The 1,116,105-nt window shown below is 43.6% G+C and overlaps 7 protein-coding genes, 8 long non-coding RNA genes, 1 other non-coding gene and 5 pseudogenes across 32 annotated transcripts; 11 read left to right on the top strand and 10 right to left on the bottom strand.

The window, feature by feature from the left end:
• Positions 1-20,647: 20,647 nt before the first annotated feature.
• LOC100688605 (non-histone chromosomal protein HMG-17-like) lies at positions 20,648-21,583 on the top strand. Its single transcript, XM_038541762.1, has 2 exons — positions 20,648-21,018; positions 21,408-21,583. The coding sequence occupies exons 1-2, from the start codon at positions 20,769-20,771 to the stop codon at positions 21,425-21,427; spliced, it is 270 nt and encodes an 89-aa protein (XP_038397690.1). The 5' UTR covers positions 20,648-20,768; the 3' UTR covers positions 21,428-21,583.
• Positions 21,584-23,679: 2,096 nt separating this feature from the next.
• LOC119872496 lies at positions 23,680-38,435 on the bottom strand. Its single transcript, XR_005361902.1, has 3 exons — positions 38,032-38,435; positions 25,657-25,764; positions 23,680-23,842 (listed from the first exon to the last, which is right to left on the bottom strand). It is a non-coding gene; the product is annotated as an uncharacterized LOC119872496 (long non-coding RNA).
• A 10,974-nt stretch (positions 38,436-49,409) lies between these two features.
• Positions 49,410-52,805, bottom strand: LOC102153837. Of its 6 annotated transcripts, none has more exons than XR_005361899.1 (4): positions 52,789-52,805; positions 51,112-51,301; positions 50,577-50,749; positions 49,410-49,841 (listed from the first exon to the last, which is right to left on the bottom strand). It is a non-coding gene; the product is annotated as an uncharacterized LOC102153837 (long non-coding RNA). The 6 variants fall into 6 exon arrangements; XR_005361896.1 differs by lacking the exon at positions 52,789-52,805 and adding an exon at positions 52,554-52,672; XR_005361901.1 differs by lacking the exon at positions 52,789-52,805 and adding an exon at positions 52,554-52,616 and having other exon boundaries at positions 51,112-51,266.
• A 1,015-nt stretch (positions 52,806-53,820) lies between these two features.
• Positions 53,821-60,957, top strand: SLC30A1 (solute carrier family 30 member 1). The gene is made up of 2 exons (XM_038542070.1): positions 53,821-54,474; positions 56,098-60,957. Exons 1-2 carry the CDS (start codon positions 53,859-53,861, stop codon positions 56,997-56,999), a joined length of 1,518 nt encoding a protein of 505 aa, XP_038397998.1. The 5' UTR covers positions 53,821-53,858; the 3' UTR covers positions 57,000-60,957.
• A 38,384-nt stretch (positions 60,958-99,341) lies between these two features.
• LOC111096619 lies at positions 99,342-101,803 on the bottom strand. The gene is made up of 4 exons (XR_005361586.1): positions 101,463-101,803; positions 101,155-101,264; positions 100,758-100,770; positions 99,342-100,390 (listed from the first exon to the last, which is right to left on the bottom strand). It is a non-coding gene; the product is annotated as an uncharacterized LOC111096619 (long non-coding RNA).
• Positions 101,804-102,662: 859 nt separating this feature from the next.
• LOC111096620 lies at positions 102,663-112,015 on the top strand. The gene is made up of 4 exons (XR_005361895.1): positions 102,663-102,781; positions 105,887-106,122; positions 110,762-110,850; positions 111,642-112,015. It is a non-coding gene; the product is annotated as an uncharacterized LOC111096620 (long non-coding RNA).
• Positions 112,016-125,735: 13,720 nt separating this feature from the next.
• RD3 (RD3 regulator of GUCY2D) lies at positions 125,736-139,587 on the top strand. The gene is made up of 4 exons (XM_038541741.1): positions 125,736-126,190; positions 136,762-136,808; positions 137,160-137,639; positions 139,281-139,587. Exons 3-4 carry the CDS (start codon positions 137,344-137,346, stop codon positions 139,585-139,587), a joined length of 603 nt encoding a protein of 200 aa, XP_038397669.1. The 5' UTR covers positions 125,736-126,190; positions 136,762-136,808; positions 137,160-137,343.
• Positions 139,588-142,547: 2,960 nt separating this feature from the next.
• Positions 142,548-148,868, bottom strand: LOC111096864. The gene is made up of 3 exons (XR_005361585.1): positions 148,704-148,868; positions 147,671-147,796; positions 142,548-145,476 (listed from the first exon to the last, which is right to left on the bottom strand). It is a non-coding gene; the product is annotated as an uncharacterized LOC111096864 (long non-coding RNA).
• A 25,363-nt stretch (positions 148,869-174,231) lies between these two features.
• LOC119872495 lies at positions 174,232-174,802 on the bottom strand. Its single transcript, XR_005361893.1, has 2 exons — positions 174,690-174,802; positions 174,232-174,568 (listed from the first exon to the last, which is right to left on the bottom strand). It is a non-coding gene; the product is annotated as an uncharacterized LOC119872495 (long non-coding RNA).
• A 69-nt stretch (positions 174,803-174,871) lies between these two features.
• On the bottom strand, positions 174,872-176,758 carry LOC111096617. Its single transcript, XR_005361894.1, has 3 exons — positions 176,190-176,758; positions 175,420-175,459; positions 174,872-175,309 (listed from the first exon to the last, which is right to left on the bottom strand). It is a non-coding gene; the product is annotated as an uncharacterized LOC111096617 (long non-coding RNA).
• Positions 176,155-180,259, top strand: LOC102153714. The gene is made up of 2 exons (XR_005361892.1): positions 176,155-176,417; positions 179,838-180,259. It is a non-coding gene; the product is annotated as an uncharacterized LOC102153714 (long non-coding RNA).
• Positions 180,260-184,875: 4,616 nt separating this feature from the next.
• TRAF5 (TNF receptor associated factor 5) lies at positions 184,876-204,294 on the bottom strand. The gene is given in 10 exon segments (NM_001197118.1): positions 184,876-185,654; positions 186,647-186,815; positions 188,208-188,348; positions 193,207-193,299; positions 195,754-195,828; positions 196,151-196,228; positions 196,859-197,023; positions 199,926-200,027; positions 202,664-202,721; positions 203,963-204,294. Coding segments are annotated over 10 exon segments (1,677 nt in total). The 5' UTR covers positions 204,181-204,294; the 3' UTR covers positions 184,876-185,076.
• Positions 204,295-242,920: 38,626 nt separating this feature from the next.
• Positions 242,921-296,400, bottom strand: RCOR3 (REST corepressor 3). 5 transcript variants are annotated; one of them, XM_038542065.1, is made up of 12 exons: positions 296,083-296,399; positions 295,591-295,647; positions 287,566-287,643; positions 284,755-284,807; positions 282,779-282,940; positions 281,286-281,410; positions 280,444-280,522; positions 270,141-270,359; positions 263,167-263,244; positions 254,927-254,984; positions 246,246-246,487; positions 242,921-245,771 (listed from the first exon to the last, which is right to left on the bottom strand). In XM_038542065.1, the coding sequence occupies exons 1-12, from the start codon at positions 296,243-296,245 to the stop codon at positions 245,427-245,429; spliced, it is 1,659 nt and encodes a 552-aa protein (XP_038397993.1). In that variant the 5' UTR covers positions 296,246-296,399; the 3' UTR covers positions 242,921-245,426. The 5 variants fall into 5 exon arrangements, with proteins under 5 accessions (XP_038397993.1, XP_038397992.1, XP_038397995.1 ...); XM_038542064.1 differs by having other exon boundaries at positions 296,080-296,398; XM_038542067.1 differs by lacking the exon at positions 296,083-296,399 and adding an exon at positions 287,012-287,362 and having other exon boundaries at positions 295,591-295,637.
• LOC102156568 lies at positions 266,687-267,131 on the bottom strand (annotated as a pseudogene).
• Positions 296,401-297,033: 633 nt separating the features above from the next.
• LOC102153639 lies at positions 297,034-381,786 on the top strand (annotated as a pseudogene).
• LOC100685193 lies at positions 303,749-355,681 on the top strand (annotated as a pseudogene).
• Positions 381,787-385,434: 3,648 nt separating the features above from the next.
• KCNH1 (potassium voltage-gated channel subfamily H member 1) lies at positions 385,435-757,671 on the top strand. The gene is given in 12 exon segments (XM_038542056.1): positions 385,435-385,628; positions 412,539-412,662; positions 416,194-416,300; positions 428,906-429,034; positions 436,789-436,907; positions 470,973-471,365; positions 536,173-536,602; positions 645,223-645,422; positions 651,123-651,375; positions 672,277-672,473; positions 751,772-752,143; positions 752,146-757,671. Coding segments are annotated over 12 exon segments (2,901 nt in total). The 5' UTR covers positions 385,435-385,549; the 3' UTR covers positions 752,644-757,671.
• LOC102156497 lies at positions 625,652-627,377 on the top strand (annotated as a pseudogene).
• Positions 729,411-1,069,741, bottom strand: HHAT (hedgehog acyltransferase). Of its 8 annotated transcripts, none has more exons than XM_038542058.1 (13): positions 1,069,592-1,069,741; positions 1,055,650-1,055,783; positions 1,041,666-1,041,733; positions 1,019,343-1,019,456; positions 1,004,847-1,005,041; positions 1,002,389-1,002,604; positions 994,243-994,414; positions 945,819-945,969; positions 898,155-898,190; positions 836,152-836,350; positions 811,480-811,624; positions 739,942-740,133; positions 729,423-730,184 (listed from the first exon to the last, which is right to left on the bottom strand). In XM_038542058.1, exons 2-13 carry the CDS (start codon positions 1,055,738-1,055,740, stop codon positions 729,991-729,993), a joined length of 1,773 nt encoding a protein of 590 aa, XP_038397986.1. In that variant the 5' UTR covers positions 1,055,741-1,055,783; positions 1,069,592-1,069,741; the 3' UTR covers positions 729,423-729,990. The 8 variants fall into 8 exon arrangements, 6 of the variants coding, with proteins under 6 accessions (XP_038397989.1, XP_038397986.1, XP_038397985.1 ...); XM_038542057.1 differs by having other exon boundaries at positions 729,433-730,184; positions 836,149-836,350; XR_005361890.1 differs by lacking the exons at positions 729,423-730,184; positions 739,942-740,133 and adding exons at positions 760,390-761,380; positions 859,177-859,234 and having other exon boundaries at positions 836,149-836,350.
• On the top strand, positions 1,033,827-1,033,941 carry LOC119872766. Its single transcript, XR_005362784.1, has one exon. It is a non-coding gene; the product is annotated as a U5 spliceosomal RNA (small nuclear RNA).
• Positions 1,050,895-1,051,046, top strand: LOC100688350 (annotated as a pseudogene).
• Positions 1,069,742-1,116,105: the final 46,364 nt, after the last annotated feature.

Here is a 1,116,105-nt window from a genome sequence, read left to right as displayed (position 1 = left end):
ATTTTGTTTATCCACTCCTCTGTGGGTGCGCATTGGGGCTGATTCCACCTTTGAGCTATTATGAATGATGCTGCCATGGACATTTGTGTGCAAGTTTTTATTTAGACCTTTGTTTTCACTTCCCTCAGGAAGGAGTTCTGCTCTAAAGGGGGAAAGATTATGGTGGTAGCAGGTTGGAGAAGTGGGACCAAGAAGGGTTTAAACCAAAGAAAAATCTATTTTTAAAGATTTTATTTATTTATTCATGAGAGACATAGGAGGCAGAGACATAGGTGGAGAGAGAAGCAGGCTCCCTGAGGGGAGCCCAATGTGGGACTCGATCCAGGGACCATGACCTGAGCCAAAGGTACATGCTCAACCACTGAGCCACCCAGGTGCCCTCCCCCCCAGATTTTAAGATAGGAGGGAGTGAATCCTGCAGAGAGGGGGAAATACTGCTAGAGAGGAAGGGTGGAGCCTGTCTGGAACCCCATCCTCAGAAGGCGAGAGAGGTGGGCCCTGGTGCGTTGGCTACGACGACAAGTGCCAGCACTTCTCAGAGATGGAAGGGGAGGCAGGGTCTCTGGGAAGCGAGGAGGTGGGAGCTTCGGGAAGGCCTCTTTTACTCCCAGGCCTTTCTTGGTTATCAAGTGTGACAACCAGGGACACTGTTTCTCCTCCTCCTTTCCCTGCCTCTCCTCTCGTTCTCTTTCTGCTCCAGTTGGCCTAACCACGGCCAAAGTTCCTTTCCTGCTCGTAGACCCTTCTATCTCTCGGCCCCAGGATTTTCTCCATTCCCCTGGCTCTCTCCGACACAAAGACTCACTCCTCTTTCTCCCTCCGGGGGTGATCACCCCCCAAAGTGCCAGCCCCCATCATCAACCTCCCCCAGTTCTCCATCAGGCCTCATGAAGTCCCCCGAACCCCAATTAAAACTAACTCCTGCTTCTCTATAGCTACTCTGCCAGGCGTTGCTCACCCCCTTGTTCGTGGATTCACTCATTCAGCAAACATTCATGGAGGCCTCTGCAGGTGGGTGCCAGGCACCGAGCTAAGTGCTCCATACTAGCTTGGAGTCAGTCCCACACCAAACCCTTGGATCAGTGTTTCCCCCTTCTCTCTTGGGCCCTCACCTCTTCCCCCCCGCCGCCCACCCCCACCCCCAACCCTCCCCTCCCCCCCCCCCCCCCCCCCCCCCCCCCCCGCCCCGGGGAGATCACCTGTGCATGTCTTCCTGGTCAGAGGCATAGGCTATGGAGAGAGACAGTCAGGGTTCAATTCCTGGCTCTGCCAACCTATGTATCTTTGAGCAAGTTCTTAACTTCTCTGAGTCCTTGTTTCTTCGTGTCTAAAACGAAGATGATAATCTCGATTTCATAAGATCATTTTGAGGGTTAAATGTGAGAATGCGTTAAAGGGCTTGGCACAGTGCCCAGCATAGAGTGAGCATTCAACACACATCAGCTGCTGTCATGACCATTGTCCCAATTATCATCATGTAACTCCTCTGATCAGCAACATTCAGTGACCCCTCCCTCTTTTACAGTAAGGGAGCTCTGGTTCTCTGGCCTGCACTTGGAGGCTCATGACTTAGCCATGCAGACCCAGAGGCTCCTCAGCCCCCACCTGAGCTCTCTTCTGAGGTCAGCAGTGTTTTCTGTTCTTTCCAAACCTACCATCCTCCTCCTCACTCCCTTGACTTTGCTTGACTTTGCTTGGGGTCTGGGTTGTTGGCTCCTGGTGAAAATTCCAGGCTCTTCTTTCTCTTTCGTCCCTATCCCACCCCCTCCATGACACCCCCTACCCATCCACCCACCCACATGAGTGGGTATTGACTGCTGGCCTGGTGGGGGAGGCTCTCCCAGCCTCATGGTGGGTGAGTGCTTAGATGGGGCTTTTGTGTTCTTTTGCGTTTTTACAAGGCCAGATGACAGCAGAAATGGGGATGAGTGGTTGGATCAGCTCTGCGTGTTGCTCAAATAGGTCTTAGGGCAACTAGGGACTTAGTTAATAATGTAATAAAAGACATGTATATGGGGGCCCCTGGGTGGCTCAGGGGTTGAGCGTCTGCCTTCAGCTCTGGTCATGATCCCGAGGTCCTAGGATCGAGTCCCCTGCAGGGAGCTGCTTCTCCCTCTGCCTGTGTCTCTGCCTCTCTCTCTGGGTCTCTCATGAATAAATAAATAAAATCTTACAAAAAAAAAAAAAAGACATGTATATGTATGCAAGTTTTATGGCTGTGTCTCCTGCCAGCATTGCTGGAGGAAGAAGGAAACAAACATGCTTCCTTGTATGTTTGGATGTTTCCAGGAACATTTTTTCACTTCATTTCTATAATAACCCTGTACAGTTGCTATTGTTCTCACTTTGCAGCGGAGAAACCGAGGCCCAGAAAGGTTAGGTGACTTTCCTAAGGATACACGGCAAACAACTCGTTACATCATTAATTCAAACCCGGGCCTTTGGACACCAAGCGCATTTGTGTTATATCACAGGGGACTCTGGAAGTGGGGGTAGGCATGGGGGTGGGCATGGGCATGTTCCACGTGATCTGAGGTTTTCTGAAGCCTGCTGACTGATCTTGAGCAAGCTTATGAAAGGCAAATGACACCAGAAGCCTGTGCAGAAAACTCTACTCATTTCTTTCCTGATATTCCTGCAGGTGAGTTGGAAATACAGAATTCTTTTTTTTTTTTTCTGGTGCAACTTTTTTTTTTTTGGTGGTGGTGCAAAATGGTGGTTTTATTAAAGCACAAGGATAGGGCTCATGGGGAGGAAGAGCTGCTCAGAACTACAGAATTCTTAAAACTCTGTTACTTGTCGTGGCTGCCCCTAAGTGCCCAGGACAGAGCCCTTCCCAGCCATTCATCCCGTGCTGAGACCTTTGCTTGCTTCATACCTCCCGGTGCCCCAGCTTCGAGGCTTTGGGAGGGCGAGGAAAAGGATGGGCCTCACTCCCTGAGATGAGAATCCTGAAAGGCCATCTATTTTTTTTTTTTTTTAAGATTTTATTTATTCATGAGAGACACAGAGAGGCATAGACACAGGCAGAGGGAGAAGCAGGCCCCATGCAGGGAGCCCGATGGGGGACTTGATCCTGGGTCTCCAGGACCACGACCTGGGCTGAAGGCAGATGCCCAACCGCTGAGCCACCCCAGGGGTCCCTTCCCTGGCTGGGGCCAGGCCATATCCCAAACCACCATGTGGATGTGTAGCCAGGGGAGCTGCGATTAAGGCCAGCACCCTCCAGCCTCGTTCTGGCCAGGGCCACACTCTGCAGGCCTGCTGAGCTCACCCCCAAGCTGGCTTCCGGGCCCTCCTCGCGGCTGGCCGCCTCCTTGGCAGGCCTGTGGCAAGGACCCAGCGCCAGGGGGTACAGTGGGGGCTCGTGGATCGCCCCTTGCTGAGGCAAACTCCTGGGGAGGAGGCTCAGGGAGCTTCCCACCCCCCACGGACCCGCGTGGGCAGAGGGGAGGCGGCCAGAAGGGCTATGGCAGCTGTGACCCTGAGGCGGCCTGGAGCAGCTCCACTGAGCTCACCCCCACCTGCAGCACCCCCCCACCCCCACCCCCACCCCCCGCGCAGGAGGCTGGGCCCTGCCTCACTCTGTGGGCTCTGCAGCCCCGGGCTGGCTGGCGTTGGCACAGCGGCTACCATTAACAGTGCTCCCACGTCTGCCCCCCACCCTCACCCCCAAAGGTCTGAGGGTCAGATGCACTGCTTGGCTGCAGCCCTACTACCAAGACCTGGTTGTGGGGGATGTTGGGGTTTGGGAGAGGGTGTGCTCCTAGAGGCACATGTTGGGGCACCTCGGTTTGTTTCTGTGGTAGGTCCGCACAGAAACCTCCAAATTCTTCTTTTCCCCTGAAGCCAGAAGTGTTCTAGGGTCCATTCCCCAGCTATTAGGTCACCAGTCTCCAGGGACTGGGCAATGCTGCCGCTTCCCATAAAACGAAGCTATAAACTATTGTTCTGCCCTCCTCTGGCTGTAGGCCCACAGCTCCCAGGGCTCGTGCCTCTCAAGGCCAAGGTCAGAGATCACCAGTGAGCTCAGCTGGGAACCTCTGTGGTCTTCACACGGCTACCTACCCCCTCTCCCCAGCCTGGGTGGGGGGCCTGGGGGGAGGCTGGGAGCAAGGGATGAGCCTGAAGAGGTAGAGGCAATGCAGGGTGCTGGAAATCATTCTTCTCATTTTCAAATGGGGAAACTGAGGCTGAGCAGTAGAATGGCCTGCCGAACAGTCACAATGAAGGCGGTACCTGGTGCCGGATGATACCCACCAGCTCCTTAGTCTCACCCGCACCTCTAAGGCGCATAAATCATCACGCTCGTCTGCCAGGTGAGGAAACCCAGGCTCAGGGCTGCAGGTAACCCCCCAGCGTCACACAGCACAAAAGGGGAACGTGGATTCCACTTCTGGCCAGCGGTGTCCCTCCCCTCTCCGGCTACCCTGGGGGCCACCATCCAAGTGTTTGAGAATGAATCTGCACCCTTGAGGGTCCAGGAACCACAGAGCCTCTTGGTTGAGGGTCCCCAGCAAGGGACACCAGATAGACAGTCAGAGGATGGACCCAAAGCCAGTCAGCTCTGGGTCCCTGCAAGTTATTTGCCGCCCTCAGCCTCACTCTGTTCATCCTTAAAGTGGGTCTAGTACTAGGGCTTATGTTACAGGTCGTTGTCAAGGCGAATGAGATCCCGCAGGGAAGGGCTCGGTGCCAGGCATACATTTTTGTGCTCTCAATCCTGGAGCTTTTATTGCTGCCATCCCGAGACCCGGGGCGTGGGCATCACCTCTCACCTGGTCACCCATCCTGTCCCATCCCCAGGGGTGACATTTCAGTTACAAGGAGTCTTGGCCACAGGGCATGGACCAAAGGTGAAGGACTTGACATTGACTTCCACTGCACAAGTGTGTGTCGCTTGACCTCGCGAGTGGCACAGGAGGGACAGGGACCTGGGGGTGCAGGGGGCCTTGTGGTCAGTTCTCTGACTGGGTCCCCCTTCTGGAGACTTCCTCAGGCTCCTCAGTCCTTCTGGAAGCTGGGAGGGCAACCTCAGGGAAGTTGGCCAGGCATCAACTGGCCAGCTGCACAGCGGCCTCCTCCTCCCCGCCCCTGAGTGAGGACGGGCCCCAGGGCATGAGGGCAAGTGTGTCCTGGGGTCTGCTCTCCCTCTCATCTCTCCTTCCTCCTCTGTCTCTCTTCTCAGCAGGTGCAAACTGTCGGAGGGCGTGAGGGGGGGCAGAGGGCTGGCACGGGGCAGGCCGGGGTCTCCAGGCTCATGGTCCAGGGGCCACCCAGGAGGGCGCGGGGGGCTCGAGGCTCACCCATCCCCTTCCCGACACTGGCCTCCCCTTCTCTGGGCAGGCAATCTCCCGTCCTCCCACCTCTGCCAGAGTGAGGGAAGCCTAAGGAAAATCTCTGGGCCTGAATGGGCCTGGGAATGACTCTCTGGGAGTGACAGCTGGTCCAGAAGAAGGCTCACTGTTTTCTCTTTTCACCCTTTGAACAGCCCTGTTCTAGTGGCAACATGCACAGGGGAATTATTACTATTATTATTATTATTATTTCCACTCGGAATATAATTATAGGAGCTCCCAAAGCACAGCCTCACACCCTTGGAGCTGCTGGGGAAGTCAGGTGTGTAATTACAATCCGGAGTCACCCACCTCACCTCTTTCCCTCCTCTCTTCACTCCCCCTCCAGCCCAGCCCAGCCAAGCCTGGCCCCCCAAAGACCTTCCTGGGACTTCTCTGGCTCTGGGCCCATGTGATCATTTTGTCTCCCTCTCGACTCCCCACTGCCTCTGGAAGGCCTCCCTTTTAGCATCTGAAGGAGAACCAGACCACGGGTACCTCCACTGGGTATAAACTCAGCAACCCCTGCAGTTGGAGCCCCCAGAGCTGAGATCACTGGTCTGGAAGGGCTTTACTCTGGATTCTCAGCCTCAGCGGGGTAGCCACGGACCAAAGCCAATGCCATGGACCAAAGCCAATGCTGCACAAGGTGGGGGAGGAACAGGGACCTGGGTGTGCAGGGGGCCTTGTGGTCAGTTCTCTGACTGGGCCCCCCTTCTGGAGACTTCTTCAGGCTCCTCAGTCCTTCTGGAAGCTGAGAGGGCAACCTCAGGGAAGTTGGCCAGGCATCAAAAGGGCCCTGTGGCCTGCCTCTGGCTGGGAAGTGTGGCTGCAGCTCCTCTAAGAGTTACCCGGTGAGGAAGGAAGGTCGCTTGGTTACCAACTGGCTTCTTGGCCATTTGTTGTGGATGCGGTAAGTGGCACAAGGGCTGTCGAGATAAGGTGGCGGCGTCCCCACCCAGGGGCCCCACAGTAGAGATACCAGTTGTCTTGTTCTGCTTCTGGAGGTGATGACTCACGAGGGAAGGGAGGGAGCCTGCAGCCCCGTCTCTCTGTAGGAACACATCCCAGGAGTCCCTGCAGCCTGGCAAGGGCCAGTAAGCCCGGTGCCTGCTGCCCTGCTTTTCAGGTGCTTCACTATTGGCCCAAATTCTTTTATGACAAAATCACTTGAGAGCTATGTCCTCCTAACTGCTCCCATGGAGTGGCCTGTGCTTCGGCTGAGTCAAGTCGCTCAGGGGATTCGGATCACCTGTAGGGGAGAGAATGCCAATAGGGAGAGTCCTGAATGATGACCTGAGTAGCTAGGAAGGAAACTTGCTACTGGTTTTTAGTAAACAATCTCTTTGTCACCATTCAGAGACTCGCCAAACGATGGGTAAGGACATAAGGTCTTTTTTTTTTTTTTTTTAAGATTTTATTTATTTATTCATGAGAGACAGAGACACAGGCAGAGGGAGAAGCAGGCTCCCTGCAAGGAGCCTGATGTGGGACTCGATCCTGGGACCCCGGGATCACGCCCTGAGCTGAAGCCAGACGCTTAACCCGCTGAGCCACCCAGGCATCCCCAGGTGTGGGGGGACAGGCTTCCCCAGGAGCAGGCGACACAGGTGGGGGGCAGAGGAAGGGCATGGCCAAGCAGTAGGTGATGGCCCACAGCACTAGAACACTGCGTTCTCCCTGGAAGCCTCAGAGGAAGCTTCTAAGAAGTGACATGTGGACCAGGCCTTCAAGGATGGGAAGTCCCCCAGGGAACAAGCCAAGGAGGACACTCTGGACCCAGGAAGGGTTGCAAAAATAAAAAATAAAAAACCAGAACATCCAGTTAAACTTCAGATAAACAGTAAACAGTTTTTGGTACATGTCCCAAATACTGCATGAGACACACTTATACTAAAAAACAACTGCTTGTTATTTATCTGAAATTTAAACTTACCTGAGCATCCTGAGTTTTGATTTGCTAAGTGTGGCAACCAAGAGGAGCACAGACAGAAACCGTATTTGAGGGGACAAGGAGTGATTAGGCTGCTCTAGCCACGAGGCCTTGGGCCATTGGCAGCCATGGTGACTTCGTTGGGTAGGTCCCGGCTTAGTTTAGGATTAGACCACCTAGCAGCAGAGAGCAGCACTCAGGCCACCTGGCCGTAGCTGTCGCTTCAGCCCTTTCTCCCAGGACCACCTCATCGCCAGCTAGAGAAATCCAGTTTCAAGGATTCACAATTTCTCTTTTTCTTTCCCAAGCTTCTGTATCCAGCCTCTTCAGCTGGGTCAATACTCATTCACGCTATTCAGCAAGGACTCACTAAGAGCCAGTCCTGGGCTTGGTACTGGAGACACAGTGGCACGTGGAACAGACACAGCCCTTTGCCACGTGGGATTTACAGCACAGACCGTTTAAGACCTTTTCTCATAGTCTATGTGCTGAGTGGAAGTAGATAGTAAAATATGCACATGTCAACACACACCAGCTAAATTTCTCCTAGCCTCTTTTTTTTTTTTTTTTTTAAGATTTTCTTTATTTATTCATAAGAGACATGGGGTAGGGGGGTTGGCACAGAGACACAGGCAGAAGGAGAAGCAGGCTCCCTGCAGGGATCCTGACATGGGACTCGATCCCAGGTCTTCAGGATCAGGCCCTGGGCTGAAGACACTGCTAAACCACTGAGCCCCCGGGCTGTCCCTTTTTTTTTTTTTTTAAATACCTATTTCAAAAAAAGGAAATCTCTGAACCAGAGACCTCCCCTGGAATTCTTTTTTAATTTTTTTTTAAGATTTTATTTATTTATTCATGAGAGACACACACACACAGAGAGAGGCAGAGACACAGGCAGAGGGAGAAGCAGACTCCACGCAGGGAGCCTGACGTGAGACTCGATCCTGGGTCTCCAGGATCACGCCCTGGGCTGAAGTCAGCGCTAAGCCATCTGGGCTGCCCTTTTTTCTTTTCTTTTTTTTTTTTTTTTTTTTTTTGAATTCTTAAGTCCTTCTGCTTTTCCAGCATGGAGCTGAAACAACTGAGTCTCAGAATTCCCCGTAATTCCAACTCATTTGCTGGATTGGGAAACCCCTGTTAAAAGACATAGAAGAAAGGAGGCTGTCCCAGCTTCCAAATGCTAGTCTGATGAGGGACACGGAGTATATACTATAAACAAACACCCTCCACCCCCCCCAGCACAAAACCACCACTAAATACAAGTATTTAGTTTGCAGCACAAATCAGTAACAACAGTAGCGTTATTTCCATCAAGGCTGATAATGGCCTCCCAGTGTCAGGCAAGGACTGTGCACTGAGCACTTCTCGTGCATGATTCCATTTTAGTCTATGCCCCAGAACAGTCTGGTAGGCTCCATACTATTCTTAGCCCCAAGGGACAGTTGAAGAAATGACAGCCCAGACGGAGTGGGTAATTTGCCCAGGTTCCAACTAGCAAGTGGCAGAGCCAGGTCTGAAGATGGGACTTCAAAACCACAGACCTCACAAACTTAACCACAACGTTAAAGACCTGGAGAGGTGGTTTGTGCCTCTGAAATCTGGAATTGCCTATTAGTAAAAGCCAATGTGCGTGCATTTTCATAAGTAGGTTTGCTTCCACACCGAGGAACTGGTCTGAGCCAACACTTTCACTGGCTAAGGACAGTAGGTGAGCCAAGAGACTTTAATTAGGTAAATCGTCTCAAGGGTGGAAATGCAAACCTTCTCTCATTGTTCATTCCTCCCCTGGACAATCACTGGTTGGAACCATCAGCATCCCAGTACCTGAGAACCTATTAGAAATGCAAATTTTCTGGCCCATCAACAACTTCCACTGAATCAGAAACTCTAAGAGTGGGCCCAGCATCTGGGTTTAACAAGTCCTTCAGGTTGTTCTGATGCTCCTTTAAGTCTGAAAATCACTATTCTAAAAGGACTTCCACTCTCCAGCAGCTGCCAAGTTTCTAGAGCCTTTGCTCTATTGATGAAGGAGCAGGGACCAGGGCTCACTGGGCCTAGCACCTGGCACATGATAGATACCTAATGAATACATTTGGATAAATGAATAAGTGGCACCCAGGGTTCCCATCTCTGTTACCATGTCAGGAGGCGCTGGGATAATCCCTTGCCTGGACTGCAATATTGGGCAGACCGAAGGCCCCCTGAAGAGAGAACATTTTACTTCCCCTTATTTCTCAGGAGGAGGAACAGAGACAGTGAGAGGGGCTCAACATGCTTCTGACCTTTGGACTTTTGAGCAGGAGGCATCCAAAGAGTTAAAAGTTACCACAGGGATAGCTGGCTTATCTGGTGTTGTGCTGATAAACCAACTCTTTGAGAAGAAAGCTCTGGCTTACAGCATTTGCTGATTCCCATGATGTAAATACCTCCACCGTGGCCCATGGATACCCAGTTGGCTCTCAGGGCCTGCTCCTGCAGATCAGTGGCTCTAGCTACTTGTTTAAAACCATAAGACTGCTTATTTTGAAAGTATAAAAGTAATACATATATTTAAATATCTGCTCAAAACTCCAAAGGTCAGAAGCTTGCAACAGTTTCTAGTTTTAGTTCCATGGCCCCAAAGAGCGAGCGTAAACCAGCATGCATTGGTTATCATCCCCAGTGTCCACTGATGCCCTGGCTTGACAGACCAGGAATCTAGCTCGTCTCTAGCACCTTCCAAACCCTGCCACCCCCACCCCGACTTGGTTATTTTCATGATATTTCACAAGTCTTCCATTGGTTGCCTTTATGTCTTCAAGTAATGGTAGCAGGCACTTGTCTGGTGTTTGTTCTTAGAACAGGTGCTATTAGAGCCACTTGAGACATATTAATGGTTGAATCTTCACCACAGCCCTCTGAGGTAGGTTCTATTTTCATTCCCATTTTATGGATGAGAAAATTGAGGCACAGGGAGGTTAAGTAACTCGCCCAAGCTAGTAAAAGGCAGAGATGGGATTCAAGCCCAGACAGGGCGGCTCCAGTGTCCATGCTTTTAAACCTTTCACAGAAAGGTCATATAAAGTTACTTAGCATGGTGGGCCGGCTGCAGGTGGGACAACTCTAGACACGCAGATATATCAGCAAGCCATAGACTGTTTGCTTTTGTTGCCCTTAGAAAAAGCAAGCCAGGGGAAGAGTGCTCCTGCCCTCAGGTAGACTGGGCTGGAATGATCCAGGGCCCTGCCCACCATTAGAAATAGGGCAAGTGGGAGTTCCTGAAGGCCTATGGTCAAAATATCATTTATATTTGCATATGAAGTCTCCAGGGAACTTCATGAAGCTGTGTCTACGGATGTGGACTCTCTCCCACCCATTCATCCTGTGGGCCCTTCCAAACTGGAAGGTTTGAATCCTTTTTCAATTCGGGCAAACTTTCTTCTCTTAGTTCTTTGATAATTTTTTCCTCTTTCTTTTCTCCTTCTTGGAGGTTCAGATTCTCAGATTGATTCTCTATCTCGATTTCTTCTTGGCTTATATTCTGGAAGATCGGTTCAGCGTTTTCCTCTTATATTCAGTATGTTATTTTAGCCATCACAATTTTAATTTCCAGGAACCGTTCTTCCTCTTGAATTGTTCCTTTTCCACACGAACCTATTTTTGGTTTATAGATGCAATCTATATCTTCTCAGATCACTCCGAAGTTATAAATGAGAATTATCTTAGAGTTCCCTGAATTAGCTCCGTTTCCTTTGGGGCCTGTTGTTCTGGTTTCTTATCTTGATTTTTCTACTTCCTGGTCTCTCTGTTCTTGGAAGTCAGCTCCCATTCAGCAACCATGGCACAGCCCCTTCTCTGTGCCTCTGTGTGAGACACCAGGCCTGGGGGGCTTGGGAATATGACGGCAAGTGCCTGCCCTCATGGAGCCTCCCATTTCATAATACACAGAGACAGAGTCATGAGAGATCAGATTCCCCAAGCATTGGACCATCCCATGTTTAACGTTTTGGTCTCTTGTCTGCCGGCCCCACTAGACTGTGATCAGGGGCTCATGCTTTATATATTTATCCCAAAGAGGTCCTTGGTAAAAGTTTGATACATCTTGGTTGAATGAAACTAAATTGTTATTGCTGCTATATTTACACACACACACACACACACACACACACACACACAGAGGAATGCTGCCGAGATGTGCCAGGGGCTTCTGGAAGAGTAGGGGAGACCAGAACCAAAAGGCATTTCTCTGGAAGGTTTTGCGAGGCATGAAGATCAGAGTACCTCCAAGCCCGGTGCCACCTCACCAAGCCCGCTCACCCATCCACTCACTTCCTGAATAAACACCAGAGCCACCGTCGCCCCTTGTCTTTCCAGAAGCTACAAACTCTCACTCTCGCCTGCAGTTTCTGAGCATCCAACCGTCTGCCACCTAACGCCTGAAAACCTGCAGTTGTATCAGCATCATCCTTAGGAGGCAGGGGCAGGGATGCAGTGGCCAGGCGTTCTCGGCTGCCTGCCTTCCTCTCCCTGCCCTCCTGGGGACTTGGGCAGCTCCCTGCACGGGACAACGGGCCACAGGTCCAGGGTCTCGGTTCATTTGCTCGTGCGTGCATTCCTTCAGTTGGCCATTAACCCTTTCTTAAGGAAACCTTCTATATCAGACTTAGGGCTGGCCTCCAGAAATGTAAAAACCAAAAATAGATATGATGCCCTCCTTACAGGTTCCAGGAGTTCACTGTCTAGAAGACTGAAGCACTTGACATTTTTCCAGGGGTGAGCAGCATGACTCTGCCTGCCTTGCCTGCCCCGGGCTCCTTCAATTTTCACTGAATTTAACCTCTGCTCCCCCTGCCTCCACACTAGGCTTCGACCTCTTTAAGTAGGTAGGTTCAAGAGATAGGCGTTGGTTGAATGAATGAATGAGGGGCACAGGCCTCGCATGGTGGGCACGGGTCCAGCTTCTTCACCCCCAGGGGACACATTGGCGACCCCCTAAGTATCATGGAATCCCACGGAGACCCGGGGGCAAGCAGAGACCAAACGGCCTGCAGCCTCCTCCCTGCAGCACCCACCCTGGGGGAGGAGCTGACTCTCGGGCCCAGGCGCCAGCGGGGAGGGCTGTGCTCGTTAAAACCCGGATCAAAGAGAACCGAGAAATGCCTGAGTCTCATTAACAAAGGGCCCAGACGGCCTGGCCCAGGGAGCAGGAGAGAGAGGAGGCTGGGGACGGGGAGGCTCAGGGTGCAAGGAGTCGCTTCTAATGAGCTTCAGGGTTAAAGAGAGACACACGTGCTAGGATTAGGGCCAGGGCCTAGACCTCGCACTGATGTCTGTTCTGAGCTGCGGCTGTGGTCTGCCTGGAGGAGGAGGCCCGGAGGAGGCCGGGGCTTCCTGGGGCTTCCTGGGGCATCCTGCCAGGCGTGGTCACAGAGCCAAGCTCAGCTGTGAAGCTGCAGCCCAGGACAGGATGACAGGGAATGCTGGAATTCCCAGTCTGCCCGCCCTCCCCCGTCACAGGTCATGCCCTTTGCTCCCCAGGTAGTGGGGATGGTTTCTCTCTGAGGAGCCAGCGGCCTCCTCTCCTGGCTCCGGTGCAGCGGGGCTGGGCTGGTGCTGCAAGGCTGGGAGCTCAGGCCAGGAATCCAGAAGCAGGGCCTTCTTCCTCCAGGATGTATGAGAGGGCTGCGGGGAGCCCCCCACTGCTGGGAGGAACCTGAGGGCCCAGTGAGCCTGCTGAGCAGAAGCCTCCCCTCTCGAGTCCCAGGGCTGCTGGGGCAAGAGCACAGGCAGGTGGGAACAGTGGGAGGACAGGAGAGGGTGCAGGTCCAGCTCTGGGGGTGCTCAAGGCTAGGACCCCAGCCCTGCGGGTGCTCAGGGACTGGTTAAGATATAGGAGTTCTGTTTGTAGGACCAAGGCTGCTGGCTTGTGCAATGTGGCCTGGGCCAAGGGGCATGGCAGGAAGGAGATCGGGTGTTGGGGTGCATGGGTGGCCCAGGGCAGAGGCTGGGATCCAGAGGCCTGGCTAGAACAAAGGTTACAAAGCCCTTCATGGGAGGCTCTTGGGAGGCCCACAGAGGGCAGATGGGTGGATTCCTGGGGCTCCTTGAAAAGCTTCTTGGGGTCTGTTTGCAAAACACCTGATAATTGGGTCTCTGGCTCATCAGGCTGGAAAGTGATCTACCTGGCTCAGGGTTAGGCATGAGGGCAGCAAGGACCAGAGTGGAGATGAAGAGATTGCTCCCCAGACCCCCAGTCCTTGTGATGGAAAGAGAAAGAGAACTGTCTTCAAGGAAAGAGCAATGAGTTGGGATTTCTTTGCATTTGCATGTTTTTCATACTCCCCCAAGAGGTCAGCTTTTCCCCTTCCCGAGCTCTGTCTCCCTGTCGCCCATCGTCCCAGGTAGCCTTGTCCACACTGGGGACCGCAGGGGTGTCCAACACGACCCGAGCTCCCGGGGCAGGAGGGACAGAGTTGTCCAGTCTTGGAAACAGCAAGGGATGAGGTCCTGCGGAGCCTCCAGACACCTGCCCTGTGCGTCTGAGTGAATGTGTGTGTATAGGTGTGTGAGAGTGAGAGCGTGAACATGTGTCAGTGTCTGCGATGTGTGTGCATGACAGCAAGTGAGCTACTGTGTGATGCTGCAAGCCCGTGTGTACTGCGTGTGTTGTGTGCGTGAATGGGTATGCATGTGGTGGATGTGAGCACGTGGGGCAGCTCCCCAACCTGCCAGGCCCTGCACTCCCTCCCAGGGACCCTTTGAGTTGACCATGGCACCCTCCTTGAGCCATGGTTGATGGATGGAGAGATCAGGTTTCCAGGTCTAGCACGGGGCTCCTGGAGTGCTTTCCCCTATTCTCTGGAGAGAGAATCCTTTCTGGTTAACCAGACCAGCCTTTGTCTCCTTCCCTTGACCCCATCCCATGAGTGTGTGTGTGGCGGCAAGGGTACACAAGCACACCGTGTGGTCACTGCACGTGAGCCTTGGGGGACTCCACAGGGCCGACCCCAGGTGCACACATCTTGCTGTGGGCATGGGTAGCCTCTGTCTCTAGATGAATATGTTCTCATCCACCGTGAGGATACGGGACATGGCTTTTGAGCCTTTGTCTGGAGCCTCGCTCCAACCGGCACACTGGACAATGGGTAGGATGTTGCCTTAAATCCGAGGGTGTTGTGTCACCCTCTTAAGAAATGAGCCCACTGCCCCGGTCACTGATGCCTCTGCTTCTCTTAGCTCCATGTGGGGTATGTTTGGGCTCTGGGGATGAAGATGGTTGGCCTACCTTCATACGTGCCAGCGATCTCCATCCCCAGAGCCCCTGACCAGCTGTTCTTCCTTTTATTTATTTTCCAGCCAGGGGCTCCCACATCCCAGAGTCTGGGTGGGCTGGCAAGATCCGGGAAGGTCTTGAGCCTCGGTGGCCCTGAAGGCTGGGTCTCTGGCAGGAGAATGGAATCCCCGCTGGATTCAGGCAAAACGGAAGGATCTCACTGGGAGTGGGTATGCTTTGGTACTGAAATAAACTCTCAGCCCTGTGAGTCGCTGGAGCCTCTGCTCAACCCCAGTGACCACATGTGGCAGAAATTAAGAGCTCAGCCTCTGGAGTCAGATTTGAGTTCAATCCTCTATCACTTATGTTGTGAGACCTTAAGTTACTTCATCCTCTGAGCCTCAGTCTCTTCATCTGTAAAACGGGAACCTCTTACATCACAGAAGTGTTGTAAGTAGTCCATCTTCAGAAGGCCCTAACAGTTGGGTGATAGAGAAGACCAGTGATTTGTGGGGACTGGTGAGGAGAGGGGCCTCTGCATCTGGAAGGCTCTAGGTAACAGAACATTCCCCATGTCCTCTCCATGGCCCCACCCCAAACACGCAGGCTGGGATGTCAGAGCCAGGAGGATCTTGGAGACCTTTCAAGGTGGTCAGCTTCTCAGCGCTGGGCTGGGACTGGAGTCCTGCCTTCCTGACTTGGTGGCACTCGTTCTGGGAAACACAACAGTGATTAGAGCATGACCGACAGATCTGGAGTCCATCAGGTCTGGCTTCAAATCCCAGCTCTACCATTCAGTCACCTTACCTCTCCAATCCTGTCCTTTCACCCCTAAAATTAAATTAACATTCATCCACACCTTGGGGTTGTGCCGACCAATACACAGTCACGTGGGGTAGCTATAGAAATTTAATAAAAATTGAAATGAATAAAATTCATGTTCTCAGTTGCACAACCACATTTCAGATGCTCAGCAGCCACACGTGGCTAGCGGACACGGTCCTGGACAGTGAAGACACAAATTGTGGTGAGTGGCTAAATGCTGCCTTGGTGGCTTGTTGTAAAACGTAAATGAGACGATGCAGATGAAGTGCATACCTTAGAGCCTGGCTCTGAAGAAAAGATGCCAGCTGTCACTGTTATTTTTTTATTTTTTATTTTTCTGAAGATCCGTTTATTTGAGAGAGAGAGAGAGAGTCGAGTAGAGGGGCAGAGAGAGAAACTCAAGCAGACTGCAAGCCGAGCACAGGGTCTGACATGGGGCTCGATCCTACTACGACCCTGAGATCACAACCCTAGCTGAAACCAAGAGTCAGACACTTAACTAACTGAGTCCCCCAGGTGCCCGCAGCTGTCGCTGTTATTATCGGAGCCTCTGCAGTGGTCTTGCTCTCACCAAGGGTGGCCTACAGGCCAGGGTGTTCCTTGGGACCAAGATGCTGGCCACAGTCTGGAAACACCACAGAATGTGAGCATAGAGGAGTAACCACCTACACATCTTGAGCCACCCTCTGACGGTGGGGACAAATCATTCAAGCTCTGTACTTCACTGACAAGGAAGCTGAGGCCCTGAGAGGTGACGTGACTTCCCCAAAGTCCGCTGACAGAGCTGAGGCCAGAGTACTGTTTCCTGACTGCTCACCCAGTGAGCCTTGCCACCTGCCCTCATTCGAGGGCACTCCGAGCCAGCGGCATCAGAATTGTCTGGTGGCTTCGTAAAAACTCAGATTCGCAGGCCCCACCTCAGGACGTGGCCTGAGGTCTGCTTTCTTACCAAGAGCTCCAGATGCTTTTGATCCTTAGCAAGTTTGGAGGCACTGAGCCCGGAGATCAGAGTCTGACTGGCTCAGGCCCCTGGTGGGGTAAACATGGCAGGGCCCGGGAGCAGTGACCTCCTCCACCCCTCACACTCCCCTGGATTGGTCTCCCCAGCGTGGTCTCCCATACTCCCCTTCCTTCCCCCTCCCTAATGCACATCAGAAATTCTCAGGGTGCCCTGGGAAAGGTGAGCAAGCGGAGACCTTTCGGCCTATTCCCATTGGACGTGCCGGGGCAGCTGCTCTGGCCAAGGTGGCCCACACTGCAGCTTGAGGAGGCCTAGAAAGGGCTCAGGCCGCCATGGCAGGGTGCTCCTTAGGGACCGTTTTGGCCTGAGCACCTTGACTTTGCCTCAGGAGGGTTGGCCCAGGAGGGAGCGAGCCCATCACTCCAGCCCCGGCTGCCAAGAGCAGCCCCGACAAGACGGCTGCTGGCCAGCCCGTCAGTGTTGTTTGGCTCAGGCGGACTGCTCTCTCCAACAGGAAGGCTTTAATCTCCACAGCGGTAATCACGAGTTGAGAGGGACCAGCTTCCCATTCCAGGGAGCTCAGTGGGATTGTGCAACACAGCCCTTTGCAAGGAGAGCCCCCTTTCATCTGAGCACACCAAGTGTCTTGTTATCCATGTGGCCTGGGAACAGAGCGAGCACTTGTCGGCATCTGTTCCCTGTGTACGTGCAGTTTAGCTGTGGCTCTGGGAATTGATGAGCAAAACAGGATTTGGGCGGGGGAGAGGTGCTTAGGCTGCGGGGTGGGGGGTGTGTATCTGGATGGCCCATAATCATCTGGGGCGGGCACTTTCTAGAATGTCTCCCTCCTCTCCACAACTAGCTTCAGACACTCCACATGCCAGTGGGGGAACCTCCCAAGAAAGGAGGCCCCCTTGGGATGGGGAAGAACTGTGTCTCCTTCTTCCTCCGTTCAGGGCTCAGTAGGTTTCCACAGGGGGCTCTTTGCAGGCCTCAGCCCCTCTGTCTCTTCCCCCCAAAGGAGACTCTCATCTGGCTGAAGCTGAGGAGAGGGGAGGTCAGGCTCGGGGGGCTCGGACACCTGCTCCCCGGAGAAACTGACCCGGAGCATATGTGTATACGGTTAAATGACCCCTGGAGCTATAGTCACTCACTCATTCACTCACTCACTCATGTATTCACTCAACGCACCTTTAACCAAGGGCTGCTGACGTGTTCTGGCCTCCGGGAAAGAGCTGCACGCAAGACACAGAGCCCTTGCTCTGTGGAGTTTATATTCTTGAGAGGGAGGCTGAGATTGGAAATAAATAAGCAGGTTAATACCTAATCAAGAGAAGGGCTATGAAAACTGAAGAGAGAGCGAGGACAAGGGGAGGAAGGGTAATTTCTGATTGGGCGGTTGGGGCACTGGGCTCAGGAAGCATCATCTTCTTCTACCTCTAGCCTGGTGTTAAAAACGTCCTGGATGCCCTCCCTGCTCTCAGACGTCAGAGGTTAAAATACCCGTCGAGGGGGTCCCTGGGTGGCTCAGCGGTTTAGCGCCTGCCTTTGGCCCAGGGCATGATCCTGGAGTCCCAGGATCGAGTCCCACGTCGGGCTCCCGACATGGAGTCTGCTTCTCCCTCTGCCTGTGTCTCGGCCTCTCTCTCTATGTCTATCATAAATAAATAAATAAACAGATAAATAAATAAATAAACAAATAAATAAATAAATAAATAAATAAATAAATCTTAAAAAAAATAATACCCGTCGAGACCCCTGCCATGTCCCCTCAGTACCCACGCGGTGGACGACTTCCCTGGGAGTTGAATAGTCCCGTATCTGACTTAATCAACCACAAACCATGGGACTCGTGTGATATGATAAAAATGGGCAGGCTGATGTCATCTCCGGTCCCTGAACGGTTCTACTGCACTCAGACCTGCAGCTGACAGTGGTTCTGCTCACATCACTACGGGCTTGGTCTCCAGAAGTGTCCCCTTTAAGGCCCCTCTTCCTGACTTTCACTTTCCCGAACCGACAGCTTGGATGGGCCCTGCCTGGTGCCCCCCCTTTTGGGAGGGGGGAGGTGCCAGGGTAGCCTTGGTGAGAAGAGGAGGTCTGCCTGCGGCCTGTCCTCCACGACTGACACGGGCACCCCCACACCGAGAGGGGCTCAGCCAGGGCACGCAGGGCCAGTCCTTCCCTAGGCGGGTGGCGGGTGCCGTGGGTTTAAAGGCAGGGAGATGACAGGAATCCCTGCTGCCCTGTGACCCGGAGGGACCCAGTTTGGGAGTGAGGCAGGACCCAGACCCAAGCCATGGCCCTGCTGCTTCCTGGGCTGCCTCAGCCCCTCTGAGCCTCAGTTTCCCCCACTGTAAAAGGAGGATCTTTACCGTGCACGAGCCCCTGACGTGTGATAGACACCTGATGCATGACACTGGCCGTGGCTCCCCGGGCCAACAGCTTAATCTCACTCAGCTTTGATTGTTTTGGTCTTCCTGACTGCTCACCCAGTGAGCCTTGCCACCTGCCCGATGTGGGACTTGATCCTGGGACTCCAGGATCACGCCCTGGGCCGAAGGCAGGCGCTAAACTGCTGAGCCACCCAGGTGTCCCAGCTTTGATTCTTCATCTGTGAAAGCGAGATGTCAATATATTGTCCTCCGGGGGGGTTACGTGAGGGTGAAGTGACGCGTGTAAAGTCGCCTGCCACGGGGCCTGGGGCTCAATAGCGTGTGTCTAATCGACCCTGGGAGCCCGTCCCAGCGTGAGCCAGCAGGTAGGCAGGTGCGCTGAGGGGCAGCCTACTGGAGGCCTCTCCGCTGCAGAGGACGGGCCCTCCTCCCTGGCCACTGGCTTAGTCAGTGAAGGGAAAGTGAGGGAGGGGAAGTGAGGGAAAGGACTTTCTGGGTACTTTTGCTGATTTCAGTTTTGGTTTCAGGATTGGAACCAACTTCAGGAATGCACCAGCTGACAGAGCTCATAACCAAGGGAGGGCCGCGTGGTGCCAGGCCAGAGGTTAGAGGAAAGTGCAGCCTCATGGCCTCTACTTCCCCTGCAGGAGAGATAGTTCTGCTTCTCCAGGTTCACCATTAGCCTTTCCATCTGCTGACTCATTCTCACACAGCTCCAGCCCCGGAAAGCTGAGCATGTGGAAGGAGGCCTATTAATAGCCTTTTCCTGGGACACTCATCCTGACTTTTCCTAAGACGGTTGGAACGCAAGCGCTGATGCCTACCCTGGTTCTTCTCCCCACCCCGCCACCACTCCCCTCATGGAGACTGAGAAGGAAGAGTTCTGGGCACCGGGTAGTGCCCAGAAGGCTCTGGAGTTTCCATTCTGTCACTTTCAGATTTGTTGGGATTTCAAAATGGAGGCCTGCTGATTTTGGTCAGCGAGCAAGGCCGTAGGGGGGCTCTTTCTATAGTGACCCCGGAGGGTTCCACTAGGGGCCCCACATAGCTTGAGAGGGGAAGCTGCAACAAGAGGGAAGGAGGATATAGAACAAATCCCGGAAAATGTCCCGAGGCCCAGTGGAGGGCAGAAAGCCTGCGCGGAGGGAAGCAGCTGGGCCAGCCAGCATGGCTGGGCTTGTGCGGCAAGAGGTTTGGGGGTCCCTGGGCTCCTGCCCACTCTGGGGTACAATTGAACCTGGCCTCCAGTCCACAGAGCAGAGAAGGCACCTGGACTGTATGCAGTGTGCGGCCATGGCGCTGGCCGCTGCCTCCATGACCACAGCCCACACAGAACACCCTGCTCTGGTGCATCATCCACCACAGTAAAGAAGGACGGTCCAGTGGAAGAGAAGCCGTGACAGGACAGATTGAGGCCCCCTGAGCAGAGGTGAAGAGATACTAGGTGGTCCAGGTTCTTGGACATCACACTGGGGAAGTGGCCTGCACCGTCCCTGTGGGGGCCTTGTGTACAGGTGGGTGAAGAAGGGGCAGCTTCATGTAGCACAGAGCACTGGTTTTTTGTTTTTATTTTATTTCAGTTTTACTGCTTATAAGTTATGTGACCTTGGTCAAGAGATGACCCTCTCTGGGCCTCAGTTTCCTCCACTGCATAAAGGTAGGATTAGGGGCCCCTGGGTGGCTCAGCAGTTGAGCACCTGCCTTCAGTTCAGGTCGTGATCCCGGGGTCCTGGGATCCAGTCCCACATCGGGCTCCTTGCAGGAGCCTGCTTCTCCCTCTGCCTGTGTCTCTGCCTCTCTCTCTGTGTCTCTCATGAATAAATAAACAAAATCTTTAAAAAAAAAAAAAAAAAGATAGCATTAGACAAGATGAGTTCGAAGGTCTCTTCCAGTCCTGACCTTCATAGCTAACACCATGTGCCTATTCAGAAGATGTGGCTTGTACGGGACAAAAGAGAAAAACAGCTAAGAGGAAGAAGGGTCGAGAACGACCCCTGGACGGGCCAATGCCCGCGTGCCACTATATGCCCATGTCCAGAGCTTATGTCCCTCTGCCATCGCCACCATGTCCAAGAGAAAGGCTGAAGGGAATGCTAAAGGAGATAAAGCCAAGGTGAAGGATGAGCCACAGAGATCTGCAAGGTTATCTGCTAAACCTGCTCCTCCAAAGCCAGAGCCCAAGCCTAAAAAGGCCCCTGCAAAGAAGGGAGAGAAGGTACCCAAAGGGAAAAAGGGGAAAGCTGATGCTGGCAAGGATGGAAATAACCCTGCAGAAAATGGAGAGGCCCAAACACACCAGGCACAGAAAGCTGAAGGTGCTGAGTGAAGTAAGTCAGTCGGAGAAGGACAAACATTATATGTTCTCATTCATTTGGGGAATATAAATAATAGTGAAAGGGAATATAAGGGAAGGGGGAAGAAATGTGTGGGAAATATCAGAAAGGGAGACAGAACGTAAAGACTGCTAACTCTGGGAAACGAACTAGGGGTGGTAGAGGGGGAGGAGGGCGGGGGGTGGGAGTGATTGGGTGACGGGCACTGGGGGTTATTCTGTATGTTAGTAAATTGAACACCAATAAAAAATTTAAAAAAAAAAAAGAAAAAAAAAGGAAAAAAAAAAGAAGTAAATACTGTGTTACCTTCACACATATTAAGAAATAAACTATAATAAGAGCCACAGAAAAAAAAAAAAAGAAAGCTGAAGGTGCTGGAGATGCCAAGTGAAGTGTGTACATTTTTGGTAACTGTGTACTTCTGGTGACTGTACAGTTTGAAATACTATTTTTTATCAAGTTTTATAAAAATGCAGAATTTTGTTTTACTTTCTTTTTTTTAAAGCTATGTTGTTAGCACACGGAACACTTCTTTGTTGTTTTGGGGGAGGGCCATACATCACTAATAGAGTATCTCTGAAGCTAGATTGATAACAAGGGAAAAAAACACCTTTCCCTTCTAGTTTTGAGAAACTTCCTCTTGGGTCCCAGGAGGAGGGATTCCTTGATGTTAACAACACATGAGCCACCTTGGTGGTGTGGAAAAACTAAAATTCATTTTTTTTTAACGTCCTCTTCTCCATCTCTGCCTTCAACATAGACTTGACTCCCTTAAACCCAGAGACCTGTTGGAACCTGACCCCATGAAATGGTTCCCAATATGTCAGGCAACCTGGACTTTACAGTGTCTCCACTGAGATGGCGTCCCTCAAAAGAGTTCCTTTTTTTAGCTTGTGGGTCTTCAGATTGATAATATTGCCATTTTCATTTCATTTTCTGAAAGTCAGGGTCAGCTTGTGAAAAGTTGTTAAACACCATGCTGAATGTGAACGGTCAGCCCTCACTCTAAACTTCCCTGGTCAGAGCATCGCATGAAGACTTCATTGGGTTTTATAGTGGCTCTCTGATTTTGGTAGTCCATTGAAGAAGGGAGTTTGAAAGCTGTATGCTGTTAATGATCGTCCGCCCATGTCCTGCCTGAAATACCATGATTGCTTATGAAAAGTATCTTTAATAAAGCTGGATACAGTTTGGCTTGGAAAAAAAGAAGAAAGAAAGAAAGAAAGAAAGAAAGAAAGAAAGAAAGAAAGAAAGAAAGAAAGAAAGAAAGAAAGAAAGAAAGAAAGAAAGAAAGAAAGAAAGAAAAGAAAGAAAGAAAGAAAGAAAGAAAGAAAGAAAGAAAGAAAGAAAGAAAGAAAGAAAGAAAGAAAGAAAAAGAGAAAAACAGCTAAGAGAGTCCACAGGGGACCAAGAAGGGAGCGCGTTGGGGTTCTCTCCCTCTTTCCCTCTCCCGTCCCTTTCATTAGAAAAGCCTCCCCTGGGACCCCTGGGTGGTGCAGCGGCTGAGCGTCTGCCTTCAGCCCAGGGTGTGATCCCGGAGTCTTGGGATCGAATCCCACATCGGACTCCTGCATGGGATCTGCTTCTTCCTCTGCCTATGTCTCTGTCTTTCTCATGAATAAATAAATAAAATCTTTAAAAAATAAAAAGGTTTAAAGAAAAGCCTCCCCATGTCCCCTCCCGCCCCCCACCTCGCTGGGGGTCCCTGCTGCAGGGGGAAGCAGAGTCCAGGGTGAAGCTTTTCTGGGCCTGAGAGGAGCCTCTGCCATCAGGCTCCAGCTGAGGCTGCTCCTCCTCCATCCCTGCTCTAAGCCTCCAGGGCTTCCCTTTTCTTCTTGGGGCTCTACCTCCTGGGGGGGTGCTGGGAGGACCCTGAAGGAAGAGTTTGTGGGGAACGAGCAGGAAACTTGGCCTGCTGGGACAGGGGTGCTGGGAAGAGAGGCAGAGAAGGGGGGAGGCCTTGACAGAGAAAGTAGGTGCTCCCCTCACTTCACCCCCAACACCAGCAAGACCTGCGTGGCCCCAAATGTCTTCTGCCTTCTTCTGTCCATCTTTAAAGTGAGCAAACCTGCCCTTTCTGCTCAGGACGGGGTTGGGGACATTCACACAGCCCTTAGCCTGTTGCTTCACTAGCCCTAGCAACAGGGAGGTGCAGTCACCCTGTTGGGGGAGTGTCACTGGGGACAAAAAATTGACTGTTGGGGGTGTGAAGAGCCCTGGCCCAGCTCCAGGATACTTCTACATAATTTTGGGGGGGAATCCGGGTGGGGACAAGCCTCCTCTGCCCCCCTGAGCTCGGCAAGAAGGGAAGATGGAAACAGCTGACATGATTTCCCGGCTGGCGCTCCCGCCCGCACGTCTGTCTAACAGTTGCTCAAGCCCCCAGAAGCCACCTTGCACACGGCCCCTGGATCCAGATTTCCGCAAAGCAGTGCCAGGGAACCATGGGGGAAGGGAGGGGCATCTGGCTAATGAACTCGCTTTGAGCCAAGAGGGAGTTTTGGGTTTGAAAATGGAGTGTCTTTTGCTCTGTGACTATTCCTCTGGCATTCACTTGCCAACTGTGAAAGAGAGGCTTTTGGCCAAAGAGCAGGTCTTCCTGGAACAAATAGACCAGTGAGAACTAACCCAGCACAAAGAAAGAGTATTTTTCCTTTTCGGCAGGGTATCCACAATTACAATAAACATGTAGCGAGCACCAGCTGGAGGGGAGCCATGTGCTAGGAGGACAGATTCTGGAATCAGACTGGCTGGTTCCAATGAGGATCCTCTGACTGCAGGTGTGACGTGGCCTCGACTTCCTCATCTGTAAATGGAGGTAAGAGTGAGGCTTAGACTGAGGGTCTTTTTCTTTTTTTAATAAAGCAGTTGGAACTGTACCTGGTACACGGTGAATGCTCAGTGGCTATTTAACTGTTGTTCTCATGTAGCACAGAGCACCGGTTGATACTAATTCTGATAACTGGATCGGCAGTTACTAGATATAACTGATATATTGATAACTATTGTCATTTTATTATAGACATTTAGGACCTTCACTTCTACTGTTAAAGACATTTATAATCTAGTTAAATGGATAAGCAACAAGCACATGCAAATTTAGGTGATAAATAACACTTTATATAATCTAGTACAGCGGCACACAAATGGGGTATAGGATTGATGGCCAAATGGGTGGTACTGCTTCCTGAAAGGCCAGACCGGTCCTGCCGGGCCCACAGTCCATTTCTAGATGGCCAAGACTTCCTTCCCTCCATCCTGTGGAAGGGACAGACTGATGGAGACTACACAAGCCACCACCAGACCACAGGTGCTTGGATGGGGGATGAAGACTTGGCCTAGTGACAGGCCCTACCATTGGACAACCAGGGATTGGGCCCATGGAGAAAACGAGACACAGGCTGAGGGAGAAAAAGCTGAAAAGGACATCCTGAGGCAGAAGTGAGGACATGGGGGCACGTGTACCCCGACATTACAAGAACACAACAGTGATTGAGAGGCTGCCATTCACAGAGACGGGACCCAAGGAGACACAGATCAGAAAACAGCACGCAGAGGCAACCAGGAGGCTCCTGAGGAGAGATGAGAAGGAGCAAGCCTGGGAGCTGCCTCAGGAACTCCTGAACGACCTTCTAAAGGAACTTAAGTCAGTCTGACTCTTGGGACCGAGAAAGTGGGGCTGTAGTTCGGAGAAGGAAGGGACCACGGGGCTGTATCAGCCCGAGGAGAGGACACAGGTTCTTGTCTGGGAGGCCAGGAGGACGTTAAAGGGGCAGAGGGGCTGGAGGAAGGAGCACCCAGAGGACAGTCATGGTGCTGGAAAGGCATGAGGAGTATCTGAGGAGATGCGAGTAGACTGGTTGGTTGGAGCCAATGATTGGGTCAGAATTTGGAAATATGCAGAAAGATAACTCGTTGTATCAGGATGATATCAATGGCCACTATCAATGGAAATCCAACCAAACTCAAGTTAAATTCTAATGGGAACAGACTGGTTCGAGTTTGGGAAAAGTCAGCAGGTGCAGCAGAGTTCAGTAGAAGCCCAATCCAGGGTTCAAAGGCCACACAGCAAGGACCTTGCATTTATGCCTTTTTTGAAGGAAGCATCATCCTAGACCCACTGGCCTGGCTTTAGGTCAATCTGCCAAATGACCAGTGTGCCAAAAACATCATTTAAGAAATATTCTTTTTTAAAACAGTCAATGAAAATGCATATATTTTTAATTTGATTCAGAAACTGGCTTTTAGCTAATTGACTTTCTGAAAATTGTTTTTAGGCAAATTGCCCTGTTTTCAGCTATTCTTGGAAATGCAGATGGCTGGTAGCAGCCCCTAGGCTATTCGCTTCTCTATTCAGGTTCCAGAGGAGAAAGAGCCTCTGTGCCCCGGTCTGACCAGCACAAGTCCTGCGGTCCACTTTGGTGGGTCAGCTGGGCTCACATGCCATCCCTTGAGCCAATGACACTGGCCTGGAGAATGTGCTGGCTGGTGCGGACCTAGTTCAGAGGCTTTTAATGAAGCAGTCACTAGGGCCAGGGTGATGGCTTATGCCAGTTGAGCCCTGCTCTTGAGGCTAGGGGTAGATAAAATCATACTAGGGTGCATGACTGGGAGACTTACTTGATGGAAAGACCTTGGAGGTCACAGGTGTTGAGAAGGCAATAAGCAACACTGCTTACAGCTGGGGACAGTCTTGAGCAGCCAGCCAAAGGGATCCGACTTCATTCTCTAGACAGCAAAGTGAAATGGGAGACTCTCAGATCTGTGATATAACCTCATGAGGTGGTATTTTAGGAAGATAAGTGTGACTTTAGAATGGATTGGAGGAGCGGCCGGTCGGGCAAGCCGGGGGGGTTATTATAGAATGTGAGAGGCTGGCCAGTAAGGACTGAACTATGAGCCAGGGAACCAGAGTGAAAAGGGAAAGGGGGGGGGGCACTAGAAAGAATCCCAAAAGAGGAAGTAATAGGAATTTATGTCATATTAGACACTAAGGAAGTGGGTGGATGGTGGCCAAGGGAGGAGTAAAAAATGACCCCAAGGCCTCTGACCCGGGTGAAAATTCAGAATATCTACCCCACTCTTTAACTGCCTTCTCTGAAAGCCATCCCTTCACTCATAGGAAAGGGTCCCTGTCCTGGCACCCCATGGTGTGGGCAGCCTGGCACTCTTCTCACTTCTGGGAATGGACCCCTCCCTCCTTCTGGGCACCCCCACTCCCCACCCCTCCATGGTTATCGTGAAGCCACCGTGCCAATGCACAACCCTGTCTAGGGGCACCTGACCCAAGATGGGCCAATGAGAACTCTTCCTCAACTTGGCAGTAGAACTGAAAATTAGATGTCTGTCTCTCTCTGGGAGGTTAAAGATGGGATTGGCACAGCTGGTGACGTGCTACTGGCCTCATTCTTCCACATGGGCCAAGGAGCAGAGGAAGCCAGTGTGCACGATACGGAGAATGTAACAGATGGCAGGTATGGGGTCCGAGGGTGAGCCCCAGAGCAGCTGCCAGGAGCCCTGAAGGCTGTCAGCTCTCTGCATGTACTTCCTGTTTGTGGGTCTTGCCAGACACCCTCTGGCTTCTCCATATACAATTTAAGCAACTATTTCTGAAGTGAGGAAGTCGGGAATAGTTGCTGATTCTAAAGAGAAATTTTATCATGTTGGAATGTATTTGTATTGCCAGTGAATTCATTGTAGGTATTCAAGCTGGACCATCACTTAGAGATGTCATAAGGGAATGCCAACACTTGGTGAGCAGACTCTTAAGAAGGAGGCCATGGGACAGGGTGAGAGCTCCCAGAGAGAAAGAGCAGAGAGAAGTTCAGAGGAAACTTGCAGAGATTTATAGATTAGAAGGTGTAAGGGGACCCGGCAGAGAGAGAGAGTGGTTTACCAGAGAGCTAGGAGAGCGGAGATGGAACGTCCAAAGAATCCAAGGGAGGGGCCAATTCAAGGATCTTAACCAACAAGGAAATATGGGGGACTTCGGGCAGGCTGTGGAGTTGACTGATTCAGCAGCTCGGTGATGTTACTGGGAACCACGTTCTGTCCACTTCTCTGCTCTGCCGCACTGGGCACCCACTGGACACCGGCTCCAACCAAGAGTTGACTCCTCCCTTGGCTGAGTAACCAGAATGGTGGAAGAGAGTGACCTGCTCTTTAGCTGAGGACACTAAGCTTCTCTCTGCAATCCGACTGGGCCACTTTAGATCATGTGCACACCCCCAGCCCAGTAAGACTCACCAGATAAAATGCCTGATTGGCTTAGACCAACGGGGAGCGGCTTCTTAAAACAGGGGGTGGGGGTGGGAAGGGGTGGGATCAGCATCCCCTGAAGCCTCTGACACTGCAGTGTCTGGCTGCTGGACCTGAGGCTCCAGGGAACTTACTGGGGGTGCTGTTGGGGAGGACGAAGGGGGATCAGAAGCATTGGAGGCAGTGAAGAGCCACAAGATCCACAAGGCCTGTTTGCACTGGCCCTGCCTCACTGCTTTTTCTCTGTGTGCTTTGTAAAGTTCCCCGAATGTACTAGGTTCCTTTCTCCCTCATGTTCTTCTCATACGCTGATCCCTCTGTGGGGAATAGTCTCCATATTTGTGGCCTAATTCCTATTCCTGTAGCAAGTCTCACTTAACTGACATTCCTAAAGAGAACTGTCCAATCCTCCTAAACTAAATGAACCCCCCTCCCACTTGTGTCCCTATTGGAATCTAATTTCAAGTTGTAATTATGTTTATATTGTGTTCATTTGTCGCTCTGTGGGGGCGGAGGCCATGTTTGTTCCGCTCACCAATGAGTCCTGAGAGGTTGGCACACAGCAGATGCTCAAGAAATATTTAATGAATGGATGAATTAGATAGTTTACCCACTTCTTTTTCTCACACCTGAGACATCTTTGGAGTTTACTTGAGTGTAAATATTTCTACAAAACAATATCTCTTCTAAAAGAATGATGACTTTAAATGATTATAAATAACTAGGGATGCTTTGAAAGCTTATGGAGTCCAAGCAATGGAACCTTTTATTTTTATTTATTTTTATTATTTTTTGGACTATTTTTTTTAAAATCATATACTTTTGTCATGTTCTAGTAATTATGCTTCATGTCAGTTATATAAATAAAGAAAAGGCAAGAAAAATATTGAACAAGTCCAATGCTGTTTTTTTCCACTCCCTACTTCATTAGTTAATTGCATTATCAAACATTTATTGAAAGCCTCCTCTGCTCCTGCCATTGGGCTGGGCTCTAAGACTTGGTCCTGTGTCATGAAAGTTTACATCAGGATCATTGTATCTGCTAAGGCAGGAACTGAATGAATACATCTTAAGAACCTTTTTTTTTTTTTTACTACAAATTTGAAACAATACATTTTTCTGGTTAACCTTTAGATAATCCAATTAACTTTTATTACCAGGACATTCTAGCCTGCTTTGCTAGTCAGAGTTTCTACACAAGAGGAGTTTAAGGGCCAGCAGTCTGTTAGGAAGGGATGCTGGAAGCTTGTCTTGCAATCATGTTTACACAGCAAGTACGCTGTTTCTGCTCAGATTGTATGGCTATTTGGCATGGCTAGAGGCAGCATTGGAAATTATAGGATAATTAAATCATTGCCTCCTCCCAACCACCCCATGGAGCTGCCATTGATCCCAGTTAACTGAAGCATAATTGTATTTTGTTTATTAGACTTTCAGATATCTCGGGCTTCAAAATGCACTGAGATCTCGAAAAGAAACGTTCTTTTTTTTTTAAGATCTTATTTATTTATTAATGAGAGACACAGAGAGAGAGAGGCAGAGACACAGGCAGAGGGAGGAGCAGGCTCCATGCAGGGAGCCTAACGTGGGACTCAATTCCGGGTCTCCAGGATCACACCCTGAGCCAAAGGCAGGCGCCAAACCACTGAGCCACCAGGGCTGCCCGAAAAGAAACTTTCAAAGGGAGAAAGTAACAGTGGTCTTCTCTGATAAGTTGTTTATCAATTAATTTTCCTTTTGCCCTATCCTTGTCTCCCAGAGGGAGAAATGGGTGAGAAATTGACTCTCAGGGTTGATGTCCATAACGGGCTTTCAGATAGAGAATATTTAGGAGGTGGGGGAGTTTTTGACCTTTAAAAGAAGAAGAAGAAGAAGAAGAAGAAGAAGAAGAAGAAGAAGAAGAAGAAGAAGGAGGAGGAGGAGGAGGAGGAGGAGGAGGAGGGAGGAGGAGGAGGAGGAGGAGGAAGAAGAAGAAGAAGAAGAAGAAGAAGAAGAAGAAGAAGAAGAAAGAGGAGGAGGAGGGAGAAGAGAAGGAAGAGGAGGAGAAGAAGAAGGAAAATATGGTTAGAATGCCAAGTTAAAAATCTGTAAGTTGGTAATACGGAAGTACATATTTACCTACTTTATAGGGACATCACGGCATCAAAATCGAGGAATGTGCTATGAAAATACAAAGGATGTAACTTAATAGCTTCCAAATGGCCTTTCTTGTTTTATTATCACCCATCTACTCCTCATGCATTGAAAAAAAAAAAACTTGTTCATATTTATCCTTCTCACTTATGCTGAACGAACATATTTCAGTCAAGGAAAGCAAAACTAGACAGGTCTGGTTTAATTGCACAATCGGATATTAATATACTGTTTTTGAAGATAAATGCTTTATGACCTCAGAATGAATCAGCTCTTGGGGCAAGAAGACATTCAGTGCAGTAGGCGGGACGCCTGCCGGTTGCTGTACATGGTGTGCTTGCAACACCGTGGGGCTGGGCTTCACGGTCGCACATGTATGTGCCATAGACAAGCGAGGTTAGCACAGATGTGCAAACTTGGACTTCATTCCCTTTCTCCTTCCTAAATTCTGCTCAGGAAGCTCAGTTTTGTGGTGATGCAATCCTACTGGGTGAAAACTCATAATGATAATGACACTCCTAATAATAGCTAACATTTATTGTGCACTTATCACGGGACCAGACGCAGGGCTAAATGTTTCCGTCCTCATCTTTGGAGCTGGCCCAATATCATTAGGAGGTATATTTTATCATCTTGCCATTTTCCAAAATTGTTTGCAGATGAGGACAAGAGCAGAGAGCCATTCAGTCATTTGCCCAAGATCACGCAACTGGATTTTATTTTATTTTATTAAAATATTTTATTTTTATTCATGAGACAGAGAGAGAGAGGCAGAGACACAGGCAGAGGGAGAAACAAGCTCCATGCAGGTCTCCAGGATCACACCCTGAGCCAAAGGCAGGTGCTAAACCACTGAGCCACCCAGGGATCCCACAACTGGATTTTAAATCTAAGTGTACCTGGCTCGGAAGAGGAGCCTCTGAGAAACCAGAGAGCTGAGCTTTCAGAGTCTTGCCCTTGAGGCCCTGTGCCTAGTTCTGTGTCATAATTTTATGTTCTTTTTCTTTTCTTTTCTTTTCTTTTTTTTCGATTCATTTATTCATTTGAGAGAGAGAGAGAGAGAGAGCATGAGTGGAAAGGAAAGGCAGAAGGAAAGGGATTAAAATCGGTAAAATTATCGAAACATTCCATACTCCCCACTGAGCAAGAAAACTGGTATGGGACTCGATCCCAAGACCCTGAGATCATGACCTGAGCTCAAGGCAGGCATCATTTAACCACTGAGCCACACAGGCACCCTCTCTTAAAGAGGCCCCCAAACTGTGTTAGCTGTAGTCTCCATAAAATCTGGATTCCTCCTGGCTTGACAGCAGAGCCTTCATCCTTAATCTCCAAAGCATGGTTCCCGATCTACCATAAATGATGACCTGAATGACAGGAACTGTCTTATTTCCAGTGCAAAGTAGGTGCTCAATTCAACTTAGCTAGAAATGGAAGATGACTGAAGAAATGTCCTACTTGGAAGTCATGCTGTAGATGGATCACCATTGTATGGCGTAGGTCAAAAAGCTGGGAAGCCAGAGCACCTCGTGAGCCCTTAAAAGGAACAGGTTCTTCCCTGACATAGGGCACAGAGTAGGGGCTGAACTTTGCCCCGTGTGAAAGAGTGACGGCATCCTTCTGCATACCATTTTACTCTTGGCAAACCAGGGAGGATGCCATGTGGGTGAATTTGCAGGGACTTCCTCTTTGCAGGCACTTCCATGAGAGACACCTCATTTCACTGGGCTTATCCAATTAACAAAGGGAGACAAACAAATTAAAAGGAAGTCCCCGAGGTGGCTGAGATGCACTGTGCCTAAGTGGATAAACAACGTAATTGGAATCGCCTACCCTGATGAAAGCCCTGCCCAGGGCTGGCTGTGAACGAGTAGTTCTAGTTTTGCAAGAGTGTGCTAGCGTCGTTTCAAGGAAAGGCTAAGAGGAAATGTGTTTAAAATGTGTTTAAAACAAGTTTTTGGTTAGACATGCAGATGGTGAGGATTGATACATATTGGAAGTAACTATTGAAGGAAGTTGGAGAGCCGTATATCTTCATGCCTGCATGTAAGCTTGTCTCCAAGACAAGACTGGAAATTCCAGCATCCTAATGGGATCCATTTACCCCAAAATCACCCTGAACTATGTGCCAGAATGAGAAGATTCTAGAGGGTGGACTGCTCTTGAGAACAACAGTAGAGTTTCCCAGGATCACCTGTGATTTTCTGGTGACCTGAGGCCACGGACCTCTGCCCACTGGTTTCATGTGAGAGTGCTCGCCTGACTCAGAGGAATTTGGCCCCCCTGGGTCTTGATGCCTTGTGTACTAAAGAAACAGGGGTCCCTGGGTGGCTCAGTGGTTTGGCGACTGCCTTCAGCCCAGGGCATGATCCTGGAGTCCTGGGATTGAGTCCCACGTCGGGCTCCCTGCATGGAGCCTGCTTCTACCTCTGCCTGTGTCTCTGCCTCTCTTTCTTTCTCTCTCTCTGTGTCTTTCGTGAATAAATAAATAGAAACTTTAAAAAATAAACAAACAAGCAAACAAATCACTTGGTCCTAAATCAATTGAAGCTACAAACTACTTGCCCTTGCCTGTAAAGGAAGGATTAGCAAAATCACAAAATATCAGATACTTGAGCTGCTCACAATTCAGTTTTAGGAACTTCTTGTCTTGTTAAAAAGTATCATGACTTAAAAATAGGCGACTTTCTACACAGATTAATCAACAAATTTCATGCAACTCCACTTAAATATTCTAAAGAGAAGATGATGAAGGGTGATAACGTCATGAGACAGCCGCTTTCCTTTCCCTATTCATACACATTATGAACGTTCAGATATATCTGTGGTCGTTAAAAGTATGCACCAGATGGGATGCCTGGGTGGCTCAGTGGTTGGGCATCCGCCTTTGGCTCAGGCCATGATCCCAGTGTCCTGGGGTCGAGTCCCATTGGGTTTCCTGCGAGGAGCCTGCTTCTCCCTCTGCCTATTTCTCTACCTCTCTCTGTGTCTCTCATGAATAAATAAATAAAATTTTTTTTAAAAAGTATGCACCAGAAATTCCACCTCTAGGCAATCATCTAAGTGAAATGAAGACCTAGGTTCACTCAAACACCGAATATTTACAGCACTTTGAGTCATCATCACCAGAAGCTGGAAGCCACTCAAATGTCCCACAGCCCGGAAATGAATAAAGAAACCGTGGCACATTCATGCAGTGGAATGCTGGTCAGCAGTAAAAGGGAAGGAACCGTTGGCCCAGGCGACAACACGGATGGATCTTAAGGACGTTACGCTGAGTGAAAGAAGCCAGACTCCAAAGGCTGCATACTCTATGATTCCATTTGTATAATATCTAAGAAAGGTGAAATAATAATTGGTGCCAGGGGTTAGAAGACAGAGGAGATCTGACTGCACAGAGGCAGCATTTGGGAAAAATTAGTCTATGAACTAAAAAATGAAATAAAGTAAGCAAGTGTTACACGAGCACAAGTATAGACAGATCGAAGGGACATCAGAGAAAGCTAGAATGAAGTATGTATTGTTCATTAGTTTTGCTAAAGCTGGCATTTTCAAATCCTTGGGGGGGAAGATGCATTATGTAATAAATGGTGTCGGGAAAACTGGTCTTTATCATTCTAAAAGATACCTGCTTAAATCAAAACAAATTCTAAAAGGATTAAAGACTTAAGTGGGAACAACAACAAAAAAGGAGACTGGCAGAGGAAAATACAGATGTTTAAAATTAATCTTAGAGTGAGGAAGGACTTTTTAAGGATGATTCAAAAGATAGAAACCAGAAAGGAAAAAAAAAAATTGCTTTGACTGGATAGAACATCTTAAAAACTCAGTACAACAAAGAATAATTATAAACAAGTCAATAGGCAAATGACAAAGTGGGAAAAACATCTGCAACATGGATAATGGGTGAAGATATGTGTAGTGGCTGCTGGGATGTGCCAATCAGGTCCTACCTTCAGTGTTGAGGTCAACCCCCCAGTTGTCAGGTCAGGTGTGTGGGTGTCTTCGGAGCTCACAGCTGGGCTCCTCTTCTCCTCAACTATTCATACCCAAGAAGAGTCACTCTACCTGGTCATCCCCAATCCCTGGGGATAACCCTCATCCAGTGACCTGTCACTAAAGGGTTATAAAAGGCCCCCCTCTTGCCTCAATGCAGATCTATGAAGGGTCTGCTCCATTAGCTCCACAGCTCCCCATGGAATCAGCTGACTGAGGTCTTTAGCCCAATCCTGCTTTTTTTCACTCCTTCTTAGGTATTGATCCCAAGACCACTCCCCATGATAATTTGTCTGAGTCTATTTCTGGAGAACTCAACCTAAGATAATATCCTTAATATGTAAAGAATGTTAATGAATCAACAATAAAATTTAAAAATTAGCAAAAGACAAAAACAGCCCATTTCGGTATGCATCATAATTAAAATTACCTGTACCTTTTGTCACAGAAAGTGCACTTCTGGAATTTGTCATAGAGAAATACTCTCACAAGTATTTAAGCTGTATGGTCAAGGATGCCCATGGGAGCATTGTTTATAATAGGGAAAGACTCAAAACAATCTTAATATCCGTCAATTTGTTAATAAGTGTCATACTATGTAGTTATTAAAAATGATGATTTAGATATTTATAAACATGAAACAATATTTAACATTCAAACATATTCCTTAAAATACACTCTATAAAATAGCTTGCACAATGTATAGCATATATATAAAATAGAAAAACAGCTTGATAGGGTATAGAAAAAACTTTAGTAGTGAATATATTAAGGATTATAGGGAATGTTTATTTTCTTCCTCATAGTTTGCTATATTTTCTTTAAAAAAATATAATGAGCATTGCTTACATAACCAGAAGAAAAGTAAAAAGATACAATTGGGTAAGCCTTTTTCTTTTAAAGATTTTATTTATTTATTCATGAGAGACAAACAGAGAGAGAGGCAGACACAGAAGCAGGCTCCCCGCAAGGAGTATGATGTGAGCCCTACGACCCAGCAATTGCACTGTTGGGGATTTACCCCAAAGATCCAGATGCAATGAAACGCTGAGACACCTGCACCCCGATGTTTCTAGCAGCAATGTCCACAATAGCCAAACTGTGGAAGGAGCCTTGGTGTCCATCAAAAGATGAATGGATAAAGAAGATGTGGTCTATGTATACAATGGAATATTACTCAGCCATTAGAAACGACAAATACCCACCATTTGCTTCAACGTGGATGGAACTGGAGGGTGTTATGCTGAGTGAAGTAAGTCAGTCGGAGAAGGACAAACATTATATGTTCTCATTCATTTGAGGAATATAAATAATAGTGAAAGGGAATATAAGGGAAGGGAGAAGAAATGTGTGGGAAATATCAGAAAGGGAGACAGAACGTAAAGACTGCTAACTCTGGGAAACAAACTAGGGGTGGTGGAAGGGGAGGAGGGCAGGGGGTGGGGGTGAATGGGTGATGGGCACTGAGGGGGGCACTTGATGGGATGAGCACTGGGTGTTATTCTGTATGTTGGTAAGTTGAACACCAATAAAAAATAAATTTATTATAAAAATAAATAAATAAATAAATAAATAAATAATAATTTAAAAAAAAAAAAAAAGGAGCATGATGTGCGACTTAATCCCAGGACCTTGGAATCACAACCTGAGAGCTGAAGGCAGACGCTCAACCACTGAGCCACCCAGGTGTCCCTAGATAAGTCTTTAGAATGAAATTCAGCATCCTGATTAAATCTCAAGCATATTTTCATTTTATTTCTAATTGTTTCAATTAAAGCAAAATAATTAACTTCAAAATTAACCTTAATAGCCATCTACAAACAAAATCTTAATTTACAGTTTCGCTGTTCCTATTAATCCATGAGAGTCACATACTGCCTGTGTTGGACACCTACTGTTTCTATATGTGCTTTGCCTGAGCATTTCCTAGTCCCCTTGTTCAGGTAAGGGGGCCTGGTTTGCCCTTAGGGAGCCCTCCTTCCCTCTCCTGAGGCCATGAGGGTCTGTGAGGCTGGCCCCACAACCCCTGTGGAGGAGCACATAATCTGTCGACACTTCCCTTCTCTCTGGCCATGAGGCATTCAGGAGACACTTATGTCCCAAGTGTATTCATGAGATTCAACCGCAGAACTTCTGTTGCCAAGTTCTTGGAAATTGGAAAAGCAATGTTCTCTCTTTTCTTGAAAGATTTTATTTATTTATTTAAGAGAGAGAACATGAGCAGAGTGAGGGGCAGAGGGAGAAACAGACTCCCTGCTGAGCCTGGAGTCCCAACAGACTTCAAGATCATGACCTGAGCCAAAGGCAGATGCTTAACCGACGGAGCCACCCAGGCACCCCAAGCAACGCTATGTTTTAACTGGGGTTGCTAAGTTGATCAAAAATAAGCTTGGAGAAATGCTGCTGAGTATGAGTATGAAACCAACACAACAAAGCAGAGCAGAGAGATGGAGAAAGACACATTTCTGAGGACAGTGTTGGTGCCTTTCAATCCAGGTGTGCCCAAAGATTCATCTCTGGACTTTTCAGTTACTCAAACCAATACATCCTCCATTTTTGCCTAAGACTGTTTGAGTTGGACATCCTTTGTATCTCGATGATGTGGATGTATAGCATACATCCTGCTATAGCTCCATGGAAAGCAAAATTGTCCTCATTTGGCCAACTTTCAATCATTCCATTACAATATATTGAGCACTGTCAGCTCGGGCTGCCATAACCAAATTCCACAGACTGGGTGGCTTAAACAACAAAAATGTATCTCATAGCTCTAGAGGCTGGAAGTCCAAGATCAAGTTGCCAGCAAGATAGGCTTCATTCTCAGGTCTCCTGGCTTGCGGGTGCCGCCATCTTGTGCTCACCTGTCTTCTGTGTGCATGAGACAGAAAGCAAGCTCTCTGGTGTCTCTTCTCATAAGGGCACCAATCCCATCATAAAAGCCCCACGCTTGTGACCTCATCTAACCCTAATGATCTCTCAAAGGCCCTATCTCCAAATACTATCATATTGGGGGTTAGGGCTCCAACATATGAACTTTGAGGGGAACAAGACATGCAGTCCATAACAAACACCTAGGACTCACAATATGCCAGCCACTCTGCTAATTCTAGGAACACAGGGGAGAATGGCACAATCTCTGCCCTAACCAGGAGGGCTACACTCAGTGGGAACTCAACCCCGGAGAGAGATCCTTAGGAGTGCCTGAGTTTCTTCCTGAGAACTTGCCAGCTGCCTCTAAGAAGAATGTGGGCCAGCATTTTTATCTCTCTTTGGACACTCCTTCCTGCTGGAGAAGTAACATCTGCCTTCTCTTTGACTCTCTGGTATTCTTCTTTAGACTCTTCCACTTGTCTCTCAAGTCAAAAAGGCCACAGCTGCCCCCACCTGGGAGGCCTGGGGTGGGCAGGCGGGTAGTGCTTTTGGTGGTGACACAAATGCTCTTTTGCCCTGGTGTCCATCATGCTGCTTGTGCTCTCTTCTTGTTGCTTGGACATGCCTCTCCGCTGGACACAGTGAAATCCGGACTCGGGGGTGACTTATGGGAAAAGGATAAAGAGAAAAAAAGCTGCCTCATGCCTAAGTCAAAGGGGTTCTGCATGAGCTCCATCCAGCCTGGACCATGGATTCCACACTGGGGCTCAGGGCATGTGTCTCAGAGTCAGTCTTTGCTATCAGCTATTGTCCTCTGAGAGTGGATTTCCTTTGAGGACCTCATGGTGAGGAGTTGCTGGCCAGAGCCCAGGATCTGGGCCTTCCTGGGTTCTCTGGCCAAATGCTACCTTTATTTCATTACCATTCTCAACCCACAGATGTGTACAAGACCTTCTAAGGAAAGTACTCAGAATAAGAAGAGCTGAGTGTAGCTCAACTGGACAGTTCTCATGAGTCCTTTTTAGAGAATTTTTGAGGTTGTAGATCACATCTCCAGAAGGGGAAAATAAGCATCCTCAGCAGATTCCATTAGAATAAGGGTAACTCAGTGAAGTCATGTCTGGTAATTATAGAATTATCCTAATTATTTTTTAACGTATTCAAGGCTTGAGAACACTGGCATTCTCATTACACAGTATAAACTTTCCGAACCAAACCCAAGCACTACCTGAAAAAACTGCACACATGAGCAGTGAGCCCCCCGGCACACCTGGAGATTGAGTGCCCTAAATGCAGCTAAATGATAGACTGTCAACTTTATAGGGCTACCTACCAAATTTTTTTCTTTCTTCTCAATCTTGGAAAATCATGGAATTCACCAACCTCTTAATCCAGTAGTTCTTCTGGTGTGAACATCAGATCTTGTGGGCAGCTCTTGCAAACATCACTCGTCCAGCCTCCACTTCTAGAGGCTGCTTTGGGAGGTCGAGGGTGGGGCCCCACTCTCTGAATAATCATGGTTTAGTCCTTCAATTAGCAGATGGGGAACTAAGACTAAGACTTTGAGAGATAAAGCAATTTGTCTAAGGTGACAATAACCATCTGCCAAAGAGCCAGGCCTAGCACTCGAGTTTCCTGACTCTGACCCAGTGTTCTTTTTACTATACAAGTCAAAGTACAAAGAAATAGGTATTCTTACTCAAACTGCTGGTTATCCTCAATTACCCATGTGCCTACCTTGAAGAATGGAGTGTGGCTCCAGTCTGTGCTGGGGAACACTGCTCAGTGATTTATTCCACTGCCAAACAGACAAACCTGCCATTTGGGTAACAGCTGCCAGACATATCTGTCCTTCATTTTCAAAAACAAGGCCACTTGCCCTTTGTATTCCACTGTAGTAGACAAGATAGGGAAATGTGTGACACATGTCTCCCTCTGTTTGCTGCACATTGACTCTTAATGCCCTGTGGTTTGTGGTTGTGGTTGCTTGTTTACAAACCCTGGGGCTTGAAGTCATGGTCAGCCCAAAGCCTCTGCTATAGCTTCCCAGAGGGGCTTCTCTGCCACTGTCCTTTGTCATCTTTTCTCCCAAAGCCACTGAATTTGAATGTGAGCATTTTCAATGAAGGCAGTAGATGGACCCTACAATGTCAATCAAGAACTAAGTATCTGTTGAGAGATAGTGCCTACCCAGCATCACATTTATGTTTAACTCATCCTGTAGTTAGAAGGCATTTCAGGATGTTGGGGAAAGGGAAATACAAGCTGCTTCAGAGCTCCCTTTTGGAAAAAGAAGTCCCTCTTACTCATAGCACACCTGAAAGAATACCAAAATGTATTGCTCCTGGAGGAAAACATTCTTTGGATATTCTGGAAAACATCTACCCAAACTCTCTACGCCCGGCCTGTCTGTAGGAGCTGAGCCACGCGCCATTATCATCCATCTCAAAAATGTTACCTTGTTTAGCAGAAATCTGGCGACAACGAGTCCTGGACACTTGGACTTGTCACCCATTCCAACCACCTGTGTTTTACAGTTGAGGAAATCTAGAGACTGAGTGATTAAAGCTCAGCCAAGGTCACTCACACGGAGTTCAGAGTACAACCAGAGCAGAAGGAAAACTTGCTGGGTTTCTAGAATCAAAGGACACTATAACTGGAAGGGATTTCAAGAGGTCATTCGGTTCACTTGCTTCGCTGCAGGTGAACAATGAAACCGTCCAAGACTAATGACTGTCTGGGGGCAAAGGCTTCAGAATGCCTCCAACTGCTTGGTCCCCACAGTTCCTCCTTAAGTCTCACCAAACTCTCTCTTGCTGTTACTCTTTCTACCTTCCCAACCAGTGTTTAATGGAGAGAGCAGTGCTTCTTGCCTGCGAGGCCTCACTTGGCCGATTGAAGAGTCGGCTCTGGGGAAGTCTTGAAAGACCCACTTGGAGAGGCTCTGTGGGAAACTCCAGCAGGCAGAGGCAGACTGTTCTGTATTTTTGGCTCTTTTGTGCTCTGCCTGAATGGGCAGAGAGCTGTAATCCCCTGATCCATCCTCTCCAGGGATTATTTTCCCTGGAGAAGAGAAGGCTGAGAGACAAATCTTTGGGAATACAAGTGCAGAAGATGTTGAGGGAAAGTATCCATGACCATTGGCAACTGCAGGGGGCAGGCTTTCTGGTTGGGTTGATGGGGAGGGATGTCTCTATTTCCTCCTGGGGCTATTATTGAAGTAAAATCTGATCCAGGAGGATGCTGGGGAGTCTCCTTCCCAGGGGGACTAACAGATGGGAGAAGGCTTCGCTGCAGGGATGATTTCCCTGTGTTTCCCAATGGGAGAAGAAAGATGGAGAAACTTTCCTTGGACTCTTTCCAACTTTGCGGTGGTTCTTCCCCTGGTCTGGAAAAGCACTAGTTCTAAGCATTTGGAAAGACCCGTGTGTAAGAGGAAACTAATAAGCAAACGGCGGCTCAATGAGACTCCCTTTGAATTTGGCTCTCGCCCTGCATTAAACCAGCAGGGACAAGCCGAAAATGAGACGGTTCTTATGTGGCTCCCCAGGCAAAATTTTGAAAGCTAACAATTGACATTTTCTTCTTGATATTTTCCCACCCTACTGCCTCCTTCAATTAGTGCAGTGGGAGGAGAAGCAGAGCTCCCAGATTAATTCCATGTATCGAGTTTTATTTTATTAAGTCTCTTTTGGGGGTAAACTATCCACTAGCATTTGCACTGATTGTTCTCGAATGACTACCTGACATGAAATGCTTCAACTGGGAGAAGAATTTCTCGTAAGACAGTTTTTCCTAAAGGGTAAAATGAGATATTTAAAACTATGCAGAAGAGCTTTAGAGGAAAAAAAAGAAAAAAGAAAAGAAAGAAAGAAATTCAGCAAATACACAGCCTGTTCTTTACATCGTCACCTTTCAGAACTCTTCTCACACATATCTCTTCCAGTCCACCAACGAACATGTCCATCAGATAGGAAGCACTGACTGAACCCAGCTTTAGGCCAGGCAGTGTAGGGTATACCCCCAAAATATAAGGTTTAGTGTCTGTCCTTCACAAGTGTCCAGGTTAGTCGGACCACAAGACTAACTCAGACTCACGCAAAGCAATCCACATTTAAGTGCTAAGGGGTGGTAGTGCTTAAGTGGATAAAAGTAGTCAGGAAGCTTTTATTAAAGTGCATAGCCTGAGCTGGCTTTCAAGAAATGGCAGATTTGGGAGAAGCAGAGTAAGAAATAAGCAAACAAAAAGAAATAAACGAGGTGGCAGGAGGGAATAAAAAGCAAATTATGAGAATTTAAACCAATTTTAAAGCTTTTTTTTTTTTTTTTTTTAAGAGAGAGAAAGAGAGCAGGGGTGGGGCAGAGGGAGAGGGAGGAGGGAAAGGGAGAGAGAGAATCTTAAGCAGGCCCCATGACCCATGCCGAGATCTCACTCCCTGAGAGGAGTGAGCCCATGTGCTGTAATCAAGAGTCATGCTTAACCAACTGAGCCACCCAGGTGCCCCTAATTTTAAAACTTTTAATTATAGATCACTTGAATCATATAAAAAGGTGCAGAAGCCCTATGTACCCATTACTCTGCCTCAAACTTTATCAATTCATGGTCAATGTTGCTTTACCTATCTCCTCATCCACTTTTTCCCCACATCCTGGATTATTTTGAAGCAAATCCCAGACATCATATCATTCCATCTGTAAATATTTCAGTATTTTACTAGCATTTTGATGTAAGTGAGGATCAAATTATACAGGTCAGAACGTGTTTCCAAAAACAGCACAAAACTGAAAATCTTGGCACAATAAAAAGATCCCCCAAGCGTCAGCCAATGACACGTGTATTCCCATTTCTATTTTGTTCCACAACATCACCACACATCAGAAGTACCCCTAAATTCTTTTGGAGGAGGTTGAAATAAAGTATAGATGTCCAGAAATACGTGCTTTTTTGCTGTAATGCTTGGACCTTAATGGAATGTCGGAAGCATATGGACAAGCATTTGTCCCTGTATGTCTGCTGCAACTTAAGTATATTTCTTTATTCTATTTTCAACATAGATCAGGGTGGTATTTCGGGAAGACATGCCTTTCTTAAACCAGAGTCCAACAAAAGTGGCCAGTGGAATCTGAGGATGGTGGGACAGGCTGAGCAGGAAGGTGACCGCACGGCGGGGGAGGGGGGAGAGCAGGGCGCGGTGGGGGGCACCGACTCTCAAGGCTCCCACTGGATGTGAAACTGAGTGGGAGGCAAAGAATGAAAGTGGAGCATGGTAATCTTGGAACAAGGATGAGTCATGCTGAAAATGAGATGCTTTCCCACTGATGCTTTGAATAATAGCCCTTGACTGGGAAAAGAAACCAAATGAACACTGTGCTTGATGGTGGTAGAGATAGCGAATGGCATTCAGAGCACTTAGTTGAAGATCAAGCAGCCCTCCTAGCTCTTCCACTCTTCTGAGTGACCTGCAGCCAGCAAACCCTTCAGGGTCTCAGACTCCTCATCATCAACAAAAGGAAAGCGGGGCTAAATTATCTCTGGATTTCTGGGGACCCACAATACTCAACAATTCAGTTCCTTGACATGCATTTTAAACGGCTAGATAGATAGGAATTTGCAGTAGCTTTTGGATAGTGTCTTTTAGCAGTGGGAAGCAGCAGTAGCAACTGAGACAATCCAGACCCTGCACAAGCTGTCATAGGGGGAAATTTAATAATGGCACTAGCCCACTTGTATAGAGTTGTAAGCCACTTACATACATTATCGTACTTAATTCTCACAACAGCCCTGTGAAGTAGGTTCTAATATTATCACGCTACCGTGAGGATACTGAGGCATAGAGTAAGTAACCTACCCAAGAAGCATTGCCAGTAAATAGGAAATCCAGAATTGGCTCCACATCTATGTCAATTCCAAACCCTTTACTACTGTACTACATACTCTCCTACTATGCTAAGGTGCATAGAATAACTATTAAAATCTTGTGTTTTATCTTCCAATAAAAATCCAGAAACCTTAATTAAATATTTATCTGACACAGGAGCCAGCCTGAAGAGGGTTCCCACTGACTGAGTCTAGGACAAATTCAGCACCAAAATTAAGTACAATGATGAATTATAAACCACTGAAAAGTAGGATTCATGAGTTGCCTTACTGATGATAGATAGATAGATAGATAGATAGATAGATAGATGATAGATAGATAGATGGCACGGAAGTAAAATATTGAGGATTAACTGGTAAAGGTGAAGAGATTGCTGGAGCTGGAAAATGATCCATTTGGCAATCATCAGCATAAAGACGGGATTAGGTAGGAACCATCAATGTATGCTAAATCTAAGGGAGAAATGTTAATAAACAAGACATTTGCATGGTCTTAAAGCATCTCCCCAAAGACTGCTTATTAGTTCAAGGGAGGAAAAAAAATAATTATACAGTAGAGAAAATTGAACAACACCTTGATGCGTGAGAAAAATTTACATTACCAGTAAAGGGTAGATGGACATTATGTGCCTCCAGCTATGATACTCTGAGAAGGACAAAATGTTAATTTTGCAACATTCCAGCCAAGAATGTACAAACAAAACATCAGAGAAATGTAATATGAAAATATCTTTTTAAAAAAAGGTGAGGGAAACTATTCTTAAGAAATGTAAACATCATAAGAAAAAAAAGGCTGTGAAAATGTTCCAAACTAAAGGAAGCTAACGTGGAGAAGACAACCAAATGTAAGCGTGACCCTAGACTTGATACTGCAGATAAGGTGGCAGGGGCGGGGGGGGGGGGCGGGATGTGGACAATACTGTAAAAGACATTGGGGTGCCTGGGTGGTACAGTTGGTTAAGTGACTGACTCTTGGTTTTGGCTCAGGTCGTGATCTCAGAGTGGTGAGATTGGGCCCCAACTTGGGCCCAGCGCTTAGTGCTGAATCCGCTTGGGAGTCTCTCTTCCCTTCCCTCTCTATCCTTCCCCCTTTGTGCATGGTCTTTTTATCTTCTCTTTTTCTCTCTCAAGTAAATAAATAAATCTTTTTAAGAAAGACATTATTAGACCAACTGACAGCATTGGAATATGGATAGTACTAATGTAAATTTATGAAGTCGGTAAACGTACTGTGGTTATGTTGAGAATATTCCTATTTTTAGGCAATGTATATAATATTTAGAGATGAAAGATCCTGATGTATCTAGCTTACCATCACATGGTTTAAGAGAGAAAAGAGAGCGAGGGCAAATGCTAAAGCAAATGTGATAAAATGTTAACAGTAGGTGAATCTAGGTAAAAGGTATATGGGGGTCCCTTGAAACTTTTTCTAAATTTGAAAATATATCCAAATAAGAAGACTTTTTTTTTTTTAAGTCTATCTGATATCACATTAGCAAGTGGTATTCTTAAACTGTGTAGGGGGAAAAAAAGGAATGACCTGCATTGAGTCATGAGAATAATTGTCATTAGATGCGAGAAGATTAAGGCTGAGCCGATTCCCTGCAGTTGAGGGGTTCACCAATCAAAACAAGGAATTCTGACAAAAGGAGCAAACGGCTAGCATTGACAAGGATATGATAAATGCTAGGGCTTGGGGAAACTCTAGAACGAGTAACAGGTTAGTGGACAGCTTTTGACATTGGGATTATTACTATGGCCACAGATTTGAATTACTTACTAGGCCCTAAGGATACAGAGAGAGAAAAGAAATAATCTCTGTTCTCAAGAGACTTTGGGAAGAGAGAGACACACAAAGGTACATCACAGGACAGCAGGTAACAAGTATCAAATGATTGTTCATGTCACTGTATGCTAGCGTTTATGGAATAGGACAATCAGGAAAAGCCACTGTGGGTATATAACACCTAGTAAGTAGTAGGGGTCGGCCCACTTTCCTTCCTTCCTCCCTTCCTTCCTTCCTTCCTTCCTTCCTTCCTTCCTTCCTTCCTTCCTCCTTCCCTTCTTCTTTTGCTCTCTCCCTCTTTTTCTCTTTCTTTTTCTTTATAAAGATTTTATTTATTTATTCATGAGAGACACAGAGAGAGAAGCAGAGACACAGGCAGAGAGAGAAGCAAGCTCCATGCAGGGAGCCCAATGTGGGACTTGATCCCAGGACTCCAGGATCATGCCCTGAGCCAAAGGCAGAGCTCAATTGCTGAGCCACCCAAGCATCCCTCTTTCTCTCTTTTAATATATATTTTGTTCAATACATACCTATTCTGTTTTCTAATTGCAAGGTACTATGCTAGACACTTAAAGAGAACAGTGAGATAAAAAATGATGCTGAGAGGAAAAAGAAAAGGCACATTTAGGGATTAATTGGTGACAGTAATGGCCAGGATATAATGGGCCCCATATATGTTTCCTGTGGCTGCCATAACAAATTACCACAAACATAGTGGCTTAACATGACAGAAATTTATTCTCTCACACTTATGAAGGCAGAAGTCTGAAATCAAGGTGGTGGCAAAACCGTGCTCTAGAGGAGATTTCTTGTCTTGCCTCTTCCAGCATCTGGTGGCTATTGGCATTCCTTAGCAATCTGTCTCCACCCTCACATGATCTTCTGTTTTGTCTAGTCACCCCATGTGTCTCTTATTAGTATATTTGTCATTGGATTCAGGGCCGGATTCAGATAATCCAGGATGATCTTTTCATCTCAAGATCCTTAATTACACCTTCAAAGGATCCCTTTTCCAAATAAGGTAACATTCGCAGTTGCCAGGAATTAGGACACAGGCACATCTTCTGGAGGGCCACCATCCACCCCATTACAGGCCCTTTCCGTGTGCCAGGCATTGTCCTAGGCATCTTATAATTTATTAACTCACCTAATTCACAATAACCCAATAAGATAAGTTATTATTTTGGTCCACATTGAGGAAATGGAAGCATGGAGCCATTAACTAACTTGGAAGCATTAAGATAATTTGGCTTGAGTGATGGGCTTACGTTGAGGAGGAGTGAGAGATAAGTTTGGATAAACAAGTTAAGGTCATGTGCAGAGTGCCTTAAATACCGGATAAAATGTTGTACCCTATTCTGTGGGCAATGGGCAGCCACTGAGTGTTTTCAGCAAGAGCATCATGTGAGCATTGATGTATGGGAATATTGATCAGAAATCATTGTGTTAAGTAGCTTGGAGGAGGGCAGGAGTGGGAAGCCTATTAGGAGAGCTCACATAATTGCTTTGAGAGAGATGTAGGCCTAGAGTTCAGAGCTTGCTACAGAAACAGAGAGGATTACTTAATAGCTCATCTTTCTTTTCATCCCAACATGTGGAGCCAGACTCCCTTTTCCATTAGACATAGCTCTGCCATCCTCCTAGGTGCCATTCCAGGAGGCAACTGAGGGAAAAGACAATCTCCATTTGTCCCAGTTTAGCAGACACAGGTTTTTCCATTAAAGGATTGCTCTCAAACTGGAAGGCACCAGAGCAGCGCCTAGAAATGCAATCCCCATAATTTTGATTGTGGTCACTTTTAAGACAACGGCACTTTGGGGACTGAAGGATATCTCTCTTGAGGTTAAGAGATGGCCAACTCTGACCTTATGATGGAAGAAGCCTTGAAGCCAACTTAAAGCATAAATAAAGTCAATAACAAGGACTCATGGGAATGGTCATCAACGTAGCTACCGTGAAGCTAGATCTTTGTTCTCTTCCTCCGGATTCAGCAGACCGGGTAGTCTTACATCTCCTCCACTCTTGTTGGTGACTATTGCTGCTCCTGTACAATCTGAATATTAAAGACTCCCTTACTCATTTTGAGTCTTTTAGTCTCCTTCTGATATTTGATCTGTGACGCCTGAAGAAACAGCATTCCCTGTTGGATCATAGATGGTTTGAGTGCAAGGGACCCCCAGTTATACTCTGACTCCTCAGCCCCACCTATTATTCAGCCACCAATGTTGGTCAGAATATTGAAATGTTTCCAAAAGCTGTAGAGTCATTATTTTTTTCTGCCACAGTGAAAGCAAATCCTGAAATGCCTATTTACACCCAGAATTTGGTTAACTTTAATTAAGGAGTGCTTTCCTACGAGGATAAAACATTCGATTCATTAAAAAGTTTTCAATATGGAAGCAATAGCATCCATCACAAAATAACATGCAACTACAACTATGGGAGGTGAATAGAAAATTAACGAGTAAAATTAAAACATTTTTCAGTTTGAGGAGACTATCTCAACTCCATGTAATATTCTTCCAGGGTTAAAACATTTTTTTTTCTAATACCTTTGTCTTCAAAAGTGTGGTCTGGGGGCCATCAACATCGGACTTCTGAAGGGGGCTTGTTGGAAATGCCACATCTCACTCTCTGCTATAGCTCTTCTTGAGTCTGTTGAATCAAAAACTGCATTTTTACCAAAGCACCTCAGGAGAGGGTCAGTTTTTCACTGTTAATCCTTTGGAAGACATCTAAGTTGTTACAGAAATTGAAAGAAAGGAGTGGACAGACACAGAGGGATTAACTAAGTCATTCTACAGAATGATGTGTGAACAGGACCCAATTTTGGAACACACCCCTAGGGCATCAGATTTTGCAGTGACCTGTTAAGGAGATGTCACTCACAAGTAGGCCACCTCCCCTTGGTCCTTATAGTAATTACAAATTAATCAGAAAATTATAGAACCGAAACTTTTAGAAGTGAGACAAATGCTAGAACCTGTAATAGTGAGTGCATGTTAGGCTTTGAGCCTCAGACTAGGTGTGTCCCCCCACAATTTGGGTATGAACTTAAAAATAAACATGTTCTTGGTGCGATTAGAGCCTCACAAGCCATGGGACCTTGAGCACATTTCTTCCTATCTTGGAATCTCAGTCCATAATCTGTAGGATCCACTCGGCAAACTTCAGAGTCATCATTGTATCTTAAGGAAGGAATGTAGAAGGTGCTTTGAAAACTGTGAGTACTTAGAATGTTATCATAGGGCAGATTTCAAGCCTGAGTCCCAGTTTCACCCAATTAATTGTATCTTGGGTGAGATAATATCGTAGTAAAAGTCTGCTTGAAGCAAAGAAGGTGAGCTAATTAATAAGACAACGTCATGGTGTTCCCTACACTGTCCAGAAGGAAAGGGTGCTCTGATTCTCATGTTCAAGTGTAGGTAGGGAACCATGGGTGTTCAATGTTTGGGTTCTGTTGACTGAATGCATGAATTACCAAGCTTGAGTAAAGTGACTAACATTCATTCATTCAACAAATACTTACTGAGCCAGGATGTCTAGGGATATAATGGTGAGCAAAAGCACTCACTGCCCTTGCCCACATGGAGCTCACAACTAACCAAATACTGACGCAAATAAATGTTAATTGCACTGTTGTTCTGTGCCGCGAAAGATCAGGCCAAGGAGCCAGGAGAACTTGCACTAGAGATATCTGACCTGGTCAGAGGTGTTAGAGAAGACCTCCCTGAGGAAACAGCCCTTGAGCAAGAGCTAAAGCGGGGAAAGGGGGACAGAAGAGTGTCCCAGGCAGAGGGAACAGTGCGTCCAGAAGACTTTTCACAGGAGGGAGCATGGTGGTTGGAAAGGCCAGTCCTGTTAGGTGATGGCTTAAGGCTGGGGAGGGCAGCCAGGGCCAGACCATACTCAGTCCCACGCACTTGAGTTTGGTTCTTCCCAGAACACTGGGAGGCCTCTGAAGGATTGGAGGCTGGGGTGACGGTGGTGGATGTGTATCTTGCAATGACCAGATCTGGGTCTTGAAAAGGTAACTGGTGGCAAAGGAGATTATAACTCAGGAGCAGGAGGGCAGAGTGTATGCAAAGACAGGCAGGAGACTTTCACAGCCTAGGAGAGAGAATAGAAATGCTCCCTCCACAGAAGATCCTACTGCTGGTCTAGTTCTCTCCTCCCTGGGTGGCCTTGCTTCTGAATGGCCCTGTCCACCAACAGGAAGGCAGGCTGTGTGCAATGGGCTCTCCCTTCTACACAGAGAAAGTGAACAGACCAGGGGTCCAGCCAGCACATTAGTCCGATTTGAATCCATGTGAATCAGTCCCTTGCAGGTGAAATGATAAAAATGCTGTTTCTGAAACTTCAAGTTGAAAATGCAGCCCTGGATCCATAGTGACCCCAAGCACAGGTAACCTGAAAGGGCCCTCCTTACTCATTTCCTAACTCCAGGCCAGAGCCCATCTCTTTGATCCACTCACTGAAAAGGTATAGAAACTAAGGCCTCGGGAGGTTTAATAACTTCTCCAAAGTCCCATAGTACCTCTTTATTTTTTAAGATTTTATTTGAGAGAGAGAGAGAGAGAGAGGAGGGGGAGGGGCAGAGGGAGAGGCAGAGAATCTCCAGCAGACTCCATGATGAGCACAGAGCCTGACTTGAGGCTTAATCTCAGGACTCTGAGATCATGACCTGAGCTAAAACCAAGAGTCAGACACTTAACTGGACTGAGCCACCCAGACGCCCCCCAAATCACATAGTAACTTTTAAGGACCAGTTCACTGGCCTTTCTAAAATTCATTAGGGGTGTGATACCTTCAAGATGCTCTTCTGGTCAGCAGCATCTCTATAGGCAAGTAACGGAGAGAGTCATAGAAACATGTTTTTAAATCAAGCATTTTTTTTTTAAACTTCTGTTCTTTGTACTTGATTCCAGTCTCTAGCCCCTAGAGTAGAAGGGCTAAAGAGAGAATGGGCATTCCATCTAAATCTTAAAACGGACTACCTGAGCCTTCAACAGCTTCTGGTCTAACCTGACACTGCACCCAAAAAATTCACAAATGTCTTTAATGAGCCTTCCTGTATAGGTGTCAATGGCCTTTACTTCTAGATTTAATTTCCAGGCATGACTGGAGAACTATCATCCGGTTTTTAGTCTCCAAGAAAACTGAGCTGTCCTCTGCTATTCACTCTCCCCTGCCATTCCTGACTTAACCACGTACAAAAAGCTCAGCGATTGTCCTGGGCCTCTCAATCTACATTCTACTCTACACTCTTGCTGTCTCCCTTTTGCTTCCTCATAGGGTTTCCTGCTCTGACCCTTTCTTTCATATGGTTTCCCTTATACCCCTGAGCCCTTTTGTGATGTTTCTGGGCTTTATTACTGCATTGTTACTTGTTTATTCTTTTTTCAACTGCCTGGTCCCTCGGGGAGCAGCTAGAAATTCAAACCTTGGCTCTCGTGTTGTTGCTAGAAATTTTACTGTATATTTGTAATAATTATTCAAGTATGTTCCCAAAAACAAACAAAAAAAACCCAAACAGGTCCATCTCCCCCATCATTTTTGCCTGAAGATTGAACATGAAGAGTGCTTTACTGTCAACTAAAGTCCAATGCAATCTGGTTTTCACACGGTTTTCTTCTTCTTTCCACGGTGTAGTCGTGAGTTTTGATAAGAGATTCAGAGGTGTGTCTGTGTGTGGCAGTTCCTTGTGAGGGTCCTTAGAAATCTGCATTTTGGACGGGTCCCTGGGCAGCTCCAGGTCCGAGGAGCTTGGCCTTGAGAGCAGGGTGGGGTCTTTAGAGGCCTTTGAGATTGCAGTTTGTGTTACACATTTGATTTTTCACTCAAATTGGCAGTCTCTCTCCAAAAGGAGCATTATTCTCTCATCTGTAAAGTATGCTGAGTTTAGTCAGTTTGAATACTAAGCAAAATATCTATCAGAACTCTCAAGATCTAGGAAGAAAAAAAGCCAGGCCATTTTACTCAACTAGGGGCCACAACCTCCAGGGTTGTTGGTGAGTAATAACCTGGTTTTCTTCCCCATTAACCCACTCTTGGCTGTGTTAACACCAGGAGGGCTGGCTACCAGCTGACAAAGGACACGTGAGTCAGAGCTACCAAGGTATTTTGACTACCCAGTGCTAGGGGGAAGAAAAGTCTACTCAACTGAAAGTTTTTGCTGTTAGGTAAATGGTTTTACTCTTTGTGGAGTGCAGGATTACAACTTTTCACAACCTGGAAAATGTAGCTCTCTGCCCCTCTCCTCCCTCTTTACATGTGAGAATAAAACACATTGTGAAATGGCTTATAAGAGAAATCAGAGTCTGCACAAAATAGGTTCTCATAAGTGACTATTGGGTTGAATTGAACCTAAGAGCCTGTTTGTTTTTTGGTTTGTTTTTGAGAGAGAGAGAGAGAGAGAGCAGACAAGCACCTGCCAGCCAGTGCAAGAGGTGGGGGGGGGGGGGGGGCAGGGGAGGCAAGGGGAGAGGAGGAGCAGAGGGAGAGGGAGAGAGAATCCTATGTATAGGTTCCACGCCCAGCCCTCAGAACAGGAGCGGGGCTCCATCTCCTGACCCTGAGATTGTGATGTGAGCCGAAATGCAGCATGGGATGGCTTACCTGACGGAGCCACCCAGGTGTCCCCGAGCCTGTTTCTATATAGATCTAGACATCTTCCAATTCAGTCTGCTTCGTTATTGGCGAGATTACTATCCTGTTTCCTGAGCAGCGCTGCCTTCTACATCTCCTTATTGGTTCTTCTTTGGGCATTAAATTCTCACATTTGGAGAAATCTGTTGCTTAAATAAAGGGACACAGCAGCTCCTGATAAGCAGCAAAATAGTCTTCCAACTGCCTCTCAGCCATTTCCCTGGAATATCTTGACCCATAAGTGGCACCCCATTTCTAGATTGGAGGGGCTAGTTGGAAGGAAGTTTGAAGCTGTGTTTACTCAATATGATCAGTTAAATGTCAATTGTCCACACCAAAGGGGGTACGGACAGTTGAACTATTATGAACCCCCAAGTCCCATCTCCCCACTCCTTAGCACTGTCACCATCCAGACTTCATCTCAAATTTAGCACACTAAAAATGGGCTAGTTTCCCCTTAAAGTCAGCTCCTCCCTCCACCACCCCACCTCACCAACTTCCTCACCTGTATAAAGCAGTATTTTCTTTAGCAGGTTAAAACATTTGAACTCTTTTGGTTAAATTCTCCTCCTTCGTTTTCACCCTCCCAATTCACCATCGACTCCTATCAATTCCTCCTTTTATACTGTCTGGAAAACTTTTCTCCCTTCTTTTCTGTTGCTGGAGAACAGAAATAGAAGATGAGGGATCCAGCTCTGTAGTTTGGATGGAGAAATGAGAAACATACCACATACAAATGGGGAAAAAGAAAACAGAAATAGAAATATTTTTTAAAATGCAAAATAACATGGCTCCAAACTAGCCTTATATATAGATCCTGAGGCACAGGCTAGCACTGCTTTTGTTTTGTAGCAATCCAGAACAGTGGGGGTTCTTCCTTCTGCTGGGGGGCGGGGGATGTGGAAGGCCTTTAGGGGTCCAGCTTAGGTGACTCTGATTGCAGCCACCCCTCCACTTGAGGAACAGGAAATCTTCACTTCCCAGGTGAACTCATCACTCAGCGCACAGCGCATACGGATGCACTCTAAACTAGAGCTGGCACAATTTATTGAGTATTTCAGTGTAACTCCAACATTTTATATGTTGATAGTTTACCTCCACCTGGACAGAAGCGCCTGCTTTTGTATTCTTAACTGGCCCTCCCTTCCCCATAGCAACCAACACAGGGTTCAGCTCTCTGTAGTCTATAAATAAAACGTTTGTTCAATCACAGAGCCTTCGAATTTTAGAGTCAGAAAGGATCTTAAAGAGTTCCTCTTGCCCAATCCTTTACTATATGAAGAAACAGGTCTAAGCGAGATTGGGTGACGCTCCTCCAAGTCCCACAGCTGGCACCGGAGCCCGGGTTGCTCCCGCTTGACGTCGGTGCCCTACACTGTCCTTAGATAATATCTGGCTTTACACAAGGTCTCCTAGGGATGCTGGTGATAGGGGTGGTCTGCTCGGTTGAAACATTTTCAGAGACACGGCTCCTGCCGTTTGCAGGACCGCTCGGAAGGTCGAGGTGCTCAGCGCGGCCGCGTCACCCCGGGTCTCGGGGCAGGAAGGGCGCGTGGACCCCCGGGGACACCCCCCCCCGGCTCCCCCCCCCCCCCATCCCGGGCTGCCGTCGGTCACACAGCGCCGCAGAGTCTCTGGTCTCTTCCACGGACGGCGGCGGGTGGAGGCCGCGCGAGGGCGGCTCTCGGGCCCGGGGGGGGGGGGGGGGGTGTCTCGGCGGAGGGGGCATTCGGGAGCCAGCCCTTAGGGACGGGGACCAAAGTCTACCTGGAAGGGGGGGCCCTTCGTAGACAAAGCAGCGGTCTCTCCTCCCAGGTGGGGCAGCAGACCCCCCCCCCATCACCTTTGCCTGTAACGGTTTTGTAAGTTTTTTTGTTTTTTTTTTTTTAATTTTAAAAAATCGGCTGAGGTCTCGGGAGGGGCTTACTGCTGAACTTTATCACCCACCCCGAGCGGGGAGTCCTGTTGTCCTAGGGCTGTGCAATTACCCACAGGGAGCAATTTTAAGAATGTGCAGCCTCTGTGCCTGCTCCTGCCAGAGGGAGTCGGGTCTTGTGGTCTTCCATCAGTGGGATCTTGTGACTCTTTTTATGACCTGCTGACTTTTAGGTTAAGGGTCAGCCGAAATACCAAGATGGCTTGACTTCGGTCAACTCGCCTCCCGAGCCGTCCCTTCACCCACCACGTGGACTCGGCGCGGAGGATCAAAGTCTGCCGGCCGCCCGGCCCCCGTGGGCGCGCGGGGCGCCGCGAGGACCCGCAGGGCGCCGGCAGCCGCCCCGCCGCGCCCCGGGGGACCGCGCCCGCCCCGCCCCGCCCCGCCCCGCCCCCTCCTGCTGCACGCGGCCCGCGCCCCCGACCCTCCCCCACGACGCCCGCCGCTGCACCCGGCCGCGGCCCCCGGCCCACGCCCGGCTCCCGGAGAGGAAGGCCCCGCCCCCATCTGTTGGCGCCTCGGCCCCGCCCCCTCCCGCCCCCCCGAGCCCCCACCCAATGGCGAGCGCGGGAGGGCGGGGAGCGGAGGCTGTCGTGAGGGGGTCCCGGCCAATGGGGAGGCGTGCCGGGCCTGGTGGGCGGGGCGCCGGGGCCTTGTCACGCTCGGGTCCGTGTGAAAACGGGGGTTCCGAGTGCAAAGCAAAGTTTTTTTGTAAACCGTCTGCAAAGGCGGGGGGGCGAAGAAGGCGCCGGAGACCGGGCCGAGTGCAGCTGCCGGGGCCGCCGCCTTTTTAGCTCTTCAGGCGTCAGCTCCGCGGTCCGAGTCCCAGCGGAGGAGACCAGCGGCGGGAAGACCTGCGCCGAGAGCCCTGCAGATGCTCGCAGCCTTGGCAGCGCGGAGCTGCCCGTCGCCCGCCCCCGCCGCCCGCCCGCCGCCGCTGCCGCTCCGGCTCTTCGCCCCCCGGCCCCCGGAGCAGCCCCGGCTCCCCGCCGCCGCCTCGGCCCCCGCCGCCGCCGCCGCCGCCGCCGCCGCCGCCGCCCCGCTGTGGTGTGGGGGCTGCTGGGGCTGAGCCGGGCCTCGGCGCCGGCCCCGAGCACGGCCGCCTGAGCAGCTGCGCGCCGCCCGCCCGCCCGCCCGCCGGGGACGCCCTCGGGCGCGGGGGCGCGGCGGCCTGACCCCGGGGCTCAACCCCGCCCGGCCGCGCAGCCCGCCCCGCGGCGCCCCGCACCCCCCGCCCCCCGGCGCCCCCCGCGCCGCGCCCCCGCCCGAGCCCGCGCCCGCGCCCGCGCCGCCAGGGCAGCCGCCGGCCCGCAGCCATGGGGTGCTGGGGTCGCAACCGGGGCCGGCTGGTGTGCATGCTGCTGCTGACCTTCATGTTCATGGTGCTCGAGGTGGTGGTGAGCCAGGTGACCTCGTCCCTGGCGATGCTCTCCGACTCCTTCCACATGCTGTCGGACGTGCTGGCGCTGGTGGTGGCGCTGGTGGCCGAGCGCTTCGCCCGGCGGACCCACGCCACCCAGAAGAACACGTTCGGCTGGATCCGGGCCGAGGTGATGGGGGCCCTGGTGAACGCCATCTTCCTGACCGGCCTCTGCTTCGCCATCCTGCTGGAGGCCATCGAGCGCTTCATCGAGCCGCACGAGATGCAGCAGCCGCTGGTGGTCCTCGGGGTCGGCGTGGCCGGGCTGCTGGTCAACGTGATGGGGCTGTGCCTCTTCCACCATCACAGCGGCTTCGGCAACGACTCGGGCCACGGCCACTCGCACGGGGGGCACGGCCACGGCCTCCCCAAGGGGGCCCGCGGCAAGGGCGGCCGCGCCGGGGCCGGCGACGACAGCGAGACCCCGGGCGAGCAGAGGCCCGACGCGGAGGAGACCAACACGCTGGTGTCCAACAGCAGCAACTCCAACGGGCTGAAACTGGAGCGGCCAGGTGAGCGGCCGGGGAGGGTGACCGCAGGTGGCCGGGCCGGGGGACGGCGGGACCCTCGGCCGGCCCGGGGCGGGAGGGCCGCACGCCCCCTGCTGCCCGCGCCGCCGCCGTCCGGGGCCGCCGTCCGGGGCCCGCGGGGCTCTCGGGGACCCAGGGCGGCGGGGGGCAGAGGGGGCGGGGGGGGGGGGACCGTCCACAGCCGCCCTCGGGAGCCGTCTTCCCGAGAGACTCTCCTGATCGGGGTTTCCACGGAATCCAAAGTGCTTCCTAATTCAGTTTCCTGCCCCCGACCCCCCACCCCCACCCCCACCCCTTGGGAAACGGAGAGAATCCCCACCTCATCCTGAGTTGTTGGCCGTCACAAACCTTGCCCTGCCCGAGTAGTTCCTGTGCCCTTCAAACAAGTTTCTTCTTTTCAGAGCCCCCCTAGCCATGGACTTCCCTCACCCCAAAAGCCCGGTGAAAGGTGTCTTTTCCGAACGGGCATCGTGTGTGTGTGTGTGTGTGTGTGTGTGTGTGTGTGTGTATTTCACTTACTTGTCTCCAGTCTGAGCCTAATCCTGCAGATCCTAGTTCAGGACCCTGTTTGGTCATGTTTTAACCTTTCACTCCGGACTTTGGAAAATCATACTATAAAATAAGCCTGACGGTGACTTCCCTTATTCCCTTTTTACTGGATGCTTCCCCCCCCCCCCCTCTAAATATGATTACTCTTGAAAGCAATTTGGAAAATGCTGAAAGAAAAGAGATGGGGAAAAGGAATCGACCAAAGCCCAGCTCCCCAAGCTCTGATGATGTTAATAATTTGGTGTATTTCCATCCAGCCTTTTTCCGCTTATATTTATTTGTTTAGTCGGATGATACTACTTGTTCTTTCTTCGAGGTGCAGGATATCACGTTAATGAAATTGAACTTGTACATTGAAAGGTTTACTAAACAGTTGAATTTCCCCTTACTCCCCCTCTGCGAGGTCTTATTCCAAAGAAAACGAGGCTGCTCTGGTGTGTAGACAGTAATTCCTTTAAAAGATGGGTACGTTTGGTTTAAGAACTGGTAGGGTAGATAGTGATCGTTGCAGCTTTTCCTGAAGTTTATGATTGTTGATGGGCTCATATTGCTGATTTGTCGTTTCTAAACACTCCACCAAGAGACTCTTTTCTTGGTTTCTGTTCATGATAAAAGTTAAGATTTAGCTACAACACCTTAATGACAAAGAGGGACCAGAGCTGTGTGTCAAATCAGGCATTTGTAGTAGACTTCTTCCTAGTTGCATTTAATTTGTGGGTGATAGCATTCGATTTTACGTTTTCTCTTGCATATGCCGAAAAGTAGAGCAGAATGTACAGGGGACCCCACCCCCACAGAAAAGATGAACTTTTTTTGGAGGTGGGAGAAGTAGGGGGCTGGTTTGGAGAACGGGGAAGCACTATCTCCTTAAGGACTTGATTTTGCCCTGGCTTGTTCCCAACATGTCAGTTTATATAATAAACTGTCCTGGGCACGTTTTAAAAAAATTTTATTCCATGAAAAATGTTCACCTCTTTCACTAAAATGGACTTGAATGAAGAAGTTTGTATAAACACTGCTAATGTATTTGATACAGCGTTTTTCCTTTCTTTATAGATCCAGAAAAGTCTAGAAATGATGCAGTGGAAGTACAAGTGAATGGGAATCTTATCAGAGAATCTGACCATGTGGAATTGGAAGATGACGATAAGGCTGCACAACTTAACATGCGTGGAGTTTTTCTGCATGTCTTTGGAGATGCTTTGGGTTCAGTGATTGTAGTAGTAAATGCCTTGGTCTTTTACTTTTCTTGGAGGGGTTGTCCTGAAGGGGAGTTTTGTGTGAATCCATGTATCCCTGACCCCTGCAAAGCATTTGTAGAAATAATTAATAGTACTCATGCAACAGTTCATGAGGCTGGTCCTTGCTGGGTGCTATATTTAGATCCAACTCTTTGCATTGTAATGGTTTGTATACTTCTTTACACAACTTATCCATTACTTAAGGAATCTGCTCTAATTCTTCTGCAAACTGTTCCTAAACAAATTGATATCAAAAATTTGATAAAAGAACTTCGAGATGTTGAAGGAGTTGAGGAAGTTCATGAATTACATGTCTGGCAACTTGCTGGAAGCAGAATCATTGCCACTGCTCACATAAAATGTGAAGACCCGACATCCTACATGCAGGTGGCCAAAATCATTAAAGACGTTTTTCATAATCACGGAATTCACGCTACTACCATTCAGCCTGAATTTGCTAGCGTAGGCTCTAAATCAAGTGTAGTCCCGTGTGAACTTGCCTGCAGAACTCAGTGTGCTTTGAAGCAGTGTTGTGGGACACGGCCACAAGCCCCTTCTGGAAAGGATGCAGAAAAGGCCCCAACAGTTAGCATTTCTTGTCTAGAACTTAGCGACAATCTAGAGAAGAAGCCCCGGAGGACTAAAGTTGAAAGCATCCCTGCTGTTGTGATAGAGATTAAAAAAATGCCAAACAAACAACCTGAATCATCTTTGTGAGTCTTGAGAAAGATGTGATATTTGACTTTTGCTTTAAACTGCAAGAGGAAAAAAAGACTCCATTGAAATTCTAAGTTTGCCAAGTAGTGTAATTGAAGTCCTTGTCTGGTCACACAGTTTAATTCTATTTTTGTAAGAACATAATGGGACTGCTTAACAGAGTTCTATATTACAACTTTGTGATTATTAGTGCAGAGTACAGCTATGCTGTAACAATTTTGGAAAGCCAGTTTTAACACTATGTTACATTTTTGTTTAAAGTAAGTATAAACCTTATATAACATAATGACATTTGATTTCCAGTTTTTTCCATGGTAAAAAAAAAAAAGTTAATTAGGGGGATAAATAAATTAAAATTGTTACTGGAATTTCTCTGCTTTTCTTTTCCCCCAGTGTTATACTTTGTTTTTTAGGATTATAATCACTAAACTTGAAAAATCATCAACAGGTTTGTTTCCTTTGACGTTTTAGGTAATATTTACTTGCCCTCTGAGATCATTACATAGCATAATGGCAACATGTTTTTAAGAATGACTCATGGATATTATTAGGAAAAAGTTTCCTTTTTTCTTCACATGGGTTATTTATAATTCTGAAGATCAGTTACCATCCTGGATTCTATATTGCTGAATATTATTCTAATAAACAGTTGAGATAATTAACAACTTGAACTACAGTTTACATATAATAGGGCATATGAAGAGTAAGAGCAGGGAAGAAGGTTTACCAAATTAAATATTTAGATTGTTAGAAGTTAATATTCAGACCACATTTTAAAATTATTGGGGAGAATTTTAACTCATGTTTTCTTTTACCAAAGTTAGTCTGAAATGTGGACATGTTCACCAGCATTACTTTCTCTGAAAGATTGGCATTAGGAACATTGAGCTGAAAGTTTACTTAAGAAATATATACAGTAAATACTTTTAAGGACATTAAAGCTAATCTAATAGGTTATATGTTAAATGCAAGCTTATTCGTGTAATCTTTCAAGTTGTAGGTGTTTAAAAACTTAGTCATTTCATGGTGACCAATCATGAATGGATTCAAACAGCTTTTTTCGAGTACAACCAGCAGTTCTTGTGCTTTGCCCAGAGCCATTGACTTAGGAGAAAAAGGAAATCTAAAGGTTAATGCAATTTGGATATTAAAATCTTAAAAAACAGAGTCAAGGCCAAATTAATCATTAAGATTCTGTAGGTCATCCTGTCTTGACGTTGCTCAGATCTTGCAATAGTGGCTTATTTTGTAAGATGCCACAGTATCTACACAGGAAATTGTTCTCGGCTATTTCATTGTTGCTATGGGTTTCAAATCCATACGCAAATATTATTTAAGGATATTTAAGTTATATTTTTCTTGACAGAGAGGGGGTTATGCTTTGTGAAGAAACTAGATTTTTGTCCTCATAAGGATGAATATTAATATCAGTTATCATGTATAGCTCTATTTTTCTAGAAATAAGGTATCCTGACTACTTCAGTAACTTTTATAGCTGACTACTTTTGGGATGGCTATCTTTTGGGATTTGAAATAATTCATTGTTTAATGGGTCTTAAGATGAAAGCGTTGGCATTGGACAGTTAACTTTTTAAAGGGATCTTTTGTGGTAGATGGTGTGTTTTTTTTCTAGTCTAAGCCTATTGCTGGCAATGGGCCTATTTAAGAGCAGTCGATTTTTCCAATGAGAATGAGGTAATTTTAGGAACACAGTTTGTAAGTTCACATTTGCTATAATGGGCCAAAACCATAACCTGCCAATTTGCAATACATCTTGATCTTTTAATACTCTTATCTGATAATTGTATAATTCAATTCCTAAACTGGAAGTTACTTTGAATTTTGCAAAAAAAAACTTTTTAAACGTGAAATTCGGGAATTTCATTATATGGGCAAACAAGAGAGAAGACTTCAGACTGTACTGTATCACGTACATTCCTGATTCAACACTTAAAACTGCAAACCATTTTATTAAGATCTTAAAACAGTTTATCTTATAAAAACATTTTGGTAATGGCACAATAGGATAACTGGTAAAATACATTCAGTAGGGTTTTCTTTACAAATGCTCTATTGGGTCTTTCTTAAAGGTTGCATAATGTATAAGACATCATCAGCTAAATGAGGATTTTTTTTTTTTTTAATGGTGTATAAGCATGGGACAAGGGCTTTTTTCTTTCTTTTTTTTTTTCCAAAAGTGCTTTGAAGGTAACAGCCTTTAGATTTCAGTTATTTCACTTTTCATAATTTTTAAATCGCTTATACATAACAAAGTGGTACCATAGAATTCTTTTTTCAAAGGACTTTGTCATAATAGCAAAATCCGTGGGCACTGACTCACCTTTTGAGTTTTAGCAGAGAATTATTTATTTCTTTACAATGCACTTTCTAACCCATTTTTAGCATTATCTTTTAAAAAAAAATGCTTTTATATTTAAATATTGTGGGATTTAAGTGTCTTTTCCAAACTAGTTTAGTCCTTCCTGGAAGAAAATGAGGGAAATACCCTGAATTCTTAGGAGACTTAAACCCAATATTTAAATATGCTGTTTTATAGCAATGCATCAATTTTAGGAGGTGCATCTCTCCTGCTGGCTCTTTTATATTTGAGCAAGATCAGTGTATTTAGAATATGTGTTTAGAAACTTGTCTGTTGTCTCAGTTTAGTGAAAAGGAGGTGCTGCATGTGCCTGAATTAAAACCAACTCCAATTTTTCCAAGCCAAATGCCGCCTTAGTGATGAGAGATTTCCTTCTCCATTGTCACTTTTCAGCGTCTATGATTGTTTAATAAGGATTGTTTGAAGGGCATCTGCATTGTAAAAATATAGACTAGAACCTAAAAAAAAAAAAAAAGTCAAAAAAGGGCAAAAACTGGTGTGTTTTAGCATTTTAGAAAACAATGTTTGTATAACTAAGGTGTGTAATTTGAATAGGAAAAATTTCCATCAAGAGCACCTTGGGAAATCTCAGTAGGTAGGAGACTATGTTAACATGTTTGTATCTTGTTAACATGTTCAGTTAATTTTGAATTTTGAAAGTTTTGAGGGACAGGGCCTATGGAACCTAATGTGAAGTATTTAGTAGGCTAACTGGTGTTAGGTTGAAGATTTTTTACTGTTTATAAGCAGATATCATTTGAATGATATAAATGTCATTTACCTGCTGTCTTAAGATGTTCACACATATACAAATACGGAGAATAATTCTACAATATAGAAATATTTATTTTAATAGAGTTTCAGTTAAGGCATAAAACAGTGTTAAAACTCTTGGAAAGGTGGAGGGTTTTTTTTGTTTTTTAAATGGAGAATTGTCAAATACAGTGTTTGGCCATCTGAAATGGGAATTGTAATAGCACTATTTTGATGTAGCTCTACCGATATTATGTGGCGATGCTATTTTGTTTTACTAACAAGCTCTGGAATATTTAGCAGTCATTTTCACTGGCACAAGAGCCTTTTGTATGTCATTCAGTTTAAACTTTTAAACCAAAAATTTTGTGGTCCAGTGTCTTTGGCAAAAAGATGCTGAAGGGAATGTAACATACAATTATTATGTGGCTATATATAAAAAGACACAAATTGCCATGTTATGGTCCTGCCTTGAAACAGCACAATGAAGTGTATCAATGTATTCTGTGATTCTTTAATGAAACTTCCATGTTGTGTTGTTTTGTGTCGACCATAGCCTGTCCTTTTGGGCCAGATGTGGCACAGTTAAATGCAATTATCATCTCATTAAATGCAGATGCAGATAAAATGTCCTTTAGTGCTGCAACATTTTACCTAACTTTTTGTATGTTTTATGACTGTGCATTGTTTTCCAAAGCTGTTCCTACCTCACCATGAGGCTTTATGGATTGTTATGTATTATAAATGTTCTTTATGAGACAGACTACTGTGTTTCTTCTCATTTATTAAAAGTTAAGTAGAAAAATAAACTAATTTTAATATCTACTTCACTGTTTTGTGCATGTGCCCTCCCCTCCTATACTAGGTTGGGTTATATAGACCTAAGGTGTTTAAAGAGGTATCACAGCTTAAGTGTTGCTAGATATCCAGAATGACCAGGTTATAGGATAGTATTGTAGAACGAAAAAAAAGTAGGCAAAAATTGCAGTAGAAACTGAAAGGGTAACAGCAAAGGCTCACTAACATGAAATATTCAATGTCTGACATTTTTTTGGTTCTAAATATTATGTAATTACAGGTTAACCTGCTTCTTGTACTTGCTATTTGTAAGCAGCGTTAATAACAAGGATTATTAAATATTTGACAGTCATATAACCATCTGGAACTTCTAACCCAAGAGTACATTAGTTGATTGTTTATATGAGTTCAGAACTATGACTGACATAATCTCTCATGAAGAATTTCTTTAAAGAACTTGTGCCTCTAGGAGGTAAGCAGATAAAAATTGCATAAGAAAAAATCAATTGGCAATAAATGGCAATAGATAATAGAGTTGGTAAATACAGTAATATTCCAAAGAAGGGATGAAGATCTTTGGAAAGGATTCATGTAGGTTAGTGTTGAAAGGAGGGATGGGGGCTGAGAGGCAAGGGGACATAGAATAGAGGGTTCAGAATGAAGAGAGGTAGCGTGTTAAAGAAGATTGGATGAAGTGCCATGTCAAACCAGTTTGAATTTGGTTTTATAGGAATGGAGGAAGCCCTTCAGTATTTGGATAAATGAGAAAGTGGAAAAGGATACAGGATAGATTTGGAATGGCAAGTAGACAAAGTGAGACAGGAAGATAAATCCATTTACTAGGCAGTCAATGCTAAGAGCATGAACTGGTTCCCAAATATACAGGCCCACATCTACATCTACCACGTTTCAGTTGATCCTTTTGTACACTTGAACATTTCTGAGATCAGGATGCATGGATACAATCAGTAGTATCTTAAAATATTGGCCAACCTGTGTTCTTATCTGAACGTGTCTTACCATTCAGAATTCAGAAGAATTCTCAGGCAATATGGTCTTTCAAGAAGTATTTGCCAACATTCCCTAGAACATAATTTCATGTGCTATGCATCACACATCTGGATGAAAGCTGTTGCTTTTGAATTAAAAATAAAAAGAGACAACATTGTTTTTTGAAGAATTTCATAGACATTTCTGCATCTTCAGAATTGACCATTTTCCCTCCTCCCCTGAAGGCTATATGCTCTTTTTTTCTTTTAAATCAAGGAATTTATGGCACTTCGTTGCATTTGCTTATTTACAAGTTTGTTGAACAAACTTCGTGGTAACAAACTTGGTTACAAACTTTTAGGTCACAACCTGTGAGGTTGGAGTTGTCTCTATTTCCTTAGGATTTAGCACAGGGACTGGTGTGCTGTAGGAATTCAAGTGTTTGAACGAATATTGAGGAATGGGAAGAAAAAAATACTATTCATAGCTAAAATACACAGCACTGAAGATAGAGTAATAATATTAATAGGTATAATCTGGGCACGTATAAAAATATACTAAGGGACACACGTTTTTATTGAATTGTCACAAACCATTAGGTATATTTCATTATTCCCATTTTACAGACCTATTCAGCACCTGACCCAAGTCATCTAGCTAGTGATAGAACCAGAGCTGCAATTTTGCAAGGGATCCATCAATACTTTGCTTTCCCATCACTTTGAATTGTTAAGAACCAACTTCCTAAGTAGATTCAAATGAATCTTTAATTTTCAGCCGAGCAGTAATAGAAAAGCAAGAGAAATGAGGAAAATAAATTTTGCTATTTATTAAAAAAAAAAAAAAACATGCTAGTTACCATGTGAAGAATCAGATCTCTTCTGAGTTAGACGTTCTTACATTATGATTTAGTGTCATTTTTATTTTGAATTATGTGAGGGAGAGGAATAATACTCTTTTTTAGAATTCAGAGCCTCCCCTGGTTTTAATCTAGTCTTGTAGACAACTGTTCATTGTTACAAACTAGTAGTATTTTCACCTAAACTACCATATAGTGTTGTCTGAGGTATTAACTGCTTCTGCTAGGACACAAAAACTATAGCTTAAATATCCTTTAATGCTGAAAACAGTGGGTCTTCTGGGGAATGAGGAGTAGAGGTGCTTGAATGAAGTCAATGTGGATGAGGAGACACAGGGAGGACCATCTGCTTTTCAACAGGGGGGCTGTTAGCATTTGAGTACATTTCATCAGAGTTCAGGAGTGTCCTATGCACTGAGTTTAGGGACCCTGACCTCCTTCCACACAAATGCCAGTAGTTCCTGCCTACCCACCCCCCCTCCACTACGCTCCCATCAAGACACCCTGTTTTAAATGTCCCCAGGGGGGCAGGATGGCCCCAAGGGAAACCATAAAAGCTAGCCAGTGAGAACTCGTCCAGCTTTTCCCACATGATCCAAATGCTACATCTATCTTCCATTTACATACACTGGTACCAGAGATGCTTCCTGTTTTGTTCAAACTTCAGTTCCAGGAACCATGGTTCCCTGCTGCATAGTCACATAGAAAGCAAAATCTAAAGGTGTGATTTTTTTTTTTTAAGATTTTGTTTATTCGTGAGAGAGAGAGAGAGAGAGGCACAGACACAGACAGAGGGAGAAGCAGGCTCCATGCAGGGAGCCTGATGTAGGATTCCAACGCCAGGAATCTGGGATCATGCCCTAAGCCAAAGGCAGACGCTCAACTGCTGAAACCACCCAGGTGTCCCCCAAGGTGTGATTTCTAAGAACATAACCATTGATAGGACCAGGAGTTCCTCTGATAGGTTGAGGAGATTGTTCTGCTCAAGAAAGCAGTCCAAATATGGCCGTCTTTTGAAGTATAAAATAAAAATGCGTTTCTGGCAACATAAAAGGGGTTAAGACCAGTGCCTTTCGTCAAAGCCCAAATTTGAATATTCAATAGAAACTGAGAATGATTTACCCTTCTTTTCCAATGGTGAAAATGTCTAGGACAATATTGGACAAAACTTACCGGGACTTTGTAGAGCTTGAACCAACGGTGGCCTTCAATGACACCTGCCCTGGGCTTTTGCGTCAAGATTCCTCTGGAAGAACACTGATGCAGCAGTGTTTATTGATAAAGCTGTTGGATCTTGAGTTTCTACACATTATTAAAAGTCAATGAGCTGAAAAAATTAGGTGGCATATTATGGTAGAATAATGATCCTCCTCAAGCTGTTCACGTCCTAATCCCAGAAGCTGTGAATCTGTGACCTGACACAAAGGGACCTTGTGGATGCAATTAAGTTAGGAATCTTGAGACTGGGGAGATTATCTTGGATAATCTGCATGGACCAAATATAATCACAAGGGTCCTTAAAGGAGGAGGCAGGAGGGTCAGAGTTAAAAGATATGATGACAGAAGAATGGATGGTAGGAGCAGTGTTGTGGTTAGAGAAATTGGAAGATGCTACATTGCTGGTTTAGGAATGGAGGGAGAGGCCGCTAGCCAAGGAATGCAGATGGCCTCTAGCAGCTGGAAAAGGCAAAGAAACTGATTATCCTCTAGATCATCTGGAAGGAATACAGCTCTGCTGATGCCTGTATCTTTTCCATAAGACCCATTTTAGACTTATGACCCCCCAGAACTATAAGGTAATGCATTTGTTGTGATTGATTGATTTATTTATAAAATATTTTATTTATTTATTCATGACAGACAGAGAGAGGCAGAGGGAGAAGCAGACGCCCCATGAGGAGCCTTATATGGGACTCGATCCCAGGATGCCAGGATCATGGCCTGAGCCAAAGACAGAGGCTCAATCACTGGGCCACCCAGGTGCCCCACATTTGTCTTGTGTTAAACCACTGCATCTGTAGTAACTCGTTACAGAAATGAAAAACGAATATACATGTCAGTATGTACCTATAATGTAGACACTAAATTTGTGATTTGTTATTTTGCTCTCATTGGAGTTAAATTGCAGACTTAATTATAAATAAAATTTTATGAGAAAAGGGCTAGACACTATAAATGGTGACACATCCATTTATGTTCATGACCTACAATACAGGGTTTTCTCTAACTATACACGTTGTCTGAGTTTCTAAGTTGAGACACCAAGCTTTAGGGAATCACAAATTCCCTAAGGGATTTGGTGGGAGTCGAGGCTTGCTCACGTGTTACCACGAGACCCAATCTGAAGTGAAAGGAGAGCTCACAGGCAGTGCAACGATCTTGTGTGTATTGGAGATGTCATCCTAAGGCCAGCTGAGGTAACTAGGGTGGCGTTCACTGCAGCAGCCTCCCCTTTTTGCTCCTTACATGTCCTGCTTTTGTCTCACCCAGAGCCCCCCTCCTCTGTTCCCTCTACCTCCTTCTTCCCCAGCCCTACCCCTGTTAAGCATGTGGCCTTGGCAAGCTGGATACCTCTTGGGATCTCAGTTTTCCCATCTGTGAGATGGGACAACACATCCCTTACCAGGTCCTTGTGAAGGTTACATGGGACAAAAATTAAACTGTATCTACCACATTCTGTGTTTTGGCACGGTGCGAAATGCTTAGCCCACGTAATCCTTATAATAATCACTCCATGAGCTAAATGCTATTATTATCTCCAATTCTTTTATTTTTCTTTTCTTTTCTTTTTCCTTTTTTTTTTTTTTTTTTTTGAGAAAGGGAGAGAAAAAAAAAAAGAGGGAGCAGGAGAAGAGCAGAGGGAGATGGAGAATCCCCAAGAAGATTCCTTGCTCAAGGTGGGGCCCAACCAAAGGCTCCACCCCAGGACCCTGAGATCCTTACTTGACCCGAAATGAAGAGTCGGCCACTTAACTGACTGAGCCACCCAGGTGCCCCTACCTCCACTTTAAAGATGAGGAAACAGGGTGAGAGCATTGAGTGATTTTGAGAGAATTGAGTGATTTCCATAAACCTGGTGAGTAAGGGAACCAGGACTGAACCAGGTCTGTCCAGGCAATGTCCCAGCTCTTGGCCACGACGTCAACTCCACGGAGTCAGTGCAGTGTCTCCTCTTTGGGACTCTTCAATTCAGCAGTATGCAAAGCACTTAGCTCTGCAGTCAGACATCCTGGATGCACACCCCAGACCCCTGAACTGGATGGGTTAAGACGTGACGTTGGGTAAGACACAAGAACTCTCTGCCTTCGTTTCCTCATCTACAAAATGAGGATAAGAATAGAGGGCTGTTTAAGATTAAATGAATCGATAGAAGTAAAGCACTTTGAACAGGGCCTGCTCCTTATTAAGCTCAGGAAATATTAGCCAGTTATTTTATTCCCTTCCGACTTCTTACCTTCCCCCCTTCTTTCTATCAATCTCTTTTCTATCCCCCATTCCCCTCCAACCTCTCTCTCCCTAAACCCAATGTATGACCCTTAGAGCCTTGATTAATCCCTTAACTCTTGGACTTATCCCAGTTCTCTTCAGTGATACCGCATTTCTCTCTGCCTTTAAAACCATCAGACATTTCCCCCCTCAGGTGACTTCTATAATAGACACCACCTGCCCCAGACACTGAAGTGTCTGGAGGTCAAAGAGATGTTTACCTAGTGACCTGTTCTATGACTGCTCTAGGGAAAGGAGGGAAGGAGAGAAAACGATGCAGGCTCAAAATGAGAAAGACCATTCCAACGATCACAGAGGCTGTGGAAGGAGTGGGGATGAGGGGCTTCCATGGACTATGGTTTGGTGCATCTGGCGGCTCTCTTGCTGCGGAGCCTGGTGGTGATTTCTGCTAAGGGCAGAGCTTGAACTCAACAGTTCTGATCTTTCTGGCTGAGATGTGGGGATTTTTCTGAGAGGTCCTTGTGAGGGACAGTGGTATGGCACAGTGGAACGGGTCCTGAGCGATTTTCCGTTGCATGGGCCCTGCCACCTACAACTCCAGGGAGACCTCTCCGAAGGCGGTAAGGACATTCACTTCCATTCTCCTCTTCCTCCTCCTTCTCCAGCTCCCCCTTTCCCCTTATCTTTTTTTTTTTAATTAATGGATAATATAATTTTCACACACACAACCCCCACTGAACTGGTTGAGAACCCCTGAGTGTGCAGGCAGTGAGCATGCCGAGGTAGGTCTGGTGAGCAAACTCCTGAGTCAGCGGCTCAAGCATTTTTATTGCACACCACCAGTGCTGTGGGGGCTTGAGCTGCTTTAGAGTTTTAAGCTGGGTTTTCCATCTCTTAATTATAACCTTGAGACAAGTCACATAAGGAACACCTATTTGAAACAGGAGTTAATGAACAGCCAAAAAACAATGATTTTCCCTGGATCACTCTGTTGCATTCATTTGGTAACTATTATTTTATAGAATATTAAAGTGTCTACACTTCTCCAAAATACAAAGAAAAAAGAAGATGCTGGTTCCCTCCTAGGGGATTTTTCATTTATTGGAAGTCAAGACTACTCTTGCCCATAGTGTGGGATTTGTGGAGAAGGGCTTGCGGAGAGCAACATGAAACTTCTCTTACCTCATCGTGTAAAGCACAACACTCGCACTTTGTACAAATTAAAAAAAAAAAAAAGAAACTAATTTTGCGAAGTGTATAAATTAGGTTTTGAAAGCACTTTTTGTCTATTTTTGATGCTGGAACAGGTGGTAATATTTCAACTTGTACTTTAAAACTATATACGTGTATATGTAAATATGTGTCTACAAATATTTTTTCTCGCTTAAATAAATAAAAGTCCGTTGAACAACTTACACCAGTTGTGAAACAGCTAAAAGTTAAAACGTGAGAGCACATTTAAAAGATTTAAGTGATAGGCCATGCTGAGACAAAGCAGCTGACAGAAATGCTACCCAGGATCTTAAACCAGCTTGGTGCAGACAGTCTGACTAGTTGGAGAAGACTGGCTGCAGCTCTGCCTAAACAATCCATGGATGGAAAAGCACCACTTGCTACTGGAGACGACGAGGACGATGATGATGATGATGATGATGATGAAGTTTCAGATCTTGTGGAGAATTTTGATGAAGCTTCCAAGAATGAAGCAAACTGAATCGAGTCAACTTCTGAAGAAGATAAAACTTGAAGAAGTTACTGGGAGCTGCTATTTCATATTATGACTGCTTTTTAAAATGTTGTTCATGGATCTGATAAAATCTAGATCTCTAATATTTTTAAGCCCAAGCCCCTTGGACACTGCCGCTCTTTTCAGTTTTTGCTTATACACAATTCATTCTTTGCCGCTAATTAAGCTGAAGAAGCCTGGGAATAAAGTTTGAAACAAGGTTAATAAAGTTCTTTGCCTAGGAAAATAAAAAATAATAAAATAAAAGATTTAAGTGATAGAGCAATTTTAGTGATATATCGATTTAAAGTAAAAATACTGTTTCCTGTAAATCACTTACTCTATGCAAAAGCAACCAAGCACAGGGCCCAGTGCCAGATAAGATCCTGGTGGTAGTGGGTGAATTATATACACTTGAATGTGAAAAGCTGTAGCAAGTCACCAGGCTGGGACGGGCAGAGGTGGGGGTTGTCCTGGGTTCTTGGCTGTCCCAGTTCTTTCTCAGGGGCAGGAGCAAGGTCTCTGAGACGTTGGTCAGGAACAACTCTGCTAAAGGGAAGTTGAGGGACAGTGTAGGCACATGTTGTCTATCAGGGCCCAGCACTGTATGGACGCAGACCCACAACATCTGGTGTGGTGGCTCACGCATGGGTTTCAGAGACAAACAGGGGGTTTGGAGTCCTGTGACCTGTCTGCTTCCTCTTCATCACCCTGGGCACATCACTTTGATCTGTTTGAGGATAACCGCTTTATGGATATAAAGATTTTATAGATTTTAGGATATGCTTTATGGGATTCTTGTGAGGATTGAAGGAATAATGCATGCACAGTCTTTGGCATAGGGCCGGGTTATTAAATAAATGCTCAAAAAATTATTACTGGACCTCACTGCAGTCCCAGGAGGCAAATGTTCTCCCTTGATGAACCACAAAATGAGGTTTAGTGAGGCTGCTTTAATCTAGATTATATTTTTAAAAGATTTTATTATTTATTTGAGAGAGAGAGAGAGAGAGAGAGTACAGGGCAGGGGGTTCAGAGGGAGAGGGAGAGAGAATCCCAAGCAGATTCTGTACTCGCTGAGCCCGACGTGGGGCTGGGTTCCACGACCCTCGAGATCATGACCTAAGCGGAAACCAAGAGTCTGGTGCTTAACCGACTGAGCCACCCAGGCACCCCTAGATTAATGATTAAACTAGATTAAGTATCCATCTAGGCTAGGCCCATTTTCATATCGGGGCCTCCAAAGCTCTTGGTTTTTCCCTGAATGCCACACTTAAAACTCATTGGGGGTTTTCTAAGATTTCACTGTTCTCCTCTGAAGCACAGACTGATTTATTCATTCAACAAATACTGAGCGCCTCTTATGCAGCAGGCACTGTCGGTGCTGGCGCTGTAACAGTGAGCATGGACACAAATCCCTGCCCTTGGGATGTTTACAGTCTAGTAGAGAGATAAGATAAAGAAGTACAATGTATATTAGATTAGCTAGTGATGGATTCTAAGGGGAAAACCGTAAAGCCAGGAAGAGCCCTCAGAGAATATGGGTGTATTTGTGTGTCTGTAGGAGGGAGGGCTGTCGTTGACATTTACTTTTTAAAATTTTTTTGAAAAATGTTTTATTTATTTATTTGACAGAGAGGAAGAAAGAGTCAGAGAGCACATGTAGAGGGGAACAGCAGAGGGAGAGAGAGAAGCAGGCTCTCTGCTAAGCAGGGAGCCCAATGTGGGGCTCCATCCCAGGACCCTGAGATCATGACCGGAGCCAAAGGCAGATGCTTAACTGACTGAGCCACCCGGGTCCCCTGTCACTGACATTTTAGATATAAAGGCCAGGAAACATGAAAGAATAAAAGTGGTATTTGAGGGGATGCAGAAGTCAGCCCCTCTGGTTTCTAGGGAGCCTTCCAGGCAGAGGGAATAAGAGAGTTGGTCCTGAGGTTGGGGGCTGGTTGGCACTTAGAGGGCAGAAGTAGATGCCACTGGGGAAAGGTCTGTGCTCCTAGAATGAATTCCTTTATTATTTGATCAGGCTGAGAATTATCTTTCTTTTCTAACACTTGGACTTCCCTTTAACAAGCTGCAGCCCCTGGGTTGGGTCACTAAAGCCTGGGGTTGAAGCAACCCCAAGAACAGCGTTGGCTTAGTGGCGGTCTGATTTGTTGTGTAATAGCAAGGACTTCCTAGATGACTCAGCAGGGTTCTCTGCTTGAAAATCGACCCAGGGGATGAGGAACTCTCAGCCCCAGGGCCTCCCAGGAGCAGAGGATCCCCCACAGGGCAAAGGCCCATTGCTTTGAGCCTGATCTTAATGTCATTTAGCTGCCTGGACTCCTCGAGCTTTGAGCAAAGGCTTTATCCCTAAAACAGGGATCTTCCATCTTGATTTTGCCTCCCTGGGGAAAAAAAAGAGAGAGAGAGGAGAGAGAGAGAGAGTCTGCTGAATGTGGTGGGTGAGAACATGGACTTTGGAACCAGAGAATTGGTGTAAGTGCTCGCTCTGGCTTTTACAACGTAGCCTTGAGCAAGTGATTGACCTGAAAAATGAGGACATTCTTACTTAAGTCTTAGGTGACTGACTTCAAGTGCAATAATGTAGGAAGTGTGCCTAGCACAGTGCTAGCAATTAGTAGAACCTCACTGAGTGGTCACTATGATTACTTTTACCCTCTTGAGCATTCCTATGCTAACGAAACAGCCATGCCCCCTACTCTGTCCAATTCCTAACCTTTATCCAAATATTGATAAAATTGTAACCCCTGTACATCCAGAATCACAATTGAAAATGTGTGGCATGATCTCCATATGCAAAGTAAATGTGCCTGGGAGGAACTAGGGTGGGAGTCGGGGGTGAGCCATATCAGATAAATTGGTTAAATTCAATCAACTTTTGATTCCCTGCCCTCACCTGATATAGAAGGGATGGATGTCTTTCCCATTTCATCTTAGAATGTGTGATTCTCCTTGTGCCTTTACTTAGACTTCTCATTTACAGATGGATTCTGGAGAATGGAAACCTATTTTGAATGCAGCAAGAAAGATCACTATTTCAAAAAAAATGTATATTGTGTGTGTTTTAAGAATACAGATTCACTCTCTTCAGATGGTTTGGTTTGCTAATTTTGTATTTGCAGAATCGTTTGCTTTTTATCAAATATTTCTGTGGATTGTCATGGAATCATATGTCCAAAAGTTTTCCACTAGAGTTTTACTTCCCCCATATATACAGGGTTTGTAGGGGTGGAGGGATGGTCATTAGTCTGAGATTTAACTTTTTTTTTTTTTTTAAGATTTTATTTATTCATGAGAGACACAGAGAGAGAGGCAGAGAGGACACAGGCAGAGGGAGAAGCAAAGCAGGTTCCCTGCGGGGAGCCCGATGTGGAACTCCATCCCAGATCCCAGGATCATGACCTGGAGCCGAAGGCAGATGCTCAACCGCTGAGCCACCCAGGCATCCTGGATTTAACTTTTCTTTTTTTTTTTTTTTTTTTTAAGATTTTACTTATTTATGATAGTCACAGAGAGAGAGAGAGGGGCAGAGACACAGGCAGAGGGAGAAGCAGGCTCCATGCACCGGGAGCCTGACGTGGGATTCGATCCCGGGACTCCAGGATCGCGCCCTGGGCCAAAGGCAGGCGCCAAACCGCTGCGCCACCCAGGGATCCTGGATTTAACTTTTCTTGAGTGAAACCCACGTAGGACAGTGGAGGTCACTGAGTTAGTGCTAGTCATCAGCAATCAAAGGCTTCCAGAGACAAGAAACTGCACTCCAGCTGCTTTCCCCTCTGTCTTAAAACACCTCTGGTCAGTGTGGCCAAAGCCATCAATTTAGCTCTGGATTTTTAAAAACTAAACTAATTTTTAATTAATTTTTTTTTAAAGATTTTATTGCTTCATGAGAGACACAGGGAACCTGATGTGGGACTTGATCTCAGGACCCTGGGATCATGACCTGAGCCGAAGGCAGATGCTCAATCACTGAGCCACCAGGTGCTCATGTGTGCATGTTCTCTCTCTTTCTCTCAAATAAATAAATAAAATCTTAAAAAAAAAAAACAGTAATAACCTTTGATAAATTAAAAATCCATTCGTGATTTTTAAAAATAAACTCTTAGAAAATTAACAAAACTTTATAAACTTGTTAAAGGACATTAACCAAACTATATAACAAAGGTGGCATATTTTTGTAAAGCACCAAAGCAATCCTATTATAGTCAGTAAAGACTAAATATCATCTCTATACTTCAACATTTTATAGGATACTCTGACCAATGCAGTAAATACATAAAATGTGTAAAGGGAAAAATCTGCCATTATTAACAGATGATATAATGATTTGTCTAGAGAATATAAGAAAATTAATTGACAGATTGTTATAACTGATTACAAAATTAACAAGAGGGCCAAATACAAAATTGAAATATAAACAAAGTAAAACAATGAAAAATATTACCTTTCATATACACCAGTTATCCCACTAAAAAATGTCATGTTATCCTTGCCAAAACATTTGCACTTGAATCTTTTTTTAAAGATTTTCTTTAGGGATGCCTGGGTAGCTCAGCAGTTGAGCATCTGCCTTCAGCTCTGGGTATGATCCCAGGGTCTGGGGATGGAATCCTGCATCTCTCTGCCTCTCTCTCTTTCTCTGTGTCTCTCATGAATAAGTAAAAATCTTTTTAAAATAGATTTTTTAAAAGTTTATTTTTTTATTTTGAGAGAGAGAGTGCACAGAAGGAGAGGGAGAAGCAGACTCCCCACTGAGCAAAGAGCCCAGTGTGGGGCTTTATCCCAGGACCTGGAGATCATGACCCAAGCTCAACGCAGATGCCTAACTGAGCCACCCAGGCACCTGTTGAACTTGAATTTGACGAAGACTTTAAATCTAACTACCACCAAAATCAATCAATCAATCAATCAATCAATCAGTCTAACTACCAGTTTTCAGGAAAGGCCAGGAACATTAAATGACGTTGTGAGGCAGACACATCTTGAACATGGGAAGCTCTTCACAACAAACAACCAGTTTTTCCACCAAATTAATCATGTGAAAAAGTGAAGGGATAATGATGGATGGATACATGTAATGACATGTACATTTGGCCAAACCCATAGAATGTACAACACCAAGAATGAACCCTAAGGTCGTCTACGGACTGTGGGTGATTACTGTCTTGCAATGTAGATTCATTGGCTGTAGCAAAAGTACTGCTCTGGTGGGAGATGTTGATAATTGTGGCAGCCTGTGCCTGGGGGGTGGGGAGTAGGTGGGGAATCTGCACATTCCTCTTAGTTTGGCTGTGAACCTAAACCGTAAAAAAACTTGTCTTTTAAAAAGAAGACTTCAAAAACAGAACAAGCATACAAATAAAAACATCTATGATGTGAATGATGCAGAAGCCAAGAATATCACTAATAAAATATTATCTCCTTACCATTCAGGAAGAGATAAAAATGGTGAGGGGAGACAGAACTGCTACAGATTAGAAGAAAATCAAGAAATATATCCACCCACCAATTTGTTTAGAACCCCGGTCAAACAAACATCAAAGTATATTTTGAAACAATCAAGGAAAATTTAACCTAAACCGGGTATTAGGTGATATTGACACATTTTTACTAATTTTGTCAGATATGATTATTATATATTGTTATGTTTTCAAAAGCTTTGTGAGTTATGGGGTGCCCTGGTGGTTCAGTTGGTTGGGCGTCTGACTTTGATTTCAGCTCAGGTCATGATCTCAAGGTGTGAGATGGAGCCCCGTGTGGAGCTCTGTGCTCAGCATGGAGTCAGATTGTCCCTCTCTCTCCTCCCCATTTCCTCTCTCCCTCTATCTCAAATAAACAAAATCTTAAAAAAAAAAAAAGCGCCTTGTGAGTTAGGAATATATAAGTACTTCAATACATATATTTCTAACTGACAAGGCCTAAAGAATATAATGGTGTATAATAATCATGAGAAATCTGTGAGTTGTTTTAAAATAATAAAAAATTTAAAAATATATATATAAGGTATATATTTGGATATATGTATAATATACATATTTGAGCCTTACCCATTTCAAAAAATAAATGTTATACCTGCCAATAAATTCCATGGGAATTACATTATGTATATGTGAATTATATGTGTATATGTATTAAAGTGAAATATGTAACAAATGTTCATTGCGTTGGTGCTTGCAATGTCCGCTGAAATTAGATTCAAAAAGCAAAAACTATTAAGAGAAAATGGAATTAATTTGTCTGCTTCAAAAATATCAATGCTCTGTGTATGAAGAGATACCATAAACAAAATTTAAGAATAAGCCCTAGCCTAGGAGAAAAAAATAATATCAAGAATAATTTTAAAAATGCTTACAAATTACTATAAAAATTTAAATGAGAAAGCTATGGGAAAAATAGGTTTTTTTAATTTGTTTGTTGTTTTGTTTTTAAGATTTTATTTATTCATGAGAGACACAGAGGCAGAGGCAGAGACAGAGGGAGAAGCAGGCTTCCCGCAGGGAGCATGATGCCGGACTGGATTCCAGGACTCCCGGATCACGCCCTGAGCCAAAGGCAGATGCTCAATCACTGGGCTATCCAGGTGCCCCTTTGGAAAGAATTTGAAAAAGAAATTCACTGAACAAGAAATACCAGTAGCCAATAAAGACAGAAAAAATACTCCACTCTACTGGTATTGGGATGTATGCAGATTAAAAGCAAGTTGGAAGTACCACAAGCTTTTGACAAGAATCTTAGTTTAATAATATGAAAAGCTTCAAGTCCTCTCATCTGCTCATGGGGATTTAAATTGGCCCTTTGATGGGCAATTCGGCAATACCTAATAAATTTAAATTGCGTACACCCCATGACACTTCTTAAAATTGGCCTCATAGAAAGGCAGACCCATGTGCACAAGGAAATGCCGTTAAAGATAATTCATTGCAGCATTGTCTCTAAGAGTGAAAACCTGGGCCACCCTAAATACCCATCAGCAGGAGACTGACCAAATAAACTTCTCACTATTGGAAACTATGCAGTAGTTCCAAATGAAAAAGTAAATCTCTATGCATTGCATATTGTGGCATAAAGAAGCAAGCTGCAAACCGATTCAGTTGAGAAACGACCTCCACAGAAAATAATCCTGCATAAATTAATAAAGGTATTAATTATATGCTAGTAATATATGCATACACATATATTAATAAGGCTCAAATACCCATGAGTATAATACCCATAATAATTTAACACTTCTATATATACACACATGGGTATCAACACATAGATGTACACACATGCACATAGGAAAAGGTTTTGAATGACACACACCAAATTGAGGGTCATAGGGGGATGGTGATCAGATCAAAGGACAAAACCATAGGATTAGAACAACAGAAAATGAAAACCTTTGATAAATTCAAAATCCATCAATATATTTGTATGTATATTTATGTGTGTGGAATCATATAATATGTTCTCTTGTGTCTGGTTTATTTAACTTAGCATTATGTTTTCCAGACTCATCCATGTTTTTTTTTTTTTTTCAGACTCATCCATGTTGTAACATATATCAGAATTTCATTTTTTTAAAGGCTAAATAGGGATGCCTGGGTGGCTCAGCAGCTGAGCATCTGCCTTTGGCTCAGAGGATGATCCCAGAGTCCTGGGATCGAGTCCCTCATTGGGCTCCCTGCATGGAGTCTGCTTCTCCCTCTGCCTGTGTCTCTGCCTCTCTCTCTTTCTGTGTTTCTCATGAGTAAATAAATAAAATCTTAAAAAAAAAAAAAAAAGGCTAAATAGTATTCCATTGTATGTATATACCACATTTTGTTTATCTGCTCACCTGTTGATGAACACCTTTTACGTAAGGTGAATAATACTGCCATGAAAATTGATGTGCAAGTATATGTTTGCGTTCCTGCTTTCAATACTTTAGGGTATATACCTAGAAGTGGAATTGTGGAATCATGGTAATTCTATGCTTGACTTTTGGGGGGACTATCAAAATGTTTTCCACAGTGATTGCATCATTTTACATCGTCACCAGCAGTCCTTCAGGATTTCAATTTCTCCATATCATCTTCAACACTTGTTATTTTCCATTGTTTTGCTGATGGCCAACATATGAATGTGAAGCAGTATCTATCTCACTGTGATTTTAACTTGCATTTCCCTAGTGAATAGTGATATTGAGCATCTTTTCATGTGCATATTGGCAATTGGCATCTTTTTTTGGAGAAATGCCTATTGAAGTCCTTTGCCCATTTTTCATTTTGGTTGATATATTTTTGTTGTTGAATTCTAGGAATTCTTTATATATTAATATATATATATATATAAATTCTTTATATATAAAATATATATATATATAATATATATATGGATTTTCTCCCATTTTGTGGGTTGCCTTTTCACTCAATTGATAGTGTCCTTTGATTTTAATTTTTAATTTTGATGAAATCGAAGTTATTACTTTTTCTTTTGTTGCCTGGGCTTCTGATGTCTATTCAACAAATCATTACAAAATCCAATGTCATGAGGATTTTCCCTTATATTTTCTTTTCCACTAGTTTTAGCTTTTACATTCAGGTCTTTGATCCATTTTGAGTTAATTTTTGTATACGGTGTGAAGTAAGGGACCAATTTCACTCTGGCATGTGGAGATTCAGTTTTTCTAATACTATCTGTTGAAAAGACTGTCCTTTCCTCCACTGAATAATGTTATGGGCTGAATTATATTCCTCCCCAAAATTCTTATGTTGAAATCCTAGCACCCAGTACCTCAGAATGTGACCATATTTGGACATTGGACCCTTAAAGAGATAATTAAAGTTTAGTGAAGTCATATGGATGGACCTTAGTCTATACAACTATATTTGGAGATAGGGTCTTCAAAGGAGTGATCCAGTTGAAATGAGGCTGATAGGGTGAGCCCTTAATCTGATATAACTGATCAGATGTCCTTATAAGAAGAAAAAGAGATATTAGGAATATGTTCTCACAGAGAAAAGGCCATTTGAGAACAACAAGAACATGACCACTTGTATGCTAAGGAGAGAGCCCTCAGGAGAAATCAAACCAAACTTAACAATATTAAATCTTCTGGGATGCCTGGGTGGCTCAGTCAGCTGAAGATCTGCCCTCAGCTCAGGTCATGATCCCAAGGTCCTGCCTCCCTGCTCAGTGGGGAGCCTGCTTCTCCCTCTCCCTCTGCCACTCCCCCTGCTTGTGGTCTCTCTCTAATAAATAAATAAATAAAATCTTTAATAATAATATTAAGTCCTCCAATTCATAAGTATGGGATGTCTTTCCATATCACCACCAAGAGTAATTGTTGATATTACCAAGTGTAATTACAAAATTTATCAAGGGTTTTAGTTCTAGAAATTTTTGTTTTTGTTTTTTTTTAAATAAACATATATATACCTAAATATAGATATGCTATAACACACAAAATATACATATATATACATATGTGTACTTCTGTGTATGCATACACACATTTATTTCACCTCAATACTTCTTTTTTTTTTTTTCACCTCAATACTTCTTGAAACCCACTTATTCCTCATGCACTCGTATTTCTTCATATTGGAATATATCTTTAATTATTTCAAAGAGAGTCTACTTTGTCTGGACATGAAATTCTAGCTTCTGTTACTTCCCCCTGACATTTATAAAGGTATTGCTTGTCTTCTTCCATCCAACATAGCTGGTGAGGGCTCAAGGGCTCATGTCAATCTAAGTTTCTTTCCTTTGTACATAATCCTTTTTTTTTCCTGGAAGGATTTAGGATTTTCTCTTTGGTATTCTGAAATTTTGCTACCATGTGTCTAAAGTTGGCTGAGAGGAGGAATAGAGGACAGGGTACACAAGGTTCAAGCCCCTATATGTCTTAGCTGCTATCAGTATCCACCTCCTCCAAGGATGGAATTCTCTTGGTACCATCCTCTTCTTTTGAGTACAGTGACCGTCTCCATATTCTCATGTACTTTCTGCTTTTTAGAGAATCCATACAACTTCTGGACCCCATACAACCCCTTGTCTTGTTTTTGAGCTTGATTACAGATTTATTTTATTTTTGAATTGTATTTTTCAGATATAAGAGCTAAAACAATACAACTTTTGGAAGAAGCATAAACTATCTTTACCATCTTAGGCTAACAAAAAATGTATTAAATAAGACATCAAAAGCTAAACTATAAAAAAAATTGATAACTTTTACTGCATCAGAATGAAAATCTTGTGTTCTTTGGAAGACATTCTCAAAAAAAAAAAAAAAAAAGAAGAAGAAGAAGAAGAAGAAGAAGAAGAAGAAGAAACAAGCCATAGACCGGGAGAATATATTTGCAAAACACATATCTGATAAAGGAATTATGAGCAGGGTATGTAAAGAACTTTTACAATACAATAATTAAAACCAAAGAGTTCTTTTTTTCTTTTTTAATGAGTGAAGATGTGAGCAGACTCTTCATCAAAGAAGGGGTCTGGATGGCAAAGAGACACAGAAAAGATGCCCATCATCATTAGAATTAGAGAAACACAAGTTAAAACTACAATGAGCTATCACTACACTTTGGCTGGAATGGCTAAAAATAAAAAGTGCTGGTGATGATCTAGAGCAATTGGGATTCTCATTCATTGCTGAGAGGAACGCAAAATTCTATAGTCACTTTGAAAACCAGTTTGGCAATTTTTGTTTTGTTTTTGTCTTTATTTTTAAAGACTTTATTTATTTATTTGAGAGAGAGACAGAGATAGCGAGAGAGAGCACAAGTGGGGAGGAGAGGGAGAAGCAGACTCCCTGCTGAGCAGGGAGCCTGATGCCGGGCTCCATCCCAAGACCCCGGGGATCACAACCTGAGCAGAAGGCAGACGCTTAGCCGACTGAGCCACCCAGGCACCCCCACTTTGGCAATTTTTAATAAAGTAAAATATATGCATACCATACAACCCAGCAGTCCCACTCCTAGCGCAGTTTCCCGGGAGAAATGATAACATGTCTCTGCAAGATCTGTGCGTGAACGTGTGTAGCTGACTTATAAATCATTGTCCAGAGCTGAAAACGACCCACATGTCCATCAGTTGGTGAACAGATGAGCAAATTCCAGCACTTTCATACTATGGACTACTAATCAGAAATCAAAAAAGAGCTTCTGGCACACACAACACAGATGAATCTCACAAACATTATGCTAAGTGAAAAAAAAAGTCAGATACAAAAGGCTCTCATAATTCCTATTGAATGACGTTTTGGAAAAGGCAGGACTGTAAGGACACAAATCAGATTTGCAGCTGCCATGGCTGAGGGTCGGGGGAAGGGAATGGACTGTAAAGGGCACAAGGGACTTTGGGGAGGGATGGAAGTGTCCTACATCTTGATTGCGGTGCTGATTACATGACTGTACACACTTGCCAGAAGTTATAGCCATACGCTTTTAAAAGGAGTGAAATTTTTATATGTAAATTATGCCTCAGTAAATTCTGACATTTTGAAGAAACTTTGGGTTTTTTTTCCTGTGATTTCTAGGACTTGAGCCAAAAGGGAGAGTGGTAGCTTGTGGTCCATTGGTCATCGTGATCCGTCTCAGCACAAGATTTTTAAGCAGCCCAAGCATCAGCATCCACTGCAGAGCTCCCCGGGGCCAGTCTTCAGTCTTGCTCTCCTAGTACGACAGTAATGTCTGTGGATGTGTGGACCAGAGTGACCAGCCACCCTGGTTTGCCAGGGACAGAGGAGGCATTTCCTGGGACACACTGAGACTTGAGTGTTAACACGGAAAGGCCTGGGCAAATAGGGAGGAGTTGGTCACCAGGGCCAAGGACTGTTTCAGATTCGTGTTTAATCTACTTACAGTCTCCAGCAGGGGAAGCAGCACAAACTTGTTGCCTGACGTGTTGTTGAAGAGACGTTCAACAAGCAGTGACCAGGCTCGGGTACCACGCAAACCGTGTGGTCCCCAAGGTCATCACGGGTCAGAAGCAACCTTGGCCAACCCAGAATTGCTACATCCTGATGGATGAACCATCTTTCTGCTGGAGAACCATCCCTCCCTACCCCTGACACTCACCCCCTCATCCCCTACACCCCACACTATCCCAACCCCCCATCCCCACAACAGCACTTTCATACTATGGACTACTACTCAGAAATCAAAAAGAGCTTCTGGCACACACAACACAGTGTGGGATCTTTTGTGGGATCTTTTGTCAACCCTGAGACATTTCCTCTGTTGGCAGATAACCTAACCTCTTAGCAGTTCAGTTTCCTCATTTATTAACTCAAGTTTGAGTTAAGAGTTCAGTTTGCTGGGATCGCCTGGGTGGCTCAGCGGTTAAACATCTGCTGTAGGCTCAGGGCCTGATCCTGGAATCCCAGTATCGAGTCCCACATCGGGCTCCCTGCATGGAGCCTGCTTCTCCCTCTGCCTGTGTCTCTGCCTCTCTCTGTGTGTCTCTCATGAATAAATAAATTAAATATTTTTTAAAAATTTAAAAAAAAGGTTATCAAGAGTTCAGTTGGCTGCATCTTATTTAGTCTTTGCAAAAGCCCTTGGAGGAAGGTAGGTCATCCCTGTTGCACGGGGTAGTTATGGAGGCTCTGCACCCAAAGCCATACAGGTAACACGGCAGCTTGGGATCCAACCTCCAGTCCTGCTTGTTCTAAGCTCAGAAACCGAGACATTTTCCAAAATAGCAAGCTAACTAACATATGAAAGTGGATAGAAGGCATTCAAGCATTCGTTTTCTGGCTCACCGTCTTCTTCCTTCCTTCCCCCCAAATGGAAAGAAATGTTTCTCCCCACAGGTGACGCTCTCCAGGCCAACAAATACAGTTCACTGTGTTTGGATTTTCCTGAGTAAGAAGGAGGGAAAGAGGCAGGAGAGAGGGGGAGAAGGTGGAGAGTCGTGAGGGCCTGAGGAGGGCTGCTCTCGTTCTGCGTGGCTGGTTCTCCAGGCTGGCCCAGAACCCTTCAGGAAGCCCTGTCCTACCTGGTCTCCTCTGCTACCAACACCCTGAGCTTGCGGGGTGCCTGACCCAGGATTGGCCTGCAACCTGTGGTTGGTGACAAAGCCAACTCGGTTGCCCTGGGCCCCCCGGCGCCCTCCCTGAGGCCCTGGAGCCTCGTGAGGTGGTGTGTGGCTGTGGCAAGGCCACCGGGGCAGGGCCTGCGAAGTCAGCAGCTGGCAAGAATCCCGCAGCCCGGGCGCACGAGAAGGTAGGAAAGAATCCCAAACTCCTGAGCGCCTGGGGATGGAACATTCTGTGTTTCCCAACCCCCCTTCCTTGGCAAAGTGAAATAATTAGGTGCATCTCGGCAGCAGAGTCAAAATTAATTTTGCTTCCCTCTGCAGTGAGAGTCCAGCTGAGTTGGGCAGGGAGGGGCCCTGGAAAGGTATTTCCACCTTGGCTTGACTTATTAGGTTAGTAGAAATGGACTTTTTGTTCTTCCTGGTAGGTTATTAAAACCCTCAAGGAATGTGCAGAGGGCAAATTTAGATGGAGGAGCCCAGTAGGCCAAGCAAACGCTGAATAAATAGAGCAGCTGTTTGGCTAGCTGGGGTGTCGCAGAGCGAGAGGAAGGGGCTGCACCAGGGCCACGTCTCCTGCATGGCTCCTGGGGGCTCCATCCTGAGACGGTCTGCAGGGGGTGGGCTATAGGGGGATTTGCTCACCCTCAGCCCCAGTCCCTTCCCAGGTGTGAGTGGCTCCTTGCCTGCTCCCTGGAGGCCTGAGAAGCTCACTAGCCTCTTGCCCTTGGACTTGCTCTGCACTGAACTCCCTGCTGGGTGAGGATTGCAGGAGGGCTAGGGGAGGTGACTGGGGGTGACAGGCGAGGTGGGGGGAATGCCACATCCAGTACCTGAGCCCTTGAAGGGTGAGGCAGGCTCCCAGGGAAGGAGGTTTGCACAGAGGCGGCGGTACTGCAACCTGTCACTTGTAAAGGGCTTGACTGAGCTGCTGACTCAGAGGCACGGGGCTGATTACCCATAATTACAGCCCCGTGTGGTGTTGGTGTTGAGTCTTGTCCAAAGGCAGGGATCTCTTTAGCCCCAGAACCCCCTTGGCCCCTTCTCAGAGGGAGAGGCATTTCTAAAACACAAATCCTCACATCTCCCCACAGTCAACTCCACAAAGGCAAGAATCACCTTTCTAGAAGGCGTGCTCTCCCATCTGGAAGCCAGGGAAGCTTCTCGAACAACGATCACATTCCTATCAGCCTTCCTCCAGGTCTTTAGCAAGACCTAAAAGCCCTGCTGACCTGGCTCCTGCCCACCTCTCAGCCGCGTCTTACACCCATGCTTTCCACGCCCAGTCGTTCAACTAATGCAACAAATAGTACTGAGTGCCTACTGTATGCTAGGCATGCTCTAGGCATTGAGGATATTCATGGGAACCAAATAAAGTCCCTGCCCTCAGGAACTTTAATGCCTGCCATATTTCTTACAGCAAGTTGTCTGGCCAGAAGTGTTAAGGAGAAAAACAAAACAGGGAGGGGACAAGAAGGTCTTATTTCATAAGGATGATCAAGGAAAGACTCACTTAGAATATGTCTTTGGAACAAAAGTCTAAAAGAAGAGAAAGGGCAGGACACCTGGGTGACACACTCGATGGCACCGACTCTTGGTTTCAGTTCAGGTCATGATCTCAGGGTAATGAGATGGAGCCCTGTGTTGGGCTTCCTGCTTAGCATAGAGTCTGCTTGGGTTTCTCTCTCCCTCTCCCTCTGCACCCCTCCCTCCCTGAATGCACAGGTGCACTGTCTCCCTCTCTCTCAAATAAATACAATCTTTAAAAAAAATAGAAGAAAAAGGGCAAATCAGACCTCTGGGGAAAGGGCATGCCAGGCAGATCCCAGCACATGCAAAGGCCCTGAGGTGGGAACATGCTTTCCATGCTCCAGAACAAGGAGGACAGTGTGGCTGCAACAGCAGAGGATAGAAGATGAGATCAAAGAAGAACCAGGGAGTTTGCACTTTGGTTCTTATTCCAAGTGAGGTGGAGCTGAATAATGGTATGACTGACATGTTTTAAATGGATCCTCTTTCTGCTTTGTTGACGATAAAATGAAGGAGGGCAGGGGCAGGGAGAGCAGTGGTGATCCAGGAGAAGAGTGAAGGAGGCTTGAACACAGTCCTAGAGTTGGAGGTGGTGAGCGGTGGCCAAAATCCAGACCTACTTGGCAGCTGTCAGGACTGGGTATGGTGGAGTCATCTCTGACTCCTCATTTTGGGCTTAAACAACTGGAAAGATGAATTGACTTACAGAGATGACAGGACTGCAGGAGAAGCAGCTTTTGGGCGGGGGAAAGCAGGACTTTGGTGTGTTAGGCATGTTAAATTTGAGATCAGTATTAAACATCCCAGAGAAGGTGTCAGATAGGCATTTGGAAGTTCAAGTCTGGCATTCAGGGGAAAGAGCTAGCCGGAAATATAAATCTAGGAGTCATCAGCTGTGGGTGGTATTTAAAGCCAGGAACATGGTTGACAATTGTCCTTAATTATTTAAATTCGTGACCACCCACCTCAATGGGCTTTTGAGAAGACAGAAATGTCCAAGGACAGAGCCCTGGGGCACTTCACTGATTTGGGGTCAGGAAGATGAAATCGAGCAAGCAAAGGGCACAGAGAAGGAACAGCCAGCGAGGCAGGAGGAAAAACAGGAGAGAGTGGTGTCCTGGCCGCCAGCGGAGGCAAGTGTTTCAAGGAACAAGTGACCAACTGGGTGAAGAAGTCTTGAGGGGCCAAGTGAGATGGAAACTGAGAATCAACTACTTAGGGAGTCATTGGTCATCTTGAGAAGGTGTGTTTTGTGGAGAAGTGAGAGAAGAGGGCTGATGGAAGTGGGGTCGAGAGAGTGGAAGATAGGAATTGAAGACAGTGCAGGACCTCTTTTGAAAAGTAAAGAAGCAGAGAAGTGGGGGCAGGAGCTGGTAGGGGACAAAGGATAAGGAGAGGGCTATTTTTGGCAGACAGGAGAAATAGCATTACATCCGTAGGCTACTGGGAGTGACCTGATAGAGGGTGCAAATGTGATTATGAAGGAGAGAGATGCTATTGGAGTAAGGTCCTTGACAAACGAGGATGGGCTCTAGTTTCTAAGGAGAGGGTCTGGCTTCAGACAAGAGCATGAACATTTCATCCACAGTAACAGGAGGAAAAGTGCCACACCTGGAACCAGACTCGAGTTGGCAGGTGTGCTCTTGCAAGTCCTCTTGGAGAGTGGGAGGGCCAATGAACATGGGAAATGAGGTAGGGGGGACTGCTGGGTGGCTCAGTGGTTGGGCAATCCCGGAGTCCCGGGATTGAGTCCCACATCGGGCTCCCTGCGAGGAGCCTGCTTCTCCCTCTGCCTGTGTCTCTGCCTCTCTCTCTGTGTCTCTCATGAATAAATAAATAAAATCTTAAAAAAAAAAAAAAAAAGGAAATGAGGTGGGATTACCAGGGAGCCCTAAGTGTCCACTTGACCTTAGAGTCAGGTCAGTTAGCACGGTTGGTGTTTTCTAGACATGTTTAGCCAAAAAGGGGTTAAATAGGTGGGGAGCTAGATTTAACCAAAGTTGGTGCTTTTCTAGAACAGAACAGTGAAGGAAGAGGGGGGCAAGGGAGTTGAGGGTACACAAACAAGAGGGTACACAAGGGATCCCTGGGTGGCACAGCGGTTTGGCACCTGCCTTTGGCCCAGGGCGCGATCCTGGAGACCCGGGATCGAATCCCACGTCGGGCTCCCTGCATGGAGCCTGCTTCTCCCTCTGCCTGTGTCTCTGCCTCTCTCTCTCTCTCTCTGTGTGACTATCATAAAAAATAAAATAAAAATAAAAAAAAATTTTAAATTAAAAAAATAAAAATTAAAAACAAAACAAGAGGGTACACAAGATGAGCAGATCATCTACACTGGGTGAGAGGGCCACTGGGGAAGTGGAGGTGGAGGGAGAGGGAAGGGGGTAAGTCTCAGGAGATGGAAGAACTATTGGAGTTCAGGTATCAGAGGGAGTGAGCTGGAAAGAGAGGAGGTGTGACACTGAGATTTCGGAGTTAGTGGTAGTAACACCTCTGGGCCATGACCCTGGGGGTGAACAGCCGAAATGAGGAGGGAGACGAGATGACTAGAAGTGAGGAGGCGATGAAGAGGCCAGGTGTGCCAGATTGCCTGTTGACCTCAGTCCTCCTCCCCCACTCCCCCCTCCCGGGTACTGCAGGGGCTAGAAGCCCAGAAATCACATTTCCCAGAATCCCCTGCCAATCAGCTTCTGGGTTTGTTTCCACAAACCTGAGGCACTTATGATAGATTTAGAAGTAGATGAGAAGAAAAAAAGAGAGAGAAAAAAAAAGAAGAAAAAGAGAAAAAAAGAAGGGAAAAAAAGGGAAAAAAAGAAGTAGAAGAGAAGCAGGAATATTATTGTTTCTCCAGCCAGGCGGTGGTGGGCAAGTACATGAGCTGCGGGTTCATAGAAGATTTGCAGAGGCCTGTGGGGGCTTTTTGTCACATCACCTGCCTCCCCGATGGAGTCGGGTCACTGTGGAAAATTTCCAGTGCTTCTTGTCACTTCCTGACTCTCAAAGCTGGAATCAGGTTTGAATTCCATGGCAGCTTCTCTGACTTGTCATTCAGCCCTTACTTTTTTATTTTTATTTATTGATTTATTTATTTGAACATTTAACTCCCTGTATTGAATACTTTTGTGCTTGAAGTACCTGGAGGGGCTTCTGGTTGCTTTCTTGCTCCATCGTTTTTTAACATATCGGTTTCCTCCTCCCAGAGGGTTTTTGTATCTGCTGCCTACCCCCTACCCCATTCAAAATGCTCTGCTCCGGTGCCCCTTCCTTTACCTTCCTATCCTTCGCCCTGAGCTCATTTGATCCTTCCTAGCTGATGTTGTTCCAATTATTTATTGCTGTGTAATGAACTACCCCCAAATATATAAACAACAACCATTTTATTATGGTCAGGAGTTTGGACAGGGCACAGTGGGGATGGGTTGTCCCTAGTTCACATTTCTGAGGCCTCGGTGTAAAAGATCTAACAGTTGGGGTGACTTGGCTGGCTGAGGACTGGAGTCATCTGGAGATATCTTAACTCATATCCTTGGTGCCTGAACTGGGATGGCTCAGAGGCTGGGCTCAGCTGGGACTGGCAACCAGAACTCCAACGTGAGGCCTCCACGTGGCTTGGGCTTCCCTACAGCATGGTGGGCCCAGGGCTGTTGGACTGCTTACACGGTAGCTCAGTGCTCCGGAAGTGAGAGTTCCAGTGAACAGAGGTGAAGGACGTTTTTGCTCTTGCCTCTGACGTCACATGTTGGTACTTCCATTGGACTCTGTTGGCTGAAGCAAGCATGAGCCACCCAGATTCAACGGGGGGACACAGACTCTTCTTCTCCATGGGAGGAATGTCAAAAACCCGATATTTGTTTCTTTCAGTATTCAGCTCTTAGTTTGTATGTGCTCACTGTGATGAGAACGTGCAGGGCTTGCACACGCAGATGAACGGCTCTCACAGCCAGGCAGGGGAGTCAAACTGGCCAGGTGTAAGAGACGTTAAGGGCTAAGGAACCAGAGAAAGCTCGCGCTCTTGGAATTTATCAGCCACCCCTCGGCACTCGGTTAATTGTCCAGCAGGAAGGCCTGGCGTGCCCAATGCTGCTAGAGCTTCCAATTTTTCAAGAGGATCCAGAACTCAGGGTGTTTATGTAAAGCTTTCCAATTTTAACAAGGCTGTGTGGGCCAACTGCCTGGAACCTAGTAGGCTCAATAAATAATTGTGGAAGAAATAGAAAAGTATCCCTGGAGTCCTCTCACACACCCGCCCCCATGCCCACTGCCATTCCTATCCTGGGTTTCTGCTGACAAAGAGAAAAAAATAAAATAAATCATAATGTGAGGAGTGTGGGCAGGGTGTTCCCACCCCTTGGTCAGGGTGCTGTAGGAGATGATGGGGCAGGACGAGGAAGCCAGGCTCCTACATTGGCCTGGCATTTGCTAGGATCCACACAGCAGCTCAAGAGGCTGGTCACTGTGCTCTTCCTTTGCTTCATTTTTCTTCTCAATGTTTAAAATGATCTGAGATACGTAGGTGATTGTCCGGCTCCTCTCACACAAGGGGTTAAATCTCTTTTGTTCTGTTCATTCTACGTCCAGGGCCTTGAGAAGCTCCTGCCACAGAAGGTGCCCAGTGGATTCTTAATGAAGGGATGTCAAGTGGGTGTTAGGGGTAAGGCTCAGGGGGCTGGATACCTGGGGACAGGTGCCCAGGTAAGTGAGGAAGGTGAGATTAAAATATACACGTACACACACACACACGCACACACACATAATTTTGTATAAAGTAGGACTACCATTGATGCTTTAATATGGAAGATGTTCCTTATACTCTAGAGCCATGTTTTTGAGAACGCTTGTGCAATTTAAAAATGCATTTGTTAAAATCAGTTTCCCTATAGGATATTACAGGAAGGAAGAGGATTAAGAGATTTTGGTAATCCTTGGGAAACATTACAAGCTTCATGATTCTCGTCTATTTCAGGCAAAACTGTGAATATTTAAATATGTGATATAAATGCAGAGCCCGGGGATGGAGAGAGTGAGGAGCAGGCGGGGGTGCGGAAGGGCGGCTGGGCCTCCCTAAATTTGCCTGGAGGTTCATAGCAGCAGAGATGATTCTGTTTTCCCATTTTGGGGGTTTGTTTTAAAGACATTTGGAAGTTTTGACCTTTTTCCAGGCGGAGCTCACGTGGCTCAGCTAGCCGGGAAGTCAGAAGTTTTATGGTGTCACAAAGGTATGGGGTGTGGTGCCAGAAAGCACAGATCTAGCACAAAGGCACCTCTGGAGCTGATGGCCTCGATCTGCAGCTGCTCACCAGTGGCCAGCCGTCCTCCCACACCGCCCACTGACGTCAGCGAGGCTGGGGATGCAGCGGTGGTGGCCTAATGTGACGTTCCTGGCACCTGCACTTTCACAAAAGATCTGGAGAGAGAAAGCAAGCCCTACGCAGAGAACTGAATATCCTTCCAGTCTTTTTTCTACGATTAGCTTTGGGCTTTGAACCAGATCGGCCTGACCCCAAACCGTTGCACTCTCCATGAGTTTTACAGATGAGCCTCAAGTCTCTTTACCACACCAGTGAATATTTCTCCCTAATAAATGTTACTCATTTTTCAGACAGCAGGGGACTAGGACAGTCTCTGGGCCATCCAGCGTCCCCCCCACCCCCGCCCCAAGTCACTCGCGCCATGTCATCTACCTGCTTGCCATCCAAAGCAGAATTCCAGCAGCAGTTCTGGGCTGCAGCTCCTCACCGTGATGCTGTCCATTAAAAGAGATGCTCTCCCTCCCCTCCTCTCCTCTCCCCCCACACCAGGGGGCCACAGAGCCTCCAGCACCTCTAACAGTGCCTGGCACACTATGGACACTCGAGAAGTGGGTGTTCATGGAGGAGTAACCGTGATGCTAGTGCCAGATTCTCTGCAAGCATATCCTCTTTTATTTATTTTTATTTTTTATTTTAAAGATTTTATTTATTTAGGACGCCTGGGTGGCTCAGTGGTTAAGCGTCAAACTTTGGCTCAGGGTGTGATCCTGGGGTCCAGGGATTGAGTCCTGCATCGGGCTCTCCTACAGGGAGCCTGCTTCTTTCTCTGCCTGTGTCTCTGCCTCTGTGTGTGTGTGTGTGTCTCTTGTGAATAAATACATAAATAAAATCTTAAGAAAAAAATATTTTATTTATTTATTCATGAAATGCATAAGGAGAGAGAGGCAGAGGCAGAGGCACAGGCAGAGGGAGAAGCAGGCCCCTCCAGGAGCCTGATGCGGGATTCGATCCCAGGACCCCAGGATCATGCCCTGAGCCAAGGGCAGAGGCTCAACTGCTGAGCCACCCAGGCGTCCCACATATTCTCTTTGAACTCTTACAGCAATCCTAAAACGCAGGAGCAGGTCCCACCCTGCAGATGAGGAAATTAAGGTTTTAGGGGCACTTAGCTGACTTGTCCACACTCACAAAGCTATTTCCCAGGGGAGCTAGGATTTGAATGGAATTGATCTGCCTCCATAGCAGATGGAGGTGGTATTCCTGTGGTATAAACCATTCTGTGGAGGGGGCGGGGGGATGAGTACATGGAGGTGGTTTGGAGGAGGCATATTCAAGTAGCCTGTACCAGTCCTGAGGGCGTCCAGATCAGAGCGAGCAGCCTGGGATCTGTGCAGGGGTGGGCCTGGGGAGGCAACTTCCCCTGGCAGGGAAGGGTTTGCAGAAGTTGCGAGGAGGAGTGAAAGAAAGGAAATAGGTCAGGGCGATAGGTGGGGCGACGGGCTGGGTGACGGGGGTACGCAGGGTGACAAGCTCAGCTGAGCCCCTGGGGTTTGGGCGATGAGGGCGGGGCCACATGCAGAGGTCAAGGCTGGGCCCAGCCCGGCCTGAGCAATTGTTGCTGTGGTTGTTTTTAGCTGGACCAGCCAGACTTGCCCTAGCAGCTTCCTGGCTTCCGAAGGCCTTCCCTGCCTCATTCCTAACTCACTGGGCTAAGAAAATAAAACATGTCCACCTGGCCAGCTTCGCCGCTGGAGCCTCAAGAAATCCTAGCACACACACAAGTGAAAGAGGAGAAAGGAATAATCTGTTCATTAAGTCATCCAATCCTTATTGAGCACCTACTATATGCTAGGTGCCACCATCGGTACTTGAGATCCAGCAGCAAGCCAGAGAGACAGACACCTCTGCCCTTAGGGCGCTGCTCGTGGGGACTGGGGTGACAGTACATAGTCACCATAAGAAATAAGTAAATTAGATCTTAAAGACTGTGAGATAAAGACAGAGCGATGCAGAAAAAGGGGGGCCAGTCGTGTATGTGTGACTGAGGCTATAATCTTACCATGCTGGTCGAGGGGAGGTGAAGGGGTGCAGCTTCAGAGGAAGGGCATTCCAGGCAGGGGAACAGCCAGGTCAAGGGCTGAGGCAGGACGGCCCCAGCTTGCCTGTTGAAGCAGGAGCTGGAGGGGACAGGCCAGTGGCGGGAGTAGAAAGAGATGAGGATGGGCAGATGTGGGGCAGAGGATGGAGGCGAGCTCTGAGCAGAGACGGGCCATGGTCTGCCGTCTACGTGTCAAGGACCCTCCATCAACGGGGCAGGAAGAAGGGAGAACAGAGACGGGCTGGAACCTGGTGGGATCTCAAGGCAAGAGGTGGGGTGAGGGCGGCTTGGAGCAGGGGGGATGCAGTGGAGGTGGGGGAAGAGGTTGATTCTGGATACAAGTGAGGGAAGAACCAGGGGTGGGGGCGTCCTCCAGCAGATTGGATTTGGGGAGGGAGAGAAAAAGAGGAAGCAAAGAAGGCCTCAGGGTATTTGACGGGAGCAGTGGGTTCTGTGGGCTGAAGCAGGGGAGGATAGGGAGGAGCAGGCTCCAGAGAGGGCAGGGAAGTGCTGGAGGGCGGCCCCAGACCTACTACCATTGGGATGACGGTCACTCCGGCTGGACATCTCGGGTGGGCAGAGGGGCATGTGAATCAGAGGCAAGAGAAAGGTCTGGACTGGAACTATGTTTGAAGTGGTTAGACAGTGGCTATGAGCCCGAATGAGGTCACGAAGAGTGTGGGTGCAGACCGAGGCTGGGCCTTGGGGACTCCGGGGTTGAGAAGCCCAGGAGAAGAGAAGGAGCAAGCGGGAGGGTAGGAGGAGAGCCCAGAAGGGTGGTGTCCTTGGGGCCAAGTGAAGGGCTTCCAGGAGGAGGGGACACCAGCCATGTGGGGCGGCGCCGAATCCCAGCTTGGGGCCTTTGCTGGGCCCCGAGCTCCCGTTCCCCTCCCCTATAAAATAGGAGCTACGGTATCCACTTTTGAGGGGTGCGGTGAGGAGGATTAAGTGAAATAATATGCTGAAGGAAAGGGCATTTTGAAGGCTCTTACCCAATGGGAGTTTCTTTCTGGAGGAGAGTTTCACACACATAATAATGATAAGAAAAATAAGATTATGATGACCATAATGATGATGTTGCTGATGCATGTCTCAGGAAAAAAAGTGTCTAAGGAATGCCCTTGTCATTAGTAGTAGTTGGGGAGGACCCCCGTGGAACGGCGGGCAGCCACCAGCACCTGCTGGGCACAGGCTGGAACAGAGGGCCCAAGGGCCAAGGAAGGGCTTCTCACAGTTGGGGACCTCACAGCGGGTGGCCACCAGGGCTGGGGCCACAAGGATGCGGAGGTTTGGGGGGGTGAAAGGGGAAAGACATCCACGGGAAGGAAAGGGTGTCTCGGAGGTACAGAGGAGGGACTAATGGGGACCTGCTTGATTAAAAGAGCTTGGATTGGGGTTTGTATGTGGGTGAGTGTGTGTGTGTGCACTCGCGTGTGTGTGTGTGTGTGTGTGTGTGTGTGTGTGTGTGTTGGGGGAACAGGGACAGTGGGCAAGATATTGGCAAAGAAGTAGGGTGGCATCAGATTACACACACGGGTCATATTTTGTAAACCAACAACTAGGCCGTCGGTGCCTAGGTTAGTGCCCAGGCCCCAGCACCCCGACCTCTCCCCAGCACAGCCTCCATCTCTCCGGGCTGCAATCGCCTGCTTAGTTCTCTGTCCCCCCCCACCCCAGACTGCCAGCCCCGAGGAGGCGAGATGAGGCCCCATTGGAGGAAGGCACAGGTGGGGTACCTGGAGGCTGAGAGGAGGGTCCCCTCGGGCCATCTTGCCAGTGAGACCCCAGCTCGACAACTCACCCAGCTCCCTCGGGCACGTGGTAACTGGGAATGGGGTATGTGACCCCAGTCCCGACTGTTCTGAGACCTGCCTCAGTGGCTTCGGTGCCTGTGACCGGCTCTTGCAAGCCCCCAGTGGTGATGCCAGATGCCCGGAGACCCCACTGCGCTGACAGCCAGGATCCCAGGTCAGGAAGGCCAGGGAGTCCCTGAGGAGGGCCACCCAGGCCCGGATGCTGTCACAGGTGGCAGGTGCTTCATCCTCTTCACTAGGCGGGTGCGCTGGAACCCTGCCAGCTCCTGCCCTGCTCTGGCCTCCCTCGGGCTCAGATAAGGAGCTATTTTTGCTCTGTACCCCTCCCCCATGTGGACCTCCTGTCCCCTAGGCCCGAGCGGGGCCCTCGGAAGGGGATTCCTGAAGGCCCTGCACTTCATGGGACAGGGAGGGGCCACCAGCTGTCAGGGCCAGGAGAGGCTAGTGCTGGTGACTCAGAGGAGCCATCGAGAGGGAGAGAGAGACAGGAAGGAGCAGGTGCAGGGAGTGGTGGGAGCTGGGGTGGGGAAGCAGAACGGGGCCTCCCATTGCTCAGACCAGGACCTGGGCAGAGATGAGGAGAAAACGGGGGTGGGGGGGCTGAGGTGAGACGGGGGGAGGCGGGTGCAGGCCCCCAGCAGCAACCAGGCTGAGCCCGGAACTGAGAAATCACTGCCAGAGCAGGTGGCTCAGGCTGGGACCCACAGGCGGCCCAGATGCCCGGAGCAGAGGGAGCCCTCAGCCCTGCCCCTGAGCGCGAGGCCCTCTGCTGCCCTCCCTCGGGGCCCCGGGCCCACAGGGGCAGCCAAGCCCCCAGAGGTGCAGGGGGCGCGAGGAGCCTTTCTGTCCCTCCCCAGCAGAGCTGAGGGTGGGGCCTCCCTGGCTCTGGATCTTTGTGGGTGTTGCTGGGGTGCAGCAAGCAAGATGTTCCAGGCCCGGGGGCGGGGTGCGGAGGGGAAAAGAGGAAGGGGGCTAGAAGAAGGGGACGTACAGGGATTCTGAAGAAATGCAAATTTTTGAAAAAAAGTGAAAATAGAGACTTTTTAGACTTCAATGTCTGCGACTAACTGGGGCTCCTGAGCACTTAGTACAGACTGTGCTTTGTGGGTTGGTCACATCGAAGCTGAACCGCGAGCTGCTGCCAGTGGAGGCAATCGGGAGGGCTGAGGGTGTGAGTGTGTAGGGCGGTGTGTATGTGAGTGTGAGTGTGTGATTGCGTGTGAGGGTGTGCGTGGGGTGCGTGTGGGGCAGGTGAGGGTGTGCGTGTGTGTGCACGTGACTCCTCACGCTGGCCGCAGCGGGGTCCCTTGCGGACCTCAGACAGGACTCGACGTGCCTGGCTGGAGGGCTGCTGGCAGCAGCTCTGCTCCAAGTGCCTGCAGCCGCTGCGAGAAGGACTCCAGGAAGGAGGGGGGTGACCGAACTCCCCACGTTAGGGGGAGAAGTGACCTGCGGCCCATCAGGGGAGGGGACAGCCCAGTCTCACCCTCTCTGAGCACCCTCAAAGATGCTGGCCCTCCCCGCCTTGAGCCCCCTGACACCCCAGGTCCGGGCAGTGGGCAGCAGTGGCTGAGTGGGTGGTACTCAGTGGGGGCGCACTGAGGAGACAGAAACCCTGGTGGGGGCCTCTGGGGGCAGGCGCAGGCGATGGGGGTTCTGAAGGGCTGGCAGAGGCTTGAGGCCTTGTAAAAAGGAGGCCCAACAGAAATAGAAGCGGTGACACTGGCCTGTGGTCCGTGTGCACAGTCAGGGCAGAGACCGGGGGAGGCAGGTCCGCACAACAGGAGCAATGAAAGACCCTGGAACCCTAAAATGACTACACACCAGCCTGCCCGGGCCTTCAGAATTCACCACCGATGAGGAAGATGAGCACTAAATGCCGTCCTGTGTCACTCTCCGGCAGCGACAGAGGTGATAAAAGCAGCAGCGCCGTGAGTACCCGCACGTCCCGCACGTCCCAGGGCACGTCCCAGGCCCCGTGGGAAGCATTCTGCACGTACTCCGAGTTGGGGCTGCGCTGCGGATGAGGCCCGGGAGGCCTCAGAGAAGAGCCCTTCCTGCGGCCTGGGGCCCAAGGGCAGCAGTTCAGCGTCCTCACTCTTCACCTCAATCCTGAGAAGCTCCTGCAGAGGAGAGAATGGTATTTTCCGCAGGGTTCTAGAATAGGTCAAGGAGGGCACCTGAACTCCCAGCAGCAGTCACCCCCACCACCACCTGGACCGGCTGCCCTCCCAGCCAGCATCTCTGACCTTCCGTGTTGGGGGCTTGGCTGGGTCAGACTTGTCTGGACCAGGACACCCATTACCGGATCTCTCCGACCCATCTCTTCCAGGGACACCCCCAGGGCCTCCTGGGGAAAGCAGACCTTGGGAGGACTGGGGAGGTCACAGGCCGAGAGGGGTTGAGGGTGGGGACGGAGGGGTAGGGGTGTGGTGGGAGCCAGTGTCCAAGGCTGGGAGGCTGGAGGCTCCCCTGGGGGAGAGAGGACAGGCTGGCTGGCTCCCCCTTGCCCCACTCAGAGCCGTCCTTTCGGGGAATGCAGGGCTGGCAGCTCAGACGTGGGCGGGGACAACAGAGATAAGTGGGAGGCCCTGGTATTTACAGGGCTCGGTGTAGGAGAACAAATGTATTCCCAGACGGTGGCCCACCCACATTTTCTTCCCATTTCTGGTTCCATCCTGTATCATGGGGCGGGGTGGGGGGGCACCCGTGTCATCCCTGCCCATGTAGACACCCGCTCCCACATGTGGACACATCCCCCAAACAGCATCCCCTAGTCGCTCCTTGGGCCCAGGGAAGGGTTTTAAGGTTTGGGACATACTTATCCTAAAACATTATTCCTTGTGTATCTGAAATTCAAATGCAACTAGGCTCCTCGTATTTTATCGGGTAGTCCTAATCAGGGGTGTCCCCCCACCAACCATAAGACCGGCCCTTGGTAGGCCCACGGTAGAAACCCTCCCAGGCCCTGCAAGCTGGCTTAGGGCCCGTTGGGCAGACACTGTCAAGGTCTCATTACTAGAGCGTGGCTGGAGGACCTAGGCTCTGAGTGGGCACATCTTGGCCCCATAGACTTTCTGGCCATTGAAGAGTCAGATCTGGACACCCTAGAGTTCAAGAGCTAGAACAGGGGCCCCTTTGCCTCCTACTGACTGTATGGGATGAGCCCAGAGCCCATCTCAAGCAAGTAGCGTGCCGGGACCTTTCCTGGCCTCCTTGGTACCTTTACCTCTGGTTTCTCCAATCTCTGTGGGAGGCAGTTACCGCCGAGGTTGGGAGACATGTGGTGGAGTGGCCGAGAGCCAGGGCTGCCAGACAAAATACAGGGTGCCCAGTTACCTTTGAATTTCACATGAGCAATGGAATTAATAATAATAATTATTATTATTTTACTATAAATATGTCCCATGCAATATTTGGGATAGACTTATACTAAAAAACGATCTGTCAATTATTTGAAATTCAAATTTAATCCAGCATTCTGGTTCTGATTTGTCTTTGATTTTGGTACACCTGACAGCCCTATTGACAGCGGGGCCGTGGGAGTCCCCCAGCTAGGTGCCGGCCCTGGCTTCTCTGCCTGTCGCCCTGTGAGGTTTCCGAGGTTCACTCTCCTTGTCTGCAACCCCCACCCCCACCAGGGCTGGTGGAAGAATGAAATGATCAAGTGCCTGGCATAAGGGATGGCTGTTATTGCTGTCCCTGGCTGAAGTCCCACAGCTAGAGGGCCGCGGGGCTGGGATTCACCCTTCGAACTCTAGCTCAGGCCTTCGTCTCCTCCAGAATGCTCGCAGCCCACTGCACCCTCCTCGGCCTCGAGACCACCCAGCCTGCAAGCGTCCTGGCCAAGGGCGCCGAGGCCAGAGGCTTTGGGGTTGAGAAGGAAGCACGCTCTGGTCTGGATGTCTCGAATTCCCCGATGCCTGGAGAGGAGCCCTGAGAGATACAAGGGGGAAGGGAGGAGCTAACATTTATTCTGGGCCTAGTGTATGCCTGGCATTTTGTTTTCTAATTTAATCCTCACAGGCCTCTTGTTTCCCTTTTGCGACTGAAGATGCCTTCATGGCAACATAGGAGAAGGCCCCTGATGCTACTCTGTATGGACCGCATCCGGCCCACTGTCAGGCTCCCTCTCACCTCCTGAGGCCTGGGCTCCCCTTCCCCCTCCCAGTGAGCCCGTCCCTGACCACCCAGCTTACAATGGGAATCCTCCCCCATGGGTTAGAACATCCTGATTCCCCTTTTCTGCTGCCTTGCCCCCCTCCCAAGTGCCTTCATCAAATATATTAAAAGGCAAGCTTAGGGGCCCCTGGTGGCTCAGTCTGCCTTCAGCTGGGATCATGATCTCAGGGTCCTGGGATCCAGCCCTACATCAGGCTCTCGGCTCAGTGGGGAGCCTGCTTCTCCCTCTACCTGCAGCTCCCCTTCTTGTGCTCTCTCTCTCTCTGTCAAATAAATAAATAAATAAATAAATAAATAAATAAATAAATAAATAAATAAATAAAGCACCTGAACTCATGAGCACTGGGTGTTACACTATATGCTGGCAAATTGAATTTAAATAAAATTTTTAAAAATCTTTTTAAAAATGATATAAAAAGCACGCTTATTTGGTTTGTCATCCTTCTCCCTTTCCAGAATGTAAGTTCCAAGAGAGCAGGTTTTTCCAGTCTGTTTTGTTTAACTGCAGGGTCCCTGTGTCTGAAACAGCCTCGTCCACACTGGTTGAATCAATTAAAGGTAATAAGGACAGTAACAGCTAACAATGACTTTGTACCTCCTTTGCCCCAGAAGGAAGTACTTTACATATGTTCATTTACGTATCCTCATCCTCCTAACACCTCTGTGAGACACAGAGCCGGCACAGAGATGCCAAGGAACTGGCCCAAGGTCACACAGCTGGTGGGCAGAGCTGCGCTCTGGTTGGCCCGAGTTCCCAGTTGACAGTCTTTTACACACCGCACAGGTGTCCGTGACCCTGGCCTCTGGTCTTGTGTGCATGGTGGCCCATCGGTGGCGCCCCTCCTGCTCCCCTGGCGCGCCCGATTATGAATGCCTGGGCCTGTTTACTGCTGACTTCGGCCCTTTGAGGGCAGGGACCTGTCTCCCGCGGCGTGCTGTGTGGTGGCCAGCCCCTTCCAGGCCTCCTCTCCACGTTCCTGGCTGGCTTGCACTACAGCCTTGGGAGGGGGAAACAGGGGCATGATCACTCCACCACCCCCACTCTACTAGCAAAGGAACGGGCTCAGAGAAATGATTTGTTGCAGCAGGAAAGAACAGAGGGTGACCAGACCCTGGACCGTCGGAGTCAGCGCCTTCCCGGCCACAGCCTGCTGGTGGCGGGGGAGCCACACTATGTAGCCCCATGGGTTCTGGCTGCTGTCCACGCCTTTGGTGGGCACCTGGATGACCACGTGTCAGAACTGGGGTGGGCTGGGGGTGGGGTGGGCCAGGGGATCCAGCCAGGCTCTTTCACCAGGGGCCTGCAGGGGCTGCTTCTGGGAGCTGGAGCCGTTGACCGGGTGAGGGACGATTCCAGGTCTGTGATGCGTGCTTGCCAGGTGTGCTTTCAAGCAAACAGGATGCAAAGCAGGGTATATTTAGCCCGTGGCTGCTGCCCCGTCCCTGCTGCTGGGGAAAACCCTCGGGAAGCTTTCCTTCTGTTCTTCCGCATTGGGGGCCGGGGGGGGTGTGTATGGTGGTGGGCCAGGGGGTTATGAGGTACAGAAACCTAAAGACTAGCGGCTCACCCCACAAAAGGCAACAAGCTCAGGGAGAAATATGCCTCACCTGGGGGTGTTCACTGGACAGATTCATGCTGAGACTAGGGAATGGTGGGGAGAGGCTATATTGATTCACTCACTCACTCATTCATTCATTCACTCATTCATTCGTTGGACAAGTGTTTCTTGCACTTCTATTGTGCACCAAGCACTGAGCTAAGTGCTGCGAATACATGAGGGAGAATAATGTACCTGTTCCCATCGAGCTTTCAATTTCAAAGGAAACGAACATTAAAGGAGTCTTGCTGGTACTTAGTCGTGCTTAGCTGTCACTGCTCTGAGGGAGAATTTCTGGATGCCTTGAGAGGGTAAAAGAAGGAATTTCAGTCTAGGAGTCAAAGAAGGCTTCCTGGAGGAAGAGGTGTTTAAGCTGAACCCTGGAGGGGACCCAAGGGCTCATTTGGCCACTTGCTGAGAGTTGAGGGGCAGAGACGGACAGAGTAGCGAGGATTCCAGGCCCTAGCAGTGAGTGACACGTGCCCCTGGACTGGAGCTTGGCTTCTGCAGGCCACACGTCAAGGACTCCACAGTGGCTGGTGTCGGGATCCTCGCCTGATCGGGAGACAGCCCCTGCCCACAAGCATCCCCTCGTCTGATGGGAAAACAAGGGAGTTCAACCGTGAGAACAGCTTTCCACTGGCAGCAGAGACGTGGAGGTCTGGAGCGGGGGTACTTGCCACGGAGGAACGAGTCAGTTTGGGATGCCTTGCTCAAGACGGCACGTCTCTGGTTTTGAAGGTGGGAAGTATCCGGGTTTGGCAGAGGGTGTAGGAGTTTGAAGAGCTGTGTGCAAGGCTGAGGAGTGGGAACAAGTAGACTTTAGGTTGGAGTAGGAGGCGGATGAACTATCCAATTTGGACGTGTATGTTCTTTCTCTCCAATTAATTTTAATAGCTATGGCGAATTTCCCAATCACTGTGTGCCACAAAAGCACTGATGGATCTCATTTCATCCATACAAATAGCCCTGGGAGACAGATATGAGGATCCTATTTACAGACGAGAAAAAAGAGGCTCAGAGGATTAAGCAATCTGCCCACAGTGACCCAGAGAGGAGGCGGTAGGACCAGGGATCAGATGAAACGTGTCTGCTCTGGAGCTCACGAACCTTTCATTGCACTTGCCTCCCTAACGACCTGACATCTTAGAGACTGTCCCTGACTGCTCTGGGGAGTCGTTGGTACCTCAAATGTTGGCTAAAACCATGGTTAGCCATTTGCAAGCTGTTGATTGGTGACATGACTGTGATACTCTGACCTGCTGGCACAGATCCCATCCCCTTTCCAGCCCACAGAGGAGCCGCTTGGGGTTCTTTGTTGGAAAAGGCAAACACCGGAGGAGGTAAGGCCTGCCCCAGATCCCAGAGCAAGCTGGAAAGAATCAGAAAATGATCTTTTCCTTCATCCTATTAATCCAGAAGTCTTGATCAGTGTCACAGAACTGAGATTTTTGTCTATTTTATTGCTATCTCCGCAGGCCCCAGAATAGAGGATGGCACATAGTAGGCACACAATAAGTTTTGTCGAACTCAATCTCTGTGGGTGGTACAGTGTGAAGGGGAATGTGACACATACGATCCCTGCCCTCTGGGGATTCATCATCCTACTGAATATAATACAACCCACACACGTGTGCGCACACACACACTCATCCGTGCACACACATGCACACACGCTCACAGGAAGCCGTCTCGGACTTACTCTCTACCTGGCCAGATGAATTAATATTCATTTATAACGAGGTGGACTTAAGTGAGACTTGTGCCAGCCAGAGGATTTTTCCCAGCGGTAAAATTAGTCAGAAACAAGGAACAAAACCAACCAATACAATGTCATCTAGTATTTTGGTTGCCTTCTTTTTGGAGGGTTTTTTTTTTTTTTTTTTTTTTGAGGAGGGTAGGTGGTGGATATAACTTATATACTAAAGTTTACAAGTCTTGAGTGTACAGCCAGATGAATTTTTACATATGTAATATACATATACACTTGTAAAACCTCAACTTGGATAAACATAGCATTTCCAGCACCCCGGAGCTTTCTCATGCACTCTCCCAAAAAACACTCTTCCCCCGGGGAAGAGGTTGCTGCTATATTTTACCTTGCCTGTTCTTGACCTTCACAGAAATGGAATCATGTGGTAAGTACTCTTTTGTGTCTGGCTTCTTTTGCTCAACAGAATGTCTGTGAGGTTCATGCTTGATGCTAAATGTAGCAGTTTACTCTTTTTAATTGCTGTACAGCATATGCAATGCCATATAGCAAATGTTTTATATATATATACACACACATATGTATATGTCATATATGTAACATAATATAAATAATATAAAACAAATATATAAAATTATATATATTAATTGTATATATACATAATCAGCTCACTTATCCATTTTCCTATTGATGCACATTTGGGTTATTTCCCGTTTGGATCTATTATGAATAGAATGACAATGAACATTTTCGTGCCTGCCCTGTGGTGAGCATAAGCACTGATTTCTATGATTTATATACAAGAAGTGGCATTGCTAAGTAGGCTTATGTTTACCTTTAGTAGATTTCTCAAAAAGTTTTACAGGTTGTACCAATTTTATACTTCCACCAGCAATATATGAGAGATTAGAGAATTTTTAAGGTCAAGAATATGATCCTTATACCCCTCTAACTTTCCTATTTTCCACAAGGCTCGACTAAAATGTTGGGTAGGATATTGGAGCCAGGATCTCCACGTTCTGGTGAAGTTCTCCAGGACCAAGGATTCCTTGTGGAGCCAGGGAGTCTGGGAGTGGAAGGCTGGGGATGGCCAGCGGGCTGGGTGTGAATCTGTTGGCTAGAGATCTCCAGAGTTGGCCCATGAGATAGTCCAGGTGCTCTGAGAGCTGCTCTCTGATACCCCCATGGATTGTGCTGCTGTCAGGGTGACATCTGTCAGTGGCGACATCTCCAATCTGCCTACAAATAAAAGGTAAGTGGTATTACTTCATCTGGAATGAATTTATGGCTGGAGATGCACCTACCACAGTAGAATACAGTCTCATTCCCTTTGCCCCAATTCTCCACTCAGCTCCCTACTTCCCCCCTACTGTCAGAATGAATAGCTGCATCAAGGAGATGGTTCAAGCACTCTGGTCCCAAAGAGAAAGGAGAGGCGGGCAAGATATTCCCTGACATCTGTTGCCCCACTGAAGAGGCCAAAGGACTAAAAATCTTAGAGTCCTGTAGTAAGAAGCAATAATCAGGGAAGGATTATGGAGAGGGCTGAACAGAGGAGGAGTTTGCCCCCAATGAACTTTAAGAGGTGTCTTTCAGGGACACTTACCTTATTGTTGCCACTGATGTGATGTGATGTTGCCCATAATGTGTCCACAGTCAAAAAAAAAAGAAAGGTCAAGGGCGCCTGGGTGGACCAGTGGGCTAAGGGTCTGCCTTTGGCTCCAGGTCATGATCTCTGGGTCCTGGGATCAAGTCCCACATTGGGCTCACTGCTCAGTGGGGAACCTGCTTCTCCTTCTCCCTCTGCCTCTCCCCACCACTTGTTCTCTCTCTTTCACTCTCTCTCTCTCTCTCAAATAAATAAATAAATAAAATCTCAAAAAGAAAAAGAAAGAGAAAAAAAAGGTCAGTGTAGTCCTCACTTGGTGGGCTTACTTTGGCCACTATGACATAGGACCACTTGGGATGATGGAGTCAAAGTTCCCTAAGGAGTCCTGTCAAACCTGGATTCCAGTTCTGGTTGTGTCCTTCACTGGCATCGAGGCCTTGAACAGGATACTGGAGCTGTGTAGGCCTCTGTTTTCTTGTCTGTAACATGTGGCCAGTCTACTGACTGAACAGGGTAGGCACAGACATTAGCAAAGGGCACAGGGTGGGAGCTGGGGGGTGGGGGGTGGGTGGGGGAGGCGGCTCCTTCTCGGAGGGAGCAGAAGTCAGGTGTGGGGAGGAAGCCAGGTTCCCTGGGAGCCCCTGTCTGGGCGGGTCCAGGAGGCCGCCCATGTGGCCCAGGAGGGAGACCACGGTGCCTGACTTTATCAAGACGCCTTTGAGCCCAGCGTGGTGTTTCCTGAGCACAAACAGATAAAGGGACTTGGCGGTCAGCCCAAAGGACCAGAGTTAGACGTCAGTTGGAGGGTGGGCACCAAGCTCCACTGCAGAGTCTCTGCTCATGAAGGTCTTTGCCAGGAAGAGAGAATTTCATTCCTGGCGTTTGTGGGTAGGGTTCTATTTGTTGCCAGAGGAACAACATTCCGAGGGGAGGATCACTTAGAGCCACTTGCCTCCCAGCCCTGGAAGCCAGGCCACGAAGAAGATGTGGCCGGTGTGGGAGCCACAGGTCATCCAGAGGTTCCGGATACAGGGGCGGATCTGGGTGCCTCTCACTATCACCCTGGACTTGGTGGCCAAGCTGTGCCAAGGGTCTGTGGCCCTTTCCCCAAGCCTCCAGGCCTGGCATTCTTATTTATTCCACCGTCTGGAAGGCCTTGGCCTGCCCTGGGGACCCACTTCAAGTGGCTTCCTTCCCTTGGCTACAGAGCCTTTGAACCTGGCTGAAGCATTTCCTGTCCCAGGCCGAGGCAGGCTAACGGGTGGCCAGGCTTCCTCCCTAGCCCGCTTGCTGTGTCAGGCCGGGTTTGAGCCTGGGCCAAGTTTGGGAAGGCAGTAGGTGTGGGGGCTTCCTGCCAGTTCAGGGACGGGGCTGGAGAGGAGGCAGGGCCTGGCTGAGCGAGTACAGCGGGGGTCAGGCTCGGAGCCGGTACCCCAGCCAGGCACTTTGAGAGCGGGGTGCAGAGCTCCTTATCCTTCCCTCCTTGGGCAGCCCGAGATAGCTCCCTGTGGGCGCAGGACCCACGGCAGCTCGCTGAGGAACCAGTGTAGGTAGCTTCGAGCACTTGCTTTACATTTAACTCTCCAAATGCTAAGTGCTAAATTTAGCTATCAGCTCGAGGAGGCTGATACCCACTCTGCTGCCGCTTCCTGTTTTTTTTTTTTTTTTGGTTTTTGTGGGGTTTGACAAATAAAAGTTGTAAATAGCTAAGGTGTCCAAGGTGACTTTTTGGTGTGTGTATCCATTGTGAAATGATGAGCACGATCAGTCTCCACTCTGCCTCTTTACCATGAATCCCACTCTCCAGGCTCCTGGGGCTCCTTCCCTCAGGATGAAGTGATCATAATAATAGGGGTTCGGCCAGGTGACCCTCCCAAAGCCGAGACCCCCCCCCCCTTGCCACTCCCTGTCCTGACAGTCTCTGGACTTTCTGGCAAAGTGCCGAGGAGAAGTCTGAGGCTGAGGATGGATTCGCAGAGGAGGCATCCCCTCTCTCATCCTTCCCGCATCACTGTTTTAAGGTCGGAACCCACAGAAGAGGCCCCTCCTGTAGGGGCCGCAGCCAAAGTAGCAAACATCTTGTTTCTCAAACTACCAGATGTCAGGCAGTGCCCCGGCGGGTTCGGGGTCGGGGGGTCGGCGGGTTCGGGGTCGGGGGTCGGGTGAGGATGAGGGAGGATGGGGTAAGAGGTGGGGGAGAGAAAGCAGAAGAAAGGTTGCCTGAGGCTGATAGGTGGGGAGGGTAAGCCAGCCTGCCCCCTTCACGGCCTAAAGGATCATGGGACCCTGGGGCGAGGGTGGAGGGACGGAGGATGAAAAGGTGGAAGATGTGCTGATTTGCATGCTATTTTTTGCACTGCATTTGCATGCTTTTCATGGACTGTCTAGAGTACAGACCCAGTGAGGGTCCCCCAGGCTCCCTTCTCTCCCTTCCCTCCTCCTCTGAGGTGCTGGGGTTTGCAAGCCCTGGGGGGGAAGAAGTGGCTGGGCTCCCCCTGTACCACAGCCCAGTCTGGGCAGGGGCTGCAGGGGTGGGGACCTTGTCAGGGGCCGCGAGTCTGAGCAGGTGATGAGGCCCCCATGGTAGGGAAGCCAGGGCTAGGACAGAGTGGGGCAGAGGGGGAGCACCCCGACTAGGAGGAGCAGGGTGGAGGGAAGCGGGGTGTCTGAGGATGAGGAGCTTTTTTGGAGCTTTCTGACTCCAGGCTTTTTCCTAGACCAGGCCCCAAAGGAAGGAAGCCAGATGAGGCGTCTCCTCCTGAATTCCTGCGAAGTTTTATTTCTCACAGCAAATCTGGCTTTGACATCAAATGCCTTTCTTTCCCAGGGGTCCTGCTCCAGCCGCAGCCTGAGACCCTCTCTGTATCAACCCTGGGGGCGCCAGGCCAGAGGGAGGGACCATCAGCCACAGGGCCTGTGTCCCTCCCTTGTGCCCTCACAGGGGCTGGCCAGGCCCATTGTCGTGCAAGAACAGGGGTCCTGAGCAGGCTTTGGGGTGGGCATGGGGTGCCTGAGCCCTCACTGGCTTCTGACTGGTCAGGGGTAGCTAATCCCAGAGAGTCCTGGGGCAGGACTCCGGGTAACCGGGGAGGAATTCATCCCTACCCCTGGTTGTGAGGATCCCGCCTCTTTGCACTTTTCTTTCAGTCTCTCCGTTTTCTTCCTCACTCTCACCTCTCCTCATGTGATTTTTAAATTGCGAACATAGAATTACGACCCTGTAGCCCCGTTAGCCTTTGCAAGGCGCTTCCCTGCTGATAATCCCAGCGTCCCCATCTGCTGCTGACAGGCTCACTGTTCGGAGTGGGGACAGCCGTGTCTACCTTCCACCTTACGCTCTTGCTCTTGGAAACAGGGCTCTACCACCTGAGCAGCAGCTGGGAGGGGGGGGGACAGCTGGAGGGCAGCAGCAGAAAACACTCTGTTTGGGGAAGGCTCGCCCCACTGGTGAGGCCTCCACAGGCCCCAGGAAGCAGGGATGGCCAGGCCAAGCCTGGGAAGAGCATCTCAAAGGCTGTTGACTCGCCTCCTGGTGAACCGGCTTAGGGTTCATCTCTCCTGAGGGGAGACCAGCCTAGAAGAGGCAGGAGATAATTGATTCCACAAAGTAAACAACCCTACCGGCCTGGCACGCAGGTTTGGCAGACCCAGGAGTTCTTTGCACATGAACGGTCTGGACCCCTCACGGGCTGTGTGCACCCTCACAGGAGCCTGGAGGCATGTATGGGATCTGTACACACTCACAGAGGCTCTGCAGGTGTCCATGGTTTAGAAAATACCCACAGACTCTCGCTAAGTTATGGTCCAGGGTTCTTTGTCTCAGGTTCCATCCTGTCCTAATTTGTGCAATTACACCACCCCTACACGATCATGCACCTTGGATTTCACATGGCCCATCCCCTCTTCCATCCTACACTTGACAAAAGTGAGACCAAGCAGGCTCAAGGGCTTTATCTAAGGCCACACAGCTGAGTTCTTTTGAGTTACAGAGTTTAGGATTTGGAGATGTCAGAGGTTTTGGGGGCCGACTTGAAGCCGAGGAGCTTGCAGGAAAGAGAGGCAGGCTTGTGAGTCCTCAAGGCCTGCTCGGCCTCTTTCTGAATGTGTGTCCTTTGACAAGTTACTGAACCTCTCCGAGCTCCAGCTCCCTTTTCTTTAAAGCAGGAGTCATCAAACCTACTCCACAAGGTTGTTGCCAGGCTTGCGAACCACACGCATTTGAAGCCTGGCACACAGCAGGCACTCAGTAGGTGGTTCTGCAACTATTTGCTAAGGTAGTAAAGCAATCGACCACAATGCTATTGAGGATAGCCAGCACGGGCCAGGCTCTCTCTATGCTTGTTGCCGGGGAGGCGAGGGCAGCTGGGGGTGTCTGGGTAGGAAGCACGTGGGGTAAAGACAAGAAGAACTGGCGTGTGCTGTGACCGGTGTCACAGAGAATACAGAAGAAAAGCACTGACTGCAGATGGTGCATGAGGGCGCGGGGGAGGGCACTGAAGTTTTCCTCGAATTTGAAGGATGAATAAATCTCACCCTTCAGGAGAAAGGGAAAGGAGATTCGATTCCATTGAGAGAACCATAAGGACAAAGACCCAGGGGCCAGGGTGAGAATTGTGACCTGGTGGATGCGGCTGGACGGGCCCCAAGAGTCCACGCGGAGGGAGTCGGTGTGGACGAGGGAGGGTGGCTTTGACCCGAAGGGCCGGCCAGTCTTTGGAAATAGCCACATGCAACACTTCACAGCAGAAAAGCAAATTTAGAAAATAATGAACTTTGCTTCAGTTTACTCTTTTCTTCTCAAAGTGTTGCTTCATTATTTGCTAAAAAAACCATTTGCCTTTAATAAAGGTCACTGGCAAATGAAAAGTGTTGGCACAGAGCTAGGCTCCTTGGGGTAAAAGGAAGAAATTCAAACATATCTGAGGAATGCACGTACCTCCCCGCTTACTAACGGCTTAACGAACTACTGCTTTGGCCTTTCACCTGGCGGGCACCCCGAGCCCCCAGCTGAGATCCACCCTCATCGTGTTGTCGGTGCCCCGGACACACCGCAGTTACTGGTTGCCAAAACTGCCTGAGGACAGCGGGTGGGGAAGGGGGTTCTCAAAGTGTTTCACTCATTCCAGGTGATTCAACAAATATTTGCCAGGCACTGTTCCAGGTGTTCGGGGATGAGGGCTGAAATAGGACAGGGCTCCTGCACACCTGAGGCCTCATCGAATTAAACTGGCACTTTGTGGCTAATCCCCGGTTCTCAGGTGAGAAACACTCAATCATCCCGACAAAGGGGGTGCAGCGGTGAGAATCTGGCATTTTCAAGTCAGACGACTTCTGGGCTCACATCCCGGTGACTGGCACTCAGGTGAGTGACTTCTTCCCTTTCAGGTCATCAAGAGTAAAGTGGGAGACACAGATTGCTGTTTTCCAGGATTAAGTGGGATCAAGAAAGTGTAGTGCTTGACATCAAGGCTGAGAGAGAAAAATCCCTCAGTAAATGATAATCACCGGTATCAGTGATCTTTGGGACAAACTCAAAAGCTAAGTGAAGTGAGCCAAAAAGAGGCTTTACTACGGTGAGAGGCTGGTAATAAAATTTAGGGGAAAATAGTCCAGACCATACTTCAGAACCAATGAGAAGGAAGGTTCCTCTGGGGCCAGGATTGGGCTTTGCTCCTTTCGTATCTCTGGCATCTAAGCACATAACGCACCTTGATAGTGAGCTCTGAATGAATGCTTCTTAGCTCTTGGCCAGGACCCTGGAGAGAGAGAGGTGGGTGGCAGACAGTTCCAGGAAGACACCAGTCCACGGGTTACTTTGGCCAAGAAAGGTCGACAGAACCTGGGACATCATCAGGAACTGGGTCATTTGTGAAATTAGCAAACATAGCGTGGAAACCCAGCAACACATTTCTGGAAAGAGTACAGAGAGCAGAAAGTTCAGGAGAGACCAGACTGAGGGCAAGGAAGCAGAGGAAAACCTTGGGGGACCGTGCCCCGGAGGGCCTGGAAACCTCCTTGTTCCACGGTTCACGCTTTTGACCTTAACCTTCCTCAGAGAGTCCGTGTCGCTGTGTGCCAGCAGCTTAGGTAGTTCGCTCTTGCATTCCCCTCGAGAAGAGGAATCCAGGATGCTCGGGATGGTCTCTTCCATCTGACCAGGGAAAGGACAGCCAAGGTCACAATGAGAACTTCCCAATGGCCAGTCTAAGAGAGCCAGGACACTTCTTTCCCCGGTTTTGTCGGGGGGAGGGGGCGGGGAGGGACGATTCAGGGAGGCTTGGGCAATGCTTCATCCTCATATGCTCACAGATTCAGAGAACGTTACAGCTGGAGGGAGCTTTGGTCCCCCCCCCCCCAATGGAGAGAGAGTCCCAGGGCCAGGCAGTGATTTGATCAATGAAGCTGGGACTAGAACCCACACCAGCTGGTTGGTTCACAGATCGGTGCACACAATTTGCAAATGACTCACGCATATTATCTCCGAGCTCCTGACTGAGACATCCACTGCCTACCTGACATCTCTTTTTGAACATCTTAAAGGTTCCTCCAACTCAGTGCGTCTAAGCCTGAACACTTAATCTCCTCCTCCTCTGGTTTCTGGCGCCCTGTGTGGTAGCTCCACCCGCCCCGCTGAGCAAGCCCGGGAGAAACCCACACACATTCTCTTTCTCACACTCCTCGCGTCCCATTGGTTACCGAGTTCTGCTGATTTTATCTCCTAAATGCTTCTTTAATACCCCCCCCCCCCCCGCCGCCCACTTCCTACATCTTTATCCTGATGCAAGGTACCCCGACCTTTCACATCCCAACTAGTGCAATAGCCACCTACCTGCTCTGGGCACCTGAGCCCATTTTGGCTCATTCCTCACAATGCAGCCACGTGACCTTTGCAGAGCACAGACCTAGTCGTGTCACACACACACACCAGCTTGGGGAAACTTCAGGGGCTTCCCTTCACCCTCAGCATCAAGCCGAACTTATTAGCGTGGCTCCCAAAGCCCTAGGTCACCTGCCCTCATGTCCCGTGACACACGCTCTTCCTGCCTCCACAGCAGCCACACCGACTGCATCCAATCCCACACCACAGCCAGCCACTCCAGCTGTTCCCCTATAACGAAGTGCGCCCTTTCCTCCCTTGGCCCGGGGAACACCTTTCCATCCTTTAGATTCCAGCCCAAACTCCATTTTCTCAGAGTGGGTCAAATCATCCTATGTCCCATCCTTGTAGCACCTGTCACAGCTCACGTTCGAACATTTGTTTGGGGAGTATCTGGCGAATGACGTTTCCTTGCTGTCCTGTGAGCTCCATGAGAGGAGAGACCATGTCTAGTCAGGCCCGAAGCGCATCGTTCAGTGCCTGGCACGTTCGAGGCACCTAAACATTTGCTCATCGGGCGAGTGAATGAAGGAATGCTCCGCTTCTCAGATTCTCTCCAAAGATGACACGATGAAGAAAAATCACCACGCTGTGTCCACAGATGGGCTCCTGTGCCTCTTTCTGAAACAAGATGGGAGGTTAGACAGTGAGATGCATGTGGGTTCGGTTGTGTCACAAAACTTACGTCCTAATCATTTCCTTTATACGTTCCTAAAGAAGATCACCATGTTCTGCTAAGTGGGAGGGAAAGTGGACCAAAGTGCTGTATATCCTATGACTCTACTCCCATTTTTAAGCATACTAAGACGAATAGAAGCCAATAGTGATATAGGAGTGATCTTCCTTTTTTCCTCTTTTTTTTTTTTTTGTAAACTCCCCATTATGTATTACTCGACAGAGAAATAAAAAGTATAAGAACATTTTTGAATGATTCACACACACACGCACACACACATACAGGCACACACACACTCAATGGTTTAGGAAATGGAAGGCCATGTGTTCAGATACCCAAGAATGGAAACCATATTTCCCCTCAGCCTGGGGCCTTTCTGAAAGTAGAAACCATTTCACTTCCCCTCTTTATTTCTCCCTGCACCATCCTCTTTCCACTTCAGCCAGCACTCTTAGGTCCAAGTGACAGAAAACCAACTCAAATTAATTTAGGCAAAAAGGAAATGTAGGTGCTTCCATAGCCAGACAGTTGCAATCATGGTCGCTCTCAGAGCTCAAGGGATCTTGAGGCCTCGGCTCGCCTCCCACACCAGCAGATTCCTATGTGGTACGAGCAGAGAGTTTTCTCTCCTCCCACCACAACAAAAGTCCTGACACTGATCCCTGCACCAGTGGCTGTGGCCGGGTTGGGGTGGGGGTGAAATCTCTTACTGGCCAGGCCTGGGCCAGGTGCTAACTTCTGGCGATGGGACCTACAGGAATCGGACCACAGGTGGGTGATTCAGAACTGGAATGCTTTTTGCCAGAATAAGGGGAAAGGGGCGGTGGGCAGGCAAAACAAAAGGCGACCAGCACCCACTGAGCCCCCGGCTCTGCCCACAGGATGTGCTCAGCCCACATCACTGACTGGCTGACCTCCAGCTGGAACCATCTGGGCAGGGAGGCAAGTGGAGAGTCGGGCAGCAGGACCTCACTAGGTCCCACATCAGCTGCTGAACCTCCATCTACTTCCATCTGTGCCAACAGTCTCAGCTGAACATCCAAAGGGAGGGATTCTGAGTCTGTGCACGTCCCAGAAAGTGATGAGGAGGTGGAGAACGATGTTTGCCAAGTCGCATGGAAAATTGCCCTTGAGCTTCTCCAAACACCGTATGCCCAGGAGGCCCAGCTCACTAACCGGTAGAACTGGGGCCCAGACTGGCCAAGCAGGCCACTCAGGATGGCGGGGAGGACCTGGTGCCCTGCCTCCCTCCCGGCAGGCTGGGCCCATGGGCTGGCAGGTGCTCAGTAAGCGCAGATCAAGCTCTCAGGGATAAACCTCTTATGCAACCCTCTTACGGGGAGGGTGTCAGATGAAGAGGAAACATGATTTATGGGTTTGGGACATTCCCAGCCCTACGAGAGAAAAGTAACAAGACAGGATCGAGTCTGTATTTTGGGGCATCAGGCTCGATGCACCCATCTCTGTCAGAGAGACAGCATGCTAGCCACCTCCGGGCCAGGATTAGGTTTACTCCACACCGTCTTTGCTTGCCTTGTCCACTCTATTATTTCTGGTCCTGTGGTTCCAGCCCATTCTGACCGCATAGCCCGGTCCCCTACCTACCCCACCCAGGAGCCCTGACACAGCGCCCGCCCCTGGTAAAAGAACCCTGCCCTCTCACTGGAGCCCAGCCCCTCATCTGCCTGGAAGGTGCCATCAGGCAAAGCTGGTACAGGCTCTCTTGGTGGAATCCCTGCTGGAGGGAAAGGCTCCAGGGAAGCCTGAGCCCAAAATGGGGAGATTGTTTCCTCTGGGGGCCTTCTTGGAGGGTTTTCTGCAGCCTTCACCATTCCCAAATACTCATCACTGGGACTGGGAAAAGGCTGGTACAGGAGAAAGTGATGGAGAGCCGGGGGTGAGGAAGTGAGAGCAGATGGAGGCAAGAATCTGAAAAGACGGTGCCGAGCAGCCCTGAGCCAGCTGGGCAGATGTGGGCTACTGAGTCACACCCTGCTTGACCATGCCCTGGCAGCTTCCGGGAGAAACCGGGCCTGGCACTGTCTGAACCATCAGCCCACCACTGAGCTCCTGGGGCCTGAGGAGGCCAGCCGTGAGCCAGCCTCCTCCTCTTTGCCCCTCTTCCTCTGTCCCCCACTTGGCAGTACACTCCTCCCTGCCCCCTCCTGTGTCCCCCCCCTTTTTCTTCCTCCTCCTCCTCCTCCTCCTCCTCCTCCTTTGAGCTGCCTCTTCTCCCACAGGTTAGGAGAGGCTGGTGCCAAGCCTGTCTGTGCAATTTATTGCCAGTGTTTGGTGTCTAAGATGGGCAGACACTCCCGTGGGGGTCCTTCTTGATCTTTGCTGCCACTGAGAAAGCGGATTGTCCCGTTCCAGGCAAGTTCTTAATAAACATTTAATGAATGAATGGATTAATGAATGAGCATCTGTTATCTGATTCGAACCCCACAGCAACCTTTTAAGGTAGTCCAGACAGTTACCATGAAGTGCCATCTACAGCTGGGGGAAACTGAGACACAGAGACATATGCTCTACACAAGGTATGCAGTGGCCAACTGGGGTCAGAACCCTGTTCTCCCAGCATCCACGACTGCACTATCCCAGACCACTGCCTGTTCCTTTCACCCTCCTGTACCCTGTCAGCCACTCCTTGGGGTTTAGAGAGCCAGACCAGGGCAGTGGGGTGGGGTGGGAGGCACAGGGATCCTTTGGGCCATTTGCACCCTACTGGCTCTGGGCTGTGGGGACAGTCAGTGTGGGAGGCTCTCTCTGCTTGCTGTTTTGGCCTCCTCCTTGGGTCCACAGCATTCTGCAGCATTCCCTCCACATGGCTGATGCCGAGAGGGGCCGGGGGGGGGGGGGGGGGGGTGTCAGCCTGCCCAGCACAGTCACATCGAGCCCCACTGCAGTTAAAGTGAAACCTGGCAGGACTTGGCAGTGACCTTTGACCTACTGGCAGGCAGGGGCCAGATTAAAGGTTAAGTGACCTCCCAGACTTTGGGACTGTGGGGGAATCAGAAAGAAGTAGGATTCCCTGGGATTTGGAGGTGGGAGACACTAGACTACTTTCCCATCCCCACTGGGGGGTCGGTCCTATGGTCCCCGCAGCAGGATTGGGGGAGATCTTCTGGCTCCCTAGAAGACTTGAACCTCGGGAGTTGACTTCACAGAAGACCGCCTGGAGGTGCTGGGGAGCTTTCTGGCCCTCCAAAACCCACGAGGGATCCTGGGCACCAGTTCCTCTGCCATGAGGCCTGAAGCTGGTGGAGGAGGGTTAAGGCGGTTGGTTACATGCTTCTCACTGTCAACTAATTTATCTGATCTTTTCCAGAACAACTGCGTGGAAGGGAGCTGATAAGGGAGTGATGGTCCCTGACTAAAGCTACTAGCCACACGCGGTAATTTGAATTCAAATTCGTAAAATGAAATGAAATTAAACATCCCTCAGTTGCACATTTTGAACAGCTGGAGCGCTAGGGAGCTACTGGATTTGACAGCACCGATATGAGACATTTCCATAAACGCAGAAAGTTCCATTGGTCAGGGCTGGGCAAGGGGCTGACCTCGGCTCCCTGAATAACCTCGCAGGCCCCTTTTGGAAACGGGGCCTGTCGCGGGCAGGGGTGGGATGTTGGGGGATAGGTCATCGCGGCCGGGAGGGGTCAGGCTCTGTGCGGAGGCGCCACCTCCCCGGTCACGGTCACCCCGCTCCCGGGCCCGTCCAGTCCAGGCGGGCGCCCCCTGCCGGCGGGGAGCCGCAGGGCGAGGGGGCGGGGTGGGGGGGTGGGGGGGTGGGGGCGGGGTGGGGGGGCGGGTGGGGGCCCAGCCCAGGATGCGGGCGGGGGGGCCCGGGCCGCGGAGGCCGAGCACAGCGCGGAGCCACGGGACCCCGCCGACGGCGGCCCGCGCCCCTCTTGCCCCCCGGGTCACCCGCGCCCCAGCCGTCCCCGTTAACCCGGCGGTTAATTATTAATTTCTTCTCCCGGCTGGAAGCGAAAGTTCCACGGGATTCAGATGGGGAGAGAGCCTCGGAAGCGCACCCAGACGCTCGCCTTGCCGCGGGAAGCAGAGCTCGCGGCAGGGCGAGGTCAAGGGCGCCGGGCCGCGGCCTTGGGGGAAGGGGATGCGACAGGGTGGGGGAGGGGATGCGACGGGGTGGGAGAGGGGATGCGATGTGGCGGTGGGGGTGGAGGGAGGGGAGGCGGTGGGGGCGGGGAGGGGAGGCGATGGGGTGGAGGGAGAGGAGGCGATGGGGGGCGGGGGAGGGGATGTGATAGGGCGGGGGAGGGGATGCGACGGGGTGGGGGAGGGGATGCGATGGGGCGGGGAAGGGGGTACGAAGGGGGAGGGGATGCGAAGGGGGAGGGGATGCGAAGGGGGTGCGGGGGACTGGAATGGTGGGGCTCTTTCCTCTCCCCCGCCCCGCACGCCCCCCCCCCGCGCCCTCCTCCCCGGCCACCCCGCCTGGGGCGCCACTCGCCGGCCCCCTCCCCCGACGGCCCGCCCAGCGCCGCTCCCTGGGCCCGACTCCGCAGGGCGCTTCGGCCTAAACGGCTGACTGCGGCTTCCCCTCGGCCGGGAGAACGAGCCCGGGGTGCTGCAGGGAGGGCCCGACGTGTCGCGGCTCACAGGCAGGGCGCGGAACCGAACCCGGGCCCTGCAGACTCGCAGGCCCGGCGTCCCTCGCGTCCAGCCCGGGATGCGCGCGGCGTGGAGGCGCGAGGGGCGGCGCTGCCCGCCCCCCCCCCCCGCAGCACCCTCCCCCCAGCCGCTCCCCCCACGCGGCAAGCGGCGCTACCGAGGCTGCCTCGGGCCGAGAGCGGTGGCCAGGTGGGCACGGCCCGGGGAGCCCCTCCGCGACCCCGCGGCCATCCCACCGGCGGCCCAGCTTCAAGGCGCTGGTTCTCGGGCCGAGAGCCCAGGGAAGGAAGAGGAGGGTAAAAGTCACCCTGAAACGAGGCTGGCCGTCCCGGGGAGCAAGGCTACGTTCCCCAGGGAGGCCCCGGTGCAAGGGGGCGCGCAGGTGCCCCGCACCCCGGGGCAGGGACCGGGCCTCCTGGAGGCCGTCCGCGCCCCAGCACCGTGCGGGCCCCGCGGGGCCGAGGTTCGCAGGGAGCCCGGGGTCCGTCCCCCTCTCGCCACGAGATGTCGCTGCTGCTCACAGGTAGAGGCCCCGGGCCGGCTCGACTCGGGATCCCGCTTCCCGGGCCGGGGCGGCCTTCGGTGTGTAACCGGGCCTGGGGCGGTTGGAGGAGCGCGGCCTCTGGTCGCCCTGCAGGCCCTGCTGGCCCTGAGCTCCTGCTCCTCGGCGGCTGGTCCCAGTAACTCAGCTGTCACCCACCTGCGGTTCCCACCCCGCTACCTAACTCGGGCAGGACCTGCATTCTCTGAGCTTCCAGAGCTTCTGTTTCCCCCATTGTAAACTGGGGATAACAGTCCCCACCAGGCAGGGTTGTTAGGAGGCTAAAATGAGACAGTGTCTGGAGATGTGTTTGCAGAGGCAGAGCAGGATGTGTCCCGGCTGCTGCTGTTTTAGTCCCTTCGCCGTCAGCTGCAGACTGTTGAGACGCAGCTGGTTCAGGGTTCCATCGTCTTTTTCTTCTCTCGACACCCGATTTCTCTCCCTGCCCAGAATCACCATTCAGAGACCCAGGGAGAGCCATGCTAATGCAGCATACAGCCCGATAATAAAAGTTCAATTTTCATGCAGCACTCCCGGTGTTCTGGACCTTGATTTATGTATTATATCGAATCCTCACACAACCCTCTGAAGTAGGTGCTATGAGGGACAATGATAAGCACACTAAGGCACAGAGGGATTAAGTCATTTTCCCAAAAAGTTAGAGAGGGAGACAAACCATGAGAGGCTGCTAACTCTGGGAAACAAAGGGTTGCAGAAGGGGAGGGGAGTGGGGGGGATGGGGCGACTGGGTGAAGAGCATTAAGGAGGGCACACACACAAAAAGGAGGGTACGGGATGAGAGGAGCACTGGTGTTATACTATATTTTGGCAAATTGAATTTAAATAAAAATTTTAAAAAATAAAATCATGGGGATCCCTGGGTGGCTCAGCAGTTTAGTGACTGCCTTCGGCCTAGGGAGTGGTCCTGGGGTCGTGGGGTCCCAGGATCGATTCCCATATCAGGCCCCCTGCATGGAGCCTGCTTCTCCCTCTGCCCCTGTCTCTGTCTCTCTGTGTGTGTCTCTCATGAATAAATAAATAAAATCTTAAAAAAAAAAAATCATTTTGCCAAAATCATGTAGCTAGCAAGTGGTAGAGGCTGGATTTGAACTCAGGCAGCCCAACGTTGACTCAGCATTGTCTATCAGATCTGTAGGCTTTAGCAGTCTTCGACGGTTTCCTTGTTTGCAATATAAGAAGTTCCAGGGGGAATCCCTAGGTGGCTCAGTGGTTTAGCGCTGCCTTCGGCCCAGGTGTGAATCCTAGAGTCCCTGGATCAAGTCCCACGTCAGGCTCCCTGCTTGGAGCCTGCTCCTCCCTCTGCTGTGTCTCTGCCTTTCTCTCTCTCTGTGTCTCTCATGAATAAACAAATAAAATATTTTTTTTAATTAAAAAAAAAAAGTTCCAGGTCCATCTTACTCATCTCCTGCCCAAGTCTGGAATCAGCGTCTTCTACAAGAAACCCTCATAGTTTCAGGGATAAATGGCATTTCAAGGCCACAGTCTGGGCCTCAGTATCCTTTTTTTTTTTTTCTACTTAATTTGATCAAGTATTGCTTGTATTTAAAAAAAAAATGTAAGTAAATTTAGTAACCGATGTACTGAATGCTTACTATGCATCAGGCAGTTTCTGGAAGAAAGGTGGATTATAAAGAAGCATAGTTTATTACCACCAAATTTCAGGACCCTACAAGAAGTGGAGGAAGCTCATTCTAGAGCATTTGGGCAATGAGGCCTCAGTAAATCCCTGGGGGCCGAGTGGCACCGCATGTGATGGGTAGGATAACCTGGTCTCCCAGCTGGAGCCCGAAGCTCGAATGTCTCAGTGTGTATTTGGCTGGTAAGGGAGACATGTCTGAGTTCACGATGATGCCAGGTAATGAGGGCAGGTGACTCCTGTTGCCACGTTTACCAGCCTAGGTGGCCCTGGGGACTTAGAGCAAGCAGGAAGAGCACAGTTGAGCTTTCTGAGCAACCTCTCCAAGGAGCCCCTCAGGTGTGGCGCCTGACTTCTGCATAAACAGGTAGATGTCTCGGGGACCAACAGAGAATTCTGAGCAGTGTCATTGGCCCTGCTCTACCCCCACCCATCAGATAAGGTTGCTGGGGGTGGTTGAGTTTGCCCCAGTGAGCAAGGATTGAGGAAGAGGTATAGAAGAGGAGCCCTGGGGGCTGCCCACTGGGCAGTTTTGTGCACAACAAAGGCAGGGTGCATGGGAGTGAGAGGTGTGTGCCTAGGGTTGGCTCCACTTCTCAAAGGCCACAGGAATAGGGCCCCAGCCACAGAGCCAGGCTCCATAAGAAATAAGCTCCTTTCCTGTTCCATCAGCCCAGGGGGCCCCCCGACCCTGCGCAGCCAACCCCAGAACCACAAGTGACAGCTCTGGCTCCTGGGATGATGCAAAGGGCCTGGCCTTTAGGGTCTGCCCGTTTGAGCTCTGAAGCTTCCAGCAGTTACTGCCTGAGTGTCGGGTATCTCATTGCAAAGGGAGACACTCAGAACACCATCGTGGGGCACCTGTGGGAATTAGACGGGGGGATACGTCAGTGGCCTTGCAGAGGCTGCCTATGATAGACTCGGCCCTTTCTCTGGTCATGGCATCAGAGAAACCGAGAACCTGTGTGACAGGCGTGGGTGTCTGCACAGGGCCTGGAAAGCCAAAGACCTCCGGGAGCCAGGCCAATCCCCTGCAGGTGTGAAGCAGCCACCACAAGAAGATAAGGAGGGAGCAAAGCCGAGGGCGAGTGCCCAGCAGCCGCCGAACTGTGACTGCCAGTCTCGCCTCATGTTGCCTTTACACTTGGGCTTGCACAAGCAAACAAGGGCAGACGTGATGGTCTCCCCAAGTTTCAAGAGAACCCTGAGGGTGAGTCTGAGCCCCGTCTGCCCTGAGTCTCACAGAGTACCCAGCTTGGGCCCTGGAAACAGCATCTGTCCAGCCAGGGAGCAAAATCTGTCTCCGGAGACACTGCCAGGAGCCTTGGGGTTTGGTCTAGGAGTTCTGAGAGAGGTGATGATTCCTGCCAGGACAAGATGAGACCCTGGCTGGACCCCTCTCCACAGCCAGAAGCCTGCCCCTGGGGACAGGTCTGTGTCTGCTCCGGAGACACCTCATTGTCTGAGGGCTCCAGTAGAGTCTGCAATAGGGAGGAATGAGAGAGCCAGTTCACCACCTTGCTACCTCTCACAGAGGTAAGGTCTGCAATATTAGGGTGTCTTTTGTTAGAGCTAAGGAGATTGGGGCCATGGGCTCTGCCCCCGAATGTGCCAGTGAGGTAACACAGAGACACTGACTCTGCGGGATCTCCAAACCTGGGACCAGCTGCTAGCCATTGAGGGGGCTATTCTGAGCAGGGCACTCCCTGGATAAGACATGTTACATATGTACCTGCTCTAATCCTTGCAACTCTCCAAGGAAGGTATTATTGCCCCAAATTATAGCTGAGGCTCAGAGAAGATCCAACACAAAGCTGGGACTGCACAGCAAACAAGCGTTGGGTCCAGGTCTGAAACTAGAGAGACACGGGTCTTTGAAGAGCCCCACTGCTCATCCATGAGGCCTCCCCGCCTCAGTGCCGAGCTTCCGTGAGGACGAGAATGGTTCTGGGTAACTCTTCCCAGACACCAGAGAGCAAATGGTTTCTAAGCCTTTCTGGACTCAGGGGATGAGTGCGAGGACTCCCCACAGCCCCAGCACACAGGAATCTGTCCTGCGCCCCTCCTTGGGGTCTGGGGAAGGAGGACCCATATTTGTTAATAAAATGAAACAAAGGACGTGGAAGTGTCTTGTAAATGGCCAGGTGGTAGGCAATGCCAGGTGGTCGCAACCTCCCTTCCCTCCCGGGAATGACGACTCTCCAGTGAACTATGAGGTTGGGCCTCTAGGGTTAATCCTTCCTTACTGAAGTCCTACAGCAGATTGATCAGGCCCCGCAATCACGGTCTCAGACCACTTGTTTCCACCCACAGTGTGGACCAGATAGTTTAAAGCTACGCATCCCCCGAGAGATCGCGTCCAACTTTAGATCCAAGCAGACGCTTTTGTTTTCACAGATTTAACTATTCCATGCATGTCATTTTTAGCCTGCACAGAAAACCAAGACGGACAGGGAGTCTGACTCTGACGACCCTTTGAAGAAATGTGCAAGCTCAAGAGCTCTACAGTTCTCTCTGAGCTTCACGTACAGCAAGAAAATAGTGAACCGAGTGCAAACGGAAAAGCCACTCTTTCCCTTCAAGGGCCCTTTTTTAATATTATACTCTGGTTTAAAAGGGCAGTGTAGCCCCAATTCGAATCCCAGCACACGTGCAGTCCTATTCTTTGCCTCGGCCAATACGTTGATTCCAGCACAACACTGGACTTCTCTTGGCTGCGTTTTCCGTCTCCTCGCCTTTCTCCACGTGTACACTCACCCTGGTGGGTCCAGCTGTTTCTACAGGATGGGAAGCTGGAAAGCGAATGTCGGCATAAATATTGTCTTACTCTGGGTGAAGTCTGGCCTGTTGACGTGGCTTATTTGTAAGTGGCCGCCCCGTTGGTGGACAGCTAGATTGCTTCCGGTATGTGTCAGGACAAGCTTTGGAATCCTAGTTTTTCAATTCCTGTTTCCAATTTCCTCCCCACAAGGTTTGCAGAGATTCCAGGCAGCTGGCAGCTCCCACCCAGAAGGGAAAGGGGCCTCTTGCCCCAGTGAGAAACATGTTGGGGCCTCGACATTGCTTTGTAGACCTCTGGGCCCTTGATCCTCTATGGACGGTTGGACGATTGGATGGCTCTGCTCTTTTTCTTTTTTTTTAAATTTCATTTGTTTATTCTTGAGAGACACAGAGAGAGAGATAGAGACACAGGCAGAGGGAGAAGCAGGCTCCATGCAGGGAGCCTGATATGGGACTCGATCCCGGGTCTCCAGGACCACGACCTGGGCCCAAGGCGGTGCTAAACCGCTGAGCCATCCGGGCTGCCCTTCTCTTTTTCTTTCCAGACTGATTGTTTGGCCAGAGGAGGTTAAAGTGCTTTTGTTTTCTCTTCTGAGGAAAGAACCAAGGGCACAGGTTGAAAGAACCCCTGGGGAGCCTTGCTGCTACCTTCTGGCAACTTCCAGCAGCCAACAGAGGGTCTTACACAGGCCAGTTGTTCAGCCCCAGCTGATATCCTGACTCTTTCACCAGCTCTGGACTTCAGATTCAATCCCTACCCCTCCTGCCCCTGGTGTCCCTCCTTAATCGGCCAAGTATATCTATTTATTTGGAAGACTGCTGAAATACCTCCTCTTCCAAGCAGCCTTCCAGGATTATGTGAAGAGCAAGTAGAATGGAATTGCACCCAACACACACACACACCCCACCTCCTTATCGTCTCCAGGTAAAGCACCTGTAACACAGAAAACAAGATGTGTTTGGTGCTCAGGACCAAGGCTGAGGGTCTGTGTGCCCTGGGGCCTCTGTCCGATTTGTGGATGCCTTCAAGGCAGCAGTGGGCAGCGGAGGTTTGGAAGAAATGGGCATAGGTTATTGTCCCGGCTTTATTACCCACCTGCTGTGCTGTGTGTTTGCCAGCTCAGTATCTCAGTGGGTGCTCAAGAGACGGGGTGTGTATGGTATGGGAGAGCGTGTGGGGGCTGGGAAGCCAGGGGCTGCCCTCCCGGGGTGTCCCTGGATCTCTGTGGTGCTGTCAGTCCAGGGGCACACAGCCTAGCTCCCCCTCCTGTGGCTGGAAGCCCCCGAGGGCACCGATGGGCCTGCCTTCTCCACCTCCCCCCTTGGCACCAAGCCCGGGGCTGGTGCCACAAAGTCCCTGCATAGTGACCCTTTGCTGGGGAGATGCATGGGGGCCTGGCGGTGCAGGGAGGCGGATGTGGTGAATGAACACAGAGCACTTGGCTCGGGTACGTTCTGGCTACTTATGAGTCTATCATAAAGGACCTTGGGGGAAAGACTTCCAGAAAGAATTGTTCTTGGGCCTTTGCGTGCGTCAGTAAGGCATCTGCTCTAACTTGTGGGGAAAGATTGCACTGGATCAGCCAGTCTGTTGTCCTTGGCCTGTGTTCTCTGTAAAAAGCCACTGTGGGAGAAGGCACCCTGCACGACGTGGGATCCCCACGGAGGTCGGGGTCACTCAGACCCGAGGCCTCTCACCGTGGCTCACCTGGCAGTGTCATCGAATGAGCAAGCCTGGCCCTCGGGGAGGTGCTGTGGGAGCACCTCCCTACGTGGAGGACGGCTGTTCAGGAGCCAGCAGGGCAGGGGGCCCAGGCATCAGAGAGGGGGGCCTGGCAGTGGCTGAGAGGAGTCGATGCAGTTTGCAGTGCAGGGTGTGGCGAAAGCCATGCATTCTGTTTGTCCACTAACCCTTCAGTACACTCTGGTTGAGGGAATAATTCTGGGGACCGAGGCTGAGCCTGGGGTTAAGGGTGGCACAGAGCAAGAAGTGTCTGCATGCTGGGGTGGCTGCCCAGGGGGTACTGGTCCTGTCCCCGTGCTCCAATGGCAGGGTCCCCTGCGCCACCTCCCTGTTGCTAATGGCTCTTCCCAGGCATCACGCTACTTGACCTCTTGGTGGTCGCACAGCACCCCTACATTTTTACTTTTCCCTTCTGACTTTTCTAGAAGCAGAGCCCAGGACAAGGACGTGGGGGCAGATCCTGGGGCTTGGGAGGAGGCAGGAGTGAGGGCACAGGAGAGTGAGATGGGAAGGTGCTAACACATCAGCCTAGGGTGTGGTAGCAAGGCCACCGTCCCGGGGGCAGCAGGTGACCTTGCTTCCCGAGGGGGCCCCTGGGAATTGTGACATCACACCTCTGAGAACGGCTGACCTGATGCACGGGAGTCTGGAGCCTTTCTCTGCCAGTAGGGTGCCCTGCCTGTAGGGTGAAGTCTGTCCCCAGCGACACCAGCCGCCCCACGCTTGGGGACGGCACTTGCAGGTGGGCCCAGCAGGCTTCCTCAGCCTCCGGGGGTCGTGAGCTTGAGCTGGGAGTCTCTGGCTTGCAACAGAACTGCCCTTCAGAGCTGCGCTCGGAGCAGAGGCGGGCCACGGGGGTGTGATAGGGACACCAGGTGCCTCACGCTGCCGTCCCCTGACCCCCCTTCCTGCGGTCTCTCTGAGGGTGCTGCCCGGGGCCAGGGGCCCGTAAATACCTGCTGACTCTGCTTGACCTCCACTCCCTTTTCTAAACACTCATGTGTGATTTAATACAGCCCGGAGTTTTGCCAGGGCCCTGGGATGGTGTCAGAGCACCGGGGAGACACAGCCCTTGGGGTGGCAGGGGGGCTAACTTGGGTTCCCTGTGTTGCTCTGTTCGGGCCTGGGCGGCCAGCAGCCGGACCACGGGGCTCCCAGCTCCCTGGCGCCCTCTCGGCCTGCTCCTCCCGGCCTGGGGCTCTGGCCCAGGCTCTCCTCTCTCGCGTGGTCCTCTATGATCTGGGTTTGCTCACCTGTGCCCCACGTTGCGCCTTCACCCTGCCCCTGACAACCCCCAGATCTGTACCTTTACCCAAACGCTTTCTTCTGCCCGTGGAGCTGGTCACTGGTCTCTCCCCTGGGAGTCACACAGCCACGTCCACGCAGCCAGAGCCAGACCCGGCTTCCCCATGGGTGTCACGTCTCACCGCCATCCAGGCCAGAGTGCCCGAACAATCCTCCCTCTCCCTCCTCCTGGTAGGCAGACGGTGGACTAACCGCCAGCCTGCTGCCTTTCGTTGCTCTGGGCTCGCTGATGTTTGTCCTTGGGAACTGAGTTTGGACTCTATGAAGATCCTGGACACCTGGGTGGCTCAGAGGTTGAGCGTCTGCCTTGGGCCCAGGGTGTGATCCCAGAGTTCCAGGATCGAGTCCCACCTCGGGCTCCCTGCATGGACCCTGCTTCTCCCTCCGCCTGTGACTCTGCCTCTTTCTGTGTGTTTTCCGTGAATAAATAAATCAAATCTTCAAAAAAGAAAAATAGACTCTATGAAGATCCACCTGCGAGGTTCAGGTCCATGTGTGACAATCCTGCCACACGGTCACACCTTCTCCTACATCTTTCTTCCCAGGCCCCAGGGCATCCCCTCCACGGACTCTCATCGGCACCCACCCAGAGGGCTCACAGCACCCCGGGCCGCTTCAGGTTTTATTTTATCTCGCTCAGTGCTACCTGCCAGGTCCCCTCCTCCCACAAGTAGGTCCAGGTTGAACAGAAGGGGCTCCCCTGCTATCTTAGGCCTACCCTGCCTGCCCCCCAGTGTGGAATGCCCAGGCTCCCAGCCACCCTCTGACAGCCCCCGGCTCCACCCGCCTCCCCTGCCAGGTGCACCTTAGCACCTCACAGTCAAATTCCTGCCTGGCTCATGTCTGTGGCTTGAGCAGGTTTTTGGACTGTGACAGTCATCTCCTGGGGCCCTTTTGGGTTCAGGAGAGCCCAGGGGCAGGTCTGGGACATTCGCTTAGACACCAGGCTCAGGGTGCTCTCGCCATCATCTTTAAATTACATGCAGGAGGGCATCCCTGAGTGGCTCAAGGGTTTTGCATCTGCCTTCGGCCCAGGGCGTGATCCTGGAGTCTTGGGATCGAGTCCCACATCAGGCTCCCTGTGTGGAGCCTGCTTCTCCCTCTGCCTGTGTCTCTGCCTCTCTCTCTCTCTCTCTCTCTCTCTCTCTCTCTGTGCCTGTCATGAATAAATAAATAAAATATTTTTTAAAAATAAATAAATTACGTGCAGGACAAACCTGTGTTCAGCATGGCTTGGGCTCCTGGCCCTTGAGGAGCTCTCCCGCTGCGGGGGTGCTGAACCAAGTGCTCAAGAACCAGAGTCCAGCACAGCTGAACCTCATTATTTGAGGTACTGTTCTAGAAGTCGCTGCAAATGCTGCCTTAGCAAATACGGAACAATTGTTTCTGGGGGAACTACAGGGTTAGGTTCCTAAAAGGCTCTGGTCATGACATTTTTGCCGAGCAACCAATACATAACCTACTTTTATGTGTATTTCTGGTTAAAGACACTTTATTCATATATATTGTTGATTCGTGAACACCGAACTCAGGGCCAGCAGCGCTATAACTCATACTTGAACTAAGCTCGTATATTTTCTCCATAAGGCACGTTACAGCCTTCTTGTGCTTAGGAACCCTACACAGCACTGTGCTTGGGGCCATTTCAAACAGAAATCACCAACAAAAAGCCACCAAGTGTGAAAAGTGTGGCACTAACTAGACCGTGAAAAGGACACTTGTTTACTGTGTGAGAGCCGAGACAAGAAGGCAGAGGGTCGCTTTGTTCAACCTCAGCTGGGAATGTGTTTGCCAGGCGAGTCAAGTTTTTCAATGCTTTGTGAAGGTCCAGAATGACCACAAAAGTGCTGTGAGCATTGATTTGGGGAATAACAAATTTTAGCGAGTCGGAAAACTTGCAAATACGGAACCTGTGAGTAATGATGATCGACTCTATGTATAGAAGAAAGAATGAAACTTCAGGGAGTGGAGAGGAGGGAGCAGCTGGGAAGACAGGAAAACTTACTAGGGTTTCACGATTGAAGCTGAATTTCGGGGGATAAGTAAGACTTCCCCAGGCAGGGGAACTTGGGGGCAAAAGGGGCCTCATGCACAAAGGCAGAAGACAATGTGGAGTGGATAATTAATTTCTTTGGGCTGCAGATGGGAAATTTGGGAAGAAGAGCTCTGATTTCCAGGGGACCAAGGGAGGGTAGAAAGGATCCACATCCATTCCCCCCCTCCCCTGCCTTTTTAAAAGATTTTATTTATTTTTTAGAGAAAGAACACAAGCAGGGGGAGTGGCAGAGGCAGAGGGAGAAGGAGAAGCAGACTCCCTACTGAGTGTAGGGAGCCCGATGTGGGGGGTCGATCCCAGGACCCCAGGATCATGACCTGAGCCAAAGGCAGACGCTCAACCAACCAAACCACCCAGGCGCCCCCATCCATCCCTTCTCACAGGGTTTTCCACTAGTTAGGGCTGGGCCAACTGCAGCAGCAGAGAAACCCCAAATGGCTTGACCTAATACATTTCTTACATTTCATGGGTGATTGGCAGGTGGCCTTCCACATAATTTAGACCTTGGCTCCTTCCAAACTGCGGCTCCACCGTCCTCAGGGACCTGTGTCCTCGCTGCCCATCAGCAAGTGGGAAAATACAGAAGCTGACAAATCACACTGGAGACTTTCATAAGCCAAGGCCTTGCAGTGGCACACACCCCTTCCACCCACATTCCGTCATCACATGGCATGCCAATGAGGCTGGGTAATGAAGTCCCTTTGTGAACAACTGCTTCCCAGGAACATGTCTACACTCGGGAAGGGGGCATGAAGCTTTGGTGGACAGCTAACTTTTTCTGCCACGGGCCCTCAGGTCAGTCTGTCAAAACCCAGGACGGAATCTAAAAGAAGTCAGTAGTGAGTGAATTCCATGGAAATGGACCCTCTGTCTGGCACAGAGTAGGTGGTCAGTAAACACTCTGTGAGTGAATGAATGAATGAATGAATGAGAAATGCATTATGCCTTTCTCCTTGGTTTCCTTTTGTTTAATGTGTTTGAGACTGAACTAGGCTAGAGGGAGGAGGGGTTGGGAAAAAAGGACAGAGAGAGGGAGAGCCGGGGTTTAAGCAAGCCAGCCGGGAGGAAGGGGGGTGCTCTCACGTTTCCTGTAGTCGGATACAGTGCTGCCTTGACCTGGAGAAGGAACTGGGGCCATAGGAGTGGAGAGAGGGCTGCCTGCAGAGAAGAGGTGCAGTGAACGCAAGTGCGGTCTCTATCTATGTACATTATGTCAGCTTAATCCAATCTCATTCAGGATTTGAGCTACACAGACCTTCTGCAGGACTCTGAAAGCCCAGTGCACGATGGGGTGGTTAGAAATGGTTTGGAATGGTCCCAACAGCCTGGAAGGAAGCCAGGGAGGAGGAAGCATGAGGAGCACCCCCATAAGGACAGCCTGACATCTGGGGTCAGAGACCTTCTCCAATCTCCCCCTGGTTTTTAATCTAGTCTTGGGCCCAGCAGCTTCGTAATTCCACATCTCCAATTTATTAATCGAGTGCCATCTGTGAGGCAATGTCATGGGCCCCACTGGTGTTTCTCTGTTTGAATGGCTGCTGAATATTTAACTACGCTTCAGCAACTTCCACGGATGTCAAATGAGAGAAAAAAACAACCACCACCTTCTCTCTCTAGAACAAACTCACACTCAGCATGGATAATCACAAAGCCTCCACAGGCTAACAAATCAAAATAAATTAGCAGTCAACACAAACGCCAAGCCCTCCTGAGTTATGGTGTCAAGGCTGCAGGCAGGGGAGAGAAGGAGGGAGGGGATGACTGCCTCTCCTGGTCACAGGCTTCATTGAAAAGTGCAGGAAAGGAGCCAGCTGTGTCAGGAAGGATGACACACACACGCACACACACACACACAAAAAAAACCCGGTCATCTGTGTGCATGTTCCCCAGAGTCACAGGTCAGGAGACCAGAAGCTCACCCCTTGCTGCCATGAAATCTTCCTTTTGATCGCTGACAACATTGACCCGTATGATCTCATTTACATTAATTGTGTGTGTGTGTGGGGGGGGGGATGTCTTTGAGGGGGAGTATTAAGACTAATGCATGGTTTTAGAAAAGGGATGATTTTTTCATTCAAACAGAATTTTTTCATTCAAACAGAAATCTTTATCTCTGAACCCTAATACTATCCTAGATCCCCCCCTCCTGCAAGATGCATCTGTGTCGTGCCCCCTAATGTCTGGTGGGTGAGACTGGGCCACACTGGGCTCCTAACCCAAATAGCCTGCAAGTGATAAAGTGTCCAGAGCATGAAGACAGACAGGAGGCCCACACGCAAGTGTGGGATCCCAGAGAACACCCACTGAAGGCTCCCACCAGCCCCACATGTTACCTCTCAACCTCAACATCATTCCTTCTTCTCCCTGGATTCTTTCCTCTGCCTCGTCCCCTCCTCCAGAAGGTCAGCAGAACTTCCTGCTCTTGAGCTTGCCTTGAGGGAAAGAGAGAATCTTGATCAGCAAAGAGGAAAACACAAGGATGTGGGGAGGGGGTGGAGGCAAAGGTGAGGACCTAGCTCTTCAGGCCCCAGCCCCCAGACGCCCCCTCTCCTGGAGGAGGGAAGTAGGTGGGGAGAGGTGAGCAGCACCAAATGGGATCAGCTGTGCCCACCGGGTCTGCTCCTCTGCTGGGGCACCCTGCACCCCGAGAGCACAGGGAGGAACGCCAGCGGGACGCAGGCGCTCTGGCACCACCTGGGTCTTCCCAGGCGTCAGTGTCAGGTCAGCCGGGCTCTCTCTGCAGATAATACAGCTCCAGGTGAAAGAGGCTTAGGTGGGTCTCCATGGCAACTGCAGATCAGGGGCTGGCCCGCTGCCTCTGAGGTTCAGGAGGAGCTGCTCCAGCCTCCCGGGAGGCGTGTGCACACACACACACACACACACACACACACACACTCCCCACAAACACCAGCCCAGGCTGGATCCCTCCGGTCAGGGTTGTTTTCTCTCAGCACAACTTCTGAGAGACAGACAGAGAGGGAAGAGCATGAGCAGCAGCCAGCAGCAGAGGAGCAAGAAGAGGGAGAGGCTTAGCACGTAGTCTTCCCTGCACCCCGCTGCTCTCCCCCGACGCTCTCTTCTCCTCCCCAGGCTGGGAAGCAGAAGGCAGGCCCCCCGCTGGACCTTTCACCTCCGGAGAGGCTGACCTCAGCCAGGTAAGAGAGTGGTCTCCCCGGGAGACTGTGGCTTCACTACCTGAACCCTGGAAACAGCAACCTGACCTGGAACCTTTTAGATGGTGGAGCAGAGGCTGGGCCAAGCCTGGAGCTGGGAGGGGCGGCTTCGGGGCTATGGCTGGTTGGGGGCAGCCTACTGAGCAGTCTGAGCCCAGGGCCCAGTTGGCCTCGGGGAGGCCTCATCCGTCCTCATCTGTCCCACATGGGCCAGTGGACTCCCCGGTATCTTCGGGACCGTGACCTATCCTGTGGGAAGCCATAGGTCCACCTGGTCTGGAACCAGCAAGCCCCAGCATTTTCTCTTCTGCTTTGATGGAGAGGCCCAGGGCAGGGGAAAGAGAAGTGAGACCCACCAGAGATTCTCTCATGGATTTGAGAATTGGGATTCAAGTACCTACTAAGTGCAAGGTGCAGAGTCAGGCTCTTGGGACAGGGTCATGACCAAGCCACATGGGTGATATGGAGACCTCATTCTAGGAGTGCCGATGACACACCCGGGAGAGTGGCCTGGTTGGAGCAATGTGCGTGTGCTCCAGGGAGAGGATTGGGCTTGGGAAGAGATGTCTGAGCTGCGACCTTTAGATCAGTGTAGAGTTTCTTGGGGATCAGCTGTGCCCCTGTTCCCTGCCCCACGTGACCATGGTCAGTTGGGCCTGAGCACTTCAGCCCTCCTGGCTGTACCTCTGCCTTAGAATGGAAAGAAAGAAAGAAAGGAAGGAAGAAGAGAAAGAATGAGGAGTGTCATTCATTCATACACTCAAGAACCACTGATCAAGTGCCTATTACATGCTGGCAGATTCATCAAATATAGCTGTTGTCCTCACTGAGCTCATAGCTGACTGGGGGAGAGAAGGAAACAACCAAAAAAGTGAGAAATCTCTGTGTCACGGATGGTGGTAGGATAGGCCCTCCTGCCATGCACCAGCAGGCGCCCAGTTCTACCTCAGTGGGGGACAGGGGTTGGAGGGGCAGGCTGCAGCCAGGAGCTGACCCCACAGGTGAGCCTTAAAAGAGGAGCAGGCCTTTGTCAGGTGGCTGGAGGCCCACAGGTCAGCAGGTCAGGCTGAGTCACACCCGGCTTGGTGGATTACCGGTTCCTTTTCTAAGATGCTAAGAAGAAATAAGGTCAATATGAAATATGTGAAGTTGGCCTTGGACCTTGGCAAAAACAGGGCTGGAAGGAAGGTCAAAGAGGGGAGCATTTATTCTCTGCACCTGTTTTGAGGCTTCTGCCCAGATAGAGCTTCTGGCTTCTGCAGAGCCACCCTCCCTGCTCTACCACGCCCTGGGCCATTTGAGACAGTCTGGTGAAGTGGCCGCTCCATGCCCATGGGCCTGGCGGGGGCACGTGAGGCAGCCCTTGCTCTGGCCTGCGGACACCCAGTGCAGCTCTTAGAGATCTGCTCTGGAGGTGGGGCCTGGGTGCGGCTCCCTTTGTACTGAGACAACAGCTTCCTGGCCAGGACTCCACCCTCCCTCCCTGGTTGGCCATGGGGCCAGGGGCCTGGGACTCACCAGAGGCAGGTGAACCTCTCATGCCCGGTGCAGGGGTGTCGGAGCCTTGCTTCTACCTCTAAGGGCCCATCCCTGATTGTTCCCACCACTGGGACATGCCCACTCCCCTCTGACTGCTAACTGCCTGGAACCAGACTCCTCTTGCCCTTGAGCTTGGGGATGGTTTTTCTAGCGCATTTAACGAGCCACAGCTGGTGATAGTGTCTCCGAGGGAGCCATGGAAAAGGCACTATCCTCGGGGATGTTCAAAAATAGGCTGAAGGAAGAGCTGGGGGGTGGGGTGGGGGTGGTGGGGGTGGTGGGAGGGTTAATGAAGGGGAAGGAAGGAGGAGAGGGAAGAGCAGTGAATGGACGAGCACTTAGCTGAGTGATGCCTAAAGGCAGAGAGAGCATGGGAGGGCTTTCCTGCTGGTGGGGGTAAACTGAGGCTCCCCACCTGACTTTCCCTTCACCCAAGGGGGCTTAGATCTCCCAATGCCATGACCAGAAGCCAGGGGTGGGGCAAGGCCAGGAACAAGAGCGGAGTCAAGTTTGCACCAAACCACAGGGTCCTTTATTTTTTATGCTACAGACCCCTTTGGAAGTCCCTACAGCCTCTGGACACTTTCTTAGCAAAATGTTTCTAAATGTGTAAGATTCAGTTCAGAGGGCTAGGAAAGAAACCAGCTGTACTGAAATGTAGCTATTTATACATTTTTTTAAAAAAAATCAATGTGAGATATAGTAATACATGTGCCTCTCCACCAACACATGAAATAATGAATCTAGTGGCAGGTTTACGGTAGTGATGAGCATAAAGCATATTTCAAGAATAACAGCTTTCAAGCGGTATGAAAATACCCGTGATCTCCGCTGGAGGTGAACTCACAGGTGCCACCCCTACTTCTGTGGCCACGGCTGCATTCACAACTGATAGAAATATACTCCATTTCAGTTGAAGTTCCTGAAAATAAAGATGGGGTGGCTTGGGTTTTTGGTTTTCGTTTTGGGTTTATTTTTGGTTTTGTTGTTGTTGTTTTCCCCTTCTTAAGTTCATAAACCTCAATGTCCTGGCTCATCTATAAAGCCCTCATGTGACATCCTTTTCTGATCGTCACAGTCCTGTGAAGTGGGTACCCTGACGACTCTATGTGACAGATAGGGGGACCGAGGCTTGGCCCAGTGAAGGTGGCTTGGCGGCGGCTTCCTGGGAGCTGCCATCGGCGGAGGGCAGGGCGGCCGTGGCCATCGGGGCGCTGGGCTGGGATTACAGCAGTGGCCTTGGGGACAGTGGGTGGCACCCCCACCCCGCCGCCTGACACGTCTCCCTGTCCTCCTGCCCCTCCTGACCGGGTGCTCCTTGAGGGCACCCAGCTCTCCCACCTGTGTGTGGTGGGGCGGCAGGTGGGAAGGGCCGCAGCCCCCCCATGCGCTCCCTCCGCACCCACGCGCGGCAGTCACAGATGCCACCCGCTTTAGGCATGTGTGACAGAAACCGCAGGCAGAGGCCCTGGGGACACAAGTCCAGCGGGTAGAATGGGTTGGGAAGGCTTCCTGCAGAAAGTGAGCTTTGAGCTGGATTCCCACCCCCAACTTTTTCTTTTTAAATTTTATTTATTCACGAGAGACACACAGAGAGAGACAGAGACACAGGCAGAGGGAGTAGCAGGCTCCCTGCGGGGAGCCGGATGCCCGGATGTGGGACTCAATCCTGGGACCCTCGGGATCACGCCCTGGGCCGAAGGCAGATGCTCAACCACTGAGTCACCCCAGGCGCCCTCCCCCCAACTTTTAAATTGTGACCATGCTCCAAGATGCAGGGGAGCGGGAGGACTAGTGCAGGAAACACCCACAAAATCCACCCCCCAGAAAACAACCGTTAATAGGTTACCCTGTGTGTGTGTATGTGTGTGTGTGTGCCTGCATATGTGACATTTTTCTGACCAACTTGAATGGCAGACACTGCAGATTTCGTGACACTTCAGCTACATTGATTGCCTCCTAAGTTGGGCTATTTGTCTACACTCCTCTACAACCAGACACACCACTTTTATACCTAAGAAGATCGACACTCAATCTCTAACCTCCAGTTCATATTCAAACATCCCCCAATGTCCTAATTATTTTATTTTTTTAAAGATTTTATTTATTTATTTATTTATTATCTATCTATCTATCTATCTATCTATCTATCTATCTATTTACTTATTCATGAAAGACATAGAGAGAGAGAGAGAGAGAGAGAGGCAGAGACACAGGCAGAGGGAGAAACAGGCTCCATGCAGGGAGCCCGACATGGGACTCGATCCCAGGACCCCGAGATCATACCCTGAGACAAAGGCAGACGCTCAAGCCCTGAGCCACCCACGCGTCCCATCCTAATCGTTTTAAATAAGGATTCGATCAAGGTTTGTGCATCAGAGGCAGACTGTAAGTCCTGTTGAGGGAATGGGAAGCAGGCATTCATCATGGGAAGGTTCCAGAGTCACCACGTGTTCCCAAGACCCTGCAGCGAGTTAGGCTTTGCCACAGAGGAAAGGGGCTTAACTCACACTTGGGGGGTGGGGAGAAGTCGAATCCAAATTGTGTGAAGTGCCCAGAGAAGACCGCACTTGCTGTTCTGATGAACCTTCTGGGTGTCTTTGTTGGACCACCTTTGGCCATCACATTCTTCCCCAGGCAGCCACAGCACAGATTCACGCAGGGTCAGGTCCTGGGGATGCCGTGGGGTCAGCCAGTGACCTCTGGTGTGTGTGGCCGGCCCATCTCTGTCCGGCTCTCCCTCCCTCTATCCCTCTTTCCCTCTCTTGCCCTTTTAAGAACTTAATCAGACCTGCTGAAGAGCCTCCCAGGACAACAGCTGGCACCAGAGACAGAAATAGCTCCAGCAGAAACCTTGTCTCTGTCAAAGGCTCCAGCCCAGGGAGGGCAGGGAGGGGGTGGGGAGTGTGGGGAGAAAGGAGAACATTCAGAACCTGCCCCCTGCCCCCTGCCCCCAGCCCCTGCCGTCTGCCGTGGGGTCTCCAGATGCCAGCTCGGGTCAGGAGGCACAGCCTTGCACCCAGGGGAAAAGGGCCCCGCCCCAGGTTGCACTTTAGACCACCCTTGGGCCTTCTTCTGGCCTCACTCCCCTGGGGCAAGGAGTCTGGGGGTTGGGAAGATGTGCACACCCTGAGGTCACCTCCCCTCTAGATCAGGCCTTAGATTCTGAGATCCAGAACTCCCTGCCCAGGCAGCCTCCCCCCACCTTCCAGAACCTGAGCAAGCCTCCTCCGGGGCCCAACCTCCTCAGAGTGGGCGACATCGCCACTGTGAACTAGCCCAGGACTCAGGGTGGCCAACAAGTGGTTGTTGGTAGGCATGTGGATGGGCCTTGGATGTGAAGGCTGGGGTGTCCCCACATTTTTGCAGGCCCCTCATGGTGTGAGAAGAGAAGGGGGACAGGCTGAGAGCCAGAGCTTGCTCAACCCATGACTCCACATTCTAGTAAAGAATTCTCTCCAGAGAGTCTAAGAATTCTGTTTGAATCTGAGCCTCCACGTTGTTAGGAAGGTACAGCTGACAAGGAAGAAAGCAAAAGATATTTATTTCATAGTTTGTTAACCTAATTTGTAACATATAAGCATTAGGCACCCAGAATGCGACGTTCCATGTGCGGCACTGCCCTGGCACCCTAGCAAATGTGCGGTGCCCTGACCGCGCCTGGAGTGGCTTTGCTGCCAATATTTGGAGGCCAGTTTGATGTGGAGATAAAAGCTGTCTCCAGTGCCTCCCGTCCTCCCTTTCTTCTGTATTTCCTGCCACAGGAGGACCCTCTATGGCGAGCTGTTCTCTCGCTGCCTCCTTCCAGCTCAAATGCAAATCCAGACCAAGAAACAAAAAGACCCTTTGAGGAGATCATGCTTGACCCAAGGATGGGTCCCTTAAAACGGATCTTAGGAAGAGTGAGAAGTTTTGGAGGGGGAAGGGACTCCCTGGGGAGAGTTCCAGCCCAGCTGTATACAGAGAGAGAGAGAGAGAGAGAGAGGCCTCCAATGAGGCCTAAAGCACCACATGGTAACTCCACCCATCACCCTGGGATTAATCCAACTCTATGTACTTATGGACATCCACTGCACACTTGCCATAGGCCAGACCCTCTGTTGGGTGCTCAGTCCTGGGTGGATGATGCCCAGGATCTGGTTTCTCACTCAGTCTGGAGAGGGAGTTGGACACACAGGCAGTCACAGTTTGCTGGGGCTGTGCCAGGGTAGGGTAAGCACAGAGCAGCCTGGGAGCAGAGAGACGAGGCCCCAGAACCCAGTCGGGGAGGGTTTGGGAGTCTCCTAAAGGAAGCAGAGTATGAGCTAAGAGCTGAAGTAAGATTTTTTTCAGTAAAGTGCTGAGGGTGCTGTGCTCTATGGATAAAGAAAATGTGGTCTATTGCAACAACGTGGATGGGTCTTGAGGGCATTATGCTGAGTGAAATAAATTCAACAGAGAAAGGCAAATACCATGTGATCTCACTTATATGTGGAATCTAAAACAAAACAAAACAAAAACAAAAAAACTGAGCTCAGAGATGAAGAGTAGACTGGTGGTTGCCAGAGGCCGCAGGTGGGAAGGGGGGGATGAAATGGGTACAGGAGGGCCCAGAAGTACAAGCTTCCAGGTATTAAGTAAATGAGTCCTGGGGATGACTCTACACTTAATGATATTGTATTTTATGCTTGAAAGTTGGTAGGAGAGTAGATCTTCAAAATTCTCGTCACAAGAAAAGTGGTTGTAACCATGTATGGGGACAGATATTAACTAGACTTATTTGGGTGATCATTTCATAATAGATACGAATATTGAATCATTATGTTGTACACCTGAAACTACTATAATGTTATGCGTCAATTATACCTCAGTAAAAGAAAAAGAAAAAGAGGGGCACCTGGGTGGCTCAGTGGTTGAGCATCTGCCTTTGGCTCCAGTCATGGTCCCGGGGTTCTAGGATCAAGTTCTGTGTTGGGCTGCCCGCAGGGAGCCTGCTTCTCCCTCTGCCTCTTTCTGTCTCTCATGAAAAAATACATAAAATCTTAAAAAAAAAAAAAAAAAAGAAAAGAAAAAGCTAGAATGTTCTAGATATGTGCAAAAATTTAAAAAAAATTTTAAAGCAAGAGAAAGCAGGGCACATTCTGTGTGTGTGTGTGTGTAGTAGTAGTAGTAGGACTGGGGGAAAGGGGAAGTTTGATGAGACATGAATGAAGCTGAGGATATAAACAGGAGCCACGTGATAGAGGATCCGAAGCCATATTAAGGACGTTGGGAATAACTGTAAGGCTTTAAACACCTCAGGGCTTAAACACAGGGCGATTTAAAGCCCTTCACAGGCCACAGACGTTTTTACTATTGGAGGCCCCACCCCACATCACATCGAACATCATCATAAAATGAATCCACATTACAATTATTTTTAAATAAAATTTTGACAGGAGTTTTGTGACTAATTTGGAATTATTATTAATTTATTTAATTTTTTCAAATTGCTATTGATATTTTGAAGCCAGGGAAGTTAGGTGGAGGGGAGATATGGGGGTGACAGGCTCACCGCTCACAGACCCCAAGCTCTATGTTATGGTTTCTAATAGTGACATGATCAGACTTAGGATTTAGAAGGATCACACTCTCAGGGTGCCTGAGCAGCTCAGTTGGTTGAGCATCTGACTCTTGATCTCAGCTCAGGTTTTGATCTCAGGGTCATGAATTCAAGCCCCACACCAGGCTCCAGGCTTGGCATGGAATCTACTTAAAATAAGAAAAAAGGAAAAAAGAAAAGAGAAGAAGATCACGTTTTCTAAATCACTGAGTGGAAGCTGTTCAAGGGGTATGGGATCTCAGTTTTGCAAGATGAAAAAAGTGCCAGAGATCTGTTGCCTAACAAAGTGCTTATAGTTAACACCACTGTACCGTACACTGAAAAATGTTTCTGACTGTAAATTTTATGTTATTTACTTTTTAAAAACCACAACAAAAGGAAAATAGAGATTGGATCAGAAGGACCAGCCCTGAGTTGCCAGCTGGGAGGCAGCGCGGCAGCTGTAATATACTTGACAGATGGTCAAGACCTAAACTAAAGGGGGAGACAGAGAACAGATTTAGGAGAATTACAATTCTTAAATTTGTAAGAATCAACAGGATTTGGATGCAAGATTTGACAGATGAGGCAAAGGGATGAGATGAGGGTGGTGCATCAGTCTGGGCGAGTAGATCATGCCCACTGCCACACTGGGGCCCCAGGAGAAGCAGCAGCCACAGGGGAGGGATGTGGGAGCTGTGGGTTAGGGTGCGACTGGAACATGCTAGGGGAAGGGCCCAGGAAGCATCTGGACACCACGACCTGGAGTTCTTGAGACAAATGGTTTCTGACGAAGTAGTTGGAGTGTGTGAAAGGTTGGAGCCTATTAAAATAAGACAGCCTCAGACAGAGGCCCAAGGGACAGCGACAACCCAAGGAAAGACAGGGGAGGGGAGCCCCTCTAGGGTCTGAGAGCAAGTCCGGAGAAATATCAAGGTACGAGTCAGACCAGGGCAGGACCTAGACCAACGATTGTGCTCTAATGGAAGCCAAGGAAAGGTTCTCTTCAGAGGAAAGCGTGGTCAGTGTGGTTGGGCTGGGAAGCCTCAGGTGAGTTGGGAATGTGCTGTCGGTGGGGGTGTGGCGGGGAGATGAGGGTGTTTGGGGGGGAGGATGCTTGAGGCAGGTTACATTCATTCAAGGGCATCACATCCCTCCACCCTGAGCCTCACCAGTCTCTTCTTCATTCATTCACCTTCCGGGCTGGTGCAGCTCAAGGGATGGGTGCCCAGCATTCAGGGGCAGGTGCAGTATGGCCTGGTGATGGTGGGGGCATGCTGGGGTGGAGGGGTTGTGGGAGGTTTACCTAAGAAGTCTTCCTGGGGAAGGAGAGCCAGGGCCAAATGTGGAAACCTTATAAGGTGAGGCTCTTAGCAGAGATGGGGGAACCATCCTGGCAGGGGGACCCCACATATCCTCATGACCCCACAGCTCAGCCAATCTCTCATCCTCAGGAGGGGTCTCTGAGTGATGGGAGAATGTGGAACCATGGCAGCCAGAGGAAATTGTCCTTCCCATGGCCGCTGACAAAAGCCCCCTCATTCAAGGGAGGTCAGATTGGTGGGGCTTGCTCTTTTTTCTTTTCTTTTCTTTTTTTTTTTTTTAAGATTTTATTTATTTATTCATGAGAGACACAGGCAGAGGGAGAAGCAGGCTCCCTGTGGGGAGCTGGATATGGGACTTGATCCCTGGACCCAACCTGGGATCACGCCCTGAGCCAAAGGCAGATGCTCAACCACCGAGGCACCCAGGCGCCCCTGGGCTTGCTCTTTCATCATCATGCATGCATTCATTCATTCCTAATTGATTCCTTTGTTCATGCATTCACTCACTCATTCATTTGTTTGGTCTTTATTAAGCACCACTGCGGTGCTATCCAGCAGCAGGGATGGAAGCAGAATAGGGCACGGTCCTCGCCCACATATGACACACAGAGTGGGGGAGTAGACGGTCACACTCCATAAAGCGTTCCTGGTGCTGTGAAAAATGTCTGTACAGAGTATAGGCAGGGTACAAAGTGGGGAGTGGTCACATCAGGAAAAGCGTGTCAGGAAACGCTTCCAGAGAGGAGCTGACCCTAGTGCCAAGTCCCAGGCAGGGGAGGGAGGGGCACTGGAGACAGCGTGGGGCTACGAGTGGCTGAGCACCGCCAGCAGCCCCTGCGGGAACTGGCAACCCATCCATATTTGGAGGGCCCTTCACGGGTTGAATGAACACCTGAAATGACACCATTCACTCAGCACCAACCTGACCCATGTATTTGTAAAAACACAAACACCTGCTACTATAGGAAACGTAGCACATCCAGTTGCAAGGTGTCCCACTGCCTGATTCAGTCAGATCCCTGGCCTTGGGAAGAGGCTCCTGGGGCTCGTGGCTCTCAGGACGGAGCACAGCCCACCTGCATCCCCCACTCCCCCCCCCGCCCCCCCCCCCCACTGCCCAGCCTTATTATTCTGAACACATGAAGCAGTTAAGGGCGGAGAACTAAAGGTCCTAACTGTCCTGACCCCAAGAAGAGGGTCTGAGGGTCTGTGTCCTTCCCTTCCGACCTCTCAGGAAGGAGCCCGGGTGTAATCTGAGGCCCAACCAGTGACAGACTCAGGCTGAGTGGAGGATGAAAGTTTTACATTTCCTAAATATAATGGTTGCTAAGGGAATTGGTTATTCACAGGTAAAGAGGAGGTTTGATTGCTGCCACCCCCCCACCCAGGAGGCTATTGTTTCCCCATAATACATTTCCTATTTGTGCCCGATTCTCCAGCATTAACATTTCTCTGAGGGTGGTGGGAGGGCTGCCTACAACTGTGCGTATCTCCACGCCTCATGGCCATTGTTGAGACTGAGTTCATCGGCATCTGGGGGGTCTGGGCAGGAAGACCATTGGTGTACGGAACGGGGAGCTTCCTGGAGAGGGAAAGGCATAGATGGGGGAGCTGGGGCACCTCAAAGACCCACTTCAGATTTTGGTCCAGGAATGGTCCTCACCTTCACTGTCGTCAGAGGCACAAAACCGCTTCTGACAGGCATCCTGGGATGGCAGTTCATTTACCCATCTCTCCATCCATCCGTCCGTCCATCCATCCATCCACCTGTCCATCCATCCAGTCAGTCGTTCACCAAACCTGTCTTGTGTAAGACCTCGTGGAACTATGATGAGCTCAGGTCGCTGCTCCTGCACCTGATGCTCCTTGCACACGGCTCACCTTGTACCATCGCTGGGTCCTCCACCGGGGGCAGCTTCTCCAATGGTCCGTGTGCCTGAAGCCCACACTCCCCCTTCAGCCCACTCTTGTTCACAAGCCCTCTTTGACCCCCTCTGTCACCTAGAGTCACTCCTTTCCCTCCCCATCAGTACTGACACTATGCTTCACCCACCACATTACCTCTTCCCACTGACATCTGCGGGACAGCAGCAGCCCTGACGTGCTTTCGTGTTTGTGTTCCTCCGCAGATGTGGACACAGCCCTTCATTAATGCTTCCGGATGAACGAATGAATGGTAGGTAAGCTGTGTCTTTGGCAGGATGACGGCAACCCCAACCAATTCCAAACTTCCTTCAGCAACAGGCAGGGGCGTTAAGAAATGCAGGTGTTCTCCAGTTAGTTTTCCCTAAAGTGTCATGGATTTTCTCCCCTTAAATTGCAAGGATAAGCTCGTGCTCAGCCGCACACAGTTTATTTCCTTCTTTGTTTGGAGTTAGCCGGGATTCAGGAGGCATCTTCTCTGGGCTCAGCCATCGGGGTGCACTAGGGGTCCATGAGACTCTCATACCCTTACGCGGTATGAGTCTTAGAGCACCCCAAGTTTATTCACAACTGCTTCTCACGACAGCCCAATCTTGTCTTGCAGAATTAGAAGTGATGGCTCAGAGAGGTTAAGCCCCCATCCGGGCCTTCCAGCTGTGAGGGCGGGCAGGGCCTCTCTCTTGGGTCCCGGCTCTCCTCCCTCCCCCTCTCCTCCCCCCCAACTCAACCGACAGAGCGGCCCAAGAGAGACGCACTCCCGCCCTGCGTCAGCAGGGCCGAGGGGGGCCATGGCCCTCATCCCCTGGCTTCGCTGGAATGAAGCCCCCCCGCGGCTGTCCCCCCGGAGGCCGGCTGAGATGGTGCTGGAGACGCTCATGATGGAGCTGGCGGGGCAGATGCGGGAGGCCGAGAGGCAGCAATGGGAGCGCAGTAACGCGCTCAGGAAGGTCTGCACCGGCGTGGACTACAGCTGGCTGGCCAGCGCGCCGCGGCCCACCTACGACCTCAGCCCTGGCGAGCGGCTGCAGCTAGAGGACGTCTGTGCCAAGATCCACCCATCCTACTGCGGGCCCGCCATCCTCAGGTAACCCCCACCCCCCTCCCAGGCCAGGCCTTGCACCGCAGGCTGCGGCGGTGTGGCTGCAGGGGCAGGGGCCCGAGGCCCCCAGGACGCGAGCCAGGGCCCCTGGATGACCCAGGGACCTGTAAAAGGAGCGGCACCGCAGGCTGCAGGGGTGTGGCAGCAGGGGCCTGAGGCCCCCAGGATGGCAGCCAGGGCCCCTGGATGACCCAGAGATCTGTAAAAGGAACAGGGCAGAAGCAAGACTCTGCAAGAGCCCATAGAACACCAGGCCAGAGCCGGGGTTCAGAGGGAGGCAGCAGGCAGGAGGCACATGACTTTTGATGGGAGAGGACCCCAGGCCTTTGAGCTTTCTGTTCTCCCTGGATTATCATTGCCCCGGATTTTAACACAGCGGGCTCTTTCTCCTTCGTCGGTTCATCTTCCATATTCCCTTCTTAGAAAGGCTTTCCAGATAGTCTTCCCAGAGTTCAGTCTTCAGTATCCTAGTTCACACTAGCATTCGTATTAGTTTGCCTCAAGGGACTATGCGTGCATGTGTCTGCACATGTGCATAAGTGTGTATGCGGGGTGTTCAGAGCCCTGGGGCACTGAGCATTTAGAGATTTAGAGCTTAGGTACAACAATGTCCCTGAATAAAGCTCTGACCCACGTGCCCCAGTCTTGGTTGGATTCATGTTAAAGTCAGAGAAGTGTAGTCCGACAACCAACAGTAATTTCAAAAGTTATTCGAGGTCTTCTTCATCTGCACCTCTCAAACACTAGTAAAGGGATGCAGATCCACCGTAAAACACCTGAACATGCCTCCAATCTTCAATCACCTATCTCTTTAACCAATGTAAGCATCTATTGTACCTCTTTCTTTCTTGGAAAATCTCCTTAAAACTCCTTCTCCAGTCCTATCCATGCCCCTTTGGATCTTGTAGTCTTTTGCACCCTCCGCCCCCTTTCTTCCTCCAGGCTGAGACTCTTACCCAGTTTCTCTTGTTCCGTCCTATGCAATCCCCGCCCCCCTCAAAGTGTACCTACTTCCAGAAGCACCTGGGGACAGGGGTGGGGTGAGTCCTGGGGGTGGTGCTGATGAGAGAATCCGGGCTGGTAAACCAAACCTCATACATACACACATAGGGTCATGATGGTCCCCTCACATTTCCCGATTCTCCATATGGTGGAGGAAACCAGGTGTTCAAGGGACTTGCTAACCAGCCTCCTTCGTGTGGAGCCCTAGGCAGGCACGTTTGAGGCCCAGGAAATCCTCGCCCAGCGGGTGGCCGGGGCTCTGGAGGGAGTGTGGCAGGTGGCAGGGCGGTCATTGCACAGATACACATTTGCAAGAGACCACTAGGGCCTGCGAGGGGGGGGGGGGCGAGGGAGGGGCCCCCCGGGAAGCCTCACTCGGGGAGGCCCAGGCTCCCCTGACTGCCCCGGCGGCGTCTCACCTGAGATCAGCTCAGCGTCTTTGCAGCCGGTGGCTCCGAACCCCCACGGAGGGCCGCTAGGACCCCGGCTTCCAGGTGAGGAAGCTGCGGCCCAGGGAGGCGGGAGGTGGCGGGCGGGGCGGGGCGGGGCGGGGCGGGGCCGCAGGGGAGGCTCCCGGCAGGGAGGGCGCGGGACCCCCGCCCAGGCGCCCCTCGTCCCGCGCAGGTTCCGGCAGCTGCTGGCCGAGCGCGAGCCCGAGGTGCACGAGGTGTCGCGGCTCTTCCGCTCGGTGCTGCAGGAGGTCCTGGAGCGCGCGCAGCGCGACGCCGCCGCCCGCCCCCGCCCCCGGCCCTGGAGCCTGCGCCCCCCCCGCGCCCCCGCGCTGGACCCCCGCGGGCCCCGCGCGCGCGTCTCGCCCTTCGCCGGCCACATCCGCACCGTCTCCGAGGACGTGGAGCGCGACGCGCCGCCGCTGCGCACCTGGAGCCTGCCCGAGTTCCGGGCGCCGCAGGGGGGCCGCCCCGCCAGCTGAGCACCCCCCCCCGCCCCCGCCCCCGCCCCCGCCCCCGAGCCACGGGAGGGAGCGGGCCTTCCTGCCGCCCGCCCCGCCCACAGGCTCAGGGTTAGGGCTGGCGGCGCGGGGGAGCCCCTCACCCCCCATCCCTACCCCCTGCACCCCCATCTCTACCCCACACCCCCATCCTTACCCCCTCGCCCCCACCCCATCCCTACCCTACTCACCCCCCACCCCTCCCACCCCCATCTCTACCCCCACCCCTACCCTCTTCACCCCCTATCCCCCACCCCTACCCCCTCACCCCTCCACCCCTCCCACCCCCATCTCTACCCCCACCCCATCCCTACACCCTCACCCCCCCACCCCTCCCACCCCCATCCCTACCCCCCTCACCCCCACCCCATCCCTACCCCCTTCACCCCCACCCCATTCCTACCCCACTCACCCCCACCTCTACCCCCTCACCCCCTATCCCTCCACCCCCCCACCCCCATCTTTACCTCCACCCCTCCCACCCTATCCCTACCCCCTACCCCTCCCACCCCCATCCCTACCCCTCTCACCCCCACCCCTATCCCTACCCCCTTCACCCCTCCACCCCTCCCATTCCTACTCCCCACCCCTCCCACCCCCATCCCTACCCCCTCACCCCCCACCCTATCCCTACTCCCCTCACCCCGCCTACCCCCTCACCCCATCCCCCCAGCCCTACCCCCTCTCACCACCCCTACCCCCTCACCTCACCTCATCTTACCCCCACTCCTCTCCCCCCTTCCCCTGCCCCCTCCCCCTTCCCCTTTCCTATTCCCCCCTCCCAGCAAGTCAGCAGGAGCTTCCCCTGCCCCGCCCTGGAGAGACTCTGGGTCTTGGCAGACAGTCTTGGCCCCTTTTCTGCTTCTGTGTCAGGAAGGGGGAGACTAGCCCCGACTTTTTGCCAAGACCCGGGTTCTCACCCCTCCCCCATCCAGGGATGTCCTATACTCCCCTCACCCTGAGTGATGAGGGATTTGTTGTGTGGTGTCCATCCTCTGCTGGTGACTGGCTGGTCTCACCACGCCACGGAGGTCACAGCCCGTGGACAGGTAGAGCTGAAAGGACCCCAGAAGCCAAGAGGTCCGCTCTCCTCAGCTGGTGAAATGAAGGAACTGAGGCACAGACAGGACCAGATTCTTAGACCTTAAGTTGCAGCCAGATCCCCGCTGTAGTGAGATTGTTCCTGGAGGCGTAGTCGCTGCCCCTGAGTCCTTGAGTCCAGGCTGTGACGGGACAGGTCCAAGGCTATGTCTCCACCTGCTGTGGTCTGACACATCTCTTACTTTGGAATCGGCGTGGAGGTCTACAGCAGCCCGGATCAGAGGTTGGATCCTTTACCCTACCCCAGGGTACCCTCAGGTGGGATGTGGCCAATACCTGACAGCCCCTTCCAGAGGTGAAGCTCCAAGGCCCTCCTACACAGGTCTCTAATTCCAGGGTCTCTTCTGTAACTGGTCACACCTGCTCTTTGGCTTTCCTCAAGGAAAGTGATACCAAAATCCCTAACTGGCCTCAAAGAACCAAATGAAATGTTCCAGAAGAGCCTCCCTACAGGCTTCGCTGTCCTTCCATTTCTAATACAGTTAGACCTTGATATTGGGCACGTGGTGCTCCAATGTCTGGAAGATCAGGTGGCTTCCCCACTTACCCCGGGCTGAGGTAGGGTGTGAGGGAATGGGTGGGGAAAGTGTCTGTCCCTCAGTATCAGTGCATGCTCAGAAAATACAAGTGGATCTTCATATTAGTCTAAATAAAATGCCAGCAGATAAGTCAATGGGGGACAATCCATATATTCCCTGGCCAAGCTCAGTAGAAAAAAATAATTTCTTTAAATGATTTGGTTTTGGATTATTTTCCTTCATTTCATTTCATTTCATTTCTGGGCAGAAAATCATAAACTGATGGAAAACCTCTTATCCAATACAGTCAAGATGAATGAGTTGTCTCATGACATATTTGGTGGCAGTTGAAAAGCACTTAAATAAAAATATATACCCTAAGCCTCTTACGTGTTTTATGTTAAGACATTAAAAAAAAAAAAGTTCATTCGATGGTCAAGCTGTGTTCATTTTTTGGTGACACGTGTGGATTGTCTGATGAGAATTCCACACTTAAGTTGTATTGGCTTGTGCGTCCTTTAATCATAGCCATAAGAACAACTGGCATAAGCAATTTGGAACAAGCAGAAGTGATCCTTGGTAAGCAGACAAGTCGCTTGGTAGGGGCAAAAGTGTTGGGGAGAGTTAGAATAGGATCTTCTAGCTGTGAGCTTTCTGGGTAGCCTGGATGTGGGTCCAGGTGTTTTTTTCTGAGGGAATGGAGTGTTGGGCCAACCTGGTTTTGGGGTGTGGGCGGTTCAGAGGAGGTCAATTAAGAGAATACCTACTGTTTTCCTCCTTCCCACCACCCTATATCCTACCTGTCCTCCCCAAGGAAAAGGAAGATCTAAGACCTTCAACATCATGCTCTTTCTTAAGTTGAAGTAAGTGGGGTCCACGAAGGCCTCCCTGCCCACCTCAGTCAAGAGAGACAGAAACCCCCAGCCTCAGACACTGGTTGTCCTACTGAATTCTAACTGGTGACCCTCAAACCTGTGAGAAGTTGCTCCTCTGGATTCAAATCATTAAAGGGAGTAACGATGGCTGCCTCAGTTTCTATCTTTAAAACCCCACCAAGAACAAAAGAACAGTTGGAGAGCCTCCCTGGGGGTGTGTGGTAGCAGGTACAAATGTCTTATTTTATTTTTTCTTTCAATCTTGTTATTATGAAAACTCTCAAATGGAAAAGCATAGCGAAAAGTGTAAAAAAAAAAAAAAAACCCTCCGTATGCCCATCACCCAGGCTTGGTAGTTATTAAGATTTTGCCATATTTACTTTAATCTATTTTTTGGTAAAGTATTTTAACATAAATCCCAGACAGCATGACATCTCACCCCTGAACACTTCAGTATGCCCTGCAAAGGAATAAGGAAAGTTTCCTGTGTAACTCGAGTACAATATTGCCATTCCCAACAAAATTAACAGTAATTCCTTAATATCATCTAATATCTGGTCCGTATTCAAATTTCGCTAGCTATTCCCAACAAGTGATTTTGGCACTTTTGTTTCTCTGAGGATCAAATCAAGCCCCACACATTGACATGAAATTTATGATTTGTTTTATACGTGATCATATAGCATTTATTTAATTTCACAATGAAGAATGGCTTAAATAGAAAATATTTCTGGAACATTCGTGTTAATATGCCATAAGTAAATGTCGGCATGTAAATGAGAATAATTCTGCAAATTAGCCTGAGGATGCTTTTTACTCGGCTCCTTGTTGTTTTCATTTGATTAAAATTCTTCCACAGCAACCAAGATTCTCTAATACCTTGAAAAAGAATGTTAAATATCGATAGTGACTATGCATCTAATTTGACTTTTCACTGGATGAAAATGCTCTCCATGTCCATGGGCGTTATTTTCTGAGACATGCTTGCAAATAGCCAGCTAAAACCTCCTCTTTTCTTGCCATTTAGAAGCAAAACAGTAAAATGAATTCTCGTAGTAGGCAAAGAAAATAGTTTGTCTATTTTTTTGATGCCATTATTCAGCATGTAGTGAAATTTCAATCTGTCTTAATATTCCTACGGCTCCCCAACATAACACAATATGTTATTTCAAAATCTACTCATCGACAAATTATTTTTAGACAGTTATTTTAAATCAATTTAACGCCTTGCGTCACTTGTTAAATGGGGAAATTGGCATCTGTTTCTTCTTATGAATGTTATTACATAGAGTATCGAATTAGCATTATTATATTTAGTCAGGTGCTAATCTAAAAATAAAAACATTGAACTAAAAATCATGACTTTATCGTACTCCAGGCAAAAATGACAGAATGATATATTTTTTTTTTAAGTTTCTAAAAATTCCCCAGAGTTGTTATATTCTTGAGAAAGGCATTCCCCAGCCAACAGAAGTTGGAGTGTTTTCTAGCATATTTGATTGTACTGCATTCTGGTTACAATTCCCTTGCTGGACCAAATGCAACATTCCCAAAGCCTTGCAGTCGGATTTGGAAGTTCTCCAGCCCTGTGTCCCCTCCCAGCTAGGGCTTGGCGTGAGCAGAATTCCATTCCAGGGACAAGCTATTCTTCTCTGAGTAGCTGAGTGCTGACGTTTGTTTTTTGTTTTAAAGATTTTATTTATTTATTCATGAGAGACACAGAGAGAGAGAGGCAGAGACACAAGCTCCTTGAAGGGATCCCGGTGCAAGGCTTGATCCCAGGACCACAGGATCACAACCTGAGTCAAAGGCAGCCACTCAACCACTGAACCACCCAGGTGCCCCTGAGTCTTGAAGTTAACAGCTTAGAAGCGACTTCTGGCCCCTGCTGGGGGCCATGGGCCTCCACTAGGCTCTGGCTTAGGGTCCAGGCTCCAGAACACAGGGCAGAGGAGGCCTAGTGGAGGTTAGCCTGTCCTTACTAGAAAAAGAAATCAAGGTGCTAGGCAAAGAAACTGCTCTGAAGTGCAAAGGGGACTGGAAAAAAATCCATATCTTATCCAAAGAAGCCAGCCTGATTTTATCGATAAGGACAGAAATGGCCCTGTCTTTAAGAAAATTCCTTTGTTAACATTCGTATTGTCCTTTGCAGAGGAACCCACATTATCTCAACATCATCTTGACCCTCCAGGGAGACGAGGACATGCATTCTGTTTTGTTTTCAGGTTATAAGCAAGTGGCCTGCCTGGGCCTGGAAGCCAGGGCTCCGTTCAGATGTTTCACTGCTTCTCAGCGTTCCAGATCCTTATCCCCCCTCAGAACCACCGCAGATCCTTACCCTTGTACTTATCACCCGGAGATGTAAATAGATGTGGTGTTTTCTATTCACTCCATCCCCCTCCAGGCCATTCAGCTGCCTTCCATAGTTTGCGAAATCCTTCAGCTGCAGGAACCAGGTCTTTCATCTCTGGGTCTCTACCTCCGGGGCACAGAGTAGACACTTTACAAACGTGCTTGATGGGTGGGAGCATATGGACACCAATCTGGAGTGGAGGAATGAATGAACCTTGGGACATTGATGGTGTATCCACATCAGTTATTGGATTAAGTTCCACGAGGCCAGGGGCCATGTCTGCTTTGAGTGTGTATCTCCCCAAAATGCACCTGCTACATTGTAAGAGGTAAATATACTTCTTAAGAATTCATTCATTTATTCATCAAGTGGTTACGGAGTGCCTCTATGTGTAGTAACCATAAAGGCGATGGGACAAGGGTGTGGTTACCTGTGAGTGCTCCAGCTGGATAAAACAAAATCGAGCTTTTGGCTCTTCTCTGAATTACCCTGGAAGGCTTCCTGGAAGAGGTGGGATTTTTCTAATGGCACGTTGGTCAAAAATGACCTAAGTGTGTGTGGTCTTGAAAGGAACCTAGGTTGCTTTAATCCTTTATTTTGTTAGTGCCTTCCCTTGTGCAGTGTAGGTGCCGAGGGAGACACTTCTACTTAGCATTTTGACCTTACTAGAAGCAGGTTCTCTGTGAAGAGATGGAGATAGAAGGACTCCAGAAAGACTGTACTTTCCCTAGGTGCTCAGGCCTAGACCAGATAAACGCTTAAATTAATTCTTACTGGGATTCAGAAGATGACACAGAAGAAAAACAATAACCGGGAGGCTTTCCCTAAGGGAAGCCACAGAGTGCCGCATAATTCCAGTTACATCTGTCAGGGTCCTGAGATAGGGGTACCTGGATGGTTCACCCTCTTTCTTCTGTGAAACCTTCTTGCTTTTGTCTGGAGGTGAGGGCTGAATGGTCTGCAGAGATGTTGGAGCAGGGCCGGGATGCTTGGAGGCTTCTGGTCTTTGGAGCAGGTATTTATCCTGGAACAGAGAGCAGGGGGTTAGGTGACAGCATGCATGCACCTCCCTTTGAGCAAATTCAATTTCAGAGCATCTGTACTTTTGAAAGGAACAGTTCCTGGCCTGACAAAATAATTCCCCATGAAGTTGCTTAAGAGGTAAGTACTGAAAACGGGATTTAGTTTACAAAGAACTAAAGTAGGGGCGCCTGGGTGGCTCAGTGGTTGAGCATCTGCCTTTGGCTCAGGGTATGATCCCAGGATCCTGGGATCAAGTCCCGCATCAGGATCCTCTCAGGGAACTTGCTTCTCCCTCTGCCTATGTCTCTGCCTCTCTCTCCATGTCTCTCATGGATAAAATAGATAAAATCTTTAAAACAAAACAAAGAATTAACATACACTGAAAGCTTTTGCGGGGACTTATCTCTTGCCAGAAGATGTGTACATCTCCAGGCAGATTCATAGAATCCTACAACCAGAACAAACCTCCAGAGCTCAGCCCGGTCCTGATTCTTGCCTCCAAGAAAAACTGACTTCATCAACACTTATTGACACCCACAGTGTACAGAGCTCCACGCCAGGACTCCGAAGCACACTGCAGATTTATTACAATTTCCAAAATCGGAAGGTTTTCAACCTCTTGGAGACAAGAGTCTAGGGCAAAGCTGTTGTATTAACCAGGCGTTTTAGTTGCTGGTGAGAGAAAGACAGATCAAATTGGCAGAAACACCAAAGGGTATTTTTGACTCCTGGGGTCGGCTTCATGGGTATGTGACCCATAAAGTCACACAGGGCCCCAAGCACAGAAACGCCCATACTTGGTTTAATGTTTTGCTGTGGCTGTCTTGGAATTCCTTTTTTTTTTAAAGATTATTTATTTATTTATTCATGAGAGACAGAGAGAGAGAGAGAGAGAGAGAGAGAGAGGCAGAGACACAGGCAGAGGGAGAAGCAGGCTCCATGCAGGGAGCCCCATGTGGGACTCGATCCGGGGTCTCCAGGATCACGCCCTGGGCTGAAGGTGATGCTAAACCGCTGAGCCACCCGGGCTGCCCTGTCTTGGAATTCTTAATAGCTTTTAAACAAGGGCCTCCAGATTTATTTTGGCACTTACGTGGCTGGCCTGATGGCACCCATAAATGGGAGTCCAGGGTTGTTACTGACCAAAGCAGCTCATGCAGTGGAATGCCCTCCCCACCCCCACCCCGTCTCCTCTTCCCCTGCCCTCCCTCACCTCTTTCTCCTTCTGTTCTCTCTCACCCACTCCCTTCCCCTCTCTCCACCTCCTAGCTCTGCCTCCCTCTGTGTGGTGGTTTGCTTTTCTTCTAGTTGGTCACACTCCCTCTCTGCAGCCAAGGATGGCTGCTGGTGCTGCAGGCTGGCATGACCCTGGTTTGGCCCTCCCGACATCCATATTCCAATCTCAGAAAAAGGCCTTTTGGCAGAGCTTGGCTGGCCAGTCACCAAACCTTCTTTTTCTTTCTCCTGGGGTCACAACTAGATGGCATTCCAGCCTCCCCTGCCTCTGGAGGGGCCATGTGAATGAGTGTGACCAACAGAATGCGAGTAGATGTGAAAGGCTCTGCTTCTGATCTGGCCCATAAAAACCTCTCCAAAGTGATTGTTCTATTCTCTTTCTCCATTTGCTGGCTGAACAGAGCAGACTCTGAGGCCCAGAGAGAGAATGGAGCCACAGGATGAAAGGAGCCTGGGTCCCTGAATGGCTCCATGGAGGGCCACTGTGGACTTAGAGTGGATTACAAATACACATCTATTTGATAAACTACTGAGATTTGGGGGTTCTCTTTGCAGATGCTATGGTTTCTGATCTGTACCAGACACATACTGTGATTGTCCTTACTTGAAATGCAAGCCAACCTTGGACCAGTTACTACTCTGGGGGAGCATGAGTCCATCTAAGGGCCTGGGGCGCCACACTACAGCCCCACTAGGACCACAGGCAGTGAAGGAGGGAAGTGGGTGGAAAATACACACGATGGCCCCACCAAAAAACAGCTTCCAAAGTTTGCTCCAGCTCTGAATAAGAGAGCAACCTAAAGTCTCAAAGGTTCCAAAGATGTATTCTTTGAAAATTTGAATAGCTTAGTACCAAAAATGGTTCTCCCTATTATTGACATTTGTAGCATCCTCTCAGCTCTTTCAAAGAACTTAATTTTGCCCTCACTCCCATACTGAGGTAATTCACAGAGGCTCACCCCCTTTATTCTTGCTTCAAGGGCCACATATAAGACTCCAGCCGAAGAGCTCACAGATGGGAAAGTTAGGAAGTTCCCTTGACAGTCTGGCCTTCTGTTGCCATAGCAAGTTTCAGCAGTAGATGTCTATAGGAAAAAGTAAAGCAGCGACAGCTTCTCATAGTCCCTGAGATGAAGTCGTGCTCACCATTATCTGCTGAGGAACTTTTCATTTTGGTTGGTTTTCTCTCTGCCACTCCATCTGCTCTTAAAAGGTTTCCTATCTCTGACTCATGAACAGAGTTTGCTCTCCCTTGGGAGGTGGGGTGGAGGGAGTTTAACAGTGTGGATAAAATTGTTGGGACTTTGGGGCTGCTGGAAATTGTGGGTTATGGTTTTCACAAAATGGTTCTCCCACTTACATCTTTGCAAATCCTCCTCGAGGCTCCTGCTCCTCATCTATCAGATAAGCACAGCTATGCTGTCTATCTCCCAGGCTTGTGGTGAGGTTAAAATAAGATCAAATGCATTGCAAACTATAAAGGAACTTTCAAATTTAAGATCTGACAGTTGTTCGTGACAGTCTTCCTTTCAATTAGTATGGATAATGGAAAGTCGACGGGACACACTGAAGATCATGTGTCACCTTCCTTCCTTTGGGACATCCAGGCCCAGTTCTTTAATCATTGCTCTTGAACCTGATTGCCCTAATCTTTTAGATCTGTGGTTCCCGGGCTTGGCTGCACATTAGATCATCGGGGGAGCTTTTATTCCAGTGCCCAGCTGCACCCCAGACTCAATAAAGCAGAAACTCAGGATGGGTCTCGGGCATCAGGTTTTCTAAAACTCTCCAGGTGATTCCAATGTGCAGCCAAGGCTGAGAACCTGTGTTTTAGGTTACTCCTTTGGAGGAGGGTGTGTGTGTGTGTGTGTGTGTGTGTGTGTGTCGGGGAGAAACAACTCAGGAAATTCTCTGTTGTCACATCGGAATCTAATACATGCCTGAATAATTTCACCTCAATAGATGAATGCACTTTGGAGCTATTATACTGACCTTACATTATATTAGAGACAGATGATTGCAGGATTGTCCCATAGATGTTTTTCACTGCTTAGCCATGTTCAGGAGATGCTTGGAGAAGAGATGAGATGTATCTTTTACAGAATGCTGAAAATATCATTTTATAGCTCCTGAAAAGATGGAGAAAATGATGGGTTCTGAGCTGGTTTGTACAAGCCTAGAAGAAGACAACTGGGTACGATGACAATTATCTGGCATCTGTTGTAGGAACGATTCCTGAGGCTGTGAGTATGTAAGAGAGAGACCGAGACAGAGAGTTGGAATCCAGCAGGGGGAGGGGCTGGCAAGACCACGAGGCTGCTGGCAAAAATAAGACAGAGGGTGGAGGTGCCATCCCTGGTGACACTCTCATCCAATGGGCAGTGAAGCAGTCCTGGGAACCAAGCTGGGTCTCCTTTGCAGGACGTCCCATCCAGCGCCCCCTCGTGGTCACCAAAGGCTCGGCCAGAGAGTTGGTCTTGAGGGCTGTGTGGGTCCCCATGGGTGCACCGCACATGGCTCTTCCCAGCCACAGCCTTCCTACTACAAGTCTGCAGGATGGTTCTTGGCCAAGGGCAGCAGCTGCTGCTGCTGCAACATCACATCCTCTCCTTTTGTGTGACCCTAGGCCCAGTTTTTTCACATTGTTGAATCTCAGTTTTCTCATGTGAGTAATAATATTTACATGTCGCCGTTGTTGTAGGGCTTCACTGAGGTTAAGGCACAGAAAGCTCCTGGAACCAGAAGGGGATGCTCTGAGCCCTCTCTCCATCCTCGGAGGTGTGCACTCTTGCCTCCTACCAGCTCTCACCTGCCCTGTGTGTCCTCAGTGGCCTGTCCCCATGGTGCAGGCTGTGTTTCCCCAGGCTCCATCCTGGGCACCTCCTTTCCATCTAACAGCACATTTCTGTCCTGCGATCGATTTTTTTTTTCAATTGACCTCCACATTTAGCCTGGGAGGTGGAGGGGCAGCAGCACCATCTCCAGTGTGCCCAACATCAAAGAGCAAATCACTGGCAAGCCAAGCAGGAAAAGGACCTGCCATCTTGGGACACTTACTATGTGTGCCCAGCACATGCTGAGCATGGTGTGTACATTTCCTCATTTTATCCACACCAACAATTTGGCAAAGCAGGTATTTTTTCATCCTCGCTCTCCAGAGAAAGAGGCAGAGGTTTAGGTAGCTGGTGACTTTGATAAGATTGTAAAGAGAGTAACTGGTATACCAGAACTTGAACCCCTTTTTCATCAGCTGCAAAGGCCTCCCTTCCTTTCCGGCAGTGACTTGTACTTAGTTCTCTGGATTCCTGGAAAACTGCTTCTCTTCTAGTAAAATCCTATCCTCTAGGAACAGCCTAGAACACTCATAGCTGCCAAAAGCACAGTGCTGGGCGTTTCAGTAACACCTCCTCTTTGCTTAGAGTCATTTCTGCTTAGGATAACTAATTGTCTAATGTGGAATAACCCAGATTATGTACTCTCATGACTCAGTCCTTCCATGGCCAGAATCAGGTAATCCCCAGATAATTATCAGCTCCAGCTATTCTCACAAGAATGTTTCAAGGGAGGAGAAATGTAGTCACTCTTCTCTTTCTCTTTCCTGTTCACTTAGTTGGAAACAGTAGTTAGCCCTGAAAATCTTTATTTTTAAATGTTTTTCAAGTGGTTCGATGATAAGCCAGGATTTTCAGACTTTAGGTCCTAATCTATTGAGTGCTTCATGAAATTCATGTATTGAATTATGACTAGGAATTTTTTAAAAAAGATTTATTCATTTTAGAGAAAGAGAGTTGAGTAGGGGTGGGGGAGGGGTGTAGGGAGGGGCAAAGGGAGAGGGAGGAGAGAATCTCAAGCAGACTCCCCTCTGAGAACAAAGTCTGACAAGGGGCTCCATCCCAGGACCCTGAGATCATGACCTGAGCTTAAACCAAGAGCTGGGTGCTTGGGGCTTCTGGGTGGCTCAGCGGTTGAGCGTCTGCCTTTGGCCCAGGGCACGATCCCGGAGTCTCAGGATTGAGTCCCACATTGGGCTGCCGCATGGAGCCTGCTTCTCCCTCTGCCTGTGTCTCTGCCTCTCTCTCTCTGTCTATCTCATGAATAAATAAATAAAATCTTAAAAAAAAAAAAAAGAGTTAGGCCACTTAAACCAACTGAACCCACTTGGGTGCCCTGGATTATGACTAGGAATTTTTTTTTTATTTTATTTTTTAAATTATTTTTTTTTATGGGATTACATAATGTTATATAAGATTCCATCGTAGCCGACTGGAGTGAGATTTTCCTGCTGGCTTTGGAAAAGTAAGCTCCAGTGTTGTGGGAAGCAAGGCCTGATATCGTCACATGGCAGGGACCTGTGAGTTGCTCAGAGCAGTTTCTGGCCAACAGCTAGCCAGAAATCGGGATGGTGGTGCTACAATGCCAAGGTACTGCATTCTGCCAATGACCAGTGCCCTTGGACAAGGACCCCCGAGCCTCAGATGAATTTCCACCCCTGGCCAACAGCTTAATTTTAGCCTTATGAGACCTTGTGCAAAGGCCCTGAAGATCCCATCTGAACTCAGACTCCTGACCCATAGAAACTGATATAAATGGGAATTGTGTAAAGCTGCTATGGTTGTGGTTTTTTGTTACACAGTAATGAGAAACTAATACATATGACCACTTATATCTGCTTCTGTGTTCAATCTGTTGTGATAAGTTGTTTTAACTGGAGTATCTGAAGAAAATCCAGCCTCACACAGTTATACACTTAGAGAAAGGAAAAGTATGTTAATGGTTTTTTTAGATCCTGCTGGGAGAGGGAAATGGGAATTATTGTTTAATAGACACAGAACTTCAGTAGGGGATGATGAAAAGTTCTGGAGATGTAGTGGGTGATGGTTGCACAACAATATGAATCCCACTCAACTGTACACTTTAAAAGTGGTTAAAATGGTAAATTTTATTTTATGTGCATTTTACCACAATTTTAAAAAATAATTTACTGACAATTCAGAGATCAAAACAGAGCTAGCTGCAATGTGGAATCTGAAATCCTATCAATGATTTTCATACTCTGTTACACTGAAATCCATTAGTCAAACTTGCACTTCTTTAAAAAAGATTTTATTTATTTATTCATGAGAGACACAGAGAGAGAGGCAGCCACACAGGCAGAGGGAGAAGTAGGCTCCCTGAAGGGAGCCCGATGCGGGACTCGATCCCAGGACCACGGGATCAAGCCCTGAGCCAAAGGCAGACACTCAACCACTAAGTCACCCAGGTGCCCAACCTTGAACTTTAAATGACTTTTACCTATTCATGATTTTGTAACATCATGCATTGATTATCTGAAAAATATTGGTCTACTAAATTATGCAGATCTTCTAAAGTTAACTCAATTATACAATATAAAAGATGCATATTCATTAACATCACTAATAATCTCATCAGAAAAGTCACTAAGTTTGGGAAAGCTGTTAAATTTATGATGTAAGAAAAAGGAGGAAAATGAGTACTGGATAAAAATTTACCAAAATTTTGATTTTTTCTTAAGAGTTCAACTTTTATCATTGGCAACAAATACAGTACTATTCATGATGTACTCTTAGGTAGAGATTTAAAAAATAAAGCAGGAGGGCTACCTGGGTGGGTCAGTCAGTTGAGTGTCTGCCTTTGGCTCAGGTCATGATCTCAGGGTCCTGAGATTGAGCCCCACGTCTGGATCCCTGCTCAGCCAGGAGCCTGGTTCTCCCTCTCCCTCTGCCTGCCGCTCCCCCTGCCTGTGCTCTCTCTATTCAATAAGTAAATAAAATATTTCTTAAAATGATAATAAAGAAGGAAAAGGAGACACAGGAACCAGCAGGTCAGGTAATCGAAATTTTTTGGTTGTATTTTCCAAAGATGGTCACAGCCATATCACCTTTGACAATGAGTTCTTGTCACATCCCATCAAGAAATGGAATCTAATTCCCCTCCCCTTAAAAGTAGGCTGACCATAATGACTTGCTTGATCAATAAGAACAAGGCAAAAGTGACACCTGAAATTTCCACAGGTAGGTCATAGCAAGCCTTACAGCTTCTGCCTGAAATGCTGACTCTTGGAACACCCTCGTGGGAACTCAGCCACCAAGCTTGAAAGCTCAAATCTCCTGGTGAGGGCACATGTTGCTCGACAGCCCCAGAAGAGCTCCCAGGTGCCAGTTAGCTTCAACTACCAGCCACAGGAGGGAGCCCTCATAGTCATCCAGGTCTGGAGTGCCTTCAGATGACTACAGCCCTCTCTGATATCTGACTACATCCCCATGAAAGACCCCAAGTGAAAACTGCCCAACTGGGGATCCCTGGGTGGCGCAGCGGTTTGGTGCCTGCCTTTGGCCCAGGGCGTGATCCTGGAGACCCGGGATCGAATCCCACGTAGGGTTCCCAGTGCATGGAGCCTGCTTCTCCCTCTGCCTATGTCTCTATCTCTCTCTCTCTCTGTGTGACTATCATAAATAAAAATTTTTTTAAAAAGCCTGCATATGAGTATGTTTAAAAAAAAAAACTGCCCAACTGAGTCCAGTCAACCCACAGAACTACATAAGAATTGTTTAAAATCATTAAAGCTTAAGCGACTTGGTCCATCAGCCTCTGCTGATAAGGCAATGGAGAGAAAACACTTGGCGACTTGGGTCTCCTGATTGCAGTTCATAATTTTCTCTACTAGAAATATATTCCAAAAGTCTCTTTTGGAGAGACTTTCCATTAAAACTTATTATATAAGTTTTATATTCTTTCCATTAAAACTATGTCTTGATTCTCTGAAATTTGTTACGTGATTCTTTTTTTTTTAAGATTTTATTTATTTATTTATTAGAGACACAGAGAGAGAGAGAGAGGCAGAGAGAGACACAGGCAGAGGGAGAAGCAGGCTCCATGCTGGGAGCCCGACATGGGACTCGATCCCTGGTCTCAGGATCAGGCCCTGGGCTGAAGGCGGCGCTAAACCGCTGAGCCACCCGGGCTGCCCTGTTACGATTCTTTCAGTAAATTTAGACAGCTGGACAACATGACAGTTGCTCCTTGAACAGCCTTGGGTTAGGGGCACCAACCCCTGTGCAGTTGAAAACCTGTGTATAACTGCTGAGTCCCTCAAAACTTAACTACGAATAGCCTACATTGACCAGAATCCTTACTGACAGCATAAACAGTTGATTAATACATATTTTGTGTGTTATATATATATATATATATACAGTATATATACTGTATTCTGACAATACAGAAAGCTAGAGAAAAGAAAATGTTATCAACATAAGGAAGAGAAAATACATGTATAGTGCTTTATTGCATTTATATATTAAAAAATCCACATGCAAGTAGACCCACCTATGTTGTTCAAGTGTCAACAGTATAGTTCTCAAAAGTGAGGTTGTTAAAAATAATTTAAAAAAAAATTTTTTTTTAATTTTTATTTATTTATGATAGTCCCAGAGAGAGAGAGAGAGAGAGAGGCAGAGACACAGGCAGAGGGAGAAGCAGGCTCCATGCACCGGGAGCCTGATGTGGGATTCGATCCCGGGTCTCCAGGATCGCTCCCTGGGCCAAAGGCAGGCGCCAAACCGCTGCGCCACCCAGGGATCCCTGTTAAAAATAATTTGACCCATTATAAACACTATCCATATGGGCAAACAGACCAGAAGCCAGGAAAGAATGCAGACCCCCATCTAGTCACACCACTTCTATATTTTCTCCTCCGGGGAACATGTTCACCATTTTAATTAATCTACACTTTTTTTAAAAAAGTTTTGAAATAATGTTAATGTCTAATGCCTATATTGTATTTTGTGCTTTTGAAGAGACCATGGGTATCTCATCATTATGAATATTAGTTTTCCTGGAAAAAGAAAAAGAAAACAGCCCATTTTTAAACTAAAATGCCTTTATTTCTTCAGTAAATCAAAAGTTAAAGAAAAAAAAAACAAACCTTGTGTCCTCTGCTGGTACCATACAGAAATGCCATCACTTGTAATATAAGGAAATAACTTTCTTAATATACAAATACTCACCAAGACAATATAGGAGGGGAATGATGATAGTCATGTGTTAAAATCTCTCTGTAATCAAAGAACTATGTTTAAGTACAATCCTATTATAATTTTGCTTTGAGTTAATATCACTGGAAAAAAACTCTTTAAGGAATTGCATTCAGTAAAAATAACAACTCACCTCAACTTCCAATTCAAAACAATAACTTCTGACAGGAGATCCTTTTTTAATTTTTTAAAGAGCTTATTTATTTATTCATGAGAGACACAGAGAGAGGCAGAGACACAGGCAGAGGGAGAAGCAGGCTCCTGCAAGGAGCCTGATGTGGGACTCAATCCCGAATATCAGGATCACCCCCTGAGCCGAAGGCAGATGCTCAACCACTGAGCCACCCAGGTGTCCCAACAGGAGATCCTTTTGAGAACAACTGTCCAGTACATAGATTGGATGTACATTCATCCATAGACTCAAGTTTGCCAAAACCCAACAGTGTGTAAAACCATGAGAAGCAATGTGAAAGGGTGACCTGGGGAACTGCTTTCTTCCTTCTTATTTTATTATTCAACAATGCGATCATCTTTAGAGATGAAAACTTATATTGGCAATATAATTCTAAATTTTAAAGTATATTTGTATTGCATGTAATCAATAAACAAAATTATACACTTAAATTTTTCCTTAACACATTGGACACTTGACTGTGATCTTAACAAACCAGTGAAAATGCAAATCCAACCTCTAAAAGTACCTCAAAATATACTCCTTAAATATGATGTGCACAACACCTTGGAAAAGTGTAATGGGATTGTTTCCTCCTTTTTACTCATCTGTCTCTCTCTCTCTCTCTCTCTCTTGCTGTTTCATCTTTTGTCCTAAAAAGGTAAAAAATAATTATTGTTTTAATAAAATAGAGATGCACAGACTTTATTTAAATTTATCTACTTTTGAGTAAAGATCACGTTTATTTAGTTCAAAATTTAAAAGGTAGAAAGTCTTATTTCCACTTGTCAACCATCTACCTCATTTCTCTCAAAGGCAGCAACAAGTTTTACAGATTTCTCGTGTATCAAAAATATACATAAGTATAGGTATTCTTCTCTCCACTATTTCCATAAATGGTGACATATTTTACCCACTGATCTGTGACTTAATAATTTGAAGGCCACTCCTAATCAGTAAGAAAAGGATTCCTTAATTTTTTTTTTTATGATTGCAATGTGTCCGATTGTAAGGCTATCCCAGGATCCCCAAGACCTCTCTCACTTCTGACATTGATTGCAAATGTAGTGATTCCCAGCACTGGTGTGTGACAATATGCATAGAGTGTTGCCAACAGGAGCAGCTCACCCAAGCCTTGGTATCCAGGGTTTTTACTAGGGCTCTGTTACTTGGACATGATTGACTACCCACATGGCTGATCTCAATCTCTAGCCCTTTTGGAGGTCCAGCTGGGCTGTCCCACCCTAAAACATATAATCCAGGGCCCCCAAGCAAATAAAGACACTACCATGCATGACTTTCTAAGGACTTAGAGATTACCTTCCAGAAGTCAGGGGCAAAGCCTAGACCTCTCTTCTGGTAATTCTTGACTATGCACCTACTATAATTTATTTATGTATTCTATCGTTGATTGATAATTTGAGTTCTTTCCATTTTTTTACTATTCTGGCCAACACTGACATGAACATTCTTTTACAGGCATACTACGGTAACAGTGCATGAGTTTATCCCAAGAATATATCTAGTACTAGGACTGCTAGGTGTTTGGGCTCCCACTGCATGTGTATTTGATATAATTTATTAATGTTTATTTTATGGCTTTTGGGTTTTGTGACATATGTAGAAAGGTTTTTCTCTCTGATGAGAAGCATGAACAGAAAAATGTTTACCTTTAGCCTAGAATGCTGACCTACAGCCTGGGAAATGTCAGTAAGGATAAAATATGTGTTGGTTGCTACATTCTTTAAGGGTCTCATGACTGCCTGTATATCTCACCAATAGTTAATACAGAACTGAATGATAAGCAGGAGAGGAGTCTTGCAAAAGTAGTTTTACAAGTAGACATTCAAAGAAATTTGAAGAAATTTTTATAATCTTGTATCCTGCATGCCCCTTTTCCTTTGGTTACTAAGTATACAACCACCAGCCTGCACAGAAAGTGCAGCTCTTTCTGCCCACAGGTCTGTCCCCATGCTATTTAAATAAACTTACTAAATTGCAGCATTATATCTCAAGAATTCTTTCTTGATGGTTGCTTTCTATATGACCCCACATCCCTCTTCATCTGTGATTATTATTTTAAAAAAACTCCCAGTGGTTTCTTGCAATTCCTGTATGGTTTCTTTCCTTTGCACTTAGATCTTTGGACCAGTTGGAGCCTACCCGAATATAAGGTTAAAGTATGAACCCAGCTTTATTTTTTTTTCTAGGTAGCTAATTTTATCAACACTATTTCTTAAATAAGCCAACTTTTTTCCCCCTACTGATTGGAAGTGACTCATTTATCATATATCAAGTCTGTCTATATTTTTTTCCTGTGCTAGTTCACTGATCTGTCCTTCTAAACATGTGCCAATTTTTTTCCTCAGGTATAGAGGTAGAAGTGACAAAATCGTGAAGTATTTAAAGTGTACAATGTGGGGCGCCTGGGTGACTCAGTTGGTTAAGCCTCTGACTCTTGATTTCATCTCAGCACTGTGAGATCAAGCCTCATGTTGGGGCTCCAAGCTCAGCAGGGTGTCTGGTTAGGATTCTCTCTCTCCTTCTCCCTCTACCCCTATTCTCTCCCTCTCTCTCTAAAACACATGAATAAAAAAATAAAGTATACAGTGATTATTTGATATATGTATACTGTGAAAAGACTCCCCCCCCCCATGTGCGTGCTCTCTCTCAAAAAAATAAGTAAAATCTTAAAAAAAGAGAAAGAATTGGAAGTTTTAGCTCTAACATTAAAAATCATTTTATTGATCAAAGTATTTGAGGGATTAGAATAATTAAGATTGATTTTTGAAATTAACTTTATTATGGTGTTTGGAAAAATCTTGCAAGATAAAAAAAACAGATACAATGAATTATTTAATTATATCACAATGAATTATTTAATTATATCACAATATTATAAATATGTGGCATTTAAGAACCCATTGAGAGGAAAATAATCCTGCGAGCCCTATAGAATCCAATCTCTAGTTAATCCAGAAAGCATAGGCACTATGCTTAGTAGGAGCTACATGAACGTGGCTATTAAACAGTTTACTGGGAAAAATAAAAAATGAATCATTTTTATGAGAAATTAGAAAAGGAGACTGCTAGCCTGCCATTGTATTAAGCACCCATGTTGTAAGGGGCAATCATTTCCTGACTGGAAGTGAAAGTTCTCTACGTGATTCTTTTGTATTATCCAGCTTGGGGGTTTCTAGGTTTCTTGAATCTGTAGTTGATAACTTTCATGTGTTTTGGAAAACTTTGGGTCATCATTCCCTTCAAATCTTGCTTCTTCCTAATTCTCTCTTCTCCCCTTAGATTCTAATTGTATGCTAGATTTCTTCAGTGTCTCACATATTTCTGATGCTCTCTTCTGTATCTTCTTTTTTCTTTCTCCTGACTTGACCACAGTTTGCTAATTCTGTCTTCCATTGTGTTTAATCTGCTGGCAAATCTATATAAATCATTAATTTTAGATAATGCACTTTTTATTCCAAAATTTCCAATTATTTTTATAGTTTAGAAATCTCTTTTTGAACTTACTAATCACAATTATGTAAAATTTCTTGTTTATTAGATAACTCCAGTATCTAGATTATCTATAAGACTATTATTTTTTAATCTTTTTTTTTTTGACAGAGATAGCAAGAAAGCACAAAGAGGGGGAGCAGCAGGCAGCAGGCAGAGGGAGAGGGAGAGGGAGAAGCAGGCTCCCCGCTGAGCAAGGAACCCCATGCAGGGCTCGATCCTAGAACCCCAAGATCATGACCTGAGCCAAAAGCAGACGCCCAACCAACTGAGCCACCCAGGTGTCCCTTTAATCTTGTTTATAAGTTATGTCAGAATATTTAGTCATTTTTAAAGAATTTTCAGTTAGGTATTTGTATTACCAAATTCTAGAGACTCTAAGTGGTGTTATTATCCTCTTAAGATGATTTATCCTTCTTTCACTTAGCAAATTGAATGATGTATGATCATCTAAGCCTGGGGCACCTAGCTGTCTCCGTCCTAGAGCATGTAATACTTGATTTCAGGGTTTTAAGCTCAAGCCCCATGTTGAGTATAGAGACTACTTAAAAATAAAATCTTAAAAAATAAAATAAAATAAACTTAATCAGGAGCTTTGTTAAGAGGAAACCACAGTCCTGTAAGGCTCAATCAACCTCTAATTCATCCCTGCCCTTCCCAGGTTTTCTATAGAGAGCCTATTGTATTCTCTAACCCCTGATAAGTCCCAAACTCTAACCTTAGTATCAATTCACCTTTCCATAGTTCTTTCCTTTCTAGAACCTTATTCCTTCCAATTCTCATTGCCTTAGCAGCTCTGCACTTCCTTTAAACAAATAATTTCTTCATTTAACTAACTGTTTATGGTGAAAGCACTGGTTTGTTGCTAACTACTCATCTCACTGGAAGCAGAGGTCAGTGAAGGAAATTTATTTCCTGGCATAAACTCACAACTACAAACAGAGTAGTAAGTATCCATCCATATTTTTCCTGGAAGTGAGTAGAAGAGGTGCTCCAGTAAGATAAGGGAGAAAACAAAGGAGGAGGAAACCAGAGAATCCAGAAAACAGGTGATCAAACTCAAGAGAGAAAGGTACAGGAAATTCCCAGAATGAAGATGAAAGGATTCTAACATCACAGCTGCTGGGAAGCCAAGAGAACAGTAATTCCAGATAGAGTATGTTAAAAGGATCCAGCAGAGGAATCCCCAAATGAAATTAACAGTATGTAATTATGTAATTATGTTTGAACATTTTTTTTTAAAGATTTTATTTATTTATGAGAGACAGAGAGAGAGAGAGAGAGGCAGAGACACAGGCAGAGGGAGAAGCAGGGTCCTGGAGCCTGACATGGGACTTGATCTGGGGTCTCCAGGATCACACCCTGGGCTGAAGGTGGCGTTAAACCACTCAGCCACCTGGGCTGCACTGTTTGAACATTTTGAAAGGGAATTTAAACGACTATTTTACATCACAAACACATAAAATGGAACAAATCTTTTAAAAGATAATTAACAAAACAAAAAGCTGTGCTAGAAGGAAACCATTATATGGTTCAACGGTATACAACATTTGTGAAGTAAAAATGATGAAATTGTTGAATAGTGAGATCACCAAAGTTATAATAATGGAATCTTACTTAGTATGGGAGGAAAGAAGTAGATGCGTAGGAGGGGAGTGGTTTTTGAAAAAGTAGATAAATTTCTATCTTCCATGCAGCCTAAAACTGAAAAATGGAGAAAGGAAGACATCGTTTATTTTTATTTTTTTAAAGATTTTGATTATTTATTCATGAGAAACACAGAGAGAAAGGCAGAGACACAGGCAGAGGAAGAAGCAGGCTCCCCACAGGGAGCCCAATGTGGGACTTGATCCTAGGACCCCAGGATCACGCCCTGAGCCAAAGGCAGATGCTCAACCACTGAGACACCTAAGCATCCCTGTTGTTGTTGTTGTTGTTTTAGTATTTTATTTATTTATTTGAGAGAGAGCAAGCGAAAGAGAAAGAGAGCATGAGCAGGGGGCAGGGAGGAATAGAAAGGAGAGGGGAAAGCAGGCTCCCCACTGAGCAGGGAGCCTGATGTAGGACCCTGGACCTGAGCTGAAGGCAGATGCTCAACTGACCCATCCAGGCACCCTGAAAAAGTTGTTTAAAAGCCATTTAAAGATTCAGAGATAGATATCAAAACATACCACTAAAAGAGATTGACGTGACTACCTCTGAAATTGCAGGAAATCATTCTGAAACTACCAATCAGTATGAAGGGACAATAATAACAAAGACTCAGAAAGTTTACTTCCCAGACATGTATTTGAAAAAGTTATTTGACAATGTAGTCTAATAGTTGAGGTAGGAAACCAAGAGGGAGGAAGACATAGATCTCATAAACAATGATCCAATCCAGAAGACCAGTGAGAGGAAATCCCAGGGTGATAGTTATCTATCAGGTTTTGGAGGAATAAAATGTTCTGGTTTACAAGTCAGGCAGGATCACCTCCAAGGAAATGGTATGATCAAAAGAATGTAACAACTTTTTATTATGGTGAAATTACATTGTTTTTTTTTGTCAATAATAAAAAATAATTGGTAAAACTAGAAACTCTAAGGAAAAAAACTGCACGAGAAAATCATGGATCAAATATAAAGCAATATTAAGACACAGCAAGGTTTAAAGCAACCAATAGAATATAAATATACTTGATGCTCTGACTAAAAACATTCAAAAACCAGTCTCTCTTGAGGGGCTCAGTAATCATGTTAGACCCATGAAAGGGGAGTGTATTCCTAGCATGTGACTTACCACTGCAATAGCAATATTTATACAGCATTCTAATTTGAATGCTGATTATTGGTTCTCAACCTTTAAAGTGAATCTATGGGCCCAAAAAAAAAAAAAAAAAAAAAAAAGAAAGAAAGAAAGCTAGTTTTGGTTGTAGTTCAGACTATAAATGTTAGCTACTGAAAATATTAATTTAAAAAGATAGTAGAGGATGTTTGGGTGGCTCAGTCAGCTAAGCGTCTGCCTTCATCTCAGGTCATGATCTCAAGGTCCTGGGATTGAGCCCCCCTGGGGCTCCCTGTCCAGTGGGGAGTCTGCTTCTCCTTCTCCCTCTACTGCTCCCTCTGCTTATGCTCTCTTGCTTTCTCTCTCTCTTGCTCCCGCTCTCAAATAAAATAAATACAATCTTAAAAAAAAAAAAAAAAAAAAAAGACAGTAGGGAGAAAAGATGGAGGAAAGTGTAGGAGTATCTACAGAAAAAAAAAAAAGAGTGAAATAACTAACTATAGTTGATGGCACAAAAAGTAGAATTGCAAGTCTAAGATTAGTGATGCCAAATTAGAAAAAGAAAAACTAATTACGATACAAGTAACAAACACAGACAGGATAAGGTAGGTGAGACAAAGGAAAAATTTAAAGTGAACTAACTAATCAATAGATATTGCCTGGAGTTGAATGTGAAGAACACTTGTTTTATTCTATATTGATTCCAGTATCTGGCTCTCCCTTCTATATTTGGTGAATATTCCTCTGCATGCCTCCTGCCATAAATGCTGAAAGGCCAACACTTGCTATCCCAGTTTACTATGCAGGTGGGACATGGACATGTGATCCAGGTTCAGTCAACCACTCCTAGGAGCTAGTGACACAAACAAGCAGAGATACTGAAGAATCCATCCTGCAGTGGAGGCAGAAATACCCAGTGTCTAGTGGCAGCAGTGGCAGTGACAGCAGTGGGGCATCGGTGACCCCCAGCAATACAAACTGAGGTGCTGGTGTGACCTTACCAGGCTGGGCTGTGTGGCAGGCCTTTGCCTATGATTCTAGCTGCCAAGTTTTTACTTTGTTCCTATCTATATTCAGAGATTCATTCTCAGGGTTACTTGGCATTTCTGTGAGTTACTCAATATCCTTTCAATATATCCTTTTCCTGTTTACATAAGCCAGGGTCTGTTTCCTTTGCTTACAACTAGGAACTCTGATTAGCCCACTAATCAATCTAGAAATAGGAGTGTGAGCATATTACTTAAGAATCAGAAACCCGAATGTCAACAGTGATTAGCACATGTGATTCCTTTAGCTTGCAATAAATCCTCCTGAATTCTGCGTCCCTGGCTTTGTCTGGAAAATGCCTGCTCATCCTCTACTTATCAGTTTAGATATCCTTTCCTCTCTAAAGCCTTCCTTGTCCTCTTACACATGCATACCAAGTCAGAGCATTAATTTGCATTGTAGTGGACTAGTTGTCTTTATTGCCCAATATAATCAAAATTCCTTGGCTGAAGGGACTATATCATATTTACCACCATGCCTGGCATATCGTGGGTATTCTCAACGAAATGTGTTACTAAACCAAAGTTGTGGAGGAGTTTTAATGAATTTTAAAAAATTATCTAACTTATAAATAAATGGAAAAACTTTAAGAGGATGATAAACATACCTTCTTCACTACTTGAATCCGTTTGGCTTCCTTAAGATAAGGAGGAAGAAGAAAACACATTGTCTTTTGAAGAATAAGATGTTGATGATCTATGTTAGGATCAGTGGTGCCTTGGGTTTTGCTTTGCTTTTTTTTCTTCTGTTTGTGTTGAACTTGATTGGTACAAAATGAAACATGATTATCCTCTCAAATGTTAACAAGTGAAGAGAAACAAAGTAATCTCTAAAACACATATCAAAGCACTCAAAAAGCCTTAAACCAGGATCCCTGGGTGGTGCAGCGGTTTAGTGCCTGCCTTTGGCCCAGGGTGTGATCCTGGAGACCCTGGATCAAGTCCCACGTCGGGCTCCTGGTGCATGGAACCTGCTTCTCCCTCTGCCTGTGTCTCTGCCTCTCTCTCTCTCTCTGTGTGTGTGACTATCATAAATAAATAAAAATTTTTTAAAAAAGTCTTAAACCAAGTAAAATTCCTATCTCTGTTTCTGCTCATCCAGGCATCTTCAGGACTTGTGTAGACTTCTTTTTTTTTTTAAAGATGTTATTTATTTATTTGAGACAGAGAGAGAGCGTGCATGAGCAAAGAGGGGCAGAGGTAAAGGGAGAAGCAGACTCCTTGTTGATCAAGAAATCAGATGTAGTGCTTGATCCCAGGACTCTGAGATCATGACCTGAGGCAAAAGCAGATTAACAGACTGAGCCACTCAGGTGTCTCCCTGGTTGCACTTCACATCTACAAAACCTGTCTTCCATGTCTATAAAACCAAACTATTGACAAATTAGTAGAGAATTTAAAAAGCAAAATGAAGTTTTTGGGGACAAAGGATATGGAAACTATGTTTTAAATTCTGAATAGAAAGAGGGTCACATATTAGTTACTCACAAATGGTTTTATATTCCTATTACATGGTAACCTTTTGTGCACCTAATTTGAACTTCATCTGTCATCACATCAAAATTTCTATAACCCTGGTAAAAATCTCATGCAGATTTAATCAGACTGAGCACCCTGTTTCAGCTGAACTTTGCTTTGTAGTCTAAAAGAACAAGAATTCAGTAGTGACGTGGTGATACTCTTAGATCACATTATGTCAAACTGGTTTTCTTCATTGATAAAGGGAAACACCAATCGCCACAGACTGGATTGTATCTTTCCAAAATTCATTTATCGAGGCTCTAACCCTCAATGTAACTGTATTTAGAGATAGTATCTTTAGGAGATAATTAAAGTTCAATGAAGTCATAGGAGTAGAGCCCTGACCTGATAGGATTGGTAGCCCTACAAGAAGAAAGGGAGAGCTCTCTGTCCTCCCCATATACCACAAAGAAAAGGCCATGTGAGGGTGTGAGGGTGCAGCAAGAAGGTGGCCATCTGCAAGCCAGGAAAAGAGTTCTCACTGGAAACCAAACACTGCTGAAACCTTGATCGTGGACTTTCTGGTCTCCAGAACTGTGGGAAAAGAAATTCCTGTTGTTTAAGCCACATAGTCTATGGTATTTTGTTATGGCAGGCCGAGCAGAGCAATGGACCAGCCAAGGAGAGCTGCGATTTGGGTTCCCCTTCATAGCTGAGATCATTTCCCTGGTACCTGCAACATATCATTCCTTATCTCAGTCTGGGGATTCACTTTTTATCTCCCACACTTATAGACAGTCCACCTTAGGGCTCAATCCTGAATCTTTTGATTGTTCCTCTCTATTCACTACTTCATTGGTACCTGAACTTTAGTACACATAGGAAATACCAAGGAGCTTGTTAAAAAAACAAATTCCTATGCTCTACACACAGAAATCTTCATTTAGACGATCTGGAGTGAGACCTGTAGTGATTCAAGAAACCTTGAGACCAGACTCTGGAAAACACTGGTTTTTTTTTAGAAATCTTACATAGTCATATAATTTCGATGAATATATTACTCCTCTAGCCCTTTTATTTGTCCAGGTCTCCAATCTTTCATCTCTGTTCAATAAACATTATTAAACATCTTAATAATCATTAAAACATCTATTATCACTTGCTTTTTAAAGTAAAACCAAACTCTTTGGGACACTTAGGCATTTTGGTAGATAAAACCGTGTTTCTCCTAGTTCATACAGTCATACAGCAAATTTACTTAAGTCTCTGATCCAGTACTGAAAATACGGTGGTGAACAAAACAGACAATAATTCTGCATTGACAGAGCTTACATTCTAGTTTTGGGAGAAGAAGAAAAACACAAAGCAATTTTTTAAAGATTTTATTTATTTGATGGAGAGAGAGAGCACAAGCAGGAAGAAGCAGGCTCCCCCATTGAGGAGCCAGACATAGGGCTCCATCTCAGGATCCCAGGATCATGACCTGAGCTGAAGGCAGACAACTAACCTACTGAGCCACCCAGGTGCCCCTTAAAACAATTTCTAATGATAAATGTTATGAAGAAAATAAACAAATTGATAATGCCCTGGCAGATAGGAAGTGTCTACCTCTAAGGAGGTGACACTTGACCTGAGATTTGAAAGATGCAAATCAGCCAACCATGTGAACACTTTAGGAAAGAACTTACAGGCAGATGGAACATAAGTTCAATGGTCCTGAGACAGGAAGAAGTTCAACATATTTGATTTCGCCTCAAGCACAGTAGTCAAAGGGGGAGTGGTATGAAATGAGGTAACAAGTAAGCAAGGACCAGACAATGTAAAACTATAAAACCAGCTTCATGTTTAAGGACTTGGGATTTCATCCTAAGTATAGTGGGAAGCAACTGGGTAGTTTCAAGCAGGGAGTGTCAAAATCTGATTTGTATTTTTAAAAAGCCATATGGCTGTGTTTTGTGGGGAAGAGATTGTATAAGGGTAAAAGCAGAAATAGGGAACCCAGTTAGATGGTTCCTACAGTATTTTGAGTAAGAGATTCCAGTGGTTTGGATTAGGGCAGAGCTTCTCTGTCCCTGATGCCATTTGGGCTTGCATTATTCTTTGTTGTGAAGGGTTTTCATATGCATATAGGATATTTAACTACATTTCTGGCCTCTATGGATTAGATTCCAAGTTGCTTTTTTTTTTTTTTTTTTTAGAAAAATGAGAGAAAAATAAAAGATTACAGAGAATAAACCCAAGTGGCCTACGAGAATAATAACAATTTCAGAAAGAAGAGAAAATGGAGGAGAGGAAACAAAAAATTGGAAAATGTGTCGGAACAAAAAAGAACTCTCCAAATTGAAAGAACCTACTAACTAACTGCTAAAGAAGATAAAATTTTTAAAAATCTCTATGCCCGGATACATCATGGTGAAATTTTCAAGAGGCATTACCAAATGCTTCCAAGAGAAAAAAAATTATTACAAAGACAGATTTAGACTAGCATCAGTGTTTTTATCAACACTGAATGCTAGGATATATTGAACAAGATCTTCAGAGTTCTCAGGGCAAACTATTTTAAACCTAGAATTCTATATTCAACTAAGTTATCAGAAAATAGGCGGGCAAAATCAAGTCTTGCAGAGATTCAGAAGGTTTATTTTGCATGTACCCTTTCTGAGAAGTTACTGGAGTATTTACTTCAGCAAAATGAGATTGAAAAGCAAGGAAGCAGAAGGATACAAATTTGTGGAAAACCCTAGAAGTTCAAAAGGAAAAGTAAAATCTCAGGAAAAAGCTGTGCAAAGGACTAAAAAGGAATTGGTCCAATTTAGAACAAAATACCAATGGGTCCCAGTAAATATGTTGCTGAGAATTAGTTAATACTAGCAACATTTTTCAAGAAACATGACTCTAGACCTCAAGAAAAATATAACCCAAGTGTGTAACTAGGACTTGCAGTGAGCAGTAGTTACAAAGTTACAATAATATAAATGTTCTTTTTCTTGGTTTTCAACTTTTAAATTCCGTCCATAGAAGGAAATATGGCTGTTTTCATCAGAGCTACAGAATAAAAAGTAATTTATCCAATTACAATGCCACAAATATTAAGTTACAACTTACAAAACAGGGAAGGAAAAAGGGGAAAAAATGTAGAGGGAAAGGTAAGAGTACTGATATCCTCTTACAAAGTAAGAAATATTGATGAGATTTGTGGGGATAAGAAATATGTGATTAAATATATTGTTTAAGATTATAAAAGCAAGTAAGCAATAGAGGAAATTATTTATTCATGAGAGACACAGAGAGAGAGGCAGAGAGAAAAGCAGGCTCCCCGTGGGGAGCCTGATGCAGGACTCGATCTCAGGACCCTGGGATCACAATCTGAGCCAAAGGCAGACGCTCAACCACTGAGCCACCCAGGTGCCCAAGGGTAGGATTTTAAAAGAGATTCCACACCAACTAGAGCATTTTTTTAACTTAAAAAATACTTTTAAATTTGCATACAGTAAAAATTTGTGTGTGTGTGTGCACAGTACTATGAGTTTTAACACATGCATAAATTCTTATAACCGTATACATAACAGGGTAAGTGTACAGAACAATTCCAATATCTCAAAAATTCCTTCATGCTACCCGCTTGCAGTCAGATCCTCTCTGTACTTTTAACCCCTAGCAATCACTGGTATGTTCTCTGTCCCTTTACTTTTGCCTTTTCCCGAATGTCATATAAATGGAATCCTACAATATGTAACCATTTGAAATTAGTTTCCTTTGCTTCATAAATACATTTGAGTCATTACATATTATCAGTCTAATTCCTTTCTTTCCCTCCCTTCCTTCCTTCCTACCTACCTTCCTTCCTTCCTTCCTTCCTTCCTCTCTTCCTTCCTCCTTCCTCCTTCCTTCCTTCCTTCCTTCCTCCCTCCCTTCCTTCCTTCCTCCCTTCCTCCCTTCCTCCCTTCCTCCCTTCCTCCCTTCCTCCCTTCCTCCCTTCCTCCCTTCCTTCCTTCCTTCCTTCCTTCCTTCCTTCCTTCCTTCCTTCCTCCTCCCTTCCTTCCTTCCTTCCTTCCTTCCTTCCTTCCTTCCTTCCTTTTAAAGAGGGAGAACACATGTGGGGTGGGGAGGAGTGGCAGAGGGAGAGGGAGAGGGAGAGAGAGAATCCTAAGGAGGCTCTACGCTCAGCATAGAGACCAATGTGGGGCTTGATCTCACAACCGTGAGGTCATGATCTGAGCCGAAATCACAAGTTTCCAGGCTTACCTGGCTTAACCAGCGGAGCCACCCACATGCACCCCTTTTTATTTTGAAAACTAGTCCATTGTATGAATGAACCAGTGTTTATCCATTCACTCCTTGAAGGGCATTCAGTTCATGTAGTTTTTCTTGTTTAGTCTGCTAATATAGTGAGTTACACTGATTTTCAGATATTGAGTCAGCTTTGCACTGGGACATTTGGAACAATTATTAATAGTGCTGCTATAGGGATCCCTGGGTGGCGCAGCGGTTTGGCGCCTGCCTTTGGCCCGGGGCGCGATCCTGGAGACCCGGGATCGAATCCCACGTCAGGCTCCCTGCGTGGAGCCTGCTTCTCCCTCTACCTGTGTCTCTGCCTCTCTGTCTCTCTCTGTGTGACTATCATGAATAAATAAATAAAATCTTTAAAAAAAAATAGTGCTGCTATAAGCATTAATATACAGGGACGTCTGGGTGGCTCAGTGGTTGAGCATCTGCCTTTGGCTCAGGGCAGGATCCTGGATCTTGGGATCGAATCCCACATAGGGCTCCCCACACAAAGTCTGCTTCTCCCTCTGCCTGTGTCTTTGTCTCTCCCTGTGTGTCTCTCATGAATAAATAAAATCTTTTAAAAATTTATATACACATTTTTGTGTTAATCTCTGCTTTCATTTCTCTGAGATAAACATATAAAAGGGGAATTTCTGTATTACATGGCAAATGGATGTTTACCTTTATTATAAGAAACTCAACAGCTGTTCTCCAGAGTGGCTGTACTACTTTGCACCTCCATAGCAATGTATGAATGTCCCAGTTTCTCCACATCTTTTCTGGCAGTTAGTATTGTTATTTTTTTATTTTATCCATTCTAATTGTGTGTACGATTTCTTGTGGATTTAATTTTCATTTCCCTAATGATTAATGATGCTGAATATCTTCATGTGCTTATTTGCCATCTATCTTCTTTAGTGAAGTGTCTGTTCAAACCTGGCCCTTTTCCATTGAGTTGTTTTGTAGTTAGGTTTTGAAAATTCTTTAAATATTCCAGAGACAAGTCTTTGTTATATATATGCCTTGTCTTTCATTCTCTTTGTAATCTCCTTCTTGTAGCAAAGATTCTAATTTTGGAAAAGTCCAATCTAACAAATTTTCCCTTTATAGACAGTGCTTTTGGTGTTGTATTTAAGAACTCTTTGCCTAATCCAAAGTCTCAAAGAAAAATTTCTCCTGTTTTCCTTAAGAGTTTCATATTTTTAGCTCTTACTTTTAGGTCTATGATTCATTTTGAGTTCATTTCTATAGGTGATATGGGATGTAGGTCAAGATTCATTTTTCACAGGTGGACATCCAGTTTTTCCAGCACCATGTACTGAAAGGGCTGTCCTTTCTTCATTGAGATAATTTGCACCTCTGTCAAAATCAGTTAGCCAAATTTTGTGGGTCCATTTCTGGACTCTATTCTATTCCTCTGGTCTATGTGTCTATCCTTTCACCAATATCACATTGTCTTGATTACTATAGCTTCATAATATCTTTTCAGCATAAAGATCCTGCACATATTTTGTTAGGTTTATACCTAAGTATTTCATTTGTGAAAAAGAGGAGTGGGTCATTTTCTAACTGTTCATTTCTAGTGTATAAGTATGATTATTGTATGTTAACCTTTTATCCTGTACCCTGCTAAGTTCACAGACCTTTTTGCAGATTTCTTGAGATTTACTACATAGGCAATTACATCCTCTGAAAATCAGGAAAAATTTATTTATTTCTTTCCAATCAGAATGCCTTTTATTTTTCTTCCTTAGTGCAATTACTAGGACTTCAGTAAAATATTGAGTATGAGTAGTGAAAATGTACATCTTTATTGGGTTTCCAATCTTGGGAGTAGGGAGCATTCAGTCCTGCACCACTAAGTGTGATGTTGGCTCTAGGTTTTGTGGATACCTTTTTATCAGATTCCCTTTTATTTTTAGATTGCTGAGTTGGTTTTCTTTTTTAACATTAATGAGATATGAAGACAGCTACATACTCTTCTAAAATTTATGTCCACATTTTGTTTGCTGCCTGTAACAATGCACATTTTTAAAAGTAGGCTCCACCCCCAGTGTGAAGCCCAATGTAGGGCTTGAACACAATGACCCTGAGATCAACACCTAAGCCAAGATCAAGAGTCAAATGTTTAATGCATCCAAAAATGCATAATTTTTAAGATAGAAAGAAGTCAATGCCATCTCTTGGAGAGACGAAGACCCTGTTAAATGCTACCACCCTTCCTTCCTCTTCACTATCTGTCATTTCAGCAATGTAGTCTCTTTGAAAGTGTAGGAGTAGGGATGCTGAGTTGCAGGAGCAGTCTTACTTGGAAAGCCAAAATCAGGTCAGGCAAAGCTCAACTGTTCCAGGATCCCCAACCAGAGTCCTCTTGTGAAGTCACACTGGCCAGTCCTCTGGATAACAGATGGTGGTCATTTCTATAGTTTTAAGGAATAGCTCTCTAGATGATCTCTAAGTGGATTAGATTAAATTTTGGGCTTAAAATGTTGATTTTTCCTCATCTTGGTTGAACCAAATTTTTACTATTTCTTTAAGAACACAAATAAAACCTCTTGGGGTTTTTTTTTTTTTAAGATTTTATTTATTAAAAAAAAAGATTTTATTTATTTATTCATGAGAAACACAGAGAGAGACAGGCAGAGACACACGCAGAGGGAGAAGCAGGCTCCATGCAGGGAGCCCGACGTGGGACTCCTGTGGCTCAGGACCACACTCTGAGCCAAAGGCAGACGCTCAACCGCTGAGCCACCCAGGTGTCCCTGTGTTGCTGAGTTTTAAAAAATCACGGATATTGAATTTTGTTAAGTGCTTTTTTTTTCATCTGTTCATAGGATCATGTCGTTTTTCTTGTTTAGTTTGTTAATGTGGTAGATTACACTAACTGATTTTTAAATATTGAACAAGCCTTGAATTCCTGAGATAATGACACTTGATCACAAAGTATTTTTCTTCTGACATACTGCTGGATTCAATCTGCCAATTTTTTTTTTTTTTTTTTTGAGGATTCTTGCATCTTTGTTCATGAGAGATACTGATTTGGTTTTATTTTCTATATTGTTTTTATCTGGTTTTGGTCTCAGATAATTTGGGCTTCATAAAATGAGTTGGGAAGTCTTTCTTCTACTAGAAGAGCTGTGTAGAACTATCATTTTATCTTTAAATGTTTGATAAAATTCACCAGTGACGTTATATGGGCCTGGACTTCACCCTTTCTTTAGATTTTCTTTTTTTTAAAGGCTCTATACCCAGCATGGAGACTGACAAGGGGCTTGAACTCATGACCCTGAGATCAAGACCTGAACTGAGATCAAGAGTTGGATGCTTAACTAACTGAGCCACACAGGTGCTCCTAGATTTTTAAATATAAATTAAATTTTTAATAGTTACAATATTATTCAGCTTATCTGTTTCTTCTTGGATACATTCTGGTAGCTTTGGTAGTGGTCTGTTTCATCTGAGCTGTTGAATTTACAAGTATGTAGTTGTGCCTCTTATAATATTCATTGGGTCAATAGTGACATCCCCTCTTAGAGCATGTATGCTATAGGAATGACCTAGTGCAATAAACAGCTGAAGACAAAGTAGAGAAGGTACATACTGCAGCTGTACAGACCTCAAATCTTATTATTGACTCCTTCCTGTCTTTCAATTCCATAGCCAGTCAGGTACCACATCCTTTTCATTTGTCCTTGCCAAGACTTCTTGCAGTTTCTCTCCATTTCCTATACTGCTTGGCACAGCCCTGTTAATATCTTCTAAACAATCTATCTAAATTATTCCACTACCTGCCTAATCAGTCTCACTGCTTTTGCCCACTGTAATTCATCCTTCACACTCCTGCCAGACTCTATGTCTTAACTTCCAATGGGTTCACTCTGCCTGCAAGATAAGGACCCTCCACATCTGGTTTAGTGTTGCCTTTTGAATTGTAGTTCATTTCATTTTCCTAAATCAGGGGTCTTTAACATGCAGACTTTGGAAGGGAGGGGCAGGTCACGAATCTCCTAAAATTTGAGTATAGAATGTTATATGAACGGGAACTTTATTTCCAGAGCAAGGCTACAACCATTATCAGATGTTCAAAGTGGAAAAAATGTGCTAAGAAAAGCCTTCAACCTAACCTTTGTTTCTATAATGTATCAAGAATACAATATATATATATATATAATATACATATATATAATATATATATATATGAGTACACTATATAGCCTCTCCAACAGTTCCCACATCAGTAGTGATCACTCCTTTCCCTGAACTTAAGATTCACACAACTTTAATGATCTAGCCTAACCTTAACGTTTTACAGATGAGGACACAATCCAGCACTCAACAAACTTGTCCAAAGTGGCTGCAGTAGAACTTATCTGCACAACTGAGGGCTGATGTGCTACTTCGTTGGTCTTTTTATGAATAAATTTCGTATTTCTCCTTGAGGTCAGGAACTAAACCTCAGAGTTCTTTGAAGCTCCAATTATCTTTACTGTCTTACCTAAACTAGCTGCTCCAATGTTTGCTGAGAACGGTGATGAGGATACGACACTCATGCAAAGGCAAAGGGGTGGTTAGCAGTGGGTAAGGAGTACATTTTTAAGGACATTTGGAGGGGGGGGATGCAAAATAGTAAGCTCAGATATCTTATAAAATGTAACATTCAGGGGTCTGTGTGAGGAGAGTTCTGAGGGTTCCTAGGCAGAGGTCAAATTTCCACAAACAGGGATGCTCTAGACAGCATTCACAACAAATTCCTCAGAAGCAACCAAATACCTAGGGATGCCTAGGTATTTGGTAGAGAAAGGATAACAGCACCTGCTTTGGAGTGAGCTACACAATGGATTCAAATGTCAACACCATATCCAAGCCATGTCACTGTTGCAGGGTTACAGGATTCTTTTTTTTTATTATTATTATTATTTTTTTAATTTTTATTTATTTATGATAGTCACAGAGAGAGAAAGAGAGAGAGGCAGAGACATAGGCAGGGGAAGAGGAAGAAGCAGGCTCCATGCACCGGGAGCCCAATGTGGGATTCGATCCCAGGTCTCCGGGATCGTGCCCTGGGCCAAAGGCAGGCGCCAAACCACTGCGCCACCCAGGGATCCCGGGTTACAGGATTCTTGTCTCGTGGGGTGAGACGAGTGTGAAACGGACCAAAGTGTGAAATGAAGTAAAAGTTTATTAACTGAAGGTGAGAAAGGAAAAATGGAGCTCTGTAGAGATGGGTCTCGAATCGGTTACCACTGAGGGTTTTTATGGTTGTTTTCTTTTTTTTATAGAAAACTGACCAGGGAACTTGGTACCTATCTCACCTGTAACATTTAAGACCAAGAAGGCGGGGATCCCTGGGTGGCGCAGCGGTTTGGCGCCTGCCTTTGGCCCAGGGCGCGATCCTGGAGACCCGGGATCGAATCCCACATCGGGCTCCCGGTGCATGGAGCCTGCTTCTCCCTCTGCCTGTGTCTCTGCCTCTCTCTCTCTCTCTGTGACTATCATAAAAAAAAAAAAAAAAAAAAAAAATTAAAAGGAGATCCCTGGGTGGCGCAGAGGTTTGGCGCCTGCCTTTGGCCCAGGGCACGATCCTGGAGACCCGCGATCGAATCCCACATCGGGCTCCAGGTGCATGGAGCCTGCTTCTCCCTCTGCCTATGTCTCTCTCTCTCTCTCTCTCTGTGACTATCATAAATAAATAAAAATTAAAAAAAATAAAAATAAATATTAAGACCAAGAAGGCGGATTTGTCAGTATTACGAAAATATCTCGTCTACGTTTAGAACAAAGGAAGTGGATTTGTTATGTCCCCTTCCCTCTGATTAACATCTTGCCTATACCACTTCTCCGCATCTGGGATTTCTGTGGGCCCAGCTGGGTAGCCCCCTACCTAACCTGCCTGCCCCTGACTCATCACCTTGAGCAAACTATTTAACTTTTCCGTGCTCCAGTTTTGACGTTTGTTTCTACCTCAGGACTGTTGCAATGTTTTTATTTTATTTTATTTTTTAAGATTTTACTTATTTGAGAGAGAGAGAGTGAGAGCCAGAGAGATCACAGAGGGGAGAGGCAGAAGGAGAAGCAGACTCGCTGCTGGGCACAGAGCCTGCTGTGGGGCTTGATCCCAGGACTCGAAGATCATATGACCTGAGCCCAAGGCAGGTGCTTCAGCAACTGTGAGCCACCCAGGCTTTTAAATGACATAACGCCTGGGAAGAGCCTAGGTCCGCGTCTTGCCCTCAAGGCATTACCTTCACGACCTGTTCATTGTTGCTAATATTTCGTGAGAAGACGAGAATTTGGAAGGTGCTGTACTGAGAGGGAAGGTGCTTGTGAAGATTTTCGTCGGAAGACGAGAGATTCCGCAGCGGACAGGTAAGGGAGCGTCGGAGACGTGGGGGGAGGTGACATTTCCACGGTGGTGTCCCTGCAGGCCCCGGCACAGGGGCAGCGGGAGGCAGAGCTGGAAGGACCACGAACACCCCGTCCACCGTGTGTGTAGGAGAGGCCGGCGGCCGGTTACGGTGAATGAAGCTCAGGAAACGTCCCCTCTTCCGGGGGAACCTGGAGCGCCGGAAGCGGCCCACCTGTGCAGAGGCGGACGGCCGGGAGAGACTTCACGGGGGGCTGGGAGGGGCCGAGGAAGGCGGGAAGAATACCCAACGCGGTCCCTTTGCAGCCACAGCCCCCGCTGCGACCATCACGTACCGGAGCCTCCAGGGCAGGCGACCATCCGGGGCGAGCTCCACCGACCCCCGGCCCGCGGCCACGGAAGATCCCGGGCGGCCATCACCGCGCAGCCGCACGCGGGAAATCGCGCTATCGCGAGACTGCGGCTCCCGGCCGGCGACGCCCCGCCCACGACGCAGAGAGGGGCGGGGCCACGGGCCTCTTCCGGTCGCGCGCGATGTGGGGCGCCCGGAGCCTCGGGGCCGAGCTCCGCCCCGGGTGGGCGCCGCAGGGCAGCGCTTTTCCGGCGTTTGTGTGGGATTCCATTTCAGTTTCTGTAATGGATTGTCGCCAATTGTCAGCGGTTTCCTGGGATTTGTTTTCCCGGAGAGGAGTTTGCCCAGGTTTGGTGTCAGCACCACGCTGCGATCTCCCGTCCCGAGCCTCCCCTGGGTCAGCTGAGCTCCTGCAAGCTCCTGCGTGCTTGGTTGGCACGTTCCTTTGGAGGTCCCCGCCCCCCCGCCCCCGGCAGCGTGTATTGCTCTTTTGGTTGGTTTGTTCTTCCTCGTGGACGTTGATTGTTCCCTCGGATACGTGGGCTTTGGGGGTGTGGGTCCGTGAGGTCGCCCCGCCGAAGCTCTGCGTGTTTCTCTCGGATTCTGGAAGTAAGAATTCAGCTGTGAGTAACCTTGGTGGATTTCCCCAAGAATCCAGCTAGCTTCAGGCCGCGCAGCTTTCTTTCCAGGAGTCCCTTGGATTTGCATCTTACCTTTCCCTTTGTGGTGTTTTCTGAAGGTTCAAGGCGGTTACTTAAAAAATATATATATATGTATAAATATATATACATTTATATATAAATATAAAATTATAATATATTAAATATATAATATATAATATTAAATTTATATATAATGTAAATTTATTTTGTAATTATATAAATATATATAATTTATAACATCTATTCATATTATTTATAAATATATAAATAATACATTAAATTTATATAAAATATATAATATATTAAATTTATATAATAAATTTATTCTATAATTATAACATAAATTTATATATATAATTTATATTTATATTATTTATAAATATATAAATAATACATTGAATTTATATAAAATATATATTAAATTTATATATGATATAAATTTATTCTATAATTATAGCATATAAATTTTATATATAATTTATATTTATATTATTTATGAATATATAAATAATACATTAAATTCATATAAAACAATATATTAAATTTATATATATTTATATATAATTTATATTTATATTATTTATAAGTGTATAAATAATACATTAAATTTATATAAAATAAAAATTTTATATAAAATATATATTAAATTTATATATAAATTTATTCTAGAGTTCTATAAATTTATATATATTTATATATAATTATATATAATAATATATATATTATATATAATTTATATTTATATTATTTATAAATATATAAATAATACATTAAATTTATATATATATATTTTTTCCTAGAAAAGTATCACTTTTATTTACACTTTCAAATGTTTGGTATTAAACTGTCTCTGTGTTCCTGAGTGTGCTGTGAAGGCACACGCAGGGGTTGTGTCTCTCCACGATGTCAGCTTTATTCAGTCATAAATCTAGGTCAGCATAATCATAAAGCAGGTGCAGAATTCCAGATTCAGTGACGTTTCACTGACGATTAACTTGGCTTCTTCTGTGGCACACGGAGTAGAACACAAGACAAGTCACACAGCAAAGGTAACACGGGGGGGCGGGGGTAGGCAGTTCACCAGACTCTTTAAGTCTGAAGGCTGTGGGCGCACAGTTGAGTTGAGACCTTGGTCGGGTCCAGGTCACCTCTTGGCACTTGAAGGGTCTCAGTTCCGTTCCGAGATGAATGTTCCAGAGCCTTCGGCAGCAGCTTTCTTAAGTGGTCAGACACAGAGGGGTCAGTGTCTGGAGAGTCTGACCGTTTGCTGCAAAAACCCTCCCTTTTATTTATTTTTTATTTTCGTAAAGATTTTATTTATTTATGAGAGACACAGGCAGAGGGAGAAGCGGGCTCCATGCAGGGAGCCCGATGTGGGACTCGATCCCGGGTCTCCAGGATCACGCCCTGGGCTGAAGGTGGCGCTAAACCGCTGAGCCACCCAGGCTGCCCCAAATCCTCCCTTTTTTTTTTTTTTTTTTTTTTTTTTAAAGATTTTGTTTATTTATTAATGAGAAACAGGGAGAGAGAGAGAGAGGCAGAGACACAGGCAGAGGGAGAGGCAGGCTCCATGCAGGGAGCCCGACGTGGGACTCGATCCCGGGACTCAGGATCAGGCCCTGGGCTGAAGGTGGCGCTAAACCGCTGAGCCACCCGGGCTGCCCCAAATCCTCCCTTTTAAAAGGGAATTGGTCTGGAGCCTCTGCAGACCCCTCGGCTTCTTGTTATCAGTTCTGGGGTGTCGTCAGCCGGTGTTGGTCTCTGTCATATCCGGTAGCTGTGGTGCCCCCTTAACTGCTTGCATCATGCTTGACACAAGTGACTTCACCTTGCTCTCCACACTCTGGTATTAACTTTTTCTTTTTAATCTCACATTGTTCTTATTAATTCATGTGTATTCTGTTGGAGTCCTTTTTCTTGGTCAGATTTATTGAACCACCCTTTGATTTTTGATTTTGATTTTTGGTTTTTGATTGATTTTGATTGCCTTTTATTGATAACCTTTATCTCAAAGTTTTTTTCTCTTTCATTAATGTATGCCTTCATTAATTTCTTCCTTCTTGGGCTTATTTTGTTCTTTTTGTAGAATCTTGAGTTGAAAGCTTATTTTCTTTAAAACATTTAATATGAAATATTATAAAACATGTATAAAACTATGGAGAATAATATGACACCTATATACTAACCACCTGACTTTCTCATATTTGCTTCAAAATTTACTATTACCAAACACAACAAAACAAAACAAAATTTTCTATTATCTATTCAGTTAGAGCCTCCTGTGAACTCTTCTGCAGTCCTTCTCCCTCTCTTCTTCCCTAAAATTAACCCCTCCTCAGGGTATGCTGCATTCCCATTGAAAGCTTCTATGCATGCTGTATATATATGTAGTTATATAAATAATACGTGGTATTGTTTTGTAGGTTTTTAAACCTCATATTAATGCTACCATTGTGTAACTTACTTTTGTCATCCAAAATTATATTTGTGAAAATTATCTGTGTTGACTCCTGTAGTTAGCTTTTTCATCTTAACAGCTGGGTGGTACTCCATTGGACGACACTAAAACAACTTAGCCATTCTCCTCTTGCTGGCAGTTTAGTGATTCCTGATGTTTGCCATTACAACACAGTTAATGGACATTCTTTAACACATCTTACTGGGCACATGGCAAGAATTTTCCAGAATATGTCTAAAAAAATAGAACTACAAGGTGGAAATATTTGTACAATTCAACCTTATTGTTGATGCCAAATTGTTTTCCAGTGCTTGCACCCGTTTACCCTCCCACCAAGAGTGTAGGAGTTTCTGTTGTTTCACATCCCTGCCATCATCCCCTGTTTGTTTTTATCCAGGTTTTTTTTTGTTGTTGTTGTTGTTTTTTGCTATTGTAAACAATTCTGGTAGTAAACTTTCTTGTATGTCTCCCAGTACACATATGCAAGAGTATCTCTGAATATGTAACTGGTAATGGAGTTGTTAGCTCTGTTTTGTTTTACATAATATTTAAAAGGCATATTTATGTGCCCCCACGTTGGAGATATTTCCTTTTTTAATAGTAAAATTTAACCCTTTCATGCTTATGTGCTTGGATTTAATTCTGTTTTTTTTTTTTCTATATATTGTGCTTCCTGTTTTCTGTCTTTGGTTTGATAAAGTTTCTTTTTCCATATTTTGTTGTCCTATGGTAGTTTGGAAGTTTTATGTTCAATTATTATCTAGTGGCTACTCTTTTTTTTTTGTTTTTAGTGGCTACTCTTATATTTTGGCTCGTTTAAACTTCTGTTTTTATAAAAACATATGGAATTTATCAGCATTTTTATTTATTTTATTTTTTTAAGATTTTATTTATTCATGAGAGACACAGAGACAGGCAGAGACACAGGCAGAGAGAGAAGCAGGCTCCCTGCAGGGAGCCCAATGCAGGACTTGATCCCAGGACCCCAGATTCAGGACCTGAGCTGAAGGCAGATGCTCAACCACTTAGCCACCCAGCCATCCCTATGAGCATCTTTATGAGGCAGTCTTATATAGTGGTTAATAGTAGAGACTCTGAAGCCAGACTGTCAGGATTCAAATCCTGGCTTTTCCACTTATTAGCTGTTAAACCTGGATCTTACTATATAACTTCTCCATGCCTCAGTTGCCTCATCTGTAAAATGGGGATAAAATAGCATATACCTGGGTAGCCCCTGTGGCCCAGCGGTTTAGTGCCACCTTCGGCCCAGGGCATGATCCTGGAGACCCGGATTGAGTCCCATGTGGGGCTCCCTGCCTGCTTCTCCCTCTGCCTGTGTCTCTGCCTCTCTCTGTGCTTCTCATGAATGAATAAATAAAATCTTTTTTAAAATAGCATATACCTGATAAGATTATTGTGAGGATTAGTGTGTTAATGTGTAATTAGTATGTAAAATTTTTGGGACACTGCCTAGCACGCAGCACATAGAGCTCTCTAATCACTAGTTTTTTCATCTATGAAATAGGCATAATATCTGCCTAGCAAATTTGTTATAAAGATAATAATGCATTATTGTGTATATACTATTCAGTTTAATATAATGAGCACTTTCTATGCACTTGAATTAGTATGGTTTTTGGCTTCAAGGAGTTCATGATTTAGTTAAGGACCCACATATGGAAACAGAATTGCAGTCTGACATAACCTTAATACTATTCCCATGTCCTCTCTTACCCCCTTTTTATCTATGTTCCACACAGAGCAGTTTTAGAACACATTAATCAGATCATGTATTCCCTGCCAAAATTACTTCCACTTTCGTTACACTTTACATAAACCACAGCCTCCTGATTGTGACTTTTAACACTGTGCTCTGGGCCCTGCCTCCCCTTCTAAGTTCATCAGTTTCACCACTAATTTCACATCTGATTTCACCACTCTCCCTTCTTCTGGTGACTCCTACCTCACAGGCCTCCTCTTGGCTCCTTAAACCAACTCTCTTGTTCCTCAGTGACCTCTGCCCAGAATTTCCATCCCACCTGCTCTGACTCATCATGGCTGACTCATCTCTCAGGTCTCAGCTTGATTCAGTCAGGTTCTTAGTTAAAGACAACAGAATCTACTCTGGCTGAGAAAGGGACTTTATTAAGATTACGTAGCCCCGAGAGTCTCCAGGAAGATCAGAAGCCGGGTGGAGGTACGATACCCAAGCACGCCAGAAGCTCTAGTGAAAATCCACCGCTGCTGCCACCACTTGACACCAACGCCGCAACTTCCACAAACACAGGCTGTGAAACTAAGGCCTGGGGAACCAGGAGCTCTCCCTCTTGTCCGCTCGCCAGCCTCACCACTGGGTAGGCAGAGTTTGGCACTTTTCGTTCTTCGTCTTGCCCATGTTTCTTGCAATAAAAAAGTGGAATCTGACCAATCTCATTTTTCAAGTTGCAGTTGTGTGTGACTGTGCGTGATTGGTGGGGCCTAGGTCAGCTATGCCTGTGCTGCCAAGGGGGGGCAACTTTCCAGGGGGCAACTTCTCACGGAAATCCTCGGGTATTAGAGGGGTGTCAGAGGTGCTGGCCATTCAGAAAACCTGTCACGCGAACACTAAATACCCTGTCACCTCAGCAAGAGGCCCGCCCTGACAGCCCTAAGTATACACCTGTTCTCCCCGGCCCAGCCCCATATTCTTTCACTGTGCTCCGTCATTTTCTTCAAGGCATTTGTCACAACCTCTATAGTCAGGATGCCCTGGCGGGTCAGCGGTTTAGCGCCGCCTTCAGCTCAGGGCGTGATCCTAGAGTCCGAGGATCGAGTCCCACATCAGGCTCCATGCATGGGGCCTGCTTCTCCCTCTGCCCGTGTCTCTGCCTCTCTCTCTCTGTCTTGCATGAATAAATAAATCTAAGAACAAAACAAAAAACCTCTATAGTCGTTTCTTGGTTCAAATGCCTTATAAATCCTGGCCCCAGAGTCTAGTCTCCATGTGGAGTTTCAGTCCAATGAATGTAGCTCAAGCAGCCAAAAGTAATTTTTAAATGTATTTCAGTTTTTAACGTGGGTCTCTTGAAAGAATTATCAAAGGGGTCCACAGTTCCCAACAGTTCTCAGAGGTTTGTGTTCCCTTTTCTCCCTTGTATTCCTCCCAAATCCTCCTGTGCCTCAGTTTACCATTTCTTCCTAAGTTTTGCCTCTTGCGCTCTCCCTTCAAATGTTTTCTGCCTGTTATTTTGCCTTGCGTCACAAACATTCAAAACGGGGCTGAGGGCTCCATGTCTCTCAGGGCACAGGGGAAGAAGTTGAGAGCCCGAGGAGGCCGAGGACATTTACACGTTGAGCATTTTGGCTCACCGCGTGTGGCTGACCTCTAGATTCTAAATTTTACGAAGACAGGCAGTATCTGTTCTATTTCTGCCTAATGCAAAAATCTGACGAACACATAGCCAATTAACATTTGTTTTCTGGGAGAAAAAAAAAAAAGTCCAGCAATTGAAGTATAGGCAAGGAAGTATACAGCACAGAGTAGGAGCCCTTGGGCTAGTGACGGGTTGGCAGGGGAGTGGGGGGGCGTACATCGAGTAAGGAGTTTGGGAAGGCATCCTGGAGAAGATGAGGCCAAAGCAGAATCTCGGAATTCACCACGCAAAGAAGTAAGGAGAGAGAAGTGCAGCACAAGCACCGAGAAATGCCCAATGGCTTGTGGAGCTAAGACTAAATGTGAAGTTGGAGGACCGGAGGGAGGTGGGCGGAGGGGTAGAGGCAGGCAAGGCAGGCCTCGTGTGCCGTGCCAAGGAGGCTGGGCTTTGTCCTAGAGGCAATGCGGCCACAGTGGGCGGGTGGAGCAGTCGTTATCAGATTTTCACTTTAGAGAGATTACCACGTGGCAGTGTGAGGTTAGACGCGAAACAGGCGAAAGAAAAAACAGTTGTGCAGCAAAAAATGTAGGCCTTCAAACAGGGCCATAGTGGGCAGTAGGGATTGGTGGTAGGGATAAAGGAATTACTTGGAGGTCAAATTGGCAGTACTGGGTAGGTGATTGGATGGGAAGGTGAGGGAAGAATCTAGAACAGTGTCCAAACTTCTGGCTTGGATGATGATGTCATTAGCTAGTGTAGAATAAATGGGAGGAGTCCTAGGTTGGCAGTGGTGGGGAAAGCCAGAAGATCTCCAGTTCTGAAGTAGACTTTAAAGTACCAAAAAAAATAAATAAATAAATAAATAAATAAAGTACCTTTGGGGGTGCCTGGGTGGCTCAGTTGGTTAAGCATCTGACTTCAGCTCAGGACATGATCCCGGGGCTCCTGGGATCAAGTCCTGCGTTGGGCTCCCTGCTCAGTGGGGAGTCTGCGTCTCCCTCTCCCTCTGCCCCTCCCCCTGATCCTTCTCTAGAAAATAAAGTCTAAAAAAAAAAAGTACTTTTGGGACTTCACAGATGAGAAGCACAGCAGATACTTGGATATCTGAAGCTGCAGCTACAAGCAAAGGCCAGGGGCAGGGATGCAGAGATGCCCCTGAGGAGGGAGCAGCATGGAGGAGATGGTGAGTTTAAGAGTTGGCTGTGAGGTGCACTGGGAGGGACTGTTGTCAGGGTGACATTGGGCCCTGCCCATGCCTTCCCATGGCCCTTCTCCTACCTCTGACCATTCCTTCTCTACATGCTTTGCCAGCCCCTTTTTCCTCCTTCCCTAAAATGTGCTGTTCTCAGGTGATTTCACCACTTGGGTCCCCTGCTCCCCTGCTGTGTGTCCATCAAAGCTTTGTCTCTGGGCCAGAATTCTTATGTACAGTGAAGACCCATTTCTCCAACCACTTTCTAAGGGAAAAGTGTGGACTGATTGTGTAAAGGACCACATGAAGGGTTTGTTCTCTGCTCTATTTACTTGCATTCCAGACTGGTGCTGTGACTTGAAACTGGCTGGGACTATCTCTTGTTTCTCTGAAGAATCAAACTTGGGCAGCAGGGGTCAGAGTTTAGATCTGTTAGTATGCATTGATATGTACCCCACCTCCCCATCCTATCTTAATCCTGTATGTACCTTTCTCAAGGTGCTTAACTTCCCTTCTATGCCTACTGTGTGTTCTTCTTTTCATTAGGAATTGAAATCAGACCAAAATAGAGATAAAAACCTAAATATTTCTGATATAGGGCTACCTGGCTGGCTCAGTCAGTAAAGCACATGACTCTTGATCTTGGGGTTGTGAGTTCAAGCCCCATGTTGGATGTAGAGATTACTTAAAAAATAAAATCTTTAAATATTTCTGATATAGAATAAAAATAACTGCTCAGATCATGAAAGAGGAAGAACAGTTTCATGGATGTACTTATTTAAAGCAAAAATCACAGCTCTTATTTTTGAGAAGGGAGTGCTTTTTACTCTGGAATACCTTGTTCCGAGATCACTGTATCAATTGATGGATGCTGAGCTAGTAAGCAAACCATGCCGTGAGTTAAGCTTTTTATGTAGAGAAGTTGGTTAGAACAGAAAACCAGTATTTTGATAAATTCATTTAAGAATATTTACCATACCAACTGCTTCAAACTAGTTACAACAATATGATCTACTCCCAACGGGTTGAGCTGGATTAAAAACAATGAAAACAAACATGAGGAACCACCAACTCTGGCTGTGTGAGGGGAACCTATTGACCATTAGTTGGATTCACCAGCAGCTACGGTATGGTTCTTTAGTGTGTTTCCACTGGGAGCTTCTTTGAATTTAAGCCTTTGGGGTGATTTCTGCAATATGAGCCTTTGGCCCTTGAAAATTTTCACAGAAGAGATTCAGAAAGTTCTGATTATGCCAGAAGCCACTGGTATAAAAATCATGTTTCTTCCATCAGATTAAAGTGTTCAAAAGTTGTAAGGTACATGGTCATCACCTGAATGAGCTGCTTTAAGTGGTCCTCAGCCCATGGCACTTTGCCCTTACACTCGGAACCAGCTCAAGTGTGAGTGAACACTCAGGTGCACAACAGTGAAGGAGGGCTCAGGAAAACTGGCTATATTTTTTTATAAGCTCAGATTTATCAACAGCCATTAGGACTCCTTTTGACTTTAGATATACATCCTCGTTTAGAGATCCACATAGATAGATGCATAAGAATACAGTCACTTCTGTTCTTCACAAAGTACAACTTCAATAAGAAAAGTCACAAGCTTATATAAATGCCCATTTTCATAGCAGTTTGTGAATTCAAAAGTTCTCTCAAAAAAGAATGGGAGATCCTGCTTTCAGCAATCAGTTTGGGAGGGGAATACTTCTGATACCATAGGAATAATAATGGTGTTTTCCCTAGGTTTTAAATTTCTCTTACCCATTTATGACATTTTCTCCATCATATGCTAAATCCTGCCCATCCTCACATTAACTTACTATTATTACCAAAATACCTTTAAACTTACCAAATTGAACTTTATGAAACTGTTAATAGTTGACCTTTTCTGATGTATGAAAATAGTCTTTTCACATGGTTGAGCCTAATAAAATATGAACTTTAGTTGGATGGCTATAGCTCTCTATATATATACACACACACATATATATACTCTCTCTCTCTACACACACACACACACACACAAACACACACACTATGCAGTACTTTCTGTTTACTTCAACGGGGAGAAGGAAAATCTCCCTACATTCACCAGTTCTAATGCAGCCTTGCAAAACTGTACTTGCTGACTACTGGTGATGTTTAATGAAAATATTTAGAGGTACAGTAATTTCCACAAATTTAGTATCTGACCAAATAAAGTCTGGTCCAAACTGGACACACTGTCTTTGAAAGTACAAGATCCAACTATTTAATTGGGACAGCCTACCGTGAAAGATGGCTTTTGCAGGCTTATGGTTAGGTCTAGAATCAGCAGGCCAAGTAATATAATGCTGAAACATTTTCAGTTCTTCCTCTGTGTCCTCAAGAACATTTCGCACAGTGCCTACCCTGAGACACTATGCCAAGCACCAGTAAAAAAAGATAGGCCCCAGACCTTGCTTTCCAGAAACTCAACATCTTTTAAGAGATATAAAAATATAAATAATGAGAGGCTAGTCTAAGTGTCTTAAGTTTCAAACTGGGACCGAGTAAAATATAAAAAGAAGATAGCACTTGAGAAGCTTGAAACTGACTTCAAACACCAGGGGGGCAAACAGCCAAATACCAATGTATACTGAGTTCAAAGTCATCAGGCCATAGGATAATCACAGGTGTCTTCGTCCACGGTTCTGGGCCCAACAAGCCAGAAACAGGGACTAGAGGTCCTCCAGGTCAGTTAAATCCACAGCCACTTTTAGGAACACGGTGTCATCTTTAATGTAGGTGTTCTTGGCATTCTCCAAAGTGGAATGAGCCACGAAGCGGGGGCAGCCAGATGCAATATTCATCTCTCCATCGGGTCTTTTAAAGCTACTGCTGCTGGGGTCAGCCTTGAAGGTCTCCATAATGTGGTTCTTTTTGCCACTCTGGTCCAAAAGCATCAGGGTCACCCTCTGCCTGAACGGCCACTGCAACAGTGAGTCAAACTCCCCTCGCATCACTACAAAGTAGAGCGACAGGTGTGTCCCTTTCCCGGACCCATCCCCGTTCAGGTACGCTCTGGCACAGAGCCGGTAGCCGCAGCGGCTGGTGTAGAAGGGCTGGCTGAAGATGGACACTGTGTGCCCGTCCAGGGCCTCCCTCTTCTTCATCTTATAGTCTGTCACCTTCCAGATGAGCTTTCCGTTATAGCAAGCACCTTCCAGGAGCTTAAAGCGCTCTTCATTTTTATTCAGTTGTGCTTTATGAATATTAATGTGGGCATCGTGTTTATTAGTCTCCCCTTCCAAAACAACTGCAAAGAGAAAAGATTCCATAGGCCTTAAAGTTGTCTTTTGAATTTGCCCAGAGTGGAATTTTGTTATGAAGAAAACCAATAAAATTCTGACATCCTAAAGATGAGCTGAATTCATTGTCCACCAATGGACCATTTATATTGTTTTTTTTAAAGATTTTATTTATTTATTTGAGACAGCATGAGTGAGCACAAGCAGGGGGAGTGGCAAGGGGAGAAGCAGGCTCTCCACTGAGCAGGAAGCCGGATTTGAGGTTAGATCCCAGGACCTTGGAAGCATGACCTGTGTTGAAGGCAGACGCTTAACTGACTGAGCCACCCAGGCGCCCGACCATTTGTATTATTAACTCAATGAATCTCAAGTCTTGGCAAGAGTAGCACCAAAATGTGGCCCCTGGGTGGCTCATCCTGGGATGAAGCCCTGCATCCTGTTCAGCGGGGAGTCTGCTTCTCCCCCTGCTCATGCTCTCCTGCCCACATGTGCTCTAAGATAAACAAATAAAATCTTAAAAAAAAAAAAGAGTAGTAACAAGAAAACCCAAATGAACTCTTGAACTGAAGCTCCCCGAAGTGTAGTGAAGACACAAAGCATTTAACTAGTGTGCATTAGCATGGTGAGCCCCATTATTTAATATCTGGAATGCTTTAAACAGCCAAACCCTTTTCTATTTTTTCTGTACTTAAAACGGTGTTTCCACCACATCTCTCTCTTAGCTTTCTCATTATTTTCCACTCTCCTTAAAAACCACCACTCCCTGTTTCTGGAATCTCTTGGCCCATTTCCACACCTTGCCTGTTCCAGGCCCCGCTCATTGCCCTCCATCACTTTTCCCCCAAGTGGCCCAAATCTCATGCTGTTCTGATTCACAAATACAAGATTCAACCACTCTTTATCCTGGACGGCTGCTACTCTTTTTGGCCAGGTGTTTTGCTTGTTCCATAAACATGCAGACAGCAGAGTCACCAAAAGAGAAGCAAAATATGAGACATACCTAGTCTTTGATCATTGGTTTCTAGCAGAGTAATTTTCTGTTTCACTGTATCAATCGCTTCCACCAGAGGCCTCAGATCAAATTTATTTTGTTGCTGGTTAGCCATTTGTAATAACTGGCGCACTTGAGCTTCTAGCCAAGCCGACTTGTCAATGTGATTGGCAAGAACCTTTCAGTACGACATGGATCATAGTTTCAAAAAACAATTGTTACTATCTTAGTAATTCACTGAGAGTAAATTTTTTCAACTCAAACATTGCACATTTAATTAGTCAATTAATGAAGTGAAAAATGCACGATCCGGAAGAGAAAATTCAGTGAGGATGAGAGAGAGATGAGCCACCAAATATCCTTCTCCTCCTCCCAATCCCAGCTCCTGTTCCAAATCTTTGAATTTCTCTTCATTTGACTTTTACTCCTCCCTCAACTTCTCTCCATTTGGTTCTCTATCCTCATACCTATCTTTATATCTCTATTCTCCTGTTGTCTCTCCTCTTGCCTTATAACTTCCTTCTCAGAGGCTACTCTCCTGATCCACTCCTGCTCTGCTAGAAAGCACAGAATAAGCTGGAAGTGGACCCACCCGTTCCGGCCTGAGCACTACAGGTGGTACAGAAGTGCCCTGAGGCAAGGCCTAAATTTTGATTGCTCTCCTTAGATGGAAGAGATAAAATAAAACCAGACCTATATTTCTCTTCCATCCTTGCCACTCAGTACCTCTGACGAGTTTCTGTGTTAGGAAAAGATCAGAATTGAGATAGTAACATATGATGGATTTCTTTTTTTTTCTACACACACACGCAGCGTGCTAACAAAGTACGGAAATTATATGGCCTCCATTTTTCTGGGAGAGTCTACATTTCAAAAATACTACTCATGCCACATGTCTTAAAATCTTTTTCACAATAAATTTTATTTATTTTATTTTATTTTTTATTTTATTTTTTTTCACAATTTTATAAACACAATAAAGACATTCATTAGAAATGTGTTTATGGTTGTTTAACATTCATGATTTGCAAAGTAACTTTTGCTATATTTTAGTGTTGTTTAAAGCATCTGCTTCAGGGAATTAATAGTTTCACTTTGTTGACTGCAAAATGCAGAACTATGGAAACTCTCAATGAATCCGACATCAAGGGACTAATATTGATCCAACATTAATTACAACCCTAATTGCCATAAATCATGTAAAAGTATTAGATCAATGTTAAAATGTACTGAACGTTAAATGTTGGGGTTTGGTAAAAGAAGATCTTCATTCTTATGAAACACATACCAAAATGTGTAGGGGTAAAGGGCCCTAATATATACAGCTTACTCTCAAATGGTTCAGAAAGAACACCCACGCACATACAGCAACAGAGACAGAGAGAGAGAGACGGGACAAAATACTGACAATGAGTGAATCTGGGTGGAGAATAGGTATTTTAAAGCACTATCTTGTTCTTTTAGCGTTTGTTTACATTTGAAATTATCTCCACTTAACAAGTTGTAAGAAAAACCCTGGCTGCCAGTTGAAGGCTAAATCTTGGCTATGAGTAGAGACGCCATTTCTCACCTGGATGTTTGAGAGGAAGCTTCCATTTTTGCCAAACAGCTGTGCAAACTGCTTGAACTCCTTTTCGAATTTCTTTACAGTTTCTGCTAGCTGCTGGATTTTACTTTCTTTCTGCTCTAGGCTCTTATATAAATCAGAAATCTAGTAACAGGAATGTGAATGAGATCATTTAAATGCATGTATACACGTTAAAATAATTTAAATATAGGTCTAGGAAAATATGGTGTTTCCAGAAAAATATATACATACATATACATTTACCAGTGGGTTCCTATATAATATTTACCAGTGGGTTCCTATATAATATTTGCAGGGGTTTCCGAAAACAAAACAAAACAAAAACCAGAGCCACAGATTTCTCATCAGCCTTTTCTATACTTAACCTGCCTTATGATGGTTCATCTAATGATAGTGGACATCACTTGACTAAATTCACTGAACTGGTTCTCTTCATTCATTCAGTACGCACTTAGTAACCACAGAGTACTGATCAGCGCACCACAACAGATGCTATCTGCTATCTGCTTTTTTTTTTTTCTTAACCTATAAAACTATAAGGGGTCTTATTTGCAATGGTCCTTTTGGTAAGCTATATATATATATGTCATTTTCTTAGAGATGAATACATAAGAAATAAGACAAGGAGGGGCCACATCTGGGAATCACAACAATTTAGCTCTGTGGCAGCCACTGTAATATCTGGTAAAGCAGAGAGAGGTAAGAATGACCCCCACAGAAGAAATTGAATGTTGTCTTCCAATCACTTTCTGTTGATAGGGGCCAGACTTTAAATTTGTTAGACCCTGCCTGTCCTACTTGGCTGAACAGGGCGAAGTTGCCACCAATGGTGGTGGGAAGATTCAAGGAAGTAGAGATTTCAGACCCAAGGCCTGAATGGATTCAACATTACACACCAGTGTTAGCATATATTAGGAGACTTCGCATTTATTCATTAAAGCATACAGGAAATCCACATATTTCAAATAATCCTACAATAGATTCTCTGTGTCCTGAATCTAACTATAATTGGTGCAATTTGTTCATCTCCTTGTGGTTCTCTAGATACATCTAAGGATGGTGCTAACTATTCAGGAAAGCTGGGTGTTCTAGAGTTCTATCCATTTAGACTAACGGCAAATAGCTGAAATTTGCTGAATGTGTCATACCCTTCTATTAATTAGCTCTTTTAATCCTCAAAGAACCCTTTGAGTTGGGTATGACTATCAGCCCATTTTACAGATAAGGAGGCAGAGAGTTTAAGTAACCTGCCCAGTGTACAGTTAGCTTAGCAAGTGGCAGGCAAAACATGTTATGCTCTTAGAATCTGTAACGTATTTGAAGGAAATAACCAGAAACCCTAATGTGAGCCTAGATGGCTCTTCTCTTATGATCCATACTTACCAACTTTAAATTCTAATATACAACAAAACAACTCATATCCACTTTTCATTTCATTTCAACACTTTGTTTTAGCCTTCATTACGTCTCACCTGGACTGTGACAACAGCTTCTCTACTGGTCCTACACCATCCCTCGCACTCCCACCAGAACCGAAGCTCTATGGGACCTGGGATGTGGGTCCCACAGGCCACTGTAACCCCAGGAACTGGTCTGATGCCTGGCATCAGCAGGTGTTTGATAAATATTTGTTGGATGACTGTATGAATGAATGATGCTCTTTCTTTGTCTTGTTTGCCCCTAATTCATCCTTCATGCTGTACCCAGAGTAATATGAAGACACAAATCTGGTCTTGTCACCTCCCCTCTTACTTAACCATCCTTAGTGGACTCCTTTTTACAAACCCCACTGGGCCCTACATGATCTTCCCCTGGCTACCTTTTCAGCCTCCTGGCCACTGACATCCCACGTGTGCCCTGCCCAGCAAGACCACACTTCTCTTGCCCCTGGGACCTGCTCTCTGAGATACTTCCTCCTCTATTGAGAAACCGCTGCTTTTCCAGTGTCCACTCAAGGGTACTTTCTCTCAGAAATATTTCCTCACCAGTACTACCTACCTAGGTCGTCTCTCAAGTTCCAAGACCCTCCTGACCCCACTTGAGTGTTTAACTTACCCTCATTATTCCTAAAGCTTTTTGGGGGTTGTTTGGGTCTTTTTCCTCTACTAACTTTTTGAGGCCACATCTCACTTATTTCTGCATCCCCAAAGCCCAGCACAGTGTCTGGCACCCAAAGGGCATTTGATACGTGTCATATAAATGAATATACAAATGCCTGCAACAACCATGTGATCTCTGGGCCCAGAAACTTCCATTTAGACCCTGAGAGAGCTGACTTTTCCCTACAGGGCAGACCCATCTCCCTGATGGAAAGCAAACCTCCGTGTCTCCTCTCCCCACCCTCCCCCCTCCCCTGCTCCTGTTCCGGCAGTGCCCAGCTCAGGTCATAACTACCATGTTCTCTGCCTTCTAGACTTGTAGCTTGCATCCCGACCTCTGAGTGTCTCTCGATGCCCTTTCCATCCCCACAGACACGGCCTTGGCTGAGCTTCACCATCACCTCCAGCACCACCAGCCCCCAGTACCTTGCCTACTTCACCTAATACTCAGCTGCTTAGTATGTTGGCTCCAGCTAACAGCTTAAGTATATTAGCTCACGTAACCCTCACCACAACCTCATTTTATGAATGAGGAAACTGGGAAGAGAGAGGTTAAGTAGCTTGTCCAAACCCATATGGAGAGTGTAGAGCCAGGTCTCGAAACCAGGCATTCTGGCTCTGGAGCCCTCACTCATCAATTGCGAGGCCCTCCTGCCACCTTGTCTAGTTAAGTACAGCATCCTTCTGCCTGGTTCCCCCGTCCTCATGCTCTTCTCTCCCTCTATCCATCTTCCATGCTGCCACCAGCTGTCTTATCTTTTTTTTAAAGATTGCATTTATTGGGATCCCTGGGTGGCGCAGCGGTTTGGCGCCTGCCTTTGGCCCAGGGCGCGATCCTGGAGACCCGGGATCGAATCCCACGTCGGGCTCCCGGTGCATGGAGCCTGCTTCTCCCTCTGCCTGTGTCTCTGCCTCTCTCTCTCTGTGTGTGACTATCATAAATAAATAAAAATTTTAAAATAAAAAAAAAATAAAAAAAAAAGATTGCATTTATTTATTTGAGAAATGGGGGAGGGACAGAAGGAGAAGGAGAAGCAGACTCCCCACTGAGCAGGGAGCCCAACGTGGGGCTCGATCCCAGGACTCTGGGATCCTGACCTGAGCCAGTCAGATGCTTAACTGAATGAGCCACCCAGGTGCCTTGCAGCTGTCTTACTTTTTAAAGCCAAACAATTAGTTGGCCACATACTGGTCCTTGCCCACCCCTAGTGTCCAAAAGTTCACCTTATGCCACCTTGCATTTATGAAAGACCTTCATTGGGACCTGTTTCCACTAACCAAAAGAAATCAAAGAGGAGTTTCACTTTTATGAAATGATAACTGCTCCTTTGCTTTACACCACTTCGGCTTCTGAAAAGTTTCATAGGGTTGCTCTACTTTCCCCTAGTGGGGGGGAAACTTGTGTTTTCCTATTTCAAAACCTCCATGAGCTCCCTTTTACTGACAAACAGTAATTCAAACTTTGGCTCTTAAATCCTTTCTGAAACAAGGGAGAATATGAATGAATAAAATAAAATAATTGAATGTATAGCATCTGCAACTCCTTAGCTTACATGGAGGGCCACTGCAATGTGGATCGAGCATAGCAGTCTCCAGTACTCCCCTGTCACACTCAGGAGCCCCACCATCCCCAAGTCCCTGTTCCTTGAACCATCGGCCTTCCTCATACCTCCCTGTCTTGGCACAAGTTTTCCTCTTCTGCAACGTCCTCTTTCCACAACATTTAAGCTGACACATCTTCTCTTCCTTCAATGCAAAGCTTGAATGTGCTCCCTTGGAGAACCTTCCCCAACACCCACTGCCTCTGCGCCCCAGACTGAGCCACAGCATGTTCTATAGCACAGTAACTTCTCTATTTGCATTTTCGTGAGATCTTCAAGGGCAGAAGCTGCGTCTTCCTCCACTCAGAGCCCCTAGCAACGAACCTCATATCTAACATACAGCAGGTGTTTGTGAATGAACAAATGGATGGATGGGTGAGGTGAGTGGTACAGAAAGAACTCGGGAATCATTACCAGGCAGTGTGCCCTCTACCAACGTTACAGTTTAATTGGTCTTCCCAATTTTCTTCAGGGTCTGCCCTTGGAACTCACACATCTCCTTTAATATGGAATCAGATGTCATAAAATAATTGGCAATAATCGCATTCAGCTCCCTCTCTTCCTGACATGCGCTTGAGAAGTCTGATCCTCTGAGATGTTCTAACAAAATAATTAACTTTCATAATAATTACTCAACAGAATCAGCATTTATTGAGGTCCATTATGAATATTCCAGGGATTATGGCAGGCATTTGTACACACAATTTGATTCACTTGATAATCACAACTCAGTGAAATAAATACATATGTATGCATTTATCAGGCTGCAAAGTTTCTCACAGGCAGGAGTTAAGACTTACTACAAAATATGTAAAACCCACAGTGCCTAGAAGAGATAGTCAACTATTGTTTCAGAGTAACATTAGTCTAATTCAAAAACATCGAACACCTACTTGTCACCTGCCAGGTGCCAAATATTAACCAGAAGGTGTGTGGCTAGGCTGCAGAGAGGCAGTGTGGTATTTCGTGGGGAGCACTGGGCTGAGAATCAGGGGACATGTGTTTGAGATTAAATCCTGCCACTTACAAGTTACAAACATCACAATTTCTTTGAGCTTAGTCAACTTCATCTGTGGAAGGAGAGGGTTGGACCCAAAAATCTCAAAGACACCTTCTGGTTCTAATGTTCTATAATCCTATGAATCTGCCTGGCTGCTTAATAGAAAAACATCTACCTCCACTCGACTTGTACTGAAACAGAGGAGAATATAAAACTACCAACAATTACCAATCCCAGCAATTGTGCTGCCTCCCTTTACATTGGAAACCATGAATATTTACCTGTTCTTCTAATTGTAAGTTCTTCTCTAAAACCAGAAGCATGTGGTCCCGTAACGCTGAATGCTCATGCTCCTGCAGGCTCCCCCGTTTATCCTTCAATATGAAGACGAAAGCAAGTCAGGTTTTTTTGTGAAAGGCTCCAAAAATGAGGGTGGTGGTGAGATGTTCTGCTAACGCAGAACTGTAACAACTCTGCTTACTCGTCTAAAGGTGGGTTGCAGGAAAAATAGCTCTCCCAGTCCACAAGACAATTTTAAACTTACAGTAACAGAGAATCGGGCCACTGTCAAAATTCTCAACACAGATTTCTTTCTGTGTGCTGGGAATCTAGGACTGTGGGGTAAGGGCAGTTATCATCTCTCAGCTATTTCCACATAAAATCTCTCTCCTCGGTGGATTAGCTTCAGATCAATGTCAAGCCTAGGTTAGTTCTCTCTCCTACTGAGCACACATCTCCATGCTGCCTTCTATCGAAGGCCAAAGGTATACAACCTGATGGTAATTCCAGCCAATGCATATTTGTTGCCCTCAAAATCAAAGAATATGTTTGCAAGAATAAAGGGTAACTACCTTTTCTAGTAATTAAAATATTGTGCATTGAAAAAGTAAATACTATCCATTTTGCAGCCAAGATGATCACTGGTTTGATACTGAAATTCTATGTACTCTTCACTGACTTTTTAAAAAGGCTTCTCACAATATAAAATATTTTTTCAAATATGTTTTTAAAATAAGAGAAATATATGCTTCCCCTTTTCTCCATCACCACCCCTAATTCCCTAGTCTCACCAGAATCAATGAAGATATATATATATATATATACACATTTTTAATCACTGAGATAATAACCATATTTAATTTTGAAAAATATTCTTATTATTTTTATCAGATGTATGATATTCCAAAATATAAATATATACAATTATATAGTCAGCACTTTAGTGATGTGCTTACAGGCTTTTAGTTTTTTGTTTTCTTTCGCTATATAAACACCTTTGAGTTTATTTGTATATGTGTAAAATAATAAACATCTTTGAGTGTACTTGTATATGTATATAATCGTTGAATACTTATGAAAGAATTTTTTAAAAATAAAGACATTTTTATTTAATTTAATTTTTTTCAGTAAGCGATATGCCAAACATGGAGCTTGAGCTCCATAACCCTGACTGGGCCAGCCAAGCACCCCTCACTTTTCATAGATATAACCAAACTGCCTGCAAAAAAAAAAAAAAAAAAAAAATGGATATTATAAATTGCTTTAATCTAGTCAAATTGATGGTGAAAGTTACATTTCTTGTTATAATTTACGCTTATTTAGGAGTTAGATGCAGTGTCTTTTTTTTACATCTATTAGCCAACTGAATTTTTTCTGGACTACTCATATATTCCTTTGCCTATTTTTCTCTTTTGTTGGATAAGCTATTTACATTCTTTGTATATTAAGGAAAATACCCTTTTTATCTTGTCATATGTTGGAGACAATTACCTCCAGTTTGTGGTTTGCCATTTGACTTTATTTGTGGTATTTTTAGAAATCATATAAAAGTTTCAAATATTTGTGGTTAAACATCAAAAGCACAGCTCTGGTTTTGTGTTAATTATCTAAGAAAGACCTTTCTTTCAAGAATAAAAAAAAAACACTCTTTCTTCTAGTATTTTTATGATTAAAAAAAAAACTTACTTGAAGTAATTTTAGATGTACATAAAGTGTGAAATAACACAGTGCATGATACATCTTAATGCCTAAAACTTTGATCCATCTGGAATCTGTTAAAATGAGGTAGGAATCAAACTTTCTTTCCTTTTCTTTTAAATTTATTTTATACAATTTATTGAATAATATTTTTAAAGGTAAAATACACTTTAAAACATGATTTCAAATCAATTCTGTTTCAAAATACTTGGTGATAGACCAGGGTATCATAAAACCAAGATTTATAATCATCAGAAGAATAACTCTGGAAAGTCTCAAAATCTGATAGAGGCAGTGGAATTTGAATTAGAAAAACCACCATGATGGTTAATTGTATGTGTCAGCTTGGCTGGGCTACGGCACCCAGTTGTTTAGTCAAAACAAATCTGGATGTTGCTGTGAAGGTATTTTGTAGATGTGATTAACATTTACAATGAGTTGACTGACGAAAGCAGGTTACTCCATACATAATGCCATAGAGCCTCATTCAACCAGCTAAAGGCCTCAAGAGCAAAGGTTTCCTAAAGAAGAAGCACTTTTCCCTTTTCCCCAGGATTATAACCTAGGAGCTCCAGCCTGCTGGCCTGCCCTGCAAAGAATCCGATTCACCAGCCCCCTGAATCACGAAAGCTAATTTCTTAAAATAAATTTCTGTCTATCTACATGTAGGTATAGATCTCCTATTGATTCTGCGTCTCTGGAGAGCCCTGACTGATAACATTGCCAGTCTTAAAGTTCCCCAAAGTGAATGTTCTTCTGCATCGTGAAGAATGGACTCAATGTAGTAAAATAAACCTGCCGAGTGAATTATACAGTCGAACGTGGAGGTAGAAACAAAAGGCATTCCCTACCTTGACAGTACAGCCATAGTGCTTAAAAGGACAGTCTTGTTCAGCCTCGGGACACACTGTGAGATGTTCATCCACCTACGAAACAAAAAAGACAAAAATTCATCACCAATTCTCTCCAGTTGCCTGATAGACCTGCAGCATGCAGGGAACCCAGGGTGGCTTGGAGACAAAGGGTGGGAGCAGACAGGGAAAAGCCATGCTGAGGCCTGGAGGAGGAAGAGCTACGTAAAAACGGAGAATTCTCAGGGAAGAGGGGAGGGGACGCAGAGACTGTGGCTATCGTGGGTGTTATTCAAACCTTGGGCCTCAGCCTGTGGGAGTTTATCAAACACACACCACCGTGGTTACTGAAACTTTATCTTACATAAAATCTACTAAGAGAATAATTTACAGTTACCTCAGTTCTTGGAATAATCTGCGAACACTTGTTAGGACAAGGTACCGGGTACTCAGGACACAAGTTTTCCTCATGATTCTGAGACAGAGAAAGTATGATGAAACAGAGTCAAACCCTGCCTCCAAAGGCTCCCTTCTATGGCCTCAGAGGGTTCACGTCTACGTCTCTGGGCATCTATGTTATGTGGCTTGCCCTCTACAGGAAGGGACAGCCTAGTTCCAAGGACAAAAGATGGCTGCTTTCTTCACATCGATTCAATTCAATTTTCCAATCATTCCAAAAGAAGGTCAGAGGGCCCAGGACTCACAGAGGGCCGACTCTGGGAGTTCTCAGTATGGCTCCTTCGGTACACGCAAAAGGTACCCCGTAGTCTCTTTTTCTGCCTACGTCCTCCCACTCCAGTTAGATCATAGCACCCCGAGGACACAGGATCGTCACCCCCTTGTGACCCAGCACCTAGCATGGCTCCTTGCACACTCACACTCAGTGGGCCCTCAAACAATGCTTTCGCCAATGGTAAACGAGTAGAGCCCTACCAACGAGAAGATTAGCTTTTGACAGAACTCTCAGATAATTCTTTAGACCTATTTCTGGGCAAAATAAAATCAGTCATGGCCTGATCCCCGTGACCACTTGGGTAGAATTTAGCCCCATTAAGATGATTCGCCTCTCATTCTCTCAATCTCTCTCTCTCTTTTTTTTTTTTACCTGTAGATGGATTACCACCACATCTTTTTTGCAATAAAGGCATCTTTCCTCCCGGAACTGGCAAGATGTGCTCACATGTTCTTTCAAATCTTTCCGCAGGACTGGCTCCTGACAGTCCTCATTAGAACACTGCACAGCTTGAAAGGGGCAGTGCTGGAGGTGGTCCTGCAACGGAAGAAAACAGGCCAGTGGGCCCCACTGACCAGGGCGGGAGGGGGAGCCAGCGGGAAGCCTGGAAGGTGGGGGGGCCCTGGGGGTAGCTGGGGGGACCGGGCTGCACAGACAGACCGTGATGGCCAGCCTGCGTGACCAGAGTTAGGAGGACAGGAAGACGGCTGAAGGAGGAAGCATGCTGCGTCTCTTTCAGATCATCCAGGACCCTGCTCCCATTCTCACATTAGTTCCTCAATATTGCCCTTAGGCTGGCTGAGGGATCTGCCAGTTCTCCAAGGGCATTTGGGATTTCTTTTTTGCATCCCCGGTGCCAAGTCGTGATCTCTGCATGACAGGCAGCAAAAGCCAGGGCAGAGGGGGCTGAGGGAAGAGCAGGGCATGTCCCAAGTACAGGAAGGAAGGGAAAGGGTTAAACAGAGAAAGGGGACAGAATGGGAACTGTTCCAGAAGTAGCCGAGGAAAGCAGACGGAAAGAAATACAGGATCCCAGGCACCAGGGAACCTGGGAATGGTCAGACCTGTAGTCAGAACATGTTCTTCACCAGAATATGAGACAATGATGACATGGACAGTGCTCATTCTGGTATTGTTCAGGTATAGATTTTTATTTTTTAAAAAAGATTTGAGAGAAAGAGTGCAGAATGAGAGAGAGAGGACGTGCACGTACACACACACATACACACGTGAGTAGGGGAAGCAGCAGAAGAGGGAGAAGCAGACTCCCCACTGTGCAGGGAGCCCCACGTAGGGCTTGTTCCCCAGGACCCCAAGATCACGACCTGAGCCGAAGGTGGACACTTAACTGGCTGAGCCACTCAGGCGCCCCCATGTATAGATACTTAAAAGCAGGAGATATATCTTTTTGTTTTTTGTTTTTTTTTTACTGATTTTATTTATTTATTTATTTTTAATAATAAATTTATTTTTTATTGGTGTTCAATTTGCCAACATACAGAATAACACCCAGTGCTCATCCCGTCAAGTGCCCCCTCAGTGCCTGCCACCCAGTCACCCCCCCCCCCCCCCCCCCCCCCCCCCCCCCCCCCCCCCCCCCCGCCCTCCTCCCCTTCCACCACCCCTAGTTCGTTTCCCAGAGTTAGGAGTCTTTATGTTCTGTCTCCCTTTCTGATATTTCCTACCCATTTCTTCTCCCTTCCCTTCTATTCCCTTTCACTATTATTTATATTCCCCAAATGAATGAGAACATATAATGTTTGTCCTTCTCCGACTGACTCATTTCACGCAGCAGCAGGAGATAGATCTTAATAAAACCTCTGGATCACTGCAAGTTTTTGTGATGCTAACAAGTCATCAAAACCCTAGTGAGTCTGTCCCCTGCGAGATCCCCTAAAACACAGCTGGTCTGTTGTTTTTGTAAATAAGGTTTTTCTGGAGAACAGCCACATCCACTTGTTTACACACTGCTGGGGGGAGGGGAGGGATGAGCTGCTTTCCCTCTGAAAGGGAAGAGCTGGGTTGAGTGGCTGATACAGAGACTGTATGGCCTGCAAAACCTAAACATTTTACTAACTGGCTTTTGGCAGAAACAGTTTGCTGCTCCCGTCCTGAAGGAGAGAAGACACAACCAGTTTTGCTGTAGGAGATAAATCAACATTATTGCTACTCTCCTTTGCTTCTAATAATAAGAAACAAAGAGTGACCACTGAAATCCTCATTTTCTCCAAAATTTGCTGCTCCTGCTACCCCTCCACTGTCACTGAAACAGTCACCACTCATCACAATTCCGATATCTTGGAGAACCTACACCTCACCTGCAAGCCAGGGTGCAGGTAGGGGACAGGAGCGAGGGAAACACAGAAGAAACAGGTGAAAAGAAACCAGCCACTGTTCTCTAGAAGCTAATGATCTGGTCACAAAAGCTGACGGCTGGATGGTCAATTGGAGCCTCATTTCTTGCTCAGCCTTCATGACCACAAAGCTGGAAAAGATGCCCCCGCTCTAGGGCCCGACTATCGAAACACAAGAAAGTTCAGTGAACCTCCAGAAAAATCCTGGGGTTAATGAGGAAACCATATACATATTTAGAAGCTTGGTGTCTGGGAGGTTTGGAGGCAAGGTGAAGAAAAGGCTGAATCACCTGAAATGTGCTCCAAAATGTGTGGGTGGAAGAGGAATATTTCAGCAGCCTCCAAGCCATTCTCTGGAAGCCAGAGATGCCTGCTTCTTATTCCTACACAGTGTGATCAAACCTGATATGGGCCTGCTGTGGCAAAGCCCCGTTGCTCCATTTCCAGTTTGGCACCGACCAAGCTTCCTGCTTCCCCAGCAGGATGGAAGAACCAGGTAGGGCAGTTTCATGTGAAAGTAACTCCCCTTCACTCCCCCTACACATCGTGTGTTTGCAGCTCGTACCAATGCTTCGCCTTTAAACCACATCCTAGCTCTGTGTTGGTCTGCAATTATATGCCTCAGATCATAAGCTAAGAGGCCAGGACCCATAGCTGCTGGGAAACACCCACCCACCACCCGCCAATACTTTCGGGCAGGGACCCTTGCAATCGTGTCTTTCTGCAGCCTGCCCTGGCTCCCACCCTAGGGACCCCAAATCCTTCACAGTTCCCCACAAATGACATGTCCTTTTGCCCCGCATGTCCCACATCTTCTCTTTTGGATCACTGACCCCTAACCCACAATTTGGGTCTAATACATATAGTATGGCCCTCATGCGTTCCATACAAAATGGACCTATTCACGCGCACCTTAGCCCTTGGTGTGCTGTACTGTAGCCAAATATATTGCTAGACAGGAGTTCTCTGAGGGCAACCCAATGAACCCCCCATCACGCCTAGCCCTGTAATTGTCCCACAAAGGTGTTCAATACACGTCACTGGAAAAATGGCAAAGGGAAATATTGGTTATGAGTAATACCGACCTGGTATCGTCCCAGAATAATCTTGGCATTACATCCAGGAGCATTTTTGCAATACACGTATAAATTGAGGACTTCCCTTTTGCAGCAATTGTCCTTAAACACCTAAAAGAGAAACAAAATAGGTCTCCTACACGCCACAGCCTCGGAGCAATGTGAATAAACTATTACCGATTTCGTCTTCAAATATAATCTCAAAAGTCAGGTGGAAACTTCCGACAGTGGTTGGAATGGAAACATCAGATTCAGCACCATAAAAGAAAAGGCCTTCTCAGATACATATTTCCGACAGGCCACTAAACACACAAGTCAGGAAATTCAGTGCTCAGTGCTGTAGGCTGCAGGAGAATCTCGTGGTGCACTTGACCTCATAGGCTCAAAGGTCAGAAGGGAGGCTGTGGATGAAGGTGACGCTTTCAGCTTCCTGTCATAGTGTAAAGTTTGTATTAGTCATCAGGTAGTGCCACTGAAGCTGTGCTGACCTGCTATTTCAGCACACACCAGGGGTTGGCAAACTTTCTCCATAAAGGGTCACACAGTATTTTCAGCTTTGCAGGCTACTGTGCAACCTTTTCTTTTGCAACTTACTCAGCTCTGCTGTACACCATACTTAAACCAATGTACATGGCTATGTTCCAATAAAATGTTATTTACAGACACTGAAAGGTAAATTTCACATAATTTTCGCTTGTCACAAAACATTATTTACTTCTTGATTTTTAAAATAAGGGTCTTTTTTTTGTTTTGAAATGGTTTAAAGACTCACAAGAAGTTGCAAAAATAGTACAGAGTTCCTATGTACCCTTCTTTGTATTTTTTTCCAATGATTTGTAAGAAAACCATTCTTAGCTCACAGGCCATACAAAAACAGGTGGCGGGCTGGATTTGTCCCAACAAACCTCACGTTGTAGTACGCCAACCCCTGATCTAGTGGGTGAGGCACATACAAACACAGCACTGTTCTCTGAGAGGTGTTTGCAAAACACAACACAAGAGCATAGAGAAGGAGCATGTACATCAGACCAGGTGCTCAGGGAGCTTCCTGGAGGAGGTGACGCTTGAACATCCTGTAATAGAATTGTAAAGGAAGAAAACTGAGCTTAAAAGGAAGTTTTAAGGGAGGGGTGCTCGAGTGGCTCAGTCAGCTGTGTCTGGCTTTTGATTTTGGCTCAGGTCTTGATCTCAGGCTCATGAAATCAAGCCTCATGTTGGGCTATGCTGAGCGTGGAGCCTGCTTAAGATTCTCTCTCTGCCTCTGTCCCTCCCCCATCGCTAAAAAGAGAAGAAAAAAAAAACCCACAAAAGTTTTAAGGGAGAAAATCTTCAGGTTAGGTAACAGTTTCTTAGATGCAACATTAAAAGAACAAGGAACCTAAACAAACAGACAAGTAAGACCTCATCAAAACGGAAAGCTTTCATGCTTCAAAGGACACCACCAAGAGAGAGAAAAGACAACCCACAGGGGGTGCCTGGGTGACTCAGTTGGTTAAGTGTCAGCCTTCAGCTCAGGTCATGATCCTGGGGTCCTGGGATCAAGCCCCGGCTCAGGCTCTCGGCTCAGTGGGGACCTGCTTCTCCCTCTCCCTCTGCATCTCCCTGCTCCTTCTCTCTCTCTTGCTGATACACTCTCTCAAATAAATGAAACCTTAAAAAAAAAAAAAAAAGACAACCCACAGAATGGGAAGAAAATATTTGTAAATCATATATCTGGTAAGAGCCTTGTATCTAGACTATATAAAGAACTCTTAAAACTCAAGAATAAGAAACCAATAATACACTTAAAAATGGGCAAAGAAACTGAATAGGCATGTCTACCAGAAGACATACAAATGCACAAACACATGAAAAGATGCTCCATATCATTAATCATTAGAGAAACGCAAATCGAAACAGGTGCCCACTGGAAAGAGTATAATAAAAAAGATGGACAGTAACAGCTTTTGACAAGGATCTAAAGACATTAGAACTCTCATACCCTGCTGGTTGGAATGTAAAAGGGTGCAGCTGCTTTGGAAAACAGTCTGACAGTTCCTCAGAATGTTACACCTAGAGTTCCCATTATGACCCTAAATAGAATTATGTGACCCAGTAATCCCACTCCTAGGTGTATACCCAAGAAATACGTACACTATACAAATAAAATTTATGGCATATGAGTTATATATCAATAAAGCTATTGTTAGACATAATAATAATAGAAGGAAGTTTTAGGAATTGACTAGAGGAGAAAGTGAATTCCAAGAAACAGGGTGTTTCAATTCTCCAAGCAATTCAGCATACCTGGAGCCAGTGTAGTAAGGGGGTAAGAAGAGAGCAGAGTAGAAATTTAGGGGGTGGGGGTCAATAAAGACCCAAACAAGACTCTGAAACAGTGGTAGGTGTGGGATTTGACCTGACCCCACAGCAGAGGAGTGTGGACTCTAAGAAAGGCCCCCTCTCCCACTCTACTGCTCCAACCTCTATGTCCAATTCGATTCAGGCACTGGCTTCTCCATCACCCAGACAGCTCCTAAACAAAGGGGTGATTTTCTTTTTTCTTTTTTTTTTTTTAAAGATTTTATTTATTTATTCATGAGGGATACAGAGAGAGGCAGAGACATAGGCAGAGGGAAAGAAAGGTAGGCTCCTCACAGGGAGCCTGATGCAGGACTCGATCCCAGGACCCCAGGATCACACCCTGAGCCGAAGGCCGATGCTCAACCACGGAGCCACCCAGGTGCCCCAAGTGGTGACTTTCTTACCTCCTGAGATTTGATAACCTCCTTATCTACAGGGCAGAGTGGGACTGCATTTAATTCTCTGGAGAGAAAAATAAAAATAGAGCCAAATTAAGAGTTGACCTTAACAGCTCTTCAAGAGCAGCCCCAGGGCCCCAGCCATGCTTGACCCTTTGGAGTCACCTTCCCCACACGCACACCTCAACAGTCCAGACTCTGTCTTCCCTCCTTCTGCTCCCTCCCCCAAGAAGAGCTGTCACCTCCCCCCGGCTGCTGAAATACTCCCACTCATTCCCCAGGACACAGGTCCAACAGTAAGTCCCCCAGACAGAGTCCATGTCCTCTGGCCGCCTTCTGCTAATTGCACTGTACCAGAACCCGTCTCCTCCACTAGACTGGAGTGTTCTGGAGGGCAGAGGCTGGGTCCTGTTCCACCCTGGACCTCTGGCTCTTCCTCTCTGTGCACCAGAGCTCAGTGTTAGCCAGGTGCCTGGAACACACACAGGCGCTGACAAACCCACGAATGAATGAGAACGTGCCGTCATAACCCCCCTTCCAAGCTTGGTGGGAAACGGCTTCTTGCTGTGCTACATCAGCCCCCCAGAGCCCGCTTCCACGACTCTCCTGGGCTCCTCCTTCCGAACGGCATGACCCAGGCGCAGCCCCGGCAGCACACAGCACCCATCGCGGGTGAGGTCCCTCTCCCGACATGATGCCACCTGTGCCTCAGGGCAAGGCAAAGTCAGAGCGACCACCACAAGGCCCCCTGTGACTGCAGGCCCTTCCCAACACAAACTTGGCACCCACGTGGGGTCTACATTTTAAGCAAAGGTGTGACCCTCAGGAGCAACAAGCAACCAGCATTCCTGGCTCAGCACACTGCACACCTGGAGCCCACAGAACGCTGCACGTTCAGGACACTCTGATCGTTTGTATTTATTATTTTTTTAAAGTTACTTTTTTAAAAAAGATTTTATTTATTCATGAGACACAGAGAGAGGCAGAGACACAAGCAGAGGGAGAAGCAGGGAGCCCGACGTGGGCCTCGATCCCAGGTCTCCAGGATCACGCCCTGGGCCAAATGCAGCGCTAACCTGCTGGGCCACCCGGGCTGCCCCTCCGATCGTTTTTTAAAAAGGAGGTGAAAGGCAACTGTGGGCAAGCAGTGGCGAGACATAAAAACTGAAGGTGATTTCTGGGGCTCCGGGAGAAGGGCTCTGGGGGAGCCCCTGCGCGCCTCTGTGGTTCCGTGGCCAGCCACAGCAATTCCAACAGCTGCCCGGACACCCAGGTCCCGGGGACGCCCCCCTCCCCGCCCCTCACCTCAAGGACAGGATGCAGTGCTGGCAGAAGCGGTGCCCACACCCCGTCTGGTGGGGGTTGTGAAGCACCGAGTGGCACAAGGCACATTTGTAGCGCTCTTCCAGTGGCTCCACGAACCGGTACTCCGTGTGGGGCTCAAAGTCCAAGGAGATGGAGTTGCTGGAGTTCTGGCGGATGAAACCACAGGGGACACCTCCTTGGTCCTCGGAATAAGCCATTCTGGGGAGGGGGGTAGCAAAGGAAAATTCAGTGTGCAGATACCCAAACCACCACAGCCATCAGGGGCTCTAAGGATCTGCATCCCGATTAAGGAGCATCACCCACCTGGTCATTCTGCTAGGACGTTGTAACGACCTCCGGCCACTGGAGGGCGCCCGCCCAGGGGAGTTAGTTTTCGGTGGTCGGCCAGAGGCCAGAGAAGGCTTCTAGCAAGAATTTATGAGGCTTCGGACCTTTGTCCATCAGCCTTTTACGGGATGCTAGGTAATCCTGGGAGTTTGGCCACATGCTTGGAGCAAACACAGCCACGTGTTAAGTGCATTCTAAGCAGACCCTGGTGAGGAAGTTTCCTTCCACTCAGTTGCAAGAACCGAAACAAACACTTGTTAACGTTTTCCAGAAGCAAGCACCTTGCATATCATTTCTTGCAATATAGGTACATACTTCACCGCCACCGAGCCGCATCGTTTCTCACCCAACCTAAATAAGTGCATTAAACTGTGTTCCCCTCCGATCCATTCTCCTTTTTCTAGCCGGGGTAACATTTTTCAAAACACAAGTGTGATTGAAGGTTACCTCCTCGCATCATGCAGTGGCTTCCCAGGCTCTTAGGGGAGAGTCCACAGTGCTAAGAGCTCCAAGGCTGCATCCTCTCCACCCAGCAGCATCCTGGACCTCTCCTCCCCTTGCTTTCTGCACTCGAGCAATACAGGCTTTTTATGCGTCTAATACATCAAGCTGTCTCCTGCCACAGGGCCTTTGCATAAGCTATTGCCTCTACCGAGAATGCTTCCCCTCTCCCAGGCTTTTTCACTTCACATTCGTGCTTCAAATTTCAAGTGTCATATCCTCAGGTAAGTCTTTATTCTCCACTCCACTTCCTCTTCCCCCGCTGAACAGCAGAACACCCACTCATGTCTATGAAGCACGTATGGCGTCCGGGGAGTGGCTGAGGGATAATGGGCCACCCAAGGAAGTGGGGGGTAGGGGAGTGACGTTTCACTCTATCATCCTTTCGAATTTTTGAACATGAATATATTACCTAACTCAAAAATAAACAAGTGTACAAAACCAAACACTAAACATCCACTGTTGTATCTATCATAGAACCAGGTTCTGAAATTCAGAGCAACATTTAATTTTAAATTAGACATGCATTTGTGTGAGTAGCTGATTTATATCAGTGCTCTTCAAAAACACACAGATCACATCCGGTCTTACTCATCGGTACAGCTCCAGCCCTGAGCACTGAGCCAGATGTGGAGAACAAATCAACTACTTGTTGAATTAATATTGTTGAATGGACTCTGACAAACCTTCAACAGTACGGCCCTAACTAGTGTTGCCTTCTAACACAGTGATCCTTCAACTTTATAAGGAAGGACTTCCCCCGGGGCACCTGGGTGGCTCAGTGGTTGAGCGTCTGCCTTCAGCTCAGGTTGGGATCCTGGGGTCCTTGGATCGAGTCCTGCATCAGGCTCCCTGTGGGGCACCTGCTTTTCTCTCTGCCGATGTCTCTGCTTCTCTCTATGTGTCTCTCATAAATAAATAAAATCTTTAAAAAAAAAAAAAAGGAAGGTGTTTCTCCATCTTTGAAGTCTGATGACAAGTCTAGACTTTCTTGCACAGACACCTGATCGCTGGACCCTTATGGATCTGCTGAACCCAGCCCTGCCTCCCCAGGAGGGATGCTCTGACTTTTGGCACAGTGCCAGCAGTGGTGCTTTGAGGGTGTCTGGCAAGGCTGGGAGGCAATCAAGGGTGGCACCTGGGGGTGACATCTTTCCACGTGGCGAGGGAACAGGAAGGCTTGGCCTTCAGGCTTGCTTGCTCTGGCTTGCTCTTGGGATCCCTCAAGACTGTCCTGCAGCTGATGAGGTCAACTGGGCCAGAGAGCAGCTGCGTGGCCTGACAGTGAAGGCCAGAGATGGGCGCCATCCGGCAGCCAGCCCTGCTCAAGTCAGCTGCTGGCCTCACCCAGAGCTGGAGCCAGCTCAGTCTGGGGTGTGCCCTGTGAGAATGGAGCAGAGAAAGCAACTGGCCTTTCTCAGTAGATAAGGCTGTTCTCTCAACAGAGAGAACTCTGGAGGAGCCCTGCAGGACAGGGCTTTTTGTTTTTGTTTTAATCCTGGGGTTTGAGACCAAAGCCCCACCTCTTCCTTTCTGCATATGCTTCCTGCAGAGCTTCAAGGGTGGTAGGTGAACTGTAGGAGATGTGACTGTTCCCCTTTTTACTAGGTTTACTCTTGAGATTTAACAAGTCTTAATTATGATGATGAAACTATTAAACTCCCAGAAGACAACATGGGAGAAAATCTAGATGATCTGGGGTATGGCAATAACTTCTTAGAGATAACAACCAAAGGCACAAACCATAAAATAAAGAATTCATAAACTGGACTTCATTAAAATTAAAAATTTCAGCTATGCAAAAGACATGGTCAAGAGAAGGAGAAAATAAGCCACAGAGTGGGGGAAAATATTTTCAAAAGGCACATCTGATAAAGGACTGTTATTCAAAATACACCTCACCAGAGGAGACAGGCAGAGGGCACACAAGCATATGAAAAGGTCCTCCACATCATATGTTGTCAGCAAAATACAAATAAGAACGAGATACCACTATTCACCTACTAGAATGGCCCAGATCCCCAACCCTGACGATCCCAGATATTGGTAAGGATGTGAAGGGGCAGGAGTCCTCACTCACCGTGGGGGTGGGGGAAGGGGAGTGGGAATACAACACGTGGGAAGCCAGCCTGGCAGTTTCTTATTAGACATTTCTTACCATCTGGCAATCCTTCCTCGGTATTTACCCACGGGAGACCTATGTCCACATAAAACCCCGCACACAGATGTTTATAGGAGCTTTATTCATAACTGCCCAAACTTAGGAGCCACTGAGATGTCCAACAGTGGGTGAATGGATAAACTGTGGGTACATCCAGACAGTAGGGTATCCTTCAGCACTAATAAGAAATGAGCTATGGAGCCACGAAAAGGCGTGGAGGGATCTGAAATGCATATTAGTTGTGAAAGAAGCCAATCTGAAGAGCCTGCATACTGTACGGTTCCAACTAGAAGATATTCTGGAAAAGACAAAATTATGGAGGCAGTCAAAAGATTAGTGGTTGCCAGGAGTCAGGATGGAGGTGGGGAGAGATGAATAGGCGGCACACAGAGGACTTTTAGGGCAGTGAAAATACTTGGTATGATACTCTAATGGTAGGTACATGTCATTACACATTTGTCCTAAAACAACACTTTCTCTGTCTAAAGACAGATCCTCCAAAACAAACTCAATTATTATCAACCACCTCTCCAGGAGTCTCATCACCAGAAAAGAGTGACTAATCACAGAAGAAACTAGAAGGTGATACCCAGACAAACTTGGTTACAAACTATCACATCTCCCACCTAATCTACTAAGGGCCCATTTATCTCTCCTAAAAATAATTCACTCTCCCCTAAGAGGCCTACTTCCCTCTCCCCTTCTCCCCTTTGCCTCTTAGCATGGTGTTCAAGCCTGAATCCCAAGCCACCTCAGAGAGCTACTCATTTTTCCCTGGGTATCTCCCATGCATACACGAGTTATATATGTTAATAACTTTCTGTTTGTTTTTCCTCTTGCTAATCTGTCATTTATCACAGGGGTCTCGGCGAAGAACTCAGAAGAGTAGAGGGGAAGTTCTTTGTCCTCCCCTACGCAATGTAGGTTCATCAGCTGGGACAAACATACCTCTCTGGGGGTGGGGGATGTTGATCGTGGCAGAGGCCATGCATGTGTGAGGGTCTGTGGGAAATCTCTGTACCTTCTGCTCAATTTTGCTGTGAGTCTAAAACCACTCTAAAAAATAAAAAAAAATTGAGGACACGATTTTTGCTTATGTGGGTTATAGCATCAGTATTTATCAATTTGAGATTAACACTGAGGAGTTTAGGGGTGCCTGGGTGGCGCAGTTGGTTAAGCATTCTACTTCGGTTTTGGCTCAGGTCATGATCTCAGGGTTGTGGGATTGCAGCGGGCTTTGTGCTCAGCGTGGAGTCTGCTTGGGATTCTCTCCCTCTGCTCCTTTTGCTCATGCACATGCTCTCTCTCTCTCTTCCTCTCTCTCAAATAAATAAATCCCTTAAAAATCTAAGGGCTTTAATAAATATATTTATTTATTAATTCATTTTAAGATAATAAGGAGCCAGGGATCCCTGGGTGGCTCAGCGGTTTAGCGCCTGCCTTTGGCCCAGGGTGTGATCCTGGAGTCCCGGGATCGAGTCCCACATCGGGCTCCCAACATGGAGCCTGCTTCTCCCTCTGCCTGTGTCTCTGCCTCTCTCTCTCTATCATGAATAAATAAATAAATAAATAAATAAATAAATAAATAAATAAATATTAAAAAAAATAATAAGGAGCCAATTATATGTTAACATAAATAGCATTTTTATTTAAAAAATAGCCATTTTCCAAAATGAAAAAAATGAGTGAGAAGAGTAGCATTGTTTTTACATTTTTCGCACACCTTCTTGGGCTTTATAGAAGACAGGCAGGTTCTCGAGGCTGATACTCCCACACACAGAATTTGTTACAGTATCACACATCACTTAACTTTCGGGAAGCACCACTGTCTGCTCATGAAAGGAGAGCATAAAAGGCAAAGGAGATCTTAGGAGTATTATGAAAATAGTTTGCCCATGCAGGTCCCCTGAAAGGGCTTCAGGGAGGTAAATTTGTACAATTTGCCAACTTCTGTGCCTGAACATACCTGAACTAAGTAAGAGCCTATTAGCTGCCTTCCTGGTAAGAGCTGCTCCAGCCCCCCGGCCCTCCAGCAGCACACTCTGGGAACCCCTGGGGGTGCTGTCCAGGACGCTTGTGACCCCCATGGCCTCCTTACATCGCTGAATGGCCTGCAGAGGCCTGAGGACCTGATGCCTCCTGACCCCCAACCTTTGTGTCTAGCCCAGCTGTGGGCAGCATGCACAAGTCATCTACTGACCTTGTTCACTCTCTTATCTGTTGTCTTGCCCAGTATTTGTGTTTATGAAATTGAGTTTTTATCTCATTAGATTTTTTTTAAACAAAATAAGCACTTATGTTCTGCAACACAATATGTACTTTAGATGTTTCAGGACAGTGTTCTTGTGTATAAACTGAACTGTGATCTCTCTCTCCCAGGGCAGGATCTGTGTCTTTCCTCTGAAGCTTCTTTGGGCCCATGATAAGCACCCCCAAATGGAATCAACTCAATCTGTTCACGGACATGAGAGAGTCCCAGTAATACGACCATAAAGGCTGCTGTTTCTTGGTCGAACAAACATATTTCTCTAATTAATTGAACATTTCCAGCTAGTACTCTGACATTCCCAGGCAGCTATTTAGTGGAAATAAATGAGTTCCATTTTATTGAAATTTTTCCCCTTTGGGTATAATAGCTTATGTAACAGGAAGAGCAAAAAGAGTTCAGTTCTTGCAAATAAGAAAAGAAAGTCATCAAAATTACTACGAGAGCTTGTATTTCTCCCTACTGCAGTGAACAGTGCCTTATTCCTGCCATTGATGGAACTCACAGTGAGGTCCTCTTGCAGAAAAGTTATGGACTTGAACCTAAAAAGATAAAAAAAATCACATACAATATGCTCTTCAAGCACTCTTACTGAGTTTCTTATCAACATCATTTTTTAGCTTTTAAATTGCTGCCTCTTTTCCTTGAGAATTTTCTAGGAATTCCAAAGGAAAGCTGTGGATGTCAGGATTTAAGTTCTTTCCTGACAAATTCCTTTGGATTCATTTTTGGGGAATACATAATGAACTGTCTAACATTCTGAAGCGACAAGAGTTTAGGTTTTAGTTACAGTAAAAAGGACACCTATCTAGCAGAATTCAGTTTCAGGTTTAAAAAAGAAAGGTAGGAAAAAAGAAAAAGAAAGAAAGAAAGGTAGATTGTCCGTATGTCCATACTACTTCCATAGGATCCCAAATACCTTGTTTAGATTAATGAAGATCTGGAGAACTTGGGAATGTTTTTATAAATGATTTTAAACTTTGGGTGTTTGGGGGAAAGATTTATTTATTTATTTTGAGAAAGAGAGAGACAGAGCAAGCAGGATGGGGGGGGGCAGAGGGAGTGAGAATCTCAAGGAGACTCCTTTGTCAAGTGTGGAGCCTGATCCTACAACCCTGATACCATGACCCAAGCCAAAAACCAAGAGTAGGAGGTTCAGCTGACTGAGCTACCTAGGCACCCCAATCACTTTATACTTTGTAAGACATAAGCCCAGGAACTATATGCTTCCAGAGTTTTCAAGATCTGATTCTTGGGAGTTACGAGTTACTGTGGATGAAACTCCTGAGTGAAAATGGCATGGTGGTGGTGGGGCGGGGGCTGGGTGGCTCAGTCGGTTAAGCATCTGCCTTGGGCTCCGATCCTGATCTCAGGGTCCTGGGATGGAGCCCCATGTCAGGCTCCCTGCTGAGCAGGGAGTCTGCTTCTCCTTCTCCCTCTACCCCTCCCTTCCCCTCCCCTCTTCTCGTGTGCTCTTTCTCTCCCTCAAGGAAAGAAAGAAAGAAAGAAAGAAAGAAAGAAAGAAAGAAAGAAAGAAAGAAAGAAAGAAAGAAAGAAAGAAAAAATGGCACAGGGCCAGAGACCTGAGCTCCATCCATCCCTGCTCTGCAGCTCACCAGCTATGCAACCCTAAACAAGACACCCCCACACTTCCCTCGTTTGTCTATCCCCGCACGGACTCAGCATGCACATGTCCTGGACTGGGTCCCAAGACTGCAGAGATCTATGATACTACATCTGCCACAGAGAGCCTCCAAGTCACGCAGAGGCAATCAGATCCAAGAATGAGGTGTTATAATGCCCTGGTTGCAAGCAGTACAAAAGAACTAAGCCCAGGGGAGGGGTAGCTAATGCTTTCCGAGGTGTCTGTGTTGACTTCCCAGAGAAGAAAACATCTCAGCTGGTCACGAAGAAAGTACCCCTTCTCCTTTCTAGATGAAAGAGATACAAGAATTTCCCCAAGAATATCACGAAAGTTCTGGAATGGTTAGTAATTAACCCTAGCTCAAGTGGAATTATGGGAACATGCCAGTCATTTGCTCGTTTGTTCTCAGATCCACTGTCTGCTCTCCTGCTCTGGTCTACATCACGAGGTGGGGTGAGGGTGGACCCCCACAAACTCTGTTTCCTGGGCTCCGTGGCTTCTGGCTGGGTTCAGCCAACAAGAGAACTGTCAAGAGACTGAAGGGTGGGCCGAAGGGAGAATCCAGAGTATTTGTCTCCCATGGATCTCCTCCATGGCTTTCCTCACCACCAGATGGCCCCTGGCTGTGTGGCCTAGCTCCTGCCAGGCCAGCTGAGGGTAATCCCCAGCTCCTAAGCTCTAGGGGGGGTGGAGGTGGGCCGCCTCCTGCCAGGACTCATCTCTGAGTTGCTTCACCCCGAATCTTCCTTTCAGCTTCCCAGCTTTGCCATCACCTGCGTAAGCCGATTTCTGTTTAAGGAATTCCTGTCAGAAACCACTAGAAAGGTCTCTGTGAGATGTAATGTGGAGAGAGGGGAGGAGCATCGCGTGAAGAGCCCTGAATGAATGCCACTGTCGGAAGTTCTAAATATTGCCCCATGGTTTTGGTAGTTTTAGGGATGCTAAACATTTAGGACAGGTCCACGCAGGGAGTTTAGGGAAGAGGCTAGTACCTGGACCCCATCCAGACCGAAGGAGGATGACAGTGGCCTGAGTCAAGGCAGGGGCAGAGAGAAGCCACGTTTGTGAGGCATTTCTGAGGTAAAATGCAGAGATTTAGAAATGGGTTCAGTGCAAGGGCTGAAGGACGGGACAGTGGAGGATGAATCCGAGGTTCGTCCGGAAGACTGATAATCGATGGCACCAATGGGAGAGGATGAAGGAGAGAAGGAAAGCAGCAAGGATGTGGGTAGGGGACATAACGAGGTTGGGGGTCCCTTAGTCTTAAGCGAGTGGAGGTGGGCCAGACAAGTGGACATCTAACATCTCTTCCAGAATAAATGATGCGGTTTCTAGGAGTGGCCACACTTCCTTTGTGGGATCAATAATTGTTTTTAAATTGCTCAGGGCATTATTATTATTATTATTATTTTTACTTTACAAATAATTCAGATGTCATTTTAGTGATGGCATTTGACATAATAGGTTTAGATCTGTGCTAAGGAAATAAGATCTGGAGAGAGAAGACATCCCAGAGAGACAGAGATGGGAAAATTCTCTGACGCCCGTATTGACGTCCGCCCTTCCCACGCACACCCGTGGCTACAGAGCAGCCCTTCCTTGCTTCCTACTTGGGATTTAACAGGTGCTGCTTCCCCCAAAGTAACCCCCCCTCAGCCTTGTGTGACCCTGCACCCCTTACTAGGTCCAGGATCCCTCCTGCTAATGACTTCTAGGGTCCAGGGGCTCTTGGTTAAGGGTACAGAGGGGAGGGTTTGAGAGGCTTGCAGTGTTCCCCGGGGCTCCTTTGTAAGCAAGGATCCTGAGAGCGGCAGAGTCAGGAGAGACAGCTTTGTCTGACAGGTGGGACTTACAGGGCCGGGTGACAAGTCAGGGGCACAAAGGCTGACTATCCTGGGATAGTCCTTGCACTGTGGGCAATGGAGGGGCAGCCCTGCACTGGCCGATGAAAGTTACCAATCATAGGCTGGGCTTCTAGAAGGCAAACTTCCCATTTCTCAGCTCCATTCAGGCCTCTCCAGAAGCATAAGGAGCCAACTCCCTGACTGACACTCACATTCAGCAACAGGGGGGCAGGTGCTAGTAGGTTCTTCCCCAGACCCTCCCGAGAGCCTACAATCGGTTCTGGCCTGAAATCAAAGGGGGGGAGGGGGACACGGTTAGTGATGAGAAGTTAAAATGTTAACCCCAAGATGCAGTGACTCAAGAAGACTCTGGAATCTGTGCATGAGCTCAGCCAACCCCTCAGCATGTGCTCACCAGCTGGCCCTTGAATTCTGAGATTCTGCTCTTCTAGGGAGAACAGTTACTACCAGGAAAAAGGAGGAGGAGGAGGAGGAGGAGGAGGAGGAGGAGGAGGAGGAGAAGGAGAAGAAGAAGGGATCCCTGGGTGGCGCAGTGGTTTGGCGCCTGCCTTTGGCCCAGGGCGCGATCCTGGAGACCCGGGATCGAATCCCACGTCGGGCTCCCGGTGCATGGAGCCTGCTTCTCCCTCTGCCTGTGTCTCTGCCTCTCTCTCTCTCTGTGACTATCATAAATAAATAAAAAAAATTAATAAAAAAAAAAAAGAGAAGGAGAAGAAGAAGAAAGAGGAGGAGGAGGAGAAAGAAGAAGAGGAAGAAGAAAGACACTCTAGGAGGTTATCCACATGGCCTGAGGGAGAAGGGACTTGCATTGACAGTGGTCACCAGAGCCTCTGTCTGCAATGGCCCAGAAAGAGCTTTCCTTGGAAGACGCAACCTCTCATGACAACGGCTAGGCCTCTGCTCCAACCCTTGACCTTCTCTTCCTCTCTAACGTTTCCAGAGCTTAACACAACAACAATACGTCAATATGTGACTTCTGAGCGAAACTGGTTTTATTTTCAATAACCTTTAACCATGTAGGTTAGACAAAGAGGAAGGGCCTTGGAAAAACGCAGAAGTAACGAGGCCATTTTCTATCAGGCGTAACGTGGGAGGGAGACCATGCAAAGGCCAGGTGACACCACGACAGCCAAGACAGTAGGTGACGACAGCCTCCCGACCTGCTGCCTGTCCACGGGATGGCTGACTTTGGCGTTGCACAGGCAAAGGTCTGGGGGTATTTTTTTCGTTCTTTCTTTTCCTTATCCTTTCTCGGGAGAGGGTTTTCTTGGATGCAGGACAAATGATGGGCGTAAGATTTTAATTCCTTTGAAGAGAAGTGTGATTTCTCTCCAAGCTGTCAGGAAACCCCTGGTTCCTCATTTTACTGGGAGGGCAGCAAAGCATGGCTGGTGAAGAACAGGGGGTTCCAGGGCGGAAGGGCATCCCTGCGCCCCCCCTGGGGTGCCTGACCCACATGTACCCTGTGCCAGCTGCTTCCTCAACATCAATCGTGCTCACGGGGAAGCCTCAGAACCCAGCCTGAATCCACCTGGCTCCAAATGATGCTGGAGCAGACCTTTCAGATTTGCTCTCTGCATTTAACCCCCCCATCCCCTCCAAAAAATTAGAAGGCTACTGATCTTCCCACATGAAAGCTTCCCCTGGAGGAAGCTTTGACTCCAGTCTCTCCCCACCAGCCTCAGTGCCAATCCTTTTCCAGCCCTCCCTGCTGTCCTGGGCCAGCTCCTCGGCCAGCTCCTCAGGGAGGGGCTGTCCTCATCAGTATCCAGGTTCTCAGAGCCAGCCCCAGAGCACTGTCGGTGTTTCCTTAAATAGGGGAACTCTAGGATTACTGGGAGACCTCACTGGAAGGAGGGCCGTGAAGACACACTAGGGTAAATCTGAAGGAGGCGGGCAGATGCCAAGGGGATGATACGGAAAGATGTGAATGGCACCTAAGGGTTGGAATTGGCTATAGGTCAGGATTACACTCAGTGAGGCTATGTCTAGGCTCAGAGCCAGCTAATTTATCTACATGGTCTTGATTTTTTTTTTTGAAAGATTTTATTTATTAATGAGAGACACAGAGAGAGAGGCAGAGACACAGGCAGAGGGAGAAGCAGGCTCCCTGGGGGAGCCCAATGTGGGACTCGATCCCAGGACCCCAGGATCACACCCGGAACCAAAGGCAGATGCTCAACCACTGAGCCACCCAGGCGTCACTACATGGCCTCATTTCAATCCCGACAGCAACCTTATGATCCCCAACTTGTTGAACGAGGAAACGTGGAGAGGTCCCATGGCCAGAAAGCAGTGGGGCCCACAGGCGATAAGGAGGTGCTGGGGTCCCTCTCTGCTTCTCCAAAGCCTGCTCAGAGGCAGTGTGGTACGGTGGCCACCCCCATGGACTCTGGAATCCACCTGCCTGGGCACAAATCCTGATTATATCCCTGAAGAGCTGTATGATGCCCAGCAAGTTACTCGGTCTTTACGCTTCTCAGTTTTTTTCAGCTAAAAAATATTGATAATGATAATCGTAGCTATCTCACAGAATCTCTGAAGATTAACTAAGCTAATGCTATATGTCACGAGTCAGCCGGCCCTGCCACTTGCTTTTGTAAATAAAGTTCTACCAGAACACAGCCACGTTCATTTGTTTACATATCATCTATGGTTGGGGTTGTCTTTTTGTGTTTGTTGTTGTTGTTGTTGTTGTTATTTGTTTTTTGCCACCACAGCCAAGTTGAGCAGTTGTGCCACAGACCATACGGCCCAAAGCCTAAAATACTTCTTACTTGGTTCTTTACAGAACAAGTTTGCTCACCCTCCCTATGCATGAAGAGCTTCTAATGGGGGTACACAGGAAGTGCTATGAGGGCAATTATTATTATTAAGCATTTGCCCCAGAGCCCCTCCATCAATATCCTCCCACCCCGAGGATAACCTGACTGACGGCGGGGGCGGGGGCACTGTATCAGGCTCTGGGAGCCAGGAAAGAACAAGAGAGAGAGGGTTCAAGCCTACTCCCGTGGGGCTTGTACAGTCTCACGGAGGAGACAAGGGAGTGACAACAAAGGAGGCCGTTACAAACCGTGACAAATCCTCTAAAGGAAACGAACAGGGTGTGAAGATAGAGAAACAGAAGCAGCCTCTGTAGACAGGAAGGCCTCCTGGAGGGGGTGATACTTGAACAGCGAGGGGAGGATGAGCAGGAGCAAGGGTGAGGAGTAGCAGGACCGACGCTGCAGGCAGAGGGCAGCAAGGGTAGCGGCCAGTTCTGGGAAAGGCCTTGGCGTGTTTGAGAAACAGAGAGGAGGCCCGTGTTGCCTAATGTCAGGGACAAGAGGAAGGACTGGGGGAGGTAGGGAAGAAGCCAGATCACATGGGCCTGGTCGCCCACAGGAAAGTCTGGGTTTGTTCTGAGATCAAAGGAACGGGAAGCAGCACGGGTATTCAGGGAGCTAATGGCAGTGTCTGCCTTGGGGCTGAAGAGACCACACCGGATGCGGCACAGAGAGCGGATGGTGAGGGCCGGGGTGCGGGGCGCGCAGGGGAGAGCAGTCAGGACACAGTGCAGCCGTCGGGGAAGACGGCATGGACCTGGCCTATGGTGGTGGCAGGGAAATGGAGCATCAACTGACTGCATATGACGTTTGGAGGCAGGGAGGACCGGAGGCTGATGCCCTGATGTCAGGATCAGGCCTCAACACCTACATGGAGGTGCTGCTGTCCACTGAGATGGGGAAGAATGAGGGCAACGAGAGGGGGAGGTTGGGAGTCATTTGGGACCATAGGGAGAGAGCCCAGGCCCTTTTCCTGAAGACACCCCTTCACGTAGGAGACCATGACCTTGGTCCCCCCTTCACCTCAGTGCAACCTCCCTAAATATTCCCCTTTAGCTTCCTGTGTCCTTTTTTTTTTTTTTTTCCCAGATGTTATTTATTTATTCATGAAAGACACACAGGGAGGCAGAGACACAGGCAGAGGGAGGAGCAGGCTCCCTGTGGGGACCCGGATGTGGGATTCCATCCCAGGACCCCGGGATCACACCCCGTGATCCCCGAGCCGAAGGCAGATATCCAACCGAAGGCAGACGTCCAATCGCAGAGCCACCCCGGTGCCCCTTCCTCTGTCTTTTTCACGCTTGTATGTGTTTCCTCGCTCACTCGTTTGCTGGGACCGCACTTTGCTCTTTCTGCACCCCTATATTCCTACCCCCCATCCTCTGGCCGGCCCAAAGTGATGGCGATGAGTGGCAGTTCTGATCACTGAGTGGAGCCCTGCGAGCCCGCCCGCTGTCCCCTCCCCTACAGGTCAGCACCCCCATTAAGGCTCGAGTCACACGACAGCCCTGTGGGTGGGCCCGACTCATCTTCACTCCTTATGCAGAAGTTGCACCTATTTCCGTGAATTCCCCAGATACCAGCCAGCCCCTCCCCAACACTGGGCGCTGCTCCCCCTCGTCGGAGACCCTTAACTAAGCTAACTGCTCTTCCTCCCCCCACAGCTGCCTTTCTCCTTTCTCGTTCTCCTCCTCACCTCACCCGATGCCTTATTCCGAATTCAGGGTTACACCGGACTCACCCCCACCAAAAGTTCATTCACTCGGGACGTCTGGTGGCCCAGTAGTTGGGCGTCTGCCTTCGGCTCAGGGCGTGATCCCGCGGTCCCAGGATGGAGTCCCGTATCAGGCTCCTTGCATGGGGCCTGCTTCTCCCTCTGACTACGTCTCTGCCTCTCTCTCTGTGTTTCTCATGAATACATAAATAAAATCTTTAAAAAAAAAGTTCATTCACTCAATCACTTTTTGTAAATCCATCCTTTGCTGAGGGCCTGCTGTACACAGACACTGATGGGGAAAAGAGTGATGCAGCACTGAGGGGCTGGGGGTCTTCACGCCACCCCCTGCACCCCCCCATCACACTTCCTCCGACCAGCACCCCCAAGGGCCCCCTCCCCTCTCCCCCTCCCCCACCTTCCCTTCCTGGGTCCAGGTCAGTGCCTGCAGGCCTGCGTCCCCCTTAGGATCCCACAGGCACCTCCCTGCAGCCTTGCCTCCTCCCCCAGTTCTCTGTACCCTGCCCTTGAATAAGCTGGGGAGCCCGAATCATCTGGGTGTTGGGGGGGAGGGGGGTGCCCTAGGGAGTTTGGAAAAGCGTATTATATTAGTTCAACGACCTAAACTGTAATCACACAAGCAGACTTGCCAATTAGCCTGCCCTAAATCACGGCCCTCCTGCCCTTTATGTGGCATTTAGTACTTCCTCCTTGAAACCCCCTGAGCCCTTGGCCGTGGGGACACTGTGCTGTGTGGTCTTCTCCCCGCCCTGACCACGCTTCTGCAGGGCTCCCTGCGGGACTCCCCTGAGTCTGGGTCAGCCTCTGTCCCTCATTCCTGCCAAACTCCCACCCCTCCTCCTGGGAAAGGCCGCCGCATCCCAACCAGACTTCTTTCCAAATGTGGGTGGGAGTCCCTACTTCATGGCATCCTGGGGCGTCATTGCAGCCTTACGGTCTTCTCGCCCTCTCCCTTCCCAACCATCCTGTCTTCTCCCATACACAGGGAGACGAGGAGCCCAGGGGCCCGGCTGGTGGAGCCACGTGGCAGCTTGGATGCACAGCCAACAGACAAGGGGTTGAGACTAGGCTCGCAATTCAAAAGCCTTGGCCCGGGCCCACCCTCCCTGGCCTACGGGTGCTCCAGGGAAAGGGGAGAGGCCTGAGACCTCCTAGACAGGATACAGAACAGACGTGGCAGGTGGATTCAGAAGTCTCGGCCTGACCTTTTGGTGGCTTTTAGCTACCAAAGGCCAACATCACTCTAGCTGTGCCCCGTCTCTCCCACAGGCTCATGCACAGCTGCCTCTGTGCTAGGGTCACAGCTCCAAAGCTGACCACAGACGTGGACACACTACTGCCCACTGCCTCAGAGCCGGGAGAGGCTGTGGCTGGGCCACGGGTCAATGTTGTGCGAGAGGCAGACAGAGCAATCCACTCCTGACCAGCGGCGAGGCCAGCTCTGGCCCCGGGCCCAGGGAGGAAGTGGATGGGACCCGAGGTGACCCTCTCATGCCAGCTCTGTACTGTGGCAGTATACAGCCTAGAAGCTTCCTGAGGTCTGCTACTCCAGGTGTACCGCAGATGCCCAGGCCACACCTGGGTGGGCATCCTAGAGTCCCCCTCACCCAATGCTGTAGCCCCTCACACAACCCTGGACGTCGGGTTCTTGGGATCAGGACGGCAGAAGAGGGAGAGAAGGAAGGGAGCATGGGGGGGGGGGGTGTCCCAAGAGAAAGAGAAAGAATTTGAAAAAATGGCTTCCCCCCCCAACAACTGAGCCAGTCAACTGTGAGAGGGCTTAGGGGATCGGCTAGCCAAGGGTGTCGCAGCTTTTTAAAAAACTGAAACTCATCAAACCAAATCTCACGCAGAAACATCAGTAAATAAAAATGTGTACGGGGGCACTATTTTGGTTGCAGCAAGGCCTGTTGGGTTTCCTCCGATCTATAGCCCTCCGACAACTTTTTTGGGTAATCTTAGGGGTTCCACGATTTGATGTTTTTCAAGATAATCATCATAACACTACCACTTACACACACCAGTACTTAGCTGTTTCTATTTTTACATACAACATCGTACCCAGTCCTCACACGAACCCTGTGGCAATATTAGCATCGTCACCTCTCGGATGAAGTACCCGGGGCCTGAGCTGTCAAGCAACTTGCCCCAAATCGCGCACAGCTAGCACGTGGTGGAGCAGGAATGTCACTCCAGGCTTCCTGACTCCAAATCCAGTGCTCTTCACCCTGTGTCATGGCCAGAGGAAAATGTACCAACACCCCACCCGACCCCAAGACGGAGGTCTGGGTGAGAGGCAGCACAGCTGGGAGACCAGCTCTGGAGTCAGGCGCCGCTGGTTCAGTCCCTTACCTGTGTCATCTCATCTTCATCCAGAACATTGGACAATAATAGTACCTGCCTCTAAGGCTTGGAGTGAAGATCAAATGTGTAATTCACACAGTGCCTGACACATCAATAAGCACTTAATATCCACGCATGTCCACCCTTCACTCCTTAGTCAGCATTTATTCAGCGCCTGCTGTATGCAGAACACTTGCCTCATTCTACTGTGTGTATGTGTGTGGGGGGGGGGATCCCAAGTTGCCAGACAGTTCCCGTTCCCAGACAGTTCAGTCCGGGTGGGGACCATGCCTATCTACAAAATACAAACGTATGCCCTCGAGTGTGCCCTGGAGCATGATAAAGGTGCTGGCTGGGACACCTTACCCCAGAGAAGCAGACCTCTGTTTGGGGAGCCTACTTGTTGCAATATTGTAGCCCACCCTATGGAGGTATTTCAGAATTGGGATCTCTTGGTATAGGTAGAAGTCGGCTTGGGTTTTTTTTTTTAATTTTATTTATTTATTCATGAGAGTAATAATGTGTGTGAGAGAGAGGCAGAGACTAGAAGGAAAAGCAGGCTCCATGCAGGGAGCCTGGCGTGGGACTCAATCCGGGGTCTCAAGAATCAGGCCCTGGGCTGAAGGCAGCGCTAAACTGCTGTGCCACCTGGGCTGCCCCTAGAAGTCTGCTTGTTAAGCAAGTTTCTGGGCAGGATTCTATAGCAGGTTACCATGTGAGAAGCACAGAGCTAGACCATTGGGCCAGCTCTCAGATCCCTCCTCCTCCTCCCCCCCCCTCCTCCTTCTCCCCCTTCCCCCCCTCCCCTGTCCTCCTCCTCCTCCTCCCCACCAGTTGCTCCTCATTTCCCCATGGTTCAGAGGCCCCAGGCTGGTGCTGGACCTCTTTTGTGTGTCTCCATTCTCATTCTCCTGGTGTGCTCACCTTGGCTCCTGCCTTAGATGCCATCCGTGGCTGACAGCGCCCCGATGTCTATCTGCAGTCTGGACCTCTCTTCATTCCAACTGCCTGGCCCACACCTCCATGTTCGTTCACCAGGCACCTCAATAGCAACACAGCCAACCCCGCCCGACCTGCTCCTCCCACAGCCTTCCTCCACCTCAGGAAAATGGTGCCACCAATCACCCTACTATTTGGACCAAAACTTTGGAGTCACTCTTGGCTCTGCTTACTGTGTACCCCACAACACAAATCCTCCCAGCTCTTCTTCCAGATATCTCAAACTGCTGCTCCCCACTTTCAGCACAGCCACTCTGCTCTAAGCTGGCATCATCCCCCCACTGGAAACAGCGTGAATCTCTTAGCTGGCCTCCTGCCTCTGCCCTTCCCTGTACGGCCCACCCACACCCCAGCAGCCAGAGCCATCCTTTTAAAAACAGAAGTCAGATATGCCACTCGTCTGCTCCAACGGCCTCATCCCTCAGGGTTAAAGCCGCTGTCCTTGGGAGTCCTACAGGGTCTGGCCTGTCCTCATTTTCTAGCACTCTCCTCCTGGTCACACATCCCAGCCACACTGGCCTCGCTTCTTCTTGACGAGTACAAGCGCCTTTACGTGCTTCTGTTCCCCTGATGCCTGAACGGCTTGTTCCCACCCTTCAGGTACCTGCTCAAACGCTACGTCACAAGTGAGGCCTTCACTTGGAAACACAACATCCCGACTGAGGTGTTTTCCTCCAAAGCACCCGCCACCATCAGGCATGTTATAGGTTGACCTCTTTACTGCCTATCTTCCCCGGCCAGAATACAAGCTCCGGGACGGCAGAGGGGTTCCTTCTGTTTCCTGGGGTACCGACACTTGGAACCGTGCACACGAGAGGTACGCCATAGAGGCTTACAGAAAGACTGAAGGGCTCCCTTAGGACACTCTTCTGCAGAAAGTGGGGAAGCTTCTTTCCCACCTAGCCTGCTTCCCGGGGCCTAAACCTTCTCACCTCAACTGTTAAGTCCTGAAATCCCACCAGGTCCAGCTGGACAGGGTGGCTGCCTCGGGGAGGGGTAGTCAGCGTCAGGAGGGGAGGGTCTAGCCACACGGGGCTGGCAATGCCAAGTTTGAGCCCCGCTCCTTACTCCCCCCTAACGCAAACTAGCCCCTGGTGAGGTGTCACGGAGGGACCCAGGTACCTGGGAAGGAGGGGAGAATGCTGAGAAGGATTTGGAAAGGTAGACAGGCCGACAATTCAATCAATTAACATGCATGAGGCCCTCACCCACGAGCCTCACAAGGTGCTAGAGAGCCGAAATCACGTTTGCTGGGGTTCCTTTTCTGGAGGCTTCATCATGCGGACAGGTAACAGAGTTTGAGGCCAGGTTTTCCTTTTCAGCTTATTCTCTTGTTTTCAGTATCTCTTTCAAACCTTTCTCTTTTCCACAAACCTTGATCACGCCCCAGCTCCCCCCCCTCCAACCCCCCTCATCAACCACTCCCCCCCTCCGCCGTCTCACCCAGAAACTTCACTTCCTACTGCACAGAAAAAAATAGAAATCTTCAGACCAGAACGACCTCCACTTCCTGCCACCAGACCTGCGTGTCTCCCTGTGCAGGGCCCTGCTCTGCTCTCTCCCTCCCAGGGCGTGTTAGAGGGGACCTGAATCAGGCCAACCTCTCCACCTGTCCTGAGCTCCTGCCTTCTGGGGGGCTTCCCATCCCTCGTCACTCACCCCACCGTCCTCATCGCCAACCTCTCCCTGTCAGCTGGCTCCTTCCCACTGAGCCTTCACACAGGTCCCTCCAGAGATGAAAGCAAAGCTAAAAATCCTCACTCGCACATTTCTCGAAAGTTCGAGCTCTCTCCTTCCTCTCACGGCCACTTCTTCGTTCACCCTCACCCTCACGCAGTGGAGGGAGTGTCTCCATGGGCGTCTCTTCAACCCAGTCCTCAGCCGGCATGGGCCTGGCTCACCCCCGCACCCCTTCCCCACACCACCCAAAGCAGCGATGGCCGGGTCACAAGGCCAAAGGCCCATTTTCAACCTTCATCCTACCTGGCTTCTCAGCAACGTCTGACATTGTTGCCCACCAAACCCCCATCCCCCAACACACTACTCTCCCTTTAGCTTCCCCGAAACCACACTGTCCAACATCAGAGACAGCGTGTGAACTAACGACTCCCCACCCTGGGCCTCCTCTGCACCCAGACTCGCATTTGGGCTGCCTACCCGCTGCCTCCTTCTGACTGACTTGCAGGCCCTCTGAAGCCAACACATCCCAAGCTGAACCAATTTCCCCTCTCCTCAGTTGCTCTCCCCAGAGCTCCCTCTTGGTGAAGACCCACTCTTTCTCTTCCTGCTGTTGCCAGCTGCCTGGCATCATCGGGCCAAGGCTTCCTTCTCCTCCCCCCCCACCCCCCATCCTATCAGTCAAGGAGGCCTCCTGAGAGGACCTGATGGGTACATTCCGTCTCCTTCTCTCCACCCCCACAACCAACACCCCGGTGCAAGCCACCACCCCTGTCACCCGGGCCACAGCGCAGCCTCCTACAAGCAGCCTCCCTCACCCACTCGCTCCTCCAGAGCATTTTTCACACAGAGCCTAACAGAGCTTCTGAAACACCGAGCTACGTCACTCACACCATCTTTTCACGGCCTCCTCGTCCCCTTAACGTCCCAAAGCCCTCACACATGCTGCAGCGGTCCTGCCCACATCTCCAGTGTCCTCTGCGTGCCCCCTCCTTCCCCACCCCTTCTTCTCCATCCTCCCCGGTCTCCCTGCCACTCTTCATTCAAACCAGCGGCCAACCTGCCCCCCTGAGGGCCTTCACCCCTAAGGCTGCTCTCCCCTTTGCTCAAGCTGTGGTCTCTGCTGGAAACAACCTCCCTGAGGCCCAGCCTCAGCCTCACACACGCAGCTAAGCCTTCACACGCCTCCGCAGTCAGGTTAGGTCCCCTCCTCACCTATTTATCACCACACTGTACTTCTCCTTTGTAGCACTATGATCATAATTCATTTTGTATGTATTTATCTTTATGTAATTATCTGTTCGCTATTAGTCTACACCAGCAAACAGAAAGCAGGGCCGGGGCCGTATCTTTTTCAAGGTGCTGGCATAGAGCAGGTGCTCTGATATCTGAGTGAAATAATAGCTGCTTTGGGTGCCTACAATGTGCTAGAAGCTTCACGTGGGTTGTTCCACTTTGCACAGCCGCCCAATGAGGTATGAGCACTAGTTATAATATTCATGTGCACATTCTACCGATTAGGATTATATAAACTTGTTCAGGGTAACATGGGTGGTAAGTGCTGGCTTCACCTCCCGCTGGTCTCCTCATGGCCACTACGCTATACCTCCCTGTACTCCCACAGGCTCACTCAGTGCCTGACACATGGTAGGAGCTCAACCAAGAGGGGTAGATGGAGTACCTACTACGTCACCTCTTTGGCCCTCACAGTTGCCCTTGAGAAGAATTATAATTCCCCTCTTCCAAATGAGAGAAGATGGGAGCCCAGGGGTTCAAAGGGTCACTCAGCAGTAGTTGGCCATGCCAGGCTGGTCCTAGGTCTCCTGGCTCCTCTCTCGAGTTATTATCTCCACAGCTTGGCATAGATGGGTGGAATTCTGTAGGAAAACTGAGCAGAAAACAGGTAACATAGCAGACCTGAGACTGCCATCTTAGAAAGTTCTGCTTCCAAGGATGGCCTCTGGTTAACGTCTCAGAGGACAGATTTGCGGCAGGTTCTCCTAACTGATGAGGGTGGCTCACTGAGCCCAAACTGTTTTTGGTGGTTTGTGGTTTTTGCTAAGCATCTGTTCTTCATCCGAAAGTCTGGAATTTTGGTATACGTTAGGCAGAGGATGCCTACCTGACTGGTCCTCAATAAAAACCCGGGGCACTGAGTCTCTGATGAGCTTCCCTGCTGGACAACATGTCACATGTTGTCACAATTCAGTGCTGGAGGAATTATGTGATTCTATGTGATGTTGCTGGATGGGGGTGTGGGGTGGGGGGACTCGGAGCTTGCTCCTGGCTTCCTCTGGTCTTTGCCCCATATGCCTTTTTCCTTTGCTGATTTTGCTTTCTATCCTTCCACTGTAATGAGTCGTAGCTGTGTCCTGTATGCTGAATCCCGTGAGTCCTCGGAGACTATCATGGAACCTGGGTATGGTCTTGGGGAAGCACTCCTAACACGAGATGAATCTGAGTTTTCTTTAAGAAGGTGAGGGGCATGAACTAGTAGATTAAAGCAGGAGGCATTCTAGGCAGAAGAAACGATATGAAGAAAATTAGGAACGGATAAGTCAGCTGGACATTTAACACAGCCAAGCAGAGCTGACGTGGACAGAATCAAGCATTGGCTGCAGGGTGGGAGACACGGCTGTTGGAGAAGTCACGCTTGTTTGCACGATCCAGCATCGGTGAAGTGAACCAGTTGAAGTCCCACATATGGGGATCCCTGGGTGGCTCAGCGGTTTAATGCCTGCCTTTGGCCCAGGGCGTGATCCTGGAGACCCGGGATCGAGTCCCATATCAGGCTCTCTGCATGGAGCCTGCTTCTCCCTCTGCCTGTGTCTCTGCCTCTCTCTCTTTGTCTCTCTGTCTCTCACAAATACATAAATAAGATCTTAAAAAAAAAATCCCACATATGGAATCAGTGTCAAGGAAGGGTTGAAAGAAATTAGTGTCTGGCTGTCCAGAGCTAATATCCATGGTGTCAGACACTTCTCCAAAAGGTCTCCAGAAAGTGCCACAGAGCAGCGGAAGAAGCAACATCCCAAATTACTGGCTTTTCCAAATAAACCACCTCGATATGAGGCAATCAGTCTGCTCCAGAATAACCTCCTTCCCATCCATGAGGGGCAACCATTCGCTGCTTCCTTTATCCCTCTGACATGCCTCTGCCCATCGCAGGATACCTCTGATACCTCCGCCTCTCCTCGCTCCTCAGGAGGGCTTCCTGGCACAACCCCACCCAACTGCTGAATCACTGCTTTTATTCTGCAACTACGTAGCACTTACGCCTTCCCCTTATGTTAACTTATTTGCCTTGAACCCAGGGAAGCATGGTAAATTTTCCTAGGTTGTATCATAGGTATCTGCCCAGCCTCTTCCTCAGAATCTTAATGTCAGGAAGGCAGAAGAGGGACTTTCATGACCGTCTGCCTTCACCCCACCCACTTATCCTCCACCCTTCAGCGCCGAGGGCCCCTCTAACGGAGGGCTCAGCACGCAGCCTGGCTGTTCCAAGCCCCCAGCCCGGGGAAGGGAGCACAGAAAGGGCTCCTCCGGCTGCAGCTTTGCACCCAGTCACCTTCGCTCCACATCCTGCTCTGACTGCGTAGCTGGATCCCACTAAAGGGATGGCCCTGCGCCGGGTAATCAAGCCAGTGCCTGCATTTTGCTTTCCAAATCCATCCTAGCTCTCCTGCTGGGTCCCTGATTCACCTCTACCCAGCACTCTTTTCCCTACCCAGCTGCTCTGCCCACAGATTATTCTAGAGACTGGAATCCTGCCCCTGAAACCTACTCCCTGGGGGGCCGGGCCTCCATTATCTGCTGCTGTCTGCCCTCTTCTCTGCCCTCTGCCTGCCAAGGGCTTGTCCCAGCTTATCCCCCCCACGGCCCACCCCGTCCCAGCTCACGTCCTCCTGTCCCCCACCCCCACCCCCAGGCCGGCCTGGTCTAGCGAGCAAAGAGGCAGCAACAGGCTAGTTTGAATGGTGGTCTGCCCAGGCACTCGGCCATTCTTTTGTTTGTCTGTTTTTAATCTAAATTCGAATGCCTTTAAGCTGGACACACATTTTCCACCTCCCCAGAGACCCCGCAATTCCCTACTGCCCTCAAACACGGGGAAGGAGAAAACCAGCTTTCCTGAGGCTCTGTGTACCTACGGGCTCATTTAGTCTTCCACCAACCTCAAGTGAGCGACATGACTATGTCTCTGCAGAAACCCTGAGGCTCAGGGAAGCGGGACAACTTGCCCCAGTCCTACAACCACAGCCAGCAAGCCCTAAATTCAGATGCGAACTCAGGCCTCCCAGCTTCCGAAGTCCCCACTATCTCCACTTCGCGAAGGTGGCCAGGCCGGGCGGGCCCACGGGAGGCCAGGAGAGCACGTGCGTGCACAATTAAGGTAGAGAGGAGAGAGGTGGAGGGGATGCGAACCCAGGGAGCAGCCCCGGTGACCAGAAGTGGCTGCGGGAGGCAGGCCAGAGGCCACTGCGGGAGAACAGTGGCGTCTACGCGGGCTAGGGAGAACCCAGAGGAAAAGACGGCTTGGCACGAGTGCGTAAGGGGCTCCTGAAACATCATGGTGAAGATTCTGTGTGTCAAACCGAACTGGCCAGGAAGAGAGCCGGGAGAGGGAGAGAAAGCCTTCCTTGAGAGCGTCGGGTCAGGCCTGGGGAGAGCGGGGCACAGGGCGGAGAGGCCGGGCCCGAGGACGCAGCCCGGGCCTCACACTGCAGGGACGAGAAGCTCGAGGTCAAGGAAGGGAACGTCCGTGGGGACAGTGGGGCACCCTCCAAGGAGAGGGGCAACAGCTGCAGGCAGGCTGGCGACCGAGGATTACCGGGGCCCAGAAATCCTCGGGCCACCCAAGCAGGTGTGCGGCGCTGAGTGAGGGATCCGGCGTAAGTGCAAGGGCTGGCCGCTCTTTCCAGAGGCTTCTCAGCGAGAGGGAGAGTAGAGGAGCGGCAGATGCACGGGGTCTTCCTGTTTAACAGAGGCTGAGCCAGTGGGACAGGGAAGGGGTCAGCGCTAGGGGGACAGTGCAGGGAACCGGTCGGGGGGGGGGGGGTGCTGACTCAGGGGTGTAGGTGGAGAAGGTGTTCTCCCGTGGGTCAGGAGAGTACCTTATCCCTGAGAGAAAACAGACCCTGGGGGAAGCCCCACGGATGTTCTGAACCGGTGAGCAGAGAAGCCGGTGGGGCGCGTGTCCAGCCATGAGGCACGGGTCGCTGCCGAAAGTGAGGTGGGCCCCCCTCCCTGCTCACATCCCCCCGGAAGGGGCGCTCCCCGGGCCCCGTGATCCAATGCAAGGGGGCCCCCAGACCCTGCAGGTACGTGCAGGCGCCCCCTGCTCTTGCTACGGCCCGACCGAAGCCTGTACGGGCACCTGCCTCCAGATAACAACGTGCAGACTCATCACTGTCGCTGCAAATGGATTTCAAATTTTTCTATCAGGACTGATGAGTATTTTCACTTTTATTTCCTCTCTGGACCTCCAGCTCACTTCCTCACAAGACAGGGCCCGCTGGGAGCCATGTGGATCACTGGCCCTGTGATCCTCCAAATAAAGCCTTCCTCTGGCAAAGCAACAAATGCAGTGGGGCCTAACCCTGGCCTCAGTGGCCGCAGGAACCCTCCAACCCCGGGGATCACTTGTGCCCTGTGGCATGTTCCCCTCTACCCCCAGCACACACGCAGATACACACCCAGCTCTGCTGGGGTGATGACTCCTGCCCCAGAGGAACCTCAGTAAGAGCTACCATCTGGGCAGAGAAAGCCCCGTGGACACTGGTTGCCACCACTCCCCCCACCCCCACCCCGCCTAGCAGCTCTTAAAGACCCTGGCTCAGTGACCAAGGCGTCAGGCAGCCTCTGATGAATGCCTCTCTGGGTCCCTGCCGCCCCTCCTCCCCAGGATCCTGGCTTCCTCTAGCTGAGGTAACCGAGGAGCACAGGATTTAGAGTCAAAAGATTTGGGCTGGGGGTCCCGGCTGGTCCCTACATTCTGCAAAATCCTGCCATCATGTCTGAGCCCCGTTTTGCAAGCAGCTCAGTGGAAGCCACGGCACCTGCCTCTCCCTTCTCTCAGGGAGGCAGTAAGAGGTTAGTCGTAAGAAAGGCTATTTTCGAGGAGTGCAGGGTCCTCCAGATTTCTGGGGCCTAAGCAAGTCCTGCTGGCAGCCCAGTCTCTCTAGAGCCCCACCCAGCGCACGCTCCCCAGCCTTCAGCTGCTGGCAGCTCAGGGCCCAGGGGGGACAGCTCAAATGAACTGGATGCAAGCATTTGTTTAGGCCTACTCTATGCCAGATTCCAGAATACAAACCAGAACAGACACGGGTCTTACCCGAGTTCACTCAGCTAGGGCAGAGCTAACAGAGCGAGCATCTGTTTGCAAGGTGGTGGTGGTGGTGGTGGGGATACAGTCTCCCGGAGAACCCGCTCCATGTCGTTGGGAAGAGACCAGACATGCGTCATGGGCGTCCAGGCTGAGGAGGAGGTGGGCACACTTAGCTCCCTGAGAAACCAGGGTGGGGGCCTGGAGCCGAGGAACCAGACCCTCTAGAGCCCCTGGCCTGGCCCAGCACTGGAGCCTGAAGGGTTTGTTTTATTTTTTAAGATTTTATTTATTCATGAGAGACAGAGAGAGAGAGAGAAAGAGAGAGAGAGGCAGAGACACAGGCAGAGGGAGAAGCAGACTCCTTGCAAGGAGCCTGATGCAGGACTTGATCCCAGGACCCCAGGAACACATCCTGAGCCGAAGGCAGACACTCAACCGCTGAGCCACCCAGGTGTCCCCAAAGGGTTATTTATACTCAGTGCTTCACGCTTACCATCTGGGAGATGTGGAGAATAATCCTGCTTTGGCCTGACTCACTAGAAGATCATGGAGGACAAAACGAGAACAGCAATGAGAAAATGCTTTAAAAAGGAAAGCGCTTTATAAACATGGAATTATTATTTTTTTCAGGGTCCTCCGCAGTGAAAGCTGAGATAATAAGATCTGTTTGTCTAAATGCTGCCGAGCCTCTCCCATGGCTACCCTAACGGCACTGACTCAGAGGCAGCCAGCCCCGTCGCTCTGCAAATCACCCTCACCGGAATATCCCAGCTGCTACGCTTGGTACGTCCAGTGGATGGGGCCTCCTCTCCAGACCCTGCCATCCAGGGCCAATGGGTCTCAGGTGACAGCTTGCTGACAGATGGAAACACTGCGTATCATCCTACTCCCACTGCCACAGACCTCAGCTCAGAGACCTGAGAAGGCCAGCTCCTCCACCACTGCCTCTCCGGCAGGACATCCAGAGGCTGCCTGGGATAGGAGACTTCCTTCTGTGTCCAGGACCTGGGGAGGGAGATTCCAGGACCCTAGTGCCTACCCATTCCACACTGTTCAACACAAAACAGTAACAAAAAAAAAAAAAAAAAACAAGAAAAAGGGGCAGCCCGGGTGGCTCAGGGGTTTAGCGCTGCTTTCAGCCCAGGGCGTGATCCTGGAGACCAGAGATCGAGTCCCACGTCGGGCTCCCTGCTTGGAGCCTGCTTCTCCCTCTGCCTGTGTTTCTGCCTCTCTCTCTCTCTCTCTCTCTCTCTGTGTGTCTCATGAATAAATAAATCAAATCTTTAAAAAATAAAAAACAAAGAAGTCTACAAGGGCTGGGTACTTTCTGTTTCCATCTCACATCCATCTTCCCTGCAGCAATGCCCATCCAGTGCAAAGTGGAATAGAATGGGGGGTGGGGGAGCGTTCAGATGATAACGTTTTCACCCAAACCATCATCCACTGTGCTAACACCCTTTCATCTGCTTCGTGAGAGGGCAGAGAGGCCAGCTGCACTCTGGATTTGAGAGGTGTCTTACCCGGCCTTTCTGGGCCTAAAACTCTCTCTCACACACACACTGAACGACACGGTCTAGGCCCAGAAGTTCCTTCACATCTTTTGCATTTTTGTCTTCCGGGGCCCTTTTAAAAATGCAAACCGTCCCTGGAGGAACAAACCATATTTCAGTGGCCCCAGCTCCACGGCACCTGTGCCCAATAAATATTTACTGAATTAAGCTGGTGACCAGATGCCTGTCCTCCCAGGCCACAGGGTGGGACCCAGGGCGGGGGCGGCCGGGCTGCGGGGGGCCACGCCTCCCCATCTACCTCACCGCTCGCCTCCAGCAGCCCCACCAGCCACAGCGAGATAACTGTGTTCAGGGAAAGTAAATCTGAAATAGCCAAATATGGAAACTGCAGGAGAGGGCAGAGGCAGCCGAGAAAGTCGGCGGCGGCACAGCGGCCCGGGGGAGTCAGCCACAAGGGCAGGGCCCCAGCGTTCCCTTAAAGTTCTCGGAACTGCCAGACCCCTGCAGGCACAGGGGGAGGCGACCTGGTCAGGAAAACCCAGATTCCCCCGACTATCCGGGTGTCCCTGGGCACCCCAGTCACCTCCCCGAACCCTGGTTTCCTCCAAGAGCCCCGTGAGCTCAGCTTGGGGGGGTGGTGCTGGGTTGGGCTGGGCTGTTTCTAAACGAGCACGCTCAATCCAACAGTTTGTGGAGGTTTGCATTCATTCCAATATTCCAGTTTCACCCCGGGGGGCTCTGGCTGGAGAAGTCCTGCAGGAGTGGGGCGGGGGGGGGGGTGCCCGGGGTCCGCGGGGAGAGCCCGGGGTCTGCAGGGCGCGCGAACCGGGCTCGCCCGAAGCCCCCACCCCTCCTGCGTCCCCCGGCCTGAACCTGCTCGCTCCCCCGCTCGGCACCCCCAGTCCGCGTCCACACCACACCCGCTCGGAGCCCCCGCCCCGGCCCCGCCGCCCCGCGCGCACCCCCGCGCCCTCCCCGGGCCGCTCGGGGCGCAGGACTCGCTGGACTCGGCGGGCGGGGCGGGCGGGGCGGGCGGCCAGGCCCGGGGAGGGGGCTGCGGGGCTCGTGCCGCTGCGGCGCTTTCGGTTTCGAAGCAAACGGGACGGGCCGAAAAGCGCTCCCCGGTCCCCTCACTGCAGCCTGCGCCGCGGGGCTCATCCCCGGGCGGCGACCCGCCGGGACTCACGTGTGGCTCCGCGCGAGCGCTCGGGCGGCTCCAGGCGGCGGCCGGCGACCAGGCGGGGGCGAGGCTCTCAGCCCCGGGGCCCTGCGCGCCGACCCGGGCCGGGGACAACGGAGGGCGGGCCGGCCCCCGGGGGCGGGGCCTGGGCGGGGCCGGCGGGCGGTCGGGGCGGGGGCGAGGGGCGAGGGGCGCGGGGCGAGGGGCGCAGGGGCGAGGGGTGCGGGGCAAGGGGCGAAGGGCGCAGGGACGAGGGGTGCGGGGCGAGGGGCGCAGGGGCGAGGGGTGCGGGGCGCAGGGGCGAGGGGCGCGGGACGAGGGGCGCAGGGACAAGGGACGAGAGGCGCAGGGACAAGGGGCGTGGGGACGAGGGGTGTGGGGCAGGGTGACGAGGGGTGTGGGGCGCAGGGGCGAGGGGCGCAGGGGCGAGGGGTGCGGGACGAGGGGCGAGGGGCGCAGGGACGAGGGGTGCGGGGCGAGGGGCGCAGGGGCGAGGGGTGCGGGGCGTGGGACGAGGGGCGCGGGGTGCGGGGCGAGGAGTGCAGGGGTGTGGGACAAAGGGGCGCGGGGTCGTGAGGCGAGGGGCAAAGGGGCGCGGGGCGCAGGGACGAGAAGCGCGTGGGGGCGGGGGCGAGGGGGCGGGGGCGAGGGGGCGAGGGCGCGGGGCGCAGAGGCGAGGGGTGCGGGGCGAGGGGCGCAGGGGCGAGGGGTGCGGGGCGAGGGGCGCAGGGGCGAGGGGCGCAGGGGCGAGGGGTGCGGGGCGAGGGGCGCAGGGGCGAGGGGCGCAGGGGCGAGGGGCGCAGGGGCGAGGGGTGCGGGGCAAGGGGCGCAGGGGCGAGGGGCGCAGGGGCGAGGGGCGCAGGGGCGCGGGACGAGGGGCGCAGGGACAAGGGACGAGAGGCGCAGGGACAAGGGGCGCGGGGACGAGGGGTGTGGGGCGCGGGGACGAGGGGTGTGGGGCGAGGGGCGCAGGGGCGACGGGCGCGGGACGAGGGGCACAGGGGTGAGGGGCGCAGGGGTGAGGGGTGCGGGGCGAGGGGCGCAGGGACGAGGGGTGCGGGGCGTGGGACGAGGGGCGCGGGGTGCGGGGCGAGGGGTGCAGGGGTGAGGGGCGTGGGACGAGGGGCGCAGAGGCGAGGAGTGCGGGGCAAAGGGGCGCGGGGTCGTGAGGCGCGGGGCAAGGGGGCGCGGGGAACAGGGACGAGAAGCGCGTGGGGGCGGCGGCGAGGGGGCGAGGGCGCGGGGCGCAGAGGCGAGGCGTCCGGGGAAGAGGGGCGCGGGGGCGGGGGGGGGGCGCGGGGGCCCGGGGCAAGGTGCGCAAGGGGCGCGGGGCCCCGGGCGCACGCGGGGGGCCGGGGGGAAGGAGGGGGGGAGGAGGAGGGGAGGAGGAGGAGGGTGGGCGCGCGGGAAGGTGCGGGGTGGGACGCCGAGAGTCAGTAACCGAGCAGTTAGAAACCTAGCCCACCCTCTCTAGAATCACAGATACTTACTTACAAATAAAAAGCATCTCAGATTTTCCCCTACGCGCCTTACCCTTCACCCCGGGACGTCGGAGCTCAGCCAACCCTTTCTTGCTTTGACCCCATGAGCTCAAGGTCTGTCTCCCTCCAATCAGCGCTTGGCGATCGTCTTTCGGGTAACGCAGACCCGCCGGCCCTCCTCGCTGCTGGTCTAGTCACCCCGTAGAGGTGTCCAGGTTGCCCTTGGACCAAGGGCTTCCCCAACGTCTCTATGGATCTTCAACACAACCTTGCCAAGTGGGCCTGGTCCTCCTCATTTCACTTAGGAGCCATCTGAGGTCCAGAGAGGTGACCTGAAGTGATGTCCCGGAACCTGGACACCCCCTACCTACAACCTGAATCCCGCTCTCCCAACTCCTAAACCCAGGGCTCTTGCTTACAGTCCCTGTCTCCGTGAGCATCTGCTCTGAATGCTATTTGTAGCCTATATAAATCTCCTCTGTGAAGGTTGATGGGACATGGAGAGCATGGACTTTGGGATGAAATAGGCCAGAACCCCAATTGTAGCCTCCTCACTTTCAGCTGGGCAACGGTGGGCCTGAGCTTTAATTGCTCATCAGCGAAAGGGGAGAATTAGTGAAATGCACAACCCAGATATGCATGGCAGCCAGGCAGGAAACAGGAGGGAGGCAGACGTTGGAGTCATGGGGAGGGGGACAGACTCGGGTGCCCTACGGAGCATGTTCAGGATCTGCAACAGCAGCCAGGCTCGGTGCCAGCCTGTCCTTCCCACCATCTCTATTTTTCCACAAAAGCCAGAAATCCAGATTCCAACTTTTTGGGTGGTGAGCTAGATTAACCACTCCATGGAGAGATGAGGCCAGTGGGCATTGCTTTGGGGCTCTAGATCCACCCCACACTCTTGTGTGAACTAAAGGAGACAGCATCCCTATGCTCCTGACACAAAGTAGGTGCTCTATGAACCTTATTTTCCCTCCCTGTTCCTTTATACATCTTCTTTTATGGTTGCCTACTTCCTGCCCCCCCCCCCCCCCTAGAAACTCAACATCTAGTATGCACATTTGCAGGTATGCTCTGGGATCCTGGTACTGTCACTGACTGTGATTCTATGACCTGTCTCCAACTCTCTTCCCCATCAATTGAATAAAGCAGTTTGTCCCTAGAATCATATCAGAGTTTTAGATACAATGAAATCAGATTCTGGGACAAAGAGTGAATCTAATTGTGAGAAGTGAGAGCTGCATGACTTCAGGGCTAGGAATCTAAGTCGGGAGGAATTTTCGGCAGGTGTTAGTTAGAACTAAAAGACATGTTTCCAGCTCCCTGTGTTGACTGCAGAATCCTGGGTAAGGTGTCTGAAAACATAGAGAAGACAGATCCTGGGAATAGACCAGTTTGATGGAAGAGACATGATCCCTTTCCTGGGAGATCTTGAAGATGGATGGGAAGGACAGGACATAAATGTACATATAAAAGCAATATTAAATACGTGCAGTAGGGGATCCCTGGGTGGCGCAGCGGTTTGGCGCCTGCCTTTGGCCCAGGGCGCGATCCTGGAGACCCGGGATCGAATCCCACGTCGGGCTCCCGGTGCATGGAGCCTGCTTCTCCCTCTGCCTTTGTCTCTGCCTCTCTCTCTCTCTCTCTCTCTCTCTGTGACTATCATAAAAAAATAATAATAAAAATAAAAATAAATAAATAAATAAATACGTGCAGTAAATGGGCTAACATTTACTGTCTTATTATGTACCAGGTACTGTGCTCAGTGCTTTATTCATATTAGCCCATTTAATCATCAGCCCTATTTCGTAGATGTGAAAACTTGTCTCTTGAACAATTTGCCCCAAATTGCTAAATTCTTGGTTTGGGAAAGGTGGGATTTCAACCTGGGAAGTCTGGTTCCGGTGCTCTTAGCCACTACACACTGTGCTCCTCAAAGAAGTGGTTCATGTAAATCCAAACAAAACAACTTTAAGAAGGAGAGAAATTTTAGCAATTTTAGGGTTCGGAAAATAGTTGCAATGTTATGAACAGAATCCAGTCGTCAAGCTAAATTCATCTATAAAAATAAGGGCATGCTTGGACTATATGCTCAATTTTTACCCAAAATAAAAGGGCTAAACTTTTTATCTGTCTCTTATAAACACCCTAAGTTTACTCCCGAATTTCAAGAAGACAGGGCTCTCAGCTGTTTCATTTGGTGGATAAATTAATAGGGTCAGAGATTGCAGCCCTGGCCGGCAACGGAAAGAGTGCGCTGATGGAGAGGGGAGGGCGCCACCTACTGGAATAGTAGATGGATGTATTTAACCTTTTCATGCTCCCTTCTGTGACAAGACTGATCAATATGGGCGGTTAGAGCAGGGTAAAAGGTCATACCTTCCATCACCTAGAGATCAGTGAGATCAGACAAAAAGGAAGAATATTCTTCTTGGGCCTTAGATTGCACCTTTAGCCTCCATTGTAAGTTACAATGGAAAGTCTTTGCAATGGAACCACACATGGAAAGTATGATGATACAGCGGGAAGACCTCAGGGTGCTGAGCACACAGACTGCTCACTTGCTCGCAATGTATGTCCTGCTTTGAAGCAATAAATGGATGAATACCTGTGGGTTTTCCGTATTTAAATTCTTGACCCAGTGATATGCGGTCCCTTTGCTTTCATCAAATAACCTTTCCCCCAGCTCTGCCTGTTAGTGGGCTGACCACCACCAGAAGAGAGGCAGGGAGTGCTGGAGGCAGGGAGCTTCTCCCAGGACAGATGTAATTGAAAAAAAAAAACAAAAGACTCATTTTTTTTTCAAAGACTCTTTTTCCGAATGTGTATCTATTGTCTGGAAGTACCACAGCTTATTTATCTATTCACCTAATGAAGGACATCTTGGTGGTTCCCAATTATGAATTGGAATTAATTGGCAATTATGAAATAAGGCTGCTACTAATTTGTATGCAGGTTTTGGTGGGTGGGATATACATCTCCATAGAGTCTGTATTTGTTCCAGAGAATTCCTCACTGAATATACATGCGTCCCCCTCCCCTTCTCTGTTCATGGTTTGATTGTGCGATCATCAGCCTTTTTATTGGAGAAATTCAATTTTTATTGTTTTAAAATAAAGTCTGCTGTCTTCATTGCATGCTTGGCTAAATGTGGATTTTGTCCATTTCGACAGTTCTGTTAATAAGATTCACACTTGCAAGTCCCGCCAGTGCTTAGAAAAAAACATTTTAACATCTTAACTCTGCACAGTCACCATAGGCATTAAAAATATATTTTAAGGTTATTATCATTTAGCCTTACGAACCATGAAGTAAGAGCATGGGTTTGATTGCCACAATCTGATTTTGTTAGACTTTGTAATAGGTCAGTAACAAGGGAACCATTTATTCACTATTTCTTTTTTTCTTTCTTTCTTTCTTTCTTTCTTTCTTTCTTTCTTTCTTTCTTTCTTTCGAATGGTGCCTAGTGTATATGGAGAGATTTTATTTATTTTGTCAAAGATTTATTTATTTTAGAAAGGGGGGGGGGCGGGACAGAGGGAGAGAAACTCAAGCAGACTCTTCGCTGAGTGAGGGGCCCAATCTCAGGACCTTGAGGTCATCACCCTGAGAGATCATGACCTGAGCCAAAATCAAGAATCGGATGCTTGACCAACTAAGCCACCCAGGAGCTTATGGAGACATTTTAAACAACAGTCTTAGAACCCTGGTTAGTCATATCCCCTGTTTCATAGAAAACAGAACAGAAGCATTAAGAAGGAAAGGCATAAGCTCAGGAAGGGCTTATCCTGGGAAAAACTGACAAAGTTCAAATGCCTTTGACTCCAACAACACCTCCATAGTCCATGATCTTGCCCCTCTCTCCTGAGAAACTGCATACAATTCTCAGCAGGCACACTGAGGGCCTCTCATTATGGTACATCATCCTGGGGCTGCTGCATCCATTGCACACACTTTGGTTACATATTTTTCCCCTCTTTTAAACATTTTTACTGTTTTTTTTTTTTTTAAGATTTTATTTATTTACTCATGAGAGGCAGAGACATAGGCAGAGGGAGAAGCAGGCTTCCTGCGGGGAGCCTGATGCAGGACTCCATCCCAGACCCCAGGATCACAACCTAAGCCAAAGGCAGGCGCTCAACCACTAAGTCACCCAGGTGCCCCTTATTAGTATTTTTTACGTGCAAGATCATGCCATCCACAAATAAAGACAATTTTTGTTCTTCCTTTCCAATCTGTATGCCTTTTTCTCACCATTTTGCATTGCTAGAACATCCAGTAAAATGTTGAAGTGATGAGGACAGACACCCTTTCTTTCGTTTCAATCCTTGGGAAAAGCCTTCAGTTGAGTATGATATTACATATGATCTTCCCGTGGATGCCCTTTATCACGTTGAGGAAGTTCTCTTATTATTTTTAGTTTTCTGAGTTTTTTTTTTAATCATGAACGGGTGTGGGATTTTGTCAAATGTCATTATGTGTCTATTGGCTTGATCAGATGGTCTTTTCCTTTTATTTTTTTAGTATGATATGCTGCAATGATTCTCAGCAGAGGGTGATTTTGCTCCCTGGGGGACATTAGGTAATGCCTGGAGACATTAATGATTGTTAAATTGGGGTGGGGGAAGAGATTGCTACTGTCATCTTGTGGATAGAGGCTGAGGATTCTGCTATATACCCCACAAAGCATAATAAAGAATTGTCTCGTCCAAAATGTCAATAGTGCTGAGGTTGAGAAACCGTGGTTGTATTATGCTAATTGATTTCTGTCTGTTAAACCAAACTTGCATTCCTGGAAAAAGCACCACTGAATTATGTTCTGCAATTCTTTTTAGATGAGGCTGATATCTTCCTAAGAATTTTTGCATCTCTGTTCACTAGAGAGATCAGTCTGAAGTTTTCTTATCTTCATTTGGCTTTGAATCAGAGTAGTAATGCTCTTATGGCATGATTAAGAAAGTGTTCTTTTCTCTTGTATTTTCTGTTTGTGTAGATTTGGTATTATTTCTTTAAGGATTTGATAGAATTCACCAGTAAAGCTATCTGGGATAAGACTTCTGTGTGTGTGAAGATTTTAAGTTACAAATTCAGTTTCTTTACTTGACTCAGATTTTCTGTTTCTTTCTGAGACAGTTTTGGTAAGAATTTGTCCATTTCATAAACATTTCCCAATTGGCTGTCATAAATTTTTCATCATATTCCTTTACAGATTCTTTTAATTTCTGTAGGTTACACAATTATGACCCCCTCTTCCTGTTTAGAGTTTGGTAACTTTTGCAGTTTTTATTCTTGATCTATCAAATTCTCTGTATAATAATTTTTCAATTTTTTAATCTTTTTGAGAAGCAACTACTGGTTTCAGAGATTTTCCTCTATTTTCTTATCTATTTCATTTATTTTTCTACTATCTTTATTTCCTCTCTTCTGTTTGCACTTGATCTTAGCCAAAAGGCCGAGAAGCGATCCTCCTCTCTTCTGTTTGAATTTACGCTTTCCCCCGCTAGCTTTTAAGGAAGAAAGCTTAGATGTTTTAGATCTCTCTTTCTAATATATTTAAAGCTATGAATTTCCTTCTAGTCACAACTTTGCTGTATCCAATAGATTTTTATACACTGTGTTTTTACTTATTTTCAGTTCAAGGTATTTTCTAATTCCTCTTGTTTTTTTTTTAATTTATTTTTTATTGGTGTTCAATTTACTAACATACAGAATAACACCCAGTGCCGTCACCCATTCACTCCCACCCCCCGCCCTCCTCCCCTTCCACCACCCCTAGTTCGTTTCCCAGAGTTAGCAGTCTTTACGTTCTGTCTCCCTTTCTGATATTTCCCACACATTTCTTCTCCCTTCCCTTATATTCCCTTTCACTATTATTTATATTCCCCAAATGAATGAGAACATATAATGTTTGTCCTTCTCCGACTGACTTACTTCACTCAGCATAATACCCTCCAGTTCCATCCACGTTGAAGCAAATGGTGGGTATTTGTCATTTCTAATAGCTGAGTAATATTCCATTGTATACATAAACCACATCATCTTTATCCATTCATCTTTCGTTGGACACCGAGGCTCCTTCTACAGTTTGGCTATCGTGGCCATTGCTGCTATAAACATCGGGGTGCAGGTGTCCCGGCGTTTCATTGCATTTGTATCTTTGGGGTAAATCCCCAGCAGTGCAATTGCTGGGTCATAGGGCAGGTATATTTTTAACTGTTTGAGGAACCTCCACAGTTTTCCAGAGTGGCTGCACCAGTTCACATTCCCACCAACAGTGTAAGAGGGTTCCCTTTTCTCCGCATCCTCTCCAACATTTGTTGTTTCCTGCCTTGTTAATTTGCCCCATTCTCACTGGTGTGAGGTGGTATCTCATTGTGGTTTTGATTTGTATTTCCCTGATGGCAAGTGATGCAGAGCATTTTCTCATATGCATGTTGGCCATGTCTACGTCTTCCTCTGTGAGATTTCTCTTCATGTCTTTTGCCCATTTCATGATTGGATTGTTTGTTTCTTTGGTGTTGAGTTTAATAAGTTCTTTATAGATCTTGGAAACTAGCCCTTTATCTGATATGTCATTTGCAAATATCTTCTCCCATTCTGTAGGTTGTCTTTGAGTTTTGTTGACTGTATCCTTTGCTGTGCAAAAGCTTCTTATCTTGATGAAGTCCCAATAGTTCATTTTTGCTTTTGTTTCTTTTGCCTTCGTGGATGTATCTTGCAAGAAGTTACTATGGCCGAGTTCAAAAAGGGTGTTGCCTGTGTTCTTCTCTAGGATTTTGATGGAATCTTGTCTCACATTTAGATCTTTCATCCATTTTGAGTTTATCTTTGTGTATGGTGCAAGAGAGTGGTCTAGTTTCATTCTTCTGCATGTGGATGTCCAATTTTCCCAGCACCATTTATTGAAGAGACTGTCTTTCTTCCAATGGATAGTCTTTCCTCCTTTATCGAATATTAGTTGATCATAAAGTTCAGGGTCCACTTCTGGGTTCTCTATTCTGTTCCATTGATCTATGTGTCTGTTTTTGTGCCAGTACCACACTGTCTTGATGACCACAGCTTTGTAGTACAACCTGAAATCTGGCATTGTGATGCCCCCAGATATGGTTTTCTTTTTTAAAATTCCCCTGGCTATTCGGGGACTTTTCTGATTCCACCCGAATCTTAAAATAATTTGTTCTAACTCTCTGAAGAAAGTCCATGGTATTTTGATAGGGATTGCATTAAACGTGTATATTGCCCTGGGTAACATTGACATTTTCACAATATTAATTCTGCCAATCCATGAGCATGGAATATTTTTCCATCTCTTTGTGTCTTCCTCAATTTCTTTCAGAAGTGTTCTATAGTTTTTAGGGTATAGATCCTTTACCTCTTTGGTTAGGTTTATTCCTAGGTATCTTATGCTTTGGGGTGCAATTGTAAATGGGATTGACTCCTTAATTTCTCTTTCTTCAGTCTCATTGTTAGTGTATAGAAATGCCACTGATTTCTGGGCATTGATTTTGTATCCTGCCACGCTACCGAATTGCTGTATGAGTTCTAGCAATCTTGGGGTGGAGACTTTTGGGTTTTCTATGTAGAGTATCATGTCATCGGCAAAGAGGGAGAGTTTGACTTCTTCTTTGCCAATTTGAATTCCTCTTGTAATTTATTTTCTGACCTATAGTTTACTTAGCAATGTGTTTAATATTTGGCATTTTTTGCAGATTTCTGTTGCTGATTTCTAATTCCATTATACTCATTATTCAAGTTGAAGATTTGAATCCTTTTCCACTTATTAAAACTTATGGCACAGAATATGGTCTGTCTTGGAAATATTTCATGTGTATTCTGTTGTTGGGTGGAATGATCTATGAATTTCACTTAGAGGTGATCAATAGTTTTGTTCAAGTCTTCTATATTCTTATTTCTGGTTTTCATGTATCAATATTTGAGACATAGGTCATGGACTTTAATGGTGGATTTGCCTATTTATTCTTTTTTTAAAGATTTAATTTATTCATGAGACACACACAGACACACAGACACACACACACACACACAGGCTACAGACACAGGCAGAGGGAGAAGCAGGACCCATGCAAGGAGCCTGATGTGGGACTCGATCCCAGGACTCCGGGGATCACTCCCTGAGCCAAAGGCAGGTGCTCAACCGCTGAGCCATCCAGGCAATTATTTGTTAGATGGTATACATTCATCTATTGTATTAGTTTCCTATTGCTGCATAACAAGTATTACACCTAAACTTAGCAGCTCAAAACAACACTCATTAGTTCAGTTTCTGTAGTAAGAAATCAGGGCACAGCTTGGATGAGTTCTCTGCTTCACGGTCTCTCATAGGCTGCAAATGCAACTAGAGAATGCAATAGTCTAGTAAACAGGAGAGAAGTCACAATCTTTTAACCTGACTACAGACGTGACATCATCACCTTTGCCATATCCCACTGGTCAGAAGCAAGTCACTACATGTGGCTCAAACACAGGGGCATGAATACCAGGAAGTAGGAATCTTTGGGGGGCTGCTCTATACCTCTGCAGCTAATCTGAGGTTATTATGGGGCCCTTCGGAGAATGTTTTCCTGTGCTTTTGCTTTCATGGAGGTTCCTCAATTGTTAGTTTGTTTTATCATATATCAGTCTCCATCTGCTGGTGGCACCTCCCCTGGCTTTCCTGCACTGCTAAGGGCTATTTCAATTTTTATTATTTGTCATCATTTCAGTAAGATTTGGAAGGGAAGAAAAATAACCTAGGCTCATGATGTGAAGTACCTTGTTCAATGGAGTTGGCCAAGTGTCACCATAGTACAGGGAAGACTCTTTTTTATATATAAGCCAAGTGACAAGCCTCTCAGCGATTGATTGTTTTCAAACTCTTGGAAAAGCAAGAGCATATGAACAAAATTGGTCTTGGGAATAAAGGCCTCTTGAAGCCAAATCCTACCAATCATGAAAGCTGTTCTGGGGGCAATAAGCTAGATAGCTCAAGAGATAACTTCTGTTGTGAGATTATTCAAGACCTCCTTAGTTATGGTAACTGTACCTGGTATGTTTAAATAAGATTAAATAATACAGAATAAAAAATTAACCTTCCTTAAAATAACTGGGGGGGAGGGGGGAACATTATATAAAGCATTCTGGGAGGCTATCCTTTATGCCATTTACATTGTGAAGACTGCTCCTAGATCTCTGTAGTTCATATTCCCAACCTTTTTTCCTTAGAGACCCTGCTCACTCAAATTCCAGTTTTAGGATTCTAAAGTATAACTTATCACATTGCTACATGGCCTTTTAGGTATAAACTCACACATGCAGGAGGATTCCTTTTACTATTTTACTCCCAAACTCTATTGCTACTAAAATTCATTGCTGCAGGACATTCCTTCCTTAAGGTAAAGTTATAATCAGATTAAGTTGGGAGGGGTTGTGACCTACTTTGTCCTAAGACAGGTTATGTGTCCCCATTAAATGCTGTCAGAAAATGAGGTCGTTTCTTACATTTTATATCAAATGTTTCCTCAAACTTGATTATCGGATTCTTACTGTATTCACTTACTCTATTAACATCTTACAAATATTTATGATGAATGCCTGTTAAAAAACTAACACATACATGTTAGTTTATTTTTGTGTTTTCCTATAGTCAGAATGTATTCCTCATTTATTTTGGGGAAGCAAAAGGAGAAAGACAGATCCTGCTTTGAGTTCTAAGTCAGATTATTAGTTGTTTTGAGGAGATCTTGATACCCTAGTGTTAAGTGATCAGCCATTATTAACGTGTCTGAGTTAATACACTTTTGAAAATAGTACAACATATTTACTAACTAAACTCAATACTTTAGCCAAAAAACTTGCCAATATTCTTAATATTTTTTAAAATCATAACTGACATTTTTTTTGCTTATTTCCTACATCTATTTCTAAAAAGAATGTTGGCCTATATTAAGACAGAAGTTTCCATTCATCTTTATTCTACATTTTATTTTACTCAGCTGTAGAATTATTGAGGAAAAGTACTGATCCAAACTTACCTTTACCTCCATCCATATTACACACTGGAATTAGAGAATATAGAAAAAATATCTTTTCATTAATATTACCAGGCGTATCAACAGTGTGATTTATTTTTAGTTATGTAATGAAAAATAGTTGGGTGTAGATTTTTCAAAAATGATAACCTTGACATTATGAAATGGTCATTAAAATATTTCTAGATTTTGCTTTCTTATAAAAAATCAATATTTAGAATTTCACAGTGAAGAGGTCCTAAATTCTTCATACAACATGAAATTATATAAAAATAGAAGACATAGACATCTTTAACTCTTTAATCCTTTGATTAAGCAGCAAGCATATCACTCTTCCAGGCCAAACACTGCTTAAACAAAAAAGAAAATTAATGACGTGCAAAATATTTACAAAATATGCAAAGCACACAATAAGACATCTCACTATATACATGTGTCATATTACTAATGAAGCTCAGATTTTTCTACTGTGTGCTCTAGTGTACGTAAATCAAATCACAGCACATCCCTCAGATACAGCATCTTGGCCCATGGCTGGGATAGAACAGATTTTTAAGTGAATCATAATATACTTAACAGCTGGACAGATGCTGGTGCTGACCAACTTGACTGACATGTCCCACACATTGTATACTGGTCTACTGACAAGAGACAAGACAATAAAAGCCATATAGTATGCACATATGCAAGACAATCTAAGTACTGTAAAAAAATGCTTTAGATACTTTCTTTTTAAGATATATAACTGCCCCCCCCCCCCGTGGCTTTTAAAGTAAAAATAAGTATAAATTCCTGAATATTAAGAATTTTAAATCAGATTTTTATCTAGTTACAATCCAGGGGTAGGAACTATTTAAGATGATCCAGTGAGAAAGAAAAGACACACCCTGGAGGAAGTTTGTGCCAGAACTTAAGGTCCATATGAGAAGTGATCTAAACTTGAAAATTAAAACTAATCAATGAATTTAAAATCGAATAGCTCCTTAAGGCTTTAGAGCCAATAGGAGGGACTATTTTTCCAACACTGGGAATATATGACTTCTCAAAAACATAAATCAAGGGCCTTAGGTGTTGACTATTTCGTGACATAGTTCTAAATATGATGAGAATATAAATGTGCAAACATTTAGCCTTAAGTTCCACTAGTAATCTAAGTGATCTGTCCCTTTCCACAAGTCAGGATTCCAATATGAAATCACTGTATCAAAAATATTAGTAACACGTTGTTGAAATACTATTACTTATAAAATATTATTTGTAGGTGCTTAATGATTTATGTGTCAATTAAGACTTGAAATGTTTTTGCTTCTTTATAAAAAGAGGGTCTGAGCATTTTAAGTTAACAGCACAACTGTGACAATATACTGATACATCTTTAGATAACACAGAACAAATTCTTAAATTTATTTTATGAAATAATGCTGATGATTTAACCCTAAACCAAACCCACAAGCACAGGTCGGCTGCAAGGAATACACAAATGTATCCAAATAGTACAATAGAGATTTATCAAGAAAACATCCTTTATATTAAATGTAGACCATATAAGTATGAGGGCAATTTTAAGTCAGAACCTAAACACAAAAAGGGTATTGTAAATAAATGCTTCCATAACCACTATCTTCACGTAACTGACAAAATATAATTCTCTTCTAAAGTCCCCAAATATAGGCAACTACTAGTTAAAAGCAGATAGCATTTAGAAACATTTAAAAAAAAAAAAATCAAAATTAACTCCATTTTCAAGGAACTTAAAGACATTGTACTTCAACAAATTAAGTTCTCATTTGTATGTAAAATTATTATTCCAATTCTCTTATTACTGATAGATGACGGGTCAATGACCTTTAAGCAAGGACTTTGCACTAGGACCCTAAAGTGTATGTTAAAGGGTTAGTAGGTTCAGTACATTCTTTGTGGTTTCATATAATTGCTTTGCAATTGATTAAATTGCTTTCTTTTAAAGGAATATATTAAAAATTCCTTTAGAAAAAAAAGCAAGATTTTTTTTTGAAAAAAGGGATATGTACTATAATTTCTTAAATATGCATTAAATGAACATATGTCAAAATCTGAAATGCAGGCTATTTATTCTTGCACTCCTAACATAGGAAAATGTTAAAAATTAAATTAAGGAAGAAAGAAAAAAGTCAAACATCCTTAAGAAACTTAAGGAGTTTTCACAATTCCTAAGTCAGTATTTCTGTACTAAGAGTCTTGACTATGAAGAGGCAGAAATATAAAGAATCTCAATAAAATAAATACAGTAAAAACAAAACAAAAAAACCTTGGTATATAGAATACTTAGTCTTTTTTTTCCTTTTATGAGATCATGTCACTGAACGTATACTCTAGAAAGGAGGCTAACTATAGGCTTTTTGTTGTATTAACATTTAGTTCGGTTGTATGAACCAAAAAATTTCCTAGACATCCACTTATGCTAGCCCACTGCCACAGAACTAGTTCGCAGCCTCAGTATCTAGGAGGGATTGCTCTCTCCTCTTTTGCATCAGTCTGATGAGCATTGGTATAATGATGGGGTGAAGAGTTACTGTAGATCTGTCCAATTTAATTTTAGTGCAGTGAGGACTGTGAATCTGTCTGAATTCCAATAAGTGACGGTGGCTGTTGACCACCAACCGTGGACAACACTGGTCTTGGGTTTAGACGGGGTGGCATAGAATTAGCAGGGCGAATGAGAGGTGGTGGAGGCTGATTTAAAGTTGGCCGGGGCTGGATGAACCGAGCCTGCTGCTGGAGTGGAGGAGGCTGCCGGTGAAGAGCAGGGGCAGCAGGCAGTGTTGGACGAAGAAGTGGTGGAGGCTGGTTCAGAGTGGCAATGGGGGCTGTTGGTGTTGGAGTGGATGATGGGGCAGGAGGTGATGGACCCAGAGTCCGAGGAGCCTGTGGGGTCTGTGCCTAGAGGTGAGGAAACAAAAATACATGTATGAGATGAGAGTTCCTAACGAACTTAATACAATATAGTTTGGGCTGTCACAGGAAAAACAAAACAAATCAAAACAAAACAAAAACATAACACCAGTGTTTTTTGGAAGCACAAGCTTCTTTTATTTTAAACAAAACAAAACAAAAAACCAAAAACCGAAAAAGCAACGAAGCTACCAAACAGGCATCTTTATTAGTAAACAGCTTAACACTGGAAATAAAAATAAGACTATGAAAGAACAATACACTCTCCATTCTTCTAGGATCAGAACTTAGCATGTCATTAGGACTTAGGAGTCACCACCAGAGGGGCACCACTGGGTAAGTGTATTGTCAACCTTTCATGCTCATTTAGCTAGTCCTCTGACAGATTAACCTTACAGAACACACCACACAAAATGATGATTCCTCAACTCATATTAGCTCAAATTCCATACACAAACACACCTCCTCTTCTTCATCAGTGCTCTTCCCTGATGGCACATTAGAAGCACTTTTTGTCTCCTCCCCTAAAGTAGAAGCATCACCATTAGAAGCCTGGGTTCCTTGTTCTGCTTCCCACTCCTGCAATACCTCCTCTAAGTTAAACCGACGCCTGTAGTTTACAAAGAAGTTCTTCACTTGGCCAACAGTCTTGTTGCCAATTACATCTGCAATAGCTTGAAAATCTTTACCATATTTGCGGACACCTGGAAAGCAAAGTAAATAATACACCTGTGAAGGATCAATAAGGAGAGCTGTGTGTACTAAACATCATGCACACACAAAAGATACCAGCAATGAAAATCCTTTCTCATTAACTCTGCTCATGTCTCAATTCTGAGAGAGAGACTAAGATATCAGGGTCACAGATGAAAACTATCAATTATGTCATTTCAGCGAGCCAGCCACTTGCCTTCAACTGAACAATCAGAAACTTACCATTTTTTACATACTCAGTTATTTTCTCCAATCCTCTCTTGAACTCTCAAATACAGTCCATTTATTGTAAAGCATTGAATTCTTTGTTCCATCCTCAATTCCACATTCATTTATTTCCCTAGTAGCCAGTCACCTAAATTTGAGCAACACCGTTTGTAAACAAAACTGGATGGGAATGAGCCATCTCTTTTATCCCCTCAATGGACTGAGTGAGTAGTCTTAAGAGTTCCCCCATTAAGAAAAGCATTATAATTTTGGTTGTAATACCAGCTTCAACAGGATTACTTGCCTAATCTCACCAGGGTACCAATGAACAGAAATGAGATAAGAATTTAAACACAAAAAAGAATCATCATGTGATGGGCAAAAAAAGGGGAAGCTATTTTTCAGAGTTGGTTGGATTTCAACTTATCTAATAGTCCCCAGACTGCGTATGAGGAAGATTCCTAGCTGTACTTTGTAGCCTAAAGAATAGGGTTACAGTAGTGACTACTGTGTAGAGTACTTGTGCTCATCACTACCTTAAATTTAAGAAGGACTGTGCATTCAGTTGAGAACCTAACAGTTTGTAATGGAAACTTTACTGTAGTGAAAGATTTGATTTATGAACTTGAGACAGTTATTCATACTACAGGATTTGGAATGACTTTATATAATCAGATAGATAATAAGGTGTTCTTAAGGGAATTCTAAAAGGACGTTCACTGGCTCATTCTAGAAAGATGCGCTTAACTCAAAATATAAAAGCTATCAAAATTTTTGATTTGACAACTTGATAACTACTGTTTAAAATATCAGAAAACAGTAACTCATTACAGAGATGACAAAGGAGAAAAAAATGATACTTATGATAGTAAAGTCCATATTGTAACCTAAGCAACCAGAATCATGGGAATTTAAATAAATTCAACATGTATACAATCACAGATGAGACAATAATATAAGGCTATGTTAACACTTCAGGAGAAATGCTAGATACATTCTTACAGATCCCTATTGGTATCATTTATCCAATCACCTTAAAGCACCATCATGACAAAATTCTTGTTTTTAATTTCTGCCTTTATTTTATAGAGAACTTGACTGTGAGTATCTTTTGCTTATATTCAACTAGGTAGGCTTGACTTTATGGGAAGTCCTCTACCTTAAAGAGCATTTTGAGCAGGAGGTTTGACATTATTAAGCTATAATGATTTTTAATACGGAGTTTGAGGTTTGTAAACTGCTCACTTGCTCTGTTCTCAAAGGGAAAGATATGTATGCCAATAAATTATGACACTTAACATTATTTATAGTATTTAGCAACATAAGTTCTCTTTAAATCCATGAGTTTATTTCCAGTTCAAACTCTGTAACTGAGTATATCTATCCTAAGGGTGACTAGGTTACAGTGAGGGTTTATTGGGCAATAAAAATCTAAGGTTATTTAATATTAGGAATTATTGCTATATATTCAAGTACTTCTCTATCATTTATACTTTGGAAAATAACAACTCGTTTGACATTGCTGTACTGAAAAACAACTCCTAATTTGAATGAAATCAGACACAGTGTTCTATCGATGTACTAATTTTTACAAGAGATATTTAATTTATACTCTAGAAATGACCAAAGCTACTGAATATATGAGTTTGGAAATGAAAACTTTAAATAAATCTAAGATAATTTTTCTGTATTGTAGCAAGAAGTCACATTAAGACTAACTCTGACTTCCAAGTATGAAGATATTACAATCCTCAGAATACCCATTTGTTTAGCAAAATATATTCCAAAATCCACCAGGAAGTTATCCCCATGTACATTCCATTTTACAACTGTCCTCCTTTTTTTGGATCTTGTTTTATTTTCCCTTACTCAATGGACTTTACCTTGTCACCAACATTGTTGTACTTCCAGAATTATAGACCCACAAACCAAAACTACTTCCTATAGAAGCCTTAGTTTTCCCAGATACTTTGGATGTCAAGGACTTTTTCCAAGTCGCCTAGGTTCTAAGTCACCCAGATATGTTTATTATTAACTCATGTATGCCAGTTTCATATAAACTACTTTACAAAATCTTAAGGCTCAGACCATACTGCAGACTTTTATAGTCTGATTGAGGATCCCACTCATGTCCTGAGAACAAATGGGCCTTCAGGAATATTAATGCCCTCAACTTGCAGGATGGCTGGGCAGAGACTGGAATAACTAGAGCTCCTTGGCAGTCCTCTCTGGACAACAGCAGCCTCATCCATTTGCCCCAGAGTGTTGTGACAAATTTCATTAATTTTTTTTTCTGTATACCATGATGTGAGAAAGGTTGGAAAGTACTGTCCTATGAAATATAATGCTGGGTACATAGGGTGCTCAGGAAATAGGACTGATTTTTCTCCCCCACAGCACAAGAGTCACATATAGCTAACTTCTTTACCACCTTCACACTTCCCATGAAACTGGTTCAATAGCATATTTTGGTTAGTAGGTGGAATTCTTAAGTCCATACTGTGGCTAATAACTAGTTAAATTCTAATGAAACACCAACTTAAGATTTACTAGGGCAACTCCTTCAGAAGAATCCTCAGCTAGGCTTCTGGAAGAAAACCTAGCAGGTGTAGCAATGCAGAGCAATGAACTTTAACTTCCCAAGGTATCAGAGCCACTTTAGTTCCAATTTGTACCTAGAAGAAGGGTGGTCCATTCTTTTTTCACAATTTTATAATAAGTAAGGCCATCCGATTGCTTTATCAGCATGGGAATTAAATCGTGACTAAATCTCTCTTCCTGAAGATGTAAAAGGATTAGGTCCATCTGAACCATGGTTTTAAATTAAACTTCTCACCTTTAGGGCCAAAGGTCAGTTTTTAAAGGTTACTAGAATAAAATTTTAGAAAATCCTGGAACAGGTATATTGTAAATTTCCCAGGAAGAGAAAAAAAAGTGTTTTCAGTCAAATTTCGAAAGTTGCAGTGAAACAACCTGGCTTCCTATGCTGGCAGATGATACCTTATAATCTTTAACATACACTTTTACAGTTTTGCTTGGAAAGTAATATAAAAGTATAACTCTCGTCACATTTTATAAAAGCCCACATTCTCCAAACAGTATTCTTCACTCTGCCCCACAAAAAAACATATATTCATATTTTTAAAGATTTGGCTAGTAACACTGTAACTTCAGGGGCATTTGTAGTGTAGTGTTTCTCAACTGTGGACATAGAATTATAGGCTCTCCCCTCCTCTATCCCTCCTGAGATAGAAGGGATATCATGAATCTGCTTTTGGTATATTTAAAATGTTATTTTTAAAATCTGATCTTGGGCTACCAAAAAAGTCAAAACGTTAAGAGTAGCAAGCTGCTTCCAGGTAGTACAACTTGTGTGTGTTTGGGGGTGGTGGTGGTATTATTTCTTGCTTCTTATAACAATATTTCTTAAGTGAGCATGTACTTAGTATAACCAGGAAACCTATTTCTGAAATAAGAACATAGTGATATCTAGAAATCCCAGGGATGTGGTTCTTTCCTATCAATAAAATATTAATTTTAAACTCAAACCATTTGGCAACATGCATTTCTTTCTACCACCTATAAATCTCTTCAAGAATTCATAGTAAAGAAAAGATACCAACAGCAGTGGGACAGTGAATGGTGCATCTATCTAGGTGAGGTCTAAAAGTCAGAATCAATTCTCTTTCTAATATCTAGCCTTTCTCTTCTGAGTCTTGTGTTCCCATCATCCTTGTTTTAAGTTAAATCCCATCACAAAGATGCTGGAAATTTTGAATCATTAATTATTTGAAGCAAGTGCATCAGAGGGCTGACAATTATACTTTTGGGTTTCCATTCTTGTGATACCTGTTATAATAGAAGAAACTCTCTAAAGCAAATGAGTGTCTTTTAGATGAAAAAATATGAATCTCCTGATCTCCCTTTCCTTTTGATTATTCACGTACTGGGTTACAATCGCTGTTTTAATCAAGCACCAAAACCATTCTCTCCTCCTTTAAGAAACATTCTTTTTTTTTTTTTTAAATGTACAAGATAAAATTAGAAGAAAATTTCGAGGCTTACAACCTAAAAACAAATAAAATGTATAAACTACAGGAAGAGAAGCTAACATTTAACTGTGAAAGCATAACTGACGTGAACATAGTTCCATCATTTCCTGTTTTATAAGAAGACAGGTAATATGGGCAGCCCCGGTGGCGCAGCGGTTTAGCGCCGCCTGCAGCCCAGGGCATGATCCTGGAGACCCGGGATCAAGTCCCATGTTGGGCTCCCTGCATAGAGCCTGCTTCTCCCTCTGCCTGTCTCTGCCTCTCATTCTCTCTCTGTGTTTCTATGAATAAATAAAAATCTTAAAAAAAAAAAAAAAAAAAAAAAAAGAAGACAGGTAATATGAAAAGGGGGGGAAAAAAACCTAAAAATTAAAGCTGATATCCTGATAAAACTGGGAAAGTTTCTTGTTGTTTACCCCAAAATAGCACTAACATTTTGGTTGAGGAGTATATTATTTTTTTAGCACTAATGATTATGAAATGAATACATTTAAGGGAAGGCCTAAAATAAATACTGTATATACTAGGTTCTGCCCTTCTATACTTTAAAGAGTCAATGTTTTGTCCTATCATTTAAATGTATTATTATTTTTTGAAAACAGTTAAAAATCGTTTCATTTTACATGAAAAAAATACACCCAAATCTAGTTCCTTTCTTAATTCTTGCTAAATAAGAAATGTTTATCATATGAATATCAAGACTGATTTTAGGATAACTTCTAAGAGCACTACAGATTAGAAAAAATCATTTATATATATATGAAACAAGCTATAAATAGGGATATTTCCACTAACACGAACTGTGAAGACTATAATTAATCTGTTAACTAGTTTGTTGTAATAGAAAACTCAGATACTTGGGGCACCTGGGTGGCTCAGTGGCTGAGCATCTGCCTTTGGCTCAGGGTGTGATCCTGGGGTCCTGGGATCGAGTCCCACATTGGGCTCCTTGCAGGGAGCCTGCCTTTCTCTCTGCCTATGTCTCTGTCCCTTCCGCTGTGTCTCTCATGAATAAATAAAATATTAAAAGAAAGAAAAGATAGAAAGAGAGAAAAAAAAAGAAAGAAAACTCAGAAACTTAAAAGACTAAAACAGATTATAGAAAGTATAGAAATACATTCTTAACAAGTACTTTTTAGAGGTTTAAATTAGCCACACTTATAATAATAACCTATCTGGGGACTCTTGAAGAATGTTAATGAAGTTATAACATACCTAGAGCTAACATTAACAATTATAAACAGACATTCTTGTTTGGTCTGAGCAGGACTCCCTGCCCTTCCAATTAGGGGAGAAAGAAGGAAAAATAGCTTAATATTTATTTACTTATTCATTATATAAATAAATATTATTTATTTATTTAAATAGTTATTATTTAAATGGTAGTATTTAGTTAACAACAATGTGAGTAGATGGGGAAAAAGTGGGAAATATATATTTAAGCCCTAGGAAATAATCCTAATATATGTATGTGGTTTTAAAAGTTACAACAAAAAAGTTTATTTAATAGTAGAATTATAAGTCTCACTATGACACTATAGAGTTTCTCTCTCCAGGTCACTCTAATAGTCAACTATGAGCAAGATTTAAAAAGGCATTTAATAAATGAGTGTCAAATCAGAATATACACAAAATGTCTTAAATATAAAATGCTATAAAATAGCTATAAAATAAAACTAAAATGTCTTAAATATAAAATGCTATAAAATAGCTATAAAATAAAACTAAAATGTTAATATCAAAACAAATGATTTATATTTTGTAAACCTGAAAGTCATAATAATATATAAAGGTTTATCAAACATGAAGATTAAAAAGAAGAAAAACAAAACAATTGCCCACTAAGATGGGTACTTATGGACAGCAAACTACATGTTAAAATAAAACCTGTGGTTATGTACCTTAACCACAGAGATTCAGGTACAGGTGACATTACTATAGGATTACACTGTTTATAAGACACACTTCTGAGCATTATATGAACATGTGGGCTCATTAGCAAAAATGGCACTTTTTGTTTTCCCTAAGGTAACTATTTTGGACACAAAGAGCTCTATATTGTTTTCTTTTATATAATGAACCATTTCCCCCCAAAAAAGCCTTAAAAACTCAAAGTGAAACAAAAATTCCCTAGAGTTAAGATAAAGACATTAACATATTAAGAAAGTGGCTTCAAAATCCTAAGAACATGTATATTTTTGTACAAATTGCTGCATTAGTGTAATTTATTTAGGAATTACTTTTTAAATGTGTATAAGAACATAATACTGAATATCTCAGCAGAGATGAAATGTTTGATTATATACAAATTCTTTTAATATTTATAAACTGAGATAATATCCACATATACAGCTCAAACTATACATGTAAATCTTGCCATTGCTCATTCTCTTGAATGCAGCTCTACATATTTGATCCAGCCATAAGATTCCATGGTAGTACTGCAGAACAATATCAAATCTTGAATCCTCTAGAAACATTAGCCCAGATTTTCCTCACAAGTCTCTCCAGAAAATCCTTTCACTGGGATATTTTCTTATAGTAGAGTACAAGATTTATATACTAACCTTTAAGCAACTGAAATACCGGAAATCAGGGTTAATCTATGGGCTACCCACAAACACACATACACGCTAAGATGGATAGAAACACAGGCTTTACATCAACAAAAGCAATGTCTCCTCAAATAACTACATTAGAGCTATAAGTCATAGATCTAAATCAATAGGAAGCAGCCTCTGAAAATACTAGGTTTCTTTGTTTGTTTTTTAAGTAACACAGAGCTTGCACTCATGACCCTGAGATCTAGCAGCATGCTCTATGGAGTAGGCCAGCCAGGCGCTCCTACCCATTTTTTTTTCCTACTCATTTTTAAATCTAAATTTTAAACAGTTTCTAATTTAAACATAGCTATTATTGAACATTATACACTAATTAAACTTTGTTCTGACTCATTTAGAAACTTAGTTCCCCAACTATAGATGTGCTCCATGCACATACAGCACTCTGTCTCCATAGGATCAAGTGTTTATTCTGTTTATAAAATGACTGTCTTGTGCTGTACAGGCCAAAGAGAAGGCTGACATCATCCCGATGGCACCCTCCTGTGACATTTTCTAATCACACTGGCAGGGTAATTCTTACTTACTCTAGTCCAAACTGCAGAGTCATCTATTAACCAATCTTTAATTACATTACTCTCACATCCAAATGATACCTGCACAACCTTTTTGAGTAAAATATGTTTTCTGTGTTTGAATACTTAGAAATATTTTTTAAAGTATACTTATATGTTTTGTTTCTCTTATAGTAGTTAACCTAGATAAAAAAAAGCTATTAGTATTCAACACAAAGAGGGTTCAACCACAAAAAACCAAATTGGAGACCAAATTTATAATTACACAATCAGTCCTACAGAAGTTTATCTTGAACAAAAAAGAAACAAAAAACAAAAAACTACAACACTGAATAAAAAATATACAGTTTGTCCTTCCTTAAGTAATTCAAACATGGGAAAAATCCAATTTAATAATGCTACTGATTTGCCCATGGGATTCATAATACAAAAAGTGCTCTCCCATATAATTTAACAAAGCATTCTTATAAATAGTACGTTTAAAATGCTATATATATATTTTAATGTATCTTTTAACTCTCTCTCTATATATGTTTTAAAGTCGGCTTTCTAAGCATTCAGTGGCATATCTCTTAAGTTACGATACACTGAAAATTAAGTATATCATTAATATTTTCAGTACCTGACATTTATCAAATAGAGAAACACTATTATACAGAGTAATTAGAAAAACCAGAAACATATAATAGTTTACGCTTTTAATGATGAGTTATCAATGACTAATATAGTAAGAATGAACCCAACTGCAGGAAAACTGAAGCAAAGGCACAGAGACCATATGACTTGTTCAAGCTTATCATCACCATCATTGTTAAGGCTGAGAATGTGCTACATGCGGTACAGGACCCAAAATGCATATAAGCTCAGTAAAGTCACATCCACAAGAACAAAACAGAATTCCTGGTTATCAGGACTTTGTGGTAAACACAAGAGCCCTTTCTTGATCCATTTCTAAAGGAAGGGAAGAACTATGGTAGTCACCTTTCATGACAAGTTAAATAATTAACAACAATAACTGCTTATCTTTAATATACCTTGCACTGCTAGAAGCTGCTCCTCTGTGGTCCAACGGGCATTAATTTTCTGATTTGACTACAAAATTAAAGAGAAGTTTCCTAATGAGGATATGAAGACAGACATTTTTCCAAAGTGCTTATTTTTGTTTAACTTTTCACCAAATCATAGACATGAGATTACTAAAACTCTGATTTATGAAGATTCTGTTTTTATAAGAATTAAAAAATATATTCTGAGTTACCTTTTACCCACACAAAAAGATATGAAAGGGAAATGTACCAATTTGGGAGAATGAACAACATTCACATTTATACTCTAGTCAGAGGCATTAAAACTGAGAAAATCTATTAGTCATCCATTTTCCAACTACAATGTTCCTATCACACATAGCACGTATTAATTTTAGCCTAGTTTTAAACATTTAAGAGATTTATCTTTAGAGAGGATCTGTAACTTGCTCTAAAATTTTTTCTCTCCACATTTATTTATTTATTTATTTTCTCTTCACATTTAGATTAAACCTAACCTTACTCCAACAAAACCAGTGTTATAAATTAATACAGAATTGTACATCAGGCCTAATTCCTAAAATATTTCTTAAATTTCTGAAGTAGAAAGTGACCCACTATAAGAATTGATTTTTCCCCCCAAGACCTCCCCACAATTTTTGTTTCAAAAAATCCCAAGTTTAGGATTTTTACTATGGCAAAACTACAATATTTAAATACATAATCAAATTTCATTAGCGTATACCCACTGATTAGTACAAGGACCTTTGGCAGTCAAAGGAGAGACAGAAATTAAGTACACCAGCCTACAGAGGTTTACAGAAGAAACTGCCCAGATAAACTGGCCTGGTGTACTACATGGCTAGGCTGGACAAAATAGAAAGAAAGGCTTCCTTTGAGAACAAGTGTTTAGACCATATCTCACTCATGATCTTAATAAAAGTTTCTTCAGCACATAGAGGTTCTAGGGTATATCTACTTTCTCACCATGAGTGAACAGGTGTAAAAAGTAAGCATTCAGAAGAAAGAATAAAACAAAAATTCAAAATTAGAAAAAAAATTGAGATTTAAAAAAAAAAAAAAAACAGAGTAAAAGAGGGAAAAACCTAAAGCAGAAAGCAATGATAATACCAGATGAGGAGATTAAGAAGAGATAGTAAGGCAAGGCCAGGCAGATAGTGGATAAGTCTCAAGATGAGGATACTGGCAAAGAAGCAAAAGAACATTAAAAAGGTAAAGAAAAAAAAAAAGAAATAAAAAGGTAAAGAAAAAGAGGGGGCTATAGGCTGTAAAGCAGCAGTAATAAAAGAAGGGTGAACCAAGGTTTAGAAAGTGAAAAAAAGGAACGAAAAAGAAAAAGGAGATGAACAAGAATGGAAAGGAGCTAATATGTTGAGTTGAAACCCAGCAGTCTGATGCCACCTGTACTGTGAAAAGGTAGATAAAAGAGGTCCTTGGTACCCAAGGATAATTGGTACTAGAACCTTTTTAAAACAGGTCCACATATTTCAGAATAAACGGTAAAAAAGGGTTGACTTCAACTTCATCTGAAATATGAAACTAAAACTTACGAAATTAAAAAAAAATAGTTAATGATTAAATACACTTTAATTAAAGCTCCCATCTTTGCTGACCATACAATGGTGTAACATTCACTGGCTTTGAAATTTACAATATGAGCACAGAGTGGGTCATTTCTGTTTTGAAGACCTCAACAATTCTTTCAAGGGCCTCCCTTAATTCTTTGTTACTCATATTCTTTTTTGAAGTTCCTCTGAGTCATCATTCTTTTCTCTTCAATGGTTAACTGCTAAATACCCATCTGTCAACAATTTTGCAAGAGATTAAAGTCATTCTCTTGTACTTTCATAGACTTGAAGAAAATCTTTTACAAGGTTTAAAATTTCATTTTGGTTTGTGCTGTATTTGCATTACATTAGCAAGAAAGTAAGAGAGAAGGATGTTGATGAGATGGGTAGGAAAGTAACAGCTAGAGTTAATTAGGGATAGCTGGTGAGCACAGCCTAATTTTATAAATGCTTAGTTCATTAGTGAATATTCTCTTGTATGGCAACTTGTGCTTCTCCATGAATCCTTTAGATTAATGAGCATTTGGATACAGAGATCTCCTGTAATACTACAATGCAACTTATTCTGAGGACTAAAGTTAGAATAAATGTAAAATATATATTAAGCTATGTTTAGGACATATGTAAAAAACACTGTCACAGCACCTGAACAGAAGCTAAAGTTGATCAAGTGGTGTTTGTTAAATCTGAAAGGCAGAAACTGGAAGAAAACGTATCATTAATGGAAAAGAACAAAAAAATGAAAGTAACATGCACTATGAAAACTTATTTTGCCTTATAAGCAAATCAGGAGATAGGATAAACACAAATAGCTACTAATAAAATTAGTTCAGAGTATGCTAGGGATTCAAAGATGAGAGGAAGAAATCACAATGACTAGAACAGAGAAGAAAGCCAGTTGAGGGGCTGGACACTGTGGTGGGTTACAGAACAGAATAAGTTTCTGAAAGGCGAAGATGAGAAGACACACCATGTATAAACAACAACAGGATCAACAATTAGGAAGAAGTGATAAATAAGCCTGGAAGTTGGTGATATTTAAAATATAGTAGGGGCCACTTTTTGGAAAGGCAGTAAATACCAAGGTTAATGAGCTCACACTAAATTTAATATGCAATAGTTTTTTGTGGGGAGGGAACAGGGGGAGAGAAGCAGGATTCCAACCAGAGGAAGATTTGAAGCCTGGACAGCTGGGTGGAGGATAGTGCTGTTAAGGACCTAAGAAGTTATGAAATGCTGAGTGGGGAGGTGTGGGAAGGCAAGACTGAGATGAGGACTGTAACTTGGGGTTCACTGACAATGAGTTTTAAGCAGGACATCCAGGTGGAGCTCAGGTTCACTTGAGGCTAAAATAGATTCATCTATGCAAACACAGCTTTTAAAGGTCTGGAAAATGTTTATGAGGGAAAACAATGGAGTCATATTCAGATGTAAGATTCTAAAATCAACCTATGAATTTAAAAAAAAAAAAAAGATTTTTTGCTTCTAATTCCAAATTACTATTGAAATGCTCCTATAAAGGTAGTCATGGAGACAGGCACATAATCTCTCAATAAGTCCACATGGCCAGGTATTCCTCCAACACCAAAATGAACCACTAGTTTTTCAGTTAATCCGAGATGAAGCCTTTGACTGAAATTTAGGGTAGCAGTGAATGAAAAACATAAATACATATTTAAATACTAGAATTTCAAGAAAAGGAGACTGCTTACCCAGGAGGCATGAGGAAGCTAAAGCCTTCTAAAGATAGTGGATTCATAGTTCCAGCCCCTAACTGCTGACTCTACGGGAGACACTTGATAAAAAGGAATTCAGGCAGGACTGCCAGCTCTCCTCTACTTGCTATTACTAGACATACTCATATCTGTGGTTGAGTTTGTGTCATTTAAATGTATATATGACGTAATTTTAATATAGTGAAGTGATGAGTTTGTATGATGTTTCCGAAGAGAAGTGAATTTTGAGGAGAAAAACTTGGGAGAATGCTTATATTTATGTATAGAAAGGAAAATTACTCTGAGAAAGGAACATAATAGTTACAAAAGGCAACATCACCTCTCAAAAGTTAAAGGAAGAGAGAGGTTGTCATCTCTGTCAAGGTTCAGAAGAAGGCAAGAGAAATGAATTAGAGCTGTGGAGTTTTTGATCAGTAGCAGTGTTAGCCTTTAAGCAGTAGCTTCAGTGAAAAATGTAGGGAAGAGGATTGAAATTGCATTAAATTATAGAATCTGTGTATGACAAAACAGAAGCAGTGGAAGAAAGGGAAGAGTGAAGAAGAAACAGGGTCAAAATTTTTTAAATACATAAGATTCCTTCAAGTTACTGATTTTTCTATTCTCTTTTAAACTTTGGTAAAGATTTGTTTAATTCACAGAAAGGACAACTAAAATATATCTAGGAATCTAAAATTGTGTAGTAGTTATGGTTAGCTAGGCAATACCATTGAGAACATTCTTCTACAGCAAACTGCAGCCTGAAATACTGTTGTCTATAAAATAATAAAATATTAATCTCAACTAAAATAATACAACATATAATAGTTATAAAACTAAAAATATGAAAAGCCCCAAAGAGCCTTCAAGAACAACCTATGACTTTCTTCGTGAATTCATCGTCTTTACTACATCCTTTCCCTGCTAAATTAGTCTTCATATCTTTCCCATTTTTGTCAGGAGTAGATTCATACTCTCTGAATTGAAAGAATCAGAAAAGGGTACCATGTTAAACTTTCCATCCAATCCTGAAAATTTCATCCAACATCCATAATGAAAGGATGTCACCCACCTATGCATGAAAACATCCACAGGTGGGAAAATGCCTAGCTTCAAAAAGCACTCCTGTTTTAGCTTCTTCCTTCCTGGATTCATTAATCTCCTTTTCCCCATCTACCTACCTCCAACCAAAACAGATCAAAGCATAAGACCACAGGCTACCACTCCCCCCAACACTCTTACATACTTTCAAATAGATATATTAATTTCTATTTTGCAATGTTCTTTGCCTTTATCATTTGCTGTCCACTCCTACAACTAATACCTGACCTTACCCCAAAACCCCTTTTTACCATTTATCACTCACATGCCTAGTATTTCAACAGCTGTAACGCTTCCAACTTAGCCTGTATAATAATACTGCCAGGATAACCTTCCAAAAGTTAAAAATTCCCATTACATCCTTCTATATCAAAGAAACTACAAGGTCTTCCCATTTGACCTAATTTAAAAGGCAAACTTCTCTTCTTAGCTCCCACAGACTTTTATACCCTGGCCCTTACCCAGTGATCTCTATCATAAAGAAGCCTCGGTTGAACTCAATTCTGTTAACATCTCTCTACACCGCGTTTACTCGTCCTCTGCAACCAAGTTGGCTTTCCGAAGTAGACAATATGCTTCATGAGAGAAAACTGTTTTACACTTCCACTAAATTCTCCATAGTAATTGGCACTACAGTGAGCACATGGTAAGTGCTCAGGGAATACTCGTTGACTGGTGTTCTCCCCCACTGGATTTATACATATTTTGAATGTACTGTTCAACATCAAACCAGTGTTCATATTATTCCCTTCGCCTGCCCATTTTGTATGTGCAAAACTCCTACTCATCCTTCAAACCTCAGCTGAAACATCCCCTTTACAAAGTCTTCCCCGATTAACCTAGTGAGAATAACTACTTATTTTCCTGTAGCATTTTACTTATAAGCCTATCACACAACTTTAATGTTTGTCTTATAACATCTAGACTGTTTTTCTTTTAGATAGAAAAATCCATCTCTTCCTCATTTAAATTTGTCCTCTCTTACCCACACACACTTTCCACAGTGCCTAAAACAGTGCCTTATATGAAATAAGTGATCAATAAATACTTATGGGAAGAAATGGACTTTCTTCACCAAATTTTTTCCTAAGTGAAAATAACAAATACAACCAAATGAGTAAGTAAAGCATCTTAGTAAATGTTTATTTCCAGTTGAGTTACATCACTTAGTAGCTTATTATTCTAATGGTTAACGAAATTTTTATTACCTATTAAGGTAGAATTTCTATTACCTAACCAAAAGAAAAGGGGATACATTACATGATTTTTCAAGGTCTTTACTATGACTGTTAATCTAGTATTTTGAAACAGATCTATTCAGATTGTTCTTCCCTGCAAAGCAATAGAAATAATATGATAAATATAAATACATCCTGAGCATTTTCTAGGTAATAAAACCTACATACATTTTCAATTTATATGAGTTTAATAAATTAACCTCAAAGTAATATTCAAACTTCACTCTATGGATGGTAGAGTCTTAAAATTTTGGTTGTTTCGTTTTGATCATTATTTTTACAAAAACCCAAAAGATGTAATAAATGTCTGATAACCTCTAACCTCAAAACTGCCTTCAAAGGTGAGAGTCAATATATAGTTTTGCTATTAAATGAAAACTTTTGGGACGCCTGGGTGGCTCAGCAGTTAAGCGTCTGCCTTTGCCTCAGGGCACGATCCTAGAGTCCCGGGATTGAGTCCCACATGGGGCTCCCTGCATGGAGCCTGCTCTTCCCTCTGCCTGTGTCTCTGCCCCTCTCTCTCTGTGTGTCTCATGAACAAATAAATAAAATCTTAAAAAAAAAAAAAAAAAAAACAAACGAAAATGTTCAAAGGCAAGAGGGAGAATGATACAAATCTAGGACTCCAACTAGAGTCTAAGATTGTGAAATATAGCCAAAATTTCACTATTGACTAGATGTGTGACATGATCAAGCCAGTTACCCTTTCTGAGGCCCAGTTTTGTCATGTAAAATAGTATTTGCTTCATCTACTTCTTGGGATTTATGTGAACATCAAATCAAATAGCATAAAGTTATAAATGCTATTATTGCATTTTAATGTTTTACTTTATTCATACTAATGAGAGAGGCTCTCCTTTAATTTTCTGAAAAAATTGAGGTTAGAATCATCATTTCCTTGAAAACTTGGTAGGCTTTTTCTGTAAAACTGTCTGGACCTGGCATTTTCTTAAGAAAAACTGCTAACTGTTCCTTCATTTTATTTAATGACAATAAACCTATCAGGTTTTCTTTCTTAAATTTTTTTTTTAAATTTATTTATGATAGTCACAGAGAGAGAGAGAGAGAGAGAGAGAGGCAGAGACACAGGCAGAGGGAGAAGCAGGCTTCATGCACCGGGAGCCCAACGTGGGATTCAATCCCGGGTCTCCAGAATCGCGCCCTGGGCCAAAGGCAGGCGCTAAACTGCTGCGCCACCCAGGGATCCCGGTTTTCTTTCTTTTTAAGACAATTTTGGTAAGATATATTTTCCTGTGAATTTCTAAGTTTTCTTTAAAAATTTGAACTTATTGACATAAAGTTCTTTATAGTATTCCCCTATTTTTAATATCTACTGTAATTTATTAAGTTTAATTTTTAAGTTATAAAATTACAGACACTTAAAGCTTTTGGCTTTTATGCATTTTAATGCATAAATATGAAATTAAAATAATTTCAATATAAAATTTAAGAAAATTTTTGTTACAATACTATAAAGTAGTATTCTTTGTATCACTATCTTTAAATAAGTGGAAATGTCACTAGAATGTTTGTCAGTTTATTTACCTGTGGGTTTGAAATGAGATGTTACATTAGTCTATGTATATTTCATTCTTTCCCATCACCTAACCTTATTGAAAGAGACCATTTAAAACAAAACAAAAAAATAAGAACAGTCTTTTTCCTAATGATTATTCCTTTCTGATTCTAATGAGTCAGACAAAATATGGTGCATTTGTTCTGAAGTACTCTCCCCTACACTTCTGCCCTCCCCTCAAGCCCCTCACACATATTTCATTTTTAGATATTTCAGGCAACTTGTGATGGGGGGGGGGGGCAGGGGGCATCCCATTAGGACCAAATAAGATTATTTGATTATTAAATACATAGAAAGGCCAGTCCAGGATATGAAGCACAGAAGAGGAGTCTTTAAAAAAAGAGAGAAATAAGAGAAAAGATTTATAATAGAGGTTTCTATTAAAAGACTTGATTGGACTTTATGGGCATTTAAGTACTCCTATAATTATCACACATATCAAGTATATATTACGTTTCAGAGGAAATAGGAGAAAGACTTGAGAAAAGTTAATCTACATCTTATTTTTCAATTTCACATTTTCAAGTAGTACAAGAATGTTATTAATTAACTCACATACTAAAATCCTAGCTGAAAATCTGAGTCACAAAAGACAAGTATATTAAAATAAAAAATTATTAAAATTGCTAAGTAAGCTCCTTTTCTTGTTTTTTGTTTTTGTTTTTTTTTTTTCTTGTTGTTTTACCAATTCACACAGTTAGGAAAAGGCTTTGAGCAAACATTTCTGCAGACCCAGAAATGTACTGGCTTGCTCTTCAATTACTTTCTATTTTCATGTGCCCTGGGCCTACCTGTATAGCTGTTTTTCCCTACTTACTTTGCTTGATATGAATTGCTATGGGTAGGAAAGAAATGACTTCACTTAAATCATTAGCCAAGTCTCAAAAGTCTAAATAAGAAAATAGAGACATGACAAATCACCCACACTATGACATCTTCAAAGTATTAGCACCACATGGGACCAAAATAGTAAATACTAGTTCAGAGAATAAGATTTCACATACTTAGTCACATATATTCTTCAATAACATACCTCAGGAGGTTTGAATTCTTCAATTCCACCTTCCATTTTCTGTTTAAGTGCACTGTTTACTTGCTTAGCATTCTGAACCTTTAACAAAATAAATCAGATCACATACTTAGGTAAATGTATGATTACTCAATAAATGAAAAGGATATAAGATATATACAAAATCTTAAATTTCAGGAGGACAGACACTACATTTTATCATACTTGAGGCCATTCAACTAATATCCACATCAACTACTATATATCCACTAATCAATCAACTAATTATATATAAAACTAATATGTCTCTAATAGGCTAATAAACAGTCTACAAATCATAGTATCTGAGTATCTTTTAACAATGTCTCTTAAGACAAATGGTATATAGAGGAATTACATTCCATCAATATTTCTCATTACCATAATGTTTTGATAAGAATGATTATTCCAATAAAAATAATAATGATGAGAATGGATAATATTAGGTGTTTATTAGGTTAAGCATCATTGTTGGTGCTTCACATATAATAATTCTCACAACTATTTTGTGAAGTAAGTATAATCAGTTCTGCTATAACCTGACATATGCATTCTCCAAAATCACTCTACTAGGCAAAATCGTACAACTTATAGGGAAACAGATTCTGGGACCCAACACTGGAAAACATTGTCAATGACACATAAAACAAGATAGGAACCTCATAAAAATGATAGCAGATTTATGCACTCTAAATAATAAAGAAATTTACAAATGCTACAATAAAGATGGTACTTTACCTTGGAAAAGATCTGAGGTTGCTTATAGAAGGGTCAAATATTTGCAGCTTGTGAGTTACTGGGAGGTGGTTGAAGGAGGGTTATTTGAAATCAGATGAAAAATTTTAACACCAGATATGAATGTGTATGGTTCGTAACATATAATGAATTGAGGGAGCTGGTACACAACTGAAGTGTTTGGACATGTATTCAGCTAGGTGCCATTTTTCACTGACAAAAATCAAATATAAGCAAATGCAAAATTCACATTATACTCAAATTGCTCCCTAATATATCAGTCGTGTTGGAACAAATTCATGTTTTCAAAATAAGCATTATAGCAGAACTGACGCTACTTTTACTGTAACCATTTTACAGATGTAGAAGGCAGGGCACAGAGAAGTCAAGAAACTTTCCCTAGGCTACAGATACTAGAGGAAGAACCTGAATCTGAACTATGCCAAGTTTTTAGTATATGTGCTGCTGAAGCGAGCACCCATGCCAAGTTTTTAACTACTATTCAACTAGCAATATTATTAATCTTTACCTAGAATATTAAGGGGTATGATTTTTATTTGTTCATTTGTTTACTTTTTCTTGGTTTGCCTTTTTCAGTATGAACAATCAAATATTTATAAAGAGATTTGTGAAATTTTTTCCTCAGAGATCTTAACACAGCTAAAATGTAAAAATCTACATTGGTTCAAATGTGGTTAGTCAGCCATACAAAGGTAAAATGTAAATTCTCAGTCTTTAAGGATTTCATAGATTAATGGGGAAATAAAGAAATATAAAGGATAAATGCTGAAACACCTAACTTATACTTGGAGGAAGAGAGAGAAGAGAGCATGTGTCTAATATTCATGGGTTAGCAGGCATGGGTAATGGAGAAAACAGGGTCAGTTTTCCAAAGGAGATGACACCTAAATTTAGTTTTAAAGGATTAACAAGGGGGCACCTGGGTGGCTCAGTGGTTGAGCATCTGCCTTTGGCTGAGGTTGTGATCCTGGGGTCCTGGGATCAAGTCCCGCATCAGGAGCCTGCTCCCTCTGCCTAGGTCTCTGCCTCTCTATATATATCTCTCATGAATAAATAAATGAAATCTTTAAGATAAAAATAAAGGATTAACAAGAACTAAGCAGCTAGGCATGGTTGGGGCAGGAAATGCCTTTCCAGACAGAACAGCATGTAGGAAGATAGGAAAGCAGTTAGGCTGGGCCAGAACAGAGAATTTTGTTTTGTTTATTTAAAAAAAAATTTTTTTTAAATATTTTATTTCTTTATTTGGCAGAGAGAGGGAGATGCAGGCTTCTCACTGAGCAGGAAACCCAATGCAGGGCTTGATCCCAGGACCCTGGGATGACCTGAGAGGAAGGCAGACACTTAACCAACTGAGCCATCCAAGTACCCATGGAGTAGAGAATTTGAATTCTGCCTAAAGACATTTTTTTAAAAAAAGATTTTATTTATTTATTTATTTATTTATTTATTTATTTGAGAGAGGGGGGTAGAGAGAGAGAAAACGTGTGTGTGCACGCAGGGAGGAGCAGAGAGGGACAAGTAGACTCGGTGCTGAAATGGGAACTAACGTGGGCCTCAATCTCACAACCCTGAGATCATGACCTGAGCTGAAATCAAGAGTCAGATGCTTAACTGACTGAGCCACCCAGGTACCTCAACCTAAAGACTTTTTAAGCAAGGGAGCAACATAACCATTATTTGCCTTTTAGAATGATAATTCTACTAGTAATTTGGAAAATGGGATAGAATGAAAAAGATGAAAATTAATTTAACAATCCAGATGAGGACTTCAATTAAAAACAGTAGGAATGAAGTAATCATGGTGGTGGCACACAGACATATAAAAGAAATAACATGGAAGCAAAATTAAGATGCGTTTGTAAACACTTGATGGGCAGAATTAGGGAGAAGGAGGAATCATGGATAACTCTCACCACTGGTTGAGTAACTGAGTGTATGTGGTGCCAATCACTGCAACAGAGAGTGCAAAGGAAGAACAGATAACTAGAGTGGGTATAGGAGAAGTCAGTTTGGACACTGTCTACGAAATGTGTCTGGGATATAAAAGTAGTAGAATTTGTAAACCCAAGAGTGCGAACTTTTACTATGTCACACATCAAATGACTAATCAAGAAAGGAGTTTAAAGCTTTAAAGAAGATCCTTTATAATAAAAATAGGCTATAAGTAAGGTAGTAGTGTAAAGGATAAAGTAAGACTACAGATGCCTGGGCACATTTTATTCCCATGTTATTTAAAAAGACTGAGCAATTAAAAAAATTTTAAACCTATGTTTCAAAAAAAAAAAGTCATTCATACATCAACACTGGGTTTTCCTTGGTTTTAATGCATTAAAATAACATAATCCAATCTAACTCATGTATCACTTTCAGAGACAATGCAACTGGAAATATTTTTGCCATTCTAGTGGATATTTCTAAAAAGCAAATGCCTACAGATGCTCCTACATCTTTAAGAGAAAAAAGAGGAGAAACAGACAACCACAGTTTTCCCACACTGCAGAAAAGCAATTAAAAATCGCCTTCAAGAGTTTCAATGTGTATTGTAACACAGATTTCACTCCTTCAGTTTGCTCACTGACTTCTTAGATTACTTGATTAGAAGACTGTTCTCACTGCTGGCTAACTGCTATTGGTACTTGGTAGGCTCTACATTTTAAAAATCTGTAAACAACATTACAAACTATTCCATGTCATTTAATTTTGTGCTGAACAGTCTTCAATGGACTTTTAAAAATAATACAGTATTTTAAATGAGTCTCCAATTCACTTGTCTTTCTACCATAATGTTGCTTTCTCCAACTTTATCTACAAATGATCTAATTCCAAATAGATTCAAGAGGAACCCAAAGACTGGGACTCTTCCTATAACACCAATGACCATATAAAAAGAAGCCCTTAAACATAATAAAGAATCCATAAATTTCTAAGATTATGCCTATCAAAGGCCAACCAACAAGGACTACAAATACACCACCCAAGAAAAACCCTGTAACTTTCATTTTAGGTTTCTGGAAGAAGAATCTGAATGTTCTTTGTAAACCAATTACAAAAGCCAAGCCAGCTACAAATCAAACATTTCCAATAGCCAGCAGTGCTTTGTCAAATAAGAAAATCACTCCAAAGGACAGGAAAGACACTCCATATTCTGTTAATCCCATTCCAATTTTCTGGGTGTCCATTAAGAAGATCATGGTTGCAGTGGTGAGGGCAGTAGAGACAGAACCTCAGGGTGCCCAGGCCATGAAGCAAAGTCAGGAGAAAAGAAGCTAGGAAGTAGACCAAGCAAGAGACGCCACATCTCCTGGAAAGACACAGCCATCTCTACCTCCACTTCAAGACCACTCGAACACCCCCCTTTTTTCAAATATATGTTCCCTTTTTAAAAATATTACAGGCAAAGTGTTTTATAAGTTCTCTAAAAAGGAGTGCTGTAGTTTGAAAGACGGGAGTTGTGTACACATTCACTGTTCAACTAAAGGCCAAGCATTCAGTCAAAAACATACTACATATATTAGAGAGCCTGGTGTCCTAAAAGTCAAAGGAAAGGAATTTCAAGAAGGAAGAAGGGTTGTCAATGTCAACTATTACTGAGCAGTAAGAGATTCAAGAGAAATAACAAAGAAGAGGGCATGAAATCTGACAATTTGTTAATAAACTTAATGATAGTTTTTTCCAGGGGTAGAATTGGGATGGTGTGTGGGGCAGAAATTAGATTGGAAATGTAAGAAAGCAGAGGAAGCTAATATGGTAGATATTTATTCAAGAAGTTTGTTGAAGGGACACCTGGGTGGCTCAGTGGTTGAGCGTCTGCCTTTGGCTGAGGGTATGTCTCTGTGTCTCTCATGAACAAATAAAATCTGAAAGAAAGAAAGAAAGAAAAGAAAGAAAAAAGAAAGAGAGAGAGAGAGAGCAAGCAAGCAAGCAAGCAAGCTTGTTGGAGAATAAAAGAGAAATATAGGAGCAGTTTGGGTGAGTAACCAGGGTCAAGAAATAGAGAAATCTGAATGTTTCAGATAGAGAAAAACTACCTTGTTCCCACACTATACTGCTGCAAGACTCTTACATTTTATATATAGTGGTATAATATTAACTCTTAAGGACACAAATTGTAATACCTAAGCAAGCATGATATGCTAGGCTGAGGATGCACAGTGTAATTCCTAGAGCAACTACCAAAATAAAAAATGCAAAAAGATACAGTTGAAAAATATAAATAAGATGATGCTACATCTCTCTTTAAAACCCTTCAGTGACTTCCTAACTCATGATGAATTTTAAATTTCTTAGCATGGTCTTCTTATCAATTCCTGCCTATCCCTGCTGTAACCTGCTAAAGGCAAGCAGAACTTAATGAAGAACTTCAAGATGAATACTGATATTTTAAGAAGGTAACATGGACAACAATGTGTGGCATGGAGCTGCAGCGAATGTGGATAGCAAGGAGACTCAACAAGATAGTTATTGTCAAATAAGAGGTTATTTGACAGAGTTATTGTCAAATAAGGAGCTGAATGAACAAAGGTAGTAGTGATGGGATTAAAAATGAGGAGACTGGGCAGCCCTGGTGGCGCAGTGGTTTAGCGCTGCCTGCAGCCCAGGGCATGATCCTGGAGACCCTGGATCGAGTCCCACATCAGGCTCTCTGCATGGAGCCTGCTTCTCCCCTCTGCCTGTGCCTCTGCCTCTCTCTCTCTCTGCATCTCTATGAATAAATAAATAAAAATTAAAAAAAAAAAAAATGAGGAGACTGATGTAAAGAAAATTTCTCAGATAAACTTACACAACTAGGTTACCACTTAGGTTTGTGTGTACTGGGGGATGTAATAATGGCAAGGGATAAATTAAAGAGGATTCTCATGTTTCAACAAGGAACAGAGGAAAATAATCTTTCAGGGGTTAGATGAGATGCCTAGCAGGGAGATAGAAATACAGCAATACAGAGCTTGAGAGGAAAAAGTCACAGGCTGAGAAGTAGATTCAGAAGTCACAGGACACCCGGTGGCTCAACGATTGAGCATTTATCTTTGGCTTAGGGCGTGATCCCGGGGTTCCGGGATTGAGTCCTGCATCAGGCCCCCTGTGAGGCCTGCTTCTCCCTCTGCCTGTGTCTCTGCCTCTCTCTCTGTCTCTCATGAATAAATAAATAAAATCTTTAAAAAAAAAAAGACAGAAGTCACTGCATATAATGTAAGACTGGTTGATGCATACCAAGAAAGTACAGACATAGAAGAGTAGCTAGGTCTAAAGGATAGGAAAAACAAAAGAAACCGAGAGAGGAAAAGATGACCAAGAAAGGCCAGAGACCAAGAACAAGCATTAATGAGTATTTTCTGTGTGCTAGGCACTGTTGTAAGCACTTCTCATATACTACCCTGTTTAATTCCTCCCAAGCATATTATTATCCATACTTCAAGATGAGGAAGCTAAGAAGAGTTAACTAGCTCCCCCAAAGTAATACAGGAACTAGATGATGTAGTTTGAGTTAAAATTATGTTCACTGACCCTAGATATTGACTCTTAACCATGATTAATCTGTTTATTATGATGATATATTTATAATACCACAGCAGCTACTATTGGCAATAATGATGAGGATGAAGAGAGCAGCCATTATTCCCTGAGCACTCAAAATGTGCCACACACTGCTCAACAATCTGCAAGTAACATCTCAACCACTTCCTAACAACCTGCAGGAGAAGGATGATTATTTTATCCTCAATTTTATAGATAAAAAATTGAATATCAGAGAAATTCCATTATTTCCCAATATCATAGAGCTAATCGGTAGCAATACTGGGATTCAAATTTAGAATAGACAAAGGAATCTCTGAATTTGGAAACAAGGTAAATTTTAAAGAATGAAGCTTACAGAAGTGGGTGGCTGAGAAAAATCTGTAAAAAAACTCATTTACTGGGCAGCCCAGGTGGCTCGGCGGTTTAGCGCCACCTTCAGCTCAGGGTGTGATCCTGGAGACCTGTGATCGAGTCCGTGTCCAGCTCCCTGCATGGAGCCTACTTCTCCCTCTTGCCTGTGTCTGTGCCTCTGTGTGTGTGTGTGTCTCATGAATAAATAAATAAATAATTTTTTTAAAAACCCTTAAAAAAAAAAACTCGTAAAAAAAAAAACTCATTTACTAAGGTTTTAAAAGTGGATAAACAGAATAGACAGAATCATTAAAAATATGATTTTTATAGAATACCTGACGTTTTAAAGAGATCAGTTCCATGTCCAGTTGCCGCAGGATGGTGTTGGCTGCATTGGGACTACAGGAAACAGCTACCACATCTTCCTGGGTTAAGTACATGCCCTTAGGTGGACGGCACTTAGATCGCTGAGAATGATGGCGATGTTGTAAACTCTGATATTCTCTCCTTCCAAGTCCAATCTTGCTAGTTTGGACAGGTTGTTCAGTATTACCCTAAAAGAATAAAGATACATGGTTTTCAGGCATGTATAAACTGAAGACAGTCTATAACTGGAAGCATCTGCTACACTAAGTACACCTAAAAAATACTTCTAACCAATGACATTATGTACAAGTACACACATACTCACACACTGCGCTTATCAACTGGGGGAAAATAAGCACACAACATAATGTTTTCTCGATTAATCCACTCAAATGTTTGGTTTCTATCCTGGAGGACTACAACAAATGAAAAAATAAGTTGGACTCTAAACTATTCTTGTTTGCTTTAATATGGAATATATTTTCCCTCAGCAATAAAGAGTCAAACAAAAAAAAAAGCTATAACTTATTAAGTGCAGATTTTCAGGAAAATTAAAAAGGGGCAAATTAGGAATTCTAGCAAGTGGCAGATAACACTTCATTCTCACTTCAGAGATGTTGAAAGAGAACTATGCCTCTAAAGATTAAAAAGGACACAGAATTATCTTAATCTTGACATTTCTAAACTCTAAATCTATCTGTGAATAAAATGTGAATTTGTATTTTGAAAGAGGTTAGGACAGTTTGAATAATAATCACCATGAACTCTTAAGTAGGATTTCATTATTATTTGCAATATTCTTAAAGTGTGATATAAAAATACAATGTCATTCTGTGTTTCTGAGACAGGAATCCATTTGAAATGGTGCCCATTAGGTTGAATGGCAATCTAATTTCAACTGATTAGATTTAATGCTCCAATTCTTTAGAAAAGGAGCTCTGAGTAAAAGTCGTAAAACAACTGTATAATGAAGCATAATCCACTTCACTGCTTAACACCTAACTCAAAGCAACACATGGCAAACCTGATGTTCAAAGAAATTCCTCCCAGTGTAGCACTCCTAAAATTGCCAGACCATGTATTTTTCTTTAAAACATCTTTAAAAATTTAATTCTGAAGTGGGAGGGAAGTGAGAAAATTTCTGAGACCAGAAATAATGAGAAAGCAGGAATCCAAGGACCTAAGTGAGTATGCAGGAGCTGGCATTTGCCAAAGGCCCGGGCTTCAATGAACAACAGGTGTAGGTCACAGGAGACAAAGCCAGACTTTTAGAAGGATAGCTATCATTGTGCAAAGTAGAAAAAAATGCTCCTGTCCTGTTGAGAAAGAGGATGATTTTTTAAAAAGATTTTATTTATTTTAGGATTTTATTTATTTATTTGACAGAGAGAGAACACAAGCAGAGGGAGCAGCAGGCAGAGGGAGAGGCAGAAGCTGGCCCCCCACGGAGCAGGGAGCCCAATGGGGGACTCAATCCCAGGACCCTGGGATCATGACCTGAGCCAAAGGCAGATGCTTAACCAACTGAGCCACCCAGGTGCCCAAGAAAGAAGATGATTAAAGAGAGACATGGCTATCTCATCCTTACCTGAATGAAAAGGAAGAGAAACCCCCCAAATTCTTCCCTGAGAATCTGTCATCACAGGCCTACATTAAAGCTGGTTTGGGGACTAAATTTATATGAACTGTCTGGCCTGAAAAATTCCAAATCAGAAATTTAAAGTGTCTCAGGTTTAGGGCCTTCAAACACTTAGCAAAAGCAAATGCAAAGAGTCTCTAGAAGAATGCATTTTAAATCCAGGTCTCAAAAATTTTCCACGAATATGTTCCAAGGAAAATGAGTTCCCAACCACAAATTGCTAAACAAGTCCCATGAGTGAGAGACAGCAGAAGCAAACAATAGAATTAGATCTGCAAAGACTGCAGATACTAGAATTACTGGATAAAGAGAATACAATAAATGTGTTACATGTGCATAAAAAGATAAATGACACAATTGAAAATATGGAATATTCTTTTAGGAGTCTATCAAAACTGACCAAGCAGATATGCAAAAGAACCAAACGGAACAACTAGAAATAAAAAAATATTATACATAAGATTAAAAACTCAGTGGATGGGTTACTTGGCAGATGAAACAGAGCTCAAAAGAACAGCAGTGACTTAGAATGTATATATGATAAAAATGACCACAATGCAGTACAGAAATATGGGAAGACAAAAAATGGAAAATGAGTGGTTAAGAGACATGTGAAGCTTCATTAGACTTTTAAAAGCATTCCCAAAAGAAAGAATAGAGAGAATGAGGAAGACACAATATTCAAAGAGGCAACAAGTGAGAATTTTATAGAACTTAAGACATAGGATTCAAGAAGTACAATGAATGCAAAATTAGTTTACAAAACAAAACAACAAAAACAACTCCACACTCAGGTACATTAGTTATACTCACTAAAGACAAAGAAGAGACCATAAAAGCAGAGAAAGAAAAGACAAACTGCCTGTAAAGGAATAATAATTAGCCCGGCAGCAGACCTCTCTGCATGCAGCAATGACAGAAATCAGAAGCAGCAGAATATCATCTTCAAATAACTGTCAACCTAGGATTCTAACACCAGCAAACCAGGGTCTCAAGAACAAGTGAGAAACAGACATTTTGGATATACCAAAACTATTTATCAGTGACAGGCTCACTAAATTAACTTGTACAATATATACTTCAGGAAAAGGGGAAGTGATTTTTGAAGAAAGGTCTAAGATTCAAGAAAGAAAGATGAGTGAATTTTAAACATGTATGTAAACACAAATAAACAATGACTATACCTCTGAGCAATTTTAAAAAACAAGATGTAACTAAAACTGGACAAAAATACCATATAAATCAGGAGAGTAGTGACTGAAGTCAAAGCATTCTAAGGGCCAATATTAATCAGAAAGTCATTAAAAATAAACAAACAATATTAGACTTTAAGTTAAGTAAGTGGGAAAAAGGGGTGCCCAGCTGGCTCAGTCGGTTACATGTCTGCCTTCAGCTCAGGTCATGATCCCAGAGTCCTGGGATTGAACCCTGCATCGGGGTCCCTACTTAGTGGGGAGCTTGCTTCTCCCTCTGCCTCTGTCCGCATGTGTGCTATCTCTCTGTCAAATAAATAAATAAAATCTTAAAAAAATAATAACAAAAACAGGAAAAACTTCCAGGGTACACAATAAGAAGACAAATATAGAAATATTCCAACTAAAAAAAAAAAAAAAGAAGAAATATTCCAACTAGTAGAGAATAAAAAAGTGGAATGGGAGATAAAGTCTTAATGCAAACAAAAAAAAAAAAAAAGAGAGAGAGAGAGAGAGAGAGAAAAGAAAAGAAAAAAACAAGGCATTAAGGAGAGGAAAACTAGAAAAGGCAAAAATACATATATCAGTGATCATGACCAATATATAAAGGGACTAAAGTCTCCAGGTAAATTATAAAATCCTACCTTTTTCTTCTTATAAAGACACACACTTAAATTGGGAGGTCATAGAAATGTTGAAAGAAAATAACAAAGATATGCCAGGCAAAAATTTAATAATAAGAAAAGATGGCAGTTACATCAGACAAAATGATTTTTAAAGCAGAAGACATTACAAAATACGTTAAAAAATTTTGAGACCTCGGTTTAAAATGCATTCTTCTAGAGACACATATTGATAAAAGGTTCAATTGAATAGCAAAATAAAAAGTTCTAGACTTCTATGCATCTAATAACAACAGCTTTGAAATAGAGTATCACTTCTCCATTAATTGATCAGATAAACAACGAAAACCACATCAGCAAGGCAAGCAGTAAGAGAAAATAGATTTCAAATACAGAGCTGACGAGCTCTAATTAACAGACACATGCAGAATCCTGTAACTGAAAGAGTATATATTCTTCTCAATGGAAAAACATTTATGGAAATTCTGTATCCTAGGCTTGTAGGTTTTAAAACATGTTATCAAAATCCTCAACATTCCAGCAACTGAGAAGCGAGGATTTACATCCCCTCCCCTTGATTCTGGACCAACTTCAGAACTCACTTATAACCCACAGAATGCAACAGAAGTGATATTGAATAACTTCCAAGGCTAGGCCAGAAGTGGCTGGGTAGTTTCCACTTACTACATTCAGAATGAATGCTTTGGAGAAAACCAACCCGTGGTAAGAAGCCAGATTACTCATGGACCACCAGGCTAGAGAGGAGTGCCAGCTGACAGTTAGCATATCAACTACTACCACTCATGTGAGTGAGCTGAAAAGCTTCAATTACCTTCCAGCTGATACTGAAACATTAAAAAAAAAAAAAAAAAAATTCTCTCTAAAATTAGGAATAAGGTAAAAATATTTGTTATCATAACTTCTTTTCAACATTATAAAGATGAATTTAATTAGCTAAGTAGGGGAAGAAATAAAAGGTATGTAAGAATGAAAAGAAATAAAACTATTATTTTCAGATAACATAAATCTCTTCACAGAAAATGCAAACTTACCTACAAATAAATTACACAAAGGTTTCTTTTCTCCCTATATGTATATCTCCACTTTTCTTGTATATGTAGATTCAACAGAATATCTATTACGGCTTTTTTTTTTTCTAGGAATGGATAAGCTTTAAGAGCAAAAGTCCAAGAACAGCCAACTACTTACTCTTTAAAAACCACCACCAAGCAGGGGGAATTAACCTAGCAGCTATCAAGATTTATTATAAAGCTACACTAATTAAGACTTTGTGGGACTGACGAGGGATATTTAACTGATGAGGAGCAGAATAGACAGTCATGTGTATATAAAAACCTCATGTATGATAAAGCGGACATTGCAGACCAGCTGAAAGAGATGAACTCACTTCCATATTAGAAAACAAAAATAAAAATGGATTTCTACCTCACAACATAAACAAACCTTAATTACTGAGAGATCAAGGACGTAAGTATAAAAAGCAAAATTTAAAGCTTAAATTAGAAAATATAAAAGAACACTGAAATTTAAATCTGTACAAGCTTCTGATGTAGCTATTCATCATAAGCATATAAAGAGAGTAAAAAGATAAACCACAAACTGCTAAAAGATATTGCAACACATTTAACTAAGGGATTAGTATCCAGAATGCATAAAGAATTCAATAAGAGAAAAAACTTTTCTACATTCTGTCTTTAAGACAAAAAACAATCCTATAAGAAAGGAGGTAAAAAACAAGCAAACAAACACAAATAGCATTTTTTTAAAAGACACAATAGACAATAAACAGAATCTAATGAAATTGAGAAAACGATAGTACCATTTCATATTACCAAATTTGTAATCTATTAAAAGTCTGATTTTAAATAAAAGCGATTATATCAAGTATTAAAAAGAAGTAGATAATAACTACTCTCATGGCCCAACAGAAGTACAACTGACCCTTGAACAATGCAGGGGATGGAGGCATTGACTTTCCCTGCAATCAAAAATCTGTTTATAACTTTTCACTCCTCAGAAACTTAATTATTACTAAAAGCCTACTGTTACCAGACACCTTACTGACAACACATATCAACACATTTTTTGTAGCCTGTATATACTACATACTGTATTCTTATAATAAACTTAGCTACAAAAAAGAAAATGTTATGAAGAAAATCTTAAGGAAAAGAAAATAACTATGCAGTACTGTACTTACTGAAAATATCTGCACGTAAGCAGTTCAAATCTGTGTTAAGGGTCAACTTTACCAGGTAATGGCAAAGGTGAACATAGTTATAACCCTATAGTAATTCTATTCCAAACACTCCCAATGCATTATTTACTCAATAAGTCACTGGCGGCATTTTGGTGGAACAAATCTTTTGCCATACATTTCAGGAGAGTTGGTATACCTTTCCCACCATATGCCAGTGGTGCCCTACAATCATGTAATAATGAAAAGACCCCCTCCTTAATTTCTAAATGCCTCTTATGGGGGCAATACTAAACCTACTAAACCTGAGAAGCATTATTCCAAAGGAATTCATATATAGGTGTACTCAGAGTATATTCTTATCAGTATTGTGCACAATAATAAAAAACTGGAAATGATGTCCATTGATTAGAAATGGTTGTGGCATATGCATACAATAGAATACTGTAATACAGCGATGAAAATGAACTGCAAGAAACATGTTAGACAACAGCAACAACAAAATGCAGGTAGCTGAAAAACATACAATAGGATTCCATTTAAATAAAGCTTGAAATGGACAAAACTCAATGACAGTTGGTCAGAAACACATACATATGTGATAAAATTATAAAAAAAATTGATACAGTTCAGGACAGGGTTCCCTTTTCAGGACAGAGGTTCTCTCTGGAGAGAAGGGTACAATTAAGGAAACATACCCACAGCCCTTCTGTTTCTTAAGCTCAGAGATAAGAGAAGCTGGTTGTTTTATTCTTCTTTAAACTCTACATACTCTATGATAATGCATAATTAACAATTTTTAAAAGTTCATAAAAAACCTTCTACATAATGAGTCAATAATGTGCAGAAGCAGGTATGCAAATCTGTGTTAAAGGCAATAACACAGTATCATTTCTGCCTGTGTCCCTATCATTTGTGAAAGAGCAGAGGAATGAATGTAGCTGCGGACATACAGTGCCTGCCCTAGACCACCACCTGGAGGATTCCTTCTAACATTTTTTAACAGACTTTCCTCATGCTAATAGCGTAAGATTACAGGCAAACAAAAGACTGAATGCATATGTATCAACTCACATAGTTGGACAGAACAGTATTACACATACATAGGTTCTCTAGATAACTAGATTCAAATCCCTAATGTCTTACATTTGTACAGTAAATAACATGTTTATGATGTGTATTCTCATTTACTAAATAAAATACATCTGACTGAATGCTTGCTTTGTTTCCGTTTTTGCAGGAGACAGGATTCCTGCTCTTCAAGAGCTTACCACAAACGGACAGGCAGGCAGAAGAGAGGAGACTAAGTAAATGAGTACCGCTCACCTCAATGAGCATTGCAATAGATTTAAAGAAAAATAAGGTGGTGGTCAATTCAAGATAAAGCACAGGAGAGATCTCATAAAGAAGTTACATCTTACAGAGCTTTGAGGAAATTTCCTAACCACAGGACAAAGGCCAGGAACTAAAAGACTTATCTAAAACGCTGTTAGTAATTTGAAATATGTGGGGTGGGGTGGGGAATGCTTCACTAGAGAGCTTTGTGTTTTATCCTTATCCTACAGACAAAGCCATGGGAGGGTTGCAAGCAGTAAATTTGGTCTTAAGAAGATTGCTTTGGCAACAGGGTTAAAGAACAGACTGGAAGGGGTGGTGTGGAGTCTGAAGGCCAGAAGGGGAGACAGAAAATTCCAATAATTCAGAGAAGAGATGAAAACCTAAAAATAAGGCAGTTGCACAGAACATAAATGACAAAATTTATAGTTGAGAGAGAAAATTAAAAACAACGACAAAATAAACAGAATCGAGAAAGTATAGAATATTATAGTATAAAATAATAATTAAGAAAAAAGTTGGGCAGCCTGGGTGGCTCGGCGGTTCAGCGCCTGCCTTCAGCCTAAGGCGTGATCCCGGAGACCTGGGATCCCACATCAGGCTCCCTGCGTGGAGCCTACTTCTCCCTCTGCCTCTCTCTTTCTCTCTGTCTCTCATGAATAAATAAATAAAATCTTAAAAAAAAAAAGAAAAAAGTCACTAAAATTGAGACATAGCAGTTAAAAAAGTAGACAAGCATCACAGAATCACCTGAAACTAATATTGTACTATATATCAATTAACTAGAATTTAAATAAATCTGAAAAATAAACTAGGCCACTGGAGTGAAAAAAAAAAAATCACAGAATTGTGTTACAAAGTCAAAGAGATTTTCAGGAAGAAGGGAGGGGCCAGTAACTTGAGATGATATAGAAAGCACAAGCAGCATACAATAAACAATCAATCACTGGCTGTGGCAGTATTGACCTCTGTCAGCAGTTTCGGTAAAGTGAAAACAAGAGGCTGATAAAGCCAAGTCAAGAGTGAAGTAGTAGGAAGGGGGTAGAGTTCTTTCTAGACTGGTAAAGAGCCAATTACGCTTCTACACAGAAGACGTGAGCACAATTTGGGCTGCAATGAAAAGGTCAAAAATAAGGAGTAGAGAGGAATAGATGATGGGACAAGACCTAGACGCGACATGAGGGGATAGACAGGATCAAACAAGGGAAGGGATCTTTGTTACTGTGAGAGAGGCATTCAGGCAGACTTCATTCCTTTAAATGTTCCTGAGTACCATTTCATATTAATAGATTTATAACATTTTTAAAAGTCTGATCGTATCAAATATTGGCAAGCAAGTAGACAATGAGTACTACACAAAGTGCCAGGAGATAAAAGATGTACATTGTAACTCACTCCCCAATTTCAAGAAGTGTATAGCCCAGGGGGCAAAAAACAGTAATTCTAATGTTCTAAGTAGAAACACACTCAGATGGAAAGGGTAGTAGAATAGCACAGATGTTAGGGAGAAGGTATTTTCTGTGAAGTTACCTGCCAAGTTTCCAGAAGGAGTGAAGAGATGGTAGGTGGTGTGCAGAAAGGGATGTATGTTCAAAATACTTGCTCAAATAATGAATAAAACAACAGTACTTACTGTTTAATCAAGATTTACTACATACTGGGTACTGTAAGAAGCGCTTCTATACATATTCCCTCTTTGATTCCCAAACAATCCTATTATTTTCATTTTACCAAGGGAAAACACTGAGGCTTAGAGGTTAAACACTGGGAGGCATAAGGACTACACTGAGATCTGACACCATTTTTTCTAAGTAGCAGCAATTTACATGATTGTGCCATTTTCTCTTGCTGCGCCTCTTAGACCAAGAATAGCAAGCAATGGACCCAGCACTGTGGGCCTACAGGGTCAGGGAAGGTATAGCAGGATAGGGAAATGGGAAGTTAGAGAACCTGGGAAAAGAACAATTTAAGTAGTGAATCACTTTGTCTATAGCTCAGGGAACAAGATAGATGGGGAGGGAGGGATGAAGGAATCAAGTAATTTAAGAACATTCAGCAGTAATAAGAAAATCAGTAAAATAACAAATTGAAGTAGGAGTAGGATCCTTAAAATGTCATTGATGAAAGAGTTAAGATCATGACAAGGGCCAGAATGGGCCAATGGCACTGAGGAATGGGGGTCAGTAGTCACATTCTGTGTCCCAACCTGATCTTCAGATTCCACACCTGTTTATACTCAAAAGCCTTTACCCTTCAATATTTGGTCTATTTTTTACAATTATGTAATTAGTTGCCTTTGTTAATGAGTATGTATATCAATTTAGTCTTTTCCTAGTGATTCTAAGTCATCATTATCATTTTGAGGAATGGCTTTTTATTTTAACTGCTGTCAGTGTATCGCTACTACATATCATCCCCAACTTATGATGTCCCCAGTTACAATTTTTCAACTTTACGATGGTGTGAAAGCCACAGGCAGGCATTGAACAGAAATCATACTTCGAATTTTCTTCTTTTCCAATCTGGCAATATGCGATACAATGCTCTCTCATGATGCTGGGCAGTGAAAGTGAGCTGTAGCTCCCAGTCAGCCATGGGATCACGAGAACAACTGGTACACTGACAACCATTGTATACATTTACAACATTCTGTGTTTCACTTTCAGTACAGTGTTCAATTACATGAAATATTCAACACTTGATTATAAAACAAGTTCTGTGTTAGATGATTTTGCCCAACGGTAGGCTAATGAGTACGTTTAAGGCAGATGAGGCTAAGTGATGACATTTGCTAGATCAGGCATATTAAGTGAGTTTCTGACACAATATTTTCGGTTAACAATGAGTTTATTGAGATGTAACCTGATCATAAGTTGAGGAAGATCTGTAATTTCTAATTTGCTAAAATATGGAATAAGTGTTTTTAAGAAAAATTGGGTAACAAAACCAAAAAACTTATATTTATACTATACTATAACTCCTACTATATCATCTGAGGGTGGTTTTATTTCTTTTCTCTGGATTAAAGACTAGAGATTGTGGCAGGGCTTTTATACTTCTGAGTAGAGGAGATAACCCAATTATTCCAACTACTGGTTAACTGGGAGTTCTAGATATTACTTTCTTCCCAAAACACCTCTAACATTGAAATTTACTTCTTGATACACCATTATATAAAAACATTTTTCTTAACATGAAGTACGATTCATTCTTTTTGGCATGGATTTGTAGAACAATTATAAGCACTCTAATGATCATCATTACCTCTTTCTTGGCTTCTTTTTTTGGATCATAATCACTATCATTTCCATCCATTGGGTGTGTTTCTTCCACATCATCATCACTGGGAAGAAACAAAGATTAGTAAACTTAATTCTCTTCTTTTTATTCTATTTCACAGCTCTTATCAAATTGCAATATACTTTGCTAATCATTTCACTAAATAAGAGTTGTCCTTGGGAAGATGACCTTCTATAATTTAGATTTCTGTAGCATTTAGAAACAAGTATCTTTTTGCGCATATAGACTCGTGTTAGCAAACATGTCTACTTAAAAAATAGAGACCCAGTAGGGAAGATATTTAGAAACAGTATCATTTAAGAAAGAGAACACATATATTAATTTGATATAATACTTATTTTATTTCATTTCTCCAGTTGTGAGAATAAAGACAAACACCAGGAAGCAAAATGATTTTATACCACCAGAAAGATACAGCTACAATAATATGGACCTCAGTTATTCAGGTAATTATACTCAGGCAATTATGGAAAGAGCATGTTCTAGAGAATCTATTCCTTAATGTATTCTAAATATATGTATTGAATATATCAATACTAAAAGGAAGCACTTGCAAGTACAATTAAACACAACTCAAATGTAACTCAACTGCAGTGTTTGCTGGCTATGATTAACTGTTAAAGATTTAAAGAAAGTCCTTACTAGTAAGATTTCTGATCACTCAACTCTTCCTGCCAGAGCCAAAACATGAATGTAAGGTTAAGAAGTATTTACAATGTCTTGTGATAATTTTTTTGCCTTAGGAAATGTAAGCAATCCAATACAGTGTCTCTAACAATATAACTACATGAAGGCATCCAACTTACCTGTCACCCTGATTATGTCTATTGGCTAGTTTACGAGCCTGGCGATCCATCAAGCTGGTCCTGGATCGAGTTTTTTTCCAGGAATAGTAATATTTTACAAGGCTAGCAATTGTCTTATCTGGAAGCTTGAAAAAAAGGAGTCATGTTAATATCAGCAAGTTTAATTCGTAAACTTTGATTAATAGAAGAATAATATTTCTGACATTATTCTTTGATACTTAAAGGCATAGATGAAAAAATTTTTCATGGGTACATTTTGATGAATTATAGAATTAAAAAGTACTGTTACAGGCATAGTAACCCACCACACCTATGTCATGGACATTTCCGAATGAATATTCCTATTTGTTCTGAGAGGGGAAGGGGAGAGAAGAATGTCACAAACATGGTAACAAGCACCCAGATGTCCCTAGTACAAGTAGCATACTTATTTTTCAAGAGTTACTCTTTTCTTCCTACCTCTATAAATTAGAATTTTTAAATTGATACATAATTTACATACCAGAAAATTCACCAAAGTGTACAATTCAGTAGTTTCTAGCATATTCACTAAATTATGCAACCATCACTATTTAATTCCAGACATTTTCATAACTTCAAAACGAAATATTAGTAGTCATCACCTGGTCTTCCCTTACTCCATCCTATGGCAACAAGTAATCTACTTTCTATCTCTATGGATTTGTCTATTCTGGACATTTCATATAAATGGGATAATACAGTATGTGACCTTTTATGTCTGGCTTTTGTCACTTAGCATCATGTTTTCAAGAAAAGCTATTCAATTTTTGACAATGAATTTTTTAAATCATTTTGTCTTAAATCCAGGTTTTAAGGTGATAAATAATACAATCAGACTTTAGTTACCAAATAAAGTCTCTGGGTATTAAAATGACTAATCATCATGCACTGATTTGTCATGCTAGCAAACAAGGGCACATACTCCCAATCAAAAAGGCTCTCTTCAATTACCGAGAACACTTAGAAATATTTGCAAACATAATCTAATTTTCATCCACTGAGGTTAAAAGATTCTAATACAGCAACTTCTCAGGTTTATTCTTTTGACACAATGCTAAAAATTTAAAAACTAGAAATAGGCTGTTTCTCCTTAAAAGCAACAGTGCCTCTGTACAATATTGAAATACAGAGTTTTTAAAAATTGATTTTAATATCCAAAGGAATATAAATTAAAAAATAAAATCCTAATATTAAAAATGAAACGTTTAAAAATAAAATTGAAATTTTGCTTTGTTTTCCTAGAACACATTTAATACATATATACTTAAGTCATAATGAAACATAATCTATTTCAATGAAACAGCACATAACTGTCATGCAGTAGTTATCAAAAATAGGATATATGCAAATATATAGGTATTTTAAATATCAAATATTTTAAAAAATTAAATTAGACTGAAAACTTCCTTGTATGTGTTTAATAACAGCATATCTTTCAGGTATGAATTACAGTAAAACCAAAATTACCATACCATTTGCTGAATCCTGTGAAAGCTCTTCCCATGAAAACTAAAGGCTTGTTCAAACAGGACTTTATCTTCCACTGTCCACTCATCCGGAAAGGGAGTGAAATTAGGGAGATCAGCAAGGGACTTCTCAATGTTATGTTTATGCCAGAACAACATGCCAAGTGCCTTTGAAGAGAAATCATTCCCCTTTGGTTTTAATGGACTTATGTTCATCACACTTAAGAGAGTTAAACACAAATTAGGTTAAAATCTTAAGCCTATGACTTCAACTGAAAATACACTCACAGTTTAGGGCTTTTAATCAGGGATGCCCAGGTAGTAGACCTCATTTATTTATTTCTTTTACATCAGGGCCTCAGAACAGTGAATGTTCTTATATAGCACATTTGCTGCATAATCTAGGAAAAAGTGAGCTGAGGAGAGTGACTATAATTACGAAAGCAGGTTTGTAGACTCATATCAAGACTGACCCACAATTACTCATTTGTCAGCGTGTAGAGAAAAACATGCTAAAAGAAAAAATATCCAGTAAATATTTGAATGAAACTATCAATCAAAGCACCAAACCAGAATGCTCAGTTGAAACACAGTAGAGAACTATTTAAGTTTTAACCTTTTAGAAGTACATACCATGGGCTAAACAGTTCCAAGGAATACCTCAACTGCAACCTTAATAATATTTACCACATATATTTTTTCAAAGTTTTTTTTTTAAAGATTTTATTTATTTATTCATGAGTGACACACAGAAAGAGGCAGAGACATAGGCAGAGGGAGAAAGCAAACTCCCTATGGGGAGACCAAAGCAGGACTCGACCCCAGGAACCCAACCAGAGCCAAAGACAGAGGCTTAACCACTGAGCCCCCCAGACATCCCTCAAAGTTCTTTATTATCAGAGTGCACACAAAAAATTATCATGAGGCATATTAATAACTTCAATGACTTTATTACCAAACCACAGGAAAGCCATTCCACAACTTTCCCTTCTATTGTTAAGTCGTAGGTCTTTATCTTTACTACCAGATACTAAAAATCACATTTCACTTTTTAAAAAGAGATATTTTTAAAAATGCATTTTAAAATTAATTTCTATACTTTAGTAATACTCCTGTAAAATGAACATGAAAATGAACATATGTGCAGTCACATTTCAAGGGATTAAGGATTGTTTGAGACCTAACAAATATTAAACAGAAAGTCAGGAATTAAAGGCTTCAAAATTCACAAAAAAAGTTAGATATTTTAGATAAGCATCTCAATTTCATAGATATGGCTTTGTATTATTTAACCATGTTACTGACTATAGCTATTTCTTAATAATGCAGATACAGATAATTCACTTATTTTACTACTAATTCTGATAAAAATTGATCTAATCATTAGCTGAAAACAGATTTAAGATTCTCTATTTCATTTTCATTTTTTCATGTTCTTCATTCCCTCATTACAAGGGATAATGAACCATATGTCCTATTTAGATCTTTCAAAGTTATTTTAAAAAAAGCCCCTCAAAAAAATAAATTAAAAAAATTAAATTTTTAAAAAGCCCTTTCTAAATTATTTCATTCAAAATTGAAAGACTTAAATATTCCTTAAATAAAAAGTTTGACTTCTAGGTCTTTCATTTCCTATTAAAAGATCACAAAGAATTACCTGTACTCAAAAAAAAAAAAAAAAAAAAAATCCCTTGTTTGGTAAGCATTTGCCAGAGTAATCCTGAAGGCTTTCAGATACTTTTATAAGTCAAAGCAGAGTAAGAAACAGAGGTATTGAGAGAAATGTTCAAGCCCTTGAGATGAACAATGTTTATAAAAGCAAAATCCATAATTTTGAAAGGTCAGATTCTGCTAGGACTTTTGTGGTATCTATAAAATTGGTTGAACTGCACTTTCTTAGAATAGAAACAACCAAGAAATGTTCTTTGGATTTGGTAAATAGGGAGGGGCAAGCTTTAATATTAAAATGTTTCTCTACATACCTGCTCCACATTGTAGCCATGTTTCTCCTTTGCAATTGCAATATATTCATCCACTGCAATGAAACAATGTTATATAATTATTCTTATTTACTTTGTGTGCTCAAGTCTATGTTTTTTTTTAAACAAAGCAGAATAAAAACATTATATTCCAGGCCTTTTCCAGGGAAAACTTTTCATGAAATGTTACAAAAAAAGACTTTTACTTCAATGAACAGGATCAGAAGCTTCCCTGATTTAAAATTTTACTTAGGATGATTAATCTCTAAGATTATATAGCACATACTTATTAAATTCAATGTTAATTATTTTTGTATACAAAATAGGTTAATCTGTATGTAGCCAATAGAACCTAATTACGGTGTAAAATATTAGCCAATTTCTTCATTTTTTTGTTGCAATCTTTATTTGAAGAGACTTAGTTGTTTCAGAGCCCATCTCATACTAAGCGTTGGCTCAAAGCCTTTGCCTTCCCACTTCTGACTGCTGTACAAAGGATGGTTTGTCTATAGTTTTGCCAGCTATATGTAATAACAACCATGTTTAAGTATGCTTTGGTAGCCCTAAATTTTCTTAAGCTCTTCCTGCAGCTATACAGAAGGTGTCTAAATATTCCATTTTCATTCATTCTACATATGTAATCAAGTCAATAGAATTACTTGGATAAGCACAGCTTCAATGATAAAGGTATTAGGTGTTCTAAGGCCTCACTGCTAAGATGTCTACCATTTCAGTCAGCAGGCCTGGTTTATGTGAAATACATGTAGTCATACTCCTGTTTGAGCCTTTTTAAAGTGTATGTATGTGTGTATATATGATATATAAAATTCTCTTTGAGCATATTTGGAGAAGCAGAGGTTAAGAATTCTGATCCCACTAGTCTACTAGGGCTTGATTCTCAGCCTTATGGCTAGGTTTGACTATACACAATTAACATGACCTTTTTGTACCTAATTTCCTCACTCTAAAAACAGTACCTTCTTCCTAGGATTAAAGGAGCTAATATATATATATGAAGTGTTTGGAATAACACTTGGCACATTTTAGGTACTTTATAGGAGTCTGCTATTATTATTAATCAATTTAAGATAATTGAATATATAAAAATGCTATTATAACAATAATGTTGCTAGAATAACTATTTTTTATGGATGCTATTATAGTTCCCTAAGACTGTAAACATTTGCAGAAAATCCAAACATTACATTTTGTTTAGAGCTTAAACACACAGCACTTAAGCACAAGACAGGTCTAAATATATGCTGCTTAACAAAAATGTCCTACAGTCCTATAAATAGAAGGCTAAACAATACCAGTCAACCTGTGGTTTCCAATCTTGGCTATGTAGTAAAATCAGTGGGAGATCTTTTAAAAAGTAAGTCTGGAGCACCTGGCTGGCTCCACTGGAAGAGAGTGCAACTCTTGATCTTGGAGTCAAGAGTTTGAGCCCCAAGGAGGGCAAAGTCAGATGTTTAACCGACTTTATTTAAAAATAAAATCTTTAAAAATAAATTAATTAAAATAAAGTCAGTCCAGACTCCACCCCTAAAGATTCTGATTTAATTGGTTAGAGATAGAGACCAGACATCAGTACTGTTTTTTTTAAAAGTTCCCTCACATGATTCCAATGTACAGCCAAGGTTGAAAACCACTACCTGAGATCTTTGGTCTAGGATATTCTACATGGACACCACACAATCAGGATATGATGGCTTTTTGAATTTTGTTTTCTACTTTGTTAAATGCACCACTGTACAAAGCAGTGCTAGGAGAGCAAAAGCCAGTGATACCCTGATGCTCAGTTTATGAATGAAAACCTTTTCTTGTAATGAGAACTGAACCAGAGAAACCTGATAATCTCCTTCAGTCCCAGGCCAAATGCACAATTTTGTGTTTTTTGTTAAGAATGCCTCAAGGGCATGTAATTCTAGATTACCAGCTAGACCTTTTGCTGGTATTCCAAAACTGTCAAACAGGAAGAATTATCAGGTATGCAGCATAATAGTCAATTGTCAATTTTTAGTTCTCTTATTGCATCAATAAATATGCTTAGACTTACTATGCACATTATATATAGGACATCATTAATTTTCATGGAACTAAATAAACCGTCATGGGACATCTTTAAGATTTTAGTAAATATTTTTAAAAGACAAGCTTATTTTACAGCTGCAAGAATAGCTGTGCAGTGGTTTTGTTTGTCTGTTTTAACAAATTCAATGATAACTGAATGGAGGGGTGGGAATCTTAGTTTTGTTACCTGCACGTTTCCTATATCTGATGTGCCGCAAAGGATCAGGTCCGCTACATCACATTGAAGTCTAAAGCCACACCATGATTCAAGAAGTGCATGGTCAATGATCCAGAAGGTCTCCGTCCAGAAATGGAGAGCTCAAAGATGACCTGATTGATGGCTGCTGAAGTCAGTTCTTTCCCCTTTCCTCTTTAAAATGGTAATGATAGTGGGCTCTTTGAAGTTTGAAGGCATTTCTTTACAGCTCCATATACTGAGGAAAAGCCTGTGCAGATGTCTACATAGTAACTCCCTCCCCTGCTTGAGGATTTAAGCAGCAATGCCATCAGATCCTAGGTATTTTCAGTCTTCCTGGGCCTGACACAAATTGGAATGATCAACCCACTATCTTTCAAAAGGAAAAACATTCTAATATAACAACCTCCATCAAAGAAACAAAACAAAACAAAGACAAACTGTTTTCTTATGAGAATCTAAGCAACCCAAAACAAATATAAGTTGCATTTTGAATTTGCTGATAGATCCCTACTGACACAAATATTCAATTTCAGAAAACTTACATTTGGCATCTGGGATACTGTGATACGGAGACCACACAAGCATTCCTCCATTGTCTTTATCTGTGTACTTTGTAGCACCTGGGGAAAAAAATTCATTGCTTTAAATATGATGGATTTTATGTACATTTAAAATAAGTATAAACAAAGCAAGCTTTCTTTCTATTTTAGTACAGTACCTGCAAGAGGACAAAGAAAGTCAGGAAAACACAGAGAAGGAAAACAGATTTACATTAAATATACTAAATATTTCATTTATGGAATTGAAGAAAATTTCACAAACACTGAAGTTAACCCCCTTTAAATTTAAAAGAAAAGTTTTCTTAAGTACGTCCTATAACTCTACTTGACAGGTAATGAACGTGGTTTAACCTTCTAAACATTATTTAGGCGTCATTAAAAGTTCTTTTAAAACTAGAAAATAGTTCAGGTGTTATTTGTTTTGTCTCATATCTAAATGGGCCAAGATTATCATCATTTAAAAATAATTGTATCTGGTTTTTTATGGTTTTTATTTAATCTTACTCCTTGTGAGTCTGTAGGTTATTCCTTCTTAGTCTTAATCTCATTTATTACAGTTTAAAAAACTATGCTCTGTGTAAGAGGAAAACAAAGTAAAAAAATGTAAAAGTCAATAATGCTGTTTCTTCTTGATGTAATCGGAGTCTACCTCTAATGTAGAAGCATACCATTAGTGTTGCTTATTTCTAATGTTTTCTGACTAAAAAGTCAGAAAAATCAAGCTCTATTAAAACTGCATTAAGGACAGAATGAGTGAAAGCCTGACACAGCTATCTCAGTGCCAAGTACATGCCCGTGGGTTCTGTCTTTTAATTACTTGGTGGTCTTTTTCTGGATTCTTTCTAATTCCTAGGTGCATTCCAGTTAATTAAAACTATCAAGAAATGAAGCATTGTTGCCACCTACTTTAAGACTTGTCTATGAATATGTCATAATTGACTTTTATGAGGTATTGATAGCTACCACCAACTAATGGCAAGAATTCCAAAATTATTCACATATTATCAGAATTCTGAGTTTAAACTGTAATCATTCATAATGTTATAAGATATTTGGAATTAAGAACATTCACTTCCAGGGGTAAAGGAACTACTAGTATAATCCCAATCTAGAGAAGTTATCTATCCAGCAAAAATTTAATATAGTTCAGTCGTTTTTAATTTTTAGAGAATCATTACACTTTACTACTGCATATTCAATCAACAAATTATAGTTACAGAACGATATATTGTTAGTGAAAATATGAAGCTAAAATTATTTAAAACTTGTAGGTTTTACTTATAAAGAAAAATTAAGGATGGAGAAATGAGAAAACAATACCAAAGTATCACAAAAACCGTAATAACAAAATGAATCTAACAGCAAGACCTACTACATTTTTTGTAACTTTAATAAAAGAGGACAAAAATAAAAGCTGAGAATTTAAGAAAATGCAAATTAGAAGTACATTATCTAAAATTAATATTCAGGGTGGCCGGGGTGACTCAGCGGTTTAGCGCGGCCTTCAGCCCAGGGTGTGATCCTGGGGACCTGGGGACGAGTCCTGTGTCAGGCTTCCAGCATGGAGCCTGCTTCTACTTCTCCCTCTGCCTTTGTCTCTGCCTCTCTCTCTCTCTCTCTCTCTCTGTTTCTCTCATGAATAAGTAAAATCTTTTTAAAAAATTTAATATTCAATGAAAACAAATGTCAAGTTCTTAAAAAACTTCAAAAATAAGATATATATTAAATTTCTAATCACATAAAATACAAACACAAAAGCAAAATTGGCAGCCACTCAATGGAAATAAAATAGACAAGCTATCCAAGTTGGTCAGAAGTCTTTATCTACTGCTATTTCTAGTGAGTATTCTAAACTTCAATGCTTCAACATGGACTAATTCTTTTTCACGATGGATTATAACAATAAGATAATTTAAATCCTACTTAATAGAATGAGGAATGCAACAAAGAAAGGTTTCCATTAACTCTCAAGTCTTAAGAGCCTATCATGCTTAATATTTAAACATATTTCCTGCATCTGATTTCTGCATTACAGAAAATCTTAATTAAAATACCTTTACAAAATGTCTCTTCTTAGACAGACATGAACTATTTTTTGTATTTTTCCCCATGAAGAGTAACAGTTAAGTTTCCCAAAAAATTCTTAGGACTATAATTAAGGGACTCATCTGATAAAAACTGACACCCAAGCTGTGAGGACTAACAGCTCTTCTAATATGGGGGTGGGGGTGGGGTAATAGGGAGAGTAATCACGTCTGGTAGCAGAGAATGCCTAATTAGACATTTCACAATGTTCTTTTCCTAATCTTGAACTAAACTCTACCATTTTCAATCATGTAGGTGTCAACTAGGCCCAAGAGATGACTGATGTTCACAGGAAATGAGATATTTTAATATAATGGTTAAGAGTGTAACCATTACAGAGCCAGACTAAGTCTGAATCCAAACTCTGCGATTTCCTAGCTTTGTCATCTTAAGGAAATTGACCTATGCTGTCTGTGCCTCAGTTTAGTTCTTTAAAAACACAGATGATGAGGAGGTGCCTGGGTGGCTCAGTCAGTTGCGGCTGACTATGGATTTCAGCTCAGATCACAATCTCAGGGTCCTGGGATTGAGCTCCTCCCTCCCCCAGCCCCCCTGTCGGGCTTCCCACTCAGTGGGGAGTCTGCTTGAGGATTTTCTCTGCTCCTTTATCCCTTCCTGCTTTTTGTGCTCTAAAATAAATAAATATTTTTTAAAAAGGGATAAGAGTACCTACTTCACAGAATTAAAAAATTATATGAATGTATGCAAAGTACCTGCCATAGAGTAAGCATTACCTAAGACATTATTTTTGCTAGTATATGCTCATTGAAAGCAGTTATCTTTATTCTGAAAAGCTTCTTGTCACTTTATCAAATAATAACACAAATGAATAAAACCTCATGGGTCTCTAACACAAACAGCTGATGCCTTCTTTCATCAACCCCTTGAAAATGAGACTAGATAGCTAAAATGACTTTTTGTTTTTCTAACAACTCAGATCTGACTCCTTTCCTATAAAGTAAGAGAAAGTACCTTGTATTATTAAAAACAATGTACCTCTTAGGACGCTTTGCATCCAATGAAGTCTTACCCTTTCCATTATAAAAGTTTTAGAAAAATATTTAAAGGGCAGAAACTTAATGTTTATTTTGCTTTTATGTGTAACAATATTTAACACTGTATCTCAAAACTATCTGATACACAGAAGTAACACTGAAAATCAAGCTTGCCTCACCAACAAAATAACAGGTCTTAGAAATATCCTATCTTCTGGACTGGGCTCAGTGGTTGAGCATCTGCCTTTGGCTGAGTTGGTGATCCTAGGGTCCTGGAATCGAGTCCTGCATCAGGCTCCCAACAGGGAGCATGCTTCTCCCTCTGCCTATGTCTCTGCCTCTCCCTGTGTCTCTCTCATGAATAAATAAATAAAATCTTTTTTAAAAAATTCTATCTTCTAAATAGGTTAAAAAACAAAGCAAAACCTAGATAGCAAGCTACTATCATTTTAAAAGACTACATAGTAGCATGACAGTTCTGAAAACAAATTGAAACAATTTTTAAAAGCATGAAACACTTAAAAGTTTAATCCTTTTGAAATCTTTTAGATATCCTTAACTGCAGATGGTAAAGTTCATTTATGAGACTAACTAGGGGAAAACCAACAACTAAAAAACAAAAGTATAATTTTGATAAGCTAGGATTTTACTCTAATAGCAAATTTCAAAATAAGGACAAAAGTAAAAATCTATTTCTCCTTAGATTTAAGACATTTAGAATAAGGATTTTGATGGAAATCATGGGATGAATACTTTACATAAAGAACTTAAGTACTGAGTATATTAAGACACACAAAACATTTTTAAAAATTCTATTTATGAACTAGGTTCTCACATATTTAATTCACTACCTTCAAACTGGGATAAGTAGACTTTTCAAGGGATACATAAGCATAAGTAAGTTTTATAGAAATCAATTTTCAGAACTTTAGCTTCCCTATGTGCTTTTTCCCAAGACAATCTGCCTGCAAACTCACCACATTCTAAGCAATATGCTCATTCTACTTCTGATCTTCTTCACAAATGTCCTTCTCTCACCCCCACCCCCAAAAAGGCACCTTTCTCACCTCATCCCACATTTGACAGAGTACATTGCACAAAATTTTAAGACCTCCACAGTGCCAAACAAAGAGTGTCAGCAAGGTTCTCCTTTACTCAAGGCACCATAGCTATTACAATTTCAATCAATTATACATTAATTGTAATAACTCAAACCAGGAGAGACTTAATACTTAGAACCTTGTGTTCACAAGAATACATAATACAGTGATAGAGAAATTGAATAAGTGATCAATAAAGTATTTTCAAGCACAGAACTACAAAAGTCTGTGGGGGGGGGGAATGCATGGAATGATTTCAAAGATAAAAAGGAAAAATGTTAACTTTCAGACTATTTTCCTATTTAGACTTTTTATAAAACAGATACTATCATATTACTCTAGTATTTGTATTTAACTGAATGCATTTAAAATAAGGATATAATGGCTATATTTCAAAATGTTAATATTTTCAATAAACTGGAGATTATATTTTTCAACTATTTAAACACAGCAACAAGTGACAGATGTCAGAAATATGCAAGAAAATATTTTTTTGAAAATTCTTTTATGGATACACAAAACAGTTTGAAGACCATTGCTTTATAGACATTATTTTTCACCAAATCTTATGATACAGTTAGCATCTCCCTCTCACAAATGAGAAAACAAAGGCATGGATACATCAGGTAGTTCATCAAGGTCACTATGCCACATTAGCTAAAAGGCATATGGGAAGAGGTGAAACTCTTAATCTCCACAGGAAACTGCTCCTCCTTGATATACAGTCAGGAGGCAATAAATAAAAGTTGGGAAGCGAAAAATCTGAAAAAAAAAAAAAGGCACCTAAGAAAATAATCAAATCCAGTTAGTAAATTTTTATAGAGGCATTCTTAGCAATGGTGTTAACGTACACTGTTCCTAAACTTTTATTCAGTAATTCTAATATAAATCACAATTCTCACATTTTCTAAAATACTCATTTTAGTATGTCATTCTGTGTTTTCTATCATCACCATCAACTTCTCTAATAAAAATATCCTACACACACACACATCCTCTTTAATTTTCCTATATTTTGATAATAATCTTGGTATCTAAATAATTTTTCTTCCAAATAACTTGGTTATAGGTAAATAATCTCCATGAAGGTAGACTGGTTTATGAAACTAAAGAGAATGATATGACAAAGAGAAAAGGAGAGAGAGGAACTGATTATTTCTTAATTTCTATCATTAATTAATAAATCTCTTTTCCTTTTATCTTTTCTAAGGAAGTATGTTTAATTTTTCACCAAGTTATACTGGATTAATGTGAAGTAGAAACTTCACACAACAGCACAACACTTGGAATAAAATAGACCAGTGGCACTATATTGAAAGGCACAGAGGTTCAATATCTACCTTTTAAGTGTGTTAACAACTGATAATCTACATTTGCTTGACAAGATTTGCTTACAATGGCTACAGAAAAGCCCTAGGCTTAAGTGATAACTGGTTTTAGTTGTGTCCTTGGGTTCAGTATTCTGCATACGATTAAGCAAAAAATTTATAGATGAATTTTTAAAATGTGACATATACCCTTAACCTGATGAAGAGTATCAATTATCATGAGTAAAAATATTGAAAATAGGACTTTAAAAAAATAATTCAGTGATTTTTTTTTCCTACAAATATTCTGCTTAGGCTTAAAATAATAATTTAAAAATGATGATCAAGTAACTGGATAACCCAAATAGTGGCCATGTAAAACTACCCGAAGTGGTCTGCATTTTTAATGATGATTTTTCAAATTTCGAAATTTATTCCAGTATTTAGTCTATCATGAAATGAAAACCAAAAAACCCAAACCAAACCAAAACCAAAAAAGTGATCTAGACTAAGGCCATATATTTGTTCCAACAAAAAGTCTGGCTTTTTAGACACAAGACCTCCTAATCAACCTGTGCATACTTGTCTATGAAATATAAACCTACCTAATGGAGCATAAAGATAAATGTTTATTAATTTAGGAAATAGCTCTGGCTATTGGATTATAATTTGTAAATCAATTTATCATTTACCAAAAAAAGCAGAGTATCCCAAATCAGAAAGGTAAAAATGTATGCAGGATCATTCCTTCTAATCAGGAAATTTAATCTTTACTGAATAACTGCCATATGCCCAGTCATGTATTCCTGACAAGAATTCCATGAAGCATTTTTTATTTCCATTTTACAGCTAAGGAAATTAAGGATCAGGGAAGGCCGCGAACTTGGTTCAGAGCACAAAAATAAAAGAGCTAGAAACTGAATTCAGTCTATCTCAAGTCAAAGTATGTCAAATGTCAAGTTAATTCCCGAAGCAGCACGATAATGTGAAGAGTGTTACTCCCCTACTAGCTACTCCAACAAAATTAGTTTCATAGATCATTTAAAATTATTTGAAGCCCACCAGTAGTACATACACTGGATAGCTTTTGAATAAAATGTATTAACAGCTCTGTCTTTTAGAAGGCAACCCACATCTAGTGAGCACCCTCACCATTGCTTTTACCTACTGAAAACAGGCTGCACGGACGATCCTTTTAACACTCATTATTTTACCCTCCCCCTTGGGACAGGAGGGGCTGCCACCTAGCCCCCCCCCCCTTTTTCTTTTGCATTGCCTTAACGGGCAGGGGATGAATGATGATATCCATCTATACCCCATAATGAAGGAAAGAAGCTATCCCTCCCCGCCAAAAAAAAAAAAAAATAAATAAATAAATACAAGCAAGCTCTATCAATAACTAATACAGAATTCAAAAGTACGATACAATGTTATTATATGTTGGCAATGGGCAGAAAAACTGACCAACTGTAAGGAGGAAGGAGGGGGAGAGAAGAGGAAAAAGGAAAAAGGGGAAAAAAAAAAAAAGCTCCTTCAAAGTCAGTGCAAAGCCTGAACTGAAGAAGGGTCTGGGGTGGGGAGAAGGAAACGCGCTCCACTCCGGGAGGCTCCTGCAAGGGCGCCTCCATATGCGGAACTCTCGCCCAATCCCCGTCCAGGCTGAAATCCCGTGACCGCCAGAGAGCCTGTTTGGAGAAAAGTAGACAGGGAGCCCGCAAGCTGGGTTGGCAGAGGACGCTGGAACCTGGCTGCTCGGGGAGAAAATGTCTCCTTGGCAGCTGCAGCCACTGTCCTGTGGTCTGACTTCCTAGGGCTGGCTGCAGGGCGAGGTGTGCCTCTGGCTTCTCCCCACCCCCTTCCCCCATCCCTTTCTCTCCGCGGCTCCTACACTCCGCAGAGCTGTCGCGGCCAGAGCTACACCACCTAGCTAAAAAGAAAGAGAAAAGAAAACCCCGTGGAGGCGCGGGTCGGGCAGGGCTGGGCTCGCCCTCGGCCGGGGCCGATGACAGCAGCCCCGGCATCCGCCGCCCTTGCGGAGCGCGGCCCTCCGCTCCGGGGGTCGGTGCTGTGCGGTTGACATTTGCAGGGTTCTCGTACACGCAGCCCGCACGCCCTCTCCTGCAGCCTCGGCCCAGCAGCCGCTCCTTCCCCAGCCTCGGACCCCCCGGATCCGCCGAGGGCCGCCTCCCTCTGCTCCTCCCCGACCTCGCCCGGGGCTCCTGGGGGCAGAAAGGCGATGCCACCGGCGGGCAAGTGGCCTCCCCAAGGAACCATGTTAACCTTGCAATGCACACATCTGCCCACACGCCCTGTGTCACAGCCCTGCCAAGCCTGACAGCCTCCCCGCCAGATGCCTGCCCATCCCGGCCCCGCATCCCCTCCCAACCGGACCCCCACACCTCGGCCGCCCCTCTACCCCTTCCACCCTAAATCATTCCCAGAAAGGGAGGTGGGGGGTGGGGGGAGGGGGGGGGAGGTGGGTTGGAGAGACAGGATTTTTGCTTAAGCAAATATATCTACCTGGATCAAATTCAGGGATCCGAGCTTGGTATTCAGCTCCGACTCTCATCCCAACATCTGCAAAGCAATGCCAAAAAAGAAAAAAAAAAAAAAAGAAAGAAAGAAAAAAAGAAAAAGAAAAGAGAAGAAAAAAAAAAGAAAGAGTGGGGGGGGAAGAAAAAGGAAGAGACACTTAATAAAATATAAAAATTGCTGGAGGGAGGAAAGAAGCGGCGGGTGGATGGGAAGATATTAACTCCGGGCACTCCGGGAGATGGCAGCGGATGGGGGCGGGGAGGGGGGGCGGAGGGAGGGCGGAGGATTGGCGGAGGGCGGGGGGCGGGGGGGCGGGGGTCGCGGGGGTGCTGCTGCACTGCACCGGGAGTTCGAGGCTACCGCAGCGCCCGGGCTCCGAGGGGAGGGAGGGCGGGAGCGCGGCGAGGGGAGGGGGCTGGGGGAGGGGAGGAGGGAGGGGGGCAGGCGGGCTGGCGGGGAGGAGTTCGAGGCTACCACCGTGCTCGTCGTCGCTGCTGCAGCCGCTCTCGGGCTCCGAGTAGTGCAGCCCGCCGTTGGTGGACGAGGCGCCGCCGCCGCCGCCCGCCGGGCTCTTGGCGCTGCCGTTGGCCGATCGGTTCTTCCCCAGTAACTCGGGCCCTTTCTCCATCATGCCGGGCATGGTAGAAGAGGGGAGGGGGAGAGGCGAGGGGAAGCGGTAGGCGTCAGGGTGAAGGGGGAGATGGCTTACGAGTGCGGGCGGGCGGGAGAGGAGCAGGAGGAGGAGGAGGAGGAGGAGGAGGAGACGGCGGCGGCGGCGGCGGCGGCGGAGGAGGAGGAGGAGGAGGGTGTTAATATGGAGCCGCCATAACCGCCCCGGTCCGGCGGTAGCGCAGTCGCCTCACAACAACCCGCCCCGGCCCCGCCTCCCCCCTCCCCTCCCCTCCCCTCCCCTCCCCTCCCCTCCCCTCCTCCCTCCGCCCGCCCCGCGCGGTCCCGGGCGCCTCTGTCGGCCGCGCCGCGCTCTACGCCGCCGCCGGTATCACTCCGCCCCGCAGGGAGGTTCCGGCCGCCGGGCGGGGAGGGGCGCGCGGGGGGGCGCAGGGGGGAGGGGGAGGGGAGGGGCGGGGAAGCCCCGCTCGCCGGCAGCCCGGGCAACCCCGACCGAGCTCCGAAGATCGCCGCGGAGGCGCCGCCGCCGCTCCGGCCGGCTTCCTAGGGGGCGCTCGGGCGCAGGCGAGCTCGGCGGCCCGGGGACTCTTTGCCGGCTCTGGGCGGAAGGAACGCGCCCAGCCCGGGGAAGGGCCGGCGCGGCCCGGGGCGCGGAGTCCGGGCGGGGGCTGCGCGGGGGCTGCGGGGGCTGCGGGGGCTGCGGGGCGCGGCCGCCACCCTGCCCCGCGGAGAGCCTGCGGCCGCCCGGCCGCTCCGTCTCGCGGCTCCTCCGCCGGCGTGGGGCGGGTGTGGCGGCCGTGCCCGCCGAGCAGCCGGGGGCTGGAGCGGGGCGCCCGCAGGCTCGGGGCCCCCGACTGGCAGTCGTCTGGCCGCTGCGCTCTGGGTTTCTGGATCCCGGAGCTGGGCCCCGACCCCCTAGAGGCACTGAGGCCGCCGAGGTGATTTCCGGGGCTGAGCGGTGCAGCTGTATTTTGCTAAAAGGTGGTCTGTTGTTTCATTTTAAAAAAAAATTTTTTTGAAAAAGACACCTTTCCCGTTTTCTCACCTTTGCTTTATTGTATCCATCTTTTTCGCTTTGACTGTCTCATTAGTTAGGAAGTGGGTGCTGCCCGTGGTGAAATTAAACTACCAGCGGGGCCTTGTCCAAGGCGGGGGTGCTTGCTCAGTCCGCGCTGACCCGTGGTCCGGGCTTGGAGCCGAGCTGTAGGGAGGGCGGAGTCCCCGCGCAGAGGTGAGGCGCGAGCTGCAGCCTGGCAGGCTGTGTGCTCTGTAATGCTTTTACGAATTGCATTAGGCAGAAGGGGTAGGGAACTGCATATTTTGTTCACCAGATTTGAGGGTGTTTGCTATGTGCCAGCCTGCCTGGCATTGGGAGCTATTTATGATTTTCTTTCTTTCTTTTTTTTTAAGTACTTCTTGTTTTGGCTCAGCAGTTAAGAATTGAGGACTTCTGATGAACATATAGTATGCAAGATGTATGCAAAGCAGTATTTGTGGTCTGTAGGTCAGGTACTCTCCAAACACTTAAAGGTTGTCCTGTATGAATTCTATTAACAGGTCAATGCAGAATGGATCAAAGCAGAAAATAAGCCTGTCTGGCCAAAGCAAGACTCGACTGAAAGCAGTAACATACCTAAAGCAGGAATGTCTCAATCAGGAATTGAGCCAAAAAAAAAAAAAAAAAAAAAACACTTGGGAAGTAAATATCTGGCAGGATCCCTGTTTAAAGGGGAAAGTCTTCTGAGCAGGTACAAAACCTATTTTGTTCTGACCGTGGAGGTAATTTGATCTATCATAGCTTGATATGATTCTATTAAATCATGCAAGTAAAAACCTCTTACTCTTTAGCTTCTCTCAGCAAATACAGTTTTGAATATTATTTTAATTCCCCTACATTTTTTCTACAGTGAGAAAGTGTCCTGTCCAAGTGAAATGAATAGCCATTTCCTATAACAGTTACATTTTTCATTGTAAATTAATACACTGATATTTTCATTTTTATACACAAGCTCCTAATGAACGTGATTCAGCATCTCTGGCCCTGTAATGCAAAGGCCAGACCCTGAACTAAGTGAATTCACAAAAGATAAATGTCGCTCTGAGGCCTCCTGGCCAGCATGCTTTCTAACTCCCCAACTTTGCCATACCGTCCAGCCTCTTCTACTGAAAGGAATTTCTGTGTGTAGATCAAGGATTAAAACATTGTGAAGATTTGGGGACTTCTGTAACTTATTTCTAATTACTAGTAAAACCGTTAAAGAGGATTCACACTTTTCTTTGAGTACAACAAAGAGGACAAAACAAGGGAGAATGCATTCCACTCTTGGGAGAAGAACCTCAGAGATTGGGGGACTTTTCTTTCTGTTTTGCCCCAGAAGAAAAGGAAAACACCTGGAGCTGGCCTGGCACTGAAGAATAATCATAGGCCTTAGGATGATTTCCCAACAGTTAATAAGAATGGTATAAAAAAAGGCAAAACCTAAAAAAATACTTAGGGATATCTATAAGGAGCTAGAGGAAGAGAATCTAGCCAAGGAAGAAGAAAGGTTTAAGAAAGTTAATAAATAATGGCCAGTGATGCAGAATCATGAGAAGGGTTTAAGAAAAGGCCTCTGGATTTGTTACTTAGAACAGTGTTTGTTATTTTGTTTGACTGTTTTTATACTGTATTATTATTATTATTATTTACTATTTCCATTGTAGTTTAAATTTGGAATAGATGATACATGATAAAATCAAAAGATAAAAGGATATGCTTTACTATTGTACTGGACATCCCAGCAACAAAAAGGCAAGGAGGGCAGCCCAGGTGGCTCAGTGGTTTAGCGCCTGCCTTCAGCCCAGGGCATGATCCCGGAGACCTGGGATCTAGTCCCACATCAGGCTCCCTGCATGAAGCCTGCTTCTCCCTCTGCCTGTGTCTCTGCCTCTCTTTCTCTCTGTGTCTCTCATGAATAAATAAATAAAATCTTTTAAAAAAAAAAGGCAAGGAAAAAATGTATAAGGATTGGAAAGAAATACATGAATTTGTTTTTTAGAGAAAGCATGATCGTCTGTATATAAATTATAATCTATAAACCTTCAATATTCATAATGAATTTAGCAAGCTGCTGGATAGTCAGTTTGTAAAGATCAATTATATTTTGAAATACTAGCACTAAACAATTAGAAAATGAATTTTTTAAAGTGATAAATATGAATGTGTCAAAAATTTCAAATACCTCGTATATTAGCTTTCTACAATAGCTATGACAGATTACCATAAACTCAGTGGCTTAAAACAAACTCCTGTCATACTTCTGGAGATCACAAGTCTGAAATCAAGGGGTCAGCAGGGCTGCACTCCCTCCAGAGGCTTTACAGAGAATCCATTCCCTCCCTTTTTTTTTTTTTTAAGATTTTATTTATTTATTCATGAGACACAGAGAGAAAGAGAGGCAGAGACACAGGCAGAGGGAGAAGCAGGCTCCATGCAGGGAGACCAACATGGGACTCGATCCGGGGTCTCCAGGATCAGGCCCCGAGTTGAAGGTAGTGCTAAACCGCGGAGCTACCAGGGCTGCCCTGTTCCCTCCCATTTCTAGTTTTCTGGTGTCTGCTAGCATTCCTTGGTTTGAAGCCACATCATCACCCCAACCTCTGCCTCCACCTTCACATTGTCATCTCCTCTCTATATCATGAATTTTCCTCTTCCTCTCTATATAAAGACACTGATAGCATTAGGATCCATCTGGATAATCTAGGATTATCTCCTTGTCTCAAGAGCCTTAATCACATTTGCAAAGATACATCTTCCAAATAGGGTAACAGTTATAGGTTCCAGGAATTAGGACCTGTTATTTTGAGGGGACCATCTAACACATGGCACCTAGGAATAAATCTTAATGAAAGGTGTATAAGAACTCTATATTATATACATATATATATATATACACACATATGTATGTACATACATAATATAATTATAATATGTATATTTGGTTGAGAGAAATTAGAGAAGACCCAAGTAACTGGTCAGATACAGTATGCTCATGGATTGGAAGACCCAATATTGTAAAAAATGTCAGTCTCCCCAGTTGATCAGTAGGTTTAGTCTAATCCCTGTTAGAATCCCAGCAGATTCCCAAACTGATATTTATATGGAAATTCAGAAGATGATAAGAGAATGGTTTAGTTCAATTGGTATTTTATTTTTTTTAAAGATTTTATTTATTTATTCATGAGAACCACAGAGAGAGGCAGAGACATAGGCAGAGGGAGAAGCAGGTTCCCTGCAGGGAGCCCTATGCAAGACTCAATACTGAGAGCCCTATCACACCCTGAGCCAAAGGCAGACCCTCCACCACGGAGCCACCCAGGTGTCCTGTGTTCTGTTGGTATTTTAGATGAAAATTGAATGTGGCTAAGAAATCATTTTGAATTAGTTAAGAAATTATGAGGTTTATATTACGGGACTGGTAACAGGAATACAATTGGGAACAGATGCAAATATTTAGGAGGTAAGATTAGCAAAATTTGGGGATTGGTTGAATATGGGAAGGAAAGGGGAATGGAGGAGTCTAAGCTGATGCCAGGATTTTGGCTTGAGTGGGTGGATTATGTCAACTACAGAGTTGGTGAATACTGAAGGGTTTTCAATTTGAGAGACAAGGAGAATAAATTAATTTCCATACATGTTGGGTTCTCAATAGAGAAATATCCAGCATACAGTTGGATATATAATCAAGATCAAGAGCACAGAGAGGGTGGGACACCTGGGTGGCTCAATGGTTAAGTGTCTGCCTTAACTCAGGGCATGATCCTGGAGTCCCGGTATCTAGTCCCAGATGGGGCTCCCTGCAAGGAGCCTGCTTCTCCCTCTGCCTATGTCTCTGCCTCTCTCTCCCTCTCTGTGTCACTCATGAATAAATAAATAAAATATTTAAAAAAATAATAATATAGTTTAAAAATAAAAAACAGTGCAGAGAGGAATTTGTTACCAATTGACCATAGCTAAAGTCATGAGACCTAAGTAGATCACTCAAGAAGAGGATGTAAAATGAGAAGTATAATGAGCTGAGAATGAAAAGCAGATGAGCACCAACATTGAAGGGCCATACAGAGAAAATAAATCCATAAAAGAGACTGAGCATAAATAGAAAAGAACTAAGGAGAGTGTAACTTCCTGAAGTCAAAAGTGTAGAGAGATCTAAGAGAAAGAGGGTTACCAGGACAGCAGAGAAGTCAGTAAATTAAAGATAAGGCTACGGTATGTACGATGCTTTGGCAAGTAAGAGAACATGAATGATCTTGGAAAGACCAGTGTTCTGTTTAAAAAAAAAAGATTTTATTTATATGAGAGAGCACACAAGCGCGGGGGAGGGGGGGCGGGGGGAATGGCAGAGGGAGACAGAGAAGCAGACATGCCCTCTCCCCCCTTGCTGAGCAGGAAGCCCAATTCAGGACTTGATCCCAGGACTCTGGGATCATGACGTGAGCCAAAGACCGATGCTTAACTGAGCCACCCAGGCACCCAGAAAGACCTGTGTTACTGGGATCATGGGCCAAAAAACAAACTGCAGTGGGTTGAGAAGTGAAGTCCTTTAAGGAAATGGAAACAATATGAACCTACTCCAGAAAAGTACTCCATGGGTTAAAAAAAAAAAAAAAAAAAAGCCAAAAAAGGAACTGTCTTAGAGTAGCTATAGGGTTAGAGGCAAGACTATGTGTATATGTAATATTTCAAAAGTTGAAGTACCAAGTGTGGTTATATCTCCTTTATTTTCAGATGGATACATACAGCTGGAACTTGATGTTACAGAAAAGAGATTAAAAGTTATTTAGGTCTGTGTATATAGTAGATGTTTAATGAACATTTGTTGAATTGAACAAAACCAACATCCAGGCCATCGCAGAATGTATGAATCTCCTTTCTAACATACACACATAAATAACTATAGCTGCCTGCACATGGTAAAAATATATCTGACAGAGTATATAAGAAACTGTTTACTGCTGGGGAGGGGAGGTATCACCATCTGAGATGAAAGGTAGATTTTATCTCTTATGTATTACATTCCCAATTGGTCTCTTTTGCCATGTGAATGTATTACTGTTTTGAGGAAGTAAACATTTAAATCAGCAGACAAAACACAGATAAGTATAATTTTAAAAATAATGTAAAAGTTCCACCTACTCGGAAGTTGAGAAGTAGAACAGAAGAAGAAAGGTGTAAAAGGTAGGGGTATTATCCTGTTTTCCAAAAGGAAAAAAAAATTTAAGTAGGGCAGTAATTCACCAACTACACTTAGGTACACAGGAGGATCAACAAATGTCCTAATTTATTCATATTATCCAGGCTTGTATGGTTTTCTTTATGACAACACATTTGCTAAAAATTTATTGATTTGCTTTTTGATTCTCCTTCATTATCACTTTAGAAGTGCCTGTCCCAGTAGTTTAACTCCAAAACAGTCAGTTGATGCTGTGTGTTGTGCCCCAGATTGCGAATCTGAGAAACTACCAAGGAGCCGACACCAATGCAAACACACGAGGGTTTACTTACAAGCTCGAGCTTGGGTCTAAGTGTACCCGACACAGCAGAGCAGGGACTTGGACCCCGAGACTAAAAGGCTAGCAGCTTTATAGGGGCCAGTGGCCAATGGGATACACAGAAAGTTGCACAGTAATGTTGGTCCACACACAGGTGGCCAATCGAATTACACCTTACCTTATAGTATCCATTTGAGCTGGCCTATTACTTTGGTCAGAATTGGCGCGCAGTTTTGGTGGGGACAAAGCAGGGTTACATTGTTATGAGCCGATTTCCGATTAGGGTGTGCCCAGCGGCTTGACTAGGGTGGGGCAGCGCCTTAAGCAATAAGCAGGTTATGTTGGGGTCATACAGGAGGTGGCAGGTGTAGCACAAAATGGAGTTAGTCCTGCTGTGCTTGTCCAGGGGTAGGGGATTTTTGTTAAATTTCCTGGGTCCCACACTGCAGCATTGAGCCCCGTCTAGTGGGAAGAACCCAAACATGTTTACAACAGGGAGGAGCTCCATGTTTTTGTTTGTCTTTTTTTTTTTTTTTAAGAACCACTGATCTCCAAGGTGGGGTGGGGATGGGATCATATAATCTTAAGAGCTGAAAGGACTTTTAGAGGTCTGGCAGTGACCTCCCCCTCCCCCAATAGTTACCATTTCTGAAGCTTGTCATATAACACCCATTTAAACAGATCTAGAGATAAGAGACAGCAACACAAAGTAGATCATGTTATTTTTTAAGATGTTTAAGTCTTAGAAAATCTCCTTTTTCTTTTTTTATTTTTTTGTACCCAAAGTTCAACTACGTCTAAAAGTAACACCAAATAACTGTCTAAAACAAAAAGAAAATTGACTTTTCATGTAAAAGTTATCCAGAGGTAGGTAGTCCTGGACTGAAAAGGACAACTACAATGAAAGCGTCAGCGATCCAGGCTCCTTTTATCTCAGTTCTCCACTGTTCCTAGAGTGTCACTTTTGCCCTTGTGATCCAAGATGGCGGTGAGAGTTCCAGTCATCATGACCACACTCCAGGATAGAGGAAGAAAGGCTGAAGGGCACACCCCTTCTCTTTAAGGAGATTTTCTAGAAATATTGCAAACCATTTATGCTGATATATCAATGTTCAGAACTTAGTCGCATGGCCTACAACTTCAGAGGAAGCTGAGAAATGTCAAAGTGCTCCATTAAAAATCAAGGTTCCATTGCTAAGGAATGAGTGCTGAAAGGCAGCTAGCAAGCTCTGTCACACTGGTCCTTTAAATATTTGAAAAGAACAGGGGCAAGGGGCACCGGGTGGCTAAGCATCTGACTTCAGCTCAGCTCCTGACCCCAGGATCCTGAGGTCAAGCCCCACCTGGAGCCCCAGGTCTAGCCCCTCCCCTCCTAAGCTAATGAATATAAATGTATTGTCATTTAATTTTACCTGGTTTATTTTAGCTTATCTGAACCTTTTGAGAACTTTTTGAATTCCAGCTTTCCTACTTAGCATATGACTTGGCTGTGGGCCTTTGCACCTCTGATAAGAAGAGTTCCTCTTCCAGAACAGAAAACCGTGTCTTAATTTATATTCTCAGCATTGGGTACAACCCCTTTGCATGGTAGATTCTTAATATTTGTTTAGTGAATGAATTCTGCAGTTAGAAGCAAAAGACATTTTCTTGAAGAGTTGGTTTTTTTTGTTAGGTGTGGTTTTTTGTTTATGTTTTTTTTTTTTAATTCTGGAATTGTTTATGAAAGGAGATTATAAAACACCCTGTCTTTTAAAATAATATAGACCTTTAGTGTCTGGGAGAGTTATGTTTTAACACATATCCTGACTTTTAAAAGGGGGGAAGGTGATTTAAGCAGTTTTCTAAATTTCTAGATCATACAAATATGATTCTGTGTTGATTTACTTGGGCAAATTTTTAAAAAGGAAAAGACTAGACAGTAACAGGTTTATTTTTTTTTTATTTTTTTATTTTTTCATTTTTTTTTTCAGTAACAGGTTTAAAGATTACATCTTAACTCTGCCCTTATACATTAATATCCTTTCTAACTCACTCCCTTCCCTCAGTTTCACAAATTACAAAATAGAATTCATAAATCAAAATTTTATTTTAGTTGAAAAGGCATTTAAAGAACATATTCATTAAAATCAGTCTAGGATCCAAATTCTGAGGTAATCTGAAGATTTGGGGATAAGATTAGATATATAAACTTCTGAAACAGAAACTAACATTAAATCTGTTTGTGGAAATAATCCTAGAAAGTAACTTGAAAATATTTACAAAGAAATACTGCTCGTGCAATTAAGGGCTCCTAATATTCTTGCAAATTCTTGCAGTCTGGAGATAGTAATCAAAATATAATGTGTAGAATGATCTATAAACTTGGCACTTACACATTAATGACACACATATACTTTCCCCAGTCACTGACACATTGTAAATATTTGGATCTTAATTATTATTAAATGCATAGGTTAGAAATAACTTTTTCCAGGAAGAGACCAAGGAGATGGCACCCCAAATCTATACATTAGTCCTTCACTTAGAATAAATTATTCCTAGAGATAACAATACAAAGAAACAGGTTTCCTGAAGAAACTATTTACTTGATATATACAGAATTTTTAAAAAGGTAACTGTTACCACCTGTACTATGTTTTGTTCCCCTTTCCCTCTGGCTACAGGGTCTCTTAGCTACATCTTGATCTAATTTCATTAGTGTTGGTTATAAGAATAATGTGTTTCTATTTAGCATGGACAAAATCTTTGGCTCTTGGGGCTTGCAAGTGGGTATAGGGCCCTTATGGCTATTAAGTTTCTCTCTGTCTCTCATATGCTCATACACACATCTCATTTCTCATCTCTCAGCTCTGTTTTCTCTGGGTTTACCTTCATTATTACTGCAAGAAGCTACACCTAGAGAGAAGCTTCCTTTAAACCTTATTAAAGCTAAAAAAATAAATAAATAAAAAATAAACCTTATTAAATAACAAGGAATGAAGGAGAAACCTGGTGCTTTACTGGACCAGTGGCTTTTCAAAGCTTTTCTAACCTGATAAAGTACACATTATATTGTCATATACTGATATGTCATATACTTATATACATAAATGTGTATCAGTCAGCTATTTCTGCATAATAACAACCAGAACATCTCAGGGGCATACAAAACTAAGCATTTATTTTTTTTAATTTTTTAAAAAGATTTTATTTATTTATTCATGAGAGACACAGGCAGAGGGAGAAGCAGTCCCTATGCAGGGAGCCCAACATGGGACTTGATCCCAGGTCTCCAGGATCACACCCTGGGTCGAAGGTGGCGCCAAACCGCTGAGCCACCCGGGCTGCCCTGAGCATTTATTTTCACTCACTGGTGGAAAAAGTCAGCTGATCTATGCTGGATTCCCCTGGGTTTCATGGCTTATCTTGGCAGGGCTAGCTTATGTGTCTGGATAGGTTGGTGGTTAGCTGACATAGGCATCATTTAACTCAGGAGCGGAGCCTTTTTGTCCTATTAGATTTTCAACTGACTGGACAAGGTCCACCCACATTAGAAAGAGAGCAATCTGAGTAACTCACCTAGGATTTAAATGTTAACTTCATCCAAAAACACCTTCAAAGAAACACTCAAAATAATATTTGACCAAATATCTGGATACCCTATGGATTAATCAAGTTGATACATAAAATTAACCATCACAGCCTCCTTATGCTTTGCTTTCCTAGAATAGTAGTCACCCCCAATCTACCTCTCAAGTTACTCCTTCCCCACCGACCCCCCAGGAAGAAATGCATTGTAACACTCTTATTTCTGGAAGATAGGCCATATTTGTCTTGTAGTTTTGTGAACAACCAGTCCACCACTGAATACCCCCTTCGGGGTTTAATTCCTCATAGTACTGTTGTATACAAAAGTCTTATGTAATTGTATATATATTTTTTCTACAAACACACATAAAGCTATTTCAAATCCCTGTGGAAAAGAATGGGATATAAATATACATACATTGTTTTTACCAACCTAAAGTTTTACATATTTAATTTTCTTATGAAGTGAAAGCTATCCTTTAAGGTCTGAAGTTGTTGGATTTTCAGAATAACTCAGTCATATCTTTTTCTTTTTCTTCCCATTTTATTAATAAACCAGAAAAGGCTGCCCTCGTTCTTAAGTTTTTTGTTTTTTTTTTTCACAATTTCTTAGTTTGAAGGGGGAAAGAAGTCGCAGACTATATGGGATGAATCCAGAGGCTTTAAAATTCATTCTAACATTTATGCATCATAATTTTGAGATTATTTGGAACACAACGATGCATAATACATAGTCTGTGGCTTTAAGGGGCTCATAACCATTTGAGAGAAAAAGAGACTTATCAAAAACAATCCTGGAGTTTAGAAGTCCTCTTTGTCTAGTAACATGCTCCATGATTCTCCATTTTACAGGTGGAGAAATAGATGCAAAAATCTATGACCAGGGGATCCCTGGGTGGCGCAGCGGTTTGGCGCCTGCCTTTGGCCCAGGGCGCGATCCTGGAGACCCGGGATCGGGTTCCACGTCGGGCTCCCGGTGCATGGAGCCTGCCTGCTTCTCCCTCTGCCTGTGTCTCTGCCTCTCTCTCTCTCTCTGATGTGACTATCATAAATAAATAAAAATTAAAAAAAAAATTAAAAAAAAAAAAAATCTATGACCAGTTGGGCAAATTATAATGAGTGGTATAACCCAGTAAGAGAGAAAACACCGAGGCAGCACCCACTGTCATAAATCTGTGCCTGGGTCTGAGTCTGACTCAGGAGAATCAAGCCATTGGGCAAATTGCCACCCTAGTGACTGACTTGCACCAACTCAAAATGACTTGCCATATCTCCCAACAATCCTGTCTTTTAAAGTCAGCTCATTTTCTCATTCTTAACAAGGGCTATTTCAGATATTCTCTTTTGTTTTCATTTCTCCAATCCTATTACTTACCTCTCTTTATTTTCACAGATGATCTTTCTTCTGACCTCAACCCTCTCCCCCCAACCATAAGCCATTAAACACTCTGCCACCAAATTGTAGTCTAAGCCTCTGCCTTCTTTGCCTTCCAGAGGTCAATATAGAGATTATGGGGAAGTTCAGTCTCACATTTCCCTTAAGCTGGTCCACTCAGTTCTCTTCTAGGCACCTGGTCACCTGTGTGTCACTATTCTTTGTACTGCTGGTCACTGAGAGGAAACCTGGGATATGGTGATATCCTTCAGGGAAGACATGGGCCTGGGATAGACTACTACTCCAGTTTACCTAGGATCACCAGTTAGACTGTGCAAACACACATGAATCTCTTCACTGATGCTTTGAGCCAATTTAAACAGTGGAATTACAATATGGAAGAGAAAAGGCTAAAATTCTGCACTGAATGGGTTTCTTCCTGAATCCAAAGGAAAACTGTGTGTAGCAAACATCATCAATATTCTACTTCATATCCCCCTGGCTTTCTTAACTTCTCTGTGAAGGTGGTTTCCACACACTGAGAGCTTCTTACCTCAAGGCCCCATGTCTCTTTCCTTTGCCTGAAGGCTCTCTCCAGCCCCACAGGAGCTTGTTCTGCTATAGGCAGGTGCAACACAAGTTTGGAGGGGGTGTTATACCAATGGGGGCAATCTTCAACCAATAAGGATTGGGGTGGGTGAATAAATGCCCCAGCTTCTTCACCACCACTGGGACAATTCTTTGGTGTTGTACATGGTTTCTCAGAAGATCCTTAGTGGGATTGAACCCTAGTCACCTACTCACTGACAATGGAAAACCACTCATTACTAACCTACTCATTAACCCCACTCAATAAGCATGCTTGCTGGCTTTTCTCCCTTTTCTCTCTCACTTTTCCCATGTCCTCCTCTGTGCTTCTTAGAATCACTTCATAAATAAACTTTTTGCACCCAAAGCCTTGCACTCAAAGTCTGCTTTTTTTTTTTTTAAGATTTTATTTATTCATGAGAGACACACATAGAGAGAGGCAGAGACATAGGCAGAGGGAGAAGCAGGTGCCTCGCAAGGAGCCCGATGTGGGACTTCATCCCAGGACTCCAGGATCATTCCCTGAGCCAAAGGCGGACATTCAACCGCTGAGCCCCCCAGGTGTTGGTGTCCCAAAGTCTGCTTTTTGAAGAAGCCCAAACTAAGATACTGAACAACTTAGGTTTTTTTTTTAAAAAGGAGTACCATATCTGGAATTATCCTCAGTCTCTCCACTGACTATGCAGCTTTCAGATTTGTTTCTGTATCAGATACCTCCTTTGAACCATTTCAGTGTGTCTTGGACTCACTTATCTTTTACTCCAACTACTGCTGTGGCAACCAGTTCTCTGTATATTCTTGTAGCTTCCTCTAGGTGCAATCTGGCAACACTTCATATCAGGCCCATGGAACTTGCCTTTCACTCTCCACCTGGGGTTTGTCTGTTGACTCCATAGCGAAGAACACTGTGGAAACTAACTGTAGTGCTGATACTTATGCAACTCAGGAGTACTGAGGTTCATGCTTTTGGGGGAAACCTTTGAGCAGTGGGAGATAGGATCCAACTGATAAATACTTTTCCCTTTTTGTTTCTAATTCACAGTCTGGAGATGTATTTCAGGCAACTCCTTGGCATTCCCCTGGGTCCCACAGCCAGTCACCCACAGTAGTGTCCAACTTGGTAATGCATCTTTGTGGTGCTCTTTCATCTTTCTTGCTCCCTCACATCCCTTGATCCCTCACATCCCTTGATCCTGCTTCCTGGTTCACACTCCTCAGTATACTTAAGTATACTTAAGCCTTTGTTTCAGGCTCTGTTTCCTGATAAACTAGCCTAAGATAATAACTTTCTTCTTCTCAGCTTCATTTTTAAATTCTTCCCTATGAAAGTTTTATCAACCTTTTGGTAAACCAAGGGTTGGGATGACTCTCTGGATCCATACTTTTTGCCTCATTAGTACAATTCTGTAAATTTGCATCATTCAATCTAAAAAATGCCCTGTAGTTTTAGAGGCTGGTCAGGGATGTCAAGTAACACAGATTTTTTTTTTCTTTTTTTCTTTTTGTTTTGGTGTATAGCTATGGGGAGATTTGACACACCTGCTCTCATAGTGGGTCCAAAATAGGTTAGGACTTCTGAGTTGGGCCCTAACTATCAATGTAAACTAGACAACTGTTGCTCTACTTCTGTAACTGATGAGACAAACATGAATACATTGTTGTATTTGGCACCATCTAAAGTGGCTCCTGGTGATCTGTGCTCCTGATATTCATTCCTTTGTATAATCCCCTCCACTTGAGAGTCAGGAGGACTCAGTGACTTGGTTCTAACAAATAGAATATAGCAAAAGTGATGGGCTGTCACTTTCAAGATTAGGTTAGAAAGGACTGTGACTTGCATCTTCCTCACACATTCCCTCTGGTTCTTATTACTTGTTCAATCTGATGAAGCCACCTGCCATGTTGTGAGAGATACTCTATAGAAAAGCCCATGTGGCAAGGAACTGAGGGACGCCTCTAGGCAACAGTGGGAAAAGAACTGAGGCCTTTAGTGCAATAGCCCATGAGAAGCCAAATCCTGCTGACAACCAGGTGAGTGAGCTTGGAAACACATTCTTCCTTCTGCTGATCTTTGAGATGACTACAGACAGTCTCCAACTTATGACACTTTACAATAGCTTGAAGCCATAGACATACATTCAGTAGAAACTGTACTTTGAATTTTGAATTTTAATATTTTCTGGGGCTAGCAATATGCAGTACGATGCCATTTCATGATGTAGGGCAGTGGTAGTGAGCCGAAGCTCTCAGTCAACCAGGCAATCATGAGGGTGGACAACCAATAAATATACTTATAACCATTCCTACCCACACAATCATGCTGTTTTTCACTGTCAGTACAGTACTCGATAAATTGCATGATATATTCAACACTTTATTATAAAATAGGCTTTGTGCCAGATGACATTACCCAAGTAGGGTGCTGTAAGTATTCTGAGCACATTTAAGGTAGGCTAAGCTATGATGTTTGGTAGATTGGGTGTATTAAATGCATCTTTGACTTAATGATATTTTTAATTTACAATGGATTTATTGAGCCCGATGCAAGGCTCAATCCCAGGACCCAGGGATCATAACCTGAGCCAAAAGCAGATGCTTAACCAACTGAGCCACATAGGTGCCCTGCCCCATCCAACATCTTGATTGTAGCCTTGTGAGAGAACCTGACCCAGAGAACTCAGGAGCTAAGCCATGCTGTGATTCCTGATCCACATGAACTGTAAGATAATAATAATTAAATTAATAACATATTTTCCAAAGCAAACATTAATTCTCTGGGACAGTAAATCTAAAGCCATAAAGAAGAAGAGCATATTCTCTGATTATATGTGATTTGAAATGGGCTGCCTTCCACAACCCACTTGCCTTGGAATCAACTAGTTATTTTAAATTGTAGAGTATTTAGTTCCTTTTATACTTTCTCTTTGGGCTTTTAGATATAATAAAGGAGCTATAAGGGATCTTACCTTAGTTAAGTCGAGAACACTGAAATGATGGCTTAAAATATTTTCCTTCAAAAAAGAGAAGATTCCATCCTATTTTTATGGTTGCATGACCACCTCTCTCTCTCTTTAAAACATTTATTCAGCAAGCATTAATTGAGAAACTAACTCCTACTGTGTGCATCAAGTCCTCTGTCTGGGTTGGGGTTACAAGGATTAACTAGACTTGGTCTTTAGTGAGGGAGTTTAACAAATCTACAAAGCCATTAAATACAGTAGGATAATTCTCAGTTGATTTTCAAGCACAGAATGGGAATTCTGTAAGATTTTTTGTAGGACATGGTTTCTGATTTGAGATCTGAACAAATGGTAGATGATCAGAGGAGTAAATGGGAGGGAGTCTGTGGTAAGAAAGGAACAGTATGTGCAAAGGCTTGGAGCCTTAATAATTGAGTTATTCTACGTTTTTGGTATTTTTAATATCTCTCTTTTCATTTGGCATCTTCTTCATGGCCTTTAAACATCTTAATATTTAAAAAACCATGGAAAAGGGGGTGCCTGGGTGGCTCAGTGGTTGAGTGTCTGCTTTTGACTCAGGTGGTGATCCTAGGGTCCTGGGATTAAGTCACACGTTAGGCTCCCTGTAGAAAGCCTGCTTCTCCTTCTGCCTATGTCTCTGCTCTCTCTCTCTGTCTCTCATGAATAAATAAATCTTTTTTTAAAAAAATGAAAAAGAAGATGGCAGAGTAGGAAGACCCTAAACTCATTTTGTTCCACAGATAGCAACTAGATAACACTCACATACCAGCAAATAACCTAGAAAATAACCCGAAGACAAGCAGAATAAAGTTCACAACTAAATGTAGAGAAGATGTTACATTGAAGAGGGCAGAAAGGGCAGAGACACAACTGAAAGCTAAATGGACCCGCAGGACTGTCAGTGGGAGAGAGACCATGGGCATGGAAAGGGGAGAGAAATAGACCCTTATGTGGGCAAGCCCATAACAAAGATGAACCCTCATAACACTTGGCTTTGAAAACCAGAGGGGCTGAATATTGTGAGTTCTTACAATCAGCAGGACTTTAAATTTGGAATTTTAAAAATCAACTTGGCTCTGGGAGAGCTGGAAGGTCAAAAGGAAACTAGTCTCCACCCTTAAAGAGACAACACAAAAAACAGCAACAGAGATACAGCATGGAAGAGGCAGTTTGAAAAATGGCCCAGTTCCTACAGGAGGGAGCATGTCCCAAAGGGATAGAAATCCTTGGGAGACTTCTTCAGGAATAAAGGAGCTGGCAGGCACCATTTCCCTCCCTTGCCTACCGCCTCCCCCCCCCCCCCACCCCCCAGCATAAACTACACAGCCACCTGCAGGAATGAGCCTGGTGCTGATACTACCTAACTCCCTAACACTGTCCCTTTCCTGCGAGGTACCTCCCCCTGCACTGTATTTCAGTGGACCCACCCTCTCCAGCCAAGCCTGCCTCAGTTCCTGAGCTGCAGGGCCACTCCTGCAGAGGATCAGTGGACCAAACCTTGCTAACACCACTGCACTGCTATCCTGCCCAACATTCCCCTTCCCCACACATTGCAGATCTGCTCCTTCCAATATACTTTGACTGGAGCTCATCCAGGGTGGTGCCACAGGCCTGGCAATGTGCAAGCTGCCCCTTTATTGGGGGTACCACTCCTGCTGGTGACTCCTGCCCTGGAGAGAGGGGAGGATCATCACACATACCAACAGAGACACCAGCAGTGAACTGAAGGCAGACAACTAGTATGACTGCAGGCCTCACCCACCAGCGAAAGCTTTTTAGGGAACAGCACAGGGAAAGTACCCTGCAGTTTGGTGCTACTGTATCTTTGGCAAACAGCTAGTCTGACTTAACTCATACCTAAGACAGCCCTGGACTGACCCATTAACACCACAGGGACCAAATCCTGCCCACAACAGGCAGAGAGTCACTGCAGACAACTTGACTGAAGGAAAAAGTGGCTCAGCCACAATAGCAGGGCACAGGCAACACACATAGGAAATACTCCTGAAGCACTAGATTCCAGTGAACAGGGGATCTTACACTGCAGGCCATCACAGGGCATCTTCTTAATAAGGCCATTATTTTCAAGAGCAGAAGACATACTGACTTTCCTTACACAGAGAAACAGAGAGTAAGACAAAAGGAGGAGACACGGAATATGTCCCAAATGAAAGAATAGGACAAAAATCACAGCAAGAGACTAAAGCAAAATAGAGTTAAGTAATATGCCTGATACAGAATTTAAAATTATGATCATAAAATACTCACTGGACTCGAGAAAACAGTGGAGAACATTAGTGAGACCCTTAACAAAGAGATAAAAAAAGAACCAATCAGAGATGAAAAACACATTAAGTGAAATTGAAAATACACTACGGGACACCTGGGTGGCTCAGCGGCTTAGCGTCTGCCTTCAGCTCAGGGCATGATCCCAGGGTTCCAGGATCGAGTCTCATTAGGCTCCCTGCATGGAGCCTGCTTCTCCTTCTGCCTATGTCTCTTCCTTCTCTCTGTCTCTCATGAATAAATAAATAAAATCTTTTAAAAAAGAAAAAAATAACTAAATGGCATAAATAGTAGACTAGAGGAAGCAGAAGAACAAACCAGAGACCTGGAGTCAGAGTAATGGAAAGTAATCAAACTGAGCAGAGGAGAAAAAAATTATAAAAAATTAGAATAGACTTATAGCAATACCTAGCAATACCATCAAGTGTAATAATATTCACATTACAGGGATCCCAGGAGAAGAGAGAGAAAAGGTGGCAGAAAATGTATTTGAAGAAATAATAGCTGAAAAGTTCCTGATTCTGGGGAAGGAAAATCCAGATCCAGGAGGACAAAGATCCCCCAACAAAATCAACTCAAGGAGGTCCACATTGAGACACATAGTAATTAAAATGGCAAAAAGTATGATAGAGAATTTTAGAAGCAGCAAGAGAAAAGAAAACAGTTACCTATAAGGAAAACCCCATAAGGCTATCAGCCGATTTTTCAGCAGAAATGATGCAGGCCAGAAGAAAGTGGCATGAAATATTCAAAGCGCTGAAAGGAAAAAATCTGTAGCGAAGAATAATCTATACATTAAGGCTTCATTCAGGATAGAGGGAGAGGTAAACAGTTTCCCGGACAAACAAAAGTTAAAGGAATTCATGACCTCTAAACCCCCCCTACAAGAAAGGGCAGAGGGGCTCTGAGCAGAAAGGAAAGGCCATAAGCAGAAGTAAGGAAAGTAGGAAGCATGAAAGCAGGAAAAATTAGTATACCTGTGAAAATCAGTCAAGGGACTCACAAAATAAAAGAATGTAAGGTATGACATCATATACCTAAAACATGGGGAGGAGAGACATAAAGAATGCGTTCAAACTTAAGCAGCCATCAACTTAAGATAGACTGTTGTATGCAGAATAGTAACCACAAATCAAAAACTAGTAATAGGGATGCCCGGGTGGCTCAGAGGTTTAGTGTCTGCCTTTGGCCAGGGCATGATCCTGGAGACCTGGGATCAAGTGCTTCATCAGGCTCCCTGCATGGAGTCTGCTTCTCCCTCTGCCTGTGTCTCTGCCTTTCTCTCTCTCTCTCTCTCTCTCTCTCTCTCTCTCTCTCTCTCTCTGTCTCTCATGAATAAATAAATAAAATCTTAAAAAAAAAAAAACTAGTAATAGGCAAAAAATAATGAGAAAGGGATCCAAGTATATGACTAAAGAAACTCAACTAATCCTGAGAGAAAAGAGCAAGGGAAGAAAAAAACAGAGACAAACTATAAAACGATCATAAAACAAGTAATGAAATGGCAATAAATACATACCTATCAATAATTATTTTGAATGTAAATGGACTAAATGCTCCAATCAAAAGACACAGGATGACAGAATGGATAAGAAACAAGACCCTCGGAGCACCTGGGTGGCTCAGTCGGGTTAGCGTCTGCTCTTGGTTTTGGCTCAGGTCATGATCTCATGGCTATGAGATTGAGCCCCACATTGGGCTCTGTGCTCGGTGCAGAGTCTGCTTCAGATCCTCTCTCCCTCTCTCTCACTCTCTCATTCACTCTCTCAAATACATAAACAAAATCTTTAAAACAAAAAACAAGATCCATTTACATGCTGCCTACAAGAGATACATTCCAGACCCAAAGGCACATGCAGATTGAAAGTGAAGGAATGGGGGCATCTGAGTGGCTGGCAGTTGGGTGTCTGCCTCTGGCTCAGGGTGAGATCCTGGGATCTGGGATTGAGTCCCACATCGGGCTCCTTGAGGGGCACCTACTTCTCCCTTTGCCTGTGTCTCTGCCTCTCTCTTTGTGTCTCTCATGAATAAATAAATACAATCTTAAAAAAAAAAAAAAAGTGAAGGATGATCCATTTATCATGCAAATGGATGTGAAAAGAAATTGGGGTAGCAATACTTATATCGGAGAAAATAGACTTTAACACAAAGCAATACAGGCCTACTCAAGAAGTGAGAAAAACCTCAAACAACCTAACCTTATGCCTAAAGGAGCTAGGCAAAGAACTAACAAGACCCTAACCCAGCAAAAGGCAGGAAATACTAAAGATTAGAGCAGAAATAAATGATATAGAAATGAAAAACAAAAATAAACAAATTAAAAAAGAAACTGAAAACCACAATAGAATAGATCAATGAAACCAGGAGCTGGTTCTTTGAAAAAAATCAACAAAATTGGTAGATTTTTAGCCAGCCTCATCAGAAGAGAAAGAAAGAGAAAGAGAGTGACAGAGGACTTAAAGAAACAAAATCAGAATTGAAAAAGGAAAAATAAAAGCTAACATCACAGAAATGCAAAGGATTGTAAGAGAATATTATGAAAAATTATATACCAACAAATTGAGCAACCTAGAAGAAATGGATAAATTCCTAGAAACATATAGCCTAGAAACATATAACCTCCCAAAACTGAATCAGGAAGAAATAAAAAATTTGAACACTGATTACCAGCAATGAAATTGAATCAGTAATCAAAATCCTCCAATGAACAGGGATCCCTGGGTGGCGCAGCAGGTTGGTGCCTGCCTTTGGCCCAGGGTGCGATCCTGGAGACCTGGGATTGAATCCCACGTCGGGATCCCGGTGCATGGAGCCTGCTTCTTCCTCTGCCTATGTCTCTGCCTCTCTCTCTCTCTCTCTATCATAAATAAATAAAAATTAAAAAAAAAAAACAAAAACAAAAACAAAATCTTCCAACGAACAAAAGTCCAGGACCAGACAGCTTCACAGGTGAATTCTACCAAAGATTTATTTTTCATTTATTTACTTTTTAATGATTTTTAAAATTAATTAATTAATTTGAGAGAGAGAGAATGAGCAGAAAGAGGGGTAGCACACTCCCTGCTGAGCATGCAGAGCCCAATGTGGGGCTTGGTCCCAGAGCCCTGAGATTGTGCCCTGAGCTGAGGTCAGATGTTTAACTGACTGAGCCACCCAGGTGCCCCTCTATCAAACATTTAAAGAAGAGTCAATACCTAATCTTGAACTATTCCAAAAATTAGAAGAGGAAGAAATACTTCCAAATTCATTCTATGAGGCCAAATTATGGAAGTAGCTCAAGTGTCCATCAATAGATGAATGGATAAAGAAGATGTGAGACATATATAATGGAATCTTACATATCTATAAAAAAATTACGAGGGATGCCTGGGTGGCTCAGTGGTTGAGTGTCTGCCTTTGGTCCAGGGCATGATTACAGCATCCTGGGATGAAGTCCCCTATCAGGTTCCCTGCAGGGTGTCTGCTTCTCCCTCTGCCTATGTCCCTGCCTCTCTCTGTGTCTCTCCTGAATAACTAAATAAAATATTAAAAAAAAAAAAAAAAAAAACCCACAAATGAAATCCTACCATTTGAAACAACTTGGTGGAGCTAGAGAGTATAATGCTTAGGGAAGTAAGTCAGAGGACAGATACTACATTATTTCACTCATATGTGGAATTTAAGAAACAAAACAAAGGGGAAAATAATAAGAGAGAGAGAGAGAGAGAGACAAATCAAGAAACAGACTTTTAACTATAGAAAACAAACTGATGGTTACCAAAGGGAAGGAGGGTGGTGGGATGGGTGAAATAGGGGATAGAGATTAAGGAGTGCATGTGTCAAGATGAGCACTGAATGATGAATGAAAATGTTAAATCACTATACTGTACACTTGAAACTAATATAACACTGCATGTTAACTAACCAGAATAAAAATTAAAACTTAGAAAAAATGGAAAATTTTATTTTTATTATGTTCTTCTTATCTAACCTGTTTGGTGAACGGCTTAGTCATGATCAAATTAGATAATGCATATGGAAGCAACATGTAAGCTGCAAAATGCTACACAAAAGAATTTAAGAGCTATAGTTAAAGGCATGATATTTCTTCTTCTCTTCCCCAAAAGGGAATAATCCTAAATCCTTAATAGGATTTCATTTCCAACCACATGAATTCTTGAGAATGTTTTTGGAAAATCCACTAAACTGCAGGCAGAAACAGAGTCCCATGCTTAGCCTTAACATCTAATGTGTCTGTATATTAAACCAGAACAGAGTCCCTAGGCCTTTGTCATACTGCCCTACGTCTAATAAAGATTTCTAGTTTTTAGAGAGGTGGAGTTTTCTTTGCTGATTGGCATTTTCCTCATGGTAACATTAAGCTCAATCATGCAAACTTTCTCTGTAGCTTTTCCTTGAAAGCATCAAAAAAAATTAGCTTCAAAATTATTTTAAATAATAGAGAATATTTGGCCTTCCCTCTCACCATCAAGAAAAATGTGGCAAGTTTTAAGTTTAGGAAAAACTACCTTTTCTTATTTATTTTTTTTTGTAAGATTTTTATTTATTCATGAGAGACACAGAGAGGCAGAGATATAGACAGAGGGAGAAGTAGCTCCATGCACGGAGTCTGATGTGGGTATTGATCCTGGAACTCTGGGATAGGGATTACACCCTGAGCTAAAGGCAGACGCTCAACCACTGAGCCATTCGGGTGTCCCCTACCTATTCTTATTTATATCCAAATGTGAATGACTGCTTTACTTCTCACCAGCAAAAATTGTTTCCAGTTCTCGGTAACGCACTAGCTATAGACTTTTATTTTGTCTGGTTTTTAAAGATTTTATTTATTTATTTGACACAGACAGTAAGAGAACACAAGCAGGGGGCGCAGCAGAGGGAAAGGGAGAAGCAGGCTTCTTGCCTAGCAGGGAGCCTGATGCAGAGTTTGATTCCAGGACCCTGGGATCATGATGTGAGCTGAAGGCAGATGCTTAGCTGACTGAGCCACCCAGGTGCCGCATCTATAGACTTCTAGGTAGCTTATTCATAGTTAGAACTTAAAGAGGTTATGTTATACTTACTTAGTTGCTTCAAAATTCCTTTCCTATACTATATACGATGGTACAAAACTTTTAGCAACAATAAATTTTATTTTTTCTATAGGAAGCTAGGCAAAACTACTAAGGGAGTATTAAAACCACAAAATTGTTATTACTGAGAACAGTCTCTTGATATTATGTGCCAACAAAGATATTGAGTCATATTCCACATTTGCGAAAAGTCCCCCGAAGTATGGCACAGTCCTATAATCAATGTTATATGAGTAAATTTACTTTATTTTTTTTCAATTTATTTTTATTTTTTTTATTTATGATAGTCACACACAGAGAAAGAGAGAGAGAGAGGCAGAGACATAGGCAGAGGGAGAAGCAGGCTCCATGCACGGGGAGCCCGACGTGGGATTCGATCCCGGGTCTCCAGGATCGCGCCCTGGGCCAAAGGCAGGCGTTAAACCGCTGCACCACCCAGGGATCCCAGTAAATTTACTTTAAAATCTTGATGGCTTTGGAGCACAAAAAATAATAAAACATTTTAAATGAAGGCAGGAGAAGATTTTCCGGTTTTCCCCAAATTTTTGGAGGGTAACTTTCTTGGCCAATATCAAAAATTTAGGAGGCTCTGATAATTTGTCTTAAAATAATATTTTATAAAAAAAATTAGGCTCTTTAGAAAGAGAAATTGCTTTGAAATGCTAATTACCCCCACTCCTCCTTAGTTTCTATTGCATTTGTCATCATATTATCTTAAGACATGTTGGTAAGAGGCTGATATGGAAGGGCTGTGAAACAAGAAGAAAGTCTTCCCAACCTTGAATTAAGGTAATTTTAAGTATCAAATCTGCAGACATCCAGGGGTTGTTCAAGAACAAAGCTTCATCTGTTGCCTGTGCTTATGCATTTTAATGTACTGTACACTAAGACTCAAGAAAAAAAAAAAAAGATTTAACAAGCTTCTGACTTTTGATTGAAACTCTTTTGCAAGGTTTTTCACAAAACATTTTATAACTCAGAAAGTTAGGATTTTTAAATTTTATATTATTATTATTATTATTATTTTTTAGAAGAATAAGCCAAGCTTTGAAAAGCATTCTTCTAGAAACCTAAAGCTTTGCTGATTGCTTCCAGGTTTTGATATATATCTGTGGTTAACAGGATACCACAGTAGGGGGCATCAAAGAGATGGTAGGTTTGCACCTAGAAAATAATTCTATTTTTGTATTGAAATTGAATTTGCCTTTATAGATGGAATAAATTTACATTTCAAATAGCAAAGAAAATTCTGCAAAGGACTCCTACAACAACCAGACCCAAGTTATCTATAGTCTTCCACCTTCAGTAACTTCTTTGCCAATTATCCTGGATCTGCAGAGAAATTCTTATAAGGGCATTTTAAGCACCATGAGGAATGCATGATTAACTTTTATAGAAAAGCAATCCAGAGTATAAGAACTATAGGTTATGTCCAAAATGCCTTTTTCTCTGAAGAGCAGGGACTGTGAGGTCATCAGGGTGAATAGAAATCTAGTAAACCAAAATGGGAGCTGCTGGGAGTGGCAGGAGTTCAGGCTGAGTGAGGTGTGCCCAAAGCCCAGGTACGCCATGGCCTGGTTTCAGGGTGGGATGTGCCCTTTTCTCCAATCCAGGTAAGTCAGGTGCCTGTCATCCTCAAAAAGCCTGTCAGGATTAAATTCATCTTGTCACTCATCCATGTCTTCGTGAATCAACACCTAAGTTTCTTGTCCTTGACCTAGGCTTAAACTTTACTTCCTACCTCTTTCCAAATGATTTCACTGCATTTCTAGGAACTTCTAGTTCACAGATTAAACAAACTTTCTAATTATCTCAAGCTATGACTGAGAACTCACTTTCCAAGTCTTGCCTTAACTGAAACCTGGCTCTCTCCTGGAGATACTCTCCTCTGTGGACATTTCCAATAGTGGCTATTCTTAGAGGAAGACATTTTATCAATGGAACACCTTCTTTTTGCAAATATTTAAATGTCACCTCTTCCCTTTCTGATTCTTTTAGTATACATAGCCTGACCCTGCTCAGCACTATCTTTGAGGTTCAACCAGCCTACCAGAAGGATGTGTTCCCTCCATTCTCCTCCTCCCCATCCCCTTCCCCTTCTCTTCCTTCTCATCCTCCTTCTTCTTTTCCATTCTTCTTGTTTTGCTTCTGCTTTTTCTCCTGAGTCTTCTGTTTCTTCTTCACTTTGGCTGCCAAGAGGCATGTAGTTCTTGGTGAGTATATTTAATTGGTAAAGTTTTAGAAAGTTTAAATGATAAGTTTAATAGGAAAGCTTCATATTTTGACCTTCATGTCACTTTTCATTTTTGATGATATAAAAAGTTTTTAATATTAAACTGTGAGTATGTAGGAGAAAAGAACCAATTTTTTCAATGTTTCTTTTTGTATGTTAATTAACTACCTTATAGATTTTTCTCTTTTTATCTTTTTGGTTTATATATTATTTGCCTGGAGTTACTTAATTATTTACTTAAGTACTATTCAGTGAAGCCACATAGAATAATCAGTGGATTTAGGCTGTCTTTTCCAAGTTTTGCTCCCTAAATTAGACTCTTTAACCCCTGTGAGTTGCCAAACTACCATGCTTATGTGATAGTTAACTTAAAGAAATATTCTCAGGTCCTTGTGGAGATTCTAATCAAAGCTTTCTCTGAAATCTTGTAGAAGTAAAATACTTCAACTATTTTTTACTTTTGCAACACAGATGTAATGTTTTTTTATAATAAGTTAGGAAAGATGCCTGGAATGGAGGCTGCCTATTCTCACATTTTCATAGGGAAAGGTCCTGGAGCAATCAACATTCCTTTTTCAACATTCCTTTTCCATCTTTACATTAATAATACTACTCTCTTTGGAATCGATACTATCTATCTTCATTGCTGATATCTTCATATCTTGAGGTTATTACTCTCATTCCTAAAGATTTTGGCCCCTATCTTCTCTTCCTAACACCTGCTATCATCCTAGATGCTCTATCCAACACCAAAGCCTCAAAGTTCTTTGATGGCTTTGATCCCATTAACCCATCCCTCCAATTTATTTAACAAGTTACTTGCCACTTGGAATGATTTCACATTTATCACAGTTGTGGGAAAGAAGGAAAGTATAGTAGATTGAAACTGTGGTGGATCCTAATGAACCGTGCTAATATTTACAACTCGTATATCTTCTTGCCTTGACTCTGAGCTGGCTGTGTGACCTGCATGGAGAGGCCATATAGAGGAGAATTAAGACCCTGGGAAACAGCCCCAGCTCAGCTAATAGCTAGCACCAACTTGATGGTCATGTGAGCCTTGCTATTTTGGACCTTTTAGCACTCCAGCACCCCAGGAGACACCTGTGAAGTATAATAACTACCTAGTCAACCTATACCTTGTGAGAAATAATAATTTGTTATGGTTTTAAGCCTCTAAGTTTTGTGAGTAATTTGTTTCGAAGCACTAGGTAACGGAAACACAAAGTATTTTCTCTCCCCACACTCCTGTCCCAGGTTATACAGGAGAAACATATATGACCTCTCTTCTACTCCCTTAGGTGTAATTCCTAAGAGTAGCTAACATTGTTGTGAAGAATTTTCCCATAGTTGATTGAATAGTGTCCCTCCCCCAAATTTGTGCCCATCCAAAAACCTCAGAATGAGACCTTATTTGGTCATAAGGTAATTAGTTAAGGTTCTTGAGAGGAAATCATCTTGGATTTAGGGTAGGATCTTAATCTAATGACTAATATTTTTATATGAGAAAGGAGAGGAAGATTTGGACACACAGAGACACAAAAGAGACAATGTGAAGATCTGAAGACAGAGATTAGAATAATGGATCTACAAGACAAGGACTGCTAGGAGCCACAAGAAGCTGAAAGAAGCAAGGGAGTTTCCCCCCTAGAAATGTTGGTATCTTGATTTTGGATTTCTATCTTTTAGTACTATGAGACAATAGATTTCTATTGTTTTAAGCCATCCAGTTTGTGGCAATTTGTTACAGTAGGACTAGGAAATGACTACATTAACATTCACTGTTGTATGAAATCATTGCATTAAAAAGAAAGGGGTAACCACAATTCTTGGATTCATCTGTACATGGATGGGTGCAGCAGGCCTGAGCCTCTAATCCATGCACCTGTTTAGAAAAGTGGACTTAGAGTGTCTTCTGCAGACCCTGACATATCTCTGGCTCTCAGAAACTTTTTTTTCCCAACACTACTTCAGATGATTAAGTGTATCTACATGTCCTCTGCTAATCCAGGATCCTCTTGTCTCTTCTGCTATAAGACAGTTTGATTTCACTGTAGTGTTTCCAGTTAGCACCAAAACCAGTAACTAAGTTATTTTTTAAAAATGTTAGTGCTGGGATCCCTGGGTGGCACAGCGGTTTGGCGCCTGCCTTTGACCCAGGGCGTGATCCTGGAGACCCGGGATCGAATCCCACGTCGGGCTCCCGGTGCATGGAGCCTGCTTCTCCCTCTGCCTGTGTCTCTGCCTCTCTCTCTCTCACTGTGTGCCTATCATAAATAAATTAAAAAAAAATTTTTTTTAAAATGTTAGTGCTGCCAAGGGACATAATTATGGACAAGGGACATATGTTAAGGGACATAATTTAGGAGTTTGAGGGCAGGTTACACAGATAAATCCAACATATTTGTATTCACCCCACACTCAGCAACTTGCTTTGCCAATGAACTATAAGCTGAAGAAACATGTATCCCTTCAGTAGAAGCTTTGAGAACTACATGTGATTCATCATAATTTTTTTCCTGCTTTTGCATTCATGGAATCACATGTCAAGGTGACCTCCATTAGTACTGCTCCTTGAATGTCTGTAATGAGTAAATTCCCCCTACTGTTCTATAGTAAATATGTAGTGTGAACAAGAAGTAATATTTGTTCTTTTAAATTACTGAGATTTTTAGGTTGTTTGTTGCTTTAGCATAGCCCGGCCTATCCTGTCTATTTCAATACCAATATCAATAAATTCAGTGAGTATCAAATATTGTACTTTTCCTTTCTTGTTCTAACACCTTTAGAATTCATTTTCACACTTACTCTCCAGATTTCTGCACAGAATAAGACAACAAAATCTTACAATATTATTAGGAACTGTAATCCTTCTCTTCTTGTTTTTATTTTATTTTTAAAATATTTTATTTATTTACTTGTGAGAGACACAGAGAGGCAGAGACACAGGCAGAGGGAGAAGCAGGCTCCATGCAGGGAGCCCGACGCGGGACCCAATCCCAGGTCTCCAGGATCATGCCCTGGACTAAAGGCATCACTAAACCGCTGAGCCACCTGGGCTACCCCCTCTCTTCTTGTTTTAAATTTGCAATTAGCTCTCAGGGGATCCCTGGGGGTGCTAGATATTGTCTGATATAAAGCTGTCGGTATATATCAGTATTATCCCTGCACTTCTAAGCATTCCTCTGTAACACAGTGGCCAGAAGTCTGGAAACTGCATTTCCCAGACTACCTTGTGGTCAGGGTTTTGGTTTTGATTCTTCCAATAAGTGTTATTCATCTAGATTTTGGAAGATGAAAACAGCAGAAATCATTATTGCTCAATCTTAGCAGACAGTCACGTGGTCTTCAGTGACATCAGATGTGAGATTTTGCAGTGGTTTCTAGGCTTTCTACTGAGCACCATCTGTTTTGGTGCAACAGGCTGTTGAGATCATTGGTGGCAGTTTCCTGTGATTCCTGAAACTTTCTGATTTCCAAATATAACTTATGACTTTCCCTGTCCATTGCCCTCTTCAGTAGCTCCAAAAGTTTTACAAACATCTAAGCTCTTTTATTAAATATTTTCCTGCCTGAAAAGCAGTGGTTTCTGTTTTCCTGACCATAGACTGAATAGACTATAGTCTGACTCTAGGTTGTTGTTGTTGTTGTTGTTGTTTTTCTGACTCTAGTTATTACTTAGGCATAGACACCAGTAAATCAGAGCAGATCCTACGCTAACCATGATAGATTCCAGTTACAAACAACCACTACAGCTTCCCTGGTGGTACCAGCTGAATATTAACTCTGGTTAAGGAATTGGAGAAATGCATATATTGGAGAAGCAAGAACATTGCTCTCCCTTCGGATAAGTCTTCATGGCTTAAAGTAATAGCTTCATCTGATAGGTAAGAGGTAGTGCATTGCTAGAGTGGTGTAACAAATCTATATATGATCTTTGTCCTGAGTTTCTGGCATAGTTCCTAAGACCCTTGGAATTTCCTGTGTGATAAAATTGTCTTTTGTTATGCATTAGAAGTCCTTTTGAGCACACTTGAGTTTTGCTAATGAGACAATTTAAAGTGGGGCCCCCAGATAATCTTAGGATAGAGCTGGTCACCAGAAAGATCAAGTGATTAGAGTATTAGAACTTTCACACCCACCCGATCAATGTCCTCTGGGAAAGAAAGGGGAAGAGCAGCTAAGAATAAAGTGCTGTAAAAAATCTTGGAGAGAGACACCTGGGTGGCTCAGCGGTTGAGCATCTGCCTTTGGCTCAGGGAGTGAACCTGGAGTCCCAGGACCGAGTCCCACATTGGGCTCCCTGTATGGAGCCTGCTTCTCTCTCTGCCTGTCTCTTTCTGTGTCTCTCATGAATAAATAAAATCTTTTTTAAAAAACCCAAAAAGCTCTTGAAGAATAAGAGTTGGTGAACTTCTGGGTTGACCTTAAATACATGGAAATGGGAGAAAGCAGAGCGTCCAAACAGCAAGGAAGCTCTGCACCCTCCCCACAAACCTTGCTCTATCTATGCATCTCTTTATCTGGCTGTTCCTGGATTATATCCTTTTATTATAACTGGTAATTTAGTAAGTAAAATGTTTCTCTGAGTTCTTTGAGCCATTCTAGTAAATTAATCAAACCTAAAGTGAGGGTTGTAGGAAACTCCAATCTATAGCTGATTGGTCAGAAGTATAGGTAACAACCTGGACTTCCAATTGGCATCTGAAGTGGGGGTACTCTTATGGAATTCAGCCCTTAATCTGTAGGATCTGATGCTAGCTCCAGGTAGACAATGTTAGAATTGAGTTAAATTTGTAGGACATCAATTAATTAAGAATTGGAGATTACTTGCATTGGAAAAAAACACATTTCAGCTAGTAAGAGCAATTTGATGGGAGTGGGAATTGAAGGTGTTCCAAATCATTTTATATATCCAATTCTAATTACTGGGTCCCAGTCTTTCTTGATCAGTGCACTTTCTTGCACACCAGACAGATAAAAAGAAGACAGTAGATTTAATGGCCCTGTAATTGATTAAATTTGGAGGTCAGACTTTGAATCTATTTTCCAGCTATCTCAATGTTGTACTATTAGAAAAGCAGTTACATTAGCAAAATCTAGAAAGTCCACAGTTTTCAGACTGTGACATAAGTAAAAAATTTGGGAATCTGAACATTTTCTTACTTTAAGCTTTCCAGGGCCATTAGAAAAGCTACTTCATGTCACAGTCCTTGAATTCGTCATAATCTTCATGTGTCCTATGGCAATAGCCATTAAAGTTGCCAAAGCCTTCAAAAAGCACTTTATGCCAGATAGTTGCCATAAGTGGTAATTTAATTAGCTCTTTGGAGACTATGTTCTACAGACTATCAGGTCACATCACTTAATACAAACTAAATTTTCTACACTTTCAGTTTCAATTGTACCTTATAACTAACCCATGTACTTCTTTTCCCTGAAGGTCTATTGCTTACAATCATGTCTTTCCAATATCTCTATCATACCCTCAGTTGAAAGTTTCAGAAACTGGAAGTTCTAGGAAAAGGAACATATTGCAAATATGTCAGGTGGTTCACAACATCTCTACATATGTTAGAGAACCAGGCTGAAGAGATTGGTACAAGGCATCCCAGACAGCTATATCCAGGACCACATTTGCCATCACTGACCACTGGGTACTTCAGCTTATACCACCACCAAACATGCATCTTGTGGTCCAGGATGACCCTTCCAGCTCATTTCATCATGTGTACATTTAGATCAGCAGGAAGGAATACAAGGAAGTAGCGGGATACTCCTTTCCTTTAAGGCAAGGTCTGGAAATGGAACACATTATTTTGTTCCTATCCCATTCATCAGAATGTCACATGACCATACCCAGCTATATAAAAAACAAAACAAAACAAAGCAAAACAAAAAACCCCTGGAAAAGTGATTTCCTCTGGGAAACCATAATTCCAGCTAAAAAATTTGAGGTCTTATTACTCCAGAAAGAAGGGAAGAACAGATAGCAGAGGACAATTTTCTCCACCAAGGTAACTGTGTGGAAATGAAAGTACTCAAGAAAGTATTCTAGCCAAATGAAATTTGTAAATAAAGTCTCAAGATCAAAAAGATCAAAAAGACATGAAACATAAGAAATAAAGGCTAGTATTGAATTCAATAAAGCATGTGTAAATAAATAAATAAATAAAATAAAGCATGTGTATAAGTCAAAATGATGCTGGTTATATGGCTAAGAGCTGTAATGACATTGTTAAGGAAGAACTCTTTATTATTATTATTATTATTATTATTAATTATTATCATTTTAGGGAGAGAATGAGAGCATGGGTGCAAACGTGAGAGGGGCAGGAAGGATGGGGTGAGGAAGGAGAGGAAGACAGAGAATCTTAAGCAGGCTCTATGCTCAGCTCAACACAGGGCTCAATCTCACAACCCTGAGTTCATGACCTGAGGCAAAATCAAGAGTTGGACATTTAACCAACTGAGCCACCTAACATCTCAAAAAGGACTGTTTTTTTTTAAAAAAATATTTTATTTATTTATTTATTTATGAGAGACACAGAGAGAGAGAGAGAAGCAGAGACACAGGCAGAGGGAGAAGCAAGCTCCCTGCAGGGAGCCTGATGCAGAACTCAATCCCAGGACTCCGGGATCATGCCCTTAGCCAAAGGCAGATGTTCAACCACTGAGCCACTCAGGCATCCCCAAAAAGGACTCTTTAATTAGAAAAGCCATATTCCGGAGGCACCTGGACGGTGTTATGTCAACTGCCCCCTTCCCCTGGGTGAGGAAGGGAGGACCCATGCTGAGCAAGATTGCTGCCTTCTGTTGTCACTGTTCCTCTGGTGATGTGAACTGGCTGTGCTTCATGTCCTCTGTATGCAGATGTTCAAAAGCTGGCCTTTTCATGGAACATGAGTGATTCTTCAGGGTGCCCAAAGGAAGAGCCACAAACCACATCCCATGGCATATCCCCTGACAGCAAGATCTGGCTCAGGTTTGACTTCTTTTCCCTCCCTCATTTCTACAAAGTTGCCCCACAGGCACCTTCTCCTGGGTTCCCCTAGCCCAGAGATGAGAAAATGTGCAGAACAGATAGTTCAAGCTGACCCATTTCTGGCTATTTCCACTGATTTTATTTTGTTTTACATTTATTCTTGAAAAATAGTGTTGTCAACTCTATTTCTCCCTCACATGTATTTTTGTTATCAATATCATTTTAATTCTCTCTATATTTTAACTTCAACAAGATATTTTCATTGTTTAACCAATCAACATTCATTTAGTTTTAACCCATATCTTCCATTTCTTCTTTCTCTATACCTTGTGTTACTGAGCTTAAATCAGGGATCAGTGTCTTTGCCTGAGGAACTATTTCAGTGTTGCTTTTGATGTAGTTCTAATGGCATTAAATTCCCCCAAATGTTTGTATGCCTGAAATTGTCTTTATTTCACCATCACTTTTGGAAGATATTTTATTTTGGGCAGGCTGGGTGGCTCAGCTGGTTAGCACCACCTTCAGCCCAGGGTGTGATCCTGAAATCCCGGGATCGAGTCCCACATTGGGCTCCCTGCATGGAGCCTACTTCTCCCTCTGCCTGTGTCTCTGCCTCTCTCTCCCTCTCTGTGTCTCTCATGAATAAATAAATAAAATATTTTTTTAAAAAAAGGAAGATTTTTTTTATTTGTTTTTTTAACGATTTTATTTATTTATTTGAGAGAGAGAGAGAGATCACAAACAGGTGGAGAGGGGTAGAGGGAAAAGTAGACTCCCCACTCAGCAGGGAGCCAGACTCAGGACTCAATCTCAGGACCCTGAGATCATGACCAGAGCTGACAGGAGACACTTAACTGACTGAGCCACCCAAGTGCCTGGAAGATATTTTAACCAGATATCACTTTCTGGGTTGACTGATACTCTTTATCTAAATTTGAAAATTTTCTTCCATTGTCTTCTGACTTCCATATATTTTTTTGATTCCTCAAAAAGCCATCAGTTTTTATTGTTACTCTTTTAAAATTATGCATTTCTCCCTCTTCCTCTCCTTTTAAGATTTCTTCCTTTTTCTTTAAATTTTTTTAAAGAATTTTACTCTGATGTGTCTAGGTATTATTTTCCTCATATTTGCTCTACTTGAGGTTTTAAATTTTTTTTGAATTAGTGACTTACTGTCTTTCACCTGTTTTGGAAAATACTCAGAGAGTATCTTTTCAAATACAATTTTTTCCATTATCTTTCTCCTCTCCTTTGGGATTGCATATGTTGGTCATTTTACTATGACCTAAAAGTCCATTTTACAATTCTCTTTATTTTTATATTTTTTTAATCTGCTTTAATCTGTATAATTTCATCTGATGTATTTTCCAATTCACTAATCATCTCTTCTGTTGTGTCTAATTCATTTTTAATTCTTTATTTAAGTGCTTTATTTCTGAAATTTTATTTTTAATTTCTAGGATTTCTACCTGATTTATTTTTACATGTCTTTGGGTCTCTAATAAAATTTTCCATATTTTTACCTATTTTCTGCATCATTCCCTTGATGCTTTGAATATATTAATCAAGTTATTTTAACTTGGGTGGAGGGATGGGGTAACTGGATGCTAAGGAGGACACATGCTGAGATGAGCACTGGGTTGGCAAATTGAATTTAAATAAAATATTTTAAAAAGTAATTTAACTTAGACTGAGAACTTCAAAACAGGAGTCATCTGAGTGTCTATTTCTATTGTCTATTTTTCTTTTCTTTTTTTTTTAAATTTTTTAATTTATTTATGATAGTCACAGAGAGAGAGAGAGAGGCAGAGACACAGGCAGAGGGAGAAGCAGGCTCCATGCACCGGGAGCCCGATGTGGGATTCGATCCCGGGTCTCCAGGATCGCGCCCTGGGCCAAAGGCAGGCGCCAAACCGCTGCGCCACCCAGGGATCCCTTCTTTTGTTTTTTTAATCACTTGTTCCAGTACATTTTTTATTTAATGATGGACATTGTATATGAAACTTTTAGATATTATCTTCTTCCAAAAAGGACCAAATTTTCTTCTTGCTCCCATTTAAGTACAGATTGATCATAGATCCCATCAAGTTTTGAGATGGTTGGAGGCTGGGCTTAAAGATTTGTGAGGGATGATATATTAATGCTATAGCCTTTTTTTTTTTAAAGGTTTTATTTATTTATTCATGAGAAACACAGAGAAAGGCAGGGACATAGGCAGAGGGAGAAGCAGGCTCCCTGCAGGGAGCCTGATGTGGGACTTGACCCTGGGATTACAAGAATCTCGCCCTGAGCCAAAGGCAGATGCTCAACCGCTAAGCCACCCAGGCATCCCCTGATGTAGCCTTTAAACTAGTGTATAGTCATTCAGAAATCTCTACTTGGAAAGTGACATATTGTCCAGAATTCCTTCTCCATCTCAGACTCTGAACTCCTATTTTTGTCTGTTTAGCTACATATGACTGTCCAAATCTCTGTATATCCTTTAAATACCTTAACAAATGTGTGTGTGTGTGTGTGTGTGTGTGTATGTGTGTGTGTGTGTGTTTTGGTTTGTTTTTTGTTCGTTTGTTTGTTTTGTTTTTACTGTTACTATTCTTTCTCCTTACCCCATTCCCCAAAGACTTAGGATTCAGAAAAATTCTTTGAGACAAAATCCCTGTGGAATGCTATACTCCTCTCTCTGTGATTCTCCTCTCTCTGAGATTCCTGGCTGCTATACTTGTCTTGAATCCTAATTCTTGCCTTCCTAGCCTCATGAGATTGCTAAAAGCTCTTGGACACTGCTTTATGCTGTGCCCCTATCTCCTAGCTAGGAAATGGCAAATTGCCTGAGAGGAAAATTGGTGAAGAATATCTGGTTTATTCCAGTTTGTTTCCAATCTCCTCCAGCATTTTGATTTTCCTGGCCTGGCTACTTGGTTGCTCTTCAGTATCTTCAGATAAGTGGGTTGTTTTTTTTTTTTTTTAAGATTTTATTTATTTATTCATGATAGAGAGAAAGAGAGGGAGAGAGAGAGAGAGAGAGAGAGGCAGGCAGAGACACAGGCAGAGGGAGAAGCAGGCTCCATGCAGGAGCCCGACGTGGGACTCGATCCTGGGACTCCAGGATCATGCCCTGGGCCAAAGGCAGGCGCTTAAACCACTGAGCCACCGAGGCTACCCTGGCTTTTTGTTTTTGTATTTTATCTAGCTTTATAGTTGTTCTTGATGTGTGTTAATTAGTAAGGGCTTCTCTTAAAAATCTTAATGTTAGGCTTAAAAGGTAAAAGTCTAAAGCCTCTGCAGCTTTTTAAAGTAAAAGAACCATAACATTTCCAGGTGCTACTTATTGGACTCTTAAGGTTTTAGTATCCTCTGATTACACCAAATGGGAGATGGCTTTCGAAGTTTTTCTTAAAGCATCTCTTCTTTCTCTTCACTTGTGACATAATCATATAAGTGTCCATTATGTATCTATTTTTTTCCACTACATGCATCCCACCAGAAGAGTCTTTGAATAGCAATAAAGCAAAAGCTGCCAAATTGATTAGTTGAGAGGGAGAAATACAACTCTTCTTTAAATAAATGATGTTGAACAAAATTCTCACTTTTTGCTTATTGAGAATCAGGGTAGTAGTCTGCATCCGTGTGTTTTTAAAAAAATATTTTATTTATTTACTTGACATGCAGAAGGAGCAGCAGACAGAGGGAGAGGGAGAAGCAGGCTCCCCACTGAGCAGAGAGCCTGATGTGGGGCTCAATCCCAGGATCCTGGGATCACTACCTGAGCTGAAAGCAGACACTTAACCAACTGAGCCACCCAGGCACCCCTACATCAGTGCATTTTTGTTCTTGAAGTAAATAACTCTCTTTGCTCTTACTTTCTTTTTTTTTTTTTCAAAAAAATTTTTAAAAGATTTTATTTATTTATTCATGAGAGACACAGAGAGAGAGAGAGAGAGAGAGAGAGAGAGAGAGAGAGCAGAGATACAGTCAGAGGGAGAAGCAGGCTCCATGCAGGGAGCCTGATGTAGGACCCGATCCTGGGACTCCAGGATCATGCCCCGGGCTAAAGGCAGGCGCTAAACCACTGACCACCTGGGCTTCCCTGCTCCTACTTTCTATAGCCCTCAGGTAGTAGCTTATCATAATAGTGACTTTTCAAAAAGCAATTGATATATCTCTGCATTGGCCACTAGAAAAAAAATTGTCCTAATTTTTAACACTTTTTTTTTGTTCTTATTTGGCATCAACATGGTTAATCATGATTCACTGACTGAATGCTTGCCTTGTTCCAGGCACTGAGCTGGCAGTGGTAAGCACACAGACACACGGTTATTCTAGTCTGTGGTCAAAATGACATGCCTCAAAGGGATGATGCAGGTAGTACTTAACGATTCCTTTTCCTGAATATTGCCAAGCTGCTGCACTGTCTTGATTCACAGTTGGGCTATCTTCTCCTTCACTGATGCTTCTGAAATTGTGTGGTTTGTAGGGCTGAGTGCTTCCACACTGCATGCCGTTATTCTGTATTTGGTGGTGATAATGTTGTCTTCTTTCTTGTTGCATCTACCTTCTCCATGGTAACTTCTTGAAGCTGCCAGAATGATGTAACTTTTTTCCTCTTCCTTTTTTCAGCCACTCCTGCACAGTTGCCAGGGAAAACTAGATAAGTATTGTGTAATATTAATTTAATTAATTTCTGTTTGAACAGGGATAAAGTGCATGGCTTTAATGATATCTATTTCAAACTAGCCTCAGGCTTTTGCTGCATTTACTTTAGGTTTTTTGTTAGGCTCATAAGTGTCCTAGAATTGAGGTTCCTGGTAGTCTACCAGGTAAATAGGGTAATGTCTATGAGGAGAAAGTCTAGACAATGTTGTTGGGGAAATGTGGGGAGGGGTAAGCATTATGACCTGTTTGAGATGGTCCTAATTAAAAAAAAAAAAACAGACTCTAATGTGAATGAGTAAGGGATGGTCTATAGGTATATTTAACTCATTCTTGGTTCTTAACTGGTAACTAGTGGGAAAGAAAGGTCACTCCTTGGATAAAGGTGGCTAACGTTATCCCGCCCATTTTTCCTCTTCAATAAACTAGTCAGTCTATGCTCAGCTTCTCAGATTCTTACATTGTGATAGTTATGAGCTAGTTTATTCCCCAAACAAATCATTCTATTCTCTGCTTTGTGTTGCTAGACATTGCAAATCACAGTTTCTGCTTTGCCATCTGCCCCCTGTAGGCTTTGACAATAGTGATTCATTACATTGACAATGTCAAGTGATTGCACGTTTGGTTTCTGTTTGTAGTTTTCACATAACAAACTTAGACCAGTACCAGTCTTACCTTAAACCCAGAGATACAACCACCTGACCAGTGTCCTTCCTCAAAGGATAAGCATCAGCTCCGTAGGGCTCTTCCTCCAAGACTCTATGTGTTAGTAATACCAATGTCTTCATTTTTGATCTTCCCCCAGTTCTAAGACTGGTACTTGCTTCCTTAGGTTACTGTCTTTATGATACCTTACCTTCTATGCTTGCCTTTTCAGTTCCCTACCCATGACCAACAATTGTTTAGATTAAATTCTTTCTGTTGAAATAATTTATGTAGTTTTTTCTTTTTTGAACTTGACGCTGACTGATATGTGGCATTTTATTTCTTTCAAAGGAGTACCATAGGTTTATGACACACTAAAACTATATAGAGGATGGCCAACATTAATATTAATCAGCCCATAGTTCTTAGATTCCAGGTGAAGAAAATATGCTGTAGCAAAAGGCTGTTCAGATAGGAACAGGGTGGTGTGTAGTCACTGATTTTTAAAACACAAAAATTGGGATCCCTGGGTGGCTCAGCAGTTTAGCGCCTGCCTTTGGCCCAGGGCGCGATCCTGGAGACCCGGGATCGATTCCCACATCAGGTTCCCGGTGCAAGGAGCCTGCTTCTCCCTCTGCCTGTGTCTCTGCCCCCCTCTCTCTCTCTCTGTGGGACTATCATAAATAAATAAAAAATTAAAAAATAAATAAATAAAACAGAAATTTCTAGTGAGAAAATCAGTACAATGCAGAAAACTGACAAAAGCATGAGGAATGAAGTATGTTACCACTCAATCAAGCTTTCTTTTTGTTTCTGGAAGATAATTGAATGTTCCCAATGAATGAGGCTTGTGATCTCTGCTGAGATAATCTGCAGCCTACACACATGGTAATTTTTACATAATACTTGTCATAAGGATTTTTAAGTAATTATTTAAATATTTTAAAAAATATTTATTTACCCATTTGGGCTGCTTCTTAAGGACTGGGACGAGGTCTGTTTTGTCCCTTTCTCTATTTCCAACTTATAGCACAATGCCTGGCAGAAAGGTACTCAAAAATTTTGTCAAACAGGAGGAAAAAAATAATTTAAATCTAAAGATCACATGCACAGAGTATACAAGATGTCCCTTTTTTGGAAGTCACCAGCTGGTCTAGATGTCCAGGACATCATTTTCCTCTAAAATTCCTCTTATTTTATTGTCAAAGGCTGTTCATCAACCAGGGATAGAATTTAGTTGGTGGATATCAGCTGTTGTCATTCTATTTCCCTTTCTAGTAAACTCACAGTGAAAGAGGACATCAAGATTTCTGGTTCAGAAAAATAATAGACCTGAAAACCTTTCTGCTAAAAACACTTAGAAAAGCTGGCTAAAAGTTAACAAGCATCATTTTAAATATATTTCTGAGTTGGGTCCTGCTTTTTTCTGAGATTATCTATTCTGATATTCCCTGCTCTGCCTTTTTAAAAATGTTTAGTCCATTAACTTTTACTGTAATGAGGGGCGTGGTTTGATGTGATTTTTCATAATTTTTTTTCTGTTTGTCTCCTCTGTTTTTTGTTTTTGTTTTGTTTTGCTCTTTCTTCACTTTCTACCTCCTTCAGAATTTTGTTTTTATTTATTGGATTTTTATTTATTTATTTTTATTTTTTAAAAGATTTTATTTATTTATTCATGAGAGACACAGAGAGAGAAAGAGAGAAAGAGAGAGAGAGAGGCAGAAACACAGGCAGAGGGAGAAGCAGGCTCCATGCAGGGAGCCTGACGTGGGACTTGATCTCGTGTCTCCAGGATCACACCCTGAGCCGAAGGTAGGCTCTAAACCACTGAGCCACCCAGGGATCCCCTATTTATTGGATTTTTAGTATTATTTTCTAATTGTTTACTCCAGAGGTTATAATATACATCATTAACTTTTCAATATATTTGGATTTACTGTTTCATTTCTCAAATGTATAAATCTTCATTTGTATAGGTCCATTTAACCCTCTATCTGCCATTGTTTATGCTTTGTTATCATATGTATTACATGTACATTCATTATAATTTCCAAAAGTATTTCTATAATTTTTTGCTTCAAACAGTTATGTTTGTTTTAAATATAATAGGTCATCTATACTTATCCAGTATTTACCATTTCTGATGACTCTAATTCATTCCTGAAGATCTGAGCTTCTCTTTTGTGTTATTTCCCTGTTCTTCGATAAATTCCCTTCAGTATTTCTTATAGTCCACTCCTGGTAGTCATGAAATATCCTAGTTTACTATCATTTGGATAGTAAAATATCAATATCAATAGGATATCTGAGTAAGTAGTTACTAGTTTACCTTTATTTAAATTTTTTTTTTAATTTTTTATTTATTTATGATAGGCACACAGTGAGAGAGAGAGAGGCAGAGACACAGGCAGAGGGAGAAGCAGGCCCCATGCACCGGGAGCCTGACGTGGGATTCGATCCCGGGTCTCCAGGATCGCGCCCTGGGCCAAAGGCAGGCGCCAAACCGCTGCGCCACCCAGGGATCCCTAGTTTACCTTTATTTAAAAACTTTTTTAGTTTTCTTTCATTCCCATGAGATATTTGCTAGATATAGCATGTGGAATTGACAGTCTCATTCTTTAAGAACTTGAAAAATATCATTCACTCTTTTCTGGCCCCCATAGCTTTTGATGAAAAGTCCAAAGCCATTGAATAATTTTTCCTCTTGTATGTAACATTTCTTCTGGCTGCTTTCACTTTTTTTCTTTATTTTTGGTTCAACAGTATATTGGTTATCTATCGCTGTGTAACAAATTATTCTAAAACTTAGCAGAAAAACAATACACATTTATTCTCTTACAATTTCTGTGGGTCAGGATTTCAGAATCTGGGCACAACAATCTGGGCTCTCTCTAGTATTGGTCTCTCATTGGTTCATTACAGTTTTCTCAGGCTTGATTGTGAAGAACATGTACATAACTCATGTGCGTGATTGTTGCCAACATTCAGTTCCTTATGGGCTGTGGCATAGCTCAGTTTCTCATGAGCTATGGGCCAGAGGTTTCTCTCAGTTCCTTGCCACAAAGTCCTCACCATAGAGCATTTCACAGCATGGAAATCTGCTTAATGAAAGTAAGCAAGCGAGTATGGCAGTGGAGAGAAAGAGAGAGAGAGTATATTACCTAGAGGAAAGTCACAATTTTGTCATCTAATCATGAAAGTTATACACCACAAATTTTCTGTATTTTATTCACCAAAAAACAAGTCACAAAGTTCAGCTTGCACTCAAGGAAAGGGGTTTTACAAGGGTATGAATACCATGGGGTTGGAGTTATTTGGAGCCATTCCAGAAACTATCTACCAGTTTGACTATACCATATCCGGACAAGACCCACCCCATGGGGCTTGAACTCACAACCCTGAGATGATGAGTCACATGCTCTATGGACTGAGCCAGCCAGGAGCCCCTGTATTTATTCTTATTGGGGTTTGCTAGGCTTTGTGAATCTGTAAATACATATATTTCATTAAATTTGGGAAGTTTTGTTCCCATCATTTCCTTGCATATTTTTTTCTACCTCATTCTCTCTCTTCTCTTTTTTTTGGGACCCTGGTTGTCTGTATGTCAGCCCTTTTGATATTGTCCCTCAGATTCCTAAGGCTCTGTTAATTTTTTCAACATTTTCTTTCTGTTTTTTCAGATTGAACAATTTCTGTTGATCTAACTTGAGATTAACTGACTCTGATCTCAACTTTGTTTCACTATTAGATCCATCCAGGGAATTTTTTATTTCTGATATTTTATTTTTAGTTTTAAAATTCCCATTTAAACTATTTAAGTGTTGTAACTCTTATTAGAAATTTCTTGAAATTTTTAGTATAATAATAACCTCAAAAAATGGAAGTAGTCAGGCCTCTCACAACCTTTGAAAAGACAGTTACCTAGAAGATATTTAGCAAATGTTTGCTGATTTGGATTTAATTGTAACAAAGCTAGAGAACGCATGGAGTCATAGAAAGTCCAGGAAAGGAGCAAGAAATATCAGGTATCTTTGCTGACTTGTTTTGGGAAGTCAGGCACAATGACTTCAGATAAGTTTGACTAGTAGAGTACCAAGAAAAAGGGGTGTATAATTCCCTTAACTCACAGACAAGGAAGGTTTTAAATCCATGTGGCAGACAGATTATAAAATGGCTCCCATGATTTCTGTTAATTAGTGTTTACATCTTTGTGTAATCTCTTCCCCTTGAGAATAGACAGGGTTTGTGACTTTCTTCTAACCAGTTAAATGTGATAAAGGTGATGGAATGCCACTCCTGTGATTATGTTGTATAAGATTCCGTCTCGCAAGCCAACTCACTTTACAGGCGATTTGCTGGCTTGATGAAGGAAATGGCATAGTTGGGGAAATCTCCATGACAAGGCACCACAGGTGGCCTCCAGTCTCCAGCCAGTAAGAAGCTAGTTTTGCAACCACAAAGAACTCGATTCTGCCAACAGCCCAAAATAAGCAGCTTTTCCTGCCTGTACATGGGAACACAGCATAGCTAACACCTTGACTTCAGCTTTGCAGAGGACCCAGCCAAGCCATCCCTAGCCTCCCGACCCACAGAAACTGTGAAATAATAAATAGGTGTTGCCTTAAGCCACTGAATTGGTGGTAATCTGTTCTGCAGCAATAGAAAATGAATACAAACTGCATTGTATAGCACAGAGTTGTGCTACCTTTTATTTTGTTGACAGTGATTTTCCTAAGTGATTTTCATATTTAATATGCTGCTTGAGTTTTAGGAAATGAAATATTTTGAGAGCAGCAATTTTATAGAGTAATTGTAGGAACAATAGGACTCTGGGGAACCCACAAGAAAAGCTTTTTTTAAAAAAAAAAAAAATGATCTGATGCCAGCATTTCCACTCTTGGGAATTTGTCCATAGACATAAAGGCTTATTCAGTGAGGATAAATGCATGTATATATATATATTTTTTAAATTTTTTTAAAATTTTATTTATTTATTCATGAGACACACACACACACACACACACACACACACAGAGGCACAGACACAGGCAGAGGGAGAAGGAGGCTCCTTTCCATTCAGAGAGCCTGACATGGGACTCGATCCCAGGTCTCCAGGACCACTCCTGGGACTAAAGGAGGTGCTAAGCCACTGAGCCACCCAGGCTGCCCGCATGTATATATTTTTAATTGCATTGTTGTAATGGCAAAAGCACTAGAAACAAATTTTTAATAGCTAAATTGCTTTCCAAAAAGGCTGTTAGAATTCACATTAAAAAAAAATCGTGTTTCCACCAGCAATATATAAGTACCCTTTTTCCTATGTCTTTTAATGGATTTCTGCTATCCATCTGTGTTAGTTTGCTAAGGTTGTCATAACAAAGTACCAGGTGGCTTAAACAACTGAAATTTATTATCTCACAGTTCTGGAGACTAGAAATCTGAAATCAAGATGTTGGCAGGGTGGTTTTTTTCTGGGCCTCTCACCTGGGTTTGTGGATGACTGTCTTCCACCTATGCTCTTTCATAGTCTTCCCTCTGTGTGTTTGTATCCAAATTTTCTCCTTTTTTTTTTAAGATTTTATTTATTTATTCATGAGACCGAGAGAGAGAGAGAGAGAGAGAGAGAGAGAGAGAGAATGGCAGAGACACAGGCAGAAGGAGAAGCAGGCTCCATGCATGGAGCCTGATGCAGGACTGATCCCGGGACTCCAGGATCACACCTTGGGCTGAAGGTGGCGCTAAACAACTGAGCCACCCGGGCTGCTCCAAATTTTCTCTTCTTATATTGCGTTAGGGCCCACCCTGATGACTTCATTTGTATTTAATAAAGACATATATATGTGCCTGCACTTATCCTTCATGATACTGTACTATTGTACAATTGTATTATATTGTATTATTCTATTTTTGTATAACAAACAATGACAACCCTCTTTATGTGTATGTTTATATACTTGGGTATAATTATACAGAAATGAAAAAGGTATAAAAGGTACAATTATAGATTGGTAACATTGGATACATGGTGGTTGGAGGAAAGGATATGGTAAGGAGAGTGGCAAAGATGTAGTAAGTAAGCAAACAAACAGAAACCAACAACAAAATCTGAAAAAATATGATGTTCATGCATGTATGGATAATATTATTAATTTATCATTTAAAAAATGTTTTTCATTACCTATAAATAATTGTCTAACAGAGTTCCAAACTCTTATTGACATAGAGCAATAAGCACTTGCTTTTATAGCTGAGCTGGACTGGACTGCAGAGGTTTTGCACAAAGTGGGATTAGTGGGAAGGTTAGGGCAGGCTTTTCTTATAGAACAGCAGAATCTCAAGAGGTCAGTAGGAGTTAGAGAAGCATCTGCAGGCCTAGGCTTGAAACAGGTACATTGTCATTTATTGGCCAAAGAGAGCGACAAAGTCAAGGGATTGGGAAGTATGCTCTACTCTTTGAAGTGGGGTTAGGACAGAGAGTTAACATTTCTAATCAATAATTTAATCTATAGCAGTTGTATGCATATATACTTAGAGTTATACATTTCTATGTGTACGTAAAGAGTTTTATGAAAGGATAGATCCAAAATGAATGGGCGTTATCTGAACATGGTAGATTTTGAAATCATGTTTACTTTTTGTTCTTTTTACTTGATGTGTTTAATTTTTTTTGCCATGCATATACTTTTTGTATAATCTAGCAATAACAATAAAGGTATTTTATTGGGGAATAAAGTAATTTACTCAAGTGAAGGGGCTGGTAGGGAGAGGGAAGAGCAGCCTAGAGAAAGCCCTTCAGAGTCAGGCTAGCTTTATATACAGCCACGAGTCCTTAAATAACTTAAATAAAAATCCCTGGGATCCCTGGGTGGCGCAGCGGTTTGGCACCTGCCTTTGGCCCAGGGCGCGATCCTGGAGACCCGGGATCGAATCCCACGTCGGGCTCCCGGTGCATGGAGCCTGCTTCTCCCTCTGCCTGTGTCTCTGCCTCTCTCTCTCTCACTGTGTGCCTATCATAAATAAAAAAAAAAAAAAAAAAAAAAATTCCCTGACTTTGGAAACATTGTTTTGGTCATTATGCAAGACCACTGAGTTTACTCATGTAGATACTCAGTTATAATTTGGTATATTATCATCCTAATTTAATTTAATAATTATTTTATACTATATAAAAAAAGAAATTAAAGCAATGGTTCTCAAAAACCTAGCTGATCACTAATCAACCAGAGCACTTTTCAAATTATATAAATTTCAAAGCCTTACTGCTGATGCAGATCTATGAGGTGAGGCTTAGGAAGCATTTTCATAAAGCTCACAGATAATTTTTATGATCACTCACATTTTGAAACTCTGACAAAGGCTGATTTTGTAGACTTTGTCCAGCGTCCTCTCTCTTACAAAGATGATGAAAATTAAAAGAATTAAATTAATGTGGTTGCCTATGGGTCTTTCAGATGTCCTGACCATCCACATTAGTAGTTTATATTGCTCCTACATCACTAGTACAAACAACAGTTGCCATGTACTCCATGTTTCTTGATTATGTAGACTCATGTTATAAGTAGCCATTAGATATGTGAACTTGATCTTACTTTGAATTTATATACCTGTTGGGGAGACTAATTTCTTTTTAAGTGAAATTTAACAGTTTCCAGAAATTCTTGATTAGACTGACTTCATTGCAGAGGGTTTTCTAATAGGATTGAAAAACCTCCATATAACTAGGATCATTCTTCTTTAACCTAAAAATGCAAGTTTTCCCTCAGACATCCAGATACTGGCTTAGTGAACCTGGAAGTACACGCTCTAGAAAGTGTATAGAACAGTTTCCTGGGGGTTAGTTTTTTAACATGATTTGGTTCCCTTTACGCCTTGTATTTAACAGCCAGGCTTTGAGGCTACTTTATTCCCCAAGTGGGCAGCGCTCAGGCCCATTGGAACTAGAGGCAGTAAGCCTATTCTTTAAATTCTGGCTAAGAAAACAGAGAAAAAAAAAAGAAAGATCCCCTGATGTCCAGGATTTGGGGTGAGGAGAGATAGAAAAGATTTAGAATGTTTGGGTATTCAGAAAGGGAAATCTTTGAGAGAAGTAGAAGAAGATCAAGGAGTCTACAGGTTCTCTGACAAGTTTGTCAAGTTTATCTGAATGTGGAGAGCAAAATCAAATTGACAGGCAATTAACAACCTGGACCTGTTTTCAAAATTTCTCTGCATTACACCCAGAGGAATTTGGAATTTACAGAGATCCAAAGTAAAGTAATTTCCCTCTCATATTTCGTGTGGGTAAAATGTGCTAAGAAAAATAAATAAACCTAAATGTACAAGAATACAAATTTCTTGTTCTCTTGTTCTCTTTCCTAGCTGGAAAATTCCATCTCTCCCCAATGCATCTTAAAATTGTCACTTGCTTGATTTTGTTTTGTTTTAAGATTTTATTTATTCATGAGAGACACACACACACAGAGAGGGAGAGGCAGAGACAGAGGAAGAGGGAGAAACAGGCTCCATGGAGAGAGCCTAATGTGGGGCTCCATCCCAGGACTCCAGGATCACACCCTGAGCCAAAGGTAGAAGCGCAACCACTGAGCCACCCAGGTGTCCCTCACTTACTTGATTTTGGATGGAGTCTTACACTCCAGGCTGTAGAAGGTAAACACAAAGTCCCTTAGGTACAAGGTATCCCAATTTTGGCCACAAATTTGACCAATTTGTCCCTCATGTCAATAATTAGGATTGCCAAGAAAAAAATATAGAACAAATAAAAAATGTGTCTAGAATTATAAATGAAATACAAGTCACTAAGTTCAGATTTAGAATTTGGTTCTTTTGAAATGTGCTGACTCTGGTCTGGGGGAATGCCATCACACTGTGGGTAGTCCTCAGGCATTCCAGCGTGGCCCTTTTTCTCACTCAATTTTTCCACGTGTTATTTTTCCCCTCACAGCATACCATTCACCACTATATTAAAGGTAGTGATGTCTGTAAAAAACCAAAACCAAAGTTCCAGTTCTCCTAAAGATTTTCTACATAATGCTCAAGGTAAAAACACCCCTTCCCTTTTCAAGGGGTAGAACTTAAAACAAATGGCTATTACTTTACTTTAGATTGTTTTAGAGAATATTTTTGTGGGCTGAATTTACTCAATAGTTTTATAAAAACAGTTACACATTCCCTTCAATTTGAACTGGTAAAGTGATTTCACTTTACTTGAAGTAATAGCTAAAAAATAACTTGAAAGTTTACTTGAAGTATAGCTAAAATACACTATTGAAATTCATTATATGGATGCAATTTGTTTTCAGATACACTGTTTTAATTTTGTTCCAGTGTCAGCCTGGGCTAACACTGTTAAATCAGTCCTGGAAATAAAAGGAATCCAGTTAAATAAATTTTTAATATTAACTTTGGCCCGTGATATGAGAAGAATTTTTTTCTTCTAAATAAAGGAAGAGAAGATTGGGTAGTACCACGTCAATGATTCTTAAAATATGTTAATACAACCTATCATCTGAGGATTTGAAGGGGTGCAGGGAATAGCAGAATGTTTTAGATGGAAACTTTCCTTCTCCTTCCATGACCATTTGAACAATATGTTAAACCATATTCTTATTCTAACTCTCAAGATAGTGATCCAGGTAGAGATAAAAGAAGGAAAAGGAAATGGTTCTCAGTCAGAGAACCATTCTGGAATGTTTGACAGAATGTTGTCTAAAAGTCCTGAGTTAGATGTCAGCCATCCTCACACCACTGTTCCTCAATTCAAGTATCTTGTTTCTCAAATGAACAAACGCAATTCAATGCATCTTATTTCTCAAATGAACAAATAAAGAAACAGACAAAATTTAGTAGTTTGCCTTAAGAGAAGTCCAAGGAGTTTATTTTTTAAATGCTAGAGACTTAACCAAAACTTGATGAAAAGTAGCAGAGCAATTAATTGATTTGCTTGCTTTAAGAGGGCCAATGATAGTGTTGGGGATTGAATGTTTGTGTCCCTCCAAAATACCCATGTGGTGGTATTTGGAGGTGTGATCTTTGGGAGGTAATTAGGTTTAGATGAGGTCATGAAAGTGGGCCCTTATGATGGAATTAGTATCTTTATAAAAAGAGGAAGAGGCCCTAGAGTTCTTTTTCTCCCCACCATATGAGGACATAGCAAGAAGCCAGACATCTATAAGCTAGGCAGAAAGCTCTTGCTGGGAACTGAATCTGCTAGCACCTTGATCTTAAACTTCCCAGCTTCCAGAACTGTGAGAAATAATAAACAGTTGTTTAAAAAAGGGGGAGGGGGGTGGCTGGGTAACTCAGTTGGTTAAGTGTCTGCTTTCTGCTAAGGTCATGATCCCAGGGTCATGGGATCGAGCCCCACATCGGGCTCCTTGCTTAGTGAGGAGCCTGCATCTCCCTCTCCCCCTGCCGACTATGCTCTCTCTCTGTTAAATAAATAAATAAAATCTTAAAAAAAAAACAACACCCACCCAGTTTGTGGTATTTTGTTATATCAACCTGAGTTGACCAATTGAGTTAGGTTCAAATGGAGTAGTAGTAGTAGTAGTAGTAGGACATGTGGGTGACTCAGTTGATTGAGTACCTGACTCTTGATGTGGGCTCATGTTGTGGTATCAAGGTTGTGAGGTCAAGCCCTGTGTTGTCAGCTCTCTTTTCAAACACAGAGTCTGCTTGAAATTCTCTCTCTCTGCCCCTCCCCATGCTCTCTTCCTCTCTCTCTCTCAAATAAATAAATTCACCTTAAAAAAAAAAGAGTAGTAGCTGTAGAATGTACAGAGCAGTCCTAAAAGTAAGTAATGGAACACGTAGAACATAACAAAAATAAAGGTAGATTGGAAACAAGGAGAACCAAACTTAAAATGAATGTATAGGACTTCTCTTTTTCAACCATTACCAGAGTAATTGGTCTTGGATTTCCTCTCCTATTACCTACAATAATGACACCAGATAAAATTTATGTTTTTGAGATTTTTCTTTATTTTTGGTTTTTGACAGTTTTAAACATTAATAATTAATTAATTAATTAAATTCCAGTATAATTAACATACAGTGTTAGTGTTTTTTTTGTTTTTTTTTTTTAGACTTTATTTATTTATTTTGAAAGAGTTGAGAATGAGAGATAGATGGGATGCCTGGGTGGCTCAGCGGTTGAGCATCTGCCTTCGGGTCAGGTCGTGATCCCGGAGTCCAGGGATCCAGTCCCACGTCGGGCTCCCTGCATGGAGCCTGCTTCTCCCTCTGCCTGTGTCTCTGCCTCTCTGTCTCTGTGTCTTTCATAAATAAATAAATTAAATCTTTTTTAAAAAAGGAAAGAATGAGAGAGAGAGAACATGTGCATGTGCAGGGGGGAAGAGGCTGAGGGAGAGGAAGGAGCAGACTCCCTGCTGAGCAGGGAGCCTGATGCAACACAGGATACCAGGACCTCGGGATCATGATATGAGCCAAAGGCAGATGTTTAACCAACTGAGCCACCCAGGCACACAGCGTGAGTGGTTTTTAACAGTTTGATCCTGATGTGCTAACTAGTTGTGGTTTTCACTGCATTTATCCTGTATGGGGGTTTGTTGAGCTTATTGAATATACAAATTAATATTTTCCTCCAAAGTTTGGGAAAATTTCAGCCATCACTCATCAAATATTTTTCCTGTCCTACACTATCTTATTTTGGGACTTCAATGACATTGCCTGATAGGTTTTAGAAAATACTTCAATCTTTTTTCTCATTGTTCTTCATATTGAATAATTTTTTTGGCCTCTTTAAAGTTCACTGATTTTGCTTTCTGCCATATCAAATGTGAAGTTGAGTCCATGCAGTGAACTTTCTATATCTATCATTTTACTTTTCATTCTAGAATTTATATTTGCTCTTTATTAAAAAATAATATCTATATGTCTATTGAAGTTCTGTATCTGTTTGAATATTGAGATTACTCCATCCTTTAGTTCTTTGAATGCATTTTAATTCTTTATATAGCTGCTTTGACTTATTTTGTTTTAAAAGATTTTATTTATTTATTCATGAGAGACACAGAGAAAGATAGAAAGGCAGAGACATAGGCAGAGGAAGAAGCAGGCTCCTCACAGGGAGCCTGATGTGGGACTCCATCCATGCCCTGAGCTGAAGGCAGATGATCAACTGCTGAGCCACCCAAGTGTCCCGAAATCTTTGACTTCTATATACAACACTGAGCCCTCTTGGAATCACTATATTTTGACTTCCTTCTCCCCGAATGTGTCATGCTTTCTTCTTTTTTTGTATGGCTAGTAGTAATTTTTTATTGAAAACAATATTACAGATAGTGCATTGTACCAACACTGCATATTCCTTTTTTTTTCTTTTTAAGATTTATGTATTTATTTTAGAGAGAGACTGAGTGAGCAAGAGTCAGGGGAAGGGCAAAGGGAGAGAATCTCAAACGGACTCCCCACTGAGTGTAGAGCCTGACATGGGGGCTCCATCTCATGACCCATGATATCATGACCTGAACCGAAACCAAAAGTTGGATGCTCAACTGACTGAGCCACCCAGACACCTGAGACTGGATATTCTGATACTCTTCTAAGGATTGTTGGTTTTTTTATTTTAAACAGTTGACTTGATTGGACTAACATTGTTTTAAAACATCCCATTGGGGGATCCCTGGGTGGCGCAGCGGTTTGGCGCCTGCCTTTGGCCCAGGGCGCGATCCTGGAGACCCGGGATCGAATCCCATATCAGGCTCCCGGTGTGTGGAGCCTGCTTCTCCCTCTGCCTGTGTCTTTGCCTCTCTCTCCTTCTCTGTGACTATCATAAATAAATTAAAAAAAATTAAAAAAAAAAAACATCCCATTGGTATGTCTCATGTGATCATAAGCTAGCGGTTGGCCAGGGATATGGGCACATTTATACTCAGGATTTTTCTTTTTTAAAGGTTTTATTTATTTATTCATGAAAGACACAGAGACATAGGCAGAGGGAGAAGCAGGATCAGGCTCCCCTCAAGGAGCTTGATGCAGGACTCAATCCCAGGACCCCAGGATCACAACCTGAGCCAAAGGCAGATGCTCAACCACTGAGCCACCCCTAGGATTACATTTCTAAGTTTCTAGCTGCTCTTTCAGTCTTGAACTCTGTCTCCTGTCACAGTGAATGAGTAAGGCTTTAGTTTTCTGCTTCTGGATATATGGAGTTTGGGAGACTATTTTAAGACAAAAACATCACCGACACAATTCTTACCTATTTCAGTTGTGGATTTTCAAGTGGAAACTCCCCTGTGATTTCTTTTGAATGCCTTTAAATGGTTGTTTTTAAAAAACATTTTGTCCAGATTTTGTCATTGTTATCTGTGGAAGGATTTGCTTGAATACTTCACCCTGTAAATATGGGAAACTAGACTTTCACTCTTAATTTTGAAAGATATTTTTACTGCACTTAGAGTTCTGTGCTAAAAGCTTTTTCTTGTTTCTGTTCAGCTCTTTAAGAGGTATTCATTGTGTTCTGCGCTCCTTTGTTTCTAATGAGAATTTAGCTGTCATGCTTTTCATGTTCCTCTGTATGTAATGTATCTCTTTTTCTCCAGCTTGTGTGTGTGTGTGTGTGTGTACTTGTCTTTGTCAAACTTGGGGTTCACTAAGCTTCTTGAATAAATATGTGCCTAAGTACATGTTTTTTTTTTTGCAAAATGTGGAGAATTTTGAAATTTTTAGTTATTATTTCTTCAAATACATTTTCTAGTCCATTCACTCTCTTCTTTCCTTCTGTAATTCTAATTATAAACATTAAAATGCTTAATTTCTTTTTTTTTTTTAAAGATTTTATTTATTTGAAAGAGAGAGAGAACGTGAGAGAGAGAGAGAGCACAAGCAGGGGGCAGACAGGGAAAAGCAGACTTCCCACTGAGCAGAAGCCCAATGGAGGACTCAATCCAAGGACACTGTGATCATGACCCAAGCCGAAGGCAGACACCTAATCGACTGAGCCACCCAGGCACCCCTTAACTTCTTTTAAAAACATATTATTTAAAGCAAAAATAGTGGTACTTCATAATGGGATTTATAAAATAACAATGAAATATATCACAAAAAAGTACAAAATATGAAGGGCTAGGAATGGAATTGTACAGTATACTCTCTTAATTTTATGTGTACAATATTATCCCTACTTAAACTTTAGTAAGTTAAAGGTACATATTGTAATTCCTAGAGCAACCACTAAAAATAATGCAAAGATATAAATAAATAAATAAATAAATAAATAAATAAAATAAAAAATAAAAATAATGCAAAGATGTGTTGCTGAAAAACCAATAGAAGAATTGAAATGCAATATTAAAAAGTTTATGATTAAACCAAAATAAAAAAGAAAGGAGAGACAGAAGAAATAATAAATGGGACATATAGAAAACTAAAAGCAAGATTGTAAACCCAGTCCCAACAGTATCAATAATTATATTCACTGTAAATGGATTAAATACTGTAATTAAAAGAATAAGGTGGTCAGAATGGATTTAAGAAAAGAGAAAGAGATCCTCTGTCTACAGAAGATTGAACTTTAAAAATAAACACAGTTCAAAGTAAAAGAATGAGAAAAGGTAGATCATGCAGATAATAAGCCTAAGAAAGTAGTTGTTATTATATTAATATCATGCAAAAGTGACTTCAAGGAACATCGCTGGGGATAAAAGGGAACATTTTATAATGATGAAAGGATTGATTTGTCAAGAAGATATAAAATTCTTAAGTATCTATAAACCTAATAATAGAACTTCAAAATATGTGAAGCAAAACTGACAGAACAAAAGGGAGAAATAGACAAATGCACAATTTTTAACATGACTCTCAGTAATTAATGTAACAAGTGGATAATACAAGTAGATAAAAATCAATAGGGATATAGAAAATAGTTTAATCAACTTGACTTAATTGAAATTTACAGAATACTTCACCCAGCAACTGCAGAATATGAATTCTTTCAAAGTGAATATGGAATGGTTGCCAAGTTAGACCATATGCTAGCTCATAAAATAATTTTCTATAAATTTCAAAAGGTTGAAATCTTATAGACTATATTCTCAGAACATAATGAATTTATTTATTTATTTATTTTTTTAATTTATTTTTTACAGATTTTATGTATTTATTCACGAGAGACACACAGAGAGAGGCAGAGGGAGTAGCAGGCTTCATGCAGGGAGCTCAAGGTGGGACTCGAGCCCAGGACTCCAGGATCACGCCCTGAGCCGAAGGCAGATGCTCAACTGCTGAGCCACCCAGGTGTTCCAAACATAATGAAATTAAATTAAAAGTTAATTGCAAATAAAATACCTAAAGAAACTCCAGATATTTGGAAATTAAACAACTTATTTCTCTATAAGCCATATGTCAGAAACATCATAGAGGAAAGTAGAAAATATTTCAAACTGAATGACAATAACAAATATATCAAAACTTATGGGGAAGTGTTTTACCTTCTTAAATGCTTATATCAGAAAATGGCGAATTCTCAAACCAATGACCTCAGTTTCTACCTTAAGAAGCTAGAAAAAAAGGAGCAAATTAAAGTAAAAAAAAACAAAAAACAAAAAAAAAAAACAAGGAAAAAAAATAAAGAGCAGAAATCAATAAAACAGAAAATATACAAACAAGAGAGAATAAGTAATAGTTAAAATTTGGCTTTTTGAAATAAATAATAAAATTGACCAAGAAAAAAGGAGGGAAAACACAAATCACTAAAATCAGGGATGAAAAAGGGGCTATCACTATATAAGATCTTACCGATGTTTTTTTTTTTTTTTTTTTTTTTTTTTTTTTTTTTTTTTTTTTTTGATCTTACCGATGTTAATTGAGTATGTGGGGTGATGGAAATACTCTGTATCATAATTGCTATTTTGTTACACGAGTATTGTACATTTGTTAAAACTCATTGAATCGTTCTCTTAAGATCTATGCATTTCACTGTAAGTAAATTTTCCCTTAATTTAAAAAAGTTAAGTCAAATGTATCACACTCTCAGTTGGCTTCTTTCTTTGCTATTGTGTATGCTTTTGTGCAAACCAGCATTTTGGTAAGACTTGAATTTATTCAACCCATTCTCTAAGTTGGAAATACAGTCTTTGACCTATTCATTTTGTAGTTACTGTAATTGTATGTTCTTATTTCCTTTCTTCTTAGATTATATGCTCTTAAAGAATAGGACTGTCTCCTCTGTACGCTATGTTCCGAGGACCTCATATGGTACCATGAACTTTGTGGGTGCTTGACAAATACCTGGGTTATTTCTCAACTTTCAGCTTTTGATCATAATTAAAGCAAGCAGAGCTAACCAAGATAGGACCAGATATCAAGCATTTAAGACAGTGAATTAATGCATGCTTGTGAGTGTTTGTGTGATTGATGGTGTGTATGTAGCTCTGTTCGACAACAGATGAAAAATAATTTGGATTCATTCCACATTAGCTATTTCTCTTCTCTTAGTTACTGAGCATGATTAAGACCTCCTTTTTTTTTTTTTAAGATTTCATTTATTTATTAATGAGAGGTACAGAGAGAGAAAGAGAGGCAGAGACACAGGCAGAGGGAGAAGCAGGCTCCATACAGGGAGCCTGACATAGGACTCAATCCGGGGTCTCCAGGATCAGGCCCTGAGCTGAAGGCTGAAGGTGGCACTAAACTGCTGAGCCACCCGGGCTGCGCAAGACTTCCCGTTTTTAACGGGTCTGGAAAATCATCTCAAGAATCCTACTTTGTTGTCAAAACATCTCTAACAAGGTTAAGGATTACTGTGCCTCACTTCCTTGTCAGAATCTTCATTAACAGAAATGAAATCACATAGGACACATAGGAAAAAAAAATTCCCTAATGTCAGTTAAATTGTCAAATGTGTATACTCTTATGTGGTAAATATCAATTACAAGAAAGTCAAATGGGAAGGACAATATCAAACATGCATTGGGGTCTTAAGCCTAGGAAAATACATAAGCTTAACTTCTAAGGGTATGCCTTTGAGGGAATAAAGAAGTAGAGGGCAGGTGGGAGAAAGAAAGACGTGGAGGACAAATTAAGGGTGAGGAGAACTTGTTTTTAAGGCATTAGAAGCTTCAGTTCATCAATTCAGGAGCCATATGCTCCTTTCTTTCATCCTCAACATTTATTGTGCATGAATTGTGTAGCTCCCTCGCTATTGAGACAGTCCCTGCCCTTGGGACAGTCTGGGACTTATGGAGATTCAGTGGGTAATATGTACAAAGTGCCTTATATTTCTGGACACATGGGGAACTTCAATCTTACTGTGTTGGTTCACTTTATGGATTCTAGTACTCCTCCCCTTCCTCTGGCCACTCCCATTTAGATTCAAACTGAAGAGTTAGGCCACGTCTTAAAACTTCATCTGTTCTTTTTATACAGTACGTAAACACCCTATAAGCAGCATAGCATTACTGTCCTTATACTCCAGCAAAGGGGCCGTTGCTATGCCTCAGAGGGCTCCGTTTATCACACACACAAATATAGATGCGTGGACTGAGTGTCACACATGAGAAGAGCTCAGCTGTGGCACAGCATGACCTGTAATCCTAAACAGCCCCTCTTGAGACCAACGGCATTCACCTCTTGATCCCTTGCTCCATGTCCTCAAAATAAAAAGTGACTGTGTCTGAGTGGTAATGATGATAGATTATGCCACTGCCAACATTAGAAACAAATATTTCTGAGCAGGAGAAGCACTTAGGTCAGAGAAAAAAAAATTACTTAACTCGCCAATTTCTTCCTCTCGGATGATATGAATACAATAGATGTTCACATAATGAATTATCATTTTCCAATAATGCCTAGCATCCATTTTCTTACTTGCTTGCAGCAATTGAGCATGACATCTGGGAAAGACTGTAATATTAAATGATTCATATTACTCTTATGTTGATACATATGTAGGTCTAGATACAACATGTGTAGTAACTAATTCTTTATATAAAAGCTCAGATATAGGGACGCCTGGGTGGGTTAGTGGTTGAGCATCTGCCTTTGGCTCAGGTTGTGATCCCGAGGTCCAGAACTGAGTCCCACATCTGGCTCCCTGCAAGGAGAGCCTATGTCTCTGCCTCTTTCTCTGTGTCTCTCATGAATAAATAAATAAAATCTTTAAAGAAAGAAAAAAAAATAAAAGCTCAGATATAGCTATTGATTTAAGAGAAGAGATGATAAAATTATTAAATTATAATGATTTTTATGAAATTAAAATATTTTGTAATATTTAACAATTATAATAATCTTGCATATAACAGCTTTATTACAATGTTTGAGTATGATACAAAAAAGTTCATGATTTGTTTCTGAATCTAAGTAATGCTTTAGAGATATTACTTTAGTTGCTGTTGTTTCAGCAAAGTTTCTCCAAATTGTAATTAGTAACAAACAAACAAAAACTTATATAGGAACTTCTCTGGTTCAAGAAAAGTCATCTAATTTGGAATGACTCAGAGTAGAAACAAACTATGTGAAAAATCTTGATTATAACCACATAATTAGTAATTTTGCTAGGATGAAAACTAGAAAAGTAAATTTCATGGACTAAATGTGATTAATGAATGTTTTGTTACTAATCAGTTATCATTGACTCATCATCAGAATACTCAAGATGTGCAGTAGAAAAAAAAAAAAGATGTGCAGTAGTAATTAAATTCAGTTATTTTTATAACTAGCTGCCTTTTGATCAAATAAAAACATAGTTACATACATTTAAAATTTTTTGTTATGAAAGATAATTTGTCAAGATAAGAGGATAGAACATATTTTATTGGAACGTTTATTAATGTGATTTAGAGCTTCCAAATATTTCTTCTGTTAGATGGGAGTCTAGATTTGTATTATTGCAGCAGGTCATGTATCTGTTAGGGGAAGTTTCACAAAGTAGTAAATGATGAATACATTTTTGTTCATTGGTTGATATAAGATCTTCACGGGAAATAAGCATCCTCTTCGTGGTTAGAGTTCATTAAAAAAATAATACTTTATTTTGCGGAAAATCTTTTTCTAGCAGTTTCAAATGAAAGTTTCTGATGATTTCTTATTCTCTGGAAGAATTCCCATGTTTTAAAAGAGTATTTGAGGGCAGCCCCAGTGGCCCAGCGGTTTAGCGCCACCTTCAGCCCAGGGTGTGATCCTGGAGATTTGAGATGGAGTCCCAAGTCAGGCTCCCTGCATGGAGCCTGCTTCTCCCTCTGCCTGTGTCTCTGCCTCTCTCTCTCTGCATCTCTCTGTGTCTGTCATGGATAAATAAATAAAATCTTAAAAAAAAAGTATTTGATAATTTTTATCAATTTTTTTCCTTTCTCCTTTCTGAAAAGCTCAGATATTAAAGTCAGACTAAGGTGGGCATTGTGAGGTGTGTGGTGTGTGGAGGGCGACTAGAGCCCTCCAAACAAATCAAGAGCATGTTGCTAGGCTCAATTTGGTGTGGGGTCAGAACCCCAGCGGGAGGAAAAGGCAGCCTATGTTGGGGGCAGTGTAGTGTAGGGTGTTAGACCCAAGCTGGGTAAGGAGAGCATTCACATGGTGGGGAACCCTAGAGCAGTGTAGAGCCCAAATTCGGTGAAAAGAGCATCATGTGTATAGAGAAGCCTGGCCATGAAGTTTCAGAGCCTGAGCAGAATAGACATTGTCTATATATGGAAAGCATGGTGGCAATAATGGGAAATGGATTACAAACAAGGTGGGGGAATGTAATTGCAAAGATAAAGATATCAAAAGAAGAGGGAGTCATGATTTCACTATCTAATGGAAAGGGAGAAAACTAGAATGAACACTGTCATGTTAGGTTGGAATTGGTTGTATCTGCATGAACTCATGATTTCAATAAATATAATAATTTAAATTAATAAAATAAATAAATAGATATCAATGTGCAATGTGTATGTATGATGGCCTTGCAGTAGCATCCTTTTCCCACCCCAGCAGCAATGAGCACACTTTTCACCCAGGCTTCTAAATGTCATTTTCTATTAAAAAGTATCAGAGCTTTCTAGAGATGACATTCCAGGGCTCAGTCAAAACTTTTGGGACATCCTGTTGAGCCAGAGAATAAGTGTCTAGGAATGAAGGACCGTGTCAAAGGGATACAGGCACAGCAAAGGAAACCATCAACAAAATGAAAAGGAAACCTGCTGAATGGGAGAAAATATTTGCAAATCATGTATCTGGTAAGCAGCTAATATCCAAAATATGTAAAGAGCTCATGCAACTCAATAGCAAAAAACAATCTGATAAAAAAAAATGGGCAGAAGATCTGAATATACATTTCTCTAAAAAAGACATACAGATGGCAAATATATAATGTACCCATACCTGTTGCTTAACATCACTAATTATCAGGAAAATGCAGATCAAAATCCCAATGATATCACCTCACACCTGTTAGAACGGCTATTATGAAAGAGACAGGAGATAATAAACATTGGTAAAGATATGGAGAATAGGCAACTCTTGTATACTGTTGGTGGGAATATAAATTGGTGCAGCCACTATGGAAAACAGTATGAAGTTTCTGCAAAAAAAAAAAAATGAAAAAATAGAGCTACCATATGATCCAGCAATTCCATTTCTGGGTATTTACCTGAAGAAAATGAAAACACTAACTTGAAAAGATATTCATCCCCAAATTCATGGCAGCATGAAAAGAATCTAAGTGTCCATCTATGGAAGAATGGATAAAGAAAATGTGGTGTAGCTTGGTGCCCTCGTGCTGCTCCTGCCTAGTGCTGCAGATAGCCACAGCACCACCGTCCCCCATACTCTGACCTCTGCCTCAACACCCCATCAGGTTGAACCTCTGGGAACATGGTTTGAAGCTTTTGTTAAGAGGAGAGACAGAAATGTTCCTGCCTCTTTTCAGGAACTGGAGGATAAAAAAGAGTTATCAGAAGGATCAGAAGGATCAGAAGATGAAGAATTGCAGTTAGAGAGTTTCCCATGTTGAAAACACTTGATCTCAAAGACTGGAAGATAAAGCAGTGGTTTTAAAACATCACCCAGACAAATGGAAAGCAGCTGGCAAACCAATAAAGAAAGAGATAAGGCTGACTTCACTTGCATAACTAAGGCTTATGAAATGCTATCTGATCCAGTGAAAAGATAAGCATTCCACAGTGCAGATCCTACTTTTGATAACTGGGTTCCTTCCAAAAGTGAAGCAAAGGACACTTTCTTTGATATGTTTTCCCCAGTATTTGAAAGGAATTCCAGATGGTTAAATAAAATAATAATAATAATAACAATAATAATAATAATAATAAAATCCCTAAATTTGGTTGGAATTCATTTGAAGATATAGATGCATTTTATTTTTTCTTGTATAAGTTTGATTCTTGGAGAGAGTTTTCGTATTTTGTTGAAGAAGAAAAAGCAGAATATTGCAGAGCAATAAGGGCTCAGAAGAAAAAAGAAATGAACAGAAAAAAGAACATTAATTGATAATGCATGTAGCTGTGATCCAAGGATAAAAAAAAAATAAGGAAGAAGAAGAAGCCACAGGAGAAGCAGAAAAGAAAGCCAAAGCAGAAGCAAAATGGAAGGAGCAAAAAGCTAAAGAAAAACAAGGACAAGCTAGAAGCTGTCTGGTTAGCTAAAGAGAAAGAGGGGGAAGCTGAACTAGAAGCTGTCTGGTTAGCTAAAGAGAAAGAGGGGGGAGAAAGTTAACAAGAATTACTGACTAAGAAGGAAAAAGATATCCAGAAAAAAAGCCAATAAAAAGGAAAGGCAAAAACTTCGAAATTCACGTAAGACCCGGAATCACTTTTCTGACAATGAGGCAGAGCAGCTTATAATGATGCAAGAAGTGGAAAAAATTTGTGATTGGCTTGAACTAGCAAGCTTACAGCATTTGAAAGAAACACTCACACCATCTACTAAAGAAGTTTGCTCCAGAAAAAAAACAGAAGAAATAAATGAACAAGTTAGAACAGAAGGAGGAACCTGAAGCTCATATGCGACTGCATCTAAGAACGCAGACAAAGCAACTGGCAAAGTGGAAATGGTAAAAATTAGCCAAAAGTTGATACGCAATTACTAATTCATTGAACCTCTTTCCTGCTAGAAGAGATTCAGGATGGGAAGGTATTGCTAATTACATTAAGCTATGTTCTTCTGGAGTTAGGAGACCTTCCAAAGATCATAGAGTCTTCAAAAATGTGACCTTCATCAGAAAGATGAGATAAAGAAAAAGGCTTTTGATAAATACTAAAAGGAACACGGAATGGTGCCTCAAGCAGACAATGCAACACCTTCTGAACTATTGGAGGTCTACACCCAGATCTCACCCCTTGGACAAGAGTAGAACGGAAGCTTTTGGAACAAGCTTTGAAAACATACCCAGTAAATACACCTGAGAGATAGGAAAAACATAGCAGAGACAGTGCCTGATAGGACAAAGAAGGACTGCATGAAACGATATAAGGCATTGTTGAGATGATAAAAGCAAAGACAACTACTCAAATGCAAGTGCTGAATGCAAGTAGAGCCAAGAAATGGCTTACAATTTTTGTTGTGTGTGCATTTTTATAATAAAGCTGAAAATACTGTAAAAAAAAAAGAGAGAGAAAATGTGGTGTATATATACAATGGATTATTATCAGCCATAAAAAAAAATACAAAGGCTTACGGCACCTGGGGGGCTCAGTTGGTTAAAGGTCTGACTCTTGGTTTTAGCTCAGGTTGTGAACTTGGGTGGTGAGATGGAGCTGTGCCTCAGACTCAGAGTCTGCTTAAGACTCTCTCCCTCTCTACCCCTCACTGCCACTCTCTGTCTCTCTTTCTTTGTCTCCTGTCAAATAAATAAATCTTAAAAAAATAAAAGAATGAAGTCTTGTCATTTGCGACAACATGAATGGAATTTGAGGGTATTATGCTAAGTGAAATAAGTCAGAGAAATAGAAATGATCTCACTTTTTAAAAAAATTTTTATTTATTTATGATAGTAACAGAGAGAGAGAGAGAGAGAGGCAGAGACACAGGCAGAGGGAGAAGCAGGCTCCATGCACCGGGAGCCCGACGTGGGACTCGATCCCGGGTCTCCAGGATCGCGCCCTGGGCCAAAGGCAGGCGCCAAACCGCTGCGCCACCCAGGGTTCCCTGATCTCACTTATGAGCTCACTTATATGTGGAATCTATAAAGCCCCCACACCAAATGAAAAACCAAGCTCATGGATACAGAGAAGAAGACATGGGCAGTTGTCAGAGGTGAGGGGTGGAGATAGGTGAAGTGGGTGAAGGAGGTCAAAAGGTACAAAAGGTACCAACCTCCAGTTATAAAATAAATAAGTCATGGGGCTGTAATGTAGCATGGTGGCTGTAGTTAATCATACTGTATTGAAATTTGCTAAGGGAGTAGATCTTAAAAGTTCTCATCACACACAATTTTCATGGTAACTATGCATGGTGATGGATGTTAAACTAGACTTATTGTGATTATTTCACAGTGTAGATGAATATCAAATCATTATGTTGTACACCTGAAATTAACACATTGCTACATGTTAATCATACCTCAATTTTATTTATTTATAAAATATAAATAAGAAGTAATGCAGCAACAGCAAAAGGACACAGAAGCCAGCTTGAAAGAGATCCCACTGATCAGTTTGAGTCTCAGAAAGATATTGTCTATTATCTAAGAGATAGTAACCCACTGAACATAATAGAAAATCATAGTCCATGCTGATATAAATTAATTGAAGGATCTGATGAAGAATGGGATATTCACATTGTTTTAAAGTGCTCCCCCAAAATAAATAAAATAAAGTGCCCCTAAGCAAAATATTTATTAATTATAAAGAGAAGAGCAAGCTTGCAGTGGGGAAGCTTGGCAGACACCGTTGAAATCAAATAGTTAAAGCACACATTCTCCATAAAGGAACAAATGAAAATCTGCACCACTTAAGAATGCAATAAGAAGATGGCAATATTGTTTCTGCAATATTCCTACCAAAGATACATAACCTGAATTTAATCAGGAGAAAACATCAGACAACTCTAAATGGAGACATTCTATAAAATAACTGGCCTATCATTTTCAAATGTGTCAAGGCCATGAAAGTAAAAATAAGACAGGAGACTAGAAACAGGACACCTCGATGCAATGTGTAATTGGGAATTGGATCTATAAAACACATCATGGGACAATTGGGATCTGAGGATTAAATTGCAATGTGGTGTCAGTGTTAACTTTCGATCATGATGGTTATTTTGTGGACTGTAGGGGGATGTTCTTGTTTGTAGGAAACAAAGCATTTACAGGGTGATGGGGCATCAGGTTGGCAACTTATTCTCAAATGGTTCAGGAAGAAAACATCTTTGGATTTTTTTTTAAAAGATTTTATTTATTTATTCATGAGAGACACACAGAGAGAGAGAGAGGCAGAGACATAGGCAGAGAGAGAAGCAGGCTCCATGCAGGGAGCCTGATGCGGGATTCGATCCTGGGACTCCAGGATCATGCCCTGAGCTGAAGGCAGGCGCTAAACTGCTGAACCACCCAGGGATCCCACATCTTTGGATTCTACTTGCAACTTTTCTGTAAGTTTGAGATTGTTCCAGGACTAAAATACTTATGCCAAATATAAAAATTAAAAATAATTCTTAAAATCACTAATTATAATTCTGAAAAGGAAAAGAAAATAACAAATCAGAAAAAAAAGAAGAAAAAAAAGAAAAGAGCAAATCAGTTTTGGTCAACTAACCTAAAGACACTTTAAAAGAGCACAGTTTACGTAAGACATCCCAGGTTATTTTAATGAAATGGCAGATAAAATCCAAGAAATGTTGTGCCTTGTAAGTGATATATAAGTACAAAATGCCACTTGGCAAGGGGAGAAGCCTACATCCCATATGAGTACTGAGTACTCAATACTGAAGTCTGAAGTCGACCGTTGAGTGTAGAGTAAATTTTTACATTTAGAGTAGAAAAAAGCGTGTGTTTCTGCCTGCTAAGACAGAACATCACAAGTGGTTGGATTGTCAGTTAGTTGATTGATAGATTCATCCTGGCTCTGTCATTTACTAGCTGTAAGACCTGGACAAGTCATTAATCTCTCTGTGCCTCAATGTCCTCATACGTAAAACAAGGATAATTACGGTGCCTATCTCATAGGTGCTCACAGGGTAAACTTTAAATGAGTTAGTATGTACAGTGCTTAGAGTACTGCCTGGCACAAAACAAGTGCTACCTGAAAGTATTAGCTGTTGTTATTAATTCATTCAACAGTACGATTTGCATTTTTCAATGTTAAGGATGGTAATGCCATGGTGCAACTCCCTGCCAGGTGTTGAGAGAAACCTTCCCTGCTGTGACAATTTCTTTTTTTTTTTTCTAAAGAGGAAAATTTATGTATTTGAGAGAGAGCATGCACATGGTGGGGGAGGGGCAGAGGGATAGAGAGAAGCAGACTCCCCACTGAGCAGGGACACTAACACTGGGCTCCATCCCAGGACTCCCAGATCATGACCTGAGCCAAAGACAGATTAACTGTCTTTAACTGAGTCCCTCAGGCACCCTCTATGGAAATTTCTTATACTATACCCCTCACCCCACTCCCCACCTTGTACCCCCATCCAGCCTGTGTCCATCTGGACCCCCCTTAATAGCAGAATGTCAGTACCCACCATGGCCTGACCCCAACTTTTTACCCTAACCCTAGAACCTCCCCTCGCTGAGCTGGGAGCCCTTAGCCAGCATATCTAGAACATACCTTATATTTTCTGGTAAATGGTTTATTGTTTCCCTTCATGCCATTCTGCCATTAGGATGTTCGCCTCTTTACCTCCTTGCAGAGCTAATCAAACTGTCTGGGACCACTGACTAGAAACTCCGTCTTCTCCAACAGAGCTCCTCTGTTCACCTTGTTCCATTGTGAAGTCAACACATTTTCTTCAACACGTCTGAAACTGAAATACTGCTTACATTTTTGATGATTTATATTTTCAATACCCATTCAATGCTTAGGCTCCAAAAGTCTGATTATGAGCAGATTGAACATTGACAAAGGAGGGCTTACATAATCTTTTTAGGATGATGCACAAAATTTTAAGCTTTAATTATTGTTATCGATCAATAGTTAGACTTCCAGTTCTTATTTGTTTGCAAATGTTTTGGGGAATTATTTAGGCAACTCTCTTATGGTCTGTGAGTCATTTATTTATGCATTTTATTGCCGTGTCACTGTGAAGAGCAGATGGCAGTAAATATATCTCGACTTGATCTAAGGACTTGAATTTCCCCTGCATTTACAGATTGCCACTTTTAATGATGCTGTTCTCTAAAGTTGCTTGCTTGAGAGCATCTGAGGATATACAGTAAAAACCTGTGTGTCCTTTACCTCAGCTAGCACATATGCACACCAGTGAATAGAATGTGAATTTCAGAGTCAGTCACAGCTGCCTTTAACACTTCACTCTTCAAGAAAGTTCATGATAGCTGATGAGTTTGGGCAAATTTCTTCATCGAAGAATAGTGATATTGACTGTTGCTCCCCAAAAGGCCACTGGAAAAACAAAACAAAACAAGACCTATTGATCAAACAAATCTGTGTGGATTGGATTTGCCATAAGGGTGTGAACATCATCTTGACAGTCATATCTCAGAAGGGAGAAGTCAGGGGAGGATTTATTTATAGAATTTAGATAGGCTGGAGAGCATTTCAGGTGGAGAAGTAGTTGAGGGGGGCAGAAATTATGACAGTCACTTTGGTTTGGTGGGCCTGATGAAGCAAGCATGCAGTTAATGTTGGAATTAACCCATTTTAGTTGGTTCACAGTCTTATCTTCTAGGGGCAAGCAGTTAGGTCATTTTTGTTCTTTTCAATATTGTCTAACACAGGGGCAGGAAGATATGTCCAGTTCTAAGACTGTTTAACACAGGTTTAGGAAATTTGCTGCTTTTGATTCTAAGTGATCAAATTATGTCATCAGATTGCTGTATTAAATAGAATACTGTATATAAATGAGACTGGCACTGAATAATTGCTCATTAAAATGTTAGTTTCTTTTCTCTCCTAGTTTAGCTGCCTCCCAACTTTCCATCTCTTTTTATGTGGTGACCTCCTCTTTATAATAGTACCATCCAAATCAGTGGTATGCCATAGTAAGAGTACTCAAAAGAAACCTTATTGAATAAATAAATGAAAATCAAAAGATAAAACTTTAAAAGTAAAAATCAAAGTATTTGTGGAGTTTTAATAATGGGTTAAGCCCATGATACTGGATTTCTTCTAAGCCTTTTTTGTTGTCATACTGAATGCAACTTTCTTGTCAACTCATTAAAATTCTGGAAACTTGAAAACCTAAAAGAAAGCACTTAGATTTTGATTCCAAGTATTTAAATTATTCAACTTTATTAACTCTCACGGGAAAAAGGCTATCCAAATTAGTTAAGGGTCATTCTATAAAGATCTTCTAAAAATGCTACAACATCAGAATAAAGTGAGAGGTCTAAAGATCAGATTTTAACATTTTTTTTCTTCTTTGAACTGGGAGTCTGCTTTTGATCACCTTTGTTAGAAAACAATTTCAGTTACTTCTGAATCCGTTTGCACCTACTTGTATTGATAAAGTGCGATAAATTGTAGTTGTAAAGGTCTGACATCCCATAATGCTGTTTTCCCACAGTGCTTACTTGCTTTCTCTTTATTCCTCTCCCTAGCTCTCTGTCTCTGTCTCTGTCTCTGTCTCTCTCTCTCTCACACACACACACACACACACAGACACACACAGATTCCAAACTTCAGATGAGAAAGAGATTATATCAGCAGTTCTGACCACTGGAGCACCTCAGAACTTTTAAAGGTATATGTATCAGAATCCCTTTCTTTCATCAACCCCTAGGAGATCCTGACTCAGTCAAGTCTAAACTGAACACATAGGGATCTATTCTTTTTCAAAGCACCTCAGAAGATTCTGGTGATGAACCAGGTTTGGGAACCAACCCCTGAGGAATATGGCCACGAGGGCATTCACAGCTCCTGGGGTTTCGGAGGATCCTGGCAGCTTCTGACAGTCATTCACACACAGGGTGCAATTGCTTGTTTTCCTTTCTTTGCCACCATTCTAGTTTCTGGGGAGGCATGCAGGCTGCATCTGGTTATAGGCATGCTTCGTTAGCTGCAAGGTTAATACAACTGTGACTTTGTTTTGTTTTGTTTTGCAGGGCCATCAGAAGGGCGAGATGAACAGGAAAAGGGAATTGAATGCAGTGAAATTCTATTCTTCTATTAAGAGACTGGAGTCCCCTTTATTCCTTCATGTGTGCTAGGTGTAAGGAGTTGGTGTGTCAGCTGACAACCGTTCATGGAAACCTCACCAAGAAATGTCTGATTTTCTATAGAATTTAAAGCCCCAGACTGATCTATTTTAGTTTCCAGGCAGGTGCTAATTCTTATGGCTACAGCAGGCATCTCTCACTCTTTCATGTGGCATTTGGCTAATAATAGCTACCATTTATTGGCAGCTGCTATGTTCTGAGAACAAGTTCAGCACTTTCTCTAATTTGTTTCATTTAATCCTAACAGCAACACTGAAACTTGTTCTCCTCATATTATAAAAGAAACTGAGGCTTGGGCAGATTAAATAATTTACTTGGGGTTAGATATCACCTACATTGCACAGCCAGCCCGGAGACCCAGGTTTTTTAGCTCCAAACCTGTACCCTGAAGGTATTACAGAATAGTGATTATGACTGTGGGCTCTAAGCCCTCCTGACTGGGCTCAAATGCCCACCGTGTAAGCCTGGGCAACTTGTGGAACCTTTCTGTGCCTTGGTTTCCTCATCTGAAAATGGAGTTCTTAACCCAGTTAACATAGGCGAGAGATCTGGACAGATGGCAAATAAGCGTATAAAACGATGCTCAACGACATACATCATTAGGAAATTGCAAGTGAAAACAACAATAACATACCACCACGTCCCTATTGGAATAGCTAAAATCCAAAACATCGATAACCCCAAATACTGGGAAGGATGTGGAGCGCCAGGAACTCTCATTTATTGCTTATGGAAACGCAAAAACGGTACAGCCACTTTGGAAGACAGTTTGGTGATTTCTTATAAAGGTCACATTCTTAGCATATGGTCTAGCAACCGTACTCTTCAACATGGACTCAAATAAGTGGAAAACTTATGTCCACACAAAAACTTGTGCATGAGTGTTTAGGGCAGCTTTATTCATAATTGCCAAAACGTGGAAGCAACCAAAGATGTTCAATAGTGGGCAAATAAGCACACTGGCACAACATTACAATGGAAGAGTATTCAGCAACATGAAGAAATGAGCTATCAAACCACACAGGACGTGGGAGACCCTAAATGCATACTGCTGAGTGAAAGAAGCCATCTCGAAACATCTACACGTTGTGTGATTCCAACCATAGCATATTCTGGAAAAGACAAACTATGAAGAAAGCAAACATAGCAGTAGTTGCCAGGGGTCCAGGGATAGGAAGAGAGGGATGAATAGGTGAAACATAGGGGAATTATGGGGCAGTGAAACTCCTCTGTATGATACTGTGATGGTGGATACGTGTCATGACATGTTTGTTAAAACCCATTTTACTTAATAGTAATGTATCAGCATTGGCTCATCTATTGCTTTTTTTGTTTTTTGTTTTTTTAAAGATTTTTATTCATCCATTTGACAGAGAGAGAGAGAGAGAGAGAGAGAGAGAGAGAGAGAAACAAGCAGGGGGAGTGGCAGAGGGAGAGAAATAAGTAGGCTCCTCGCTGAGCCGGAACCCTCACCCCCACCCCCACCCAATTCGAGGCTTGATTCTCGGACCCTGGGATCCTGACCTGAGCTGAAGGCAGACACTTAACCAACTGAGCCATCAGGTGCCCCTTGGCTCATCAGTTGTAAAAAGAAAAAAAAATATGAAAAAAATACTATATTAATGCAAGATGTTGTAAACATAGGGAAAACTGTGTGCATGGTGAGGTGGAGGGAAGAGGGAAAACAGGGTCTATGGGAACTCCCTATGCTTTCTGCATAATTTTTCTGTGAACCTCAAATTGCTCTAAAAAATAGTCTATTAATTTAAAAAGAATATCCAAAAACAGTGTTATTGTGAGGATTAATGAGTTGATATAAATAAACCACTTAGAAAAAATGCCTGGCACTGAGTAAATATTGTTATTATTACTATTATTACTAATCTCTATCGCTTCCTTGGAGGTGATCCAGACATTTGTCTGGAAGCAGCCTGAAGTTTTTGTGGGGAATTTAATGTGACCTTGGGCAGATAACATAAACCTCTGTACCTCCATTTCCTCCTCTATAAAGTGGGGGTGAAAATTGTGCCTCCTTCTTAGGTTGTGAAGAATTAATGGGTCAGTGCATATTAAAGGTTCAGAACAGCGCCTCACATGAAAGTGTACACTGCATAGAGCAGTGTTACTACTGTTTCTATATGACCTCCCAGCCCTTAGTACTCCATGGAACTCTGCTCAAACCTACCACCTAATTTTTGTTTTCTTTGCTTGTCTCCATTTTAGCACATGAACTTACTATGTTTGGCCTCAGGATGAGATGCAGCACACTGACATGCTCAATATCTGCTGAACAGATGGACGGAGATATAAAACCAAAACCTGGACACTTCACCTGCAAGGAGACCTTCAGCCTTCAAGGTTGTGAGAACACTTGGGTTATATAGGTCTAACATGCAGTCTGAATGATGGGGAGTACACTCATTTTCTTGGGGGGACTTCCTCCTTTACTATCTAATGCGTCTTGGGCTCTTCTTGTTATTCTAACATTTGGGCACTATTTCTACAATCTCTACCTCCCACCTTTATTCAGATTTACTACTCTGAGTATACTGCAATGAATTTCAACTGATATCCCAGTGATCACAGGTTCACTATGGTTGACTTTGAAATTGGAAGGTATCCTTTCTTGTGTATCAAACTTCATCAAGTTTATAACTAAATTTCACAGTCTGATATGCATTCTAGATGTCAAATAATCTTTCATCTCTTAGGGGGCAGAATTACAAATATTCCACCAAAGTTAATTTCTTTTTCTAGAATAGTATACATATATATGTGTGTGTATGTGCCCATGTGCATGTGCATGTATGTGTATGAAAAATATTTATAGTTTTATGTTTCTTATGAATTCTACAGGTATTTAATTAAAATATATAGCCACTGAATGTTCTTAAAACAGGCTCACATTTTTATGAGTGCTTAAAAGATTGTTTAGGTACAGCTCTTCTGGAGAAAGAATGAACAAAGACAGTTTTAACAACAGCAGAGAATCTGTTGCCTTCCATTTTTAGATATGATAATTGTGATAATACTAATTCATAAAAATTGGGACTAAGTTATTTCAAACTAAAAACAATCTAAGGAAAATGTATACACAAAATATGCTTGAATTCAAGTGATTTTTCTTTTCTTTTCTTTTTTTTAAAAAGATTTTATTTATTTATTTATGAGAGACGAGAGACACACACACACACAGAGGCAGAGAAAGAAGCAGGCTCCATGCAAGGAGTCTGACGTGGGACTCGATTCCGGGTCCCCAGGATCAGGCCCTGGGCTGAAGGCAGTGCCAAACCGCTGAGCCATCCAGGCTGCCCCCAAGTGATTTTTCTAATAATTGGCTGAAAACACCTATATACTTTTGACAAAAAAACTAAATCATAGTTGTTTACTGGTCTTGATTTATGGATCCTTAGAGTTCTTAAATATGAATCTTAATCTTACAAGGTGGCCTAGAGGATGCATTTGGTTTATCAATGTTAATGGTGTGGAAAATTCTCAAAGGAAAGAACTCTATCTCTCTAGATAGTTTATCAATAAGCCAGTGAATGCTTGACCTTTTTATTGAGTTGATCAGTTGTGTTTGTTGATTATTCCAGCTTCACAGGGAACCAAAAGGCTCATGAGACAGTATTAACATTAAGCTTTTGTCCCTTAGAAGAGAGGCACTTGACAAAAATGAAATTCTTCCTGGGATACTAGAAGCTTACATTACTCTGAGTACATTGCACACAAAATGGGCTCTGTATCGTTGTGATAAGGGAGGGAGGACTCCAAAGGGTCACTATGATGCCATTTTCAAAAAGGAGAAGAATTAAGATCCCAAGTAGTCAAGTGACTTTTCGATAGCTGACATGAAACTTGTCTTTTTGCCTGATTGACTTGCTCCCACTCTACCTTCTATAAAGGTATAAATATCCCCTACCTTCCCTAATTTTTCATTACCATCACCAGCTGGTCTCACTGCCCTCAGGCTTAGCCCATTCTAATATATTCTTTTCATTGCAGCTGAAATGATCTTTCTAAAATGCGCATCTATTCCTATGATTCTGCTCTTTAAAATCCTTCAATGGCTTTCTGTTGCTTTTTTGATAGAGTAAACCTTTCACAGTGTTACTCAAATGTTGTCTGCTAACCCATAGCATTATTATTGCCTGACATCAGTTTGCAAATGAAGATCCTTGGGTACTACCCAGAACTCTTGAAACACGGTCTGCATTTTGACCACATCCCGAGCTGATCTACAATGCACAATACATTTTGAGAAGCACTGATGGGCTGAGTATAGGCTTGAAGTTAGGCAAGTCAGACTCCAGAACAACACAGATATGGGAACTTCCTGTGATGATGGAAATGTCCCATATCTGTACTCCTCAAAACATTTGCTGTTAACCACATGGGGCTATTGAGCGCATGAAATGTGACTAGGGCCTGAGGCAGGTCCCCTTGAGTATTCAGCAAAGTAATGGACTGGCACATGTGTCTGAGGAGCTTCAGATCGGGAAAGAACCATCTAAGAAGATCAAAGAGAATAGTGCTTACCACTAGGAGAGCCAAGAATGGTGCTTGTTCCCTATAAATCCAGTGCTTTATACAGTGTAGCAAATATTAAGTTTTTAGCTATTATCATTGTTGGAGGTGTTGTTCAATCTTTATACTCTTAAGAAAGTTACTGTTATTAACCCTCATTTATAGATGAAAACAGAAGTTCAGAGAGGTTAAATGACTTGGCCAAGATTACACAGCCAGTAAAGGGTAGAGATGAGTCTCAAGTTGATTCTATTTGACTTCAAAGCTCATACTTTCAACCACAATGCTGATCTAACTCCAACAGGAGACTATTATTATTTTTTCCTTTGTTCTTCAGTACTGAACTAGCTCCAAGTCAACTGGATCTCAGTGTACGTTGATCCTCAAAAGTGTGTGTGGTTGATAAGAAAGATGGTCCTTCCACAAACCATTTCTGGAAAGTGTCAATACTTCCTAGGAAGCAACTCACACGTCATTTCTCATTTTCCCCTGCGCAGCAGCTAACATGATTTCTTAAATGCTGACAATATGTGGGTAGGTCATTAGAGACTTACCTTCTCTGATAGAAACTAGAAGTATGAGACAAGAATTGGGGATCTGAACAGCTGTCTGACCTTCTTCCCATTACTTTGTCAATCATGGCATGGCTCTCTGCCCTGGGTTTCATGAGTTTATTTTTATTATTTTTATTTTTAAAGATTTATTTATTTATTTATTCAGAGAGAGAGAGAGAAAGAGAGGCAGAGACACAGACAGAGAGAGAAGCAGGCTCCATGTAGGAAGCCTGATGTGGGACTCGATCCTAGGTCTCCAGGATCACACCCCAGGCTGCAGGCGGTGTTAAACCGCTGTGCCACTGGGGCTGCCCTCATGAGTTTATTTTTAATGTCGTCATGTAAAATAATTTTCCTCATTCACAAACTAAAATGCTCCGTGATTTGTAACCCTTCTCTAGTTGCCTTCCCAACCCCGAAAACACTTGACTTGCCTTTTTTATGTCACTCCCTAACCTCTGAGCACAGCTATCTTGCCATGCAGTCACCTCAGGGGCTCTCTATCATCTCCAAAAACAAGTAGAAACTCAAGTTTTTGGTTTATATAACACATATGTCCACTGTAGACCTATTACTCACTGAGTCCTAATTTGATCACCTCAGTCCTAGGAAATTCACTTTTCTCTCCAAGATTTCTGTGTCTTTGCATCTTTTGCATGAATACTCCTACTTCTGGGCTCAGGTTTTAGTGGGTAGTTCTTCTGCAGCAACTCAGATATGTAATTCTGCTTCTTTGTAAGTTCTAAATGCATTTAAGGACCACCCCTCACTGCCCCCTTGCCCATAGAATTTGGCTTTGAAATTAGCTGACACAAAGCTAATTTTGGAAAGATGTATATTGCTTCAGTTCAAATGACTTCAAATTGAACATTAGATATTTCTTTTTTGAAATGCCTTTTAGATACTCCAATATTACTGGCCTTTTACCCTACAAGGTCTCCAACTGCACATCATAACTCTGATTCTCCTTTTACCCTCCCTGTTTAGAAGCTAAAATATATTTCTTTCTTTGCTTTAGGAAGACCACACAACCACTTTCTAAAATATTTACCATGGTGCCTGCTGACATTCACACTCTTTGATCTGTCAATAAGCCACAGTCTAAGTATTGGCTCAGAAAATTACAGTAACCTCTGTAAGAGAAATTCTGGTGCCAACTGTTAAGATAATACATTTTTTCATTTCTAGTGACCTAATTTTTGCTTACATTTCCAGTCTCATCTCCCCACTAGTACACGTGCTATTTCTGCTACCAATAGACAATGTTTCTCCTCATTTCCATGTTTTAAAAAGATGTTACAACATCTTTGGCCTGAAGTCCCTTCTACCCTCCTGTAAAAAGGGAATATATATTTTATTTTATTTTGTATTTATTTATTTATTTAAAAAAAAAGATTTTTTTTTTTATTCATGAGAGACACACAGAGACAGAGAGACAGAGACACAGGCAGAGGGAGAAGCAGGCTCCCTGCAGGGAGCCCAACATGGGACTCGATCCCTGGTCTCCAGGATCAGGCCCTGGGCTGAAGGCAGTGCTAAACTGCTAAGCCACCCGGGGTTGCCCAGAATATATATTTTAAAGGGAAAGTCATGTCTCTTGTACAATATAAAATAAAAAATAAATCAAAGATTTTATTTAACTCATTAATTAACGTGGGAACTAATAAGATGCTACAACAGATTTAAAGGACAGCCCAGAGAGCAGAGATATAAATGGGCCATACAGGCCATCAATAATACTGAGATGAATTTGCTTCAAAAATGCAAAACTGGTTTATTCCACATTGTGGAATGGGGAGGTCAAATGAAGCTCCATCAGAAAAAAAATGCGTTTGTACATCTCTGGACAAAATTAATTTGCACTGTTCTAAATTATCTACAAATTATAGAGTTATAAGTAGTTCAAAGGCCTCGAAAGGCACAAAGACCCCTAGAACTTGTTATCTTTGGAGGATGTGCTACACAATAATTGGTTTTCATTAAAAACATACAGTAAATTTTTTAGTGCATTTCCAAGGCTTTCAAATTTTTCTCTGTACTCTCTTCCTCTACCATTTTTTCTGTTCCTCTCTTTCCCCCCATTTCTGGCTCTCAGTGGTTGACTCATTCCTTTCTAGATGCTCTCAATCTGTGTACTTAATAGCCTATCTATGGTCTGTGCAGAATTTGCATCATTAGCTTGCTAAATAGTGTTGTTTTTTTTTTAAATTTTTTCTTTCTCCTTTTGAACAGAATCAGGAAACCATTCATTTGTGTGCTTAAGTTTCTGGTTACTCTGATGTTTCATCTAGCTGGATTTGGAGGCTTGAACTAACTTGAACTAGCCGTATGGTTTCTTAATACATTTTTTTCCCTATACCTTAGACTTCAATTTCTCTATGATGTTGGGAGGTTGAATACAATTCAAGTATTATTCTATTATTCTTACAAAGAAGGCAAGAGCAAAAAGGACCTTGAGGAATTCCATATTTTCTGTCATTTGTTATATTTTTATGCATACATAATCTATAAATAGTGGTCTTCTGCTTTTACTGGCTCTAGGAATAAATTTCGGTTGCCCGCAACATTTATCACAGTTTTCAGAATTTTGAAGGAGTTGGTCTCTGGCATTTGGCTCACAGGTTAATACAACTCTTTGTCATTTCTGTATTTCTGTTCTAAATATGAACTATTTGCGGAGCTGTAATGCTCTGGTTTCTTTGTGTTCTTCTTCACTTTTCTTCCTTCTTCAGATGATAGATAATAGTACTTTTAGAACGGTATTGTAATAGTCAATACTTTATAGAGGTAAATTGTATTTTTAAAAAAGATTTTATTTATTTATTTGACAGAGAGAGAGAGAGAGAGAGAGAGCACAAGCGGGGGGAGTGGCAGAGCGAGAGGGAGAAGAGGGCTCCCCACCAAGCAGGGAGCTCTATCCCAGAACCCTGGGATCATGACCTGAGCTGAAGGCAGACACTAATTTAGGGGTGCCACCCAGACACCCCTGGAGATAAATTGTGTTAAGGCTCCTGATAATTCATTCTAAATAGTTTTTACTGGAAGATATTTTATAAAGTGACTTATTAGGTGGCCTCAGGAGGGGCCTGTTGATGTTGAGACAGTATTTTTCAGACAGGATGGTCAATGAGTAAACAAAGTGGCATTTGAAGAGCGGAGATAAGTAGGATCCATGCTGGTGAAGAGTGAAATCTTGTGATAACGAGATCATGTATAATGTAAACAAACCAAAGCTATCCAAACAGTGTCACAATGATTCCCCAGTGACTTAAAAGCACTGGAGTTATTATTCCACTGGATTTTCAATTCTGAATTTTGCTCAATGTTAAGCACAGAGAGGAAAATCTTACGCTGTTTTCCTGGATACTCTGGGTGTAGTTGGATAGTCATTTGTGTGGTTGAGGCTATAGAAACTGCTGCTCACAAAGCTGTGAGGATTGAGGATCCCTGGCTTGGGTTGGAGAAGAAGACTCTGGCTGCAGTAGGCATTGTAGTGGGTAGAAAGTCAGGCTGTGGTAGGTGAAGCCCCCCTTAACTGTGAGATCAGGCAACCAGCACCCTCAAGGCCTCTGCCCACCACTTCTCGTAAGAGACCTCTGCTATTTATATGTCTTCTTTGGAGAAATGTCTGTTCATGTCTTCTGCCCATTTCTTGACTGGATTTTTTGTTTGTTTGTTTTTTAAGTTTTGAGCTTGATAAATTCTTTATAGATTTTGGATACTAGCCCTTTCTCTGACATGTCATTTGCAAGTACCTTCTCCCATTCTGTAGGTTGCCTTTTAGTTTTGTTGACTATTTCCTTTGCTGTGCAAAAGCTTATTATCTTGATGAAGTCTTAATAGTTCCATTTATGCTTTTGTTTCTCTTGCCTTTGGAGATGGTCTAGCAAGATGTCCCTGAGGTTGAGGTCAGAGGTTCCTGCCTGTGTTCTTCTGTAGGATTTTGATGCATTTCTGTCTCATCCTTGGGTTTTTCATCCATTTGGAGTTAATTTTGTGTATGGTGTGAGGAAATAGTCCAGTTTCATTCATTTGCATGTGGCTGTCCAGTTTTCCCAACACCATTTTTTGAAGAAACTGTCTATTTCATTGGATATTCTTTCCTGATTTGTTGAAGATTAGTTAACCACAGAGATGAGGGTCCATTTCTGGGTTCTCTATTCTGTTTCATTGATTTATGTGTCTATTTTTGTGCCCATACCATACTGTCTTGATGATTGCAACTTTGTATTGTGGTGCCTCTGGTTTTGGTTTTCTTTTTCAACATTTCTTTAGCTATTTGGGGTCTTCTCAGTTTACACAAATTTTAGGATTGATTGTTCCAGCTCTATGAAAAATGCTGGTGTATTTTGATATGGATAGCATTGAATGTGTAGATTGCTTTGGCTAGCATAGACATTTTAATAATATTTGTTTTTCCAATCAGACATTTCTCAAAGGAAACATAGAAATGGCCAACAGACACATGATAAAATGCTCAACATCACTTGGCATCAGGAAAATACAAATCAAAACCACAATGAGATGCCACCTCACATCTGTCAGAATGACTAAAATTAACAACTCAGGAAATAACATATGTTTGTGAGGATGCAGGGAAAGAGGAACTCTCTTACACTCTTGGTGGGAATGCAAACTGGTGCAGCCACTCTGGAAAACAATATGGAGATTCCTCAAAAAGTTACAAAAGAGAGTTATCCTACAACCCAACAATTGCACTACTAGGTATTTATCCAAAGGCTATAAATATAGTGATTCGAAGAGGGCAAATGCACCCCAATGTTTATAGCAGAAATGTCCATAATAGCTTAATTATGGAAAGAGCCCAGATGTCCATCAAGAGATGAATGGATAAAGAAGATGTGAGATATATTTATATCCAACCAAAAAGAATGAAATCTTGCCATTTGCAATGATATGGGTGGAACTAGAAGTATTGTGCTCAGCAAAATAAGTCAATCAGAGAGAGACAAATTCCACATGATTTCACTCATATTTGGAATTTAAGAAAGAAAACAGATGAACATAGGGGAAGGGAAGGAAAAATAAAAGATGTAAATTGGGAGGGAAGCAAATGATGAGAGACACTGAACTCTAGGAAACTGAGGGTTGCTGGAGGGGAGATGGGTAGGGGGAAGGGATAATTGGGTGATGGGCACTGGGTGTTATATGCAACTAACGAATCACTAAATTTTACCCCTGAAACTAATAAAAACACAAAATTAAATATAGGAGAAATAAATACACCACCAGCTCAGATGGGGGTGATTTAAAAAGAAAAAAGAGAGACCTCTGCTATAGTTTCCTGGAAAGTTAGTGGGGAGGGGGATTTTAGCTTCAAAGATAAATTCCTAGAATTCACGGTTTTTCTTCCTTTTCTTCGTGTGCAGTGTCTCTCCTGTCACAAGCTCCTGAGCTACAGACAGTTTAGTTGCATCAACCAGTTTTAAACAGTAAAAGAGAATGGCAGGGCATAATGTATAGCCAAAAACAAACAAACAAACAGTGGTGTGCCAGACATTTTTCTCATTGCTTTACATTATTAATTTGTTTATTCCTCATCACAACTAAGTGAAGCAGATAATATATGACATTTTACAGACATGTAGATTATATAAAATATAACATAAAATTATATAAAATATAATAGATTATATAAAATTATGTACTTATTGTTCTATATTATTTAGCTTTGTAAAGCAACAATCCATTAAAAAAGGCCTCTTCCTATTTTATACAATTTATAGTTATAGCTAATCCCCAGCCTTGGTGGGTTTAGAGGGATGTGAAGGAGGGGAGTCCTTGTCTCGGGTTAATTGAGTTAATTTCTGCCCTCTAGTCCAAAGTGTCTCCCTCATTCCCACCCCTTTCTCTTTTAATTTCTGAGGGACTAAATTCCACGTGTGAAGGTTGGCCATGTCCTTTTGCAGCTGGCCACACCCAGAAATATTGGTTTGGCATTTGATACCATGACTGAAGTCACACTGAAGCTTCCTACTTCCTATAATTCATGCTAAACATCTTGGTCTGCTTCTTTATCAGTTGATCTATCTGTGATTTTTACCAGCAATATAGCCAAGGTAGCAGGTCCTCAGATGGCTTAGTCTGTCTTATATTTGATGAAAATCATTGGTTGATAGTGATAATAGGACTCTTAAAATAGTTGTTTTTTTGTTTTTTGTTTTTTGGAGGGGGTGCCTGGGTGGCTCAGTCAGTTAACTGACTTTTGACCTCAGTTCAGGTCTTGATTTCAGGGTCTTGAATTCAAGCCCTGCATTGGCTACATGATGGGTGCAGAGCCTACTTAAAATAAGTAAGTAAGTAAGTAAATAAATAAATAAATGAAATTTTTTGGGTTATTTGAAACTATACAATAGAGTAATGATGCCCAACTCTGTTTTTTTATAACTAAGGACGTTTACTGTATGCCAAAAGATTGTCAAAACCTGCCAGTGTTCCTTTAAGAATAATAAAACTTAACACTTACATAGTGCTTGCACTGTGCCAGATCCTGTTTTAATTAATTAATTAGCTTTAATTTTAAAAAGATTTATTTATTTATTCATGAGAGACATAGAAAGAGAGGCAGAGACACAGGCAGAGGGAGATGTAGGCTCCCTGCAGGGAGCCTCATGCAGGACTCGATCCCAGGACCCCGGGATCACGACCTGAGCTGAAGGCAGATGCTCAACTGCTGAGCCACCCAGCCATCCCCAGGCACTGTTTCAAATACTGAATGCATATTACCAAATTTTAATCTTCACAATAACCTTTGGAAGCAATTTTAGTTTGACTTGTTTCTTTTCTTCTATCATTTTCTTCCAACTCTAAGTCTCATGTGGTTGCAGTAAGTAGTAGGACTTAATATCACATGCTTACACTTGATTGCAAGGGAGGCTAACAAGGCAGGCCTCGATCTTTGCCTTGGAAGTTGGACTCATCATGAAGAAAGTGAACACAATATGGAAATGTGTTTAAAAGATTCCAGGATAACATATATATAAATAATGCCACTACAGAAACAGAAGAGGAAAATTAGAAATGTGACATCACAGAAGCCAAAGGAAAGTGCATTTCAAATGCCACCAAGAGGTCCAGTATTGTGAAGAGTGAAAAATATTCATTGGCTCTAAGTATTTAAAAAAAATGTAGAAAATATTCATTGGAGGTCACCAATGACCTTAGTGAATATCATTGCAGCAGAGTGTTGGGAGGGGAAAGAGATGGATTGGACTGAGGAGAGAATAGGACTTGAGGAAATGAAAATAGTTAGTTTAGGCAATTCTTTAAAGATCAGCAGTGAAAAAGGGGGGAAATCTAGGATAGCAGTTGATAGAGTAGGAAGTGGGATCAGGAATTAAAAAAAAATTCTATGTGAAGGATTTCATAAAGAGAAGAAGATGAAGATATAGGATAGCAAAGTACAATTAATAATGATAAGCTTCTGAGAAGGAGGCCAGGGATATTCAGAGCACACTACTATTTCAAAAGGTGGAATAGATGAGAGAATAGTAGCAATTGTAAACAAGTCTTTGTGGTAAAAAGTAAAAAGAACTCCCATAATTGACTTTGCGTTTTGGGAAGTGGGGCATAAAATTGAAATTGGGAGAGTGAGAGTGTGCTGGTTGAAGGAAAAATGTTTTAAATAGTAAAGCATAGCAAGCAAGCTGACTTGAGCAGTATACCATGACTTCCAGGTAGTACTGAGGGCTCTGGTAGGGTAGGAAATCGTGAAGGTATAAATAGCAATGCTGATCTGGCCTATCTCACAATGTCCTCCTACATGGTTTACCTGCCAAGATACAGGCACAGAGGGAACAGATAGTGTATTTACCCAGGGTTGGGTTTATGAAAAGTTAGAGGGTAGAGGGGTAAGGGAGTTTAAGATGTTGGTGAGAGACTTACTAAACTGATAGACAATGTAACCTAAACTGAATAACATGGGAAGTAAACATCATGGTGGTGGTGGTGGTGGTAGTATACACTAGTAGGAAGTTTAGTGACCTGGATGTCCCAAAGATACAGATGAATGTCTGTGGTGGACAAAGGTTGAATAATCAAACTGGAAAGAGAAGTTTAGGGTCAAAAGCAGGTGTGGTAAGCAGCCTCTAAGAAACTTCACAGAAATCTCTGCCTCCTGATACTCTTGTGTAATCCCCTGCCTTTGAATGTGGGGTTAATTCGGAATAAACAGAATATGGTAGAAGTGATGGGGATGGGATGAAACTTCTGAAATCAGGTCACAAAGAGACTATGGTTTCCACCTTGAGCATCCACTCTTGCGCTCTCATTTCCTCACTCCGAGGGTCTTTGCCCACATGGCAATGACAGCAGGATGCTTCTGGCCAACAGCCTGTGGAATTAAATCTTGCCCAAAACCATGAGAGGGGGTTTAGAAGCAGATCCTCTGCATATTAAACTGCAGTCCTAGCTAACAGCTTGATTGCAGTCTCATGAGAAACCTTGTAAGACACCCAGCTAAGCTCCCTAGATTGCTGACCCAAATAAATTGTGAGATAATAAATATTAGTTGCTTTATGCTACTAAATTGTGAGGTAATTTGTTATGCAGCAGTGAGTAACTAAGTAGGATTATCAAAGTACTAATTAGATGCTACGGTCTTTTGTTTAAAGGAAAAATAAGATCTTTTTCATAAAAGTCATGTTAGAATGAGATTAGAGTAACATTTTGTAGGTTCCAATACCAGTGCTGAACTGAAGAAATCAATGGAAATAAAATGCCAAAGAATCTTTTGAGAAGGCTGAAAACAACCGAAATATCTCTTTAACTTAACAGCACCCTTCTCCAAGATCCCCTGCTGGAAAGTAATACTGACAGTTCATATATTTCCTATAATGATTATACCTGCTCTGAATCATTTTTCTTTAGCTCCACAAGGAAATAAAAGTGAATAAAAAAAATCTGTGTTTTAACATGCAAAATAAAGTATGTATTATTTTTTGCTAATCTTACCTAATCAGAATTTAGCTCCTTAAGGGTTATTTATTGTTTATTCACTACTGTATCCCCAGAAGGTAGAGCAATTCATGCACCTGTTTAAACTTTTGTTCCTTTAGACTGTCCACAGAATAAAATTGACCTGGCCTTGGTCTGGTTTTCCACCCTCCCCACCCCCACTTTGCTTGGGTGATCACAGTGTAAAATCATTGTGCTCATTGCTTGGTTTTTAGTTCTGTCTTTGCTTTTAATCCCCGAGCATTTATTTACATTTCACTTGATAGCTACTCACTTAAAAAGATATATATATATATATAATCATTTATTTGTTTTATTCAATATTTTTTGATATATGTAGAAGGGTTTTAAAATTTCTAATTTGAAATATTGCCCAAATCCAAAGTCCTACTATATCCATTTCCATCTCTCTCTGTATTAAACATTTCTGTGTAATTGTGCTCCAAGTGAGATTCTTTTAAACCACCAAAAGAGTGATATTGTTTTGTTTTTATCTGATTTAAAAGTTTAATAAGCAAATTTAATCCATTTACATTTATTGTGATTACTGATATTTTTGGGTAATACATTTTTTATGTCTACTGTATTTATTCTTTTTTTTTTTAAAGATTTTACTTATTTATTCATGAGAGACATAGAGAAAGAGGGAGAGACAGGCAGAGGGAGAAGCAGAATCCCTCTGGGGACCCTGATGTGGGACTCAATCCCAGGACCCCTGTGAGGATCATGCCCTAAGCGAAAGGCAGTTGCTCAACCACTGGGCTACCCAGATGTCCCACCATATTTATTCTTTACATCTTTTTCCCCCCTCTTTTTGTGGCATATTTTAGTTTGATTGTATTTTCTTTATCCCCATTCCCATTTCTCTTTGCTGGTTTTTCTTTTCTTTCTTTTTTTTTAATTTATTTTTTATTGGTGTTCAATTTGCCAACATATAGAATAACACTCAGTGCTCATCCCATCAAGTGCCCCCCTCAGTGCCTGTCACCCAGTCACCCCACCCCCCCGCCCACCTCCCCTTCCACCACCCCTAGTTCGTTTCCCAGAGTTAGGAGTCTCTCATGTTCTGTCTCCCTTTCTGATATTTCCCACTCATTTTTCTCCTTTCCCCTTTATTCCCTTTCACTATTTTTTATATTCCCCAAATGAATGAGAACATATAATGTTTGTCCTTCTCCGACTGACTTATTTCACTCAGCATAATACCCTCCAGTTCCATCCACGTCGAAGCAAATGGTGGGTATTTGTCGTTTCTAATGGCTGAGTAATATTCCATTGTATACATAAACCACATCTTCTTTATCCATTCATCTTTCAATGGACACCGAGGCTCCTTCCACAGTTCGGCTATTGTGGACATTGCTGCTGTAAACATCGGGGTGCAGGTGTCCTGGCGTTTCACCGCATCTGTATCTTTGGGGTAAATCCCCAGCAGTGCAATTGCTGGGTCGTAGGGCAGGTCTATTTTTAACTGTTTGAGGAACCTCCACACAGTTTTCCAGAGTGACTGCACCAGTTCACATTCCCACCAACAGTGTAAGAGGGTTCCCCTTTCTCCACATCCTCTCCAACATGTGATATTTCCTTCCTGTCTTGTTAATTTTCCCCGTTCTCACTGGTGTGAGGTGGTATCTCATTTGTATTTCCCTGATGGCAAGTGATGCAGAGCATTTTCTCATGTGCGTGTTGGCCATGTCTATGTCTTCCTCTGTGAGATTTCTGTTCATGTCTTTTGCCCATTTCATGATTGGATTGTTTGTTTCTTTGGTGTTGAGTTTAATAAGTTCTTTATAGATCTTGGAAACTAGCCCTTTATCTGATACGTCATTTGCAAATATCTTCTCCCATTCTGTAGGTTGTCTTTTAGTTTTACTGACTGTTTCTTTTGCTGTGCAAAAGCTCCTTATCTTGATGAAGTCCCAATAGTTCATTTTCGCTTTTGTTTCTCTTGCCTTCATGGATGTATCTTTCAAGAAGTTACTGTGGCCGAGTTCAAAAAGGGTGTTGCCTGTGTTCTTCTCTAGGATTTTGATGGAATCTTGTCTCACATTAAGATCTTTCATCCATTTTGAGTTTATCTTTGTGTATGGTGTAAGAGAGTGGTCTAGTTTCATTCTTCTGCATGTGGATGTCCAATTTTCCCTTTGCTGTTTTTTCTAACAGACTCTAAAATTTCACAGATCCTTGCTATGTTAAAATAAGGACTTTAGAATACTTCAATTTCCAATATTCATTTCACTGTTGTCAGGTATTTCAGTGTCACTATATTGTTAACATTCTTCCAATCTACCTGTTATTGGCCTCATTATTTTTAGGAGCCAGTATTTATTGAGGTTAACTAACAGTTTTTACAAGTTTCTCTGTTTACCATTGTATCTTGTACTCTCTTTTCAGCACATTTTGTTTTCTGCTGTAGTATATTCTTAATCATTTCAGCAAATATCTGTCAGTTTTATCCTTTCTGTATCTGAAAATGCCATTTTTATACTCCTCTTCAAATTAATAGTTCAGATGTATATGAAAATAATTCAAATATATAGAGCATTTGAAAGAGCTTTACGGTGAACACCTATATCCTAACCACCTAGATTCTATAGTTATTAACATTGTGCTGTATTTGTTTTATCCTACATTCATTTATCTATTTCTCCATCTTTCTTTTTGATGCATTTCAAAATAAGTTGTAGACATCCATATACTTCACCCTTAAACACTTAAGACTGAGTATAATTAGCTATGGTTCAGTATGTGTTTAGATTTTCTTTTTTGAAATAAAATATACATGATGCATGAAACTCAAATGTATCATTTTATGAATTGTGACAAATACATGTACCTGTATATCCTATACTCTCATTAAGATATAGGATGGTGCCATACGCCAGGAAGTTCCATCATGTCCCTTCCCAGGTAATCCCTAGAATCCCCCTTGAGAGGCAAACACTATTCTGATTTTTTTTTCACCATAATTTCATCTGCTTATTCTAGAATTTTGTATGAATGAAATCATAGACCATGTTCTTTTTTTGTCTAAAGCTTTTTCATTCAGCATAGTGTTTTTGAGACTCATCTATTTATCTGAAGTTTGTTTTTATTTTTGAGTAGTATTCTATTGTTTGAGTGGACTTATTCTGCCAGTGATGGACACGGGGTATTTTTAGGTTTTAACTATTATGAATGAAGCTGATGTGAACAAATCTTTTCATGGACGTATGTGGAATTTCTGGGTTTTAGGGGGAGGTGAATGTTTAGTCTGATAAGAAACTGTCAAGCTAAGCAGTTCTCTTTTTGTGCCTAGAGCAGCCATGGCTCATGATCCCAAGAAGCATCTGAAGCATGTAGCCGATTCGAAGCATTGGAAGCTGGATAAACTGGCCAGTGTGTTTGCCCTCATTCATCTACTAACCTCCCTAAGCTGAGAGAATGTCTCCCTCTCATCTTTTTCTGAGGAACAGACTTAAGTATGTCCTAACAGGAGGTGAAGTAAAGATCTGTATGCACCATTTTATTAATATTGATGGCAAAGTCTGAACTGATATAACCTACCCTGCTGGTTTTATGGATGTCGTCAGCATTGACAAGACTGGGGAGAATTTCCAACTGATCTATGATACCAACGGTTGCTTTGCTCCTCATCAGATTACACCTGAGGAAGTTAAGTATAAACTGTGCAAAGTGAGAAAGATCTTTGTGGGAACAAAAGAAATTCCCCATATGGTGACCATGATGCTCACACTGTCGGCTATCCTGAGCCCCTCATTAAAGTGAATGACACCATTCAGATTGATTTGGAAACTGGAAAGATTACTGACTTCATCAAGTTTGACACCGGTAATCTGTGCATGGTGACCAGAGGTGCTTACCTGGGAAGAATTGGTGCGATCACCAATTGAGAGAGACACCCTTGTTCTTTTGATGTAGTTCATATGAAAGATGCCAATGACAACAATGACCTTTGCCACCTGGCTCTCTCTCTGGTATTGGCAAAGGCGACAAACCATGGATTTCTCTTCCCTGTGGAAAGGGTATCCACCTCACCATTGCTGAAGAGAGAGATGAGAGACTGGTGGCCAAACAGAGCAGTGGGTAAAATAGTCTTTAGGTGATGTGTTTGGAAATCTTTAGTTAAAGATAATATAGCGTGATAACAACAACAAAAAAGAAACTGCCAGCCTATTTTCCCAAGTGGCTTTTATTATTTCACATTTCCACAACATATGAGAGTTCTGGAGGCTCTACATCCTTGCCAACATATGGTATTATCCATCTTTTTAATTTTAGCCATTCCATTGGGCATATATAGGAATTCATCATGTATTCCATTGTTTCTCTCTTATTCATGTTGAGATCCCAATGGCAGTTTCATTTTCATCTCTTTGTAGCTAATCTATCCTTTCCTATGATAGTTTTTAAGATTACCTTTTCCTTTTATGTTCTGAGGTTTCACTGCAATATGTCTGGATTTGTTTGTTTCCCTTTATGCTGCCTTTTCAGTTTGAGTATTTAATTTTGGAAAACTCAATTTGGAGTAATTCATAATTATGGCTGTATGTTCACTGTTGGGGGGAATTTTTATGAGTTGGAGCTTAAGGTGTACTGGTTGGTATCGGTTTTTTTTCTATGTGGGTAGTTTCTTACTGGATTCTGACAGGGTTATGTGAGATTTCTATATAAATTTCTTGGCACAGAGTTGATACACTGTGAGGGCACCTGGGAAAATTCTACCTCAAATATGTGGAATGCTTTGTCTAGAGGTTCTGATTTCTGAAGGTCAACTGTTTCTACCCATTTTCTGGGCAAGCTGAGAAATAGGGCTGGTAGGTCCTAATTTTCCAAGCTCTTGACTTCACCAAAAATCCAGTGCCAGTTTCCCCACTATGAAAGGAGCCCGTGTTCTTGGCTTATACCATCACGCAAATACTAAAACTCCAGCCTGTAGGGTGTGTTTCTTTTCAGGTTATAAGCCTCCCCCGCCCCCGTTAGATTCCCTCTAACGTTAGTGGTTTCCTCCCTATTTTTGACATCTGAAATTTCCCCCATTTTGCTCTTGAGCTTGGCAATCTATTAATTATGTTTAAAAACATTTTTTCCCCTGTCATTTCTATGTTTTGTGTGGAAAGGCAGTACTCATTACCCCTTAGCTCAATCTGCCATATTGATTGTAAGTTTCTCCTTACTCTTTAAACACATTGTAATTTGGCTTCTTCCCCAGTACTCTATTGAAAATGTATCTACCAAGGTCTCAAATCACCAATGAATCACTAGATTCAGTGGACATTTTCCAGTGTTCACAGCATAATGCTATTATGATGGTGTCTTCATTTCTCCTGCTTCAAGACTTTCTCCCTCTGGGCTTCTATAAAACTGCTTCTCGCAGTTGTCCCTGCTTCCAAACTGTTCCTTCTCAGCCTCCTCTGAAGGCTATAAATTGGTGATTTCCAATCTCTGGCTCTACCCAGATGTGTCTGTTGGGTTTTAACCTGTGTGTATCTCCCTGGCTACTCAATATTTCTTTGCAATGTCCCACAACATTTCGACTTTTTCAAAATGGAATAAAAATATCCCTAAATCTATTTTAAGATATGAAGAAGAGTAGATAGAGTGTTATTTCTCTTGATCGTGGTCTTCAAAGGAGAAAGGTTACCTGAATGTAGAAGAGTAGTGGTTTGGATATGGTAGTGAAGAATTAGATGAATTCTCACCACAGCCTCTGGCTTTTAGGTACAGAGGCCATAGCAGATGAATATCCTCCAAAGGAGGGGGATCTGTGGAATTTTGAGACTTTGAAGAAAGCCAAGTCTCAGTTAAGAGGAGCTGGAAAAATCTTCAGGGTTGAGATGAAGCTGAGTTGTAATTTATTGACAAAGCGAGATTTAGAATGTACATCTGAGAGAGTAAAGTAGGTAAAAGGAGAGAAATTATAAAGAAGCAAAAACTCACAGAGCATTTATTGAGCTTCTCGAGGGCAAGTACCAATCATCAGCATCTTTCCATCCTTAGAATCTATCCCAGTGTCTGGTATATGCTAGTCTCTGAGCAAATGTTTGTTATGATAAAACGAGACTGTTGTAAATGGCTTTTAATTATTTTCCACGAGAGGGAGTAACAGATCCTGTTCTCTGATGGTAAGAGGAAATGAGAAAGAAGGATATTAACTTTGGGCATTTAGAAGGACATAACCCAATTCTACAACATTTATAAATGCCTGTTGAGTTAACCACAGTTGAATGCAACACCCACATCTGTGCATGCTTCCCACCCCCCAGTCGCATAGATTCTAATTGCGGCAGATTTTTCTCCCTTCTCCCAACAGATCTGGGGTGGAGGGGGTGAGGGAGGAGTTGGGGTGGGGTGGGGAGGTATCTATAATAAAGAACAGGTCCTTCCAGTGGATATGGCTCTCACAACTCTCTTCCTCTAAGTTTATTAGAAAATAATTTTTACAAACAGAAATTAAATATAACAAATAATACACTAGTCACTGGGTTATAGGAGCTGAAATGTCTTTTGCTGCAAATTCCCCGTTTTAGATATTTCACTCTTGATGGCAGAGCAGGTAAGTTACCTCCACATTCAAATTCTCCTACTGGTGCTAATGGTTTGGTAATGATGAGGCGTCCCTGTTCGGCCATTCTGTCTCCCAGGCTTTCTAGGACTCATAGGTGACTCTCCCATGTTTGAGGGGTTCTTGGCTTTCTGAAATGTGTCACCTATACCTGATGGTCTTAATAAAAGGGAAAAAGGATTTTCTGTCTTTGCATGATGCCCCCCCCCCCACCGTGTGGCATTGTCTTCCTTTGCATTTGATAGATTTTTTGTTGTTGTTGTTGTTGGGCATAAAGATTTTTTTTCTGTTTTCTCCTGGACTCTTCCCAGCCAGTCTCTCTGTCGTGGTATACTTCCATCACTATCAGTCCCTCTGTGAACTCACTAATTACACCCAGCTCAATTACATTCGTTAGAACAAAGATTGGCAAAGTTCATCTTTGTTTCACGGAGCTCTCCATCCATTGTGTGAATACAGATATGAACTCATAATTGAGGGATCAACAAAAACACTAGAAAGTACAGGAGGAGGACTGCTGAGAAGGGTAGAGGAGAGACATTGGAGTAAAAGTTTACAAGTTTTAGAGTTTTTATCTTAGACTTTTTATTTTAGACTCTGTATCCTTCTTGGTACAAGTCCTAGACAGTGGTAGCCTGCTTTCTGCAGGGAGGGACAGAGGCAGCTTAATTGGAATTCTGGCCACAGTTCTTTAAAATTGTCCCTTTAAATGAGAAGTGGCTTTTCCTGTTATATAAAAACACAGGAACGCTCAACTGCCTTGCCAGCGCACATTGGTATATTGTGAATCCTTTACAAATGTGTTACCAAATTTTGACAAATTTGTAAGACTAGAGCTTGCTCCAGCTACGATTCCTACATTTCAGTGACAGAGCTCAGAATTTTAAGCTGAGCAGATCCTGGAACTGAATGTAGAGTCGGGAACAGAAGGTGTCAAGAAAGAGGTAAGAAGCATAGTGTATTGTCAAACCAGCCCCCCAAAAGCCGGTATATTTACTGAACACGTGCAACCTTGGCCTGTAAATTATTCAAGGAGAATGTGGACAGAGTAGAACACGAGTCTCTTCCCACAGTCAGATAGTGCTGAGGGTTGGGCATGAGAATGCTTTGCTTCCTCTTTGAGACACGCTTTCATGGACTCACTGTGAAACACAGTCACACTGAGTAGTGATGGTGGTTAAAGATTGCTGACTTTTTAGAGTTCTTTTAGGTCCTTTAATCTCTTCCAGTGTGCTACTAAAATCTGTAGTTTTCAAAATGGTGCCCCCCTTCCACACACATACAATATTGTGCACAGTGAGAATCACTGTGGTAGTGCATTTAAAATTAAAATAGAAGAGATCTCCTGGTTCTTTTTTCTTATCAGGTAAAAGGCTTTAACATCGCTCACCTCAAATGAATATCATCTGTTTCCTTTTTATCTGAGCCACAGAACATGAAAGCTCATTAAAATCCGAGAAGTTTTATTAACTCTCTATGACAGTTTTCCCCCATTCTCTTCTTTATCTTCCTTGCACAAGCAGGATTATGAGGTTGCTTGATGGGTTTTTAATATTGTCATGAAAAATCTCCCTGTGGGCATGTTTGTGCAGTAGATAACATAACCTTAAGAGTCTTATTCAAATGAACTTATTCAAATGAAGTGGGCAGACGCCACCGAGCTAGCTCAGCACCACATACATTTCAGATAAGTTCTTGTCAACCACCATTTGTTATCTCATTTGTAATAGAACAAAGAACCACTAGACGGAGCTAGGGCTTAAGAAATCACAGCTCGACACTGGGCCTCTGAGTGATGGGTTATCTTATGGAAAAAGTATATCATTACTTTGATTTCAAAGCCTATGCAAGGGTTACCTAACTCGGCTAGCAGCCGTCATCTATTTGCTTTGTGCCCACACAAGATGATGTCCCTAACGGCCCAATTTATTTAGTCACTCATTGATGACATCTCACCTCGGTATAGCACTTTACAGTTTAGAGTGCTGCCCTTGGCATAATTATGTTTGATCTTCACAGTAACTCTGAGGCATTGCTGGGCAAGGATCGGTTCCTGTATTTTGAGACTAATAAATGGAGACAGGGTGTCTGCAATACAATAGGCCGCACCAGGGTGGTGAACCTGGACAGGTGAGGTGGTGGGTCTGTTCTTCCCTCATAAATATTTTGGTGCCGGCCATTAATCTAGCCTGGAACTAACTAGAAAACTATCACCTCCTTTTGTGGTCTCTGGCCACACCCACTGGGGGAACGTCTCTTAAAAAGACAGGTAAAGAGTCCTGTGCAGGTGGAAATTGCCCAAGTGAGCACGGGGAAAATGAGCAAAAGTGAGCTCCTGCCCAGAAAACCCTTGGTGTATATGATTCTTCGTATCAGAGGCAAAGGTGTGGAAGACCAGCACCTCATCCTGTGTGTAGACAATCCTTCAAGCCAAGGTTGTGCTTATTACTGAACGTTAAGTGTTGGGGACGCAGCCCACCCCATTCCTTCACCCCCACCATTTGGCCTCAGAGGCAAGCCCACCCTTTTGATGCCCGTCAGTTTGCTCCTGTTCCCTAAGCTCACACATTGATCCTAACAGGTTGTGCTTCAGCTAAAAAAGAAGTCGTGCATATATACAGATATTTTCTTGGCCTTGGGTTCAACCAGACGCTGGATCAGAGTGGAAATCAGGTCAGTCACTCAGCAAACCTGTGAAACGTCCGGAGCCTGCATCTGTCCGTGCCTCGGGTTATCTTTAACGACTCAAGACAGCGCTTCTGGAGCTCCGTCGGTTGGTCACTCTGCGAGTCTGACCCCTTAGGATTCAACTTCTTTAACTACTTGGGAAAACACGGGCAACTCTCACGGACACTCACGGACGAGGCTAACACCCCCCAAGGGGAGGCGGGAAGGTGTTCCAGGGGTCCCCGAGCTCCCAGAGGCTCCGGCCCGCAACGGAGCGCAGGAGGAGGCTTCCAGGGTCATGTGCCCCCAGGACTCGCGGTGACCTCGTGGCAGGTGGACGCACCGCGGACGGGGCTCCGCGCGCCAGCGCAGGGCGCACCCCGAGCCCGCTGCAGGGCTGTGCCAGGGGGTGGCGCTGCCGCCCCAGCCTCGGCCGCCCGCCCGCCCGCCGCTTCCCGGCCGCTGCGGGAGCCCCCCGCTCGCTCTCCCGCAGGCCGGCGGGGGGAGGCGGGGGGCGGGGGGCGGGGGGCGGGGGGGGGCAGCGCCCGGTAGGGGGCGCCCCGGGCCAGGCGCCGCGGCTCCCTCCGCCCACCCGGAAGGGCTGCGGCGAGGCGAGCCCCGCGCGAGCGCTCCGCGAGGCGGGCGGCGGGGAGGGAGGCGCGAAGAGGGCGCGAGGGCGGCAGCCGGAGGGAGCGCCGCCCCTGGCCGCCGGGTCCCCGCGGGGCGCATGGGGCGCCTGGAGCCGCGATCGCGCCAGGGCCCGGCGCCCAGCTCGCCGCTGCCGTGAGAAGCCGCCCGGGACGCCCCCTGGACCGCGAGCTGCCGGGAGGATGACCATGGCCGGGGGCAGGAGAGGACTGGTGGCCCCGCAGAACACGTTCCTGGAGAACATCGTCCGGCGCTCCAGTGGTAAGCGGCGCCTGCGGCTTTCGGGGACCCGGGCTCTCCCTCCCGCCGCTCGGCGCCCGCGGATGCAGCGGAGCCCGCAGCTCCACCGGGAGCCGCGGCGCGGGGCCGCCTGCCCGAGGCTGGCGAGGTGCGCAGGGCGGGGCGAGGTCGCGCACCCCAGCGCCCCGGGGACGGCCCCTCTCGCGCCCTCTCCGCCCCCCTCCAGACGGCGTGACAGCGGATGGGCAAAGTACTGGGAAAAGTGATGGGGCGCCGGCCGCGGCGGGAGCGGCACCGCGCTCCCCGCCGCACCGCCCGCCCCCCGCCGAGGCTCGCGGGGCTCCCCGGCTGCACCCCGGCGCCGCCTCTCCCCGCGGGGAGCCCGCAGTCCGGGAGGCCGGCGGGTCCGGGCCCCCCCACCCCGAGGGCTGGGGGCGGGGGGTGGGGCGGGGGGCGGCAGCTGAGAAGTCCGAGGCGTGGGACGCGGGGGTACAGGGACGCGCTGCACCTCGCCCGGGTCCACCTCTCCCCCGCCCCCACCCGTCCCACCCTTTGGAGGTTAAGGCTCGTGAGGGGCAGAGTTTCCTGGACTTGGATGGCAAGTGGAGCGCACAGGGGCAGAGCTGGCCAGGCGGGCGCAGGGCAAACCTGTCGCAGGTCCTCTCTCCCAAACCTCAGCAGTTTCTTGCCCGCACACCTTGCTCACCTCTAAATTCCCCACCTCGCCAAGCCTGTCAATCTGTCCATCACCCCGTCACCCGGGGCTCCCCGCTCCTCTCTTTCTTTCTCTGTGGCATTAAGGTGGACAGTGCACGGCAGGGAGCGCTGGACGGGATGCTCCCCAGGGAGCAGGGATGCGAAGGGAGAGGAACGCTGGCGATCCCTTCTGGACCCACCCGCAGCAAAGCATCCTGGCTCCAGCTCGCAGGGCAGAGAGGAGGTGGGCGTCTGGCCCCGGTCATCACAGGGCCCAAATGAAAGGGGGCCAAGCCTGGAGATGCTCTTTACAGGTTCCGGGACTCCTCTCCTCCCAGGGACCGAAGACACGAAGAGCTAACTTAGGAAATAGGTTTTAGAAAGGCGCAAATGTCACAATTTCGGAGCCTTAAGGAGGAGCCCGTGTTTAAAATCATGGGCTTCTGTTTGGATTTAGTTAGGGATTCAGGGGGAAGAGCGTGAACAGTGACTTGTGCTCCCAAGAAATACTCTTTAATTGAAAAGTGATTGAAGTTGATCTTAACAACAAAAAGCTTATCAACCAGGATAGCCTATTCTTGGGTCTTATTTAAATATCTTAGAAATGATCATTTACTGTGTGTCTCTTAAGAGTACCGAAGAGTTTCTGTTTAGTCACCTTTTCCTTCAAGATCTCTCTCACTCAAACTCACGAAGGGGGCTTTTAGAACAAGGTGACCCCCATTACCTGGAGATTCGAGGGGATGAGAATTACTTGGTGAGTAGTCCCCATGAACTCTTCTGTCGTGAAGAAGCTGGAGGCGTTCATGGGTTTTTAAATAAAATCACTAGTTAAGAGTTCACCTGCTGTGATTGCTGTGGTTATTGACCTGTTAGGGGGTGTGGAGACAGTCTTGCAGATTTGGGGGATCTCAGTGACATCAATTTTCTCATGAATCTCCAGGACAATTCCTTTTTTTCTTATTATTTATTTAGTTAGTTAGTTATTTAGTTTTTTTTTGGTGAAGAGGCAGTGTCCTTTAAGTTATAAGGGAAACCTCGTGTCTCATGTGTATCATACTATGTTTTTAAATGGAGAAGGAGATAGCAGATCTTACATGTAACAGTCCTAAGGTTCCCTGGGCTTGTAGGAGGACCTTAAGAAGGGTGGGGCTAGGGGTCCCTGGGTGACTCAGTGGGTCGAGTGTCTGACTGTTGATTTTGGCTCAGGCCAAAATCAGGGTCCTGGGATGGAGCCCTGTGTCAGGCTCCCTGCTTGTGGGGGCGGGGGTGGGAGTCTGCCTGAGAATTCTCTCTCTCCCTCTGCCCCTCCTCAGCTTGTAGTTTCTCTCTCTTTCTTTCTCCAATAAATAAATAAATAAATCTTAAAAAGAAATAAGAGTGGTGAAACTAATGCCCCACAACCACAAAATCAATCTGGAGCTGGGAATGCAGAATAAATACTCTAGTTGATTTTCTTAGAGCCACTTCTCCTTTATAAGCATATATAGAATGTCAATAGACTAAGTAGCTGGGAATATTTTTAGCATTGGCATTTTAATTTCAGCACCAATCCCAACAGCTTGACTTCAGTTAACCAACCAACCAAATGACATCAACCACACAAACAAAACATCCTTAGGAGAGTTGGATGAAGTCTTCTTAACATGATCTATTGTTTCAGAAGAAAGTATTCTGGTCTTGAAATGTGGGATTTAAGCTTCTCGTGATCCCTTTCATCACATTTCCTAGAGACAAACAGAAGAAAAATATGTGGACTCTTGGAAATACCACAATATCTACATGCATTGTTTTATTTTACAGTGATGGAAAAAGTCTATTTAAAAATATTGATTGTCTCCTCCTGAAATCCACCAGCCTTTTTTGGACGTGACAGTGTTTAAATAGCAGCTTACCTTTAATAGCAGTACTTTTTGGATCATCTTTTTAAAGCATTTTCTCCCAGTGGTCTTATGCAGTATTCTTGTTCCTGTTTTACAGATCAGAAAACTGAGCCCTTGGAATATTAAGTGACTTATTCAAAGTGACAGGCACACATTGCCTGACACAGGAAGTCTTTGGAGGGTATCATTCATTTCCTCCTGTAGCATCATTGTTTCTCCAGCCATATAACTTAGCCTGTCTTTAAAACATGCACACACACACACACACACACACACACACACAAAAACTACTCTCATTATATGCTTATGGATAATAGAAGTGGCTTTGTCTTGGGGCATTAGAATATCTGATGTCTGGAGTATCATGACCTGTAGGATTAGATGCTGCATTGTCTGCCTCTCCTTCCCCATCCTTGTGTAGATGAAGAAGGTGAAGGAAGCACATTCCCTCAAATATTTAAGGGCAGAGCTGATGAGACCCGAAGTCCCTTGACCCCAGTGTCATGTTCCTTATGGTACACTATGCAGCAGCCTTCCTTGTATTACCAGTATGTTCTCTAGAGAAGCTTAATTTCCCAGGGGAGATTAAATAAAATGTTATAACAACAAGAACAACATCCATTTTGGCTAACAGCCATACTACCACATCCAAACAGAATAACGGCAAAGGAGAAGCTAATTCTGTTTTAAGCAAGGGCAGTATTTTCATCTTTGTCAGTGGTTTAGCTGAAGTCACCCGTGGGGTAACAGCCACTTACTTATTCATGCACCTGCTTATAGTTATAAAGTTTTAAATAACTTTTCAGAGAATATCACATTTGATCCTCATATGCCAGCAGAGGAGGTGCAGTGTCTCCATTTTAGAGTTTCAGGAGCTGAGAATCTTGGGGCGCCTGGGTGGCTCAGTTGGCGAAGCGTCTGCCTTTGGCTCAGGTCATGATCCCGGGGTCCTGGGATCGAGCCCTGCCTTGGGCTGCCTGCTCAGCAGGGTGTCTGCTTCTCCCCCTGCCTCTGCTGCTCCCCCTGGCTCCTCCTGCATGTCTTCTCTCCATCTCCCTTTCTCTCTCTCAAATAAATAAATCAAAATCCTTAGGTTAAGTAATGTACTTACAGGTAGTAAAAGGCAGTTGGAGGCACGTCAGGTACTAGTCAGCAGCTGTGACAGGTTTGTTCATTCAAAAAGGATTTATCGAGCACAGTTATTGAATGCTGAGGATATAGTGGGAATCAAGGAACCCTCCTTGCCCTCAGAAATTTGCATTCTAGTGAATCTTGGTCCAAGCATCTTGACCCTTCCCACGATGCTTTCTGGCTGTAGCTCTTATACAGGCTTGACATTGTGTTTAAAAAGAATTTTTTTAAAAGGTATTTCTTGGTTTTGATGGGACTAAAATCTAGTTTAACTTTCTCTGATACATTCTGAATACCATTTGAAGGAGAGATTTTTTTTTTAAGATTTTATTTACTTATTCATGAGAGTGAGAGAGAGAGAGAGAGGCAGAGACACAGGCAGAGGGAGAAGCAGGCTCCAAGCAGGGAGCCCGATGTGGGACTCGATCCCAGGTCTCCAGGATCACGCCCTAGGCCGAAGGCAGGCACTAAACCACTGAGCCACCGGGGCTGCCCTGAAGGAGGGATTTAATAATTATCTGGGTTTTTTTTGGAGAGTTGCAAGTAATTAGCAGGAATAATTAAGTATTCTCCAGATTTTGCTTATGGTCATGTCAGTGATCATGTCAAATCCTTCTACTGACTTTGTTACCACATAGGCAAAGCCAGCCTGTTTCTCTTTATATTCATGATTGGAAAGTGTTATTCCAGAATATTTTTTGATGGTTGCTTAAATCTGCAGGCACTTACTGTCATGGGAAGGCTGGCAGACCTTAGTGCCAGGAAACTACAAAAATATTACCCTAAATGGTCCCATTCTAGGCAGAACATATGTTTTAGTGTTCGGAAACCTATATCAAACAATTGTAGGTGCCAGTAAGAATCCATGCACATTAGCAGGAGCGAAACGTAGCACATTTTGGTACAGATTTATGTACATGTATAATTTACAGATTGCTAAATCAGCTGTGTTTTTGTATAGTGTTAAGTTGGTTCAGGTTGTTGATATAATTAGTACACAAACAGGATGAAAGCCGCGGGTAATGTTGTGTCTCCTCATAGATGTGTTGAGCCACGGTAATATTTATAAAACAGAAAACTGGTTAAAATCCATTGTTGCTCCGAAAGGGGAATAGATGGTAATCTGGATTATTACCAGCTCCACGGAGCTTGTTTTTTCCCTTGTAATATGTTCCGAGATAACCTTCAGCCAAGGCTCAGCTGTCTTGCTCTGAAAGTGTCAAAAAGTAAAATCTAGTGACTGATAGAGCTCGGAGATAGGGAAGATGCAGGCCTCTGATTTAACGGGAGACAATAATATTTCCAAACTCCATGGGCCTTTTTTTTTTTTTTTTAAATCCCTCTATTTTAATCATCGATCGTGAAAGAAGAAATGCATTTGAGGAGCACTGTGGGCGAGTTGAATCTTTGCCTTCATTCTTTCTCACACCAGCTCTTCATTTATGATTGGGCTTTGTTTGGCCCTGGCTTCTCCAGCATTACCTCGAAGTGCCCCACTTCTTCTCCTTCCCTTTATTTTTGGTTAGTTAATGGCTTGTAGGCAAACACTTAAAAAAAAAAAATATTTGTTACTTGTTCAAAGGCATCACTTTCCTAATGTGAGTGTCTGCTTGATACATTTTGGGTATTTGGACCATGGTTTGTTTTTGTTTGTTTCTTTAGGTGGCCACACCTGTAACTGGTGAGAAAGAGAAATAGAATCACAGAAATTTAGGTCCAAAGGGACATTTTCTACTATTCGCTTTCCAGTGTTCAAATGTCTCCAGAATTTCCCTCTCAGTTGTTATCCAGCCCATGCTTGAATAGTGATGGGGTGCTCCCTTTTTTACAAGGAATGTTCTGTTTTCAAGTAACTAGTAATTGTGAACTACTTTCTCTTGTGTTGCCTTGTCTTGTTTTGCCTTCTCTTCTCTTCCCTCTCCTCCCCACCCCTCTTCTCCCCTTCTTTTTTCTTCTCTCCTCCTTCTCCTACTCTTTTCTTATTGTTATTCTTTGGTCTCACCCAAATCTGTCCTCTTACAGCTACCAGCCACTCATTTGAGGCCTGGCCCATGGAACAAAACTGACCTAGTTCACTCCTTTTTCTATCAGAAAACCATTTTTTTTTTTTTTTTTTTTGGTGGTAGTTATTTGATAATAGTTGTCCCGCCTTGATTCTTCTTCCTTTTTTTTTTTAATCTTTTTGATTGTATAATACCACAATAGAAAAGCATATAAAATAATTTTGTGTAGCTCAACACATTTGTATAAAGTGAATATGGTCCTGTCACCATCTATGCCAAGAAATAGAATCTTGCCAGCTCTCCAGAAGCGCCCCGGACCCTTCCTGATCCCAGCTCCCTTACTCTCAAAGGGAACCATCTTCTGATTTTATGGTGATCACTTTCTTGCTTCTTCCTCCTAATTTTGCCACCTTGTTTTGTATTTCTGAACACCTGCAGTTTAATTTTTTATCTGTTTTGAGCTCCAGATGCATGGGGCCATACAGCATGTGTTCTTTTGTCAGTTGGAAATTCACCCATGTTGTCCCATTTGCTGTTGGGTCATTTTTACTGTGGTGTGATGCTTTATGGCATGACCATACCACACATTTTATGTATCTTTTCTGCTGTTGATGGACTTGTGTTGGTTCACAAACTGGTTTCTGCACACAGAAGGCAAGGATATACCAAAGAAAGAGCCAGGCCACTCCAGATGGGTAGGTGGCAGGTTTATTTGTAAACAAGGGAACTTACTTAGGAGGCTTGTCTTGGGCTGCCAAAAGACAAGTAGATCTCTGCACCTACTACTAGAATCTTACAAGTTGATACACAGGCCTTGACTGGGGCCAGTCATGTATTCAGTCCTCATGGTTTCCACCCCTGACTCTTTCACGGCTGCATGCTTGGAATGGCTCCCACTGTGGGAGCAGTGAGCAGAATGTACATTCCAAGGGCAGAGGAGGGGGTGAGGAGCCTCCGATTGCCTGGGCCCAGCTGGCAGGTCAACCAGTGGTCACATCGTCTTGGTGACCTCCTCCAGCAACATGTGAGCTGTTTCCAGTTTTTTTTGCTATTCGTGCTGGTCCAGACATTCTTGTACATGTCTTTTTGGACATGTGGGGACCTATTTCTCTTGCATGTTTACCGGGGATGTGTTAACTGGTTAACTACGGTAGATAATGCCAAGCAATTGTCCTAAGGGTTTGTGTCAATTTGCCATCCCGCCAGGGGTAAAGGAGAGTTCTCATCACTCCACATCCTGGCCAAAACTTGGCATTTTTTCCTTTTTTTCTCTTTAATGGGGACATTGCCCAAACAGTCTAGTAACTAATAAAATAGGGTCATTTAGAGTTCTGTTAATAGTGAGCACATGAACAAAATGAAATGAAAACAAAACTTGCTCTTGTCCTTTGGGAGGCATCAGTGTCTAGTGTGTGTTGAAATGTTCTCACAGTCTGAACTGCCTCACACACGCTGATAAATGACATGAAAGACTTGCCCAGTTAGAATTGTGTGCAAAGGGTTCGTGCAGGGGTGTACACGTGCGTACACGCGTGTGAGTGTGTGTATTTAGGAGACCCATTTTCTTAAGCTGAGAAGCACTAAACCCCAGGGATAGAGATTATGTAAGAATCAGAGCTGGAAGTGAGAAGGAAATAGGAAGTGGATGATTTATGTTTATTTTAGTGAAAGACGGAAAATGGCTGATGGAAGGAAGGGCACAGATGAAGGAGGCCTGAGAAATCAAAAGACAAAGTAAAATGGAAAGTAAGGTTTAGCTTATGGGTTCAGCTTCACAAACACAATGGACCTCCTTTGTGCCTGATGCTGAGCCAGAGGCCAAGCAGAACACAATGAGGGAGAGTTCTGTGATATGGGGTCTGGTCGGGGGATTTATGATGAAGACCAGCAGGCACTGTAGACCTCGAGAGATTTAAGCGATGTTGTGTTGGTTGAACACACATGACACGTGTTTCCCTTATAAATGTCTTACCCCCAAATTATTCTTAGATTTTACAGCCATTTCTTTTCCTGTGAGATTGAACGTGGGATGACTGGATCCCTGAAGTCAATTTAAAGAAGATTGCAGAATGTGTGAATCTTTGTTTTGGTGGGTGGAAGTTTTCCTAAAAAAAAAAAAAAAAGAAAAAAAAAATCTCACTCCTCGGGGATATCTCACCACTCTGACTTCTTTGGCATGCTGTCTTGGGTTGTTCACCCATTGTGAGCTTTCAGCTGTTGACTTTAAAAATAAAACAGTCATTTATTTTACCAGCAAAAGTGGGTTGATTCAGGAATAGCAGAGAATTATAATTTGGGACAAGCAGACTCTGGCAGAAAGGACGGGGTGTCCAACAAAGGAGGGGAACGTTTTATGGAGAAGAAGGAGGAAGTTGGGGGTGGGGGCTTGTTTTGAATATGTGTCCATTGGAGAAAGGCAGGAATTCAGGGTGATGATGGCTTCTCGTTGGCTGAGTTGCTGAGGTGGTCAATTCTTACAGGAGATGCGCAGTGTACATCTTTCCCTGTTTGGGCCTGTAGCTGCTGCTGATTCTTTCCTGTTGAGGATACTTCTGTTGGGGGCCTGTAGGTGATGGACAGTTCTTGACATCGCGTGGTGCTGCGTGAGAGCTCCCCTTTCTGGCCTCTCTACTCCCATTTTAGTCAGGTCCCTTTACGTTTCCACGCAGCATGTTCTGGATGCTGGGATTTGTTTGGTGCTCTGTTGTTGTCCACGCGCATGCGGTCGTGGCAAACACACTGCGGTCTGAGCAGCTTTAGCATCTCACTTCTCATGGTCTCTGCTCCGACAGTCACGCGCTGCTGCTAATGAGCAACTACCAAAAACTCTTCCGATTGGGTGTCCGAGAGTTATGCCAATAATCAGAATGTTTGCTTCCTCATCCTAAGATTGCTCATGTTGTAAATTGAAATGACATTCTTTTGATTAGCTCTAGGTTGCATAAAACTGAGTTTGCAAATTAACTGAGTCAGTTCTTTCCTATCCTTTTTTTTTTTTTTTTTTGGTTTTATTTATTTATTTGAGAGCGAGCGAGCAAGAGAGAGCATGAGTGGGAGAGGGAGAGGGAGGAGCACAGAGACACAGGGCTCGATCCCAGGACCCTGAGATCATGACCTGAGCCAAAGGCAGATGCTTAACCAACTGAGCCAATTCTATAATTATTAATGTAATTATTAACCAAGAGTGCCCCCAAACCATCATTTCTCATATATTTTTACAAAATTTTTAATTTATTTATTCATGAGAGACACACAGAAAGAGGCAGAAACACAGGCAGAGGGATAAGCATGCTCCCTGCGGGGAGCCCAAGGCAGGACTCAATCCCAGGACCCCAGGATCATGCCCTGAGCCAAAGTCACACCCTCTATCTCTGAACTACCCCAGGTGTCCCTCTCATGTCTTTTTAAAGGTCTTGAGGTGACATCAGGTGCTTCTGTGAAGAAGAAAGTCCTCTCCTTCCTCTCTTGTTCCTCCTTCTCTGAAAGAAACACACACAGCGTGGGCCCCCCAGTCCTCACATTCCCACCCCGGGGCCTGCGTCTGAGAGATGCTACTGTACTGGCACATTTTACTGATGCTTTGCCCCTGCTTAAGTGTGGTTTTCATTTTAGACTACACAACCGTGGCAAGGAAAATGAGTTCATTTGAGTGCTAAGTCTGTATTTACTTTATCTAAATGGATTTTTTTAAAGTTTTAATTTTGTTTCTTCTCAGCGTTATTGGTATCAAATTGATCAGGATTCTGTGCTGCTGTCATGAACGTTGTGCTTTGGGTGGGTCAGGGTGCTGCCTATCTTCTCTTTGCCTCCCTAGAGCCATTCTCTTTTCTTTCTTTCTTTCTTTCTTTCTTTCTTTCTTTCTTTCTTTCTTTCTTTCTTTCTTTCTTTCTTTCTTCTTTCTTTTTTTTTTTTAAAGATTTTATTTATTTATTCATGAGAGAGAGAGAGAGAGGGAGAGAGAGATTGAGAGGGGCAGAGGGAGAAGCAGGCTCCATGCAGGGAGCCCCATTCTCTTTTGGGAGGCTGCCCTGTATGGGTGATGTCCACGGGCTCCCTTGCTTCCTGGCTTCTGGCTGGCTCCAGCCCTCGAGGGGCATGCCCACCATGAGATGGAGGGAGAATTTATTTACTCTGTGCTATTTCTTCTCCCAGTTTCCTTCCTCCCTCCCTCCCTCCACCGTAGCCTAGCTTGTCCCTTGATTGAAGACTATACATCTAGCTCACTCTCTTCGGGTCTGGGTAGGGCTGAGGGTCCCAAAGTTTCCAAGCATTACTAACCCTGGGGGTGCTGCCTGTCGCTGAAGTTTCTCTTGGGGGTGTCCCGGGGGCAGGCTGCAGCTGGCTGGTACTACCTCTCAAGATCTGATTATGTGCATCTCTTCCCTTGTACGTTCTGAGACTTCACCTTGGTGGCTTTACATCTGCCATGCTGGGGTATGTGCACCCCCAGAAGTTGGCAAATGGTGTATATCACCTGCCATGAGTTACCAGCACGCTACTGCCGATACCTCCCCACCTGTGCCTTTGTAGATAGTTCTGTTATTCCCCACTCGTCTAACTCTGAGTGTGCCATTATTTCCCTGCCAGGACTAACTGATAGAACCAGTTACTTGTTCTCTGGATCAAGTACTTTCTCAACTTTTTGTCCAGACCAGCTGTAATCATGGGGGGCGGGAGGGGGGCCCAATGAGGGGCAGGGGTGTATGTTCCAGGTTGTTCTTTCAACTGAACGAAAAACACCTGTGTTCTGTGTGCCACAGGCAGCTGTCCTTGCTTTTCCACTCAGTGAGGTGGTCCCCTCCAGGCTGGGGGGCTATTTTCACATTCCTTCTCCATCTTCTTTCACTGTCATGATTTCAGAGGTCAGGAAAGACCATAAGTAAATTGTGAGTTTATCAGAGACAGTGGAAGCCAGGTACTTACTCCAAGTTATAAGCGCCGATTATAATTATTGGCGACAGTCATGACCTTGGACGAAGGGCCTTTCTCACATGTGTCCCTGGCAGCCTTGCCTCCCCTGACCTTCACTGGGACCCTTGTCCTGTGGGTGATTTTGTCATTCTCATTCTACAGATGCAGACACATGGGTGTCACAGTTGGGGGACTGCTGCTTTTGAGAGTGTGGTTTGTTTAACTCGAGAGGTAAATGGTTGGCTGCTAAGGTGTGTGGATGGAGGAGGGTGCATGTTGGAGACCGAGCGGACTTTTCTCTATAGCCTTTCAAGTAGTTTTCTGGTTGTTCTCACATGCCATTCTTGCCTCGGGTAGCAGCTAGCGGGTCAGTGGTTCCAAGGACCTACTGGGCCCTGTTAAACCCCCTTCTTGGCCAAATCGCTCTGGAAGTTTGAAGTTGTGGTTTCCTCTGCTGCACATTTACCCACCATCCACTTTTCATCTTTCAGAAACTGAGCTCATGCCTTCTCCTTGTTTTGGTGTATATCCCTTTTCCTTTTTCCGTCATCCTTCCAGAATGAGGAAATACTAGTATGTGATCAATCTGCCATCTTGAAATGATACTGATATCTTTTGAAGACAGAGGAGGCCCTCAATTCTAGCCTTCTCTCTCTGTCAGATAAAATTACACCTCATGCTTCCCCCCCAGCGAGCGTGTCCAGGGATTGTGCTCTGGCCCGACCTCCATGGAGTGTGCCATTTTTCTCTGTTGTTCTTGACAATGACAAAACTAAAACCATTTAGTAATGAGTTTGATGTCCTTTGTTTGAGGGAAAAACAATCCATGGACTGGGGGAATGTGGCGCCTCACAAGCAGCGGAGGCTCCTCCAGGGGGATTGGGGCAAGAGCGGGTTCTATATGGTGTTAGAAGGGGCGATGTGGAAACATGGCATCGTGACTGGTTAGGAGGTCAGGATTTCCTTACCAGGCCAGCAGGTCTTGTTTTCTAGGTAAGGTCGGCTAGCTAAAGGTGACTTGGAGGGTTGGGATTGGTGTACGTGAGGTGTTCCTGACAGTGAGGCGTTTCCCCGAAGTGTGAGCTGATTTAGGTTTAGATTCGTGACACAGGCCGGGCCACTGGGGCGGCCACCATTTCGTGAATCCCAGAGAACGAATTAGCTGTCACTCTCTGCCCTAACTTCCCAATCCCTGCCTTCCAGCTGTCTAGGTAGCTTTGAATTTCCTGCTTTGCTTCTCTTTCTCTCTCTCCCTCTGGCTCCTGGTCTCCATCTGTTTCCTCAGTCCCTCCTGCATGCTCTTCCCATGGGCTTATGTTCTCTGCTCACTCGCTCTCTAGGTCTTGCTATGGGTCTCTTGCTCTTGGGTGCCCATTCTCCAGCTCTGCCTCGTGCTCTTGTACTCCTTGTTGGCCATCCCTCCTACTCCCGTGCTCCTTGTCCTTCCATTCCCTCCGCCTCACATCTCTCCATCTGTCTTCCTGTCCATCTCTGCCTCCTGCTGCCAGCCATGGATTGTCTCTGTGGCTCTCTGCCTTTTGTCTGTACCCCTGTCTGTCTGTGTTGCTGTTTGCCACTTGTCTTCATCACTATCTGCCTGTCATCTCTATCTGTTTGTTGTCTCTCTTTGTAGTCTCTGCCTCCACCTTTCCTTCGTTTGTCCATCTCTTTTCGTCCAGTTCTCCCTTCACCTGCCTCAATAGATGCTCTTGCATGGATCCATCCGATGGCCTTATTTCTCTCCCAAGACCTCCTTTCTCCACTTACTCAGCAGCATGCACAAGCTCAGCTCTACAGACCTCTTGGTCCTAGCATCTTGGTTTTTGTTCTGAGAGAATCTAATTGGCCCAGCTCTAACTATGAGTTGTTGCCTGGTTGTTCCTGGCCTAGTCTGCTGTGACTGGGGCCTGGATAGGCCGTCGGGAGGGCAAGGAGTTATGTGATATGTAGACTATGGCAGGTACAGCTAGACAGGGAGGTGGGCAGAACTTTCAAGCAAACAGATGTATCCCCTGCACTCCTGCCATGCCTGGGACAGAGTAGTTACTCAAATATTTGTTATATTGAACTGAGCTGCTCTGAGATTCTTTCCATCCACCTTGGTGCTATACTCTAGCCTCACTGAGCCATTTACCAAGAAAGTTGTAAAGTAACATAGGAGAGGGACACCTGCGTGGCATCTGTGGTTGAGCATCTGTCTTCTTCTCAGGTCATGATCCTAGGGTCCTGGGATGGAGTCCTGCATCAGGCTCCCCACAGGGAGCCTGTTCTCCATCTGCCTATGTCTCTGCCTCTCTCTGTGTCTCTCATAAATAAATAAAATATTAAAAAAATAACACAGGAGACAAATGTAAAACTAATTAAAAAATCTTTTTCTAGTACTATTTAATAGTCTATACTGCTTAGTTTGAGTTACTTTTTTTTTTTTTTTTTTTTTTTACTTCCAGGAATGAAATTTTTGCATGTTATTATTCAATGATGGTCAGAGAGTTTTTTTTTATAAATTTATTTTTTATTGGTGTTCTATTTGCGAACATATAGCATAACACCCAGTGTTCATCCCATCAAGTGCCCACCTCAGTGCCCATCACCCAGTCACTCCCACCCCCCGCTGACCTCCCCTTCCACCACCCCTAGTTCATTTCCCAGAATTAGGAGTCTCTCATGTTCTGTCTCTCTTTCTGATATTTCCCACTCATTTTTTCTCCTTTCCCATTTATTCCCTTTTACTATTTTTTATATTCCCCAAATGAATGAGACCATATAATGTTTGTCCTTCTCCGACTGACTTATTTCACTCAGCATAGTACCCTCCAGTTCCATCCACGTCGAAGCAAATGGTGAGTATTTGTCATTTCTAATGGCTGAGTAATATTCCATTGTATATGGTCAGAGAGTTTTGTTCAAAATGCCTATAATATGTATATATGTGCATTAAGAAATGATTATGACTCTAAAAATGAGAATAAAACACTTGATTAATCTATCGCACCACTTGTTAGCAACTGATAACACCAAGTATTTCTTCACAGTAGTTCAACGTGTCACTGACCTCTTATTTATTAAGTAAACTATCACTGAATCATAGAAAGTCTACATTTCTAACAGTTTCATGTGTTTTTGTTCCCTTCCATAGTGCTTGTAAAACTGATTCATCTGTTTTGTTTTATTTTATATAAAATTAAAAAATAATTTATTTAAATTCAATTAATTAACATATAATGTATTATTGGTTTCAGAGGTAGAATTTAGTGATTCATCGGTCCTGTGTAACACTCAGTTCTCATTACATCACGTGCCCTCCTTAATGCCCATCACCCAGTTACCTGCCCTCCAGCGACCCTCAGTTTCCTATGATTAAGAGTCTCTTATGGGGGATGCCTGGGTGACTCAGCAGTTGAGTGTCTGCCTTTGGCTCAGGGACCCCGGGATAGAGTCCCACACTGGGCTCCCTGTGAGGAGCCTGCCTTTCCCTCTGCCTCTCTCTCTGCCTCTCTCTCTGTGTCTCTCATGAATAAACAAAATCTTTAAAAAAAAGAAAGTCTCTAATGGTTTGTCTCCCTCTGTTTCATCTTGTTTTATTTTTTCCTCTCTTCCCCTATGGTCTTCTGTTTTGTTTCTTAAATTCCCCATATAAGTGAGATCTAATGATAATTGTCTTTCTCTGATTGACTTCTTTCACTTAGCTTAATATCCTATAGTTCCATTCACTGTTTTTATTGTTTTAAAATCTTTTAATTTGATGTTGAATGAAGGTGGAGGTCACGCTAATGAAACTATGTATTTAAGGGTAACTACCCAGTAAACAAAGTGTTTGAGTTTGCTCTTGAAATTGAAGGCTCTCTTTCCATTGTAATTTACTGACTTAATCAAAACGTATTTATTTAGGATATTAAAATTAGAGGCAAAGCAAGTGATTATGGAATCTCTTGGGAGGATTATCAGATCTCTTGCCAGGATTGGGCCCTTGACAATTTAGAAGAGTCATTTTCATGGAATTTTATTGTTGAAAAACAATCAAGATACAACATGACTTCTGCCGATCTTAAGATTTTAGATGTTTTATTTAGGTGCGTTGTACTGACTGGGCTCCTTGTTTCCCTCATCCCATCCTCTCCATTCTTCCAAATTTTGTCAAATCTCGATTTTTTTTTCTAAAGACTCATTTCTAGTATGGATTTTATGTAGGTTTGGGCAAGTTGAATTATTGTTTTCTTGTCTTTGTCTAGTGGTTATGTATGTACTTCTTGTTTTCGTCGTTTATCTCAATGATGTTTTTTCTATTGTTTCCCTATTGTTTTAAAATAAAGGAAAAGATAATTTTAGTCAAACTTGCTTTCTGTAGGTTTGATATCCTTAGTAATCTGTCAGAGTGAAAATATCCCAAAGGTGTGTTCCCTTCCAAGAAAATATTTCTAGTTCTTAGAAGCATGTTGTGAAATACATATTGTTGTCTTCTAACTAATTAGCGTGCACGGGGAATAATACATTTGCATGAATTGCTTGCTGGATGTAGCTTTTATCTCTGTGATGGCCCACACTGAGTCACTTGCCAAGTCATTGCTTTGGTTAATCTCTCCTTTGTTGTTTATGGTCATTACGATGTAAAGGGATTTTCTAATAATTTCTTTTTAGAATATCTCTGTGACATGGTAGGTTGGAATGATTTTGACCCATCTCACTTTCTGTGGTGTGACTTGGCTCATGCCCCACCAGCTGAAGAAACTTTACATGCTGAGGTGGGGGGGGGGGGGGGGGGTCTTTCCAATTTTAAGAGAGTGTTTAATTCTACAAACCGGAGGAAAACTGTGTGGGCTGAGGAAGGTTGAATTTGGGAAGTCTTACATTTCATTGGATGCACTCTTACAGCTGAAGACATTCAGAGGGTAAAAAGGCATCAGAGGGAGGCAGTAGAATCTATCTAATTTGCATCAAAGACCTGGAGGCATAGGGAACTTTCAGATGAGAGCCAATGAATAAATCATGGCAAGGGCAGCCAAGTTGAACCTACATATTTTACTGAATAATCGAGGAGGGACTTGATCAGTTCAGAGAATATGAATTTGAAGGCAGGCTTGGTGCTTAAGAATGGGCCACTGGCTGATTGGAAGTTACACATGCTACCTGCAAAAGCTACATGTACGGGGCTGCTTGGGTGGCTCAGTTGGTTAAGCATCCGACTCTTGATTTCAACTCAGGTCATGATCTCAGGGTCCTGGGATTAAGCCCTGTATCGGGCTCTAGGCTCAGCATGGAATCTTCTGGTCCCTCTCTATCTGTTCTCCCCTCCGTGTTCTTTTTCTCAAATAAATAAATAAATAAATAAATAAATAAATAAATATCTTAAAAAAAAAGCCATATGTATAGTCAAGAGCATATCTTATATGGATTTTACAGATTCCAAAGACACATTTGGGCATTTTCTGTATACATAAACTGACCCACCAATATGTAATTTATTTCGACTGCAGACTCCTTTGACAACATGGTACACTTTTACATTAATATGGCATATCATATCATGTGTCCAAATCCAGACAGTTCCACTGAGCAAAAGCCAGGTACACCACGGTTCGCCTGGAGTGTATCACTTCCCACTGAGTTAAGTTTAGAAGGTGTTTCTGCTCTTTTTAAAGTGACCTAGATTCTACGGAGTCTAGCATTTAGGGAAGTGACATTTTAGAGTTATGACTGGTTGATTACTCCTCAAGGGTGGGTAGTTGTAGGTTGCAGAGGCATCATCTGATTTGTTCTTTGTTTTGAATCTAGTTACTTAGAGAGTCAGATTTTATTGTTACCAGAAGTATAGAAAACTTCTAGTTCACTTCTACCGAGACCCACAGAGCTAAAAGAACATACCCACACAGCTCATTAGACCCAACTTGTTGTCCCCATGGCAGTTCTTTTGGATGGTGCTCTGGGGACCCTAGGGATTGCTGGGGACGGGTGGATTAATAGGGTCTCTCTTACCCCTTATTCTCCCATTGGTTTCCATTGTTGACTAGGTTCCTTGGTACTTCTCCATAGAATCTCATGGCCTCTATCTGACCAGGTACCCTCTGCTTGTAGAATGTCCATGTGGTATCTCCAGTAGTATAGCTCCAGGCTTACCAGGAAGCTCAGGGCTCCCAAGGGTGCAGAAGTAGACACTTCCAGACCTTCAGTGCTTAGGCCTGGGATTGACATAGCATCCATTCTTCTGCCGTCTGTTGGTCAGACAAATCACAGAGCCACCCAGATTCCCAGAGAGGAAACTAAACAGAGCATGAGTGTGAGGCACAGTTTATTGGGAGCTACCAGTGTAATCTGTTTATAGTGATGCTTTGGGCCAGCTTTCATAGGCATGGGCCTGAGACATGTGAAGGGCTGGTCTCTACTAAAAATATACTTTTTTCAAAGAGAAGATAGAAAGTAAAAAGGACTTAAAGCACCAAGAGTGTTCTGGAGGGGATCATATTGCTTCTTCCTTTGTAGGTATTTTATGAAGACTCTCACCAGTGCGGAGAGGCAGGAAAACAGATGACCTCTGAATACCCTTTGGGATCTTGGAACTTTGATCCATGTTAATGTGTTGGAGCCTGTTTAACCTTGATCCCTCCAGGTTTTTACCGAAGTGAAGCCTGAAGGAGCCACTTGAAAGTCAAAATACAGTATCAGCTTTATTACTGTTAAACGGGATTGAACAACATGCAGTACCACCTGTCTCCCTCTTCAAGACTAGACTTTGACTTCTAGACCAAAAGTCACTGACCTATTCCTAGACCAAGAAGCTGGAGGTGACAGGGCAGAGAGCTGGCAGGACTGTCCCAGTGGGTTCTTTTCTTTTTTCTTTCTTTCTTTTTTTTTTTTTAAGGTTTTATTTATTTATTCATGAGAGACACACAGAGAGAGAGAGAGAGAGACAGACAGACAGACAGACAGAGATAGAGGCACAGACACAGGCAGAGGGAGAAGCAGGCTCCATGCAGGGAGCCTGACGTGGGACTCGATCCTGGGTCTCCAGGATCATGCCCTGGGCCGAAGGCAGGCGCTAAACCACTGAGCCACCCAGGGATCCCTTTCTTTCTTTTTTTAAAGTAAGCTCCACGCCCAGCAGGAGCTTCACAACCCTGAGATTAAGACTTGAGTTGAGATCAAAAGTTGGATGCTTAACCAACCGAGCCACCCAGGTGCCCCTCAAGTGGATTTTTTTATTTTTAAAGATTTTATTTTATTTATTCATGAGAGACACACAGAGAGAGGCAGAGACATAGGAAGAGAGAGAAGCAGGCTCCGTGTAGGGAGCCTCAGGGGGACTTGATCCCAGGATCCTGGGGTCGTGACTTGAGACAAAGGCAGACACTCAACCACTGAGCCACCCATGTGTCCCCCAAGTGGGTTCTGAAGCAAGTGATTCAGGTCCTCTCTTCCCCCACCACACCAGGCACAGGCAAGTCTGAGAGGTCAGTACACACAGTGGATTCTCCTTGCTTTTGAGATACCTACTAAGAGCTTGATCAATCTACTTAGGTGGGTAGAAGTGACGGGGGCAGTGAAGAAAACTGTTGAAAGTGTTCAGTCTAATGCTTCCTTCTGGGGATGGATAGATACTCCTTCCTCTCAGTGAAAGCCCCAGATGTGGAAAGATAAGTGTTGCCTTCATAAAAGCTATTTATCAAAATAGAGCTTTATAGAGCTACTGTATTCTGCCAAAACCTGGAGTCCTGGAGCACTACCAAGGATTTTGAGGGAACTGCAGAATTTGTGAGCTGTGGTTCTGCTGAATCTTTAAGGATTACTGTAGAATATCATAGAGTTAAGAGCATTGGCTTTGGTGTTTGTGATGGTTAATTTTATGTGTCAATTTGATTCGGTTATTGAGTGTGGAGATATTTGGTCAGATATTATTCTGAGTGTTTCCATGAGGGTGTTTTTGGATGAGTGGAACATTTAAATCAGTGGATTGAGTAAAGCAGATTGCTCTCCCTAAGGTAAGGGGGCTTCATCTAATCAGTCGAAGGGCTGAATAAGACAAAAAGCTGACTTTCCCCTGAATAAGAGGGAATTCCTTCTGCCTGACTGCTTGTATGCTGGGACACTGGTCTTCCTGCCTTTGGGTTTGAAATGAAACACTGGCTCTTCTTCAGTCTACACCATGAGCTCTCCTGGTTCTTAGGCCTTTAGATTTGAACTAGAACTACACCATTGGCTCTCTTGGGTCTTTAGCTTGCCAACTGCAGATCTTGGGATTTATTATCCTTCATCATCACATGAGCCAATTCCTTGTAATAAATCTCTCTTTCTTTCTCTGGATACACACACACACACACACACACACACACACACACACACACACACCTTACCTCCTATTGGTTCTGTTTCTGTCAACCCTGATTCAGTGTTAGTTTTGCCAATTTACTAAGCCTTTTTTGCAATATCTATAAAAATAGATGAACACTAGTGTCTGCCTACCTCGAGGAGTAATGAATGACCCAATAACTATTAATACATGCAGTCTTGATGATGTCAATGCCCTTTTCCCCATGAAGAATGGCAGGTATCCTAACATTTCTCAGTTTAAAAATCTCCAAGTCTCTTGTATTCAGATCAGGCCAATTCTGCTGCAGCCTTAAGAGATTATGTCTTCTTGATGTTTTAGGAGATTCCCACTTTCTGTGCCTGTCTCTTCTTATGCAGACCTATCTCTCGGAGGCGTGGTAGCAAATTGACTTAGACCCACTTAGGTTCACTTCTTTATTTTATTTACCAGAGCTTATCTCCCTCAGAAGCTTCCCCTCCACTGAACAGCAAAGGGAGACTATGAATGTCCCAGTTAGTAGGATCTCAAGCTTTTCCCTTTTAATTATTCTTTTTTGGGTAACTCAGTCTCTTGTGTTGAGAATCCAATTCTGCCCATCCCATTGCTTTCCCCTACAATGATGTATGGGGTAGAGGCAAGCACTTGCACCACCTTGGGGGCCTCAGATCCCCAGTGCAAGGCCTTATTTCCCCTCCTCTAGTTTCTGGCAGTGGCCTCTGTTCTAGTCACTAGGTGACTAGCAGCTGAACTTATATTCTGTTCATTGGTTTGAACAGAACTTGATGCCCTGCCTCGACCTGACACATACTCCCTTGTGTGTGTGTGTGTGTGTGTGTAGTATGTGTATGCATGTGTGTGTTATGTATGTATGTGTGTATGTGTATACATAATTTGATCCTATCTAGGCCCCCACTAGCTGTGCTGCTCACCTCTGATATTTGCCTGAACCCCCAAGTCAGGCAGTTTGACACAGCCTTTGGCTACAGGGTCACTTTGCTCCACTGTGATAACCATCTGCTTATGCTAACGTCAGCACTAGCGGCGTAGTTGGGAGCTTCTGGATCCTTTCCAGAATCTTTGGGAGCTGAGGGGGTGCTCAGGAGGCTAATACAGCCACGTTTGCTCTACAGTGATGTAGCTGGAAGCTTCTGGATCCTTTTCAGAATCCATAGGAGCTGAGGGGGTGGAGGCTCAGGAGGCTAATATGACCAGGTTTGTTCTGCAGCATCTTTAGGTCACCAGTATGGCATCCTCTCTCACCCTTGAGTGTCAGACGGGGATCCAGGCACGAAGTTTCCCCTCCTCTCCTGTCCTCTTCTGTCGCCATGTGGAAGCAGGACTGTTAGAGAATAGGTCAACACACCAAGTTTTAAGAAGTGGGAAGCGACAATTTACAAGTGAAGCAAGAGACCAAACATTGAAAATCTAGACAGGAGGGCAGCCCCTGTGGCTCAACGGTTTAGCGCTGCCTTCAGTCCAGGGCATGATCCTGGAGACCCGGGATCAAGTCCCATGTCAGGGTCCCTGCATGGAGTCTGCTCCTCCCTCTGCCTGTGTCTCTGCCTCTCTCTCTCTCTCTCTCTCTCTCTCTCTCTCTCTCTGTCTCTCATGAAATAAATAAAATCTTTAAAAAAAAAAGAAAATCTAGACAGGAGAACCCAATCATTTAGATGAGGAACAATTACTTCTGCACACATCAATATTTCCTAAGGACGTCTTTGTAGATCACAAAGTAGAATCATATATGGTGACAATAATGGTAATGTTGACTCATCAGTTGAAGATCTCATTATATTTAGTATTTTTATAGGAAGGCACATAAACCTATGTGTTACAAAGATTTTCATAGAAATGGTCTGATTTTGGTACTTAATGGAGTAAGAGTGAGATGATATAATATGATGATTAAAAGAATGGATTTTGAAGTCAAATAGACCTAGATTCAAATCCTGACTCTAACCTGCCATGACTGACTATGTCCTCAGAGGCTCAGTGTAAAATGATGAAATCTGTGACGATTCATCTAGTAAAGGCATACCACCTCACAAAGATTATTTTGAAGGTTAAAAAACCCTCGCCTTAATATATGGTAAAGTCTTAGTACAGAGCCTGGCACAGAGTAAATTTCGATAAATGACATACATTCTTATTAATATCTGGAATATTGATTATGTGGAATCCCTTAGTTTCTGATATATGTAACATTATGGTATTTTTATGGGTAGCCCACAATTTATAAACAGACTGCATTTTGGAAGGTAACTTATAGGTCAATTATTTGTAGCTTAGGAACTGAAGAGAATCTAGAATATACCCTCTTTCCAGCCAACGGTAATAGGGTACACAGGTGTGTGCAAAGGATGGAGCAGGGGTAGGGGGAAGAGTTTCCTTCCTGTTGGAGGCTTTGTGACTGGGACTAAAATTTTTCCTTCCACGCCACATCTTTGGGTAAAGAGGGAGCTCCTAGAGCTTCCATCATATAGTGGCAAGGGAATCGTGCTCCCTGGCAACTGTAATTTCTTGCTTGGGTTAACAGTAGTTAACTATTTTAGAATTTTATATTCTATGATGAGAAATCCTCTGAGTAGTTGATCAGTATGATGTTTCTATTCCTACAGCACTTCCTATTTTTCTATTTCCTTTCTAAAGTCAAAGAAGATACTAGGAGACTTACTTTTTCCCAGATAAGACTGCAATCTGCACCCTACTGACAATGAGAATGCTTGAGGAAGGGTGGGCACCTTTAAAGGATGACCAGAATATGTTTGTGGGAAATTGCAGTGATATCTGTAGCTTGAAATGTATCCTGTTCTCATTTTTTAGCAAAAAAAAAAAAAAAAAAAAAAATAATCAATAAGTTAATTTTTTCTGATTAAATTCATTAAAAATTAAGAATATACTTATTTTTATCAAAGTAATATATGTTCTTGGTTAAAAAAATCAAACTGAAGAGGTTGTAAAGAAAAATAACCGTCCTGAGCCTTGTCCCTTTGCCCTGCTCACTAGAGGTCACATGTTCTAATTTTAGCTGTTTCTTCTTATAGTTTCTGCCATGTTTCCAAATAATATGCATTGTAGCTATTTCTAGATTTATCAGTTTTAGCTATTAGCTGTTGACTTCTGTTAATTTAGCTGAGTTCTTATCTCGGTTTACTTTCTACCCCCTTCTTTTATTTATTTTTTATTTTTTTCCCCTTCTTTTAATGTAATTATATTACTCCCTTATTGGTTATGTTTGCAACTTTAAAATATTTGTACTTTTGTTACTATATCAATTAGAGATATCATCTCATGATTTGAGAACACTTTTCTCTCTAAACTTATCATTTTATTTTTACAATGTTGGAATCGCTAAGATTATATTGAGATATATATAGTTAAATATTTCATGCTTTGACTGTATGTTGATTTTAAAAATTGTAGATTAATAAGGTGTTTTCATCGTCATGACAGTAATGAGACATGATGTGATGTGTTCTCCCTACTTGCACAGCTTTTGTTTTCTTTGGCACTACTTTCTTTTTCTCCCCACTCCCACCCCCAAATTATATACCTATATTGACTTATTTTTTTGAAAAGATTTTTATTTATTTGAGAGAGAGATAAAGAGAGAGAGAGAGAGAGAGAGAGAGAGAACGAGCCAGGGGGTGGGAGGTGGGCAGAGGGAGAGGAAGAAGCAGGCTCTCCACTGAGCAGGGAACCCGATGGGGGCTCCATCCCAGGACTCGGATCATGACCTGAGCTGAAGGCAGACACTTAACCACCTGAGCCACCCAGGTGCCCCGTATATTGACTTTTCATGTTGTTTCAAATGATCAGTAATATCCTCAGATCCTGATCTTTATCTTCTAGAACTTCTGTTCTTGGAATCATTCTATGCTGAATGCTTTCTTTTAGCTTCCTTCCTGCTTTCTATATTTGGAGCTACTTTCCCCCTTGGTTCTCATGTTATCTTCTTCCCTTACTCCTTCACTTTGCTGATACACATACCCAAGTAACTTCCCAAGAAAAAATATGTGGTAGGGGAATGCCTGGGTGGCTCAGTGGTTGAGCGTCTGCCTTGGGCTCAGGGTGTGATCCCGGGGTCCAGGATGGAGTCCCACATCAGTCTCCTTGCAGGGAGCCTGCTTTTCCCTCTGCCTCTCCCTATCTCTCTCTCTCTCATGAATATATAAATAATAAAAAAAAAGGGATATCTGGTTAAGCAACCGACTCTTGCTTTTGGCCCAGGTCATGATCTCAGGGTCCTGGGATTGAGCCCTGTACTGAGCTCTGCACTCAGCAGGGAGTCTGCTTGAGGAGTTTCTCTTCCCCTTCCCCTCCTGCCACTCACACTTGTTCTCAAATAAATAAATAAATCTTAAAAAAAAGAATATGTAGGAAATAACTTTCCTAGGTCTTTGCACATCTGGATATCTTTATTCTAGCCTCCCATTTGATTGTTTTAATTTTTAAAAAATGTCTCTGGCTTTTTCTCATTTGTTCTTTCTGCTGTTGCTACTAAGATGCATGTTGTTCCTCTTGAATTGATGCTCTGTGTCTTATTTTTAAAAATGCTTCTATCTCTTTCTGTCTTATCTATGAGACTTTATCTTATAATATTTATGTTGAAGTTTTAATTACTCACTTTTAATTTATTGAGGGTCTTACCTGTAATCTTATTTTTTTTCATAGCATCCTATTCTTGTTTTATGGTTATAATAGCTCTTAAATCTCTATGAGGATACTAAATGAGGATTTTGTTAAAGTTATTTTTTGTTTCTTATATTATTTCTACTTCTTCAATAGTCATTTTTTTCTGTTCTTTTTTACTCTAATTTTTGTGGATTTTTATCTTTTTATTTCATATGTTTTTATTTTAGAGGTTCCTAGGATAGGAGAGAAAATAAACACATGCAGTCAAATCATTATGGATAACTGGCTGTTATTCCTTCTTAGCACATAACTTTATTGGGCATTAGCCATGAAAGAGCTCACTCAGTTTTTCCCAACTATTTGAGGTCTTTGAGGAAAATTGCTTACACTTTTAGGAATCAACAAGAGAGTTAAACTGATCGGACTTCATATATACTTAGGGGTGATTTAGTGAACTTTTAGGAATCAACAAGAGAGTTAAACTGATCGGACTTCATATATACTTAGGGGTGATTTAGTGAATTTTTTTCTTTTTTTTTTTTTGAGAGAAAGCCATGTGCATGAATGGGGTGACAGTAGAGGGAGACGGGGAGAGAGAATCCCACATGGGGATCGATCTCATGACCCTGATATCATACCTGAGCCAAAATCAAGAGTAAGATACTTAATTGACTGAGCGAACCAGGTCCTCCTGACTCAGTGAATTTTGTACTTCTTTTAAGGCTTAGTTGTTCTGTTCAAGAATAATTCAGGAAAAGAAGGCCAACATGAAGGGTTATCCCTTTTTTAAAAATAACATCTTTATTGAGATATAATTCACATTCCATAAATTTCACACTTTTTAAATGTTTGATTTAGTGTGTTCAGAGAGTTATGCATCCATCACCATGATCACATTCAAGAACATTTTCACCACCCCAAAAAGAAACTCCATACCCATTGGCAGTCACTGCATCTTCCCACCCCTCCCCTCCAGGCCCCTGGCAATGATGAATCTACTTTCTGTGTCTATGGATTTGCTACTTCTGGACTTTTCACGTAAACGGAACCAAAAAATATGTGACTTTTTGTGTCTGGCTTCTTTCACTTAGCAATATATTTTTAAGGTTCTTCCATGTTGCAATATGTATCAGTATTTTGTTTCTTTTTATTGCCAAATAGATACCACATTTTGTCTACCCATCAGTTTAAGGATATTTTGGATTGTTTCCACATTTTGGCTATTATGAATAATGTTGCTATGAACATTCATGTACAAGTTTTTATGTAGACATATGTTTCCATTTCTCTTGAGCATGTATTTAGGAATAGAACTGCTGAGTCATGTGGTAACTTTATGTGTAACTTTTGAAGAATTGCCAAACTCTTTGTCAAATTGACTGCACCATTTTACATTCCCAGAAGCAGTGCACAAGGGTTCCAGTGTGAGGGTTCTAATTTCTCCACATCCTCATCAACACTTGCTGTTGTCTTTTTTATTATAGCCATCCTAGTGGTATACCTGAAGGGTTATTCTATCTCCAGAACATAGTCAGAGACCTTTGACAGTCAAGCCCATCCTAGGCTGGTCTTCAGGCTTATCTCCTCCGAATCTTCCTGGCTACCCTTTGTCTACACCAGTCTTTATGTGTTCCATGCTGCCAGACCTTTGCTCATGCTGGTCTTCAGTCTGGAATGTTCCCTTCCTCTCACAACCTCTTGAGTTCACCAAAGGCAGACAATATGTTTTCATTTCTCTAAGTATTGTTTTTTTTTTTCTTCTAAGTATTGTTTTTGTATCATATGTGGTAGTTACATGTTAGGCATTCAGAATGTTTGAATGAGGCTTACTCATCCTTCCAGGGTAGAGCAAGTTCAAATGTTACCCCTCTGAGACACAGGTCTTTACCTCCCTCGGAGTTAATCATTTTATTACTGGTTTCTTTAGTTAGTTGTACACATGTCTTTTTGTCCTGATAAGTTCCTGGAATGCATGGATCATATCTCCGGCTTGTTATCTCCAGGGTCTCATCATGGGCTTGGTACCTAGTGGGTACTCAGGACTATATGGGAGAAATGGAGGGAAAGACTGGTTGCAGATTTTCAGGAAAAGCATATTTATAAAATTAACAGGTGTATTCTTTAACTTAATGAAAGTTGTGTTTTATGTTCCTTTTAAATAGCTGAAAGCATTTCCAAGAAGAGATGACCATATTTAGTTATTTCTCCTCCCTTTGGTTCTTCTATTTCTTCCCACATAAATAAGAAGGGATGATTACCCATATTGTGAATATATTGTAGATGCTGTAGTAGAACAAAATTAGCCTCCCAATTAAATGAGGACATTATATGTCACTTTGCACAGTATGCATTTCATTTTGCGCAGTGTGCATATGTAAACAAAACCCCCTCAGTTTACAACAAAAGAAGGGTTGTGTGTGTGTTCTTTTTTTTTTTTTTCCCCTTGGGGAAGTATTCTGTGGAGAGGAGAGAGCCAAGCTAAAATAATGATGATTCTTAAGTTCTGGATGCTATTTGCTTAATTTGAAGTCTTACTATTTTATTTTATTTTTTTTAAATTTGAGGTCTTAAAGAGAAAAAGATGGACAGTTGATTACCTGAGCACAAAAAGTACTGAAGACTTTTGATCTTGAAAAATGTGGGAAGTGGTGAGAACACACGGAGCAGCCATACGTCTCTGGCCCACTTAATCTGCATCCAAAGTGCATGTGGGCTGGTAGTCAGTGAAAAGAGATCTGAAATGTGGCTTCTGTGGCTACAAAATCTGAGAATCAGCAAGAAGGTTTTTGCCATTGTGAGCATCTGGATCAGGTTGTATAGGCTCTATATTAGGAGGGTCTAGTCACTTCCTAACTAAGAGGAGGACTGTCTGGTGTGTGTGTTCCATGAGGTGATCCTCCGTCTTCCTTCCTCTGTCTCTCTAAGAAGGCTGTCAAAAGACAGACAAGGCTGAGATGCCAGATGGAGCCCAGAAGAAATTCCTTTTGCATTCTCTCTTGCTCCAGAGTACTATGTACTTTCATTGAGATGAGTTAGTACTTGCACGTGTCTCTGAGGAATCACTGGATTTCTGCAGGATTCATTGGTTGGTTGGTTAGGTATGTTTCCATTGCTAAATTCCTCTTAGAGGACAATAACCTTAGCATTTGAATTCAAAATACTCAACTCTAAAGGACTGTTCTTTTGTATTCCTCACAGGGCCATTTCCTGTTCAAGAGACTGTTTTAGAGGGAAGCCAAGATACCTGGATTGGTTGACATGATTTGTGTCCTCATTGAATCTCAACTAATGTCTTGCCTCCTATACCCTTTTCTTTTCTTTTCTCCTTCTCCTTCTTCTTCTCCTTCTTCTTTTTTTTTTTTTTTTTTAACAGATACTAATTTTGTATTGGGGAATGCCCAGATAGTGGACTGGCCTATCGTGTACAGCAATGATGGATTTTGCAAGCTGTCTGGCTATCACAGGGCGGAAGTGATGCAAAAAAGCAGTACCTGCAGGTATTTATGTTTGGGGCTGTTCTGTTGAACAATCTATCACAGTATCTTCTGGAAAAATAAAACGGCTGACTCGGTGTGGGGATTGCCTTTCTCTCATTTAGTGTTAATTCATATTCATAGTAACATCATCTCTCGTTCATGTACTGTACTGAGAAATTGAAGAAGCCTTAAAACATGGTCTCTGCTACCTGATGGACTTGCAGTCACTGAGACGGAGGCACCTAGAAAAACTCAGGAAAGTCATTTTATCTAGAAAATGGGGACTCAGAAGTTTATGAGGTATTAGATGAAATGATATGAAAGTTAGATGTTGAAATGAAATGAACATGAAACAAAATTTTAGATGAAAATACATGACTGAGAAGAATCACTATGACGTTGGCCACAAGGGCCTTGTTCATAGGGCTTTTCATCAGAGAAAGAAGAGGGCTGGGATTGGGTTTCCTTCTAATTCATGCTGTCACATCTCTGGTAGCTAACTCAAAGGCAGAGGCAAATGGTGCTAACAGCGCATGCTGCCTATGCACTTGACAGTGCATAGTGGCCGCCTATGCGCTTACCAAGAAGTACCCTTGGGCCAGGGCACTAGAAATGCTCCTTTAAAGCATCCACAAGGTGTGGAGCAGAGCAGAGCTAGCAGAGCGAGCAGTGCACGTGCCTGGCCCTCCTACACCCCCAGCCCTGCGGTGCCCTGGCAAGGTCTCAGCTCAGTCCAGCTTCAACTCCTCTCCCTCACCTTCTTCGGAGTCTTCTGTCTTCAGTGGTGTTTGCATGAAGTGAAATCATCTTCCCAGACCTGGCAAATCCAGAAATAAAGTCAGCTCCGGAGGGTGGAAAAACCTGTCTGACACAGGCATAGTCTTCGGTTTTCAGAAGTTGCGTTTTGAGGGTATGAAATCAGCCGTGTAACGAGTTATGGTGAAAAGTATTACATGCTTTGAAAATATCATTTCCTTAAATTGTAGGTGTTTTGGGGCTGGGAAATCTGAGATTCCCCTTCTTCCCTGAAAGGTTTAGAAGTTATGACTCTTACGTACTGTAGTTGAATTCTCTGATGTTTGTGGTGTGCTCTTACCCTCGTTTCTGTCTCTGTATCTGCATCTCTGTCAGTATTTGCACATATACCATCAAAACAAATCGGGAGAGTCAGCCTCACTTTTTGATGTGACCTGAGCAACCTTTCCTTCCCTTTCTTGCTTCTTATTGGCTCTAATCAGACACAGGAAGAAGATCAGATAACTTGCAAATTTAGTCACTTTCCCTTTTATGCACCATGGTAGGAAAGTTCTTTAATTCCCTGAACGTGTCCCTTTTCCTAAAGATGAAGCAAACCTGCCTTGTTTGTGCTGGCTCTGTTCCCAGGAGCTCAGGAGCCCCTTTGTGCTTATTTATTGCATTGCAGGTATTTGAAATCTAATGTCCGGGTAAAGGAAACTTATAGCTGCCAGTAAATTACAGTTTGAGGAAGTACATTAGACTAATGAAAGCTGGGTGTGATTATGGCACCTCACTCATTTCAAGCCTTCATTTTACAGGGATTTGTTTTACCTTGTGAAGGAAACGGCCAGCATATACACCATCATGTCACTTAAATGGAAGGTGCTTATATAGCAAATTAACTCAGAAAGAAAATGTGGGAGGAAGCTAGAAAGGCAACTGGCTAAATAAGATGATCACAGAGCCTAGTTTTTACGTCCTAGGAGTTGTCCTCTTGTTCTCAGGCAGGGCTAATTTAGTCTTGACCTAGCCGTCTTTTAAAAGATAATTCAACAAGATCAGTTATCTGTTTTCCTGATTTATAGATGAAAAGCAGAGTGCTACATGAGAGAAGCACAAGGGCAACCATAGATAATAATGTCGCTCAGTGAGCTGGGAAGGGACATAATAACAAAAGTGACACAGAATTCATAAAGTCAACAGTGAGGGCACTTTTTTTTTTTTTTTTTTTTTAAATACAGTGCTGGCAGTGGGAAGCCTGCAGTAAAGCTCAAGGCTTCCAATATCAAGCCAAGCAAGGCTCTTGAGTTGGTGGTAGACTCTGAGGTTCTTTGTGGCTCTGAAATTCTGTGATTCAAGTGATCAAGAGAAAGTTAGATTGCATTCGGTATGCACAGTTTCTGAAGATGGAGATTATATTGTTTAGGAACATACACCACTGCTTCCACGTCACCCTAGGTTCGGGCGCTGCACGTTGGTGTCCTTCTTGTTCTGGTCACAAGAAGGCCTGAGGTGGACAGGTGAAGTGCTCGCTGGGTCCATGGGGAGCCTGTGTCCTGTACCACTGAGAGATGGCTTTTCCCCTCTTCCATGTCATTAGTGTCCTGTGCCATTGTTTATTCCACCCAGTTGGGGGTGTATCTTATTCCCAGAGGGACAAACCTTATTCACAGTGGGGTTCAGGAAAATGGGCAGTCCTGGCAGTTTTCCTGCCTCTGCTGAGAACCGGAATTAGTTGGTAGGAACATCTATCTAGAGGTTTTCTTTAATTTTCCTTCATGCTACTTATTTCCCCCCTTAGTATACTTTCCTCCAAATGTGAGCAGTAGGGAGGTGTACTGGTAAGAACTGTAGGATTTCATCATTTCTATTTTTTAAACCCAGTGCTTTTTTGGGGGTGGGGTGGGTAGGAAACAGAGCTGCACAGACAGTGGCTGAATCTTCTGTTTATTTCCTTAGCTCTGCCTTAATGTTTAGAGCATCAAATTGTACCCTTTGGTGCAATTCTTTGGTTGATGAATTTTTGTGATTTTTCCTATTCTTTTGTTTATTTGAATGGGAATTAGGAGAGGAAAAAAACAATCTGTCTCCCAGATTTGCTCCGCCATCTTCCCCGGGAAATTTCTCAGAGTTGTATTTTAAAATGCACATCTGATTATGTAACTCTTTTGCTTAAAACCTTCCAATGTCTCTCCCCAAGCCCCCTGCCCACCCCGTTTCTTTCAAGATAAGGCTGAACTTACTTCACATGGCTTAGAATGCCATGTACGCCTTCATGATCTGGTCTGTGCTTGTCTTTCTATGTTATCTCTTGTGAAATCTCCCTTCGTTGTGTATATTCCAGTCACACTGAACTTAACGACATTCAGGTTCTAGAATTAACCTTACTCTCACGTCTCTGTCTTTGCACATACTTTTCTTTCACCTGGAATGTTCTTTTCCCTCCTTTGCCTTCAAATTTCCACCTGCTTTTTAGATTTCCTCTATCTTTACCTCTGGGAAGCCTTCACTGAGCCCACAGGGCTCTGTGCCCATGTCCTGTGTTCTGTAATTCTGCATGCACTGGTCACACTGTTTTCTGATCCATTCTTTTCTATGTTTCTCCCTTATTATACTGTTCATTTCTGGGGGGTTGAGTGCTGATGAATCAGTACATTTTTTTTTGATTGAATAAATGTTCTCTCTGTCTGTGTGTGTGTGTGTGCGTGTTCATTCCACACAGCACAGTGCTAGGTATAGGAAAGATGCTTAACATATGCTGGTACAATCATCAATATTTGTTTAACTAACTTGAGTTTTTTGGTTGATTTGCAGTTTTATGTATGGGGAGCTGACTGATAAAGACACAATTGAAAAGGTGCGGCAAACGTTTGAGAACTATGAGATGAATTCCTTTGAAATTTTGATGTACAAGAAGAACAGTGAGTATCCAGACCATCCTGAACCATACCTTCACGTGCTCGGAATAGTAAAAGAGATCCTCTAACTCGGTTGATGTCTTGGGTTTTCTTCTCCTCATCAGCTAAATGTTACTTGAGGCTATCATGTATGTTGGGATAAATGGCATAGATTGCAGAGTTACACTGTGCCTAATGGAACACTTGAACTTGTCCACCGAACAGTTAAGACTTCTTGATCTCAGGGCACCTGGCTGGGTCAGTTTGTAAAGCATGTGACTCTTGATCTTGAGGTTGTAAGCTTGAGCCTGACGTTGGGTGTAGAGATTACTTAAAAATAAAATCTTATTAAAAAAAAAAAAGATTTCTTGATCTCTTTTTCTGCCAAGCTAGTGTTTTTCCTATTGGTTTACTTATGGTGAGCTGCTAGCTGAAGACACTTGTAGGCTTTAAGCCTTCTGGGGGAGGGGAAGGCATGGGATAGTGACTCTGGCAAGGTCATCTTTGAATCTACCCTCCACAGTGCCTAGGGACAGCAGGTAACACCAGTAGATGCCCTGTTAGGTGAAGGGGAGATTAAGAGTACACTTACCTTGTGAGCACTGAGTAAAATATAGAATTGTCAAGTCACTATGTCGTGCACTTGAGACTAATATAACACTGTATTTTAACTACACTGGAATTAAAACAAAAAGCTTCTGAAGAAAATTTTCTTCTCCTGATAACTAGTTTTCATCAGAAACAGTATGAATATTCAGAGTGGATTGTGAGTGAATTAGTATTTGTTTTGGATAGTTACTTCCACAAAGTATGTTAACGAAGAATTTAGCTCAATAGCCATACACAGGTATAGCACTTGCTTTTCTCTTCTGAGGTTTCCTGTTGAATGGAGATTAGCTATGTTAGAAGTATGGAAAAGTGGGGCATGTGGCCATAGCAGGGCTGCAGAGATGTAAAATAGTGCTGTTATTGTTGGTTTGAAAAAATGATTTTGTTTGTCAAGCATTCTGTTCTTTATATGTTGGATGGAATGGTAGATCATAGGTTTGTTCAATAGAACATTTCCAGAGCAGCCCAGATGGCACATGAGGATAAGTGTTTATCTTGGTGGCATTCACAGTGATGCATTTTGCTCTGGAAAGCAAAGGCCACTTGTTTTTCTTTGGAAGGAAGTGGGTCTTTTCTTCAGTCTGGAGGTTGGGGCAGGCAGCTGAGGGGACCATTTGCTTGCTCAGTGGCCTGTGCTGATGCTGATCTGAGAACCTTACTCGGGGCATCAACTAATCTAAGAGAGTTGGTCCTGTAGCTTTCATACTAGCATGGTGACTTGTTCTGTCTTCCTCCCTTAGCTGGTAGGTTTAGTTCCTACCCAGGAGAGGAACAGGGTGAAAGACTATGAATGGCTCTGTGCTGGTCCTCCATTATGGGTAGTACAACCCAAAGCACCAGCTCTTACCAGGAGCACACTGGCCTTTTCATGGGGAGGAGATGCTCTGCCCATGTGCCCCCAGCTAATGGAGTAAGTTCAAGGTTTTCCACACTGGGGGCTTTGCGTACTGAACAGTATGGATTTCCCCTTGACGCAGAATACTAATTGGGTAGGTGTATCACAAAAATAATGCTTTGCATTTATATTTTGCTTCAGAGTTTTCAAGCTTCATTAGACTATGCATTTAACTCGCTCAAATTATATGTGTTTGGCACAAAAGGGAGACAAGGGGAAACTTAATTTAAGTTGAGTCAGTGATTTCACTTGCTATCCCTTCAGGGAGCATGTACCCCAGAGGAAGTATGTGATGAGGGAGGGGAAGCTGCTCTTCTCTCTACTGCTTCTGGGGCTGAAGGCCTTGTGTTGTGAGCATCTCATGGCACTGAAGGTGATTCTGGTATCTGAGGTTCTGTACTTTAGGTAGACATGGCCCTCACACGTAAGCCAATTGGTTCAAATAATGTTCTACCAAGGAACGAGCCTTTCTTCCCTCCTTTGAGGTTGTGGTAGGCGTATTGACAGATGCATGCCAGTCTTCATGGGGGCTACATCAGCCTTCGCATGGGACTCTACTTCCTGGGTGGTGGCAAAAAAATTTTCAAGAGTAATTGTGGTCCTATGCAATTTTTACCTTACCCTTTGACTTGAGAAAATAAACTCTGTGGAAGATATGACTCCACTCTTATTTTATCTTATTTTTATTTTTAAAGATTTTATTTATCCATTCATGAGAGACACAGAGAGAGGCAGAGACATAGGCAGAGGGAGAAGCAGGCTCCCTCTGGGGAGCCTGATGTGAGACTCGATCCTGGGTCCCCAGGACCATGCCCTGAGCCAAAGGCAGAGGCTCAACCACTGAACCACCCAAGTGTCCCGACTCCACTCTATTTTACAATGTTGATTCTCAAAGCCCCAAGAAGTAGGCATGGCTGATGTTATTTATGTCCAGTGTATAAAAGTTAAATTCCTTACTCAAGGTCATGTGGAGCCAGGACCTGGTTTCCAGTGGTTACTCCATGGCCATTCTTCCAAGATTAGGACAGTCTAACTGTGGGTACAAGGCAGGGCCACCATATATGGTTGTGGAGGCCATTCCCTGAATAGACAGCAACTGGACCACTTATGATTTACTTGCTGGATCTTCCATGCACCATAGCCTGGCATTACATCTGTGCTGAGGGAGGAGCTTCTCTTTCTAATTTATACAAAGATGTCTAGAAGGCTTGTGGGAGTTGCTTACAAGGCTAAGCTTGTACATAAAACATGAAGCATGAAACTGATGTGGATGGTGTTGGCTTCTTCCTAGGAACCTGTTCACTGCCCCCCAATTCCTCCAAATCCCATCCTCTCCTAAGGAATTTAGAAACTAAATTATTTATTAAGCCTGGGAATTGTACATTTGCACTGAATTCTCTACCTTAAGAAATATTTTATTTATTTATTTGAGAGAGGGGGTATAAGCGGGGAAAAGGACAGAGGGAGAAGGAGAAGCAGACTCCCCACTGAGCAGGGACTCCAGTGTTGAGACGCGATCCCAGGACCCTGAGATCATGACCTGAGCCGAAGCCAGGTGCTTAACCAGCTGAGCCACCCAGGTGCCCCTATGCTTGCTTTTTTTTTTTTTTTTTAAACTGCTTTTTATTGACCCACTACCCTATGTCAGATGCAGGCTTATGCTAGGGATGTGGTTATGAGAAGAGACACAGCCTCTGCCTGTACTGCAGGAGTGGGGCTGCATCCACAGTGCACAACCATAAGTGTTTTCATGGTGACACCATTTGGAGAGAGTCACCGAGCCCTAACTTAGGAGGTCAGGGAAGGAAGTCTTCCTAGCAGAGAGGAAATCCATGCAGAAACTGAAGATGATGGGAGTTAGGTAGAGGGAAGGGCAAAAAGTAGCCCAGGCTGATGAAATGCATGGAAGTTTCAAAAGACCCAAAGGGCTTCTCAGACTTTGACATGCCTAGGGAATCACCTGCAAATGGCAATACTAGTTCCTTTCAGTAGGTCTGGGGAAGGGTCTAGAACTTCCGCTCCCAGGCGATCCCATGCTGCTGATGCATGTATCCCACTGAGCAGCAAGGACAGAAAGCAGCAGACTGAAGACTGATTTCCACATCTACAGTGTGTGTCTCCTTCCTGCCAGATCCCCCACACCGGGCACCATGCCCGACACATCACAAATGCTACCCCACAAACTCATGGAGTAAATTGTATCAATATGCAAATTGACAAGGGTTGACCATTGAAGCTGGAGAGGTTAGGAAGGGCCAGGAATGCAGCCACATTAAAGACTTGGCTTGAGTCATGGCCTCAGGGTCTGGGATCGAGCCCTGCGCTGGACTCCCTGCTCAGTGGGGTTTCTACTCGGCCTCTCTCTCAAAATAAATAAATAAAATCTAAAAAAAAAAAAAAAAAAAAGCAGTGTTTGGGAAAGAGGGTGGGGGTGAGGGGTGTTCAATATATCATCAGATTTACATTTTAGAAAGATATCTCCAGTAGAGTGGGGAGATGGAACAAAGCATAGGAGACTGGAGGTTGAGGCCCACTTAGGAATGACCCCGGTGACAAGATGGTTGCGGCCTGCTGGCCCAGGGTGGGGGGGTCAAGGGAGGTGAGAAAGAGAGATATCCAGGGATGTCTCCTCCAATGACTGAGTGTGGGGACTTTGTCAGTGGTGCCTACTGACCGGCTCTGCCCTCAGTCTACTCAGCCCCGGGCAGCGTCCAGGAAGCCAGAAGCATAGCATTTCCTGTCAGGAGCTTCTCATCTGGCCTGAAGTAACACATGCCGAGTGTCTAACACGGAGCCCCATGTAGAAGAGGTGCTCAGTGCTTGTTTGTTGAGTGACTTTGGAAGGAACTTGGCAGCTACCAAGAAACAGATGAGTGCAAGAGAAGCATGTGATTCAGAGCGAGGGCATGAGGGCCGAGGTGGGAGCAGCGTGGGGCCAGACTGGCTGCTGATGCCTCCGAGGAGCAGACTGAGCAGACATGGGTGGGAGGAGAGGGGGAGGGAGGCAGAGTTTGCTTCTACTTTCAAAATGTCTAGTTCAATAGACTAGAATGTTCAGCATTTTGAAGCAGTATAGAGTCCTATGAAGGGAAGGCACCCCTGTTGAGATTTCAGAATGTGAAATGTCATCATCTAAAGGAATTTTTTATTTTTTTCTCTGATTTTTAAATTGAATTACTTCTACTATGGAGAATACATGAGGATATGAAGGAAAACAATCACCCCAAAGACTCAGACAAATAATACTATGCTACTAGCTTTTTTGATGTGTTTCCTTTTAGGTTTCGTCTTGCACATGTTAAATAATTGAGATTTTGATGTGTATGCAACTTGAAGTCATATATTTGAAGTCAAAATATAAACATATAATTAATCTTTGATCATAAAAATATCCTCCTCATTTAAAATTCCCCATAAATATAATTTAGAAATAATTCATTAATACTTCCTCTGCTGTTGGATATTTATGAGGCTCTAAACTTTATTAAACACAATGCTGAGGGGAGTATCTTATGTAAAGATATTTATTGACATTCTGAGGCAGTTCCTAGAAGTTGAAAACTACCATGTCAGAGATGTGAACTCAGGTTCCTGAGACGTTTTTGGCAAACAGTGTTTCAGAATTGAACCCATTCCCAAGTTCACTTGCAGGTTTTGAGCGTCTGACTCATTGTACTACACCAACACTGAACAATATAGCTTTCAAATTATCAAATTGCCTGCAATTAAACTTTTTTCTTGTTTAATGAATATTTTTAATGCTAGTGAGACTTAAGTACTTTTTCCTATTTACTATCCATTTAAAGTTACCCTTTTTATATTAATTGTTCAGATTCTTTGCTCATACATTCTACTTAATTCTGGTGATTTTCTTACTGATTTTTAAAAATAACCCCTTAATAAATTGGCTTCCCCCCCATTTTTTAGTAGTGTTTGCAAGGACAGCTTTTAGAAAGAATTTTCTACTGATAAGCATCAATGTTTGTCCTCCTTTGGGGACTTGGGAGTGATTAGCAGAAGACTTCCTGGTGTGCTTTGGAATGAGTGTGTGGAATACTATTATGTATCTTGAGGATGGATAATTTGAAAGGTTTCTTTCTATTTATTGGCCCGTCTGATGAATAAACCTGGGCATTTTAGTAGTGTTATGTGTTTCATATTGTTACTTAACTCATTGTCAGTGTGTTAGATGTTATTCATACATCAATGATAGTCATCATTAGTGAACGCATTCAGTAAATATTTAGGTGGTCACTCTTGTGCTAGTCAATTCGTTTTTCTATTTTTCAAACAAGAAAATCATGAAGTATCAGCTCTGAGTTGAAAGCAGGATACTGAGCAACCCGGGTGGCTCAGCAGTTTAGCGCCACCTTCGACCGAGGGTGTGATCCTGGAGACCTGGGATCGAGTCCCACATCAGGCTCTCTGCATGGAGCCTGCTTCTCCCCCTGCCTGTGTCTCTGCCTCCCTCTGCTTTAAAAAAAAAAAAAAGAAAAGAAAAAAGAAAGTAGGATACTCTCTAGGTAACACTCTGCAGCATGTGACTGACCCCACAATTTGTGGCATGGCGGTGGCCTCCTGTTTGGGACCTCTGGATCAGCTTCTACATCAGAGAAGCCCAGGAAAAGGTTTCTTACTGCATTTGTGCCAAGCCAGCATGGAGAAGCTGCCAGCCAAATACTTATTGATTACCTACTGTAGGCCTGTGGGTTTGAGCCAAAGAGATCCAGGTATAAGAAACTGACTGCCTTTGAGGAGCTTACAATCTAGTTATAGAGACAAGTCTAATAGGAAAACCATCATATTTTGCCCTAAAGAATTGTCTTTTACTTATTCAGTGCAAGGAGCTATTTATATGTAAGGGATATTGATTCTACATTAAAAAATATTTTCTTATTTAAAATTTTTTCTCTTTAATTAGACTTTTTTATACTGTTTTTTTTTTTTTTTTTTTAAAGATTTTTACCCATTTGTTCATGAGAGACACAGGGAGAGAGAGGCAGAGACATAGGCAGAGAGAGAAGCAGGCTCCATACAGGGAGCCCAATGTGAGACTTGATCCCAGGACTCCAGGATCACGCCCTGTGCCAAAGGCAGGTGCTTAACTGCTGAGCCACCCAGGCATCCCTTTTATATCATTTATAAGTCATAAATTTATGGCAGTGTTTTCCTTTATGGTTTGAGCTTTATATAATGTTTAGGAAGTTCTTCTCTTTACCTGTACTAATGAAAATATTCTTCCATTTTTCTTTCTAGTACCTTTATAGCGGTGTTAGAATATTTAAAACGTTAAACCATTTGGAATTTATTTTTATCTATTACATGACATAGCAATCTAACTTAATTTATTTTCCACATTGCTTATTTAATTATCTCAGTATGATGTATTAAAGAATCCAGCCCTTCCCTTCTAGTTTGAAATGTCTTTTTCTTCTATGCTAGATTCTCACACGTTCATGAGCTTGTTTTTCTCCTCTCCTTTTCCAAGTCCTTTTGTAGCCTATTAGCTATGTGAGTTTGATTAAAATGCTCTCTCACTTGGATTTTCCGTATTTAAAGTAAGGAATAATTCCAGTCACAATTCCATTTCACGGAGTTGCTGTGAGAATTAACCATAATGTGTTAGTACTGGACCCCATTGTAAGCACTTAATAAATGATATTACTATTTTCATTGTTGTTTGTTTTAGGGCCAGTGCCAATGGCTCTTAGTTACTGTACAGTTAGTTGATATTTGAACAAGACAAGGTGAGGGGTATCACCTCCCTTGTGGTTGAAAGTCTTGGTTTAACTTTTGATTCTTCCAAAACTTAACCACTAATAGGCTACAGATGACTAGAAACCTCACCAATAACCTAAAGAGTTAACACATATTATGTTTGTTATAAGTGTTATATACATTGTATTCTTAAAGTCCTCTAGAGAAAAGAAAATTTTACAAAAAAATCATAAGGAAGAGAAAATACATTTACAGTATAATATTTATTGAAAAGAATCCATATTCCCTAGAGGAAGTGGGTGGGACAGGCTATCTATTTTCATTCCAAATAAAATTCTCTTTCTAAAAAAAAAAATCTGTGTATAAGTGGACATGCACCACTCAAACTTGTTTTGTGCAAGGGTCAACTGTGGTAAACAGTTTTGTTGTTATTTTTCCTTTCAAAGAATTTCAAAGCTTTCTTCGCTGTTCTTCTACCTTTATTTTTCTACTTGAGTTGAATTTCAATTCATCAAACTCTGAGAAAAACAAACAAAAAAGAACCATTGAGATTCTGATTGAAATTGCATTAAATTTATATATTAAATGGGGAGACTTGACATCTTACAAAATTGAATCTTCTCATCTACAAACAATGTAACTCTCTCCATTTATTTAGGTTTTGTGTTTTGGTCTTCAATCAGATTTTAATTAAGTTGAGGCTTAGGCATTGATTTTTCTAGCTTTTCCCCCATGTTTGAGACTGGCCATCTTCCTCAAAACAGGTAGAGGCAGCTTTGGAATTTCATTAAACACCATGAGATACATTCTCTTTTAGGTCATCCAGACAGCCCTGTGAGGTAAGATCAAACCTTTCCATCTTACAGATGAGTAATTTAAAAGGAAGGGAGGAATGTATCAGACATTCCTATATTGGATATAAAAATATATACAATATATTTTTATTGAATCTAAAGTAGGCCTATTATCCCTACTTTGAAAATGAGGAAACTGAGTCCAAGAGGTTAGGTGACATGGCAATGGCATACAGTAAACTAAGACATAGGGCTCAAACCCAGGACTTGGGATTCCCAGTCAGATATTCTAATGGCCAGTGGCCGCTTCTCCCCCCTGGTACTCTCTCATACTCTCTGTGCTTGTCATTTGTCTCAGGGAAGGTGACCTGAGACCAACTGGTCTATTTCTTAGGGCAGGCCGCCATTCCCTAGTCTAGTTTCTGGACCTGTCTGAGTGGCTCTGCACAATGCGGCCATTTCCATACGCCAGTGATAGTGGCTTGGTTAATTCTGTTGCTGTCGAATATGGCCTGGATGCCTGGCTGCCTGGTTATAGAGAGTGCCTGGGAGGATGTCCAGGAGAGGAGGAAGCCTAGCAGAAGCCAAACAAATCTCTTGTATACCCAAGCCTTGCTGTTTTGTTATCTGACTGCTAGGGTTGAGAAACCCCATCGCCAAGTCAAGGTGTCAGATTCATTACTACGTGACCCAAGGCAGCTAGTAAGGGATAAGAATCAGAGTGAGCAAGAGGAGGAGCCTGACCCGGAGCTGCCCCTCCACTGGTACTCTCAGCCAGAAAAGACCTGCTCTCCCAGCAGCAGCCGCCTTTGCCATCAGCCTTTGCTATATTTTTCTTGGATTTGTGCATCGATCTTCCTTTATTTATCATTCACCCCTTGTCCTTTTGCAGAAACAGGACATCAAATACTTGCTTTTCTTGTTTTTCCACTGTAGCCACTTGGGTGCAGAGGCAGAACTTTAACCTTATCTTCCTGATTTTGTGTCTGTATATGTGAATATATGTGCATGCATTGCCTCTCTTGTATCTTGGTGGGATGAATTGTAGTCCAGAATCTGGGCTCTTGGAGAGATCCCTGGAGGCCAACTACCCTGGCCTCTGCTTCTGGGCAGGTTTATATCTGAATGGAGCCAAGGCACTCCTGAATATCCTTGGGGGCATCCAGAGGGGTGGAAGAGAAACCGAGTGAGTAGGGGCTCCAGGTGCTGGGCAGTCTGTGTTCACTTGAAGCACCTGTTACATATATTGAGACTTTGAGTTATATTTCACTGGTTAGAAATGCTTTGCTCTTAAAAGACTGTAATTACTGGTCTGTGCCACATAGATGGGACTCATGTTCTCTTTTGAAAGAATATCAGAAATGAAAATTTAAGCCCATTCTGCTTGCTTTCCTAGATTGTGTAGGGCACAATAATTTGGAAAAGAGGCAGGTCTGAGTGTGAAGATACTGGAAGTAGGATTTATTTCTTTGAAACTCAGCAGGTACCTATCCCATCAGGGTGTTGCATTTCCCAACCCCACAATAGTACCTTCTGGAGTTGAGCTATGAAATGGCCTCATGTGGCCCTATGCATGACCTTGCACTAAACAGGGATGCAGGGTGATAAGACAGAGAAAGTTCAGATCTCCTGCCCCAGAGTGAATTACAGTCTATCTAAGGAAAGAGTCTTCAATTGTGAAGGATTGAAGGGAGCCATTACATAGCCCTTTCTTTCCTTGCCTGTGATCAGAACCAGTTGGAAGAGATAGAGGAATCAGGCAAATGGAGTTAAAATATCCTCTTTATGACCAGTGAAGTTGGTCCTAGAAATTGTTGTTTATGTCCATGGGCAAGTGAAATTTCTAAAAGTGAATCCTAGAATCAGACAGATTTCCCCACCCAACACAGATAGCCCTGGAGAACTGCAGGCTTCTCCTCCTATTGGTCATCCCCCTGCCCTTTGATTTCTCCCCTAACACCTATAGAATGGGGAAGCAGAGCAAGATGCAAATTCATCTCCAAGAGAGCAGATAAAGAGAGGTGCTTGAGCTACACATGTCCAATTCTTGACTCCCGAATTCCCAATCCAGGGAAAAGACCTGAGAGTTCCTTTGAAATATGTCTCTCCATGAGGAAACAGCAGATCAGGCAATAGGAGATTTTCTCCCTCAATAAGCCCACCTGATTAGCTAGAGATGTACTATAAGGCAATGCATACTGACTCCGAGGTTTTGCTAGAAGATTCATATATATTTACTGAAAAGAGATGATCAGAATAACACGTGTTTAATCAGGGAACATCTCTGGAAGAAGCATTGGGCTCAGTTTGGTGGAGAGGAGAACACAGCTTTAAATACTGACCTGTAGGAATGGGTAGGGGGGAGTTCAAGATGAGTTTGAGCTGTAGTAAAACCTAGAAGGCCTCCCCACACGATAAATACAGTAGGCTATCATGATCTGGGAGATGTGGGTTAGTGTCATCAATCTCAGGAGTCATAAATGGAATATAAAGATTAGATGGCACAGTCCCAACTAGGAAAGTTCACAGGCCTTGGGCCCAGCTGATACAGTGTGTGGGTAGCCCATAGGTGGCAACTGGGAAGGTTATGGTTCCAGGGATTCCAGCAAGATGAGGCTCCTGGAGTTAGACCTCATGAGTCGGGTTACGGGGGGGAAGCTCTCTGATTTCTTAACTGGTTTGATAAATTAGTGGTGTTTTCTGGTGTACTATCTGAAAAAAAAATTGCTTACTTTTTTTTTTTAAAGCAGAAAGAAAATGTTTTTTTTTTTTATTTGTTTGCTTTTTGTCTTAACATCTAGAATACAAAGGAGAGCTGTGATATGTAGGCTCAATGGGTGTGACACTTTATTTTGAGTTTTCTGTTGCTTGATTGAAAATGGTTTAAAATCCCACAGGTTCTGAGCAGGGAACTGGGATGAATCGTAGCACAGACCTTTCAGAAACAGTAGGTGATTCAAAGGCCATATTCTTCTTGATTTTGGAATGCGATGTGTGATTTTTGTATGGTGGATTTTTCTTTCAAAACACATTTTTCTTAGGGTGACATTAAAATCTGTTTGTCTTCTGGGAGTACCCAGGAACTGGCAGCTGAAAATTATGGAACAGGAAAGTCGACAGAGGATCAAAGTTATAACTATGGATGAATGTATAGATAATGAAGATTAAAGAATATATTCCCATCTGGTCTATTTGCTGCTGTTTGACTATATATTTTATACTTGTTTATGCTTCCATGTGAATACGTGGCTATACCTGGTTATTATTAAGTTGGATTGGCTAATCCTAATGTCGATCAGAGATGTCTGTCCATGTTGTAGTATCGTATAGAGTTTGCTGTGATTGCCTTCAGAGAGACCCAGGTACCTCTTGAGGATTTATTTCCATCTCCCAAGATTCAGTGAGTTGTTTGCTGGCTATCTTAAAATAATATGTGTAAAATGCTGAACACAGTGCCTGGCATACAGGAAGCTTCTCTAATTCTTAACATGGAGAAATACTTATTGTATTTTAACTTGGAAATGGTTATAAAATAGCATGTAAAGTATTATCCCAGTATTATCTCAGTTCTGCAAAATTCAGCAAATAGTTAAGTTCTTATATCCCAGATGCTGTTAAGGACCTTGGCTATGAGATAGGGAAGAACTTACCACTTTCTTGTGTTTCATTTAATTTTGCCTCACAGAGTTGATTGGTGTGGCTTGCTAGGGTGACCTCTATAGATAGAAAACACTTGTTTTCCCTAATTCTGTTTTAGAAGCTAGATGCTGACTTTGTATAGATATTTAGCCATAGAAACCTGATTGGGTGCCCTCTCTGAGAAGTTAGTCAGAAGTCTTGCCCACCTTCTCCTTGTGTTGATGAGGCAGTGCTTTGGAAGAGCTCATTTGTTCCTTGTTTTTGTTCAGCAATAAGGATTGGAAGTTGAAACACATTGGTTGAGTTTCCTAGAGCACTGATGTCAACACAGTCCAAAGCCACCTGGAAACCTTCCTTTTCAAGGGAACCTTTGCTGGGAGAATGATTGTGGTGATTCTCTCTTCCTTCTTCAGCATGTTATCATCTACCCCCTTGCATTGGACCTTTTGAATTTTTATTTTGGGGAGAGATACTTAGAAATATGGCTTTTGGCCCATGGTTGATTGAGCGTGTGAGTCAAATTGATGGGTGCCCAAACTGGATTTTGACACTGGGGCCCTTTAGCAATGGAAATTTGAGTTTGCAATGGTCTGCTGGATATGATTGGCAATGCCCATCCTGGCCCTTATTCTTTACTTGTCTACTGCATGGTATAAGGTAAGTATTTAGGTACCTTAGTGACTTCCGTAAGATCAGGAGGGATTTTCAACCCATTTCTAATCATTTTGCAAGGGTTAAGAGATCTACACTTAACAAAATTATTTGAACCGAAGCAAATCCCTGCCAAACAGTCACTGTGAAAGTTTTTTATTTCAGCAAGAAGAGGAATTCATGATATGATATTCCAGCACCTAAAGGAATGAAACCATTTAAAAATGAAATAGTATTTGTACCTATTCATTCCCCAGTCTTTATTCCAGAGCACCTCACATGAGAATGCAAATTACTGACCAACCTTTTGATATTTCTTTCAGGGACACCTGTGTGGTTCTTTGTGAAAATTGCTCCAATTCGAAATGAACAGGATAAAGTGGTTTTATTTCTTTGCACTTTCAGTGACATAACAGCTTTCAAACAGCCAATTGAGGATGATTCATGTAAAGGTTTGTAATTCTGATTTGTACAAATACATTTATGTGGTTTTTTTGTTGTTGTTGTTGTTTCCTGTGGTGTGACTCCCATTCCAGAGAATTTGAGGTTGCCAAGGCAATCTCTACACAAAGATCAAGATTTAAACTTTAATTTGTGTTGGGTAAAGCATTGTATCATTCTGGAATGTATTAAGGGGCCAAAGGGGAGGGGAAAAAAGCTTTGTTTAGGAAACCATTTGAACTCAATTTTATACCTTTTTAGAGTAACCCTTTCCAGTAATGATTAGACAGAAGAAGGTAGTTGGGCACCTTTGGTATCAACAGAATCTTTTCTGGTGTCCCCATGACAGATGGGGGTCACCCAAATGAGTTAGTCCATGGCCACATTCATCGTATTTGTATATAGACTTTGTTAGATTTGACTGAGGTCTTGCATTTCAAGATTGTTACAGTTGATTTTAACACAGCTCTACCTCTGTGGTTGTTAGGTCTACAGCTGGTGAATTCATTGGAAACATGGTATTAATGAGGCCATGGTCTTGAGTAACATTTCCATTTGGGTCATTTAATCAGCTTGTGACCACAGATTTTAGCACTCACTTCAGCCATGTATCATGTACATGTATTCTCTGAATCACACTGCGGGCCAGTGAAGGAAAGGACTCAGGATTTCTAGAACAACTGTACTCTTGAAGAGGTCAAGGTAATCAGATATACAATAGATGGCACGTTATCCTCAGAGGTTTGGGATTAGGGGGTGTCACAGCACTCTCTTCCATCCCCCTTCCATTGCGTGCATGCAAGATAACCGAGAGGCCATAGCTCTTTCTTGTTGCAGTGCTTCTTGGCTCTGTGGTTGATTTTCTAGCTCTCTCTGAGAACTCTGCTCCTTGCCGTATCCTGAGATGCAGCAGAGAGATGAGAGTAGAGTCCAGGGAAAAGTCAAATTGGGGAGTATTCTTGATGTGATAAAATTGTGATTGTTAAATGTATCTTATAGGAGGAAATAAAAAGCATCATGGTCTTTTCATTTTGTGACTTTTCTCTGGGGGTGTGTCCTCTAGCACATTTGGATGCTCACATTTATAAGTTCAGAGCACAATGCTGTACATACCAGTGCATCGTATTATTTTTCTTTTTTTAATTATCTGATAACCCAGTATATCAATTTCAGCCTGCCTTTTGGTTTCAAGACTACAGCAGATGTAAAGTTTCTCAACCAGTGCCTCAGCTCCTGCAGTCTCCTCTTTTTCCTGCAGGTCTGTGACTCCCTGATTTCTGGTTTCTGACTTGAGGATTTCTCAGCGCAATAGTGATTACACGGAGATAGACTCACTCATGATTAAGTATCATCCTGCTATCATCCAGAAAGGCCATTTGCTTTTTTAACTGAATAAACTCATAAAATATTAAAGGCAGTCAGATATTTTGACATTTGCTTTTGTAAGTTTTGTCTTAAAAACGTAAATAGTCAGAATGTTGGTTGAGTCAGACTGTTTGCCTTTTACCATCACTGGAATATTTTTGGGTGACATGCAAGTATTTAGTAGGAGAGGCATACTCAACAGAGAGGGTGCCTCACATGCCACGTAGGTATATGCATTTGGCTCTCATGAAGTGTAACACAAGAGATAAATCAGAGTGATGCAGTGAGATTCGCCTAGCTGTTTATTTTCCAGGAAAAAAAAATGTCCTACCTCTTTTAACCTGACTCAATGATGCATTTCCTTGCTGATGAGAGTTTTGGTATATACACACACACACACACACACACACACGTTGCACACCCGCACACTTCAGTGTTCCCTGTAGGAATGCTGCTAAGTGATCATGCTTAGTGTCTTCTCCAAGACATGACTGGATAAGCCTGTCCCTTTCAGATGCCATGACAGATATGTCTGGACCCTCCCACTTGTTATGTCACTGTGCCCCGGCCTACTTTGATTTGGTAGTCTACTTAGGACAAGGTCAGATTTTATATCACTCTGTTTATGATGGAAGAGCATGATAGTTCTCCAGGCCTTGTTAGTTGTAAGTCTATAAACTGTGGTTCTGGCTGCAAGGATCAAATCCAGGAAGATACATTGCCACGTGGCTGGAATGTTCTCCTGACTTGACATTTCTTCTTGGATGTGTTGTCACAGTGGGAGATTCTGGCAAATACAGCTGGGTTTTCAGTACAGCACCTCACTCAGCAGTACGAGTCTTGTGACCCAGGCTTATTTAGGATTCACTTTTGAGATGGAATTATCTGAAGACCCCAGAAATCCTCGGATAATCGTTCTTTGGCAGAGCAGCACAAGGTGTTTCCCACCATCAAATTTGTCCTTTGTTTTAGTCAGTTGTGTTCAAATTGTCTTTAAAATGACATTGTTTTCCTTGCTCGTGCAGTGCCTGACTCTGGGCCTTGGGATTGGGGTAAGTGCCTCCAGGAAGTGATACGAGAAGCCAGTTGGCACCTCAGATTTTCCCACAAACACTCCACAAACACATGGGATAATCTGCAGTCCACTATTTTAGCGTCTGACACAAAATAACTCCCCTTTGGCAGGTGATTGGATGGCCCTGAGGCCCCTCTTACATTTAGTGTATTGGTTCTCAAGCTCCTTTTTAGGAATGATCCAGGCCCCTGACTCCCTCATCCTCTCTTTTCTGTCTTTTGACTTCTTCCTTAGCTCTCTGACAAAAGGTGTCCACAGATGGTGTGGACCAGGCAATGCAAGTCAAGCTAGATTTGCTGTTTGGTAGCAGCTCTGGGTGTATGCATGCGTGGGTGCACGCGTGTGTGCGTGTGTGCGTGCATGCGTGCGTGTGTGTGAAGTTAGAATGAGAGAGTAGCTGGGAATTCTTGGCTGAAATGAGACTCTGTGATGTTTCAGGGGTTTCCTTTGTTTCTAATCTCTTACTTGTCTGTTATTATGGATAATTGGTAGTGGCTACAGGATATTTTTCTCTGTCTTTTTCTCCCTTTTGAGCTAGGAGGCCTGGACAAATGGGAAGAGAAAAATGAGATGGTAAGGCCCAGAGTTGCTCTCTACCTTGTTTCCTAAAGGATGAGGATGAGTCATCCCTCTTGTTTTGTCTCTTACCCCACCAAATAATCTCACGTTGAAGGAGTGAATTCATTTTCAAAACTTGAGCCAGATTCCGATAACAAAAGGAATGTAGAGCCTCAGAGGAGATTTTTAAAGTGAGGGATTGAGAATATGCAGGGATAAGGGCTCTGGCAAGCCGCTGTAACTGCAGACCCTTCTCCAAATGTCTTCCTGTGTGATGTTTGCGAGGCACTCTTGGGAAAGAAACCAAGCAGTGGATACAAGCCACAAGTCCCCTCTTGTCCCCTGGATATTGACATTTTATCTCTCTGCTGTTAGGATAATGGAAAGGTGATGATTTCGTGACTGCTCCTTGAAGAAGCCACCCTAGAGTTTTGGTTATTTCTACACTGACAGGGAAAAGATCAGAGGAGGAAGACTTGAGGATGCTTAGGCAGTGTCCACACTGACTGTCCATCTCGGTCATCAGTGTCCTCTATTCTCTTGTGTATGTTGGGTTATGGCACCAGCTCCTCTAAGAGAATCTGTGACTGCAGATTAGGACAAGCTGGCCTCACAGCCTCCCTACAAGGTCAGGACACCTTACAGCCATCCTCTGCAACTTCTACTCAAAGTGACATGGCATGATTTCCCAGAGTGGGGACCATAGGTTTGTCTTTTCTCCTATCCCTGGACTTATCCTTGGAGGAGCTGAAATTTCATCTCAACCCAGGATCCTCTCCTGACCTAGGGAGGATACAGGGTTATATGGGCTAAAGTAGCCTGGGGAGGGGGGCCTTGCCCCAGTTGAAGCCAGCAGCTGTTGTGTGGTCAAGGAAGGGGGAAGTGATTGTCCTTACTGAGAATGGAGAAGGGATCCGGCGAGTACTGTTTAGCCGACTGCTGGATTGCACGTTGTGTTTCCTTCCTTCTGGCCTTCTTCTCCTTTCATGCCTCCTCTTCCCTTCCTGTCCAACCCCTCTCACTCCAAAGATACCCAGTACATGTGTGTTAGCTGAACAGAGAGAAGTCTGCCTAAGGCCAAGGGGAGCATACAGAAGAGGGAGCGGACAGTTTTGCTGGTGATAGGGCAATACCTGGGAAACGCTCCCTTGGAGGAGGAGCTGCTTTATTTTCCTTTTGGAAAAGGTCCACTGGGCTTCCCCTAAGGCATATCATCCTGAGCTCGGTTCTCATTGGGTTGTGTCCTCCTATTTGGCCTTTTGGACAACAGGAGGTTCATTGTTTCCAGGAGTGTTTCTCCTGATGGCTCTGGTCCACATTGTACCTGTTATCTTCCACCACATACATTTGCTTCTCTTATGTGTTTTTAATCTCATTGGTGGCCGTTACCCCAGTCCCCCAAACCTGGAACCCAGAGGCCACCTGGATGCCTTGTCTCTCTTTCTACAGCTGCTGTTCACCGAGTTCTGTGGATCCTACCTCTGTAGTTGTTCTCCAGCTCTCATCACCTGGCTCAGGCCACAGTACTGTCTAGGCGTGCAGGATCTCTTGCCTGGGGTCCTGACTGGTCTTTTATCTATTGATAAAATTGACCATGCACATTACCATTCTGTCTTTTTTTTTTAAAGCTTTTATTTATTTATTTATGAGAGACACAGCGAGGCAGAGACATAGGCAGAGGGAGAAGCAGGGTCCATGCAGGGAGCCTGATGTGGGACTTGATCCTGGGACTCCAGGATCACGCCCTGGGCTGAAGGCAGACGCTAAACCGCCGTGCCACCCAAGGATCCCCCCATTCTGTCTTTCTAAAATGAAATCAATGTGTTTCCTCCTCCTCATGCCTATTTAAACTCCTCCCTGGTTCCCCGTGGGTTTCAGGATGAAGTTCAAATTTCTTGCGATCTCGGTTCTTACCACCAAAGTTCTTCTCCATCTGGCCCCTGGCAACGACTGTAACATCACTTTAGGCTATGGTCTACATCCTCCTCCCCTCTACCAGCCGCGCCTCACTCATCCAGCCATTTAGGGTGTCTTACTCTTTATTGACATATTACCCTGTTTTATGATTTTTGCCTTTGTAGGTGCTGTTCCTTCTGTGTACAATGTCTATCTTTTCGTTCTTGTGTTTTTGACTCCTACTCATCTTTCAGAATTTTGCTCTAGTATATCACCTCCTCTGGGACGCTCTCCCTGAATCCTTACCCTGGATTAGCTTACCCTCCCCCCCCTTTTTTTTAGCTTGCCTTCTTTGGACAGCCTTGACTCCTAGCATCCTATATTCATGTCTGTCACACAACTTAGCTCACTATGTCATGGCTTTTAAAATTTATCTGTCAATCTTCCCTACTGGTATGCATGCTTTTTGAAGACAGAATCTGTGTCTTATTTATCTCAGTATCTCTAGTACCTAGTGCGATGCTTGGCGTGTAGTAATTATGTTTATAGAGTTAATACATGAATGAAGTTTTTTCATCTGGCCAGGTAATGGTTCCTATTAGAAAGTATTTCCTTCCTACAGAAGACACAGAGCTTGTTCCTCCCGGTAGAGGTGTGATGGAGAATTTCACACTGCCTGTCCATTTTCCCATCTAGCACCCACTCATCTTCCTATGCCTTCCACTCAGGCAGCTCCTTTGACAGCCACATTCTTGGAAAGGTTTCAGGGCTAGCCCAGAGAGTGAGAGGCTAGTTTGAGCCTGGGGAAATGCCCAGAGGTCCAGGGATCTTTCTTTTCATCCCTTGTGTTAGATCAGCTTTGGACCAGGACCCTGAAGTCCCTGCCGGGCAGGTTCTGTGACCTTCCTCTTATCATTTGTCTCAGGGTGTGCATCTTGGTGGTGGTAGTAGTGGTGGTAGCCAAGGGGTGGGTTGGATCAGGGGGTTGCAGAACCTTGTTGGTGTTTGCATGCATGGCTATGTTTTACCTGATTGAAGAATACCCTTTTTGTTCTTGAACAGCTCTGTAGAACTCAGTTCCAGTTTTATTTTGAGCTGAAAGAGAGCCTAACTCTGAAAGAGACTTTAGAAATTTCTAGCCCGCAATTCACAAAAGCAGATTTCAGTGAACATCTTCATAAATGGCACATTTGGGGGAGATGTCAAAGACCCCTGTAGAGTCTGGACTGTCTCTTCCTGTTAACATTAATGCTACCCCTACCATCTGATGATCACCATGTACCTCTTTTCAAGCTGATTCTGTTGGTCTGCTTAATGGCATCAGGATGGATGAAAATGCCACTATCTTTTATTAAGCCTAGAACTTCTGGAATGAGATAATAACCGATTTGCTATTCTTGCTATGTTGACAAAAATTTATCCAGATCATGATTCTTTAAGGTTGTGCAAGAAGAGGGCCATTTGGCTGCTTAAGTTCATTGTCCTCTGGATTCCAAGTCTGTCTTGGAAAAGGTGCCCCAGGGTAAAATTTGGCAGAAGAGATGTCTGCTGCAAGATGTTGGATACTGCTAAACACGAAAGGACCACAAAACAAACAAACAAACAAACAAACAAACAAACACAACCAAAAAATAAATCGTCTAGTCTTGCTTTTAACTGTCATCTTAAAAGAGTCGGATGCTCTATCATGTGAAAGGAGTTGGATGCTCTGTTTACTTAGACCCCACAGCTAAGTCTTTGGAGCCCCAAAGACTCTCAAGCTTGGGCTTGAGAACCCTGACAGGTGTTCAGGAGTCTCATGAGGCAATTGCCATAGTCATAACTTTGATGCAGATAGGTTGGGTTGTTGGACGTTGGAAAGGACAGTTGTCTTTGGGGACCTTTAAATGCAGTAAAGATCACTCATATGTCTTAGCTTCTGCAGTGCAGATGGGGCTGGATTGGAAAAGGACCAGCATTTTACTTTTCCTGGAGGAGCTAAGCTAGTCCAGGGAGCCAAGGAGGCCTCCAGACAGCCTCTGTTTTAGTCTACTAACCGGAGCCCACTAAATCTAGCCTTGTTGTCTTACCAGGCAGGTGTACCGTACCTTTAGGCACCTAGAGTATTTTAATCTCCACTTTACAGATAAGGCTTAAACAACATAAAAGACTTGTTGGGGATCACAAAGCAAGCTGGAGGCAGAGATTGGACTGTGAGGAGATTTCTTTGTTCCAGGTTCAGTACCAGGCTCTTTGGGATTCTTGGTACTTGGGGAACCTGTCACCAACCATCCTTCCCCCATCCCAGAGCAGACTAAAATATGCCCATGCTTTCCCCCACCTGCCCAGGGATTAGATTCATTTCTCATTCCCCTGGCTTTGGAGAATGTAGTGCATGGAATGGCCATTTAACTAGCTTGTCCATGCAACCCATGGAACCAGCCTGGTCTCTACATCAGACTCTGTGGGGGTTGGGAACATCCTGAGCCCAGTCACAAAGTCAGAGAACTATCTTGACTGCCTGGTATTATCTGGCAGGAAAGCTTTGGGCCAGAGTGGAAAGATCTGGGTTCTGGACTCTTTGTAGTTCTCTAGGCACTCTGCCTCTGTTTCCTTATTTGTAAAACAGTACTGAGATCTGCCCTACGTATGTCACAAAGCTATGACTAGGACAGAGTGAAAGTGCAGGGAAAACTAAATTGCTACACAAATTTGAGTGTGTCTCGGTGCTTTTCTGAGCAGCAAGTCTGGGCTGGGAGGAATGCAGAGTGACTCACAGGAGCCCAGGAGGACAATGGGTGTATGTACTTCGACAGTGTAACTGGTGGTGTGAATGTCCATGACCTTCAGGATATGATTGAAACTGTCTCTTCTCTCCTCTGCATGCTCTAGGCTGGGGGAAGTTTGCTCGGCTGACTAGAGCACTGACAAGCAGCAGGGGTGTCCTGCAGCAGCTGGCTCCCAGTGTGCAAAAAGGCGAGAATGTCCACAAGCACTCCCGCCTGGCTGAGGTAAGGGCAACGGGCTAGCTCCTCTTAAACCTCACTTCTCTAGGGTGCAGGGCTGAGAAAATGCTACAAAGCAAGGGTGTGGTTTGGAAGAGACCTTCAGGACCCTCATACTCCTGTCTTGGCTGGGCTATGCACCATGACATGTGACTTTGGGAAAACGACCTAACTCCTTTGAGCTTTGTGCTTTCCTGGATGTAAAAGGGGCCTGCAGACAGCACTGTTCCAGCTTATTGAGGTGATAGGTGTCAATTCGCTTTCTTGAGGGAGTAGAGAAGAGGCTAGAAGTCCTATATCCACAAAGGGGTTTATACTTATAAACCATAAACAATTTTTTAAATTTAAATTCAATTTGCTAACATATAGTATAACACCCACTGCTCATCCCATCAAGTGATCTCCTTAGTGTCCGTCACCAATCCCCCCACCCACCTCCCCTTCCGCAACCCTTTGTTTGTTTCCCAGAGTTAGGAGCCTCTCATGGTTTTTCTCCCTCTCTAATTTTTCCCTACTCAGTTTCCCTCCTTTCCTTTATAGTCCATTGCACTATTTCTTATATTCCACGTATGAGTGAAACCATATGATGATTGTCCTTTTCTGATTGACTTATTTCACTCAGCATAAGACCCTCCAGTTCCATCCATGTCAAAGCAAATGGTAGGTATTCATCCTTTCTGATGGCTGAGTAATATTCCATTGTATATAGAGACCACATCTTCTTTATCCATTCATCTTTCGATGTACACCGAGGCTCCTTCCACAGTTTGGCTATTGTGGACATTGCTGCTATGAACTTTGGGGTGCAGGTGTCCTGGTGTTTCACTACATCTATCTTTGGGGTAAATACCCAGTAGTGCAATTGCTGGGTCATAAGGTAGCTCTATTTTTAACTTCTTGAGGAACCTCCACACTGTTTTCCAGAGTGGCTGCACCAGTTTGCATTCCCACCAACAGTGCAAGAGGGTTCCCTTTTCTCCACATCCTTTCCAACATTTGTTGTTTCCTGTCTTGTTAATTTTAGCCATTCTCACTGGTGTGAGGTGGTATCTCATTGTGGTTTTGATTTGTATTTCCCTGATGGCCAGTGATGTGGAGCATTTTTTCATGTGCTCATTGGCCATATGTAGGTCTTCTTTGGAGAAATGTCTGTTCATGTCTTCTGTCCATTTCATGACTGGATTGTTTGTTTCTTGGGTGTTGAGTTTGATAAGTTCTTTACAGATCTTGGATACTTGCCATTTATCTGATACATCATTTACAAATGTCTTCTCCCATTCTGTTGGTTGTCTTTTAGTTTTGTTTGTTTCCTTCGCTGTGCAGAAGGTTTTTTTTTATCTTGATGAAGCCCCAATAATTCATTTTTGCTTTTGTTTCCCTTGCCTTCATAGATGTGTCTAGCAAGAAGTTGCTGTAGCCAAGTTCACAAAGGTTGTTGCCTGTGGTCTCCTCTAGTATTTTGATGGATTCTTGTCTCACATTTAGATCTTTCAACTATTTTGAGTTTATCTTTGTGTATGGTATAAGAAATTGGTCCAGTTTCATTCTTCTGCATGTGGCTGTCCAGTTTTCCCAATACCACTTACTGAAGAGGCTGTCCTTTTTCCAGTGGATATTCTTTTCTGCTTTGTCAAAGATGAGTTGACCATAGAGGTGAGGGTCCATTTCTGGGTTGTCTATTCTGTTCCATTGATCTATGTGTTGTTTTTTTGCGCCAGTATCATACTGTCTTGATGATCACAACTTTGTAATACAGCTTGAAATCAGGCATTGTGATGCCCCCAGCATTGGTTTCCTTGTTCAATAATCCTCTGTCTATTTGGGGTCTTTTCTGATTCTATACAAATCTTAAGATTATTTGTTCCAACTCTGTGAAGGAAGTCCATGGTATTTTGGTAGGGATTGCATTGAACGTGTAAATTGCTCTAGGTGGCATAGACATTTTCACAATATTTATTCTTCCAGTTCATGAGCATGGAATGTTTTTCCATCTCTTTACATCTTCCTCAATTTCTTTCAGAAATGTTCTGTAGTTTTTAGGGTATAGATCCTTTACCTCTTTAGTTAGGTTTATTCCTAGGTATCATATGGCTTTGGGTGTGGTTGTTAATATAATTAATTCCTTAATTTCTCTTTCTGCAGTCTCATTGATAGTGTACAGAAATGCCACTGATTTCTGGGCATTGATTTTGTATCCTGCCACATAGCCGAACTGCTGTATGAGTTCTAGCAATTTTGGGGTGAAGTCTTTTGGGTTTTCTATATACAATATCATGTCATCTGCAAAGAGGGAGAGTTTGACTTCTTCTTTGCCAATTTGAATGCCTTTTATTTCTTTTTGTTGTCTGATTGCTGAGACTAGGACTTCTAGTACTGTGTTGAATAACAGTGGTGAGAGCGGACATCCTTCTCGTGTTCCTGATCTTAGGGGAAAAGATTTCAGTTTTTCCCCATTGAGAATGATATTTGTTGTGGGCTTTTCATAAATGGCTTTTAAGATATTGAGAAATGTTCCCTCTATCCATACAGTTTGTAGAGTTTTGATCAGGAATGGATGCTGTATTTTGTCAAATGCTATCTCTGCATCTATTGAGAAGATCATATGGTTCTTGTTTTTTCTCTTATTGATGCGATCTGTCATGTTGATTGTTTTAGGAATGTTGAACCACCCTTGCATCCTGGGGATAAATACTATTTGGTCATGGTGAATAATCCTCTTAATGTATTGTTGGATCCTATTGGCTAGTATCTTGGTGAGAATTTTTGCAACCATGTTCATCAGGGATATTGGTCCATAATTCTCCTTTTTGATGGGGTCTTTGTCTGGTTTTGGGATCAAGGTAATGCTGGCTTCATAGAAAGAGTTAGGAAGTATTCCATCTTTTTATATCCTTTGAAATAGCTTTAGTAGAACAGGTATTATTTCTTCTTTAAATGTTTGTTAGAATTCCCCTGGGAAGCCATCTGGCCCTGGACTTTTGTGTCTTGGGAGGTTTTTGATGACTGCTTCAATTTCCTTGCTGTTTATTGGCCTGTTCAGGTTTTCTATGTCTTCCTGTTCCAGTTTTGGTAATTTATAGGTTTCCAGAAATGCATCCATTTCTTCTACATTGCCTAATTTGTTGGCATAAAGCTGCGCATAATACGTTTTTAAAAATCGTTTGTATTTCCTTGGTATTGGTTGTGATCTCTGTTCTTTCATTCATGGTTTTATTAATTTGAGTCTTTTCTCTTTTCTTTTTAATAAGGCTGGCTAGGAGTTTATCTGTCTTACTAATTCTTTCAAGGAACCAGCTCCTGATTTTGTTGATCTGTTCTACAGTTCTTCTGGTCTCTATTTCATTGAGTTCTGCTCTAATCTTTATTATATCTCTTCTTCAACTTAGTTTAGGCTTTATTTGCTGTTATTTCTCCAATTCCTTTAGATGTGAGGTTAGATTGCATATTTGAGTTTTCCAATTTATTTTTTTAAAGATTTTATTTGTTTATTCATGAGAGACAGAGAGAGAGAGAGAGAGAGAGAGGCAGAGACACAGGCAGAGGGAGAAGCAGGCTCCATGCAGGGAGCCCGATGTGGGATTCGATCCCAGGGCTCCAGGATCATGCCCTGGGCGGAAGGCAGGCGCTAAACCACTGAGCCACCCAGGAATCCCCAAGTTTTTTCCAAATTTTTGAGGAAGGCTTGTATTACAATGTGTTTCCTTCTTAAGACTGATTTTGCTATATCACAAAGATTTTGAACAGTTGTATTTTCATTTTCATTAATTTCCATGAATCTTAAATTCTTCTCTAATTTCCTGGTTGACCTATTTATCTTTTAGTAGGATGCTCCTTAACCTCCATGTGTTTGAGTTTCTTCCAAATTTCTTCTTGTGATTGAATTCTAGTTTCAAAGCATTGTGGCCTGAAAATATGCAGGGGACAATCCCAATCTTTTGGTATCAGTTGAGACCTGATTTGTGACCCAGTATGTGGTCTATTCTGGAGAAAGTTCTGTGTGAACTTGAGAAGAACGTGTATTCAGTTGCATTAGGATGGAAAGTTCTGTATATATCTGTGAAATCTATTCAGTCCAGTGTATCATTCAAGGCCCTTGTTTCTTTGGTGATGTTCTGCTTAGAATATCTGTCTTTTTTTTGTTAAGAATATCTGTCTTTTACTAAGAGTGCTGTGTTGAAGCCTCCTATTAATATATTATTATCTATGTATCTCTTTACTTTGGTTATTAACTCATTGATATATTTGGCTGCTCCCAGATTAGGGGCGTAAATATTCATAATTGTTAGGTCTTCTTGTTGGATAGACCCTTTAAGTATGATAGAGTGTCCCTCTTCATCTCTTATTACATTCTTTTGTATAAACTCTAATTTATCTAATATGAAGATTGCTACCTCAGCTTTCTTTTGAGGATCATTTGAATGGTAAATGGTTCTCCACCCCTTCATTTTCAGTCTGGAGGTGTCTTTATATCCAAAATGAGTCTCTGGTAGACAACATATAGATGGGTCTTGCTTTTTTATCCAGTCCATTACCCTGTGTCTTTTGATGGGATCATTTAGCCCATTCACGTTCAGAGTAACTATTGAAAGATATGAATAGTGTCATCGTATTACCTATACAGTTCCTGTTTTTGTGGATTGTTTCTTTGGGCTCCCTCTTTCTTTTACAGGGTCCCTCTTAATATTTCTTGCTGAGCCAGTTTGGTGGTCACATATTCTTTCAGTTTCTGTCTATCCTGGAAGCTCTTTATGTCTCCTTCTATTATGAATGACAGCCTTGCTGGATAAAGTATTCTTGGCTGCATTTTTTCTCATTAAGTACCCTGTATATATCATGCCAGCCCTTTCTGGCCTGCCAGGTCTCTGTGGATAGGTCTGTTGTTAATCTGATATTTCTCCCCACATAAGTTAAGCATCTCTTTTCCTGAGCTGCTTTAAGAATTTTCTCTTAATCTTTGAAATTTGCAAGTTTCACTATTAAATGTCAAGGTATTGAACAGTTTTTGTTGATTTGCGGGGGGGCTCCTCTCTATCTCTTGGATCTGAATGCCTATTTCCTTCCACAGATTAGGGAAGTTGTCAGCTATGATTTGTTCAAATATACTTTGTGGTCCTCTCTCTCTCTCTACCTCTTCTGGTATCCCAGTAAGATGAATATTATTCCTTCTCAAGCTATCATTTATTTCCCTAAGCCTTTCCTCATGGGTTCTTAATTGTTTTTCTTTTTTCCTCAGCTTCCTTCCTTTACATCAACTTGTCTTCCATGTCATTCACTCTATCTTCCATCTCATTAACCCTAGCAGTTAGAGCATCCAGTTTAGACTGCATCTCTGTTAAAGTATTTTTAATTTTGGCCTGATTAGATCTTATTAAGAGAATCTCTAGAGTCCTTTATGCTTTTGTTCAGAGCCACCAGTAATTTTATAATTGTACTTTTGAATTGTATCTCTGACATGTTATTTAAATCCAGGTCCAGAAATTCTGTGGCAGACAGTATTACTTTTGGCTCTTTCTTTTGTCCAGTTCAGAGTGGCTGTATGAGCAAGCAAGCAGAGTCAAAAATATCAACCACAACCTAAGTAAAATACACCATAGACCATTCTGAAGAGGTCAGAGACCAGAAAATAAAAGAAAAAGAAGAACAGAAAAAAATAAAACAAAGGGACCACTGAAGTGAAAAACAAATTTTAAAACAAAATAGTAAGAATAAAAAAACAAAAACAAAAGGGTTGGTGAGGAAGTGGTGATGAAGAGAGAATATAGTCTCCCTGAGGGGACCTAGAGGGTGATCCTCTAGGTTCTGAGTATATTTTGTTCTGTATGTTAGCAGATGCTCAATTCCAAATTTATATAAACCAGAAAAACTTATATAGAGACCTAACATCAACCACAAAAACAGAAACAAGATAAAAGAGAGGGGCAGATTGGGAAGGAAGAAGGAATATAATCTCACAGAATGAACCAACACATTGTTCCACTTGGTTCTGGGTGTATTTTGGTCTGTGTGTTAGAAGGTACTAACTTCCACCATTATAAAACAAAATGAGACAGAAAAAAACAAAGAACAAAAAACAAAAACCCATAACTCGTATATCTACCAAAATTAAGTTGAATACATTGATGGGAATCAAAAAATGAAGAATATATCTAAACATTAAATGTAGAAATATGAAAGTCAAAAAGGAAAAAGCTTTAAAACAAAGAGTTGGTAAAGTATTGTAGTTAAGGAAGGAAAAGAGAAACAATATGGGAAATTTTTAAACCTGAAATATAAATAAACTGTAATGAGAAAATCTCTAGTTCTATATACTATTTTCCCTCAGTCTTGGAGCTTTCCAGTGCTGCTTGGTCAGTAAACTTGCTCTTCCCTTGTTCTTCTAGCAGTTCTTCTGGGGTAGGGGTCTACTGCACTGGTTCTCAGGTGTCTGTGCCTGGGCAGAGATGCCCTTCCCCTTGCCAGGTGACCTGGCTCAGTTTCAGCTGTTTATCCTGTGAGGCCTTTGTTCCCTAGAGGCCCCCGCCTCTCCCAGGTGAACTGTGAAAAGAAGAAAAAAGTCAAAAAATGGCAGCGGCCAGATCTCCAGCTCCGGACCCAAGAGCTCCCCACGAGTACCAAACTGCAGTCTCCCAGTCCATACTGGCCTAGATGCTCCTGGGGGCAGGTGCACTGATCTGCAGAAATTGCAGGGTGCCCAGTGGCAGGAGAGTTCTTGCTGTCCTGTGCCCTCCTGGGGTCTGCTTCTCCCAAAAGGGAATGGAGGATAGCCAGCTTTGTCCAATTTGCTGCCCTTGGATTGAGGGCCCTGCACTGCTGGACCTGCTCCCGGGTCTGCCTCTCCAAAGAGGAACATAGGACAGCTGCCTCTGTCTGTTGGCAGGCTCTAGGGTAAGGGGAGCTCCAGTGCTGACCTGCGTATGGGCTGGCTTCTCCCAAATGACCCGGAGGGTTGCGGAGTTCTAGCCCTTTACTGTGATCTGACAGCGGTTTGCAGTGAGCTTTCTCCCAGGTGCCTCTATTCTTATTGTGTCTCTGGGAATGTTGAAGCTTCACTGCCCCTCCTGTGATTCTGTCCTATTTCCTGCTGAGCACTTTTTGGGGGGGGGGAGGGGTCTGACATTATTTTAGTTTATTTAAAAAAATTTTTTTGTTGGAGTTCAATTTGCCAACATATAGCATAACACCCAGTGCTCATCCCACCAAGTGCCCCCTTCAGTGCCCGTCACCCAGTCACCCCAACCCCCCACCCACCTCCCCTTCCACTACCCCTTGTTCATATCCCAGAGTTAGGTGTCTCTCATGTTTTGTCACCCTCACTGACATTTTCACTCATTTTCTCTCCTTTCCCTTTATTCCCTTTCACTAATTTTTATATTCTCCAAATGAATGAGACCATATAATGTTTGTCCTTTTCTGCTTGACTTATTTCACTCCCCTGCTGAGCACTTTTCAGTCAGGAAAGACTCAGGTGCAGATTTTGAAAGTTCCTGCTTATCGTGCCCTGGCTTGTTGTGGATCCCCACCCCCCACCCCCTTTTTTCTTTGCCTTCCTCCCTTGTCAGAAGCGATCACTTTTCTCTCTGTAGCATTCCAGCTGTTCTCTCTTTACATCTCAGGTTGAATTCGTAGGTGTTCAGGATGTTTTGAAAGCTATCTAGGTAAGTTTGTGCAACCAGATGAATTGAGGACCCCTGTTCTTTTGTCATCTTGTCTCCCATAAACATTTTTTTATTTGAGCAATTCATATTATTAGAGGAAAAAAGATAATAGGAAACAAAAATCACCTGTTATCCCACTAATCAGATGGCTTTGTTATAATTCTTATATGCATTCCTTAACTCTTTTTGTTAAGTGTATCCATTTCTTAAAGCTTAGTAAGTACATTTTTTTTCATAATTAATATTTATGAGGTTCAGAGGTATCTATGAATCAACAGGTACATGTAATGTGGTTGTGTCACCATTTCTTCACTTTATATAATCATGAACATCTTTCTAGGCTAATGAATGTACTTGGAATAATTGTTGTTCTGGTAAGCTTTGTAGTAAGGAAAACCTGTGATGGTGTTTTTGCTGGGACAAATGAGAGGCTGGGAAGCCTGGATCAGGTGGTTCACTAGGCTTCACGTGCTCGAATTACCCTTACCGTAATGGCTCTGGTGGCTCTGCATCCAGATCACTTATTATCTGCCTTTGATGGTGCCTGGTCTTCATTTTTTCAACTCTGCCTGGGTGGACCAGTTAAGAGCATCATACCTTGCACACAGCCAACTTCCTTCTTACCCAGAGATGACAAGTAAGCTGTCTCTCTACTTGGTGTTGGCCACTCAGTTCTTGACCTGTGCTCAGATGACAGGGTCCTCTCTGGCCTGACTCCTGCCTCCTGGACCTCTAGGAGAAGAGTGGTGCAGCTCATGGGGGCAGCTGTGCCCTAGTGCACTGAATGTCAGATGAGTCAACTACAGAAGATCGACTTGTGGCATCCTGGCTCCTGGACCTCTAGGAGAGGAGTGGTCGGTGTAGTGCAGCTCACAGGGGCTGTTGTGCACTAGTGCACTGAATGTCAGATGAGTCAACTAGAGATGATCGACTTGTGGCACCCCAGAGCGTTTGCCACTAATGGGGATGCGAGCATTCACCTGTGTCATCTTAGAGATGGTGAGGCACTCGGAAGCCTAGTTTTTGGTTCTGATTTGGGCTCAGTATATCACTGAAAGAAGACTAAAGGAAACCTATTGGCATCCGGCCTGCACTTTTCCCTGTCCCAGTTGCTGCTTTTGGTTACTAAATCAGCTTCCTTTCCTGCTGCTCTGTGCCTTGCTTGCTCTCACTCAGCCACACTCCTGGTGTATGTTCCTCATACACACCTGGCTCATTCTTCTCTCAGATATCTGCGTGGTAGCTCTTTCACCAGCTGCAAGTCTTTACTCAAATGTCATTTTCTCTGGGTGGTTACCTGCATCAGTCAGGGTTCTACCAGAGAATCAGAAACACTAGGATATTTATATATTAAGAGATTTATTGCAAGGAGTTGCTTTATGTGATTCTGGGTGCTGGCTAGGCAAGTCCAAAATTCATAGGGCAGCTTGGCCACCTGGAAACTTTTGGAAGTAGCCAATGCCAAAGTCCACAGGTGGACTTTGTTCTGCTCTTAAAGGCTTTCAGCTTATTGGATGGGGCAATCCAGGTTATAAGCTATAGTCAGCTTTCTTGAAAGTCAGTTGATTGTAGATATTAATCACATTTACAGAATTCCTTCACAGGAAAGCTTAGTGTTTGATCGAATAACTGGGTACCACAGTCTAGCCGAGTTGACACAAGAAACTATTATAGTTTACCACTTGTCAGCCTGTCATACACATTCGCTTAAACCATTCTTGATCTCCAAATAAAGACAGCAACAAAGTCATACTTCCCATGTAACATGATCCAGTTATCCTGCATTTAACCAAAAATGTGCCAACTCTTCCCACAGGAGTGGATACAAAATTCTTGGGTAATGTTTACTCTTCACCTTGATATTCTATCACTTAAACACTGAGATGTAAACTATTATTAATACATCTTATGTTTGATAAGGGGATATGAGAGAGAAGAAAAAGTATTTGCTTAATATATATGCATATATTTGTTATATATATATGCATTATTAATAGGAAAGTAAAAATACTCATAACTCCTAATTCTCTCCTGCTCTTTTTCTCCACTTAGTACCTTCTAATGTCCTATATAGCTTGTTTATTTTTTAAAAGATATTTTACTTATTTGAGAAAGAAAGTGAGAGAAAGAGCACGAGCAGGGGGAGGGACAGAGGGAGAAGCAGACTCCCCGCTGAGCAGGGAGCCTGACTTGGGGCTCTATCCTGGGACTCCAGGGTCATGACCTGAGCCTAAGACAGACACTTCACAGACTGAGCCACCCAGATGCCCCTATAGCTTATTTATTTATTCTGTTCATTGTTCATTGATACATCCCAGACATTTAAAACAGTGTCTGACACATAGTAGATGCTCATTGGTAGTGTTTGTTTTTTTTTAACTGATTGAATGGATGAAAAAAGGAAATGATGTTAGTGTTTTTGTTGACCTCATCTGGCATAAATAGTTACTCATTGATTGGCAATATGAGGCAGACATTTGGGCCTCATCCCAGGGACTAGTTAGCCTGATTAGAGGCTTATGGATTTTTAAAAAAGATTTTATTTATTTATTCATGAGAGACACGTAGAGGCAGAGACATAGGCAGAGGGAGAAGCAGGCTCCCTGCGGGGAGCCCAAGGCAGGACTCAATCCCAGGACCCTGGGATCATGCCCTGAGCTGAGGGCAGACACTCAACCACTGAGCCAACCAGGTGCCCCCCTGATAGCTTTTCTTGCCCTGAAGTCTGGTCTGCCAAGAATTAACATAGCTACTTCTGCTTTCTTTCGAGTAATGTTGTCTTTTTTCATCCTTTTATTTAATCTACCTGTGCCTTTCTATTTAAAGTATGTTTCTTGTAGACAGCATGTAGTTGGATCTTATTTTTTGATCCATTTTGACAATCTCTGTCTTAGTTGGCATATAGAGACTGTTGATGTTTAAAATGATTATTGACATAGTTGGATTAATATCTGCCATATTTGTTACTGTTTTTTATTTTTTTCCCTTGGCCTTTGTTCCTATCTTGTCTACTTTTTCCACTTTTTGTAGTTTTAATTGAGTGTTTTATAAGATTCTATTTTCTCTCCTTTCTTAGCATCTTAATTGTATTTCTTTTTTTTTTACTTTTTTTTTAAGTGGTTACCTTAGGGATTGCAATATATATTTACAACTAATTTGAGTCTACTTTGAAATAACACCATACTGCTTCATGGGTAATGCAAGTACCTTATAATAAAATAATCCTAATTCTCCTGATTCCTCCCCTCTGTTCCATGTATCATTGCTGTCATTATCCATAAGCACACATAAGCATATAGATATACCCAGACAGAATCAAATACATCGTTGCTATTATTTTGAACTAAGTGTTATCTGCTATATTAGTTAAGAATATGAAAAAAAGAGTTATTTATCTTCACTTACTCCTTTCCTGATGCTCTTTCTTTACATAGATCTGAGTTTCTGACCTGTATTATATTCCTTCTCTCTGAACAACTTCTTTTTTAAAGATTTCATTTATTTATTCATGAGAGACTGAGAGAGAGGTAGAGACACAGGCAGAGGGAGAAGCAAGCTCCCTGTGGGGAGCCTGATCAGGACATGATCCCAAGGCCTCAGGATCACGACTTGAGCTGAAGGCAGGCACTCAACCTCCGAGCCACCTTGGGGTCCCTCTCTGAATGACTTTTTTTTAACATTTCCTGCAAGCCAGTTAGTTCCACTGGTAACAAATTCTCTAAATTTTTATCAGAGAAAATCCTTTACTTTTGAAAGATAATTTCATGGGGTAGAGAATTCTAGGTTGTTTTTTTTTTTTCCTTCTCTCAACTCTTTAAATATTCCAGTCTGTTTTTTTGCTTATGATTCTGAGAAGTTAGATGTAGTTCTTATCTTAGTTCCATATAGGTTATGTGTTTTTTTTTCCCCCTCTGGCTTCTTTCAGGATTTTTTTCTTGATCTTTGATTTCCTGCAGTTTGGAGATGATATGTCTAGGTGTGTTTTGTTTGCCTGTTTGTTTGTGTTTTGGTCTTGTAGCCCACATGGTGTTTTGTGAGCTTCCTGGACCTGGGATTTGGTGTCTGGCATGAATTTGGGAAAACTCCCAGTCATTGTTGCTTCAAATATTTTTTCTGTTTCTCTCTTTCTTCCCCTTCTGGTATTCTCATTACATGCATGTTACACCTTTTGCAGTTGTCCCACAGTCCCTGGATATTCTGTTATTATTTATTTATTTTATTGGTCCTTCTGTTACAGGATTTATATTCTTTAGTGCCCATGGCTCTTGGTCATGACACTTTGAAGAATGAAGAGTTAGACCAGATGAAGCATGGTGGTCAGCAAGGCAAGGCTTATCGAGCAATAGTACAAAGCACCCGAAGAGGGAGGGGACCTGAGACGGTTGCCGTTGGGAGTTTCTAAATGTAGGGGTTTAGTGAGCTCTTTTGCAGAACTATCTTAAGCAGCCAGAGTGTACAGAGTCATGCCACTCGGGACTTTGGTCACATTATCTGTCTACCTATTAGGTTAATGTCCACGGGCTGATGGTCTTTTTGGCTGACATGGGGGCTTATGTCTTAGCTGCCCCTTGCTTGTGATAGTGACAAATGCTCTGTGGTTAATTGTTTTATCTGAGGATGTTTTGCAGAAATCATTTCTGCAAAGGCTGCAAAACAGAATGAGAGGGCAGTCCTGTCTAAGCTGCGAACAGGATGTTAGTGCTATTATATCTTAGCTGTCTGGACTCCATATTTTCTTGATGGGGACTCTGGCCCTGACTACTCAACTGTCCAACTAACTCCTACCACTTTTTGTCTTTGCTTTTCAGTTTTGAAGGCTTCCATTAACATATCCTCAAGCTCAGAGATTCTTCCCTCAGCTGTGTTCGGTCTGGTAATGAGCTCATCAAAGGCATTCTTCATATCTGTCACAGTGTTTTTGATCTCTAGTATTTCCTTTTGGTTCTTTCCTAGAATTTCCATCTCTTTGCTTACATAACCCATCTGTTCTTGAATGTTACATTTTTCGTTAGAGCCCTTCACATATTAATCATAGTTGTTTTAGTTCCTGGTCTGGTAATTCCAATGCCCCTGCCATTTCTGGGCCTGGTTCTGATGCTAGTTCTGTGTCTTCAGACTGTGTTTTTGGCTTTTAGTATGTTTTTCCATGTTTTGAAGGCTGAACTTGATGTACTGGGTAAATAGGTCCTTAGTGGTGTGGAGGTGAAGTGTCAGGGGAGAAGCAGCTTTGTATGGTCCTGTGATTAGATGTTTTAGTGAGCCTATTCCTCTGGGATGTGAATTTTACAAATACCTCTAGGTATTTCCCCTACTTGGGCCAGACAGAATGTGCTGAGGGGCCCAGAATTGAGTATTTTCCTTCCTCCATGTCAAAGGCCAGAGGAGGCCAGAATTGGGTATGGTCCTCCTGCCAGGTCAGGTAGGCTCCATGAAACCAAACACATTGGGCTCTGGTTATACAGTTTCTCCTGAGGGCAGGCCTTTCTGAAAAAGGACAGAATGCTCTGGTGTATTTCAATATTCAATATTCTGGAATATTCCCCTACAGAAGCAGGAGGAGATTTTTTTCTGATTTTCACTGTGAGGATCTGGTACAGCTCCTAGAGGTAAAACTCACAAAACCATGACTGGTTCTCCCTGGGCTTTGTAACTCTCAGACTTGGCCATCCTGAGCCTCCAAGAGATTTGCCAGTTATAGGTTAGTTTTTCCTCTCTGGTGCTCTTCATTCTTCTGGAGGCTTCTGCTCATGGGTTTCTTCTCTGGCAGGTTGTAATTTTTTTGTTCACCTGTCTGCCTTTCCAGTTTTTGGTGAATGATTTGCCCTACAGTTTCACTTCTCCAGTGGATCCAAGAATTGATTTTTTTTTTTTTGTTCAGACTTTTTACTTGTTGTTAGGATGGAGTGACAGTTTTGAAGCTCTTTACAACCTGGACTGGAAATTGGAAGTATTAGAGAAAAAACTCTGTTCCCTGGCTGTAGCCTATAGCTGATTTCCTGCTCAGTTTTGTCACTGTAGGTGCCACTGGTCAAGTGGAGATTGAGTAATAGTGTGGATTCCTCAAACCTCTCCCACTTCTAGGAAAAATTTGACACAGAGCACAAGTGGACTGGAAGTAGCAGTTTTGCTTTTAAATGGATTGCACATGGTATTTTCAAGGCCAACTCATTTCCCTGTGTGACTTCTTTCCTGAGCTCGAGCAATCTGGCTTTAGTCCTTGCTTTACTCCTCATGTCTCCCTCCTGGACTGATTGTAGGAAAGGAGGAGGCCCTTACTGTGTGCTAGGTCTGTGCTTCTCATCTTTAATACTCTGGACAACTCCAAGCAGTTTTAGAAACTGGGGCTTAGAGAGGGTCACTAACTTGTTCATGGTCTACTTGGCAGGACATGGTGGACTCTGCATTGAGAACCAGGTTTCTGTGACTTTAAACCCAACCCGTTTGGACCAGTTCCTTCTGTGCACTATCTCTTCTTCCCAGTCCTGTGCAGTTACTCATACCAGGATTACTAGACTTTCTGGCTTTAGACCTGGTAGGGGTCCCTGATCTTCCTTATCACTAGAGGAGTCCTACACAAGGTGGAAGGACCAGGCCTCTCAGCCACCTTCTTGCTCAGCCGTGGGTAGGTGCCTCAGCAGAAAGTTGGGGTTTCATTCCTTAGGAAGTGAACAGAAGGCTGTCAGCTACCTGCACCTGCAGCTGGGTAGAGAATCCTTTCCTGAAGTGGGATTTGAGGGGGCTGATTTTTGAGTTTACTACCATGCTCTAATGCTTTCTGCCTTTGTAGAGAGCAAGGTCATGGTTGGTGTATGAGAGAGCATCACTTCTGCCCAGTGGGATTTCACTGTGGTTTTCATGTAGGGGTGACCCTGCTGGGGTTTGGTCTGTCTGGGAGCACTCCGCTGCCATGCCAGCCCCTTTCTCTCTCTCTGGAACCACCGTGGGGAAGCCATGGACGGGAAACCACCTTTCCCCGTCACATCGTCTTTCAGTTCTTTATGAGGGAGCCAGGTCAAGATGTAATCTGAGATATGCCACTGTGGTGGCCGGAGCATGGGCACATCATTCAGCCAGGTCACGCAGGGTGTGTGTTCCAGCTCATGAGGCTTTCCATCTTACCATAAGGAGATAAAAGCTGTATGTTCTTCATATGTTCTGATACTGTGCCTCATGCAGGTGATTGGAGTGGTGGGCTGAAACAGTGCTGTGTGTTATAACCCACTTCGCAACTTACTCAGTTGTGTGATTTCATCTACGTCATTTCACCTTGAAGAGCTTCCATTTACTTCTCTTCAAGTAGAGGTTGTGAGTTCAAATGAGGATAATATGTACCCACATATTTGTTCAGGGCAGGGAAGGTTATGAATGCAAACACTTTGGCATATAGTAAATGCTCAACAATATTAGCTTAATATTAAGTCTTGATTTTTGGTTCATCAACTCCTTTTAAAAAAAGTTTTCAAAAGGGGCACCTGGGTGGCTCAGTCGGCTAAATATCTGCTAAGCATCTGCTTTCAGCTCAGGTCATGATCCCAGGGTCCTGGGATTTAGCCCCATCTAGGGCTCCTTGCTCTACCAGGAGTCTGCTTCTCCCTCTTCCTCTCCCTCTGCTCCTTCCCCCACCCCATGTTTCTCCCCTTGCCCCCATGCTCCCCCACCCCCGCCTCTATGCTCCTCCCCGTGCTCCCATGCTCACTAGCTCACACTCTCTCTCAAATAAATAAAATCTGAGAAAAAAATTTTTTTAAATTAAAAAAAGTCCTCATAAAAGGAAATACTGCCATTTGGGATAAGATGGCTGGACATTGAGGACAGTGCTAAATGAAACAAGTCAGAGAAAGGCAAATACTCTGTAATCTTCCTTATACATGGAATCTAAAAGCAAACAGGCAAACAAAAAACCTGAGCTCTTAGATACAGAGAATAGACTCAGAGAAGAGATTGGTAGCTGCCATGTTGGGGGTAGGAGAAATGGGTGAAGAGGTACAAATTTCCACTTATAAGAGAAGTAAGTCAAAAAAAAAAATAAGAGAAGTAAGTCCTGGGAATGTAACGTAGAGCAAGGTGGCTGTCATTAACAATACTGTATCAGGTATTTGAAAGTTGCTAAGACAGTAGATCTTAAAAGTTCTCATCATAAAAAAAGATTCATAACCATGTGTAGTGATCATTTCACAATAGATAACATGTATCAAATCACCATGTTGTACACCTGAGACTAGTATAATGGTATAGGTTGATTGTACCTCAATAAGAAAAACTTTTCAGTTTTTGGAAATAAAGCATGCTCTTCTTTATCAGATTTTAAAGTAGAGGCATATAAAGTTAGAAGTGAAATGCCCGCTGTTTCTTGGAAATAACCATTATTAAACAGTGTGTGAGTTTTATTATGTGTTTATATATATTTATATTGTTTTTTTAAACAAAAAATGAACTCATACAATAGATATTATTTTCCAGTTTGCTTTTTTTTTTTCACTTGCTAGTGTATTCAGGGTTTTGCCTTAAGAGTGGATATTCCCTTTATTGTTTTTAATGGTTGCTTTGTATTCCCTTGCGTTACTACATCCAAATCTATTTAGCTCTCCCCTGTTGATGGATATGTAACTTACCAATCTTTGGCTCTTTGGCTATTACGGATAATGTTTCAGTGAAGCTCCTTGTATGTGTATTTTTGGTTTTAATTTAGAAATCTTTTAAACATTCAGAGTAGTAGAGAGTAATTAACCAGCATTCCTTTATTTATAACATCTAGATAGTGATTTCTTACTTCAAATCCTTTCGTAACAATTAAAATATTAAAGATAAAGTTGAGGTGTTCTTTGAACTTATCCCTAGAGGTAAATCTCTATCCTGAAGTTGTGTGTCTCCTTGCTATTGATGTTTTAATATTTGCATTATTTATGCATTTATCCAGAAAACGCATGTAGTATAATTGTGCATTTAAAAAATATATGTGCACAAATGATATCATATTGTGATATTTTATAACATGCATTTTACACCCGATATTGATTTTTGAAAGCTTTTTATTTAGAAAGAATTACAGATTGGCGGGAGGTCGCAAAACTAGAACAGAGAATGTCTGCCCTTCATCCAGCTCCCCTCAATGATAGCGTCTTAAATGGCTAAGCAAAATGAGGAAAGTGACATGTGTAGAATAGTGTTAATTAAAGATCGTAGTTGGGCTCCACCAGTTCTTGCATGCATTCACTTGTGTTTGTGCGTGTGTGTGCATGCAGGGAAGGGTATATTTAGTTTTGTCAGAAGCTCTTAAACTACTTGCCAGTTGCAGTTGATTATATCACTTTATCTTCCTACCAGTAATCTAGGAAACATCCGGTTTTCTGCGTCCTTGCCAGCGTTGGCTCTTGCCGCTCTTTTCCATTTTTCATACTAATGAGCATGTCGTGATATTTCATCATGGTCTTAGCTTGCCTTTTAGTAAAGGGCTCAAGATGCTCAACATCTTTTCAGGAGTTTGTTTCCAAGGACATGTTTCCTGTGGTGAAAAGCGTATTCGTGTCTCTTGCCCATTTTAAAATTCAGCCCTGCTCACATTTCTTTTTTTTATTGCTGTAAACACATAGGCATACTTTAAATCTTCATTCTTGGTGGCTAGTTTCCTCTTGTGGTGAGCTTATCTATAGCTAGAGGCTTTGGTGGGAGTCCACTGGGTTCCCAGTTGCAGAGGCATCTGGATGGGGTAGTTGAGATTGCCTGTGCCATGTATCATAAAGTTTCACCTGGTGCAGGCCAGCTTTTAGCCCTAAAAGTTTTAGCCCTGGGGCTCCCCACCATGTGAGCAGTGTGAAATCTGCCTCCGCACTTGTGTGTGGCACAGGTTTGGGGTTCTGATTTCTCACAGGTAACCCTTTTTCTACCCAGAGTTCCAGACAGGTGTCACGTTTCCTTTCTCTGTCTCTGATACATGTGATAGATGTCTTTTGCTTTGTGTTTGTGGATCAGCACAGCCCTTTGTCACCCTGGGCAGAGCGTGTGTGTTCCCCTCCTGTCCTCTGCAGTGTATACCCTGTTCTGATAACCCTTGTTTTTGAAAAATGCCTGGACTCTTTGATTTCAGCTCCTTACTGGTTGCTTTAGTTTTGTGTTCCTGTTTTTTTTTTTTTTGGGGGGGGTACCTGAAGTTTGGAATTTTTCTATTTTTTTTCTGAATCTTGAATGTTTATTTTATTGTTTGTTTTTTTTTTTAAAGATCTTGATTGATTGATTGAGAGAGTATGTGAGCAGAGGGAGGTGGAGGGAGAGGGAGAGGGGGAGTCCCAAGCAGACTTCCCGCTGAGCTCAGAGCCCAACATGGAACTTGATCTTATGCACCTGAGATCATGACCTGAGTCGAAACCCAAGAGTTGGACACTTAACTGACTGAGCCACCCAGGCGCCCCTTAAATGTATAATTTTTAGATAGCATCTCAACGTGTTTGGTATACCTGGAAGTTTTCCATATTAGAGCTTAGTTCGCTTTATTGATGTTGGCTCTCTAAATACTTGTGCTTGTGTGAATATGGTAGGGTGCTGGCAGTGACATTAAGGAGACAGAGGGTACACACATTTAAAACTTGGTAGAAAGTGCCAGAGTTCACATGACAAGGTAGTACCAGTCTACACAGCCTGTCCCATCACATGTGCCATTTTCTTCTCTCCCCGTTACTGATAATTGGTGCTAGCAATTGTTTTACTCAACCTAAAGTTTTTAAATTTTATTTTTATTTTTTAAAGATTTTATTTATTCATGAGAGACACAGAGAGGGAGAGAGAGAGAGGCAGAGACACAGGCAGAGGGAGAAGCAATCTCCATGCAGGGAGCCTGACGTGGGACTCGATCCTGGATCTCCAGGATCACACCCTGGGCTGACAGTGGCTAAACCACTGAGCCACCCAGACGGCCCTCAACTTAAAGTTTTAACATTTTCTTTAGTTTTTAAAGGAAGAGCACTTAGTTTTTATGCATTGTGCAGAGATTTGATATAACATAGGGATGCCTCCCTTACCCGTGTGAGCATGCTGCCACAGCCGCCCATCAGGGCGACACGCATGAAGCACGTGGGGTGGTGCTGAGCCAGGCACCACCCCAGGCAGCAGGACAGAGATGCAGAGAACTGAAGTTTGCTTACGTGCACGGCCACGCTTGCTATGTGCATTGGCAAGTGATGTGTGGAGGCGCTGTCTGCTGCCGAGGGAGAGCAGAAGGCAGGTACCAGGTTCCCGATGAGTCTGTGTCACAGTCCCTGACTTTCCAGTCTCAAGGGCCAGAATCGCCGGTGGAGACTGCCAGTATGTATGGGAGCAAAGGTGTTATCCTTTTTTGTTTTCTAGAAACAGACTCTGTATGCCTTGAAATTGAGATTTCCTCCTCCACTCTTTTTTTGCTTTCTGGATGTTGACTTCATTTGACACCTTTAGACTCGGGAAAGTGACAACACTCCAGGGATGCCTCACTGCGACGTGGTTTTCTCCTGCTTTGGAGAGGAATCAACTTTGATAATAGGAACTTCTGCCACAAGCATCTGGGTTTTGAGCTAATTTTACTTCTTGTGATGAGTCTTTTTAAATACTCTGAACTGTCTCAGTGCGGGATAGGCTGTGCTTGTAGGTAGTAAGTTTGTCATTTCCAGAAGGTCTTTGGAGGACCACTTGATGGTAGGTTGAACATGAGCTTGGAAAGTGTGGCTGGGCCCATGGCCTTGTCCTTGCTTTCCAGCCCTGAAGGCCAGCCTGTGCCTGTTTGCTCCTTGTGTGCTCACAGTCTGTGGGGCTCCTTCTGGCCAGCACTCTCTTGTTTGAGGACTGGGGTCTTGTGGTGGGGGGAGGATTCTCGGCTTTTCTCCGAGGAGAACCATTTTGTGTATGTTTATTATATTTTAATAAGCTATTTATTCAAGACAGGCAGGGCAAAACCCAAATATTTGGTGATGCCAGAGATCAACTCTATATTTGATTTTGGTAAAAAGTTATAAGTAATCAGGTGAAATGAAGTTTCAGGATCTCTGCTTTGCTTTGGTCTTTTTCTTTCTCTCTCTCTTTTCCTTCCTTCCTTCCTTCCTTCCTTCCTTCCTTCCTTCCTTCCTTCCTTCTTTCTTTCTTTTCTTTTCTTTTCTTTTCTTTTCTTTTCTTTTCTTTTTTTCTTTTCTTTTCTTTCTTCTTTCTTTCTCTTACGAGACAGGATGATGTAGTGGAAAGAAAAGGGGATTTGGAGTCAGACTGACCTGAGTTCTCATCCAAGACTCTACTGCATTCCAGCTGTGTGGCTTTCTGAAAGTTCCTAAACCTCATTCCTCTTTCCTCATCCTCATGAAATAGGATATGACCTACCCCAAAGGTTGCTAGTGAGGATTTATGATGCTTTAAGACAAGTATGATCTTATTACTCCCTGCTTAAGAATCCTTTAATGTCATCTTGCTACTTCTTTGGATGAACTTAAAATTTATGTCATGATTTACAAGACTCAGCTCATGTCTCCAGCCTTATCTGGCTGTTCCCCACTCACTCCAAGCCACAAACTCTCTCTTGCCTGTGGGCCTTGCAATGGGCTCTTCCTCTGCCTGCAGATTCTTGTTCCTTCTCTCGGCTGGGCTAGTTCCTACCCATTCTTCAACTCTCAGTGTAGACACCTTTCCCAGTGTCCCTGGCCCACCTCAGGCCAGTTCAGCCTCCTCAGACACTCTCCTCACTGTGTGCAATTTCCATGTTGAGCACTCATGCCACTGGGAATGCTCTTGTTGAATATTTGCCTCCTCTGGTAGATGGAAGGTCTGTGAAGGCAGGGGCAGTGTCTGTCTTATTTATTCTTCATCTCTGGGGTGCCTGGGTGACTCAGTGGTTGAGCGCCTGCCTTCAGTTCATGTTATGATCCCAGGATCATATGATCGCAGGTTCTGGGATCCAGTCCTGTATCAGGTTCCTCTCAGGGAGCCTGCTCTCCCTCTGCCTGTGTCTCTGCCTTTCTCTCTGTGTCTTTCATGAATGAGTAAATAAAATCATAAAAAAATGTTATTCTACGTCTCTGCCATTGAGCACAATGCTGGCACATAGTCAGTACTTGGTAAAATGTTCATTAAATGAATGAAGCAGGAAAGAAGCAAGAACCTTGGTTGGTGCCTGACACTTAGTAGGTCCTCACTAAATGTTGGTTCCCATTCACATTAACCCCTTCTTCCCCTCCTGATGGCTGTCTGCCTTGGTCATGGCTAGCAGAGTGCTCTTTGTTTCTGATTTGGTAATGATGGTGACACTTTCATAACTCAACTTCATCACTTCTTCTCAACTCTTGAATTTAAAAAAATATAGCTGAAGATTTCAAAATAAAATGTTGAAAGAATTTCCCGGCAAAATAAGAAGAGACTGAGATCGTTACCCTATTGCATTTCAATATGGGCTTTTAATTGTGAAGGTGTCATGTGGGTTGGTACTCAACTGTGACATAAAGTATATGGGTTCATACTTCTAATTGCTTCCCACTGCCTTTATCTCTTCCTTTAAAGAACAAGTGCATCATGGAAAAAGTTCTAAAAATAGCACCTGCCTGGTTTACGGAGAAGGGTGTTTATGACAGGAATTAAGCCATTGTTTAGCTCGGGATGTCTGAAACCCAAAATCAGGCTTTATTTTGTGGCTGGAGCTTCATTCTCAGCCTCGTTAACATCCTGCTGTCCCTTTTCCTTTGAATGTGCTTTTTCTGGCAGACACTAGATTTGTTCTCACTCTGTAGTCATAAAAACCAAAGTAGTTTCTCAACAGAAACGGGAGCTGTACCAGGGAAGAGGGAGGGGTTGCCTGGAGTAAAGGGTGCAGAAAACCAGGATTTCTCTTCACCCATAGGTGGAGGGTGTTTGAGGCAGCTGTGGTGGATGGTAGGACAGTGGTGTTTGTGAGGTCCCCCCATCTGTGTCCCAAAATGATCAGTGAGGCCAGTTTTCTGGGTGAAGTGTCGAGTACCTGGGGGCCACTCTCAGAGAGGAAGTTGATTCTGGGCCCTTGTGCTGTTATCATCCTGGGAGATGACGTCTGGTACTCCCTGTAAGGTGGCCATCATAAGGCTGTTGGCTCCGTTGACCCCTGTTAGGACCCATCCTGTCCATGGCAGATTGGCCAGGTCTTCAGCTTCCCAGGAAGGCTTGTGTGTGTGTGTGTGTGTGTGTGTATTTTTTATTGGAGTTTGATTTGCCAACATATAGCGTAACACCCAGGAAGGCCTTCGAGTCTGCCCGTCATCTCATCCATTGCAACTCCCCAGTTCAAGGCCGCATCCTCTCTTTCCTGGAGTTCTGTGGCAGCTCGTAGCCAGCCTCCCTGTGCTTTCAGGCCTGCCTCTTCTGCTCCTTCTGTCACACGGATGCCTGAGTATCTTCACACACAGCGATTGATTATGAACCTCTCTTACTTAAAATTCTTACCTCTACATAAAGGACATGTCAAGACTTGCCCTCCCCTTTCCTTATATTTAGTGTCACTTTCCAATGTTTTGTCTTCTACAGACCCTACCCCTCGAAACACAAAACAACAGCAAAAAGCAAACCACTGCTAGGCTCAGCCATACCAGGCTCCTCCCACAATGAGCTCTTACCCCACCTCCCTTACACATCTAAGCCCTGTGCACCCTGTGCTGAAAATGCCCTGTCTGAGATTTGTCTGTGGCCCGCCCTTCAAGGGAGGTCTTGACAGTCACCTCACATCTAAGCTTTTCATTGATTACCTAAGTCAGTTCATTGTCTCTTGTCCTCTGCCCTTGAAGCAGTTTTCTACATGCATCTCTTACTACTTTGTATTATGTTTTAGTAGTTGGGTTGCACATCTTTCTTCTGTTCTAAATATGGGATCTTTGGATCCCCTTGGGTAACTTTTGGTGTCCAGATGTTCGTGCTTGCATTTATAAGGGTCCATAGAATTGATGGGATCTGTGAGGTCATATTATTTTGTCTTTTTTCAATCCTCTAAATAAATGTACTTTATCAGTCTTCCTTTCTTCTCAGGCCATTCAATTCTGTCCTTCTTGGTCTCTGATCTTTGAGGAAGCCAAGGCCTTTAGGCAAGCAGGATGTACTCCATGAGTGGACTGCTGGAGACTTCCTGATTCTCATCCAGAATCTCCTGAGTGGGAGAAGATGTTTGCGAATGACCTATCCAATAGGGAGTTAATATCCAAAAAATAGTAAAAAATTATGTAAGTCAACACCAAAAAAACCCCCCAAGTAATCCCATTAAAAATGGGCAAAGAACCTAATAGACATTTTTCCAAAGACATACAGATGGCCAACAGACACTTGAAAAGATCCTGAAACAATCATTTTCTTTATTTGCACAAAAATACTCATGTTTGGATACTGTTTACCTATTTACAAGAAAAATTTATAGATTTGTATATACATGTATACACATATCAACATTTGTATTTTTATTTGACCTTCACAGTATTGCTCTGGTATAAGTGGTATTAGCTTCATTTTTCAGTTGAGGCAGCTGAGGCATGAGGACTTAGCTTTGCCTGAGGTTGACAGGCTCTGAAGCCATGATTGACTCCATCAGGCCAAGGGTCTGGCAGGGTCAGCCTGCCACTGTCTTTGCAGCCCCCCTCCTTTTTAAAAAATTTATTATTTATTTATTTATTTATTTATTTATTTTTGTATATTTTTTACTGGAGTTCAATTTGCCAACATATAGTATAACACCCAGTGCTCATCCCATCAAGTGCCCTCCTCAGTGCCCATCACCCATTCATCCCATCCCCCTGCCCACATGTCTTTCCACCACCCCTTGTTTGTCTCCCAGAGTTAGGAGTCTATCATGTTTTGTCTTCCTCTCTGATATTTCCCACTCATTTTCACTCCTTTCCCCTATAATCCCTTTCACTATTTTTTATATTCCCCATATGAATGAAACCATGTAATGATTGTCCTCTGATTGACTTACTTCACTCAGCATAATACCCTCCAGTTCTATCCACGTTGAAGCAAATGGTGGGTATTTGTCGTTTCTAATGGCGAGTAATATTCCATTGTATACATAGACCATTCATCTTTTTTTTTTTTTTTTTTTTTTACCATTCATCTTTTGATGGACACCATTCCACAGTTTGGCTATTGTGGACATTGCTGCCATAAACATTTGAATCCCCTCTCCTTAATGGTTTCCTTAGCCATCCTTTTGTTTTCTGACATGTCCTCCCTTCCCTACTTCCTTGTCTTGCACACGTTTACATGTACATGTTTGTGGGTCACATATTTATTTATTTAGTTTTAAAGATTTTATTTATTTATTTGAGAGAGAGAGAGAGAGAGAGAGAAGGAGAGAGCACAGAGGGAGAGTGAGAAGGGAGAAGGAGAAGCAGACTCCCTGCTGAGCAGGGAGCGCAATGCAGGACTTGATCCCAGGATCCTGAGATCATGACCTGAGCCTAAGGTAGATGCTTAACAGACTGAGCCACCCAGATGCTCCTGTTTAAGTTGGTTCAGGATATTATTATGGCTTAGTAAAAAGTCATAGTTTAGGCTTGTGCTGTCTGGTATGGTGACAGCTGGCCGCATGTGGCTCTTGAGCAATTAGGATGTGATTCATCTGAATGGAGAAGTACAGTAAGCTACGTTACACACATTGACTTTGAAACTGAGTATGAAAAAAGAAATGTAGAATGTGTTGTATTAATAGCTTTATATATTGATTACATCTTAAAGTTGTAGTATTTGGATATATTGGGTTAAATTATTGGGTTAAAATATTAAAATTAATTTGACCGGTTTCCTTTTACTTCTTTTTATGTGGCTACTAGAAAATTTAAATTACATATAAGAGTCACATTGTGGCTTGCATCCTATTTCCATTGGTTAGTGCTCGTTTGGACTGTGGGCTATTGAATCAGATTTGGGTTTGAATCTCAAGTTCACCACTTAATTAGCTTTGAGGTTTTGGGCAGCTTAGCATCCTCGAAATAATTTCTCTTATTTATAAAATAAAAACCAGCTTCTACCTTGCACAATTGTTATAAAGATTAAATTATATTTTTTTGTGTAAAGTGCTCAACCCAGAGCATGGCACGGGAGCCTAGGGGTTAAAAATATGAATTCTTGGCGTTAAACTTGATAAGATTGGCAACACTGGCTGTACCACTTAAAACCTTTTTGTGCTTGGACAAGTTACTTTAATTCCCCAAGCCTCAGTTTCTTCAGCGTGAAATGGAACTATGAGTATTAAATACGCTCCCTATGTAAAGGGCTTACTAGCCCAGGGTAGGGCATAAATGATAACCAATACTGTAGTATCTGGGGAAGGGCATCTATTGGAAAACTTCATGCTGTTAAGTGGTGTATGTGGACTTTGGTTTTTATTTTTATTTCTTCATGATTGTACATGTAATTAAAATAAGGCCATAAGAAATAACATACTCTCTATTGTCTTTATCATGGTTACTATAGAACATTCTTGATATTATATTTTTGTCAAGAATTATATTATTATTTAGGTCTACTTTTATAGCCTCTTCTTTAATTTTATTCGTTCATCCAGTCATTCATGTATTCAAGTGGCTTTTGTGAAGCACTGACTGTGTGCCAGACACTGTGCTAAAGACTGAGTATGTGGAAGAGAGAAGACAAATACCCTGCCCTCATGGAGCTTATAGTCTAGTGGGAGAGACTTATGTAAACAAGTAAATAGGGGCACCTGGGTGGCTCAGTCAGTTGAACATCTGCCTTCGGCTCAGATCATGATCCTGGAGTCCTGGGATCAAGCCCCACATCAGGCTCCCTGCTCAGTGGGGAATCTGCTTCTCCTTCTCCCTCTGTCCCTCCTCCTGCTTATACTCTCTCTCTAAAATAGATAAATAAAAGTCTTTAAAATAAACAAGTAAATAGATAAGGTATTACTATGATTCCCAATAAATGCTATAAAAGGAACAAATCTGGTGATGTGACAGAGAGTAATAGAGGAAGGGGCTGGTGGGAGTCTGTTTCAGATAGGGTGGTTGGGGAGGGCCTCTGTGAGGAGATGGTGCTTACACCAAAACTCAAAGATTGGGAAGACCTCTTCCATGTTGGGGAAAAGCAGTTTGAGCTGCTCCAAGGTGGGAAAAGAGCTTCAGCATTTTTGTAGAAAGCCAGTAGGGTGGAGTGGTAGGTGAGGGGATGAAGGGCTTAGGTGAGGTTGGAAAGATAGACAGGGATTTGCACGTCACAGGAAGAATGTAGACCTTGTTTGAAGTTCAGTGTCATGAGCTGGAGGATTTTGACTAGGTGACATGGTTTAATACAAGTTGCTATACAGCATACAGATTCGAAGAGGACCAGAGTGGAAGTAGGGAAAGGTTGGGAAGCTATCTCCATGCTGCAGTGGGAGGGGATGGTGCACTGGATTGGATGGAGTTGTAGAAGTAAGTTGGAGAATAGTGAATGGATCCTGAGTTGTGTGCTTTTAGTAGTAGAAGCAACAGAACTCCCTGGTGGATTAGTTCTGAAGGGTTTCCAGAAGGGAGATCTGAGCCGCACCCTTTTGTGGCACCACAGCAGGAGTGGCATGGAGAGAGCCAAGTGACGAGAGTATTTCAAGAGGAAGAAGTGTAAAAATCTGTAGAGAGCTGCCAAGAGAGTGAGTTATATCAGGATGGGGAATCCACTGGATTTAGCAACATTGAGATCTTTGTCATCTTGCAAAAGCTATTTCATTAGCTAGTGGAGGCCTTAGTCAGATTGGGGTATGTGGGGTGTGGTGGCTGGGGAAAAAGTGGAGACATGAATTTTTCAAAAAGTCTGGCCATATAGGGGAACAGCAAAAGGAGCTTACTTAGCTAGCAAGAAAGGGGAGTTGGTTGATGTCTAAAGATGCTGATAGAATGATCCTGTGTCCAAGGAGAGATTGATGAAATGAAAACAAGAGAATCATGGCAGGCGGTGGGCATAAAGCACTTGAGGTAGGGGAGAGTAGGGGTGAGATTCAGAGCACGTGGGAGGAATTGGCCTTTGACAGAAGTTGAGCACTTTATTGAAACAAGAAAAAGGTAGGTAAGGGTGGAGGCCGATTTGTAGACATTGACCATTGGGAGATGCAGGAGCCTTTCTCTGTTCTATTTTCTCAGTGATTCACAAGGGAAAAACATGAGCTAAGAGTGAGGTGTAGTAGATAGAGAGCAGCACTTAGAGTGAGTTGTTATAATCTTTGATCTACTTCAGCAGAAATCACTTGTATGATGATTATCTCTTGACACAGAAGGGTTTCTGGATAAGGTAGTTGGGTTCTGCTTCTTTAGCTAGGTGTGGCCTGGGGTCTCCGGTAGTTACTCTTCAGGAAGACAGGCTCTGGCCAGTGTGGCTGGTTTGGGACTTTAATTGGGATGCCTTTGAGAAGGTCCACACTGAGAGATGCTGCTTCTGACCAGCAGCTGACTTCCTAAGATGACAGGGTGGCATCTTGCCATCACGCAGAGGTCTTACGGAAAAGCTGTGGTTTTTCAAGAGTCATTGAATCAGGAAGCTGGGCTTAGGCTTACGGTCCTGTTTGGTCATCTGTACTATGACTGAGCAAGCCATTTTCTCTCTGGGCTTATTTTCCCAATTTGTAATATAAGAAAAACACTAGTCTTCCCATCAGGAGGTTATGTGAGATGTGATGACGTATGTCACTGTGCTGTGAGAAGTATTTGAGACTGTACAAGTAGATTGGTGAAAACCTTGAAGGGTTGGAGCTGGCAGCCTGGCTCGTGCTCCCAGCTCTCTGCTTACTCAGCCCTGGTATGACTCAGGGTGAGTCACTGCTCCTCTCTGAGCCTCCGTCTTACCATCTGTAGAACTCCCTCACAGGGTGATTATGGGGATTCAGAAATACAATAGAGGGCTTTGGGAGGAAAGGTGCTAGAGAAATGTGCCAGACTAATGTCTCTACTCTTCATCCAGGGAGAAGCCCTATCTTCATTTCCCCTCCAGAATCAGTCTCCAAGATGAGAATTCTTTGGTGTCATCCTTAATGGTCTGGAATGAGCACTTCCTGTGGGCAGAGCCTGGGAGTGGGTATTGTTAGGGGGCAGACAGGGAGAGGGTGAACTAGTGACGTTACACTTGGTGAATTCGTATCTGCATTTGGGGGACTCCCATCCCCGTCTGATTGGGCATATAGGACAGACTCAAGCCCGCTCTAAGAAGTGCATTTTGGGAAGGGCTGCCAGCCAGAGGCCTTTGGAAGCATCCACTGTACAGGACTAATCAAATGGAAGAAACGAGAAGCACATGTCATACTGACGGGTGCAGAAAAGAGGTGGGGGAGGGGACTGACCGCTCTGGTCCCCAGGACCACCGCACCAGGTCATTGTGTCTCCATGTCTGGTGAAGCTGTTCCTCGGCAGAGCTTTTGAGGTGTCATTGAACATCTAACATAAGACAAGCTCCTTGTGGCTGTACACAAGGTTGGCATTCCATGTCTTTTGATTCTGTACCCAGAGACTTCCTCCTTTTGGAGGACACTAACCCCTTTCCAAATGGATATTTTTTTTTTTTAAGATTTTTTTTTATTTATTTATTCATGATAGTCACACAGAGAGAGAGAGAGAGGCAGAGACATAGGCAGAGGGAGAAGCAGGCTCCATGCAGGGAGCCCGATGTGGGATTCGATCCCGGGTCTCCAGGATCGCGCCCTGGGCCAAAGGCAGGCGCCAAACCGCTGCGCCACCCAGGGATCCCCCAAATGGATATTCTGAATGACTCTGAGAAAGCTTTTTTCTCCTGAGGATGACAGTCCTGGAGCTCATCAGAGTGGTATCCTGGTCTGAATCCATTCTCACACAGACTTCTGGGAAGGAAGATAGGTCAGTCTCACAGGAATCTTTGTGATCAACATGTGTAATTAGTCATTTGTCACTGTACTCTGAAAAGACTACTGGATTCAGATAGTTAACTGGATGCAAAATATTCTTTTGATCAGAGATTTTTTTTTTTTTTTTTTTTTTTTTTTTTTTTTTGATCAGAGATTTTTAAAAAAATATTTTTATTTACTTATTCATGAGAGACACACAGAGAGAGAGGGAGAAGCAGGCTCCATGCAAGGAGCCGATGTAGGACTTGAACCCAAGAATCTGGGATCATGCCCTGAGCCAAAGGCAGGCATTCAACTGCTGAGCCACTCAGGGGTCCCGTGATCAGAGAATTTTTCCTGAGAATATTGATTATCTGTAATGAAGAACTTCATGGATATTCCATTTCCTCTAGATAATAGCTAAAGAGTTAACATGAGAGTAAAATATGGAGAATCTCAAGTCAAACTGCCAAAGCTCAGCCTTCTGGGAATCATTTGTAGCTTTTTTTTTTTTTTTTAAGATTTTTAAAAACTTATTTATTTGAGAGAAAGAGAGTGTGTGTGTGTGAGTATGAGCAAGGAGGAGGGGCAGAGGGAGAGGGAGAAGCAGACTCCGTGCTGAGAGACGGACGCAGGGCTCCATCCCAGGGCCCTGAGATCATGATCTGAGCTGAAGGCAGATGCTTTACCCACTGAGCCACCCAGGCTCCCCCCCTTTTGGCCTTTAACATAAAGAATTGGAAAGACAGCATGTCACATTTATTCTGATCAAATATCCAAGCATCCAAGCCTACTCCCAGAATGCAGATACCCTGTGGTTTCAGTATAAAAGGCTGCATCTCAGAGATGGGAAGAGAGAAACTGAATACTAGTCCTCAGCAGCCCTCCCAGGCCAGCTTCACACTTCTGTCAACTGCCTTTGAACACATGATGTAGGAGAAGCAGCAGGAGGAGAGTCTGTGGCCAGCCTGGCAGTTCTAGGGGTATGAAGGCACCATTTACTCAGGCCTCATTCAAAGCAGGGCTTTACAGTGTCCTGGAAAACATGGGAATCCACTTAGGAACAATTATGGATTATACTAAACTGTCACAGGAACAGCTATGTTTCTCTAAAAAGGCGTTTCGTCTCGGGGGCTTGTTACCAGGAATCATGGAACTCCAGGTGACTTTGGTGTGTGGTCAGCGGGTGGCTGCTTACTTGTGGATTCTTTTGAGTTCTGGCTGAATAGTCTTATCACTCAGACTGTATTTTGCAAACATACAATAAACCCTGAAGTAACTCACCTCCTTCTTCCCCTGCCTTTCCCTTAGCTGAATGCCCATGACCCCTTCCTTACAAGGGTTATAATTCATATATGGTCATTGACTTTTAAAAATTAAACTTCTTAGTTTGAGATAACTATAGATTCACATGGAAGAGATAATACATAGAAATCCCATGGGCTCTACTCCGTTTCCCCTGATGGTACCTTCCTGCAAAACTAAAGTACAATATCCCACCCAAGATACTGACATCGGTATGGTCAAGCCACAGAATATTCCATCATCACAAGAATACCTCATGTTGCCTTTGTATAGTCACACCCACTTCTTTCCGGCCCTCATCTCCTCATTAAACCCCTGGCAACCATTAACTTGTTCTTGATTTGTACCATTTTGTCATTTCAAGGATCTTGTATGAATAGAGTCATGCAGTGCATTATTTTTGGGAATTGTTGATTCAGTCTCTGGAGATTCATCCAGCTTGCTGTGTGTGTCAATAGTTTGTACCTCTTTTATTGTCGAGTATTTTCCACGGTGTGGATGCACCATAGTGTGTTTAACCGGCTACCTGTTGAAGGACATCTAGGTCATGTCCAGTTTGGGGATGTTACGAATAAAGCTCTGTAAACATTCATGTACAGGTTTTTGTGTGAATGTAAATTTTTCATTTGTCGTGATAAATGCCCAGGAGTGTAACTACTGGGTCAGGCTGTGGGTGCATATTTGGTTGTTTAACTGTAAAACTCCTTCCTGGAGTGGCTGTACCATTTTACATCTCTGCTAACAATATGAGTGCTCTAGGTTTATCTGCATCATCACCGGCATTTGGTATTTGTCACTATTTTGTCTTGTAGCCATTCTGATAGGTGTGTGGTGATAGCTCGTTGTCTTTTTAATGTGCATTTCCCTAAAGGGTGATGATGTTCCACATCTTTTCATGGGCTTATGTATCATCTGTCTCTGCTCTTCGGAGAAATGTCCCTTCATGCTTTTTCCTCATTTTCTGATCGGATTGTTTGTTTTCTGTTTTTGAGTTTGGAGATTATATATTGTAAATTATATATTCTAGAGACTGTTTCTTTGTGGGATAGGAAGTTTGGGAATATCTTCTCCAAGTCATCATATGTCTCTTCATTTTCCTAACAGAGCATTCTGCTCTTGGTGGGAGGAGTGTTTTATAAATGTCGACTAACTCCTGTTGGTTGACGATGTTGTTGAGTCCAGCTATATCCTTGCTAATTTCGTTCCAACAGGTCTTGAGAGAGGACAGGGTGGATTTGTCTGCTTTTCCTTTCAGTTCTATCAGTTTTTGCTTCGAGTGTATTTAGAGCTCTCCAGTGTATATGCGTCAGTAATTCTGTCTTGATGAATTGACCCTTTCCCATTATGTCAGATGCCTTTCTGTTTCTGTCATTTAGTTTGGGTAATTTCTAGATTCCTCTGTCCTCTCCATTCTGCTGTTGAACCTATCCACTGAAATGCCTAAATTGGTGATTGTATTTTTGGTTCTAAAATTTACATTTGTTTCATCTTTATATCTTCTCTTCCTTTGCTGAGACGTTCTACGTTCTATTTCTGAGACTTTCTATTTTTTTTCCATTTGTTTTAAGCATATCCATAAATGTCTGTTCAAGCATTTTTAGGATGGCCATTTAAAAATCTTCATCAGATATTTCTGACATCTCTGTCATCTTGGTGTTGGTATCTATTAATTGTTTTACATTTATTTGAGATTTGCCTGTTTTTTTGGTAGAATGAGTGATTTTTGATAGAAGCATGGGCATTTTGGATATTAAGTAATGAGACTCTGGATCTTATCTAAATCTTTTGCTGTAGGTGGCTTCCTTTGACCTGGGTATGGGAGAGGAAGGCATAGGCATCCCCTCATTCCTCCAGAGTGGGGGTAGAAGTCCAAGTTTTAAACTCAGCCTCTATTGATACCTGAGGGGCACTCCTTGTTATCTCTGGGTGAGCATGAGAGTTCTAGTGGCCTGTTGAGCTTACACTGATCCCTCCCTGCCTGTGGGCAGATGGGCCTTCATTATTGCTGAGTGGACATGGAAGTCCAGGCTCCATACTGGGCCTTTTCCAACGCTAGCCTTGTAGGGAGGAGGAGGAAGAAGAGGAGGTTGGGTGATTCATTACCGCCTAAGATGGGAGAAATCTAACTTCTTAGAAGTCTTTGCCGGCCTGGGTGGGAATGGGGCCATGACTTTTACTGTGCTGCTTAGCTGTGGTAGAGTGGTCATTATCTAAAAGTTTTCTGTCTTTTGAGGCTTTTCCCAGTCCCTTTGCTACAGAGGGTGGGCTTTTGTTGGGACTTTTTTTGTCTGCATTCCTTGGTCATTTCAGGTCTCTGGCTTCTTCAGCTGTAAGTCTGGGAATGTCTGAGGCACAGACAACACCCAGAGAATTCCTCATTACGTTATTCCCAGGCAGTTTGCTTTTTCCCTCCATCTTTGAGAGTCTTAAGTTTGTGTTATTTGTAATGCTCAAGACATTTAGTTGTTCTTAGAGAAAGAATAGAGAAAAGTATGTCTATTTTATCTTTCTGGAAGTGGAAGTCCCATTCAGTTTACTTTTATTTTCTTCTAGGTCCGTCTCTTTTCCTGCCTTGAGATCTCAGGGCCCAAGACTCTTTAATCAGACTTGTATAAATTCCTTTTCATGGGGGAGAGAAAATAAAATCCCAAGCCTAGAAGAGCTCTCAGTGCATTGGTGGGAGGGGTAGAAACAGTTCCTATACCCAAAGATGCACACTGGGCATTCTGTGGATTTCAGGCTTTCTTTTACTCACCTTATAAGGCCCAGGGCCAACCATAGAGGAGATGGGGATATTTAGATCAGTTTATATTCACTAAGGGGTCTTTATCCTCTGGAGGAAAGAAGAAGTTCCCATGATACAAGAGAAAGTTTCACCCAGAGATTTGTAAGAACCTGTAAGTGCTCTTATAAAGGAGGAGTAGCTCGGGGTCAGGGGTGAGGGTCCCTGCCAGCTTGGCTGGGCTTCTGAAAGTGTGGCTTTTTTGCTTTTGACTACTGAGGGTGAAATCCATCTGTGATATTTTCTTGGAGCCAAGCTTCTCTGAACTTTACCCTTCATGAGTTTGCTTCTTTAAAAGCCTGTTACTTAGGGAAATGCAACCTTGATGTGGAATAGCATCTGTTTCTAATCCAGCTAGACCTACTTTGGGATCTGGTTCCATCTTTTGCTAGCTGTATGACCTTGCAGTTCATTCATCCATGTAAAACCATCCTATAGTGCCTCCTCTGGGCCAGCCACCATGCTAGGTGTGGAGATAAAGTAGTAGGCACCTTTCATTGCTCGCTTTGCTTTACTTTCTGGCCATGAGCAAGTTATCTGCTGGTTTTACTTCAAAAATATATAAAAAATTGAATTACTTTCCTCTATCCCCTCATCTCTTTCCAAGGCTGTTTGAGTAAGTTCCTTGATTCTGTTCTTCCCTCTAATCCTTTGCCTCAATTCATTACACAGCAGCCAGGGTAATCTTTTAAAAACAGGCACCAGTTTAATAGTCTTTTGTTAAACCCCTCCAATTATGCTAAGAGAATGAAGTTCAACCCCTCCTCATGGTGCACTCGGTCCTGCGAGGTCTGGTTGCCACTTCTCTGAGCTCATCTGGCATCCTTTCCCCTCATCCAGTGGGCTTCAGCCACATCCGACTTCTCTCTTGGCCTGAGAGCATCAAGCTTGTCCCACCCTGGACTCATTACGCCAACTGTGCTCTCTGCCTCAGATAATTTTCCATACAAGTTTGAATGGGTGGTTTCTCATTGTCATTCAGGTTTCAGTTCAAATGCTGTCCCTCCCCTGTTCCTCATGTCACATTCTCTCCAGTCACCGGGTCCCCACCCTTGCTTTTAGTTGGCTCTTACCACAATTTGAAATTATCTTGATTCGTCTACTAGACCGAGTTCCATGAGAGCAGGCTTCATTGTTACACATATACCCAGTGTCTAGAAAAGTTCCCGACATAGAACAGTAAATATTTGTTGAGTAAAGTTGCTTAATTCTCTGGGGCCTCAGTTTCTCCCTTGTCACATGGAATAATAATTGGCTAACAGTACAAGGTTGTATTTAGAATTAAGTGAGGTGATAAATGTGTGTGAAGTATGTAGTACAATGCTTGGCTCACAATAAGCCAAATAATAGTCATTGTTTCCTTATGATTATTTATATTATAATGTTCATCTCCATTCTCCCATACTCCTCTAGTACCTATCCTTGCTCCTTGTGATCCATCTGGAGTGTCGCGAGCGTTTGTCAGTGACAGATGCTGACTGGTTAGATGCTTGCAGTGGAATCCTGACTTAATTCTCTCTTAACCATGTTTTTCTATACAGGTTCTGCAGCTGGGCTCAGACATCCTCCCCCAGTACAAACAAGAGGCACCAAAGACTCCCCCTCACATCATCTTACATTACTGTGTTTTTAAGACCACGTGGGATTGGATCATCTTGATTTTAACCTTCTACACAGCCATCCTGGTCCCTTACAATGTCTCCTTTAAAACCAGGCAGAACAATGTGGCCTGGCTGGTTGTGGATAGCATCGTGGATGTCATCTTTTTGGTGGACATTGTGCTGAATTTTCATACTACCTTTGTTGGACCAGCTGGGGAGGTGATTTCTGACCCCAAACTCATCCGCATGAACTACCTGAAGACGTGGTTTGTGATTGACCTTCTGTCCTGTTTGCCATATGATGTCATCAACGCTTTTGAGAACGTGGATGAGGTTAGTGCCTTTATGGGTGATCCAGGGAAGATTGGTTTTGCTGATCAGATTCCACCACCCCTGGAGGGGAGAGAGAGTCAGGTACATGCCTCAAATCTCAGACCTTGTTGTCATGTCTTGAAAGCTGAATAAATGTGGGTGGTCAACAGAAGAGTAACCGTGTGGGTGGGGACTAGCATGGCTGATGTCTGGAACAGAGGGAGCATGCTTGATAGATATTCTCGCCTGCTGGGTTTGTCCTTTGGAGGTTTGGAGGCCCTGCATGTCCGTGAATGGATGTGGAAGAGACCAGAGGCTTCCCTCTTACATTATGTAGAGCGCAAGCCACTGGCTCAGGGGTGGTGGGGCTGCAGAAGCAGGCATGCATCGCCACTGCATTGGTGAATCTTTCACTTGATATGCAATTGTTGAATGTCTGGCCTATTGATTATTCTAATTATGGGGATTTTTCTCTCATCTGCTGCTGACCTTTGGCTGTTTCATAACTAATTAACTCCTGGTAACAGTGATGCTATTTCCTCCCCAAGTTTGCTTGCTTTTTTTTTTTTTTGGTAAAGAAGGAGTTGTTTCTTTGTTAAAGTTTTGGCTGTGACCAATGGCATTCAGTGGTCCATACTCTCCCTTGCATAAATTTGCTGAGGTAGTCAGGCCATGGTCAAGTGGTGAAGTCCGGCCCTGTGCCTAGGAGGAGTGAGTAGTACTATTGCTGGATTATACTGCTTCGGATTGTTAGTCCTGCAGGTAACGGAAGGAATGAAAAGAAGACAAATGTTCTGTAGGTGTGTTGGAATTAGGACATGCTCAAACAGTGAATGGGTGCCTGCAACATGTTGCATAAGGCAGGAACTGCTGGTCTGGTTCGGGTGATTTTCTCCCTTGAAAAAGCAAGGACATCAAGTCATCGCAAAGGACAGTGTCAGATTCTTATTCAGCTTAAGCTTCATGGGAGTTATTCTTCCTTTTTCCTACTGCCTAGTTGATGCTTCGGATGGATGAAGATAAGGTAGTTCATCTGGTAAATCTCCAGCCTCATATAGAGGATTCTGGAAATCTCAGCCTGGCTGGGGTGTTAACTGGGTGAGTAATTCAGAAAGCCATCTGGAAGTTGAGATTAGGCAAGATTCACTCTCAGGGCTAACAGGCTAGTGGGACTAGCCTTGAGGTAATTGGAAGGAACAGCGAGCTCCCTGCCAAGACAAGACCTGGCCAATGACTTTGTGACTTGCTGGGCATAATGATGCCTCTTGGACGTCAGATCAGTATCAGTAGTGGGTGAGGACTCCAGGCCCTTCCTCTGTGAGAACCTAGCTACCCACCACTTCCCTCTTCAGAGAAGAGGAGCTGATGTTCAGGTGCTCTAAACTCAGAACAACCCCCGCTTTTATCTGTGTGGTGTGTTTTAATATACTTTGAAATCCCAGGGAATAATGCTCTGGGTGGCTTGGCTTATATGGATTTTGTAGGGGGATTAAATGAGTGAGACTGATCATTTACAAGAACAAAACATCCCTAAAGTGAATGTTGGGATTCTTTAGTGTGAATTTGAGTACACACTGGGAATGATATTTTTCTCTGTGAGCACATTTCTAGAAGATTTTATGTTAGTTGGTGAGGAAAATATGATCATTTTGGCTTAGATAACTCAACTGAATTATTTCAACCTAAAAGAGCTTCTTATACACATATGGGAGATGAAATTTGACTTAAAAAAAAAAACCTCTCGAGTTTTTAAAATAAACCATTTGCTATTTAGAGCAATAACATTGACAATTTGCAGATAAATAGAACAGTTCTTCAGCTTCCACAGGTTCCTGTTAAACATTGGCAGAGCCATAAACACGTTTGTAAATGTGTCAAGATTACCTTGTCCATTAGGAAAGCAGAGAGCTTCCCCTCAAGCACCTTGTATGTCACATTGGAACTCCTTTGCCATCAATTGTGAGTATCCCTGATGTGATTTCTGACTTCCACCATCATGAAATAGATGGGCGGATAGGAAAAATGCCAGGTATCTGTAGCTTTCCTGTTGGAAAGGGTTTAGCATCAAAGTTCTCACTACCATCTCTTGGTCATAAATAATAATATGAGGGGCACCTGGGTGGCTCAGTATTTGAGTATCTGCCTTTGGCTCAGGTCGTGATCCCAGGGTTCTGGGATCGAGTCCCATATCCGGTTCCCGGCAGGGAGCCTGCCTCTCCCTCTGCCTATGTCTCTGCCTCTCTCTGTGTCTCTCATGAATACATAAATAAAATCTTTAAAAAAAATGAGTATTAAGAGGCTATTGTTATGATTTGCTTCTGTAAAGACTTGATTTTAAATTTATTAATTTCTTTTCAAGCTTTGGCAGATACCCAACATAATGCCTGTTGGTAACATTTGTTGTGGTGTGGGGGAGTCAGTGCCAGGAAACTGAAGATTTGGCTTCTGGCCCTCTTGGTATCACGTGTTTGGACAGCTGGGACTTTGTGCATGCCATTTAGCCTCTATGGATCAATTTTCTTGTCTACCCCTTGGGGGTCATGCTACCTTACCTGTCTGAAGGCATGGCATTTGGGCAGTAGATTATTTGAGTTCCCTGCTAGCTGCAAACTAAGTTTGGTGAGTTCTAAAATTTCATCTGCATTTGTCTTACCTCCAGGAGTTGATGATAAAAACAAGAAGCCTAGCACTTTGACCTCCTCCCTACAGTGAGGGTGGGAGGGAAGTGGGATGGAATGAAGGTTCAGAGCCCAGGAGGACCAGAAGGTCATGCAGTTCAACCCTTTTAGTTCACAAATAAGGGAATAGACTCAGGGGGATTATGACTCACTCAAGATGACACAGCAAATCATATGGCTATGGCAATAATGAGTCCCTTTCTGAGTCCTCTCTATTCTTAATGGTGACAGAGTGGATAAAATAGGGACAAAAACACTGATGGACAGAGTTGAGTCAAAACTGACCAAGAAGCTTCCAAAGTCTGTGGCTCACCCCTTGGCCTGGTTGTTGTGGTGGGGAAGTTGGGCACTGTGTACAGGGAAGTATCTGCATTCTCCCCAAAGCAGCTGTGTTGGTGATGAGATAGGCAGTTTAGGATGCTCATGGAGGGTCAGACCCAGCATGGCTTTCCAGACATAGGCCTTTTGTTGAAGGGCACTATTAAATTAGAAAAGAAGATTGGTGGGGCTTAGAGGAGGTTGGAGAGGCCTGGAAGGGTGCCCCATTTGCCAAACCTGGATTTAGCTGGGTAAGAGAATTCCGATTAATGGTTTCCCATCCACCGCCTGTTGTCTTCTTGACCACACTGTTGTGGAGTTGCTAATCTAAGATTGCAACTCCCTCTGCTCTAATCCCTTTCTTTGGGAGAGTGTGGGGAGAAAAAAAAACATTATTGACTCATTTCTCATAAAAAATACATGGAGCTGAATTCTCTCTGGTGTCCTCCTAATTATGCCAATGGAATTATATCCCAGTGGAGACCACCAAAGAAGAGAGGAATGTGCGGTGGTGGCTTGGCCATCTGTGTGTATGTCGGGGGTGTGTGTGTGGGGCTGAGGGTGGGTGTGGAATGGGGGCTCTTGAAGTGGAAGGACTAGATCCCCCTGAGGCTTGGGTCAAGAACGAACCAGGTTCAATTGCTAATGCCAGCCATTGTCACTTCAGGCCTGTGGATGTCGCCCACCTCCATGATTTAAGCCACGCAAATGATCCCTTTGACCCAACTTGTTTCACTTATGTAGATGGCCTACATTTGCGTCATTCTCCAGTCTGTTGGTCATAATCTGTTTTGGAGGCTTTTTGGGAATATGTTTGCACATTAGTTAAGCTGGTGAGAGGACAAAAGGTCTGGAAACTGAGTGAACTGAAGCTTACAGTGGGTATGCGGAAGCAAAAGCCAGATGAGTCTTTCTCAAGCATTTAGTGGATTACTGGCCTCATGTGCTTCATGGATTAAAAATGAAATTATTATTCACAAAACATCTTCCCTTTCCCCAGGAAGCCTCATTGCCTACTGCCATTGGGGTGTAGAAGTGCAAGGGGAGAATGGAGCCAATCAGGCTACCTCCCAGGTCACAATTCTGGGGCTAAGAGCTTCCTCCAGTCCCTGGCTCAATAACTTCGGACAGTGGCACTACCAGCTGGTGCTGGGGACACAGCTGACCCTTGCCAAGAGCCCACTCTCAAGGAGATGATCCTCTTAGAGAGAACAGGAGCAAGCAGTGAAAGGATGAATAGTTTTGACAACAGCTTCCCTTTAGCTAGTGTGTTGAACTTTCCAAAGCATTTCGGGCCACCTGGGTGGCTCAGTGGTTGAGTGTCTGTCTTTGGCTCAGGTCGTGATTCCAGGGTCTCAGGATCAAGTCCTGCATTGGGCTCCCAACAGGGAGCCTGCTTCTCCCTCTGCCTATGTCTCTGCCTCTCTCTCTGTGTCTCTCATAAATAAATAAATGAAACCTTAAAAAAAACCCATTTCACACAAATTATCTTTCCTCCCATGCAAGATGGGCCCATCTCAGCTCTAACCTCAATGCCCTTAGGCAACTATTATTCCAGCTCTGTTGATGAAGGGAAAGGGCCTGGCTGTCCAGGTCCTGGGCTTCAGGCTTCTGACTTCTAGGCCTGCACTTTTCCCCAGGCAGGTTATGCTGCCTTGTCACAGAATCTGGAGCCAGAGTGAACCAAACTGTGCATTTTAGTCCCTGAGTCCCCCTTTCTGAATCGTTTGCCAGCTGGGCCACTTCTGTTCCCCTCTTACATAGCTGACAGGTGAGAAGTGTGAGCAGCCATTGTGGTCAACCCTAAACAGAGGTCACTGGCCCAGGTGTACAGAGCTGGATGGTGAGTACCAAGGTCAGAAGTAACTCCAGTGGCAGGTCACCCATCCTGCTTCTCTTTCCTTGGCAGATGGGCTGCCCTTTAGGTTCTTTTAGATTCACTGTTCTGGACTCTTCCAGGCTTTCAATGATGCTGAAAGAAATTGGACTTCTGTGTGTTGCTCATCCTGTTAATTGGTGGTCATCAGTCCTAATCTGTGGTTTTTATTTCGGTGGATGGACATCAGTTTAATTTTCACACAGGTGACTCCTCTACTATCGCCACTGAAGGTCATAAGATGACCTGGAATTTGCTTTCCTAGCGTCCCAGCCATAGAGGCCATATCTGTGGCTTGTAGTAGCAATTAAAATTAAGACTTTTTTCAGAGCAATTTTAGGTACATAGAAAAATGGAACACCAAGTGCAGAGACCACACTTTCCCTGTCATTACCATCTTGCATTAATGTGGTACATTGATTATAGCCAATATTGATACATTATCATTAGCTAAAGTTCATAGTTAACATTAGAATTCGCTCTTTGTAGAATACATCCTAAGGATTTTGACAAATATTTAATGACATAGCTCCATCATTATGTGTCATACATAATGTTCCACTGCTCTAAACATCTCTGTGCTCCACCTGTTCATCCCACCCTCCTCCCCAACCCCTGGCAACCACTGATCTTTTTACTGTCTCCATAATTTTGCCTTTTCGAGAATGTCTTGTAGTTGGAAAAATACAGTATGTAGCCTTTCCAGATTGGCTGCTTTCACTTAGAGATAAATATTTAAGGTTTCCACATGTCTTTTTGTGGCTTGATAGTTCATTTCTTTTCATTGCTCAGCAATATTCTGTTGAGTAGATGTGCTGTAATTGGCTTATCTATTACAAAAAAATTCCTGAAAGCCATTGGTTATTCAAGCCTGATCATTATAGGCCTTGTCCTGGGATTTCCTCCTCCTGTGGGTTCCTTGGACACAGAGAATGGACAGAGCTGACACACTGGCATGCAGACTGGTGTGTCTGAGCAGCCTGTGGCATCTCCTGGATAAAAACTAGCAACGTTTAGCACAAGTTGTCATGTCTGATACTATGATGGACAGGAAAGCAAACTTGTATTACAGTTTTCTCACATTTCATACTCTTTTCCTTGGCATTTCTCTCTTTTATTTTGGTGCTATTTCTACATCTGATTTGGGCAAACAAAAGAGGACACAAGCAGACACACTATAGTTTTCATCCCCGTGTCTTGTTAAGGGCAGGCAGTGCTGCTAATGGGCATGTTTCTCTTTTGACGACTTGCCTCCATGGCCAGGGGCCGAAGTGTGATTGCAATAATCTTCCCAATGTTGCTGATGTCCCCATGCTGGCAATGTTGTTCCCCTCTTACCTCTGAGGGGAATACAGCCTAGATCATTCCCTCTTATTTTTATGTATTTTAAAAATCATTCTTCTTCCGAACTTGTACTCACAACCCATGAAGGACTGTGGAGGTCCGTGGAGCAAAATAGGCCCAGTGTTTCCCTGCTGTCTTTCACTCTCAGACTCCATTCTAGCTGACCCAAGTTCTGCTTCTGTCTTGATTCTCCACCTGCTTTTCTTGGTATCTCTTTAAAGTTCTTCTTTTTTAAAGAAATCTTACTGACTTGGGTGCCAGGAGATGGGAAAACAACTTTTCAAAGCTTGCAGTCTAGTGGGGGTCACAGGTGATGGACGCTGTCAGAGAATGTGAGAAATGCTATTCATAGGGTCAGCTCAGAGTGTTTGGGCTTACTAATAGGGAGTACCTAGCCTGGTGAGAGAATTCAGGAAGGCTTCCTGGAGAAAATGACTGGAGTTAGTTTGGTGAGGAGTGAGAAGGATATTCTTGGAAGAGGAGAGAGCATATGCAGAGGAGTTTGCTCTCAGGGCTGAGGAAGGCATTCACTGGGTCCAAGGCAATGTCAGCATTGGAGGAGGGAGGCATGGTGAGAGAAGGAGGCAAGATCTAGTGATAGAATCTCAGAGCCTTGCCAAAGAGTTTATATTTTATCATACATGGAGGCTAAAAAGCATGGAGGCCAAAAAGAAACCATTAAGGATTTCCATTAGATGTGTGCCATGATATGACTTTGACTTTGATTTTGTATGTAAGCAGCAGTGGTTAAGAATGAGTGGAAAATGTCACATGTCTCTCCTCCTCTAGCTCCCTTGAACCCACAGCACTCAGGCTGTTACCTCAACCACTGCACTGAAACAACACTACTTTCCTGTCCCAGATGTCCTATTCTTCTGGCCCTCACCCTTAATGCTTAGCTAACCCCCAAGCCCTGATTGGACCCAGTTCTCTGACTCCTCTGGGCTGTGGTCCAGTTTCTCAGTATCCGTGGAGGGCTCCATCACCATGTAGACCCACTTATAGTACAGTTGGGATGCCTACTGTGTTTCTCCAGACACTGCCCTCCAAGGTAAGTCCTTCATTCCCCGGACCCATTCAAGTCTGGCTGTTACCTCGACCCCTGCTCTGAGCCTTGCTCATAAATCAAGTGACCATGCATGTGGGGGTTTATTATTGGGCTCTGTTATTATGTTCCATTAGTCTGTCTGTTCTTATGCCAGTACCACACTGTGTTAATTAGCATAGCATGATAGTGAGTATTAGAATCAGTTATCTGTGTTCTTTTTTAAAAAAATTATTTATTTATTCATGAGAGACACAGACACAGAGAGAGAGAGAGGCAGAGATACAGGCAGAAGGAGAAGCAGGCTCCATGCAGGGAGCCCGATGCGGCACTCAATCCTGAGTCTCCAGGATCATGCCCTGGGCTGAAGGCGGTGCTAAACCGCTGAGCCACTGGGGCTGCCCAGTTACCTGTGTTCTTTTGCTTCAAGACTGCCATGTCTATTTTAGATCCTTTGTACATCCATATAAATGTTAGAGTTGGCTTGCCAGTTTCTACCCAAACTCCAAAAACCTGTTGGGATTTTGGGTGGAATTACATTAAATCTCAAAACCAATTGGGAGAGGGGTGCCTGGGTAGCTTAGTCAGTTAAGCATCTGACTCTTGGTTTCGGCTTAGGTCCTGATCTCATGGGTTGTAAGATTGAGCCTGTGCTCAGTGAGAATCTGCTTGGATATTCTCTCCCTCTGCCCCTTCCCCCACTTCCTTCCTTCCTTCCTTCCTTCCTTCCTTCCTTCCTTCCTTCCTTCCTTCCTTCCTTCCTTCCTTCCTTTCTCTCTCTCTCTCTCTCTCTCTCTCAAATAAATAAAGAAAATCTTAAAACAATTTGGAGAGAATGGAAGTCTTAATATTGAGTTTTCCAAACGTTGACCATAGAATATCCATTTTTTTAAGGTCTTCTTTAATTAGCAATATATGAGTGAAAATGTCGGCCTCCCAGTCTCCAGCCAAAAACTTGGAGTCCCACTCCTCAGTGGGCCTTTAGGAAAAAGCAGTCAATCGCTCCTGTCTTCCTGGTCTCTGGGCAGTAGACCTGTTCACAGAGACCTGGCAGGCCAGAAAGGACAGGCATGATATATTCAGGGTGCTAAATGAGAAAAATATGCAGCCAAGAATACTTTATCCAGCAAGACTGTCATTCAAAATAGGAGGAGAGATAAAAAGCTTCTAGGACAAAGAGAAACTAAAAGAATTTGTGATCACCAAGGCAGGCCTATGAGAAATAATAAAAGGGATCCTTTAAGCAAAGAGACAGCCCAAAAGTAACATTGACCATAAAGGAACAGAGACACTATACAGAAACAGTGACTTTACAGGTAATGCAGTGACATTAAATTCATATCTTTCAACAGTTACTCTGAATGTAAATGGGCTAAATACCCTAATCAAAAGACACAGGATATCAGATTGGATAAGAAAGCAAGAGCCATTGTTATGCTGCCTGCAAGAGACTCATTTTAGATCTAAAGACACCTCCAGATTTAAGCATTTATCATGCTGATAGACATCAAAAGAAAGAAATCTTTATATTAGACAAATTAGATTTTAACCCAAAGACTATAATAAGATGAGGAAGGATACTATATCATAATTAAAGTCTCTATCCAACAGGGAGATCTAACAGTTTTAAATATTTATGCCCCTAACATGGGAACAGCCAATTATATGAGCCAATTAATAACAAAATTAAGGAAACACATTAATAATAATACTATAATAGTAGGAAACTTTAACACCCCCCTCACTGCAATGGACAGATCATTTAAGCAGAAGATCAACAAGGAAACAAGGGCTTTGAATGATACACTGGACCAGAGGGACTTCACAGATATATTCAGAGCATTTCATCCTAAGGCAACAGAATACACATTCTTCTTAAGTACACATGAAACTTTCTCCAGGATATATCACATACTGGATCACAAATCAGGTCTCAACTGGTACCAAAAGACTGGGATGATTCCCTGCATATTTTCAGACCACAATACTTTGAAACTGGAACTCAATCACAAGAGGAAGTTTGGAAAGGACTCAAATACATGGAGGCTAAAAAGCATCATACTAAAGAATGAATGGGTCAACCAAGAAATTAAAGAAGAATTTAAAAATTCATGGAAACAAATGGAAAATGAAAACATAACTGTTCAAAACCTTTGGGATGCAGCAAAGGCAGTCCTAAGAGGGAAGTATATAGCAATACAAGCCTTTCTCAAGGAACAAGAAATGTCTCGAATATACAACCTAGCCTTACCCCTATAGGAGCTGGAGAAAGAACAGCAAATAAAGCCTAAACCCAGCAGGAGAAAAGAATTAATAAAAATAGAACAGAAATCCATGAAATAGAAACAAAAAGAGCAGTAGAACAGATCAACGAAACTAAGAGCTGGTTCTTTGAAAGAATGAATAAGATCAATAAACCTCTGGCCAGACTTTTCAAAAAAAAAAGAGAAAGGACCCAAATAATTAAAGTCATGAGTGAAAGAGGAGAGAACACAACCAAAGCTGAAGAAATACAATTATGAGACATATTATGAGCAACTATATGCCAACAAATTAGGCAATCTGGAAGAAATTGATGCATTCCTAGAGATATATAAACTACCAAAACTGGAACAGGAAGAAATAGAAAACCTGAACAGACCTATAACCAGCAAGGAAATTGAAGCAGTAATCAAAAATATCCCAATAAAAAAGAGTTCAAGGCCAGATGACTTCCTAGGGAAATTCTACCAAACATTTAAAGAAGAATTAATACTGGGTGCCTGGGTTGCTCAGTCAGGTAAGCATCTGCCTTTGGCTCGATTTATGATCCCAGAATCCTGGGATCCAGTCCTGTGTTAGGGCTCCCTGCTGAGCAGGGAGTCTTCTTTGACCTCTGCCCTTCCTGCCCGGCCCTCCACTTGTGGCATCTCTCTTGCTTTATCTCTCTCAAATAAATAAATAAAACCTTTACAAATTAAAAAAAATAATACTTGTTCTTCTAAAGCTGTTTCAAAAAATAGAAATGGAAGGAAAACTTCCAAACTCTTTCTATGAGGCCAGCATTACCTTGATCCCAAAACCAGACAAAGACCCCACCAAAAAAGGAAAATTACAGACCAATATCCCTGATGAACATGGGTGCAAAAATTCTCACCAAAATACTAGCCATTAGGATCCAATAGTACTTTAAAAGGATTATTCACCATGACTAAGTGGGATTTATTCCTGGGCTGCAAGAGTGGTTCAACATTCACAAATCAATGTGGTACACTACATTAGTAATAGAAAGGACAAGAACTATATGATCCTTTCAATAGATGCAGAAAAAGGATTTGGCAAAGTACAGCATTCTTTTTTGATTAAAACTCTTCACAGTGTAGGGACAGAGGGAAATATCTCAATATCATAAAAGCCACATACAAGAAGTCCACAGTGAATATCATTCTCGGTGGGGAAAAACTGAGAGCTTTTCCCCTAAGGTCAGGAACATGGCAGGGATGTCCACTATCACCACTGCTGTTCAACATTGTACTAGAAGTTCTAGCCTCAGCTATCAGATAAGAAAAAGAAATAAAGGCAACTGAGTTAGCAGAGAAGAAGTCAAACTCTCTTTGTAGATTTCATGATGCTCTATATGGAAAACTCAAAAGACCCACCCCAAAATTGCTAGAATTCACACAGGAATTCAGCGATGTGGCAAGATATAAAATCAATGCATAGAAATCAGTTGCATTTCTATACACTAAGAATGAGATAGAAGAAAGAAAAATTAAGATATCAACCCCATTTACAATTGCATGCAAAACCGTAAGATACCTAGAAATAAACCTAACCAAAGAGGCAAAGGATCTGTACTCAGAAAACTATAGAACACTCATGAAAGAAATTGAGGAAGACACAAAGAAATGGAAAAATCCATTCTATGCCCATGGATTAGAAGAACAAATATTGTTAAAATGTCTATGCTACCTAGAGCAATCTATACATTCAATGCAATTCCTATTAAAATACCATCAACTTCTTTCACAGAGTTGGAACAAATAATCCTAAAAATGTATGGAACCAGAAAAGATCCCAAATATCCAAAAGAATATTGAAAAAAAAAAAAACCCAAAACCCATGGCATCACAATCCTGGACTTCAAGCTCTACTACAGAGCTGTAATCATCAAGACAGTATGGCACTGGCACAAAAATAGACACATAGATCAATGGAACACATAGATCAGACACATTTCCAGAGAATCTAGCAATGGACCCTCAACTCTATGGTTAACTAATCTTTGACAAGGCAGGAAAGAATATCCAATGGAAAAGACAGTCTCTTCAACAAATGGTGTTGGGAGAATTGGACATCCACATGCAGGAGAATGAAACTGGACCATTTCCTCACACCATACACAAAAATAGACTCAAAATGGTTGAAAGACCTAAATGTGAGACAGGAATCCATCAAAATCCTAGAGGAGAATACAGACAGCAATGTTTGTGACCTCAGCCACAGCAACTTCTTACCAAACACATCTCCAATAGCAAGGGAAACAAAGGCAAAAATGAACTATTGGGACTTCATCAAGATAAAAAGCTTTTGCACAGTAAAGGAAACAGTTGAGAAAACCAAAGACAACCAACAGAATGGGAGAAGATTTGCAAATGACATATCAGGTAAAGGGCTAGTATCCAAATGCTGTAAAGAACTTATTAAACTCAAAACCTAAAAAAACCAAAAAATCTAGTCAAGAAATGGGCAGAAGACATGAACAGACATTCTCCAAAGAAGACATACACATGGACAACAGATACGTAAAACAATGCTCAACGTCACTTGGCATCAGGGAAATACAAATCAAAACTACAATGAGATACTACCTCACACCATGTCAGAATGGCTAAAATGAACAAGTCAGGAAATGACAGATGTTGGTGAGGATGTGAAGAAAGAGGAACCTTTGTACGTGGTTGGTGGGAATGCAAGCTGGTTCGGTCACTCTGGAAAACAGTATGGAAGTTCCTCAAAAAAATTAAAAATAGAGCTACCTATGACCTAGCAATTGCACTATTGGGCATTTACCTCAAAGATACAAATGCAGTGATCCAAAGGGGCACTTGCTCCCCAATGTTTATAGCAACAATGTCCACAATAGCTAACTACAGAAAGAGCCCAAATGTCCATTGACAGATGAATGGATAAAGAAGATGTGGTCTATACATATACACACATGGATGGAACTAGGGGATATTATGGTAAGCAAAATAAGTCAATCAGAAAAAGACAATTATCATATGATCTCATTCATATGTGGAATTTAAGAAACAAAACAGGATCATAGGAGAAGAGAATGAAAGATAAAATAAGATGACATCTGAGAGGGAGACAAATCCTAAGAGATTCTTTATCAGAGGAAACAAATTGAGGGTTTCTGGAGGGGGGGGCAGGTGAAGGAATGGGGTAACTGGGTGATGGGCACTAAGGAGGGCATATGATATAATGACATTGGATATTATGTAAGATTGATAAATCACTGACCTCTACCTCTGAAACCAATGATAAACTATGTTAATTAATTGAATTTGAATAAAATAAAAATATTTAAAAATAATTAGCAATATATTAGCAAAATATTCTTGACAATATTTGCTGCCATTCTTTTTCGTTCTTGCTATTAAAATTATTTCTAGACACCTGCTATTTTTGGCACTCTGTAAATGTGATTTTAACATATTTCATTTCCTAATTGTTTTGCTGGTATAAAGTGTTTTTTGTTTATTGACTTTGCTTCAAAGTTGACAAATTTGCTTATTCATTTGAATATTTTGTAGGTTACTTAGAATTTTTTTACATGTGCAATCATGTCTTTGTGAATAAGAACTATTTTACTTTTTTTTCTCTGCAAAATATGTACTTTTCCTTCTTTCTTTCTTTTTTTTTTTACTTACCCTTGGCTGGGATCTACAATATAATGTTGGATAGAAGTGAATATAGTAGACATCCTTCCCTTATTTCTAATCTCAGGGGGAACATATTCAGTGTTTCACTATTAAGTATATTGTTAACTTTAGTTGTTTGTAAATACTCCGTAGATTAAGAAGAGCTCTTATATTCCTGATTTTCTGAGAATTTAACAGGTTTTGAATTTTACCAACTACTTTTTCTGCATTTATTGAGATAAAATGTTTTTTCCTTCTTTAATTTATTGATGTGGTGAGTTATATTGATTGACTTTTTTTTTTTTAAAGATTTTATTTATTTATTCATGACAGACACACAGAGAGGGAAAGAGAGGCAGAGACACAGGCAGAGGGAGAAGCAGGCTCCATGCAGGGAGCCCGTCGTGGGACTCGATCCTGGGTCTCCAGGATTCGGCCCTGGCCTGAAGCCGGCACTAAACTGCTGAGCCACCAGGGCTGCCCTATTGATTGACTTTTGAATATTGAATTAACCCTGCATTCCTGAAATAAACCCTAGTTGGTCATGATCTCTTGCACTTTTTTACGTAACTGTAAGTGATTTTCTAATATTTTATTTAGGAATTTTGCATTTATGTTAATGAGAGGTGTTGGCTATTAATAATTTTTTCCTTGTGATATCCTTGTCAGGTGTACACAGAGAAGTGTATCTTCTACTATTCACTGAAAGAATTTGTGTAAGATGGGGCTATTCAGATATATAGGAATATAGGACCACTCAATTTTTTTTCTTGTGTCAATTTTGCGTTGTTAAAGATTTGGCCATTTCACCTAGTGTGTCAAATGTATTGGCAAAAAGTTACATATATGGTTATTATTTTTTTTAAAGATGTTTGTTGGATCTATAATGTTTTCTCTTTATCCTTCATTGGTCATTTGTCTCTTAGTTCATCTTGTTTTCTCCAGTGGTCTTTTCGAAGAACCAACTTTTGGCTTTGTTAATTGTTAATTGTCTGTTTTCTATTTTTTGCTCCTGTTTGTATATAATTCTTTGTTCTACTTTTCTAGGGGCATTGAGTTTACTAGGATTCCACCTCCCTAGCTTATTTGGATGGAATTTTTTATATATGTACTTTTAAAGATTTATTTATTTATTTATTTATTTATTTATTTATTTATTTATTTATTCATGAGAGACACAGAGAGAGAGGCAGAGACACAGGCAGAGGGAGAAGCAGGCTCCATGCAGGGAGCCCGATGCGGGACTTGATCCTGAGTCTCCAGGATCACGCCCTGTGCTAAAGGCAGGTGCTAAACTGCTGAGCCACCCAGGCATCCCTGGATGGAAATTTTGATTGTTCAAGCAAAGATTTAATGTGAATTTAAAGCTATTTTACTCTCTAGGGACTTTTTAAGAACATTCCAGAAGTTCTGATGTGTCATAATCTTGTTATTTCATGGTTCAAAATACTTTATTTCCACTATGATTTCTTCTATTTAAAAGTGTGTTGCTTAATTTTCAAACTTTTGATAATTTCCCACTTACCATTTTATACTGATTTCTAGATAATTTCTTAGTGGTAAGAAAGTATACTATGATTTCAGTCCTTGAATTTTGTTGAGACAGCTTTATGGTTCAATATCTGATCTATTTTGGTAAATATTCTATATGAAATTACAAAAAATATGTATTTTGAAGTTGTTAAGTGTTTATTCTCTATAGGATAATTAAGTCAAGTAGATAGTTTTTAAAATTATTTGTATTACTAATTATTTTGTCTACTTGTTCTATCAGTTACTGAGAAAGGGATATATTCAACTTTGATTATGGAATCATTTATTACATTAATTTTTGCTTTGTATATTTTTGAGTTATGTTACTAGATTAACATCTTACATGTTACATAGGTAGGATTGCTTTGTCATCCTGTTGAATGAGTTCTTTTGTTGTTATGAAATATTCCTGTTTTTATTTAATAATACTTATTGCTTTTAAGCCTGCTTTGTTTGATGTTAATATAGGCATCCAGCTTTTCTTTGCATAGTATTTGCATGGCATGCCTTTTTCCATTTCTTTTATTTAAATTTCTTGTGTCTTCCTAATTGAAGTATAGTTGATATGCAATTTTACATTAGTTTCAGTGTACAACACGGTGATTGGACACCTCTATATGCTATGCTCACCCCAAGTTTACCCAGCATACAATGCTACTGCAATGCCATTGACTATATTCCCCATTCTGCATCTTTCATTCCCATGATTTATTCATTCTATAACTGGAAGCCTGTACCTCCCACTCCCCTTCACCCATTTTTTGCCTGTATCCCCAACCCCTTACCTCTGGCAACCATCAGTGAGTTCCCTGTATCTCTTGGTGCTCTGCTTTATTTATTTTTTTTTTTTGGTCATTTGTTTTGTTTTATAGATTCAACATATAAGTGAATTCATTGTCTTTTTTTTTTGTCAGACTTATTTCACTTAGCAAAATACTCTCTAGGTCTATCTGTATTGTCCCAAATGGCAAGATCTCATCTTTTTTTATGGCTGAGTTATACTGCATCATGTGCATTTGTATGTGTATGCATATGCATGTATAACATCTTCTTTATCCATTCATCTATGGACAGATATGATACTTGAGTTGCTTCCATATCCTGGCTATTGTAAATAATGCTGCAATAAACATAGAGATGCACATATCTTTTTAAATTAATGTTTTTGTTTTCCTTGGGTATGTACCCATTAGGAGAATTACTGGATCATATGATATTTCTATTTTTAATTTTTTGAGGAACCTCTATATTGTTTGCCACAGTGGCTGCACCACTTTACATTCCTGCCAAGAGTGCACAAATGTACCTTTTTCTCCACATCCTTATCAACATTTGTTATTTATTTTTGATAGTAGCCATTCTAATAGATGTAAGGTGATATCTCATTGGGGTTTTAATTTGCATTTCCCTGGTTAGTGATGTTGAGCATCTTTTCATGTGTCTGTTGGCCATCAATATGTCTTGTTTAGAGTAATGTCTATTCAGGCTCTGTGCCTATTTTTAATTGAATTATTTGGGTTTTTTTTTTTTTTTTTTTTTTGGTGTTGAGTTGTAGAAGTTCTTTATATATTTTAGCTATTAACTCCTTGTTGGATATATCATTCGTATTTATCTTCTCTATTCAGTAGGTAGCTTTCATTTTGTTAATGGTTTTTTTCACTGTGCAAAAGCCTTTTCTTTTGAAGTAGTCCCAATAGTTTATTTTTGCTTTTTTTCCCTTTTGACTGAAGAGACATATCTAGAAAAATATTGCTAAGGCTGATGTCAAAGAGATTACTACCTATGTTTTCTTCTAGGAATTTTATGGTTTTATGTCTCACACTTAGGTCTTTAATCCATTTTGAGTTTATTTTTGTGTATCGTGTAAGAACATGGTCTACATACATTTCTTTTTTTTAAATTTTTATTATTTTTTTTTACTGGAGTTCAATTTGCCAATATTTAGCATAACAGTATACATACATTTCTTTTGCATGTAGCTGTCCAGTTTTCCTAGCACCATATACTGAAGAGACTGTCTTTTGCCCATTGTATATTATTGCTTTCTTTGTCATAGATTGACCTTATAAGCATAGGTTTATTTATGGTGCTCTCTATTCTGATGCATTGATCTATGTGTCTATTTTTGTGCCAGTACCATATTGTTTTGATTAGTCTAGATAGCTTTGTAGTATATCTTGAAATCTAGGATTGTGATGTCTCCAGCTTTATTGTTCTTTCTCAAAATTGCTTTAGCTATTCAGGGTCTCTTTGGGTTCCATACAAATTTTAGGATTATTTGTTCTAGTTTTGTGAAAATGCTATTGGTATTTTGATAAGGGTTGCATTGAATCTGTAGATTGCTTTGGGTAGTATGGACATTTTAACAATTATTCCAGTCCATGAACATGGAATATTTTTTACTTGTTTGTGTTATCTTTAATTTGCTTCATCAAAGTTTTATACTTTTCAGAGTATAAAACTGCTCTAGCTCTATCCATGTCTTTCCCCTTCTTGGTTAAGTTTGTTCCTAGTATTTTACTCTTTTTGGTGCAGTTATAAGTGGAATTGTTTTCTTTTTCTTTTTTTTTTTTTAAGATTTCATTTATTTATTCATGAGAGACACACAGAGAGGCAGAGACACAGGCAGAGGGAGAAGCAGGCTCCATGCAGGGAGCCCAACGCAGGACTCAATCCTGGGTCTCCAGGATCACGCCCTGGGCTGAAGGCAGCACTAAACCGCTGAGCCACCCAGGCTGCCCTGGAATTGTTTTCTTAATTTCACTTTCTGCTACTTCATTATTAGTATGTAGAAAAACAATAAATTGCTGTATATTAATTTTGTATCCTACAACCTTACTGAATTCATTCATCAGTGTTAATATTTTTTTAATGGAATCTTTAGGGTTTTTATGTATAGTCTTCCAGCCTTATTTTTTTATTTTTTAAAAGATTTTATTTATTTATTCATGACAGACACAGAGAGAGAGGCAAAGACACAGGCAGAGGGAGAAGCAGGCTCCATGCAGGGAGCCCGACGTGGGACTTGATCCCGGGTCTCCAGGATCAAACCCCCTGGCCTTATTTTTAAAGAATTTTCCTTGTAAATAAAAAGCAAAGAATTGTGTCTTTTTTAGTTTTTGAAAATCTGGTCCATTGATAGTTGTCTTATAATTGGAATACTTAGAGCACTGTTGTCATCGTTGTTGCTATCATTGGGTTTTAGTCTGTCATCTTGCTCTTTATTTTCTCTTTCTCATACTTGCTTTTTGGTTCCTATATCCTTTCTCCCCACCTTCTTTGGATTAATTATTTGTTTATTATTCCTTTTAATTGCCCAACTTAGCTTTTTCTTGTATGTATTTTTATTATTCTTTTAGTACTCACCCTGGAGATTACAGTTGCATTCTCTGCATATTAAAAGCTAGTTAAATTAGCACTTTTACCCCTTTTCAAACTACATAAGATTTTTACTGTAGTTTAATTCTATTTAACCTCCTTCTTTCCCTTTGTGCTATTTTTGTTATAAACCTACAGGTCTTTGTTATCATTATTGCTTTAAATTGCCAGTATTCTTTTATATTTATTCATATGTTTTTCACTCTTCTTTTTAGTTTCATATTTTTAGGAGGGGGATCAATTGCTTTCAGCCTGAGCATCTGCTTTCATTTTTTTTTCACAGTACAGTTCTTTTGGTGGTGAATTTTTAAATCATTTATTTGAAAACATCTTTATTTGGATTATTTTTTCAAGGTGTAAAATTATAGGTTTGCTTTTTTTCTTTTTAAGCCTGTTAGCAGTTTAAATATGTTACTGCTTCTGACGAAAATTCAGATGCCCTTCTACTGCTATTCTCCTGAATGTGATGCCTTATTTTCTTCTACTTTGCTTATTTATTTTTTTTCTTCAAATTTTTATTTAAATTCTGGTTTGTTAACATATAGTGTAATATTGATTTCAGGAGTAGAATTCAGTGATTCTTCACTTACATGTAACAGCCAGTGCTCATTTTAACAAGTACCCTCCTCAGTATCCATCACCCATTTAACCCATCCCCCACCACTTCTATTATCCCTCAGTTTATTCTCTATCATTAGGAGTGTCTTATGGTTTGTTTCTCTCTCTCTCTCTCTCTCCCTCTTTTTTCCTTCCTATATGTTCATCTGTTTTGTTTCTCAAATTCCACATATGAATGAAATCATATGATATTTGTCTTTCTCTGACTGACTCATTTCACTTAGCATAATGCACTAGCTCTATCCACGTCATTGTGAATGGCAAGACTTCATTATTTTTGATGGCTCAGTAATATTCCATTGTGTATATATACCATGTCTTCTTTATCCATTTTTCAGTCAATGGATGTTAGGGCTCTCTCCATAGTTTGGCTTTGTTGATAGTACTGCTATAAATATCAGGGTGCATATACCCCTTAGAACCTATGTTTTTGTGTCCTTTGGGTAAATTCCTCTGCTTCTTTTATTTTTTATTTATTTATTTATTTATTTATTTATTTTTTCCCTCTGCTTCTTTTAAAATTTCTTCTACAGTTTTTGTTATTAACATTTTGACTATTAAGTTCTGGGTCAGGTTTTGTTGTTGGCTGTATTTCATATGTCTCTTGTGTTCTGTTCTTCATTCTCTTTTCCATCTATGATTCAGGCTGACTAATTTTTATTGACCTATTTTTGAATTCACTAGTCCTATTTCTGTTGTAACCAGTTTACTGTAGATCTATCTGATTAATTTAAGATACAGTTTTTATCCTCCCCCGAATACCCATTTGATTCTTTTTTTTCTCCCCCTTTTTAACAAGTAGAGATATAATTCCCATAACATATCATTTACCTATTTAAAGTGTAGGAGTCAGCGGTTTTTAGTGTCTTCCCAGAGTTGTGCAACCATCACCAAAATCAATTTTAGCATATTAAAAAATGTTTAATCATGTTAAAATACATATGTAATATTTACCACCTGAACCACTTTTAAGTGTACAGCCCAGTGGCATTCGGACATTCCCGTTGTCTTGCTACCATTACTACCATTCATCCACAGAACTCTTTCTACTTTGTAAGACTAAAACTCTGTACCTATTAAACAATTGTTCCCCATACCTCCCCCATAAATACAGGTTTTTTTTTTAAGATTTTATTTATTTATTCATGAGAGACACAGAGAGAAAGAGAGGCAGAGACACAGGCAGAGGGAGAAGCAGGCTCCATGCAGGGAGCCCAACGTGGGACTCGATCCCGGGTCTCCAGGATCAGGCCCTGGGCCGAAGGTGGCGCTAAACTGCTGAGCCACCCCAGCTGCCCAATACAGGTTTATGTGTATTATCTTCTGACTTTTGATGGAATCTGAGACACAGAGGGGTTGGTGCTATTACTGGAAAGCACATAGCTAGTGAGAGGCAGAACAAATCTTGTCTTCCCAGTGGAGGTTCCAGAATTATTGACATGCTTGGATGGTAACTTGTTTCACCTTGAGTTCACTGTAGCCTAGGTGCCCAATTTAGCTGAGATGATTGTGGCTTCTATTGGAACTACCCAGCCCATACCAACAACAGCATCTGTGGACACATGTGTAGGAAAGGGAGTCTGAAGGATGTGGAGACTGTACTAAAGGGTTTTGAGAATGAAACCTTCTTAGAGAATTAGCGTCCAATGTATTTCTCCAAGAACAGGAAAGGTCTGTGGATAAGACATAAGGTTTGAGGATTATTAGCTCAAGTGTGTCTCAGGGTGTTGGTGCCTTCCTTTAAGAACTACTAGTTTCTTAAAAAAAAAAAAAAAAAAAAAAGAACTACTAGTTTCTGTATGTGTGTGCTCTTACCTTCCTGATATGTTGAAAGTTTTTGAAGGCAAGAATGATCCTCAGTGGTCATTAATCGATGCCATGAGTGTCTGTGTCTCTGTATTTGAATTAGAGCATAAGAGAAGCACTTGTTTTAGGTTGAATGAGAAACTCCCCAGTAGAGTGATAAGAGATGGTCAGAAAAAGTTTCTTACAAATATCATCTCTCCCACATAACCTGCTTATTAAAATTCTTAGACTTTTTTTTGCTCCTTGTTACTTGTTTCTCATAGTAAGCAGAGTAATAAATCAAAACGGTTGTAATTATGAGAGTAGTGGTAGGGGGCTGGCCTCTCACTGACCTTTGGGGAACATGAGAGGAGTGTGTGCTCTGCTGTCAGTCCATGCCCGTGGGTGAGGGCCTGGTGTGTAGTCTCTGAAAGCATGGCCTGCACCCAGATACATGGATGGTGGTGCCAGCAATGGGTGGTCTTCTTCCCAATAGTCCAAAGATGAACCCGTGGAAGTAGTGCAAATAGTGTAGGTAGATTTGGGTGTGCTGTAAACAGATTGTCAGATCCATGAGGGGCTGTGTAGGAAAGAGAGATGAAACCTCACTGAAAGGAAACATAAAGAAAAAAATAGGAAATAAAGAGTACTAAACAACAGAAAAGACTTGCCTTTTTTAGTGACATTTTTATATAACTGGATTTCTTTGAAAGGGATGTATATAAATGAAAGGCTTCTATTTGAATAGAGAAAGCAACAAAAAGCATGGCAACACTTAGAGGAAAGAATGGTACCTTGTAAATAATGTCATTTTAAGTCTTTTACAGAACCCCTTATGTCTTATTTCAATAAAATGTTTTGTTTTGTTTTGCTTTTTTAAAGCAGGCACTAGATCAGATGAGAGAGTCGATGTGAATGTGTTTTGTGCTCTTTGGGAAAAGGTATGACAGAAACATAACTTCTATTTATTCACCAGTTATTGATTGAACAGCACCAGAAATAGTTCTGTGTTCGGTGCTTTGGGAATTTTAGAGGAAATAAAATGGCTTCAGGTTGAGAGTTTTGAGCCAGGTTTGCACAAAAGGTAGAGCCGAAGCCTGGCCAGTAGAACTGTCAGTTGGCCGAACAGTGTAGCTTCATGATGAAATAACCAGCTGCCTGTTTGACTCTGTCTCTGACTAGCTGTGTGACCTTGAACACATTAGTTATCCTCTCTACACTTTGAGGTTCTCATCTTTAATGAGGGCAGTGTCTATCTTGCATGGTGTTGTGGGGATTAAAATAGGTCACCTGGATAGATTAGTGCAGTGCCTGGCACATTGCTAGCACTTAGTAACTATTTCTGTTATTGTTGTTGGCTCAGGAAATGATCTAAAAGAGTAATAATTACTTTTCTCATGAAGATCCTTGGCCCTGGAAATTGTTGCTGTGGGGAGGCTCATCTTTATTACTGAGCACATAGGCTTGAACCACCTGATGACCATTCACACCCCACCCTTCATGGAGCCTTGGCTAAAAGTGAGAGGCCTCAATCACAAGAGAGATTTTGCATAGAGGTCTAAAGGCCTAGAGCACAACAGCCATGCTGAGGGCTCACTCTGCTTTCTGGTTCTGGGTATAATCTGATGGCACATTAAAATCATCTAGGTTGCCTGTTGAAAATACATATTCTCAGGCTCTACTCTAGTTTGTTGATTCTGAGTTCCTAAAACTCATATTTTTAATTCTCCTCTGCTGGTTCTTCTGTGGCCATCCCAGCATCTAACTGGCATGTGGAATCACCTTAGACCATTTGGAAACATTCCTAATGGGCTGGTAGTGGCATCAGTGATATTCCAGATCTTACCTGCACGTTTCTGTTTTCCTGGATCTTGGGATGTCTTTGCACATTGACCTGGCTCCTTGGCTGTCCTCCTTTCTCATAGCCATATCTTCTCTGAGTTCTCAAAACCTATACCATCCCCCCGTACTGGAATCAACAAACATTTACTAAGCTCTGGAGAGGCAAGGTGTGCAAACAAAGCAGAATGAATTCTTATTTCCTTTGCTTTTTGCACATTGCTCTGGGACACATACCTCTTTATACTGTGGTGATAATAATAATTATACCATGAAAAGTAGCTCCCATTTATTGGGCACTAATCACATGCTGGACATATACCGGGCTAAGTGCTTGATACTTATCATCTAGTTTTGTTTTATGATGATGATACTTATCATCACCATTCAATGAAGAAGACTAACTCCCACTTTATAGGAGAGGGGATTGAAGCTTAGAGTGCCAGTCTGCTAGGGAACAGAGCAGACATTCTCATTGTGGGACTTGGAAGTCTTCTCTTCACCAGTTTGTTGATCCACTGGTTGCTATTTGCAGCAAGCTGTACGGATCCATTAGGGAGGACTTGAAACTTCAGTCCATCAGTTCTCCCCAACACCCCCAACTTCTTACATATAATAAATGCACCCTGCCAAGTTGGGTTAGTGAATGAAGGGGTGCAGAAGTGCCTGCCAAGTGCTCTGAAAGCCCAAGGAAGGAATTGCTAAACGGTTACAACGTGAGAATTCATGGAGGAGGTGGCAGATGGGCCATGCCTTAAGGGAATAGGCTTGTTTTGACAGATGACACTGTGACCAAGCGGATTTTCTCCACTGCCACAGCTGTAATGATTCAGGACTTCAGTGTCATAACATATCTGGGTGGTTTGGGTGGGGCCTAGCCTATTTTTGGTACTTGTTGATATCATTGTGCTAAGATTGATAATAGTCTTTCTTGAGCCATAGTTTACAAAGTAGAGCTTAAAATGTGGGAAATATATACAGATGTTTAGATTTTACAGCTCTTCAGAGGAAATAGAGGTGGAAACATAAGGCTCCCAGTATAAAAGATGGTTATTTTGAAAGACTGCCTTGTGTTTGGTGAGGATCACCTGAAGAAGCATATCTTGGAGCTGATCCCTCTGTAAGAGGAGTCAGAGATGCCAAAGACTAGGAAGTTTTAACCAGGGAAAAAATAGTATCAAGAGGGTGGAGCAAAGAGGGACCCTCTAGCCTGAGTAAATAGGATAGCCAAGGGCTGGAGGTATGAACCTGCATGGCGTGTTCAGGGCACAGGGAGCTGCCCTGTAGGAGGCTGGAGCATAGTGTGTGAGGGAGGATGTGAGAGATGAGCCTTGAAAGGTGGGACTGTGGAGGGCTTTGAAGTCAGGGCACCCTTTTGATGGAGGTATACACGATATTCATCCTAGACTTTAACTCCAGCCTGGGGGATTGATTTTTTCTTATCTTATCTAGTAGGGGTCAAAGGAAGGGCCTTTGGGGAGCATCCCACATAGTTATCTCGCCTGTTTTTCCATAATCCCTGTTGGTATAACAAAGAATAGGTTGTCCAGGTTATCATGGAATTCTAAAGAAGCTCCATAGGGACACCTGGGTGGCTCAGTGGTTGAGTGTCTGCCTTTGGCTCAGGGTGTGATCCTGGGGTCTCAAGATCGAGTCCCACATCAGGCTTCCTGCATGGAGCCTGCTTCTCTCTTTGCCTGTGTCTCTACCTCTCTCTCTCTCTCTCTGTGTCTCTCATGAATAAATAAATAAAATCTTTTAAAAAAATCTCCATAAACACCATATTATAACCCTTTAGCACTTGACCTTGTTTCCATATGAAATCTCATTTTTGATTCTCATCATCAAAATGTATAGAATATTGCTCCTGGATCCAAGAACAGTTATCACTTACTGGGTTCCTAATGTGCTTCACAGACATTATCACTGAATCCCCATAATTGTGCAAGGTAGTTGTCATTTTTTCTGTTTGCCTGATGAGGAAGCCAAAATTTAGAAAGCTTAAGTAACTTACTCTTTAATAGAGCCCCCATCCCCAGGTTTAGAAACCAAACTTGGCTTACTGCTGAGTCCATGTTCTTTCCGCCCAGCTCTGCTATTACCTTTGTCTTACTATGGGGGGATCTGAGGTCCAGAGAGGATATCTTTTCTTATCATTTTTTTTTTTTTAAGATTTATTTGGTTAAAAGAGAGAGAGAATCAGAGTGAGTTTGCACACGAGTCAGAGGAGGGACATGGTCAAGGGATGAGAGGAAATCCACAAGCAGACTCCCCACTCAGTGTGGAGCCTAACAAGGGGCTTGGTCACAGGACCCTGAGGTCATGACCTGAGTTGAAACCAAGAGGTGACTGCCCAAATGACTGAGCCACTCAGATGCCCTGAGAGGGTATCTTGCTGAGGGTATACTTGCTGAGGGTGAGACAGCAGCCTGACCAGGTTACTGTGAATCTTTTCTTGAGCTGTCTACCAGATACCCCTAGTGATACACTTAGTATCACATGGCCAGGTGGCCCCTCTGGAATCTGTAATATTTATTCTTCGTTATTTGTCCAAGGGTCCTGTGGTCTTCCCTCCCTCAGTAGGTAGAACTCAAAGCTCCATCCTAGTGTTGACAGCTTAGTCATTAATGGTCTTCTCATGTTTCCAATGTATTCACCTGTACTCGCTGTGTAAATCTCCAGAAACAGCCTGTTTATAAATAGTCCTTTGACAAGGCTGTAACTCCATCCTGATTTGAGGATGCTGCTGTAATTAGTTACAGGTTGGCATTAGCTAAATTGAATATAATCCATCATGCTTATTAGATGTGGTGGGGGAGATTGCACCTGGAAGGATCAGTAGTAGGAAAGACACATTAAATATAGATAAGCTGAGTATTTTCCCAGGCAGCTGGATTTACAGAGAGGGCCGTGTGTTCATAACACAGCAGCTCTTTTGCCATGGCACAGAAAAAATAGTGGGGACTGGGGAAGAGAAGGCACTTAGAAGCTTTAAAAGTAAATTGAGCTAGTTACAAAGTACCTCTTATAAAATTTAAACAGTAATATGTGAGAGTGGAAAACAGGATAAGTGATTCTTCAGGTAATTACCAAAGATTTCTCAGGTAGGATGGAGTTTTCTCCAGGCACAGGTATCTTGACACCCTATATAGACTATCCTAGTAACCCATTGGTTTTTACATCATTTGGGAACTTTGGCTGTTCTCAGTTGCCCGAAGTGCTAAATGTAACATACTCTAGATCCAAGTTACTTTGCAGCACTTTCATTTTTGGTCCTCAACATCACAATAAACCTTCATTAACAGCCTGATTTTAAGAGGCACTAGAGTATATGAGGTATATGGCTCGGTTCACTCGATGTTTTGGAGGATGTGCCCTTGGAGGAAGGGCAGCACTGTTGTAGCTGGTTACCTGGATGTCAGAATGAACCCAGATAGATAGGCTCTAATACTAGGTTTGTTTGTATATTTCCCAGCTGGGCAGCAAATCTCAGCTCACAGCTATAATAAGAAAATTCACAGACTGGTTTTGATGTGTATTTCTGATCAGAAAATTAGTATGTGGCTTTTACTGTTATATTTGTTTCATAAATGTATTGGAAGTTCGTCAAAAAATTCCCCCAACAACACAAGTTAACATCTGGAAGAGTCCCAAGCTTAGTAGGGTGTGGTCCCCGTGGGGGGCAGGTGCATTGAAAAAACAAAGCTTGGTCCCAACTGCATTTTTTTTTTTTTTTAATCATTTGTAAGCTGGCCCATGATCACAGGGGCACTGACAGAGGATGTCAAAATGCCACTCCCTGGTCCATCTTATTCCTGGAAAAGCAACCGATAAGGTGTGATATTAATACCAACCTCTTAAAAAAGAGAAAAAAGAAGGAAACAGAGCTACCCAGTTTCATTTCCTCTTGGACACCTGCCACATTTATTCCACCTACCCCCCTGGTTGTAGCTAAAAGCTACATTGACCATCTCTTATTTTCATCCTACTAAGGCATGTCCATCTTCAGGGCCCGATGGAGACACACACAGCTAGTTGGACAGCACTGCCATTGGGGTGAAGGAAATTTCCTTCAGCTTTATTGAATGCTGTCAACTCTAATCTCAAGCAGGCAGCATAACATAAAGCATAGCTTCCACATTGTTTTGTTTTTCTTCTAGAGTAAGAACGTGATTTTCTTGGTTTTTACTCTCTTAGAACGTGGGCATGGCTTCCCTGCTAAGATTCATATATTAAACAGAAATATTTGTATAGAGGGCTTATAGGTCTTCTGTTTTCACAGAATCCAATCCCATTTTCTGGTTCCCCAAATTAATCATTATGACCATTTATTATGTCTTGGGGGAAGCACTTTCGAATGTGTTACTTCTAAATATGTATCCTCTGATCAGGAGGTGGATTTCCCAGCTGATAGCTTATTAGGCTTGTGTCGTTGGGCTTAGTTTATTTTAATTTCATCTGAATTTTTCAACAGTCCTCAGCTTATCTTGCAATAATAAAGCTTTTATTAGTTTTCACATCCTTTTCCTGTCTGTTATTTAATTCTATTCTCAACATCCCTGTGTGGATGTTGAAAAATTTATGAAAAAGGGAGACAGAGGTCGGGAGCTATGGACTTATTCAAAGTCTTATGGCTAAGGAACTAAAGATCAGATTTCCTTACCCCTAGCACAGTTTTCTAATTTTTGCTTGATTGGTTCCTGGGCTTTTCTTTGTGATTAATATGAACTTTGTTTTTGATGTCTTTTAAACTGGATCTCCTCTCCAACCTATGCACCAGATTCAGCACACGTTTGCACATGTATGGGTCCACCACGCAGGTGGATTCCCCTCTCCTTTGCTCCCCTATCAAACCTTGAAAATTTGAGTTCTTTACTGTGTCTCCAAACAGTCTTCACTTCTAGAGCTTAGTGGGAAATGGAGGAGGAAGTTGAAGCAAAGGGACCATTCTGGTACAGAGGGGAAAACTCAGAAGTTTCCCAGCATGTTTTGCCTGAGTCACTGGAAAGCTGGCCCCATTTCTGCCTCATTTTGACAGTACAGATGGACTTTGGGCAATTTGAAAATAATTATAGAGAAGGGAAGCCTGGTTTTAGATGATGCCATTCCTAACTGAGATAGTATTTATAGCTAAGGAGCTGAGAGACTTTTATATTGAAAACATTTCCCCTGTATTAAGGACCTGATTCACTTGGGATGGCCACACAGTCACTCCTTCTCGATCCTTAAGAAAGCCGAACATTGGCTCTTTTTTTTTTTTTTATGCTGGTGATTTTCTTCGTATAGCCATGGTGTGATAGGGTTGATTCATATTTTGTTGTTGTTGTTGTTTCTTCTGTGACTCACTCATGGACTGAAGAGTCCTTCGAACTAGATGTAGTTCCTGCAGTGATGATATCTCTAAAACTCAGCTTTCTTTTCGGCAATCAGTTCCCTGGCATATCAGCCTAACGTGGTCTATGTATAGAATAAGACATGGGTTAGACTCCTGCCTGTTTCCATCTGGCCTAAATATGCTGTAAGCACTATCTGCCTGGACAGGGAGCAGTCTTGAGTGGCTCTATCTGAGTGATTCTAGCATGTGTTACCTCATTCTTGAAAAGGATTTTTCCAGAAAGCTAAGGTATTCCTTGGAAGGCTATAAGAATTCCTATTATGAGATATTCATGGAACTTTCTCCCCAGTTTCAAGATACCTAATGAAGATTTTAGAAGTTGTCATAGTGGAAAATGCATAGGTTCTGGAGCTTGTGAACCAGAGTAACATCTGTAACTAAGCCTCTGTATCTTCATATGTAAAATGTAAGTAGCAATGTCTGCTGTGCCTTGTCATACATACACATACACATATACTGTACATGAGTGTGTATACACAGTTACCTAATACATTGTGATGCCTCTTCTCAGGCATCTTATCTTGTAAGCTTCTTAATATATATTGGGTGCCATCACCCCACATAATACTTAGGACCAGTATAGAGAACTGGATAGACTCTCTGCCTATTACTGCTTATACCTGTCTCAAAACTAGACAATTCAGCTATACCAGACAATTTCTTTTAGCCTTGAATTGTATCATAACACAATCCACATTGTTCTTTCCTTTTCTCTGAGCTTCCTGCTGACCCATCAATTTGTAGCAGCTATTTCTGTATTATCTTTTGTCGATATGCTTTTTTAGGGACATTGGGCTCTCAACAACATGCTGCCTGTAGATTCTTGTGAGCACCCATTATAGAAGATGATATTCTCTGACCGATAGCACTCATGCAGTCCTGTCCATCATGGCTGCTTTGGCATGCCTTGACCTGCATCTGGGGATCAGGTTTATTTTTGAGTTCATGTGCCTTGTCCAGCTTCCAACTTCATGTTGTACTTATTTAGCAGTTGTTTCAGACAAAGCCTGGATTAAAGCTTGTCAACCATGAAGGAAGCCATCTTAAGCATAATTGAGATAAAAGAAATGGACAGAGGAAGGCAGAGCATATTTAATCCAAATTCTTGAAATAATTAAGTATTTTGTGATATGTTAATATTGGTGCCAAATTAATAATGTCTTTGTTTCTTAATAAGTGTTCTTCTAGAACCTCTTGGTGCTATTTTGTCAGAAGCTAAAGATAGTGCAATAAATATGATAGAACTGCATTATATTATTTAATTAGGATTTCACTAATTAATATTGCCTCCTGTTTGCATTAATTTTCTGTTAAAATAATTTAATTCATTAAACACTCAATGAATGGCTTGTTTACTAAGGAAAGTACTATGTATAGTGTGGGCTGGAAATGGGAGATGGAGCCATTAATTGAGAAGCCACTAAAATTGGTTTTAGTAGAATGTAACCGGGGAACTTTCTCAGGCTTAAGCACTAGAAAATACTCTAAAACTTGAAAGCTTCTGAGGAAAAATTATAAAAATAATATAAGAAAAATAATTGAGATTAAAATATCAAATATAGAGGCAAAAGTTTAATATCTATAATGTTCACAGAGATGAAAGAACTATCAAGATGAGTGGGAACAAAACAGAAGAATAGAAAATTCACTCAGTGGGAAATAAACAGACAAGGAAATGTTCCAATTTCTAATAATTAAAAATGGTAAATGAATCAATAGTGAGAAATTTAAAATATGTGCTAGCAATAGCTAGATGAGGAGGTTGTCATATCCTCTTTCTAAAAAAGTAACTCTAAACTTGATGAACTTGGTGAAAATAACAATTTCAATGCACTAAAAATCAACCTAAGTTATATAATCATCTGAGAGACATTTATACATAAATAAACCACCCAGAACTTCAGGTAAGACCAGTGGCAGTATGTGGACTTGCTTGCGTTACCTGTTGTTTCCCCTCCTTCCCCCATTGCTCTGTTGACATGGAGGTTCTGCAGGGGCAAGACAGACTTTGAACACCAGCAGCTATGCTGCTGTGGTCACAGGGGATTTACTTCATTTGGAATGGCTGGTGATGCTTGCACCCACCAGCACTGTCAGTGGAAGTGACAACCTCCATAGAAGGGTAAGTGGGGAAGGCCATGATCTCTAGCTTGAGGTTGCAGTTGTGTTAAGGGCAAAATGTTCCTGACTGAGGTGCTGGAAAGATTGGAGAGGGCCCAAACTATCTGCATACTTCTGCATAACCTTGAGGCTGTTTTCATGTGTTGAGAAGGCACTAAAAGTCCTGATAGCAAGCAAAGTACTAGGCAGACTTAAAACAACTCGACTTTTTAATGTATTCTCTGACTGACATATAGATTCATTGGCAGAGGTGGAAGCCCTATGGGCATGAGGTGTTTGATCTCATCCTCTGATTGACTGCCAAGCTACATCGACAAAAGGAGTGAACACTAAGAGTCCAGGCTTAAAAATAAAAACAGAATAATAGTTAAGAAATACAACTCAGCAGAGACATCATGACCATATGCAGTGAGGGAGACAGATTTCACAGATTTGCTTGAGGCAGGTTACTAAACAAACAAACAGAAGCAAACAACAGTAACTTACTGTGAATATAATGTCTCCTGTTTTCAGCAAAACGTGTTGAGGCATACAAAGAAAGTGAAGTGTGCTCCATACTCATAAAAATAAAAGCAATTAGTAGAAGCTGCCTCTCAATGTTCTCAGACACTGGGTTTAGCAGACCAAGACCTCAGAGTAGTTATATACATGTTCATAGAAGTAAATGAAGCTATATTTGAAGCATTAAAAGACAATATGACAACAATGACTCGACAAGTAAAGAGCCAATAATTATAAAACAGAATTAAATCAGAAATCTGGAGTTGAAAAGGGTAATAACTGAAATAAAAAATTCACTGGAATCAGGGAGGCATCTGGCTGGCTCAGTTAGAAAAGCGTGGGACTCTCAGTCTCAGGATCCTGAGTTCAAGCCCCACATTGGGTATAGAGATAACTTAAAAAATAAACTTAAAAAAAATTTACTGGAGGGACTGAGCAGCAGATTGTAGATGACAGAAGAAATAAGTGAATTCGAAGATATGTTGAGAGAAATGAGCGAGAGAACAGAGTGAAAAAAATGAAAATGGATGTGGCAAATGACAGAGTGAAAATCATGCAAGCTGCAAAAGAAAATTACTAGTGGGCTTATTGATGTAGCCAAAGGGTGACTTCTCATCTGAAACAGTGGAGGCCAGAAAACGATGAAATGACTTATTTGAACTGCTAAACTTAAAAACAAAACCAAAATTCTGTTCAACCAAAAATCCTGCATCCATCAAAACTATCCTTCACAAATGAAAGTAAAATAAAGATGTTCCCAATAAACAAAGACGGGGAGAATTGGTTGCTAGCAGACATGTCTTTCAAGACATACTGAATGAAGTCCTTCACAATGAAAGGAAATAACATTAGATTTAACTTGAATCCCCAGGAAGAAAAGAAGGGCATCAGAAATGGCAAAGATGTGTATGAAAAAACTTCTAAATATATCTTATCATTTCTTCTCTTAACTTCCTTAAAAGACAAGATTGTATAAAGCAATAATTATTCTGTATCGTTGAATGTGTAACATATAAAGATGTGACATGACAATAATGGCACAAACTCTTAAAAATTGAAGAGGGAATACATCAAACAGAGAAACTTTATCTCTGGGACTGGTAGTATTCTGATAACAAAGACAGATGTTACAAGAAAAGAAAACAATAGACTAATATCTTAGGAACGTAGACACAAAACTTCTTAATACAATATTAGCAAGCCAAATCTGGCAGCATATAAAAAGAATTATTCACCATGAGAAAATGAGATTTATACCTAGAATGCATGGTTGTTATAACACCCCAAAATTAATTAGTATAATATGCCATATTAATAGAATAAAGACAAAGACCACACAACCATCTTTAACACAGAAAAAAACATTAATAAAAGCCCAACACCCATCCATGTTAAAAACTCCCAGCACACCAGGAATAGAAAGGAGCTCCCTCAACCTGATGAAGAGCATCTATGAAATACCTATAGCTAACATCATAATGGTAAAAGACTGGCTGTTTTATCCATAAGATTTGGAAGAAGAAAACAAAAGGAGGAGGAAGGAAAGAAGGAAAAAAGGAAAGAAAAAAGGAGTTGAAATCATCTAAATTGAGAGAAAGAAGTAATGTGGTCTTTTTTTTTTAAGGTTTTATTTGCTTTTTTGTGAGAGAAAGAGTGAGAGCGCACAAGAGAGCACAAGCAGGGCGAGTGCCAAAGAGAGAGGGGGAAGCAGATTCCCTGCTGAGCAGGGAACCCAATGATGACATGGGGCTCAATCCCAAGACCCTGGGATCATGACATGAGCTGAAGGCAGACTCTCAGCTGACTGAGCCACCCAGGTATCCCTGAAGTTGTCTTTATTTATATAAAGAAAGAAATGATTCTTTCTTTATATGGGATATTCCAAGGAATTTACAAATGACCAGAACTACTAAGGAACTTCAACAAGATAACAGAGTATAAGATCAGTATACAAAACTCAATTTTATTCCCAATTCTGTTTTCTATTCCTATTAAGAAAAAACACAAAACACCCAAAAAATGAAATTAAGGAAAAGATTCTACTTACAATAGCATCAAAAAGAATACAAGTTGGAAGACTGACACTAATTGATTTCAAAATTTACTATAATGCCACAATAACCAGAAAAGTATGGAATTAGCATAAGATAAACATATAACTCATTAGAACAGAATTGGGAATCTAGAAATAAATGTTTATATTTATGATCAGCTGACTTTCTACAAAAATGCTGAAACAATTCAATGGGGGAAAATATAGTGTTTTCCACAAGTGGTGCCAAGACAATTAGGTATCTTGATCCATTCCTCACATCATACACCAAAATTAACTCAAAATGAATCATGGATCTAAATGTAAAAGCTAAAAGTTCTAGAAGGAGACATAAGAGAAAATCTTCGTTATCTTGGATTAGGCAAAGAATTCTTAGATACAATACCTAAAGCACAATACAGCAAAGGAAAAAAATGGATAAATTTAACTTTATTGAAACCAAAAACATTTGTGTTTCAAAACATACCAATAAGAAACTAAAAAATAAGCCACAGACTGGGAGAAAATATTTGCAGATCATATAACCAGTAAAATATTTAAGAACTCTTAAAATTTGGTAAGAGCTAAACCATTCAGTTAAAAATGGGCAACGTCTCCACCTTGGAAACCCAGCATGAAATCCCCAGGTCATGGAGATGACTTCTTCCATATCACACTTCTCCCCTTCTCAAAGAAGAGCCTTCAGCCCTGCCGGAAGTCTCCTCCACCAGGGGGTGAGTGTGTGGACACTCCCCACCTCCCCCAACAACAACAACAAAGGCAGAGGCAAAGTAGTAAGAGTTGCTGTTTACTCAGTGCTAACTATGTGTCAGACACTTGACCTATGTGGTCAGCTGAATAATGGCCCCAAAGGTATCCCCGTTCAAATTCCTGGAACCTATGAATGTGACCTTATATGGCAAAAGGAGCTTTGCAGATGTGACTGGATTAAAGATCTTGAGATGTGGGAATTACCCTGATTGTCCTGGGAGTCCTTAAGTGTGATCATGTGTGTCCTTCTGAGAGGAGGCAGAGAGGATATGGGATGTCAGGAGAGAAGAAGGCGAGGTGATGACAAATAGAGCCTGGAGCAGTGTGTTGTGAAAATGGAAGAAGGAGCCACAAGCCAAGGGAATGGGACAACCACTAGAAGCTGGAAAGTCAAGGAACTGGCTTCTCCCCTGGAGCCTCAGAAGGAACCAGCCCTGCCAACACCTTGACTATTGAGCAGTGAGACTGACTTCAGATTTCTGGCTTCCAGAAGTGTAAAGGAATAAATCTGTGTTGTTTAAAGTTTCACCCCAAAAATGAGCAAAAGATTTGAATATACTTTTCACTATTACAAATAGCTATTAAGCATGAGTGTAAAGATCCTTTTTTTTTTTTTTTTTTTTTTTTTTGTTGGTCTTGTGATATAATTTCTCTTTTAAAATTTTTCTTTTTTGCATTTGACTAAAGGTTCTTAATATCATTAATCATTATGGAAATACATATTAAAACCATAATGAGATATGTCTATTTACCCACCATAATAAAAAAGGCAGTATCAAATATTGATGGTGATGTTATGAAACTAGAACTCTCATACATTGCTGGAAAGGAATATAAAATGGTGGAGCCACTTTAAAACATAGTTGGGCGGGGATACCGGGTTGGCTTAGTCGGCAGAACATTCGACTCTTGGTTTCAGCTCAGATCATGATCTCAGGGGTGTGGGATCAAGCCCCAGGGGCCCATGCTGGGCTCCACACTTAGTGGGGTGTCTGCTTGAGATTCTCTCTCTCCCTCTCCTGTTGCCCCTCCCCCTGTGTTCTCTCTCTCTCTCTCTTTGTCACAAATAAAATTTCACTCTTAGGTATCTACCTATGGCATGTGAAAGTGTATGTCCACACAAAGACATGTATGTAAGTGTTTATAACAGTATTTTTCATCATAACTGAAAATCTGGAAACCATCCAGACGTCTAACTGATGAATGAATACATTTTTTGGAGGATATTGGAAATGTACTAATGCTATAAGGTTGCATAGCCTTATACATGTACGAGTAATCATTAAACTGCACACGTACCCCCAAATGGTGCTGATTTCTTAGGAGATTGTGGTGAAACTGACAAACTCATGCTTTAAAAATTGTTATGAACCTTTGGGAAAATAATATAGTAATAGATGATATGAAAAAATATAGCAATGTAACTGTTTGGATTTCATTCACTCTTAGAAATGTTTATTTGGAAATAATTCAAAGGAAGAAAAAAACCTCATGTGCATGGAATCTTCCTTGCAGCATTCTCTCTAAACATGTAACACTAGAGACAACCTAGTTGTCTAATAATAGTGAAATGGTTAATACATCATTTAGATGAAGTATGTTTTCATTTAAAAATAGCTACGACTGACATGAGCAGATATGTATTCTCATAATCAAAGAAAAAGAGTCTTTAAAATTATATGTTTGCTATAATTACATTGTGTAAGATTATGTATACTGGGCCCACAGTGGAAGGGAATATTAACTGTGTGTAATTGACTCTTTTTACCTTTTTAAAAATTCCATTACTCTTGCTAAAAAATTATCGAAATAAGACAAATATGGGAAAAAGTAGTGACAAGTAATATTGGCAGTATTTAAATTTGAATAGAAAAGAAGAGATGGATGGATGAATAGGAGTTTTGATCTGTAGATTCAAGTGGCATGATTTGGTAGTTGGTTAGGCTGTGGAGCTGGGAGAGAAAAGTGTCTTTGTAGCCAGTGAATTTCTGCCCTCCTCAGGGATGGTGATTCCATTACTAGAAAAAGAAGATAGGTCTGTGGCCACAGGCAGAGACAGCAGTCCCATTTTTTATGTTCCTGAGTATGTACCTGAAATCAAGGTATTCCGTTAGTATTATTTCCTTCCTGAGTGTTGAGTTTGAAGTGCCACTGTGATTTCGAGGTCAAGATGTCCAAAGGTCAGAATGCAATGGGTCTATAGAGGTTTGTTTGTTTGTTTATTTATTTATTTATTTATTTATTTATTTATTTATTTTCTATAGAGGTTTAGAGAGAAGTTGCAATAACAGGATAGAGGTGGAGACCTTATGCATATGGGTGCAAGAGCCTGAGGAAGTCATAGAAAGTGAGGGTTGGGCAGCATTGTGACATGGGAGAGGGCATGTGCAGTAGATGATGGGTGCCATGTGTGAAGGGGTAGAGGGCTAATTAGATGGGAGGCAGGCAGCTAGGGTGACTGTCCTAGGAGACTTTCAGCAGTGATTGGAAGGAAAGAGGTGAGATGAAACTCAAGCCACAGCAAGACTGTAGAAAGGATTGTTGCAGAGGTCTTCCTGAAGATTTTACGGTGAAATTCTCCTTTGCTTTAAGAACCACCCAGACCCTTGACTGCTATGACTGTACTTCAGCCTTCTGTTAACTTTAACACACTTGCCCAGCAGATACAGACCTTTCCCAGTGAAACAGACCCAATTTCATGGTGTTCTGTAACTGAAATGATTGTTGCCTTAGAATCTTCTAGCGCAGTGAGAAGAGAATTTTGAAAATCAATTTCTCATTTTACTGACTCTTACAATGACTGTCTTCATCAGAAAACAAACCAGCTTGCCAATTTTGACAGTTTTCTTGTGAGAAGTAGGGTTTTATCTTTTCTCCCAGTGTATAAATAAGTCTTTTTAAAAAGTAATTTTAGGGCAGCTGCAAATCATTAGAGAGATGGAGGGGTTTCCAGATGAGGACCAACAAAAAGATCACAGGGCCTTAGTCTGAAATTACAGAGGGAGCTGGACAGAACTGGAGTCTCAATTGACAGAAGCCACAAGGAAACACAGCCTGGTCCATACGTCTCTCAAAATGGGAGACAGTCTTCTGGATGGTAATACCTACCCCATGGGCTCTTTGCTAGTAATAAGATATGCTGTATATAAAAATGCTTTGTAATCCATCAAGCACTATTCAGATATATGATGTTATTATTAGAACTTGGTGGGTGGTGTTTTGGAAAAATAGAAGGAAGAAACCCCTTGCTTTGTGTAGAGTAGGGAGCATGAGTCAATAGAATATAAACAGAATGCCTACATAAGGTCACAGGCATTTGCACCTGAGTGGATTTTTAGGGCCCAGTGGGTCTTTTCTGTACATTCCCTTCACCCTGAAGTCGAACTACCATATACTCCATATCACATCTATTTGGTAATGGCCTAATAATGGATTGGATAGACACTAAGCCCACCATTTCCCTCAATAGATAGCATTTTAAACTCCTTTAAGTAATAAAATATTATATACTAGAAAATAAATGTAATATAAAATGTATAAATATTGTGCAGCTTACTCTCCAAAAGAAAAAATATCCTAATTTGTAGAGCTTACTTATCTCTATGGTACAAATACTTCCTCCATAGCTGATTTCAGGCTACCCACATGAGGTCACTGAATGTCACTTGGAAGAGATACACAGTAGCATATCATTGTATAATATTTTCACCATCCTGACATAATAAAAGTAAATGACTTCAGGAGCATGGATAATAATAAAGTGAAATAAAATAGTAATATATTTTGAATATTTATTACCTTTTCTTTTAATATAATTTATTTAATTTTAAGTTTACATAAATTTATTTTTAATAATAGCACTGTTTAAGAACTTGCTTTCAGAAGTCCTAAAAATTCAATAATTGCTCACTTGAGCTGCTGTGAGCTGTCTCAAGTACACAATATTCTGGATAACTTATGGGTCATAGATCAGAAAATATTTAGGCCTATTAGATAATAAAAACTATATATCAAAACTTGTAGGATGAAGCTAAGATATGGCTTCGATGGCAATTTAAAATATTAAGTGATTGTATTAGTAAATAGGAAAGATTAAAAATTACTGAGGTAAGCACTCAACTCAAGATAGTGAAAAACAGGGCAGCCCCGGTGGCTTAGCAGTTTAGCGCCACCTTCAGCCCAGGGCATGATCCTGGAGACCAGGGATAGAGTCCCACGTCAGGCTCCCTGCATGGAGCCTGCTTCTCCCTCTGCCTGTCTCTCTCTCTCTCTCTCTCTCTCATAAATAAATAAAATCTTTAAAAAAAAAGATAGTAAAAAACAACTGAATAAATCTTCAAAAAGTAGAAGGAAGATAATAGAGATGAAAGCCAGAAATATTAATAAAAATACAAAGGCAAATCATCAGTGTCAAAATTTGGATCTTTGAAGAGATACACAAAATTGACAAAACTTTGCTGACATTAATCCAGAAAATAAGAGAAGACACAAAAGATAAAAAATAAGACATGTCTACAGATACAACAGAAATTGAGAGAAGAGTAAGAGAAACTTAAGGACTTATAGCAATATGTTTGAAAACTTGGATAAAATAATGAAATTCTGCAGGGGGTAGGGGGAAAGGACTTAAAATTGACCCAATAAAAAAAAATACATTCTCTTATAACCATTCTTGTATTCTCTTATGACCATTAATAATTGAAGAAGTACTTAATAAACTTCTAATAAAACACTAACACCAGGTGATTTTATAGATTAATCCTACCAAATTTTCAAAACAGACCTCATGATAATACAGTTGTCCTCTTATATAAGGTTGTCCAGAGTATAGAAAAAAAAGAATACTCCTAAATCATTCTGTAAACCCAGTAAATACACAATACCGAAGCACACAAGGATGGTGTAATTATAAGCCAAACTCATTCATGAATATGGATGCAAAATTCATAACCAAACAAAGTAAATAGGGTTCTACACTATACAGAAAAGGCAATATGTCATAACTAAGTTGTTTTTTTAAGAATGCATAGGAAGTCTAATATTATAAATTTGATTAATTACATGAACAGATAAATGGAGATAACCATTATGATTATCTTCAAGATATAGAAATGGCAATTTATTAGGAAGCCAGTACTCATTTATGATAATGTCCTTAATCTGGCAAAGAATATTTACTCACAACCTCTGAAAACAATAATTTTAATGGGGATATTTTAGAAGCATTTTCCTTCAAATCAGGAACAAGACAATAATGCTCACGATCACAGCTTCAAATCAACATTGTACTAGAACTCCTTACCAGCATGGTAAGGGAAAAAGAAGAAATAAACAATATAAGGATTGGGAGGACGGAAGTGAAAAAATTAAGTGGGAGGATATCTTGTAAAAGATATGAAGACTTTCTTTATAACAACATAGTGGTTGGGACAGTGTCGTTTGATACAGGTTAGGCTAATTGATGGAACCGAATAGATGCAGGCTCACGCAAATGGGAATCTGGTAATGAACAAAGGTGGGCATTTCATGGTACTGGGGAAATAAATAGTTTTTGGATATTTGATTATTTGTATGGGTAAGATGATACTGTTTCTTGTCCTCATACCACATGTAAACTCCAGATAAATTGTTGACTTAAATGTGAAACACAAAACTTTAGAACATTCAGAAGAGAATCTAGAAAAAACTCCTATGTTCTTAGATAGCAAAGGGTTTCTTAAAGCAGTTACCAAAAAGGCTAACCATAAGAGTTTGACCATATTAAGAATTTTGGGGATCCCTGGGTGGCGCAGTGGTTTGGCGCCTGCCTTTGGCCCAGGGCGTGATCCTGGAGACCCAGGATCGAATCCCACGTCAGGCTCCCGGTGCATGGAGCCTGCTTCTCCCTCTGCCTGTGTCTCTGCCTCTCTCTCTCTCTCCCTGTGTGACTATCATAAATAAATAAAAATTAAAAAAAATTATTGAAAAAAAAAAGAATTTTGTTTTGTTGTTTTTTAAATTTTATTTGAATTCAATTAATTAACCTATGGTGTATTATTAGTTTCAGAGGTAGAGTTCAGTGATTCATCAGTTGCATATGACACCCAGGGCTCATTACATCATGTGCCTTCCTTAATGCCCATCACCCAGTTACTCCATCCCCCTACCCACCTCCCCTCCAGCGATCCTCAGTTTATTTCCTATAGTTAAGAATCCTCTTATGGTTTGCCTTCCTCTCTGATTTCATCTTGTTTTATTTTTCCCTCCCTTTTATTTTTCCCTATGACCCTCTGTTTTGTTTCTTAAATTCCACATATGAGTGAAATCATATGATATTTGTCTTTCCCTGATTGACTTATTTCACTTAGCATAATATCCTCTAGTTCCATCCATGTTGTTGTAAATGGCAAGATTTCATTCTTTTTGATGACCAAATAATATTACATTGTGTGTGTGTGTGTGTGTGTGTGTGTGTGTGTGTGTACATACCACATCTTCTTTATACATTTATCTGTTAGTGGGTATCTGGGCTCTTTCCATATTTTGGCTATTGTGGACATTGGTGCTATAAACACTGGGGTGCAGGTGCTCCTTTGAATCACTATGTTTGTATCCTTTGGATAGATACCTAGTAGTGCAATTACTAGATAGTAGGGTTAAAATTAATAATTTTTGTTTGGCAAAGACAACATGAGGAAAATGAAAAGATAGATTATTCATAGAGAGAAGATATTTCCAAAACTTATAATCATTAAATATAAATACCCAGAATATATATTTTTAAAAGCTTGGCAAAGCAATAAGAAGAAGATAAAATACCCAGTTAAATTAATAGGAAAAGCATATGAATAAGCATTATGCAGAAGAAGAAACATAAATGGTCAACAGCATAGGAAGGGATGCTCTGCCTCATTTGTAAGTGGAGAAATAAAAATAAGACTGCAAGTAGATGCTCTTACTCAGTAGCTCACAGAATTTAAGTTTTACAACATCAAGTTGCAATAATCTGATGGGACAGTATAAAATCCAGCAGTCCTACTCCTAGAATCCTAGAATCCCTGGAATCTTGTGCAAAGATGCATTAAGGGACATGTTTAAGAATGTTTATAGGGGCATTGTTTCTAAGATAAAAACCTGGAGACAATCCAAATCTCTGTCAATGGAAAAATAAAGATATTGTGCTACATTTACCCAATGCAATGTCATTAGGTGGTAAAAATGAATAAACTTCAGTTATTTGTAGTAACATGCCTGAATCTTAAAAATGTAATGTTTAGTAAAATCAGATAAAAACCCAGGAAGAATGCATAAGGTGTACTTATTATGTTTATAAAGCTCAAGAACAAGCAAAACTAAGTAACATATTATTTAGGGCTCCATTTACTCGTTAAAAGTGGAGAGAGAGAGAGAGAGAGAGAGAAAATTAGCGCTAGCATAAACACTGCTCTGGTCTTGTCTAACAAATCTTAAAAGCAAGACCTGAAGAGATCAAAGAATACGTAAGTAATGTAATGGTGTCCTAGAACAAAGCTCAGTAATATTTATATGTAGGAATACAAAAATATCCAGCACCCAGTGAGGTGACTTCACAATGTCTGGCATCAAATAAAAAATTACCAGTCATGCAAAGAAATAGCAAAGTATGATGCACGATGAGGAGAAAATCCAATCAATCAAAACTAATCCAGAAATAATACAGAGGATAAAATTAGCAGATATAAAAGCAATTATAATTGTATTTGTATGTTCAAGGAACAAGAGAAAAGACTGAGCACCATAGATAGGAAAGTCATAGAGTTCCCTGACTTGGGGAATACAGAGCAGAGTGGGAGGACTCAGCCTTGAAATGAAGAAGGCTCACTTATTTCTCTAAACCTCTAGGATAAAGAGGCAAAGATGGCTCCAGGTATAGATGTGAGCATAGGTGTGAGAGAAGGAATCTGAGGGAGTTGGTAATTGTTGGAGTTTGATAATTTTGATTATATGGGCCAAACAAGAGCTGGGGTAACTTTTGAAATTGGGTACAGAAGTTTAGAATAGCTATTACAGCATATTAAAGAAGGAGCTGACCAAAAAACAGACAAACAAAACCACATAAAATTACTGCTGCAGGGCAGCCCAGGTGGCTCAGCAGTTTAGAGCTGCCTTTGGCCCAGGGTGTGATCCTGAAGACCCGGGATCGAGTCCCACGTCGGGCTCCCTGCATGGAGCCTGTTTCTCCCTCTACCTGTGTCTCTGCCTCTCTCTCTCTCTCTCTGTCTTTCATGAATAAATGAATAAAATATTAAAAAAAATACTGCTGCAGTTAGGGCCATTGCATATCGTCACATGGCTTACATATTGCACAAGACTAGAAACACCAACATTCTCATTATAGTCCATGTGAATGATACTCTGGAGGATTGTGACATATGCGACCTAAACAACTGTACATGGTGACCTCAGCTATAAGCTAGTTGAGATTGAAAGCCATAAGTTTGCAGTAAGAAAAATTGGTCCTGAGATTAGAAACCATAAGTTTTCAGTAAGAACAGCCAGCATGTTTGTGTCATTTTTCTCTGAGAGTGAATTTTTGGATTGATCCGGAATATCCAAGGTTAATGGACTTTTGGGAACATGGAGGAGAAAGACAAAGGACTGAATATTAAAGATGATTGTTCAAGGGTGCTGGGAATGCTGAACTTGAATCTGTGTTCTAGTTCACATGTCTTGTGTCCTCTCATCCCCTCCCTGTGGATATTATCAGTTTGTCTCCTCTACAAAGCTGTAAGCTCCGTGAAGACGTGACCGGTCTCAATGTCCTCCCTGTTGCCATGCCTAGGCTACACCTGCATATAGTAAGGACTCCATGCATATCTGTTGGATGGACAAATGGATGAATGAGGTCTAGGCTGCATGGGGAAGGAAGTTATATTCAAAGAATGTGGACCAGGAGAAAAGGAAAGAGGTAGGGTGTATTTGATGCATTTCAAATGAAGCAGGAGTGAAGGTGTGAAGGAGCTGGAAGGGGTCTGTGGTTGGAGGTGAGAATTAGTCCAACCCTGAGAAATGACAAATTCTCAGATACGGCCCTGGGAGTGGGTGCTGGGGGTGAGAGGAGGTATAGGCATGAGGAGGAAGACCAAGGCATCGGTGTATGGCATATAGCTGATTCCAGTTAAGAGAGCGCAGGGTGTGTGTGTGGGGGGAGCGGAGGTGGGGGGTGGTGGTGGGGGGGGGCCGACTTCCGTTAGTTGATCTGCCCGCACTGAGTAGCTGTGCTACTTTTGCTCTTTCCCTGAACAGCCAGTCTCTTTTTATATACAATAATTAGTCGATAGTTACAATAATGCTTTGATATTTTAATGAAATTATACCATTACAGAAAAAGCATAATCTACTGGATTTTATCCTATTACTGAGATACTTTTTTTTTCCATGGCTGAGGAGAGCTTATCCCATTCACCCCTAGAACCGTGACCAGCAGAATAGCTGGAAAGAAGCTGCTTCTGCCAAGAAGCTTAAACCAACGAGTTACTAGATGGAGCCCCACCCTATCCTATAAATCACGTGTGCAGAAGGTTCAAATGCTCTTCAAGTAAAGAGAACATTCTCTCCGACAGACATGAACAGGGATGTCTCTGTTTCACTTTTTCCACTGGGTCCTTTGCTTTATAAACCCTATCTGTACTTTCCTTTGTGTGTTTTTCCAGTTTCCTGGGTGCACGCAGACCTCTGTGTCTTCCCCTTTACACATTACACCCCTGCGTAGGCTGGGGCGGGGGTGGGGTCAGCCCCTTGTGGGGTTTGTGTAACAGCCCTGAGAATAGAACAGCCTAGTTCCTGCCCCCACTGAGTGTGCCGTTGGAGTGCAGAGAATCCCCCCGCACGTTTAGGGGGAGGCTCTCCGGGGTAACTGCTCTTCTTCCCACTTTTCATTAAAAATGATTCTTTACCCATTTAACCAATTTATGTCCCTTATAGCACTTTACACAGTCAGATAGTATCTTCGTAAGCTATTTGGTTTTTCTTATTTTTTGTCTCTCACTAGAAGAGTAAGGTCCATGAAGGCAGAACTTAATGTGATTTGCTTAACATGGAGCCCCCAGTGCTTGGCACAGTGCCTGGCATCTGGGGCCACCCAGTAAGTAGGTCTCTCCAACCAGGGTTTGTCGGTGGTTCCTACATTTCAGTCAAGATGAGGATAAAAGTATCTGGCTCATGGAGCATGGTGAAGATGAAATGAACCGGTGCATCTGAAGCACTTAGCATGATATTTGGCACATGAGTTGTGAGTCTCAACAAATGGCGGCCAACATGAGGACTGGACACATTCTGGGGCACATGTGTAGGGCCTGCCCTGGAGACCTCGGGGCTGAGAAGTGAGGAAATCCGCTGTCTTCTGTCACTTGCCCTCCCTGCTGCTGAGCAGTAGGTGGTGCTCTGGAGGGAGGACAACAAGGAGTTCTGTTACCTGGAGCAAGGAGAAAGTCCCCTCCTACTTGTACATCTGTTCTTATTCTTGTTCTCTTGTGTCTATGTGGCTTGATAATCTTTTCCTTCACTGACTTCTGGTTTCAGAAGAATATTGTGTTTGATTAAAGCAGGCTTCACATGGTTGGCTTGCCATTCTTCCTTTTAAAAATCTTCCCTATACCCGAGTGATTGATTCATGGCATCTTTATATCATGTTACCTCGTAATGTCGTTGCTAAGGCCTGTAATTGCGGTGAGTGGTTCTGTGCACAGAATATAATTACTCTTGCAGCAGCTTGGAATGTGTCAAAATAATGACCAGATGAACAATTATAATAGGCAATATGGCTCATGGTGGCAGATCTGCAGAGAGCACTAACCATATCATTACTAAAATCAACAGCAGAAACCTGGACCATCTGCTAGTGCCTCCCGCCCCATTCATTGGCTGGGTCTCTTCTAACCACTTATGTTCAGCTAGCATTTGTGAAGTTCTGTTGTGTGTATGGTGCTCTAGAAGGTGCTGTGGGAGGTAGAAAAGTAGCAGGCATTGGTCCTGACCTTAATCTTTCCATCTTGTTAGAAGACAGAACATATATTGTGATGTAACAACTGGAAACAGTATTAAAAAATTAGTATTCACATTGCTTAATGAAGCAAAGGAGTGAACTATTTGGGTTGAGATCTGTGAGGGGAGACTCCTTGGAGCAGGTGAGCCTAGAAGGGGGTCTTCCAGAAAGTGGTCAGATTTGGGCTGTCAGGGTTAAGACATTAGAAGGGAACTTAAAATGTCGAAGCTGAGGAATCAGCAAGTCATGTCCTGGCATCTCTAAGGAGAGATGAGGCTGGACTCTTGGGGCTGTGGCAGCTTGTAGGGGACATGAGTTTGCAGAGGAGGTAAGGGCCAGCAGGCTCGTGTGAATCTGAGCTTGGTCAGTTTTAAATGGTTCTGGTCGATCCCAGAACATGGCATCTTTTTTTTCCCCCTTTAAATATAAAAATCATGTGACAACATTAAAGGCAATGATAATGAAAGAAAATAGCTTAGTAACATCATCGTAATCCAGGGGTCAGTAAACTGTGGGCCAAATCCAGCTCACCATCTGTTTTTGTACGGCCTAGGAACTAATAGTAGTTTTTAGATTTTTAAATGGTTGAAAACATTCGACAGAGAAAAATAGTTTTGTGATGTATAAAAATGACATGAAATTCACATTACATATTGTATGTGGCTGCTTTGGGCTGCAGCGGGCAGAACTGAGTAGTTGTGACAGAGGCTGTATGGCTCACAAAACCTAAAGTACTTACTATGTGGCCCTTGTCTGCTGACCCCTGCCCTAGCCCAGTAACCCAGAAATTTCATTTCTGCCTTGTTCCTTTCAATCTTTACCTAAATGTATACATAATTTATAGTTGAACAGTTTCATATATGGGTTTTCTTGCTTTGTATCCTAAACATTTCCCTGTAATAGTCATCATAATTGTAATTTGAATTCGTGTGGTGCTTTAAAATGTAAAAAATACCTTATATCCATTGTCTTTTTTTTTTTTTTTAAGATCTTATTTATTTATTCATGAGAGACACAGAGAGAGAGAGAGGCAGAGACACAGGCAGAGGGAGAAGCAGGCTCCACTCAGGGAGCCCGATGCGGGACTTGATCCCAGGACCGCGGGATCACGCACTGAGTTGAAGACAGGCGCTCAACTGCTGAGCCACCCAGGTGTCCCGGTTGTCTTGTTTATTATCACAGCAACCCATGTAATAAGAGGGAATGCTCCCATTTCATGGAACTGTCATAGTGATTAAGTGATCAGGGTCACACAGATGCAAGCAAGTAAAGCCAGGATTTCTGACTCCAAATTCCTTGTTTGTGTCACTTTACAATATTGTTTACTGATAATTATGTAATATTCCCCAAGTTAATATAAATCATTTTTAAGGAATAATTCTTCTATTGGTGCTTATATACATTGTCCCCAGTTCTTCCCCTTACCAGTAATCTCTTAGTGAACATCATGTATATGACTTGTTTTGTCTTTATGTACTTTAAGGGGAAGAATTTAGATTGTCTTAACGTCTGCTTTTCAGCAGAGAGCACCCATGGTATGAATGAGGCAGGGATTCAGCTGTAAGTAGGGGGTACAAAAGATGGTCTTACCCTGTTCAGAATCTGCCTTCTCAGAGGCTGAACTAATTTCCAAAGTTATTTAGCAGTTATTTGTGGGGTGTCTAGTGCTGGTAGGTTCTGGGCATTTGGTGTTGAAGTTGATGGTGTCAGTGCCTTCAAGAAACTAAGTCTTGTATGGGATAGAGAGGGGATGGGGAAGCTGGCCATGATGTTGCACGGTGCTGGCTACAGGGGGGATGCTGGGAGCTCAGAGAGTCTTTTTGTTTGTTTGTTTGTTTCTCAGAAAATAATCTTAAAATGAAGGATAAGTGGGGAGTTGGCGAGGTAGAAAAGGGGGTAGAGGGGGGACAATGGGAGGGGATGTTGTTTGAGGCCTGGGGACCAGCCTATGTGAAGGACAGGCACACCTGACATGTGAAGCACATCTGACATGTCTAAGGAATTCACACGGTTCACATTGTGTAGGTGTGTGAGAAGGTGGGGAGAGAGAAGGTAGAGGAACAGACTGGGGCCCTATCATAAGGACCTCGTGTGCCCCACTTGGGAGCATAAGCTATATCACGAGGGCATTGAAGAATCTGAACAGGAGGAGATTGCCATCAGAACTGCCTTTTTGGAGAGAATGATTGAGTCGCAGCACAGAAGGATAAATTAGGTGAGGGTAAGCCAGAGGCAAGGGGCCAGTTGGGGCAGCTGGTGTAGCAATCCAAGCGAGAGACGAGTGTGTCAGTGTGGATGGAAAAAGGTGTGCTGGTTCCAGAAACCACTGGAGGCAAAATGAATAGAACTCCCTGGTTGCCTGTATGTAGGGGGATCAGTGAGAAGGAAGAACCAAATCAGGTTCCTGAAATTAGTGTTTTGTCTTTTAGATTTTTTTTTTAAAGATTTTATTTTTAAGAAATTTCCACACCTAACATGGGGCTTGAACTCACAACCCTGATATCAAGAACCACATGTCCTATGGACTGAGCCAGCCAGACGCCCCTCTTTTAGATTTTTTTTTTTCCAACTGTTGAGATCCAGTGAAAGGATTACTGGACAAATGATATGAATCTTTAAAGATCCTTTTTTTTTTTTTTTGAAGATTTTATTTATTTATTCATGAGAGACACAGAGAGAGGAGGCAGAGACACAGGCAGAGGGAGAAGTGGGGACCTCCGGAGAAGCAGGACCCAAGGATCACACCCTGATCCAAAGGCAGACACTCAATCGGTAAACCACCCAGGTGCCCCGGATCTTTGAAGATTCTTGATATGCCTTGAGGATACTATATTCTCAAAGAGGCAGTTTATAATACCAACAAATGGGTTTTTGTGTAGGAGAGCGATTTGATTAAAAAAAAATAGTGTAAGATGATAGAAACAGGTAGGTCACATTTAATCAGAGAGCCCTGGAGGGGTAGCTCCTATGGAAATCGAAGTCTGAAGATAAAGGAGGGTATTAGCCAAAGCTTGTCATGTTTCTGTCAATAGTTGATCACTTGTTTGTTCATTCAGGAATCAATTCCTGGATGTGTGTGCTAGGACTGCCTGGATGCCTCAGGGATGTATCAAGGAGATAGAGACTTGTTCTTTTGCTTAGAAAGGGGTTCTATGTGTAGTAAGAGATCAAGATACATGGCAAAACGTCAAAGGTAGGACAAGATGAATGTAATAATAAGGTACAAAATGCTCTGGGACTTCAATGCGAAGAGAGTAATTCTAGAGTGGGAGTGGGTGCAGGGGTGGGGAGGAAGGGGCAGATTCAGGCCAGGCTTCTTTGAAGAGCTATTGTTTGAGCTGGTTTTTATTGGTCATAAGTGGAAGTTTCGGGCAGGTGAATGGGAATAGTCTGGAGGAAGCATAAGACACAGATTTGGGGACGTGCTGCTTCCCTGTTTATTGTGAGATCTGTCTTCGGGCTGTAGCTGATGCCACAGAGAAGGCATCACAATGTATTTCTGCATCTAAAGCTGGATGAGTAATACAGGAGTTTCTAAAACCAGGAGTGTCTCAGTATTTCTCTGCCTCACAAAACAGTGCCCTAGATTTGGTCACAGAGTGAAGCAGTGGAAAAGGATTTCTGATTCTGGAACAGGATTTTGCCTCCAGGCTTTGACCATGGAGGGGCCAGGCATCTTGGCCTCCATGAGGCAGGCTAGGGTGCTTCCAGGCTTCCAGGACTGGACTGGGCATCCTCTGCCTATTTTTCTGGCCCTGTGTTCCCTAAATCCCCTCCGGAAAGTACAAGTCATGCCTCAGACCACCAGGAATATGCTTCTAGACCAGGGGGACATAGAAAGCCTGACCTTCCTGGTATGATTGCACGAAGACATTTTCAGTTATTTTATGACAACCAAGTGGGCTAAGATTCGTGGAAGAGCTTTGTAAGCTGTAAAGCCCTGGCTAGGTGCTATGTATTCATTCATTGAACGAATCATTACTGAGGGTCTGCTCTAACGTTCTAGGTGCTGAGGATACAGCAGTGCCCCTCAGCTTGATGTTTATATTTTAGTACGTGGGACAGTCAACAAACCAAATGTAAAGCCTGCAGTATACTAACTCTGATAAGTGCTCTGGGGAAAAACGAAATAGGGAAGGTGGGTAGGATTGGTATGCTGGGCTGGGTGTTGTGATTTTGCAGGGGTGTCAGAGAAAGCCTGTTTGAGAAGATAACATTTGGGAAATGGCCCCTGGGTGAATGAGAGTTGTTGGGGATGTTGGGGTACAGGAGTTCCGAGCAGAGGAAAAGCGTGTGCAGAGGCCTGAGGTGGGAGCCTACCTGACTTGCCTGAGGAACAACAAAAGTTCTCTGTGACCAGAATGGCCTGGTTTGAATCCAGCTAGGAGAGCCTAGCCCACTTTGCAATCTTATGCAAGTTACTTAACTTTTCTGTGCCTCAGTTTCTCCTCTGTAAAATGAGGATAATAGTGGTTCCTTCCTTATAGGGGTTATGAGAATTAAATGAGCTCATGTTTATAACCTGCAATGCCTGGCACATGCTAAATGCTGTGCAAGCGTTTGTTAAAAACAAAACAAAAAAAATTAAATTACTGCAGCCTTGGTGCACTTGGGTGGCTCAGTTGGTGAAGCATCTGATTCTTGATTTTTGGTTCAGGTCATGGGATTGAGCCCCACATCAGGCTCTGTGCTCCATGTGGAGTCTACTTGTCCCTCTCCCTCTGCTCCTCCCCTTGCTCACATGCACGTGGCAATAAATAAATAAATAAATAACTTTAAAAATTGCTGCAACCTTGGGGACTCAAAACAGACATTTGTGCACTGATTCATAGCAGCAATATTTACAGTGGCTCAGGGGAAATATCTCAAGTGTCTATCAACAGGGGAATGGATAAGCAAAACGTAGTATAACACGGGTGCAACCACTATGGAAAACAGTATGGAGGTTCCTCAAAAAATTAAAAATAGAACTACTCTACAATCAGGGCACCTGGGTGACTCAGTGATTGAGTGTCTGCCTTTGGCTCAAGGCATGATCCCAGGGTTCTGAGATTGAGTCCCGCATTGGGCTCCCTGTGGGTAGTCTATTTCTCCCTTTGCCTGTGTCTCCCTCTCTCTCCATGTCTCATGAATAAATAAATAAAATCTTTAAAAAAAAAAAAAAAGAACTACTCTATGATCCAGCAGTTCCACTCCTGGGTATATATCCAGAGGAAATGAAAATACTAACTTGAAAAGACACCTGCACCTCCATGATCATAACAGCATTATTTACAATAGCCCAGACATGGAAACAGCCTCAGTGTCCATAAAGACAAATGGATAGATTGTGGTGTGTGTGTGTGTGTGTGTGTGTGTGTGTGTGTGTGTGTGTATATATATATATATATATATATATACACACAAATACAGTGAAAATTGAGCCATAAAATACAGCCATGAAACAACCAGGAAAAAAAAAAAAAGAAACAACCAGGAGATCTTGTCCCTTGTGACAACATGAATGGATCCTGAGGGCATTGTGATAAGTGAAATAAGTCAGAGAAAAAGAAGTATTGTATGATATCACTTATATGTGGAATTTTTTTAAAAAGGTATAAAAACCTAAACTCATAGAAAAAGAGATTAGATTTGGCACACCTGGGTGGCCCAGCGGTTGAGCGTCTGCCTTTGGCTCAGGGCATGATCCCGGGTCCAGGGATCGAGTCCCACATTGGGCTCCCTGAGTGGAGCCTGCTTCTCTCTCTGCCTATGTCTCTGCTTCTCTCTCTTTCTCTCTCATGAATAAATAAGTAAATCTTTAAAAAAAAAAAAAAGAGAGAGAGAGAGAGAGATTAGATTTGTGGATTCTAGGGGGGATAAGGAATGGGAGGAAAGTGATCAAAAGGCACAAACTTCCAGTTACGAGATAGTAAGTGCTGGGGGTCTGTTGTAACACATGATGACCACAGCTACCACTGCTGCATAATGTATGGAGAGCTGCTGAGGGAGTGAATCCTGTTATTATCACAAGGAAAAAACATTTTTGCAATCTATATGAGGTGATGGATATTAACTAAACTTATTGTGGTCACGATACCAAAGTAAGTCAGATCATCATGCTGTGCATCCAAAACTTACATGGTGCAGAGTGCCAATTATGTCTTGATAAAATTGGGAAAATGCACTATGGGGTAATAAGCACTATGGAATATTGTTCATCCAGAAAAAGGAATGAAGTTCTGACACATGTTACAACATAGATGAATCCCAAAGACAGTATCAGCTCCACGATCCCCGGGGTCACCTCCTGACCCAGAGTTCTGTGATGCCAGGACGCCTGAGCCGAGGCTGGTGTCCTCAGCCCTCCGTTGACATCTGGGCCATTCGGCAGAGTCCCACCCTTTGGCAGGCTCCTTTGGCCATCTGCTTTGTGGTCTGGGGAACTGCGGCTCTGTCTGCTTGCCTGGAGGGCTTTGCAGCTGAGAGCTCTGTTCTGGACAAAGATGGGATTGTGTCCTAGTACCACCAGGAAGGGATTTAAATTATTGTCTGTACATGCATCATGCATAGTGACTTTAAAAATCATTTGTACGTAATGCCACCACCGCTGCCAGCAGCACCCATGTGTAGAGCTTTTGATTTTAACTCTCCAAAAGATGTCCCCATGAATTATTTTGCTGTAGCCTCATTGTAGTTCTGTGAGTCAGGTGGAGTGGACAGCCTTATGGAGCGGCCCCCAGGTTGACCACTGGCTCTTGGGTCAGCCTCTTCCCCCTTCTGGTTCTCAGAGGCCTCGTCTGGGGTGGGGCTGAGAGTCTTGGGAGACTGTTAGTGCCCATTTTGTTTCACATCTGAGGTGCAGTGAGTTGAATAATCAACAGCATGTAAAGAGCTGAAGCCAGCTGGCTGTCTGTCACTGCACCTGTTATGTGGGGGAAACCCATGTCAATGGAGTCCCCGTGAGACGTACCCGAGGTCTGCCCTGGGTGGTCCTAGGATGCCATCCTGCCTGTCCATGGGTCACCGAGTAAGAGTCCAGGATCTTTAATCTGTCCAAATGCAGCATGGCCCAAGCCTAGGCTTTTTCATGCATTAATCTTTAGGCAGTGGAAGGAGCATCATCTCTTTATCCTAGCGCTGCTTTTGTTTTTTTACTTTTTCATTCTGCCGTGTGCTGTCTATACACCCCACCTACTCTGCTTGAAGAGAAGATGGAAATCATCAGTCTCTCCTCCTGTGGTCAGGTTGGCTTAGGTGGAGGACTTCCTGAGTGAATGCAGGAGAGGCTTAGGCTGGCTTCTGTCTTTGGAATAGCCATGGAAGAGTCTGATTTCATTGCTGGTTTTTAAAAATCAGATCGCAGTCAACACATCCATCATCCTTCATGGCTGCTTGTCTGTTAGTTAATTCATTAAAAAAAATCCAAACATTCTGACAAAACAGGGAGAATTATATTATTTATCTATATTCTAGAATAGTTATGAGAAGTGAGTTAATGCATAGAAGAGTAAAAGTGAGACTTTCTTGCCCTCTTGCAAGTGCTTAGTAAATTATGGCTGGGATTGTTTGCTGTTACTCAGCAGGATGGGGTTGACAGGTCAGGGTCTGCATATAACTTTTCCATTCAAATAAACTTGTACGTGGTCTGTGTGTTTCTTCAGTAATTTCTAGTCATGGTAGCCAGAGAAGTGCTGGATCTTTTAAAGTGAGTTGAGAAATAGAAATACCTAGGTATAGATTGTATTCTCTTAGTTTTGCAGGTATCCTTGGTCTCTCTTGTCCTTATCAGGTGAGCCCAGCTCTCACTTACCCCAGGGGGGCTCTACGTGTCCAGGAGCACCAGGCCCTCTTTCCTGTTTTCCTTTACCTAACGTGGCAGTTTTGGCCAAATGTCCTTGACTGGTTGTTCTCAGCTTTTCAGGGAAGAGGCATTATTTTCCCTCTCTATGAATCCTCACTTAAAGGTGACTACTTTCTGACATTTCAGATCTTTTCTTTTTACTGAGAATCCCCTTTGTGACTCTCTCTCACTTCTTTTTTTTTTTTTTTTTTGGCTGGACTTTTATAGCTGAAGGACAGTGAGGTGACCACCTCCTAAATAACAACTGATATTTTTGTGAACATTAATCCTATGTAAGTGCATTTTTCCCACTTGACAGATGAAGAAATGAAGCTCAGAGAGTGGGCGATAGGCTAGGGTCATAGAGGTAGTCAGAAGTGAGCCAGGGACAAGGGCCTGGTTCCAAGCCTGAGTCCTACAGGTGGCTTTGGGTGTGCATGGTACTTCTCACAAGTGGCCTTTTTATTTATTTGTCTAATGAGAAGACAAGTTTCTTTTCTCTAGGGCTTCTCTTAAGTTTGGTTGTGGTTCCTGATTATTTTAACCACACAAAATGGTGACTATTCTTACTTCTGCCGGCTTCCAGAAAGTTTAGAACTCTGTATTTACCAGAAGCTTCTTACAGGAGCCATAATTTTTCCTTAGAACATTTCTACAGAGGCTTGTCCTCAGAGGGCCAGATGGCAGCAGAGTAGAACTCGGTCCGTGTCTGTCAGTTGCTTCACGGAATGAAAAGTCTAGAATGATTAGTGGTCCCATCACCACCCACTGCTGAGGCTGCAAGAAGGAATAGCCCCCGAGGGCTTTCAATCTATTTGTGAAGATGGGGCAGAGATAAAACCATGAATAATATTAGAGGCGAAGCTCTGACAACTCCTGGCTGGAGGGGCTTCTTATTACCTCTAACTTATGGGGCCTTTAAATTACTTAAGTTATGGCCACTGGTTCTTCCTGAGTCTCCTGTTTCTCCCCTGCCCCTTCCTCGGTGTCCACTGTGTCAAGTCACACATTGTCCTGGGGCTAAGCCAACCCCCGCGGCCTGCTCCAAGGTCCCTGCTCTGACTTCCCCATGGGTGGCTGTCACAAGTGCACCCAGGGGCCTGTCTAGCTGTTGTCCTGGAGCTGCTCTGCCCCTGGGAGTTTTTGTTTGCCCAGGGCAGTGAGCTAGTCTGTGAGCACCGGGGATTCTTTGCACCCGCCCAGCTCTCACGGATACAACCCAGGTGGCTGGGCTGTAGGCCTGCGGCTTGCTGTACCAGGCTCCCCGGATTCTGGGCAGCTTTTCACACATCCAAACCAGCTGCTCGAGGCTTCCCTCCTCACCACCCTGGTGGAGACCTCAGGGCCATACCACAGATTCCTGGTGCTGGTCAGGAGGGCAACACATTTGTGGGGAAGGACTCCCACCTTCTGACTGGAAGCTTAATTTTGGTTGACAATGAGGTCAAAGTGGATCATGTCTGAAGAGGGGAGTGTGCTTTTTAAAGCCAAATTAGACTGCCTTAGGGAATGATCTCCACCTCCCTCACCATTAAATAGAGAGTGTTATCCCATGATGTGGTCAAGGAGGTCCCAGCTGTGTGCTCCTTTGCTCCTCATTGAGGGGAGACTTTCATAATGTCCGGACTGTTCTGTGTCAAGAGCCCTGGCCAAGCAGTGATAAGTGGACCAAAGCCCTCCTCAGGCCCCAGTGCTGAAAACTCCTATGTACACAGCCCTCCCGAAAGTCCCTGGGATTTTCACCTACACCAGACCCTGTCAAGCTGTCTCTGAGAATTTAAATCAGATTAGCTTAAAGCAAATTAAGGGCATGGCTAATTCTGCAGAAATGTCACAGCTGCAGGCACAACATGTATTTACTGCTTCCGTTAGTATAGGAGACAGAGTACAATCTAGGCTGCTTGGATTCGTTTCACTTCCCGGGAGGAAGAAAACCTGAGCTGAGTATTCTGTGAAAGACAAAGGCACGGCTTGACAGAACCAGATTCTCTGTTCTGTAGACCTAAGATCTTATTTGGCCACTGATAGATTTCAATTTTCGGTGCCTCTAGAAAGAAAAAAGAGCCTGATGGTTCAATATTGCAACTGAATACAGTTTATTTCAAGGTTTGAATTGTCAACAGAAAGAAAATGGATGGTTTTAAGGGATATTTCTAAACTTCCTTTAATGATTGTTTTCTGTGGAGTCTGCAGATGTGTCCTTTGGATACATTATTGGTTTAAACAAATGCAGGGTTGCAGGCTATCCCATTTCTGGTTGGAAAGCTCCCCTTAAACTCAGTAACCACATCCACCTCTTGAATACGGTCACAGCCCTGTTAAGTGACATAGAGAACAATTCCCTTTATATACAGTCGCAGGCCTTGTGGGAATTCAGCCTCGATGGTGGCAGCTGACTGCTCCCTGCCTTCATCTGCAGGCTGTGTTGTCTCTGTGGCCTCATTGTAGGCATCCTGAGGGCAGGGTGTTGCATGTTTGTTTTTGTACCCTTGATAGCTCTTGGCTGTGTCTTCCTGCACTAGGTTTTCAGGAAATGATTGTGGAATTGAATTGAGCAAGCCTAAAGTAAAATGTTGGAACGATGGAAGGGACGCAGATTTTATTTAAGCTTCAGTGAGTAATTGCCAATTAGATCTGGTAAGCCAGGTTATTGCATTAGGGAGGTGAGATGGATCCTCAGTTCTCAGAGTGGTGGGATCATCATGGAACGTTTATTCTTTGAGGTCATCTCTGTGTTAAAAACAAACAACCCAAGCTCTATTAATAAAGTAGTAAATCCTCACGCCAGACCAGTAGGTTTGCGACCGTCACAAATTCTCCTTGAGAGCATCAGTGGAGGTTTCCACTCAATAAACAAGTATTGAGCAACTGTGAGGAGCTAGAATGATGGAAAATGAGAGAAAGGAGTTAAGGGAATACACTTAGGAGTCAGTTGATCAGGGTTTGAATTCTAGGTCCTCCACTTTCTACCTGTGGGATTCTGGACAATGAAGACATCAGTTTCTTCATCTGTGGATTGGATGTATAATATACTTACCTCCCAAGGCTATGAGGATTAAGTGAGGTACTGCTTGTAAAGTCCTTACTGTGCCTAGCACTTAGCGAGTACTCCACAAATGCTAATTATTACTCTTACTAAAGATGAGCTTCCCGACCTCAGGGGGTTGTGTCAGCCTAATATAAAGACTGTGACATTCCTGCCTCAGGACATTTGTACTTGCTGATTGCTCTGTCTGGAACATGCTTCCCTACTAGTGGGTCCACATTCTCATTTCCACTGGGCGTCTACTTAAATGCCAAGATCTCAGGGAAGTTTTCCTTCACAACCCTGTTTAATGTTGAACATCACCCCCTCTTCCTATCACTTTTTATATTCATTTTCCTGCTTAATTTTTCATTTTTTGCCTTGTACCATTTATTTAACTTATTTTTTTAAAAAAAGATTTTATTTATTCATGAGAGACACACAGAGAGAGGCAGAGACACAGGCACAGGGAGAAGCAGGCTCCCCACAGGGAGCATGATGTGGGACTCAATCCCAGGATCGTAGGATCCTGAGCTGAGCCAAAGGCAGATGTTCAACCACTGAGCCACCAGGTGCCCCTTTTACTTACTTATTCTATTTATTGTCTATCTTTTCCAATTTAAAGAAAATTCCAGAAGGGTGAGGATTTTGGTCTGGGTTGCCGCTGATCCATCATCAGTGACCCATATTAAAGTGCTCAATAATTGTTTGTTGAAGGAGTGAATCAAGGACCAGTCTTGGGAATCTAGTGGAAGGCATGTGGAGCTTTGTGGCTGTCAGAGAGATGACCCTGTGTTGAGTCTTAGGTTAGCCATTCTTGACCTTTTTTCTGTTAACACTGTTAAGATTATGGAGGCCGAGAAGTCCTGTAATCTGCCACCTGCAAGCTAGAGACCCAGGAGAGGTAGTTGGTATAAGTTCCGGTCTGAGTGCAGGTGAAGACTGATGTCCCAACTTGAAAACAGGCAGAGAGTGTGAATTTTCCCTTACCTGACTTTTTGTTTTATTTAGGCCTCCAGTGGATTGAAGGAGGCCCACCCATACTAGGGTGGGCAGTCTGTTTTATTCAGTCTATGGATTCAAATGTTATTTCACTTCAGAAACATCCTCACAGACACACCCAGGGTAATGTTTAACCAAATGTGTGGACATCCTGTGTCCCAGTCACATTGAGACATAACATTAACCATCACAGCCATACACAGAGGATTTGGTTTCTGTGTGTTGATGAAGTTTTGGAATATAGGTGAAGGTCCTGAGGCGATGACCAAGAAAGACTTCTTGACACATCTTTGGTGCAAAATGTGGTTTCATTAAAGCCCAGGGACAGGACCTGTGGGCCAGAAGAGCTGCTGCCCTGGCCCTGTGAGGTGTGGCTGATCATACTTGGGAGTTGAGGGAGGTAAGCAAAAGGGAGATTTCATATGCTAAGGAGGACCATACTACATACTGGAGGCCTTGCCATTGTCAAGTTAAAGATGTTTTTTTTTTTTTTTCTCTAGCAAGACATTAAGACAACTGGAAGCTTCCTGAGGAATGTCACACATATCCCACCCTGGGCGGGGGTCATTTGTGGGATATCAGCTGTGCTTTGTCCTCAGATAGCCCTGTGCCCCCATCAGGTGACATCTGATTCACAGTTTTGAGGGTGTTACTGTATCTACACTCCTTTTTCTACAGGTCAAGAAAGCAGATTGGAATTCAGATGCGAGAGTAGTACTATTATTGGAATAAGTTTGAATTCTCTTTAATACTTATTTTATTTTTTATTATACTTCCTTTTTCTTTTCTTTTCTTTTTTTTTTAATTTTATTGAGAGAGAGAGAGAGCAGGGGAGGAAGAGCTAAGGGTGAGGGAGAGAGAATCCTAAGTAGGCTCAATTTCACAACCCTGAGATCATGACCTGAGTAGAAATCAAGAGTTGGATGCTTAACCAACTGAGCCACCCAGGCACCCCCACTCTAATACTTATTTTAATACTTATTTTAAAAGGCAAACTGCTTGTATACTTGCTGAGGATATGGGACTTATCCTACCACTGGAGCGTTGAGAAATGTCTTTAAGGATGGGTAAGGATTTCCCAGGCAGACAACCAGGGAAATAATGTTTGAGGCAGGGGGCATGGCATATGTGGAGGCATAAAGGTGCAGTGTGATTGTCGACTCACAAATGATTTGATATGACTAAAGCATATCTTCATACCTGGAAGGGAGGCAGTGAGAGGGGAGGCTGTTGGCGACCACATTACAAAGGATTTTGTTTACTAAAGGAATGGAATTTTATCTAGAAGGCAATGGAAGCCATTGAGTGGTTCTAAGCAGAGTTGTGTCACATTTTTAAGCTTATATTTAATTATATTTGTAACTTGATTTTTTTTTGATTTGAAAAAACAATAATTCACATGGTACAACACCCAAAAGGGTATATACAGTGAAGAGCCTCTCTCCCTGGGACAGTCCGTGTCTTTAGTATCTTACGTATACTTCTAGGGATGTCTGTGTTTCCATAGACAGGAAAACTTGCTTGTTTTCTATTTTTATCCAAATGGCAGTGAAAAAGTAGGCATTGGAATACTGATGGACCTTATTATCACTCTTCGAGAAAGAATGTTCAGTTAAGAAAAGTTTGTATAGCCAACTGAGATGATGACACCTTTTTTTTCACTTGGGAGACTGTAGATCTGAGGCATGTTCTCCATGTTGGGGAGTAGAAGATGGGCTGAAGGTTACATGTGGCAAACTCCAGAACTCATGGGATATCCCACTGACAAGCTCATAGGGATCTTAAGGTGAGGAGAAACGTCTAGTTTGGAAAGATGGATTTATAGGTTATTAATGTAGAGATAGGGTGGTTGAAGCCACATTACTGGATGCAGCTACCAGAGAAGGGGTTATATGGAGAAGAGATAAAGGCCAAGAATAATACCTTTATAATAATAATAATTAAATATTTAGTTAGGAATAATTAGAGTTATTGTGGGAACCAAAGTAGGACAGTCCATTTCACATTGTTATAGTAGCCAGGGTTCAAGTCTGGTAAATATAAGGAAGAGAAAGTTTATTAAAAGGTTCTTAGGTACTCAGAGAGTGTTTGGAAAGGCCAGGAAAATATTTGGAGGCTATCTGGCAAAATCATATTGCAGAACTGGTCCTATGAATAAGTCACTGCTGCTACTTGACATGGACTTGCAATGCGCAGGGCTGATACCACCATCAGTGGACCCTGGGCATCAATTCTAGAACAACCACCTGCTATCTCTAGGAACTGGGTGATGCTGCCATGCTCTTGCAAAAGGGGTTCTATACAGTAGATACTATTCAGTGACTGGGGTGGGTGTCTCTAGTAGCAGATTCTGGGTTATGTGCTCACATTTTAGCTGTAGAAAGGATTGGAGAAAGAAGATTTGTGGTTATCTTCAGCTTCTGGGGTGGGAAACAAGTTCTATTTTCTAAGGTGGTAATTCCTCAAATGCAGAAAGACAGTTTAGATGCCGTGTAGCTATGAAGAATATTAAATGTCCATTACAGGTGTCAAATGCTGAAGGTATAACAATTAGAAGTCAATTGTTGACCTTCAAGATAGTAGATTCTGCAAAGTGGTGGGAATGGACATATGGATGCAATGGGTTGAGAAATGAGTGGGAAATGAAGAAATTGTTTGTTGATTATGGTTTTAGGAAGAAATATTAGGAAGAGGAGGGGAGTTGTTATATTTGGAAAGGTGCATAGATCTTGTAATGGTAGTGTGATTATAGATAAGGGAAATTAGTCCCTGAAAGGGAGGCTTGAAGACAAAGGCAGCGAAGAGAGAGGAGGGTGGATAGTTGATGGAGTGATGTCCGTGAGTGGGTGGAGGAATGAGTTTTGGTGCAGTGTGAAAGGATGGTGCAGATGCACATACTTCACATACTTGAATTTGTAGAAGTGTGATGTAGAGGGCGTGTTGATTCTAACAACCTCTACTTTCTCTGTAAATTGGGAGATATGTTGGCTGAGAATGAGAATGGCACAGGTCAGGTGAGATCCTGAAAAGAGTAGTGAAGATTTGGAATATCTACTGACATGAAGAGGAGAGAGGGTTGTTCAAGGATGGGTGAGAAACATCCAGGGACCCAGCTGAGAATGGAAATGACAGCTCCGTCCCTGCTGTTAGATCCCACACAGTGCTGGCTGGGTTTGGCAGGAGGGCAAGGAGAGGGGTTGTTGGTTGATAAGGGGAGAGTACTGAAGTGATGTAACAGGGTCTAGTATGATGGGAAAGGATGTGAAATCTGGCAAGTTGATGGTTGGAAAAGAAAAGATAGCAAAAAGAAGCCAAAGAATAGATTGGGTTGGATGGGGATAAAGGAGAGGGCGGAGAAGCAGAAGCATGTAATCATTGTGTGGAATGCTGGTGTGTAAGATGTCCGAGAGGGAGTGGTTTCCAGTGATGACCACGCTCAGGATGTGGAGAGGGGGTGAAGGTCGCTGGGAATAGGGAGGCTAGAATTTTGAATGAGTTTTCCCCGTGGATGTTGAATGTTCCCATGTCAATAGCAGGAGATGGGCTGGAAATCCAGGTGCAAAGATTTTAAAGGATGAAAGGAAGAAGTTGATAAGTGGGATAATTAGTGAAAGATTAAGTTAAATTCTGGCATATTTGTCAGCATTCAATGGTGTTAGTTGTCAATAATCAGATGGCTGTAATGAGGAGGTGTTTTTGCTGGATGGCATGAATCTTAAAGGAAGGGATTTTTTTTTGTTTTGTTTTGTTTTGTTTTTGTTTTTTTGGAGTGCCAGCCAGCTCTTGTTTGGAAGATGAAAGTGTGGAGGTTGAAATCTCCTTTCATTTGAGGAAATACCTTACAAACTCCAGGATGTATGGGAGAAGCACGGGGAAAAACAGAGTGCTCGGTGGCAGGGGGATGAAGGGGAGGTACTGGCTTCAACTAAAGCAAGAAGATGGTGGGAACAATCCAGAAGGATGTTGAGGCTGGGAATTTCTTTACACATGAAGGTGGGTTCCAGAAGACTCACAGGGAAGCATGTGAAGGTGACCTTTAGCTGCAGGAAGATGCAGGCGTAGAGTAATCATGTGAGGTCAAATGCAATGAAAATGGTTTACCTGCAGAATCTGCTGTGGACGCCATCATGTCACCACCTGGGGGACTATTCAAGGACCAGAAAGACTGAATGGTTTTTTTTCAGTAGCACATTGTCATTAGTCTGTCAGTGTTATCTCCATGCATATGACAAAAGAAGAAAATATGAACCAAAAGTTGGTGAATCTGGCTAATCGAGAAAGTAAGGGATAGTCCAAGTTAATGAAATGATATATGTAGTCTGGGTGAATAGGCAAAACTTGATAGTTCACATACACATGAATTTGCTGATTGCCAAATGTCCACTTCCGGTTTGAATGGCATCAGTATCGCTGCAGCTGAGGTTACTGAGATTTTAGAAGGGCTTCCTCGCAGTCATACTTGGCGTCAGTGATAAGGCTCACCGGCACAGCACAGGTTCTCACCATCCCTTCATCCGCATTGATTCATCTTGAAAGTCTTGCTTCTTCATAATTTTAAGGTTGTGAGGAGCTTTCTGGAACAATTTGGAATGTGAGATAGGTTTACTGATACAAGAAGTCCCTGGGGAAATGTGATTCTTTACCATATGGTGCTGTCATGTTTTTAGCATACTAAGATAAAAAAAGAAAAAGTTTGGAGTATTCTGTTTATTTATCTCATCTACTGAACTTCAGGCAAATAAGAAAAAAATGCAAATTAATAGCTTGAAATGATTTTAAATAGCTAGAATTCCAGCTGTTAGTGCAATAGGCGAGAACTTAGACAAAACCGTGTAATAGAGCATCAGTGTACACAGATAAATAACACAGTGAAGAAGTGCCTATTTTATGTTGTTCCAGAGGCTTCTTACAACGAGAAAGAATTCTCTAATAATCCAAACTCTCACTTCTGTTAAGAAAACGTTTCAGACTCTTTTTGAGGAGGTGCTCGCTTTAGATTCTGTGTAGGTATATTAGTTTCCCAGGGTGCCTGTGACAAATTACCACAAACTGAGTGGCTCAAGACAGTAGAATTTTTTTCTCTCACAGTTCTGGAAGTTAGAAATCTGAAGTCAAAGTGTCAGTAGGGCCATGTTCTCTCTGAAGGCTGTAGGAGAGAATCTGTTCCCTGCCTTTCTCTTAGCTTCTACTGTTGCTGGTAATTCATGGCATTCCTTGGCTTGAAGACACATCCCTTCAATATCTGAAACCAATATCTGGTTTCTCTCTGTGTGCCTGGCTCTTCTCTTTTTTATAAGGACATCAGTCATACTGGATTAAGTGTGACCTCACATCTTAAGTAACAATACCCACAACAACCCCATTTCCAACTAAGGTCATTTTCTGACGTTCTGGGAAAGATGTGAATTTGGAGGAGACACCGTTCAACCCAGTACAGGAGGCTTCTAAAATGGATAACAAATGGCTTCTGTCTTCAGGAAGATGTAGCACCTGCTATAGTTGGGGAAACTATAGTGCAAAGCAATGTGTTCAGTTAGTAATGGATACAGAACACCATGGGCATATGGAGGGGTGGGTGATTGGTTGTGACTCCAGAGGAGCCGTGGAAGGCTTTAGGGCAGAGGTGGTAGCAGACCTGAAGGACAACAGTATACCGGCTGATAGAAAGGGAGAAAGTTGGGCATTCTGGGCTGAGGGTCTTTTCTGAGCAGGCACAGAGATGCAAGTGGTGTTGCAAGATGTCTGGAGTGTATGGCTATAGGATAGCAGGCCTTTGGGTAGTGATTGCATGTGTTGTGTGGCCACTGGGAGGGGATGGAGAAGGGAGGAGGGATGAAGTGCAGGTGGAGCAGAGGGAAGTAGGAAATGTCCCGGGAGCCCAATCATTCATGTCTATGAATGACTGCCAGAATGGAATCTTAGAGATGCAGTGGTTAAAGGGGGAGTTGAAGGAGAAGCTGAATGAATGTTCTTAAGGAAGCCCTGGAAGGCATCACTAGACTCAGCGGCTAGACTAGATGACATCTGTGCTCTCAGCAATCTGCTTCTGTGGCAATTAGGTAGAAGTATCCTTCACTAATCACATCTTGCCCCTTTCACTGGTTATCATGCTCTTGCTTGCTCTCTCCTTTCTTCCTATCAGGCCCCTTCCCCAGGCCAGGCACTGAAGCTGCAACAGTGAACAAGAAGTCACAGACCTCATCGTTTTAATCTCTTCCCTGGGGCGTTAGCACAAGGAGTACATAGTAGGTTCTCCTTAAATGTTGCTTTGAATTAAAAAGGAGTGAGGAAAAATGACAAGGCAGTTTTGCCCTGGGTAATAAGTTCTGCTTCGGAGTCGAACTGCTTTGAAAGATAATCTCAGGAACCTCCTTGTGAGCAGGTGGAGAGTAGGTGGCTGCTTACATGTGTTTGATTTCTGAGTCATCAAAAAGGCTCCTTTGCCTCCCAAAATATCTCCTTCATCCAGGCTGTGGATATTTTTAATTCCACTATTGGAGGTTGATTTCTCTGTTGAAAAGCAGATGCCCTCTGGAGAGAGGATATCCATTTACCCTCATCAATCTTTTGCCCCTTATTATGGGCAGGGGTAGGGGAGGAGGGTTCTTAGCCTTTCCTGCATGGTAGGTTTTTAAGAAAAGCATATGGAGGGAAAAGAGGACCCAGGAGCAGTGTACTGCACATGCCAAAGACAAACTTTGTCAGGGTTAGCAGTTTAGATGAGCTGACCCTGGAAATGTAGTCAGTTGGCCTAGAAGAATCCACTATTATTGATTTGCTGGTGTATGTTGGACAAGAAGTGATTATTTCTGTGGTAAGTTTTATGGCTACAGAACTGTTGTTTATTTGTTTTATTTTTCAAAAGGTGCAACAAACCCCACCTCCCCCACCCTCATCTCAACAGAAATAATTTGTGTGGCAGCTGGATCTGTGGTCTTTATGGTCAAGGCTATGCTACATATGGTCATTGTGTTCACATGTCAGGGAAGGCTAATAATAGCTACTGTCACCAGATATCCTCCAAAGTTTCAGTGGCTTATTTCAGGTTTCATTTTTCATTCATCTCATAATATGATTCAAAATGATGGGTGGGGAGAGGGTATTCCACGTTGTCTTTCAGGGACCCAGGCTTCTTCAGTGCTGTATGTCCACCATCTTTAACACATGGCCTCAGGGTCTCACTAGCCTCATCTGGAAGGCATGCCAAGGGGAAGAGAGAGCACATTTACTTTTAACTGCCTTGGCTTAGGAATGAGACACTTTTCACCTTATATCCGTTGGTGAGAATCAGTCTCAGGAACCCACCCAGATGGGAAGAGTCTGGGAGATGTAATTTATCTGAGTATCTTTAGTGAGTCTTTGACACAGGCTCATCAGAAAGTGTTTATATATTTTCCTTCTGTCTGTGATATAAACTGACCCTCGGGCGTTGTTATTAAGGGAATAGGGGACAAGAGACACTAGCAATGACCTGGAAACTGTTCAGTGTTTAGAGTAGTGTAAAGTCATTCATTCTAGTTGATGAAGGGCATCATCCTGCCGTTGGGATTATTGCTGTGTGAGGGAGACCGAAGTTGTGGTACAAAGAAATGTCTCTATTTTGTTTGCTTATTTGCTTTTTAATGGAAGTAGGAAAAGCAAATGGAAATCTCCCTTCCCTACACCTTGGAATCACTTTGAAATAGGAATTTTAGGACTTTGAATGCAGTGGATTCTGTGATGTTAGTATTTCCTCTAGTCTACTTCCCTCATTGTCTGGATGAGACAATCGAATTGTCCAAATTCACATAGCAAGTTAGTTGTTTACTTGGGTCTCAAACCTTGTTATCCAGATTTCTACTCTGATGTTCTTTTTACTACCACTATTCCCTTAGAGAAGCACTATTTGGAGAAGAGATCTGCCCTGGCAGGGTTTGCAGGATGGCAAGAGGCTTTGACTCACTGAAATCAAAAGCTTCCTTCTAGCCCTGAGGTTCCTTGATTGATTGTGTTTAAAAATATGGTGTCTGATTGTATAATCCCTGGCCTGACAGGAGTGATGTAGCTTCAAAGAATTTGCAACTTTCCTGAGAAAACAGAATCTTAGTTCTTTATTCTTCTCAGCTGTCTCTTTAGTTCATTTTTATCCTTTTTAAAAAAACTGTGTTTTTTACAAATATATATATTTTTCTAACTATAAAAGTAATACTTTTAATTATAGAAATTAAGTTAATATATTTGGTGTAACAAAAATACAAATATAACAAAAAAATTGGCTGTAATTCTGTAACTCTATAATGCATTGCTAACCACTGTCAGTATTTCACATTTCTCTCCATGTGTTTCCTAGCCATTTTTGAACACATAAATACCTGTATACTTATGTACAATACAATTAGAATAAAATATTATACAATATGAAATAAATATTATACAACTCTTAAAATATTTCATATTACTTAATATGAAATATTACATAACCCTTAAAATTGTTTTAAAACAGTAATGATATGAAAAACGCTCATATATATTTGTATACTCATCACAATTGGAATAAAATTCTAATTTTGCTTCTTTGTTTTGTCATCTACTTTATAATGGAAGTAGGAAAAAGCAAGCGGAAATCTTCCCTTCATATACCTTGGAGTAAAATTCTAATTATATTGTAACTATACAAATATGTATGAGCACTTCTCCATATCATGATTTATTTTAAAACATTTTTTAAAGGGTTGCATAATATTGCATCTTGTGGAAATGCCCTATATTGAAGGAAACGGCTCAGGTGGGGAGGAGGCAAGGAGTAGTAGTATCTTTGGTTCTTGGCCCTGACGCTCTGCTCCTCTTTCTCCCAGGGCATCAGCAGCTTGTTTAGCTCACTGAAGGTCGTTCGGCTGCTTCGTCTGGGGCGAGTGGCCCGTAAGCTGGACCACTACATTGAATACGGAGCTGCTGTGCTGGTCCTGCTGGTGTGTGTGTTTGGGCTAGCTGCTCACTGGATGGCCTGCATTTGGTACAGTATCGGGGACTACGAGATCTTTGATGAGGACACCAAGACCATCCGCAACAACAGCTGGCTCTACCAACTGGCGATGGACATTGGCACCCCTTACCAGTTTAACGGGTCTGGCTCAGGGAAGTGGGAAGGTGGTCCCAGCAAGAATTCCGTCTATATCTCCTCGTTGTATTTCACTATGACCAGCCTTACCAGCGTGGGCTTTGGCAACATTGCCCCATCCACAGACATCGAGAAAATCTTTGCGGTGGCCATCATGATGATTGGCTGTAAGTATGGCAGTTGCTGGGGCTGTGTGGGTGATGGGCAGGAGGCTAACTGGACATCCCTTCCCTTGGCTCGAAGTAGGGTGATGGCTGCAATGCTGGCAGGATCAGGGGGTATAATAACTTAGAATAAGAAGGGCTTTTTTTTTTTTTTAAAGATGAGCTTTATAATTTTCCTGATAATTAAAGCATTATGTGTTTACTGCAAAGAAATTTAGAAAATACAAAAGAGCACAAAGTAGAAAATCAAGACCAACCATAAGTCTGTCTACTCAGAATAACTACCATTACCCTTGGCCTCTCCCTTATAGGTTACTTTCTATCCATATCTGGACACATAGATACAGATTTTTATAAAGTTGGAATGAGATGCTGCATATACAACTTGGTAAACCTGCTTGCTCTTAGAACAGTGACTTGTGAAAGTTTTTCGGTGTCAATTTGAACACAGCTCTAGATCTGCGCAGTCTCATATGGTACCAGAAAAAGAATATAAGAAAAAGAAGCGTGTGAGATATCTCATTTATTATCTTTTATATTGATTATATGTTGAAATGATAATATTTTTATATAGTGGGTGAAGTGAAATATTTTAATGAATTTCATGTTTCTTTTTAATTTCTTAATGTGACTCCTAGGAATATTTTTAATGCATTTTCTATTTTTCATACATTTTTGATATCTGCCTTATGATTAAGAAATTTACCAAATCCAAAAAACAATACAAACCCTCCCCCTGCCAAACCCACACAGGATAAAAAGGCTCTTGTTCAGTTGAGAAGTAATGAGTTATTGGATTAACTTGACTGGACTGAAAAACAAAAATAACCTTAGTTTTTGAGGAAGGTGCCTAAATCTGTCACTTACCCATTGACCATCGTGTAGCTGTTGCTAATGCTGGGACTGGGGACAGCCTTGGGGTGGGAACAGTGAACTCTCTTCACTGAAGGGAGTTGTAGGGAGAAGTAGACCTAACTGGGCTGGGGAAAGCATAGGAATTCAAATGGCTTGGGCTCATGGTGAGCCCGCCAAGTGTACCCTCTTGGCACTTCAATGACAAATGGTGACATGGGCGAGGACAGTTCTCCCATGAAGCGTCAGTGTGCACAGGAGTCTGGTCACATGACGAAGCTGGGCTCTGGTTACAGCAGCCAGAGACTGTTAGGCTCCATGTGCTCCTTCAGAGTGGAGCTGGCACATCAATTGTTATACCGACCAGGGAATTCTAAGACCAGGAAACCTGAGGTGTCAGTTTGTCTTGCTTGGTCCAACCCACCAGGGATCCATCGTTCCCCTCTGCAAATGGGCTTTGTGACCCCAAATGGTCACATTTGCTGCTTGCCTCCTTTTCTGCAACTATCTCATCATGTCTGGTGTGGTTCTTCCATAGCCCATGTCCTCTTTGCAAGGTGCAGAGCTTGCCTCTGAATATTTACTCAATGTGTCTAGGTGTAATTGATTTGTGGCAAGCGTGCGCCCATGGAGCTTTTGGGTTTGCTTCTTACTTTAAAATGGGTCTTAATAGAGATGATTGCCTGACCATGGGAAGCAGCGTTAAGTAGCTGTGGGTGGCTAATTGCTTTAGCTTAATTAGAACTTGAGGTGCTTTCTCCTGTCTTGTAAAAGGATTTAAGACCTTGGCTCTTCTAGGACTATTTTAGCCTTAACAGCACTGGTTTTCTAAGTGGTGCTTGCAGCATTTTTGAGAGCCTTGGGGTACCAGGTAAGCAACCAGGTGTGTCGTGCTCCGGGCCCAAGTTCTGCCTCTAAAAGGGGGAGATGAGACATTCTTTCTGCCAATCGAAATACCTCCTTATATCCATGACAGGAAATTTGCTAAGAGTGGGCAGTTAAAAGATGGGCCCCATGTCACGGGCCCTCCAAAGGCTTGCAGATATAGGGAGACTGTGTTGCAACTTTTTAACTTGGAAGAAAAGAAGAAAGAGAATGGTTCTGGTGGCATATGATAAAGCTAAGCAGGGTGCTTGGGTGGCTCAGTCGATTGAACATCTGACCCTTGATTTAGGCTCAGGTCACAATTTCAGGATTGTGGGATCAAGCCCTACGTTAGGCTCTGTGCTCAGCAGGATCTGCTTGTCCTTCTCCATCTGCCCTTCCCCCACTCATGCTCTCACCTCCTCTCCCTCTTTCTCTCAAATAGATAAATAAAATCTTAAAAAAAAAAAAAAGATAAGCAGTTTGTTTTTCCAAAATCGTTCTTCTATGAAGAGTATGATTTCCTGGGTATAGTCTCCAAGGAAAACCTCAAACAATTATTATCACCTCTTTTCTCTTTCCATCTTCTCAGAGCTTTATGATAGTTCCATTTCTTTTTTAAAAAAGTGTAATGATACACAGGCAGTCACCTCTCCATTATGCAACCAAGTGTGATGTTTGTGTAGGCAAGTCTCCTCAACTGTAACCCCATTTCCCGAATACTTGTTATGTGCCAGGTGCTGTGATGAACGCTCCATACGTGATTTCTGCTGCTCATAACAACTCTGTACTTTAGAGATTATTATCTACATCTTGTAAGGAAATGGACTCAGGAAAGGCAAATTCCTTCCCAAGAACGTGGGGCTGGTAAGTGGGAGAGACAGGATCTGGATCCAGGTCCCTCTCAGTTAAAAGCCAGGCCCTTCCCATGGAGCCCACCTGTGGTCGAGTGGTCTGAGAACACAGGCTGCCAGCCTCTGGCCCTGACACACTGACACCTTGAAAATCCTCTCCGTAAATCAAGCCAACAGTTTCTGCAGTGGAAAGTTTTGTATGCTTGTTGTTGTTTTAATTTAAGAACAAGATTACGATACAGACTCGGGGGACCAGGTGCTTTGGAAATCAGCCATTTTTCATCAATCTGTCACTTGCAGTTACAGCTGTTCTACTTTCTGTGTGACATGTCTGACAAATTGTTGTGCTAACAACAAAGTTATTGCGCTCTGTGTAATGTGGTGGCAATTATCCTTGTAAACTCACATTCTGAACAACCTTTGTTCAGGACAACTGCTGATGTCTTATTGGATTTATGGGATTCTCTTTTATCTTGCTTTGCCTGGTGTGTGCACGTGTGTGTGCTTACATCTTTACTGCATGGCTCACGGGGGTGGGCCGATGCCAGAACTGGGATCTCTGGTGGTGGGGGATGTTGACCATAGCCTGCATTTGCTGTGGTCAACATCAAATGACCCCTTTGTGGACAAGAGGTCATGCTGCTCCCTTTCCAGTCACCCTGGCACTCGGGCCGAGCAGTCCTTAAAGAGTAGAGAGAGACACAAAAGCCAATGGGCTTTTGAAATAATGGTTACTTTGTGAAGTTTCTTCTTTGCTTTGAGTTTTACATGTGTTGGTAATAATATTTCTTGGCTATTCTATGGCACCATAATATAGATGATCTAGAAGCCTTCTGTTGCTTCTCATCTCTACTCTCTGGCATTGAGTATCTCATTATGATCTGGCCAGGTCCCCAGAGAATGCCAGGAAGCAGAAAAACTGTTTTCAAGCTTACACACCTTTCTTGGTTCTGATAAAAAGTTGCAGAGGTCCTGGGTGGCTCAGTCAGTTAAGCGTCTGAGTCTTGGTTTCAGCTTATGTCCTGATCTCAGGTTGTGAGACTCTTAGCTCAGTGCTTGAGATTCTCTCTCTCTCTCTCTCTGCCCCCTCTCAAATAAATAAAAATCTTAAAAAAAAAAAAAGTTGCAATAGGAAGAGGTGAAAACTATTGGCTAGAATGAATTTTTGTGATTAGTTGTAGATGTGGGCAATCTATGATGTCTCATTTCAATTCTGGCATCTGACCCGGGCCAGGGCAAGGCACCTCCACCCTGATCTCCCTGCCTTCCTCATATGTGGGTCTTTGGTTTCATGCAGGGGCTCACCATGAGGTGTAGGTGAATGGGCTCCTTACGTCTTTTTGTACATCTCCTATGTGCTGGTGGTGCTGAGAGGAGCACAAAGGCCACCCTAGCCCCCTGCGTGAGACCTGGGAGACGATGTCCCCCATTCAGCAAGCACATACTGAGTGCCTGCCTAATACACCCCCCAGCTGTGTGCTAGGGACACGAGTGCTGTGAGTGGCATTTTCAGGGAATCCAAGGTCCGAAGGGGATGGGGCAGTGGGAAGGACAGAGACAGCTCCCATCGCCCATAAGCCACTGACCAAGGCCTAGAGATAGAGCTGCCACTGGGGGCCAAACCTTGCCCAGGCCTCTGAGGGATCCCTTAAAGAAGGAGAGGTTGTCAGGAGGAAAGAGTCTCTTTATCTGGGATGTCTCACACTAGGGACATGACCCTGTCTTGGGGAGCTCTCCAGGGAGAATTTGACAGTGAGGAGACAGTTCCCATTCTCCTAATATGGGCTTTGTGCTTTTCTGATTCTTTCCTTATAATGTCATTGCTGTCATCCTGTCATTATAATTAAGCCACATTCATTTCCTTTCCCTCTGATAATGGCAGGGGGTCTAGACATTGTACTCCTACTCCAGACACTCTCTACCCCACAACCTGAACTTTGGTCTCCCACCTCAGCACCGCACACCTGCTTCTTTGGATTCATTTCTCTCTTGCCAGTCTTCCCCTACCTCAAGTCCTTAAAACAACAGCAAAATGTTAGTGCTGAAGGGATCCCTCTGAGCCTCTATTAAGCCCACAACAGCCCTTCTTCTAGTTCTTCTGCTGGGGCAGATCTCATCCTGGTCACTGTTTCTGTAAAGCTCCCGCTGAGCCCAGGAGTAACTGGGCTCACTGCTGGTGGCTTCCATACATCACCTTCTCTCCTGGGGAAGGGACACCAGACACCTGCACACCTGGACATTCGACTCCACTACCTCACTCACCTACAGCATGCTTTGTGGCTTCCTTTCAGGTTAAATTGGTATTTGCAAGAAAATAGGGACTTTCTCTGCCTCCTTCATGATCTTTTTCAAACATTTCTTACTTCTTTCCATTACACCTTTGTTGAATGTGCTTTTCTGCCTTCTATACCAATATTGTGTTGTTTTTTTTTTTTTTTTTTTCAGAAATAATATGGTACACGTCTCCCAGGAGGCTGTAAGTACACTCTTAGGAGACTTTAAACACACAGTAGACTCTTAATAAATATTTATAGGATTTGTTGATTCTGAACAGTCGAGGAGGCTGTAGAGTTTTGGAAGTGGTCTTTAGTGCCATTGACAAAGCTTTATTAGTTAGGATATGGGTTCTGCTGCTGGACAGAGACAGAGAGTAATAGCAGCATCAACAAGGGATATATTTCCTCCAAGTTTAGGGCGGGGGGGGGGGGGGTCTGGCTGCTTTGCAATCACCAGAGACCCAGGCTTCCCTGGTATCTTTAGCACATGACTTCCATATCGGGATCCCATATGGCTGTTCTGGCTTCAGCCATATGTTCTTTTTCCAGAAAGTGAAAAGAAGGGGAGAGGAAAGACTAGGAAGTTGAACTGTATTATCCGGGTTCCTCTCTCATTGGCTGGAACTAGTAATCTGGCCACACCTAGCTGCAAAGGAGGTTGGGAAATCTGGTCTTTATTCTGGGTGGTCATGTGCTCAGGTGGCATAATACCATAATATAGACAAAGAGAGCAGCTGTTGGAGAGTGAAGCCACGAAGTCTGTCTGCCTCACCTTTCTTCCCTCTTCTCATTTTCCCTTCAGTAGATACCAGCAAACATCAGAGGCATCCCCGGTTGGAGCTTTATCCCCCAATTGCTAGTTGAGAGACCTTGGTCCAAGTCCTGGATCAGCTCCGTGCTTTGGGTCGTACCCATTAATTTCTGCAGATTGGGAGTAAGAGAGACTTCTTATATCTCCTTAGAACTAAAGGAGGTCCTGATGTAGGATAGCTGTTTGAAAGAGCTGAAAATTTTACATTCAAATGTGGTGATTTTGTTGTTGTTAGTAACAGCAATTGTTTCTTGCTCTTCCCAGTGAATTTTTTTCTTTCCTGTTCTTAGGTAAAAAATAAATAATTATTCCTCCCTTCTCAGGAGCTGTTTAGTTTTATCTTTGGTTTATGTTGATCTGGGAAATAAGGCATTGTCCGGAATACTATGGGAGAGGGAAGTAGTTTTTTTTATTCTCAGAGGCTTTTTCCTAGCCAGCAAAACATTATTATTATTTTTTAAAAAGATTTTATTTATTTATTCATGAGAGAGAGAGAGAGAGGGAGGGAGGGAGGGAGGGAGGGAGGGAGGGAGGGAGGGAGGGAGAAGCAGGCTCCATGCAGGGAGCCTGACATGGGACTCGATCCCGGGTCTCCAGGATCAAGCCCTGGGCTGAAGGCAGTGCTAAACCCCTGAGCCACCCAGGCTGCCCCCAAAACATTATTTTTTTCTCTGGAAGCTGATTAAAAAAAAAAAAATCTGCCTGCCGCTGTGCAGTTCACATGGGTATCCCCATCTCTGGCACGACCTAAAGCTATTGTCTATCTTCTATATCCCCTTCTCCCCTCTTCTAGAAAACTCTCTTTGGTTACTCCCTCCTGGTTTTCAACCCTTAGCTATCTTCATACTCTGAAGACTAATGGACTCTGCTTTGGGTTTATTCACCTGCACTTAGACCTTACACTGCTTTTTAAGTGTTCTTAGGACTTCCCAGTAATCTTTCTGGCCTCGTGTATATTTTGTTACCTCCTCTGAAACTCTAGGCTTCTGGAAGGCAGGGCCTGTGTCTCTCCATGCCCTTCCTCTTCTCCTATGTGCCGAGGTATATGCTTTGAACATGGGAAAGATTATGAGCTTTGGAGCTGAGCAGTTCTGGTTTTCAGACCCACCTCTACTCCTCATTAGTGCTTTCACCTTTGCAGGTTCCTTACCTGAAAATGGAGGCCCCAGGTCCTCCCCTAACCAAGTTGGGAGATGAGAAAATGAAATGATGCCTCCTCATCCCTAGCACAGCGCTTCCCACACAGGGTGCTCAAACACTGGTTGTTCTCTGCCTGGCACCTCTGGTCCTTCTCTTTCTGCACATTTCTTGGGCTCACCAAACAGTGATGTTTCTCAACCATTGGTTAGTTCCTCGGGTGTGTTCTACTTTGAGAATTTGAACTAGCTCAGAGTATCAGGTGCATTGCACTGTTTAAGTGCAGGTCACTAAAATCTGTGTGTCTGGAAGTGAGTTTCTTTAGCTATAAAACTTCTTTTTAAAAAAAAATTTGTCCTGGCTTCAGAACAAGTTAGAGGAAGCTCTTTAAAAAGGAGAAAGTGATTGATTTTGTGTGACTGGAGGGCCTCCTGGGCAGTCTATCCCGACCAGACTGGAAGGGTCTTCACTGGGCAAGAAAGAGTACCCTGAGGAGTGAGTACCCCCTGGAGAAGGAGAGAAGAGGCTAGAAACACTGGTGCCCTGAGCACCTGAAGTGTGCCAGGTGTCATGCTGGGAACTTTCTCTCCTTTTTTTTTTAGGATTTATTTATTTATTTGTTCATGAGAGACACAAAGAGAGGCAGAGACACAGGCAGAGGGAGAAGCAGGCTCCATGCAGGGAGCCCGACGTGGGACTCGATCCAGGGTCTCCAGGATCACACCCTGGGCTGCAGGCGGTGCTAAACCGCTGCACCACCGGGGCTCCCTGGGAACTTTCTTTCAATTAGTAACTTCATAAATAGGTTTTATTATCCCTGTTTTGCAGCTAAGAATATTAGGCTCAGGGGATCCCTGGGTGGCGCAGCGGTTTGGCGCCTGCCTTTGGCCCAGGGCGCGATCCTGGAGACCCGGGATCGAATCCCACATCAGGCTCCCAGTGCATGGAGCCTGCTTCTCCCTCTGTCTGTGTCTCTGCCTCTCTCTCTCTCTCTCTCTGTGACTATCATAAATAAATAAAAAAAAAAAAAATTAAAAAAAAAAAAAAAAAAAAAAAAAAAAAAAAAAAAGAATATTAGGCTCAGAGACAGGAAGTAATGAGATCACAGGTTAAGAGGGGCCGCACTGAGTTTTGAACCCAGTTTTATCTAACATCAAAGTTTCACTTTGTTTTGTTGCTTCTGTTGCTGATTATTTTGGAATATGGGAGCAGAAAATGTTCTCTGTGGTGTGTGTGGTGTTGGGAGGCAGGGAAAAGAGCTGGGGGGAAGGGGGAGGCCATGGAAGGATTGCAGAGAGGGGGTGCTTTCCCTGGATTCCTTCTCTGTTATTATGAATTATAATTATAGTGACAAGATATCTGATTACGTGTGTTGTGGGAAGATATTATCCTTGTTCGTAGCTGGATTATTGCACTGGGCAGAATTTAAGCAGAAGTCCTAGGGACTGCTGCCAGTGGGAAGCCACCCAGGGGAGGGTTATTGTTTCAGACCTTATAGATACCCACATCATTTGCAAAATTTCTTTCTTTTTAAAAATACAATTTCCATCCAAGTGAAAATTGTCAAGTGGAGCTGTTTCTATAATCAAGTTTGTTTGTTTTTTTAGAGAAGGAGAGAGAGAGAAGAAGATGGGGGCAAGGGCAGAGGGAGAGGGAAAGAGAGAATCCATGCTGAGCATGGAGCCAGACTTGGGACTTGATCCCACATCCCTGAGATCACAATTTGAGTATGAAATCAAGAGTTGGACACTGAACCAATTAAGCCAGCTAGCTGCCCTTCTGATCAAGTCTTTTGCTTCTATGTCTGTCATGGCCTTTGCAATGCTCTGTGTTCCACGGGACAGATAGCATTTCCTCCACTTTTTGGATAAGGAAATCGTAGTCACTTGCTGGTGGTCACACAGCCAGTAAGAAGCAGAGCCGGGCTCCAGCCGGGGTGATCGTTCTCGGCTCATTGCCTCCCCTTCTCCATGCTAGCTGCTGGTATTGGTAGACACGGGTCACAAGTTATAGCAGCTGGGCCCTTGATGGGAAGTCCTCAAAGCTTGATGAGAAGAGGTGTAGGTGGGTGAAGAATGGGTAAGGCTACCATTGCGTTTTCAGCAAAGGAACTTGATTCATCACATTTCACAACTCTGGCTGCTTTTTATCAAGCCTTTATTGTGGCTCTTAACTGCTGGGCTGATGACTCCACTTCAGGCAGCTAGAGAGAAATCATACAGAGGAGCACATGATTTTCCTTTCATTCTCTAAAACCGGTGAGAGGAGGCACGCCCAGCAGAGAAATATGAACTGTGGTCCCCAAGAAAACAAATGTTAGAGTGACCTGGAACCCCAATCCATGAGCAGTTTACCTGGGTACCCCTTTGTTCATCGAACAGACAATTTTTTGGCATCTGCTGTGTGCCAGGCACTCCGTAAATGCTGAGGATGGAGCAGTGAATGGACTGATGCAGGCTCTGCCCTCACCTTGCTTATGGTCTGCTGGGGGAGCCGGATGAGAAATAAGAAGTTGCTGTGAAGTGAACTGAGTCTCTGCTGAGGAAGGGTTGTTATGGGAACATGGGTTGGGGCCTGTCACTTGGGAGGAGGACAGGGAGTTCATATCCCATTTATTTGGGAAGAGCCCTGGGGAGACAGGCCTTCCTCAATTTACTTATAATCTAGTTTGGGAAATACACATGCAAGCGGGAAAGTCCATGTGAAGCTGGAAAGTAATAAAGTAGTTCCCCCTTCTTCCCCCCTGTTACTGCAGAAGATGCGTTCCAAGACCCCTAGTGGATGCCTTAAACCACAGATGGTACCAAACCCTATGTGTACTGTTTTTTTTTCCCCACAAAAACTTATGATAAAGCTTAATTTCTAAATTAGGCACAGTAAGAGATTGACAACAACTAATAATAAAATAGAACAATTATAGCAATATGTTGGAATAAAAGTTACGTGGACGTGGTCTCTCTCCGTCTCTCTCAGAATATCTTACTGTACTGCGCTCACATTACCCTTCTTGTGATGACATGAGTTGATAAAATGCCTCTGTGATGAGACAAAGTGAGGGGACTATCAATACAACGCCATAGACGAGGCCTGTGACCTAGTGCTATGCTGCTGGGGACCTTCTGACGATAGTCCGAGGAAGGATCATCAACTTCTAGACTGTGACTGTCACGGAAACCACAGATGAGGAGGGATGGGTGGGATTGTGACCTACTGTAGATGTTCACAGAAGAGCAGCAGAGCCAATTCCTGCTTCCAGGCTTCTGGGGAGGGCAGTGATCTTGTTTGTAAAGTGGAGAGGAGAGTGGCATTGAAGAAGAGAATCTTCCTGGCCAGTGAATAATAGGTCGGATACGCAGGGCTCACAAAGATGGACAGGTAAGAAGGGTACTAACAGTTAGCTGAGCAGCATGTTCTGTGTGTAGGTCACTGTGGACACTCTCCATGAACTGTCCGAGCACTCTTGCACCAGTGTTCCTGTTCCAGTTTTAAGGGTGAGGAAGCTGAAGCTCAGAGAGGTCAGTGGTGTTTCCCTGGCTCAGCCTCTTGTGATGGGTGGAGTCAGAATTCAAACCCAGATCTCTGGCTCCCAACTCACTGTCCTCCATCTGTGCTGCCACCCTGGTCACCATCAGTGGGGGAAGATGGCCCTGAGGACAGCAGTGACGTAGCCTGGAGCAGAAGGCTCCCGAGAAAGCAGCCACCATCCCTTCCTGCCAAACAGGACAGCAGAAAGAAAGATGTGCTAATCCCAGAGGGGCCGAGTGCCCGCTCTGTGCCTCCTGGCTCCTCAGCGTCTCCGTCCCCTTCCTGTGAGTGCTCTGGGACCATCTCCCACCATCCATCATGTGCCGAGACACAGGGATGGTGACAAGTCGCAGTGAGACTAATTTACTGAATTTCTTGAACACCCAGATCTCAATCTTTCAGTCTGCCATTTATTTTATTTTATTTTATTTTATTTTATTTTATTTTATTTTATTTTATTTTATTTTTATATTTTATTTTATTTTATTTTATTGTATTGTATTGTATTGTATTTTTACTCTATATGATTTTTATTTATTTTTTAATAAATTTATTTTTTACTGGTGTTCAATTTGCCAACATATAGAATAACACCCAGTACTCATCCTATCAAGTGCCCCCCTCAGTGCCCGTCACCCAGTCACCCCCACCCCCCGCCCACCTCCCCTTCCACCACCCCTAGTTCGTTTCCCAGAGTTAGGAGTCTCTCATGTTCTGTCTCCCTTTCTGATATTTCCCACTCATTTTTTCTCCTTTCCCCTTTATTCCCTTTCACTATTTTTTATATTCCCCAAATGAATGAGACCATATAATGTTTGTCCTTCTCCGATTGACTTATTTCACTCAGTCTGCCATTTAGAAAAATCGTGGCGGGGGCGCCTTGGTGGCACAGTTGGGTAAACATCTGCCTTTGGCTCAGGTCCTGATCTGACCTGACCTCAGGGTCCTGGGATCAGAGCCCTGCATCAGGCTCCCTTCTCGTTGGGGAGTCTGCTTCTCCCTTTACCTCTCTCCCTTGGCTCATGGTCTGTCTTTTGCTTTCTCTCTCAAATAAATGAATTAAATCTTTAAAAAAAAAAAGAAAAGAAAGAACATTGCAATGCAGACTTTATTTTTTTACTTGGGGAACATTGTCAGTGATTTCTGGATTAAATTGCTCACTTTGTTAAGCTAAAGATGCCACAGCCATGATATGGGTCAGCTTATTTCCATCCAAGCCTGTCCCCTTTTCCTGGATAGCCCCCTTTTCAATCTAGGTCCCCAGGAAGGAGACTAACTCAGAACTGAGGATGGTTTCTGAGAGGCATCTCCACTGCTTAACGAGACCAGTTAAGCTGCATGTGCATTTGACATTGGGTCAGGAAGATCATTTTCATTTCTAGGATCATTATAACGTAGGCAGGCAGTGGGAGCAGAAGAGATAAGCATGGGTATGAGTCCTGCCTCTGTTACTTAATAGTCGAGTGACCAAGCTACTTAATTCCCGAGCCCGTTTCTTCCTCTACAAAATACTAATGCAGTGGCGTCCACGAAAGCAAAAGGTCTCCCCTTTCAGAGCCTTTGTTCGTGCCTGGTGCCAAGCCCGGAGCCACAGATGGCCTGTTGGTGGATGTTGACATCATTCTTGTAGCACCCTTGGTCTGTGCCGTTTGTGGGGCATCTCAGCAAGGGACTCCAGTGGGCGTGGGCTGGGGCTTTAGAGGCAGGAGGAGGTGTGCAAAGGTGCTGATGGAGTAGAGACAGCACAACGCCCTGCGTACGGGAGAGCTTGATTAAAGGTTTGCTTGTGGAACTAAATATCAAGATGAAAATGCTCTAGTGAGGATGCCACGCATGAGGAGCTGTCAGGGCCAACTCTGCAAATCCTCACCGGATAGTGACTTTGCAGACTCGAAAAATGTTTCCATTTTCACTTTTCCCCCTTGTGGTCCTCTGTGTGTATGTGAGAGAGAATAATTTTAGCTCTCATCAGCTAGAGGTCTGGCTCTGAATCATAGCTACATGGTGATAAAAACCCACTGTTGCCACAGAAAGCTTGGCAGGGAGAGAGGTCTTGGTACGAAGAGCAAAATGAAAGGGCTAGGGGCTTAAAAAGAAAATCAAATATATGAAGAGTCAGCAGCGAGTTGTGCAGAGCTGTAGGTGCCCGGCTTGTAGGGCTAACTCTGTCCAGAGGGTACCCCTTTGTTCTTCCCCGGGGATGGGCTGGAACAGGGGTGGTGGCAAAGCCAGAGCCGAGGAGAGGTCCCTCGTCCTGATCATGACTGATGAAGCAGAACTGAGGGCCAGCCCCCTCTTAGAGCTCCCTGGGTCAGGTAGGAAGGAAGCAGAATGCATCTGTTGGAACACCACCAGTAAGCTCTAAAGGGTCCTTACACAGCAGGGCACAGACGTGCGTCTAAACAGAACAGCAGACCCATGGCAGTTCTGCAGGGACAGGACGCAGTGACGGGTCTCTCGGGCTGTGGGACTGCCTGTCCGATGAGCCTTGCCAAGCAGCAATCAGGAAGGTGGGGAAGCGGCAAAAGCCACAGGTTCTCTCCTGGTTGTCATTTCGATTCAGTCCCTCCTGGGAACTCAGGTGTTTAATTACACTGAAATGTGCCTGCAAGCCTGCTCTGGAGGCCTTGGCTGCAATCCAGCGCCCTGGGTGGAGGGGAGGCAGGATTTCTTAGCAAGGGCTTTTCTGGACACACGGTGGAACCTGTGATTGGAACCTTCCATCTTTGCTTTCCTTCCACAGGTATTATTCGCCCCCTACTGTGTGCCAACCACTTAGAAATGGTGTATTGGGATCCCTGGGTGGCGCAGCGGTTTGGCGCCTGCCTTTGGCCCAGGGCGCGATCCTGGAGACCCGGGATCGAATCCCACGTCGGGCTGCCGGTGCATGGAGCCTGCTTCTCCCTCTGCCTATATCTCTGCCTCTCTCTCTCTCTCTCTCTGTGACTATCATAAATAAATAAAAAAAAAAAAAATTAAAAAAAAAAAAAAAAGAAAAAAAAAAAGAAATGGTGTATTGACAGGTGAAGAATTGGCCATTCTTTGTGATAATTAACTAGATCTCCAATTCTGTTATGGACATTCGTGGAAATTTGGAATGGAGAAGGACCTCAAGATGTCCTCAAGGTCACCTACCTGTTAGATCCTTGAATCCTTTCCCTGAAGTTTGCAAAGCCCCTGGAATGAGACCATTCCATTTCCAGATAAGGTCAAGGATGAAGATTTCCCTTTTATATAAAGCTCAATTCTATCCCTCCCTGTGGATTCCTTCCCCTTTTCTTGCCTTTTTACTCCTGGGACTTCATGGGACAAATCTAGCTTTTCTTTTACATGACAATGCTTCAAATATTTGAAAACCATTGTATCTGCCTGGAGGCTTCACCTCTTCAAGATGGATAAAACCAACTTCTTCCATGTGGTTCTGAGAACTTTTTGGTGACGATCTCTTTTCTCTCCCTTTATCCCTGGGTCTCTCATGAGGGGTCCAGGACTAAACTCCTTTTTCCATCTGTGGTTTGGTCAGAGCAGAACTGAGTAGGAATCTTGCTTCTCTCACTTTGAAATCAAGTTTAGAGTGAAAGAGCATCAGAATGAGAAGGGGTCTTAGAGACCACCTGTCCTAACAGCATCCTTATGAAGGTGAGGAGATGAGGTCTGGAGGGAAGTGGCTCAGCTAGCTCATAGCAGAGCAAGAAAAGGACTTAAGTCTCCCCCAAACCAGTTCTTTTTTTTATTTTAAAGATTTTCTTTAAAGATTTTATTTATTTATTCATGAGAGACACAGAGAGAGAGGCAGAGACCTAGGCAGAGGGAGAAGCAGGCTCCATGCAAGGGAGCCCCACGTGGGACTCGATCCTGGACCCTGGGACCACGCCCTGAGCCCAAGGCAGACGCTCAACTACTGAGCCACCCAGGCGTCCCTTAAACCCTAGTTCTTTAGGGTTTGAATACTTTCCACTACTCCTCATCACATCTCTACACCTCTCTAGATTGCTCTTACTTCAAATTTGTAGTTTTGACTACTACATCATACTGTTGATTAAAATTCACTGGCACCCAGCTAGAGTCTTAAGTTATTTCATAGACTCTACTATGAACCATGTTTTTTTGCTTTTCCAGTTGGCTCTTTGGATCTAAGTCTATGATTTGACATTTCTCCAGATATGTTTCCCCATTTCCCTTGGCTGCTCCAATCTGGGAATATAGTCATGGAACAAAGTCACTGTAGTAGGAAGAGAGCAGTGACTCCTTTTTCTGTTGCTTTAAGCAAGATCATTAGGACCCAGCTTATGGTTTAAGGGATGCTAGTGGTATCTCATGTTGACTCAGGAGTGATCACAGATGCCTTCTTCTTCCATCTGGTAGTATCCACTTTCCTTCCCCGTCCAGTTCTGCCATCATGTGGTTCCCCAATTGTGAACTCCACCCTGCTGGGCTATGGACCTTTCTCTTTACCAAAGTGCTGATGTTACTCCTTCTGTGTCACCCACAATGACATGTGGAAGCGCTAGACTTTGTTCAGTGTGGGTGAAATGCCCTCCTCCTACCTGTGCTAAACTGGCACCACCACAGAATAGGATCACATTGTGTTGCTGGAAGACTCTTGAGTTTGGGCTGGAAGACACTGTGTACTGCTGTACTATCCCTCTCCTGCTCTTACAGAATCTCACCCTATGCTGGTGTTCATGGACAAAGCTTGCTCTTGGTAAGCATCTATACGTGAAGAAACCATTTTCTACCATTCTTTGCTTTTGCCATTGGCTTTTTGGACTCAACTCCTTGACTGCCAGTAGGGTGAGCCTTTCCCCATTGGCTACGACTTCTGGGCATTCGGAAGGCTATTGTTCACTAGCTGTCTTAGAGGTCTTATCTGGGAAGAGGCCATTAGTTCTCTGCACCACTATCATGTAAGTGGTTCCTGGGCCTTGCGTGTAAAATTCCAGCCTTTCATCCCCATGTGCGTAGATGTAGCTTTGGCCAAGTTACAGTTTTAGATTTATTTTTATGATTTTTTATTATCATATATATGATTTGCAAATATTTTCTTCTATCCTATAAGTTGCCTTTATTTTTTTTTTTTTTAAAGATTTTGTGTATTTATTTAGAGTGAGCAGGAGGAGGGGCAGAAGGAGAGAGAACCACAGACAGATTCCTCATTGAATGTGGAGCCTAACTCGGGGTTGATCTCATGACCCTGAGATCCTGATCTGAGCTGAAATCAAGAGTTGGGTGCTTAAGTGACTTGGCTACCCAGGCACCCCTGCCTTTTCATTTTCTTGATAGTGTCCTTTGCACAAAGTTATAAATTTTGAGGAAGTCTGAATTACCTGGTTTGTTATTGTTGCTGTTGTGGCTTGTACTTTTACCATGTTAAAGGATGGCAGTCTTTAATCTACCCTCTTGGTTATTACCTCCCTCGCCTAAAGTTATCATGAATTTGATCAACACATCATCCATCTGAGGTGTTCTGGCCCATTTCATCATTCCTTCATGATGTGTGAAAGCAATGCATGCTCTAGAACCACTCCTCTTTTCCCACCACTTCAGAAACTTGCAGGGCAACTTAATAATCTATCAGTGAGGGGATCAAAGCAAATATGAGGAAGGCATGAATTTAAAAGCAAGTTATGTAGCTCATAAATCCACAGCTTTATTATAGATAAGAAATGCTTTTCTGTGAATTTCACTCGATGTGAAAGGAGTGTAGTGAAGGGAGTCATGGGAAATGGTTATGAAAATCTCTTATTTTTCTGAGACTCTGCTAAGAACTAGAGCCAAAACTGTCATTGTGGAGAATGACAATCAGCACTGTGCTCCAGTGGGTGTTCCTGAGTGTTACCTGAGTCTGGGAGGAGGCTGTAGTGTTTGAACAGTGACATCTGATCCAGCAGCATCTAGTTATCTGGGCCCCCATCACCGTGACCTCCATGATGCTCTGGCAGCCAAAAATGGTTGCTGCTCACCCCGTATTATAAACCAGCAACCTGCTTTTCACAGTCAACTCAGCCCTAGAGACCTGACTGTTTCTAATCCCCAGGCTTAGAAGCTGAGCATGAGGCTTGGGGCAGGGAGAGGTCTTGCATGAGGTCACCTTTCCACAACCAGCCAGCTGAAAATAACACCCATGACTTCTATCTTAGGGAGTTCAGACCTGACTGTGCATTTGTCACCCACATTGCCCCTCTCAACCAGCTGCTCCCTCGAGACCTTGAAACCAACCAAGAGAAAAAGAGTGCTCAAAAACGTGAGCAAGAGTGTGCAGGTGAGGTCAGATTGGAGGGAAGTAAGAGATTACATTGGAGCAGATGCCTTTGATTTAAGGAGAATGAAAATAATAATTCTAGTTTCCTCCAATGCTATGATGCTTTGCAGCAAATGGAGTGTATTGTACACATGATGTACAATCCTCATAATAATCCTCATAGTAACACAGGTGAGGAAATGAGGCTCAGGATGGCTGACTGGTTTTCCGGATGTGGCATGGCTACTCGGTAGAAGAATCAGAGCTCACACTTAAGTCTTCTGAGGCATTCCTCAGCACCCCACAGCCGCCCCTTTGGGAACCCCACTGAGAACAAGGCTAGGCTGGGTCAGTTCCACCTTGTTCTTTTTTCACTGTGATGAAAGACATGAGTCTCACACAGAGCTCTCTTGCTCGTACCAGTCCATGTGGATAGTTTATTATTAGTGGAAGTCTCTGTTCTGAGGACTCTGGGCCACATGTCATGAACTGAAGGCTGAATAACTGACTGTGGAGAGGAGCCAGTGCTATGATTTGGGGAGGTATCTGCATTGGACATTTAGATCCTGGTCAGTGTCGGGGAGTAGTCAGTCTCATGGTGCTCTGAGTATGGAAGCTCATCATACAGGATGCCTTGTCTTGTCTTTCCTTTTTTCTCTTTTTCTTTTCTTTTCATTTTTGTTTTCTTCGAGAGAGAGAGGGGAGCAGGGAGAGAGAGAGAGAGAGAGAGAGAGAGAGGGAGAGGGAGAGGGAGAGGGAGAGGGAGAGAGAGAATCTTAAGCAGGCTCCATACCCAGTACTTGAGCTTGATGCCGGGCTTGATCTCACAACCCTGAGATCATGATCTGAGCCGAAATCAAGAGTTAGACACTTAACCGTCTGAGCCACCTGGGCACCTCAGATGTCTTGCTTTTCCATGTTTGGATCAACCAGGATAATGGCAGTGTTGCTGACAATATTAAGAGCTAAAGTTTATTGAACACTTATTATGGGCCAGGTCTTAACTCATATTGACTCATTTAATCATCACAGCATTCTGAGATGGGACTATTACCATCATTCTTATTTTATAGGATGAAAACAGAGGCACAGAAAATCAGCCTCAAATCAGCTAGGAAGTGGAGGAGCTGGGATTCACAGATCCAACTGCAGATACTCATCTAACTCAGTGTGTGTTGAAGGAAGACCTACCTACACCCATATCCCTGGTGCACAGGCAGCTTTCAGAGCATGGTTCTTTCTTCCTGCTCTGCTGGTTCTGGTTCTTTACCCCTGCTTGTGCCTCTCTAAGGGGCTGAAGGTGTGGGGAGTTGGGAGGGAGGGTCGGGTGGGGTAGACCGTCTGATGCAAATAGGCAGTAGAGGTATTGTCCTGTTCACCTTGCCTTCCCTTAGCTACTCATTCCCTGTGTGGCTTCGAGATGTTCTCAAAGCCAGGGTTTACCTTCCGAGCTTGTTTCCTCATCTGCAAAAGGGAGATGATGAGGTCTACTTGGCAGGGTGGTGGAGAGGACATAGTGTCTGTGAGATCTCTGACCCAGGGCCTGGCACGTCATAAACTCCAAATAAACAAGTACTGGAATTATTAATCACTATAATCATTTTGCCTTCTTCTCTTTCCTATCTCCATCCCAGCTAGAGATGTGGATGCTGCCCAGGGAGCACTGTCTGGAGGTTATCTGACCCCAGCCCCTCTTTCAAAATTGGTGCAGAGGCTTGTGAAGTGGGAGAAGGTGGCCCAGTCTCACCCAGGCTGGTTCCAGAACCTTCTTTTGTTATGAAAAGGCAGGCATTGTTCTCTTGTTCAAACCATCGACCTTTGGGATAAATTAAATAATAATGCACCAAAGAAAATTTCTCCACACCTTCCTCTGAGTTTACCAGCCCTCCCTCCCCAGCTGCCGTGCCACTAGAGACGGAAGCCCTGGGTGATGGGATGGGAAGAGGGGAGGCCCGGGGAGAGGAAAGATGCTCCCCTTCAGCCTTGTGTTGCTAGCTTCTGTGACGTCACCTTTGTGCTAGGCTCACTCAGCTGCTGCTCTCCCCTCTAATCAGGCTTCTTGCAAAGCTGTTATCTCATTATTCAAATATCCTCTAGTCGAATGTTCTCACATTCATAATTTAATGACCTTAATTATGCATATTAGCTGCCTGCTGACATTCCAGGCTTCCTCAGAAGCCAGGAGTTGTGCTTGGAAGCGCTTGCTCCCTGGTCAGGTACATAAAGAGATCAGAGAACAAGAGAACTGCTAATATGCCAGACCCCCACCTCCACCCCCACCTTGGCCCCAGACAGCAGCTCACTGTCCTCAGAGGTGAGGTGTCTTGGCTCAGCCCTGCTCCCTCTTTGGGGTGGGGATGAGGAGAGAACAAGCAGTTGGAGGGGCCAGTTCAATCTCTGCCCCCAAGGAGCAGTTTTGTGTTTCTGTGCCTGGAGACAGGAAAAGTAACCCTCCTGTCTCCCTTCCTGAGAGTAGATGCATGGGGCACCTTTGAGATCTGCTGTGTAACTTTAGGCCAGATCTTTCCAGAGAGGACTAAAGGGAAAACTTTAAGGGTTGACTTGAGGTCTGTTATTTTAGTATAGAGGGTGAACAGGGCTTAATCTCTTAATTATGGCATTCCATTTTTTCCTAAACTTTAATTTAATGCCTATTGTGTGCAAGGCACATCATAGCTATTTCCAGGTAGTAGATAGACCTTTCTTTGCTCGATAAAAATTTTGCTATTTGCTGATGAAATGAAATAAGTACTGTGTCCACCATCCGTGCACAGGGTGGGTAGTGGCAGTATTTCTGACCTGTCCAAATAAAGACAAGTCCTAGTTATGCGTCCAACCACTTGACATCATTCTGTGATGCCATCAGCCCTCCGAATCCTCCCAGAGAGGGTGTTGATTTACTGTCCATGGTTGGCAAGCATATTTTATTCATTGATTTGAGAAAAGATTGAGTAGCTAGATGCCGATAACATAAAACAATAAAAAAAGTTGTAACGAGGTGACAGTAGCAGGGGAACAGACAATTCTAATGCAACTTGAGAAGTTCCAAGATTGTTGGTGAATATGGAGTTCTAAGAGAAGACTTGGGTAGAGGTTTCCTAATCTGGTCTTTGGGGTCAGGGAAAAATGGATGTTTAGTATTCCCTGAAGGCTGATTAGAGTTAGCCCGGTTAAAAAAAAAAAAAAAAAAAAAAGAAGAAAGAAGAAAAGAAAGAAAGAAAGAAAGAAAGAAAGAAAGAAAGAAAGAAAGAAAGAAAGAAAGGAAAAAAATGGAGATGGGAGAGCATGGGGGCAGTCCAAGGAACACTGTGCATTGGAAGTGAATGAAATGAGTTCACATAGCTGGACCTTAGGGGGAAAGAGAGCAACTAGCAAGCCTCAAGCCTCCAGCAGAAAGTAGAGGCTAATTTTGCAAGGTCACATGTGGGAAGAGCTTGTATTTTTGCCAGAGGGCGGGGGGGGGGGGGGCTATCCAGAGATTTTCAGCAAGGACTTTTACCATAAGGGAATAGATTGGAGGGGACGCCTGGAGGTGGAAACAACAAATAGGAAGCGTTGGTATTATTTGAGTGGAGAAATAATGATGATCTGAACTCAGGCAGTGGTAGCGAGGATGGGGGAAGGATGGAGGGCTTCCAGAAATATTACGAAAGTCAACGGACAGCTCTTGGCAATGTCCCTGCCTGGGGTTGGGGACAGAGTGTGCCACCGCACTGCTGCTTCACCATGGGCTTCCTTCCCAGCCAGGCAGGTAGATAGATGTGGCATTTTCACAATGCCCGAAAGCACCACTTTGAGCCATATGGAGGGTCTGTGGGCGGCTGGGCAGCGCCCGTGGGGAACAGACGGGCTGGCCGGCAGCGATGATGAATGAGCACGTCTCCCGGAGCCAAGACTTCCCTGTAAGCCTCCCTCCCGCCGCCGCGGTGCTCCAGGGCCCCGGGGGCACCCAGTGGCAGAGATGCCATGGTCAGCAGCAGAACTGCATCTTTGCTTCTTCCTTTGTTCCTGCAGTGCTTTGCTTGAGCTCCTCTGGGGCACAACTGAAGAATGGCTCTGTCTTTATGAGATTATGTTACTAAAGAAACAATTGGTCAGCGGAGATGTCTGCTCTAGAGACCTGGTGACCAGCCGCTCCTGGTTGAGGGGGTTGCGGGTGGGGGTGAGCGCCCTCTTCCCCTCCCCTCCTCTCATGGGTTCATTCCCCCCTGGTTGATGTTTCCTCAGGGTCCTACGTTCATTGCAGTCTTGCTAGACCCCCCACCCCTGACCCCACCCCCCACCCCCCACCCTTCTGGGCCACCCAGATGTGGGAAGGGCCCAACATCCTTAGGGAGGCCAGCCCTCTGCGCTGCCTGAGACATGGTGGTGTGTGGAAGACGGAAGGCTCCCCTCTGTCCTCTGAAGGCCTGAGGTTTGGAGGTCTACGTGTTTGATGTTTGTTCTTTTAAAATCACTACCCGTGTTTTTCTCATTTGGGGTCATAGGACTTTGCTGCAGGTGATCCAGGCTGAACCCACATACATGTCTGTCCTTTACCCACTTCCTCCTCCCTCGCCAGGCTCCTCTCCTGCCTTGTGGGAATGACCATGCTCTTACCCCCCACCCCCTACCCCTTAGCACCACAGTCTTTCCCTTCGGGCTCCTTACTTTCCTTCCCCACTGCTGTCTCACATTCTCTTCTTCCTAGACAGAGTCTAGGACTTCCCTTCTGGGCTGCAGAAATGTTTCCCAGCAGCTTCACTGTCTTTGCAAGGAGACTCTTGCCCTTCCTGAGGCCAGGTCTTGGGCTCTGCTGCTTTGCTCACAGTGGATGGGTGTGTGTAGTTGGCCGCAAGCTCCAAAACCACCACCGGGGTTCTCACCTTGAGACCCTTGAGGCCTCTCACCTGGGAAGCCTCTCCTAGCGGCCTTCAAATCCTTGGCTCTGAAACCAGCCTGCCAGCAGGGCTCCTTCCCCTCTGTTGTGAAAAAACAAAAACAAAGACAAAACAAAAACAAAACACTTCTGGGGGTCGGGGGCTTCCCTGCCAATCTCCTTTATATAACACAGGGGCTGTTGTGGATTAAAGTGCGCAGTGTGGATGCATTTTTTTCTGAAAGTCCTCATTTGTCCCTCCCCACTCTATCCCATTCCTAACCCACCTGCCTCAAACTGGGAGCTTCCTTGGAGTCACTAGAAATAGGAACGGTTAGGTCTGTTTTGGAATGGTCTCTTCCGGTGTGAGGAGAAGGGGACGACGGAGAGGGCTGTGTGTTGGCCTGCTGCTGAGGCTCAGTCGCCTTGGTGAGTGCCCTCCTGGCGCTCTGAGGCCAGGGAACCCATGGAGGGAAGAGCTGGTTAGATTTATTTGTTCTGACTTTGGCTGTTTCTCACGGGCTGCTGAGATCCAGCTGCTGTGAGCCAGGCAGGAGCAGTAGTGTTCCTTTGGCCTAACTGGGAACTCACAGGTGGTGGAAGCAGTGGCTCCTGAGGGCCCGGTGGGGTTCCCTGCCTCCTGCCACCCCAAACATCCTGCTCGGTCCCTTCCTCTTTGTTTCTTCTTGTCAGGTCCTTGTTGGTGTTTGTTTTGGAGTTGGGTCCACCCCAATATATAGGAGGTCCAACTGGCGCCCTTCTCTCCTTAGATTGGAGTTGGGGTGAAGGGGACCCTGGCTCCTGGACGACTTGGTGCGTCTTCTCTGTGCAGCCACCCAGCCGTGCTGGTGTGATCAGCAAGGGCAATAAATAAGGGAGCCTCGAGTAATCACCCTGTGGTGTGCTCATGTTAAGGATTTTTATTCGTATTATAGTGTCATTTCATCCTTACATAGCAGCATTGGTTCAAACCCTCAAAGCATTACTGAGATTTGTTTTGTTTTGTTTTGCTTTTTTTGTTTTGTTCTGTTTTTCATTATTTTTTTTTCATTACTCAGATTTAAAGTTTACATGGACAGGTGTCTATGTGGACTGTGCTTCTTTCATTTCTTTGTCAATCATATATGCATGGAGTTCTGTGTTCTAGGTGTTGGGGATCCTGGAGATGATAGATCATTCTCAGAGCCTGCCTTCGAGGAGTTTTTAATCTGGTGGTCTATCAAACAGTGCTGAATCAAAGTGGGTGTGATAAATGCTGCAAAAAGATCTCGGGGGCACCTGCGTGGGTCAGTTGGTTAAGCGTCTGCCTTCGGCTCAGGTCATGATCCCAGGGTCCTAGGATGGAGCCTCACATCAGGCTCCCTGCTCAGCAGGGAGTCTGCTTCTCCCTCTCCCACTGCCCCTCCCCTCGGCTTGTGCTCTCGCTCTCTCTTGCTCTCTCTTTCAAATAAATTAAGTCAAATCTTTAAAAATAAAATAAAATAAAAAGCTCTCTGGAGAAAGGGCTAGAGTTTAGAGAATGAGAAATGACTTTCAGGAAGACACATCTACAGCTGCAAGAGCAGGCCTATGAGAATACCACGTTCATGCTAACGTGCTTCTCAGAGGTCTGTTACTATTGTTACTGGGGAAGCAGAGATTGATTTGTGGACCATGTCGTATTTGATGTGAGTCTGAAAGAAGGCTCTGTATAATTTGAATACGGGGATGGACATTTCTTGTGTGTCCATCTGGCCAATGTAGATGTGCCACGGACATCAGGGGGCCAGAAGAGGAAGAGTCAGGAGTCCTGCCTACTTGGGAAGACCTCACTTATGCACTTAGAAGACATTTAAACTATGCAGCTAGCAGGTATGGATAGCTCACAGCCAAGGAATGCCAGTATAAGAAGCGTGGGTCCGGAAGATTTGAGCTAGAATATTCCACGTATGAAGCTGTGCAAAAGGGGCAGGAAAAAATATTTTAAAAATAAGCACTAGCCTTCAGAGGTCAGGGATTCTAAGTCCTAGGAGATGCGGTCCTGGTCCCAGGCAGCTCATCGTCCATAAGGTGGGTTAGATAACTTTCACATAAAACACATAAATGGGATATAAGACACTGTGTGAAACCGTTCTCTACTATCTCAGATCACGGCAGGGTTTGCCCCAAACCCACAAAGCACAAAGCAGCTTTTCCTCCTGACTACCTTAGCTTTCTTAATAGTACCCTGTATTCCCAGCTACCAACTGCCTGTCCCTGGGCCTTTTCCTTCCTTTCCTATATTATCTCCTCCCTGGAGAGCCTCGAGAGTTGCCTTCTCTAGAACTTGGTGTCCATCTACTCCTTTAGGGTCTCATTACCGCACCCTGATCCTGTCCCCCTTCACACCCCCTAGGAATATCAGAAGAGCCTCTTGATTTGGCCCCTACTTCTTGCTTTTCCCTCTTCCAATTGTCCCAGAGCTGGCCACCCAACCCGACCACCTGCTGCCATGCAGGGATTGGATTGGAGGCTGAAGATGGAATGAAGGCAGAGTCCTGTAAGGAGGGCACTGTAGTCATCCAGGTGAGAGTGGAGGTGGTCTCTGGTGATGGCAGTGGAGATGAAGGGAAGTGGGAGACCCTGGATAGACTTTGAAGATGCAACCAACAGGAACAGGTGATGGATTGGCTGTGAAAGGATTGGGAGTAGACGTTGTAAGACTAGTTAGACTAGTTGGGAGACTAGTGCTTTTCCTGGGGCTGGGTTCATGGAGATGGCCCAGGTCTTAAAGTGAGGATGGGGTGTTATTTAATGGTGGATCATGAGTTTGGGTTCAAATATGTTGAGTTTGATCTATCCAGGAGCTATAGTAGAGAGTTGATGAATGGGTCTAGGGCTGAAGAAGGAAGTTTGGCCCAGAGATATAAAGCTGGGAGCCACAATTGCATGTAGCATCCCAGTAAGATCAGGGTGTTAACTGAGCATATACTGTTACACACAGCTTCCCAACCGAAGGTCTTGGAGGTGGCATGTGTGTTTTATTTTTACATAGGTAATGTGAGCCATGTATGACAGGGTACTGAAGCTGGGCCTCTTTCTGTCTGGCCAAGTTCAGGAGAAGGAGGATGGGAATAGCAAAGAAAGAGCCATCTGTGGTTAAGCACATCAGCGAGGAAACACCGTTGTTCTTTAATCATTGCCTGTGAAGATGACCATGGCCCTTCCATTAGTCCCACGGAAATATAGCTTGTGTGAGCCATTCACACCTCTCCTCACTCCACTGTGACCCTGGCCCCATGTTTGCACACCAGAGCTAGGAGTGTGGCTAATTGCATCAAACCCACCTCAATACCACCCACTGGCCTAGTTATTATTCCTGCTTCTGCCCAGAGTCCTGTTCCAGAAATTCTCTAAACAGACCAAACATACCCGAGTGCTTCACACCTCCCACAGACTTCCCTAGCCCACCAGGCCTCACAAAACATATTTGTCCTTTCAAATGAAACAGTAATCTTGGCTTATCCAGATTCAATAGCCCAGAGATGTCTGTAGCTGAAAAATAAAGAAGGAAACAGGAGAACTTGTAAATGCGCTTGTGCTCAGACTCACTGTGTCAACAGCCCCAGCCAGGCTCTGACCGGAGTACCAGGGGTGGCTTAGGCCAGTTGGGTGCCTGGCATCCCATTGTGCCCTCCCCACTCTTGTCCTCCCGGCTTCTCAGTATGTCATGAATGGGGACTGCTCTGGGCAAGCTCAGTTCCCATCCAGATGTTGCTGCGCTTTTGAACTGCTTTATATTTGTGTCATTATTTGTTTAAAGTCGGCCCCCTGCTCTGTAAGCTCCTTAAAGGGAAGGAAGAGTCTGTCTTGTTTAGGGCTTCTCCTCGAGGCACCAGACAGCACCTGGCAGACAGTACATGTTTAGGGTTAAAGAATTATACTCATTTACCTATCGATTATTCATTATATGCGCATTAGTTACTGCTCCTTTATCCTAAAGTTTCCTCCTTCACAGTGGACGTGCTCTATTTCTACTATTATGTCTATGGTGGTTGTTTTGTTTTGTTTTTTTTTTAAACTAGTTTTTCTTGCCTTTTTTTAAAAACTATCTTTAACATGTAACCTTTTTGCAGTATTGGTTTTGTAAGAGCAGGATAGCCATTAGTAACTTGGGCTTTAGCATTTGGCAGACATGGGCTTGAATTCTGTTCTGCTCACTGAATAGCTCACCTTGGGCAAGTGGCTCAACCTCTCTGTGCCTTATTTTCCTGATCTGCAAAATGGGGAGACAAGTTTCTAACCCTATCACGTTGTTGTGAGGAACCGATGAGATTGCAAATGTAAACTGCTCAGGGCAATGTCTGGCCTGCCCATTAGTAGATGGTTAAACATATATTTTAAGAGTCTGTCTTTACTTTTTTTTTAATTAATTAATTAATTAATTAATTAATTAATTTTTATTTTTATTTTTTTATTTTATTTTATTTTATTTTTATAAATTTATTTTTTATTGGTGTTCAATTTGCCAACATATAGAATAACCCCCAGTGCTCATCCCGTCAAGTGCCCCCCTCAGTGCCCGTCACCCAGTCACCCCCCACCCCCCGCCCACCTCCCCTTCCACCCCGCCTAGTTCGTTTCCCAGAGTTAGGAGTCTCTCATGTTCTGTCTCCTTTTCTGATACCATTATTCTTTTAGACCCATGGTTGTCAAAGTTTGGGTCTCAGGACTCCTTTATAATCTTAAAAATTACCAAAAATCCCAAAGAGCTTTTGTTTGTATCACCTGGATCTATTAATACTTATTGTTTTAGAAATTAAAACTGAGAGATTTTATTTACTTATTAAGTCATTTAAAGATAGGAATAATGAACCCATTGCATGTTGACTATAGCTATATTTTCCAAAACAAAAAAGAAAAAATTTAATGTCAAAAGTGGTATTGTGGGGCGCCTGGGTGGCTCAGTTGATTAAGCACCTGACTCTTGATTTCAGCTCATGTCATGATCTCAAGGTCATGAGATGGAGCCCTGCATTGGGCTCTGTGCTGAGCAGGGAGCAGGCCTGAGATTCTTTCTATCCCTCTGCTCCCTCCCCTGCTGGCTCTCTCTCAAATAAATAATCTAAAATAAATAAATAATCTTAGAGAAAAGAGTGGCATTGTTTTACATCTTTGCAAATCTATTTAATCCTGCCTTAACAGACGATAGTTAGAATGTGCTATGTGCCTCTGCGTTCAGTCTACTACATGATTACAGACCATGTAATGTCTGGAAACTTTACTCACTGGACACTTGTGAGAGATCCAGGGTAAAAAAAGAAAGTAATGGCTTAGTATTACTATGAGAATAATTCTGATCTTGAGAACCTTCTAAAAGGGTCTAAGGAATTCTTGGGGGTCTCTGGTCACATTTTGAGAACTGCTGTTCTAGGGATTGGGTTCTAAAAATTAGGATCACAGTCAGATATTTGGAGCTAATCTGAGCAAGGAAATCAAGGAGACTGAAAACCTCTGTGAGCTGAGCCCATAAGGCACTGTGAGAATTTCAAAGTCTAAGCATCTTCAATTCATTCTATCTTCCCCTTTCCAGCATCCAGGCAGGTGGATAGCTTTCTGAAGAGCTTTCTCTCACTTTGGTCTTCTCCATTCCTTCTGTCTCCACTCGAGTCCAGGCTCTAATTACCCACTCCTGGATGTCAACCCCAGGATTCTCTCCTGGGTGTGATCATGTGATGTTGGAGTCCGACCTGGCTAAAATTCTAAGTTCATTTACCATGAGGCACTGGTTGCCCCATCTGTTAAAAAAAAAAAAAGAAAAAAAAAAAAGGTGGTTGCCAGGACTCTCGTCAGGGAGTCATGTAGTTCTAAATGAGATTATGATGCCACACACCTGGCACAGGGCCTGGCTCTCAGTGGGTACTCCGTGAGTTTTGCCAACTCACTCCCGGAGTATCACTGAACCCCCCCTCCTCTGAACCCCACAGGCCCTAAAGCCACTACTGTTTACATCTACCACTCACTTGCAGGTTGTGTTGCTTCTTCACAAGTTTCTCAAGATTGTTAGGCATGGGGCCCCTGGGTGGCTCAGTCGATTAAGCGTCCAACTCTTGGTTTTGACTCAGGTCAAGGTCATGAGATCGAGCCCTGAATGACGCTCTGCACTTGGCAGGGGTCTATTTGAGATTCTCTCCCTCTGCCATTCCCCCGCTCATGTGCTGTCTCCCTCTCTCTCTTTCAAATAAATCTTTTTAAAAAGAGGTTGTTAAACACAAGAGGCAAAACCATGCCTATAAATGTTTCTGTACCTTCCATGGGGCTGAGGCCTATAAATATTTATTGCTTTGTGTGAAAGAAGTAAGCACATGCCCTTGCCAGAAGAATGGTTTGGTGGGAGGACATATTCTGTTTGTGCAAGGAAATATTGTCATATTTAGAAACTGATGTTATCAACAAGTGACAATCAGCAGGCAGGTCAGATCCATGGGCAGGAAATGGCTACTACAGACACATCTGTTTAACAAAGGAGATTGCCAAAGTCCTTGCCAATTTGGTGGACATATTTTGGGTGTTTTTCAGTATGATGCAATTCACAGAGAGAAAAAAATGTAGTGTCTTAGAGTTATTTAGAAAGGCATTAATCTAAGCTAGATGTTACTAGAAGAAGCAGCTGAAAGGTGGTCCTGGCCAGTTACCACCTAGCAACTTCCATCTGCCCTTCCAGGGGCTTCCACATCCCCAGCTCTGTGAGGAAACCCTCTCTTCTTAGAGCCGCAGATTTGTGTTCACTTCTGGTCTTGGAGCATTAGCTCTCTCTCCCTGCTTCTCTTCTTGGCTCCTCTTCTGTAGCGTGACCTTCCAAAAGTACTCAGAATGTCAGGAAACAAAAGCTCAGGAAAAGAAGATGAAGGTGCGTTTTGCTTTTGTCCTTCCAAGCACAGTACCCTCTCCCACAGACCTACAAAGACAGGTGCATGCAATGCCCCACACCTACTTGGAGCAGGGAAGGAAGAAAAAAACCATGGCAAGAGCAAGGCAAAAATCCAAAGTAGTATCTCAGTAAATTATCTTGTCTCACGTGGGAATCCTAGTAGGGCTCTTGCCTGATTTCCTTCTCCCTAGGAGCCTGTGGGAGTCCTGGGTTGGAGACTGGGGTGTCATCATCACATGTCTGGGAGAGAACTGTTGACGTCCTTGCCCACTGTGCAGGGTCCCACAGAGTGTTCCTGATGGGGGCAGTCCCTGAAGTGGATCCTGTCTAATCTCTAATCTCCCATCTCTGGATGAGACGGTTTTAAAGATTTTTAAGCCACACATCACAATCTTTCTTACTTCCCACATCTTGTGTGCGGTCTAGTCAGTGCTGTGTCCTGCTCCCGGGGCCAAGGCGGTCCACCTCTCTTTGCTGCTGCAGGAAACACACCTGGTTGGCCTTTTGGAAATGGCCTGTCCCTCACTTAAGGACCCCTCCCACCCTGTCGTCTGTGCTTAGATTGCCATTGAGCCATCTAGCTGTTAACCCGCCTGCTGTTGGCTTAGGGAGAGCTCATCTCTGATCCTGTTGTGATGGGGCGAAACCCGGGGACCATGGGATGCTCCTTTCCAAAGACGACCATCCCATTTTCAGGTGTGGATTGGTCACAGGCAAGGGTTTGTTTGCCAAAACCAAATAAACTTGTTTAGAAATGCTGTGGGGACATTCTGTTGGGGGATCCTATTCTACCACTGCGTGTTTGCTGGAAAAACCCAGAAAAAGGTAGGATTTTATCATTTTGCAGTTACCCACAATGCTCCCCAACTTGCGGTAACAGGAAAAGGAAAGCAAAGCCTCAATTTTAACTTCTTCTTCTGTTCCTTTCTTTCCCTCTTTTGTTCCTGTTCTTTCCTCCTCCCCCCTTCCCTGTTCTCCTCATCCCCTTTTGTCCTTCATTCTTATCTTTCTTTGAGTATCAGGTCAGCATGAATTGTCCTAGAGAAAATGGCACTATACCCTGGGATGCTGGATGCCAGGAATCCAGAATGTCCCTGCTTCAGGTTGCGAGGCAGGTTCCACACAGCTCTCTGGAAAAGGCCCTAATTTTTAGCCATATATCCTTGGTTTATATGTAATCCAAACTCTGTTCTTTAGAGATTTATTTAGCTGAGGTTTAGGGTGTAGGACCCTATCCTTTCCTTACTCTGTTTGCTCGCTGACTGGACTCAGCTCCTTGGCCAGTCTGTCCATGGCAAGGACAAGAAAAGCAAGAGGAGAAAACCTGTAGTCTTTTTTTTTTTTGGGGGGGGGGGTTAGTCTTTGAGCTTACGTCTATCATCACTTTACTGTGTACTGCTTAGAAGGGTTTGAAGGTAACTGCACACAGCCAGTAACTGACCAGCTTTTCTCTAGGGCTTATGTTTTTGATGATAGAGATTTGTCAGGTAACATTTTAAAAAGATCCCATACATCGATGACACCATTCATCAGTTACATATGACCTAGGATGGTTGAGGCTAAGATCTTAGAATTAAGGACAAGGACAAGATTTTGTCCTTCAATCATTTTGTATTTTAGTTCCTATATTTAAAATGAGGGAACATGGTACTGTCTTAACCAAGGTCCAGGGATGAAGAGGATTCATGGAGATCGTTGGTGTCCAAGTTCCTCATAGTAGCTCACATGAACTTTTATGAACTTTCTTCCTACATACACTCTTCACGATAGGCAATACAATAACAATTGTTGACATCCTACATCACCCAGAACTTCTGGTGGCTGTCTGCTGTCTTACATAAGATTGCTTGTTGGGCAATCTATATTCATCTTAGTCACATGATGTGGTTTAGGGTGTGTGTGTGTGTGTGTGTGTGTGTGTGTGCATATGCCTGCACGTGACTTGACTGTGTTGGAAAAATGAAAGCTGAAAGATAGTCTCCTGCTAAGTTAGCATAATGTGAGAACCAAGGAAGAAGAGGAAACCAGGGAATGAGGAGCCCCTGCCCGTCTTCCTTATCAATAGTCTCCTCCCAGGAGCCTTTGTTTTCTGTTTGGGGCCTATTTCTTCTCTGATACCATCTCTACCCTGTTTTCTGCTCTTAACTTTTATCCCTTCCCTATGTTTGGTGGTCATGATGTCTTTGTCTCCAGATGCATGCTGGAAATGGAATGTAGGGAGGGTATTATGAGCCAAAGAGACCTTCTATTGCAAAACATTCTACATTCAGATGAGACACGGTACCTCATCTCTAGTCTTCTCTCCCCACCTAAACACCATACTTCCTTCTGATGCCTTCTTAGGGATGTTTTGCAGAACTTCATGTTTTTTAAAGGGATTATTAAATGTAGGGCCTGCATGTTCTCTTTCAACCCCAAGATGCTGTAATTATACAGTAGATCCTTTTGCAAGCGCTCCCATTGTGGTCGATGGCAAAAGGCAGCATACATCTGTGATACCAAATTAACCTTAGCCAATTATTATTGCACCTCCACTGTGTGCCAGGCATGTATAAAGATTTGAAGGTGAATATAGCACAGACCCTACATTGAAGGAGCTCCAATGAAGCTAGACATATAAACCCAGTTATTTAAATACTGTGTGATTGATTGGGCCAAGACAGAGTAACAGAGACTGGATTTAGCCTCCTGCCTCAAAACAAAATAAAACAAAAACAAATCAGACAAAGCATACTAAGCGATGCTTTCTAAGACCCTGGGCATCAAGCAATGAAGGACAGTGATTTCTGAGACACAGGAAATAAAGAAGCTTAGCCCTGCGATTGCCCCAAATTACTGCCTTACAAGAATTTCCAAGCTGTGAATCCAGAGAAGAGCAACCCAGGCCTGAGGAGATGGAGGCGAGAGTCTGGGACAGACTAAAGCAGTCAGATTTTACAGGATAGAGGAGCAAACAGGAGAGACTGTGCAGAGAGAAAACTCTGGGGATGTGTGGAGAGTCTCCCCTTGAGTGTTCAGTAGACTGCTTATCACTGCATGTGAATGAAGAGACTACCCAAGTCTAGGGAAGAACCACCCAAAAGGATGAAGAAAGTAGTGCTTGGTGCTCACTGGGAGCAGAGAGTAATGCCTATTCCCACCAGCCAGTCTGGATTCAGAGGCATTGGGTTGAGTTCTCAGAAAGGTCTTTGTCCTCAGGAGGGGAATAATCAACTTTAGACTAAACACTGCTCTAGACTTGTGAGTAAACTGTAACAAATCTTTGAGATTTGCAAGACCTCTAAGGATCAAACTGTTTCTAGGTAACTTAACCATTTCCTAGAACAAAGCTCGAAAATATTCATAGCAATGCAAAAATATCCAGCACCCAAAAAGGTCAAATTCACAAAGACCAACATTCAATAAAATATTACCAGTCATATAAAAAAGGAGGAAAGTATAATGCATGATGGAGAAAAATCAGCCTATCGGTACTAATCCAGAACTAATCTAGATGTTAGAATTATAACTAACAAAGAAATTAAATTAGTTATTATAATTGTATTCCATATGTTCCAAAAATTAAATAGATACATGGGAGTTTTGTTTTGTTTTTTTTTTTTGTTCCAAATCAAGCTTCTAGATGTGAAAAGAATAATAATATGAGGTTAAACAAATGCACTGGATAGGATTAATGGTAGAAGTAGACCTAGACATTGCAGAAGGAAAGATTAATGGACTTGAAGACATAGCAATAAAAGCTGCCCAAAATGAAACTCAGAGAAAGAAGAGTTTTTAAAAAATGAACAGGACATCAGTGAACTATGACACAACTTCAAGGGGCTAATTGGAGTCCTTGAGAGAGAGGAGGAAACAGAAACAATATTTGAAGAAATAATGTCTGAAAACATTCCAAACTTGATAAAAACTGTGCATTTACCTATCCAAGAACCCAACACAAACACATGAAACATGCATGAGGGTGAAAAAAGCCCTATACCAAGGCACATCATAATCAAATTGTTCAAAATCAGTGATACAAAGAAATTCTTTAAAGCAACCAGGGTGAGGAGAAACATGTTCTATACCGAGGAATAAAAATACCAGATTTCTCACTGGGAATAATGCAAACAGAAGACAATGGAGCACCATCTTTAAAGTACTGAAAAAAAGAAAGGAAAGAAGAAACCCTGTCCAGCTAAAATTCTTTATTCTGCAAAAATATCCTTCAAAAATAAAAGTGAAGACATTAAATACATACAAAGTCTCAAAATATTTATTACCAATAAACCAGCACTATAAAAAAAAATGTACACTGAGGTCCTTCAGACAAAAAAGAAAATGGTACTGGGAGGAAGTATGGATATACATAAAGAACACAAAGCACCAGAAACGGTTGCCTCTCAGCCTGAACTTTCTTTTCTTCTTTTGCTGACCAATCTCTACCAGTCTTTCAAGACTCAGCTCAGATGACCACCATCTTTCCCCAAACTCCGAGGCTGGAGACTATGCCCCTCCCAGAGCACTCTGTGCTGAGCCCTGACACTGTATTCATCAGATTGTCCTATTATATAATCTGTTTGGTCTGTTTGCTTACCTAGCTCCTCCAGGGACTTAGGAGCTCCTCGAAGGCTGAGGCTGTGTGCTGGTAACTGGCAGGCACTCAGTGGCCAACAAATGCTTATTTGGTGGATCAGAGTTCTGAATAAGACTTGGTAGTGGTGACTAGACAGAAAGGATTTTTTGGAGATACTTCTGAGCAAAACCAATGTGACGTGGTTGGTGACCAAGGAGTAGCGGAATCCACTTTTGTGGATTTGAACATTAGTGTCCCAGAACATTAGTCCTCTGTGGACTTCTTTTTGTCGTATCCAAGTTCAGCATTATTGATTGAACATTTTTCAATTGACTCACACATTTTTATAGACTCAATGTATTTTTTAAAGAAAACAAACAAAAGAAAATAAAGAAGATACATGCCAGTGCTGGGATGGAGGCATGTACAGGGGAGCCATTGGTGAGGGTGGAGAGCCTCTGTGAGCCAGGGAAGGCTTTGCTATTGTTTGCATGAGTGGGTGCCTGAAAGAGGAATGAGGTGTCATTTGAGCATTTCTAAAAGAAGGAATAAACAAATCCTCAAGCAGAAAAGTGGAGAAAGTCTGCACTTTGCAGAGGGTATGGCATCTGCAAAAGCAGTGAGCCTGGTTTGCAGATGGATTTCAGGCATTCAGGGAATGGCAGGTGACTCGGGGTGAGAGCTGGGATCTATGGTGAGATTTTTATTTTTGGCTTCAAGCTGGTCCTGGAAGAATGAAGCTCACTCACAATAGGCCAGTGACTGACCTCTGCCCCTCTGCCTAGTATCTTCTTTGGAAGAGAAGGAAGACCTCTAAAATGGCATTAAGTCTCAGCTCAGAAGCTGTGGTACAAACTGGCATGCATGCCTGGCCGAGAGCAGGGCAGTCTGTGAGCAGACACCCTGCAGCTCTTACCAGGCGCACTGTGGGGGTGGGGGTGATGACCTCCCTGAGGCCGCCGTGGCTCCAGGCCAGGCCGCTGGAGTGGGGACAGGGGTGGAGGGTGGCAGGCAGGTTTCCTGGTGCTGGTGCTTTTCTCCCACCAATAGTGAGAGTGCCCCTGAGGTTGAGGAGAGAAGAATCCAGGGTCTGAAGGCAGGTCTGGGTTTGAGGGCCCAGGTCCATGACTTACAAGTTGTGTGCCCTTGGGCAAAGACACTCCATCTCTCTGAACTTGGGGTTCTTTGCCCCTATAGTAGCACTAGGAAGAGCTCTTCTGCCTACCTTGGGGTCCTCAAGGCTCATGAGGTAGGAGACGCAGGAGTGCTTCGTAAACCGATGCTCTGCAGGTGCTGATTGTTTACGTGGGGAAGAGAAGCCCTCTCGAGTGGCCTTGGAAAAGGAGGCTGCCTTTGGTGCAGATACCGTATTATTGGACTTGCTGTTGGAACCAAGGATGGCCGTGCACGGTCCTTGCCCAGAGTTAGAGTGAGGCTTACTGAAGGCTCTTTCCTTTTCAAACGGTCATGGCCCTGGCCCTGTGCGTGCCAGTGCCTGTGGGTGCAACAGTTCCTCTGCCCTCTCTTTGTTGCTCTTGGTTCCTTTCCTGTCCCTCCCTCCCCCTTGATCTGAGCATCCAGGAGCATGGCTTCGAGCTCTCAGTGAGTGGCCGCAGAGCTGAAGAGGCTAATGAATCACTGTCCAGAGTTTGGGCTGGGAGGGAGAGGCTCGCATCAGACCATGTCCAACCCAGGCCCTTGGTCTAACCATTCGTGTTTAATCCTTTGATGATGACCCTTGCTCGTTTGCCTTTGTCAGTGAGCTACATTTCTGTTGAACCTCTTGTGTTCCAGGCCCCGTGCTAGGTTCTTCCTCTTTCCTTGTCCTCCATAGGCCAGCCTCTACCAAACCCACTTGGAATTGATGAACCTGGGCTGCCCCAGATGGAACATTGTAGGCCTGTGATCCGTACAGCTCTCTTCCCTGTGTGTATAGGTATATGGATCACAGAGGCTTTCACCTGGTCCTCTCTAATGCTCTCTACGGCACTGCCCAGAATGCAGTATAATTTATGTGCCCTTGGGATCGGGCTGGCTGGGATGAAAAGTCATTAAGCAGCGTGTTCAATATCGCACAGCTGGTACGTGGCGAACTCAGGATTCGAACCTACCTTCTGATTCTAGAATCCCAGTGCCATCCAGCACAGGACACGAAGCCCACTGTGCCTTGTCCGTGAGGAAGGCCAAACATTTTTAGGATGTGCACTTTGTGTTATTCTAGTGCCGGCTTTGGGTTTGTGGGGAAACTCCCCAGCTCCCGGATCTGGTGCGGTCCCTGCAGGGATCCACTGCCGACGTGCAGGCTGGGGAGCCTCACATGTGCTGGCCAGGAGGGTAAGAGCTTTTCTCTTCTGGAAGCAAATCCCTGATGGCACCCTTTGTCTTCAGGAGCACGCATTCACTTCTCCAAGGCGGGGAGCTTATGCCTCTGTCTGAATTCATTTACATTCATTTCTCTGAAACGACCCCTCCCCCTAACTTCATACCTAAGCGCTTGTTTCTGGTCTATTAGATTTGTGATTTAGGAAGAAAATGAGGCGGCTTCATTTTTTAGGGCAGGATTTATTCATTCTAACCCCACCATTGCTCCTGGAGCTTATTACTTATTCTTCAGAAACGCGTTCCTGCTAAATGCTGGTGGCTGTGAGCTTAGCAGACTTTTTTTTTTTTTCCACAGTTTCTATGTTTTATGGGGTATTAATGACTCCATTCTGCAGAGTGATAATGTGGTGGTGTTTTTTTTTCTTTTCAGGGCTGAAAAGGTTTAGAGATTCTTCTTGGTGTGGCTTCTCATTAGAGTAGAGTTTAAATGCAAGCACTGATTTCTTCTTTCCAAACAAAGGGAAACACCTCGGCAGCCTTTCAGCAAAGCACATTCAGCCTGAAATGGGAATTATGTTTTCCCTCCTACTCCTCATCCTTCTTATGTTTGTATTTTCTTCCTTCTCGCGACTGCTCACAAGTACACGGAAAACTTCTCTGACTCATGCCATGGGAGATGGCAAATTCCTCTTCTAATCTTGAATGTTCCACATTTTGGAATAACAGAGGGGCCAGTGGGTTTGCCATTTGAGCCTGTTCAGCATCTGCAGGCGTGGGTCTGAGTGCTTGAGATTCTTGAGGGCTTTTTTATTTTTGTTTTTTGGCTTTTTAGGTTTTTAGTTTAATTCCGGTTAGTTAACATACAGTGTTATGTTGGTTTCAGGTGTACAAGGTAGTGATTCAACACCTGAGAGATCCGTAGATCACCCGATGCTCATCATGGCAAGTGCACTCCTTGAAGGCTGTTTTTTTTTTTTTTTTTTTTTTTTTTTTTTTTTGAGGGCTGTTTTTGATCTTGAGATCTGGGGAATGAGGTTAGAAGTGTTCATAGGTGGTGGGGTAAGGAGGTTCCTTCAGGAGCCAACTTTCTCTAATTTCTCCTCCCTTGTTTGGAATTCAGCTTTTTTCCTCTTAGACCCACATGAGAATCACTGTTTTTTTTTTTTTTTAAGATTTTATTTATTTATTCATGAGAGACACAGAGAGAGAGAGAGAGAGGCAGAGACACAGGCAGAGGGATAAGCAGGCTCCATACAGGGAGCCTGATGCAGCACTTGATCCCACGTCATCAGGATCACGCCCTGGGCGGAAGGCAGATGCTCAACCGCTGAGCCACCCAGGTGTCCCAAGAATCACTGTTTTCTAGGAATATTACTTACCTGCTTGATGTGTGCATACATCTGTGAAAACTAGCCCTGCTAGGCACCTTTCTAAAAAAACAATATTTAAAGGGGTTCTTTTAGCTGGAGGCTTTGTAAAATCCAAAGATGGCCAGCACATAGAAATTATTTAGTTCAGCATTGAATTCATATGCCAGATTTATAATTTAGGAAGAGGACTAAGTGATTTTATTATTTATTCATTTAATTAATTTCTGTGTGTTTCTATGTTTGGCTTGTATTGGCAATGACAGAGGAAAAAATCATTCATTCATTCATTCATTTGATATCACCTGTGTTCCAGAGAAGACTCTTTTTTGGGAATTCATTGATGAGTAGGATAGATAAGATCCCTACCATCTCAGAGCTTTGGTCTAGTGGAGAAAACAGAAAATTAATTAAGTAGTAACTAAGTCCCACCCATAGGGGCGATGAGTACCCAAGCTGCAGATATCTTTTATATTTTCCTCAGAAGGTAATACAGAGATACACACAGAGGAGTTGTTCAGCTTTTGCAGAATGGAAGGATTGAAGAATTTATATGGAATCATCGTACAGTGAGAAAATGGGGGCAGATTTAGGGAGGAACTTTCGGGTGGTAGTGGGTGAACTTTTGGGGGTTATCAGTACTGTTGCTGATGGAGCCAGTGGGCCCTGACGCAGGTGTGGGAAATGGGCCATCACATGCCCAGCTAAGCAGAGATTTCCCACCCACATCCCCAGGTCACAGGTTCATTCCTTCCCACCTAGGAGCTGTGTCTCAGAGCCACTTTCCTGGCTGATTTATGCACCAGTGAGACTCCCTACTAGGCTGCACTCAGTGTCTTGCTTCAGACTCTGTAGCTCCATCATCTGCCCCTCCCCATGTCCCTGCTCCACTCCTGCTCCCCTCTCTGCCACACAGATGATTAGATCAGTATACCTTTAATTAGAGATGTTTCTAAACTTCTAGAAACAGCCCTCCAATAGGAGTGCCCTCCAATAGGAGATGGCACTTTCCACAAGCAAATTGTTTATCCTGACTTGTGAATCATGAAAATCAGGCTTGCTTGTACTGGTCATGGTGCTTTTTTGTTGTTGTTGTTGTTGTTGGGGTAAAAACCACAGCCTATAAATAATCTAAATAATTAGATTTTCCTCAAGAAAGAAAAAATCACCAAATTATCTGGGAGCTGGTTAACTCAGGCTGAGAGCTAAAGTTAAATGGTGAGGAAGGAGGGGTGGAGAGGGCAAGCTGATGCACTTAATCCATTTTGAGTTGATCTTTACTGTGACTGTCTGGAGGCAGAGCAAATTATGGCTGCATTTGGCCATGGACTTAGATGGGTATAATGGTCTAAGTGACACTAAGGACAGCAATGGATTCCATGGGAAAACCAGATGTCCTTCACAGTGCCCTATAGAACCGGGTACTTTGTGCTCCTTATTGCTTTAGCACTCCTTGAAAGAATAGGGATTGCTCTGGTCACCCTCTTTAATTTGTGGGCATTGAATGCTGCTGCATTTTTATGGTCCTTGAGGGAAGCCCATAAAACCAAAGGCTCCACAGAGATGGAAGAGCCTCAGGGGACCTCTGTATATACCGGGAGATGAGCAATGAAGAGATTTCTATTTTTCCCATAGTCTCACCTGGCCATTTCACTCTGGTTTCTGTGAACATATCATGGTATATCCCCATTGATGGAGGAGGGAAGAATTGAATCCTAGGGAAATAGACAGAAACACTTTTCCTCCTGTGTTAATCAACCAGATTTCCACAGAGTATATGTCAACTGAAAGGGGAATATGGGGAAAGAATAGGTTTAGGATGGAGGCAGGGAGGGGAGAGATTGATGAGGGGTTCAGTTTTGGACTTGTTAAGTTTGAGATGTCAAACAAGATGTTTCCGGGGTTCTTTAATCTGATCTACTAATCTCTACCACTGTATTGACTTCTGCTTTAATATAGATGTTTAATACATTTTAACCAGTAGGTCAGTTTTTCTTCTAGAAAACTATTTTAATTCTTCATATACTGTTATTCTTGCATTGAAATCTTAAAATCAGATGAAGTGCTCTGAAACCTCTTGGGAGTTTACTTGTAATCACCTTTATGGCAATTAGGGAAGAATTATCATCTTAATAATGTTGAGTCTTATCATACTTAATGATTTATTTCTCCATTTATTCAAGCATTTAAAAATTTCTTATGACATAGGTTGGGTAATATTCTCTGTTAATGTTCTGGATGTTTTTGTTAGGTTTATTCCTAGATGTTTTGTATTGTTTGTTTTTATGAATGGTCTCTCTCCCTTTTTTTAAAATATAGTTTTCTGATTGATTATTGCTTCTTCAATAATATTGAAGTTCAGTTTTAAAAATTTTAATTCCTATGTAGTTAACATGTGATGTTATCTTAGTTTCAAGTGTACAGTATAGTGATTCAACACTTGCATATATTACTTATCAGCAATAAGCGTACTCTTAATCTCCTGTTGAGTTTTGCATGCAGATTTTATATCCAGTGACCTTACTGAACTCTCCTATCAGTTCTAATCGTTTTTTTCTGATGATTCTTTTGTATTTTCTACATAGATAAATACATAACCTACACCTACAATTTTAACTCTTATTTTTTAATCATTACCATTCTTTGTTTTCTTTGTGAATTTTTAGGGCATTCGGCATAATAGTCAATAGTAGTTTTCATAGTAAGCTTTCTTTCTTTGTTCTTGACTTTAAAGGGAAAACTTTTAAAGTTTCACCACTGAGAATGAATGTTGACTCTTGGTTTCTGATAGATGCTCTTTATAGGTTAAACTAGTGCTTCTCTAATCTTGGCTTCTTAAAAGTAATTTAAGGTATATTTTATTAATTCATCAGTATCTCTTGAAAAGAATATATACTTTATTTCAATCTATTAGAGTGATGAATTACATTGACAGATGTCTGTCTCCTTTCTTCATTCCTTTCTTCTTCCCTTGTTCCCCCTCCTTCCTTTCCTCCCCATATCTCAAGTGTTGTGAAATGAGTTGCTCACAGTCCCCAGAGTATGGAACACTCACAGCCTTGGCCTATCAAGATCCTCTTTTTTATTATTATTATAATTATTTTTATTGTTATTACTGTTATTTTCCTTTTACTATTTTAACTTCTATTTGTATATTTAGAGATATGTGTTGATTAAGAAATATACAGTGAGGTATTGTGTGTATGCAGAAGTATATATATGTGTGTTTAACTTACATAAAAGATATTGTGCTGTGAATATTCTGGTTTCTTTTTGTCTCATTCAACTCTGTGGTCCTTGGCATTATATTTATGGTGCTATATATAAATATATAGAAATCTTTTTTGAATTCACTAATTTTTGTAGTACTATGATAGAAATAGAATACAGAAATAGAATATAGGAATAGAAATAGAGTAAAATCACTGATATGATTCTGCACAGTATGCAATGTTATATAAAACTACATTTTACTTATCCTCTGGTGATGGACTTAGGTTACCTCCTATGGCTTGGTACTACAAACAGTTGTTCATGTTTCCATGGGACCTATGGGAGAGTTTTTCTGGAGTATAAATGGATGAAAGTGTGGCATGTTTGCTAGGTTTTCTTTTTTTTTTTTTTTTTTTTTTTTTTTTTTTTAGGTTTTCTAATATTGATCAATTCTTACATTTCTAGCACAATTCCTACTTGGTTATTAGATTGGATGCTTTCAGCTATAAATAGAAATATCTAACTCCAGTTGGCTTAAATAAACATTAGGAAAACTTATTATCACATATTATAAGATGTCCTAATGTAGAACTTCTTCAACACTGCTTAATTCAGTGGCTGGAAGGCAGCATCAAATTTCTCCCATCTTTCTGCTCTATCATCTTCCACATTGGTGTTACTCTCTGCCAGAGTTCCAGGGCTCACATTCACGTGCTACAGTGCCCAGCAGAAGTAGGAGACAACTTCTTTTCTTTGAGTCTTTTTAAAAGTGAGGAAACTTCCCAGAAGCATCTACTTTTACCCTGAAGACTCTTCTGTGCCTCATTGGCCAGAACTGTATTACATGCTGAGGCCTAATCTGCTCCCCAGCCAGGAGAATAAAACCATCACAAGTTATTTAGACCAGTGACTCTTAAACCTGGCTACACATTAGAATCACCTGGAAGCTTTAAAAAATGAAGCAGAGGCTCTCAATTTCACTTATCTGCATTATATTGACTAATATTTTATCTGAGATGTTGACTACTATCTAGCGTCTCTTGTATTTATTGGTCTATTTGAATATTTTAAATTCTTTGCTTTAAATCTTTTATGATCATAAATCTCTGTGATTATTTATTGTCTGCTTTATCTGGAAGAATTTCTCCTTGTTCATTTTACATATTATTTTTGTACTCTCACTTTTCTTAGTGTTCTTGAACCAGAAGCACGTTCTTCTTATGGTAAAAGGCAGGGGCACAAGAGGGAAATCCTAACTATGCAAGTACATTTCAAACCTTTGTTCGTTGTATACTTACTAAAATCTTCTTTTTCTTTCTTTTTTTTTTTTTAAGATTTTACTTATTTATTTATAAGAAACATGCAGAGAGAGGCAGAGACAAAGGCAGAGGGAGAAGCAGGCTCTCTGCAGGGGGCCTGATGAGGGACTTGATCCCAGGACCCTGGGATCACAACATGAGCCAAAGGCAGATGCTCAACCACTAAGCCACCCATGTGCCCTAAAATCTTATTTTTCAAATAAAGTCACATGGTCAAGTCCAAAGTTAAGGAGTAGGCAAATTCATTAAACTCATCCTAAGGCCATTGCATGGGTTTGAATAAAAACATTGCTCAGGAGAATTAAGGAGTAAGACCAGTGATTCAATCTATACCAGGTAGGAAGTGAAAAAGGACCATTCAGTGATTATGGTAGCCAAAAAATGAGAGAATGGGTAACTCTGTCAAGTGCTATAGGAAGACCAAGAACTAAGAGGACTTTTTTTTTTTTAATAATTTTTATTTATTTATGATAGTCACAGAGAGAGAGAGACAGGCAGAGACATAGGCAGAGGGAGAAGCAGGCTCCATGCACCGGTAGCCTGATGTGGGATTCGATCCTGGGTCTCCAGGATCATGCCCTGGGCCAAAGGCAGGCGCCAAACCGCTGCGCCACCCAGGGATCCCTAAGAGGACTTTTAAAAGGCCACTTAATGTGGTTCAGTGGTCATTGGTGATTTTTAGAGAAGATTAAAGTGTTGAGGATAAAAGCTGGATTAAAGGGAGTTAAGAATAAGGTGGTAGAAGAGTTATAGAATTGATAAGCCATATTTATGAAGAGCTGGGAAGGGAAGAAAAGAATATACTGCTTTTTAAAAAAAAATAGGGGAGGGCAGCACAGGTGGCTCAGCGGTATAACGCCAACTTCAGCCCAGGGCATGATCCTGGAGACCCGGGATCGGGTCCGCGTCAGGCTCCCTGCATGGAGCCTGCTTCTCTCTCTGCCTTTCATGAATAAATAAATAAAATCTTAAAAAATAAAATAAAATAAAATAGGGGAAAGAAATCTGGGAGAATTTAGTCAGAAATGAGGGACACCTGGGTGGCTCAGTCGATTAAGTGTTTCTGCCGTCAGCTCAGGTCATGATTCTGAAGTCTTGGGATTGAGTCCCGCATCAGGCTTCCTACTCTGAGGGGAGCCTGTTTCTCCCTCTTCCTCCGCCTGCCACTCCCCCTACTTGTGCTCTCTCTGTCAAATAAATAAATAAAATCTTAAAAAAAAAAAAAGCAGAAATGAAAGGAGATTGAAGTTGCTTGATTTGGTAATTAGGAAATAATTGTAATCATTAGGTCAGGTAGAGGAGTGGTATGTAGAGTATGTGGAGGAGCTAGACTTTAATCATCTCCACTGTTATCATAGCTAAATTTATTAATCTTTTATTATGGTCCAGGAGCAGTACTTTCAAGGTATTTTCTTGCTTAATCCTTAAAATAACCCTAAGAGATACACAGAATGTATTATCCCTATTCCAAAGTATGGACACAAGCTCAAAGGAAGTAAGTAAATTGCCTAGGGCTACCCAGCTAATAAGCAGAACTGGTACCAAAATCCAAAGGCAGTGTTATTCATCCTAAGGAAGGATGGGTGTAGAGGAGTGATGAGTTGAAGAGAAGGTGGGTGTGTCCCCTGAAGCCTAATGATCTCACAACTGTGAAGTGTATTGAGTGGGGGGAATAGGGTGGGTAACCTGAGTTGGCAGAGAAAAAGGCAACTACAGTAGAAAGAATATGTAAATACCATGGAAGAGCAGGGCAGTATTAGAAAGGGTCACTCTGTGATGGACCTGTTCTCATCCCCCTCTGTCAGAAATGATCAACTTGACAAGAGATACTAAGAAAGAAAAAGTCTAAGATTTGAGACTTGACATGTCCACTAATAAGGTAGGATTAGTAAGATGCTGGGACAAGGATAAGAACACTGGGGAAAGCTAGCTGACTAACAGAGGCTGGAGCTGTTAGCAGAGATACGAGTATATTTAAAGTAGGGGAGGGCAGGTGGGTGACATCATTCACAATGGGAAAACAGAGCTGAGAATTTTGGATGGGAAAACACCCTATGCTTTTTTATCCCAACCCTGGTGTTGGGGAGCCCATGGTGTTCTGGATTAAGAGAAGACTGTCAGAGAGTGCCTGTGTGGTGCAGTTGGTTGGGTATCAGACTTCTGATTTCAACTCAGGTTCAGATCTCAAGGTCATGAGATTGAGCCCTGCATTGGGCTCCATGCTGAGTGCAGAGCTTGCTGAGATTTCTTTCTCCCTTTCCTTCTGCCTCTCCCTGTCTCACATACTAGCAATCTCTCTCTCTCTTTCAAATAAATAAATAAATTTATTTTTTTAATAATAAAAAACATTTTATTATATATAAATATATAATAAGAGAGAGAGAGAGAGCCATCAGACCTAAACCAAGTCTTGAATATTGAATAACAGTTTTAGGGGTGGGGTGGGGGGAAGGAGGAATAACACTGTATCTTTTCATGGCATCAGTTACTTCTACTTCCATATATGAAGAGCAACTGGGACTAAACTTGCTCTCCTACTGTAAACAAATAGAAAACCAGACAAAACCTATGAAACAACTCTTCTAGATACTAGGCAACAAGAAGTACAGTTCTGTGACACCTTAAAGAAGAGAAACAAATGTGGTTAACCCTATGAAAGTGCTAGCTTTCTGTCTGGGCACTTTCTGGACAACCAAGCAGAATGTGGTGGTACTGCTGAGATGAGGAGCTAGAAATAGGAATTTGGAGAGACTAGGGTGGCTGGAATGTGCTATGTGGAAAATGCTTAGGATCTGTACAGAGGTCCCCTTATATCTATAGCTAAGTACTCACTATAGGGTGAAACTGCATGAGCAGGCAAAGGATGACCTGTAAGGTGAATAATTCCTAGACGTAATACAGAGTTAGTAGAAATTTGATTTCTAACCAGCCAGAGTGGAGGATCTTGGATGAACATCAAGGTCATTCCAAAAGAGACCCCAAAAATGTCACTGTGTAGTAGTTGGACTAAACGAGTCTGAGGGTAAACTCTACTTAGTAATGTTTTAATAAAGCTTAGAAAAGGATCAAGTTGATATGCAAGTAAATTAACTGCTTGACAGAACAAGGTCCCAACCTTATTAAGGAAGAAAACAAAAACCCAACATTCAGTAACATAAAAAGGACAATTTCTAGCATCGAATTCAAAATTACTAGGCATGCATTGAAGCAAAAAAAAAAAAAAAAAAAAAAAGTGACCTATAATTAGGAGAAAGACCAGTTAATAGAAATAGAGAAAGAGACCCAAAATAACAGAGAAGAAAGAATTAACACACAGGCCTTTAAAACAGCTGTAATATGCATGTGATTGGAGTCCCAGAAAGGAGGAAGGTTAAAAAAAAGGAATCAAAGCTAAAAGCTTTCTTTCTATAAAAAAGCTTTTATAATTTTATGAAAATTATAAACTCACAATCCAAGCAGCTCAACAATCCCCAAGCCGGATAAACACAAAAGAAAAGCACACCAATGGGATTCAGATCAAATTACTGAAAACAATTTATAAGGAGAAATTTTCAGAATGTCTGGAAAAATATTGCATACAGACAGAGATGCATTACATATGGAGGAACGAAGATAACAGTGACCACATGCTTCTTGTCAGAAACTTTTGAGCCAGAAGCAGACAAAATGGTACCTGTGTTGAAACAAAACCAACAACAAAATATGCTATTCATCTTGGGCTCTATATACAGTAAAGATATCCTTCAAAAATAAATATGAAATAAAAACTTTTTCAGGGGGCAGCCAGGTGACTCAGCAGTTTAGCGCCACCTTCAGCCCAGGGCATAGTCCTGAAAACCCAGGATCGAGTCCCAAGTCAGTGCTCCCTGCGTGGAGCCTGCTTCTCCCTCTGCCTATGTCTCTGCGCCCCACCCCCCTCTGTGTGTCTCTCATGAATAAATAAATAAAATCTTTTTTAAAAAAGAGAATCATTCGTGTTGAAGATGACTATAAAAATGGTTATAAGTGATTGCTTTAAAAAAAAATCTTTTTCAAAGAAACAAAAATTGCCAGAAGTTTTCACTGGCAGATCTGAAATGCAAGGTGGATAATATCATTGAAACTTAGATCTACACAAATGAAAGAGGAGCATCATGTGTAGATAAATACAAAAGAATAAAAAGCCAACCTCAAGAGGGTGTGTACTTTATATGACTCTATTTATGTAGCATTCCTGAAATGACAAAATTATAGAAATGGAGAATAGACCAGTGGTTGCCAGTGCTTAAGGGAGGGAGGATGGGAGGAGAGTGTGAAGGAAGTGAGTGTGGCTATAGAAAGGGGAGCAGGAAGAATCCTTGTTGGTGGGAAAGGTGCTAAGAGTATTTCAATGGGGAAATAGTCTCTTCAACAAATGGTGCTAGAAAACTTATTTATATTCGAAAATGAACTTCAACCCGTGCTTCACACCAGGCACAAAAATTAACTTGAGATAGATAAAAAGTAAAATGTCTAGAAATCAACATTTTTGCAGCCTTCCCATAGGCAAAGATTTCTTAGGACACAGAATTTGAAACATAAAAGAAACAAATGGATACATGGGACTTCATCAAAAACACCATTAAGAAAGACACCATTAAGAAAATGAAATTTCTAGCCACATACTAGGAAAAAAATCTGATAAAGGATTTGAATCCAGAATTTATAAAGAACTCATAGAACTCAGTAATAAAAAAAAATCAATTCAGTTTTTTAAATAGGCAAGAGTCAGACAGAAGCTTCACAAAAGCAGATATCCAAGTGGACAGAAAGCACACGAAAAGATGCTCAATTTAATTAGTCATCAAGGAAATGCAATTTCAAACCACAATGAGGTACCCACTAGGCTAAAATTAAAAAGGCTTCAGCCCTGCTAGTGGGTGTGCAAAAATGGTATTAACATTTTGGAAATCAGTTTGGCAGTTTCTTATAAAGTTCAGTATGCACTTAGAGTAAGACACAGTGTTTCCACTTCTGTGCATTTACCAAAGAGTGATGAGAACATATGTCCCACCAAAAACTTATACATTAATGTTTAGAATAAATCAAGTTAGGAAAATCCCAAATGTTCATAAGCAGATGAACGTATAAACAAAATGTAGTATCTTCATATGATTTGTGATACTATCAACAACAAAAAAGCAATGAACTAGAGATACATATAATAATGTGGATGAAGATCAAATATATTAGACTGAGTTTTTTTTTTAAAGCCAGATCCAAAATCATACACATTGTGTGATTTACTTTATATGAAATTATAGAAAAGGCAAAAACTAACTTACAATGAAGTTAACACAGATAACCAGTTGCCTGGGGCTGGGCACTGGGGCATAGATAAAGATGTTCCAGGGAACTTTTTGGGGTAATTAAAATGTTCTGTATCCTGATTGTGTTGGTGGTTACATTTGTCAAAACTCATCAAGCTGTAAACTTCAAGTGGGAACATTTTGTCACACATAAATTATACCTTGATAAAGTTGTTTTTAAAAAATTAGCATCATCTAGTTGCTTTTCAGTCTACCTCTGCCACACAACCTTAAATGCCAGCCTGAGGCAGAGCACCTGTAAGTGGTTCATTTCTTTCTTGACATTACCTAGGTTTTCTATGAAACTTTTATACATATGCACGTATATGTATGTGTATGATGTATATGCATAGATGTACATGTAGGTATATATACTTTATTGAAATAGAATTCACATATATACAACTCACACATTTAAATTTTACTGTTCCAGGGTTTTTAGTATATTCCCTAAGATGTGAAACCATCTCCACTGTCAATTTTAGAACATTTTCGTAATCTCAAAAAGAAACCCGAGACCAATTTGCAGTCACTTCCTGTTTGTCCCCACATCCCTTAGCCCTAAGTAGATTAACAATACTGCTGATAATACACTTTATCTCTCTCTATATATAGATTTGCCTGTTCTGGACACTGCGTAAATTAAATCATACAATATATGGTTTTTCTGACTTGTGTCACTTAGAATAATATTCCCAAAGTTCATGTATATTATAGCATATCAGTACTTCATTTTTTTTACTGCTGAATAATATTCCATTGTGTGGGTAGGCCATATCTTATTTATCTGTTTATTATTGGATGGACATACAAGTTGTTTCTATTTTTTTGGCTCTTCAGAATAATGCTAGGAACATTCATGTACAAGTTTTTGAATAGACATGTTTCCGTTGCTCTTGGGTATCTACCTAGGAGTGAAATTGCTTGGTCCTGTGGTAACTCTATATTTTAACATTTTGAGAAACTGCCAATCTGTTTCCCGAAGCATTTGCACCATTTTAAATTCCTACCAGCAGTTTACAAGGGTTCCAGTGTTTCCATATCAACACTAATACTTGTCTTTTTGGTTATCACCTTGTGGTGTGAAGTGGTATATCTCATCGTGGTTTTGAATTGCATTTCCCTAATGACCAGTGATGTTGAGCAACTTTTCATGTGCTTGTTGACTGTATATCTTCTTCAGAGAAATGTCTATACATTTCCTTTGCTTGTTTTATAATTAAGTTGTCTTTTTATTATTGAGTTTTAAGAGCTCCTAATAGTCTGGATACAAATCCCTTATGAGATATATAATTTGCAAATGTTTTCTTCCATTCTGTGGTTGTGTTTTCACTTGTTTGATGGTATCTTTGCAGCACAAAAGTTTTTTTTCCCCATATAAGCCAATTTACTTCTTGTGATTAATTAGGCATAATTAAGAAGGCTTTGCCTAACCCAACACCATGAAGGTATACTCCTATATATTTTTTTAGCTCTTGTAATTAGGTCTCTGATCCATTTTGAGTGATTTTTGTATGTGGTGTGAGGAAAGGGTTTAACTTCATTCTTTTGTATGTGGATATCTAGTAATCTTAGCACTGTTTGTTGAAAATACAGTTCTTTCCCCCATTGAATTTTATTGGTATAAATGCATTTTTAAAAAAACTAAAGCTGGCCTTTATACTTTTTGATGGATATTTAGCCTATCCATCCGTCAGCTGCCTGAGAGGGAGAATAACAATGAGGATCAAAATGGGAATTCCTTCATCTCATTTGGTTGTGCTTTGCCCCACAATCTAGATTAAATTTCAAAACAAAAAGTATCTATTTTAAGGGTTTGGGGAAAAGTAAGAGAGGGGCCTTGCTCCACTTTGAAAAACAGATTTTGAGCTGTGCCTTTCTTTTCCCACTCTGGAAAATGTGATGGGGGCGGAGGGGACCCGGGAGGGACCAGCAGGGCAGCCCACACACGTAGCTTCTAGCCCATCTGGAGATATACCATTTTTCCAAATCTTCCTTTATTACATAAAATGCTTTTATCAGCAAGAGAAATAGCCTTTACAGGTTACAAGGCTTAACTATGGCATTGTGTGTATGCTGTAAACATTTAGGCATCAAAGGAACAAGTTTTAGTGAATAAAAGGCTGCCTTTTTAAAAAAAAAAAAAACTTTGTTCCCACCACCCTAGAACCCAAGATCATTCTGTTTGCAGCACAACATCCTGGAAAGATTAGCAGCTCTGAGTTTGAGTAAGTTGTTAACAGATTTAGATCTGGACTTGATGATGTTTCTGTGCTTCAAAACTGCATGACCAGGGTACCTGGGTGGCTCAGTCCATTAAGCGTCTGCTTTGGCTCAGGTCATGATCCTGGGATTGAACCCCCCATTGGGCTCCGTTCTCAGGGGGAAGTCTGATTCTCCCTCTCCCTCTGCTCCTCCCCCCTGCTTGTGCTCTCTCTCTCTCTCTCACTCTCAAATAAATAAAATCTTTAAAAAAAAAACCTCAAAAAACAAAAAACTTCATGACCTTGGGAAAGTGGTCCAAAATCTTTGAGTTTGGTTTTGGGTACAAAATGGGATAATAAACTACTTTACAGTATTATTGTGAAGACTAAATTAGTGAGCTGCCATATGAAAGTACTTGGTCTGGACCTGGCACATACAGCCCTGCAGGAGGAGAGTATATGCCCAGGGCTCTGCTAGGTAAAAAGCATGTGCTCAGTGGAGGCACTGATAGGCTCACCACATAAATCAGACGAGGCTTCTCTGTCCCTTGGCAGATCCAAACTTAGAAGTTCCCTTTTTGGAAGCTCTTCATGGATTCAAGAAAGTTCTCTTGGCCACTTTTTATATTTGTAGGAAATAAGTAATGCTGGCTGCTCCCTTTGTGACTCTTCCAACTTAAGTCCGCACAGGATAATGCAACACGCATGCCCTGGAAGTTCCTTCTCTCGCCTACCAAGACAGGGCAGATTCCAGTTAGCATTGGGTTTTCTTGCCCATTGGCTCCAGTGAATCCCTGTGGAGGAAGGAGATACTCCTATCAGGTTACATGTTTTTGAGGTTCGGCCAAACAGCAGTGAACAGAAGCCTCCCCAGGTTGGGATAAGGACCTCTCTTCCATGTTTCCTGAGTGTTTCTTTAATGTTGCACTTCCCGTAAGAGCAGGGAGTAGGTCTTATTTCTATTTGTGTGCCCAATGCCTAGCACAGTAACTGTCACATAAATGAGTACTCATGGATGTTTGTTTTGAGTAAAGCATGAAGGAACACCCATCAGTCCTCTCTCTATTGAAAATATCCAGGCAAACCTTCTTGATCTGAGGCTCAATGCTCTGGGAAGTCTGGCTTGATTTCATCCAAAGGTCTGGCCTCACGCATAAACGAAAAAGGCATCCATCCTCATGGTGTGATTTCTGGACTGCTTATAAGGCCTCAGGCCCCTCATTTGTTCCTCTTTTCTGCTTCTACATGCTAGAAATTCTTTTACTAGAAGTAAAGCCTTTCATTACAAACAATATTAAACATAGGTATTGGTGTGAATAGTTACCTATTGATCTAAATGTGCTGTAAACCAGTGCTTCTCAGATGTTAATGCTATGTACAGATCGCCTGGGGATCTTCTTGACATGCAGATTCTAATACGGTAGATTTGGCTGAAGTTCCTGGTTCTACATTTTTAGAGTGCTCCCAGGTGATGCTGCTGCTCCTGGTCTGTGAACCATACTTTGAATAGAAGCCTCTGTTACCGGCTGAATTGTGTCTCCTTAAAAGTCATATGTTGAATCCCAACACCTAGTATTTCAGAATGTGACTATATTTGGAGACCAAGTCTTTAAGGAGGTAATGAATTAAAGTGAGGTCGTTCAGATGGGCCCTAATCTATTATGACAGGTTTCCTCATAAGAGGAAATTAGGACACCCACACAGAGGGACAACCATGGGGAGACACATGTTGATCCATCTATACAAGCCAAGGAAAGAGGCTTCAGAAGGGACAACCCTGCTGGCACCTTAATCTCAGAGTGTGACCTCTAGACCTGTGAAGAAATAAGTGTTTGTTGCTTAGACCACCCAGTCTGTGGTACTTTGTTATGGCAGCCGTAGCAAAGTAGTACAGGCTCTAAGCCAGGGTTTCTCAACTGAGGGTACATCCAGATTATCTTTGATGCATAGTTTAGACTTAAGACCTTCATTTTTAGATGTACTGGGTGAGCATCTCCAGAGTGAACACCAGGCATGACCTACCCAGGATTCTGATGTGCTTCCCTGGCTGAGAACAATCCCAAAGAGCAGTTTCTCTTGGTGGGGAAGTTATAGCAGGGGGTTGGCTGAAGGGTGACTGTCTTTAACAGAGAGAAGTTAGAATCCTGTAGTGATTCAGCAAGAGGATGACTTGTCCAGATGGCTGGCAGAATTGGGGAAGCAGGAAGAGGCCAGGCAAATCTTTTCCTGTGTCCAGGATGTTTCATCCTGCTTGGGTTTTTCTCATCACCTCACATCCCTAAAGTCGGCCTCTGCGGAGGTCAGTGGGGAAAGCAGGTCTGGGATGGAGGATGGGCAGCATGGTTCTTCTCTGAATACGCCTCCAAAGACCAAAGAAGTAACGGGCATTCAGTTCCTTAGAGAGGGTGTTTCTGGCTCTCCTAGAGAAATAAGGATGGGGTCACTCCATCTGGGCTCGGTTTGTGAAAGGTACACGAAACACTCCTCACAGCTTGTCTCTCTCAAGAGTGGCTGGTACTCATGCGAAGAACGAGTTCAATGAGAAATTTTGATTCTAGCTAAATATGAAAAATAGGGTTTTTAGATGGTAGCTCCCCCCAAAGGGTTTGGAACTCTTGCTCTATAACAAAGCTCAGTTGAGAACTCAAGATTCAGTAAGGAGGAAGATTTGAAAGGGTCTTGATGAGAAGGGTAAAAGGATGCCTTCAGAACATTAGCACCGTTGCCTGGAGCATGAGATCACCTGCCAACCAAATGGCAGTCAAGAGTAAGTGAATTGCTTGATTTTTTTTTAAAAGCCTGTGAACTTATTCTTTGAAAATAAATGAGCTATCTAACTACAGTTCAAGTACTGGCAGGTGGAATGAATCATGGAGGGAGAAAGTGCTAAGGGGAAAAGTAGATTACAGCAGAGCCCAGCCCCTTAGACCATGTGTGAAAGCATTGCCAGCATTCCCCGCTGAGTCCTGAGGTTCTGTTATAAAAGAGCAGCAGGTAGGTGGGGAGGGCTGGGGACCCTGAATATCCCACAAAGTTCACTGAGACTAGACTTGCTCTCCATGGTGCTAATAGAGCAGCTTTCAGCTTTCTGGCTAAACAATATTCTTGATACTTTTACCTGCTCTGTGTCTTATGTTTAGTTTCTAAAGAGGGAGAATATGGTCAAATCTAACAAGGGAGAACATGGTCAAGGTCATATCCTTAAAAATCGGCAGATTTTCAGAATCTGGGCTTGCTTCTTCTCCCCAGGTGCTGCCTGTAGCCATGGCCTCAGTGCTCACACCTTTGATGGAGCCACTGGCCACCACAGGGGAGGTATTATTTTGGGGGGAAGTGGACTTTGCTTAGAAGCTCACAAGAGATAGTGAGAGGTTTGAGAAAGAGTGAGTTCACATTTCGTCTCTTTTAAAATCTTTGTTTCAAACGTCATGTGAGAAAGTCAGAGTCTGTCACTCTGCTGTAATTTCTATCCTTCTTTACTCTGGTTCCTGCCTCTGGCTCAGGGGGTGCCTTTGCCGTGGCTGGTGCTGTCACTGGCCTGGGCCGTGGACCAGTTTGAGGTGGATAAAGTTTTAGATGATGCTCTGGAGAGGAGACCTCCAGAACTTCCCCACATTGGTACTTTTACCTTTGTCCTTCATCACTAGACATTTGTATCCCGGCAGCGTCAGATCAGAATGAATAAGGTGGGCAGCCTTTTCGAGAGAAAGAATTGCAAAGTTGAGGGGTGAGCCCCAGGCATTTTTAGCACCAGCTAAAAATCTCCTAGGGGTTATCATGATATTAAAGCCACAGCTAAGGGATCCCTGGGTGGCGCAGCGGTTTGGTGCCTGCCTTTGGCCCAGGGTACGATCCTGGAGTCCCGGGATCGAGTCCCACGTCGGGCTCCCTGCTTCTCCCTCTGCCTGTGTCTCTGCCTCTCTCTCTATCATGAATAAAAAAAAAAAAGCCACAGCTAAGGACAATTGCTTGACTCCCTGTGCTCATACTTGTTTAGGCTGATGTGAATTGCATCGTGCATCTTGATGGGCCAGCTGCAGGTGGATGATGTACTCAGCTGTCACCGGTTGTGACTGGTGGACAGCTACCAGTTGACAGCCTGGTCTCTAGGCCTCTCTGACGTAAGCTCTACCGTATTCCTTTTCAATCTGCAGTGGTTGTGAATTGTCTAGGTCTCTTTCCTTTTCATTGCTTTTGACTGTTGTGGAATCCGGCACTGACCATTCTTCCCTCCTCTTGGACAGGATGAATTATCTGAGGCAAATTGTTCTCTGAGCCTTGATTTCTTCATTTTTAAATGGCAGGGATCCTTCTTCTATTCTTGTTATTCTGTGAAATGAAGTAAAACCATTCTCATTATGACTTGATAATAAATTGAGATTAGGAACAGAATCCATTATTATATCGTATAAAATAAGATTTGTGGATTTTAAATTAATGCACAGATTCTAGATATAAAGGCTCCTCTCTTCTAATAATTGATCATTTGCTGATTTTTTTCCTACTTCACATACAGTCATAAAAATGAGAGGCAACATGTTTTCAGAATGACATTGATCTTTGGTTATTTTATCCATATGATAAAACATCAATAATGTCAAATACATTATTATCAATAGATAATACTTTAGTCTAATTTTTTAACTTGATAGGCCCTTTTATTTCTAGGGATATCAAACTGTTGCCTGATTCCGAATCGTCAGTGACCTAGTAAAAGAATTGAAATGCTAGACAAGGAATTCACAAGAGGCAAAAGACAGCTGGGCTGACCTTAACCAGGATGGTTGGGTCTGTAGACAGAATTTGACAAAGGTATTGATCAGAAAGACAGGAAAAACAGAGTGAGTTCATCTGGAAAAACCCAAGAAATCTCTCCCAAATTGTGTTTCTCTAATGCGGGGGTAGGGCAGTGGCAAATTTTAAGCTCTTAAGCGTGAATACTTCTCAGTGTAGTTTTTCCCAGTTAGGGTGAGTCTGGGCTCTCTGGGATGCCCTGGTCCCTTGGTACCCATGCCCACCCAGGAGCCCCTGGTCCTCTTGTTCTACTGTAGACTCCTGTGGAACAGAGTGCCCTGGGGGATTTGGGGTCCATTGGAGGATTTCTGACACTCATGGGCTCAATGGAGTAGGTCTCTCATGGCGAACTCTAGCTCTTTCTGTTCATCATCTGTCTCTGTGGCCAGGCCTCTGGGGAGCAGTCCTGCCAGTGAGGGCTTTGCCACATCCCATACTTAGACCCCCTTCCAAACCTGCATTTTGTATTTTGTGCCTACTAGGCTCCATACACCAAGCAAGGGTCTTTGTTTTTTTTTTTTAATTTTATTTTTATTTTTTAAAATATTTTATTTATTTATTTATTCATGAGAGACACAGAAAGAGAGAGAAAGAGAGAGGCAGAGGGAGAATCAGGCTCCATGTAAGGAGCCTGACGTGGGACTCAATCCTGGGGCTCCAGGATCCGGCCCTGGGCTGAAGACGGTGCTAAACCGCCGAGCTACCCGGGCTGCCCAAGGGCCTTTCTTTAGTTGTGATCTCTTTTGAACACAGAGGCCCTGCCAGCTGCATGTTGTCCCTGTCTGGCAGAAAAGGAAACTGGCTCAGAAAGGGACAAAAGTTCATGTGGCCAGTGGGCAGCAGAGCCAGGGGTTGCATCCACCTCTGTTTCACTCCAAACTTTGTATTGTAACTGAGTGACATTTTGGCCAGTTTCTCTGGCCAAAGAAACATCTTAGTTGTGCTTGATCCTGCCCTTTCAGTGGCCCTGTATTCACGCCTGATGGGCACTTGGAGAGCCACTGAATGATGGAAATGTTGGAACCAGAGAAAAACGAGAAGACACGGGTTCCCAGAAGAGGACACATCACTCACATGAGATGTGGTTGTGAAACCTAATTTTTTTTTTTTAAGTGTAAACAAGTGGTATAGTTGTGCCCAGGATGTTCTAAATTGCTTTGGACTGTGTGGGTCTTTTTCATGGGACACCTAAGAAATTCCAGCATTTTTTTTTTTTCCTTGATAGGTGAGGCTAGTGTTTATTTATGAAAGAAAGGGAACCATAAAATGATGTTGACCTTGCCGGATGTTTGTAGCTGTGGAAGCATTTGTTGCCTCCCCTGGGCTGAGCATGTTTGCCTGAATTGCATTTAAATAGTGCGGCCTTCCTTTGGGATGAGACAGTAGATGAGGATGCTAAGGTTAGAATTCCCTTTCCGCAAGGGTTCTGTTAATTTTGTGGTTCACAAAGGATAAGGGACTCTTGTAGATTTTCTTTCTTTCCTTAGCAATTTGTGGACCAGAATCATCGAAATAGAAGGGGGCTTATCAATCACTTCGCTTCTAAATTAAAATGGGTGATGGGCACTGAGGGGGGCATTTGACGGGATGAGCACTGGGTGTTATTCTATATGTTGGCAAATTGAACACCAATAAAAAATAAATTTACTATTATTAAAAAAATAAATAAATAAAATGGACTCTACCAGCCAAACAAAGCATTTGTATGGAGCCCCTGTTAATTGAGGGCCTACTGTGTGCTCAGTGCAATACCTCCCTTGGCGGGCTATTCTCCCACTCTGTCTCACAGTCTCCTCTTGCTCCCCATGGTCCCAGCTCCAAACACCTGAGCCTTTTGAATTCTCCAGCATGCTGAGCCCTTCTTTCCCTTTGGGCCTTTGGCTGTGGTATTCCTTTGGCCTGGAATCCCCCTTCTCTATTTTCCTGGGCTGCCTTTTCCTCATTCCTCATACATGCCTCCTCTTAGAAATGCTTTCTTACTCCCCAGCTGGAAGAAAGTCCACCCCCCACACCCCAATCCCATCTTGCTTTCCTCCTAAACACACTGTTTTTATTCTTTGAACACTTCAAATTTGAATTATATATTTGTTTGCTTACTGATTTAGTTTCTTTCTCCCCCACTTGTCCTTAAGCGGTGTGAGGGCAAGGGCCAAGTTTGTTCACCAGGACATCCTTAGCATTTAGCATGCTTCCTGGCACATAGCAGGCAGGCACTCAATAAATATTTACTGATTCGGGAGTAGGTATTATAATCCCCAGTTGATGCAGCTGAAGGGCAGGGAGGTGATGGGATTGTTCAAAGTCACCCACCTGGTAAGTATCAGAGCTAGAATTCTCTTCTGGTTCCTTATTCTCAAATCCAGCTCTGACTTCACTTTACAGTTCAGTGTGAAGTTTATTTAGAAATGTAGCTTTCTTGCATCACTGTTGTGCTGACAGAAACAGACTCTTTTAGCCTTTACAGCTATATCATAGTTCAGGATTAGAGAAAGTACTGGACGAAGTACCTGTGTACATCAGACTGCGAAGACAAAGTGTCTGTCTTCTGTTAATTGGAACTGCTTAGGCTCCAAGAGTCACAACTGTCCAAATGCTGGGCAGCCCTGTGACCAGAGAGAGGTCTGGACGGACTCCTTTTTCTGTGTCCCAGAGCAGACAGCACTGGCTTTGTCTTATGGGAATGCATAGGCCAGGAAGACTGATTTTGAACAGCCCTTTATGTGAGTAAGAGGGTTGATTTGGTAGGTTTTGGAGGCAGAGAGCTGCCTCTCCCTTCCTGATCTGAAATGACCTCTTTGTACATGAAAGGAGAGACACTAGGGATGTGGCTATTGGAGGCCAGTGCTCTCTATGGAGATGGAAGAGACCTCCGAAACAACTTCTGGAAAGTGGGCTTTTGATGCTGACAAGCAGAGCCCATTTTCTCTTTCCTTCCATGAAAGGCTGTTGTTGTGGTTTGACTCATTGTAAATCACTGATATTAGAGTGGCATTGTTCTGCCTCTTGGCTTGCTGTTGGGGCTGCTGCGTCAGGCCTGAGCTGGTGCCCTGAAATCCCTCAGGAGTCCTTGCTTTGCCAGGGCCGAGCTAGCAGAGCTGTAAGGAGAGGCGAGATGCCTGCCCATCTCTGGATCCTACTTTGAATTCAGCACTTTATCTCTGGGTTCTGCATTAACACCGATCCAAATGCTTTTAGATAAAAATTAATGATTTGCTTTGCCCCCTTGCTGCTAATGGTCTTCCTTGACTTTTCTTCCTTTTCTGAAAGCCCTTCTTCATTGGAAGGGCACTTCAACAAATAGTTTGCTTTCCTTCTTCCACATGTGTTTGGCTTCCTTCGTCACCTATGAAAGAATACTCCCAGGGAGGACTCCAGGTCTCAGACTGCATGCTCTTCTCTCTAGACCACACCCTGTTCCACAGAGACTAACACTTGAATCACAGACAGTGACAGCAGGAAAGGACTTGGGGATCATCTCAGGGGGTTTCCATCTTGGGGTACATTTTGCCCAAGGGTCTTTGGCAGTTGGAGGGAAGGGGTGCAGGGCAGGAGGAGCTCCTTTTCCTTCCCATCCAATCAGCCATTCTCTACCTGTTTTACATATTGAACTTCCATCTAAAATGTTGCTTGATCAAAGGACTCATGACTTAAAACCATGGTTTGAGGAACTGTTGTAGCTCAAATCCTCCAGGGAGGCAATGGTGAGCAGAATAAATCCTCAGAAATTCTTCACCTAAATGGAGTTGTCAAACTTTCAGCAGGTGCCATATTATTTCTAATTCTATTATATTTTAATTCTGAACTGTATCCATGTGATAGAATGTTTCTAGAATTCTGTACAAGTATAAGTGTATTTTTTAAAAAAGATTTTACTTATTTATTCATGAGAGACACACAGAGAGAGGGAGAGACAGAGAGAGAGAGAGAGACATAGGCAGAGGGAGAAGCAGACTCCCTGCAGGAGCCTGATGTGGAACTCGATCTCAGGACCCCAGGATCACACCCTGGGCCAAAGGCAGATGTTCAACCACTGAGCCACCCAGGTGCCCCCAAGTATAAGTGTATTTTAATGTGTGCACATAATACACACACACAATACACATGCATAGGTATGTTTATATATAAAACAAGGTGGGAGCTATCCACATCTCTGAAGAAGCAGTTGGTATCCTTACATTTGGAAGTAATCTTGCATTCCCTTTTAACATGCTACTTAAACATTTTTTTTCTCTTAATTTCCCTTTGCCTTGAATTGTAATTACCTGCGTGCAAACTCTAAGTTCTTTAAGTTTGAAACTCTGAACTGCTTATCTTTGTAATCTCTGTAACACTTAGCAAAGTGCTTTGCACATGCAATGAAGGAATCAGTATTTTATAGTATAGTATTTTATTGCAAAGTCGGAATTTCATGCTTGGGCCTCATAAGGACTTAATTAACTTTTCATAGAGAAAAAAATGCCATGTGGCTACAGACTGTACCCTAGCCATCCACCTCACAGATGTATGCTGTTATTCATAGGTGGGGTAGAAAAGATGGCCCTGTCCACTCAATGCAAAATAATTTCCATCACTGCAAAACCAACTCTAGCTATGGGGCTTATTATAGGAGGCCAAGAATGTTAGTGCTATAAGGGAATTCATGGAAGTGGATGTGATGGTGCAATTGTATGCATCAGTTTGACTTGGCTACTGAAGTGGCCATTCTAGGTGTGTCTGTGGGGGTGATTTTGGATGAAGTTAACCTTTGAATCAGTAGACTGTGTAAAGCAGATTGCCCTCCTCAGTGTGAATGACCTGAATAGAACAAAAAGGTTGACTCTTGCATGAGTAAGGGCTGACTGTTGAGCTGGGGCACTGGTCTTCTCTTCTTTCTTTTTTCCCCCCATTGATCTCTTTTTGCCGTTGGACTAGAACTGAAAAAATTGGTGCTTCATGGTCTTGAGCTTGCCAGCTTCTCCAGCTTGCTGACTGCAGATCTTGGGACTTCTTAGCCTCCATAATTGTGTGAGCTAATTCCTTATAATAAAACTGTTTATCTCTACCTCCTGTTGGTTCTGTTTCTCTTGAGAACCCTGATCAATTCAGACTTTGGTCCTGGGGAATGGACTGTTGCTGTAACAAAAGCCTAAAAATGTGGAAGTAAAAAAAATAAAAATAAAAATAAATAAATGAAAATGGGGAAGTAGTTTTGCAGCCAGATGGAGGCTGGAAGAGTTTTGAGGTGCTTTTAGAAATATGGATGTTGGGACACCTGGGTGGTTCAGGGGTTGAGTGTCTGCCTTTGGCTCTGGGCGTGATCCCAAGGTCCTGGGATCAAATCCCACATCAGACTCCCCTTGAGGAACCTGCTTCTCCCTCTGCCTGTGTCTCTGCCTCTCTCTGTGTCTCTCATGAATAAATAAATAGTATCTTAAAACAAAAAGAAATATTAATGTTAAGGGCATTTTTTGGTGAGGTCTCAGATGGAAATGGGAAACAGGTTATTCGAAATTGGAGAAAAGGCATTCCTTGCCATATATGGCAACACTTGACTGAACTGTTTTCTAGTGTTTTGCGGAAGTTAGAACTTCCAAGCAATGACATTGGCTATTTAGCTGAGATTTCTAAGCAAAATGTGGAATAAGTTGCTTTGTTCTTCCCACCTGCTTATAGTAAAATGCGAAAGGAGAGAAATGAATTAAGGAATAAATTGTTATGCTAAGAGGAATCAGAACTTGACAATTTGGAAAATGCTTGGCCTATTCATATTGCAAAAAATGAGATTAGTATGTTCTAAGCAGATCATCAAGGGTGTGACTGGACTATGACTCAGTAAAGAATTTATGGGATTATATGAACGGAAACACTGCCAGTTTGAACCAGTGGGAACAGAAATGGGGGCAAAATGATGGAAGGCTTTCAGACTTCTTGGATTTGACAGGACAAGAGAGCTATTTGACAGCAAAGGTATGCTATTCTTCAAGAAGAGGGAAAATTACCCCAAAGGCAATGCGGAGATCATCAGGGTCACTACCTGAATTTTACCAGGCCAGACAGCCTCTGTCTGAAGCCTTGGGGGTAGGACTGCCCTACAGAACCATGGTGGCGGGACCCTGGCTTGACAAAAAAGCCTGAGGAGTGGAAACCCCATCTAGACCTATGAGGTTGATGCTGCCATCCCACTGGGCCTAGGGGCAGAGTATTTAATCAAAGGATTATTTGTGTACCTAAAAACTAACTTATCTTGCCAGGTCTTACACCTACATGATGTTTAGATAAGACTTTGGGCTTAGGTAGGACTTTTAGAATTGATGCTGGAATGAGTTAAGACTTTAGGGACTTTGGGGATGGAAGTAATATATTTTGTGTGCAAGAAGGACATGGATTTTGGGGGGTCTGGAGATGGAATGCTATGGACTTAATTGCATCCTTCTGAAATTTGCATGTTGAAATCCTAACCTCCAGTGTGACTGTATTTGGGGATTGGGCTTTCAGGAAGTAATTGGGATTAAATGAAGTTGTAAGGATGGGGTTCTTATATAATATGATTGGTGGCCTTATAAAAAGGCCAATCTCTTGTCCTCTCTCTCCACACACATGCACTAAGGAAAGGTCGTGTAAGCACACAGCAAGAAGGTAGCCATCTGAAAACTGGGAAGAGAGATCTCTCCTAAAACTGAGGTTACTGGACTTAGATTTTGGACTTTCCAACTTTTCAACAATTGTGAGAAAATTCATTTCTGTTGTTTAAGCCATCCAATCTTTTTTTTTTTTTTTTTTTTTTTTTTTTTTTGCAGCGTGAGCTAACTAATAGGTGGAATGCCTGGAGATCACTCTTGCATTAATGGTCTAGGATCTGGGTGGTTAATATGGACTATTGAGTCTTGACAGAGCTCAACTCAAATGCTTGTCATATTGAACTGAATTTATTACGACAAGGGTCATGAGAAAGCAGCCATATGACCAACTAACCAATAAGAGATATGAGCCTTGGAATATTTGTATTATTTATGCCCCACATTCTCTATGTTAAATCATCTTCTAAGGTATAGAATAATAGGCCAGAGAAATCATGCATTGAGTAATGTAATTCAACAGATACTTATTGAATGTCTACTATTTATAAAGGTACCTTGCTAAATCTGAGTAAAAGGTATTAAGATTCCTAAGATGTGGCCTCTGCCTTCCAAGAACCTATAACTTTGTGGCATTCCTGCCTCACTAATTCTCAAACACCAAAGGTGAACAATATAAACTTCTAATGTACTTCAGGTTGAGTTTACCCATCTGTTGTAACTGTTGTTCATGGACAGCTGTCACCCAGAGTCCAGCCCAGCCTGTTATTCCTTCTTCCACTCTTCATCCTTGACCTGTACTGTTGGGTCTTGAGGAATCGCTACTTTCCATCTAGCTTTGTTCCTGGTCATCTTAATCACCAGGCAGATGCTAAAAAACTTCTAAAAAAGTGGAAAAAGGCGGTGTAGGTTCATGGGTTACAAGACTATTTGCATGGAAACTTGACATAATTTAGGTCCCTATGGGAGATGTTGAAAGATAAAATTTAAATGTAAGTATATTATAATTTCCTGATAGACACTAATGATCATAATGAAACTTCATTTCTAATCAGTGATTATGATTTGCAGTGGGAGTACCTTGACCCCACTTAATGGAGATGTTCATTGTGCTGCTTTGCTATAGCTCACATTTGCTCATTAGCCATGACATGAACGGTAGGCCATTTTAGATTTTGGATTGAGTGCTATTCATAAATGTTGAGATTTCATCATTTTACTTTGAAATCTAGTACCAATCTCATAGGGGGATTATGATGGGCAGGCTTATCTTTTGACTTTCCCCTTATAAAAATAGGGAAAGAACTTGTCTTTCTTTCTTTCTTTCTCTCTTCTTTCTTTCTTTCTTTCTTTCTTTCTTTCTTTCTTTCTTTCTTTCTTTCTTTTTCTTTCTTTCTTCTTTTTTCTTTCTTTCCTCCTTTCTTTCGATTTTATTTTTTAAGTAATCTCTACACCCAATATGGGGCTCAGACTTACAACTTTGAGAGTCATGTGGTCCACTGACTGAGCCAGCCAGGCGCCCCCAAACTTGCCTTTCTTGTCGACACGGTCTGCCTTTCTTCCATAGTGGAAAAGGCTGTAATTTTTAAATTTGTGGGAAAATTGGACATTTGTGGGTTAATTGGCAATATTTACATGCTACAATTAGTCTCATTATGCTTCAATTATATTAATTAAACTCTTGTCCTGGAGAGTAGGCATTCACTCATTTTTCTTCCCTGCATCCCTCCAAATGTGCATCTGGAAGCTGCTTCCCTGTGGTTTTGTGAGCACATGAGGCAGAGTCCACGTTTTTTAGCCTTATATTCCCTAGCACAGTACTGGCATATAAAAGCTTATAAATGTTTGCTGAGCTGAATCAAACATGTAGAGACATAGTTTGGAAAATCAATGCTGGTAACTCCAGTGGCTTTTCAACTCATTCTCCATGTTCTCCAGTGCCTAAATTTGCTAGCCCACACATATGCTTTGTAAGTCTTTCCATTCCCATTTATTTTATTAATTAGCAAAATAAATAAGACAACAATCTACGTGCAAGGTGAAATATGGGAGAAAGAAGGGAATTTGTATTTCAAAACCAATTTTATGCGAGGAACAGGCTTAGGAATTTTCAAATACTGTCTTAGTTTATCAGAAAAATGTTTTTTCCCTTGGTCCAGCAGGCTGATTTTAACAAAAAGCCACCCGAAGCAAAAAAGAAATTGCAACTTGGCTTGCTGGAAATCCCTAAAGGCATTAGATGCTCCTGAAGGGGTTGATAAAAATGGGTTTAACAGAAGTCCTTCTTTGTGGTCTCTCATCACTAAATCATTACCTGTTGGAAAAACAGTTTTCTAGATGATATACTTACAGTAAGCCATACTGAACTACCAAATCCTATTATTCCTTACTCTGAGTCAATTGCTCTTCACATGGACAAGGTCATGGTTTCTGAAGCAGGATGTGAGGTAGAGGTGGGAGGCAAGTTGCCTCCTTAATATGTCTATACTTTTAAAAGGGGATAAAATATGGAGCATTTGGAGGGCTCAGTCAGTTAGGCATCCAACTCTCGATTTCAGCCCAGGTCTTAATTCCAGAGTTGTGAGTTTGAGTCCTGCTTTGGGCTACTTAAAAAGAAAAAAGAAAAAAGAATAAAAGAGGTAATACTGTAGTAAACGTGCTCCTAAAACAAAATGTGATTACAGATAGTAAACAATTGCCTTCCATCCCTGATAGTAAATGTGACTTATTAATGCAGTGCTTTTTCATACAGACGCGCAGTAAATGAATGTGATCTTGTGATTCTCTGGTAAACAATGTCTATCACTTGGTTATTTTCAATTAGCCATGGCCTCCCCAGGACTACCCTAGTGTGGGCCAAGATAAGAACACATAGAGGTCAAGTAATATCCACTTAAGGATATTCATCCCCGGTATGTCAGATGCTGGGAGATTTTATTGCAGAGACATAAGAATTCCAGCCCAATATTTGCTGATAACAGTTACTGGAAAAGAGTTACAGAATAGAAAGATCAGTGTTCAGCAAGAATGGGAGGAGTGTAAACATTTGTCAAATGGTTTGCTTGGTCTTTCCACCTTCTAAAGAGGTAAGCATATTAGTGGTTGGTTTCCTGATAAATTATACAACAGGATCCTTCAGGGGGTCCATTTCCTGAAGGTGATTGCTCAGCATCATGGAGCACTGAACACTGTTAGCACCAGTAATGGTCTATCAGAATGGTCCAGTGGTCTAGAAATACCACTCACATGTTTCTTGAAAGTACATTAATTCAGCCTGAGAAGAAGAGCTTTGCCCCAGACAATTGATGCACTGTTACATCATCCCTTTTTCTCTCTTCTTCCAAGAGCTCTTCCTACCTTCTCAGGTCTGGTGAGATGTAGGCCCATATTGGATGATTTTGAATATTTTGCAGGCTACATTCCTTATTTGTTTCACTATGGCATTTTAGAGAAAAAACAACTTTCTCCTTAACTCTCGCTTATTGACTTGTTAATACCTATAATGAATGAGGGAATGTGGGTGGGGGGGCAGTCATCCCCAGCTGGGAAACAGCAGCTCCTTAGGGTTCCTGCAAGCTATCAGAGTTATTACTGAGGGTTTTTCTGTCTTGTCTTATTCCAGCTATTTTGTCACCTGAAATCAGAAAATAGTAACACCACACAAGGGGGGTGTGAGTAATAAATATCCTGATTAAAGGTGCTAGCCCTGCACCCCACACCTTAGTAACCACTCAGTAAGTGTTAGTTGAGTCTGAATTCCCCCACCATCCCTGAAGAATCACCTCATTAAAGCATTGTACCTTTGGTTAGAGTATAAAAGGTCCATTTTTCATCATGTCCATTTGTTAGCTCAGTCCCTCGCCATCTGTGTTCTTTGTCCATCTGCCAACCTAGAAAATTCCTCTTCTTGTTTCTAAACTATGAGTTCAGTTTTTTTTTTTTTTTTTTTAAGATAACACTTTTTATATTTTGGGCTTTACTAAGGTGGAATGTGGTAGAGAATTATTATTTCCAAGGAATACTTTAGCGTCTTATCTAGATAATTAAGATCTTATGTGTTCTATAGGTGAGCTCCCTGGTCAAAGGAGGAGAGAAAGCAACATGCTCTTGTGCCTTCACGCTATTTTTGGCTAACGGAGCAATTGGGAAATCCAGAGCTGGTGGGGACAAAGCCAAAGTTGCAAGTATGTTAGATTTACTGAGTAGGCACATGTTGGGTCAGTGTCCCTAGCCAGCCTGCAGTGAGTGGAATTAGAACACTCAGCAGGGAGAAGTTTGTTCTTTGGAGAAATTTGTTAAAGAAGGAGCTCATGTTGTATCCAATTTAAACCCTATTTTCAGAAGTTTGCAGGATTCTTCTTGCATCGTGTCATCTCACATATATTTTTTTAATCCCAAATAGAATGTGTGCATAGGGATTTGAAAATCCTTGTCCAAGCACCTCTCCCCACCTCACCCCACTCCATGGTGCTTATTATTGTAGTGTTTACAATACACTAGGGTTGCTTGCACTTGGAGATTCATTGGTTCTTAGAAAAAAAGCCTCTTGATACATATAGGAGAAAAGCCTACTAGTGGCAGCCCCCCCCCCCCCATTAAAATAAGAGAAGACATCATAGAAGCCTTGGGGTATAACATGTTAGCAGCTGCTGTTCCAACATAGATTCAAGATTCTGGATGTTCATGGCCCTGTTACCTTTTCCCTATGCCCAAGAAGGTTGGTTAGGTTGTCACAGTAGGTTGTGGAAAGAAATAGGCAAGTTTCTTCAGTGGTTTTAAGAACATCAACATTCGATCTAGCTTTATAGGGGAGTAAAAGTCACCATCTCACAATTTATTATTATTTTTCCCAGCCTGACTCATATTCTAAAAGTCAGCTTTACTGTGCAGGGAGTAAACTACATTCCCTGTTCCCTGGTGGCTCTCTTTACAGTGCAGAGGATCCCAGAAGCTTTATGCTGGAAGAAACCAGCTGTGCGCATCTAGTCTCTGGGTCTTACAGGGGACCTTGGAGGCTGGTCTGTTACAGTGTTAAAATGGTATCGAAGCACCATGGCTCCCTCCTAGAAGAGGGCAGTCAGACATGCAGTAAGTAGTGGAGATGAGCGTAGCTGGGAGGAGGATGAGGCATAAGCAATGAATCTCTTAGATACTTAAGTAGTATTGAACAGGGAAGTAGTCCTATGTGTTGGCCCATTGGACCAATGGACCATTTGGGGGGTCCAGATTTTGAACCTTTTTTTTTTTTAAAGTATCAAGGACAGATTTTTGCAGATGCTCATGTTGTTTTGCCTGAACTCCTTTTTATTTACTGGCCCACATTTGCAGGACAGCTGGCCGGGGGTCCATTTATGGGGACAAAGGTAACAGGCCAACAGAGGATTCAAAACCACAAGTTTGTCCTCATTAGGAGAAGCTTGCTTACCAGTGGTGTAAACCATGGCATCTTTCCTCCTGATGGTTTTGGTGAGCTTCTAATTTGTTTGAGTTTTGTTATTTAAACTGTAGCAGGGAGGCTGCTGTAAGTTTAGGAGACCTAAGGGGCCTTTTGTGTCTGAAATGATAGCTCCACAGAAAACTTTGGATATTGGCCAGGACCGTCCCCTGGCCTCTACAGTATCTCTTGAAAACAGAGCCTTATCTTTCTCTTCAGCATCTCTGGAGAAGACTCCAAACTTGACTTTGCAAAATGCTAGAAGCAAGTTCTTCCCGATGTCTCATCCTCAGCCACCTGGTATGATGTTATCATTTCCATTTTGTCCTTTCCTGATGGGGCACAGGGGAGAGCCTCATTACCCCTAGCATCCCTCTAGCCTTCCCTGGGGCATGTATGCAAACGGTAGTGTGAAACAGCCCCAGCCTGGTTTACTTCTCAATGTTCGGAATTGTTTTTTTCCCTTCTTTTCTTTTCTCTTGTCCTTTATAATATATTTTCTTTTCCTGCCCCTTCATTTACGCCACTCAAAGCTTGGAACACCTGCTGGGTATTTTGTTTCTTATTTTTTTTGTTTTTGATCTCAGCTGCTTTTTGTGAAGGAAAAGCTCCAGAGCCACTAGCTAAGGTGTGTGCGTTGCCTTGACCGAAAGAAAAGTGCCCCAATGCAGTTAATGCTACGGAGGAGAGACATCTATTCTATGTCCCATGTTGTTGCAGACTGAGAAAAATAGATACGTGTTCAAATATTTCCTGGAGAAGCTTTTCAGAAAACATCAGTATACACACACACACACACACACACACACACACACACACCCTTCTCGCTCCCAACCCTGGTTAGCTTATTCATGGGTGCTGAGGCCTTTCCTTTATTCTAGGTCGATCCTCCTTTAGACAGGCTGTCAAGCGATTCTTCATTTGGACCAGGAACGAGAGAAGCCAGCCTACAAGTGCCAAGGCAATTCCTTCCACTATGAGTACAAAATATTTCCTTTGAAGTCTATCTTCTGAGTTTTAAAAGATACCAGAATATTTCTAAATGAAGTTAAGTAGAATATTACTTTAAAACTGGAGTCTAATTTGACATAAAGTTATTCTCTTATAGCTTTCAAGGGACTTTTCCTGCTGTCAACCTAAAAAGACTTCTGAAAACGCTGTTTTATTTTTAAGATCACAGACATTTGTTTAGCTCTTTACAAAGCCTTTTCCAAAAGCAATAACAGCAACAACATTTGGCGTTTACTAATTGCTGACGGCGTGAAAGATGCTCTCCTAAATGTTTTCCAGGCACTAGCTCATTTAATCCTCTCAATAACTGTATTGATTACATGCTATGTTGTCCTCGTTTTCAGGCATGGAAACTGAGACATTTGAGGGGCTTAATCACTTTCCCCAAATCGCCTGGTTGGCAAGGACTAAGGCAAGGAATTTCTTTCTAGGTATGAGTGATTCCAAGGTTCTTGAACTTCCCACCACCCTGTGTGGCCTCTTAATCAGTGTCATGTGAGAATCCTGAGTGTTAGAGCAATTAAGTGACTTGATTCTGGTTGCCCAGCCTGAAGTGATGGAATAAAATTTAACTCTTTTTTCCTTTTCCTTTCATTGGTTTTCCTTCCTATGTCATGGGGCTCTAGGTTGATATCTTAGTGAACTGAAAGCATCCATTGAGTCCCTACTGTGCTCCAGGTACCCAGGTAACCTTTGATGTTACAAAGAGAACTTTCTGTTCTTTATGAATTCACAATCTAAGTTTAGGGAGTTATACAGATAAAAATACAGTGACAAATGCAAGCGATATAATTAAATGCTCTACTAGGGTGTTACCTGGGTGGCTTAGTGCTTGAGCATGTGCCTTTAGCTGAGGTTGTGATCCCAGGATCCTGGGATCGAGTCCCACATCAGGCTCCCCACAGGGAGCCTGCTTCTCCCTCTTCCTATGTCTCTGCCTCTATCTCTGTGTCTATCGTGAATAAATAAAATCTTTAAAAAAATGTTCTACTAGGGCTAAGGATGGGGTGTTTTGGGGACACAAGGGATGAGTGGCTATCCCAACCTAGGGACTGTCTAGAAAAACTTTGTAGGGGGACTGAGTCTCTAGGAATGAATGGGAGTTAATCAGATTGAGACAAGGGAGACGTTCTGGAGAAGAAGGAACACCTCATACAAAAGCCCAGATATATTTGAGAGCATGGAGTCTTTGGGGACCTCCAAGAACTTCTGTGTGACCTTGGGTTTAGAAGAAAAGAAGCCAGAGAGATGGATGAGATTTAAATCATAAAGAACACTGTAGGTCATGGTAAGCAGTGTTAGCTTCTGCAGTTGGTTGGGTGTCATTGAAGGATTTTAAGCAGGTGTTGTAGAAAATGGGCTAGAATAGATGAAGTAGAGCTTGGAGGCAGGGAGACCCAGTTAGGAGGCTATTAGAAGTGTCTGGATAAGAAATGATGAGGGTCCTGATTTCAGGCACAGGCAGTGAGTCAAGCTTTTCCTGCCTCTCCAGGATACACTTAATTGATTTGTTTGTTGCTTTCAGCAGCCAGCATGTCTACCTGGCTGTCTGTGTTACCACCAAGTCTTCATCCCTTGTCTTTGTAGTATTTGCCTTTCTTTGTCTTTCTGTACTCTGAGACCTCGGCTCCTCGGGGGCAGCAGTGTATCTTTCTCATCTTTGTTCTCTCTGTCCAAGTACTGTGCCTCGTACGTGTGCTTCAGGATTAGCATGGCTATAGTCTACAGTCCTTTTTGAGAAGTAGTAGGAAGAAGGGACTGTTGGAAAGAAAGGGTGCCTCATCCTCCTCCCAGCTACACTACAGTAAATTGAAGAGTACTGGCAGATGAAAATTTTCTCTGACTCCACTTGGACTCTGCCAGAGGGGATCAGCCTTCTTCTGGGACTGAAGGTAATTTCCTGGCAGGCTTATTGTTTACTCTCAGTAATGTTACACAACTTCTGTGCCGTCTCTTCAATATAGATGAGACTTCAACATAAATAATGAGAATCAAGAACAGCATCTGTTTTTAACCTTTCTTTTTTAACCTTTATTCTTTTTAAATTAAGTTCTCCATTTTAATCCAGTATAGTTAGCATACAGTGTTATATAGGTTCAGGTGTACAATGTAGTGATTCAACAATTCCATACCTCAGTACCCCATGCTCATCATGATAAAGGTACCACATTTGTTGTTCCATTACCTATGTTCCTAAATACACACCTGCCCTCTACACTGGAAGTGAAACCCTGCACTCTTCCCTATAAATTCTGTGGGAGAGGGGCACCTGGGTGGCTCAGTGGTTGAGCGTCTGCCTTTGGCTCAGGGGGGTCCTGGGATTGAGTCTCATATCTGATTCCCTGCAGAGAGCCTGCTTCTCCCTCTGTCCTATGTCTCTGTCCTCTCTCCCTGTGTCTCTCATGAATGAATAGATAAAATCTTAAAAAAAAAAAAAAAAAGGCTTCTCATAGGTCTATGAATTCTGTGGGAGATGGTCATTTAGTTCATGGGCTTTCAAAATTTCTTTATCCTATTGAATACAAAAGTCTACATGGAAGCCCAGTATAGAAATGACATTTTTACAAGGAACTGCTCTTGTTGAAGCCAGAGCCAGTTTTGGGGACCTGATGCCTTGTCCATGGGCTCTTTGTCATCAGATTCCTGCCTCCAAATAAAGAGACTGTGAAAATCACTACTTAAGAACATCAACATTTTCCTTTTAACTATTCACTTGGCTCAGTTTCTCTTAAGTTACATATAGCTTTTCACAGGTACTTGGTAGTTTTGTTTTTATGGTCTTAATTGCTCCACCACTTTTTGGGCTCTAGTGTCTTCCAAAAAGAGGGGATTTGGACATTCTTCTGCCTAACCTCCCAGCTTCTTGTTGTTCTTTTTCGTTTTTTTTAAGATTTTATTTATTTATTTTATATATAGAGAGTGCAAGCTAGGGGGAGGGGCGGAGGGAGAAGGAGAGAGAATGTTAAGCAGACTCACCGCTGAGCATGGAGCCTGACATGGGGTTTGAACTCACAACTCTGAGATCATGACCTGAGCCGAAACCAAGACTTGGACACTTAAGCAACTGAACAGTGTAGACACCCCCTCTCAGGTTCTTATATACCATTCTTCATCAGTGACTGGTAGATGGTTTTGCCCCTAGCAGTAAATGCCTCCAGAGATCCAAAGTCAGAGGTAATCATCATTTAGATAAAAGATTTCTTTGAAATGATAAGTGTTAAGGAGATAGTGCTTCACTTGAATTCATGCAATTTATGGTTCTGGTTAAAACTTAGTTATACTCATGGAGTTTGGCACACCTGAGTATCTTTCATGGCCTTCATGTTCTTACCAACTGTGTTAAAATTACTGCTTGGCCTTATGGAATAAGAGGCTGAATTCTGTCCTAAATATTTTTCGGGGGTTACTGATAGGCTTAGAAAGGAAAGAGACCCTAACTTGTTTGTGCCTACATGTGAAAATGTAGTCATTTATTTGTCTCGAGCACACACAAGAAGCATCTGTTCACATGAAATTTGGTAAAGAATGCCATAATTAGAAGAAATGAAGAGGGTTCTTTGGGTATGAGTTGTTAGGTGCTCTTTTGGAGATAATCAGCCATTCCTCCTCTTCTGTTCTCAGAAGGCTTTACCATTCATGTACAGAAGGTTATCAGGAGGTAAGGCAAGGGGCTCCCAAGTCAGCCCTGCAAGGTGGCTTTGCAATGAATTCTTTCTGTCCAGTAAAATAATTGTGAGGTTGTGTCTCACTTGAGAAATTGGATTCATAAACACGACATAGTTAGTAGTTGTCAGCTCTGTGAAGGGTGATTATTCACTTTGGAAAAGGTCCTTTGTGAGTATGTGTATTTATCCAAATTCTTAAAAATAGCCCTCACTTAGTGCTTCCCAGGGATTGTTTATAGATCATTAACAATCTAGAGTAAGAAGAGAAACTTTAAAACCAAGATGTTTAGGAATCTGCTGGCTCTTTGAAGAACAGTCTGCAAAGATGATTAAGACTCTCAGAAATGAGGCTCACCTGGGTGGCTCAGTGGGTTAAGTATCTGCCTTTGACTAAGGTCATGATCCTGGAGTCTTGGGATCCAGCCTGCTTCTCACTCTCCCTCTGCTGCCCCACCCCCACTTGTTCTCTCTTGCTCTTTCCAAAAAACAAAAAAACCCAGAGGAATCTCTAAGATCATTTAACTTCCTCAAATTCAACTTATACATACCTTTTTTTTTTTTGAAATGTAACACCCATTGAATGATTTGTCTAAAGAATACAGCAACTATAATTTGCTGATACTTGATTTTCTGTGTTATATATAAGCCATTTCAGTGAATGGAATGAAATCTGCAGCCCCTTCTGAGATGGCTTCCAGGCTGAAGGAGTGAGACGAAAAGCTTCTGCCCTACCAAGCAGGGAGGACTTGACTTTCTCTCACTTTGATTAATGTCACTTGTAGTCTCTGAAGCGAAGTGTTTACTTGGAAATGTTATTCTCCTCCAGATAATGATTATTATCTTTTCAAGGTTACAGTTTTCTTATCTACTTCTAGAGGGAGACCAAATAACCCTTGTTGTTCTTAAATGTGTTTATAGTTGAGTTTTTACACAATGTGTTTTTACACAATTTTAATGTAGGAATATCTGATGTCAGTAACAGCCACAAATCCTCAGAACCAATGAAACAGATTGTGACAGAGGGAGAAAAAAAGTAGATTTGAGAAGACTCTGGATTGGGAAAATTAGCTTATCAGATTACACCAAGATACCTGGAATGTTTATTTTGAGCTTTAAAAATTTATTGAGTGTCTGGCATATGCCAAAAATTTACAGGCTAAGTTAGGTTTAAGGAGAGGATTATCAAACATCTGAGCAGGACCAGATAAGAGGCCATGGTCTTCTTGGGCAGGCCTTAGCAGGAATTCCCTGTTTTAGTACACTGGGACTTTGGCAAATTGGGACATATCCAAAGAGGACCGGCTGCATGGAGAAGACTTTGGAAGCCATTTTGTTTGAGAAACTGTTGAGCAAATAGGGGCAGTTTACATAAAGAAGAGAAAATCTTTGGTAGAGATCATAAAAGTTTTTAAAAAAATCTTTACTGATATGATCACCACCAACCACATGTAGCCTTTTCAATTTAAATTAATGAAAATTGAGTAAAAATTTAATGACTAGTTTCTCAGTTATACCTGCACATTTGGCCAATGCACAGATATAGTAATTTCCATCATTGCAGAAAGTTTTATTAGATGGTGCTGCTCTAAATAACTGAAGAATTTCACATGAGAGAAAGAATAGGTTCATCCTGCATATTTCTGGAAGGTATAGTTATGCCCAGTGGAGAACTACAGAGAAAATTTTTCCAACCTTTGAGTTTGGTCAGAAACCAAAGAAGCAGAGTATGAAGTTCTCTAAGAGGGGAAATACTGACTCTTGGTGGCCTTTATCAAGGATGCTGTAGCAGGAAGGATGAGTAGATGGGTACCACAGTTTACCCAGCCCACTCCCACATCTGTCAAGGCTCTTTCCAGCTCCTTTGTTGTTTGGTTATAGAAAGTACCTGGTAGTCTGGTTAAGACTAATCTCAGTCCCCTCTCTCAATTCTGTCTTAGTCTGATTTGAACCCTTCTTGGGAAGGCTGGTAATTCATAAGACTTATCAAAAGCTTATTTCTCATTGAAATTGTGCCTAGAAAGTACTTATTTCTAGAAATCTGAAAATGGAGATATCTTTTCTGAATATAAATTTGGATGGGTGATGGATGGAGATAATGGAAAGGCATTGTTTTCTAACCCTGTGTAGGCTTGAATTATCCAAGGTCCTGTATATTTAAATACTTGAACATAAGCAGAGTGGAACATCAATTAGAAGTTGACAACAAGGGACGCCTGGGTGGCTCCATGGTTGAGGGTCTGCCTTTGGCTCAGGGCATGATCTGAGGTCCCAGGATCGAGTCCAGCATCAGGCTCCCCTTTGGGGAGCCTACTTCTCCCTCTGCGTGTGTCTCTGCATCTCTCATGAATAAATAAATAAAATCTTTAAAAAAAGAAGTTGGCAACAATATTTTCTTTGGATAAGCTGCAAAGCAAATAGTTGGCCTATGTGTTTGGTGGAGTGTGTGTTTGCAGGGAATCTTTATAGCACAGTCATGCTTCCTCAAATGCTTGGTCGAACTTACAGAGAAGTAAGTATTAGTACAATGACTAATAGGTATTTATAAAGCTCTTTAGTAGCTTTTAAGGAGACTGTGCCTGATAACTCAAAAAAATTGTTTCTGGAAATCTAAGACCAGGGTTGGTTATCCTGAGCACATTTCTTAACTGAAACTTGATGGTGTTGCCTTCCATAAGAATCTCCCCTCTGGTGAAGCCTGGGCAGTTGTATTGGTCTTTTGTAGTTCTGAAATGACACTCTCAAACTGACTGAGAGTAGCTGAGGAAGAAAATGACACACATCAAATACATTAGGATCATCTCTCCAAGAAGTCAAGAGAGAAAGAGTGGCAGAGTCTTGGAGAGACAGATTGTCGTTGGAATACCTCAGTTATCTTGGATTGACTTTGTCATTTTCCAAACTCTCAATGGGAAATCATTGTCCACTTTTTTTTGTTTAAACTTTTGTCTTTAAATGTCTTTTAATTTGCTCCTTTGAATGGCATAAACAGCTGGTCTCCCTTCTTTCTTTCTTTTTCTTCTCTTATTCAGTGCAGAACTTGGTTTACTCTCATCCAATGGTTGGAGTTAAAATATACTCTAGATGAGGGTTTTATCATTGACATAATTCCAACTCACTCTGTCCTTGAAGTTCAGGTATTTTTTCTGTGCCCTGACCCGCCAAAGAAATGTCTCCTTGAGGCAAACAGAGATGCATTTACCTGCCAGAACTAAGTTTCTTCAGGAAAGTATCCTTGGTTTGATGGGACTATACTGAGGAAGGAGCTCTTCCCTATCCGTGAACATGGGAAGTTCTCATGGACAGTGAGGCTTAAATCACACTAAAGGATGAGTAGGTGTTTGTGGCATGGATGAGGGAGGGAAAACATTCCAGGCAGTGGGAGTGGCCCATACAAAAGAAGAGAAACCCCAGAGCGTAAGATGTTTAAAGGAAATTCCAAGGTGGTTCTGTGAAAAGAACTAGTGGGAGAAGTATTTATTTATTTACAAATATTTATTAAACGCCCATGATGTGCTAGGCACTGTTCTAAGCAATGAAGATATATTAGTGGACAAAACAAAGATTCCTGCCCTTATGGAACTGATATGTCAGAAAATAATCAATACATACAAAATGACAGTGTTAAAGTAGTTATTTCTAAAGAGCTTAGAACATGATAAGGGCTACATGAGTGTTTGGTTGATAAACCAAATAATTTTATGTATTTGCTTGAAGTCAGTAAGTGCTGTGGAAGTTAAGGGGTGGGGATCATAGGAGTTTGGTAAAGGAAGTGGGAAGAACCAAAGGGAGACATTAGGAGTGGGTTGTAATGTTACATCCTCTTTGAGAAATCTTTTGGAAAAAGTACCATTGAGCGAAGATTTAAAAGAGAACGGAGTTCATAATGCAGTTATTTTAGTAAAGAGCCTTCCAGTGTAAGTAATAGCCCTTGCAAAGGTCCTAAGGCAGGAGAATGTCCTTGGGAAACAGCAGGGAAGCCAGGGTGGAGAAATGAGGTTGGTGAAACAGAAGGGACAGACAGAAGGTCATCCTCAGGACTTCTGGGTCATCCTAAGGATGAGCTTTTATTCTGAGTAAGATGGAGAGTCATAAGAATATGATCTGACTTAAGTTTTAGGAGGTCGGTCTGGCTGCTCTATTGAAAATAGGTATTAGGGGGACAATATTAATGGCCACATGAAGTCACTTAAGGTACCATCCTAAGTAAAGGACATTGTAATAACCCTAAGAATTTTATAAGAAAGAGATTGTTCCTACTGGAACTCACATTAGGGAGAGTACTGTACATAGAAGTGAAACTTAACACTGGACATGTTTGATTAGGTAACAAAGATATCCACTAAATGCCTTCTGAGAACCATGTGTCCAGTTAACTGCAGGTCCTTTTGTTTTGCTGAGTGGGAACTGCAGTTTGCTGCTAGAGCTGAATTGTCAGAACCATGGAGGAGAGGCTAAGTGGGCCTTCCTTCCCAACTTCCCTCCACTAGAGCTCATTTCCTGCTTAGACTAGGATTCTTATTAAATCAGACTACCCAGAGAGCCCTGTGTTTCAGTCCCTCCATCCTAAAGAGAAATGCAGGGGGGGGGGGGGTCAGTATCCTAAATGACCTTGGACATCCTTCAAAATATACCTAGTTACATAAACTATACACACTTCCATGATGGCCTTCTCTTTCCACCTCCAGACCCCCTAGGCAAATGTTCTCTTCCTTCATTCTGGGAGCAGTTTTATTCCATTCTTTAGTAATAATGATTAATTGTTATTCAGAAAGTCATTGCAAATCATAGGTGAAAGGGTCTGCTCTTGAACAATGGGGTTTAGCTGGAGCTGTCTCAGAGGATTAACTGCCACTGTCCTAGAAGATATGGACCCTACCTGGGTATGGAGCCCCTGGGCTGGGTCTTTGACATAGATGAGTAGTTTTCAAAACCCCTGTTTAGAAAGGACAGTCTTGGGCATTACATAATGTTAAAGAGGTCCATTCTCTAAGAAGATATAACTACCGTAATGTATATGTGTCTAAAAATAGAGCATCAAACTGGAGGAGGCAGGAGCACCTGAGTGGCTCAGTCCGTTGAGTGTCTGACTCTTGGTTTCTGTCTGCTTAGGTCATTATTCAGGGTCATGAGATCGAGCTCTGAGTCAGGCTCTGTGCTCAGCATGGAGTCTGCTTTTCCTCTCTTTGCCCCTCCTCCCACTTACCCTCTCTCTCAAATAAATAAATAAATAGTTAAGTTTAAAAAAAAAAGACCTATATGAAGCAAAAACTGAGAACTGCAAAGAGAAAGAGATGAACCCACTATCATAATTGGCAATTTCAACAACCCTCTGTCAGAAATGGACAGATCCAGCAGGCAGAAAATGAGTAAGGACAAAGTTGAACTCAACAATACCATCAGTCAACTGGACATAATTGACATCTATGGACTACTTCATCCAACAGTAGCAGAATACACCTTCTTCTCAAGCTCACATGGAGCATTTACCAAGAGAGACCATATTCTGGGCCATAAAACACACCTAAACAAATTTAAAAGAATAGACATCACATAGTATCTGCTGTCAGACCACATGCAATTAAATTAGAAATCAGCAGAAGAAAGATAACTGGAAAATTTACGAAAGAACAATTTGACAACCTACTTTAAGTCAGCATGCTTTGTTGAGTGCCTGCTTCATGGCAGGTCCCCAAGGGCAATCACCATGGCTGTGTCCTTGGTGCACTCATTCCCTGACTCCATGGCCTGTCAGTACTTGTATAGTAAATAACTGAGGATTTGGCAAAATAGTAAAACTTACCTGGACTTTGTAATCTACTGGTGAGAGGTAGGAGTAGGGTGGCCAGAGACTCTGACAATGACAGCATATTCCATAAGTGCTCTGAGATCTATATGTTACTATGGACACATTGAGGATGCAGACCTTATCAATGCCTCATCGATGGTTTTTGTTTTATTATGTTCCATCCTTTGCCTGTTTCTTCTTGTATTGCATGGTAAGTTCCTGTGTCTGTTATTCTCTGCACACTGTAGTACATACAAGAGGGGGCTTTTTAAAAAATATTTTATTTATTTATTCATGAGAGACACAGAGAGAGAGGGAGGCAGAGACATAGACAGAGGGAGAAGCAGGCTCTGTGCTCTATGCAGGGAGCCCAATGTGGGACTTGATCCTCAGACTCTGGGATCACACCCTGAGCTGAAGGCAGACGCTCAACCGCTGAGCCACCCAGGCGTCCCAGAGGAGGGGGCTTAATAAAGGATTCTTGAAGAAATGATGATAGTTACCATCACTTACTGAGCTCCTTCACAAACATTTTCAATTATTCCTTCAATAGCCTATTGAGGCACGTATTATTTATCTATTTATTATTTATCTCCATTTTGTAGATAAGAAAATGGAATGGACTAATAAGTCTAAAATAACCAGCTGAGGCAGTGACCATTGGAGCTGATTTGTGAGCGCAGATACATCTGATCCCAAAGCCATGCTTTTAGCCACCACTCTAGATCATATGTTCTAGATCATACCCTTGTGGTGTGAATGTAAGAAGATAATTTAATAAGTCCTACTTTCCAGTTCCTCTTTGGGAAAATGGCAATAATTCTTCTCTGCCTATTTCAGTTAAGACATTCAAATGTGAGTTGTAATGTACACATAGAAAGTACTGAAATAATGACCTGTTTGCTTTATAGCAAAAGCACCTGTAAGCATAGCAATTGCCTTATTCATCTTTGATCTTCCAGGTTCACTTCCCAAATCCTTGAGAAGTAGTAGTACTTGTTAACGTCTGTTGCAGTATAAATTTACAAGTTAAGGAGAGATTACATAGTCAAGAAGGGTTTTGCGCTCTGATATTTTTAAAAGGTTGGAATTGTATTTATGAAATTGAAGAAGGTTAAATTTATATTCTCTCCAGGTTTAAGAAACTAGCTCTCTATGGCGAATGTGCTTTTCCACCAGGCTCTGAGTTGCCACGAGCCAACTCTGTGGGCCCCGGGCAGACTTGGCAAAGGTGCCGTGTAGGCTCTGTGCCTACACAGCGTGGTCAGGAGAGGTAGGTAATTGCTCACTGGGCTCTGCAGACAAAGGCACATTTTGCAACGCTGCTTTTTGCACGTCGTCCATTGGAAATGTAACTTTCAGAGTATAAGTCATTTTAGTTTGTATGTATTCAGAGTGACTGTAGAATTGCTGTAGCAGATAATTTCATGGTGAGAGGAAAAATGCTTCTTAGATGTTCTCAACTGAAATCCTGAAATCCTGAACTAGAGGTTGTCAGCTCTCTTTCCATTATTGTGCTCCCTTTAAAAAAGAAGGAAAAGAAAAAATAATCTTATAGTTCTTCCCAGGAGGGTTAAGGTGCCATGACCCCTTTATTGTTTGACCTTTTCGGTGGACTCTTTTCTAGTTGGTTTTATTGTCCAAAATGAATTGGGCTGATGTGAGGTTGCATGTTTATTATTTTCACTTTATTCTTTGTGACTAGCATGACTAACTCCATATGGAGCCACCTTGGGAAGTCATGAACATAGGGACCTGGGTGTTGGGGAATGGGTATAAGTGGCTCCCCAGAAACCCATTGCTGCAGGTAGAAAACAGTTCAGAGCACACCTATTAATAATGGGTCTGGAGAGTCTCCGCAAATAAAACATAAAAATAACACATGCCCTCTTGTCAGTTTGCTAGTTCAGTGTGTCTCAAGCTGTCTGTGGTAAAGAACTAGTTTTTGATTTCTTAAAATATCCATTCCATCTCAGACTAATACTTTTGTCAAAACATAATGAGTTAAATTTGGAAAAATTGAATTTTAAATAGATGAATAAAATACAAGCCCCAATTTTTAAATTAGATTCAACAGACATAAACTTTTATTTCAGTAAACATACTCAGAACAAACAGAGAAAAAGGATTACAAAGGCTGCACTATTTTTTATTTGACATGCACACACTGGTGATTAATATAGAAAATTCCTATTACACTTGTACTTTTGTCATTCCTCAATCATAATTAAACAAAGTTATGAGTGAAAAAGCAATTCCTCCTATTAAATGCCTATATGCACACTTTGAATGAACACCATGCATAGATGAGCTTGCTTCTTGCTTGCTAATTTATTGAGTCTAGGTTGGATTGACAAAAATGCTGTTCTCGGGGGATAGATGATGAAACCCAACCTGAGTGCATCAAGGACACAAGCCATAGTTTAGACACTTAGCAAAAGCATGCTGAATGAAAGTAGTTGTTGGCAACTCGATGGTCTTTTCTGATATGTGGTTCTGGGAACTACACACCAATCTCAAAAAACTGCAGGGCTCCACTCCCAGGTAGAGTCCACATCTTTTAGGATGGTGACAACTAATCCTCTGAGCCATCCTCATCTAAACCCCTTTGTTCAAGAGCAAGTGCTTTCAGAAATGATTTGCAATGACTTTCTGAATAACAGTGAACAAGAATAATTATTACTGAAGAGTGGAATAAGACTACTCCCAGCATGAAGGAATAGAACATTCTCCTACAGGGTCTGGAGACAGGAAAGAAAGACCTTCCTGGAAGTTTATGTGGCTTATGTTCCAAGGTATGTTATGAAGGGCATTCAAGGTCATTTAGGATCTGCCCCTGCATTTCTCCTTACGGTGGTGGGATTAACATCCAGGTGCTCTGGGTGGCCTCATATAAATGTTCACTGGAATAAAAAAGCGACTCTAGTTAATTTAGCCTCGCTCAGAATATTCATTTGTAATTTTTATCTAAAATGAGGCAAGTGGTGTTGTGTTTCCAAATTCATCTTCAGTTCTTCATCAGTAGCCAGTTCCAAAAATGCTAGTTAAATTTAAATGATCTTTTGATGAAAAAAAGGAATCCATAGAATTGTCTATGCATACACTTAAAAAATAAATTCCAAACATTTTCTCAAATTCCAAAAATATTTGGTAATAACTTTTTTCAGACATGCTATATCAATATCACCCCATCCTTCAGTGATGCTTGTTAAATCTGGAACATGTTGTAAACTATGGAAACTGTATTCTTAAATTGCTAGCTTTTGTTCTGGGTTCTCAGTCTTATCTGTCATTGAAAAACATGTTCCTCAGGACACCTGGGTGGCTCAGTGGTTGATTGTCTGACTTTGGCTCAGGGAGTGATTCTGGGGTCCTGGGATCGAGTCCCACATCAGGCTCAGCGAGTTTGCTTCTCCTTCTGCCTATGTCTCTGCCTCTCTCTCTGTATCTCTCATGAATGAATGAATGAATGAATGAATGAATGAATGAATGAATAAATAGATAAATAAATAAAATCTTTAAAAAAATATGTTCCTCCCTTACATGGAAGTATTAATATCATTAAAATAACAAGGATGGACAAAGAAACAAGTTTCTTTCTTTTTTTTTTTTTTTTTAAGAAACAAGTTTCGAGCTCTAATTTACATCTTTGTAAAGTGGGGACAAAGTTGATAGAACACTAAGCATTTCAGACATTCTTGACACAACTTTTCCTCTTGATAACCATCAAATGTCAACATATAATACGGTTGTTTATTCTTGGCTTCCCTCTCAATAATTTATTCAGAGTAATCATGAATTTAATTCATTTACCTTTACAGAATTTTTGTACAATGTTTACTACATCACTAAATGTAGTAAATGTAGTGTTTCGTTGAGTTGACTTGTTTTTGAAGCAAGTCTTTCTCAACAAAGGCAGCAATGCGTTAATTTACACTCTGGTGTGAAGTTTATTAATCTGTATAATTCCAGAATGTTTTCTTGTCTTTGCAGCTGTGCTCTCAGAACATACTCTACACAAAACTTAAACTCCAAACCACATCTGTTGACAATGTAATTTTTTTAGCTTTATACGTTGGAGAGCTAGCTGTGTCTTTTGGCAGTGAACATGCGGAAAAGGGTGGGATTCTTCATATCCTTATCATGTTTGAGTCTTATATGTACTGAAAGATTATTGCCATGTTAGTAGTATTGGTGCACTTGGCAAGTTGCAATGAGAAATCCTTTGCTTGTTTTATTTGGTCTGTGAGTTGGTCTTCTGTATCATTAGCCTGGCATGTTACTCTGTGATATCATTTGAAAGTGGTACTGGAGCTACCCTTTTCACCACAGATTCACCCAACATTTCTAAGCAAATACCTCTGATGCAGATTTTCACCATTTTATTGATTGCATGAGGGTTTTTTTTTTTCTTTAGCAATCCAAAGTGCTATTTTATTAGAAGCTTGCAAAGTGTTAATAGGTAAAATTTTGAACATTTGCTTCTGTGGCTTTCTAATGCAGTCCTCTTATTTCAAATAGTTCTTTTGGTTTTGAGCTTATTTTTAAAAAAACATGTGTGAGTAAATTCTGCCCGAGTAGTTTTAGAGGTATCATACTTGAACATATCTGCCAATAACACACTTTTGGGTTTAGCATGCCACCCTCAAACACCTACAAATCCAAACTTTGTTATTGTTGTTTTTTTAAAGATTTTATTTATTTATTCATGAGAGACAGAGAGAGAGAGAGAGGCGGAGACACAGGCAGAGGGAGAAGCAGGCTCCCTGCGGGGAGCCCGATGTGGGACTCAATCCCGGGACTCTAGGATCATGCCTTGGGCCAAAGGCGGATGCTCAACTGCTGAGCCACCCAGGCACCCCCAAATCCAAACTTTGTATATGAGGAATGGTACTTCCAATAAAACTAGCACAAGCTCCTTGGTCTCCATTTCTTTGGAATAACTTCCACTAACATTATTCAGTTTATGTCTATTGATGCATTCAGCCGAGGTAGATCTTTTCTTGACTAACAAATCCCGTGAAATTTCTTTTATGGTTTTAAATTAGTGCTAAAAATACATAATACGATTTTTGCTTTCTTAATTTAGCTAATAATGTTAAGCTATAAATAAAGCAAGGTTGCTTAAAAGTGGAAACAATCACAAAAATAGCAAGTTATGTAAGTAATACATGCCAACATTTTCTTCATCTGCCTTGTCTTCTCTGGCATCCCTTGTCTGACTTCCTAACTGGCTACCTCATGCTTCTCATCTGAGCTGGCAAGCAGCTAGGTAGACAGACATTTGTCTAGTAACGACTATTTAAAATCCTTCTGTAGCTTAATTCATGGGGGAAAATAGGGAGATCAGGGTTTTATGGCTTGTGTTTTACATTTCATGTCATTTCCTAATGGGCATGGTAGTATTTAATTGTGTCCTGGGAAATGAGACATTTCCCTGTGTAGGATCCATGATTATATTGATTATATTTAACTGGATATGTGGCATCCAAAACAAGCACCGACTTAAGTCAACATATACATTTGAGTACTTACAATGTGTCCAGCCCTATGCTAGATGTGGGAGAGAATACTGGAGTAAGTATATCATAGTTTCTTTTTCCTATGACCTGACAGTTTGGTAGGGAGTGTAACTCAAATATAAAGTTTATAGAATACCTGTTGCTGCATAACAAATTACCCCAAAATGTAGTGATTTAAAAACAGTAGCAATTTTTTAATTTAGCTTGTAAATCTGCAACTGGTCATTGGTTCATCATGATGTCTGCTTTCTGTCCCACCTGCTGTCAGTGGCTCAGCTTAACTGGACACCGGATGATCTTTTTTAAGATGGCTCACTCACCTGGGTAGTACCTGAGTGTAGGCTGGGAACCCAACTGGGGCTTTGAGCCAGGGACCCAGGTTGCTTTCCATGTAGGCCTCTCCAGAGGCTGTTTGGACTTTCTCCTGGTATAATGGCTGGGTTCCAAGTGTGACTGTCCCCAAGGATGAAGGCAGAAATGCATGGCACTTTAAAGACCTAGCCTTAGAAGTCACATGGCATCTCTTCTACCATGCTCTGAAGGTTGATGCAGTCACAAAGCCTACCACGTTAAAAGAGAGGGGACTAACCTGGTATGTGGCAAGAATATAGAAGAGTAAGTGTGATGGGACATATTGTCATAACCAGCTTTAGAAAACACAATCTACCATACAAATTATTCACTCATTCAACAGTATTTATCAAGCACTTACCAGGTGCTTGACACTGTTAAAGGTTTGGTATTTAGAGATTAAATAAGACGTGGTTTCTGCCTAGAGAAACTTACAGTTGTAGATGAGAAAGATGATATAATTAACTATGCATCATAAAATGTTATAACTATGCCAGAAGTTTGTGCAAATCACAGTGGTGGCTCAGAAGGAGGGGAGGTGGTAAGATTCCTCGGGGAAACAGCATTCAAAATGACACTAAAGAGGTGTGTAAGGGCAACAGTTCTCAAAGCAGGATCTTTGTATTCCCAGGGTTCCCAAGACCTTCCCAAAGAGATTGCAAAGCTATTTATACAATAATGCAAAGACTTTATCTGCCTCTTTTACTGTGTTGATGTGTGCATTGATGGTACAAAAGCAATGGTGTGTAAGTAGCCAGACCTTAGCATGAATCAAGGCAGTCCCAGACTGTATTAGTTGTCATTATATTCTTCAGTACCAAGCACTTGCTAAAACAAAACAAAACAAAACAAAACAAAACAAAACAAAACAAAAAAACAAAAAAACCCCACAGTTTTACTGAAGAATGCCCTTGATGAAGTGATAAGAATAGTTAAATTTAGTCAATCTTGACCCTTGAGTATATATTTTAACATTCTGTGTGACAAAATTGGAAGCATATGTAAAGCACTTCTGCGTTCTGAAATTCGGCTGCTTCAAGGAAAAGCATTTGTGCAATTGGATTCCACACAGCAACAGGGTCTCTTTTCCTGCTGTTTTCACTGCCATTTTTACTCGAAAGAATAAATGACACATAAAGTATCGCTTTCCAGTCTTGGGTATTTGGACGACATTTTCATGAAAAATCACTGAGGTGAGCCCATCATGTCAAGGAAAATGACTGACAGTATTTGTTACCAATTATAAAATTAAAGCTTTCCAGCAAAAGTTGGAATTATGGAAAACTGGTAACTGCCATCACGAATGTGACAGTTTCTAATACAAAAGACTGTGTGGATTCAATTGATGGCAATATTAACGAGTATGGTTTTTGGTATTGTTTGATGGAATGTGTTGACTTTTGGAAGATCTGCATCACTTAATGAACTCATATTTTCCATATGACCAATGCGTGATGTCACAAAATCATATGTGGGTAAAAGACCCATTCGAAGTGCAAAGTAGACCAATGTATTCATATAACAGAATACGAAGAGTTCAATGATATGATTTCAGATCCCACATTAAACTCTAAGAAGCTACCACTTGTTGAGTTTTAGGGTAGTATCAGAGGAGAATGTCCTTAGTTGTCTGAAAGGGCTATTAAAATATTCTTCCCTTTGCCAACTACATACCTCTGTCAGACTGGATTTTCTTCATATACTTCAACCAGAACAACATGCCACCTCAGGTTGAGGGCAGAAGCAGGTACAAAAAATTTAGCTGTCATCTCTTAAACCAGGCATTAAAAAGATTTATATAAATGTAAAGCAGTAGCACTCTTTTTACTAATTTTTTAATGTTTTGGATAGTGTTGCTATTTTTGTAACATACACAATGTCTGTTAACCTCTAATGAACATGTTATTATTTTTAAGTGGATAAATAAATATTTTTAAGTTTTCTCAGATTGACATTGTAACATGGTAAGTAGTGACAGATATAATCTGCATAAACAAAAATTCTTTGTTGTCCTCAAGGTTTTAAGAGTGGAAAGCAGTCCTAAAGCTCGAATTTGAGACCCCAGTTGAGAGGGTCACATTCATCAGAATAATGGACTTTCTGGCAACAAAGGTCCAGGGGCTGACTGAGGGAACTGGGCATAATCAGGGTACTGAACAAAGCCAAGAGGGGCTTAGGGAGGACAAGGGACAGAGGATCACTGTGAGAGACGGAGCCACACCAGTAGGCAAGGGCCAGTGCAGGGATAGAGTGCTCAGGCCACAGACTGCCTAGTTCAAGTCTTGATTCTACCACTGGTTCCTGTGTGATTTGGGCCAAGTTATGTAACCTCACTGTATCTCAGTTTTCAGATATTTAAAATAGGTACTAAAATAGTGCCTGTTATATAGGTCGCTAGGATTCAATGAAATAAGCTCTGTAAAATACTTGACCTAGTACTTGGCATAAAGCTAGCACTCAATAAATGTAAGCTTTTTTTTTTTTTTTTTTTTTTTTAACTAAGGTGTTTGGACTCTGTTCTCCAGTAAGAAGAGTGTTGGAAGGCTTTTAAGCAGGAAAAAGACATGACCAGATTAAGATGTGCTGTAAAAAAAAAATGCAGGGAGAGTACATGTCATCGTTGGGCCTTTTCTTGATGCAATATGGTCCTTAGGGGAAAAATGTTTAAACTGAGCTCTACTGGCCACTCTTCTGGCAGAAGTCTTCAACCTCAGGAAGCCTCTCGGGCATACCAGTTACTTTTGGAACAATTTTATGCACAACTGGGAATCAGTTCTCTTTTGTGGAAAATATTGCTGGCCTATGAACTTTCAAATTTGGATTTTTTTTTTCTCCTTTTCACTCAAACTGCATTACTAAGTTATAGAATCTTTTTGCTGTCCTCAAGTAATTGACTGCCTGGAGCCCATTCTTACATTACCATAGTGTCTGAGATGGCCATTTGTTACCATGGGTACCATCGGTAGAACCGGGCTAGGCCAGGAGCAGCTCACAGGAAGAAATAGAAGCACTGGTGGCCAAGAACTCACTGGGTTCTTCTGGAGAGTGAAATTCAGCTCATCAGTAATGTGTTGAGAGTTTACCCTGTGCCAGGTGCAGAAGAGCAACAGAGGTGAGGAAATATACCTGTCACCCCTACCCTTACAGAACTTGCCTTCCCCGTGGAGAGGAGGCATGTCTAAAGACAACGACATTGTGAGTTATGTGTGACAAGTGCTAAAACAGAAGTCAAAGTGAAGCACTGGGCGAGCCCAGCTGCGTGAGCATGAGTAGTGAAGATAAGTGTGGATAGGCATGTTGGAACCCCCGCCTGGGCACCGACCCAAGGAGGATAGACCAGATGCTGAGTTCAGTGGGGAACTTCTGAAATTTGGAGCCAGGAATGATATGATCCAAAGAGTGTCTTCAGATTGTGGCTACCACTGTGTAGAAGCAAGATTTGAGGTGGTTTGGGAGGGACTGGAGAGAGGATGAGGGCTTGGGGGCCTTTGAGGAGGGATGGCTGTGCACACCAGAAGCAGCAGCAGGAGTGGAACAGGGGAAATGGTCAGATGGGTAACTAAAATGAGGAGGGTGATGGAAGAAGTGTGCAGAAATGATACCAAAATATCATTGAGCCTGTTGAGCCTGCGTGATAGGACTGAAAAGAAAAAAAACAAAGGAGAGGCTGGTAGTTGCGGAGGTCGGGCATTCGATCCATGTTCTTTACTGATTGGCTGATTTAGCTGCAGTGACTTCATGACTCTGCTAGGATTTAACCAGAGCACTGAGACTTAATTGGTGGACATAACCGAATACCTGTAAATTCTTCAGCAAAGGGCAGTGCCTGTCCCCTCATTATATTTAATGAAGCTCTGGAAACATCCACTGGTTCAGAGGTGGGTTTGGTGAGCAAGTCTTGATTTGTGCAAATCCCAGCATCTTACTTAGCCTGACATAGGGCTTCAAGCCTAGTCCCTGTGCACCTGTCCAGCCTCCTCTCTCACTGCCCTCGCCATCCATACCCTGTGCCCAAGGGCTGGACCGTGTGCTTTTGCTTGGAAGTCTTCCTTTCCCATTCCACTGCCATACTCCCAACTCTGTTTATCCTTCAAAACTGTTCTCTGGGGATGCTGTACACCCTGCCCACTCCTACGCCTTAACCCCCACCCCTAAGTCTAGATTGTGCTGACCACACTGTGTCTCATTTGTCTATTCATATAGACACTGCTCTCATCAGACATTGTACCTCAGTGCTAATACCACACCTAACACAAGGGAGATGCTCAGTAAATGTTTGTGGAATAAGAGAATAAATAAAGAGATCAAGTTTGGCTATTAGACTGAAGTGATTATCTGAAAACCCATTCATTTCTGCATTAATAGTTGAACTGTTTTTAGTTCTAAAGAGGGTACATGGCCCGCAGTTTCTAAGCAGCTGAGCATATACTGCTGCTGATTAAACAACCATGTGCCAAATGGGGCTCACTTTTATCATTCTGACACCCCAGTCCATCTGTTGTAATCAGAGACCAGGGAGGAGCAGGAGCCACCCAAGGGCGGGATACCGGTGGGAGTGGTCCACACTAATGCATTGTTGGTAGAGAATTTAGAGCTATTATAATATCAACTGAAAGTTGGATGATTTCTGTTAGAGCCCCTGAGAGTCATACTGGGGAACAGCCCAGGGTTTCAATCATACCTCTCAGGGCAGAGTAGAGACTATTGTCTGCTCTTTCTGTAGTAAGTGTGGGCCCCTCAGAACTTCCATTTTCCTCCTCTTATTGATGGCAATGTTTAGCTTCCCAGGGTCAACCAAGCCTGCCACTGCTCAGGTTCTCTGCCTCCTTCCTTTTGGATTTAGGGGGCAACAAGAGGGTTGACTGGCTCAGAAGAGCCTCTCTGAGTGGAGCTGAAATCTAAGATTTATTTATTTATTTATTTATTTATTTATTTATTTATTTATTATGATTATTTATTTATTTATTTTTAATAAATTTATTTTTTATTGGTGTTCAATTTGCCAACATGTAGAATAACACCCAGTGCTCATCCCATCAAGTGCCCACCTCAGTGCCCGTCACCCAGTCACCCCCACCCCCCGTCTACCTCCCCTCCCACCACCCCTAGTTCGTTCCCAGAGTTAGGAGTGTTTCATGTTCTGTTTCCCTTTCTGATATTTCCCACTCATTTTTTCTTCTTTCCCCTTTATTCTCTTTCACTATTTTTTTATATTCCTCAAATGAAATCTAAGTTTTAGAAGAGAAATAGAGGGCTGTCACGGAATCAGGATCTCTGCCCCTTGTGTATATGCTGGATGAGAGTCTACTTCTGGTCTTCCATTTACTAGCCCATGTGTAGACTGTAGACTTGACTCAGTGAAAACATCTTTCTGAAACTCCTCCCTGGGTGCTGAATTAAGTTGGAAAACATTTCAAAAGCTACAGAAGCTATGGCAATTTGAAAATTTGACTAGCCAACATCTGTATCAGAATGAATGTAATATCAATATGATGGCCCATCTTGCAAACCAAATTAGAAGTTTAAAACGTATGGTGATACCAGTGGATCACTCATAAATATTGAGATGGTTAGTGTCCCCCTCGGCCTGAAGCCAGCTGTTAGAGTGACGCAGTTGGGGGCTGCTCTGATTCTTCCCCTGGAATCTGCAAGTGGAGCAAATTCTGCATCTCAGGATGCTGGTTGAGTTTGCCATGTCTGTGCTGAGCCCAAGAGTGGAGATACCAGGTGTAAATAAGGATTTCCACTGCTTATAAGATAAAACCTAAGGATGCCTTTCATGGTGTTGTCTTGTCACATGACATCTTAGAGTCACCCCATCACCATTCTTGAATTCTAAGAATCAGCTATGCTGAGAGACTTGCAGTTCCTCAACAAGATTTGTTCTTTCAACCATCTGGGCTTGGTCATACTGTTCCCTTTGCCCAGAATTTTCCATTTACCCTCACTTCCTCATTTACCAGAATAATTCAAGACTCAGTTCTGGCATCCTCTTATGCATAAGAGCTTTCTTCACTCATTTCCCCAAATGCAGTCTACAGTTAAATGCAGACTTTGTTTCCATGTACTTAATACCACAGCTAAATAACCTCACCTGTCCCCTAGCCCACATTGTCATTATCCCTGCCTTTTGCACTTTTGGAGATGTTCTTTCCATTGTCTGGAACATCTTCCCACATGCTTCCTTCTATCCTGAGTGTTGCCTCTCCAGAAGCATTTCCTAGGGATGGTTTCTTCTGCTTACCTCAAGGCTGATCATATTTTTATATGCACCATTCTTACAGTCCCTGGTAGCTACCCCCAAGGCAACTATTGAGTGGTATTGGTATGGTAAAACTGAATCAGAAATCTGAAGGAATTTACCAGTTGGTCCTTTTCTATTAGCAACAATACTGTCAACAGAATAGAATATAATAATTTCTGGTTGCTATTTTTTGGACAGATTTATCAAGATATGTACATATCTTATCAAACAGCTAAATACAAGTTGAATGTTGGGTTTTTTCCCTCCCTAAGCTCAACACATCCACCACTGCTTAGCTTAATTTTTCTTTTGCTTTCTTCCCCCTGGGTAACCTTGACTGTCTTGCAGGCCCAGTGATTCAGGGCTGGAAGCCCAGGGCCCTTGACTTGTCCAAAGTGTCATGGCAGACACTCAAGGCTTGGCTGCTCAAAGCCCTGGTGAAGGTTCTGTTCCTTCCTCCTGACATTTGGCCAGCCACCCTTAGCCATCTCTCTTCATGAAAAATATTGACCTTGCTAATTTCAAGGCCTAAAATTACCTTTTTCTCTCCATACTATTCCTTAATCTTTCCTCTTTCAAGTGAGAAAAGAGGGGAAAAAAGTAAAGGCTGCAATTTTTTTCTAGTTTCTGTAAAATCTGAACCTAGCCTATGATTATTTCTTCTTAACTAGCAGAAAGTTCAAAAGTTACTAGTTTCTTCAATTAACTACACCCCCTCTTTTATTTTTTTTTAAATCATCAGTACCCAGTTAGCGTTAAGTGCTTCTTGGCTAAGCCTGTTCTTTTATAATCTGTTTCATAAAGGCATCATATTCTTTTCCTTAAACATTTTTAGAATAGTTGAACATAACCAGACTTTTTCAAAACAAGGCATCCAGTGGTTACTCACAGATAATTTAGAGGCTCACAGAAGTGGATGAGATAATGGTGCCTGTAAGAATCATGGGGAGTTTTAAAAAAAATCTACTTGCTCACCCTCTTCTCACCTCAGTTCACCCCTGACTATAACTAAACCTAGGAAAATATAATCTTAAAAAAGCTGTTTTGATGATTCTGCTATGCCCCCCGATTGACAAACATGGTCATGATGGTTCCAGGTAGGTAGGCAGGACTCATCTGAGGATTGTTGATTTTGCACATGAGTTACACTGGGAAGCAGAAGGGGGGTAGTTAGATGTGATGGTTCCTGAAGGCTTCTGAAAGAGTTAGGTTTTGTTTTGAGTTGGATGTTGAATAATAATAACATAGCAACATGTGTTGAGCATGTACTACGTGGAGCATTTCATATATTTCATCATGTTTAGTCCTCACCAAGGATGGTATTATTCTCTATTTGTGCAGATGGAGAAAATGGAGTTCAGAGAGATCAAGTGCTTTGCTCAAAGTCACACAGCAAGTAAGTAGCAGAGCTAGTATTTAACTCTTCAGTCAGTGTGACTGCAGAGCTCTGACTGCTATGATGTGTCAGAGTTAGGGTGGGGAAGCAACAGAGGCTCATGGTACAGGTTATAGCAGGAAAATTATTTCTACCTCATCAAAATCTTTGCAGGAGACAGATATCTGGGCTTATAAGAAGTCCTCAGAGTCAATTATGGACATCACCATTAGGCTGAAAATTGTCTTTCTGTCTCTAAGGAGATGAGAAAGGCTAAGTTTTTATCATCTTGAATAGACCTGGTGTATTATCATCCACTTCAATTTTTCTATCCAATTCCACAATCATAATTCATAATCATAGTCATTTCTTGGAGATCAGAGGGACTTTAGATTCCCTGCAGCCCTGTTTCTTGTCTGACTTCCTCCTTTGGTTGGTTTATTTATTCAAGGGGCCAAGTCAAGCCAAGCTGAGCTGCCCCGACCCGCCCCCCAGCATCTCAGTGCAGTGTGGCTGGTGGCTGGGAGGGGTGTGGTAGTGAGACCAGCGCTGTGCTCCCATGCCCTTCCTTGGGCCCCCCCGGGGAGTCACTTGGGTCCCGGGGGGCTCCAGTGCCCGACCGTCTGGGGGCCCTCCCCGCACAGGCCCGGATGCCTGTCATCTCTCTGCCTCTATGTGGAAAGTGAAGTTTGAAGAGTGAGGAAGAGACACCGTGGACTTGAAGAGAAGGCTCCCCTTGGAGCTGAGGAACCAGACCCCGCAGGTGTTGGAAAACTTGTCTCGGACAACTGCAGATCAGATGACGGGAAAATTGTGGGCTGAGCACTGACTTTGTGAGTGTAGAGTTGCTCAGTTCCATAAATGCAGGCTTGATTTCAGTTTCAAATCTCTCCTAGATACCTAAATTGAAAAAGCTTGAGCTGGATGTCAGTAGCGTCTTTAGAGGTCTGGACAGGTTAGCAGAAAGCCTTTCAAATTTCACACATCTGAACTTCAGTGCAATCTACCGCAAAATATCAGCACCTTGGAACCTCTGAAAAAGTGGGAATGTCTGAAAAGCCTGAATCTGTTTCTAACCGTGGGGTTACTAGTCTGAATAGCTAGGGAGAGAGCATCTTCCCCAGCTTGACCTACCTGGATGGCTAGGACAGAGAGGATCCAGAAGTCCAGGTAGATGGTGTGCATGAAGAAGAGCCAGCTGTAGGAGAAGATGAGGAGGATGAGGATGGTGAGGAGGAGGAGGAGTTTGATAACCAAGAAGATGAAGAGGAAGAAGAAGTGTAAATGGGGGAGGGGTAGGATAAAATTGAAGTCAGTGAGGAGGAAGAATTTGGACATGATGGGCAAGGTGATGAAGATTAAGGGGATGAGGAGGAAGAAAGGGGGAAGGTAAAAGAGGAAAAGAGAAACTGATGAAGATGATAATTAAGACCAAAATAACCTGCAAAGAAAGAACTGTTTAGTATTGGTTGGACTGCTCATCGGTAGCAGTTTAGATAATAATAGTAATAAAGGTTATCTGTGATACCAACCACAGGACACCACCCACCCAAAGAGCCAAAGAATAGTTCCTGTTACATTCTTTCACCATTTGGTCCCTCTTCAAAATCCACCATCAACTTGGGAACTTCACCCCAACAAAATTGTAAGTGCTGTTAGGTTCTGGAGGCTTGCTGTAGCATGGGTGGTTGGTGAGTGAGTGGTTGGCGCGTCAACCGCCAGTGGCTACTAGTCACATCAAGACTATAACAGCATTTTTACTTTCCGTACAACAACGGAGGCTTGTAAATAAAATCTTAACATAAAAAAAATTTCCCACAGCAAAGAATGAGCCGGTCCAAAGTATCAATGGTGTGGAGGCTGAGAAACCCTCCATAAATGTTTCAGGCAGGGGACTGGGGTTGAATCTAGCTCCATGCTTACTAGGTGTGACCTTAGCCAAGTTACTTAACCTCTCTGTGGCCTGTCTGCAAATAAGGCTAGTGACAGTCCCTTCCTCATAGGGCTCTTAAGAGATTTCAGTGAGCCAGTGGTGTATCTGCAGCACCGGAGCAGTATCTGGTATACAGTAGACATGTGTTTAAGAGAGGCGCCTGGTGCCATGGTGGAGTGGGCTCCCAAGCCAGCCTGCCTGCGTGTGAATCCTCCATCTGTCATTTCCCAGCTGCGTGACTTTGGGCAAATCACTTAGACATTCTGGACTCAGCTTTCATCTATAAAATGAAGATACTAGTAGTAGTAGCTACCAGGACATAAATCATGTATGCAAAATGATTGGAATAGTGATTTGTACATCATAAAAAGCATATAAATTTCAGTTGTGATTATTACTGTTATTACTCCTTTTTGAAACAAATATTTGGGTCTCTTTGCACAAAGAGGTGAAGTCACTTGGCTTACAGCTATGAGACAGCAGAGCCAGAATGAGGACCACTGACTCATGAAAGAACGAAAGATATGTCCAAGATGAGAGTTTCTGTTCTCTCCACTCCTCGGCATGCCGTGGAGTAGGAAGCTGGTTGGGTCATGGTCACTTGAGACAGTGTGGACAGAGGTGCTGGGATCTACAATGTCACTTAGCAACCAAATAATTCCAGGACTGCCTTTGAGAAACTAAGAGACTGCTGGTCATTCAAGTAGGAAAATCAGCAGATTCTGAAGTGCCAAGATCAGAGTTGTCAACAATGGATAAAGTGATTTTAATTTCTTTCTCTTACTATTATTGGAAGAGGTATTTCTTTGAGACGTTTCATGCATTGTGCTGTTCCAATTTAATTCACCATGGTGATAGTAATGTCTTTTGAAAAAAAAAACACTTTTTTTCTTTTTTGTCGTTGTTTAGAGAGGGAGAAGAAAAATTTGAACTTTCTGAGAGCTCATAACTTTAGGAGTAGACATAACTACTATTGGAAAATGAGCTCCCTTCAGGTTAACATGCCTGTTTAAATGGCTTTAAAAATTATGTATTATTTTAAATGGCTTTGCTAATTAGATTCTCTTTGATGACTCATATTGGCCAGATATAAACTTAGGGCTCTCATTATGAAGTCAAGCAAGACCTGGGTTTGAAAACCTGCAAGCCACTCTATCTTTTTAGCCAGGTGTACTGTAACTAAGTGGTTGTCTCTTTGCAATCAGGAACTCAGCAAGCACAAAATAAGTAAAAGTAGCAAATTATTTGGAGACCTTTCCAACCTGTGTCTGACCTTCTTGATTCATTTGCAGAAGTAATTGCCTGTGGAAATTGCTGTGCTTTTATCTGTGGTGCTATTAAAACACTGGTTGAAATGAGATGGCACAGACTGCATGGTTAATGGGTTACTGTGGAGTGGGAGCTGTTGTTTTATTCGACAGATGAGAAATAGCTGAAAATAACCTTCTGTCTCCCCTGTAAGAATTTTGCTTGTTAAGTGACATTCACCAACACAGCAGAGTTTCAGCGTGGTTATAGGAATTTGTGCTATTCTTAGCAAGATATTAAGTGAGAGTTTTCAGGCTTTTTTTGTTATAAAGTACAGAATGTATGAGTGTTTTAAATTCCCTGATTTCAGGGACACTTTCTGTGCTCAGAAGAAAACTGTCCAGCTTGAGGAGGAATGAGGACATAGTCTTGGTAGGACACTGAGAAGAGAGTATAGTCATTTGTATTCCCTGCATGCAGGTACCACTGACCTGTGGGATCATTCCCTCATTCTCTCCTGGCTTCACTGTCGTTATTCTGTCTAGAGGGGTAAGGCTAGCTGCCTTCTTGGCCTCATCCTGCTTCCTCAATATGGCCCAGTATTTTTTCCCCTTAGACCATTCTCCTCCTTTAAAGTAGAGCATTATACTGACAATTTATTAGAGAAATAGTGGGGATCCCTGGGGTATAAAGCAGTGTGTCTCAAACATGAAGATGCCGCAAAAAATCACTTGCAGGGTTTGAAGAGCTACAAATTCCTGGGTCTCACCTCTGGAGATTTGGATTCAGTAGATTTGGAGTGGGCATGAGAATTTGCATTTCTGACTGCCCAAGCAAGTGATTGATCCTGGTTTGAGACCACTTCATGAAGCCTTTGTGTGATGTTATGATTTATAGGGCTAAATACATATTTGCTTTTCCTCCCTGTTTCTGGCACAGAACTCCTAAAACCCTTGGAATTTCCTCTGCTGACAGCAATAAAAGTGTCTCTTGTTGTATTAATGAGGTGACTTTTGGAGGCGCCTAAGGATCTGGGCTGGTTGCCAGGAAAGCCAATCAAATGATTAGAGGGTTGGAACTTTCAACCCCCACCCCATTTCTGCTCCCCCACTAACCTCCTGGGAGGGAAGAGGGGATGAATATGGACTTTATTCACCAATAGCCAATGATTTAATCAATCATGCCTATGTAATGAATCCTCCATAAGAAACCAAGGGAAGAGGATTTGAAGAGCTTCAGGTTGGTGAACCAGAACGCTTCCAAGTGCCATGCCGGGCCCCAAACTCCAGGAGGACAGACACTCCTTTGTTCAGGGCCTGCCCTGTGTATCTCTTCATCAGGCTATTGGCTCCTTTCCTTTAATATCTTTTGTAATAAACCATTAATCTAGTGAGTACACAGGTTTCCCAAGTTCAGTGAGCTGCTCTAGCGAATTAATCGAACCTATGGAGGAGTTCATGGGAACTATTGTCAGAAGTACAAGTAGCAATCTGGACTTGCAAATGGCATCTTAAGTGGAGGCAGTCTTTGGGGCTGAGCCCTTAATCTGTGGAATCTGATGCTGCCTCTGGCAGATAGCCTCAGAATGGAGTTGAATTGTAGGACACCCAGCTGGTGTCAGAGAAGTGGTTGTGGGGCGTAGAAAAAGCCCACCCACATTGTAAACCTTGTACCATTAAACCTGAGGGAACTCACCTCTCTGGGACAGTCTCTTCCAGTAGTCAGCCAATAGCACTTTCTGAGCACGCCCTGATGCAGAAGAAGAAAGATATCCCTGGAATGATCACCATAACTCCTGCACTCCAGAAAGTCTTCTGTTTAAAGAAAAGCACAAGTCTACATATCACAGTAGAACTGAGGGAACCTGAGTCTCGGGGTGATGAATGGAGGGATATTAACATTGAGTGGGTCAAGAAAGAAAACTCAGATTTTTTTTGGATCCACCCCATGCCAGCACCGTGGCGGATATTTATCCTGTGAATTCGGTGAATCTTCACAGAAATCCCGACATGGGCAGATTATGCTCTCTCTTTCATAAATGAGGAAACTGAGGCTCTTAGGACATAAATTTGTGGTGTAGGGGCCAAGGGCAGGATGCCCCAAGATGAGCCACTTTGTCATGAAGATTATTTTGACCTGAGGGCAATCAACGCCCTGTGGGTTGAAGAGAAACTTTTGTCCTTCTATTAACCACATAGAAGAATCTAAATTGGTTATTAGCAGAGATAAATTTGACCTGAGAGACCCATCTGTATGGCAGGACAAACCTCTAATTACCAAGTACCTGCTCTTCTTATCGCCTTGTGAAGTGATTCCTTTCTTCTGAAGTCCCAGACCCCTAACCCCTTCTCCTTAGTTCAGGGTGACATGTAGACATCATTTTGCCTGACTGCCTTTGGAATTGTCATGTCTGGGTGGATTCCCTGTATGAATGCTATTACTTTTTATTTTCTCTTGTTAATCTGTCTCATGTCAATTTGATTCTTAGTCCAGCTAGAAGGACCCTTGAAGGGGAAAGAAATCCTTGCTCCCCGACAGTGGCAGGGCCAATAGCATTCTTTCTTTTCAGACACCAAGTAATTTTCACTACACCATGTTGCTTCCCACCATAGCACCTGACACGCCTGAGTATTCAGTTAATGTTTGTTGAATTAAGACATCAGATGATTTAGTGAAGGAATGTTTCCAGGAAATGATGACTCTGGAGATGGTCCTTAACCATCTTGCTATTAATTATCATATTTATCGGGCATTTATTATATACCAGGTGCTGTGGTAAGCAGTTTGCATACATGATCCCACTTATTAAAAAATAAACTATAGGTAACTATTCTATATAAAGATGTTTAGAGAGGAAGAACGATTTTCCTGGGGTTGGTAGTGAAACCAGGTTTCCAAATTGTAACTTTTTGTCTCCAAAGTACATAGTTCTCCTAGGCTGAGTTGATCTGCTAACATGGCACTACTTTTTTTTTATCTCCCCCCTTGTTACTACTCATTTCTTCCCAGACAGTGAGATAGACCCATAGCTATGGATTTCAAGAAATAAGATTTTAAAAGTTAGTTGCCAGTTACTATGCCAATATAAACATTATCCTCACACCCACTCATCATCACATTAGGATAAGCATGTGCAATAACAGCAGCAAAGACCAAAAATACTACATTAACAAAATGAGATGTGTTGCTGTCATGTGGGCCAATTTGACATGGAATGAGGACTTAAATTGGGTTCTCAGGCCCTCCTCCCTGTCCCTGCTTCCTTCCTGCATGCTTCCATGTATCCTTCAGTCCTTCCTAATCAATGAATAGCTTCATTCTGAATCACCACATAGTATTTCAACTATTGTGTCAAAGTTCTTTTTTTTAAGTAAATATTATTGACTTATTCATAAGAGACACAGAAAGAAAGACAGAGACACAGGCAGAGGGAGAAGCAGGGTCCCCATGGGGAGCCTGATGTGAAACTTGATCCCAGGACCCCAGGATCACAACCTGAGCCGAAGGCAGACGCTCAACCACTGAGCCACGCAGGTGCCCCCGATGTGTCAAAGTTCTTAACATGTATGGATTTGAGAAGCTCCTTTGCAGTCCTCTGTTTTTGCAGGATGAGCTTGGTGTGAAACCTCTCTCTGGATTCCAGTGTTTTCCCGTTATGATAAATTTTAAGTCTGTCTGTACAAGTAAAAGATAATAGTTCCCATTCAGGCTAGTGTTCCAGGCTACTGTCTTAGCAAATTGCCCTCTGATGTGTGTGTTCTGACACTGGACTTGCAGACTAGCTGCAAGAGACGGTAACATCGAAGGTCTCTTTGTTCCAATTCAGTACTCTGGGTACTTTTCACAGTGTCTCATTCTCCCAACATCCCAGGGAAGTGAGCAGGTGATATTTCTTTTGTTAGACTGATGGAAATGAAGGGAATAAACAGCAAAATAATTTGCATCTGGCCACACAGCTCTAAGTGGCTGAGCTGGAATTTGAACCCAAGAAGGTGTAAGTCAGAAGACACCATCTTCCTGTCCTTATCAGATAATATTGTGAGTGCAGAAGTCACTGGGTTCACCTCTTTAGGATTTGCTGGGCTGTGCTTAACCAAGAAAGCAGAAGATTCCATTTCTGAGCTCCTTCTCTGGCTATTTAGATTCTACTTGCTGTATCTCATTAATGTCTTGGAAGTGAAAGGATGTCTCTGGACTGCTTTGAGCTCTCAGTGCCAATGTTGTGTGTGTTAATGACTTTTACCCCCAACCCACCAGTGCAGCTACATGACTTAATGAGCAGTTCATCCTAATCATATGGCTGGCTAATGGGGAATTGAGGATCATAAGACTGGCGATTTTCTTCTAAGGGAAACTCATCTAACAAGAGTCTTCTTTTTTTTTCTTCAAAAAATGAAGAAATTAAATCTCATTAAAATAAGCAGCAGTAAGGCATAATCTTAATAGATATTGAATATGAGGCACTATCTGGTTCACAAGCAGGAATTGGAAAGGGTTTCTGTTTCCTTGGTTTTTCTTTTCGGCATCTGTGAGGTCTGGGGGTGACAGGATAGCTAGGGTGGGAGTAGAGTTGAAGCGGGGAACAGGGTGGAGAGAAGGAAGGGGGGAGGAGGGGAAAGGGGGGATATTATAGTCTATATCCCAGAAATGGGCTTTTCATAGAAAAGCAGCTCTCTCCTTTTGATCTGTATAAACCTACTCTAAAAAAAGAAATTGGTGAATAATGTAACATGCCTTGACCATGAAGAACTAATCAAAAGCAACATTTATGTCCATAGAGTTTGACAACATAATCTGAAATAAAACAAACGGTGGAAGAGGAGAGAGAACGATAGTGCCGTGCTTCTCACTGTTCCCAGCAGTAACAGTATTACCTGGGAATTTGTTAGAGATATGTATTCTCTAGGGCCCACCCACCCTATGGAATCAGGAACTCTGGGGTCAAGTGTCCAGAACTGTGTCAGATGCCCTCCAGGTGATTCTGACACACACTGAAGCTTAGGAGGGGGTGATTTAGTGGAGTATGGCCTTGGGGTCAGAGAGACCCTGGGTTCTGGCCTCCCTGCATGCTGTTTCACTGATACTGAACTTCGTTTTCCTTTTCTGCCAAGTAGTGATGGTACCCACCCTTAGGTGGCTTTATTTTGTATGATTGCTACATTGCTCTGAGCTCTTGGCTTTAAAGATTTGAAAACTACTTTTCAGTTTTGTGGGGGGTCACCTTGGGCCACAGCCAGCAGTTCCTAATTGCCTTTGCAAACCATTAGTATGGCTGTCAGAAAACATGGTTGACTGAACACACACATTTACATCCGATCACTCCCAAAACACCATTAAAGCAACAACAAAGGAAACGTCCTTTTAGCACATTAACACATTAGGACAAAGAGCACGAGAGAGGAGAGTAACAAAAATTGGAAAGCTAAAAAGCAGTGATTGACTTGGCAGACCAAAGAAAGCTGAATCCTAAGATGATAGAGGGGAAATCTAGACAATAATTTGATTTACAGCAGAATTTCCTGAAAGACCTAGGCATTAGTGGCAATAGTGTCATTAGCAGTGAGAATGAAGGGGGAGCTAAAAATAGGGCTGGTTGAAAGTTTAAGAAGCATTTAGATCCCTGTAGGGGCGCCTGGGTGGCTGTCAGTTAAGCATCTGACTCTTGATTTCAGCTCAGGTCATGATTTCAGGGTCATGGGATCGAGCCCCGCGTTGGGCTCTGCACTGGGCATGGAGTCTGCTTAAGATTCTCTCTCTGCCTTTCCCTCTGCCCTCCCTCCACTCACTCACCCCTGCTTGCTTGTGCATGTGCTCTCTCGCTCTCTCTCTCAAAAAAAGAAGCAGCATTTAGACCCCCAAATATCCTCCTCCTTCTATGAAGCTGAGTCAGTGCCCCTCCCCCACTCACAGAAGCCATGTGTATTCTTGAGAGAGTCTCTAGGCTGGAAGAGACAAGGGACAGTGAAAGGAAGAGGTACCATATGACAGAAGAGCCTAAGGCAAAGTTTATATACTGAATGTTGAGACCTTCAACCTCCTTACTTGATTACTATGCTGCAAGCATTCTCCAGCCAGGAGACTGAGGACTTCTCTAGGAACTCAGCAAAATCCAAAAGGACAATCCTAAAGTTGATGACACCGTACATTCTTCAACACAAAGTCCAACCAGGTCCCCAACGACGACTTCTCCCCCACTCATACACACAAGGGTCCCACTCTTAATTATGAGCAGGCACCTAAGGATTACCATATGTTTGTAATCTGAAAGGCAGGCAAACACAAATAAATGAGGAAACAAAGACCAAGCAGGGATAAGAAAACTTAAAAATATATCTATTATTAATATCTTCAGAAGACAAAAGATATTAACATCAATGAAACAACAGAATGGTATTAAAAAGCAACATTTAGAGAATAAGAAATTGATGGGAATGCAAAGTATAACATCAAATGAAAATTAAATAAAAGGTAAAACAGGGCATCCAAGTGGCTCAGTTGGTTGAGCATCCAACTCTTGATTTCGGCTCAGGTCACTGTCTCAGGGTCATAAGATTGAGCCCCACATTGGGCTTCATGCTGGGCATGGAACCTGCTTAAGATTCTGTCTCTCTCTCTCTCCCTCTGCCCCCACCATACCCCCTCATGCAATCTCTCTCTCTCTCTCTCTTTTTCTCTCTCCCTCTCTCTAAAAAATAAGTAAAAGAAATAGGAGATAAAAATGGAAGAAATTTCCCATGAAGTGATAGGAAACTGGAGAGAAAAATAAGAATATTAGATTAGTCCAGGAGTTCAGCACCTGATTAACAGGAGATCTGGGAAAAAAAGAATAGAAAAATGAAGGGAAAGAAACTATCAAAGAACTCAATTAACTATGTAACTAAACTTATCGTGGTAATCATTTCTCAGTCTATACATATATCAAATCATTTTGTGATATACCTTAAACTAATACAATGTTCTATCTCTGTAAAACTGGATGAAACAAAAGGTGGAACCAAGAGAATTTTTTACCGATATGACTTTGAAAGCCTACCTTCACTTTTAAGGATTCTCTTTTCAAAATTACTGTGTTTTTACCTGATTTGTCTCTTGCATCAATACTTATTCCCTCAGTGTATTCATTCAACCCATGCTTTTTTAGTCTTTTTCTGTATTTGACATAAAAGGGGAAAAGAAAGATGTCAGAGATGTCAATGTGGCTATATCCATATCAATTCACCTTCTAGGACCAGCATGTCCCCATCATTGCCAAATGGAGTGGCCAGATGATAAGGGCTAGCAGAGGCTTGATGACCCTCTGCTGGGAATTAAGAGTACAGAAAAAAGCATAGGTGACAGAGTAGTGTCTTCTTTAAATTCTGTTTTAATGTATCACTTGGAATTTTGTATAGAACAAAGTCAGTTTGTATAAACCCATAAACTACCCACAGAGGGCAATGATTTTTAAATTATTACAAAAAGAAAGAAGACTCATTAGTCCTTATCTCTAAGCTTTGATACATCTATAGAAATAGCTCTTTTTACTTAAAATCTTTTTTTAAAGATTAAAAAAAAATTATTCATTTGAAAAAGAGAGACATAGAGAATGCCAGTGAGAGGACGAGCAGGAGAGGGAGAAGCAGGCTCCCTGATGAGCAGGGAGCCCAATGTGGGGCTGGAACTCAGGACCCTGAGATCCACAAACTGAGCCGAAAGCAGACACTTAACTAACTGAGCCACCCAGGTGCCCCTCCCCGACCTTTAAAAACTTTTTTAGCCTTCTTGAGTTTAGGAGTAAATTATGTTCTACATTAGAAGTTGAGGTGCATTTTTCAACAGGAGTAATTTTGTAAATAATGACCAACTTCCTAAAGAAGCCCACAAGTCTGTTTGACCCACTAATTATTAAAAGTGCAAGGGTGAGGTCCTAATAGTTTTGTAGAAGCCAGTCACCCAGAATGCTTGAGAGGCCCTGCTAACACAGGGACGGGGTCTTCCTGTCTTTACTCCCCTTTGTTAGCAGGCAGATAAGATGCCCATCCCAATTCCAGAAGATGCCCCAAAGAGACAGAGATGAGAGATGGGGCAGTGGTATGGCCACTGGCTCTAGACTAGGGTGCTAAGGCAATCAGGACCTAGAGAGCAGGGTAAGCATAAACAAAGAATAAGCCAAGGGCTTCGGAGCTGTGACCTGCTAAACACACTTCTTATTTCCAGACTCACTCCTGCAATGTCTCTTTTCTGTTCCACCCAAGATCCTTGAGGTTGAGCTACCTTCTTACTTCCTTTTCCACTGCCCTTACTTTGTTGTTTCTCACTAGGGTTTCCTTCCATCTTGGGTTCATAAAATAGAACAGTCTCTCAATTTTCCTTCTCCCTTTTTTGAGAAACTGTGAGGAATTTTATTTTAAGTGATTTTTAAAAAGCTGACGAGAAATAAAGTGTCCTTATTATGCTTATCCTTCCATCACCTCATCCACCACTGTCACCACTCTGCATGTTTACTTTCTTTACTCTTCCCTCCCCTTCCCTGCCCTCTCCCCTCCCCACCCTTCCCCTCCCACCTCTCCTCTCCTTCCTTCTCCCCTCTTCTTTTATTTTCACTTTGATCTGCTGGAGGCAAGTTTAAAAAAAAAGAGAAAGAAGAAAAGAAAGAGAAGAAAAGAAAAGAAAAGAAAAGAAAGAAAAGAAAAGAAAGAAAAGAAAAGAAAAGAAAAGAAAAGAAAAGAAAAGAAAAGAAAAGAAAAGAAAAGAAAAGAGTTTCCAGGTTGAAAGGACCTACTAAAAGCCTAGCACAATGAATGAGAACTGAGGCACAGCAAAAGGCGCACTGTCATGAATTTTCAGAACATGTGGAAAAAGTTTCTCCAGAGGAAAAAACAGGTTCAGTCTGTAGGGTGAAGGATCTTGAATGCTTTTGTCTTCTCAACACAGGGAAGCCAGTGGAGAAATGCTTCTATTGAGGAAAGAGAGAAATGATTTCACATCTAGAATTCAACGCCCAGCTTAGCTATTAATTGAGTGTAAGAGTAAACATTAGGTCTCAAAGTTTTGCTCCCATATACCCTCTCAGAAAACTATAAAAGCATGTCTTTACCAACATACACTGGTAAACCAAGAGGGTGAAAGACATGGGATACAGGAATCAGGGGATCTGACCCAAATAAGTGAAGCTACTTCCCAGGACGCTGGGGCAGAGGCACCCACATAGCTGGTATCATAATGGTTCAGAAACATCTAGGAGAAATTTCTTTTTTCTCTTTTTTTCTCTTGTTTCCTCTCTCTCTCTCTTTTCTTTTCTTTTTTTTCTTTCTTCTTTCTTTCCTTCTTTCCGTAGAAACTCACACCCTGAGATCAAGACCTGAGCTGAGATCAAGAATTGGATGCTTGAAGACATGAAGAGACATGTCTCCAAAGAAAGACATACGCATGGCCAACAGACACATAAAAAATGCTCAACATCACTCAACATTAAGGATATACAAATCAAAACCACAATGAGATACCTCACACCAATCAGAATGGCTAGAATTAACAAGTCAGGAAAGGACAGATGTTAGTAAGGATGCAGAGAAAGGGGAACCCTCCTACACTGTTGGTGGGAATGCAAGCTGGTGCAGCCATTCTGGAAAATAGTATAGAGATTCCTCAAAAAGTTGAAAATAGAGCTACGCTACAACCCAGCAATTGCACTACTGGGTGTTTATCCCAAAGATACAAGAGTAGTGATCTGAAGGGGCACTTGCACCTCAATGTTTGTAGCAGCAATATCCACAATAGCCAAACTATGGAAAAGGTCTAAGATATCCACCGACAGATGAATGGATAAAGAAGATGGTACACACACACACACACACACACACACACACACACACACTGGAATACAACTCAGCCATCAAAAATGAAATCTTGCCATTTGCAACAATGTGTATAGAACTAGAGGGTATTATGCTAAGCAAAATAAGTTAATCAGAGAAAGACAATTATCAGGTGATCTCATATGAATATATGTGGAATTTAAGAAACAAAACAGGATCATAGGGGGAAAGAGGGAAAAATAAAACAAGATAAAATCAGAGAAGGACAAACCATAAGAGGCTCCTTTTTTTTTTTTAAAGATTTTATTTATTTATTCATGAGAAACACAGAAAGAGGAGAGGCAGAGACACAGGCAGAGGGAGAAGCAGGCTCCATGCAGGGAGCCCGACATGGGACTCGATCCCGGGTCTCCAGGATCATGCCTTGGGCCGAAGGCAGGTGCCAAACCACTGAGCCACCCAGGGATCCCCACCATAAGAGACTTTTAATCATAGGAAACAGACAGAGGGTCGCTGGAGGAGAGAAGGTGGCGGGATGGGGTAACAGGATGATGGGCATTAAAGAGGGTATGTGATGTAATGAGTACTGGGTATTAAATAAGACTGATGAATCACTGAACTCTGCCTCTGAAACTAATAATACACTATATATTAATTGATTGAATTTAAATTTAAAAAGGAGAAAAGGAAGAAAAGAAAGAAAAAAAAGAAAAGAAAAGAAAAGAAAAGAAAAGAAAAGAAAGAAAAGAAAAGAAAAAGGGACCTGAGTATCCTGTGTGTTTTAGCTGTGAATATTTCTCACCCAGTTACAATAATATCTGCACAGATAATTATCTAACCAAGATGATGCTATAACCATGTCGGAGGATGGGGCAAGGGGAAGAGGAGAAGGAAACAAGTATGAGATTGGAGAGGAGGAAGGGAGCTAAATTCTCAGAGGCCAGCAGATAATTCCTAAACCTGAAATATCAGGATATGGTGATTTGAGAATGACATTCAACTAGGAAGATCAACAGCAAACCAAATTAGCTAATACAATGGAAAATGGGTGCTTCTGCAGAGGGGAACTGGGGGAAAAGAAAGAAGATCTAGGGGAGTAAAGACCAAAAAAAGCTTTGGCTATTTAATTCTTCATGTGTATGTGTAGACAAATAAATGTGAAAATTTATTTGTTTTTTATTTTTATTTATTTATTTTTAAATGACAATTTAAAAAGGGAAACAAAAGCTTTTGCTCCCCTTCCCCTAAATTCCATACGTCAACTTTTAATTAAGGGCCAGAGAATATACCATGATTATTTTTCTTTGAGTGGGGCCCAGGGCCCTTGCTATGATACAGTGTTAACTCTAAACTGCTCACAGAGAGAAAGACCAGCCCTCACCCAAATCAGCATCTTGCCTTGGGATTGAGAAAGGTCTTTCCCAGTGTGGGGGGACCTAACTAACTCGCATTTAGGGTCGTCCAGGGCATCCTCTGCACTGTGAGGCTCTTATGCAGGGAACATACCAATCTCCCTCTCTTTCTCCCCATGTCATACTCAAATATCTGTGCAAGTGGCAGCTGGACTTATGTGCAATCTCTCCCAGTTAGGTTGTGAGTATGTAAGGCATAATGCTTTATATAGAGATATCAATAGATAAAATGTATGCATGAAAAATGTATAATCTCACTTCATATAAAATTAGAGAAAGAGCATTGAGAGAATTACCCATTTTTAATAGTAATAATGTTTCTAATAGTAATAGTAATTAAATAAGGCCCTTGTGAGGACTTTTAACCTTCTAGAATGTCTCAGAAGCAGACTGGCATGAGAGCAGCCCTGGGCTGTAAATGATAGATGTGGCATCGTCGCCTTAATTGTCTGACCAGCACACCAGTGCTTCAGATCTGCACCTAGTTCTCAAATCATGGACAAGAGAGCTATTCTTACTGTATTGATTTGGTGTAACTATATTTTTAAGCTCAAAATTAAATTAATTTTCTGGCAGCCATCCGAGAAAGGCAGCTCTTACTCTTCATGCATGACCTCTGGTTCATTATGGCCCAGGAAACAGAGCTGAGCCAAGCCTGCCCTACAGGCTTATTGAGTTAGAGTCAGACTCACTGGGAACAAGGGAGCCAGCCCAGGCCCTGGGAGGCTGGTCCCGAGTACACTTGGTGATGTAGGAGGCAGGAAGCAGGAGATTGGACCTCTTTGTGTATGAGGTTATTTATGAGCTGGTAAGGGCTCTGTCTGCATTATTCAGGCTTTGGCTACTTTTGCTTTTATCTGGTTTCTTTTGTTCAGATTGATACCACTCGTGCTACCTTTCTAGAGTTGGCTGCACTCTTTCCAGTCCTCATTTCTAATTCTTCTCAGGTGGAATTTTGGGCTCAGTGACTTGGGCAGCTATATCCAGCCCTGGGGGACTGAAGATTTCCTTTCCTTAGGGGAAAGGAGAGAAAATGAGGGGGAAATATCAGAGAGGGAGACCGAACATGAGAGACTCCTAACAGTGGGAAATGAATAAGGGGTAGTGGAAAGGGAGGTGGGCAGGGGATAGGGTGACTGGGTGATGGGCACTGAGGGGGGTACTTGATGGGATGAGCACTGGGTGTTATGCTATATGTTGGCAAATCGAACTCCAATAAAAAAATATACAAAAAAAGGAAAAAGATTTCCTTTCCTTACGTCTAGATCCATGTCTGTCTGTCTTATTTTTCCCTCTCTTAGTCTTCAGCTAAGCCTGAGTAAGATCATTTGAGAGAATTATTGTGGCCTCTCCATATAATGGGACAGTATTCATCAATAAAATGGAATGAACCATTGATACATGCAACAACATGGATGCATCTCAAGGGCATTTTGCTAAGTGTAAAAGGCCAATCTCAAAAGGTCACATACTGCATGATACCATTTATATAATGTTTTTGAAATGGCATAATTATAAGAAAAGGAGAAGAAATTAGTGGTTCCCTGGGGGAATGTGCATATAAAGAGAGATTTCTGCAGTGATGAGACAGTTTTATCTTATGAGTGTGAAGCTGATTTCATGAAACTACATGTGTGATAAAACGACACAGAGTTATATACATATTTTGTAGATGTTGTAAATCTTCTGGTTGTGACATTATGTTCTAATTGTATAAGATGTAACCAGTGAGGAAATAGGGCAAGGGGTATACAGTATCTATAATATTTTTACAGATTTTGTTAATTTATAATTATTTCAAAATGAAAGGTTTTTTCTTAAAAAAGGGAATGAACTATTCATAATGCACCAACATGGATGACTCTCAAAATAATTATGCTGAGTATAAGAAACTAGTCAATATTTGCACATGTGTCCTGGTGCATTCTTGTCCATGTATATCTGTTCTTTATAACACTCAAGATGATTAAAATCATTGTATTATAAACTGAAAAAAAAAGAAGCCAGTCAAAACAAAGTACAAAAGAAAAATATAGATGAATTGGACTACCTCAAAACCAAAAATGTTTACGTGTAAACAATGCCATCAAGAAAGTGAAAAGACAAAAAAAAAAAAAAAAAGTGAAAAGACAAAAAAAAAAAAAGAAGAAAGAAAAGAAAGAAAAGGAAAAGAAAGTGAGAAGACAATCCACGTGGCATGAGAAAGTATTTGCAAATCATATATCTGATAGAGGGTTTGTATCCAGAATATATAAAGAACACCTACAACTCAATAAAAGACAAACTCAACTGAGAAATAGGCAAGATTTAAATGGACATTTCTCCAAAGAATAGAGAAGAATGACCAATAAGCACATGAAAAGATGCTCAATGTCACTAGCCATCAGGGAAATGCACATTCAAACTAGGATAAGATAGCAGTTCTCACTCACTAGGACAGCAGTAATCAAAAAGACATGATAACAAGTGTTGACAGGGTGTTGGAGACATTTGGAGCTCTCATACACTGTTGTTGGGAATGGAACACGCTCCATCTGCTCCAGTTCCTCAAATTGTTCACCATAGTTACTGGATGACCGAGAAATTCCACTCCTAGTTATCTGCCCAAGAGAACTGAAAACATGTTCATGCAAAAACTTGTTCTTGAGTGTTCCTAACAGCGTTACTCATAATAGCCAAGAAGCAAATAACCCAAATGCCCATGAACAGCTGAAGGGATAAATGAAATGTGGATTGTCAATATTGTTGAATATTTCTTCAACAATAAAGAGGAATGAAGTACCAAAATGTGCTGCAGCATGGATGAACCTTGAAAACATTGTGTTACAGAGAAGAGCCAGCTGTTGAAGTTTACGTATTGTATGATTTAATTTATATGTCCAGAGTAGGCAAATCTATAGAGATAGAAAGCAGATTACTGGTTGCCGAGAGCTAGGGGTGTAGGGGTAGGGTGGGGAATGCTAGTGGTTAAGGGGTTTCTTTGGGAGGAGTATGGAAATATTCTAACCCTAGACGTAGTGATGGCTGCTCGACTCTGGAAAATATAACAGAAGCCATTGGATTGGATACCATATGTGGATATATTTCATGGCATATGAATTATATCTAAGTAAAACGTTTAAAAAAGAGTATATACTGTATGATTACATTTATAGAACATTCTTGAAAATGCAAGCTAATCTATGGTGACAGAAAATATTAGCAATCACTTGGAAACGGGAAAGACTCTAAAGGGACATGATGAAACTTTTTGGAAAGTGGTAGAAGTGTTCACTGACTTGATTGGGATGGTTTTGTGAGTGTATACATATTTCAAAGCTTATCAGATTGTATATTTTAAGTGTGCAGTTTATTATATATCAACAATAATGCAGTTTAAAAAACTGAAGCAAAAACATGTGTGAACTTCACAAATAATATGCGTTTTATTTATTTATTTTTTTTAATAATAAATTTATTTTTTATTGGTGTTCAATTTGCCAACATACAGAATAACACCCAGTGCTCATCCCATCAAGTGCCCCCCTCAGTGCCCGCCACCCAGTCACCCTCCTCCCCTTCCACCACCCCTAGTTCGTTTCCCAGAGTTAGGAGGCTTCCATGTTCTGTCTCCCTTTCTGATATTTCCTACCCATTTCTTCTCCCTTCCCCTCTATTCCCTTTCACTATTATTTATATTCCCCAAATGAATGAGACCATATAATGTTTGTCCTTCTCCGATTGACTTATTTCACTCAGCATAATACCCTCCAGTTCCATCCACGTCGAAGCAAATGATGGGTATTTGTCATTTCTAATGGCTGAGTAATATTCCATTGTATTATTTATTAAAAATAACTTGACAAATATTTATTGGCCACTGGTATAGTGTTAGCTCCCAGGGACACCATGGCCAGGAAAAGATGGGTCCAGCCTTCAAGCAATTCATACAGGCACAAGCAAAGTAAGAAGCATATGGCTTGCAAAATGGTTTATATACCATTTCAAACCTGGGGAGTCATGGTCAGCTTCATGGGGAGACTTTCTGGAAGTGGTAGCACTGGAGCTCAGCCTTCAAGGGCGAAGAGGACTTAGAGGTAGAACATGGGGTTTTGTGATGATGTAATGGTCCTCCTTCCTGATGCTAATGTAGGGGAAGCAGTAGGAGCACAAAGTATGTACCTGTTATATCTCCAAGGTGACCTTGGAGATTTTATTTTTGCCCTATTACAATCGTGCTTTTCTCTTAGGAGCCCCATCACAGTGGAGTAGATTGTTGTATTTACATGTACCTTAACAATAAGTGAAGCAAAGTTATAAATAACATCCTTCATCGCTCTTGGCAGCCTTCTATTATTTAGTTACTTGTGATGAGGTATTCAGAGTTTGTCCTTCCACTCCGTTGTTTGCTGTGTGAGAGCCAGGCCTGAATGTCTCATTCCCCATCCTGTCCTCGGCAGGTAGCATAGTCCTTGGCACGTTAGCAGGGCTTGAAAAAGATAACTTGCTGATGGGCTACGAATTGGGTTGATACAGAACAACACATTTGACTTTGACAGGTAGCCTCAGGCATGGCTCAAACTTTGTGGCAAGAAGTGTAGAGTAGTCTCACTGTTCCTGCCCCCACTGTCTCTCTCTGCCTCTTAGCTCCATCCCCAGTCATGCCAGCAACCATCTATACTAGCCCTGCCTACCACATGTTTGTCCTAGTGGCCTCCTGTCAGGAGACTCTTTAATGGAGTCTAGTCCCAGAGGCTGCTGGGTGAGGTTCTTCTCAAGAGGTCAGGACAGTCTGTCCTGGAGAAGACAGCTCTAGCCATTGGCCTACTCTGGGCAAGTTGGGCATTTTGGGGCCCCAGTTGAAAGACCACTCACGTCTTGTCTCTTTTCCTCTTCTTGCCTCAGCTCTTCTGTATGCCACCATCTTTGGGAACGTGACGACCATTTTCCAACAGATGTATGCCAACACCAACCGGTACCATGAGATGCTCAACAGCGTTCGGGACTTCCTGAAGCTCTACCAGGTGCCAAAGGGCTTGAGTGAGCGAGTCATGGATTATATCGTGTCCACCTGGTCCATGTCCAGGGGCATCGACACAGAGAAGGTAAGGAGGATGACAAGCTCAGGTGAGCCCTGTGTGTCAGCTTTCTCAGACCCGAGGCTCTCCTGGGGCAGGGGTTCTCAAACCTGGCTGTGAATCAGAATTCATTTGGGTAGTTTCGGGTTCCCACGTCCTACCTCCAGAGGTTTTGATGGCTTCTAGATCAGCTTTGCTCAAGGACCAGCAATTAAGAGAACAGGAGCCATTATTTAAGAAACTCGAAAGAAAGTGTGTGTCTCCTAGAGCAGAGAGGCATTGGAAGCCTAGCTGTCTTGTGCAGAACTTCCTAGACTTGTACGATAAGGCTCAGGGCCATCCAGGGGGAGGTTATCATTGTGACTGATTTTCCTTCCGCCTCAGGCTCTGAGATGGCACAGCACTGCCAGTGATTTCGTCTTTCTTCAAATTTTTGATATTTTGTTCATTGCGGATTTTTTTGCATGAATTTTGACATTTTAAAATACAATATTAAACTGTAATTTATCTTGATTACTGAGTTTTTAACCCAAGGCTGTTGCCTCACTGTAGTCTCAGCTCTGATAAGAATCCCACGATTGGTGGTCTTTATTCCCATAGAGATTCCCAACCTCTATCCCAGAGGTATGGAATCTGGGTTTAGAGGAGGGGAAGGTGTGAGGAGAGATCTGCATTTGTAAGAAGTGCCCAGGTGATCCTATTCATCAGATAAGTCTGGTCAATACCCATAGAGGGCTTGTGTGTTAGTCATCTTGGGCTTGAGGAAAACCCCAGTTAGACATCTTTCTAAGGCTAAGGGTATGGGTTTCCCCATCTGCAAAATGGAAACAAAAATAAATCCCTATTGTTCTTTAAGAGTCGCATATAATGCATTTCAATAAAGTGAAGAAAATTTGCTGGCTGGGAAGAGTAGAGAAAAGGTACAGTGAACTTTCTGTTCTCTTAGGAATTATCTCCTGTGTATATTTCTATACGCAGACATGTAATCCTGGGTCCATTTTTCTCTGCTTCTCGGTGTTTTCAGCCACACTTCTCCTTTTACTGCCAATCTCGAAGTACTTGGGGAATTCTGATTCCTTTTGCTGTTAGAATAAGAAAAACAGAAAGATAACGTTGCTGCAGAAATATAACACATTCCAAGCCAAATTCAACCGACTTTGGATCAGCTATCCTTGCTCCTACCCTTGCATTAGAATAGTTAGTTGAGAGTTGACAGTTTAAAAGGAAAACTTGAACTCAATTTAATTGCTTCCACCTTAAAAGGAATGATAATTCGGTTTTGTTGAAGATCTGCCATAATCACAACAGTAATATAATAAGCTCACCACTGTAGCACCAGCTACCATGCCTTGAACGCGCTTAAAAACAAATATTTACTGCACTCTGCACGTGCCTGGCCCCACGTTCACGCCTTAGCTATGCTCTACAGCAACTCTGAGAGGGAGCCACCATTGTTTCTACCCAAGAGACTGAGGACACAGAGGCCTGATTAGATTTGTTAACTGCAAAAAAAAAAAAAAAAAGATTTGTTAACTGCCTCTGGTCATAGAGTTAAGAATGGCAAAGTCAGGATTTGAATCTGGTTTTGTCTGACTTGGAAGCTTATGCTTTTCCTACTATTACTGTTTTTTTGTCTTGTTTTGTTTTGTTTTTAAAACATGTACTGAAGGGAAGAAGGAGGAGAAGAGTCCAGATGGAGTTGCCCTCATTTCTCACTCGGGCAGGGTGTCATTTGGGTGGGTCCTAGTCCCAGGCTTTGCCAACCACCTGCCCTAACTGTGTCTGTTGCTTTTGCTTCATTCAGCGAGGCACGTAGGTTCTGTGGGTGCCTGGCAGCTGATGGAGCAGAAAGCAACTTTGATCTCTCAGCCCTGGGGCTCCTTTTCTGAGGGGCCAGGATGGCTTTGTGAATCTGGTTGTCTGGAAAGAAGCCATTCCCCACCCCAGTGCAGGGCTGGGCTGGGCAGCTGCCCATGAGAGACAGCATCGTCAGCGTTTGCCCTCTCTGCCCCTCCCTGCTGTCTCACTTTCCTGGGAGGCTTTGGGGTTCTGCCCCAGGTCCTGGCCTGGGTGGCAGAGGGAACACTGTGGTAACTCACTGCAGAGCCCAGTCTGGCCTGGGTGGCTCCTCTCCTAGCCCCTGCTCCTGGTGCGTGGTTCCATGGCTCTCCCTGGTTCCCCTACTCTCTATGTTGGATCAAAGTCGTCAGTGATGACTATGGGAGCCTAGGGGTATGTGTGTGGGGGAGGAGGGAGGGTGACCATGAGCATGTCACCTGTCCCTCTGAGCCTCAGTTTCTATGTCTGTAACACATGGAAACTAGATGCCTTTTAATATTAAGGCCTACCTCTAAGGCCCCTTCACCTATGACCTGGACTTCAAAACTTCCCTCAACCTGAGCCACTGCTCTGCTGTGCCAACAACCTCAGAAAGGAAAGGCCACATGCACTGAGCACATGTGTGTGCCAGGGCTTTGCACACACCAGCTCATGGAATCCCCCGAAGAAGTCTGAAGTCAGATTTCAATGTTCAAAACTGAAGATTTGGGAAAAGAGGCTAAGTATGGCTTCAAGTTCACATGAATAGTAAGTGTTAATGTCAGGACTTGAATCCAAGTCTGCTTGGTCTTAAAGCCCATTCTCTCAACCATGTTCCATCCTGTCCAGCCTGGGGAGGTTCCATGAGCCTTCATGGTGACATTTCCCAGTGGCCTTGGGGCCTTCAGGAAGCAGCAGGGAGGGTCTCTCCTCAGGTCCAAAGAGAAGGGAAATTGCCCAGGAAGGGGTCTTCAGCTGAGAAGCATTCAGCTCCGAGGGAAGTAGTCAGGACCCCCTCACCCGCCCAATATGGAACCAACAGAAGAATGATGGAAGTGCCTGAGGGCCATGGCAGTCCAGATTTCTCTGCCCTCCTAGCCCCTGCCCCTGTTGCATGGTCCCATGCCTCTCCCTGGTTCCCCTACCTTCTATGTTGGATCAAAGTCGTCAGTGATGACTATGGGAGCCTAGGGGTATGTGTGTGGGGAAGGAGGGAGGGTGACCCTGAGCATGTCACCAGTCCTTCTGAGCCTCAGTTTCTATGTCTGTAATACATGGAAACTAGATGCCTTTTAATATTAAGGCCTAATATTAAGGCCATGGCAGTCCGGATTTCTCTACCCCTAGATTCCCTCTCCTCCTCCCCCCATGCTTTCCAGTGGATTTGGAAACCGTGCCCACGAATAAAACATTGTCTCCGTGCCAAGGCCTCGTTCACTAGCAGCCTCTGCCAGCAAAGCTCAGCCCAGGGGAAAGCAAATATTTAAAGGTGAACTTACCTGGAGAATAAATCTTGGTTTTGAACTGTCGGGCACAGGTTTGACATGACATGTGAGTGTCCTCTACTCCCTGGTTGTTCTGCTTGGGGAGAAGAGGATCCAAATTAAATCTGCATTTCTGCAGGAGTCTTGTTTTTAATGAGCCGTAAGGAGGGAAATACTTAGCAAGCGCTCCATCTAAGCCTTGGCAGTCTGAATTGTCCTCTGCCTCGCCAATGCTCCGCTCCCCTCTTCTGGGGGTCCTGCTTACTTCCTCAGCGTCCTGCCATCCCGGAATGAGAAGGAAGAGGTGCACAGAGCATGGGGACCAGCGTGTATGGAGTCTGTTCCTGGGTCCTGCGCTGTCCTTGGGGCCATGTGCTGGGAGATGTCATTTCATTTAATCCCCTTAAGCCAATATGGATTTTAACTACTGGACCACCTCTGTCCACTGCCTCCTCTGTCCATGCAGAGCATGGGGGCTCTTGAGAGGGTGGGGTATGAGCAAAACTGCCATGGGCAAGGTGAGAGTTTTGAAGGAGGCTGAGAAACTTCCAGATTTCAAGATGAGCTCCAGGCGTGGAGGCAAATGGCCTGCGGTGAAGGCAGAGAAGCAGGGGTGCAGGAGTAACTGGCACCCAAAGGCAATGTCTTCGCTGAACATGTTTGATTCCTTTTTTTAAGATTTTGTTTATTTATTCATGAGAGACACAGGGAGAGAGGCAGAGACACAGGCAGAGGGAGAAGCAGGCTCCGTGCAGGGAGCCCGATGTGGGACTCGATCCCAGGACCCCAGAATCACGCCATGAGCTGAAGGCTGACGCTCAACCACTGAGCTACCCAGACGTCCCAACATGTTTGACATCAGGCCCCCAGCTTTGTTTGCTAGGCTAGGATGGGAGAAAGGATTATTTTAAGAACACTCCTAATTTCTCTGGAAAGGTCCACCTGAAGATGTTACCTGATGCTTGCTGGGGAAGGTACCATGCAGTGGTTTCTTGTAAAAATTTAGTCCAGGGAACTTTCTCCCCCTAGAAAAGGCTGAGAAATTTTCCTTTCTCGAAAGACAAGACCCCCCCCCCTCCCACCAAGACCTCTTACAGTTCCCGCTTTGCCCTGAGTTTCTAGATGCTGAGAGTGGCACGACAGGTGCATTTGTTTTGGGCAGTGACGTAATGTAGGAAGTGGTTAGTATCTCAACCAGGCCCTGGACTCAGACTACCTAGTTTGAGAGCCCAGCTCTGCCGTTTTCTGGCTGTGCAACTTTGGGGAAGTGATTTGTCTTCCCTGTGCCTCGGTTTCCCTATCTGTAGGATGGTACAGTACTAGCACTTAACATCATAGAGTTGTGTTGTGTGAGGATTAGATGAGCTATTAAATGCACATAACACTTAATAATGTAAAATCATTGCCAAGTTTCACTTCTTTTGCCTATTATTTGTCTCCTCCCCCCACGAGATGGTAAGTTTCACAAGGGCAAGGACTTTGGTCTGTATTGTTCACCGCTACATTCTCAGAGCCTAGGATGATTCCTGGTGTCTAATAAGTGCTCAGTAAATAAGTATGAAATGAATGAATGACTTTAAAGCACTTAGGAATGCCTGGCACAGAGTAGATGCTCACTAAATACTACTTTATCTCTCTCTTTAAGCCACACACATATTCAGTCCCTGAGCAGCATCAGCTCCACCTTCAGAACACATTCTGAGTCCAACCGCTGCTCACTGGCTCCCCTGCCAGCCTCCCAGTTAGGGTCCCCTCACTCGTCACCGGGACGCCTGCAGGAGTGACCTAACTCAATTCCTTGGCTCCATCCTTGGCACCCTACAGTCAGAGCCCTCTAACTCCACTCTCTCGCTGCGGTGATCCTCTTAAAATATAGTCTGGTCTTGTCGCTCCCCTGCTCCCAAGCCTCCAGTATGTCCCCATGACACTCAGAATAAAATCAAAACCTTTTCAAAACCCAAAGTCTCTACATGCATGTGTACTTGGCCTTCTCCCAAAACTTCATCTCCTACCCCTTGACCCCTTTCACTTTGGTTCTTGCTTGGGTCCCCTCACAGCATTTGCCTTGCTGCTGGAATGTCCTCTTTCATATGGTTCCCTCTGACACATTTGGTAGGTGTCAGCTTACATGTCACCTCCTCAGATAAGCCTTCCCCAGCTGTCAATCTAAAGAGTCCCGCGTACCCTTAGCCCCGACTCCCTGGCCCTTCTGAGCATCTAGCATGGATTTTTGTGGTCGCTGCTTATCTGTCCCACAAGAGTGTAAGCTCCACAATTGACAGATGCTGTGGCTGTCCTGTCCACCAGTGCCTTGAGGAGTGCAGTCTAGCCCGGTGGGGCTACTTCCACCCCTGGGGTCGCAAGGGGCAGTGGGCTGGAGACCGCAGTGAGGACCCTGACGCCGTTTCTTCCTGTGCCCGGCCAGGTTCTGCAGATCTGCCCCAAGGACATGAGAGCCGACATCTGCGTGCACCTGAACCGCAAGGTGTTCAAGGAACACCCAGCTTTCCGGTTGGCCAGCGATGGCTGCCTGCGGGCTCTGGCCATGGAGTTTCAGACAGTGCACTGCGCCCCGGGGGACCTTATCTACCATGCGGGAGAGAGCGTTGACAGCCTCTGCTTTGTGGTCTCCGGCTCCCTGGAGGTGATCCAGGATGATGAGGTGGTGGCCATCCTAGGTAGGTGTGTTGCCCTTGCTCGTCATACACCTCTGATGCCCAGGGTTGGTTTAGCTACTGGGCAGCTTGGTGCCACTGCTGCCTTCGGCCAGAGAGAGAGATTGCTCCTCAGGTCAAGGCCAATCGCTTGCCTCTGTCCAGAAAACAAATATTTGAGTGCCTGTGTTGTGCCAGTCGCTGTCTTAGGCACTTGGAGTATTTCAATGACAAAAATGGGTCTTGTCTTCAAGGGGCTCCCAGGCTACTGGGGAAGATGAGCCATAAGTAGACACTTGCATACAGGGGAGGAAGTATCTAACTCAGTATTCAAGTGTCAAGAAGGTTTCCTGGAAGAAATGACCGATACCTAAGTTGAAACCTAAAGATTGGAGAAGAGAAGGGACAGGCGGGTGTCCTCAGCAGAGGGGAAAGCACATGCAAAATCCCTGCAGAGAGAGAGCCTGATTCATTTGTAGAACTGCAAGTGCGTCCCCTTGGCATGACTGGAGCGACAAAACAAGAAGGGACACGAGGAGAGATGGGGCTGGGAAGGTACTAAGTGCTGGGCAGATCATGGCAGGCTCTGGGAGCCATGTTAAGGGACTTGGACTTTATTTCTGGGAGCCAGTGAAGGGTTTAAAGCAGGAGAGAGCACAGTCAGATTTGAACTTGAGAAAGATGATAGTAGTTGCTGCTTGGGGAGTGATTGCAGGGGGACTGGGAGCTTGCAGCTAGGGCCGGGAGATGAGGTTAGAGATATGCTATCCACGGGCAGGTTGATGGTGCCCCGAACTGACACTGTGATGGGCAGATGGAGTTGACTCCTTTAAGAAGTAGAATCAGCAGATGGTAGATTTGCCGGGGGTGGGGAGGGGGAAGTGGGGACAGTTAAGAGTCGATGAGCATTGTAGGATTTCTCACTTGGATAACAAGGAAGCACTGTGTGTGCCACACAATGACCTGGGGGTTGTGGGAGGAGGAACAGGGCCATGGGGGCACATGTTGATACTTCAGCATTTTGAGCATCAGTGGCCTTTGAGAGATTCATCTGATTGCCTGAGGTAGCTACAGAACAACTCTTGATGGGGGCCACGTCTATCTCTCTGAAGGGACCAACCATCAAGTAATAGCCATCATTTACGGCCATCTAGTCTGTGCCAGGCATTTTACATACATATTCTCATTTAAGCCTTATGGTAACCCTATGAAGTGATTTCATCTCCATTTTGTAGATGAGACAGTGAAAGCTCAGAGAGGTTAGGGAACTTTCCCAAGGCCTCACAATCGATGAGGTCCATGGGGCCAGCACCCTGGAGTCCCTCTGAGTCCAAAACCTCTACTCTGATCCATTTTGCAATACTGCCACCCTAATGATAGCTTATGTCGTTTGCTGGCCCATTAAATTGCACTGCTAGACATTGTGGACATATTTTATCCTTCACATATGATTTAAGAAACTGAGACAGGGAGAGGACAAGTCATATGGAAATTAGAAGTGAGATTCAAACCAAGTATCTAAGCATGCATAGTATTCGTGTGTGTGTGTGTGTGTGTGTGTGTGTGTGTGTACACATATATGTTTATAAAAGTCCAAGCTTTGTTCCTGCTTGACTTTGGAGTGCATGATCTGCAGCCTTCCTGTTGCTCCCCTGGCCCCAGGCCAACTTGCCCTCTTGATTACATTCTGCTCAGGTTAACCCAGGAATGATTTATATTCCTTCAACATGCGTCGGCAGATGGTCAGAGGGAGCCTGGGATAAAGACTGGGTGCGGGGTGGAGGCCCAAACTGTTTTTCGCTAAAATGACTGTGTGGATTCCTGCTCTCCACTGAACTCTGCAGACAGGGTTATTCTGTTCCTTGCCATCTTCCACCTTTAATCCTCATCAGTATCCTTGGTAAAGACGACTGTCCAGGGGTAATCACTATTGAGATATTCACCTGGCTAAGAAAAAGTAACCAGTGACTAGTGAGCTCTTCTTTGTGTTGGAATTGGAGTTGAGTTTGAACTGATCCTTTGGTTAGGGGCATCTTCCACCCATCCCGCTTACTGATAACTCCAAATGCCTTTCCAAGGACTCTCTGCCTGTGACCAACACCATCCCTCTCACATACGCGTACGCAGGGCATCCTTAATGATGCACCTCACACAGCTGCATGTTAGGAGTTGGGGTTGGACCATGAGGCATGAATATAGGACAGAGCTGCCGAGGGGTCGAGGAAGGCAAATGACCACTTCCCATCCAGGTCTCCACTCTCCACCGCCTGGGCTTCTTGTAGGGAAGCCAACCAGGGCTTGATCCACTATTGATTTACTTGGTCACTTGACTGCTTCTCCAAATCCAGCTCTCTGTCTCTGGCCCCCCTGGGCATCCTGCCGGCTCCAGTTAGCGATGGCCGGAATAACTCAGCAGCCTCAGATTCGGAGTGGTTATTGCCCTCAAGCTGTCCCCACTAGAAAAGGCATTTTTGTTGTGTCTCCAGGAGCCAGATTAGGTCTGAAAGAAGTAGGTCCAAGCTTGATATCCTAAAAAGCCTGTAACATTTTAAGAGGCTCTTACTCTATAAAAGGACGTGAAACAAGGCCTTTGAACTAACTTGACCTCTCGGCCAAGATGCATCAGATTCTTAGCTATTTGCCCCCTGGAAACTTACACTTAGAATTTTTGTTGTTGGTTTTTTCCTAAATAGAATATCTTTTGCTCAGTTTACTGAAACCAGTTGTTCTTGCCAAGGGGGTTCAGGTGACAAATGGTTGTTAGAACTAGATCTCTACTGGCTTTTGATGCATATCAGTTCAGTCCAACAAAATTTCTTGAACACCTACTATTTACCAGGCACCATCATAGAATTGAGATTATCAGTGGACCACACATAAACCTCCCCGCCTTCTAGGAGCTATGGTAACCCTATGAAGTGATTTTTATCCCTAAAAAAAAAAAAGTGCAGGAGACTGACATTATGCAAAAGGCAACATTCACACTGCTTCATTAAGTGTTACCGCTTCCACAGGGTCATGGGACAAGTGATTTTTGAGGCGGTACTGTATTGAGTGCTCCTATGTGGGAAAAAAATAGCCAGAGAATGTTCAGTTATCATGAAGTGGGAGCCTTTAGGATAAAGGACAGAGCTTGTCTGTCTCATTCGGTTGTCTCTACTGTCTTGTTATCAGTTCCCTCATTTACATTCTGCTAATTTGTTTCTTCCTCCCAATTTTAATATTCTCTGTTTAATTTTAGCACAAGAACGAGGAAAAGAGTCTGTATTCATAACTGAATGTGTTTAATAAGTGTTAAAAATAGAACGCTTTATAAAAAAGTTTTCTAGAAGAGTGTTTGTCAAACGTTCTTGACTCCACTCATCATATGAAATGGTATGTTGTCTCAGGAATGAATAATCTCATGTGCACACACGGTTACACCCCAAGCTCAGTGCTTACTCTTGCCGCATGAGATGCAACCTGGTGTTTTCTATTAGATTCCATTCTCTTTCGTTTAAAAAGAAATTGACGTCATGACTCACTAAATTGCTTTCTTGTCTGACGCAAAGCCTGCACTTTAAAACACGGGGTTCTACAAACGTCAACAACCTCTCTTGGACTAAAAGCCTTGCTGTCCCCTGAGGGCAGAGAACGCAGCTGGATAATCTCTTAGGATCTCCTTTTCCTCTGTCGTTCTCTGCCTTCCCTTTGAGAGGACACCTTCCCAATCTCCTTTTCGGAATTCTCTTAGAATTCACTAATGTCTTCTCAAATTTAGTTTCTTGGTTCTTTGAAGTAAATTCAAGTCTTTAGCGTGTACATTTTATTCTTGATATTTTTAAAGTAATTTTCTCCCAATTTTTCATAGCTATCAGAATACAAAGGCATGAGTGCTCATTTTGCCGGTGCCCAAATGGTGGAGGTGCCCAAACGCCTGCAAGTTAAGTTGTTATCTTAGTTCTGTTACTTGACCAAAGTAGGTGACTCATGGATTTTCATCGGGGTTCTGCTTGAGTGTGATCCAACTCCCAGTGTTTCCATCTTATAAATGCAGTGTTTAAATGATCTTGTTTCACTGTGATTTAGTATCCCTATAGTAATTTCTATGGGTTTTGCATTTTAATACTTAATTTGTATTTTAAGCATGGATCCTCTTGTGTCCTTTCTTTTTGTTTTGTATTTTTTTTCCCATTCCCTTGGGCAAAGCAGAATCTTTTTAGCCAGACTGCATTGAGTTGTGGAAAGATCCCTGGGCCTGGAGCTAGAAATTTAACCATAGCCCTGGTTCTGCACTAACTCCCTACAGGAGTTCCACCACTGACTCATAAAATCTCCAAGGTCTTCTGGGTTTCTCAAGCCCATCGCGCTGCATCAATTGCATATTTACTCATTTGTCCCTCCTGTGAGCTGAGATCCTTTGGTTTCATGTCTCCAGCTTGGCCCAGCATATGGAAGGCACTGGGGCTATTTATGGAATTGAACTGAATTGAGTTGAATTGAATTGAATTGAAAGCAGGGAGAGATGGGGCTGTGAAGGGCCCCATGGTCCAGAATAAGGGTCTGGACTTTATCTTGAGAGAATGAGGAGCTCAGAGAGAGTTTATGAGCAACAGAAGAATTTCATGAGCAACACGAAGATCTGAGTTCCACAGATACAGAGGTGTGGAGGCTAGCTAGGAGACTCAGATGAGAAATGATGAGAACCTTCGCATGGTGGTGGAAGGGACATGTGGAGAGCTGGAGCCCAGAGATATTAGGGGAGGGAGAACCTCTGGGTTGTGGGAGGTAAGGGGAGGGAATACATGGCAGCTCATGGACAGGCAGGAGAGCCAGAGGAGGATAAAGCATTAAGGGTTTATTCTACTGAGTTTGCAGCCTCTTTTTGGAACAGATCTAAGCATGTCTCTCAACTAGTGGAAATTCTTCTCCACTTATGGACAGGCCAGGGCTTGCCCAATGAAAGGGAGCAGCCATGGGGAAGATTGACAGGCCCTGGCTCATCACACTGAGTTAACTTACTACTTGTGATCCTGTCACTATTGTACTGGGATTTACATGTAGATTCCCCTTAAATGTACATGTTCATTTCCTCTGTTCATAGAGGAAATCTTTTTTTTAATGAACACCCCCTTCTCATGGTTCCTAATGTGGGTGACCTGAAGATTGAGACAGTGACTTTCTTCATGGTTCCTAATTTGGAAGACACTTTCATCTTTGGTTAGTTCGTTTCTTTGTGTCCATTGACCTTGGTTGGATATGAATATGGCACTTATTTACTTAGTAACTATCACAGCATAACAGGGTGATAGTCTCTTTGCAAGGATGGGTGGTGTAGAGAAAATTCTTGTTTTGGATGAATGTTCTAATCCATTTGGGAGAGACAAATGCACGATTAGTGACAATAAGTTAATAGGTACTTCTTTCACTAGACGTCCTGGCATGAACAAAGGGCATATTTATGGAGGAGGCAGGAGTTGACTGGGCTCGGAAGGATCAGTAATAGTGTTTGGTAGGCTGAGTCTTGAAGTGAGAAGAGCAGTGTAAGTCCATAGAGTCATTAGAGTATGTGTAGCCATATTCAGGGACCAGTGTGAGTAGAGTAGCCTGAGAAGACTTTCCATGTGGGCAGTGGTTCTCAATTTTAGTGAACATAAGGCTCAGCTGGAATGCTTGTTCACAGTGCAAATTCTCAGGCCCCTCCATAGCTCTAGGATGGAGTCTTGGAATCTGCATTGTTAACATGCCTTCCCCTCCCCTGGGCAGTTCTGTTGCATGTGGCTAGAGGAGTATACCTTAAGAAACATTGCTTTAGGCAGTTACTATAACTTGATGTTTTGGTAGAAAAGGGTGAGATGATGATGTTGTAGAAAGTGTAAGGCACATGGTAGGGCACCTTTTATTACATTAGCCTAAAGCATATGAAATTGCCAATTTTCAACTATTTTTTTTACCTGCCAAAATGGTAGAATAGACATCTTGTGATCTGTACTCAAGGGGAGGAGGGCCTAGCCTAGGATGGTGGCTCTGTGAAGGTGGTGTCAGGATTTAGACATAAGAGGTAGGGCCTGCTAGATGGAAGGAATAATGCAAGCTGAGGCCTGGAGAGGAAAGTGCAGAATGTATTTTGTAACCACAGGACCAACACTTGAGCTAGAGCTGAGAGCCCCAAGGGGCAGCAGTATGACATGGTGCCAGGGCGGCAGGTCAGAGCTAGTCTGTGGACATTTCTAAATGTCAGCATGAGGAACTAGGCAACGGGGAATCACTGAAGGTGATGGGTGAAGTATGACACCATTAGAGCTGTGATTTTTAAAGATTAGTGGACTGGACACAGAGCAGGGAGAAGGGGGCATTGAGTGACTCTGGTTTGTAGTAGAGATGAGAGGTGGTAAGGTATGGGCAATAGACACTGAGACAGAAGGAGGGTTACCAGATTCAGCCAGTTAAACATGGATTTCATATTAATGAGTAATTTTTGGCTCATTACATGGGATGGGATGTACTTACACTAACAAATTATTCATTTACCTGAAATTCAGATTTAGCAGGGTGTCTTGTATTTTTGCTCGCTAAGTCTGGCAACCTATGATGGGAGGGACATATTGATGAGACATTCTGGAAAAAGTATATGAAAGGTTGTATAAAAAGATGTAGGGAGCAGCCAGAGGGAGGTGAGAGGAGTGATTCTGACATCCCAGTGAGTGGGGAGATGGAGACACTGGAACAGACGAGGCTAAGACAGGAGGAAGACATGGTAAGAGAGAAAGGTAATGAGCTTGGTTTTGACTTGCTGCATTTAAAGACCAGTGGGGTATCCAAGTGGAGTGCTCAGAAAAGTGGTCTGAAACTACCTGAAAAGATTCCAGGGCTCAAGACAGAGATTTAGGGTTCAGAGGAAGGAATAGAAAATAGGAAAAATAGACAAACAAGACGGGTGCAGAGAGAACACGGGGAGTCCTATTCATTTTCCTAAATGACCAAGTATTTCAGAGCATTTTAAATGGAGTGGGAGTGTAGCCATTCAAAATGCTCATGAGGAATTTTAAATGGTGTTAGAAACTCTTAAGATAAGTAAAGTAAGTAAAATATAAATTTTAAATGCAATATGATCTCAGCCATGTGGGGGGAACACATTTGTAGATAAAAACTCACAAACATTGTGCATTTTTATCTACAAATGTCTCTACTCACATGTCATAGTTGATGTCTTTAGTCTGTGAGGCTATAAGAGATTGTTGTTTTCCTTTTATATATGTATATATATATATTTTTTCTTTCAAGTCTTCCTTAAAAGAACATATGCTACTTTCAAAATTAGGGAATTTTTTTTTAAGTGGATCTTGAGAAAGCGTTGTTTCATATATTCTTTTAGTTCTTAGGATACAGTTTGAGACAATAACATTTTTTTCAAAAAGAAGCCTCAACAGCATTTCTTCTGTTTTTTATCGGTTCAGTCAGAAAAAAAGATGACATTTATTTAGTGGCTACTACCCAACCCCTCCCTCAAATGCTTCTTGAAATGGAGGAGGGCTAGGTAATGAGGCTATCTCACCAGGATTTTAAAAAGAGCAACAACCTCATGCAAAACCCTCATCATTTTAGAGATGGAGGAGCTAAATCCTTCACAGAGATGCTCCCTGAGATGCTTGTGAGGTGGAGGGGACGAGTGGGAGGTCCCTACTTCCTGCACTACCATATTATGGAGTGCCTTGTTCCACATTGCCCTGGGGACCTGGCGTAGCTGCCGGGAGAATGTGACTGCCAGGACCGTCTAATAACGTCGCTTGCTCATGCTCCACGCAAGGGGAGGAGGCTATGTTTAAGTGTCTCTCTAAACACTCCAACCAGGCATTAATATTCATATAGCTGTTCCATCAACCAAAGCAATTATATTAAATCCACACTCCCAGCAAGAAGCTATCATATGAATAATCTAGAACTTCAGAAATGCAAAACATTTGTGTCAGGTAGTGCACACAGTACTTGATTGAGGCAGGGTGGGGCGGGGACCAGGTTCTACTTCCTAATTATGTTTTTGTTTAAGCAATTTAAAAAATTGGTTTGTAGTCTCTGAAGACACCAGTCATTAGGAGAGTCAATAGATCTTTCTAAAGGAAATTCTTATAACTTTAGTGCCCAGAGGGGAATGGTTCAATAAAAAATTATGATAAGTCAAGGCAGCTGTAGTGATGACGATATACCAAATTTTATCGGCACCCAAAATGTTTTAAATATGATGTTAAGTGGAGGTAAAAAGCAGAGTATATAGCTATATGTGCCATGGCCTCAACTGCATAAAAATGTATGTGTGAGCAGGAGAAAGACGGAAAGCATACCAAAATGTTTGCATCAGGGATGCCTGGGTGGTTCAGTGGTTAAGCACCTGCGTTCGGCCCAGGGCATGATCCTGGAGTCCCAGGATCGAGTCCCACGTCAGGCTCCCTGCATGGAGCCTGCTTCTCCCACTGCCTGTGTCTCTGCCTCCCTCTCCCTGTGTCTCTCATGAATAAATAAATAAAATCTTTAAAAAAAATGTTTGCATCAGAGTTTTCTAAGTGGTGGCCTGCAGAGCCAATATTTTCAATTTCTCAGTATATTTAAGGCATTTTCTGTAGTGCACCTAGAATCTTTTATAAACAGGAAGGGGGAAAAATCAAGTCAACTTGTAATTCTTATCTCTAGTGATCTTGGAAATTATCACCTGCCTTCAGTGAAAGATTTGTGGTCTGTTTACTTAGCAGAGACACATTGGGCTAATTTAATTTTATCTGATTGCAATTGTGAAGAACAGAAGGAGAGTGTCATGATGTTTCCAAGCCATTGCTTTAACGTAACCATTACTGAGCCAGCCAGTGTTGTTTGCTTCTGTTCGGTGTAGTCTCGACAAGAAAGGCTGATGACCCATATTTGGGTGAAATTTTAATTCTTTTAAGGGGAGCATTTGCATGATAGGGTTATTTCTAACATTTATCATCTTTACATCTTCTTTTTAAATTCGTCTATACATTTTCAGCTTAGCATGAAGCTGGATCAGAGTGAATTATGGGACTGTTTCTGAACAGGTCAGCAAATTCCTTTTTGAGCCAGGCTGACAAGGTAGCTCTCAGAGGACACCCGGGCTCTTGCACTCAGGCTGGAGACCAGTCCTCTCCTCAAAGCCTCCATCCTGAGACATTCTACGTCTTTCATATCTTGGCCCACCTTATGGTCTTCCACTCAGACCCAATGAAAAGAGGGCTTTTCATTGATGTATTGATTTATTCATTCCATAAACATGCCAAGTGTAGTCTAGGGACTGAAGCAGACAGACACACCTGGGATAGAGCTATTCATCTCATCACGGAGACAGATAAGCAAATACACCATTTTATGATATAGTATGCCGAGAGTAATAGGAGTAAGAACAGGATGCTAAGGAAGCTTATAAGACAGGCATCTAATCCAGCCTGACCAAGAGAAATCAAGAAGGGCTTCCTGGCCAAAGTGGTATCTGAGCTGAGATTTGCATGATCAACTGAATTCCACTGGATACAGCAGAGGTAGTGGGGTTTAGAATAGAAGATTAAAGAGAAAGTGTTCCAGGCAGAGGGAACAGCATCTTCAAGGGCTTTTTTTTTTTAAATTTTAAGATTTATCTATTTATTTTAGAGGGGGGGCAAATGTGGAGAGGCAGAGGAATAGGGAGAGAGAGAACCTCCCCACTGAGCATAGAACCCAACTTGGAGCTCAATCTCATGACCCTGAGATCATGACCTGAGTGTAAATCAAGAGTCGGACAATCAACTGACTGAGCCGCCCAGGCACCCCCAGCATCTTCAAAGACTTTAAAGCAGAAGAGTGACATTTGTGTTTAGAAAGGTCATCCTGGATGCTGCAAAGAGAATGGATAGCAGGCAGCAAGACCAGCGAGGACGATGTTGAGAGATGAGTGTAGCTTGAACCAACTTAATGTCAGTGGAAATGGAGAAAAGTAGAACAACTTATGAGATCCTTAATGGATAAAATTATCAGAGCTTGGTCTTTTATTGGATATGGAAATGAGCAAAAGGAGGAGTCTGGAATGACTCGGACAACTTTCACTGGGACAGGAAACACTGGAGGGTGGATAGGCTTACCTGGGGATGGGAAGTTCCATTTGGGGATTTGTGAATTTTGAGCTAAGTGAAAGTGTCCAGTGTGAGATTCTAGACTCAGAAGAGAGACCCTGAGGTTTATGCTTGAGGCACAAACATGGGGACGGACCATCATGATCCAGGTGGCAGCTAAAGCCGGGTGAGAGGCTGGGAAAAACCCAAGGAGAGGAGAGAGGGCAAAAAGCCGTAAGGTCTACTAGAGAAGAGCCTAGCGGGTTTCCAGTTTATAGGGGATGGATAGAGGAGGCAGAGATGAACTGCCAGCGCAGGACAGTGGGCTATCACAGAAGGCAGGGAGAGAGGGAAGGGACATTTTTAACTGATACAGAACCAAATTTCACTGACTTGGAGATGCTCCGGATTGTAAGACACTCCAATATTTAATGGCTTACTAAGACACAACACTGCCAGTTAAATGGTGATAGATTGTTGATTGTAAAACACATTCTGATTTCAGAGATAAAAAACGCTCGACAACTTAAGTATATATTAGCATCAAAGAGCTAGAATAAGTTGAGGACTAAAATACATCATTTAGATATATCAGAAAAAGAGCTATTGTTGGCTATGGTGAGAGTAGTGTTAGCGGGACCTGCAGGGTGGAGGCAAGATTAGAGAAGCTTGAGAAATGGGGAGATGTGGCTATTAGCTCCAGGGTGCTTGATAAATTGCAAAGATCTTCCATAGTTCTTTTTTTTTTTAAGATTTTATTTATTTATTCATGAGAGACACAGAGAGAGAGAGAGGGGCAGAGACACAGGCAGAGGGAGAAGCAGGCTTCCTGCAGGGAGCCAGATGCCGGACTCGATCCCAGGATCCCGGGATCAGATGAGCCAAAGGCAGATGCTCAACCACTGAGCCACCCAGGTGCCTCTCTTCTGGAGTTCTGAAACAAGAGAGAAATAAGTAAGTAATTTTTTTTTAAGATTTTTATTTATTTATTCATGATAGTTACACAGAGAGAGACAGAGAGGCAGAGACACAGGCAGAGGGAGAAGCAGGCTCCATGCAGGGAGCCCGATGTGGGATTCGATCCCAGGTCTCCAGGATCGCGCCCCGGGCCAAAGGCAGGCACCAAACCGCTGCGCCACCCAGGGATCCCTTTTTTTTTTTTTTTAATGTGCAACGTTTTATAAGCTGTATACATTTCAACAAAAAAAGTTGGGGGCACAGATTTAGATATTTCGAGTTTTGAAAATATTTATTACAAGAAGATTCCCTTTCCCATATTAAAAGGAAAGCATATTACTGGAAATATTCAGAGGATGGAAACTAGGTTAAACCAATTCCCAAGTCCTCATCAAATAAAGTTATCAATAAAGGAAAAGATAGATAAGATAATAGTCAAAATATCACCTTTTTTTTTCTTTCTGATTAAGCTAATATTGGAGAATATGCTTTGTATCTGCGTCCAAGAAGACTTCCCAGTATGGGGCCCCAGAATTAGGCCTACCTGGTAGTGCCGACCAGCACAGGCTGGCCTCTGAGGGTCTGGCTGGCAGATATTACAGCGTGGAGGGACAGAGAGAGCATGCTTCCCGCAGGCTGGCAGATCCTGAAGAGAGCAAGGGGCCGGGCCTACCCATGTGCAGGTTCTCCTTCCAAACTCTTGCCGCAGAGGAGGGCATTAGGGAGGGTGTGATGCAGCTGGAACTGCCTTCACAGAAGGGAACATCAGGGAAATGGGGGTAAATCACCCCTTAACAATAGTGTAGAGACACCGTAAATAGTATTCTCAAGAATTTGAGCCATAAAAGGAAGGAGAGCACCCCAGAGCAGCAAACTTCACTTCCAGCCATCCAGCTTTCCCCCTCTTGCTGTTCGGAAAAATTATCTGTCTTTCCCATGTGTCTCAATTCTCCTGGCTCACCATAGAAGGCCAGATCCATTCTCATTTTTCTCTATGAAATCTCCATAGTCCTGCCTGAGATAGCTTATGACATATCTTAATATTATGGTTTTTTTTAAGATTTTTATTTATTTATTTATTCATGAGAGACACAGAGAGAGAGAGAGGCAGAAGAGGCAGAGGGAGAAGCAGGCTCACTGCAGGGAGCCCGACATGGGACTCGATCCCAGGGTCTCCAGGATCATGCCCTGGGCTGAAGGTGATGCTAAGCCGCTGAGCCCCCTGGGCTGCCCGATATTATGTTTTTATTTGTCTTATACCTCACTGTTACACACATGTAGGTTTGTCTCCTCCCAGTCTAAGCCCCTTGAATGTGGATACAATGCGTTTTCCGTGTTATATGGCCCTTGGCCTCTGGAACACCGCCTGGTCCATGATAGGTAGGGCCAAACTGTTGAACTGGTTTGAATTATGTGCCAAGAGAACTGGGAACTCCCAGTCCAACAGCTGCCTGAGAGAGAGAGGGTGAGGGGCAGTCCCCATCAGAGCTGGCATGTGACATTACCGGGCCTGTGTGGGTTTCACCGACCAGGTACGTGGCTGCCCCACGCCAGTGTCCCATCTCTAATACAGAGATGGTTTGCTGAAGAGCGTAACAATTGCTCTTTTGTACTAACTTTGAAAGAAGGCAAATGTTTCTTGAACATCGCTGAGCTCTCCTATGAAACCTTAAGTGAGACCACACCTCCCTAGAAGGAGATGCCCTTCTGAGAGGCCTGAGAGCCCAGGCCTCCTGAACATCTGCAGGCCCTGCTTTCTTTGTTGGCAAAAGAAATCCAATAAAATGTGTTGGCTCGGCACCCAACACCACAACACAATCAGATAAGACCTGGCACTTAACGCTAAGGCTTTATTCCTAGTAGTGTGTTTTCACCACTTGGACAGGAAAGTGAATTGTTGAGGTCTCCACTATGTCTGTCTGCATTTGATGTACCTTCTCACGTCTCGAAACTGTAGCAGATAAAGCAGAGGTCACAGACTGCCAGGACCATTTATTTTTTCAGAAGTGAAAAAAAAATGAAGGGGCTTTGTAGTTTCATTTCAGATAAAAGAAGGCAAAATTCACAAAGTGTCACCATTTTGCTTATCTACTCTTCCCCGTGGTCTCCCGTAGAAGCATGTGGGAGGGTTAAGTATTCCAAAATAGGGGGGCAGCCCGGGTGGCTCAGCGGTTTGGCACCTGCCTTCAGCCCAGGGCCTGATCCTGGAGACCCGGGATCAAGTCCCACGTCGGGCCCCCTGCATGGAGCCTGCTTCTCCCTCTGCCTGTGTCTCTGCCTCTCTCTCTCTCTCTCTCAAGAATAAATAAATAAATAATCTTTAAAAAATTATTTAAGTATTCAAAAATAAGCTAGAAAGCCTGGACTTCATCATCTTTGGGGGAAGGTGCACGATGGGTGCCTGTGGCAGGGTCTCTGGCTGCTGTCTGGCCCCCAGCAGATCCTGACCCCTGGTCCCCCCATCAGGGCTGGTCTGGGAACTGGGTGGGTATCACCAAGGTGTGTCACTGAAGTCCTTGGAGCTTTTGCTCTGACTGTGCTGCTAGAGCTCCACCGTCGTGTTACTGCCCCGTCCTTCAGATGCGTGGAAGCCTGTGCTTTCCCCACAGCAGGTGGAGAAAGCAGGCGGGTACCTACTCTCCCCACAGAGCCGAACACGCTGTACTGCCCCCCTGGACCATGGACCCCTGAATTGGCTAGGATGAGGGTTTAGCTGCTCCAACAGAAACCCAGAGTAACAGAAGTTTAGACAAGACAGAAGCTTGTTTTTCCCTCATGTAGCCGGCTACGTATAAAAGGGTAGGCACGCCCACTTCATGGTGTTGGGTGCCATGCTTGCTTTTTGACTGTTGCCTCATCCTGACTAGTGGTCACCATGGCCTCCTGGTCCAATAGAGCCCATCTTCATTCCAGCCAGGAGGAAGGGCTGGAGAGGGGAAGGGCAGGGCAGGACCCTTCTGCAGCCCTCCCCTTCGCCAGAACTTGGACACATGGCCACAGCTAGGTGCCATGCAGTCTTCATCCTGGTCGCCCTTGTGCTCAGCTACAAGTCATGGGCTCCGTTACCAGAAGAGGACAGAACTGGTTTTGGAGCACGCCTGGATTCCTCAGCCATAGCTCCTTAAGGTCAAAGCTGTCTCTGATGTATCGTTTTTCCTATCATCTAGCATGGTCCCTGACCGAGGTAGATCCCCCCTAAATGTTGCTGGGAAGGAGGGCTGTTTGAGGGAGGGAATGCGGAAGACAGCCCACTGGGAGCATGGCAGAGACTCTCCAGACATGGAGGCCACATGGGGAAAGCCCGTGGAGTCACGGGTAGTCATTTAACCCACACCTGGAGCTCACCTTCCTCTTTTTCAAATGGGCCTGATGATCCCTGTGGAATTTGCTTCGCAGGGCCCTTAAGAGCGTTCTTCTTTCGTTGGGTTTACTATTTATTGGGCACCTACTGCGTTCCAAGCCCAGGGCTAAGTTCTTTGTTCACAGTCATTTCATGTAAACCATACAACAGCCCTTTGGGTCTTACTATCCATATTTTTTAGTTGGGTAAATTGAGACTAGGAGGGGTTTAGTAAGATGCCCAGGGCCATTAGTTTATCTATGTACCTAATACCCATGGAGTGCCTGCTGTGTGCCAGAGCCACTGCCGGGGACATAATGATTCCAGGTATGAGGAGTGCCTTCAGAGTACAGAGGACACACAGAATGGGGAGCTGCTCTGGCCAAGGGGTTAGAGAGGAGGTTGGGGCATGTTTGGAAGCATGAGCAGGAGTTACCTAGACCAGGGAGCAGGGTGGAGGCCTGTAATGGTGCTGGGAAGGCCCTGAGGTGAGCAGGAAGCCAGACTTGGAACCACAGTGTGACTGGGAGGCAGAGAGTGAGCAGAAGAGGGGACAGGGGCCCACTCAGGCTCCCAGCAGGGCAGTCCAAGGGGTCTGGCCCTGAGGCTTGTGTTGAGGGCAGCACCGGGGAGAGAGGGTGAGACTTGGCAACTTCTCTTTGTGTCTTAGACATACCTCGGAGGACCAAGGAGGGGACCCAGATGTAACCTCCTGAGTCCAGGAGGTCTGAGAACCGCCTTGGTCCTGATCCTTGTTGTTCTGAACCGTACAGTTCAGTGGGTGTGCACACAGTCTACTCAGAACTTGCCTGGAAATATTTATCCCCTATTCTATGTCTCCTTAAGCAGGGTTATTCCTGGGGCCAGGAGACAGAATGGCCCACCCTCTGAGCCTCTCTCAGTGATGCCAGGGGCTCTGTGGTCACATTTCACCATCCTGATGAAGTGAGTGATAGGCCCCTTTGGTCTTGAAATGGCTTGAGGGCAAAGGACCTCCTGATGCCCCAGAGAGGAGAAATGTAGACAGTAGGGTAGGCTGAGGGGGGCTGGCACCTTTCTCAGCACCCCCAGTGGGGCCTCCAACAGCATCACGAATCCAGGTCTTCAAAACAGTGACTCAACAACTTGGTGCCGCCAACTCAGTGTACAGAGTATGGAAGGTGCTAAGCTGAATGAGGGGACCGGCTACTTTCCTGAAAGGATTACAAAATATACCGGCAACACTCATCTCTACAGGTGACTGAAGGAACAGATAATCCTGACCCCTGGCCCCCCATCAGGGCTGGTCTGGGAACTGGGTGGGTATCACCAAGATGTGTCACTGAAGTCCTTGGAGCTTTTGCTCTGACTGTGCTGCTACAGTCACATGTTATAGATATCCCATGTTTTTGTGGGATAATCCAGAGGCTTTCATCCTGCTGAAGAGGATGTGTGCTTCTATGCTGTGCCTCAGGGCCTTTGCATCTGCTCTTTCCTCTCCCTGGACTCATCTCTGTGCTGTATCTTTATGCTGATTAATTGGAACTCATCCCTCGGGCCTCTTCTCAGACATCATATCTCCCTGAAGGCCTTCCCTCCCCCCTTGAGCTTGAGCTGGGCACCCCTCCTGCATGGTGTCCTATCATGTTAGCTTGAGGCAGTCACCCCTGAAATGTTATAATCACCCGGGTCTCTGTCTCCCACTACGTCATGTCTGTCGTCCCCCCGCTATACTTCAGCCCCTAGTACAGGGCCTGCCGAAAGTTGCATGAGTGACTAAGTGGGTTCTTTTCTAATTGGTTTGGGTCTGGAAATGGTGACTTCAGAAGCCGATAGTAACTTACACGGCAGGATTATGTTTTGCTAATACAGGTTACCACTGTGAGCGGTCCTTACAGGAGCACACGGTAGGGAATAATGAAGAGAAGCTGCTGGAGATTTCTGTTTTGCTCTGACACCTCAGGCCTGCCAAACTCACTCAGGGCCTTTGGATACACAAGGCCTTTTCTGACGGGTTCCAGTTTAGAGCAGAATCACTTCCCTGTGACTTCTTAACATTCAGGTAGGCTGTTTGATCCTCCCAGAGACCCAGTTCCAGCACCTCAAGAGTTTGCCCTTATCACCCCTCCCAGCCCCCCACTCCCACCTTCCACACCCCCTCAAGCCACTTCATGTGGGTAATCCAGCCTCTGCCTGTCGTTAAATTGAATTATCCACAGGGCCTTGGTTTTCTCCTGTGCTCCTTGCGGAGATCTGTCCTCCCTCTCCCTGGGCAACCTCAGCCCTGAGTCCACCTCCCACCTATGCTATGTGAATGTTCTTCAGCCCCACGTCTGTACCCCGTGGTGTTGTTTATGTCCACTGCAGAAGTGGAGGTGCAGTAAAGATAGCTGCATTCAAGTGGAGGGGGAAGAGGGAGGAGGATTAATTATCACGGGGATGTTTGCTCGCAGTTTTAATTAGACTGCGGTTCCATACTTCCCCTTTTCATTCTTTTTTTCTTTTCCCCACCTCAGAACATCCACTTAGAATGTATTTTAGAAACTTGAAACGTTGGGTTTTAACATTCTGCACCTAGCACCTCAGGGTAATAAATAAATCAATAAGCTGATTGCCTCAAGTCATTTAATTACCAAGTGCATTGGGGTAACTTTTGTTCTTCAGTGAATGATCATCTCATGTGAGGGAACAAGGGATAAATGTGGGTGTAGGGCTTGTCCTGGCCCCTGATTCCTCACCCTGACCTGGGAAGTCATTATTCCCAGAGCTGTGTGTAACTTAGAAGCAGCCTGCCAAATGCTCTGTATCCTCCCCTCTGACAGTTTCCCCAAGTTATTGGGGTCATAAATACATTCTTCGTTTGCCAGAATAGTCCTGGGTTTGTTTTGCATCTGACAGGCCCTCCGACACCACATTCTTAAATCTCACTAACAGATCGTTTATACCAAAAATGGTGCCTTGACAGGAAGAAAGATTGTATGGTTTTCAATTTGGGTTGAAAATCAAATCCAAGTTATAACAACACTGAGACTTCCTGGACCCTGCAGATTAATCATGATTATCTTACCGTGAAATACTTTGTGTAGTAGGAAGTACTCTCTATTTATTGTTTCTGTCAAAACCTTTGAGTGAAGACTTTTTACACTGGGCATGTTGTCATTTCTAAAGATGCACTTATTAATTTCATGGTATGTTGCAACTATAATATGGTTGTTCTTTGTTTTATGCAATGGGTATGCCCCTGAAGAGTTGTTTATAAGCTGAATTTCTACAGATAAATTCGTATGTTAAGTACACATTAGGAACTTGTATTTTCTGAGTTCCTTTATAGATGGAAAAAAAATGACTCCAAATTTGTTTGAGAAGTATAATGCTTATTCATTAGGTTTTGTTTAAATGAAGGAGAATTGACCCTTGAAGAATGTATAATTAGGGGCGCTGACCCTCTGTGCAGTGGAAAATCCACATATAACTTTTGACTCCCCCAACACTTAACTACTAATTGCCTACTGTTGACCAGAAGACTTACTGACAAAATAAATAGTAAATTAACATGTATTTTATATCTTATGTGTATTATATACTACAGTCTTACAATAAAGTAAGCTAGAGAAAAGAAAATATTAAGAAAATCATAAGGAAGAGAAAATACCTTTATAGTGGTGTACCGTGTTTATTAAAAAAAATCCACGTTCAAGTGGATGCGCATAATTCAAACCCGTGTTATTCAAGGGTCAGCTCTAACCTTGAGGAGAATCAGGCAGGATTATCCGTGGTCTTGCACTCTTAGTAGTTGTGGTTTGGTTAGACTACATTTCATCCCAGTAGGAGACCACGGGATTTGTAATTTCTACATTTTCTCACTGATATTCAAAACATTCAGGATAATCTGCTCCCATTAGAGCCACTCATTGCTCTTCCTTGTCCCATTCTTTCAGGGCCAGAAGTGGGGTGCCAGCTCAGAGCTGGGATAATTTGTGATGTTCTACTGGAATATCAGATAAGTTACTAAGTAACTTCTCATGGGCTTCTCAGCCCAGAGTTCCATGATTCTGTGTGTTCTGGTTATTTATTTCTGCATAATACACCTCCCCTAAATTTAGTGGCCTAAGAAATTTATTATTGTTCCTCACCATTCCATGGGTTGTTTAGCTCAGTTGGTTGCTTCAGACTTGGGCTTTCCACATGTGGCTGGCACACTAGCATTGGCTAGGGCTGCGGGCATCTGAAGGCTTGACTGGGGTGCCCTACTGGCCATGATGGTTCACGTAATGACTAGCAGAGGCTGGCTGTCAGCTGAGAGTTCAGCTGGGCTGCCCACCAGAACACTGGTCTATGACCTCTGGTGTGGTTTGTTATTCTCAAAGGATGGTAGTTGGATTCTAAGAAGCAGCATCCTAGGGTAGCCTGGATGGCTCAGCGGTTTAGTGTTGCCCTTCAGCCCAGGGCATGATCCTAGGGACCCGGAATCGAGTCCCATGTCGGGCTCCCTGCAGGGAGCCTGCTTCTCCCTCTGCCTGTGTCTCTGCCTCTCTCTTTCTCATGAATAAGTAAATAAAATCTTAAAAAGAAAAAAAAAAAGAAGGAGCATCTTAACGGTAAGTGTTCCAAGAGATCCATGCTGGAGCTGCAAGATTTTTTATGGTCTTGCTTCAAAATCTCAGAACATCACATCTGCCAAACTCCAGAGAAGGGACTAGATGAGTCCAGATCCAAGGGGAAGGAAACTAGGCTTTGCCTCTTGATTCCTCTTGACTATCTACCATTCTATGCATCGGAAGAGCCTTTTCTAGATCACATAAAAATGAAAGGCATGGGAGGCATTGCAGTGCAGTGTAGGGAAGTTATGGAATGCTTGCTATGTATGAATGAATGGCCAAGCCTTGTTGGTTAGAACTCAGTACCAGGGAGCACACGTTGAATGAGCCCATCTCCGTGGAAGCTGGTAACATCCCACAGAGAGAAGCACTCCCATCCAGTGGCCCCAGCCCTAAAGTAACCCACTCCTAGTGCAGATGATTGAAAAACACCTGGGAAGGGAATTTAACTAGCATAGTTTTAAAGGCCTTTTTATCTAAAAGCCCCCTCCCCTCTACGCATGCATCTTGCTCATACTGAGTCAATAAAACTATCTTCATAAATCAGAACTGTATACTAATTACCTCATAACCACATGGGAAACTGTGGAGTAATGTGTCCATAGTACACTTGGTTTCTAGCTCATCCTGTGGAGGTGCTCGGAGAAGGCTATGCCCATGGATTACTCGTATACTTAGAATGGATTCTTTTTTGAGAAAAGATCAAGTTCTGCCCAGGTGCTTGGATGTCTAATCGCCTCCTTAGCCTGAATGAGGAAAACACCTGCCCTGTTCATCCTACCGAGTCAGGCGCACCTGGGTCCCTGCAGTGGCATGCAGCTGGTCTGGATGCAGGGGCCGACGACTCTCCTGAGGGTTATGAGGGTTACTGTCCTCTCTTTGTAGCATTGTTCATTGCTCACTGCATACTCCTCTCCGGCTCCCTATGGATTCAAATTTGTGTTTATCTGTGCTGAAAATTTAGAGGCAAGATAAACAACGTTTCAAGCTATTTATAACCAGAGGCTGTGCCAGGAATGAATTAGGCTTTGCATTAGACATATGTTAAAATGTTGGACTCGGGGAAAGATAGGGGGAATATCCCTAGATTTGAAAAGCAGATATTTAGAGGAGATTGATAGAATTTTGACTCAGGATATGGTTATGTTACTCAATTGGCTTATTACATGTATAGAGAAGCTTGGAGATGTGTAGGGCCCCCCTGCCATGTGTAGGGGGCCCATGTTTTTTTATACCACAAGGAGGACCTTTGGCAAGGGTGAGGAGCATGGAAGGAGGAGTGGGGTGAGGGGGAGGAGTGAGGCACCATACAAACATAAACCTTAGGGCAGTGGAAAGAGTATGGAAGGTAATGAACTCCACCCCTCCATGCCTTTTTCCATGTGGAGCATCCTAAACAGAGGAGGCCTCTCTTGATCTTCAGCTCCTGATGGAGAGTCCACACCTTCTCCATACTATTCACCCCTCAGCCAGTCCCTTTAATGGAGAGCCACAGTTTGCCCTCCTTCCTTGCTTCTCTTTTGCCTGCACTTACAGAATTCCTACTAGGCTCCAGACACTGTGTGACGTGGACAGAGCTCTCAGGCTGGGAGTTACACAACAAACAAGGAAACAAAGAATGTGATTATAGGTTATGATTGGCATTTGGGGAAAATGGGGGAGCTACAAAGAATAACAGAGGGTTCCCACTTTGGATAGGATGTTCAGGAGGTGACGTCCATGACCCCAAAGTCATTGGTTAAATTTCGACGTGTATTCTACGGCATCTTAAAGTTTCTTGAATCACATGTTGTTAAGGTTCAAAATAGAACCTGTTTTCTGGTTTTTTTTTTTTTGGGGGGGGGGGGGTTTGTTTTTTTCCTTTTCTGAGCCCACGTTGCAGAATGTCAAAGGCACAGCAATTCTGGGAGACACAGGGAAGCCAACCTGGGTGGCCAGACACCGTCTGGCTGGCACTCTCATCACCAGCACTTTCTCTCCCTAGGGAAAGGAGACGTGTTTGGAGATGTGTTCTGGAAGGAAGCCACCCTTGCCCAATCCTGTGCCAACGTGAGGGCCCTGACCTACTGCGACCTGCATGTGATCAAACGGGACGCCCTGCAGAAAGTGCTGGAATTCTACACGGCCTTTTCTCACTCCTTCTCCAGGAACCTCATTCTGACCTACAACTTGAGGAAGAGGGTAAGCTGGAAGTTTCATTTTCTTTTCCACAAGCACAATCTCTGCGCACGTAGGATAACTGCACGGGCCAGGAAAGTCCTTTCGCGGTTTCTGTAAGTGGAGCAGTTGTTTCTATAGAGGTTCTCTGCGTGGCTTGCTCTTCAGAGCTTTTGCTAGGAAATACGGGCAAGAGGAATGTCGCTAGGTTAAAAGATGGATTAATTTTGCTGCGGAAGGGTTTTGTTCATGAGTGTGTCTGTGCGCTTTTCCCAGCAATAGCTAGACCTTCTAGCATTTTGAAAAGATGAGTAAAAAATGAGGTCATTAGTCAGTAAAATGCCTGAGCGGGGCTACTTAATTACAGTAAACTGAATTCTCCCTGGTGACTAGGACTCACTAACTGGTGGGAAGCCATTCGTCAGCTGGTAATAATCATTTTTTTTGTAATAATCATTTAAAAAGCCATGAAGATGATTCAGGTGGGTCCAGAAAACCAGAAAGGTATGGAGTCTGATGGCCTAGACATCATGTTGTATACACCTGCCAATTTAATGGGTTGAGAATTGATGAGTAGTTCTAAGAACCAGAGAAAATTTCTTGTCTGAAATTGTTTCCTTCACCCTCACATCATCAGGATCACACCATCTGTCTCTGTGAGGGTTAAACTATTCGTTCGTCTTGTACTCTTTAGGTTTTTCATGACTGATTTCTTACACTTCATCTATCTCTTTTTTTAGTTAAGGTAGCTCTGACCTATAGAAACCATCTGGAAGGATTGTCATAGGAATCTTTCTGAAAATGATCTCATACTCTTTCCTCCAAAACTGTTGTTCTTCTCATGGTCCTTTCTCTGTTGACTGTGTGTCGCCCTGGTGTTCCAGGTTAGAAACGCTGGCATCATGGTTGATGCTTCTCCCCCCTCTCCCATACTCAGGTTACTAATCAAATCCTTTTGGTTCCACCTAAAGTCTCAAACCTGGGCCCACACTTTACTTCCATCCTTGGGGCTCACCCCGAGCTCTTGGGACACAGCACCCCGATACGGACCTTCCCTGTGTCCTGCACCATACAGTAGGTTCCTGCCTTGGTGGCCAGTACTCAATGTAGTACTTCCTTCCTTTGGCCAATTGTGTGACCTTAAAAACTAAGTGGATCATGTTACTTCCTTGTACAGACTTTTGCCCTCCCCCCACCCCCTGCCCAACTTTAAGATAATATCTATACACTTATACACTTCAGGGTGGCTTATGTGGCTTTTCACCTCGACCCTCACTTAATCCCCAAGCCCCGACCTCAGCCACTCTTCCCATCCCCCTCTCTGGCACCCTGAACACCCCCACCATGAGAGCTCTGCACAGCTCTGCAAGCACACCACACCCTCAGAGCCCTGGGCCTCTGCATCAGGCTTCCTCAGCCTAGCATCCTTCTTTTTTCCTTCTGTGTATGACAAACACCTGTTAACCCTTAAGTCTGCTGAGATGTTTATTTGTTCATTCATCAAAACCAGTATGCACCAGCTGAATGAGACAGACATATAGAGCTGAATAACACTCAGGTCCCTATCTCCTGCAACCTAAAATCTAACAGAGAAGATCAACACAAGAAAGATAGATGCAGTACGTGATGCTAAGTACAGTGAGTGTGATTTGTACAAGATATTGTGGGAGCGTGAAAGAGGAGGGCAGCTAAAGGGGGAGTTGGGAAGAAAGCATTGCGGGGCAGGGGGGGTATTTGAGCTGAATCTTATAGGATTGGGTTGGCCAAACAAAGAGAGGAGGCAGGTGTTTGGTTTGGAGGGACAGTTTAAGCCAAGGCACAGAGGAAGGACTTTTGTACAAGGTCCTTGTACAAAGCTTCAAATGCCTATCATTAAGTTGCCCCAACAATATGCTTCCACATATTTTATTTTATTTTGAGAGAAAAAGAGAGAGAGAGAGAGAGAGAGAGCCCATCCATGCACAAGTGTGGGGAGGGGCAGAGGGAGAGGGAGAGAGAGAATCTTAAGCAGGCTCTACACTGAGTGCATGGAGCCCTACACAGGGCTTGATTTCACACGACCTGACCCTGAGATCATGACCTGAGCCGAAATCAAGAGTTGGAGGCTCAACAAACTGAGCCACCCAGGTGCCCCTGCTTCTACCTATTTAAATAACCTTGAGATGCCTGGGTGGCTGAGCAGTTAAGCATCTGCCTTCAGCCCAGGACATGATCTTGGAGTCTCAGGATCGAGTCCCACATCGGACTCCCTGCATGGCCTGCTTCTCTGTCTGCCTATATCTCTGCCTCTCTATGTCTCTCATGAGTAAATAAATAAAATCTTAAATAAAATAAAATAAATCCCTTAATTGGGGGGCACCTGTGTGGCTCAGTCGGTTAAGCATCTGCCTTCAGCTCAGGTCATGATCCCAGGATCCTGAGATCAAGCCCCATGTCGGGCTCCTTGCTGAGCTAGGAGCCTGCTTCTCCCTCTCCCCTCTGCTTGTGCTCTCTCTCACATGCGCTCTCTCTCAAATAAATAAAATAAAATCTTAAATAAATCCCTTAATTGTATTGTTGTGTGTGAGTCCCTGTTCAGAGACCTGAGAGGGCAAGGCCTCACTACCTTGGCATCCCCAGTGTCTAACCCAGTACAGAGGATTGATAAACATTCGAGGATGCCAAGGAGAAAGAGATGGGATCTCTGGGTCTCAGTTTCCACATTGTAAACTGTGAGGTTGTGGCTGGATCATTTTTATGCGTCTGTGATTTGAAAGGGGGTCATTTAGATTCGAGTGGGGAATGGGCAGTAGTGGAGAAGCGGTGCATCCATGGTTTTTCCTTGTTTATTTAGGAACATGGAATGCTTTCTGGCTGTCCTTTTAGCCATGTGGGTTCTTCTAAAATCTTTTTTTTTTAAATTTTTTCCTTCTTTTTATGAAAGCAAGTTGATTATAATCAGCTTTCAGTGTTGGATAATATAGGTTGAAAAAAAGCACAGTTTGGGTTATTTGGAGTAGTAATCATTTTGGAATAATTGTAGATCAAATAAATCTGTCTTAAAAATAAAAAACAAGGACAACAACAAACACGGCAGCACCTCAGTGGTCAGATTGTTTTTGTAAGTACAGAATGATTGACAACTCTTGCAGAAAGGAAGCCTCAGGGGGCGGCATTTTTGAAGGAATCATGTGGAGGGGGGTTGGGTCTGTATGGCCACAAGGTGTAGAGGAAGCATCCAAGCTGTAGAAAGCATGAGAAAGAATTTGGGAAGGATCAGAGGTGTCCAAGTAGGCAGCACCGAGTGGTCCTTAAGGTATTTCAGCACTCCTTAGGTATCCTCGGAGATGGAGAGTCAAATCAGTTGACCTTCACATGTTCTTCCAATTACAAATGCCTATGAGTCTGGTATGGATCCAAGACAATTGTAGTGAGATCCTTTATAGGAAGAGGTAGTCATTCTTTTTCTTGGAAAAAGGAGGCTTGTCATTTTGGTGTTGCCATTGTAATCTCTCATTGTGTCCTTCTGAGAATTAATTCGTAGTTACATAGGGCATAGAAGACAAGAACATTACATGCATGAATTATTCTTGGAGCTATTTTTTTTTCTGGCAAAGTGAAGTGTATTCTTGTGGCTGTTTCTATCTTGGCAAAATCGAGTGTTATTTGCAAAGATTCCTGAGAACATAGTGCCTTTGACATCTGTTTGGAGAGTTGGGTGGTTCTGTAGACGTTCTCTAGTGCACAGCAAAAACTCGGAGATGGAAGGTGTGTGTGTGGCCATCCAGTCTCTTCTCCATTTTCCCACCAGCCACATTTCACAAGCATGACCTTTTAGAGAAACGTCCCAGAGCTGGGTTAGTAATGAAAGAAATGGAGCTGGAAACAACTCAGACCTCTTGCTGGTTCTCCCAAGCTTCGTGGCCTCTGCATTCTGAGCTTCCCCCCTATATCCCCAAATCTGTGCGTGTGAGCACCACCCTGCTCATGGCACTGCTCTTGGGACCCAACTTAGGAAGGGACCTGTCAGCTTCCTCTGTTTCCTCCAAAGACTTACCTGAAGTCACAGGCAAGGAGAGAGGCAAGACCCAGAAGCCAATCCAGCATTTTGACTTTGGTTTTCCTTGTCTGTGGACACTGAGCCAGGTGAGACCCAGGTCTGTGTCCTGCCTCTGCCACTTAGTGCTTCTGCAAATTGTCAGTGCTTCCACATCTGTGAAATGAGGGTGATGAGAAGTCCTACCTTGTAGCATCATTGTGAGGATTAAATAAGATCGTACTGGCAAAGCGCTTACACAAAGGGTCTCACACACAGTACGTGCTCAATTACGTTGTGACTTATTATTATTTTGTTTTATCCACTTAACACCTTACTCCACTCTGTTCTTTATTATCATGTGCCTTTTGGAAAAGAAAGAGAAGACATTTCTTCTGCTTTTGCTTATATAGGGTACTCGCTCTACAGAACATTCTGTGGGGCGGATGTTGTTTCTGTCACTCTTGCAGTAGAGGATGTGTCAGCTGGTCTGGGATGCTGGTGGGCTGCTGGCCCCACTGTCTCTTCGGCTCCCACCAGGTGAGAGGTCAGCACTCACTATTTTGGCTAGTTTCACTCATGGAGGGAAAAACTAGGCTGTTCCGACATCTTAGGTCAGTCACCAGGGAGTCAGGGTTTTGCCAAGAGGAAAGCATAACATCCTTGTTTCTTCTTCTAAGGGATGTGGCATGTGGTTGTCCATGAAAAGTAAAGGAAAGGGGCACCTGGGTGGCTCAGTAGGTTAGGTGTCTGCCTTCGGCTCAGGTCATGGTTCGAGTCCTGGGATCAAACTCCGAGTCAGGCTCCCTGCCCTGTGGGGATCCTGTTTCTCTCTCCCCTCCTTACTCATGCTCTCTCTCTCTCTCTCTCTCTCAAATAATAAATAAATAACATCTTAAAAAAAAAAAAAAGAAAAGGGAAAAATGAAGCCTTCCTCATCCTAGACCCTTGGCATTCTAGGGTACAAGGCTGTCTGGACATTTCCCTCCAGGCCCTGAGTGGTCTTTTATCTGTACTCAGAGCTTTGCAAAAATACTAATAATATAATTATCAACTGATAATTGTGCAAGAGGCAACCTACAGTGCAAAGTTAGGATGTGTTTTAGGTCAGCTCATCCAATCCTGAGAACAGCCTCGTGGCGTTATAGTGTCAGTCCCATTTCTCAAGGAAGTAAACCTGGACCCTGTGGAGAAGAAAATCACTTCTCCAAGGTCACACAGCCAGTAAGTGGCAGATTCCAAACCCTGCCGGAGCCCCTGATGCTAAGCAGCATTGCATTGTGCAGTAAAGCCTGACTGACTCTCTGCTTTTCCCATATTGGTGTTCTTTGCCTTCTGCTTTCTCCTGGTTTATTGACTTTTCAGGGATGGCACAAATTATTTCCAAAGTATCTTCACTATCTCCCAGCACACTCAGGCACTTGTACAGAAGGAAGGAAGGAAGGAAGGAAGGAAGGAAGGAAGGAAGGAAGGAAGGAAGGGAGGGAGGGAGGGAGGGAGGGAGGGAGGGAGGGAGGGAGGGAGGAAAGGAGGGACAGAGGGACGGATGGAATTCTATAGTAAATCATAGGTCATATTCCAGTTTGGGACACGAGAAGTTTCTCCCTCAGAGTGACAGCCACACCACAGCCAGGGAGAGGCATAGCAGTAGGCTAACCTGACCATGATATTGGTACCTTGCTAAACAGGACACCAGCTTTAGGGCTAGGGACCTGGGCTTGAATCCTGGTTTTGACTACTGACTAGCTGTGCGCCCTTCGTAAAGTTTATATGGATGAGTTCTCAGCTCATCTCTGTATGAAGTGTCTAATAAAAGTCTCTCCTACTTAGAAGATCATAATGCATTAAAAAAAAAAGCAACAGAGGTCCTGGAGGAACCACTCAGTACCTGTTTGCACCCTGTCTCCACCGCCCCTTCTCTCCTTCCACTTTCTGTCTGAGAAGTTCTGGGTTCATGCTTTGCTCCCCTTTGTTTAGAACCAGACCCTTCCTTTAATCAGTGTCTCACTGGCTTCCTTTAGTAAGGGGCTCTACTGGCCTTTTAACCTGGGCTGAGGGTTCCCTTCCCAGGCGCTAGATAGGAGTTCGGGTCCTCCTGCTCATCGTTAGGACAGTAGAGGAAATGCACCACAATTACATGATGTATTGTAGACAAGTAATTAGGTAATTAATGACACTCAGCGCCTGGGATAATTGGCATGTAGGTAATTGGTCGGGTGGTTCTCATTCTGTGCGTGGGGCTTTAGTTTTAAAGCCAGTGTTGTGGTTTTGAGTATGCTTCGTGTAGCTCGTGCTTATGGCAATTTGTTCCAGGATGGATTTTTCTTAGCTTGATAAGGCCCCAACCTAGTGAGTTTGGGAGCCAGCTGAGACATAAGTTACTAGTGGCTTCAAAGCAGGGGCCTCCTAATGCCTATTTTTGGCAACTGAGGTTGCCATAGTGAGCTCTCTTGAATACTGTACATACATTTCTAGCCACCGCCCTCCCTGGTAACCAAAGGGCATTTTCTTCTGAGAGGAGAAGGTGAGAGCACTGGAGTCTTGGAAAAAGAGCTTTGCTCTGGAAAGCCTCTCAGTTTTCTTTCTGCACAAATTCTTGTGGAAGTTGGTAAATGGAAAGAAAGATCACAAGGCCAGGTGCTTGGAAATGTATCCCCTTCCCCGCTGAATCATCACACCCTAAGGTTTAAAAATGATCTCTACATAGCCCATATCTTTTTTGTCAGCCTTCCATAGTGAGGGTTTCTGTGGAATTAAAATCATCTATTAGACTGTCAAGTTATAAAGATAATAAAATCAGGGTGTTGGAATTAGGGGTGGGGGAAGGGGACAGATGATGTGAGTGATAAGACCATAATTCTTTCAGGACAGCAACATAAAAATCAAAGCCAGGCTCCTTTTCCCTCAAGAGGATCAAGGGATGATGTTAGGAACTTGTGTCGACTTCCATGGATCCTTAGGGATCCTCCCTAGTACCCTAAAAACATATAGCAGGGCCCTATCATGATCCCTGAGGGTGGGAGACAATGAAAGCACTCCATGATTTGTAATGAATCAGCTTGAACTGCAGGTGACTAGGGTATATGTGGTGATTCCCAAGGAAGCAATAAAGTTCTGGAATGGGTGGGGGCTTTGAAGCTAGATCTCGGCATCTGGGCTCAGCCACACGATTGCTGAGAGTGAGGGTGCAGGGAGAGAGTGAACAAGGCCATTCCTCTTCTGTGGAGTCATGCTGTTTACTCCAAAAGGTAGCTATGGGAAGGATAATCATGGGCCAGGCACAGTGCCTTGCACATAGCAGGTGCACAGTCAAGTTACCTTCCTTCCATTATCCATAGGAATGGGAGTAGCAGAGTGAAGAAAGAGAGCAGGAGCCCTAAAAGTGTGGCTCATGAAATAAGGAGAGTGACGGTTACAAATGTGGACTCTGGAATCAGAGTCCTTGGGTTCAAATCTTGACTCTCCCTAGTGACCTTGGGCCAGTTACCTAAACTCCCTGGGCCCCAATACATTCATTTATAATATAGGGACAGTAATAATACCTTAGAAGGGTACTTTGTCATAGCAAGTTCACCAACGTATGTGTTGCTCTCACTATTGTTATTGATGAGCTCAGCTTTTCTGGAAATGAAGAGGCCCCATCAGGTGCTAAAAGGTTTTAAAAGGAGAGTAGGGGCTGAAATTTAACACCTAGAAATCTCTCAGACTGATGATTCTCAGCTCTGGGCCTGGGCCTCCCAGGTAGCATCAAAGGCACAGGCGATTCATGAGTGGGGTTTGGTAAAGGATGACTGTGTTGGGCTCATCACAGAGCTTGCTTTCTTCCTGTGACAGAATGGGGAGAGGGAGTGGTAGGTGGAGTCCAATGTGGAGGAGGTGCTGGGGGAGGGCAGGTTGTAATTGATCTTACCCCTTATCAACCTAGATGCCCTATTACATAGAGTGTCTCCCACAAGGTAGAAAAGATCTATCCAAGTTTAGAGCAACATGGGGCCAGTGCAGTCCTTTGGAGAGTAACGTACCTGCCTAACATTTTCTTAGAAGTACGTGATTGAGTCATATTAAGCCGTGTAGTGCTAATGAGTTTCAGATCACGGGTTCTGTCCCCCGGTGAGCAAGCTGGCTTGCCGAGGTCTCAGATGTTGAGTCCAGCAGTGTGCACATTAATTTGCCCCCTGAACACTTTTTTGAATTACACTGGCAAGTTTCTACTGTCTACTCTGGTATAGCTATTAACATCCGTCCGAGCTGGTATGTTGCAGAACCTCTTTAGGAAACAGGGACGAGATGCTCTTCAGTGTCTCTTCTGGCTTAAATGGTCAGTGACCTGCAGAATGGACGGCTCATGTCCGTGAAAACCGGACATCAAGAAGCCAATGATAACTCTAGCAATGGGAATCCTACTCGCTCGGTCCCCAGGGAAATCCTGAGCTGAGACTGCTGGCAAAGTCTCCCTGCTTTCTGAGCGTCCTTCTGAACTGAGCTTTCTCCCCACCTCCTCTCCAAGTGTCCAGTGGCCCATTCATTTCTAGTGAGCAGTGGCCTCATGTTACAAATGTGAAGTTTGTCATGCTGGCGACATAGGTACTAGTAAAAGGCTGCTAAGAGATGTGTTCACCCTGGCTCCACCAGTTCCTTAATGGCCCGGTCAAATTTCCTGTCCTACCCCATCTGCCATGTTTCCGTGCTCCCTTGTTCCCATCTAAGTGCTCCTTCCACTCTTAAAAATTTGCTCTTTGGCTTTGAACGTGTTCTCATGAATTTTGCCAGTGAGTCATGGAGGTTCTAGCCTGTGCTTTCAGGAAGTGGAGAGTTAGGATTTCGACCCAGGAGACCTGTCATAAATAATGACTACCCTTCTAAGATGTTAGATTAATGGAAGCAAATGTTAGTTCAGCCCCACGAAAGGGGCTTTGAACACCTGCCTCAGGAGCTCACACACAAAATCTATTCCAGCCCAGATGTCCATGTGGATGTTTTCTGGTATGATGTGTGTCATACCAGACCAATGTGTGTCATTGGGCCCACCCAATTTTGGTGCTTCTCATTGCAAACTCGGTTGGTTGCAATTTACTCATTGCTAGTGTCTCTTAATGGCTTTGTCCTGCCTGTATTTAACTTAGGCTCCTAAAGTGAAGCTCTGAATCCACAATGGGGCCCTGACTGCATATAGCATCTCTTTAATCTCTCTAGTGTAGGTGAGGCCCCCTGTCTTTTGGTTCCATAAGTACCAGTAACTTTCTCTTTGTAGCTCTTGTCATACTTCCAATGAACTGCTCACTGTAGGTCTTTTTTTTTTTTTTTTCAGTCTAGAAGCTCTGTAAGGGCTGGGCCTTGTCTGCCTGATTCACCTCTCTTTCCTGATCAGCTCTTTTAGAGCTTGGTACAAAATAAGCATTCATTCACTGAAATGAATGAATGAACAAGTGAGGCAACCAACCATCCATCCATCCAGCAAACGAACATACAATTACACCAACCGATACTGGGAGTGTGCCCCCTTCTTGTTACTGCTATAGGTACCACTGATGTCAGCATAAGGTAATAATAATAACCCCCATTTATTGAGTGTCTCCCAGGCCAAGTATGTGCTAAAGCCTTTATATGCATCATTATCTCACTAAGATGCTAAAGAAACTAAGGCTCAATTAGGTGAAATAATTTGCCCCAGATCCAATAAGCTAAATGGAGCTGGAATTTGAGCCCAAGTCTGGCAATTGCCAAGACCATATGATTGCTTTTGTGCCCCTCCTCTAAATGGGGACCCCATTTCATTGATCTGGGTTAGCAGCCCTGGTTAATAAGCCTCAGTTCCCTGGGAGGAGGCTGTCAACCAAAGGATGGCTTTGTAAGCCATATCATGCCCTGCCTGTCTCCTGTATGATTTTATTAGAGAGCAGACCCTTGACTGGCACACCTAAGGGCATCTGGGCCTCATGGAGGCACCACAGGGCTAGATGGCTGATGACTTTTGAATGTTTGCTATTTGTCCAGAGAAAGGAGAAGGGGATGCTGTTGAGTCACATAGTCCAATGAGGGAGCAGAAAGAGGCAGAGTGATCCTCCTGACAAGTTTCTCTTTGGCATGTGGGTCAGCTCTGTTACCACAGAGGAAGAGTAATCTTGTGATGGTCTGTGGCCAAGCTGCAATTTGTTCCAGTCCATCATGAGAGACCACAGGAGTGACCTTCAGCTCTCAGTTGGGTGCCACTCGACTGGAGATGTGCAGCTGGACATGCCCCTGAAGATCAGGCCATGGCTCCTGTGTTGGTCAGGGCTGGGGAGAGGCCTTGACGTCAGAGTGCAGATGTGGTGGCCATGAGTCTAAGGCCTCTTCTAGCTCAGGAGTGGTTAGCAAAGGCTGTGAGGAGGTGATTTTGAGATGGATATTGGTGGGGGGATTTACCTGACTGGGAGAGATACAGTCTTTTGTAGGTACTCCTGTGCCTCATGGTGGACAGACACAGATGGTTGGTTAAATGACTGATACTCAATGAGGAAGATGTCTTTGCATGGATCATGGAGAACAGTGAATCTAAATCACTAATCTGTAAGAATCTGGGAAGAGAGGACCTCCCGAGGGAAGCTACTGTTCAGTTTCCTCACCCCCCTTCCCCCCAGCTTTTGTTCTTGCTCTTTACTCACCTGGTCTTGAAGACTCCAGTTGGGGACTATCCCAGACTTACGGGGTAGGGCAGCTTCAGCTACAGGGTTTGACTTTCCTGGAGGTGCCTAGAGACCCCCAACGAGAAGGAGACCAACATGGAGGAAGGACATGATGCTTTCAGGGACCCAAGCGAGCTTGACACCTTTTCCACCCTCTTCCCACTGTACCTGCTATTGTCATAAGACCCCAGCAGCCCCTCAAACCTCTTACTTTCCAGGCTTTAAAATCCACCTGACTGTCTCCGAACGGCCTGAAGTAGCAAGAGCCAGCATATTTTCCTTGACAGATTTAATTTTTAAAAAGCCCCTTGCTCCAGGCGGCATGCGGAAGATGGTGCTTTATCCCTGGGAGAGCAATTTGCAGACAGCTCCTGCGTTCACTCTGCTGCGTTTCCCAGCATACTTCTTGCGAATGCTTAAACCAGACATGAAAACAGCCTCTGGTTCACAGGGTATGAATTTCTAAAAGAGGCTACTTATTCAGAGTACAGCACCTAAAATCCTGCCCTCCTCAGACTGGAGACATTCAGCATTTCCTGTAGGTGAGGTGTGAGAGTGTATCCTAACCCTGTGGGACCTCTGTAACCACCTGGATGAAGAGAGAAGTGAAGCTGGGTCCCAGTGACTAGAAGCAGGGTGAGGGACTTCCCCAGGCTTGGGACAAATCTACGGCAGGTGACGGGAAGATGGCAAAATAACATGGAACACCTGTAAGCATAAGAAATGGTAGAAATGGTTTAAAATACTACAAATCCTGGGTGATGGGTGTTAACTGGACTTATGATCATTTTGCAATATATACAAATACAGAATCATGGTATCATATGCTTAAAATGAATAGAGTGTGGCATGTCGATTATATTTCAACTAAAAACATACTGACAAGCCTGACAAAGCGAAGCGCATCGCTGAAGAGTGCAGCTAGCGGGTAAACTATGCTGTGCAGGTAAACTGGCCACTTTCCTTCCCGAAAGTCCCTCACTCTAGTGCTTGGAGGAATTCTGCTGTAGGAATTTGACTGAACTTGCTTTCATAAAAGAGATGATGACATGATTATATAAGGCTCAGACAGGTGCGAAGGGTGCCGCCTTTCTCCCACTTGATTTACACTTGGCTTGGGAGGACTCGGGAAATCTGGGCTACACTCCTCTCTTTTGCCCCAGGACAGCGAGGAGCTGGGGCAAGAGCCGGGCTAAGGGAAAGAAAGGGGATGGAGAAGTCAGGGCCAAGGACACCTGTGCCTGGAGAGTATCAGGAGGCTGAGTAGATTTCGCAAATGGCATTTACAGAAGAGGGGAACCTGGCACCTGCTCTATGCGCAGCCGAACCTTGGACTGGGAGGCACATGCCTTTGCTGACCCCAGACTGCGGGCTGGGCTGGAAGGAAACCCCAGGGAAGAGCTGCTCTGCCAAACCCAGTTTTCCCGATCCTTCCACCCCAGGGCCAGATGAATGTCACAGCAGCGTGGCTTTGTTTCGCGATTAGGCTGCATGTTGGGGCAGCTGGGAAGCTGCCAGGATTTTCATCCTGGACTTTCTGCTGAAGCTTTTCCTAATTCCGCTCTGACATTGGTCTCAGGTTAGAACCTGAACAGGGACGCTTTGGGCTCAAGGGCTTGCTAACTGGCGCTGGTGGCAGCTCCTAATTCCCTGTGGTCACGGGCAACAAAGCTGCTCGGAATCTATAACCAACCATTTCAAGCAGCGCCTCCCCATCCAGGGGTCCCAGCACCCCTGATGGCAGAGCGACATCCGTACCCTGCGCTCTGCGCTTCGTCCTTCCCTCTCTCCCATGGCTCGTTCCTGCTCTGTGCACTCTGGGCCCGCACGGGAGGCCGGAGCACGAGTGGTTGTCCCTGTGTCCCTGCGCGGAGCTTTGGCTACCACCGTCTCCTTCTGCAGAGCCAGGCACTGTTTGCATGGGAGCATGCACGCCCCTCAGGCACCCTTGCCCAGAAGTTTGCAGGCTTCCCAGGGGACTGGTCCATCTGCCAGCGCTGCTGCTGCTGCTGCTGTGTGTGTGCGTGCACGTGCCTAGTCCTAAAGGACACTGGATGATACACCAACCGGTTGCTGGATCCAGTCACTCCCAGCATCCCATTGGGGTTGTGGGGTCAGCTCTGCTTGGCTAGGGAAGTTTTTTTTTAACTTTGGGTTAGAGGTAAAGATGGGCCTGACATCTATAAGTGTGATAGCCCTGTAGACTGCCATGTGTAGCTGGTTGTTACTTGTCCATGTGTGTGCTTATAGAAGGTAAATGCCCCCTTTTGGGGCTACTGGCTGGAGCCCCAGATCCTTAGTAATTACCGCGGGCAGAGCATAGCGTGGCGGAAGGAGAAGGGAGACTGTACATGTTATATACTCTGAGTGCAGGACCTTGTAGGCCAGGGACCTCTGATGAGATGTACAAATAATTCACGGCTACAACCCCCCAGTGAGTTTATTATAGGTAATTTAGGATCCTGGGCTTTGGTTCAAGAGACAAAAGGTACTCCTCCACAGATGCAGTGGGAAGCAGTCCGTCCAGGATCCCAGCCTGATGCTTGGGAACAAATGTCCTGGGCGGATGCTACTCCCCACCCCCCTCAGGCCAGGAGCAACCCCCCAGAGGAGCTGGCCTCTAGCTCTCTTACTCTAGCAGTGGCGTCAAGTCTCCCAAGTTTCAGTTGTTGACTTCGCCTCCACCTTATTTGCCTGTCTTTCCTATTGTCTGCATGTGTCTGGTGTGGTACGAGTCTCAGATTTTCCTCATCAGTCTTGAGCTTGCCAAGGAAAAGAAAACCATCCGATCGGAGGCTTCTGGAGAGTGGCACCGTGCTATCTCCCTTCCACGCACTGACATGCACTCAGCCAGGGCATCCCCAAGTGTCTTACTTCCCTGTGGCTGTTGTCACAGATTACCGCACACTGGGTGGCTTAACCGAAATGTACTCCCTTACATTTCTGGAGGCTGGAGATCCAAAGTCAAGGTGTCAGCAGGGCCATGCTCCCTCTGAAGGCTCTAGGACAGAATCCTTCCATGCTTCTCCCCCACTTCAGGTGGCTCCTGGCATTTGCTGGTTTGTGGAAACATAACTCGAGTCTCTGCCTCTGTATGCAGATGGCCTTCATCCCTCTCCGCTGTGTGTCAAACCAAGCTCTCTTACCTCTTACAAAGACACTGGTTGTTGCATTCAGGGCTGATTCTAATTCCAGGACGATCTCATCTCCAGATTCCTACATTAATTACATCTGCAAACCACCTATTTCCAAATAAGGTCACATGTACAGGTACTGGGATTTAGGACTTGCACATATATTTTGGGAGGGTGCCTTTTTTTTTCCAGCTTTCTTTCTTTCTTTCTTTCTTTCTTTCTTTCTTTCTTTCTTTCTTTCTTTCTTTCTTTCTTTCTTTCTTTCTTTCAAGATTTCATTTATTCATAAGAGACACAAGAGAGAGAGGCAGAGATATAGGCAAAGGGAGAATCAGACTCCCTGAGGAGAAGCTGATACGGGACTCAGGTCCCCAGACCCTGGGGTCACGACTTAAACCAAGGACACTCCACTACTGAGCCACCCAGGTGCCCCAGGGGGGTACCTTTTAACTCATGATATCACTCTTTTCCTTCCCCTCTTCCCTCTCTTCTTCTTCCTCCTCCTCCTTGAGTCCCCTCCCAGCACAGGAATTTTTTTTTTTTCCTCCCATAAGGAATATTCTTGTATAAGCCATGCTCCTTCTCCTGGATGGTTCTTGGAATAAGGTCCAAGCATTTGGTTAATCTCAGTTCCTTTGAATCTTAGACTGAACTATTTTCCTGTGCTTTTCTCATGAGTAGTCTACTTAGAACCCAATGGAACTCTATTGAAAGAGATTGACAAAATACAGAAAGCACCAGGATCTCCGGAAAGAGCCTCGTGTTGACATTAGAGAGAGGTTCCTGCTGGCAGACGGCAGGTTGTGAGATGTTGGTTAGTAATACCCACTGCAGATGGTTAAGGACAACCTCTGGCCAACCTTCCAGCTCTGATCTCTCATATTCTCATTCTAGAAACCTCTGATGGTTCCTTACAACCTGAGAATAAAGTCCAGACGCAGTGATCTCATGTCAGCACATACTTCCAGCTGCAGAGCAGATTGCACCTTCATGCTTGTGTTGGACGCCCAGACACACTGACAGTTCCAGAATGTTTTGTGTCCTTACTTCCATGTATGTCCTGTGGCTTGGAGCACCACTCACTCTACCTCACCTCCCCCCATAGATCCCAACCCAGTCATCAAGACCCCTACTCAGATTCTACTTCCAGATCAAAGCCTCCCCCAGTCTAGTTCCAGCTAGAAATCTCTCTCTTCTCTAATTCATCATTCCATGGTATTTTGTTTGGTTCTTTAGAGGCTGTAGCACTCATGGTTTCCTGTATGATTGGGCACATATCCAAAGTTTCCTGGGGTTTTGGGGGTCTTATTCGTATTTTTATTCCTTGCATGTCTTCATGCAGCGCCTGCCACTTAGTAGATGATAATTGAAGCTACTAGAATCACAACTCAGTTGCCACTCACCTGCCTTTGCACTTCAAGTCCAGAAGTGGGGATTCCAGCCCCACGCTCTCAGCCAGCCTGTCTTTCTAGTGTCTCTCCAGCAGGTACCGTTGGGCTAGGCTGCTCCCTCGGTGTCCCACACCCTCCACACCAGGGTGACAGGTTATCCCAATTTGGCTGAGACTGTCCTGGTTACAGCATCTAATGCTCTACATCCTGAGAAACTCCTTAGTCCTGGGCAAACTGATTACCCTACTGCACACTCAGCCTCTCCTGGCTCTTGTTGAAAATTCCTATGAGTTGAATCGTATGCCTGGCTCCACCTTTCTCTGGTCATCTGTTGTGTAACCACCTAACTGCTTTCTTCACCTGCAAGTGGGCATCTGGCCCTGGCCTGGCACAGCCCTCCTGAGGCTTCCCCCAAAGACGGTCTCATAAATGTGACTTCTGAACTTTCCACCAGTTCATGGGTGTCCTGGTCTGGTCTTCTCCACACCAGCCCAAATCCTAACCTGTAAGCTGACCCTCCCAAGTAACCTTTCCCACCACTCTCCTCCCAATTCCTTGCCTTTACCACATCAAAGAGGGGCTGGGAGGATCTGATCCCAGACCAAACTTTCCTCCTCTGTAGAGCCACAGCTCAAAGATGCCTCCTCCATGAAGCCCTCCCCAGGAAACCCTTCCCCACTAACTCATCTCCACTCCATCCTTCTTCCTCTGGGGGTTCTCAAGTTACTGAATGAATCATGACCTTTAAGGGAAACTCCCTGGTGTCCTGGGCTAGTTGTTAGGACTTGAGTTCTACCCCAAGTTTGCTATAAGGTCAAGTTCTTAACTTCAATTTCATTGATTGTAAAATGCAAAAGTTAGGTGAGCTCTAGTATTTTTACCAGCCTTGCCAAACTTGGGTTCTGCTCACTGTGTGTGCTCTGGAAAGCCTCGAATACAAACATCTTAACCAAGACAGCAGTGCAAAGAGGCCTCTGGAATCTCATCTCCTGTTGGCACATTCCCTTCCCCAGGCCCTGCTTGATTTATAATTCCCATCCTTATCCTTTGATTCCCCAGAATAATCCCATCCTGGCCCAGCTGTAATAGGACAAAAAAAGCCACCACCTACAGCTTAAGAGATCTTAACGTACAATTAGAAGATCCATTCCTTTGCCATGACTTGACTTACAGAATTCAAGATTGGGGAGGAGAGATTAGATTCCTGAGCCTTGTCCTGGGCTTGCCCCAGGTTGAACTTGTCAGGCCCCACACATTGCTGCCCTTGGATGTTTTCAGTGTAACCAAGTCTATTGAAGAAAACAGGCTGGGTGACCTTCAGCTTCGAACTCTCTAACGTGTGCACATCATGTGTGTGCACCTGTATTTTTAACATCCACGCCCCACTTTACTTTGGATAAGGCATTTTCGCATATTTTGTCTCATCTGATCCTTGCAGTGAATTTATGAGGAACCTGAGGTTATGGGGAACCTGAGGATCAGAGAGGTGAGATGTAGGGTATGTGGCAAAACTAGAACTTAAACTCACACTGTTCAACTCCACATTCCGCATCCTTTCCACTGTGCACCTGCAGGGAGATGATGAATAGCCTTGGCTCTCCCCAAACAGGGGCTCTGAGAACATTCCACTGACAGAGGCAGGTGGTCAAGAGAGCTACCTCATCCCTGGATTTAGTTCTATAAACTAGTGTCTCTCCATCTTCAGTGCACACACAGATCATCTTCAGTCTTGTTAAGATGTGGATTCTTAATTCAGTAGCTCTGGGGAGGAGTCAAAATTGAGCATTTCTAATAAGTTCCCAGGTGCTGCTGATGTTGCTGGTTAATGGCGTTTTGAGGAGCACCCTTGAGCAGGGCTGTCAACAGCTCCAGGTGACACGGGCAGACAGGGAATCTGTATGTTCCCAGGCCTGTCCCTAGGAGTCCACTGTTCTTCCCCAGTGAAGAGGCCCAAGATTGCTAAATACCCATGCTTCCATTCCATCCCCACAGAGTCTGTCTGCACTCAGGAGCATGGCACGTTGGTTCCTGTCGGCCCCCTGTATCTCACACATGATGTGTCACCCTGGCCATGGCCTTCATGCCCTCACACTGTGGCCCCGTGGCAGAGTGGAATCAGCTCTGTCCTGGAGCTGAGCCAAGTCATGCTGTAGCATGACACCTGCCTTGCACTGTGTTATACAAGATGGATGGCTTTAAAGTCTGGTCACCACCATTTCTCAGCTGGCATAGACAGTCTAGAAAAGGCCTCTTCACCTATTTTCAGGAGCAAATAGATATCTGGAAATACAGTTTTACATACACCAAATACCAAAATTTCCAGGTTAAAAAAAAAATGGACTGACTCAGGCCAGTGGATAGACCTAGTCTGTCTGACCCAGGGCTGCCCAGGTAGAGGCAGTGAGTAAGAGTATTTCTTTCTACCCAAATGGAGTTGCCTGCTAAAGGCCTGGCCCCCAAAGCTTTCCCTGAGGTATGCTGGCCCTCCTGAGAAAGGCAACCTTGCCTTGCTCCTGCCATCTACCTGCGAGCCTCTCTCCAGGGCCCTCTGATTGACTTTCATTGTTCAATTAGCAGTCTCTGAACAACTCGGAAAGCAATTACACAGCGCCTTCCTGACACCCCCAGGAAGTGACGGGGGCTTCCTTGTCATGCAGGGCCCCAACCCCAGGCTCTTTCTTCTGTTCTCCATGCCTTTTGCTTTGGCTAGAGGCTCACATTTCTCCCCAATCTTTTGCGAAGTAATCTCTTTATCACAGGAATCATTTACAAATAGTCCCCTTCCTTGACTCTTAATCTCTGTCTCCTTTCTTAATCTCCTCTGTACTGCTGTACATTTTCTGGACTGGTAGATAATACCATGGACAATGCTTTGAAGTAGTTTTGTAGTGTTTTCCACCCCTGAAAACACACACACGCACACACACACACGCACACACACCATAAACTGAGCCTCCTCCGTTTTCAAAACTTGACTCTTTCAGTACATTATTCTTCCTCTCTCTCTGCATTGGGCTCCTCCAACTTATTAAACTGCTCTGGGTATGATTACCTTCTAGACAGCTTCTCTGTGAGTCCTCCTCTGGAGATGACAGCTGGGAGGTTAGGGAGCATTAGGGACATAATCAGGACCCTGACCCACAATGTTCTCACTCAAACCCAGCCCTGTCCCACAAGCCCTGCTGTGTGCCCAGCTCTGAGCCAGGAACAGTACAAAGGTGGGGGGGGGGGGTCTGAGTGCCTCCTCAGAGCATAGGAGATTGAGGGCTCTGGAATTCTCAAACCAGGGCTCTCACTCAACTCCCCATCTGCTGTGCCCCAGCATGTTTCCCCTGGAGACTTAGAGAAAAAAAGCCATGGGTGGTAGTGCATCAGGACTTATGGTCTACTGAAGGGAATCTTTTTATGACAATGCTCTTTAGCCAAAGGTCACCTTGAGCCAATGAGCCCCCTTTTGCTAAGAGTGACTCCAGCCAAATTTTTGAGAATAGAGTAATTCCTTCTGACTTCATTGTGATGAGATTTGATCCATTGTCATCTTCTTTATTGTTTTTGTTTTTGTTGTTTTTGTTGTTGTTGTTGTTTTCTTGGCCTTTCTCTGACCTAACATGGTGCTTTTGAGAAGGCCTATATTTGTGCAGTGCCTCGGCTCCAGCAGGTGACTGCCTGACTCAGCCCTGGCAGCTCACCCAGTTGTCTTCCTTCCAGGAGTTATGGGAGCATTATATCTAATCAATTTACTTCAGGCAAATTAAGCAAGATCTCACCTGCCAGGAATCCTGTCCACTCCTTTTAATCTAGATGCGTTCTCCAGCCCACCCCCAGAACGTTTCCTTTATGTAGTTCTTTCGAATACTCCCACACTGGTGTCCAGTTAATTAATGCAGACTGCCATTGCAGGGATCAGCAAGTGCCCTGGGCTGTCCTTTTTGGTTGGGGGGCTGTTGACTCTGCATGGTCACTAAGGCCAGTCCTGGATGCAGAGAACACTGACTGTCTATGCAGTTTGGGATGTATAACCTGTGTAGGGTTGTCGGTGAGGGCTTTCCATTTGTCACTTTGCCTCCATCCTCCTCATGCCCGCTTCCTTGCAGCCAGGCTTGGGTAGAACCACTGCTCATGTGCAGCTTGGTGTCAAGATCCCAGGACTGGGAGCCCCAGAAAGGAAAATGCCGTTACTTCTCCGTTTCTTCCTGGCCTCTCTTATAGCTGCAGTGTTTTCAGTGTCCTTATTCATTCCTCTTTTTGCCTCTCCCTCCTGTACAATCAGAACTGAGGAGTGAGATTGCCAACCTGAGTCAAGTTGGCCCAGATCCATCTGTGCTCTTCTTGCCTTTTGGGATTTTCCTGTGCCGTGTATATGAAACATGTCATATTTACTAGCACATTTCAGTTTAGTAAATATGAATTCATTCATCCCATTGGTCATAAACTGTATGATTATAGAAGCCAAAATGAAGAGGAAGTTTGGTGATATTCTATGATTTTTTTATGTCTTCATTATCATAGATCATGTAGTGTCATGATTCAGAAAGCCCTCATGGTCATAGCTTAGTACCACATTCCCCAGCCATTTGAAGGATCCTGAGAACCAGTTTACAAAGCCTGCATTGAGTCAATTTAAATGAGCATGTGTCCCCTCAGGGGAAAGTTATTTGTCTTTTTAGGGATGATTTTATATGAAGGGAAAGCAGGCACCTTGGTCCCTCTGACGAGCAATGACTGAAGACATTGCCTCCAGTCTTGGTTTTGGACTAAGCTCACCTTCCCTGTGTCTGAGCCTGAGTGTGCTCAGTATGTTGTGGTTCTCACTAGCCTGAGTTTGTTCTTCAAAATGCTCTTTAATAAAGAAAAAATATTTTTAATCATAAAATTTAATCAGAAACTTTGTCTCAAGGCAGGGAGAAAGGGAAAATTAGACAGCTACCCTAAGGAGAGGACTGTGTCAAATCCATCTAATTAAACCTCAACAGGTAAATAACCAAGAGCAAGGGAACTAAAAAAGTGGCAGCCTGTAAGTAAAATTCTGAAAGCTTTCCAGAAGAGAACAGCTTCTGGCAGAGAAAGAATAAAACAAGGGAAAATATACCCAGAAACAATAGAATTGGGTAACCAGAGGAGGAAGAGCAGAATTAAATGTGGGAAGCCTCCTAGCAGGGTTAGCATTTCACCAGTTCTAAATATAGTCACCATTCTTCGAAGGTAAAAGTTCATTTTTAAAAAGATAGGAGGGAATGAAAAGAGCTTTATTAGAAGTTGAATTGCAAGTCTATATGAAGAATGTATTTGAATATAATTAGAAGAAGACAGAATGGGACATTCTTTGTCAAAGATGGTATTTCCTGGTGTGTTGGGAAACACTGAATGTATTGACGGAACAAGTAGGTCGGACTTCATTGTCTCGTTCATCTTTATCTTTTAATGCTCTCTTGCCTTGTGCACCTTCTATCACACCAGGTCCCTCCCTTCCTTCCCATCCCTGGGTAGGTCTCGATTTTTCAAGGAAGCTCTACTATCTTTACTTAGTTCCTATCCCTTCCTCACCAGTCCCATATTTACACTAGGGAGCTGCTACAGATTTTTTTTTGTTTGCTCTTTTTATGTTCACAGATTTGCTTTTCCTCCTGGTACCTTGGAATGATCTTTAGGACAGAGACTAAGATGGATGTTTCCACCTGCAGAGTGTAGGTGTCCTGGAGCTAGGCTCAGGATGCCCTCAGAGGTCCTTCCTCCTCTGGCTCACAGAGGACACTCTGTCCAGGGTGCTGATCAACTGTCTGTCATGTGGTTAAGGTGACTTCTACACTTGCAGATATCTTGGACTGAAAATTCATTTTGGCTAAAGTCCTGTGGCTGATATCCAAACAAAACAAACACATTTTTAGTTAGAGTTGAAAAAGGCTGCCAGTGGTACTCATGCCAGACAGTTAAGGAGCTTTTATCTGCATTTCTTTCTCTCTTATCCCTGCTTGGTCTCCTTTCAGTGAAAACAAGCCTGCTGATGGCAGAGAAATTGAGTAGCATCAGCTCACCAGACAGATCTCATGGTGGGTTTGGGTCTGCCAGGTTGGCATAATCTCTGAGGATTTCCTATGGCCAGCCATTGCCTTTCAAAGGCAAGAAAGCTAGTGGAGCCCTCTAGCTGTTGCTTGGGAGGAGGAGAGGCTGTCTTATCCTGGCAACTATGATTTGGGATGAAGAGTTCAATCCTAGACACTATGTCAGAAGATGACTGACACTACTGTTCTAGCCCCTTGCCAGCAGAGAAAATGGCCATTTTTTGAGCACACCATTGGCCAATCCCTCTGAATTCTGTGTTCTTTCTTTGACAATCAAGCTTTATATTCTGGTTTCTTTTCACATGATTTTCCACATCAACTTCTTGGGCTTCCATTTTCTTTTCAGTACAAGAATGGAATTAACCCACATTTTGGAGCTTTAAGGAATATAGTGGAAGGATAGAATGTCAGAGTGAGATAAGTACTTAGTAGCAAGACAACTAGACTAACTGACTAGTCCTTTCATGGAGCGTGTAACATTTCTGCTCAGGGGCTGAGGAAACAAGAATAAGAGAGTACAAAGGTTGGGAAAGGAGATGGTCTAAGAGCCAGAGTTATGCTTCAGGCAACAGGCAAGAGAATTTTTTCTCAAATTACTGGCTAATTTGAGAAAAAGAGAGTTTATTGGAAGGAGATGGAGTAGTTCACATGTCTTGCTGAAGAACTGGGCAGAGAAAAAATAAGATCCAGGACAGGAAAGACTGCTGACAAGGCTGTAAGGGCATCACTGCTGGATGGATTCATTCCATCTAAGTTTTCTCTCTTCCCATCCCTTGGGATTCACAGACCTAGGAGAGAAAGTCCAATTGTCCTAGCTTGGATCAAATGCCCAGATTTAGCTAGATTTCCTCATAGTTAAAACTATGTGAGTGTCTCTGATGTATTAGGCTGTGTTGTATATCAGGGATATATCAGTGAACAAAGTTACTGCTTTCATGGGTCACTTGATGTAGAGTCAGAGATGTCTTCACAGATTAGAAAACATGTGAGCAAAGACTCAAAGTATGGGAGGGAACAGGCTATGTGGCTATCTGGAGAAGAGGGTCCACACAGAGGAAACAGCACATGCAAAAGCCTTGAGATGTGTAAAAGAAAGCAAAGGGGCCAATATGGTTGAGGTGAAATGAGTGAGGGAAAGTGGTGAGAGATGATATCAGAGAGGTGGAGGTAGGGAACTCACCCTTATAGGACAGTATGTGGATGTTGATTCCTACACCAAGGCAGATGGAACTGTTCGAGGATTTTGAGCAGGAAAGTGATGTGCTCTGACTTAGATTTTGAAAGACTGATCTGGTAGCTGGATTGAGTGGGCAAGGGTGGAAGTGGGGGATCAGTTAGGAAAACACTGTAAAAATCTAGATAAGAAATAATGGTGGTAGTAACAGTGGAGATGTTGGGGGAGAGCGGTAAGATGCTGTAAATAGAGTTTCCTATGGGAGTATAAGAGAGTGGAGGATGATCGCAAGGCCTTTGGCCTGACTGACCAGAAGAATGAGATTGTTACTAAGTTGATGAAGACTTCTAGAGGATCAGTTGTGGGGGATGTGTATGGGAAGGGGCAGGGGGGAATCAAGAATTCAGACTCAGATTCTGGGCTGTACAAATTTGGGAGTCATCAGTGCATATATATATTAAAGCCACAAGAGAGACCTGAAGAGTAAGTTCTGTTAGGAAGTAGATGAGGCCAGAGGTGTGCATCCTGGGTACAGGAGCATAATTATTAATTGGCCTAATCATATTAATTGAATGAAGTACTAAGATCTATACTTCCAAATGCCAGCAGGTAGGATAGCAGACAAGCAGATAGTCTTCTGCTCCTGAAGAAGAAGGCTAAAACATACACCAAGCCTACATAACCCCACCTTCTTGTCATGTACCAGATGACTTGACCTGACTTTTCTCTTCTCTACTCTTCTCTTCTCTTCTATTTTCTTCTCTCTGGACTCTTCCCTTTGGTTGTCTTTCTGCATGGTTGCTCTCACTGTGGGATCACTTAACTGGAATCACTTCCACCAACATCTTGAGAACAGATGCTTGTTGCTATGGCCTGTGGCTGCCCAGTGACCACTCTTCCTCTCTCCCCACTTCCCAAAGTCTGGTGGAAACCCAGATGTTAGGGCCTGGAGACACGAAATAGAAGATCTGATCACCACTTGGCTTTGGCCACTCTTTGGTCCTGTACCAGAAAGCAGCTAGAGCCTCCTTTAGGAAGAGCTGAATTGTGTAATTCAGCATAAATGGTGACATTTCTGAGGGAGGAGCGGGGGAGGGTGGTGAAGGTTCTCGTGTGAGCAAGCAGTCCAGGCGCCCACCTCATAATCATACTAGCAGTCCACCATATTGTGCCAAAAACCCATGGAGGAGGAATGCCTGAGAAGCCACTCTCACCCCCTCCAGCCCCTCTAACCTCCTTCACTCAGCCCCCTGCAACATGGGTATTGAGGTGCTTGAGGCTATTTTCAGCCCATCTTTGTGTGCCTTTCAAGAACCAATGTCTTCTTTTTTCAGGTTTTTTTTTTTTCCCTCCTGTCTTTACCATTAATCTGGGAATTTCCAAGGGCAGGGACTGTATGGAACTTCTGTGTCCTGCTCATGGACAGTCTCATAGCTGCTCCCTTTCCCCAGGATAATCTCATTTTTAAAAATCTAAGGTTAGAAAAGTAGATAAAACAATAATGACTGGGTGATGGGCACTGAAGAGGGCACTTGACGGGATACGCACTGGGTGTTATATGTTGGCAAATCGAACTCCAATAAAAAATATACAAAAAATTGCAAAAGACAAGACGTTAAAAATGCAGCCTGCAGAAAACAAAGTGGATAAGATAATGAAAATGACTATAATGAAAAAAATACAAAGTTTTTAACAAAACACCCATGCACGAGTAAAGAAATTGTTTTTGCGGGATCCCTGGGTGGCGCAGCGATTTGGCGCCTGCCTTTGGCCCAGGGCGCGATCCTGGAGACCCGGGATCGAATCCCATGTCGGGCTCCCGGTGCATGGAGCCTGCTTCTCCCTCTGCCTGTGTCTCTGCCCCCTCTCTCTCTCTCTCTCTGTGACTATCATAAATAAATAAAAATTTAAAAAAATTAAAAAAAAAAGAAATTGTTTTTGCAAAGCTGAAGTGGCAGGAAATAACAAATGGTGTGTGTGTGTGTGTGTGTGTGTGTGTGTGTGTGTGTGTGTGTATGGTCACAGCACAGTATCCTGGACCTGTATGCTCAGCTCGGTGGGGAGAGGATGGTATAGTTTGACTCATAGGCAAATAAAAACCCTGTTCCCATTGTGGTAAATATCTCGAAAACTTTTTGGCAGCCCTCTCATCTTGCAGCACTGGGTTGAGGACTGACCAGCAGATGTTTGTAGGTGAGGTCCCTGCCCTCTGGGCCATCACAGTCCATTTTTTAAATTTTATTTATTTATTTTGGCAGTCAATTTTTATAGGCTCTAGTGCTGAGCAAGTATATCTTCTGCCTTCCTTAGCATCCATCATCCCTTCCAGCATTATAAACACCTCCCAACATGCCCACATACACATATTTGTTCACCACACATTTGTTGAATGTCCTATGTGTGGACGAGACATACAGAGATGAAGTCTCACTTCCCAAGAAGCTGGACTTCTGAAGGATGAAATGGGCAAATGACAAGTGATGGAGATAGTACATGATGAGTGCTACCTCAAGGATGCACACTAGGTCCATGGAGGCAAGGAGGGCTGAAAAGTGTCACAGATGAGGTGCTGCCTTCTTCTGGGTTCCATCAGGCAAAGGGGAGTTCACTGGTGAAGTGGGGGGCATTCCAGGTAGTGGTCAGCACACAAAATACTTCCAAGGTGTGGAAGAGTATGGGGCTCTAGATCATTCCAGACTAAATGATGGAGTCTGAGCCCTGAGTGACTGGAAAGAAGAGAAAGAAAATAAGGCTAGAGAGTCAGGCAGTGGCCAAGTGGAGAGTACCTTGTGGAGCCTCCAGAGGGCTGTGAGCAGGAAAAGATATGGTCATTATTTCAACTAAATAGAAGGAGGCAGAAGAGAAATATTAATATTAATACTAACATTTCTTGAGTACTTGAAGCATTCCACATTTATTATTCCCTTTAATCCTTCAAACAACCTTGTGGGATAGGTACCATGAAGGTTTTAAATGGGCACCCTCTCCAGTTCCTAAGAAGCTCCACGAACAAGTTGGCCATCACAGAGTCAGGGCCTGCGGCTCTCACTGTCCTCCTACTACCAGAGGGCTTGGCATCTGCCCACACATGGTCCAGATTGCAGGAGAGAAAGCTGAGCCAGCCACCTGGGGAGGTCCTTGCCTCTGCTCTAAAAGCTGCTTCCTGGAGCATCCATTGTACCCAGAAATTTAGAGGGAGATTATGTGAGAATAAAAGCAGATGCTTTGTGGAATAGAATGAAAACTATAACTGTAAGATAATCGTAAGACTTAAAGAAAATAATGTTGCCTTTTTGATGGGCCTTGAGTTGGGCCTCTGTTTTCCCTCCTGCTCTCTGCTCCTTCTGCAACATTTTGGTGGGAAGGCTTAAGAAGCACAGAATACTAGTGTTCTGACCTCCAAAGAAGAAACCGCTTCTTAGTGAGGTCTCTACAGAGGGCTACTGCCTAAGAGTAGGAGGACTGGCTGGTGGGAGGGGGGGTCGTATTTAAAGAGGCTCAACAGTATATCTTCACATGTAATCAGTTGCCATGACTCCCCCAATTCATCTGCTTTATAAGGTCATCATTTTTTGGAGTTGGATGCAGGATAAATGATGACAGACACGTATATTTGGAGTTTGTTTGAAGTCTGATTCCTTTGCACAAGATGTCAGAACCTTGCCTAGTAGCACCATGGACAGAGCCATCTGAGCCAGGACTGATTTATCTGCTCTAGGGAAGCTGAGCGTAACTTCTGAAATGTGAGAAATGGAAAAACTAGTTGTAGATGCTCCAGGCATTAACTTGTGGAGATAAAAGGTTAAAGAGTACATACCACTAGACCTTGCAGGGCCAGAATAATGAAGCAGCTAAGACATTGTCCTCCTGCCTCTGCTCCCATGATCTTCCCCTCTTTGTTGTACACTGCGGATGAATTGTATCCTCCATCCTGGCCTCTGCCTTCACAAGCCTTCCCGAATCTGCTCTCTTCAGAACTATCTGCATTTCTTCTCCTGACTGTCAGTCCTATAACGTAGCCAACAAAGTTTAAAATTTCAGGAGTACCTGGTACATGACCACAGCTGCTATGACTCACCCTTCTCAAAAGGCAATGCAATTTTAATAACTATAGTGATGTCTTGAGTTTGCCCAAAGGAAAAAATAAATGTTAAAGCAGAACCCTATCAGTTAATTGTTAATGGTGTAATTTTAAGCGTTGTGACAGGCTGGTATAGAAAGTAATTGAGGGGAGACGGGCTTCCTGGGGGGTCTCAGATCCCCTACTTGGTACATAAACAGAGAAACGTTGTGCTACTTTGTGGTCCCGCATCATATTCTATTTTGATCCTCAGGTAAACCCTAACCCTTAGTTAAATTCCCATGAGCTTTGCTTCTCTTTCTCAAGTCAGAACATTTTCCAAACTTAAGCTCATTTGACGTGAGCTCCACTTAGACAAAGTTTGCTCAGTTTGCACAGCTCTCTAAGAAGGGAAAGAAATGCATTCTATGAATTTGAGGCAAGAAAGAAAAAAAATTAGGCTATGCCAGAGTACTTTGTTTTCCATTTAGCTTGCTTCATTTGATTGATCATATGATCCCCAGTTTCTTCAGTCACCAAAAGCAAGGAGAAAGGAATTTATCTTTTCAACTGACAGATTGAGGGACCCTGGGCATCTGAAGGATTCACCCCAGAGAGCTGTTGTACCCTGGGCTCTGAGTGACCTGTCACTGAATCCAGAAAGTATTGGGGCCTCCTATGTGCTGAAGAGTGAGTGAGGTTCTGTCCTAGAAGGCAGATAGAGGGAATGTCAAGCCATGAACACACAATAGATGAGTTGGATGGCCTTGTGGCAGAGTGCAGAATGGAGATGCTCTGCAGTAGGATTTCTGCAAGGACCAAAGGCAGTATAGACTCCAGTCTTTGGGAAGAACTCTGAGGCTTGGGCTCTTTTTTGTCTGACCCATTGTCCCTCGGCCTATTCATGTTCTTTCTGTGAACCACTCAGGTTTTGAAAGTGAGGCTGCTGAGTCAATACCTGAGCTGGAAATGCATCCTGGAGGAGCCCACACAGGGTTACTTGGTTCGGCCCGGCAGGGTTGGGGCTTGGGAGACATTTCCTGCAAGAGGAATTCATCCTCCATCAGCTAACCTCTCTCAGAGCTGGCCTGATGGTGGGGGCTGCAACCCCCACTACTTTGGATGTCCTCATGGTCCCAGCTGACCTGACTTCCTTTGATCTGATGAGTTCCCGAATGACTTCAGAAATGTTCAAGGGCCTGTATGCCTCCACCGTACATTGGGCCTCAGGCTACAGGAGAGTGCTTATTTGTTTCATTTGCTCCAACCTGACACAAGTCCATCTGCAAAAAATCAGAAGTGGTTGAGATAAAAGGTGTGATCTCTCCTTCTCTGCGTGGGTGGTGAAGCATCCTGCTGAACAGGGAAGAGGAATCCAGCGGAGCATACTTTTCACATATTGATCCTCATACTTGCCCCAAGTTTGCTCAAGTAATGATTTGTGAGCTTAATAAAGGTACCTAGAGCTCTGTTGCTTTACCTAAGAACTCCATCAGAGCCTCCCTAAGACAGCTCTGTATTTAAATAGCAACACATGTGTTTTTAAAGAAGTGGTTTCACCAGAATTTATACCATGCGTTATTTTTTAAAGGACTTGCAGTATTTCTTGAAATCCCAAGCTTTTCATAAAATATCCCCAGTAACTGGAAACAAGGCCTTGAGTTCCTCCCCTTCCTGTTACATGCCCATTTCTACTTTATTAAATTCACTTATTTAAGCCTCTGTAAATAAATTGTCTATGAAGAGAGAGGGTCCAGCGATAGAGCAAAAAGAGGGAGACTGTGTGGTGGTGGTTAAGGGGGCAGGCTCTGAAGCCATACTGCCCAGATCTGGCCCTGGCCCCTCCCATCTGGTAATACGGGCAAGTGTCTTACCGTCTCTGGGATCAGGGGCTGAAAGGATTTTTCCTTTGAGTGTAAGAGCATTTCATAAAACATCAAGAGCTATGTCTACATTATTACTGTAACTATAAATAACATTTCATAGGAAGTTAGGGAAGGTGATGGGGGAGCCAGAAATATTTCAGAATCATTTCTGCTCTTTAAAAGCTTGCAACCCAGCTGGGAAGATAAAACACAAGAAAATAACAGGGTGGAGACAACTCTCAAGTCTTTTCTCCTTATTTAATCAGTTTGGCTTCTTCCGTGTCATCAGTTCAGCTGTCTTGTAAACAACAGAGTCCTCATTTTTAATAAGGAAAAGGAGAGTTAAAAAGACAGGATGAGGAAGGTGAAGGCCCAGGTGCCTGCCTGGATGCTGTCCACAGTAGAGGGTTATAATGGCCATTGAGTATATTGCAGTTCACAGTTGAAAACATGAGAGCCACTTGGTTTGATTACGATTGAGTCTGAGTAGGCAATATGAGTATTCCAAATTGTTTTAAGAGTCATTTGAAAGGACAAAGCTAAAGACGAGGGTTTGCTAGGCTTTGGACTTAGTAAGGAGCTTGCTGCAGAGCGAAGTAATCCTCAAAGCCAAGTTAGAAATGCAGACTGAGTTCACTCTGCTTACTGCTTCATCTGCCCTCCTGCCCTCCCAGAAGGGCATCCCACCCCCACCGACCCCTGACTCTCAGTTAGAAGATACCAGAAGAACTGCACTGGGATGGAAAGCATGGGAAAATTGAAAGTTTCATCATTGCTTAGTAGATACACTCACAACTGGGGTGGGGGTGGGGGTTTGGGGTAGAAATGAGACTGGGTTTTCACTCATCTGCTTCTTGGCTCAAAGCCATTTGCTGCCCTTGAGAGAGGTGACTTCTGAAGAAGCCATAGTGGTACCCAAGACCACCTGGTGAGAGGCATGGGACATTCCACTCCTTTTTTCTCACTTCCCTGTCAAGAGCTCTTTCTGACTTAGATATGCCATGCTTTGACACCCAGGGATTTAGCCCTGAACTTGTCCCTTTGGAAACCGATACCAGCTGCCTTTTAGAAAGAAGAAAATTTGGACAGTGAATCTAACTTTCTTGCCTAGCCTCAGGCAGTGATAGTTCTCAGTTGCAGCTTTGAGAGGCCGTCATCCTTGTAATGGCAAACACGTACAGCATTTACTATGGGCCAGGTTCTGTCCCTAGCACTTTGTGGATGTCACCATTTTAATCTCACCCCTGAGTCCCAATTGCTCTGGAAAACAAGACCACTGACCCTTAGGTTAGAGCAAGCCTTTGGTCTTCACTGAGAGTGGTCTGCCGGCTTCTTCTCTCCAGATTCTCTTCCTTCACTGACCTCACCAGGCCTGGGTGGTTTGCATCCATGAAGGAGGGTGGGGCAAGTGAAAAAGACAATGGATATTCTTTAGACAGAGTAAGTCTCCAAGCAGGGTGATTTGGCGAAGCTTCAGTATTACATGACTCTGGTGTTGACTTAACTCTGCATTTGCACACGTTGAGGGCTATTTGTGGAGTACTGATAAGGAGTCCCCCTCTTCATCCAGAGGCAAGGGTCTTATCAGTGTGCTGGGGCTTTTCATTTTTTTCTAACTGATAGCCTGAAGAATAAGTACTCTGTTGTTGAGTGAGATAGATTGATTTCTTTTTCACAATTATCTGAGAAGTGTTTCACAAGTAATTTATTACTAATGGCAGTAAACTACAGTGTTTTCAGGTGATTTACTTTAAAAAATTACATGACATTCAAAGTTATACCTCTACTAATGCTATTCTCACTCATGACGTTTCAATATGCTTTCTTGAGTGGAGAAAAATGTGGAGTTATGGCTTGCCAGCTGGGAGGGCCATGATCAATGCACAGTGTGCTTGAACATCCTCTGCCATGTGTCAGGGTGACACTATTGTCCTAAGTATTTAATGCTAGACTTGGACTATTTCCACCAGAACCTTCTGCTTGATTTTGAAGCATGGGGGAATGACAGTTGAATTCTTTATATCTCTCTTTTTAAAAAGACTTTGTTTATTTATTTATTTATTTATTTATTTATTTATTTATTTATTTGAGAGAGCAAGCATGAGTGAGAGAGCACAAGCAGGGGGAGTGACAGAAGGCCCAAAGTGGAGCTTGATCCCAGGACACTGGGATCATGACCTGAGCTGTAGGCAGATGCTTAACCAACTGAGCCACCCAGGTACCCTGAGGACAATTCAATTTTTTTCTTGATGTTAACAAGTAATGTTAAGTTCAGGCCAACAGCAGGAGGAATAAGGAAATATAAAATGAAAGAAAACCTAAAGAACCAACTTGTTATCATCGACTTGGTCCCTCAATTCATAAATGTACTCCGTGCTCTAAATGCTCTTCCCCTTCCCACCTACATGCAGGGGAATTTAAAAAAACAGAATGGATTGAAGGGAAATGGTTACTTCTAATCCTTGTCTGCCCATTCTTCGCAGTCTCATCAATAATCCAACCTTAGCCACATTATAGTCTATTTGGAGCTTTCTTTTAAAATGTGGAAGCCATTGTGTTCCTACCTGCCAGTATTTGCTTTGGCTCTTGAGTCTCCCAGGGTCAGGGACCACATCTGAATTGCTCTGGACAATGTGTTTTACAAGAAAGTTACCAATGAAGGCCCTTTGGCAGTTTGGGATGCAGATGACTAGGGACTCGAGAAGAGCATCAGCCCAGCCCAGCCAATTGCCAATAAGACATTGGCTGGCTCTGTTTATGCCTCCATATTAAGTGGCAAGACCATCAGAATGTAGCACTTTCTACTGAAGGGGCTATGCCAGGCTAAGCTTTTCCTTGGTAAACACATTTGAAGCTGGTTCCTCCTGCTGAGCTGATTGGTAGTGAGGGTGGCACTAGATCCTAGTGAGGGCTGTGTGTGTGTACATGCATGTCATATATGCCGGCACATGGACCTCAAGCCAGTAGTCTCCACTATTTCTTTTCCTGTTTCAAATGTGTGATATGGAATAACCAGAAAGAAATTTATTTAGAATTTTCATGTCATCAAGGCAGGAAATTTGCTCCAAGTTCATGTTTTGTAATTGCTATATTGAAATCTATTCTTTCCCCATTAACCTTCATTATTCCCTCCATTCAATCACCTGTCCTCCTCTTTGATCTCTCCACATAGTCTATTCCCCCATCCACCATTCATTAAGCACTCATTATGCGCCAGGCATTGGAAAGGAGAGATACTCACATCCTCTTTCACATGGACTCAGTCTCTGGGGTTATCACTAAAGAGGGCACAAAGACAGTCTAGAAACACAGAACCCATCAGAACTAGGGCAGAGGGGCCAAGAGTTTTTTAGGCTCCTAGGCTTCAGTTCATTATGGCTTAGAGCAGTTGTCTGCCAATCTAGTTCCCAAAGAGCTTATTTAAAAATTTAGGCTCTGGTGCCAATCCCCTGAGATTAAAAGTCAGTAGATACTGGGTGTTCTTTAAGAGTGTGCATTTTAACAAGTCCCAGGTGATTCTCCTGCAGGTGGTCTCTGACCACAGAGAACACAAATTTAGAACCCCCAAGTCTCATAGTCCTGCTTTAGTGTTCCACCGTAGCTGCTTCACTTTGCTTTGTGGTTGAGATCAATTTCTTGTTTAGGAGATTGTTGAGATCCTTGTAGAATTAGCAGTGTAAACCCCTAGAGACAGGAGACAGGCTTCAGAGGTATTTTGTTTTTAATTTTTCTTGCTGCTTTCTATCCCATGACAGTCTTTTGGACTATTTTGAATATTGAAGAGAGAGGCTGAAGCTGTACTCAGCTTTTGCATGTTAGCAGAAACTGGACTCCAGAGAAGGTTTGCCAAGTCATTTCCAAAGAATCAAACTCTCTTATGCCTTGATTAAAAGGAATTTATTTGAGGTGAGGATAATTCCTTGTGTGTCTAATGGTAAAACATCTAGACACATGTTTTTTTTAAAGATTTTATTTATTTATTCATGAGAACACACAGAGAGGATTGAGAGAGAGAGGCAGAGACAGGCAGAGGGAGAAGCAGGCTCCATGCAGGGAGCCCGACGTGGGACTCGATCCCGGGTCTCCAGGATCACGACCTGGGCTGAAGGCGGCGCTAAACCGCTGAGCCCCCCGGACTGCCCTAGACACATGTTTTTGAGATTATCTATATAATAGATAATCTTGTCTATTTGTCTAGAGTCTCTTTGCCTAGAGTTGTACACATCCTTTTACCATTTTCTTCTAGACAATGACAAGTTCACCAGAGGCCTTGCATCTGTGTCCTATGGGCCTCTTGAGTAATGGAAGCCTCTGTATGCATTTTGGAACTGTCACACACTTAGCATGAAGGGGACCTTTTTGGCATCTGCTTTAGTCTTGCAGATCAAAAATAGGGCTTTAGTACTGAAGTACATACTGCCCCTCCAACACACTTTGAAATATATATCTCTCCTGTCTCTCTTTTGTTTCTCTCTCTCTCTCTTGCTCTCTCTCTTTCTCTCTCCCCTGGTGGACAGAATAGTTTGTTCTGAAGTATAGACTTACAATAGAACATGAAGGACCTTGTGCTCTTCCTAATCACAAACAGCATCAAGATCTGGATAACCATTCATCATAATTAATAACTGTTGACCCTTTAACACATGCCAAGTAGTGACTAGGGCCAGACTGAAATGTTGTAATAAATGGCCTCAGCCTCCTTGAGCTCATTTTGTTTCCTCACCTCATTTGTGTTTAAAAAAAAAAAAGTATATATAAATATGTGTGTGTGTGTATTTGCATAGAGGCATCAAAATATATATATTTTTGTATATATACATATATATTATATCCCTCTTTCCTGAGGGTTGAGTAGGGATTTCTGGGTTGCAACCTGCCCTTTGGAAGAATAGTGAGCAATTCAGCCTCTCCTGGGCACTGTCCAGGGTGCTGAAATATTAGGCATGTCTATCACTGACTCACGTTGTTTGGGGGTTCACTTCAATACATAAACAGCAGAAATTCTTGTCAGATCTATCTCGTTAATCACTTCATCTGCTTGTAAAAGTGTTGTCCTTAAAATGAGACAAATTCTGGGTGACTGGCTTGGATAAGGGTACAGGCTCTGGTCCCAGAAAAATATGCCTCATTGTGCTGCAAACTGACCCAAGAAAACTTGAACCTGACCTTGGCCCTGTCATGTCTGAGGAGTTGAGCGGGCCTGCTTGGGATGATTCACCACACGCTGGTCCAAGCTTCCTGACACTTCAAGGTTCAGATGCCAACCTGGCAGGGTTCCCTCTGTCTTCTGCATGAATTATTACAGGCATCCGAAAGGGACGTTTCTTGAGCTGTTAGTTGTAATTGGATTCATGAGTAATCAGTTTGCTCCCAAATCTCTCCATTCTTTTCTGCTTGTTGTGGTGCAATTGTGCATGTGCAAATCACCAAATGAGCCTTCCTTTCAGAAGGTAGGAAAGTGCTGCTGCCAGGCATGTTGGGAGCTGGTACCAGGATCCTATTTTTTTACTCCTATTTATAGCCTGCACTGGAGGGACTCTGGCTTGTGCCTTGGAATGGATGAAAACAATCCATGTGAATTTTTGATATGTTGCTTTTTTTCTTTCATTCTTTTGTCAATATTGGGAGTGTGATAATGATTAAGAGGCAATTTCTGTACTCCAGAAGCTTGCAACCTAGAGAGGCAAACACATAACTATAATACAATGCCACAAGTGCTGTGATTGTCCAGAGGTAGGGAAATAGTCACAGAAAAAGTGGCATTTGTATTGGACCTTGAAGGGTGGGTAGGAACTCAGTGGCCAGAGGGAAAGTGATGGGCATTCCTGACAAAGAATACAGGCCCAGCAAGAATGAAAATGTATGAATGTGCAAGGCCTGGCTAGGGAACAGTGAGTAGTGGTATGGGACTCAACATAGGAGATTGAGAAGGAGAGGGGGCCCGAAAGCCATTTGGGGAAGGGCCTTCAAGGAGACCAAAAACTTTTGAATGAGGCAAATATAGTCTTGGCTGCCATGCAGAAGTGAGCTTCCACAGCTGGTCATTAAGATACTGATGGTCCTTGATGCCTCTCTGTAGATTTCCTCCCTTCATAGTTCCTTTTGTTTAGGAGATCTTCCCTGTTCACCTTCCACTTTCTCCCCTCAGACCGAGTTAAGTGATCCACGGGCAAGTCCATCATTTAGCCATTACACTGGGTTGTATTTACCTTTCATGTTTCAAGCTTCCCTGACCAAACTGGAAGCTTTCTCAGGGCAGGGGCTGGACCTGATTTGGTGTTCCCTGTCCAGCACCTAGAGTGGCGTGTAGCATAGAGAGGATGCTCAGTAAATGTATCTTGGATGAATGTGTGAAAAACTGAATGAATGCTCTAAAATGTCCTGTAAGGTAGAGCCTAAGATTTACATTTAGGGTTTCAAAAGTACTTTCATAACTAATTCAGACACTAAAATGTATCTGTGTGGTGTGGCTATGGGCTGTGAACAGCAGGAAGCCATTGGGAACAGACATTTCGTGAAAGAGACTGTTAGCCAGGGATGCCTTCAGACTGTTCTAAGCTATAATCTGGCCTACAGGAAAGGGTTAATTGGGTGACAGTGACAGGTTGATGGCTCCAATTAGCCCAGCCTTTATTATACAGCCCAACCTAGATGTCTTGGCTAACATGGCTATGGCAGCTCTCATCCTCGGGAAAGCAGACATTTTAATATGGAAAATTATTTTCCATCATTTCCTCATGACAGAAAAAGTCAGGGAGATGGGATGTTCCATTCCACATGGCAGTCAGTAGAAGATGCTTCAGTTCTGATGATTTTGCTCTAGAAAATGAGGACTATTAACTAAAGCATTCATTGGAATTGGCAGGCAGGACCCATCTGTCTGAACAGATGAGGTATGAGTGTGATGTTGGCCATGGGTCCTTAGTGAGTCAGTGCACTCACTGTGGGCCCCAGAAGGCAGCATAGGACCCTAAAGTCAAAGCCCAATTCTGCCCTCTAGCACATGGATGGAACTGGATGGCAAAATAAAAAGATTTTGAATGTCTGAAAATCCTGTTCACAAAGCCCATACACTCTTCTGTATAGGAAAGACACTTAGCCTCTGCCCTGCTTATTATCCTATATATAAAGAAAGTAGATACTATGCCAATCGGACTTCCTTTTTCTGAATCCCAAGTCTTTCCATATGTCTGACAGGAAAGCCATTTGATGAAGATTTCTTTAAATCAATGGAGTGTTCCTTTGTGATGGGCAGTATCACAGAGAAAACTGAGCAGAGGGTTGGAATCAGATTCAAATCTAAAGTTTACTGTTTACTGGTTCAGTGGCTATTCAGCCATCACTACACGTTGAAACCATTCGAGGAGCTTTAAAAATACTCCACTCCAGAGAGATTCTAATTTAATCAGCCAACAGTGCAGCCTGAGGACTATGATTTGGGGTTCTATGGTGCAGCCCTGATTGAGAACTGCTATATTAAAAGAATCACCTTGGAAACATCACCTAGCCTCCCCAAGTCTCTTATTTTTTCTTGCCTGCAAATTGGGGATTATAATATGAACCTCACAGAACTGTGAGGAGGAAATCAGCTCTGTTCAATAAATGGTCTGTTCAGTAAATGACAGCTGCTGTTCTTAATCACAGTGCTGAAGGCGGGATCAGGAATGGGCCATGTAAGCTAGTGACCTTGAGTCTCCCATGTAAATGACACAGACCACACACTTTCCCAGCCTTGCTGGGGACTAGTGAGACACTGTATGTAGATGGCTTAGTGAGGTCCATGTCTGGCGCATGGTGAGGAGCACTCAGCACCCTACAGGGACAGACCACAGGCTGTTTTCCCCACAGGAGGATGTCCAGTGCTGCCCAACAACCAGACTTTGGTTCACAGGTGTCCCTTTGTTAACCTTCTGAGGGCTGGACTTTTCCACTCCCATGGTTAGCTTGTTTGGTTTCTTTGTTCTAAAATTATTGATTTCCTGTTTGTTTTTTCTTTTTAATCTTAAAGAAATCAGGACCTGAAGCCAGAGGAATGGAGAGAACAAAAATACCTTGCTTTTATTTTTCACTTTGTTGCTCAGCACATTGGCTGACAGTCCCCAGACTGTCATCAGGAGGCCTCTTTGTTTGGATGAGGTCATCAAGTGACCAATTAGCTTTATTTTAAAGGAAAAATTAGGAAAGTGTTCTTAGTTTTTTTCCTGGAGAGGGCTTCCTGGGAGCCAGGGTGGACCCTTCTCTCCTTCTTTTCCTCCACCTCTGCAGAGTGGTTACCCATGAGGGAGGGCTCCTCTCCCGGGAGGCCACAGTCACTCCTAAGGCAGAGATGTTCAACATTGACCACCATGATTGGCCATGACCTTCCTGATAAAAGAACATTTCTCTGATGGTTGAAGGATGAGAAAGGCTCAATTTTACTCTATATAAGATAGTTTTTAAATGTTAAGTTTAAAAATGTAAGATTTTTTTTCAGGCAAGAAAAGGATTTGACAGGTTTTCAGACACCCAATATGAGTGGGGCCAGATGGGTTTCCTATTTGATCTGCCCCGCTTATTTAAGTACTTTGGTGACACATCTCTACTGGTTAATTTACTCCTTAAAGTCGCATGCCCTTCGGAAGTCTGTTTGCATTTCCTTAAATCGGCTGATTTTATCAGGTTAAGTTATCTCCTCTGAGGCCTGTCAGCAACAGGAAGCACATTAACCCCAGCAAGACAAGTGTGGGATTTTTCCAGAAATGCCTCGGTTCTCCTACACTGATGGGGTTAAAACAATGAAATTACTAGGAGGTTGTGTTTTGCTCATTATGAAACCTAGACTTCTCTTCTTCCATCCCTTAGGCTTTAGATTATTATATTTTACTGGACTGAATTCTCAGAAACCCATAGAAAAGGATAGTCATTAATTCCATGAACTTCTATTGAGTCCATACACTGTGCCAAGCTAAGAGATGGAAGATGTATCAGAACCCAAGGAGCTCAGTTGGCTAAGAGAAGAGACAGACATGTAAATTGTCTATTACAATTCCAAGGGGTAAGGGTGATGAGCATGGGGCAGAGGCCCACAGAGGCAGGGGTGACTGCAGAATCCAGCGGTACCATCAACACCACCAGACACTCCTCTGCTGTCTACTTCCTGGGGCACAGGGGGACTGATACTTTCTCAAGGAACTCTGGCTTTCCTTCATCCCCTGGTTGATTTTCCAGTGTGCTCCTGCTATGTGTCAGGCATTGTTCTCAGCACTAACAACATATCGATTAACAAGACAGCCACAGTTTATCTGTGATAGAATAATGGGGGAAGTGGTCCCTCCCTGAAAAATAGGAGTGTAAAATATGAAACTGTATGCCTGTGTCTAAGCGTCTAAAGCCAAATCAGCCCTTGGAGCCTCAGGTAAACTCTTGAGGATGAATCAATAGTTCTTTCTACCTGTAGAGCTTCATCTTTTGCAATTGTCTTAGCATCCTGGCCTTTGAGCTCCACTCTAGCCCCTCGTTGCGGCACAGCCTAGACCTCTGTTCTTGTTCATATAGGACAGAGAGGGGGCCACTTGGGTTTAAAGTGCAGTCTTTCGTCCTTAGAGCAAAATTTCCTTTTTATGTCTTGGTGAAGTTCATGGTCTCTTGTGAGGCTCCAGCTCGGGCCTTGGCCTCTTTACAGGGTCTGGGCCTGGAGCCCATTGGAACTTGCTCACTGTTTAGTCATGGGTTTATGGGCAGGCAGGGAAGTATGAGGGGATGTGGGACAGAGGTTCATTCTCAGTAGACCATGAGTCAGTTTAGAAACATAAGGACAGGGATCCCTGGGTGGCGCAGCGGTTTGGCGCCTGCCTTTGGCCCAGGGCACGATCCTGAAGACCCGGGATCGAATCCCACATCGGGCTCCCGGTGCATGGAGCCTGCTTCTCCCTCAGCCTGTGTCTCTGCCTCTCTCTCTTTCTCTCTCTGTGACTATCATAAATAAATAAAAATTAAAAAAAAAAAAAAAGAAACATAAGGACAGAAAACTGGGCCAGGGCTGTGGTCCCTTCTTGGAGCCACAGAGAAAAAGACAGCTCAGATGTAGCAATTGGCTTCTGACAGCTTCCCTCTGCAGCTGCTGACAAGTCTCAGAAAAGCAGTGAAGAGCTGAGGCAGAGTCTACTCTGTGCCTCGTTGCCTGGGAGCAATTATATGCCTCCATTGAGGGAGAAACTAAATTTTATTTCATCCATCCACTTCTACGTGGTCTTCCATTAAGTCTTGGAGTCATATCAGGGATCTCATTACTCTAAATACAACACAAAAATACCTCAAGAGAAAATGCATTTTATGAGATCTAAAAATTTTATTAACCCAAACTACCAAGTGCTTATACAGCTGGTGGCAGCCCTTGTGAGCCAGAACTTTCGCAGAGAAGAATTTTCATTAGAATTAAAACCACCCTGGTTATTAGACGAGGTTGGCTAAGAGTCAGGGCAGCAGGGCGTGGGTCAGGCAGGTTAAATATAGGTGCTTTTAGTCCCCAGAGCATCAAGCACCTGTTACATGAGCAAATTCAGCGCCAAGTGAAGAGGTCACAAGATACAGTGGAGAGAGCTCTAAACGGAAGCCAGAGGCCTGGCCTGGGTTCCTCACCTTGGCTCCCAATCGCTCAGGGCTCTTGTGCATGGCACTTCCCTCCTGCTCTCTGGGTCAGTGAATTCTCTCTATAAAAAATGAGGAGATTGAACTTGGGTCCTTTAGAGTCCTCCTAGCACCAAAGCCCCAGGAGAAGTGATATGGGTTGCAAAAACTATAAAAGAAGGAGATGCAGAAGGGTGAAATGACATCAGCTCCCCCTCATCTTATGACAGTAGTTTTGTTGACTCTGTTCCCATCCCCCTGCCCTGCCCCCCGCCCCAGCCCTTGAGAAGGCCCAGCTTTTCTTAGACAACCATGAGGAGCAAAGAGAACAAACTAAGCTGCTACAATGGCTCCTATCCCCAGTCAGGAGAAAGATCTGCCACCTTCTCCTGGGCCAGGGTCCCTCCAGACAGGGGTTTGGCCAAGAATAACAGGTGAGACAATGTGGAGATAGCCCTGTGTGATTTATTAGACACCATTTTCGGCCGGGGTCTGGGAGAGCAACAATAGGTCTGTATTGTTCCCAACTCTTTTGAGCAAGCAAGGTTCAAGTTAACCCACTTAGATATAATTAAAATTCTATCCCATATGACTTACCCTTTGTCTTTGGCACAGATAATTCTGTATTCTTCTGCACACCGTCCCTGAGCCAAACTGCCCTTGAGCGACTCTGTCTTATTTACTATTGACTTGAACTGCATGTGGCTATTCTCACATTGATGTCATTGCCATGAGATAGAGGTTTCATGGCCTGGACAAGCCAGTGCAGTGTTGGTCTTCATGAACTTTTATTTGTTTAAACTCTCCTGTCTTCTTGTCTCATTTCTCCTCCTCCTCCTTTCTCCTCTTTCTTCTTCTTCTTTCTAGAAGACTAAAGAATTTGTCAATTCCCTCCACCCCTTACTTCCCATACACCTTTGTTTTCTTTTTCTCTTTCCATAGGGCATGGCTGACCATACTAATTATTATTTTTTTTATAAATTTATTTTTTATTGGTGTTCAATTTGCCAACATATAGAATAATACCCAGTGCTCATCCCGTCAAGTGCCCTGAGGTGGGCACTTGACCATACTAATTATATTGCTCCTACAAATCCCAGTGCTCTTTTTAGCTTTGGTAAAGTGGTTTGTTCCTTTTAATTCTGACCACTTGGGAGTTTACAGCTTGCTTTTCACAAGTCCTCTTTGGCCATATTATGCCATCCTGCTGAGGATGTGCGGGGGGAGTGGGTCCCCAGTGCAGTGCAGGAATGTAGCCCTTGTTTTCAGAGAGGTTAAAATCTGTCTGCATCCCCAGGTTAAGAGGAGTGGTTAAGGGGTTAAGGGGAGTGGACACATAAGCACACAAGCCCTAGAAGAGGGAGGGAAGGGAGCCAAAGTGCCAGACCTTGGGTTGGGTGTCTGACCTTCTTTTGACTCTTTTAATCTTCATACCCCCTGTGAGGTGATATGGCTTGTTTTTCCAAGTTTACAAACAGAGCAACATGTGCCAAGTGTTAAAAAGAATGTCTATTAAAAGTTAAATTATTAATCCCATTCCACAAATTCAATTATACAGGAGAATCACCTTATTTTTCTGTAAGTCAGTGCAGGTTTTGTTACAAGCTCCCATGCCTACAAGTAGCAGTACCTGCATCTCAGAAAATTTGGGGTTACTCTCTCCATTTCTCAAGGGCTGATCCAAGTTCTGTCTGTTAGAACTTCCTGTGATGACGGAAATATATTTGCACTGCCTCATTAAGGAGCCCTTAGCCATATGTGGCTATTGAGCATTTGAAATGGGACTAATGCAATTGAGCTAATGATTTTTAAATTAATTTAAATTAAAAGAGCCTTATGTGGCTAATGTCTATAGTATTGGATGATGCAGTTGTGGGCAAACTTATATGATGCATAGGCATTTAGTTGGCCTTGGTTGAGGGCATATGTTGGATATCATCATTTACCACATTGAGAACCCTGAGAATGATTTTGTTCCCATTGGGATGTCCAAGTCATTGGTCCCTGCAGACACCTGGGTCACCTCTATCCCTGACCCCATGTCTCTTTAGGACTAGCTTCCTCTTAGTCACCTCTTCACACTACATTGGCTCTAGAGCTACAGTGTTTAATATGAAAGACACTAGCTATGTGCACCTGTGAGCGCTTGAAATAAATGTCACTTGTGAGGATTGAGGTGTGCTGTAATTGTAAAATATACAATGAATTTTGAAGACTTCCGTATAAAAAACATATCTCCTTATAGCTTTTTATATTGATTACATGTTGAAATGTAAATGAATTTTGGACACATTGGGTTAAATAAAACATTATTAAAATTAAATTTCAGGGTGCCTGGATGGCTCAGTGGTTCAGTGTCTACCTTTGGCTCAGGTTGTGATTCTGAAGTCCTGGGATCAAGTCCTGCATTGGGCTCCTTTCAGGGAGCCCGCTTCTCCCTCTCTGTGTCTCTCATGAGTAAATAGAATATTTTTAAAAATTAAATTTTATCTATTTCTTTTTACTTTTTAAAATGTAGCAGCAGAAAGTCCATATTTGTGACTCATGTCTGTGGCTTGCTTATATTTCTGTGGGACAGCACTGCTCAAGGGAGTCACTGTGCTTTCCTAAGACCCCCATAGGGCAATAGAAATCCATTTCCTGAGAGTCTGGCTTACAGGATGGAGGAAATGTTAAGGGGTAACACTTTGGAAGTGGTGGTACTACTTTAGCACCCTAGCAACTGGATTCTCCAATGAAGAGGAAAGAGTTCCTAGCCTTTGGATCTATGAACCAGGGACTGGGCCTCCTTAGAGATTGCGAGTCTGTCCAAGAGCAAAGTGGGGCCTAGGGAAGGACAGAAGAAGCACCAGCCAGCCTCTGCCTTAGGGTAGGACCTGTCTCATGGGTCAAAAGCTAAATCCCCAAAGGTTAAGAAGTGGAGAGGCCATGCTGAGGTACACAGTCTGGGGACCAAAGTACATTTGTATCCTGATCCACAGTGGCTTGACTGATGGATCCCTCTACATGTCACAGTTAGTACATTCTATCCCCAGGTCAGGAATTGGATTTTTCTTGCCACCCCAAACTGTAGCTCAGGGCCTGGCCCTCCAGAATCCTTTGGGAAATGATTGTTTAATTAAAGTCAGGCAAATGAGGGCTGTTTTTCTTCCCACAATGACTCACCTGATCCCAGAGGCTCTCTGGGAGGCAAAGAGAGGCTACTTGTAAAGCAAAGTGTTTTCAGGAATTCATTAGTATGTGGTCAGACAGAAGATGTAACTCAAGCAGAAGATGTAAACTCACCCCTATTGTTGGTCAATTAACAGTGTGCCCAGCACCTACTCTTGGCAGAGCCCTGGTGATCTCCAGAGCTGGAGTAGAGAGAACAGGAGTTCTCAGGGAGCCTGATTGGAGAGGCAGGACATGCAACCAGGGTCAACCTGGTCATCATGCCCAGTAGACCATGTCAATAATCAAAGATGAGCAAAGGAGGCATCAACCATGTTGGGGGAGGGTAAAGTTCCATGCAAGTTAAAGTTCATAAATCATATTCCATTCCAAATGCCTGTAAAGGAGATCTTATTTGAATAATTCTGCAAGGTAAATAATAGAATATGATTGTTGAGGGCTTTCTGAAAAGTCTGGATTTTTGTGTCATACATTCCCCTAATGCAAGGCCTACCTGAGTGTTGCCAAGAGAACATCCTTGAGCAGGGATGAGGTGTGCTTAGAAAATGCGATGGCTAGAAATGTGACATATAAATGCGCTGATTGCCTTCTATGAGAGACCATTGCCATCGTCTCAGCATCTGCTTCCCTTTGGAGCTCTGAGGCCGGGCAGGGCCCCTGGTGCTTCTCCTGAAGCGTCTGTTCTTCTGCGCAGCTACTCTGGTCTCAAAGCCTGTGCTAGGGCCAGAAAGATTCCCCTGAGTATTCCTCTGTCCCAGACTCCCCAAAAGGCTGTGTTGGTAGAGCTACATACCTTGGAGAGCCACTCTCCTTTGGGTCCTACAGAGGGTCACACGAGAGCTTGTTTTTATGATTATTGTTGCTGATGTTGGGTTAGAAATACACCTTCACTTTCTCAGCCCTGAAGAATCACAGCTACTCATTTATGGCTGTCTATAACAATTAGCTCTTGATAGGAAAATTATGCCCTGGTGATAATGGTGCAAAATCCTGGAGGTGGGGGGTGGGTATGAGCAAGATTAGTAATGCACAGTTGAACCAAACCAAACTAATCCCTTTCAGATTTATATTGTGTGTTGTGTAAATCTGACTGTTGACAGCTGAGGCTCAGCGAAAGAGAACTGAGCTCCTTGCCCCTCCCATCCTTGTCCTCATCTTCATTCCGGGAGTGGCCAGAGGCACACTCAGTGCCTGGGCGTGAGTCATCTGGTGCAGGCAACACATTGATTCTTCCAGAAATGGTCCCCAGGCCTGTCAGAGTGGGTGGAGGCCTGTCCTTGCCCCTAATGGAGAAGAGCTGGGGGTTTCTATTTCCAGAACCTTCCCTGAATCATCGTCTGTCTTGACTGCTTCCAGCCTCCCCGTGGAAGCAGATCCTTCATGTAGACTTGACCTGAAGGCTTCTCTGATGTCTGGCTGCCCCCATGCCCTCCCTCTAGGACCCACACAGGCCTCTAACAGAGAGTCTGTGCTGGTCAGACATCGGCATGGACCATCCTTTGAGGAAGCAACCCTCTGTCCCAGAATATTCCAGGGGACTCCCCTCAGAGCAATGGCCAGGGACAAGTGAGATTATAATCAACCTCACATGGGCACTGTATAAATCAGGTACCCAAGCTTGTTGCTTATCTTCTGGGTTGTTCCACCCAGAGGAGACACCCCTAGAGAGACAAAGAGTGTACAGAGGAGAGTGGAATGCACAAAATATAAAGACAAAGAGGATAGGGACCTCATCCTCTTTGAGGACAGGTGTGGTGTCATGATCTTGCTGCACATCTCCTGCACATCTTGTGCACATCTCCTGTGCACAGCACAGTGCCGGAGGAAGGAAGAAAATATTTAACAAGCACAATCCCAGGCCAAGTTTTATGATAAAACCTTTTATAATATTGATATTTTATAAGGTTGAACAAGGTAGATTTTATTCTCCTTATGGACAGTTGTAGCAATTTAGGTGCAGAGAGGTGAAGTGACATGCCCTGGGCCATCAGCCACATACACAGCCACACACATGGCCACATACTCGGCCACGCACACAGCCACACACAGCCATTAGTCATTTCACAGAATTACAGCCAGATCTCTTTCCGTGACCTCCATAACCCCCTCCCACACCTTAGACAAGACAAGGCCTCTTTGTCACTTGCTTCTCCCAATGGTTGGTGGGATTGATAAAATATTGATATTCACACCCTTTTTGTTGGGATGATCATGAGAAGCCACCCTCCTGAGTGGCAGGAGAATGTGTGAGCCCTTTCTAGGCTGTGGACACGGGTCTGATTTGTTGGCACTGAATTCCTGCTAGCTTCACTCAGAGCTGCCTTGGTCCTGGGTGAAATGAACTCCTGTGTGTCTGACCTCTGAATGTCCCATTTATAAGATCTTTAATGTAACACAAGCAGATCTATATTGGCCTATGTGCCGGGGCCTGAGCTGTACCCTGAAAATACAGACATAAACAAGGTAGTCCCAGGGACAAAACAGAAGAGTCTATGCTGGGAGGAAAAATGAAATAAGTGCTAAGTTGAATCGCTTGTCAAGTGCTGTAGGAACCATAGGTTCAGCCTGGGAATATATGGGAAGGCTTCCTGCAGGAAGTGGCATTTGAATTGCACTGTGAAGGATGAGGACTTACTCCTCTGGGCAGCAAGTTGGGCATTGCAGGCTGAGAAAAGAGAAAAGCTAAGACAGAAGGTCTGTTCTTCCCCACAGCCACTTCCCTAACCCCCCACACCTCCAAATACTCACCACCCAAAGCTGAGCACAAATTAGGAAGGCAGATGTATTTCTTTATGGAGAGCAAGGGAAACGATCACAGCTTGACACATATTTTACCCCCAGAGCCTACAGGGACTCTGTAGGCTTCCATAATATTTATGGAAGAAAGGAGAGAGCAGACCACATTCCTCAAAGCCAGAGCAGAAGTGCCTCTTTAGTGCTGAATGCATTATTGGGACACTTGATGATCTCTTTGTGATGTACTGGACACTCCCAATTGTTTATGATCGTATTGCCATCTTTGCTTTGGCCTCTAGGAGACTCAGAACCTGATTGGGTGGCAGGTTAAAACCTTGCTGTTGGCTTGTAACTATATCTCATGTACTGCCTTTATTTTCCTGTTCTCATTTTCTTGCTAATATTATCTTTTTTTGTTGTTGTTGTTGGTTCTATGCATCTAAAAAAAAAAAAAAGAAAGAAAGAAAGCACATTTGAATCAGTTGGCTTTTGAACTGAGGTGGAGAAATCGTTTTTAAAGGTGAATAAAATAAATTGGCAAACACAGGAGCAAACCCAAACTAAAGCAATATTGCCCGCATACTAACACCCCTCCTGATGGAGACAGTAGGGTGAAAAGGATGCATAAATAGTTTTCTGAACAAGTGTCAGGGGAACCAGGCCAAAGGAAGACCACTGGCTTTGCTGCAGGATGGGAGGGAGAAAACAACTCGTCACAGCCTCTTCAAGCCATTGGCACTGGGCCTAGGGCCCACGGGCTAGAATCCCAAGGCTCTGTGAGGGTCATAGGCATTAATTAGGAGCCAGTGCTTCAGGAAAGCAAAGAGAAGTCTACTGCAAAGATATGAAACTGTGTGAGCTCTGCAGCAGTTTTGGCATCACCCCCTGCTTTCTTAAGCATTGGTTTTGGAGGAATGGACAGCCATGTTGACCAAGGGAAAAATCAAAACAAAATAGGTCCAGCATCAAAATTTCCCTTGTATACTGCAAAGGACAGAGTCTGGGGCAAACAGATCTGGAAATAGCAGTAAGACATGTTCTCTCTCTCTCTCTCTCTCTCTCTCTCTCTCTCTCTCTCTCTCCTCTCTTCCCTCTTTTCCTTCTTCTCCTTCTCCTCCTTCCCCTTCCCTCCCTCTGTCCCTCCTTCTCTCCCCCATCCTATCCTTTTCCTTCCCCTACCCCCCCTTCGTCTCCTCCTCCTTCTTCGTCTCCACTCCCCACTCCTCTTCCTCCCCTCCTCCTCTTTCTCCTTCTCTCCTCCTTCTTCCTCTTCCTCTGCCTCCCCGCCCCCTTCTCTTCCTCCTGCTGCTGTGAGGTTCCAGGCAGTCCTGGGCTCTCTGTTCCCACTCTCGCTCTCAGCCCTTAGCCAGTCACACTTCTGCTTTCAAGTGTCAGGAAGTATCAGGAAGCAGCCCTGAGGAGGTGTTGATTTAGTGTGAAAATTCCACACGGGCTGAACGACCCTGGACTTGGTTTTATATTTAGCTCATAGAAATTCTATTTTTATCTTTGAGTTGTATTTTTTTAAGGTTTTATTTATTTATTTTAGAGACAGAGAGAGCATGAGCAGGAGGGGCAGACAGAAGAATCTCAAGCAGACTCACCACTGAGTGTGGAGTCTGACCTGGGGCTCTATCTCACAACCCCTGAGATCATGACCTGAGCCAAAATCATGAGTCAGATGCTTAACCAACTGCACCACCTGGGTACACCACGTGAGTTGTACTTTTAAGGACAAGCAAATATCACTCATGATTGGCATAACATGACCACATTCCTTTCATGGATCCTGGAGACAAAACATCACTGTTTTGAATGGTAGAGTTTTTTTTGTGCCTGCTTCATGCTGGTCTGTGCTCTTCAGTAGACATGGTGTTCCAGGGCCAAGCTCTGAGCTCAGAGAGCAGACTCCTGGCTCACTTGTCAGGAGTAAGTACAATGGACTATGAATCCTTTTGGGACCCAAGGTGGTCCCAAGAAGCTGCCCTTCTGCCCTGATGGACAACAACATATGTGGGGATACCTACTAGGCCTGGGGCCCAGGGGCTTTCTCTGAAGAAACATAACTGGCCTCTGAAAGCCACAAATGCCCAGTTGTGGCCTTGGCCATGTGCTCCTTCATAGTTGTTTATCCTTCCACTGCTGTGTGCAGAGGTATGGCGTTAGCAAGGCAGGCAAAGATCCTGCCTGTCCAGATCACAGCTGGTGAGGACCTCAGACCAGGACATGGCCACAGAGCTTAAGGAGTACCCTGACGAGTACTACTGGAAGGCAAAGAGATATAACAGAGGGACACCCAACCCAAGTGTGGGATGAGTCCAGAGGAGATGCCATCTGAGTTGGGCCCTGAAGGAAGAGTTGGGCCTGGCTAGGCAAAGAGGAGGAGGAAAGGCCACTCAGCCAGAGGAACAGCATGAAGGCATCTCAGAGGCTGCAGTGTCTGGTGTGGTTGGAAATCTCTGAGAACTTCATAGAAAGGACCACGTGAGATATAAGCCAGGTTCTACAAGCCCAGGGCTACAGCTAATGTGCCTCTGTCAGGCCAAGTCCTGGGAGCAGGAGTGTAATTTGAGGACATTAGAGGGAACCAGGAAACCTGGGCCCCTGAATAGGGTACTTCCACCAACCCCCCAAAGCTCCCCAAGACTCTAAGACATTTACATACATTAGCAGGGCCCCAGTGTGATTGCCCAGCAAGTATGATTGCATTTGTATCAGCTGTTGTGTTTAGCCTCCTCTCCCAATCCCAGGGAGGAGCTGGGGCTGCCCAGCCCCAAAACCAATGTTTAAGGCTAGCTTGGCTAAGAGTGGACCACTAACGGTGGTGAGTTCTATGGGTCAGGAACTAGAGAGGCTGAAACAAAGGGAAATTCTGGGACCAGAAAGGCAAACTGAACCAGAACCCTGAGGACGACAGCAGAATCCAGGAGAGGCCACACATGCAACATGAGGCTGGCGTTTAAAGCCACTACTTTGAGGGGAAGCAGGTTGGAATCATGGAGCAGAGGGCAGGGGCCTCACGATGATAATCGATCAGTGAGGATGGGCTGGCCTGAATCACAGGTTTGAAGACACAACACTTCCCCCTCTAAGGAGGTCTGGCTCATGGTCGGGTCTACTGAGCCCCTTTATTTGAACATGGGCTCATTCAGAGCGACATTTGTGTAAAGCAGCAGGTGTGACAAAAGGACCCTGTGTTAGAGGCTAGGCAGGTATGAATATGAATCCCAGGCCTGCTACTTACTAGCCCTGTGGTGTTAGACAAATGACTTAACCTCTCTGAGCTTCATCTTCCTATTTTGTAAAGTGGGGCTAAGGATATCTTTACCACGAGGTTTTCGGGAGGACATATTGCCATAGTGATTGTGGCATGTAGATCCTGGCGTCTCCTTGTGGGATGATTCTCCAATGTTCAGCCACCCACACGGGGAGGTTTCTCTCCAACCCTGCATGGGAGAGCTGCTGGGCTGGGGAGAGCCCAGGCACCTTGTCTGCATGGTAGTTAGATTCATCTATTTACCTTTCATCTATCCATCTGTCTGTATATCTGTCTATCATCTGTCCATCCATCCATCCATCCATCCATCCATCCATCATCCGGGTATCTATCTACTATCCATCCATCTATCTATCCATCCGTCTAGCTATCATCTATCTGTTCATCTATCTCTCCATCCATCCATCTATGGTTACCTATCCACCCACCCACCCATCCATATCCATCCACCTGTAACTTTCTGTATATACATTTCTTTAATAGGATTAAGAGTCTGACCCTTAGTTAACTTAGCTTCACGTTATCACCGTCAGCACGAGTAGTCTGCCTCAGGCCTCTATATTAGTTTGCTCAGGCTGCCATTACAAAGTACCACAGCCAAGGAGACTTAAGTAACAGAAATTTATGATCTCACAGTCTCCGAAGGTAGAAGTGAAGATTAGGGTGTCAGCAGGGTTGGTTCCTTCTGAGGTCTGTGAGGGAGGATCTGTTGCAGGCCTCTGCCCTGGTTCTGGGGGTTTGTGGAATTCTTTAGTGTTCTTTGGCTTCGGCTGCATCACCCTGATCTCTGCCTTCATCCTCATGTGGCAGTCTCTCTAGGTGCGTATCCGTCTCTATATCCAAATGTCCCCTTTTTATAAGGACGCCTGTCATATTGGATTAGGGGCTGACTCTACTCCAGCATGATCTCATCTTAACTAATTATATCTGCTGCTATCCTGTTCCCAAAGAAGGCCACCTTCCGAGGTATGAGAGGTTAGAACTTTATCGGATGAATTTTTGAGGACACAATTCCACCCGTAATGGTCTCCCCCTCTCTTCTCCAGCTGCCTGTGCACTTGAGAGATGGCTGCGTAGGATCACGGCTACCACGAGGTGGGATTTGGGAGATCTGAGCCAAGTAAGCTCCTAGAGCTTGAATCCACAACCTTGACTTGTCAGGACTTGACCAGGTGGATGGGCTTTACCATTTTGAGTTATTTCTGCCTTTCTTCCCCGTGTATAAAAGCATGAGAAGTACCGGAGTATCTTTAGTCTGCACATCCCTGCCGGGCACTACTCCAGCCCCTGGCCGTGGGCCTCAAACACAAATTCCTCCTCCACCCTCATCCTCCCTCCGGGGGAACCGAGAATCGTGCTGGTGGTGGGAGGCATTTGGAGACTAACATAATCAGCCAGAGACTTTCCATTTTGGAATTGGGAATCTTGAGCATTGCAATCAGACCAGAGGTTTCTAACCTTGCAGGAAACATTCACAGACTCACCTGACCCCATTCAAATCCCCCCTGATTTCAGTCTGTGTCTGAATGGGTGAGTGCCTGGGGCAATGGGTGGGTGATCCTTCCCCCTCCGTGGAGCAGTCTAGTAACTCTGCCAGAGTGAAAGCACTGAACGTGGCCCGAGAGCGATCCGCGGACTTCGACGGTCAGTTCATGGAGGCTGTAACTATTAACTAAGCTGTTAATGAGCTGTAAGATCTGGTGACGGTCCCTGTGTCATTCAATATCCAGGCACAGGAAGGGTGCGTTCCACTTCAGAGGTTCAGGATTCCTGGTGGTGGTTTCTTTCTTTCTTTCTTTCTTTCTTTCTTTCTTTCTTTCTTTCTTTCTTTCTTTCTTTCTTTCTTTCTTCTTTCTTTCTTTCTTTCTTTTTATAAATTTATTTTTTATTGGTGTTCAATTTGCCAACATCTAGAATAACACCCAGTGCTCATCCCATCAAGTGCCCCCCTCAGTGCCCGTCACCCAGTCAGAAAGGGAGACAGAACATGAGAGGCTCCTAACTCTGGGAAACGAACTAGGGGTGGTGGAAGGGGAGGTGGGCTGGTGGTAGTTTCTGAGTGGAGGAAGCGTCTCGGGTCCTCCCATGGGCTGTGTGCTCTGCCCTGGGTGCTGGGGGCAGAGGGCCCAGGACGGAGCCTCGTGGCAGGGGCCCGGCTCTGCGGCTCCCATGTGCTCCGGCCCCAGTGCAGTGTCGGTGTCCGCTCGTGGAGCACACAGCAGGCCCAACGCCTTCACCCGCCCTGTGCAGGCCGGGCCCCCTCTGGGTGCTGTGCTGGCCGGGGAGCCCCTGCAGTCCAGCCAGCCAGCTCCACTCCCAGCCTCCTCCAACCCCACCCTCCTCCCAGGAGTCCCAGCCCTTTCCCCAAGGGCCCGCAGTGAACCTTTGGGTTCTTCGAAGGGAGCAGTCACCAGATTTTTCCAGTCTTGAGAAGAGAACATCTGACTCTTAGACAACGATCTTTGTTTTTGCTGATGCCCCCTCCCACCCATCGCACACATTTGATATCAATGATTCACTGAGGGGGAAAAACAAAAACTTCCACCCAGGGGAGCAGGAAAAGGAGTGGAATGAGTGAGGGCACCCCAGGAAACCTGCCCAGCACCCTCGTGTGTCGGCAAGAATGTTGTGTTCGTTCACTCAGGGGACGTTTGCTGGGCTCCTGCTGTGTGCCAAGGCCTGCGCTTAGCCCTGTGGGGGACGCTGAAATGAATTGGACACGAATCCTGCCCCGGCGGGTGGCAGTATGGGGGGGAGCTAATGAATTTGGGGGGGAAATTCAGATTTTTTTTTTAAGATTTTATTTATTTATTCATGAGAGACACAGAGAGAGAGAGAGAGAGAGAGAGAGGCAGAGACACAGGCGGAGGGAGAAGCAGGCTCCATGCAGGGAGCCCGACGTGGGACTCGATCCCAGGACTCCAGGATTACGCCCTGGGATGAAGGCAGCGCTAAACTGCTGAGCCACCCGGGCTGCCCGAAATTCAGATATTTACCTAAAAGAATAATATCGGGGCAGAAAGCACTGTTGATTAGGAGAGCAGGATGGAGATCACGTTTGGAAAAGGGCAAGTGCCTCTGGCTGGGAGGCTCAAGGAAGGCTTCCTGGAAGAAGTGGCATTGCTCAGGCCTTTGCCCAACGGGTGGGATTTGCATCAATGGAAATGGGCACTGGAGGGGGGAGGAGAGCAGTCCAGCGTGAAGGCAGCGCGAAGGGCTCTGGAGTGGGGAGTGTGGAGAACCGGCACGAGGCACCAGAGTCCTTCTCTGTCCCGAGCAACAAGGCAGCAAAGGGCGGCCACAGACACCGGTGCTGCTACAGGCGCTGCGTGCTCTTGTGCGCGTGTTCACGTTCCGTGTCCCGTGTCATCATGTACCTGAATCACACTCCTGTCTCTTAGCTCGTGCACACTTCCCAGGCAGGCCGGGAAGGGAGGCCTTGCTGGTAGTTCCGTGAAAACCGTATGTCCCCGCGTAGATTGCTGCGACATTTCCAGGGAGCCAGGGAAGGCCCCTTCTATTCCTGTTCTGGGGCCAGACGCACTGACATAGCTCTTTCATGGGCTCCGCAGGGGAGGGAAAGGCCTGGTTCTAGGAGTTTCCTCTTTGTTAGCTTGGAGGGGTTTTGTGGGAAACGCCCCTGCACACAGGCCACCTCTCGAGCCGGGGCTGGGGCATTGCACCTGCAACCGGGCGGAGGCAGTCCCTCTCCCCCGTGCGGCCAGCTGGTTTCCCGGCCGAACACTCACACCTGAGCTCGGCTGCCAAGAACGCGAATCAGGCAGCTGCTTTATTGACCATATAAAACACAGAGTGGGGGAGTGGAGCGGAGCCGGGCTTGGGTTGGGCTGCCAGTAATTGCTTGTGCTGCCCCTGTCCTTGAACAGTTCTTGATGTAAATAGCTCTCTCTGGGAGCGGAGTCTGGGTCAAGCCAGGGTAAATGCCCGCCTGCCTCATCCCGGGCCCACCCTCTGTGTGCCCGGCAGGGGCAGAGGCCTGGTACTTCTCAGTGCTGGGGGTGCGGGGACAGACACCTCACTTCTGAGCTGGGGGGGGACCCTTGCCCAGCCACTGATCACCTAGCACCCCCTCCCACCCGTCTGGGCATGGCTGCCCTTGCCCACACCTACTAGACTCCTCCCAGACCTTGGTTGAGAAACAATGTACATGCGGGTTGGACCTCAGTGCCTTCTTGTGCCTGTCCCAGGAGGACCCCTGTTCTCCACCCCAACACCTGCTGTTTGCCTGGACCAGAATTTCCAGGGAGAAGGGACTGTGCTTCCCTTCCTCCCCATCCCTCTGTGCGGTGCCCACCATAAGCTGGGTGCAGTACATGTTCTTCAAATAGAGGAGAGAGGGAGGAACTAGGAAATGCCAGCCAGGGACCTACCTCCTCAAGGCCCAGATTCTTCCACTGAGCGCTGACATGTGTTTGAGCCTGTTTCCTCATCCATAAAATGGAAATCAAGCATTGACCTGGGCGGCATGGTGGGAAGGGGCCGCTCTGCCGAGTAAGACTTGTCAGTGCCTTTATTTCCTCCCAATCTACTTGCTAAGAGGCGTGGTCTGAGCTCAGAAGAGCTGCTGGTTCCCCACTCAGGCCTCCGTTTCCTGGCTGTAAGGCCCAAGGGAAACTCCCATCCCCCGCCCTGGGCCTCAGTTTCCTCATCCATCTGTAACATCGAGAAGTTGAACAAAGTGGTATATGAAGTCCTTTCCAGCCCTGACTGTGCTTCTAATTAAGTCATTAGGCACCTGTCACCCACATTCTGAGTCACCAGTCAGGATGCACTTAATTCCAAATAGTGGCTAAAGCAAAGGTCATTTTTATTTGATTTTCAAATGCTTTGCTTTTTTTGTAGTAGATTGTACTCTCCACGCTGCGTTTTGCTTCTGCAAATACTAAAAGTTGTTTGCATCTCTTGCGCACAGCAGTCACTGTGGATGGGGAAGGGGTGACAGCCTGCCCTCAGAGGACTGCTCCTCACCCCACACGCTCAGTCCTTCTGGCTGAGTGAGTCTGGAAGAGGCCCTCCTGCCTTCTGTTTGCTTCTGGAAGAGGGGAGATTCCAGGGTGAATGATAATAGTGACAGTGAGGAGTGGAACTAATTGACAAAGGGTGGGATCTGCAGTCCAACTTTCTAGATCTGGATCTCAGTTACACCACTTGCCAATCCACCTCGTTGCTCATCCATAAAATGGGGCTGGTGATGGTACACACCTCAGAGTTGTAAGGATTGAATATAACGCAATATGCGAAGAGTGGTGGCCTGTCACTTGGTTCTTCCTAAGCGTTCAGTAATGCTGCCGCTGATTGTGGTTATGGTGGGGTGTGTGATTTAGGGGTAGCATGGTGCATGTGCAGACCGGGATTGAATGGGGAGACCCAGACACTGGATAGAATTGCAGTATGACCTGGGAGGGAGAAAGGAATGAGGGAAGGATGGCTGACCATAATGGGTAAGTGTGGGTCAAGAACTACAGGCAAGGGGATCCCCAGGAGGAAGAGGACCAAGCAGGGGAGACCTGGTCTCCCCTGACCTTGGTCAGGCCTCCAAGATCTGTCTTCTAAACACTTTCCTTCTAGTCTATCTTCTGAGCAGTCGTAGGAGTTGGTTTTAGCCTTTTGTTGTTGCTGTTATGGAAACTGCAGCTCATTGGGGTCTGTGTCTGGGCCAGCCAGGGTCCCCCAGGAACACCACTGGCCTAAGTGGGACTAGAACTCGACTCTCCAGCCACAGACCTCCATGCATTTCTTGAGGTCAAGTTTAAACCCCCAGGGAAGGGATCCCTGGGTGGCGCAGAGGTATGGCGCCTGCCTTTGGCCCAGGGCGTGATCCTGGAGACCCGGGATCGAATCCCACGTCGGGCTCCCGGTGCATGGAGCCTGCTTCTCCCTCTGCCTATGTCTCTGCCTCTCTCTCTCTCTCTGCGACTATCATAAATAAATAAAAATAAATAAATAAATAAATAAATAAATAAATAAATAAATAAAAAAAACCCCAGGGAAGAGAGACTCGAGAGACCTGTAATTCTCCTCTAGCTTCGTCAGCTCCTCAGGTGCAAGGTGCAGGAGAGCTCAGATCTGAAGTCTCCGAAGAAAGTGTGTTTCTACCCAGGGCTTGAGCTGACAATTCTTTCCCCTGGAGAGGCTGGCAGGCCTGGCCTACTTCAGGTACCTCTCAGCAGGCACCTTCTCCTTGTCTCTCCACCCTGGCCTGGCAGGGAGGCTATAGAGGGGAGGAGAGGTGATGAAGTCCTCCGCTTTCTCCAACATTCTCAATGCCAGTGAAATGAATGCCCATCTCCAGAGCACACGCTCCCCAGCTCCCTGCCTTCCCACCTCCTTCCCGCCTGCCTGGGAATCCTCAGACGAAGCCCCACCTGACCCACTTACAGCCCCACCCACTCCTGCTGACCAGAGGGAAGGAGGGAGCTTGAATTTGTAGCCTGGCAGGGAGAAGGCTTCTGGATGAGTCATTTGCTGTCCTTGACTTTGCAGAGTATGTACAGGAAGAACAGGCAGTGATCGACTGCTCTCCATGTATATGAAGGAATGAGCAAGTGGAATTGGGTTTGCGTAAAAGCAGACACAACTGTGTGTGTGTGTGTGTGTGTGTGTGTGTGTGTGTGTGTGTGTATAAAATTGACCATCAGATGATTAAATGCAGAACTGACACTCTGGACCTTCTAGAAAGGGAATAGCATTTGGGTTGGAAGAGCCAGGGACCTTGCCTCTCCCAACCTATCTCCTCGTCTATACAAAATAAGAATACTTGCCCCACATATACTACAGGGCTGCTGTGATCCCAAAGGAGACAGCATGTGTGCCAGCTTTCTGTCAACCAGAAACAGAACAAATGTCCATTGTCATATTGTTGTAATGCCAGGCATAATGGCAGCTTGTGTTGGGAACGGTTTAGAAGGTCACTGACCTGAAGACAGCAGACTGGACCAGGTGACCTCCCGACATCCCTCTGATTCTAGCATCACTCTCTGCCTCCCTGTGCCTTTGTTATCAGAGGAGCCAGGGCTGCTGGGAAACAAAGGAGGAGAAATGGGGGTGAGTCTGACGGAAAGGGCCTGAGGTCTCTAATCTTTGAGGCTTAGAGATTGTTATTGGAAATGGAATCCTAGCCTAGATATGAAATGGCCAGGGCATCAAGAGTCCTCCTATTAAGACACCAGGCATTGTTCTGCTCCTCGGCTCCTCCTTTCCCTTGGATTCCCCAGCAAGAGGCAGGAAGGGCCCCTGCTATTGAGACATGTTCTCAGGTAGCACTAGAAGCTTCCCTCCACCCTTGATCTGGGGAGTTTGCATTGTGAAGCCTGCCCTGTCCTGGCCCATGCACCCCTTCCTGACTAGGCGTTCCTTCCTTGAGCTGACAGCTGGGCATCAGTGATTGGAAGCGTCGGTGATCACAGGGTAATGTGCCTCATCCATCACAGGGCTGTCTGCTGACGGGGTGCACTCTGCAGTTCAACCCTGGAGCACCAGCTCTGCACACGGGCCTGGTGCCCGGATTTCTGTTGTTCATCTTCGCTGCTGGCCTGTGCCCTCCATACTTGGAGGCAAAATAAGAAACTCTGGGCACAAGCCCAAGATTACAGATGTAGCCTAAGAATGGACCATTATATTTCAAAATCAGGTGTTTAGTGAGCACATGCTATGTCCTGTCCTGTGCCTGGAACTGAGAGCGACACAGAAATGCCACACATGGTCTCTGTCCTCGGAGATCTCACAGGAGAGGAGGAAGGCAGCATTTATTCTCGTCTTCTGTAGACGCTTCAGTGAAGAAAAACATAATGATGTGGTCAAACATATGTTAGCAACATTAATAAGCAGTATTAAGTGTGCACTAGGTCTGTGGTAGGCACTCCACATGCATTATTTCTTTTCATCCTTCTAATAATCCTAAAAAGGATGGAGGCACTATTATTAGCTCTATTTTACAGATAAGGAAACGGATATTCAAAGGCATTACAAAAACTTGCCAGAGATGTAGGAGAATGCTTGTTTCCCCATATCCTTATCAGCAAAGCAGATGCCAAACTTTTGGGTTTTCACCTATCTGATAGATGAAAAAAATGGTATCTCAGAATAGTTTAAATTTCACTTCTCTTAGTTTAAGAGAGATTTGGCTGTTTTTCATATGCTTAATAGTCATTTAAGTTTCCTTTTCTGTGACCTCTCCCCATATCCTTATCCATTCCCAAAATTGGAATGTTGGGGTTTTCTCTTATCAATTTCTAGAAGCTACTTTTGTAATAATATCAATACAAATAAATATCTTCCCATTTTTTGTCATTTGTCTTTTAATTTTGCATATGTTGTCTTTTGTCATGCAGAATGTTTTTTTTTTTTTATGTAACCAAATTTATTATTTTAATGTTACAGCTTCTGGGCTCCAGATTAATTAGCAAGGACTTCCTATGGTTTCTTTAAACATTAAGATAATAAAATAATGGGGATCCCTGGGTGGCTCAGTGGTTTAGTGCCTGCCTTCAGCCCAGAGCGTGATCCTCGGGTCCCGGGATCGAGTCCCACATTGGGATCCCTGCATGGAGCCTGCTTCTCCCTCTGCCTGTGTCTCTGCCTCTCTCTCTCTCTCTCTCTCTCTCTGTGTGTGTGTGTCTCTCATGAATAAATAAATAAAATCTTTTAAAAAAAGATAATAAAATCATGTTAAATATGGGGGATTGGACATTGGTATCTATTTCTCATTTCTCCTGAAAATCCAAAAACCCAATGAAATGATAAGAGAAATGTCTTTGTTTTTGACAGCAGGAAACATATTTTATTCCCAGGTGCTAAGCAAGCCTGTTACCACCAGCCAAGAGCCGCCAGACTGGGCAAGGCCAGTCCTCTTGGTCAGCTCTGAGAGGCTGGGCCTGGCAGTCTGGGTTTGTTCCCGCAGGGGTTTTGATGGAGACACAAGCATGTGGCAGAAGGAGGTGGTTAGTCTTTCCGGAATATGAAGTACTTGTTGGCTGGCATATCCATCCTTCTCTCCAGGAGCAGGCCACTGGCTTGGCTCAGGTCCTCTAGGAGCGCTCTTTCCCACAGCCCCCACTTCCAGAGACTACTTCTAAGGGTTAGGTCAAAATCTATATTACTCTGTGGAGTGATCTCCCATTGATTTTATAGGGCCCAGCAGTGATCAGCGATGCCTTGGGTGAGAGCAGGTGCCCTTCTGCTCTCTAGAGCCTCTCCGTGCATTTCAGGGGGTTGATGCAGATCATGTTGATGATGAGCAGCAAGTCCAGCGACCGTGGCAGGATCCTGCCCCACTGCTTCCAATCCCAGATCATGTCCAGCTACAATGGGGCCTTCGCATTGGACAGTCCCTGAGCCTGACTGGTGACTGAGATGCTATCCATGAAGCGCTAGTCCACGTCCACAGCTGGTTTTTTGGCACGGGGGAAGGTCCACACAAAGTGGGTGGTGCACTGGCTGGAACCTGAGGTCACCTTGCACCTGTGGCCACTGCACCGGGCCCGGTCCAGGTACTGACTGCCCCAGCAAGTGCAGGATGGGCTCCTTGTTCCCTCGGTGGCAGGTGGTGGCCTACAGCAGTCATCTGACCCAGAGGAAAAAAAAATTTTTTTAAGATGGAAGCCCACAAGGACAAAAAAAATGAGGGAAGAGAAATAGCAGAGAAGTAGTTTCAACAAATTTTTTGCAGATGGAAGGTGGATGGAGGAATGGTAAGTGCTTTAGTAAAGTGAGGGACCCCGCAGCCCAGATGCAAGCATGCAAAGATGAGAAAGGAACCTTTGTTCTGTCTCCTGTAAAACTCAAGGAGAGCTCTGGCCTTGGGTGAGTGGGTGGAGGACACTGCAGCTGAAACCGGGGGTGGGGTGTTGGTTTAAAGTTTTTATCTGGTAAAAAAAAAAAAAAAAAAAAAAAAAAGTTTTTATCTGGTGTGGTAAGAGCTCTACCTCAGGCAGCCTGGTGGACTCTAGAGCTAATGCGGGGATCAAAAGGAGGACATAAAATGTATGTATCCCTGAAATAACATAGGATGCTCTAAAAGAAGTAATCAAAATGTAAGCAAGAACTTTTGCGTCTTAAAAAAGAGGGTAGCAGAAAATTTAAAACATGGTAAGTTTGGAAGATAAAGTCAAAGAAATCTTTCAGAAGGTAAAATAAAAAGACAAGGAGTAAGAGAAAAGGGGATGGGGTGATAAAATTGAATCATCCCTCCTACATTTTGACTCATAGGAGTTCCAGAAAAAAAAAGAAGATAAAAGCAGAGAAAATAATGTAAGAACACTTTTTGGGGCCAAAGAGTAAAAATCCTCAGGTTGCCAGGTCATCAGGTGTCTGGCTCTTTGAGTAAAGAAGACCCACATCAAAGCATATCATTGGGAAATCCTGGAACTTCTAGGGTTAAAAAAAAATCCTACAAATTTTTATAGTGATGTAATAGTTTACATGCAAAAGATTCGTAGTCAGAGTGCCTATCTCAATGGCAATGCTGACATATAGAATCTCGCGGAGCAGTGCTTGCAAAATTCTGATGGAAGACTATTTCATCCCAGAGTTCTGTATCCAAACTGTTAGTGAAGGGTGAAGGGAAAGACATTTTTAGGATGGGGCACCTGGGTGGCTCAATGGTTGAGCATCTGCCTTTGGCTCAGGTTATGATCCTGGGATCGGGGATGGAGTTCCCGCATCAGGCTCCCCTCAGGGAACCTGCTTCTCCCTCTGCTTGTGTCTCGCCTCGCTCTGTGTCTCTCATGAATAAATAGATAAAAGCTTCTTTAAAAGGACATTTTTAAGAATGCAGGGATTCAAATGACTTTCAGGGAATCCTTTTCTTGGGGAGCCCCTACAGGATTTGTTCCTATGAAATTAGGAGGAAACTAAGAAAGAGAAAATACCAGCTTCAGGACAACAGTGGAAACAGCTAGAACGGACTGGAGCGAGGGCACAGACCAGACATGGTAATGCTGGGAGAGAAGAAATGTAACTAATTACTTAGAAGTATAGAATATATTATTAATGGGCATATTGTAGAGGTATCAGAGCATATGAGATAAATTAGTGAGGGGTTCATGGACAACCAGGCAGATTTTTTTTTAAATTGAGGAATAATTAACTTCAAGAAAAAGAAAAGTGTGTGTGTGTGTGTGTGTGTGTGTGTGTGTGTCTTGTCCAAGCGTGATAGACCAAAACTCAAAGCTGAGGCTGTCTAATCTCAAAATTGGTCTTGTGATCTTATAAGAGAACAAAGGTACTGCTACAGAGTACCTGTGGTTCCTTAGTAAGCCACTCTCCCTCCTGGGCCTCAGTCTCTTCACCCATAGAATAGGTGGGCTGCACAAAAAGCACAAACCATACATGAAAAGAGAGGAAAATTGGATCATGTCAATGTGAAAAGTGTCAGTATGATAAAAGAGCACAAAAAAAAAACTATTTAAAAATGAACCTATGGACTAGGGCAGCAGTTAGCAAACTGGCCTGACCCAAATTCGGCCCAGAGCTCACTTTTGTAAATAAAGTTCTATCGGGACACATCCACTCCGATTCATTTATGTTTTGTCTGGCTGTTTTTGCGCTGCAGAGGTGGAATTGAGTAATTTTGACAGAGAAGTTTTGCATCATGGCCTGCAAAGTAGAAAATGTTTATGATATGTCCCCTTAGAGAAAAAAAAATTGCCAACCCTTGAACTAGGAGAAGATTTTTATAATGTATGTAAATAGCAACAAATTATAAAGTCATGTAAAGCAAAAATATGGAAAGGAAGTTGACTAATCATTATTAAAAAAGGAAAAGAAAGAGAACACAGGTGAAGGTGGGAAGAAAGGCACTGAATGGTGATGTTGAAACCCAGGCGGAGTGCCTTTGAAGGGACCGGGGGCTCCTGGGCACAGCTGGGCTCCGGCCGCCAGCCTGGGACCCCACACACATGTGGCCAGAGAACTCTGGTGAGGATGTGAGGCCGACCCTGGACACTCCCAACCTGCTGTGGGGAATGTGGCAGGAATCTGTGAGCTGTGCCAGCGGGCAGTGAAGTGTCTGCTCCTCATGCCGAGGACAGCACGCTTCATCCCCTGCTCAGAGCTCCTGCAAGCCTCTCACTTGTCACCCCCAGCGCTGTTGGACAGTCTGATTGTTGCAACCATTGCGCATAAAAAGAGATGTGCCGAGAGCAGTACCTTTGGTGGCTTGTTACTCTCCAATTTGTCTTAATTGGCTCATGTGTTGGCTGGCTGATTTTCAAGGGGCAGCACAAAGGGAACTCTTCCTAAGTAGGGTGGGGTGTGGGGCGGGGGGGAGACCTGGGACCATCAGCTCCTTGCTCCTATTCTCTCAGCCAATTTAGCTTAACCCTGGGAGCCAACCACCGAGGAGGGGCTGAGTCCTTGGCAGCTGGGTGGGAGGGAAGCTAAATAAACCTGGGTTTGTGGGCTCACACCTTAGGTTCAAATCTGCTCTATTTATCAGCCAGATCCCACTCTGAGCACCGGTGTCCACGCTTCACAAAATGAATGGTAATAGTTGTAACCCCAACATCAAGTATATTCATCCGGTAAGGTTGGCTTTTCTCTTTCATCCAGGAAAAAAGAGTATATATAAAATGTCTGTTGCACTTTTGAAAGATCAGTGCAAGCTGGGGATGGGGCGAGGGGAGCACAGGGCAGCACGCGGGAGCTTGCGGGTCCTGCTGGCGCTGGCCATGAAACGTCTGCCACCTCCGGGGAGACCCCTCTGATTCCCGCTTCCCTCCTTCCATTAGGCAGAGTGACTTCCCTGGATGCCTGGGGACCAGCCTACCCAGGCCTGAGGGGTCCCATTCCTGCCCCCAAAGACGGCTTGTGGACGCTTCTCCTGTGCAGAGTGGGGCTCTCCTGGCCATTCTTGAGCTCACGGGACAGAGACACCCATCTGCCTGCCTTGGTCTGAGCTGCTGTGTCCACACCGGGCCCAGGTCTGAGCAGACGCAGCCCCTCTGGCCTGGGTGGCAGGACTGCCCCTCCCGCTGCATCGTGACCCGGGAGGGCCACATTCGCAGTATGGGGAGGGCGAGACGGGCCGGCCAGGGCGGGAAGGGGCAGAAAGCGCGTTTCCTGGTCATCAGGGGGCACTGCGTGCCGGGTCCACGGCAGACCTTTAGTCCCAGGCCCCCTGGAGAGCTCACTGTTCTGCTTAGACCAGGTACAAGAATGGCACAAGAAGAGACCCACTTTGGGGAGGAGAAGGTAGAAAATGGAGAGGCGGGACACGCAGGCAGAGGTCGGGCCTGGAGACTGAAGAGTCGCTCCCGTGGGTCTGTTACATAGCCTGGGAGGCGAGACTGGGGAAGGGAGAAGGGGTCCCATTTTCCAAGTAAAGGTGGGGAGTCCCTGTTTTCTCCTCCCAGTGAGAATCCAGGAGGACGAGGGGCCTCGAGGGCTGCAGGCTGGCGGCCAGCAGGTGCTCCAGCGCCACGCAAGCCCGAGCTCAGCCCCTCACTCATTGTGTCCTCTCCCTCGGCCTCAGCTTCCCCATCTGTGTAATGGGATCCCAAGAGTGGCCACCCCTAGGGTTTTGGGATTGACTGGAATAAAGTACGCAAAGTGTTTGGAGCAGCATCTGACGGACAGAGAGGGAGAGCACAGTGCCTGGTGGCCCCTGCCGTCTTCGGATGACTCTGGGCCCCCCTTCCCGTCCGTGCTCCGGGTAGAGTGCTCACTTCTCTGCGGTTCTCTTGCTGTGTCTTGTCGCGCCCTCCCCGGGAGGCTCGCCTGCAGGGCTGCTTCTCTTTCTCTCCTGCCTTCTATCCTTCTCGCTCTGTTCTCTTCCGTCTGTTTCTCCTTTAGGGCCTCTGTCCCCCTCAGGTCCCTGATTCCCCCAGAACAGAGCATCCTCAGGTCCACTTCCCCAGCTCCCTGCCAGGCCCCATGGCCCTTTTCTTGCTCCCTGGCGATCTCCCACAGCCTTTGGGGGGCAGAGCAGACAAGTGGGACAGTTTGCCACACTTATGCTACCTCCTTCCCACCTTCCCTTCCCCGAGAAAGTGGGGGGCACTGCAGCATTCCTGCTTCGGGTCCGTGGGCCAAGGAGAGGCGTGGGATGGAAGGACAAATGGCCCAGATGCCCAGCTTCCAGGTCAACCCCAGTGCCAAGTGCTGAGAACCCGAAGGCCAGGTTCCGCAGCGCAACACATCCGCCTTCCTTGGCCGTCCTGGATTCAAGACCAGCTCCTGCCATCTGTATACTGAAGGGAGGGGAGGAGTGCAGGCCACGAGCCGCCTCTCCGGGTGCCATGCACGACGACGATATCGTGTGAAAAAATTATAGAGTAAAGGAGGTGGAGATGGTGCAGACACTGGACGTGCGCCACAAAGCCCCGAAGGGGAATATTGTCACTTTCTCGGATGCCCTGATGCGGTTGACTCTGCCTGGCATCGGGCGGGAGGGCTGGTGGCTGATGGGGACAAGAAGGGGGTCCTTGGCCTGTGGCAGATTGTGTGGCCAGGTCCCCGAGCCAGAGGAGGGCACAGTCCCTCCCTCTGGGGGAACGGCAGCGGCGTGAGTGTGCCATCTGCTTGGTGAGCCTGGGATTTTGTGTGAACGTGCAGCTGGGGAGACAAGTTATTGGCCTTGCTCCCTGGGAGTGAGGAGTCGTCTGGGATGGAAAGAACACATCCCATGTCTGCACTTGGCCAAAGCAGTTGCAACTGAGGCGGGTGCACAGTCCTGAGGGCTGAACTGACCTCTCAGCCCCCCAGGCCTAGAGCCTGGCCCCAGTCCAGGAGGCAGCACTGGGTCTGGGCCACTGACATTGGTCATACCTTACCATCATCTCATTAATCCTCAGGGGTGCTCAGTGCTAATCCCAGGATAAGCTCAGAGCCCAGGGCAAGTAGGTGTCCTGCCCATATTTCTAGTGTTAGAGTCTTCCAGGAAGGCCCTCTTAGGCCTCAGGTGCTCAGCTCTCTCCCAGGGCCGCTTCCTGAGCAGAGGAGCTTCAGTGTCTCCCCTTCCCACGGCCCCTGGGCTCTGTGATTACAGATTTGCAAGAGTCCCAGTGTCCGTGGCAGAGCTTGAGTATCAGCCAACTTGGGCTCTGGCCATCGATCTGTAGACTAACTGACTGAGTCAACACTCAACAAAGGACTTAACCCCTGTGAGCCTGAGTCCTTTATCTTTGGACCTCTGAGCCTGAGTCCCTCATCATTGGAAGAGGGGTAATAATAGTCCCAACTTCACGGGCTCGTGGTTGAGAGTTAAGAGAAGGCATGTAAACGCTTAGCATCGGCCCTGACTCAGTAGATGGCTGTGAGTCACACAGGCCACAGCTGGGCAGCGGATGAGTCAGCCAAAGACGGGGTATTTCTAAGACAGACTTGGGTGAAAATCGGCCTCCTCCTCCCCTGCACAGGCCTTGTGCCTACAGTTTTCTGGAAGCTTTAGGAACAACAGATCCTCTGAATGATGGGAATAGACTGAGCAGAGAGGAGGAAGGAGGAGGACCCTCAGTCTTTGTAGCCAAGAGAACCAAGAGAAAGTCAAGGCCTTGACTGGAGCCTTCATAGGCTCCAGAGAGAGAAGCTAAGGTGCTAGTGACATCAGCAAGGGTGGCATGAGCCGGGGCCATCGCCCAGCCCCCACAGGAGGCCTGTGGTGAATAAAACAGGGGCTGTGGACACCAGGTGGGGTTGAGTCCTCTCCTTCTCCTGCTCTACGTTTCAACTTAAACTTTTCCTCCTTGGCTCCTCCCTCGGCTGCAGTGAGCGCCTGGTCAGGAAAACAGAAATTGAAACCACACTAATTTGTAAGAGATTCAAATCAGGGAATTGGTGTCAGAAGGCTGAAAGAGGGAAAAGCAGATGTTGACAATGCCCAGAGATTAAGAACTAAAAGTGGCAGTGACTCCCCCACACGACGTGAGCACAAGAGAGTGGCGTTATTGCATCCAAGGGCCCGGGGGAGGGCCCCAGTTCCTGGGAGGGGTGCCCCGAGGTGCTGCTGTTCAGACCTCCCGGGAGGGGCACCGTGTGGCTGGTGCCAGGACATCTGAGGAGACTCCCAGGGCCTGCTGCCCAGCTCTGGGGACAGGGCCTGGCTTGAGGGTGCCCAGGAGGTGAGGGGAGCCGTGGGGCTGCTGCCGGTGCCCCAGGGGAGCATGGCAGACCTGGCTAGGGGAGCACCAGCAGAAGCTGCCGGAGGGTGGGCGTGGAGCAGACCCCTGCTGCTGGCACAGGAACTACAGGAGCCAAAAGCAGGGAGGATTCTTCTCTCCTCCCCGCTGCCCATCAGTCCTGCCAGGGCCTGCCACAGGGCAGAGCCGAGCTAGAAGCCGGCTGCCCAGGGAGCCTGGGAAACGTGGGTGGCCTGCTCTCAGCTCCGGCATCTCCAAGCAGAGCATGGAGGGCGGATCGATCGGCAGTACGCAAATAGCTGGTGTGCACATGCACCCCCACGTGTGCTCGCACACCCCCCCTGGCGTGCGCTGTGTCCTCTGAGCCTCATGGCGTGCCTCTAGCGGAGGGTATAACCCCCAACTTCTAAAGACAAAACCAAAGACCAGAGAAGTTCATTGATTTGCGCAAGTCAGACAGTCAATCAGCAAACACTCCTGCAACGTCTACACTGTGCCAGGCACTGTTCGAGCTGTGGGGCCACCGCACTGAGCAAGCAGCCTGTCCGGGCCAGGGTGCAGGGTATTGTGGCCTGGGGGAGTGGGGACAGTGGGAGCGGGTGGGGGGGACAATCCCAGCTCACTCGGAGACAGGGGAACACATTCATAGTCTTGGGGGATGGGAAACGAGCGCTGAACGGCTCGAACACATCAGGTGGTGTGGGGGGCAGAGAACCCGGGTGCGTGGCCAGGGGCCAGTCCGAGTCACCCTCACATCTGCGACCTGGGAGCCACGTTCCCCAGGGTGGAAAAGCTCTTCATCAAAGATCAGCTCGGGCCAGGAAAGCCATTGGACCGTCGGGCCCCAAAGGGAAGGCCCTTTCTGCTTTCGTCCCGTGTGGACCAAGCACCTCAGATGCCTTGTTCCTCCGTCTGTATTCAGTAGGCACCGAATGGCTGAGCAGAGCTGCCTCCTGGTGCAGTGAGGCCTTGGAGCGCGTGTCCTCTCTGCCTGTGGCAGAGCATGGGCTTAGGCCACGGCGTGGAGTTCAAGGGGGTTCTCGGGGAGGGGGTTCTGACCACGGGGAGCTGCCCATCTCCAGGGCTGATTCACTGGGTCTGTCCGGTGTCAGGGGAATGGGCCCCTTTCCGGCCCTGGGATCTGGGGTGCCTCCAGCTGCAGACCCCTAGCGGAGTCCCTCCCCCATAGGGAGACAGGCTGTGGCTCTGCTCCCCCTGCACACGTCCTGCAGGCAGAGGACTCAGTACAGACACACATACTGGGCTCCAGGCAGAGCTGTCTTTGTCTTCGCATCCACTGCCTCAAGGCCTCTGCCCTGGATGGGCTCGGGACGTGGGGGTGAGGGGACAGCAATGCCTGGTGCCCAGGAGGGGAAAATTGAGCAAGAGAGAGCTGGTGAAGCTGGTAAGGGGGAAGGGGGTTGCAGCCGGTCCACTGGCACTGAGCAGGGCATGTTGTCCCCTGAGCATGGGCACAGACGTGTCCTATAAACACAAGTGTGAATTCTGTGCCCATGTGGCAATCTTGATGAGGCACAGGAAGTTCCCCAGGTGACTCTGTCCCGCTCCCTGATTGACAAGCACAGCTGGCGGAGGGGAGGCAGGGGACTCCAGGCTTCTTCCCATAGGGTCCTGCCCAAGTGAGGAGCCCTGAGTCACACAGCTGGGCTGTGAGCTTCATGAAGGATGGAGCTTTGATGACAAGTGGGAAGAAGTTTAAAGTTCTCCAGTCTCTAAGAGGTACCATTTAGGATTGGTCTCCCCAAGAATTCCTTTTGAATTATTTCTCCCAAGAAGGGGACCACCGTACCCCTTCCCTGGACGACCAGGGGGACCAGAGGGACCAGAGTGGGGCCCCCTGGGAGTGGAGGTACGGACGAGCAGGCTACTGAAACTGCCTCTGGAAGGGCTAAGGGCAGCTCCATGGTTTACAGATGGTTCCATCGGCTTCCTAGGGCACCAAAGCCCTGTAGGAATTGTGGTGTGTGTTTCCTCTAGAGATGTCAGTGAGGCTGCAAATGCTCCTCAGGAACCTGGGACAGACGAGGCCCCAGGTGGAGGTTCAGGATTTTCAGCTCACATCCATTTCTCTCACACCACGGCCTGGTGTGCATGAGCAGAAGCAGGCCACGCTGCCCCTCATGGGGCCGCTCCTCTTCCTCCCCGGGCCACCCCTTCCGAATCTGCCGCTAGCTGCCCTCACGGCCATCTGCCTGGCCTCCCACCCTCCTCCCCCTCCTTCCACCAGCACCCCAGCCAGTGCTCACGCCTTGCTGCCCTCTGTGCTCTGTGTGCATAGAAGGGCTCGTGTGGCAAAGCCCCTCCTTCCAGGAGACTACCTGGGCACACCGCCAGCGTCGCTTGCGTGCACGGCACCTGCCTGGTATGAGCACCCCCTGAGAGCCCAAGCCAGCCTCATTGCTCCCAGCTTCCAGGTGAGGAAGACCAGGCTCAGGGAGGCAAGTGAGTGGCTGGGCACGCAGATGGCTGTGGCTGGGGCCCGGCCCAGGGGCGGTTCGCCGGCTCCAGGGACGGTGCTGAACGAGCATTCTGAGCTGGAGTGGCCTGCCCTGCTGCTGCAGGTGCGTGCAGACACGGCGGCCTGAGCCCGCAGGTGAGCTGGGGCCTCCTTCCTCCTCCTGGCCCATACGTTACCACACAGCCCAGGGCTGCTCGTCTGTGCGCCCCTCCTGCACGCAGCCCTGAGTCTCGGCCACCAGTGTGGGGCCAGGCACGACTCTGGACCTGGGGTATGGTCCCCACGCTTTAGCAAGGACGGGGAGACCTCTGCGTGGCCCGGGAAGGCAGCAAAACCCCCTCTCTGAAGTAGCATGGGCACAGGCAGAGAATGGAAGAGACCCCCCTCCCCACTGCCCCACTCACTCATGTGTCCCATACTCCACAGGGAAGGAGTCCAAGGCCCCACGGAAAAGCTCAGGGAGCCAGTCACCTTCTCCTTTGTCATTGAAGGAGCCTCTGCCCTTCGAGGAGCCCTTCTCCAGACCTGCCAGGCACTCCCGATTCTGCATGGCCCTGCGGGGGATACAGGATTCCTCCCCGGCCACCCTGTGCTTGTGACCGAAACACCCGGGCAGGGCCAGGAGTGAGTGGGACCAGCTCTCCGGGTAGGGCTGCACCCTTGGTCCAGGCTGCTGGGCCGACAGCTCGGGAGGAGACGCAGCTCCCCGGGGGCCCATCAGGGAACTGGCCCACGCCCCGAGATCCCCCCAGAGCATCTCTCACCTCTGCACACCCTGCTGTGAGTGCTGTCCCTGCGTAGACAATTCGGATCGTTAAGTCTGTAGTGTAGGCGTGACTGAGACAGTGGTGGACACCTTCCCAAGGAGGACGGAACCTGGCCAGCTTCCTTGACGGCAGGAGCACCGTGCCCGAGGGAGCTGAGGAGCCCGCCTGAGAGCTTTGAGACCCGGCATCCTAAAATGGGGGTTTTAACAGCACAGCAGAAAATGATTTATTGGGACAGTCAAACCCTTGAATAAAATCCAGCGAAATTGTTACAACCGTTATTTTCAAAATGAGACGATTGCATGAATCAAAGTTATTTGCTCCAGAGCTTTGTGCGTGGGATGGGACAGTCTGCGGGATGAAATGGTGAGTGTCCCAGCAACCCGAATCACAGGCCACAGACGGGGTGGGGGCACAGATCGTGAAAGACGACAGTGATGTCAGAGCCAACACTCTAGGAGTGGACAAGTTGTCAGGATTCAGTTATTTGTGCATTTGGGTAGAAAACATCTATTTATTTTGAATGCATCTTTTTTTTTTTTTAAATAGTTTCAGAGGTAGAATTTAGTGATTCATCGGTTGCATATAACACCTAGTGCTCATTATATCCCGTGCCCTCCTAACCCCATCCCCCCATCCTCCTCCCCTCCAGCAATCTTCAGTTTGTTTCCTATGATTAGGAATCTCTTATGGTTTACCCCCTCTTTGTTTTTATCTTATTTTTCCTTCCCTTCTCCTGTGTTCATCTGTTTTGATGGCTGAGTACTATTCCATTGTGTGTGTGTGTGTGTGTGTGTGTTTGTGTACACACTACATCTTCTTTATTCATCTGTCGATGGACATCTGGGCTCTCTCTGTATTTTGGCTGTTGTGGACGTTACTACTGTAAACATTGGGGTGCACGAGAAAACCCCTATTTCTAAGAGTGGGAGAACAATTATGCACATAAATGCTTTGCATCAGATTTTTTCAGAAAAAAAAGGAAGAGAATGCAACCAACCAGAAGGCATTGAGGATGGTTGACTCTATCTTTAATTATTGTCCTTCCGGGTGGTAAGAAGCACACGGTGCAGAGACACGAACGCAGAGGACACCAGGTGCAGACTTGCCTGGCGGACGACTTGTGCATTTACCTCGGCTGGTTGTGAGGGTCATTGACATGGACAAAGCACTTAGCCCGATATCTGGTCCTTCACTGAATGGCTGGTTGGCATTAGCCGCTATTGGGGCTGAAGGCTCAGATGAGGAAGTGGGGAGAAGCACTGCAGAGGGATTCAGATGTAGGATGGTGGGAGTGAAATGTTGACTGACGTAGCCGTGCTCAGAGTGGGAAGTTTCAGGTTTAGGGCTGAACTAGGGAGAGAAGTGGGACTGGTTTATGGACTGGAGGGAGGGAGGGGCTTCCCGCATGTGCCATTCACTGCATCACCACAGCAAGGCTGCAAGTAGGAGTTCTGTAGATGAGACGTCTGGGGGCTTAGAAAGATCAAGAACTGTCCCCCGAGGACTCAGCCCCCCAGCAGATGGGCATTTGCACTGGGTCTGGCAGCCCACCTGCGAGCTCTCAGCCGTGTGCGGTGTGCAGTGAGGCCCCAGGGCCCTGGGAGGACAGCCGGCGAGCCAGAGAGCAAAGGGCAGCGCTCACGCGGGATGGGAAGAAGCAGTGGCAGGAAAGGGAGCGGAGTCCGAGTTGCCAAGGGCCACTGTAGCAGATTACCACAGACTGGGGCTGGGCGGGGGGGGGTTGCTTAAAACAAGGGAAATGCCTCCTTCCACAGTTCTGGAGGCCAGAAGTCTGAAACCAGGGTGCCTCTAGGGTGGGTTCCTGCTGGAAGCTCCGGGAGAGATTCCATGCTTCTCTCCCAGCTTCTGGGCGCTCTCCGCAGTCCCTGGTATTTCTTGGCCTGTGGCCGCATCACTCCAGTATTTACCTCCATGTCCACGTGGCCTTTTGCTCGTGTCTTCTCCCTTCTGTCTCTTATAAAGACATTCATCATTGCATTCAAGGTCCACCCTCAGGCCGTATGCTCGCATCTCAGGATCCTTACCTGGTAGCACCTGCAAAGACCCAGACTCCAGTTCTGAGGTTCCGGGTGGACATATCCCTCGGTGGCCATAAACTCCATCCACTACACTGAGGGAGCGTGAAGCGAGAAGAGTGACAGAGACGGCCCCGGTGAAATGCCAGAGGCCAGCAGCTCCCATGCAGCAATGCCATCTCTTCCCCAAAAAGCAACCAAGGGATGCGATTCTTTCCCTGAGGAGCATTGAGAAGGAAGGGCCCTCCTCCCTCTTGGCCTTGTACCATCCTCAAGGCAGGAACAGGTGCATCTGTAGGAGACTTTCATGCCTTAGGTTAGTTTGTCCAAAGAAGACCTTGCTGACTCATCTGCCCTTGGTGTGGGGGCCAAGGATGGATGAGATGAGGCTAGTCTTGATGGGGTGTCTTCTGTCTTAATGGCAGAAGAAAGTGCAGGTGTTGCCCGATGATGGGAGAGATGGGCCGAGACAAGCTCTCTGAGAGGCACTGGGCCAGGCCACCTGAGAGCAGAGCATCTCTAGTTTCTAGATGCCTCCTGGAGAAGGTCCTCTGGGACTTCTGTGCATTCCTGCTCCTCCCTCCCAGTGCCCCGCCTCGAGCGAGTCACTCACGGCGAGGAGGGTCACTGGTACCCTTAGCACCTTCCAGGGAGGCATGACGTTCCCCGTAACCAAGACCCCCAGCTCATGCGCTACACAGCCCCGGCTGCTTCTCCCGACCACTCAAAGTCTGGGTTTCACCTTCAGTTATTCTACCATCCTGAGGAATGAAAGGGCCACCCAGCCCAATGTGCCTGAGCAGTCGTCCCCCCCGACACACACACAACCTTGAAGGCTCCGGGAGCCTCGGCTTCGTGGCCAGATCTCTGTGCTTCAGAGCAGGTGCCCTTGACTTCCTTGGAGAAGTTGCCCAAGGACGGGGAGGGAGAGAAGCTAGTGGAGACGGCTGGCCGGGCAGGGTTAGAGGTTATCAGCAGACACTGGGGGAAAAAATTGTCCTTTTCCCTAAAACCCAAGGCCTCTTACCCTTTGCAGGATGGCTCAGAGCTTGGGCAGGGGTGGGGACCCAGGCGGCCAGGCTCTGAGTCCCACGTCCACCGCCTGTGGGCCCTTGGCTGGTCACTTAGCTCATCGGAAAGTGAGGATAGCGATAGGACCGAGCTGCTGGGGCTGCTGTAAGGATGGCGTGAAATGGCCGCGTCCAACGTGGGACCCCAGTGCCTGGCACCCCGCGCGATCTCCGTCCCTGTCAGCGCGTCCCGCGGGGACTGCTACCGCAAACACCTCGGTGGCATTTCTGCCTCGTGTCACTGCCTGCGCTGTTGCCTGTCTGGATACCTCCGCTCAAATTCCTCACCTTTTATACCTGCCTACTTCCAGCTCCTCCTTCCAGAACTGTCTCACAGGTCGCCCCCTGCCCCCCGAGAATGATACATCGTACACTTCTTCAGCAACTGCTGCATGTCAGACACTCCATAAGGGCCTCCTGATGCTGCCCACCTCCCCCCAGGCCCGAGCTCTGAGAAATCAGCCCTGTTACCTGCTTGTGCAGGTGAGGAAGGCGAGGCGCAGGGAACACGATCCCAAGGCTGTCCCATCTCCAGAGCCTGTGTGCCCGCTGTGTGTCACTCCGTGCCACTGCCACCTGCGCCCACCCACCCCAGGCCCCTGCGCCTTCTGCTGAAGCTCTGTCCCCCAGGCTGTCTCCGCAGGAGACAAGCCCCCCAGGAGACAAGCCTGGCATATCCAGGAGGGAGGGGGAGGAGGGAAGAAGGAGGAAGGAGAGGGAGAAGGGGGAGGAGGAGAGAGGGAGAAAAGGAGAAAAGGGGAGAAGGGGAGGAGAGAAGAAGGAGGGAGAGGGGGAGGGAGGGAAGAAGGAGGGAGGGAGGGAGGGAGAGGGGAGGAGGGAGGGCAGAGGGAGGGCAGAGCTGTGCTTCATCCCCTCCAGCCGCAGGCTCTGGCAACACATGGTCTTAGCTCCATGAGTGATGACTGACCTGGACTGGCCTGGGTCCTTCTAGAAGCCTCCACCCCTCCCTGGGCCATCTGCATGAGCTCGATTCCATAACGAGCCATTCTGAGGGGGTTAAGAACTGGCCTTTTCCAAAAGCAACTCCCACCCCACTGCCTTATCAAATCGGTCCATCTCCACTTTTGTTGTTTGGTGTTTTCAGTTTCATAAATGGCCCAGTCTGTTCATCTTCAGGTTTTATGTTCTGCCGTAAAGTCAGGCAGGGCTCCTGGTGGAGGGGGCCGGTGGGACAGGGAACGAGGAGGAAGAGGCCACATCACCAGGGTCTGTACGGACATGGGGCTGGGGACCTGCTCCCTGGTGCTGCTCTGTCCCTCAGAGTGGCTTGAGTCTATGCCAGCCTGGGCCCCAGCTCTGGGGGGAGAAGAGGCCTGGCTCCCCCCCTCGCCCCCCCTCCATGAAGCGGCAGCCTGTGGAGCCCGCTGAGGGCCCCTGCATACAGGAAGTGCTCCATAAATGTTTGCTTGGCTTTGTGTCCTCCATACCAGACAGCAAACCACTTTTTGTCAGATCAAAGGAAGAAGGAGCCAGAAGTGATGGCAGGCCTGTCAGGCCTCTTGTGGTCATCCTTCAGGGACCAGAGGCTTGTGAGGTCTCCCTGGGGTCAGCCCCCTACTTCCCCCCACCCCACGCGCACACACACACACACCCCACTCAGTCCCGGGGAGCACACAGGAGGGCTGAGCCTGGCTGGAAGCGTGGGCTCCGGCAGAGGGTGCAGAGGGTGCGGGTGGTGTGTGGCCACACTCCTGGGTGAGCGTGCGTGTACGGAGGGCAGCAGAGTGGCTGCGACCTCGCTAGTCATCAGTCCAGGGGTTCTGAGACCCCAGTCAGCAGATCTGGCTCAGGCTGCCTGCATCAGAATCACCTGGGAGCTTGTTGCCAACGCCAGCCTGACCCTGCTGCAGGAAATTCTCAGTAGGTGGAGCCTCTCCCAGAGGTTGGGATTACAGCCAGATTTGAAAACTGTTGATCTGGTCCAGCCAAGGAAGGACGTGACTTATCTAAGGTCACACAGAGTCTGGTCAGTGAGAAAGAAAAGAAAGAGCCTGTGCTCTTTCTACTGCTTCTGCGTGTTTGGGATCGGGGGCATGTGTCTAAATCTAATAAAAACCGAAATAAATTCCTTTTGGTTTATCTACGGTTTTCGATGATTCATGCTCAGTCTCTGTTCATTTATGTAAACCACTGAGAGCTGACATTATGTATATATTTTTGCTTCCAACCTGAGCTCTTTCAAGCAACGGGGCTCCCACTCGGCTGCCCCCCTCCCCTCACCCTCTGTGCTGTCAGGACTGCAGTGGTCCATTCCCTTCCCCGTCCTGTCTTTCCTCTACTCGTGTGGCTGGGACCCTCTTGCTCAGTGACCCAGGGGGGCCCCTGTCCCTCCGAGGTCTGGTCTGGGGCTTGGAAAGGGCTCAGGCTTACGAGGGGCCAGGCCCTCTGTGGATGGAACCCAGAAGGGCATCGATGAGCCTGACTCACCTCAGGGTCCAGGGGGATTGCTTTTTCAAACAAACTTGAAGTAGCTGCTCAGAAAGCCCTGCAGCTCGACCAGCCGGGTGGCAGTTCAGTTCAGCTCAACAGCCATCTAGGAGAGGCCTCCCGGGCTCGAGGCTGTTGCTTGGTGAACCCCCAGAGGGATGCGGAGATGGATGAGTGGGGCACAGTGGCCATCCTGCCCTGGGCCCTCCTCTGTCTCCCCACGCTGCAGTAAGTCAGGAGCCGCTCAGCATCCCCAACACGTCAGACAAGGGAAAATATATGCCCCTGCGGGCCGGCAGGACGCTGGCTGGCCAGGAGCGATCCAGACTTGTCCCGTCATTGGTGACTGGACCCATGCCAGCCTGTCGCCAGGTTGTGCCCTTTCTGGTGGGTCATTAGAGTCCCTGGTAACAGTGTCTCCAGACTGACCCCTGGCGCTGTGGCCCCATCCACCAGTCGCCAGTGTGAAGAAAGGTGATGGCAAGGCGACCAGCCCGCCCCCCAAGTTCCGTTTTCACCTAGCCTGTGTGACCTTCATCTAACACCAAGCCTATTGTATAACAAAGCCTTGAACATCTCAAGTAATTTATTGAGTCCTGAACTGGAAGGGGGGAAGGAAACAGCATGGCCGGGTGGGTAAGAGTGGTCGTAAGTGTGTCAGGCGTCCACCCTCGTGATCGCCTGGCTGCTGGGAGCTGTGGCTCGCTGCCTCCGCCCAGCATCACGGGAGAGCCCCCAACTGCATAGCGCTAGCCCAGAAAAGATCCAAATGCGCAATTCAAAGTACGGCTTCTAGTGAATGTGTATCCCGTTAGCAGCGTGGTAAAGTAGAAATACCATAAATCGGGGCACATGTGCTCACTCGGAGCACATAGGCGGTGCATAGAGAAGTCCACTTGTGATCTCTCTGTCTCCATTGGACCATGAACATCAGAAACAGGTTTGTCCGTGTGTGTGTGTTGGGGGGCAGCATACACATCATTTCTTTCGCCCCGGCATGGGCTCGCCAACAGGGAAATGGCCATAATGAGTCACTGACCATCGAGTAAGCGCTATATACGTCAGACGTGACACCCAAGATGGAAAGAAACCAACCCTGAATATAGCATCGTGCCTGCCTTCAGGGAGCTTGCCCCCCAAGGAAAAGATGAATAAGCAGGACACTGATGCCACTGATGGTGGCAGTGATCTGTGCCCGGGCTGGGTGGGGCTGCCCCATGCTTGATCCCTGCAGCAAGGGTCTTCGACCCCCAGGGGGTGGGGGAGGGTGGGCAGGGGGAGTCAGGGGAGCCTGTCGGAGTACATGACCTCTAAGCCGAATCCCGAAGGTCATGTAGGAGCCAGGGTGAAAGGATGGGCCCGGAGATGAGATGGAATGGAGCTTGGGGCAGGTGAACGGGCCTTTTCAGGACCTGAAATCGCCCAGCAAGGTGGGCCCTGACCCGGTGACTGAGGGGTGGGAGGCTGGAGAACTGAACGCGTGGCTTCTTCCATCCACTAGGGGGAGATGGAAACCCAAAATCACGCACCGTGGGTCAGAGGTATTGGAGGTGCATCCTCTGGGAAGAGGCCCAGCGAATGGCCTTCCCATCCCTCAGGCGATGCCCAGATACAGAGAGCACCCCACTTCCCCACATGGATATAATTTCAGTGTTTCCCAAAGGGGTTTCTAGGGATCACTACCCCTTTCAAAAGAGGGGGTCTAGGGAAAAGGATTTAAGAAATGCTACGCACATTATGAACGTAGACATTCATAAAGACACATTGACATGGTGAGACTCTGAGAAGTCCCGCAGTAAAGCGACCAGTTTAACATTATAGTGCGGCTCACATTTATTTTATCTTGAAATTTCTTCCCCCTCAAGATCCCCACTTAAACCCCCCGCCCACTCAGCTGTGAAACAGTTGGCCAAACGTGTGGTCGTGGCCGCCTCTGAGACGAAGACCCTAAGGCCAGTGTCTCTAAAGACACAGGTGAAGTTAGCAGAACCCCAGACCCCAGGTCAGCACAGCTGATGTCTTCAGAGACACTTGGGCGTTGCTGGCTTTGCTCACTGATTCTCAAAGGAGGGCTCAGGCATTAGTGCAGGCAGGGCAGGAAGCTCTTTCCAGGTTCATCCACCCATCGGGTGAGCCGGTGATGTCAGGTGGGGCTGCCTCCAGCACACAGGGTGGCTGATGGCACTCTAGGATAAGCCAAGAGGCTCCAGGAGAGTCAGCACCGAGCCAGACACCCCTGCCTCCTTCTATGGAGAGCCCCAGCCCGTCAGTGCTGAACTGCCCTCGTGACGTGGCGACGATATCTGAAAACATTGCCTGGTCAGGGGATGGGGTCCATGGGGCATCTGGTTGAAGAGCAGAGGATATCCTGCCTCTCACGAGCGTCCACCACGAGTGCCGATTAACAGCCTCTGTGGGCCCACTGGTTTACCTTGGTGGACAACCTCTTGGGATAAGTTTTGTGTTGCTTCCTCAATGTCTGAAGAACATTAGAACATCTCAAGTCTCCAAAGCTGCCCTCACCTTTGACGTCGCGTTGCTAAGAGGACCATGTGTTCCAAGCCAGTCCTCTCCTTTATGTCACTGATTATGACATCTGTGGCTCCTCTTTCTGGATAGAAGACATTCTCCCGTTAGCTCATTAGCTCCTGTGTGTCTTTTATTTATTCCTTTATTTATTCCTTTTTTCCACAAATATTTATGGAGGGCCCTCCAGGTTGGTACCTGGCACTCTCTACGTGCCAGAGATAGTGGACAAAACAGACAATCTCATTTGCTTAGGGTAGATAGTAATAATTTTTTTTTTTTGAAGTAGAAGATACAACACGACATGCAAAATACCCGTCTAGGCCCTCGGGGGCTTTCAGAGATACAGATGTAGGTAAACTGGTATCTTGCTTGAGAAAGGTTGCTTACAAGGAACAGAACCCCACCCCAACTCCAGGAAAAACAGGACGACACTGTCGAGAGTCAGATGTCCTGCGGAACGAAGGGCAGGGACCCAGCAATCAGCTCAGGCCACCAACTCTCGTTCACTCTTTCCTCCTCCTCTGTCTTTTCTCGTTCCCTCCTGTCCCACCTTCCTTCCTCACTCGCTTCTCCCGTCCTCCCGTCTCTACGAAGGGATGTGACTGGGGGAGGAAACAGCTCTACTACAAGTGGACACAGGATAGAGAGGAATTAGGGCAGAGGAGAAGTGTGAGCACAGAAAAGGCTGTTGGTGTTGTGAGGCCGCAGGTAACTTAGAGCTCCGTGGAATCAGGGAAGGCTTTCTGGAGGAGGTGCTATTTGAGCTGGGCCTTGATGTCAGGGGGATGTGGATGCCTGGTGGAGAGTGGGAGCCATTCCCAGAATAGAGCCCTTGGAGCAGAGGGAGGAAGGGAGGTGGGAGACGGCTAACTCAGAACACTGGGGCAGGGGCAGAGAGGGTCCTGGCCCTTCTGCTTATCATCCCTCCGTCCCTGTGACGCCTTTGCTCTGGTTTGTCTTCAAGACATGTGGGATTCTCCTGAGTCCCATGGCTGGATCTGCTGTCTAGGACCCTAGGAGTAGAAGGAGGTGAGGCTGAAGGGGATCAAGGAGGGTAGGGTCATTAAATCACTGCTGGAAAGGGTGGGCCTGGGAGAAATGCTGCCAGTGCAGGCCAGAAAGTCATGGCCTGGGGCCCAAGTGATGAGGTTTGAAGATTTAATCAGGTGGCAAGAGGAGCGGCAGCTGTGTCCAACGCATCTGTTAATGACCCGAGTGTCAAGCCATCCAGCTTCAGGGGCTTTGCTGGGGAAATCGGGTGACACGGTGAGCCTCCAGTCTGCCAACGATTTGCTGGTTGTATCAAGCAACTCAGTGTGTGCTGGGGTGGTCCCTATTTCCACCTGCCAGTGACCATCTTGCCAGTCATATGTGAGACCTAATGAGCAGCGCCATCAGAGAACTCTGGGCAGGGGAGCTTTATTTTAAGGAGGAAACCGAGACTCAAAAGTTAAGGTGCCTGGGGGAGGTCACACAGCAAAGCGGGTGAGCTGGGGTTCAATTCTTTGCAACCCCAAAGCCCCGTGCTCCTGGCCTGCCACCCCGTGTGCCCATCCCCCACCAAGAGCTGAGAGTCCTGTGGCAGGTCCTCGGGCCGGGTTCTGGGTTGGTCCGAGGTTGCCTGCCCAGGGCACAGGGGTTTGTGCGATGATGGGAACGCTACTGCCCTCCCTTACCCAGGCCTCCTCTCCTGTTTCTCAGAGATCTCAGGATCGGTCGTCAGACCAGTGATTTCTCTAACAATAGAACAATAGATGGCAGGTGGCTTCCCACAAGTTCAGATGTGGGACAAGTCACACATGTCTCAGAGTGCACCTGCCACATGCCATATAAGCCAGAAATTATATGGTTTTCCCATAATCGGAGGTGGGCCCAGGGGCAAGCCCTGTAATTTGTGGCTCTTGGGGCACTCGGGGCCAGATTCACGGACTGGTCCATCCTCTGCATGAAGCATTGTTATCATCAGTTTGTACTTGCTGCATCTCTGATGGGTCGGGGGTTTGATGGCTCAGGCAAGAGTCACTTACAGCAAACTTGTCTTTTGTGCGACATTTCGCTACCTGCACCTCGGTTTTCCTCTTCTCTAAAATGGGAAGAAGATGCGTCCCCGTGGCCTGACAGTGCTGCTGCAAGGAACACAGGAAGTAACATTAGAGCGCCTTACGAACCACCCAGATGGTTGTGTTAGGACAAGCCTGTGTGTGAGGCCGTGGGCTTGTTGCCCTGTGAGCAGCCTGAGGACCAGGAGGGCTTCTGTGTGAGGCTGGCTTCTGCTTTCACAGCCGGCCCGATTCCCTTGGGGTCCAGATCTGCAGATGCCAGGCGCAGTCTTAGCTGTGGCCCTGGCTGGGGGAATGGGGGGACTCGTGTGAGCTTTCCTACCCTGCAATGTGGTGTAGACCAGGGGTGCTCAAACTTTCACGTGTGAGTCACCCGGGGAAGCTTGTTAGAGATTCCAGGTCTTCCTGTCTGGAGGTCCTAATGTGACAGGTCTGAGGCTGGATCGGAAGAATGATTTTTTTTTTTTTATGATAGTCACACACACACACACACAGAGAGAGAGAGAGAGAGAGAGGCAGAGACACAGGCAGAGGGAGAAGCAGGCTCCATGCACCGGGAACCCGATGTGGGATTCGATCCCAGGTCTCCAGGATCGCGCCCTGGGCCAAAGGTAGGCGCTAAAACCGCTGCGCCACCCAGGGATTCCCGGAAGAATGATTTTTGAAAAGCGGGACTGCAGGGGGACCCCTGGGTGGCTCAGCGGTTGAGTGCCTGCCTTTGGCCTGGGGCCTGATCCTGGAGTCTGGGGACCGAGTCCCACATTGGGCTTCCCGCATGGAGCCTGCTTCTGCCTCTCTCTCTCTCTCTCTCTCTCTCTCTGTGTCTCATGAATAAATAAATAAGATCTTAAAAAAGGGGGGGGCAGCCCCCATGGTGCTGCCTCTCTCTCTCTGTGTGTGTCTCACGAATAAATAAATAAAATCTTTAAAAGAGAGAGAGAGAGAGAGAGGGCAGCCCCCCTGGCGCAGCGGTTTAGCGCTGCCTGCAGTCTAGGGCGTGATCCTGGAGACCCTGGATCCAGTCCCATGTTGGGCTCCCTGCTTGGAGCCTGCTTCTCCCTCTGCCTGGGTCTCTGCCTTTCTCTCTTTCTCTCTCTCTCTCTGTGTATGAATAAATAAATAAAAAATCTTAAAAAAAAGAACGAAATAAAAAGAAAGAAAGAAAGAAAAAAGAAAGAAAAGAAAAAGAAAGAAAGGAAAGAGGAGAGAAAGAATGAAAGAAAAGAAAGAAAAGGTAAGAAAGAAAGAAAAGGAAAAAAAGAAAGAAAAGGAAAGAAAGAAAGAAAGGGAAAGGGAAAGGGAAGGAAGGAAAGCCGGGCTGCAGGCAAGGACTGATCAAGGGGCGCCCAGCCCGGAAAGGAAAGGAAAGGAAAGGAAAGGAAAGGAAAGGAAAGGAAAGGAAAGGAAAGAAGGAAGGAAGGAAGGAAGGAAGGAAGGAAGGAAGGAAGGAAGGAAGGAAGGAAAGTGGGGCTGCAGGCAAGGACTGATCAAGGGGCGCCCAGCCCAGGCCCGGCCGGTCTCCGGGGAGGAGGCCCGCGGGGATGGCGAGGAGGGCTTGGCCCTGAAGACGTCGGGGGGCACAGTGGCTTCCTGGGGAGGGGGTCTGGAAGGTCGGGGGGTGCACGGTGGGCGGGGGGGCAGGCCCGGGGCTGAGCCGTGCTGTCCCTCTGTCCCGCTGCAGATCGTGTTCCGGAAGATCAGCGACGTGAAGCGGGAGGAGGAGGAGCGCATGAAGCGCAAGAACGAGGCGCCGCTGATCCTGCCCCCGGACCACCCGGTGCGCCGACTCTTCCAGCGGTTCCGGCAGCAGAAGGAGGCGCGGCTGGCGGCCGAGCGCGGCGGCCGCGACCCCGACGACCTGGACGTGGAGAGGGGCGGCGGCCCCGAGCGCTTGGCGGCCCCCCACGGCGCGGCCCGGGCCAGCGTGGTCACCGTGCGCGAGAGCCCCGCCACGCCCGTGGCCTTCCCGGCGGCCTGCCCGGCGGCGGTGGCCGAGCTCGGCCGGCTGCACGCGCCCGGGCCGGGGCCGGGGCCGGGGCCGGGGCCGGGGCCGGGGCCGGGGCCGGGGCCGACTGCGCGCGGCGCAAGGGCTGGGCCCGCCTCAGGGACGCGGGCGGCAGGCCCGAGGACTGGAGCCAGGTGGCCAAGGCCGAGTCCATGGAGACGCTGCCCGACAGGACCAAGGCGCCCGGAGAGGCCACGCTCAAGAAGACGGACTCGTGCGACAGCGGCATCACCAAGAGCGACCTGCGCCTGGACAACGCGGGCGAGGCCCGCAGCCCCCAGGACCGGAGCCCCGTGCTGGCCGAGGTCAAGCACTCCTTCTACCCCATCCCGGAGCAGACGCTGCAGGCCGCCGTCCTGGAGGTGAAGCACGAGCTCAAGGAGGACATCCAGGCCCTCAACGCCAAGATGACCACCATCGAGAAGCAGCTCTCCGAGATTCTCAGGATATTGACTTCCAGGAGAGCCTCCCAGTCTCCCCAGGAGCTCTTCGAAATATCGAGGCCCCAGTCCCCTGAATCAGAGAGAGACATTTTTGGAGCAAGCTGAGGGGTCTCTTTGGAAGAAAAGAAACAAAACAAAAACAAAAACTGAGAAAAAAAGAAAAGAGTCCAAGACAACCCCGCAGCACCCCCATCCCCGGCCTAGGCACCCCCCACCCCACCACCACACACACCTGCGTGACCAACAACTTCCAACTTCTCAACCGAAGACCAGAGTGGGACAGTCGCTCAGGCTCCCGCTCCCCGTCTCCTTCCCTGGGAGCCCCCCCACCCCGGCCTGCGAGCCGGCAGCGCTCGCCAACTGTCTGCACGCCTTTGGAAGAGGGGGCATGCTGTCTAAAGGGTATCTTCCTTCGTTTTTAATTTTTTTACTGCCGTGATATTTGTAAAAGATGACAACCACTAGAAAAGAGGAGCAGCTACGTGGGGATTGGTGGGAGCGCGCCAGGGAACCCCTCCGGTAGCCCCCAGCCCGGGCTCCCTCACCAGGACCCCAAAGACTGCGGTGGGCACAGGGACTTCCCAGCATTCCTTGTCCTGGTACAGCCCCTACCTGTCCTCACCTTCTATTTTCCGACAGCTGTCATTTGTCACAAGCCTGGGACAAGGGGAGCTTGAGAGTCAGGGAGGGTAGAGCCTTGCACCTCTAATGGCTAAGGCCACAAAGCAGAGAGGTGCCCGGGGCGCCTCCCACTGACACTCGGAGCCGGAATCCTCAGGTCGCCTCTCCCAAGTGGAAGAGCCGGAGAGGGGCCTTCAGGAAGCAGAGACTCTGGGCTGTGGTCTCAGCCTGCTGTCGTGGGAGAGCCGACAGGGACGGCCCCAGAGGCCTCAGATAAACCTCTGGCCCCGCTCCATGCCACTGTCCTCCTCGCATGGGCCCTTTTGCTTCTTTTCCTTCTCAACCCCTCCCCTAGTGTTCCTGTGGCATTCCTCAGGGTGTGCAGCGTCAGCAGGAAGGGCGATGAGCCCAGAGTTGCTTTATTAGCAAAGACACAGACACACACACACACACACACACACACACACACAACCTCAGAAAAACGATTGTAGCAAGTCCTATGTTTCTATTAGGATTCTCACTGGGATTGATTGCCCTTCAGAAGTTTGTATTTTGTCCACTGCATGGGGGTCATTATGGGACACTTGGGATCCATGCTTGGCCTTATTTTAAAATTCACCTCTTTTTCTCTTACTGAAGTCGGTAGGACCTCAAGAGAAACTACCAAGACTGCAGGGCCACGCTTGTACTTGCTCCGGGAACGGCAGACAGAGAATGAGGCAGCAGGTTCTCAAGCTGTCTCTGTAAGGTGACGGGCAGAGGTGGCCCGGGGGAGGTCTGAGCTCAGAGTGACTGTCACAGAGCCACGTGTGGGCCATCCAGGCCCCTATGCCGTGATGCTTGGGGACACTCCACTGCCTCCTAGTCACCTGGGGTCAGATTATCCATGTGTTTGGGTTCCTTTCAATGGCATCTGAGAAAGGAGAGGGGTCTCTCCAGGCCAAGTGGAACTAGCTCAGGTGTGTGCCCTCTGAAGAGCGTCAGGACCCGAAAAATCGACAGGCAAGGTTGGAAGTTTTACTCTAAAAATTAGCTTTGGGGGAGAATCAGGAGTGCAGGGGGTCTGGACTGTGGGTGACAGCAGGGACCCATCCAGGGCGCTGGCTTTCCGCATGTGCACGTTGCAGCGCCTCACCCCTGGCACCCGGCATTGCTTTGTGCACAGCCTGGGTTAAGCGCCCCGGGACTGAAGGGGACCTGCCAGGACGGGACTTGCGCTACCAAAGATACTCAGCATTTCTGAAGGCCTCCCATCTGGGCCCACCTACCCGCCCGCCCCTTTATTCCTGCTCGGCGGCCACGACAGGTCCCAGGACTGGGCCTTCAGTTGGGTGTGTGCAGAGTGGGGCTGTCCTCTCCTGGCTCCCAGCATTGGCGCGGATGGCCCTGGGGAACAGGGCCCAGGAGGTCAAGGGAAGATTCCTTCCCCGGGGCCCCGTGCGCGGGGCGGCTTCTCACGGGAGGCTTACCGGAGTGGCTCCTGGCTTCCCAAGGCTGCAGCAGGATTAGATCCAGCCTCGGAGGGCAGCACGCAAAGAGGAGGAAGTATAATGTCCCAAGGCTGAGTGATGACTCTGGATAAAGCTTTGAGAGTTTCAGTCTCCTTGAAAAGCTGCCAGCTAGTCCAGAGGCTATAAAAATCTGGAACACCATCTGCCCCAGAATGTTCTAGCTTGCCATTCCTTAAATATGTTCGTTAGCCCGCTTCTGAAGTTCAGTACTCACTACCTTTAAGTCAGGACAAGGGCCCTACTGACTGACGCCATCGTCCGGCTTTAGAAGCACCTGCCCAGCTCTCTGCAGGCTTGATGACAGGCTCCCGTCCAGCCCCCTCCAGGCCAGCTTGGAGGGGCCCCCGTCCCCGCCAGCTCTGCCGGAGGGTACAGGTGTTTATTAAGAAATGCCTCCCCATTGGGGTCTGAGGGGCAAAGACGCTGATGTGCCAGGCTCGAAAGTCCACACTTGTTTGGGGGGAGAAAGTAAAGCTTCACGGACGTACTCACGGACTGACTCCTAGGATTGGAATCGGCCTGATGCCCAGAAGCCTGGATGCTGCGATGGGAACGCGCTCATCTCGGGGTCGCAGGTCCCACGTGTGCCTGTGGTGACAGACCACAACGTGGCTGTGTGTGCTTTTCGACTTCTCCACTTAAGGATTTTAGTGACTTGTGCTTTATTTCCTCTGGAAAAAAAATTTTTAACGAGCCAAACCTCCTCTCCTTTCACCTTTTTGACATGCACTTGGCCATGGGCTGCTTTGTGCTAACTACCTACTCTTGCCTGGATGCTGCTCTGGCTTCCCGAGCAAGGGCCACAAGCTTCAGATGCTGACCGAACCTTCCACTGTCTGGTGGCTGAAGAGAGGTTAGGGAACCTCGGAGTCACTAGGTGTTGGACCCAACACTGAGACTTTAGAAGTTATGCTGAGAGATATCTACCTGAGTTATTTTTTCCTTTTTGAGGGACGGGGACATGATGTATTATACCATTGCCCAGTACTTGCTGGTTACTTGATCTTGTACTTCAAAAGTCTTTACCTCGAATGTTCCTCGTAGGGAGGCCCCGCTTCCCAGAGAGTGTCCCTCCAGGCTGCCTTGGAGCCGAAGGCCTTGCCCCAGCGCTTGGCTGCTTGTTGAACACGCTCTCCTCTCCCCCACCGATGGGAAGCGTGGGAGTGAGGGTTGAGTCTGTGAAATAAGATGGCCCACGAGATGGTGCGCTCGTTCTCCGTGGAGGACGAGGACTCGAGCGTGGAGTGCTGCCGGCCCGTGTGCCTGCAAGGGCTCCTCCACCGAGTGTGACAAGGTCCCCCAGGAAGGAAAGGGTGGCAGCTGCCTGGTTGAGAAGCCCTTGTGTCGATGCCTGCACCTTCACCCATCCCATTCTCTCATGCTCAGCCCCCCTGGCTTGTTTCTAAGACCATTCCTTATATTCACAACCTCAGACTACATCTGTGTGCAGAGTTTGTGGCCCGTGGTAGGCAACCAGTGGCTTAACACATCTCTGTTGCTACAACAGCATGGGCCCCAGTGTTTCAAAGCAGCTCCCATTTCTTCTTATCCGATTCCTGGGCCCCTTCTACCCTCAGCCTTCTAGATCCTGTGTGCTGTTGCTGGCTGACATCAGGCCCTGTTCTGGAATCTTCTTTCAGAAGTGGAGCCAGCATGGCTCAGAGTAAAAATGCACTGCACCACTACACCCCACCCCACAAGCCTCCCTTCTCGAATCCTTCGGTGGTGGGTGAAAGTAACAAGTTAGAATTCTTATCCAAGCCTTTGTGGGGACTAAAAGAATGCCTTTAGATCCCAGGTGTAGGGAGAGCCTCCTCTCCCCTTGCTGCACTGACCACCATATGGCACATCACTCTCCGGACAATTTTAGGAGCCCTGGTGGAGATACAAGTTGCTGATGTGCATTTGATGAATAGATTGTACAATGTTTTGCAATAAAGATGTTTAGCCTTAAGACCCTTGAATGGAACTCCAGCTGTGATGGAGCTGCCAACACTCCCCCTCCTCCCTCCTCACGTTGTGTTGCTTAAAGAGGAACCCACTGAGGGCACTCTCAGACCCCAGGGTAGCCTTTCCTGTGTCACTAAATTGTTGTACTGCCTTCTTGCTCGCTTCAATACAAATACTTTCACCAGCTCTTGTGCCCTCCAGCTGGGGGGGGATTTCACTGTCCCCTCAACACCAACCGCAGCCATCAGAGAAAGCACCATTTTCTCACAGGAGGTATTCATGTTGAGAAGTTTTGATTTCTACTCACACAGATCAAAAAAAATCAATGTGAATTTGCAGCTTAGTTTCAAATGAAACTTCTCATGCGAGCAAATCAGACTTACTCTGGAACCTCTAGAACTGGACTCAGATGCCCCGCAGGTGCCAGACCCGGTGGGTGCCCTCCCTGCCCCACCATTAAACTTTTCTTAGAGCCATTGTCTCTGTATCTGTGACTTTGGAGTCAGTCGACGGATCTACTAGTTGTTCAATGAGAAGTTCACGGATCTTCTATCAGGATATGAACAATGAGAAAGATCTTAAGGAAGATGCAACCCCCCCGCCCCAATGAATGTATTCTCTTAATATTCAGACATTGTATTTGTGCATCATTTGGAGACTGCCCACATCTGACGTTTCGCCAACGCCGTAAGGACACTTCTACTCCTGAGCAGTTTGTCAATCTGGGGCTTCTCCTTATATTGACACTCTTTCCATTGAGTCCCGCCAAATCCTTTATCGGGTTTTTCTTTTTCCTTCGCATCTGCCACTTTGTCCAAATGAGCATGAATAGACAGAAGTACAAATGAACTGATAGTATTTTTATGGTCAGCTGAGGATGCTGCCAGAAACTCCACTGTATGTGTGCAGCTTGGGAATGTTAAGAGGAATATGCGGGCCCCTCCATTGATGATATACCCTTCTCAACATTTTTAAACAAGCACAAATGATATTTGTAAAAAAAAAAAAGTTTAATTTTATTTATTATGGTAATAAACTATTTTATACATGATACTTGCTTTTGCCTTTTCTTATATAATTTTAAGGCATCGAGTTGGGTGCTCTGAACTAAGACGACAGAATAAAGATGGTACTTTCTATTCCTTTTCAAGAGCTTGGAGGCTCTAATTTGGATAGTACCTGTTAAGTGTGGTTTTGGACAACTTAGGACCCCCAAACTGGGTGTCTCAGTACAGCCTAGCAAGAGAATGGTTGTGAAAGTGCTTTGTCATGATCTAGCAATAGGGCTCTATCTGCTATACAAGCTTACCGAGATGCCTTCAAAACCTGGCATCGCTGGAACACTGTGGTACAACACATTGACAATAGGTGTCTGAAGGTGACTTCCCGATTAGAAATGAACTTTTACATTTTAAACAATTTGCGTTGAAATCTATTGAAGATATATTCATGCTTCCCTGCCTTTTAAAATAATAGTGTAAAAAACAAACTTTTGGGGATGAGTCCATATCAACAATATGAGTTCTGATCTGTGCTTTAATTCATTGATGGTCTCAGAAGCTAGAAAGGTAGAGGACTGCTTGCCTCCAAACTAACTAGTCCTATATAACAGCACTCTTAGTTTTGCTGTGGTTTTAATAGGTATTGCTTCCTGCTCATGGTGAGATTCTCCACGACACTGTCAATCTGAGTTATTTAATACCAGTGGCCCACATTTTTTAAAGGGCACTTTTCTTTTTGCAGACAGTAGAACTTAACTCAGGATGAGGAATCTGTGATCTGCAGGCCATATTCAGGCCTCCACTTGATCTCATAGAGCCACAGTATGAATACAGCATTCATTGTTAATGGTGTCCTCTACAACCTATTATTTTATTACACTGCAGAAGAGAATAAAAATTAAGGTGATCATTTTTTAAATTCCAGGTGATTGATATTCATTTAAAAATCTTACCTAAAAAAAAGTCTCACCTATGAAAAGCACTTAACGTTATGTTCTTTATATATCCTCAGTGGTGAAAAAACCTCTCTTTGTGGATATTATTTTTATAATTAGTCAAAAGGACTAGTAATACAGAACTAAATAATAGATACTACATTCTGGGTGCCAAAGGGGTGTCAACTACTAGAGAGGGGGATTTTGTGGGTTTGTTTTAAAAATAGAACTATTTCCCTGAAGGGGGAAGGGAGCCTCTGGTTTATCCATGCCCACTGAGAAAAGCCAGCACCAGTAAGATAATCTGGCTTCTCAATAGTTGGTCCAATTGTGTGTGTTTGTTAGGAAACAAACTCATTCTATTATGGTTAATTTCTTATACTCAGTCAACAATTATATGATTATTTTAAATAAGTGAGCAGTCACAATTTCTTTAAGGGGAACCCCCACCCCACTAAATTACTATCCTCCTAATACAGAGATTATGCAACTTTATATGTGATTGATACATTTTCTTTCTAGCCAGCAGTCTTTAATAGAACAAAAGGCTTTCTGTTGTCACTTCAAACAAATTAATTTGAAGGAATAAAAAAATACTTTTAGGTCTTCTTGCACAGTCCCAAGAATTACTCAAAATGACCAAGTGTTGGCTGTCCTTCAGATGTCTTGCTTGCCTCCTTGGGGATCATCTTGGCAATCATGCTTGGAGCTCTCTGGCTTGCCCACAGAGCTCAGTTGAGGTCAGAGGATCCTGGGGCTAGAAGTGACCTTGGGACCTTGTCTAGTTGTTTTCCAGCTGCATGCCTGAAGCTGCCCAGGGCTGATGGCTGTGGAAAGTGACATGTCAGATGCTCCTCAGCTGGAACTGCTGTCTTCCCAGGCACTTCAAGACTCTTTCATTTAAAGCAACTCCCAAGATTTTACTTCACATGCACGAGGAAAGATATGTTCGTATTTTCATATTACAGTTGGAGAATAGCAAGAGGTTAAAGAAAGAAAACAATGGTCCTAGATAATCCACATGTTGGTTAATCAGGCCTCAAATAGTAGCTCATCATATACTAATTCCTGAGAAGCACTCTAAATCATGTAATAGCTTAAAAGAAGCTCAGGATTATCACTTTCTCAAATATATTCACCAGTTCTTCGAGTAAGTCGAATGAATGAATAAGCCATTTTGTTTTTATATAAACGGTGTCTCTAAAGAGTTCAAAATTCTTTGTATTGTTTACACACGTACATTACATCAGCCGCTGGCCAACAATCATCTTCACGTTCCTGTGTTCCCTTAGCCAGCCCCTTCCTTCCATGGGAACTTCAGCCAGACTCTCTGTGGCTGACCACAGTTCCCGAACTCGTGTTAGTCCATGATCCTGTACCATATTCATTGGAGTGCTCATCTTCCCAGCCCCATTCCCTCCTTGAAACTTCACAGCACCTTGGAATCACCTGCCTGGGCCTCCCTCGCCTTTACCTCACCTGCTGAGGCCACTGCTGTCAGCCCGACTGCCCCGCTGGTCTGTGCTGTGCAGCAGCCAACACAGGCTGTGCCCACCCCATGCCATCAGCTCCATCCTGGTCTGCTCTTCCAGGGAGAATGGGCAGGAAGAAAGGATGTCAGCAAGATGGCCAGTCTTGCATTCTAGGAGTATAAATCTCATTGGGTTAAAAGCCACAGCCAGGACACATGACCACACCAGGTAGCAGATGTGAGATACGTGGCCAGATCAGGTCCAAGGAAATTATTTCATTGTTATGTGTGTTTATATTTTAAGCATTTTCCTCACATAAAAAAAATTCGAAGTTATTCTACAAAAATGTGAATTACCAGTGTGACAGAAAAGGCTCCATTTTATTTGAAACAAAACAATGTAAACCACTGAGTGTAAATCACTGAGCAGGAAGTCAGCTGCTGGGACTTATTTCAATGGAAAGGAAAAAAGACCGCAGGAAACCATCCTTGATAACACCTGTCTGTGGATGTGCTATGCCCTGGTTCCTTAATTCTGCTTCTTTATTGGGAAATGACGATTAACTGGCTGGCAGAGGAACTGGCGTGTTTATACTTCTCGGCAAATCTAGGGAACGAGCATCCAAATGTGGATCACCACGGTCGTGTTCCAGTAACAGATCTCCTTAGCCACTGACCCCTTGGAACACTATAGGATATGTTGGATCTTCTTTAACTGGGTAATGAGAAACTGGACTGTGGCTTTGTCCCTTCCCTGTTGGGGAGCTAAAGTGTGAAGCTTAGACCCCAGTGCTGGTTCTAGAGACCACATTGTAGGACATAGGGAAGAGGTCACTTAAATGTTACCAAAATGTTTCAGAAATACGCCCAGTGGAGGACAGGCCTTATCACTAATCAAGACTTCTGCACTCCAATTGAGAAATGTCTATTGTATTTAATTCTTGGTAAAGTGGAAGAAACCCCAAGGGCCTTTAGGACTGGGTTCTAGACCACACAGTCATCATGTGCAGCTGGGTAAGATACTCAACAGGAGAATGACAGGGCTGAGGGGGATGAACTCTGGGTTCCCAAAGTTAGAAGACTCTCTGGTTGTCAATTTTCTATGAGAGCTCAAGCTCCCACTCTTGGAGTGAGGTAACTTCAATAAAAGATGAGCAGATCAAACAGTGGTTCCTTGGAGGTTATCTTGGTATGCGAGGTCAGGGTGAAGCACCATTTGCCTTGAAGGCCAGCAGGAAGGGCTGCCATGGGCTGGGCAGCATTAATCCACTGAGTATGTCTGGGACCAGGCAATGCCCACATGGGAGTAGCAGTACAGGAATCCCAGGACAGAGAGGGTCACATATGGCCAGCCTGCAGGGGGAGGACAGAGATGGAAGAGCAGTTAGAAATGCCTGTGGCAGGACCTTCCACAGGTGTAAACTTTCCCCCCTTTGGAGAAGGCAACCCAAGAAACAACATGGGCCTCAGTTGATGCATTAAGACACGTACCTCCGGGAAAGTGTGTTCTAACTGGAACACCAACAACTTGAACCCTACATTCCCAATGGGGTCTGCGTAAAATGAAGGGTGTGCTATCTCAAATGGAAATTAGGTTTAGAAATAGGACAAGCTTTTAAAGAATACATACTTATAAAACTAAAGTAGTTAATAATCAAAAAAGAAGAAAAGTCCATAAGACCCACAGTAAATCTCAAAATATAGATTGGCCGTTATAATGAATCGGGTGCCATCTGTAAGCACACAGAAGGGAGAGCCTAAATTAAACATTTGCTTTCAAAACTCAAAGCTTTTAGTGGTTCCTTCTAGAAGTACTTGTCTTAGAATATCTGATGTTCTTTTCTTTCTCCTCCTCTCCCTCCTCCTCCTCAATTAACAGCCCTTTCTGCTGAGTATTTGTTACTTAATGACTTCCATGTCTTCTACATGCTTCCCTTTCTCAAACATTTACTAGAAGCTTCGGAGAGCTAGAGATGCTGTGGAAGGTGCCAGATGCCAAAATAGGTGATCCCACTCCAGCTTGGGAAAGGTACACACACACTACTGAGATTTATGAGCCATGTAATATGTGCTAGATAATGTTGTGTACAGAGCACATTTAAACTGGGTCATGTGGGGTGAGCAAGAGTTTGTCAGATGGAAAGGGACAGGGATAAGCTAGCAGAAAGACCAACTGAAGTGTGAACATCATGGGCCACCTCTGGAACAGGGATCATGTGATTGTGGCTACTACTCAGGGAGATGCAGGCAGGGTAGGGCCCAAGGTAGGGAGGAGGCAGTGGGGAGCCACTGAGGGTACTGTACCTCTGCAGACTCTCTTCTTGCTATGTCAACAACCTGCTGCTATTATTGTTAATAGAAGTTCAATTAATATAGCATAGTGGTTAAGTGTGCAGGCTCTGAAGTGAAACTAGACAGTTCAAACCCTGGCTCTGCCACTTGCCAGCTGTGTGACCTTGAGCAGCTTAATGAATCTCAAATGTAAAACTAAGAAAGGGACACAGCAACTTTGTTAATAGTCTTTATAGGATGCTGTGGACTGTGTCCCCCCAAATTCATGTGTGGATGCCCTAGCCGCCAGTGCATATTTGGAGGTGGGGCCTTTGGGAGGTAAATTCATTCAGATCAGATCACGAGAGAGGGGCCATCATGATGGGATTAGTGCCCTCCTAAGAAGGGACACTGAAAGCTTGCTGCTTCTTTCTCTGCCACATAAAGACACAGTGAGGTGGCCACCTAGAAGTTAGGACGGGGTCCTCACCAGGTACCAAGTCAGATCACATCTTGATCTTGGACTTTCCAGTCCTGGAACTGTGAGGAATAAATGGCTGTTGTTCAAGCCATCCTGTCTGCGAGTTGACTAAGGCATAAGGAAGGAATGTGTGAAATGATGGAAAGGCCTGCAGGGTGTCTGGCCTATGAGAAAAGGTAGTAATAACCCTGGGGAGAGGACACAGCAGTCTTGCCCCACTGAGATTAGAGTGACAACAGGGGAGTTCAGCTCTGGTCTTCCTCTGAACTCCTGTTTTCAACTTGCTCTATAGACTGGCTTGGCACAAGAATTCTCGTAGGCCCTGAAGGCCACAGAAACAAGAGGAACAGAGGATTCCCAAGAGCCTGGCTCTAGGACCAGCCCTATAGTCCTTCCTATCTCCTGTCTGCTAGTCAGCCAGTGTATTAGCTTTCTGTGGCTGCTGGAGCAAATTACCACAAATTTACTGGCTTCAAACAACAGAAATGCATTCTCTCACACTTCCAGATGCCAGAAGTCTGAAATCTAGGTGTTGGCAGGGTCATCCTCTCTCGAAAGGCTCTAAGGGAGACTCCTCCCTTGCCTCTTCCATTGTTGGATGACCTCAGACAGCCCTTGACTTATGGCAACATACCTCCAACCCCGGACTCTGTCTTCAAATGGCCTTCCTCTCAAAAAAAAAAAAAAAAAAAAAAAAAAAAAGGCCTTCCTTTCTGTGTACCTCTGTGTCCTTTCCTAAGAACACCAGTCATTGGATTTAGGGCCTACTCTATATCCAGGAAGAATTCTTCTCAAGACACTTACCTAATTACATCGGCAAAAAACCCTATTTCCAAATGAAGTCACATTCTGAGGTTCCAGATAGACATGAATTTGGGGGGAGGCACCATTAAGCCCAGTATAGCCAGGTATTTTTCAAGCTTCAAAATGGATCCATCCTGCCTGGAGGCTCTCAGATGTCTTTCCTCTGTGGCTCAGACACAGATGCCAGGGGACCTGTCAACATCTGCTCCCCAGTAGGCTCAGGAAGCTGGAATTAGGGAGAGGGCTTCAGGCACGGGGAGCAGTCCCAGACTTCAGCTGTGTTTAGGATGATGTGCTGGCAGGTGTTTGGTAAACACAGAACCCAAAGGCTGGCTATGGAGGTGGGAGAATGGGGATGTTTCATTTACACAAAGCTGGGCCTGGGTCATTGGACAGCTGTGCTTGGCCCGTGGGGGACATCCTTGTGAAAGCTTCTAGCCAGCACACAGAACTATAGGGGGGGAATATCCCCAGTACTGCCTGGAAGTGTGGCATGTACATGTTCAGTTTGGACCACAGTTAGGCCCTGAAAATTCCCTCCACCATTAACTGTCTGCCAGGCACAGAGGCAGGTAGACCGCAGTGTGGGGACTTGTAATCCTGACTCTACTATGAGACCCTAGGAGGGCCTCAGTTTCTCCATCCACACAATGGGAGGCCAAAAATAAACAGAAGCACATGAAATTTAAAAAGATCACAGATTTGGTTGTGCTTTTAAAAAGTGTTTCAGAAATGCTATAGGACCACCTGAGAAGTCCATGTACATAGTTTACGTGTGAAGCTGTTCTGTCTACCTGGCTCACTGGCCCTTTGAACAGGAGCGTTCCTATAGATAGTAGCCCCCGTGTGTACTGGATGGCTGCCAAGGACCCCTTAACTTTTCCCGACCTCAGGAATAAGATCTACGATGACGAGGAAAAAACAGTTTCCACAAGTCACCCTTCCACAGTCTTCAACCAGCATTTCATGAGCATCTGCTGTGTGCCTGGCCCTGTCCTGGACATCAGACATCAACATCCCCCTGTGTGGGTTGCCTATAGGCCCGGGGTCTTTGACTGTGGCAGCTGCTACCCAAGCGCTGAGGAGGTCCAAGTGCTGAGCGGTGCTTGGGGGCAGGGCCTGCTCTTCATCAGGCCTCGGATGAGCACAGAAAAGGAAATTGGGATGGGCAACATCCCAATGTTCTGGCAACATTCGGGGGTTGCCATGATGCAGTCATCCAGGCTTGTCAGCCATTAACAAAAGAGATGGCATCCAAAAAGAGTTCTATCCTGCCAAGTGAACACCGGCCTCATCCTGTAGCCCTCAACTTCCCCTGGCCTCTCCCCTCTGTGTTCTCCTCCCAAGCTCTCCCTTTGCACCAGGATTTCCAATCCACAGTGTGTCAATTCCCATATCCTGGCATCCCTGACCCCATGCACACACACACACACACACACACACACACACACACACACACACATTAATGTGGCTCATAAAGCCTGGTGGGAAGTATGGTATTGATCAAAGGAAAAGATCCCTCTTAAGCGAGTACTTCAAGGTCAAAGCCCCCTGCACACTCGGTATATTCATGGCTAAGCCCCCAGATTCAATGATGCATCCTGGTGGGCTTTTGATACGTAGACCTATTAAGATCTAAACATTTGAGCGTCTTAACAGATGACAACTAGGCAGCACTGAAGATATTACAAACAGGATGCTAACAGGTCAGACAACACTTGCAAAAGATTGGGTAATACGGTTACCGGGAAGATTATTTGACAGATATAGGTAAATGCATAATAAGTAGGATGTATAGCACAGTAGATTCAATTAAGAAGATCAATGTAGGTGGTATAATAGACGGAGTTAATAGGATGTAGGTGGTTGTATCATGATATTGTTAATAGGACACTGGTGAGCTGTATAATAACTACAGCTAATAAGAACAGGTAGGACACAGAGGGAAATGTCTATTGCTAAAAGAAAGCAAGCAGTGTAATTTTACTTGAGGTTATTATGGCTGAGCAATTTTCTGAGCAATTACATCAATCTGGAAAAGACTGGAAAGGCTGAGGCTCAGGATAGTGAAGGAAAAGACCATCATCGACATGCAGGGCCATGAGGAGTCAAAGGATGTATTAAATTGGTTTTCTGGAAAATGATGGGACAATCAGAACAAGCAGCAAATCTAATGAAAACCACTGTTTAAAAGGGAACATTCTAAAATGTTTGCAGCCACTGTGGAACACAGCATGGAGGTTCCTCAAAAACTTAAGACATAGAATTATCACATATATATCCAAAAGAACTGAAAGAACTAGAAGAGATATTTGTGTGCCCATGTTCACAGCAGCATTATGTACAATAACCTAAAAGGGGAAACAACCGAAGTGTCCACTCACAGATGAATGGAAAAACAAAATGTACCCTATACATACAACGGAACGTTGGCCTTAAAAGGAAGGAAATCCTGACACAGGCTACAACATGGATGAAGCTTGAAGACATTATGCTAAATGAAATAAGCCAGACACAAAAGGACAAAGGCTACATACCAGGTCCCTAGAGTAGCTGAATTCATAGGGACACAAAGTAGAATGGCAGCTGCTAGGGGCTGGGGAGAGTAACGGTACAAGAGTTTCAGTTTTGCAGGATCAAAAAGGTTCTGGAGATGGATGGTGGTGATGGTTGCATAGCAGTGTGAATGTGCTTAATGCCACTGAACTGTGCACTTAAAAATGGTTAAAATGGCAAATTTTATGTTATATGTAATTTGCCACAATAAAAAATTCTATGCTGAACAAAAGGCATTGACAAAATTATAATGTACATTATTGCATTTATGTAAAATGAAAATTGACTTACAGTAACCAAAAGCCTGTCAGTGGTTGCCAGGGGCTGGAGCAGAGGGAGGGACAGATTATGAAGGGGACACCAGGAATCTTTGGGGTTGGTGAAAATGTTTTGTATCTTGATTATGGGAATGTTTTCAAGGGTATGTACAACTGGATATATTTATATATATTTCGACGGATATATTTTACTGTGCATATGTTTTACTGTGCATAAATTACTTCTCAATAAAGTTGTAAAACAATTTAAAAATTGGGAAAAAAAACCCCAAAACACATTTTTAAAGTAACAGTGGAATATTAGCGAATCACAGACTTGCAGTATTCCACTGCAATGTCCTAGGTTATATAGGGTCTAAGGTATTCAAACAAAAGATGCACATGCAAGAAGATACGATTCACATTTTAAATGATGACAGGTGTTCAATCTTCCATCTCCCGAGGGGTAGGAGGACCTGCCGTGCGTGGGACTGAACAGTGGGCTCACTCATGCTCGCTTCCACTGGGGCCTCTGAGCAGGACGACGCTAAGGGCTTTCCTCACTATGCAGACACTCGCAGCAGCTGAATCAGCACAAATCCCTCCCCCAGGGAAGAAATCAATCCTTCCTAATGGGAGAGGAGTTAATCGAGTTGCTGGACTCCCCCATCCAGGCTCACTTGGTTGTCAGTTTGGGCCGCGCTCCTGAGCCCGTGACTGCCATTTTGGCTCTAACAGGGATTTTTCAAAGGCCACATCCTACTGCCAACCAGCTACCTAGAGAAAGTAGCTGGTGACCACCATATGAACAGCTTTGCTGGGAAGACTTTTTCCTGCCCTTCCTCCCCGTGAGCCAGCACCAGCACCTTTGTCCACACGCAAGTACTTTATGAGGCATACGCAATCTACTGTACAGTTTACGAAGGATACACAGTCTTAGTGGATCCTTACAACACTCTTAAAAGTCATTAACATATACCAATATCCTTGCTTGAAGCCACACTGCCTCCAAAGGACCCAGGGCCCACATTCCAAGCCCAGAGTATCAGGTTCAATCCTATTTGGAGAAAGGTCTGAAGGACTTCAGTCTGTCTCTTAGTTTTTACCTACACTTACCTACTTATCTATCTTTTACCACTAACAATGCTCTAGCCTCCTCCTTCCACCCACCCAGACAAGTTTTCTAGCCAGAGGCTCCGATGTCCTGTTGCCCACTGATCCTCTCGCTCATCTACTGCTCAGTTGTCACCTTGCTGCATCACAGCCCTCCTTGGGATTAAGGAACACTCACTCTCAGGTTGGCTCTTGGATCCCTAGAGCTGAACGGATGGACTCTGGCTTTCTGGTCCCATAGAGCAGCAATGTCACTCAGTGACTCAAACCCATTCTAAGGGAGAAGAAGAGGTTCCCATTATTCCTGAGAGCCATTAGGCTACAAAGGAAAGACGTCTCACCTCCACAGATAAACTCCTCAGTTGAAACCCAAGCCCGCAATCGTGAAGGACGTATTATAACTATCAAATGCCATCAACATAGCTACCCATATCCCTGGGGATGCAGGTGCATATGGAATGGCCCACTTTGTCATCTTGATGATGAGGCTGATGAATTTCAACCTCCATGGACATCCTTTGTGAAGCGGTAGGCTCAGAGAAGGATAGCCAATGGGGAAATGGAACGAAGAGGTGATCCAGGAGATGCTGCAGAAAAGAGAGTCATAGGACTTGGTGACTGTTGGATTTGGGGGCCAATGAATACATTCCCTCTCACGACCCTGAGCACTGCCTCACAGAGTACCCTTGGGGCTGACATTCGGCTTCTGCACGTCAGAGGAACTCTACCCAAGGTCAACAGGCTGATTCACTAGCCTACCAGTTAGTAAAAGCCAGGATCCCAGCCTTTCCCTCATGACCTGTTCTCTGATTTCACATCAAAAGGGGTAAACCCCTGGTTCTGTAGGGGCTTCCAGGACTTGCTCCAGCACATGGTTGCCGTCTCTTTGGATTGCCGGGTCTGTGCCCGTGCCTTACATTTGTTAGGTAGGCTGAATACCAGCTCCCCACTCTATACATATACTGTCCTGCTTTGCTGACATTTTCTACCCTGAGGCCAGCAGAGGTTGAGTGTTCTTCTCCTTAGAGAACCAGCTAGATCAGACTAGATCTAGTCCTAGGGTGCTGGCTCAGGCTCTGAGAAGCACCACTACCCGTGTGCCCTGGCACTCTCTGCACCATCTCACCAGCTTTGCTACTGTCATTTCATTAATTATTCAGAATAACTTTACACACTATTGCCTCTTTTAAAAGAGCTAGCTCCTGACAGCGCTTTATTTTTAACAATATTCAGGCCTGATGGGGGGAAATGATAAGGTGCCTTGGTAGCTTTATTTAAATCTTATTTACTCCAGTACTCCCAGCCTGGAGATAATGTGGAGCCATTCATCAAACAGTCCTGAGCCTGCAGACCTTCCTCCAGAGCTAAATTTAGAGCTGTAACCTTAATAAAGCTATAGGGCAGGAGCCTCTTCCCATCAGAGAGCTACGTTATGGAAGGATACACAGCAAAAGCAAAGCTGTCCCAGTTTGAAGCCTGTAAACTGCTGGGTCTATTTCCAAACACATGGGGAGAGGGACAGGAGGTGTTAAGAACAGGTTCTTGCCACTTTAGGGTTAAATAACAATTTCTTACCTTCATATAGTTTATAAACATAGGGTTTGAGGCCTTAGGGCTTTTCCCAAAAATGCTCAGCTGTCTCTTTTGTGTCTCTTCATGAGAAAGAAGGACTAGATGGTTCTAATCTGTCCATGATATTAAAGCACGAAATCCTATGGCACTGGTTTCCCAACATGAGCCCACATCAGAACCACCTGGAGGCCACATCGAAAGAGAATGCCAGACTCCCAACCCACAGTTTCTGATCCAGGGGGCCCAGGCCAGGCGTGAGATGTGCACTTCTAACACATTCCCAGATGGCATAGATACTGCTGGTCTAAGAACCACACTTTGGGAAGCACTGTTCTAGGGGAACTCCATGGAAAATCGGGGAAGAACTTTCTGTTGACAGACTTGTTCACAATGACCGAGCTCTTTCACGGAGCAGAGAAGACAGACGGTTATGGAGCTTATGTGTACCCAGGTGCACGGCTGGGCACATTCCACATTCTCGCAGCTGCCTTATGGGGGGTGGGGTGGGGATCATTAATCCCATTTCACAGAAAAAGGAAACTAGGTCTCAGAGAAGTAGAGTAACTTTCCCATGGCTTAACAGCTAATTGTTCATCAGGCCAAACTGGAACTCAGGGCTGTATGACTCCAAGTGCCCTGGGCCACCCAAGCTCCCAAAGCAGTAGCTCGGGCCACCAGAGGGAAAAGCCCACATTGGGCCCTTACGTCCCATCTCGTCCCCTTCCTTAGCAACTCTACCCACGGTGCCTAAGGTAAGAGCAGGAAGGGGGAAACAGCAAGTCTGGATTTTCAGGCATCATCCACCACTAAATCACTAGGTCACATGCCTCTAGAAGCCTCAATTTCTCCATTTTTGTAAGGGAGGACAAAGAAAGCATTGATGAGCACATCTACATCCCTTGTCTTGCTGAGGGCCCAACTTAGGCTGTATCCATTAAAGAGCACGCTCCCAGGGCCTCCATAAGGAGGAGGGACACAGAGGAGGGGGTGTCTCCAGGCCCCCACGGGAGCTTCCTGGCATCCGAGCAGGAGTGGTTTGCGGGGCCCGTGTGCACGTGCTAGCCGGCACGAACAACGGTCGTTAGTAAATCACGCTATTCACGGGCAATTTCATGTCCTGATGCAGCCAAGCCAGGATGCATTTTTTTCATCCTCTCTTACCTCCTGACACAAGCCTCATGGGCAGAAGCCTGACGGAGGCACTCACTTCCATAAAGTAAAATCATTTCGTGTGAAATTGAGGATGTGCGGAGAACAAGCCAGAGCCACTTTTTCTCACTCTGACAGCACAGCCGGCAGTGCTGAGAACACGTGCATTTTCTCTCTCTGGAGCCAAATGGGTGGGGACTTGCTTCCCAGGACGCTGTCCCCGCAGTTGGTGCCATAGTCCCAGCTCCTGTCACTGGGACCAGAGGCTACACCGTCAGAACACGCCTCCCAGCTGTTGCTCTTCCTTCACCTGTGTTTTTAATACAGTCTAATTAGGGCTGCTCTTCATTGCTCACTCATGACCACGCTGCTCAGCACAGTGGATGCCACCTCGCAAGTGAGCTCATGGAAGGCACGTCCCTCAAACAAAGGGACATGCACCTTGTGGGTCAGGCTCCCTGCCACACAGCCCCGGTGACCGCTCACCCACGCTGGTATTTATGAGGCACCTGCTGTGTGCCCGGCATTAAGACAGGCAGCATCGATCCCTGCCATGTACAGTCTGCACCTTCGTCTGAGGCCCGGGAGCAGGTGCCACTGATGGCTGAGAGGGTGCTCGGGGGCCCCGACACTTCACCTACCCTTTCAGGTTCGGCTCCTCGGCCCCGTTACCTAAAGGTGCAGACAATGAAAGACTCGGGGCAAACAGCAGAGACGAGACTCTCAAACCGCTGCGTAGGCTGGGCTGATGGGCTGACCCTCGTAAGCTGAAATTTCACTATAATGAAAACAGCTGAGCTTCACAGTTTTTTTTTTTTTAAGATTTTATTTATTTATTCATGAGAGACACAGAGAGAGAGAGAGAGGCAGAGGGAGAAGCAGGCTCCATGCAGGGAGCCCGATGTGGGACTCGATCCCAGGTCCCCAGGATCAGGCCCTGGGCAGCAGGTGGTGCTAAACCGCTGAGCCACCCGGGCTGCCCCAGTTTTTGTGTCCTAATCCAACTATGCAAATATGGAATGGAGGAGGTCCGGGAGCACGTCCCGGGAGGAGCGGCTGATAGACCAGGCAATATCCATCCAGGAACACGGAGAAGGGAAAAGTGCTGCGTGCTTATGTATAAAAATCTACCCTCGGGCAGCTGGGGTGGCTCAGCGGTTTAGTGCTACCTTCAGCCCAGGGCCTGATCCTAGAGACCCGGGATCGAGTCCTGCGTCGGGCTCCCTGCATGGAGCCTGCTTCTCCCTCTGCCTGTGTCTCTGCCTCTCTCTGTCTCTCTCTCTGTGTGTCTCTCATAAATCAATCAATCAATCAATCAATCAATCTACCCTTAGAAGAGGTTTGAGGGGACACCTGCATGAGGAGGGGGAGACACCAGGGGCAGGGGGCAGAGGCACACTTCGGCAGCGGGAGCCCCCAACGCAGCACAGGCTCGGGAGACACCGGGCTTCCTCCCGCGGGGAATGCAAGGAACGCAGCCGAGGGGGGACAGGAGGCCCGAGCACAGTGCAGGAGGTCCTTCTTTCAGAACAGAGGCAGAATCGGGTCTGAGAGTCCATGAACCTGCTTGTCTCCCCACAGGGCACTGGGGCCAGGGCACACGCCGTAAGTGGGCAATGAAGAATGGGGAGCCGGAAGCAGCACAGACACAGACACGGTGGCGGGCCTTGGAGTCCTCCTTCACCAGACTCCCAAGTCCCTAACTACAGGTGATTAAAAAGACGACTTGTTGCAAAATCCCTGAACAAGCAACCATATGGATGTACCCCTGGCCCCCATTTCCCCAGCTCGGGCCTCTGAAGCCACCTGACTGGAGTGCCCCTGGCTGTGGGTGTGCCTGGGACAAGAGGCTCATGGGCACCTAGGCTTCGCCAGGGGACAGCAGAGCAGGAAAGCCACTCCAGGCCAGCCCGGCTTCCTAACTCCCCAGGGAACGTACAGGGCGAGCTGCAAGGGGAGAGAGAGAGCCACGCCTGAGCCACGTCGAGGTCCGAGAGGTGATGTCAAGCGATGTGCCTGACACCCTCTTTTCCTATAGCAGTTGTTAGATAAGGGACTGCAAATTACTTGACTTAAATTTCTCAGCAAAGAACAGAAGGATAATAAAACCAGGCTCCAGTGGTCGTGGTGGCAGCTCTTCCTGGAGCTCTCGCAGGTGACGGTGGGCCCGGAAGGCCATCTGCCCCTGGGGAAGAGCAAGGAACCGTCCGCCTGTCAGAGACGGCTTTGTTCTCACCTGTCCCCACGCGCGGCCTCTGCAAAACCCATCTTGCTCCCCTCGGTGCTGAGCAAGGGGTGGGTTTGAGCACTGGAGGCGCCACGGCCCAAAGAGCCCGTCTGTGCCCCATCTTCCAGCAGCTGCTGCTTGGAAAGTGGCTCCTGCCCCCCGCCCCCCCGTGACCGGGACCAGGCCGCAGGTGGCCACCTGTGTCTCAGGGGGCAGCGTTGGGGCACAGGGCAGCTTCTGTCTGTGGGTCCTGAGCCCACAGGCCTGGTCTCACTCGTGGGGACCCCAGCGCCCCGGGCTGCCTGGTGCCTTCCCGAGAAGGAAGCCGACAGGAGCACAGAACAGCTCGGAAATCAGTTCAGGAAAGCGTGGCCCCAACATGGACAAGTGGGACATGGGACAGCAGCTCACTTCTGGGGAGCAGGCAAGAGGGGCTCGGGGTGCCCTGGCAGCCACAGTGTCACCCTCCGGCCAGCAGCTGGGCGCCGTGTTCAGAGCAGCTCAGCCCTCTGGTGGCCCGGGCCCGGGGGAGGCAGCCGCGGGGCCTCGGGGAGCCCTGGCTGTTTCGGGGACGGAGGAGGGGGGCAGGAGCCCCCTCAGGGCTCTACGTCAACCCACGCGTGCTGAAGCCCCCAGGGCTCTGCGGGGCCAGCGGGGAGGCACAGGGCCACCCCCAGCACGGCCGCTGCTCCAGGACGGCGGCCACCGTCACTGCCACCGGGCCAGCGGGCACAGGTGGGACGGAGCACGCGCCCGTGAAGCCCGGGTGAGGCTGGCCCCTCCAGCCCCAGGCTGTACCACAGCCACCGCCACCGGGGTCACCCCGCGGAGGGCCTGGACGGGCCCCCAGCGCGGGAGGCTGCCAGGGCAAGGTGTAGTCCGCAAAGAGACACAAGGTCACGCGAGGGGGGAATTAGACTTACCCCACGTCACGTGGGGAGACAGGAGCGGGGGCCACAGCCGAAGTGACAGGAGCGGCTGCCAGGCGGCGGCCCCGGCTCCCAGGCCCGAGAGCACCGCGCGGAGTCCCGGGGCACACGGCCTGGGGAAGGCTCCCTCTGAGGCGAGCGGGACAGCGGCCCCCAGGTCCCTGCCACCTCTTAGAGGTGACAGCCCTATATAACGAAAGCCCGCCCTATATAACGAAAGCCCTCCAACCGTCCTGCCCTGCCCCGGCCCCGGGAGAGGCATCCGGGCTGCACCGGGAGCAGAAGGCCACGTCCCAACAGGCTGCGGAAATGTCACAAGGTCCAAGAGATTCTTAGTGAAGCGCTTATGAGCATATTTACCTGACGTCGAAAGTGACTCACACACTTTTTTGGGACTCGGGTTACAGAAAAAGACATTTCGGTGCCTTGAAGATCCCGTTCTGAAGGAGCACCGTGTCCCCCTCAGGCTGGTGGGACCAACTCTGGCTGGTGGCCTGGGTGGCGGGTCCGTGTGGGAGAGGGGCAGCCCTGCCAGAGGCTCCGGACCCACCCCGGCTGTGTCCCCCCCCCCGGGTCCCTCCCGGCAACCCCGCTCACGGGGACACCGGCCAGCCTGCGCAGAGGCGATTTCACGGGGGCCGCTCCCGGGGAGACCCTCTTCCTCGGCCGCACCACCCCCTACAGGGCAGGCAGCCTGGCCTTCTCAGGGGTGTGAGGCCTTCGTGTCAGCTGTAGTGAGGACGGAGCCACTGGCGCCCTTCCCGGCCTCCTCTGCGCTTCCCGTTCCGCCGGCGGGAGCGTCCCGGGGCTGACCTAAGACGTGGCCGCCGCTCACTCTCCTCCCGGGGCTAACAGTCAGCTGCCAGCAGCCGCAGCTTCTGGCTGGGTTTTGTTTGTGACCTCAGAGCACAATATCTACACTCTGGGCTCCTCGTAGAGTTCCCAGACGCCCCTTCGGTGCAGGTCACGTCAGGGCGTGGAAGCAGGCCTCAGTGTGCTTTCTCGGATTCCTCTACAGTGACAGGGCAAGTGTCTACCCGACTGCCCCAGGGCCTGTCTCTTCTGTCCGGTTCCGCCTGTGTCCAGGAACGAGCCCTGAGGTGGTGGAGGAAGAAGGAACTGTGACAGCCCCTCACCCCGCGCCGGCTGGTGTCATCTCCAACGACACCTAGAGTGTGGTGCTGACCAAAGCCACTGGCCCCTTTCGCATGAGAGAGCCTCCCACCCCTTTCTTGGGGCCGCCGTGTGTTCCACCTGGGAGGACCTGGCTCCGATCTGGTTCTGAAGGCTGGGAAGGACCTGACCTGAAGAAGAACTCATCATTCAACACTCATTGAGCTCCTACTATACACAGGGCGCTGGGCTAAGTGTTGGGGATACCAGAGAGATTGGAAGTCTGGCTTGGGGGGCACCTGGGTGGCTCAGTCAGTTAAGTGTCCAACTCTTGGTTTTAGCTCAGGTCATGATCTCAGGGTCCTGGGATCGAGCCCCATGTTGGGCTCCATGCTCAGTGGGGAGTCAGCTTGAGGATTCTCCCTCCTTCTCCCTCTGCCCCTCTCCCTACTCATGAACTCTCTAAATCTTTTTTTTTTTTTTTTTAAAGGAAAGAAAAAAAAAGAAGAGCTAGCTTGCAGTTAGACAGGAATTAGGGTGTAAAAAGATACATCATCATCTCAGGGTATTTCCCGATGTAGGTGAATAAATGAATGAGCCAGCATTGGTTCAGCATTTATTTAAGCTTGTTCTCGTGTGCTGGGCATAACGTGAGGGCTGAGGAAGATGGCATGGGAAGGACTGGCCCCTGACCTCGGAGCGCGCCACCTGGACAAGCAGGGAGGCACCTGTGAGGCGGGCCCAGGCCCAGAGCGCCGAGAGCCAGTGTGGAGAACGCAGGGGCGGACGGGGCTAAGGAGATGCGGGCTACGTCTGGGCACTGCCGGCCTTGCCGAGCTGTTCCCCTCTCTAGGCACGCACCTTCCAGTGGTCTCTATCCTCTGGGTAAACCCGCCCTCGATGGAGGAAGCCCTGCCCTCCAGGAAGACTGTCCATCTCATGTGCCCCCGGCAGGTACCGGGTTGTGCCCTCCAGAGCAGCTCACCGTTTCACCGTTTCTGGATTTCTATGAAGTGAAGAAATCAACACAAACTTCTTCACTCCTGGCATCGTGATCTCTGCAAGGAGTTCGCCCGGACAGCTAGGCTGGAAAGGCTGCACACTTTTCACTCTTTGGACCCTTCAGCTAGAGAGCCAGAGGCAAGGTTGTGTTTGCCCTGAGTTCTCTCCCTCCCCAGCACCCCTGCTTCTTCCCTGCTCGCTCCCCTTCATCTCTCCCCTCCCCTCTCCTCTCCCACCCACCCGCACATTTAATATCGCCGGCTGGGGCAGGCAAGGCTCTGCTGCGTCAGCGCTGTCTCATGGAAATCTCCCAGCGTGGCTGAGCCACTGGTGTGTAGCTAACATCGGCTCCAATGACTTCCCCCTGCTCTTGACTGTTAGGTCCTCCTTCAACTCTGAGCCAATCATGAGGGTGAAAGCGAGGATCATGTCAACTGTCTCAGCCACACCGGTCATGGGCCTCCGGGCCAGGGCTCAGGGCTGTTGTGACGTTCCCACCTCCTGATCCACTGGCCCCTTCTCGGAGTGTCCCTTGTCACCAACCACCTCATGGCCCAGAGGCCACCAGCAGCAAGCCAAGGCGCCCACTCTCTCGCTTGAAGCTAGGTTTTCGATGCTTCTTTCTCTCCTGGATGGTCCAGGCCCCATCACTAAGCTTGTGTTGCTCCTCACTTCTGAGCAGTTCCTAAATGACTGAGGCAGAGAGGAGGAGGGGAGGAAAGGGTTCTTCTCAGTTTCCAGTTCTGGTCAGTATCCCTGTGGCAGCAGAAAGCAGCCCTGGCTTCCACGGACATGTTCGAACTCAGCAGAACTCGCCTCCCTGGCGGCCCGAGAACCAACCATGTAACACCCCCGGATCTGAGGTGCGAGCAGAGGCCAGGAGACAGCTACCCAGGACTTCCCAACGTGGCACTTCAGCAGTAAAATTTAATATGGTGGATTATCTCCTCTTTCTCTTTATGATTTTATAACATGAGACTATGTAAGACAAAACCAAAACCACTGTATTTGGCTCTCCTGGACAAACTAGAGAAGGAGGTGCCATGAAGCAATACTTCAGTAAAGGACAGACCTGCCCAGTGCCCACACACCTCACTCATTTCCCTACCTTCCCCACTACCTTGTAAGGACAGAAGGGTCCAAGAGCTTGAAGGGCACACGGGGTGTCCAGCTGATCTAGCAAGAGATAAAGAGAGAAGAGCTTCCGAATATTCTGATGAAGAGTTTGAATCATAACTCTGAATGAATCCCTTTAAATGTTTACAGGTGGATAAATTCCAAGGCTGCAAATAAGGAATTATGTTTGCCCTTTTCTTAAAAACACAAAATAATCAGACTTCCCCCTTTGTTAAACTCAAGAATGCACCTATAGTACAACCCTTTAAACGGAACCTTCAAAAATAAATTTTATATGGTTATTTTTCTTTCTCTGACTTACTTTGCTTCACATAATACACTCTAGCTCCATCCAGGTCATTGCAAATGGCAAGACTTTGTTCTTTTTGATGGCTGAGTAATATTCCAGTGTGGGGTGTGTGTGTGTGTGTGTGTGTGTGTGTGTGTGTGTGTGTGTGTGTGTGTGTGTGTATCCCTCACAACTCCTTTGAACCATTCATCAGTCAATGGACATTGGGGCTCTTTCCACAATCTGGCTATTGTTGACAATGCTGCTATAGACACTGGGGTGCATGGGGTGCATGTGTCCCTTTGAATTAGTATTTTTGTATTCCTTAAGTAAATAAATACCCAGCAGTACAATTGCCAAAACTAATATTACACTGCATGTTAACCCACTGGAACTTAAATAAAACTTTTAAGGGCACCTGAGTGGCTCAGACGGTTAAGTGTCTGACTCTTGATCTGAGCTCAGGTCTTGATCTCAGAGTTATGAGTTCAAGCCCCACGTTGGTCTCCATATTGGGGGAAAACACTTTTAAAAAATAGAAATATTTTTTTAAAAAATACTCTTCACTTCAGCACTATCTCTAGGATGAGGGACCATAAAGCAGAATGGAATAATATCGCCTGCCTTCACAGCTGGGGGCAGTTTCAGGAGCCAGAATGCTCAGCCCCAGAAGAGAGCATTGCCCTTGCACTCAGGAATCCTGAGATCCACCACTTGTTAGCTACATACACTAACTTCTCTAAAATTCTGATTTTCTTTTCTTTAAAACCAAGATCAAGCCCTACTCACAAAATCATTATGAGGAGTGGATCTGCCTCATTTCCTACCCCAACCCCCATACATTCAGCAAGATGCCTGAAGAGGGCAAAGCTCTGGCAAGAACATACTCAGACACCTCACAACTCTAAGTTCACTGCTGCTGAGCGAGCCCACTTCTGGCTTACAGAGGTACAGACACCCAAGCCCTGGATGTACTATTTTGTCTTTCTAACACCAAACTTGTTGCTATATTTAAAACCAGCATCCCTCCAGCATGGCTGGTTGTCAGTAGCATGATTTCTGTACCACCAGCTTGCATCTCCACGCCAATATTCCAATGTGCTGCTTTCTCATCCCCCAGAAGCTAGACAAGCTGATTGACACCATATATGACAGATCAAGGCCTTTCATGACACTGTCCCCCATGTGGCCACTGCCAGAGTCAACACGGGACCTGAGGCAGCCACCTCTCAGACACACTGTGGATGGCTCCAAGCAGCCCATCCTCCCAAATGGAAAAATGCTGCATTACCTCTATCCCACTATCTGAGAATCATGGTAGTACACAAAGGTCTACCATGGCCATAGCAAGGTTTGCCTCCAGCATTACCAATCACTGCTATATTCAATGTGACCAGTTGTGTGTGCCAATCACCTTGGTCTGACCCACTCAGACCCATCTAAATTACTCTTTAGGAGCTGATGTGAGTCCATATCTCGTTTCATGAATCTCTTTGCAATTATGCTATGCTTAGGCTCCTGAAAATGCCTCTACATTCCCAAGTTACTTAGATAAAGGAGAAAAAGGGCTCCTGTGTATGCTGTGTGGTCAGAGGGGACTCAGAATGTAATTCCAAACACTAGTTGAAGACAGCCATATATTTGAGGATAATCCCTAAGTATTACGTACTAGAGTTGAATATATACCCAAATACATGCTAAATATCCCTTCTGCCCTCCTCAAGTATTTAGCTGAATCCAAGATTATACAGTTGGGCTGATTCTAAGGATTTGAATTACTGGAAGCTGTTTTCATATACACCAATTGGGTTATTTAACACAAAATTCAACAGTGCTGGATTCTGAGTCTGAATAAATTATAGAATCATTATGCTGGGAATGGTCTGTTTTTAAAAGGCTCAATTCTGGTGTCACTTTAACTAAACCACAAATTCCCTGAATATTTCTGCATGCAGGCATGTTAATTCAAACATTCATAATACAACCAGTTTTTGCATTTTGCATAATGGACGTTCAGACCTCTGTGTAATTTTACAATTAATCCTGTATTTTGTATTAATGCACATGCAATACACATACAGCAACTATTTGTTCTCTATAGAACAAATAAATCCTCACTTGAGGGGAAAAACTGCTGGAGAATGCATATGGTATTGTGCATAATCAATCAGCTTGTAGGGCTTTAACACTAAGTGTATATGGATTTAGGTCTTGGGGATAATAACTAAATAGCACTGAATAAGCAGACTGGCTATTGAGGACAAGACTGCAAACCTCTACTGATGAATAATGAACGTAGACCAGTGTAACATCAGAAAGAAAAATAAAATACTGCCAAGAGTGGGGAGACCTTTCCCCACCTCCACCAGCCCTACCAAGTGCACTGCCATGGGAGGAAGGGCTGAATAATAAATGCACAGCTTCAAGTCTCTTTCAGCCAAACATATGTTGACTATATATTCATAGCAGTCCTCTGAGGATCAGTACAACAGCATTTGATTTACTTGAGGACCGCCCCCCATGCAAAAGTAGTTCAGCTGTTGAGATTGATGATGCCACACATGTGCCAAGAGAGTATGAAAAGTTTTATTACTCATATAATGAGGACTTCTGGGGAGAGCAGGCAACCAAACCATTTCAAAATGGCTTGAGCAAAGGGAGGGGCAAGTGGCTTTGGTTTGCACTATGGTTCAGGGTAGGGTCAGGGTGAGCAGTGGCTGGGTTTGCATGGTTTGAACTTTCCACCAGCACCCAGGGAAAGAGCCAGTTCATTTTCTTGTTAGCTTGCCCAGAAATGGGACACAAGGGGATGAAGGAGGGCTGGGGTTGGAATGCTGTCAATAGTCAAACATCAAAAATGGAGGGTCTTTATTACAATTTTCCTACCTTCAAGCTGCCATTTAGGGATTTAAAACCCTCTTCTGAAATTTACCTACTGTGTGACTCTCTTCTCATCAGTAAAAGTAGTATAACATTTAAAATAAATGATGTCACACATATCAAAGGAAACTGGCCCAGTGCCAGTATGTAACAGATGTTTAATAATTGTTTCTGAATCTCAATCTGGAAATTTAAGGAAAAAGAATCTGTTTCCTCCACGTAGTTCCATCTTGACCCTTAGTTGGTATTCTTATGGAAACCAGAGAAGTCACCAGCTCTACTAAGACTCTTGAAACTATTTACCAAAGATATTGGGATAAGGGTGGGCCAAGAAGAGTAGAGGAGGCTAGAAGCCTGGTGGTGGGAGTGGGGGGCCCAGGGCGAGTGGTGGTCAGGGCACTGCAGAGGACAACTTCTCCAAGATGTGTCACAAAACATGTCTGCCTAAGACATCTCTTCTGGTCACGGGGGACAGGTAGCTACAGAAAGGATGGCCCCAGTGGGGTGCAGGAAAAGACAGGAAATATACATAATGGAAGTGTTATGGATTGAATTGTAAGTCAACTCCCACCATTACACTACTTCAGAATGTGACCTTATTTGGAAATACAGTCTTTGCAGATGTAATCAAGTTAAGGTAAGGTCATTTGTCAACTAGAGTGGGTTCTAAATCCATCATGACTGATGTTCTTGTACATAAAGAGACACACACACACGTACACACACGTACACAGAGTCAGGTAGAGTACCATGGGATGACAGAGGGGGAGGCTGCAGTGCTATTATGGCTGCAAGCCAAGGCCACCATCAGAAGCTGGAAAAAAGGATTCTCCTCTGAGTCTCAAAAGAGCACAGCCCTACTGATACCTTGACTGTGGACGTTTCTCCTCCTGAACTGTGAGAGAATAAACTCCATTGTTTAAGCCATTCTTGGTGGTATCCTTGTTACAGCAGCTATAGGGAACTAATATCGTATAGAAGAGATCATCCCTTACTTTAGTTATTTTTCTTCATTGAAGATTTGAGTGTGTGATTTTACTTAAAATCGGAATAACTGGGGATGCTAGAGTTCTTTACTTTAGCATGACGAACAAATCCAGATCTTTATATACTGCCAGTTAGCCTTTAATTCCTCAAAATTATTTTAAATATACAATGAGAAGATATTTTAGGTATAATATCTATAGTTTTGGCTCATAATAGTTTTTACACCACATGATTAGTATCACAACAAATTTGCAACTGGAAGGTAAAGATAATTCTTCACAAGATTCGCAGCTAAGACAAAATGTTAACAGTGGTTATCTCTGAGTTATGAGATAATAGGTAATTTTTCTTTCCTTTTTATAACTTTCAAGTTGTCCCTCACTGTAATAAAGTTTTTTTTTTCCCAAAAGAAACACATTTTTACTTTCAAGAGGCATTGTTATTTTCATAAAAGCAAGAAACAGGATTCAATGCCTTGTCGTACGGGCTTTTGTCTTGACTTTCAATCCTGGGGCTCAGAGATCTGTTCATAGCCTCCTGATTAGGCCTAAAAGGATTAGAATGGGGCATGCAGTGGCAGGAACATCCATTTGTTCCTTTAGAAATTGGGAAAAAAATGAACTTATCCTGCCAGCACAAGAGGCTCAGGCCAGGGAGCTTGTGGGTAATATTTTCTGATTTAGTATGATACAGATAGTTCTTTTACTCTCAGGAGTTTTTACAAATTGGCCTTAAAGTCCAGCTGTTTATAAGTCTCTTTGTAACAAAAACCAAGCATATTTAAGAGTAAATACAGTGTTCGGATTCTGCTATGACTGCACAAACCTAATAGAGCTTCTGTCTCCTGCTACTTACAACTAAACACTGCAAAAATACATGGGGCAACTACCTATGGACTCAAGAAAGCAAAGGAGAGCAGCAGATTTTAGAGGAGTCAAAAACTGATGAAGCACAAGGGTAAGATTCCCACTATTTTTCCCCTCTTTTATCTCTGTGCTGTGCTTTTATCTCTTTGCTGTGCTCGGTCCCAACTGTGGGGTTGCAGGGCGGAGCAGGAAGATGGAAGGCACTAAAATGGACAGAAACCTTGTCTTTCTCCCCAGAGCAATGAAGAAGAAGGTCCCTATGGGCTGGAGTATATAAGGAGAATCTTGGAGAAGAGCAAGAATGAACTGAGAATGGAGGCAACGAACTTGCAGTTTAAACCCAATCAGAGTAATTGTTTCGAATCATGATCATGGCAGTGACTACACAGATGTATAAACTTGTCAAAATTCATTGATGACTATATGGTACTTTATGGGTTACATTTTATTGTATGTAAGTTACACCTAAATAAAGTTGATTTAAACATTTTTTTTAAGAGAGCCCAGAAATAAACCCACGGTGAGCACTCCAGGCCCAGCACTTGCCTGGCCCATCACCCATGGACTCTCTGCCATGCCCGCAGTGCCCCACACTGCCCACCATCCAGGCCTCTACCAGGCCTGACACAGGTGAGGTCCTGCAGCAGATCATGACCATCACTAACCAGAGCCTGGAGGAGGCACAGGCCAGTAGGCTCCATGCTCATTATGGGGCTTGAATAAAGCTAAACTGATTAAGCCAGCCAGGTGCCCCAAGATCTGTCTACTTTTTATGTCTATTACCATAACTCTAAACTAAGCCAGCAGGATTTCTAGACTATTCCAGCTATGTAGTCTCATGACCAGTATTCCTGGTTCCACCCCTTGTCTTCCATTCCAGTCTCAAAGCAGCAACAGTGATCTTTTAAAAATGCAATTCACTTAAGGACAGGCAAATAGGTCAATGGAATAGAGTTGAAAATGCAGAAATAAACCCATACATCTATGGCCAATTGATTTTCTACAAGGTTACCAAGGCTTTGGGGAAAGAGTTTCTTCAACCAATGGACTGAGAAATTGGATCTCAACATGTAGAACCCTTACCTAACACCATAACAAAAATTAACTCAAATGGATCAAATACCAAAGTGTAAGAGCTAGCCCTGTAAAACCTGTAGAAGAAAACATGGGCATAAATCTCCATAACCTTGAATTAAGCAACGATTTCTTACATATGATGCCTAAAGCACAGGCAACAAAAGAAAGAATAGACAGACTGGACATCATTATGATAAAAAAAAAACTTTTATGTTCTAAAGGACACTAGAAAGAAAGAAAAAAACAACTCACAGAATGGGAGAAAAAGATTTGTGAGTCATATATTGGATAAGGGTCTAGTATCCAGAATATATAAAGAACTCTTATAACTCAGGGATAAAAAGACAGCCCAATTAAAGAATGAGCAAAAGATTCGAGTAGACATTTCCCCAAAGAAGAATGGTTGGCAAACACATGAAAAGATGTTCAATGTCATTAGTCTTTAGAGAAATGCAAATGAAAACCACCATGAGATACTACTTCATACCCACTGGTGTGGCTATAAGAAAAGGCAAAAGCAAGTGTTAGTGAGGATGTGGAGACATTGGAAACTTACAAGTTGCTGATGGGGATGGAAAACGGTGTAGCCACTTTATGAAAGTTTGGTATTTCCTCAAAAAGCTAAACATAGAGTTACCATAGGACTCTGTAACTCTCTCTAGATATATGCTCCCATGAAAAATTCAACATGAATATTCATAGCAGCATTTTTCATTCACCAAAAGTGGAAATAACTCAAATGCCCATCAACTGATAATGGATAAACAAAATATATTCATACAATGGAATATTATTTGGCCTTAAAAAGGGATGAGGTGCTGATACACAACTTGGAAGAACCATGAAAACATGCTTGGGTGGGGCACCTGGGTGGCTCAGTGGTTTAAGCATCTGATTCGTGATTTTGGTTCAGGATATGGTCTCAGGGTTGTGAGATTGAGCCCCTTGTCGGGCTCTGTGCTGGGTGTCGAGCCTGCTTTAGATTCTCTTTCTCTTGCTCCCTATGCCCACCCCCCTCTCTTTCCCTCTCTTTAAAAAAAAGAAGAAAGTGAGAGAAAACACTATGGGAAAGGTGCCAGTCACAGAGGTCCCATACTGTGTGATTCCATTTATATGAAATTTCTAGAAGAGACAAACCTGGAGACACAGAAATATTAGTGGTTGCTGGGAGGGAGGAGGGGAGAATGGGGAATGACTGCTAATGGGAACAGGGTTTTTTTCTGGAGGTGATGAGAGTGTTGTGGAAACAGTGATGATGGCTGTACACTGTGAATTTACTAAAAGTCGCTGAATTGTATGTATACTTTTATGGGTGAATTTTATGGTATGTGAATTACCTCTCAAAAAATCAAACAAATAAAACATGCAATTCATGTTTAAAAAAAAGAAAGAAACCCACACACATAAGGTTAATTAATTTATAACTAAGGAGCCAAGAATATGCAATGGGAAGGGCAGTCTCCACAATAAATGGTGCTGGGAAAACTGAACAGTCACATGCGAAAGAGTGAAACTGGATCACTATCTTCCACCACACAGAAACATCAGCTCAAAATGGATTAAAGACTTGGACATAAAACCTGAAACTATACAACTTATAGAAGGGAATATAGGCAGTAAATCCTTGATGCAGGTCTTGGTGATGATTTTTAAAATTTGACCCCAACAGCAAAAATAAGCAAATGAAACTACATCCAACTAAAAAGCTTCTGCACAGTAAAGGAAACCATCAATAAAATAAAAAAGCATCCTACTGAATGGAAGAAAATACTTGCAAATCATATATCTGATAAGAGGATAATACCTAAAATATATAAGGAACTCGGACATACAACTCATGGCAAAAAAAAAAACAAAAAAAAGAAACAAAAACAACAACAACAACAAAAAACCCCCAAACAATCTAATTTTAAAATGGACAGCACAGCCCGGGTGGCTCAGTGGTTTAGCACCACCTTCAGCCCAGGATCAAATCCCACATCAGGCTCCCTGTGTGGAGTCTGCTTCTCCCTCTGCCTATGTCTCTGCCTCTCTCTCTGTTTCTCTCATGAATAAATAAAAATCTTTAAAAAAAATAATAAAAAATAAAATAAAATAAAATGGACAGAAGATCTGAATAGATGTTTCTCCAAATAAAACGTGCAGATGGCCAACAAGCACATGAAAAGATGCAATATATCATTAATCATCAGGGAAATGCAAATCAAAGCCACAATGAGAGGGGCACCTAGGTGGCTCAGTCAGTTACGCGTCTGATTCTTGGTTTTGGCTCGGATCATGATCACAGAGTTGTGAGATGCAGCCTAGCATTAGGTTCCACGCTCAGCAGAGTATCTGCTTAAGATTCTCTTCCTCTTCCCCTCTGCCTCTCCCCTGCTCTCTCTCAAATCAATCAATCAATCAACCATTTTTAAAAAGCCACAATGAGATATCACTTCCCACTTTTTAGAATGGCTATTAACAAAAAGGCAAGAAACAAGTGTTGATGAGGATGTGGAGGAAAGGGAACTCTTAGACACTATCAGTGGGAATATAAACTGGTGCGGCCATTATGGAGAATAGTATGGAAGCTACTCAAAAAATTAAAAGCCATATGATCCAGCAATTCTACTTCTGGATATTTACCTGAAGAAAACAAAAACAACTGGAAAAGATGTACCCCCATGTTCACTGTGGCATTATTTACAATAGCCAAGACATAGAGACAATCTAAGTGTCCATCGGTGGGGGAATGGATTTAAAAAAAAATCTATGGGGTGTGTGTGCTGTGTGTGTAATGGAACATTATTCACCAACATGGGTATACCTCAAGGGCATTATGCTAAGTGAAATAAGTCAGACAGATAAAGGAAAATACTGTATGAACTCTCTAATATATAGAATCTAAAAGAAGAAACACATGTATAAAGAGAACAGATAGGTGGTTGCCAAAGGAGAGGGGGCGATGAGAGAAATGGGTGAGGTTTTTTTTTTTTTTTTTAGTTTAATAAGTTGAATTATTCTTTATTTAAAAATATTAAAAATCTTTTTTAGGGCAGCCCCTGGTGGCGCAGCGGTTTAGCGCCGCCTGCAGCCCGGCGTGTGATCCTGGAGACCAGGGATCAAGTCCCGTGTCAGACTCCCTGCATGGAGCCTGCTTCTCCCTCTGCCTGTGTCTCTGCCTGTCTCTCTCTCTCTCTCTCTTTCTCTCTTAATAAATAAATATATAAATCTTTAAAAAATAATTTTTAAGTTAAAAAAAAAGAACAGTGACACCTGATATTATCTCCATAATAATGAGAGAATCTGGTAAGGAGGCAGCTAGGTGTGATGGAAAGTACATCCTGTTGGCTAAGCCAGATGGCCTTGAACAGCCATTCAACCTCTTAAGATTCTTCATTTCTTCATCTGTAAAATAGGGATTATAATCACTAACCTTCTAAAGAATTTCATGAGGATTAAATAGGACGACATAAGCAAGGACCTAGGCAAATGCAATTAGTAGATGTTAGAGGACTTTTACGGTCCAGATGTGGTAATGGGTGACAAGGAGGGGCCTTACTAGTGGCAAAGGCTGTTGGATTCATATTGCCTACTGCCCTAGAACAACTTGTTCTAAACAAAAAATGTTCCACGGTTAAATGTTTACAGGAAATGCTGAATTAAAGTTTAAATAAATGTCCTTACTTTATGGTAAAATTGCAAAAGAGGACATGCTATGCAAAAGTTTTCAAACTGATTTTGCCAAGAATCCCTTTTCAGATATAACATTTCACTCTCCCAAGAATATTAAAAATTAAACTTTAGCAATACTTTAGGAAATGCTGATCTTTTGAAATGAGCATGGAACTGAGAGCCAGGAGACCAGGTCTCTGGTTCTGGTCTGATGTAAGTAGTTTTACCTCTCTGGGCCTCAGTGTCCTCTTCTCCAAAAGGGAGACTTAGGCCAGAATCTCCTCCAAGATCTTTATAGATCTAACTTTCTACCTATGGCATTTGCAAAATATACTAGATTGGAGGGAAGGTCAACCAGAGGCCTCTGAATTCCCAAATAATTCCTCAAAAATACCCATATTTTCAGCTCCAAATCTCAAAAACAAAAAAAAATTAGTTTCTCCATAGTATGAACACTTCCAGAAGTATTAAAACTCATTCTTGGCATATGAATATATCATTTTCCACTAGCTCTAAACACCACAGGCTCATCAGTCTAATGTCTCCAGATGCTTCTGCAATTAGCTCTGTTGTATTTAAATTCTGTCCACTAAATTGAATAAGATGTTCCCTCTTCCCCTCCCAAAAAGCTGTCTAGAGCAAAAAAGCAAAAAAAAATAATGGAGCTAACAAGGGACAACAGGAAAGCTGCAGTCTGCAAGCAGGCAGCTCATGAAAAATCCTTACATAATTCATTTTCGAGGGCTAAATCATGATCAACTCCACCTCTGCATCTCCAACTTCAACTAGCATGTTACATTGATGCCTTACAAAAGATGAGATAATGATTTCCCCTCCATGTGAGCAACATATTCTAGAATGTTTATACATAATGATTTCATTTGTGATTTATCAAAGACTAGCACTAACTATAAGATTTATTTATTTTATTTTCTAGGTAAATCAAGGGATATACCAATATTGTAGATATGTCAGTTCTCACCAAATTTATACACATATTCAATGCAATTCCAATCAAAAGTCAAAGTGTTTTGTTTTTGTTTTATTTTTGCAGAAATTGGCAAGACGTTTCTAAATTTTTTATGGAAAGTGAAAGATCTAAGAGAACCTAAGACAATCTGAGAGAATGAAGGGTAGAAGAATTATATTACAAGCAAAAAGAATTATAAAACATCCTTAATTAAGACAGTAAAATACTGGCCCAGGAGGCAAATAAACCATTGGACATCTGATTTCTAATAGAGATAGTCCTGTACATCAGTGGGGAACTGATGGTCTTTTAAATGAATGTTGCTGGGTCAATTAAGATACTCACACAGATGAAAGACAGATCTTGATCCTTATAGCATACACAAAATTAATTTCAAGCGGAGTATAGATCTAAATGGGAAAGATAAAGCTTTCAGAAGGTAATATAGAGTGATATCTTCATGATCCTGAGGTAAACAAACATTTCTTAATAAGGACACAGAAACCACTAATAAGGGAAAAGACTGATAACAGGACCTACTGAAAATGTAAAATGACTACGTATCAGAAATATCATTAAAAGAGTAAAATATGGAAGCCACAGAGTAGGAGAGAACATATCTGCAATACACACAACCAATGAGAGATTTACCTGGTATATATAAAGAATGTTTATAAATCAAGAATAAAGCAACTGACTCATTTTTTTCATTGGCCAAAAGACTTCTAAAGGTATTTCCCAAAAGAGAAAAAGAATTAGTCAATAAACATATGCAAATATACTTAAAACTTTAGTCATCAAAGACATGCAAATTAAAATCATGATGAAATACCAAGCAGAGCTACAGACCCACACACTTACACACCTACACACACTCACACACACCTGCATACACCTATACACACACATACTAGAAGAACTAAAGTTAAGAAAGTAGACAATTCCAAGTCTTAGAGAGTGTACATGGCCACTGGAAGCTTCATGTTAGAGAATAAATTGGTGAAACCATATTAGAAAACTGTGACCTCTACTGAAACTGATCATACACATATCCTAAGACCCCGTAATTCCATTCCTGCATTTGTACCTAATAGAAGCGTGGGCATGTGTGCACTAAAAGATATGTACAAGATTTTTCAGAGCAGCATTATTTTAAGAGCATCAGTCTAAAAGCAATCTAAAAAGTCCATCAATAGCTGGATAGATATATGACTTGTGGTATTATGGTATATTATACAATGAAATATAATATAGCAATGAAAATTAATAAACTATTACTATACATAATGATATTGATAAATCTCTCAAACATTATGGTGGGAGAAGCAAGACACCTAAAAGAAATGTCAGTTTTGCCAAAATGTGATGCATGTGTTCCTAAAGATCACCACACTACACAAAAATCATGCAATTAAAATCATAGGGCTTAGAAGATACTTGCAAATGGTATATCTACTATAGGGCTAATATATAAAATATATAAAGAACTCATACAACTCAACATACATAAACCCAAATAACCCAATTAAAAAATGGGCAGTAGGGACGCCTGGGTGCCTCAGCAGTTAAGTGTCTGCCTTTGGCTCAAGGCGTGACCTTAGAGTCCTGGGATTGAGTTTCACATCGGGCTCCCTCCATAGAGCCTGCTTCTCGCTCTGCCTATGTCTCTGCCTCTCTCTCTCTCTCTGTATCGCTCATGAATAAATAAAATCTTTTAAAAATGCACAGTAGACATGAATAAACATTTCTCCAAAGAAGACGCAGATGGCCAGCAGATACATGAAAAGATACTAAACATCACTCAACATCAGGGAAATACAAATTAAAACCACAATGAGATATCACCTGACACCCATCAGAATGCCTAAAATCTAAAACACAAGAAACGAGTGTTGGTGAGAATGTGGAGAAAAAAGAACCCTGTGCCCTGTTGATGGGAATGCAATCTGGTGTAACCATTGTGAAAAACAGTATGGAGGTTTGTCAAAAAATTAAAAATAGAATTATCATATGATCCAGTAATCCCACTATGGGGTATTTACCAAAAGAATACAAAAACACTAATTTGAAAAGATATATGCAACCCTATGCTTATTGCAGCATTATCTACAATAGCCAAATTATGGAAGCAGCCCAAGTATCCACTGATAGATGAATGGATAAAGAAGTGTGTCTACACACACACACACACACACACACACACACACTGGAGTATTACTCAGCCATAAAAAGAATGAAATCTTGCCATTTGCCATCCAACACAGATGGATCTAGAGATAGCACTAAGTGAAATCAGTCAGAGAAAGACAAATAGTATATGTTTTCACTCATATATGGAATTTAAGAAATAAAACAAAGACAAAAGAGATAAACCAAAAACAGATTTTTAACTACAGAAAACAAACTGATGGTTACTAAAGGGAGGTAGGGGGATGGGTGAAATAGGTGAAGGGGATTAAAGAGGACACTTATGATGATGAGCACTGAGTAATATATGGAAGTGCTGAGTCACCAAACTGTACACCTATAACTAATATAACACTGTATGTTAACTATATTGGAATTAAAATCTAAAAAACCATAGAGCTTAAGGGATAAAAACACTGTTAAGGGCATAATTTTCAAAACCTTGTCATTGACCACGTAAAAATTTATTTTTAAAGACTTCATTTTTTTTTTCAGGAGAGATATACAGACAGAGGCAGAGACATAGGCAGAGGGAGAAACAGGCTCCCTGTGGGGAGACCAATTTTGGACTTGATTATGGGATCATACCCTAAGCCGAAGGCAGACGCTGAACCACTGAGCCACCCAGGCATCCTGACACATTAAAAAAAAAAAAAATCTAATCAAAATAGTAGCATGGATTTACACATGTAAAATTAAGAAATGAATTAGGTCCTAAAATAATATCTATGGGGGCACTTGGATGGCTGTTAGTTAAGTTTCTGCCTTCAGCTAGGGTCCTGATCTCATGGGTCCTGGGATGGAGCCCCACGTTGGGCTGCCTGCTCAGTGGGGAGCCAGCTTCTCCCTCTCCCTCTGCCTACTGCTCCGCCTACTTGTGTTCTCTGTCAAATAAAATCTTTAAACAAAATGGTATATGTGTTTACAGAGATCTGAAATTTGCGTATGGAAGTGGCCATTGGAGAGCTGCAGCTCATGAGTTAAGAAGTGATGTAAGGAGGGTTATCTGAAAACGGACAGTGTTTTAATACTACATGTGGGTGTGGTTCATAATGTGCTCAATGAGCTAAAGTGTCTGGCAGATGTTTGGGGTGTGAGAATGGGACCATGTTCTATACTTCTGCTGGGCTCAGATCAGCTGCACACACTTCCCTGCATTCACTTTCTTGAAGAGAGAACTGCAGGTAAGCAAATACTAAATTGCATTATGCTCAAATTTCTCCCTCCGTATCAATCATGATGGAAATCCACACTTTTAAAATAAGCAATACTGCTGAACCGATAGTACATTATTATTCTATTTAAATAAAGTTCACAGGCAAAATTCATCTATGACATTAGGTATCAGGATGCTGGTTACCCTAGAGGGTGTTGTAAGTAGAAAGGATCACAAAGAGAAACTTCCATAGTGCTGGGTACTTGCAAAACAGATGTGTCTACTTTGTGAAAATTCATCATGCCACATACATAAGATTTGTGCACTTCACATTTAAATAAAAGGTTTTTTTAAATGTTACATTAACAATGGAAAAACAAGATATACCCCTTTTAGGAAGGCTTCCAGAGCCTTTAAGATAAATGATGAGGTTTTCCTACCCTGCTGGATAGACATCAAGTGCCTCCCCAAACAAACACAGTAATCATCCATACCCATGTCACAAACATTTATAAGCTCTTTTCAAGCAATGCTCAGTGGTCCATCATCCATACTGTAAAGAATAACAAAGTGGGATTCCTAAGTTATCAACTCCAGACAGGTTCTTAGCTGAAACTCCTGCATTTTCCTAGCCCTGAAGAAGGAACTGGATGACTCAGCTTCAAGTCTCAGCTCTGTCCTTTCCTGGCTAAGTGAGTTTGCCATCATTTAACCAAGTTTTAGCTCCTTCAGTTATTGCTCAATCTATATTAAGGGACTGTGATGCCAACGACAGTGCTTTTCAAAATGTAAACAGAGATACATATCGTAAGATGCAATTCAGTATCTCCTCTTCCTGTTCAACTGAAATTTTCGTTTCAGTCTCTCCTCCCATGTTGGGGTACGTCAGGGAGGTCTTAGACGTCAAGGTCCCAAATAACAAAGATGGGTGGCATCAGCGAAAGTTCTTGTTTTTAAATACAGCCCCATGAGTGATGAGGGCTTCCACAAAGGCATTTGGATGGGGACAGTGGTGTGTAATTCAGTGCTCTGATGGATTCATTGTCTTCATGAGGCAAACATGCCTCTACACAGCATTTTAAAGTATATGTAGATCTAGAGGCATTTTAAAACTTCTCCACCTCGCGGGAGGCAGTACTCCGTTTTCTGTGTTCCATCTTAATCTCCTAAAGTTCTGCTTTCCCTATCGAATCAAGCAAATTAAAAAGGGTGCAAAAACCTGATATCGAACAATATGCCTCTAAACCCAGATGCTGGTTATGTGGAGATGCTACAGATTGGGTTATCTATATCACTGGACATATGAGAGCTACCTAGAGCTCTTTGGTCCTTGTCTCCCTCAAGAACTTCAAAGCACATTATAGATTCTACCCACTAAACTCAGTGGGAGAGGCTCACACACAGAATAATGTTTGCTCCTTCTTAGCCATGTTGTAACAACTCCAAGCTTGAAGAGACTGGCACTAGGAGGGCACTAGAAGGGAAACTAGAAGTTATCCATATTGTTAAGTAATGCTGGCACTGAAAGAACAATTATGGGAGAGGATCTTGAGGTCATAAAAGGAGCATTTCAATCAGATTCACTTACGATGTTTATTGAAACACAGATTCCTGTGTGCCACCCTAGACCTACTGAATCAGAATCCCTTCAAGGTAGCGGCTCAGGATTTGCATTTTAAGTAAGCTTTTCAAGTGATCCTGATGAGCATCAACTGTGGACATTGTACTAGAGGTGGGGCCAGGGAAGAGCTGACATCATCCTGATTAATGATGACACACAGGGGAGCAATCTCATTAACTAAGCTGTGTTAGACCAGGTCAACCTTGAAATCACTCAACATTGTGTTAATAATGAGAAATGCAGCTACGAGGCATCAAACCCACACCCAGCCACAGACTTTTTCTCTTGCCTCCTGCATACATATTAACATAGTTAACATATTTAACATTGAGTTGTCATAGCAAATAAACAAAATCAGAAAATTTCCTACACACCATTCTGAGGACTTATCAGAAGTGAGGTGGGACCCAGGCGTTCCTGCTATTTCAGTATGCCTCTGGTTACATAACAAACTTCCCACTTTTGTGCATCAAGCCATTTCCTGGATGGATTGATAAAGAGCATTTCCTCTAGGGAGCTTGGAAAAGTCACCTTATGCTAGGTAGCTGCAACTCATAAGGGCATTAGAAATGCCAAACTAGCATGAGGATGAAAGGCAAGGAGTAGCATGGTTCCTGATGACCACTGAATGTTTTTTGGATTTATAGAGTGAAATAGGAAAGAGAAAATGAGATGGAATGTTATGGGAGGATGGAAAGAAGAGTAAACTGAGAGAAGGAAGGTCAAGTGGATAAATTAATGGATGGATGAACAGACAGACAGATTGAGGAACAGATAAAATACCTATGCCAGACCAATCACCCTTTAGCCCCAAACTAATTTTAAACAAATTTATTGAGACATAATTAAAATCCTATACATTAGCCCATGTAACGTGTATAATTCAATGGCTTTTATACTCACAGTTGTGCGACCATCACCAGAGTCAATTTTAGAATATTGAATCAGCCCCTCTCCCAAAAAGGAACCCCATGCTCATTAGCCATTATGTTCTAAACTCCCATCCCTTCCAGCCTTAAAGCAGGCTTTTATCTCCATAGATTTGCCATTCTGGACACTTGATAGAAGTGGAATATGGTCCTTTGTGATTGGCTTCTTTCACTTACAATAATGTTTTCAACATTCATTTATGTTGTAGCATGCATCAGTATTTCATTCCTTTTTATTACTGAATAATACTCTGCTATATAAATTTTACCACATCTTATTCACTTATTCATCAATTTATAGACATATGGGCTATTTCCACCTTTTTCACTATTATAAATAATGCTATGAACATTAATGTACAAGTTTTTTTGTGGATATATATTTTATCTTGGGTATATGCCTAGGAGTAGAACTGCTGGGTCACAGGGTAACTGTTTAACTTTTAGAAGAAGTTCCAGATTATATTCCAAAATGTCTATTTTCTATTTTACAGTTCCACTGGTAGTGCATGAGCATTCAAATTTCTCTCACACTTATTTTTCATTTTGGGTTTGTTTGTTCATTTCTTATTACAGCAATCCTAGTGGTTGTGAAGTGGTATCTCATTATAGTTTTGACTCTCATTTTCCTGATGACTAATGATGTTGAATATCTTTTCATGTGCCTATTGGGTTTTTTATATACTTTCCTTGGATAAATGTCTATTCAGGTCCTTTGCCCATTTTAAATTGAGTTATGTGTCATTTTCTTATTGAGTTGTAATAATTCTTCATGTATTCCAGATACAAATGATCAGACATATGGTTTGTAAAATTTTCTCACATTCTAGTTGCATTTTCACTTTCTTGATGATGCTCTTTGAATCACACGCAAAAAATTTTGATGATGTCCAACTGATCTACTATTTTTTCTTCTGTTACTTGTGTGTTTTTTAAATTTATTTATTTATTCATGAGACAGAGAGAGAGAGAGAGAGAGAGAGAGAGAGAGAGTGAGAGAGGCAGAGACACAGGCAGAGGGAGAAGCAGGCTCCATGCAGGGAGCCCAACATGGGACTTGATCCTGGATCTCCAGGATCAGGTGGGCTGAAGGCGGCGCTAAACCACTAAGCCACCTGGGCTGCCCTGTTACTTGTGTTTTTGATGCTATGTATAAGAAGCCACTGGCTAACCAAGGTCACAAAGATTTTCCCCAAAAAGAATACTGTAGCTTTAGTTCTTACACTTAGGTCTTGATGTATTTCTAGTTAATTTTGGAAAATTGTTTTCTAAACAATTGTGAGGTAGAGACCCAACTTGATTCTTTTGCGAGTTGAATATCCACCAAACTATTTTTGACAGAAGAAAAAGGTGCCACATGGGTGGAATAGTGTTAATGATATTACCAATAATAAGGTACCATTAATACGAGATGTGCAACGTTTTATATTCATTATCTTATCTCCAGTCACCTATGAGGTACATATTTTTCTCAATTTACAGGTGAGAAACTGTGTTTAGACAGGGTAGGCATCTTATCCAAGGTCTCAAAGCTAGTAAATGACTCAATTGTGTTTGACTTCGGAGTCCCTTACCACCATTCTACACTTCCACTGAAACACAACCTTCAGAAATTAGGGGATTCCTCAAACATAACTACATTATTTTAGTAATCCAACATGAATTCATTTATCAAGAATTTACACGATGCCTTCTGTTTATATTTGAAGCATATTATCATTTCTTGGATGTTTCAAATGGTATGCTTGACTCAAAGGAAAAACCAGTATTTCTACCGAATCTAAGGAAGACTTCTGTTTCTGGCAATGGCAGATAAATTATTTGGATCAATTCTCCCTGGAATTGGAAAGAAAAAAATTCTCACCAGAAGAAAAAAACCTAAAATTGCTAGATAAATATTTTAATTTTTCTTCAAAAGGCTGGCAATGATCTACACAACAGTAAGGAATTTCCTGGCCAAAATCTAAGAGAAAATGAGAACCAGGGGAGACAAGGGAAGTTCTTAAAAATGTTTTTGTCATGAGGACATTTGTCTTTCCAGACTGGGCTACAATATTTGGGGTAAGATAACAGAAAAATAAATTCCAGGACCTGCTAAAAGTAGTGAGTCTAATAGGCAAACCACAAAAGCACATTAAGTTGGGACCTAAAAAGGAATCAAATTACCTACAGGTTAGTGGTGAACCAGATGTAAACATAGCTTTCTTCTTCTTCCAAAAAAGAGGAAGAAAGAAGTGAATCCCTCCCTAAGAGGATATAACCACAAAGCAGTCCTATCTGGTATCTATTAGATACAAGCACAAATTTTGCCTGGAGGAAGGTACCTTCATAGTAGGCCTTGAACCCACATAGAATTACAGAGGACAATGAGCAGCACACAGTCAAAGATAACCAAGTATATAAGGAAAGAGGTCCTATGGGTAAGACCCAGCATGAAAAGAAGATAATAGATGTAAATACAGATTTAATATATCAAGCACAGATTATAAAGCAACTGTACTTACTATATTTAATTACTAAAGACAAATCTGAAAATATCTGCAAAGAACAAGAAACTACAACACATGTCCCATGACCCTTCCAGAATGAATTTGGCCTTGGAAAAATTATTAATCCAGGCAGCCTATTGAGCAAGCTGCTTATCTCCATAAAGACTACCTCTTTGCCTTGGCATTTTCCCCAGCACAGCTGTATATTCCCTCAAACTCTAGAGACAGAAGTAAGGAAGCAGAGAAGTCTGTAGTGGCCATTTTTTCTTTAAAATTCAGAAATTAATTGATGTGATCTATAAAAACAGCAGATAAACCTCAAGTATTTTTGTTCATCTCAGGTACTAAAACCATTAAACTACACAAATTATGAAGACTTAAGTAACTTCCCTAAAATCTTCCCTGGGAGAATTCTGAAGACTTTTTCTTCTGTCTTTCCTGTCCTTTCACAGCCAGCATCCCTTGTCATCCCTCACATAGCCTCCTGACTGGCCTCTCTGCTCTAAGTACTGCTCCTCTATAAATCAGCCTCCATATCATCACTGCACAGATCTTTCAAAAATAAGAATCACATTACTCTCTTGCAAAAATCTGTTACCCACCCCTCCTCCAGCCTATTAAAGATATTTGTCACTTTCTCGTGTGACAAATATGACCTTCATACCTTTTTGGAGTCCTCTGGTGCAACCAGCCTATTCACCAACGTCACACCTTGCCTTTTTCCTGCCATGGTCCTGAGATGCTTACAGTTTCTACAGTGTGCAATTTTATGCCTTCATGGCTTTGTGTAGGCTGTATCTATCCCTCAAGTCTGGTACTTACTCATCTTTTAAGCTCACCTCTGATGTCACCTCCTCCACAATGACCTTCTCACCCAGAATATAAAGTTAAGCATTCACCTTTTTGTTCCCAAAGCACTTAGTAAAGTGCTATGTCCCAAAGCACTGTGGCACATTTTGTCATGTTTGATTAGCACCGTATCCTAAGCACTCAGTATAATGACTGGGAGAGCACAGGGAGGCCTTCTCCTTCAAGCAATTTTCTCTGTAAAAAAGATCTTAGCCTCATCCAGACTCACCTGACCACTATACCTTTTTTTTCCTGAATCAGATAGGCTGAGAAGCTTCCCAATTTCTTATTTCCTTACTCTGTACTTTTACTTCTTTTAGTAAAATCTTCACTGATGATAGCAATTTTTCATAGCAGTGCAAAAAGTATGACCCAACCCAGTAAGCCTGTTGGGGCAGCCATGAAGTGAAAAAAGCAATCAAGAAGCAAGCTTCAAATATGAGAAAAGTGATAGGTAACTGTGGACATGAATAGAATGTTAAAACAGGACTGGAAGCAATTTTTTTTTTATGTTAAAAGTTACTTGGTTTCTTCTAGCTTAGTAAAAAATGATGACTTTCCTAGGAAAGGCATGGCTCCCAGACAGGCCTTGTGAACACGGATTGGCTACTTGTCATTTGAAAGTCAGCACACAACAGTGCCCATTATGTTGTCTGATATCTTTTTGATTTTGTGTGACTGGCCACCCTCAGAATGCAAATGATCTGCTCTTGTATATTATAACAAACGTGCTCGAAGACCTTTTCCACTAGGAGACTCAACTTAGAACAAAGACTATGAAAATGGTTCCTTCTACCCAATATGTAAACAGACAATTGAGGAAAGGGCATTCAAGCAAACCCATGTTTCTGTGTCATGAACTGGCTGGCCTGGCCTCCCCGCAGCAGGCCAGATACATCTTTCTAAGGCTCTCCGCAACCGTGTTCTATCCCCTGCCTCAGCCTTCAGTTAGACAACTGTTTTCTTCTCCCTCTAAAAGCCACAGATTTTAGGTAACTCCCTCTGGTACATACTCCTAGTGCCTTAAAGACTTCTAACAGCACAGCAAGACAATCACCTTAAAAACCAAATATCAGATTTCTCTTTTTACTTTAGTGATAGAAGGGAAGTCTGCTCAGTTTTTCACCCCCAAGCTCACATGAAAATACCACCAGAAAAATAAAGAGAAGTCCTGAGACACGCTGCCTAGAGACCTAAATAGGGCTGAAATTAGTAGCTGCCTCCTTCTCTGGGCAAGGGCTGGCAGCAGCTGGAGTGTGACAATACCCAGAGGAGAAGAGAGGGGAGCAAAGGGGCCTCGTGGGCACGCTGCTCAGCCTGCATGGGGGACAAAGGCTTCAAGCCTCGGGTTGGCTGGATGCTGGGCCATTTCCAAGTGGGGGCTGGTCCTGACCTCCCAGGAGGCCTCAGTGTGCCAGTGTGACATGGAGTGACATATAATTCCAGATCAGCTATTTCTGTCTGCTGCTTCCTGCATAATCAATGTCATGGGTTAGAGAAGGATACATGAGGAGGAGATGAATATTAGGCATGGATCTGACTTGAACTTAACTTGAAGAGGGTGTTCTGCCCTTCCAGTTCTGGACTCATGCTCTGAACTGCTCTGTTTCTCTGAGTGGGGAAGAAGTCACTGCCAGCCCATCTCGGTCCCTTATCCCACCACCCGCCACCTTCCTGCATTGCACAACCTGTATGAGTTTCCTCGGGCTGCCATAACAAAGCACCATAAGTGGAATGGCTTAAACAACAGAAATTTATTGTCATAGTTCTGGAGGCCAGAAGTCTGAAGGCAAGGTGTCGGCTGGACCATGCTTCCTCTGAGGTTCTTAGGGGAGGTTCCTTCCTTGCCTCTTGCAGCGTCTGGTGCTTCCAGGCTTCCAAGCCATGCAGCAGCACAGCTGCAACCTCTCTGTCTTCACATGGCCCTCCTTTCCCCTCAGCCTCACATCATCTCCCCTGTCTGTCTCTGTGCCTAAATCTCCCTATTTTATAAGAACACCAGTCATATGGATTAGGGCCCACCCTAATGGTCTCATTTTAATAGGATTCTCTCTGTAAAGACCCTATATCCAAATAAAGTCACATTTTGAGATACTGGGTTTAGTACTTCATATCTTTTTGGGGCACACAATTCAATCCATTGTACGCCCTTTGCCATGTCTTACTGTCTTAGTAGGTTTCCCTTGCAAAGAATACTTCACAGTAGCAGGTAATGTGAACAGATGGCAGCTGGTAGATTGCAAATTAATACAGGGAAAAAAGGCCCGGGTGAGGCTCAAATGCCTGTTGACACCAACCTCTGACCCTTTAACTATTCTGCGTGGTACTAAACAGGTGCTCACAAAACAGGATTCATTTTTGTCTTCTGTCCTTATTTCAAGACAACGAACAGTTTTTTTCTGTGGTTTTCATTCTCATTCACTGAATATTCATTGAAATACTTGACAGCTTTAACTACACTCAGGAGAGATGACCACAGTGCTGGACAGAACTCCTGAGGCAAGGAACGTCCCTCTGGATTCCACTTTCTGATCTTTACTGCAAACAACCAGCCCACGTTGCTGCCTTGTGCTGTTTTCAGCACGGTGCAAGGTAGCACAGGCCTTTGGCTCTTACGACAGCTATCCTGAGGTCAATTTGTCTCTCTGGCCATTCAGATAGTGTGCTCAAACAAAACGATCTTCTCTCCCTGCTCTCCTGGCCTGAACAGGGGTGATAAATTCTAGAAACAGGCTCATGAGCAAGCTAGTACAATGCCTAAGCCTAACGGAGGGAAGATCAACACCTGAGTGCTGATGTGTCAGGTAAGCAAGAGTCCCTCACCAACTGAGCAAGCTCAGAATACAAACAGTTTAGGGGTACAGACCAACTACCAGCCAACCCAGCTACAGCCATGGGCTGGCCTATCAGCCCAAGAACCTGGAAGCCTGTTCCTGTCGCCTTCGTCCGACTCCCTAAGTAGCAGTAATAGAACAATGAGCCAGGCCCCACAGACTGTGTCCCTGACAGTGGCACTCGGAGATAATTCTGTGGTGAAAACAGTGGTTGCCTGTCTTGCTGCAAGCCTCACAGAGCAAAAGGCCAGGGTATAGTATAAAATAAAGAATGTGAGATCTGGAGTCAAAAGGCCTGTGACTCACATGGTCTCTCTGTTTACTGACTAAAAATGAACAGGTTTCCTAGCTTCTCCAAGCCTCAGAGTTCTTAGTAACACTGAGTTAACATATGCCTAAACTGGTGATATAAACACCGATTAACAATAAAGTTAGGACAGTAATTGTGGATGCTACTGGCAGGCACTGAGTGACATTTAGTAGGAGCACTCAGGAAAATCTGAATGCCAAGCAGCCTACACACTTATGCAAAGCAAAGGAATACTTGCTTATTAGCTTGGCTCTGGCTCGACACCCCATGCAGAACTCCACATGGCTCAGGCTGGACCACAGAGAAGCTCCTTTAAGTCAGATCAGCCTCAATGTCCCGATGCTCCAGATTTTAACAATATGGATACCACACATGTGTGCAAGAGTGATTGCGATTACTTCTCTGCAAGGTAGGGCTGGTCTAGCCTTAGTCCCTCTCCTGACCTTCACCAGCCAAACACCACCAAGATAGGAGTTACTATATGGGGGGGGGAGGGGCAGAGAAAGCTTCCTCAGGGGGAAAAAAGGGAGAAATGTCCACAAGAGGAGTAAAGGCCAAGGGGAAAGATGGCAAAATGGGACTAGTATGATTCTTGTTACCTCTCCAGCCTCATGGGATCATCTAAATGGTCACACTTGTGCCAACTCTCTGTCTCCTCTGAGCATGCAACTGAGATAGATTGCAAAAATGCTCACACTCCTGATATTCCTGTATCAACACCTTTGCTATGTGAGTGTACAGTTCCTCCTACCAGGAGATGGAGTCCATTTCTCCTCCAGTAAGTCTGGACTAGCTTTATGACATGCTTTGGCCAAAAGAATGCAGAAGTGATAGTATGCCAGTTCTGAGCCTAAGCCTGAAAGTCCTCGCATACTTTCACTCGGCCCCTTGAACTGTGATGACTGCTGTGTGAACAAGCCTGGACCAGTCACCAGTCTGCTGGAGGATAAGAAGTCAACATGAAGTAGACCTGACTCAGTCAATTCATCCCAGCCAAGGCCGTAGAAATGTGAAAGCCCAGCTAAATCCAACCCTTGGCTGACCCACGGATATATACCTGAGGCTGTCCAAGACCAGCCAGTCCTCAACTGACACAAATTCATGAGCTAAATAATTATTCCTTCTTTTAAATTATTAAGTTTTGTTCTGCAGCAGTGGCTAAATGATACATGCTAACTCCAACAACCATGGTCCAGTCCAGATCAATATTCCTTTCCTTTGGGCGGGAATAAGGACTATGGAGTGGGAACCAGAACAGTGACATTCTTTCCCCTATGGGGTACTACTCTTCAAACTGAGTTATGCATGCCATAGGGTTATAGCAGGACACTTTCCAAAGTATCAACAACATGGATAAGTTTAGAAGAACTGATTCCCAGAGTCTCAATTCCATGTGTGTGTGTCTACAAAAGCAGAATGTATGTATAGCGTGTGACACAGCAAACCCAACAAAAATGCATACATAGTTTCACCACATGTCATATTCCTGATCATAGGAGCTGCTGTGTCCATCAACAACAGAATGGCTAAATGAATTGTAACATGTTCGCACAACAGAATGAATGCTTTACAGTACTAAGCAGGAAAGCTCTATAACCGCACTCAAAAATATGGATGAATCTCTCAACATGATATGGAGCAAAAGAAGCTAGACACAAAGGAATACATAGCATGTGATTCTATTTATATACATATTTTTAAAAAAAACAAACAAACTCCCTAACAAAAAGCTATGCATTTAGAAGCCAGAATAGAGGTTACTGTTACCTAAGGGCAGGTAGCAATTGGTCGAGTCATAAGAATAGGTACCGGACTGGTTACACATGTGTGTTCACTTAGAGAAAATTCTTATGATATGTGCTTGTTTCTGGGCTTTGTTATATTTGTTATATCTGAGATATTTGTTATACAAACATTCTTAATAAAAATCTTGAAAACAAGGACAAAATAAAGGGATGTTTACATAATTCCTTTACTCAAATAACCACAAATTCCTACATTATCCATCTCAAGAGAATACATTTCTAACAAAATTTTACACTTTATGTTTAATAATTACTTATCATTGGTATCATCTTTGTACTACTTTGAGTTATGCACTAATAATGGTTGTGATGATGACTCAACCTAGGAGAAATGTTTACGTTTTCAGCCTGATGTAATCGCAAACAAACAACACGACAATGCTGCGGAGAAGCAGGATAGCTGACAAAGGAAGTAACTTTTAAACATGACAAAATTCTGTGGGAGAAATGAAATACAAGTAGATCAAGGAAATATCACTGTGAAAGAAGATCTTGCCCATATGCATTTTCAAAAGGATGATGGTGGGTAGCAAATCACTGAATCATTTATAATCGATACTATTTAAAGGTACCAGTTTTATTTTTAAATATCAATATTCATATATTATGGCAAAAATGAGATCTTTTATATTTATTTAAATTTACAATAGAAGAATTTAGATGCCCACTTTAAAAAGTATAACAGGGTATACAATTTTTCAAACTTTATTAGGGAGAACAGAAGCCAAAAATGGTTATATGAAAAAAATGATTCAGTATAAAAGAATCTGTCCAAGTACCCTCCCTTAAAAGCCTGTCAGAGTGGTATGTTCTACCTATAGTTTTTAGGCTAATCTACATTAATCAGGCTGCTTTTGGTTACAAGTGACAGAAACCCAGCCAAACTGGATTGTCAGTCAGTGAAGGGTCTAAGATGCAAACAACAAATTAGCTTATCGCAATATCGTGGATGTGGGCAGAAGACATGAGACTCTCGGGTCAGAGACAAAGGACTTTATTACACCAAAAACAGTAGCCAGAGCATTTGTGCCATTTCCCTGAGCCCCTTGGCCCAAAATGCAATGCAAAGAGGGCCAGGTGATGCCTAAACAGGCAGTGAGTTATGATGAGTAAACCCAGGCTTAGGAAACCCAAATATTTTATAATAAGCAGTAAGCATGCCTGACTTTTGTCCCAGAGCAGGATATTATCTTTATTATACTGAATTGTTATATTACCTTTATTATACTGAATAAACAAATTCCCTTTAGAGATACGATCTCCATCTTCTAGAGGTATTTGTTATACAAACATTCTTACAAATATGGTCTGAAAGAGAATCAAAAGATACACACAAACACAAGAGAACCCTGGAGAACTGTCAACTGTCTCCCATCATGAGCTGAAATAAATAAATAAATACAAACATACATACATTCCTATAACTGGAAAGTACACAGATATGTTAGCTTCAAGAACTCCTGGATCTAGGGGCTTAAAAATATGTGGCAATGGGTTGTCTCAAAAATATGGCATCCAACATGCAGCTCTGCCTTCCTCGGAGTTGGCTTTCCTTGCCACTAGGCTCTCACCAGTGGTGGCGAGAGGGCTGCCAGCAGCTCCAGCCCAGTGTGCTGACACCTCTACAACAGCAAAGGAAAGAATGTTTTTCCTGATAGTTCCACCAGATAATCTGGAATTTCTCTGCATGAGGAGATGGGCCATACTGACCAGTCAGCCCTGGTCACATGCTGAACCCTAGATGTCAGGTATACGGTGTGTCCCATTCTGTCTCAGAATGGCACAGGCTGAGAGTGGGGTGGGAGAGCTTTGATCCCAGAGTGGGGAACTGAGCTGAGTAGGCAAAGCTGCAGCTTTCCCCTCTATTACTAACTCTCAAGATAACAAAGCTCACAGGTATACTTCTGCGAGATTCAAGTACCATTTCTTTTTTATGGGCTGATTCTCATTTTAGTGAAGCTAGTAGCATATCCAATTTGCTATTTTATAATCAAAGCTCTTTAGGAAGAATCTATCACAGAGGTGCCAAAGAAAGGGTGTTCTGTTTGATAGCTGTTGTTACCTTATTGTGCTATTCCAGGCTAAATGATGGCTCCTCCAAAGACGACCACATCCTCATCTCTGAAACCCATGAGGGTTACCTTACCTGGCAAAAGGGACTTTGCAGACCTGACCAAGTTAAGGATCTTGATATGGGAAGATTATCCTGGATTATCCAGGTGGGCCTGATGTAACCATAAGTTCCTTAGGAGAGAGACACAAGGAAATCAGACAGAAGGTATGGTAATGACAGAAGTAGAGGGACATAGAGAGAGATTTGAAGAAGAGGAGGGTCAGCCATGAGCCAAGGGATGCAGGTGGCCTCTGGATGCTGGAAAAGACAAAGAAGCAGATTCTACCCTAGAACCTCCAGAAGAAACCAGTCTTGCCAACACTTTGCCTTTGGTCCAGCAAGACTGATTTCAGACTTCTGGCCTCCAGAACAGTAAGAGATAAATATGTATTGCTTTAAGCCATCGAATGACTTGTTACAGCAACCAGAGGAAACAAATGCAGGTGGTGGCATAGGGCAGGTGGTCGGTGCCCAGTGCGATGGTAAACGGAAACAAACCCAACAATGGGTCCTGCTGCACAAATGAATTTGTCCCGAAGCTGAGACACCTGATGATAGTTCTTGCTGAATTTCCTTCTGTTACAAAATGTTACTGAATTGCATATTATATAACTTTAATTTTTAATACTTTTAACAAATGCTCAGTAGTGACTGGTGGAGACTGTATGGTGAAAAGGGTGTGGCTTGGCTCTTGGCTACTGGCACATGTGATAAAAACTAAAATAGCTACCATTTTAGCCCTTCTCCTTGCAGGAAGTACTACCTTCCAGAAGCAGTGGGTAAAGATCAGAGGCACTCCCCTTTCATCCTCATCTGGCATGTGCTCGCACAGCTGGTGCTGAACTCTCCCTGCACCCATAGCAGAAGGTATAATAGTGACTGCTGTAAGCAGTCATATAAACTAATAATAACATAAATTCTAGGATGTGTGCTTCATTTCAGAAACCACACATGCACTAAAATCCCAAGTGATTTTCTGGTGTGAGTCTTAGAGTACAGGTCTGGGAATCCTCTTGCAATTATTCTTGTATAAAGTGAATATACATCATGTGGTGAGCAGCTAGATAGAAAACAAAGGGGACTTAAATTTTTAAAGTTATTTTAGTTTTTCTTTTTTTTAAGATTTTATTTACTCACCATTCATTCATGAGGGACAGAGAGAGAGAGAGAGAGGCAGAAACACAGGCAGAGGGAGAAGCAGGCTCCATGGAGGGAGCCCGATGTGGGACTCAATCCCAGGACTCCAGGATCACATCCTAGGCTGAAGGCAGGCGCTAAACTGCTGAGCCACCCAGGGATCCCCTGATTTTTCTATTAACATATTTGTAATATACTTTCCCCCTCTTTCTCCCCAGTTTTAATGCGATATGACTGGCATATAACATAGTATTATTTTCAGGTGTATAACATAAGGACTTCATTGTAAAATACTCTTGACTATTACCCTGTACATCTATGGTTGGGGGCAGTGAGAAGTAAAGACTTCAAAAATTACATGCTAATAGTAAAAATCAAAATTGTTTTTATTTGATTAACTGAATCTAAGTTCTACTAGTATTTATGTGATATTCTACTTAAAGACCAATTTAAAATATTCCATAAAACTCTTTTTCCAATTAATTCACAGAAACTCCTAGTTAACAGGAAAAAGTTTCTCACAACCTCACAAAAAGTAGTATTTAAATGTACTATGATTCAAATTCCTTTCTAGATATTTTAGAAATTCTTTCAGCTTTAACATAACCCCAGGCACACTGCTGGATAAGAACTCCTACTCATTATTGTCTCGTGTCCTAGTGACTTGGCCTGAAGTACTTTTTAAAAAACCCATGCCATCTGAGTGAGCATGTGGCATAGAGTAAAGAAGAGCAGAGATCGATAGACGTTGACCTCTGAAGTTCTAAAATTCAGATTCCAAGAATGGCCATAAATGGACCAATAGGTAACTATGGATCAACCATAGAACCTAAATCTACAAATCAACTTTACCACTAGAGTATGATGGGTGGGAAGCTCCTGCTCCTCGAACTCTTCTAGAACTTGCAAAGGATCCAGTGAGGCAGAAGCAGAACCATAGGAGTAACAGAAACTCCCTTTGAAGAAAAAGACTAGTGAAGAGAGTGAGACAAAGTAATCACAAAGGAAGGCCCCTGAGACACTGACAACTGCCCTCTGTCTTCTCTCATCAAAAATGAAATTTTAGTCCCAAGAACTTAACAAGATGTGAGGGGGATGAGCTTCTATTTAACCACAGCCTTCCTGAATTTCCAGTGTGAAACCCAGCTCAGCTTTAAATAAAATGCCTGTCCAGAACCATTTGAGTCAGGAGACAAATAAACTGCCTGGACAAGCCAGTAATCACGAAGAAAATATATTTTCTTCTCTTTCAGCTAGAAATAGTAAGCAAATATAGGGAGTGTAAAGGTTCTGACCTGCATTTAAAAATTACTAGTTCCGCTCTCATTGCAATCTGGAGGGAAAAGAACCAAATTCTCTTTGCCTTAGCACAGGGCCACCCCCGAAGCTAAGTGCTGAGATGGGGATCAGGCAAAAAGAGGAGGGAAACAGGTGTGTGTGTGTGTGTGTGTGTGTGTGTGTGTGTGTAGAGAAGTCAGGCAGAGGCAGAGGATGGTCTGGTGGATGCCATGTCTCTACCAAACTCCTGGCATTGCAAAGCCCCAGATATAAGATCAAGGGTCCTACTCCTTGGGAAATGATTAAGTCCTTTTATTTTTTATAGAGCCCCTGCCTACTAACAAAAGTGGATGGTTTTTCCAGAAAGAACACCATCCTGCACCAAGCAACACTAACAAAGTCCTCGGCCTCGTCAAGGCCAGATCCCAATGTCTATGGATCCCTGTTGAATACCTTTTCTCCCCAGCTGTCACAGGACTGCAGGACACTGCAGACACTGAGACACAGATGGTTTATGGAGCCTGGTCTTGTAGACTTGGAGTTATAACTCACTGATATTTCTGAGTTACAGAACAGTCATCATCTGCTTGTTCAAGAAATGAACTTATACTTCAATGTCAAGGATTTAAGGCAGACATGAGAAAGCTCCTTCCATCAACAAATGCTTTTGAAAGCCAAAGAGTTATGTATGAAGCAGCCTGAGTTTGCCTCTGCAAAGCATGACACCGTAGGGTCCCTCTGAGAGCAGGCCAGGGACTGAATCCCAGGACCACATCCTTCTCAGATCCCTGGATTCAGCTAAGCTCCTTAAATATCTGAGGCACAAAGGCCCAAACATTCACATTCCTCAAGCTGCTGGAGGTAAATTTCAATAGCCCAAGTCTGGAGACTTTTTTTCCCCCTTTTTTTTGTATATTTTTTAAATTGGAGTTCGATTTGCCAACATACAGAAAGTATATCAACACCCAGTGCTCATCCCATCAAGTGCCCCCCTCGGTGCCCGTCACCCAGTCACCCCATCCCGCCCACCTCCCCTTCCACCACCCCTTGTTTGTTCCCCAAAGTTAGGAGTCTCTCATGTTCTGTCTCCCTCTGATATTTCCCACTCATTTTCTCTCCTTTTGAAAAGGCAAAGATATAGATTCTTATTTTTGACAATTGATTGAACATTACTTCTCCAATCTCTATGGCGCAGAAAACACTTTCTAAAAATGGTTTGTATGTGACGCATACCAGAGCCCTCGGAGGGCCACTTAGCATTCCCACCCTGGGCTGCCATGGTCCGCTTTTCTGGGCAGTGGGGTAGTGTGCACAGCAGAAAGGGAAGGGTCTGGTTCTACAGCCTGGTATCACCAACCCCATAGAGACCGGTCTAGAGATTTTTATGTACGCTACTAAAATAAGCTTTGTAGCTTAAAGCAAACAAATCCGTGCGGAAATGGGAGAGATAGTGACATTAAGACAACTCCTCCAAGCTCATCATGAGATACTTCTAGGGATATCAATGATGCAGCGAGGAGGCTCCCTGAGAACTAGTGAGGCTGTATCCTCTCAGCCCCTCAACCTTGGGGGGATTGGCAATCTCCTCTGTGATCCCTATCCTCAGACACCTGGCTGCCCCCTCTCTGCTCTTCCAGGACTCACTGAGGCAAGATCTGGTAGGGGGACCTGCTACAGCTCCTGTCATTGCAGCAGGACCCAGCCCATCAAGGATCAAGGTGCACAGGGGCCAGGCTGGTTCCCCCCAGGGAAGGGCCACCTTCCCATTAAACTGGGGAATCTAAGTACTGAGCTTGAACTCTCCAACCCGTCACTGACTCACTTGCTGCACACTCTTCAGTGAGCAGAGATGGGTCTTGGAATGGCAGGTTCCATGAGACTGAAGTAAGAGGCCAGAGATAACCAGGGTGTTACAGTCTTGGTTCATCTGCCAGCAGCTACATGTACAAGTCAGCAATCCCAAATCTGAAACCACTGGGGCCAGAGGAGTTTCAGAACTCCGATTTTTTTTTTTTAATTTTAGAAAGCTAATATAACACCCCCAGCAGAGTATGAGGAAGCATCCTATAAACTCATTAGTATTTTTTTGTACCCAATCATGAATATTCATACTAATCTTCTATCAAGTCAATCAAATTAGTTATGAAGAGAAATCCAGAGTTTTCAAGGATGGGGGATTTGGCACCATCTGGTTTATTTTCCTCCAGGAGATACGGAGATTCACTCAGAGACAAAGACCCACAGTGGGGAAGAGACAAACGAGGCAACTGCCAAATCCCCACTAGACACTCCCTGACTCAGGAGGCCCATGGGACAGATCTACAGAGATGGGACCAGGCTGATTTAAAGAACCTCCGACACAGTAAATGCCTCGTAAGCTGAGCTTCCCTGGCCTCAGAACCCAGAGAAGGCTGCTTCCATAGAGCCTTCCCTATTTGGAGACTTGGTCTCTGGGACTCGGGCACCTGGCTCCAAAGACACAACATATATCTAGTCATAGGCCATAGCAGGACCCGCGTGGCAGAAACAGACTGGTTTTCTCAGAGCCCCGACCCCTGCGTGCCAGATGTTAACTCCACAGGGTGCCGGGCAAACCATGCTTTGATCTTTATGCCTCTGAGAAACAGAATGAACATAGCTGCTATCTTTCCTCTGCCCACCACCCCCCCACCTAGGTTTTTTTCCCAAGGAAGAAGTGGAGGGTTTTTATTTTTTCCCCCTCTGACCCTTTAAATGCATGCCGAGGTGACCCCCCCAACCCTGTTCTCTTCTCACCCGGTGCCTATTCCCTGGCTAACTGTAGCCACTCCTGTGACATCACCTGCCTGAATGCCCTTGACTCCCATAGCTCTTAGTTCCATCTTCCCCAACTCAACTCATATTTAAAAAAAAAAAATCATATAATTGAAGTACAGTTGACATACAATGTTATATTAGTTTCAGATGCACAACATAGTCGTCCAACAATTCTATACATTATGCCATGCCCACCACAATAAGTACTGTTACCATCCATCACCATATAACATTATCATCATATATATTAACTATATTCCCTGCACTGTACTTTTCATCTCTGTGATTTCCTTATTTTATAACTGAAGGTTTGTACCTCTTAATTCCCAACACCTTTTTTGCCCCTATCTCCTGTGACACCCACCAGTTTGTTCTCTGTATTTACAAGTCTGTTTGGTGTTTGTATATTTGTTTTTTTTCAGATTCTATACATAAGTGAAATCATATGGCATTTGCCTTTCTTTGACTTATTTCACTTCTCCAGGTCCATTTATTTTACAAATAGCAAGATGACTTTTTATGGCCACATAACATTCCATTGTGTATATGCCACATCTTCTTTATTCATTCATCTATTGACGGACACTTAGGTTGCTTCCATATCTTGGTGACTGTAAATAATGCCACAATAAATATAGGGGTGCACATATCTTTCTGAGTTAGTGTTTTCATTTTCTTTAAATTTCCAGTAGTGGAATTTCTGGATCATATGGTATCTCTATTTTAATTTGTTGATGAAACTCTGTATTGTTTTTCATAGTCTGACCCACATTTTTAACTGATTTTTGGGCCCTCTCCTACTGTGCCATAACCTACTAATACCTGTGTACTTTGCCACATCTTCCTACCTTGCACAAGGGTTGGTCACTGATTTGTTCTGGCCAATGGAATGTGAGCAGAAATACTACGCATCACTACTGACCCAAGTATTTAGTACTTGTGCACCATCCTCATGTTCTCTTCTCTTCCATGATCGCCAGGATAAGACAGCAGAGAATCAAAATAGGAACATTCTAGGTCCTGGCATCACTGCCTAGAAAAAGCCACTGGACCCACATTAAACTGTGAGTACTATGGGGAAAGATTACTAAGACTTTAGTGTTATCTGACATCGCAGCTAGTGTTAAATACATCCCTAAATCCATACCTTCTCCACCTGGCAAGTTCCTACTTACTGCTTGAAACTCCAATTCAAATGCTATCTCTTTTGTGAAATCTAACTTTCAGGAAAAGGTAAGCCTCTCCATCCTGTGACCGCTAGAAATTCACTCATGCATCTGGCACCATGGTTGCCTCAGTCTGTGGACACATTTCTGTTTGCAAGTTTCGCTCCTACATTTGAGTGGGCTTCTTTTTTTAATCCTATATTCTCGGTGACTCAGAAGTAGCAAACACCTGATGTTTGATTTCCTGAAGCAAAGATGGGAGCCTTCTTGCTCATGTGACCAGCAAACCCCAAGTCAGCATTTCCCCCGAGTCACAGTGTTCTTGGCATTATGCTACATACTGTGGTTGGAGCAAGAAAAGTAGGACACTATCGCCTACCACAAGGAGTGTTTTTATCTTTAGATCCTCTGCACCCCATTAGCTTCCATCTTTATTAAAGGACAGCCTTCCACTTAAAAATGACATTGTCTTTTCAGAAACCATCAGCTAAGACATTTCTCAGAAAGCAAGATCAAAGAGGAGTTTTGTAATGATGAGGGAAAAGCAGAGCAGGGCTCTCTCGTGACCCCTTTGAGCCTGGCTCCCCAAAACTGCCATCCTATAGACCTGTGACCTGGCATTCTGGGATCACGCAGCTGTACCAACGTTATTTCTGGTATGAAAATAGCTGCAGTGAAAGCATTGCCAGCTCCTCAGGGACCCAGATGTAGAGATGATGGCCTGGGCGTGCAGTCATGTCACAACTGCTTGGCACAACTGCTTGGTAAGCAGCTCCCACTCTCCCAGTTCTCTTAAGGCTACGATAGAACTCTTAGTTCCAGCCCGTGGGAAATGGGGACCATAAACAAATGTTGACTGATTATAAATGTAATGTTTTCACAGTAATTCCCACAGACTAGCATTTTACCTGCTGCAGGTGTGGCTTTGCTGTGGACACTGGGACATGACACATAATGCACGTTAAACATAAGGCTAGCCACTAGTGTTAGCATCCCGGCATTCAGACAGAAACATCCACAACAAAGAGCTGTGGCAAAGCCAGGTGCCATGCCCACAGCTGTGGGGGAGCATAGTGGGGCTTCTAGGACCTTCCCTAGCAAGATGCTCAGAGTGGTAAATGAAACAACGTCCGACTTTGCAGTATACTAAAGGCTGGGATGATTAGGAAGGAAGATCAGGAAAAATTTTAAAAATTAGAGCAGTAACAATAGAAGGTAAAGGTTGAGTTTAGAAGAGTTAGGATAGTACCTTTGAATGTTAAGTGCCACGTGTGCTAGATAAGAGGTATATCAAAGTAGGGGACCCTGAAAGTCATGGCTAAACACAAGGGACTGTTTCTGGTTCGCATTTCATGGGTCTCATACCATGAACAGAACAATGAATGCCTCCCCCTAAATCCATTCGAGGTACCAACGGCATTTGTGGAAAACAAGAAATTGGCTGAAAACAGCCCTGTTGGGCAACTCACCTTGTATGAAGATCCTGTTCCAGTAGATTTTCCCAACTTGACTGCCCCCGAGAAACACCAGGTTGGACAAGATCAGCATGGAGGTGGAACAAGATGCGAGGGCAGCGTGGAATCGACGGCGGGCTTGTGGGGAGAGGAACTGAATCTGTGGGGAAAGACAGGCAGTGTTCATCACAGGGGCAGAAAAATAGTGCTGGGGTGCCCCCTGGCCCCTGTCTGGTACCAGCCCAGGGTGCCCACCCGAGCCTGGGCTAGGGTGTCATCTAACAGCTCTCAAAAGTTCTGTTCCAGCGACATGCTCACTCTGGTCCAAGGAAAGAAGTGATGTACCCCCACCCCCCACCTGTTCCTTCCTACTGCTGAATGGGCTTCTCCCTGACATGTGCGACACAAGAACTGAGGCTAGTTCGGATTTGGCTGGAATGTGTCCACACGTTCTCTGCGTGTAAACCTACAGGTACAAGAACTACCCTGATAACCAACACAACTCCATGTAATGAGATCACGATCAAGGTGATCCTCTGGGCCAGTTAACTTGACTCTGGGAAGCCACCCTGTCAATCCAACCCACTATTAGGAAGAATCTCATTAAGAGGGTGCAGGAGAATCAGCACAAGCTGACCTCCTTCCTGGAATCAGAGCTCAGGGCACATACCCCACTGAGGGTGAGCCTGCAGCAGCGTCAGAAAATGGTCACCTGCCCCAGCACCCGAATACACAGGAAATGGAGAGGGGGTTTTCAGAACTGATGGTAAAGAATTCTGCTCATCCTTCTGAGGTCTACATTGCGCTTTTTACTCCCCTTTTAATGTCTTCTTGGGGATTGCATAAAGCAAGCAAGCCTTTATTGCTTGGCACTGGCCGTTCTGGTGGCCCTACCAAGTGAGATCACAGTGCTGTGCCTGGAGTGTGTGAGCACCTTCAGTATATTCCACAGGGACTGTCCTTAGGGACTACATGTGCAGAATGAGGACCAGGTATAGTGCATCAGCCAGGCCACAGGGCCCCAAGGTTTCTGACCATACATTAGTCTAATTCAAAGACACAGAAAAAAGAAGGAGCAAAGGGTCTGGAGACTCTTCCTGAATATATTCCTGAAGCCTACACATCTCTGGGGTCACTTGCATTCTGATCTCCGCTCGCTCCAATTACAAATAGAAATCTGGGGGTGCCTGCTGGTTCAGTCAGTTAAGGGTCTGACTCTTGATTTTGGCGCAGGTCATGATCTCAGAGTTGTGAGATCCAGTCCCTTGTCAGATGCCATGCTCAGCAGGGACTCTGCTTGGATTCTCTCTCCCTTTGCCCTTCCCCCAGCACAAGGACACAACTCTCTCTCTCTCTCTCTCTCTCTCCCCCCCCAATAAATAAATAAGTAAATAAGTAAACAAATAAATATTAAAAAAAAAAAAAAAACAGAAATCTGAGTTACCCAAATTCCTAATAGGCAGAAGGAAGAAGCTAGAGGGTGTCTCCAGTAGGGGGCTTACTTAGTTCTGGCAACCGTGTGATGGATCATCTGGGGCCATTGCGTAAGCCTTGGCCAGTGTCCTCTGGAAACCTAGAGAAATGAATTTCTGACCCCTTCTCCTTTTCCTCTCCTGCCAGCCCATTTCTGTTCTATATGCTCAGATCCAGTTGCTATCATAGAACTCCCCATCCATGGCATTCTCCTCCATCATCACCTCGGAGCATGGTTTTACTGCCCTCATCTGTGAAAATCTGGCCTTCTCGTGGATAAGTTATATAATAGGTACTGACTGAGTCATTTTCTTGGACCCAATTGTTCTGGAAAAGCTCTCAGATGATGCTGACATGTCCCTGGCTAGCGGCTACCAGGCAGGACGACCTCTAGTTTCTCCCCTGTTCTAAGAGTCCACAAGCATGTTCAGGGGACACTGTCAAGCAAGACCAGATAAGAGATAACTATACAGTATAAAAACTGGTAATGAAAGAGAAATAGGGACAAAGCAGGCTTGTAACTCAGCACTCTTCACCTCTCAGAATAAGGAGATGTTAATCTACTGGTTTCCGCATTTTAGAGCAGGAGAAGATATTTTCTGGGTATTACTGACTCAATTAGTAGTAACTGGGGAGGCAGGGTGAAAGGAAGCAGGGGGATGGGGGAAAATCCAATAATAAATCATGAAAATATAAATTGCTGTAATTGGCATAAACGTGTCCAAATAATTCTCGCCAGGTACAAGGCCACTGATAATACATTTGATTTCTAAGGGACCGGATGAATCAGATGTTCTCCGACTTCTGTTCTGACCCCATCCGTGTCCTCCAGGCTTACATCTAGCTAGGGGAATTCAAAGGCCCCATGTAATCTTTTCCATATTAATGTCAATGACAGAGAATGCACATAGCTTGGTTAAGCTCAGAGTGGTTCTCCTTTTACAGGAAATGATTACAATTATTAAATAATTGACTGAGAAACACCGAGAGTGGAAAATGCTCTTTGCATTGGATTTCTAAGCAGGGCTATGTCGCTGAGTGACCTGGTGGGGGCAAGGGCCAGGCTAGTCAGAGGCAGAGCTGAGGGGCAAGGGGCAGAGCAAGGGAGGAGGAGAAGGGGAGAGTGAGTGCCTGAGACATAGGGCTCCTCTTTCCAGCACCTGAGGCCCTAGTTCCAATGATCTTCCTTCGCTTCTGTGATTACTTGGCTACGTGGTTCAATAATTCCCAATTCTACTTAGGCAAAGAAAAGTCAAAATAATACCAAATATGAAGGAGCCTCTGATCTTAGAGACAAGGGAGGATGTCTAAAATTAGAAATGAAGGACTACAATTCAATTTTTATAGAGTTAATTTTGTAAAAACTAAGCAAGAACATTAAAGGTGTAGGCTGTTGTAATCAATGAACTAGAAAGATAGAAAGGAGAAATCAAGATGCTCACAGGCAGTTCTTGATTACCCCCCAGGGGGAGCAGGTGGGAGACAAAGTAGGCGATGAAGAAGAAAATCCAAAAACCTGATTTAACTAACAGCCCCATCCTCTGAACTGACAAAATTAGCCTTGCCAAGAACGAGCAAACTTGACTGAGCATCACTTCTTTTCATTGTGAATCAGTGGGAGAGAAGAATGATAGGCCAAGTAGCAAAGAAGGGGGCCTGTGTGGTTAACAGCGAAGGGGATGTGAATCTCAGCTGTAATTCGTCTCTCCAGAGTCCCTGAAGACACCATAGAAGGTGACAGTTTTGACACTGGGGCTCTCTCTCTACCTTGGGAACCATCTGGCTTCAGCAACCGGTTTACATGATAGACGTATGTTCCATACTTAGGGGTCCTAAGTGAGAAGAAGTCACATGGGCAAGGCCAGCTCCATCAATAAATCCAGTTTCCTGAATCTCTAGGGCTATAGGGCCAAGGTTCTCACTTTCAACTCTTGATTTCTTTTATATACTCTCCTCTGTATCCTATAACAACTGTTGTCATCACCTCTGTCCTGCACATCTAGGAGGATGGCTGTCCGTCCATGTGTAGGGACCATGCCTCATATGTTAGTCATGGTTGAGGTGCTTAACCCCCCCACCTCACCCCTTGGTAGGAAAACTTATGTGAGGGACTGAACCAAATGGGGATAGAAGTTAGTGTACTTCTATCCCCAAATGGGGATAGAAGTTAGTGAAGAGTCATGAGGTATAAAAATAAGAATTGCCAATTGGTCAGATTAGGCAATGATCAGTAAATAGAATTTGATTTTAACACAAATATAACAGGATAAAAAAGAGGTCTGGTCTAATCAAGGTCCCTTCTCAGAGGATACATGAGGCAGGTGATTGTAATCCAATATCCTGGCAGCAAAAAACTGGGAATGGCATGATCCTCAGGGGATGCTTAGAAATTGCTGAGCACTTGTGGTCATCTCAAGGACAAAATTATGGCATTTGATGGGCAGGGTCCAGGGATAGTAAACTTACTATATCATACTGACAATGTGTGAGATAGAATTGTCCTGCCCAGAATGTCAATAGTGCTTCTTGAGCATGGGTGAAATGTTTTCTTCTATATTCATTATAAAGCCAATTTCCCTCTTGGCTTATGGGTGGGGGCACAGAACCTCCCTTCCTCCCTCATAGGGAGAAAGGCATCCCAGGGCAGGGAAAGTGCTCTTTACAGTGCCCCAGCATGAGCACCACCCCCCAACTCACCTGCCACCCCCTGGCATCAAACTTGAGAAAGGAGGAGCCTCCTGGGCTTCCAATCACAGATGGGCATAGTTTACCACCAGTTCCAAGGCTCCTCTCCTTCTCAACACTCAGACCCAGAGGAAATAAGAAGAATAGGAGGCAGAGCAGGTCAGAAAATATCGCTTCCTACACTGGGGTGACCAGTTCTCCCTCAGGGACTCTAACTTTAATGACACTCTTCAGGCCCAAGAGTAGGTACTGGACTTTGGGTCTGGATACAGCAAGCCCTTTAGAACACCTGGAAGTGCAGGCCTAGGGTAGAACTCTAATTCCTCTGTTTGAGGTCAGGGTCTTTGATGCAAGAAACAAGAGGTGCTGTGTAGAAATGCTGTATAAGGACAGTCTAGCAATGCTTTAAACTTCCCTCTGCAACAATGGCTTCCAAAGGCAAGGAACTAACCCAAACAAAGTAAACCTTAGGGCAGAACTAAATTGTCAAACCAGTTTGCATTTCCTGCTGTGAAGTGTCAGCTCCTATGTTTATTCTTATCTCTATGGAAACTCTTTTCTCTTTTCCAGTCGTCATCCTGTCCCTGGAAATCACAGGACCTGGGCTGGGGCAAACAAGTGGGGTGCTGGTGTGGTGCAGTCCATGGAATCTGGGTCAGAAGTTACTCTCAGAATGTCTGCGAGGGTGGGAGGCAGATGGAGCTGTGGGGCTGCAGGCTGCTGTGTGCAGTGGGTCCCCACCCTCGTCCACAGAGGGACTGCATGTGGGGCCAAGCTGGGAGGAGGGGACAGGCTGAGCATCTGGGGGAGCAGATGGGCTGGAGGAATGGCTGCTGGAGACTGACAAAGGCTTGGCAAGTGGGACCTGATACTGTTTATTTTTAAATGGGGAGAAGCTAAAAAAAGACATTGGGTGGGTTTGAGCAGCTGGACACAGTTCTCCCATATAATCACTGAAGTCTTTCATTTTCTAATAAAAATGGTAACCAGAGGGTAAGAGACGATGAACAAGGAAATAGGCAAGGGGGATATCAGTGGAGACCAGGGAGAGCAAATGAGGGTGGACACCCCATAGGCTGTAAAGATGAGACCAAAGACAACCAAAGAAATAATTATAGCTCTTTTGAAAGAGAAAGGTGGCCAGAGCAAAGCATTCAGGAGGACTTGAACTCCTGTCCCATCTTATAGCAACCCGCCAGGACACTGCTCCCCCTGCTTCTTTTGCCAGGGCATTTTGGTCATTTACATTTAGAAGTTTCATGAATAACCCCTCTCTTTCTCATGCTCCTCCCACCATGGTTAGTTCTGTCCTTCAATCTGCATCATCCTAAGACCCATGCATACTCTGCGTGTGCTCAGCAACTATTTGACACCTGTGTCCCTCTCTCCTTATGCTAAAGAAGTTACAGAATGTCCTAACTTCTTAAGTTCCATTCCATCCTGTATCCACGCCAAATGAATAGGCGAAGATGCTCAAAAGCATCAGCTCCTTCCTTCTTGTAAGCATACAAAAGCTTCACAATATATTTGGTCAATGAAGTTAAATTTTCCAATCTCTATTCTTGAGATCTAAGCAATGCACGCTCCTGAAAGAGAATCAAAAGTTGTAGTGATAAAGACAAGGCCAGTTTTGTTTAAACAGACAAGTCGCCTGCTTCAAAATTTAGATATCCCGCTTAATTAAAAACAGTGGAGGCTACAATTAAGCATCCAAATCCACACAGCATATGAAGGAATATCAGAGGACTTTCAAATAACTAAGCAAATAACTAACTGGCTCTTGGTATAATCAGAGAACTCAAGTGATATTTGAGGAGCCAGGGTCCTGCTAAAAGTTCTGGAATGGCTAATAGTCTCACTCTGCGTTCTTGTTCTTCTACTAATAAGCCCTCATTTCTAGTCCTCATGTCTCTGCTCTGGATTTTGCGGAAGCTTCTTTCTTAATTGGCATGTGATATTCTGGCCTTGTCCCCTCTGGCTCATCAAGCACACTAATATGTCCCTCCACTACACAAAATATTTTGGTGGTTCTTCATTGCTTGCAGACTAAAATCCAAAGAAGGCCCTTGACAATCAGACCTCATTTTCCTTTCCAGGCTTAACTCCTACTACTCTACGAACGGCACAGTTCTATTCACTGTTCTTCCAACATGGCACATACTTTTACGTCTCTGTGCCTTTGCAGAAGCTGTTTTCTCTGCTGCGAATGTGTCCTCCTGATTCTTTCCTCAAGCTTTAGCTCCATGTCAGCTTAGGAGACCAACAGCTTTGGACCAGCCCAAATGATGCTCAGATTCTGGTCCCACTTTTGAACTGTGCTGCCCAGGGTAAGCTCAGACTTCTCATCACAATTCATATTTGACTAATGTAGGCTACTCTAACCCTGACAGAGTCAGTCACTCATTTTCTGTGTTTCTGTAACCCACGATCTAGACAGTATCAATCTATATGTTTTAAGATATCCAATTTTTGGTGCAAAAAAATATTCAGGGATCTCTGGGTGGCGCAGCGGTTTGGCGCCTGCCTTTGGCCCAGGGCATGATCCTGGAGACCCGGGATCGAATCCCACATCGGGCTCCCGGTGCATGAAGCCTGCTTCTCCCTCTGCCTGTGTCTCTGCCCCTCTCTCTCTGTCTCTCTCTCTCTCTCTCTCTCTCTGTGACTATCATAAATAAATAAAAAAATAAAAAAAAATTCACTATGTGAGGAGCTTAACCTATATTGCTAAGTAGGAAAAATTCTTCCCATTTTACAAAGGAGGAACCAAAGAGCAGAGACATTAGGTAACTGGTCCTAGGCACCCACTGGTAAGTATAATAGTAAATATAGTGCAGGGATTCACAGATTCCTCTAGCTTAATGTCTTCATGCTCTCTGCTACATGACACAAATTCATGTCTGCGTAGCAGTGGGTGTCCCCGTCTCTAGAATGAAATCTTCAAGATATTTGTCTCTTCAGTGCCAGATACAAAGTAGGTCTTCAAGAAATGTTTCTTTTTTCTTCAAATATTTCAAAAACTAGTACTTCATGCATGTACTCCTTTAGTAATGGTTGTTAGAAATTGACCAAGTGTCAATTTCAGGAGCTCAATATTTTCAAGAACAAGATGGCTTAAAATGACACTAGAATTTAAAAAAATAATTAGAATTCACCATTACAATAGAGATTTAACATATACCCCCAGAAAACTACACCTGAAAGATCAAAAGTAAGAATATAGTATAGCTGAATAAAAGTTAATAGGTGTAGCATCCAAATTGAAAACTCATCTCTGATTACAAATGAAATGATGTTATATGTAGAAAGCACCAAAGATTCTACAAAAATAAACCCAAAAAGCTATTACAACTAATGAAAAAGTTCAGTGAAGTTTCAAGATAAAAAATCAACATGCAAAAATCATTTGCACTTCTATACACTAACAGTGAACAATCTGAAAAGCAGATTAGGAAAGCAATTCCATTTACAATAGCATCAAAAAATAAAATACTTAGGAATATATTTAACTAAGGTGGGAAAAGACATACTGAAAACTACAAAACATTGTTTAAAGAAGAAACAGAAAGCCATATTCATAGACTGGAATACTTAATATTGCTAAGATGACAATACCATTCAAAGCTATCTACAGATTCAATGCAAGCCCTATTAATATCTCAATGACTTTTTTCAAAAATAGGAAAACTTATCTTAAAATTACTATGGAATCTTAAGGGAACCTAAATGGGCAAAACAGTCTTAGAACAGGAGAGGCTATCAAGACAGTAACAGAAGAGGCTCCTACACTACCCTCCTCCCATGGCTATGCTGGATGTACAGCTATCCATGGAGTGATTTACACTGAGAGAAATCCAGAAACTAGCTGAGCAATTCTGACACATCAGGCAGATGAGAAAATACCCACATCTTAAAGAGGTGGGCAAGGCTGAGACACACTCTTGCCATAAACCCCAACCCCAGCATAGCATCATACAATTGGGAGATAATCCCCAACTCGCAGGTTGAACCCCACATCTAGCACCCCAAATTTTAAGACCCCCACCACAGGAGCAGGAAGTTAGCACTGAAAACAAAAGGTTCTTGTGTTCACCAGACCTGTAAGACTAGCAGACAAAGCAGCAGCTTGTAAGGGACACATGAGCACTTTTTACAGCTTTCCCCCCAGAGCTCACTATTGAGGGGGCAAGCAAAACTCTCAGTCTTTGTCTGAAAGAGGTCTATCTGCATACTTGCTGTCTGAGGGGTGCCTAGGTGGTTCCATCTGTGGAGCACCAGACTCTTGATTTTGGCTAAGGTCATGATCTCAGGGCTGTGAGATCAACCCCATGTCCAGCTTCGTGCTCAGCAGGGATTCTGCTTGAGATCCTCTCTCCCTCTCCCTCTGCCCATCCCCTTGCTCTTGCATATTCTCTCTCACTCTCTCTCTAAAATAAATCAATCTTTAAAAAAATGCTTCCTGAGAATCAGGCTTCTAATTTGGTACACACCTGAAGGATGACTGTGACCCTACTAGGACACTGGGAGCTAATGGGACCTCCCCTACCTTTTCCCTCCAGCTCACTCTAAGTTGTATCTCCCTAGAAGGAGCTTGTAATCACACCTGCATGCCAGCTTTTGCAGTTTTGCCAAAGGAACAGGTCCCCCAGTGGCCTGGATCTGAGAACCAATGAGGCTTCTATTCACAAGTCCCACAGGATTGTGATAAACAAAGAAGCAATTCCTAAGGGGGCACAGGAGCACTCTACTGAGACCATAAAACAAGTCCTGGCACAGAGTGAGCAGGCAAAAATTCCCATCTCCCAGTTTTTCCCAGGAACATACTCTCCCAGCTGCTGTTTGAAGGTCTGGATTCCTAATTATACTGCACCAAGGTGCTGTAAGCCTCCCCTAGAGGATACTAATAGGTCTTAGCTTCAACTAAGGGAGCCACTGAGAACAAAGAAGGTAACTTGAACTTGGGCAATTACAGGGGTTTGAGATCAAATTAGAAGCTCAGGCCAGGCTGACTGATATGGTTCATCTTCTACACAAGGCCACTCTGGCAAGAACGGGAGACATGACATTTTTATATAATGCAAAAAAAAAAAAAAACAAAAACATTACAGGGAGTCAAAAAATATGATGAAACAGAGGAATATGTTCCAAACAAACAAGAAGATAAATTTCCATAAACAGATCTTAATGAAATAGAGATAAGGATTTTTACCTAATTGACAGTTTAAAGTAATAGTCATTAAGATGCTCACCAAAGCCAGGAGAGTAATGTATGAACAAAGTGAGAATTTCAACAAAGAGATAGAAAGTACAAAACAGAAATCACAGAACTTAAGAATACAATAACTGGGGGCACCTGGGTGGCTCAGCCAGTTAAGCAGCCACCTTTGGCTCAGGTCATGATCCCTGGGGTCCTGGGATCGAGCCCCATGTTAGGTTTCCCACTCAATAGGGACTCTACTCTCCCTCTGCCTCTGCCCCTCCTCACCACCATGTGCTCTCTCTCTCTTCTCTCTCTCAAATAAATAAATAAAATCGTTAAAAAATATAATAGTGAACTGAAAATTTAATAGAGGAATTCATATACAGACTAGATCAAGTGGAATAAATAATCAGCAAAGTCAAAGACAGGTCAGTGGAATTTATCAGATCAGAGGAGAAAATGAAAAAAGAATGAAAAGAGTAAAGATAAGGAAGTAAGGAGTTAAGGGACTTATGGATATCATCAAGCAGCCAATATACATATTACAGGGGTCTCAGAAGAAAAAGAGACTGAAAGGGGAAAAAAGCTTAGTAAAAAAATAATGGCTCAAAACTTCCCTAACCTGGAGAAACAGACATCTAGATCTAGGAAGCCTAAAAAGTGCCAAGTAAAACATCTAAAGAGACCCACAAAGAGTCAGATTACAATTAAATTGCCAAAAGTTGGAGACAAGGAGAGAATCTTAAAAGCAGCATAAGAAGAATATTTTGTTACATACAAGAGAGTCCCCATAGGACTATCACAAATTTTTCAGCAGGAACTTTACAAGCCAGAAGGGAGTGGCACAATGTATTTAAAATGCTTAAAGAAAAACCTAGCCAATCAAGAATACTCCACCTGGTAGAGCTGTCCCTCAGAATGAAGGAATGATAATCAGTTTTCCAAACAAAACCTAAAGGAGTTCATCACCACTAAGCCAGCCTTATAAGAAATGCTAAAGGGATTTTTTAAGCAAAAACAAAAGGATACTAATAGTAGTAAGTAAACATATAAAAGTCACTGGAAAAGGTAAATATATAAATTCAGAATATTCTAATGTTGTAATGGCAGTGGTAAACAATGTATAAATCTAATATAAAGATTCAAAAAAAGTACTAAAAATAACTATAACTACAAAAATTTGTTAATGGATACACAATGTAAAAGATGTAAATTGTAACACCAAAAACATAAAATAGGGGGATGTAAAAATGTTGAGCTTTTGCATACAATGGAAGTTCTCAGTCTATAAAATAGATTAAAATAAATTGCTAAAATAAATTGTTACAAGATGTTTTATGTAAAAAAAAAAAAAAAAAAGATGTTTTATGTAAGCATCATGGTAACCACAAAGCAAAAACCTAAAGTAGATACATGAAAGATAAAGGAATCAAAGCATACCACTACAGAAAATTATCATATCTCAAAGAGAGAAACAGAGGAATAAAAAACAACCAGAAACAATTAACAAAATAGAAACAGTAAGTTCATCTTTATCAATAATTACTCTAAATGTTCTATGGAAGTGTGGAATGACTATCTTGTACACCTGAAAATAATATTACACTGGATGTTAACTGAAATTTAAATAAAAACTTTAAAAAATATAAATGGACTAAATTTTCCAATCGAAAGACACAGGTATTTGTATACCAGTGTTCACTCCAATATTATTCAGAATAGGCAAAGGTGGAAACCAAGTGTCTGTCAATGGATGAATGGATAAACAAAATGAAATATACATAGAATGGAATAATATTCAGCCTTTAAAAGGCAAAAAATATGATGGATACTACAACATGGATGAATCATGAAGAACATTATGCTAAGTGAAACAAATCAGAAGGGAAAAAAAATTACATGACTCCACTGACTTATGGTACCTAGAATTGTCAAATTCATAGAGAAAGAAAGTAAAATAATGGTTCCTGGGAGCCAAGGGAAGAAGTATTACCTTAAAGTTATTATTTAATATATATAGTGTTTCTATTTGGGATGATTAAAATATTCTGGAGATTGATGGTGGTAATGGCTGTACAACATTATGAATAAATTTAATGTCTCTGAATTATCTCTGAACATTCAAAAATAGTTAAAACAGTAAATTTTATGTCATGTATAATTTATCACAATGAAAGAATTATTAGACATATACACAGAATAATGAATATATGTAATTTTCATACACAAGTGGACCATAATCAAATTGAATATAAACTAAGCCAGGAAAGGAAGAGAGATATATCTTAAGAAGTTACCATGAAGTCTATGCTCACCGACAATGGAATAAAATAAATCAGCAACAACAAAAATTTGTAAAACTTAACACACCAGTAAAATTTTAAAAATTTCATTGATTTAAACCAAAAATGTTTATTGAAGGAACAATAAAATTAACAAATGCTGGCAAGTATGATCAATTAAGAAAACAAGGCCAAATTAACAAGAGATAATAATAACATATAGGAGATTTAAAACTTGTTAGAGATTACATAGCAATCTATTTGATAATGTACCTGAAAAACAAAGTATCTAGAAAATATAAATTACCCAAAATTCACCTGAAAAGGCATAACCATATAACTGAAACACTGGTTAAAACTCTATGCTCAAAGAAAAATTGCCCAGACGATCTTAATGAGCAAGTTCTACCAGATGGTGAAAGAACACACAATTTCCATGGAAACTGTTTCAGAGGATAAAAAACCATGGTAAACTTCCACTGATTTCATGATGTTAGTATAACCCTGACACTAAAGTCATAAAAAGCCAACACAAGGGAAGAAAACCATAAGTTAATCTTTCTTCTTCTCACATTACCTTAAAAATTCTAAATTAAATCGCTGTAAATTGACTATAGGAGTGATTAAAAGAATTCTCTCAATCAAGTAAGACTCACCCCAGGAATGGGAGGAGGATCTAACATTAAAAATATTAGAAATTCATGTAATTCATGAGGTTAATTAATTACAGAAGAATAATCTTACGATCACTCAATAGATGTCAATAAATCATCACGTAAAATTGCACGCTTATTCATTAAAAAAAAAACTAGTAAAAGATAAGAGTAAGCTTCTTTAAGTTGGTAAAGAATATATGTCAAAATCTAGAGTTAGTATTCCCACTAGCCTCAAGAAAAAGATATTTTCACCTCTATTACTCAAAACCATATTGAAAGACCCAGTAAATACAAGACAATTAAATGCAGCAAGGGTTAAATTTGTTGGCAAGGACAAAATTGTCAGTATTTGTAGATGATATGACCATCAATCTAGAAAATTCATAAGAAACAAATGACAAATTACTAGAGCCAACAAAAGATTTAAACAACATAAATGCAAAATGATCAACCCAAAACAAAAATCAGTATCTTTCCTATACAAAAACAATAATCAAAAAAAAGTGTCCAAAACTTCTAAGGAGAAATGATAAATCATTATGTAATAACATAAGGGAAGACTTGAACAAATAACTATTCATGACTGGAAAGACTCAGCATCACAGACATATTAACTCTACCCAAATTAAGCTGCAATTTAATGCAAATCTAACAAATTCCAATATAAATACCAAAGGGAGTTTTGAGGAACTTCACCAATTCTAAGACTCATATGGAAGAGTCACTATACAAAAATAGCTAATGTAATTTGGAAAAAGAATCAAAAGGGGCATGGAACTTTCCATATCAGGAATCAAGTCATACTATAGAGCTGTAGTATTTAAAATAGGAAGAATCAAGTTGATTGATAGAACAGAATAGAGCCTAAAAATGAACTCCTGTATATTTGGATATTTACTATATATTAAAGATGATCTTTCAAATCAGTAGGGAAAATATGGACCACTGAATAAAACAGTTTGAAGATATAAAAACCATTCTTAGTTGCAGGCCATACAAAAAAAGGCAGTAGACCAAATTTGGCCCATGGGCCATAGTTTGCCAACTCCTGTTCTATTCTATTCTTGGTATCTGTCCTAAAGAAATACTTACACATATGTACAAGGAAGCATAAATAGGCATCTCCACAGCAGCTGCATTTCCAAAAGAAAAAAATTAGAAGCAACCCAAAATTTCAACAACAGAAGAATGGCCAAATACATTATATATCCATACCACGTCCAATTATGCAGATCTACATACACTAATATAGAAACATCTTCAAAACATACCACGAGGCGGAAAAAAGCACAATTTTTAGAATATTTATATATTTATTATAACACACACACAGTAGTAAAGGTATGCGTGGAAGGCTAATAAGTTAACGCTCATGGAAGAAAAGAGAACAAGGTGTGTTTGTTGGGGTTGGGGAGGGGTGACTGCCTTAAAGGAGTCCAGTCTTCTTGTTTTTTTCAAGAACATATTATCATGAATGACTTCATAAATTAAAAAATAAAAAAAGGAAATCTAGGGATCTTTCCACTTAATGACCTTAGACCCTGGCTATATCCCCTAAGTAAGGAGTCAAGGCATATGGGTGGGAAGATAGAAGCTAGATGACCATCACACCCAGTGTTCATGGCACTGGGAGCCTCCTTATCTAAGTAGTACTGAGGTCCCTTGAGACTATTAAATAAGCCTAAAATGTGAGAGTGGCCTCAGCTACATCCTGGTCAAACACAAAACCAAGAGCTTAGGGCAAGGCCTGTTTCTAAGCAAACCTGATATTTAAAAATTTAAAAGTGACATGGGGCACCTGCCTGGCTCAGTCAGTTAAGCATCTGCCTTCGGCTCAGGTCATGATCCCAGGGTCCTGGGATCCAGCCCCAAGCCAGCCTCCTTGTTCAGCTGGAGGTTGGCTTCTCCCTCTCCTTCTGCCCCTCCTTTCCCCTGCTCGTGCTCTCATGCACTCTCTCTCTTGTTCTCTCTCTCTCACTCTCTCTCAAATAAACAATAAAGAAATAAAATGAAATCTTTAAAACTGACGAACAGGTAAAGCATTCCAAAATGATTTGGCCAACAGCAAAGAAAACTGTTCTTGACATCCAGTTAAACACAGTAGATTAGCTATCTCTGCTCCCTTCAAAACCCCATTAAAAAGCAAGTAAACATTTGAAAAGGTATAAATCCACAGGCAAGGAATGGAATAGAAGTGAAAAGCAAGTGAGTATAAGCAATCCATTTTTGTCAAATAGAAAGCAGATGAAGGAATTAGCAGCACGGAGACACTTGGATAGTAGATATCAAAGAGAGGAGAGTCATTCATTCACCAGATCCCCAGAAGGCCTAGCCATTAGAGGCACCATATACCACAGATGGCAACAGTAAACCATGGAGAAAGAAACCAGGAGGGTCGATTAAAAATCTAGGTAATGAGGGTGGGGGAGGGGGTAACTGGATGATGGACATTTAAGGAGGGCATGTGACATAATGAGCATTGGGTACAAGAAAAAAAATTTTTTTTTAATCTGGGTAATGGGCATTCAGACCCTGGGGTTTCCCCTTTCTCTGTCCCCCATCCCTCCATGATAAATAAAGGTGACAACAGGGGTTTTTTAAATCAATAAACTGCATTAGAGTGATTCTAAACTTGGGGACAGCAGGTACAGTGGCATTTCATAATATCAGAGATGTTTTCATTAACTTTTTGGAGAGAAAAACAGATTACAAAATGGCATTTCTCAAGAGTAAAACAAAAAACTAGAAGGCAAATTAGAGCTGCAAACTTTTTAGGAGGAATTACCTTTCAACCTTAAAATTCAATGCTCAGATAAGCAATCAAATGTAAGGGTAGAATAAAGACAGTTTGGGAAACACAAGGTCTGTACCGCATATCTAAAGGGAAATGATCCAGATGGGACAGGAGGATGGAAGGGTTTCAGGAGAGGTTCTCCAGTTAAAGAAGATATAGACATACTACGAAACACATCTGACTACATGGAAAACACTCTTGAGGAATTTTTCAATTTTACTGGGGAGTTTGGAAAGAAGAGGTGATAGTAAACTATGAATCAAAGAGAAAGAGGCAAGGTGATTCTTAATCTGAGGTGGGGAAACAGTTGACTGAAAAGGAAATTCAATTATAGTATATTTACTGGCTTGGCAGTGAGCTACACTTAACATAGTGGTAATAAGGTAAACATCAAGTGTTGATTTAAGCCAAAAATAGAGATGCTATTATATTAGAACAAGAAGTCGGGAGTGGGTCTCAGATGCGAAAACCTCAGGGAGGAGGCAGTTAATATTTACAATTCATAAGTGAGGAAATAAGAGAATATGCTTTAGAAAGGCAGAGGCAGGTGTCAGAAACAACTAAGAGAATTAGAAGCTGTTGCTGAGGAGAAGGACGTATGTGCACGAGGAATGGAGACCAAAGATTCATTTATCTCAAGGAAGCTTTGCAGTAAGATCTGACTTCTGACCCATGAACACATATTTCTTAAAGTTTCTGGGTTTCCATTCTTTCCCACTGAAAAGCAGGGATGATGATAGTACTTACCCACAAAGCTACTATTGAAACCACATGACATAATTGGGTAGTGCTTTTGTGAGCATCCCCACTTCACTTGGACCAATTTTTCCATAGACAGGATAGAAGAGTGAAGCCACAACTGAAACACAAGCTGTCCAAGAACTCAGAGCTGGAATGTCAGTCTAATGTCAAATGGTTTTGCCGTAGCTTACTTGTCTTGAATTGCAACTCTGTTATTCCCGAAGAAACCCATTTTTGCTGGTTAAAAAAAAAAAAAATCTAATGCCAAATGTACACAAGCAGCAAGAAGAGCAGAAGTGAATGAACAAGTGCATAAGGCTTATCAAAGCAGACGTCTCTTATCTGATAACAAGGAAGCTTAGAATAAATTATGTATAACTCCTTTCTAATTGAACTAACCATGTGTTTCTACACAAACCACACACCCTCATCTGTAAAAATGGAGACAAGGAACACCTGCCCTGCATGGTTGTTGTGATGCTTAAATAAAATAACAAATGTGAAAGATCCTGGTGCAGGATCTGGTACAGTTTCCTCCCTGGCAAAGAGTGGCAGCTACCACAGCCCCATGTGAGTCTAGTCCTTCCATTTCTAACACGAATCAAGCATTTACTGTCAGCTAAGCAAAGCCTCCTGAGGATGGATCCATCCTGTTCCCTTTTCTCTCAAGAACTTTTAATTAGGAAACAACACATATCTGCTGTACGAAAGGCTGAAATTATAAATGAGTAAACCCAAGAAAATAGTATCACAAATCAGTAAAAAGCTAATAACCATCATTAGCATTTTAGTGTGTAACCTTCTATGCACTTCTCTGTGTCTGAACATATCTTCAAATAAAAATAAATTTTTGTTATGTCTATTATTCTTTATTCCTTTCCATCTTTCTTCACAGTGAAATTATTTCAAAATCATTACTTTCCATGGTGGCATAGTCAACTTGATAGATGTCCTGCACTTTTATCATACTCTTTCCTGCCACCCCTTCAGGGGATAGACAGTGGCCATTCCAGCACTTACTCTAGCCTCCTGGGAGTGGACTATAGGGTTGAGACCAGAGGAAAAATCAAAAGCTCCCTTAAACTGTGTGTTTCAATACATCCTGGCAATCACAAGTACATTGATACCAACTCAGCTCATCTCAAATGAGGCCAGCAGCTGCTCCATAGGCTTTTTAAAGCAGTGTTTATTTCTAGGCCTTGGGAGGAATGTGAGATATTTTGAAAGTCCTGAACATCTCTGACTTCTCAGAGCTTTAAAAAATGAACACACACAAACATATATATACACATATATATGTATATATCACATATACATATATATACATATACTACATATATATGCCATGCACAGTTACAGCATATGTACATAATATTCATTGTACACGATACATAAATACACATTGTAAATAAATACATATTGTAAAAATATGTTGCACTAAGTATGCACATATTATTTTGGGGAAAGAGGGGCTAATTTCATCTTTCTATTGATAGATACCAATTCTATTGATAATAGGAACACTGGAAACTCAAGCTCTGCTACCCCCAGTAGTGGGTTTTCTGGGAGGAAAAGAGAGCCAGATTTGGAAAGACACATGCAAAGCTTCAGCACGGACACAGTAAGATTTTGCTGTTTCCTTAGCTCATCTACAGAGAGTTGCTGGGCTCTAGGCTGTGAGTGGAGTAGCCACCACTCATCTGTGCTATAGAAGCAAGAATCGAGGACCCTCGAGGAATAAATCTAATCCCACAAGCCACCTGAAAAAGCCCGTTTCAACCACTGACATTCAAGTGATCGATCTCATCTTTGGCTTCACATCCCTTCCCGAGGTTACAATTCCCAAGGTGGAGACACTGCACTGTGCACTTGGCAGGAAGAAAGATCAGGAGGGCCGTGACAGCAGAGATGATGAGAGGGCAGCTTTCTCCTTGCTTGAGCCTGACAGGGGCGAGGAAGGCCACAGAAGTCCAAGAGCAGGCCAGACCACGGGGTGGGGGTGAGGGGAAGCTCACCAGGCCATGAATAACTGGAAACTGGCTCTAAGTCAAAGCCTTCTCTCTCCCAGACAGCAGACTCACTAATGGCAAGTTTAAAAGAACCTGTGAAAATGCTGAACTTATTTGACTAAAAGATGGAATTATTTGCCACATTCCACCTCACAGACCAGAGGGGTTAAGGCTTAGGTTCAGATTCCCACAGAGAAGAAAATGTGTAAGCAGTGAATTGCACAGTGTGCTTCCTGCATCGTTAATGATCCTTCGGAGTGGGAGACAGTGGAGGGGGCACCAACAGGTCATCATCCACCAAGGAACACACTGTTCACAACAACATGCATTGCTTTTTCCAGACGGAGAGACTCGGGTGAGTGCTAACAAGCTGGCACAACAGGCTAATTTGATGTGTGGGATTAATACGTTAATTTAATGCTCTCCTGTTTGGTTAAATGGTTTGCATTTCTATATTTCTAAGTTTGGCATTCAAATCCCTTTTATGGGAAACCATTTGGTTCTCTAGCTTCCTTTCCTCCATTCTCCTGAATGATAACCCCTCGCTATCATGTCTGCCTCCTCACCTCCATGGCAACCCTATTCCTGACTTCAGGCTGTACGTGTTCTATTCTCCCAACCTGGAATGACTGTCTTCTCTCTACTGACCTATCCAAGCCCCACTCTTCATTCTTCAGAGTCCTACTCAAGCCCAGCTCTTTAAATAAACCATTCCTAAAAGCTTAGCTCACACTCACCACCAAGCCTCATGAACATCGGCTGCCTCCGTCACTCATTCTGGTCTCTCTGTACATAATGCCTTACACTGGTCCTCAACTGATATGCACATGTCTTGCATCTCCAGCTGGGCCATGGTCTCCTATGGAACTGGGAAGATGCCTCACGGCTCCTTCCTCCTACTGTTAGCACCCCGGCCTGGAGACATAACCATTCTTTAACCTCACCTTACCTTATCCATGGCATTACCACCATTGACCACTCCCTCCTTGAAATACCCTCTTTTTCTTGGTTTCTGTTAAATTACTGTCTAGATTTTCCTCCTCCTTTTGGCCCCTTCTCTTCCACCCAACTTTTAAATGTTGGTGTTCCTCAGAGTCAGTCCTGGGCCGCCACCTTTTCTTCTCTTTCTACACTCTCTCTGGAAAGTCTCAAACACATCCAGGGCTCCAAAATACCTACATGCTCCCACATATCTATCTCTACCCTGGACCTTTCTTCTAAGCAATGCCTAGGAAGGTTAGGCCAATCAGTATTCATGAAGTTTATGAAGAAAATGACTGTTTTTTTTTTAAATACAGATCACTTAACTATTCATAGAGAAAAAGCTCTCATTCCATGCTTTTATTGCCTCTTTATTCCAAAGCAGACACCACAAAGATGATTATCCTGAGAAGCTACACAAAGTACCTTGTTCTTGGAGGGAACTGACTAATAATAGCCTCTATCATTATACAATGATAGACTAGTACACTACAGGCACTGAAGCAATGAGAAAGAGAGAGAGAGAGAAGAAGGTAAGAAAGGGAGGGAGGGAAGGGAAGGGAAAAGGAATTAGGTGGGAGGAAGGGAAAAGGAATTAGGAGGGAAGGGAAGGGAAAAGGAATCAGGAGGGAATTAGGAGGGAGGGACCATGTCTTTCACTCAGAGTTCCCCAGGGCTCTGCAATGTGTCTCCCACATAGGGTACTGAAAATGTTTTTTCCCTAAGTGAGCAAATTAAGAAATGAAGAACCAGACTGATTCTGCCTAAATAGCCAATTCTAGGAAGGCTTCCAGTCTTGAGAAAATGGCTTATCTAAAATAAGTACTTGATCTCCATTTGTTGAATCAAGCCAAGCAGTAGAGAAATAGATCATGAGTCATTGTCAAACAGAACTACTCTTCTTAGACTAGTTTGCTTTGTAATCCTTCAGTGAGTTAGCTGGGGCTGGAGTCACTGACCTCAAGTGAAAGCTTTTCTTATCAGGCCAACTGACATGCATATCCTACTAATTGGTGGGTTAGGATTCCAGAGAACTAAGTAAGCATTGGTTGGATCATGTCGATAACTCTTAACAATTGACTGATCAATTTTAAATTGACTGATCTCTCAAACTCATGGGATTTTTGTACCTATGTCTTCAAAGTCAAACTGACCAATATAGCAGATAAACTGAATGGATGTCGCCACAGAGCCATGGTCTTTGCACTCTTTCTGACACACCAAGAGCCTCAGATCCCTCCCAGAACCATTGGACTGACCCTCTGATTGTCACTGGAGGCACCTTTCCTCAATAAGTCTATAAATAGAAATTTTACTGCTTCAGAAACGATATAAATCAGCTCAACAGGATACTTTCAGGGGCAAAGAGAGGAGACAAGGGCTGGGGGAGGAGGACATATTGAAATTATTCAATGAAAAGAACATCAGAGGTTGGGGTGGGTGAACTGCTTGAGATGTCGATTCTCCTTTTGTAGCAATAACTGACAAGCAGCCTGAAGGTATCTTCCTTCAAAGGAGAGAACACACAGAGAATTGGCAAGAAGTAATGTCATTCTACCGATGCTTCAAAATGTTTCCATTTATTAAAAGATTTCAATGCTGAACACAAATTCTAGCCCCCCGAGAGAGTGCTCATAGAAAAAGCGTGTTGCTTCAGAAGTCACTCCTCTTTCCTCTTTGCCCACCTGGCTTGGGAACTTCATGAAAGTACCTTTTGTCAGCTTCCTACAGCTCTGCCCTAGTGAGCCACAAGGAATAATCCCCGCCCCTTCCGATAAAGCAGCAGGGTACCAGACAGGCTAATTCCTCCCCATCCCATTCTTTCCTATGTATGTTTTGTTCACTGAGCATTTTGCCATCACTAGATCAATTACTATCTATGTTGCTGTGGAAAAAAAAATTGATCTCCCTGTGTAATGCTCAACAAGCCTCAGCCTTAGGAAGTTCTTCCAATAGTCAATCTATAGTCCTCATGCAGCTATATGAGCCGACTTCCTCTTATACTGCCCTCAGTGAAGTCAGAAAATCTTCATTCATTCATTTAACAAGTATTTACTGCCTGCTGACTCTGTGCCAGGTATTGTGATACATGCCAAGGAAACATCTCTGACTTCATGAGGCTTACAGCTCAGTGAAAGAGATAAGGATTAAGCAAGTTATTGCATAAAACTATTTCACTGCAACTATGGTAAGTACAACAGAAGAGATCACCTACAAGGTGCCCAAGATGAGTTATTAATCAGGACCTGACTGACTTGGGGGTGGGGGGTGGGCAGCAGGGTCAACATGAGACACACAAACAAGGTGTCACTCAAACTGCCATCTGAAGGATGAACAGAGGTGGAGGGAGAAGAGAGAGAGCATCCTAGGAGATGGGCAAGCCTGTGTGTGTGGGGCGGGGGAGCAGAGGCTAGAGGGGCCAAGCGTGCGAATGAAGAGAAGGAAAAACAGAGTGGGAAGTGTGTGTGGGGGGGGGGGGGGGAGCAGAGAGGATAGGGAGACGTTTCAAGACCAGGCAGAGAGCCTCATGGGTCCTCTTAAATATTATGGGCTTGGTCCTAAAATAATGGGATACCACTGAGGATTTTAAGAAGGATAACAATATGGTTAGGTTTTTATTGAGAAACATCACTCAGCCCTATGAGGATAATGAATCGAAGAAGGCAAACATGGAGGCAGGGAGACTAGTTAGAAACTATTTGGTAGACCAGGCAAGAAATAAGAAGAGTTAGATTAGGGTGAGTTAGCAGAAATGGAAACAATTTTTAAAAATTAAGAACTACCTAGGAAATAAAATATAGATCATACAGGTAGAACTGAGGAGGAGAGAGTACAAAGGGAAACTTGATGGTTTTGGCCTTGAGTAGATAGAGGATGACTTTTCTAGAAATAGAGAATGCTAAAGGAAATCAGGAGCTAGGTGGAATTATTCAGGGAGGGGTACATGAGTTCAGTTTGAGATATCCGTGACATACACGAGAGGAACAGTTCAGTAGCCATTGGATATACAAGGTACTGCATTATTAATGAACATCACTTAAAATTATAGTCACACTCTACATTCTTTTAATTTTTTTCTAGATGGAGGTATGTTCTAGAATTGCAGTGCTCAAAATGGAAGCCCCTGGCCACATGGCAACTGCTTAGATTCAAATTAATTAAAACTACATAAATTTAAAAAGTTTCTTGGTAACACTAGCCACATTTCAAGGGCTCAATGTGGTTTGTGACTCCTGTATTGGTCATTTCCTTTCCTGCAGAAGGTTCGATTGGACAGCCCTGCCTAGAACATCAGAAGGCCTCCTACAACACTTGGCTCTGATTAATCTTCTGATGAATGTTCAACTGCCATTCTATCAACACTGAGACATCCTAGTGTACTTTGTGCTTGAGACAAAGCTTTGAGGATGAAGATGAAAAAGATACAGGAAAAGATATGACCATCCTCAGGTATCTTCCAATCTATCTTTAAAAAAAAAAAAAAAAAAAACAAAACAAAACAAAAAAACAGATGAAGGATGAAAGCCATGGAGAGAGTGTATGAGCAGCCAGTGGGTAAACTCATATTGTAAGGATACTATCAGATCAATTGTGGAAATTAACGTCAGAGGAATTTAGGTACTAAGGAGGCATTAAGTCTTCATTTGGATTTTGACAAAAGAATGGGGACTGGATTCATGAAAAGAAGGAGAGTAACCAAGGTGGGGAAACAGTTTATTCAAAAGGTCCCACAAATCTGGAATGCCAGTCCTATTTTTCTGAAAGAAACCAGGATCTATGCTGAACTGTGTAAGAAACAGAGTAATTGGGTGGGGTGGGGTAGGGGGTAGTCTCTGGGTGGACAAGTGGAAGAACAACTAAAGAATCAACCCAACTGCGCACTGACTTAACACTGTGGCTAACTCAGACACTGAGCTAACCATTGGGGATAGAAATAGCAATGGAATCCTGATCTCATACTTAAGGAGCTCTTCATCTACACAGCCATAACCAACGCCCAAGCTGTCAGGATGGAAGGTGATATAACAGGTTTTACAAAATATGTTCTTGCGCAGTAAATATGCCTACTATATACCACATTCATAATATACACAAGGCATACATCTTACCAAAAACTGCATACTCAAAAATTACCACACACTTAGGTGTCTGACTTGTGGACGGGAGCTCAAATGAGGTAAACATGTGAGGGGCCTAGAATGAGCTGTGAAAAAGCAGAGTAGACATTCAAGCGCTTCATCCTGTAAGTGTCTTCATTTTTAACCAAAATTAACAAGCCATAGGCTACACAGCACGGTTTGGGTTACTCCTTTAACTTTGGACTTTAAAAATTCATCAATAACATAAGCCATGGCTCACAATCTACAGAGCAGTGTGTAGCATTAAGTTCAAGGTTAATTTTAGACCCTTTGTGAAGGAGCAGGGAGATGTGTTACAGGGCCTTAGCCTACGCTGGAAAGAATTCTCTGGCTTTCACAGATCATAATTGGGTTTCAGTGTGAAAGACTTTCAGATTTGAAGACAGAGATTGAAACCTTGATGCTACCACCTTTTATGGTTTTTCTTTGGGTTCCAACACCATGACTTTCATTGAAATTCCATTCTCTATTAGGATTCACTGACATTTCTTTCCTGCTGATTGCTGGGTACTACTACTGAATAAAATATTTATCTTTAAACATACATGAGCATATTTAAATTCCTTTAGATGTGTTATTTTTCTATGTGCTTTGTGTCAGTTTTTATTGAAATAACTGTCCACTTTTGCTATAACTGTATAAGAAAAAACCCAAACGTATTCTATTTGGTGGTGTTGGGTTTCTGAAATATATTTGCGTTAGTTCCATATACTGGGGGAGTTTAGGCACATTAATCACTGCTCAGTAGATTTCTTGTGTTTTATTGCCTGCCGTGAACACTGATGACAGCATATTTCTTTTTAGCCACTTTTTTCGGGGTTATCAGAATACTGCTGCATATTCAGAACTGATGATTTCCTACAAGATTCTAATACACTGTATATCACTTCTTCTATGTTAAACATCTGTGTAAAATATGTGTGTAAAGTGCCTCATTTTCCAAATCATTTTCCTGTGGAATTGGAATGTGTCTTAAGCACTTAGCTGTTTTTTATGCGATAGTAACAATCCCTATAAAATTAGCCAATATTAAAAATACAGTAGTGCTGACTACTCAGTATTGGCAAGGGCATCCTCATGCACTTGTTGGTAGGAATGTAAATTTGCACACCTTGTCTGCACGGCAGTTAAGGAAGAGTTAAGCAGTATGCCCGCAAAAAAGGTGAGAAAAACCTTTAAGTTAGCAATTTTACATACGAGAATTCATCCTGGTTATGATACTCATCTCAATTTTGATTGACAACTGCAAAAAATTTGAATGACATGATTGCCAATAGCAGGAGATTAATGAAATAAATGATGGCATAGCCACATAATAGAATTCTACGTAGCCATTAAAATGGGTTGTTAGAAATGGGTTTGGTGACATAGAAAGGCGGTGCCGATATAATTATATCTCTGGAATAATAGCATTTGTTTTAAATATTATACATGTGTGCATAAAGAAAAAAAAGTTAGAATAGTTGTGAGTAATGGCTTTTGTTGAAGAGGTATTTTTCTTTTCCTCTTGGGTGAATCTTCTTAGTTTTATATGATAGGCATGCATTGCTTTTAGAGTTAAAACACTTATGTGAAAAAAAAACCTGCTACCTCTGGGCACATGCTCTTTGAATCAATCTGGCAGGAATGGCCCACATTGGGGGTGAAATCTGATGACCACTTTCCTTCCCAAACCTAACCCACCTAGCTCAGCTGTCCCCCACCAAAGGAGCAAGGACCCTGCTCACCACGCTGTCCTGGATGCACGGGGTTCGCACAAGCCTCTGGACTACATTCTCCACGGTGACTCCCAGCCAGTTGAGTGCTGCCCAGCACCAGAGGTAGTCATAGCCACCATGCCAGAAGCTCACAAATGCAAACGTCACAGCGGTGGAAAACAGTGTCCCCAGCAGGCCATGCTGGGACCCGCCTACCGGAATGTACACATACCTAGAGAAAGAAGAAGCTATTAGGAGCCATGCAGTGGGCTGTCCCTTCACTACCACCTGCACCTGCCCTTGATTCTCCTGTCACACATTGAGAGTGACCACGTGAAGATCCTTCCCTAACTCCAGGAGGCCAAAGAGCACTCCTTGAATTCTCCAACACACGAGAAACCAGCAGAAACACAAGCCTCGGTTCTGAGGGGCTTTGGGTCACAGGAGCACACACAGGCTCCACAGCTCTCATTACCAGAGCAAAATAACACTTACGCGAGGCAAGGTGAGGAGTCATAAATTTACAGTTGCTAAAAGGGGTGTGCCCAACCCTGGAAACCCAAGCACAGAACGGCAATTAAGCTTCCAGTTACATGGGGACACCAACCATCAAGACAGGTATATATTTTACAGCTCAAACTATTATGTTTATGGTAAGCCCAATATTTGAGCACAATCAAGCTCCTAAATAACAGGAGCGGGGTGCAGAACACAGGTTGCCAAGACCCGTTGCTCCAGCAGCTTTCCAGGCAAGGTGCCCAGAAGGAGTAGTGACTTCACAAGTGAAGAGAAGAGTTCTGGGTTCACAGGTCAACCAGATTATTAACCAAAATGCACAGCGTCCCAGGGGACATGCTCTCCACTGCTGAGGCAGCCATCTGACTACATATAAGTGGGACCATCTTCTTCAATGGGTATTTCCCAGCTGGGGTTGGACAAAATTCACACCTTGGCCCGGTAGAATCTGGAGAGGTAGGAGCATATCCTCCTGGCAGCAGCCTTTTAAAAAACTCCATAGGCCGCTGGTCTATGGTGAGTGCTTTTTTGTCCAACCTTCTTCCAGGAAGGAAAAATGTAATCATCATTTCCTGGATACGTAGTGTGTTCCAGGCACAGCACTACACACTTTACACACATTGCTTGGTTCGATTCCTTGAAGCACCATATGGTTTACACCTGCTGTTCCAGTGTGCCAACCAGTTTACAATCTGTCCTGTTTATATATTATCTTACTATTTTGTAGGGAATGCTATTTTGAGAACCATTTTTGAATAGACTAATTTTACAGACAAGTCAAAAAAATAAAAATGGAAACCACTCCTCAGTCAATAAATATTTTTTTAAAAAACTATAGGATAGGTATTTTTAAATATCCTCCTTCACTCTCAAATGTGCCCCAGTTTAGGTAAAATTATATGATCAGCTTAAACAGGCCCATTTTGTAGGTGAGAAAACCGAGGCTGAGGAGTGAACTTGAGCAAGGCACATGACCAGGAAGGGGAAGAGCCTCGATGCACACCTGCAACTGTGGCACCAAAGTTAATGCTTTCCACTACACCTACATCTTACACTCCCATCTAAAACAAACCAGAAAGCACGTGGGAAGGTAGCCATTTCAGAAATAGGTAAAGCAAATCAAATGCCTTCTCTTGTGCAAGAACAAGACCATCTTGACAACTAAATTAGCAAAAATGTATCAAGCACTCACTACAGATTACCGGATTCTCCATCTGCTGTCAAGCATTTACTGCAGCCTCCGGGGCAGGCCTGGCATTATGGGAAACACAGAGATATAAAAACATTGTTCCTGCCAAAAAGGACAGGTATAGCTGTTTGTGAAACAATAGCAAACGTGTCCTGGCATTAAGCTCGATGACATGGTATAAAGTAGACGAGGAGAGTGTAAGAGTCTGGAGAAGAAGGAAATGAGTGGAGGCAAGCGGACCCTAGCTGGGCAAGCCCAAGAGGATTCATTCTGCTGGGAAAGGGGGGAGGAGGTTGGCTGCTGCATCCTGGACCTAGAAGCGCCTGGACAAGGAGCCAGAAAAGCCTGACAACCCCAGGCGCGGTAGTTTTCATTGATGTTCTGCTGCCCCCTAGAGGCGGCTTGGTTATTGGTGCAGAACACTCAGCAGAAGCAAAAACTGGGCCCCAATTCTCTACAGCCTCCCACCTGCGTGGAGGGAGCTGCTGCCCCACCACGGCACTCCACGAGGCTGCACTTCACTTCGTACAATGGTGTGTGTAAGAAGGTCGCATGCAGATGCAGATATAGATGTAGACAGATATAAATACAGATGCATATATATGTAAATATGTAGGGGGGTAGAGGGAGGGAGAGAGGGAAACAGGTGTTCAAATTCAGAAGTAGGAGGAATGGCTACTGTTGACAGAAACTGTGCACATAATTTTATAAAACCAGGTAACATTAATACCAACACTCTTCTCACCCAACATAACTATTTCTTGTTGACCTTTTTATTGCATCTCACTATGTGAAGGTGAGCTGTGCTCTACATGTCAGGAAATCCAGCGTAGAATAAAAGCCTCTCACCATCCACACCAATGGATTCAACTCAAAGGACACGTTCTCACGCTTCTGACAAGGCAGTGTCTAGCCCCATAATTACATGCACGGCTATTTTAGGGACTCTTGGCAATAGTGGGCTTTGTAACTTTGCCTTCCAAATGACAGCCGACACAAATCTGAGAATTCCTTTTATTCCTGAAATTCAGATACAGCAGGGCTCCAAGGACACGAGGCTGCTTATTTTAAGCCTAAAGAGGGTATGGCTTCCGGACTGGGAGATTATAAAAATCCCTTCTTCACTCCTAACTTCTGGAAGGCAGAGGGTGCATCAAAAAGGAGAGTAAACAAGTTATTTTCTTTTACAAATCCTACCAGTCTTGTGTCAGCTCCGTGATTAATAAAAACAGAAATATGTCTCTCTTTTAGAAAAGCAGTAGTATGACCCCACTTCCCGAGATCCACAGCACAGTGAAATTGATTTCCCAAAGGAAGAAAGCTTTCAGTATCACCTTCTCAGCAAAGTAAAAAATAAAAAGATTTTTCTTGTCAGTGACTGTGAGCTTGAGTCTGCACAGGGCCTGCCCCTGCCAGGCAGCCTCATGTGGTCACTGCTTGCAGAGAATGCTGCTTGAAGGAGTTAGCATCCACCCGCAGCCGCCTTCTTAATTTAAAACCATCTCACGGAATCAGCACAACATAGCAAACCCCCAACTCACGAGGAGGAACTTCTATAAAATGGAGATGTTATTAATAACGTCTGCCCTTTACTTAGTGTCCGTGAGCCAGATGCTTTATGTATACTACTTCTAATCATTACAACAACCTAGCAAGGAACTAATGACTAGGCCTGGTATACATGCAGGAGAGGTGAAATCTGAACCTAGAATGCTCTGGTTTCAGAACTCCAAGACCTATGACTTATTATGCCTTTTTTTGGGGGGGTGGGTAAAAGAAGCATTTCTTGGTGATATGTTCCTCTTATTTAACCAAATCTTCAAAGGTGCCTCCACAAAAACATTCACCAGCATTTTACTAACTGAAGAAATGTCCTTTGTAGGGAAGGAATCTTGCTGGGGAGAAAGATGCTTAGTATTTACAAAGGAGCTTGGGCCAAGGAGCACTGGGCCAGAACTCCAGAGGTGTAAGTACAAATTTTAAACAGACTAATGAGTTTCCTTCTGTCCCACAAGCAGATAATACGTGCTATCCTGACCAGGCTGGCATCCTGCAGATGTCTGACTACAAAAGAAGTGGGGTTTAAGAAGTCAATGGTTGGCGGGGGCTGGGGGGCTGTTGCTGAGTATGTGAAAGGAGAAGAAGATGTGCATCTCTCTCAGATCCACCGTGAAATAGCATCCTACAGATGGGGGGAGGGATGCGGAGAATCCATGTGGTAAAGACATTCATCCTAAAACCACAACACTCCCTTTTCCCAGGACCTACACAACAGCTCCTCAGCCTGGCATGTTACCTTCAAACTCTTTGCTGAGGACTAATCCCAGACCCCCTTGGGGTAAGAGGATAAGGGACCTAGGATAACGAATGCCTTGGTGTTACTCATCCGTGGAATGAGGCGAGGTGGGATTGCAGGGTCCCAGTCTTCAATTACCTATTGCTTGGCAGGGCTGGGGCAGGCAGTGGCTCACATCCTTTCCAGCTCTGCCATATTTTTCCATCTTTACTTTCCACTGGTTCTCTTGGCAAATCATGAAATCCTGAACAAATGGGGCTTTTGCACCTCCACGCCTTTGGTCCTACCATGTTCACACCCTCCAGCCTCTCTGGTTTTCCAACTCCTATTCAGCCTAAAAATTTAGCTGATTTTCTATCTCCTTCCAGAAGTCTCTTGAATATTCCCACTCTCGATTTAACCCAGAGCACCTACTGTTTGTACCCCTGACTGAACAGTTACTCATCAAAAGATGTCTTCTCTATTACATTGTCATTTCGACTAAGTTGTCAGCTTCTTTCTGGAAGTGCTAGATGTGTGATGTGTGTACACACATGTGCATATGTTATTACATAGTTCCTATTCAACAGTATCTATGTACCTAGCAACATAATTTTCATAGCCTTCAACAGCTTTTAAGCCTGTGATAAATTGTTACCATGCCACAGTAATTAGGAACTAAAGGGGGATTGTAGGGTCGTGCCCCAGTTACTGGGAGAAACTTCAGAGGACACCCATTCCTAAAGAATACAGACACTTGAAGGACCCTGAAGTCTCTGTACACTTTGTAATCCCCCTTCCCCTATCAGAATCAAAACCATGTGACTCCAAACCACTAGACCTGTCTTAACTTCAGGAGACCTCACAGATGACAAGTACTAACTTGTAAAGACTAGACCCTTTAGTAGTGGGGAAGGGCAAGACTTCTGGTTGTGTTACCTTGTTGGTGAGGTGACCTCACCTTGGCTTCACCTGGGCTCTAAGAGGGGCTCCTGCTTAGAGATTTTTGCAGAGCTGGCCAGGCTCTCCTAAACTCAGCTCCAGGGCAATAATCCCTGACCTGACCCTGGCCTGACCCTGGCCCATATTTGTGTTTTCTCTCCCATAGCCCAATCTAGGTAGTGGACAAGGACCTCGTGTTTAGCTCTCACAAAGGAAGCTATAGATCTGCTTATAAAAAAGCTTTCTAAAGAAGATGCACGCAGTAAAGAAATCACTCTGTCCAGTACAGATCATAATGGAATTTTAATAAGTAAAAACCAGCAGTTGGTTAATGGGCAACTCTAGACTTTATCATCTCCAGAAGGCTAAAAGAGGTCCACTTTCAAAGCAGAGGGCACATTTTGATATGGGCTAATTCTCAGCTCTTTTACTGAGAGATGCTGGCTGTAAGTTTTATATGCAACTCTGAAAAAATTGCTTATTAAAAAATGCTATGTCCTATTTGGCAACAGAACATTGCAGAATTTATAAAATAGAGATTAAACTCCAGCTATATTTAGTCTACATTTAAACTTCCAGGTTCATGTAATTAGATGCCAACATTTTTTTTTAAATTAATCTTTTCGTTCCACAAAGTCAGTAGCTGAGTGGGTTGGGGTGCTGTGCTGATAAACTCAAGCTTCTAGCGTCTATCCTAGAGAAGCATTCAGCTCTACCTTCACAGACTAAAACCCAAACTCTAGGTCCCCCAGATCTCTACCTCCTCCCTGTGGAAGCAGTTGACAAGAGAATGAATGGCTCAGCCCAGCCTTCCTCATCAGCAGAACACAGTCCAAGTACCAACCGCAGCAAACTGGGTTTAGGAGACCTGTGCTGGCCACCTGGAGATGTGTCCTTGGTCCTGCTCTGCCACTTACCAATCTCTATAACCTTGAGCTTGTCAGTCTGGCCTGCTAAGCATAAGTGTGTACGTTGACCATACTCTGAAAGCACTAAAACCTTCTTTGGGTGTGAGCTGCTATGAAGATCAGAGGAAACAATCTATGTGTAAGGAGTTTGGAGATGTCAACACCCCATATGAATAGGAGGATGCATGCTTACTAATAATGAGCCAGCAGCACTGCACTTGCATTCAGGAAAAAACGAAACGCCATTGTCATAATAATCAGATGCCTTTCCTCTATCTTCTATAAGTATTTGTTTTTTTTTTTTTAAAGATGATGGCATTTATTTTATTTTTTTTTAATTTTTATTTATTTATGATAGTCAGAGAGAGACGGAGAGAGGCAGAGACACAGGCAGAGGGAGAAGCAGGCTCCATGCACCGGGAACCCGACGTGGGATTCGATCCCAGGTCTCCAGGATCGCGCCCTGGGCCAAAGGCAGGCGCTAAACCACTGCGCCGCCCAGGGATCCCATTCTATAAGTATTTGAAGGTGCCAACACCTCTGTCCTGCTTGCTCAGAGATGTTCTTTACTTAAAACCATTAGACTAAAATATGCCGTGATCAGAACCAAGTTGCTTGGTGCTTGAGGGTCTAAACTGTAGATTCAACATCCCCCCATGCAGACCTGTTGCTTATAGCTAGCCCAGATGGAGGTCGTCTGTTCTGCAAACATCTGACATTGGCTAGAGGAACCTGTAGAGGGTATGTGGGTGTGTCAGGGTACAGTGGCCCCTACAACTTGGTCCATCACCAACATTTCACTTTCAAATCACTGCTGGCCTTCCACTCAGCTCCCCCTTGACCTACCAAGAACAAGAGCCACCTGACCAAATTCTTTCCCTATAATGGGTGACTACTGGGTGGGCAGGGCTTAAAGAAAGTGGCTTTTATAGTTTACTTATTCAACCAGTTTAAAGCAGCCTGGTAACGCTCCAGAAAGTTCAAGCCTCTGTAATACAGGAGTCTTTGCAGCACTACAATTCTCAGACTGGAACTAAAACAACATGCAATACTTCAAAACTAACTTCCAGTCACAAATGGAGGAAGTAAAGGCCCAGGTGGAGGTGACCACAGACAGGGGTACATGCTATTTCCCTCCATGGAGTTTCCACTCCTCTTCTGCTTATAAGCACATTGAAGCCTTGGCTCTGGGGCCTATGTCTATTTTGGGTTATAAATAAACACAATATAAAAGAGATTCTTTGGAGATTTGAGCAGAGGAGACAGAGTGGGATTTTATACTCTTTAGTGCTATGGAGCTGAGTCTAATCACTAATAAAAAGGTTCTTGAGCCTCAGTTTAATAACCACCAAGATCTCCTGGCTGCCTGCCTGTCTCCCCACCTTCCTCCCAAGAGGATGCTAAAAGCATCTATAAGCTTCCCTGGGCCAGATGAAAAGGAGGGGTGTATGGAAAGTCAGACGAGAAGGGGCAAACCCAGATGTCTGCATGGTGTGGGTCTGTAGGATTCTCCATCTCACAGTTGCAGGGAAAGGGTTGAGGGGAAAGATGCCATCTTCCTCCGCTCCTAACACATTTCCCCACTTTTGCTTCATCAGCGTATCTCAAGCCCTGGATCAAAATTACAACAGTCCCGGGCACATGACTCCTCTCATAAGCAATTGTTCTAGTTCTCTCATATGCTTCCTTTTGGTCTCTGCCTCTCACCTGCATCCTATCCAGTGCCACCCTGCTGGTGTAATCTTCTAACTTATGGATCATGACTGTTAGGGTAATGTTCACTATAAAAATGAACTTGTACAACCCAAAAGTTGCTGCATTAGTACAATGCCTTGAGGGTCTCTAGAACAAAGTGCTCTGAAGACAAGTGCAATAAAGAAATACCTAACGGACGGATGAAGCATTTCATTCTCCATCTGGGTTTATGGTGTAATGATTTGGAGACAGTCGTGTTAGACAGGGCCCCACAGAGGCAGGGCCCACGGTCCCTGGCTGGTACATAGTCTATATTCCCATAGCAACACGGTATATCTTACACATAAAGTCCAGTTGGTTGGTTATTCAGGCCAAAACAAAAATTAACAGCTAAGGAAAAGAAGTTGCAACTTCTGTGTCCTTGGGGAGCATAGTGTCTGACAATGGCAGCCAAGTCCTTGTCTTCAAGGAGTCCTGCCTACAATGGATTCCCATCGTATTATGTCCTAAACTAAAACCTACCTGTTTGGATTTTACAAAGTCATTCTCCAATTGGCTCCCTCCTCTGCCACCAACGCCACCTTCTGAGTTTCCAAAATAGATTTCCCACTCCAGCCAGTGAACTTCATTCTCATATAAGTCTGGGCCCTCTGACCATGCCAGCCTTTCCCCCACCACGGAAGACCCCTGGCTATCACTGTCACCCATTTTCAAAATGGGTTCAACATTCACATCAAGGAAAATTTCCCCTGCCAATCTCACAGAATGCTGGTGGCCCTCGGATTCTCCATCTCTTCAGAATTCATGTATTCACCGTGGCCTAATTTCCTTAGACTTGTTGACTCTGAATTCAGGGGTGCTCACTAAGTCCTGACCAACTAACTTCCTTCTTTCCTTCATCCTCCTCATTTCCCTGATTCACCTTCCTTCCATTTCTTCTTTTCTTTGACTGTACTCTCTAAACAAAAGATGATTCTCCAGTTAGAATGTATGGCTTCATAAGTAAATGTCATCATTCACGTCTGCTGCCACACTGTCCTCTAAGGTGCTGTGGGTTTTGCAGAGTAACATTTAAAAAGTCAGACTAAATCACAGATACCAACAGGAGGTGGCCTGAGCCAGGGGACAGTTGGCAGGGACTGAGAAGTGGAACGTGTGCCAACTCCAACTTCCCCAGGAAGCTGCCAGAGCTACCCAAAAGAAAAGGGAGATTTAACCAAAAAGCAAAACTTCAGTGTTAAATGGTTTTTTAAAAAAGATTTTTAGAGGGGGGTGCAGAGGGACAGGGAGAGAGAAACTCAAGCAGACTCCACACTGAGCTTGGAGCCCAATGCTGGGCTCGATCTCACAACCCTGAGATGGTGACCTGAGCCGAAACCAAGAGTTGGGACACTTAACCAATTGAGCAACCCAGGTGCCCCAATGTGTTGAATGTTTTTAAAATTAAAGCACCCAAACTGGGAGGTTTAAGATTTGTGGTGTTAACTTTAAAAGCTTCAAATAAAACCATGGACATGCCCATCAGTGTTAGGTATCTGTGAGAGGAGGGTGTTCTCGAGGCCAACAGGAGCGTGGCTTTAATCCTTCAACTTTTTGATAATATCTCTTCCTCTGTCATGAATGTCACTTCCAAGTCCAACGCATATTTTGGCTATAAGAGAAGTACTGAGCTGAAGGGTCAAGACCACTGTAGGAAGTAGATTAATGAACGAGCCCATACACTCTACCTTAGAGCATAGAGAAGGGTGGGAGTCTGGATGGGTAAGTCACAGTCATGGACTTCAGTGCTGGTTCCTTCCCTGGGCCTTGGTTTACAATCAAGAAAAGGGCTAATGGAGAACTAGGGGGTGAGGTCTCTATAGCTTAGAACATGAATGTTCTAGAATGATCAATCAAAATGGCATGCTGTTTTGCTACTGGTTTCTGCTAAAAAGAGAGGATCTATCTTTTCTAATGGATTTTCAAGACATGGACTGCCTGAATTATGAGCTTATGCTTCTGAGTTTCCCATTTCTCCACCTCCCTGCTGCCATAAAGCTAACTTGTGAATTAATGTGAAATGCATGAGGAAAGGGTTATCTGAAGGAAGCCTGCAGGGAATCCTGAGTCAAGGTGATGAATCCTTTCCTGGTAGCAAATTTCCACCCACCAATCTATCTTCTTTGCCAATTCAGACACTTATATTCTTGACCTTCTTAAAGAGTAACAGCCCATTGGTAATAAAAATGCTCATCTGGGGTGGCCATACATGGGGCTTAATGCTCAGAAAGGAGAAAAGTGGAAGAAAAAATGCCAGCGGATATCACACAGGCACCATTTTAAAAACAATGCGATTTGAGACTGTTTTCAGGAAGAAGAAAAAGAAAGGTCTCAGGCACCGGAGTGATTTTCAAAAAATAATCAAAGCAAAATGGCTGCTGGTAGTAATAATGAGGCTACTCCCTCTCTGGACTGAAGTCAGCACTCTGACAAATCAGCTCTGACAGAACTGTTTCAACTGTCTCTCATTTATCATAATTATGATCCATAATCCCTATCAGGCATGATACCTTTTAAGGCTGGGCTCTGGAAAGGAAAACTGATAATGCTTGGGTTTGGGTACGAATGGCAATAAATCTGTAGCAGCATCCAACACAACCACGCTAGCACAACATTTACGGAAACAAAGCAAGAACATCGTCTCATGCCCGGAAAACAATGCCCCAATAAGCATTTTTCCCTTAATGCAGTGAGAGGCTGCCCAGATGACACTGCTTATTCGAAAGATCCCATGGTAATTGAATGAACTCTTGAGTGCACATTAGAGATTAATATTTTAAGAGCTGGCATTTCACAGAGACAGTCTAAGAGTGACATTCAACGTGTGTTACAAAAGGCAGAGTGTTCTGTAGATTAAAAACGCCACCATTCATGCAGTAAAATCATAAGAAATCCACAGATGTCAGGCGTGGACCTGGATATTAACACGGTAATCCGTGTTGCAAAGCAGTCCCATCCTGGGGATTGAGGAAAGAAGTGGACTGTAAGAACGGCATTTTACTTGCTCCCCAGGCTCCTTTTCAGTGTGGTCAAGATGAGGAAAGAAGTTATATGGGTTGGAGAGTACTGTGCTTGACTTTTACCTTCCTCCTGAGAAAGGTGGGCAGAGAAAATGAGGAGTAATCAAGTAGTACTCAGCCACAAGGGGCTAATGTGGCTGCAGAGAGAAACCAGGTCTTGAGTCTGGAAAAGCAGAGAGGCAACTGGGGTGCAAATGAAAGAAGGTGCTGTTCTCAGATCTTCCCTCCCACATCACGGACGGTCCTACCATCCAACACTACGGCCAGTGAAACTATAGATAAGAGCAGCTCCCAAGAGGAGCCATTTCGTGGGAGCCAAGGAGCAATAGTATCCCCTTGGAGCTCCTATATGCCTATGGAGCCTCATCTGTCCAGGCTACATCCACTAACACAAATCTAAGGCCCAGTAACCAGTCCAGAAAGCCTGGGCTTCCAACACCATCAGCCTTCCTGATAAGAAAGGAAAGAGCATGGAAGAAACACAAATCGATCTGAGTCATGTGCCCAAACACAAGGTGTAGGGCAGAAAGTAGCCGACTGAGTTCATGATCTTTACCTTAGGTGGCATAGATGAGGAGGTTTATTTTGAGAGCCCAACAGACAGACCCTTTTTCCATTCCATGGTCAAGGCTAGAAGACAGGGAACCTACTTCCAGAACATTCTCTCTTCTCCTAGAAGGAATTTCTGGAATCCCACAGGAGAGAGGGTTTGCTGCCCATACTGTAGAGCATGGAGATGCTAAGATGAGCCATGGGCTTTAAATACCAATGCCTCTTATGAAGACTGGAGCCAAGAACCATCTAGGGGGATGCTAGAGAGGGCTAGTATAAGGGGCAACCAATCTATCTTTGAGTTCAACTGTGGGATCAATATTCCAGCCCATCTGGTTGTCATCATGTCTGCCACACTTTCCCACTGTGTCGGTCACGACAAGACCCCTGGATTCAGGTTGAACTCAAGGGCTTTGTCTTAGTGACCTCCACTTGGAGTCCCAGTACTGTGATTCTCAGTCACGTCAGTGTACCGTGTTCTAGCTCTTGAGTGACGAGTTTGCTGGAGCGATGGAAATCTCAACAACACATTGGATATCAAAGAGGACTCCCAACTCACACTGGCTAAAAGGTCTCCCCAGCCTGAGGTCCCTTCTGCTCCTCTCACTAACATACAGCCCTGGCCGGTGGGTTGGTGGCTGTTCTCTTCCTCAGCACCAGTAGCTGCACATGTGGCTGCCTCCAGCACAGCTGCAGAACTTTTGGTGTTCTCTCCAGCATCTCTTGCACTCTCTAGGAACCTCTCAGTCTCTGGAACTACACTGCAGTGTTGTGTGCCCAACATCACTCTCGATGGGAGCCTGCATCAGGGTCTCTGCTGAGTCTCATGAAGCTCTCACCCGAAGTTCCCCTGGGAGTGAGACACCCCACAGCATCACACCCTGAGCAGGGTACTGGACTCCATAAAGGACTGAGCTCCTTCCCATGGCTCTGGGGGTGCTCAAATACTTCTGACAAGGATATTCCCATGGCAGTAGGAAATGCTCAATGTAAAATGTCACTGTTTAAGGCCCAGGTTTCCAGAAATGAAGCATTCTAATGGTGACCTGAGTTGCACCTGTGTAACCTGGCATCTCCTTAACTGCTCCCAAATCATGCATGCATTTATGTGTGTTTGTGAAGGGAATGTGTCTATTAAAAATATGCCGAGTACCAACTATGGGCAAGGCCCTGCAACAGAAGCTGAAATAACAAACAGGTGAACAGCACCACCCTGGGCCTGTCTGGAGCATACAGACTGAGGTACAGTTAGAAATTGCAAGTAAAAGCAATCAATCAATCAATCAATGCAGCCCAGAGATCTAAATGACATGCACATGCTGGGGGTGTGTAGGGGAGGACCCACAGAGAAGCCCACATCTGAAGTACAATAAGAAGGGACACTGAGAGAAGGCTCTATTTTGTCTGCACTGACCAGTAGACACAATTCCCACTTAATCCTCACAACACTGACAAACTCTTACCAAAGCCAATGTCAGAGAACAGTCATCACTGCCTGCTCAAATCTTTCAAAGAAAAATACTCTTTTGACAATTTGGGAGGTACTTGGGTGGCTCAGTCAGTTAGGCATCTGCCTTCAACCCAGGTTATGATCCTGGGGTCCTGGGGGATTGAGCCTCACATTGGGCTCCCTGCACAGTGGGGAATCTGCTTCTCCCTCTGACTCTACCCCTTCCCCTCACTTGTGCTGTCTCTTTCTCTCAAATAAATAAATAAAATCTTTTTTAAAAAAAGTTGATAGGTTTTTTTTTAAGTAATCTTACATTTCAATTTGGAAAATCAAAATGGTAGGCCAGAAAGTGACATTTGGGCACATGAGACACAAAATGAAATGAAGCTTTCTTAACGAGTTACCTAGGGACCAAGTGCACCTAGACATCACACCTCAATGTTGGTGTTGCTGCCCCAGGAATGAGCCTGGCTCAACAGGCAGGCCCCTCCATCACCCTGAACAGTTATGACCCACGCAAGGAAACAGAGTATCTAGGAGACATAATTATAATCCATGCCCAGCTCACCTCATAGGATTGTAGATGATGATCAAATAAAACAAAAGGGATAAAAGGGAACTGAAAGTTAATGTAAAAAATGATTATTATACTAGCAGTATATGGATAATAGTATATTAGGGATACAATCATCTATAATAATCAGGGAAGGAATTTCCATTAAGTTAAATATTTTGCTTAATAAAGAGGAGAGAGAGAGCAAAACCAGACTGCTTGCTTAAGCCAGGCACTGTGCTAAACATTTTACAGGTATTAATTCCATTTTCAAAACCACACTGGGAATTCCCCTACCCCCTCCCACTCCAATTTATAGATGAGGAAAATGAAGCCTAAAGAGGTTTTTACTTTCCCAATCAAAAAGTGAGCAGAGCCTGAACCAATTGGTGAAAATGATAAGGAAGCTTTCTGAGCTGTCTGAAGGTAGAAAAGGCAATAAAGCTAATGGTAGAAGGGAGATTGAGATTCAGATCTGATTCCAAAATGCATGTTTTCACTAAATCAAGTGGTTTCCCTGAGATAACTATGGATGTTAGGCATAGATGACTTATATGCTTAACATTAAAAAGACAGTTAATATTTAATCCAATATTTTAGTTTTTAAAAATATCTTTTGGGTTCCTAGTAGGTGTCAATCACCATGCTCAGTGCTTTATACAGTATTTCACATGATTTAGATGGTACTTTAGCATTTTTTTAGTGCCTCAAAATAATTTTTGTGCACCTAAATTATCATTGTACCAGCAAAGCATAACAGTTCTAGATTAGAATGCCCAAACTCAGTACGAGATGACAAAAAATCCAATGCATTTCCACTCCAATCCAGTGGAAAGTTATTATACCACCTCCAAGTCCAGAGGGAACAAGAAGGGATCTTGGAGGCCATCTGGGGTATGGCTCCCCTGTACCATACCCACAGCCAGAAGTCATTGAGCCTGTATCTCAACACTCTCAGTGACTTAGAATTCTCCATTTCTTGAAAAAGTCTTTTCTACTTTTTTTTTTTTTTTGGTAGGACAATTTAGATTGAAAAGAAGATGCTTTGTTGTACTTTTCACCAATTAATCCTGGTTCTCCTTTCTAAAGTAACATAGAATAAATGTAGCAGGTCTTCAACCAGCACGCAGCCTGTCAAATATCTGAAGAAAGTTCTCATCTCTCTCCAAAGTCTTAAATGTACAACTGACATATCCTGAGTTTCCTTATCTTTTTTTATCTGGTTCCAAATGTATCATAGTCCCCCCTTATCTAGATATTTCCTCATTTGTCTGGGTTCCTCTGGGATTGTGGTACCTGAAGTGATTGAAAATTTATGGAATGACATGAAAAATGAAGAACAGACTAGGAATATAAATTCTTTTTCTAAGCATGTATCCATATAACTAACAAATATTTTCTAAGCACTTACTATGTGCAAGTGCTAAGTACTAGAGACACACAGGAATGTGCCATGTAAGACTGACTCACAGAGCACATATCCAACCTCTTACACTGACGAAACCCGTGGGGACAACCAAAGCTTGCTCCCACTGCTTTCTTTAGAAAGTCAAGACCATCATATAAGAGGGTCTTCATCTTCTTTCCTAACTAACCACTGGCACCTATCCACTCATTCACTTGTGTTCCCATAGTGGAAGAAATGGCCTTCCCATGTCAAAATTAACTCTGCTCTTTGGTTCTCTCCCTTTCAGCCTCCTGAGGGACCATGCCCCATCAGTTATCTCCCTCTCATCCTGCATCCTCATCCAGTTTATCTGAACTGGTTCTCTCCTTAGCATAAAGACCTATACCAACTCCTCCCATTTCATAAACACCTTTCTTTCATCCCACAACTTCTACATCTTCAGCTTTGATCCTAACTTCTTTTTCTTCATGGCCAAGTACTTCCAGATCCTTGAAGGAACAGTCCACATCCAATCTCTTAGTCCTGCCATCCCACCACTCCCTACCCTATTGCAGTCTGACTCCTGTTCCTCCCTATTCCAGTTAAATAACTTTTGCCAAGATCATTAATGTCCTCCAGATTGTCAAAGTCAATGGATATATTTAGATCATTCTCTTATATGTCTTGTCTGTCACATTTGGCATTAACTATATGCCTTCCATGTCTTACCATTATGGGACTACTTATATTCATTGTAGAAAATTTAGGAATAGATACATTAAAAAATCCAAAAATAACTACTGATAACCTTTTTTATATCTTCTGTGACATTTTTCTATAAATACATATAGACACATACTTCTTGCAAGACCAGGATCACACATGTACCACTTTAGGAAAGTGCTGTTCCCCTAATCTACTATGAGCATACTCCCATATCTCCATATTTTTTCCTCTATTGGCTCCAGTGAAACCACTCTCTTCATTTTCCTTTGACCTCTAGAGCCATTATTTCTCAGTCTCCATTCTCTTCTCTTCTGTCTAGTTCTAGAAACGTCAGCAACTTCTCGGGGCTCCCTCCCCAGACCTCTCTGTGTTCACTCCAGGAGACTGTATCGGCTCATTAACAAAGCAATTACTGAAGTGTGGTTCATCTACCACATTAGCCAGCAAGTCAGCTACACACGGAATAGGTAAACAGTGATGCTAATATACACAAAGTGCTCAAGGCATCTCTGCTACACTAATCAGAAGGCAAGAAGAAGGGGGAGGGCACCTGGGTGGCTCAGTGGTAGAGCATCTGCCTTTGGCTCAGGTCGTGATCCCAGGGTCCTGGGATCGAGTTCTGAATTAGGCTTTCTGCAAGGAGTCTGCTGCTCCCTCTGCCTATGTCTCTGCCTCTCTCTGTGTGTCTCGCATGAATAAATAAAATCTTAAAAAAAAAAAAGGCAAGAAGAAGGGGGAGGAAGAGCTCTAGTGAAGCGTGCTGCTGGGGAAGTGACTTTGCACACATGAAGACCAATATGAGGGCAAGGAAAAGAAGAAAAAAAAAGGATGAAGGAAAAATGACAGAGAAGCATCAAAACCAAACTCCCTCCTTCAAACCTTTGCTGAGAGCTGGATGTGTCATGCAAGTGCTGAAATGCACTACTGAATGGGCATGAAGGAGCTCCTAACTACCTCCTTGCAATCAGCCTCCAATAATCACTGTACATGGGAACCCTTGTGAGGTGACCCTGAAGCAGCTCTCCCTGGATTTCACTCTGCTAAGAGTTGAACCCTCCCCACCATGCTTCCCAACCACCACTTCACATTGCCTTCACTCCCTCCCACCCCAATTTTGCCTTTCAGCCCCTTTCCACGTTAACATCATAAATCTGCCAAACCCAAATGATCACCCTGACCTCTAACACAATTTTTTATGCTATTCTTAAATCCTTACGGTTTTCATAACTATACAAGTTTTCAGTTGTTTTATATTCTGGACTACACAGGAATGCCATAGGGCTGACTCCTAGTATGTTACTTGAATCCATACCCCAAAATGTCCACTACATTTCTGTATTCCTCTGGGTACTTGCCACAGGCAGAACCACCTGATCCAGGGCACTAAGATAAGGAGAGGCCTTAAAGCACAGTGGTTATAACAGAGCATGAGTTCCCCCCAGGGCTCTGATCTCACCTTCACTTATTAGTTGTGAGGCTGTGGCAGTTTATACTCACTGCACCTCAGGTCCCTAATTGATAGAGTATAAAACCCATAGAGATGTAAAGATTAACTGAGATATTGAAGGAAAACAGCTCAAACAATGTTTGGCATACAGCAAGCACTCAACAGACATCAGATGTCACTGTGACAAAGACAACACATTTAGAAGCGGTCACATGAAGAGACAACAAGGGCTCCTGCTCTTCTATCAAAGCACTGATGTCCTCAGGTCCATAGCAACTTCAAGTTCCTTACCTACACCCACCTCTTGACCTTGATAACTGGATTAAAAAGAATTTCTACAAAGCACTCTTTCCTTTAGGAACATCACATTCCTTAATAAACTGGGTAAGTGGAAGCTCCGAATGTCATCAATTCAGATTAGAAAAATACACATTATTAAGTATCTTCTCTAATTCGTGTTTGTATGATTTGCATAGCTAATATATTTTACACTAGAGTGTTCTAGAAATATCAGTATATTTTCTGTCTCCTTGGTGTTCAACAGCTACCGAAAATTGAACTGGCTTATTGCATGATATTTGTGAACTGTAATCCTGTAATTAAGGCTTCACTAGTCCCCACAATGCCAGTGTTCTGTAATGGTTAATATAATATGAGGAAGTTTATGTCATATTCATTTAATCTTTGTCATTTTCACTTATTCATTTATTACTTCAATACCTACTATGGGCCCCCACTATACACCAGGCACTGGGCTATGTGCTGGGGGTACACACACTTCAGTAATGTGTCTGTGAAAATTTCATGCCACTGGGCAGCTCTTGTTTCAGCTCTCTAAATGAACTCTCATTAAGGATTTTATGAAGTGGCTCATAGTCTTCAGGCATTATACTGGGCATGATGGGGAATATAAAGATGCTAGAAATATAATCCCTACCCTAAGTTTATAATCTGGTTGACAGACAAACATTGAAAAGGACAGCAGTGTAAGACAGCATAAGTAGCACCAAAACAAGGATTTGAATTAACATTTATCCAGTACCTTCTATATGCAGCCACTTGGCTGGGCACCTGCCATATTTAAGCGTAGGAGGTAGGCTAAAAACTCCTAGTTTTCCAGATTTGACTTTTAGACTCAAATCTGTCTCTGAAACTGGCATCTTGTCACCATATCATGCCAACTCTTAGCTCTTCTTCACCTAGACTTATTTATGCATTTATACAGATTTAAGCAATAAAGTGTAGAATGGTTAAGTGTCTTGCTCATATTTTAAAATTATGAATAGGTTTATTTTTTTTAAGAGTTCTTAACCTTCAAATCCTACAAACTCCATAATTAAACCAAATACCCTTCTATCTGCCCACCAAAAGTAGCCCACAATCTTGCCTGGAAGCCAAGAAAAAAAAAAAAAAAGTCAAGAATTGCATAGGCCAGGAAGGAATTTACCCAGTCCCAAGGGCTCAGACTAAACTTCAGCTAGGGACTGGAATGTGGCAATGGATTTAATGTTTAAACCAGGAAAGAAGGTAGCCACTATCATCACAGCTCCCAGTTCTTTCTCTGAGAAAAGGTATACATACAAAAGAACGTTGCAGACTACCTGGCCCTCAGTAATCATCAACTTCTGCAATAGACTGAATTGTGTCTCTCTCAGATTAGTACACTGAATCCCAACCCCCAGTGTGATGGTATTAGGAGGTGGGGCCTTTGGGACCTAATCAGATCCTGAGGGTGGAGTCTTGGGAATGAGATTAGTGCCCCTGCAAAAGCAACCTCAAAGAGCTCTTTTGCTTCTTCCACCATGTGAGGATTACAATGAGAAGTCAGCAGTCTGCAACCAAAAGAGAATTTTCACTAGAAACTGACCATGCTGAAACCTTTACTTCCAGCTTCCAGAACTGTGAGAAATAAATCTTCGTTGTTTATAATCCACCCAGTCTATTACATTCTGTGACAGCAGCCTCCTTCTATCCCATGGGCAGTGAAGCTCAAGGTTTGGCATTTCTTTTTTCTAAGATTTATTTATTTATTTATTTATTTATTTATTTATTTATTTATTTATTTGGGAGACAGTGTGTGTGTGTATGTGAGTGCGGCAAGAGGGTTGGGACAGAAGGAGAAGGAGAGAGAAACTCAAGCAGCCTTCACTGCTGATCACAGAGCCCAATGCGGGGCTTGGATGCAGGGCTCGATCTCATGACCCTAAGATCATAACGTGAGCCAAAACCCAGAGTTGGATGCTTAACCGACTGAGCCACCAGGTGCCCCAAGGTTTGGTATATCTTAACCTGCAAAGCCTTCAAAGTCGAAAAGAAGAGGAAAAAGCAGATCCACCACCACGCTCTCCTCTGCTCATCTTGACTGACAATGTCGGTACTGTCCCTCACCACTGGCTCTTTCCAAACTGCAGTTAAGTGCTCTGTACCACAAACATGGCTCAGAATAATCCAATTTTGAGAAAACCAGCAAAGCATGAGAGAGACAAGATATGCCATTCTCATGTCTTTCTTAAAACAAAACAAAAACAAAAGGGAAAAAAACCTTTGAGGAAGTCAGATATGCTCTCAACCTGTTCTTTTTCTTCCTTTTTCACAATTCTAAAAGAGAATAAGCAAAATAATAATAATAAAAGACCACTTTTAGAAACTAAACATCAGCTCAAAGGTGGGTCTTTAAATGGTACACGAGAGAAAATGGGAGGACCCAATGCCTTAGTACTAAGGGTTTCCAAGTCATTTTAAGATTTTGTGGGAAAGGAAAGCACAGGGAACATTACAGAGTGGCAGTGCCAGGAGGTGGTCAAACCAGAAGAAACACAAATAGTGGATTGCAGAGTAAAAAACCTGTAGGGCCTTCTGATGTCATAATGGACTGAAGCCCTCAACGGGCCTGATTGCCACCAGAGAGGGTTACTCCCAAGTTATTTCAGACTAATCAGGTTCTTGGCCTCATCAGAAATGTTTCTGGGTGGAAATGCAGTTAATTTCTCAGATAATGTTATGGAGACTGGTGCACATTTTTCACTAATGTCACATACCCAAAAATACCTTCATTTTCCTGGGTATCACAATGACTGGACAGCCAAGAGAAGGGACCAGTCACTGCAGAGCTGCCAGTGTAGCATCATAATCAGATTAAATCCTGGCCAGGCACCTGCAGACCAGATCTAGATCTCCATCTCTAATGTGTGGTCCCTGGGACATTCAGTGGGAAGGTGGGGCCATTTTTGTGGATGGCAGCATTGCATAGTGGAAAGATGTAGGTTGAGGAGCCAGCCAGGCCTGAATCCAAATCCTAGCTCCACTGCTTAAATCATCCGCATGACTATCCAAAGGGAGCTAAAGTCTGTCTGAATAGTAATATAATGAATGGAATTAAAAATCAACTCTATTACTAAAATCTGCTTCACGTTAACCTCTACTGACAAACCCCTCTTCTAGCACTTAGAATCTACTCCAATGATTTAACAGGTTTTTACCAAGTACCTAATAGGGGCCAAGCAGAGATTAAGTTATTTTCAATTGTAAATAGAATAGACAAGGTCTCTGCTCTTATGGAGCATTCTATTGGAAGAGACTCAAACAAGTAAACAAATGAGTAGGTGATATACTTTCATTAATAGTTTCTGTGAAGAAATAAAGCAAGATAAAGGGCTAGAGTCAAAGCACATAATTTAGAATCCCACCATAGATGGCATTGTGTCACTCACTACTTGTTTCTGCGTGTTTATCTACATCCTGAACCAGGAGATAAACCTCTTGGACATACAAAGCAAGCCTTGTAAGTCTTTTTTCCCTATGACATACATTAGCATGCCCAGTATACAGCAAATGCTCAGCAAATTCCCATCAACTAAGAATGAACTTACTAAAGAATATTCTGCAAGTCAGACATCATCTAATCCCATGAACTACCTTATATTATAAAATAGAAACTTTGGAAATGCAGTCTCCCCACTACTTCCAGATGAAGAATTCCTATATACTTCTCATCCCTGCAATGTATCTGACCCCAAGAAAGTCCCAATCCTTCCATTTCAAATTCTTTGGGCACCCTTCCCAAGGATGCCCCATCATACCATATACCAGCCATCTGACCCCTATCTATGGATACATGGCCGCAAGAATAACTGACAAAACTCTAAGTGGATCAATAGCTGCTTTCCTCTAGAGATATTTTGGAAGTTTGAAAAGGGCAGAGATTGTTTATCCATTTAAAAATGAAAGTATTTTCCTTCCCCACTTTTCCAAAAGTGGTAAGCCCTTTCAACCAGGACCCCTCAAAACTGACCAGGAACGCAGAAAGAAAAAAGTTACCAAATCTATTTCCTAACACTAGAAAGTTAATTTTTCCTTTCCTGTCTCTTCTCCCTAGCAATTCTCCCACCTGAATCCCTAAATACCAGAAACCACTAAAGCCAACAAAAACAGATATGTAAGACCCAAAGTCAAGTCCTGGCAGGTGGCAAACGTCTGCTCTTCAGGACAACTGCATTCTTTATTTCCAAGTAAAGTAATGAAAGAAACATAGGGCCGGCCAGGTAGGAGTCACTACCTTCACTTAAAGCTCCACTATCCTGATTCCTTCTGTAATAGGGACCACTATACTTTGGGAATAACATTTCATATTCACTTGGCTTTAATCCAACTACCATTTGTTGGATACCTTTTAGTAGAAGGGCCTGTGCTAGGTGTTATAAGAAATTCAAATGTAAGAAGAAAAATCTTTGCCACCAAGTAACCTGCAATATAGTATTACTTCCAAATACAAGGTAGGATCAACCATTATCACCACCCAAGCTAAAGAACAGATCCTAGGGATCCAGGTCCACATAAGGTGTACCCATTTGCCCAAGACACACACTGAAGGCCAACTAGGAAGACTGTTCTTCTGGCCATCTAAAAAATGTGTCCAAATGCCCATGTGGACAGTGTCATCTGACCTGTTCCACCCACATATTCCTGGTCACCTAGATAATCAGGCAATAACCTTGTCCATTCCATTCCTGACAATAGCCAACAAAAACTACTACCCAGGCAGGAGAAATTCATGCAGAAATGTGACTTGGGCTATTATCTTTAGGCCAAGGAGGTTCCAACTTTTGAATGCTGAACCAGGGATTTATGGAGTTGGAAAGGTGGGAGGAGGTTGGCTAGTCTGAGATTCACCTGTTGTCTGAAGAAACGGACATCTGTGAGGGTATTTCCTGTAACAAACCAGTCCTTGACATAATAAAGGTTTTCTCTCCATATATTTATCTAGCAATTTACTGTCAGTTAATAACATGATGCATGTAATTCCTTATATAAGCTATATGCTGAAAAGTTGGCCCCAGCAACACATAGCCTCTCTTCCTAACATCTCTTTCTCATCCATTAGTCTTTGGTCCCACGGGCCCTTATCCATGTTCCTTTAGCCCCTTGGGGATAAGGACTGCGTATGGGTGACAACCAGCACAATCTATAGGAAGTTTTGTGTATATTTTGGGTCCTATGCCCCTAAACCCATAATGCTATATACCCTTCCTCATATAAAAGGACAAAATGTGTAAGCCCTTCAGGAGGTCACTGGCTTTGAGCTGCTTTTCCAGTGGTACCGAATTATACTGAATCTGATATACTTTCCCTCCCAGAACAAGTCATACCCATCTGTGAGTGGCTGCTCAGGTTAGGGGTGAAATCTGTGGTCAATGTATTGTTATTTTGGGCAAATTATACGAAGTTAAATTCCATAATCTGGGTCTCATCAGTACTGGTCTCCAACTCAAAGAGCTAATCAACTACATTTGCCAAACTACAATCAATCAAAATGTGGCAAAAAGCAGAGCTGTGGTGTTGGGCTTCAGACTGCTTCTAGGTGTCCAAGATAACATACATGTGTGTGCATCGGTGGAAAGAGAGGCCATGCAGGTGTAGGATGGTGATGTCGTGCTGGCATGATGGCAGGGAGAGCCGCCCCCAGAGTCTGTCGAGCAGCAGGGAGCAGTGGGGACCAGGATGGTTGTGCCTGCTTTTAATCATGCACTTAGCAATGCCTGGGGACTGAACACAGCTAGGACATCTAGTGATAAGCAAAAAGAAACAGTACTCGCCCAAGTAGAATTGACATTTTAGCAAGGATAGAGTCAAATTATAGGAGGTATGGGGGTTTTGATTCTTTGTTTAAGAAAACCCGAGGAAAGATACCTCTGCAAGGTCAGGCAACATGAAACAGTGCTGGAGGTGGCAGGTGGGACAGTGACACAGCCCACCCCACCACCTCCCAACCCCCCCCTCAACCACCACATGGTAAAGACAAGCTGAGAGAAAGATGGGGGTGGGGAGAAGGAAGAGCAGCAGAGGAGCAGAGTAGAACCAACCTTCTGCAGACCATAGTTCTGATTCTTCACAAAATACTCTTTCAAATGAAAACTGTCACTGAAAAAAAAAATCGAGGAGGAGGAAAAGATGAAAGAGAAAAGAATAAAGATGGCTGCTCTTATGAAAGCAGGACTCCAAACATCGACATTAATAAGCAAGTTTATTGGTGGCAAGAAATTCCAATCAATACTAATCAGGCTCAGCTGGCCCACTCTTCCTTGCCGGGTTTAATGACACTTCCTAGCCCTTATCGGATTGGGAATCCACACGCATGCATGCTAATGAGGCCACCAGTGTAGAATTTATTGCTTGGCTTCCAAGGGGACCTGATAGGTACAATTTCTGTCCCGTAGTGTCTGTCAACCAAGATACGAGGCTCGGGCCATTAGTTCAGTTGGTTTATTGGTTAGCCCCTAAAGGTTTCAACCTGCGTGCCTGATTGCTACTGATCCTGTCACCTAATGGTTAGAGGGATAGCCTGCAAAAGACTGGCTGGTTGAAAAACTGTGCTCACTCCCCTCGGAAATAGAAAACCAGGGCAGCCCGGGTGGCTCAGCGGCTTAGTGCTGCCTTCAGCCCAGGGCATGACCCTGGAGACCCAGGATCGGGTCCCACTTCAGGCTTCCTGCATGGAGCCTGCTTCTCCCTCTGCCTGTGTCTCTGCATCTCTTTCTCTCACTGTGTCTCTCATAAATAAATAAAATCCTTAAAAAAAAAAGGGGGGGGGGAATAGAAAACCAGAGAATTCCTGCTTCTGACAGTGATTTAATGATGGCTTCTTCCCATATTTCCATAACTGCCCAGCTGGTCCATGGTATCTCTACCCTCCCACAGACCCCTCCACCTTGGGTGGCCATGTCCTTAACAGGATCTCAGCCCAATTCCAGTACTTCTCTGGCCCTTTGTCCCACACCTCCAGTCCCATGCAGATTCTAATTCTCATCCTTCCTGCCCACCCATCCCCTCCCCACCCCCGGCACAAGCAGGAACTGTTGTGTGTTCTACTAGCTTGGAGAGAAAGAGGCCTTTAAACAAATATCTCTCCTTCCCTTATATGTGCTTCACCTCTGGTGTCAGGGTGGGGGTGGGGAGGAACAGGCAGAAACAAGTCTTCTAGAGTGAGTGCTTAGAACAAAAAGGCAGCCCTCCTTCTGTGGGCTGTCCCTGCTTCTTCAAACTGGCTGGTGGTCAGTTCTCCCTTGTGGCAGTATGTCCCACTGTCAGTCTTCCTTGGGAAGCGTTTGTTGGTTCCTTGAAGGGAACTCCTCCCCCAGAACCTGAGTGTGAGAGGCTCATCTCAAGCTCACCATACTCCCCTGGCCTCCTCGGGTCCTTCTCAGATGAGGCCCAATCCACATCCTCTTGCTTCTGGGACTCCTCATCTGGTGGGCAGCCTTCTTGGCAGGTGGGGGAATTGGAAAAAGAGAAGATTCGAGCAAGAAGGTCCCAGCTCAGCCACCTTCAAAGGGGCCCACACAACAGACATGAACCTCATGTACTCTAGCCTAGCCAGACGACTCACAATGGACTGCTTGATGACACCCCCTTCAGACTCTCCACCTTGCTCTTTACCCTGTCTTCAAACCATAGCAGCTTGTAAACCTAGTGACTTGATGACTTTCAAAGGTGGGGTAATTGCTAGTCCCAATTTCACTGAAGAAGAGTTTGGGGCACCTCCAACCTTTATGAGTTATTCTCTTGGGCTCTTCTCTCAGCTTTAGAGAGAAGAACCCTTCCTTCTCTGTCCCCCAAGACATGGGGAATAGAGGACATGAATAGCCTTTCTTTATAAACACCTCTTTATAAATCCAAAATCCCTTTCTTTTTTCCAGTCCCTTACTACTGGCAGGCAAGTGGTGGGAAGGGGCCTGTGAGGCTGCTTCTTGACTCAGGACTTACAATAAGCCCTGGGAGCACACTCCAAAGTTAGAATGTGGAGTTAATTAGCTCTTATCCTATCTTTGGGTCTTCATCAGCTCCCCAGAATAAAAAGAAAACTCTCTCAACATCATGTTCCAGAAGTTACCCCCTCTTAGCTCAGATCTCCACTGACCACATGGGGCACCTTTAAAAAGACCAGATGGAGTATTCCATACAAATCCATTCCTAAAGACAGGCATCCCGGGAAACCCCACTCACTGACCGTGGTTAGGGATGGCAACTTCCCTTTTAAAGGACCTTAGCACCTTTATAGGCTCAAGCTGAAAACTACCCCCCTTTCTTCCCAGCATCTCCCCCAATACACACACCACACCTGCCTGTACTCTCACATGCTTGTGGCACCTCCACATGACTCACACACAGGGCAAGGTAGAGAATGAGGCTTTTGTCCCTAAACTCAAATCTCAACCTTCAGGAGCCAAACCCTACACTGACCTCACCAACACTACACTGAAATCACCTCCTTGGCCCTCAGAGTTACCACAGTGTCTCTGAAGCACCACACCAAACCAAAGCTTGTTTTCTGAAGCCAAGAGGACCAAGCAGCAAACTGAGGTTATGCCCCTAGTTGAATTAGGGTAGAAAGCTATGGTTTTTCTGGAGACAATTAATAAGTAATTAATTCGACAAGTATTTTTGAACCCCTGCATATCACACTCTAGAGGGCACTGATGATGCAGCTGTGAACAAAACTCTAATTACACAATTATAACAGTGGGTGCCCTCATCTTAGAATTATTAACCTATCTTCTTTATTGCTATTATTATTATTATTATTATTATTATTATTACTGCTGCTGCTTTATCTTTCTGAAGATGGCTGCTAGAAAAATCATGGGCATTCACTGCCCCCCTCCCTGTCTTTCCACACACAGTGTTCATAAACCCTGTCAACCCTTGATTCCGCTCACTCATGCAAGGCTTTGCATGCCTATGATGTATGACAACATAAACGGAGCCTGCTCCATTTGAAATTTTCAATAAAAATACAGATCTAAGTGATGAATATTTTATCCAGTGAAGAAAACAATTTCAGGGCCATTTCTAATAACACATCAACCCAACAGGAGTGGGAGGGAGCTGGAGAGTAATGAGGTGGATAAGCACCAACACCGGGAGGAGCCAAGGCCCCAGGCGAACCAGAGAGAGAGAGAGAGAGAGAGAAAGAGAGAGAGAGCACGACAGAGAGAGAGTGAGAGGCAGAGTGTGGACTGAACAGCTCTGAGCCTAGCCCTGTTTGCAGCGGAGGAGACCCAGGCCCACAGGGAAGTGATGAGGGAAGCTCACATCGCAGAGACCTAACCCAGCCTATTCTGAAGGCCAGAAGTGTAACTCTGGCATCATGAAGGGTACTTTGGGATGATCAATGAGTGTTTGGAAGGGATACAGATGAAATTTGAAAGACACTGTGAAACCCCACCACTCAGTGAGCTCTGACTCCAAAATGCACATGGGTTTGGGCCTTATTACTCTGCATTTATTCATGTTCCTGAGGTCTCTCTCTCTCTCTCTTGCTTTCAAGGGTATATGTCTGTCCTCACCACGATCCCAGAAGTGCCTACACGGAAGAAATAGTGTCCCCCTCCTCTGTCTAGCAGATTTGTGAGAAAAGGGAAGCTATTTGCCTCTCTCAGCCCCAGCTCCTGGGGGAGCCTCTAAAGAGCAAGGGCTCAGGGGCACCTGTGTGGCTCAATTGGTTAAGCATCTGCCTTTGGCTCAGGTCAGGATCCCAGAGTCCTAGGATTGGGCCTGAGTAGGGCTCCCGTGCTTCTCCCTCTCCCGCTGCCTCTGCCTACCAATCCCCCACTTGTGCTTGCTCTCTGTCAAATAAAGAAAAAAATATTTTAAAAAAACTTTTAAAAAGAGCAAGGGCTCAGGCTGAGAGCAAGGGAAAGGCAGCAGGGGCTTCGGCACTCTGAAACTTCAGTGTGGGGTCCAATATCACAGAGCTTGGCCCTCTCTGTTGTAAGCCAAGAAGCCCACCTTGGTCCCCTCCTTCTGGTCAGTGATGGAGCCACTGGGGGCAAGAAGCTTCCATAGCCACCTCTGGAAACCTATCTTCTGCTCCCCTCCGCAGCCTGCCATGGCTTTAGCAAGATGCTGAAGCTTTAGTGCAGCCCCTTCCTGCAAGCAGCTATATCCAAAACTTGTTAAGGAGAGGGTTATTAAGGTCCAGGCTTCTGGTGGCAGGGCGGGACAACTGAGAAGGGCATCCTCGCTCCGCAGCTACCCATGGGGCCTGCCAGGAGAGGCCTCTCTGCAACTGACAGTGGTTCAGCCCTCCCTTTGCTCGCTCCCTCACAGGTGTCCATCCCAAGAGCATCTCCCAGAGAAGAATGTGCACTCAGGTTTCATCTCAGGGTCTGTTTTCCAGAAAATCCACTCTCTGAGCCAGGCACAGGGCCCAGACAGAGCTTTGCGAGACAGGCATCTGGGAAGGAGATAAATCTGATGCATAAGTTACTTACGTTTTAAGCAAGCAAGGCACTGATTATCTGCCAAACAGGCCAACTTTCCCCCCAAAGCACTCTGAAAGTCGTGAGAGGTCTAGAGGAATCTCCATGGAAAATTACAATGCCCCAAGGAATCCAGAATGTTCTCCTGCCACCTGCCTCCCTCTGCATCTTCCTCATTATTCACAACTTTGTTTATCCATTGAAACAAAATGTTAGAGCTGTCACCGGGAATACAAATGGGAAGCAAGCCACTCTCAAGGCAATCAATAATGCTGAGGAAACAATGGGATTGCAAACTTTTCTTATTTTTCTTTAACTGCTGGTCATGGATTATGAAGCAGAAGGAAAGGAAATTCAACTCTTCACATTATAGTCGACTGCCAGTAAGAACAGCTTGTTTCTCTATCTATTTTAGCCACTTTGCAGAAAAATCAGAGCTCAGGCATAATTGAAATGGCCTTGAGAGTGAATAAAAATATTAGGTTCACTTTCCAAAACCTCAACATCACAAAACTTTTAGTATCTCCTCCTTTCTGCAAAGCTTACATGTCCGTTTACGAAGGCAAAGGCATCGCCAAAGTACCTTGGTTACCAATGCAGCCCGGGAGCTGATAAACCAATTTGTTTTGCCCTCAATAAATCGTTCATTAATGCTGCTATGACATTTAAAGTTTAAAATGGTTTTATGACTTGAGATTAAAAAAGAATCATTCCAATAAATTTCTTATAACCGAGAGGATCCTGGCATTTTGATTAAGTAGCTCCTTGTGACGATAAAGTTTTATCTTGAATAATGAAGGGGGAAAGCATTAATCACCTTAAAGTCACTGGTAGCTGGTCTCAAGAGCCAACAGCCCAGCTGCCTCTGCTAGGGAATGACTCAGAAACACAATTTAAAAAAGACAAAAAGCAAACTAGCAATCTTCGAGCAGGGTTAGAATTTTCAGAATCATTTAAATCTGAGCTGTCTCTAAAATGGTGCAGCAGCATCAGGACAGTGACAAGTGGTGCTGGGTTTGACTCCTTCCAGCTGCTCGGGCAGTAGGCTGATGGGAGGAGGACTAAGAAGTTCTGGCCTTTATCTCACGGCTAGCCCTTCGTTAGGCCTTACGGCAGGGCAGTGCCAGGGACCTCCGCAGCCACTCGGATTTGGTGGCTGGAGCACACACAGTGTCACACAAGGAACCCAAGACTTCTGAGATGAGCTCGACATTGCTTCCGGGAGCTGAACTGTGGCCCATGTCAGGGTTCTTACCACCACAGAGCATCAGCTCTGTATCAGCCTGTGGAAGTTGTCATTCCTGTTTGAGAAATCATTTCTGAAGATTAGATAAGCCAATGCGAATGAAATGCTGGGTTTCAGCAGGGGTTTAAAAATATCTCTTTCCCACCTCGCCCCTACCCATAGTCTTCCTCTGCAGGGGGGAGGGGACTTGAACCAACATCTACTGAGTGGCTGCCCCATGTCATCACTGCACGTTTAGCTTCCTACCATTCAAGCTGCACAGCGATGCTGAAGTAGGTAGTAATTATCAGCTAGTCTCACCAGGTGAGAGAGCTGAGGTTCAGAGAACTTCGGTAACTTACCCAAAGGCACACAGACTGTCGGAGGCAGAGGTAAGATTCAAAGCTCAAGCTGCCAGGTGCTGCTCTTGCTACACGGCAGACCTCTCTTCTCCAGAGTACTTTAGGATGTGCACACAGTAATCTCAGGGCACCTCCAAGGTACTGAGAAACCCAAACCAATTTGGGTTGAAGAATTAGTCAATGCCAATTTGTGGATTTTAGAAAGGACAGAACCCATGTGGCTGGAATGATCAATCACCCAGGCTGGTGGGAGAGCCCCACTGAGATGACGGGAGGCGGGGAGACTAAGCACTCCGGGAGCCAGCGCGAAGGCCTGTGGTTGGGAATCGGCGTAGTGCCTGGACGGGTGGTGGTCGGGGGTGCAGACAGTAAATGTCCTCATCGCTGGCCCCGATGAGCCTTTGGTACATGTGCCTCAGGGCAGATGATGATTCACAATGTTATTTTTAAAGGCAGAGTGCAAGGGAGCAGTGGGGTCCAATTTAACAATAATCACTTATTGCAGTTACGGTATCTGAATCTTTCCAAACTATTCCCTTCGACATTTTTATCCTGTAATAATGCCATAGGTTAAGCAAGGTACGTGTTGTTCTGCTCACTTTAAAGAGGAGGAAATGAGGCCTACCTTCCCTGCAACTCCTCCAAGTTAGGGTGGAACCTGCAACTCAGGTCGTGACCACCAGACCCTTCGAGAGGAGGGATGTCCTGCGTTCCACGGCCGTGAAGAACTGACTGGTGCTATGGATTCCCGCTCCTCCCCACACTCTTCTCTGTCTGATTTCATGAGTCAGGGAGCCCTGCTCGCTTCCCCCGGACTCCCCAGAGGACCAGGGACTCCACCATGAACCCCTACCCAAGCCCACTCTCAGCCAGTCGATGCTTCGCAGCATATCCTCGACAAAATGTACTCCCTGCCAACAGCTCAGTGCAACGCTTCGTTCTAGGACTGGAGCCCACGTTGAAAACAAGGACGGGCAATGTCTGACCCCTCCTCCTTTACTCCCCCTTCCAACAGTAAAATAACAACAACAGTAATACCTAACTCAGTGCTTTAAATGTATTACGCCATGTGATCCTCACAATAACGTTGAGGCAGGTACTACTATTATCCCTGTTTTACAGATGAGCAAACTGAGGCCCGGAGAGATTAGACTCACCTAACTGAGCGACTGAGTGGCATAGCTGAGAGTGAAACCCGGGAGCTGGACTCCAGGGCCCATGTTTGTAGCCACCTCATGGCACTGCCATCTGCCATCAGGGAAGCCGTGCCTAGGCCCTCCACCCGGTGGGTAAGCACAGAATACCTTCCCGTTAGTGCATGTGTGGGGTGTAGGACGTCCTGCTGCCTGACTGCCAGTGCACCAAGGGCAAGCGGAGCCCTGGGTAGGGCATGAGCATCAAACCACAGCCGGGACCCCTCACCAACCCTCAGTGCCCACCTGCCACACTAGCTCCACCAAGTTCCTTGGTTCTTACTCAAGGTCCATCAGTTAGACTCAGATTCATTCATTTGTTCTTCATTCATTCAGCTTATAATTATGAAAGATTTACTATTTTCCAGGCCTTGTAGACTTGATGGATACAGTCTTTCAAAGCTGCTACTGTCTCTGTTAACCTGCATCCCTGTAAATGAGCCCCCTTGAAGCACCGTAGCCCTCTTGTCTGCCGCAGCAGCCACCATCACACACGCTACCATCAGGCCTGAGTTCACAGCTGCCTGCTTGGCCTTGGTAATGGGGTCACAGCCGTTCCCTGGGTGTCTGGGGAAACTTTCCCCAGGTTTTCTTTGCCTGCACTGAGGGCAGAGTGGAATATTCAATAAGGCAGTGGTGGGTTCCCAAGGAGGGTCTGTTGCTACTGGGGACAGTGAGGACAGGAGGTATGAAACAAGAGTACAAATGCAGCTGTCCCACCAGAGTCTTCCTCGAGGACCCTCTGGACTCTGCTTCATGTAAACACCCCCTCATCACACAATTGTTTATGTCCACCCCATAAAATATACATAGTTTCATATTTTGACTTTTTAAAGCCACTGGCACCTCCAAGCCAATCTGCTGTACCTTTGACACACATTTGGGAACTACCACTTGTGTGGTGTGACACGCCTGTTCAAATAGCCCAAGTTTGGTACAGGCAGAGGGAAATGGTCCTAGAATGGGGTTCTGGAATTACTAGAGGACTTGGCCAAATTTACAAATCAAAGTTATCGGCGGTGGTGGTGAGGGGGTCCCGGGCGGGGTGGAGAAATGGGAGCCTGAATTACCAGAGGCCTTAGAAGAGGTGAGATATTCATGACTTGCTCAATCACATTCCTTACAGTGCCCAACCTGACATCACGTGCACAACGGGTGCCCAGTTTAGAGAACAGAAATAGTAACTAGACTACTGGAATATTGCCAAATAGAGGTCCTTCGGGGACCTGCCTTAGAGAGCAGATAAAACCAATGTGTCCTCATCACCACCAGCCAGAGTGCCACGCAGGGGCCAGGGATATATTTTCTTAATGGGATCACAGTGCAAACTTCTGTTAATACTATCAACAAGTCCAGCAATTTCCTTTCTCACAGAGAACAAATGCAAATTTCTGCTCAGGGTCTACTCAAATTATGGATCGGAAGTTTTTTCTCTTATAATCTATTAAATTTATTTCTTTGTATTACATTCCAACTCGCCCTGCCATCTACTGACCACTGAAGCCACCTGGGACTGTCTGAATCCCAAGGAGCCTTAGGAACTGCCAGCACTCAAATGTCATTAATTGTCACTTCACTCCAATGAAAATCCCCAAGCCATCCTTTCTCTGCTCTCCCCTCACTCATACGATCAAGATTCATTCTCAAGTCTTGTCTCTTCCACTTTCATGATGTCTCTCCAATCATTCAATCCTGCCCACTCCCACTCCCATGGTGAAGGTTCAAGCCCTCCTTGCTCACTGCTCAGATCCCTTCAATGACTCGTCTACCTCTATGCCTCCATGCTTGCCACCACCAGCTGCCACATGCTCCCCATGCTGACATTTTCAATTTAAAAATGTGAATCTGATCCTGTTAATCCTGTGTTTAAAGCCATGCAGAGGCTCCTCATTGAATGAGTAGGATTAAGTCCCAGCACCGTGTCCTATCTGTCCTTCAAGGCTCTCCTCTCACCACGGTCCCCTGCATGGGTCTGATGGTTCTGCCCCAGCCACACTGGACCTCATTCTTTCTAAACTCATGCTCATCTTCCCACTCTGCATTTCTGCTCTGTTTCCCCTCCAAAAATGCCCTCCTCCCCCACCTGCCATGATCACAAATCTATGCAAATCTTCAAGTGCAGCCCCTGTGTCATCGTCTGAAATGCTCCCTGGCCTCCCTGGTCAAGTTGATGCTTCCTCTTCTGTATTTCACAATTACTTCATTCATAGCCCTCATACAGCCCTCAACCATAGCACATTCTGGAAGCTGTGGGCCACTCTGTGTCAGGGGCCACGTCCTTCCATCATTATATCCCCATAGCACAATGTATTGCCCAGCACAGCAGCCACGGAGAGAATGTTAACGAACTGATCAGTTGAATTACTGAGCAATCCATACTACTGATGACCAGCACACTGTAATCTAAAAATGAGGCATCTAGACTGAACCTTAAGTAAGTGGAGGAAAAGAAGAGGAGCTTCAGTGAGAAAAGAGTGTGCATGGTAAATGCCATACCCTTCAACAAATACTTATCAAGGATGCTATTAAGTGCTAGGTATTGAGCTAAGTGTTGGTGGTACAATAATGAGCAAACCCAGCCATGATCCCTGCCTTAATAGAGCTTAAGACCCAACAGAGAAGAAACACCAAATCATGGCATGAATTAAAAAAAAAAAAAAAACTGTAATGAGGCCCCAAAGAGGTAGCACATATTGTTTAGAGAGAAATAATAGGAGGATCTGACTCAGAGCTCAGAAGAGCCTCTCCTGAAGAAGTGATGACTAAGTTGAGTTCTAAAAGGAAAGTTTATTAAGCAATTGAGAGAGGAATAGTATTCTACGCAGACAGAATAGCTTATACAAATGCCCTGTGGCAGGAAGGGAAAATGCTCCTGCAAGGAACAAAAGGGAATTTATGAGTGAGGAACACATACATAATCCTGGATGGGGCTGGAGAGGTAAGAAAGAGAAGAGGCTAGACCCAAGGGAGTCACACAGGTCAGTTCAAGAATTTTGTCTTCATTCTCAAAGCAGTGGAACCCACTAGAGTATTTTAAGCAAAGGGTGCCATGAACAGAATTGTGTTTCAAAAAAGCTCATTTTCAATACAATATGGAGAATGGGTTAGGGGTAGGGTGGGAAAATGACTGGGTATTGACTAGATAGGAAACTATTTCAGTTGTTCAGATAAGAGGCGAGCATAGCAATGGAGATTTAAAGACAGTGAGAAAATTTGGGAGCTATAAAGTATGTAGAACCAAAAGACATGGTTATGGATTGATATAGCATTGGAGGGAGTGAGGAGGTACAGAGAGATACCAGAGATGACACCTGTGGTCTGGTACATGTAGCAGGAGAGGTGATGGCATCGTGTGCTGATAACAACTCTTTGAAGAATTCAGTTCTTGGGGGAAGACATGAGTTGTGGTTAAGTGTGTTTCAGATAAACTGGGAGGGGTCACACCTATAAGAGAACTGAACCCAGGCAAAAGCTGGATCATGAATTACTGGCATTGTATTCTTTGAAAAACACCCTGGAACCTTTTTTAAGAAAATATTTTTTTAAATTTAAATTCAACTAATTAACATATAATGTATTATTAGTTTTAGAGGTAGAGGTCAGTGATTCACCCTGGAACCTTATTAGACCTTTCTGACTATCCCTAAATAAAAATATCTGACAAGGTCACCTGACAAGAAGTCATACAATCAAATTCACTAAGACTATATGCATTGCCAGCTACATTCATCCCAGTGAGGATGCCTAAAGCTTGAGAAGATCTGACCCCAGGTCCAATGGAAGGAGAATAGAGGGGATGGGAAGTACACACCATTTCCTTCTCTGTCCTTTTATTGAAGTCTGGTGTTTGAAGACCAAAGGCCATGGAATAGATATCTCAGATCTGACAGATGGCCCACTGTCCATCTGTAGCTCAAAGGCACAGAGGGAAGAAACGTCAACAATGCATTCTAGGACTAAGGACTGGTTCGGTTGCCTAGGGTAAGTGGAAGGTGGGGAATACAAGAGCAGAAAAATAAGGTTGGGAATAAAATTAAGGTTGGGAGGGTGAGCTAGGTGGAGTCCAATAAGAAGGCCTCTAATTAGATTGCCTCTGACCCTCACTCTGTTGGCAGAGGGGAGCTTTCAAAGTTTCTCAGGAGATGATGAAACTCCGATCCATGCTCTGAGAAGGTAGTAAGGCAGTGAGAGGATGGACTAAAAGGGCAAAAGAATGCAGGCCACAGTACAGAACACAGCGAGAAGGCTATTGGAAGGGTCACATGAAGAAATGCCAAGAGGCTAACAATGAATTAAAAGAAAGGAAAAAGGGATCCCTGGGTGGCGCAGCGGTTTGGCGCCTGCCTTTGGTCCAGGGCGCGATCCTGGAAACCCGGGATCGAACCCCACGTCGGGCTCTCGGTGCATGGAGCCTGCTTCTCCCTCTGCCTATGTCTCTGCCTCTCTCTCTCTCTGTGACTATCATAAATAAATAAAAATGTTAAAAAAAAAAAAAAAGAAAAGAAAAAATACAAAAGGTAAAAATACATAAAATCTGAGTTTAGAAGGGTCAAGAGAGATTATCTGAGCAACTCCTTCAGTTCTACAGGTAAAGCATGCAGAATCATCCTGGTTTTGCAGTTAACCCTTCCTGCCCCTTCTCCCCTATCCTCCTAGTTAGCCTACACTTATTAAACCTCTTTTCCCTCAAAACACATCTGCTTTTTAAAAAGGCTACTCTGTCATTTCCTGATCATGGACTCACTAAATATGCCTTGCCTTTCTCAGAAGGTCCCAGAGGCTTTGGGATAAGAAAATTAAAACCTTTGTTTAACTCTGGTCATTCTGGAGATCTAATGAAATATGACAACGTTTGCCTGCAAGCAACAGTGTCATATTAACCCACCTTTGTTGGCACCAGCTCCCAGAGCAGCCCCCAACCCTTTTGCAAACGTAGAACAAAACAACCAAATGAAAAGTACACACACACACACACACACAAATCATATGTATATTTAATAGATTTAGGATAATATTGATTCTTTTAAATAAAAACACTGAAACAGCAAAGACAACTTCAGAATTGTATTAATTTCCTAAACCTGACACTGGCACAGCAAAAACGGGAAAAGAAACTAATGCATCTGCTGGATTGGAGAGGAATCAAGATGTGTTTTTCAAATACAATGACACCAGTGGGATAACCATGACTCTGTAATCCAGGGATAACAGTTTAGTGACAGCAAGAAGTCCAGGCAAGCTGGGGAGGCCAACCTCCAACCTCCATCTGTTTATTCTCTACCTGGAGGTGGGAAAAGGCTGGAAGATGGATGGGTAAGCAGAATAATCAAGGTCTGTAAGGATGCAAAGATAGCATTTCTGTCAAAAGTGACAACTTCCTCTCATATCAATCTTGCAAGAGTTTGAATTTCACCCTCCTTTGTCACCCAAAAAAAGCAGGGCGGAGGCAGAGAAAACAGCCTCCACAAGCCTCCAAAAACAAGAGGATATCAAGAGGAGAGAAGAAAGAGAAAGCAGGGGAAGAGACAGCTGAATCCACCAACTGGTTAATTCTTCCATTTAGACACCAGGGTTCTGGGAACCACTGGAATAAACCCTGTTGGGCTCCTCAGCCAACCCAGAAGACATTCACCACAAGAGGCACATCGGTGACCACATGAGTGGACCTCAGGCTCTCATTCAGATCAGGATGCAGACAGTTCCACCTCAGCTCTCTAAAGTTCCCTGTGGAAGTAGCTGCTCTTTTCTAGGAGAGCCAATCTTTATGCATACATGTTTCCAGAGGGTGCCTTTTGCACATACACCAATTTCAGGAGATCACTCTAAACCATCTTCAAAAAAAATAAAAAAAATAAAAAAAATAAAAAATAAACCATCTTCAGAGCAGAGACCTATTCCTGCAGCTCTTTCCCCCTAGCCATGTATGCACTGCTATCCAGGGGCCCTTATGCTTCCCCCACATGGGTTCAATATTAGCACAGTGGCCAAGAACTCAGGTCCTGGAGCTGAACTGCCAGAGTGAATGTTTGGCTGTTCAACCTTGAGCAGTTATTTAAAGTCTTTGAGATTTCTAACGTTAGATGGAGTAATAATAGTACTTCCCGACTTCAAGAGGTTTACAGAACATTTAGTAAGTGCCTGAAACATGATAAGTACTCAATAAAGGTTGCCTCTTATTGTCATCCTTTCTGTGTATTTTGTTAGTTGAGAGGAGTCAGGAGTTCTTAAAAAGGAAAAAATAGTCTGTAGACTAGAGCATTAAGTGTTGAAATGGACATAATTCAACTCATCTAATTTAGAAAACTGAGGTCCAAGGGGTGAAATAACTTGTCCAGTTTTCTACAGATAGATAGGAGCGGTCTTCTGGCTCCTATGCTACTGTTTTCGCTAATAAAATGACTTATTCACAATTAGTATGTAAATATGTAAGTTGTGTCATTAAGGAAAGTACTGGAACATGTGTTATGATCTCAGACAGGAATGAAAAAAATCAGTATTTTCCATGAAAATGTACAATTCAGATGAAGAAGTAGTCCCATGTTTCCAAATCACTGTTCAATCCATATTATGTATTGCATAATTATGACTGCTTTCCAGGGGCCTTAACCACAGGGCTCTCTAATTAGGCTTTACCGTGCTTTACAACTTTGCTCATTCATTTTTCATTCCCAACTCAAATCCCTGCTAAAGCAAAAACAACAACAAAAACAACAAAGAAAGAAATCCAATTCCTCTTGGCTTGTTTGCTTAGCTGGGTCCAAGAGCTTAGGAGTGACAAGATGCCAGGACTGGGTAGTCAAAGCTCTGAGTTTCACACAGAAACCAAAGCGTAAAAGGGGACAGAGGGGAAGACTTGTTCCATATCATAAAAGTAGTGGTTTCTCTAAATTATCCTTCTTCAGGGATCCCTGGGTGGCGCAGCGGTTTGGCGCCTGCCTTTGGCCCAGGGCGCGATCCTGGAGACCCGGGATCGAATCCCACATCGGGCTCCCGGTGCATGGAGCCTGCTTCTCCCTCTGCCTGTGTCTCTGCCTCTCTCTCTCTCTGTGACTATCATAAATAAATAAAAAAAAATTAAAAAAAAAACAAAAAACAAAAAACAAAATAAATTATCCTTCTTCAAATACATAAAGGGAATTCCTGAATTCTCCCCAATGTCTACTCTTCTTCACTGTGATTAGTCCCAGTGCTGTGACACAAGCTTTTAAGTCTCATCTCAATCCCTGGCTTATTCCGAAGAGGCAGGACAACAGGGTAGAGACAGGGCTCTTGGTGGTGCAACAGACCCAGATTCAAAGCCCCAGATGTGCCACTTACTGCCTGAGAGACTGTCACGTCTTTAACCTCAAAAAGCTTGAGTTTCTTTATTTAGAAAATGGCAATAACCCACACTCTCTCTATTGGATTCACAAAGAGTTTGGAGAGACACAGAGCCTGAGCATGGTACCCAAGGCATGGGAGATTCTTAGTGGGTCATTACTGTGGTTTTATTTGGAAATGTGTCTCAGTGTCGTGTTTAATTTTTTTAACATAAAGTTTATCTTCTCATTTAAAAATCAATACTCATCGAAGCAAGCACACACACACATGCTTTGTGCATGCAGGTGTATGCATATGGATGCATGTATGTGCACATGTATGTGACAGAGGAGGGGGGAGAGAGAAAACATAAATAGATCACCTATCGTCCTACCGTCAGAGAAAATCATGTCAATATTTTGGGCAAGTTTTCTCCCGGTTTTCTTCCTAAGCAACATTGTAGATGTTTGCATGTTCGCTGCCTCGTTGTAGCTATATGTGGAGGCAATTATAATTCTGATGATAAATGCTACCTGGGAGAGAGGCTGTTTCAGAACATCTTTTAAGTCAGATTACAGGACTATTACCTAAATTAGGAATAATGATTCTGAACATTCTCTACTCTTAACTTCTGTCTAGATGCCACTGTGAAAAGTAGCAGCAAACCCACCCCCATCTTCTGTGTCATGCGTGTGGCTCAAGTAAGAGGGTAGCTCACTAGGTGAAGAGTCTCCTCAAGATTTTAGTGATAAATTGAGCCTTAAGACTAATGAGGGTCCTACCAAGCAATCCAATCTTTTCATACTTATTACGAGATTTGTCTTTTTTATTCTTCTTTAAACAACTGTTTCAATGAAATGTTGCAAGGTGTTATACTTTGTAAGTCCTTGATTATCTGAAAATGTCCTTTTATTAAGAACTTTTCTTCACTGGAACAAAAGTATTACATGCTCATGCCAAAAACAATTTATTGTAAGCAAACTGGACAAAACTCAGAGGGTGAAAAGGGGTTCTTGGGAACAAGAAAGGAACAGAGACCATTACTCTGCCTCCTTTCATGGCTTCTATGTTTCTCTCTGACCCTCCTCACTTCTCCTTTCTCTCTCCCCCCAATCCACTTCTCTACCTCCTCGCAGTTTCTGTCTTTCTCAGGACGTTAGCCTGCACATCATAGGACCTGCCATGGCACTAAAAATATCCTCATTTCCATGACTTCTGAGCTCCAGTCCTCGATGCCAACCACAATAGTTCATTTTTCCAAAATCCCTGAGGAAGGATTTCGTTGGCCCAGCTCATCTCTATTTGCCAGATCTGATGTCACAGGTTATTTCCCAGAGATTTGCACTCCTAGTCCAATCAGGTTAGCTGAAAATGGCAAGGCACCCAGCTCAGGTGTCCACCTACACCACAGGTCCTTTCAGGTGAAGGCCATTCTCCGAGGAGAGGGCTTGACCACACCAGGCACTCCCTACAAAGCATTTTTATCTATTTGAGAGAAAGAGTATGAGGGGGTGGGACAGAGGGAGAGGGAGAAGCAGACTCCTCGCTGAGGAGGGACCCCAACAGGGGACTTGCAATCCCAGGACCATGGGATCATGACTTGAGTGGAAGGCAGACACTGAATTGACTGAGCCACCCAGGTGCCCCCTACAGAACATTTTAGAAAGCACTTCTTTTTTGACTTTAGACAGTAAAACAACTCTACTGAGTATAAAATTCTGGAATGACCGTCTTTTGCTCTCAGGACCCAGTAGACAGTGTTTCACAGTGCCCAGCATGAAGGCTTACCAAGCAGACGTCTGACATCTTTTTACTCCTTACCCAGTAATCCTGTTTTCCTGCTTATATCCTTGTATGGTTTCTTCCTTTGTTCAGAGATTTTAAAATTATAGCAGATTATGTCTCCATATGGTTCCCTTTCTGGTATTTTATCTTTAATACAGTTAATTCTTCGAGTCCAGAAGAGTTTTCTTTTGAATTTTATTGTTTTCAATTGCTTCTGCTCTCACCACTCTGGTTTCATTTTCAGGAACCTCAACACTTATATGGTTATTCTTCACATTTATCATTTTCTCTCATCATACCATCTCTTGTTTTTTTTCTACAGTATGGAAGAACATCTCAAGACTGCCTTCCACATATGAGTCATCATTCTAAAGTACCAGTGCTGAACTCCAAAGTAGATTTTAATTATGTGACTCTATCCTCATTTTTCCTCAATAACTCTTTTTTCTTATTTCACCTAGCTCCATTCCTTTTCCTTCTTATCCTCAATTTATGTCTTGGCACTCCTATTTCTTTTACACCACATCATCTTTATATCACAATAAGCAGAGTAAAAAAATTTTTTAAAAATATTTCTCCTGTTTCTTATAATAAATCACCTTATAGATTTACTCTTCCTCTGAGATTTGGGACGATGTGCCCTTTATTTGATATAGAATTATTTTCAATGACTACAACCTACTTCTTTCTCTACATAAACCCCTAGATGAAGTAAAATGTATTTCAGACTTAGCATCTATCAACAACTTGATATCTATCAACAAAGAGTTTATTGCTCTTGGCTTTCTTTTTTATATTACACTGGGCATTAGATTTAAATGATGGAAATAATTCACACTCATGATGCACTGTAATAGTAAATTATGGTACACAATCCATTCTGATTAAAGTCTATATGAGAAAAGCAAAGTATCTAAAATATATAGGAAAAATGTCAGGTAATATAAAAGATACTCTAATCACTACTTCTAATTATGAAGAAAAGAAAATCACTAAAATTTTTTAGAGCATCTAAAATACATCTTTAAAAAAAAAGACTTTATTCATGAGAGACACAGAGAGAGAGAAAGGCAGAGATGCAGGCAGAGGGAGAAGCAGGCTCCACGCAGGGAGCCTGATGTGGGACTCGATCCTAGGACCCCAGGATCACACCCTGGGCCAAAGGCAGGTGCCAAACCGCTGAGCCACCCAGGGATCCCTAAAATACATCTTTTTACAAAACAAAACAAAACAAAACAAAACACTCAGAACCACCGAGTATCTCTCTGTAAAATTAATAATGAAGGAAGACTTCAAATGACTATAGTTTCTCAAAATTGTTCTTCAATTGAAAAAGGCAAAGGAAACACTCTATTGCTTTTCACTTTGTTCTCTTTTTTGTGGCTTTTCATTTTGTTCTCTGACTTCTTTAGCAACAGCCAAATCTCATTCTCAGGCAATACACATGAAGACAAAGTGAGGTGCCAGCACCTAGCACAATTCCAAGTTTCTGACAGGAGTTCTGTGATGTGGTTCATCTTTCCTGTGGATGGGGTGGGGGGATGGGGAGCACTTTCTTCTACCCATTTCCCTGCCCATCTGATTAAGTAACTGACATGATGCAACGAAACAATCCCCCCACCCCATGTTGGCAGGGGCCCTTCTGTGGGCATTCTCACTTCCAGCAGCACGTGGTGGAGGACATAGTGCAGACATGCACCACTGACAGCCGACCCTGCATCTCCTAGTTCCTGTCCCCATACTTTGTTACCTTGGGGGGTCCACATTGGTGCAGAACGAGGGGTGCTTATGAACGGAGGAAGAGCACAGTAGCTGCGCTGGGACAAAACACAGCTATGTACTGGAGGGGGGCAGTTTGCTTTTCTCGTGGGCACGGACCATGCGCTTCTGAACTGGCAAGGCAGACAGGAGGGGTGGGGGGCTTTGGGGCACTGTTGCCTTTCTCAGACCAGTTCCATGCTTTATGTTAAATGAAACTTCTCACTGACCCTGACAACAGGCCGAAATCTAGTCCTTACCAGTGTTTATCGTGTTCCTCTCTTTCACTGTTTTCTAGACATTATCATGGGCAATTGGGTGAGGCTGTATCAGAGGCCACAGACAGACCTCATTGAAAACTTGAAGCCCTGTGGCCACCTTTTTCACATCCTCCTTTATGTACAGTTGAAAGCCAGGCATGGTATTTTGTTTCAGTGCTGCGCTGCTATTCTTACCCCTTCCCCCATCCAGGCCAGTCTCCACTGTCCAGAGACATTTTTGGTTGTCACCGCTGAGGGTACTAATTTGGTGAGTGGAAGCCAGAGATGCTGCATAGGGCAGCAAGTCACTTCCATGACAAAGAAGTGTCTTGTCCAACACGCCCATAGCATCAAGGTTGAGAACTCCTGCTTTACAGCCAAGGTCCAACTCAAACAGTAGCCCATGGAGGAATGACTTGACAGGTGGCTTTGCTACTCTCCTCATCACCTGCATTAGCGCCACACCTGTTACCTGAATGCCAGTTACATTAACTCCCTTCTGATGAGAATACACAAATCCTTACGTGAGAAAGGACACTTCTGCCCTCTGTGAGGCAGATAATACAGTACAGACACGATATAGCCATTAACAGGCAGATGCTGTAAAGCTCCCAGTCCAGCAGCAGGACTGTGGTGCTGAACCCAGCATGACGGGGATGGCCACACATGAAACCTGCAGACAGCTGTGTCCCCCAGTGGGAAACCGGGGTGCGTTGGGTGCATCCTCTCTGAAAAGACAAACAGTGTTGAAGGAGCACCAGGAAGATGCTCTGAGACTCATTCTCATGATACCAGCAGGCACTGTGAACCACCAGGAAACAAGAGAAATCAGGGGCTCTGGGTTTCATGAGTGAAGGATGATTGTTGCGGGGGGCGGGGGTGGTCTGTGTGCTGGAATGGGCTAAGTTTACATAAACATCCCAGAGCAAGCATATGGTTATTTATATACTTTATAGCAGTGGCTTCAGCAATTCACTCACTAAAGCTCTGAAATTGTTTGTTTCTTGTAGGAAATATATATATTTATTTAGTAGGGGGAGAAAGAAATTATATTTGGGCCATAGCTCGTTATTTTTCAGACCAAACTTTTTTCATGAAGTTTCCCTGGACTTCCCAGGTTGAAATAATCTCTCCTATATGGGCTCCCAAAACAAATTAATTTCACTTCTGGCTTTTAACTTCCACATACCACTTGCCACATCATGTTAAGGGAATACCATACATATTGCATCTTGTTATGCTAATCGACATCTGTCTGTCTTCGAATTGCCAATATCTATCCTATGGTTTGACTATGTCAGTTGTTCAAAAGTACTTTTGAAAATTGAGGCATGGTTGACATCCAATGTTAGATTAGTTTCAGGTATATAATACAGGGATTCAACGATTCTACACATTATGCAATGTTTGCCACAATAAGTATTCTCTCCAATTAAAAGGAAGAAAACACTTCTTAAAGAAAACGTATCCCCACTTTAAGATGGCCAAGCCAGTTAGTGACCAGCACTCTGATGACTAGGGACAAGAAGCGGCTGGACCTGACGTGCATATGCTCCAAGTCACTCTGGAGCAGCTCTCTGACTTAGGCTGCTGGCTGCGCGATTGCTAGGATCACCCTTGACCATACCCAGGCTGCTCCTCCAGCCTCTGTAATTCAGAACTGAGAGGGTCCCACTATCGGTTTTTAATGCTTATAGCACATTTGCATGTTTTCTTTTGTTATTTTTGTTCGGTCTGGAATGTTGTTTACTTTGCTTTTTGGCTCTTGGAAATTCATCCATGGGTGTGCTATCCACAAGGATTCTCCCCCACTGCAAAAAAAGCTTTCAGCCAAAATCTTTGCTGTGTTTTTCATCCAGATACAGAAAAAAGAGACGCACACGCACACGCGCGTACACACATGCACACAAACAGTAAGCGCGCCCCTCAAAGCGGTTTCTGTTATAAAAGGCCAGTCCATGTTTGATGTCTGACGTGGAGACAGAGCTATCTGTATACCAAGCTGACTGGCCTCCCCTCTCCTACTGTTCTCCCTCCCCCAATCACAGGGATTCCAGCCAATACCCAGAGAATCATCAACTACAAGATTATTTTTTTTTAATCTATTAGGTCTCTTCTACATCCTTGAAAACAGGGCCTATTTTTCCCACCTAAGAAATCCGCAAAAAAGATCACCCCATTTTTGGATCCCCCACCCCTACAGAATTACAGCACAGCGGGTTAGAGCAACATGCCTGTAACCAGCCATACAGTACTTTACAAGGAACTCAGTTCTCCCACATAGATCGTCTAACCTATTCCTCAGAAAGCCCTGTGATTTAGGCACTGTCTTCCTTCGGCAGATGGGGAGATGGAGACTGACATGGGGACAGTTATGTGGCCAGGCAGCAGAGGTGCTGGCATCTGAGGCCAGGTCCTCTAGCCCAGAGCTCTATGCACAGAAGCAGCCCTCCCAAGGGCTAGGATTCCCTGTCTCCCTTGGTTTTGCCCCCAGAGAGGCCACTGTGCCCCTCCCTGGCACACCAATGCAAGTAGGCAATCTTACAAAAAGCAGGCAACTAGTTAGGAAGATTAGTTAAGAAAATATGGATGTAAAGCCAAACCTCTACCGAAGGGTGACATCCAACAGTACATTCTACTCTCAGTATATCATGGAAAGCAAAGAGGGATTTAACTCAATCTAGAGTCCCTGTCAATGGCCAGATAGGCAGTACAATTCTGCACACAGGTTGGCCCTGATGTGATCAGTAGATCTAAATCCTATATATCTAGGTTTTCTCTAGGAATTCTCTTATTGCTTATGTGCACAGGAAGTAGGAGGTTTATGAGGTGGAGGCTGTTTTATAAGAAGAGCATGCAAATAAGTAAATAAGTAGGAGACAACAAGACCTTATTTAAAAATGCATGTATCTCTACTCTGTGTAGTGTGAATAGCCACCACTCGGTGTCCTCAGGCAACAAAGTTAAATATGACAGAGGTGCACAAATCCACCAGGGCACCGTGGACAGTATGACACAGTATGAAGTCTGAAAAGAAAAACCACTGGGTTCTACATGAGCCATCAGAGAGGCAGGAAGGAGTCAATGCCAGGCTGGGCCCACAGGTGTCTGCTCAGCAGGACCAGGAAGAGCAGCTAGGAGAGCAGTCAGCGAATCACGGCATATTTAGCTTAGTGCTGGGGCAGCCAGCAGGTGTGAGAGGACGTCCTCCCACTTTGTGCCACAGCCCGACACTCCCAGTTCTCCCACAGGCTCTTTGGGGTTGACAAGCAGCAATGGTTTTCCCATCCCCGTCTCCCACAGTGATGTGAGGAACCGGTGAGCATTCTTCACTGTAACACCACACCAACCAGCCGGGGGCCAACACAGACTCATTTATGCTAGGCCCATTTGCAGCTCTTAGAGTCAGGGCTGATTTCTCAGAAGTTTAACAAATTTTAATGACACTAAATTACCAGGCTCTTACTACTCATTAGAGAAAGTAAAGGTTATCAAATCAGAGAAAATCTCTAAACTTCATTTTATCCAAGTAGCTTCATTGGCAGGATGACACAACCCCTCTAACGTGCCCCAGGTGACAGCAGCGATGGCATAGCTGGATTCCGTTGCTCTCAAAAACACACCTATGGGTACACTTGAAACACATGATCGGTGGGCTGCTGCTCACCTGCCTGCCCAGCAAGATGCATCAGCAACAGGACTGTGAGGCTCTTAGCAGGTGGAAGCTTTAGGTTGGCTATCAATCTCAGATCTCAGAGGTAACTGAAAACTTATTTAAACAGTGCAAAGACTATCTCCAGACATAAGCCGAAGAGCTACCTCCAGTGAGACAGCTATTTCACCCACACTGGCTTCCCCCGGGTTGGCTACTGCCACAGATGCTGTCTTCTGAAGCAAACAGCAGAGCTGCCCACCAGACACAGCCAAGCTCTCTATGCCATTTACCTCCATCTCATCTGACTATCTCCCCTAGTCATGTTCAAGTTCAGGTGCCCGGGAACACTGGTCGGGCCAACCAGGGAGAATCAGGAGGCGGGGGGGGGGGGGGGGGGGGGGGGGGGTTACGCCATTCAAGATGTTTACCTTAAACAAAGTGCTATCCTAGATGTCACGAGATTTTCAAACTCAAAGTAAAAAGAGAAGTGTCCAAGGCGCTCATAAATTGAGTGAGGGAGAAAGATACATCCAACTATATTAAAAAAAAAAAACAGGATGAAAAATAGTCCACATTTGGCTCACCAAATACAGTACAATCCCAGTTCCATTATTCAATTATAAATATTATCTTTGGGACTGTGTCTCACTCTCCAGACTCTCTGGTATGACCCTTCCTTCCTTCCATATTCCACAATTACAGAATGCTTGAACTCTGGCATTTCTGACTGGCTTGATCTTATACGTATCATATACGTCCTAAGTGTTTGCTTTCCCTCTCCAGCTAGACCACGAAAAATTAAACAGCTGCTTACGCTTATGTTCCCTCACTGGCTTTAATATATCCTGTGCATAGTAGGAGCTCTGTGCATGGTGCTGAGTGAAACATAAAATCTAATATTTAAAACTTGGATATGGAGCCCCAGGAAGACCAGGATTCATGGATTGTTCAGCTATTTACAGGAATCCATCCACTTTCATCAAGTCATAGAATTCCGCCATTATATAGGATCAGGGCTAGAAGAGATCTTTTAAATCATAAGGTGTTTTACAGATAAGTGACTAATGCCCAGAAACTTCTAGTGACTTTCTCAAGGCCCTGAAATAAGTGAAAAGGCCAGGACTAGAATCATGGCTATCTGAAGAACCAGATGAGAGTAAAGATGTCACAGAACCTAGAGACAAAGTAAGGAACCATCCTTCAATAGAGCAGAAGGAGACAATATAGATTGCATCTCATCCCAGCTAAATAATTTGCTGATGTAATCAGATGCACGTCCTCAGCTAAATGCTTTCTAGTTCATGATTTTGCTTAAAAGTGATTAAAAGGTTCAAAAATAATTATCTATTTCCATTTACAAAATGGATTTCACTGCAATTGACTCAGTGTATTAATAAACACAAATGTCACTCTACGAAAAACATATTGTCTGCAAATAACCTTTCAATTAGAAGCAGACGCTGTGGGTTTTCAGATTCTAAAGTGTTTTTATTTTAAATGGCCTGGTCACAACTGAAACCAGGCGGGCAGTAAGCTGTTCTTCCTTTCTCCTCAGGATCTGTTTCCAAGGTCTGACCTTTCATGTTACTCCAAAGCACCCAGGATTCACAGGCTGCCAGTCCAGAATGTGCTTTTGAATCTGTCCTCTCAATAAAGATCATCCCGCCTCTGCCACAAAGCAGTTTCCACACTGACTTAGTAGGATGGATGGAAAGGGTGTTGATTGCAGTCCATGCGGGTATTTCTCACCAGATTAAGATTCAGGGGGTTTTTTGTTTTGTTTTGTTTTTCTCTAATTTTTTAATTTATATTCAATTTGCCAACATATAATTCGACAAATACGGACTGAGCACCTGTTAGACCCCATGAGAGGTTCTACTTCTGAGTTAGTTGTCTCTCCTTGTCCTTGAGCAGATGGTATTACAGACAAATGGATGAGAAGTCAACAACAAAAGTCCTCCCTTGGGGAGCTATGTGTTTTACATGCATTATACATGTCATCATTTTTTTTAATTTTTAAATTTTTTTTAATTAAATGAATTTTAAGACAGGATCATTATTATCTCCACTTTACAAATGACAAAACCAAGGCTCAGACCTAGTATGAAATAGAGTAGGAATTCAGACCCAGTGGTCTAGTCCACAGCCTGTGCTTCTAACTGCTATGCTAGTCCACCTCTCTGTAGTCTCCTGTGATAACAGTCTACTCTTCTACGGGCGCTCCTCCTCTGGATCAGTGCTGGGGGATCATTTTCCCACAGTCCTTCTACCTACAGGCCAAGCGTCCTGCACCTTTTCAAATTTACAGAACACTTTAAATACAGTCGTCTATAATAACACGCACTTCTTTATATATCATGGTTCACATGTAATTGGTAAATAGGAGAACAAAGTCCACATAAAACAGAAATCATATCAGTTTATATGTATTTTTTTCATAGCCCCCAAGTAAAAGCATCCAAACACAAAGGTCACTAACGAGCTAACTACATTACTGTAACAGATTCCCACTCATCCTGCCCCATTCTCCCACTGGCCCACTAGTTGAGCCACATGCTCTTGGAAGCACAGAGGACACTTCCCTAAGATCCTGTGGGAAAGACCACCACAAAACAAGGACTCAGAGCCACCGTCTCAGTCATGGCTCAAGTTGTATACTGCCTGCCAAGCGCCCCGCCCCCCCCCACCCCGCGCCCACCTCCCTTTGCCCTTGCCTCCAGCACTCAGCAGCCTGGGCCCCTCCTACCATAAAGGTAGAATCTTTATTAGATACTTAACGGAATATTTATTTCCTAGGAATTCCAGGTGACTTCCCAGCTGTGCTGAGATTCTCGTTAGGATTGCTATTGTTTTCCTTAGTGCCCTGGACAGCATTACATAGGTTTCGAATAATCTACCCATCTCTATTTTTCCATAAAGCCTGTTGTTTTTGTGTGTGCAATTTTATATAACCTGAGGTTTTTCAAGTTTTTTGGCCTCACATTTTAGCAGAAACATCTGAATTAATGGCACAACCCCAAAAAAATGAACTTTATCCAGTGACCTTGAGATTCCCGGGGTCCCTTCTCAGCGCTGAGTTGCTGGGAGAACAGAGCTACTCACTGCCCTGACCACACTCCTCTGCATCGTGTGACAGTTTTTTTTAGTTGCAATCACCAGAATCCACTCTAGCTAATTTACGCAGAAGAGGCATTTCTTTTATATGTATATATTATATGTATTATATATTATATATATATTTCTTTTATATATAATATAAATATATATACAAATTTATTTTTTATTGGTGTTCAACTTGCCAACGTATAGAATAACACCCAGTGCTTATCCCATCAAGTGCCCCCCTCAGTGCCCGTTACCCAGTCACCCCCACCCCCCACCCACCTCCCCTTCCACCACCCCTAGTTTGTTTAGAAAAGGCATTTCTTAAAGAACATTAGATCACAGGATATCTGGGTGGGCCAGTGAATCAGGCCAGACTAGGAGACGATTAGTCCACCAGACTTCTCTGGAGATGCCACTGCCAGCAGGGCTGCGGCCGGCACTGCAGATGCCGGGAACCCTGGTCTAGGCTGCATGTAGAAGCCGCACATCTCTCTACCATCCCTGGCCAGAAACACTTCTGTGGGATCCCTCTTGTTCTGTCTTGTGAATTAAAGTTACCTCTTAGATGCACCTAAAAGGCAGGGCCTGGGATACATTCTGACCCTAGATGGAAGGGAGATCCAGAAAGTAACTTTTTGACTTGTACTCTGAGGAAATAGATACTTAGGAAGCAAATCTTGCAGAACTCTTAGCACACACCAACCACCTGGTACTAGGCTGGTGCCCAAGTAAGCTCCTGCCCATAGCAGGTTGACCCCATTCCTCACAGCTTGCTTTAGTGTTTTGTTTGATCCACACCAGCTTCACAGTGTGTATCCTCACCACAACAGAACTTGGCCTTAAACATTGACTAATACTTGAAACCAAAACCAAGGTTCCAAGGCTGTACTTCTTCATAAGTAATGTTTGAAGTATAACATCCACAAGCGCACTGGGATTTTGACAATTCTTCAAAGCAAATGATGGAGAAATAAATCACTACACTGACTCATGGCATCATACTTATTCTCCAGTACATCAGCAGCTCCTTATTCCTACAGAGCTCAGGGTATACCCGGCTCCCCGCCCACTGAGTATACCGTCATCGTTTTTTTTTTTCATTTGGGTAAAAGTTTCTGGATGCAAATAAATCTGCTCTAATTAATACAAAAATGCACATCATTGCAAAGGTTGGTATTATTAACTGGTGATAATATTCCTCACAACAGATTCTTCCACTCTAGTAAATTAATAGGCTATACTACACATTTTCTATTGAAAGTTTCTTCCCTTCAGTAAGTCGACTCCATCGTCCCAGTGAGGACTTGGAACGTGCCAGGATACACACGCATATGTCGGTTCTAACGACAGCTACTTTCCCAGCCAACTGCTCAGTCACACATTCCCAGGTTACTGCTTAGACTCTAGGCCTGGAAGGCCTTGCATGGCCTGGCCCAGGACAACTTCCCAGCCTCACTCTGTGCTCCAACCACAAGGACTTTGTTTCTGTTCTTTCTCCTGGAAAACGCTCTGCTTCTCCACCTGAGGGCTTTGTGTATGCTCTTCCTTCTACCTTCAACCCAAGCATTGCCCCCTGGGGGAACCTTCCCCATGGCTGGCTCCTGCCACACCCCTGAATTGGGTGCCTTAAGACACACACTTGTAGGACCATGTGTTTCTCTTTTTGGCACTACTGGCTACTCTACTTTTCTAGACATGCATATGGTATCTGACAAACTCTCCTCTGCTCCTAAACCGTAAGTTCCATTGGAGTAGGAATTATGTCCCTTCTGCTAACTACTGGGTTCCAAGCACTGAGTAGGGGACAGTAGATACTAAGACTTTGAGAAATAAGTTAATGGACCCACACATTTAGAGTGATTGATCTCACCCATCTGGTGTTTACTTATTTACTTGGTTTAACTCAGATTTTGAAGTACCTGTCTTCCTAAGGCAGCATTTCACAGAGGGGAAACTGAGGCAGTAATATTAAATAACTGGCTGATAAAGCCACGTAACTAGTAAGGGCCAGAGCTGATTTGGGTTTGGGCTACAGCCATTTCCAACCTATGGGCACACCATCTATTCCCAGGTGCTCAAAGGAAAATGCAGAAGAAACCAAGCCCATGGTTCTGATCCTCGGGGGGGGGGGGGGGAGGCATGATGATAATGATGATGATAGCTAATAATTATCAAGCGTTCAGTCTGTGCTGAGCATTATTTTAAGCACTTGATGTATATTATTCCATTTAAACCCATGAAGTAGGTATTACTACTACTACTACCCATTTATAGATGAGAAAAGTCAAGCACAGAGCTGCTGGGTTGGTCATAGAGTCAACAGTGACACAACCAGCTCTCAAACCCAGGCTGCCTAAGCCTGAGCCCCAAGCCACTGACTGTGGTGGACAAGACTGAGAGTGCTAGGGGGTCGGGGGCATCTAGCTCTTTCAGAGGAGTCAGCAGCGCTTTGCAAAAGAGGTATCCTCTGAACCCAGGTGCTAAGAGGGCTTATGCAAGAAGAGGGAGCCAACATGAAGAAAAAGAAGAGAATGAAAGAGTGAATTGTGTTCAGGCAACAGAAGGAAGTTGAAGGAGCCTGCTCATGGCGCTGTTAGGTCTAGAAAAGCCCTGAACAGACGACTGAGGGAGGAGAGGGCTAATTAAAACCGCCTTATGTTTCTAAGCTATTTTGATTCAATACCCTTGGGGGTGGGCTGAGACGATAGACTGGAAGGAGGAAGAAAATAAGGGTGAGGTTCATAATAGAAGATAAGTGAAAGATGAGGGGGGAGCCTCAGTTATGGGGTACAGAGGAGGAATGACGGAAACAAGACATGTGCAGTTAATATTTATAGGAGGAACTAATGGAATTTAGGAGCCAAAATGGATGTGGGGTCTGAGGAAGAGGGACATTTCCAAAATAACCCCAAAGCTTCAACCCTGGTTGTTGTGGGTAGAGCAGCATTCTCTAAGATGGAGTGGGGCAGGGGCAGGGAGAAGAGTAGGTTGGGTCATGGGGAAGGATAGATAAATAAGGAGTCCCACTTGAGGCAAGCTGAATGCTAATAAGGTGGATATTAATCATTCAAGTAGGCAGGCAGAAATACAATGGAACACACAGTGTTTCTACAAAGGAAGTAGACAAATGGCATTTTCATCTAGACCAGTCTTAGCCACGAGAATGTTCTGTGAAGATGGAAATGTTCTATCTCCGCTCTGCACTACCCAATATGGTAGCCAGTAGCTACACGTGGCTAGAGAGCCCTTAAAATGTGGTTCATGCAACTAAGGGACTGAGCTTGTAATTCTGTTGACTTTTAATCAATTTATATTTTATTTACAATAAATAATGTGGCCAGTAGCTACTAGAGTGGGCAGTGCAGATCTGGACAACAGAAGTGGCCCTCCAACGTTGAACACACCAAAGCTGCTTATCAAAGACTGTTGAGATAGGAAGGGACGTTGGAGTTCATCGCGTATAATTCTCTCATTTCACAAATAAGGACACTGAGGTCCAAATAGAAGACACTTGCATGAAGCTAATGCAGCAAGACAGCACTAAGGTGGACGACAGCCGTGGTCCTCTACACCCGATCCAATGTCCTGGCCGCTTCACACACTGCTTCTGTCCTGATGCAAAGACAGCTGCAGTGGTACCCCTGGTGTGCGGAACTAAGGCGGCCTGTGGACAAAGCCCTCCCCCTGCCGCTCTACACATCCCAAACACCACTGGATAAGTAACTCTACCGGGTGTTTTAGCTGCAAATAACAGAACTCACTCTAATTCGTTTTACTATGAAAGGATTTATTAGAGAAGGATCGGCAGTTTGCACAATCTCTGAGGGAGGGCCTCAAGGCCAGCCTCGGAGGTGATGCAGTCAGGAACTGCTGACAAATCACACTACCCCCGCCGCAATGGGGATCCTACTGTGCCCACCACTAGACTCCTAGACTAGGGGGAGAGGCTCCCAATCACCAGGGCTGGGGCAGGGGCCCCAAGCCTGGACCTCTGCCTCTCAGAGCTGGATGTCACTGCTGCCAGGCTCACAAGAATGCATTCCAGGTCCTACCTGCACACACCTCTTCTCATCAGAATCTAAATAAAGGGGAAGGGGAATCTGAATCTGGAATCTAAAGCCGGTTTCTGGCTTCCCCCTAGTGTGGAAGGAATTAGAGAAATCCCAGGAATTAGAGAAAGAATTCAAAAAAAGGCACTACACCACCGTCATTACTTAACAAATGTCCTGTCAAGTAAATAACCCATCTGCACTAGTTTTAGACCATGGATCTTACAGCCTGTCTTGCTCAGTAGCATCCCTGACTCAGAGCTTTTTACACTTACCATAATGTCTCTACGTAGCAAATCTTCTCAATTAGTTCACCAGTGGCTCTTTTTAATTTTTTTAAAAGAGACATTTATTTGCTGGAACATCTGTACTGATAGAAGCTATGTATGGTAGGAAGTGAATTATGCATTTCAACTCTCAGAGCATGAAGGATTTCTTTTACTTGTTTTTTTTTTTTAATCTGGGTTTTCTAATTCGCAAACTTAATATAGCACAGCCATGAAAATGAGTAATTCTAAAAAGCTTTTTCTTCAAAAGTGGTAGCAGGACAGAAGCAAGAGTAGATCTGAGAAATATTCTAAGAACTGAAAATCACCGTCATGTGGACACCACCGTCGAGGTCATTCCAAACCCAAAATTCTACCAAGGAGAGAAAGTGACTGTAAAGTGCTCCGAGTGTTTCAGTCTGGAGAATAAATAAGAAAAACTGTCTTGGACGGTGACCATGTTGGGGGACACCGGGAAGGGGGGCTCAGTTTCTGACAACAAAGGAGAGAATACACCAACACATCCTGCAGGAGCTGTCGTGAGCAAAGCAGTCGGGGTTCCGCTGCGGGCAGCCCCAGAGCAGGAGCCAGCGCTGTGGGTGCGGGAGGGCTCCCGTCCTAAGGGCCCTAAGGGCGGCTTGTGGGCAAGGGGAGCAGCAGCGAACAGGGGCTCTGAGGGCGGAGACGAAGTACCAGGGAAGGTGCGAGAGGCCTGGCTTGTGGGGAGCTCCCAAGACCAGACGATGACTTGTCACCAGGAGAAGGCTGCAGACCCCCATCCTGAGGGCAGTTCCCAGTGCCAGACCCATGCTCTCCAGTGGCCCAGGCTTCTAGAGTGTTCACCCGGGTTTTACATCCACGTGCATAGCTGCACCTTTTACAATACAAGGAAACACAAACAGAGGGAGGCTAAAGGAGAGTTTAGGGTTATTGTTATTCAACAGAGCAGCTTTCACAGCAGCTGGGCGTCAGAGAATCCTCCCCCCCCCAGCAAGGACGGGCCAGTCACCAAGCTCCAGCTTGTGGTGGCGCCACATGGCGATGGCTGAGGTTCAAAACTCTCAATTTCACTAACTGCCCAGCTAAGCCTGTCACAGTGAGTTTTGAAAAATATAAGTCAAATCATGTTATTCCCCTCCTTCAAAACCTCCAGTGGCTCTGATGACATTTAAAAGGGAATCCAATCCTCCTGTCAGTGTGGCTGTGGCTTCTGCCTCCAGACCTCCTTGGACTCCACTGGCCCGCAGCCCCGCGGGCTTCCTTCCCTTCTGGTCCTCACCGGATCCTCTCCTGCTCCGGCTGCCTCCTTGTCCTCGCTCGCATCTCCGCTCAGTGTCCCCAGCTGCCTCAAGGAGGCCCTTCCCACCCTACCTGCGCTGTCACAAGTGGCTCTGGGCCCTTGCCCTCCGTCACCTCATGGGAGTCCCCACACCCACTTACTTGTTTGCTTGTCTACCCTGTCTCCGTCCCGTGCAACGGAAGCCAAGTGAGGGCAGAGGGCAGGGCACTGCCTACCTTCTCTCACTCATTTTCTCCCAGCTTCTGGAAGAGTGCTTAGGTCACTTGCAGAAATGGGATTACATGAAAAGATAAGGAGATGGTTACTAGGTCCCACTACCTGTTTGAGAATTACAATTCATTCATTCAGACATTAAAAAAAAAAAAAAAAACAGGAATGGTGCCAAGTCCTCAGGCAGCGCTCCTACCCTACACTCTCTGTCCTTAGGTCACTCACTGACTTCAGCCCTGTCGTGAAGGAAAGAAACTTTCTCAATCTGTTGCTTTTTTTTTTTTTAATGGGAAAAGCATTACATTTTTAAAAACTGAGATATAATTGATATATAACATACTAGAAACAAGACAACAGGCCCAAAATGGAGTTGCCAATGCTAAGACCGGCAATGAGACTTAACCAGAGAGTTAATTGCAGTTTCCGCTCTTCCAGAAATGGAATCTCAAACCAGTCAGTCAGGAATCGCCCGATCAGCGCAAGTTAGGTAATGTGCCCCATAGACCCCTGCCACCCCCTAAAGCAAAATAAGCAAAGTAATCCTGCAAAACCAACATTTTCTTTCCTTTTCTTTTCTTTTCTTTTCTTTTCTTTCTTTTCTTTTCTTTTCTTTTCTTTTCTTCTCTTTCTCTTTCTTTCTTTCTTTCTTTCTTTCTTTCATTTATTTATTTATGCCTAGTTTAACTTCCTTGTTCCCGCTCTCTCCTGCCTATGCAAGTCTAATTTTGTACAACTCCTCAGGGCTCCTTTCTCTCTGGCTAGGTTGCATACTGTCCTGTTGGTTCCATTTTTGCTCAAATAAACTCTTCAAATTTTCATATGCCTCTGTATCTTTTAACAAACGTTATATTAAATTTCAAGCATACAACATAAAAGGTCCGATACACATGTATGTTGCAAATAATCGCCATGGTAAATCTGGTTAACAATCATCACCTCACCTCATTACAAATTTCTGTGTGATGAGAACTATTCTCTTAACTTTCAAATTTGCAATATAGTGTTATTGACTATAGTCACTGTGCTGTGCATACATCCCCAGGACTTACGGAGTTTGGGCCTCTCAGAGGGCCCTCTGTACATTAGACACTATGGGGTGTTGTGGGGAATACACGCATGAACTGGATCCGCCCTCGAAGAGGAAAATATGACAAGCACAAAAAGACCTCTGTTTAAAGCTTTGGGTTTCAAACTTCCCTGAGCCTAAGGGTCACTGGGGGCATGCAGTAATGACACTGATTCCTGGTGCCCACCCATGTCAAATGACCCTGCAGATTCCCGAGGTCCAGGAAGCTTGGAAAATCATTCTGTGGAGGGAGCAAGAGGAAGGCTGCCTGGAGGAGGCAGCATTGAGCTGGACTGGTCAGGGCCAGAAGGTGGCTGTGGAGGGGGCGGGGAAAACTCAGGCACGGAACACAGGAGCAAAGGAAAGGAGCCAGGAACCTCAGGGAGGGACGGGAGGCCGCATCTGTTCCCAGTTGGCTGTGGCACAAAGGGGAGTATGATGAGATGAGGTGGAAAGGCAGCTGGAGGACCAAATGCAGTAGGCCCAGAACAACAGGGTATGGTGTGGCTTTGACAGAAGGGAACAGAAGCACAGGCTCGTCCTGGGTAGGGAGTGACAGCATCAGGTAAGCGGTCACTTTACAGATGAGGAAGGGAGGGCTTGGAAAGGGTTGCTGAGCTCTCTGGAGTCACACAGGGCGGAAGAGATGGGCCAAGACGCTGCTTCCAGAGGTGAGGTGGGGAGGAGAAGGGACAAATGGGCCCTCACTGGGTCCCCACTGTCTCCGGGCCCAGAGCCGAGCTACTCATACCACCACACCTCACCACAGCTCTAGGAGGGGAGAAGCTGGAGTACAGACTGAAGTGCAGGACCCTTCTCTAGACACAGGGAGGAAAGGGTGATGTGAAAGATGTTAAGGAGACAGACTGACCAGGATTTGGAAACTGGGCACAGGAGCAATGATGGAAGTAAGGAAGCATCACAGGAGAGGGGACAGCCCCATGGAAGGGGGGGGACAATTTTGTGGGATGGGGGACAGCTCCATGGAAGGGAAGGGACAGACCCATGGAAGCAGGATAGCTTCTCTTCAGCTCCCTGCCTGCATTTTCACCAACTACCTCTGTGGGGCCTGCTTTGGAATCTGGCTTTCTTCACTCACATGTTCTTCACTTTTTATTTAGAGCACTTTGTTACCAGAACACCACCCAGCTCATTAGCCACCGGTTTTTCACATAACCACAACTGGAATGAAAGGACTGTTTAAAAAGAATGCTGTGCTACTGCAGTGGCCTCAGAGAAGATGAACTTGGAGCAGGCAGGGACAGAAGAGGCTTGGTGGCTCTTACCACCTCTTACCACCTTACCCCCCATCTTACCACCAGCTGGGGAGAGGAAGAGGCCTCTCCCCAGCTCTCTTCCTTCTTCTGAAAAGGAGTCCTTTAGCCTAAATTAATCCTGCATTTGACTACTTGCCTTCTTCAAGATGCAAGGTGCCACATCTCCTCCCCTCCCCACCGAGTGCCACTCAGAGAAGATCAGCAGGGCCTCATCAGGACTGCAAAAACACAGAGCTTAGGCCCACCTCCGGTGGGAGCAACTTTTAATCAATGCATTTGCTTTTCATACCACTATTAAAAAGTATCTCCTTGGACAAACAAAAGTTGACTTCCGTGTTACATTTACAAAATTAAAAATCCTATGTTACAAATCAGGTAGTCTGCCTCTGAGTTATTGTGTGTGTGTATTTATGTGTGTGTGTTTAGAAAGACACACATAATAGTTGTATCTTTCTTTTATATTTATCTATAAAAATATGTATATATATTGTGAGTTTATATATGTTTCATGCATGCACTACCAGACTGAATCGGATGCTAATCATCTTTCTATTACCATCTGGTTCTTACTCCCAGGACCAAATGCCCACACACACCCCTTAACCTCTCTGTTTCCAGAGCAGCTCAGAGCCTAAACAGGTACCAACTATCCTAAGGAGACACAGGAAAGAGGGAGGCCTCTCCCCAGCTCTCTTCCTTCTTCTGAAAAGGAGTCCTTTAGCCTAAATTAATCCTGCATTTGACTACTTGCCTTCTTCAAGATGCAAGGCAGTCTCTTTTGAACATTTCACACATCACAGAATCCAAGACATATTTCAAATGATGGTGAGCAGACTTCTTTATCAACACCATGAAGGCTACAATTAACTACAGCAAATGTGGTGGTAGACTTTGTGGTACTCAAAATAAAGGAGGTTAAAAACTACCCTGTGATTCATGGAGCTCCAAACACCAACGTTTTTTAGCCCAAACAACCCTTCCCTTCCGCTATGGGGCTAGTTTTATGAATGGGTCGGGTAAAGGGTGCCACCAAGGGAAAGCCAAAAGCAGCTTTGCTCATTTCCGAATTCCCTGGACCGTTATCTCTCTGCCGTTTGCTGCCCTCTGGCAATTCGAAGACACTCCAGACCATGGTGGAACCTCAGGATCAACCTCTGGAACAAGATGCACTACAAGAAGTGAACAGTTTTCCCAGTCTACCTTCCTCTGGCCAGAACAAAATGCTTCAAGTGGGCATACGCTGTTTTATATAAACTTCAGTGTTTCTACAGGATTGCAGCTACACTACAGTGAACCACATTCTATAAGCAGAATCTGTTTACTTAGAGAAAGGAATTTCTCACGACCATTATCAACTCTGGAGATCTCAGATAGCTTTGGGGCCACGTCAGGGGCTCAGGGACGTTTTCTATTTGCCTGAGAAGTATCATTGGCAGGACCCCACCCTCTGCGTTTTCTGCTAGTCCTGACAGGACAGCAAGACGTTATCCTTAGGACAAAAGTAGTGGCTCTGATGCACTTACACCTGGTCTTTAGGACAAAAAATGGAAAATAATGGTGAAGAAAACTGGTTTTGCTATTTAGAAAAAAAAATCCTTATTTGAAATGGATTAGGTAGCTAGATAGAAAAAATCCAGAGAAGATGAAAATTGCTATTTTTCTGATTTTTAAATGTATAAGCATAAGGGCAACGCAAAAATTGCGAAAGGAAAACAGACAAATTGAATCTTTCAGACAACAGAGAAGAGGGATGGCTCCAGGTTCTCTTTTTGAAGTCACGACGACATTCTGTATCACTTAAAACGATTCCCCAACATGAGGAGCTCCGAGAGGGGCAGATGGGCAGGTACAAAGCCTCTACTGTGTACCCCATAGGAGGGCTGGGGCTGGCCACAACTCTCGGTAAAAATGAAAGATGCCTTGGTCAGCAAGGACCAAACCAAACATCACTAATCATTTTGACTTTCTTGCCAAAACTCAACTAAGCTAAAACTTAAACACACTACCCTCTTTCTACAAATGAAACAGCTGTTTTCTTCCATAATCTCTCTTCCCAGATTGGACGCTTATCCCCTTTTTCTTTTGTAGGACCCCAAACCAAGAGTCTTCTTCTGAGGCTTTCCTTAAGTGAGCGGTGATTACCGATTCCTCAAAGTCTTCCCTTTGATTTTGGTGAGATTTGGAAGGACTGAGGTCCCTGGATTTTCCCACAGTCATCATAAAACACCAATACCCAAGGTGCTCACGTCTCATCAAACCGGACCGCCCCTTCCTGCCCCCACAGCTCAGAGAAAGACTCCAACAACGTAACAGGAGGCATGCCCCTCCTTGCAGCTGCCCAGGCGGGGAGTGCACACAGGGCTCCCGGCTTCGCGGAAATTTATGCCATTCCAGAAAAGTCGACGTTACTTCCATCAACATAAAAGATGGGGCTGATTAATTTCAGGCACGCTGCAGTTTCTCCTACGCCGAACGCTAAATATTCAATACAGCCTGATGACCCAGAGCACATGTTAAGAGCTCGTTGGAGCCAATAAATGTAGTTAATTAAGAAAAAAATCGATGCCAATTTCTCCAATGCCTCCTCTCTGACTAAGGGAATATATTTTCTTCTCTTGGCCAACACAGGGTGAGGAGGATGCACGCCGCTCCGCCTCACTCTTCCAGCCCTCTACGGTTCTCTGCGGTGACAGGGTCACAGGAAAGGGCCACCTCTGCTTCCCTGCTCCCCGGGCAATCACATGCTGCTTCTCTGCTCACAACTGAAACCACTTTCCCTAAGTCAAAAGGGCACTTGACACCTTCTGGTGGCTAAATACAAGAGTTCCTCCAATTAAAAAGGAAAAAAAAAAAAAAAAAAAAATCCCCAAACCACCCTCTCCACCAGCTGCCTGGCCTGTCTTTGGTCCCCTTCACAGCTTACCTTCTCGAAGGAGGTGTAGCTGTCATGCCGTCATCCGCCCCTCATGGGGTGCCTGACCCCCCTGCTTCAACCTGGTGTCAGGGTTACCGTGCAGGTGCAGCAGTTCTCACTAAGGTGCCCAGGGGACACAGCACACAGTGCCCATCGGGCTTCACCGCCCACATTGGGGGCCAAAAGGACCCATTTTCTAAAGGCAGCTACAAATAAAGAGGTGATACCCCCTAGGGGAGGGGGAACCGACTGCTCCCAGAAACTGCCTCCCCCACACATCGCCAGCCCCCCACCTGCCAAATTGGGAGGAGAGCAGAGGAAGGCACTCAGAGCCTTCCCGTTCTTGGCTAAGGGCAGAGTGTTGTCATGTATGGGGGTGGGGGTGGGGAGTACGAAGAGACCTTGTCACAGAGACTGGGGCACGCCTGCGTCAAGGGGAGCTGACCCTCATTCCCCAACCAGCTACACAGCAAACATGCTGATTTGCTCTGTCCCTACCAGACCAAAGAAGGACAATTGCAGAGAGATGTCAGGGCAGAAGGAAGCCTTAACCCCCAGTTGTACTTGGTTCACAGAACACTAAGTGACTAGTTAGAGCAGCTCACCAGTACCCACCCAAAAGGGCCTCCTGCCAGAACAAGGGCATTTCCTGCACCACTTACATTAAAGGCACCCAGCCACCCCCTTTCCTTCATCCCTATCCCACAAAGGAGATACGGCTGGAGCCCAGAAGACGGGGGGCTCCAACCACAAAGGGAGGAGGAGTCCCAGAGGCAGATCACCTCTACTCCCCACTTCAGGTCTCTCACACCACAAGCCTGGCAAGTGATAAGCTCAGGGAAAGCTTTATTTTTTTAATTTATTTTTTAAAGATTTTATTTATTCATGAGACACACAGAGAGAAAGGCTGAGATATAGGCAGAGAGAGAAGCAGGCTCCTTGCAGGGAACCCGATGCAGACCTGGATCCCAGGACCCCAGGATCACGACCTGAGCCGAAGGCAGACGCACAGCCACTGAGCCACCAGGTACCCCCTCACGGAAAGCTTTAAATCAAATGCCTGTTTTTCTCACAGTGGTATTCCCAGACATATCCAAGTAAGCGGCACACGACAAGCTTCATAATTATTTGTTGAATAAGTGACCGAACAGCTTATTAATCCTTGCCCTCCTTGTCTTTTCTGCCTCATTTTGTTCATTCACTCCAACCACAAATATTTGTTGAAGGTTGATTCCATACAATTTAATCACCGTAAGGTGACTAAGACGTGTTCCCTGCCCTCAAGAAAGTTGCTAGAAAAAATAAAGACAGACTTGGATCTGCCACAAGTAATTGTGTGAACAGTGGCGTGGAAGCAGTACAACGTACCAGAGACATTAATTCAAAAATCCAAACCACTCGCTGAGCTATAGCCACCCAGTTTTCTCTCATCAGTTTACATAAGGAATCCTCATGTCTGCCTCTTTGGTGAACGCTGGTCTTTTATCCGTCCTGCTAAAATGCACTTACCCTTAATGTGTCAAGGGCAGCGGTTAACACACTACCATTTATGTGTGATATCCTGGAGAAAGCCAGGAAAATCCATATTCCTTGGGTCTAGGATAAGCCAAAAAGATTTCAGGGCAGAGCCTTGGATGAGGCCCTGGAGAAATGACAAGGTATGCATGGCCTTTCCTGGAACACCACTGTATGTGATGCAGCTCAGAAGAATTGTGGGTTTGGGATAAAGCTGATGCCAGTGATGTACATTTCTCTTCACACAGCATCTTACCCACAGAAAGATGGTCATGCATTGTATAGAGCTGAACCACAATACCAGAAGTCACACGTGCTTTACAGGTGGTTGTTGTTTTTTTAAAGATTTTATTCATTTATTCATGAGAGACACACAGAGAGGGGGGGGGGTGCAGAGAGAAGCAGACTCCCTGAAGGCAACTTGATTTGGGTGGGACTTGATCCTGGGACTCCAGGATCACACTCTGGGAGGCAGATGCTCAACCACCGAGCCACCCAGACATCCCTACAGGTTGTTTATTAGCAGAGTCTTAGAATTAGCATTTCAAGTTTCATATTTGCAGAAAGCAAATCACTCTATTTAACTTCTAGCTTCCTTGTAATCACTAACTTACAGTCCTTCAGCAACTGTTATTGCTTCTCACATATATTTTTGACAAAGGTTTTTTTAACCAGTTTTCACTGTTATTAGAATAGTACAGGGTCAATAAGAAAAAAAAATCCAAAAAGATACAGCAAAGTTGATAGCAGAAAAAAATATCATGCAAGTTTTTACCAGCCCTGTTAATATTTTGGTATATTTTCATTTAACCTCTGTTTGATTTAATAGATATTTGGAATTAATATGCCCCATAAGCCAACTCTGGTAAAATCACCAATAAACTAGGATATAAACTGCCATCTGTAATCTCTTCCAATTATGAACAAGGTTGGAGCTGCATGACTATAAAACAACCAGTAGATTCAACTTTAAAAGCTGAAATTCAATGAAGGGAAAATTGGTTAAGTGGGTTGTTTAATGTAAGAATATAAGCTGACACTCTTCACTTTTCTATTTGTCTTTCCAGTAGCCCAGCACTTGGAGTAAGTTTGTCCAAGCTTTTGAGAAACTACCATTTCAGATATAATCGCCTTTAAACAGAAATTCCTCTGATTGTTTAAAAAGGGTCATTTCACGTGCAATTCTTGAAGGCCCAAAAAATCGTAGTGTTAGCAGTGGGTTTTTGATAAGTATACAACTGCCATTATTTATCAAGATATTTAAAAATGAATTTAGTTTCATCCCAGTCTTCCATAACAGACATATTCTTTAATAATATAGAATAAAAATTATGGGCTTACCTGATTAAGAAATCATGCAGTCCAACATCAAAATACCTGTTCAAAGAAGACATAGACAAGTATGTCAGTAAAAGAAATGTACAGCAGTGGTGGACTTGACCAAATATATGTAATTTACACTCAGAGCCTGGTGAATAAATCAATCACTTTATAAGAGCAGTTCTCAAGGTATGACCCCTGGAGCAGCCACAGCAGCATTACCTGGGAACTTGCCAGAAATGCAAATTCTCAGGCCCTACCTCAGACATACTAAGTCAGAAATTCTGAAGGCCCAGCCATTAGATCTGACAAGTCCTCCAGGCGATTCTGATGCAGAACCACTGCTCTATGACAGCAAAAGTGTCTCAGCAAGTCTATGAGCTCTCTCTAGGAAAAAAAGGGGGGGAAAAAGGCCATAAGCATAGATTTCACCATTTTGCCAACAGGTGAGTCCTGTCTCAGATGTTCGCTTGCTCAAAAATAAATGTTTTACAAGTACAAAACTATGCTGGCCAAAGGTAAAAACAGAAGTGGGAAAGGGTCAGCACTGTCCTTCCATGTTCCTCCCAGCCGTGGTCCCTGGAACTTTGTACCAGGGAGCAACCTTGTCCATGGCTGGGTCTGCCTTGGAAGGGAAGGCAGGAAAGTAGCTCCATGCACATGCTGCTGAGCCTGCCATTGTGCTTGGGCCTCACACTGGGCATCCAGTAAGTCGTGGGCAGTCGTGGACCCTTTCAGAGACATCTTCCCCCTGACACCACTAAACTGGGTTAATCCATATGAATGGCACACGGCCTTGCTTTCTCTAATTAGCACATTTGTTCCCCCTAAACCTCTGACCCACTTAGCCAGTGTCCTTTTCTCACCTTTGGGTCTGTGAGTAAAAAGACTGGGTGGCTGGAACCATGATGCTGTCAACCATGCATGGCCACATCTCCTAGACGGTGGTCACTGTGTCCCGCCCAACAGACTGGCCTCCCAGGTTAGCCATCTGCCTGAATAAAGCCTGAGTTCATTCTGTCCCTACAAACAATGAGCAACAGACACATAAATTCGCCTAGAGCAAGGTCCAACCGCTGAGGCTCTGACTGTCCCTAGCTCCCAGCTCCATCCCTGGAACATCCCAGCATGCCTGGCACCTCACCTTACCTGACATAAAACAGATGATTACTGACATTAAGATAAGATTCCTTTGGATACCTTTAAACAGCAGGCTTCCTTTATGTACTCAAACATCTGTTTACCAGTCATGGACATGGGGTAGAAGAGAACAGAGCAGCAAAGCCAAAATATAAAATACCTCATTCACTACATCACTTACCTGAAGTCATTACATGATTCAGGAAGATGGAATTCAAGATAAATAAGTTCCACTTACTCATTAGTCTGCTGAAAAGAGCTCTAAAGGGAGATGTACCTGCAGGGTTAGCTGATTTGTTTCAATTGATAATACATTGACCTAAGGAGATGTTAGGTTCTTCCTCCAATCATATTTTACACAGATTTAAAAAAAAAATCAAAAACAGAAACGAGCCCTCCTCTCAACCAAAACCAAGACTATGTTCCTCAGCTACATAAGTATATATGCACATGACAGATAGCAATTGCAAGCTCACCAGGACCTGTAGCATGGGAGATACACGTATAGATTAGAACAAAGATTTCAGCTTCCTTCACTCATCCAAAACCTATTTAGCCATTTCAAGTATATCAGCGGCAGAAAGCATCAGATTCTGTTGCAGGAATCATAGCATAAAATAGACACAGAAAGAATCACAGAGAACCTGGAGGGGGCGGGGGGAGGGAGAAGAAGACCCCAAGGGAGTAATGGAAAACCTAACAATATTCGTAGAAATGATTATTTAATATCTAGGAGGTGGCAATGCCTATGTTCGGTGCATACATACAGAAGCCACTGCCAGTGAGGCTGGTATTGGCACCTCCATTCATCAGTGCAGGAACTAAAGCTCAGAGGCTAAGTAACTTGCAGAGCTCACAGCTAGTAGAGGACAAATCTGGGAGTCAAACTGGGCCCTAAAAGCCATGAATTGCTTGTTCTTCCCACTAAAAGCACAGGCTCTCACTGACTCTCATTATTACTAATTGAAAATGACTGTACATTTTAAGAACTGGTCCCTTTCCACCTGCCTTGATTTCTGCTTCTTCCAATGTGGCTGCCCTGCCCCAGGCAAGCCCACCTGCTCTGCATCCTTGAGCATACCTGCCCCGCAGGTGCCATCTAGCTCCTTGGGCCTTAGAATCAGCTCAGACTCTGGAAAGTTATGTAACTGGGCTTCAGCCTCTCAGTGGGAAAATGGAAATCCCTTATTCACAGAAGGTTATGAGAATTAGGTGATATAACATAAATACAGGGCTTAGCACAGTGCTTGGTAAACCTGTGAGTACTCAATAAATAGTCATCTCCTTCCCTCCAATTTTTAAGAGTTGTTTTAATGGAAGCCCAATCTCCAATAACTCAGTAGGAGAAAGAAGCCACATATAAAAGAAATAATAGGTCTCACTATGCAGCCCACAAAGAGAGGTCACTTAATCCAGGACACAGGCAGGACTTGTGCAGTGGGGTAAAGGGTAGTACAGCTGGAAAGCTGAGGGACAGAGCTCACACAACAGGCAGGAGAGCAGGAAGATCGATTATACCACGGAGGCCTCATAGAGAGTCTTGAAGCTACAGGTGAGAGCTGGCAGGGAACACAGGAGAGCAGGATCATCATCCTGCCTGCCCTGGCCCCGACTGGCACCTCAGGAAGGACCAGTACACACTAATGCATGCCCAGCTTCACCTGTCACCACAGTGTCCCCTAAAGTTTAGGGTCTAAATATACAGAAGTAAGGGATGGTGACACACGGTGATCATTTCTTCTTGTGCAAACATGACTGGTCATGGATGGAATCTGGGGCTGGGACAAGTGAGGGTCTTTAAGCATCCCCCATTAGGCAAGCTTTCGATGAGAATACTATAAGAAGCTAACAGTCACTTGGAAACAGGTGGATTGGAGAAGGTCAAGGATAGGGATCAGCATCAGAAAATGTACCAGGAAAAATGTAAGGGGAAGAAAACGGAACTTCCTCACAGGTATTCACGTCTTACTCCTTTGTGTGTCAATGCATCTGTGTGTATAACTCATTTATTTAATAGATATTTTGTCAGAGCCTTCTAAGTGCCAAGCACTGATCTAGCCCTGAAAAGGGAGGTGGGGGGAGTAACATAACAAGAGACCTACTTCTCATGGCACTCCCAGTTAGGTGGGAGAGGTGAACAACAAATAAGCACTTACATAAAGAAGGTAACATCAGAGAGCAGAGAATGCACACAAGGTGACAGGACAGGACAGAGGGGGCCACACAGCCGCTCAGGGAAGTCCTCTCTGATGAGGTGACACTTGGGTGCAGATCTGCATGGTCAGAAAGGACGAGCTATGCAAAGACCAGAGGGAGAGTGTTCCAGGCAGCAGGACATCTGGGTAAAGCCCCAAGGTGGGAAGGAAGGTGTCATGCTGGAGGAAAGGAGGAAGGCCCAGAGGACTGGGACAAGCCGAGGTAGGAGAGGGGACAGGGACCAGATCTGAAAAGGCTGTACATAAGGAGTTTGGGCTTCATTCTAACATCGATGGGAAGCACTAAAGGGTCTTTAACAGGGGAATGGTATTTCTTTTCATTTGCTTAAATTTCATTCATTTAGGGGGAGAGGGTGTGATATGCTTTGATTTATGTCTCAGAAGGAATACTCTGAGTGTCCTGAAGGGAAAGGATGAGACAGAAGCAGGGCAGGGAGCCACTGCAGTCCAGGTGAGAGGTGACCAGGACTCACCCCAGGACAGAAACACTGGAAATGAGAGAGAGAGACAGGCATGGATTCAGGTATGATTCTGTGATCGAGTACAAAGACGTGCTCCCAGACTCCTGCAGGATGGGGGAGAGGAAAAATAATCTGCAAGAGAGCCGAGTGCCTCACATCACGCAGCTTCACACCAGGCAACCCTGAGGCTCAGCCAGGCCTCGGCTGCTTTCTGGAGGCTCCACAGTAATGCTTGGTGGCCCACATCCAGACTGAGGGAACGACGATGTTCTGTGACTGGCTTAACTCGGAGAATGGCTCACCTGCTGGGAGAGCTGTAAGTCAGGGCAACGGTTTGAATCTTTTTAATGAATTTATTGTGGTAAAATACACATAACCACAAAACTTCCACTTGAACCATTTCTTTTTTTAAAAGATTTTATTTGTTTATTCATGAGAGACAGAGACACAGGCAGGGGGAAAAGCAGGCCCCATGCAGGGAGCCCGACGTGGGACTCGATCCTGGGTCCCCAGGATCACACCGGGCTGAAGGCGTCGCTAAACCGCTGGGCCACCCGGGCTGCCCCTTGAACCATTTGTCACACGTATAGTTCAGTGGCATCAAGAGCACCCACTCACACCGCCATGCAGCCATCACCACTGTCCATCTCCAGAACTTTTTCAACCTTCCACACTTGAAATACTGGGTTTCCTCTTTCCCATGGTAAAGCTGATTTGGGCTCCTTCCAAAGGATTCAGGGGTGCCCCACTTACACAGGGCTGGGCCTTTAATTTCAAAACAGAAGCCAAGCAATGGTCTAGAAATATCTTCTCATTTAATTTTCCTGTATGGATGTAAAGGTGCCTTAGGGGACTACAGGAGAAAGGGAATATGCTTTTTTTTTTTTCTTTTCTTTTTTTTTTTTTGAACTGTAGAGGGACACCTGGGTGGCTCAGCAGTTGAGCATCTGCCTTCAGCCCAGGGCATGATCCTGGTCCAGGGATTGAATCCCACATCGGGCTCCCTGTGAGGAGCCTGCTTCTCCCTCTGTCTGTGTGTCTCTGCCTCTCTCGGTCTTCCATGAATAAATAAATAAAATCTTAAAAGAAAAAAAAAAGAACTCTATGCCAGGCACTGGGCTAGGCTCTCTGGATATGATCTCTTTTGGCCCTTGCCACCTGCCAGAACAGATCCCTGTTTTATAAAGCCTCAGGCCCTTATCCTCTATCACATAGCTAGTAAGCTGCTGAGTCAGGATCGAGCTCAGAGTACCAAACACCAAAGCCGGTGCTTTTTCCTTTTGTATGCTCAGCCACTGACGCATTTAACAAATATTTCCCATGTGCCAGGTAGTGGGAATTCGGTGATGCACAGCACAGAACCCCCGCTTCAAGGAGAGCAGAGCCTAGTAAAGAGGCGGCGGAGTCAACAATAGGTTCAACACAGTGTGATGGACAACAAACGACTATCCCTCGGTGGGTTGCAGGCTCCAGGAGGGCCAGAGCCAGAGCCAGCCACCAAGCGGATTCTCAGTGAATGTCCAAAGTGTGACCGGTGTGCCGTAACGCAACACCAGCGTCTCTGTCCGCCCTGGCACCTGGCACTGCAGATACAAGACGCCCAAGCACTTATTTAACACACCAGCTGCTATGCGTAGATCTGTAAAATACATACCCACGGATAGAAACGGGGCTTCTCCTCTGAAATAGGATGCCTGTCAAACTGTAGCACAGTATTTCTCAGCCGCTCCTAAGACAATAATCTCTCATAGGCACCAGCTCACGGCAAGCCAGGATTTCCTTAAGACACATGAGAAACAGTGACTTGCACGCATTACCCTTGGTTCCTTGCAGAAATCGACAATAGGAAGTCTTCTGCGTGCGGATGTGACATGCAAGTTTTTGTCGCCCGCATGTCCCCTGGGCTCAGCAGCGGGAGGCAGCCTGCTACGTGGCCAGGAAGTTTCCAACAAGCTGCAGTGTCCTAGGCACGGCCGCGAGCCTCCCACGCCGGGCAGGTGGGAGCACAGGGTAGAGGGACCGCCCGTCACGCAGAGCTGGACTGGATGACCTTAACGGCGTGCCAAGCCCCGGCTGCCGAGCGTCAGCCGTGCTCGGGCCAACCTCCCAGGGCGCTGGCTTGGGGCGCGCTGCACCTGACACCGCGCTGCGCGTGCGTCTACCCTGGAGCACCCCCCCTTGGCAGAGGAGCGCCCCCCACGGCACGTCCAGGGCACAACTCAGAGCAGAACTCACACGTGGCTCGAGCAGGTGCTCGGCCCTGCCAGGCTGCCCGCCTTCCAGGCCCTTCCTCCCAGGCTCGCGGGCTGCTTGGGAGCCGCCAGGCCGTCTCCCTGGTGAGGTGCGTTTTAGCGGCGCAGTTGCCGTGGCCACTTGGCGCGCCGCGTGCAGGGCAGTGTTCGTATCAAGTGCCACGTGCAGGGACGGTCCCCGCTCTGCGTCTTCAGCCTAGAGTCCTCAGTTTCTCACCCCCAGCTGTGTTCATCCTGTTAGAGGGCCCCAGGAGCCTAGCTCTCACAGTTTCCCACCTGCGAGGTGTGAAAACTGACTTGGACACTTGGAAGTCAAACCAAATCTGATCGATCGCTAGGAGAGTAAAGTTTATACGCAGACTCAAGAAGCCCTGATCCCCTGAGGGGGGCACTTGATGGGATGAGCACTGGGTGTTATTCTATATGTTGGCAAATTGAACACCAATAAAAAATAAATTTATTACAAAAAAAAGAAGCCCTGATCCCTTCGGGCTGGGCTACTTGACTTAATTTCAGAGAATGGAAAAGACCTTCAAGTCTATCTGCACTGACCTCCTCACTGGACAGATTAGGAAACAGGATAAAAGCAAGGGGGATCCCTGGGTGGCGCAGCGGTTTAGCGCCTGCCTTTGGCCCAGGGTGTGATCCTGGAGACCCGGGATCGAATCTCACGTCGGGCTCCCGGTGCATGGAGCCTGCTTCTCCCTCTGCCTTTGTCTCTGCCTCTCTCTCTCTCTCACTGTGTGCCTATCATTAAATAAATAAATAAATAAATAAATAAATAAATAAATAAATAAATAAATAAATAAATAAATAAATAAATATAAAAAAATTAAAAAAAAAAAGGATAAAAGCAAGGAAGTAATTTGAAACAGAGCTCCAGAACAGAGCCACAGCAAGCAGTCCCTGAGACTCCACCTTGTATTCAACGGGTCACAACACAGCCCTCCTCCCAGTCTCAACTGGCATCTGAATTTTCAGAGAATGCCCCAGATCGGCAACAGGTGTCCTGATGACATCACGTAACAAGCGGCACCATGTTATACAATGTCCATCTCCATCTGTGGAAGCCATGCAAATACAGAGCCTGCAGGATGCCTCTGCAGGAGCCCGCACTCTCTTACATTTCTTCCACTGTCTGGTCCTGTCTGGATCTAACTTGCATGTCAATTTGAGATTCAGAGCCTGCTGACAGTCAAGAATAAAAAGTGATACTGGAAGTTATCCACAATAGCCAAATAATGGAAACAGCCCAAGTGTCTGTCCATCGATTGATAAATGCATCAGGAAGATGTGTGTGTGTGGGGGGGTGTATATACACACACACAAATGGAATATCACTCAGCCATAAAAAAAATAATGAAATCTCAGGCACCTGGTGGCGAAATGGTTGAGGGTCTGCCTTTGGTTCAGGTCATAATCCCGGGGTCCTGGGATTGAGTCCACATCAGGCTCCCCGCAGGGAGCCTGCTACTCCCTCTGCCTTTGTCTCTGCCTCTGTGTGTCTCTCATGGATAAATAAATAAAATCTTTTAAAAAAATAATGAAATCTTGCCATTTGCAGTGATGTGGTTGGAGCTCGAGTATTATGTCAAACAAAATAGTTCGATCAGAGAAAATAAATACCATATTATTTCACTCACATGTGGACTTAAGAAGCAAAACAAATAAGCAAAGAAGGGGAAAGAAGGAGAGAGATAAAGAGACAAATCAAGAAACAGACTTTTAACTATAGAGAACATGGGCAGAAAAATCTCCTCTCCACGTCTCAGTGTTTATAACTGTAGCACAGAGATAATACGGTGCAAAAAGGAACAAATGTATTGGGTACAAGTGGTTTGTAAACCTTCTACGAATGTTCAAGATTATTTTCTTTCCTCCTCAGACATTATGAAGTTCCTAAAGGCTCTTCTCCAAACTGCATTAATGTCATATGCATTCATTCATCCAGCAAATATTTATTGAGCACCTTCTAGATGTGGACACTGCAAGAGATGCCTGGGATACAAGAATGAGCAAGATGCCTGAATTCCTATCCTCCTGTATATTCTAGAAACAACTCCTTTATCTGATAGGTGACTTGAAAATGTTTTGTCTCAGTGTGTAGCTTGTCTTTGTATTTTTTTTTTAAATAAAACCACAGAAGTTTTGAATTTTTAAAAATCCATTCATCATTTTTTTAAAGATTCTATTTATTTATTCATGAGAAACACAGAGAGAGAGATAGAGAGAGAGAGAGAGAGACAGGCAGAGGGAGAAGCAGGCTCCATGCAGGGAGCCCGACGTGGGACTCGATCCCAGGTCTCCGGGATCACGCCCTGGGCTGAAGGCAGCGCTAAACTGCTGGGCCACCCGGGCTGCCCTCATTTTTTTTCTATTGTGGATCATGTATTTGGTATCATTGCATAAGACATCTTTGCCTAACCCATGGTCTTAAAGATTTTTCTCCTATGTTTCCTACTAAAAGTTTTAAGCTTAGTTTACATTTAAGTCTTTTTTTTTAATTTTTTTAAAGATTATTTATTTATTTATTCATGAGAGACAGACAGAGAGAGAGAGAGAGGGAGAGAGAGGCAGAGACACAGGCAGAGGGAGAAGCAGGCCCCATGCGGGGAGCCCGATGTACCTAAAACCGGGATCATGTCCTGGGCCGAAGGCAGGCGCTAAACCACTGAGCAACCCGGGCTGCCCTAAGTCTGTATTTTAAGTTAATTTTTGTGCACACTGTAAGGTAAAAGTTCATCTTGTTTTTCATCTCTTCATGTAAGAACATCCCCTGGACACGTCTGTCAACATGGAGATCGCTAGCAGCTTTGACAAGTATGGTAGCATTGAATGGTGGAAATGGAAGCCAGACCAGAGCTGGGAGCAGAGTGAATAAAAAGGACAGGAAGCAGAGACAGTGGGACATAAATAACTCTTATGATGAGTTTGGTTCTAAAGAGGGGGAAGGGTAGTAGTTGCAAAAGGATGAGACAAATGAGGTTGCTTCTTGTTTACCTGGGGGGAAATTTTCCTCTCTGACAGGTGATGGGTACAGGTGCCAGCACATGTAGTGAAAGCAAGAATTTTAACAGAATATGAGGCAAAGCTATCATGAGAGAAAAATGCATAGTGCTTAGACTCCTCCCCCTGGAAGTCAACTGTCAGTGACTCCCATAGAACATCACTTGGGTTGGAATCTAAATTGTTACTGAGATGAAGGGGAGCTGGTCTAGAGCCATGGGAGATGGTGACGGATGTGCTCTTCTTTCTTCCAGGCAGCATTTATGCCTATAAGGCAACCAGAAGCAGCAAGACAAAAGGAGAGAAATCCATATGCCTAGATTGCACTACTGATACGGCCCTGCTGATCCTGCCTCCCAAGCTGCCTTTGACAACCCAACTACTGAATTATCTCCAAATGGAGAGTAATATTTGACTTTTGCCTTTTATTCCCCCTTCAGGAAAGATTATGTAGAGACATGGGCTTCAGCTTCTATTTATAAAGTAAACTGGGCCCAAGACACCCAGTGCTTCAGGAACCACGATAAAGTCAGTCAGTCTTCAAAAGGTTGGAGACTGGGAACTGAGAAATAAGCCAATGCTCATTCAAAAAATGCCACCAGGTCACAAAATTTTAATGCAAAGTGAACGTTAACACAATCTTAAAAGTTGATAGTGTCTTCTCTGTACATACATGTCTCTAGTCAGTCATGTTATTAAAATCTCATTAGAAGGCACAACTTTTCTCTCGTAGATACATTACAATGAGGGATCCCACATGACACATGTTTGATGGAGCTGACCACTGTGACTTGAAAAAAATGGCAGTCACATGATCATGTCAATGATCTAGTTTTGCCCCTTGGAATAGTAGAGAATTTAGTTCTTCCACTGTCAGTAGTTCAAGGCCAACCAGTTTGAAAAGATTGATATGAAATTCAAGTGTGTTTAACTGGGGTGAGGTACACGGGTTTTTCCTCTGTTTTACAAGAAAACAAAAGATTCTTTACTATAACTAGAATTCAGAAATAATGGTCATTATATCTAAAAGTGATACTTAATAACAAATTTTAAAATAAACCCAATATTAGTATCATTCCCATAAAATTATATCCTTTTCCTCCCCAGTTTTATTTTCATACTGGTTATATACAGAAGCACTGACAAGAATGCCCTTTTGGTATTCACCCCCTACTTGACTGTCTAGGATATAATCAGATTCCAGAGTTTAAAACAACCACATCCCCAAATCTTTGCAGCCCCTCCTATACCCCCAATTACTAGCAAAACTTCTTAGTCTCTCCTTGGGTATCTGTTTCACCTAGGTGACTCCTTCTAATCAAAGTGAATATGAGTTTTTTTCCTTCTATAAATTTCTATCAAGTTCTCTTTATTGAAATCCAGAAGAACAAAATAAAGGGGGTCATACAGCAACAATCTGTTGAAGGGGAAATAATCCATATCACAATCCAGCAGATGCAGGAGCAGAGACCACAGGGACATGGACGAGGAGGGAGTTATGCAGGATTGTGTCATGGTACAAGGCTTGATGCCTGAAGCAGCTTGACACAAATGCTCTCACCAGGACTGAACAGGACATACTGCATGAGGATGACCAGCACAGCCGAGCCAGCAAAGAAAAATCAAGAGACAGCAAGGCAGAGAGCTTACACACACAAAAGCTCTTGGCTTTTCACAAACCACCATGTAAACATTTGCTTTTGTTTTTCATAGTTATAATACGAGAGCCAGGTCAGGAAGCCATGCCTACAGCAACTTCACCAGAGGTTCCTTGTTCAGACAGCATTCTAGACAGAGAGGAAGTCCTTTCATGCAGCTGATTGGTGCTGCTGCTTGGTCTACTGGGAATCTGGCCTTCAGGGACATGTGGGTTGGAACCTAAAAGGATCTTCAAAGTTCTCTAGCTCGCAGTCGTCAACTTGCTCACTCACACTGTCTGTCGGTGGTCAGCATCTGTGGTTAAGAAAATTAAACCCCTCTCCCTTTGGATGTTACCAAAAATGAGATGGGCTTCAAAGGCAAAAGAGATCTTACTTCAAAAAAATAGGAATTACAGTGTAAATGGTCTCCAACAATTTCAGGTTCACAAATTTCAAGGAAAATTAAAATATACTACTTTTATTAGAAACACCAAGGAAAAGTAGAATCCTACGCATCCTATACCACAAACCTTGTTCTTCTGAACATAAATCCTTTCAAGAGAATAAAGAATTTAATTCCCTCCTCTCCCCAACAAATGCTCATCAAGCCCCTACCTCGGGCCACACAGTCCAGGTGCTGCAAACAGTCTCTGTTTGCAAGAGCATACGGCTTAGGAAGACAACTGACACATACCTACAAACTTCAGTAAGGCCAGCATGCTGGGGGAGCACCTCTTCAAGAACATAAAGGCCTCTATCCCTGGGAGCCTGCTGAGAGTGACAATCCTCCAGTCTTCCATGACTAGCAGATGAGGAAAATCCCTCAGTCACAAGATTTTAACTAGTCCAAACAGACCGAAGTCCCCTGAGCTGATAAGCACAAGCATCCCCAAGCACGAACAGTAAACACCACACCAGAAGGCTGCCAATTATTTGGTAGCACTCACTTCATCCCAAGAAACTACTCCATTTTGAAACTCCCACAGTTTTAAGTGAAGAGCCGGTGGCCATATGTTTCTACTAAGTGTTGTGCTTTCTACTGGTCTCTTAACTGTTTAACTAGAAACTTCTAGCCAGCTTAGAGCCTATTAGTACCTCAAAGATGGTTTGTTCTTTTTCAGTCACTCATGCATGTAAAAAACTAAAACCAAAACCAAAAATACCAGCTAGGAGAGCTAAAACAGATTTCTTTTTCATAGCAGGGTATATCAAATTATATGAAAAGTCATGTTGGTAATTATTCTAAGATTAATTAATTAATTAATCTTAAGGAGCTGTGCCCTTAAGATTCCTTTAAGCAGAGCACACCTTTATACACGGAATAACCCCTCTTCACAGAAGTTTCAGTATATTGCATTTACCTATAGGTAGAGTTTTCTATAAGCTCATTACCTAGACCACGCTCAGATGCCAATAAGCAGGTGGGGGAGAGGGGAGGCAGAAAGTATAACTTCTATCACGAGCCTGTATCCATGAGAAACTTGAGTCAAGCCATCCAGTTGTGCAAAACATACAGCCACAGATTTGAAGTGGGAGCTCACAGACAGAAGATGTACTTGTCAGACAGGTAAAAGGTACAAAACTACAGAAATCAGACAGGGGAACTATGAAAGGACACTAGTGCAGGATCATTTTATTTGGGGACAAGCAGTCCCATACAGCTCCTTCAGACTTCAGTTGGATTGTTTCACTGTAGGCCTCACTGGTGTTAATATTCATGATCTGGAAGTCAATGGTAAGTAGCCACGGAGAAGAAGAGTATCAATGGCAGGGCTTCTGAAACCAGCTTCTGCCAGCTAAAGGACACCTCGGCCCCGTGGTGTACAGTATTAGAGCCGTGTTTCTCACATGTTTTCTGTGCGACCCACATTAACACATGTATGTCATTTCTCAACCCAGCTTTCGCAAATATAGAGGCCCCACCTCTGACATCCACACCCATGGGTCGTTCCCACTGGTCTGTGACTGGTCTGTGTGAAGTCGTGGCTGAAGTGATGACATGTCAGCATGGACAGCAGGCCCTGAAAGGGACCGTGGCTTCAGTCTTGGGGATGCTGTCTTGTTCTCTTGCTCTGCTCATGTGCTCTGGGGAAAGCCAGCTACGATGTTATGAGTAGCCCTAAGAAAGACCCAGGTGGCCAGGAGCTGAGCCCCCTGCCAACAGCCACGGAGTGACTTGGAAGGACCCAGTGACTGCAGCCCTGGCGAACAGCTTGTCTTCAACCTGAGCCAAACCAAGCAGCCTAGGCAGTCCCCGACCCCCAGAAATAATGGAGGCTTGTTGTCCTAAACTGCCAAGTCTGGGGGTAGTTGTTACACAGAAATAGAGAACTACTACAGGTTTGGCACTGAAATAAAAAGTTTCAAGAAGCCGTACTTACTTTTACTCTAAGCAATTTATAGTGATATTTTCTCTTTTTTTAATAAATTTATTTTTTATTGGTGTTCAATTTGTCAACATACAGAATAACACCCAGTGCTCATCCCGTCAATAGTGATATTTTCTATTCTCCATTTTTCAGAAAGCTGTTTGCAACCCCCTAAAATGAGTATAACCAACAGGTCATAACCTATGTGATTCACGAGACATTAACAGTATACCAATTACTGGGACGCCTGCGTGGCTCAGCAGTTGGGCGGCTGCCTTCGGCTCAGGTCATGACTCCGGGATCGAGTCCCGCATCGGGCTCCTATGAAGAGCCTGCTTCTCCCTCTGGCTATGTCTCTGCCTCTCTCTCTGTGTCTCTTATGAATAAATAAATAAATCTTTAAAAAATATCAATTATCTTGAGTCTCATGTATACATATATACACGTATGTAGACATATACACACTAGTAAATATGCATATATACAGATAGAGTGCATACTAACAGACCATCTATATCTATTATTTCAGCTGATTCTCACAATAACTCAGAGTGAGGCAAGGATTAAAATCTCCATTTTCCAGATGAGTAAAATATGCTCAAAAGAGGCTATTTAACTTTCCTAAAGCCCAAAAAGTAAGAACAACAGAACTGAGTCCAGCACTTAGGCCTCCAAACTCCTGGTATATCTTCAGATGCTATTCATTATATACATTTTTCACTGTATAACTATATGAAGATAGGTGTATATTAAATATTTACTATATATTTATCTTAATATAAATATGTATAATAGATGACATTTTAAGTTTGTAATCAATTATGTAAATATCCTCCTAGACCTGCATGCAGTCATCCAGGATGTCACTCCTGGTTTCCTTCATACTGTGCTGGCTGCTCCTTCTCAGATGGCTTTTTTTTTTTAAGGATTTGGGAACATCTTTTTTTTTTTTAAGATTTTATTTATTTACTTGACAGAGATAGAGAGAGAGCGTGCACACACAAATAGGGGGTAGCGCAAAGGGAGGGGGAAAAGCAGGCTCTCTGCTGAGTAGGGAGCCTGATGTGGGGAGGGGTCCATCACAGGACCACAGGATCATGACCTAAGCCCAAGGCAGACATTTAACCAACTGAGCCACCCAGGCGCCCCTCCTTCTCAGATGACTTTGCTGATTCCAAACTGTCACAGGGCTCCTTAGTCCTGGATCCTCTTCTCTATACAATTATTCCTGTGGTCATCTCACCACCTAGTCTCAGAGTTTTAAATGCTATCTATAGGCTTAAAACTCCCAAATTGGCATTTCCAATTCAGACCTCTCTCCTGCACTCCAGATCCATATATCTCCTTGCCTTTTTAAAAATCTCCCTTTGGATGTCTAAAAGAAATTTCAAAATTAGCACATCCAAAATTAAACTCCTGATGGTCCCCTTGCATCTGCTCCTCCCATAGCCATCCCTGTCAGTTGATGGCAACTCCATGCTTCCAGCTGCTCAGGCCAAAAACACTGCAGTCATCCTAGACAGTGAGCTCATGAATCAACAGAATTGTGAGACAAAACAAACAAACCAACCAACCAAACCTAGCATCTGTCTGCTTTAGCAGAGGAACAAAAGAATTAATAACCTATCTTTGTGCTCACTAGACCATACCGGGAGGGTCAATTTCAAGTGTCTACTTTAAAGAGAGATTGGCAGAGAGGAGTAAGCCTAGAGGGTACCAATCAGGATGAGGAGGGGATGGCACAGGGAACCAGATAAAATTAATATGGGCGAGTAATGGATCAGAAAACACGATGGAGTGATTGGATGTTCAGGAAGATTTATTGCAATTGTGATTATGGCCAAATGGACTGTCTTGAGAGGTTCCCTGTCACTAAATCACACTGCCTCAGGACCTTTGTCCAGCCAACCATCCATGAGCACACAATATGTAGACGATGAATGCATAGAAATGACCGATAACCCTCTTTCACAGGAGTAAGTAAAGTAGGGAAAGATCTACTGTACTGTATGATAAATGACAGGATAGAAGGCAGAATGGGAGCTCTGGAAACATGTATAATACAGAATGACATCTGGGTAGGCTGCTCAGAGTAAAGGAGCTCTGATCTGAGCTTTGAAGGTTGAGGAAGAGTTAACCAGAGGATGTAGTAGGTGAATGCAGGGCATACAGATACATATGAAAGAGAGAGAGAAAACACTGCAGCCAGAGGAAGCAGTTTATAAGAAATAGAGACAAAAAGAGATGATATGTCCCATTAGGAGAATGGCAGGGAAGATATCTGCAAATACTTTGTATGACATAGGGCAAAGGTATAGGGGCAGAGGCAAACAGAAAGCAGAAAATAAATAATAGTGAATGTTTAGTATTAGAACCTATTTAATGCTTACAACCACCCGTCAGGATTGTACTATCATCATCATCCTCTCCATTATATGCTTGAGACAGCTGAAGCCAAAGACATAAATAACTTGCCTAAGGGTTCTCAGCTGCTAGGTGGCTGAGGCAACATCCTAAACTCGGAAGCGTGGCTCAGAGCCCACAGTGGTAAGCACCGCCTTCATGCTGCCTCTCTGAACATGCCTGTACATCACAGGAGTTTATAGCTTATCCGAAGGGCACTAGGGAGCCATAAAACAGTTTTAAGCAAAGGAATGACTGGATAGAGATTTGCCTTCTAGAAAGATTCCACTCTCACCTAAGGGGAGGAGGAAAAAGGGGCAGGAGTACAGTGAGGAGGTGGGTTCTGGGAGATGATGGTGGTCCTGCTGAGATCGGCCTGTACCAGGCTTGAACCAGCATGGACTAAGCCCACAGAAGACTTAGCACATAAAGAAATTGCTGCTCCTTCCCATTTCTTCTCACTTTCATCAAGGACTATATTTAACCTCATAAAAATGGTGTCTTTGGGCAGGTTTTATGAGATGGCTGCATAATGAAGAAGCTTAAACACATAATGTCTGTTTTTAATGTTTTCTATATAGAGCTTCCCCCCTACCCCCACCCCCATATTGGTGCTCTTTACAATGTGCTATTTCTATCTTCTGGTGTGAAAAAAATAGTTTTGTAATTTCATATTTTAAGTATTTTTCTAGGTTGAAAGTAAAATTCTCTACAATGGAATGCTTTTCTTAGATGAGTTCTCCATAATCTTTCTCTATTACGGAGTTTACCCTTGACAAAAATTAAGACATGACACTCAGGTTAAATGCCATAGACCTCATTTAAATTTCTGGTGTAATGCCACTATCAGGACCCCTTTGTAAGAACATTAGTTTTGTGTAAGAGTCTCATGAAGGACTTTTGCCTGAGGACATGCAGGAATGTCAAACCTGGGAAATTTTCTGAGGTGTTTGATTCGGCTGGAATACCACCTCTTGGGGGAATATGAAAATTCTTAGGTTTGGTATTCAAGTCTCAGTGTTCACATCCAGGGGTCCCTCCCCTAGAGAATTATCCTGGGAACCAAGTCTAAGAAAGAGTGTTTCAACTCCAACTGGAGATGTCCACCACAGTGGTAGAGACATGTTTCTACTCATTTCAACTTGTGCTCATTGTATCTGGCAGACTGCCTGATGATGACTGTAATTTCTCAGAGATGCTCAAAGATGCTTTTTCTTTCTTTCAAATGTGAAAGGCTAGAGTGTTACCCTGGCTTAACAAGCAAGTCTCTTTCTCTTTTCTTGTAAACCATTACTTGGTTGCACCACTCCCTTTAGGCCCAATCTAACATGAAGGCCTATTGTAGCCTATGTGCTGGGAGTCCAGACCCCTTCATCAGACATCAGGGAACAAAGCTCAAATACCAAACCTGGGCTGATCCAGGGGCCACAGTACTGGTTACCAGATCACAAAACAGTGTGTTTCAGATACACAGTGGACTTTTGTAGGTTACTGTTCTTACTAAAATGGACTCCTAACGTTCTTTGCTCCCTTTTCTATATCTCAGTGGTTAGTAGAGCCTCTATGTTAGGACATGGAAAAATCTTCAAGTATTATGCCCCCTACAGATAAGACCACTTAGCTAATTTGAAAGTAACAGTGAGTAATGCAAATGGTCTTCTCCAAAGAGTGGCACTATAGACCCCTGGGGACAAAGTCTTGGAAGTGATATGGGAGGAACATCCAGAACTTTCTGCTGAGCCCCTCTAAACTAAGGGCATCCATTCAAGAGGTATGCGCTATGTATATGGCCATGGGAAGTTTTCCTAGATTTACAGATAATCAGCATGTATGCAGCCTGGCCCACAATCTCAGCTTTATAAGCTCCGTATACAAAATGGAAACACAGGAGTCGATAGTCACCACGAATACACTGAATGTCAGTTGCTATGGAGTAGAGAAAGAACATTACAGAAAGAGGCCCTGGTCAGAAGAAACTGAGAAAACACTTGGGGGAGGCTAAAAGACAAAATAATGACATGGGGACAGTTGGAAACACTGTGAGTCATGAAGCACAAAATAAGATCCTCCAATTAGGCGTGCTTCTCTCGCAGGAAGCCTTTAATCGCTGTTTCCTCAACATTTATGTATTTAATTATGTAGAGCAATTATGAAGTTAAACCAACAGGCACTCAGAAGGACTTTTCAGTCATTGCTTCTAACGAATCCCAGTTGAGTCCTGGCCCCTGATTTATTTTCCTTTCCTCTTTCACTCCCTGCCCTTTTCTTGGCTAATCTCCCTACTTCCCACTCAGCCCTTCAAAGCCAGCAGAATACTATTCATCAACAATAACACAACCTTTTGCAAACCATCATATTTTAAATAACCTACACAACTTAAATCCAGCTGTACCAAAAGCAAATAATATCAAAATAATGACTTTTTTAAATCAAAGAGATGGAATCTCAAAAGAACAAACACTGGTGGAAAACCCATTACTTAGGATTTTCCAGTTGACAAAATTTATCATAAACCATTCAGGAAAGCATTACTTCTGTTGTCCACTCATAATATAGAAATTTCCTTTTTCTCTTACACCAAAGTTGACAATGGATTCCTCCAAGACCCTATTTTGGCTTATTTGCCATCTGTGATTGTTTCATAATTTACTCATTTCTTTCATTTGTTGAATAATTGAACACTTACCATGTGCTAGGCATTGTTTTGGCTCTCAGAAAACAAAAGAGAGACAAACATGGAGCTTCCATTCCAACAGGGATCAGAAGAAAGAAACAGGAAGAGAAAGAAAAAATTAAAAATATACATTATTGGTAAGTAGGACCACAAGGTCTATTAGGGGATAGGAAGTGATAGAGGAAAAAGGAAAAATAGTGTAGGGTAAGGGGGACAAGTAGGATGTGGGCTACAATTTTAAACAGAACAGTTAGGGTAAGCCTCATTTTGAAGGTGATAATGGAGTCAAGACTTGAGAGAGAAGAAGAATTTGTGATACAGACACGTGATAGAAAGGCATTCACCCAGAAGAAAGACAGGAAGAGCCATATGGCCTTCATGCAGATGTCCCATCTGTATTATGAACTACTGTGCAAATCTGTCAGGTTCTCCAGCAACCCTTGACCTCTCTCCCAGGCCATTCACTATCCATTGCTCAGGTCTCAGCACAAGGAAACATGTCTTTCCTGTCAAAATGAATGTGGAAGAGGACAGGGCTCTGTGGCGACCACCATGAACCCCACCTTTGAACACTCCTGATCCTTGCCTTTCAACTGGATACTCCTGAAGACAATTTCCTTTGAAGTCCAGGAAGAAACTAAAATAGATGTCATGTGGCTCTGCAGGAAACTCTGCTTGTCTTCCTCTTTTTCTTTTTTTAAGGATTTTATTCATTTATTCATGAAAGACACAGAGAGAGAGGCAGACACACAGACAGAGGGAGAAGCAGGCTCCATGCAGGGAGCCCGATGTGGGACTCGATCCCAGGTCTCCAGGATCACACCCTGAGCCGAAGGCAGATGCACAACTGCTGAGCCATCCAGGTGTCCTATGCTTGTCCTCTTCTATTGCTAAAAAGCCCTCTTGGTTGCTTTTCATTATTTTTAAGTATTAACTTAACTACTTCTAGGCATAGAATCACTTACCACATCCTTAAAGTTATGTAACTCCCTTTGTTCTCTCCCTTGGTCCTGAGCCCCTCTCTCTACCCACAGACCTTCTGCTTTGCCATCTGAGCTCACCCTCGATCTATTCCCCAGCCACCCAGATGCATGGCATGGCAGTCCCATTCATTCCCTTCCATCCTCTCCCACCCCACCCCTCTGCACCAAGACATGAACTTCTTGGGAGTGAATCCTGAAAAATTACATCACAGGTATGAAGAACAGCCAGGGAAACAACACAAAATAATGATATGGCTTTAGGTTAATAGAGACCAGGGACTTCATTATTCCTCTTTTTCACATTCTCCAGAGGCAGACTTTTTCCTTCTTGTTGAAGAAAGCTGAAGAGGCTTTCAAGCTATAGTATAATCAGCAAATCAAGCTCTCCTTTAGGCCAGCAGCCTATACAGGATTTAATGACATGGGGGAGGGAACACTGGACTGCCTGTAGCTAAAGCAAGCTGGAAGACAACCACGAGGCTTGACCTGAGACAGTGATTCCTAAGCTGAATGCTCTTGATTTTGCAGAATCTCCTAATTTTCTAAGTACACAAACTATAGAAAAGGTATTATTATAAATGAATTATAAATACTGGGAGCAAATCCCCTATAATTAATAACCTCAGTGGTTGGTGTAACTGTATAGGAAACATTGTTTTTGCCCCATAATAAAGGTCTGTGTGTGGATCCTGACGGTCCACTCAAATGGACACACACTCAGGGTTGCAGATGGTTAGAGTACTTATAAAAGCACCCAGTTCCTTGATAAAAGCTCTAATTATTAATAACGTGAATAGCACTTTCAACATCTCCAAAACAATCCTTCAAAATGAGTGAAGAAGAAATGAGAGACTAATTGGAGTGGCTTCATTACGGGTAAGCATTAACTTAATATTGTCCTAGGAAGAAATCAGAAATATGGCCTTAAACAGGCTATTATAGAAATTCATTTCCCTTATTGTGAGAACACTTTGTGTCTCCACATCTCTATGTTATAGCTAGCAAGTGTATTAATTAACATCCTGATTATACTTCTATCATTAGGGATAATTCGAGAGGATAAGAAATTATTAAAGAAGACAACCCATGCAAAACGCTATTTTCCTTGACTCACGGGCAGAATCCGTAGGGTTGATGGGTAAGGACAAATCTGTGAGAATACTAATTCAAGTACATACAAGTCCTACCTCAACTTTCACAACTAGAAAATTTTAAAGCTGAAGAGGATCTTAAAGATCCTATTTCTTTCCCTCATTTAGCATTAAAAGAAACTGAAGTACAATAGTACAGCTTATTATATGATGCCCTCTAGAGACCCACGATGACACAGAGCATTGCAGTCTGAGATCCCACAGTCCGAGTAGCTCTGGAACCCAAAGCATTGCTGGTGGAGGAGGTCGACATGTGAGGTCTGCTGGGAGCACCCACAGGGGATAACAAATGGGCCTTGCTCTTCAGCATCTCTAAAGACAAGGATGAAGATATAGCTCTGACCAAAAGCAAACTGGTAAACAAGTATCTGGGCCCTGATCCTGAGCCCACAGAGAAAATGACTGCCTTGGAATGGGCGGATTCTGAGACTCTATGTCCCATGTCCTAGCACAGGTGCATTTTCCATTCTCAGCCCCACTAGGTCCTGGGCTCACTCTTCCATGCAAGGAGGTCTGGCCTCTTTGTTCTTTCTCCCTCTTCATCCATATCCTCATGTACACTCTTCTGCTGTCCCTCTGAGAGCCACTTGATATAAGGCAAGATACTGAGGTTCAAGTTTGGGCTCAATGAGGAACAAAGAAACTCCAAATACCTCATCTTACTGGTACTTTTCACATAGACAGCCATGATCCTGGACTTATTTACAGACACTTCAGAGGCCACAAAGGAGAGAGGGGACATTGGCAGGGCAGGGTCTGCACATATGGAGTATCCTTCCCAAATATCATTTGAGCATGTCCAAGTCAAGTTGATGGGGCTTCCCTTGGCTAAGACTGGAGCAATTTGAACACTAAAAAGTTAAGTACAGTTATGAATTTGAACCTCTGAAAAATATGAAATGGTACAACCATACAGGTAATAGACCAATTTTTTAAATGGGAGAAAGGCTCTTATTTACAATAGAATGCCAACTGGTAAGTACCAACGTTGGAAAATCGTCATTTGCAACCATCACAGTAAAGACTGGATAAGACAAGGAGCAACCATAATGCTAAATCGGAGGTGGGGGTGGGGGGATGCTGGCAAAGAGCAGAATATTTGCATGTCTTAAAGTGCCTCCCACAGAACACTTATTAGTTGCAAAGGGGGAAAAAAGGTAACTGTACAGTAGATGAGTCAGACAACAGGATGATGAAAATTAGCATCACTAATGAGAATTGTTGGACATAGTATGCTTTAATGTAATACCATAACGTTTCTTATGTAGTACTCCTACTCTTCAAATGCACAATCTAAATCTAATCACAAGGAAACATCAGACAAAATAAAAATATAGAATGTCCTATTAACTAAGGGAGAACTGTACTCTTCAGTGTCATAAAAGACATAGAAAGGCTGTGGGAATATTCTAGATTAAAAGAAACTCCAGAGCACTTTTCCATTCTCTCTTTGAGAGAAACCAGGTCTAGGGTTAATAATAGGGTTTATCATTCCTTAAGTGCATAATGTACAGGTGGAAAATCAGCAGTTGTTTTGTTTTGTTTTTAATTTACTGACCTCTTATACAACCTAGTTCAAGCTGAGTCTCACAAAAATAAAAATTAGCCCTCTCCTTGAAGATGAGCCTACCATTCAGCCACAATCCTATTTTGTTACTGGGCTTTGCTTAATTAATATTTTATTTTAAATTAACTAATATTTTATTCTAAATTGTGAATTCATGGCATTCTGAACACAGCTTTTGCTCTGTAGAAAAATGAATTTGTGCCTTTACTATAAAAATAGATTTACATTAGGGCCCCTAGGTATGCAGTCAGTTGGGCATGCAACTCTTGGCTTTGGCTTGGGTTGTGGTCTCAGTCATGGGATGGAGCCCTGTGTGGGGCTCCACGCTCAGCAAGGAATTTATTTGTCCCTCTCTCCCCATTCTCTCCCCACCCTAAGATAACTAAAAAAACTTTTTAAAAGATTTACTTTATAGAAATGGATTTATATTATCCTACTTAGGTTGCTATGTCTTTAATCCTGTTTCTAACTGAACTTTCAAAATACGGTACATTTGGAGATATAAAGTACATATAGTAAAAATAACTTCCTTCATGGAGCTGGTCATAGCAGACTTTAATCTGAGGCCCTAGTTAATTTAGAAAGTAAAAAAATAACTAATATATTTTAATATATTTAATATATTTAATAATATCACTTCTTCCACTTTGTGTTATGGACATTATATATCTAGATCACATATCTATGCTACACATAATCAGACATGGCTCTGTTGTTCACACCACTTCCCCTTGCCCCACCAACACACACATACACACACACACATAGCCTAAAGGTGGAAAGAGTCACTAGAAATCAAGCAGACTTCTCTGCCTTAGGATAACAAGATATCAAGAGCCCAGATGAGGCCATGAAAGCTCAGAGGTCAAACAAGTGACTTAAATTCATGCAGGTAGGCAACAATAATAGTGGATTAAGATCCTCCAGGGGCTCAAGGCAACATTCCTTCTACTCTTCTAAACAAATGTGGAACATCACTAATTTATTGCATTTTATGGTCTAGCTCTCCAGCTCATCTTGAGAATCACTAATATGGTTTGATTCATTACATTTAATTTCCCACCATCTGAAGAGTCCCAATGCTCTCCTCATCGCAGTAAAAATAAAGGTTTGTGGAAGTTGTGCCAAAATAACAGTAGAAAGATTCAGAGTGATAAAGGGCCACCCAAACAGAAGATAGTGCTTTACTGTGCTTTAGTTAAATTTACTGGTGGTAAATCTAGAAGAGGTACATTCATGTCAGACAATATGGATAAAAACATAATCCTCCCATGGCCCCAGTGTCTCCAAGAACAAAAGCAGCTACATTTATACAGCACAATAGCTCTGGAAAATAACCTCTGGCTTTGAATCCAAGACAGAAGCTGAGATCTTGGGTGCATGAGGAAATGAGAAGAGAGTGTTGGGGAAAAGCTACTGTCATGAGCATATTACACCTTTTAAGCAGTGAGAAATTCATTTAGTAAATCGATTGAAGTCTGAAATCTAATTAAATCTAAAAGAGGTAGTAACCTAAAATGCAAATAAGTTCACGCTTCGATTGTATACAAGGAAGCTCTGCTGTGCATGCCCTTAATAATGCATTACCTAAAGTGCTTTCCGTATTCATTAAAGCAGTGCAGCATCGTGCCATGAATTATTTCTACATTCTACCTCGGATACAAATATCTTCATGCAGGCAATCTGTTTAGCCGCTTTCCCCTGCCCGGTCAAGGTGAATGAGATGTGGTTCTCAAGGGCTGTGATAGTGGTTGTAAAGCAAAGCCAAAACTTAGTAAGGCAATATGCATGCCTTTTATTCAGAAAGCCAGTGTTTTTCTAATTACTGGTACCCTATATTTAAAATAATTTGAATGTGCACGACTAATAACACAGAATGACAAATTGCTTTATAGAAACCAGAGCTCCAATTAGTCTGATTTCAGGCTGAAGCACATCTTCAGATAGGCACCAGCGGCCCTGGGTCCTGCAATGTCAAGGTTCAGTTCTCTTTGAGAAGCAGTGAGCAAAGCAGCCAAATCCCAGGAGCTGGGCTCCTTTTGAGAAATGAGAATGTCTCAGGGTCAAAGAAGGTGCCGGAAAGTTCTTTGAAGTTGTCAGCAAATGACTGCATCAAGGCTTAGCTCTGGATTGCTGCAACATCCCCGTCACTGGCTTACTGCTTTTGCCTTTGATCCTAAAGACCAGTCTCATAATTCAGTACAGTGTCACTCGTCAACTCAAATCCCTTCCATGTCTCTCAATCTATGGTGGTTAATTATTTTTAAGTTTTTATTTAAATTCCAGTTGACTACCATACAGTGTTATATTAATTTTAGATGTACAACATAGCGCTTCAACACTTCCATACAACATGAGTGCTCATCACAGCAAGTGGACTCCTTATTCCCTATCCCCTATTTCACCATCCCCCCACCCACCGCCCTCTGGTAACCATCAATGGGTTCTCTATAGTTAAGAGTCTGTTTCTTGGCTTGCCTCTCTCTCTCCCCCATCCCCTTTGCTCATTTGTTTTGTTCCTCAAATTCCACATGAGTGAAATCATGTGGTATTTGTCCTTCTCTGATTTCACTTAGGATAGCACATTCTAGCACCATTTGTCACATCACAAATGGCCAAAATTCTCTTTTTATGGCCGAGTAATATTCTATGTATGTAGATACCATACATGGTATCTTCCTTATCCATTCCATCAATCAATGGACACTTGGGCTATTTCCATAATTCAGCTATTGTAGACAATGCTGCTATAAACACTAGGGTGCATGTATCCTTCTGAATTAGTATTTTTCATATTCTTTGGGTAAATACCCAGTAGTGCAATTGCTGGCTCATAGTGTAGTTCTATTTTTAACTTCTTGAGGACCTTCCACACTGTTTTCCAAAGTGACTGCACCAGTTTTCATTCCTACCAACAGTGCAAGAGGGTTCCCCTTTCTCCACATCCTCACCAATATCAATGGTTTCCTATGTTATTAATTTTAGCCATTCTAACTGGCATGAGGGGATATTTCATTGTAGTTCTGATTTGCATTTTTCTGATGGTAAGTGATGATGAGCATCTTTTTCATGTGTCTGTCGGCCATCTGGATGTCCTCTTTGGAGACCTATCTGTTCATGTATTCTGCCTATTTTAAATTGGATTGTTTTTGGGTGTTGAGTTTTCTGTTTTTTTGGTTTTTAAAGATTTCATTTATTTATTCATGAGAGACACAGAAAGAGAGGCAGAGACACAGGCAGAGGGAGAAGCAGGCTCCATGCAGGGAGTCCGACGCAGGACTCAATCCCAGGGCCCCAGGATCACGACCTGAGCCACAGACAGACACTCAACCACTGAGCCACCCAGGTGCAAACTTGAGTTTTGTAAGTTCTTTATGTATTTTGGATACTTACCCTTTATTGGATATGTCATTAGCAAATATCTTCTCCCATTCTGTAGGTTGCCTTTTCATTTTGTTGACTGTTTCCTTCATTGTGTAGAATCTTTTCATTTTGATGTAGTCTCAATTATTCATTTTTGCTTTTGTTTCCCTTGCCTCAGGAGATGTATCTAGGAAAAAGTTGCCACAGCTGATGTCAAAGCTACTGCTGTGTTCCTTTCTAAGATCTTTATGCTTTCCTGTCTCACATTTAGGTGTTCAATCCATTTTGAATTTATTTTTCTGTATACTTGAAGAAAGTGGTCCCATTTTCCCAAAGCCATTTAAGAGACATTCTTTTTTCCTTTGCATATTCTTTTGCCAAAGATTGACCATATGATTCTGGGTTTATTTCTGGGTTTTCCATTCTGTTCCACTGACCTGTGTGCCTATTTTTGTGCCAGTACCATACTGTTATGATTACTATAGTTTTATAATTTAAAGCCTGGAAATGTGATGCCTCCAGCTTTGCTTTTCAAGATTGCTTTGGCCATGTGGGGTATTTTGTGGTTCCACACAAATTTGAGGATTGTTTGTTCTAGCTCTATGAAAAATGCTACTGGGATTTTGATAGAGATTGCATTACGGTTTGGCGCCTGCCTTTGGCCCAGGGTGCGATCCTGGAGACCCAGGATTGAATCCCACGTCGGGCTCCCGGTGCATGGAGCCTGCTTCTCCCTCTGCCTGTGTCTCTGCCTCTCTCTCTCTCTCTCTCTCTGACTATCATAAGAGATTGCATTAAATATGTACAATGCTTTGGTGACTATAGACATTTTAACAATATTTGTTCTTCCAGTCCATGAGCATGGAATGTCTTTTCATTTCTTTTTGTCCTCTTCAGTTTCTTTCATCAGTGTTTTATAGTTTTCAGAGTACAGGTCACTCATCTCTTTGGTTAGGTTTGTTCCGATATATCGTATCATTTTGATGCAATTGTAAATGAGATGGATTCCTTAATTTCTCTTTCTGCTGTTTCATTATTGATGTATAAAAATACAACAGATTTCTTTGCATCGATTCTGTATTCTGGGACTTTACTAAACTCATTTATCAGTTCTAGCAGTTTTTTGGTGGAGTCTTTCAGGGTATTTCATCTGCAAATAGTGAAAGTTTGACTTCCTCTTTGCCAATTTGGATGCCTTTTATTTCTTTTTGTTGTCTGTTTGCTGTGGTTAGGACTTCCAGTACTATGTTGAGTAAAATGGTGAGAAGGGACATCCTTGTCTCATTCATGACCACAAAGGAAAAGCTCTCAGTTTTTCCCCATTTAGGATTATATTAGCTGTGGACTTTTCATATATGATCTTTATTACGTTGAAGTATGTTACTTCTAAATCTACTTTGTTGAGGGTTCTTATCATGAATAGATGTTATACTTTGTCAAATACTTTTTCTTCATCTACTGAAATCATATGGCTCTTATCTTTTATTAACATATCATGTTGATTGATTTGTGATTATTGAATATGGTGGTTAATTTTATGTGTCAACTTAATGGCTAAGAGATGCCCAAGATAGCTGGTAAAACATTATTTCTGGGTGTGTCTGTAAAGGTGTTTCCAGAAGAGACTAGCATTTGAATCGCTAGTCAGTAAAGAAGATCACCCTCACCAATGTGGGTGGGCATATCCAGTCCACTGAAGGCCTGATTAGAACAAAAAGGCAGAAAAAGAGCACATTTGCTCTCTGTTTGAGCTGGACATCCATATTCTCTTGTCCTCAGACATCAGTGTTCCTGACTCTCAAGCCTTCAGGCTTAGATTCAGACTTATATCATTAGCCATTCAATTTTTGGGCCTTTGGACTGGGATTTATACCATCAGCTTTTTGGTTCTCAGGCCTTCTGACTCCGACTGAATCATACCACTGGCTTTTCTGGTCTCACAGGTGACAGATTATAAGATTTCTTCATAATTGTGTAAACCAATTTCTGTACAAAATCTCTCTCAATGGATCAATCAATCTCTCTCCCTCCCTCCCACATATATGCGAACATATATACATGAATCTATGTGTGTATCTCCTTCTGGTTCTGTTTCTCTGGAGAATCCTAATAAGCTATCTCAGATTTAGAAAAAAAAAATGTCAATAGCTTATATTGGCACTCTTACCCAACCTGCATCCCTTCTGCTTCCATCTCCCACCACTCTCGTCTGATCATTCCACACTCCACTGCAGCCACATTGGCCTCCTTGCTATTTCTTGCACACTTTAGCACACTCCCAGCCCAGAGCCTTTGCACTCACTAGCATCCTCTTCCTGGAACATTTCTCCAAGAACCCATGTGACTCACATCCTCCTCCAAGTCTTCATCAAATGTCACCTTCTCACTGAGGCCCACTCTCATCACTCCATTTGCAGTTGGTTCCATAGCTTGCTGATTACATATTTGTGAATTTGTCTACTCACTAAAATCTGTAACCCCAAAATAAAAACTTGAGTCACTTCTACAGTCATTCACAGCCAAGCTCATTGTGGCCACCCAATGCCACATGCCCATCTTGGGTAGAACAACATGACACTCTGACATCTTATTTCAGCCCACATCACAGACAAGGTCCTTTTCACAGTGTGCCTAGTTTATTTTTATGCTTCTCATTGGTGATTTCACTTTTGGGAAAGGCCCCCAAGTACAGTGCTGAAGGGCTGTCTCGTGCTTCTAGGCACAGGAAGGCTGTGATGGGCCTTATAGAAAAAAAGATATATGTTACATAAGATTTACTCAGACATAAGTTCTACTGCTGTGGGCCAAGAGTTCAATGTTAATGAATCAACGATATATATCAAATGTCTTTAAACAGAAACACACATTAAAACAAGGTTATGTATTGACTGGCTGTCAAATGTTGTGATTAAAGGCTCACAGGAACCTAACCCTACATCTCCCTTAGGAGCAATGGTTTAGTTATTTGCTAATTCAGTGTTCACTGAATTAGCTAATTCAGTGAACTTTATAAATAAAGTAAACTTTATTGACTGAGTATTGCAACCCCTAACCGGTTTTATTTTTTCCACAGCATTTATTAGGCCCTAGTACACTGTATTACTTACTATTTATTATTATCTGTCTCACCAGCTACAGTAAACTCTGTGACAGTGCATGCTTTCGCTGGTTTTGTTCACTACTCTGTCCCCAGCACCTAGCACAGTTTCTGGCATGTATCAGGCAATCAGCAAATATTTTTTGGATCAATGAATGAAGAGGTAGATGGAGAGTCAGAAATTCCCCCTGGAGCAGAGGTCTGGACAAATACATTCCTGAAGGATAAGTCACACAGGAAGGCATCCAAGTGCTTTGATGGGGTGCCTGGGTAGCTACCCACCCCCTTCCCATTGCTTGTGTTCTCTCACTCACTCTCTCTCAAATAAAATCTTTTAAAAAATAAAAGAAAAAAAGAAAGTGCTTTGATAGATAAGAGAGAGCTCTCCCCACTTCACCTCACACCTTCCCTCTCCTCTGACTTTTCAGCCAGGAGACCCTCAGGACACTTAAGGATTTTCCCAGGTTCCAAGAGGCAGCCCTAACCCTCCTCTTTTGCCATTCCGGGAGACAAGGTCACAGCCAAATCCCACAGGTAACCCAAGTTGAGGGCTCCACTCAACCCCAGGAGAGGTGCTGGTAGTTTCTTGGCTTTACTTATGGGACCTGGGTGATCAACGACCTTGAGGAAGCAAAGCACACAGACCACATTTTAGTTGTCAATGATTTTGAGTCAGATGATACTGTTACTAAGTTTTAGGAAATTGAATCTGCTGTCAAATAGAAAATATAACAGAGAAAACATATACATATAAAACTAGTTCCTCCGATTTCTCTATGGATCAGTTTCATGGGACTGAGTTACCACACAACTATTTAAAGGAAAGATAACCTGTCTCAAGTACATGCATCAAAGCCTGTTGCAAAATAGTCAATTTCTCCCTTGAGAAATCCTGGAGAACCTAACATTTCAGCTCTCAGTTTTTACAGTAAAATGACAGACCGCAAAAGGGGTACCTAATTGGGGCACCTGGATGGCTCAGTGGTTGAGCATCTGCTTTGGCTCAGGTTGTGACCCTAGGGTCCTGGGATCGGGTCCTGTGCCAGGCTCCCCAGGGGAAGCCTGCTTCTCCCTCTGCCTAGGTCTCTGCCTCTCAGAAATAAATAAATAAAATCTTTTTAAAATTTTAAAAAAAGAAGGGTTCTTAATCCCTACTGCAACAAAAAGAAAGTCCGGGAAATATATTGCTATGACAATTACTGCTACCAATTAGGTCAGCTGCCAACTAGACAAGTAATATTATTACCTGCAAATCGACATCATGATGGCAATGTGTCATAACAGGACTTGGGCTGCTGCCACTGTCAAGCCTCTGTGACTCCATTTTGCTCAGTCCCCTGATACAGCGCCGCTTCCCACTCCCAGCTGAAGAAGCTCGGCTGTAATAACACAGCAAGCAGCTCGCCCAAGTGCCACGCGTGCACTCACTCACTAATCATAACCCAACTGGCACCGTAGGATACCCATGATGTATATTTTAATTAGCTTCTTAGCAAATCTTCTGCGGCTAGCAACATTTCCCAGAAATGTGATGACTACTTGTATCTATCATCCCTGCTTCACCAGGAAGGTCATGTCCACAAGCATTGCTTTCTAAAGTCTGGTGGGCTGAGTCTCCCATGTACATAGTCTCACTGGGAATGACATCCCTCCCTCCAGTGGGGCAGCCTTCCAAAATTCAAAGAAGGTTGTCTGCAGGTCACAGTCAGCTCCCAGGAGAAACTGGGCATTCCTTCCTGGATGGGCTTCTCACACACAAGGAACAATTCTAGGGGGACAGAAGGAAGAGGGCAGAGAAGGGGAGAAATCTACATGTAGGAAAACAAGCTGGAGGACAAATGCCTTCTGGAGACAACAGATAGGGGGATTCATTTTTCCTAGGTTTTTGTGACTATAGACCGGTGGCCTCTCCATCTGGTTTGTGTACCTCTAAGTCTGCCTTTCAAGATTGCTTCTTTATCAAAAAGCCACCTGCCAGTCCCCTCCATACCCTGAGGCTGGTTGAGCTTATCCTATCTGCCACCTCTTCAGTCATTCTGTGGTCCTACCCCCTGGGAACACCAGTAAAAGCTCCCAGCAAAGTTCTCCTGGGGCCCAGTCCCTTTACAGCCACTCAAGGCCATTACCCAGGTAGTCTACAGAGTTGTGGCAAATCAGGAAGGAGGAATCCTTAGGATTCATCTAGCCCAGCCCAGTGCCTCCTAAATTTTAATGTGTGTACAATGTCCCCAGGAGATCTTGTTAAAAAAGCAGATTCTAATTCAGTAGGTCTCGGGTGAGGCTCAGGATCCTGCATTTCTAACAAGCTCCCAGGAGAGTCTGATGCTGCAGTCCTTCAGACCGTACTTGGAATAGCAAGGATCTAATGCAAGGCTCTTGCCAAATATAGACATTTACTATACAAAGTAAAATACCTTATAGAAAATAAATAAGCAGTGGTAGGCTCCGGCCTCCATAAGCCAGACACAATGAGTGTACTAACAAATAGAAGCATTAGAATACATGAACTTAGTACAAAGTAACATAGAGCAAAGATGAATGAACAATCCCTCTGCCAGGGGGTGGGAGTAGAGCATAGCTCCAAAAAAAAAAAAAAAAAAAAAAAGGTGACACTGAAGCTGGCACTGAATTGTAGAGTGCGTGGTGTCTTGTCTGATAGAAGGAAGAGGGGCATGGTGAACCCTACAGCACCAGGAACCCAGCACCAAAGTCATGGGGGTATGTGGGTGAACCGGGTGGGCTGGACTGAAGAACAAGGCCTACCTCTTACTGTTGTTATATAAGGTGAGTGAGAAGAACTTGAAATAGAAGGTTGGAGCCAGGTATGCATGTCATGCTTAAGAATAAAACATTATTTCCAAGCATAACAGGAAGAGAATTAGTCCTAACTTTTACCCTGCAGGCCTATAATAATTTACAGTACTTAGCAGAAGACAGAGTACCTATCGTGTTCAATAGGTAAGCAGTTGGACCGTATCAGATCATTTTGTTAGCATGTCAAGAGAAAAGCTTAGAATGTCTACTATAGTCAGGTGGATCACAAAGAAGGTGACAGGTAATGAACCTGTAGCTAGAGCAGACTGAAATCTCAGGACTTACAAATATTTTTGCCTTTCTTCTTGGTATAATAGGAAATCTATTCACTTGTGGTGCTTTGAATATATGAATTTTCACATAGTCATCTACGAGCAAACACATTTATGCCTCTAAACCTGTCTTACTGAAAGGATTAGGATTTAGATTTTAATACCATAAGAATACGCTAGCTGCATGATCTTGGACAACTTACTGCTCTGGTTCTTAGGCAGTGGTGATAACATCTAAATCCTTACTAAACAGTACTATTGCAAGAATAACTAATTCTAACAGGGACTTTTTAAAAACTAAAACAATGTATTCTGTTCCCAGAAATCCCTAGTTCCTCATCCAAGTACTCATGGATTCAGAACTATGTCTAACTGAATCAGATCTTAAAGTATTTTTCTCTGTATTACAGAAAGAATACCTCCCTTTTACCTACAAAAGCTAGGCTATAACATTACCTGCCCTAGAGAAAGATGTCAAAAGAGAAGGGAGGAGGAGGAAGTAGAAAAGCTATCTCTTGTGACACAGTGAACTGTGGCAAGAGATGGAAGAGGACACAACTCAGAAACATGTCCTAAAAGGGAAGGCTATTATATAGGTGGAGGTGAAAGCCCAAGCAGAGAAGCTTTGGCTTTCCTTTCTGGTTGAACTCTGATAGATGAGGTTGCAGGATGCTCTTTACAACAAAGGGTGGCCAGGGACGCCTGGGTGGCTCAGTGTTTTGGTGCCTGCCTTTCAGCCCAGGGCGTGATCTTGGAGTCCTGGGATCAAGTCCCACATCGGGTTGCCTGCACAGAGTCTGCTTCTCCCTCTGCCTATGTCTCTGTCTCTGTCTCTCTCTCTCCCTGTCCCTCATGAATAAATAAATAAAATCTTAAAACAACAACAAAGGGTGGCCATATTGGGGTAAATATAGTTAGGCAGAGTGAAGGAAAGAGCCTAGTTAGCATTGCTGAGCCTCCTTCAGCAACCTTTGGCAAGGAGATATTCAGAAGTTCCTGCACTGAAGGTAGTAAGATGTGGGCCCATAGATCTGATTTAGGTGGTTTAGGGACACCTGTGATGAATAGCAAGTGAGGTCACTGCAAAGTGTAGTGCACAGCCTTGCCAGGGCCTGGCTAAGACTCAAAGGGGTCTGCTTAGTCAAGAAGAACTGTGGTGAGGCCCAGTCAGGAAGACAGGAAATCTGGACCCTAACCACACCATGTACACCAGCTTCCCCTCATTAGACCCTGGGGTTCCTGGGGTCAGATCAGATCCATTCTCCTCTGAGCCCACTTTAGTGGGGCTTTTGCCCCCCACCACTTCACTGAGACTCCCACTGTCAAGGTCACCATGACCTCCATGGAAGCCCAACTCCAATGTCAATCCTCATCTTCCTTTACAACTTTAGGTTGGGATCTAAAGAAGAAGAGTGGACATGACAGAAGAAAGGAGCAATGAACTTAAAGATAAGCCAACAGAAGGTATCCAAATTGAAACATAAAGAGAAAAAAAAAAAAAAAGAGTCGGGGGCAGGGAGGCAAAAATCAGAACCAAGCATCAAAGAGCTGTGAGCTAACATCACTCTAACATACAGGTCATTGGAGTTGCAGAATAAAAAGGGAATGGTAAGAAAGAAATATTTAAAGACATAGTATCCACAAACTTTCCAAAATTAATGATAATAAACCACAGATCTAAGAACCTCAGAGAACTCCAAACTATACAAACACAAAGAAAAATATACCTAGGCACATCACAGTCAAACTGCTGAAGCCAAAGATAAAATCTTGAAAGCAGCTAGAGGAAAAACGAAACAGAATGTAAGAGGACTTACATAAGGCCTCTTGTCTGAAACTATGCAAGCCAGAAGATAATGGAGAGAGACCTTGAAGATACTGAAAAACAAAACCTGTCAACAAAGAATTCCATATCCAGTAGAGATGTCTTTTAAAATTAAAGGTGATATAAAGACATTTTCAGAAAAAAGAAATAAAAGTTTAGTCAGCAGACCAGAAGGCTAAGGAAATTCTCCAGGCAGAAGGGAGCATAATGTCAAATGGTATATTTAGATCTACACAAAGAAATTAGTAGTACGAGAAATGGGCAGGGGAGAAGAGGGAATAAATAGTTATTTAATGGGTATGGAGTTTCTGTTGGGAAAGATGAAAAAACTTTAGAGATGGATATGGGTAATGATTGCAGAACAATGTAAATACACTTAGTATCACTGACCTGTGCACTTATAAATGGTTAAAGTAGTAAACTTTATATTATATGCTACCACAATGGATGGATGGATGGATGGATGGATGGATGGATAAGTAGGAAGCCATTTAAAAAAATGGGGTTTAAAAAATAACTTTCAAGATGATAGCTTTAAATGCAACCAATACCAATAATTACATTAACTCTAACTGGTTTAAATGCCCCAATGGCAGAGATTGTCAATTTATTTTTTTTTTTAATTTTTTATTGGTGTTCAATTTACTAACATACAGAATAACCCCCAGTGCCCGTCACCCATTCACTCCCACCCCCCGCCCTCCTCCCCTTCTACCACCCCTAGTTCGTTTCCCAGAGTTAGCTTAGATAAAAAAGCAAAATCTAACTCTATGGTGTCTACAAAAACCTCATTTAATTTTAATGTTATTTTTTTCATTGTTAAATGTCATTTTGCATTTTTAAAAATATTTTTATTTAATTTCTATTTGCTGACATATAGTATAATAGTGCTCATCCCATCAAGTGCCCTCCTCAGTGCCCATCACCAGTTACCCCATCCCTCCGCCCACCTCTGCTTCTGCAACCCTTTGTTTGTTTCCCAGAGTTAGGAGTCTCTCATGGTTTGTCTCCCTCTCTAATTTAATGATAATGTTAAAAGTAAGAAGATGAAACAATATATGCCATGAAAGCATATCAAAAGAAAGCTGAAGTCACTATATTAACATCAGACAAAATAAACCTCAGACAAGGAATATTAATAACAATAAAGAGAGTCATCATAAAATGATAAAGTAGTTACTTTTCATGAAGAAGACATAATACTCCTGAGTACCCTGTAAAGAGAACTTAAAAAGCATAAAGCAAAAATAAAAGGCAAAGGCCTTAAAATGGCCCCCTGTTCTCTTGACCCCCATCTGCTATCACACTTTACTCTTGCTCATTCTGTCCCACCATACTGGCAACTTTGTTGGTCCTTAAACACCGCAGGCTCACTCTCCTGCCTTGTGCTTTTGCACTCAAGAGAACCTTGTGCTGGGAAACTCTTCACTCAGCCACCAACACGGCCACTCCTTCATCCCATTCAGGTCTCTGCTCCAATGGCACCTTCTCAGTGAACCTCCCCTGGCCACTCCATTGACAACTAAAACTCCTGCCATTCCCCATCCCCTTCACCTGATTTATTTTTCTCTATAGTGGTTATATGTTTCTAACATGCTATATAGTTTACTTGTTTTGTTTATTGTCTTATTATTATTATATGGAAGCTATTCAAGCAGACTATTCTTATTATGGAAGTTCTATTATTTATTGTTTAAATGGAACTCTATTCCTATTATTAAGGAAATTCTGTGAGGGCAGGATGTTTTTCAGTTTTCTTACTACTTTATATGTAAACATAGGACCTAAAACAGTGCCTGGTGCATAGTTAGGCACTCAGTAAATAAATATCCATTGGCTTTTAAAATTCAAATGCCCCTTTCTGAGCCCATTCCTAGCTATCTCAATGAAGAAGAGTAGATCAGCTGTTTAAAATAGAGAAGTATATAGAACACTTCTGAAAGAAATTGAGGAAGACACAAAGAGATGGAAAAATATTCCATGCTCATGGATTGGCAGAATTAATATTGTGAAAATGTCAATGTTACCCAGGGCAATATACACGTTTAATGCAATCCCTATCAAAATACCATGGACTTTCTTCAGAGAGTTAGAACAAATTATTTTAAGATTTGTGTGGAATCAGAAAAGACCCCGAATAGCCAGGGGAATTTTAAAAAAGAAAACCATGTCTGGGGGCATCACAATGCCAGATTTCAGGTTGTACTACAAAGCTGTGGTCATCAAGACAGTGTGGTACTGGCACAAAAACAGACACATAGATCAGTGGAACAGAATAGAGAACCCAGAAGTGGACCCTGAACTTTATGGTCAACTAATATTCGATAAAGGAGGAAAGACTATCCATTGGAAGAAAGACAGTCTCTTCAATAAATGGTTCTGGGAAAATTGGACATCCACATGCAGAAGAATGAAACTAGACCACTCTCTTGCACCATACACAAAGATAAACTCAAAATGGATGAAAGATCTAAATGTGAGACAAGATTCCATCAAAATCCTAGAGGAGAACACAGGCAACACCCTTTTTGAACTTTGCCATAGTAACTTCTTGCAAGATACATCCACGAAGGCAAAAGAAACAAAAGCAAAAATGAACTATTGGGACTTCATCAAGATAAGAAGCTTTTGCACAGCAAAGGATACAGTCAACAAAACTAAAAGACAACCTACAGAATGGGAGAAGATATTTGCTAATGACGTATCAGATAAAGGGCTAGTTTCCAAGATCTATAAAGAACTTCTTAAACTCAACACCAAAGAAACAAACAATCCAATCATGAAATGGGTAAAAGACATGAAGAGAAATCTCACAGAGGAAGACACAGACATGGCCAACATGCACATGAGAAAATGCTCTGCATCACTTGCCATCAGGGAAATACAAATAAAAACCACAATGAGATCCCACCTCACACCAGTGAGAATGGGGAAAATTAACAAGACAGGAAGGAAATATCACATGTTGGAGAGGATGTGGAGAAAGGGGAACCCTCTTACACTGTTGGTGGGAATGTGAACTGGTGCAGCCACTCTGGAAAACCGTGTGGAGGTTCCTCAAAGAGTTAAAAATAGACCTGCCCTACGACCCAGCAATTGCACTGCTGGGGATTTACCCCAAAGATTCAGATGCAATGAAACGCTGGGACACCTGCACCCTGATGTTTATAGCAGCAATGGCCACAATAGCCAAACTGTGGAAGGAGCCTCGGTGTCCATTGAAAGATGAATGGATAGAGAAGATGTGGTTTATGTATACAATGGAATATTACTCAGCCATTAGAAATGACAAATACCCACCATTTGCTTCAACGTGGATGGAACTGGAGGGTATTATGCTGAGTGAAGTAAGTCAATCGGAGAAGGACAAACATTATATGTTCTCATTCATTTGGGGAATATAAATAATAGTGAAAGGGAATATAGGGGAAGGGAGAAGAAATGTGTGGGAAATATCAGAAAGGGAGACAGAACATAAAGACTCCTAACTCTGGGAAACAAACTGGGGGTGGTGGAAGGGGAGGAGGGCGGGGGGTGAGGGTGAGTGGGTGACAGGCACTGAGGGGGACACTTGACGGGATGAGCACTGGGTGTTATTCTGTATGTTGGTAAATTGAACACCAATAAAAATTATTTTATAAAAAGAAGGAAGGAAGGAAGGAAGGAAGGAAGGAAGGAAGGAAGGAAGGAAGGAAGGAAGGAAGGAAGGAAGGAAGGAAGGAAGGAAAGAAAGAAAGAAAGAAAGAAAGAAAGAAAGAAAGAAAGAAAGAAAGAAAGAAAGAAAGAAAGAAGAAAGAAAAGAAAGAAAAGAAAAGAAAGAAAGAAAAGAAAAGAAAAGAAAAGAAAAGAAAAGAAAAGAAAAGAAAAGAAAGAAAAGAAAAGAAGTAACATTTATTTCATGCATTACAGGGATAGTGCGTACACTGCATCCGTGACATGATGTATAGGAAAATGCCTAGGAGGATACTTAGCATTATGTGGCCATTTCCATAGTCCTCTTGCTCCACTCCTTGCCCATTCCTCTGACAGTTTAGGGACTTTATCACAGACACTTTTGTGTTGCCCAAAGAGTGTCTGGTTCATAGGAGATATTATAATAAGTGAAGAAATGAGCCTAACGTGATGCCAACTCCTTCAGAACATCTTGCTTGATGAGCCCAGCTGGAGGTATCTCCCTGCCTCTGAACTCACCGCACTCTTACTATCTAAATTAGTCATTTGAGCCTCATCATATTCCACCACATATCTGATGTGTTAAGCACATGTCTCCTAGGGGCAAAGGAAACTAACATTTTTTTCTATTCCTCTGTTCTTCACACCCGGGATAAGATGGGAGCAATGATATGTGCTGCCTCTACAGAGAAGAATCCTGCATGGGTAAGAGCATGTGTTATCAGCTACTTAACAGTAATATTTTGTCATATAATCAGTAACAATGTATGGTATGTATGAGTGAGGCATATGTGACAGTGGTCCTACCACAGGCATCATTATAGCCATTGTTGAATTTTATGCTCATTCATTTTCTCACCGTTCACTCCACATACACTGAATGCCTATTAACTGCTCAGTATTGTGACAGGCATGAACAAGGTAACAGGAACGGTGCAAGCCCTGTCTTCAAGGGGCTCAGAGCCCAGTAAAAGAAAGAGGCAAGTTGACAAGAGATGACAATGCCACTTCGTACATGCCATGGTAATAGTGAAAAGTAGAGGGCACGGTGGAAGCATGGCAGGAGGATACCTAACTCAACCTTACAGAGCCAGGGCAGGCGCCCCAAGAAAGATGCTGTGTGAGGTGAGACTAGGAAACGTAGAGGTAGAACAATCAGAGCATGCGTGGAAGAGGAGCACAAGTGAAGAAGCAGCTGACGTCCTTGGAGGACAGCAAACAGTCCGCAAGGGCTAGAACATTGCTTGGAGGAAGGGAATGTAAGAGGCAAGGGTTTTCTTACCTCTCACACTGAAACCCCTCACATGTGTCTCCCAGCCCCTTTACTCCACTGAAACAAGCACTCTTTTTAATGTCAGTAATAACTTCCGGTTGACCAAACCGAAAAGCATTTTCCAGTCTTCCCCTCCCTTTAGCTCCCAGAAGCATTGGACTCTCTCTGGTGACCAGTTTATCCTTTCCTGAAATACTCTCTTTATTCTTCTTTTTAAAATATACTCCTGGGGCGCCTGGGTGGCTCAGTTGGTTAAGCCTCTGACTCTTGATTTTGGCTCAGGTCTTGATCTCAGGGTCATGAGATCAAACCCCACATGGAGCTCCATGGTTAGCAGAGAGTCTGCTTAAAAGTTTCTCCCCCGAATCCCACTCTTCCCCTGCTTGAGCACACACATTCTCTCTCTCTCTCTCTCTCTCTCTCTCTCTCTAAAATGAATAAGTAAATAAAATCCTTTTAAAAAATACAGAGAATGACATGAGAGACACCTAACTCTGGGAAATGAACAAAGGGTAGTAGAAAGGGAGGTGGGCAGGGGGTTGAAGTGACTGGGTGATGGGCACTGAGGGGGGCACTTGATGGGATGAGCACTGGGTGTTATGCTATATGTTAGCAAATTGAACTCCAACAAAAAGAAATTTAAAAAAAATACAGAGAATGAAAGAAAGTAGCAGGGACCAGATCAGGGAGGGCCTTAAAGGCTAGGTCAAGATTTCTGGCCTCTGTCAGAAAGCCAACAATAGCAGTCACAAATGCTTCTTGAAGTGTGGTCTGTGGACTACAGAATCATGTTAGCTGCTGAATAAAATTCAGATTAGTGAACCCTATCCCAAACTACTCAGTCACAATCTAGATGTGGGTTCATAGTTTGCCATTTAACAACATTCAAAGATGATTCCATTACACGCTAATTGAGTCCTATTCTTCAGGCCAGTTGTAATAATAATATGGAATCTGACCATGGTTTAGACCAACTTTCCTAGGAAATATGCACTGAGAATGGCAATCTGGGATACCAGGAGCATCCTTCACTCAAGGCAACAGAAGCAAGGGCCTCCCTTCCTCTCATGTGATAAGTAAAGTAGCTGGTCCTGCTCCTCCTAATCCTGGGCCAAATTGACTCCCATGGCCAGGGCTACAGACATTATATAGTATGAAACAGAGAGAGACAAAGACAGAGCAGAGAGGGCAGCCCAGGTGGCTCAGCGGTATAGCGCCTGCCTTCAGTCCAGGGCATGATCCCCAAGATCCAGGATCGACTCCCATGTCAGGCTCCCAGCATGGAGCCTGCTTCTCCCTCTGCCTGTGTCTCTCCCTGCCTGCCTGCCTCTCTCTCTCTCTCTGAATAAATAAAATCTTTACTAAAAAAAAAAAAAAAAAGACAGAACAGAGAGGAGAAGCAGTAAATGGGAAGTTCCAGGATGAAAATCTGTGGGTTCAGTTTTTCAGAATCACCTTGGGCATAGTTTTCCCATTCCAGGTGACACCTACCTAACCCTGTTACTTTCTTCAGAGGACTCTGAATGCGAGCCTTATTGTTTCTTTTTGCACAAGCACCACTGACTGTTCATGGTTGGGGGTTCACTCCTTCCCAGCCCACTGAGAACAGAGAATAATCTCTGCCTTTTCCCCGTCCCTAAAACAATGAAGGTCCTTTAAATTTTACCTCGTTGCTTTTGTGATGGTGGTAGTGGTGGTTGATTGGTTGGCTTTTAGCCTCTAACAAAAAAAATAAAACTGTTTTCTTTACTCATCCCCTTCTTTTTTTCACGAGACCCCATAAAGTAACACAAATTCCCTCTGGGATTCTAATGGTAAGTCATTCAATACAAAAAAAGATTAAAATATTCACACTGTAAAGAAACATGCTGGAATGCATGCTGTCACAAGGTGGATCCAGAAAAAGCCTCAGGTACCACATAGGAAATAGATAATATGGCAAAAGATGGCATTTGATATCACCATAAATGCAGTTAGGATGGCAACTTAACCACTGGAAATAAGTTAGACCTACACTTCACATGTAAGTCAATTTTTAAATTGAACTTCAATAAAAACAAAAACTAAATAAATAGGGGGAAAAAGTAAGTCCATTTTTATCTTTTCCTCAAGGATATGAGGGCACAGGGGATCATTCATCTTTGACTCAGGAAATACCTGTTTGTTGAGTGCCTACTATGTGCCAGGCACTATGTTAGATGACGTGGAGTCTGCGATAAGCAGGCTTTTGAGATTCTAAGAGAAATCATTTTAGTAGCTTGTGAATCCCCAAAGGAGGAATTCCTGCCTTACATAAAAATAAATAAATTTCAAATGGACTTCCTCAGCTCATCACCAAAGTCAGAAACTATGCAGAGAAAGATCTAACTGCATACAAATATAAAACTGATACATCAAAATATCTAGAAGCATTTAAGAGTAAAAGCAGGCTGCACTTTGGTTTTAATCCTCCGATCTGAGGTGGAGCAAAAAGCAACACTAGTATGCTGAAGGGAAGGTGTAAATTAGAAATTAATAGTGCTGAGGTCCTGGATGCTTAAAGACTGACAGATGTGGGGCAATTCTCCATTCTTATTGGCAAATGGGATCTGACCCAGCCTAACATGAGATCCAGAAACAGAGGAGGAGGAGGACAGCCATCAAGGAGGGCCAGCAGCCAAGCTCCACATAGAAGGAGACACTGGCAAGAGAAATGGAGCCAAGTTTCTATGTCAGCACCAGGTGAACCCCCCTCCCATCTCCACTCAAGCAGCTGTTTCTGGATTGTTGTTTATAACGTAAGAGATGTTAACAGGAGAGCGGACCCTCCACTACTCCAGAGCACTCAGTGACTCAGGGTCAAATGCCCTCCCGTTCTCCTCACCCCTTGGTACATGGAGGCCAAACCACTGCCTGGCTCCACCCTCCCTGCACCATCTCCCTTCCTAGGGGGTCGTCCATCAGTGATCATCATTCTCAGATACCCCCAAGTCTCAGATCCTGTCACACAAGCCTCATGCTCCAGACCCTGGAAGAGAAATTCATTACAGGTCCGTTTAGCTGGAGAGACAGGCGAAGGTAGTGATTACGAGCACTTGGGTTCAAACCCCAGCTCTACCACTTACTAGCTGCTGTGTGATTTAAGGAGAGTTACTCAACCTCTCTGTGTCTCAGTTTCACCATTTATAACGTGGGGATACTGGTAGCTACATAGAGTTTTGGGAGGATTAAATAAATATATAAAAGCACTTAGAAGTATGCCTGGCTCGATATGTTTGCCGCTTGCAGATGTCAGGGCTGCTGTTACTACCATCACTATTATTAGTCTTACTATTACTCATTGTGAGAACAGGTTCCAGAAAGGCTTCACCCCCAGTCCTACCCCCAGGTTCTCATCTCCCACCCAAGTGATTAGGATCTCTACTTTTCAGGCCTGCCTCAGAAAACTCCTGTCCTCAAAGACAAACAGCTGTCAAACTCCTCTCTCGTGTCAGAGTCTGGATGGAATCTCTTTTCTTCCTTGTACTTTGCCACTTTCTCCTCCATCCGCTCTCGGGGATGTGGCATGATGTCTGATATGATAATGAGAGTAATTAAGCTAAAAAGGTGTGCACCCTTCATTCCTTTCAAGGAAGATTCGCTCGCAAGAAACCTGCAAGCCAACACAAAACCTCAGCACACCGACTATTGAGACTTACTGAGAAACACACGGAGACAAAGGAGGCAGAGCACCAGCAGTGGTCACGGCAGGGACCGTCCCCAGCAACCACACGACAGTGCGCGCTACAGGGAGGACCTGCGCGGCTCCCGAATCAAAACGTCTGAAAAGTTTGCTCTAATGACTGGGTGGTCAAGAAAAGTGACCATTCCTCCCTGTGGCATAGACTTCCTGAGAACCCACTAAATGCTGGAGGGTGCTGGGGACACGGGGCTAGCCAAGGGCGAGGTCTGATCACTGCCCTCCAAGAGCTTACGGGATGCTGGGGTGTGAGCAAGTAGAGGCCTCCGGTGCAGTGTGACTCAGAGCGTCAGCTCCCAGAGTTGGGCACTGGAACATCGCCATTTTCCAGAGAAGGAAACTGAGGCACAGAGAAGTCACTGGATGATAAGTAGTAGAGCCAGGATTCAAACCCCATGCAGACAGGCTCCAGATCTGGACTCTCGAAGGCTGTGCTCCAGTCACAGGTGACCAGCCGAAGAGTCATCCATTAGAAGACACCCCAGTGTTTCTTCTTTTTTTTTTTTTTATAGATATTATTTTTATTTATATTCATGAGAGACAACCAGAGAGAGGCAGAGACACAGGCTCCCCATAAGGAGCCTGATGTGGGACTTGATCCCAGGACCCTGGGATCATGACCTGAGCCAAAGGCAGGCGCTCAACCACTGAGCCACCCAGGTGTCCCCACGGTGTTTCTTGTGCCAGACTTCTGCTTATTCTAAAAGCCTCCAGGCTGAGAGTTTGCCCAGTAATACATGCACTGAAAACACCCTCCACACAGGGAGGAAATGGAGAGGAGAGCAGGGTATCTATCTTTGAAGTCAAAATAAATCCAGGAACCAAAATGTAATAATGGTTCATAAAATTTGCTTCAACTTGGTATTTCCTTTTCACTCTGATTTATGGATGTCTGTGTGTGGAGGAAAAGGTAAAGGGATTTTGAAACACAACTGTCAGAAGAAGGAAGATATGTTTTCTGCGTCTGTTGAGATAGGATAAGACAAAGATAAAATATGAGGTGATTCCAGTAGCTGGAAACCAACTAGTAGAAGATCTCCCCCTAAAGGTGAGGGAGAGGTCAAATCGGTGCAGATTACGGGGACCCTGTGCTTTACTTTTGAAATCTGTGCCTTCCACATACTGCCACCTATTCTGCTACCTTCCACCTCCTTCCGCCGCCCGTGCTCTCAGGCCTGTCTTTTCTGGGAAATTAAAAAGCGACCGGTGTAAAGTCCATTTGCACATCTGTAATTCTGATTATCGGCTAATATCTTGGTGTCTCCCATGTGCCTGCCCTGTGTTCCTGCATTAGCAGTGGTCTCACTGAACCCTCACAACAACCCAGGGAGGCAAGTCCTATGATGAGCTTTATTTTAAATAAATAAAGTCAGAAAACGAAGGCATTAGGAAGTTAAGTGACTTTTTACCCAATTACATGGGTAGTGAGGGAGACGGTACTCTACCACCAGGGACTGGTGGTCACCCCCATCCAGTGTGGCTGAGGCTCACCTAAAGACAGAACCGGAAGAGAATATAGACATCATCTAATGATAAGAGTCCTTTTTTTTTTTTTTTTCATTCAACAGTAGAGAGAACTGAGGCACAAACAACTGGATCGAGCTCTCTCCACAGCCTTTATCTCTGAGCTGTCACATCTCAGGCTCAGAGCTGGACTGAAGCCTTTCCCCGACCAGTCCCATCACTCCCCAGCCTGGCCCATCCACAGGCTGATTTCTCAGTTACCTCTGGGTTTTGCTAGGTTTTCAAGTGCAAAACAACGAAGAAGCTATCCCTTTCCAAGGACCTACTAAACACCAGGCTCAGTCAACCCTCACATGGCCCCTATGCAGCAAGTACTATTATCTCCATTTTAGAAATGAAAAGCTTAGCCCAGAGCATTTTAATTATTTGCCCAAGTCACACAACTAGTAAGTAGCAAGCTCCTGGTTATTAGCAGGCTGGTAGGCATGGTGTGTACTTCACCAGCTCCGTGCTTGCCATCCTGTCCTACAACCCGAGGTCAGACATGATTCAAAAGCAGGACTAAATGTAAAGCTAGCAGTCTGTAGAGCTAGTTTTCACCATCTACCACATGCCTGGACCAACTCTCCATCTAGGAACCTAAATTCTTCTATTGACCTAAAAGTTCATGCAATCAATTCCCCACTGAAAGAAGGGGCTCAGGCTCCTCCCCAGCCCCAGCCCCAACATGTCCCCACACATTAAGGTCTAGCAGTGCCCAAATCTCTCGGGGTTAAGCTGTGATGCATGAGTTTGCCTATGAAGACCTGAGAGCATCATAATTCAAGAAAGGCAGAGGGCAAGCTGTGCGAGATTCCTGAGATAATTGAAATTGACCCATAACTCACCAGCCGCCATGGGAAATTCTATCACTTTGCACACTTTGCTTCCATAGCTAAAAATCAAATCAGGGGAACATGATCAGACTCCTAATTTGAAACCTCAGACATGCAATGTCATCTTTAATGACTCCCGGCAAAAGATGCTCATTACAGATCTCAGCCTACCTAAATTAAAACATGAAACCTAAAAATTAAGCAGAAAATTCTCAATTTCCCAGGTCTGTAAGGCCACAGAGAAATCACACAAGGGGGAATACACATACTCCTTGGGGTTTTGTTATGCCTGCAAGTATCTGAACAGGAATTATATGAAAGAAAAGAGCTAGAAGGGAAAAATAAATAAGCAAACATTGGCTCCTAACTCTCAGGTCAGGGCTGTCTGGGTGAACAGCAATTTTTCATGACCAATTGGAACTAGCATGTCAAGGAACATTATCTCTTTGCTGATGGCCAATTTCATCTGTTCTATGATGTAGAGCTCAGCTTTCTCCGATACAGCGGGCTGCTGGCTTCAAGTCTTCTCTCACTATTAAGTGGACTGAAATATGGTGCAATCAGTCAGCATGGTGTTCAGGTGTGTAAGCTGCTTTTAAAATGGGAGGCTAAAAATTCATCTCTCATCATTGGCTCTACAACTCATTCAGTGTGGACTTTCTAGAAGGTCAGGTAACCACAAGACAATCTGCAAAGACTGTTTTTAAATTGCTTCCCTCCACTGCCCATCCACTCTTCCCTTTGTGCCACCGTGTGAATGGCTGCCACTGCCCAGAATAATCTGCATGGCCAGCTTTCACAGTTACTCCTGACTCAGTTTTTCCCAGACCTACATCCAGGAACAGAAAGCAATTCCCTATCTGCCTCAAGGCCTCAATAGATGGCCCAGAAATATTAATGTAAAGCTAGATGTAAACAGAAACTAGAAATTAAAAACTTTATTTTCCCTCAATGTGCATTTTATAGATAAAAGTTAGAGTGAGGACCAGGGCCACTGTAGGGTTAGGCTACCAGCCCCTGAACACCACATGGTAAACTTCCTCTGATGGGCAGAGGAATATCCATAAATGGTGTAAAAAAGAAGCTATAATTTTTATTGGGTTTTTTTTTTCAATTCAAAACTACTTCTTCTGAGCCTTAAATTGTTCACTATAGCACAGAGTTGACCTCCTTTCCTAAATTCAACTACTAAATGTGGAATGGTCATTGTGCGTAAAGAACAAAGACCAAGGCGTTTCTAAGTACAACTGGCAATCTAGAAAACCCTTCATCAAACTGAAAAATACTAAGGGGAAAATCTAGACCCATGTATAGGCTTAAAATTTAAAAAGCCAGGATAAGGGATGCCTGGGTGACTCAGCAGTTTAGCACCTGCCTTTGGCCAAGCATGTGATCCTGGAGTCCGGGAATCAAGCCCACATCGGGCTCCCTGCATGGAACCTGCTTCTCCCTCTGCCTGTGTCTCTGCCTCTCTCTCTGTGTCTCTCATGAATAAATAAATAAAATATTTTTTAATTAAAAATTAAATTAAAAGCCAGGATAAAAGTCCAGGTCACTCCCAGGAAAGATCATGTTTGTTATTCCATCACAAGCTCTTGTAAACACTTCTGCCTAAGACCACATCACTCTCAGGGCTCACCCCAGAGCTTCCACCTCACAGCAACTTTTATTACTCTCTCACCCACATCTGTCTTAAAACTTTGACTGGGAGGGATGGTGGAGTGTTTCGACAACCTGGAGTCTACACGATTTGAGGTTAGTTCTAATGGAAAATGACAAAGGTCTTGGCAAATATGCTCTCTCTGCCTTTATTGTAGAGAGACAACAGAGGGTATTAGACAAAAAAGTAATTAATTAAAATAATAAAGGACAAGAAGACAACTACTCTGAATGTGAAATACAGTCAACAGTCTAAACTGCCTCTTGTGACAATCAATGGGTTGAGATCTATGGACAAGGAGCCTGGAGCTAACATGCCTGCCCAGGAGTCATGGTTTTCATTACACCAACCAATCCTGGAGAAGCCCTTTAGAATATGCTTCCCAAGAAATGCATTAGGGCAAGCATTCACAAAGAGACCGAGAAACCATGCTAAGGGCACACCAGTCACTGGTAACGTGACCCTAAATCATGCTGGGTCCCGACCCATTTGTTCAGTGAATTAATTTTATCAGTAGGTCAAAAGTTAACAGAGCCTCCCAAAGAGGCTCACCTTTCAACCAAGAACCACTCTGTGTCCCCGTGGCTTGAGAGAACCCCTTTGGTAGCATTCTCTGACCCTGCCAATAAAACTGGGCAACCCTTGATATTTGATGAGGTAATTAAGGACAAATCAAAGCAATTATTTAACATTACTTGCAATAACCATAGGAAATCTCTAATCCTAAGAAGCAAACTGAACCAATAATAAAATGCATTTACAGAGGCTTAAAAAAACTCAGCATCTACAATCACTTACTATGGTGAATGAGCCAGACAAGCAACTCTGAGCAGGGCCAAAGCCAGGGTGGGGGAAATGGAGATGCCTAAAAAGTGCTGACCCTATGATGGTGCAGGTCCCCAGTCTCAGCTTCCTACATTAAATTTGAAATCGCAAAGCAAGCCCTGTCACTTGTTACATACAGGAAGTGATAAGAAACACACAACAGTAGGCAAGCCCATCTGGAGGGCAACAATCAGAAACAGCAGGGGGGCTGAGGGATCTTTCAGGACAAAAGCTTCAGGTTGACCCTACCTTTCTGGGGCAAAATCAAGAAGAGTGAGAAAACTCAGAAAATGCATCTGTCTATCCATGTGCACCAAGCAGAGGAATAACACAAGGATAAAAGCAAACATTTGTGGCAAATTGAACTCCAATTAAAAAAAATTTTTTAAAAGCTAACATTTGTAAATATCTACCATGTGCCAAATGCCTTAAATACATTAGCTTATCTGATATTCAAAACAACTCTTGACTATGGGTATTATCACCCTATTATTATTGTCATTTAAGAGAGAAGAAAACTGAAACTTAGAGAAATTTAGTAAATTGTCCCAGGTCTGAGAGCTAGTAAATGCCAACTGTGACCTATGCTATTATCCTAATTCTATTGTTTTTAATTGACAGTTTCACATACACAGAGTCATTTTCACAAAAAACAGGGAGCAATAAAATAATATATTGCAGCATGTCCCAAGTTAGTAAGAAACCACTTAAACATAACCCTTTGTGCATCTGTACATAGCCTGGAGAGAATTTTCTTATCTCACATATCTTCATAGCCTGACAGTATTTTTGAGCAGTTCAGAAAGCACAGATTGTCATCGTATTAGATGAAGAAACCCAAATGCCAAATGCGTCTTGAGTGGGGGACAGAGAAAGGACAGCGGCCCAAACTCTTTGAAGTCTGCCAAGCCACGGCTCTTCCCACTGGACATCCCCAGAGGGCTTTCATAAACCAAATTACTGACCTCCACATGCCTGTGAAACTGAACATGGTGCTCACACAGCGAGGGAGGGGTGGCGGCGTGAGTCCATCCAGGCGCATGAGCAGAGCTGGGACACCAAAGAGCACCAAGTACTTCAGGTAGAAAAAGAGCACGTGGGCCAATGCCAGTCCTCCTGAAAGACAGAGGGAGCCATCAGACACAGAGATAAGCAATGGAGCAATCTCCTGGGAAAGATGTAACATATCTGAAAATATACCACCTGCTCCCACTTTTCCACCCTTCCTGTTTCTTCCCCTTACCTCACACATTACAAAAAGTTTCCCTCATTGGTTTTGAGCAATAAGAATTTTGGATTAGCAAATATTGACATCTCCTTCATTATTGTGATAGACAATAGGACATCTTAGCAGTCATGCTTTTATAGATACCACACCTAAAAGTGTTTTACATATATATTTATACATTTAAATTAGGTATATATAAAATGGATTTAGAAAATATTAGAAAGGGAAAATCCTCCCCCAAATCCTTCTAAAACTTCATGAGTTCACACACACTTTTAGGGTGTTCACACCCCATTTTAGGCTGGCTAAAATCAAAACGTCAGACCAACAAGGGTTAATGAAAATGTGGAGAAATTGGAACTGTCATACACAGCTGGCAAGAATGTGAAATGCTGCAGTCACTTTGGAAAACAGCTTGACATTTCCTGAAATGACTAAACAAAGTTACCATAGGACCCAGCAATTCTACTTTTGGCATATACTCAAGAAAAATGAGAACAGATACCCACACAGAAACTTATACCCAAATTTTGTAGTGGCATTATCAACAACAGCCAAAAGATGGAGACAACCCAAATATCCATCAATAGATGAATAAACAAAATGTGGCATTTCTATACAGTGGAATACTATGCTGCCATGAAAAGGAATGAAATACTGACCTGCTACAATGTGGATGAAACTTGAAACATCATGCTAAGTGAAGTACACCAATCATGAAAGACCACATATTATATTCCATTCATATGAAAATCCAGAATAAGGTAACAAAGACAGAAATAAAAAATTGATTAGTGGGTTCCTAGCACTGGAGAAGTAGAGGGTGAAATTATGGCGGAGATGGTAGCTAAAGTGTAGGGTGATGAAAATACTATAAAATTGGCAGTGGTAATAGTTGAAAGTATCTGTGAATATACTAAAAGCCATTGAATTGTATACTTCAAGTGGGTGAATTATATGGGAGGTGAACTATATCACAACAAAGCTGTTAATAAAAACAAAAAACAAACTAAAAACTTCATGAGAGCCCCAAGCTACAATGGCCTCTTGGCCTGAACTGTGCCTTTCCAGGATAAGAACAGAAGATGTGGACACTAGGCAAGATGTGAGGTCTGAGACAGGCCTCTGACTGTCCCCACTGAGAATGCCCTGCTTCTGCAGCTAGGGATCAGGGTGCTCTACCAACTGCCTTCTCTCCTTGGGCTTCCTGGCTGGTCACTTTGACCCCTGCACCCTGTGCCCAATGGGGCACCAGAGACCTGGGCCAGATATTGGCCCATTCAACACTGGCTTCAGCAGGCAGGTGAGGAGGTGTGGTGAGTTTGCCAGAGCAGTATTCACAAGGAGAAGTCGAGGACAAAGTATGTGTGAAAGCCCTTGAGAAGATGACCAGTAACCACATGCTGTCCAACCTCAAGAGCCTTTTCCAGTCTGTTGGAAATACTGCAGGACAGGTTGGAGCAGCTGAGCAGGTTATCTATGGGATGTTCAAAAGGAAATAACTAAGCCTTAAGAAGTACTAGGGGAAAATAGTAATGTCCGGCCCTTGCCATATTATACAAGGATCTTGGAAAGGACATCACTACAATGGAGAGTGTAGCTGTAAATAGTAACTCTGCGCCAGAAGACACACAGAGCCATTTTTCTGAATATATAGTTTGGGTAAAGGCAAATGGTGGTTCAAATTTGAAAGCCGCATGTCCTACAAGGAAAACAACCCAGGAATCGCTGGGTCTCAATCCCAGTCAGGAGGGGTCAAACTGATTCCTCAGACTTATGGAAATTAGATTACAATCACATGTATTGAAACGGCTAGGTATAAAATTGTAGCATTCTTAGATGACAGTAGTCAATAAAAAAAGCTGATATATGTGTGTGTGTGTGTGTGTGTATAAGAATATATATACATGAATGTGTAAGAGTATATATGTATATAAGTGTATGTATGTATATACACATTCATCAAGAAGTGGGATATACATGCTAGCAATACCATCTAAAAAGTATTTCGGGGACATATAATCACACTGAATGGTGAAGAAATCCATCCCACTGGCCAAGATGGCAATGGGGGTGGGGCAGGACTCCCATTGTTTCAAAGTGAACCACCAGACTTTGGCCAGAAAAATCCCAGAGCTAGTAGAAGCAGGACAGAAGTAAGGATGCCTGATTAAAGGGCACAAAGCTTCCAGGGCTAAAAATGACCAGCCTGAAGAGTGAAGGTATCAGAGAACCCAGGGAAAATCATTCAAGGTTAAGGCTACCTGGAGCTCTTTTACATATGAAGCATCAGAGACTTCCTTTCGCTGTTAACAGGATGCAAAATCAGGGAGAATGAGCTGCTTCCTTCTCAAATACTGCCTTTAATGTGACACTATTTTTATACAGTTATCACAGAGGAGGCATATAAATTAAAATCTATAAGACTTTTAAACTGGTCTATTTCACTTAAATATTTTAGAATTTCAATTCTAGTATTCTATCATCTATATTATGCATCAGGAAATAGCATCAACACCTCTATTACACATTACCTTACAGGTGTTTTTGTCCTTGTGTGTATTTTCTACCAGATTACAGGATGCTCAAAGCCCTTGCCCACATGGCTGAACAACAGGACTTTCAACAGTAGGTGCCCAATAAAGAAGAGTGAATGTTGCTAATGGTGGGAAGTTCTTCCCAGGGATAAACACGAGGGTCTGAATTGTATTAGATCCTATTAAATTGTTAGATCTGCTACAGACTTGAACGACTTAGCATCTGCCTAATTAAAAGTCTTCATGAACCCAGGATAGATCAGAATTTGCCAAAAATTGGGGAGAGTTTGCCAAGGATTTGCCAGAGTTTGCCAAGGACTGGGGAGAGTTTGCTACAGGATGGAAAGAGGCCCCTTGACTCTATTGGCCAGCTGCAGAACTACCATCTTTGTATAGTTGAGCTCTGCCCTTAAGATTCCCATAGTTAGTATAAGACACTGATACCAGTTTCACTCTGTTTCCAGAAGCATGTTGTCTCTGCACTGTTACCTGTCCCCACCAGCTTGTGTGCCCTGACTCGCTGCTACACTCCCATCTCCAGCCTAGGCTGGGCTCTTGCTTCTGTCCATGGCTTAACTTCATCTCAGAACCTTTTCTGCTCCAAGGAAAAGGACTCCAGCCACTTTTACCTCGTCTATACCTAACCTACTCTAGATTTTGCTTATATGCCCTGTGACTAAGTCTGTTCAGATTCAGGAAGCCTAGACATTTTATAGAAGTTTCTTCTCAGAGCACCTGGGTGGTGCTGTTGGTTAAGCATCTGATTCTTGGTTTCAGCCCAGGTCACTATCTCAGAGTCATGAGACTGAGCCCCATATAGGACTCCAGGCTCAGAGGGGAGTTTGCTTCAGATTTTCTCTCTCCCTCACTGCTGTGCCCATGTGGGTTTTTTTTTCTCTCTCTCTCTCAAATAAATAACTAAATCTTTATGAAAAGTTTCTTCTTTTGGGGCACCTGGGTGGCTCAGCCAATTAAACATCTGCCTTCAGCTCAGGTCATGATCCCAGGATTCTGGGTTCCAACCTCACATCGGGCTTCTTGCTTATCAGGGAGCCTGCTTCTTCCTCTCCCTCTGTTCTTCCCTGCCCTTGCTCATGCTCTTGCAAATAAATAAAATATTTTTTTTAAATTTCTTGTCATAAGTTCTTTATAAGAATGTTTCATGCCTATAGTTAACAATAGTACTGTACATTTAAAAAATTTGTTAATAGAACTCATAATAAGTCTTCTACCAATAGTTGTTTTTTAAAGAATCTTTCCTATATAAGATCTAGGATAAGAAACAGAGATATAAAAATTAATCACGAAGAACTGAACAGACCAATTACCAGCAAAGAAATTGAATCAGTGATTTAAAAACTCCCAACAAATAAAAGCCCAGGACCAGACAGCTTCACAGGCAAATTCCACCAAACATTTAAAGAAGATTTAATACCTATTTTTTTCAAACTATTCCCCCAAAATAGAAAAAACTTTCAAATGCATTCAATGAGACAAGCATGACCCTGATACCAAAACCAGATAAAGACACCACAAAAAAACAAACAAACAAAAGAACTGCAGGCCAGTATCTCCAATGAACACATAAGCAAAAATCCTCAACAAAATACTAGCAAACCAAATCCAACAGTATATTTAAAAAATCATTCACCATGATCAAGTGGGATTTATTGCTAGGTTGCAAAAATGGTTCAATATTTGCAAATCAATAGGATATACCACATCAATAAGAGAAAGGATAAGAACCATATGATGATTTCAATAGACGAAGAAAAAGCATTTGACAAAATATAACATCTATTCATGATAAAAATCCTCAACAAAGTAGGTTTAGAAGGAATATACTTCATTGTAATAAAGGCTATTTATGAAAAACCCACAGCTAATATCATCCTTAATGGGGAAAAACTAAGAGCTTTACCACTAAGGTCAAGAACAAGACAAGGATGTCCACTCTTGCTGCTTCTATTCAACACAGTACAGGAAGTCCTTGTTGCGGCAACCAAATGACAAAAGAAAAGGCATCCAAATCAACAAGGAAGAAGTCAAAATTTCACTATTTGCAGATGACATGATACACTATATAGAAACTCTGAAAGATTCCATTGAAAAACAAAATAAACAAATTCAGGAAAGTCCCAGAATTAAAAAAAAAATCCACATATGGGAATATATGGAATCTGTCGCATTTCTATACACCAATATGAGGCAGCACAAAGAGAATTAAGAAAACAATCCCATTTATAATCACACCAAAAACAATAAGATACCTAGGAATAAATTTAACCAAAGAAGTGAAGACCTGTACTCTGAAAACACTGATGAAAGAAATTGAAGTTGACACAAAGAAATGGAAAGACATTCCATGTTCATGGGTCAGAAGAACAAATATTGTTAAAATGTCTATACTCTCCAAAGCAATGTACAGATTTACTGCAATCACTATCAAAATACCAACAAGCATTTTTCACAGAGCTAGAACCAACAATCCTAAAATTAATGTGGAAACACAAAGGATTCCAAATAGCCAAAGTAATCTTAAAAAAGAAAAGCAAAGCTGGAAGCATCACAATTCTTGACTTCAAGTTATATTACAAAGCTGTAGCAATCAAAACAGTATAGTACTGGTACAAACGTAGACACATTGGTCAGTGGAACAAAACACAAAATTCAGAAGCGAACCCACAATTAATATGGTCAATTAATCTTCAACAAAGCAAAAATGGAAAAAAGAATGTCTCTTCAACAAATGTGCTGGGAAAATTGGACTTTGTTACACCATACACAAAATAAGTTCAAAATGAGAGTGCCTGGGGCACCCAGGTGGCTCAGCAGTTGACATCTGCCTTTGGCTCAGGTCATCATCTTGGGGTCCTGGGATGGAGTCCCACATTGGGCTCCCTGCGAGGAGCCTGCTTCTACCTCTGTCTATGTCGCTGCCCCTCTCTGTGTCTCATGAATAGACAAATAAAATCTTTAAAAAAAATGAGGGTGCCTGAGTGGCTCAGCAAGTCAGTTAAACATCTTAGTTTTGATGTCAGCTCAGGTCTTGATCTCAGTGTCATGAGTTCAACCCCCACAGTGGGCTCCACACTGGGCATGAAGCCGAATGAATGCAAGAATGCTCAAAATGGATTAAACACTTAAATGTAAGACATGAAACCATAGAAATCCTAGAACACAGGCAGTAACGTCTTTGACATTGCCTATAGCAACTTCTTTCTAGATAGGTCCCCTGAGGAAACCATTGGCACTATACCAAAATAAAATGTCTCTGCACAACAAAGTAAACAATCAACAAAATAAAAGGCAAACTACTGAATGGGAGAAAATATTTGTAAGTGACATAACCAATAAAGGGGTAGTACACAAAATATATAAAGAACTTCTAAGACTCAACACCCATAAAACAAATAATCCAATTAAAAAATAGGCAGAAGACAACATATACATTTCTCCAAAGACACCCAGATGGCCAACAGATACATGAGAAGATGCTCATCATCACTTACCATCAGAGAAATGCAAATCAAAACTACCATGAGCTATCACCTCACACCTGTCAAAAGGTTAAAATCAACAAAATAAAAAACAACAAGTGTTGACCAGGATGTGGAGAAAAGGGAGCCATCCTTCTATGTTGGTAGGAATGCAAACTAGAGCAGCCACTCTGGAAAACAGTATGCAAGTCCTTCAAAAGGTTAAAAATAGAAATACTCTATGAGCCAGCAATTGTACTACTAGGTATTTACCTAGAGAATATAAAAATACTCATTCAAAGGGATATATGCACCCCTATGTTTATAGCAGTAATATCTACAGTAACTGTAGAAGCAGCCCAAGTGTCCACTGAGTGATGGATATAGATGTGGTGTATATATCCATACACACACAATGGAATATTACTTAGCCATAAAAAGCCATAAAAAGACTTTGCCATCTGCAAAGACATTGATGGAGCTAGAGAATATAATGCTAAGTAGATAATCAAGCAGAGAAAGATATATTATATGATTTCACTCATATGTGGAATTTGAGAAACAAAACAAATGAGCAAAGGGAAAAGACAGAAACCAAGAAACAGACTCTTAACTTAGAGAACAAACTGATGGTTACCAGAAGGGAGGTGGGTGAGGGGTATGGGGAATAGGTGATGGGGACTAAGTGCATTTAGTCCCCTATGATGAGCACCTGTGATGAGCACCAGGTGATATATGGAAGTGCTGAATTACTAAACTGTATACCCGAAACTAATACATTTTGTGTTAACTACCTGGAATTAAAATTAAAACTTAAAAAAAGATTAATCAAGAAGAACACAGAGTAGGAACCACAACACAAGGTAGAAGCGGTGCCATGACACACTTGGAGATTTTCCCTGCAGCTAGGGGTACAGCTCACGTGCTGAGAAGGTTAACACCAGTGGTCAGAGTTACCATGATGGTCAGTTTCCTGCAGAGACACTGAAGAAAAAGTGGCTATTGCTTTACAGTAGTTATGTAAGTAAGATTCTGTGTCAGGGGGAGGACATGGATCAGGACCAGAAAACGAAGTGAGTAAATTGACAGGGGAAGTGAGTGAAAGAATGAGCAGAACCAAGGAATTGCTGCCAGGAGCTCCAGAAGGACAAGCACTTGAGTCAAGAAGGGAAGGATGGAATTCTGGTGAGAGGGGCCAGCCACAGCTCCTGGAAAGCTTGTCCAGCCTGAAGAGGCCGACGAGGTCAAAAGAAGTCAATCATTTCTAGTCACTGAGTTCTAGGAATAAACGACTACAGCAAATGCTCCAGTTTCAACCTAAATCTAAGGATTTTGAGGTTGAACCTACGTCTGTACCAGGTAGAAGCCAGGGTCCCCACCTGCTGGACTCTGCAGGAAAAATGACATGCTAAAGGAGAAACTAGTTGGAACCCAGTAGGTCATTCACACTCATCCAGTGCACCATCCCAAGTTGAATCTCCAACTGAGATTGAGCCGCATACCTGTCCGTTACTTATCTGGGTGGTTTGTATCACAAGACTCTCTACTGATACTAGAGTAATTACATGCTCTAAACAACTGGTTGTATGTGCTGATGACAAGGCCACCCATAGCCAGCAGTTGATTCTTCAGGACTCAAAAATGAGGGTGGTCCCAGGGATCCAGGCTGCCTCTGCCCATAAACAGTTCCCAGTGGAAGGTTTAAAGGCTGTTTCTAAGAAGTAAAGAGTATCCAGTGCAAGGACACCAAACCAAAGAGTGAGGGGTAGACAAAAAGGAAAAGGAGACAAAGGGGCAATGAGTTGGAGAGGCTACAGAAGCAATAATCCGAGGGTCCAGACTCCCCAAACTGGAGATGAGCAAAGGGGGTGGATAGTACACAAAGCAAGAACAGACACAGTCGGTTCAAGAGTGATATCAGGGATATAAGATTCTGGCTGCCTGACCTCTTTCTGAGTGATGGCACAGGAGAGGACAAAGAGGCCAGGCTGCAGTCCTCAGGTGGGTCTCCATTTCAGGAGAGGGAGCAGCCAAACAGCCAAACAAGGGGATGTCAACTGGTCCCCTCTGATGCGAGGTGTCAGAACTTCACCCTTTCTGCACACTTCACGATCGTGAGGCTGGGGATCTACAACACCCTTCATACGTGCTTCTCAAAGAGTTCTAGCTCAGCTCCCATGGATCTTCTTAACCACCACTGAAAACAACAGTCACAAGCATAGTACAAGTATAAAACACGTGAGAGCAAAAATCACCAAACTCGGGATAGTGGTTCCTATTGAGGGGGAGTGTGGGAAATGTAAATGGGATGGGTAACCGAGGAGGATTCAACGATGTCAATAATATTTTATTTTTTTAAACTAAGTGATGTGGGGCACCTGGGTGGCTCAGTCAGTTAAGCATCTGCCTTTAGCTTAGGTCATGATCCCAGGGTCCTGGGAGGAGCCCCGCCCTCAGGCCCTCTGCTCAGAGGGGGTTTGCTTCCCCCTCTCCTTTGCCCCTCTCCCCGCCCATGGATGCTCTCAAGGATGTGATCTCTCTCTTAAATAAGTAAATTAAATCTTTAAAAAAATAAACTAAGTGATGGATAACCACATGTTCACTATATTCTCTTCTAACTTTCAAAACATCCTGTGTGTGTGTGTGTGTGTGTGTGTGCGCGCGTGTGTGTGTGTGTGTGTAAAATACAGTCTCAACTGCCAGGGCAAGTTCACCAACAAACTAGCTTCTGAGAGTGCACTAGGGCATAGTAACAGCAGTTACCGACCACTAAGCACCTACTATGTCCATATGCTAGCAGTTTGTGACATCCGTCCTCATTCTCAGAACATACTTTTCTGTGGATATTCTTACCACCCACATTGCACAGATAGGACCCTGGGCACACAAAGGGGACAGAACTTACCTAAGAGCACACATTAATAAGTAGCAGAGTCAAGACCTGAATTTGGGTCTGCTGCCTCAATGCATTGTATTTATTAGATTTGCATTCTCTCAGAGCAGACTCGATGGAAGAGAGTTTGTGTGAGGCAGACCAGATGGCAAGACAACGAGGGGGCTGTTAGAGGCAGTCGAAGGAGATATTCCCAGCAGGAAAAAACTGCAAAGAAGAGCTCTGAAGATCCTCAGAAAAGCCAGCCTCAGGGAGCACACTGAAAAGCAAAGGTGTCCAAGAAACAAATACACAGGGCAGTCCACTGTGGTAAGCAACTCCAGATTCACAGATTTGAAAATTCTGACGCTCTTAGCATCAAAACGAGTAGTTATTAACTCAGAAACCCGAAGAAGAGTTTACCTCCCCAAATGCTTAATCTTTGAACATATTGGAAAACCTAGTTTGGAAAGCTCTCTTCTTATTAGGTTTAAATCTAGTTTAAAGTCTTCAAAAAAAAAAAAAGATATGTTTCTGGAGAGGGGAACAGAATATTAAATTCTATTTGCCCATCCTCTTCAATTATGAATTGTTAAATCTCAGGGGGAAAAGCTGTAAATCACAATAAATCACACTTAAGATCAAAATAATTGTCCAGCAAAAATACTGAATACCTCACAAAACAAAGTAAATCAAGGTGTTCCAGGAGCATTTTCATATGGCAAAATAAATTTTAAATCTCTTTTTTAAAAACTGACTATAGCAAAATAAAATTTTTTAAAAACTGACTATAGCAGCATAACAGAACAGGCCCTTCTCCATTCCCAAACTGTGAGGGAAGAAAACCCCATACAACGGGATCTGCAGAGGGCCAGATGACCTGAAAATTCTATAAAACAAATTTTCTGGTAAAGACCAGATGTAGATTGATGTTTCACTATGACTCACTTTGCCCAGCAGAAGTGCTCTGTAAAATCTACATGCAAAAAGAACTAGAAATTAACTACTAATTATTCTACTGCAAATCCTTCAAGGAGCAAAGAATCCCTCTAGAAAGCAAATAATTGCCTCCCTCAAGTATTCAACAAATTCCAATTTCCATACACCAACTTAGCTTAAAAGAAAGAGACACCTATTTTATGCATCTAAGAAGGTACCTGTACGCTAAGTTACCTGGGCATAACAACGGGCCAGGCAGGGATTGGCAAAGATCACCGTGTTCTGAGGGATGCTGGGGGTGGAAAGAAAGGGAATAGCTGGTGTTGCAAATAATAACTGTGGTGCAACTTGCTACCCTTTATAATGCTACATCAAGCGGGCATCTCTTCCATTCTTCAAGCAGGCACCATGAAATTACCCTCACACCACACGAAGTATCTGTAATTGAACAGTCAAGTTCCACAGTAGTAAATCCCAGAGTAGCTCCGGGTTCACACTGCATTAATTTCAAATAACCTCGGGATTCTAATCCAAGGAGAGAATGTATAAAAATTAATTTTTTCTACTGAATCTTAAACCTTAGAAAGTTTAATGCTTCCAAAAGGTGGGAGGAGAAGAGAATCTTATGCTATCTGACATATGTTTGTGTCCCCAGTTTTCAAAACAGACATCAGATGTCAAGTGTCTCATCCCTCTCCCCTCGTTGTGATGTCACAGAAGGAGAAAAAGCAAGTAAATGACTTGGTTAGCATTTCATTACCATTTAGATAGGTGCATAGACATCATTTCAACAACAGCTGGTACTTACGCGATGTACTAAAAAAAAAAAAAAAAGTCTCTGACTACACGCACTCAGGAGATGGGTCCCTAAACTCCAACCACTGAGCAGTTAAGATTGCAAACAGGACTCTAATGTACACTCCACGGAGCTTTATTATATCTTTGCTGTGAAAAAACAACTAACTTTGAACCACTGTCACTTCCTCACTTCTTGGCTCACTCTCAAATCCCCTTGCAAAGCTCTTTTCTATCCCCTCAATTTACTATTGTGAAGCACTATTCTATAATGAACTCAAGAAATGGGACCTTTTTGAGTTCTTTTGAAAAACCATAAATTGCCACCTTTACTCCCCTTATTCTTAGACTGTCATGGTAAACTTACAGCCTGTCATGTTCTGTCTCCATGTGAGATTCTGATGTTCAGAAGGATATGGCCAAACATTTGGCCAAACCTCTAGAACTTACAACACCAAGAGAGAAGCCTATTGTAAACTACAGACCTTGTGTGATTATGATGTGCCAGAGTGGGTTCATCAATTGTAACTAATGGACTCCCTCTGATGGAGGATGCTGATAGTGGGGGAGGCTGTGCATGTGTGGGGTTGGGGGCTACAGGAAATCTCCGGATCTTCCCCTCAATTTCATTGTAAACCCTAAACTGCTACCAAAAAAAAAATAGTCTTCTTTAAAAAAGAAAGGAAGAAAACAACACTTATTATCCTTTAAAGATACTATTGAAATATTTATGAATAATGATAAGATGTCTGGGATTTGCTTCAAAACAATATGCGGGAGAGTCCAGATTAAAGAAAATTGGCTGTAAACTGATAATTATCGAACCAGAATGATGAATACAAGGAGGTTAATTATATGTCTACGCCTTTAATTTTCTAAACTACAGTTTTAAAAGTCCTGAGTCCCCACCTGAACCCTGAATTTTAACCAGGAATATTCAACTTCCTCCTCACCCCAGCCAAATGGATTTGCAGGGGACAATGAGTAAAATAGGACTTAGCTCAGCACAATTCCATCTCCATGCTCACCCTATGAGCATAGAAAAAATGGAAAGCGTAAAAGGCAAATTAGAGGAAGGAGAAGGGGAAGAATGCCAGGAAGCAGAATAATGAACTTGCTTATTATCAGTCCTTGAACCACAGGGAATTGGTGGCCTTTGAGGTAGGTCTGCTCAGAGCAAGATGTCCCACCACGATCTTTATCAATTACAACAGTGTTTCTCAAATTTATCTGCTCCTAAGAATCCCACGGGGTAACAGTTCATCACAGGGATTCCCAGGCTTCTCCTTGACAGATTCTGATTTAATAAAAGTTGGGTCAGGGTCCTGAAATCTGAATGCAAAAGAAGTACAGATCTTCCTTGAAATGCAGTGGGATTACATCCTGATAAATACATCATAAGTCAAAAATATCACATGTCCAGGGACACCTGGGTGGCTCAGCAGCAGAGCATCTGTGTTTAGCCCAGGGTGTGGTCCTAAAGTCCTGGGATCGAGTCCCATGTCAGGCTCCCTGCACGGAGCCTGCTTCTCCCTCTGCCTATGTCTCTGCCTCTCTCTGTGTGTGTGTGTGTGTGTGTGTCATGAATAAATAAAATCCTTAATTTAAAAAAGTCACATGTCCAAAATGCATTTAATGCACCTAACCTATGATGTTCACATCATACTTTAGCCCAGCCTATCTTAAATGTGCTCAGAACACTGATATTAGCCTACAACTGAGCAAAATCATCTAACACAAAGCTTATAATAAAGTGTTGAATGTTTCATGGGGCTGATGGAGTACTCTACTCCAAGTGAAAAACAGCATGGCTGCATGGGTACAGAATGGCTGTAATGTGTCGGTTGTCTACCCTCATGATCACATAGCTGAAAGCTTCGGTTAACTGCTGCTGCCCAGCACCACGAGAGCACAGCCTATGGGATATTGCTAGCCCAGGATAAAACTGAAATTCATAAATCAAAGTATGGTTTCTACTGAATGCCCATTGCTCTTGCATCATCCTAAAGTCAGAAAGCTTTAAGTTGACCCACTGTAAGTCAGGAACCATCTGTAGTAGGAAGCTATGGTCAGTCAAGCCTGAGAAATTCTAAGGTTGAGGATGTACACCCTACTTCCTTCTCTCCACCTATAAAAATATGCATCAAGGTGTAACATAGCAATTTTCTTGGGGAAGGTGAGGTTACTTGTTCATTTTTTTTCCTGACTTTCATGGGTGAAAAAGAAAAAGACACCTCTCCTATTCAATCTGTTTGTTATATGCCAGAACTTCAAAGGCAATGTTCCAAACTCACTCTGACATTTATCACTGAGTTATCCAAAAAGAGAACATGCGGGGAATTTCAAAGGAAAATCTTGTGCCACAGGATTGACCTTTAATTTTATTAACTAAAGATTGCTATAATTTTGACAACCATAACTTAACTGTGAAGAAACAATGTTCTGCTAGCCTGAGGGGAGATGAGCAGTCACTCAGGCACAATCAATGCTCTCGTTAGAGGAGAAAGCCCCAAGCTTTTCTGCAGAGTTCTGCTAAGATAAATAACCTCCACAAAAAGTTGTGCTACAGTAGACATCTCTTGGCAAAACTTAACTCAATTCCATAATGTAAGGAGTAGTATAAGAGGAAAAAACTAAAATCACTGCCAGTTATCAAAGCCTTCTCAAAGGGTGAATCCTCAGGTAATTCTCCAATCTGCTAGCATTTGGGGGGGAAACTGTCAAAGTAACAAAGCTATGTTTATATATTTTATCTATATATTTAATTAATCTATAGATTCATGACAATATATTCTCTCTACTATGATATTCCTTGAGTTATGTGAAAGTGATTTAAAATGTACCAGTTATAAAAGATATTAAATGTTTTTTTTAACCCTTCAAAAAAGGAAAGTGATGCTCTGAGCACTTTCCCTTTGATAGAAGGAGAAATGTTTGAAAAGCAAGATTTGTCCAAGTCCCCAGCAATCTGTGGACCTTCTACACATTCCCTGCCCCAATGGCTTTAATAACCACCCATTCACTGTTGAACTCCTATTGCTAACACTGATGTGTCCCCTAAATCCCACAATAGTAGGTGCTACCACCTCTGGACAGCTCCACGTCATTTCACACCTCTGGCCCTCACGTGGTTATCTGGCACCCCACTGTGCCTACTGAAGGTTTGGAGAATGAATGAGTGGGTAATGATTTCCTTCTGGAGGCTTAATGAAACTTTGTTGAATTGATTTGCATTAAATGACCATCATTTTTTCGTTGATCACAATTAGATTTGAGGAAGGTTCATATTTAAATAACACTTGGCAATCATCCAGCCCATCTAAACTCCCTTAATATGCTTGGTGATACAAAGTTAGTGACAATTCAGGACAAGAACACTCAATTTCTCTCTCCTAATCAAAAGTAATGCATTACAGTAGTGAGAGGTGGAGGAAAGCATCACCTAAATCTGAGGGAGCAGGGTAAGTAGCCCAGAAGGGAGCTGTTTTGAAGGAAGAATCAGCTGGATGAAGGAAACTTCAAGCAATGAGGCATGCACAGCAGGCAGATATGAGAGAGCCCAGCACTGGGGCAGGGAGCAATGTGGGTTCAGCAGCAAAACAGGCATGATCAGAAAGGGTCACGCTGGTCGGCTGAGAAGTACAACTTTATACTAAAAGATCTGAGAAACCAAGTGAGAATGTGAGATGGATCTGTTTTGTGTTGTAGAAAGATTGGTCTGTAAGAAAACAGGAGATGGTTTTTGTTCATGAGGGGAGAAGGGCAGAAAGAGGAGGAGGACAGAGGAGAGGATGGAGCAGCGTGACTGGAGAACAGAGTCGAGTTTCAGGCCTGCCAGAGGAACCCCGGAGCTCCAACTGTCAATTAAGTTGTCTGTGTAGCTTTCTACCAAACCTTTATTAGAGTGTCCCACCACACACAAATGCTTCATCTGAACAGACCTGTGTGTGTGTGTGTCTCTACAAGAACCAGGTACCATGTGATAATCAGGGCAACGCAGAGCAAGGACAGCAATGGCCCTTAAACAGAACTAACTCCACAGAAGCAAGGGAGGAGAGGCAGAGGAGGCCATGAATGGGAAGTCTCAGGAGAGCACAGGGCTCGGCTCAGTTCAGAGACGGCAAGTCCACCTTTCCTAGAAAACTAAGGACCTGGGAGACTCTCACTGCTGAAATCCAGAGACAATCTGATCTATAGCCTATATACAAAAATATGTCCTACATAAAATCTGGAAACTATAATAAGTTAAGAATTTTTAATTTTGCAGGAGAATTTCATGAAAAGAACTTAAAGTGATAAGACTCAGGGATATTATGAAAACTGGGATGAGAATGGCTACTTGGGTAGACCTCCACTTTCTGGTCAAGGAGCAACACCACTGCCTCACCACCACCTCAATATATTGTAAATTGCCTGGGAGGCTGAATATTAGGCTAATAAAATTTTGTCTAATTTGCATTGCTCAAATGACTACCTAGCTTTTACTGCCACCTCCTGGCTCTCTCCAGTATGTCTGCCCTGAACTCCCACTACTGATCATGATCGCGTTGCGCAGACACACACACACACACACACACACACACACACACACACACACACAAATCGATTGCTACATTCAAGAATCTCCAGAGAGAGCATCAAATTAAACCACAATCATATTGCAAATGGAAGGCTGTGATACCTAGTGGAAGCCGCTGGACAAGGCAGCTGTGCACTGATGCAGTCACCCCAGCCAGGCTGATCTCCCCCAGAAAGCTGATCTGTGTCAAGAGGCATTTGCATATTAACCAAGCTCATGGAGAAAATGTGTAATACCAGAATGCCAACCATCAATTAAGAGTGAGAAATATCACCTTCAAGGTAACAGGGGCCTCACATTTTCCTTTGCAAGCCTCTTTTCTCTCTGGGCCAACTACACAGGAAATCAAATTATGCACTCAAGTTGCTTGGTGAGGAAGAATTCAGAGCCAGGGCACTGGCCAGAGAAAATGAGCATTTAAAGGCATCCAGCTCTTAGAGATGAAGGCATCTGCCCCACAACAGGGACGCTCTGCCCCTGGACACGACAAAGCACATGGTTGGAACAGGGTATCCCTCCCAGTCAGTGTTTGAATGGGAATTACCAGGACTTGCCTTTTAGATGTTTCTCTGTCTAGTTCTGACCAAACCAACAATCTTTCTGGTTGGCAGACTCTTTCCACGGGTATATAGAGCTTCCAATGAAGCAGTCATCAGTAAAGACAAAACCCAAATCTCTGATTCATGGTGCACTGATACGGTAATCTGCTCTTTGTTCTGGGTTGTATTTTCCCCTATTCCCAAGCTTTTGGAGGCCCCATCCCCACGCCTGGCAGTCCCACGGACTTCCAATAAACAAGTAATGACAATTCCCATTCATGAGGGAGTACAAGTTTACAAAGAGCTTGCACATCCATCACCATAGCTATTCCTCTCAAGCACCTTTTGGAGTTCTTTGGGTAAGTGCTATAATTCTTATTCTTTAAGATAAAGACAATGCGACACAGAGATAGTGTTTTTTCCAAAGTCACAGCATTAGTGAATATAAAGACTAAAACTCAGATCTTCAAAACCCAAATGAGTCAACTGAGGACACCTGCCCTTAACAGTAAACAGTGCCTGATGGACTGCACCATATGCAACAAATAGTGTCAATTATTAGCTACCTACTATTCTAGGCACTGGGAACACCATGATGACCAGTTTAAATAAGGCTCTTACTTCCATCATCAGAAATACATTCAGTAGTGAGAAGACGAAAAGGAAAAATCCAGATGGTGATCAGCCCAGGGCAGAGAGCAGGGTGATGTAAAATGCTGGTTGGCTATTTCTTTTCGGGAAATAGCTTCTCTTTGCAGGGGAAAGCCTCTCTTAGGAAGCAACATTTCAGCTGAGACAAGAACAGGGAGAAGTCCTACAATGATGCAGGGGAAGAACACTCTAGCCTGACGGGTCAGTTGATAAAAATGCCCTACAGTGGGACCGTGCCTGTCTAGAGAGGAGTCCATGTGGTGGAGGGCAAAGGGCAAACAGAAAGTGATAGGAGACAAATCGGGGATGTGGCTAGGAGCCAAACCACATGGCGTGCTGTTAAGAAGAACCAGTCTGGTTTTAGTCAATGCACAATGGGAAGCCACCACACAACTAAAGAAATGTGCAGTTTTTCAGCGGAGTCACACCATTCTAGAACAGGTTTTACACCCCCAGAATCCCAAAGTCTCATAGCCTTGCTATTCCTAGTACTCAATGATTAAGATCTTCTATTAATACAGAATGTTTTCCATTAAACCTTCCATAGGAGGTATTTGAAAGACTCCGAAAACAACTTATCTTGCAGGAAGGAAAAAGGTTTGTCCCCATCTAAGAACCTATATTTATAAGCAGTAGGTTTACAACTTCAACATTCAGGCAAATCAATCTCCATGAAGCCCAGCAAAGCTCCCACAGGGCACTGGCTGTCTAGCAGAGCTCAGTTCAGAAACAGCCAGACTCCATGCCTCACCCACCCTGACAGAGGCATCTCCCTGAGGCTCAAGCCCAGCCTGCTCTCCTATAGTTCACTGCTCAGATGGCAGCCTGACAGCTGTGCTCTCTGGAACTCAAAGATAAAACCTGTAACTGTCCCATAGCAAGGGAATGCTTAAAACACCCCAAGAAGGTGAGCAGGGAAGGAGAATCAGAAAGGGAGGGAAGGGGCTGGGAGAGATGCCCTCTGCCTCTAAACAGAAACTCACTGTATAAAACAATCACAGTCCTCCACAACCACAACCACGGTTAAAACACTGCAGATGCTGGGAGAGAAAATGGCCCCATCTAAAGGCCAGTGTGGCAAGGAGTAGCCTAGACGTTGACCTAGGAAATCACCCTCACAAAATCATCAGGGATGATCAAAAGGGCTTATGTAACTGTGTTCGCTGAGGCATTATTTATAACAGGGCAAAATTCAAGCCAATGATCAACAGCAGAGAATTGTTTGGCTAAATTATAGCAAAGCCATGGGAAGGAAGACCATAAAACTGACAAAAATCATACTCTAAAAGAAGAGAATATGCATGAATATTTCATTGCATAAGGAAAAATTCAGAATATGTTGAGCTTAAAAAGTCAGTTGTAAGAAAAACAGGGCAATAAGCAAATCCTTGTAAATAATCTAGACAAGAAACCAAAGGTAAATGGGACAAGTAGATGGCATCTGGGGAAAGAGACTCACTTTGATTCCCCACTCCACGCACACTGCTAGTATGCGCACTGGTGAGCAAGCTACTCATTAAAAACTCATTTGGAAAAATAAAAAAATAAAAACTCATTTGGGTAACAGTCTGGCATCAGGAGTGCGCTGAGAAAGATCCATCAGAAAAGGGAGCAAGGAGCCTTTTGGTGAAGACATTGGGTTGGTCCCTCTGTAAAAAAAACAGTGAGTTAAATGGGAAAAATTAGAGAAGGAGAAAAACAACAAGAGAGAGACTCCTAACTGAGAAACAAAGGGTTGAGGAAGGGGAGGTGGGTGGGGGGAGGGGGTAACTGGGTGACAACGGGCGCTGAGGGGAGCACTTGATGGGAGGAGCACTGGGTGTTATATGTTGGCAAATTGAATTTAAATTAAAAAATGTAAAGATCAAATATTTAAAAAAAAAAAAAAAGTGAGTGTGCTTTCTGCCTGCAGGAGGCTCAGCAGGCTTCAAATCTCCCTCTTCCCCACCCCTCCCTGCCCTGGCCCAGGAGGCCTTCTTGGCAACTCCTAGATGTTTAGGCCACTTAACAGCAAGTGGCAGTGGTCTAACATCAACACTGCACTTGTGAGACTCACTACAGTCCCCCTCCTGTTTCCCATTCTGTACCCTTTATCCGTGTCACGCGCCCTCCCCGCTCCCTGCGGCAGTGGTGGAGACACTGCCAAGCATCGGCTGAAGCACCAGAGCCAAGTGAGAGCAGTGAAGGCAGCAGAAAGAATAGGGCCTGGACAGCAACACACTTGGCTCCCCCCTAGGTTTGGCCACCAACCAGCTGAGATGCTGAAAAAGCTACTGGGCCTCTCTGAGCTTTCATTTCCCAATCCGTGAAATAAATGAGAGTGTTAAAACTGTGAGATCTAATTTGGCTCTAAGATTCCAAAGTTCAAAATCTCTCAAATGTCTCACCTCCAAAGAAATACCTGGACCACGGACAGAAGATCTTCTCAAACTATCTGCATGTTACAATAACTTTCATTGTACAAGTCTGGACCCTGAAGAAACAATTTAGGTGCCGCCTTTAGGGGAAGCCATTCCCTATGACACTTCTCTTGGTATTACCTGATCATGCAAAAGCACCACTTCCATTTGCTCTAAACTCAGTTTTGAGTCCTCATATAGGCAGACCAATCATCAAATTTTGTTGAGGACTGCAGGGGTTTCCCAGGATGAGACTTGCAGTACCAAATCCAGGCAGTCCCTGGCAAACCGGGACAACTGGTCACTCCATCTCTCAAGAGACTCAACTGTTTGGTTTATTTCTCCCAAAACACTCCCAACACTCCACAACAAAACAAAACAAAACACAACACCTTTTTCACCTGTACATACATTGCTGCTCAAATCAACACCATCCACAGATGGTCAAAAATGGATTCCTTGGGTTCCTTCAAGGATACTTCTGTCTGCAGGAAAGAGTGTCTTCATTTGTTTCATCTTATTAGGTGCTCTGAGGTTGGCAGGTTTTTTTTATAACCAATAAAAGAAAAAAAAACACACAGGAATTCTTGCCAGTATTCAACAAAAAAGCATATGAATAAGAGAAATCCCTTATTTTAGTGCTGAATCACACATTATTTCACTGCATTGTTGATGCCCTTAAAGAAGAGAGCAACTAAAAAACAAAGAAAACATATGACTGACAACAGAAGACTCAACAAAAGAATTCTTTTGTTCACTCATTGATTCTTTGGACAAATACGGGCAGAGCGCCTATTCATGCCAGCAAACAATGGTGAAAGAGAGACATAGTCACATAGTTTATAATCTATGTCTGACCATCAATGTATATTAATTAAAGCATTTAAACACATTTCCCAAAATGGCTCCAATCTGGTTACCTATAATAAAAGTTAAAACATTAACTGTTGTACCCTTAAGGTCACAGAAAAATGGGAGTATGGACCAAATATCCACCTTTTGGTCTCTTCCAAACCATTTCATATTCCTAAATGACACACATTGTGTCTTCTTTTTGTGACCCTTCAGAGAACCTAACACCATTTATGAAACTGGCCTGAAAATTCTAAAAAGCAGCAGCAAAGAGCAAAGGATGAGAATGTTTGAAGCAAGAAGATGAAAAGGAAGCTGTGATAAACCCACTATACTCAGCCCCCCCTAGGAAACAGCATGTTAGGGGTGCCTGGGGGGCTCAGTCAGTAAAGCCTCTGACTCTTGGTTTTGGCTCAGGTCTGACCTCAGGGTAGTGGGATCTAGCCCCAGGTCAGGCTCTGTGCTTTGCAGGGAGTCTGCTTGAGTTTTTCTCCCTCTTCCTCTGCCCCTCCCCTCCCCTTCGCTCTATCCATGTGCACGTGTTCTCTCTCTCTCTCTCTCCCCCTCTCTCAAATAAATAAATCTAAAAAAAAAAAATCAGCACACTAGAATCCAGGAGCACAGGAGTAACTGAAAGCTCATACTGAATCTCAACAGAAATCTTGGAACAGGGAGCAAAGTGTGCTGTACTCAATTTGCAGAAGTCTTCTACATACTCGGGAGAGGAGGATGACCCAGCAATGGCTAGTTTAACCCCAGGCTGAGGTCTTTAGAAACCAGCACACACATTCATGTAGTCCAGCAGCTCAAGCAAAGTTGTCAGTTGTTGTTTTCAACCATCAAGAGGTCAAAGGAGTGTGGGGATGACACCTAGAGTTGCAAAAAATGCCTGGGTAGAGAGCCCAGTAAGAGTGGGTCTGAAGGCTGATGGTATCTTATCCACCAGGTGCCCAAAGCAGAATCCCAAGGGACGCCTGGGTGGCTCAGCGGTTAAGCATCTGCCTTTGATTCAGGGCCTGATCCTAGAATCCCAGGATTAAGTCCCACATCGGGCTCCCTGCATGGAGCCTGCTTCTCCCTCTGCCTATGTCTCTGCCTCTCTCTCTCTTTCTCTCTCTCTCTCTCTCTCTCATGAATAAATAAATAAAATCTAAAAAACAACAAAAAACAAAAAAACAAAACACAAAGCAGAATCCCAGCCTCTACCTCAACCCCTCCCCTCTGGCCCTCAGCCATTACAAGCCAACTGTTCAGTAGTGCTGATTGGCCCTACTGCACGAATGTTCCAGATTTGCTTCGCTATTATCATAGATCTTGAAACACTAATTAAACTGGTTCAGATCTCCATCATCTCTTTTTGGGGGGAGGGTGCATTTTTTGGTTTTGAATTTTGGTGGGGTTTTTTTGTTTGTTTTTTGCCTAAACAACTTTTTAAGTTATGCATTCTGCTGAACTTTACATCTTTGTCACCTAAACCAAAGAAGGTACGAGTCAGTCCGTTTGTTTGTGAATGTGTAGGACGCAATTCTTTCACTATCCGCATCTGCCTGACTCCCCGTGTTGCCACAAGGCTCTACCTCTTGGCCAGACGTTCTGCCCCAATGGAGCTGTGACCTGCTCTCACTCTGTCTCTGAAGCTGGATCTAGCCAAATGAACAGGGTGCTAATAGGTAGCACACCTTGAGAGGAGGCAGCGTTATATAAAGGGGCCAAAGATGGCCACCTTGCATTGGCTTCTAGGTTGCTTATTTCTGCACACTGGGCTGAGACCTGTTAGTTCAAAGCCCTGTTGATGCCAAACTCAAATTTTTAGGCATCCAATTGTTTTAAACATAGCCCAAATCAACAGACTTTTTATCATCTATAGCCTGTCTGCTTTGTATACCCTGTGAAACTGTGTCCTAAATCTGCTAGCCATAGATAAGACCAGCCTCAGAGTTGTAAAGATCCCAAACCCCTCAGAGCTCTCTAACTCAGAGACTCCCCACCAAGCTCCCCATCACATCACCTAGACAGACCTCTCCTCTCCAATTCCACCCCCCCCCCCCGGTAGTCCCCTTGTCCCACTCCTCTTCTGAGTGCCCACTCTCCCATGGTGTAGACTCAAAAGACCTCATTCATTGTGAGGGACATCCCCCAATGCACACCTGTCAAAATCACCCCAATAATTCTGTGTGTGCTTTGCTCTCCTCCTGCTCATGTTTTTTTCCTTGATCAGACTTGGACTCCCTCCAACCCCCAACAGGCAGAAATCTGGGCAATTCTGCATATTCAAAAGTTCTTTGTAGTCCCGGTTTTGGTAACTTTTAATCTGTCTTATAACCCTAGCTTTATCATCTGGCTTAGCCAGTATTGTTTTCAAAATCTAATCTTCACCTGCAAAGTTCTGTTCCAATAGTTCCGGTCAGCCTCCTAAATTCTCACAACCCTGGCTACCTATCTCAAATCTTATTGGACTTTTCTGGTCCCTATACTCCTGTCTTGGACAACAGTTTAGGGCACTGGCTATCTCTGTCCCCATCCGTGTTTCTAGCCCATGCTCTTGGCAAACAGCCCTAGAGGTATATAGCTCCATGAGTTCTGTAAGAAATTCCTGACCTGAGTATTCGATGAAATTTCTAGTTTACATCCATAAGATTTCATGGTTCAGAATATTTGCAACAGAGCTTACACTAACGTGGCTGAAAAGAGAACTGAGAATAATAAGCACAGCAGCAAATGGTATTTAAGGCCTTGTTTGTAGATGTACAGAAAAGCAAAGAGGTTTGTTAGCTTAATAGGATCCTGTGCCTTGATTTTTTTTTTTAAGTTATTTATTATGACATTGAGTGAGCCTGAAATCCTACTAAGAAATGCTGGAAGGAAATAATTAATCATACATGCTTCCGAAGGCCAACTAGGCCAACTACAAGTTCTTACTAAAGTTATAACTATCCAGAAATACCCAAAAATGAGGTCTCACTACACACAAAACAAGTAAGTACAGTGGATAAGAAATGTTGACACACTTTTATAATTTTTCCCTTATGCATATTAGCTCAAAACAGGCTTTAACCACATACAACACTTGGCTAGGAAGAATGACCAAGAATCTGAATGGAACGCCAAGGAGAGAAGATTGTCAGACAAATAGAACTATAAAGGCTAGAAGCGAGTGGTCTCACTCTATTTTAGGGGCCTGTTGATTTGAGGGGTTCTGTCTACATACTGGACAGACATACTGACGTTTTGCTAAGTTACTCTAATCTTTGCATCTTGCCCTGGCTTCAGAAGCATCGACATCTGACAAATATGTGCACTAAATTGCTTGCTGCTGGGGAAAAGTCTCAGGTGCTGTGTAGGATGTCTATCATGGCTGGCAATGAACATCTGGCCTCTGCTTTTCAGGAGGGATTTGTTTCTCTTTTCTCAAATATCTGGGACCTAAAATAAGGTGTAGCTCAGAGCAAAGGGGAATGCCACACACACACACACACAGAAAGAAACAACGGCCTCAGAAAATAATAGGGGATATTTTCTTAGCACCAGTAATTTTACTATCTTATCTCTCCTGTCTAACAAAGAAAGCCTCAGATAGACACCCAGGTCACATGGCGCTATATTCAAGACCTAGAGAAGATGTTTCCAACTTCTCTCAGGTTTGCTCACGATAGATACACTGGGACAAACATATAGGGCTGAAATATTCACATAGCCCATGTACGCACATATTGTCCACATACACTCCTCAACTTAGAAGAAAGCAATGGGCCATATCATCCATCATGGATAAGCTAGGTCAAGAAAGGATAAGCTAGGAGTACAGAAAGGGCAAGAAAGCATAAGACTGGAAATAAGATTTTAGAAAAAGGAAAACAAGAGAGTCATATGAAGACTGGCTCTTAGAGTTCAGAGAAAATCAACAGTCCTCCCATTTAGTTACTGGGACAGAATGTTGTATACCAGCAATGCCAGACCACTTCACTAATGATTAGGGACTTCTGATTTAATGGAAAAACTGGCCCTATTTGCCTTTGGTTATGGCATTTTCCGAGAGAATCCACTCTTATTCATGTTTATAGTGGCAAAAACACAAAGAATTCTTAATTTTTCACAGCGGTGTTGCACAATTAACCCCACCTGTCAATTTTTAAATGTCTCCTTCCTGGCATATAGGTACCGCTGCTCTGTAGATTGGCCTTTCTTCATTCATCCATTCAACAGATATTAATGTGCCAGACGTTGTGCTTGGGCTGGCAGACATTGCCATTCACCTATCTTGTTTGCCCTTTCTTCCTAAAGAATCTTTGTTTTGCTCAAAATGTGCCCTCTTATAAGTAGTCACCTTCCCAGAATGCTATGCACCTAATAGCGACCTTGACCCTGTATTTGTCCTATAAAAATGTAAGCAATGTTCTATTCCATGGGGCTTCTGGGAAAACTACTATTTTTCCAGTAAAAAGGTAAAGAATGATTTGAAACTTAGCTTTCACCTTTTTGTCTCCCCTTCTAGAATGAGTATGTGAATGTCTAAAGGTGAAGCCATCTTGAGACCACAAGCTATAAAGAGCTGGAAGGAGTCTAAGTCACTGATAACCTCCTGGAGCACCTATACCAACACTGACCTGCTTGTCTTTCCCTTTTTATTCTGAGAAAAATAAAAGCTGGGACTCCTGGGTGACTGGTTGAGCGTCTGTCTTTGGCTCAGGTCATGATCCTGGGGTCCTGGGATTGAAGCCTGCTTCTCCCCTCTGCCTATGTCTCTGCCTCTCTCTGTGTGTCTCTCATGAATAACTAAAATGAATGAATGAATGAATGAATGAATGAATGAAGAGAAAAGAAAAGAGAAAGAAAGAAAAGAGAAAGAGAAAAGAGAGAAGAGAAGAGAAAAGAAAAGAAAAGAAAGAAAAAAAGAAAAGAAAAGAAAAGAAAGAAAAGAAAAGAAAAGAAAAGAAAAGAAAAGAAAAGAAAAGAAAAGAAAAGAAAAAAGAAAAGAAAAGAAAGAAAAGGGAAAAGCTTACATGGTTACACTATTGCAGTCAGGCTGCTTTTACGTGCAGCCTAACTGGGGATATGACAGCAGAAACAGTCTGCTCCTATCTTTCAGAACCTCACTCTCAAAAATGAATGGTCAAGAGTCACCAGTCATTTACTGACCTGAAAACACCAAAGAAACAAAGGAGAAAACAGGAACCTGGAGGAAGGAGCAATGCAAAGAGAAGAGAACCTCCCTCCAAATGTGTCACATCAGTGAAAGAAGATACCATGATTCATGATAAGAGAATGCTATACAAGACCAACATGTGAAAACCAAAAAAAAAAAGAGCTTCTGAAAATTAAAACTATTAAAGCTGAATTAAAAAAAAAAATAGGCTAAGAGACAGGTTAAAAGAGAAAGTTAGAAAAAATAGTCCAGAAAAACAGCCAAAAAACCAAAAAGATGAAAAATAGGAGAGAAAACACTAGAAAATTAAAAGCCCTTTCTAGGAGCTCCAACTAAATGCAAGGCATGGGTGGGGGAGAGGAAAGTGAGGGTAGTGAAATCATTTGCAAATAATTGAAGAACATTACCCAGAATTGAAGAAAATCTGTTCCCTTTTTGAGGGTGCATTTTTAAATCTTAGAACATTCTGGACAAAGACTTAAAATCTCCCCCAAAAGAAGGATCAAAAGTCAAGTTTCATACACAAGATCAAGAAAAAGAGTGACGCTGGCCTCAGCTGTAGCAGCACAAGCCAGAAGATCATGGAGCAACGTTCTCAAAGATCGAATGAGGGCAAATGAATTCTCTCTCTAGCCACCCTATACAGCATCCAGCGGACAGAATAAAGACAGTTCAGTTTGATACCCTATGTATGTAGGATATAAAAAATTGACCTCCTCCTGCATCCTTTTTCAGAAAGCTACTCAAAAATCTGCTTTGCCAAAATGGGGGAGTAACCCAAAGAACACATGTTCCAGAAAACAAGAAAAGAAGCAAAGCAAATCCCCAGGTTAACAGAGAAAATAACTTTCCTGGACAACAGTCATGCAGCAGGCCTGGAGATCAACAAAACCAGACAGAGACAGGACAAACAGCTACAGAAAAGACTTGAAGATAAAACAGGTAGATTATGTGAATACATTCAAAGGGGATGTACATAGCTGGGGGAGAAGCTGGGGATGACTTGATGATGAATACACAGCAAAGCAAGCAAAGACGATTATTAACTTCAGGGAAACTAAAAAGCTATTCAGTAAAGAAAAATAATCATGGTAAACACATAACTCAGACTGTCATATAAAGAAAGCATTACTTACTAATCTAAGCAGAATTGAAAATAACCGTGTTAAAAAAAAGAAAAAAAAGAAAAGAAAAAGAAAAGAAAGAAAAGAAAAGAAAAGAAAAAGAAAAAAAGAAAAAGAAAAAGAAAAAGAAAAAGAAAAAGAAAAAGAACTGTGTTGCAAGGATGGAGGATGAGAAGCATGCATGTATCGTAAGGGGGGATATAAAAAGTTAAATTACTATCTTCTAGAGTGAAAATGTAAGCAATAGCCTTACATTTTCACAATACAATACTGTTGTGTTGGGGAGAAAAGGAGATCAGGTGGTGACTATGGTACACAGTGAGTGGTCAAGTCTGTTTTCTAATGATACAATGGACATTTTTAAATTACTTTTGGTTGCCTGGCATCTACTTTCCCCCCACCCCCCCATGTTCAGGGAATTCCCCATCTTATGAGTCCTTGTAGTAGGTGCAGCCTTCCTCCTACTATAGAATGGAAATGGAAATACCAGACACTTGTTTCCCCAGCGGGGAAGGGACTGCACTTCACCTAATTTCTGCCAATCACACAGGGACACTGGTGGCAGTGGCATTAATGATGGCACCCAGTGGCAGGTGCTGGTGTTGATGGTGTGGGCCAACAGTAGCTGTGGTGTAGCATCCTCCCAGAATCAGCTGTGTAACATAAAATGGGGTTTGATCCTCCAGCTACACAGTCCGGAGCTCAGTTTTCAGCCCCCTCTGTGGTTCCAAGAACTACCCATATTTCACTTAATGCATTTGGCTTTGTACATTAATCATCCAAAGTTTCTTTGCTGGTGTTTTTTGTTGTTCTACTTCCAAGGAAGAAACTGTCTGGTTCAGAAACTGATACTTGAGTGACTATAGGCATCATACCCTTAGGGAAATCTAGGGAATCTGGATTTGGTTATCTGGATTCTTTGAGGCTGAAGGCAGTGAAAATCCAACTAATAAGAGTAAGGCTCTGGAAGCTTCAGGAGCACAGTACTGCCTGTAGTCATCTGGAAAACAGCTACAATTAAAGGCAAGTCTCTGAATGACTAATGTACACTATTATGGTAGATAAGCCGCTCAGATCTTTCTCCAGAAATGAAGGGCTTATCATCCCAGCTGATGAAGGACCGTGACCAGTAGAAACTCTCAGCTGTTAGCCTCTTTGGGGATTGCCTCGACTTAAAGAAATAAGAAAGCTGCCTCATCATCACACCTTTTCTGGGGCAGCTGCATCCAGTGACTAATTGACATGTGGGTCTATAGGCTTGTCCCCTCACTCCTCCTAGGACAACAGTCCAGGATCATCTCACCTTCAGCACTTTCTATAGGAATAACTAAAATTCCCACTGCATCACAACTCAATTTTCCCTTCTCCCAGTCCTGCTTCTGTCCCTTTCCTTCCGCAGGTGTTCATTCCAAGAGAACCCCTAACATACACCTGCAATCTAGGCTCCGTGGGGAGACCAAACTGCAGTGATTAAGATCATGGTGTCCTTTAATTCAAGAAATGTGATGCAGGCTGCTTGCTTCCAACTTCCACAGACAGCTTTAACAGGAGAGTAAGAAGAGAATGACAGGCCTAAATTCCTAAATTCTCAGTTCAAGCAATGGATTGAAACTCAGGGATCTTTTAACACTCTGCTTAAAAACTCTTATCTCCTGTGACCATAGGGCTCAGAAAGCCAAAACCAGTCAAAAAGTTTGTCCTTAGGTTTATCAAATTACCATGTCAACTGAATTCTCAATCTTGCAAAGTATCTAACACAAAAGTTAGGGTCCCAATATATAAAGAGTAGGACCCTCTAAGGACTAAAGTAGAGATCCATGGTTACACAGAATATTCTGAACCCCTAAACCTCCATGAGCATCCCTTGCCAGCAGAAGCAGTCCTCCTTTCCCTGTGAGATAAGGCTGATCTGGCCTTGAATGAGGACTCCCTACCGAAAGTCAATTTTCCTCATCTCCCAGGCTCCGTCTCCTCAGTATCTAGGATGGATCCCAGCATGCGCCTTCACTCCAAGACTTTCTTCACTCCAAAAGAACTGCCAGACTTTGTTATGGTACACTGGGTGGAATTATCTACATCTACTTACCAGCAACCGAGGATTCCATAGGCCAGCCGCAGCAGCTAGCAATGGTGCTGTTTTAGAGTTTGGAAACCCAGCCACCACTAGTGCCCATGCTTATGGGACTGAGATGCCAGAAATTCTTTAGGAAATCATAAGAGGAAGTAATAGAATCATTTCAAGGAATAGGAATGTCAGGGCAGATTTATCATATGTGACCTGCTAAACCCACTCCCTAATTATTTCCCCAAGAGAACCCCAATGGCATTCCCCTCACCAAGACTTTGAGAAATACATGGGTGAGGGGAGTACAAGAATCTCTGAAATGTGTTGCCAAAGCCATTCTCTGTGAGTTAGAGATGCTGTTAGGGCACAATAAAATTCTCCATTTCAACATGGATATCAGACTCCTTACATGATAAAGATTAAGTAGTGGCATCCCTCCCAACGCACAGCGAGGCAAATTGGGCATGTTACCACAGTAAGCCATGCGGCCATCTCAGTGGTCACAATGCTCTGAACCACAGGCATCTCTGGTGAAAGGTGATTATGAAATTCCTAGACCTTAAGTAGATGAGGAATCATATCACTTACCCTGGACAAGTTACTGAATTTTGTGTCTGTTTCCCCACCCCTAGTATAGAGATTAAAGTACCACCTGCTCATAGGATTGCTAGGAAGATTACATGTTGATACATGTTCTTTTTTTTTTTTTTTTTTTTTAAAGATTTATTTATTTATTCATTCAGAGAGAGCGAGAGAGAGGCAGAGACACAGACAGAGGGAGAAGCAGGCTCCATGCAGGCCCGATGTGGGACTCGATCCCAGGTCTCCAGGATCACACCCCGGGCTGCAGGCGGCGCTAAACCGCTGCGCCACCGGGGCTGCCCTTGATACATGTTCTTAAGGTAATGTCTGGCACACAGTAAGTGCTCAATAAATGTTAGCTATCGTTATTATTACTATTATTATAAATACATATATGGGGGGAAATCAAGTCTTAGTAAACACAGACCTGACTTAAGCCACCATGAGAGTTTTAGCCCTTCAGCCAAATCCAAGATCTGAGTCAATTCACAAATCTAGAGCTTCTTGAATAAATGAAGAGGAAGCTAAGTAATTGTGAGAGAAAAAAAACAATTCCACAAGTACACAATATGATTCCCCTCTTCCTAGAGCTCCCTAAAGATACTTAGATCATTTCTTAGGATGGCTGTGTTCCTAGAGAAAGTAAAATACCCAGAACTTGGTTGGGGGGAATCATTGAACACTGACTCTAAGTTAACTCTAACATATAGAAACCCCAAACACCATTCTAGTCCCTGAATCAGAGAGAGAACATATGAGGGCAATGCTAAATAGACTTTTGACCTGAATTTGTTTCACAGTAAGCCCAGTGGGACCCCAAATCCATCTGTGATTATTTTCTGAGTTCTTGAGGAAAGAACTTGCTCCCAAATCTGTGAACTAAAGACTATCACTATAGGAAAGAGAGCTACAGGCACTACTCTCCCTATCAAACTAGTAACCCAAGAGCATCACAACATCTCTGATAAAATTACAGGGATGAAGACTATCAAAAGACCCAAAGGAGCCTGGGTGGCTCAGTGGCTAAGTGTCTACCTTCGGCTCAGGGCATGATCCTGGGGTCCTGGAATCAAGTCCCGCGTCAGGCTCCTGGCAGGGAGCCTGCCTCTCCCTACGTCTCTGCCTCTCTCGCCACATCTCTCATGAATAAATAAATAAAAAAGATATATAGATATCTTTTTTAAGATATAAAGATATAAGTAAAATTATTCTAGTCAAATCCCCATTTACCTTGTCAATCTGGCAGGTGCAGGAGATGGATGAGCCTTGGAGAATGAGTTTGCATCATTGTATATTTAATACACTTAGGGACTCCAATTAGAGTTGCTCTTCCAAATGTGATATGTATTAGGGCATATTTACAGAGGCCCTAACACCTGATTTTTTAGCTCTTAACCTGGAAAATTTTTTCTCTTTCCTAATAATTAGTGAATATTGAAAACAGTATACTTCAACCTTTTTAGGACAGAAGTATACCTCTACGGGATTACCTTAGGATAATATTACCTTTCCAGTTCTGAGTCCCTAACTCACCTACAAAATAAATTTGTTTCATTCTCAAAGAAGACCTACAGTTGGTTGGGAACATTAATTGCACTATGCTAACAAAGCCTATAAAACTAGAAATGCCAAGTATACCAAATGTCTTAGTAAGATACAAACACCCAGAAATTGAATAGAATATAGATTGAGTTATCTTAGAGAAGTTTCTGTGGGGTCAAGACCCAAATGAAAAACAAGTAGATCCACCTTATGCCACTTAGTCCTAAGAACGAGGTGCAATTGTTGGACAAATCTTCAGAATTTGGAGACAACGTATACAGTTGGGCATGCTGCTTCAACTCATTTGCCAGGTGAGCTATGCCTAACCATAGGCTGATGACCATGCTACCTGAGATGTCCTTATTCCACTTGGAGTTATCTGATCCACCCAGCCATAAAATTCCACCATCGACGGATGATTACATACATATATATGCACAAACACATGCACACAGAGGACCCTGAAGTCACAAATACACTGCAGGAAAAGGGACCTCACTTTCCCAATTAGCTGACTCCTTCTAACAGTCATCCTTCTCTCATCCACACCTAAGGCCCCATGAGGACTTGATTAAAGAGTTCTGTTCATTGATGGCTATCCCTAGTATGCTTGGAGGAGTATTGATGAGATATGGGGAAGAAATATCTAAGTGAACACTTCAGAATGAGATCGATGAGAATATTTGTGACCCATGTAAATACTCAACCCAAGGGCCTCTGCTGTCCTCAATAACATGGTGACACCTTGTGCATATCAGCTAGCCTCTTTCCAAAGCCATTCTAATGATTTTAAATAGACTCATGACCAAAGTGGCCACAATGAGAGTCTTGTTTGGGATCAACAACACGGACTGCCCCTCACCAAATTAACCTATCACCACTGCTGAGTGTCTAACTTGCCAGCCTCTCTACTCTGGTATCAGGTTGATTACTGGACCCCTTCCATCTTGGAAGTGCCAAAGTTTTATCCTTATTCTGGATATGGATTTGCTTTCCATGCCCACCATGCTTCTTTCACCACCGACTGTCTCATTCACTGTCATATTATCAGACATAACTTGGCTTCTATCTAGTGACTCACTTTATGCAAATGGAGTAAAACAATGGGCTATACCCACAGGATTTTCTGGACTTATGCCATTATCCAGAAGCAGCTGGCCTTACAGAAGGGTCTATCAATAGTTCCAAATGGCACCAGATGAAAGTCATTGTCTTATGATGTTGGAATGCTGTCTTCGCCTGTGATGTTCAAGTGCTGTCCCACAGGGTATAGAAAGTGCTCTGAACCAGTAAACTACCTATGGTGCTCTTACCCATAGCTTAAATACGTAGTCTGTATCCAAGGAGTAGAAGTGGGAGTGGCATATCACACTATTATACCTTTAATCCACTCCTGAAATAGCTGCCTCTCATCCCTGCAAATCAGTGATCTAGTTGCTTAGAGGTAATTACCACCCAGCAAAGAAATGCTTTTATATGGGGACACACAAAGATTCCATTGAATCAAGTCTACTATTACCCAGCCATTTGGAACTTCTCATGGATTTAGGTGAACAGGTAAAGAGGGGTAATGGTGTTAGCTAGGAAGATGAATACTCACCATCAAGGGGAAACAGAGTTACTACCCCTATGCAATGGAAACAGGAAGGAGTACACGCGGAACTTAGGGGACCTTGTTGGACTCCCAGCATTGCTATGTCTACTGGCTAGCTAACGGGAGAACACATTAGCTGAACATACACAGGACTACCAAGAGTTTAGAGCCCTCAGGAATGAAGATTAGGATCACACCACTGGGTAAAGGACTTCAAACAACAAAGGTACTAGTTGAAGGTGAGAAGAACATGGAATGGGAAGTAGAGGGGGAAAGTCATTAGTTCTCTGATCAGAATGAGCTCTGAAACATTTGCCTGTTTTTCTTATTTGCTGTCTGCTGCATTTACATATAAATTTTCATTAACATTCCTCTTTATACCCATCCCTTTCTCCTACTATTTCATAGAAAGCGTGTCGGTGGTGGCTAACTCTACAGCGGAGCCTGCAGTTACAGGATGTTAACATCACGGCAGAACTCAAGGAGGCATGGGCTTCCCTCAGAGTCTGCACTTGGAGCCAGGTGCACTGACTGAGGAGTTTTCTCCTCTGGGGAAGAAGATACACATGTTTTCAGCTATATGTGGGCCATTAGTGTGCCCCCTTGAAGATGTTCAGTGTGTGGCATGCTGTGTGAGGACTATATCCAATCAAGTCTCCTTTGTTCCACTGAAATCTTGTTTGAATTCAACAGACACAGCACCCTCTTCCTGTAAACTCCTGTGTAATAGAATTTATCCTCCTGCTGGCCTTCAGAAAGCTACAATTATGATCACTTTTCCCACTAGGGCCTGCCCTTCTGATTGCTTTCCATTGGTTTCAGCAGAAGCATTTCAAAGTTTCCCCAAAATTGCTTCTATTTTTCTCACTGCTGCCCTATCCTATGACCCTGGTGTATACTCCTGCAAGACAACCAACGTCGACAATGGCTTCTTGTTTGCCAAACAAAATGGAGTCTCTTCAGTCCCTTCTTACTTGGCCTCTCTTTGAATTCTGATCAACTGAGAACTGCTTTCTTCTTGAAACCTTTACAAAACCATCCACTTCCTCCTGCACTGGTTACTATTCCTTTTCATTGGCTGCTGACTCCTCCCTTTCTCCCTGCCTCTTAAATGCTGGTGTTCTTTCTTGAACGTTCTATCCTTTCAGTAAGAATGTCTGATGGAGGTGTCAGCACAGTCCCTCAGGGGGCAGAGGCAGCTCCATTTAGGGCTAAATGACCCTGACATGGTGCCATTCATAGCCCCTAAAGCCCTACCCACCCGGCACTCATGCAGCAAATCTTCCTGGAGCCTGGCTCAACCTGAGAAGCTGGTGATAGCAGCTCTAAGCCTCACTGGAAACTGAAGTAGAAGGGACAAGAAATCAACATCTCCCTGGGCAAAGGATAAAATAAATAGGAAGAAAATTCTATTTTGACATCTCCAGGAGGGCATTAAAGGGGATGGAAGAAAAACAAATGTCACCCTGTTGCCATGGAGTCTCTAATGTCCTCTTAATTACAGTTGAGTAGCACTTGAGCTCTGACAGCCCAGCCAGCCACCACTGCTTTTTCCATCTCCAGCAGGAGAGGATCTAATACCTTCCACTGAGTTCGTGAATGTCCTCCTTGTTTGATTAACCACATCAAATGAATCCCACAGTAAACAATCTCTATTTACATCCCTATTCCTGTTAACCTTGAAGTCCTCACTCTGTGGAATAATAACATAAGGTACATGATTCCCCTTCAGCACTTCATGCAAAATCTTAGTTCAGTCACTGGCTTGAATGTCTGGTCACATTAACACCGATATGATGACACTCACTATGCAGAGTCCCTATAAAATGTATTTTCTCCACCCAAACATGCACAGGAAGGGTCCGTTATACACTTATGTGGCACACTGCTCTGTAGGGACCACCAAGGGGGACAGACACCAAAGGGGGGGCCACAGTTCCTTTGCTAAAGTGGCTTTTGCTCTACTTAGTGGTGCTTGCGGGGGGAGGGGAGGTGTCATTTCTGGGCAGAGTGGAACATTACTTAGTCCTGAGATCCTTGGAGATGAAATCTCAGTTGTGTATCTTCTGGCACGTAAGACAGAGAGGCAGCTTTAACTCTGTTTGTGCTGCTGCCTCACATTCTACTACAACTTCAGGATGGAGGAAAAGGCATTATAGGAGAAAAAAGAATAAAAATTACAATACAGAAATTAAAATATCTCTACCAGTTCAGTTCAGAAGGAAATCAGAAACTGCACACCAAAGCCCAAGGCCCCATGGCCTTTGCAAGCCTTTCAACTACCTAATGCTTATTTTCTTCTTCTCTCTAAACATCTTAAGAGACACTGGTCCCCAAACCCTAAAGCTAGGGAAAGCCTGTGCCCTAGAAAGAAAGGGGATGCTTGTCAGGCTGTACCCCAACCCCAGGGGAGCCTGTAGGAAGGAACCCCTGAGGAAAGTCATGCGGATGGCAGATCTGCCACAGGAAAGTAAGGAGAAGGTAATACTCGCTGGGCTGGCCCACAGCAAGGCCACCTGAGTTTCCTTGACAGGGACACAACATATCAGCCATTATCACTGAACACCATTAAAGCAGCAAATTAGCTACTGTATCTTCTCACTTCCGATTATTCTACAACCCTGGTTCAATTTTCTCTAAAATTGAGTCAACAATGGAAAAAGCCAACCATGGCCAAAGTCCACAGCAATTTTCAAAATGAAACAGACTCTCTTCAGTCCCTTCTTTCCTGGCCTCTCTTCAATTTCTGATAAATTGAACACTCTTTTCTTCTTGAAACCTTCACAAAGCCACTTGCCTTCTCCTGCACTGATTACTACTACTTCCCATTTACTGCTGGCTCCTCCTCTTCTGCTTGCCTCTTAAATGTTGGCATTCCCTCAAGTTCTATCCATGACTCTCCTTTATTCTCACTCTACACATTTACTAGGAAATTCCTTTGCTCCCATGGACTTTAACTATCACATATATGTGATGGCTTTCAAGAGTCTGTCCCATCCCCAATCCTCCTCCCAAGATCCAGTGCCATCTACCTAACTGTAGGAAAGATATCTCCACCTCGATGTACCATTTTAAACTTAACATGTCAAAAAGGACCCTATTCTTCCCTAAAACCTGTTCCTAGTCCTCCTATATTCCCCATTCTTAGTGAATGGAAGTGTCAATGACATCACCTCAACTCTGCTTAAACACTTTATCATTTTATGATTTTCCCCTTCGGGGTATTTAAAACACTTGCATGGTGTTAAATACTTGCATGGGACCCTATCATCTAAAAGGTAGAGTGAATCATCCTTAGCATGATCAGAGCTATCCAAAATAAAACCCCCTGTCTTTCTGAAGAATCTCTCACTAGATCTTAGACTCTGCATCCAGCTCCACTTAGAGTTTACAGTCCCAAGTGTACCAGAGTAACTACCCATACCAAGCAGGACCTTTGTGATGCTGTAGCCCCAATCCCTCCCCTTCAGCCATGTTCACCCATTTTAAGAATCACCTGAACCATCAGCTCCTCTACAAAACCTTTGTAACCCGCCCTTCTTTCCAGAGGTACCAAGAAGGTAAAGAGTAACCCCATCCTCTTTTGTACCCTCTGCCAATGAATCTATACAGACACCTATCTCAGTATTATAAAACTATATATATGCAGCAAGAAAACAATGTTCTTCGTGTATGACTTCTCTAGAATAAGCTTCTGGAGTACAAAACCTGTATCTCATTCATCTTTGCCTCCCTCCAGCCATGTCTAGTGCATGGCACTTGGTAAATACTTACTGAATGGATCAATGAATAGGACATTATGCAGCTCAAATCATAAATACCAAGTACTACGAGAATTCAGAGTAAAGGCACTTTCAAGTTTGGAAAGGGTTGATATGAAAGCTTTCCTGTTTTAAGTCAAAATTTGAATAAAAATAGAGTCAGAATATGGCTTGGCCATGAAAAGGTTATCACTAAGGTAATTATATAATGACACTTTAGAGAATGAAAGAGGTTGTTACTGATAATTACAGTAAGACTAGTGGTGTGAAACAGAAATGTAAAATGGGATATATGCTACTCTGCAAATCATAAGAACTAAATTAATTAAGAGTGGTATGAAATATTAATTACCAAAAAAATTGAGATCTTCTATTTTCCTAGCTGTCTCACACTGATTTTCTGCACTTTCCGTATGAAAAGAAATTTCCAAGATGCCGTTCTCTACTTTCTATTCAGAAGCAAATGTTAATGCTTGCCCACCAAACACATCTTTCCCACAATCCTTGTCATTGGAAATACAATTTTGTATCAGTATTCAAACTCCTCCCTACCTCCCCTCTCACATTGACCTGGAAGAAATTCCTAATTATAAACTAATCATGATATGCTCATTCCCTTTGCATGAGGCTGATTACAATGTGGCCATATGACCCCCATTAAAGCCATTAGACAGGTTGAGAGGAAGAAGGTTCCTGGGTGTGTTTCTGCAATGCACATGTACTATTTCTATAATAAATGAAAGGTTTTACAGGCAAATATGTCTTTATGACCTTAGGGTTGGAAAGAGAAAAATTTTTAATACCCAAAGTGTAACAATTATAAAGTTTATAAATTTAACTACATTAAAATAAATTCTGCTCATCAAAAGATAAAAAAAAAAAATAGGGCAGCCCAGGTGGCTCAGCGGTTTAGCACTGCCTTTGGCCCAGGGCATGACCTGGAGACCTGGGATCGAGTCCCATGTCAGGCTCCCTGCATGGAGCCTGCTTCTCCCTCTGCCTGTGTCTCTGAGCCTCTCTCTCTGTGTGTGTGTCTCTCATGAATAAATAAATGAGATCTTTTTAAAAAAAAAAAAGATAAAAAAATTTATGAGACTAATGCACTGCCTACTGCGCTAAGGAGGAACGTAAAAGATAAAAAAAATTAAAAATCAAACTCAGAGACAGAACATGAGAGACTCCTAACTCTGGGAAACGAACAAGGGGTGGTGGAAAGGGAGGTGGGTGGGGGGGTGGGGATGACTGGGTGACGCACTGAGGGGGACACTTGATGGGATGAGCACTGGGTGTTATGCTATATGTTGGCAAATTCAACTCCAAAAAAAATTTTTTTTAATTAAAAAATCTTTAAAAAGTCAAACCTCAAACCAGAAGATATTAGTATTTCCAAAAACACATATAACTGGGAAAAGATAGTAATAAATAAGTCCTCTGAATTCATGAGAAAAAGACAAAAATCCCAAGTAGAAAAATGGGCAAAAGGTATCAATAGGTATTTCACTGAAAATGATATACTAAAGTCCTATAAATTATGAAAATATACTCAAATTCATTAGAGTCAAGGAAATGCAAATTAAAACTATGAGAAGCAATTCACACCACATTTTCAAAATTAAATATTAATACCATATAATTCAGCAATTCCACTACTACTTAGTATTTATCCAAAGAAAATGAAAACACTAATTCAAAAAGACATAGGCAGGTGACAGGCACTGAGGGGGGCACTTGACGGGATGAGCCCTGGGTGTTATGCTATATGTTGGCAAATCGAACTCCAATAAAAAATATACAAAAAACAAAAACAAAAAGACATAAGCACCCCCTAGGTTCACTGTAGCATTATTTACAATACTCAAAATATGGAAGCAACCTAAGTGTCCATCAATAGATGAGTAGATAAAGATGTGGTATACATACATACATACATACACATACTCACAATGAAATGACTCAGCCATAAAAAAGAAACACCTTGCCATTTGTGACATGGATGGATCTAGAGAGTATTATGCATGTGAAATATGTGAGACAGAGAAAGATAAATACCACATGATTTTACTTATATGTGGAATCTAAAAACAAATGAAATAGAAACACTCACTGATACAGAAAACAATCTGGTAGTGGCCAGAGAGATGGGAGAAGGGGGTATGAGAAGGGGGTAGGAGACTGAACATGCAAAAAGGGAAGGGATTAAAAGGTAAAAAATTCCAATTATAAAATAAATAAGACGTGAGAATAGAATGTACAGTATAGGGAATATAGTAAAAAAAAAAAAAAAAGTAACTTTGTACGGTGAAAGGTGGTAGCTAGGTTTATCATGGTGATCACTTCCTAATGTACATAAATGTTGAATCACTGATATATATTGAAACTAATATAATACTGTATGTCAACTATACTTCCATAAAAATGAATGAATACCAAGTGTTGATAACAATTTTGAGTTACAGGAACTCCCATCCACTGCTGAAAGTAGTATAAATTGGTTTAATCAATTTAAAAAATAATTTGGCATAATCTTGTGGATCAAAATATATATTGACCATAATCCAGCAATTCTATTTACAGGTATATGTATTAGAGCAGTGTTTTATAAACTTAGGATAGTGACACACCTAATTTGGTAGTTTGTAACCATCCTTATTAAATAAAATAGTATAGAACATAAAAATTATCACAGTACATTTTAAGTGGTAAAAGGTTAAGTATTAACCTTGTGAAAATTTACACACACACACACACACACACACACACAAATGCATCTTAACTATGGGCCATGAGCCAAAGAACTTGAAAACCATTTTCTTTGCACAGTTATCCAAGAGATCTGCAGAAAGAGCATTACACGCAATAGCAAAATCCTGGGAAAAACGCAAAAATTCTTCTATAAATAGAGTAGACAAATAACTTGTAGTATATGCATACCCTGGCATGCTATACAACAGTGAAAAAGCCAATTATGGTAAAATGTATCATATATTCTCAAAAACATACATTTAAACAAAGAAATCAAGTCACAGAATAACATACCAAATATGAATCTTTATATAAAGATTTCTTAAAGTATGCAACTTTAGGAATTTAATTATGGTAAAACTATAATGAAAAAGAAAGGAATGGATTTCTGGTTTCCAGTCCAGCATGTAAAGAGCTTACAAGTCATCACTGCATCCTAATAAAAAGCAAAAAGCTAAACAAAGGGAAAATTAACAACTCTTCTTAGATCCATCAGAGAAGTAAGAACACGGAGCAAACTGCTACCCCAACACTTGGAGAACCACAACTTAGTGGAGCAGAAATCTTTGTGGAAACAAGTACAAGGGTATGAAAATCTGGACCATAAAGGATGCTGCTAGAGGCTCAGTGTAGAAAAGTCTGAGAGTTAAAAATGGCGAGGGAGGGGATGCCTGGGTGGCTCAGTGGTTGAGCATCTGCCTTCGGCTCAGGGCATGATCCCAGTCTAGGGATCAAGTCCCACATCAGGCTCCCTGCAAGGAGCCTCTTCTCCCTCTGTCTGTGTCTCTGCCTCTCTCTGCGTGTCTCTCATGAATAAATAAATAAAATCTTTAAAAAACAAAAAGGCTAGGGAATAGTCATGGGGGGCCCTGCACTTTTATGAGCTTTACTTCCAGGAGCTCTAGCATATCCTCAGGATGAAGACAGGAGAAAAATCCCCTCATGCCTCTGCCAGAGAGGAAAAGTAACCATTTGGAAATACACCAAGGCATTCTGTTCTTATTTATTTATTTATGTATTTATTTATTTATGATAGTCACACAGAGAGAGAGAGAGAGGCAGAGACACAGGCAGAGAGAGAAGCAGGCTCCATGCACCGGGAGCCCAACGTGGGACTTGATCCCAGGTCCCCAGGATCACGCCCTGGGCCAAAGGCAGGCGCCAAACCACTGCGCCACCCAGGGATCCCGGCATTCTGCTCTTCTTTTTTTTTTTTTTTTTTTTTTTTTTTTTAATTTATGATAGTCACACAGAGGGGGGGAGCAGAGACATAGGCAGAGGGAGAAGCAGGCTCCATGCATCGGGAGCCTGACGTGGGATTCGATCCCGGGTCTCCAGGATCGCGCCCTGGGCCAAAGGCAGGCGCTAAACCGTGTGCCAACCAGGGATCCCCATTCTGCTCTTCTTAAGAAGGTCTGCCCTCCATATAAACTATTTGACCAGAACCTAATCTATTGAGGTTTTATCAGACCCTAACCAACCCAGGAGAAGGAAAATACCCAATTCTAATCTGTTCTGGCCTTCTACATGAAGGGAAGAGACATACCCAACTCCAATTCCCTCTAACTATCCTACACTATCTAAATGGGGTGAAAGGGGAAAAACAAAAAATCACTTGTGAAGTTCATAGCACAGGGACAAGGCTCATAAAAGACTGAGACCTAATCATAGGACTATAGAACACTCCCCCTCCACAATGCCTTACTACTCCATTACCAAAGACCCATATACTGAAGTTCTTTTTACTTAGTACATCATGTCCACCTTTCAAAAAAATTACAAGGCATGCTACAAGGCAATCAATCAATCCCCCACAGTTTAAAGAGACAAACAAAGCATCAGAACCAGACCCAGATATGACAAGGATGATGGAATTATCAGATCAGGAATTTAATCTAAACTATGATTAATATGCTAAGATCTCTAGTGGAAAAAGTAGACAGTATGCAAAAACAGATGGGTAATGTAAGCAGAGAGATGAAAATGCTAAGAAAGAATCAAAAAGAAAAGCCAGAGATCAAAAATGCTAACAGAAATGAAGAATGCCTTGGATGGGCGTATTAGCAGACTGGATACACCTGATGAAAGCATCTCTGTGCTTGAGGATATGTCAATAGAAACTTCTAAACCAGAAAAGCAACAAGAAAAGGACTGATAAAAAGAAAACATGAAAGAAAGCACCCAACGACTATGAGACAACTACAAAAAGTGCAACTTACATGTAATGGGATTACCAGAAAAAGAAAGAAAGGAACAGAAGCAATATTTGAAGCAATAACAACTTAGAATTTCCCCTAAAATTAAAGTCAGACACCAAACCAAAGATCCAGGATAATAACCAAACAGGATATATGTCCCAAAACTGCACATAGGTACATCATATTCCAACTGCAGAAAATTAAAAATAAAGAAAAAAATACTGAAAGAAGCCAGCAAGGGTTGGGGAACCTAACCTATAGAGGAACAAAGATAAGAGTGACACCCAACCTCTCCTTGGAAACCACACAAGCAAGAAGAGAGTATAATATTTAAAGTGTTGAGAAGAAAAAAAATACCAACCTAGAATTCTGTATCCTGCAAAATGATCTTTCAAAAGTGAATAAAAAATAAAGACTTCTCAGATAAACAAAAATAATGGAATTTGTTTCTGCTAGATTTCCCTTGTAATAAATGTTTTAAAAGTTCTTCAGAGATAAGAAAAATAATATAGGTCAGAAACTCAGATACATTTAAAAAAATTAAGTATCAGATAGAAAAAGTAAAGGTAAAATAAAAACTTATTAATTGATCTAAGCGATAAAAGGGTATTCAAAACAATAAAAGCAACAATGTTTAGAGCTGCAATTTATATAGGTGGAATGAATGACAGCAATTATACAAGTGATGGGAGGGAGGAATTAGGAAAATTTTGTCATGAGGTACTTGCAGTACCATAAAGTAAATACAGTATTATCAGAAAGTGGTCTTGGATTAGTTGTAAATGTATACTGCAGACTCTAGGGCAACTACTAAAAAAAGCTTAAAAAGAAGTATATTTGATATGCTAAGAAAAAGAGAAAATGGAATGATAAAAATTCTCAATTAAAACCACAAAAGGCAGACAAATAATAAAATACAAAAATAGGAACAAAAAACAAGATAACAAGAGCAATGAATAGACATCATTAAAAACATGGAAGATATCAATCCAATTATATCAGTAATCATTTTAAATGTTAATGGTCTAAATATACCAATTAAAATACAAAGACTGTCAGAGTGAATGAAAAAATAAGACCTAACTATACATTTACTGTCTAATAGAAACACATTCTAAATGTAAAGACACAGAATTAAAAGCAAAGGGATAGAGAAAGATAGATCATGCTACCATGAATTAAAAGAAAGCTAGAGTAGCTATGTTAATTTTCAGACACATAAGACCTCCAAATGAAGAAAACTATCAAGGATAAAGAAGGACACCACAAAATAATAAAAGAGTCACTTCTTTAATAAGATATTATAATCCTTAATGTGCATATACCTAACAACAGAGGGTCAAAAGACATGAGACAAAAATTGACAGAACTGCAAAGAGAAACAGATGAATCCATGATTATAGCTAGAGATTTCAATGCCCCTCTATCAGAAATGGTCAGATCTAGCAGGCAGAAAATCAATAAGGACATAGATGAACTAAACAGTACCATCAGTCAACTGGACAGAATAAATATCTATAGACTAACTCATCCAATGACAGCAGAATACACATTCTTCCCAAACTCACATGAAACATTCATCAAGATAGACCATATTCTGGGCCCTAAAATTATATGGTATAATATAGTATGGTATAATATAATATATAATATAATATAGTATATGGTATATATTTTATACCTAAACACATTTAAAATAACAGAAATCATACAATGTCCACCCTCAGACCATCGTGGAACTAAACTAGAAATCAATACTAAATAACTGGGAAAAATCTCAAAATACTTGGGAGATTTAATGCACTTCTAAATAACACATGGTTCAAAGCAGAAATCTCAAGAAAATTAAAACATACTTTCAACTAAACAAAAAGGAAAAAAACTTATCAAAATTCATGGGATGCAGCAAACACAGTGCTTAAAAGTAAATTTATAACATTCAATGTATATATTAGATTATTGATTTGAGATCTTCTCTTCTAAGTGTCCATCTTAGAAAACTAGAAAAAAAAGAGCAAATTAAATACAAAGTAAGCAGAAGAGATAATAAAAATTAAAGCAGACATCAATGAAATTAAAAATAGGAAATCTATACAAAAATGTCAACAAAACCAAAAGCTGGTTCTTTGAAAAGATAAATAAAATCAGTAAGTCTCTAGCTAGGTTAAGAAAAAAAATCTAATTTCTCATATTACTAACATGAGAATGAAAATGAAGACATCACTACAGAACCGATGAACATCAAAAGGATGATAAAGCAATGTTATGAAAACTCTATGCCCACAAATTTGATAACTTGGATAAAAAGAACCAATTTCCTGAAAGATACAATGTGCCAATCTACATAGGATTATATAATATGAATAGGCTTACATCTATAAAAATTGACCCACTAATTAATAACCTTCCAAAACAGAAAACATTTAAGGAAAACATTAAGGAAGAAACTATGCCAGTACTCTACAATCTCTTCCAGAAGACAGAAATAGAGGAAATATTTCCTAACTCATTCTATGAGGCCAGCATTATCCTAACACAAAATCAGACAAAGATATTACAATGTTCAATACCATTAATGAACATAGATGCACAAATCCTCAACAATATATTAGCAAATCAGGGAATCAAGAGGTACAAAATTTCAGTTACTAAATACGTCACAGGTAAAATACTCCATAGGGAATATAGTCAATAATATTATAATAAAAAGAATTAGCAAATCAAATCCAATAAAGTGTAAAAACAATTATACACCATGACAGGATTTATCCCACGTATGCAAGTTGGTTCAACATCTGAAAATCAGTTAATGTAATCCACCACATCAACAGACCAAAAAAGAAAAAAAACACATAATCACATCAACATATGCAAAAGAAAAAAAAAAAACCATCTGACAAAATCTAAAACCCATTCATGATAAAAACTCTCAGCAAACTAGGAATAGAGGGGAATTTCCTCAACTTGATAAAAAAGCATCTGCAAAAAACCTACAGCTACCATCATAATTAATGGTGAGAAACTAGAAGCTTTCCCACTAAGATCAGTAAAAAGGCAATCATGTCCTCTCTGATCACTCCTTTCCAATATCATACTGGAAGTCCTAGCTAATATAATAAGAGAAGAAAATGAAACAAAAGCTATACACTTTGGGAAGGAGGAAATTTTTATTTGCAGATGACAGTATTGTATATGTAGAAAATTCCAAAGAGTCAACAACTACAACAAAACCTCCTGGAACTGGGCAGCCCAAGTGGCCCAGCGGTTTGGTGCCACCTTTGGCCTACGGCATGATCCTGGAGACCCAGGATCAAGTCCTACATCAGGCTCCCTGCATGGAGCTTGCTTCTCCCTCTGCCTGTGTCTCTGCCTCTCTCTCTGTCTTTCATGAATAAATAAGATATTTTTTAAAAAAACCCTCCTGGAACTAATATAACAATAGTAGCAAGGTTGCATGATACAAGGTTAATATACCAAAGTCAATCACTTTCCAATATACCAGCAGTGAACACGTGGAATTTGGTATTAAAAACAGGGGCACCTGGGTGGCTCTGTCGGTTAAGTGTTGGCCTTTGGCTCAGGTCAAGATCCTGGGGTCTTGGATCGAGGCCCACACTGGGTTCCCTGCTCAGTGAGGAGTCAGCTTCTCCCTCTTCCTCTGACCTTCACCCCTGCTCATGCTCTCTTTTTCTCTTTCTCTCAAATTAATAAATGAAAATCTTTTTTAAAAAAATTGAAATCAAAAACAATATTATATGCATTAGCACCCAAAAAATTTAGGTATAATTTAACAAAATATAAACGTTATATATAAGGAAAACTAAAACTCTGTTGAAACAAAGAAGAACTAATTAAAGGGAAAGGTATCTCATGCTCATAGACTCATATTGTCAAAATATCAGTTCTTCCTTAATTGATCTATAGATTCAATGCAATCCAAATCAAAATCCTAACAAGTTATTTTGTTGATATCAACAAACTGTTTCTAAAGTTTATATGAAGAGGTAAAAGACCAAGAATAAAGTGAACAATATTGAAGGAGAAAAGCAAAGTCAGAGGACTGACACTATCTGACTTAAAGACTTACTATAAAGCTACAGTAATCAAGACAGTGTGACACTGGTGAAAGAATAAGCAAAAAAGGGATCCCTGGGTGGCTCAGCGGTTTAGCGCCTGCCTTTGGCCCAGGGCGCGATCCTGGAGATCCGGGATCGAATCCCACGTCGGGCTTCCGGTGCATGGAGCCTGCTTCTCCCTCTGCCTGTGTCTCTGCCTCTCTCTCTCTCACTGTGTGCCTATCATAAATAAATAAAATTAAAAAAAAAAAAAAAGGAATAAGCAAAAAGATCAATAGCACAGAATAGAATGCCCGGAAGTAGACCCCCATAGATACAGTCAATCCATCTTTGACAAAGGATCAAAGGCAATACAATGTGAGCAAAGATATTCTCAATAAATGGTGCTAGAAAAACTGAGCATCCATATGCAAAAAAAAAAAAAAAAAATTCTAAACACAGACTTTCCAGCCTTAACAAAAACTAACTGAAAATGGAGTAGAGATCTAACTGTAAAGTTCAAAACTACGAAACTCCTGGAAGAGGACATAGGAGAAAATCTAGATGACCTTGGATGTGGCAATGACTTTTTAGATACAACCCCAAGGGCGTAATCCATGACAGAAATAACTGATAAGCTGGACTTGCAAAATTTTTTAACTTTTGTTCTGTGAAAGACACTGTCAATAGAGTGAGAAGACAAGCCACAGGCTAGGAGAAAATGTTCGCAAAAGATACATCTGATAAAGGACTTTTATCTAAAATACACAGAGAATCACTAAAACTCAATAATTAAAAAAATGAAAAATCCAATTTAAAAATGAGCAAAAGACCTGAACAGACACCATGCAAAGATGGCAAATAAGCATATGAAAAGATGCTTCACATCAAATGTCACTAGAGAATTGCAAATTAAAACAACAGTGAGATGCTACTCTATACCTACTAGAATAGCTGAAATCCTAAACACTGACAACAACAAAAGCTGACAAAAATGCAGAGCAACAGGAACTCATTCATTGCTGGTGGGAATGCAAAAATGATACAGCCACTTTGGAAAACAGTTTCCAAGTTTCTTTTTTTTTTTTTAATTTATTTATTCATGAGAGACAGAGAGAGAAAGAGAGAGAGAGGCAGAGACACAGGCAGGCTCCATGCAGGGAGCCCGACGTGGGACTCGATCCCGGGTCTCCAGGATCATGCCCTGGGCTGATGGCGGCACTAAACCGCTGAGCCACCCGGGCTGAGTAGGGCAGTTTCTTACACAAATAAACATACCCTTACCATCCAATCCAGCAACTGTACTCCGTGGTATCTATTCAAAGGAGTTTTAAATTCCTGTCCACACAAAAACCTGCACACAGATGTTCGCAGCATCTTTATTCATAATTGTACAACTCAGAAACAACTAAGATGTCCTTCAGTGGACAAACTCTGGTACATTCTAGGCAATAGATTATTCAGTGCTAAAAATAAATGAGTGATCAAGCCATGAAGAGACATGGAGAAACCTTAAATGCATAAGAGTACTAAGTGAAAGAGGTCAATCTGGAAAAGCTACATATTGTATCATTCCAATTATATAACATTCTGGATAAGACAAAACTACGGAGATGGTAAAGGGATCAGTGGTTGTCAGGGGTTAGACGGGAGGGAGGGATAAAAACAAAGGGCACCAAGGATTTTCAGGGCTATGAGACTACTTTGTGACATTAAAGTGGCGGACACTTGTCATTATACATCTGTCAAAACCCACAGACTGTACAACAAACACCAAGAGTAAATTCTAACGTAAATGATGGACTTGACGTGATAATGATGTGTTGACGTAGGTTCATCAGTTACAACAAACACACTGCCCTGGTGGGGATGTTGCTCGTGCGGGTAGCTGTGCATGTGAGGGTCAGGGAGTACATGGGAAATCTCTACACTCTCCTCCCCATTTCTCTGTAAACCTAGAAGTGTTTAAAACTCTAAAAATAAAGTCTGTATTTTTAAGTAAAAAAAAAAAAAAAGGGAATGACTAAACCAAAACTCAGGAGAGGGTGACAGAAAGTAATGGGTTACAGAAATAAACAAAGGGCTTCTAGGATTCTGGTTATTTCTTAAACTGAGTAACAGATCCCCAAATGGATCATTAATGACTTTTCTGAGTCACTGAATTTACTACCACTGGTGCTGACCTTAGAGATAACGGTTTTTCTGTATCGTTTGAACCGCATTTTGAGTTGTGCTTTCTGTTACTTATAGTTAAAATCACATGAACTGATAGTTTGATTTGGGTGCAGTACAACAGGGATCTGATTTAGCATGTCATCGTTTCCTCCTATTCTGTTTGTCTAAGCATTTCATTAAAACCTTGTATTAGTTACCCTCAACTATTAAAAAAAAAAAAAGGACTTGTTGGGGGGGAGGGGAAAGAGACTTTAATTAAAACAACTTAGTATTTTTCCAATCCTAAAAGGTATCTTCTTTGAAAACATTCTGATTAAGCATGTGTGATATCAAGGACAATCAACACTTGAAAAAAATCTATAAATCACCAAACAGATAAGGAGTCAGGCTTGTACTCTTGCCCTCCATAGGGAGCAGCTTAATCTGACTGGAAGATCACACATTTCCCAGTGGAGCTACAGGCTGGAGGTCAGACCACAAGGCTGAATTCAGCTACCACGGGAGTTCTTAAAAGGAGAGCAAACAAGGAAATAGGAGATTTTTGTCCAGAAAGGGGCACGGTCTCTGCTGTTTTGGCCAGAGAAATAAAGAGCAGTGGTTTCTCCACAGACCGGTCCTATACTGGAGACTGTGTCCTGCTTAGGAGATTACTCCCATCCCACCTTCTTGCAGATATAAAGAAATGCGCAGACCAAAAAAAGGGGGCGGGGCAACGGAGGGATATACACTAGCACACACCGTTTATTCTATCTACCAAGACACTATGAGCTAAGCCCTTCACCTGCATGGTTCCATTTAGCCCTCAAAACAAACCTGCAAACTCAAGGCTGTTCCCCTCACAGGATAAAGATGCAGAGAGGTTTAGTAACCCGTCAAAGGCAGCCCACTAGTGGTAGGTGGAGCTGAGACTCAAGCCCAGGTCTGTCCCGCCTTAAAGCTCATATTCTCTTCTTTAGTATCATCCACGAGAACCACAATGAATACCACAGCCCAACTCAGTCCTGGAGCATCGCCTCTTTGCAGGGACTCGAAGGCTGTCCCCTACATCTCTTGAACTCTGCTGTCAACTACAGTGCTGGCCACACCATAAAGATGCAGACCCCAGTAAGCTTAGTAGGATTCCATTATGAAAAGGGATTCCTACCACCCTTAGCTCCCAGACCACAAAGCCTGGCCCTCACATCCATCATCCACCTCACACATGCATCAGCTTGGCCACAGAGGAACAAGGTCAGCTAAAAAAAAAAAAAAAGATGTGGGAAATATCAGAAAGGGAGACAGAACGTAAAGACTGCTAACTCTGGGAAACGAACTAGGGGTGGTAGAAGGGGAGGAGGGCGGGGGGTGAGAGTGAATGGGTGACGGGCACTGGGGATTATTCTGTATGTTGGTAAATTGAACACCAATAAAAAATAAACAAAAAAAAAAAAAAAAGAAGGACTACTCAAGACAACTACACCCTGTCTGCCACCCAGCCCAGCCTTACTCTGAAGCTAACTCTTGATGCTTGTTCCACTGACAGTAATTTCCACAATTACCTAAGGTCCAACAAGAGACAGCCTTCAGGAGAGAGGCACTGCTGTAGATGGCGTGCATGTACATGAGGTGAACCATCAGCTCTGCCAACCACCAATAGCAGAGGAGGCGACCCAGCCCCACGGCAAAGGCGGAAAGGTTGGACTTCAGCGAGCAGTACTCTTGCTGCTGCACCTAAAGGAGAAACCAAAGAAGTCATTGGATTGTGCCTTGACTTTTTAAATCTTCCAAATAGTCCCCTAGACAGTATTTCTAGTCAACTTCTCACAAACATCATTGCCACTTATACCAACAGAGGGTCAGTGTAGTTATTCATTGTTCTTGGGTGAAAAAGTCACATCCAAGCTTGGGTGGGATCAACGAGCTAGCCTAGCGCCAAGAACCAAGGTGGGTTCTGCATCCCTTCACCACAGCAACAGCTTTGCAAAAGCCCAGCGTGGAGGGCAGTACCCGAAGTACTCCCCCTCAGGACTTTGGGGTCTCTTTAGGCTCAGGTGTCACACTGCCTGTCTTCATCCATCACCCACCCACCTGTAAGGCTGGTAAAGGTAGGGCCAAGTCAGGAAGGGGTACAGAACTGGTAAGAGAAAGGGAGGAGAGACAGAGCTTGAGAACAAGGGAAAATTTAGATGTGGGTGTGTTCTCTTAACTGAAGTTGTTTCTGAAATAAAGCAGAATAAACACAGGGACAGTACACAGGACAAGTCTCTTAATCAGCACACAGTGCAATGTAAGTTAAGAACATGAACTTTACAGTCAGAATTGGGATCAGATTCTAGCACAAACCACACAGCCGTGTGATCCCAAGCAGGTTACTTAATCTCTCTGAGGCTTGGTTCCCTTACACATAAAGTGAAAAAAATGGTCATGACTAAATATGATGATATATATGAAGTACTCAGCACAGCACCCGCATATAAATAGCACAGGCTAATTGGCATTTGGTATCTGGCAACCTGGGTGCCTCCTACTGCGCCTTCTTCACATTCTTCCCTCATGGCATCCCAGAGGCATACCAGTTTCAGGGCAGAATTAGGACATAGGACAAGACCAAATGCCAAAGGTGAGAGAAGGACGTTTCTATTATTCATGGACAAGGACAGACTACTGAGAGTTCACTCAACATATGAACAACACAGAACCAATTTTATCACAGTAGCTGGGTTCTGGGTCTTGCCTCACTGCCTGCTGTCTAGGGATACACAATACTTTAGGGGCACCTGGGTGTCTACCTTAGCTCAGGTCATGGTCCCGGGGTCCTGGGATCGAGTCCCACATCAGGCTTTTCACAGGAAGCCTGCTTCTCCCTCTGCCTATGTCTCTGTCTCTGTCATGAATAAATAAAATCTTTTTTTTAAAAAAAAAAGTACTTTAAAACACATAGATGCTGAAATGCATAAGCACCTTATAAAATTTGTGTGAATTCAATTTCAGCCTTACATCACTAGGCAAACACACAAAAATGAGCAAGCATATAAGTGGTCTGGATCTTACTCTGACAAGATTTTATTAGACTGAAGCCTGCCTTGTAATGTAGAGGTGAAGCTAATGCATAAATGATGAAGTTGGATCAGCAAACATTCGCTGGCAGAAGAAATGGACTTGATTTAGCTTTTGACAATTTGGGCTCAAGATGCTACATGAACAGGAAAGGCTCATCCTTAGGGCCTCTTGGGCTCCCACACTCCTTGAACACCAATGGTGCAGGGGGTCCCACTGCAGCCAGGAATGATAGGCGCTGCCCTCAGGGAGGAAGGGAAATCTGCACGCCAGGGGATTTACGTTTACTCCATTTTGACCAAACATTCTACTACTTTCTCAAACTGTCCTCTCACAGCAAGACACCAGCTTAAGAAATTCTGGCTGGTTCAGAGGCATCGCAGTCATCTGCACAAATGGCTTCCTCCCTTTTGCCATCTGCTTAGGTAGCTATACCAAGGAAAGTGTATTGGTTTAATATTTTCAATGTAAATTGATCAAACTAACAGGAATTTCCTTCTTCCATTAGCTTTCCACAGTTGGCCTTGGGGAGGTATTTTGCCCAGCCATAGCAATCTGCCTTGTTAGAAGCAACCATAACTGCTGGGAGAGATCTGCCAAGTTATCTGGGAAGGGTTTTCCCAGAAGGAAGACTGGGCTTATCAGGGCTTTGTGCAACCACAGCTGGACTATATGACCCAATGCACATCCCTTTCCAGGCATAAAGTGAGGGTGGCTTTCATCCGCATGCATACCTGAAGTGTGTGTGCTCTGCAAGACCAGACAACGACTACAGCAATGGATCTGTAGGCCAATGGACGGACAAAGCCTCAATGCAGAGATGACTACCTGCCCAATCATTCACATCTGCTACTGAATTGGGAAGAAAAGGAAATACCCCAAATGTCCAACAGTGGGAGGTTGGTCAAATGCATGAGCGCACCTCAATATTATGTGGACATGAAAACTACTTTTTTCAACGTGCATTAAATAATTAAAGACTAGAAAAACACACACCAAAATGGTAACGGTGATTGTACCCCTTTTGGTCAGATTTTTAGACTGCTTTTAACAGTTGTTTATTTTTATAATCAAAGGGGAAAATAATGGAACTTCACAATATCGTGAAGACTTTAGTCTTCTCTGTCTATGAGGCAAGGTCCTCTATTTCTTCACCCTTCTAAAAAAATATCTAGCTTCAGGACACCCCCCGCCCCCCTGGGCAGCCTAGCATCTTCTACACGTAAGATGCTCATTGTCCTACACTGGACCCATCTTTACTTCTCCTCAACTTCCCACCTCACCTGTTGATTTTCTTAACAACAAGGAGCTGAGTTCCTCTTCGTTCATTCTTTCCCAGTTCTCTAAAGCAAATTCATTTGGACCTCACTGCCATCAGCAAATGAGGAAACGATTCTGAACATAGTGTCCATTGGTCTGCGGAGGCCAGAAGGCAATCAGCTAAGCTAAGACTCAAAGAGGCAACTAAACCATTCCAGACCACAGGCGGCCCTTTCTTGGTGCCACACTCTTGGAGGGAAGCAAGCCCCTGGCTGAATGTGATAACGGCCTCAAAAGCAGTGTAGACAGAACACAATCTTCACACGACAAAATGTCCCCTGTTTCTAAATAAGCAACTGTGCACATGGCCTGTAGGACCCTGAGCATAAGCCCATCCCAGGCTCAGGTCTCCTGAAGACCAAATCTGTACCTGAGGCCTCAGAGCATCACTGGGGCGTGCAGCCCCAAGCCAGGGAATAGAGAAGCAGCTGGATGGGAAGAGAGTGACATGAGGCAATCAGGAAAACATGCCTACCCAATCACCTCTTAGCTCCAGGCAATTGCCATTCAGAGGCCTGCCTTAGCTTCCCCAAACAATGTGCAGTCTAAAATGACACAAATATCTATAATTAAGGAGAAACATGAGGTACATTTTGTGGTTGATTGGCTTCCCAATAATGGCTCACCTACTCTCCCCAGGGCAAAACCTCTCTACCCGGTTTAATAAGGTATAATTATGTGTCACCACTGGACCAGAAGGGCTGAACTTTCCGCTGCAATGCCTACCTTTTGATGTTGGATGCCTCCTCATTCAGAGTAACAGAATTGTCTATTCCTTAATCATACAAATGAATACAGGAGAAGGAAAACAATCCAGTTTTTTACTCTATTTGCTTGTACTTAAAAAAGTTTTTTCATCTTTCGTTAGTGTCATATGATTACAGTCCATTTATACCTTCAATCTAGTTGATTCCCTTTTATTTAAAAAATTCAGCATTTGTCCCTTGTCAATCCAGCAGGAATAAAAGATATGCCATACACAGCTCACCTAATGAGCTCTCTTGTCTGCATGCAAGCATTTCATTTGAGATATCTCAAACCTCGGGGAGTGCCAACCTTAAGACCATTGGAAACTGCCATCAATGGGAATTTTTAGTTAAGACTCCACTAAAAAATACACATTAACTCATCTGCAAAGTGCATTTTAAAACACATTATATTTTAAAACCTCATTTCATGCAAATTGCATAAAAAGGAATATTGAAGCCTTTCAAAGATAGTCTGATGATTAAAGATGACAGTTCTAAAAGATGAAAGGTTCTTTTCCTTCACACACTAATAATACATATATTTAAGAGCACCAAACAAAAGCCTTCCCTGGAGCCAGCGTTTGACTCTGCCAACTCTGCTCCAACCTCTACGCCTGGGTCAAGGGCATTGTAGCCAGGAGTCTTATGCTTTGTGACAGATAAACTTCTCTCCAGTCCATGGTCTCAGATCATACCCGACTCCCAGCAGAGTGTTCCGTAATCAGCCCTCACCTCCCTCTCCCCAGGCATCCAGACCAAGGCCAATGGTACTCAGTGGTCTCTGCCACAACAGCAAGCACTGCCACTGCTCTATCCAGCCTGAGCCTCCAGATCCAGATATCCACCAGGCCACACTGCAGCCTCTAACTCCTGTGGGGCTGGCTGCCCAGCTGGCAGCAAGGCTCACATCTGGATTCCTTCCACCCCCAATCTGCATTCAATTAGCCTCTCTTTGCCTCTGTGTTACCATCTGTAAAGTGGTGGTAACAATCGTATCTCTCTTCTCCAGTGGCTGTGAGGATGAAGGAGTTAGCACATGCCACAGCTGGCTCGGAGCAAGCGCTCAGTTGGTGTTCTTTATTACAGTCTGTATTATTCCAGCTGGTCTCTAGAGCCAGAGCCCACCCCAAACGCTGAGTGACACATGTGGGACATTGTCTGCCTGCCCAGCTCTTACCAGCCCTAGCCATTTAAGTCTGGGCCCACCAAGGGGTAAGCTGTGAAACTGGCCCCTCTACATGGAGGACAAGGAGGGAATGAAGAGGTAAAGCACTCCAGATTGGTAGGTGGCAGATGAAATAAACAGAGGAACTTAAACACAAGACTAGTCTCGAGTTGCTGCAAGATCTCCACACCCGCCTACCAAATCTTAAAAGTTTAGATAGAGGCCTTAACCCAGTTCAGTCACATATTCGAGTCCAAGGGTCTCAATGACACCTTACTCTTTCAAGGCTGTGTGTCCTTGGAATAGCTCCTAGTGGGGAATGGCAGGTGGGATGTACATTCTAAGGATGGGGCAAGGTGTGAGGAGCCTCTGATTGTCTGGGTTCAGCTTATGGGTCAACCAGCAGTCATATCCTCTCCATGACCTCCTCCAATAACCTCTCCCAAAACTGCCACATGCTTTTGGCTACCAACGACAATAATAGTAATCATTAACACTTCAGGATGTTCACATGTCAAGCCATGTTACCTATACAAAATCCTTTAATCCTTATAATAATCCTATGAGGGAGGTACTATTATTCTTCCCGTTTCACCAGTAAGGTAGGTAATTCACTAAATACTCTCAAAAGCTAAAGCGAAGTAGGAATTCAAACCCTGTTAACAATAGGGCTGGGCTCCCGGGCCTTTGCTCGTAGCCACCATGCAAGCTAACCATTTGAGCACTGGCTCTGTAAGGAAAAGCCCCCTGGTCCTACCACATTCAGACTCACCATCCTTCCCCACGCCAGCCTCTACTGCACAATTCAACCTGCTTGGGCTCCAAGCTAAGTGAATGAACAAGCCTTGTGGGTAAGTGCCTCTGCTTATTAAACCTGTCCCCAGCTGCCCCGTCCTCTAGCATCACCCCTCCTCGCTCAGTATCTGAGCTCCACAGACCATGGGAGAAAAATAAACGGGGCACATGTTCCTGAAACTCCAAATGCCATCTGAGATGGCCTCCAAGTTCAGGCACTATGGCCTTTTACCAGGCAAACGTTTACCTGCTCAGGATGGGTGTGCAAATTGCACATGGCTGACTTCACAGAGGACACCTCCTCTATGCTTCCCTCATCCTGTGTATGCGATGTACACATTTAAAAAAAAAAAAAAAAGCTGCATGGGGTGAAAGATACATTCCCCCCACGGTGTGCCTAATGCTGTCTTTTATCAACCAGAGTTCCCCCTTCTGGTTGGTTTCCACGGTGGGGCTCTGCTGCCCCCTGGCGGCAGAGCCTCGTTCTCTGGCTCTCGTTGACCCCATCACCGTAGAACCATGAATTTCACTACTGCCATTTCATGTTACCTTTACATTCATTCACTCACATCCTCCTTCAGAGCAAACGTCGCTTACAAGTTCTTCCAGTTGGCTTTCTTCCTCCCCCAGCAGCCTCTTCCTTCTTGGCCTCCCAGAAGGAACTCTTTCACTACTGGCTTAGCTTCCTACCTAACTGCTTCCTTTTTAAGACCCATTTTTCTCAAAGGGGGTCAGTGCCCCCATAAGACCTTCTGTAATGTGGAAGCCTCGTGGCTGTTTTTACTTGCCCTGCAGCTTACTAAACATTTGCCTTCTCTAGACCAACTTTCCTATGACTCTTCCCAGACAAAGAAAGGTCTCGGTTTACCTTCCCAGTTCCCTGTTTTAGCACGTGCTTCCATTTTGAAAGGATTGAAAAAGAGAGGGAGTAAGACAGAGATGCAGCCAGTCTCCACACCTGACTGCCTACAGGAAGAAACCTGTAGGGCCTGACCTACACTTGGACACCCCCAGCCCCCAGCTCTGCTGAGGAACCCAGGACAATGGTTCTCCACCTCTAGCAGGCTGCAGGATCACCTGGAAGGCCTAATAAATCATATTGCTGGACCCCACCACTGGAGTGTCTGAATCAGATCTGAGGTGGGGCCCAATAATTTGCATTTCTTTTAAGATTTATTTATTTATTCATGAGAGACACACAGAGAGAGAGGGAGAGGCAAAGACATAGGCAGAGGGAGAAGCAGGCCCCATGCAGGGAGCCACCCAGGCATCCCAAGAATTTGCATTTCTAACAAGTTCCCAGATAGTCCTGTTGCTGGTGGTACAAAGACCTCACTTTGAGAACCACTAAATTAGATCAGTTGCCATCACTAACCACCTGTCTTTACACAATAATTTTAAATACAATTCTCAGACACAAACTTCAAATTACTTCATGACAGAAGAATGACCTTTGTAACTCAAACTGAGGTATGAGAAACCATATATGTTTAGCATATATCTGCCGAGAATATCAATCTCACTTGAAGATCTATGGAGGAAAAAAATTAAATAAATTTTATTGGCAATTTTAAAACTACATTATTATTATAATGCAGAAATATACTTTTAAGTATAATGTATAATTCACAGGATCTTTAAGATAGAATACGGGATTTCTAAGAAACCTGCTACTTTTCCAGGGGGCGCCGTACACATTGCCCTTAGGAAATAATGCAACACGGCTGCGGGCCCTGCACTTTGAACTCATTTCCAGGCGTGTGTATGCATATGTGTGTATGTGCTTGTGTGTGTTGTGCACAGGCGTGTGTTGTGTTCTGTGTGTACATATGCTGTGTTGTGTGTGCATGTATGTGTGTGCATATGTGTCATCCCCATCTCCATCAAGATTGTTTTGTTCTGGTGGTAGGAGGTAGGACTACCTGTAGAGAAACATAGGTTTTAGGCATTATCAATTTACTGAACCTTGACTGACCTCATAAACACGTTCCATGAGGCCAGCTGTGGAATGAGAACAAAAATTCGAAGTAGGAGGGAAAATGAGGTGGGAATGACAAAGGTAGCTTTACAGGAACTTCAGACAAGGCTGTAGGGAAGCTGGGTCCTGGGCAGAAACTCTTTTGGACCCCAAAACACATTATTACGTTCAAACTCCCTCCAACTCCACTCTGCTGTCTCATCTAGGTCACCCTGAACAATTCCCAGGTGATGACAGAGGTATTTCATAAGCAGTGATATCACAAAGTCATATTTGCCAACCAACAGCCTTAGACAGTTTCCCTTTCTACTTTTCCAAGTAATACCATCAGAATCCAATTTTTTCTTTCCCTGGGACTTCTTGCTGCGCCCAGCTACTAATCTTAGTTGCCAGAGCCCATCGAGGAGTCAGGGTGTGGGGTTCCTCGAGCCAACATGTGCAAGAGACAAGTTGACCTTTATTTCAAATATTTATTTTCCCTTAAGTACTTCATTTATTACGTAGGAAGTCACAACAATAATATGTTTTAAATCTGAGGGTGCCCCTGAATGAAGAGCCTTGGGAGTCTCATGGATGGCCATGACCAGTAAGGATGGAGCCTTAATCCACAGAATACCAATCCAGTCCCCAATGGGCTCTACCTTTGCGATGAACTCCGGGAAGCTGAGGATAGGCCCGTTGTGGAAGACGGGGTAATAGAAGACATAGGCCACCAGCCAGGGAAAGGAGTAGAAGCTGTGCCCGTTCGGCATCTGCTGCCAGCAGAACTCAAGGCTGAAGCTGGTGTAGTACAGGCAACGCACGGTCAACGTGAACTGCAGTAGGTAGTACTCATTTTCTGTCTGGTACCACCCTCTCTGCAAAGTGACAAGAAGAGAACAACTCTTGGGTGTCAAGGAAGGACACCACCCAGTCCCCTGGGAAGGACTTCATTTCCATGGGTAGAGCAGCTACCGTAAAGGGAGTTGAGAACCATGGAGCAGCAGGTAAATCTCACCGGTAATAGAAACAAGCAGTGGGCAGAAGAGTGGCTCTACCACCACCCATCAACTTCACATTAGGCCTGATGTGCTGTAATGAAAAGTTTTCCAAGATACGCATCTATCAGATTCATCCCGACGTGGAGATTAACTACAGCCAGTGGGTACTTTGACAGTTCCCCCAACAATCCAGAAAGCAAAGAGAGGCTTATAAATATCACATGGGATTCCTGCCTTCAAACGTATTTCTCCTTTTGCTTTTCTGTTATTAATTTGGCTCCACATGTTGTGGAGGAGGATTTGCCAAATAAGCTTTAGAAACAGTCAAGAAAAATAGTCCCTGCCCTCGATGTGTCTAAATCCTCGTACAGGAGATAGGTAATGTGAGTATATGATTACAATGCAAGCTGAAATAAGAAATAACAAGCATATATGAAAATATGTATGTGGTAAGACCTTAACAGTGCTAGGAGACGTAAAATTATGGATCATTTTATTCTTCAACATTTTCCATAACCCATATGTACTGCTTTTTTTTTTAAGACTTTATTATTTATTTATTCATGAGAGACACAAAGAGAGGCAGAGAAGAGGGAGAAGCAGGCTCCACGCAGGGAGCCCGACGTGGGACTTGATCCCAGGTCTCCAGGATCAGGCCCTGGGCTGAAGGTGGCACCAAACCGCCGAGCCACCAGGGCTGCCCCTGCTTTTTTAATGAGAAGAACAATTAATGGGAATAAAAGATAGAAAACTGGGACAAAGGAAGGAACAGTGAATGTGATCTGTGGGGGTGCTTTAACAGCTTTCCACAGAAAAACTAAGCAGTGAAGAGTTTCTGTTCCATGCCCAGGACTTCAACAGCCACCAAGAAAGACCAAGAGAACTACTCATGCAAAAGCATGAAAACCCAAAGCAACTAGTTTCTGGTCATTTGTTCCCCTTGGGCAGTATTTTTCAAATCTCTAGTCTGCATAATAAATGGAATGTTTATTCCCTACCAACATCCATAACTGATGCTAACTATTCCCAAACAAATGATAATTACAATTGGAGTCTGTTTTTTACATTTGCCAGGTCCCCAAAAAGTTAGCTATGGATTCCTTTTTATTTTTAGTGCACATCTATTTTTAAGCACATGTACTTAGATGATCACCTAGTTCATCACTGTGGGAAGCGTCTTTTGTCAAGATGAAGCTATTACCCTACTTTCTCTCTTAAGTCCAGATTTGGACATATGTGCTTCAAGTGTTAGCCCCAGTCTGTCGGTGAGAGTGAAGAAAAATTAAGAATAGTGTAACAGAAAAAAATTATTGAATTTTCAAAAGGCTACAATTTTTACAAAATCACTTAATAGATATCATCTTATTAGAGCCTCAGAACGACTCCATGAGGAAGACAGAGCACCTATTGATTTCATTTTCAAAATGATGAAATTGAGATTCAGGTTGAATGACTGCCTCCAGTTTCAAAAGTAGGAAAGACAGTTACCAGAAGAGCCAAGGAATCAGCTCACCCTCTGGTTCATCTTTCCCATCATGTTCTTTGCCCCAACTTTGCTGATCCAGGGCGCACTGAGTGCTGTCACTTGTATCAATGAATGAGGGAATGAACAAGTGCATAAAAATAAAGACACCCCAGAAGTTTCAGTTCCATGACGACTAAAGAAAGAATATCAAAACTTCCTAAGATTTTCTGGGCAAGGAAAACACCTGCCTTATCTGTCTCAAGGGCTATCATGTGCCTCGGATGAGATAAGGAATGTGAGTTTTTCCTATAAATTGTAGAGCACTCTACAGATGATTTTTTATTAAATGCACAGAAGACCATTGCTTTTTTTTCCCATTGTTCCTTACCCACTGCTGCTGCGACATCTGGCACCATCCATGCCTACCAAACCGGGAAAAGAGGTACAGGGTCAACCCTGGGCAACCAGAGGGCTAAGGCATACATAGTCAGATACAAAAGACGAGTGCAGAACGCAACACACCAGGATCCACATGCATCAACCCCACTTGGCCACTGGAGGGACCCCCACCACGGTTCTTCAACTGACTCTTGGCTGAAAATGAAGGCGTCTGCCCAATGGAAGCACTGCTAAGGGTAAAGCGGCTACACTTACCTTAACTTCCTCCACATCTTGCAGCCTCAGTGTGGAGAGCAGGAAGAGAGAACAGAGCCATGTGAGGGCCAGTGACCGGAGCTGGGCTACACAGAAGGAGATGAGGGTGTGGAGAAAAATAATGGCTGTGCCGTGGGCCCCCAGCACACACCAGGAGGCCCACATTCCATAAGCCCCCAGGATCCAGGGTCTGTGCTGCAGACAGGGAGGAATCCAGGGAGAGAGAAAAAGAGGGAGGGGGCAGGGAAGAAAAGAGAAAGGAGTGAGCTACTGGGTATTGCTATTAAACATTCTATAGAGAAGAGCATAATGCTTAGCGATCCATTAACCAGACTATTCTCACCGCCCTGGGGATTTAGTGCAACACAGGATTCAGAAGGACCTTCCACACGATCCCCAGAATATCGGCTGCCTACCCCAGAACTCCCCCAGATCCCCCCAGAAGCAAGGAGCCACTCTCCAGCCTTCTGCCAAAGCCACCCACCACTGGATCCCCTCCAACAAGATATTTAGCCGACTTCTCAAAGACTCTATGGAAGCCAAAAAACAGCTGGAAAAACTACCAATCTGAAATACTAGCCCCTACATACACTATCCTGCAGAAGTGAAGGTGAAAGCATTAGTGTCTCTTCGAGACAAGTGGGACATTCAAAACACAAACAGCTTTCAAAGTCTAAACCAGAGATTTAAATGAAAATATCACTCTACATTTTTACTAGCATATTGTTTACAGTCAAATTTATGTCGCAGAAAAAGTATCTTATGTGCTTTATAGAGTATTGAGGCCTTTGCATAGTCAATCTGATTGACATGTTCATCCCCATTTTAGAAGAATCAGAATATTTTTCTATCCAATTAAGTTTTATAGCTATTTGACATTGAATAACTAACTAAACATGTCTTTGCTTTTATGATCTATACTTGGTCATATCTGGCTGGTAAATCCTTACTTAAAAACCACAATAATGTTTGACATTATTTGAGAGGCAACATATTACGGTCGTTTAATCACTCAAGCTTTAAAGTCCAACTGCCTAAAATAAATCCCGTTGTCCCCATTAACTAGCCATGTGACTCCAGGCAAGGTACTTAATCTCTCCCTACCTCAGTTTTCTCATATGTGAAATTAGGATAATGGTATCTATTTCATGAGCTTGCTGTGAGGATTGTTAATGCAAGTGAAATGTTTACACATGTTTACACAAATGTTTACAGAACGGTGTCTGTGTACATAGTAAGGGCAATACAAATACTAGTTATTATTCCTATAGGGAATACGATGGGTCCTTTTTGGTGTGTACTTTAAAATATGGTTTCCAGAAATAGACTGAGTTTAAAGTGGGGGATACTTGAATTTAGGTCTTGTGAAAACAATTCTTTTTTTTTTTTAAGTTTTCAGTAGCTTTTCTTTTGTATATTTTTTATTGGAATTCGATTTGCCAACATATAGTATAACACCCACTGCTCATCCCATCAAGTGCCCCCCTCAGTACCTGTCACCCAGTCACCCCATCCCCACCCACCCACCTCCCCTTCCACTACCCCTTGTTCGTTTCCCAGAGTTAGGAGTTTCTCATGTTTTGTCTCCCTCTCTGATTTTTCCCACTCATTTTTTCTCCTTTCCCCTTTATTCCCTTTCACTATTTTTTATATTCCCCGTATGAGTGAAACTATATAATGTTTGTCCTTCTCCGATTGACTTACTTCACTCAGCATACTACTCTCCAGTTCCATCCATGTCGAAGCAAATGGTGGGTATTCATTGTGAAAACAAGAATTCTTTAAGGCAAAGACCGATGTGGACCATAGACTATAAATCCTAGCTTTAGATGCTAACTCTTCCAAAATATTGTCTAAGCACAATTCTTTCCCAAACCTACACTCCAAGAGAGAACATTTTAACTGAGCAACTAAGTCAGGCACTTTTAAGTCCCTAGAAGAATCAGAGAAATCTGCAATTCAGTTTTACTGTTTTTCCATCCTATTGCCCGCAGAAAACAGTCACATAAATTTGCTTCAAATTTTCCCCCAAACACTCACCTCTGGGTAGAGTCCAATGATAAGAAACAAGGTTGCCAAAGACCATTTTAAGAACTGGTTTTAACAAAGAAAAATAAAGGTTTTCCAACATGATCTACAGCTTTTACCACCAAGAATCCTTTTCCAGGCACACATGGCTACATACATAGACACAACTACATTTTTATTAAGTGTTATTTGATCCATATGGAAGAAGGCTGTTTGTTCGGCTTCTACTTGGGAATTTAACCACAGACTAAGGGGCTCTGATTTGGAAAAAGCCAAACCAGATTCTCTGACGAATGAATTTAACCAAACTCACCAAAGCTACCGTCCAGGCACACAACTCTGCCCCCAATTTTCATCCCCTACGGTCTTCCTCCTGCCAAACAAGACAGGCAGGCGACATGCAGTGCTGTTCTGAGACAGCACAGAAAAGGCTCTCACGATACCTTCATGTTCTCCACTATCTCTCATATCACCTACTCATCTCCCCGGTGGGGAGAGGCAGCTCTACCATACACGTCCACGGCAGACAGGTGATGTAAAGGAAAAGGTGCAAAATATGCAAAAAATAATCACTGGTTTAGAAATAAAAAAGAACTATTATATAAATTAGAACTCCACTAAACTCCTGACAGCATGGTCAGCCATCGACGCCTTACTCTCTAACTGGCATCAGAGGATAGTCCCCACTATCGATACAGCCCTTAGGACACCCCTCCTCCAAGCACTGTCCATCTGCACACCTGTCTGGACCTGACGGAATCAGTATGGTGAGGGACTGGAAACGGAAGAGCAACACTGCCCACCAGCAAGCAGTGTCGTGGATGGTCTGCTCCGAGGAGGAGGAGGAGGAAGAGGAAGAGGAGGGCTCTACCCAAGTGTTGCAAAGATCATTTTCATATGTAAAGGCCTCATGCAACCCTGTTCCATCTACTTCTACTGCAAAAGTGCTTATATATTTTTCAAACTTTTGTCTACCTAAGTGAAAATGCTTAAGAATCCGATATTAAGCTTCTGACATCAAATATGTCAGGAACTATTTAACTTTTCAAAAATAAAAAAAAAAAAATGTGTTATGGGGCACCTGGGCAGCTCAGTCGGCTGAGCGTCTGACTCTTGGTTTCGGCTCGGGTCGTGATCTCACAGTTGTATGATCAAGCCCCGGGTCAGGCTCTGTGTCGCCACGAAATCTGCTTCAGATTCTCTCTCCCTCTCCTTCCACTCCCACACGCACTCTCCCTCTCAATCAGTAAAATCTTTTTAAAAGTAAAATGTGTTAGATCTTATTCTAAAACAATACTTCTGATTGCTCGCTAAAAGGACTAAGACTTTATCTCCAAGTTCTCAGGGCAATCTGGACAGATACACAGGTTTTTTTTTTTAAAGATTTATTTAAACTGTTTATTTATGATAGACAGAGAGAGAGGCAGAGACACAGGCGGAGGGAGAAGCAGGCTCCATGCCGGGAGCCCGACGTGGGACTTGATCTCGGGACTCCAGGATCGCGCCCTGGGCCAAAGGCAGGCGCCAAACCACTGAGCCACCCGGGGATCCCCAGATACACAGTTTTGATCACACACATGATCCAGGTCAAGCTCCAGTTTTAAAGATTCATTTAAATGAAGTAATGTTCCTGACTGGGAATTATTAGTCCCTTGAAAAGAAGGCATAGAGAATTCTGTTGATCAAGTGTACAAATAAAACATGAGCTTAATTTAGTGATGGGCTGTGATGTTTAATCTAAAATTTTGAATTCTAATTTTATAAATGTTTTTGAGATTTTTGAGATAGTTGTAGACTCAGGGCAATTATAAGAAATAACATATAGAGCAATCCCATGCACACTCTACCCAGTTTTTTCCCAATTGTAACAGTTCACAAAACTGTAATACACCACAACCAGGATACTGGCATTGCTACAATCTACCAAATTTATCCAGGTTTCCCCAGTTTTGCTTATATTTCTGTGTGTGTGTTTAGTTTTCTACAACTTTATCACATGTAGAGGTTCAGTATCCACCACAGTAAAGACAGCCAACAGCTCCATCACCATAAGGATCTCTTGCCTTTTCTAACTACCTCCTTCCTACCCACTTTATCCCACATCCTTAACTCCTGGAAACCACTGATATTTTACCCATTTCTAAAATTTTATTTTGAAAATTGTATGTAAGCTTTGGAATTGGCTCTTTTCACTCAGCATAATTCCCTGGAGATTCATCCAACTTGCTGAGGATATTGAAAGTTGTTCCTTTTCACTGCTACATAGTATTCCATGACCTGGACGTACCACTGTTTAGCATTCAGCTGTTGAAGGGCATCTGAGTTTCCAGTTTTTTGTTATTATGAACAAAACTGATAGGAACATATGTGTATGGTTTTTGTGTAAAAAATAAGTTTTTATTTCACCAGGATAAATGTGCAAGGGTATATTTGCTAGATTAGCATGGTAGTTGCACATTTAGTTCTCGAAGAATCTGCCAAATAGCATTCCCACCAGCAAGGTATGAGTGATCCAGTTTATCCCCATCCTTGACAGCATTTGGTGCTATCACTGTTTCATCTGAGGCAACCTGGTCAGTGTGGGGTAATATCTCTTGGTGGCTTTAATTTGCATTCACAAAGCCCTTGTAAATGGTAAGATTGTCAGGGCTGACCTGATGGTTCAGTCTGTTAAACATCTGACTCTTGGTTTTGGCTCAGGTCATGATCTTAGGGTTGTGAGATCAAGCCCCCATGGTGGGCTCTAGGCAGTGCAGTCTGCTTCTCACTCTCTCCCTCCCTCTGCCCCTCCCCACATGTCTATGCGCTAAGATAAATAAATAAATCTTTTAAAGAATAATAAAAATAAGGATCAAAGTGTGAGCAACCCAAAGCTTGAGAACAAGACAAGCCAGATAAACTTAGCTAAGGCACAGGACTGTCCTGACCCACTTCACTCGCCTTATTCCAGGCTCTTCAGTTTCTAGTAGAAGATGAAAAGGCAGATGAGGGAAGAGAATAAATTTTTAGAAGTCTAACAAACAAGGACGCCTGGGTGGCTCAGCAGTTGAGCATCTGCCTTTGGCTCAGGGCATGATCCTGTGGTCCCGGGATCAAGTCCCACATCGGGCTCTCTGCATGGAGCCTGCTTCTCCCTCTGCCTACAATCTCTGCCTCTGTGTGTGTGTGTATTTCTCTCATGAATAAATAAGTAAAATCTTTTTAAAAATTAAAAAATAAATTAAAATCTAACAAACAGTAAGAAAGAAACTAGATTTTGCAGCGGTTGAGATAAAGCCAAAGTGGGGATGCAGCAGCCTTCTGAATGTGACACAGTGCTTCCCGCCCAGGCTGCAGGAGGACGGCCACCTGCCCCCTGCTTGCTGTGTTTATGCTGAACTGACCTTCTGCTCAATAGGCCCCCTCCACAGGCTAACACCCTGTCTTGCTCACGTTATAATGTAAGCCCAGAACCTATCACGGTACCCAGCTTATAGCAAGTGTCCCGTGAACACTGGATAAACGAACAAATGTTAGAATAGTGAAGTGGGTAGATATGTGTGATGGGTATGCTTCCCCAAGTCTCTGGACTTTACAAGAAGTTTACATTACACCAAAATTTAGGGCTTTTTAGTCCACTGACGTGAAAACCTGCTGTCTCCCAAAGGTCTCAACCCGCTCACCTACTTATAAACGAAGGCTGCTTTGCTGATGCAGATGGAACGAAGTCCTTTTACATCTCACTGCCTACTGCCTGCTTTCCACTCACAGGGGTCTCTTACAACCCTATTGTGTTGGGGAAAATCTCAACACTCTTACCACTGACAGGGACGGGACATCTGTAATAGAACCTGCTGCCTCTCACCCCAGGGAGGGGCTCGGGGACACTAACCAATTGAACTGGTGTGTTTCCAAGGCTGAAACCAGCACCCCAGAGGAAGAACTGTGGACTCGCCCTCCTTCCCTTCTCAGCCTCTTCACTGGGAGTCAGGAGCCAGCCACAGGAACAGCTGCTGGCAATGCGCCTCTCACTCCATCCTCCTCTCCCACTTCAGCTTGCTCTGTGCCGGGGGCTCCACGCGGTAAGAGGATGTGCCTGCGTGGCTCCCTCAGAGCTAACGTCCGGGGGGGGAAGGGGGAGAGGGTAAAAGCCTCGGTGAGGACTCCTGTTGGCAACGATACCAGACTTTGCTGTCTACGAATTTTTTTGTACGTCTGCCCAGAAACCACTCAGTGGGGGCACTGTTTGAGAAATAAATAAAAAGCCAATCAATAATCCTTAGACATGGCATAATTGATTACGTACCATATAATCAATTGCAGCTGCTACTGAAAAAAAATATATTTACGTACATCTCCCCAAACAAAGAGGGAAAAATCAAAACCATCCAGTATCCAAACGACCACATTCTAGCCTGCTTTTCCTGGGAGCGAAGGCCAGCAAGGCCCACACAAAGCAAATTTCATCCCTCCTTAAATATGCATTGATGGAGGTGGAGAAGTCTGGTTAGCACATGAGATTCCTATTAGGTGTGTGGTTTCAATAAGACGCTGGCAGGGAACGCTGCTCACCACAGCCTTCCAGAGGTTAGTTTACTCACTTCAGCCAACACCACGGGACCACACTTCTCAGGCCTGTGGCGGATGAGCTCAGCTGCTCAGGGCCCAATGCTAATCATGTGGGCTCTGCTCCTCGGAGGTAGGCTCAAAACTGCTCTGTGGTCAGCAACAGCAGCCGCCCTCAGCCCCCACACCAGGCCAGCCTTCTCAAAAGGTTCACACAGGGGTATTTTTAGTTCCAAGGGCAAAGAACACAATGTCTCAGGTGGTGGCAAGGCCACAGGGGTGTTCAAGAAAGGAGGCAACTGTCTGACCCACCCAACACACAATCCAATCATAACAAACCCACAGCCAAAGCTCAGAGCCCTTACTCAGCCTCCCCTCCCAGGGCACCGGCCTCTGATGCAGTCTCGCCAGAACCCAGAGAGAGAGCCCTACCCAGAGAAAAGGGGTTTAACCTTGGCCAAGGAGCCCAGTGGAAAGTTTTATTATTTATCATGGTGAGAGGAGAAGGGAAGGGAAGAGAAAAAAAGAATAGAAAAAGAAAAAGAAAAGCAATCACACTTCTGAACATAACCTGCCTCTCTCTGGGAGGAGGCAGTACCAGCAAAGGAAAAGACGAGATTAGGTAATAGATGGCGATGGGAAGGATCCTTCAGGACTGAAGGGTTGGAACAGCAAGAATAGCTAAGGTGCTAACACACTATCCCTGCAGGTCCTGTCTGTCCACAGCTCCTGACACCTCTGAGAATGGGGAAATAGACAACTGCAGCCCAAATCGTCCACCTTCAGTAAGTCCCAAAAACATCCACCATCTGGAACACTTAGTCCAGGTGGTGAAAGCACAAAGCTAATGGGGCCAAAGTTGTGGTTCATACTTACATATCAGGGCCAAACAGACTCAGACAAAGAAAGCACTATGCCCCGGCCACAAGCAGAACCCTGCCCACCAGCTGTCACACAAATCGGGCCTGTGGTTGGGATGAGGGGATGGGAAAGACACACACACAGAGGTGACTCAGTGCAAACTCTGCAAAGAACACCCTCTCTTGACTTTGCAGAAGATGTGCTTTGCAGATATAAAGTCCACCTGTCCACCCATGCCTGGTAATGAGATGCAGGAAGTCCAAGCAGCAAATACTTTTACATCCTTCAAACCACAGCTCAAAAGCACCTCCTCAGAAGCTTTCCCTGACACTCCAAGGTAGATGCGGCCCACTCTGCCTCCCAGGCATCCAACCCACCACTGCGTCAGGTCCAGAATCAAGATCAGTATTTGGTTTCCTCTGTATTCTCACCCAACTTCCTGAGGGGAAGGGATGTGTCTCTCAATCCTTCCCCTTCTCCCCCCTACAATCCAACACAAGCTTGAAAGAGGGTCAGAGAAAGACATGCATGGGAGGAGTGTAGGTGTGGTTGAACAGACAGCCTCTGCCCTCAGGGATTTTTAGAATCTCAAGACAGTTGCCTCCTTTCTTGAACACGGTAGAGGTAACTGCTCCCAGAAGCACACACAGACCACAATCCCAGCACACTGCAAATGCCAGCAGACCACAGCAGCAACCACATTTGGCTTTCATCTTATACAAACATAACCTTGAAAAACATCAGACCCTCACTACTACCCCGAGAAGCAAGCAGTACCGTCCCTACTGCACAAATCACGAACAGGCTCAGAGGTATTAACTAACATGCTTAAGACTGCATAGTTTGAAAGCAGCAAAGCTGGGATTCACCCAATAGCTCTTAAGCACTCTGAATGCTGCCGAAGATAAAAAGAGCATTAATTCAAAGTACCAAGCAAATTAAATGGAGGAACATCTACATCCTAAACTAAATAGATATCTGATGCTGGTACATGCAAAATAGGAGCTGAAAATAGAGGAAGTTTGGAAAGGAGGAGGAGCATCCCAGTCAAGAGCAGAGCATCACTTGACGGGATGAGCACTGGTTGTTATTCTGTATGTTGGTAAATTGAACTCCAATAAAAAATAAATTTATTTAAAAAAATGAGCAGAGCATCCGGAAAGTTAATCTACATCTGGCATTATCCAAGGGTCCAGATCTCTTAGGCAGTTGGGGCGGGCGGGGAGGGGGGGGGGGGCGGACAGGAGGCTGGTTCTTGGAGACAGGAAAATCTCACTCTTTATGCACAAAACACAGGCAAGCTTATATATATAGACAGTATACCTGTGGCATTCAAATTTCATGGTAAGGAAGTCACAACTAGGAAAAATCATATCTAAAAAGGTTCAGGGAAGTAGGGTGACAATGGAGGGGAAAAAGATAGAGAAATACTGATCTACAGATCAGGAAGCAAATAAGAACTAGCAGGAGAGGCAAAGGAGACCAGTCAGACGTGCCCATGTCAGTCCCAATGCACGTGAAAGAGTCACAGGGAGGACAGAAGATGAAAAACTCAGTGCATATGGGGCACCTTCAGCTTTTCTTCTGCCCCATGTCATTCTACCACATGTTCAGTTACAAATATATCAAAAATCAAACACAGAAAAAGGAACATTTAGAAAGTTTGTAAAGTACAGAGAACAGCAAAATAGCACCCCATATACCCGCCACCAGCTTAATACAGGCAAGCCTCTATCAGGGCTTTAGAGGGTTCTGGGCATAGGTCAATTAGACCTCAATTAAAATGAATAATAAACATGGGAAAAAAATGGGTAGGCCAGCGTCTTCCCCAATTCTATACACTGCCCATCCCAACCAGACATAACTACTCTCCAGATTTTTAATATTTAATATTTCACCTTTGTAAGCATGCATGTGAATGTATCATTTAGTTTTGCACAATTCTGAGATATATTTATATATAGGACTATATCTGATGGATTCCTCTGCAACTTGCCTTATTAGCTCAATGTCATGATCCAAAAAATCATCCAAGTTGACAATTATAGCTATTATTCATTCCTTTCCATGGAATAAATTCAGTATAATTCATCCATTTCCCTACAATGGACCCTTGGATTGCTTCTGGTTCTCCATTATTTTAAGTATCACTGCAATGAGTGTCCTGACTCGTCCCCTGATTGGCAAAAAAGAGTTTCTCCAGGGAATATGTCAGAATTAGTACTGGTAGCTGTGGGCTATGCACCTCTTTGAGGTAATATATTACAAAGAAGCTGTACCAATACATATTCGCAACCTCTCTGTATGAGTTCGGGTAGACGTTACTTGATACAATCAGGATTTTTGTTTTGACTTTGCTACACTGGAAAGTATGAAGTGGTATCTTAGAGTTTTAAGATGCATTTGCTTGATTACTAATAAAATTGAAAATCTATTCTAAGTTTATTGGTCATTTGCTTTTCCTCTTCTGCAAATTCCTTTCCATATCTTGCAACACTTTTTTGCTTAGATGATTTGTCTTTTTCTTAGGAAATTTCTTTACATATTCCAAATACAAATTCTCTGTCAGCTTGCAAACAACCTATTAGTGACTTGCTTCTTCACTTTCTTCTTGTGTCTTTAGATACACTCAAAGATGTACACTAATGTACACTGATGATTACACATGATTATACATTGGTAAGTTTAACTACATTAAAATAAGACCTTATCCATTTTTTTTCCTGTACAACTAGTACTTTTTGTGTCTTGTTTAAGAAATCTTTCTCGATCCTAACATTAGCAGATATTCTACATCACACTTTTCAACATATTTTTTATTTAAGTTCAATTTGCCAACATATAGTATAACACCCAGCGCTCGTCCCATCAAGCGCCCTCCTCAGTACCCATCACCCAGTCACCCCATCTCCCCATCCTACATCACTTTCTAAAAATGATAAATTATCTCATATTGTAAGTTCTTAATCTACTTTGAAAAGGATAAATGTTCATTTATTTTTAACATAGCTAAACAATTGCGTCAGCACTGTTTACTGAACAGTTAGTTCATCTTTTCACACAGATCTGAAATGCTAGTTCTGTCAGCAAACAAGTTCCCATCTATGGACAGGTGTTCTCTAAACTTTATTCTGTTTTACTGGTCTATTTGTCTATATCAGCGCCAAAACAACAATGCCCTAATCATCGTATCTTTCTAAGTCATTATATCTGATGGGCATAGCCTCTGATTTTGGCAACAATTTTATACTAGCTTCATAAAATGTGTGTTCCCTCTTTTTATCTTTTCTGAAAAATCCTGGGAAAGATTTAAGTCATTTGTGTCTTAGATGTTTAGCAGAATTGGTAAATTACTAGTGTTTTCTTTACAAATAGATTTTTGACTATTGATTTCCATTTCATTTCACAGTTATAGTACAACTTGGTCTTTCTATTTCTTCATGAGTCAGTTTTGGTAAGTAGTATTTTCTAGAAATGAGCTTGCTTTGCCAAAGTTTTCAAGGTTTTTGTGTAAAGTAGTGCAAAATTTCCTCTTACTATATTTTTTCATCAGCTTTTCCATACCTAATATTGGTTATTTGTGCACTTTCTTTTCCTTGACCAATCTTGCCATTATTAATTTCTGCTCTTATTTTTATTATTTTCTTCCATCCTTTCTTCTATTCTCTCCCAACTTCTTAAATTGTATGCTTAGCTCATTATTATTTTTCTTTCTTCTTTTTTAATATGAGTATGTAAGATTATAGCTCCCAATCAAGTACCATTCTAGCCACACCATACAAGATTTGATATGTAAGAGCTTTTTCATTTATTTCTATTGTCTAATTTCTAGTATGATCTCTTTTTTGATCTACAAATTATTTAAAAGTATGTTCTCTTTAATGTCTAAGTGAATTAGAGTTTTCAGGTCATCTTGTGTTATTGGTTTCCAAACTTAATTGCACTGGGATTAAAAACACTTTAAAAATACTTTGAAATTTATGGTCCATATGTGGTTAATTTAAGATTTTATCTATTTGAGACAGAGAGAGAGGGAGAAATAACATAAGCAGGGGGAGAGGGGCAGATGGAGGGGAAGAGCAAGGAGCAGACTTCCCACTAAGCAGAGAGCCTGATGCAGAACATGATCCCAGAACCCTAAGGGTCATGACCTGAGCCAAAGGCAGATGCTTAACCAACTGAGCCACCCAGGTGCCCCTATATGTGGTTAATTTTTAGAAATATTCTGTGTTCTTTAAAAGAATATGAATTCTCTAATTGTTATGCAACAGTTGACATGTATTTCTTATATCAAGCTTATTAATTATATTGTTTTTTCTACATATCAATTAGTCATGAAATTATGTTCAAATCTCTCCCCATAATCATAAATTTATCCATATTTGTGGTACTGATCAACTTTTGCCTTATAGATCTTATAGCAAACAAACTTAGAATTCTAACACCCTCCTAATGAAATTAACTATCATTAAACAATAACCCTCTTCATCATTAATGCTCTTTGCCAGCTACTGATAAAACTGCACCCATACTTGGGTGGGCAGTGGAGAAGAGAGTCTTAAATTTGCTTGAAACATCTTTTCCCATCCTTTTACTGTCACTCTTTCCATGTCTCTTCATTTTAAGTAGTTCTTGCTAAGAAACACATCTCACAACTCTGTTTTTGTTTATTTTCCTTTATTTCTGTTTTTTTTCTTTTATCTAGTCTAACAGTGTTCTTCTGGGGGGTATGACTAGGGATTAGGCCCATTTATAGTGATTGTGATTGATATATTTGCATTTACCTGCCATTTCTTTTGTGCTTTCTCTTTGTCCTATCTTTTCCATGTTTCACCCTTCCTTTTTAATGATATTTCGGGGGTTTTTTTAATTTATTTTTTATTTATGAGAGACACAGAGATTGAGAGGCAGAGACACAGGCAGAGAGAGAAGCAGGCTCCATGCAGGGAGCCCGACGCGGGACTCAATCCTGGGACCCCAGGATCAGGCCCTGGGCTGAAGGCGGCACTAAACCGCTGAGCCACCCAGGCTGCCCCTTTAATGACATTTCTAACAGATGAATCTCACCATTTTTTAAGGGGGTTAAAAAAAAAAAAAAAAAAAAAGAATAGTATTGTCTCACCACCTCCTACTTCACAGACAATGATGAATTAAAATTCAGTGGTGAGGAGCACCTGGGTGGTTCAGTCGGTTAAGCGACTGCCTTCTACTCAAGTCATGATCTTAGGGTCCTGAAGCCCCACATCAGGCTTCCCTGCTCAGCACAGAGTCCGCTTCTCCCTTTCCCTCTCCCTCTGCCACTCCTCCCTGGTGTCTCTCTCTCAAATAAATAAAATCTTTAATAAAATCTTTACACTCATATATAAATAAAATTCAGTGATGAAAAGCTTTCCTAAAGTTATAAAGCTAATCAGTGAGAAAGCCTAGGACCTAATACACCATCTAGTACTCTTCTGCTACACTGCAGTTGACCCTTACCTATGGCAGTAGTATTAAGATCGGACACATTTCACAGATCCTCAACATATTTCACTTTCCAGTCACAGAAGTAAAAGTGACAGGTATTAAGCCATTCAGTTTAAAGATGGGAAAACTGAGACCTAGGGGCAGAGTAAGTCATTTACGTAAGGGCAGAGAAACTTTGGTTAAACACAAAAATGTTAAATTTCTAGAAAACTTGAACTCTTAAAAAATATATCAAACAGAAATTTGCAGAAGAAAAGAAACCCATTAATGAGGGCTTGGGTACCTACAAAATCCCTACTAGCTTTGGGATACCCCAAACATGTATTATTATTGGGTCTACTCAGAAAGTCCTACAAAATGTTTTAATATACAAAAGATCTGACAGCCTGTAATGATTTTAGTTTTTGCCATTTTGGAAGATAGAAACAACTTTAGTACAAAAAGTAATCAATACCGTATTTAAAACAAAGAAAGTTAATGTGCCATTGGGATATCCTATCTTCCAGAATGAGAAAAGTGAGCTTAAAAAGTACCAATTTTCAAAAAAACAGCTAATAAATAGCCCAAGTCCGGTGCACATCTCTAACCGCCTGGTACCCTCTTTTCTCAGTCTCACATTCCGGTCTCTCTCACTCAGAGGCTCGCTGCTTCTGCTTCTTCACATCCTGGGGCCTCTAAGAATCAAACATCTTTTGTACACTGACTTCAAAGTCAGTTTTGGGTTATATCATCTTTACTACATAGATTTCCAAGCACGGACTCATTTTCTTTTTTTCACATTAGGAATCTATGGAGTCAAGTAGCATATATCAGAGGACACTGGATAAAGGTTGGCCCCTCTGCTACAGAAAGATCCTCTTGGTAGTATCTCAGATCCCTTGGTAGGTAATCGATCAAGTCCAGAGGCTCTCAATCCTCCTGCATGCAAAAGCACTTCTCATACATCCCCTTTGAAGTAGCCCTCGTTCTCCACTCCTGGCCAGAGCAAGAATAAAAAATACTACTGGAATTCTGATCCATAACAGCTACCATGGCATAAATTACTTGACATTAAAATTATTACCATTTAATGATACCATTCACTCTACTTTCTTCAACTCCTATGAGAAATCACAGGTCCTCGACAAGCACTTTTTTTAGGTAAGATCATTTGATTAGGTATAATCTTAACACCATTTGAAGTTAGTTTTATCTAAAACTTTCATATTCAATGACTTTAAGATTTTATTTATTTATTCATGAGAGACAGAGAGAGAGAGGCAGAGACACAGGGAGAGAGAGAAGCAGGATCCCCAACAGGAGCCCGATATGGAACCCAATCCCAAGACCTCAGGATCACAACCTAAGCCAAAGGCAGACGCTCAACCGCTGAGCCACCCAGGCAACCCATATTCAATGATTTTAAAAATAACTTGGAGGAAGCAAGTGCAGGATAAGAATGCATGAAACCTTTATCATAAATGTCTTATTGGTCATCAGCAAGTCTTTCTTATCTTTTCCAGGCTTCTGAGGCTAATATCCACATCTTCTGATTCCCAGTTCAGGATTCTTTCCTCTCAAAAGAGACTTAAAAGGAAACAAGGCACATAATCATACCTTTCTTGCAAGCACATTGGCCATCTGAGACACAACCATGTGGCCAAACAGAAACCGCACCAGCCGCTGTTTTCCCCATTCCATCCAGAAGCTCCATTCGAAGTCATTTGGGTCCTAAAGAGCCCAAAAGAGGAGTTAATCAGAGGGATTTTTATACATCTTAGGCAGAACAAACACTCCAGTCAATAAAACAACTAGAAAGAAGGCCAATGTGAGTCCAGACTCCATAAAATGGCATTTATACACTTTCAGCCCAAATGCCACCACGGTCCCACCCATCTATGTTCTTCCCTCCAGCTTGTCTGGTCTCATTGCTATTCTCCAAATAAGTGTCTTGTCAAAGCTGATCCCCCAGGACCCTCCATGGAACAGAACCCATTATTATCCCCCATTCTATAAAAGATGAAATAGAGGCTTAAAGAATTCAATTCTTGTACCCAGTGTCACACAGATAGCACAAGCAATGAATTGAGGTTGTCTCAGGTTAGCCACTCAAACAAGAGAAATGCAAATTGGATGCTAATAAAATTGCTTAAGGTCAATCATGTTAATTCTTGCTGCCATTTCAAGAAGGAGGATAATTTGATAGAGAAATTAACCAATTCCCCATAGGATTAGGATGAAAGAATGAAAGATATACTTCCCTTCCCTTCAGGAAGCTCTGTGTCCATTAGCACCCCATGTCTGGACCTATACCAGGCACAGTGTCTCTGTAGCTCCTTGGCAGGGGCAGGTGAAAACTTCTGGCAAGACTGGATGAACAGCTGGGAACTAACACCCAAAAGCCTTGGTTTGGCCTCAGGAGCCCAAACCAAGTTGAGTATGGAGGGAACAAACAGTGATTGGCTACTCTAAAATGGGCAATGCAGGGTTGGCCGATGAGCATCTCAGCACCACCATGATTAAGTGGGGATGTGAGATCCTCAGGATTTCCTAGCCACATTGCATGGGTGGGGAAGGAATCCTCTAGTGACTACTGATACTAAACAAATCACCAGTCTCTGCCAACAGATCTTTAATGGGATTTAGAGGGAAATAGGATTTTTTTTTAAATATCTGAGGATTGAGGGGCAATTTCATACCATTACTCATATTATAAAACTCTTCTTCCATAAAGTAAAATACAGATAGAATTTATCTTGATTCATATCAGACTATGAATACAGAGGTAGGAAACCTAGCAGCCAAGGCTGCAAACTGGTTTTGGTTTAGATCCCAGATCTACCCATGTACTGGTTATGACTTGAGCGAGATGCTTTACCTTTCCATTCTATCTGCTCATAGATAACATTACCGAGCATCTAGGGGTTTGGGTTTGTGAGGCATTTAGTTGGTTTTAAAAATTGATTTATTGGACAGACACAGAGAGAGAAAGAGAGAGTGCGTGGGGGTGAGGGAGCAGGAGAGAGAATCTCAAGCTTGTTCCATGAGATCATAACCTGAGCCAAAGTTGAGAGTTGAATGCTTAACTGCTTAATTGACTGAGTCGCCCAGGCACCCCAGGGTTTGTAAAGTTTAAATGAAAACATTTATACCAAAAGCTTATTTTTTTAAATATTTTATGTATTTATTCATGAGAGACACAGAGAGAGAGGCAGGCAGAGACACAGGCAGAGGGAGAAGCAGGCTCCACGCCGGGAGCCTGATGTGGGACTCGATCCCGGGACCGTGGGATCACGCCCTGAGCCGAAGGCAGATGCTCAACCGCTGAGCCACCCAGGCATCCCACATTTATACCAAAAGTTTAAAAAAGCACCTGGCATGCTGCACTCACTACAAATTATCACTCGCCGCTAACTGCTAGTCTCAGTACTTCCTATCCTTTGTTAACCAGCCAGATTGGGTCATGCTTTACATTGTAGTACTTGTTAAAACTTTGGTTCCATTTTCCAAATAAATATGGTATTGTACATTATCAAATAACACATGTTCTCCACATTCAAGATTCCAATACACACACAATCTGCTCATAGAGCCCTCATCCCCATAAAAATCATGGATCTGATCCAGTTCCTTCTATTCAAAAATGATGACATCAGAGCCCAGGACATGCCCACGCCACATAGCCAGGCAGCAGCAAAGTGGAGAACTCAAACCTTTAACCTGGCTCTTGACCCTGGTCCAAAGCTTGTTTCTCCATCTCAAAAATTTCAAACTAGTGGAGAATAAATTAACTGAATAAAGGCAAACAAGGGGGCACCCGGGTGGCTCAGTCAGTTAAGCATCTGACTTCAGCTCAGGTCATGATCCCAAAGTCCTGGAATTGAACTCTACATCAGGCTCCCTGCTCAGCAGAGAGCCTGCTTCTCCCCCTCTCCCCACTCATGGTCTCTCTTGCTATCTCTCTAATAAGTAAATAACAAATAAATAAAACCGTAAAAAAAAAAAAAAAAAAAAAAAAAAGGGCAAACACGCTCAGAGGTCTTGTGATGATGTCAATGCTAAGAAAATGCCATTTTTGTAACAAAGATAAAGGTAAAAAGACACTAAAAGCCAAGCCTGAATTTTTTTTAATTCCCCCTCAAAAATATCCCAACATTTTACCTTTTTTTTTTTTAAGATTTTATTTATTTATTCATGAGAGACACAGAGAGAGAGAGGCAGAGACACAGGCAGAGGGAGAAGCAGGCTCCATGCAGGGAGCCCGATGTGAGACTCGATCCTGGGACTCCAGGATCACACCCTGGACCAAAGGCAGGCGCTAATCCACTGAGCCACCCAGGGATCCCCAGAGCCACCCAGGGATCCCCCATTTTACCTTTTTAAATATAAAAAATGGTCTTAAACACTAAGAATTACACTTAAAATTCACAATCCCAGGGATACCTGGGTGGCTCAGTGGTTGAGCATCTGCCTTTGGCTCAGGGCATGATCCGGGGATCTAGGATCGAGTCCCACATCGTGCTCCCTCCCGGGAGCCTGCTTCTCTCTCTGCCTGTGTCTCTGCCTCTCTGCGTGTCTCTCATGAATAAATAAATACATCTTTTAAAAAATTTTCACAACCCCAAGCTTACCTATGCTTCAAAACTCTTCCCACTTTATTTTTTTTTTAGCAGGAAAATGATATAAAATATAAGAAACTAAAAAGACCTTGATGTTCCACCAGAAGGCCCAGAACTAAAAACCCTGTGCTGGTAAAACCCCATCAACAAAAATTACACAGTCTTTCATCATTAATTCCTTTTCAGAAAAGATCCATTTAAAGGAAATAAAAACATTTCTCTCATGTCTGTCTGTCCTCCATTTAAAATATTTACCTACAGGAAAGAACCGGACAGAAAGGCTGAGCCAGTGAACAGAACAAGATGGCCAATAACTAGCGGTTAATGATTCGGGTAAGAAAAATGTTGACTTGTCTGCTTTTATAGGCAAAAACTTTTCAGACACTGAATTCAATCACACAATTCAAGGCAAATGTTAGGGCCTCAAATCAAGAACAAGTTTTTTCAGATTCTGTTCCTTCCCCATTTCCTTTCTGAACCATGCAATTCTTAGTCAATTAGAAAACTGTTCTCCAGTTCTTGAAGTGAGTCAGACATCTACTGGGGATACATTTTAGCCAGACAGAACCAGGAAGGCTCCTCCGCAGAGAAAGGGGAGACTGAGCTCCAAGGAACAGTCATCCACATGCCATCTTCTGTGTCAGAGCTCCTCAGCCTTCAGAGTGCACACAAATCATCCATAGATCTTGCTAAAATGCAGATTCTGGCCCAGATTTTCATCTTCGGGATGGGGCCTGGAATTCTAGATGTCTAACAAGCTCCCGGGTGATGACAACTGCTGGCCTAGGGGCCACGTGTAGAGTAGCAAAGCTCCGTCACTGATTAGGCCTCCCTACAGCTGAATATCCATCAGCCCAGAGGATCCTTAACAGCCATGAGGATCCACCTCATACGATTCCCAGGCAGGGACACACTGAAGTGCACCACCTAATATTCACAAACTGAACAGCCATCATCCTGCTCACTACAGAAAGCTCTAAGCACCTATATTCAAGAATTTTAACTTTTTTAAGATTTTTATTTACTTATTTATTTGACAGAAAGAGAGAGAGCATGCAAGTAGGCAGAGCTGTAGGCAGAGGGAGAAAAGCAGGCTCCCTGCTCAGCAGGGAGCCCAACGCAGGGCTCCATCCAGGGACTCTGGGATCATGACTTGAGCTGCAGGCAGATGCTTAACTTACTGAGCCACCCAGGTGCCCCTCAAGAATTGCTTAAATGAGTTAAGTTAATATGCACAGTTATTCATTCTGATGCTTTTAATCTGCAACCAGGCAAAACCAAGAAGTCTAAAGCACATGATAGTTCAAAAGAAAGGGCCTGGACTTGGTATTCTTAACTGCCTCTTTCCCCATATAAAGAGCAGAGTTCTGTTCCAGGCAGTGTGGGAAACCCTACAAGTATTCCTCATCCTGGAGAACTCGCAACACCAACCCCCCCCACATCAAGGCACTGAAAATCTACTGCAATGCAAGAGAGGTCACAGTGATGTAATTCAGCCTCATGTATAAGTGAGACCTTTCCTTCTCATATAAATCACTAATATTCTGGGTATGTGTTTTCTAATGATAACCTCCCAACAACCCTTCTAGTCATTTTGTTGTTGTTGTTGTTTTGTTTTAAACTCTGTGTGATAGATGAGTTAACTGGAGATTGGAATAGCCAAATTATTTGCTCAAAACTCATAAGGGAGAGAGCAGGATTTCAAACACAGGCCTACCTATTCCAACAAGGATGTCCTCAAAGAGGCTAAACATCATGCCCCAGGACCAACGTCCAATATATAACAAAGCCTGATTTAAAAGCTCTAGGTCCTAGCCTGCAAAGTCCGTATTTCATCTGGTAAATACATATAAAAATAGTTAAGATGATCAATTTTAAGGTACATCCCAGTTGCATTAAGTCCATTTATAATGTTATACAGCCATAACCACAATCCATTTCCAGAATTTTCAGCTAGAATATTCAACTGCTTGACTCAATAACATTAAATCTGACATTATTTCTACACTTCCCTGGAGCCCTGGAGGGAGGATAGGTGGAGAATCCCATAGAATGATACTAACTACTATGTATATATTCGTAGTATGGATATATTTGATAATACGTAAACAATAAACTATTTTACTGATGGCCCTGGAAACACAAAGCCAAGAGTTTTTAAGTTGCATACTCTGAAACAGACAGATACTTATAGATAAAATCTGGAAGAGCTCACCTGCTCAAGATCCCCCAAACCCAGTCAAAAGGAAGAAGAAAAATTCTAGGAACTGGACTGAAAAGGAACGAATCCATGTTTAACAAAATGGAAACATGAACATTCAGAAAAGCTGCAACATCTAAAATGCTATGAGAGGGGTACAGTGGTGCAGTGGGCTAAGCATCCAACTCTTGGTTTCAGCTCAGGTCATGATCTCAGGGTGCTGATCTCAGGGTCATGAGATGGAGTCCCACATCGGGCTCTGCACTCAGTGCAGAGTCCACTTAGAGTTTCCCTCTCCCTCTACCCCTCCCCACCATGCTTGCTCACTCTCTCTCAAATAAAATGAAATAAGGTAAAATAAAGTAAAATGCCATGGGAAAGCAATCATCCTAACCTTCTTCTCAAAATAAAGTATTGGCTATGTATGGCAGATTCTCCCACTGGCTCAGTCAACACTCTCCCAACTCTTCTAGCATGACTTCCAAAACATCAGAGGTCAGAAGGCAAAAAAATACATTTCCCAGAATTCCCCTGCAGCTGGCAAGCACATCTGCGTGTGCCCCAGCTTCTGATGAACAAATACAAAATGACTCTGAAGGTGTTAGAACATAAAGATGCACAGGCCGTGAGACTCTTCTGTAAGAACAGCGGTAGAGGCCCTAGTTTGACAGCAACAGCAGCAGTGGAGACTCCAGGGTCCACTCAGTCCAGAGGGGCAGCAGCTACCCCATGTGGCAGTGTGGCTAGCACACCACAGCACTATCTGGTCAAGCTGGGACCTGTGCAGCAGCCACAGTTTTGCTCTAGGAATTGCTCCCGGGAGTTCACTTCGTGCCCATCCCTATAGTCCTTTTGACTATTCTAAAATCTCCATACATCCCTGCAATAAATTTCTTAAGGTGACTAGTGTGGCTTCTATTGTCTGCAATGGAATCTTGATCGACATGATATCGACATATAGAATTTTTCTTCTGATTGCAGTCCAGCCTCAGCTGTATAGCAGAACCCACTACAAAAATAATTCACTTTGAAGAATACTATCCTGAAAAAGTCTATTCAGTGGAGGAAAATAAAATGAAGCAAAACACCAGCTAGGTCGGTCCAAGGAGATTCTAGAACTGGATAATGAAGGCAGTGAATGTCACATTCACAAATGCATCAATTTATAACATTTCAAAACCAAACAGAAAATAATCTACCTTACCAACCAACCTGTATTTTTCATCACATAACTTTTTTCCTCAGATAAACAGCATAGAGTTGAATATACTGTATATTACTGTTTTCCTTACTGTCATATCCAGCATTTTGCAAAAAAAAAAAAAAAAGCAATAACAGATATACTAGACACTGCTGTATATCTATTTCCTAAACAGCATCACATTTATATTATTTACTTCAAAACCATACCTAAGTCCTCATCACATTGAGCAAAAATTATCTTTGAGCAGAGAAAATCTTTGTAAGGTCCTTAAATCCAGATATGTTTCCCTGTGTGTTCAAAGGCAGCTAGCTCACCTTAATGGCCTATAAATCTCCAAAGGAGAAAGAAAAAAGAGAGAGAGAGAAAAAGAGAGAGAGAGAACACTAATTTGTAAGGGCTCTATACAGGAGAAACACTGCTCTCTGGATGAACTCATGCTAATGATTCATTTAGCAATTGTTGAAATAGTTTTATCTTTCAACCAATGCTTTGCTCTAAAATAATTTGAACTAAATTATTTTATTGCTCACAGTTTCCAGAGACAACACTCTTCCACCAAGATAAAATGTTTTTGGGGTGCCTGGCTGGTTTAGTTGGTAGAGCATCCAACTCTTGATCTCGGGGTCATGAGCTCAAGCCCTATGTTGGGTGTGGAGCCTACTTATAAAAAAATGATAAAATTCTTCACTAACACAACTTTTCTATAAATAATAAAGTCTCTGCTTACATGTCTTTGCCAGCCTGCACAGGTAAAGAAGATGCTCACAAGGCTGGGAATGCCATCAATAGGGCTAGCACAAGTGTTCTACTGTGTATCATTCCTAGTCTCTTAACTGACCCTCATGATCTAAGCCTCACAAATCCATCCAGGGAATGCTCCACGGGAGAAAAGAGAAAGCCTCTCAAGATTACTTAATTAAATCAAGAAGACCTAAATTCTTTGAATCCCTTCAACCCAACTAACAACCTAAATGCAGCAGCATTCTCTGGCTAACTCTCTACCTACTTACTTCCTAGAATTTGCTCCAAATTATTCAAGATTTATGCTTATACTTGATCAAACTTGTATAGATTCTGTCTCCCTTCCTTGTCTACTCTACATTTCTCCTTTTCTTACTGAAGCTAACAAAGAGAATCAAGTTTTAAAAAATATATATATTACATTCTAGTATGAAGCCAAAGGCACAAAAACCACATTCTATTCCCCACACCTCTCAAACTTAAAAAACACTATATTTTCCATGAAGTACGTGGAGAAATGAGTTGTAAACAAGTAGTAAGGCCGATAAATAAGTTAGGAATCACAACAAAAAAGTAATAGAACAGGATGGCTAGACAGCAAATTATTTACATAAGATTTCCCAGCTACAAACTCTGCTAATAAATCATGCATCCCACTGGTGTCACTACACCCGAATACCAAAAAGACAAAGCGTGTCACAGTAACATGAAAGAAAACAATGATCCTCCACAACTCTGGGGGCCTTGGCCCCTAACATGGCCCTCCCATTCAGAAAACGTGCTTTCTGCTTAGGAAGTCTGCACACATTCAAGAAAACTTGTACACAACATCTCTGCAGTGGCCAAGCACTAGCAAACTGGAACTCTGGGTGGAATCCCCAAACATCAAAGGTCTCCAGGGCAGAAGGCAGAGTAAGAAAGATATGAGTGATAAAAGAGAGAAAAAAGAAAAACAGGCATTTTTGTCATCTATCCAGGGGGACAAGAGGGGAAGTCTTCATAACCCCAGATACCATTTTTCCCCTTGAATTGTGCACCCTGCATGAAAGGTCAGGAAAGCGGACAGAGTATGTGAAGTATTCTCGCCCACACCTTTTCCTTCTGTCGCCTTTGCTCATCAGCCGCCCAAGCTCTCAAAGAGAGACCTCCCTGTGAAACAGAAAATACCCATATTGGTCTATGCCCCCAGTGCCTGCACAGAGCTCCTAAAACCCTTATAATTTCTTGTGATAAGAACATTGGGGGGGAAAAAAAGAACACTGGGAGAATTTTTTGTTCCAATACTTGGTCTTTGAGTCTGGTTTCTAACACAGGGCTCCTAATTCTATCATCTGGGTTGAGAGGAGCATCTTTTGTTGTAATTAGGTGACTCTTGGTGGGCTCCTGGATGAGGGCCACTCACCAGAAAGACCAAGTCAGGATTAGAAGCTGAGAATTTTCTGCCCACCCTGCCATTCTCCAGAGAGGGGAGATGGGCTGGAAATCAAGTGAATGATCATTCCTATGTGAGGAAGCCTCCATAAAAATTCCAAAAGTACCAGTTTTGCAAAACTTTTGGGTTGGTGAACTCATGGTGGTGCTGGGAGAGGGGTGCTCCTGGAAAGGGCATGGAAGCCCCATACATCCCCCCTTCCCACAGCCCTTGCCTGTGCACTTCTTCCATCTGGATGTTCATGTGTACCTTTTATCATAACCTTCTATAATAAACTCATTTCTCTCTAACCCTCCCATGAAGAATAGCTAAAAACCCTGGATGTCAATATAAAACAAACATAAGATGACTCTGAAAGATGGAAATAAGAAAATAACCTAACTAGGAAACTCAGGATTTGAGGAATGACATAAACAAAATAAAATAACTCACAGACGGGCTTCATAGTGGAGGTCGAGGACATGGGAAAGAATCATCAAACCTAAAGATAGGTCAATAGAAATTATACATTCTGAATAACAGAGAAACATAGGCTGAGAAAATAAACAGAGCCTCAGGGACCTGTGGTACAATTATAAAAGATATAACTTTCATGTCACTGAAATCCTAGAAGGAAAGCACGGAAAAAATGTGGGGCTTAAAAAAAATAAAAATAAAAAATAAAAACTTAAAAGAAGTAATGACTACACATTGCACAAATTTGGCAAAAAGTATAATAAGCCTACAGATTCAAGATGCTGAATGAACCCCAATTAAATTAAATACACCAATTAAAAGACAACGGCAGAATGAATTTTTAGGAAATAATCCATATCAATGCTATCTGTAAAAAAATTCACTTCAAATGTAACAATATAGGTAGGCTGAAAGTAAAAGGTAGCGGATACACTATACAAAAGAAGCAGTAGTCACTATATTAATATCACATCAAGTGAACTTTGGTGAAAGAAAATCACCAAAATCGTTAAATAATCATAAGAAGGTCAACCCAACAAGTAAATATAACAGCTCTAAATGTGTATGTACCAAACAACAGAGCTGTAAAATCCAGGAAAAACTGACAGAAAAGGAGAAACAGACAAATCCACAATTATAGTTGAAGACATCAGTACGCCTCTCTCTCAACAGTTAATAAAACCACTAGACAGAAAATCAAAAATATGAGAAAGCTTACCACCAAACCACAGGATCTAATTAACATTTATAGAACATTCCATCCAACAGCACCAGAACACACATTCTTTTTAAGTACCCATGGAACATTCACTAAGATAGACTACATTCTGGGTCATAGAACAAATCAACAAATTTTATTTATTATTTTTAAAAATTTAGTTATTTATTTATTCATTAGAGACAGAGAGAGAGAGAGAGAGAGAGAGAGAGGCAGAGACACAGGCAGAGGGAGAAGCAGGCCCCATGCAGGGAGTCCAACATGGGACCCGATCCCAGGTCTCCAGGATCACGCCCTGGGCTGAAGACAGCGCTAAACCGCTGAGCCACCTGGTTCAGGGCTGCCCCCAGGCACCCGATTGGGCTGCCCCCAAATCAACAAATTTTAAAGAATTTCATCATACAGAGTGTATTCTCTGACACAATGGAATCAACCCAGAAATTACTACCAGAAAGATAACAGGAAAATCTCCAAATACCTAGAAATTAGTATCAGAAAGATAACAGGAAAATCCCCAAACACGTAGAATTTAAGCAACATACTTCTAAATAACCCATGAGTCAAACAGGAAGTATTGAGGGGAATAAAAAAACAGAACTGAATAAAAATGAAAGTACAATTATCAAAATATGTAGGATGCAGCTAATGCAGTGCTGAAAAAACACTTATAACACCACATATTTATATTAGAGTCAAAGTCTCAAAACTCTAAGCCACCATCTCAAGAAACTAGAAAATAAGCAAAATAAACTCAGAGCAAGTAGGAAGAAGGAAATATAGATAAATTAAACAGAAAAATAGAGAAAAATCAGTGGAACAAAAAGCTGGTTCTTTGTAAAAATCAAGTTCACAAATCTCTAGCAAATGGACAAAGAGTAAAAGAGAAGATAGCACAAATTATAGATATAAGGAATGAAACAGGATATTTACCAAGTTCCATAGACATTGAGGCTAAAAAGGGATACCATGAACAGCTCTCTCTATACATAAATTTGACAACTTAGATAAAATGGACTAATTCCTTGAAAAACACAAACTACCAAAACTCATCCACTACAAAATACATAATTTTAACCACCAAAAAAAATAATAAATTCATAGCTTAAAACTCTAAAAATAAATCTCCAGTCCCAAGTGGTTTCACTGAAGAATTCTTTTTTTTTTTTTTATATTTTATTTATTTATTCGAGAGAGAGAGAGAGAGAGAGAGAGAGGCAGGCAGAGACACAGGCAGAGGGAGAAGCAGGCTCCATGCACCGGGAGCCCGATGTGGGATTCGATCCCGGGTCTCCAAGATCGCGCCCTGGGCCAAAGGCAGGCGCCAAACCACTGCGCCACCCAGGGATCCCCTCACTGAAGAATTCTATTAGACATCTAAAGATGTTCTCTTTGAGAGAAGAGGTAAATACTAACTCATTTTATAAGTCTAGCAATAAAGACATAATATCTAAAGTTAAAAATACAAGTCTGCATATAACAGCTCAAAATCAGTACCAAAAAAAGAGGGAGAGAAAGAACTACAGTTCACTATCCCTTATGAACAGACACAAAAATTGTCAACAGAATATCAACAAATGGACTCCAGCAGCGTGAAAAAAAATTATACACCACAACCACATGAGTTTATCCCAGGCATAGAAGGCTGGTTCAATATTGAGAAGTTAATGCAAAGTAACCTACAATATTAATATATTGCTAATATAGAAGAAAAGCCCATTATCCTATCAATTGATACAGAAAAAAATATCTAACAAAATTCAATACTCAATTATAAAAACTCTCAAAAAACTACAAGTAGAGAGGAACATCAAGATTTTAAAGAACATCTATAAAAAATATGCAGAAATATCAAACTTAATGGTGAAGCCTGAATGATTAAGAATAAGAAAGAGAGGGCAGCCCTGGTGGCGCAGTGGTTTAGCACCACCAGCAGCCCAAGGTGTGATCCTGGAGACCCCAGATCGAGTCCCACGTCAGGCTCCCTGCATGGAGCCTGCTTCTCCCTCTACCTGTGTCTCTGCCTCTCTCTCTCTCTCTCTCTCTGAATAAATAAATTAAAAAAATATTAAAAAAAAAAAAAGAATAAGAAAGAGATAAGGATGTACACTCTCATCACTCTTATTCAACATAAAACTGGGAAGTACTAGCCAGTGCAATAAGAAAATGCAACTTATACAGATTAAAAATGAAAAAATAAAACTGTCCTGATTTGCAAATGACACGGTTGTCTATATAGAAAATTTCAACAAGTCAAAAAAGGGGAAAAAATACTTCCTATAATAAATGAGTTCAGAAAATTCATAGGATACAAGATCAAAATATAAAAGTCAATTATACTTCTATATACTAGCAATTAACATGTAGAAATTGAAATGAAAATTGTAAGACCATTTATAATTGCTCAAAAAATAAAATACTTAGGGGTGCCTAGCTGGCTCAGTTGGTAGAGCATGCAAGTCTTGATCTTGAAGGCGTGAGTTCAAGCCCCACATGTGGCATAGAGTTTGCTTAAAATAAAAATATAAAAGTAAATTTAGGTGTTAAGAAAAGTAAAACAAAATACTTAGGCATAAATCTTGCAAAACATGTATGAAATCTGTATGCTAAAAATTACAAAATGCTAATGAAAGAAATCAAGAGGTAAATAGATCCAGCTGCCTTCATGGGCTGGAAGACTCAACACAGTAAAGACATCATATTCCCAAACTGATCTACGTTTTAACAGAATTCATATCAAAATCCCAGCAAAATGTTTTGTAGATATAGAAAAAAGCTTGCTCTAAAATGTATACAGAAAGGCAAAGGAACTGAATGAGCTAAAACAATTTTGAAAAAGAATAAAATAGAAAAATTATCTGATTTTAAGACTTATCCATAATCAAGGGAATGTGGCATTTGTGGGAAGACAGATACACAAATCAATGGAACAGAAATGAAAACCAAAAAATAGACCCATACTAGTCTGGCCAGTTGATTCTTTAGAAAGGTACAAAAACAATTCAATGGAGGAAGAATAGTCTTTTCAATAAATGGTGCTGCAGCATCTGGATATCCACAGCAAAAAATAATAATAAATAAACCTCTACCCAAGCTAACATAAAAATTAATTTATGTTAGCTCTGTTGGTGTCTAGCTGGCTCTGTTGGTAGAGTATGTGACTCTTGATCTTAGGGTTGTAAGTTCGAGCCCCACATTGGGTGAAAAGAGTACTTTAAAATAAAATGTTTTAAAAAATAAATAAATAAATAAATAAAATAAAATAAAATAAAATAAAATGTTTTTTTAAAAAATAATAATAGGGATCCCTGGGTGGCGCAGCGGTTTGGCGCCTGCCTTTGGCCCAGGGCGTGATCCTGGAGACCCGGGATCGAGTCCCACGTCGGGCTCCCAGTGCATGGAGCCTGCTTCTCCCTCTGCCTGTGTCTCTGCGCCTCTCTCTCTCTCTCTGTGACTATCATAAATAAATAAAAATTTTAAAAAATAATAATAATAATAATAAACAAATAAAATGTTTTTTTAAATTAAAATGGAACATGGATTTAGATGTAAAATGCAAAACTATGATACTTTTGGGAGGAAAAATGGAAAATCTGTGGGCCATACAACTAGGCCAAAGTTCTTAGAAATGATACCAAAAGCACAATCAGAGAAAAAAAATTCAATAAACTGAACTTCTGGGAAAGACTCTAAGAGGATGAAAAGCAAGCTACTAACAAAAAACAAAACAAAACAAAAAAAAATTGCAAATCACCTGACAAAGGTCTAGTACCTAGACTATATAAAGAATTCCCTAAACTCAACAGGAAAAAAAAAATCAATCCTGGGAGAAAACTGGCAAAAGACATGAATAGTATTTTACCAAAGAGAATATATGGATGACCAATAAGCATGTGAAAAGATGTTCAGCATCACTAACTGTCAGAGAAATGCAAATTAAACCATGAGCTATCACCGCACTTCTATCAGAACAACTAATATTTAGAGTGTTGAGAATACCAGCTGCTGGGAGATATGTGAACAAACTAAGCATGGTCCATCTGTGTCATAGACTAAGACCCTGCAATGTAAAAGGAATGAACTACTGATACACACAGCTCAGATGGCTCTCAAGGGTGTTATGCTGAGTGGGGAATAATTTTTTTTAAAAAGCCAGTCTCAAAAGGTTACATACTATATGATTCTATTTGCATAACACTCTCTAAATGACAAAATGACGAGATAAGACACAGAACAAGTGGCTTCCATGGGTTAGGGATGGGAGAGCAGGATAGGCGTGACTAGAAAGCAAACAAGAGGGAGTTCTTTGTGGTTCTGTATCTTGCTTGCGTTGGCGGTTAGGGGGTAGCAAAAGAAAGCAAGGGGACCATACTCCAAGTCCCAATAAAAAACTGGAATTTCTGTGGTTGAACCAGAACAACATATGGAGACAGACAGACTTCTGCTTCGCCCCCTAATGGTGGCTCCAGAAGCAGATGCGAATACAAAGATATTTGAAGAAACTTCAAACTCAGACTTCTCATTTGCATACCCATGGTACCCTGCTTACAGGACAATTCTTCAAATTTAAAAGATTCTTTCTTCCAACTGGACATTTCTGACTATGAGAAGTTTACTTACAGAATATCTTGTGCAAAATTTAAGGTAGGGAGTAGCTCTCATGGATCAAGAGCCACCATCAGTGAACTAGGAGTTGCAGTTACTGGAGTAGTGAGATTGGGGGGACCAAAGTTCATACTCTGGTTTCTCTTCAGATCGAATAAATCTTTCGCCTTTTACTAAAGATTTCCGTGGAGAGAAACAAGTGAGTCTTTCACTAATTTTTTGAGGCCTTGCTTTGTGTGAGGCTGTCTTACTGGTTTGAATGAAAGATCTGACCTTTTTAGGAAAATAGCAGGTATCTGTGCTGGGTTTTTGTTTTTTTGCTCTTGTTTCCATGAAACCTGGGAGCAAAATTCTGATGAACTAGCCCTCGCCCACCGGGAGCACATTCACGTCTCCCACAGGCCCCAGGATCTTACTCCTACCCTGCAGCTGCTTCCAAGGTCTTTTTAACAGAGACTTATCAACGGTCATGTCATGATTTTAAAAGGCAATAGCCTTTCAACGAATGCTGACAGACACTACTTTTAGGGGATGTGCTGAAAGAAGGAAGTATCTCCTCTCCTCCCCACAGCTCTCCCCAAATTTCAGCCTCAAGCCACAGTTCAAACTGCCTGGACTAGAATGATCTCTGCTGCTTGTCTCTGAATCCTGTAAGAATGTTTATAGAAGACACGCTGTGTAAATTAAGGAAGGAGTTAGCACTGGAATGTCCTAATCCGAAGTCCAGTCCCAGAGGGCTGCAATTTGAATAATTCCCATATTGGTTCTAGAGCAGCACCTGATAGTTTATTAGCATAAGCAATGTTAGAAATAAATAAATAATTTACAAATGAGAGAAGTGGTGTGGTGTGCAATGTAGGTGGGGGGTTTAGCGATTTTCTCAGGCACTAATACTCTCGTGTAAGGATGAGGCCTGAGTCCCTTGAGCCGGAGCCCAGAGCTTTGGGAAGAATCGCCCCAAGTCTAGTCCTTCTTTGGTTCTGTGTCCCTTCGCTTCCCAAGATGATCCCCTGACCCGACTAGCAGTCTGCTCTCATCCACAGAGTAGGACTGCCTCAGCCTCAGATGAATCCTTCCTGCTCCTTGGAGTACCTGAAGGCAGAGAACAGAGGCTTCTTGAGCTTTCCAAAAACAGGTTTGATGGTAAATTTTGTATTCGGCTACTAATAAATGTTGCACACATGACACACTTCAGATCTAGAGTCTTTCCCTATAAAATACCACTTGGCAGCAAGGTTGTGGGACAGGAAGACATTTAATTCCTACATATCTCCAACTGTTGGGACCCACCAAGAATAAAACCAAAGAATCTGATTTTTGTTGAGCCACCAAACAGGCCTGGGTCAGTTCAGAACATGACCCTTCTGTTCAAAGCTCAACTCAAATCCACCTCCTCTGGGGAGGCTTCCCTAGTCATTTCAAGGCTAGAGCCTCCCAGCAATTTTTGGCTATATTAACAAGAGACACTCGTGCATGTGGAAACACTTTGACAAGAGACAGTCACACACATGGAAACGCTTTGTTCAATGTAATGCCAGGGCTAATTTTCAGGCAGGACACACAAATTGGGCCATTTGTCCTGGCTGTATACCACTGGTGTCTGCTTGCCTTGACTGATGCCCCTCCCCATTGTTAAACACACAGAGCATCATCCCTATTTAAAGCTGTATGTTAGCCTGGCATTCTCCGAGGATAAGCAACTTGAGAAAGAAACCACACCTGTTCCTTCCCTTAACCCCCAGTACCTGCCACACTGCAGCCTGGGCTGCAAAGCAGTTGGTAAGCAAACAGTCACGTGTAAACTGACTGGTTTGTGGCTGAGAAATTTCTCATTCAAATCCTATATCCCCACCACATGATCTAAGTATTCATGGGGAATACCCACCCTGTCTCTATTCATCCCTCTCCCAACCTCCCACTCACTCACACACACACACACACACACACACACACACAAGATCTCTTCATTTTGCACAGCTAAACTCTTGGTTCTAACTTCACCTTATTTTCCCTGGCTCCTTCAAGTGCCTTTATAATGAAATAATATTTTCTATGAACTAGTAGATATAAAAGAGAGGAAGGCAGAGCAGGGACCTGGTGGCTAAGGGTTAATAAGCAAATTTCGTGTGTATCCATGTGCATTGCAGATCCTATTTTTACATAAGGCAGAGAGTGACACTTGTTTCTATCCTCTCCAGGAAATCATCACCATGTATTTTTTTTTTCCTGCCTCCCTGCAAATCTTCCACACATCAGTGAGAAAATCCAGCAGGGATGAGACTAGATCAGAGTGTACAGACAGGTAAAGAGCAGGAGTTCTTCACATTAAGAGGGAATTAAGCCCAACATGTGCTCACGAACCTTCCTTCCACCACTAGTCTGTGCGTTTCTTGCCCCTGCCATTTGGAGATTCTTCAGCCCACACTCTCTTTGCCTGGAGGGGCCGGCAGAGGGTACAAGAATATGCCTCTGCTGAGCAGCCCCTCTGTGAAGGGGCAAAGCTGCATAAAATCCAATTTTCTGTTAATAAGGACAGGCTGGAAGTTCTCACGCACAGCCAAACTGCTTATTAATCTGCGCCCATCAGATGGAAGGAGGCAGAGATATAATAGGAACACTGGGATCATCTCTGAGGGGGTATGGCTTAATGAAAATGAGGTAAAACCTAAACTCTCTAAACCTGCCAGAATTTAGACACATGCAACAAAGCCGGTGTTGCTGAGGGACCAATATTCCTTTAAAATAGGCCCCCAATGAGACAGGCACGTTCACCCTAATCCAACGAACGTTACTGGATACCTGCTAAGTGTCAGGCAGGGAGGGGCAGAGATGAAAGATCCTCTTACATCTAAAACAGATAACTGTTAGATAACATAGGTTCAGGAAGGAGTCCTGGGAATGGAACTCATAGAAGAAAGAATTGCCAACTGGGAGACGAGTCAGGGAAGGTTCCCTGTGGGCTGCTCAAGCGGAGGGGAAGCGCACACCAGCCTGCAGGAACTGTCCCGTGTAGGAAACGTCAAGGCATCTTCAGGGGACGGCAGACAATCCTGTTACTTAGCAGCCAAGGGTGAGCACCAGGATCTGGGGTAGGGTCAGTGGCCAAACAGGGCTGCGGGTCAGCTATGGAGTCTGCACCTTCCACTACAAGAAATGGGGAGCACCAATGGCTTCTGCGGCACATTAGGAGACACACATCTCAGGACATTAACTCCAGGGACGCACAGATCCTGGGAAACAGGAGGAGGTCAGGTCAGGTAAGGGGAGGTTCAGGGTAGGCAGGGCAGGAAAATCACAAGGCCCCTGAAACAGGCCACAGAAGAAAGGACAATGGCCTGAATCCCTTCAGTAACTGTCCACTGCCTTCTGAATAAAGTCCAGACTCCACACAAGGTGCCCAACAGCCTTTGAGGTCAGCCTCTATGTTGTGCCATCCTCCTCCCGACACCCGGCCTGGCCTCCCAGCCTCGCTTTCTCCTGCAGGTGCAAATACATGCTGTGCTTCTCCTCCACCTCTCCCCACTGTCTCCCGAGACCTCAGCTGGAATTGCCATGAGTCCAAGTCATACGCGCCTTCAGCTTCTGCACACCCCACGGTCTAGTCATCACCTTCCCCCAAACCCAGGGCCCAGCAAGGAGAGAGACCGAGCCCAGAACATCCCGGCCTCCCAGCACCCAGCACACCACCCCCCAGAAGCCTCTTATACCGTAGACGCTCAAGGAATATTCTTTCAGTGAATCAAACAGAGCTTGTTGCTTTTTTAAAGTGTTGAAGTACAGAGGAATTAAAAAATGAGCTGAATCTTAAAATCTGTATAGGTAAAACATGAGTGCTAAAAAACTGTGTCTGTACTTTAGAAAAGCACCTCTTTTCTCTCCATATTCAAAGACTCCAGTGATCAAGCTTCCCTTCTCTGATCTTGTCTTTTCTTCCTAACCCTTCTGACAGATGCTGCAAATTCCTCTCTGATTCCACTTCTCAAAGAACTTCTTATCTACAAGGATGCCCCAGTTCCAGAACCTGCCACGGGAAGGGGGGTCCTCAGGAAAGGAGGAATTGATTACATGTAAAGTTTTTCGTTAATACATTAGGCTTCTGGGAACTCCCTGTAGTAGCAACCCCCGTCTAGATGTGAATGCTTCTCTGTAGAACATCACTTGCTTGCCAGAGAAGGGGAACCAGCAAATCTTAACTCTGAAACAAAGAGGTTTCCCATGGAAGGAAGAAACCACCACCAGCGCAAAAACATGTACTGGGCATCCATTCTGCACCAGGCACACCCAGGCTGGGTGTAATCTATTCAGCATCTCTTTCCCCCACAGCCTTCCCTTCCCATGCTCCAGATAATAAAACTAAGGCATGGAGAAGGTAAAAGATTTTCCAAAATGCGGTAAACCGCATCGTGAACTCAAGTCCATCCAACTCCAAACTTGTGTTCCTTTCACTATGCCAACTGCCTTGAATCCGAAATAATAAAAGGGAAAAAAAATTCACGATAGTACAACCCGACACAGAGCTTCACTGGTATCAGTTCGATTCAGACTGTCCAGAAGACTGTTTACTACCACAAGCAAGGAACACAGGCCCTGAAAAGTTTCCTTTCTTTTAGGACCATGAGCCGGAAAAGTCGCAGCAAGAGAAGACAAGGAGATCACCACACACCAAGACAGAGAATGGCCAGAACTGGAAAAGCACCCGGCGGCAGGGCCCATCCCTGGCCACCCACAGGCTCCCAGCACGCAACTGCTCCAGGAAGCCACTGGAGCCTGCGAGAAGGGGCACTTCCAAGCCAGGAAGAGCAGACACTGCAAAGGAGAATGCAAATGTCTCAGCATATGGGATGTGAGCAGTCGCTGACAGCTGCATCTACACAAGCTCCCCCACCACATCTGGCCTCTCAGCAAGTGCAATCAACTTTATGCCAAAGAAATTACCAGGCCCAAAGGCCTTCCTGACTTGGGCTATAACGCTCCAACTCTAACATCATCAAAAACTGGAGGACTGGGGTCAGCCCCAGATGCCCTTCACTATCCTCAGCATCTTCACCTCCATCAGCACCTCCCTAATACCTCCTTCCTTTTCCCAATCACGACAAGCCCCTTCGGAGCAATATCTCCTCCAAGGATGACCTTGCCCAATCCTAGCAGTCTGTGGACCTCCGCTGTATGGCAGCTTCCTCCTCCCAAAAGCAGTTTTGTGATCACCTGGGTCACAGTGGTGTCTCGCTGCTCTGACTATACACGCCGTCCCACGCAGCGTTTACCTCTATGTCTCTCCACATACAGTTCGAACTGATGCATTTTACTCCAATGTTGCAACCTGGCACAGTGTTATTCACTCTTTCCTGCAGTTACATTCAATAGAATACTTACCTTTTCTATTCTAGGCACTAAAGATATAAGATTGATGAAATCTCAGCCTGGTCCTTGTGGGACTCACAGTCTGGTGGAGAATGGGTAATATAAAATACAACTGAACAAATATATCACTGTAGGACACAAAAACACAATCCAAAGCATTATGGCGTATCACCCTAACTATTTTATTCATATCATTGAGCGTGATTTACTTACCTCGATCTGTCCCCATTAAGAGACAATGAGACAGGAACCTTGTCTGTCTGGTTCACTATTGTGTCCCCAACACTCTGTACAGACTTGGGCACAGACACACCCTCATTAAAAGTAGCATGTGTGCAAGGGGATAGAGAGAGAGGCAGGGAAGTGTCGGGAATGATGAGCAGTAAGCCCAGCTCAGAGGTCCAGGCAATGCTTCTATGACAGGGAGCAGATGTAAGGAGCGAAAAAGGACCAGACAGGGAAGGGGAGAGATACAATCCCGAAGAGGAATCAGGCTGAACAAAAGAAATGGCAAATCAGAAATGGCAAAGGCTGTTTGAGGAGAGCCCCTTAATACTGCCATAGACCAGCACTTCTTCAAGACACATGTCAATGCCTGGAGACGTTTCTGATTGGCATGACTTGGGTCAGTAGTTGCTGCTGGCATACATTAGGCAGAGCCCAAGGAATGCTGCTACACATCCTACAATGTCCAGAACAGCTCCCCCACAACAATGGTCTAAAATGTCAGTAGTGCTGAGTTTAGCAGCCATAACATTTGAGGGCTGGACTGGTCAGAGAACATTAAAACTTTTTTTCTAAAGTTCACAATTCCTACTCTCCCCAAATATCTTCTTTTGATTAGAGTTTAGAACAGGGTTGCATTTGTTTACCACTTCCCATAACCTCAAAGGAGGGAAATACTCATCAAGGAGTGTCCAGAACCTGGCAGGCCTCTATATTTGCTGAAAGAAGATGGTCAGCAGACATCTGTGAACTCCCTAGTGCTACAGATGGCCCCAGGGTCTTTTAGGATCTTCACGAAGGACACAGTATCAATTGCCCTCATCTACTGACTATCCACCAGGACTCCTCATTTTCCCCCTAAATTCTTAGGCTCCAAACTACCCACCCCATTTACAAAGGATGAGATGTAGAAAGATGAGGACAGCAAGAGGTGCTCAACAGCACCAGACAGGTGGATGGATGGTCAGATAAACAGAGGCACGGACAGAGATTTTTCAGAATGGAAAAGGACTGAGTCCTTGAGCTCCAAGGGCGTGTATCTATGCTTGTGCACCTTTCCACAAAGGCAGGGTTGTCCTGAAGATTGACATCCCCTGACCCCACGCCCTGTTATGGAGGGTGGGGATTGGGGGGGTAGGCGGTCTGTCATGGAAAATGCTTAGCAAAGGTCATCTCCCTGGACTCTACAGCCTTGGCGGGGAACCAAGCAGCTAGATTTGAAGGAGTGGTGACAGGAGCTGGGAAGTCAGCAAAGACAAAGCCCCTTTGTCTGGAAGTGGCACACACAGCAGGACGGCGCCTGCCCCCTGACAATGAAATCTGCTGCGGTAGCTCCAGAACCTGCTGGGGCCTGACCCTCTGTTCAGCTGCTCATACTGCCTTGCAATTGCTTCTCTTCTCAAGAGCTTAAAGTCTCTTAGTCTAAAATGGGTTTGTTTATTTTTCCCCTGGCAAACAATTCAGTATTGTCTGAAATGCCTGAACTGTAACTGTAAGAGGGGGGAAAAACAGAGTGTGAGAGAGAGAGATCACCATTTTTTTCTGTTGTAGGAGATCCAATAGTGAAATATTTCTAAAGAGCAGATCTCAGACACCCACAAGGGCTATCTCCTGCTCCGTCTCAAATTCCACTATGACCAAAGTTTCCCAGATTTCCTCATCTCTGAAGTGGGTACAATACCATAGGCCTTACAGTCTTACCAATAATAACCTAACAATCTTACCAATAATAGCCTAAAAGGGCTTATTTAAATCAAAAACACATACAAATGGATGCAATGAATGAAAGCTCAATTTGCATCCAACTTTTCAGGGAAACTTCTGTTGGGCAGAACAACAAAAGCCAGGAATGGCACCCCGTGCAGGAATGGCTTCCCAATCCCAGAAAAACCCGGGCCTTCCATCTAATACAGTGGCTCCACAGAGAGCCAGAGCTGGAAAGAAAGGACAGATTACCCTAGAAAATCAAAATGGAAAATGAAGTAAATGTGCTACAATTCTAAGCAAAACCTGCAACTCTTACAGTAGAAAAATACCAGCATGGGAGTGCCCAGTTTGGAAATGAATTGTTTTCCAAAAGCTCATTTGTAAGATGTTCGGGACTTAGAATGCAAGCATTATTTTATGTCCCAAGCCAGCCCACAAACACAGATTGAACTTAAAATATATCTGGCACACTACATACTTAGAGGGAAAATAGTCAAAAGCAATGGTTTTTTTAATATCATTTTAAAAATCAAAATAAAGGAATATAAATAAAAACCTATCAAAATGCTTAGAAAAACAAATACACAGCTCATCACTAGCCAAATACAAAAGTAATGCAAAATACTGAAACCAGGTTTGAAAATTGAGAAGCTTTATCATTTATCCACTAAGTACCTTCTTTAATCCTCCAAATAAAGTGCCAATCTCCAGGTCAAACTGTCGGTCCAGCTCCTCTTCATGTTCTGACAAGAAAAACAGTGTTTCATTAGTCAGCTTGATTTAAAACTGGGTTGGTTTTATAGGAGAGACACTAAGAGAATTTGGAATATGTCCTGGAAAAGCTGCCTGTGCACTGAGCTACAGGCATGGAGACATGTCAGATTCGTTGACCTTCCGCTCTAGTTTTCTAGACCTAAGTTCCTGGAGATACGTAGTGGGGCTGATGGAAATGTCCCCTTCAACCCGTAATAAGGGTCACAAATGGAGAGGGATCAAGAGAGAAAGCTTCCAGCACCAGGAAGGAAGCAAGGAAAGAACTGGTGCAAATGCCTCTCTTGTGATAGGTGGTAAAAAAGTTATTTTAAACAGACCACACCACAAAATGACGGTGATAGCTCCATGACATGGATGTAATGCTAACAAGATTATAAAATGAAACTATATGATAGTAATAAGTACACAAATGGTTTAAAACAAAAAAGTATAACAAAATAGTCACTCAAATACTTTTTAAGGGTGTACAATAATCAGGCACATGTCATGATATACCAGGAATGAAACAAGATTGGCATGGCCTTTGCCCTCCTGGGTCTCATCGTATCCCAGGGAAGAGAGATGAACCAGTAACAATAAATTCCAACAGTGCTGACGAATGCCGTGTAAGGAAGTAAGGAATGCTCAGGTGCCTATGCACTGTCCCGTAGGCAGCCCAATGGGAATGGACGGACCTCAAGAGTACCCTAAACTGGAGATGAAGACTAGGGATTCCTCAGCATAAAGGTAGTGATGAAGCTACCAGAATGTCCAAAGGTCGCCCCCAAAGACACAGAGTGCACAAACAAGGAAAAACCAATACTTATCAGACCAATAAACCTACAAAAACCACAGAAGCACCAAAAAGGAACTACACAGAAAGACTGCAGGAAAACCAGGAGTGTAGTCATTAAAACATAATCCTGACAAGCTGATTTCACAGCAGGATCCAGACACAGAATCCCACACACACCAGAGGCAAACAACAGCCCCAGCCTCCAGCCACGGGCAACACTGCCCCTAGGAACAACCGAAAAGGCGGGGTGGTGAGCACTGGCTCAGGGCGCCACAGGGCACAACTCCAGGACACGTTCACACTGCATCCCACGTGGTCCAGGGGCTGCTGTGGAGGAGTGTGGTTGCAGCAGGGCTCTGGTCCTTTCTGTCACAGCTGCACACACGTCACGTTGTGGGTGGGCCCCATGAACTGTGCACACACTCGGGTCCCAGAGAAGAGCCCACAAACAAACAGCAAGCTACTGCAATCCAACAAAGAAGTTAACAGGGACCTCCTAAAATCAGAGGGTGGAAAATCTCTCTGCCTCTTGCCTCTTCTGTTTTGGCTTCTCTTACCTACAAAGAGCAACCTCCAGAAACATCAGAATTGGGCAGAATTGAAACAAAGAAGACACTTGTTTGGGTTTCGTTTTTGTTTGCTTCTTTTTTAAGAGTACACTCAGAAGCAGCGGATTTCACATGCTAAAAGCACCAGACTTCCTGAAACTGGAACGCAGCTCCCTCTAGTGGGAAAAAGGAATCTTCCACAGGTAGGAGAATAATGAAATCCTGTCCAGTGCGGTCCAATTGGAATACTGAGACACAATTTTAAAAAGTAAACACACACACACACACACACACAAAAAAAAAAAGGACGGAATTCAGTTTAGTATATTTTATTGATGCCAACATGGAATCAGTATCAAAAAATTATGAATGAGTCATTTTACATTCCTTTTTCTTACTAATTCTTCAAAATCCAACATACAGGTTATCTTTACAACAGCACAGCTCAATTTGAAATGGCCACATTTTGAGTGCTTGTACGGCTAATGGCTACAGTATTGGACAGAATAGCTCTAGCCCAAAAATCCTTTCTCAGGTCTGGAGAATTTCTACGACTCACTCTGGTTTGATGTCTTGACACAGACAGACGCTATACAACATACACTCACAACCTGTTTGGAATTCACGGTCTTCAAACTGTCTTGCGTTAGTTGAAAATGTGTTGCTACAGAATTTGGTCGATATAGGAGAATGGGAGCTGAGAACCTGCAGCGGGAAATCTTTCCCTAAAGAGCTTCAGCCCTCAGGATTTCTCTGATGAGACCATCCTGCTAAAGATCCCGTATTCTCACTCGGGGCAAGAGTTTCCGCCCTACCTCACATACCCTCAAGCAAAATGACCCTGGAAAATGGAGAGAAGCCTTCTCTGCCTGAGGAATTTTCTCCACACCACACAGGCCTGACCGTTGGGCAGAGCCAGCTCTTTCTTTGAGGTGCCCTGGTTCTATTTCCCAAAATTCAGCACTCCACGAAGCTGCCTCAGAGCATAGAAATGAAGCAATTTCTGTTGATGAGCCCTCATTACTAAATCAGCTGTTGATTCTCCCCACTCCAACCACCACCCAACAAGAGGATACATCAAAGCCCCATTCTACCTACTGAGTGAGAGGATTTGCATTTTAATCGATGCCAATGAGCTGTGGTGGTAAACCATTTACTTAAAAGCGCTAACTAACCTACCCCTTTCACCCTCAACATTTTGATAGGAAACCATTTCTGGGGTGGGGTGGGGGTAATTAGAGGGCAATAATCAGGAAGAGGAAGACACACACACACACACACACACACACACACACACGCTCGTCTGACACAAGCCACTGCCAGGGACTAGCACACCCAATCATGGCTTAACATGTCCTGCTGTTTCTATGCATTTGAAAAATTCCAATCAGCTCCTACTGATTCTTTATTTCTCTAGAAAGCCTCTGGGTACAGCAGACTGTGGCAGTAAATGAGTAGAGAAAGGGAGCAGAAAAGATGGGCTTCTCAAGATAAGAGAATTTAATGGTAAGCAACTCTCAAATATTCATATAAAATGTCATATAGAAGGATGATAAGGTGCTAGTTTTTCCCATGACGACTCTTGAGAAGTGGGGGCCCCTCTCTTTCCCTTTCCGGGAATGAAAAGTTGATTTAGAAATAGCCTAAGCAAAAGCAATTCATATATACAAATAGGATATGAAGCAATATACAACATAAATGGCCTTCAAATCTCCCTAATAAGGCTGCTCCTATGCTACTCACCTGAAAGAATTCTGGGGCCTCTTAAATCAAGCCACCATGTGATTTGCATGAGAATCCTTAGGGCTCCCCAAGAGAAATAGAAGCAGCCCCAGACTGAAATGGAAACACTCCAGAAAGGAGGAAGCCATAAGCTCAGTGCATGTCCTTTTGTGTTTGACAGAACAGCAGGGAGCACCGGCTGGAGGAGTGAGGAGCTGTGGAGTCTAACACTGAGGGTTGACTTCAAATGTCCTCCAGCCCAGGCCCTGTCCCAAGTCACTGTGACAAGTTTACTACAGGTGTTAAGAAAGTCAACTCTCAGGACACCTGGGTGGCTCAGTTGGTCAAGCGTCTGCCTTCCACTCTCAGTTCATGATCCCAGGCTCCTGAGATGGAGCCTGCGTTGGGCTCCCTGCTCAGTGGGGAACCTGCTTTTCCCTCTCCCCACCCCCCATTTGTGCTCCCTCTCACTATCTCTGTCTCTCTCTCTTTCAAATAAATAAAACCTTAAAAAAAAAAAAAGTTGGCTCTCTGAAAGCCAACACTGCCCTCCTCTCCCTTGAGGAGGAGGTCAGGGCAAGACTGAAAGAGGAAGGGGTGGGCCAGCAAGCCTGGATTCCCAGCAGGAAAGCAGGAACTCTAATGCTTCCTACAACCCTGGCCACAGGTGACAGGGGAAACAGGGTGAACCACAACATGAAGCACTGCCAGACAGATCTCACGGAGCCTGAACTGTGACACATGCTATATTGATGCTGGCCATCAAGACAGACTCTCTAGTCCTTGGCTCCAGCAGGGGCTATTATGCACTTGGGTCTTTTCACAAAAGACCTGTTAACTGAAGGGCCCCTGGTGGCCCCTTCCATGGTTCCAAGGGCACGGCCACCTGTTCAAAGACAGGACCAGAGGTAGCCTCCATTTCCCCTCCCTGAACTGGGCTCTCCAGAGTTGCCAGCTGTCTTGCAACCAAATTCTTCTAGTCACAAAAGCAAGTGGGAAAAATTACCTGATTACAAAGCCCATCCCTCATGAGAGGGAAGTGTGTTGTATGAACACAAAAAAACAATCTGTAAATGTACCACTATATCCTTTCCTTATAAACAGACTAGTGATGATAAGAACAGGTGAGTTTAGGAATACACAAAAGGTAGAAGGTGAAAATGCTCACGTATAACTGTAATCCACTTTCAGAATACCTACTAAAGAAACAAAGAAATTGGGCGTGGCAATTCAAATAAATCATTTGTTCCATACTTGTTTAAATATTGGGACTTCCTGGTCCTTGCTTAAATATTGGGACTTCCTGGTCCTACAGAATTTATTTAGAGAAACATTAACCTCTGCTCACTGAAGATTTTTTAAAATGAAAACAAAATGTCTCGGAAATGGAAATGTAAATTTATGGAAAATACCATTCTGTTTATAAAAATGTCCCTAATATGCAAGTTTTCAGGAAGAGAGTCACAGCATAAAAGTTGAGCCTGGGCTCTGTAAAGCCAAAATGATCTAGGGTAGCCTACTATTCATTAGAGAGTAACTGTTACAGAAAAAAATGGTAACATTTATAAATAAATCCAAGAGATTAGTTTTTGAAAAAGAGAACAAATCCACTAAGTAGACAAAACATAGGTAAATTACCTATGATAGAAAAAAATGAGACGTGTATTTCAAAACATATAATCCACAACTGGATATTAATATATTTGAAAATTCCAATAAAATGGAAAAATGTAGGAGTGCCTGGCTGGCTCAGTTGGTGGGAGCACTAAACTCTTGATCTCATTCCCCTTTCATTTTATAACAATAACAGAATGCGGATAATAAAATGATGAAATGAAAAATAAAACTACAGGCCAATGAATCTCACTTAGAAACTAATAATTAAAACAAACAAACAACAACAACAACAAAAAAACAGGGGATCCCTGGGTGGCTCAGTGGTTTAGCATCTGCCTTTGGCCCAGGGCGTGATCCTGGGGTCCTGGGATCAACTACCACCTCGGGCTCCCCACAGGGGGCCTGCTTCTCCCTCTGCCTGTGTCTCGGCCTCTCTGTGTGTCTCTCATGAATAAATAAATAAAATATTTTTTTAAATAAATTAAAAAAAAAACACTCAGAAACAAGCAGTATATTTTAAAATACCACAGCCATAGGTTTGTTGTAGGAAACCATATAAGCCATCCTGGAAAATACATGACTTTAAAATATGTTGACCGCTTGAAAGGGAAAAACCAGGTAATCATCTGAGCAGGTGCTTTAAAAATGAATTCAAGATTTATTGATTTTAAAAATTTAGTAGGGATCCCCAGGTGGCGCAGCGGTTTGGCGCCTGTCTTTGGCCCAGGGTGCCATCCTGGAGACCGGGATCGAATCCCACATCGGGCTCCCGGTGCATGGGGCCTGCTCCTCCCTCTGCCTGTGTCTCTGCCTCTCTCTCTCTCTCTCTCTCTCTCTCTCTCTCTCTCTGTGACTATCATAAAAATAAATAAAAATTAAAAAATAAAAATAAAAATAAAAATTTAGTAAGAGGGAGCTAGCCGGACTCCTTAGCATGATTTAAAAAAAAAAAAAAAAAGGCAGAAAAAGCAAAGCTTATTCAACTTTTCAGTAATGGTAAAAACAGTACAGGGATTTCCATTAAAATTAGAATTAAAGGGAACGCCTGGCTGGCTCAGTGGTTGAGCGTCTGCTTTCAGCCCAGGGCCTGATCCTGGAGTCCCAGGATCAAGTCCCACATCGGGCTCCCTGCATGGAGCCTGCTTCTCTCTCTGCCTATGTCTCTGCCTCTCTCTGTGTGTGTCTCTCATGAATAAATAAACAAAATCTTTTTAAAAAATTAGAATTAAAATAAAAATAGCATTCTTTCCCAACTACCATATTGTTCAGAAGTCCCAGCTAAGCAATAATAGATGAAGGAAAACCATTAGCATGATCTGCAGATATTACCTATACACAAAAAAATTAGGAAAAATCTAAGGTAAGCTAATGGAACATTAAGAGAAGTCAATAAATTGTTGGAATATAACATCCATAAACCAAAATAAATACCTTTATAGCTGAATCAGCTACAAATTGTAGGAAATATAATCAAAATTTTTCCAATTATTAAAAAAAAAGACTCCAATAATCTGAATAGGAATTTTAGCAGGATCTGTTATGAAGAAGACCAGGAACTTTTACAAAGGGAAAGAACGGAAGACCTAGAAAAAACACCAAATCCGCGGGTGGAAAAATACAATATTATAAGAATATTAATTATTAACAAATTAATTTCTAGGCTTCCTGTAATTCTAATTAAAACCATAATGAGATTTTTTTTAGAACGGTTTCAAATATGTATACGAAAAAATAAACCAGTAAGAACAGCTAAGTGTGGAAATGAAGAACGATGAGTGGCTAACCGATTCCACAAGATACTCAAATATTTTACAAAGCATTTTTAATTAAAACAGTGCACTAATGATGTATGAATTGATTGAAAAATCAATGAAACAGAAAAGACAGCTCACCCACCCACCCCCTTAGCAATGATAAGGGCGCCCAAGTGGCTCAGTCGGTTGAGCAGCTGACTCTTGGTTTCCACTCAGGTCATGATCTCCCAGTGGAGGGATTGAGCCCCACCTTCAGGCTCTGCACTGCAAAGTCTGCTTCAGATTCTCTACCTCTCTGCCCCTTCTTCCACTCACACTCACGTGCATTTACATGCATGCACCCTCTCTCTCAAATCTTTAAAAAAAAAAAAAAAAAAGAATTTACCAGTGATCAAGATTGCATCATAATTCAATATGGAAAGAAAGAGTTAATCATGTTTGGTTATCTATTTGGGAAAAAATAATTTAACTTTTCACTTTATATCATATACCAAATACATGTGAGATGAGTGAAAGAAGAAAGGCTCAATTTGCTGAAATACAAGAAGAAGGACACTCTCCAAAAGAAGAAATATTATTGACACAACCTTCCTGGAGAACAGTCTAGGGAAGTCTATTACGAAACTTAAAAATATTCATGTAGTTTGACTCTGCAATGCCTCTTCTGGAAATCCTTCCGGAAATCCTTCTGAGAAAAACTATCAGGTGTGATACAACAATACAAATAGGTTCCTTAGAAAATAAGTGAGCTAAGCATTCGACTCATACAGTTGGAATGAAAAGGAACAGAGCAAACCCAAAAAAACAATAAGGAATGATAAAATAAGAGCATAAATCAGTGAATTGGAGAACAAAAGGAAACAACTGAGAAACCAAACAAAGCCACAAGCTGGAAAGATCCCCAAGCTCTCTGGCACAACTGATCAAAGGAAAAAAAATAAGAAGGAAGGAAGGGAGGGAGAGGTAGACAGTCTAGCAAGGGAGGAAGTTAGGGAGGGCAGGAAGAAGATATAAAACAATATATACAGTATTTTATGTATTTTGGAGGAAAGCAAAACTACAGAAAAAAATTTTAAATATGAGTATTATGAACCATTACTAATCAAATTGAAAACCGACATAGGGACGCCTGGGTGGCTCAGTGTTGAGCATCTGCCTTCGGCACAGGGCATGATCCTCAGGTCCCAGGTTCGAGTCCCACATCGGGCTCCCTGTGAGGAGCCTGCTTCACCCTCTGCCTGTGTCTCTGCCTCTCTGTGTCTTTTATGAATAAATAGAATCTTAAAAAAAAAAAGAAAGAAAGAAAAGAAAACCGACAAAAATGCATAGATATCTGGACAGCTATAAAATGTCAAAATAGGTACAAGAAGAAATAAATTTGAATATAAACTAATAAATAAATTGAAACAGTAGTCTAAGACTTCCGCTCAAAGCTGCTTTCCCGGGTGACCACCTATCACTCAGGTTTTTACTGATGACAATTTGGCTCTTTTCATTTCAAGAACTGTATCAACCTGATAAGAACACAATACACGGCCCTCTTTTAGGTAGAAGCATTAACTCCTTCAAGACTACTGTATGGCATATCTCATCTCTCCTCATGTTAACTGTACACAGAGAGACATAAAAGTGTTTCTACATCTACTGAACCACAAGGGCATAAACTTAATGCAGTAGGTCTGGATTAGCCACAATGCTGCAGAGCTACAGGGGAGAAGTCACCAAGCATAGCAGATCACCATCACCCCATCACAAGTATTTCCATATGACTTAGAGATGCTTTACGGCTGGTAGAGTCAGGAGGAGGAGTGGGGGGTGTTCTGTTCAGTCCCTGCTGTGAATTTACCAAAAGATTCCATTTGACTAAGGCCATTAAAATCAGTCTGCTGTCCCTAATGGCCTGACAACCCTGCTCCCCCAGACAGAGTGCAGTGAACAAGATGCCTGCTCCGTGCCCAGAGAAAGCAGCTGTTGCAGATGCCCACTGGTGGCATTTCACTTAATGGGTAAGTTTTGAGCCTGTAATGTGTCCTAGGCACTATATTTGTTCCAGATACAAACATCCCAAAAAAGTTTACAGAAGACACAGTTTTCCCAGTGACCTACTTCTATCATGCGGGTAAAGTAGCACTTTTTCCCGAATTAGACAGTAAGACATGGAGCCAAGAAGACTTAACATTGCACCATTAAACACATTTTGGCAAGACAGGGGGATCCGGTTTCCATGAGCTGAACTGGCAAAAGTATTAGAGAAAGAAGACATTTCTTGGGAGTAACCTGAGAAACACTTTGGCACTGATATTTAAAGGAAAAACACAGAGGATAAAAGAAGCTTCAGGCTAGGGAGTGGTCACTAATAAGTCAAACAGCATGACAGCTCTGGATCAGCTGAAATGCAGAAAAGCTTCTTACTATCCACAGAAGGATCCCCTCCCACCCGCATCCCAGCAGCCCCCTTGATGCAAAAAGGAAACATTTTGTTCCAGTGCAATAAAAACTTAAAATTTAATAGTAGTAGAATAGACAAAAGGGCTTCCCCTTTTAAAGCAAGGTGCTTTAGGAATTAAATTATCACTAAGTATGAGTGACAGAAAAGAACAAAATACTGGGTCTAGAGTTGAACACACCCGAGTTTAAACCCAGTTCCCCAGGTACCAGGCAGCCCCTGAGGAGAGCAGAGCGTGGCCGCTGCAAGGCTGAGAAGCAAAGCAGTGATGTTCCGGATTGAGGGCCTTGCACCAAAGCTGGACCCGGAGGAGATGAAACAGAAGATGCGCAAGGATGTGATCTCGTCCATATGGAACTTTCTTATCTATGTGTCCCTGCTGGGACACTTTTTATCCTAAAGAAATTGGACAGCATATGAAGATGGGCATCACATGTGAATGCGAGATATGAGGAACCCAGTTGTAATTTCTACTCAATCTGCAAATGAATAGGCCCAGAAGATGTAAGAGACTCTTTGAATGGACATAAAAATTCTACTTGTTAAGAACAAGTGTGGCTCTGGTAACTGACCTTCATAGCTAAAGTTTAAAAATACTTGGGAAGTAAAGACATCTTGTGGTGATAGTTCAGCCTCTGTGAATGTTGATATAATTATAAGTAATGTCAAACTCTATTTTCTAACAAGTATTAATTATAAGGGAATTCTGTCTACAATTTAAAAAAAAACAGTTCCATTAGAACCTATTAGATGTGTAACCTTGGATAAGTTGTATTTTTCAGCCTCTGTGGCCTCATCTGGGTAAAAACATACAATATGCATTGTGATAGGCTACAAAGATGATGGCCATAAGTTCTGTGCACATGCACGCTGCTCCAGCCATAAAGAGATATAGTCTTTACTCCCCTTGAGTCTGGACTGGAGCTGTGATTTGTTTTGACCAATAAATAAGGCAGAAGTGAATTACACAACTTCCCAGGCTGAGCTTCAAGAGATCTGTAGCTTCTGCTTTTGTGTACTTGCAATACTCCCTCTTGAACCCAAGTTGTCTTGTCATGAGAAATATAAGCCAAGTGAAGAGCCATGCAGAGAGAACCTTTGCACACTAGCTGATAGCCCTCCACTGAGGTCTTGGCCAGCCAAGTGAGTAAGCCACCAGAAGACTGCAACCCCGGCTAACACCACACAGAGCAGAAGACCTGCCTGCTGAGTCCAACAGAGGCTCATTAAAAACAAGCTCACAGACAAAGACACAAAAATGAAGTAGTGCAATCCATAACATCAACAAGCCAAAAAAGAAAAACCACATGGTCATATCAAGAGATGCACAAAAAGCATTTGACAAAATCCAACACCCATTTACAATTACAAACTCCACAAACCAGAAATAGAGGGGAACTTTCTCAACTGGATTAAGAGCATTTACAAAAACCATACAGTGAACATCGTATCTAATGGTCAGAAAGCTTCCCTGCTAAGATCAGAAAAAAGGCAAAAGTGTCCCCTCTCACCACTCCTTTTCAATATCATAATGGGAGTCCTAGCTAGTACAACAAGAAAAATGAAATAAAGGGTATACAGAATGGAAAGGAACAAATAAAACTGTCTTTGTATGCAGATAATATGAATACCTATGTAGAAAATCCAAATAATCTACAAAAAAACTCCTGGAACCAATAAGCTATTATAGCAAGGTTGCAAGATATAAGATTAATATGCAAAAGTCAATTACTTTCCTATACATCAGCACTGAACAAGTGAAATTTAAATTAAGAACACAACACCATGTACATTACCACCCCAAAAAGTGAAATACTTAGCTATAAATCTAACAAGATACATACAAGTTATAGGTTAGGAGAACTAGAAAACTCTAATGAAAAATAAACAGAAAAAAATTGAGAGATAGTCCATGTTCATAGATAGGAAGACTCAATATTGTTAAGAGGTCAGTTCTACTCAACTTCATCTATAGATTCAATGCAATCCAAATCAAAATCCCAGCAAGTTCCCATGTGGATATAGACAACATGATTCTAAAGTTTATATGGAGAGGCAAAAGATCTAGAATAACCAACACAATATTGAAGGAGAAGAACAAAGTTAGAGGACAAATACCACCCAATATCAAGACTTATAAAGCCTAGCATTCAAGAAACTGACATTAGTGAAAGAACAAATAGATGAATGGAACAGAATAGAAAGCCCAGAAAAAGACCCACAAAAATACAGTAAACTGACCTTTGACAAAGGAGGAAAGGTAACACAACACAGAAAAGATGGTCTTTTTTTTTAAGATTTATTTTATTTTATTTTATTCATAGAGACACAGAGAGAGAGAGAGGCAGAGACACAGGCAGAGGGAGAAGCAGGCACCATTCAGAGAGCCTGATGTGGGACTCGATCCAGGGTCTCCAGGATCATGCCCTAGGCTGCAGGCGGCGCTAAACCGCTGTGCCACTGGGGCTGCCCGAAAAGATGGTCTTTCAACAAATGCTGGACCTGGACATCCACATGCAAAAAAAAAAAAAAAAAGAATCTAGATGCAGGCTTTACACCCTTCACAAAAATTAACTGAAAATGCATATTATTGATCTAAATATAAAATGCAACACTACTGAACTCTTAGAAAGTAACATAGGAGGAAATCTAGATGACCTTAGCTCTGGGAAATACTTTTTAGATACCCAAGACACAATGCATAAAAGAAACAACTGGTAAACTGGACTTAACCAAAATTTAAAATATCTGCTCTGTAAAATACACTGTCAAGAGAATAAGAGGAAAAGTCACAGACTGGAAGAAAATATTTGCAAAAATCCAAATATATTGTATATTATCCAAAATATACAAAGGACAATTAAAACTCAAGAATAAGAAAATAAACAACCCAATTTAAAAATGGGCAAAAGGCCTGAACAAACACCTCACCAAAGATTAGATATATATGGCAACGAGCATAGGAAAAGATACTCCAGGGATCCCTGGGTGGCGCAGCGGTTTAGCGCCTGCCTTTGGCCCAGGGCGTGATCCTGGAGACCCGGGATCGAATCCCACGTCGGGCTCCCAGTGCATGGAGCCTGCTTCTCCCTCTGCCTATGTCTCTGCCTCTCTCTCTCACTGTGTGCCTATCATAAATAAATAAAATAAAATAAAATAAAATAAAATAAAATTAAAAAAAAAGGAAAAGATACTCCACATCACATCATCAGGGAATTGTAAATTATAACAGTAGGATACCACTACACACCTACTAGAATGGTGAAAATCTACTGACATCCACTTATGAAAAGACTACTGACTAATTGCCAGTATCTATTCTTTCCTCCTCTAAAACAGAACAGCTTAACTGGATAAATGGACTTCCAACCAAAGATTACATTTACTTACTCTCCTCACAGTGATGTGGCTACAGGACTAGGTTCTAGCAAATGGCATTTCAATGGATATAATGTAAGCAACTTTCAAGTCACACTCGAAAAGGAGAGGGCCTGTTCTCCCCTCTCCCTTCCATCTTCCCTTCTGGGAGAAAAGTGAACATGACAGCTGGCACTGAGGCAGCCACCTGACATTATGAGGTGAAGCAACACGATGAAGACGGCAGAGGGATATGGTAGGAGGAGCCAGGCTCTCTGATGCTCTCTGGACACAACATGAGCCTTGTTGGAAGGCTCATGAGTTATGTTGGAAGCTGTGTTTCTGCTGCCAAGCCTGTATTCAAAGTAATATGCCATCTCATAGGGCTGTTCTAATGATTGAGTGAGACAAGGTACATGACGTATCTAATACAGTGCCTGACATAGAGCAAAGTTAGTTTCCCTACATGGGTCTTGGGAGCTCAGAGGCTCCAGCAAGGGAATGCAACCACTTGGCTGGCCTTGACAAAAGAACAGCCCTCATCTACTGTAGATGGTCTGTCTCTGCAACCAAGCCCATGGCTTTGAGTGGGACATATGTCGAATGTTGGGGATGCATAACCAAATCAATCCCAGTGATACATAAGGAGGTAGGTGTTCAGAGCAGAGCACTGTCAACTGTGCTTCCCGAAACCCACTTTGATCATTTTAAGTGATTTTTCAGCATATTCCCCTGCCAAACTCCTCACATAAATAGGTAATGTCTTTCACAGCCTTTCCTTGCTTTTTGATCTAAGCTCAAAAAGCTACCACTGTCCCCTCGCACTCTACATTCCAGTACCACCGAGTGGTTTATAGTCACCAGACCATGCTAAGCTTCCTCACACCCCAAAGGCTTGTCCACTTGCCTGCAAACTCATCTCTTTCCACAGATCCTCTGTGGTCTTCTCTACCTAGCTGGCTCCTGCTCTGCCTTACAACAAAGCCCAGTAATCATCATCATCTCTAGGAAACTGCCCCTGACTACAGAAGAGACCATCATGGTCCTTCCACATTTCTTTCTCCCATTCCTCCATAGCATGGGAAGTCTGAGTGGCGCATGGCCACCAAGCTGAAGATGATGATTCCCAGCCTCCCAGCTGTTCATAAGACCTGTTACTGGCCAACTATGAGTCAGCAGAAGTGACTAAGTTAACTTGCTGAGCATCCCTTAAAGGACAGGAGGGTTCCCCTTCTCCTTCCTGGGGGCTGGAATGTGGATTTAGTGATGATTCTTCTTCAAGTATACAAAGCACTGAACACAGGAGAACAAAAAGATAAAAGGAGTCTGGGCCTCCAACACCATGAACTGCCTCCACATGTCTGAGAACAATGATGATGGAAGGGATATGTAAGAGGTTACTGCATATCACCTCCACAGCCTTCAACAGCCATTGAAGCAAAGCCTCCTCTTACAGAAAGAAGACCAGCCACAGGATCCCCCACTCCCAAGATCCAGGGTTAGGGTGGAAAATTGCACTGACTCAGGTCATGGACTCAAAGTGTCACAGACAGGGGAAAGCAAAGCAGAGTCCAAGTCATCCCAAGCCCATGAGACAATCTTCCTCAATCTTCTACCTCTGAGAGCTTCTTTTCGTGAAAGAAGATCAGGAAAATTGGGACCTTACCTCTGGAAGCTTTGTAAACTTCATAGAAAGAATAGAAGTGGAAGCCTAGTGAAGCACACAGGTAAAAAGACAGTTCCCACCAGGGCAGCATTGTTCCTTGTGACAAAGGGTCCAAGCAGACACACGGAGAGTTTCTAGGAAGAGAAACAGAAATAAAAACATTAAGCCATAGACATGACAGCAGGGAACAGCATCTTATCCGTTCACTTGCTCTTTCAGGGACCCGGCACTATTTACAGTGATACAGATATAACCCCAGTCCTACTTCCTGCTGCCAGTGACCCTGTGCATCCTGCATCCAAAATGCACACACACAGAGACACGCACATGCCCTGCCTTCCCGGGGATGGGCACGTCTTCCCTATGAGCTCCCACAGCGCCCCCATCTGCCTCCCATCAGAGTGTACACCAGACAGTCATGCGCTCATTGCCTGACATGCCTGCCTCCCCCTGCGGAGGCGGGGGAGGGGGGGGGCTGTGCTTTGGAGAACAGGGACCATGATCTCTGAGTCCCCAGGATCCAACACAGAGTGTGGAATATAGCGGGAAGGAACTAGTGCTCCATGAATAATAAATGGCTTCAAACCCTGAATAGAAGCACAGATCATCTCCAAACATGTTCTTTTTTTTTTTAAGATTTTATTTATTCATGAGAGAGAGAGGCAGAGACACAGGCAGAGAGAGAAGCAGACTCCCTGCAAGGAGCCTGATGTGGGACTCGATCCCAGATCCCAAGATCATGCCCTGAGCCAAAGGCAGACGCTTAACCGCTGAGCCACCCAGGCAGCCCTACGTAAACAAGGGAAAGTGAATAACGTGACCCCCAGCAGCAGTGGTGGACACTGCTAGTAGCCCACCCCACAATATTTGGTTTCCTTCATTACACAGAAATGGAATTATCTGAATGCATAGGATGCTAAGCTCAACCGGATAGTCTAGCCCAGTGTGGGCATTTGGCTGCAAGGCTGTGGTCATGCCCCTCCTGCTGGCCAGAGCCCGAACAGCCCACCTTGGGCCAAGGGGTGAGAGCCACGTGAGAAAAGAAGATCGAGGAGCCTCAGTCCCTGACTCCACGTCCCACCTCACCCCCACAACTGCCCCCGACCATTTATATCTGTGCTTTTACATGAAAGAGAAATGCACTTCCAGGCTGTTTAAGCTTCTCTTACTCTTGATCCCTGTCTTAGGGCAGCTATGTCTATATTCTAAGTATTACAGCAGGTGATAGGAGGTCCTAAAATTCTGCAAATTAGATGATCAGCTCCCATGTAACCAAAAGTTAGTTAAATGGCTCTCACTGTTTTACTTAAGCCTCTCAGATATGTCTCACTATGGATGCCAAACTAAAATAGGAGCAAATTTCTAAGCCCCAAGCAAGCGCTTCTCATACAGGACAGTAATGCCATAAATCAGAATTCACACATGATCTCACGTTATTTTCACAACACCCTAGTGAAGAAGGTGGGGCAAGAGAGAGAGGCATTTTACAGAGGACAAATGTGAAGCATAATAAGGTCACACGGTCTGAAATAACTGAGCCAGGGCTCAAATCCAGGTCTTGGGAACCACTGGGCCCCCATGCCTCTCCTCAGCCACAGCCAGCCCCATTAATGCCAGTCCACAAAGTTACTTGTCCCTAGAGTCTGGCTTAAAATCCACCATGCACAAACTCCTTTCTTCAGGCTAAGAGAGAGCAGAAAAAGATACAAACGTTGGCTTTCATAAAATAAGAGGTCAGAAGTCAGGGGTCCTCCAACCAGGGTGCCCACTGGTACTGACCTAAAAGTTGCTCAGGCAGTTTGGTCACAGGCAACCGGAGGGATCTAGAAGCAAGCACATATGCTTTTGAACCCAAACATTCTCAGCCCTCAATACCACCTTCTTAGGTCCCCTGTGATTTTTCAGAACCACTTCTAGCTTTACACATTTCCCCCCATACTTTATTTTTAAATATCTGGCATCTCCTAGAATACCTTAGAATTTCTTTGTGGAACTTTGTGGGAATACGGTAGTCTTCTCTTTAGTGAAAAGTTCCCTTTAACCTCTGGGTTTTATGTGTCTCCTTTCAAAGGATGTTCGTATTATATTGGATGGCCTCCTCACCTCATTAAGAATACGTGATTAGCTAAGGCTGAACCTCTAAAAAAATAAATAAAATAAAATAAACACTGCTGAAAAGTGAACATAAAGAATCTTAGAGATTAAATGGAAGTTCTAGAAGGCCTGCTGTTTAAAAGCTTTTCAGGGACATTCTCTTCTAGGACAATTCCTCTGCATTAATGATTTAACTGTGGGAAAGCAGAAAATTCAGTATTAAAATGTTTCCCTTTTTGGTGCTCTCAGCTATATTGTGTATGTTTTGCAGACACCTACACAGATACATAGTAATGAGCAACAAAGCTGCAGGGCTACATCTTCACGTTTAAAATTTAAGGACTAGACCAAATAGCCTCCACTTGACAGGATGCTGGAAAATTCTACAGCAAGCAGGCCCTGGGGTGGGGGAGTCCCAGCTCTGCGACTTACTGGTCAAGAAACTTGAGTGGGCCACAACCACTTAGGCCTGTTTCCTCAGGGCTGTTGAATGAATTTAAATGTAAAATGTTCATCAAAGGCCTGACACAGAGTAAGTGCCCCCAAAATATTAGCTATAATCTGACCAGTTAGTGAATTTAATTCATCAGAAGCCTACCTCACCAGAGCTCTGGTTTTCTTCTCCATCTGATGAAGTTTCACTCACCCTCCATGTGGCATGGCCATCCCACATGCTAGGCTTCCTTTCAGTCCAAGGGCATCCCCAGAGCTCTCACTCAGCTCTCACAGGTTGTCCACACCCCAGTCCAACCCCAGGCCACCCCGACAGCAAACAAACTGTCCTTGGGGGCCACCTGGACATCTTTCTACCCAGGGTCTCTTCTTCACCACGTCTTTGCTTATCCCCAAGGGAATTAAATGCATACTCCCACTTGTCTTGTTTCATCACTCACAATTCCAGGAATGCCACCTCAAAACACCACGACCCACAAACCCACATGTCCTTCTTACCACCTCTTTCTTCCCTACACTTGTCTTTTCAGCCCTTGCCTGCCTATCTCAAGAAGATGCCTCTCCCTCGTGTTTTCTTCTGTATTCATTTCAGCTGTGCCCTCAGAAAGCCAGAGTAGATACGTTTTAAAGGATTTAATGACCCAACGGTATCAAAGAAAAGGCAGGTTGAATATTGGGGAATATAACGAGAACTTTAAATGTCCAAACCCGTGAAGGCTCCCAAACACTCCCAGAAAATTCTCACGTTCCTATTCCTCATTCTCTAAACAAGCATGCTCTTTAGGGATAGGCTAACATGATGAAATCATAGGAGGTCCTTACTCAAATGTGTAAGTAATGCTTCTTTTCTGTTGTTCATGCACAGATCCAGTCCTGCAACAGCATTATCAGCTTAGTGAGCCTAGAAATCATCACCATTTGTAAGCTACTTCTATGGGAAAAGCCAACCTACAGCAGCAGAGGCTGTGAAGTACAGGCCTACCTGACACAGAGGAGGCTGCAGCATGGATACATGAGAGCTAAGGGGGCGGGGGGTGCAGGGTGTGTGATGGGAGGGGGGGGTCTGATCAGGACTTTGAAGAAGTACAAATATAGACAGGGGAGGTGGAGGGAGAGCAGGAGCCACGTGGCAGAGGGCCGTGAACATACCGTAGTACAGGTCTGGATTCCATTCGCCAAAGAAACCTCAGGCTTTGAGCCAGTACATTTAACTATTCGAGCGAAGCTTCAGGAAGTCGCCCTCTGACAGTGTGGCAGTCTAGAGGCAGGGAGGGCAGTGATTCAAGACGAAGGAGAGAGAAAGCACTAGTACCAAGCAACACAAATAGAGAAAAATTAAGTCGCACCTGGCATGAAGCTAGTCCAGGAGGCAGTAGGATGAAAAAAGAGGAAAACAAAGAACATACAACGGCAAGTCCAAAGCTGTAAGATCACAGTATCTTAAAGCTAAATATTGTTGATGAGAGTAAGATATTTGAGGTAAATGAAGACAAAGTGATAGAAAGTACATTTACTACTAGGCTTTGGATGGAAATCATAGCCAGTTTCTCTGGGATCAAAAGGAAAGAAATCAGACTGGCGTAAAGGAACTTTACCTTTACCTATATATTGGGGTGTAAGGTCTCCTGAGGCGGGACGCCTGGGTGGCTCAGTGGTTGAGCGTCTTCCTCCAGCTCAGGTCATGATCCTGGGGTCCTGGGATCGAGTCCCCACATCAGGTTCCCTGTGGGAAGCCTGCTTCTCCCTCTGCCTGTGTCTCTGCCTCTCTCTGCGTGTCTCTCATGAATGAATGAATGAATGAATGAATGGAGATTCCCCTGAGGCTGGGTATTTCAAAAAAGTACTTATCCGGGGATTATAGAACTCAAGAGGCCCACAGAATAAAATCTGAGCTGTAAAATGGCAAGAATTCCTCAGCTAACAGTTTTTTCTATACTGAAGTAACTTACATTTGCATTTACTTTGTAATTTAACACTCCACCTGCTTTCAAAGATACCATCTCCTCTACTCCTCACCAGGAGGGCTAACTGCTAGCTCTTTTTCAGGAATCAGAATCCTGCTCAGAGAAAAGCAGTGATCTGCCCAAGTACAGGGAAGCCAGTGATGGAGCAAAAACCAGAACCCAACTTCCCAGCTCCCACTCTTTCACAGGCAGAAATCTTGTTCCTTAATCTTGGCAGAGAAGCACAGCTCAGTTTGCCAAAGCCAAAAATGTGCATAAACATAACTTCTGAAAGATGCTTTCCCCCTGCAATTTCCAATATCACTTCAAATGTATCTTTATTTTTGATGCATGCTACAAATGGATTCCAACACTTCCATTTTAAATGTTTTCTTCTCCTCAGTCTTAATATATCTAGCATTGAATGAGCTATAACCACATCCCACATGCACCAGAGGACTTTTAAAACAACTCTCAACGTTCAGTTAACAATCCTTAGGTACCAGCATCACCATTGTCACTTCTACCCATTAACTATTGCTCAGTGTCCTAAACTGAGATGTTCCTCCACTGAGTTTCCTTATGCTTTAGTAACAACTGTACCATAATAAGTGCTATTTGTGATCTATGCCAAGCAAGCATTTAACAAGTATTATCCCATTTAATCTTCATAACAACTTTTTAAGGTCGGTACTTTGGGTACCCTCATTTAACACAAGAGAAAACCAAAACTCAGAAAGGTCAAGGAACTTGCCCCTAGATCACACAGCTAGTCAGCAGCAGAGCTCAGCTTCATACCCACTCCAGAGCCTTCCCTCAGCCACCTCCTTACTCTTACAGAGTGCACCAGATTCATTTTTTTCAACGTCTATGATGAAATCCATCAGGAAATCTAGAAGGTGATACGAGCTACATACAAACAAAAGACAATTTCAAAGTTATGTGTAATGTAGATAATCCTTAGGAAGAAAAGAAAATTTGTAAATTAACTAGATGTAATCAAAATACACATGAACTCATACTTTCCTTAAAAGAGTGACTGAAGAAGACAAATTTACTCAGATATAAGAAGTCAGCACTTACATAGGGATAAGTGTTGAGTAAAATTGAAATAATCCTAAATTTAGGAACAAATGAGCACTCTAGAAATCACAAAGTGATAAAAGTAAAAAAGAGCACATGTGCATTGAAATGACAATGGCTTTGAAGAGAATGAAAGAGTAGGGCAATATTCTAGCACATTTGGAGAAACTAAGAGACTTGCTCTTTTTCTAGGGTCCAATCTGGTTAAACTTATTTTGCAAAATATAAGTTACAGGACTTTCACCAGGAAACCCAAATCCAGACACACTGTGTTCTCTCATATCAGTTTTCTCCAAACCCTACTTAAGAGTCTTATCCTTTTACTCATATAATACTAACAAAAAACACTTCTCCAAACCCAGAAGGGCTTCAATAACACAGAGGGATGACTGGGTGGATTGGAGGAGGTCTGCTGGACTGGGGAGAATGTCTAATTACACAATATTTTAAAATACATATGCTACTTCCAAACATGCACCAAAATATCGTGTGTTGGTTCTGCACCACTGCACAATAAACCATCCCAACACATGGTGACTTAAAACAGCAAAGATCCAATTTTCATCATGATTCTGGGCCACTCTCCTGAACTTACCTGCTATCACTTATGTGACTGAGCCACTGCACAGCTCAACAGGGACTGGAGGGGCTGGGATGACCTCGCCCATGTCTAGCATTAGGGGCCGTCAGCTGGGTGCAGGGCTTCTCCTCCACACAGACACGCATGCTCAGGTAGGCCTGACCCTTCACAGCATGGTGGCCTCGGCAGTCCAAAAGAACAAAGGCAAGAGGAGCAAGGTCTCTTATGGACCAGGCTCCAGAATTCATAGAACATTTCCTTGGTCAGGAGAGCAATCCAGATTCAAGAAGGAGGAGAAGACTGAGTCCATCTTGTTACCAGCACAGCAATGGCACCTTCAAAGGGGGCAGGGATAAGACCTACCACTCCTGGATGTTAGTGACTAATACATAAATTCTAGAGAGTTAGTGGGAAAACCACAGTTCACAAGGGAGCTTTAGTACATGAAATGTCACAAAGGTTGATATGTGTATATAAAATGAAAAAAAATTATGTTCCCCAGATCAGAATCTCAAAACCAATAGGGACCTTACTGTCATCTGATTTAATCTCTAGCCAATTTGGGAATTCCTTTTACAATAACCTACCTGACCATTTCCAGGAACATCAAGAGGCAGGGAAACAACTTCTAACCAGTTCTGGTTATTATCCTGTTGTTTCCTCAAACGGAACCAAAAAGTGGTCCCTCTGTTTTTAAAAAAACTTTCTGCCATTAGTCCGACTGAATCTTCTGGAACTAAAGGCCTGGAGGCAGGATAATGTGATGATTTAGAGAAGGCTGTGGAGTCAGAATGCCTCAAGTTCAAATCTCAGCTTTGCTACATTCTAGCTTATGCCCTAAGACAAGTTGCATAACCTCTCTATGCCTCGATTTCCTTACGTATCAACAGGGATCACAGCAACCCAGGATTAGATGAACTTACTTGGGCATAGTAAGTTCTGAAATACTATTCCTTTTGTTTTTAACGCTATCGCCATTATACTAAAAAGGCTTAATTATTCTCTCCAATAATACTCCTTCAAATATTTAAAGATAATTAATGCCACACACTCCATCCTGAGCCCTCTTCCAGGACAAACACATCCATGATTGCTTCAACCATCTCTTCAGTGACTTGGTTCCTATCCCTTTACCCTTCAGTCACTTGTCTCTTTATAGTATAGGTACCTAGACCTGAACCTAAGGTCTGAACCTTAGGTTCGACCTCAGGTTCAACCTGAATCTTGGCAGAGAATAGGCCAAGACCATCACTTCTATTTTCCAGAAACTGTACTTTTTTTTTTTAATTTTTATTTATTTATGATAGTCACACAGAGAGAGAGAGAGGCAGAGACACAGGCAGAGGGAGAAGCAGGCTCCATGTACCGGGAGCCCGACGTGGGATTTGATCCCGGGTCTCCAGGATCGCGCCCTGGGCCAAAGGCAGGCACCAAACCGCTGAGCCACCCAGGGATCCCCCAGAAACTGTACTTTAAATAATGAAATCTTAGGTGCACTTCTTCGTTCAACAAGTATCAGTGAGCTCCTGAGAGCCAGGGTACTGTGTTACTTGTGAAGACAAAATATAAAATCGCATCGGGGAAAGCCCCCAAATAGGGCTCTCCCAGAAATGTCCAAGTGCTGGTCCCTAGAACCTATAAATACAGTACCTTACAGAGCACAGGGATTTTGCAGCTGTCATTAAGTTAAAGATGGGATGTTACCCCTGATTATCCACGTAGGCCCAACATAGTCATGAGGGTCCTTCTGGGAGGAAGGACTCTTCTCTGTCAGACACAGAGAAAATGGGATAATGGAAGCAGAGGTGAGCATGATATGCTCGGAAGATGAAGGAAGGGACCACAAGCAAAGGAATGGAGGCAGCAACAAAAGGCAACAACAAAAAAGTCTGCCCTAGAGCCCCCAGAAGGAATGCAGCCCTGCCTGTGCATTTTGGACTCCTGACCCCCAGAATTGCAAGATAATAAACTTGTGCTCTTTTAAACCATTAAGTTTGTAGTAATTTGTTACAGGAACAATAGGAAACTAACATACCACACCTGCCTGTGGGAGGAAGGTAACTAAAAGGATTTACATTTAAAAAAAAATCAGAATATTTTTAATCCAATGCATAAGCAAATTGCAAGAAAATTAAATCTAAAACAAAATTTTGTATTCAGTTCTCACCTTGTCTTTTTTTGGCTTCCACCTCACACTGGTAACAGTCTTAATATCAAACAAAGCTCTAAGTCTTTTTATATGAACTGCCATTAAGCCAGACCTCTGCTTTAACAAGGCTGCCAGAAAGGAGTCACTTTTTAAGTCCCTCATTCACAAAAGCTACTGATTTGCTATTATACCATCTCCCACGAAAATTTAAGCCTTTTTCATCACCAGAAATCATGCCAACTCTATCTTATATTCCCCAGATGAGGGGCAACTGAATGAACCAAATATTTTATAATACACTATTTTAAGTAAACTTTGTATTAAAATATATTTCAATGTTTTAATTAAAACTTTCAAAAAGCAGATTCACTCCAGTCATTGCCACTCCGATTAAAAATTAAATGCCTCAAAAGTCCCATGTGTCCTTTCCTGTAACTGTACTCAAGGAGATCTCTAGCCTGTTTTTTTGTTTTGTTTTGTTTAAGATTTATTTATTCTTGAGAGACACAGAGAGAGAGAGACAGAGGGAGAAGCAGGCTCCCTGCGGGGAGCCCAGTGCAGGTCTCCATCCCAGCTCTCCAGGGTCACGCCCTGAGCCAAAGGTTGAGGCTCAACCACTGAGCCACCCAGATGTCCCTCTAGCCTGATTTTTATCATCTTATTCAGTCGTTCCTGTTTTCAAATTCCATATAAGTGGAATCACATTGCACTTACTCTGCTGTATGTACCTTCTTTTTGTTCAGCTATAGAGGCTCACCCATGTTGTAAATGAGACAATAATCTGTTCATTCTCATTACTAAAGAGTATTCCACTGGGGGGATCCCTGGGTGGCTCAGTGGTTTAGCGCCTGCCTTCAGCCCAGGGAATGATCCTGAAGTCCCAGGATCCAGTCCCACGTCAGGCTCCCTGCATGGGGCCTGCTTCTCCCTCTGCCTGTGTCTCTGTCCCTCTCTCTCTCTCTCTCTCTCTCTCATGAATAAATCTTTTTTTTTTTTAAAGAGTACTCTGCTGTATAAACTATGCAGTTATCCATTCTACTACTGATGAACAGAGGAGTTGTTCTCAACTTGAATAAATGAGAATAAGGCCACTTTGAATAAGTGTTCCGTATATTCTTTTACACATCCTTCACTGTACAGGTGCCTCTACTGCTGTGTTGATCCAGGAATGGAGTAGCTGGGTCATAGGAGATATATATGTCCAGCTTTAGTAAATGATACACCAAACAACTCCCAGAGCAGCTGCACTAAATTTTATTTTATTTTTTAAAAGATTTTACTTATTTTATTCATGAGAGACACAGAGAGAGAGAGAGGCAGAGACACAGGCAGAGGGAGAAGCAGGCTCCATGCAGGAGCCCGACATGGGACTCAATCCCGGGTCTCCAGGATCATGCCCTTGGCCAGAGGCAGCGCTAAACCGCTGAGCCACCCAGGCTGCCCATGCACTAAATTTTATACCCATCAGCAATGTATGAGAGTTGCAGCTTGTCCATAACCCAACCAGGACAGGTATCCCCCCCACTTTTTGAAAGTTCAGGTTATAACACTTCACTTTGATGAAAGACCTATACGTTAGTACCTGTTTCTGTTAACTGAAAGAAATCTGGAGATTTTAACTTTTACAAAAAAAAAAAAAAAAAAGGCAAGAATTAAAATGGCACTCAGTGTTTTGCAGCCAGCCCTTAGAGAGGCAGCACACACACCCTGAGCAGCAAGAGTGGCCCACGCTCCTTCCTGGGGAACTACACTGAATATCTCAGCATCATGGTCACTGGAGCTCTGAACTGTGTGAGCACCTGTACCGAATCTTCACTTACGTGGTGCATCTCCAAGTGGGATGTATCCTAAGGTGTCAGAAAAGCTTAAGAGGGATTACTTTTTGGGCCTGGGAATGCCCAAAAAATTTTCCATGTAAATCAATGGTAATTGCTTCTTTGCTTCACACCATTTCAGCTTATGAAAAATTTCACAGGAACGCTCTGCTTTTGGATAGTGGGGGAAGCCTGTATATACTTAGCACTGACAGTCTGATTTAGCCACTCTGGTGAGTATATAGCGATAGCCCATTCTAATTTTTCATTTGCATTTTCCAGTTACTAACAAGGTTAATCATCTTTTCTTGTGTTTAAGAATTTGGATATCCTCTTTTAGGAAGTGGCTTGCCCATTTTTCTATTGGGCTGTCCTTTTTTTTTTTTTTTCTTAATGATTTGTAGAATTTGTTTCTACATTCTGGGTAGGAGTTCTGTATTGGGTATATGTATTACAAATTATCTCTACCCATGCTGTAGCTTGCCTTCCCACTCTCCTTATGGAGTCTTTAAATGGACAGAAGTTCTTAGCAATCTTTTTCCTTTATAATTAGTTGGTTTTTGTGTCCTATTCAATAAACCTTTGTCTGTCCGTAGATAATAAAGATATTTTACTTTGCTTTCTTCCAGATGCTTTATTATTTCAGCTTTCATATTTGGGTGTGTGACATATCTTGATTAATATTTGTATATGGGACAAAGTAGATGATCAAGATTCATTTTGTCTACATGGAGTTCCAAATGACCCAGCATCATTTACTGAAAAAGTCATAGTTTCTCCACTGCAGTGCGATGTCACTTTTATCACAAATCACACAAATGTGTGAGCCTGATTATGAATTCTCTACTCAGTTCCATGGTCTGTCTAGCATTGTGCCAATACCATATTAGCATATTATGTATTGATCTAGTCGTCTAAATTTGCTTTTTCTTACATTATCTAGAATTTCCAAACAAATTTTCAAACAGGCTTACCAACTTCATTTTTTGAGAAGAAATCTGCTGGAACTGTGATTGGGATTGCACTAAATCTATAGACTTATTTGCAGGGCAAAGACATACCCTCCATTGTTTAAATCTTTAATGTCTCTCAATAATGTTTTAACTTGCAAAAAGTTTTTATCATGAGCAGTGTTGAATTGTCAAGTAACTTTTCTCCTTTATGTGTATGTGGTTAAATCACATTTGATTTTCTAATGTTAGCCAAAGTTTCCATTCGTAGAATAAGTCCAAATTGGTCATGGTTTAGTATCCTTTTTATAGACTGTTAGATTTGATTTACCAATATATCATTGTTAAGATTTTTGGGAGACTGTGGCCTGTAATTTCTTTGTAATACCCTCATCAAGCTTTAGTAACAAGGTTATGCTGGCCTCATAAAAGCATCCAGGGAGTGTTCCTTCATTTTTTTTAAATGTTTGGACTATTTTCCTTATGAAGCCATGTGGGCTTAGAAATTTTGCTTTGGAAAGGATTTTAACTACAAATTAAATTTCTTTAATAGATACAGGACTACTCTGCTTTTCTAGTTCCTGTGTTTTAGTTAAGGGATTTTTTTTTTTAGTGTCCGTTTTATCTGAATTTTCAAGCATATTACCAAAATTATTCATGATAACATCTTAAAATCTTTTAAATGTCTATGGGATGTATAGTGATAACACCTTTTTCTTTTCTGGCACTGGTAATATCACACACCAGTAAGGTTCATACCCACTCTCAAAAACAAAAACACCACCACCAAAAACCTCTTCTGTACTGTGTGACACACATTCACTATCCCAAGAATATTCTCCAGCAGAATTATCCATAGAAGCAGAACAAGGAGAGTATATAAACAATCCAGCAATTCCCTCTCAACAGCTTTTATCACTAGAAATAAGTGAACCTGAGTAAAAGGAGACACTAACTGAAAGAGAAGGAAATGGGTATTTGTAACGCACTAGAGTGGCCAGCGAGCACTCAGAAGAAAACCAACCACTAAGTAGGGTTTGCAACCTAGGATACCCACTCCTCCACCCCCAAGGCTTCTGTAGGTAAAATTCAGGGGGCCATGAACTTATAAATTCTCTCATATACCTTTATTTTCATGAACATCTAAAACAAATGCAGAATTTCATCTATTATGAATGTGGACCACAAACCATACTAGTAGGAGTTCTGGCAACTTTGTCACCAATAAAAATCAGATACTTTCATTACACAATACAGCTGCTGCAAATATTGGGAAATACGTATAAACATGGGCATCTCTCGACTTTGAAATTATGAGAGTTATTTGGTACTGCACTGAATTTCGTCACTTAATGCATTACTAAAGAAAATACCTGTTACAAATTTGGGGATTCCTTACACTATTCTGACAATTGTGTTTCACTATAATTTATAACTATTAATTTTTGTAATACCTTCTAAAAATTGGCTTTCCCCGGACTCCAAAGAGGTCCATGGCACACACACACATACACACACACACACACAACCAAAAAAACTAAAAAGTAAAAAAAAAAAAAAAAAAAACCCTACAAGGAATCAAAGATTTCACCCAAGGGAAGGAATTCCAATGTAGAAAGGAGCACCTCTCCTTGGCCAGGCCCTGAGCTGCAAGCCGGAAACAAGGACATGAGTAAGGCCTAGGCTGGCTCTTTCCTGAGGTTACCTGCAGAGTTCAAACCAACATCAAACATCCCACAATGATGACCGCTCTCTCCAGAGACTCAGCCTTGACCCTAAGTTAGTCTACCTAACCTGCTCCCCAAGGAGGGAGCAAAATAAATGGTAGATACAGCCCAGGCTTTGATCCAGAAAAGGGAAGTGTAAAACTCAGCCTTGAAATTTACTATTTGTGTCTTTGGCATCTGCTCTTTCTTTCTTCCCCCGTGAAAAGGAATAACACCACCTACCCTCCCCAGTGATTGGAAAGTCTAGAAACAATGGGTTCAAAGCAACAGGGTCAAGCACATGATCCTTGTTAATATTAGTTGAATCTTTCAGGTCAGAACTGACCTTATTCTAATCACACTTAGGGACTGTCACAGAGAAAAAAAAGGGAGAATTATAGGAGAGAGGGAGCAAGAACGGAATGGGGGGAGGCGGGGGCTGTACTTATTTTTCAAATTCCAAGGTAAAAACCACCACCTCCTCGGTGAAGCCTTCCCTCTGCTCTCCTGTCCCCAGAGCACTTAACGGTACCTAAGTGCCTAGCTCTGAAAATACATGAATGAGTGAGGACTACAACACAGAAAGGGACAGAAACAGCGAGTCTCATGCCCATGAAATGCAAACCACCAAGGACGCCGACCTCTAGGAGGGCTGCTCTGACCCAAGAGCCACCCACCAAGGAAGCAGCACGTTTCTAACACCAAGGCCACCCCCCACCCCCCCTCACCCCCACCCCGTACCCGGCCCGCCCACTTGGGGGGGTACTTCCAGGGATGGGGGGAGGGGGGCTTTCCATGGAAAGACCGGGGCCACGCGGAGGCTGGACTTAGAAGGGGGAAACTGAGTCTGAAGGCTAGAAAGCAAACTCAGTCTCTGACTTTGGGGGTCACTGGGCCGCAGCGCTGGGGCCAGCGCACTTCGACCCGCGGACGCTGGGGACCAAGGCCGGGAAGGGGTCGCGGGCGGGAGGCCGGCGCCGGCAGCCGGGAGCCGGGAGCCGGGAGCCCGGAGCCCGCAGCCCGCAGCCCGGAGCCCGCCCGGCGCGCACGGCCCCGCCGCCTTTGTCTCGGCCCCGCCCCCGGGCGCGCGCAGGAGCCGGGCCGGGAGCGGGAGCGGGGAGCGCCGGCGCCGGGGGGGGCGTCCTGCCCGCGGCGGCCCCGGCTACCAACCTCCGGGCGGTCCCGGGACGGGCCACGAGTCCCCAACAACCCGCTCAGCGCTTCCGAGTCCAGGCGGCGGCGGCGACCCGCTTCCCGGGAGGGGCCGCCCTGTTCCCGGGAGCGGCGGTTGCAGGACCGGCCCCCGCGCGCGTGCTCGGAGCGCGGCCCCGCCGCCGCGTCCGCGCGCCCCGGGCTCCAGGCGGCCCCGCTCGGACACGCGCAGCGCTCGGGGAGCCGGGGGCGTGGGGAGGGGAGGGGAGAGGAGGGGCCCCGGCGGGGGCGTGGGGGGAGGGGAGGGGAGGGCCCCCGGCGGGTGCGTGGGGGGAGGGGGAGGGGAGGGCCCCCGGCGGGTGCGTGGGGGGAGGGGAGGGCCCTCGGCGGGTGCGTGGGGGGAGAGGAGGGGAGAGCCCTCGGCGGGTGCGTGGGGGGAGGGGGAGGGGAGGGCCCTCGGCGGGTGCGTGGGGGGAGGGGAGGGGAGGGCCCTCGGCGGGTGCGTGGGGGGAGGGGGAGGGGAGGGCCCCCGGCGGGTGCCAGGGGGGAGGGGAGGCCCCCGGCGGGTGCGTGGGGGAAGGGGGAGGGGAGGCCCCCGGCGGGTGCGTGGGGGAAGGGGGAGGGGAGGCCCCCGGCGGGTGCGTGGGGGAGGGGAGGGCCCCGCGGGGGCCTCCCTCGCTGGCTGGGCCGCGGGCTCTCCGTCCGTGGCTGGGTGCAGGCCCGGGGCGCCCTCGGGTGCGGAGCGGAGGCCACTGAAGCTCCAGGTGGGCTCGGACCGCAGCCCCGCGGTGCCCGCCGCGCGGCAGGTGAGAGGAGGCGGCTCGAGCCGGTGGCCTGCGAGCTTGGCCCCTGGGAGCCTCCCGCCCTCCTGGGTCAAGCGGAAATCAGCCTCCCTGCTTTCCTGGAGGATGAGCGTGAAGACCGAGTGGGACGAACGTCATCACCTGTAAAGCAATTTACGGAAATTGTCATCACCGCAGGGTGTATACCGGTGCTTCAGAACGGGTAGTAAAAAGTGAAAGTGGCCTCTGCTGCGCGCTGCTGGTCGGAGGGCGCCCAGGTTGCCAGAGTTGCGCAGACCTGCCTCTTGTTAAAACCACAGGCATCTGGATCCCTCTTCAAAGGCCCCAGACTCCCCAGGGGAAGAGTGTCCCAGGTGGTTCTATGATCAAGTAAATGTGGGTAACTGCCTTAGGCAGCAGGAAAACACAGAGGCTCCCACCTGGCCATCACTGAAATTGCCCAGGAGATTATCTTTCCGATTGCAAGAGTCTCTGAGAAACCAGAGTATAAACTCTCTGAGAACAGGATCTTCTCTTTCACCAGCCCCACTCCCACCGCCTGGTACGGGATGGTGCTAGATAAGCAGGTGTTAAGAAACTAGCTCCAAGCAGAAGTCCCCGATGTGTCCAATAAAAATACAACATGCCCAATTAAAATTGAATTTCAGATGAATGACCAACACTGTTGTACTATCAGTATGGCCCATACAATATTTAGGATATACTTCTACTTTAAAAGGTATTCATTGAAAAAAAAATAAAAATAAAATAAAAGGTATTCATTGTTTCTCTGAAATTCAAATTAATTGAGCATCCTGTATTTCATCTGGGAAACCTCACCCTTGCAGAGGGAGTAATAGAAGAATAGCTCAGGTAGTGGCAGACTCAGGGACAGGAATGAAAACCGGTCCTACCTTATTTCTAAATGACACTAGTGGACAATAATGTAGGTTCACTGTCATTTACACTTAACCCTTTTCTACACAAACAACATAGTCACCTGAAGACACAAAAGGCAGATAAAATGATAGGCAAATTAGGGGGATCCCTGGGTGGCTCAGCGGTTTAGCGCCTGCCTTTGGCCCAGGGCGCGATCCTGGAGTCCCGGGATCGAGTCCCACATCGGGCTCCTGGCATGGAGCCTGCTTCTCCCTCTGCCTCTCTCTCTCTCTCCATGTCTATCATAAATAAATAAATAATAAATCTTTTTAAAAAATGATAGACAAATTAGGAACATCAATTTAAAAAATGGAAAAAGAAATAAACTAGGAAAAGTATGCAGGCAGTGTGATACAAAGCGTCATTATTTTATATGGATTATATAAGAGAACATTAGAAACCAACTGCAGCTGAGCGAGACAGTGAATAAAGAATCCAATAAAAAACAACTGGGAGCGGCGCCTGGATGGCTCAGTCCCTTAAGCGTCTACCTTAGGCTCAGGTCATGATGTCCCAGTCCTGGGACTGAGTGCCCCCATTGAGCTCCCTCCTCCGGGGGAACCTGCTTCTCCCTCTGCCTCTCTCTGTCTCTCATGAATAAATAAATAAAATCTTAAAAAAAAAAAACAGGATACACAATTAAGAAATTAATATATTTCAGAAAGCTTAAAGAAGTGCAAAGTAATATAAGAAAACATGATTTTCATATACAAAATTGGCAAAAATTAATAAGTGACATTAAAGGGGTGCCTGAGTGGCGGTCAGTCAGGCATCTGACTTTTTTTTTTTTTCCCTCAGGCATCTGACTCTTGATCATGATCTCAGGGTAGTGGTATCAGCCTGGCGTTGGGCTCTGTGCTCAGAGAGGAGTCTGCTTGATATACTTCCTCCTCCCTTCCCCTCCCCTTCTGCTCCTCCCCCTGCTTACCCAGGTGCTCTCTCTCTAAAATAAAATATTTTGTTTTAAGTGAACTTTGTTTTAAAAAAATTAAATAAATGACATTAAAGACTGGCAAGGGTGCCGTGTGATAGCACTCACACACAAATTTGTAGGTAGGTAAGCAATTTAGCAATATCAAAACCCTTCAAATGTATCCAAACTCCTCAAACCTTTTGAACTATGTTTATGACAATAAATCCAAAGGAAATTCATGTAGAAAATACTCTTTATGAACAAAGATTTTAGTTTTTAATTTATATCATTTTAACTTCTTTAACAACAGGGAAAACATACTCTAATGTACCAATATATACTATAATAAAGGGGAAAATATCCTGCAAACTTCTGAATTTTCCAAAAAAAAAAGTAGAAATTAAACAAAAATGTATATGCTCTTCAATCTATTAGATACACAGCCTTTTAAAATAATGGTTACTATTCATATGTAATATGACCAAACCATATCTTTTTTAAACCTGTGTGTGGGGAAATGACTGGAAATGACTGGAAAGGAAATAAAGCTAAATTTGGGTGGTGGGACTTGCTTTATTTTTAATTTTTCCACGGTTTTATTAAACACAAATTAATTTCATAATAAAAAATGTGTTAGCCCCAAAACACACACACAAAAAAAAACTTTTCTTACCTTAAAATTAGTTTTATGGACTCTAGAATCTCACTTTTGCAAAATCACATACTGAATGCTGAGACTTTCTAGATATTAAAATCTCCTTAAAACATCTTCCCTAAATATAAACACCTTAACAAACTCTGCATGTTACCTATTAAACTAGGGACTATCCTTAGCAAATCCTTAGTCCTATGCTGAATTTATCAACTTAGTCAATCACGTAAGTATAGGCTACTTAAAGTGCCCTAAATATTTCTTAAAATTCAACAAATCGCTGGAGGGTATTATGCTGAGTGAAGTAAGCCAGTCGGAGAAGGACAAACATTATATGTTCTCATTCATTTGGGGAATATAAATAATAGTGAAAGGGAATATAAGGGAAGGGAGAAGAAATGTGTGGGAAATATCAGAAAGGGAGACAGAACGTAAAGACTGCTAACTCTGGGAAACGAACTAGGGGTGGTGAAAGGGGAGGAGGGCGGGGGGTGGGAGTGAATGGGTGACGGGCACTGGGGGTTATTCTGTATGTTAGTAAATTGAACACCAATAAAAAATAAATTTAAAAAAAAAAGTTGTTGCAATCCAAATAGCACCAAATAAACTTTTGTGCACTAAAAAAAAAAAAAAAAAATTCAACAATTCAGATGAGGCCTTAGATTTTTCTCCCATCGCATTACATTCTGAAAGAGGACAAGCTTAATAGCATAGATCTTTCTCTCTTTTTTTGTAGTAAATACACAAAATATAACATTTGCCATCTTAACCACTTTTTAAAAGATTTATTCTATTTGAGAGAGAGTGTGCACGCGCATGGGGCAGAGGGTGTGGCAGAGAGTGAAGGAGAAGCTCAAGCAGACTGCCCCCCCCACCCCAGCAGACTCCCCGCCGAGATCGAGCCTGATCTCACAACCCTGAGACTGCAACCTGAGCGGAAACCAAGAATCTTAACCTACCAAGCCACCCAGGCACCCCCCCACCCCAATCTTAACTATTTTTAAAGGTACAGTTCAGTAGCATTAAGTTCATTCACAGTGTCCTGCAACTCCAGACTCTTCATCTTACAATGCTGAAACTCTGCACCCATTAAATAATAACTCTACTCAGCCCCTGGCAACTACCAGTCTACTTTCTCCATGAATTTGACTTCTCTAGGTACCTCATACACATGGAATCATACAACGTTTGTCCTTTCGTGAATGGCTTACTCCACTTTGCCCTCAAGGTTTAGCCTTTCATAGCCTATGTCAGAATTTCCTCCCTTTTTAGGTTGAATAATGCTCCACTGTATGGATATACCACATTTTTTATCCATTCATCATCTGTCGGTGGACACTCGGGCTCTCTCTACCTTATGAATAATGCTTCTATGAACATGAGTATACAAATATCTCTTTTGGGGGACTCTACTTCCAATTCTTTTGGATAAATACCCAGAAGCAGAATTGCTGGATCATATAGTGATTCTATTTTTAATCTTTTGATGAATCATCATACTGTTTTCCATAGCAGGGGCACACTTTTACGTTCCCACCACAGTGCACAAAGATTCCAATTTCTCCACATCCTCACCAAAGCTGTTATTTTGGGTTTTGTTTGTTTTTTGATAGCAGCCATCCTGGTAGGTGTGAGTTAACGTCTCATTGTAGTTTTGATTTGCATTTCTCTAATAATGAGTGATGTTGATGATCTTTTTCTTGTGCTTATTGACCATTTACATATCTTCTTTGGAAAAATGTCTCTCCAAGTCCTTTGCTCATTTTTTAATCAAATTGTTTGTCTTTTTGTTGTTGAGCTATAGTTCTTTATATATTCGGGATATTAACCCCTTATCAGATATATAATTTACAAATATTTTCTCCTTTTCTGTGGGTTGCCCCTTCACTCTGTTGATTATGTCCTTTGATGCAAAGAAGTTTTTAATTTTGATGAAGTCCAATTCGTGTATTTTTTCCCTTCGTTTGTCCGTGCTTTCGGTGTCATAGCTAAGAAATCTTTGCCAAATCTAGTGTCATGAAGCTTTTCTCCTATGTTTTCTCCTAAGAGTTTTATGGTTTTAGTCCTTCCGTTTAGGTGTTAGATCCATTTTAAGTTAATCTTTGTATATGGCATAAGTAAGGGTCCAACTTTATTCCTTTACATATGAATACCCAGTTTTCTCAACACCATTTGTTGAAAAGCCTAGACACCTTTTAAAGACCAGAGTTTAGAGTGGGGAGTGTTGTCTGGGTCCAAACACCAGGGGAAAAATTGAGGTTATTCAGAAGAAATGAGAAAAGAGGGGAAGATTTTTTTCCCTCTCTTCAGTGCTTTACACAAAGGCAGAAATGTCTGGCTTTCAATGTCTGTGCCTGTCTTAGAGCAGAAGTATAAGGATGTGCCGGTCTTAGAGCAGAAGTATAGGGATTCTGGGGCTTCCTGACCTGAACCTGGAGCAGCCAGCCCTGGGACTAGAAAGCCAGAGCTGCCTTCCTTTGGAAGGTTTCTGTGAAGCCAGGGAGAATCCTCCCTGGAGTTGAGAGGCAAACCAAGGCTAAAGAAAATTGACCAAAATTACTGATAATTGAGGTGTTAAAAAGGAAACTAACTTGTGCCTTCATGTTATATTTCTTGAAGAACAAATATATCAAAGTTAGTATATAAATGTGGGTAAGTAATGTCAGTCACTCTTTATGCCATTATTTTAATCCCAAATTATTAATCGGGTACCTGCACTGGGCATGTTTTCTCTCTGGTCCTGGAGGCCTGAATGTCTCAGCAGGGCTTCCTGTCCAGACACGCGACACAGCCCTGAGCACCTGGTAGCCACTCTCCCCACTGCAGGACTCCTGCTTAGAGAGGATTAAGCAGGCCACATCTTCTTTGTAAATTCAATGATGATTTAGCCATAGAAATAATATCCATTGAACAGAGGCACCAATAATTGTCAAGACTTAATTGATAAAGGCTTAAAGACAAAGGACAGAATTTCTAATTATGAAGTTTCAGGCACAGGCAATAATATGGAGCTATTCAGAAGCATTGAGGGCCTTCCCAACCCTCACCACTGGGCACAGACTCTCATCTGTTCCACCTAGGAAGATGTTGGCGCTGGTTGAGAGTGATCCTCAGTAGTCAACACTGAACTAGCATTTATTTGTGCAACATCTACTTTACACACAGCACAAAACTAAATAATAGGGGAGTTTTTATTTTTTTCAATGAGAAAAAAAAAACTTGTCTTGCAGGAAGTTGCAGCCTGGCTGGGCATTCACCAAGTACATACAAAACAACTAGCAAATAATATGCACATTTGAAAGAAAATAGTTCAAACTACCCATGTATGTTTAAGAATGCAGTCATATCAGTAACCTAAATCATGCAGAGCACAATTCAATGTCATCTGTTCCAAGAAGGCTTCCCTGACCACCCTGGCAAAATTAACCCCTGCCCAGATACTTTCCATTCCATTGCATTATTCTTTTATATTTTCCTATAACACTACCATTCCATGAACTTTTGTTTTTTAAATAGATTTGTTGTCTAAGTCAGCATTACTCAGACTACTTGGAAGACATAATATACTAGTAGATTGTAAAATAAAGCTAATGGGTCACATCAGACTTAATTTTTTTAAACGAAACGTAACAGAGTGGAGAATAGAGGATAGAATATGATACAATAGAATAAAAAATAGGAGAGAACACCAGGGATTTTTACTAAGATTTGTGAACTTTGTCACAAATACTGTATCCAATTGCTCTGAACAGAATTAAGAGAGATAGTGGAAGACTATGACAAATACCAGCTGAGTAATATGATAAAATTCTATCTTCTAACAAACTCTCATTTGATTTTCTAATATATGATGTGAAGTTGCCTATCACCATTATAGGATAATTAACAGAGTTTATATTTTATAGTAACACCAATCAGAACTCATTGTAAGGCATTTTTTTCTGAAAAGACATTATCAAGTAAGATATGTTTCAGGTTTGCGTCAAATGTATATTTCATGAAATTAGTATGAATTGTCCTTTCATGGGATTTCTTCTTATTTTTAGAGAAGGGTAATGAAATGGGAATTAGAGGGATGCCCAAGTTCAACTCCAAATATGTAGAACTCGGGAATGCCTGGGTGGCTCAGTGGTTGAGTGTCTGCCTTCAGCTCAGGGCATGATCCTGGAGTCTTGGGATCGAGTCCTACATCAGGCTTCTTGCATGGAGCCTGCTTTTCTCTCTGCCTGTGTCTCTGTCTCTCTCTGTCTCTCATGAATAAATAAATAAAATCTTTTAAAAAAAAACAAAACAAATATATAGAACTGTAAATAGTGACAATGTTGAGAAAATAGTAAGCTTCAACTTCATTGGAGGAGCATGCTAGAAAGAAAGAAGGGATGCAAGACTTTATAAGGCAGAACATTTAAAATGTTTTTTCAGGGGCACCTGAGTGGCTCAGTTAAGGGTCTGACTCTTGATCCCATCTCAAGTCTTAATCTCAGAGTCATGAGTTCAAGCCCCACATTGGGCTCCATGCTGGGTGTAGCACCTACGTAAAAAAACAAAATGTTAAAAAAAAAAATGTTCTTTTATTGTGTAAAATCCAACAAACCTTATTATATTATTTTGTAATGACACCTTCAAAATTAGCAGGACACTGAGAAACATAGCCTGCTGGGCTTATCAAAAGACCCTCAAACATTTTTGGACAAAAAAAAAAAACAACAACAACAACAACAACAAAAAAACACTGCTATAGTAGTTCTATAGACTGCTAATGAGATTTTATTGCATATGGTTCAGCAAAAGAGAAAGTGACTCATACAGATGTTGAAAAATTAGTCCTCTAATATGAATAGATATGATACATCTGATTTTTAATCCTAAACTGGCTAGTACAATTTGCAACTCTTTGGTACAGTAATAATTCTAGTTAAATTCGTGCTACTGCAGAAACTTCTAAAGCCATGCTTCCCACGTGGTTAAAATCCAGTATAGAACTTGTGAGCCAGCCCTGAAAGAGTCTAGGTCCTGTGAGTCATTCAACTTTTCTAGTTTCTGCAAGATGACAAGGGGTGTGTGTATGTGTGTGTGTTTAAATTTAACCTCACATGCACTGGATCAGATATATTTACAAAGCTGGGGAAAAAATGCCTCATTGGTCAATATCTATTAAACTGGAAAATTAATAAAGGAATCGTGAGTGACAGAGCCAGCAGATATGGCTAGAAAGCATAACAAAGCTATTAAAATATTCTTAGAAGCTACTAAAAACCCTTATGCTTAGAAGTCAGCATCAATAGGAATTCAACTTGGCATCTTTAGACATAATTCTGAACTTCATGGAAGCATTATAAAAAACATGGCAAAGTGGTTACATTCATTAAAGAGCTCATTGAACAAAATATTGATGTGTTTTGTTCAGACTGGGGCAAACCAGACACTCATGCTGAAGCCTACCAAAGTTCATTGATTGTCTTAAGGGGACCTAAGGGAAAGCATTAAGCAGAGTGAATAAGCTCAGAAATGACAATAACATTTTTCTCGTTGAAAAGCACTCTCATTTGGCAAACAATCTCATTTTCAAAGATGATGTTTGGGATTTTAAATTAGTATATTTGACTGATGATATTGGTATTTTTAATGAACTTATATCTATAACCACAGGGAGAAAACAATGTAATTCAGCAAGTCAAATATCCAGGATTCCAAAAGACATTTTGTTCTGGCACGTAAGACTCAAAAGCAATCACCCCAGCTCCTTTTTGTTCCCAATACTGTTGCAAGACATTGAGAAGATTTTATTAGTAAGGACAGGGACTGAAGTAAAGTTAAGGATATAGTTATATTAGGCTCCTCAGTTTTCAATTTGCAATTATTATTTTCCAGAAGAGAAATGATAAAATTAGGGAAAGTTGTTCAGATGAAAGAACCATTTTCTTTTCAAAACTCTGAAACAATAATTAACCCAAACTTGGTGCCCTAACAACAAATGAATTATTGCTGCTGAGTTCTTCATTTGTACTAAAGAATGATCACAAGACATTAAATGCATCATCACTTTAGAGTAAGATTCAAGAAGAATTTCCATTACTAGGTAAAAAGAATGCATCGTTATTATTACCACTGACAATAAACTATTTGTATGACCAAGAATTTCTAACCTTTGCAACTGATTAAAACAACAGAAATAGGCTCATGAGTTTATGCATGAAGTATTTGTCCTTGTGTGTCTTGGACTGTATTGCATTAAATAAAATCTTGCCTAACTCTTGATTTGCATTACTTATTTGGGATTTTTTTTCTATGCTGCATCCAAGTATTGATAACAATATTTTAGGTTTTTAGTTTTTTATATGTAATAAGAGTAAGTGTTGTTCTACAATTCTTATGATTCTGTTGTATAGGGCAGGGGAGCTGGAGAAGGCATGTACTTCATTGCTGTGCCAAAAGTATTCCTTACTGGAAGGTATGATTTAAAAGAAGGTTGAAAAGTACCAGTCAGTGTCTGCTTTCCCCTGAAAGCAGCCCCTCTAGAATGTAAACTCCAGAAGGGCAAAAGGTTTTTGTTTGGGGGGTTGGGACAGTTTGAAGAGGGGAGGGGCAGAAGGAGAGGGAGAATCTTTTTTTTTTTAAGATTTTATTTATTTATTCATGAAAGACACAGAGAGACAGGGCAGAGACATGGGCAGAGGGAGAAGAAGGCTCCACGCAGGGAGCCCAACATGGGACTCGATCCCGGGTCGCCAGGATCACATCCTGGGCTGAAGGTGGCGCTAAACCACTGAGCCACGCAGGGATCCCAGAGAGGGAGAATCTTAAGCAGGTTCCAGGTCCAGATCTAGAGCCAGACAAGAGTCTCCATCTCACTACCCTGAAATCATGACCTCAGCTGAAACCAAGAGTCTGGCACTTAACCGACTGAGCCACCCAGGTGCCCCTGTGGGCACTATTCCATATACAACCAGTGGTGAACAAGAGAGATCAACCTCTTGCCCTTCTGGGCACCTGAGTGGCTCAATCTAGTCCCCTCGCTCATTTTATAGAGGCAGAGTAAGCATAAAGAAAGAAATGGACAAGAGAAACAATCTTCAGGTGTGCAGGGAGAGGACAGAGTCAAATTTAGATTAGCTTTTGTTTCCTTTTTATAAAATGGGGTTAATATTGGTACCATATCATAGATACGCTATGATGATTAACTGAAATAATAAATGTAAAATACTAAGCACAGTACCCTGATCCATAATATGCACTGAATCATTGCCAGCTATTACTATTACTATTACCAGTAGAACATATAATGTTTGTAAATATTCAATGCGGATTTATTTCCTTGTGCTTCTTTACACTCATTACTTCCTCTACCACTCTGTCATATTCTATACACATTGTTCTCAGACTGAGAGTAGATAAAGCTGAGAATAAAAAGTCTGTTGAATGTCTGAATGGATTTATTTTAAACTCATAGTGGAGACAACATCTTGAAAGACAGGACTTTCTTTTATTCTGAAAGCTGTGCATTTTGAGAAAGAACAAAAATGTGTGTGGAACTGTTTCCTGATTTTTGGTTTGGGGCCCAACGCCCACCCCATGAGCCAAATCCCAAGGGAAGTGAACAATAGAAACCCACTATTAGGACAGTGTTTTTCAAATTGCAGATTGAGACTTACTCTTGGATCACAAAATTGGTTTATTAATTGGGTTACAACTGGCATTAAAAGAAATGAAATGAAATGGGATAGAAAATACCAAAGTACACTGCAAGGAGTAATGCAAAGTGTTATTTCATGAAGCTGTTGTTTCAGCTTCATGTTGTTTCGTTTGTGTTGTGTGCATGTACTTTGCCATCATGTAAACTATGTTTCCTATTGTAGTCACAGTCATTGAAATGTGTACATCACCAGGAATGTCAGAGCAGAAGGCACATGTGTCTCTCCTCCCAGAATGTCCCAGGAAGAACAACTGCTCCAGAGAGAATTGCTGCATCCAAAAAGGTGCTGGAAGAGCAAAGCAGCCATGGTCTACGGTGACTGCACAGAACCCCAGGCACCTGGGCGAAATAGGAAAAGGCCTAGTAAGTACCCCTCCTTGATCCCCATCACCTATTTCACCTAACCCTCTACCCACCTCCCCTCTGGTAGCCATGACTTTGCTCTCTATACTTAAGAGTCTATTTTTTGGTTTACCTCTCTTTTTTCCCTATGATCATCTGCTTTGTTTCTTAAGTTCCTCATATGAGTGAAATCATATATATTTGTCTTTCTCTGACTTATTTCACTTAGCATAATACTAACTCCATTCATGTTACAAATGGCAAGATTTCATTCTTTTTTATGACTGAGTAATATATATATATATACCTCAACTTTACTCAACTTTACTCATTCATCAGTCAATGGACACCTGGGCTGTTTCCATAAGTTGGCTATTGTTGATAATGCTGCTATAAACATCAGGGTGCGTGTATCCTTTTGAATCAGTATTTCTGTATTCTTTGGGTAAATACCACGTAGTGCAATTGGTGGATCGAAGGGTACTTCTATTTTTAACTCTTTGAGGAGACTCCATTCTGATTCTGTTCACTGTCTCTTGGGGGTAGCTATTCAGGAATTTCCTTCTCCTTATTCTCTCTACTTCTTTCATTCTCTGTGGCTGCAGAGGGCATGTGTCTGGGAGGTGAAGCTTATGCATCACTCTGGTTTGGGGAGGAAAGCAGTGTCTTGCCCATCGTGATGCTCTGTCCACACCAGCTTCTGATGATGGGCAACTCTTCCTACATGTCCCATTGTCCTGATGTGCCAAGTTTCCACCATTACCTCCCTTTACCTTCATTCTTATGGTCTTAGACTCCAGTTCTATCAGTTCACTTTGGCTAACACTTTTTGCCAAACAAGTGTCAGGGCCTCTTATCTATCTTCTTGGTGACCACAGTAACTTTTTAGGCCTTTTCCTACTGTGATGAGCACCATGTGTTATATGTAAGTGCTGAGTCTCTAAATTGTACACCTGAAACTAATATTATGTTAGTTATTATGTTATGTATGTATGTTAACTGGAATTTAAATTAAAAAAAAACTTTTTAAAAAGCATTTAAAACCATCATGTTATTCTTACCATAATACAAAGGACAAGCAGTATACAGTTATGTAGAAAACAGACCTGCCCAGAGAACCAGAAGCTTATTTTTGAATTATAATCCCCCAGGGTTTGTCCTTGTACAGGGATCAAAAAAATAAAACAGAAGTGGCTGAGTTTATCTTGAATTAGGAAAGACTACATTTTCTGCTGCCAAGCAGACATTGGAGGTTGAGTCGCTGGTCTGAGGTCAGGTCTAAGAAAATAAAATTACATCCTTGAACACCAGGGGCTGCGACTGTATAAAATATCTAAACCTGACATGTTATTAATAATGCGGCCTTTGGATTTGGCCATGAGAAAATTATGAGCAATCTCTAAAAGAGCAGTTTCCGTGGAATGGTTAGGACAGAAGCCAGATGGGAGTGGGGTAAGGACAGAGTGGTCAGCATAAGCTGCTCTTTGGAGACACCGGCAATGGGAGTGGGTGTGGATGAGCAGGGACAGCCGGCTTGAGGACGAGTTCTGTTTAGGTGGAGAAACCTAGGGTTTTATAGGCAGACTGTAGGCACGTGCGAAAGGCCTACCCAGAGCTCTCCTGGGTAAAGACAGGAAAACAAGGGCTAAAGATAATTTCCAGCCTCGTGCACCTGGGATACTTTTTTTTTTTTTTTTTCAGGTGAACACATAGAATTAGCAAAGGCATGCATGTCACACCAGGGTACTCCTCCTTCGTGCACCTGCAAGATGCTGCATACAACTGCGAGCAGGTGTCAGTAATGGTGTGTGTCCCACCAGGGCCACCTGCTTCCTGGGGCCCAGAAGTCAGAGGTCTATGAAGACTGGGGGCACCGGTGCGAAGGTTCCAGGGTGCTCCCCCTAGCACAGCCTCATGGGACGCTGGGGCCCGAACCCCACCGCCCGCTCCCCTGGCCAGCAGCGCCTGCGCCCGAGGGATGCTCCGTCCAGGGCTCCACTGGGGAGTTCACAACGGAGGCCTCCCAAGGGCTGACTGTCCTCCTCGGGGGACCGGGGCTGTGTGTCGGCCCTGGCCCGCGTCCTTGTCCCCGGCCCCTCCCACTGGTCCCCGGGCGCTCGGAGGAGGAGGAGGAGGAGGAGGAGGAGGAGGAGGAGGAGGAGGAGGAGGCGGCCGTGACATCACGGCCCTGTGGTCGGCCTCGGGCTGAGCAGGGGTGGGGCAGGGACAGGGCAGGGGCAGCGCTGGGGCAGGGCCTGGGGCAGGGACGGAGCGGGACGGGGCAGGGGTGGGGCTGGGGCAGGGCTGGGGTGGGGCAGGGACGGGGCAGGGGTGGGGCTGGGACAGGGCAGGGACGGGGCAGGGAGGGGGCAGGGATGGGGCAGGGGTGCGGCAGGGACAGGGCTGGGGTGGGGCAGGGACGGAGCTGGGCAGGGCCAGGGCAAGGACGGGGCAGGGGTGGGGCAAGGCTGGGGCTGGGACAGGGCAGGGGCAGAGGTGGGGCAGGGACAGGGCAGGGACGAGGTTGGGACAGGGCTGGAACAGGGCAGGGGCAGGGACGGGGCAGGGGTGGGGCAGGGACAGGGGTGGGGCAGGGACGGGGTAGGGCTGAGGCAGGGACAGGGCTGGGGCAGGGCAGGGATGGGGCAGGGGTGCGGCAGGGACGGGGCAGGGCAGGGATAGGGGTGGGGCAGGGCAGGGGCAGGGCTGGGGCCGGGGCCGGGGCTGGGGCCGCCCAGCTCTCGCCCGCCCCTCGGGCCCCCTCACCCCCGGGGCGCGTCGCAGCGGCCTCGGTGCCGGTGCAGGGCCGCGGGCTCCTCCGGAGGCTCCGAGGGGCTGCGGTGCCGGGGCCGCCCCGCTAGGTGGCCGCACGAGACCTTGTTTGGTGGGTGTCGGTGCGGAGCTGCCGGCGGGGACGGGGTCTTCCCCGGCCAGCCACTGTGGGGGGCGCGGGTGTGAGATGGAGGGGCTGTGCACGCTTTGGGGGTGCCCAGTGGGCAGGACCGACAGGCAAAGACAGAAGTTTAAGAAAAACCACTATCGACACACCTACATTTACAAAACAGCCCAGCCCTGGCTTGCTCATGCCTATTCATAGAAGGCCCTCAGGGCTCGTAAGGAGCAGCATCGCCTTTAATACCTTTCATCACTTTTATTTTATTTATTTATTTTTTCATTTTATTTATTTATTCATGAGAGACACAGAGAGAGAGGGAGGCAGAGACACAGGCAGAGGGAGAAGCAGGCTCCATGCGGGGAGCCCGACGTGGGACTCGATCCCGGGTCTCCAGGATCGCGCCCTGAGCCGAAGGCAGGTGCTAAACCACTGAGCCACCCGGCTGCCTTATTTATTTTATCTTAATTTAATTAATTAATTCATTCATTCATTTGAGAGAGTGTGTGAGTGAGTGAGTGAGAGAGAGAGCACAAGCAGGGGGAGAGAGGCAGAGAAGCAGGCCCCCCTGGCTGAGCAGGGAGCCTGATGTGGATGGGACTCCAGGGGGACTGGATCCCAGGACCCGGAGATCAGACCTGAGCCAAAGGCACACGCTCAACCAACTGAGCCACCCGGGCATTTCCCCCCCACACGCACCTTTAATCATTTTTAGATCAGTTGTTGGCAGAGAAAGTGTTAGCCTACTAACATTTCTGCCCACCGAAAATGGACAGAGGGACGAGGATATTGCACGAGACCTGCACTCCTCTAAGAATCTGATTTGTACAGTCATTTTCATCCATGATCAGAAATTTAATGAGTGCCCACTATGTGCCCCAGCCTGCCTCGGGCTGAGGATACAGCTGTGCCCAAGACTAACAAGAGCTCGAACTTTCATATAACTTACATTTTTGAAAAATTCATATACATAATAAAGATTGCATATAATTCCTCTAGCTCCCTTAGTCTGTGATTCCATGACTCTACTTCCTTTGCCTGGCCCTCACACGTAGAAGTATGGGATAATAACATACAGTTAACCCACCAAAATTAGATGCATACATGTTTCCTGGAGTCAGGTTGTGATATAATTTCCAGTCCTTGGTCATTATGCCATCAGGGCTTCCATGAAGAGACGATGCTGTGGAATTTCCGAGCCTCTCCTCTTTATCTATCACATACTGTTTAAATGATCTGCCAAGGCCAGGACAGACCATCCGAGATGTGGCCCACTCCCGGGGCAGAAAAATTGGTAGGGATGCTGAAGAAGAAACACTGGAATACTCAATTGGAAAATAAGCAAGAAAAGTGTCTCCAAATCCAGAATACCAAGAAGATTTTGGAAACACTCAGAATACAAAGGTGTGGCATTTTTAAGCGCTGCCAAATTTACTTCTCCGGCCAAGTCAAACACGACACAATGGAAGCTAGCTTCCAGACTCCCCACATGGGAAAGTACAAATTCTAGACTCAGTGTAGAAATCACCAATGAGTCTAGGAGTTGTCTGGCTTGATCTGCAAGAGGGTGGAATATGCTTCGCGTGCATGCGTGTGTGCACAAGCACAGATGAGAGCTAGAGGAAACACTGTTCACATGGAGTCACAAAACCACAGAGCTGGAATAGCTCATTTAATCCATCTTCTCATTTTAGAGTTGTAGAAATTGGGCCTACAAAAGGGAAGATCATGCCCAAGATCACAAAAGTAAGACTACAACCCACTATCTTGTCTCCCAGTCCTCAACATGTCTATTTTCTCTGTTCCACAAGTGTGATAGAGGTGTGAGTTGCCTTTCTTATCTGGATTTACTTGATTTTCCTTTACATATTATATCGATTAATGGTGGTCTCCCCAAAAGATATGTCACCTGGAACCTGTGAACGTGACCTTATTTGGAGAAAGGGTCTTTGTGGATGTAATTAAGTTAAGGATCTTGAGATGAGATTATCCTTAATTAGGGTGGTCCCTGAATCGAACGACAAATGTCTTTATAGACATTCTAGAGGACAAGAAAGTGCTATGAAGACAAAGGCAGAGATTGGAGTGATGCATCTACAAGCCAAGGCCACCAGAAGCGAGGAGAGAGGCATGGAACGGTGCCTCTGGAACGAACTTTGCCAACACCTTGATTTTGGACCTCTGACTTCCAGATTTATGAAAGAATAAACTTCTATTGTTTTAAGCCACTAAGTTTGGGGTAATTTGTTACAGCAGCTATAGCAAACTAATCCATGTGTATCTCTCAGTTCCCTTCACTGCCTTTTCTCACCTCTTCTCGCCTTGGAAGGGAGTTCTTTTAGTATAATAACACTTATGTGAGGCCATTGGCAGAAGAACGATTGCTTAGGGATGGTGTTCTTAGAAGAATCTGGAAATGTCAGACACTAAGGAGCCACTAGCTGAAACCAGCCCGAGAAACCCTAACCCCCAGAGTGATGGTATTAGGCATTAGGGCCTTTGGGAGGTTTTTTAGGTTTAGATGAGGTCACAAATGTATGGCCTATGATGAGGGTAGTGTCCTTCTGAGAAGAGGAAGAGAGCAGAGTGTAAACTCACTGTCTTGTGAGGACTCAACAAGAAGGCAGCTATATGTGTGCCGGAAAAGGAGCTCTTACTAGGACCCAAGTATGCTGGCACTCTGGTTTTGGACTTGCCAACCTCCAGAACTGTGAAAATAAGTGTCTGTTGTTTAAGCCACCGAGTCGGTGGTGTTTTGTTAGAGCAACCTGAACTGACTGAGATGGACCAAGATAGACACACAGATGCCTCAGCCCTTATATACAGATCCACACGAGGTCCACACCAGCTTGCAGTTAGGTGGCTCAAGAAACAGCAGAGCAGGCCTTCCAGTCTGATGAGCAGAATGAGGAAAGGAAGGAACTATGATCCTTTGAGAAAATGGCTCAGGTCAACTATTGAGCAAAGAAATGCTAGAGAGAGAGGTGATGGCCAGTGGTGACCCTGAGTTCTTCTTTTTTTTTTTTAAGATTTTATTTATTCATGAGACACACACACACACACACACACACACACACACACACACACAGAGGCAGAGGGAGAAGCAGGCTTCATTCAGGGAGCCTGACCTGGGACTCGATCCCGGGACTCCAGGACCACGCCTGGGCCGAAGGCAGGTGCTAAACCGCCGAGCCACCCAGGGATCCCCATGACCCTGAAGTGAAGTTCTGAAGGAGTCCTGGGCAAGCAGCCTCACATTCCATGGGGACAGAGAGAGACACACAGCCAAGTCCTTGGTGTCTATCCCTGTCCTGTCCCCAATTTTCTCACTTGGGATCAGTTGAATTTCTTTTCCAGCTCTCTGAGGTCTGCTCCCAAGGTTGATGTGGTCACTGAAAACCAAAGAGTCACACAGCTGAAAAGAATGTTCAGGGTCATTCAAAATTTCCTTCCCCTCCTCTAGGAAACTGACACTGAAGTCCTTCCAGTCCAGTAGGGCTTGCTGCCTTCAGTGTTCCAGTGCTCTCTTGCTGCTTTCTTTAGAAAGTGCTTTTATCCCAAGGAGATCTTGACCCTAAGATCTGGGATTGGCCACTGTGTACTGATGGGGGCAGGATCTCTTTCTGGGGAAACATGTGGACTAAGTGGCTTCTATTACCATCTGGTCTATGGTTAATCCCCTGGAAATCCCAGGGGCCACCCACCAGGAAGAATAGGGCAGTAACCTACAACTGGGTAGCACAGGCAAGGCTCAAAGCCTGGGATATTGAAAGATTGAGTTTGTTGCTTCTTATCCCCTCACACAAGCCAGCCTCCAGACCTTAGGGAAGGAGGTTAAGTAGGAGACACTGACTGATTGAAATTGGTCTATGTATCTGGCCTGGGTATCAGCATGAAGACCAGGGCTAGGCGAGACTGGGCAAGGAGGCCATAGCCAGGGTTATCTGTCCCTGACAGTCTAGTGTCTGTGATAATAGCTCAGTTCAATTTGTATCACACGTAGTCTCAGAGAGACGGGGAAGAGCGTGACATTGGCCAAATATAAGTCACCACAAGAAATCCCTTAGATTTGGATTGAATCACATAGACCTCAAGGGAAACCAGATACGTGTCACTTTGAGAACCCTAGACTGGGGAATTCTACCTAAGAGATATACTGGGTAAACAAGATTGCTCACTTTTTTGTGGGGGTGGGGAGTTGGGGTGGGTAATGATTTTTTGGGGAGGGGTGGGGAGGAGCATACCTCAAGCGAATTTAAAATAGAAATGGAATTATAAATAATATTAAAGGGCAAATCTCTTGCATAATGCCTTCAAGTTTATTTTTCCTTTTCATGTGGTTGTTGGCAAATATCAGGAATGGGAAACAAGATCGTCCTTTTGGGAGGCTTTCTCTTTGCCTTTCTCAGTGTTGCAGAAATAAACACACAACTTTAATTTGTTCCCCAAAGAAAGGGATAATAAAAAAACAACCACTCAAAACTAGTCAGAATTGCTAGAAGAGCCAGGAAACAGCTTTTGTGGTTGGTTCGTTTGTTCATTTTTCTTCGTAGCTTTCCGGGAAGTATAACCAAGCCAGCCAGTAGCTGCCCTTTGGGTAGTGCATTCATTTCAAGGGCCCAAGGATCGAATGCATTGGCTGAAACTATCTCTTTGACAGAGCTCATGGCTCCACCAGGGCTGGGCTCAGAGCTGGTGCTTGAACAGGTCAATGGCATCCATCTGAGAGAAGCAGGACGGCTGCTATGGAACTTGGTTAGAAGTGACAGTCTGATGAATTCCACCTTGAGCCCAAACTGAGGTTCACACATGTCAGAGAATGTACCCAAACTATGAGGGGACAGGAACAGTCAACTTGCAGATCTGTTGTGTGTGGCTGAAAGAGAAAGAAGAAAGTTTCATGACCACTGATGGGGTGAAAATGAAAGCCCAGCACGGGATTTGTTCCCTACCTGGCACCTGAGCCTGGTTTCTGAGCCCTACAGAAAAGGTTCTGAGCCAGAGCTAAAGGACTGGTCTTCAGGAAGGACTCTCTGTGAGGATGGAAGCAAGAGTAGCATTCTCACGTCCCTGTATGGACAGGAGACACTGGATAGAGCTGGAGTCAGAGAAAAGTGGATGAACCCGGGGGGATCTTTGTGTTAGCTGCAATAGCATGACCTGCATTTACATGGACATGTGAGACATCTCTGTGGAGACTGGGTGGGACTTGGTTGAATTTGGTAGGAGGGCTTCACTAAGCACGCGACAAGAAAAATCAGTAAAATGTGGGTTACTGCTATTAAGGTGGCCATCTCTGTACCCAAGAAAATCTAGAGTATTACCCTCACCTATCAGGGCACCATTTTCAAACTATATGCTCCATTGTAGTCTAAACGTTCTAAGATCGGAGGAATAGCTCATGGCAGGTTCTGGGCCTTCCACCACCAACTCAACCGACAGTGGTCACTACTTCATCCATTTTTCCTGTGGTAAAAAAGATTTTGTAGCTTAACCAAGAGGTCTTTACAGCTTAATAGAAAGGTCTTGAACAGCCCTGCTTTAGGGTCCTCTTGACCAAGCCTAGTGACTTGTACACAGTAGATTTTCATCGGATTCAATACTTATTTGTATGTGCAATCCAGCCAAAGGAGGACTTGAAGTGATAATAACTTTTTATTAATGGACGAGACCAGAGTAAGTGATTTCTTTCTAAAATATATTGAAAAGAACAAAGCAATTAAAATATTAAGTGTTGGGAATACTGTTTTATTTCTTCTCCACACACCAGAAATGAACAAACACAAATCTTAATGTGAGACATTTATACTGATTCTTATCATTGGAAATAAGCAAGATAGTGAAAAATCACGAATATGTTTGTTATTAACTATATTTCAAAGTTATTGCTGGTTGTGTGGGCCTGTTAAACAGTTGTTGGCTAATCTTCCACAGCAAGAGAGAATAATGACCACCTCATAAATTGTGTTTCTGTATGCATTTTGATTAACAGAGATTATTATCGATTTAAAAGTGGGAGTTTGAAAAGAATAAAACTCCATTAATAAATAAAAACTGTCTGAACGTTAACAGTTTTGAACATCACTAGCCTAACACTTCATAACCCATCGATCTAACAAGTATTTTCATCCAGGCAGAAGGTCTCAATGAAAATAGCTTTGAATATAGCCGAACACTGGAGCATGACTAAAGACTTGGCTGATTGTTTTTCTCTATGGTGAGTTGATAGACCATTTGCAAGAATTTACCCATTTGTGTAACTATGTCTGACCAGATGGACCTGCTCCAGGGCACAACATTCTTTTGAGGGCCAGTCCAAGCTAGCCAGATCAACAGATTTGAAAATGGCCTGGTCATAAATCTATCAAATCACCTCTGGCTTGAGCTAAGGTCCTGAGCAAATAAAACCATGTGATCTTCTAGAATATTCTCGGGAACTTTACTTGGAAGACTTTGAAAGGTAGATAAAGTTCTCTGAAAGTCTCCTCGCCTGATAAGATTTCTTTATTGTGTTTAGAACAGGTCAGAGCTGTCATGTACTGTTCTGTAAAGGGGATTAGCATTACCTAGAATTCCAGATTAAAGATAGTTGCATCACAACCGGGGGGATACAGCGGGTAACTTGAATCAGAATATATGGACCAGACGCAGCCTTTCCCCGTGCGCCACTAGACCAGTCCAAGAGACGTGGCACAACCACCGTCTGTTTCCAAGCAGGCAAAGTGATCCAGCAGGGTCTGATCAGAAGGGGCCAAATGGGAATCCAGTTTCATGAGTTCTTGGCAGCGGCACTGCTCACTGTTAGGGGTACACTGAGATGCTAACAGGAACCAGCCAGCTCCATGTGAGGCGTGAGACTGGGATTAGGCCCAAGTCCTGAGAAACTGAACTGCCAGCAACCAGCGAGGCGGCTGGAACACAGGCTGGGCCTACCTCGGTGCCAAAGACCAGGGCAGGAGGGACCGAGCAGACAGCCTGGCTACTCATATGCTTCTATTTTTTTCTATTTTTCAGCCAACTTCAAGGCTGTGTTCACGGCGCTCCAGCCACAGGCAAAAGGCAGCAGCAGAGGGTCTCTACATCCCCGTCGTAATGGGGGAAAAAAATGCAACCTCTAGGCAGGGCTTCCATGGGCTGTGCCCAGTGCAGGGTGGGACAGGGCTGGGGATTATTGCAAAACGTAGTGCCCCGCATCAGGCCTAGAAAGCCCTGCTTTTGGAGTGGCCCCTGGAGCAGAACAACTCACAGATGAGGTGTACTTCTTGGTAGAAACCACCAGATTCTGCACCTACATCTTGAAAATGCGCTTTTACTGAGAAACCAACAGCAACTCCTCTCTGGCTGAATGCTTGCAGGTGAATTTTGCATTCAGCATACCTCAGCAACAAACCCTCGGAAGAATTTCTGAATCCTTTGAGAAGCAAGAGGAGGTAGTGCTAGCTTTCCCATTATCCTCCATAAGCCGACCACAGCTTTGCCTTTCTGCGTTTTCCCAGAGGCTGGGAACCAGGCCCAAAAACTGTTGAAAGGAAGGGGTTTTCCAATGTAAAACAACTTCAGGTTCATGTTTAGATGATACAAAATGTAAATGTGCAAAACCGCGTCACAGTCTCGGCTCTTATTTTTTTATCAACCCAAAAAAGCAAATATCCAGAAGCTGCTCCAAGTTACGAGTTTAAAGGCGAGTACCTTTTGCTATCTGGAACTAGCTTCCACCACGCCACAGAGCCCCCCTGGAAGATTAGCCAAAATTGCTTTCAACTTACTACTTGCAGCTGTTTGGAATTCCACATCGATTCTCTGCAGAGTTGCAGAGCCTGACTGGGCGAGCCGTACAGTAAACACATGAATCTCTGCCAGCGCTGGCATCTATAGCACCATGATTTGCAAACATGTTGAATTGCTATTTTATTCAATAAATGGAACGTACAATAGAAAATAGATTTGGAAGTTACATCAAACTTGTTTATCCTGCTACAGTGGGCTGGGTAAAGCTATTGTGCTTTGGTTATGAAGGAATCTCTGTCGGGAAGGAGGGGGTGGAGTGTTGCCATTCTTTCCTAGCCTAATACTAAGCCCTCAGGGTGTACCCAGTCCCCTCCCCCTTTAGGACCTCTTCTCCCAGCACCAACTCCAGAGTTTAGGGTAACCAATACTAATTATGCCTTGGTTTCCAAATCTCAGTCTTATTCATTAATGCTACTTTTCTTTTTCTTTCTTTCTTTCCTTCTTTCTTTTTTCTTCCTTCCTTCCCTTCCTTCCTTCCCTTGTTTCTTTCTTTCTTTTTAGAGAAAGAGAGAGAGAACATGCAAGAGAAAGAGAGAGAGAGAAGGGGGGACAGAGCAAAAGGGGAGAGAATCTTAAGCAGGCTCCATGCTCAATGTGGAACACGAAGTGGGGCTGGACCTCATGACCCTGAGATCATGACCTGAGCCGAAATCAAGAGTTGGAGGCTTTGCCCTGAAACAACTATGGAGTGATATAGCCCAACCTACAATCCTGAAGAGTGAATGAGAACAGACATACCTGAGCAGACAGCGGGTTGTATGAATGAGGCTATCTTGGGCCATGTACTCCATTCATACTCCATCCACACCATTGGGAGTGTTTCAGTGTGAAACTAGGAGAAGGACCACACAGCTGAACCCAACCCACATTGCAGAATCATTCAAATAAATTGCTTTTATGTTAAACCTTTAAAAAAAAAAAAAAAAAGGTGTCAGAGGCTTGGAGCACCTGGGTGGCTCAGTCGGTTGAGCATCTGTCTTTGGCTCACTCAGGTCATGATCTCGGGGTCCTGGGATCGAGCCCCCTCTTTGGGTTTCCTGCTCTGTGGGGAGCCTGCTTCTCCCTCTCCCTTTGCCACTACCCCCTGTCTGTGTGCTCATTCTCTCTCTCTGTCAGATAAATAAACAAAATCCTTTAAAAAGAAATGACACTATAAAAACAAAACAAGTCGGAGGCTTAACCAACTGAGCTACCCAAGCACCCCTCGATGCCACTTTTCTATACAAGCTCTAAACATATATGTATATATATATATAATTTATATCCATTATTAAACACAATATTTAGTGGGAAATGTATGCTATATGTGCACATTTGTACGTATGTGTGTGTATGTGCCCGTGCGTGCCTATGTGTACGTATATATGTATGTATACATGTTAGTTTGTCATTGTCAGGGCTGTGCCTTCTCCATCAGCTAGGAGCTCTCCAAGGGCAGATGGCTAGGTTTCCTTCCTCAGTGGCAATTTCCTGGGATGATGCTCTGCGTCTCCCATCAATCAAGAGGCATCCTCTGCCCCAGGACTGGGAACTCCCTGACCATTGTCAGACAGGGCTTAGGAGAGAAGACACGATACCTTCTGGATGTGCCCCCAGTAAAGAGGGGACAATGAGCACACAGCAGAGCACACATGGGGAGGAAGAAACTCAAAGATTTGCCCACATAATAGCTACAGTTACTTTGCCAGCTTTTTCTGTCTGAGTGAATGGGTGTGGTCATTATAAGAAGGTGACTATTCCCCCAAGTAAATAGGGTATGCTATTTGGTGGAAAGGAAATTGTAAGAGAAAGTGTCTCATTTCTGCAGTTTGAAAGCAGGTAATCTCTGTAGTCTGGGTGTCTATTTACACTGCTTTTCAGCAATAAAGAGTAACATTACCTTAATAACCCGCTCATCTGAGGCAGGGAGGGTACTTAAGGCATCAGAGAAAGAGGCATTTACTCTGATGAGCCACTTTCCCCAAACAGCATAAGATCGACATCATTCGCCCAGGAGATTTTTTTTTTTAATTTCTAAAAATATTTCCTGGTTATGACATGTGATCTAAAGCACAGGTACCCTGGGCTCACTTTCTGTGATGGCTAATGACACATGATTCCCACCCCTGTCAGAGAGGGGGAAAAGGGAAAATAGATGTAGCGCTAGACTTTGAAAGAAGAAAGTTTTACAAGTTAAAAACCCAACCAAGTAATTGTGAGGCAGAAAATGGCTTAGTAATTTGATCTTGGTACTACTTCCAGAAACACCTCTGGGAGAGAGTGCTCAGTCGATGGGAGAATTTCGGCTCTGCTCCCCAGACATGGAAGGGCAAGAAAGTTGATTTTCTTGCTTTTTTCTCTTCAAAAAGACCTGCAGACATTTCTGACCGAGGCACTGTTCTCTTTCAGGCAACAGGCGCATATATTACAAAATGGCCTTTTTTTGACACCTGTTCAGAAGCTGCAGGATGACAAGCCACACCCAGTCCCACGCCCACCGCCACAGGGCATTGTTCTAGGTTCCAGCCAGCTTGGAAGCTTCGTCCCAACTTGCACTTTTAAAAAGATCTGAGGACAGATTCAGTGGAAGGGTTTTTTGGTGTTTTTTTTTTTTTTTCATAACTATAGCCTAAGGCACACAGTTTTGTTGGGTTGTTTTTTTTTTCCCCCAAGAGTTTTGGGTTTTTGATTTTTTTTTTTTTTTTTTTTTTTTTTTTTGTCATCAACAACTAGTATAATGCAAGCAAATGCCTTTTCTTTGAAGAAGTTTTTTTTTTTTTTTTTTTTTCTTTGAAGAAGTTTTGCAGGACATTAGGGCAGTGGTGGGAGCTGGGGGTATGCACAGAGTGGACTCACTGATTCAGGCACAGCTAAATAAAAATCTGATCACTTCGACCTTTGAAGAAACGGTTAGATCTTTTTACTGTTTTTTTTTTTTTTTAAAGATTTGCTTATTTATTTATTTATGATAGACATAGAGAGAGAGAGGCAGAGACACTGGAGGAGAGAGAAGCAGGCTCCATGCAGGGAGCCCGACGCGGGACTCGATCCCGAGACTCCAGGATCGCGCCCTGGGCCAAAGGCAGGTGCTAAACCGCTGAGCCACCCAGGGATCCCTATCTTTTTACTTTTTAAAAAAATCTACTTAGAAAGGTAATTGAAAGGGTAGGCAAGATCAGAGAAGACAAGTGCCATCTCCTTGGCATGCTTCTAAGTATCATAGGATATTGGTAGGATGGAAATGCATGTTGTTCAGTACAAAACAGTTTTATCTGTTCATTAACCAGGCTCCACAGAACCACGAAACCGCCTCTGGGAAACCTGAACAAGTTGATGCAAATATGATCATGAAACCAAAAATATTCAAAATGGACTCAACAGTCTTTAAAATGATTTTGTAACGCAGTTTGCAATGAGGTGGGAAAGTATCGGTTGTGGTTCTGGAATTTCTGGGTTCAAATCCTGACTTACTGTCTGAGAAATGTCAGGTAACTTTTCAGAGCCCGAGGTGCCTTGCCCTTTGTAAGAAATTTCTCATTCACTAAGTGTAAATGAAATCTTGGTTGTCAAAGTGCTTTATAAACTGTAAAGTCCTAGGCAAACGTACTTTGTTCTGAGAACTAGGTCATGAGATTATGACATCTTTGAGTCTGAATTTCTTCAGATGGAGTCCAGGAATCTTTATATTTAAATGTGATTTCCTTAAGTGTTGTGCCATTCAGCTTAGGAATTCGCTTGGTGTGGTCCCTGTACCAGCAGCAACTGTACCACCTGGGAACTTCTCAGAAATGGCAGGTTCAAAGCCACCCAACCTCCTGGATCAGAAACTCTGATGGTAAAGTCCTGCATCCAGGGTTTTAATGAGCCCTTCAGGGTCTTCTAAGCCAAGTAAAAAACTGGGAAGCACTGGTGCAGTCTATTACTGCTCAAGCTTGAGTGCTTATACAGATGATCTGGAGGAGGTCTTGGTAAAATACCTGGGATGACTGTAGGGAGGAGCTAAGGGGAGCAAAGACCTGGAAGGCACCAGCACCCTCTGAAAGAAGGAGTTACCACCATGCAGGGCCACCTCAGATAACACCCAAGACTGCAGAGAGAGAGAGAGAATTTCTCTTCTGGCACATCCCTAAGACTGGGGGGTGGGGTAGGACTTGGAAGTCCCTTCTAAGTTGCCCTAAAATCACTATGTTTGGTGGAGAATGAAGCAGTGTGGATTGGGAGGGCGATCAGATGCTGTGGCCCTACATGGATTACCCATTTATGTGGTTGGAAGAGTGGGTAACAACATCCCCTTGACACTGCTTATATCCCCATATTACAGAGATGGCTTTCTGGGGGTCATCCCAGAAGAATCTGACTCAGTGTCTTCTCTAGAATCTTTTTACTGGGATGAGTTTTTGATAGGAGAGGAAGAGAAGAGCTGGTTCAGAAATCCCACAAGATAATTTTTTAAACTCCACAACCCAACACCTCCTCCTGACTACTGACTCCTCAATGAGGGCCTGCCTCTGGAGAAAACGTGGCCAGAGAAGACTTTGATTTCAGACTCATGAGGATATTTCCAGGGATGGAAAAAAATAGATACTGTATTCAAACAAGGAAAAGCATTTGGCAGAGCCTCTGCCCCTCCCATCCCAGGTTCCCTGGGTCCCAGCGCCAGCCTCACTGACACGGCCCTTGTCAGGGAACAGGGTGCTGAAAGGAGGTTCTTCTTGATGGGGAGAAGCATCTTTCTGGATTTTAATGAGATCATTTATTGTCTCTTTGCTCTGACGAAGATTGTAAATGTGACGGGTGAAATATAAAGAATAATTAGTCCCAGAGGTGAATCCATCCCCTACAATATGTCTTTTCTCCCTCTCAGCCTGTTGAAAAGTTTACTGCTTCCAGATGCGCCTGATTTCAACAGTTAAGAGGAGCCGGTTCCTTTTGAGCTGCAAACTTGTCAGGGAAAAGCTTGTTTCTGAGAAAAGGCTTAAGCTAGAGAGATGATTCCTGAGGAAACAGCTGACGTAGGAAGGAAATATGGCCGTGGTGAGGCATGGCTGGCCTCCCTGGGGGGCCTTGACCCCTGTGAGGAGGTGGAGGAAGGCCTAGGTCAGCCCCCATTACAGTAGCGACTTCTCACTAATTAGCTGTTAAGGAATCCGGCGGCTTCTGAAGGAGACATTTGTGAGGAATGCTCCAGCCAAGCCAGCAAGCCCCAGCCCAGCCGGGAACTTCCTGCTTCCACAGAGCTCGGGACAGGCCTCAGCCACCGTCTGCAAGGCAGAGGCCGGCGGGAGCCCACACATCAGTCTTTGATAAACACCAGCCACTCCCACTTTAGAAACATAAGCTCTTTAGTCCCTGCCAGTTGCCTGGTAGCTTGAAGAGACTCCTAAGAGCGAGGAGCCCCCAAGGAGGTGGCATGATCCAGTCTTGGGACTTCAGACAGGAGAAGAGCCCTAAGAGCTGCCTTTTCTCTCATGTCCACTCTCTTCCTGGGGCCGGTTGAGCTGAGGGGTCCCTTCGGGGGGCCTGCTGAGCCTGGAGTGGGGGGGGGGGGTTGAAAGGGTGTGAGGAGGGTATGGCCAGATATTCCAGATGTGGGCCTCACAAAGCTGGGGCAGTGAGGGCGTCTGGCTGAGGAGGCCCAGGGCCTGGGATTTCCCCTGGCAGGAGGAACAGGCATCTGGAAGACTAGAGGCCCATCTGTGAAGAGGGACCGAGGAGATGGGGTTCCAGGGTAGGTGGGCCTCGTTATGTTTGTGTGGGTATAAGCAGAGGGAGTGGAAATGACGGGGCGGGGGGGGGGGTGCTGTCTAGCACAACTGATGTAGAGGAAGCACCTAGCCCTGCAAAGCCCACACGAGGCAGTGGACGGGATGGTTGGGTGCTGAGCTGCGGAAGGCCATTCCGTGCCCTCCACACACACATTACCCTCTCCTCTCAATGATCTCTTTGCCGGGGTTCCTCAAACATAGTAGGTATGCCCCTATGGCTCAGTCTGGGCTACCCCAAAAGCAGACTGAGCTGGGGTACAAATAGGGCCAATGTATCCATTAGGATTATCCGTGCAGGCGACCCACAGTACTTTCCAGGGCCCATGAAAATGTTTCCTTTGTAGAAGCAAAAGAAGACAGGTGAAATTTTAGATTAAAAATGTTTGAATCTGGGGATCCCTGGGTGGCTAAACGGTTTAGCGCCTGCCTTTGGCCCAGGGTGTGATCCTGGAGTCCCGGAATCAAGTCCCGCATCTCCCTCTGCCTGTGTCTCTGCCTCTCTCTCTCTCTCTCTCATGAATAAATAAATAAAATGTTAAAATAAATAAATAAATAAAATTTTTGAGTCTATAGCACTAGTATATTCATCTTGAGAGATGAATAATGCAATCAGAAAAATATTTTTTCAATTTCTTATTTTTTTGAAGAAGGGACCCACAGCCACAAAGACGCAAGCACCTAGGACCCATGAAAGTCACAACATGGCCCTGGATCTGGCCCTAATATTACCCCAATGTAAGAAGTAAGAAATGGAGGTTTTAAAATTTATTTATTCATGAGAGACACACAGAGAGAGGCAGAGACACAGGCAGAGGGAGAAGCAGGCTCCCCACGGGGCTCTATCCCAGGACCCCGGGATCACGACCTGAGCCAAACCATTTAGCCACCAGGTGCCTCAGGAAGGCTAAGTTCTTGCTCACAGCCCCAGCTAATGGGCTGGGGAGTTAGGATTCCTGCCTGTGTCTCTTCACTCTCATAGCTCTTGCCCTCTTCATGATCTGTAGAAACTCGCGTGGGGTGGGTCACAGGAGGAAAAGTTTGGTAGGGAAGATGTGCCTTTTCTCTTGGCTGTTCTCATTTCTCAGAAACAGGACGGGGAAAGGCACCCAAGCCTCTGGCAGCTCAACATCTGCAAACAGCCGTCACAGTGCATCTCTGCAGACTCTTGGAGCTGCTCCGTCTGCCGCGGCCAGATGCGTATTTGTGGCTTTCCTCCTTGGCTTCTTTCCCCAGGTTTTCATTCCTTTTATTCTGAGATAGAGCTGAAATTTTTCCAGAAGGGCCCATGGTGGACACCCAGAAGTCAGTAGGGACTCCAAAAGGAAGTTAAGGCTGGGAAAGGGGTCCAAGAAAAGGGGGACCAGCCTAAAGTACACAACACTCAATCCTTTATTGCTCACATGTGGCCTGACCACTGGTGGACTGGCTCCAGGAAAATCTGAACCCTGGACTAAGCCTCACTCCGGGCTGTCCAGGCCAGGCCTGGATGTCTCCCCTCAAATCCCCCCCTGAGCCAGGCTGATTTTTTTTTTTTTTCATATTATAGCTCAGAAAGCACTGAGCTGGAGCTCAACAAACCTGGTCCCTGTAGTCCTAGCCACACCACAAACTTGAGCTTTGACCTTGACAAAACCTCTCTGGTTCTCAGTTCCCTCATCTGGGAAATAAGAAGGCCGTTGGACCCGAAGATCTTGGAGATTCCAGTAATTAAGCAAACAGAAAACCTGTGCTGCTGAGCTGGAGTCCAGAAAAATACTACGTCTGTTGCTTTTTAAAAATGTAGTCCCCGGAGCCCCACAGGCCGCCGATGCCTGGTCTGTGCGTGTTGAGGACAATCGGGGCGCTGCCCCAGCTCCAGGGTGCTGACAGGGAGGGGGGGCGGGGACGGGCATCCCTGCCAGAGCATCTCTGGCCCTGGCGCCCGGCAGAAGCGGGGGCATTTCTGGGGAGACCAAGGCAGAGCCAGACGGCCCTGGCGTCTACGCCCAGGTGGGTGCGTGGGAGGGACACCTGTGCCCGGCCCAGTCCGCAGGCCCCGGGGCCTCCCGGCGACCCCCCCAACCCCATCCTCCCCACCTCAACCCCATTCCACTCCAACCCCATACCCCAATCCCAACCCCAACCCTCCCATCCCAACCCCATCCCCTCCATCCCTCCAACCCATCCCCCCATACCAACCCCATCCCCTCCATCCCCCAACCCATCCCCCATCCCAACCCCATCCCCCCAATCCCAACCCCATCCCACCCCAACCCCATCTCCCCAGCCCAAACCCATCCCCCATCCCCTCCCCTCCCACCCCCATCCCCCCACCCCAACCTCATCCCCACCCCATCCCCCCAGCCCAACCCCATCCCCTCCCACCCCCATCCCCCCCACCCCAACCTCATCCCCACCCCATCCCCCCAGCCCAAACCCATCCCCTCCCAGCCCCATCCCCTCCATCCCTCCAACCCATCCCCCCAGCCCAACCCATCCCCCCTCCCAACTCCATCCCCCAACCCATCCCCCCTCCCCTCCCCTCCCAACCCCATCCCCTCACCCCCACCTCCATCCCCCATCCCCCCCATCCTCCCCGCCCCCCCCCCCCCCCCCGACCCCCGCGCGGCTCCGGCTCGCGGAAGTCTCGCTCTTTCTTTCTTTTCCCCTCGTTAGTCGAGCTGAAATCTGATCGTGGAAAGTCTGGGGCGGGTCCGAGGCCGGGCGGCGCGGCCCCGAGCGCCTGGGGCGATTCCTGCCGGAGGAGCCGGGCCGGGCCCGCCGAGGGGCGGGAGGTCGGGCACGGCGGGGCGGGCGGCTTTGTCTCTGGGCGAAGCGGGAGAGGGACTTAATTGCAGGGGCGGGGCGGGGGGAGGAGACCCGGGGAAGCCGAGTGACACCTGACAGCTCGGAGACAGCCCCCCCCGCCGCCGGGGGGTGGTCCTGCTAATCCCCTCGGCGAGAGCAAGCTAATTGCTGCAGCCCGAGAAGGCCGGATAAAAGCGCGCACGGACCCACACCCACAGGCCTCGAGTCATGCTATTTGCTGCTAAATTAATATAATTATATTACCTAATGCAAAAACTACGTTAAGAACTCTGGCTTTTGGCTGCATCTAGGAGCTTCTGATGGGTTAAAGGCAACATCTTGGTCTAATTCCCCCTTTTTTCCCATCTCCCCCCCCCCCCCCACTACAAATGTCAGAAATAAATTATCGAAACCAGATGTAAGGTTTTGGGTGCACATTTTCGGGCAGTTCTGCGCTAACAGATGCCTTGTATTAATAATGTACAGTTGTGACAGGAAATATGGTTTAGAGTCCTGGAAAAACATGAAAGCTAATTCCATTACCCCTTTTCATGGTACCTACTTCTTCTCAAATGCTCAACTGGTTTGGATTACGGCGAAACTTTAGAGGAAAAATGATTTGGTCTGAAACGGTAACTCAGCTCTGTTTTCCAGCCTCTCCCCTCAAGCACCCACCTTCCCACGCACCTGCAGACCTGCGTTCTATGTGCAAATAACCAGAGATGGGAACATCTGGACCTGGTCACTCCTCAGGGGACACACTTCCAAATGTTCCCCCACTTTCCTGTTCATGGGGACTTTGTAGACAGGAAGGCAGGGCCAGTGATCCCAGCTTCACACTCTTGCCTGGGACAGTCCTTTAAAACCTGGCCTACCCCCTCACACTTCACTTTCAGCAAAAGTAAAAACAATAAAACACTTTTATGCTCGAGGAACCAGATAAATCCTGGTAATTGATCTCGGGAGAGGGATTATTAAGGGGCTAAGTGCAATGCTTTCCAGAACTGGGGGTGTAATAAGCATGAAGCCAAACAAATGCACAATTTGTTATCTGAATTTCATCACTCGATGCATTGCAAGCAACTGGCTTGAAAATGGCTTTTCTCTAGGAAGGGAGAAGGCACTAAAATAGCTGTAACACATCCATTGACAGTTCTACGCCGTGGCTGAGAAATGTCTGCACTCTCCATGTCTCACACCGGCAGGCACACTTGGAAAGGTCAGAATGTTCCTGCTTGCCTTTTTAAGGGACAGATTCCCCTCTGCTTTATGCCAATGTACAATGCAAAAAAGAGAAAAACTCTTTGGAGGTCTTCGCCTCTCTTACATTCCACCTATGAGGAAACAAGGAGACAAGCAGCGAGGGTATCCAGACTGTCCTGGATCTGTAGATGAGAAAGTCTTTTCCTATTCAGATAAAGAACAGTCAAGAAGGAGAGATATCTCCCAGTTCAGTGAAGTGGGACCAAAGCATCACAACATCCAAAATAATAGCTAACACACTCCCTGAGAGCTTAGTATGTGCCAGGGACTGTCCTATCTGCACGCATGCCTTGTGTCATCCAATCCTAAGAATCCCCATTGAGGTAGGTGGATGTCCCCAGTTTATAGATGAAAAAAACTGGGTTTCGGGGAGGCCGAGTCACCTGCCAAAATACAAAGTGGCAGAGCCAACGTTCAAAAAGTAAGCCTCTCTGATTCCAAAGACTGTTTTAAACAACCTCTTCCACTCGATCTTAGTCAAAAGGCCGAGAAGTGATCAACCTCTTGATTTCCCTTCCTGGAACACAAAAGTGTGTCCTGAACCATGGCCAAATCCGAACTGTGTCATTCTTTCAGCAAGACTTTTTTTCAAGCAGGGGGCACCGTCTTAAAGTCCAGAAGAAATTAACAAAAGGCTGCCCTGTAGACGTTTTGTGTTGATGACACAGATAAAACTAGGAATGGAGGAAGCTACTGGGGACCAGGAATCAAGTCTTGGCTCTAAGCCCTGGCTTTTGCTCTCACTGGCCGTGACATCAAAGCAGTTAGGCTTGGCTTCAGTTTCTGTACCTTTAAGGTTGACATGACAATACTTGCCCTGTTTGTGAAGATGATGTGAAATATTGGCTATCCAAATTCTCATCACGGACTGAGTAAATTGCTGTGTGATCTTAGGCACCTTCCTTTACCTTTCTGATCCTCATTTGTCTCAACTGTGAAACTGTGAGATTGAATGAAACACCGCGTAGCCTCGCCTCTTGCTCTGAAACCAAGGGTGGGTATTGTGGCATAGTTCAAAGGAACAAAAGCCAGGAAACAGAGGGAACGTCTTCCGAGAGAGAATAGTTAAATAAATTACTGCACATCCCCACCTTGAAACAGTATTGTAACCAATGAACAATGAAAAATCAGAGCTGTGCCAGATAACTTAGAGGGAATTTCTATGCGGTGTTGTTGAAGGAGAAAAATAAGATGTGGAAAAAGGTATATAAATGATGCCACATTTGTAAAACAGTGAATGGAGTGAATGGCACTCCCTCCAGTGTGTGTATATGTATATATTCTACATAGAATTATATGAGCAAAGAGAAAAATGTGAGAAAATATATTGTTATTAAAGGGGGTAGTAAATGGGTATAGGGATGACCATTAAAAAAAATGGGGAAAAAGATTGGATTTAAAAATAGCAAAAGAGCTTGTATATGCTCAACACATGCATTTGTGTAAAGATACATATCTGGAGATATGTGCTGTTTTTTTTTAATATTTTATTTTATTTATTCATAGAGATGCAGAGAGAGAGAAGCAGAGACACAGGCAGAGGGAGAAGCAGGCTCCATGCAGAGAGCCCGACGTGGGACTCGATCCAGGGTCTCCAGGATCACGCCCTGGGCTGCAGGCGGCACCAAACCGCTGCACCACTGGGGCTGCCCATATGTGCTGTTTTTAAAAGATGAATCAGTCATAAGTTATTTGAAATAAATAAAACGTTTCATTTAGACTTGTAACAAGAGGCAAGAGATTTCTCCCACATCCCCAAAGTACCAACATAAGGTATTGCCAACACAAGTTAGTTGGTGGTATGTCAGTAGGTACATAAAACAGCAAGTTCTCTAAGGTAGTCTAAATTTTCCCCCGTCCATTAATCATGTTTACACTATATATTTGCATAAGAAACCCTTTTTTCATATAAAGAAAACCTTCCCAGCTCTTCCCCCAGTGCTTCATCTGTGTTCAATGAAGACCCGTTGCGGTTCTGCTTGCGGGCGGTGGCAGAGGGGTGGTGATGCAGCAGAGAGCAAAGCCAAGCCCCTTCCCCTATGGAGCTTACCTTCTAGCACAGGAGACAGGGGATAAAAATGAGTCAATAAAATGCAGAACAGGGAATGATACAAACTACGAATAAAAGCAAAGCAGGGAAGGAGAGCAAGAGCGAAAAGGGGTATCTGGCAACGAATGCAAGAAGACGTTGAGAAAGAACCTCTGAGGAGGTGATATTTGGGCAAAGATCTGAAAGAAATGAGGTAGTGAGTAAAGCACAGTCAGGCTCGAGCAAATAGATGGGGAGGGAGTCTCAGAAGGAGCAAGTTTGCAGGTGGAGGGGAGACAGCATCCGATTTGTCTCATCCCCTCTGCAACTACCAGCCTGGTCCAAGCCACCAGGTCTCCGAACTGCTCCACTAGTATAACCTCTATCTGGTCTCTGTCCCGGATTCTGTTTCTTATTTTCTATGGTCAATTTTCCACACTTGCAGCCTGAGTGATCCTGTTAAAATGCAAATCAGATCGTGTTACAACAATGTGCAAAACCCTCCAGGAGCTTCCCATCACTTAAAACAACATTCCAAGTCTTTAACTTGGCTTACGAGCTCCCCAGGATCTGTTCCATCTACCTCTCTGACCTCAGCTCACCATGTTCTCCTTTGCTCACTCACTGGCCTTCTTGTTTTTCCCTAACAGGCCAGGAACACACCTGCCTAGACCTGGAATTCCCGTAAACGGACCATGAATCATCCAATTGCTCCGGCCATGGGTTTAAGAGTCACTCTTGACTTCTTTCCTTTCTCACACTCCAGAGCTGATCCATTAGCAAGTTCTGACAGGTTTACATTCTAAAGAGATCCCAAATCAGACAACTTATTATCGCCTCCATCAACAAGCCCAATCCCAGCCACCACCACCACTCACCTGGATTACCACATCAACCTGCTAGCGGTTGCCTTTCTTCCCCATCTTGTTCCCCACAGCCTATCCTGTACCCGGGAACCAGGAGGATATGTTTCCAACATTTCTTCAACATTTAAAAAATATTTATTGAGCCCAACTATTTGCTAGGGTCTATTTTAGTTGCTGGAGCTATGGCAGTAAACAAAATTTTGAAGTTTCTACCTTCCAAGAGGGAAAGTTTGGAGAAGAAAATGGAAGAGTTTTGTTTTGTGGGCATGTTAAAGCAAGCAGTTGGTATAATTGGTCAATTTATCAAAAACATTTGGGTGTGTGGATACAGCATGGGCCAGTGGCACTTTCTTGTTGTTCCTTAAAAATTTCGCTTAACAAATTCAGCACTCAGGATGCTCTATCTTTCCCAGAATTGCAATATTCTGCACCCAGCTGGTGATAGATGCCTTGATATCACATTCCGAACTCCAGTGTATGTGTTGTACCTAAGATCTAGTTTGGAATGATAACATTTTCAGACCTTCAAAAAATGAAAAATAGACTTCTTTGCTAAAGCGTATGAACCCAAGCCCTCCATTTGGATAAGATACTCAGGAAGCCAGCTTTTCAATAAAACATACAGGCAAGGATATCTATCTACTGACTTGTGTCAGTTCCAAAGAGGATTTGAAGGAAACAATCGTACAGAATTGATTAATTTTAACTGTCATCAGTCACAACTTAAACTTGGTCTTATTCCCAAATTTTTATCAAAATGCTTCTTCCAAGTTACCTTTAATTAATTAATTTATGTGTTTCTTTTTTACTTAGGGTGTTTGTCCCACATACCTATATGGCAAAGATAATGGTTTAGTTTTCCTTTGACCCCAGTGCCTGGTATCATCCTTGGCACAGAATACATGTTTGTTGAATGCATGAATTAAACTTTCCCAGGGCAAAAAAAAAAATAAAAAAAAAATAAAAAATAAAAAAAAAAAAAAACTTTCCCAGGGCAAACTTTAAATCTAAGTCCTCTATCCAAATTGGAATAGATACTGGCATAAAAAAATACCTTTTTACTTTTTTATGAGCATTGAGCTAGAAGAATACTATGACTGCCCCTTTCCACAGACAAATACTAAAAAAAAAAAAAAAAAAAAAAAGGAATTTCCATGGTTTTCAGCTCTTTTTCTTCTAAAGCCCCTTGTTTTGAAAGATTTTAGTGATAGAGGAAACAGAACCCACTGTAACTATGTTAAATACAAATATTTACCATCAGGCATTGGGCACTGAAGGAACAGACTGTAGGTTGCCTCCTGGAGTGACTCCCAGAACAACACCTGGAACTGGATGATGGGAGGGCTGCCAGGTGGATGAATCTGAAGATGATGAATTAAACAACACACATGGCCATGGGCCATAGCTGGATTTGGGGATCAAGAATTTGTCACCAAAACCACCACAGCTACTGCCTCTTGGTGTCTACAAGGCTGGTGACAAAACACTGTGGGCTGATGTGTAGAAAAACACAGTGTCTCCACAGCCATGCTTCTGCTGGCTCCAGGATTACTCTGGGCAAGACCCCCGGGTAGGACAAGCTGGGATGCTTTGTTCTCAGGTGGATGCTTGACAGCCAAGACTGCAGGAGGAGAGCCTTTGCCTACTTGCACCGAGCACACCTAAGTGGCAGACCTAATCCTCATCCAGAACCTTAGCTGCAAGGGAGTCAGAAACAATTCAGTTCACCAGTCTCTGTAATATGGGAAATCATACTGGGGAAGATGGAATAGATATTGAGTGCCAATCGACCATAACCAGTCCTTTCACCCATTTAGCAGAATAACAACACAGCTAACACATGGCATTTACTCTATGTCAGTCTAAAGAAGAAACAACTGGGACCCCTGGGTGGCTCAGCGGTTGAGCATCTGCCTTTGGCTCAGGGTGTGATCCCGGGGTCCTGGGATCGAGTCCCACATTGGGCTCCCCATAAGGAGCCTGCTTCTCCCTCTGCCTGTGCCTCTGTCTCTCTCTCTATGTCTCTCATGAGTAAATAAATAAAATCTTTTAGAAAGAAAGAAACAACTATCAGAGGCATCTGTAGTTATGAGAGCATTAAACTCCATGAATAAACCACTGCCCACCTCCCACATGGGAGGAAGAATTACAACTCAATAAACATGAAGGCAAACACCATCCCTGCTGAAGTCGGAAGTGGGTAGCAGGGCACAGAGAGACATTTTAGGTGGTGAAAGGAAGAATGAGAGGGGCAAAAGAGTTTCCCATTTTGAATAGGCATCTTTTACTTCTGATTGACTTCTCTGTGGATATACACCAAATGTCTTGCAGCGGGTCAGTGCTAGGGGGGGCAGGGGAGAGACACAGCTGTCCTCAGGCTGAGGGGAGAGACTCACTTCTTTCTCCTAGGGCCCTCTGGGGGTCTGGCTTGGTTCTAATAATAACAAAGCTTAATGTGGTTCTAATTAAACACAAAGCTTGACAAAGAAAATAATGAGATAAAATGGAGAGAGCCTGGGGGTAAGAATTGGTTGGATTCCGGGGGGACCACTGAGGAGAACAGCCATGGAAATGTGTGTTTGGGTGCCAAGGAGAGAAGGCAGTCCAGAGAGCGTCAATGACCAGAGGACCCTGATGGCAGTGGAGCAGCTCCTTGAGAACCAGAAGCAGAGGAGGAGGCCCCCAAAGCCACCCCAATGACGGTTCTACCCAGAGCCATCCCTGGCTCCAGAAGAAGCTGGGTTCTGGATGCCCCACCCTGGTTGGTGAGTCAAAGGCAGGACTCCCTTGTTGAGGTTAAACCCCCTTGCTGAACTAAGACCCACTCAAAGACATTGGCCAAACACTGAATGGCCCTTGGAGAGTTATTGACCAAATGAGGTCTAGTCAGGCGGAGCTATGGAGATGGTGATAAGAGAGAGAGTTGGTGGGCAGGTGGGACGGGGTCTAAGAAATGAAATGACATGTTTAGGAAAGTCTGTCTGGGGAATCCCTTCAGCTTGTCCTATAAAGCTCAGTAGCCTGGGAGAACAAGAAGAGCCAACCTTCTTTACCTGCTTCTTTACCTGACTCTGCCTACCTGACTCAGCAGCTTGGGCAAGAGGGTGCGCTCTACACGTGGGCTTGCAGGGCCATCAGAGAAGAGCCAGCAGCTGCCCCTGGAACCTTCTTGGTCACAGGCAGCCGGGCTCTCAAGCTCTTCAGTGACCTCAAGGACTTCTCTTTTCTTGCTGACCTCTGTTTAGGAATTCTAGAGTTAGGATCCCTGTCAGAGGAGTGAGTGGTAAGAGCATTCCCTGGTCTCTCTGTACCTCAGATTCCTCATCTCTAAGACAGAGGAAATAAAACCACTTACCTCAAAGGGTTGTTGAAAGGCTAAAATGAGATGTAATTTGTTTAGACATTACATTAACGTGTAATTAGTTTAGAAGAGAAACTGGCTCATGAGAAGTGCTGAATAAATATTGTCAGCATTTGTTGTTTTATTTCAATGGGTTCTTTGCAGAAGTTGGAGATCACAGATTGTTTAGAGACAGGCCCTGGCAGAGAAGTGAGAATGGGATGGGGTGGGGGTTGGGTGGGGGTTGATATAAGCCGTAGCAAGGGACAGCGACTGAAGAAATGCTGGCAGGGGATCAGAGATTGACCAATCCAGTGGGATGGAGCCGAGAAGAGGACACATGTCAACAGGAGCAGAGAGAAACATGGCTGGGACCGATACGGGTTAGAATACGGACACGGCTGTCATACTAATGGCCAAAATAATGGTGTCTCTTACAAAGTATATTTCTTTTCTTGATTTAATTTTATTAATTTATTTGGAGACAGAGTGTGTGTGAGCACATATGCATGGGCTCATGAAGGCAGGGGGAGGGGCAGAGGGAGAGGGAGACACTCTCAAGCAGACTCTGTGTCAAGCTCAGAGCTGGCTGTGGGGCTCGACTCCATGACCCTGAGACCACGACCCATGTCAAAACCAAGAGTCGGATGCTTAACTGACTGAGCCAAGCAGGCACCCCTAACAAAGTGTATTTCTTACATCAAAATCAGTAGATGGTTCAGGACTGAGAGTGCGGTTCTGGGGAGTTTGGAGAGCCAGGCATCTTCTCCCTTTTTGGAGAGCCAAGTTTCTTCTATCTCGCTGCATGTGACTACCTCCTGCTCTAAGACAGCTGCTTTGGATCCGGCTGTAACTTCTACTTTCCTGCCAGTGGGAAGGGGAGAAGAGGTGATGGTGGGCACATCCATTTCCTAAAGGAGTGATCTAGAAGAGTTACACATCACTTCTGCTTACATCTCATTAGCCAAGGCTCAGTCATCAGTCACGTGTTGATGCAGAGATGAAGAGGCTAGAAATCTGGGCTTTTGCAGAGTAGTCACGTGCCCAGCTAAATTTTGGTGAAATTTGTCCTAAAGAAAAGGAGGGGCAAATGGATATTAGGGATCACCAATACTGTTTGCTACAGGACTCATGCCTGTCTTGAGATTTCCTTTTTTTTTTTTTTTTTTTTTTAGATTTCAATGGAATTTTTATTTCTAATGACTTCTGAAAACACCTGGCAAAGGTAGGTCATATTGTTTGTGACCCCTATTCAAAAGGCCAAACTGTACACGGAGTTCAAAGCTGGAAGCTTCCTACAATGGCACTGCTACCACCTGAGTATCAAAGCCAGTTCTCTTACCATTGTTGATGGGGAAAGACTTGAATTGTCCATTTCCTTTCCAAGAAAATGTTTAGAAGACTAATTAAGTCAAATGAGTCAAATGAGTATTACATCAACTCTTCCTCTTGAGTGATTCCATCCATTGCCACCGAGATTTATTAAGCAGCTTACCTTTTCTGAGAGAGGATTATTAAAGGACAGTACATGCCAAGCTTTTTAAGTTTGACAAAAATACTCACTTAGATTATTATTAGATTCTGAGGTATGCTCTGAAGGTGATGAAGGAGCTTTTTGGAATAGAGCCAAATGCTAATGCTGATGTCAACAGCTGAGCAAGATCTGTGCAAGCACTTCAAGATCACTCCCATGTTCTCGGTCCTGCTGTTAAATGCCTAAGACATAGTTTTGCATACATTCACCTGCTTTTATTTGCCCCAAGCCCTTTCTGGAGGGACCTGAGATACAAATAAACCACACGATAGATACCTTCCCAACTAGAAAATGAGAATGGGCCAGCTCCTTTTTTTCTCCCCATTCATCTCCTGATAGGAATGTATCATTTTTTAATAATCATATCAAAAGCATGCTAGTATTAGCATCAGAGGGCTTTTTTTGTTGTCATGCAATTTCCCTGCTATGAAAATGGCAAATGGAGAAAGGAGATAGAAGAGAAGACAATAGGGATCCCTGGGTGGTGCAGCGGTTTGGAGCCTGCCTTTGGCCCAGGGTGCAATCCTGGAGACCCAGGATCGAATCCCACTTCGGGCTTCCAGTGCATGGAGCCTGCTTTTCCCTCTGCCTGTGTCTCTGCCTCTCTCTCTCTCTCTCTCTGTGTGTGTGACTGTCATAAATAAATAAAAAAATTAAAAAAAAAAGAGAGGAGAGGCACTTAATCTTTTAATCTGTTTTCCTGTAATAGACCACTCTGACAGATAAGTGAAGCCTATGGACCCCTTATCCAAATAGTGTTTTCAAATACAAAAAATAAATACATCGGATTACCCAGGAAACCAATTATATTGTGATAGATAGCTCTCATGGAGATCTACCGTGGAGGTCTGTGGACCCCAATGGAAGGACTCTCTTGGTTTTCTCCCATACCTAGATTATCAGCTTTCTTTCTTTCTTTCTTTCTTTCTTTCTTTCTTTCTTTCTTTCTTTCTTTCTTTCATTTCTTTCTTTCTTTCAGATTTTATTTATTTATTCATGAGAGACACACAGAGAGAAACAGAGACATAGGCAGAGGGAGAAGCAGGCTCCCTGCAGTGAGCCCGATGTGGGACTCGATCCCAGGATGCTGGGAACACAATCCGAGCCAAAGGCAGACGCTCAACCACCAAGACACACTGGTGCCCCTAGATTATCAACTTCCTTCAAATCAAGCCCAAGTTTCAATGATTCAGGCTGCCTTTAGCTGAGAATTTGACAAACACACTCCCTCACATGAAGTTGCTGCAAAACATGCCCACACTCTTTCTCAGACACATAGTCTACACCTTTCTATGGACATGTGCCTGACATTTAAAGGCTGTAGCCAGGGATCCCTGGGTGGCTCAGCAGTTTAGCACCTGCCTTTGGCCCAGGGTGTGATCCTGGAGTCCCGGGATCAGGTCCCGCGTCTGGCTCCCTGCATGGAGCCTGCTTCTCCCTCTGCCTGTGTCTCTGCCTCTCTCTCTCACTCTCTCTCTCTATCATGAATAAATAAATAAAATTTAAAAAAAAATAAAATAAAGGCTGTAGCCATAAAGCTCAGATCACAGGTGTCTTTATTTCCTACAGGTCAGATTGGCCCCACAAACACAGATTGCTATGGGCTCTGCCTAGATGCCCTTTCCTGTAGAGCACCGAGCACTGAGATTCAGTATTGGGATCCGTCATTCAAAAGTAAAAACTTCATGATAAATACATGAGTTCTCCTCTTGATAAAACATCCAGTGAGAGGGGGCTGTTTTCATAGTAGCAGAAGCTTCTGGCCTTTGAAAGAACTCTTTGTTTTGGCAAAGAGAGGCCCAAGAGAGACAAGCAGATGGGGAAAGATGAGAGGGGGTCAACATTTAATAACTTTATTAGGGAATCCCTGGGTGGCTCAGCGGTTTAGCACCTGCCTTCGGCCCAGGGTGTGATCCTGGGGTCCTGGGATCGAGTCCCACGTCGGGCTCCCGACATGGAGCCTGCTTCTCCCTCTGTCTGTGTCTCTGCCTCTCTCTGTGTCTCTCATAAATAAATAAATAAATAATCTTTTAAAAATAAAAAAATAACTTTATAAATTCTGACTCAACAGATCTAGACTGGTCGGGGCGGGGGGTGGTATCTACAAAGACTAGATGCATCTCAGCTTTGGTCTTCGGGTGCTTCCTCACATAGACAAGTTTGGAATAGGAAAGATGATACCAGGTAGGGCCCCAAGACTGCTGTCAGTTCAGGATATCGCCAACCTCACTGATAACTACCATAGTACCTTATCATGTGTCCTCAGGAATCCCCAGAGGATAATCGTTTCTTAGGTGGCCTTCTTTGGGACCCCACCTTTGAGGAGAGCCATTTTACTGAGAGTCTGAGTAAAAAGAGAGGTTCAAGGGGATCCCTGGGTGGCTCAGCAATTGAGGGCCTGCCTTTGGCCCAGGGCCTGATCCTGGGGTCCCGGGATTGAGTCCCACATCAGGCTCCCTGCATGGAGCCTGCTTCTCCCTCTGCCTGTGTCTCTGCCTCTGTCTGTGTCTCTCATGAATAAATAAAATCTTTTTTAAAAAGACAGAGAGAGAGGTTCAGTTGATGAAAGTCTTAAAAACCCAGGCTTTTCTCTTCCCTTCATGTGGGACTCCGGTAGGGGAGGAGCCATCTACAAATTCTACCCAAAGATGCAAGATCTCTGAACTACCAATCAGAACAGGGTTATTTGAATGATTTCCACAGTGGATGGAACCAAAACACTCTTTCATCTATTTTAACCCTGTATGAGACCCCACAATTGGACTGCATCTAGCATATGTCTGGCTACTGCCCACAAAGTGCTTGGGCCACTTCCCTAGTGAGAATGCTGCTACTTCCCTACTCTAGGAACAGTAAGCACTCATTTGAACCCCTGTCCCACAAAAAGAGAGAGAGAATTCATCCCAGGAGTGCAATGTTTTCCAGAATTTCTCTTGTTGGGGTTCTCAGGCTCTCCTAGAATCATATACTACTAAAAAGTTCAATTTTAGTATATGTACAGTTGAACAGTATTTATTATTATTATTTATGATTGTTGTTGTCCTGAATTACCATGAAACAAAATTAGAGCTAGGTATTAATAGTGATTTTCTTCTGGGCAGTGTGGTAAATTTCAGTTTCTTCTTTAGGGTCCTCTGTATTTTCAAATTGTCTTCAATAAGCTGGTATTGCTATTGTAATCAGGAGAAAAAGAAATCTTATGAGCAACTACTGCACTGAAGCCAGAGGCAGTTACTAAAATCTTAACCATTTCAAGGCAAAGACAAAAGGAAAGATGTCTGTGATTGTTAAAATAAGAGGTCTGCCACAGTTTAGGTGAAGTGGATGAAATTCATTGAAAGGACAGAAATTACAAAAGTAGATACAGGAAGGAATAGAAAAATCTTGGTAGTCTTTGTTGAAGAATTCAAATTAGTAATTTAAAATCTTTCCAAAAACAGCAACAACAAAACAAACCTCTAGGCCCAGATAGCTTCTTTAGGAAGTTCCATAAAACACTTAGGGAAGAAATAACACCAGCCTTACAAATACTCTTCAAAAAGTAGATGATGAGCAAACATTTTCCAACTGATATTATAAAGCCACTTTATAACTAATACCCAAGTCAGACAAAGACAGGACATTACAAGAAAAGAAAACTGTAGACAAAAACAAAGATACAAAAATCCTTAATATGATATTGGTAAGGGGAATTCAGCAAAACATAGAAAAAGAAAAAAAATATTCCGGGCACTTGGGTGGCTCGGTGGCTGCGCATCTGCCTTTGACTCAGGTCATGATCCTGGGGTCCTGGGATCCAGTTCTCCATCAGGCTCCCCAGAGGGAGGCTGCTTCTCCCTCTGCCTGTGTCTCTGCCTCTCTCTGTGTGTCTCTCATGAATAAATGAATAAAATCTTTAACAAGAAAAATAAATGTTCTTCTTTTTCAGGACCATCTTAGCTATTCCAGGTCCTTGGCAAAGTTTATTAATCGAAAAATATGGTTAAGAAAGTGAATAAGCAAGCCACGAATTTGCAGAAATATTTGATATAAATATACGCACGTGCATGCACGCACGCATGCACACACGCACACTCTGGCAGACTAATAATGGCTCTCTCTCAAAGATGTCTACATCTTAATCCCCAGAACCTGTGAATTCATTACTTTACATGGCAGAAGGAATTTGCAGAAACAACTAAATTAAGAATCTTGAAATAGGGAGGTTATCTTGGATAATTTAAGTGGGTTCCATGTGATCACAATGGTCCTTGTAGGAGGAAGGCAGAAAAGGGGGAGAGTCACAGAGAGGAGCTGTGAGGACAAAAGCAGAGGATGGAGTGAAGCATTTCTAACATGGAGGAAGTGACTTTGGTGGCCTCTAGAAGCTAGGAAAGAGACACTCTCCTCTAGCCTTTGGAGGAAGCATTGGCCCTGCCAACATTCCGATTTCAGCCCAATGAAACCCATTTTGGATTTCTGACCTCCAGAACTGTAAGAAAATAAATTTGTCTTGTTTTAAGCCACTAAGTTTCTGGTAATTTGTTACAGCAGCAATAAGAAACTAATACTATAGTCACACACGTGGAAGTATATACCCCTATATCAACAAATAATCAAAGAATTATTATTTTAATCCTTGGAGAAATATCTATTCAAATCCTTTGCCCATTTTCAAATTGGATTACTTGTAACCTAAGTTCTAAGAATTCTTTTTGTATTCTGGATACAATTCCCTTTCAGATACAGGATTTGCAAGTATTTTTTCCCTATTCTGTGGGATGGTGTCATTTGAATCAGACAAGTTTTTCACTTTGATGAAGTCCAAATTATCTAGTTTTTATTTTGTTGCTGATGCTTTGGGTATCATACGTAAAAATCCTTTGCCAAATTCAAGGTTATGAAGGTTATTACCCCATTTTTTTCTGAGAGTTTTATAGTCTTAGGTCTTACATACAGATCTTTGATCCATTTTTTAAAATATTTCATTTATTTATTTGAGAGAGAGAGAGAGAGGACATGAGCAAGGGAGGTGCAGAGGGAGAGGGAGAAGGAAACAATCTCCAGCAGACTGCACTGAGCACTGAGCACAGAGCCTGACACAGGGCTCAATCCCAGGACCCTGAGATCACGACCTGAGTCAAAACCAAGAGTCAGATGCTTAACTGACTGAGCCACCCAGGTGCCCCAGATCTTTGATTCATTTTGAGTTAATTGTTGTATATATTATGAAGAACCCAGCTTCATTCTTTTGCATGCAGCTATTCATATTTCAACGATTTGTTGAAAAGACTATTCTATCCTTAGTGAATAGTTTTGGCAACTTTGTCGAACATTAGTTGACCATAGGCAGATGGTTTTGTTTCTGGACTCTCAATTGTATTCTATTGATTATATGACTTTCCTGTGCCACTACCACAGTGTTTACTGTTGCTTTTTAGTAAGTTTTTAAATTGGAAATTTGAGCCCTACTTATTTTTTTCTTTTTCTCAAGATTGTCTTGGTTGTTCTGGGTCCACTGAAAATCTGTATGAAGTTTTGAAGCAGCTTGTCAATTTCTATGAAGCAGTGGTTCAAAGACCACACAGACTATCACTTTTCTTACTAAATATTTGTAAGATTTACTTCAATAGATGTTTCTTTATTTGTTATATGTCCTTACACCCATTCCCAGAGCCTTTAAATATTGTAATTAAAAAAAATTTTCCACCAATTTCACTGGTTCTATGGAGCTCCTCACACCATCATGCTGGAAGCCAACCGCCCAAACAGAAGTTTTATTTTATTTTATTTTTTTTAAACATAAGTTTTATATAAAAATTCCTAAAACTCACTATCAAAAAGACAACCCAATGTTGATGAAACTATTATACAACCAGACGTCTCATTCATTGCTGGCAGAATGTAAAATAGTATAAAAACTATTGGAAAATAGTAGGGCACTTTCTTATAAAGTTCGACATTCCACCTACCCTATTACCCATCAATTCTACTCTGCGGTATTTAGCAAAGAGAAATTGGAGCTTATGTCCACAAAAAGACTTGTATGAGAATGTTCATAGTGGATTTATTTGTAATAGCCTGGAGCCAACACAAATGTCCATCAATGAAAAAATGAGTAAGAAAACAATGATATAAATATATATATATGATATGATATAAATATATGTATATATTTATATTCAATGGAATAGTATTCAATGGGATACTACTCAAGAATAGAAAGGAATAAACTATGGATTCATGCAGCAATGTGGTTGAATCTCAAAAACATTAGGCTGAGCCAAAGACACCAGACAAACGCAAATGTGTATTCCTTTTATATGAAATTATAGAAAAGGCAAAAAAATGATGAAAATTGGTGAAAAAATTAGGACAGTGGTTGCCTAGGGTCAGGGTGGAGATGGAAACAGGATTGGATGGAAAGAGCATGAAAGAACTTTCTAGGGTGATGGAAGTGCTCTGTATCTTGGCAGAGCTGTGGCTTATACCAGTATATGTCAAAATTCATAGAACTTTTATTCTTAAAATCTGCACATTTCACTGAAAGTTAAGTTATGCCAATATTAGAAAAATGAAGAAGAAACCAGACAAAATACATAATGCAAGGGAGGGCAGAAGAAAGCCTGGATCCTTTTACAGCAAGAGACTAGGAGAGGCAACCATGTCAGTGGGTTAAATATATACAAACAGCACAAGTAAAGAAAGACATGGACTTAGAAGGAAAAGAGGACCACGATAAGAGGAAGTATACTATTTTTGGAGGAGGGGGAGAATCTAATTAGGGTATCTGAAGACTGGATGGGGTATAGAGAATGCAAAAGAATTTTCTATAAAACTTAATGGAAGTCAAAGGGTTATGGGTGATTCTTTCTCATCTACAAAATATGCTCAGCCAAACAACCCCTTGTATACTTACCTCAGTGACTACAATTGCCCTGACTCTGCCCTGTGGCCACTGCAGACCTACAGATTGGTAGTCACTTCG

This window comes from Canis lupus, chromosome 7 (genome assembly GCF_011100685.1).
Source record: "Canis lupus familiaris isolate Mischka breed German Shepherd chromosome 7, alternate assembly UU_Cfam_GSD_1.0, whole genome shotgun sequence".
Taxonomy (NCBI): domain Eukaryota; kingdom Metazoa; phylum Chordata; class Mammalia; order Carnivora; family Canidae; genus Canis; species Canis lupus.
The sequence above is the reverse complement of the archived record's forward strand: the minus strand, read 5'-3'. Positions and strand labels throughout refer to the sequence as shown.

What these genes read in the sequence shown, in the direction of transcription:
- RD3 (XM_038541741.1), top strand. Translation starts at nt 137,344, where the DNA reads ATGGCCCTCATCCCCTGGCTTCGCTGGAATGAAGCCCCCCCGCGGCTG. An exon ending in TGCGGGCCCGCCATCCTCAG is followed by an intron (nt 137,640 to 139,280) that starts GTAACCCCCACC and finishes CGTCCCGCGCAG; the next exon opens with GTTCCGGCAGCTGCTGGCCG.
- HHAT (XM_038542057.1), bottom strand. Translation starts at nt 1,055,740, where the DNA reads ATGCTGCCCTGGTGGGAACTGTCTTTTTACCTGTGTGCTTCACTAGGC. An exon ending in TGTCTCTTGTTGGACCTTAG is followed by an intron (nt 945,970 to 994,242) that starts GTAATTGTGGAA and finishes TCTGTCTTTCAG; the next exon opens with GAGGACTGGCATTGGCCCAC. An exon ending in CTGCATGATTTCTTAATCAG is followed by an intron (nt 836,351 to 898,154) that starts GTAAGCCCATAA and finishes TTCTTTCTCTAG; the next exon opens with GTATGTGTACATTCCGGTAG.
- RCOR3 (XM_038542064.1), bottom strand. Translation starts at nt 296,245, where the DNA reads ATGCCCGGCATGATGGAGAAAGGGCCCGAGTTACTGGGGAAGAACCGA. An exon ending in CAGTATCCCAGATGCCAAAT is followed by an intron (nt 284,808 to 287,565) that starts GTAAGTTTTCTG and finishes GTTTCATTGCAG; the next exon opens with TGGATGAATATATTGCAATT. An exon ending in GCAGCTTCTAGCAGTGCAAG is followed by an intron (nt 246,488 to 254,926) that starts GTATATTAAAGA and finishes TTTGCTTTCCAG; the next exon opens with GTGTCCGCAAATATGGTAAA.
- LOC100688605 (XM_038541762.1), top strand. Translation starts at nt 20,769, where the DNA reads ATGTCCAAGAGAAAGGCTGAAGGGAATGCTAAAGGAGATAAAGCCAAG. An exon ending in CCAGGCACAGAAAGCTGAAG is followed by an intron (nt 21,019 to 21,407) that starts GTGCTGAGTGAA and finishes AGAAAGCTGAAG; the next exon opens with GTGCTGGAGATGCCAAGTGA.
- SLC30A1 (XM_038542070.1), top strand. Translation starts at nt 53,859, where the DNA reads ATGGGGTGCTGGGGTCGCAACCGGGGCCGGCTGGTGTGCATGCTGCTG. An exon ending in GCTGAAACTGGAGCGGCCAG is followed by an intron (nt 54,475 to 56,097) that starts GTGAGCGGCCGG and finishes CTTTCTTTATAG; the next exon opens with ATCCAGAAAAGTCTAGAAAT.